We start from the raw sequence: 1,153,433 nt of genomic DNA, 5'->3' as shown, positions 1-1,153,433 counted from the left end.
CAGCCCCATGGAGCATTTTGGCTTTTCAGCTATTTGCTGTGTTGTCAATGTTACAGTCACTATTTCAGCAAAAGGAACAGGCGCTCAGTAAATACTTGCTGACGTCCTTAAGTAAGGAGGCTCCAGAGGCATGAGAATGTGGACTACAGAGTTAGAGTGCTGTGTCCTGAAGCTTCTCATCGCTATGCTAGATGGCCGACCTCAGGCAAATCTCCCTATTCTTCAGGGACTGACTTTTCCTTCTGAGAATTCTCTCCCATTAAAGGAAACAGACAGTGGCTCCTGGAATGGGCTCTAGTGAGGGTTAAATGTGACCCTGAATATAATGCCTATAGCACAGTGCTTGGCTCTTAAGGAGTGTCTAAAAAATGGGAGCTATTGTGGTTAATGTTATTTTTTGTTATAAGATCCTGTATAGTTCAAGGTCTGTATACTTTGAAAGTAAAGATGTTGTTAGAGGTCAATGAGTCCTTTAATTCAGCGATTTACATTTAAAGCTCAATGCAAAGTGAGTAGAATCCAATAGCGCCCTGTAAATAATATCAGCATGAGGCCTCATGTGGAGGCAACCATTTTATATGGAACAGTCAATTCTGCTGTGGTGGGACACAGACGTCCCTAAAAATTGCCATGCTTGCAAAGTAGTGCAATAAATGCCACAGGGCTTGTGGGAAGTGGCGTTATGGCAGTGGTTCTCAACCACAAAATCTCATGTAATTTTGCCTCTCTCCCCAGGGGACATTTGGCAATGTCTACAAACACTTTTGGGGACAGAGAGGAGGAGGTGCTACTGGCATCTAGTGGGTGAGGCCAGGGTTGTTGCTAAACATTCTGTGATGCACAGACAGCAGCACAGCTCAGGATCATCCAGCCTCAAATACCAATAGTGCCAAGGTTGAGAAACCCTGGGTTAGGGGCACAACACTAAAAATTTGTCACTGACACATTAAAAAAAAAGGATAGGAATCTGATTAAAAAAACGGTAACACAGTTTTATCTATGTTAAATGGTTAAGAAATGCATAAATACTGCATAAATATTGCACTTTACATTGAAAAAAGACCTGGCGTTGCTTGTAGAAATAGGTGTTGGAAGGGTTTCAGCTTACGAGCAATTTTGAAGTGGTGGAGGCAGGGTTATCTGAACTTGGAAGGAAAGTTCTAGCAACAGATGTGGATGGTGTGGCTCGTAACACTGGTGGTGAACTGAGTAGTTGGTGAATGTTTGAGAGGGGTCTGTGTGTGTGCATTTTGCATATTCGCATGCAGCCCAGTTCAGCTGCATGCAGCTTACGGCTCATTGAATGTTTCTCACAGATGAAATTGCACACAAACCAACATGAAATTCAGTTATGCCCACCTCGTTCCCTAATATATCAGAACAAATCCATGTGTTGAAAATGCCTTATAGCAGAACTGACTGTACATATTCAATTGCACTGAATTGACTAAAATTATAATTCACAGCAACGATTCTCAAAAGTGTGACAGACTTCGTTATCAAAGAGACTTTTAATTTCTAGAAATTACCTAACAGAAATGTTCCAGAGAAACAACTAGAGTCCTGTTTAGATGAAACCCATTCACATGCTGATGTATAGCGTAAGACTTTTCTGTGACCTGGTAAGTGGCCCATACTATTTATAACAAAGTCTGTTTAAAATCTTGTATAATGCTGAAATATATGAGTGAAATTATATGATATGTGGTATTTGCTTCAAAATAATCCAGGTGGGGACAGTGAGTGATGAGGCTAAGAGGAAACAGGATTGGCCATGAGTTCATAAATGAAATTAGGAGATGGGAACATGGGGCACGTTTATAATATTCTCCCTAATTTTGTATAATAAAAAGAAAAAGAATAGTTAGTTTAAACATTATGCATAAGCAGTGCATTTGCAAGCAGGTTCATGTAACTATTGGTTTTTAAGAGGCGGTACTGCTCCTTTTCAACATAGGGTTCATGCATAGCTGTTGTAATGAAATATCATGTTGAAAAGATGGGCCGTACTGAAGGTATGTAAAGCACGCTTACTTTCCACAGTTTCCAAAGGACCAGCTCTTATAAGTAAAGTATGATGATTAGTAAAATCAGGTGTCAAAAGGAGAAAATTAACACTCAAGTCAAGGTCAGTGACCAGGACCAACTGCTTGGAGTGGTGTTTCACAAGCTGGGAATATGAGAAGTGCTAACAGCGAGGTGAGACTGCGAGCCAGGGCTCTGTGTGGATTCGCCCTGTGTGAAACCTGACTCACTGGGTACCCTGGAGGTTAAGAGCATGGGCGGGACTTTGAGTCTGACCTCGCTGGCTGAGGAGGCCTGGTTCCACCAAGTGACCTTGGGCAAGTTAATCTAATCACTCTGAGAAATTTTGTTTACCTTCAAGTTTGTGAAAACTGGATTCTCTTTGCGAAATTGAAAAAAAAAAAGAGCAAGATTTAAGAAACAACAACATGGATGCCTGTGACAATAAAGGCACATCAGAAGAGACTTGCAGAAGAAGCTCCTAAGCAATTTTGAGTCCCTCTTTGGAGGATCTGATGAAAATTAGAAGTACTCTCTCCTGAAAAATGCGCATATAAATTCACAAAAACATTTGCATGCAATGTCTGGAGGGTCACAGACCCCTTAACATCCATCCAGGGCTCTCGGTTAAGAACCTGGATGAGACGCTGCACGGACCTTCAGTCTAGAAGCCAAGGGGTGGAGACAGGTTAAATATGTTCCTGCGACTGCAGCTGCCCCTCCCCACCTATTTCTCCTACCTGAATTTCTCCTCCACTCTCCAAATTCTACCCCATTCTTCAAAGTCCTTCACTCTCAGGGAGCCTTTCTTAGCCAGTGCTATCTATAGAAACTTCTCCTCTGAACTCACAGTAAGGAAATTATCAGTGCTGCTATTTTGGCTCTTTGGATACTTCTCTCCAGATACCTGTATCTGCATGTGCATGTGTGCGTGCGTGTATGTATGTGTGTGTGTGTACATGTGTTGTCTGTCTAACTAGATTGCAAGCAACTTGAGAACAACACCGTTTATCACCTTCCTGGTATATTTTCCCAGAACCAACCATGTAGAAAACTAACAAACAGCCATGTGGTTTGAAAGTAGGTACTCATGAAATACGTATTCAATGAATGAATGAGTCTATTACTCCTTTCCCTAATACTTTAAGCTTAGCTCTCTCTGCTTCTATCTGGATCAGCTTTTCCTTAGGACTTCCCAGCAAACTCCCATTTATGTTTTGAATCTCAGCTCGGAATCTTCAGGAAAGTCCTCTGCCCTCTACTTTCTACCTCTTTTGCCTCCCTCTCTCCATGGCATCGCCTCCAGAAGACCTCTACCATGGACCTACATGCAGCGCACCATACGGCAGTGATTCCCCATGGGTGGTCTGTGCACTGCTGGGGCAAGTGTGAGGCATACTGGGTACGCGGTACAAGGAGGAACACGTTTACTTGCTTATGTGTTGATTTTAATAAGCGTTTATGACAATGTAATATATCAGACCCATCACTTCACAGAGTGCATTGATTAGGATGAGGCTAAGTAAAAAAGAAAGACAGAAAGTAGGTTTAAAGAAAGGTAGTAAGCAAGTGATAGTCCTCTTGCTTTGGTTTTATGGCAAAATTTGTGAAGCTGGGGTGAGTTCCTTCAGTCAGTGTTTTCTGAGCACCAGGCTGGCATTTGGAAAAAGCAGGTGTATTGTAACAGAGGTGTCTTTGTGTCCAACTCCCTTCCTAGGAGGCAGCTCTTAAGAGGGCAGGGCTGTGGCTCAGGGATGGTTGACTGAATTGAGTCATATACGAGGGAATTTAAGAATTCTCTACCAGCGTCAGCCTTGCCCTCCTCAAAGCACTATTTCATCTGCTCCCTGGAATAGAGGGAAAGCAGGAAGATGGGAAGGAAGATCTCAGCTCCTCTTTCCTCCAACACGTCCCCAAGTGGTCCACATAGACCATTTGAGGAGCCTATCCTAATCTAATCCCAGCAGATGCCTTCCTTTGCTTGTGTCTTCTGCCCATGAAAGCCTACTTAGGCATGAACAAAGAGCTTTCTTTGCCTTTAACAGAATTAACCAAGGGCCCTCAGAGTCTCTTCACCATAAAGACTAGTTTCGCCCACCTAGGAACAATGATTATCACCTGGGTTACTGAAAGAGCGGAAAAGCAAAACACGAAAATTGCACAGAGGAAGAACTTAGTCAAGCAGCACCTGCCAGAAAAGACTGGAGGGTTGAATGGAGGGCGAGGTTCCACAGGGCTCTTCCCCAGGGAGGCTGCCGAAACTTCCAAATTCTGAAGGTCTTTGTGTAAGAGGTGAGGGGGTGTGGTGGACCAAGTGAGTTGTGGCTGGCGAACAAAGAAAGGAAAAGGGAAAGGCTGCGCTTCCACTTTTCAAGGTAACATAGTTGAGAGAATCCAAGACTGAATTGGCTCTAATCACTGGTGATTCATTTTGAGAAAATCACAAAGGGCCTCTTTCCCTCCAGTTTCCGCTTTAGGGATTTCCCAGGCTAAGAGGGCAGCCCAGTTTGAGTCACTGAATTTAAGAAACCAAGAAATGATAACATGAAACAGATCAACTACACTCCTAAGGACTGTTAACCCTGTGTTTACAAGAATTCCTTTAACAATAATTTATCTGCAATCAAATCTGGGTTCTTGTTAAGTCTATTTCCTATGAGACTCATGCTTGCTTTTTTTGCACTATATCTTCCCAGTTTGTGTGAATGGTCAAAGGTTCACCTAGTAAAAACGACAAGTTGAAATTACAATCTATTATGTTTGCTGCTCATAACCAGGTATCATAAGGAGCATCTCTCCTTCTTGATGGAGAGTCTTTAATAGAAAGATTTCAACGGAGCAATAATATAATCTCACTTTTATTTGACTGAAAATAACCATTTTTGAATGCCTAGTGAATTCTATGCACTTTACATACGTTTTTTCCTTTATGTCTCACAAGAATCTAGTAAGATAGGTAATATATCCTTATTGAACTGTGAAGAAAACTAAAAACTAGAAAAGCTAAGTGATTGGTCCACGACCACCCAGCTAATAAGTGGCAGAGTTAAGATACAAACCTCAGGTTTTATGTCTCCCAAATGATATGTCTTTCCACTTCCCTTATCACCTTTCTAGAAACTCTATAGAGAAAGGACTTAAAAAAAGCAAAAAGGAATGGGATTTAGTACAACAGTCAAGTAAAACATGATTTATCACAAATATCCATAACATATGCCATATCTCTTGCTCTGAAGAAATTGAACAACCAGTCAGCCCCCAGGAGTCCCCTTAGGCATGTGCCCTAATATCTCCTGTTCATCCCCCAGTCAGATACCCTCAAGCCACGTCAACATCGCAATATTTATTTTATGAATGCTTGGGAAGATGGGGCGTGATCATTTATGGGACATGCGTTTTTTTTTTTTTAAACTAGTGAATTCCTGGTATTTGTGAGCACCAAGAGCACAGTGCTCAGCAATCACTCATTTTCATGAGGATCTGAGGTTCTGAAAAGAAAGTTTCATCATGACTGTGGATTCTCCATTGTCATTTCCAATTCTAGGAGTATCTTCTCTTACTATGAAATAACTGAACAACCAGAGTCAGTATAGATGTAGAGAGAGCAAAAGAGCTGACATCTCTAAAAGGAGCAGAAGATTAGAGAGAATAAGGGGAAGGCCAGTCTTTCATGGCCAGAGTTCATGACTCTTAGCCATACCCAGACCTGGTCGCCACGATGCGCCAACTGAAATACTCATGCCATCGTGTGGCTTTTATTTTCTAAGTATTGGTTTCAATGCTTAATGATAATCCATGGGGTATCATCTTCCCAGAAACAACCTCCTTATTCATGGACTGTCTGAAATTGATTGTTCAATTTAGCAGTGATAAAAATAAAATACAAGGGTTTTACACTTCTTAATTACCAGAGAGGAGAGTAACTCCAAGTTCCAGGCGCCAAGTCAGGCCTGAACGATGTTTCCTTACAAGTCCCAATCACATTTGTCCTGATTGCCCTCTTGGAGAGAGTTCTGCTTAGGAATTTTTAACTTTTCACTTTACACTGTGCTGCCACGCATGCATTTCTAGCCGCACTTATCCCCAGGCTAAATATCAGGGTAACGACTGCCCTTTGGTGATGTTGTCCAGACCCTCTTAAGCCCACTCTCACACTCTGCGGCATTCTTGTAGGCTGCTGGAAAAAACTGGAGCTGGCCAGGCTTATAAAAACTGAGGAATTTGCTTCCTCCTTAAAGATCCCATCACTTTAGCATTCTCTCCCTGGGAGGTTTTGCATTCCTTGGATCCCCCAACTCTCCAAGCATAGTCTTGAGGCTATAGCTTATGTTTGAGTTGAATTGAATCAAGATACCAAGGACACATCTTGTTATTATTCCCATTTATAGATGGTGAAACTAAGACCAATAGGTTAAAATCATTTGCCTGGTGTTTCAAATCTAATTGAACATAAGTGGTCAGGTTGGTACCGGATGAAATTCAAGGCTTAAATAAAGAGTGTTTTAGTGGTTGTCAGAGATACATTTTGGGAAGATGGATAAAGTTGGATGCTACATACCTAATGTATCAGGAGGAGCAAATGAAAGGGGATGGGGTACCAAAAGAGGGTGGAGCGGTGGAGGAGCCATGGGAGGACCTCTTGGAGTCAGGGACTATTAATAGCCAAGGAAGCGAAAGTTGTTTTTGCCGTTAGTAGTTGAATTTGAGCTCTTAAGAGTGAGGGCTCACACTATCACTTATTATGAGGAGCCTAGAGGAAGATACTTAAATTTCTCTTTGTCCCAGTTTTCTCATTTCTTAAAAGTACAAACACCACCATGTACCTCACAAGTTTGTTATATGGAAGAAATTAGATAATCGAGATCAGGGTTTCTCAACAGTGGCATTATTGGCATTTTGCGCTGGCTAATTCTTTATTGGGTGTGGGAGTGAGGCTGTCTTGTGCAGTGTAGGATGTTCAGTAGCATCCCTGGCCTCCCACTAGATGCCAGTACTATATGCCATACTCCCAGTCATGACAATCAGAAATGTCTTGACATTGCCAAATGGGCCTTGGGAGGCAAAATTGCCCTCAGTTAAGAACCATAGATCTAGACAAAGGCCTTAGTATACCGTAGGCATTCAGCCAGTACTTAACAAATCTTATTATGATGGTTCACTCCCCTGTCTGCTCTTTCTTCCTTTCCAAGATGTCTTTTCTTTGACCTCTTCCAAAAATCTCCATGTCTTCTATCCTATCACTTGCATTTAAAACCACCTCTGAGGAAGGAACCTGACAGCTGCATTTCCATTGGGAGTGTTTTCATTTTAATCTGGGTACAGTACCCTGAGCCAAGGACACCACCTTGAATGGGTTAAGTTTAGGCACCAGTGACCTGAGTGAGGCAAGTATTTTAAGGATGTTTCCTTCCTAACCTCTCAAAAGACAGTCTATGCAAATGAATATATATGTTACCCACTTGTAAGATGTGAATTAATGGCGCCCAAGGTGTTTTCTCTGGAACATTTGTTCTAAGGGATGGGAATAAGTGTTACGCAATGAGAGAGTTCAGTGGTTAAACAAAGTTGAGAAATTCTGGGTTGACTGAAATTAAACAGATCTCTTTACTTCTCAGGCTATCTCAGAGTCTTTAAGATGCTACTGTGCATCCTGATTATTCATGAAGAGATATGGTTTGTTACTTTTCACAAACTCATTTTTACATGGCACCAATTTTTGTAGGCCAGGGTTCAGCAAAATATAGCCTTGGGCTAAACCTGATCTACCGCCTATTTTTATAAATAAAATTTTGTTGGAACACAGCCTCGCCCATTCATTTACATGTTGTCTATGACGGCTTGCATACTACATCAGTAATTTGAATAGTTGTGACAGAGACCATTTGGCCTACCAAGCCTAAATTCTTCACTATCTGGCTTTATAAAGGAACAGTTTGTTGACCCCTAATGCAGGCTGAGTGGTCTGTGGGATATGTGCTGGGAAACACTAATTTAGAGAACCTCTGGTTTGGAAAAGATTTTAAAGGTCACCTAGCTCACTTGTGGCAGCGTGACTTCACAAGGACAGATCGTTCAGAGTCACCTGGGGAGCTTGTTAAAAGTCAGATTCCTGGGACCCTGTCCTGACCCAAAGAACCAGAATGTTTAGGGGGAAGGCCGAGGAATTGGGGTTTAACCAAACCACCCACCACTTCTTATGCACAGCTAAGTTCAGTGCCCCTGATCTAATCTGACTGCCACCCTAGTACTTGAATCTCCCCAATACCCTTGGCCTCCTTCATACCTCCAAAGGTGGGGAACTCACTACTTCCCAAACAGTGCGTTCTACTCTTAGCCTGGAATAATTATCAGAATGTTCTATATATTGGACACAAATATGTCCTGTAGGAATGTCTACCAATTGGCTTTCATTTCCCTTCACTCCCACTTATTGCCAGCTGTGGAGTGTATTTAAGCAGAAAGGTAGAGGGCAAAGAGGCCCAAAGAAATCTACATTGTTTTCTTCCTTAGATCTAGTATTCCTCAGGAAGCCTTCTCGGGCCTCTGCAGACGGAATTCAGCACCTCCTGCCCTGTACTCTCCAAGTGCACTGCAGGTTCCTCTGTTTGTACATTCTCCACATTTCTGCAATTTATTGTTGTGGTCAAAAGCACAGGCATTTGATGAAGTCAGATAAACCTGAGGTGCTCTCCCAGCCAGTCACTCCCTGGTGGTGGGCCCTTGGGTGAGTGACTTTACCTTAGGCCTCCATTTTCTTATCTGTAAAAAGGGTACGATAATAGTGCCTACCTGGGGATAGTTGTGAAGCTTAAATATCACAGGAACAGGTTCCTCAGAGCTGGTTCACACGTAAGGGCTCAAGGAGAGGATGAGGTTGATATGTCCCCCACTGGGTGGTGAACTTCGCCAGGAAAGGGACAAACTATAACTTATCTTCCTTTGAATCCCCAGTGCCCATCACACAATAAATGCCTAAAAAGAAAAGATTTACTAAAGGAATGATTAAATACTGAAAGAAGGCAGACAAGACAGTGGTCAAGAGCAAGGGGACTGGAAGCTCCTCTGTCTGGTTTCAAATCCCTTTAGCACCTGTTCCTTCATGTGTGGTCTTAAGGAAAGAGCTTGATTTCTCTAAGTTCTAGCTTACTCCTGGGTCAAATGGAGTCCTTCCCAGGGTAGTTGTGAATATTAAATAAAATCATGCAGGCAAAGCACTTAGCACATAACAAAAACTCAATAAGGGCTATAATTATAATAATTATTACTGCTATCATTTTTATTATCCCCTCAGCATGCCCCGGTGGTTGCTGGGATAAGAGGCTCGCCTGGAAAAGATGTCTTTGCTCATGGCGATGTCTTATCTCTGGGTTCTTTTTCTTCCTATCGTTAGATCCCATGGGAAATGCACAGCCAGGGAGACAGCTTGGAATTTGGGACAAGGCTAATGGAGGCCCGTGCAAATCTATCCTAGCATTATACATATAGTAAATCCTGTGGCTACACTAGACTGTGCAGGGTTAACTTTTCCCTCAATGCCATAAACCAGACACCCCTCCCCCCCCAACTGTTTGTAGCATGTTAGGTGCAGATTTAATTAAACTCCTAAACAAGGAAACGACAGTACCCAAAGGAGATGGAGGAATGTCTTGTGTCCAAACCAAATAAAGGAGAAACCATAAATACCGGGGCTCTGAGACATCAACATTTATACTCAGAAGGCTCTTCTTACTGCTAAACCTGACTCTTTAATCCCTCAGAGATTTGCCCTTGATTATCTCCCTCTGAGTTGAGGCTAATGGACAAACATGAGCACCTGGAGCTTTTACCACAACTGCTTGTAAAGAGGTCAAATAAGTTGAATGTTGAATGTCCTACTCTGCTCTGTGAGCTGGAGTAGGCCCTGGGGGCAAAAAATAGACACACACAATTCTTGCCCTATGGAGCTCATAGTCCAGTGGGGGAGATAGACATCAACCACAGAATCACATTGATAACTAAAATTAAAATGAATACTGTTCTGAAGTAAAGATTCAGGGCACTTTGAGATCATATGATGGTTGTCTACAAGGAAGACGGGGAAATCTTCCTTTGGAAGCTAATAAGATCAATGGAGATCTGTTGAACTGGCAGGAGTTTAGATAAAGGGGACAAGGGATTGGTTTGGAGAATGATGCCAGCAGAAGGAACAGTATGTGTGAAGGCCCTGTCACAGGAGGGAAGAAAGCATGTCAGAGGAACTGAAAGGAAGCCTGCTTAGTTATAAGAGCAAAGAACATAGTACAAAATGAAGCTGGAGAGGAGAGGGAGGCCAGATTATGGTGACGCGTAGCCACCCTAAACAAATATGGTCTTTATTGTAAGAGCAGAGAGAAGCCATTGAAATATTATAAGCAGTGGATTGATGAAATTTGCATTTGAAAAAGATCGGAAAAGACTAGATTGAAAAGACCAGTTGGGAGGCTGTTACAGTTGTGAGACTAGATTGAAGAGACCGGTTGGCAAGAGATGGTAGTGGCATGGAGCAGTGTGACAGGGAGTGAAAGCGAAGAGAGGTGGACAACAGACCAAAGAGATAAAACTGAGATGAGAAAACAACACTTTACATTTGAAAGTAGGAAATGCGTAGCTCCATTCTTCTAAAAAATAACAGGGGAATTTATAAGCCTCCAAGTTAGAAAACAGAAGGTTATTCAGTCTTATTGGGCAATACTAATGACATTTACAAATCCATACTGATACATTACAAACTTAGCTTAAAAACTATTTGTGAAATTTTTGATAAGGGTACCAAGACCACTCAAGGGGGAAAGGACAGTCTTTTCAACAATGCACCTACCAGTGGTGCTAGGGAAATCTGGATATCCACATGCAAGAGAATGAAGCTGGACCTTTACTTAACACCATATATGAACATTGACTCAAATTGTATCAAAGACCTAAATGTAAAACCTAAAACTATAAAACTCTTAGAAGAAAACAGGGCAAAAGATTTACAACATTGGATTTGGCAATGATTTCTTGGATATGACACCAAAGGCACAAGTGACAACCAAAAAAATAGACAAATTGGACTTTATGAAAATTAGAAAATTTTGTGCATCAAAAGACACTATCAGCAAAATAAAAAGGCAACTCACAGAATGGGAGAAAATATTATCAAATCATATTTAATAAAGGATAAATACACAAAATATACAGAGAACTACTGAAACTCAACAATGAAAAAACCTGATTCAAAATTGGGCAAAGGACTCAAATAGACACTTCTCCAAAGAAGATATACAGGTAACCAATAAGCACATGAAAAGATCTTCAGTATCACTAATCATTAGGGAAATGCAAATCAAAAGTACAATGAGATACTATCTCACACCCATTAGGATGGCTACTATCAAATAATCAGAAAATAACGTGTTGGTGAGGATGTGGAGAAATTGGAACCCTTGTGCACTGTTGGTGGGAAGGTAAAATGGTACAGCCGCTGTGGAAAACAGTGTGGTGGGTCCTCAAAAAATTAAAAATAGAATTACCATGTGATCCAGCAATTCCACTTTTGGTTATATACCCAACAGAATTGAAAGCAGAGTCTCGAAGAGACATTTATATACCCATGTTCATAGCAGCATTATTCCCAATAGCTATGAAAGCAACCCAAGTGTCCATTGACAGATGAATGGATAAACACAATGTGGTATATTCATGCAATTGAATATTATTCAGCCTTAAGAAGGAAGGAAATTCTGACACATACTACAACGTGGATGAAATTTGAGGACCTTATTCTAGGTGAAATAAGCTAGTCACAAAAAGACAAATACTGTATGATTCTACTTATATGAGGTACTTAGAATAGTCAAAATCATAGAAACGAGAATGTAGAGTGGCGGTTGCCAGGGCCTAGGGGGAAGGGAAAATGGGATATTATTGTTCAGTGGGCATAGAGTTTCAGTTTTACAAGTTGAAAAGAGTTCTAGAGATGGATGGTCGTGATGGTAGCACAACATTATGAATGTATTTAATACCACTGAACTTTACACTTAAAAATGGCTAATATGGTAAATTTTATGTTATGTGTATTTTATCAAAATAAAAACAAATCAAGGAATAAAATCTGGCACAAACTCAAGGATTCACTGTGAAGGGCACAAAATGGAGCTTTACTGCCTATGCTCTGGCTATTGGAATATATAATTCCATGATAAAAATTCCAAGTTAAGGGGCCAGCCCAGTGGCATAGCAGTTAAGTGTAGGTGCTCTGCTTTGGTGGCCCAGGGTTTGCCAGTTTGGATCCTGGGTGTGGACGTACACACTGCTTATCAACCCTTGCTGTGGGAGGTGTCCCACATATAAAGTAGAGGAAGATGGGCACAGATGTTACCTCAGGGCCAATCTTCCTCAGCAAAAAGAGGAGGGTTGGTGGTGGATGTTAGCTCAGGGCTAATCTTCCTCAAAAAAAAGAGAAAGCTACAGTAACGTAGAGGGTTTAACATTAGCATCAGAATCACAAGATCGTGGGTTCAAATCCCAGCTCAGCCACTTCCTGGCAAGTGACTAATAATACCTTCATCCTGACCCTCAGTTTTCTCATCAGGACAGTGAGAATGATGAACCCGGCCTTGTAGGGTTATTGTGTGGTAAGGATTAAATGTTGATCATGTGTGTAAGTTGCCTAGGACTAAGCCTGGTCTACATATGTGTTAGCTCTTATCTTCATCAATGAAACACTGCCCAGTAGGAAGAGACACAGAGAAAGATGAAGGTGATTTCTTTGAAGATCGGCAAGTTGTACCCTGTCTCCATTCCTAGCAGAATAGAAGATCATCTTCAACAAGGGCTGGTGGATTTAGAATCACAGGAGTAGAGAAACGTCTCAGAAGCCAAGAGATAGGGCAATGTGTTTCAAACTTTTGGATCACAAACCTCAGAAAGAAATACGTTATATGCTGTGAGCCAGTAACACACTCCACCAGCTTCCATTTAATTTGGTTCTGTTTCATTTTTTAAAAAAAATTCTGGTCATGACTCACCAGTGATCTGACCCTCGGGTCACGACCCACGGTTTGAAAAACACTGGGTTAGGAAATTCATATGCAAGTCCTTCCAAGAAGCCTTCCTGGAACACCCTCGCCCCACGGAGGTTGTTCCCACACTTGAATTTCTTGTAAGATACCAGGCTGTGCCTCACCATGTATTCATAACTCCTCTCTTAGTCGCCTAAATACATTCCCTATTGCTGTGTCCTTCCTACTCCATGATCTCAGTCTCCCTTCATTACTTTACTTCCAGGAAACCTGATTTAAGAAGCTGGGACAGTTTAACATACATTTATGGTGGTTGAGGCAGGGGCAGGTGGCCAGGGAAACGAGCATCTATTCAAATTAACTGGCATTGGCCAGGCACCAGCTCTGTACCTTACACCGTGCGATGTTTAAGAAGTGGATGGGGCTCTTCCAGATTCCCAAAGCCGTCAAGGCTGAGCCTGAGTTCAGCGTATGGGAGCAGAGCACACAACCTTCAATGGGAGCCTCTGAGGGCTCCTGAACAGACATGTGGCATGATCAGAACTTTGTCCTGTGTGGAGGAAGCTTCCTCAGCAATAGAACAGGACCCTATTGCTTAAAAACAGAGAAATGGCACCGATGTCTTTGCCAGGCTCAGCTTTCTGAAATAGCTATTTGCACTGAAAATTTACCCCCATGTGTGAAGTGTACCAAGAATCAGGTGACAACTCTATGCAGGTGCTTAATTCCTATAGGCTTGAAAAGGAATTGATCTTGTTTCTGCGTGGCCGTTTAAGCTTAGAATGGGCATTGAAGACTGAGCAGCTGGGAGACCAGTCCATTGGTGAGTTCATAGGAGCCCTGCCAAGGTAGAGAACAGTGGGCTTGTTAGGAGGAGACAGAATTGGATTCCCACATTGCCTCTACCAGCTTATAACCTGCTTGACTATGAATATGTTTCTTTACTTCTCTGAACTTCTGTTTCCTCACTGGAAAATGGACTAATAATAATACCTATAGAATAGAGTTGTCAGGAACATTAAATGAGATAATGTAAATAAAGTCCCCGTACAGTCCCAGGCGTGTCATAAGCCTTTAATAAACGTGAGCCAGAGTTAGTATTTTTCAACACTTAACACGGCATAATTGAGGGAAAAAAGGCAATCACCTAACACAGCTTTTCTTCCATCAAGCCAAAAGGACATAGTTTCCTAGTGAGAAAAGGTGGGTAAGTTAGGCCTTGATTATACCTGGAGTAGTGAGAGATTTTATCTCAGGCGCCGCTGTGTTACAGTAATACGCAAACGCTACTTAGCTAAGGATCACCTGTTACCACTGCAGATGCTGTCATTTGGCTCCTGGGCCTGCTGCTTTGTAGGAGGATGCCTCTGACATCAGCCCCCTACCCCTGGGGGGACCTCCCCAGGCTTAGAAGACTTCAGCCAGCCTCAGAAGCTTTTAGGAAGGAAGTTTTGGAAGATCCTTTCTGGAGGTCTGAGGTATCTGCTCTCCCCTGTCCTCCCCTGGCTTTCCCACACCAGCCACAAGCCCTCCCTGCTCCACTGGGAAAGCACGCCGCTGGGCCACAGCCTGTTCCAACTCCAACCAACTCCCGAGGCCTTCATCCTCCTTGTGGACTTGATCATCCACAAATGGTATCTATAGAAACTTTAGATTGGATTCATTAGGATATCATATTCCCAGACCTGCCAAGTATTCATTATATTCACATACTTAGACTGCAACAGAACTGCTTTTTACATGGAAAACAGAGACAAAGGGATTTCAACACTTGTCCTTGAGTCGGGAGTGAACTAAGAATAATGGTTAACGTTTTCTTTCTGAAAAGTTTTAACATCTCTTACTCCATACTATTGACTCTGTCACATGTGTGTTTAATTAGCTAAACGTACAATGCCTCTGTGTTTTCAGACTGCAATTTTGTATACATCTGGCTTGATAAGGCGGCTGTAGGTTTTATTTATTTGGAATCTCTGATCTTCACTCACAGTAGCCTTAAGTTTCCTTTTATGGTAGACAATAGATTTTGAAATTAAATAATTAAGGCTGTATTGCCGAGAAGAAGTAGCTCCATTTATATGGATGGACTAATTTCCAAAAGTATTGTCCACTGAACCAAAAAGGAAGTGATCCACACCTCTAAAAGTCATTAAAGGGGCAGTCATTGCCTTGGACACATTATGTACTCAAATACTCACCCAGAGCTGATAATGCACTGAAAGGTGAACTAAATTCCAGAAAACGTGGTGAAATAATTTGATGGTTAAGAACATAGGAAAATAATAGAGTTACTGGAAATGATAGTGTGAATATTTGCACAGTAATATGTACTGCACAAAATGTTTTTATCCAATTGATTATTCATTCTTACAGTCAACATTTATTAATTGTCTGTGATGTGTCATCAATTTGCTAGACACTCTCATATTCATAATTTGTGAGTAATCCCAGGTGTGCTCTGCTTTAACCAAAACTTATGCATAAAAGTCTGAAGTGGTGGAACAGATATAGTGAGATCTAAACAAAAGTATATTATTGCATTCTTAAAACAACAATGGAAACTTTAAAATGTCTCCATTTACAAACATTAAAACTACACACATTTTGGGGGACTGTAGACTCTAAGATTAAGGGGCAAAGGGCATGGGCTTTGGAGTCAGAAATACTTAGTTTGAAATCCTTGAAATTAATTTAAACCTCAGCTTTGTTATCTGTAACTTTTGGAAGATATCAGTACCTATACAAAGGATGTGGTCAAGTACACGTGAATTAACTCAGCCAAGTTCATAGCACAAACACAGGGTAAGCTCCCAATATCTATATATTATAACTTCTATGTAATATAAGGTTTTTATTTGTGTGGCATATAAAATGAATTATTTCTCAATAATTGAAATAACTATATATTTCAAATATATGAGTTTGTTCTATTACTTATAATGTTTAAGAAGAATAGTTACATCTAGGAATAAGCTTGATAGGGAATATGCCAGCATCAATTATTTGAATTTTTGTGTTTTCAGAAGTCGCATCCCCTGAATAAAATCATTTTAATACTAACCTTATTTTCTTGGGCCACTTTTATCTTTCTCACTTGCTAAGCACCCGTGATGTGTGTTTGGGGTCTACAGAACCTCTGTGAGATAGAATCCCTGCTGTCACAGAGTTTACCTGCTAGAAAGACAAGATGTAGTTGAAAAGGAATCTTTTGGAATGAGGACTATTTGTGTCATTAAACTTTCCAGAAAGAAGGCAAGTTCATTTATTCCTCTCTTCATGGAGGAATTTTTTTCCTCCTTTATTTCTCTCTTTTACCCATTGAGCAGTGGTTTTAATGGGAAAAAAATACTCACACATTTTCTTAAATACTTAAGCATTTTCTTGTACTTTCAAGTGCGGTTGAGACTTTCATTTTTGAACAGAAAGCAAAGCTGAGAGGTCCTCTTACTGAGGTGGTTTAGGAAGTCCATAATCATTTTAACAGTAATATTATTTATTAGGTACCTACTGAGGGCTGGGCTCTTTGTAGGTGTTTTCACATTTAATCCAGAAAATAAGGATGGATTGTTACCTCCATTTCACCTCTATGGCCAATGAGGCTTAGAAATGCTTAGTATCTTGCACAAAGAAAAGGAGGCAAGGCCCAGATTTAAACCCAGGAGTGTCTGTTTTTCTGATATTACTCCTTAGCTCAACTCAAGAATATGTAATGCTGTTGAATGCAAATGTCTACTCTTTTCGAACATCTTCCCTGTTATCCTTTTTTCAATGGGTAAAGTTCTAGTGACTATTGTGTGACCTTTGAACCACAATCCCCTCACTTCCAATCTCTGGCAGACATTGCTAATGAAACTGGAGTTAGCCTCAGAATCCCTCTCAACACAGCATTCCAAAGCAGTCATTCTCAACCAGTTGACCATAATTAAAACTCAAAATCTGTGTGATGTCTCTCCCATAGCACCTTGTTAATGACTCTATTAATAGTGCATATTATACTATATTTTAATTATTTGCTTCCCTTTTAGTCTTATCTTTTATTTTAGTTGTGAGACTTCAATGACAGGACCATTCATCTTCCCAAATCCAGCATCTTCTACACAGTCTACCCCATAACACAGTAGGCACCCAGTAGAAGTTTTGTTGGATAAAATATAAATAAATACTGTTAGTTTAAACCTATTTGACTACCAAATGCTAAAATATGTTTTTGGTTAATAATTACAATGGCTAACATTTATTGAGCGTTTATTATTTGCCACATACTGAGCTAAGGTATTCACATATGTTAATTTGTTTAACTAAAACAATGATCCCACAAGATAAATATATTATCCCCATTTTATAAATAATGATACTGAAATACAGAGAACTTAAATGATTTGTACAAGGTCACAGGACTCAACCCAGGTATTCTGACCCCCAAACCCATACTTTTTTTTTAATTGAGTTCATAATAGTTGACATCAATGTGAGATTTCAGTTGTACATTATTTCTTGATTGTCACCACATAAGTGCTCCCCTTCACCCCCTTTGCTCCATTACCCGCCTTCCCCTGGTAACCACTGAACTGTTTCCTTTGTCCCAGTACTTGTTTCTATTTCACATATGAGTGAAATCATCTGGTGTTTGTCTTTCTCAGACTGACTTATTTTGCTTAGCATAATTCCCTCCAGGTCCTTCCATGTTATTGCAAATGGGGTGAATTTGTCTTTTTTTCTGGCTGAGTAGTATTCCATTGTATATATATATATACCATATCTTCTTTATCCAATCATCGGTCGATGGACACTTGGGTTGCTTCCATGTCTTGGCTATTGTGAATAGTGTTGCAATGAACACAGGGGTCCATATGTTACTTTGGATTGTTGATTTCAAATTGTTTGGGTAGATACCCAGCAGTGGGATAACTGGGTCATATGGTAGTTCTAGTTTTGGTTTTTTGAGGAATCTCCATACTGTTTTCCATAGTGGTTCCACCAGTTTGCATTGCTACCAGCAGTGTGTGAGGGTTCCCTTCTCTCCACACCCTCTCCAAAATTTATTTTTAGTCTTAGTGATTATAGCCATTTTAACAGGTGTAAGGTAGTATCTTAGTGTAGTTTTGATTTGCATTTCCCTGATGATTAGTGATGTTGAACATCTTTTCATGTGTTTATTGGCCATCTGTATTTCTTCTTTGGAAAAATGTTTGTTCATCTCCTCTGCCCACTTTTTGATTGGATTGCTTGCTTTCTTATTGTTCATTTGTGTGAGTTCCTTATGTATTATGGAGATTAATTTCTTGTCAGATATATGATTTGCAAATATTCTCTCCCAGTTGGTGGGTTGTCTCTTTGTTTTGATCCTAGATTCTTTTGTGTTGCAGAAGATCTTTAGTCTGATGAATTCCCACTTGCCAAACCCATATTTTTAACCTGGTTATAGCAGAAAGCCCATCTAAAATGTACTGTTTTATCTCACAGAACATTCATATTACTGTACGACTGTCCATTACTACCTTTCAGGAACTTTGCCAGATGATCCCTGAGCTCTATTTCAAAACTTTCCCAGATAATCAAGTATCTCTCATTGTTCCTCTTCAGGTCTCCCCCCTACCCCCTTCCCCACCAAAAGACTTGTGAATTAATGGATGAGAAATGGATTAAGGTCCTGGAGAAGTCTGTCTCTCCCTTTCTAATTCCTTACCACCAGAACCATTTCAGGGCCTACTCTGTGCTGAAGACAGGTGCTATGGGGCGCAAAGATGAGTAAGACTTGTTCCCCAACATCAGAGTACTCACAGTATGGTGGAGAGGCAGCCACCTAATGACAATGGGGCTCTTATTGAGAGAAGCAGGTAATGCCATGGATGAGTGAGGAAGAGACACTCAGCTTTGCCTAAGAGAATCTTGAATGCTGAAAGGAACTCATCCAGAATCCAGAAGCAAAGGGAAAGAAGGGCATACCACAGAGAATATATGCAATGTTGTGCTGTAGAGTTGAAATCCAGGCATTTCAGGGACCTGACTTTGACTTCAAAATCCTTGGACTGTACCTTTTGTCCCTCTCAAAATGGTTTGGGACCTTCCAAGTGGAACTCCATTCAGTTTGCCCTGGAACTCCAGAGTTCTAGGTATTGAGCCTACCATTGAACATATGCTTCCTACACCAACACGTGGAAATATTTGTCTATTTATTTATTATTTTAATGCAGCGATTGATCATGGTTGTTGAAGAGGATCATGAGTGTTTGAGGATTTCAGCGCATCTTTTATATACCCTGAGGGTCCACCTTCTGAAATCAATGAATGCCGCACGAGTCTATTCTTTCAGAACCGAGACCTTCAAAAAGAGGCACATAACTTCCCCAATTTCCTATGAAAGACATTATTCAAGTGTCCTCAAGTGACAGATGGTCTAATAATCTGTAAAAACGTGCTCCTTACACTCTGAGGTCAGCTCTGTTTTACTTAAGAGTTTTCACTCACACAAGTACCATCTGGAGCCCACGTCCTCTATCTTAAGCTTCAAATAAATCCTAATTTACCTCAGAAATGTTTGCCAAGAGTCTGCTTGCTAGAAAAATTACGAGTTTTTCCTCTTTGAGTCATGCTTTTGCAATAGATGACACCTAGTAGGTATTTAATTAATGACTGTCCATTGGGGTACGCTTTAGGATGCTACAAAAGGTACCTGTTGGGAACAAAGATCAGGGAACTTCAGCTAAAGTTCTTTTTTTTTTTTTGGTGGGGGTTGCAGGTCTAGCAAGATTACACAATTTTCTTTTAGCTGGAGCATCCTAATCCTAATTAAAGTTGCATGTGCTACATTAACATTCTGACTCAATGCTGCTAAAGTTTCTTTGCCAAACATCTTTTCAGCTCTCAGATTTGAAAGTCTGGGGCACATTTTGATCTGATGATGTATATATATAGAAGAAGAATGGATGGATGCTTGAAGATGAACTTCAGATCCTGAAGGGATCATGTGATATTGTGTTCCTTGAAAAGCCTGAGGAATGCTTTTGTTGGGTCTACCCCACGGCATGTTGGTGGCATGTTTGTGGCTAACACCTTGCAAAGGGGAAACAAGGTCTTGGTGCTCATGCTTTCCCTCTGGGACAAAAACCAAGGTGCATATAGGATTTCATGAATAATTCCAAGGTGTTATGCAAGCCCAGTTCTGGGTCCAATGCACTCTGGAAAATGGCTTAACAGTTTCAAGCTAAGCCACTGAGAAAAGGAAGGAAGTGAATCTAGCCACTCATTTTGTGCCAGCCATTTGACCCACACGTGCTCTGAGCACTGGTTTGCTTGCCAGGACTGGAAATGGACCACTCCTGTGCTTTCGCATCGACTTCCCTCTGAGAGCAGGAAAGCATCCCTTTCCTCCTTAAAGTGGACCCGGATGCAGAGTCAACTAGTTTTAAGTCTTTGTCAAGCTTGATGAATAGTCTTTTAAGTCAATTCCTGGTAGGAGGTGGGTCCTATGTATATAATTTTTTATTATTTTAGAAATAGGAACATGAGTAATTCCTAAGTTTTGGGCCAGGAAGAAAATCTGGAACTTTACCAGGTTTTTCTTTTTATCTTTTAGGAGAACAATTATGAAAGCTTTTTAATAAGTTTATTTAGAAAAACATCCATAATTCTATTATCTAACAATGTTTTTACCATTTTCATTTTTAAAAATCTAATCTTCTAAATAAATATTGTAAAAAATGAAAGTGGGATAATGGTGTATAAAATTTTGCCGAATGCATTTTCTTACTAAAAGCTTATGATCATTTTCCTATATACTTAATTTCTAAATATTTTCAAAAACTTGATATTCAAATGTCACCTAATAATCCACAGAATCCTCTTTGAGAAACACGGTATAAAATCAAACCAGGAAATATATCATGACAGTTAATAGGGAAGGCTGCGGTAAGAAAGACCTGAGTTTGAGTCCTTGTTCTCCCACTAACCAACTGAATTAGCATGAACAATACGTCATTAATGTCGTAACATTTATTGAGCACCTGCTATGTAACAGGCACTTTGCTAAGGCCTTACATATATGAATTTCACTTAATTCTAGAACCCCATATGGCTGGTACTATTATTATTCCTACTTTGCAGAAGATGATACAGAGGCTAAGGAATGTTTATTACTTAAGCTTACAAAGCGAATACATGAACTTGATCTGGCCTGTGTCCACTTCACCGGACCGGGTTCCCAGCTTCTCCTCTAGCTGTTGGAGATCTGGTCCCTCTGATCTAATGCCTGGCTACTTCTCACTCCCAGCCTTAGCACCACCTCCAACGCTCATCTCTCCTCTTCACTCTTCATGTCTCCCGCTAAATGCCACCTGCTCCAGGGTACCTTCCTGGTACCCCATTACACACCTTCTTGGCAGCCTACATTTTCATTTAGAGCACTTACGGGATTAATTCTTTTTGTAACTGTGGGTTCAGTACATATCCATCTCCCCTGCTAGATTGGGGCTCCAAGATGCCTTGACATCTGTATCCCACCCCACAGTGTGACTAATTGACTCATTACTGACACATCACTCTCAATTCTTTAACCATCAATATAGTCAGTTCCCATCAGCTCATTTCTAATCCTGTGGCTTTCAGAGTGACAAAGAGATAATGAAACTGCTAAGTTACATTGTAGGACTTTGAGTGAGTAACCTTGGGAAGGAAGGGGTTTTGAAAGCCTTTTCCATTCCGTGTTTCTTTTAGAACAGAAGCTTGAATCTGTACACACCATTTTTGCCAAGGAAGGATGTGGATGTCTGTGGAGGGAGTGCTATTGCATTCACACCACTTTTTCAGCAACATGAGGCTGTAAGCCTATAGAATTGTCACCAAATAAAAATTTTAATATGCCAGGTCTCAGCCACAGAGCTTCTCCTGCCATGGGGAGTCAGGATGGAGGAGTAGAATAAGTGACCGTAAAGTGTGTTGTTCTCAGGCTCACTGATTCCGCACACTTCCTTGTGCAAAGGGGCACCATTGCCTCAGTCTCCATGGCCAAATAAATAAAGGAAACGCTGCAGCAAAGCTTGTCTTGAAATTCACAGTACACATTAGCACTTTAGAGAAGCCGAGAGGTCCTGCAGAGAAAAAAAAAATCTATTTAACTTTGTTCAGTTCCTAAGTTTATTTGGCTGTGTTGAGCCACAGAATGCTGTCTTGGATTAGATTGCACCAAAAGCAGATCCCGAGATAAGGATTTAACTGCAAGAAGTCTTATTTGGGAGGTGAATTTATAGTAAGCACCAGGAGGGGAGAGGAGAAGTGAGATTGGAAAGGGAAGGCAGACAATCCAGGGTGAATTAATGAGCAGATTTACCTCTGTAGGCAACTGGGACTCAAGCTTGTTGGGGCCCGACGAAAAGAACACGTCTCAGAGTTGACCCGTCTCAGGAGTGAGGAAGCTGGGTATTTATCCACAAACTCTCATCAGTCATCAATTGAGGGCTGCTTCTGGGGTCACTAGCTCTCTGGCACTTCCAGCCTGCCCTGCATGGCATCCAGAGAATGACCTCAGGCAAAGAGTAGCAATGCTTGCAATAGCGCAATGTTCTTGTGCATAGGAACTGTGAGTGCCAAGGAGGATGGGACTTACAATGTGTGTCACACAGTTGTCTCCCGCTACCTTTTTATTTTTCATGCAGGGTACTGATTAATACCTGGCAGAAGTAGTACTTGAGGAACAAAATTTGGAAAACAGAACGCCTAAGACATTCAGACAGTTCAGTGAATTGCAAGAAGCTATCGTTTAGCTGGACACACAAAGCCAGTGCTGTTCTATAGCTGGTAAAATTCCAGAGGGAATTCCTGTAAATGCCACCAAATATCAAACATATAAATCTCAAGGCTCAGCAGAAATAGCCTTGGAAAATCATAACTTATGAGATGCTACATCAAAGCGCCTTCTAAGGATCCAAACTTAGAATCAGGTTCTAACTTGGTCTGTCTGTGAAAGAGAAAAGTCATCTTTCCCACAGCCAAGGGCACAAGGCATGGCATATTGTGTCCTATGGGTGGTAATGATGGGCTACATCCACAATAGGCTAGAGGTTGTCATATTGAGACATAGACACAAACAAAGACATAGGGATCCGAGGACCCCACTCTTATGAACATCTTACATTCTAGCAAAGTCAGACAATACAATATCAATAAACCAACAGAGGAAATAATGTAGGTGGTGGTGAGGGTTATGAAGACATCAAACAGGACAATGGGAGAAAGAGTGGCTGGGGGAGAATTACTTTGGGTTGACTGATCCAGAATGGCGTCTTTGAGGAGGTGAAATATGAGCTGACACCTCCTTGATTCAATGAACAGAAACAAGGGCATTTCAGGAGGAAGACAAAGCAAGTGCAAAGATCCTGAGATGGGAATAGATTGGAGTATTTGAGGACTCGAAAGAGGTACTTGGAGTACCATGAATGAGTGGTGGAGTGTGACTAGAAAAGGCTGACAAGGAATGCTGCAGCTGGAACTTGTCGGGTGAAGATTTGGTATATTTTCCTGTCCATTTCTTTGTCCTTGAGGAAATAGCCTCGAAAAACATCAGAGAACATTTCCTGAGTACCACATGATGCTCCCATGTTCCTAGATTTCTGAGAAACCTAAGGAAATTCATGGAGTTGTGTCTCCAGGCAGCCATCCTAATGGTCTCATCTGATTCTTCAGCACCTTCCACCAACATGTCAAGTGGCCTCACAAAATAAAACCAGTTCCTAAAAATTGAATGTCACCCTGCTCTTTAAAGGCTTTGTGCCCCAGTCCCAAAAATGCAATAATGTAAAGAAACAGGGCACAGTGTTGTAGGACCCAGTTCTTGTTGGAAGGACATCTGCTGAGTCTACACCATCTGATGTCACTGGGGGGGCCTCAATCCCGCCCCTCCAGGTGTCCTCCAGGGTGGCACCCTTCCGGATGCCATTCATTGACTCTAAAGGAAGGATTTCTAGTGGTGCAGCCACAAGGCTTGCGCAGTCCTGGCCACTGAGGATGATATTGGAGGGGCTGTCTCAGGAGGGTACTCAGTCTTGTATGGTAGGAGAAGGCTGATTCTTCACTCACCGGCAGGTGAGAGTCAGGTGACAAGAGGGAAGAAGAGGTCAGCTCTTGGCCTTTGGGGGCAGGGACATCACAGCAGAGGGCTCTGCCATTCAGTGGAGCATCATCTAGGAGCCTGGACAAATCTCAATTCTATTTCACAAGTGGTTATTGGGCGCCTGATGTATGCTGAGAAGTGTGTTCCTACAGTGTGAGTAAGGCACAGGCCCTGCTGCCCTCAAGGTGCTGTCTCGTAGCAGAAAGAAACACTGACCACTCCTGGTCATCCCAGGCGAATGAAATCAGTATCAAAAGGGACATTCAAACAGAGAACTTCAGGAGAGTGAGGGGAAGAGAAATGAATGAGCTCACTGGCTCTGTCTGGCTTGATGGCGGTTAATTGGGCCAACCAGGTGCATGCAGGACTATATATTTTTGTCACACTTGTGAGTTGGGCTTTGTTAAGCTGAGGAAGAGATGACAGTATGTAAGGTGACAGAGCACTATTGTCAAGAGACATGGGAAGTGAGCGGGACAGGAAAACAGCTCACGAAGAAATGAACAATAGCCTCTTGTCCCTCAGAATAATAACAGATCTGAGGGCTGGTGTTTGGACGTCCTCCCAGAGAGTTTTCTCTCTCTCATCCTCGCTACCTTTGCCTTTTGCTTCTACTGTTCCCTCTGCATCTGGGTCCTTCTCTCAGAATCTTGTTTTTAACATGCCCCTAGACAGACGCCCTGTTTGGGTGTGAAGATCAACGCTTACACTTACGCTTACCTTGGGCAGATGGTTCCACCTGTGTGCCTCAGTTTCCTCCTCTGTAATAGGTGGATGTTAATAGTACCTGCCTAATGCGGATTTTGCGAGGATTAAATGAGTTAACACACATAGACAGAACGGTGCTATTGGCATTGTTTGGCTAGGGTGATGATCTCTGGTCCCACTACCCATGGCCAGGGTAGCAGCCTCTCCTGGACAAACTGGCTACTTACCAGTGTCCATTTCCTTGGAAGGCAGCTAGGGACATTAGAAGCGTAAGGTCTCCTGGGTGCTAGGGACCTTTTCAGTTCCTTTCCTCTACATCACAGTATGTTTCAAAATAAATTTTAAAATTTTTAAATCTTATCACAAAGTAATATAGTTTCATTAAAATTATTTAGAAAAGAAACAGTCCAACAGAAAGCAAATGAGAATCACAGAGTAGAGGATGTGATTTTTATCTGCCTACATCCCCACCTTGGGGGAACCAGCTCTCGCAACTGCACAGTAATCCTGCTCAATCCATGTGGTTCGCATGGAGCTGACGCAGCCGCAGGCGTGGTTCAGTGGACCAGGCTGACTCTCCTCTGGGACTTCTGCTGGAGCTACAGAAAGATGCTTTTTTCTTCTGGGACCCAGGAGACATATGATTAATATGTTTGAAGCTTATGATGGTGAAAAATAGAGAAGATTCTAGCAGATTCTAGCTTTCTAGATGGAGAGAAAGAAGGGTGGGAAGTGAAAGATCCCCGGTGACAGTTTGAGGACCTGGATCCAGTGGTGCCTGAAAGTATATAACTTCTACATATGGGCCAAAAAGTTATATGAGCCAATATGCTTCTTATATTTTTTTCACTTAAACTAGTTTCAGCTGAGATTGTTACTTGTAAGTTAAATAGTTTTGACCAACCATCCAGAATTAACCATATTTCCATTTGTGTATATATCCTTCCAGTCTTTTTTTCCCTCCTTATTCTCTCTGCATAGTTTGTACAAAATGAAAATGGGCCTTAATCTACAAATTTAAATACTTTTTTCCTTCCTGATCCTGTTATAAAACTTACCATCTGTGATTAGCCTCCGAGTCTTTTTGAGAGAGGATAGAGGAACTTCTGCTGCCCCCAGCCCTGTTGCCCTTCTGCCCCCAGGAAGGTATTTCAGAGGGCAGGGGGCTATCCCATGACATCCACAAATTGGCAGTTCCTTCCCACGCTCAGTTCCATACCCCTGTGCTGGAGACCATCAGCTCTGATAGAGACTTTGGCCTTAGGTCAACTTGGACTCCTGCCTGGTCTTTCAAAGCTCTTTCCTTTTAAAGTCTCCAAACCCAGCATTTTCCATGATCATCTTACTGCCTCTTTTTTTTTTTAAGTGGAAAGAAATTCAAGGATGAGCATATTGTATATTAATGGTGGTCTAGAGACATGCAGCATTGGCAATAGTTTCAGGAATCCAAAAAGAGATGCACAGAATACGTTCCACTGCCAAATAACCATTTGGAGTATAATTGAAAATTGAAAATGCTGTAATAACATGAGAGGAATTATACCTGTGATTCCTAAGAAAATCTGAGGTGAAGTGGTCTTTGCTTTATAATTAGCAGGATGAGATAATATAAGTTCCAGAACATTTGCTGGCAATTATGGTGCTTGCTTGCCCTGCTTATAGCTCAAAAATAACAGCAAAGTTTGTTTTGCTAATCTCTCCCCTGGATTTGTGAATTATTTGTTTTTATTATCTTAAAGATAAACTGGAAAGAAAAATCCAAGGCAGGGGCAATTTTTATAAGACAGAACACTCAATTGTCTTTGGATGTGGATGCCACGCTTAATTTAATAAAAACCAAAGCAGACCATGTTGGAAGCTCTAATGGAGGAATGTGTTTATAATGAGGGAAGTGCCACAGGTCAGAAAACAAACATGGGCTTTGAAACCAAGGATGATGGTCCTACCCGCTCTTCCTTATTTTGTGGGGTGATTCTGAGGTAGTCACATCACCTTCCTGGATTCTGACTTCCCTCCTCTGCCTAGTGGTGGCCATCGTACCTGCTCTGCCCACCTCAGAGGCTGTGAAGAACAAAGGAGATAGCATGCTTTAGCCTATTTAGATTTTTTATAAATATAAAAAATTATAACATTATTATAATATTCAGGTAGTGTTCTCTAGAATTTATAGAGTGCTCCTACACTAACAGATGGTGTTATTGTTATAATTCCTAGCCATCTTCTCCACTTTATAGATCACTGATCCCAGCTGTTTGAGGAGTGAAAAGAGATTCAGTTTTCGAGTCAGACAGTTACGGATTTGAATCTCAGCTCTGGCTGTGGGACCTTAGGCAAGTTACTGACCTCTCTGGTCTTGGATACATCCTCTGTGCAATGGGAATGAGACCTAGCTGCCCGAAACCTTTCTGGGAGATATCAAATACACATACCTTTATTACAGTAAGCAATAATACTTAAATATTAGGATCCAATAGACTGATAGATGAGTGCACCAATGACAATGACATCATCATAGGTCTCATTTTTAGACCACTTTCTCTGCCTTGAGTGCCATTCCAAAACCTTCACATGTATTAACCCACAGACGCTCACAACAGTCTAAGAGGAAAAGGCTGTCATTCTCCCTTTATGGATGAGGAGACTGAGCCAAGTAGGGGTGAAGTATCTTGCCCAAGGCTATCCAGCTAAGAAGTGGCCCAGCCAGGATTTGGAGCAGGAAGTCTGGCCCCAGCGCCTGCCCCTGTAACCTTTATGCTGCATTGTCTCTCTAATTGCTCACACTCAGTGAGTGCTCACTCTGTGAGCATTGCTCTATTGCTCGTCTAAATCATTTACATTTATTAACTCAATACTTTCTGCAAACCTCCCTTAGACTTATTGTTTAGTTTAAAGAAAATGATGCCCAGTTAAGTTTAATTTTCAGACAAATGACAAATATTTTTTAATTCTAAGTATAACCCGTGCATTAATCGGGATGTACTTATACTAATACTGTTTACCTGAAATTTAAGTTAAAATTTAACTGAGCATCCTATATGTTATCTGGCAACCCTACCCTTAGATGAGGTGGGAACTAATCTAGTTCCAAGTACTGAGTGGACCTCAGAAAATAGTCACTCCTACCATTATTGTTATTTTCAGGTCATTTTGACATTTGTTTTCAATTGTTCCTCTAGCCCAACTGAAATCAGAAGCTATATGCCTGAAGAGAATAATAATTATGTATGTTCGTAAAACCTTAAAATAAGGGTGCCTCTCTAACTCTTTTACCAAAATTATCTAAATGGAACCTCAGGACAATCTTGTAAAGTAAATGTTATGTCCATTTAGTAATGAGAAAACTGAGTCTCAGAGCCATTAAATAATTTTCCCAAGGACACACAAATAAAAAACTGAGTGGGGCATCCCATTCTGGTCCCTAGGGTATGAAGTGATGATTTTATATATCAGGGTTTATAATGAAAAAATAGGTGGGAGTTTGGAGACTAGCCCCAATTTCTATTAATAGAAGGACACATGTGAAACTCAAGTCACAGTCACCTAGAGCAGTAAAACCAGTCAGCAGCAAAAGAAAAAGCAGAGGGAGAAAGCATCTTCAAAATCACTATTAAATTTCACAGTAGGATCATCACACATACTTCCTTTTTTCCTTGGCCTCAGTGATATTTCTGTGATGCCACATCCCTCAGTGATATGTCTGGGTCGTTTCCATTTATTGAGAAATTTCAACATGCCGGATACCTTGATAAGAACTTTACCATTCCAAAAAATAACCAAGAGGTAAAATTCCCATAGTATGTATGGGAAAACTGAGGCTCTGAAAATTAAGCACAAGGTTTAACTTCTAGCTAGAAAGTGATAAAGCTGAGCCTGCACCCCATCTTCTATTACTTCACAATCTATTCTTATGACAAATACATGGTACACGTGCTACCCTGCTCTCTTCCATGCTCATTGCAGGCATTACTAATCGATCATTGAGCTCCTTCCCCTTGAACTTGGAAATGACCACAGAATCCTTCTATATACACGTTACTCTGGGCAGCCACTACTGGTCAATAATCACTGATATTCAATGTCATATCTATTAGCTACCCCTGGATCACTTCTTTCTGCTGACTACTTTTATCTTAATGGTTGTGGTGAAAACAAGAGTCAACTCTGCATGCTGTGTGATGAATGCTACTTTACACAGACTGTTTGGTAACTCCCAGAAATGGAATTCATCTGAGATGTGATGGTTCAGAGGCTGCAGCCCAACTGCCACTTATGAAGAGAGAGAGGATGCCAAGGGAAGAGCCCAGGGCTCTCTGCCACTGAGCTGATTGTGAAGCCACCATTTCCACAGTCTTGATGCTGCTGTGATGGTCTGCTGCTTCCCACAGGAGGAAAACTGCACTCTACTTGGCGCCAACTGCGAGGCCTAGAACTCCACCTCCTCTCTGAAGGACCGGGTTTCATTCTCAGATAGCATGCTCTCACAGGCGTAATGACTGGTTTGAGGCTGGGAGTGCCCTGGGATCATGACACGGTACAGATTTAGGAGAGCAACAGGTCATTACCCTAGCTTCCCAGTCGGTAAACCAAACCCAGTTGGTTCACTTCTTCATATCCCCAGTTTCCTCACTATCCCCTCCTCTAGCGCACATATAATGATGCTTTTCTTCTTTCTCTTTCTTGGGAGAAGGATTTAAGAACTGTGTGGACACACCCAAGACATTGTTGGTGAAAGTTCAGGATGAGACTATGATCCCAGTTAGGAATGAGCAGAATCATAATTAGAATAGAAGGGAGGAAAAAAAGGGAACATTATTCTTTAAATATGCCTATTTCTAAGATAATAGAACTTGTAGACTTCACGAACAGGACCTCCAAATTGTATTGAGCCCCAACTTTCCACCACCTGTGTTGAAATCAGCATAGAACCAGTTTATCAGGGTCAAAATACACCTTGAGGGAATGGAAATGCTATTCAGAGTCCACAAATAATGCAGGGATGTAGCAAGCTTACGAAGGTGGTCAGAGGGTATGGTAATTGGAGGGGGGTACGCACCAGAGGAAAGGGAAACAAGTCAAGGTCTAGAGCAGACAGCCAGTGCAGGAAGGCAGCAAGTTTGAAGGAATTACTACCATGTACCGTTATGACAGTGAGTTGGATTTGTAAACACTGACATGGATAGTAGCTCAGAGTTTAGACTCTAAAGCCCAACTCTGATGATTGAATCCCAGCTTACCTTGTGCCTGCTGTGAGGTCTCAGTCAAGTCACTTATGTTCTCTAAGTCTCAATTTCCCCAACTATAAAATGGGGACAATAGCACTTGTCTCAGTGCTGTTTTGAGAATTCTGTGAGATAATTCATGTGAAATGCTTAGCACAGAGTCTGGCACCTAAATAACTCAATACACTTAAGATATTGCTATTATCTAAAGATATCCACATTATATTATTGAGATTTTTTAAAGTTGCATAATATTGTTTATTAAATTATCCCGTTTATACAAAACATTTTCTTTATACATATGTACTTATTCACCAAAGGAAAAAAAACATAAAAGCTTTGAAAGATGTAGATGAAAAACTGATAACCATAGGGACAAAATGATTTTTTCTGCTTTATATATGTCTATGTAATTTGGTATTTATCTTTACGACTGTGTATTATTTTTATAAGAAAATAAAGATAAAACCATAAAAAATAAATTAAGTGACTTCCTACTCTGAAGCTTGGGGTATAATGTGGGCTCTAAAAGAGACCAAGGTGGCCACAACATCCTTAACAAAAAAGCAGATATTCTCTACCAAGGCAAGCCTTAAGGTCAAGAAAATATGACTGCTTACGAAAAAGAATGAAAATGAACAGGAGGATGGGAAGTGCTCAGTAATACAAAATGGACGAAAGGTGCAGGGTGTGAGGTGGCAACATGACATCTAGTATTCTTCATGCCAAGACTAGATGTCACTCACCTTCCACCATTTCTAATGGAATAAGGTGCTTTGTGTTGTCTTCCATGAAGGTAAAGTTTATTCCTCTGTCCTTGGCTGTGTCTGGACGACACATCATGGGGTTGAAGTTTGGAAAAGTAGAAATGTATCTTGAAGGGACATTTCAGAGCCTATTCGCCAAGTGAAAGAAAGATTTGTATCCACCTTTGACTGAAGTATTCTGAGCATTAGAAAATAATTGTGAAAAATATAAAGATGAGCCTGCTGATTGGATTGACGTTTTTGAAACAGGCAATTAATCCAAGAAGCTGATTTCAATTGAACAGAGAGGGAATAAGGAATTTGGGCATTACTCTTGTTGCAATGAGTACTCAAAGTGTGATTTTTCAACTAATATTTGACGAGCGAAAATAGCTTTCTTGCCTTTCTTTTAGAGAGGATGTTGACGAGGTATGAAGCATCTGAAAGCTCCATTGTATTTCAGCTTCTGCCTGGGTCAATGAAACCATGAGCTTAGTGTTCTTAAGTAACTCGGGGGCTGGAACATCCACTTGCCAGGTGGCTGGTCCACATGGCTACAAGATAGTGTTGGCAGAGGCCTCAGTTCCTTTCCACATGTGCCTTTCCACAGGGCTGCTTGTGCGTCCTCCAGTATGGTGGCTGGATTTGCTTAAAACAAGTTATCCAAGAGACTAAAGCAGGAGCTACAAAGCCTTTGATGACCTAGCCTCAAAGTCACACACTAGCCTTGGAAGTCAGCATAGGCCAGCCCTGATTCACTGTGGGAGGCAAATATACAAGAGGAGTGAATAAGAGGAGGTGAGGATTATTGGGGGCCATTTTGAAGGCTGGCTGTCATAGGCACCAATACACACTGATCATTTTTAGAGCCCATTGGAAGCAATGTTGGACAGAGATGATACTCTTGACAGAGGTTATCAAAGCCCGGGTTAAGGGTTGGAAGTTTTGAATAATCACAAGACCAGACGGTGAGGCAGAGGATGGACAATTTGACCTCTAAAGTATATCTGGGCTCTAGTTTGGACCCATTTCCTAGTTATTTCTAAGCACGAGACGCTCTGCCCCAGGATTAAACAGAACATCAGTGAATGATTGATTCCTTCAACAAAATATTTATAGAGTACCTGCTATGCGTCAGATACAGCGCTGGGCCCTATAGCTACCCCTATCTAACAGTGCCTGTCCCAATGAACACTAGAAATACCTGCCTGAGTAGTGAATTACAGTTTTTCATATGAAAAATCATAGGATGCCATGAGGACTAAAATTAGCCAGGCAGTGTCAGGGAAGTGATATTAAACTGAGAAATAATGAGTAGGAGATGTCCAGAGAGATGGGAGTGAGGAGGGAGTTGAAGGTAGAGGGAACAGCATGTACCAAGGCCACGACGGAGGAACATGATAGGGTTACTCTGCATCCTCAACTGCCTCACCTGCACTTCGGAAGTTACTGATAACTGTGATTCTCTTGACTCGGTGCTTGATTATTGGGAGAAAAGTCTTCATCATTTAATACCCAATTATATCTTCTTTCACTTCTGGGTAAAGACATGCAAGTTGTTTTCCAGACACCCAAAGCATCAAGGCAAAGTTGTGGGGTACATCCTAGGAGAGGAAAACTTCTCATACATCTCATAGAATAGGAAAAATGTCAGAATTAGAAAATATAACTGAGAATTTTATTGCTTTTACTCTGGTTCCTTTCAATGCCTGAAATTAAACCGAGCAGTTCAAGAAATATTGTGAAGTAGCTGTTTAAATCTCATGACCATTGGCACCATAGCCATAAACACAGGCAAATCTTTCCAAGAGGATGCTCAGCTATTTATATGGATGATCAACTTCATTCTTTTTCTATGCTCTGAAATAACTGCAGATATAAAAATCATAAATGAACAAAAGCAAAACCATGTAATGGTCCCTTTAAGATAAAACTGGCAGTGTGTAACTAGCAATTACTGACTGTTCCAGAAATGACATTCTGTGTTCTGCAGTAAGAAGGAGAGTGTTTTTGTGTGTGTTTTCTTCCCTCCCAATCGGTTACAACAATGAGTCACCTTTACCTGCAAAGCTAGACATGTAGATTCGCTTCTTGTGCCAGAAAGGCAAGATGCTAGTTGGCTGGGATTTAAAATGAGAAGGGTAAAAATGTTTAATTTACAGATGTAATTAAACATGAAAGCTTCCAGGGAGGAAAACCTGTCCCCCAACCCCTATTCCTCACTTTTTAAAATGTCCCTATTGATCTTCATTCCAAAGAGGCTGTATACATTACAGAACTAAATTTTTTTTTTTTGAGGAAGATTAGCCCTGAGCTAACATCCGTGCTCGTCTTCCTCTACTTTATATGTGGGACGCCTGCCACAGTGTGGCTTGACAAGCGGTGTGTAGGTCCGCACCCGAGATCCAAACTGGGAGCCCCAGGCTGCCGCAGTGGAACGTATGAACTTAACCGCTGCACCACCAGGCTGACCCCTTACAGAACTAATTTTAAATGATTTGTGTGAAGCATCAATTTGCCCCAAATCAGAAAGATTGTGTAATGAGGACTGGTACAGACACAACTCCCAAGTTCTGTGTGACCAGATCGCACCCCTAAAGGGAACTTATTTAAACCTCTTTATATAAAGTCTGTCTCTTGTGCCCATCTATCTTTGGCCGCCATGAGGCACAGAGCAGGTGAGGTAGTGGAAACATAAGCTCAGAGGCTTCCTAAGAATATGATGCTTACGAACAATGTACACCAGGCCTGAGTTACCTTCTAAGACAACCCCTCTCTCCAGCCCTTTTCCCCAAAACAAGGTCTCCCCAGCCAAGAAACCTGACTCTTATTTTCATAATGCTTCAGGCATGCATAGCAAAGAGCCGCTCTTTCTGCCCCTATAGTTTAGACAAGACCCCTCCATCTGAGCTGAAAAGTTAGAATTTCACCTCTTTGTCTTTGTGAAACTGAGTAGTCAGAAAGAAAACAAGAGGGTAAATTCATACTACATCTTTCCAAAAATAAAGAAAAGAGTGAGTGATAAATGTGAGCACGTGATTTTAAAAAAGATCTCTCTATGAAGCTAATATAGATATAAGTGTGTATGTATTTCAGGCTGCCCATTGGGTTTTCTGGGCGTGGATGGATTCCCTTATGACTTACTCCAAGATCTCTTTAGTGGCTGCGTGTTCGACTCTAATTATGTTTCAAGTCCTGAAGCCCAATTTTCTCAATTTTAATGAAATGTGTCCAAATGTGACTCCCATGACTAAGCGACAAAGGAAGGATATGCTCTTGGATATTGGAGGTGGTGATCAGACGACAATAAGCCAACAGCGTTATAGCATAAAGCTGAAAGTAGGCAGCGGGTGGAGAGGGGGGATGGGAGGGGAGGTTTGAACGCCAAATTAACAGGAAGCACTCTTTTTTTTTGCATAGGAACCAAACGAGTCTGTTTTCTAAGAATAAGGGAGACATTTTGACTATTAGTGGGAGAGTTTTCAGTTTCTCTAAAGGAATTTTCAGGGGCATGTTGTTCAGCAGCAAATATTACCTAAATAAGACTGTTTGTCTAGAAGACCAGACTGTTTTTAATTCTGTGTTCTGCACTATGAGTACCAATATTCCAACAGTGATAAGAAGTCAAGTACATTCATTGTTTCAGTATCTCTGCTTTCAGGGTTGCTGTCTTGAGGACAGATAGTCACAGTGGACAAAGGCAGATGCTTTCAAAGAGACATTCATCTTTGAGTCTGCTTGTATATCTCCTGTATACCACCCACAAAAAGACTTCTATTCTCTTTTTACTTTGCTGTTAAATTTTCCTAATATCTTCATGCTTCAGCACCAGCTTCTTCATCTTTACTTTCACAGAGAGTTTTATAATTTCTCAAATTCATTCCCATAGAGAAGACAATGACATCCAGAAAGACACTATGAACGTGTCCTCCTGTCTGCTCAGCACACCTTCCTTCATCAGAAAAGAATCCACTTTAATTTGGGAAATAGTCCTTCCCTAGCTTTTGGTTCTAACCTTCTAACTGGAGTTGCCAATCAATTTAGCCCACCTACCTGTTTACAAGATGAGCATGTGACCCAGCTGGACCAATCATCATGCCGCACCTGTGATTGGCCTGAGAGATCCACTCGTGATGAACTTAAGCCAATAAGAGTCCTGTCTGGAGTTGGTACAGAGGCACTCCATTGACTCTGCTGATGAAACTGGGAAGAAGTGAGCCTGGAAGCTGTCATCACACCTGCCTCTGGCCATGGGAGGAAGCTGATTGAAGAAATGGAGCCAACACTCAAAAAGAGGTAGAACCCAGAGAGGGAGCGAGCAGATTTTGAGACCCATGTCTGGCATTGTTCATTCAGCTCTTCATTCAGATATGGGAGCTACCCAAGATTCTTCCAACTAATCCCCCTCTTTTACTCCTTTGGTAGTTCAGATTGGGTTTCTGTCACTTCCTGATGAATGCGGGTTCTAACTGCATCGAGAAGCACTTTGTGCAGTAGTCTGCACAGAGTAGGCCCCTAGTGTATGTGGGTAAATTAAAGGACAACTGTTTTTTGGGTTTTTTTTAAACAAATGAACTTCAGAAAGCAGAAGAGGGAATTTTAAATTGGATGACTGTCTGATTTCTATTGTTATTATTAGCACTAACAGTGATATTATGTCAGGTCTACTAATATTTCAGGTCTTACTGTGTGAAGTGATTAAAAGTATAGACCAGTGCAGTCCAAAGGAAATATACTTGAGCCTCATATACAATTTTAAATCTTCTAGTAGCCACATTTTAAAAAGTAAAAAGAAACAGGTGAAATTACTCTTAATATTCTATTTTATTTAACCCAATATATCAAAAACTTATAATTTTATCATATAATCAATGTAAAAATTATTAATGGGACATTTTAACATGCTTTTATTTTTTGTGCTAAGTGTTCAAAATCCAGTGTGTATTTGACACTCATAATACATTTCAGTTTGGACTAGCCACAGTTCAAGTGCTCAATAGCCATATGTGGTTTGTGGCTACTGTATTGGACAGCACAGTCATATTCCCTGATTTTAATACTCATTCCTTGACTAACTGGTTCTGTGACTTTGGGAGACGTATCTGATTTATTTGAGCCTCAGTTTCCTCACCTGTCAGATGGGGATGATAATCATCCCTCCATCATAGGGTGGATAAAGATATAGAGATAAGTGGGTTGGATGAAGTTCCTGCCCACAATGAGCTATATTCTAGTCGGGAGCATGGACAACTTACTGGTATAAATATAGGTAAACAGAATAGTGTCAGAAAGTGCTAGAAGACAATTTAACAGGCTATTGAGATGGCAAGTAATTATGCAGGGGATGGAGAGAAAGGGGCTGCTTAGAGAGGGTTATCAGGGTGAGCCTCTCTAAGAAGGTGATCAGTTACCTGCAAGCCCAACAGTGAAACAGAGCCAGTCACATCACCATCCAAGGTAGGAGGCCAGGAGCCATGTTCCGGGAACCCCCAAATTGTCTTCCAGACAGAAATAAATATCATGGCAAAGACTCCTGTGCTATAACCCATATGCCAGCAGACAGCACCAAGTCATTCTCTAAGTTTCAGTGTGATGAAATGCGGGCAACAGCTGGTTAGTGTCCTGCATGCTTTTCTCAGGCAGCCCCTGCATCTGTTCCACCCCCCTCAAGAAAGAATTAAAGGCAAAACAAACTCCACTGACAGAAGGAGGTGCGGGCCTTGGTGGCATGAAAACAGTCAAAGCGAGGTAATTGCAGGCTCTCTGGGTTTACAATAGGCTCTTACAGGTGCCATGGGGCAACCCCGACAGATCTTCCTCACGAGCGTGGGGTTTCGGGACTATCCTGAGCTTGTGAGGTCCTGCAGAGACTCACTCTCTGGGCGGTGCACCTCTTGCCTTTGCTGCTGCCAAGTTGTCCTGGCTCAGGGCTGGGCCCGCTGCCGGCTGTCTTGTTTTTATTCCCTTTGCCTGTTTCTCTTTGAAAGCAAATTGCCTCCCCGGGCTGTTTATGACATGTCTCAGGCAGCTGGCCTGGCAGCCTCTAGGGTGGTTTTGGGTTTGCCATGCAGGTAAGAAAGCTTGAGAAGGTTAGCTGCTTCTTACATCAACGAAGCGTTCAGAAAAGGGTTTGTGCCAAGCCATTGCTCAGCACCTTATGTACATCAGCTCCTTTCATCCTCCGCAAAACAACCCCGAGAGACAGATATTACCACCCACAATTTGCAGTAGAGGAAACTGAGGCTCAGAAAGTTTAAATCATTTCCCCAAAGCTACCTAGCAATGAAGCCATGACTCCAAACTCTTTGCTATTTCTCCTGCTCTGTGCTGAATGAGAACCGTTTATGCTGGAGAGAGGGGAAGTACATAGAGCGAACTATGAGTCTTTCACGGGTAAGAAACTCAAACAAAGGAAGAACTCTGATTCTACTCAGACTCTGACTTCACACGCCCAGGTCACTGCGTGAGGATTTTTCATTTTGTTCCCAAGTCTCCTCCAAAGACTACAGATAATGCGAAGAAAAGACACTTCAAGGGCATAGGGAGTGCATCACTGGGAACAGAATCCAGAGAAAGGGAAGAAAGAATTTGGATGTACTGCACAGCCAGATGCTGAATTCATTAATAGAGGCCTTTAGGAGAGTTTTTAGAAGCACAGGATCATAAGATCGGGACCAAAATTCTAACAAGAAATAGAAAGCAAAACCAGATTGCATGATGCATCCTCGAAAGGTCATACTTCCCACCTGCAGCAGTAATTGCAGTTTAAATTTAGTCCCATCATACAGGGACTATACATACACCCCTGGAGGCCTTGATACCTACCCTTTCTATCCCAGCTTACTCACACTGCTTCCTTGTCAGCTTCAATGCTTTCTTTTTCCTTATCGTCTTTGGTTATCATTGATCTCCCTGACACACTTGACAATGCCTGTCACTCCCCCTTCTCAATACTGTATCCTTTCCCGCCTTCTGTGACATCATATAACAGTGTTTTAATTCTATATTGCTGTGTAACAAATTAACACAAACTGATTGGCTTAAAACAACACATGTTGCTTTTTTTCCCTTTTGTTTTGGTGAGGAAGATTGGCCCTTAGCTAATATCTGTTGCCGATCTTCCTCTTTTTGCTTGAGGAAGATTGTCACTGAGCTAACATCTATGCCAGTCTTCCTCTATTTTGTTTGTGGGACACCACCACAGCATAGCTTGATGAGCGGTATGTAGGTCCACACCTGGGTTCCGAAACCAAGAACCCTGGGCCACTCAATCAGAGCACGTGAACTTAACCGCTACACTGGCCCTGTGACACACATTTCTCATCTCACAGTTTCTGAGTGTCAGGAAGCCAGGCACAGCTTGAAGAGGTCCTTTATTTCAGGGTCTCCCACAGGCTACAATCCAGGTGCTGGTCAGAGCCCTGGTTCTCCCACCTGGGGCTGGATCTGCTTCTGTGCTCACTCAGGGGTTGCTGGCAGGCTGCAGTTCCGTGGAGGGTTAGATGGAGGCCTTCAGCTGATCCTTGAAGGCAGCCCTCAGTTCCTTCCTATATGAGCCTCTCCATAGGGAGCTTCCTGAGAGCAAGTGAGAGAGCAACCACAAGACGGAAGTAACGGTCTTCTATAACCCAATCATGAAAGTGACATCTCAATACTTTTGCTGTATTCTATTTGTTAGAAGGAAGTCACCAGATCCAGCCTACACACAAAGGGAGAGGATTGCACAGGGCTGTGAATACCAGGAGGTGGGGACTGTTGGCGGCCATTTTAGAAATCTACCTACCACAAAAATCACGTACAACCTCTCCATTTATACCTATACCTGATACACCTAAAGGCCCGGTAGATGATGGCCATGTGTAACATTACATTCTCCTGTTCTCCTGCCTCTTCCACATCCCCAGGACGATGGAACAATTATTACGCCATTGGACACAAGAAACTTAAGGATCCCTCCTCCACCTGACGTCATACACACACTTTTTCCCCCCACTGGGAAGCCAGAGTAATCTTTCTAAAACCCAAATTTGATCATGTCACCTCCTGTTCAAGACCTTTCAATGGGTCCCCAATGTCCTTAACATGTCCTTATCATGGCTTTAGAGGCCCTGCCTGTCGAACCCAGACTTACTCCTCTAAGCTCATTTCTCTCCACATCCCCTCTCTCCTTTTATGTTTCAGCCATGCTTATTTTCTTTTATTTCTTTAAACTTGCCATTCTCTCTCCCTTTTCCAGGCCATTGCTGAAAATACTCCCTCACTTCAAGCCTTTGTACCTCCAGAAAAGGGGGAGTCCCTCTGATCTAGAACCTTTGTGAGGGCAGAGATTATGCCAACTAGTTTATCACCTCCTCCTCAGAACCCAGCAGAGCACATGATGGCAGACGACAGTCATGGGGTAAAGACCATACTCTATGGAAGATGGTAGCAGCGGTTTAGTTCGCCCTGACATCACTCTGTAGGCAGAGGGGCCGTGGGACTTGTGGGGTACAGGATTTGCTTCTCAACACTGCCCCCTGAACTCTACCTCATCCAGGAATGCCCTCTTTCAAAACAGAAAGAAGTGACATCATACCTTCAGGGCAGCAAAATGCTTGAAGCAGCATATATATCGAGTGCTTTTGTATTGGGGGTTCCTGACAAGTGTTTATGAATGAATGAATGACTTAAGGGATCCAAATACAAAGAATACCCGTTAATCTTGCAAATGACATTAGCCAACATTCATTAAATACTTGTGATATGTCACGGTCAATGCTAGGCATTTCCCATAAAGTAGTCCCTCATTTAATGCTTACACCAGCATTATGAGTAAACGTAATTATTCTTATTTCATGAATGAGGAAGATGAGGCTCAAGGAGGCAGTTACTTGTCCACAGTCATACAGATAAAAGTAAACTGAACTGGGGCAAAATAATGATAATGACAGCTACTGTTAACTAAGCCTTTACTCCAAGCCAAACTCTACCAGTACTTAATATGAGTGCTCTTAATGCTCCTAGCAACCCAATATAATGCATACTATCATTATCCCTAAATTAGAGGAAAAGAAACTGAGGTTTAGGAAATCTAAGAAGACTGCCTCTGTTACACAGCTAGAAAGAGGCAGCACTGGGATTGACTTTTGTCATTACATACTTTCTTACGCTGCTTTTTAATAAAGAACTTCATTTCCAAATATGAAAAATATAAGTGAATATGTTAAGACTATAAGCTGATAATAGTTGCCCAGATTAGCCCCTTTTTTTCCCCTAAGGAAAAAGGCTGCTGTAAATGTTTAAGAGGCTCAAAATCATCACTTTAAGAAAAACATGAAACATATCTTACAGTGAGTTTTAGGTCTACTTGGTAGAGAAATCAAGATTAATTTAAAACCAAACATTAATATGCTACTCACCAGCATGCTATTCAAGAAAAGAAAAATACGTCAATATATAAGAAAGTGAAACGTCTTATTTCCTATTGTCTTGAAAACAATTACTAAAATGTAATCGAGGATTTCCTTTCTCCAGCCTGGCTTCTCACTTGTACCCTAAAGGTGATGGCACAGACAGTCACTATGGGGATATCATGACCTACTCTTGTGGCTTTCTAGTGTCATGTCTCTTCCCTCCCCAGCACTGAGATTTGAACCCAGGCCTGCCTGGTGCCCAAATTTATGCTATTACAACCACACACACCACCTCTCCAGGCCGCGGTATCGACCACAAAGCATGGGGAAAATTTGTCCCTCAAATTCCAAGATGTTTGAAAGCTGTTGGGTGCTTGCGCAAGGAAAGGCCACAAACTGTCTGGATTCCAAAGTAATTATACCAGGCTCCTCCGAGGCCTTGCTGGGTAACTCAGCGGGAAGGTTTCCCAAGGTTTCATGGAGTCCAGCGGTTTTAAAAGCAGACTGATAATCAGAATCAGCTGGAAGGTCCATAAAATACATATTCCCAGGGGCCATCCCAGACCCATAAACTCATAATCTCCAGGCCCAGGGCTTAAGAATCTGATTCAAGAAGCTTCTCCAGGGTTCTGATGGCCAGCCAGATGGAGCTGCCAGTTTGCCCCATTCCACGAAGCCCCCCAACTTTGCCACCTCCCCCTTTATAAACTCTGAAGGAGGCTACCCCATTGCCAACTGGTGATTAAGAATAAGCAAGTTCAGGCTGAAGAATAGCAGGAAGATTTTCTATTTCGTTGGAGAGATTTATCATTTACCTACCCTGTCACATGTCAGGTTCGACAGCCTATTTCATTTGATTTAATCAAAACGCATATTCTTTTCGAGACACCACTTATAAACTCCCTTTCAGAACATTAAGTATACAATGATGATGATGATATCTATAGCCATTTATGGGGCACCTACTATGCGCTTTATATATGTTATCTCTAATCTCAGCAATTCTACAAGGTACATTTTATTCTCCCCCATTTGCACATAAAGAAACCAAGGCTCAGTGAGGTGAATTAACTTGTCTCAACCTGTCTATCCAGCAAATGGCAGAACCAGGATGTGAATCCAGATCCTTTTAACTCCAGAGCCCAAAGTCCTTCCACTCCCCACTAGCTTTGTCAACTTGGGCAAGCACTTAACCTCTCAATGCCTTAATTTCTCCACCTGTGCAAAGAAGGAAATAAAAAAGTACATAACTCACAGTCTTGTTGCTTAGATTAAAAGAAATAATTTATGTAAAACTCTTAGCACAGTAATATTAGATATTACAATAGTTGTTTTTTATGCCAAGGTTTCTCAAACATCTCTTGGAAAGCGCTGGTCCCCTCTAAGTAAAAAGTTGCAGATAATTTCAGCGTGTGCTGCAAGCTATGTCTGCCTCTCAGCAACTCTCAATGCTTATTAGCACGTTAAGGACTCTGAGAAGTTCCACGGGAAAGAATCCAGTTTCACTTTACCCCAAGCTGGAAGATATATATATATTTAAATCACTTAATTTTCACCTAATATTTTGGTCCTACCAAGAAGGAAAGAGCCTTTTACGCCCGATTTGGAATGGAATTGCTTTGACAATCTCATCCTCCACTAGCGCTTGGAAAAGGCCCTACTGGAAGAACATACCATTAAGAACTTGCTTTGATACTGGCGGCTAATCCCATGGCCCAGCTTGACATTGTCTCTTAGCAACGTCCTGTCCTTTTCCCCTTTTCATTCTTGTGCCTGTAACGACACTTCCTCTCCTCTGGTTTCTCTTCAGCCTCCGGCTTTCACGGCCCCTTAAGCCTCATTTACACAGAGAGAAGCAGGAGCTGAAGGCCCCGTGCGCATATTTATGTTAATAGTACTAAAGGGAGGAACAGCCTGTTCTGGGGGCTGCTTTCCAACTGTCACATAAATCAGTCAGAAAAAAAAAGTTACTATTTTCACAAAGACACTGCCAGAGTGGAGCAGCAGGTCTTGGCAAGGCTTCATCCACCCCCCCCCCCCCCCCCCCTTGTCCCCTTAAGTGCGTCGCCCTCAGTCGTCAGGAAGGAGGGGATGAAGGATTTCATAGACAGACGCAGAGGATTTCCAAGTCAGAAGGGACCTTTGAGATCATCTAGTGCTAAATCACATGGAAACTTCTAGTAAATACCTAAGCCTGGGTCCTTTCCCCAGAGATTCTGGTGCTGTTGTTTGGAGGTGGGGCACATGAAGGATTTTTAAAGCTTTCCCGGGGACTCTAATGCGCAATGAGGGCTGGAAGTCCCGATGTAGTCACAGCCCCACAAAGAGACAGGACCAGGGAATACGAGGCGTCCCTTAGATCACACAGGGAGTTAGTGATGTGGCAGAGCCCCGACCCCTGGCTGTGTTTTCTTCCACAATGTCGCTAGGTTCTGAGGGCTAGCTGCAGAAATACTAGACAGTGGTATTGTTAGGGTTGTGCATCCAAATCACTTGGGGAGCTCTTTTAAACTTGCTTTCACCCACCCTGCTCCACCTGGACCAGCTAATCCCAGAATCTCTTGGTGAAACGCTACAACACAGCTTTTGAAAAAGCCCTCAGTGGCAATTTAGACATGTATCTCAGTCTAAAAACACCAGCCGGATGGGAAGATCACCTGTTTTGGAATTAGAAAAACTAGGGTTCAAAACTGGTTAAACATTAACTGTGGTTCTTTGGACAAGTTGTGGGAACTCTCTAAGCCTCAGTTTCTTCATCCGCAAAATGAGGTTACACACTGACTCACCCATTCTTCAATTTCGTAATTCAAAGTCACTTCGCTTTGGAAGTCATGGCTGAGCTTTCAGACAAGGCCAGTCACCTACCCTCCCAGGATATGATCCCACAGAGAACACTCTAAACTTCTCGTTTGTAACAGTGACCACAATTTGTTGATAGAGCAGTATGAGGCTTAATACGTGGTTTTTGAATGAATGAATAAGTAGTTAATAATGATGTAATATATATCAATATTATTCACTCTCAGTCTCGACCACCAGTATTTAAGTTCAATGAGATGAGGCGTTGAGCTGCTTTGTTCACTGTTGCATCCAGAGTGCCTGTGTGAGGCTAGCGCTCAGTAAACTTTAGTTAAACAAATGGCTGAAAAAAGTTGCTAATATATATGAAGCACCTGGCACAAAGTAAACATGCAACAAATGTTAGCTGTTATAATAATTGTCTTCAGATAGGCCCAGTGTCTTGCCCAAAGACACACAGCGGAACTGAAACCTGAACTTGTCCTGGACTGCCAGTCTCATTTTTAATCCGTCACATCCGTCTGCCTTAAGATTTTCATATTGGGTGTGGTGGGCGGAGTCTAGGAAAAAGTGGCAGTGTCTTTCCCACTAGAATGAGCTGGAAACCCAACTGGTTCTTGCACATTCCAGCCTCCACTGATGCCATCCATGTGCATTCACACACATCTGCAGACAACAATGACTGTTGGTATGGAGCTCCATCATCTTCTCTTAGAAGAGCTTTGGATCATAAACTCCTTGAGGGTAGTAACTGTAGTTTTGGCTCCCACCACAAGATAGACCCGCAGGAACTCTACTGTTTGCTAATGGCAGGCCTGTGGTTGCAGCACTGTCTTGATCCCAGCACCAGTCAAACCATATACGTGATGGGGCCAAACACCTGTGATGATTTCCAGATTTCCCCACTGGCCATCATGCTGTCTGTGATTCGGGGGAAGTTGGTGACTGGACAGGCACAGAGAGGAGATGGAATTCACATTATTGGCTACTTAAGCATACATTGAGAAGGGAGTTCAGAATAAGACTAAGGGTGGGTGTTTCTGGGAATGACTCTGGATGATCCCTTGTCTCTGTCTACACTAGCATGGAAATCAAGAGCTTCATAATTTTTCATCTTAACAGCTTTCATTTAGTGAGAAGTTATTGTGCCCCAGAGCTATGCCAAGTGCTTCACAGACATAATCTCATTTAATTCTCTTGACTCGGAGGGGTTGAAATCATCAGTGTCTGTATCTTTCAGAGGAGAAAACTAAGGCTGAGAGTAATTTGCTACAGATCACAAACACCAGTACGAGCCAAGACCAGCACTGGAAGCGGGCCTAACTGATGATTCCAGGGCCTCGATTCATTCAACAAATATTTATTGAGCACTACTCTGTGTCATGTTGTTTTCTAGTTGCAAAGAATATATTACAGACAAAGGTCCATGTCCTGATGGGACTTAGGTTCTGCCAGGAGGAGACAAACCATAAATAATAAATCTAAACACAATGTAGATTATGTAGTCTGTTAGAAAGTGATAATGCTATGGAAAAAAATAGGGCAGTGAAGAAAGGATGGGGAGTGGGTTGGAGGTGTGTGTTGGGGGGGCGATCTGCGATACAGGTTTGCAGTTTTAAATAGGGTGAACAGGACAGGCCTCAGTGATAAAGTCACATTTGAGAAAAGGCCGAAAGACTTTAAAAAGGTCCAGGTGATGCTCTGTCCTGACATCTGTGCTAATTCTGCCCCTAACGTGATGGGTGGATGAATGGGTGAATGCAACTACCACAGATGAAGCACCTGCTATGTCTCAAGTGCTGTGCTAAGCGCTTTATCCACCTTTCTCACTGAATCCTCACAAGAACCCTATAAGAATAATAGCATCTCCATTTGTCAGATGGGAAAACTGAGAATCAGAAAGGATAAAAAATATTGTCCAAAATGATTCAGTTAGTAAGTGATGGGGCTGGGATTTCACCTCAGCTCCTCCACCTCCAGAGCCCCTGCTCTTTTGACTACCATGATGCTGAGGAAGAGTGTGGGGCGGCCGGGGGGCTGTGAGCAGGGAGGCGCAGTGTTGAGCCCGTCTCTGACTTGGGAAAGTCACCTGCATCACTGCCCTCAGGGGCAGGGCTGCTCTGAGGCTGGGTGCTTTTCTGGTGGTCCTAGGTGTTCACAGCTGTAGGTGGCATGGCTGACCTGTGGTGTTCTCTCCATGTTGCGTCTCCCTTGTATGTCCTCATGTTCTTACACATGATTTTGAAATCTATTTCTTTGGTAGTCAGAGCAGACAGATGTAGAGAAGCAGTTCCTGAAGAGCTTTGGCATTTGCAAATGTCAGCAGATGCATGGTTTGTGAAAGCGCCCAGGAGGGCTGCTCTTTCACGGAGGAACAGTGACACCCCAGGCACGAGAGGCCAGAGGCTAAGCATCTTTCTAGGATGCTTTTGGAGGAACTGCAGATAAACTTGATAGAGTCTTGTTCTTGACTTGGCAAGTGTGGCTCTCAGGAATGACCTCCTGATCTCATTTGCTCACACTGCAGTTTCTCCTTCCCAAGCAGATTAGGAGCCCAGTGGTCTAAGAGGACTTTACTTGTGGAAAGCAGGTCTACCTGGCCTACGAAATATGGATCTTCCTTAACTTAGGATGAGATTTTATCCCAAGATACTCATCATAAGTTGAAAATATCCTAAGTCGGAAATGCATTTAGGACACCTAACTTATTCCACCATCACAGCTTAGCCTAGCCTACATTAAACGTACGCAGAACACTTACATTAGCCTATAGTTGGGCAAAATCATCTAATGCAAAGCCTGTTTTATAATAAAGTGTTGAATATCTCATGTAATTTATTGAATACTGTACTAAAAGTGAAAGACAGAGTGGTGGTGTGGGTACAGAATGGTTGTCAGCGTATCTGGTGTTTGCCTTCGTGATTGCGTGGCTGACTGCTGCCCAGCATCATGAGAGAGCATCATACTGGAGAGCAGTACTGCATATTGCTAGCCCCGGAAAAGATCAAAATTCAAAATGTGAAGGACAGTTTCTACTGACTGTATATTGCTTTTGCATCTTGTAAAGTTGAAAAATTGTAAGTCGAACCGTCGTAAGTTGGGGACCGTCTGTATTCTGTCCCCCTCCAGCCTCAGGAGGATAGCAATGCAGTCATATCAAATGACAGCCACTTGGAAGTGTGTGAGCAAAAGAGGTGGGTCCCTTGAGTGACTTTGGTCACTCAATAACAAACCTGCCAAGACAGCGAGGCCTGAATTTGAAGTGAGTAATGCGTGAGCACTTTGAAAAGTTAGGAGCATCATAGAAAAACACTTTGGCCATAATGACAAAGAAGAGGAAGAGGAGAAGGATGCCAAAATCCTCTTTCTGGGCAGCCCAGAGTTTCACAGCCTTGGTCTACCCTTTGACCCCAAGCCCAGCCCCAAAACATAGATTCTGTCCTTTGCACCCCCCCCTCCCTGTACACAAAGATATTCAACATTTATATGTAACGATGACAACTAATATGTTAATACATTTTTCAGTTTTGAAAACACAGCTGATGGGCATTGGGTTGTTTAAGCACATTCAAGCGACAAAACAACCCAGTTAATGGGATGTGGTGATTTAAATCTCTTTTTGCAAAGGAGGAAACTGAGGGAACAGACTTTCAGTGACTTGGCAAGGTCAGAGCTGGCGAGTGATGGGAATATAACTTAAGCCCAGGTGTCCTGAGTCAAACGCTCATGCTTTCTCCCCAACGAGGAAATGGTGTTTGGTACCAGATTCATTCAGAACAGGAACAGCATATTCACACTCTACCTGTCTGTCTCTTCTTACTCAGGGTCTCCACTGTTCTCTCTCTTCTCTCTCTCCCCACCCCCCCAACTTGCATTCAAGTTTACTCCAGGGTAAAATGTGCAAAAAAAGCTTCATTATAAGGTGATGTCACCTACAACATGATCCTGTGGCAGAGACCCCAAGAGAGGCAAGGTAATGAGACCTTAGTAAATTACTCCAGAGCCCTGAGCTGGCTGCATGCCCTGGTGCCTCACAGCAGGTAAAATTCTCATTAGGAGCAGCAGCTAGGATGGCATCCCATGACAGTGTAGGCTCCCGCAGAGGCAGAGATGATCCGGGTCACACAGAGTCAAGGCCAAACCCCTAGTCCCCTTCCTGGTGGGCCCTTTACATTCATCACACTTTGTTGCATTTGCTTGCCCAATGCCTATGGCCCCACTTGGCTGAGCTGTATAGGGCAGGGACTGTATTTGCCTTATTAACCACTGTCCCCTTGGTCCTTTGCACACTGTCAGGCATTGGGTAAGCCCTCACGAATATGTGGGAGATAAATGAATGAATGAAGGATTGATGGAATAACAGTAGTTTCATATGTCATTCTTCTCAGGAAAACTTGCATTTTGAAAGAAGATTCCAATCAAGGATGCATCTTGACCTCATTAGAATTTTCACATGGAAGGAATTACACATGGAAAGCCCATTCTGGAGTGAGTATGATGATAAGTGCATCTTTCTGGCATTTCTCAAAGAGTATCCAGCAGATGCTTTGGCATTAAATCAGTCTCATTACCCAAACCAAGAATGGTCAGACCTCAAAGAACAGGAACTTTGGGGAAGCTGAGAAAAAAGGCAGCTGGGGTTTGACTTCATTCCACTCAGATGTCCTCTCTCTGAGCCTCTGGTTATTCTATCCTGAACACGAGACAAACGTACAGAGTACAGAGGTCCGGAGTCACAGCCTAGAAGGCCAGGTTCTTGTGGGACAATAAAAATCTGAATCAACTGCTGGCCCTGCTGGGTCTGTCTGTTATTGGAATTAAGTCCCTCTTTTCATTTTATTCAAACTAAAGAAACTTTCTGGCAGGGTGTCAGGTTTCAAACAGAAATGTCAGCCAGGGGCTCACAAGGCCAAGGTCTGAGCAAACTTGAATCCATTTATGCTTTGGGTAAAAATTGATATGGAATTTAGTGGTCTGGTGGGTCCATTTGTTAAACGCTCCTCATTTGCATATCCTGAACTAAAAACCTGCAAGGAGCTGTGTATAAAATCAACATCAGAGGCCAATGTGACTTCTTCTACGCAAAGTGAGTGCACACCTGTAGATGAGCTGTGAAGGGCATCCTGTAGTGATTTTCTTCGCCAGTATAAAAAAAAAGAAAAGAACTTGGACATGTTCTAAGCTCAGATTCAAACCTCGATCTGTGCTCCAATCAAAACTAACACTATGATAATAATAATCATCATCTTTATTCATTATATAATCAAAATATTGAATATGCCAGACTCTGGGTTGTACACCTTACATTTATTGATCACTTAATCCTGTTGATGATTCCACGAAGTAGGTTTTATTATTTGTTCTATTTGATAGAAAATGGAGCAGAGGAACAGAGGTTTAGGAATATGCCCCAGCTTGCAAGCCAGCAAAGACCAGGACTGAAAGCTGGATAATTCACCTCCAAAACCTCTGCCCTAATGCTGGTCAAGGGACTGGTCGGATAATGGCTCCAACATGCAGAAATATAAATAAGATGCTCGTTCTAGGTTTAGTTGGAATTTCATACCCAATACAGCATTTCTCAGAACTCAGCCTCCATTCTATGGCAAAGATAGGTAAGCTGCATAGTACAACTTGGTTTATTCCTTCAAGTTTCCGGTAAAAAGAGAAAGCACTAGGATAATTAACTGGAAAATTCAGTATCCAAATGCTTTTGCTTTGTACCGATACACTGGACAGGTCAAGATTCCCCCCGTTCCCTGGGATGCTGAAGAAATTTTTACATCACTTCTTTGCACTCTTAGCAATTGAGCGGGGGATACAACCAGCGATTGTCTAGGATTCTACAGCCACGAAGATGAGAATAAAAAACAGCTTGGCCGTAGAAGATGCCCTGATGGGGGTTTGGCACTAAATGGTTCACTCCTACACACTTGCTCTTTGCTGCAGGCTTGAATCAAAGCCGAACCTAATGAACAAATATATGAAAAGATAGCCAACTCCAGCAACATGGATGGGAATGCAAGCTTAATGACATTGTTCACTTATCATTTTGGCAAAAACTTCTGAGTTTGATAATATCAATCACAGGAAAGATGAGGGAGCAGGTACTTTCTGCTGATGAAAGTGTGAATTGGAATGACCATCTTGGAAGGCATTTGGAAATATTAAAAACATATACCACCTGTGAGCCAGCAAGTCTATTTCTTGGTACCTACTGCCAGGAAATACTTATGCACATTCACAAGAATATTCATAGCAGCATCATTTGTGGCATCAAAAAATTAGAGATAACCAAAATATAATATATTCATGTCATGGAATGTGAAACAGCTTATAAAAAGGTGGATCTCTATGTACTGAGAATAAAAAATGCTTAAGACACATATTGTTCGTTTAAAAAATCCACACACGTGGTATCCTTCAATTATATAAACATACACACACAAAACCAATGTATAGAAAAAAGGAATGGAAAAATCCACATCGAACTCAGAGATGAGATTACCCCTGGGGAAGTTCCAGGGACGGGGAGCAACGGTCACAGGAACCATCCATCATTCATTCATTCAACAAACATTGTTTAGCACCTTCCAGGCCAGGCACTGATGCTGTTTTGTGATCAAGAAAACAGATAAAATCCTTGCAACCGGGACACTTACATCCAAAATGATTGTTTTGTTAGGTATGTTTATAGAACAAGGATGTATTTATATATTACTTACGTAATTAAAAAGAAATAAAAATAAAAGCAAATTTAAGAAAAACTCACATTTTTATATTAACAAAATGTCAAGTGACTGTTTATTTTAGCTTTTGAGAGTACTTGCAAGTAATCCCAAACCATAAATGTTGTCTTGCTAACTGCCACGTGGCTACTGTAATTCTGTAAACAGTCCCCTTTGGACGGCTGGCACAGACAGAGGTGCAGTGACAATCTCTCATAGCACAAAGACTTGTGCACAGCTGGTTCATTCATTCTATTAACTTTTTTTTGGAGCATCAGTGGGCAAAAAGTATGAGGAAACCCCAATTTGATTATTCATATATTTACCGAAAGACACATATAGGAATGGTCTTAGCAGCACTATTTGTAACAACCCCAAACTGGAAACTACCGAAATGTCTATCAATAGTTGAAAATATAAAGAATTTACTATATTCACACAAAAGAGTATGATACAGCAATGAAAATCAATGTATTAAAATGCAGCAATGTGAGGGGCTGGCCCAGTGGCATAATGGTTAAGTTTGTGCTCTGCTTCAGCGGCCCAGGGTGCGCCAGTTTGGATCCCAGGTGCAGACCTAGCACCACTTATCAAGCCATGCTGTGGCAGGCATCCTACATATAAAATAGAGGAAGATGGGCACAGATGTTAGCTCAGGGCCAATCTTCCTCCAAAAAAAAAATAAATAAATAAATAATAAAAATTTAAAAAAATGTAGCAATGTGGATGAATCTCACCGAGAGAGTGTTCAGTGAAGGAAGCCTGATACAAGAGTAACACACTATACAATTCCATTCATATGACATCAGTAACAGCAAAAATAACACGTGATGCTAGAAGACGGGATGGTGATTTCCCTCGGGAGGGGGCAGTAGCTGGGTACATATGGAGGCTTTGGGGCATACTAGAGATGTGCATTTCTTGCTCTGGGTGCTGGTTAGATGAGTGTGCTTAGCTTATGCAAATTTGTTGAGTTTTATAGTTATGATTTGTGACTTTTTTGTAGGTATGTTCTACTTCCATCAAAAGCTGACAAAAAACAGAATTAGAACATAAAACCCTGGAATCCAGTCCGTGTTGTTTAAACCTCATCTTTGGCAAGACACATGCCTTCTCCAGGCTTAAGTTTTAGCATCTATAAAATGGGAGAGGGATTTGCTAGCTGATCTGTAAGGGACCCTTCCAGCTTTATGGTTCTGTGTACAACCTCTTCCTTCCAACATCCCATTTCTGAAGCAATGAAAAAAATAGAGAATGAGCCTTGGGCCATTGGGTTTGCTATCCGAATTTGTAGAAGGCTTACAATATCACGTATGTCCCGTTTTCGGGCATTTGTTGTAAATTAAAGACAATCAATGGACAAGGCAAATTCTGTCTTCCAGGAAAATGCACGTAGTTAATTCTTTCCCAAAGTGTTCACGGGATAAGTGTGAATGCGCCAAATGCTGCTTCTGCCAAGCCTCTTCCTGTCATGCCAGTTCATAGACCCTGCCATGGGAGAGTCAGCAATTGCAGAGGCGGGGCTGTTCCTGGTCGGAAGGAGGCAGCTACTGTGCTCACTACCGACTGCTGTTTGAATAGGCACTTCCTCTCCGAGGGGAGTTGGTTCATAATTTTCCTCTTCCGCTACTGGAAGTCCTTGAATGGCAACATCACAGCTTGTACCCATTCACAACAGGAAAGTTGGACATCCGCAGACAGTCTTGGCACGAGAATCTAGTCCTGTGTGTCAGCTTCTATATTAGAAGCAGGAAAATGATTTCTATAGTGTAGACCATGCTGTAATCTTCACACAAGGTGTTGGGCTCCAGGCGGGGAACCTTTTCCTATTTATCCAAGCCTCACAGACATTTGCAAGGCAGGGACCCCCAGGAAAGCAACACTTTAAGGCCGCAAACAAACACATTGTGTTCACTCTATTTAACCTCAAGGAAAGGAAAGGTGCATTGGGAGCAGGAGACAACCTCTGGTGAGCAAGCTCATTGTAGGGGTGTTATCCTGTTTAGGAGAGCTGGGCCTCATGCGAAGGGTTGGTTCTCACAGAATGCTGAAGTTAGCAGCTGAAAATAGGCACAAAATCTAATAGGGATCTTTGGTCATCTAGATTGGTTCTTCTCAAATGATCAGAGGTGAATGACAAGTTTTTTTGTTTCATTTCTAATCATTCACTAGTCAATACATTTTTTAAAATATAATAAAAATGAGTGACTAAGAATGGAACAAAGAGGCAAAATACAAGCCCTAATTTTTTTTTGTTTTTACCTGAGGAAGATTTGCCCTGAGCTTACATCTGTTGCCAATCTTCCTCATTTTGCTTGAGGAAGATCTGCCCTGAGCTAACACCTGTGCCAATCTTCCTCTATTTTGTATGTGGGTCGCCTCAATAGCATGGCCACTGATGAGTGGTGTAGGTCCACACCCAAGAGCCGAACCCAGGCCACTGAAGCAGAGTGCATCGAACTTAACCACTAGGCCATGAGGCTGACCCTCAAGCCCCAGTTTTTAAGTATTAGTTTCAACAGACATTATTCTGTTGACTGGCTATAAAAGTTCATAAATGCTTCTTCTTGATCTCAGTGCTGGTCAAATAGACGTGTTTAGTTTATGAAAATTTGTTGAGCTGTATGCAGTGTCTGCACACACTCACTGTGAACTGATGGCAGTCTGTGAATTTTAGGAACACTGCTCGCTGGAGGCTGTGTCACTCTCCCAAGAGCACTCTTCTTTGGGAATAAATAGAGCAAACACAATGTCCAAAGTAGAGGAAGGAACCAGGGGACAGGATATTGTGATGAAGATGGAGATTCAAGATAGGAGGATGGAAGAAGAGGTAAAAAGTAGATTTCTCTCAGAAATCAAGATTTGAATGATGAAGCCATTTTTGCTGAGGGTGGGAGGAACCTGCTGTTTTCATAGAAGTAGGACCTACGGATGTTAGTAAATCATCAGATTAGTTATGTAGAAGGAGGCAAGAGATCTCTGCTCATTGTGTTCAGTCAATCCAGATGCTAATCTGCAGCTAGGCACCACGTGAGATATTAAGTTCTCATTCAGGTCAACCTGGGGACACAGGGCAGGTAAAGCGTCACTTCTTTCCTCATTTCCTATGCAGGAATTGCAGCCGGAAAACCGATTTTTACAAAATCACTTTTCCTATTTCACCAAATACCAAATATAAGACCTCATGTCAATATAATAGCAGTTAACGATTCTTGAAAGCAACTTTGGAATTAGGGGCAATTACAACAAAATATTAGGACAATGAGTTGTAAAACGATTTATTTAAAGTCACAGGAATAATTTCTCCCCGAAGCAAGACAGCCATTCTTGTATTGTTCTGGTATTTTGGAAAAGAGACAGATTTAAGTAGGTAAGACAAAAGACTGAAATTCTACAAGCATTTTCGTTTCCAGTCCAAGACAGCTGCTGGGTGATATCACCGAGTGTGAGAACAGCCATGCATGGAGGGAATTACCAGATGAAAAGCAAGCAAACCCGATATGGGGTGTGTAAACGTGCTTTCTCAGTCTCTTTTGATTTTCCTGATAGATAGACACACCTAAAAGTGAAGTTACATATGTGGATGTTTATATGAAGCATGAAGGACACAAGAAAGGGTCTGAGACATGAAAAAGGTGGAGGAAGATAAACATTTCAAGATTCAGATCATATTGCTGCTCAATTCAGAGAGTCTCTAAGGAAATAGCTAGAAGGGCGATTCAACTCTCAGCTTCCTTCCAAGGAATGAAGAGTTTGCTGCAAGCGCAGGAAGTGCCAGAAAAATGCCAACTTGTGTCACCCTAACATCTTTCTTAAGGCTGAACGTGGACTTCGGAAATGTAAACTTTTGGCTATAGAGAGCACAGGCCGCCCGGAGGGGTTGATATTAGGTTCTTCAGAAGGACTGAGGGAAATCTGAGAGGAGATCAAATTAGACGCTCACTAATTAGAAAATGTACCGACACCAGAGTTTGATGTGCAACGAGTGGCAGCGTCAACTTTTCCCTGGCACCTGAGGTGAACGGAGAAAAATGAAATCTCTGAAAACGCATTTGGGAATGATTTCACTGGAGACAGACAGAGACAGCAACTGCTGGAGGGAAGAAGAGAGGACGACAGACAAACCAAAGGGAGATTCTGTAATGGAGACGACCTGCCGTGCAAATAGAAAAAGAAAGGTCTAACTTTCCTGCCTCAGACCAAACAGCTTTCAAAGGCCACCTTCCTCCTAGTGGGTGGAGTAAAGTTGCTTAGAAAAACCACCAATGCATTATACATCTTTAAAACTCTCCTTTCTGGGTTTATAATTTTCAAAGAGGCAGCTTCCTGCAAACTTAAGTAATGAATGTAAGATGATGCTCCTTTTGGGGGTTGTAAAGACAATCTAAGAACAAGTCATTTCAGAGTAACAAACTTCACAGCCGGAGAGCATTTCCATTGTCTGACGCACTTACCCTTGAAACGTACATTCTTTCACTCTTACCTGGTTGGGTCATTATTTTATTTACCTCATCAGGGAAATCACTGTTTAAAAACCGAATATAAACGGCGAAATAGTTTTCTACTTATCTTTTCCAAGATAATGGCTTCCCTCCCCCACTTCCCGCCAGAGAATGGTTAGGCCCATGTAGGTGATGAATTGCTCCAAAGAGTCTGACAGTCCCAGAGAGAGGAACAAGCGTAAAAATAACCAGCTGATTACCAATAGGGAGCAAATTGGCCACTTGAGAATTCAGTGGCTAGAATGACAAATGAGAAAACGAAAATCCTCATCAAGAGACTAAACTTTCTGATTAGTCCAAGTGCTGATGATCGCTTTCCGTGCCTCTCCCTCCCTGCTGTGTGATGATTTACATCTGATTGGACATCATTCTATATTGGGGGCAGTCATTTCTAAAAGGGTGTTTGGAAGACTTTGAAGTACTTAATTATAACCAGGAGGCATTTGGAGCCAGAGCGGTGAAATGGAAGATGCTCTGTCTTGGGCTGTGGAATGTTCATTTATAGAAGGAGCCCATGTCTGGTTGGTTTGGTCTGGTTTTTCATTCCATCACCCCATAAGGCAGCCTTCCAAGGTTTTCTGGACTCTGGAAGAAAATAAAAATGAGAGTATTCTTGGCCAAGGGATCCACATTCAAGGCAAATTCAAAGATTTCAATATGTGGATAGATTGAGTTTTCTGTTAATAGTCAACTACTAAAAATAAAAGTAATTTGGAAATCCTTTGAAGGGAGGCCCCTTTTACTAGCCTCATTTGAACAAATCCATCAAGTGAGGGAGGGTATATAGTGAACCATTGACATGCTAGCTGTCCTCAGAAAAGCTTAAATATATCAGCCGTCTAAGTCAAATATGCATGAAGAGAGCAAACAGGACCCAAACTGGGCATAGCCATAGAGCTATAGGAATTAAGAGGAGAAAGAAGGGGATTTTAAGTTAGGTAATCAAGATAAAATTCAAGGAGGAATGGTGATAGATATGACCAAGGATTTGAAAGATGAATAGAACTGTAGTAAATTTCTGGGTGAGAATTGCTTGAATGAATAATACTTATTATTATTTTAATGATTTGGTACAGAGTGAATAGAATGATTTGCTGTGAGGAAAGGGGTCCGCAAAGATGAGTCTGGACGTAAGTTTCCCATGTATGAACGGGCTTTCAACACCAGGCAGAGAATTGGGTTAGGTCTTGGGAGCACTGGAAGAACATTAAGGGTTCTGTGTAGAGTGAGAACTGTTTTAGAGGTCTGTTATCTTCATATAATGAAAAGAAAAGCAAAAGAGTATTCTCTGGAACTTCACCAACAGGTCAGATCAGTTGGTAAGATCGCCATTTGATTCTTCTTCAGTTTTAACACCTGTGCCATGAGAAGAAGAATGAACTAGCACAGTGCCTGGCACATGGAAGGACTGAACAAATACTGCTAAAAGGATGAATGAAGCTGGAGTTATTTAGACCCAGAGTACTGTTATTTCTTAGAACAGTTGAGGAAGACCTGAGGTTACCTCAGCCCTCTCAAGTGGCAGCAATGAATAATTTGAAGAGGAGCAGGTTAGGAGTTATATGAACCTGGGCATTTAACGTCAACTTCCTAGGTCTGCATTTCCTCATGTGAAAAGGCAAAGGTAAGTTTTATGAATGGGCTCTAATTGCAGGAAGTTTTTTGTTTGTGTATTTTTTGGGTGAGAGATGCCATGTATAGCTTGTGTTGGATGCTCAGAGGAGTCTATGATCCAAGACAAGGTTAAGAAACTGTGGATTATGTTCCTTTTAAACTATAAGTGGCTGTGATTCTGAGAGTCTGAGGATGATTTTCCTTCTTGGAAGGACAGTTGGAACATCTGACACCACAGCTCTGCCAATTTTGTCACCTTGTAGGAGGCCTGTGGCTGATTGGTTTGACTGAAATTAGGAGGAAAGGATTTTGTTCCTAACTGTCAAGCCAGCCTTAGATTCCCCAGCAATTTAAGGAGCATTATTGATCTAATCAGCCATGCTGGGCTGTAATTGACTGTCGAAAGAGATGAATCATTGAAAGTCACTGGCTCCCATCAGAGTGTGACATTGGCAATATGTAACCTCGGACACAGCCCTTTTTTTGAAGAATTATATTTTTTTGCTCTACTTTCTTTCTTTACAATGGCCTCCATCATAAGGTTATTGGGAAGAATAACTAGTTAATGATGCAGGAAAAGCATTTGGAAAGATGGTATACTTTTGCTCTTAAGGCTATTGTTCAAAACAATATGCAATAAAATTTTTGTTGAATGGGCACACTCAGTAGTCGCTCTGATTTGAGGACTTGTCAATAATGATATGATGCTGACCAGAGGAAACATGAGCAGTTAAAGAAAATGTTAGCGTTCCCCAAAAGCTAGTGTCAGTTTAAAATTCCAGCCTCAAAAGCTAGTTCTGGCAACTTATAATGAGGCAGGACTTCTATTAATGATTTTTGGCTTAATGTATTAATGAATAGAGATCTGAGGGATAAAGGACTTACAATGTAATAAGGAAAACTCAAGAAAAGATTGGGCTCTAATCAAAATAAATTGTGGTTTTAGATTGATTTTAATGAATTCAACTCTGTTTCCGTTTATTTATATCAAAAAGAAATGGATTTTGGTAAGCTGATTCATGTCATTGAAAAACAATAATGGATATTATATTTTAATGTAGTAATAACCTGCAAATGCCAACTTAGAAGAAGAAACCATAATCAGGCAAGAATGGATATTCTTGGGAGAAAAAATTTTTGCCTATAAATGTCAGCAAATTTATTGTCTCTTTTTGAATAGTATCCTTCAGGTTTAATTGACAGGCTGTTCAGAACCATCAAAAAAAAACCCTAAAATGGTGATGTTATGCATAATAGCGATGAAGTTTATTATGATTACCTTTTCTTTCTGTTTTTCCTCCCTCTCAGTTTCTTTTATTGTCTAAGTAATAATGATGTTCTTTACTCTTCGTTAGGCAACCTAAACTGAGAGGAGAAACTTTCCTCCAAGAAAGTGCATCAAGTCCAGTTTTCTTCACTTATGGAGTTCTGTGAAGAATACTGTCAAATAATGAGTCAAGAGCACTCTTTTGAGCACCTAACTCTTCTAGATTTGTCCATATCTTAACATTTTTAACTCTTTTCAGCATGAAAGCAGAAAACTTCTACTCGCACTATAGCTTTCTTTCTTTCACTTCAAAATTTTTTTTTAAAAAGTACCTAGCACCACCCAGATCAATCTTCCCCTGAGCATAGTAACTATTTCCAGTTGCCCGGAAATGAAACCTATGGCTTAACTCTGGAGCCTGGTGCAATACCATAAGACACTGTAGGGTATACATAACAAAATGTTTAGCTCAACTCCCATGGTATCAGCAGTAGGAAGTGCCCAATAAAAACTTCTAAAGTAAAGCTGAAAAATGATTTCAAACATTTTCTTCTATTCTGTAGATCGTCTTTTTAATTTCTTGATAATGGCCTTCAATGTACAAAAATCTTTAATCTTTATTAAGCCAAATTTATCTATTTTTTCTTTTGTTGCTCATGCTTTTCATAGCAAATCAAAGAATCTACTGCCTAAATGAGGTCATGGAGATTTACTTCTATGCTTTATTCTAATAGCTATATAGTTTTAGCTCTTATATTTAGGTTGTTGATCATTTTTAGTTAATTTTTATGTATGGAGTGAGACAGGGGTCCAACTTCATTCTTTTGCATATGCTTATTCATCCATTTCAGCACCATTTGTTGAAAAGGGTATTTTTACCCCATTAAATGGTCTTTGTACCCTGGTTGAAAATCAGTTCGCCAGAGATATTTGGGTTTATTTCTGAACCCCCAGTTCTTTTCCATTGGTTTACATGTCTATCCTTATGCCAGTAGCACACTGTTTTGATTACTGTAACTTTGTAGTAAGTTTGGAAATCAGAAAATGTGCCTTCCAACTTTGTTTTACTTTTCAATATTGTTTATGTCTATCTGGGGTCCCTTGCAATTCCATATAAATTTGAGGATTGGCTTTTCCATTTCTGCAAAAAGACTGTTGGAGTTCTGATAGGGATGCACTGAATTTGTAGGTTATTTGGGGGAATATTGGCATCTTAACAACATTAACTCTTCTGATCCATGAACACAGAATTTCTTCCCATTTAATCAGACCTTTAATTTCTTTCAGCAATGTTTTACAGTTTTCAATGTGCAAGTCTTTCACCTCCTTGGATAAGTTTATTCCTAGGTATTTTATTCCTTTGGATGCTATTGTAAATGTAATTCTTTTCTTAATTTCCTTTTCAGATTGCTCATTGCTGGTATGTAGGAACATATCCAATTTTTCTATGTAATTATAAACTCAGCAACTTTGCTGAATTTCTTTATTAGGTCTAGTATTTTTTTTTGTATGTGTGTATTCTTTGGGATTTTCTACATATAGAATTATGTCATGTGCAAATAGCAATAGTTTTACTTTTTCCTTTCTGATATAGATGCATTTTATTTTTTATCTTGCCTAATTGCTCTGGCTAGGACTTCTAGTACAATATGGAACAGCAATATTGAAACCTGCATCCTTGTCTTTTCCTGATCTTAGGGGAAAAACTCACAGTCTTTCACCACTGAGTCTGATGCTGGCTACAGAGTTTTAGTACATGCCCTTTGTCATGTTAAGAAAGTTTCATTCTATTCTGAGTTTATGAATATTTTTTGTCATGAAAAGGATGTTGATGGTCAAATGCTTTTTCTGCATCTATTGAGATAATGTGGTTTTATTCCTTAATTTTCTCAATATGATGTATCACACTGATTTTTTTGTTTATGTTAAACCACTCTGGCATTCCTGGGATAAATCCCACTTGGTCATGGTATCCTTTTCAGTGTGCTGTTGCATTTGGCTTGCTAGTATTTTGTTGAGGTTGTTTACATCTATATTTATAAGAAATATTGGCCTATAGTTTTCTTTTCTTGTGGTGTCTTTGTCTGGTTTTGGCATCAGAGTAATACTGGCCTCATAAAATGTGTTAAGAAGTATTCTCTCTTTTTCTAATTTTTGGAAGAGTTTGAGGAGGACTGGTGACTTCTTCTTTAACGTTTTGTGGAATTCACCAGTGGAGCCCTAGGGTCCTGGACTTTGCTTTGTCGAGAGGTCTTGGATTACTGATTCAAACTCTACTTATTCTAGGCCTGTTGAGATTTGGTATGCCTTCTTGAGTCAGTTTTGGTAATTTGGGTGATTTTAGAAGTTTCTCCATTTCATCTAGGTTATCTCATATGTTGGATTACAATTGTTCATAGTATTCTCTTATAATCCTTTTATTTCCATAAGGTCAGTAGTAATATCTTCACTTTTATTTCTTATTTTAGTTATTTGTATTTCTCTTTTTTCTTAGTATAGCTAAAGGTCATCAATTTTGTTGATTTGTTCAATGAATAGACTATTGGTTTCAATGAGTCTCTCTATTTTCTATTCTCTATTTCATTTATCTCTGCTCTAATCTTTATTATTTCCTTCCTTCTGCTGCCTTTGGGCTTAGTTTGCTCTTCATTTTCTACTTCCTTAAGAAGCTAAGTTAGGTCATTGGTGTGAGATCTTTCTTTGTTTTTAATGTACGCATGTAGAGCTCTAAATTTCCCTCTGAGCACTGCTTTCTCTGCATCCTATAAGTTTTGATGTGTTATGTTTTCATTTTCATTTGTCTCAAAATATTTTTTTCAAAATATTTTCTACTTTCCCTAGTGATTTAATCTTCAACTCAATGATTATGTAAGAGTATGTTGTTTAATTCCCACACACTTGTGAATTTTCCAGTTTTCTTTCTGTTATTGATTTCTAACTATATCCCATTGTAGTTGGAGAAGATATTTTGTATTATTTCAGCATTTTTCAATTTATTGAGAATTGTTTTATGGCCCCAAATATGGTCTATTCTGGAGAACGTTCCATGTGCACTGGAGAAGAATGTGCATTCTGCTGATGTTGAGTTGAGTGATCTTTATTTGTCTATTAATTCTACTTGGTTTATAGTGTTGTTCTAGTCCTCTATTTCCTTATTGGTCTTCTGTCTAGATGTTCTGTCTCTTATGGAAAGCAGAGTATTAAAGTCTTCAACTACTATTGTAGAACTATTTCTCCCTTCAATTCTGTCAATATTTGCTTCATATATTTTGGGACTCTGTTGTTTTGTGTATATGTATATGTTTTGCAATAATTATTATATCTTCTTGATGAGTTTACCATTTTATCTTTACATATGTCCTTCTTTATCTCTTGTAACAATTTTTGGCTTAATATCTATTTTGTCTGGTACTAGTATAACAACCCCAGCTCTCTTTTGGTTACTGTTTGCATGGGATATTTTTTCCATTTTTTTTACTTTCAACCTATTTGTGTCTTTGGGTTTAAAGTGAGTTTCTTGTCAACAGCATATAGGTGGAACATTTTTAAAAATCCATTCTATCTCTGTTTTTTAATTGGTTAGTTTAATCCATTTACATTTAAAATTATTACTTATAATGAAGGACTTAGTTCTACCGTTTTGCTGCTTATTTTCCGTATGTGATATCATTTTTGTTCCTCAGCTCCTCCAATACCGCCTTCGTTTGTGTTTGAATGATTTTTTTCTAGTGTACCATTTTGAATCCTTCTTCATTTCCTTTCCTGTATAATTTTTAGTTATTTTCTTAGCAGTTACCATGGGGATTACAGTTAACACCATAAATTTATAGCAATCTACCTTAAATTGATACCAACTTAGCATCAATAGCATACATTAACTCTGGTCCTATCCAGTCCTCCACCTCACCTTTGTTATTGTCGTCACAAATTACATCTTTGTATATTATGTGCCCATTAACATAGATTTATATTATTATCTTATGCATCTGTCTTTTAAATCACATTTGAAACAAAAAAAGGAGTGACAAAACAAAAAAGCAATAAGACCAGCTTTTGTGTAGTTACCTTTATTGTGATAGAACTGTACCTGTAGGATTCCCTTTAGCATTTCTTATAGGGCAGGTCTAACAGTGAAGAACTTCCTTAGCTTTTATCTTGGAATGTCTTAATTTCTCCTTCATTTTTAAGAGATAGTTTTATCAGATATAGAGCTCTTGGTTGACATATTTTTTTCTTTCAGAATTATAATTATATCATCTCACTGCCTTCTGGCCGCATGGTTTCAGAGGAGAAATGGGCTGTTAATCTTATTGGGGATCTCTTGTGTGTGATGAGTCACTTCTCCCTTGCTACTTTCAAGATTCTTTGTCTTGGCTTTTGACAGCTTGATGAGAATGTTTCTTGGTGTGGATCTCTCTGAGTTTATTCTGCTTGGAGTTTTTTGAGTTTCTTATATGTGTATATATTAAGTATTTCATCAAATTTAGGAATTTTTCTGTTGTTATTTCTTCAAATATTTTTTCTGCTCCTTTCTCTCTCTCTTCTCCTTCTGGGTTTCCATAAGGCATATGTTGGTATTCTTGATGATGTCCTAAAGGACCCTTGGGCTTTGTTCATTTTTCTTCCTTATTTTTTCTTTCTGCTCCTCAGATTGTGTAATTTCAATTGCCTTATCTTTGAGTTTGCAGATTTTTTCTTCTGCCTGCTTAAATCTGCCATTGAACATCTTTGGTTAATTTTTCACTTCAACTTTTGTACTTTTCAGCATTTCTATTCAGTTCCTTTAAAAATTTCTGTCTCTTCATTGATATTCCCTACTTGTTCCTACATTGTCCTCCTCATTTCCTTCAGGTATTCATCCATGGATTCCTACAGCTCTTTACATATGTTAATACAGCTAATTTAAAGTCTTGTCTTGTATGTCCAATGTCTGGGCTTCCTCAGAGATATTTTCCATCAGGTTTTTTCCCCTGTGAATGGGACACATTTCTTATTTTTTGTGTGCTCTGTAATTTTTTATCAAGAACTGGACATTTTCAATATCATAATGCAGTAACTCCGGGAATCAGAGTCTCCTTCCCTAAGGATTGCTGATGTAGATTGTAGAGGGGTGTAGTCATTTGTTTGTTTAGAAACTTCTCTGAACTATTTTTGCAAGGACTATCTTCCTTGTCATATGTGGTCCCTCCTTGGTCTGTGTTCTGTTATCTCAGCAGTCAGCTAGTGGCCTGACAGAGAATTCCTGGAATGCATGTATCCAACAAAGAAAGAAAGAAAGAGAAAAGCAGTCTGTTCTTCTAATTTCCCCTGACAGATGCTGCCAGGGAAGCTGCCTCAGTCTCAGAGGGTTGAAACAGTGGCCAACTCCTGCATTGGTCCCTCAGTGATCTGTCACTTGTTGCAGGGCTGGGGAATGAAGAATGGTAGTTTCTCTGTGACATGTGAAATTCACCAAAACTCACCAGCCTCTAACTTCATTAAGCACCTCCCAGATACTTCCAGAGTTTGACTAGACTCCAGATTTCCAAAATAGTTGATTCTGGCTAGTTTTTTTTTTTTTTTTCATTGGCATGGCTGATTCCTGGAGTTTCCTCCTCCATCATCTTTCATGAAACCATTTCACCATCTTTCATGACATCATTTTCATGACTACAGTGTAGTTTACAATTACCTTTACTGACACTCCTTGCTTTTTTGTGTAGATTCAAATTACTGTCTGATGTCACTTCTTTTCAGCCTAAAAAACTTCCCTTAGCATTTCTTGTAAGGCAGATCTGCTATCAACAAATTCTCTCAGCTTTTGTTAATCTAGGAATGTATTTATTTTGCTTTCATCATTCAGATTGCACAATCTCTATTGATCTATCTTCATGTTTGCTAATCCTTTTCATCTGCCAGATAAACTCTACTTTTGAGCTCCTCTAGTGAATTTTTCATTTCTGTTATTGAACTTTTCAAATCCAGAATTTCTATTTGGCTTATTTTTATAATTTCTGTTTCTTTATTGATATTCTTTGTTGGGAGAGACACTGTCCTCATATCTCACTTCAATTCTTTAGACATGCTCTTCTTTAGTACTTTGTATTTATAACTGCTTTAAAGTCTTTGTCCACTAAGTCCAACATCTGAGTTCCTTCAAAATAATTACTATTACCTATGTTTTTCCCATTGTATAGGCCACATTTTTCTGCTTTCTTTTGTTGAAAACTGGACTTTTTAGATAATATATTGTAGTATCTCTGGATATTGATTCCAGGTCTGCCCCTGCCCCCAGGGGTTGATATTGTTGCTGTTGTTTTCCATATCATTGATTTATTTGTTTAGTTACTTGGCTGAACTAACTCTGTGAAGTCTCTTTCCCTCCAGTGTGCAGTCTCTGGTGTCCCTCCTCTTATTTTTCTTCTTGATTTTGCCTTTTAGCCTGGCTAGTTAGGGGTCACTCATGGATTACCATAAGCCACTTATTGGTCAAAAGTTATGCTTAAGCCCTTTTGGCAATTAGATTTTTCTCTTCTCCACTGGATGTATGAGTAGCGTAGAGGCTGCTTTCACAGGTAAAGGAGTTTACATTTGGCCCCCTGTTCATCCAGGGACTAACAGCTTTGATTTTCACTCCCCACCCACTCCTGAGAGAGTGCGGCCTTGGGCACACAAGGTCTTCCAGACTGCTAAGTGATTTTGTGGTTTTATTTTTAAACCTAGCTTCTTAAGAGTTGCTCCTGGGTAAGAGTAGCTTATTGTCCGGCTAGTGTTTAGTTAGAGGCTGTCTTTAAGGCCCTAGTGCCAGTTTCAGTTTGCACCCTTTTTGATAGATCTATGTGCAACTTAGGAAATGTTTTCAAGTCTGCCCCGTGTCCTCTTCTTATTGCTCCTGAGTGGATGCAGTCATTCACTTGTGTACAGCCTTTCCAACCCCCAAGGTTGACTGTGAACCCTGAAGGGCTGTTTTTGGTTGTCTTTTCCCATGGTTCTCTCTACTAAACTTCTGATTGCTCTGCTGTTTTACTTATTGCTACCAATATTGTGGAGCTATAAGCATCCTCTTAGTTGCTCTCCACCAAGGTTGCCATTGTTTTTGACAACAGCCTAGGCATGGAATTCACCATGCTTTATTCCAAATAAAGTCACTCTCCTCAGGCAGAGCTGTAGTAGCTGCTTTCTCCCTGGGCTAAAGCTCTGTGACACTGCACAAGACCTTAGGATGCAGACAGAGGCCCACTTCTCCTGGACTGACACCCCTACTCTATGAGCAGGCACTGGGGAGGGAAGGGTGGTGGCTCATGTTCTTCTAGGCTTGATCCTCTTGGTATGGGACTCCTGCCCTACCAGGAAGCTGCTAAAGGATGATTAGAGTTCAACACTGTTGCCCTGCCACATCTAGCATAGCTTCTGTCCCACAAGAGGGGGCTAGGTGGAGGAACAGAACCCCAGTCCCCTCTGAATAGAGCTTCTGCAACATGGGGCTTTTGCGGGAGGATGAAAATTGCCGGCAGCCTGCCCCTTCCATGGTGATTCCATAAGATGTAGCTGGGAGGGGAGTGTCATGGCTCAAATGTCACAGATGCTCCCTCTTCTTACTGAGATTTAGTAAATTTACTTGAATGAATATTTCTCCACTTGCTGTATGCCCCTAGGAAAATTTCAAGAGAATAATTATAATTTTCTCTTGTTAAATGGTTGTTTTGTTGAGCATAGTTTGCTGTGTTCCTCACTCCATTATTCCAGAAGTTGGTCTCCTATCCTATTTCTTAAGTATCATCTATGAGCTAATGATGTCCATGGGCTTATCTCTAGCCCAACCTTTCATCTGGATACCAGACTTCCATACCTGGCAGACTACTTGTCATCAAGTAGTTTTGGTTTTTCTTCCTCAAAAAGATTCTCTACAGGTCTTCTCTATTTCAGTAAATGAAACTACCATCGAGCTAGTTAATCAAGTCAAAAACCTGAGCATCAGCCTGGATGCCTCCCTCTTATCAACCACATATAATCCATCAGCAAGTCTCGCTGGTTCTGTCTGTCAAATATATCTAGAAACTGCTCATTTCTCTTCACTTCCATGCCTACTGCCTGAATCTAAGTCATTCCCCTGTCCTGGTCTGTTAAAATAGCCTTCTAATGGTCTCCACTTTCATTCCTGTTTCTTCTCTAATTTGTGCCTCACACAGCTCCCAAGGAGATCATTTTATATATAATATCAATATATTTCCCCTGGCACATTCTCTTTACCACTGGTTTCAGCCCTGTATGAACTGACTGCTCTTTACCTCTCCTTCCAGCTTTATCTGGAGCCCTACCCTTGCCTTCTCTGTTACAGTCACACTGTCCTCCTTCATAGCGCTCTTTCCTCTGCCCGGGGCTCTCTCTCCTTCTCGCTTTGCATGGCTGCCATTTCTCTTCTTTTTTCTAGCTTAAATGTCATCTCCCCTGAGAAGCTTTCTAGGTAGCTTTTCCTCTCTTATTCTCTGTTGCTTCATCTCATCCATTTCCTTTGCAGTTCTTGACATAGTTTTGTAATTATTAATTTGTATAATGATTTATTGTCTGCTGCTCCCACTAAATGGTAAATTCCAGGAGAGCAGGAACCATACTTGCTTTGTTCATCACTCTGTAATAAATACCTACTACTAATAGTAAGAACTCTGTCTTACCAAGCACTGAATATGTGCCAAGAACTGTTTTAAGATACACATAAACATAAATGTATATATATATATACACACACACAGATATATACGCATACACATATATATACTCATATATATACCTACACACAAGTGCATATATTTATATACATATATACACACGTACATACATACACAAACACACACTCATTTAATTCTCACAACAACTCTATGAGATAATTTTACTGTGTTCATTTTATAGCTGATTGAAGCACAAGGAGGTTAAGTGACTTGCCCAAGGTCACACAGTGAGTGAGCAGCTGCAGCCGCTGCTCCAGTCTGTGCCTTTAGACTTTTCAGCCGCTTCTCAGTGCAGTGCCAGGAACAAAGTCAGTGCTCAGTTAATATTTGTGGAATGAACGAAGGAGTGAATACAATGAAGATGCTATCATCCCCTAAAGCAGGGCTATAGAACAGAGCTTTCACAGATGATGGAAAGGGTGTACGTCTGTGCTGTTCTCTACGGCGGTCACTAGTCACATGAGGCTGCTGAGCACTTGAAATGTGGCTATTGTGACTCAGGAATTAAATTTTTCATTTTATTTAATTTCAATTAATTTAAATTTAAATAGCTACGTGTGGCTACTGACTACCACATTGGACAGTGCAGTCTAAGACTTCTGTGAGGTGGTATCGCTTTTGATGTCTTCGAGTTTATGCAGCCTTGATGAATTTAACTCGGAAGATGCAACACAAAATTCCCTTCTGCATTTCTCTTTTCCCTAGCGCCTTCCGCCCCCAGTTTTTCAAACATCCTTCATCCTCCCACTTTACTTCATTCCAGCCTGTAGAACCAAGCCTCCTTGCTCATGTGCAGCTCCGGTAAAGCCATTTTCCCACCTCCTCAGTGGTGGCCTAAACAGTCCTCTGAAAGTATTTAGCGAGTCAACAGACATTTAGAGCCTGATGGATGGAGCACTGGACCAGTCCTGGGGAGGGGGCGAGGAGACAGAGACACAAAGACAATTAGACAAGGTCCCTGTCCAATAGTGAAGTGGGGCTTAGACTGATAAACTCACACATAGTAAGGCTTCCATCAAGTGGGTGCAGTGGGGCAAAGGCTGACTATCTATCTAGGGTTGCAAGCTCAGGGGTCCAGGATGGCACTCTGGAGGGTCCACTTTGAAAAAATGACTGTAAAATGACACTGATTCCACTTCCTCCTGGACCACAAGAATAAATGGATGGAGCCAGGTTTGCTTTCAAAATCAAGCTCATGATGGACCTGAGAAAGTTTTACGGATGTCTAGAAAGAGACCACTGGCCCCGACGGAGAGAACTGCTGTTATATTTCACCCCGATGGCTGGGGCTGATCGGAGGAGCTTGACCCAGTTCTTGGAACACCACCCCACCTTTTATGGAGAGAGAAATAATTAAAGAAATAGTGGATAAAAACCAGACTGAGACCCAAATATCAAAGAAAAAGAGGAAGAAGGAAAAAATGGTGCATATTAGTTGTCCAACTTGTGGGCAATATTACTCATATTCTAAACAATATCCAATAATTGGGGTAGTGAAAATGCATTTCTTTCCTCCCACTATTTGCATATTTGGAATCTCGCTTACACTGTATGTAGGTTAGAACAAAAAGATGTTGCTTTGTTTGGATTTTGTGTCTTCTGTGGAATCCATTAGAAAGCAATGTGCTTTTGTGTGTCAAAGAGCAGAAAGGCTCCACTTCCTTTTTTCAAAAGGATTTGGGCAGAAGTCTGACTACTGTATTTATTCTGCGCAGCTCTCCTTTTGCTTACTAGCTGTGCTGGTTGTAGATGCCATAAAAAAGCAGTGAATTTCCTCACCACAAAGAATGTCCTATCTTAGGATGAATCTTACAGAATCATGATTCTGAAAGTGAAATTTTTAGTCACCTAAATGTCACTCTAAAAGGAAGCGTTTAAACACGTAGAGATACCCAGATGATGCCTCGCTGCTTCAGTTTTCATCCACGTATCTATGACCACTGCACGCGTGGAGTGACCGTTTCTTTCATTTTTCACAAACTTCCTCAGTTTTACTCTTTTCAAATAAAAGTAGTTCATTAAATGAAAAATCAAATGAGATTTCACTGTGAGGGCTTTTCAACACTTTTCTTATAAATTACATCACAGGTCAGAACATCAAAATACAAACAAACAGAAAAGAACTAGATCAACTGTCCCCATCTACTCTGGACTCATGGAAATGATGCCTAAGAAATTAACTCCCTACTGGGGAGTTAACGCCACACTTTCTCAAAGTGTGTTCCTGAGAATACTAGTTCCGTGAATTGTGCCACAAAGAAAGCATTCCATGGCGAGTGCGCTAAGCCCATTTGGCCATGAAAAATGCTTGAATTGTTTCCATAAATATTTCCAGCCTTCAGGTATACCCTCCACCGCGCATTCCCACTGCCAAATAAGAAGTCCAATGCAAGCAAAGATTAAACCACATTCCTCCAAACACACATATGTAATAGCAAATAAACACAAAAAATGGAAATGCATATTGTTCTCATGAGCTCTGGGCGGTCCCAGTCTGCCTTTAGGGTCTTGCATTAGCCTCTTGCATAAAATGTTCACTTTGCCTAAGACACGCTGAAACCACCATCTTTAGGTGGCTGGGCCAGCTGAGTGTAGGACCATGTCCAGTGACAGAGCCCTCCATGAAGTGGGGGTGTAGGATGCTCAGATCCAGAGAGCTGAGGTGAATAGCTCCCCCAGTTCACACACTCTATTTGTAGAAGGATGATGGGGCCACGCAAGCGTTCTAGCCCATAACATATCTGAATGCCACTAATTTTAACAATTAAAAAGCATTTCTATTTCCCTTTTGCAAATTAACAAAACCCATGGTGGAAATTACAATAGCGACATTCAGAAATGTCTGAGTAACTACCCCTGAGGTTGGATTCTTGCTCAGCGTGCTTCAAATGCTTATTTTTCTTCCTGGGAAGGCTAACAGTAGTTTAGACATGCATGTGCTCACATATAAAACATTACCCTGTTTATGTTAAATGCTTACTGAAGTGAATCACAACATTGATCTAATAATGGATGCTTGGGTAAGTTTGAAAAGACTCTTATGAATTCGCAGAACTCGGAGACATGCTAAAGTTTCTGATAAGTCCTGAAAAAAGGGAACTTTGGCTAAATTTAAAAAATTCAGGGGCTGGCCCCGTGGCCGAGTGGTTAAGTTCGCGCTCTCCGCTGCAGGCGGCCCAGTGTTTCGTCAGTTCGAATCCTGGGCGCGGACATGGCACTGCTCATCAGACCACGCTGAGGCAGCGTCCCACATGCCACAACTAGAAGAACCCACAACGAAGAATACACAACTATGTACCGGGGGGCTTTGGGGAGAAAAAGGAAAAAATAAAATCTTTAAAAAAAAAAAATTCAACCTATTTGGCCTTGGAAGTGTCAGACACGTGCATCTGAGGAAAATCCTGATTCTGTGTTCCAAAGACACCTACTTATCTAAACTTTGTTTCCAAGGTGGATTCTGAATAAGAACTGATGTTAGATGTCATTCCAAATCCAGCCAATTCTTTATGTGTGAAGAAATGGACATTCTGACTCATAAATCATTGTCTCGTGAGTCTAATGTGCAAGCATCTGCCCCTTAGAGTCTAATATCCTCTGCCTAACAGGATAAAACTGAATTTTTGGATCAGCAAAATTCACAGGTCATAGCAACCCTTCACTGAGGTCGTAGTATAGAATACACCAGGAAGGTGCTATGATAAGAAGATGACATCTATCGTTTAATTGACTCCTTTCAATAATAGACAAACGACATATTACCACCATCCTTTTATAGAAGAGGAAATTGAACCTGTGAAACCTAAAGAAGTTTCTAAAATCATTGACCAATGAAGTAGCAGCATTAGCATTCAAATACAGAGCAGGCCATCATGCTGGCAGCTTTGAGACCAGACTCTACACCTGTAGCCAGCTGCTTGGGTTCCACCTCCTCCAAGTCTGGGCTGCAGCAGCATACCAGTTGCCCTTAGCCAGGGCCGGCTTTGTGGTTGTGCAGTCTGTGCAATTGCACAGGGCCCCGTGCTTGGTTTAGTGCTTTGCTCTTGCTGTCTTGAAATTCTTAATAACTTTTGAACAAGGAGCCCTCCGTTTTTATTTCACACTGAGCTTCGCAGATTACATAGCCAGCGCTGTCCATAGCGCAGAAGCTATAATTGACTCGCGATTTAACAGCTGCATAGAATGCAATTGCTACCTAGTCTGCAGGAAAGTCCTGGAAGCTAATTTTGGAACATATTGTCCAGTCTTAGGTTATGAAAAAAGATTTTGCCTTATTACAATTCTAGTAGAAATAGGTAAGCCAATTTTTAGTCTATTAATTGCCCTGGGAAGAATTTAAAAATGAAATATCTACCACTTAAAGTTTAGTTAGGTGATGGCTTCAAAAAATAAAAGGGGAAATACTATTGCATGTTAATTGAGGAACACTAAGCGTGAAATGGATTGGGTTCTAATGGGGTGCCATTGGTCCTGGCCAATGACTGATGGGACCTGGTGTGGCACAGCACGTTGTGTGGTGTGGCATAGATGTCAAAAGCAATGGCTGTGGAGCCAAACTACCCGGGCTTAACTCTCAGCTCTGTCACCAACTTACTGGATGGCCACAAGCAAGTGTCTTCCCCTCTCTGAACTTTGGTTTCCTTATTCTAAAATGGAGACGGTATTTATCTCAGGAAGGTTGTATGAGGATTAAACAAAGAAGAGAATGAAAACCTGTAAAATGCTTAACACAAAGCGTGGCACTTAGTAAGTACTCAATAGGTCTTAGTTATTAATGCTTTTCGTCTCAGGTGCTATCTTAGAGTCATTTCTCAGAAATTCTCAAAGCACCGCCCATATCTAGTATCTAGCAATTAGAAGGCATACAATATATATTCAATGAACAATTAAATTTAAAAACAGCAAGTGGTACACCTATTAGAATGGCCAAAATCCAGATACTGACACCACTAAATGCTGGCGAGGATGCGGAGCAATAGGAACTCTCATTCATTGCTGGTGGGAGTGCAAAATGGTACAGCCACTTTGGAAGACAGTTTGGTGGTTTCTTACAAAACTAAACGTGCTGTCACCATAGGATCTAGCAATCACACTCCTTGGTATTGACTCAAAGGAGCTGAAAACTTATGCCCACAAGAAAACCTGCAAACGGATGTTTATCAGCTTTATTCCTAATTGCCAAAACTTGGAAGCAACCAAGATGTCCTTCAGTAGGTGAATGGATAAATAAACTGTGCTACAACCAGACAATGGAATATTATTCAGCATGAAAAAGAATGAGCTATCAAGCCATGAAAAGACATGGAGGAAACTTAAATGCATATTATTAAAGAAGCCAATTTGAAAAGGCTACATACTGTATGGCTTCAACTTGATGACATTCCGGAAAAGGCAAAGGAGACAATAAAAATTTTAGTGGTTTCCAGGATTTTGGGGGCAGGGGAGTAGTGGGGAGGGAGGCAGAGCACAGAGGATTTTTAGGATTTTTAGTGAAAATGCTCTGTATGATACCATAATGGTGGATACTTGTCCAAACACGTGGAACGTACAACGTCAAGAGTGAACCGTGGGGTCGGCCTGGTGGTGCAGCAGTTAAGTGTGCACGTTCCGCTTCTTGGCAGCCCAGCATTCGCCGGTTCGAATCCCGGGCGTGGACATGGCACCGCTTGGCATGCCATGCTGTGGTAGGCGTCCCACATACAAAGTAGAGGAAGATGGGCACAGATGTTAGCTCAGGGCCAGTCTTCCTCAGGGAAAAGAGGAGTATTGGCAGCAGTTAGCTCAGGGCTAAACTTCCTCAAAAAAAAAAAAAAAAAGAGTGGACCATAATGTACCTCTGGACTCTGGGTGATAACAATGTGTCATTGTAGGTTCATCAATTGTAACAATTGTACCACTCTGTGGGGGACGTTGATAATGGGGGAGGCTATGCGTGGGTGGGGACGGGAGTATATGGGAAATCTTTGTGTCTTCCTCTCAATTTTACTGTGAACCTAAAAATGTTCTAAAAAATAAAGTTAGAAAAACCCAGCCAGTAGCCATGGATAATTTCTGAATAGCAGAACTAATCATCATATCAGACCTACATAGTATATCAGAGCTTGATAGACTGGCCTGATGTTCCCTCACCGTCCAGCTGTTCACCAAGGACAAGTCAGTTAACCTCACACTTCCTCAGTTTTCCCAACTGTAAAATGGGAATAATAACAGTACCTTCCCTGCAGAGTGTTTGGAGGAATGAATGGGGTCTGACACTTAGTGAATAGTCAATAAATGTTAATTCTTTTTCATAAACCCTGTAGGAGGCTCTGATGCACTGTGTTGAATGAAAATATACATTTTGGGGCCAGCCTGGTGGCGCAGCTGTTAAGTGCGCACGTTCTGCCTCTCAGCTGCCCCAGGTTCGCCGGTTCGGATCCGGGGTGTGGACATGGCGCCGCTTGGCAAAAGCCACGCTGTGGTAGGCATCCCACATATAAAGTAGAGGAAGATGGGCATGGATGTTAGCTCAGGGCCAGTCTTCCTCAGCGAAAAGAGGAGGATTGGCAGTAGTTCTCTCAGAGCTAATCTTCCTCAAAAAAAAAAAAAAAAAGAAAATGTACATTTTATTAAAATCCCCTTTTTTGCTACTTGAGGCTGTTTCTAAACCTTGTGACATTCAGCTGTACATTAAGCACTCGTCAGTCTTGGAGCTCTTCCACTATCTGTGTAACTGCGAACCTTACCATGCTCAGTACATAACACACATGGTGTCACATCTTGTTTGACAAAGCAGATTGCTCCACACAAGGGTGGCAATTCTCATTTGCAAATTCATATCTAATTAGCTCTCTAAATGCAATTTGCAAATTGGATCCAAGCAAATCATTCCTGGCATTCTTTCTCTGGTGATAAGATGAACAGTGGGCCCATTCTGCAGTTCTCCAGAAATGCTGCATTTGGTGGGAAAGTTGTGACTACATGTTTCTCGGGAAATCCTAGAAGCAGCTCTTCCTGGCTGCCCACAGCTGTAGTCTTTGTCGTTCCATCCACAGTTATGAAAGGATTGCCAGAGTTTAGTGGCAAACTTACGGAAATTGAGGAGGCAAAAGAGAGCCAATGTAACTGAAAGAAAGTCTCCAAGTGATATTCAGTCACGTGGGGAGAGACATTCAGCAGCCAGAACTGAGACCTCACTGAAGTTCACGTGGTACAGGCAGAAAAAATAAAGAGTGGCCAAATGAACATCATTTGTGGGCAAGAGGCAGATCTTTTGTGGGTAGGTGACAATAGGTTTGGGGAAGAATTTCATTCTAGGAAAACTGGGCATAAGGAAGCAATGGGAAACAGAATCCTGACTCAGAGGAAAAGGATGAAAGGACATTTATTGCATTTCCCTGTCCAGCATCCATATGCTTTTGGTGGCAATGCCTCTTTTGCTATCAATACCTCAGTTTACTTTGGGGGGTCTTCTAATCTGTGCAATTCAGGTGCTGCTGACACCCGTCCCTCGTGGTGATGTGGGAGGGATAAATGACCCGGGTCCAGCCAGAGGGAATTTTCAGAGCTTTTGCTGAAACACTTTGGAAAATCACTTTCTTTCTGTTTGGATGCCAAGCTGGCGGGATATGAGGCTGGGGCTGCTGCCATCACCCAAAGGGGGAGCTTGCTTGAGAATAAAACCAACACAGAGGAATGAGAGTAAGGAGGTGAAGAGAGGTGGCTTCGCTGGGTCATTGATTGAGAATCTGCAATCATCCAGCCGTGAATCCCCTGGACTTTTCAGTTTCAAGAGTCAGGGAATTCCCTTTTTGCCTAAGCCAGATTGAGTTAGTTTCTGTCACTTGCAACTGAAAAAAGTCTGACTCATTACCGAGTTAAAGGGGAAGTCTCACCTACTTAAAATATGTAGTACTTTTTCCTCTGCCACCAAGTAGCTTTAAAGTGATCTCTATGTTGGTCTGTGGTGGCCATATTTTCCCAGCCATTTCTCCCCCAAAAGAAAGATAACTGATCACACAAGAAGAATTTTACTCACAGAACAATGGAGCAGAATGTTTGAAGATCAGAACTATTCTGAAAACCTGGGACATGTGAAGAACATACACTTCCCGATAGTAACAATCACACAGTCTCGTTCCCCTGGTGACCTCCGGAGGCATGCATTTCAAACTCACATTCCTCCATTTAGAAATCAGGCTAAAAATATCTTCCCTACACTCTATGGGTAGAGACTGAAACACATTGCTCAAAGCTGTTGCACCACATACCTGCAGCAAACTCTAAGTTGGTTAGCCAATATCTGGACCGTGGAGAGAGAATCCCAGGGGAGAATTCAGCCCCGCACCCCTCCTGCCATAATGTCTGTTGGGAGTGACCCACCTCAGTAATTTCGTTCTTCAGTATCTCAGTAAGCACTTTACTATGCAAGGGTGACACACCTTATGCCATAGAAAGATTCTCCCGAGAGGCTGGGCAAACCCAAATTTGTTCACTCTAGTCTGATGGTCTTTACATTACACATGATCATTTCAGAGATAATCCATTTCCAATTCTTACGGATTGGAAGTTGGCAATGGACTCCTACCACTGTGCCTTCTGGTGTGACTGATGGAATCATTAGTTTGCTTTTGTAATCCAGAGGGCTCTCACTGGATTTAGCACTTCCTATGTACCAGGCACCATGTCAAACATTTTCCATGCATTGATCACTTAAATATTTACAAAACCTCATGACATAGGATCTATTGATGTCTCCAATTTACAAATAAGGAAACTGAGGCTCAAAGTAGTTGAGCAAAATCCCCAAGATCACACACTTAGTAAATGTTGGAGCCAGGGCTAAATTCAAGGGCCGTGCTCTCTACTCCCCATAATCCATGTTCTGAATGCCTACTGTATCCAGACTCTTATGAGAACTTTGGTATTTTATCTAGGAACATCAGTTTTCATTTTTATGACTCAAAAATATTTAATAAGAGAATTTGGAGATAATTGACTCGGCATAGGTGTAGCAGGAATACACAACAATGAGAGTTACTTAGCACCTTGCCTGTGCCAGGCACTGTGCTAGGCTTTGGGACTACAGCAGAAGACAAGAGAGACACAGTCTCTGGCCTCATGAAGCACGGACAGAGAAGCAATGATCAAGGAAGGCCCATGGTGTTGCAGGGGAAGCTGAGGGTTGGGAAGTCAGATACTTCCATTCTGGCATCCACTGTACTATGCTGCCAGCTGGCGATGGGCAGTTGGCAGAGCTGTTTGCCCTTTGTGGCTTCAGTTTTCCAATCAGTAAAACAGTTGGGTTGGACTAGATCATCCCCAACCCCTCCTCCAGACCTGGTGTTTGTTGAGTCTCAGGCTCTCTTCCTGGGTTCCCGAAGGGTAAGCTATGTAAGCAGACACAGTAAGCAGTCTCACAGGGAATTCTCATGTATGAATTGTGATTTGGACCCTGGTATTCAAAGCATTGGCAGGACTTTGGAGCTTATCAGAAATGCAGATCTTCGGTCCCACCTAAGATCCACCGAATCAGAATCTGCATTTTAGTGACATCCCTAGGTCATGTTTGGGTACACGTGCAGAAGGGTTCCTAGAAAGAGGCCAGTCGGGTTCATCTTAATACCATGCTCAATCTGAATACCAAAGAAACCACAGCAACCCCTTACCTATTTGTTATTAGCTTAACTTCTCTTATGGTCAGTTTTCTTAGCCAGCAGAGATCTTTAAGTGCTGCTCCTAAAAGCATCATCTGGAAGGGTGTTTTTCAAGTTAAGTTTGGCAGAGCCCTAGGCTTCAGTCCTCCAGGGCCACCCCCAGGTGGATTGTGCGAGGCAGTCTGGACTGAGCTGGCCTCCAGGCTACACACTCTACTTCGAACAGAGCTGCCCCGCTTTGATCAGTTTTAGAAATTGGGATTACAGCTTGAGTTCCTTCGAAAAGAGGGTTTTACTGCTTTTTAAGTTTTTTCTCAACCAACATTGTGCTCCACAGTGCTCCTCAACGACACTGGTACATTCCCCATGTTACCCAAGAGATGGGCTTAGCAGAAAGAACCTGGCTCTGTTTTCCTGTATACTTCCCTCGGGGGCAGAGACGTGATCTTCAAAATGTCAAAACCCTCTCCTGTTCCCAGGAGGACTGTTAAGTTACTTTCCTATCCTACTTTAATATGCCCTGCCCAAGAAAGACACTAATGTGGAAAATTCTGAATTCAGCTGACACGCCATACCTAGTTTATCTTCTAACAGAAGCTCCATGTATCTTTTCTTACAAACCAAAATGTTCCCACCAGTCAATGGGAATTTGATCCTTAAGGTAAACATGAGCCATCCGTGTCTTTCTTCAGACCAAGTATTTTGGGGACATCTTTAGTGATTAGCATTGCTTGGCAGCCCTAGAGTTAGAGCGTCTCAGAATTTACTTAATAAAGAAGTCACAAGAGGCCTAGGAAAGTTTTATTAACACTTAATGAGTGGTTCTCAATTGGGATGCACATAATAATCACCTGGGGAGCTTTGAAAAATTGTGATGCCTAGGCCACACGCAAACAAATTATATCAGAATTTCTGGGAGTGGGACTCAGGCTTCAGTGAGAGTCTAGATGATTCCAATGTGCAGCTGAGGTTGAGAACCACGGACCAGTGCACTAGATCTGGGAGCACTGGAGACGCATGCTCACTGACCCTCCTCCTGCCTCTCTTGGTTCCCTCCTCCTGCGTCCACATGATCATTCTTTCATTCAGCAGCTATTTATTGGAAATCTGCTATGTTCTCATTTGAAGCTGGGAATCAGAAACTCCAAACTGCTGTCCTTGTGGAGCTAAGAGTACTTCAAACAATTTTTGTTTTTTTCAATTTTAGGTATGAATAGGTGCTATAAAGGAGATAAAAGAGGGTATTGGTGTAGCATGTAGACATAGCCTCTCTGAGAAGGTAACATCTGGGTTCTGGGTTGACATTTGAATTTTGGGAAGGACAGAGCCATAGGAAGAGCTGGGGAAGAAGCTCTTCAGCAGAAGGAATAATAAGTGCAAGTAATGGGAAGGAGCTCGGTAAATTGAAAGGACAGACAAAAAAGTCAGGGTGGCTGGAGAAAAGCAAATGAGGCATAAAGTTAAAGGAAATGAGATCACACTGGTAGCCAAGAACCAGATGGTGTAGAGCCTTATTGACCATAAAAAAAAGACAGTGGAAGAGATAATTTGATAAATAACTTTAACAGTGGGAAAATACCTACACGAAAGACCGTACCAATCACATAAACAATGGCCTATATTCCAACACAATGCTTTTGAATTTTTTATTTTACTTTAGTTTTTGGCAAGGGGGAGACAGAGGTGGAACTGTTCCTTGGGGCCCATGTTAGAATTGCCTGGGAGAGGGGTTCATTCGAGCTGTGTGGCACACATTGTCCCTCTTCCCCATAGGTGCAATTCTCCTACACTCCACTAGGGATGTGACCCTCTACCCATAAGTGAGCGACTACTGCTATGAGAGGGGGCCACATCCAGTGGTAGTGAAAACCAGTGATGGGGGCCAGCCCCATGGCCGAGTGGTTAAGTTCATGCACTCTGCTTCAGCGGCCCAGGGTTTCACCAGTTCATATCCCAGGTGCGGACATGGCACCACTCATCAAGCCATGCTGAGGTGGCGTCCCACATAGCACAACCAGAAGGACCTACAACTAGCATATACAACTATGTACTGGGGGTCTTCGGGGAGAAGAAGAAGAAAAGAAAAAAGAAAACCAAGAATATGCACCCTCAGGATTTTCAGGTCTCTACCTGCAGTCCAGTTCTTTCATCCTAAACTTCAAACATTTGTACCCTCTAAATATCTCTATCAGGTTGTCCCGTAGCGCCTCAAACACAACATGATCAAAACTGACTCATCTGGGGCCGGCCCGGTGGCGCAGCAGTTAAGTGTGCATGTTCCAATTTGGATCCCAGGTGCAGACATGGCACCACTTGGCAAGCCATGCTGTGGTAGGCGTCCCACATATAAAGTAGAGGAAGATGGGGATGGATGTTAGCTCAGGGCGAGTCTTCCTCGGCACAAAGAGGATTATTGGCAGCAGATGTTAGCTCAGGGCTAATCTTCCTCAAAAAAAACCTGACTCATCTTTGTTTAAAAACAGACTGGTATCTCCTCCTATAATCTCTGTGCCAATTGGTATCAACAGACAGTGGTTGAGGCTGGATCATCTCATGGTTTCTTCTCTCACATATCTGTTGCCTAGTCTGGGATTGCCAGAATAGCTGGGTGGGAGGCAGTCAGGTCTCTTTATTCCCTTGTGGCTACCTTGGCCTTCACAGCATGTTGAAGGGTTGCAGGCTGGTTGGCAGCTGGTTTCTCCCTGAGTGTGTGTTCCAAAAGACAGGAAGCGGAAGCTGCCAGTCCATTAAGGCCTGGACCTGATAATAGTCACAGTACCACTTTTTCCATATCCTGCTCAAAGCAGTTTCTGAGCTCACCCAGATTCAAGGGCAGGAGTCACAGACTCACCTCTCAGTGGGAGGAAGGTTGATAAATTTGTGGCCATGTTCTGTCCACAATATATAAAAAATACACACACACAGTGTCTGGTACATACTAAATTATAATCTTTCAGATAGAATCTAGTATAATAGTAACTGAATGCTATCCTAATTACCTCCTCGTGATGTTCTCCAATTTTGTCATAAACTTAGTGGAAGATAGGATCAGCAAATGTGGGGGGAAAACAGGGAAAAAGTGACCAATATAAGCATTGAAAACAAACATTAACTTCCCTGTCAGAGGCATGAGTCACCCTCCATTTTTTGGGCACTGTGGGACTGCAGGAAGTTACTGTCATAATTCTTGCAATGCAACCATTGTGAAGTCACACAGAATAGAGGGTGACCAGGAAGACTCATCTCATTGCCAATACAGGGTGTTCTAAGTGCTGTTGTGTTAAAAGGTGGCACCATCAGCAGGGAACAGGATACACTAATGTGACAGTGAGTCACCGACTGAAATCATGACTTCTCAGGTTCTGATGCCTGCCAAGCTGGGAGCAATAAACTTTGTCCCAGTGTCTCATCCCCTCCACGGAAAGATCAAAGAAGTTTCATCTGGGGGCATATATTAGGACAGGAGAGAACTTGGTGCCTCAACTATTTTTATATTAGAGTAATATTTGATTCTTTTTAAGGGCAAGAGGGATCCACAATTTTTCTTGAAATATATTAAGAGGAAAAAGTGAAAATGAGCCAACCTAAGCAAGTAGCATATTAGATTTGGAGACAATTCATTATGACCAAGTTGGGTTTATCCCAAGTAAGTAAGGCTAGTAGACATTAGAAAATATAATTGATGCAATTCATCACATTAATATATTGTGGTAGCCTGTCTCTAAAGATGGCCTCTTGGCATTCTGTCCTTGTGTAGTCCCTCTGGCTCTGAATCTGGGCTGGTCTGTGACTTACTTTAAACTAACTGAATGTGGCAGAAGTGATGCTATGCCAATTCCAGGAATATACCTTAAGAAGGCCTGGCAGTTCCTGCTTTGCACTTTGGGCCGCCATGTGAGAACCCAGCTGCCCATGTAAGAACTCAGCTACCCAGCTGGAGAGACTTTGTAGAGACTACATGTAGAGGCCACAGAGAGAGAAAAAGACCCTGAGGCTACGTGGAGAAAGACAGGTCCAGCCATCCCAGCATCCCAGCCGCACTGGGACTTCCAGCCATCTCCACCAAGGTGCTAGACATGTAATGAGCATCTGGGACATTCCAAAGTCCAAGATGAGCTTCCAGATGACTCCAGCCCCTGGTACCATTTCACTGCAACTACCTGAGAGCACCAAAACAAGAGCAGCAGAAGAACCGCCTTGCTGAACCCTCCCAACCCACAGAGGTATAAGGGATAATAAAATGGAAGTTCTTATCCACTTAATGCTGGCCTGGTTTGTTACAAAATAATAGATAAATGAAACATTAGAAGAGAAAATTCGTAAGAGTTTCTCAAAGGATACAGAAATGCAGAAAAAGCTTTTGAAAAAAATCCTATATTCATTCATCATAAAAAAGAAAATCTTGTAGCAAACTAGGAATAGGAGGGACCTAACTCCTTTAATCTGATAAAGGAGATCTACAAAAACAACCCCATCCGTCATCATACCTGAAGGTGTGTTCCCACTTGGAGATCAAGAAAAAAACAAGTTGCCCACCATTGCCACTTCTAATCTGAATTATACTGAAGGTTCTAGTCAGTGCAGTGAGGCAAGAAAAAGAAAAGGCATAAGGATTAGAAAGGAAGAAACAAATTTGTCACTTAAAAATCATATGATTTTATATGTATGAAACCCAAAAGAAACCACAGATAAATTATTTGGATTAATGACAGAATTAAACATGTTTTCTAGACATAAGATTTATATAGAAAATCAGTTGTTCTACTGTATATGGCAAAAAAAAAAAAAATTTTAAAAAGATAGCATTCATAATAGCATCAAAATATGTAAAAATAAATCTAACAAAAGAGTTAAGACTTCTACTGAGTAAATTATAAAGTATTATTAATGGACAGTAAAGAAGACCTAAATAAATGGTCATAGATTGAGAGCCTTAATAGTGTAAAGATATAAATTCTCCGCCAATATAATCTCAATCAAATTTTCAAATTTTCAACAATAGGATAAGATGAATATAAAATGTATGTGGAATTTCAAAGGGTAAATAAGATGAATAAGAGCCAAGAAGAGCAACAACAATATGGATGGTGTGCCCCACCAGGGATCAAGAATTGCTGTGATGTTAGAATTAACTGTGGATCAGGGATGGGCAAACAGACCAGTAGAACAGAGCAGTGAGCCCAGAAATAGACCTATGCATGTAATATGTACTATGGGCATCTGGCATTTGCTATATGACAGAGGTACCATGGCAGTTTGGTAGGGAAAGGACAAATTTCAATAAATGTTGGTAGGACAATTGGGTGTCCATATATTTTTAAAAAAGAAGAAGAAGAAAACAAAATTATACCTCTACCTTATATCATATACAAAATTCCAATTAGTTTATAATCCAAATAGGAGAGGATAAACTATAAAACTTAGAAAATAGTGTAGAAGAATATTTTCATGAGTGTAGGGTAGATAAGTATGTCTTAAACAAAATACGAGGAACTATAAGGAAAAGGTTGTATCTTTCACCTCATTGAAAAAAACTTTATCAAAAGATGCTATTAAGAGAGTGAAAAGAAAAGCTATAAATTGGGGAAACATATATAACCAACAAAGGGCTTTGTTATTCAGAAGATATAAGAAAAACTCTCCCAAAACAGTAAGAAAAATATAGACAATAGAAAAAATCTGAAAAAGATTCAAGCCAAGAGAAAATCAAAATGAGCAATAAATTTATGAAATGTATTCAACCTCATTAATAATCTGACATATGCCAATAAAAACCAAAATGAAATACTATTGTACATCTACTTATAATAGATTGTACAACAGATTGACAACAAAATTTATACTCTGAAAATACCAAATGTTGGGAGAGGGTAGAACATTGGGCATCCTCATACAAAGCTGGTGTAAATAAGATAATCACCTATTTTGGTGTTATCTACTCAAGTTAAAGATATCTTTATCCCGTGATTCAATGATTTCGGTCTTGGAGTACACCTCAGAGAAGTGAGTGCACACGTGCCCTAGGATTATTGCAGGCTGTTAGTAGTGGTGCAAATCTGGATGTCTATCCTGAGTCGAATGAATAAATTATGGTATATTCATACAATGGGATGCCATGAAGCCATGTGCATGGACAGACTACATGGATAAATCTTACAAGCATACATTGAACCAAAAAAGTCAGAAGCAAAAATATGATTCCATTCCTACAAAAATTTAAAAACAGATATTTTGGGATATTCATTCATATTTGGTAAAATTCAAAAGAAAAGAAGGGAATCATAATGGTGGTTACCTCCAAGGAAGCCTCAGGAGTTGTGATGGGGTGAGGTTCATGGGCTGCTGGCAATGATCTTTTCCTAGCCCGGGGTGGTAATCATATCGGTGTTCTTTTTTTTATTGTGGCAAAATATACATAATATAAAATTTACCATTTTAATCAATTTTTTCTCTTTTTTTGGTGAAGATTAGCCTTGAGTTAACATCTGTGCCAAACTTCCTCTATTTCGCATGTAGGACGCCACCACTGCATGCCTTGATGAGGGGTGTGTAGGTCCATGCCCGGGATCTGAACTCGCAAACCCAGGGCTGCGGAAGCTGAGCACAAACTTAACCATTATGCCACCGGGACGGCTCTCATTTTAACCATTTTTAAGTGTACAGTTCTGTGGCATTAAGTACATTCATATTGCTATGCAACCATTGCTGTTCATCTTTAGAAGTATTCAACGAACTGTAAAAATGTTTTACATACTTTTCTAGGGGTTTGTTATATCTCACAAGAAATGAGGTGAAAATAGTACAAAATCAAAGGTGTGTGTTAAAGATTTAGTTATAGAGGTGTTAACCATAACACTGTTGATAATAGGAAAAACAAATCTGAAACACTGAACCACTACTTTGGATTCCAGGAAGAGATGGATGAAATGCATCCTCACACACAGAACCACAGAAGGGAGTTCGTGCAGCCTCCCGCAGTGACATCATGGAAGAATATTTCACGGCATCTAAAGACAACTAAGGTGTATAGTAAGGTGGGAAAAGTTACTTATAATACATTATGCACAAATGTTCCAGTGTTTTAAAATAAACTGCAAATATTTAAGCACAGAAGACAACTGGGAGAAATACATTATAATGAGAACTATGATTCTGTTTGAGTGGTGGTTTTATGAGTGATTTTTGTTTTCTTCGATTTGCTCATTTGTATAGTTTCAATTTTGAGCCATGAATGTGGATTCCTTTTTGCGTGTGAGGAAGATTCACCCTGAGCTAAAATCCGTTGCCAAGCCTCCTCTTTTTTTTTTTTTTTTTGCTTGAGGAAGATTATTGCTGAGCTAACATCTGAGCCAAACTCCCTCTACTTTGTGTGTGGGATGCCTCTACAGCGTAGCTGATGAGTGGAATAGGTCCACACCGGGATCCAAACCCAGGAACCCTGGGCTGCTGAAGCGGAGCACACAAAACTAACCGCTCTGCCACGGGGCTGGTCCCCCTGGATTACTTTTTAAGGAAATAAAAAGGAGACAATACATTCCAGTGGGAAAACAACAACAATGACAACAAAAGCCTAGAGATCTCAAAACGAGAATAAGAAACCTGGTATTAGCTAGTAGGTCTATTTAGAAAACGCCTGGATTCCTATCAGATCCCATCAGTCCATTGGACTATAACTTTTCCCTGCCAGTTACCTTTTTCCGACCTGCTGCCCTTTTCCCGCAGTCCTAGCTCTGATAGTAAAATCAAATTCTCGCTGTCTGCTTTGGGAGCAAGTAGGGCAGTGGGAGGCAAGGTGATCCTCTGAGAACAGCCTGCTCCTGATTAAAAGGAAGTGAAAATCCTCCAAATGTTGCAGGGAGAGTTGATAGATCATCCTTCAGTTCTCCTCCATCTGGTCCACTGCCTCTTATGGAAACCAAGACAGGAAAAATGAAGTGACCCCAACACAGGAAATGAGGGTAGTCATTCGGATAACATAGCACCAGCTCCCCGTAAAATGTTTAGGGTGGGGTGGGCAGTGAAACAAAGGGCACCAGTCATAGTGCTCATAACTGACTTCACACTGGGTAGGTAGGTACCTGAAGACACCAAATGATGGGTGAGTGCAGAGGTCTCCACAGTCAGTACACAAATATTCCCAATAACCAGGGTGGGTTCACCCTGTACATACCTATTAGCTCATCAGAATGGAATTCCCAACTGGTAAGCTGCGGTACAGTGGGTTTCCCCATGCTATTGATCTCCTCAGCCCCTGGCGCTGTGGCCTTCCGTCTGGGCCAGCACTTCATAAATTTATAGAAGAGAAGAATTCACAGAATATTTTATGGATGGTAAAGATAGTCAAAAAATATCAAGTGGAAAAAAATGTTACTGATCCATTATGTATATGTGTGGCACACAACTGCTATAATTTTTATTATACTTGTCTATGGGTGTCATGACATACAAAAGATTGGAAAGTATTGGAGGTATAGGTCATCCTCGCATTAAATAAAGTCTGAAGAAAAGAAGGGCTGGGGAGTGGGAGTGGGAGAGTGGCTTGCAGGTTGAGGTACTATTTTTCAGTGGAAGTCTAGTTATTATTAATAGGAGTGCTGTAAAATAGATGTACAGTGAATTTGGGAAAAGTCAAGTTAAATAAGAGTATACGTGGTTTCAGGAATTCCTTGGGTCTTTGACTAAAATGCATTGTGACTGTCAAAAAGTAGAAAGAGTATGGAGTTATTGTGCAAAATCTTTTTGACCATAGATATCATCAAAAGAATACACTTTGGAAATTGCTTCCATAAAGTGATCCTTCTCTTGCTGCTTTATCCACGCACGAGAGAGTGTGTGCTCTTCTTTTGCACGGGCTTCATTGCAGGTGTGATATAGAACAGGTTTGTCTCCACATAACGTTTCCATCCTCTCCCATCTGATGATATGGCTGTCCCACACTCATTTTTCCTTGTATTTATGACAAGTGATAAACCTGATAAAGCCCAAACTACTAACAAGTATCGGGGTTTTCATTAACCAGACTAATTTCAGGGTCTCTGCAGAATGACCCTCCAGAACTCGGAGGTAGTCTATTGCTGGAGCTGTTACTACTTTGCCAGAGAGTACACTTTGTCTTTGTTTTCAGTTTATTTTCTTTCCTGGAAGAAAGAAAACAAATGGGCTCAAAGAAACGAACAGAGGAATGTGTAGAAATGCCTTAAAAATGGCATCTCCATAACTTTGCCAAATAAATGAAGAACGAAGGCATAATTTATCTTTGTACACTTACATGCTTGTCACGCATAACTGTCATCCTATCGGGCACTCTTGATTCTCTTTGAAAATAATGGGATATAAATATCCAATCAGAGGGATTGTCCTATAGATGGAGTTTAGTCATGCTGTAATAAGGACTAAATTGGTTAAGAACATGGCTAAGAATTAGCCTTATAAAACAAAGTAGCCTTCTTTCTTCACTTTTTCTGAGCTCTCAGGTCGCCTTCTATTTTTCAGTAATGGAAACTCCAGCCATATGAGCAAAATTCAAATGAAGTAGACATGCCAAAAGAAATAGAACTTAGCACTTATTCTTTGCTCCTGCTTCTACTTGGAAGGTGTCTTTCCCCTAAGAAACACGTTTAAAAGGATATAAAAATGGCTTTCCATTTTTGGCCAGAAGCAGAAAATAAAAGACAATGGAGAAAAAATATTAGCTCAGCTTTTCCAGACTTGAAATAATGTGTGATTTTTGCTGTTTTTCCAACTTTTGAGACCAAGTCTGGTAGAATGCTTAATTCATTCAGCTGGTGAATCACCTTTCCTTTGTGGGAATAGTAATGCCAAGCTAAAATTTCTCCATATGAGGAAGGAAAACAAATTTAAATGCAGCAAAGCTGGGAGTATATTAGTAAACGGAATCATTCTGTCTCTAGTTCATTAATTCTCCCTTCGTTGTTTGGAGGGCCTGTGGGCTGTGCATCATTTAAATGGTACCTTAGGTGTTTCACTGAGACATAATTAAAATTGATGTTGTCGTCTGGCGTTTCCTTGTTCAATTTGTCTAACTCTTTGCAAATGGCAAAACAGAGGTCTTCATTATGACTTTGTCTTTTTTCAAGAAATTGTCCCAGATTTCCTTGAGGTGGTCTGGAAAACCATTTGGCCAACTGGTCACCAAGTTCTCTGCAGGGATTTCCTCAGCAATATATCCAAGCGGTCCATTTGAATGGACCTGCTGTGACAGGCAAGGCAGTACTCCCAAGACATTCTGTCTCATAGTTGAACAGCATTAGTGAATTTTAAAAAAATCTTCCTTATATTTATTTATTTCCTCAAAAGATCTGTATCAGGCTCGTGCTATGAACCTCCCATTGACATAAGGCTGATAGGCAACAGATCCCATCTCTTAGTGGAACTCACCGTTTAGCAGAAAGGGAGATACCAAGCTAGTAATTAATAATAACATGTAATGAGTGCATCAAGAGGAAGTAACCCGGGCTGTGGAGTTAACCTAGGGGTCAGGAAGGCCACCCTCCCTGAGGAAGCAAATTCAAGAAACCTCCTGAAGGATGCTGAGTGAAGATGGGGCTGAAAAGGGTACCAAGAGAAGGGAGAGACATGAGCTATAGATTATGGGAAATAAAAGAGTGGGGCACTCACTTTCTGTCTTTCACATTTTGGTCCAAGTTTCGCCTTGAGTTTTTACGTAGACTCAGACCACTTTCTCCTCACAGAAGACTATTAATAAGATTCTGTTTTCTACTGTTTCAATTCTTTTGTGTTTCTTCAGAATACAATGACTTAAAAATAAGAGCTATTATTTGTTGAGCATTCACTTTGTGCCAAGTCCATCGAATTCTCACAAAACCTCCTCTTTCATCCACATTTGAGGGAAACTGGGATTCAGAAGGTTACCCAGCCAGGTAATGGCTGAGCTAGGATTCAAAGCCAGATTGGATACATTTGAGTGCAATATTTTAACTGCTTTCCTGGGATTCTTCATGTTAAGATCTACAAACTGTCATCAAAACGATAGGAGCAGTGGGGGAGGGTGATGTTTGTTAAAAAGACAGATTCCCAGGGCTCACCCAGCTGTTGAGTATGACTCTCTGAGGATGTGGTCTGGGAATTTGCATTTTAACAAGTTTTCCAGGTGCTTCCCTTGCATTTGAGAATCACTGAACTTCATCCCAGTTCTAGGCATTTGTGAGAGAGAAGGTGGGGGGGGGGGGGGGGGCGGGGCGAGGAGGAGGGAGGGAAAGATGGGGCAAGAGAGAGAAAGGAGACAGACTACTGCCAATGCAATTTACTGTATGCTTGTCCGTGTCCTTGGGATGCTCTTCTGGCCGTTTGATGAAATGCAACAACGCAAAATGGTTATGATTTTCAAACTGCAAATAATTTAGCCTAGCACACTGGCAAGATGTCTAGGCAAGGCTCAGAGAGCTGCTTATTCAGGCTTCGGCCAAGCTGTGAAAAGTGAGGCTTTTTCAGAGGAAGTGAGATAAGACAAAAACTTACAAAAACAAACATCCTGAGGCCGGTGTTCAAAAGGCCACTGGCAAAATCTATAGTCTAATGCGAAGTGAGCTAAACAAACACATTACTGAGCCATCCAGGAAACGTGAAGCAGATGCCTGGAAGCGGGATGTGTGTTTTCAACCTGGGTAGAAATATCCTGGGGAGTGATGATATGGAATCAGACACAAAGTTCAGATAAAAACAACAAGGGGGATTTGCAACAGGCAGTGTATCCAGGATGGACAGGGGATGCTCCAGTGAAGTGGTTCAGAGCAAGTTCAGGGTAGGAGGGAGACCAGTGCTCCAATCTCATTTAAAGCTGTCTGCCCAGGTTTCCGCCACCTCATGGGATCCCCTGATGGTAACTACTTAACTGAAGAACGGCGGGAGAGACCCAGTGGCCAGGGCCAAAGGCTTAGAGCTTTTGGATGTTGAAAAGAATCTGGTGCTGCCTCCCCCTCCCATTATGTAATTTAAAATAAAAACAATACCAATTCAAAATCTGAACAAAGGTAGTTCACAGCAACAGTCGGAGTTTTCCTCTGAGACTAAGTCAGTGCTTTTTTGGAAATGGAAACTAGCAATTTCTGGCAAAACACGGTTTTTGTGCTTCACTGGTGCCCTTTACACAAGCTTAATTTGGAGAGAGAGCATTCACAAAGTGCTTGTCAACCTCCCTGGCATCAAGGAGGCACTCAGTGCTAGTTATTACTACTTTTAATAATAATAACATATGTTCCCCATTACACTTAATACGGCTTCCTTCCCTGTAAAAGAGTGCTAAGGCTCTCCCTTTTGTGGATGCATTTTTGCTAGTATTTTACTATTTGGCATTTTTTTAACCTGGCTCTGCAGAAATGAGGAAGCTGCCCCCAGCCCCCCTCTCCTCAGCGTCAGAGTTCAATTCTCTGACAGGTTTCCCAGAGTCCTTTCTTTCCTACACTTTCCCCGTCCCATCATGACATTTCATTAGTTATCATTTTTTGCTTGCTTTTAATTAAAGAAACACTATTTGCACTCTTCCTGGAATTGTCAACTGAATGCCATCTAACTCTTGACATTTATTTAGGAAACGTCATTTTGCAGAGTTTTTATAGCATGAATATTTGATAACTAGAGTAATTCAGGGATTTCTCCACGCACGGTCTCATTCCTCTTCTACTGTAAGATCATACCAGTCAGGTCAACCTTTACATTCATTATGACTCCATCACACTGAAATTTCAACTGCATTTTGGATTGACATAATCAGTAATAATTGGGAAAATTACAGTATATTTTAAGATAACCATACATATTTTTGTTATGCCTTGAAAAATTACATGTACTTTCTCAACAAAAAGCTTTTCCTTGGGAAGTGATTTCTTTTGCTACTGGCAATTTTTGAACATTGTAGTTGTCATGGTAATGTCTAATTATTATTACAAGTACATTGTTCCATATCTAGATCTGGGTATAGACAAGATATACTCCAGGGAAAAAAAAAGGACAGTGAAAACTCTTTGCCACTATTTCCTTTGTTAAAAAGTTGCATTCAGGTCATTTAATTCTACCCATGACATCAAGGATGTCTATTTTCATGAAAAGCTGGATTTACAGCAGGAAAATTGGCCCTTTCCTTCTGATGCCTAATGATTCGTGGTTGTTAGAGAACTCTTTCACAGAACAAAGCTGATTGGCTTTGTTGGTAGAGTTCGCATTCCACAGCATCTCTTAGGATCACCACAGGGGGCAGGGATTTAGGTCTTGGAAACTGTGTTTGGGCTCCAAGTTGTCCAGTCCAGTTTTCTGCAATCTCTGAGGGCAATTGTAAAAGTGCTAAAGAGGCAACCAGATGAGTGGAGGCCAGACACACGGCCCATGAGCCCATGACAAGACCCAGGGGGCACTGGGAGTCTCAGTTCTTAGTCATGAAGCACAGATGTCCCCTGGGAAGGGAAAAAGAGAAAAGTGGACCATAAAAAGGGTGACCAACAGGCACATAGAATGGTTTTAACTTTTAATAATTATATAGGCACGTTCTCTAAGTCAGTCTTGGGATAGCCCAGCTTTTCTGGCCTCAGAAGCATCTCATTGACTCACTGAGGGCTGTTAGAGGATTTCTCCTAATCACACTTACTCTTCTTACCTGAGTTCCTGATTCTCTCATTTAGGTCTGTACCTAAGGGCCAGTGTTCGGTCATCTTGGGGCAGATCATGTTTTAACACACTTAAGCTGAGCACCTACTGTACCTACTGTGTTCTAGGCCCGGGATTAGAATGACAAATACACCATGCCCTGAGTTCTACAAACGCCATCCATCAGGTTAATATTGGGGTGTAGGGAGAAGACTGTTGATATCGTAAGGTATATCCACAGTTCAGAAACTTTAAAGTAAGAAAAAAAGAGTATCTTAGAATCGGGTGCTTGTGGAATATTCAAGAAGGTAGTTGTAGTAACAATAAGGCTTTAAATCAGACTGATTTAGGTTTAAGTCGTAGATCCACCATGGATGGGTGAACATGAACAAGTTAATTAACCTCCTCATGCTTCATATTTCTCATCTTTAAATTGGGATAATGGAAACTCACAATTTTTTTGAGAGGATGAAAATAATGTGAGTAAAGCATCAATATTATCATCTTCATCACTGTCATTTTAAGATCTGAGCTAAAGATTCAAAATGTGATGGTTGTCAATGTACAGGGACTAGGTAAGGGAGTAAAATAGTGATTAAGAATTTGGCTGGCCCCGTGGCCAAGCGGTTAAGTTCGCACGCTCCGCTGCAGGTGGCCCAGTGTTTCGTTGGTTCGAATCCTGGGCGCAGACATGGCACTGCTCATCAAACCACGCTGAGGCAGTGTCCCACATGCCACAACTAGAAGGACCCACAATGAAGAATATAATACAACTATGTACCGGGGGGGCTTTGGGGAGAAAAAGCGAAAAAATGAAAAAATAAAAAATAATAAAAAAATCTTACAAAAAAAAAACCAAATAACCAGCTCGGAAAAAAAAAAAAAAGAATTTGGAACTTGATACCTGCATTTCAATCCAAGCTCTGCTGCTTCCTAGCTATGTAACCTGGGGCTTACTTAACCTCTCAAGGACTCAGTTTTCTTCTTGGTAAATGGGAATAACAATAACACTAATCTCCAATAGTTAATATAAGGATTAAATTAATGATTATACATAAAATTAGTAGCCTAATGCTTGGTATGTGGTAAATATTCAATGAATATTAGCAATTTTTCTTGTTATTTTTTCTTTTTTTGAGGAAGATTAGCCCTGAGCTAACCTCTGTTGCCAATCCTCCTGTTCTTGCAGAGGAAGGTTGGCCCTGAGCTAACATCTGTGCCCAGCTTCCTCTATTTTATATGTGAGATGCCACCACAGCATGGCTTGATAAGTGGTACATAGGTCCATGCTGGGATCTGAACTGGCAAACCCCCGGCCACTGAAGTGGAGTGCACGAACTTAACCACTAGGCCAGTGGGCTGGCCCCTCTTGTTATTATTTTACTATGCTTATTTGAAAATTTTTTTACTGTTGTAAAATATACATAATATAAAATTTTACCATCTTAACCATTTTTAAGCATACAGTTCAGTGCATTTAGTACATTCACGTTGTTGTGTAATCATCACCACCATCCATCTCCAGAATTTTTTCATTTGTCCCAAACTGAAACTCTGCACTCATTAAGAAATCACTCTCCATCCCCCCTTTTCCAAGCCCCTGGTAACCACTGTTCTGTTTTCTGTCTCTGTGAATTTGACTATTCTAGGTACCTCATATAAGTGGAATCATACAATATTTGTCCTTTTGCATCTGGCTTAATTTACTTAGAATAATGTTTTCAAGGTTCAACCACGTTGTAGCATGTATCAGAATTTCTTTTCTTTTTAAGGCTGAATAACATTCTATTGTATGTATTTACAACATTTGTTTATCCTTTCATTCACCGATGGACATGTGGGTTGCTTCCACCTTTTGGCTATTGTGAATACTGCTGCTATGAACTTTGGTGTGTACAAAACTCATTAAAATACAGCATCAGGGAGCATGAGAGAGAAGCAGTGGGATGTGGAGAAAACCCTAGGGAGCCCCAACATTTAAAGGGCAGGCAAAGGAAAACCTGCTCCTTCAGGAAGTTAGATTCCTTTAAGGGTTTTTAAGTAGAGGGTGGGTTTGGTGTCATTCATGGGCTATTTGCAAAACCTGTCAAGGGTCTGATTTAGGACAGCGGCATTGTACACAGGGGAGAGCAAACATACATATATACCAAGGAAGTATCACAAAAAGAGATCATACCAGCAAGAACGGCCATAATCAGAACTTTACAGCCCCTTCAAGGATTTGCTGTCCTTAGGTGCTTCCAATGAGCCTCGCACTGTGCTAAATTCATTACATTATACCTTTAATCTTCTCTGCTCCTCCAAAGAGTACCATCCCCATCTAGCAGATGAGGAAACCGAGCATCATTATGTACCTGCTGTAATTTCACACAGCTAGCAAGTGGTCAAACCAGCATTTCACCCTGGGGTCTACCCCCTGCTAAAACATGGGTTCAAAAGCAATGTGCATGGTGCCAGTTCTGAACAAGGGGAGCATTCATTTCACATTCAGCAGACTCTTCTGAATCCTTGTCTCTGGCCTGATAATCTCTTGTCCTTAAGATATTTGCAGAGTCAAACGGGGTCCTTGGAGCATCTAATGGACTTGACACACTTACATTTATACATTCATATGTTTTTAGCTTGCCAGGGAAACCCAAACAACAGCTCAGCATCTGATTTCCCTGGTCTTTTCTTCACTGGATGTTCTAGTTATGCCTTAGGGATCACAGCATGGAAAAGCCATACAAAGGGTAGATGAGAGGCCAGGAATTTTCCCTGACCATAACCCTCTTCTGTTTCAGGTTCTATAAAAAAGGCAACTCAAGAAAGAAAATCACTTCTAACATCATTTGCTGCTTTCCAAAAATATGAATTCTTATGAATCAGATGTGTGGCACAATTGTGGCACACCACACAATTTACTACTTCAAGGGGGTCCCTGAAGTTCCACTTTCCTCCTGGGTGAGTTCTCACGCCTAATGGGAGAGACATAAGTAGCCCACACCCTGAATGTTTCCTTCTAGAAATACTTGACATGTGACAGATTTAGTGGTGACCCCTCAATAATTAAGGTGTTATAACATGTTGAAAAGCCATTTCGAGAGATTCACCAGGCAAAAATAATTTCCTTTCTATAAAATGGTTATAATTTTATAACCAGCTATAATTCTAACAGGATTGAAGTAACAATCAAACACCAGGATACAAGTAAATCTGGTTTGCATACTATGTATGTAAGAGGTTCTTATTATTTATATTAAAAATGAACTTGTTTTACCTTTGATGTTACAAAGTTGAAAGCACTTTGCATCAGAAAGCTATTGATGTCCCATGTCAAAATCTAAATTAAATATTTAGCTTTTCCTTGTAGCGTGCTTACACACCCAGGAAATTGGCACATGTGATTATGAGATTGAAGGAGTGATCTACAGCCGGGTTTCTCAACTTGACAACGATCACTACTGACATTTTGGTCCAGATAATTCTTTGTTGTGAGGGCTGTCCTGTGCATTGTTGGATGTTTAGAAACATCCCTAGCCTTTGCCTGCCTTCACCCATGAGTCATGACAATCGAAAAGTGTCTAGACATTGCAATGTGCCTTGGGAGGCCAAATTGCCCGAGATTGAGAAACATGCTCTAGACGATGGAGTTGGAAAGGCTGGCATATCAGCGTGGGTGATAAATTGTATATGATTTTAGATCTTTCAGTGTTGTTTCTGCTTAATGGGACAAACTCATTTTAATCCTTCTCTTTGACAAATCTGAGAAATTGAATTGAAGGTTCTATAGTGCGCCACCGAATTATATGGCTGACTGCTGAGGCTTCTAGGGGATTAGCCACGCTTGGCTAAATTAGCATTTGGGATTATGTCAGCGTGGGGACCCAGAAATGAGCAAAAGTAAAAGCAAATGTGGTGGGGCTTTATTTCCTCTGTCCCAGATATTTTATATTTTTGGTATAAAAAAAGACAAATGGCCAACATTGCCCACACACCACTCAACATAACACACACACACACACACACACATACATACACACACAATTGCTAAAGCCCCCAAGATCCTGAGCTCTTGTCTTCTGGGTGAAACTGCAAGAATTCAGAGCCCATCATCAGACTACTAAGGAGTCATTTCTTTTTTCTTTTGAGAACAGAAAGTTTTACCAAGTTCTCAACCTCTGAGGAGAAGTTTATCGAAGTTTCTTGATGTTGCTACCTATTAAATAAGATGTCAAAATCCTTAGAGATTATCAGTTTCAGAGATACCTAAAATATAAAATATGTGTCATACTTGGCCCTTCAGTTACCCCTTTCTCTGAAAGGCCACCAAGGACTCTATAGTTTAATTTAGCCTTCAAATTAAAGGCAACAAAAATGTACAGTAAGTAATTCACCCAAGGTCATATAGATGGAAAATGGCAGACTAGGAAGTGAACAGCAGAGAGATTTTAAAGTCTCTTTTCCTAAGTTATTTTTCATCACTGTCTCCTAATTTCTATCTTTTTTTTGTTTTTTTCTATTCTGCTTCCCTTAGCTTATTACTGAGCATTCTGTCAACACAGTGCTTGGCTCGTAATAGATGCTCAAGAAATATCAATTACTCACTGAAAGAATGACTCAAACCATAGATACCAAGGGAAATAAATCAAAGAATCTCCCATTGAAGATATTATTGGCCTCAGAAGAATATGGCATTGTGACCATTTGAAAGTAAAAGTGCTGATTGACATCACTTTAAATTCATGGCCACAGATTTCAAATGACTGTCCAACAGTGTCTGGCAATCCTACTGTACAGGACGTCCAATTCTCTACTTTCTCCAAAACAATAAATGAATATCCCTAGAAACTCCAAAGACATCTTTGATGGACAAACAAATTTACAAGTAATTGTTGGCCCAGCACATTTTTTAAAATGTCTGCTTTAGATGGAGCCTGTCCACAAGCAGTGGAACATGTAAGAGCCAATCGAAGGTCTCTACTGGAGCTTTAAAATTAGCAGCTCTTGAGCCTTCACATGCTGCCATTTGAAAACAGATGTCATGCCTTCCTTTCTTTTCAGATATTCCATGAACATATGCACAGAAATATGAGAAACTCATTACACTGGTTATTCTCTGCCTCCTCCATTCAACCTGTTGTCAAAGAAATGGAAAAGAGACCAAGGGCAAGTGCATTTCCTGATATCCTTGCCTGAAGAGCTCACTACCACGGCAACTACGTGCACCACACATCACATGCAAACACGTGCAAAACCCGAGAAGTTCAAGCATCTTGCATATTACTATAAGCACAGATATGGTGCTTTGGACGCTTGCAATCTCTGGCAATTGACAAAGCTCAATGCCGTAATAATGGCTTTCTGGCTTCACTAATTATAATTTCCCCTGAGAATGCTTAATGGAATTCATGCAATACAATCAGACTTATACAGACATTTCACATCCATGTCAGCTTTGACAGCGGTCCAGATGAGCACAGCCAATGACAAGGGAACAGATAAATAAACACATCTCATTTTTGTTCCTCTGCCCTGCTGCTCTTGAACTACTGCAATCCCCTACTATCCTAATTTCCTGCTTCCACTGTATGTCCACCTTTCTCCTCCCCAAATAAGTGTGAACATTGCAGCTGGAGTGATATTTCTAAAATATAAATCCAGACCATGTCACCTCCCTGTTTAAAACTCTCCAGTGCCATTTCATTCTCTGGGACCATCTGGACCCTGCTTGAACCACCCTCCCACTGTCCGAGTACCGTCTCGCCATAAGCTCCAGTCAGCCCAAGCTCTTCTCTGTCTTATAAGAGCAGCCCCAGCCGGAGAAACTTGGCACCTGTCTCCTTCTGCCCATCTCCATTGAGATGGTACTTCTTTAGATGCATCTCCCCTAACGACATCATCTACATAGGTCTCCTCCTCCATTCTTCATCAGAGTACCCCAATTACATTCTTCACAGCAACGATCTCAGTTTGCAAATATTTGTTTATGAACAGTTGTGTTTACTTAGTTTCTTATCTCTTCACTTGAAGACTGTAAGAGATGGTATCTCTTTCACTCTCTGCTGTAGAGCAACTTTCTAACTGTGCCTGACATGGAGTAAGCGCAATAGTATTGTTTAAATGAACAAATATATACCGTTATAGACAGAGGATGGCACTTTGACAGGACACACTTCCCTGAGAACAGACCACATTTAAACCTTCTGCCTGATGATTATATAGACCCATTTAGCATTCTTTGTCTTTTCTGCTCTGTCTTCTTGCCCTTTTATCAAGTTTTGGATTTACAGAAACTCAGGGTTTTCCAGTGTGGTAAGGCCCAAGGAAACCCCCAAACAGTCTATCACTTGTATTTCATTCCCAGATTTTTGACCCCTGTATATTTTAAGAGAAATTTAACCTTGATTCATTTATCATTGGTGAAACCTATTTCATCTAATTGCCCTCAATTTTTTAAAATCAAAACCTTCTTTTGCTGCCACAGGAAGTCATATTTTGTCAAGACTAGATGAACTTGAACCCGGAGAGGTTTGAATTCTACTGCAACCTCAAAAACCACAAAAATGGAAGATATTTGGAAAGTCAAATATGTCCTTGTGCCTCATCGATAGGGCCTAACATTTTGTTCATCTTGGGAAGATTTGTGTGTTACCAGTTTCACCCCTACCATAGTTTCTTGGTACAGACACGTGACGTTATGTGGGGACTCTGACTTTAGAAGGCAGTTTTCACAGCAACCTCTTTTAGCCTTTTGAGTTTCTAATGTAACCTTTGAAAACAGCTGGTCCAAATTCCATCTTGTCCCAGACCCACACAGACCTCCTCTGCATTATGTTCAGTTTGAGGACAAAGGAAGTCGAGGGAGGAGCACTGAGCAAGATGTGATTCAGCCAAGTGATTACAGCTGTTTGCAAGCAGCCACCCAGAATGCAGATTTTGTTGTTGTTTTGTTTTTTCAAAACCTTTAAATGACTTATGGATCTGTATACTTTTTAAAATTTTTTCAAAGCTGAAATAGAAACTTAACACTCCTGCCTGGTTTTCTACCCATTAAAATAAACCCTTGACATTCACGAAGGATGCCTCCCCATGACCTGGTTAATCCCAGAGACATGAAGACTCCTACAGCCATTCATTTCCCTCAGTGAGGTACACTACAATTTAATTACATAACGTGTGTGATACCGCCCCACTTTGAAGGAGAGTTGTATGTGGGCAGTATAGTTTAAGAGAAAAGAGATCCAGCCCTCAGTCTGGAGTCAGTCTTAGGTTTATACCTTAGTGCTTTCACCTATAAATTATTATTACCTTGACCTCAGTTTTGCCATCTGAAAAGCAGGGCTAAGTAATAGCAACTTACATGGTAGAGAGTTACTCTGAAGCTCAAATAAGTTAATCAGGTAAAGAGCTTAGCACAGGGCCTGGCTTATATTATATACTCAATAAAGAGAAGTCAGTATCATTATTGCTCTTTTTTCCCATCCTGAGCAAGGAATAGGTAACAGCAAAGCTCTCTGAGGTAGAACCTAGACATTTGATCAGGATCGTTCAGTAGGTAAGCACCCAGGGGTATGCATTAGCCTTGGCATGTACAATTCAAACTCCTCCCCAGCAAAATGGTGAGTGACTCCATGGCATGAATCACTCACCATTAGGGACTGCTTCCAAAGAGGCTAAACTGAAAGTGTCAAGTGTCTACTATTTTTTAAATTTTATGTCCTGGAATTTGAGATATGAAACTAATTAAAATTCAACTACATGTGAAAATATTTTTCATCCAAAAATGAAGCATTTCCTTTAAAATCCCATGTTTGAAAAATACCAGAGGGAGGTATTCCCATACACTACCAGTGGGAATAGAAATAGAAATTGGTATAACCATTTTGGAAAATGGTACAAAAATATTTATTGAATTTTAAAGCCCTAGCCATTCTGCTTCTCTGTATTTAACACTAGAGAAATGCTTGCATCTAAGAAGACATATACAAAATATTCAGAATAGTGTGGTTTGCAGTAGTGAGAAACTGGAAACAACCAAAGGGTTCTTTCACATTTAAGTAAGAGAGGCTAATTCCCATAAGAGATAACCCTAAATAAATATTACAACAGATCAGCAATTTGATGTGGGGTTCATGGGCAGCCTATGTGATGACCAGTGGCCCAGCCTTCTTTCATCTTGTGACTTTGCCATCCCACAGGACCTTGGAATCTTCTGCTAAGTCCTTTGCATCTAGCTGGCATGTGGGGGATGAGAAAGGGCATGGAAGACTTCATGAGGTTTTAATAGATCAGGCCTGGAAGTAGCATACATCACTTCACTCCACAATCCACTGGTCAGATCTCAGTACCCTATCCGTACCTAATCATGATGTGGTCTAGATACAGGTTCAGGAAGAAAGGGAACCAGGACTTTCATGATCAACTACTTAGTTTCTGACACAAATACTACAAGAATATTAAAAGAATTAGGTAGATCCATTTATCCTACTATATGAGCCTGCCAAGACATACCATTGAGTGAAAAAAGAAGCAAGTCACATGTCATTGGATAGGTTCCCTGGGAAGCAGACTATGAGATGCAGTTTACTGCTCAGGATATTTATCAAGAAATATTCTTGCTATCGACATCTAAGGAAGCAGGATTGGGCAGGGCGAAAAGTTAAGCTGAGATGTAGCCGCAACAGCAGCCTCAGTCATCCCATGGAGATCTCTGAATCTAGAAAGCTTATTCTGAGTTGTCTCGAGTTGGCCAATGTAGCAAGACATTTATAGTCTTGCGTTAAACTTGTGTAAGAACTTGCACACTGATATCAAAAGGAACGGAATCAGTTGTTGGATATTGGCTGCCTCTAGAAGGGGCAAGGCTGAGGGTGAAGTAGCTCTGCAACTAAAGTGGTCCCCGAAGGGGCTGAAGCTGAAGGCTGTCTGTTAACAGCATTCCCAGCTGAGGCAATGAGTCCTTCATTGAAGAGGGGTATGGGCAATGCATCACAGTGTCTACCACGTAACTAAACAATATAGATAGTCTATTATTACCGTAAAACAAAACCAACCGACATGCTTATTTTCTCTGACTAAATTTCTACATAAATACATAGAAAAAAAACCTGGATAAATTTAAAAAACTGTACATTTTATATAATAATAAACAGGTGTCAGGATTGTTGTGTTCCTTTTGAGAAAAGGAGGAAGGTCTGAAACTGAGGGAGAAGTTCTAATAAATCCTCAACCATATCTGTAATGCTTAATCTTTTTAAATAAAGAAAATGAGTTGATATTTTACTTATGTAATGGCAATTTAATAAAATTGCATTTGAGATATGCCTATTATACAAATAAATGTTATAAGGATATTGATCAAAACAATATTCTAAAAGGAGCAAGACTTTCCATTTCAAAAGCATCGAATGGAAATAGCTCTTCTTTATTCATTCACAGATTGATGGACTTGCCTTCTCTCTTCTTCCTCCCACAGCTTTTTGGCCTTTTTATTGCTCACTAACATCTCCATCAAAAGGTGACTGGGGTTGGGGGCGCTGGGTGTGGGGAGGAGAGGAAGGAAACTAGAATCAGCAATTTCCATTACTTACTAGCAACTCTGGTAAATAGGTTTAGTGGGGGAAATGCTGAAAATCAGTTATTTGGATTATCTAAACCTGTCAACCATCCATGTTACACCCTCTTCCCATTAGCACAGACTCATGAGAATTGGCCATAATTGCATTTGCAGGGATGGCAACTGAAACAAGATTGTTTTCAATGATTATGTGGTTAAGATTAAACTAAGTTTTTTTCTCTTTCAAATGGCGTATCCTAACCGGGCATTTTGAGGAAAGAGACATTTCCTATTGTGTTCTCACCAGTTACACATCTACACATCTTTAGGATGAGATAGTTAATCTAGATAGACCAAGACAATTTCCTTGAAACTGAAAGGGCACTTTATCTTTTGTTTTGGTCTGGTAATAGAATAGTTTATTTGGGATGTCTAGGTAGCAAAAAAAGGGCATAATGTAATCAATAAAAAGACACATAGTAAATATTTGAATAAATATTTTTTGAACTTAATGGAATTCAGTATTTTTATAGTGTCAGTGTTATAACTCTGTCTTTAAAATCTCTGTTATGACTCTTCAGACACTGGGTTTTAACCAAACAACTCAGTCCAATGCAAAGATGAACAATTTTCTCTTGGAATTACAATGCTGTGTTGGAAAAAACTTGGGATAAAATGCAAAAGACTAGGATTTCAATTCCGATCACCACTTATTTCACTTAGTGATTTTGAGGCAAATCCCACAGACTCTGCCTCAGTTTGTTCAGCTATAAAATTAATATACAAGGGTAAATCCTATATTTAATGTTTTATGCATATGGTTGTATTTATGATTTTTACCCTGACCCTGGTATTAATGAGCTATAGAAGGGTTTCATTGGTATCAAATGAAACTGACTCTTGACTTAACCACATATTGGTTGTTCAATGTTAGGGAAGTTAAGTGGCTTCTGCAAGATTCTGTCTAGGTCTTCATTTGTACAATGGGGTTACATATAATTCATTTACCACTAGATTGCTGTGAAGGTCAAAAGTGAAAAAGCATAATGCTGTGCCTGGGCTATAGCAAGTCTATAATAAAAGGGAGTTATCCTCAAGTCTCCTCTATCCCTATAATAAGACCCACTCTGCTTTTCTCCTTTTCTAAGAAAAAATACACATTGTAAAATAAGCATTCTTCAAAGACAACTTGAAGACATCTGGGAATTCCAAAGGGTAAAAATTCCATGAGTTCATAGAAGCTTCCACTAATTCCACTGATCTAAAGACAAAAAGGAGAGAGTCAACTGTGTGCCCAAACTCATTTCTGATGATTTCTTCCATCCTACCCTTTCTGTCTCTGGGGGTGGTTGTACCTGTGAAAAACATCAAAGTTGTCAGGAACAGAGTCAGCTTTCAAGATTGGAATGTCAGAATAGAGTCTTCTTTTCCTCAGACTAGAAGAGGCTTGGTTGGGTAAGAGTTTCTAGGTCTGAAAGAAGACAGAGCTGGGATATAGGAACGGATACAGATAAACAACACAGACACTTTGAGAGAGTGATACATCAGGAGAGACTAAAATAGGGCAGGAACAAGATCATGAAGCAAGATGAGATAAGAAACCAAAGGACCTCGTCTATAAGCTCTAATGTGTGTTGCAACTAGAGGCTGACTACATCCTACAAAGTTCCAAATTACGTAATTGTAATGCATAATGGGCACTTTCTCATAAAAAGGAAAGATTTGTTTTCCCTTTTATGCCTGAAGTGAAAAGTGTGAGAAGTAGCCCCATTAGAAAGTACAAAGTGTCATCATGTGAGCTGGTATATTTCAGATGTGTTAGACTGAAGATTATAAAACTGGATTGATTTTACATAGAGAAAACCTTGTTTCTAAAGGTGTTGAGAGACAAGTTGGACACAGGTATTAAAATGCTCAGGTGGTGTCTTTTGTTGTGACTATAGATCATTAAATAATAGACAGTTGGGCACAGAGCCGAAGAAAGGGGTTCTATTCCTCACTAGAATGTAAGCTCCAAGAGGGCTTGTCTGTTTTGTTTGCTATTGTATTCCCAGTCCTAGAACATGCCTGGCCTTTCATAAGTGTTGAATTAATTAACCAACTATGAGGGCTTCAGAAGGAACCTGCACATCTGTGAAATGAAGGGGGTTGGATTAGACGTTCTCTAAGATGATTCTAGTTTTAAAATTTTATGGCTCTATCAGAAACTACAAATGAAAAATGGTCCTGACATTTTTCATCCCCACCTCGTTTGTCACTTCTTCATTCAATGCCTGTGTGATCTATTCCAGTGTGGCTACCTGTAGACAATACCCCTGGTGGGATACAAGATGGCTTCAGTCCATCTTCACTTCACTTTTTGTTTATTTTTAAAGTTATTTGCTTATGTTAATATGTATTAGAAAAATATGATTAGTTTCTCAACTCCATTTATGATAATGTTGTAGAGTTTACTTTTCAAATAAATTTAAGTTACAAGCAAGATAACGTAAAGAAAATACTTTAAGTAAATTATAATGTGAGTAATCCAGAGCAGAAATCACCAAGGTGGGACTCAAGCAACTGCTGTTTGGGAAATAGACATTTCCATCAATAATTATGGCATAAATCTTAAAACCTAAGTTTGATTAGTGCTCTCAAAGGGAATAAATCACATCTAAAGTAACCATAACATTTAGCTGGGAGCCCTTTAGCACTTTATCTCTGTTTGTGGTAAAATAACTGCCTTAATTGTACTTTTAAAAAATATGCTTCTTCTTCTTCTGGCTATGATGGTCTAACTGCTATTGAAGAGACTACCCACCATAAACAATTTGAAAACTGGAAAAAATACATGAAACCACTGTTTTCAGACAGTGGACAACAGGCAGCCCCAATTATGATCCTGAAAGAAATGAAACAAATAAGGTGAGGACATAATAGCCCCCAATTTTTTGCCTGCAGATCCTTTCCACATTGCCACTCAGGGAAGGAAAATCCAGGTAGAACATGGGAGCTTGCTGAAATGAGGAGACAAAGGTCAAAGATTGAGGAAGCTGAAGTAACTGGAATTTGCAGGGCAGAGTACTAGAAAGGAAGGGGACTGTAGAAAAAATTTCAAAAAATATGCATAAGGGTGCCTTTGAGTTTTGGGCTAATTATTAAGCTGTATAAGGCAAAACTCCACAGGGCAAATAATAATTACTGAGGAAAGAACAATAACTGAAAAACTATAAACTGAATGATATCTCCCATTATGCTGACATAGATTCAAGTTCCAGCCAGCCAGAGTGGAGAAACATTATTGAACCCATGCAGCATTCAGTAGAGACCAGAGAATGTCCATGCCTCAGTAGTGATGCAAAATTATTCCTGGAATAAAGACTACTCTGTACCTGTCCTAACAAATCTTAAGAACAAGGCTCAAAAAGATTAAACTAGGGGCCAGCCTAGTGGTATAGTGATTAAGTTCGTGCACTCTACTTTGGCAGCCCAGAGTTCACAGGTTTGGATCCTGGGTGCAGATCTACAGACTGCTCATCAAGCCATGCTGTGGTGGCAACCAACATACAAAAACTAGAGGAATATTGGCACAGATGTTAGCTCAGGGCCAATCTTCCTCACACACACACACACACAAAAAGATAAACTAATCTACACAAAATTTAAATGCTTGCCAGATCAAAAAACAACCCTCTTTAAAGGAACATAGTAAAATCCAGACATTCAACAAAGTAATGTCAACAATGCCCAGCATCCAATCAAAAATTACTAGACACCCAAAGAAATAGGAAAAACCTTTTCTCCATAATCAGGAGAAAAATTAGGGAACAGAAATCAATAAGTGACCAATAAGTGACAGAGAGGATGGAATTACCAGATAAGGACTTTAAAATAGCTATTGTAAATAGTTTCAGTATTTATTTTAAAAATGAATATAATAAGAGAAATGAAAACTCTCAAAAGTAAAGAACTAATGAAACTTTTAAAACAGGAAAATATAATATCTAAAGTGAAAATTTTACTTAATGTTTGTAATAGCAGTTTGATGATGCAGAAGAAATGGTTAGTGAACTTGAACAGAACAGATTGGGGAAAAGATAGTCTTTAAAAAATCAGTACTGTAACAATCAGATGTCTGTACTAAAAAATATCAACTTTAAACTCTACTTCTACCACATACCAAAATAAACTAAAAACAGATCATAGAACTGAATGTAAAATCTAAAACTATAAAACTTTATGACCTTGAGTAAGCAAAGATGTCTTAGGACACAAAAAGTACTAACTATTAAAAAAACAAATTGGTAAATTGGGCATTATCAAAAGTAAAAGCTTTTGCTACTGACAAGACCATTAAAAAAAAAGTCAAGTCAAAGATTGAAAGAAAATATTCATAATACACATCTTTAACATAAAATTGTATCCAGAATACAAAAGAGCTCATAACTCAATAATAAAAAGATGACCTTATTTTTAAAATGAGCAAAATATTTGAACATATACCTAACAAGAGAAAAAATATGATTGGTCAATAAACACTAAAAGATATTTCACACCATAGTCACCATAGAAATGCAATTTCAAACCACAATAATACACCACTCTTTACCTACTAAAATGGATAAGGTGAAAAAAACCTGACATTACCAAGATTTGGCAAAGAAATAGATCTGAGAATGTTACACATTGGTGGTGGGAGTACAAAATGGTCTAAATAGCTTAGAACATAGTTTGGTAGTTTCCTATAAAGTTAAAGTTACCGTATAACCCATCACTTCATCTCCTAGGTATGAACCTAAAAATAATAAAAACAAATGTCTACACAGACTGCTTATATATGTGTATATAAATGTTCATTGATACATAGAATATGAATGAATCTCAAAAACATTTTGCTGAGTAAAAGTGGCCAAACACGGAGGAATACATATCACATGATTCCATTTGTATGAAGATCTAAAACAGGTAAATTTAGATTATATTGATAGAAATGTAATGACAGCTGGGGTTGGTTCGAGAGGTTGTCTTGGCAGGGGCAGAAAAGAGTATTTTAGTGTGTTGGAAATTTTCTTTCTTGACTTGGGTGATGGTTACCTGAGGATATGCATACATCAAAATTCATTGAACAGTACATTTAAAATGAGTACATTCATTCCGCTGTATGTAAATTATGCTTCAATAAATTTGATAATATATGTATATTTATACACTTATAGGGCAAAGTTATTATAGGTTTCTGCCTATACATCTTTTGTATCATATATGTTTTTGATATTTCTTTTTTATCAGATTTATGTTATGTCTCTCCTTTCTTACTCCTGGTAAGTTTCAGCCCCTGCCCCCATCACTGTGCATGACCAGCATAGACCAATACTGTAAGTGATAGCTATTGTCATATCTACAAATACCTTCAGTTATACAAAAAGAAAACTTCATAGACTGTTCCCAGTTAGGTGGCATACCCCTGAAAGGTTTATGGTATACCAACTGAGCCCCACAGATCTACAAACTTCTAGCTCATATTAATGCCACAATGCTTAAACTAATTGTTCCTTATGCAGATCTTTAACGACTCTGCTTTTATTTTTTCCTTCTTCTAAGCACAACAAACTAAGGATGTTATCCTAAGCCTATGCTCCTGCATGCCATGCATTGGTGAAGGGAGGCAGGAAGAAGCTTGGAGTAAGATTCAACATGCTTTTCATGATCTGAAAGCCTCTTTGGACCAGAGATAACACAGACTGTGAATTTTGGTGCCAAAAACATCAGACTTTTGGTTTCAGCCCATGATTCAGAAGCTGAAAGTGTGTCAACTGGGTAATAGTATCCAGGAATAATTCAGTCCAATTGTCTTTGTAGAGTGATGGATAAAATGAATGTCAACGACATTAAACAGCCAGAAAACAAAAGTACGTTGTCAGCTAGCAACAATAAGAGAATCTTAACAGATGTGATTTATACCATTACTGTTGATGAAGTTAGTAACCTTTAGCAAGGAGACATAGAATCAATAGCTGCCTGAGAGTTTGCAGCTGCAGAAATTTAAGTGGGAATTGACCAGGAAGTCAGGTGTAAGAAGTGCTAGCAGAATATTTAACCAGAAGAAAAAAATTTAAGGTTAATTATAAATAAGTGACCAAAAATGTGCTATTAGAGTAATGATTCCTTCAATTTTGTAGAAAAACTGGACTAATGTTTCTTAAAATAGCAAATTTAGAGAATTATACATTGATGGATTCATAGAAAGGACTTTTGGGTATTTAAACTGTGGCTTTGAAAGTGCAAAAGGGGAAAATATATTTTTAAAATTCAGTGCATGCACACCTATTTATCAGCGTACCATCTATTTCTCTGCTTAGATTTTATGGTGTTATTGTTGAGTTGTTTATCATACAGGCTACTCAACTGGACCATGGTCCATTGATGTACAGAGTTAATCAGCAGACTAGATAAGTGATAAGGCCTCAGAGAAGAAGCACAGAGAGCTCAACTCCAGCACAATGAGCTGTTAAGACCCTCGGGAATGTATAACTGTTAAACAAAACAAGAAGGCCAGATTGCTCAGTGAATTCTATGGGATCTAGTGGGAATTTCAGAGTAAATTTATTTTTAAGATGTGTAGGAAGCTTAATAATGCAAAGTGCTTTTTCTATTCCAAAGCAAATCATCTCTCCACATCTTTTCATTACCACTGATCAGTTTGCCTAAAGGATTAGGAAGGGAAAGGAGGTACTCCAAGTAAAATGGTCCTTCTTATCTTTAAATTTTGCACTTAAAACTCCTTTCAGGGTCCAGCCCTGTGGCCGAGTGGTTAAGTTTGCGTGCTCCGCTTTGGTGGCCCAGGGTTTCACCGGTTTGGATCCTGGACGTGGACATGGCACCACTCATCAGGCCATGTTGAGGTGGCGTCCCACATGCCACAACCACAAGGACCCACGACTAAAATATACAACTATGTATCGGGGGGATTTGGGGAGAAAAAGCAAAAAAAAAACCTTTCACAGTCTCTTACAAATCTATATCCTCTCTGCTGTCACCACTTAAGTGAATCTTTTGGCTTCAGGAAATTTAGGGGTGTTTAAGATGCTCTCTTTTTACAGTAGTAAAACATCTCTACAAACAAGCAAAAAGCTCACCAAAATTAGAAGATGCCATCAAACTCACAAAACGATCAGGTAATTTTGAGTAACTTCAGGGCTTCATGCAGCAGAAGATGTGTTTATATCCGCAAACATTCCATATCCCTGTTTCAAGATGTTTATTTAAAAAGTGATCGTAAGTAAACCTTGACTTTTTACAACTTTGTGATATTTATCCCCTTTCTTACCCTTAGCAAATATATCACCTTGATGTCAGAGAGTTAATAGTATCCTGCGCATTTTAAAAACTAGTGACTATTTCATTTTAGACTCAAGGTCCAAAGACAATTGGATCTACCTCTGAATAAGAGAGTAACATTCCATAGAAGGCTGGCTTGCTTTTCATTGTCTTATTCAGAAACCACGAATAAGACATTGCATTCAAACAAAATGAAATTAAGAATGACTTTTATGAAAGAGCATAACATTTTTAACAGTGGCCTTTTTGACTTAGGAAGCTTTGACTGAGGGTTTGAACGCTTTGTTAAGCACATTAACTTTTTCTGTGGGACTACTCTATTGTTAGCTTCCTACATTTGTCCCAGTGATAATAGCAAGCACAAGGACAACTACTTTTTCCTCTGTTCAAGTCACCGTTCTAAGTCCTTTGCATGTAATGCCCTGGATTCTCTGAACAATCTTATGCATTAGTTATCATCATCTCCATTTTACAATTGAAGAAACTGAAGCACAAAGAATAATTAACTTGCCCGAGATCAAGAGCTTAGGAAGAGATGAAACAGGGGTTTCAGCTTTGCACAAACTAACGTTCCTAAATGTACAAGGAGCACAAAAGGAGCCCGTCCATGAAGCACCACCTGTGGATGTCCTTCAGCTGAAAATACCAGCCAGGTTGAAACAGCAAAAACCTAATTAATTGATGACTGGTAGGGTCAATATCTTTCTATGTCCAACTGGAGAACTGAAAAGATCTCTCTTATAGTTAGTCTCTGTGAATTTGTGGTAAAGAAGGACCAAATTCCAAAAGCAGAGCAGGGTACCTTTTGAAATATAAGAAGGAAATTTTAGAATCACTTTCTAGTGGTACCTCTTATGGCTGAAAAGTGATCTCCGTTAGAAAGCGACTTTAAAAAAATCAGCAACAGTTTAACTGCAGCTTAGTAAATGGTCAAAGATGATGGATTTTCTGCTCTGTTAGTATGGAGTGGGGCGTGGTGAATGTTTGCTAAGCAGATTGGCACTTTACATGTGGCATGGCAGGTTAGGTTAGGAATTATGTCCTTTCTATAAATTAGGAAGCTGAGGCTCAAAATGTGTTAAAAGTCACGCAGCTACTAGGTGGTAATGTTGGGGACTCATCTCCTGGTCTATCTGGTGAAAAACACTCTCACTCTTTCCACTGTCCTCTACTTTGAATCCCAAAACAGTAGCTCTAAACACAAATAAGAATAGATATCACTGTCCAAGATGAGTTTCAGTTGCCAGCTTATCTATTGAGATAGACATTTTGGCTTTGGAAAAGAAAATTACTGGTTAGTCTTTCACCTTCATTTCAATTTCTTCTCTTTCAGTTTATACATGAGATGATTACCTTAAAATTTTAATGTTTGCAAACTGATCAAATCTGATGATCTCAGATTAGCTATAGTATTTTCTGAACAAACAAGGGGTAGGAAGGGTGGGAAAATAACCCGACCTGGTTCTTGAGATCAGAGATGCTTAAAGGCATGTGTGAAAATCCCCCGGGGGAAAATATTCACTATTTTTTACCGTTTCAGCTCAGTTTCTGTTGCCTAATCATTTTCTTATCGCCAAAGATTGCATATTTACACAGGTGCTTCTCTGATTTAATTGTTTGGAAGCAGTCACTGGAAGCAAAGCTGTGTGACTCAGCTTTGGTGATGCGGTCCAGCTGGGGTCTGACAGGTAAATAATTACCACTAATCAAAGCCTCAGTGAATTCAGGTCCTTCAAAGTCAGATGTGGGGGAAGGGGGGTAGAGATTATAAATGAACTGTTAGGAATATCAGGAGAAATAAGAGCTGGGCAGTCTAGTGTTAGAGGCAAACAACAAAGAGAAGACTTAACAACAGTAAGACTCAGCGGATGCATGTGTTGTACTGCAAAGACCTCTAGCTGAGGCTCTGTTACTCCCCATTCAGCCATCGTTAGCTCCGTTACCTTAGGACCCTCTCCAGAAAACTGAGTCCAATGATGAGCCAGGTCCTTTTCAGTCCTCGCAGGCTATAATCTCATGATTCCATTACAGGGAATTCAGATTTCTTGACATGAAGAGAAAAAAAATTCTTTCTCTGTGTCAGTAAATATTGTTTAAAATAAAAATCAAGAATTAACACATTTTCTCGTTAAGAGCAAACCATATGCTCTGAGTGCTTATTACGTGAACAGACTTAGGTAGGAGGCTGTCCCTCCTCTGGGGCCACTGGATTTCAGCAGCGATTTCCATGGAGTTATTAGGAAGGATACCTTCCCCAAGGCCTGAGCCCCTCCATGATGCATTCATGAGCTTTGAGGACATTTGTTCAAAAGTCAGCCTGTAAGGCCGTAGAAAGCCTTTCCGCCTCTCTTGCAGGCCATTTTTCAGCTTCCTGGTAATGAACAAAACAGGTCTAATAATTTTCAATAAGATGCTCAGGAAATGTGTGGTGCGAGATGCAGCTTTCAAGCAGTTGACACAGAAATCTAGTTCAATCAGTGTTCAGAGCCATGCCTGAAGACACCTTTTGTGTTTTGGGACCAGCCAGGATAGCTGTATCAGTCACAAGGTGATATTTTGACTGGTTTTCATCAATTTGACTCAGGTGGGGTTTTTTGTTTTTTGGTGTTTTTTTTTTTTTTTTGTCTTTTTCTGCCTCTTGTAAAAGCATTTGGCTTCGAAGCAGGAAAAGAATTTTTTAGTTGTAACTAAAAGTACTCTCTTATTGTCTCTCATAAAATGTGGGTTGGAGGATCTACCTTATGGTTTGGCTCCTGGATAGAAGTAAGCAAGAGCCCAACAGCAGGAGAAAATATCAAATGACCACTTGAGTTTCTCTTCTTTAGTCTGAAATTGTGGTGTATACCCCTTGGCCCTGAGCAGAATTCCCACCAGGGCCTTGAATGTGGGGGTCTGGGAGAAACACATGCTCTCTTTTGTCAAAATAAGTACCCCAAATATCACAACCCCAAAGAAAAATACCAACATCTTAAGGAAATGGTTCTGACTTACTGAGGTCTTCTGAGATGCAATCCTGTGTGCTGACTCAGGGAAACTTAGGGCAACATGCTGAAAACATTTGCAGGCCTGGAAAATAACTGGTTTAATAAGTCAAGATGCTTTTAAGTTCCAAAAAAAATTACATAAAAACAAATAAACCTCCCTTTTCAAAAGTAATGTTGTGGGGTAAACTACTCCTGAAATGAAAAAACAAAGCTTGGGATCAAATGCAAATTCAGCTTTGTGAAACTCCTAAACAATTGACAAAGAACATCACCACCCCACATCCCCAGTGGACGAGTGGAAATATCTATTTCATGACTTCAAAATACTTAGATGAAAGTCAAATATTTAGTCAGTATCCCAGATGTATTTTCATCTGAGTGCCATATATCTCAGTACTCCCAAAGGGATTTTCCAAGTGTTCCATATTCCTGGATGATTTTATGATTTAAAAAAAAATTTTGTATTGCTATGCAGCAGACACTAGGATATAGACCAAGGTTTCTTAACCTCGGCACTATTAATACTTTGGGCTGGATAATTCTTTGCTGAGGGGCTGTCTGCATTGTAGGATGTTTCAAAGCATGTTTAGTCACTACTCATTAGATGCCAGTAGCACTCCTCCATTTGTGACAACCAAAAGTGTCTTCAGACATTGCTAAATATCTCCTCTGGGTGCAAAATTGCCACCGGTTAAGAACACACTTTACTTACTTTTGCTAATTCAATCCCAAATACACCCTATAAAGTAGGTGCTGTTGATATCCTCCTATTTCTTCATTGTTTATAAATAATGAGAATGTGGCTTAGAGTCAATTAAATGATCTGTTCAATTTCATAGTCTAGTATGTGGCAAAGGAAAGACTTCAACTGGATCTGCAAAGTTTATACTCTATCCTAAGACATGAACCCCCAGGATTTGAGTTGAATGATACTTTAGGTACTTTCGCTGTAGCCTAAGATTTCTAAAACTACAGAAATAAATAAATCAACACTTTCTTGAAAGAGAGTCGCAAAATAACTGTGTTCGAATTTTCTCCCAATTCAAAGACGTTCGTTGGAAGGCAGGGAATTACCACATAGTTAGCCATACCTGGATGTGGGCAGCTGAGACATATGTAATTGCTTCCGTTTGCTCCTTAACATTTGTTGGTTATTTCAGTTACTTGAACAGATAGATTAAAGAGTCTGCCAGCTTCACCTCAAAGCAGACTGCCACAACACTGATTGGCAACAACTACATTGTGACAATGGAAAGAGAATGGAATTTGGGAGTTGGGCACACCTAGGATTTTCTGCTCATTAGCTCTGGGAATTTTGGGAAATTGAGTAACTTCCTTGAGCTGCTGATTCCTTATCTGAAGAAGAAGGATAATCATAACTATCTTGCAAGGTGGTTGTAAGAAGTTAACAGGTGCAAAGCCCAGGACATAGAGTTTGGTATATAATAGATGGCAGCCATAATCATGATCCATTTAATGGTTGTGAGACAATGGAAATTTTTTATTTTCGCTGGGGAGTTGGTCAGGAATAGGGACTCGATAATATTTATTGAGTTTTACTGTATACCAAGCACTGTGCCAAGTGCTTTACCTGAATTATTTCATTTCATTCATGAAGTTCGTTGCCTACTGGTTATATTAGGTACCGCTTCTTTGGTTTGTTTACTTATCTGTCATCTGTCTCCTTCACTTACAGGAGAGCAAGGAGCATGTCTCTGTTATTCACTGTTGTAGCCCCAGTACCTCACACCCCAATCAATGCTTGTTGAATTAATAAATTAATGGCCTAGTGAAAGAAGAAAGATCCCCCTAGGAAGGATCTTTGACTCTCTTTTTCTACCACACACTGTTGATTCTTTCATGGCAGAATTTCTGGGATTCATCATTTCTCATCATTCCTACAGCCACGAGTCTGCTCCTTATCCTCACTGCCTTGAGTCTGAACTCTTGTGGCCACATCATAATTCTCATGTGGTTTCTAGCCTCTTCTCACTCCCACCCATGCTCCTCACTGCTGCCACAGGAATCTTCCTCATACATCCCCATCAATGAATTATTATCATTGACCAGGTCCAGGCCAGCATCTTCAACTCAAAATCAAAGACTTTCATGATTGATTCTAGCTTGCCCTAACCCATCTCATCTTCTACCATTTACTAATGTTATCATCTATTCTAGGGAAACCATTATCTGCTTGAACATTTTGGCACATGAACTTGAAGATCATCCTGCCACGTGTTTAGCATATAGTTTATTGAGTGCCTCCTTTGTATCAGGCACGATGTCATAGGTTTCCTTAGCTTCCTCCTCTAGGGATCATGAAATAGGTGAAATCCACAACTGTCAGTGTGCTACAACACAAAACGTGATTCCTGTCCTTTAGGGCTTAAAATGTAATTAAGGAGAAAACACCAAGACAATTGTAATACAATATCAATCAATTTGAAAAGAGTTGTAAAGAGTGCCAGGTAGGCACCTGGAAGTTTCTGTTACCCACACTTGTAAGGTTAGAGAAAGCTTCCCAGGAAAGAGAGGATATAACCTGACATCTGACACCTGAAAGATGAAGAAAGCTTTGCTAGGAAAAATAGTTTAGAGAGAATAGCATGTGCTAACCCTCCAGAAGGAGCAATATGGCTCATTTGATGAACTGAAAATAGTTGAGAATATCTGGAGAGCAGAGTGCAAAGGAGGGAGAGGAGAGGGGAGGGATGAGAAATGGTTGGAGAGGTGAGTGGTAATCCCAGATATGGGCTTGTAAGCCATTTCAACCCCACTCTCAAAACAATGGGGAATCACAAATGAATTTTAAGTAGGTTAATTGAAATGTTACTATTTGAGACTTTCAAAGGGGATGGCACTGCCAGGGGCACTTAAATCAAATGAGATACTTTCTTCCTTATCCTTATAAAATATAGCCTCATAAAGCAAGTCCATTTCCTGGCAGGAAAAGGGAATGTCAACTACAGTGTAGCAAAACGGTTTTTGTCCCAGGAGTCTGGAAGAGATCTGAAAAGCCTACGTTCAGGTCTTTTCTGGGCTCTGTCAACAACTTCGGTGCTTCTCTGTGCCTCAGTTTCCTTGTCTGTCAAAGGATAGAAATTAACTGACTATATAATCTCCTAGGCCTCTCAGCTCCTTCCTCCTCTGAATCCTGGCCTCTTCAGATGGCCATTTTAAAGCCAAAAATTTGCTGAAAAGAACCTTCTGAGGAGCTCGTTAAAATCGTAGAAGCCCACACCTCATCCTCTGAAATGTAGATACTGCAGGTGTAAGGTGGGAGGGGGAATTTTTTAAAAAGTGCTCCAAATGAATCACGTATACTGATCCTTAGGCCAAACTTTTGAGAAACCCTGTGATAGAAGGATGAGTCCCTTCTTTTAAACAGAAAAGAGGCCTGGGGAGGCCCACTCTCTCAGGAATTGGCCCCTGAATAGCTAATCAAAAGGAGCCCCCAGTACCCAATTATACCTGCAGAATGTAGAAGCCAAATTAGAATAGATCATCTCATAGAACTGAAATGGACAGAGTAAATATCACCCCTTATTGATTTCGTGCTGTATGCCCTGCCGTGTGCCGGGTACTTGACACCCATCATCTCCTCCAATTGTCACAACCAGACGGACAGCATCGCCAGGTTCTAACGTTAAGGGGCTTAAACATGGAGAACGAGGCCAGTGGCATTTGTGGGTGAAAAGGAAGCATCGCCGAAGGGGACAGACTTTGGTTATCTTTTCTGGTTTCCCTTCATCTGGTCATTATGTTTCAACCACGTGTTGGACAGATTTACCCTTTGCTTTAGTGCTGCTTCCTCAACATCTTTTCATTTTAAGCGAAACAACCATCTTGTCAATATATTACCGTAATATGTGATTGAAAATATGCCACTCTTTGAGAATGTGCTCAAGGGAATCAATTTCCCATCTCCTTCCTGCCTTCCAGATATGCCATGAAGTAGGCAAGATCAAACTAAATGCGTCAAAGAATTCACCTATGGAAATCTTTGCAAGAAATAATCCATCAACCTGTGCGATAGTCAGGCTCTTAAAGCCAGGGTGACTCGCTGCATACAAAACCACAACTGATGTCGAATTCAAATCAGCCTAATACCAGGTACTCTCAAACAATGAAAGAAATGGAAGATAAGGAGAATTTGATTCAGAATTAACTGAGGAAATAGATGTTCTCGTATTAAGAACTGTTCCTCGTTATCACCATCAAAATATTCTTGTCATCAAGGAAGATGACACAGGAGCCTGAATAGGATTGATATATGAAGCTTTAAAGCAACATTTGCCTTGATTTTTAGTTTAAGGTCATCATGCCTCTTTCTGCTGCAAAGATTAGTTTCTAGAGGGAACTTATTCATCAATGTCCAGTACCAATTACATTGCCAGTGTAACCCCCATGGAGAAGAAGAAAGCTCCTATCTGAAATGATAAGGTGGCCTACTGAGGCAAAATGGACTCAGAGACAGACAAACCTGGATTGAAATCCTTGCTCCACCACTTTCTAGCCGTGTGTCTTTGGCAGGTTGAGAAACTTCTTGGAGCCTGGAGCCTGAACTTCCTCATTTATAATGGGAATAATAACCAGTACTCTGAAGATGTACCGTAAAAATGAGAGGTAACATGTAATATGCCTAGGACACAGCTTGATAAGAGAAGGCATTCCACAGACAATAACCATGATAATTGAGGGGCCTTCGAGTGAATTGGTTTCCTTGAGCTGGATCACAAATGCCACCATTCCCTCAAGACACGGGTCTGTTAAAAGTGAGTTTATGAACCTGCAAAGCTGTGCATTCTTTTACAGACACCCCTGAGACTCAGCCAAAAATAGGCTGCCACTTTCAAGAATCTCCACTGTAGTACAAAGCCTTCCTTAGAGTTTAGTAGCAGGCATTGTTCTAAGCAGGAATTTTCAACATTCTTATTGCCCAAAACCCCATGACACTGTGTTTCGAGACTCTTGTATATCAAACAGATGATACTTATTAAATAATAAACTTATTTTCCCACTCTTTATTACTTTAAGGCATAAATAATTTTCTCACATAGGTTTTGAATTGACATCATTCATTCATCAATAAGTATCTGTGGACTACAATGTGTTACATGCTGGGATTACAGTGTGGGCCAGGACTTGATCCTTGCTCACAGTTTGATGAGGAGACACACAAGTAAAGGACTGAAGAATGGTGAGAGATAGTCAAAGAAGAAGACATAGGAAGAATGCTTTGGGTAAAGGGAACAACACATGCAAGGCTTCAAGGTGAGAAATCAAGGTGAACTCCATAAAGGGAAGATTTGGAGTAGGGCTGAACGTGACCGTCGCAGTGTATTTAGTCCTACAATGCCTCATATTGGTCAAGTATTTGATTTCAGTTAGACTTATTGCACATTTCCTCCAGATCACTGGTACTTTCACAGACCCCGAAGAATTTCTAGAATCCCAACTGAGAATAATAAAGGGCTTTATGCCAAACGAATCCAAGCTAAGTTCCCAATTCCACAGTTGATGTCTACACAAACTGGAGGAGGCCACATATCGTCTTTGAGCCTCAATTTGAACATCTATGAGTGGAAGAATAATAGCTACCTTGTTGAGTAGTTGTGACCATTAAATATAATGATGATTCAGTTAAAGTACCTGATGTACGCCCTGACACATGGTAGGCGCTCAGTAAATCACAGCCATTAGCCATCACTGACAGCTGAAATCTGTACATTTCCAACTGGCAAACACTGATAAATTGCCTGTGGTCAAAAACAAGGTATATCAAATTTACAGTTTTATGTTTTGGAGACCAAAATCTCTCATTGATAACAATCATACAATGATAATACTCGTTACTATTGAGTACTTACTCTGGGCCAGACATTGTGGGAAGTATTTATCTTAAATTCTTAATGAACACTTACAACCATCCTACGAGGTCATTTGAATTTCATGAAACACTGTTCCCATTTTCTACAAAAGAATAGAAAAAAGTTCATGAACTCAAATATATGTTGACATTTTGGATTAAACAAAGTTAAACAGGTTTATTTCCTTCAGAACTTCTCAGGAACTTTAATCTGACAATATGCATTATCAAATCCAAGATAGAGGAAAAGAGTCTAAAGCGTTTTCCAAATGTGTTTGACCATTAAATCCCTTTTTGGTAGGATGTATATTAAAATACCTTTTAAACCATACTTTGTGAAAGGCTAAAATAAGAATTATCAGCTCTGGGTCTCAGAGAAGTTAAGTAATTTGCCTGATGCCACACAATTAGCAAGCAGGATGTGCTATGATTTGAAACCAGATCTTTCCAACTCCAAAAACCACACTCTCAACCACAGAACAATTATTTTCAACATTGCCCCAATTCTTATAAACTGTTTAGGCTGCAAAAACCTGGGCTGCTGTTCTTAGCTCTCACAATTCTAGGTAGAATGGCCTCCTAAACAGGGCCACAGAAAACCTTAGGGTATCAAGTCAGGAGTCTGAGAGGATGGCAGTCAGCCCCTCTGCTGGGAAAAGGCAAAAAGGACCCCAGGACCAATTCTTTCCTGCTGTGGAGAGTTGCTAAGCCCTGGACACAGAGCTCAGCTGGACATCTACCTTTTTGCTTCCAATAGTACCCCGGGTACTTCCCCCATGTCTCAGGACTCATGCCCCACCTACAAGGCCCAATTCTTCTCCACACCTCTCCCTATTTTCATGGTGCTTAGTGACTGGTCACAGCTGGCCATTCCTTCGGCAAAGGCAACCGCAGCCCACCGCTGAGCATATTGCTCAATAACTCACTTAGCCCAAACCTAATAATCCCTCCACAAAACTCAGAGAATATGAAAAAGAATTACCCCATCCAGTTCCCTTGGCATTATGGGAACAGATGAGACTTTCATTGACTCCAGCAGTCCATGTGTTTGAAGGTCAAACAACACCTGGGTATTTCTTTGAAATAAACTAATTGAGCCAGGATGATTTAGAGTCAGTCTTGCTGAAAGCTCACTGGATCGCCAATGGTAAGGCAGGACCTGCTTTTGAAAACGCTGGATCCTCCAACCCCAGCTTTGTCAAATGGCAATGAATATTTGATGCTGTTCGAAGATTAAGACCTAGGCCAAACTGAGTAAAGAGAAAAAGAAAAGACTGCTTTCAAACTGCTGTGAAAAGGAGCCTTGGCCCCAGGTGTTCAGGGTGGTAAAGAAATCAGAGCCAGCCAAAGGAAAATCAGGCAGAGGGCCTAAAAAGGAAGAGTTCTCAGCCACCAGTGTGCATATAAAGCACCTGGGAAACATGTTAACAATGCAGCCTTCCCAGCTGGCTTTTCCCCTTTGTTTCCTCTTTAGCTGGTTTTCATGGAAACTCTGTTTATAAGAACAACACAGAATTAACACGTACAAAGACCAGTTTGATTCAGAATGGGAGAAAAACATAGACTTCACTTATTTGGTTTGCATCCCATGCCACCATGTACACCAGTTGGTTGGACTGGTTTGTGCCCAGGCAGCTTCTACGCGAGAGCCAAAGGTGGCCTTAGGGATGGAAAACTCCCTCCCTGCTTTGGCTTGGCCTCCCGGGTTCACAGACACGTAGGACCTGGTACTTCTCTGTAGCATTTATTGGCATTGTGGTGAAATATTTCCCCACTGGATTGTTAATATCTTTTTTCCCACTAGACTATCAATTCCATGAGGGTCACACCCCTTCTGGTCACTATCACATCCTTGGGACCTAGCACAGAACATTCAGGTCCTCCCTTATTATTTGCTGAGTAAATAAATGAATGACATTAGAAACCAATGACAAGGCTAATAAGAATTTTCTGGAGCCAATATATTTGGAGAAGAATAATTTTTGGAAAAAAAATTGAGACATTCCACAGGCATTGATTTTCATCTTATAATTAAAAAATGTACATTTTTGTCAAGAATTATGCTGTTTGGTTTTAGCCATGGTCAATCATTTTGACTGAGGGAGATTTTGGAAACTGGAATAATGATAATAACAGTGGAGTCATAATAATAATGATGGTCAAAGCTAACATTTATCAAGGACTTGTATGCCTTGGCCCTATGCTAGGTTTTGTCCATGTATTAGCTCATTTAATTGTCTCAACAAGCCCATGAGGTAGGTATCCCATTTTATAGAGTGAGGGGACCGGGAGCTGACCATGAGAATTCCAGTGGGTCTGTAAGGAAAAGATCATTCATTTGTGCATTCAGTCATTCAGCGAATATCTGAGCATGGCTCTATTCTAGTACTAAACACTGCAGACAGTAACAAGCAAAAACACACACTGTCCCAATTCTTTGGGAGTTTATAGTTTAGTAGAGGAGACAGATGTCAATCAATAACCATACGAATAAGAAAAAAATACAACTGTTTTAATCACTACGAAGGAGATTATGATCTATGGCATTAGGGGGAATTAGTTGTAGTCGGCTTTCTTGAGCTAAGACCTGAAGGAAGAATAGACATTAACCAGGGAAGGAGGAGAGGGGAAAGCTTTCAAGAAAGAGAGAAGAGCTGTTCAAAGGCCCTGTGGTAAAAGAAACATGATGCTACATGAGGGAATGAAAGAAAGCTATAGGAGGTTAGAATGGTGAGAGCAAGAGGCCATATATCAACAGAAAGGTAGGTGGGCTCTGGAGCAGTGGTTTTCAAATGTGAGTATGCACATTAGAATCATCTGGAGGACTTGCTAAAACAATCTGCTGGACTCCGTCCCCAAAGTTTCCAATTTATTAGATTTGGGGTGGAGTCCAAGACATCGCATTTTAAACGACACACCTGGGTGATGCTGATGCATTCTGAGATGACACTTTGAGAACCACTGCCCTAGACTATACAGCACTTGGTAGGCCAGAGTTTCAGGATTTCTGATTCTGTCCTAAGGAGAATGGAAAAGTACTGAAGGATCCTAACCATGGGGATGACATGACTCAATTTATATTTTCAAAAATGAAGTCACTCCAGACACAGAGTAAAGACTGTATGTAGGGAGGCTAGTGTGGATGCAGGTAGACCAATCAGAAGGTAAGTTGCAGCCATTCAGAAAAGAGATAATTGTGTCTTGGACTACAGTGATGACAGTGGAGATAGAGAGAAGTGGATGGATTTGAGAGAGATTCAGGAGGGTGATGAATATGAGGACTATGGGAGAGAACTGTTCCTTGGCTTCTGCTTCAGCAATTAGACAGTGATGCCCTTCACGGAGTGAAACCCTGGAAGAGGACCAGGCCTGGAGGAGAAGATCATGAGCTCAGTCTTGGCCTAGCTGAGTGTGAGGTACCTTTGAGGCATTCAAAAGATGGCAAGTAGACAGTTGATATATGGGTCTGGAGTTAAGTGGTGAGATCAAGACTGGAGATAAAAATTGTGAGTCATCTGAGAATATGTGTGATATGAAACCAGGGGGGTGGATGAGATCACCAGGGAGGGAAATTACAATAAGAGGAGCAGAGGGCCTCGGGGCTCCAACATTTAATGGCTGTGTAGAAGAAGATGAGCCTACAAAGGAAAGAGACAAGGAGTAATAGGACAAAAATCAGAGAGAATTGTGCCCTGAAGCCAGGAAAGGGCCGCAGGAGTAGGCAATACTGCAAGTGCTGCTCAGAAGTTCACTAAGATGAGGACTGAGGAATGTCCATTGAATTTAAGAAGGTGGAGCTGACCATGATGAGAACTAATTTGGCAAAGGGAGAGAGGACAGATGGGTAGTAGGCTATAGCTGAAGTTCGGGAGAGAGAGTGTTTCATTCCCAACCTTCACTTGGCAATATTTTCAATCTCCTCCCTCTCCAGTTATAGCCCAAACCTATTATTTCCCTTCCCCCTTTCTGCCAACTGAATCAAGTTACCTCTTTTCTTTTTTACCTCTTATTTTCTCTTCCTACCTCTCCAATTTGACTTCCAGTCCCATTACATTTTTATTAAATACTATGTCCACTTTTTATTTGTTGTACCAACTCATAGAATAATTGCAAAAATTTACCTGCTCTTTACAAGAAAGATCCCATCTTCTGTTTTTCATTAAAGGATATCTCAAGAATGCAAGGCCCTAGGTCCCATTCTTATTTCTCTCATTGGCCAGTTGCCTTTGGAGAATGGACAATCGTGGGGAGATTTGTTGGGTGGGCCAGTGGAAGGTAAAAGCAATGTAGAGTTAAAGATCACAGAAGCCCTTTACTTTTGTGAGGAGTCTATCTGAATGTCTGTGAGAAAAAAAAAAAAAAATTTCTGGCCCAGATCACTCCCAGTTCAACAGAACTTAGAGCTTGGGATTCAGAGCCACTTAGGTTAGGATGCAAACCTTGGCTCTGCGTCTTACCAACTGTGTAAACTTGCACAAGGTGCTCAGCCTCTCTGAGACTCATTTTTTCATCATGGAGATAATAAGCTTAAGGATATATATCTTAAAATATGGTTGTAGAGGATTAAGTGTTTGGCACAGTGCCTGACTCATGTTAAGCAATTAACACATTGTGATGGTGACTGTAGCGGACCAAGCAAACACAGAGAAAGATGAAAAGCAACCCTACAAGATGGTGTTATTTTCTGAAAGTTTCCTTAAATCCCAAGTATTTATTTGGGCTTTTCTAGACTAGCCCCTTTAAAAAACTTTTAAATACATTACACTTTTAAATTCATTCACTACGGATTGTGCCTTCTTCGATCAATTTTATATTCTTCCAAAAAAAAGAGCTTGTTGAAGTTGCTTTTTAAAATTAAATACTCCCAAGTTTTTACTGTTTAGCTTCTATTTAAATAAAAACAAGTAATGAGGTGGGTTATAAATCAAGGGGAAAATATATTAATTGAACTGGATGGTTTTGTTTACGGTTATGCAGATAAAACAAACATTTTTTTTAAAAAAAGTATGGCCTAATACATTTCCCTAGGGAAAAGAACCACAGCAGACAATGAAATGTATACCATTCATTCATTCATTCAACAAATCAGTTCTGAACATTTACTTGGTAAAAGGCCCTGGGCTAGGATCAAGACCAAAAGAACCAGATTTTGTTGTTTTTAAATTCCCATCCTGCCAGATACAGCTTTGACTCATTGTTTAAAGTAGAAATAGAGTCAACAGATTGGATGCCAAAAGGAAGCAAAGAGGTGTGATTTACCCATGGATTTTCTACAACTTGGACAAGAAAACCATTAAATTACTGCATTGAGCTTTCTACCTCAAGGTCATTAGCTACCTATTGCCAAGTTAACAGCAACAGAAATGTCATTCAGAAAAATTTCTCTATTTAGTAGCATCACTAATCAACTTATGTGAATAAAAATAGTAATAATGGTAATGAAGATGATGATGATGGTGATGGTGATGACGATGATGATGGAAACCTTTACCTTTAGTGTTTGAAAGAAGTGTACATGCATTTACCTGTGTTACCTCTTTTACCCTGGTAAAAACCTCTTGGAGGGGACACTATTATTAACTCCACTTTATAGACAAGGAAACTGAAGCTAGGATGGGTTAAGAAATTTGTCTAAGTTCACAAAGCTGAAGTGGCAGAACTGAGATCTAAAACCATGTACTCCATGGTCTAAATCTCCTTTTAAAATTAACTTGCTCTTGGGTCTAAAACTAAAAAAACTTCTAGTTCTGGATTCTAAATATTCTACATCCTTATTTACCCTGGCCATTGACTCTTTGAAGCTCATAATGGTCCTCACAAATCAAGTGTGAAACTCCCTTTTCTACCCCTAGCACCTTTTTCTTTATTTTGAGCTGCTCTGCAAAGCAGCATGGGTACTCAGCTCATTTTTCATCTTCCAAAGCTAGTCTTCCCTACCACCTCTATAAGCAGGGGAGCCCCATCTAATTGGCCCTTGAGAGCTCTGTGCAAATTAATCACTCTGAATCCCGAAGCTCAGCAAACTTTCTCATTCTAACCCAAGTGTAACAACTATTTCTGGTACCAAAGGAATGCTTTCATGCATTACCATGAAGACCTTTGAGAATAGCCAAAAGGAAATGGCAGGACTGTTCTTAACTGTAAGGTCATCTAGTGCTGGTGGCCTGGGGACCTAAGGAAAAGGGATATTCTATCCTTGGGGTAAGATTTTCTAGCTATAAACTCGTTTTATTGTATTTATTGTTTTTTCAAGGACAGACTCATCTCCCTAAGGAACATTTTTTTACTTTCATGGGTCATTTGGAATTTTCACTGAGACACAACCCTAGTGAGTTAAGCTTCAGATTCCTGCACTGTTCAGGGGGTTACTTTCTTATCATATATATACATTTTTAAAAAATATTTTATTGAGATCACATTGGTTTATAACATTGTCTAAATTTCAGGTGTATATCATTATATTTCAGCTTCTGTATAGACTACATCATGTTCACCACCAAAAGTCTTGTTTCCATCCATCACCGTACATACATGCCTCTTTACCCCTTTTGCCCTCCTCCCACCCCCTTCCCCTCTGGTAACCACCAATCTATTCATACATAAGATCTAGTCATTTCATGCTAAGGGCCTGTGCACTTTATGAAGTTCTGAAGCACAAAGATCCTACTTTCCATTCAGCATAAGTTGTTGTGTCTTTAAAACAAAGATATTCTTGGTTTCCATTTGAATAAACTATTTGGAGCACTTATTATATGCCAGCCTCTTTGCTGAAAGGTCATATATACCATTCCTTTTATAATTCTTGCAAGAACTGTTGGACATGAGAATTATTATTATTCTCATTTTATTGCTGAGAACATGGTTAAATAACTTGCTTAAAATGTTGACAATTTTTGAAGCTAGGTGATGGGTACATGAGAGTTTATTGTACTATTTTCTCTAATTTTATATATGTTTTAAATTTTTTATAATACAGTGTCCTTGCTGTTGCTTTTACATTAACTTCCCCAAAGGCGCCAGACTCACGAGTAGAGCCTGTGGTTTCAAACCCAAGTCTATTACTCTGCAAAGCCGAAGCTCTTAAACATGACTATCCTGTTGACTATCGGCCACTTGACAATGTTAGCCAACATCAAGCTGATGCCAAAACAACTTCCTAGAAAACCAAAAGCCAAAACAAAACAGGTCAGCCCATTTAATGTACTCAGCCACAGGCAACCATCCTAAACTGATTCTTGGATTGAAATTCCTGAGTGTATCACATTACAAAAAGCATTTCCTAGGTGAAAATGGCTGAGCGTTTTCTCAGACCAATCAAAGCTGCCTGCTCACCATAAATATGCTTTATTTATTTGTTTATTTATTTAGTATGCCATTTGTGGTATAAACAACCCCCTCTTAATGGGTATTGCAGACCCAAGAACAGCAAATATGGCATCTGGCTGCACTCCCAGCAGAAAATGAGCACCATATTTGCCATTTCCTGGTTATTTAGCCCTCAAGAGACAAACTCATCTCAATTAATGACCGGGGGATCTTTCAGACTGGGTCTAGATGATCCTTTTATTAAACACCCAGCAGCTATACATAGCTCATATTTCCATAACCAATCACTATTGATTTTATGGCTTCATTCTTTTGTTTCTTAAAGTGGTGTATAAAAATATGTTTGTTTGCTTAGTGAAAGCAGTAAGTTTATTTTCTCCTGGTAGATTTCTGTAAGCCCCCGCAATACATCTGTCATACTCAGATATTGGGAAACCAGGCCTAGGATTCACCCTGGCACCAATTCTCCAAGAACATTCATGAACAACTTTTAGCTCCGACTGTTAGAGACTTTATCCCCAGGCCTTGCCATTTCATTATGTCCTTGAGGAAACATGAGATTTTGCCCTCTTGCCAAAGTTTGGTTTAAGTGGACCTCAGACTTGCCTGAGGGATGGTTTCTGGAGAAGCACGGAGTTCTGGGAAGCATCAACCACATGTCAGGGGCTGGGGGAAGCATTATTCAGTTTGTAAAAAAAGAAAAAGAGACTCTGTAGAGCTTAAGAAGATAAACGGAAAAAAAAAAAAAAGACTTGGGTTGCGTTCTTATCAGTAAAATGGCTTATTCAGACAAATCTTCTCAGTGGAGACCCCTCTGATGCTGTGGTTTCTGAACACAAGGGAAACATTTTGAGCCACTGACAATGCTGATAAAGCAGTCATACAACAGCCGTTTTCGTGGCCAAATCTGTTGTTTTGTAAATATTTATATCAGATACAAGTTATTTAAATATTGCAAAATATATTAAAAGGCCTATCTACCTCTTATTAAAATAGATGACTGAAAATTGATATATTTCAGTAAATATTCTCTTGGCAATAGGGAGGGAAGATCAAAAGTTGAACAAAGGTTCTCTCCACTCCATACCCATCCCAGCCCCTGCCCCCACTCCCAGGGAATTTAAGCAAACGTGTCCTTGGAATTCTCAGGCTTGATGTCTTAATCCAGGAGTTTTTATGCTTATCAAACCTACATCCCCTTTCTATTACAAATATTTGATAACATAACCAACTTACACGCACAATTTGAAAAATATTAACATGATGACCACACTGTAATATAGAGGAGAAATAAAGAAAATTAATTTACAATAAAATAACATTTTAAAATATGTTTCAGGCATGATTATACTAAAAGATATACTAATGCTTGGTCCACTTTTAGCAAATCACTTTGGATTTAAGAAAAGTTAAAAGTACTCACAGAATGTGTCCATTCTTTCCCTTTCCGTTTCACATTTTGAAATGAGAACTAAATAAGTACATCCAGGTATGCATGCATAGAATTACCATGAGTACAACAGCTATAAACTCAAACTGATACTCAATCCCAAATTTTCACAAGTGGTATTGTCATCGGTGATACGATTTTCTGAAACGGTGAATAATGCTTGGTAAAACAATGAGAGTAATCAATTATAACCTACCCTCTGTAGTTGCATTCCTGGAAAATGTAATGATATCAGACCATTATCTATCTGTCTATCCAGCATCACCTATCTAGTCTAGGTTCTACATAAGATAATCATATGGGTTTTTCAACCAAATCAATGTCCAGCAGAATATTTGAAAGTCATACAGGACTCAGGAGAGTTTCCTATTTTGTGTATTCATCTCACACATTACAGGATGCCTAGCACTCCCAGACTCCATCCACTAATTGCCAGTATCATCTGCCTAATTATGACAACCTAAATCATCACCGTAGATTTTCCAAAATGCCTCCTGGTGGTAGTTCTCCCTTTGAGAACCAATGTCTAATGGAAACACCAATGCTTTGCTGAGCAATTTGTACTATGGTTCCCACAAGGGATGCCCTATCCTCACCTTCCTAGATAGATCCTTCATCGCTTTTAGAGCTCAATAAATTCATTCCCTCACCTCTGACCTGGCATGCCACTAACCCTTCTAGCTGGACCAGATTTTGCCGATCTCTGAATTCCCATTACACTGATTATTTCTGGTGTTCACATCAACAAGTATTATCAGCTAGCCCATGCTGATACTTGAAAGTTTCATATGAACATGTCTTATCCCTCCAGAATAACTGTAAATTCCTTAAAAGCAGTCTTTTCAGTATTTCTATTAACATAGTTCTGTAGAGGCACTTGTGGAATGAGGTTGAGTTAATAAGCTAAAAGTCTGAGCAAGTGGATTTTATACTTTCGGATTTGTGAAAATGCAAATTGGGAGCAATCCAGACTCTAACTCAATCTTCCAAGTCATTATTCCACCTGGATGTTATTCCCATAGTACAAATTCACTCTGATCCCAATTCGTGGTGCCTGACACTCTGACTCATACTCATTTTGAACTTATTTCTATGAGTCTCAGAAACCCATCCAACTACTTCTCTAACCCAATATATCTCAAACTGTGGTCTGTGAACACTACCTGTGTCAAAATCAACTTGAGATACTTGTTAAAAACAAAACAAAACAAAACAAACAAAACAGTACTGGGTGTCGTCCCCTGGAATCTACATTTTGAGAAACACTGCTCTGTATAATATACTTCCATTCAGTTAAGCTAATTCCTTCATCATGAAATCATTCATCCATGCTTTTTGAATGTGAACAGGGCTTTTACATTAAAGAGAGAATCCGGTCAAAATGGTAAGGCAGCCTCTCAGTCCTACCTTAAAATCCTACAGACTACAAATCTAATGAAAACCCAAGGTCAAGGAGTGGAATCATTTTGGCAGTTGACTTTTAGTGATACTGTCTAATTTATTTCAGGGTTTCAGCATTTGGCATTTTCTCATTCCATCAATATTTTCCTGATGTGATGCATTATTTTGCTAATCAAAACCTCTATTTCATTCCCCGATATACTCAAATATATATGTTTGAGAAAAATAAATTCACACTAAAAGTCCTTCAGGAGACAATTTCCTAGAGGGAAAAATCAAGAATGGGTAATTCCTTGCAATGCATTTCTTCCGCTGGATTTGAGACTCCAGGAGGGCAATGACCGTCTATTCTGTTTACCCCGTCCCCTCTTTCCTTCCTTGGGCCTGGCACATATTGGACAATTTATAATTTATAAGAATGAATGAATGAAACAGTCATATAAAAATATACTGACTGAAACACTCGACACTAATGACAAGTGGTCATTCATTCATTTCATAACTATTTGTGCATTTCCTACAGTGTGGATTTAGCTCTGTGAGACCACTGCTGCTGCTTGCAAGAAGTTAACCTTCCTGTAATCTTAACAGCTACATTTATGGAGTATTTCCTCTGTGTCAGATGCTGTGTTGAGTGTTTCACAGATATTATCTCATTTAGGCCTTATCAACCCCAAGGAGGCAAGTACTACTCTTCCTATTTTATAAGAAAACTAAAGTTTAGAGAAGTGAAGCATCTTTATACTTACAAGCAGAAGAAGCAGAATTCCAACTCACATCTGTCTGCCTCCAAAGTCTGTGCTCTTACTCACACCACCCTTCTGTTCCAAGTTGGGGTGATCTAAGATATGGGTACAATAAAAGCCAATGATCAGAGAGCTGGAGATCAGAGGGATGAACAGGATGAAGTGTGAAGGAGCTAACAATAACTGTGGAAGGGATGAGTTCAGAGCCAGAAGTGATGAAAGAAGGTGGCAATGGAGGTGTGGTGTTGAGATCACTCTTGGAAGGAGAGTGGGATGTATCAAATAAGAGAGGGTATGCTGGTGATGGAGACCAAGCAGGAGGCAGTACTGTGCCCCCTAAACAAACAGGTAGGGGTGGAAACCCCTGGGGAGGAAACAGAGTATATGATTCAAGAGCTTGTAGGAGATTCAGCTGGAAGCAAACACCACAGGGGAGCCCAAGCAGCAGCCTGAATGATGCCTCGTGAGTTTCCTTCAAACAACTCGCGTGCATCTCAAGCAAGCCTGTCTCCTTTTTTTCTAGCTCAGCTGACCAAACCCTGTGAGTCATGCCCTGGCTTCTCGCATCTGTTCTTGGCCAGTTGTCTGCAGCTACCCAAAATGAGGGCAGATGAAAGATGAAATTACCTATCTGAGTTTCACTGTAGGCTCGGCCAACTGCGATCATTGATTGGGAAATCTCTGGAATTCAGGCTCAGTTTGGAGAGTCACCAAGAAGTGGATTACAGCTACAGAGGGTTTACAGCCACAGAGAAGCGGATTATAGCTACAGAGCCCACCCCAGCACCATGGGCAGAAACAGCAGGATTTAAGGCCATGGCTAATAGAGGACTACCCTCTAGGTGAGCTGTGAAACATTCACCTCGTGGTCCTTGTCCCTTCTCTGAGTCTAGAGAGCCACTGATGCCATTTCTTCTCCTTGCCACCTCCCCATGAAGACATGGCCTCCAGCCTCCTTCCTCAGGCCTGTTTGTTTGAGAAACAAGAGTAGGAGGCTTAGTTCTTATGTTCGGAGTGTGTAGGAGTGTGCACCTCTGTCAAACTCGGTGCAACAAGGTGAATCCCTCACTCACCAAGAAGTGATACTTGTCCTCTAGTAAAAACCTCCAAACCAAATTTAACGCGATATGAAATGTTAAATACTTAGGGAAAAGTCACCAAACCTATATGTCAGGCCCAGTACTAGATATTTTCTGCAGAACTGTCTTGTGTAATGACGATCACAACCCTATGAGGCCAGCTCTATGATCATCCCTGTTTACCGATGAGAAAACTGAGGCAGAGCAAGGATAAATACAGTCAGTTCTGCTATAATGCTGGTTTGGTCCAACATAATTGATACGTTAGGGAACAATTTGAGCCTAAGGTGAATTTGTGATTTTCATGTTTGTTTATGCTCAATTGTCACTGCAAGAAACACTGAGTGTGGGGCCGCCCCGTGGCCGAGTGGTTAAGTTCGCATGCTCTGCTGCGACAGCCCAGGGTTTCACTGCCTTGGATCCTGGATGGAGACCTAGCACCACTTATAAAGCCATGCTGAGGCAGCACCCCACATAGCACAACCAGAAGGACCACAACTAGAACATGCAACTACGTACTGGGGGGCTGTGGGGAGAATAAGGGAAAAAAAAGGATTGGCAACAGATGTTATCTCAGGTGCCAATGTTTAAAAAAAAAAAAGAAACACTGGGTGAATGCAGAAACTACTCAGCTGAATGGGCTGTGTGGAAATACGCAAGACACACATCTGTGCACACCTCAGACATCCATCATCCACCTCAGTTCACCACCAGTGTGAGGAGCCACACCACCCACATCGGATGCTACAACTTGCTGTCCCGTTTCAGATAACCCTGCTTCCACCAAGTCACAATAGCTCATAAGCTGCAGCTCTTCCAACACCCATTTCCATAAGCAATGCCAGGTCTTTTTCAAGGCAAAGTGCAGTATTTCTTGTCATATTTATGTATTTCCAAACTATTTAATAAGTGTAAACTGTCTACCCTTTATCAGACTCCTTTTTTAAAAAATGTATTACTGAATAGGTTTTGTGTGTTGTCTGCCTAGCCTCATTTCCCCATAAGCTCTGTGGTTTGTATTGCCAGATTTTTCAAAGCACAGTGCTTTTTAGGAATACATATGTTGTGCTATAGCATTACCATGTGTAACTTTTCTAAGGTCACATGGCTAAGTAATGACCCAGTAGAGATTCAAACACAATCTGCTAAGGAACCCAGCCTAGCTTCTTAACCCCTCTATTTTTCTGCTGTGACATATATGGTCTCTTCTAATCTTCATGGCAGCCTTAAGATGATCTTATAATTCCCATTTTACAGTCGAAGAAATTGAGATTCAGAAAGTAACTCGCCCAGGGAAAGCTTGGACCACGTTAAACATAGGAGTAATTCTGAAACTCACACTCAGGTCTGTTTTTCCCTAAGTACTGACCCAGGTCAGGATTCCAGAAGTCTGTATAAATGGTAAGAGTTTGTGAAGAAGGGGTGATGCCACAGGCCTAAACAGGTCTTCACTGACAGATCACTAATTCAACTCTCCTTGACTAGGTCAGGAATAGATCCACAAAATTTGGAGCCATTATCTGAACTATTTATTTTTTCACTCACTTTTTTGTTGTTGGTATTCTTTGGTTCATTCATTCTTTCCTCGAGTATTTATTGAGCAGTATAATGTTCTCTCTGTCTGAATGCTCTAATTCCAATACCTAACCTTTAGGTCTTATCTTAAGCATCATTCCCAAGGCTGCCTTCCATAATCTATGTCCCCCCAGGCCGGGTTAGAGGTTCCCTTATTAATAGCATCCTTTGTGGGTCCTCCCCAATCCTTACGACTAGTGAAGATGGCAGGATTATTTGTGAAGAGTTCTTCAATCGTCTTCCCCTATGTGATGGTAAGCTCAATAAGAGCAGACCATGGTTGTGTTTTTGTTCCTGTGTATCCCCAGCATGCAGTACCATACTACAAACATGGTAGATGCTCAATAAATACTTGACTGTTTTACGGATAACCTTGGACCTGGCACTGATATAGAAAGAAGCCCAGAGTACAGAGAACATCTTCAACCTAGACAGGCGCCTTTCCAACAATGAAAATTTTAAAGGTTATTGAAATTCTTGTGCTGGAAGGACAAGCACAGAGGACTGTAAAGAAAAAGTAGCTGACGGATAGAAAACTGATGCACAATGCCTTCTATAAACGGACCATGAAATCATCAGGTTCCTTGGTCTTTTATTTGTTTCTGGATGGAATCCCAGGCAGGGAAGATAACCTTCGCCTTGGAACAATGTGGCGCATCATATGTAAATGTAATGAGATGATGAATTATTCTGGTGTCATTATGCCCATGATTTATGGGGAGACATTATCTGCTAAAAGCCCGGGCTGAAAGAATATTGATTTCACTTTTACCGAGACAACTATTTAAAACTTTTTAAAGACAGCAAATGATTGTTTAAAAGACCAACTTCAAAAAGGCCAGTTTCAAACCATTTGGTGCGGAGGGGTGGGAGGAAGTAGAAACAGTGATGCAGCTACTTTAAGAGCCAGACAAAGTGAAGTCTTCTCCCTCTGTATTCTCCTGGCATACCTTGTACTTCTCCTTTGCAGCGATCGGATGCACTCACAGGATTTTGTACCAAATTCTGCTTTAGGACCACTGCTAGGTTCAAAGCTGAATTTTATTTTTTCTAGGCAGATAATTTTCTTTATCCTTTTCACCCCATTTATTTTGAAATCCAGAGGGAGCAGGTTGATGCTGTTCGGTAGCGTTGGGGGTGATGATGGTAGGGACTTTTCCTTTCTCCTTTAAATGAAACAACACAATTTTCTAAATCACATACTATCGTGCTGATAGTAAATTGCTTCCCTGAGAATGTAGGGAGAGCACACATGGTGAATTTTTAAGAAGGAGGAAATGGCAATATGGAATAGAATGATAGAATTGGGTCTATGCTAGTGAATTTGAGGAAATATTTTCTTGTACTCTATACCATCTGGTACTCTATGGCTGAGTTTTCTGTCACACAAAAGGAAGAATGTTAATATTTGCTGAGTACCTTCAACATGCCAGGCACTTTATAACCATATTTTATTTAATCCTCTCCACAAATTTTCAGGACAGCTCCTTTGTGTTCATCTATAGATAAGGCATCTGCGGCCTCGAAATGGTAAGTCGACGGTTACAACAACAGTTGACAGAGCCTGAGTGTGTACCCAGTGCTATTTGGTTCCTAAATCTCTTGCTCCTTCCAGGACCTTCTTTACATCTCAGTTCATAAGATCGGGTGTCCTCACCATGGAAGAAATTTTAGTCTTCAGACTATGTTGTTTCAAGTGTGGAGTTAGCAACCAAGTCTTTCTTTTTGTCTACCTGGTTAGTTAAACATAACTTTTATTCCTCATTTCCTCATAATGCTGGTCAGTTGAGACAGACAGATTAGATAGACATATAGATATATAGATAGACAGATATCATCAACTCATCACCTGTTGATCCTGTGGACTGAATGTTAATTCTTTTTTTTCTGGGTCAAACTTCTCTGCCATAAAATGAAAATCCTGAAGCTGTAGAGAATCTTAGAATCTATTTTAGGCTCCACAAATTGGTGATGTATGGGCTGAATATAACCGCAGGCATGGTTTTGGTTGTTGCAGCTATTCATTGGTCATTTTCTTTTACTTCTCTTATGTCTATAAACTTATGAGATATAATTCACATATGATACAATCACCCATTTAAAATGTACAATTCAATGGTTTTTAGTATATTCAGAGTTGTAGAACCACCACCACAGTTAACTTTAGAACATTTTAATCACTCCCAAAAGAAATCCATACAAATTAATAGTCACTCCCCATCCTCCACACCAAATCTCCTAGCCCTTGGCAATGACTAATCTAATTCTGTCTCTCTATATTTGCTGTTCTGGACATTTCATATAAATGGAATCATACAATGTATGGTCCATTTGTGACTGGCTTCTTTCACTTAGCACAATGTTTTCAAGGTTTATCCATGCTGTAGCATATTACTATTTCTTTTTATGATTCAATAATATTCCATAGTATGGATATATCACATTTTACTTATCCATTCATCAGTTGATGAACATTTGGATTGTTTCTACTTTGGGGCTATTATAAACAAGGCTGCTAGGAAGATTGGTGTACAAGTTTTTTTGTTTTTTGTTTTTTGTTTTTTGCTTGAGGAAGATTTGCCCTGAGCTAACGTACGTGACAACCTTCCTCTATTTTGCGTATGGGTCACTGCTGCCACAGCATGGCTGATGAGTCGTGTGGGTCCACGCACAGGATCTGAACCTGTGAACCTGGGCTGCTGATGTGGAGCACGCCAAACTCAACCACTATGCCCTGGGGCTGAGTTTTTGTGTGGACATATATTTTCATTTCTCTTGGGTATGTATCTAGGAGTGGAATTGCTAGATCATATAGTATAGTAACTCTAAGTTTAATCTTTTTAGGAACTGCCAGACTATTTTTCAAAATGTCTTCAAAATTTTAATTTCCCACCAGTAGTGTATGAGGATTCCTATTTCTCCATATCCTCGTCAACACTTATTATTACCTGGCCTTTTTATCATAGCCATCTTAATGAGTGTTAAATGATATCTCATTATGGTTTTCAATTGCATTTCCCTGATGGCTAAAGATCTTTGCATGTGCTTATTGGCCATTTGTGTATCTCCTTTGGAGAAATGTCTATTCAGATCCTATACCCATTGCTTAATTTGGTTGTCATTTTATTGCTGAGTTGTAAGAGTTCCTTATATAACATAGATGCAAGTCCCTTATCAGATATATGATTTACAATTATTTTCCCCCATTTTGTGGGTTGTCTTTTCTCTTTCTTGATGGTATCCTTTGAGTGCAAAAGTTTTTAATTATGATAAAGTCCAAGTTATCTATTTTTTTGTTGTTGCTTATACTTTTGGTGTCATATCTAGGAATACATTGCCTAACAAAGTCACAAATATTTACTCCTATATTTTCTTCTGAAAGTTTTATAGTTTTAGCTCTTATATTTAGGTCTGTGATCCATTTTGATTAATTTTTGTATGTCATGTGAGGAAGAGTCCCAACTTCACTCTTTTGCATGTGGATACCAAGTTGTCCCAGCTCCATTTGTTGAAAAGACTATTTTTACCTCCTTGAATTCTCCATGTCCCATTGTAGAAAATCAATTTACTGTAAATGTGAGGGTTTACATCTGGATTCTCAATTCCATTGATCGATCCATCCATCCATCTATCTATCTACCTATCTGTCTATCTATTCTTATGCTACTACCACACTGTCTTGATTACTAGCTTTGTAGTAAGTTTTTAAATTGGTATGAGTCCTCCAACTTTGTTCTTCCTTTTCAAAGTTGTTTTGCCTATTCTAGATCCCTTGAATTTCCATATAAATATTAGGAACATTTTGTCAATTTGTGCAAAAAACTAGCTTTTATTTTGAAAAGGACTGCATTGAGTCTGTGGATCAACTTGGGGAATATTGCTGTTTAAACAATATTAAGTCTTCCAACTCATGAATATGGAATGACATTCCATTTATTTATGTCTTTAATTTCTTTCAGCAATACGTAGTTTTCAGGGTAAGTCTGTACTTCTTTCATGAATTTATTCTTAAATATTTTATTCTTTCTGATGCTAATGTAAATGGAATTCATTTCTTAATGTCATTTTCACTTTTGCCATTGCTACTTTATAGCAATAGAATTGATTTTTGTATATTGATCTATGTCTTGCAAACTTGCTGAACTCTTTTATTAGTTTAATTTGTTTTTATTCTTTAGAGTATTCTAAATACAAGATCATGTCGTCTGCAAATAGAGATAGTTTAACTTCTTACTTTTTAATTTGGGTGCTTTTTATTTTTTTTCTTGCCTAATTTCCCTGACTAAACCTCAAGTATAATGTTGAATTTAAAGTGGCATAAGTGGACATTCTTGTCTTGTTCCTTACTGTAGGGGGAAAGCTTTCAGTCCTTTGCCTTTAGGTATAACATTAGCTATGGGTTCTTTGTAGATGCCCTTAGTCAGGAAGGAAGTTCCCTTGTATTCCTAGTTAACCGAGTGTTTTTGTCAGGAAGGGGTTTTGGATTTTGTCAAATGCTTTTCTGCATCTATTGAGATGATTGTATGTGTTCTGTCCTTGGTTTTATTAATATAGTATATTGCCTTAATGGATTTTGGGATATGAAACCAAACTTGCATTCCTGGGGTATAAATCCCACTTTGTTAAAATGTATACTCCTTATTTAATTTACTGGATTCAGTTTGCTAGTCCTTTATTGAGGATTTTGAGTCTCTGTTCATAAGAGATATTGGCTGTGGTTTTCTTTTCTTGTAATGTGATGGTTTTGGTGTCAGAGTAGCACTGGCCTCATGGATTGAGTTGGCAAATGTACCCTTCTCTTCTATTTTTTTGGACAGTTTGTGAAGAATTCGTATTAATTCTTTAAATTTTGCTAGAATTCTTTAGTGAAACCATACGGTCCTGGGCTTTTCTTCATGGGAATTCTTTTACTTACTAATTCAATTTCTCGTCATAAGTCTAATCAGATTTTCTATTTCTTCTTGAGTCAGTGTTGGTAGTTTGTAAATTTCCAGGAATTTGTCCATTTCATCGGGGTTATCTAATTTGTTGGCATACAGTTGTTCGTAATATTCTTTTGTAGTTATTTTTATTTCTGTAAAGTTATTAGTAGTCTCCCCTCTTTCATTCTTTGTCTAGTAGTTTGTGTTCTCTATATCTCTCTTTTTTCTTGGTCAGACTTGCTAAAGCCTTGTCAATTTTGTTGGTTTTTTTCTAAGAAGCCTGAGCAGTTGCATGGTCACCTTGGGATGACAGTCTTTTTAGCAGGGCTTTCTTTGTCTCTTTCTCTGATCTTTCTGTTAAAGTGTCCGCCTCTTGCGGCATCACACCCAGCTGTTCGGCTCTACTAATTGCTGACATAACTCTATTGTTTTGGCAATGTGGGGGAGCATAAATTGCTCCACAGTCTGATACAAATAAATTCAGATCCCTTTGCATATTCCTTTGGAGGAATATGGGTCCCTAATGAGTTTTTGGCACCACCACAGCAGCTTTGGACTGTAGCAAAACCTAATCCTAACTAATACACCATACTAGTTCCTTGACTGAGTGACTCATGGTCACCCAACCCCTCCCTTTGTACATGAGGCAGTTGAAACATAGAGAATGGAAATAACTTGCCCAAGATTACTTCTAGTACAAAGAGTAGGATCCAGCACCGAGGTTTCCTAACTTCATATCTTTTCTCCATCACTTCATGTGAATTCAAGAAAGGCACCTTCATTTTAATATATTCCTGAGCCAAACCTGAACAAAAGTTAAAACTACTATGGCAGCTTGACTATAAAAATGGCTGTAAGTCTTCACTTCTCCCGGACTCAATGCCCTCTGCAAATTCACTTTGCAGCCCCTTACATGAAGAGGTAGAGTCCATTTCCTTATTGCTTAAGTGTGGGCTGGCATTGCAATTTTCTTTGGCCAATAAAATGTGGTGGAAGTGAGGGAGCTCCAGGTCTCAGCCCAGGCCTCAGTGGGCCTTGCGTCTTCCTCTTTCTCTTGGAACCTTGAAACTTGGAAACAAGTTTAGCATCACCTGCTGGAAGATAAAAGATACATGGTCCAGTCAATGCAGTACTTCAAGGCAAAAGCCAGACAACCACCAGGGATGTGAGTGAAGCCATCCTAGACCACCAGCCTCAGCCAACCTGCCAGCTGTCCATGAACACATGAGCAAGTCAGCCAAGATCAGCCAAACCTGGCTCACATCAGCAGAAACACCCAGCTGACCCATAGACTCTGAAGCAATAATAAATGGCTATTGTTCTAAGCTTCTGAGTTTGCCGGAGTTACTTTTTACAGTGCAATAGCTCATTGATAAAGCTGCCAAAAAAGAATAGCAACAAAATGTGTTATAAATATAAAATATAAACAGTCTACGGATTATATGCAGTTTTGAATTATCCTTACTTTTGACCTCATCTAAATGTGATATGCATAAACTGGTGGAATGTGAGATAATTTAAAAATAATATGTATAAACCTTTAAAATTTTAACAGCTATATATTTAAATCAATGTATATTAGAAAACACTGGTTTTCTATGAACAAGAGTCATATAAAGTTTTTGCCTTATATAAACTTTTTAAAGGAAAAAGTATCCCAACTTAAAGATATTAAGTAAACAATGGTACAAGTGGTAGGCAGAAATAGTAAAATGAGTGAAGTTGGAAAATAAATCCCTTGGTTTGGGAAACATTGTAGGAAGGCAAGTGACCTGAAGTGGGCTGTGGCATTTTAAGGCTTAAACAAAGTGCTTACCTCAGCATTTGGCAATCCTTGGAGAACAGTGGCCCGAAGGAATTTACGTTCTAGGTGTGGGACTACAAAACTAGCATAAGGCATGTTAACGTGATGAAGAAAACAATTTTGTCAGGTAATTCCGTTTTGTACACCTAGCCCTATACCTGTATGTGGCGAGCATGTATACAGACATACCTTACTTAGTGTTTACACAGGGTCTTATCTGAGGATCTCATTAACCTTCACAGGCTTTAATTAAACCCCACAATACCACTGGTGAAACAGCTATTATTCTGGATGGGTAAATTGAGACACTCTTAATCAAGGCTCCTCAAAATGATGAGGCAATCTGCCTAAGGACAAGGAGGAAATGATTATCTAAGCTGTGAACAGAAGCTGCTAGTCTTTCTCTTAGGTTCCGACTCTCACCACTTAACCTCAGGGCCTGGGGGAGGAGAAAATTGCCTCTTTTTAACCGTTTCTTTGAGTAGTGTGAGATTGTCTCTCTCCCTGGGCCTTCCTCATATTAAAGAAAGAACAACTTGCTTGTCTTTTTTTCTGTTTTTAAGTCACAGATAAATAAGTTCTTTATTCCTTCCCATGGAGCGTATCCCAAACAAAGGGCTTTTTCAGAAGTGTTCTGGAATGATCTACCTGTTGCTTTAAGGCGAACACCAAGACTCTGCTTTTAGGGAGCATTTTAATCCTTTATCTTAAAAAGCTCTTTCAGTATAAAGAAGCTTGAAGCTGTGCATGTTCTGTGCTAGGGTTAATGATCCACGGCCAAGCGTTATCTTTGGCTCATTTAGACTTCCTGGAACCATGAGTTCAAATCCTGCCAGATCAGCTTGGGCCTTCATCCTTCCAAGTTAGGTAAATGGAGCAGAAGACAACTTACCATGCTGGATTTGTTGGTTAAGACTTTGGAAGCCAAGGGTTTAATTTAAAGGTTTGGGGCTGTTGGTTCTCTACAAAAAGCTCTTGACTTTACCTTGGATCAGTAGATCAAAGCTAAAGGCTGCTAGGTAAGCACCTCTCTAAAAGGACTAATAATATTTTCTTTTGGAAATTTTTGCCAGATTTTTTTAACAGAAGCTATACATGAATGTTGTCTAGGATAGCAGATAATTTCTCTTATGTTGTTTACCTTGCATTTAAACACAACACACACACACTTGAATTGTTCTTAATACATATGATTTATTTATTTATCTCTTTTGTTAAATGTTCGTGCTGACCTGGAACCAGTGACTCATGGTAGCTCGTAGGAAACAGTCACTAGAAGCCAATGGGAGTGTTAGGAAAAAGATGGTTTTGATTATGACCCTTCATGTCACTTTCATTGACTTTGGGGAAGTCTCTCAACTAATCTATATCTTAATGTCCTCATATAACCTGAGGATGATTATCACTGCCCATCTCACACAGCTGCTATGAACAGAATGCACCCGAAAGCATTTTGTGAGCTATGGAGAATTATGGAACTATAAAGGGTTAGTTATTCGTGTGATGATTGTTAGTACATTCATTACTTATATGTTAATGTACGCTGTCAAAACCTGTCTGAAAAAAAGTGTGTTACTTCTAAATAATCCAAACTCTTCCTCTAGTGTTTTATTCAGCACACTACTTTGATTGTGAGTAACCTTATGTTAAACTGTCTTAAACCAAAAAGGAAATTGCTTGGCTGGTAGTGGAGCCACATTCAGTGGTCAACAAGATATAACTGAAATAATGGAACTTTTAAGAGTTTTGCTATGTGTGTTAATAGCTTTGTAGTTATGTTTTTGAAAACTCTTTATCCATTATTGATACAACCTTCAGTACCTATGGGAGAAATGAAAGGATGTCTAAGATTTGCTTTAAAATACTCCAGCAAGAAAAAGAGAGGAAAGAAATGCCGGGGATAAGGAGGGATATATTGGTAAAATGTTGATAACTGGTAAACCTGCATGATGAGCATAAGTCAGAGTGGGAAGTTCATTATACTTATCTCTCTATTTTTATGTATATTTGAAAATATTCATAGTAGTAAGTTAAAATATAACATTTTTAAATGTCACCACCAGGCTTCAGTCACCACTTCTCCATCTTCAGCTCTTTCTTCCTCACTTGGCACTGTCCTCTCTGACGTGATCTCTCTCCTTTGGTGACAGGCATGGGATGCTCAAGCCGAGTAGTCTTTTGTTTTTGTTTTTCTTATTGAGGTCACATTGGTTTATAACATTATATAAATTTAGGGTGTACATAATTATATTTTGATTTCTGCGCAGATTACATTATGTTCACCACCCCAAGACTAATTACCATCCATCACCATACACATGTGCCTAATCACCCCTTCGTCATCCCCTCACCCCCCTTCCCCTCTGGGAACCACCAATTTATTCTCTCTATCTATGTTTGTTTGTTGTTGTTGTTGTTGTTTACCTTCCACATATGAATGAGATCATATGGTATTTGGCTTTCTCCATCTGACTTATTTCACTTAGCATAATACCCTCAAGGTCCACCGGTGTTGTCGCAAATGGTAAGATTTCATCTTCTTCATGGCTGAGTAGTATTCCATTGTATACATATGCCACATCTTCTTTATCCATTCATCCATTGATGGGTACTTAGGTTGTTTCCAAGTCTTGGCTATTGTGAATAATATTGCAATAAACACAGGGGTGGATATATCTTTTTGAATTAGTGTTTTCATATTCTTTGGATAAATACCCAGAAATGGAATAGCTGGATCATATGGTAGCTCTATTTTTAACTTTCTGAGGAAGCTCCACACTGTTTTCCATAGTGCCTACACCAATTCACATTCCCACCAGCAGCATACAAGTGTTCCTTTTCTCTACATTCTCTCCAACACTTATTTCTTGTCTTTTTAATAATAGCCATTCTTATGGATGTGATTTGCATTTCCCTAATAATTAATGATGTTGAACATCTTTTCATGTGCCTGTTGGCCACCTGTGTATCTCATTCTCAAGAAAAGATGGTGCCATTTTTTTCTCATTGCTCCAGTAAAACTCCCAGAAGAGTCTAATTTGGCTGACTTGGGCCACATTTCAATCTCTGAACTAATCATGGTGGCCAGGGACAGAAGTGTTCTGATGTGGTAGCCTAGAGAATGTAAGGCAGGATAGTGCAGTGGTTACATCAGGCTAGACAACCTGAGTCCAAATCCTGCCCCTGTCACTTACCATGACTGGACAAGTTATTTAATGTCTCTGCATCTCAGTTTTTTCATTTATAAAATAAGGATAATAAGAAAAGTACCTACCTCCTGCTGTCATTGTGGGGATTAAATAAGTTAGTACATATTAAGTGTTTAGAATGGTGACTGGAATATAGGGAATCTGTTAGTATTGATAAGAAATTTTCATATATGACAGCTATTCTGGTTTAAACCTGATTAGGCCTGAAATAAAGAAGCCTGACTTACAGCCTGTCCAATATACATTGTACATCTGCTTTAACCATTAAGATAAGGAAGCATTAAACATTATCTCAAAGAAAAAGAATGCACTCTTTGAAGATAAGACTCTATGATGCCAGTAACGGTAATGTCAGTAGCAGTGCTCCTGAGGATAAGTTTCCTGTCATGTTGACCTGCTAATCTGTAACTAAATATCTCTTTGAAACTCTGATGGATATGTATCCTGGGTGGTTTGAAGTGTGTTCTTTCTTCTAAAAAGGTATAAAACTGTACTAAAAACCACACTTCTCTGGAACGTTGTCTTCCTTTGTGAAGACTGCCTTCCCGGGCTAGTCCTCAGCTTGGCACAAGTAAATCACCTTATTTCTCTTATCTATAGAATAGTTATTGGTTGTTTGCATTGACAATATTAAATAAATAAGAATATATCATTATCTGCCAATCCCTGTAGTGGTAAAGGTAAAGTCATTCCTATGAGAACCATGTGGGACTGGTTACCAGGAACAAAAGGAAGGCCAGTTTCCAGGATACGGGATCTGACAAAGCAGCTGGTCAGATAGAAGCCCTACAAATCCCACCATCGTATGCACATGCTTCAGTGCTCTAGCAAATCTTTTCTCCATAGAGAATTCAAAGATAAACTTCACTCTAAGTCTGGTAAAATGACTTCAAATTCCAAATTAGAAGGGTGTAAACTAAGGTCACTTTCCCAGATGTCACTTAAAACCCCTCCTAGAAGCATTCATTTACATTCAGACAGAGCATTCATTGACATTAGTCTTATCTATTATTAACTTGGGCTTTAATTTAACATTCTACTGGCTATTGATTCTTGACTTAGGAAATTGAAACTTCAAGTCCTCTGAAAAGCTCTTTAATTCAGACATTTGATTAATTCCAATAGTTTCACATCATCTTCTGCTGTGAACCCTGTCCTAGGTTTTAAGCATATTGAAGGAGAAGACTGCATTATTCATCATTTTTATTTTAGCATATCTGGCACAGAGCAGTCATTTATTGTAGACATATTAATGGGCTCTATGCCTGGCTCTGGGGATGCAATGGTCAATGAGAGAGATACAGCCTATGCATTTGTGGGCCATAGGTTTAGTAGACGAAAAGGAAATATTACAAAGTACTAAGAATCCAGTAGGGTGACCATTAGGCTGGAAGAATTCCAGAGACATGTGAGGATATCTCTTAGTCCAGGAGTCAGGAATACTCTCCCGTGAAGAGACGGTTAAGTGGAAATTTGAAGGAATTGATCTGGGGAAATGGATGGAGAAGACTCACTCCAGGCAGAATAAAGACATGTGTGAGAAGAACTTGAGGACTGGGAAGACCTGAAAGCAGCTGATGACAGTAATAGTGTACACTGTGGAAAGGAGACTGGCCAAAATATTCTATAAGCTTCCTCTGAACAAACTAGTATTTCACCAGGTCAGTCATGTCACACTACTTGGATAGAGGTCTTGATGTAAGGTTCCTTTCTCACCAAGCCTGGAACAACTTAGGTATAAACTACAAGTGCTGACCATGAGAACGTACCTCTCAGATCTCCTACTGCAGGGAGCACAGTTGGTCGTGGGTAATAGCATTTGAGCTTTGACCTGCCACTGCATTGCACTGAGGCTATTCTTTCCATTGGCTCCCAGTCAATGACTGAGCACAGCACGGGTACTGAGGCAGACCCATTCCTGGGAGACGGGTGCTCTTCTGATAGGCAACTGTGGCTCGAGGATTCCCCTTTAGCCATGCTGAAGAGCACTGCAGTGTAGACTCTTCCTACCCAGGCTTTTTCCCTTTCCTCTTGTCTCACAGGGTCAGACTTACATGCAGTCTGATGGCTCTCCCCACCTCCACCAGCTCCCTCGCAGTTTCCCTCACGGGCACTTCCCCCAGTAAAGTGCTTGCACATCTAATCTTGTCTTGGTGTCTGCTTTCAGAGGACCCAAACACTCCAGACAACCACATATGTATTTTATCCCGTAAAAGGAGATGGCACCAGCAGTTACAAATATTTTTTTCCTGTTAGCCAGTTAGCCATAGATATGGAATCCCAAAGAATATGTAATGAATTCTTTTCTTAAGGTAGAAGAAATAACCATGGTCCAAGTTGTAGAGGGTTTGTAACCCAAGAGATAGAGAGAGAGAGAAAGGGAGAGACAAGGAAAGATAGGTGACAGGGAGAGGGAGGAAATGAGGGGAAGGCAGGAAGGGAAGGAAAGGGAGAGGAAGCGTGGAGAGGCAAAAGGGGAGGAGTAGGACGGAGAGAGAGGGGAGCGGGACTCAAAAACAAAATAACTTTGGTGGAGGAAGGGGAGGGAGAAATATAATGCCTGTCCTTAATTCTGTTGGGGAAAAAAATCTCTTGTCCTGGGAAGACCCAGTCTTCTCTTTAAGAAGAAGCTTCCATCACTGTAACAGAAAGGAACTGATGTGATCACTTCAGTCTAGGACACAGAGAGGCAGTCTTACAGGAAAACGATATATAGGAGACAAGCCTACATATCATATAGATTTATAAATCCAAAGAGTCTAACTTTTGCAGCTTAAAATAACTGATTTTCTTTTTCTTTTTTTTTTTTTTTTGCCTTTATTTATTGGGAGGCCAGATCACCTGGGGACCTCTTTCACCCCCTTCCCTTTCAGGGTCCAAATATCCATCTCCAAAGACTGAGACGGGAAATGTGAGGGAGCTGAAAGCAATGACAGTCTATGCCTGACATCACACCCAAGAAGAGGTTAGACCTGGAGAAGTGGGTGTTGAGGATGTGACATCTGCACTGTTCACTGTGGTAGCCACTAGCCACCTGTGGCTATTTGCCTTTCAACTTAAAATGATTAAAATCAAATAAAACTTAAAAATCAGTTCTACAGGCACACTAGTGACATTTTTAGGACATAATAACCACATGTAGCTAGTAGCTGCCATATTGGAAAGCACACACAGAGAACATTTTCATCATCACAGAAAGTTCTATTGGAAAAAGCTGTGTTAAAGAGATGATGGTACAGTGAGGAAAGGAGCCAGGGGAGGGGAAAAGTGAGGGTCCAGGGAAATCTTCCTCTCTGACAACTGGCTCTAGGGTTGGCCCCATGCCATGACCGGAGAGATGAACAGTTTAAATCGATTAGGAAAACCCCTCCCACACATTCAACCTGTCATGAGCTCTCTGTGAATTGGAGTATAGAACTTGAACCTTGAATTCAAATGTATTAAATATTCTTAAGTATTCCAAGTAGATCCTAAAAATAATTTTTTTTAAACTGATTGTGCCATGCTTTCCTTCTAGAACAGAGTTTCTTGACCTCGGCCCTCTTCACATTTTGGGATGGCTAATTCTTTCCTGTGGGAAACTATGCTGTGCATTTTAAGTTGTTAAGCAGCATCTCTGGCCTCTACCCACTAGATGCCAGTAGCATTCCTGCCTCCCCATTGTGACAAACATAATGTCCAATGTCCACTGGAGGGACAAATCACCCCCCTGTCGAGAACTCTTGATCTCGCATATGATATCTGTATCATATGGTGTCTGTTATATACTGATGTGGTCTTGGCCTGATCAAAAGGTAAGTGCTACCTCCTACCATGAGCCAATACTAAGCAGTGGACTCTGACTGACCTGGCAAAATAACACTTTGTTTAGAGGAAGCTCATACAATGATTTCGGCCGGGAGATGAGCTAACCTCAAAATAAGTACTTGAAGAGAGAAACCAGCCCCCAAATGCATGGTGTGTACCATGACTGGGATTGACTTAAGTAGGCTAAAGAAATCATGTAATTTTCTGTGTCTACAATCTGTAAGTAACCCACATGTGTGTTTCTTTTTTTGGTATCAAAAGCTAATTCTAGAATAAAATTCATGGTTACAGTCATTTTAAAGTGCATCCACACTGCCAAAAGTCTAAATAACTACATTTTTCACTCTAAAACTGGAAGGCACTAAATAATACACCACTATTTTTTAACCTAAAGATTTTCATACTCAATTCTAAGTCAAAAATATGTTTGCTGACATCTACGCTTTATGAAATAATTCCCGTGTGATAATTATGTACCTGGAGCAGAATTACCAATGCATTTGTCTTGAACGCTTAATATATTCTCTGGGAGGTGCCTTGAGAATTTTCAATTCTGTTGCTGCCAAGAGAAAGAGGTATTAACCATTCAGGATGAGACACTCACGTTCGATTCTGTGCATAAAGAAAATCACAACTAAGACTTTAAGACTTAAATAGATTTTTCTCCAGAGCCTACAATAGTCACTACTATTGAAAGACTGTAGATTCCTTGAGAATAGGGACTGTGCGTCTCGCCAGTACCTCTAATTGTGTCCTGCACGTATTAGGCACTCAGTAAATTATTTGTTCATGAGTAAGCTAGCTCAGAACTAACCCTCTGAAGATATTGCTATAAAACTTGAACCAGGATATGTCTCTTGATTCCCAACTGATTTTGTTTTCTAATGCAAGCAAGGTAAGAGGGATGATGGTTAACAGACTGTGTCACTTTGTATCCAAGAGCTCAAGTCTATTTTCAGCGTCCCTGCTCCACCCTTTTGTTATGTGTGAGGTGATCTGACTAGGTCCCTAATTTTTCTGAATTTCAATTTCCTTACTGATAAATTGAGACTAATAATGCCATATTATTTTGAGGTTTAAATGCGAAAATCTACACAAGGCTTTTAGCATACAGCCTGGCACATAAAAAGTGCTTTCTAAATGTTCACTATAACATATTTCTCCAATAGATCCAAAAGGGTTTTCCATTCTTTTTCAAAAATGATGGCTGCATTTCTTTAAATTATTAGTTATTATCTTTTGGAAGTCGAACTTCTCAACACTTAGCTTGAGAATTACAATAAATTTGGGGATCTGAGAAACAATGTTTTCTAAGTATTTATATATTATTTAGGAACAATTCCAGTGGCAATGAGAGGCCGCCTTTTTAGTAACAGTCTATTTATACCCTTAAAAAAAAAAGCAACCCATAACAAGTGTATGCTTAATGTTAAGAAGAGGTGGGGTGTAAGTGGTACGGCTTTATTAAGTATAGTAATTTAATAGTCCTGTTTAGGTTTGGAATTTACATTGCACTGAATTTATAGATCAATTGAGGAGGATTGATAAAGAGATGATACTGTCTTGCCATCTAAGAAGGTGATTTTTTATTCACTTAGGATTTCCTTACATCTTTCAATGATTTTTGAATTATTTTCAAAATTAGTTTTGAATTATTTCCAATTATTACTGAAAATTTAATTATTTTTCAAAATTAGTTTTTGTGGATTTGGGAGTGGAATATTATTATTGTTACTACATTTTCTAATTGACTAAAGCAGAAACAATAGATATGCTTTTGGATGTTGATCTTGTATCCTGTAAACTGGCTGAACTAATTACTGCTGAAGAGTTTGCAGATTCTCTTGTATTTGCAATGTTGACGTCATATGCAAATGAATAATAATTTTATGTCTTCCATTTTAATTTTTATATATTTTTTCTTGTCTTATTTGGCAAGAATGTCCACTTAATATTAAATGTAAATAATATCCAAGGGAAATATTTATTTATATTTTCCTTTGTTTAAAAAAATGCTTCTAGGGGCTGGCTCTGTGGCTGAGTGGTTAAGTTCACACGCTCCGCTGCGGCGGCCCAGGGTTCAGATCCTGGGCATGGACATGGCACCGCTCATCAGGCCACGTTGAGGTGGTGTCCCACATCCCACAACTAGAAGGACCTGCGACTAAGATATACAACCATTTACCCGGGGGGGAGGGGTGTTGGGAAATAGAGCAGGAAAAAAAAAGGTTGGCAACAGTTGTTAGCCCAGGTGCCAATCCTTAAAAAAAAGAAGGAAGATTGGCAACAGTTGTTAGCCTAGGTGCCAATCTTAAAAAAAAAAAAAATGCTTCTAATGTTTAACCATTAACTGTAGCGTTTGCTATAGATTTTTCAATTGCAAAGAATTCGTTTTTCTAGTACAAGTGGGCTTCATCACATCGTTGGATGCTTCCTTTAATTAATAAATAAATAAGCAGATTTCTGAGGACTTACACAGAAAACTTTAAGCAATGAACAGAGTTTTAGTTTAATAGTAGAAAAAAGGAGAAAATGATAGCTAAAAGGAAAGAGAAAGCATAAGAAATAGAAATGGCTACTTTGATGGAAAAAAAAATTAGTTTCTGTTGCTTTCCTAAGAGGTCAGTCTGGACTGATTCCTTCTCACTGAGTCATTCCAGGGTAATGAGCAGAGTTGGTAGGGTGCTGGGTATTGGGTGACATGCCTGTATTGCACTGTTTTGCCACTTTCAGTATTGTGAGACCACTATCGGTCCAAAATGTGGCAGCATACAAGAGATTTCTGGCTTGTTTTCTGTATCTACTAAGAAGCATGGCCTTATTCACTTGAGATCAACAAATTATTCTGTGTATCGAAAATTGCCAAAGAATTTAGGATATTTAATAAGTGATTCCCTATGACTTCTTCCCTTCATGTTTAGCCATAACTGCCAGATTATTTCCTAAGTGTGGGTCATGCTTACATTTGCCCATTCACCGCCCTGGCCTACCACACCCCATGGTGCTGCAGCCTGACCTACGTGTTGTAACTTTAGATTCCTTCCCTCTTTCAGCCTCAAATGGATCCTTAGAGCAATGGGGTGTTCCTGTATTTATCATTTTATAATTTTCAAACAAATATTCATAGTTGCCATTTAGGCATTCTTCTCTCTTCTAGACCCCCCAGCCCAATCCTTCATCCTCAAGCCTCAGAGGTCTCAGTGTCTGATTTCATGAAGATGGTAGCCAGCAGCCTTGTCCACATGTCAATGTTGTCTTCTCTTGTAGGAAGAAGGCCGTTCTTTCTCTTTGCTATCAGCCTTAGGGGTAAAATGAACCTCCGTGGCCCCTGGAAAGAATGTATTGCTCAGAATTCCTTCAGATAGAGAAACAGTTCAAGAAGGGCTGGACCTTCTGGGACCACTCAACATGGAAGCAAATCTTTTGGTTGTCACGTGCTAAGACATGGGTTTCTAGGATCGAGGAGCAAAGTAAGATTTTGATGGGCTGTTCCACGTGCCACTGAGTTGCCTCCCTCTCAGTTTATAGCATATATATTTTTTGTCGAAAAATATCACTTTTATTAGTTTTCAGATTTATTAGCATACAGTTACTCAGAATAACCCTTACAATGTTTGAAGTCACTATTCTAGCTTTAGTCTGCCCCCTTTTTTTCTCAATTTTGTTTTTGCGTGCCTTCCTTCTTTGTTACTCTGTTACTTGTCCTAGAAGGTTGTTCTTTCTTTGAAAAAGAAATTTCTAATAATATGAGTAATATATGGTTATGATAGAATTTTTTGTATAGAAAAGTATAAAGATATTAAAATCATTGGTAATAATAGTAGTAGGTAATATTTATCAAAGACTTAACATATGCCAGCTTCTGTGCTAAGTACTTTATATGCATTATCTTATTCTATATTTGCAACGAGTCAGGGATAACAGCCATTAATTTTGGCATACTTTCCTCCAGGCTTTTTTTAAAAAACAGACTTTGTTAGAACAGGTTTAGATTTATAGAAAAATTAAGGAGATAGCACAGGAAGTTCCCATATAATGTGAAGCCAGCTTCCCTTACTATTAACATCTTATACTAGTATGATACATTTGTTACAATTAATGAATCAATATTGATACTTTATTATTAACTAAGACCTACAGTTTATTTAGATTTCCTTAGTTATTACCTAATGTCCTTTTTCTGTTTCATCCATGTTACCACATACTAAATAATCAGGTCACTTAGGCTCCTCTTGGCTACAACAGTTTCTCAGATTTTCCTCGTTTTTAATGACCTTGACAGTTTTGAGGACTATTGGTCAGGTATATTATAGGATGCCCCTCAACTGGAATTTTCTGAGGTTTTCCTCTTTATAAGACAGGAGTAAGGATCTTTTCTAGAAACTGTTAATTGGAGTTGAATTGGATGAATTCTTTCCCTGCTAGTGAGACAATTGTATAGTCTTTCTCCTTCATCTGCTTCTGCAGCGGAGTACATGATCGGATTCCAAATGCTATCCTGTCTAGGGTCCTGAGATAAACATACTTCATCATAATGCATTTTTAAAACTGAGCCTATAATTTTCCTTTCTCATAGCATCCTTGTCTGGCTTTATTATTGTCTTTGGTCATGTTCCCTGGGAAGCAAACCCTGGGACAGAGATTTATGTGCGAGAAGCTTATTGGCTTCTTAGGATCGATTCCTATGGGGGTGAGGACAGGGGGAAGTGTGAAACGTGATGCAGCTGCAGTGGAGGCCTCAGGAATAGAACTAGGAGGGTCCTTCAAAGTTGTCCCAAATTAATTCAGTGAGGCCGGGCTCTTGTACCATCGCACCTGCTAGTCTTGGATGTGGGTTCCCAGGGCAATTCCTGGAAAGGAACTTAGCTGTGAGTGGTGGGCAGCCATCACTCCTAGCGGCTTGGGGAATGCATGCCTTGGTCCTCAAAAGGGGACCTGGGAAGTTTGCCCTACTATCCACTCCAGTAATCAAGAATATACTTTCCTCTAAACAAGATTTGAGGAGTTTCCCTTCTGTAGAGTGTTAAACAATTCATAGGAGCTAGAAGTTATCTGTTCTGTTGACAGTGTGGTAACACTTAACTTAGAAACCATCTGGGACATGAGTGCAGGTCGGGGGAGAGGTAAGGGTAGATAGATGTTTGGCTCCTAAATCAAGCGCTTAACAGCTTAATACGTCCTTTTTCCCTGCTCAAATCAGGGTTGGCGATTTATATTTTTTCTAGAGAAATATCAATTTTATTAAAGTTTTCAGATTTATTAGCATACAATTACTCAGAATAACCCTTACAGTATTTGAAGTCACTATTCTCTCTTTAGTTTGTCCTCTTTTCTTGTTGGTTTTGTTTTGCGTGCCCTCCTTCTTTGTTACTCAGTCTTGCCAGATGCTTGTCCATTTTGTTAATCTTTTCAAAGAACCATCCTTTGTTGTTGCAGAGCATCTCGATTGTTTGTTTTCTGTTCCATTAATGTTTACTCTTATCTTTACTAGTTTCTTCTTTCTTTGGGTTTACTCTGTTCTTTTTGCTAACTTGAGTTCTGGGCTCATTGCTTTTCTACTGTTTTTTGTTTTTAATATGTACATTTAAGGTTACAAAGTTCCCCTCTGAGCATTAATTTAGCTGCATTGCATATGTTTTGACTAAATGTAATAGAGATTTCAGTTGTCCTACAATTCCCATCCAACCTTCTTCCTTTCATGAAAATATACTCAATTTTTAGATTAGCATATGACTTCTCAACTAAGGATAATATTTCTCATCCTCTCTTGCAGCTGGGGTGGCTACATGTTGGGAATAGGTAGAGATTAGGGCTCCCAAGCATTTGTTCCAGGACTTTCTGAGGACTAGGTCCAATTTACAAGCAAAATGATTTACAGAAACTCCAGGGTGGTCAGCCATACAGACTGCCTAGTCAGCTTGGAGACCTATTTGTCAGGCTAGCAGAGTGTGGGAAAGGATACTAACTACAGACTCCAGGACTGCTGCAAGGAAGGTTGCAAAATGTAGATTTTTGCCTGGAAGCCATGTGTCCAACTAAAATTTGGGGAGTCCGTCACTGAAAAGCAAAGGGAAGAATGGATATTGGGAAACTATTGGCACTATCTGCCATAACTACCTACCAACATACAGGGGATGCAGCTGTGTGACCTTGCTTTGGACAATGCAGATGTGAGCAGAAGTGATACAGACACATTTCAGTTCCCGTCTTTAAAGAGAACAAGCATGCCCTCTCCTTTCCTTTTTCTCCTTCCCTACTGGCTGGAAGTCAGCATGATGGCTGGAGCTGGAAGTTATGTTGAACCTTGAGATGAAAAGAGCATGTTGAGGATGGTAGACCAACGAACTAAAAGGCTCTAAGAAAGACAGGACCTAGGTGGAGTCCTTTTGAAGAGCTTCCCTAGAGTTTTCCAGCCTGAGGAATGAGTGTCAAACCTGGCCATGGTGAGCCTCAGGAGCTGGTCATCAGGGCCTCTCAGCAGAAAGGCAGGGAAGGAATACAGCTAGGGGTGGTAGGCAAAGCAAAGTCTACCCTCACCTGCTGTTTTATTTTATCGTGTTTTTTACGGAAGAGTTATTTATATATTGCTTGCAAAATAAACGCTGATTTTAAAAATCTAAAAGAAATCAAAAGGAAAGAAAGATTTGAAAAGAAGCCGACATTGGTTACCCAAGAGATAAATGTGGCATCCTGGATGGTGGCATGGTCAGTGTTACAGGATGAGGTTTGAGGGCATCCACAATGTAGCAGAGCTCTGATATACCTGAATGCATCTTGCCTCCCCTCTTTCCAGCTTTGAAACCACGGAGAAGCCTCTGTTTCACCGAACCCATAGGACCATTCTGAGGTTTTAATGATATTGTAACTATGGAGTGCTTTATTGTGCATGGCATATAGCAAGTACTCAATTAGTGACAGCAATTCTTATTTCCAGAACATTATAGCACTTGCCTAGCTCTGGAATCCTCTCACTACCATTGTCTCAAGCCCATCAGTGTCCTTTCTCTTTTTTCCCCTCCCAACATAGAAGGACTTGACCCATTCTTGCCACCAAATTCTAACATGGTCATAAGATTTCTTAAGTTTAAGGATTCAGTTTCTAAAAAAATGTCAGAACCCTGTTTTATAGAAGCTTAAGGATCAAATTTTCATAAAACAAGTTTACATTGAATGACAAGTACCTGTGTCACGAGCATGTCATTGTTAATATTCGTTTCTATGGTGAACTACACTGAACGATAAGGCATTCAGACAAATAACCTGATGTCATGGAAAAGGGGATAAAAAGCCTTCTTTACTTATTAATTCTTGACTCCAAGTGCCCTTTGCACCTCTTGGCTCACCATTAGATCAGAGTAGTTATTATTATTACTGAAACATAAGGCTAACATTCCCATCATCACTGGGGTTAAAATTTGCATACTTCTGCATAATTCTCACGCACAGCTGCTTGTGTGCTTTGTCTTTCATCTTGGTTTGCTCAATTCATCTGGAATTTCTTAAAACGGGACTATTCAAAATAACAGTCTTGAAAGAACTGCAGGGGGAAAGTTGAGGTCAACATTTTAGCAGCATCCTTCACTTAAACAGTTTCAAAGCCTCTTGAAGACATGAGCAGTTTTGACTGAAAAGTCTAATATCAACCACATGGGCTCAATGATTGCAGGACAAATTTTTCATTGTATTATAAATCTGCCGGAAACAATAACAAAGGAGGTTGTCAATCTCTTCCTTACTTCTTGTTGGCATTTTGAAATTACCCTCTTTTCCTTCCTGATTTCCCAACAAAACAAGGGTATTCGGCATTGTCACAAGTTCTTATTTGTCAGTGATGTTCCTTTAATAAGCTGTTGAAACTTGTAGGCCAGATGAGAAGAAATCACATAAAAACTCAAGCCATTTTTAAAAATTAGGATAGACTAAAGGGACGAAATGACTTCCACTTAATAGGGGAAGCAAAAGAAACTGTTCAGCACCCATTATGCAAAACGAAGGAAATGCAGCATAACACAATAGTTTAAAAGGAAGGACATCCGAGTTTTAGTCTTGGCTTTGCCTATAACTTGATGCATTTCCTTCAGCATATCACTCAGATTTGCATTAGTCAGGCCTCTTGGTTTCAAGTGATGGAATCCAACCCGACTGGCAAAAGAACAGATAAAAGCAGAGGTAGAGCAGAGCCGATTAATTGGTTCACATAAAAAGTACAGGGGTATATTTGGTTCAGGTGTGGCTGGATCCAGGCACTTAAATGATGTCATTGAGAACATGTTTCTCCCTATCTGTCAGCTCCCTTTTCCTGTGGATTGGCTCCACTTTTGGGTAGGCTTTTCACATCCTATGGAAAGATGATTATGGGCAGTTCTAGCTTGTGTCTATCAGTTCAGCAATTCCAGTGGAAAGAAAACATTGCTTTCCACATCGTTTCCATTAAAGTCCCATGGTCTTTGGAGAACCCCTTTGGATCCTAGGCCCAACCCTGAACCAATGGAAAATGCAAATTGGCCAGGTCTAGGCTACATGCACAACACACCACGGAGAGTAAAATTTGGGAGGGGGCATTTGCTCATGGGAAAATCAGGGCACTCTTACTCGAAAAAGTGGGGAATGCATGATAAATGGTGGGCAGGCAGAAACAATACACTTCCTCTTCAATCTCTCCTGGATTTCAAAGTTCTCAATAAAATACAGAATTTAGAGTTGATGATATAAAGCTGTTTACTCTAAGATTCAAACTACAATATTTTTAAGAATCTTCTGAGAAAGAAGTTGCTGATTGAAATCCAATATTCATTCTCCTCCTCTACCTTTAATAATAGAACCCCCTAGGGGCTGGCCCAGTGGCGTAGTGGTTCGTGCTCTGCTTCAGCAGCCCAGAGTTCACAGTTTGGATCCCAGGCACAGACCTACACACCACTCATCAAGCCATGCTGTGACCACGTCCCACATACAAAATAGAGGAAGATTGGCACAGATGTTAGCTCAGGGACAATCTTCCTCAAGCAAAAAGTAGAAGATTGGCAACAGATGTTAGCTCAAAGCTGATTTTCCTCACCAAAAAAAAAAAAAAAACAGAACCCTCTAATTTGTGATAAGTGGGTAGCCGTCAGCAAAGGACTGTTAATTCCCATGCTCCCATGTAGCTAAGTGTGGCCGTGTCACTGAGGTGGTAGTCTGAATGATGGCCTCCTAATAACCAGGTCCTAATCTCTGGAACCTGTGAATATTCCCTTCCATGGTAACAGACTCTTTGCAAACGTGACTGAGTTAAGAATCTTGAGATGAGGAGATTATCCTGGATTATCCAGGTGGTTTCTAAAGGCAATCACCAGTTTCCTTACAAAATAGAGGCAGAGGGAGATTACATACAGAAGAGGAAAAGACAATGTGACCACACAAGCAGAGATCAGAGTGATGTAGTCCCATTCAAGGAATGCCGCCAGTCACCAGAAGCTGAAAGATGCACGAAGACTCTCCCCCAGAGCCTCCAGAAAGAGTGCAGCCATGTGGACATCGCAATTTGTGAGAGTATAAATTTCTGTTGTTCTAAATCACTGAATCTGTGGTAATTTGTTACAGCAGTCATAGGTAACTAATATAACTGAGTTCTGGCCAATAAAATACAAGCAGAAAGGGAGGTGTCCAGCTTCCTGCTCATGTCCTTCAAGGGAAAGGTGCTTGCCACCCTTCCTTGCTCTCCTCTATCCAGTTGGCTGCAATGCAGACACCGGGAGCCATCTTGTGCTCCGCCCATTATGTGAATAAGGGTAAGGTGCTAGGATGATAGAGCAACAGGCTAGAAGGAGCCTGGCTCCCCAATATCCAGCCTGAAATCCCAATTTGAGAGAGAAATAAAATTCTATCTTGCGTAAGCCACTGTATTCTGGGGTCTCTTATTACAGCTAATCTATATCCTAATGAAATTACCATTTCTCCCTGCCATGAGACTGCACCAAAGACTTCCAACTCCAGGGAGTGTGATTAACCCAGAGGCTGCAGTCTGAAGTCCGCTATCACATTTGCACCCAGACCTCACTTCCCGCAAGCTGCCCCCACAATCTGGGTGTGACGGGGATACTAAGGCAGTCTCATTCCTGGGAGACATGGCACTCCTCCAACAGCCAATTTGGCCCCAGGCCTCCTCATTGGCTTTGCTGAACCTCCCTAGACAGCACAGCAGTCTAATATGCTTTCAGCCAACCTTCCTTCCCCCTCCCTTTGCTTGGGCAGATGGTTTTGCCATCTGATGGTGCTCCCAACCTTACCAGTTCCTTGCCCATTTTCTCTCACAGGTGTTTCCCCTAATTAAATCCTTGTTCATTTGATCCCATCTTAGAATCTGCTTCTTAAGCTAACACACTGTCTTTTCTCAAAAGTTCAAGAACAATGAGGTCCTCCGGCAAAGTAAGAAAAAATAAGAATCTTATCAAGTAGTGAAAGTATCTTGTCATAAACGAATTTACCCAAGGTAACTCTCTGTGAAACGAAGAAGATTTGGCCATCTTATACTTTACTTTCCCCAAACAACCTCTTGATTACTTCCAAATTCTCTCCTGCCACTTGGAAATAAATTTGGAGGGCAAAAGAATTTTCTCCCAAGATTTGGCAAACTGCATATTATTGACTATTCCAAATAACTGAATGAAAAGTAAAATTCCGTCCACTATCCAATTGCTTTGATTAAATATCAAACATCTGGATGGTTGATGGTAAGCAAGTAAAGGACTCAGGATGACTGAATTTTTCATTAATCTTTAGCCTGATTTAACTCAGTGTGGATGCAGTCCATTAGCTCTGAATTTCTGCATGTTTGTTCGTTTGTGCCTACATGGGTGCTAATCAAAGCCTGGAGGTACAAATGTCCACAACATATGAAGTCTTGTTTAACTCCCCCAATTAGAAGTCCTTGTTCTGTTCCATTTCAGTCTATTGTTTGCACCTTTAGTTGTAATTTATTTCTTTCTACTTGGGTTTGTCTCTTGGATTGTCATACTTTTTACTCCTTTTAGCAGTCCCATAGCTATTCTTCACATGTCTGTCTTCATCACACATTTGGTGAACTGAATCAAATGTGAGAGAGTCGGGAAATGGGGCGCATTAATATTGCTGGAGACAAACGCTTCTTCGATGGATTCTGGCGCAGGAGTTGGGAACATCCCTCCAGGAGTGGTTACTGGAAAGAGAAAATATGCCATTGAGGGCATCTTAGGGATGGAAATGTCTGCTCTTTACAAAGGCTTTGGACACAAAACCGAGCAGAGAAAATTGAGAACGATGAGTTCTAATCCTTCCACATGTGGTATACTTACAACTGTGCCAACTGAGGGAAGACTCTCAGAAGTGTGTCTTGTTCATTGTTGGGTGGAGGGCGGGAGGTGTGTATGTGCTGGGGAGGGAGAGTCATGCACTGCTTTTTTTAACTATTGTCAGACAAAACACAAAGTTTTTCTATTGCACTTCTGAAAACAGGTTAGATATCTCCTTTTAAATGATTACGATGGAGAACTGTTACTGACATAGCTCCCAACTAAACATTTGTTTAGGTCTCAAAGGTTTTTCTTTTTTTAATATTAAACTAAATACAATATCTGGTCATGGTAGTAATAAATTATTAGAAAAATAGTAAATTCTTAGAATATTGACATATTAGTCATATTAAACTGGGAGGTGGAAAGCAGAGTTCAATTTCTGGATTTGAGTCTGCCACAAACTAGCAATTCAACCTAGGATTAGTCATCTAAACTCTCTGAGACCTGGCAACCTTATCTGTACAAGTGAAAGAGTTGAAGTATTACAGAGGTTGAAAACAGGTGATTTATGGGCCAAGTGTTGCCTAAAGATGTTTTATCTTTGGCCAGTCAGCATTTTTCTAACTGAATTAGTTCCTTAAATATAACTCAAAGCATATTGCCAGGAAAAAAATAAATTTCTGGCTTCTTTTGAAAAATCAAAAGATATGACCAACCTCATCCTAGATTCCCAAATGGCAACCACTGGGCAAAGTCAATAGTCGCAAGTATACCTGGTCCACTTCACTCATTTATGCCTGACTATACTTGGCAGCCATTTGAGTGTGTGGCTCCTATGCTCCATGACCTGAAAGGCCCTTTCTAGCTCTAAAAGTTTATGAGCCTGGAATATAATTGAGAGTCTAGAAACAAACCCATATATTTATAGTTAATTGATTTTCAATAACTGTGTCAAGACAATTCAATGGGAAAATGATAGTCTTTTCAACAAATGGTGCTGGGACAACTTGATATCCACATACCACAGAATGAATTTGGACCCCTTCCTCACACCATACATAAAAATTAACTCGAAATGGATCCCAGACCTAGATATAGAGATGAAACTATAAAACCGCTAGAAGAAAATATAGGAGAAAATCTTCATGATCTTAGATTACACAAAGTTCTCTTAGATGTGATACCAAAAGCCCAAGTGACAAAAGGAAAACAGATAAATTGGACTTCATCAAAACTGAAGAAATTTTGTGCTTCAAAGGATACCATTAAGAGAATGAAAAAGACAACCCATAGAATGATAGAAAATATTTGAGAATCATATATCTGATAAAGGACTTGTATATGGAGTATATAGAGAACTCTTACAATGCAAGAATAAAATGACAACTCAATTAGAAAATGAGAAAAGTATCTGAATAGACATTTCTCCAAAGAAGATATACAAATAGCCAACAAGCAAATGAAAAGATGCTCAACATTATTAACTATCAGGGAAATGCAAAAGAAAATCATGATGAAATATGACTTCACATCCACTAAAATTGCTATAATCAAAAAGACAGATACTAACAAGTTTTGGCAACGATAACAAGAAATTGGAACCATCCTGTGCTGTTGGTAGGAATGTAAAATTTGCACCCACTTTGGAAACAGTCTGGCAGTTCTTCAAAAGACTAAGTTTTGAGTTATCATATGATCTAGCAATTCCACTATTAGATACATACCCAAAAGAAATGAAAATATATGTCCACATAAAAACTTGTACATGAATGTTTACTGTTAAATTATTCGCTATAGCCAAAAAGTGGAAACAACCAAATGCCCATCAACTGATTAATAAATAAACAAAATGTGATATGCAATGGAATATTATTTGGCAATAAAAAGGAATGAAGTACTGAAACATGCTACAACATGGATGAACCTTTAGAAAAGTACACTAAGTGAAAGAAAGACACAAAAAGCCATATATGATATGATTCCATTTATATGAAATGTCCAGAATAAGTAAATACATGGAACAAAAAGCAGATTAATGGTTGCCAGGTGTCTTAGGAGGAATAGAAAGTGACTGCTAATGGATGTGGGGTTTCTTTTTGGGGTGATGAAAATGTGAAATTAGAGAGTGGTGATGGTTGTACAACTTTGTGAATATGCTAAAAAAACACTGAATTGTATAGTTTAAAATGGTGGATCATATGGTATATGAATTATGTCTCAATTTTAAAAGTACATGAGCCTCCAGTAAGATCTAAATCTTCATCTCCATTATCCTTAACATTATCAATATCATCAAATTATTTTCCCCTGTCATAGGTTAACCAGTACGAGCTATCCACTTCAATTTTGCATGAAACAGTGAATTATGGCTAATGTTGGACTACATTTTACTTATGAAAGAATAAGCCTTGAGCCTCTCCTTTCAAAAAAAAGGAAACTTTGGGGAAATTTTTTTAAAAGATATATATTTTACTCCTCTTCTCAAGTTTAAAATTTTTTGTATTTTTTTCCTCAAACATCGTAACTCAATAGGACCACACAAAATATTTCTCCTCCTGTTTGCAGGCAGTTTCTGACAGGGAAGACAAGTCCTAATGATAAAGTGATTCATTTAAGTTTTAACATCCTTTTGTATAATTACTCTTAAGACTATGAGCTCATGGTCTCTTCTGAATTTAGGATCAAGCTGGGGTATCTGGAACATCACAGTACCTACAGAGGTTCATTTCAAGCCACCCACACCCCCCACCACAGTACTTAAACATTTGAGTAAAATGGCCAATTGTCTTGTAATGGGACTACAAAAAAAAATTAATCTCCTAATCTAAGGGGAGGTGTGAAGACAAGTGAATTATACCATCTCCCCATTATTTCTTCTTGACCAAGCACAAAAGGTAGTGAATTATTTAACAATATCTAACCAATCTGGAAAAAATTCAAGCATTAAAGGTGAAAACATGTTTGCCCTTAGAAAGGAGTTTATATGAGAGTGACCATGAATACAAATGTGTGCATATACAATAAGAAGTGGGAAAAAAATATGGTATTTTCTAAGTCAGCTACTGTTTGAATTGGTTGGACTAGAAGGAATGCAGCTTCTCTCCTTTGGCAGAAAGTTTTCCTTTGTTTAGAAAAACATCTTTATGAGTCTTCTCAACCCCCTAGCCTAGACAAGAGCAATCCAGAAAAAGAAGAATAAAGTTGATTTACCTAATAAAATAAAAACAATCCCTTAAATAGTAATTTCCCCAACGGCATTGGGCAAGGGGACTCCTTCAGATCCAGCCCTCTGCCCTGCTCTGCCCTGCTCTGCTCTGCTCTGCTCTGTGTTTGCCTGTCCTCTGTGGACAGCATTAAACAGAATCCATAGCCCTCTGGGTTCTGCCAGAAGGAGGTAACTGCCAAAGATTGGAGAGTGGGAGGAGGGCAAGGTCAGGGTGTTCATTCCACACGCTCTCTTCATGCTGGGCCTCTGGCTAGCAGGAGCTAGGCAATTCTCTTCTACCGGGCCTCTCTCCTTCAGGATTCCAGAGACTTCTCTACCCTTGTAACTTCAGTCCTAAGAGTGGCCACAGCTCCCTTTTGTCGCCAGCCACAGAGCGCTTCAATATACGGTCAGTTCTGCCCATAAGCGACATAAGTGTTCTTAAAAATCATCATGCTATGCGAAATTGTGCAATAGAAACCATGGGGCTTATGGGAAAATGGGGTTAGAGGCACACACACAAAAACTGCATCTGTGACATTTTTAAAAATATAGGAACCTAATAAAAAGTGTTATACTTGTTACATGATTGAGAGATACATAAATACAATAAATATTGCATTTTACCTGGAAAAATGTCCTTGGAGTTTGCTTGCAGAAGTAAGCTTCAGAAGGGCTGCAGCTGGTGAACTATTGTGAAGTGGAAACAGGAGATATTGTGAAATGGGAAGGGAAAGTTGTGCACAAGATGGGGACGGTGTGGCACATAGCAACCTGGTGAACTGAGGTGGATAGTGGATGTTTGGTGGAGAGACGTGCACATTTTGTGTATTCCTCCTCTGCTTGGTTCAACTAGGGGCAGATTTCTGTGTTCACCTAATGTTTCTCATGGATGAAATCACACACAGGCAAATGCTTAACGACGTTCAAATTCTTCACGAATACATCAATGGCATTGGAACAAATATGTGTTTTCAAAACAAGCGTTATAACAGAACTGACTGTACATAGTTCTTTTCCTTCCTCTGGCCTATGACCTTATAAGTAAAGATCCACTCACTACATTCTTCTCAATGACCACATTTGACTATGTCCTCTGTTTCCTGTCAAAACACATGGAGAGAGAATCAGGGCAGTGTGGGGACAAGAGCTCTGGCAATATGTTGGGAATTCAGAACCTGAGGCTCCAGACAGCCTATAAGAAATTCCCATTGGAAGCAGTTGCCAAGGAACTATGAGAGAGAGTGATGAATCTTAATGAAATTCTAGTTGCTTTGTGTTCTATACTATCTTGCAGTCTCCGCCACAGCCTGCCCCACCTCCCAGCCCCTGTATATGCAACAGCTCTGTGTTAGTGGGGCTTTGGGGAATGAGAGGGGAGAAGAGTGCTGTGTGGGACATGAAGATGGGCAGAAAGGAGAGGGGTCACAATTGCTGAGAAAAAACAATTGAGACACAAACTCCTTTCCCCAGAATCAACCAAAGAAAGGTGATCTTTCGAAGGCACCAGGCAGTCCACGTTCTGCTAGTACGCATGTTCTGCTAAGTGTACTCCATTGATGGAGAATTGGATTCCACATACAGGAAAAGCAAATATGGCTTTCACTTCCACATTTTCCACCAAGAAAAGCTTCTCGACAATATTTTCCATTTCACAGGCACTTGTTCTGCAAGTAACAAAAATCTAGGAGTAAAAATACTCCATTTTTCCTCCCTTCAACAAGCATTTTTATTTTTTACCTGGGTCAGAACATAAATATAACCTAGTCTTTGCCCAAAAATATTGCATCAGCCATAGAAGCATACCCACATGAAGGGATTATTAATCCTCAAAAAAAACATGGCAGAATTTGATGAAAGCTGAAATGTATTTTCACAGATGGTTGTGCTATGGTGTATTTGATTTGAAAAATATTAAACAAAGCAATACCCCATTTCTGTTTTATTCCCTGAAAGCAATTATTGCATAAAAAGGTAGACAGGCAGGACACAGTTAACAAACAAAGACTAAAGGTCGTCATCGGCTTAGAAATGTTCTGCAAAATAAATGAGAGCCACTCGCCAATAATATGACTGTAAAACACAGAAATGAAAAATCTATATTGTGAACATACACATACTTACATCCTACAACACAGTTTGATGAAGCAAGAGATAAATGGTCCAACATTGATTGTTTTTACAGGAATATGACAACCCCCCAAAGAAGAGAAACAGAACGTCTCTCTCTTCACATAAAAAGCAAATTACAGATGAAAAAAAAATTCACTACTCTTAGAGAAAGATTCAATTAAAAGAATATGTCTGGCTTTGACAGGGCACATTCCAGGCATAGTGTATTTCCATAGAAGTTGGTCCTAAAGGAAAGATTTGAATGCTGCAAAATCCTATGGAACTTTTCAAGCCTTGACATAATTTCTCAGTGAGTCTAAAGAAGGATTTCCGCCTCCTTAGCCCATATTTTTCCCTTAACTGATCCTACAAGGTGGTGTTATACTTTTGACAGTGTATTTCCTTTCTGAAAATCTCATTGTAGAATAGCTGCTTGGTAGATATTGAATAATAATTAATACTGCCTTATAGCAATACCACAACATACAGTGCTTTATCAAGGAGTGTGTGTGTATGTGAATGAGTGTGAATACACATGGTTAAATGGCAGGATGAAATTATGGAAGGGAAGACCAGAGGCATCTCATCATGTCCCATGCAATAGTGCAAGGACTTCACAAATGGCATTATTTAAACAGAAGGCAATTCTAACTCTGGGACATCCATTTCTATCTTCAGAAACATTAGGTGGGAGCTATTGTCTTTGTGTTGTTCAAAGATTGAAGCCAACACACAGAACCTCTGAAAGTCACAGGATTTTTGAGCCAAAACTTCTGCACACACTTTCCTCTGCCTTGTCACCGTTCATCCACTTTGTACAGAGTATCATTAAGGGTTTCTAGACATCATGTTCTGGATCTTGTTACAATGCTCAGAATGGCTGTCAGTGGACAGGAAAAGAGCTCCAATAGTCAGGCTTGAACTGTGCGAATAAATATACCCATTTGGGTGTTATCAAGCTGTTCCGTTTGTCTTATCATTTCATTCTTCAGCTGACATTGTGACCCTTGGAAAACCAAAGAAGGCATTTCTTCAGTTCTTTATCCTCGACCTCAGGGCAGCATGGGCTTTATTCTCTGTCCCCTCTTGCCCTTTGGAGATAATCGCCTACATTTTGGTGCCTATATTACATATGTTTCAACCTGTTCTCCAAACGGTAACTGTTTGGGATTAAAATAGTTCCTAAGAAGCATTTTCAGCCTTTCCTTGAACTCCTGCCAATGTGTGGCTCTGCACAGAAAGGAAAATGCTGAGCATTAAAAACAAAATGAGGATTAGTCAGAAGAGATAATAAATAGCACATTCCTACATGTGGCAGAACCAAAAAGAAAAAGGAAAAAAACAACTTGTTTGTATTTTAATGGTTTAACCATGACAACCATTCGAGGTTTTAGTAAAGGTACTAGAAATATAGGCCTGTGTCAAGGAGTTAGAAAAGATTGGTAAGAAGCTTTATCATGCAAATCATATCAAATCATCGATATTGTTTATGCAACCAGATTGAGAGTCCAGTTCAGTATTTGCACAATACATTAATTGCAATGCAAATATTAATCGAAGTAGTAAGTGATATAATAAATCATGACAAGGATGATAACAAAGCAAGGAGTTGGAATGAGGTCTGGAGGATCCAGTTCTGTCCATATTATGCTAATGAAGGGGCAGGGCAAACTCTATCCAGACCTTTGTCAGAGTCTGCGTGTTGGGGTGGAGAGTGGCTTGGCTGCCACTTGGGAAGAAAGAAGCGTAGTGGTGAAGTAATAACAAACACCACCACAACTAATGTAATCTTCAAAAAAACCAACCCTATGCAGTGGATGTGCTATTTCTAGCCCCATGTTACCGATGAGAAAATCAAGACATAAAGAGAGAGGTTAAGCAACTTGGCAAAGGTTACACAGTTGATAGACGGTGGAGTCAAGATTTCCACCGGAGCAGTAGAGCTCACAAGAATCCCTGCTCAAGCCCACACTCTCTTGTCTGTACGAAGGGGCTGGGAAAGCTGTGCCCTTTATACCATGTACCATGACAGGAGCAGGCGTTTAGCCAGTCGCTCATGCATTCCTTCACGCGCTCAACAGATACACCCTGAACACCTACTGTGTGCCTGGCATTAAAGCTAGAGACTGTGGTTTAATGATAAACAATCAGATGAGCTCTCTGCTCTTTTGGAATTTAGTCTGGTTGGGAAGGTTTGTGGAAAAACCCAGTCTGTCTACAGCGCTTGGAGGGAAACACACTAAAGTGGGTCTGGAAGTTTAACGTGCCTCAGAATTATCGAGTGCTTATTAAAAACACAATTGCTGGACCTCATCCCCACAGTTTCTGATTCAGTAGGTCTGTGTTTAGGCCCAAGAATTTGCATTTCTAACAAGTTCCCAGATGAACCTGATAACTGCTGGGCTAGGAGCTATACTTTGAGACCACTGTCGAAGGGTTATTTGGCTGAGGGAGAAATATTTCTTTCTGTTGTATTGTGCATCTGTTGGGGGTAATTCTGTTCTTAGGAAGAAAAGTCACTGACCTATATAAATATAATTTGAGGCCTGCCAGGAAGTATCTCTCCCCCTGCCTTAAAATGTCAACATGCTCCCCAGGATAACATATCTAGCCACCAACAGCCGTTCACAAACGGGATCTGACAGAATGAGACATAGATTAAGTAACTCTTGATACCACAGAGTTGAAAGGAAAAGTAAAATATGAGGCCAGAGTGTGATGTCTTGAGTACATTACTGAGGAATTGGAAGGTAACAGTTAAGATACCGACACTCTAAAGGGATGGGGGTGATACTGGGAAGAAGAGAACCACTGCAGGGGAATTTTTCACCCATTAATCCAAGAAAACCGTTTCATCGGTACAGATAATGATATACTATCATTTAATTGACATGATGATTAAAATTGCCTCCAATTTCCTAGGTCTAGTTTCAACAAACTCTGAGTATTTCTTCTCTACAAAAGGGGGATTTTCCAGATTCACGGCCTTCTTGTCTATTAGAAAGAACCATGGTGAGAGTGAAAGGAAGTATTGAGAAAGGACCAATTTCTTTGAAAACCATATGTAGATATAAATAGTAGCATTTTCTGTGAGCAGAACAATGATTGATATATATATACGATTTTCTTTTCGAGAAAGAGTTGATAGGTTAATGCTACAGGACAGGAGTGCTTCCATTGCGGAAAGGAGCAACACAAGTGTTGCCGTTTGGCTGACCTTCCTTCCAGATCAAGTAGAATGAATATCTAATATTGGGGATGCTATTTTTTTGTGCTCTGCAAACAGCCTTGTGCTAAAGGCATGAAGGAGCATAACTAGCTAGGTAAAAAAATATCCAACCTTAAAGACAAAAGCAAGTGATTTGGAAAGTCATTTATGAGTTGGTTATCTGTAATATCAGCTATCTGATTACCTAGGTAATTAATGGTTAGCTAGTTTTGTCAGTCACCAAATCTGACCTATACGTAGATCTAATGTGTTAGTCTTGCACATCTTACTCCTTGTTGTTGTACCTTTAAACGTTGAACTTGAATGGCTGAAATGGAGCATCTGCTCTTCTGTGTGCCCTCTGCTTTCCAATATCTTTTGCCTGAATTGTGTGGCACCTTTAAGTTACTGGCCAATCCCCTGGAGAGACTTGAGGTTTTGACCCCTGCTATGTAATTTACAAAATCACCCTTCAACTTTGGCACTACTTTCCTATTACTTCTAACTACCTCATATTTTTTCTTCATTTCATAGTGAAAGGACAGGTTTTTCCATAAGAATTTTAATTGTCCCTGGGTGAGTGATATACTACTATATGAAACTTTGGGAGGAAATAAGTTACTCAGTAAAAGTGCAGAATTACCTTGTTGCATGATTCATGGTATGGTCCAGATTGTTGATCTGTTCTTGATAGGCGTGGAAATTTTAAGCTGATTAAATGAAATATTAAAACTGGGAAGTATTTTGTATTTTAGCAAAATGGGCATCTTACCACGAGACATGAAATAGCCAGAGAATATATTAAGTTTTAGGAGGTTCAGAGTGGGCTTTTTTTAAAGGGAAAAAAAACACCGAGAAAGTTGAGAGAATGTGAAATGCCCCAAGGCATATTCATTTTCATTCTGTGATGAATAGGAAATATAGTGCAGTAAAAGCAGAATTAATGATTCAAAAACAGCTGGAGATATTGAAACAAATTAATCATCCTTACCTAACTCTTATAACTGGCAAAGGGGCAAAGTGGGGTTGAAAGCTGGCACCTAAAGGGACACAAAATGTTGACACTGAGAATCCGTGACCAGTCAGTTGCAGGCCATTCACACACAACTACAACAAAGCCTGTAAGTGGCAAATCTCACTCAGGAATAATTCTGGGGTGATGGCCACTCGGAATCACTGTGAAATCTGAAATGTGGACACTTTTAAAGGAGATGCAGCAGTATTGCTTTCAAGGGCAAAGTCTAATAGCAAACGATTCCCCCAGGCTGGAAAGGTCCTCCTGGACCTGCTAAGGGGTAAAATCATTACAGGCCAGGGACTGCCAGTCAAGTTGGATCAATCACTGTAAACAAGTTCATTTTTAAAAGCTAAACATAACCCCTGCTATCTTATCCATGCTGTTTATGTGACCATTTTCTTCAAAAATGGTAGAAAAGTTTATTTTAGCCCAAACTCTTTCTTGAGTGACAAATTTGACAAGATTGGCATCCAATGTATTCAAGTTGCCCAAAGATGTTAAAAGTTCTTACCTCACAATTGGGGAAAGGCTGAAAATTGAAACATGTATATATGTATGTGTGTGTGTATGTGTGTGTGTGTGTAAAACCTATCCTTGCCATCTTCTCTATTGCTATAAGTTTTTGATTGCATAGACTGAATTCTAGGAGGCAAGTCTGGCCTCCAACTGTTTGTTTTGTGGGTTTTCTTCTTGGGTGTCTAAGGAGGCTAAGGGCCTCGTGACCAGGGCCTATCCTCACTAATGAATTTGCTGGTGACTTTTGAGCTAATTGAGAACTCATCTGACAGCTCTGTTTTATATCATATGTATCCCGACATCTATTTTGGATGGGAGAACTGTATTCATGTCCAAACCTATTTCAACATCAACTTCTAACCAAAAAGCTGTCTTAATAGAATTTCCAAGACCAAATCACTTGTTTAATTCTATACCCAGTGACTTTCAAGAGTGGAGTGCCTATCAAAGAACACACTAATTCATGATGTTTGCAAATGTCTTCGTGTATTTGGTCGGGGTCAATGTACAAATGGCTTGCTCAGAGATTCTGGAGAAGAAGCCCTCCTGGGACTCTCTAAGGAGGAAAGGAAAGCACTTACCTCAAGTACATTCTCAGGACCAGGCCTTGAATGATAAGCTTTATGTTTGTAATATGTGAAATGTCGCCTTCTCACTGAGCTTTGCTGACCGCTCTATTTAAAATTACACTCCCTCCTACTTAATTTCCCTCCTTAGCATTTATCACTTTGCATCATAAAACTTACATGCTTTGTTAATTTTCTGTCTTATTCCTCCAGAATATAAGCTTCATGAGAGTAGGAATTTTGTCCACTTCTCATTGTTCTATCCCTGGTGCCTAGAACTCTGTCTGGCAGGTAGTAGATAGACAATACATCATTGTTGAATTAGTGAATGAATGATCAAATATAAACATCTATGGATGTAATCTCATTATCTTGTGTGCCAATGGACTCTGCAACAGAAAGACCTGGGCCGGAACCATAGTTCTGCCATTTACGATCTAAGTAGCTTTAGACAAGGGACAATCTCTTTGAGTCTCAGCTTCTTCATCCCTGAAAGGCAGATAATGATAGTTTCTTTGCCATAAGGTTGTAGTAATAACAAAAAAAGAACATTCCAAGACACACTTTGCCGTGATCTTTGGCACACTGTAGATGTTCTAAAAGTGATGGCTGTTATTATTGTTGTTGTCTTTATTCCTAAACCATAAACTAATGCAGAATAATCCAGCAAATAGGCAGAATTCCACACTTACATATTTCTTCCCCCATCTTTTCTAAGAGCTCTGACATAGGGCTAGGAAGAAATTGAATGGTGAAGAAGCTGCCTTTCTCTTGTTCATGTTTTGCAAAACCCTTTCTTGGGGTTGGGGAGTGGGGAGGGCCTCCTAGACGTGACCCCATGAAGGGCAGCGTGCAGCAGCTGGCCTGGCTGCTGCCAAGTTGTGTGCTTTGTAAATCAATAGGGCATTTGGGTCTCAGGCTATCCACTCTGTTACCTTCCTCAAGTCTTAAACACACTTTAAAAGCAATTATTTTGCTTCTAGCTTTGAGAAGGAGGACATGAAGAGAGGCCTGGCTGAGGCAAAGCTCATATTTCAAGGCATGTCAGGGACTGAGATCGATGACTTGCAGATAACAGTGGAAATGGATGTAAAACATAACCACAGGTAGACTCATGACCAGGCCCACACAGAGCTCTCCCCCTGCTCAGAATCAAGAGGAAAGGGAGCCACAACATTCAAAAACAGGAGCACAGAGTTTCAGAACGAAGGAAGGCTCAATAACACCTGATCTTCAGGGCTCCTGGAAATAATAGTAACGTCTTGGAATTGTGCTACACTGGGGTTTTATGAGCAGAGATGCATTCAAACACTGCCTACTTTCCTACATCTTGGTCTCTGTATTTAATTGCTTGATTAGAATTAACAGGAAAGACTACTTTTTAAAAGCACTTATTCTATGTCTAAGTGCATGTTTGGTCCTTGCAACAAGCTATTGAAATAGGAAATATTTGGTCATGTGCCCATTTCACAGGTAGGGGCTTAAAGAGATTAAATCACTTTTCTGTGATCATAAAGCTGGTAGCACAGTCAGAATTGCCACCTAGGTCTGCCTAATTCCAGCTCCTGCACCATTAAACACTCTGCTTTATGTCATAATACCGCAAACGAAACGAGGTCCCCCACGATGCTTTCAGAGCTCCCAGTACTTCTTCTCCATAGCACTAACCTTAATTTGTAAAGAAATATAAGCGTGTGATTACTTGCCTAATGCCTGACTCAGTGCTAGACAACATATCCTTTTTTTTTTCCTTTGGTATCACTGTATTTGCAGCACAGAGCACAGACCTAATTCATGACAGAAGCTCAGAAAATATCTGTTGAATAGCGAATAAATACAAAGTAGACATAAAATAAGATTTCAGTTTAAGATTGAAATTCATTTAGTTTTTTAAAAATAAATAAAAACACTCAAAACTCACTTATTCTTTGATTTTTTCACCCCTTCTAAGGATAAAATCAATGTGTAAGAGTTTCTAAGAATCCTTCACATAGTTATTCCACAATAACATGGAAAATTCAAACAATGTGTAATTTATCCATTTATTGCCTGATGCGTCTACTAAACAGCTGCCAGCATGTATCTATCTTGTATCCTCTTACCTCTTTTCATTCCTAGTTCTTAGAAGGCACTCTAATATTTGTGGAACAAATCAATCAAAAATACTGCTGATCAGCTGTTGCTGATATTTTAATAAAAGTAAAAATGCTGGCACATTACAACCATATATAAATCTTTTTCTGATCTGTGTGAATTTAGAGATTTTTCAGAGCAAGTTACTTTGTGGCCATTCAAGACACAACAGAACAATGTCAACCTAATTCAAGGAAGAAACTCTGTGGTCATGAACCCAGGCTAAAGAGAGAAAGCCTCGCTATTTTAGCTTGATTTTCCCAAACAAAGTTGGGAGGTAAACCACAGCTTCTGACCACGTATTTAGACATTTGGAAAACTGGCTGAAATTGCTTACATGTAAACAGCAAGAGATTAATACTGTGCTTTTGAAACTGACTTTCATGAGTTCTGTGAGATTTCACCACACAAAAGGCTAAAATGATTGTTCCCAGAAGTAAATAAAAGTAACGTAAAAATTTATCATATCCTTCATTTATCTTTCTCTCGGGAAAAAACAAAACAAAACAAAATGAAAAGCAAAAAGAATCTGAAAGGAAAGGAGTGGTGATGAAGCATAAAGATGGAGAAATGTGCTATCAAGCAGGAAGAAAAGCTTTCCAGTAAAATGCTGAATAAAAGATGGGAATACAACGTGAGAATCAAGAAATCTAAGAGACTGGATGCCGAAGCAGAGGAATGAAGCTCCCGGCTGGTGAGTCAAATGCTACAATAATCCAATTTTAATTATACGTGAGTCTCATCTCTGCTATTTGTTTAATTTCATTCTCCTCTGCAAATACAGAGACAGCTGTTTCCCTTTTGACACAATTATCTTTGTCTAGAAGCTTTCGAAATGTCCCTTTGAAAGGTTTGCAGAACTTACAAGAAGCCTGAACATATTAAGTGACAGATCTTTTGAATTTTAGACAAGGAAAGCATTTCACTCGATGTTTGAATATAAAAACCTTAAATCTAAAAGCCAGAGAATCAGGGACATTGAATAAAACACTGAGATTCAAAGTGGGATGAAGAGCAGCACTTATTTGATGTTGGAAGTCAACAACCTGATTATTAGTTTAATTATACTATGAGTGAAAAATTGACCCAAGGTGTCAACCCATTGGCTAACAAGCAACCAATCAGATTGTCGTTATTGAGAGTTTTAACAAAGATATTCAGAATCTATAGTCAATTGTTGATGGGCACTGGAACATAAAGTCAAGTAGAATTAGGACTAGTGGTCATGTTGTCCATGTCAGTCAACAGATAGAAAGAGAAAACTGAGGAAGTCAGTCAAGTGAGAAAAAAGACCCAAAGACACAAAAGGGGAAAAGACCATGAAGGAGACATAAAGACTGAATGTGTGGCTCCAGAGAGAGAGAGAGAAATATCTTCCATTCCTTTCAACTTTCCACCTCCTCTCTCATGAACACTTAGTATCCAAATTTGTGACAAACAAGTAATGGCCAATATTATTGAGCATATATCCAAGACATCGTCCATCCATTATTTCATTTCATATTCAAACAACCCTATGAAGTCAGAACTATTATTATTCCCATATTGTAGATGATAAAATTGAGTTTTACAGATTAAGTAATTTCCCACACAAGTCTCATATTAGTGACTGGGAGTCATATGATTATAACCCAATTCCATCTGATTCCAAAGCTCACACTCTTAAACCCAACTATACACTGCTTGTTGTATCCTTTAATTACCTTCCTCTTTACTTGAACAAGCTTGACAGTTTCTTTTATAGAAATCAGCCATCCCTGATTAAGACAGAAATAAAAATTCCAGACACTGGGCAAGGAGGGAGACCTCACTAGATACTGAGGTTGTGACATGGAGGCAATTCTGTCTCCATACCAACTATGGAGACAGTAGGAAGATCAATGGTTGCCAGGGGTAGTGGGTGGGAGGGATGAATAGGTGGAGTACACAGGATTTTTAGGTCAGGGAAACTATTCTGTACGATACTACAGTGGTGGCTACGTGTCATTATACATTGGTGTGAACCTATAGAATGTACAACACCAAGGGCGAACCCTGCTGTAAACTAGGGACTTAGAGTGGATAATGATATGTCAGTGTTGGTTGACTATAACAAATGTCCCACTTAGGTGGCAGGGGATGATAGTGTTGTAATGGAAGAGGTTGCGCATGTGTGGAGATGGGGTATGTGGGAAGTCTCTATGGTTCTCACTCAATTTTGCTGTGAACCTAAAAGCCCTCTAAAAAAGAAAGTTTACTAATTAAAAAAAATACTTTGGGATATAAGGATTCAGCTTTTAATATGTTTTTCTACCTCACTTTCCTCCTTTCCAGATTTTTACATTCGGCAAGTTGATTGGTATAAAACACACTTCTTGTTACACATAGTGTTCTGTTGTTCTCTCAAAACAGTGTTCTGACATTTTTTTTTAAATATGAAGTATTTTTTGTGATCATGTAATTTTTTAAACAGGGCAGGAGAAAGACAGGGAGAGAGTACGCTTTCAGTCACAAAGCAAATGAAGCCAAGGAAGGTGTATGCTTATGTTTACTACCAAGTAAATGTCAGAGGACAGTTACATTTGCCAAATTCTTTGCGTGTATATGTTTAAGGCTGTCCAGATGCATTAGATGAACACAGCATGATGATGGTCATACTCTCTGCTCTATATTTCACTTCTCCGCATTGGATCACCTGAATATAAATGAAGGTCAGAACATTCATTTAAATGCAGTACTGGGTGTGCTTTTGAACAAACTGTCTAAAGAATGTTCCTTTCCACACACTGGATTTTCCACCTCTTTTCTTTGGCTATGTAGGGTTTCTGTTGTAGAGAAATTTGAAGGAAGCTCAGTAGAGGGGAAAGAATATCCAATTTGATCCTGGAGTGGCCATTGGCTGGCTATGTGAGCCTGGGCCAGGCACTTGCCTAATGAAATTGAAAACCGTATTATTTACATCACAGGGTAAGGTAATAATAAGACTGTAACTGAGATAGAGATATAATGGGCTATCATTAGAGTCTTTAAATGTTTGTGGAAATCATTGGATGATAACAGAATTGTTTCAAGGAAGAGCCACTTTAAGCTCCACCTTAGCTGAAGGAAAAATTCAGTTATTTACTATGTGCACAGCACTTGCTTTCTCATATAATGATCTCTGCGAACTTACAATTGCACTTTGGGTCTTTTGATTCACAAGATAACAGAAGGTGCAGGATATCAAGATCTGAAGGTGACTGCAGAGAAAGGTGTTACCACTCTCTGCCTGCCTCAGGCCCCTGTGCAGATCTGGAACAAGTTCACTCAGCAAAGGAGAAGAGGATGGAGAGGGCGTGTTGCATTGCAGCTGGGTCCCCGCCGTACAAGAGGGTGCTGACTGGGAGCAAAGAAGAGGCGCTTTTCTCCTTTAACTGGGTAAAAATTATAGGTTCCTTGTTCCAATCTCACATTCCTTTAGTTTGTAACATCAGAGGCAAGTTTTTCATAAGCTGTGTAGAGACACATACACATTTACTGGTAGTAGTAAAAATTTGTAAAAGAATAATTTGAAAACAAATGAGACTTTCAAGAGAGAAGATGTAAGTATTCAATGTTCTCCTCCCTCCTAGCAGGTGAACAGCCTACTTCTAAGGAGGGATGCCCAACTTGAGAACATTTGTGATCATCAGCTTCTCGTGAAAGGAAATCAAGTCATAAAGCCAAGCCAGGGTGTCTCAGAACAAAGCAGAGAATTTTCTGGAGTTGGGGGTATGGGTGCATGGAGCTGAGGAGCAAATGCCAGAAGTCACATCCAATGACTGAGATCTTCCCAAAACGAGGAGCATTACATGGGCAGAGGGCATCAAGTCACAACGACAGAGTGGGCAGAGAAACCCAACAACAAATAAAGGGTATCATGGTGAGCAGACGGTTATTAACAGCATCTACAAGAGCCCATGCAGGTCTGCAGGCACTTGTAGCAATTTGGCATTAAAAGGTGCCAACAGGGTGGCCGGCCCCATGGCCGAGTGGTTAAGTTCACGCACTCCGCTTCGGCGGCCCAGGGTTTTGCTGGTTTGGATCCTGGGCACGGACATGGCACCACTCATCAGGCCTCGTTGAGGCAGCATCCCACATGCCACAACTAGAAGTACCCATAAGTAGAATATACAACTATGTACTGGGGGGATTTGGGGAGAAAAAGCAATAAAAACAAAAAAGATTGGCAACAGTTGTTAGCTCAGGTGCCAATCTTTAAAAAAAAAAAAAAAAGGTGCCAACAGGGAGGAGCAGAGAAAGCTCAGGTCACCATATGGCACTCGGTGCCTCAGGGAGTGATAATACATGGAGTTAATGAGAGGTGGGGATAAAGATTAACTAAAGACTAACAAGACCATAGAATTTATTGCCCAAACAAGGCCAGGACAATTTGGGGAGTGAAAGTGGGGACTATGAATAATCATACCAGGCAACTCAGCACATAGGGGCTCTCCACCAAGAGCAAACAATGCTAGAGCTGAACGTTGGCTCTCATCAAGCCATTGAGGCTAAGGGTTCAGGCTGTGGAGTCAACTGCCTTGGTTCAAACACGAACACTGCTACTTACTGACTGTGTGATCTTGGGCAGGTTGTTTAACCTCTCTGTGCTGTGGGAAGCTGAGGCAGCTTTCCACATGCCACAACTAGAGGGACCCACAAGTAGAATACACAATTATGTACTGGGAGGATTTGGGAAGAAAAAGCAGAAAGAAAAAAATTTTTTTCTTGAAATAAAGTGAAATAACACTTCATGGAGTTGATAAACAAAAATCTCATTAATTGCAATGTCACTAATTAAAAAAAATTGTGTGGTTACTTGAACCAGTGTGAAGTAAAGTTATGCATACAAAATTTGTGATGATCATGCATGTAAGTATAAATTTCCAATAATCCAGATTACAGTTGGAAAAATTAAACTCTAGGAGGAAGAACTTTCTATGCCTTGTAGAATAAACCTTTCAATATTCATATGTAACTATTCTGCCATTTTATTAAAGCAGGAAACCTCAACATTGAGGCAGTCCTTTCGCTGGTTTCAGAGTACTGACTCCTTCTTTCATTTTGGCATTTCAGAACCTTGGTGTGATTTCCCACCATTTTTATTTTCTAGCCTCTTCAATTTATGAGCATTCACTCTGATCATACTAGTTACAATTCATCCCTGACAATGGATAGCAATTTATGAAACAATTATTGTATGCCAAATGGAATGCTAACTGCTTTATGTAAATTATTTCAATTAATCTTTGATGTTGGGACTATATCATCCCCATTTTACAGGGAAAGCAGTGAGGCCCAAGAAAAGTTTTCTAAGTCACCTGTGTATGTCATTGAGTAGGAATCAAACATAATTCAATCTTAACCAAACTCAGGCTCTTCAGTCCTACCATAGTAAGTGAACTAACTATACAATTAGAAGCAGTCTCTCTATCTCAGCCTGTTCACTATGAGCAAGACTAGATAGACTTGCACAAGTTTTAGCTATTTTTCTCCTTGACCAATACTTTTGGAATTACCAACATATATCTCTCCCCAGCTTTGTAATGCCCTCCAACCACACCCCTCCCCCACCAAATCTCACTATGGAAGGTTTTACTTAAAATCTGCTGTTCCCTCTAATAATAATTCCCCTGCTTTACAGAATGTTCTCTCCCTGGCCATAGAAACAAGGTATCTGTTTGATTTTAATCACTCTCCTTACAATCTCAGCTTAAGGGGACACAGGTAAAAACAAGAAAAGGAGTCAGCTGAAAAGACAAAGTTCTTGGCTCCAAATTAAAAACAATTCTGAACACTCCATATCTGAAAAACGTGCAAGCAATTCTTGGGAGGAACTTGGAAAAGAGCTTGCCTCTTACAGTAATATGTCAACTGTCAGCCTCTTAACACTGGAGTTTAAAGATACACACTGTTCTTGTTACGGAACACGTGTTCCTGAGGCGACATCTGCAGCAATTTATGACTCCTTCAAAATCAGTTGCTAATTTCACCTATGTTTGAAATCCAGAATTTATCTGTGTTTCGGGAGGCATATAAAATGATCTTAAATGAGATAATACGTGTAAAAGCCAGTGAAAAGCTAAAAGCTGCTTATACGTGCAAGTATGATTGTTATTGAAAGAGCATTAGTTATGTAATGCATGTCAATCCCTTACACAGTATTCTCCTGGAGAAATGTTACGCCTTTAAAACTATTCCAGTAAATCTCACTTTAAACGAAACACAGACAGACCTTATTTTCATATCTCTTGTTTTCATTCTCTGAGTGTTGACATATTTCAAACCAGTGAGTGAGTCGACGAGGTGTTCAAATGGAGCAGTGCGGTCTTCCCTCCAGAACACTGTCACCAGTTATCTGTAATACAGCTGACTAGGACACAAAATGCAGAAAATAACTCTTTATTATTACTTGTACAATCTTTTCAGCTCAGACTCCACTAATTTGAACATTTCAATTATTCAAACAAGTCTATGCTGAAGTTTTTCTTTCCGTTCTCTCTGATGAAATTGGTTGTTAAGCAAATGAAAGTATAAATAAAGAGTTCAGAAGAGAAAGTCAAAAATATTTTTTTAAGTTTTGAATACATCCCCGTGCAAAATAACAAGAACTGTAATGATTAAATATAGGTAATCATGTATTACCTAAAATTTCATCTCTTTAAGAGAATTTTTAGTGGTCGCCCTCAGGTTTACAATATACATACTTAATTAATCCATCTGCCTTCAAATAATATTATACTGCATCACATGGCATGCAAGATGGCATTTAAATTGGTTTCCTTATATAAATAGATCGAAATGAAAATACAGCTTGAGCTATAAAGCTTGACATTTCAGTCTATTTGCATTAATTCAGACTAACCATTCACTTTCCGTCTCTTTACTCTCAGTTTACTCTTAGATTTGGGGGTACTGGAAATGTTCTGTATCTTGATTTGGGTGATGGTTACATGGGTGAATATATATGAAAATTCATTGTGTACTTTATTACATGTATGTTATACTTCAATTTAAAAAATATGACGCACAGTCTGAGTCTTCATCATTGTTCCCCCAGAAGGCAGTACCACATTACAGAAAATATGGATGGCACATATTTTGAAGGCTGTCTGGGCTCTTTGTGTCAACACTCAGAGCTCAAGAGGCTAGAGTCTCTGTTGATTGGTTATTACCACTCTAATCCTAGAATGCCTTTTCATCCCAGCCAGCCAGTTTACAGATGCTGTCTATTGCTCAAAAAAGCCAGAGTCGCATGAAGGAAAAGGAATCTTAATCACTGAAACAATAACTTACAGCCCACATTACAGCTGGGGGATGGTAGCAGATATTTTGTATTCCAGTCAGGTGTGAAGAATGCCATCTTGTTAATGATGGGAAATCCCAGCAAACTGAGAATGATTCACATTCACTTATTCATCGAGCACTTACTGCATGCTTATTATGTGCCAGACTCTGTGCAGGAATACACAGTCATTATTCCTAGGAGCTCCCTGTATTTAAGGATATCCAAGCAATCGCAAGCCAGCAACATGGTAGATATATGACAGAGGGAATTGCAGAGTGCCATCACAGGGTAGGGTTTGGGCTCTCCTCCAGCTAGAGAACAGCAAAGGGCAGTGGAGATGGAAATCTTCTTGGAGCATATGAAGCATGATCATTGGAAATAGTATCAATCTAGTGCCAGAATTCATCATTCTCCTACTCTCTCCCTTCTAAACATACTTCTCTCCTGTCAGATTTACCTTACTTACACCATTATTCTTCCAGTTGCTAAAGCAAAAAATCTAGGAGCCCTGCTCGTCAACATGTGTATCAATAAAATGTCTGACTATTTTATTGACTGAATTATATCAATCATTGTCAAGCTAATTGTGCCATTTAAAATCATTTTTAAAGAAAAGACTCTCATCGAGTTGTTTCACTGGCCAGGTATACTTAGTATATAGGTGCAAATACTCTTTGAACTGAATTGGTTTTTAATCTAGGCCCAGTTGAACTCACTTCAGAGACAGGCTTACCCACCAGAGACATGGAAGCATGGCTGAGAATCTAAGATATGATTTCAACACATGATAAAGCAAGGCTGTTTCAACAGCGTGGGAGGTGCAATTCTCTAAACAGCCAACACCAGCTTTCCATATCACACTACCTGGCAAATCATTGTTTTCTTTTCAATAATCTTTGGCTTACCATCCTTAGGCAATGGGAAAAATTAAAAGGGAAACTTCGAGCCAGAAGGCTGGTGGAAATCCCCTAGTTTTCAATTCTGCTCTACTTGGATCCCCAAAATGATGTTTCAACAAATAAAGATGTCAGAGTGAAGGTAGACTCCAGAACTAGGAAAAAACCCATGATTAGATCTCCGATTAATCTCATGGCACTTCTTCCCCTTATGGATGCCTATGGAAAATGAAAAAAACAAAGGAAAAAAAAAAGAACCGTTGTTCTTTTTTAATTTGGGATTTGGGGCAAGAAATTAAATGCCAATAATTTGGGGTCTGTTTTTTACAAATTGAATGATACTTTAGAAATAAACTCTTACTCAACCCTTCCAATATAATTGATCACCTTTCCCTCAGTTGTCTGATTTTAAATGTATGTTAACAAGTGGTTGAATCCTTTCTCTAGGGCTTTGATAAGGGTACATACAGAAAAAAGAAAAAACAGGAGCAGTGATCCATGCCAGTCTCCAATGGTCTGAAAAGTTCCTAACTCAGTCCTAGAGAAAAGGCATAATATGATAGAGAATGGGGAATATGGGGCCAAAATCTAAGTCATATTCATGTATTTATGTAAATATTTAAGCGTGTGTATTAAGAAATTCAATATACCTTACTGAGTCCTTACCTTGTGACAGGTGCTATGCTAGGTGAACAATGGTGAGCAAGACAGATGCAGTTTCTTCCTTAATGGGTTTCAGAGTCTAGGAAGAAAATGAGAATATAATTAGATATGCAAATTACTGTATAATGTAAAATGGATATGCTATGAGGAAACTGAATAATTGGATATATAAGACTGAAACTCAGAGGAGAGATTAATAATGGAGATGAAAAGTTGGGGGAATCAACATACCAGTGTTTTCCTAAGGCTACTAGAAAAACATTGCTAACCTAGGGTGAGGGAATAAATACAAGACACAGGGAACCAAAGAACACTATGATTTAGAGTGTGGCTCAGAGATGGAGAAACCAGCAAATAAGGCTAACTGAAAGACCTAGGAGAAGAATCAGGAAAGAGCCATAACACAGAAGGCAAGTCAGTGGTTCCTAGGAGTGAATATTAGAGTCAAATGGTGTGGAGAGGTCCAATGAAATTAGTACCTAAAGTGCATATTGAATTTGACAACATGGAAGTCACTAGTGACCTAAATAAGATCACTTTTAGTGGTGCAAAAAAGCAGAAACCAGATCAAAGCAAGCTGAAGAATAATGGGGATTGTCCAGGCCAAGTTGATAGAATGAACACACATCTGATTCGCTTCCTCCCAAAACTGCAGTAAGACTGCAATAAGGGGACTTTTTAAAAAAAGATACAAACCAAAAAAGATGGAGAGAACAGGAGAAAAGACAAAACTTTGGAAGCTTGAAAGCAGATGGATGAGTGGGAAATGGCTTAGCAGCCTCGGGAAAACTGAATTCCAAGCTAGTCATGAGGAAATATGAGCACAAACCAATTCATACCACAGAGTCTCCAACAGACAGAGGAATTAGCAGCAGCTGGTAACTCCAGAACGGAGGGGTTGGGGAGCTGACTAAAATGAAAAGGACTGCGTGAAAGTTGTTTGAAAAACAGATTCCTAGATTCCCTGTCCCATTTCACTTTGTTGTGTAACTGGCCCTCCTCTACCCTGCAGAAGTCTAGAGGGTTTTTCTCTATGGAAAATAAGAGAGAAATTCTCTGCATTAGTTGAGAATGTGAATGTTATACTAAAAACAAGGCAGATTAAATGACTATATGCATATTGAATGCTGAACAAGGTCATCCCCTGTCTTTCCCTGCTTGGCGTCAAGATCACAGGGATTCAGAACATCCTCCTTGAGGCCGGAGATAGGAAAAGGCTTCCCTGGGGAACTTGATCAAATCAAAGGAAAAGGATCTAAAGATATTTAAATTGAAGGTTCATCCCAAAATGACCCACCTGGATGCCCTGAAGTAGAGCTCAAAGTTAACAAGCCCCGGCCACATACACAGGTCATCTCATCAGTTCAGCAGTCCCACTCTTAATCATGGTCAAGAATCACTAGACGTATGGAAGACAAATATCATTATAAAAAACACGTATATATGTATATATAAAGAAACTTGGAAGACACTACACAGAAGTAAATTTCCAAAAAATTACCATTTTTAATACCTTCAAAATGGTAAAGGAAAGATATTGCTTTCATAAGCAAAACAAGATGTTCTTGAAAATTAAATACATGAAAACAAAAATGAAAAATTGTGTAGAAGAATTAGAAGATAAAATTAAGAAAATCACTCAGAAAGGAAAGCAAAAACATAAACAGAGGAAAAAAATAACAAAACTAGAAAAAAGTCCAGAAAGTCCAACTTTCAAGAAATAGGAGTGCCATAAAGAAAGAAAATAAAGCAGTAGAAATCATCAACAAAATAACTCAAGAGTTCCTAAAGGATATTAGTAACCAGATTGAAAGGGTCCACTAAGTACCCCAAATAAAAGATGAAAATAAACATACCACTGGGGATAAAGATGAGATGCTACAAAGTTTCAGAGAGAAAAGAAAAAACTAATAGGTCAGAAACAAAGGATCAGAAATCACAATGGTTTTGGATTTCTCAATGTGGCACTGGAAACAAGGAAAATGATTTTCAAACTAGAATTCTGTACTCAGCTAAGCTACCAATCAGTATGAGGATATAAGGATCATGGTTAAACATGCGTATGCTCCCAAAGAAAGTGCCTTCTGTGTAACTTTTCTTCAAAAGCTGCCAAAGGATGAGCTCCATCAAAAATGAGAAAATAAACTAAGCAAGAAGAAGAAATGGGTATGGGAGACTCAATCACAGGAGAGAGATGAAGGGGAGAATCCTGGGATGGCAGTGGGGTGAGATCCCAGAGTGACAGCCATGCAGCAGACACAGAAGGCTCTGAGTCCAGACTGGATCAGTGTGACTATGGAAACAGAAACCCTGAAGCTGCCATCTCTATGATACCCGCTGCCAGTTTATCCTGACCAAAGGATAGAATGCCTCAGATTCTTAAGTGTACTTGGCCAGAGTAAGAAACATGCTGATGAGTTCCTGTTCTCCGCGTTGTCCTTGCTGCCTGGATCAACTGAGGACATTCCGCCATCCAGGACAATTCTGCTCCGACATACTCTTCAAAGGGAGATCATGGTTCACTTAAAAGCAGAATATACAGAGTAGCCCAAATCTTTTGACCATATTTCTGCTGATGTCAGAAGCTGTTCCAAGTTCTCCGACTGTGGGGAGGTTTATGTTTTCCTGGTCCTCTCCTGCCCTTGCTCGCTTACTTCTCTAGAAGAGATTCTTAGAAATTTCAAGAAAGTTGAAGCCAGACTATGACTCAGAAATGCTGTTAAGCTTCTCTTCTCCTGAGTCCTTCCTGTAACAATGAAAATATTGTCCCTTTCTTGCATAGCCGAGCTTGTGTTTGCTTCTAAGTTTTTCAAAACCAACCAACAGGTTAATACATATAATGATGGGTAAGGAGATAATTAACACAAAACTTATAATACACTTTCTTTGGGAGTTGAGAAGGGGGCAGTGCTTAACTGAGGAAGGACGCAAAAGAGGATTCTAAGATGTGGATAGTATACTATTTCTTAAGTTGGAAAATGGATTTATGGGTATTCATGTTATTTTTATTCTTTAAACATATAAATACATTTTATGCACTCTTCTGAATATGTAAGATACATTTGAGAGTTTCAAAAATATTTTTTATCATAAAAAAAAGAAGAAAGAGAAATTGAGAACTGAAGTTATATGGTTTGCTTATGAAGGGAAACAAAGGAATGAGTTAGTAGCCACAGGAGAAGGTGGAGTCAGGAGAAGATTTTATTATGATGGGAGATTTGAGAGTATGTTTTTATGCTGAAGGGTTTATCTAACAGATAATTCAGAGATGGCAGGAAGCACCAGAGTGCCAAAGAGCCAAAGCCCATTGCTAACCTTCTTGCCTATTGCTTTGTAACATAAACACTCAACTATAGCCATTTGTTCCATTGTCCATAATCTATTTGATATATATATATATATATATTTTTTTTTCTTTTTGAGGAAGGTTAGCCCTGAGCTAACATTCGCTGCTAATCCTCCTCTTTTTGCTGAGAAAGATTGGCCCTGAGCAAACATCCGTGCCCATCTTCCTCTACTTTATATGTGGGACACCTGCCACAGCATGGCTTGGTAAGCAGTGTGTAGGTCCATGCCCAGGATCAGAAGCGGCGAACCCCCGGCCTCCGAAGCAGAGTGCATGAACGTCACTGCTACACCACTGGGCTGGCCCCTTGAGAATGTTTTTAATACGTCACCCAATATATTGATGTATGGGTATAAATTAGATCTAATCTAGAACCTAGGGTCAGGTGATTAAACCTGAAGAATTCTAATCAGGTTAGTTAGCATTTGAAACACTCTAATCAGAAGTCCATAATCAAGCAGTTGTACAGCAAACGTTTCAAATATCTGTATCTAAAGTTGCATCAGAGGTTTCAAGAATCAGCATAACAGATGCTGGAAGTAATTTTTTCATTGGTGAAGTGAATGGTAGTCACGGAATGTAGTAGATTCAAAGTGCTATGCGGGAAATTTTACCCTTACAATAATGGGGCTTGACAATCTGGTGAACCCAGTAGCCTAACAATGCTTCTACAGAGGTGCCATTGGTGGTACGTAGGCCTCCATCATGGCTGTCTCTGTTCCCTGTTACGACCAGGTTAGTTAATCCTACCATCAGAGCATGGCCACATTTGTCTTAGAGTGGCCCTCTTGCTCAAGGTGCTATTTAGAGAACCTAAGACAACAGAGAGCAGAGTTAGCCACAGGATTACAAAAGCTTGGTAGTAAATGTTCATACAAGAGGCATAAATTGGTTTGAGCCTTGCTCTCGTTAATGGCATACCACATGATGGAAAAATTTGTATGTAGAGGAAGAGACATCCCCTTGCCACCCAGCCCTCGTTGTCAGAGACTACCAGTATTTACTGAATGATCTTGACAAATATGATTGAACAAACTAGGCCTATTTGAGACAATTGACCAGCTTACTCGCTGGATAAACAATGCTCAGACTCAACTTTCGTTTTGGATTCAAGCCTTTCCTTTACTACCTCCCTGCTCAAAATGTACTGTCTTCTCTTGTACACCAAGCCCACTCATCCTATTACATTATAGGAACCATTCAAATAATTAGATAACTCATATGGTAACACCTCCTGACAACTCAGCTGTGAGCGCCAAAATAGCAAGAATGCTGTCGTTCAATTTTTAAAATAATAATAACAAACCCACAACGAAGAATATACAACTATGTACCGGGGAGCTTTGGGGATAAAAAGGAAAAAATAAAATTAAAAAAAGTCTTTAAAATAATAATAACAATTACAATAAGAAGAATCAATCTCTGTCTCCCCCTCTCTCTCTCATGCTTACAATGTGTCAGGCACTGCTTTATGTGTTTAAGATAAATTAAGTCCTATAATCTTCACGGTAGCCCTAAGTGGCAGGTACCACCAACATTCACATTTTATAGAAGGGGAAACTGAGTCAAAGAATAGTTAGTAAGTTGTCCAAAGGGACACAGGTCACTTTGGTCATTCAAACCAAGGGAGTTGGGATCTAGAACCCAAACTCTTAACCACTATTGTGAGATTTCTAACTTGCAGAACTGTAGGATAGCAAATCTGTGCTGTTGGAAATCCATAAAGTTTGTCATTGTTACATCAATAATAGAAAACTAATACAACTATACTACCTCCACACCCATTCAAACCACAATTCTTTGCATACAATAAACTTTAAAAAGTGAATGAATGTGTATTTGTTGAATTTATTACAACTACCAAAAAGGACTTAAGAGCGCAAAAAACAAAAATATAGTTATTATAAAGAAAAATTATGTAAATGTGAACTTCAAATAAGTGGCAAGGCCACCAATCAGAGACAAGAGACCTTGATTCTGGACCTCGTTTTGTCTAGAAAAGCCTGCAAGACTTGAGTAAGTTTCTAATTTCTCTGGCTCTCAGCTTCTATGTTGAAGACTAAGGAAGTTGGACCAGGTCATCTTATACTTCTTTCTGGTATTAGAATGTCTTCCTAAATATATTTTCTTTCTTTCCATTTGCTTGGATCAAATAATAGTGTGCCCCAATATTTCCTCTGAGATAGCCAAAATATATCATTATGAGCAGGGCCAATAATCAGATTCATGATGAAAAGCACAAGGAAATACTCAAAGCTGAACTTAAGGACCACTGTCTCATATAAGCCTGAGGTTTCTTCCTTCTGCTTTAACTGATCCTGCTTAGTGGCTTGCCATTCATCACAGAAACTGATCACACAAACCACAAGGGCGTTGATCATATTTCTTGAGTCTATGCATTTGTATAACCTCATTGTCTCTACAGAGTGTACAGAATTTCTGACATCATCTTTTTCTCTGCTGAAAAATAATAGATGTTTACATAATACTAGTGATACTGGTCTTCTGATGGCCAGCTCAGTGGTTTACAGTTTCCAATAGAATATGCTTTTATGCATTGTTTTTCTAACAGTACTGTTACTGTAAAATATAATGGGAGAGTGTGCTGGGGAACAGAGCCCCAGAAGGGGGGGATAGAGAAGGGATGAGAGAGGAAGTAGAGGCTACGGTTGAGGGGGCTGGAAGTTGCTTGAAGCAATTTGGGCTGGTGTCCAAAATTGACAAAACCATTTAAATTTGGGGGGTTGTGCAGCTCCAACTAGAATTCAGTTGAGCTAATGAAAAAAAATATGACAACTAGATGCAGAAAACTGAGCAAGACAATCATTATGTGCAGAAGCTTAGAGCCCTCAGGACAAATTTCTGTTGCAAATCTTTGGGCAGACAACATAGTTTGGGCACAGGATACATGCCTCACAGCCAAGCAGAGTAGCCAACAACGGGCAGAACATCCAGACAAAGGGAACCCTTGCCAGTCATGTGGAATTCTTTTTTCAGCAAACAATGGGATTACACCCAATCTGAGTTGTGGAAAACACAGCCCAGACATTCTTCTTTCTTTGAGTATCTTAATATAATGAAGAGATAAGGATATGTGAAAGGGCAAAGAGGAGGAGAAAACTTTATGAGAGACACAAACATTGTTGGACGACTAGGCAGAAAAGAAACAAGGAATAACAGGGATTTTTGGAGACAGAGGCCTTGGGTACCAAAAGGAAGCAAACGTACAGGCTGGGAAGAAAAAGGAAAGAAAGACCAAGAAGAAGAGGAAGTGGGAGGAAATAAAAAGTGAGAAAGAAGCTTGTGGAGAAAGAGGAACAGAAAATAGAAAAAAAAAAAGTGAAAAGAGGAAAGTAAGCAGAAAAAGAAGAGAAGAGAAAGTAGAGGCCTGCCTTCCATCTTTTCAGTGATGCACATTAGCACATTGAGGACCTGTCTCTATATGTCTGATTCATCATTGCGTCTACTTTTTTTCTCACTTTTTCCCACACCAGAATGGGAAAAGAAAGGAGCTGACGGAGATGCTTCCAGGCTCCCCTTCACTTCCATGGTGAGGGGAACGCACAACGTGATTTTCTGTCCCACCAAAACAACAAAAAAATGGGGTCTCCACAAAAGATACTGTTATAAGACAGCATAAAATGGGGTCCCCCAAAAGGGAATCAGGGTGCTCTTAGGAAAGGCAAATGATGTTGGGCAACCAAAATACAATCAATGTCTGCAACAGAAATGATTCTCTGAGCTAGTCCTGTCTTGCACTGAACTCTAACCACTCACAACTTAGTGAAGGAGAGACATGTTTTACAGTCTGACATCTAAAATTATACACATTTATTGTAAAATGCATTTACAACTGATTAAATGGCAAATATTTACTTTGCAGACAGGTATATATTCAACATTTATCTTATACATGAAATTTGTCACTCTGTTAAGTAGTTGGTTATTAAAATGTCAAACTCTTGTTCCAAGACTATGCTTTTATAACTTTAGGATAATTACGTACTAACAAATATTGATGTCTAGAAATGCTAAGTGAAAAAATAAGCTGTAGATCAATATACATAATTTGATATTATTGAATTAAAAAAACCTATAATTGTAGATATATGTATTAGGTTATGATTGGTTTTTCTGTGGTAACTAATTAACCCTGAAATCTTAGTAATCAAAGACAATGGAGGTATGTTTGGCTCATGGTACATATATAGCACAGATGTGCAGGACAAGGAAGGAGCTCCAATCCATACAGCCACACAGAGACTCAGGCTGGCAGAGGTTCCACCACTTTGTATCTGCACTATTTGGAACATGGGGCCTCCTCAGTCTTTGCAATGAAGGAAGAAAGCTTGTGGAGAACTCATTCTACTATTATATGCATCAGCCCAGCAATGACACACGTTACTTCTATTTACAGCACATGAGCCTCAGCTAGTCTCATGGCTCATCTGAGCTTCCTAACGTTTAAAAGTTTTTAAATAAAAAGCAAATTCTACATTTGCTAGTAAATAAAAAGTATTTTTAAAACTGTTAATTGTGAGCTATTTTGAGATAATCCAGTTAAAATGAAATTGGTAAATAAGTGGTTAAAAAGCAACATACAAATAGTTTCCATCAATGGCTCGGCATCAAGAACAGGCATAGTTTCCAGGCATCAGCCAGGGCTCTGTATGATTTAGTGGCTGCTGTTTGATCAATGGCTGAAGTGATAGAGTGGAGAGCTTGCTGATTAAGTTCTCGGATAAAGCTATGTTAACTAAAACTTTGGGAGCTGTGATTAAGATCCAAACCAGCCTGTCAGAAGTGAGCAATGGCCAAGTGTGTGATGTGAGTGTACTTGGGAGTGAAGAATGAATCTCTGAAGATGGCAAGGGTCAGACAAAATTACTTTGGTGCCTCTGGGTTCAGTGTAACTCCCATGCCAGATGAATGTCTGGAATAAATGGGGCAGCTCCAAGAAACGTAGCACTACTCGGGCATTCCAAGTGTTAAGAAGAGACAGGAACATTCAGGGCTTCCTGTATTCAAAGTCATCAGGAAAAAAACAATTCCTGAATATGGTGGTCTGTGTCCAGCCACGTGCTACAGTGGCAAATAAAGCAGGCATCATCACTGTCTTCACAGAGCTCATAGTCTAACTACTTTGTTTAGATCCAAGCCTTCTCTCTCCCAGTACCTCGCTTGACTATTCTTTTAAGGCCTTGCTATTCAAAGCGTGGTCCAGGAACCAGCAGCAACAGACTCTCCTGGGAGCTTATTAGAAAAACCAAATCTGAGGCCCAATCCCAGACCCACTGAATCAGAATCTGTTTTTTTAACAAGGCTCCCCAGGTGGTTCATGTGAACATTCAAATGCGCAAAGCACAAGTCCAGGTTCTGTCCGCCTCCTGCACCCACTCTATGAAGGAGAAAGGCTCTTTAGATACTTAGCAGTTTCCTCGCCTTCAATTTTGCTTAAAATGGATAGACAAGAGAATTGAAAGAGATATGAGAGGCCAAGCAGAGATCCACAATGAAGAGATGAGCAGAGCGGGGAATGCAAAGAGAAAGTTTCAGGCAGGGTGAGTCTGTGGGAGACATTTGGGGAAATGTTGAGACAGGAAGGAGAGAGAGATGGAAGGAGGGCAGTCGTAAATAAATAGAGAGCACATTTGAAGAAGTATTGTTTGCAGTGTTAAATGGGTCTCCATCAGCCATTCTTTGAGAGACTTCAAAAAAGATTTAAATTTCTTCTTCACTATCTTTAGACATCATTACTGGTGATTCTTCTATGTGAAACCTGATGAGAGGGGGCTATTATGGCTCCTGGCTTTAGATGAATTACATATTTGTGGGCTTTCCTTGTGCTTTTCTAGCCAGGAGGGTAAAGGAAGGCAATAAAAATTCAAAATAACTCCCACAATCTAGAAATATGCAGTTACCATTCCATACCATTTCCAAAAAGGAAGGATTTTTTTTCATTATTTCACAGTGTTTTGTTGTCTTTCATCCCTCTTTGCACTAAATTATTTAATAACGCTAAATTAGAGCCAGATCCCCAAGTAGCTGTAATTTAGCAGTTACAATAGAGAGAGAGACAAGATAGATCCTTAAAGCTGGTTTTAGCTCTATTTATAAGGTTAGTGTGAATGAACTTGTGGAACTAAACTATCAGTAAGAATATTTCAGCCTTGGTTTTTAGCTAAGTGAATTGCTTCAGCATCAACAGCCATTGTTCTTCCTATGTACATAACAGAGTATTGATTTTGGAGCCTAAATGAGTGAAGGTGATAGTAGAAAAGGGAATTTATAAACCACATGGTAGAATATAATAACCCAGGCACTTGTGACTGCTGTCTATAATCTGCGCACTTCAATAAAACGATACAGTGAAAAAAAAAATCTGTTGTGAAAGATCTTTAAAGGTTATTGGAAATGAAGTGATGGTTTTCCTTGGAAAATAACTCTCATACTATTTTTTCAGATCAGGAAAAAAAATCAGAAACTCTTCCTGGCTCTTGTGCCCTTTTTGGTGCTTGTCTGATTTGAACTCAAGGTTGGGGATTCTTGTGAGAACAAAAAGAAAGGATTTTGTTTTAATTTAAGCATAGCCTTTGATGCTGCATTACCTACACGTGGTGACACACAATCCTGCTTGACTTATATTACCATGTATTTAACTTCAGAATAATTTCAAAGGTCTTCATGGAATTAGGTGCTCCTTCTCTCTGAGATGGTATTTAACTAGCCCATGGAAAGGGGCCTTTAAAACACACACACACACACACACACACACACACACGCACACATAAATACTGGATGGTGAGAAAAGTGCTGAACCTCATCAAAATATGGTACATGTAGCATGTAAGAGTTATTATCACTAATTGCTGGGGTGGATATCACTGAAGTCTTCTAGATAAAACAAAAAATGAGGGCAAGAGAGAGAAAGAAAGGGAGGTTGCTGATCTGAACGTGCTTTCCAAAGACCTTATCAAGGCTATAATATTTCAAGTGTTTCACAGGCTATAATTCAAACACAGTGAAGGCAAGAAATTGTTTGGGGTTGATGACTGCTCTCAAAGCTCACTATGTAAACCTCCAAGACATGAGCACCAGTTCCCTCAGTAGATTTAAATCCTCAGGCTGTGCTCCACTGTCAGTGTGTTTTCTGACTTGGGTGTCAGCATACGAACTCTAATTAAAGTTAATACACTAATCCCAGGTACTGATCTCCAATCCTTCAGCTACTAAATCCACTGCAGAAATTGGCCAAAAGTCAAGGCCAGGCAGTTTCAAGGTGAAATAAAATGCTGAGAGGTACAAGATCCTGTCCGTCTTCTGTTTAAGTGGTTTCTCATGGCTTTTGGGATTAAGGTCAAAATCTTTAGGATGAATTACATGATCCCATGCAACCTGGCAGCTCCCTAGCTCATGCTGCACCCCCTCCTCCCTTAGCTTACTATTCTTCAGCCGTCCTGGCTTTCTCCCACCATAGTGTCTTTGCCTGCATCACTACTCCTCACCCACTGTCTTTCTAACTCTCTCTCCATCCTTTAAGTTTCAGTATAAATGTCAAGACCTCAGGAGAAGTCTACCTTCAACATTCAAACTAGGCAACTAATTTGTTGCTTCTGTTATGTGACCCCATGAGACCTAAAGTTTTCCATGATAACATTCACCACAGCTACAGTTAAACTGCTTTATAAACAATTATTCTTTTTTTCTCTCTTTTTTTTTCTGAGCATGATTCACCCTGAGCTAACATCCATTGCCAATCTTCCTCTTTTTCTGCTTGAGGAAGATTAGCCCTGAGCTAACATCTGTGCCAATCTTCTTCTACTTTTTTTCTTTTTTATATGTGGGACACCACCACAGCATGGCTGGTGAGTGGAGTAGGTCTGTGCCCAGGACCTGAACCTACGAGCCCAGGCTGCCAAAGCAGAGCACATGGAACTTCAACTACTTGGCCAAGGGGCCAGGGACATGCAAGTATTCTTTTCAACTGCCTCTTCTCCTAGGCTTTAAATTCCATATTCCCATTGCTGTGTCTATCACACTCATACACAATGAACATTTGTTAACTGAATGAAAGAATAAAATGGAGACGAGATATGAGTTAGTCTCATAAACTACCTTATTCCTTTGTCCGTACATCTCTAAGAGCCCCTTTTGCCAACATTGTAATTTCTTTTTTTTTTTTTTTAAGGATTGGCACCTGGGCTATCAACTGTTGCCAATCTTTTTTTTTTTTTTCCTGCTTTATCTCCCCAAAACCCCCCTGTACACAGTTGTATATCTTAATTGCAGGTCCTTCTAGTTGTGGGATATGGGACGCCGCCTCAACATGGCCTGACGAGTGGTGCCATGTCCGCGCCCAGGATCCGAACCCTGGGCCGCCGCAGCGGAGCGCACGAACTTAACCACTCAGCCACGGAGCCAGCCCCCGTAATTTCTTATTTTTGAATCTGTCTCCTCCATTTAATTGTATGACCTTTAGTCAAGAGTCTTTGTCTGGTTCATGTATAGCTGAGTGCCTGGCACACAGAAAGTAGCTCAAAAATAAACTGCTTGGAAAAGAATGGGAGGAAGACATGGACACAGAAGATGGATGACAAGAAGGAAGGAAAAATGATAGGGATGTGGTAGAAAGAGAAAATAATAAAGCGTAGAGTTTCTAAGGCCCCAAAACATGGTCATAATCTAGATAATTTTTACTAAGTCCTTAAAACAAGTTACATGAAATACAAGTACAAGAGCAAATTCATGATTAAAACCTTCCTTTGGAAGAAGAAAAGGCTTATGCAACCCTTTTGGAGTACAGGCCTGACAAATGTGGCATGCTGACAGCATATGATAAATAAGACTGATTAAAAAATTGTTTTTTACAAAGATAAACAGAAGGTTAAAATTCCTGGTGATAATACTCAAACTATTAATAATTTTGATTTCAGGTTAATACTTTCTTGGGGGAAGAAGAGAGGACTGCAGAGGGCATTCTAAATAGTTAGAAACCAATGTATGACCACTGATATTAATGATTCTTGGGAAAATTCATGATGTCACTTGCTTTGAACAATATGAGGACCAGCTGTAAGTGTATAGAATGAAGACTAATGACTAACTGTTCACATGCAAAACTCAGACTTGCTGAAGAGGACTTCTTAGGGAATACCAAATTGGTAGGTTAAATTGTTAGCTCATTTTAATTAAAAGTGTGAAAAGACATTGCATTTTGCAAGATGATATTCAGCCAGCTGTCAATTCTTAGCTGAAAGAAACTCACCCAAAGAGTTGTTATGGTGCCAGAGCTTTCAAATATATTTTGCAGGTATTTTACTGTTGATTCTTTATTTTTAAAAGATGTGTTCAAAGCATATTTCGCTATACTCAATACATGGTCCTCATCAGAAAGTCTCCGATCATCTCATAGTTTACACTTTTTATCTTTACTTACTTATCCAAGACAATACGTTTGTTCACTGTCCTCTTCTCAGAGGAGAGGAGTGTTACCAATATGTCCTACTTCCTTGGTGTTTTGGGTTTTTTTTATTCCCTGGTCATATACTTCTGTTGACCATCTTATGCTTTTTGGAGAAAAGAGGGCAAGTTGATGAAATCTCTTAGTAAGTACTTCATTCACCTTCAAGAAAAGATGTCAGAATATCTTGGTTGGGCAGTCTCTTAAGTCAACCCCAATGAGTTTCTGACATAATTAGTCAGATTTTTGCCCAAAACAGACACAAGCTAGCTGAACTCTGCATGTAGCAGCAGATGATACCAATGAGTTGGATTTGGAACAACCGTGAAAGTGGCCGCCTTTGAATCCTGGATCATTGGAGTGATATCCCACACAGAAGCTGGTAACCATAAATCAAGCAAGATTCCTCCCTTTCCCTCACCCTACCCTCTGTCCAGTCTAACTCCAATCTCATTAATTTTACTTCCAAAATACATTTGCACCCACTACCTAAGCTATTACGGTGGTCTCCTACCTGGGCTTCCAGCTTACATCCTTGGTCTCTTCGATCCATCCTCCACATGGCAGCCCAAGGGATCTTTCAAAGACACATATCTGATCATTTCACCCCCTTCAATGATTTTTCCCTGCACTTAGGAAAAGGAAAACTCTTTACCTTTACCTAAAATGTCTTGCCATCCTCTCCAAACTCATCTTGTATTACTGTCTATCAATCTTCTTCACATTTATTTTCATCTTAAAAGTTAACATTTATCAACACCATGTACTTGTTTACCCTGGTGTCCTCACTCATCCTGGGTTACTCACCTATGGTAAATGGCACTTATCTGCGTGAGACCCAACTCCTGTTGGCTTCAGAGGTCAGCGGAAGGAATTGGAATGTTATTTTAAACGAGAGGAGGAACCATTAGAGGGTCTTGGTTAAGGTATGATCTGATCTGATTTACATTTTTAAATAGTTCACTCTGGTTCTGTGTGGAGAATGAAATGTAAGGGGGCCAAAGTGACAGCAGGTGAGAACCAATGCCAAGCTCAGGGAGAGGAATACTTGGTTGTTGAACAAACAAATTAACAATGAGAATTAATAAACAGTAGAATAAAAGAATGAGTCAAAACCAGGGGTGACTTATAGCCTGGAGAAACTCACCCCATATCCATTTGTGACCCTTTCCCTCAGAAATCAGGACCACTGACCACTCCTGTTCTGGATGTCAGCTAGCCTTGTGCTCATATTTCAGACAAAGTGCATTTTATGATTAATCTTAATCCTCCTAACTTCCACAGAAGTAAATCATCTAAACATTTTACTCGGGGGAGGAGAGATGGTAAATGATCTCTCCAAACATCCCCTTTAAACTTCTCTCGATGAAAGCAAATTTCCAAACCCACACATTCAAGTGGAACTAAAAGATGGAAAACAAATGCCCTACTTCTGCCTGTGAGATCTCGGAGATGACCCACATGTCTGTCATCACTGAACAAAGGTTGTAGCATTCATGAGCTCTACCCTCATTCTTGCCTCCTCTTCCAGCTAACTATCATCCAGAAGCCAGACGTTGTCCAGACTAAAATATGAGATTGCTGTGGTCTCTTCCACCTGAGTCCTCGCATAGCTTCTTTTTCTTTTCTGAGCCTTGGTTTTTCACTCTTGACACGGATGCCTCTCCTTGATTTGCAAATCTCCTTCTGTGGTCTGTCTAAATGGCAAGTTTCTTTGATCTATAGCCCAGTCAAAGGTAGGATCTGTATTTCCAACATCCAGCACAGGCTGCCTCCCTGTTGACATTAATCTTCTGCCTTTGCCAGGTCTAGACAATAGGGGTCGGAGAGCGTTAATCTGAAGATTCACCAGACACAAAGCCATAAATCTGCCCGAGGGTAGGTAGACTTGCAGCATTTTCTATTTGCTCCTCTAAGAAGACTCTAGGCTCTGCCTGATCCTCCATTGCCTTTGCCCTGAAAGATTGAATTACTCACAACGTCAAAATTCAGTTTCTTCAGAGCATCTCATATCCAGCAAAGATGAGAAGGAGAACAAAAGTACCATCCATTCACTTCTGAAACTGAGTCAGAAAACCCAAGGGGAGACCTTGTAGAGATACGATATTTGAGTGTTTGAGATATTTTGTTTTCCAACAGAGTAAAGCAAGGGAGATGTTTCTCATTTTATACTCGTGTTCCTAATGAGCAATGCTGAAATTTATCTAATTGCAGTATCCGAGTGCTTTTTTTTTTTCTTAAATGTATGTTATGGTAAAAGTTCTTAATTAAAATCCACATTATAAGGTGTTCACAAGAGAATACTACCAGTAAGTTGGATATCTGCAGTACATTTTCACAAAATTCAATTGTTAAATAGTAAACCTGAAAAGTTTCCTGCACACAAAATGATAGATTAGGCAATTGTGCCTGCAAACTCAAAGGCATCATTATATCTTGTCTGCAAGCACAACTGATAAATGATTTCTCTTGCAAAGGGATTTTATATTTTTGTTTTGACTTTTGTTTCCCCTGAGATTAACTGGATTGTCAACGTGTGTGGCTATAGACTTTAAGATCATTTTTCTTCTTCTCTGTCTCTCTCTCTCTTCTTTTAGACAAAGAAATCTTGGACATACTAAATAAGTCACATCTTTTAACCCTTTCTACTTGTTCTGGCTTGAGAAAACTTCTGTCGTAGGATGCTCATTCTATGGACCGGTTGACAATTTGAGATAGCTTCCAGTGCTAGAGCTCCACAATTAGTAGGCAATTCCCTGTGTCAATCAAAGGAATTCTTTCTTGCACCTCTCCAGATAAAGTTTGGACTCCTTTATACTCTTGGGATCCTCTATATGTTGATATCACTTAAAAGGGATACCTTAATGTGTACAGAAAGAAATGTTTCATTTCATGTGCCAAGAATGAGTTGCTAGTAGCTTCTTAGAACTCTATGCTTAGAAGGATCCTGAGGGTACTTCCTTTCTTAATAGGAAAGAATGCCAAGATCATCAAGGCTGACTTCTATAGGAATGGGAAGTTCACAGGGGCACAAATTGCCTTTTCACAATCTGTTCCCTAATGTGTGTTTTATATCGACAGACTTTGTCTTGAACTGCCCACTTTGACCCATTACTTGCCAAAGTCTCTTAACCAAAGATTATTTTCCAGTTTATCTCTACATCAGGGAATAGACCCTGGACACTTACTTCAACCTCAACTTACCTGCAATGTGGCTTATTCTCTCTGCTTCAGTTTCCAGGCTAATTTTGTAAGTAGTTTGTATTAGAGTAAGTCTACGTGAGAATTTCATAATGAATTATGCTCCCCTGATAATATATTTACATTCTCATTCAAATTTGGGACTTTAAAAAACGTGAGGAAATGACTTTCCCCCATCCATATGCACCCAGAGTTGTGTGGCTCACTGCATCATACCAGAATGGTCAGTTCCACCTTATTAGGTCAGCCCTGGAAATGCATTCTGACTTTTTCTTTGCTCATGAAGGCAGTGCTCAAGAAAGTCTTGTAACCTCAGGATTAAGGCCCTATAAGAAGTGAACTGTAAACCTATGCACAAAACGGGCCAGCATCTTGTAAATATAGAGAAAAGATTTTGGTTGCAATTTTTGCTACTGTACACTTTGTTGATTAACACAAGCTCAGCATTCCACATTAAACACTCATGCAGATTTCAGCTCTTTTAAAAATTGGTAACCAAGAAACACAGCTTAAGAAACAAACTTCCTACACAAAAATAACCTGGGAGGAAGGGGAAAGAGTCACATGTAGTAAATACACATTTTAGTCAGCACTAAACATGAAACAGATTAATTATCCAGAAACAGACAAAATTGTCCTCTAAATTGTTCTTCTAGTGCACCGGCTGTCCATTGACTCATTATTAAATTATTTGCCAGTCAATGAATTTTCTTTTCTTCAAATGCTTTTTGAGCTGGAAGGAGTTGGCATTGATGAAAGGCTTTACGAAAGGAGAAAGGTTATATCCACACGATCCTGAATCAACTGGTTATAAAATTGAAAATTCTGTTGAACCACAAGGAAGTTTTCTCTATTCCTCTTGAGCTGGGTCTCTGAAACTCCAAAAGACATCTTGCTTGTGATATCTGAGTCTGGAAAGCAGCTTGCTAGTGTCTAAAAATGGACAGTATTTTTGAGTCTCCACACTGGATTATATTTCTCCCAATGAAGAGTAAAGTATTTGAACTTCTCTGTATCTCACCTGTGAAGTGGGGGCTGGAGGTGGTGGAAATTCTCTCACTTATTCTGAAAGCATGTGAGTAAGTTCTCTGTATTAGGTTTTACTAGGCTTAATACTACCGAGAGAGAGGGATAAATTATTCCTCTTGGCTGCTCTTAAGTTACCCTGGAATAAAAATCAGTTTGAATTTCTCTTCTGGTGAGTCAAAGGGGTAAAATTAAAAGAGTCAAAGCACTCCAATATGTCAACAATAAATTTCCTTCTTCACTGTAGATGTGTGAAGAGATCTCATACTTGCTAAAGGTATCAATGATGTTTTGCGTTTCTACAGCACTTTAGAGGTGCCTTGTAATTCTATACATATTATCTATATATAGCTATATGATTGACAGGTAGATAGATATATATTGTGTATCACTTTATTCTATACATGTGACCCAGGTATTCAGGCTGCGAATACTTTGTTCTTTCTATTCCACTACTGATTTACAAGGAAATATCCTCCTGTCTCTTGGATAATTTGCCTCCTTAAGAGAACAGATAATTTGCATGAGTGACCCTCAAGTAGGCAATAGCTAAAAATAAAAGCATAACCCAAGTCCTATGCTTTCAACGTCAGAAGAACAGAACAGGAACACACATGTATGACATCAGGACCCAAGTTTCATATAAAGCTGATTTCAGAAGAAGCACTCAGGGTGTGCATTAGTAAATCTTTTCTCTGGTTTTTAGACTCCACTGTCTTCCACACAGGATGTTTACCTCAGGTTAGCTTTGCTCCTGGTCGTGAAATGGCTGCTGCACAGTTCCATGCTTCATACGTGAATGAAACAAAATCTAGCAGAAAAAAAGACTGCCTCGTCCTGATCTTAAGAGTGAAAACGAACCTGCTTCTGGAAAAGTTCTTTCTGAGAAATCTCCAAGCCAACCTCTCCTCCTTTTTTATTGGCCAGAACTAGGTTTCATGTCCACTCTTAAAATAATTTATTGGCAAGGGGAATTTTTGATTGGTTTAGACAAATTAGGATCTGCCCTTTAACTGGAGAGAAGGTTCTCTTTCCTGAAGGATAATTTGGGGTAAAAAATGGAGTTCCATTGAAAAGGAATAGAACATTTTGTGAGGGGGTGGGAAAGAAGGCAAACAATGGTCTGTTAAACAACGCTTCCAGAAGCTATCAAGAAATTCCCATTTTCTAACTTTTCTTGTTTTGAGGATTCCTTAAGCAATTCCCCATTCCACACACCTTCCGAATAGTTCCATTTTTGCTTCTTGCCTACACTGCATTCCATCACAGATTTGTTGCTTGTATAGAATTTTCTCTTTAATTTCCTCTTCACTGGGACCTCCAAGCCAAGTCATTCAGAGTGTTTAGAAGTACCCCCTCAGTTGCTAATTATTACCGTCTATTAATAATTTAAATAAATTTAAAAGCTGATTATTACTGAGTATTTACTGGGTGCCAGGCATTGTGCTAACTGCTCTGCCCGCATGAACTTATTTAACCATCATTTTACCTCAGAGGAAGGTACTGTTACTATTAATCTTCTTTGATAGATGAAGAAACAGCTTCAGAGTGGCTAAGGAACTTGCTCAAGTTCACACAGTTATAAGCGGCAGAGCAAGTCCTTGAATCTACACTTATCTGACTCCACAATCCACGCTTAACGATTGCTTGGTATCTTCTTTCAGATTAGAAGCCATAGTGAATGAGTTGATATAATCATTGATCGACTTCCACGTTTATAATTACTCATAGCTCTGGCCTTCCTAATAGCTCAGTGAGTACAAACATTATGATATCCTAGCCTCAGAGTTCCTGAGAACATGGGGTGGTCTGGGGTCATTACCAGCACAGCTAAAGGTCACCAGATGAGTGAATCAGAGGAAGAGCTCAGAACTAAAACAAGAGTCTTCTGACTCCAAGTCGGTGCTCTCACCATAAATCATCAAATTCCTTATTCAGGCCACAAACCACTGTTCCATGAAGTTCAAGACTTCTTAGCTCATTGTCCAAGTAACCTCCTCCTGGTTCCCTAGTACATATTAGGTAATGATGTTAACCTTGATAGAAAGAAGCAAACTCGATAAAGGAAAGGTGTGGCATGTTTTCCCATGACCCCGAGACAAGCCAGAGGTTTTGAATAAGAACCACAGTCCTAACAGGTATCCAAATGCACCTTCCAGGCCCTGGTTACAGAATCTTTCTGAGAACTCCTGCTCCTCAGAGAAGAGAGGAGGAAGTTAACAGGTTTCACTTTGTCCACGGGACAAGATTGCTTATACCGCCTCTGTTTCCCAATCTATCAAAAGAGCATCTGTCAGTCCCACTGAATGAGACAAAGTAATGCTGTGTTGCCGGGGAAAGGAGAAAACCAAGTCAAGAGAAGCAAACCATATACACCAACTGCTCTAAATGTGACCTCTAGTCCAATAACAAAAAGTCCTAAGTTCAGTGTGCTGAGGAAAGAGCATCCTTACTAATAGGTGAAGTACAACTTCTCTGTGGGAAAGGGCCCCCACAAATCATTGCTTTCTCTTCTCAAGTACCTATTAGACCCTTTCCAAAAGGTTAATCATCTTCACCATGGGGGACCGCCACTGTGCGAGTCTAAAATCTATGACTTGCAAATGGAGATTGGCAGGGTGAACCACAAGGTCTGTCATCTGCACTCACCTCTGGTCACTGGTTCAGATTCAGGGCAGTCTGCCCCTATGGCTGGGAGGTGAAATGAACACTTTGGTAACTGTCATGAGTGTGGGGGTGCAGGCTTAATGAGTTGGTGTTCCTTTGGACTTCTACTTGAGGTATTTGTATGTTAGAGGGTAATATTGGTATATTAGAAGACGTTTTGTGCAGACAAATCAAAGTCTGTAGGGACTGGTCTTAGAAAACCATCATAAATCCAGACCTTTACCTCCTATCCTTTTGCCCTGCCTAAATAGTGGAGAATGCCTCCTCTTATAACCATTTGCAACACCTCTGTGAGCAATCTTTTGCAAAATTTGTCATGCCGCAGTTTAACTGTCACTTCTTCAAAGAGATCTTCTTGAATCATTAATCTGAAGTAGCCATCCAATATTCTTTTCTTCACAGTGCTTATCTCCAAATAATTTTGCCTTCCATATGTTTACTACCTCTTTCCCTGCAAGAGAGTGTACACTCTGTGAGAACTGGAGCTTTATCTTTTGCACCAGCTAATTTGAGCTTGTCTGCTGGTCATACAAGATCCAAACTAACAGAGGCTTCAATAAGATAAAAACTTATTTCTCTCTCACATAGAAGAATCCAGAAATAAGCTGTCCAGGGCTGGTGACATGGCTCCAGATCTTTGAGGGCTCAGGCTTTCTGAATATTTTAAGTCTGCTGCCTTCAAAAGGCTTTCCTCTCAAGGTTCAGTCATGGCTTCTGTTTTCCAACCAGCAGGAAGGAAGACTAGGTGAAAAGAGGCAAGCTCCTCCTTATTTTAAATATACTTCCAACGTGTCATTGGCCTAAACCGAGTCACATGGTTTCATCTTCTGCAAGGGAGGCTGGGAAATGCGGACTTCATTTCTGAATAGGCCCAGCCAAAAAGCAGGGGTTCTAGTGTTAAAAAAGAGAAGGAAAACCAATGCCAGAGTGCAATCAGCAGTTTCATTCACATCTGTCTTATTTATTGCTCTATACCGAGGACCTGGCCAATGCTTGCCTATTAAAAAGGTTCAAAAGCCATTTATTGAATGAAAATGAGTGAATGAATGGCATTCCTTGGCTTATATACTCAAAGACTTCCCGTTGTTTGTAGGGTGAAGACTCAAAACCTTAACATGGCCTACAAAGACTTGTATGATCTGAATCCTATACACCTCTCCAGCCTTCCATTCTCCCACCATTCCCTCCCTCTTTTGGCTCCAGCTATGTTGACTTTCCTCAGTTCCTGGAACATTCCAGCATCTCTCCAGGTCACTATACATGCCATTTCCTTTACCTGAGATGTTCTTCCAAGTTCTGTTCATCTAAGTATTTCCTACACTTATCTTGTTTCTTTTCTATCCCCAATTCCTAGAAGAGTACCTAGGAAATAGGAGATGCCCAATAACTATTTCACGATAGAACTTAAACATGTTCTTCCTCAGAAACGGCTCTCTTACTCTCCAGACCAAATTGTGGTCCCTAATTTTATATTCCATAGCATCCTGAACTTTTCCTTTGTGATACTATGTACTCTTAAAGTTATTTACTTAATTATTTAGAAGTATTTATTAAATATCTGCCATTCTCCCTGTATAAAGATCCTAGAGGTAAAGGATTATATCAATCTCATCCTCTGCTATATCCCCAGAGCCTAGAAAAGTGTGTGGCACATAGTGGGTGCTTCATAAACACCTGTTGACTATGGATGAATGCCTAATTTGTGTAAGCTACTATATGAAGCTTCCGATGAATCAATTAAAATGACCATTCTTTGTTCTCATGGAGCTAATGTTCAAAGAAAGACACACAAGCATAAATGTACATTCAGAAAATACTATGCAATAATATTTGGTTGAATTAAACAGGCATTTAATGAGGACTTGTTTTTTACAAATGAATAAAATTATTGCCCCTCAAGGAGCTCACAGTCTAATAAGGAGAATGAATTGCTAATCATCTCACAGTGTCTATTTTCCACTTTTTCCCTTTAATAACATAATCTCCACCCACTCACCCAAGTGTCAGCAGGGCACATGGTTGCCTTGCTAGAGACTACTTTTTCCAGCCTCCCTATAATCAGGTATGAACATGTGATCAAATCTGGCCAATGGGATGTGAGCAGCAGTGATGTAGGCAATTTCTAGACTACCATCTTCTAAAGGAAGCTGTTTGCCCCTCTCCTTCCTTTTTTGCCATTTCAGGTGGCTAGGAGATTACAATAACTAAAGCCATTTCCTTGGGCCTGGAGATAGAAACTCCACATCGAGGATGGTGCAGCCACTCTGGACTGTTCATTGTTTGACTATTCTGTGAGAGACAAATAAAAACTTCCACCTTATTTCAGCCAATTGAGGTCTCTCTCTGTTACTGCAATTTAACTTATATGCAAATAGAGGGGGCAAACAAATACAGTACGGTATGTTAATGCAACAACAATAGAAGCATGAGATAGAATCTAATTTGCCAAGATATTAGTGTCTAAAGATGAAATTTTTGCATCATCTATATTACCTAAGTCACCCAGGAAGCATGGTAATAGTCAATGTCTCTCATGGCCTTTAAATGATTCATCAATTTAATTCCTCCAGAGTGTTGAGGAGGTCTGAACTACCTCCTGAACAAGGCATTAGACATCACTGTCCATGTTGGCGAAATCTCTGAAGTTATTCACCCATTTTTCCTCTTTGTTTTGCCTTCATACCCAGACTAATTTCATCCACTGCCTGTTTATGAGTGAAGCAACAGGGGTCTCACCTGTTGTATACACTTGAACTCATATAAGTGAGGTGGGCATATGATGGTCCTCCATGGAAGTGGCCTAGAGAACTTAGTGCTTAACTCTGTGTCTATGAAGTGGGGCATGTGATGCTTCAGATAAGAGCTTTGCAGATGCCACATGAAAGGAAAAAATAAATCTGTTCATATCTATAACAAGACATGAGATTCAAGATGTTTAGCTTACTGGATTTGCTAAGGATCCCCTTTGAGCCTGCTTCGGATGACTTTGTATATCCCATTACTCACGAGCAGCTCTCCAGAAGTTGTGATACATCTCAGCAGCCATGGTGACCAGTACACCTGCACTGGCTGTGTCCATGTATTTATGACACATGTAACATGCTGTGACACAGGCTTTGTCAAAAGCAGTAGACAGAAAATATTTCACATTGTCTACAATGAGCTACTTACAAGAATAACCTGTGAACTCCTGATTTATTAGGCAAGTTGACCTTATTTCAAACTCATTCTTGTAATAATAATTTTTTAAAACCCTCATGGAAATCAAATTATAATTCAGATGACGATGGGGGAATGAGCTATTTGGAAAAGCTTAGCGTGCCCCTGCCTTTGAAGGAAACAAAATGTTACCTAAATGGTAAGTATTTTAATTTTTCACTTTAGCACATCCAGTTGGCTTATAATAAGGGCTTACGGCCAGTGAATTCATGCCCTGCTCCAAATCTGCACTGGGGTGCATTTCATCTCAAAACAAAATCCCAGAGTCTATACCTCATTACACTTTTCTCCTGATAATTCATGAAGATGCGGTCAGGATAATATGAACTCCCTACATCAACAACCCAACTACCTCCCTGTGGTAGATTATCTGCAAAAATGGCCTCCCACCATCCTTCCTATCCCTGAAACACATGCCATTCCTCCCACCAAGAGGTGGAACCTATTTCGCATTTCCTTGGAACTGGGCTGGCCTCATGATTCTCTTCACCCAATAAAATGCAGCTAAAGTGATGCTGTGGGCCTTCTGGGCCTACACCTTAAGAGACTTGGCAGATTCTGCTTTTGCCTTCTTGGGATTTGGCCACCATGTAAAAAAGCTTGGGCTAGATTGTTGAACGATGAAAGACAGAAAGAGCAGGTCAGTCCATCCACTGTTGTTCCATCTTTTCCTAGCTCAGGCCCCAGACATGTGAATGAGGCCATCTTGTCTCCTCCGGCTCTAGTTAAGACCCTTCCCCAGCCCCTAGCCAGCACCACATGGAGCAGAGATGAGCCAACCATACCAAGCCCTGGTTAACTTGCAGAATTATGAGCAACTAAGTGGTTGTAGTTATTTTAAGCCACTAACTTGTGGGGTAGTTTATTATATAGCCATAGATAACTAAAACAGACAAGAAACCTGAAGCACAAAAGGCCACTACAGCTAGTTACATGGCAAAACTAGGATTTGAACCCAGGCAACCCAGCATCAGAAGCCACCCCTTTAACCACTATTCTATGTTGAGGGCTTGGATGTAAACAAAGAGCGAAGCAGAATGACAAGGTAGATCAAAACCACAGACTAAGAGGCAGGTACAAATAAAGGAAGGGAAGACAATAAACAAAACAAAAAAAGATCAGGCCAGGGATCCGAGGTAATGGAGTCAAGAAAAGGATATAGGAAACAGCATTGTTTTCAACATGTACTTTTGCCGTTTAACCCCTGTCTGAGGCAGGACACATTTACCTTGATCTTCCTGCACACATACTATCCCCTATGAGTCCTGCAGGAAAGACAGCAGTTAAGAGCTTGAACTCTGCATTAGGTATCTCCAGTCTCAACCCCCTTCATCTTAGTTCTGTGCTCCTTGTCCTATCACATAACATCTCTGAGCCTTAGTCTACCCATCTGTAAAATAGACACAATAATTTGGTCTAACTCATAATTTGTTGTAAGGAATAATTCAAATAGTATACTCTTGGTATAAATCTCAATAAATAAGAGTTAGTTTGATGGAAATGTACTCCATACTGTGGCCCAGAGACCTTCCTCCTTACATTTTTGGCATTGTACTTTGTTTGGTTTGGGTTCAAATCTTCCACATTCTATCTCCAAATCCAGGTGCAGTGTCAGCCACCAGATGTCTGTCCTCCCACACTGCTGTGGGCTGGTCCCTCCTTATTCACACACTGCTAAACTGCCATAGCTGTTGGGCCTATAAGTTCAGAAAACTATATTTTAAGCCCCCAATTGATTGCCAAATCTGAAATCCCCCTTTCCAACTCGGGAATCTCGTTTTGTATCTCTTGCCACATTAAACAGTAAATAAATTACCCCCTGATCAAGGCAAGAGTTCTTTCAAAATGTCCTCCCCTTTCCTTTCTTCTTATCATCAATCTTTGTTGCTAGTCAGGTCATTTTTTTTAATGACTTCTAAGCTCTCTGCTTCTATGGGCTTCTGATACAGTCTGCTCTCTCTCTTAGCCTGTAACGCCCCAGTCCTCCCTCTTTTTTTCCATTATCTCAAATTCCCCAACCACTAGAGTGATACCAATAAGCCAACAACTCACTTGGCTGCCAGGCCTCTTCTAAGCACTCATTAATTGGGCTGGTTTGAGAGCAACATGCCTTACCACCAGATGCAATTCCTTTCCCTCACTTTTCATTTTCCAGGCAAGGTGCCTACACCTTGGAGTGGCGGTGATGGATTAGTTTTCACTTTAATTTATTCCAGCATGCATAAAGAAAGAATGAGGATCCAAATTCCCTTGATTAATGTACCAATCCACCCTGAGAGCTTTCATTTTTGCTTCTAATCATGTTTAGAAAGATTCGCCCATGGCGTGCAATATATGGTAGGCACCACATTTCGCTTGAGGCAATATTCTTTCCCTGAGTTTCTTCAGGCTCAGTGTGGGGCTTCACCCTCTGAGCTGGGGTGTCTTGAAAACCATCCCTCGCCTTAGTTCCACCTTGAGTTTTGCATCCCTGCCTTCTTCTTGGAATATCATGAGAAGCTTGACTTTTAAAAGAAACACAGGATGCACTCTAAGAGAAGCTGGCCCAATCAAATGAGAATGCCTTACATTTCCAGCAGGGAGAAACAATTCCTACATCATAAAGCATCAGTGGCTTCTACCAAAAATACTGGTAGCATTTCCAGAGGGTTTCCATAGAGACAGAAAGGAGATTTTACTCAGGAAAGGAAAGGGGAATGAAGTCCAATGACATTTACTCACTCCCTGAAAACTTGAAAAACAACAGATGAAAAGACAAATCAAAAGTCTCCTCACAAACCTATTTTCCTTAAATAAATGAGAGAGATGAAGGCCCAGAAAGAGCTAACCCAACCCTGCTAGCTATTAGAGAATAACAGGGAGATTCCATGAAAGCATCAGAAAAAAATGTGAAGATATTTTTGTTTCAAAGCCATTTTTCCATATTTTTATTACAAAGTATACAAAAATTATAGAGTAGGTCTGAGTTTGTGGAGGAAAAAGCTTTCTTTGTTCACAGAATGCCAGAAGAATAGATGATAAAAATGTGAGCGTTTTCCTTTCTTTGGGATCTAGTGCATTGAAAGTGGGAGGAGCAGAGAGGAAGAGCCAGGCAGAGGCTAGGAATCTGGTGATAGAAACATGGCAGCATCTGTCTAGTTGAAGACAACTTTGTTAGCAGCAACTTCACACTGGAGACACTCCCCTCACAGGGACTCTTATGTCCCCCTCACTCCCTTTCTACTGCCCTGGCCACGTGCAATTCCCCTCCTGCACCAGTGACCTTTTGATGCTTTGGGAACATTGTTCATATAGTCCCTCTTTTTGAATTCCCTTCCCTTCTGACTACTTTCTCTACCCCTCAGAATCCTATTTGTCCTACATAGCCTGTTCAAATGCATTCAGTATCTCCATGAAGACTCCTCCGGGGCATCTAGCTGCAATTTCTTGTTCCTTCATTGGAATCCCATCATCATCATCACAACTATCTCTCACTGAATGCTGGCTTTTGCGTTTTACTTTGTGTTCTGTTATTCAGCAAACATGTTATTCCAGATATTTGTCATGTGATTATTACTACTTGTTTGTTTGTGGTGGGTGTGAGGGATGAAGAGAGATGAAACTTGTGCTCTCAAGGAAACATCTATCAGAATGTCATAATCATAATAAAATAATAATTTAGTCATTGCAGCTACCCCATGGCTGATACATTTACTGCCCACTCAATCCACATTTCCCTGTCCTCTTGTTTTAGAGGGGGCTTTGTGGCTAATTCTGACAAATGGGCTGTGACCAGATGTGACATATATCTATGCCAAGCTGAAGCATTTAAGAGCTGAGGAATGATGATCCTCATTTCCCCAGCTCTATCTCCTTTTCCTGGAAGCCGTGCATTGAAGTGGCAATGTCACAAGATTGAGGTGACCTAGTTCACTGCTAAGACAGTGGATGGACAGTTGTTGCCCTGGGGAGCCACGTGACTCACAGTAGACTTTATATAAATGAGAAATAAACCTTTGTTGGGTTGAGCACCTGAGTTTCGGGGGCATTTGTTAGTGCAGCACGGCCTATCCAAATGAATGCATACCTAAGAGACAAGTGTTCTTATCATCCTTGTTTCTAAAGGAGAAAACCAATGCACGGAGAGGAAAGCCATTTGCATGAGGTGGGAACAGAACCACATTCACTCATTTGCATGATCAGATCAAAACGAGACCAAAATAGCCAATTGGAAAAATGGAAAGCTAGCCAAAAAACTGATTACTGAGAGAAAACCACATTCACTAATATGGAGACTGTATTTACTATTAAGCTAAGCCTAAATGACACCCAAAAAAATCATAGAAGAAGGGAAAACGAAATCTTTCATAGAGATACATTGATTCGCTAGGTTGCCTCTCTCTCAATTTTTTTCTTTAATCATTAGGCTTTTTGCATGTATTCCATGCACATGCTATCTTAGCCTGTATATTGTGTCATGCTAGTAAAACTACTAGATTTTATATAAGAACATTTATTGATTGAAACATTCATTCATTATACATTGATTAAGTGTCCATAATATGCTGAGCACGCTGATAGCCACAGTTTGGCAATGAAAAACACAAGCATGATCTCTACCCTCATAGAGCTTACTTACTTTAGTAAGTTTAGGAGAGAAAAGAGAAGGTTATCAGATAAACACAGGAATGGGTGTGTAATTGAAGACAATGATCAATGCTTTGAAGAAAGGGAATGTAGTTCCACGAGAATACGTAACTACAGAACCTTACGTTCACTGGGCCCAGCAAAGTGTTCCTTGAGGATATGGAACCTGAAGAAAGATCTAGAAGACAAGTCAGAATTTAATATGGAGTCAGAGTGGGAAAAGAGGAGAGCATTGTAGACAGAAGGAACAGGAAGGATAAAGGCTCAATGCCAGGAAAGAGCAGTTTGAGGAACTGAGAGAAAGTCAATGTATCGAAGATTAGAGTATTTACAAAGAGATTATTGAAAGATGAGACTCAAAAGATAGGCAGAGATCAGATAATGGAGGGAATTTTAGGCCAGACTGGGGCAGTCCTCTACTTGTTTAGCACCCCACTTGTCTTGGGGCACAGAGCTTAAGGAGAGGATACTAACTCTTCTCTTAAAATCCTTTCTATCCTTCTTTCAATAAAAGAACACTTATTTTTTTGCTATGCACAAGGCACCCTGGAATAAAATCTACATTTCCTAGTCCCCTTTACTAGTTATAACCTTGACACTAAGGGGCTTATGGGATATAAACAAAAATGGTGTGTGCAACATTCAGGACGTTTTCTTAATGAAAGGAGGAGTGCTTTTTGCCAACCCTCACTCCTTTCTCTTTACTGTTGGTTAGAATACAAATGTAATGTCTGGAAGTGAGCAGCCATCTTGGATCATGAGATGTCTGTGAGAAAGGGAAATACATGTGACAGAAAAATAGGATAAAAGAAATCTTGTTCTCTGATGCCATACACTATCATGCCATTCCTGGATGAACTTCCTCTAGCTTCTTCAGGCATGAGAAAGAAATTTACTTCTACCTCCTTTAAGCCAATGCTATTTGAGGATTTTTTGGGTTATTTCCACTGAAAGGTAATCTAATTCAGTGCTGAGTATTAAATAAAGACTTACTAATCTCCTCTAAAATGTTATTGCACAATTTAGGAAATTGGCATAATCACAATTGGAAGATAAACATTCCATCAAGAATTCTAAGCCAGGAGAAAGTTTATTATATATTTTGAGTAAACTCTTTGAAAGTAAAAACCATATTTTCAGAAGACGAGCTGCATGACAAGTTAAGAGATGTGCGTTTAAAAGAGAACCACTTACAAGAAGACATTCTTCAAATCACTGGATAAGTGAGCAAGTCAGTTTCTTTCAAAACTAACTTGTAATGGGTGGAAAGAAATAAACATCTTCCAACAAACTGAGCAAGTCTGCTCAGACCATGGCAGCTAACAACCAGAGCAGTAGGCATCTTCTTTTATTTCTGTCTTTCCAATGACTAAGACGTTTTGTAAAAATCAAGCTTCTGTCTCTGTGTATAACATGGGACATGGCTAATCTGGAAACGAGAATGGGTGTTGTTCCAAACTCTTTATTATTTGCCTTCTATGCCCTATGTTTTCCTACCTGATAAACCCCATACAGAAAAAAAAGAACAGTACTAGACTTGAGTCAATGAACCCAGGAATTCGATCAGAAGATTGAACCATGGAGGATAGAAAGCACACACACCACTTAACACAAGAACACTGAGTAAGAGACATTTAGAAGAATTGCTGCCAGAGTTTTTAGATATCAGAAGCCTGGAGCATTTGAAGCCTCAACCTCTAGACATTGGGAAGATGGGCAGCATGCACACGACAAACACATTATTCCTTAACTTCTGAGGAGGTACCAGCATTAAACTGCTCAGCTAGGCATGAGCAAAGGTCAAACTTTTCTTCCATGCCTCCCAAGAAATATCCAAGTCTGTAAAAGGTGGAAATGATTGTGGGTTAAACAAACTATTTTGAAAGGCTCAGTGGTCTGGTTTAACGCTACATCAATCAATAAAAGTAAGAGCAGAAAGAGGCTCAGTGAACACAGAATCCAACTCAGCACTGACAATAGAGGAAATGATTGCGATGCAGTGAGAGGATGTAGTCACACAACTGGAGACTGCAGAGCTGGAGCCTCAGGAGGGCATTCTGCTGCTCAGCCTTCTCTCCACGGCATCATGCCATGCAGCGGTGCCCCCAGCCACACTGCTTTCATCTCTTCTACCGGGACTACCCATTGTGCAACATCAAGGTGTCCTCAGAAGCTCTGAAAACGAATGTGAGTGCAAAGTCATGCTGGCTTCTACTACCACCTTTCCCTGCCTCCTCCTGAACTTTTGGGAACGACTGTGTCCTGATACTTGCGTGGGCATGAGCGATGTGAGAGAAAGAACTGTCACCATTTACTGGCAGGCTCACAGCGGAGGGAATGGCTTTGCACGGGCCACAGCCTTCATGCTTCCTTCACTTAGCAAGTCCTGCCAGAGAAAGAGGAGAGAAATGGGATATCAGACCACTGCTCTTGCTATCCCCATTTTGCAGATGAGAAAACCAAGGAATAGAGGGACTAAAACACTCCCAGGATTCAAACCCAGGTCTCCTGATTTCCAAGCTAGTGCTCTTCCCATTATGATACTCTGCTTCCAAAAAATCTCAGTATAAAATTATCTAAAAATTCAGAAAAGTCCCCAATCCCAACAAAATAAAACAAGTTTCTCTTACAGGTTGAATTGTGTCCCCTCAAAAAGATATGTTGAAGTCCCAACCCCTAGTATCTCAGAATGTGACCTTATTTGGAAATAGGGTCCCTGTAGATGTAATTAGTTAAGATGATGTCATACTAGAGTGGAGTGGCCCCTAATCCAATATGACTATTGTCCTCATAAGAAGGAAGCCATCTGAACACAGAGACACAAAGGGTGAATGCCATGTGACGACAAGGTTTGGAGGGATGCATCTAAAAGCTAAGGATGCTAAAGACTGCCAAGCGAACCACTAGAAGTTAGGAAGAAGCAAGAAGAATTCTCCCCTACAAGTTTCAGAAGGAGCCTGAAAAATCCTTCTGGCCCTGTGGGCCTAGCCTCCAGAAGTGTGAGACAATAAATATCTGTTGTTCTAAACCACCCAATTTGTGGGAGCTTATTATGGCAGCCCTAGGGAATTAATACAGCTCCCATGTAGACAATTCATAAACAAAGGAAAAGCATAAACAGTTTGGTGTCTGGTAGAGAGACAAAAGCACCCATGTGGGATCACTTGGCCTCAGGCTGCAACTCCAATTCCTTGTATGACCTTGGGTAAATTACTTCCCTTCTCTTTGTCTCCATTTTAACAGCAATAAAGTAGAGATGGTAATAGTAGCTTCCTTGTAGTTTTAGGTAAAGATTAAATGAGGCTATGCATGTAAAAACACATAGCACATAATAAGGACTCAAAAACATTATCATCACCATTATTATTAATTTTTCAAGGCAGATTTAAACACAAGGAGAGAAAGAACCAGGGACTAATTCACAAACTTAACAGAACTCTCAATAATCAACCTTCTGTTCACAAATATTACAATTTGCCCAATAAGGTAGCTACTAGACACATGTGACTATTTACATTTAAATTAATAAAATGAAATGAAAACTTTAATTTGTCAGGTACACTAGCCACATTTCAAATGCTCAACAGCCGCATGTGGCTAGCGGCTACTATATTGGAGCGCAGACTAGAACATTTCTAGTATTACAGAAAGTTCATGTCACCACCCTCGCAGCTTTAAGGCCTAAGGTGGAGACTTTGCAGAGACAGAGGCCAAGATGTTAAGGGTGTGTTATTTTCCTCTTGGCTTATAAAGGATTTCCAATGCTGCATCAGTAAATGTCCATTTAAAAAAATATCTTTATCAGCAGTAAACATAAAGCCTGTTCTTATCATAACTTCAAATAGAAGGCATAGCTACCAAGACCTTTTCATCTATAGTTGGAGATGTTAGGAGCCATGAAATGGAAAGCGTATTAATCATGTGAATACCAGCATAAATAGCTTCCCTAGCAGTGTCCACAAAAATGGAAAAGGCTTTGGATTTTAGAAATAAAAATTGGTACAAACACATGTAAACCAAGCCCCAAACTTACTCCAGATTAAGAGAGGCCATTCTGGTATAACATGTTGACCACACAAATACATTTTTAAAGTTTAGCACCTGGGATAGATTAAAAACCACATGGGGAATTGTGGCCAGAGCAGAGTTTACGAGTCTCCAGTTAGATGTCACCTAAAATGCTTTGTTCACTGTTAATTGGCCTATCAAGAGGACATTATACAATGAACAGCTCAAGGGACATCCCATGATGTCTCCAATCTTCACACAATTTCTGGAAGGGGAAAGAGTATAATAAGCAAATCATTCTTGTTTCAATCAAGAGAGGGAAACCATAGTTCAAGGAAAAGAAAATCAAAATAGAGAAATAAAGTTCAGTTTCCTACTAATCAGAGAAGACATTGATAAGGATGATCGAATTCTTGGACAAAAGTCCAAAACTCTACAGAAGTCACTTAATCCCAAACATAAATGGGGGCAATAGTGTCATGGTGCTGCTGAGCAGACGTGTAGATAAATTAGAGTTTAGGTCCCTCTGAGCCTTTTATGGCAGGAGAAAGACCTGACCAATGGAAGTGATAAGGCATAGACATGTGTTGGAAATAAACCCAAAAGGGTCATTGTGGAAGCCCAGTGGCCTTTTCTTGTCCAGCCATGTCTTAGCTCATGGACACATCCCACCATCAAATGAGTTCCTAGGATGACAGAGGAGACCAGCCATGGGTGCCTGCCATAGTCACTCTGTCAAAATTTGTCCCGCCTCAGGAAATGATCACATCCCTTCAGTCAGCCACATCAACTATTAAGGATTCTCTAAGTTATCTTCTCTGTCTCATAAATGTCAGTGTGGGAGGTTGGAGGGTCTAGGGAGCAGGCAACAGTAAATTTCCTCCTGACACCACTATTCATAGAGCCTCCCTGAAAAGGAAAAAAAGAGACAAAGCAATAAGATTAATGAAAGAGAAAATGATCCACACAAAGGAAGGGGTCAGAGAAAGAACACCTGAAGAAAGAGCCTTTCTTAAGAAGGAGGAGCCCTCTCAATACAGATTCACCATTGCCTCTCTGACAGCTCAGAGAAATGGCAGTGAGTTCAACTTCATGGCCACAACCCACCAAAGCTCTGTATTCCTTTCTTATTACACCCACGTGTCACCCGGACAGATACAGTCACCTCCTTTCCTGAGAGGGTTTCTGCACATGGCAAGGTGGCCTCAAGTCAAAGGCATGCTGCAGGTAGGGGGACACACAGTACAACTCTTTGAGTTTATGAGGTCAGATCCTCAACTGGTCCTACCACCATTATATTACACAGAAGCTATCCTACCCCTGCTACGTGCACTGTTAAGAAACACAAGCTCTATATTGCATGATTTGTTTCTGGACACTGCCTCCCTACATAAAATGGGTTTGTTCTGCTACCTGAGCAACATATTCTAGCCTGTTCAACCAGCTAGAAAACATATGCTTTAAGATGGTGTATACATGTTGCAAGATTATGACTAAATTCAGTGATGAAGGTTGAGATTGGTAAAAGACAGTGGTATCAGAAAATGACTCCAAAGATCTTAAAACTCCTTAGTGGAAATTCTAAGAACAATGAATAGCCCGATAACCCATCAGAGCAACATAGGTGGCTGTTTTTAATGGCATATTGGTGATAAGATCAGAAATAGGTGATAATCTAACTTAAAAGAGGTCTCAGTTTTAAGTCAACCTGGGCCCCTGTCTCAGAACTTCAGAAGCCACCTCTGGAGGTTCTCAACCCCCAGGTCTATCCCTGCTTTTTTGTCAATGTCTACATAGCCTGATGGCTTCCTGATCCCCACGAGAGGATATCCTGGAGACTATGTTTTGCTACTCTTAACCCTCATCTGCCTACATGTTATAAAGAGCAGAGCAACAACCAAACTTTGTTCAGCTGTGATCCACATGAAGGACAAAAATCGATGGATAGATCCAAGGATAAGCACAATTCACTAGCAATACTAACAAGATAATCCTAACAATAACAAAAATTACTGCATGCTCACTACATGCCTGGTACTATTCTAAGCAATTGACGTAATAACTCAGTTAATCTTCACAAAAACCATATGAAGGAGGTGCTATTATTATTTCTATTTGACTCATAAAGAAACTGAGCCATGTGAAATTAAATAACTTGCCCAAGGTCACATATTCAGGCAGAAAGTTTCCAGATACTCCGCTCTTGACCACTAACTGTACCACTTGCCAAGGAACATAAATGTAACTGCATCCTTGTCTCTCCTTATAATAAATCACAACTAAATGCAAAGAGAGTGAGAGGTAGCATGAGAATGAGAACTTTAATTCACACAAAGATATTTTTAAAAAGGAAATTGTCTTCAGATGTTGGTACGGAGAAGCATAGATTAGTATCAAATAGCTTGAGAGACCACGTATACCTGTGTATCCCAGCTCTACGGTCAAGTTCAATGCAAGACATAGAGCAGAAGTTGCCAGTGAGAGCCTGTATGCAGGTTGTGAGTATAGATGTGCTGTTTAGCCCACATGATATTTCCAAGTTTTTAAAAAATGTGCTGCCAAAATGTGAAAGTTAAAATTTTTACATAAATATCCACATTTAAGACTTTTCTAAGAGAATCAAGGTTGTCAATGCTCCCTTAGGCAACTCATCGTGAGAGGTAAAATGTGGGTTTGTCTTTTATATGGGGCATATGCTCTAGTTTGCCATACTCACCACCATTCCCTATTGTCTTATGCCTGGCAACTTCTCTCATTTATATTTCCTACCAGGACATCATAAAACACTTGAGCATGTGGACCCTGATTTAGAAAAAAGGAGAAGTCATAGAGGAAAGGGTCTGAACGAAGTGGTGAAATAAAGGGATTCTAGCTCTAGCTGTGCGACTGTAACACTACCTCATACCCCATACATTCATTCTTTAAATGTGAGGTGAGGCTAGATACTGTTTAAGATTGGACAGGTTTTAAAACTCAGATAGGGAATTCAAGCAGGAAATGTGATGTCACAGCAGTGAGAAATGATGAGCTGGTCACTATTTCAAAGGCCATGTAGGACAGGCTTTTGCTGTGCACGGCATGAGAAAGAGAAGAAACGGCCTGGGCAAGTTAGATGGGACATTTGCCCACCTTTGGGGCATGAGAGGGAGTCCCCAGTGTTGCTTCTCACTGGTGTAGTTAGCATACTCTTCAAATAACAGAAAATAACTCTTGGTTTCATACTGCAACGTTCTAAGATTCTCAATTTCACCTTGGTATTCATAGGCGAATGGTTTTTTGCTTATTTACTCAAGTGTATATACACAAATTCATTAATTCATTCAATAAATGAGGACGGAGCTCTGGGAACTGTGCCGGGCACTATGATATAAATCTACAAGGTGAAATAGTAGGTAAATAGGAACTAAAGCACATTTTTCCCAGATGGCTGCCATTGTGGGAAAGGTTACTTGCAGTACCTGAAGGTCACTGGTAGTTAGCCACGAATGACTGAGGCCACCCTTCCCTGGGATGCATCCCCACTCTTCAGGGAAATGACTGATGCTTCACAAAATACGGAGGGTGACAGATTTTTATGGGAAAAGAAGAGTCAGAACTTCATGTTAAGATCAAACATAAGACAAAATCTGGAAGACTGAATAGATTCAGGAAGCAGAAAAAGAAAAGCAAAAATAGCAATGCTACAAAATCATGGGGAAGGCTTAGAGCCTCCTTGAGCTGTGGAAGCTTCAGCTTAAACATGATCTCATCAGAACACCAGGACCTCTCTAATGGTTGACCTAAGGTACCATTTTCTACCCAGGATGTCTGGACTGTGCAGCCTACATTCTGATTCCAATCTCTCAGTCCAAAACCATGCATGGAAAGGCCCTTCAGCCAAGTGTGCTTAAGAGACACATCTGCTCCATGCTCAGTCCCATTCCACACACAGGAAGGCGCTCATTTCCATCCTACTTCAAGGGGTCCCTTTGAATTTACAGCTCTGGGAGTACTATGGGAAGGTACACACAGTCCTCAGATGGAGGTAGAGAAAGGCCTTGTGGCTTGGGCCAGTGTTGTTCCCGCTACATAGTCACTCCTGTGTGTTCTTAGAGTACACTGAGTGAAGATTGCATTGTCAGTCACCGGAGCTCCTGGCGCAGGCCATGTGAAGTTACTAATTATGTGAGAGTGAGCACTGTGCCAATAAATGTTCTGACCCAGTGCTGCTTCTCTGGGCCATTTTACCTCCTAAGCAGATCTTAGGTGCCACCAAATCCCTTCTTCCCAGAGTCACAAGCTTTCAGCTCCATTCTCTGTGCTCTTCTTCCCATACACTACCACTCAACTACGCCCCCCCCCGCCCCCCCCCCCGCCCCCCCCCCCCAATCCTATTTCCTTTCTTTGGCTCACTAGGAAATCATCACTGCCTTATTTAAAGCAGAAACTAAATTCAGCAAGCAAAAATTGTTTTCCATTCCCTTCAGGACAGGGTGAGCTTGGTCTTTAAATAATAGAATTCTTTAACTCCACTTCATGGAAATTAGAGGAAACATTTACTTGCCATCCTTCAGGAAGACACGTCATTCTCAGATGGGCTATGTCACCTCTTCCAAAGTAGCAGCAACAACAACAAAAAGCCTTTCATACTAAAACAAGGTGAACCTTTACCTACAATTGCATTTGTACATGTATGTAGCTTGCCCTCTGGCTAAGCTAATTAAATTAGAAGAAAGTGCTACTTTTTTTTAAGTTCTTTATTTTGTTGGAGCCCGGTAAAAACTTCAATATGGACCAACAACAGCTTCCTTATAAACTGGCCTGAGTTCACAGGCCTGGGAATAATCATAGGGTCAAAGCAATACCTTGAATTCAGATAAATCTGAATCCCAGTTCAGATTTCAATTTAGATGCTTAACAGTTAGGTGTCCTTGGGCAACTTACTTAACTTCTAGAAACTTCCAATTTCTAATCTACAGAATGAGAGATAAAGCCTCCTTACTCTGCACGGCCCTAGGCAATACACCAAAGCTGATATAAGGACAAACACCCAGCACAGTGCCTGGCACAGAGTAGGGAAAGGGCACAAAAGTAATAGTAATGCCTTGGCATGATTAGACAGCAATTAAAACAAGCAGAGATGGCTCACATTTACCACATCCACATTTAATAGAGCGCCCAAAGAAAGACTGAGGCTTCAACTGTTGCCACAAACCATGTTTAAAAAAATAATTTTTGGAGGATAAAATAAAACCAAAGATATATCAAAAAATTCACAAAAACTAAATAAATGGAGAGATATTCCACATTCATGGACAGGAAAACTCAATATCGTCAAGATGTCAGTTCTTCCCAACTTGATCTATAGATTCAATGCAATCTCAATCAAAATCCTAGCAAGTTATTTTATGGATACTGACAAACCAATTCTAAAGTTTGTATGGAGAGGCAAAAGATGCAGAATAGCCAACAGAATGTTGCAGGAGAGGAACAAAGTTGGCAGACTGACACCACTTCACTTCAAGACTTACAATAAAGCAATAATAATCAAAACAGTGTCATATTGGTGAAAGAATCAACAAATAGATCAATGGAACAGAACAAAGAGCCCAGAAATATATCCACATAAACATAGTCAATTGATCTTTGGAAAAGGAGTAAAGTAAAACAATGGAGCAAGGATAGTCTTTTCAAAAAATGGTGCTGGAACAACTGGACATTCACATGAAAGAAATGAATTTAGACACAGACCTTACACCCTTCACAAAAATTAATTCATAATGGATCACAAATCTAAATGTAAAATGCTAAACTATAAAATTCCTAGAAGACAACATGGGAGAAAACCTAGATGACCTTGGGTGTTGTGATGGCTTTTTAGATACAACATCAAACACACGATCCATAAAAGAAATAATTGACAAGCTGGACTTCAATTAAAATTAAAAACTTCTGCTCTGCAAAAAGACTCTAAAGAGACTAAAAAGACAAGCCACAGACAGGGAGAAAATATTTGCAAAAGATACATTCGATAAATGACTGCTATCAAAAATTTACAAAAAGAAAAAAGGGGGTGCCGGCCCCATGGCCAAGTGGTTAAGTTTGCGTGCTCCACTTCGGCGGCCCAGGGTTCGGATCCTGGGGGTGGACATGGCACCGCTCATTAGGCCATGAGAGGTGGCGTCCCACGTGCCACAGCTGGAAGGACCCACAACTAGAATATACAACTATGTACTGGGGGGATTTGGGGAGAAAAAAGCAGGGAAAAAAAAAGAAGATTGGCAACAGTTGTTAGCTCAGATGCCAATCTTTAAAAAAAAAAAGTACAAAGAATTCTTAAAACTTAACAATAAGAAAACAGGCAAACTGATTAAAGAATGGGCCAAAGACTTTAACAGATAATTCATCAAAGAAGATATGTAGATGGAAAATCAGTATGTGGAAAGATGCTCCACATCATATGTCAGCAGGGAGACACAAATGAAAACAACTATGAGATACCACTGTCCATCCATTTGAATGGACAAAATCCAGAACACTGATAACACTAAATGCTGAGAAGAATGTGAAGAAACAGGAACCCTCCTTCACTGCTGGTGGGATAGCAACATAGCACAGCCACTTTGCAAGACAATTTGCTGGTTTCTTACAGAACTAAACATGCTCTTAGCACACAATCAAGCAGTTGTGCTCCTTGGTATTTATCCAAAGGAGTTGGAAACTTATGTCCACACAAAAACCTGCACATGGATGTTTATAGCAGCTTTATTCACAACTGTCAAAACTTGGAAGCCACCAAAATGTCCTTCAATACATGAATGGATAAACTGCGGTATAGCTAGATGAAGTGAGCTACGAAGAAGTAAGCTATGAAGCCATGAAAGGACATGAAGGAATTTCAAATGGGGGCAGGATAAGTAGGCAGGGGACAGAGGACTTTTAAGGAAGGGAAAATACTCCATATGATATCATAATGATGATACATGTCATTATACATTTGTCTAAACACCAAGAGTAAACCATAATGTAAAGTACGGACTTTGGGTGATAATGCTGTGTCAGTGTGGGTTCATCAATCACAACAAATGCACCACTCTGGTGGGGGATGTTGATAATCGGGGAGGCTGTACATGTACAGGGACAGAGGGTAACTAGGATATCTTTGTGCCTTCCTCTCAACTTTACTCTGAACCTAAACTGCTCTAAAAAAATAAAGTCTTAATAAAAACAATTCAGTTATTGAACATAATGGATTCATTTGGCCAGTCTATATTTGATGTGGGGTCGGTGAGCTGAGGAGTCGAAAGAAAGATTTCTTAGACTCTTAAGATCTGGCAGTAGTGCTCTTTTATTTAGAGAATAGTATAGAATAGCATGGGGACAGGACCCATGGGCAGTCAGAGCTTCTGCTGCCACTTCTGCTGCCCCTGCTGGCATGGGGACAGGACCCACAGGCAGGCAGAGCCACTGCTGCTGCCCCCGCTGGCATGGGGACAGGACCCACAGGCAGGCAGAGCCGCTGCTGCTGCCCCCGCTGGCATGGGGACAGGACCCATGGGCAGGCAGAGCTGGTGCATGGGGACAAGACCCATGGGCAGTCAGAGCTCCTGCTGCTGCCCCGAGTTGAGGGTTAGGGCTAAATTTAAGGCATAGGTATGTGAGTCATCTCTTTACGAAGACAAAGGAAAGAACACGAAAAAAAGTTAAAATGGTATCAGTGCAGGTGGGGTCTGGTCGTTGGGTGATCCCATGTCTTTTAGACAAGAATCAAATCGGATTAAGTAAAGGTCAGAAGCCACCACCCTAAATCAGTTACATGAGATTGCCAGACAGCAACCAACTTAAGTTCTTGCCTTCCCCATTAAGAGTTTCTAGAGATAAGGTCATCTCTCTTCTTCTTCCTGGTACAGAGAGGGAGGCACCTTTTACAGATAGAGATTTACCTTACAAATGTAAATGTGTCCCAACAAGGGCAAGTTCCATTCCCCAGATCCTCCTTCCCTGTCCCAGTTTATCAAAAGCAATCAGCCCAAAACAATCCCGATGCCAAAGAGTCGTATCTTGGGGTGGCCAATTTCAGGTCCCTACAAGCTCATCCCCCGCTTCCTTCACAAATGCAAATGTCTCTCAAAAGGGCAAGCAAAATTCCAGTCCTCGGAGCCTGCTTCTCATCTGTAATTTTAAAAGTAACCAGCCTAAAATCCTCATCATATTGAGTAACTACTTTATACTAGATGAGGGCTAAGCACCGGGGTATAATGGCGAAAAAGGTTAGTTTCTGTTATCATGGAGCTAGGGAAGACAGAGGTAGATAAACAAGTGCCAATATTAAATTGTGGTAGTGCTCAGAAAAGAAAAGGATGCTCTGGAAGCATATGCCTAACAATGCCCCCGTTGGGAAAAGCAGCTTTCCTGGAGGCTGGGCTGAGATCTGCAGTGCAAGGAGGAACTAGCAAGGGGGAGAAAATGGATAACAGCTACAGGTGTGGAGGTGAAAGCAAATGAGCCCTTTCAAAGGAAGGAAAGAAGTCAGGGAAGTCATAGAATGCACGGAGGCCAGCAGGAGTGTTTGGGTGCTGAGCGCAGGTGGAGGCAGAGGGCCAGGCTCAGGAGAGAGGAGTTGTTTCCAAACGCAATGGAAGGCTATCCGAGATTGCAGCAGAAGAGCAGCTTATCTTTGGGTAGTGGGACCATGGAAGACATTTTCCCCCTAAATTTTTTGATTTTTTACAACTTCTATAATGAGCAAATACTGTTATGTAATTTAAAAAAAATTTTTAAATAGTTCACGTTAAAAAGAAACAAATACATTAAACCATACATTACATCAAATAGGCAACTTTGGAGAGGAGGTCAGTGATCATCACCAAGAAAGCAAACCCACAATTTAAAAATGGGAAAGGGGTAAACATAGCATCTTTGGCTCAATGGATCCAATCAAGAGATTTAGCTCAGCTGAGAGGCAGACCAGGCTCTAGACCCTTCAATATGAAGTTCTCAGAGAGTAGTATCTTGAAGATGTCAGAGAAACAAGCCAGAAGGAAGCTTACGTGGAAATCTCCTAGGTGGTTTTCAAACATTTTTAAGAAAAACCTTTTTTTTTCTTTTTCAAATGCAATCTTAAACATAAAATAAGTAGAAGATTACTTGCAGGTTGAACAGGATGGGAAATGCGATAGGGAAACCCCCGTGTGATGACTTGCTCCCTTTTATTTGCTAAGGTTAATCCCTCCCCGAGAACTCCAGGCCAGGGCTCCTCAGAACAGTTTGAAATTTACCAACCCAGATTTGGAAGAAACTGCAGCCCACAGAGGGGAAGCAGAAGCTTTTAGCACTGGAAAGGATTTCCACAAGGATGTGGATTAGTACAGAGTGGGGGCAAGAACCCAGGCACGTGTTCTGCACTCATTCAGGCTTCCTCCACCCACAAATAAATAAATAAATAAATGCCAGAAATTAAGGTGTTCAAGTCAAAGAACTGGCATGCAGCCAGAGTAGGGCACATCGACATAGCCCTCCCTACCTCAGTTCCAAGGGCCCAGGCAAGTCTGCAGGAGGTCATACCCCACCCTCCAAAGGATCCTTCAGGCAGTTCTGTATATTAATTTGGATTCCAACTCATTGAGCTTAAACAACAACAACACAACAACAACAAAAGGGGGTCTTATTGACTTATTTAAAAGGCAAGGCTAAGGTCAGTTGTTCCTGGCATGGCTAGATCTCAAAAGGACTTTCTCACCATCTGGTGACTCAGCTTTCCTCTGGATTGCTGTACATTGAAGGCAGATCCTCTCCACCAACAGGGCCACTGACAACTCAGGGTTTAAGTTTCTTGATATCTAAGCTCCTAAAGACAAGTGCAACTCTTACTTGATAATTCCAGCCAGAGTCCTCAGAAACACTTTGATGGGCCTGATTTAGGACAGGTGCACACACAGCCCTGAAACAATCATTATGATCGGGGAAGCGTGATCTTTGGATTGGCCCAGCCTGAGTCTTGAGCCTCAAAGTAGAATCATCCCTATCTGGGAATTAGGGGTCCGTGGTTTCTAAATGGACGCTTGGGCTGCTGCTAAGGAAAGAGGCAGGAATGCCTGGCCAGCAAATGCAAGACATAGCCTTGACATTTCATGTCTATACCAGGTCATTTCCTACTTGCAGAAAGTGAGACTATTTATGCAAAAGGACACTCTCAGAGATACAGATGATACTACTTTTCTATTCACTGTTGTGAATAGTCAAATATTGCTTACAATCCTATTTGAATCAAGCCCCAACACAACTAGATTGTATCAACTAGAACTGAAATGAAATGAAGTCAGCTGAATTAAAAGATTTCTATGTTTTACCTGCAGTCAGATGAGTCCCAAACCATTTCTGAAAATGAAAATCCTAAGCCTGGTACTGGCATTTATTCCTTGTACCTACTACAGGTAACTAGAGAAAGAACGAGTATTTGAATGTGTATTATTAGATTTATTATATTCACCTTTAAGATAAAATAAAAGCATTTAAAAGTTCCAAACATGACATGAATTATTTTAACACCAAATTTTAAGAATGTTTATAAAGTCCACAGTCGAAAATCTTGTACATATATGTGTATATATATAAATCATCGTAGAATTAATGGGTGTTTTCTTTAAGGCGTACCATCTTTTCAGAGCACAGAAAAATACTTAGCATCTGCCTTTGCCTTCCCTGGACCGTGGGCATGGAGAATAAGGTCAGATGCATGTTTCAGAGCTTAGACATTTCAACTCTTCTACTCCTTGGGTTTCCAAAATAGCTCTCAAGTTTCTTCAAAGGTTTATTCACAAAACAGAGCTAAAACGTAATGAGAAAAGGCTGAAAGAAAAGCTCTAACCCAAGGACATCAGGTGGCGTGTGAGAAGCACTTTAATGACAAAGCTGAAATTGACATCTGTTAGCACCTTTCATAATGCCCCCTGGAAAACGCACTGAATCCATTTAACTCTTGGCATCCGACAAGAAGGGATTCTCCAGGTCCAGCAACTATTAGATCCTGTAAGTGTAAGCCACAGAGTGGCTCTGATGAGATAAAAACAAAAGAAAATGAGCCAAAATGAAACTCACTTCTCTTCTCTTTGCTTGTCCTACCCTGAAGGGAAAGATGACGAAATCCGAAATCCACACGGGCTAAAGTGCTACGCAAGCGAACCATGGGTAAGGGCCTCGGGTCAAACCAGGACAGGAGACTGACATCTGTTAATGTTTGGGGATAGTAACATTCTCCAGGGACCTTTAGAAACAATGCCAGCTTTGAAATAGTGCTGGTCACTTCCCCCCTTCCCCCCCATATACACATCATCCTTCAAAGTTTAATAATGAGAACCAAACCTCATGCCATACTTAACATGGCAACATAACCATTCCATGACTTTGCTATGGAGAATCTATTTTTTTAAAGTAAAAAACTTTATCAAGTCAGTAGAACATAGGTTAAAAAATACACATGGTAAGTAAATTGAAGTATTGGGTGGCCTGAGGCTTAAAATTATATTTTCCCAAAACCAGTTTGGCAGAATCTTTATTCTCACTTGGATTACTCCTTCTATCCAGAGTAATCCAAGTAATGCAAAAGTGTGTAAACATGTTTCTTTTACCCACAGTGAAAGATGTCTGTGAGTACCTCTGCAGGGAGAATGAACTCAGGGGCAATACTGTGGAACACCAAGGAGACTTGTACCTTTATCTCAAGTCTTCAAGTCTTGTTCTTTTAGCTCATATTTTTTGAGGGCCTAATATGTGCCAGACGTTAGGAATACAGAGACGAGCAAAAGTTCCCCAGCAGGCGAGTCAGGGAGGTAAACACATAAATGATTTCAGTCCGTGTGACTACTGAGAGCAAGACATCAGCAAAGAGAGGGAAGCTAATTTAGCCAGGCAAAGGGGACATTATTCATGAAGGGTCACTGGGTAGGTAGCCTTTGACCTTTGAGAGTTAAGTAAGAATTCACCAGGTGGAAAGTGGTGTTGAGTGGAGGGGACAGAACAAAGAGTGGGGAGTATATTCTAAACTAGAGAAGTCAGATGGATTTTATCTCAAATCCCAACACTAATTGATTGGGAGTGGCTGCTCAAAGCATGGCAATGAAAAAGACTGTGAAGCTATGTGGCAGACGCTATTGAAGTCCCACTCTATAATCCACCCCGTAATCTACTCAATCCACCCCGAGTACATCTGTGGCCTCAGTGGACAGTTCTTTTACATGCTGACAGCCTCTCATTTTAACCACCTGTAGCTTTCTGCTTCTCTGAGAATTTTCTCTGATCCTTTCCTATCCCAAGGGCAAGCCTGAAAGCATTGAGGATTTAATATCCCCATGGGCAACCTTCATCCAATGAGGCATGAGAGCTGGTGGGAAAATATATAAGCTTCTCCATGCCTTGGTGCCTCAGTTTTCAGGCACATCTTAAACAATCCTCAATATCTCTCCAATGAGATTGAGCCCAGTTGTCCACACTAACATACCCTTTATTGACTTTACCTTCTTCCTTGACTCATTTTCCTCACTCCCTCGTTTAACTTCCTAGGATTACCTTTCAAACATTACGCATTCGTTATCTATTGCTGCAGAACAAGTTATCCACAAAGTCATCAGCTTAAAACAACAAAAATTTGTTTTCTCTTGTACTTTCTATAGGTCAGGAAATGAAGAAAAGTTTAGCTGTGTGGTTCTGGCTCAGGGCACCTCATGAGGTTGGAGTCAGTTGAAGGCATGACTGAGGCTGGAGGATCCACTTCCAAGATGGCTCACTCAGATGACTGGCAAGGTGGTGCCAGCTGCTGGCAGGAAGCCTCACCATGTCAATTCTTCACAGAGTTGCTTGAAGGTCCTCACAACATGGCAGCTGTCTTTCACCAGAGGAAGGAATACGAGAAAGAGCAAGGAAGTGGTCACAATGTCTTTTATAACTTAACCTTAGAAGTCACACACTGTCACTTGTGCATTATTCTATTGGTCAAACAGGCCAGCCTCATGCAATATAGAATAGAAATACACAAGGGCATGGATGTACAAGGGAGGCTAGGTTCATTGGGGAACATCTTGGAGGCTGGCTACCACACTTTATTTTCGAGTGTAACAGGAAAGTTTTGTTCTGTTCCATTAGTGATGTCTGCCTTGAATGGGACGTGGGTGTGCTGTCGTGCATTCATGTGTACATGCATGCTAACGCTCCATTACCCTAAAATTCTTGTATTTAATCTCCAAAACTTTCAGAGATTAACAAAGTTCTGAAAACGCACCCCCATTTTAGATGTAATTGTCCCAAAATTAAGCCAACCCCAATTTCCTACTAATTTGTTCTTCATTTTGGTATTCCCGTTGCTGAGCAGGTCTGGGACAATACCTTTCCACTTCATATAGAGACATTTTCAGATCTTTCAGTTTATGACAATCCTAGACTACTTTGGTCACCAATACAAGTTCAAAATTATAAAGACATTGTTCTTTCTAATTTGTAATTTACATGCATTCTTTGGAAAAAACTAGTCACTGGGAAAAAGCAACAGAAAATCTAAATTATCCTTCAAGATTACCATATTCATATCCACATGGGAATTCCACAGTATAAATCAGATTTAAACAAACAAGTTCTGCCTCCAGATCCCTTAAAATCTATAAATGATATCAGATAATTCAGTTTGCAGATGACAGTTTAAAGCCTTCCTCTTTGTCCTCTTATGATAAACCCAAGATAAATATATCTAAAGTAGAATTATTGTCAAATGGACAAAGTGGTTCACCAGGAGAAACTTACACTTGATCTACGTTTCAGCCTCTCCTTGAAATAACTTGTCAATCCGTAAAATGAACAATATCCTTGGTTTGTTCCCATGGAATACTTAAAGTGCAATCTAATTTCACAGTTACATTTCCTCAGGTGTACAGCCTGATATCAAGATCACAGAAGCATGGAAAACTTAAGTTAGCAAACACAGAGCAAAATACAAATATCTAAGCATATGAACACCTAAAAACTCTCAAAGTTAAAACTGTTGAAATTTATGTGCCCTCTCTTTTTAATGATGCATCTGGTTATTTCCAACAGCAATTAAAAGCATCCCAGCAGGATATTATCCACTTATAACATATGCTTGTGCATCCAAGGGGCTGGGAATAAAATGTTAACATTAGAACATTAGAATAAAATGTGAGCATTAAATAAACAAAGATATTCACCTGGAAAGGAATAGAGCCAACCAACAAGAAATACAATGGAACAGTTTAGGTTTAAAGTCACCTTCACTGCCAAAAGGCTCACTCTTTTGTTGGTTATCATCTTCTATTATGACACTTGGTAGAAGAGTCTGAGTTCTTTTTCAAGGAGACACCAATCTCTTTTTTACCATTCTCTAAATTAGGGGGAAAAAAATGCTTAAACTCTGAGAGGAATAGGAGTTATTTAGGATGCCGGGAAGACAGATTTTAATTAATTTAATCACAGTGAAATCTCACAATCTAAAATAATTACCAGTACCTAGCCAACAAACTATTATCTGTTGAAGGTAATCAGTAGAGGGAGCCAGACTGGACAGTTAACAAACTAACAAAAGCCTTTTTATTGTTGTAGATTGAGAGCAGAATCATCAGGCCTGGATTATTCTGCCTTAACTTCCCTTTCTCTTTTTCTCTGCCAACCCACGCTCAGCGTAAAATGACCAAAGCAATTTGGCTTTATTTATTCGTGAATTCCATCTCCATATGGTGTCTGTGAAGAAATCCATTTTGTTTATCCAGTTCGTAACAGTGATACGTGATGATTACATTTTGTTTAATATATGTTTGCTGTGTTGCGAAATAGTTTGGCTCTCTTAAAAATGGAAGTTAGAAACTACTGAGTTCTGCCGAGTCATTCATCCACAGAAGACCAGAGAGCGTTAATTGAGAACAGTTGTGGAATGCTTTTATCTTTTTTTAATAACAGCTTAATTGAGATAGAATTCACATACTATATAATTTATCCTTTTAAAACATACAATTCAGTGTTTTTTGCGTATTCACAAAGTTGTGCAACCATCACTACTATCTAATTCCAGAACATTTCATCATCCCCAAAAGAATCCCCATACCCTTTGAAAGTCATTCCCCAACACCTCCTCCACCCAGCCCCTGCACTAATCTATTCTATGTCTCTATAAATTTGCCTATGGACAATTCATATAAATGGAATGCTACCGTATGTGGCCTTTTGTGATGGATTTCTTTCACATAGTATAATGTTTTAAGGTCCATCCATGTTGTAGCATTCTATCGTGGTATTCACTCTTTTATGGCTGAGTAATATTCCATTGTATACATATACCACGCTTTGTTAATGCATTCATTAATTGATGCACTTTTGGCTGTTATGAATAATGCTGCTATGAACGTTTGAATAACATTTTTGTACGGACACGTGTTTTCAGTTATCTAGAGTATATACCTAAAGTTGGAATTTCTAGGCCATATGGTACCTCTGTGTTGAATTTTGAGGAACTGCCAAAACTTCTTTAAAGTAGCTGCACCATTTTACATTCCCACCAGCAAGAAATTTCTAATTCCTTATCCTCGCCAATATTGTTATTGTTTTCCTTTTTGATTATAGACATTCCAGTGGATGTAAAATGATATCTCATTGCAGTTTTGATTTGCATTTCCCTAATGACTAATGATGCCGAGCATGTTTTCATGTGCTTATTGACTATTTGAATATCTTTTTTTGAGAAAGTTCTATTCAAATCCTTTCTCCATTTTTAATTAGATTGTCTTTTTATTAGTGAGTTGTAAGAGTTCTTTATATATTCTGGATACTAGACTCTTATCAGATATATGATTTGCAAATATATTCTCCCATTATCTGTGTTGTCTTTTTATTTATTGACAATTTCTTTTAAAGCATGAAAGTTTTTAATTTTGATGATGTCCAATTTATCTATACTTTCTATGGTCACTTTTCTTGTCATTTCTAAAAAACCACGCCTAATCCAATGTCATAAAGATTTAGTTTAAGTTCTTACATTTAGGTGTATGATCTGTTGTAAGTTAATTTTTGTATATGATGTGAGGTAGGGATACAACTTGACTCTTGCATGTGGGTATCCAGCTGTTATACCAGCTGTGTTATCCAGCTGATATGCACCAGTTATTGAAAAGACCATGCTTTCTCTATTGAATTGTCTTAGCACTCTTGTCAAAAATCACTTAAACATAAATTTCAGGGGTTTTCTCTGGACTTTCAGTTCTAATCCATCAATCTGTCTGTCTATCCCTATGTCAGTATCATCTTGATTACTATAGGTTTGTAGTAACATTTGAAATTAGGAAGTGTGAATTCTCCAGCTTTGTTCTTCTTTTTCAAGATTTTTTTGGCTGTTTTGGATCCCTTACTTTTCCATATGAATTTCAGGATCACCTTGTCCATTTCTGCAAAGAAAGGCAGCTTGGATTTTGAAAGAGATTATGTTAAATCTCTAGATCACTTTGGGGAGTACTGCATCTTAACAGTATTAATTCTTTCAATCCATGGGCACAGGATATCTTTCCATTTATGTAGGTATTCTTTAGCTATGACATCTGTTAGTTTTCAGTCTACAAATCTCACTCTTATTTTGTTAAATTTATTCCTGAGTATTTTATTCTTTTTGATTCTATTGTAAATGGAATTGCTTTCTTAATTTCATTTTCAATTTATTTATTGCTAAATATGGAAATACAATTGATTTTTGTATACTGATCTTGTGTCCTGCAACCTTGCTGAACTTGCTGAACTAATAATTTTGGAGGGAATTCCTTAGAATTTTCTACATAGAATTTCTGTGGCTTTCTAGATTCCCAAGAAGACGTAAAAGACTTTCAAAGTCTCCTATGGACCTCCCATCCCTCAATTTTTCCTTTCAAGTTTTTTGGTCTACCTCTTGTTACCCCAAATGATAATCGTACCTCAGGCCACTGTAATGTTAAACAACTGGCACTGATTATTTCCAACAAATACCCTGGGGATAATGCTCTTCATACAGAGTAAGTTCTGAGTCAGGTTAAACAAGAACAAGCTCTGAGAATGGAACTTTTCAGCAAGGTTCCAGACAGGCCAAATAGTAGAAATTCTATACGGACTGGGCTTTAGAGGAGCTCCAAATCATTTTCCCCCTCCAAGGGCTCATAGGCTGCTGGTTGCCATAGCTATCAGAGTGCAAGGCTATTGATTGTTAATGCTACCAGAGCTGAGGAAGAGGATAGAATTACGGTATTTTAAAATGCCATATATCTTGCTGTACCTACTAAGATTCAGCCATTTTTCTTGAATAAACCCTCCTTAGATTGTTATAAACCTTTAGTTATTTTCCAGAGTTCCCAAAAAGATGACTTTGACAGTTTTTGCAAGTGTTCTCATCTCTTTTATGGAGGAGTAAAATTTTCGTGATCTTTATTGCACCATTCCAGAAGTTAGTCCAATGCCTTTGTTTCTTGTATTTTTAGATTCCTACTCCAGAATTCTCAAAAGAGTGGTGAAAGATAAGAGGTGAGCCAGTTTCCTTGGAAAATGCATTTTATAGGAAGTGGGCAGGTGGACTAGTTGCCAATTCTAAAAAAATAACAAGGAAAAACTAATACGCCAATGAATCTAATGTATTGGAAATATATTTTTTTCAGTGACAACACTGAAACGTAGCTTCAGCATTGTATGTATAAACTTCTTTTCTCTTTGCTTACTATTAATTCAGTACCAAACAGAATTGAAAATAATATTTTCACAACACCAAGCATTCAAGCCCATAACTATACATCCTCTTAGTACTCACTAGTGAGAGTGAAGAAGGGAAATTCCCTATTTTTGTTACTTTTTTCCATGTGCAAAGGATGTCTCAACGCTGTGCTACCAAAATGAGACATGTTGTGGCAGCTACTAGAGATGAGGCAAAGTGCTGAGAAAATTAAATTCTTTCAGACTTGCCCTAAAAGACCTTAACCCTTTAGTGTGACAGCAGCATTTCAGGGATTGCCCACAAATTCATTGGAAGGGAAACAACAAATCCCACTGCTAATATCAATATATACATTATTGCAGTCTTGGATTATGTAGAGGTAAAACTTTTAAAAATATTTTTTTAGGATAGCACTTAATATCCAACTTTTAAGGTTATGTGGAATCTAAACATTTGTGGAAAGTGCTGAATGAAACAGCAATATTTCAATATAATTATTATATTTCATGATACACTATATAGCCACTGATCAGCTCCGGGAATCCATCCTTATCACTTCTGAAATTAGCAGAGAAAGGGTAGCAGGAATTATTCCCCTTCAGATATCTCCAGAGAGCAGCCCTTGCTCCTTCTAGATTTATAGCCCGGGCACCCAAACCAACAGCTGCTTCAGTATGATGGGAGCAAAGTGAGATTCTCAGCTTAGATACGGACAAGCACTGAGGCAGGGAAGGTGTACTATGTTCCTTTTTTGATTCGGCTAATTGCTGAATGACATTTTAATAAGCACCAGAGATAGCACAACCTGCTGTTTATGTTAAAATCAGCCCCAAGCTGCAGACAAGAATTTTAACTGTAGAATCCAGCAGGAACGCCCCGATACCAAGGTTGGGCAAAATGAAAACACCCTAATTGCTGCATATCTTTGAAGTCCATAACCAAGAGATAGGAAAACTTTCTCCCCTTCCTATAGGAAGAATCAGTTCCAAAGGCTGGAGCAAGGACAATTTCCCTACATGCTGTTAAAATCTCAATTAGAAATTTCAATTTGAAGATTCTGAGAGTTCTTTGCACTCATTTTATCTGAACTAACATTTTAGACAGTTGGTTTATGATCTTCCAGAAAACCTTGTTTCAAGATAAGCCCTTTCGTCTTTCAAATGGCTTTGGGGCATCTTTCTCAGTGCCAGGAACACAGCCATCCATTTCACAAATGATGACATTACTTGGCCTTCCTTTTACAAACATCCTTCCTATCCACAACAAAGCAGTGAATGTTTCAACAGCATCTGAGGCCTACAAATTGTCTCTGTAAATCTCCCCCACGAGGAAATCAATAGGTGTTTTCAGAAAGTCAAAGAGTTCTCCCATATACTAATAAGCTGAACACCTTGGGGAAAAAAAGTGTTGGAGGAGTTCACTTCTGTGATGAGTGTCTTATGATCATCCCTTGGCCTGTTTTTCTACCCTAAGATTGAACGCTGAGAGAAGACAATTTTCCTCCAAAACAGGCAAGGCAGTTGTTAGCCAATGTGACCTTGAACAAATCACCTAAGCCTTAGTCACTCTGATCTCCTTATATTCAAATGGGAATAACAGTACTTCCCTAAAGGGTTGTACTGAGGCATGAGTTTATGTAAAATGCCTGCCTCATGCCTGGCTCCTAGTCAATGCTCAATAAAAGGTAGCTCTGATGATGACAAGGATCAGATTGATGATGGCGCTGATTGATGATTGGCAAAAAAGATAATACCTATGATTAGGTGACATCAAGATTTAGCTCAGAAACTCCCTACTCTTTCGACCATCTCCTTTTTCCTTCCCTTACAATGTTCATTCCTCAACACTCAATGAGTCCAGATCCCCAGACAGAAAGAGAATATCAACAGTTGAATAAATTTAAACATCTGCAATTTAAAGAGGACTGCAAGAAAACAATGAGCAAAGTACTCAACAGGATGAATTCAGGTGCTGGAGCATCTGTCCAGAGCAACTTTTTGTGGCTAGCCAGGGAGGAAGGAAGGAATGAATGAGACTGAAACCGGCAAACAGCCATTGATGATTAAGTATCTAGGTACTAAAGTTCTTTTCCTTTTTGCAATAACTGATTATAGCTTTTAGCTGTGTAACACACCCATTGTTAACTGTGCCGTTTAGGCAGTATGCTATCTGACTCCCACTAGGCTCCTATAGATAACATCTCCCTGGAGCCTGGGTCACCATGGTAAGAGGTGTGTGAGCTGTTTTTCAGGAATTAGAACTCCTTGTCCACTTCAGGCCAGTTGAGACCACCAACTCATCAACTGGGCCCACACAGATGTCCAATAGGTGACCTTTTGACGTCAAGAAGCTAAAAACTCCACCCTGAGATCATGCTAATGCCACCATTTTGTGAACATGGGTCCTGTGAAGAGGCGTGGAGTCTGACTACGCTTGCGCAGATCGTCAATTACCTCACCTCTCCTCACCTCCAATCACCTCTCTCCACACTTCAGACCACTTTGTCCCCTATCCCATAAATATCCCTGAGTCCCAATTTTCGGGGAAGCAAATTTGAGGCTCATGCTCTCGCTTCCTCACATGACTGCCTTGTGAGTAAACTCTCTCTGCTGCAACCTCGTCGTCTTGGTGTTTGGCTTTCTGGGCAGTGGGCAAAAACAAACCTGGTTCGGTAACAAGACCAAGTGAAAAGCAGAAGAAACAGAGCTCAGTTGAGAGCCTACCTGCAAGGATGGTGAAGTTAACTCATAGATATCACCACAGTGAGCAGCGTTGCTGGAAGAGCTGAGCCATGGAGACTTTCCCTAGTGTCGGAAGAGTCAACTATTAGACGAAGCAGCACGAACCCAGTCTTCCCTTCTTCCCCCAACCCTCCTCCTCTTAATTTTGCATATAGATTTGATTACTCAATTTAACTTTTTAGTCAATTAAAATATTTCTTCCCTGCACTAGGGTTATCCTATTTATTAGATGATAATAAAACTCATTTGAAAAACTAAAGAGAAGCATTTAATTCCAATTCATATAGGAAAGTGCATTTATAGATATTGTGAAGAAAAGTTAAGATCTGAACTTCTAAAATTTAAATTCCAAGCTTTTGGGGGGTGGGGGGATGGGCTTTGCTTCTGTTTGATTTGAAAGATGTGGATATTGATGATGAAAACAAACTTTTTAAATTAGTCGATACAAGGAGGGCCAATCTGATATAGCAGTAATCATACAGAAGTTGCAGTCCAAAGATCTGGATGCAAATTCCACCTCTTGCTCTAATGCGCTGTGTTACTACTGTGAGAAAGTCCTTTAATTTCCCCAAGCTCAGTTCTCTCACTTGTAAAATGAAAGTACTTGATAACCTATTTTCTTTTGTCCGTGTGTGTTTTAAAATCTTTATATGTGCCTATAAAAAAAGCGCAGGGGTATGTCAAGATAACAGCAACTTCCCCCTACTCGTTACCCAGAATTCTCACTGCTCAGAGGTAACTACATTTAACAGTTTGTATGCATCCGTATATACGCGACAAAGACATATATCTTACAAAATAAATGTCTACTATATCAACTATTAAACAATGCTTTTTATTTCTAACAATATTTCATGAACTTCATTTCAAGTGAGTCCAGGTAAATCTACTTCATCCTTTTTAAATGGTACATAACGTTACATTGTGCCATGGTTTATTTAACTTTTCATCCATTTGGAGATTAAGGTTGTTTCTATTTTTGGTTTTTAGCTGATACAAATAAGGCAGCAATGAACATTCTTGGACAAATATTTGTGTGCACTTAGGCTCATACGCCTGTTGACAATGGACGTTATAGAATGCTTCTAAGAAATTCATTTTTTTTTTTCTTCTTTCCTAACCATATTCTTTGGTCTAAAAACATGTTTTAGAGAACTGTAGCAAGTGATTCTGAACGACCTCTCTCTCTCTCATAAAGAAACTTGGATACAAATATAATGACATTTTACTGAAAATCTGACAGAAAGCCTGAAGAGGGGTTTTCAGAAGGTGTTATTTGATATCAGCAATAATGGGATCCAGTTTAATGTGTCAAGCTGCTAAGAATTTTAAAGAAATATTTAGAGCTTGTTGAAGGAGAATAACACAAAGTAATGGCATAGTGGGGGCAGGGGAGAGAAGTTAATCACCTAAAGAAAATCATGCAGAGTTCAGCCGAGAAGAAAAATATCCTTTCTGACTGACATAACCGAGCACAGAGAATAATTCAACTTCAAAGCCGAAACAAAAAAATTCACTACTCACCATAATTTCGGGGTAAAGATTGACAGTTTGCTACAAAAGTTAATCTCCTGATTCATGTTCAAGGCGTTGACTCAGTAGAATACCATCACTTATAGTATTGCCTAAGAACTAAGGAAATTTGCTTTTGGAGATTTTACAACTTCCTGTATTTAAGAACAAAGGTCCCTAAAAAAATGAGATGTCGTTTTAGCTGTTCACGCCTCTTTCAACTCAAATACTGCATATTACATCAAGTCGACAAAATACGGTAATTAAATCCAGTAAAATTTACTACAAAGGAAATGTAGAATATGATGGATGGCATATTCACCTGTTTCTGAAGGTGGAGTATCAAGTCAAAGAAGGGAAAGTCGGGTCAGAATGACATGGCCACCGTCTTATTTTCTTCCAACGATGCATGTATCCAACAGTGCCCGTTTACCTCTCACATGCTTTATTTGTACAGTGAGCATCCATCTTCATCTCAGAATGAAACACGTTTCCTAGATGTGAGGGAAGATTTTCAAGTTGATAAGTTATTTATGCATCAAAATTTTCTGAAAGGAATAAGAAAAGTGCAATGAGAAAATTACCAAACCCAAATCTTTGAATAGACACATAAATGCTTTTTTATCTTTTAAGGAAACTTCTTGAAAGGGGGTGAAATGAGTCCAAAAACTATTCTGGTTGGGCCAATCTCTCACCACAACTAGTGTGTTCTTTCTCTATGGCTGCATCACTGAGGAAGTTCTGAAAGTGGCATATTCAAAGAGCCTAGGGCTGATAATTTTACGAAAATTACAGTTTTTACTGCTCTGAAATTATTTATATTAATGCACTCTGAAGGAAGTCCTGAGTCTATAATAAGGCCGTATAACATGTAACTGAAACTGAAGTGTTTATGATTTCATAATATTCCGTCCTTACTTTTCCAGTATTATACTTGCAAATACTGAGAATACTTTTGGTATTGTAAAAGTATTCTAGAGGTTTTCAACATTTTCAGAGTTTCAGAACTATTCCTGTATGTGCAAAATTTCCAATATAGGGAAACGGGTATGTTTTCTATAAATCTCAGAGAAATGCTAATCTTAGGCAATAATGTTGCACTTGGAAATATGTCATTAAAGGAGGTTATATTCTACACAGCGCCCTCTTGAGAGAGAATTCTAGTCTAGATGTTTTCTGTTACCCACCTGACTTCCATTCACTCCTCTTTTGTACCCTGATTTTCCTTGTACCACCCTTTCCATAGTCTCCATACGGTGGTGTCCATCATCTCCATAGCTCGAGGGGTGGACATGTGATTCAAGTGTGACCAGTCACAGCATCACATCCCTGGCACCATAGTGATTAGTTCAGGGATGAACAAAAGAGCTCAATCCAGGCTGGGTAAAGCCAATGAGTTTCAACGCCAGGACTCTATTTTGGAAGAGAAACTTTCTATTTCCACGGGGCTTGCTTTTAAGTGATGCATACCTTCCCAAGCAAACCTTTTCTTATTCTGCTTTTGGCCTCACTCTCAACTTGCTAGAAGCTTTTAGAAAATGAAATCAACCTCAAACTTGAATATTTCACTCTTTTTTTTTGTTTTTCCTTGTTTTGATCATTTCTACCTCCTTCAGGTTGCTGATTTTTTTTTTTAATTTTGCTCTGGCCAATTCTCTCTATATCTTATTCTTTTAGAACCACAGTATCCAGGAACTAACTAGAAAATAGAAAAAAAATTTTTTTGCTTCAAATGGATCAGGATTTAGACACCATGTGGAATTCAGTTGGAGTGTTTCTTACATGTTCTTTGCAAAAATAATAAAATAAAAAATAAAACTACCACAATCAAAAAGCAGCCAACACAGCACTTTTCTTTTTTTCTTGAAGCTTGGCTGGGCATCCTGCAAAACAAAGCAATTTACTGGCAATGTGAAGTTCATGTGTCAGTTACAACTCTTTCACTTTTGTGGGGCTGAAAACTTGAACTGACTGAAGTTAAAGTAAGAAAGAGAGAAAAGAAAAGAGAGAAGCTATTAGCCCCTTTTTCAGAAATGTGTAGAGTAGAGGTTAGCTTTGGGATAAACTGGATTCAGGATCAAAATGATATTATCAGGACCCATTTTCCCTCCCTATCTCCCCTGTCTTCCACTATGTTGGCTTTATGGTCAGAATCCTCATGGTGACACTGAAAAATCAGGGCTCTAGTACCCCTTATAGCTAGAAAAAGAGAAGGCAAAGACAATCCATTCGTTAATTCATTTACTCCTGTTCTCTCCATGCAGTTGTTTTCTGCTTATAAATACATATCTGATCATGACATCCCTAAGATGGTGTCTCCAGATCACAAGTCTATATGGCTTTCCAACTCATCTCTCCAAAGTTAACTAAATCAATCAGTATGACTAATTGCAACAATTCTGGAGAGAGGCTCTGTTAGAAGCCATCTGTGTCTTCCTCTAGTCCAACCAAAGGAGCCATGAAAGTTACCTATTCTGAGCTGTAAGGCAGAGTCTCTAAGAAAGCAGAAGGGCAAAATAGGAAATGATAGACCTCTCAAGCACAACATAGTCTCGACCACAATACACACGCACATTTCAAAGCCACTTAGGGCCTTCCTGTTATGCCAACCTATTCTCCCATGTGGTATAGGAATGGACATGAAGTTAGACAACTCTCTCCATTCAGCCTAGGCAGAACTCCCACTTCCAGCCTCTCCCATGTGTTCCCAATGTGCAAACCCCCTCACAGACCACTGCAGTAGAGTCAGTAAATCTTTCAGAATACTCTAAACACAGACGAGTCCAGTAAAACCCTTGGCCAACTCCAGCTTGTTTGCTAACTAGTACCAGATATGCCAGATACAATAAGTTCAAATCTTGGCTCCATCAATTATTAGTTATGTCGTCCTAAGCTAGTCACTTAAGTTCTCATTGCCACATTTCTTGACTGTAAAATGTAACCTCCCTGATCTTTGTGGTCCTTCCTCCATAATATTCTGTGTGTCATGATTTTCCACAGCAGGCCTATTTGGTGGTATTCTCTTATACTTAAACCCCTATTATGCTCTAAGTTTTCTACTACCAATTAGCACCCAAATAAAAGACTCAAAAGAGCATCAGTGTGAAAACCTGAGTTCTCGACCCAGGCCTGACCCCAGTCGTTGTGCTGTCTTGAGGAGACGCTAAACTCGGCCCCCGATTTTCACCTATAAAATGAGGCAATTGGAGTAATTGTCTCCATGTTTCCTTCCAGTTTTATTCTAATAATACCTCTTAAGTGTAACAACTATTTTAAGACTGGAATTGAGGTAACTTAAACGTTAGCGTCATGGAAAAATTAAGATGCCTTTGTTAAATAAAGGAAATCCCAGGATGCTGTCAAATATGGAATTCTCTTGTATACTTGTGGCTAGAGAAAAAAACTTAAGAGAGCAACCTCTTAGCAAAGCTTCTGATAAACTCTGTGAGGTAATGTCCTGAGAGAATATTAAGATCCTGGAACCAACACAGCAGAAGGAAAGAGAATTCGCAGAACCCTTTCCCCTGTAATACGTTGCTGGTCTTTCGTGGGTCTGTATTTTTTCCCCCTCTTGATTCCATTTATTGGTTAACTACTAATAGTTTCCTTGGCCTCATAGTAAGCTCCATTTGTGATTTATAAAATGGATTCCAAAGCAATCTTTGTTTTGTTGCAGGTAGAAAATTGGCTTGCTGTACCTATGGCCTTTTGGGTTCAGAAGGAGACTTAACCTGAGCAGAATATTATGTCTGAGTAAGGAACCGAGCAGCCCCTGGGCCGCCACAGCCATATATCCATGGTATGCCAGGAAATAGGCTTTTGTTCAAGAATCATTTTCAAGTCACTGCCCAGGTCTCTCCACAGAAGCAAATGCCATTCTGTCAGGATTTTCTCTCTGACCTGTGCTTGAGCACACATTCCCCCACAGCATCAAACAATCTCCTGCAGAAGACTCCATCCTCAAACCATTTCATCAAAGATGTGAACAGATAACGCCGAGCTCCACAGCAGAACTAATTTTGAGTATGTGCCCTGTTTTGTGAACCTAATCACATCTTCCATATAAAAAGCAAGAAGCCAATTAGAGAGGCAAAATTCATACATGGGTATGAATGAGCATGATATCTGATGATCTAAAGAAATAAGGAGGGTGGAAAAACATTTGTTGAGCACTTACTACTGGCCAAGCTTTAAATGTCTTGTCAAATTAAATCCAAATAAGAACCCTGCAAGAGTATGGGGGCAGGCTTTCCTGCCCTTTTACAGGATTATAAAGCAACTTGCCCAAGGTCACTTAGCTAGGAAGTTGCTGAGCCAGGATCTGAACCCAGATCTGCTTGGCTTCAAAGCCTGTTTTTTTTTTTCTTTACCTCTAAAATGCCCGAATACCGTTTGACATAATTGGGAGAGCATGTGCCTCATTTCCTAATTTAGATTCACACTGATGAATATTATATGAAGTTTCCTATATACCATGGCTTCTTTCTATAGCATTTTCATAATGCTCCAGGAAGCAAAATTTTTCTCCAAATGAGACTCAGAATTTTAATATCCTGCTCACTTGAAAAGGCTGATCACACTCTGCATTCAAAACAAAATAGCTCCCCCTACAGTTTTGGCTCCATCTACATCCTCAACTTTGTCAAAGAAGGCCAAGAACCCTCAGGTCAGATGCAGGAAGGAGGAGTTGTGTGTTTGACCCTTATTGATGGAAATAATTATTAGTCCATCTGCTTAGAGAGCATCAGCGGGTGCTACTCAGGACAGGGAGGTGTCCCTTTAGCATTTTCCTCACTCATGTCTTCATCTCAGCAGAATAAATCTGTAACTGCTAAGAGTCTTGTGCTGATTTTGACTGCCGCAAAAGTGTGCTTTCTGGAGGCTGAATTCCCTTCTGACTTCCAGCGCATAGCTGGCAAAGGCAGTCTGTCCGCCTTCCAAGTGCTGACATTCCTCGGTGACATCACAAGTCCCAGCTCTGCCTGGCACCCGCTGCCTCCCCAAAACTGTTGAGAACATCACAGAGCTGTGCGTCAGCATCCTGTCGAGACGCGGTACTAACGTGCTTTCCCATGGGGCCGCAACCAGGCAAATGCCACTGATGACGCAAGGGCTGCTGGGAACTTCTCTACAGTGTCATGGGTGCCAGGGAACGTCACGAATTAGAAGTAGTCTAATGTCATTTGCTCTCATCCTTATCCCTTCCAACAGCAAGCTGTCTCCACTTCCGTTCGACTCCCTCTCCGAGGGCATTTCCCAGGGAATACGGGGGCTGAGGGTGGGAGACAGACCCTTCATGTATCCATGCAAAACTTACCTAGAGAATGAATGAAGTAAGATGGATAATCATCAGACCCCCCCCCCCACACACACACACCTAACTGATAATGTTAAGGATTATTAAATGAGAAAATGCGGCTGAAAAGTGCCCTGTAAAATTGAAAGCATGTAAAAATAGTCATCACTGCCATGTAATGAGTTCTTCAAGTGAACTAACCACTGTGTTAACAAGTTTACATGTAATATTTCATTTAATCCTCAAAATAAGCTTATGAAGTCTGTTCTACTAATAGACCCATTTTACAGAAGAGGAAACTGAGATTTGGAGAAGTTAAATAATTTCACCAAGGTCATACAGGTATCAAAGTGCACAGCATGGAATGGAATCTATATCTGTTTGACTCCAAAGTCCATGTTCTTAGCACTCTGTGGTAACACTTCCCCCAAACAGAAATGCCAGTTGTTATGTAGCTATTTACGATGGAAAGTAAAATCGGATCCTAGGAATGATACTTAGATACCCAGATACTTGAGAAAACTGAAATTTTTAAATATGGCATGCTTTCCCCATAAAGTTGTCCTTTGCCTCCACAAATTGTCTCTTACCTTGATGACTGGACATGAGAGTTAATGTGTATAGAATGATTTGTGGCTTTTCCACATATGCCATTTTACTGGATCCTCCCAAGAATCTAGGAGAAACAGAGGGCAGGCATTACTATTATTCCTACTTCTACTTCCTAGAAAAAACAACTGAGATTTAAAGAGATTAAGTGACATGGCTAAGGCCCTATAGTTTCATAAGAAGAGTCTCCCAATTTCCAGTTTCCAGCTTTTTCTACTTCCCTGAGATACCTGGCTTGGGAACAAATGGTGACTTCAATCCTTCTACCTCCGACCCACAGCAAACCCAGTCCGTCAGACCTGCCTTCCTCCATCTCAACTAAAGATATGACTGTCCTTTCATCCAACACCTCTAACCAGGGACAGGATTAAGTCACTTATTTGCACTAATCCTCCCTGCCTACCCAGATTTGACAAGTGACTTCAGAAAATTCCCCAAGTTTTCTTGACCAGCTGAGAGGGATGAGCAATGGAGAGAATTACAAGGCAAGAGGGATGATTGGGAATGTGGCAGACTAAACATCTGGGGATGATATTGTCTAAACTGGTGAATTTATTTTAATCAAGTGGCTTAGTTCAAGCCATGATTAGCTCTCCCATGTTAATGGTATCAATGGAATGAGCTCCTAAAAGTTTCTGCTGCACCCTGTCTGGCCACTTGGATCCATTTTTCAGCAAAGCCAGTGCAATCTTACAAAAATGCAAGTCTCTTTCCAATTTGAAGCCTTTCAAATGCTTCCTAAGGCTTTTAGGATTAAGACACCAAATCCTTATAAAAACATATGACCCCAGCTTACCTGCCCAAATTCTCAGGTCACTCCCCCAGATGGTGTCTTTCCCTTCTGAGTCTTCATCCTGTCCTCTTTGCCCAGTGTACAGGAATTCTCTTTACAACCTCCCTGACGATAAGTCCCAACCTAGGCAGCCTGGCAAGATAGGCATTCCCTTGATAGACACACTGAATCATCATTTATCTGTTGAATCCTAATCAGCTCCTGGAGCCACAGAGATCTGGGCCCAAATCCCATTCTATATCACACTTGCTGCATGAGCTCTATCTCAGAGCCTCAGTTTCCTCATCTGAGAGATAGGCAACATCATAAAGTTGTAGCAGTTAAATGAGAACTTATGTAGAGTGTTCCAAATAGTCCCTTACACATCGTAAGTGTTTGATAAATATTAGTCATCATCATTATTATCATCATCACTTTCCCTCCATAACTTCTTCACTTGGCTACACTCCCCAAGTTTCCTCAACCAGTGCATAGTACTATAAACTATTTAAAAAATCAAGTCCCCACTTGACGGAGCCCAAGACCTTCTTATCTAGACAGAAAAGCTCCCGGATTATGACTAGAGGTTCCCTAGCCCTGCTGCCAAGTTTATGAGAAGTTTACTAACCAGGAACACAAGCCTGCTGCCACACCGCCTCCCAATAAGCCATGCCCACACCTCACGCCCATGCACACAGATCGAAGGGTAAATTAATTTCCCAGTTTAGTTGCTTTTGGAAATGGATTTCTAATTCAGCTTGAGTTTACAGTACATCAACCCTCTAAGTATATAGAGAATAGAAGAGAAGAGAGATGACAAGCTAAGACCAGGGGCAGCTGCACAAGAACTTCCTTTTTAACAGAAGGATAGAGAAATAAAATAAAATAAATAACGAAGGGAAAAAACCTGATGTAGTATTCTCATTTGTGTTTCAGGTTCACAGTGAAAAATCAATATGGTCTCTGTCTTTTCTTTCAAGAACTCAAATGCTTCCTACTTCAAAGCATATCTGCTTAGTTACTACCTTTCACAAAGACACAAAGTGAGACTTTAATTTGTGCAGGATGAACTGAATTTCCGAAATAAATATATGGGGTGTGTATATGAGAAGAATCTATGAATGCCAATGCAATGAAGCACACCGCCCTGCATTGATGCTGTGAGCACGTAATCGTGCTCAGCAGGATACGGGTAGACGCTACCACTATTTCATCATGCTCATGTTGACAATCTGAATACTGCACCAGATGTATCACGAAGAAGCATCATATTTTCTTTGTACCTACAGCCTCTCCTAACCATAAAGAAATGTTTAAAACAGGCAAGTGATAAAAACTGTGAGCTTGTACTTTTTTTACTCAAATGTAGCATAGTGACTACAGTGATGACACAGATCAGAGAATCAGAGAAAAGAAAGATCAATTTTTAGAGCATAAATTTACATAATTCAAAATCAACTTACCATCCAAGGAACCCAGCTCATCTTGCCTTATCACCTCAGAAGGGCAGCCGATTCAAGGCAAAGAGAGGAAATTAATTTCTCAATTCTCACTCACTTTACGACTCCCACTCCCTCCTCACACCATCAGGTCCCCATCAGGTTCTGCTCCAAGCAAATAGAGCTCAAGAGAAAGTTTACAGTAACACGTTCTCTCTCCACCTTCACGGCCTTTCTCCCTCATGACAGCCATTTACACTTTCTCTCCTCAAGGCACTCAGCACATTGCTGGATAAATCATTGGGACTCCTTTGGTTACAAATGACAGAAACTAAAATTAGTTAAGCTAAACTGGAATGTCTGGCTCAAATAGTGGAGAAGTGCAGAGGTAAGCTGGCCTTGGGGAGCCCAGTAACTTAGACAGTGTGACTACGTTTTACCATCTCCCTCCATCTCCCATCTCAGATTCTACTGATGTCCACCTTCTTTTCTACAGATTGGCTTCTTCCTAGTGGCCAGGTTGAGGGATGGAATGATAAAAGAAGCGTGAATCCAGATGACAGGCTAGCATCATCCCTGCTTAGTCACACCAGAGCCTCTCTATTCCATCATTTTGTTATATAAAATTTCAGGGAAGGAGTCTGACTGGCCTGAACTGGGTCATGTGCCCATCTTTGAAGCCATGGAAATGGGCAACTATGATTGACCAGGCCTACTGGAATGTGTGCCCATTCCTGTGGCCACAGGGCTATGTCCTGTGATTGGCAGCTCCCCAGAACCGCATGGAGCAGGAGAGGAGCAATTCCTACAAGAAGGAGATTGTTGTTCTGAGAAGGCGAATGGGAAGGCAAAAATAACACTATGCCCGTGGCGAGTGGTTAGTTCGTCTTCACTAGATCATCCCAGTAAGCCTTTATTTCCAGGATACTCACATACTCCGACTCTCTTTCACCTTAACCCAGGATCTCTGCTTCTCGTTAAATATTCCCTGTAACTGCCTTTATAAAGACAGACCTTTTGGATCCCACCTTAACACCCCATTTCAGCTCATTTTCATATTTAAATAAATTCATCCTAGCAACCAAAAGTAAATAAAAAGCAATTTAAATGTTTACTACAGTTTGATAAGGAAAAACGTCAACTTAAGAATTACTCTTCTCACGTCCAGAAAAATATTCTCTTACCAGGCATTCGCTCTTTCTCAGACTCCAAGATGCACAAAGGCAGCTCTCAGAGTCAGTTACCTGCCCTACTCCACCAACGACTGCTCTCCAAACCTGCCCTACTTTTCATTCCCCCCTTAATATTTCCGTTATTTTTCTCCTATCATCTGCTCTTTAGAGTAATTAGCCAGCATCTCCAGACTTCACCATTTACAGTGATGTATAATAAAGACCATGAAACTGGTGATCAAGACAGAACTCTATTTGGTGGGGCAAGAAATGCGGTGGAACCAAACTGGCAAAGTCAAGTTTTCCTTTAGCAGGTGTGGAGGGAGAGGTCTGTGAATATGCACATGTTGATATATTTTTCCTGCTATACCCCATTCACTTAAAGTCCAGACAGTTGGCAACAGCCACTCATTTCACAACCACGCAGGGTTACACAAAGCATGTAGCATACACCATGTTCTCATGAGATGTTACACGATAAAATGGCTTTGTATTCAAATAAATTTTGGAAGTGTTTCACAGTATAACCCTCCATTTGAGATTGATGATGTATCTTAAAGGTTCTTATAAATTCTGCAGTAAAAAAATGTGTTTAATTTCTTTTACCAGGCACTTCAGAAACTAATTGGTTGATTAAACTCTTCAAGGTAATACCTATTAAGAGTCTTTGGAATATACTTCGAAAATTATAACACCACGAGTTCATGGATAATAACACCATTTTGGGGAGAATGTTTGCTTTTTCAGAAGACTCACCCAAATGACAAAGCCCTAATGGTGGAGATGTTGGGCACAGGGCTGGCCAGTGGGAGGTACTTGGAAGCAGGACCCTCTGATATCTCATCTTCCATTGCCTGTGTATGGCTTGGAATTGCTTTCCATACACCACTGCTGAGTTCCTGGGCACCATGGGTAAGAGAAGAATAATTCTGGTCCCACTGGAAGGCCTCCCACCCATTAAATCAGTTTAGTGCTCCTACAGCTGTGATTGCACCTGAGCTCATTAGCAGTTTCCTACAAAATGGACCAGGGGCTGTTTGTCAGTGTTTCAGCAACCTTTTCCAGGCTCCCCCGCTTTTTGGTCCTCTTGAACATGCACCCTCCATCTTGCCATTTCTGGTTGAGAACCTTTGGCTTCAGACTGGGTTTCTATCTCTCTGCCTACCCCCATTGATTTGATGTTTTGTTCCAGAGGTCTAGCTCCAATTCCAAATCTACTCTCATACCCCAAAACTTAGGTTAACCTTGCTCTATTAAACTCTGATTCCAGAATCCCAGCTCAGGGATAAACTTCTAAATCACCGCTGGTCTGCAAGGGAAAAGTAAAAGTTCCTCTCAATAAATTTTACCTCTTTCTTTATTTGAATTTAGTTCTTCCTACTTGCTTGATAGTCATGTATATACACGACCTAAATCCCTTCTCTACCTCCTCCGAGATCTCAAGCTTCTTGAGGACAAAAACCTACTTTTTTCTGTATTCTTTGCAATGCCTGGGGAAAGTTGATTGCATGCAGTAAGCACTCAGTGAATGTTCACTGGCTCAATGACTAGGAGAATGAATTATCTTTTATATAGCATATGGAATTTTGCTTTTGAGGACCAAGAGAAAAGACAAAATATTTATAAATGCAATGGATAAAAGTAAGATAATGTTACCTCGTGTTAATTTAGAATTCCCTGATTCAAAAGCTGTGGTAATTGCCATAGTGTGGTGATTTTTCCCCCCTCTCTCTACCTCCAGGTACATCCGGCAACGTCTGCACACATATTTCAACGTCACAACTGGGATGAGAGGAGCAAAGCTATTGGCATCCTGGGAAGCCAGGAATGCTCCTAAACATCTTACAGTGCATAGGACAGCCCCCCCACAACAAAGAATTACGTGACCCAAAATGTCAACAGTGCCACTACTAAGAAACCCTACCATAGAGGTCAAGCAAAAGCCCTCCTTTTCACTGCCCAATAACAAAAGCTTGCTAAAGAAATTAGTAGCCTAAAAAGACTGCAAGTAGAATTCAAGCTTTTTCGAGTGCTTAAAGTCACCTGATTTGCTTTCATCTAAGAGTGGTCTTCATTATTGTTATTATTATTCCACTCTGTAATCACCCAGAATGCTTTGCTCATGCTATGTGTTTGACCACTTGGTGAATTTAATTGCTTAAATGCTTTCTCTTCTTAGAGATGCTTTTGTCTATATTACAGGGTAGGAACTAAATTTAATTCCCTAGTCATAGGACAAATATTTACCACAAACAATAGCATTCCAACATTTTGAATCCCAAACTGCCAGAATGGCTTCTATAAAAGAAATTGTTAGCACGAATGCTTGGTTGGTATTTAAAGACCCAATTTCTCATAAGCCAGACAGCACACACACAAATTACCGCTTTCTTCACTTGACAACTGCTGTTTTCATCTTGACACATCCACTTAAAAATTATTTCTGACAAGAATCTTAACAGCTTTAAATCAGCCTAATTAAAGGTAATATATTTTTGCTAGGAAAGTGTTTGAAATTATACAGTATTGCACAGTTCTCTTTTCAAATCAAGTTACTGAGTGCATTAGTAAGCGCCAAAAACACTTCCACTGACATATGGCCTTCTATCAAAGGGAAACAGTTCTAATATTCCTGTGGACGTTCCTAACTGCAAAGTTATAGGTGGCAAAAATGGTTGGAGAGTTTTTCTGTAGTGGATCAGCACTTGGATCTCAAATATTACTTTATATAGACATGGTAGGCAGCTTCTGATAGGGTTCCCAGGGATCCCCACCTCCTGCCACCCACACCCTTGAGTAATCCCCTTCCCATGAGTATAAACGGGACCTGGTGACTCGCTTCTAACAAAAATAATAGAGTGCAGATGATGGGGTGTCATTTCCATGTTGAGGTTACAGAAGAGTCTGACCTCCATCCTGCCAGCTTTGTCTCTGTTGCTGACATTCTCTCATACTCTCTCGCTTCTTTGCTGCCGTGTTGTCAGTTAACCTATGGAGAGAACCACACAGCAAGAAACTGAGGGTGGTCAACAGCATATGAGGAAGTGAAACTCAGTCCAACAACCCACCAGGAACTGAATCCTGCCAACGAACACAGGAGTCACATTGGAAGCACATCTTTCCCAGCTAAGCCTTGAGATATCTGCAGCCCCGTGAGAGACCCAAAGCCAGAGGACCCAGCTAAGTTGCACCTGGATTCCTGATCCTTGGAATCTGTAAAATAATATGTTGTCATTTTCAGCTGCTAAGTTTTGGGGTAATTTGTTGTGCAGTAATAAATAGATAGCTAATATACTATATAACCTCCAGAACTTTATCTCTTTCTTTTAATCTCTTCATACATAAAAGACCCATATCTCCTATGCCTTGATGGACCAGGGCCTTATGAAAACTGGACTTCAAAGGTTCAGTTTTTCCCAAGTCTTAGAGCAAAATATAACAGCACAGTCAATTTGATATAATATATCCATCAAAGCTGTTGTTACAGGTCAGGTTCCCAGGAAGTAGACTGTGAGATGGAGATTATTACCACGAGAGAAGATTATTAGGGAATCCATTAAGATTGATGGTGATGGAGGGAGAGAAGGGAGCAGGATTGAGCAGAGGGAGAAGTTGGGTGATGATACAACCACAACAAAGGCCTCAGCCTTATCCAGAGTAGCATCTTTACACATAAAAGCCTAAAACTGGGAACAATCCAAAATTGCCCATCAACAAAGTAAATTCAGACAAGGAATACTATGTGGTAATAATAATGAACAAACTACTTTAAGCTCAACAATATGCATGACTTTCACAGACATAATATTGATCAAAAGAAATCAGACACCAAAGCGTAATTACTGTATGATTCCATTTATATGAAGTTCGGGAAATGACAAAACTAATCTATGGTGATAGAGGTCAGAATAGTGGTTTCCTCTTAGGGGAGAGGGGTTAGTGACTGGGAAGGGCCATGAGGGAAGCTTCAAGGGTGTGGGGCACTGGAAACATTCTGTCTTGATCTTGGTGGCTATTACATAAGAATAGACATATGTAAGAATTTCTCAAACTGTACACTGAGTTTTTGTGCAGTATAATGTATGCATGTTATGACTTCTTTTAAAGGGGAAAAAATAACTGTTAGCCTAAACAAAACAACAAGTATCTCAACCAAATATGTTCATCTTCTTTGGCCGACAAGCTAAAGTTGCAGCCACTTTTTAAAATAAACTTTCACAGCTGTATGGCCATACGTATACCTCTACCTGTAACGTACAGGACACATGCACCACTACAAAGGGAAGACACTTGTATAATGACAACAGTCTTCTCTGGCCACTTTAATTGCACATACTTTTCATTTTCTCTGTTTTACCTCTTTGATTTTTTTCAAATGAACATTGATTCTTTTTTGTGTTAAGGGAAAGAGTGATTATGCCTTAAAAATGCATTGTAATTCATTGAAGAATGGGCTAAAAGAGGCTGAAAGTGAGGTTATACATGCTGTAATCATTTAGAGTCTGTGTCAAAGAGTGAGGTGAGGAGAGTGTCTTTTTCAGGACATGAGAGTGGAGATCAGTACAGAATGGTGATGGGGAAAAGGTGCCGTGTTAAAAACCAGCTGAAAATGACCCAAGCTGAAATGCGAGGCATTCAAATGGGAATGTCCACTTTGAAGGACCTCAGCATAACTGCTGACAACCAGTTAGGGATTTCTGGCAAGCAGCAAGCAGAGACAGTGAGGTTGTCTTTACAACATGGCTCTGATCTCCCAGAAGGCCAAGAGAGAGCCCAATCCTCTGACAATGACAGGGTCTCTCTGTGGAGGCAGCCGGGGATGCTGCACAGATGCAGACTAGACAGATGCAAAGCCAGAAAGCCTCTCAGTCATCTTCAGATGTCAGAGTAACCAGGATGCCAGCCCTGTTGCCTGGGAATACCCAGAGTAAGCCACAGTGACAGGTAGATAAGGAAGGGCGTGAATTTGTTAGATTCCAAAGACTTCTAGCCACTCTGCCCCAGTGCCTACTGAAAAATTTCACAAGGATCAGACTGTTCCCAGAACCCCTTATGGTGAAGTATCACGTTCTCTGCCAGGGCAACTCAGGATCAGGGATCCCCAGGGGCGGCCGAGGGAACACAGACATTTCCATGTAGAGTTTTTGTAATAGGGGGGAAAAGATTCTTTCTCTCACAAAGAAATACTGAAAGCTGACAAAAAGAAAAGATTTAATTTCTTTATCACATAGTAGAAATAAAACAATAACAAAAATAATAATTTAGGAAAAACAATAACAAAAATAATAACTTAAGGATTTATATTTGTGGAAGGAACAGAGAGATAGGGTGGTGGCTGTGAAAAATGCCATTTGGCGTTGTAGAAGCAAAAATAGCCTTATGATTAAGAGCCCTAGTGCCGGTTGCATGGCCTTGGGCAATGTACCTCTCCATGCAGCAGCGTCCTCCTGTATAAAGTGCAGAGAATGATCACACCCGTCTCATAGATTGTTGTGAGGAATAAGGTGAATAACATAAGTCATGCGCACTTAGTACAATGCCCGGCACTTAGAAAGCACTTAGCAATATATGTTACATGATACACATTCTTGTCACAATCCTCGCTACATATCTACACTTCTCTTTTGACATTTCATTCCCGTTAAATTCTTAGTGTAAAGTCTTCTTTTCATGCCTCTTATTGTGTGCTCTTCTTTCTAAAATAGAGTCTAGCCTTATAAAAAATATATATGACAAGCCAACAGGAAGAAGGTCACAGTAAATGAAAGCAGTGTAGCACATTGCAAACCCAGACAGAAGCCTAGTTAAGACAATTATGCAAAGTTGGCTTACCTGTTTTTTCCCTTGGAAAAACATCAGAATCTTGACTCATAAAATCTGGTATGACCCATTTGTCTAAGTACCTACACATGAGAATACCCAGATGTGTTCTTTAATCACAAAACCAGAGAGGCTCACAGAACTAGATAGAATCCACATTCTATGAGGAAAGCCACATTGTATAAAACTGGTAATAAAAGAGACTAGTCTCTAGCCACTCCTCACTGAGGAATTGGTGATGACTTCTAAACAATGAAGTTGAAGAAACAGTTCTCAAACTTTGGTAACAGAGAAACTTTTTACTTTCTGTTTAGGTATTGGCTAGAAGCACAGTCTCATAGTTAGAAGGGTAGTCTTTGGCATCACAATACCTGGGGTTCTAAACCCAGCATCAATATTTGCTAGATGTGTGACTTCGGTGTCATTAACATCTCTGTGCCTCCATTCTGTTATCAGTACATTGGATTAATAGTCGTACCTGTCCCAGAAGATGATTGTAAGTATTAAACTTACTTACGATAAGGTAAAGCACTTTGCACACAGCAGGTAAATCTTTAGCTATTTTTATTAATTAATTCTTGAACAATGGATTTCCTTTATTAATTTTTTACTTATATTCACTTTAGAAATTTCAGAAAATCAATTACAAGAGAGAAAGACAAATTAAAAGAAAAACGAAAAATCTTCTGTTATCCAACCTCTCAGAGATAACCACTGTTAAGGTTTTAGAAATGTTTTCCTCCAGTATTTTTTTAATTTTTTAATTTTTCCTTCTTCTCCCCAAAGCCCCCCAGTATATAGTTGTATATTCTAGTTGTAGGGCATTCTAGTTGTGGCATGTGGGATGCCACCTCAGCGTGGCTTGATGAGCAGTGCCATGTCCACATCCAGGATCCAAACCTACAAAACCCTGGGCCACCAAAGCGGAGCACGTGAACTTAACAACTTGGCCACGGGGCTGGCCCCTCCAGTCTTCTTTTTAAATATACAATTTCAGAACTAAGACCAAAGTGTACATGGTATTTTATAACCTAATTTGTTTCCCCCAACCACCAGTTATTGAGGGAAAATGTCATATTTTACATTTAACCATACATAATGAAAAAGTCCTTGTCATTAAATATTCTTTTACAACATTATTATGCCTAACACAGAATATTGCATTGCCTCGAAGTAATTATTTAACCATTCCCCTATTACTGGATATTTTGAAGGTTTCCAAATTTTCACTAATTTTTTAAAGTGATTGACCATCCTTGGAGGTAAATGTTCACCAGATCTATGATCCTTTCCTTAAGAGACATACCTGGGAGTGGAGTTTCCCAATATCAAAAAGAATAAACATTATTAAAGCTTTTGGTGTATTCAGTGGATTTCTGTTGGAATGCATTATTCCTTCCAAAATGCTCTTTATAATTCTGGCTGGGAGTATGTGATGCTACAGTTGTTTGTCTCTAACCAACAGGATCTTTTTTCAGTTCCATTATGAAACCCACATTCTCTTCCGTGTGTCAATAGGAAGGGCTTTTCAAACTCCTTCCGAGAGAAAAGAATCCTTTCATGTTGCCTTTAAGTGGAATCGGATTATGGAAAAATATGAAACCCACAATACTTATTGTGCAACCTCTGGCAATAGCATCTCTAGATGTTGTCTTTCTCACTTGAAACTCAGTATTTTGTGTGTTTCACTGTTTACCAGTTTGGTGCTCAGCTGGAATGAAGAGCTTCAATTCCTCTTGACTATCTCTCCACTTTTTCCTTTTCCACTTTCTGGACTGGCATGTTAATTTTTTATAGGCCAAAAAAATTAAAAACATGAAATTCCCAAATGTCAACAAATTTATAAACTGGTTCACAAGTCAAATTTCCTCTAGTGGCTTCTCTTTACAATTAGAATAAATCTCGACCCTTTACACTGACATGCAAAACCACAGAAGACCGAGCTCCTGGCCAGCTCTCCAGCTGCACCGTTGCCTCTCTCTCTTTGCCTACCAAATTAGTCGCACTAAACATTCCTCAGGTCGTTTAACACTCCAAGGACATTCTGACACTAGAGTCCATGCGTGAACTTTTCCTAGTGCCTGGAAGGCTTCTTTGCTCCTTCTTGTCATTCAGATCACAGCTCAAATGACATCTCCTCATAGACCTTCCCTGGCCACTCAATCTTAAGATGGCTCTCATTCACTCTTTCTCATGTCACCCAATTTAATCTCTGCAACGCACTTGTCATTTTTCTGATCTAGAATAATATCAAAATCTTAATTGGCTTGTATCTCTTGGAAGTAGTGCCTGGCACATAGTAGGGGCTCAATAAATGTTTACTAGAAAATCTTGTTGAATGGATTATGAAAAAAAATTGCTTATTATATGTTGCTTGAAACTTCCAGCAAAAGTTGAGTTCTGGAAGGAGGGATGTTGTAACGACAATAAGGTGAACCTCTGTGAGAGGAAAATCTATGGTACAACTAGCCTTAGAAAAGTAATAATAAGCAGATCTACACATAATGGACAGGAGGAGAGAGGTTTAGGGACTTTGACAGAAAAACTTCCTTCTGATCCTCAAAAAGGAATGGAAGGAGAGACGGAACAGGAGCTAGTGCAGAAGAGAGGAAGGAAAGGAAGAAGGGGAGAAGGCAGGAAGGGCGAGAAGAAGGGATGGAGAAAAAGAGTGAATTCAAAGTAGTCCTTTGAAATGCTCTGTGGTTGAGATCTTACAGAGGCACAAGCCACATTTAACAGACCCACAGAAAACAAGAATGATGCATTATAGGGCCAGGCAACCAAGGAGAGTTTCAAGGAGGAATGTGAACTGAGCTTACAGATTTAGTAATGTTTTTTTACAATAGAAAAATAAGGAAAAGAGAAACATAGCAGAGCCTAAGCAAAGGCAAGTAGAAATAACAGTGCACAGCTGGTTCAGAGAAATGGAAATCATTTTGAGGGGCTGGTATATGAGGTACAGAGGGCGATGTGGAGGGAACCCTGACTGCTAGTACCTCCAGAGTGGACACATGCATGCCCCTGAGAGTGGTCTCAAGGCCTGGCCAGTTCTGACCTGCAGAAGAAGAGAGGCCTGCCATGTGCTCCCTCTTCTTCCTGGTTCCCCCTCTGATTTTTCTTTTTCTTGACATCTTTATTGAAATATAATATATAAAACATCCAATTCATCCATTTAAATCTACCCTTCAGTGGTTTTTAGCATATTCGCAGAGCGGTGCACCCATCACCTCTATCTAACTCCAGAACGTTTTTAACACTCCAAGGAAGAAACCCCATGCCCATTAGCAGTCAGCCCTTATCCCCACGCTCACCCCTGGGCAAACACGAATCTATGTTCTCTTTCTACAGATTTGCCTATTCTGGATATTTCATATAAAAGGAATACATGATCTTTTCTGACTAGCCTCTTTTATTTAGCATAATGTTTTCAACATTCATTCTTGTTGTAGTGTATATCAGTACTTCATTCCTTTTCGTAGCTGAATAATATTGCGTTGTATGTTTATACCACATTTCATATATCCATCATCAGTTGATGGACGTTTGTATTATTTCCACTGTTTGGCTATTATGAATAATACTGCTATAAACATTCATATACAAGAATTTCTGTGAGGGGCCAGCCCGGTGGCATAGTGGTTAAGTTTGTGTGCTCCACTTCGGCAGCCTGGGGTTCACTGGTTCAGATCCTGGGCACAGACCTACACACCACTCATCAAGCCATGCTGTGGCAGCATCCCACATAGAAGAACTAGAAGGACTTAAGGAATTATAACTAGGATATACAACTATGTACCAGGGCTTTGGGGAGAAAAAAAAAGAGGAAGATTGACAATGGACGTTAGCTTAGGGCCAATCTTCTTCACCAAAAGAAAAGAAAAGAAAAGAAAAAAGAATTTCTGTGAGTGTGTATTTTCATTTGTCCTGGGTATACACCTAGGAGTAGAATTGTTGGGTCATATGGTTAACTTTATCTTTAACATTTTGAGGAATTCCCTATCTACTTTCCAAAGTGGCTGCACTACTTTACATCCTCATCAGCAATATATGAGGCACCAGTTCTTCTACATCCTTGTGAACACTTCCACATCTGTCACTTTGATTACAGTCTTCCTAGTCGATGTGCAGTGCCATCTCATTGTGCTATCGCATTGCAGTTTTGACTTGCCCTTCCCTAATGACTAATGAAGTTGGGCATCTTTCATTATGCTTATTGGCTATTCTATTCTGCCCAGTCTATTCTTCACGCGGTAGCAAAATTATAGCATTTAACCCCCGGCAGGTCTCAATACTCCCTTTCTTAAAACTTGTAAAGTTTCCTAAAACTTTACAAGACTGCCCCATTACACTTCAACTAAAATCTAAATCCCTCCCACAATATAGCGCCTGCATGATGTTACAACTTGCAATTATTTTACTGATTTGCAATTATTTTATAAATAATTTTAATTTACTAAAATAATTGATAATTATTTTCCTAATGTTTCTTTCTGGGGTATATGTCAATCTTCCCTGTTCAGAAGGGCAGAAATAAGGTCTGCCTGTCCTCCATGAATCCTCGTGTCAAGAACAATGCCTAGCATATGGTAAAACGAATGCTCACCAAATGCATGAATAATTAGGAAATTACAAAAACAAATCATTCCCCCAAAATATAGCTAGATAATGCACAGTACTATGTGAACGAAAAGTGACATAAGTGAGTGTCCTTCATTTATTTAGATGAAATAATAATGGTGTATTTACTTCTCTCATAAAAAAATATGCACTAGCTATTCTAGAAGTCAAGAATATAATGAAAGTAGACATACTTTTTGCAGTTAATTCACTTCAATCACAGTCTCTAAAGACTGTTGTCTGCTGTTGTGATATTTTCAACCAGCATAACTCGTATCCACGTGCTGTTTGCCACTCAGCAATGTAAAGAAAAATAATGAATTAGTCAGACAACAGGCCTATTACCATTATGCAGATTTATAACGCAGACTTTATTGCATAGATTGGTATTGATGTGTTTATTCTGGTTCTGTTAACAATGAACGTGTAAGAGCCAAATGAAAGTGTCAGCAGCTCCAGCGAGAGTCTGTGTCTTAACACGTTCCATGGATATTGTGATTCTCCCACAAGTCAGCCTTTGTTCAATAAAACATAAACGTCATTTTGAACTATGCTGCGAGGTTTAAGTTTCTTTGGGGTTTTGAGGTTGGTATTGCCACACCCTAAGAAATTCATTTAAGGTAATTGGAAGTTAATAGAGAAAGAAATTATTCATGCAATATGTTACTAAAAATGAAAAACTATCAGTTTGATGGCTTGTGATCTTTTACATGGAAAGCAACTTCTTCCCTTTTCCTTTCTAAATCTGTGACTTTGTGGATTAAAAAGAAAACATAACAGGAAGTAGTTCCCACGTAAGCCTCACTGACCTCTTCCTCCGTACTTTTCTGTATATTCGTCCCCAAGAACTCATCTTGTTCTTCAGTTATATGAGCTTATCTCCTCCATCAACCCACTCTGTCTTATCTTGAAGCATCCACTTCTTTCCACCATCTCAGTCATCACCGGGTGTGGGACACTCATGTTTCTCCTGAACAACAGCAGCCACCATCTTACTGCTCCCCGCCTCCACTCGTGCCCCCCCGACCCCACCCTCCACCCAGCAAGTCAGGTCATGTCACTGTCCATCATTATTGAATGAATGAATGGTTAACCCACGGGGGGGACACAGCAATTCTAATAATCATCTTCTCATATGTATAAAGCATCTGTTCATATCCTCAAACCACACTTTGATGAGGGTGGGTGGGATTATTATTATTAACGTTGTTTCGATTTCACAGATGAAGAAACTATGATTAGGGCAGTGGGATGATGTGCTCAGGGTGACACAGTGAGTTTGGGCGCAGACGGAGCCGAGACTCTGACTTGGAGTTCCGAATTCCCAGTCCTGTGTTCTTTCCACGGCTTTTTGTTTCCTCTGCCTTCCCCCACCCCAACTCACACACACAGACATGCAGGCACACATGCATACACACACACACAACAATTTAAGTGAAATCTAGGGTGCCTAATCTGGTTTGAAGCAAATCTAAAAGCTATTTGTTTTTCTGTCTTCAGACAGAGAGAAGCTATTGCTTGCACATCTGCGATAGCAGATGTGTGCAAGTGTGAGATTATTTAATTTCCAAGATATAACCAATCATGCTGTCCCCAGAACCACCTGAGAAGAAAGTCCCAATCTCAGAACATGCACACAGCCCAAATTATCAAGACAGCCACTGAGATAAGAAAGCCATGATCTCCTCTCTCAAGAGGGGCCTCAAATTACTGTTCAGCTGAGTGTATCTAGAAAATGGGAAAGATTAGAATGCCCCTTGACACTTTTCTTCCTTTTGAGCAAGTTATTAAATGAGACAGAGCTCTTTGGGAGGCTTATTTTTCTCGTAGCTCACAGAAGGAACTTACAGCATGATGAAAGGACACTCTGATTAGGCAGGGCAAAGGAAACTAAAGCTGAGAGAGGAGACTGGAGAAAATTTAATAAAAAATAAGAAGGAGAGAATCATACAATATCTTCATACCAAAATACACATTTGAACAGGAGGCAGAGTATGACAGTGCCACAAGACTACTTCATTGTGCTACCTTATCTCTTATGAAGCATCTTAATCCCCTTTTTCATCCAGGACAAGAATGACACCCACATCCTCTGGAGAAGATGGTTAGGTGAGTATAAAGGAGAAAATACTTCGATGGGTGACTTGAAGAAGCTAGCTACCGGATGGTACATTTTCTGTAATGCTGATCAAAAAGTGAGCTCAGGAACTAATGGGAACTAAAGGGTAATCAGATGAACTTATCCCAGAACAAGGAGTCAAGCGCAAAAAAGAAAAGGGATGAATCAGGGCTTGAGTCACAAATACCTACGGAGTTGAAAGAGTCTTCCTCTTGACCACCCTCCTTGGTCCCGCCAGTATGCAGTGCCTCTTCCCTGTCCCTTTACAGCTTCTGCTTAATGAGTACCACACCCCTCCCAGTTCAGTTTTTCTTTTTTCTCTTGCGTTCTGAGGAATTGTAAAGGGGTTGTAAAAACCAGCTTTCAGGTGCCTAGGTGAGTGACAGCAGTGACGCACTGATCTGCCAGGACCCTGTCTACACCCTGTCATATGTCATTGTCACACCGCACTCCCCACTTTCACAGTAAAAGGACATCTCTCTCTCTCAGTTATTTAAACCCTCAATTCTTGTGACTCCTTGGGACCTTCAAAAATGTTTATTCCCTCCTCCTGCAATGTTTTCTTTTTTTTCTCATCCTTCCTTAGGCCCCTGGCTTGACTCCGCCCTCTCTCCCCCTCCTGACCAGACCTGATTAATTCACTTTGTCTTATTCTCATGGTGTTTATCACAGGAGACAAAAATAGTTGATGAAATCATAATTATTTATTGTTTGTCTCTCCTGTTAGAACATGATCTAGTTTACCTACAACTGGAATCCCAGTGCTTAACTCATTGCCTGACACATAGTAAGTGCTCAGTAAAAATTTGTGGTTCCTTTTGATACCTGTCACCCTTCAAAACCTCCCCACTACATCATCTTGCCCAAGTTGTAGCTCAGTATATACTGACCAGAGGGAGGCAATTAGACGCTAATCACCAAGATACAGTAGGGCCACCCCCCCCCCCAACAGAAACCCACCTCCCTGACATGTACGCCATCCCTCCTGCTGCATAGCCAGAAATCTAGGAGTCATTCTTGATACCTGTCTTTCCCTCACTCTCACATCTAACCCATGACCTATGACTGCCAATTTTATCTACTATCTATTGGCTCTGCCAACCACTCTCCAGGTCCTCTTCACCATACTGGTCCAAGCCACCATTCTCTCCCAGCAACAGCCTTCTCCTCTCTGGTCTCACTGCTTCCCTCTTGCTCCTTTCCCCTCCATTCACTTAACAGGCAGAATGTTCCTTGTGAAACATCTACCGTGCTACCTCACCGCCTTCCATGACTTCCCACTGTTCTTGGGATAAAGAACAAAAGCTTTAATTGGTCTACAAGCCCTCATAGAAATGACCACTGTGCACCTCACCCACCTCAAACTGGAGCCAATTCCCTTTGTGTACAGCCACTCTGGCCATCTTACCGTCCTGTGGCCATGCCAAGCCTTGGTGTCTCATGACCTTGTGCTAATGCTCCCTCAGTCTTCAGTGCGCTCTCTCCCTCCCCCACCACATTAACCTCTACTCATTCTTCAGATTCCAGCTCAATCGTGCTGCTGGGGAGAGCCTTCTTTGACCACATTCCCTCCTGAGTCTAGAGCCAGTTCCTTTCCTTTACAGGGTTTAGATATGTTTCTAAATGTGTATAATTATGCATTCATTTGGTAAGATTGCTTGAGTAATGCCAGTCTTTTGTACCAGACTCTAAGGTCCTGGACAGCAGAGACTTGATATTTTAATGCTCACCATTATATCCTCAACATGTAACACAGTGCCTAGCACTAAATAGGCACTAGATAAACTTTTGTGGATGCATGGATGGATAAATAAATGAATAGTCTGAAGTGCCATTTGTCTATCATCTAAGCCAGGCACTACAAAATCTCCAGAGGGGCCAAGCAGACAGCATAAATGTGTGAATTATGCTGGAGGTTGGTAAAACGGAGCAGTAGAGAATGCGTTGAAATTTAAAATTTTCTTGAAACCCTAGGTTGGCCAAACAAAACGTTTCTCCACTTTTTTGCAGCTTTTAATTTAGGCCTTTGAGGAGATTGCTCCAGGAAGCTCCTCTCTTCGGTCCCACCTACTCAGCCCTCAGAGAGGAAGGAGGGCTTTGTCGCTGACAGGTCATGAGCACAGACTCTGCCCCAAGACCTCTGCTTTCAGAACGCAAGTTCTGTTCACAAGGAACAAGGGGTATCCATACAAGTCCAAGTCCATGAAGAAGGCCATTCTGCAACCCAGAAGCCAGAGACTGGAGTTCCCACATCCACTTGTTCTGATTCATTTCATGAAGTTTAGATGACTAAAAGAGGTTTAAAACTTAAACATGTGGTATAACCTCAGCAATTCATTTGTTCAATTTTTTTTTTAAAAAAAAAGAATGAAAAAGTTAAATTTTGTAACAATAGTATGAACTCAAAAACATATCCTGGGAGCAAAAAGAGAATTGTGGCTTTGACATTCTGCCTTTTATCTTCATGGGAAAAGCAAAAGCTAAGCTGAAAAAAATGTTTCATTTTGGTAAACTCATAAGCTATTGCTTCCCCACAACTTTAAGTGATTTTTGCTGATCTGTGCCCTGACCACATAGAAATGTTCAAACAAAAACTCAAGGTCATTTTCACTTATCTTTCTTATTCTTTTCTACAAAGAAACCTCAATATATTCTAGGTTTACATATGATTTTATAAGATTTTTTCCCTTACAAATCTCTTTTCCTTTAGCTGCAAACCACCTGATTCTGATTTTCCTTTGCCATAAATCTGAATTTTTACATTTTATCTGGTATTCACAACAGATGGGCTATGAACCAAAAAATAATAATAATAATAATACAATGGGAGGAAAGAGAAGATAAAATTATTGGGCAAAAACTATACAGAAGATGAAACAACTCTCAGAGAGGATACAATGGGGACACAAGGGATAGCCTAACAACAATCAATCTGACAACTAACTTTAAATGGGGAAAAAAACATTTTCTTAATAAAACTATAAAGCCAGCTGTGTGCACCTTTAGTGTTGTTGCAATCCGGAAAGAGAGAGGATACCTTGGCATTACGTCAACCATATTTTCATGTCCTGCTATCAAGGATTTCTTCCCACCGCTGTCTCTATGCTCTCCAGCCATAAAAGAGGGCAACATCTTTAATGATGTGAAATCCACCAACTCCCGAATTCCCGACCCCCCACTGCATGTTTCCCTGAGACAAAACTCATCAGACATTTTTTACCAGCCTCGCAAGAAGATGTTATGGAAACCAATGTCCTTTCAAACCTGAGTCTAGTCCCTCCAAACATTCTAGGGGAAGGACAGGCGACAGCAGGATCAACTGAGTGAAGATGTGCCCACAAGTTTTAAAGTTAGGCTAAAATTTATGATTAAAGGCAGAAGAGCAATTTATACTATGATACAAAACATTTAAATAGGAAAATTTCAACTCATCGTATGTACTATGCCTACATGACGCCAAATAGTATACTTGAAAATCATACATTAAAACAGCTGTCTTCATGTTAGTGACTTGCTGTCCAATTTATATAGGGTCCCACTCCTGCAAAACTTTTCCGCTGTGTACTATTGTCTTATTTTTTAATCCCTTAGCAGACATTCAAAAGCTGCCTTTATCTGATAGAAGAATTTCATCTCTCATGAGAAAAGCCACTGATAAAACTTGACTTTCAATCAAAACCAAAACTTCATTTCCAAAAACCTCTAGGACACAGCTTTCAGCAAACTTAGAAAAACATTCAAATGGGAGTTTTCGTTGTTGTTGTCAATTTTTAGAAGGATTTATCCCTTTTGTATTAAAAGCTCATTTGGTCACAAGTAACAGAAATTCATTGAGTCTCGCTTTGGGGTAGGGAATGAACAAGAATACACTGTGGAACTCAAGGGCAGGAAATAGCTCAGGAAGAATGGGATCCAAGAACGGGACAGCCAGTCTCTGAATCTCTTGATCTCTCTGCATAAGGTTCTGTCATCTCTGCATCTCTGTGCAGTCAGCTTCAGTCTTTTCTCTGTAGGACAGTTTTCTCTGCCACTCTAGGCACACATGACAAAAACTGGCCATTCCCACAACTGGAAAGATTGCAGGTCCTCTATTGAAATGATTAGACAGACTATCTTTCTTGTCTCTGAATTCCCAGGTGGAATTCAACTGCCAATCAGCTTTCAGCAGAGGGGCAAGTTTTCATAGTAGAACAATCTGGAACTACTCAGGCAAATTATATACATGCATTTCCTGTGACCTAGAGATTCTACTCCAAGGAAAATTTCACAAAGGTTCACAAAAGGACATGAATAAAGATGTTCTTTGTACACTATTGTGGTGGCAAGAAGTTGGGTTTCCCTTACTGGGAGAGGAGATTAGGTAAAATTCAGTGGATGTACATTACAGAGTATTATGCAGCAGTTAAAAGCAAAGGGCTACACGTAGCCACGTGAAAGATCTTTCTTGAGGGCACAGCTTTGTCACACACCATGTAAGCCTCATATGGACAGAACAGAAATCCCAGGGAGAAGGGATGCAGCAGGATGCTGGACTTACAGTTGCCCTATACCACAGTATTCCATGGAGAGATTTTCCTGGGCAAGAGTGCAGCCAGATGTATCATGGGCTGTGCTTCAAGAGGGAGATTCACCCATTCTTATAGGGCTTATGAGTTGCCTTGTATACAATGCCAAAACAGGCTGTGTGTGGGTGTTGACTATCAGGGGAGTTGCATGCCCATGCTGATAGCACGTGGAGAAATCTTTGGGAAATTGATTTCTCATCCCACTAGGAAAGGGGAGGAGCCCCCAATTCTAGCCAGCTTTTTCCAGTTAACTGGAGGAGAACACTGGATCCTGCAGTTATCATCCTATTGGTCACTGAAATTTTAAATGCACAGTGCTTAGTGAAAAAAGGTAGGAAATAGAAAAAATGTTTATAAAACAAGAAAGAGTACCATTTGTTTAAATGGGAGTGGGACATGTGCAAATGAAATGAAGTGAATGATGAACAAATAGAACAAAAGAGGATCGAGAGTTTGGAGGATGGTGGCGTAAGAGAATCCTGAACTCGCCTCCTCTCATGGACACAACGAACCTTCAACCACATGTAGAACAGTTCCCTCTGAGAGAGATCTGGAAACTGGATAAAAAGGGCCTCTACAACAAGGGACAACACAGAGATGGGTGGAAGAGGCAGAGATAAAGCCCTGCTGAAGAAAAAACCACATCCTAGCCGTGGTGCTTCATGGTTAGGAACAATCTCAAAGGTACGGAGCTTTCCCCAGAGGAGTAGGGGATTCGAGATCTGCATTAGGCACCTCAGCCCTTAGATCCAGCACAAGAGAGACAAGATCCCAAAATACCTGGCTTTGAAAACCAATGGGGAATACACCCAGGGAAACTATAGAACTTCATGGAAAGGAAAACCTGCTCTTAAAGAGCCCATGCACAGACTCACTCAACTTGGAAACCAGCACAAAAACACAAGATAGAAAAGTGCATAGCCCATTGGTAAAAGAAACCCATTTACTAAGCTGAGAGTGCATCCTAGAGAGGCAGGAGGAGGCAAGGCTCATCCTGCAGGGACTGAGACACTGTCAGCTGCCATTATTGTGACCTAGTCAGCTGTGCTAACACAGATGCTGGCAGGCACCATTGGAATCCTTTCTCTGGTCTGTTAGTGCTATGGGTCTGTCCTGCCCACTAGAGTACCCAATGCAGTCAAGAGCAACCTGGCAGTGCAGGCAGCCTGCCCCAATGACCTCCCCCACCCACCAGCAAGCCCCCAGCAGACTTCACCACAGGGCTTTACAAACAGCCACACAGGGCATCTGCCCTGCCTACCAATGCCTGACATGGTTGCACACAGCCAGCCCAGGGCCTGCCCCACCCATCAGTGCACCTGAGGCAGCCGTGCACCACAGGGCCAGGTAGCCAGCTTGTACCAGAGGCCTGCTCCATGCAAAGCTAACTGGCAACAGCTGTGTGCTCTGCAGCTAGCCTCACTGGAAGCCTGCCCCACCCACCAACACATCCAAGGCAGCTGAGTACTGCAGGGCCATGCAGCCAGCCACACTGGGGGCCTGCAGCAGTTGTGTACCCCCAGTCTTAGCAACCAACCACTCTGGGGACTTGACTCACTTACCAGCAAAACTGCAGTAGTTGTGCACTACCAGACCTCACAGCCAGTTATGCAAGGGGCTTGCCCTACCCAATAACATACCCATACAGCCACACATGGCCAAGCATCACAACCAACCAGCCCAGGGGCCAGTCCAGCCTACCTGTGCACCCGCAGCAAGAGCAACCCCACCACAACAAAAGTATATATGTAGCCCACACAGGGAACACCCCTGGAGCATTTGTCAAGGATGATGAGAAGGAAGCACACTGTTGGGCCCCAGAAGGCATCTCTTATATAAGGCCATGTTTCCAAAATTGGAAGACATAGCTAATCCTCAACAAAGAATTAGAAAATATAAAGAAGAACCAATCAGAGCTAAGAATACAATAATGGAAATGAAAAATTAACTAAAGGAAATCAACAGCAGAGTAGAGGACACAGAAGAAGGGATCAGTGATCTGGAAGACAAAGTAGAGGAAATCACTCAAGTTGAACAAAAAAAAGAAAAAAGAATTAAAAAGAATGAGGACATTCTAAGGGACCTCTGAGACAACAGCAAGCATACTAACATTCGCATTGTAGATGTCCCAAACAGAGAAGAGAGAAACAAAGGGGCAGAGAACTTATTTGAAGAAATAACAGCTGAAAACATGCCTAACCTGGGGAAGGAAACAGACAGCCAGGTACAGCAAGAAAAGAGAGTTATCAAACAAGATGAACCCAAAGAGGCCTACACTAAGACACACTAAAAGTAAAATGTCAAAAATTAAAGATAAAGAGATAATCCTAAAAGCTGCAAGAGAAAAGCAACAAATTACATACAAAGGAAACCCCATACGACAATCAGTGGACATTTCAGCAGAAACCTTATGGGCTAGAAGGGAGTGGCATGATATATTCAAAGGAAATATGCCGAAAGGGAGAAAACTATGACCAAAAATACTCTATCCAGCAAGGTTATCATTCAGAATGGAAAGAGAGAGAAAGAGTTTTGTAGACAAGCAAAAACTAAAGGAGTTCATCACCATTAAACCAACCTTACAAGAAATGTTAAAAGGACTTAGTTAAGAGGAAAAGAAAAGTCTACAAATAAAAATAAGAAAATTATCAAAGAAAAAATATTTCTGGTAAAGGCAAATATACAGTAAAGGTAGCAAATCAACCACCTATAAAGCTACTATGAAAGTCAAAAGAAAAAATACTAAACTGTCTATATGTAGGATAAAAAGTTAAGAGATATGCAAAAATAAAGATGTCAAATATGATGTCAAAAATTTAAAACATGGCAGGGGGCAGTAAAAGTGTAGGGCTTTTAGTAAGAGGTCAGACTTAAGAGACCATCAACTTAATATAGATTGCTATTTACATAGGTTATTATACATGAACCTCAGGCTAACCATAAACCAAAAGCCTATAATTAATATACAAAAAAAAATTTAGAAAGGAACCCAAACATAACACTAAAGAAAGCCATCAAATCACAAGGGAAGACAGCAAGAGAAGAAGAAAGGAAGAGAGAACTGTAGAAATACCCACAATGGAAGTAACGAAAATGGCAGTAAGTACATACTTTTCAATAGCTAATTTAAATATAAATGAATTAAATGCTCCATTAAAAAGATATGGGGTGGCTGAATGGATAAAAAACCAAGACTTATATATATGCTCTATACAAGAGACACATTTCAGACATAAAGACACAAACTGAAAGTGAAGAGATAGAAAAAGATATTCCATGCAAATTAAAATGAAAAAAACCTGGGGTAGCAATATTTATATCAGATGAAATAGACTTTAAAACAAAAACTGTAACAAGACAAAGAAGGGTATTACATCATGATAAGGGATATAACACAGAAAAATCTATGCACTCAACATAGGAGCACCTAAATACAAAACGCAAATACTAACAGACATTAAAGGAGAAATTAATAGTAACACAATAATAGCAGGGGACTTTAACACTGTGCATAAATCAATGGATAGATCATTCAGACAGAAGATCAATAAAGAAACATTGGCCTTAAATGACACATTAAAACAGATGGACTTGATAGAGATAAACAGAACATTCCATCCAAAAACTGCAGAACACACATTCTTTTTGAATGCACATGGAACGTTCTTCAGGATAGGTCACATATTAGACCACAAAACAAATCTCAATAAATTTAAGACGATTGAGTCTTTAAATTTAAGCATCTTTTCTGACCACAACTGTGTGAAACTAGAAATTAACTACAAGAAGAAAACTGGAAAATTCATAAATATGTGAAGATTAAACAAAATGCTACTGGACAACTATTGGATCAATGAAGAAATCAAAGGAGAAATCAAAAAATACCTAGAGACAAATGACAATGAAAATACAACATACCACAATCTATGGAATACAGCAAAAGCAATACTAAGAGGTAAGTTTACAGCAATACAGACCTACCTTAAGAAACAAGAAAAATTTCAAACAAACACTCTAACATTACACCTAAAGGAACTAGAAAAAGAAGAGGAAACAAAGCTCAAAATCAGTAGAAGGAAAGAAATAGTAAAAATCAAAGTGGAAATAAATAAAATAGAGACCAAAAAAACAACAGAAAAGATCGATGAAACTTTGGAAACAAAGAGCTGGTTTTTTGAAAAGATAAACAAAATTGACAAACTTCTAACTAGACTTACTAAGAAAAAAGAGAGAAGCCTCAAATAAATAAAATTAGAAACAAAAGAGGAGAAATTACAATGGATACCACAGAAACACAAAGGATTCTAAGAGAATACTATGAAAAGCTATACGCCAACAAATTGGATAATCTAGAAGAAATGGATATATTCTTGTAATTAAACCACCATCCAAAATGGAATCAAAAAGAGAGACTCTGAATAGATTGATCACTAGTAAAGAGATCAAAATAGTAATCAAAAACTTCCCCCCTAAAAAATTTCAGGACAAGACAACTTCCCTGGTAAATTCTAACAAACATTCAAAGATGTAATACCCATCCTTCTCAAATCTTTCAAAAGTTCGAAGAGGAGGGGGCTCTTCCTAACTCATTCTATGAGGCCATCATTACCCTCACACCAAAACAAGACAAGGACAACACAAAAGAAAGGACAAAGGATAAAAAAAGAAAATTACAGGCCAATATCTCTGATGAACATACAGGCAAAAATTCTCAACAAAATATTAGCAAATCAAATATAACAATACATTAAAAGGAGCATAAACCATGGTCAAGTGGGATTTATACCAGGGATGCAGGGACAGTTCAACACCCACAAGTCAATCAACATGATACACCACATTAACAAAATGAGGAATAAAAATCACATGATCTCAATAGATGCAGAGAAAGCATTCGACAAGATACAGCATCTATTTGTAACAAAAACTGAAGAAAATGGGTACAGAAGGAAAATGTCTCAACATAATAAAGGTCATATATGGCAAACTCACAGTTAACATCATACTCAGTGGTGAAAAACTGAAATCTATCCCTCTAAGAACAGGAAGAAGACAAGGATACTCACTCTCACCACTCTTATTCAACATAGTACTGAAAGTCTTAGCCAGAGCAATTAGGCAAGAAAAAGAAATAAAAGTTATCCAAATTGGAAAGGAAGAAGTAAAACTGGCAATATCTGCAGATGACATGATTTTATATATAGAAAATCCTGAAGAATCCACCAAAAACCATTAGAAATAATAAACGAGTACACTAAAGTTGCAGGGTACAAAATCAACCTACAAAAATCAGTTGTATTTCTACACACTAACAATGAACTAGCAGAGAGAGCAATCAAGAATACAATCCCATTTACAATAGCAACAAAAAGAATAAAATATCTAGCAATAGATTTAACCAAGGAGGTAAGATACCTGTTCACTGAAAACTATAAAAAATTGTTGAAAGAAATTGAAGAAAACTCAAAGAAATGGAAAGATATTCCATGCTCATGAATTGGACAAATTAACATAGTTAAAATGCCCATACCTCCTAGAGCTATCTACAGATTCAGTGCAATCCCTATCAAAGTCCCAAAAACATTTTTTATGAAAATAGAAAAAAGAACCCTAGTATTTTTATGGTATAAAAAAAGACCGCAAATAGCCAAAGTAATCCCAAGAAAAAAGAACAAAGCTGGAGGCATCACTCCTTGATTGTAAAATATACTACAAAGCTATAGCAATCAAAACAGCATGGCACTGGCAGAAAAACAGACACACAGATCAGTGGACTAGAATTGAGAGCCCAGAAATAAAACCACATACGTATGGATAGCCAATTTTAGACAAAGGAGCCAAGAACATACAATGGAGAAAGGAAAATCTCTTCAGTAAATGGTACTGGAAAACTGGACAGCCACATGTAAAAAGAAATGAAAGTAGACCATTATCTTACACCATACACAAAAATTAACTCAAAAATGAATTAAAGACTTGAACGTAAGACCTGAAACCATAAAACTCCTAGAAGAAAACATAGGTAGTATGCTCTTTGACATCAGTCTTAGCCATATCTTTTTAACTATCACGTCTTCTCAGACAAAGGGAACAAAATAAAAAATAAACAAATGGGACTACGTCAAACTAAAAAGTTTCTGCACAGCAAAGGAAACCATCAACAAAACAAAAAACAACTCACCAATTGGGAGAAGATATTTGCAAATCATATATCTGATGAGGGAATAATATCCAAAATATATAAAGAACTCTTATAACTCAACAGCAAAACACCAAACAACCCAATTAAAAGATGGGTGGAGGATCTGAACAGACATTTTTGCAAAGAAGATGTTCAGATGGCCATAAGGCACATGAAAAGGTGTTCGACATCACTAATTATTAGGGAAGTACAAATCAAAACCAAAATGAGATATCACCTCATGCCTGTCAGAGTGACTATTATTAGAAAGACAAAAAGGGCCCAGCCCAGTGGCACAGTGGTTAAATTTGCACATTCCACTTTGGCAGCCTCGGGTTCACTGGTTTGGATCCCAGGTGTGGACCTACGCACCACTTGTCAAGCCATGCTGTGGCAGGCGTCCCACATATAAAGGAGAGGAAGATGGGCATGGATGTTAGCTCAGGGCCAGTCTTCCACAGCGAAAAAGAGGAGGATTGGTGGCAGATGTTAGCTCAGGGCTAATCTTCTTCTTCTTCAAAAAAAAAGTTAAAAAAAAAAAAAAAGACAGGAAATAACAAGCATTTGAGAGGATGTGGAGAAAAGGGAATTCTCGTACCCTGCTGGTGGGAATGCAAACTGGTGCAGCTACTATGAAAAACAGTATGGAGATCCTCAAAAAAATTTAAAAATAGAACTATCATACGATCCAGCTACTGGGTATTTATCCACTACTGGGTATTTTTCCAAAGACCATGAAAACATTAATTTGAAAAGATATACGCACCCCTATGTTCATGGCAGCATTACTCACAATAGCCAAGACCTGGAAACAACCTAAGTGCCCATCAACAGATGAATGGATAAAGATGTGGTACACAGACACAATGGAATACTACTCAGCCATCAAAAAGATGAAATCTTGCCATTTGCAGCAACCTGGATAGACTTTGAGAGTATTATGCTAAGCAAAATAAGTGAGATGGAGAAAGCCATGTACCACATGATTTCAGTCATAGGTGGAAGAGAAGAAAACAGCAACAGCAGAAAACACTTAGATACAGAGAACAGATGGGTGGTTACCAGGGGAAAGGGAGACTGAGGGAGACATAATGCATAAAAGGGAACATGTGTATGGTGACCAATGGCAGCTAAGCTTTTGGTGGTGAATACGACGTAGTCTATACAGAAATCGAAATACAACGATGAACACCTGAAATTTATATAATGTTATACACCAATGTTACCTCAATTAAAAATTAATTTACAAAAGAACAAAAGAGCATCTTTCATGGAACAATGATGATAATGTGGCAACAACTGATGAGTACAATTAATTGAAGCCTTTCTACTGGAGGTGCAAAAACAGCAACAAACAAATTTTTAAAAATAAATAAATGAAAGACTTATATGGCTGTAATTTCAAAAGAGCTTGGGGTCTCAGGCTGAGAAGACAGCCTCAAAGCTATATACAAAAGTCTGTCACTAATCATTTGTAGAGACATTAAATACGGATGCTGAACCAGAAATGAAGGTTATTTTACAATGGAGCTAGAATGACCTTTAAATAACAGCCTATCTTTGCCACCAGGATATTTTCCACTTTCTGGTAGACTGCTAGGAAATAAGATTAACTCTTCCTTTCTTTGAAGGTGGTAGTGATGGTGATATCAAATATCCTCTTGACCTCAAAAATCACATAAATAACAGCTCAGCAATGTAATGCTTCATTGTTGTCAAGGAAAATCTTGTCCACGACCAGTTAAGCATTTGTAGAGAAAGAGGAAAAGAAAGTATCTGGCAAATATTTCATAAATCACTGCAGCTTGGAAATGTGTCTGAAGGCACACGGCATAAATTGACTTTGAGACTTCTGATCTTAAAGTCTTGAACGTGCTCAATATCCACAAGAACATATCTATTTCAACTCTCATCACTTTTTCAAATCAACTGGAAATAAGTCAAAAGTGGACTAATCTCAAAGAATGTCTTTGACTAATGTGGACTAGTGCAACTTTCCCACATCAGAGGACAATTACACACTGATTTTTAACTATGAACTTTCAATTATACGCCAACTTATATTTCCAATTTTTGCCTTGTATCAACAGACCAAGATTGCCAGAGGGAAGGTTTCAGGGGGAAAAGTCCTGATTAGAGGCAAGTTAGGGCTGGAGGAGCAGTTGAAAACAGGTCTGCTCTTTTCCCCAGAACTTCTTGGGCTCTCAGAGATCGCAGATGTTTGGATCTGCAGGAGAGAGGCCCCTGGCCACCAACAGGCAAGTAGAAGGTCACTAGTTTCACGATGTGCACAATGTCATGGTGACCCCTCGCTTGGGTCTCAGGCTCCACAGTTTATAGTTTGGTTGTTAAGTGACCTCTGGGAGTTTATTGAGGACCATTGGTTCTCATTAGAAGGCATTTTTTTTAGCTCCAAGTTTTTTATAGTTCACCTCTAAAATTCTTCCAAAGGGCACTATGTTTATAAAACATCTCAACATCCAAGAACTTGGCTGAACCAAGGCAACCCTGGGAAGCAGGTAACATCTGGTTTTGTATTCTGAATCTATCAGCCTGCTGTCCAGTGCTGCTCTATTATTAAAACCTTCCCTCCCCAACTAGATAGCCAGTCATAGACCCTGTACTCTTAGTCCTCAAATACTCTTAACTGCTTCCTCCCCTCCCCTGACTTGGGTTTGTGCTAGCAGACTGTTGATAATAGGATGAATTCACAACATGAAAGAGTCAGTAGGTGCCAGTGTCTTAAGACCCAGATTCTCAAAGTTAGGGGTTTATTAATAAGCTGACCTGGTAGTAAGTAGCATCTATTCTGATAGCTCAGTGCTCGTGCCACATTGGTTGTTAAATACTTTAACAACGCCCTGAATGTGGCGTTTTTTAAAGCTGTATATACCATTCCTTCTCTTCTCTCCGGTTTCTTTCTTCCCTTACCCCGACTCAAGATTCTACCTCATGAATCAATGCCAAACTGACTTACTGTGACTGATGAAGGTGCGTGGTAATCTGCAGGGGTTTTGATTTGGAAAATGATGTCCAAGGACCAGAGCTTAAACGTTGCTGCAGTGGTTCTCAAGTTTTGTTGCAGATTAGAAAATCACGTAGGAGGGGCAGGCCCAGTGGTGAAACGGTTAAGTTCTCATGCTTTGGTGGCCTGGGGTTTGCTGGTTCGGATCCCGGGCACGGACGTATGCACCACTTATCAAGCCATGCCATGGCAGGAGTTCCACATATAAAATAGAGAAAGATGGGCAGAAATGTTAATTCAGGGCCAATCTTCCTCAGCAAAAAGAGGAGGATTGGTGGCAGGTGTTAGCTCAGGGCTAATCTCCCTCAAAACAACAACAAAAAAGAAAATTATGTAGGAGAGTGTTTTTTAAATTCTGATGCCCAGTTCTACCCTAAATTAATTAAATTATATTTCCTAGTAGATATTGAATGGCATCAATATTTTGTTAAAGACTCTCCTGGTGATTCTAATATGCAACAAAGGTTGATAGCCACTAGGTTTGCTATTTCCAGATAGAAGATTATATCTGTGCTTTAGGGTCTACAATGCTTTAACTCAAAGGAAAATTTTACAAGGGAATTTTAGGTACTCTGAGTGAGCGGAAGAAATAGTTTGGATCCGTTTGGATATCACACAATGTAATCAGTTTCTTCTTCCATCTAGGCATGGGATGCTAGCATTGTGTCTTAAATTCTCATCTTTTTTAACCAACAGGGAAATCAGACTGGCTGAAGACTCTGGTGAGAGATGCTGCGGTACCCACTGGGGTGTGTCTGATGAAAGCCTTCTCTTGGCAGTTGTGTTCATGCACGGAAAAGCAGACTCCTTGATACTGTGCTGTTGAGCGTTGACATCAAAAAAAGAAAAACCAAACACCAAAACCTATATCCTTAAGACACTCTACTTCTTCATGCTTGATTTACTCCACTTAAGTTCAGTCCATGCTGGCATTTCTATATTAAATTGTTTTTCCCGCTGTCTTATATTTTAAAGCCCTTTGAGAAGTCTGACATTAAATTGGCCACACAATGGAAAAATTGGGAGAAGCAGACTCCCTCCTACCCTCTTTTGTTAGCATGATTGTTTTTGATTAAATCAAGTCCCAAATGAAAACCATAGGGGCCTTCCATCACAGACATCCATCATAAGCCATGTTGAAGGCATTCTCACAATCCTATTAGAAGCCCTACTCATGAGAACACAGAGAAACTTGCGTGGAAATTCTGATATCTCAGAAATATTTCTGGGGAGCGAGGCTGCAGATGGAGGTACAGGCAAGAGCCATTCAACTAAATGGCTCAAGATTAGAGAAATATCTCCCTAAAATAGCATTTTTTATTAGAGTTTTTCCAAAATGATATCACCACAAAATGCAAGTGGTTATTTAATGTCATATGGGTTCAGTGTTTCTTCTCTTCTCAGTTGCTTTTGTTTATAATTGTGAATATTTTCTCTCTTGATTTTGATGCCTCCATACCAAAGACCATACACCATACACCATACACAAAGTAATGTTTTTCCCCAGAGGGGATGGTGGTCAGAGGATCTTTATTTGACACAGAAACTGCCATATATTTTCCTAACCACCTGCAACAAAAATAATAAATGCAGCAATCTCTCATTCTGCTCACCACCGATGCTTACTGACAGTGCCTGTTAAAACGTTCAGCTTCTAGAATCTAGCTCTAGCTTCTTCATACAACTATCACTTAGTAAGTCTTACTATAGGCCAAGCATGATGTTCTCTGTTTTAAATCCATTTTCTTGTATAATCTGCAGCACAGATATTATTCCCCACATTTTACAAATGAAGAAACTGGGCTCAGAGTAGGTAAGTTACTGGTTCAAGGCCACACAGCTAGTAATTGACAGACCCAAAGAATGAAACTCCAGTTTGTCTCACTCCAAAACCTATTAGCTCTTAATGGCAACTCTATATTCCCTCATGAGACAGAGACTATTAAGCAAAATCTGAAAGCAAAAGCAAATGCACGCATATCTTCTGTCCTGAATCCTCCCAGGGCCATCTTGAAGGACACCGGGTGGAGGAGGGTGGGGTGGGAGGGGATCAGATCTTTCACGTAGAGCAGGTTTCTCCACCTCTCCCTATAGACATCTTGGGCTGGATAATTCCTTGTTGCAGGGGCTGTTCTGTGCATTGTCGGATGTTTAGCACCCTGGCCTCTACACATTAGATTCCAGGAGCAACCCTCTCCCAGTTGTGACAACCTAATACGACTCCAGACATTGTAAAATGTCTTCTAGGGGGCAAAATCACCACTGGTTGAGAACCAGCAGCGTAGACTAAAACAAGAATGGGGAGCCCTAGAACTGTGCTTGGGCAGCAGCCCTCCTCCACCCCATTCATTACCAAAAGACTCCAAATGAAAATTGGGACCCAAATAGAGTGAATCAGATCAAAGCGAACAGATGCTACCAGGAGAGCAGAGGGATTTGAGATTCCTCTAAAGCGCTTACGTGCCCATCAGACTGCCTGGATTGCAGTCTGCACCACTCCCCAAATCAGTGAATCATTACAGATAGCCCCTGTTCATTCTTCTAGGAGCCATCCTGTTGATGTCACCTTGCAATGTCTGGTTTATGTCGCACCGTGACAGATCTGCTTTGTGCTGAAGTCTACGTTTCCTATATCTCAAAAAGAGTACAGAAAATGGAGGCAGCAAGAGAGTTGGCAGGGGTGAAGTCTTGAGGTTAATGTATAAAATCTTACTACTAGTCTGGTTTCTTTCACAGCATAAAGCTTATTCCCATTCTACAAAATGTCCCTGTATAATATATTCCAAGGACTTTTGACCTAACATTATGCAAATCGCTGATTCCCCCCCAAGAAAACTAGGCAAAATAAGCCACAGAAAGTTTTTTCAATCTTGGGACATTAAGGCTTAAGTTAGAATCAAGACTCTGAGTGTCTCCGTGTAATGAATTTTAACCTGAGCATGAGGCTGTGTTGGCAAAACAGAGTAACTATGATACAGATTTAATTTATTTGTTGGTCTTGGCGCACTGATCTTCTTATCTCCCCAAGTGTTGGTCCTGGTGGAATTGCAGATACTTTCAACTTCAGTTCCAGGCGATACCTAAGATGAAGGCAAGCCATTTCGTTAACAGTTGATAACAAGTAAAAAGGGAGAGGGAAAAGGAATGTTCGAAGATTCCAAAGGCATTTTCTCCAGAGCAACTCTCTTACAAGTTCATCTGCAACTCATTTTCTGTTTCAAACAAGCTTAAGCTGGTGGGCTCTGCAGAATTACACACAACACTGAAAAGCTTTATAGCTCGGTCTTTTCAGGATCCTTTTGCCTCCTGCCATCGCTGGATATCAAAGAAGGTGTAGTCCCCTCGATGTCATGCAACAGGATGCTACTAGGTTGGCTGCCAGCCACTGGAGACCTGGAAATGATATTCACGCCACACGACACTTCTCTCATGGCACTTTGGAGTCCCAAACTGAACCAATGGCATTATGTCTCTGCTAGAAATAACTCCAAGGGTTTTCCTCAAGTGAACTAGAACCCAGATACATGCTTGGCCTCGAAAGCTCTTCCTGCCACTGAGCGGAGCCGAGAGAACGAGTTATTTTAGGCAGAAGAACTTCCTTTGAGCTCAGGACAGCTCTGCCCCTGCCAGATGACTCAAGGGGTGAATCTGATTTTTCCTCCTCCTTGCTAATTTTCCTTCTGATGTCCAGGCCATGTGCGTGTCTCACAGACATTTTTACAAGTAGGAAAGCAAGGAAACAAGAAACAAAGCAGCTCCTTCTCTCACCCCACTCCTTGAAACATTCTTCTGTTAAATAAGTCTCATGGAACTAAAAAAATCATTGGCTGAAATCAGCACATCTGAAAACTTTTGACTTTTCTCTATTCAGGATCGTGCCATCCTTTGATTGTATCAATGACTGTGGGGTGGCAAGCTGTCATCCTGGTGCTTGGCGTTGAAGATGGTACATTGGGAGCACTCGATGCATGTGTACACCAGATAGATCCCAGGGTCCAGTATGGCCAGTCTTGTCAGAGTTCAGAGAACAGCAGTCAGTGGTACACAGTCCAAAAATCAAAAGGGAATTCAAGTACACAAATTCCTTACCTGGTTCCCCAAAGAAGCGCTAATTGAGGGGCCCCCTTACTGGTCTCCCTGTTTCCTCCATTACTCTACAGCAGTCTATTTTCTGTAAAGCAACCAGAATGATCACATGGAAATTAGGCCATTTTACCACTCTGCTTAGAACCATAAAATCCAAAGTCCTGGCCTGGCCTCCATGAGTTTTATCATGGCCTCCATGATCCGGCCCGTGAACAGCTGCCTCATAGATGTCATCTCCTACCTTTGCCCTCTCTGTGGCTCCAGGGCAGCCCTCTGCTTTCTTTCTTTTCTTTGAACACACAGAGAAAACTCCTGTCCTTAGATGGTTCAAATGTCCACTGACCAGAGAGGCCTTTATTGACCAACCAATAGAGCTCTCCCCCAGCATCCCACCCAGATTGTTCTCTATCTCCCTTACCCTTACTTTGTTTCTTGTCATATTAAACATTAACAGGCATATTTCTTATCTCATCCCTGAAAGGTCAACTCTATAACAGCAGAGATTTTGTCAGTCTGATAGTCAAGGAAGGCTTCTCTGAGGAAGTGACATTTGAGCAAAGACCTCAATGACCCCCGCAATGACAGAAGGGATCAAGCTGAGGGGAGAGAGCTCCTATCATTACAGAAACACAGAGACTCTGAGACACGACTGGGCTTTGCAATTCTTAAAACCAACAAGGAAAAACATGTTCAATAATTTTAAAATATTGGCTTCTTTTCTTTCCAGAAAAAGACAAACTTCTCTTTCCAAAGCTGTATATTATATTGATAGAGTTAGGTGAAGGCTTTGTATTCTCATAGGTTTACAAATTCTCTCCTCTGAGCATGAGTCTCGATAGTAAGCTATTTGGGCCAATAAGTATTTAGTGAAAGAGAGAATGTCTGGGAAAAGGAAAGCCCTGACTGCTAATCCACCCCTCTTCTAGCCCCCAGGAAGATTCTTATCTGGACTTTTTAAATGCTTTCTCCCCCGTATAAGTCCATCTCTGACCCTTTTAGAAAATTGGAATTAAGCAAATGAGCTGTCATCTTGACCAGTATCAAAAAGACTAGTTTTCAGAACGAATAAGGTAAAGCCTAATTCTCTTAGAAAAGACATCCCAGAGCCTTTCCTCAGAGAGTCTAAGTGCTTACTCCAATGTTCTGTATTACTGGATGTATTTTCCTTTATTAGGGAGAGACAGGATTAGAGGTGTTATGAATCCTTAAAATGTATATGAGATACATGTACCAAAACTTAGCTTAGAGCAACGAATTATCTACAAGGTAACACCTTTGGGGTAGATAAGAGAACTGAGGCCAGGCATCTGTAATTCAATTACACCAAAAGATCTGAGGTGGTCATGTTTTTAAGAGGCTTTGACCTCTTTGTGTGCCTCTTAATAAGGAGCCATAGGGGATACCAGGCCCATCTATCACACAGCATACAGGAAAGAGCCTTAGAAACTATTTCACCCCGAGGTGATGGCTTAATCCGTTACCTCTCCCATAGACCTTTGCATTACAAGTGCATTTTGCTGAAAAACTTACTTAGCATCTGCTGTGAACCAGACCTTCTGTTCACTGATTAAACTTGTCATGTTTCAGTGATTCTTAATAGGATGAGGCTATTAGAATTAGGCTGGGGGCGTGGCATAAGTAGTTTGAAAAAAATATGTGTATTAATTCTATTATTTTCAGAATACAAACTGTAGAAATTAAAGCTCAAACAAAATCTTCTTGGCTAGTGGCCTTGTGCCAGTTGCCCTTAGATCTTGAACTTCACTGTTTCTGCTTCTTTTCTTTGTCCCTCACCCCTCAGGGTGGTCTGAGCTTCACGCAGGTGCTGTCTGGTTGCCCACTCCTAGTGGCTTCTCAGCCTCTCTTCCGTCACCCATATAACCAAATCTCTGTACAATATCCTCTCAGTTTTAAGTACAAAGAATATTTTATTTTTCTGATTGGCTCTCAGTTGATATAGAGACCACACATATCATGTCCAAGGTCATAGTTAAAACAGGTAGAGCCGGGAATGAAACTCAAGTCTGCATGTATTGAACACCCACACTCTTTCTACTCCTTCTTGCTGCTGGGATAAATTAACTCACTTAACAAATATTTATTGAGCTCCCACTGTCTGCTAGGCACTATAGTATGAAGTAGATAAATGAGATTCTGAAAGCAAAGGCTTGCAGCTGACAAAGACCTCAGAGGTGGCCCTAGCTTGGAGCCCATGTTTATAGAGGAAAAGCAGTAAGAGGATTCCCTTCCAAGTGTCAGCCTGGCTCATTGTTCTCCCTGCGTCTATGGCCCCATGGTCCAAAGAGCAACTCAGGCAGTGAGGGGATGCTTCATGGACCTCAATGCCCAATAAATGAATCCCAAGAATCTCCTAATTTTAGAAAATTACAATGTTCATTTACTATAACATCAGGAGAGGCAACTGCTCAGAGATGGTCAGAGGTATCTGAACTCCACAGTTCCCATCACCCAACTCACAAGTACATCCTGCCTGAGCTCACTGGTGTGCTCTCTTATTTGCTTGAGTCCCTTAAACCGTCCTCCACCCCATCTCCCCCTGGAATACACTGGCAGGGAGTTTGGCCTGAGAACAAGGTTGTCATAAAATTCATGTTTCCTTGTCTCCTGCTCCCATAGCAGGCAACCCCTAAATGATATAATGAAATCAATCTTGCTTTTCCTCCTCTTCCTGTATCTTACCACTAGGGGGATAGGGGAATAATAAAATCCATCTTGCATGCCCCATCTCTTACTGTACCTTATCAGCAGGAGAAGAATGGAAGCATATGGCAGTGACACAGAGGCAGAGGGACTTATTGAGAGACTGAGCATGTCCATTTTAAGATTTATGGGGTTTAGACACATCTAGAAGGAATTTGGTAAGATACATATATAGGAGGGCTTTTGTTTTGGGGATGGGTGCTGAGCACCTGAGGAGCTAAGCTTTATGCGTTTTAGATATGAACTGCTGAACACATTAAGCTCCATGCCCAATGTAGCCAAACAAAGAAACTGACGTACATAAAGATGACATGATTTGTCCAAAGTCACAATCCAAGTTTGTTGCAAATAAAGTTGATAAGGCCAGCCATTAAAGTCTTCCTCAAACAGAAAAGAATGGCTGCTTCACTTGGTTTTGTTAATAAAGCATTTTAAACCACTTATTTACACACACACAAACACGTACACAATTGTATGTTTAGGAACCTTGGCAAATATACTACATATAATGGCATGAAAGATTAGACAAACTTGGAGAGCAAAAAGTCATTCTACTACTTGGAATATCTTTCCTAAATAAGAATGATGATCTACACAAGAAAACCCCTAAAGATATCCAGGATCCTGTGTATGCACAGGAAATATAATGGCTTACAACTGAGCAAGTACATTGCCCTCCCTTCACCATGAGGATCGCTGAAGTCAGTAAATAAAAAAACGAACAGATATCAGTGTGTGTATAAATTCTCTGTATTAAATTACATGTTTTTTTGGAATTTGGAGTACTGATTAAGAAAATAAATGTAATTTTTTTCCTAGTCTAGAAATTAAAAACCTCAATCCTGTGGATTTAGTGACTTTATCATCTTTTTCCGTCAAACACCCATGCGTCTCAGTCAAATCTTGGCCTCATCTGGGAATAATTCACAATTAAATGTTGGCTTAGAAAGACAGAAAAGAATTTTTGAAATTCACATGCAATGATTTAAAAATGTGTCCACAAGTTCTTCAATGCTCCTCTCATCAAGAATGGACTCTCATTTCACTCCCTTGAATATGGCTCTCTTCTAAGGAAGATACAGCAGCAGAAGTGACGCTGTGTGACTTCCGAGGCTAGATTCATATAAGGCACCTGGCTTTCTCTCCTCTTGGGACATAGACCTCTGAAGCCCTGAGCCACCATGTAAGAAGTCTAGCTACCTCATAACCACCACAGTGGAGAGACCACAGAGAGGAAGCTAGATGACCAAGGAATTCCAGCTGTTTGAGTCTTCTCAGCCCAGGTGCCAAATGCATGAGTGATGATGCCTTTAATATGACTCTAGATTCACCACCAACTGACTGCAACTGCTTTAACTACCCCGAGTAGGAACCGCATAGAGGAGCCCTGTTAGCCCACAGGACGATGAGAGATGATAAATGATTATTATTGTTTCATGGTACGAAGCTGGGATGATTTCTTATGTAGCAATAAATAACCATAACATCCTAAGAAGTAAACTGTTATCTTTCTACTTAGTGGTCCTCTGGTACTTTTTAGCTGCCTAGAACTTTTTCTCTTTTAGAAACTCTTCCTTTGCCCAATCCCATATGATTTTTCTGCAGTTGTCCACCACATAAGTCTGAGTCATCTGCCTTAGGGGCAGATATGTGGCCCAACCTAGCCAATCAGAGCATCACACCCCACAGATAGTGATTGGTCCAAGGCAGGGGTCACATGACCCAGCAGGGCCAATCAGAGACCCTTGAGGGAAAATGCAGACTCTAGAAAAAAGAGATGTTACCCTTTCTCTGGATTCTCTGATTTTAGTAGGGCATCTTTGCTGATGGAAAGAAGAGGGTTGGCCTGGAAACAAAGATAGGATAAGAGAACACAAAATGTAGAGATAAAGGTGTGGAAAGTAGAGGGTCAGGGAGGGAGAGACAGAGAAAGTGACTGAGTCATGGTGCCTGTTTCAAACCTTTGCATCTAGTCATGCTGAAGCCAGGATCCATCTCCTTGGACCTTTCACACACATGAGTTAATAAAGCCTCATTTTTGCTTAAGCTAGTTTGAGTGTGATTTCTGAAACTTGCAAAATGAGCTCTAATTCAATATGCTTTAGAAAGAAAGGGTCAGGAAAACATTAAAGAGAGACATATAATTTTAGCCAGAAACAAATTACAATTATAATTATTCATATAAATGCTACATGTCAATGATAGAAAACAAAACAAGCAATTTTTTTTTAATACACATAACATACTTAATCCAACTGAAAACAAAAGAATAAAATTACAAAATTGAACGTCAAGATAAAGATTGGAATTTGACTTAATAATTATTTTGCTCTAAGATGCAAATATTACTTTAAGACACAAACTTGGTGGTTTAAAACATTTGTTATCTCACAGTATCTAGGGGTCAGGCAACCAGAAACAGCTCAGCTGGGTCCTCTGTCTCAGGATCTCTCAGCCTGCAGTTAAAGTGTCAACCAGAGCTGGAGTTTCATCCAAAGGCCCAACTGGGGAGGGATCCACTTCCAAGCTTACATATATAATTATTGGTAGGATTCATATCCCCATGGGCTGCGGACTGAGAGTCTTAGTTCCTTGCTGGGTGTTGGCAAGAGGATGCCCTCAGTTCCTGGCAACATGGACTTCTCTGAAGGGCAGCTCCCTACCTGGTAGCTGGCTACTATCAGGACAAGCAAATGAGAATGAGAGAGTGAGAACAAGATAGAAGTCACAGTCTTTTATAACCCAATCCCAGAAGTGTCATCCCATCACTTTCCCCATTCTATTCTTTAGAAGCATGTCACAAAGTCCAGCCCACTCTTATACAAAGACATCAACACCAGGAGCCAGGGATCACTGAGAGCCATTTTAGAAGTCCAGTATCCCTCCAGAGGAACTCTCACATCACAGAGGGCTTCTACATGGGCTAAGGTCAAATTTAAAGCCACAAGTGTCTTGTGATAGTGTTCTTGGTACAGAAACTGATGATGGAAAGAAGATCTTTTTAGGAAGTTGAAGGAAGGAGTTTTTCAAAACCCAGGATGCTCAAGAATTTCTATATATCAGGGATTACGGTCCACAGTCTTGTTAGTAAAAACTGGATTTGTCTCCTTTCCTTTTAGCTTGTTGGTGAGCAGCTGAGGAGTGGGAGTAGGGATGAAGATTATGATGGTAGCAGACCTCCTCCAAGTCTCAGGTGTGCCAGCATCGGAACTTTTTGAGTCATAAGACAAAACCCACAACTTTCTTGGTCTAAAGGAAAACTGTCCTTGGACCAAGGCCTTCCCACCCAAGCCACTGAGGTCACTCTCACCTGGTCCCACTGATCAGGAACTCAGGTGCACTTGGGTCTGTAGGAATGGTAGCTAGAGTTCAGAGCGGATGAATTTGATGGAATGGGAAAAACATCACAAGCTCTCTGTTTATCAGAAGCACTTGGGTCCCCTCTATTTAAAAAAAATGTTTGTTCCTCTTTTCTAACCACTAATGACTCCATAAAATCCTGTTTGGCTATTGTATACATGTTCCTCCAGCTAAATGAATCTGTAAAATCAAACTGACACCATTAGAAAAGATTTTTGTTAAGCTTTAGGAAAGGACTATCATTGTTCATATTTGGCAGAAGAAAGAGGATGGGATCATTTGCATAAAAATTATTGAATATAGAATTTTAAAAGAAACTTTAGACTTCAGAGTGTTTTATTCTAAAAATCTTCACTTTTTTTAGAGAAGCATCTAATGGAGTTATTTATCATTGTTTAGTTACTTTTTTTCCCACATGGGGGTTCATGCCAGATTTTGCATGTGTGCTACTTATTCTTGAATAAGTGCCTCCATTTTCTTGTCTATGTGAAAGGCAGTGTTAGATTGCCCCTGGAGAACAATAAGCACCAGCCAGCAGCCTAAAGATCTCTCTTATGAGAGTCAAGCAGCAACAGAGAATTTTCTCAGCTTGATTCAAGCTTTGCATGTGTCAAATTCATTCAAGAACACAAAAAGTTATTAAGCCAAGATAGGTGATCTACAGAGAAATAGTGTGGTCCACAGAGAGCTCAGCTACAGAATTGCTCCCCAACACCAAAATATCAATTTAATAATTGATACCCTGTAGTTGGTTCTTCTTTTAATTAATTTTTACTGAAGTAACATTGGCTGATAACATTATATAAATTTGGGGCACATCATTATATTTTGATTTCTATGTAGAATTCATGGTGTTCACCAGCCAAAGTCTAATTGCCATCCATCACTGTATGCATGTGCCCTTTTACCTCTTTTTGCCTTCCCCCTTCTCCCTTCCCCTCTGGTGACCACCAGTCTGTTCCCTGTATCTGTCTGTTTGTTTGTTGTTGTTGTTTTGTCTTCCACATATGAGTGAAATCATTCAATATTTGGCCTTCTCTGTCTAATTTATTTTGTTTAGCATAATGCCCTCAAGATCCATCCATGTTGTTGCAAATGGCAAGATTTCATCTTTTTTATGACTAAGTAGTATTCAGTTGTGAGCGTGTGTGTGTGTGTGTGTGTGTGTGTGTGTACCACATCTTCTTCACCCATTCATCTGTTGATGGACACTTAGGATGTTTCCAAGTCATGGCTATCGCAGATAATGCTGCAACTAACACAGGCGTGCATATGCCTTTTTGAATTAGTGTTTTCATGTTCTTTAGATAAATACCCAGAAGTAGAATGGCTGGATCATATGGTAGCTCTATTTTTAATTTTTTGAAGAATCTCCATACTGTTTTCTATAGTGGCTGCATGAGTTTACATTCCCACCAGCAGTGCATGAGGGTTCCCTTTTCTCCACATCCTCTCAAACACTTGTTATTGCTTGTCTTTTTTAATAATGGCCATCCTGATGGGCAGAAGGTGATGTCTCACTGCAGTTTTGATTTGCGTTTCCCTAATAATTAGTGACATTGAACATCTTTTCATGTGCCTGTTGGTTATCTGTGTATTTTTTCTGGGAAAATGTCTGTTCAGATCCTCTGCCCATTTTTCAATTAGATTATTTGTTTTTTTATTATTGAGATATACGATTTGCAAATATCTTCTCCCAACTGGTAGGTTGTCTTTCTGTTTTGTTGATGGTTTCCTCAGCTATGCAGAAGCTTTTTAGTTTGAGGTAGTCCCACTTGTTTATTTTTTCTTTCATTTCCCTTGCTTGAGGAGACATGATATTCAAAAAGATACTGCTAAGACGAATGTCAAAGAGCATACTGCCTGTGTTTTCTCCTAGGAGTTTTATGGTTTCAGGTCTTAAATTCAAGTCTGTAATCCATTTTGAGTTAATTTTTTCATACAGCACAAGATAACAGTCTATTTTCATTTTTTTGCATGTGGCCATCCAGTTTTCCCAAGCAAAATTTACTAAAGAGACTTTCCTTTCTCCATTGTATGGGGGCTTGCCCCACCCAATGAAGTGCCCATCACAGGACACAAGGCCAAGCCTCACAACCAGCCATCCCAGGGGCCAGCCCAGCCTACCTAAGCACCCTCAGCAATAGCAACCCCACCACAAGACAAGTGTACATGTAGCCCACACAGGTGACACCCCTGGAGCATTTGGCATGGGTGATGAGAAGGAAGCACACTGTTGGGCCTCATAAGGTATCTCTTATATAAAACCATGTTTCCAAAATCAGGAGACATAGCTAATCTACCTAATACCTAGAAATAAGCACAAATAAGTAGGCAAAACGAGGAAACAAAGGAATATGTTTCAAATAAAGGAACAGGAAAAATCTTCAGGAAAAGAACTAAACAAAACAGAGATAGACAATGTACCTGATAAAGAGTACAAATTAATAGTCATAAGGATGTTCACTTCTCTGGGGAGAAGAATAGATGAATATAGTGAGAATTTCAACAAAGAATTAGAAAGTATAAAGAAGAACCAATCAGAGCTAAAAATACAATACTGGAAATGAAAAAGTCACTAGAGGAAATCAACAGCAGAGTAGAAGACACAGAAGAACAGATGAGCAATCTGGATGAAAGAGTATAGGAAATCACCCAAGCTGAACAGAAAAAAGAATTTAAAAGAATGAGGACGTCTAAGGGACCTCTGGGACTACAAGTGTATGAATATCCTCAGTATAAGTGTCCCAGAAGGAGAAGAGAGACAAAGGGACAGAGAACTTATTTGAAGAAATAATCACTGAAAACTTGCTTAACCTGTGGAAGGAAACAGCCATCCAGGTACAAGAAGCACAGAGAGAATGAAACAAGGTGAACTCAAAGAGGGCCACATCAAGATACATTATAATTACAATGTCAAAAATTAAAAATAAAGAGAGAATCCTAAAAGCTGCAAGAGAAAAGCAACAAGTTACATACAAATGACATTCCATAAGGCTATCAGCTGACTTTTCAGCAGAAACCTTACAGGCTTGAAGGGAGTGGCATGATATACTCAAAGAGCTAAAAAGAAAAAACCTAAACCAAGAATACACTCCCCAGCAAGGTCATCATTCAGAACGGAAGGAGAGATAGTGAGTTTTTGAAACAAGCAAAAAATACAGAGGAGTTTATCATCACTAAAACAGCCTTACAAGAAACGTTAAAGGGACTTATTTAAGTGGCGGGGCGGGGTGGGGGTGGGGGGGGGAAGACCATGAATAGAAATAAGAAAATTATCAATGAAAACATATTCTTGGTAAAGGCAAACATACAGGAAAGGTAGTGGATCAACCAACTATGTAGGTAGCATGAAGATTAAAAGACAAAAGTACTAAAATCATCTACATCTATGATAAGAGGTTAAAAGATATGCAGAAATAAAAGAGGTAAAATATGATATCAAAAACATAAAATGGGAGGAAGTAAAAGTCCATGGCTTTTAGTAAGAGGTCCAACTTAAGAGACCATCAACTTAACACAGGTTGTTATATATGAACCTCATAGTAACCAAAAACCTATAATAAATACACACAAAATAAAGAGAAAGGAGCCCAAACATAACACAAATTGGTTCTGATCTTCAAAATTGTAATAAACACTCCTTAATGTTTCTTCCCAAGCTAGTTATGAGCAATCTGAGCACAAAGGCTAAGACTTGGAGTTTTCTTTGAGAAGCAGCTTGAATACTCCTCTCTCTTCCTATACCCTTCAATCCAAAGAATAGGAGCAAGGTCGGAAAGGACAAGTGTTTAACTCAGTGATGTCCATGAAAGGCATCTTACATGGGTGGGAGGCTGCTGTTTAGAACAGCTCTCAGGTCTCGTGGCTAGAAGCATGACACCATAGGTATTCACCTCCTGGAACTCCAAGGTAGAAATGGTCCTTGAAGCCATTTTGAAGTGGCTTGCTTGAATATATAATTCCACTGGATATAAATGTGACATGGGACATGATAGCCAAAAACTTGGCTTATTGGTCCCCATTATCAGATCCTCCAACTCTGATGGGAGAGTCCTTTCCTTCATACCTGCCCATAGGAATGATACACTTGTATTTTCTGTATCCTAGCCCCCTGCCTTGATAGATGGTTCTTAGTTGTGAACTACTGAGAACTTCCTATCTGGACTTAAATTATTTTTAGCAATTTTATCTGAAGCCCCAGGTTAGATATTGTGGTTATCTCCAAATATTCATTCCATTCCTCCCCCACAGGGAAGCAGATATACAGTTTGGGAAGATTGACCTCATGCCCAAGACTACTCCAGGTAAGTTGTACTGAGGTTTCCCAGTCTTTCACTTCCCCTGGGAGGCAGCCTGGTTGCTAAGAACACATGTTCTGGTGTCAGAGAGCCTGAGTTCTAAACCTAATTTTGCCTCTTACTCTCTCTGGGTTTTATTTTCTTCATCTTATCACATTGGGGATAATCATGGTACCCATTTTACATGCATGTTGCAAGGGTTAAATGAGACTTATCTGTGTAAAGTGCTTTTAACAGTGCATACAGTAGACATTCAAAACATGGCATAACATTGGAATATAATAGGGCTCAATACAAGGCAGCAAGTGTTATAATTATATTGGTGGCATCAAGGTTACCAGAAGAGTGAGTCCTTGCATTCATAAACCAAAAGAACAGAGAGTAACAAGGCACAAGGTTTCAAATGGGAGTATACAAGTTGGGTGGAAAAGAGAGAGCTTGTCTGGGACCAATTGGCTTGTGTGTCCCACTGCTGGAATGATGATGGGACAAGGAAAACAAGCTAATAGGCCTTTTGAGTTATTCTTCCGCCATTGTCTAGAGATCTGATGATGTCATAACAAAGTCTTAGTCCTAAGGTCATAGCAACTCAGAAGTATCAAGCACAGTCCTCTAATTTTACAGATGGAAAAATGGAGGTCCAGCAAAGGTGAAATGACTTGGCTACAGTCATACAACTGGTTTGTGGTAGAAGTAGTGATGCAGTAAGATCTCATGTCAGCCAGGCCAGTATTTTTTACCCACCAGCCAGGAATCTAATTAGCTTTGATTATGATACTGCCATGAAAATGTTCAAGGTGTCATGAATTGCAAGTCAACTTTATGCATTAACAAACTCTGGTTTAAGTTTTTACTGTTAAGAAGGCAAATGTGACACCACGAGTTCCTTCCCATTAGTGAGAAGACAGAAAGCAAACATTATTATGCTAAAATTTCCAAACCGTTGAGTCATCAAAAAGAATGTACTCACATTAGGGCATCAGTCTATACATAAAACAGAGCTAACCACAGAACACAAACTGGGTACAAGCAGAATGGGGAAGGGTGGGATGTTGAATAACAAAAACGGTCTGAGCTAAACCAGAAGAACTAAAGGTGCTCTCACTGCCCCAGATTTACCATTTTGACCCTTACATCTGTCACGAGACTTGGGACACAAAGACCTACATTTCAACTCTCTTCCTCTTCTTAGCTATGTGACTGGAGCCAGTTGCTTGAACTCTCAGGGCTCCAGATTCTGCTTCTATAAACAGGAGATAATAACATCTGACTCACAGAGTTGTTTTCATGAGGCATTAGAGAGAAATTGTTGACAATGTCCAGGATAGTGCCTGGCCCGTGGCATTTGGCACTGCCTTTCCCAATCCAGGTATATCCAAAGATACTCATTTTCTGGAAAAGTAGTAATTACTTATTATGCAGCAGGTCTTTCCTAATTGGGCTCTTGTTATGTTTTGTTTTAATGACTTTTCCAAATTAAATAGAAAGCAAGGAGCTGGTTTAAATTACAGGGTCACCACAAAATAGCTGAGACTGTAGATATGACCTATTTTTAAGCTGCCACAGCATAATTGGGAATATTTTCTTTGTCTTGGGAAGAAGCCAGAGCTGGAAGCCTCCTTTCCTCTGCTTTGTGGGTCATACCAATCAAGGCAGCCACTTTGACAGCTCTGAGGCTGTGGCCCATGCCTGGGAGCTTCCTCTGACATTTCTGGGGCGCTCCCCCAGAAGGCTTCCTTAGCACCCTGCCCAGCATTATTGAAATTTCCTCTATCTAAATTAAAGCTCCAACCAGGTGATCATAAGTGCATTTATGATGCTACTGATGCAACCTCTAATGCCATCTGTTGGTGGTGGGTAGGGTTGATAGCCTTCTGGACCAGTGCATGGCTTTACTGGATTCTACAACAATCTGTGGCAAATTGTCTCCAAAGATGGTCGAAAACTCACCTTATAAGGAGTACTAAAGGAAGTTCACTAGGCTGAAAAAAAGGATTCCCAGAAGATAATTTGAATCCACACAAAAAACGAAGTACACACCAATAAAGGTAATTATGTGATTATAAAAGACAGTGTGAATACTTACTTCTTTTACTTTCTTCTCTTAACTAATTTAAAAAGTAACTTATCCAAAATATATATATAATTGTACTGTTAGGCCTATATCTTATAGAAGTATAGAATATTTGACAATAATAGCACAAAGGTAATGGGTTATGGCAAAGCTGGTATTGGAATAAAGAAATGACACCTGACGGTAGCTCAAATCCACAGAAACGAAAAAAACTAGAAATGGCAAATAAGAAAGTTAATATAACAAACTCTATAAATGTATACTTGTCTCCTTTTTTCTCTCAAGTTTGTTTATAGACATAAAATTACATAAAACAATAATTATAACAATGTATTGCTGGGTTTGTGACATATGTAGGTGCAATATGTGTAACAATAATAGCACAAAAATTAGAAGATGGAATAGAGCTATATAGGAATAATGTCTCTTTATCTCTCTGGAATTAAATCTGTACAAATCTGAAGTCGATTCTGATAAGTTCAGATGTATGTCATAAGCCCTAGAGTAACAACTAAGAAAATAACTAAAACAAATATATAGCAAAAAGATCATTAAGAAATTAAAATGTTTAACTATAAAATATTCACTTAATGCAAAAGACAGGAGTAAAGGAAGAATAGAAAAACAAGAAAGCCATGCACTATATAGAAAATAAAAAGTAAAATGGCACACATAAATCCAACTATATATTAATAACATTAAATGTAAATGAATCAAGCAATCCAATTAAAAGGCAGAGATTGTCAGACAAGATACAAAACCAAGATCCAACTGTATACTGTCTATAGGAGATACACTTTAAATTCAAAGACACAAATATACAGAAAGAAAAATGATGAAATAAACACATGCCTGGGACTGGCCCAGTGGGGTAGTGGTTAGGTTTGTGCGCTCCACTTTGGTGGTCCAGGGTTTGCAGGATTGGATCCCAGGTGCAGACCTACACACTGCTCATCAAGCCATGCTGTGGTGGTGTCCCACATACAAAAAAATAGAGGAAGATTGGCACAGATGTTAGCTCAGGGCCAATCTGCCTCACCAAAAAAAAAAAAAGATGTGCCATGCAAACAGCAACCATGAAAAAGCAGGAGTAGCTATACTAATATAAGCCAAAATATATTTTAAAACAAAAAATGTTATTAGAGATAAAGAGGGATATTTTATAACAGCAAAAGTCAGTCAATTAGGGAGATATAATAGTTATAAACATCTATGCACCTAAAAACAGAGGCCCAAAATACATGAAGAAAAACAGAAAGAATTGAAAGGAGTAATAGACAATTCAACAATAATAGTTGGGACCTCAATACTTCACTTTCAATAATGGATATAAGTAGGATATCAATGAGGAAATAGAAGATTTGAACAACACGATAAACTAGTAGACTTGACAGACATCTACAAAACCAACCAACCACAGGAAAACACATTCATCTCAAGGACACATAGAACACTCTCCAGGATAGACCATATGCTAGGCCATAAAACAAACCCCGATAAATTTAAAAGGATTGAAATAATACACAGTATGTTGTCTGACCACAATGGGATGAAATTAGAAATCAATAACAGAAGGAAATTTTGGAAATTCAAAAATATGTGGGAATTAAAGAACCTACTCCTGAATAAACCAATGGACCAAAGAAGAAACCACAAGTGAAATTAGAAAATACTTTGTGATGAATGAAAATGAAAACACAATACACCAAAACTCATGGGATGCAGCAAAAGCAGTGGTTAGAGGGAAATTTCGAGCTGTAAATGACCACATTAAAAAATAAAAATATATAAAACATAAACTTCCACCTTAAGACACTAGGGGGAAAAGAAAGAATAAAATAATCCCAAAGCAAGCAGAAAGCAGGAAATAATAAAGATTAGAGCAGAAATCATAAAATAGAGAATAAAAAAACAGTAAAGAAAATCAACAAAACCAAAGACAAGCCACCAATAATTCCTCCTTCCCTGTACCCACAAGTAGATCTTCAGATGGGAATCTATTTCTCTTCCCTTTGAATCTGGACTGTCATTGTAACTTGCAGTTAACCAATCAAATATGGCAGAAATGTCACTTAAAGAGGCTACCATACTACGTAAGTCCAGGCTAGCCTGCAGTGAGGGAAGCCTCATGGAGAAGTGAGAGGACACAAGGTGAAAAAGCAAGGCTTTCTAACCATCAGCCGGCACTGAGACCTCAGACATGTGAGACAGGACTTCTGGAGCCTTAGAGCCCAGCTCAGCCACCAGCTGAGTGGAATATCATGAGCTATCCAGCCAACACCATGTGGAGCAAAAGAACCACTCAGCCAACTGACAGAACTGTAAGAAATAACACATGGTTGTCTTAACCACTAAGTAATATATAACTGAAAACAGTTTTTAAGTTTAAAGCTCATAAGTAGAGAAACTTCTGGCATAGTAAATGTTGGCTGAATCTCAATGTTATGTCTCTATAATGTTGACAATAGAAGCACCAGATCTTCTGGTCCAGTGGTCTTCAGCCTCCCATAAATGAAGCCAGATGAAAGTTAAGTTTCTTTGGTTGAAGCAAAGATGGTGGTGAAGAGCCACCCAGAAACCCACCTGTTTGACCTCTCTAATTACCCCTCAGAGGTTTCCCACCGCCAAAACCTTTGAATAACCAAATACTAACACCACTTGAAGCCCCATGATTTACGATGATGCTGTGATTTTACAGACAAGGCACAGGGGAGAGGGAGCTGCTCAAGTCATACAAAAAGTTACTGGCTGACTTGCAACCAAAAAGTCAGGTCTCCTAAATTTCATGCAGGGTTTTTCTGAAAACTACTTCATCTTGTGCTCACTTTTTGGACTACTTCTGACTGTTACAGGCCAGATAGAATATAGCAGTTAAGACGTTAACTTCCGAGCCACATTCCCTTGCCAGCTCTGTGACCTTAACTTCTCCCAGCAGCAGAGACCGACACTGAGTCCCTGGCATGGCAACATCCCCTGGGGTGATAAGCCAGTTACCTGGTGGCAGGTTGATTACATTGAACCACTTCCATCATGGAAGGGGTAGTGTTTTGTTCTTACTAGGCTAGACACCCACTCTGAATACAGATTTCCCTTCCCTGAACTCAGTACTTCTGCCAAAAATACTATCTGTGGATGTATAGAATGCTTTATCCACATTCACGTTATTCCACACAGCATTGCTTCTGATCAAGGAGCTCATTTCAAAGCAAATGAAGTGTGGCGATGGGCCCGTGCTTCTGGAATTTACTGGTCATGCCATGATACCCACCATCCTGAAGTGACTGGCTTGATAAAAAGGTGGAATGGCTTTTTGAAGACTCAGTTTCAGTGCCAGCTAAGCAGCAGTGCCTTGCAGGGCTGGGAAAAAGTTCTCTAGGAGGCTATATATGCTGAGTCAGCATCCAATATACAGTACAGTTTCTCCCATAGCCAAGATTGATAGGTCCAGGAATCAAAAGAGGATCCACTGGCAATATACCCCTAGTGATCTACTAGCGAAATTTTTGCTTCCTTTTCCTTCAGCCTTATCCTCTGCAGATCTAGAGGTCTTAGTTCCAGAGGGAGGAATGCTTCCACCAGGAGACACACCAATGATTCCATTGAACTGAGAGTTAAGACTGCTGCCCAGCCACTTTGGGCTCCTCATGCCTCTGAATCAACATGCAAAGAAAGGAGTTACTGTGCTGGCTGGGGTGATTGATCCTGATTACCAAGGAGAAACTGGACTGCCACTCCACAATGGAGGCAAGGAAGAGGATGTCTGAAATACAGGAGGTGGAGATCTCTTAGGGTGCCTCCTAGTACTCTTCTGCTTTGTGATTAAAGTCAATGGAAAAACTACAACGCAATTCAGGCAGGACCACTATGACCAAGACCCTTCCGGAGTGAAGGTTTGGGTCACCCCACCAGGTGAAAAACCACAACCGGCTGAGGTGGTTGCTGAGGACAAGGGCACAAGGAGTGAATAGTGAAGAAAAGCAGTTATAAATACCAGTTATGACCATGAGACCAGTTACGGAAACAAGGATTGTAATTGTCATGCATATTTTCACATTTTGTTACAAATGTGTATGTATGTGTGTGTGTGTGTGTATATTAAGCAAATACCTTTTCTTCTCTCTCTTCTTCCTTCCTCATATAACATAAGTTGTATTAACTTTATGTCACAGTATTTAAGTTACAGCATCTTAAGGAACAGGGAACACCACCCAAGGATTTGCACCCTCTTCTGGGGAAAGTATGTGTGTGTTTTTGGTTGTTAGCAGGAAAATTGTATCATGTTAGGCAGAAGTACGACCTTGTTATTCTCTTTATTTGGAGACTGTGTGGTTTAAGAGGATGTGTATAGGTGCAAGCTTAAAAGGGTTGGACTGTGATGTCTAATTTTTTGTGTCAACTTGGCCAGCCCATGGTACCCAATTTTTGGTCCAACAGCAGTCTGGATGCTGTTGTGAAGTTATTTTTCATACATGCTTAATATTTAAATCAGTCAACTCTGAGTAAAGCAGATTACCCTCCAGAACGTTGGGCGGGCCTCATCCAATCAGCTGAAGGACTTAAGAGAAAGACAGAAATCCTCTGAGGAAGAAGGAATTCAGCCTCCAGACTGCCATTGGCCTCAAGCTGCAACATCTAGCCTTTCAGCCTGTCCCGCAGATTTTGGACTTACCAGCCTGCAAAGTTGTGTGAGCCAGTTCCTTAAAATAAATCTTTCTCTGTCTCTCTCTCATCTCTCTGTCTCTCCTCTCCAAGTAAAATATATGCATATACATTATATATATTCTCTTATCATTCTGTTTCTCTGGTGAATGCTGACTGATAGAAACACTACATAAGTGTATACTATTATATTATTATGATGTACTTTATTATTTTAGGTATCTTAATACACCATCTCAATTTTCCTTTAGACTATTACATCTACTCCTATCTATGGAACACTTCAAATCACATTAGCAGTATCAATCTCTCTTTAGTAAAATGTAAGACCTTGAGAACAAAAACTGTTTTATCCACCTTCATATTCCCATGGCAAAGAGAGATAATCAATAAATATTTTTGAATGAATGGATGAAAAAAATTCTGCCACTTGCTCTTAGCTCATGTCACATTTGTCTGATCAATTCTTTCAACATAACTGATGGCTAAACTGTGGTTATGCTAAAGGAAAGAAAGATTGAAAGCAACTATTTCAGTGAGGAGTCACTTATCATAGGATCCATAACTGTCTTATCATTCTTTAGCTATCATCTGTTAGCTAAAATTTCCCAAAAGATCTTAATCATAACACCAAAAGAATCCATTCAAGTTTCCAAAGTCATTGCTACAATGTAAACTGTCTCCTGGCTGAAAGTGCTTAAGAAATATGATACTATGCTTTGAAGAAATGTGAACAGCTCTCAAGACTTCATGACTACTCAAAACCAGAGAGGCAGAAAGAAGCCAGAACCCAATAATGCTCAGTTCATCATCCTTCTTTAACTGGATCGTGTGGAATCCGCATGGTGAGCATTTAACCTACTGCAACTGGGTTATCTATTCTCAGTAGCTTGTTCTATCTTCCAATTTTAGCATATTTGCTGAATTGGTGCAAACCGAAAGACAAGCAATATATCCAGAATAATCAGCATGCACTTCCATGAGTTAATGAGAGTCAGTTGCTGGAATTTCAACAGGAATAGTCTTTTAACTATCATTATAATTAATAATAATAAAGATAAGTAATTTTCTAACCAGTAAGAGTGAAATCACTCAACACTCGAAATTGACACTTATTCTCAGTCAGGATTATAGGCTTAACTTTTTAGCTGATCGGGAATCGAACAATTCTTGTCACTTTGAGGAAATGAGCTTCAGGATTTGGGAAATTTGGTTCATAATGAATCACAGAATTCCAAAGTCTCAGAAAGTCAGAGCTATGAAAATTATCTACATTCACTCTCTTTAGAAGAGGTTGATACGCATAGACGTGGAAATACGCCCAAGATATATTGTCAAGTTGAAAACAATAAATTGTAAGATGATACACATGATATCAATTTTTCACAAACATTACAACCACAAAAGTGGAAACAAATAGAAAATATGTTTTCTGGAAAAATATGTCTTCTCCAAAATAAAAAAAAAAAATAGAATAACACGTATTCTGAATAAATCCAGAAGAATGTACATTAAAATATTGACATTGATTATTTCTGAGGGAATAAAGTTGTGTAATGATTACAAAAACAACCCCAATTATTTCCTCTTTCTGTATGTTTGCTGCTCGCAATATAATTTTGTATCTCTTCCCACCAAAATGTGGAGTCAATTTCTCCTCTCCTTGAATCCTGGCTGGCCTTGTGACTTGCTTTGGCCAATAGAAGCAGCAGAAGTAACAGTGTGCCAGTTGCAAATCTAAGCCTCAAAAGCCCTCTGCTTGCTCTTGTAGAGCCATGCTCAGCCACCATGAGAATAAGCCCCAGACTAGCCCGCTGTGTGATAAGACAGGCATAGTCCAGACATCCCCACTGCTGCACTTGACAGCCAGTCCCACCAGATTTGCAAATGAGGCCATCCTACACCAGTCAGCCCCCAGCCAAAATACTAGCTGACCACAGACACATAAGTAACCTCAAGTGTGATCTTCTACGGTTGGAGCCGATCAGCAGAAACACCCAACTAACATTTAGAGTCATGAGCCATAATAAACACATTATTTCAAGCCACCAAATTTGGTTGTGATTTGTTATGCAGCAATAATTAACTGAAACAACCTAACAATCTTTTTCTATAATGTTATAATTTTACGATGAGCATATATTGCTTTTTAAATCAGAAAGCAAAATAAAGATTTTAAAAATATCTAACCCTTTAAAGAGAAGAAACATAAAGCGCTGAAGAGGAATTGCATGATTGGTTAGAATTCTGGCCGCAAGCAACAAAAACCTAATTCAAATTTTAGGTAAATCAGCCAACTTACTAATTCACAGGACTCCGAGGCCCTAGAGTATCTCCAGTTTTAGTAATGGATGAATTTAGGTGATCAAATCATATTTGTCTGGAATATGTTTTTCTCTTCTTTTACATTTCTTCTCATTTGGCTTCATTTTCAGACAGGTGCTCCTAATAGTGAGAAGTTGGCCATCTACAGGTTTAGCAGCCTCCTACCTAAAAGAGAATTCTCCTTTCCTAAAAGCTCTGGCAAAGCTTCAGGATTCACTCTAACTGCCCCATTGTGGGTCATATGCCTATCTCTCATTCAATCACTGTTTCCTTATTGGCCAGGCCTGTTCATATCTCATCCCCAAATCAGGGATGTACGTAGAGATTACCCCAAGAAGGAGAAAGGGGGAATTTGACAGGGGGGAAAAAACAGAGGCTCACAACACCCAAGGACACAGAACTAGTAAGTGGCCAAGTTGGAACCAACTTCCAGGTCTTCCGATTCCCAGCACAGCCCTCGAAAATGCCGATCCATACCCTGGTATCGTATGGTATATTCTTCTTTGCCCTTACACTCTTCCTCTATCTGGCAAGCAGTTTAAAAGAATTATGAAATGTGGTGCTGCTGTGAAACCTCATGACAAAATACTGTGCTTTCACACATTGAAGTAAAGTAGCCATAGCCCCTTATTGGGAAGCGACAAAACTTACATACATTCATTCAATAACTATCTTGTAGCCACCAATGCATGCTCTATCAACATATAAATGAAAAGCAGTACAGACACCCTAAAACGGGGTTAAGTTTAATTATCATCTCACAACCCATCTGTTTTGCAAACCCTCCCAAGTAGAGTGGAAAAGATGTCTTATCTCACAGAAGCATACAGAGGCCATCATTTAATACAGGAGATAAGCTGAGGCTATAAAAATAAAAGCTTTAAAGAGGCTTTGACTATGCTCACATAACCTTCATGTCTTTCTGCTGCAGTTTCAAAATATTGACATCACATTTGCCACAGCCTCTCTTAGCCAAGCCTCCTGACCCACTACAAAGTCAAAGAAAATTAAGACCCAGAGAGAGAAACCAACATGTTCAGGTTCACTGTTTGACTAGATGTGTGTCAGGTCTGATCATCCAGGAGTGGAAAGGATTCTGACCCACAAAGTGGGAGGCAGAGACATTTTTCTTCCATATATATTGATATCACATAGACAAAGCTGGTACACGTTGGAAAATATTTGATGTTCTCACCAGCCCCAAATAAATGTCCTTCTCTGATTCATTCGGTAATTAATCACAGACTGCCATGTGGCATTTCTTCTTTCTCTGGTTATTTTGAACTGGGAATTTAATCTTTATACTTTACTTTTCTAATGTTTGCTGTACTCCAATTAGATTCAGTGCCTTGGGGGCAGGGACTCTGTATTAAGCCAGTGAAGACCAGTAGATTGCTCACTGCATGCCAGTTCCAGTCAATTGCTGGTAATTGGCGGGACGTTGGGAAGTGTGATGCCAGGGCTCTGTAGAAAAGAGGGCTGAAGTCGTTGGTAATGCCTGCCGTGGGGCTCACACGGTGGGGAGTGGGTGACCCCAAGTTGGCCAGGCCCTTGACACCTTGCAACCCTCACCCCCAGCTCCCTTCCCATTTGACCCCACAGCTATGTATCTTTCACTTAACATTAGTCTGTATTCTTTATCCAGGATTCCAACATCTGTATGGGCATGGATGAAAAAACTTAGGTCAGTATCCAATGTATACGCAGATATTCCTTTTAAAAATCAATTTCTTTTGTTTCCTGATCAGAAAGTTATCGTGTGCTTTGTGTAGTAAATTTAGAAAATAAAGGGAAGATTACAATAAATATAATAAAATACATAAAAATGATTGTAATTATGTCATCCAGGGATAACCACTGATATTTTTTGAGTGTTCCTTCCCAATCAATGTATTTTTCTATTTGGGTTCCCCTCAAATTTGGTATATATTTTTTAGTAGTTTTATCACTTAGCATTGTATCTTGAACATTTTAAATGTCATCATTCCCCCCACAAAATGCGTTTACTCCAAATAATATTCCTTTGTGTAGATTTTCATATGTTGATTTTCAATTTATTTAGGCTTTATTTGTATTAAAGTATATTGGTTTTGATAATTTAGATAACTATTTATAGCTTTCGTAAGAGAAGTTGCAATTCTCACTGTATTATTACAGTAACTGAAACATTTTCAGGGGTTCTGCTTCCAAACTGGAAAAATATCCTGAATTCATACTCAGCCAAGATAAGAGTTGGAAACACAAATGCTCTTATAAGGAGAGGAGAATAATAGTTAGGTTGTGTGTTTCTATTAGAATATAATCTGGAAGCAAATTGCATCTTTTTTTCTTACGGAACTAAGAATTTACACTAATGCCATCTGGTTATCTTTTTATTTTTTTCCTTAATTGTTTCTAGAGTCTCCACATCCTTGAAGCCAAGGGGTGAAGAATCATATTATCAGCAGAGAATTTCATTAACCTCATGGCAGGTAACACAGTCCTTACATTTCAATCAGGGAATTTGCCACAGAAACTGTGCTTGGGGATAGATCAGGGAGAAAGAAGAGCCAGTAAGAGCCAGAACATTCTAACAAACATCATCCAAGGTAGGTCACTTGTAGACATTCTTATTATTTCATAAACTTAAAAAGAAACTTTAAACTATTATTAGTGTTTTTTTAAGTTACTTAATGTTGATCTACATTACCAGTTTTTAAATTTAACTGTGCATAATAATTACCGGGGGGGGGGGGGGGTGTTAAAAATTCAGATTCCTAGGCTTTACTCCAAACCTACTAAATCAGAATCTTGGAGTAGAAAGAAGGAAGCCAGAGAATTTGTATTGTAAAAAGTTCTCCAGGTGATTCTGATACAACTTATGGGAAACCACTGTCTCAAAACAAATAAGCGTAATTGAGAATCTCAGTCAATAACCTGTTATTTGGTCTGCTTGCTTTGATGTCAAACAAACTGAATAACTTATCCTGACGAAATAGAGGGGTCCCCCCAAGCCAAGTAATACATATTAAGCATTAATATTGTGTTCATCTATGTCTTCAACCAATGGGTTATTTCTTTCACTAGCAAACCATAGGGCTCTGATAACTAGTCCTCCACACACATCCCAGAAGTTTCCATAAACTCCTCAGCAGCCAATTGGCCCATCTAGCAAACAAGGAATACCGAAGATTATCATCGTGTTGATATAGTTCCAGCCAAGAGCAAAGAAAATTGACATTTTAGTTGGCCTGAATGGTTTTAGGATGGGAAAATATACCACATCTGGTTGACATTTTGAAATACCAAAAATAAGTGAAGGATCTTCATTCACTACTCTCTGCACGTGAATCCCTAGCTGGGTTTTGGTTTGCTGAGAAAGAAAAGTATTTCCTCACTTAATAAACTCATAGAGTAATGAAGAGAACAGAATTTATTCCAAATAACAGGGGAAGAACATAAGTCACTTCATAATCAAAGGCTAGATTGTGAGGGAAGCATCCTAAGTACCAGAGGAATTTGGTGAAGAGAAAAACTATATGAGGTTTGGTCTGTATAATTACATTAGCCTTGCAGATGGCAACTTGCCTGCAATTGAGTACTTTCTCATGATCTTTATTTTAAATGTCTCATTATAATACCGTCTCTGGAGCCTGAATGGGTTAACCATTTTTGTCGGCTGATATATTTGGGGAACTTTGTGGAAAGCCTGATTTCAACCATAAATCAATCAGTTAAAACTCTCAACATAAAATCCATTTAAAGAAGCAATTGTAATTCACTCTCTTTCTGCCTGTACTATGATAATTTTTCACCCCAGGAATCCAATTGTGAATTGTCCAAAAGAGGTCGCTTTCAGAATAGTTTGTCACATATAATAGAGAGGAGACTTTGATCAGTTGCAGGCAGCCAGCATCGTTTCCCTACGTCATTTTGGAAGAAAATTTTTGTTTTAATGTAATGGAAACATTAGCATTTGGAAAACAAACTCTACTGAACACTGCTATGAATATAAATAGACTAAATACTAAATATAACTTCAGTATATTTTTGTTACAAAAAAGAATTTTTATGCCTATAATTCCACCAACCAGAAAGAATTGGTGTATAACCTTCCAAAGTTTTTCCTAGCATATCACATGCACACACACACACACACACACACACAGTAGATATATATGTATTGCATCTGTGATAAAAAGATGAACTCTTGCCATTTTCGACAACATGGATGGACCTTGAGAGTACTATGCTAAGTGAAATAAGTCAGATGGAGAAAGGCAATTACTGTATGATTTCACTCATATGTGGAAGATTAAAAAACAATGACAACAGACAAACACATAGATGAGGAGAATAGATTGGTGGTTACCAAAGGAGAAGTGGATGGGGAGAGGGTGAGAGGGTGAAAGTGTGAAAGGGGCACATATGTACAGTGACAGATGACAACTAGACTTCTGGTGGTGAACACGATGCAGTCTATACAGAAGTCAAAATGTAATGATATACACCTGAAATTTATATATCATTATGAACCAATGTTACCTAGATAAAAAAAAAGATTAAGAATAAATGTAAAATTGCACACATTTTTATAAATAAGAAATCATGCTATACATATACTTTGTAATGTTTTTCTTACTCTACATGTGAACATATTTTTCCCATATCAAAAATGTTCATCTACAATACCACTTTTAAAGGCTAACTTGAATTCTACTATACAGATCTGCAAAAACTTATTCAACCAATTCCACATTGATAAACATTTAAACTTTTTTCATAAATTGTTTGCTATTGTATAAAACACAATCCCTAACATCAAAAAGACAAATATTTTTACCAGTCATGATTACATTCTCAGGATAAATTTCTTGATGTGGAATTTGGGGGCCAAGTGTGTGTTCGTGTTACATATAATACCAAGTGTTCCTGGCCCTAGCCCAGACCAGAACCATTTGCCTGAGTTCTTTGCATGAGAGAAGTAACTATAAGACAAGCCAATATTCTCTAAGTAATGCGTATCTCCTGTCCTAGCACACATTGTAGTGCTAAACACATTACTCAACTGAAAGACCGCCTCCCCATCACAGGCCAGGCTGGGGAAGGTCAATGAGGTGAAGCACCGGGCACATTCCATGCATTCATTCCATAAGCGTGTATTAAACACGTCCTTTGTGCAAGGCACCGTGTTTGGTGCTGGCAATTCAAAGTCTACTGACCAGCATTCTGAACAGAGATCATCACAGATTCCCATACATAATCCTAGAAGGATGTGATATATGCTGTGTGAGAGTCACATGCAGGGTGCCCTGAAAACACAAAGGACAAAGTGACAGGCTCTACCAGAGTAGTCAGAGTCACAGATCATAAGAAGGTCCCTATTCTTAGCCTAAAGAGAGAGCAGAAGTTTTCCAGGTAAACAAGCACAGAAGCTCAGAAGTCTGTGTGGGAATGGTATGTTCTGGGAAATGGCAAGAAGATTATGTCTACAATAAGAAAGCCTAGATCCCAGCCATCAATAGGACATGAGATTGGAAATGTGGCCTAGGTCAGACCTCAAAGGCCCCTAAATGCCACATTAAGGACTTAGGGTACCAAAAGACTTTTGAGAAATATTTTTCTGAGAAAAAAAAATTTTGAGAAGGAGATTTTTCATCTTTAAAGACATGGTCTGGGGCTGGCCTCATGGCTGAGTGGTTAAGTTCGCACACTCTGCTTTGCCGGCCCAGGGTTTCACCGGTTCGGATCCTGGGCGTGGACATGGTAGCGCTCATCATGCCATGCTGAGGCACCGTCCCACATGCCACAACTAGAAGGACCCACAACTAAAAATACACAACTATGTACGGGGGGCTTTGGGGAGAATAAGGAAAAATAAAATCTTTTAAAGACACCATCTCCTTTGACCAATGAAGGGTTAAACATAAGACTTTGGAGTCACCTTATGCTGGAGATAATATCTATTTCACAGGATTGTTGAGACAATTAAAGAAGTTGACATTTGTAAAGAACTCAGCACAATGCCTGAGCTATGCTCTGCACTCAATAGATAGATGCAGCAATAATAGGCATAATGTATTATTATTCATCCTCACAGCAACCATTTGAAGAAAGCATGAGCAGAAAGGAAGTTTGCAAGGACTAAAGGACTTGCCTAAATTCCAACGAGTAGTTAGTGGAGAAGCTTGAACTCAACATCGAGTTTTGTGACTCTAAGTCCAGTGCTCCCTTTTTTTAACATGACGATGTGTTGCCTTCCCAATGTCCTAATTGGCCAGCACATTTTCTCCTGAAACTCGGCCCAGATGGAGCAAAATAGAAGCCCTCTAAAAGACCCTCTCTCTAACCTCTCCAGGGAAGCAAGGCTAAGAGAAAAAACAGAGATGGGCTAACCAGTAGCCTGGTTGAAAACAACAACATCAATAAAAAAAAAGGCTACACGGCAACAACAACAACAGTATTAATAATGGCTAGTTTTTATTGAGACTATACTAGGGGCCCGGTACCACACTTTACACACATTATACCATGTAACAATTCCCCAAATTAAGCACTATTCTACAGACCAACAAACTGAGGATCAGAGAGGTTAAACGACTTGTCCAAAGCTACAAAAATAGTAAGTGGTACAGTCAAACATGAGCCACATCGTTCCTAAGCCAGTACTTGTATCCCCTGTAAACATTTTCTCCCAACAATCAAGATGGCACACTTCTTCAACAAAAAAAGACAATTCTACATCTTAACAGAAGCCATCATCAGCTTTGACACAGGCTTTTTCCAAAGCTGATGCTTCTGTATTGGTCCCAGAAATCACTAGCTTCTTAGGCCACAGAGTGACCCTGGCATGTTGCCATTTTGTCTCTTGCAGAAAGACAATCTCCCATATGAAAGGTTACATCGGGAAAAGGCTCTTCACTTCCATCATGGGCTGATAGTAACATCTGCAGCTGAGTATCCTCACCTGGCAGTGTGTCTAAGGCTGGTGATTAACGGAAGGGGAGAGTGACATTTACCAAATCAGGTTGTATCCTCCATGCAGAGGAATGAGGAGCCCAGTAAACGGAGTGATTCACTGAACCTGCTTTGGCAATCTGTGAAGACTTTATTCCAGACGCACAGTAGGGAAAAACATACTTAAATCTTGCCCACAGAGCTCTCCGGGAATGAAATCTATCATATCACTGTAGGAGGAGAGAGATAAATCAGCTCTGCAATTGTGTGCTGCGTCCAGCGACCAGTCGCTGCTGTCAATATTCAAACTTCCCCTGGATGCATAATGAGACGCTACCAGCAATGCCTGCGCATGCAACACAGTACTGGCCAATGAGCAGAGGACGCTCCCCGGGGCAGTGAGCAGCTTTGCTGTAGTAGGAAACAGCCTCAGTGCACAACAGACGAGAGGAGGGCTTGCTTTAAAGGCAGGATGCTTTTTATTCTCTTCCTTTAAAAGAGGGAGAACACACTGCATCCATCTTCCCTCGTGGTAGCTGTTATCTCCCTAAACTGACTGCAAGCTTGCCATGTGGTCCAGCCTCCTCTGCAGTGGAGGTGGGTCAAATGCATGGTGGTATCATTGTTGGGGGAGACAGGAAAGCTTCGGTAACTCCTTACTGCCTCATCCCCTTCCCTAACCTTATTGCCAACTTAATAATATGAGTCTTAATCTTTGTTGAGCCGTCACTATGTGCCAGGCACTGTGCTAGGTTTTTTTAGTCTATAAACTAATCTAATTTGTAAAACAACCCTCCAAAGTGGGAACTATTATTATCCCTATTTTACACATGAGGTTTTTAGTAACTTGCCTGGGGTCACTCAAGTCAGGAGCAGCTTTGCCAGGTTTATATAGAGCCTTGTAACCTAACCACTAGGCTCTACCATCTCAAGTGCCTACCCTTGGTTCTGCCCTTGAAGGTCATTGCTAAATTACCATTTGTCCAGAAAGGGTGATACTGAGTCATTTTTTACTTCCCAGTTCATTTCCTTCATACTATTTATCACAGTGTGGACATATCTTATTTCCTCTTTGCATACTTATTATTGTTCTGTTTGCTCTGATAGACCATAAGCTCCAAGAGAGACAGAGATCTTACGTGTCATGTTCGCCAATGACTCACTAGCACTTAAAACCATGCCTAGCATGTGCAAGACTTTCATTACATTTATTTGTTGAATGAATGGTTTGTCATTAATACCCTCCATTTTAAGTGGGTATATGGGTCATGAGCTTCTCCAAGGCAGGGCCCATGTTTCATGCATTTCCATGCTCTATTGTCTAATTCAGGACCCTGCTCATAGTGAGCATGGAGTTAATGCTCATTGCCATGTGGTAGCGTTTTAAGAGCAGATATCTGCTTTTTGGAGCAGATAGACCTGAGCTTAATCACTCACTAACTGTGTGACTTTGAGAAAGTTACTTAAACAATCCGTGCCACCACTGTTGCAACATCTATAAAATAACAAGATGATGGAGAAGATTAAATGATAAAAATGCTGGCACCTAACTGTGTCCTAACATTAGTCGTTAAGTTCTTTATCTTCTGTGTCTGGAGTAATGTCAAGCACATAGTACAGGATCAAAAAACGTTTGCTGAATGATTAGAGGGGAAAAATCAGTGTTCCAGGAGGTAGGGTTCCTGAGAGCTCCCAGTCCCTGTGGCCAAGAGCATGCCATACAGGGCTGTGGATGAGCTTAGCCTACTGTAGTTGGTTGAACAGTGGTCTCCTCTCTCCCAAATTCATGTCCACCCAGAACCTCAGAATGTGACCTGTCTGGAAATGGGGTCTTTGCAGATGTAATTAGTTAAGGATCTCAAGATAAAAACGACCCTGGATTCAAGGTGGCCCTTCTTCCTTTTAAGAGGAGGAGAGGACACAAGGGGTAAGGCCTTGTCAAGAGGCAGTGGCAGAGATTGGAGTTAGGAACCCCTGGAGCCATCAGAAGCTGGAACAGGCAAGAATTCTCCTCTAGAGCCTTCGTAAGGAGTGTAGCCCTGCTGACACCTGGATTTCAAACTTCCGGCCTCCAGAACTACAACAGAATACACTTCTGTTGTTTTGAGTTATCCAGTTTGTAGTAATTTTTTATGGCAACTCTAGGAAATTAATACAGTGGTGAATATAGATGTTATTTGAGAGTATAGCTTAACCTAAAACAAATAACTAAAAACAGAACAACTGCAAATGGCCCCTAATCGAAGCAATTCAGAGAGGAAGCAATTCCTCTCTGGGAGCAAGCTTAATGAATGAAAGTCTTAATTCATAGATAAGATGAATTGGAGAGTGAGGACCTTCTCAAAATGATTCATCATGGGATCTCCCTACAGAACAAGATTCAATTTAGCAAAATGCGTTTACCTGCAAATTTTCATCCCACAGTTAGTGAGCAATATAAGACACAATTATAAAAACGACTGTCCTGTGGCCAGCCCCGTGTCCGAGTGGTTGGGTTCACGTGCTCTGCTTTGGCAGCCCAGTGTTTCACCGGTTCGAATCCTAGGCGCGGACATGGCACCGCTCATCAGGCCATGCTGAGGCAGCATCCCACGTACCACAACTAGAAGGACCCATAACTAAAATATATACAACTTTGTACTGGGGGACTTTGGGGAGAAAAGGAAAAATAAAATTAAAAAAAAACACTGTCCTTAAATCAATCAGAGTCCTTTTCTTCATTGACAAAATGAGAGATCCTGCTTATTTACCAGACTTCACCCTTTGTGGCCTTTTATTTTTAAGTAAATTATTTCATTAAAGTGTAACATACATACAGAAAAGAGCCCTACATATATAAGTGTGTGGCTCAATGAATTTTTACAAATTGTTCACACTCAAATAATCAGGTAAGAAATAGAATGTGACTAACCTTCTAGAAGCCTCTCTCCTGCCTCCTCCCAGGGACTACCCCAACCACCATGAAAGGTAGCCACTACGTTGACCTACATCTCTGATCAGACTGGTCTGTTTTGAGTATTATATAACGGAATCACACAATATTTACTCTACGTCTGCTTGTTTTGCCCAACATTACATCTCTGAGATTCATCCATGTTGTTGCATGCAAGGTAGTTTGTTCTTTTGTATTTCTGTGCAAATATAACACAATTTATTTATCCATTCTGTTGATAAAATTTGGGTTGATTCCAATTTTGTGGCTATTAAAAATAGTGCTTCTATGAACATTCTTATATCTGCCTTTCAGTGTATAGATGAACACATTCCTTTAGGGTACTCAACACATTAGTGTTGAATTACTAGGTTATTAGATATGCATACATACATTCAGCTTTCTGACATACAGTCAATTTTAGTTGTGTTTTTTGGTGGATGTGTTTTGTGGTATTTCATTGTGGTTTTAATTTGCATTTCTATGGTAATTAATGATGTTGGGCATCTTTCAAATACTTTCAAATATTTATTGTCCATTTGTTTATCCTCCTTTGTGAAGTGCCTGAACAAGTTTGACCACTTAACAAAAAAAATTAGGTTGCCATCTCTAACATATTTTTAGTTTTAGGTTTCCCACATAAGTATTTTACAGAGATCGTGGGATAAACATTTTAGCTGGCCGAGTACTATAAACAACAGGCCGACAACAGGAATTCTATTTCGCTATGTGGTTAGACTACCTCCCTTTGTTGTTAGACAAACAAAAGCCTTGAGAAAACACAGGGCAGCTGAGTCCCGAGGCTAGAGGTCCAATTTCTGCCACAAAACTGGAGATACTGCAGCAAACATGCTGTGGAATTTTCCCAGGAGCCAGTTGGAGAATATTTTAAATCCTTAATTTCCAAGTCAGCAGCCACGTCTCCCTTCTCATAAGTAATTTGAATGCAGCACAAATAATTCCAGGTCCTTGTAACCAAACTGATTCAGGACCTCCGAGATGCCCATCCTTTTCTTAGCATGGGGGGAACTCATCCATCAGTGATTGTGTTGTCTTGGTAAGCAGAGGTGAGGTTTTTCCAACATCAAGCCCCGCAATGTTCATCTATGTCCTTTCTTTTCCTAGTAGGGCAGTTGATTCTCTTTGTAATTTTCACTTCGCTTTTTGAGAAAATATTTTGTTATAATAAGTATGATTGGTTGGCTTAGATCTGGTTTCTGTCCATACTGATGCTCAGTCTGTTCGTCACTGGAATGATCACTTTGAACTAGTTTGTCTTTGTTGATGGTAAAATGATATAATTTTCCAGGATTAAGGCTGTGTAAACAGTACCTAGAATAGTAGTTTGAGTTCTCTTGAAGAGAGAAGAAACTTTTATACTCAATAGAGAGATCATGGTTCCTATTGGCATTTCAGACCTTGAGCCTAGAGGCAGCAATACAGGAAAACCCTGGGGAAAAAATCTGTAGAATTGAAAATGCAGTCCTCAGGCATTTTTATTAGGAGAGTTTCCCAAATACCATTTTGAAATGTTACCTGAGACACTCCAGAGCAGACTCAGTCTCAGGGGAAGCTAGAGGTAAATCAGGAAGGTCAGATTTTCGCCACTTACCAAGCCATTTCCGACAATGACAGACGTAAGTTTCTACCTGGGGTTTCTACCCTGAATCTAGCGCTAGAGCTCAAAACCAAAACTGGTGACAAATAGCTTTGCTGGTTCTGCGTCCAAATATATCCTAATGAAATAATAAAGGACACGCACAAAGATTTGCAGGCAAGGATGATCATATCAGTATTATTTATAGTGGTAACATATTGCCAATTACCTAAATATTAAACAATAAAAGATGGGAGTTATATATGATCTTTTCCTTATTTTTGCTTATGTTTTCCTTCCATTTTTCCACAAAAATATGGATTTCCTGTTTAATGAAAATGTATTTTTCAAAATTAAAGGATATTGAAAATCAAATGAGATAAAGAAAATAATATAGGAGAGCAATTACAAAAAAGTATTTTATAATCTTTGAAACAGAGCTTTAGGGTCAGGCTGGGCTTCCAACTTGAAGTAATTTCTTTTAGGAAAGGAGAATAATGAGATGATAGTAGATGAGGCAGCTGGTTCTTGCATAGACTCCTGTTTGACAGAAAACAGTAACAATAGATTTGTCCTTGGGTCTAGTGATAGTTACCGCTTAAGTGTTATGAGATGTCAGGCCATGTGCCAGACGTGATGGTTATGTGTCTCACTTAATTTGGGCAAAGATGTGATGCAGGCACATTTCATGATCAACACATCCCCCCTGCAACTCCACCCTTCCTATCGACACTCCCCCATCCTCCCACCCCGCCCGCCCTCCCGCCCCACGTCTCTACGCTCTGCCCTACTCCCAACCCTTTGAGTTAGGGATTGGGTGCCACCACGCTCACTTCCCGCTCACCAGAATTATTACCTAATCTCTGCTATTCATTTGAAGCCTTCTGGACCTTCTCTCCTGCCCCACAGTCGTGTTAAGTAGAGCAAAGTCATTCATTCATTCATTCATTCCTTCTTCCATTCAACATTGAGTCAAGACCCAAACCCAGGCAAGCCAGCTCCAGAATCACGCTCTTCGCCTCTCTGCTCTACCAGCCTTGGCACACACCCAAGCTTTGATCTACAAAGACATAGGTTCAAATCCCCATGCTTCCAATTTCTAGCTAGCTGGGGCCCTGGGCAAATCACTAAGCGTCCAAGGCCACAGTGCCCTTATTTGTAAAACAGAGTTTACTGAAGGTAACTGTTTCATAGGCTTACTGTGAGGGGTAAATTAAATAAGACAATGTAGCCACAGCTCTTGCCCAAAGCCTGGCATATGGACAATTCAGTTAGATTGATTATAATCAAACTGAAATATTGGTCCATCAAATAAGGTTTCTAAAAAAAATTTATGAAGTGTTAATTGCAACATTTGGAAAGTGTCTGAAAATGAACCCCGTAAATGGAGCCATTTGGTAAGTATATAAATACAGAGTTTCTGTTGAGGTCAATTTGTCCCCCATCATCCCAAATTATCATTTTATAAAGGGCTAATTGAGGCCCTTCTGTTCTGGGAAGTAAGCGTCTCTTCTAGTAAACTTTTCTCTGACATGCCTCTCTCTGAGGTGTAATCCTCTGGTCTCCTTGATTCCTCCCAATAAGTTTTAAAATGGGATTATGTTATCTCATCATATTCAAAAATTTGGCACAGTATTTGAAACAAGGAAGGACTCTCTGAGATTCTCTCTCCTGGTGTTTCTCAATTTTTAATGTGCACACAAATCATCTGGGGTTCTTATTAAATACGATGCAGCTTCTGATCCAGTAGACCTGGGGGTGGGCCTGAGATGCCGCATTTCTAGGAAACTCCCCCATGATGTGATGCTGCTGGTCTAAGGATCACACCTTGAGGAGCAGAGCAACACAGCTCCAGTTCTCAAATGTCCCCATTCATTTGAATCAACCCAGAGCTGCTAAAATCCTGATGCCTGGTCCTCAGCCCCAGAGATTCTGATTTCACTAATGTGAGGTACAGCCTGGGCAGTGGATGTTTTCCTTGTTAGTAGCTATACATACAAGATTTTTAGGAAATGGTAGCACATTTTTATTGAAGCATTCATGGATCATAAGTGCACGGATTATACTGTGATCCCCAGAACAATAGATGTGTACATACAGCCCAGATTGCTTTCTGTTAGGTAAAATCCCCACTCTAGGACAACTACTATTTATTGGCTATTTACCATGTACCAAGTACTTTGCTAGAAGACACATACATTTCACTTGGCTCTAAAACAATCTTCTAGGGTGGGTATCATTATATTCATTTCACATTTGACGCTCGAAAACTTTAGTGGTTGCCCAAGCTAACACCATCAGTGAGAGGCAAAGCTGGGATTCAGAACCAAGTCTATCTGATGGCAGGATTTGGCAAAGTGTGTGTTTTTGATTTGAGGTATTAGGTGTTTACTTGAGGTGTAGCCTCATTGAGGTATATTTGACATACAATAAACTGCACGTATTTAAAGGTTTAATGAGTTTTGAAATATGTCTACATCTGTGAAATCATTATGACAATCAAGAAAATGACTCTGTCTCCCCTAAAATCTTCTCATGCCCCTTTGTCATCCCTCTCTCTCTGTCCCCACTCTACATGCAGGCAACTACCATCTTTCTGTCACTATACTTTGGTTTGCATTTTCTAGAGTTTCATAGAAATGGAATCATAGACTGTGTCCCTTTTTTGGCTGCTTTCTTTTACTCAGCATATTGATTTTTTTTTCCTCAGCATACTGATTTTAAGATTCATCCATGTTGTTGGGTGTATCAGTGGTTCACTCCTTTTTATTGCTGAGTAATATTTCATTGTATGGATATACCACAATTTGTTTATCCATTCACTTGTTGATGAACATTTTAATTGTTTCCAGTTTGAGACTATTACAAATAACACTGTGATGAGCATTCAAGTAATATCTTTGTGTGAATATATGCTTTCACTTCTCATGGATGAATACTGAGGAGTGAAATGGCTAGGTCATATGTTAACTGTATTTAACTTTTTGAGGAACTGCCAGATTGCATTCCAAAGTGATTGCACCATTTTACATTCTCAACAGCAGTGTATGAGAGTTCCAGTTGCTGCATATTCTTGCCAACACTTTGTATGGGTCAGTCTGTTTTTGTTTTTGTTTTTATTTTGGTGAGGAAGATTGGCCCTGAAGTAACATCTGTTGTCAATCTTCCTCTTTTTGCTTAAGGAAGATTGTCCCTCAGCTGACATCTGTGCCAGTCTTCCTCTGTTTTGTATGCGGGACGCCACCACAGCGTGGCTTGATGAACAGTGTGTAGGTCCACACCCGGGATCCGGCCCACAAACCCTAGGCCACCAAAGCAGAGGAAGCAAATTTAACCACTTTGCCACCAGGCCAGCCCCTAGGTTAGTCTTTTTAATTTTAACAATTCCTATGTATATGTAGTGATATCTCATTGTGGCTTTAATTTGCATTTCCCCAGTGACCAATGATGCTGAGCATCTTTTCATGTGCTTATTTCAAGTGCAGGCTTTTACATTCAGCATCACTGTTTCCCAAACAAATACAATATGATTCTTTTTAAATGAAAAAGTAAAATCACAGTAATCCCCAAACTTCACTTAAATAACTTTTGTAGTGATATTTATTTCTATTATAATATTAACAAAATACTGATATAAAACCAGGCAAACACTTCTTATAAATTGTACATGACTAGAAAAAATTAAACCCAGACAAAACTAAAAATTCACACTAATATAAATAATAATGTAAGAAATGATGATGTTTTCTGACTTTATATCACCACTTGCAAATTTACTTGAGTCGTTCATGCAGTACCCCATGATAGTATGTGGTCTTCCTGTGGCGGGAATTCATAATGTATGTGTACGATCTGCCTTCACTCTTTAGCCTGTGACAATCAAAGTAGTTCTTCCTCGCTCCAACACAGTCATAAACACCAATGCAAATGTGGGCACTGGCCTTGCGTGGCAATACTTGGTTACAAGGAGAACCAGATGATTCAGAACATGCTTGTACTGTTTTTGTTAGATTTTCGTCAAAATGAAAAACACAATATTGAAATACCCTCGTAGCAAACAAGTCATCCTCTAAAGACAAGGCTGTGAATTCCATGCTTTGGCACACACCTTAGTTAGAAAAGCTCCATGCTATGGTATGGTGTCTTGTGCTATCTTCGCTTGAACACACATGCCCCTGCACCCTGTATCCAATACTCTTTGCACTGTCCCATAGTACTAATGGCTCTTCCAACAATTTATATTTCATTCTCTCACTTGATTCCCCCCCTCAAAACTCTGCAAGGAAGGCAGAGCATCTCCCTTAATTGCAGATGAGGAAACTGAGGCTGACAACGCTAGAGGAGCCCTCCCATAGTCACATAACAGAACCTGGTGGAGTCAAGACTAAAGCCAGTTCTTCCAAGTCTAACTAAACATCTTTTTTCCTACATCACATGACTTCCCTGACATTATTACTAGAAGAAACATTCTGGAGAACATACAAACCTGGGACTTTCTTAATAGCTCTTCTTATGATCAAACAACCAAATGTTTTCCACCCATTTCATTTCCGCTAATCCAAAACAGACTCAGTGCCCTTTCCCCTACAATTCATGTCTATTTTTCTTTACTTTTCTCTTTATCCCCTTCAATAGGAAACACAAAGTCCCGGGCACACAACTGGGTATGACACAATCCAGCTGCCACCCACCATGTGGCTACTGCCCATCATGTGAAAACAGGGACCCCTTCCTCTCTCATTTCCACAGACCAAACCCTGGTGTTTTTATAATCACGTCAGCTTTCAGTATCCTCAGCACATTCACAAATGTCATTAAGGATGCCACATTTCTTTTCCAAATAAAGCTCTAAAAACAATTACAAAGACATGACATCTGCCATTCATTGAGCTTTGTTTCACACCAGGCATTATGCTAAAAACTCGCACGTGCCTCATCTCCATGCCATGTCCTATGAGGCAGATACTATCTTACTCCCATTTTGGAGACAGTGAAATGAGTTGAGAGAGTGCCAGTGTTACACAGCTAATAACTAATGAAGCCAAGTATCAAACCCTAGTCATTTAAGTACCAGTAACGCATGCGTTTCATCACTATGCTAAGGATACCTCTGAAAAGCCAATCCCAGTCTGCTCTTGCTGTAAGAAATAGTTCTTTTCTCTGAAAATTCATAACCCTTCAACTCTATCTCACTTGCCCTACTTAGTGCTTCTGACCTAGCTCTATCTTGATTTGTGAACTGTGCCCAACTCTCCCAGAGAGTCTCATTCAGGACTTAGCACACTGCCATACCTGTAACACACTTTTAGTAAATGTCTATTCATTTTTTTGGCTCGTTGGCTGGACGGGTAGGTGGGTGGATGGAGAGGACCCAGTTGCTTTCATCTCCCCAGTATCCTTATTTCTGGAACTGGCACCCACCACCATTGCCAACCATTCCATGAGTGGTTAACCATGGTGTCCACTCCCTTCCCTGATCACATGAGCAAAATTATTCCCAAATTTCCCTGCATTAGCAACTAACCCAGAAGGGGCAGTTGATCCAACACACTCCTTCCCTGTAGTCATATCTGGACACAGGTATAGAGAAGTACCTCTTCCTTCCGAATGGCTTAACTGTGACAATGTGACTTTGGAATAGTCAGAGCTCATTTTTTCCTCACTTTCAGGAGAGAACCTGTGTGTAGGATGAGGGAAACATCATTTGAACCTATGTATTCAGCCAGTCATGCCTGAAGCCTGAACCCCCACAAGACTTACCTGTTAAATGAGCCATGTTTGGCTTATACTCATTTGAGTATCAGCCATTTCCAATTTCAAGTGTCCTGAAAAATACAAGAAAATAAAGGCCTAGTTAAGCACAGTTTTATTTATGTAAATTATAACTAGTTGTACTATTATTATAATGAAATTGCTGATAGTTGCTGCTATCGTGAAATTGCTCACCTAAATGAAAAGTCCAGAAATAAAACTGATTTCAGGGTAGACTCAAACAACACCATGAAGGACCTGGTTCCTCTCTGTCTCTTCAGTTTGATTCCTCTCTTGTTGCTTTTACCCTCAGGCTTCACATGGTGGGCCCTTGGTGGTTCTAAGCTCTCTCTTCAAGGATACATAATGGATGCAGCAGTTCCGGCATAAACGACTCATGCTACATCATCCAGAGAAAGAAGAAGAGTATCTTCTTGTAGTTTCTATAAGACGGCTTGGTAGAAGTGAGGCTGCCAATCTTCCACAATCACGTGATTAGAAATGGGAAGTCTACATTCCCCAAAGTAAAACCCGTGTATTTGATCACAATGAGAAGGCAGGATTCACACACATACACACACACACACACACACACATACATACACACAAAGTAAGAGAGACAGACAGACAGAGACAGAGCAAGAAGAGAACAAGTAAGGCAAAAATTAACCATTGTTGAATCTAAGTGTAGAAGGTATATGGATGCTCACTTCAGTGTATTATTTTTCAACAATTCTATGTCTGTAATTTTCATGATAATGATTTGGTGGAAAAAAGAAGGTATGGAGGTCATTAGCGCTGTTCACCAAGTATTTTTAGTTCTTTGCCTTCAGGATATGTGGTGAGTTTACACGTCCCAGATTCTTTGAATTTAGAGGTGGACAAGTAAGTTGCTTTGCCCTATGAGATGGGAGCTACTGTCACTTCTGGAAGCTTCATAGGCCCATTTGTGATTCTCTCTGTTCCCATCCCACTGCTGCAGTAATCAAGGAAGCATATATGGAGATGAAACCTCCCTCACCTGGGTCTCTGAGAGACTCTTTGAGAACAACCCCCAGACAAACCACAATGGACGTGAACCTAAGCAAGAAATAAACCTTTCTTATTATGTATCACTATGATCTGGGGCTTGTTTGTTACAGCAGTGACACCTAGATCATCTTGGCTGATACAGAATAGATGATGCGCAGGAAAAACTATATTCCACCCTCTAAAAACAAGACATTTTAACCATAAAGTTTTAACTCTTAAATAGGAGCTTCCAAGCACATGCTCAGAGGAGACTAAAAATATTGATTTTGTTGCTGTTTCAAATGATCAATTAAACTATGACCCAACACTAAAACACAATGTGTTCACTCTTTTAAGATATCTGTGCTGTCAAATAATATTGGAAGACAATTTCAATTGCTATATTTCCTTCTTTTCTATCCACCAAGAATGAATCCCAGAATGATGTCAGAACACCAGCCAGCAGCTCTGCAAAATGCTACAATCTGTCCTATTAGCAGATTGCTCATGACTCAGTAGCAGCGATACGAGCAGCCAGCACGTTGTAAGGCAGATCACTGCCCATTCAATCTAACTGTGAGACAAAGAAAAGGGGCAAATGTACCTGGCCGTTAGGAAGTTTCTGAGAAGTTATAATAGGCAAGTGGAATTAGAGTGAATTCACCAGTAATATCAACCAGAGAAGCAGATGACTTCTCTTCACTACTTGGAAGAAATCTTCCTTAACTACTCAAAACCCTTTGCACCAATTCCGCAAGCATTACCTTTTGTGGCAAGCAGCATTTGGTGGGTCAGTATTGGATTTTGTTTCAAGTGGTTTAAGTGACCTCTCCAAAGAGAAATCATTGAAAAGTGAAGTCACCTGGAGTCCAAACTCAACATGGAAAAAAATTCGCTGAGAACAGAGAACGAACAGGTAAATGGCCTGATGGATAGGTCTGTATGTGGGGGCCAGAAAGGATCAGAGAATTTAGGGGTAATGATGGCTCTGTGTTAGCTGCAGCATGGGAGTGGCTCTCAGGCACCTTTGAGGCCCTTCCTGCTGTGCTACCGCTCTGCAACTTCTTCAGCAGCCTGTACAAAACCTTCACATTTGTCTAAATTGGCTTAACAGCCATCTGGTCTCAGGCAAGTTATCTAAAACCTCCAAGCCTCAGTTTTCCCATATATAAAATAGGATTAAGGCTGTTGTAAAGATTCAATGAAATCGAAATGTAAAGTGCTTAGCAAGGCCTGACATATAGGAAGAGCTCAATAAATGTTAGTTGCTGTAATTATAATTTTTACATCTTCCTTGGAAGGACTTTGTGTTTCTTTCTGTGTGTTGGCTAGCTTTTTCCTTTCTAACTCTTCAAGGGCTCAAGTCATTATTTTTCTTTCTTTTTGATTCAAGAACATGGAACTATGTACCAGGCACTTTCCTCAAAGGTTGGTGACAATGATGAATGAGACAGATTTTCTTGTCCCCAGTAGACAATACACAGAATGTAATGTGATCAGAATGTAATGCAAAAATGGGCCATGGCACCATGGAGCAGGGGCACCTGAGTCCACCTGGGATCCGTGGTCCTACCCTGAGAAGGTGATATCTCAATGGCATCCTCTCCCCAGGCCCAGCTCCATCCCCAAAGGGACCTGCAAACACCACTCCATAGATGTTAGGAAACTAGAGCAAAACTCCCCTCCCAGCCTGGAGTGCTGTGAAAACCAGCCTAAAGAAAAGATCTTCAGGAGGCAGGGGTGACCTAGACGCTAGGGCACTGGGCCTGGGGTGCTTGAGACAGGCATGTTTCCAGGGTTTTCTTGCTCGTTTATTGAAGATATTCATACCAAAACCCATAAAGATAAGGCTTCCATTCCACTAGACATTTCTCATTGCATGCTTGTGTCATATAGCTTCATTTGACAGTCTCCCTGCATTTTGAATCTGAATTTATTGTTTCACCAAAACATGTACACTATATTAGCATGACCATACATTTTGATTTGGCTGCTTTATCCTATTCTATCCCTGTTGTCCTAGTGTAATTATTAATAACATTCTTGTTCACTTTCAAATGTATCTCAGTGGAATGATAAATTACAATTTTACAAGCAACCTAATTTTAGTAAATCTCTCTAAAATTAAAAAAAAAAAAGTTTAAGGGTATTCTGATGCTGCCAATACCTTAAAATTACAAGAGTTCAACTCATCTTCAATATCATTCATATGATAGATTGACAGAATCATAATGATAATAAAATTATTTACCATTTATTCAAAAGCAACTACGCTAGTCATTATGCTAGCGACCTTCCTCGTCTTATTTCACACATACTCTTTATAGTTTCATTTATGACCAGCTTCTATAGTTGCGGAAATGAAGTGCAAGACAGGGAAGGGGCTTGCTGAGGAATCATTAAGGAGCAAGCAGAAGTAGGCTGCAGAGGGAAGATAAAGTCATGGTATCAGGAGGGAATGGGGAAGATACTAGAAGAAGAAGAGGCAAGCAAATAGGGATAAAGCAGAGACAACGAGGTCTGCTTAGTTCAAGGCCCGTCATCCTCCTTGACTAGCACCTTACAGAAGTTGAAACACTAATGCTTCTTGGCTTTGCAGCTTGAATCAAACATTCAGCTGCCCAGTTGCTTAAGTGAAGCCCTGAAGTTCGCCAACCCTAGAAGACCGAGATACAAACCTTAGCAATGATAAAGTTTCTTCTTATCTCAAGTATCCATCTCTCCTGCTCCCACCCCAGCTTTTCCTTGGCCTTGCGCCATCTCTCTAGAGCTCCCTAGAGCAATATCAAATTTTAAAGGTAAGCGTGACTTTTAAAATCCAAGGGTCATTACAAATGGATTCAAGAGTTGTCATGGGCTGCAAAATTCCTGATATGGCTCAGTTGCTGAGGACTAATTTCCTCTCTCTACTCAGATTAGTCTACTGGCTAATACCATGAAGCATGTGGATCTGATCACCGGGAGATGGGTTCTGATCTCTCCTCTTGCGTTATTCACATTCTCGCTGCCACTAGCACGAGTCTCATTTCTATCATGATTAATCTAATCCCTCCGTTTCCACAACTAATCACATCTTCATAAAGTTAAATTTAATGTAATTTGACGTAACACTGCCCTCTTGTGCCTTACCACATGAGGGGCCTTTTTGGGGAAAGATTTATCTTTAATTAAAAATAAAGTTTATAATTTCAGCACCTTATTGAACACTATGCTGGGGAGAGGAGAGGAAATTTTTTGTCTCCCGTCATCATTTGTCTTAGTCTTTTGTTACATTGGTTTCCATCATTGATAATTGCTGGCCAAGGAAATCATCTCTAAGGGCAGACTTTAACATAAATCCACATGTGATTATTTTAAGTAGCACATGGACGGAAATAGCAAACAATGAATCCAGGTTGCCCAGGAATGAGGAGTGCAGGAGAAACTGAGTAAGAAATCAGGAAATGAACAGAATGTTATTAAATAGACTTGCCACAGCTGGCTTAGTGATTTCAATAGGCTTGCTTAATGGGAAAAACAATCATAGAGAGCCCTTTAATTGCTTTTCTGCTGAGTTCCTTTCCACATCTCCATGTTTGCAGAGATTAATTAGGAGTTCCAATCACAACCTAAAACTAAACTCAGTAAGACAGATCAGAGAATTAAAAAAAAAAAAAAAATGGTGGCATGCTCTGGAGACTTCTGAGCAGCATGTCTTATACAATTGATGGTCAGTGGTTCCAGTTTGCAAAAGATTATTTGCAAGGAATAAATAATATAAGGGCAGAACATAACATCAAATAACTCACAAATTGCCACTTTTTGAGTCTTATCCTCAGTTCAAAAACTGGGTCTTAGTATTTTTCTCTTGATTAGCCACTACTCAGCACTCTGGGCAAGAAATAATGGGGGGGAAAATGATCCAGAAAACCTTGGATGTGGTATAAATCACCGAAGCAGGAAGGACGCAGCCAAGCTGACCGCAAAGATGAGGTGAAACAGACAGGGACGGGAACCGCAGAAACACCTCTGCGGGCGAGCCTTGTGTTCTTCTGGGGACAGAGCTTCTGAGAACTGTTCCATTTCCATTTGGTTCTCTAACTCCAGCGGCCATCTCTGTGATGATCCAGAAGATGGATGCTTTGGCCCGTGATAGATGTCTGAGGATTGGGTACAGCGTATGGGTGCCTAAAAAGCCAGTCTCTGTGGGTCTTTTCCCCTCCCTTATTCATGCCCTTTTAGGCCAGGCTTTGCTTTCTAACGAACTCTTTTTACCAAGTCCAGAAGTTCCAGATTTGCCTAAGGCTCTGGACTTCCCCTTGTCTTGAACTATCAAGAAGCCTGCTTTCCCTTTATCTTCTATTCTCATTTTGTTGTTCTTGTTTTAAGTATTGCACCCAGCTGGTCTGTTGTTTCACACAGAGTCCATCAGGGTTCCACTGACAGACAGGCAGCAGTGCTCCAGGAAGTTTTGCTAAGCTCATCTCACCTCGTTTAGTGGGTGAGACAGGTCCCTCTGAGGAACTTTCACTCTCCCTAAGGAAGGGGCCCCTAATGGTGAGCAGGGGAAGGGGAAGAGGAAAGGGGAAAGACAGGAGGTTCTTTTCTAAGGGAGGCACAACAAAGGTGAAAATCAGAACAAAAGAAGGAGCTCAATGTGTTGGGAGGATTTAAAAACATAGTTAAAATCAAACAAGCAGGAGGGAGACAGTGTCATATGATGAGACCAGGAAGACCCGTTTTGTGCCACTTTTCGGGAGACACTAAGAACTTTTATCATCATAATAATGTCAGGCTCCCCTTTCTTGATCCTTGGTTCCTGTTCTCTCGAAGCACACAAAGTTCTGCACCCAGCAACTCCCTCCACCCATCAAAACTACATCTCAACCACACAGCTGACAGAATGTTCCCTTCCCAGGGAGAAGTCACTCCAAAAGCTTGATGAGTCACAGTAGTGCCTGAGCCTTGGCGGACTACAGAGCCCACAGAATCTGTAGACAGCCTGAGTTCACATCCAGGGCTTCACTCTGACCTTCAGTTTCCTCATCTGTAAAGAGAAAATATTACCAGTACCTTCTTCACAAGGCTTTTGAGAGGGTTTAATGAGATGGTAAAAGTAAAGCACTTAGTACAGGGCTTAGCGTGTCATAGAGGAGTAGTCTCAGCTTTCATTTGCATTTTGATCATGGGACCAAGCTTTAGGCAGAAGGAATAAATCCCAGCGGCATTTGGGGCAAGATGTCAAAAGTCAGCTGGAAAAGGAGTCATGTGCAAATCTCCAACTTGGCACATTGAAGGGCTGGGTTTACTCTCTCATAAAGCAAAGTGGGAGACACTTCATAAACCATGTAGCCTGCCTTGGACAGAAAGGACAGTATTTCTGTTGTGGGGGGGGGGCACTGATAGTGTTTCCTTTTTTTTCAGACTGGCTTACATTTACTAATCTTTTGGTATTAAACATGAAAGGCTCTTGCAATAAGAAAGCATGATTTGGGGCCGGACCAGTGGTGCAGCAGTTAAGTGCACATGTTCCGCTTCAGCGGCCTGGGGTTCGCTGGTTCCAATCCCGGGTGCGGACATGGCACCGCTTGGCACACCATGCTGTAGTAGGCATCCAACATATAAAGCGGAGGAAGATGAGGATGGATTTTAGCTCAGGGCCAGCCTTCCTCAGCAAAAAGAGGAGGATTGACAGCACTTAGCTCAGGGCTAATCTTCCTAAAAAAAAAAAAAAAAGCATGATTTTATAATTTAAATTTAAAAATTCATTCTTCAATGGAGTTTTTATGAGCATGGATACTTGCAATTTTTTCTTTAAGAATTTTGCACCAAATTTTGGATATTAAAGTCATTTCCCTCCCTTTACCATATATTATGGTCATTTTTCCTTTGCAGTAGTCTTTATTACTATTAAGTGTAAGGTAATAATCATATTTGCCAAATAAATCATTACCTAGTATGTATATAGCAGTGATTTAGAGTGTATGTGCGTTGGGATGGGAGAAGGGATAGGGAGGGGGGCAAAGACTGATGAGTTTTAAATCCGGAAAAGAAGAGTCATACCCACAGTTGACTACTTCACAAAGTGGGAAAGAATTGGTGCCATCAGAGGTAGGGACCAGGGGTTCTTAGCCTTCAATATGCGTCAGAATCACTTGTGGAGTTTTAAAAAATTGCAGATGCCTCTGTCCCACCCCTAGGGATCCTGATTCCATCTGTCTGGGGCAAGGCCCTGAGTGTGACGTTTCAAAGGCCCCTCAGGTGGTTCCGATGTGTGGCCAAGCTGGAGAACAACCAGTCCAGCTAGACAGGTGTGGGGAGTCGGAAAATATGAGGTTATTTGCCCTTGGAAAGAAGGAGAGAGTGGCTTGAGAGAAGAGACAGCATTTTCCACGTCAGTAGTTGTGAGACGAATGCCAGTATAACACATGTGATGTCATCTATATACCCAGACCCAAATAGGCGCATAATTATTGGTCAGTCTTAACTAAAGAACCAGATAGGCATGGTAACCACTCCACGTCAGATATGAGAGATTCTCAAGAAAAACAACCAAACACAAATGTGCAAGGATGCATTTGATAGTCCACCAAGCAAGGGTAAAGCACTGCTTGAAGGAAAACAGAAAGGACTTAAAACTGTTAGAAGTTTGGAATTAGTACAACCCTGTCGTTCTAGAACTACAAAATGGTAGAGTGAAAAAGCACATTCTGTGGTTATTGGAAATGTTGCTTTCAGCCTTTCAGCTGAGAAGAGAAAAGGGGACAGATGGATGATGTGAACGTGGCAGCAATACTGACTACCATGCAGTGTCTTCCTTGAGGATCGCAAAGCAAAAGAGGGAGGGAGCTCTGATTGCTTCTCTAAGGCTTCTGCTTTGCTGGGAAGATGAGGAAATAGGAGGAGACAGCCCAAACTCCACCATTAAAAACACTCTGTTTCTGTCTCTTTCCATTGTGCCTCCATCACACTTCTCTCTGTGTTGGAAGGTACTGGAATGGCAATAGGCATCTTTGGGATTGGGCTGAAGTTGGAGATACATTTGGTTTGGATTTAGTGGGATGTATTTATGTGGATCACTGTCATTTCCATGTAGTAACAGGAAGGTACAGGACCAGAGGTCGTATCCCGAAATAAACTTGTCCTATACTACCCTACACCTCAAACACACAGAAAAAAAAAAAATTGAAATGTATAGAGCCAGAGTCTCATACACAGAAAATTCTTTTAACTGTTAGGTTTTCCCGAATTTCATGACAATTCTAAAAATCTATAATATTGTCAAAAATTTTGTGTCAAGCTGAAACTAACTTTTATAAACCACAAATAATAAAAATTAAATTTTGATCAAATATGTTAGAGAAAAGACTGACTTATCTTTCTATTCTCTCCTTAAAAACAATATTATACATTTATATGAAAACGAGGTCCACTATAGAGACATATCAGGCAGTTGACTAATAAAAGTATATTGTTATTTTCCAGATTTTGTGTGATGTTTTTGATATTTGTCAGCTTTTTGAAATCTATAATTTGTTGTGATTTCTTTTCTCATTCTAAAAAAAAGAAGTCTGTGTTTACATCACTAGAATTTTTGCCTCTCCTGAAATTTGGAAAAGAAGCATCCAGGTGAACCTTCTAAATGTTGCAAGTATGCATCTAGTCGCTAATCTTAGGAGAGCAAGAAATGCTGTTTCTTTATTTATTTAAATCAAACTATCTGATTCCCAGTACCCAGCTTGCCATGGGATCAGGAAATCCTCAGTCATTGTTGGTGTTTCTGCCCTCCCATGGCTGTGCCAAGGTCCTAGGGTCTTAACCAACCCCAAGCATAGAGGAGGATGGGGGATGCTTTGTACATCTGTTAGAGCATCTGTGGCACATTGCTTCTAGGGAGAGGTTCCATAACTGCCATGCTATCCTGAGGACATGGGAATGTTAGACTAGTCCTGGAGCCCTTGAGCTTATGGTCCTGTTCCTGGGTTCCCTGGGTAGACATCACCCCTCCCCAACCCAAAGCCACAGCCTTAGATGGCTCTGCTAATTTCAGCCCCCACTGAGCTTCATCATCTTTAGGCATGTCCCAGTTCCGAGAAATATTCCCTTATTTTCTATCCTTGACCTCAAACGTTCTCCCTCTGTCCTACAAGCTTGGATCCTTAGTCCCATCTCTTCTACAAGCTTAGGATTTTCAAAAAGGCAAGAACAGTGTTGTCTTCAGGCAACTTTAGCTCTCAGTCTAGGGGGAAAAAATACTGAGTTAAAGGAAATATCAAGAGCCTGGCTACTTCTTGGGACAGAGAGAAGAGGGAAATACATGGAGAATATTGACCAAAAAAATATTTAAATAGTATCTCAAATTTAAAGAACAAATCTGACCACAGCATTCCCTAAACTACATCTTTTCAGTGGCCATCCATCACCTAGTAGATAAACCATCTAACCACCATTGACAAGACCATTTATGATATTTCCTCTGACCAATAAACTCTGTGGAAGTGCTTTACAAACTTTAATGTGCAACAAATTGCCTGAGGGTCTTGTTAAAATGCGGATTCTGATTCAGAAGGTCTGGAGTGGGCTCTTCGATTCTGCACTTCTAACAAACTCCTAAGTGATGCCAAGGTTCCTACTTCAAGGACCACACTTTGAGTAGGAAGGGACCACAGCTTTCTCTTCTGAGCGTCTTGCACATAAAACCCTTCCCACCACATCACACAATGCCATTGCTTCTTGGTGGATTATGGGAGAACCATCTGCCTCAGAATTACATAGGGCCTTTTCTTTAAAATGCTGGTTTCCTAGATCTCACCCTAGATTTACTGCTTCAGAATCTCTGTGGTGGGTCCTGGTTTCTGCATTTTTTTTATTGAGGTAACATTGGTTTATAACATTATATAAATTTCAGGTGTACATCATTATATAATGTAGACCAATGTCTTACACCATACACAAAAATAAACTCAAAATGGATTAAAGACTTGAATGTAAAACCTGAAACCATAAAACGTCAAAAAGAAAATGTAGGCAGTACACTCTTTGACGTTGTTCCTAGCACTGTCTGTTTGGATATCATGTCTCACCAGGCAAAGGAAACAAAAGAAAAAATAAACAAATGGGACTACATCAAACTAAAAAGTTTCTGCACAGCAAAGGAAACCATCAACAAACGAAAAGACAACCTACCAATTGGGAGAAGATATTTGCAAATCATATATCTGACAAGGGGTTAATATCCAAAATATATAAAGAACTCATACAACTCAACAACAAAAACAAACAACCCAATTTAAAAATTGGCAAAGGATCTGAACAGTCATTTTTCCAGAGAAGATACACAGATGACCAACAGGCATGTGAAAAGATGTTCGACATCACTAATTATCAGGGAAACGCAAATCAAAACCATAATGAGATATCGCCTTATACCTGTCAGAAGGGCTGTAATTAACAAGACAGGAAATAACAAGTGTTGGAGAGGATGTCGAGAAAGGGCAACACTTACTGCTAGTGGGAATGCAAACTGGTGCAGCCACTATGGAAAACAGTATGGAGATTCCTCAAAACAGTAAGAATAGAACTACCATATGATCCAGCTATTCTACTTCTGGGTATTTATCCTGGGATCTGCATTTTAACAAGCTCCCCTAGTGACCCTTTTGCTTCGTAACATTTAGGAGCCTTTGCTCTGGCTTTACCGAATGATTAATTACTCAGTTTTCCTAAGGTAACTTTCACTTTCCTGCCCCCAGGTCTTTGCATGATATACTGGAGCCTCCCATGTCATCACCGAGCATCATTTTCCACCTCCTGTCTGTACATTTTACCTGGACTATTCCTATTAACCTTTCAGAAGCCGTCTTGGCCCACTGCCAATCTGGAGTGAGTACACTTCTGTGCTGTTTTCAAGCATTTTTTATCATTTATACACCATGGACATTACTCAGTGCCAAGGATGGATAAATGGATAGATAGATGGATGGATAGATAGATGACAGATAGATAGATAGATAGATAGATAGACAGACAGACAGACAATGAATGAATCAAGGGCAGATCTGTCTTTTGATCCAGACACACAGGGAAGTTTTGCTTGAATGAAATTCTTAAGAGTTGCTTAAAGTAGATTTAATGAAATGCATGATGACAAAGTCACTGTGCACACTCATTAAAAACTCACTAACAAATGTCAAGTGTCTCTTCCTCCCAGGAAGGGCACTATGCCCTCTATTTTGCCCTCCATCCATGCTAAAGAGGTGACGATATAATGTGTTCTTAAAAATCCACTTGAGAGCATTTTCTTCCACCTCCTATGCATGCACTTTTATTCAATCTTATGTCATCCACAAAGCACATCTCAGTTTCTAGCACCATAGCTGCTGTTTTACAAGTGAAATTACAGCAACAAGATCAGCTGGACTTTAGTAAGCATTTTTTACAATCCAGGGACTTTATTGATCACTTTTACTTTAAATATCTCTTATAAACTACATAAAACCTAACATATGCTCCTAAATAATATTGTATTGTGTTCAGCTACAAAGTGCTCAAGACTACAAAACGAGGAAACTGAGGTTAAGGTCAAGTCAGCTACCCAAGGTCAAACAGTTTGGTACCCAGAACTGTCTAACCCCAGAGGCAATACTTTTAACCTGTACATCACAGTACCTCCCAGAGAGCATGCTTTGGTCACGCATGGGCACATCATTCGAAGGATTTGGAACGTTCGTTTGGATAGAACTTTGGATTTATTGCCATTTCACTGGAGGACCATTGGGAATTTTCATCACTGCAAACTCTTTGAAAGAGGAATCTTCATATTACATCCCAGGAGGTAAATCACTCCACTTAGCCCCAACTCCCATCCAGACCTCTGGGATTCTCACCCTCCTGGATAGTCTTATGTTTCCACACTTCCATGTCTTATGTTATTAAAGCAAAGGAGGAAAGCCAATAGGTGTCTTGTGTTTAGTAAATGGTCAGTAAACTAACCAAAGAATTCCACAAAGCCTACCGTCTCCCCCAGCATCAAGGTGTTTTTTTCCTAGTATTATTTGCAATTTCTGGAAGGATGATGCTTTCAGGTATAGTTTCTAGGTCTGGCCTCTAAAATGTCCTGCTTGATCCTCCACATTTTTTCTCTTTCTCCATCTGAAGGCTGGATCTTGCCAGGGTGATTGTGAAGCCATGTTCAAGATGGCAGGGCTACAGCATAGAAGAAGCCAAAGTCCTTGGATAGTAGAAGCCTGCATTTCCACAGAACGATTACATGAATAAGCAATATTGAATAATATTGTATTGTGTTCAGCCACAGAGAGCTCAGGACTAGTTTGTTATACCATGTTATGGACTGAATGTTTGTGTCCTCCTCACATTCATACGTTGAAGTCTAATCCCCAATGTGATGGTGTTTGGATCCCAATGTGGGGCCTTTGGTAGGTAATTAGATCATGGTGGTGGAGCCCTTATAAGCAGAAGCCAGAGAGCTAGCCCTCTCTCTTTCCACCATGTGAGGATACAATGAGAAATCAGCAGTCTGCAACCAGAAGAGGGCCCTCAACAGAACCCAACCATGCTGCACCCTCAACTTGAACTTACAAACTCTATAACTGTGAGAAATAAATTTCTGTTGTTTTTCAGCCACACAGTCTGTGCTATTTTGTTACTGCAGCCTGAGCAGACTAAGACATAGCACATGGCATTACTTACCACACTGATGAATACAACCAAATTCCTTGAGCAGCGAATCAACCTCTGTTGAGCTAATACTTTCCTTAACCTTTAAGGCCATTTGGGGCAAGATCTTTTGTTACTTTCAGCCCAAAGCATCTTAACAGAGAAACTCATGTCTCCACAGCTTCTGCTTTCATACTTATATAAACAAACCCATGAAGAAGTTCACAGAACCAAGCCCAGGATCCTCTCTGTTTAAGAAGATTATCAAAGTATATACAAAATTTGTTAAGACTCTCCAAGTGTGGTCTGCCTTCTAATCCTTCCATGTGATTTTGTGCCCCCCTATTGGCAAGATCTCCTTCTGTGCTTATTTCTTCTGGATGAATCAAGTGAATTCTCCTAACCAGCATCCTCTTCTAGCCATCCAGGGAACATATAGCAATGTGGGTTTTTGCAGTAGGAATTCTAGAATCTCTCTCTAGATAAACCTATTGATCAGAACTTCTTGAGTAGTTCCCTCAGATCAAGAAGTAAACTAGATTTTCTTCTGAGTCTTATTTTCTCTGCTCTTGGTTCAGTGCGCCCCCCCCCCCGCCCCCCCACTTAGGAGGAGGGCCTTTGAATGTCACTACCTTCCTTCCTTTATGGCACACTTTTATCCACCAATGGATGAAGGGCCACAAGCTTGGCCTTTCCCTATTGCAGGTGTTCCAACCTTCTCAGCCTGGTGGCTCCATTGTCCCACCTGGGACTGGTGTGTCCATTGATCTACCCACACTCCAAGACCTCCCAGACTACCTCAGCTGGTCTTCCTGCAGCTCCCACAGGATATGCAAATACAGAACACATAGAGAGGAAATAAAATATTCCCAACAAGCAGAGTTACAGGTCTAAGGATAGGTATGGCAAGTATCTACATATTCCCTCTCCTTATGGTGTTTTCCCTTATAAAGTGAAATACTTTTTCTGAGCTCCAAAGCCCTGCTTGAAACTCCTCATCCTTAGTCCCTTCCCACATTAGAGCCCACCACTTCCTCCTTTATGAATCCTATTATGTACCTACTGTCCTTTGGCGTGCTCACTGATGCAGCAGGGTACAGAGGTTAGGAGCTTGGACTCTGGAGCCAGACTACCTTGGCTTGATTCCTAGTTCTATCACTTACTGGCTATGTAACCTTGGACAAGTAACCTCTCTGAGCCTCAGTCTCCTCATCTGCAGACGAGGATAATAATAGTAGTACTGGCTTCATATGGTACAAGTGACTACTACTGAGGAAATTCAATTAACATGATTAGAAGAGCACCAGGAACAGAGTAAGTGCTCAATAAATACACATGTAGCTCTTTGTACATCTGTGTCAGCTTTTTCTTAGATTACAAGCTCCTTGAGATAAAGAACAAAATCTTATTCACCTTTGTATTCCCAGTGGCCCTAAGGAATGCTCAGTCTGTGTTGGTTGAATGAATGAATGAGAAATAAGTACTTGAATGAATTTCCTGGTGTGTCTATGGAAATTAAGCAATTATTTGGAGACTGTCCCTCTGAAAAATACAGTTTTATAGACAGAGAATTCCAGTCTTTGTGTCATCTGTCATAACCCAAGCCAAGCTTGATTTAGTTTTCTCTGTACCAGTGAGCTTTCTGATGGCTTTTCTGCTTCCACCCCCACCCTCAACCCCACCCATCCCCTGGCCTGGGTGAAAACACCCTGCCTATCCAACCACAAGGGAAAGGTTGAGTACATTAAATCATACTAGGAGGCCATTAAAAATATGGCTTAGAGTGTAGACAACGTAGAGGAGAAAATTAGCATAATCGAGGACAGACAGGCTGAATGGTGCCAGACAGAGGAAGAAAGAGAACTAAGAATTAAAAAAAATGAGGAAAATCTCTGAGAGATAATGGATTCAATGAGGAGTAAGAACATAAGGATCATAGGAATTCCCGAGAATATGGAAAAGGAAAATGGAGCAGAAAGTGTGCTTAACGAAATTATTGAAGAGAACTTCCCAAATCTAGGGATCAATGGAGAAATGTGTGTAGAGGAGGGTTTTAGATCTCCTAGATTTGTCAATGTAAAAAGACCTACCGCAAGGCACATAGTAGTAAAGTTGGCAAATAGGAATGATAAGGAGAGAATACTCAGGGAAGTAAGGAAAAAAAAGAGAATAACCTATAAAGGAGCCCCTATCAGACTGTCAGCGGATTTCTCTACAGAAACCCTACAAGCTAGGAGAGAATGGAGTGATATATTCAAAGCTTTAAAGGATAAAAACCTTCAGCCAAGAATACTCTATCCAGCAAGAATTTCCTTCAGATATGAGGGAGAAATTAAATCTTTTCCAGACAAACAAAAGTTAAGGGAATTTGTAACTAAAAGCCCTCCATTACAAGAAATCCTCAAGAAGGCTCTCATACTTGAAAAAAGAAAAAAGGGAGAAAGGGGAAACAATCCACAGACTAGGGAGACCGATGGATAGAACCAGAACAGGATAGCAAATATTCAACTATAGCATCAGGGTAAAAGTAAGGAAACTACCAAAACAAGGACGATCTTAGCATTCTAACTACAAATTAATAAGACGAGTTGGAATAAAAAATGAAAATAATTATTTAGGAGGGGAAGAGCAAAGGGTCTAAATCAGTATTGGTCAAGTAGGTAAGAGACCACCAGAGAATAGACTATATTATACACGAGATTCTAAATACAAACTTCAAGGTAGACACTAAAATAAAGTACAGAACAGAGTCACAAATCATAGATAAGGAAAAATCTAAGAAACCCAGCATAAGAAATTACAGTATTAAATGGGTAGTCTAAAGCACACAGGAAAAGAAACACAGGAAAACAAGATAATGAGTGACAGATTGACAGCATTAAGTCCACATGCATCAGTAATCACTCTCAATGTGAACGGATTGAACTCTCCAATAAAAAGACAGAGAGTGGCAAAATGGATTAAAGAACACGATCCAACAATTTGTTGCCTCCAGGAAACACACCTCAGCCCCAAGGACAAACACAGACTCAGGGTGAAGGGGTGGAAGACAATACTTCAAGCAAATAGCAAGGAAAAAAGGCAGGTGTTGCAATTCTCATATCAGACCAAGTGGATTTCAAAATAAGACAGGTAAAGAGAGACACAGAGGGACAATATATACTGATCAAAGGGACACTTCATCAAGAAGAAACAACGCTTATAAATATCTATGCACCCAACACAGGAGCACCAAGATTCATAAAGCAACTATTAACAGACCTAAAGGAAGATGTTAAAAACAACACAATAATAGTAGGGGACCTCAACGCCCCACTCACATCAATGGACAGATCATCCAGACAGAAAATTAACAAGGAAATAGTGGAGCTGAATGAAAAACCAAAACAATTGGACTTAATAGACATATATAGATCACTCCACCCTGAAAGAGCTGAATACACATTCTTCTCAAGTGCACATGGAACATTCTCTAGGATAGACCATATGTTGGGAAACAAGGCAAGCCTCTACAAATTTAAAAAAATTGAAATAATAACAAGCATCTTCTCAGATCATAGTGCTATAAGGCTAGAAATTAATTACAGGAAAAAAGCTGAGAAAGGCACAAAGATGTGGAGACTAAACAACACACTACTGAACAAGCAATGGATCATTGAAGAAATTAAAGAAGAAATCAAAAAATACCTGGAAACAAATGAAAATGATAGCATGCCATACCAACTCATATGGGATACAGCAAAAGCTGTATTAAGAGGAAAATTCATCACAATACAGGCACATCTTAACAAACAAGAAAAATCCCAAATAAGCAACCTTAAAGCACACCTAACTAAACTAGAGAAAAAAGAACAAATGAAGCCCAAAGTCAGCAGAAGGAGAGAAATAATAAAAATCAGAGCAGAAATAAATACTATTGAAATGAAAAAGGCAGTAGAAAGGATCAATGAGACAAAGAGCTGGTTTTTGGAGAAGATAAATAAAATTGACAAACCACTAGCCAGACTTACAAAGAAAAAAAGGGAGAAAGCTCAAATAAACAAAATCAGAAATGAGCAAGGAGAAATAACAACAGACTCTGCAGAAATACAACAGATTATAAGAGAATACTACAAAAAACTCTATGCCAACAGAATGGATAACCTAGAGGAAATGGATAAATTCTTGGACTCCTACAATCTCCCAAAGCTCACTCAAGAAGAGGCAGACAATTTGAACAGACCAATCACAAGGAAAGAGATTGAAACAGCAATCAAAAACATCCCAAAGAATAAAACCCCAGGACCAGATGGCTTTCCTGGGGAATTCTATCAAACTTTCAGAGAGGATTTAATACCTATCCTTTTCAAGCTATTCCAAAAAATTAGGGAAGATGGAACACTTCCTAACACATTCTATGAGGCCAACATCACGCTGATACCAAAATCTGACAAGGACACCACGAAAAAAGAGAACTACAGGCCAATATCACTGATGAACATAGATGCAAAAATTCTAAACAAAATTTTGGCAACCAGAATTCAGCAATTCATCAAAAGAATCATACATCAGGATCAGGTGGGATTCATACCAGGGACACAGGGATGGTTCAACATCTGCAAATCAATCAACGTCATACACCACATCAACAAACTGTTGAATAAAAACCACATGATCATCTCAATAGATGCAGAGAAGGCATTTGACAAGATCCAACAGCCATTTATGATAAAAACTCTGAACAAAATGGGCATAGAAGGAAACTACCTCAACATAATAAAGGCCATATATGACAAACCCATAGCCAACATCATACTCAATGGGCAAAAACTGAACCCCATCCCCCTGAAAACAGGAACGAGACAAGGATGCCCTCTGTCACCACTCTTATTTAACATAGTACTGGAGGTCCTGGCCAGAGCAATCAGGCAAGAAAAAGGAATAAAAGGAATGCAAATAGGGAGGGAAGAAGTGAAACTCTCGCTGTTTGCAGACGACATGATCTTATATATAGAAAACCCCAAAGAATCCATTGGAAAACTGTTAGAAGTAATCAACAACTACAGCAAAGTTGCAGGGTATAAAATCAATTTGCATAAATCAGTAGCATTTCTATACTCCAGTAATGAACCAACAGAAAAAGAACTCAAGAATACAATACAATTCACAATCGCAACAAAAAGAATAAAATACCTTGGGGTAAATTTAACGAAGGAAGTGAAGGACCTATATAATGAAAATTACAAGGCCTTTCTGAGAGAATTGGACGACGACATAAGGAGATGGAAAGGCATTCCATGCACATGGATTGGAAGAATAAACATAGTTAAAATGTCCATTCTACCTAAAGCAATCTACAGATTCAACACCATCCCAATCAGAATCCCAATGACATTCTTTACAGAATTAGAACAAAGAATCCTAAAATTCATATGGGGCAACAAAAGACCCCGAATTGCTAAAGCAATCCTGAGAAAAAAGAACAAAATGGGAGGCATCACAATCCCTGACTTCAAAACATACTACAAAGCTACAGTAATCATAACAGCATGGTACTGGTACAAAAACAGGTGCACAGGTCAATGGAACAGAATTGAAAGCCCAGAAATAAAACCACACATCTACGGACAGCTTATCTTTGACAAAGGAGCTGAGGGCATACAATGGAGAAAAGAAAGTCTTTTCAACAAATGGTGCTGGGAAAACTGGAAAGCCACATGTAAAAGAATGAAAATTGACCTTTCTTTTTCACCATTCACCAAAATAAACTCAAAATGGATTAAAGACCTAAAGGTGAGACCTGAAACCATAAGGCTTCTGGAAGAAAACGTAGGCAGTACACTCTTTGCCATCAGTATTAAAAGGATCTTTTCAGACACCATGCCTTCTCAGAGAAGGGAAACAATAGAAAGAATAAACAAATGGGACTTCATCAGATTAAAGAGCTTCTTCAAGGCAAATGAAAACAGGACTGAAACAAAAAAACAACCCACTAACTGGGAAAAAATATTTGCAAGTCATATATCTGACAAAGGCTTAATATCCATAATATATAAAGAACTCTCGCAACTCAACCACAAAACATCAAACAAACCAATCAAAAAATGGGTGGGAGACATGAACAGACATTTCTCCAAAGAAGATATACTGATGGCCAATAGGCACATGAAAAGATGCTCATCATCACTGATCATCAGGGAAATGCAAATCAAAACTACACTAAGATATCACCTTACACCCGTTAGAATGACAAAAATATCTAAAACTAATAGCAACAAATGTTGGAGAGGTTGCAGAGAAAAAGGAACCCTCATACACTGCTGGTGGGAATGCAAACTGGTGCAGCCACTATGGAAAACAGCATGGAGATTCCTCAAAAAACTAAAAATAGAACTACCATACGATCCAGCCATCCCACTACTGGGTATTTATCCAAAGAGCTTGAAGTCAGCAATCCCAAAAGTCCTGTGCACCCCAATGTTTATTGCAGCACTGTTTACAATAGCCAAGACGTGGAAGCAACCTAAGTGTCCATCAACAGACGAATGGATAAAGAAGATGTGGTACATATATACAATGGAATACTACTCAGCTGCAAAACAGAGCAAAATCATTCCATTTGCAATAACATGGATGGACCTTGAGAGAATTATGTTAAGTGAAATAAGCCAGCGAGAGAAAGATAATCTGTGTATGACTCCATTCATGTGAGGAATTTAAAATTATGGACCAAGAACAGTTTAGTGGATACCAGGGGAAAGGTGGGGTGGGGGGTGGGCACAAAAGGTGAAGTGGAGCACCTACAACATGACTGAAAAACATTAATGTACAATTGAAATTTCACAAGATTGTAACCTATCAATAACTCAATAAAAAAAATTGGAAAAAAATAATAAATAAATAAATAAATAAATAAATAAGATTCAAACATTTGATGATAGCCAATAGACCTAAGGGTCTCCTCCCTGGCATAAAACCTGAATATAAAAATATTAAAAAGCAGACTATATAAAAAAAAAATATGGCTTAGATATTTCATCCTTCTACAGAAAGATGTTTGTATAAAGTGTTAAATGATCAAATTAGGTTATAAAACTGTATTGTAGAATTCCCATTTTGGCAAAATATATCTTTCATATACTAAATGTCTAGACCTGTGGTTTTTACCTGCACATTAAACCTTAAAAAATGATACCTGCCCAGGCCCACTCCAGACCACTTGAATCAGAATCTCTGGCCGTGAGGTACAGGCGTTGGTCTTCCTTAAAAGTTCCCCAAGTGATTCTAAAGACATAAACTGACATGTTGTCAGTGGCTGTCCTGCCTGGTGGGATTGTTCGTGTTCTTATTTTCCTCTCTTTGCTTATCTTTTTTTTCCTTCCTATTAGTACATCTTGCTTTTGTCGTAAGAAAAAAGTCCCATATACACTCAAAGTAGAGGTGGGGAGGAGGGTAGAGTTGAAGCAATTTTACCATCAGCTAGCCCCTTACTAGAAGGCAGAGAGCTGTAGCCCTTGCACATTGTATTGTTTCAATTGCTATTCCACGGGAACTCACAGGAGGGGCCAGGGGCACAAACGCACCATTGTCCTGCAGACTGGTGCCAACCAGGGGAGAGATAATTAAATGATAAGCTGCGCCACTCTAAAACACTAGCCTCGTTTTTGACATTTAGTAACATCCTTGTTAGTTAAAGCCCAGCTTTATCTGTCAACTGCCATCAGACCTTCACCAAAAGAAGACACAGTGAGCACAGGAGTCTGCTGATAGTCCAAAAGGTTGTCTAAGATGAGACAGACACCAATGGCCACTATACAGACAAGTAAATCCAACCCTCTCCCGTGCACAGAATTTGAAAATAATCTCTGAGTTGTCTCAAGATTTCAAGATAATCATAAATTTAGGTAGCCATATTTCGGTGGAGAGGGAGATCTGAGAAAGCCCACCTACAACAAGCGCAGGGCCTGGGGCAAGAGTACAAATGGAGGTCCGCATGCTGTCTGTGTTGTAAGTCAAGCTAACAACCTGTTAAATAAAAGGAGACTAAAGAGACATGACAACCAAATGGAACGTGTGATCCGGGATTAGATCTGTTTCCTCTAACGGACATGGATGGAACAATTGACAAAACTTGAATGTGGGCTGCAGATTAAAGGATAGTCATTTATTAATGTTAATTTCCTGACGTTGATGGTTGCATTGTAGTTATAGAGGAGAATGGTCTTGTTTAGTCAAGTATGCTCTAAAGTATTGGGAGGTGATTGGGCACTATATTTGCAACTTACTCTCAAGTGGTTCAAGAGGGAAAAACAGTTGCTTGTACTGTTTCTTCAACTTTTCTGTGAGATACAAATTTAAACACTGTTTTTGAGTCACCCTCATCCCGAAATTCCACTATTATTGACATTACTAGTTCTCTCCACTGGAAGAAAGCATTATCTTCTCTTGACTCCTCTTCTTAAACTACTAATACTCCTGGGGGAGATTAATGGATTCTTTTATCTATTATTCATTCATTCAATAAAATTTTACCCATCTATTCAGTAGATTTTTTAGCACCTACTATGTGTCAGGGACTGTATTACACAGTAGGGATATGTTGGTGAGCAAAATTAGTCTTGATCCTAGCCCTCATAGGCTTTTGATCTAGTGAAGAAGACACAAGTTAATCCAAAACTCACACAAACAACTATAAAATTCCACTCATGACAAATATTGCAAGGAAATATGTGACACTAAAACAGAATCCAATAGAGGAATTAACCTAGTTAGTTTGTTTGGGGCACTGAAGATAAAAGGGTGAACGCAGTGCTATATTTACTTTTTAGTAGCTCATAGCATGTTAAAGGAAAAAACACAAAATAGCTTATAGATGCGATGTCTAATAAGAGTGATATGAAAATATACGTTGGGAGCTCAAAGGAGGGTTTATCTTGATGTAAAGATTAGGTCATGGAATAGTACCATGATCCAAATCTTGAAAAATGAGTAGTCAGGAAAGTGTACCCACATCCAAGAGATTCATGTGAACAAAGGTAATGTGGGTAGTGGGAGGCAGGGAAGCAAGCTCTTTAAGAGGCAGGTAAACATCATTGTGCCTTCCACACAGACCCTCTGAGAAAGAATGATGGATCTGTGGCTGCAAAGGCAGGTTAGGATGGGATTGAGAAGGATCTAAAATTTGGCCTTTTTTTCTAGGCAATGTAGAGCCACTAAAAGTTTGTAACTAGAGTTACATGGCCACTTCTTTCTTTGAAAGGTAATTTCACTCAACCACAGAATTGGGATGCCAAAATGTTAAATAAACAAATGAATGGATAAAGGAGTCTTACACCTAAACAGCTGACTTGTTGAAAAGACTCCTGAGAAAAGCACAAGATATATTCTAACATTTACCGCTGGTGTGCACCCCAGTTTTACATAACACAACCTCATTTACCAAATGCCTACTCTTCTACTGCAAAGGGCTGAATTGTCCAGACTCCCACCCACAAGGAACTCCAGTTCATGCCTGAAGCAAGTCTCTCAGAATCCCTGCCACAAAGCTTTTACCAATAAAATGTAAATTGCTGTGGGAAATAAGACTTTACGGTCTCTTATGGTCATTTTTACAAAGATGTTTTCTAATTATAAACACAGGAGGGCGCATACAAAATATGTTAATTCGCATGAGTCAAAACTCTACGTTGCAAGTAACAGCAACCCAACTCAAGCTAATATAAGCAAAAGGAAATGTATAGGATCATATAACTGAGGGATCAAAAGGTTAACAGACATAGGCATAGTTTGATCCAGAGGTTCGAGCACAATGAAAGGAATTCTGTATCTCCCTCCATTCTTACATATTTCCGAATCTGTTCGTCTTCATTTCCAGATAGGCCCTCTCTTCATAGAGGCAAACCATCACCAGCAGCTCCCATTTATATCCTGCATGTGTAGGATTCTCAGCAGTAAAAACAGCCTCTTTTCACAGCTTTGGCACAAGAGCCTCAAGGAAGACTCTTACAGAACTAAAACAGATCAAGTGCGCATCTGTAAAGCAATCAGAGTGTCTACGGGGAGAGGTTAGTCTAATTGGCAGATCTGAGTCAGTGTCTACCACTGAGGGAATTGTTTCCTTACAGAAAAAAATTTTAAAAAATTTATTTCCAGAAGAAACAGGATAATGTGGCACCAGGCAAATATAACCAACAGATGTAGTCAATTTTGAAGATTGGCTCATGCGTCTCCACTCCAGCTCCCTTGTAGCATGCCCTAATGGATGCTAGAGGCTGGAAAGATAAAACCTACCTATCCCAGACTCCCTCACAGCTCAGGTTTGCACAGGGCAGTTTCTTCCAGCAGATACACTCATACAAAATTTAGCAGCTTATGTTGAGTATTCTGGCAAGTGCATTCACGGGAGCATTTTCCTGTGACAATTATAGAAGGTCTCCAGCTTCATGGGTAGCAAGAAAAAGAATTCAGGTCATCTAATTTGCTGGTAAGGGTCAAGGCTGAGGCAATCTGGTCTGGGAGCCCACAGCTGTGGTGGTGGCTTTCTAATCATCGCAGAGGTTGCAGTTCCTTTGGTAAACCACTTCTGACATCTAGTTTTGAAGACCTTCCATAAAAGTACAGCCTGAAGCCTGTTCCTTCCGTCCTTCTAAGAATTTTATAAGCCCCTAAATCTCTGTATATTTAATCTCTTTCTAATAAAATCAGGTAGATTATTTCCTGTTATCTGAAACTGGACCGTAACAAATACAGTTATCCACTATAATTTTTGAATAATGCTCTACAAACAAAAACTTTCTTCTGAATTCTTTACATAAATAATGGAATCATGGAATCCAGCTTAGTGGAGCTATTTCTATGCCTGCCATGAGCTCATCCTATTACTGCTGGGCCCCAGCAGTTTGAGACATACTTTTTTATTCTGACAGAATTCACCAATTTTCTCTTCATCTGTATCTAATTTGCTGTTAATTTCATCTTTTTTGTTTTCTGCTTGAGGAAGATTAGCCCGAAGCTAACATTTGTGTCAATCATCCTCTACTTTATATGTGGGTTGCTGCCACAGCGTGTCTAACCAGTGGTGTAGGTCCATGCCCAGGATCCAAACCCACAAACCCAGGCCACCTAAGTGGAGTGCACTGAACTTAACCACTAGGCCACAGGGCTGGCCCCTAAATTCATCTTTTAAGATGTTAGTTTTTGTTACTGTAGTTTTCAATCTTCGTACTTCTATTTGGTTCTTTTTAAAATCCATTGTCACTTTTCCAGTTTGCTGAAAAAATGTTTAATTTTTCAAGAATATTTATTTAAAAACATGTTTGCTCTTTCCAACATCAGGTAGGGCCTATCTCTATTGTCTGTCTGTGTTCAGTCATGTGTAGTCCCCTTGTGTGCCTGGTTATCTGTGGATATAAATGTATTTGCCCATAAATGTATTTTAAAAAGTATTTCAGAAATAATTTCAGAACTCAAATCACGTTACCTTCTTCCAAAGAGAATTTTTCGTTTACTTTTGTTAGACAACTAGGGACATTAGGAATCTGGAATCACCTCTCTCCAATTTCAGGAACTACCCAGACAATTCAAAGATGGGCTGTAGACTCTAAGAGGCCAGATTTGCTCCTGGTTCACCTTTTCTAAGTATGGAGTAGCCCTTTATGTTTCCAAGCCAACATATAGGGCTTTTGCTAGGTGGGTCCTGAACTCCAACTTTTAACCCCCTAGACCCGTGAGACTGTCAAAACCAGTGCTCGGTCCTCAGCTGCCTCTTCCAGAATCAGCAAGTGCACCCAGAATGAAAGCAGCCAAAAATGCTGGTTTCACCTCTCTAGAGTGCTCCTATCTCCTGCATCTTGGCCCAATAATTTCTTATAACCTAACTAGCTCTCTAAAACCTTCAAACAGATTTTTTTACATATAATATTTTGTCCAGATTTCTGGTTGTTATCAGTGGGAGAATTGTTCCAAATTACAAAATCTGCCACAATTGAGGGGCATTTTACTTTTCCTGAATCCAGAGAGAGCTTTTCAAACTCAGCCTAACTCAGATTATACAGAGGTTCAACAGAAAATTAGAAACTTGTATAGAATATTCCAACTATTTTATCCAAAGCGGTAGAAAATCAGCCTGGGGACACTTAAAGGATGAACCAATCATTTTTTCTTTTTTTTTTTAAGATTTTATTTTTCCTTTTTTCTCCTAAAGTCCCCCGGTACATAGTTGTGTTTTTCGTTGTGGGTCCTTCTGGTTTTGGCATGTGGGATGCTGCCTCAGCATGGCCTGATGAGCGGTGCCATGTCCGCACCCACCATTCGAACCGGCAAATCCCTGGGCCACTGAAAGAGAGCGCGCGAACTTAACCACTCGGCCACGGGGCTGGCCCCAACCAATCATTTTGAAGAACTTAATGGCCAAGAACTTTTGTCTTCCTTCAAACAGTGACTGAAAACTCTCTTGTCAAAAAGCATTCTTCTCGTGGTAAAACAGGCAGTTTTCACACAAGGCTGCTGCTAGGAATGACTTCATTACCGACAACTGCTCTGCTTTCTCCTCACTCCTAACAAGCTGAGAGATTCTAGAATGCTTCTCCCAGGAAGCTTCTTTTTTTTTTTTAGTAATATTTCATTTTTAGTTGGCAGGGCAGAAAAGATGTGTTTTTGGTGAAAATAATTTCCTCTCAGTAAGTAAAAATAAAAGTAAGGAAGGGGCTTGACTCAGATATGTTTCAAAAGAATGTAAGTTTTAAAGATATAAGAGACTATCATCTTGTATATGTCTTGCTTTGGCATTTGCAAGAAACACTCCTCCAGAGAAACTCATGTCTACTTTTAATACTTATCAACATCAGACCTGGTCACAGCCTGAATCTCTTAACAGTCACTTGAGAAATTATTTGCTTCTCTCATGTTGCTGAGGTATGACAATCACGGAGCTTAAAGCCATTTGAGAGGTGACAAATCTTGAAATAGCACCGAGGGAAGCCCCAGATTTTCTGGTTTTGCTTTATGAGCAAAATTTTTCATTCCATTCTATAAGAAATAGAGTCCCTCCAGGCTGTTCCTCTGGTAGACAGATTCATTATTGCTAGAAATCAGAGAGCGGTTCCCACAAAATGCTAAGGGCTGTGGTGTTGATTGTATTTATTAAGCAATCAAGGATAAAATATTGGTTGCAATGTTTCAGAAATCACACAAAATGATCCATGGGAGGCAATAACTTTTAACAGGTGGGGGGCGGGCTAGAGAGACTGGTCATCAGAGTTGCCTAGAAAAAAGAGAGTTATTATTTGTTGTTAATGAGAAGCCCTGTAAATTATTGACATGAAGGTGATATACTGAGCAACAAGACATAGTCAAAGGACCAAGAAATTAAAAGTCATATAAAATGAATGTCAGAGAACATAAAAATCTAAGCCTTTGAAGGTTAGTTTTTCCATATGGATGTATGTAATAGAAAAAATGAGTTTTTCCCACAAAAGTGGAATAGAAGTGAGCTCAACGCCCAGTTGTCACTTACTAGTTGTATGAGTTTGAGCACATTTCACAGTCACTCTACACCTCAGTTTGCACATCTCTAAAATGGGGTTAATAATGATTGCCATCCTCACAGGCCAGTTGCATATGAAGAACTTAGAGCAGTCTTTGGCATGGAGTAAGCAATCAATATTGTTATTGTTGATATTACCACATTATTCTTAAGCTAGCTTGCCGTGAAATCCAAAGTACAAAAGACAGAATGAAGTGGTCCCCCGACAAACTGATATTAGTCAAGGAGAAAGAAAGTACACTGTTTTAAGATAGATTTTGGGGCATTATGATAAAACATCCTTAAATCAAAATCCACTACTCGTGATCCGGAAGTGTAAAGGAAAATGCCTCGCTGACATGTCCCTTTGAACTGCTGATTTTAAAAAGTTCTTTTAAACAAATAAAATAGTGGAAAGTAGATTATATGGACTGAACATGACCAACTTCAACAGAAATGGGAGTATAGGTACATGGTCACTATACAAAGGTGACTCTACTCTCAGCCTTGCTTAAGACAATAAACTATGTTCACCTTGGCACAGAGCTTTTTGTAAAAGTAACTGTCTGGGTTCTCCTCCTGTTTCTCTGACATTTCCAGCTCCACATGGTTGGCAAAGTCTTCTACATCCATTTGTCTCTTAATTTGTGTTGTTCCCAAGAGTGGTGGTGGCTTACTCTGCTGGATAAGATGTACCAGTCAGATCCCTTCACTTGCACATGGCAGGACCTCACCTTGATTTGGGTTGGCTAAAAAGGGTATTATTGTTCATGTAACTAAAAAGGCTAAGGGGTCTATGGTGTTAGCACAGTGGAATCCAGCTTCTCAGCTGATATCCATCTGGAATCAGTTTTTGTCATGTCTCAACTGTGTTTTCCAAGTTGGTGGCTAGCTCTCCTCACAGCAGCAAGTTGACCACCAGATGCTGATCTGCTTAGCAACACCAGCAGAAAGAGAGGAAGCTCCCTTTTCTAATATATCCATCATATATCTGGGGCTGACTCTTAACTTGGGTCCTGTGCCCATCATTGTACCAATCACTGTGCCAAGGGGGAAGAGAATACATTTAGCCAGATCTTGATTACATGTCCATCCCAGATAATAGGAAGTGGGAATCAGTCCCCTCCAAACTACCAGTCTGAGTGCAGCGGGTACAGGAACCCAAAAAGAAGAGATGTGTTCAGTCAGCAGAAGAGATTCTGTGCAGGCAGAATAACAATTATTGTGTACATCAGGTGTTCCCTGATCTGGCGCCACCCTCCACTCCCACCCCTCTGGACACTCCCTGCCAGTGAAACCTAATGGATAGCCTTCCTCATCTCCATCCCTTCATAAGGGTAATTCTCATTCATCCTGTAAGATTCTGCTGAGTTATTACTTCCTCCAAGAAGTCTTCCCTGCCTATTCATGTCACCATAACACCAGGATGGATCAGGAGCCCCAACAATCCTATGATTCCCTTTGCTTCTCTCTATTGTGGTACTTACACATTTATACACCCGTCTCTGCCCCTCAACTAAACTCCTTGAGCACAGGGACTGACTCAATTTCATATCCCTTGAGTTTAGCTCGGGATCTTACATACAGTAGACATTCAGGTTTTGTTGAGTGAATGAATTAATAAAAGAAATTTCAACATAAGTTCAGATAAATAATTACACACACACAGGTGATATTCAAAAGAGTTAACCCTTAAATTCACAGACCAATCGGAAAAGATACTGGCTGTAGGATTGGGGCAGGAGCATAAAGGCACCCTCCAAGGGCCAAGTGTTGCCACTTCAGCTGCTGGATCGAGGGGAGACTGAAGAGCACTCAAGGGCATCAGCTATTTACCAAGTGCTATGGAAATATTTCAATATTTCATTGGCTTCCATAGTTGTACTGGTGCATACTTGGTGCTTACCAGCTGTGTATATGTTTGTGTGTATTTATATGTACAATATAGTTAATATACGTATGTATGTATGAAATATAAGATTTCCATCAGTCTGCATCTTACACATTCTCTTTTCCAAAAACTTCCAATAGTATCCAGGCAGGTATCCAGATTTCCAAGAAATGTATCTTTGCCTGGAGAGATACTATTACTCTCTTTCCCATTAAACTTTCCATCAAAGAAGCATCTGCTCTGACCTCATCTCCCAAAGCAACAGTCCCTGAAAGATCCTTTGAGATGGCTCAAAGATGATGCTTGTCTTAGTGGCACTTCCCCCTCTTGTAAGCAATCTAGTCATACTCATAGCTGTCCCCCAAACTCACATTCATTTCCCAAGAGGGTTCAAAACCCTCCTCTAAAAAGAACAGACATTAGGATTCTCAAGTGATCGAAAGGCAACTAGGGTTTGGGAAACCTTCAGGGAAGCTAATTTTGCATTCACAAAGGAGGCAACAGTGGTCAGGTCCTGCCAGTGGGTGAATTTACAACATATAATTCTTTCAGAATGAGATATGCAAATTAAATCAATTAAATCCTGGCTGTGCTTGGCCATTCTAATGCGCACACTCATCGCCACATTAATTGAAACAGCACTGAAGGAGTCTTAAATTCAGGGTAATAAGTTGTGTCTGAGATAATCAACAGGCAATGCATTCATATTAGGACTGAGTAGGAAGCACTGATTCTAAATCGTTCAGGAATCCAGCACTGCATGAGAGAGAGGCTAGTCAGGTGGTGCCGATAAGCAAAAAGGAGCTCCGTTTTTCAATTCTATTGGCAAGAGGCACAACTTACTCAGTAGAGGGGCTATTTTTTTTCCTCTGGACACTGAGAAGGCATGAGGGTGAGGAAGAGCAGTCACCAAGACCTTGACTTAGCAAGAGCTGAAAGGAAAGAAATTTCAGAATAAAAGGGCCAATAACTAGAATTCAAGCCAGAAAATGTCTCTACCACAAAGCAGTAGTAGCTCAAGACAGAATCCTGGTGTTATCCTGGATTCCTCCTATTCTAACGATTCCTCTCCATCAGCCAATCCAATACTAGATGCTTTTCCTGTCTCCTAATTATACCCTTAATCCATCAGCCTCTCCTGACCAATGCTGGCACCACCACAACCCTAGACCAAGGCATTACCATGTCTCTAATTGCTCCCTCACTGGTTTCCCTGATTCCACTTTTGTTTCCCTCAATCTATTCTCCTTGTAGAAGCCTTAGTGGCTTTTATAAAAATCTGATCATATTACTCCTTGCCTTAAAATCCCTCAATGGTTTCCTATTGCACTTCGAGTAAAATCCAAACTTCGCATCATGATCTAGTTGGCCAAGCATAACGTTTCCCTTCCTGCCTCTAACCATGTCTGGGTGCCCAGTCTCCCCACTCCAGCTCCACTATCCTTCTCCACTTACTAATTATAGCCACAGTGGCCACCTTTCAGTTCTTCAAATATACCAAGCTCTTTCCTTCCAGTCCTGTTTCTTCTGCCTGGAATATTCTTCCCTAATCCCTCCAGCCTCATCCCTAACCTCTCTGTGCGACTGGCTCCTTCTGATCTTACTGGTGTCACCCTGAATATGACCTCCTCAGTGAGCCCTTCTCTGACTATCATACTCAGAGAACGTTCCTTTCCTACTCCAAAGTCCAACACCGTGCAACACCACCCCCACAAAAAGAAAGTTTGATACCTCTAGGGTTTCCTCATTATTCCCTTTAGCTTGTTTCAAGAGACTGAGAAACAGAAACCCCAATTTTGACCCTGGCCATCTCAAGCCTGTCAATACTGCTGCGGTAGTGGTGGGAGATCTACTCCTGCTGACATCCATTTCCTCGATCAGCAGGCACGCTCCAAAAGGGGCAGCGTGCGGATGGCGGGGGACCCACTTGAGCTGATTTGTCTTCAATCCAGTCAACAAGGCAAGGCAATTTAATCTCACATTTAGTACCTCTTGCTTTGCTAAGTGCATTCTAACAGAGTTTTAATGATCTAACCCAGGGAGCACTCTATCTACATATAAGTTGATTGGTTGAGAACTTTGATTTCCCCACTGGAGACCTCACTATTAATCCATGATTTATTAAGCTATTAGTCAAAGATTTCAACATCTCAAACATGTTGTCATTAATATTTAAGCTACCCTCTTATCTCTCACTCTTCTCTTCCACTTCTTGGAATGACTTCTAGGGGCTGCCACCTCTGGGTATCTGGCCCAAGACACACTGGCATCCCCAACTTACCTCATGTTCTGAATACACCATTTAGCCTTGAATTCTGAATTATCCAAAGAGCCTTTGACAGAATTGCCACCATAGTCTTAACCAACTTCTATACTTCTTAATCTACTTCCACCATCTTGGCCTAGTAAGGCCTTTTAATATGCCTCATGGCCACTTCCTGTTTTTTCAACTGATTAGCCTAACCCACTTAATCAGATCCATCCTCTGCAAACTCACTCATTTTTGCAAATACGTTCAAGAATATGATGCAAAAGAGGTATATACAATGGACGCCACCACTCTGCCAAACATGGTACATCAAACTGCTCATTTTGTATAGTTGTTTTTAAATGCTTGTTTTTTTGTTAAGGAAGTTTGGTCCTGAGCTAACATCTGTTGCCAATCTCCCCCTTTTTTGTATGTGGGACACCTCCACAGCATGGCTTGATGAGCAGTGCTAGGTCAGCACCCAGGAACCAAACCCACAAACCCTAGGCCACCAAAGCAGAGCACTCAAACTTAACCACTATGCCACAGGGCCAGCCCCTAAATGCATTTTTTAAAACAGACTCTTACCTTTTTTTATCCTTCTCTGGGGTTAAAGAAGAGAAGTCTAGGAGGAGCTAATAATCAACTTATTATTAACACTGTCATATCCTGTTAAAAAGCTACTTTCTTCATACTAATACTAGTATAGATAATAAGCAGTATCCCAGAATTTAGCGTTCCTTCTTTCCTCTTTCTCTTTTTCTGTTTATTTCTTTAATTGGTCAAAATTCCTAGATTCAAGAAACCAAAACCAACTCTCAATGTTTGGAGATAAAACGGAGTTCATTGGGAGAAATCGGAAACTCACAAAATCAACCAGAATTCAAGAATGAGGATTAGGAAATGTTAAAGAACCACAGGACATTGGGAAGTTGGGTTTCAGGAATATTTTGGCCAGTTACTACTGTCACAAATCTTAAATGACAACCATGCCTAAGTGAATGCTAATGGACCATTTCCTTTGTGGCCTTTGCTCAAGATTGTAAGTCCTTGGTGAGAGAATATGACGGGCTGAGCCAGCTCATGTGTATATGCTCTAGCAACCAGGCAACATGGAGACGGGGAATCAGCCCCAAGAGTAGACGGTGTGGTGTACTGCCAGCTCCTTCCTTCAGGACCCAGGCCCTCACCTCCCAGCTGCTGAAGATGTCGCCTGCTGATGGCTCACAGATGAATTCTTCCCCAGGAATCATCTCCCACTAGGAGGAGCTGCCTCACCAAGGGCACATCCATTCCTTGGGGAAGCCTGCATTCAATGCGTGGCTGATACAGGGACACAAAGGCCTAATGCCTGTGCCTCAATTTGGGACATCTCTGAAGGACCATCCCAGATTCAGAGCTCTTTGTGGGGTTGGCTGACGTCTCTATGCAAACTACATCACAGTTCCAGCTTCATCCTCTGCACAGCCCTGCTTTCCTCACTCCCTTACAGGTATTGTTCCTAAGAGTACACCCCAGTGAATCACCTACAAGCAAATGTCTGCCTCAGGACGCGTCTTCAACCTTTGACAGCCCCCCTCCATTTCCTAAAAAGAGCTATACACAATCGGAGAGTCTATCATAAAGAAGACAGAGCTTGGATACTGGGTAACCAAATAGAATGGCATATGTTCACTACATGTCCAAACACTTTTAGATTAAACTAGTGTCTAATCTAACTGCTATGGATTATAGTTTGCAATTTATAGTCCTGTTTCTAAAATCCTGGAAAATTCCTATCAAGTCAGATGAGTTTCCTTACACTCCCCTGATCCCCTCCATTGCCCATTCTTCCTCCTATATCGCACTCTTTCCTATATCTGTATCTATATATTTCTATATCTCTCTATATGTCTATCTCTGTCTCTAGAGATGATGATGGAGATGGAGATGACAATGGAGACAGAGATGGAGATGGAGACAGAGATGGAGATGGAGACAGAGATACCGGAAGCCATTTTACTTGTCTGTCCTCATGCTCTTCTCCCTTCTTGGGATTCCTTCTTCCTTTCTCGCCCTGCCAGTATAAATCCTACCTATTCTTGTTTATAAAACCAATCCCTCACATTTGAAAAGCATTTAGATATTTCATAGTACTTTAATATACTCTAAGCAATTTGATCTCACAAAATTACCACAAAGAAAGCAGACCAGACATTATTATCACCATTTTACCCATGGGGAGACCTGTTCTGGAGATGTGAGATAACTCATCCAGACTCATTCCTCCAGCACATCCTTTGAGAATCCTCCAACCTACTTCGACCCTGCTCTAAGCTACTGTAGTAATTATAGTTTGTACACTAAATTTGATCCAGAGTGTCAGGTATCATTCTCCTGATATTTCTTGCGTGGATGTGTTTCATTTCTGTCTAGCATTCCCTTCCTCCAACCATCCCTTCTCTGCCCCGGGCTACATATAAGCTCCCTGAGGGTCTGCTCAGCTGGAGCACAGCATCCAGCATGGTAAATGGTTAGACACCCAGGGACCAACCTTGGCGTTGGCACTTCTTCGGCTATTGACCTTGAACAAGTTGTTTAACCCTCTGAGCCTTAGATTTCTCATCTATAAAAGGACGAATGCCTACTTTGCAAAATCATTGTGAGAATTAAATGAAATAAGGCATTTGGAAAAACTTATATCATCAGTCACACAGTGGGCGCTTAATAAGGGATCATTTTTCCTTCATTTGCACTTTCACAGTGTTGGGCACACCAAGGTTATTTAATGAATATTTATTAATTTGCTGTTAAAAGAAATTATGGACATGATCATAATAGGAAGAAAAGGTATGTAAAGAAATAGGCAATGGTCTTGAAAACAGTTACTAAAAATGTGTTTAGTGTCTACTTCACACAAGCCCAAATATTTATTTCAGTCACATCATCTTTTACAAAACACCAGCTAACTCCTCTGCCTTTCCACCAACCGTTCATCCAAACAACGGCACACATTTGTGCCTGTATCCTCGTTACAGACCATCACAGTCCATTAACACATATTGCATTGTACATATTACTGAAACACAGTGTTTTATAAACCAGGAACCACTCTCATTTAAAAAATTTGGTAACTTCACCCCAAAGAACAGGTGATTATCCAACGTCACACAGTCAAAAAGTTGCAGAATGGGAGCTAAAATCCAGATTTTGTGAGTCTGAAACCAGTATCTTTTCCTCTAGTCCACAAGTAGACAGTGTTATTTTATAACCAGGTTGCCTTTTTCTCAGACCCATGGTCAAAACTCTAAGTTGTACATCAAAAAAGATGAGATTCATGCTAGTTTCATTTTAGCAAAGGTTCAAAGTCATTTGGTTGCCAGAAATAGATACCCACTCAGGATGCCTTAAATGAGAAGAGTTTTTTGTTTTTGTTTTTGTTTTTGTTTTTGTTTTAAGAATCAGGAGTATCTTATGGAATCTCAAGGCTGTTGAGAAACTGAGAACTAGACAGGCTAACTCAAACCAAGGAAGCTATTTTCTCTGCCTCGTTCATCTCTGTTATTCACTGCCACATTGTCTCCTGCTCTATCACTTCTGCCTCTCTCCCTACATGTACACATTCTTCTCAGACTCAGTTATCTCTGCTTCTTCATAACCATGATCAAGACGCAACTGCTTGAATGCCTTATATTGCTTCCCAGTTCCAATGCCGCGAACTAACTCACAATCGTCTCTGTGTCCCGGTTCCAAATCCCCAGGTGAGAACATCTGCTTGACTGAGCCCAACCAATGGAAAGACCCACTTTACTCAGGTGTCTATCCTCATCCAATCTGCTGGAGTCATGGAAGAGTGTAGTTATGTAACATACTCATGACTGCAGGATGCTTCTTTGTGTGTGGACAGGGACAATTTCTCAGAGAAGGAGCAGCCCAAAAGTAGCTACTAGAATAACCTTGGATGTTAAAATGACCACCTGTATTAATCATCTGGCTCCTCCCAAACATCTCAATGATGGGCCTCTCCATTGATGCATTGTGACAATCAATCCAAAAAGAGACGTGAACTCTGATAGTGCCACAGTCCTGAGAGCGCACCACTCAGATCTCCCTTTAAGAGAGACACTGGCATCTCAAGGAGATTTGCACATCCATGTTCATTGTAGCATTATTCACAATAGCCAAGAGGTGGAAGCAATCTAAATGTCCATCAATAGATGAATGAATAAAAAAATGTGGTATATATGTACAATGGAATATTAGCCTTAAAATAGAATGAAACTCTGACACATGCTATGACATGCATGAACCTTGATGACATTATGCAAAGTGAAATAAGTCAGTGACCAAAAGACAAATACCGTATGATTCCACTTATATGAGGTATCTAGAGTAGTAAAATTGTGATTGCCAGGAGCTAGGGGAGGGGAAAAAGGAGAGATGTTCAGTGGATACAGAGTTTCAGTTTTGTAGTTTTGCAAGATGAAAATGTCTTAGAGATCTCTTGTACAACAATGTGCACTGGTTAACACCATTGTATACTTAAAAATGATTAAGATGGTAAATTTTATGTGTTTTTGACCACAATAAAGAAAGAAGGAGAGACTGACTCACAGGGAGTGCAGTTAGCTGTCAGTCACCACCTGTAGGTGCCTTCAGAATCTGCTTCAGTTTTCAGCAGAGGCCACCCAGTTCCCAGGCAGATCCCAGCCAATGACAGAGCACAATGATGGCAGAGGACTCCCCAACACTGGATGCCTCTCCAGGTCATCTTTGCACCAGAGCTCCCTTTGGGCTGGCCAAGACTTTCTCAGAGCTGTTCTACATTCTGAGGCTCTTCCTCCTTCCTTTCCCCTTACTTTCATCAGTGTCAGCCTGCCTCACAGTCTGAAGGTTTTCCCTGCCTACTCTTGCTCCCTTTCTATCTTTCACAGGCATTATCCCCAATAAATTTTAAACTTCTACCTCTATCTTGGCATCTGCTTCCCAAGGAGCTACCTGTCATAGGTCACTAAAATTGCACACAAACAATTTTTCCCACACACCCAGGAGAGAAAAGTATGTGCAAGTGCATGCATACCCATGGTTAAGGATGCTACATGAAGAAGCCCCTCTGAAATCTAACCTGACCCCCCGCCCAGAGAGCTTTAGCTCTCCTCTATTCCCATGGTATCTCTCATAACTCCATTATCACACTTAGCCATTGTGTCATAGCTGACACAAGTCCATGATCCCACTCTGAATATCCTCCTTGAAGACTAAGGGCACACCCCATCTATTTCTGTATCCCCAGCACCTGTCATGGTGCCTGGCAGATAGAGATGCTTGGAGAAATGTTTGAAGAAGGAAAGAAGAAAGGGCAGAAGGGAGAGTGTGAAGGAGGAAGGGTTAAGAGACAGAAACCATTTTTGGTACATCTGAGCACATGGTTGATGTCCAAAAATGCTCACCCCCAGACTGCATGTATACAGTAGTCTGCTCCTTCCTGTCATCCACCCAAGAGTCCACAAACATATATACTGAATGTTTACTGTGTGCCAGATGGAGGAAGAATGTCTCCACATGTGGCCTCTGTCCTGAGCACCAAGACACAGTGGCATTTGAGTCTACTGCAGTCGACTGGTATTCATGTTTTCCTCAGCACTATTTGGTCAACAAAACATCCCGTACACACCGCTGATTTTGACACATGCGAGGAAGGGTGAGGGTCCTCACTTGGGAAAATGGACATTGAGGTCACTGTTGGTTCTCCCAGGATGGTACAGGGAAACATTCCACTTGATGCATTAGTCATTTTCAAGGATAGCCTGAGTTTTCTCTTCACTAATTATGTTGACCTTTCTAGAGGCAAAGATTTACACTGTGAATATATTACCTGTTTCAAAAAGTCATCTGTTTGTAAATGAAATGGTGCCGTGGTGCCTGGGGAGATGGGCCGACATGAGCATTCCTTCCATTTGGAAGATTTTACCGCATTTAAGGCGTTAAAAACAATTACCCCAACCATTATAAAATCTTGGGACTTTTTTAAAGAACAAATACTACTAAATATAGCCCAATTTTAGCTCCATCTTTAAAATTTGTTTTGCTGACTCATCCTTGCTTTGGGTAGATTTCTAAGTTCCAGAGGAGAGTGACCAGTAAGTGACAGAGATTGCTTCAGTTCGGTGTCCCTTAGCAACCATAATTTCACTTTCCTGTTGCCATAACAACTATAGTTTGAACATCAAGGTCATCAAGCCCACAGAGCCTCTCTTAGGAAGCTGAGTCTTTCACACTCTCTAGACTTCTCTTCTGTTTGCTCTCACAGGAGATGTTTTATAGAAAATGACATTTGCTTCTCCCTTCCTCCACTCCACCATACTTTAGAAAGCAATCTATTTAAATAAACAAGATAATCCATAATAAAGTGGATGCAAAGACCTTACGTTGTAGATTAATAGAGTCACTGTAATCTGACATTTAAACTGTGCTATATCTTCAAACTGTTCCGTTTTAAAAGAATGGAGAGACCATATGGCAATGGGAAGTAGCTTGAAATTCTGAAAGCCTTGGGTACCAGTGTGACATTTGTCACGATTCTTAGCATTCACTTAGGTCCTCTAGCTCATAGTTTCTGGAAAAATGAAGAGGCCGAATTTGATGATCTCCACGTTCCCCTTCAGTTCTCACATTCTGGGAACCCACATTTCAATAGGTCACATTTTGCAAAGGCTTGCTTTTAAGTGGCAAATTGAAGTTAGTCCAAGCAGAGGCAGGCTTGTCCACCTCTCATGAAACAAACGGCTTCGTGGAACAAAGGCAAAAGGGCCCTCTCCATCTGAGCTTTTGTGCTCATTCGTAAGTGTGCGTGGTAGAGCCGGCGCTCCCGAAATGTTGAATCACCACGAATAATTACGCAGCAGGGGAACTTCCCCTTCTTTGCGTTCTCTTAAGAATTATAAATAGTCGACATTAAAAATGACTCTTCGCCTCAGCTCTCACCCAAAATTCAGAGGAACTAGCTAGATATTAGCATTTGGAGATAGTATAATTTCATAGCTCTATTAAGGCAGACAAATAAATCTCCCAGCAAAACTGATTCTACTTTTGGGGAAAGAAAGGTCTACTTAGGCTCCTGCATGAGTAAGTGATCCTTAGCACATTCCTCGCTAGATAAACTCCACTTGCCAAGCTTTCCAAGTGATCATTGTTAACCACAACCACCTTCTGACATCTGCACTGCTGATCTCACAACGGGTTTCAATGTGTATCAAATAAATTTGATTCTGGACACGTGCATTTTGCTCATTTATTGACCCAAAGACTTCGCTTTTTTTCCCTTTACTTTGTGTTGAGTTTTTTATTTAAAAAATATTTCACTAGTTGAGAATAGTTCTTATGCTATTGTGCCTTTTTCTATTTGCCAAAGTGTTTATGACATTGTTATATGTTTTCCTTTTCTTTTTTTCCAAAAAGCAGTACTAGCTGGGGTTGATGTTTGAAATTATCATCTTCCCCCTTTCTGGTTCTGCCAATCCCTACTGAAATAGAAGTCTTAATGCTTACTAATCACGGCCTTCTCCCCCTGCCAACATGTACACCTTGAGAAGTTGCCAGGAGAAATAAGGTACCAAGAAGCCCACTTACATAGTTGGAAACTTTTCCCTTTGGGAAAAGGAAGAACATTGCAAGAAAGAAAGGCTGCTTCCTTGTTGCCCTTGTTTCATCTATGCTTTCTCAGGAGGAAAAAAATGACACAGTAAAGGAGGCAGGACACCTGGAAACTCATCAGTGATTTCCTCCTGAGGGCATGGAGATCTGAGTAGTGTGTTCAGTAGAATTCGAAGATGACAGACGCACAGCAAATGATAAATTCCTTATAAAACTGCTAATTAAAAAAATGGTGCCTGGCACATAGTGGGAACATAACAAATATTTCTAGAATGAATACATGAATCTCAATATCAGTAATCAGCATGTCCTGAGTGGAAGTAGAATAATGTTGCAACAATGAAGAATTAAGTCAAATTCATCCACTCATGGATGATCCACATAATTATATCCCACATTTACAATTTATATGGCATTTTTGCCTTTCAGCGCTCTGCTACACACTTTCACTGGTACTCACAACATCCCTATGAGCAGAAAGTTTTCCTACTCCCATTTTATAGGTAAAGAAACTGAGACAGACATTATATAACTTACTGGAAATTCATGTAGGTAAACGGCTACAGAACTGGGGTTTAAATTTAGTTCTCCTGACTATCAGCCCAGTGGCTTTACTCTAAAGGTGGAAGTTTTTATACAAAGTGGGATGAATTTGGAATTAGAATTCCTGACCTATAAAATACAGTTGTGGAGCAGTTTTTTGTGTTTTTTTTTTTTTTTTTAACAAAGGCATCAGTTAGGATTCCTGGCTGCAAGCAAGATAAACCAACTGTAACTGCCTTTAGCGAGAAGGACTAGTTGGAAAAAGATAAATGGCTCAGTATCAATGGGCAGCTAGAAAGTAGGTTCTAGGAGTGGCAAGGGCTCTGGGGACCAATTTGCTGGAAGCAGGAAGCACGGTAACTCCCTCTCTTCAAAAACAGTCTGGTCAGAACATTGCACGTGACACCGCTGTTACTGCTGCCATTGCCACCAATGGCCATGAAAATTCCTCCAAACATTTTCTTTGTGCTTATATCACTAGATCAAGATTAAAGTTCCAGCAGAGAGTGTCTGATTGGCTGAGCTCAAGTCACACATCTGCCTCCTAGCTCTTTCAGGTAGAGGACGTAGAGGAAAGAGCAGGCAGAAGAGGAATCCGCTTTCCCATTCTCCATCCCCTCCGGGCTTCTGTAGCAGGATGCTGGTACATGGAAGCCCATGTCCAATGGAGGAGAGGTAATACTCCAGGAAAAAAAAGCTGTAGCTTTAGGAAGATGAATGATTACTGAACCAGTGAAAGTCAAGTGCTTGCTCTTTCAGGCTATAGATGAATATATTATCTGAAAGAATTTTACTAGGAATTTAAAGCCTGAATGTAGAGAGCTGGGCCGCCTACCATCACTAGGACCCTTCTTGGGGTCCCTGGGGTAACTTAGTGAACATAGAAGCTAGTGGGACACATAGAATCCTAGAAACCCTGGTTGACTTTGTGAGATACGCTGGCATCATGGGGGGAGACATCTTAAGTCCTGCTTCAAAAAGCACGCTTCGTGGGGCTGGCCCCATGGCCGAGCGGTTAAGTTCGCGCGCTCCGCTGCAGGCGGCCCAGTGTTTTGTTGGTTCAAATCCTGGATGTAGACATGGCACTGCTCATCAAACCACGCTCAGGCGGCGTCCCACATGCCACAACTAGAAGGACCGACAACGAAGAATATACAACTATGTACCGGGGGGCTTTGGGGAGAAAAAGGAAAAAATAAAATCTTTAAAAAAAAAAAAAAAGCACGCTTCGTGTTGGTTAAGCCCTGCTCCACAGTGCAGTGTCTTTCATAATGCTCTCCCAGTTCACTAGGCTCCTCTTCACCATAATAAGCCACAGCTCCTAACTACAGTGGGGTTCTTAGTAGGAAAAAGGGGGAGAGTAAGCTGGCACCAGTAATTTTTGCCTTCGCTTTGAAGTTTACCATTGTGGGCCTCAGTTTGTGATCTAGAGAGTCCTTCCAGTCAATTAGCTCCTCTTTCTAAGACAGTTTCTACATCTTCAGAACACATGGCTCTGGTGAGACTTACCACATCTTCCCTTGATCTTGGGACAGACATGACCAAACCCTGGACAACTCAGATAATCCCTCCTCCTGGAAATAGTGCTTGGTTCAGGACATGGGCCCGTTATCCAAGTTAGGCCAATGATATTCAAGCCTACTACTTGGGATGGAAGAATCTAGAAAAAGTATCTTTTTTACACTGTGATGACTAAATTGTGAGGATGCCATCCTGCAGCCAGGGGCAGTCTATTTACCACAAGGTAAAAGCCTAAGAGTGAAGATAACAGAGAGAAGCACAGCTGAGAAGTGGAGAAAAGCAGATTTTGATCCTCAGTGTTTGAGCAGTTGAATGCAGCCATCCCTGCACCCAGTCCTGAATCTACACGTGAGTTTTCAATTATGTGAGTCAATAATTCCTTCTTCGTAATTGAGTCCATTTGAGTCATATTTCTTCCATGCTTGCTCTCCACAAATATAAGAACAATAAATCCATCCATTCATTCAGCAAATATTTATTGAGTGCCAAGTGCTCTGATAGGTACTGGGGATACCGTAATGTGCAAAACAGACATGGACTCTGCAGTCTGGGGGTGGAAAGAGACACTAGTCAAGCCAACACACAGATAAATATGCTTTGGAAAATTGTGATGAGTGCTGAGAAGGAAAATATAGAGCGGTAGCAGACTGCGAAGAAGCCTGTGTGACCTCTGCCTGGACACAAAAGAGATTATGAAATGTCTACAAGTAAAAGAGAATGTCGATGTTAGAGAGAAACAAAAAGTCATCTTCAAGAGAGACCAAGAGAAGTAACAGGCAGATCAAACCAGCTAGAGAACACAGTTTCACTCCAATTTTGAGTATCCCTCTTCTTTAAAAAAAAAAAAACATTATGGTAAAAACACTCAACATGAGATTTACCCTCTTAACAAATTTTTAAGTGCCCAATACAGTATTGTGAACTGTAGGCACAATGTTGAGCAGCAGATCTCTAGAACTTATCCTGCATAACTGAAATTTTATACCTGTTGAACAGCAACTCCCCGTTCCCCGCTCCAGCCCCTGGCAACCACCATTCTACTCTCTGTTTCTGTGAGTTTGACTAGTTTGGACACCTCGTAAGTGGAACCATGCAATATTTGTCCCTCTGTGACTGACTTATTTCACTTAGCCTAATGTCCTCCAGGTTCCTCCATCACATATGGCAGGATTTCTTCTTTTTAAGGCTGAATAATATTCTACTGTATGTATATACCACATTTTCTTTATGCATTCATCCATGATGGGCATTCATGTTGTTTCCACCTTTGGCTCCTGTGAATAGTGCTGCAATGAACGTGGGAGTGCAGATATCTCTTCGAGACCCTAATTTCAATTCTTTTGGATCTTTTTTAAGTTTCCTCAACCTAGACCATGAATATAGAGCTGAGAAGAAAAAGTAAGACCTCCGAGCAAGGAATACAGTCTTGTTTAACTCTGGAATATAGTCTAAACTCCAAATGAAGAAATTTCACAGAGAAAATCCTAAGCGAACCCAAATCTAGGGTCACTTTGTTTTCAATGAAGGACTCCGCGAGCATCTCTTATTTCACCAGCATTGGGCTAGGCCCTCAGGGAGGCAAAGGAGAACAATAAAACACTCTCATTGTCCTCAAGAGGCTCACAGTGTTTGTACAGAAGAAACAATAAGAGTAGTCAGTTATCCAGGGGCACAGTTGTGTGAAGCAGGCAAACCATGTTCAAGGACAGTGATTCTCAGCAGAAAGGAAGGAGATGCTTGATAGTTGGAAAAGCATTCAATAACACAAAAACATAAGCCTTTATTAAACATGTTTGTGGCTGGTACAGATACAGAGAAGACAGTAAAAAGTATTGAGGCAACGTGCGTTTTAAAAAGGTCTAGAAATTCTTCATCTAGTGAAGAGGTACAGGGCAGGTACAGCAGCAATAGAAGGTGGCACTTGTTAGGTACAGGGGCTTTGGGGTCAGATGGATCAGGGTTCAAATCCCAGCACTGCCACTCACCAGCTGTGAGGAAAGGGACTCTGGGGCATAGGACTTCCCCTTTCTGTGTATCAGACCTAATTAAACAATCGAGATAATAACATTGCCTCCTTTAGGCAATGTGATGACGAGATGAGATAATTATTGGAAAGGCCTTTTTATTGTCTGGTATACAGTAAATAATAACTTAGCTATTATCATTACTATCACTGTTCTGGGCTTTGATGGATGGGGAAGGTGTGGATAGATTTGCCTCTTAGACTAACATTGACTTAATAGCTAATAACAATAGTTAATTTGTAGAGAGTATTGATTGCATGCCAGGCATGGGCTGAGCTCTTCTCACATTCATCCTCACTCATAGCACAACAGGGAGAGTACCCATTATTACCCCCGTCTAGCAGGTGTCAGCACTGAAGTCCAGAGAAGTTAAGTTACTAGTCTAGGCTCACACAGCCTGAAGCAGTAAAGCAGGGATTAACTCTACACAATCTGACTCAAAGTGTCCCCACTTTACCCCTATGCAGCACTGCTCAAGGCAGGCTCTGGAGCCCAACCAATCCTCAGAACTTCCTACAGAGATTTTTTTTCCAAAGACTTATCTCAGGGCCCACACTCAAGTCTTCCATTCAGTATGTCTGGTGGGGGTCCTAGGAATCAGTATGCCTAAAGCTCCCCAGGGGATTCTGAAGATCAAAAGAATTTAGAAACCCCAGCCTTCGAGGACCGTGACTCTGATGACCCTGGCAGGAAGTTAACTGTAGCTGCCTCCTCACCCCCCAGCCTCCAGAATAGAGAGTACAACATCTCCCACCAATGTCAAAGAATCGTTTTCCTGCAGTACTAACTCATTTGGGACCAGTTATAACTCAGCAGGCAGGGACTCATTCCAGGTGCCAATTCCTTACATCAAATCAAGAGCTTTCTTTGCACAGACTTAAGGGCCACTCAAACATTAATTTCAGGTCTATTATAAATCACAGGTTGAAGCTTGTGCCCACAGCCCTTTAGAATATCTTGAGCTTTACAGACTGATGAAGTCTGTGACCCAGCTCTCCTTCAATTTGCCCCACTCCCTCCCAGAATGTTAGGCTTCCCATTAATGACCGTCCCTGGTCCCCCAGATCATGGTCAGGCACCAGCCTCTCAATCACTGTCAAGGAGATAGCAAACATTCTCCATGTGATTCAGAGCCAAAAGGTCCCACTGTAAGTCTCTGGCAGGCTCAAAGCAGAGGAGTTAACTGCTTAAGTGGTCTTGTTATAGGCTTGGCACAGACTCACAACAAGTAAAAGCTCTATTTTATTTTCTGGGAACATTTAGAATGAACTTTGCTCTCAGTTGGCCGCCTAACCAAGACTGGAAGTTGTTCCCTATAGTCTGTAAAAACCACCAGACCTGAAGGCTGTATAAATGTGGCTGTCAGCTCAGTCTAAACGAAGCTGTCACTTTCACTCTATGATTCCAACAAGTCATGAAAGACGTGCGGTACCCATACCCATGGATTAATAACACAGGCACATATATCCAACAGCATCCAAAGTCAATGGGCACCAAGTCAATGTTTAATCCAGGCCAGGAGTTTATATGCAGCGGAACCATTCAGCTGCTAAACTCTTTCCCCCTTTTTAGTGTGATATCCCAGCAGTCATTGCTGCCGCCTGCAGCAGCAATAAACCGTGTTTAGACAAGTGTTTGAAGCACATTGTTCGCACAACAATGGAAAGAGAGACACACTGAGCAAAACCTCCGGTGCTTTGACTGATGTGTGATACAGCCTAAAGTGACATACTATAAAATATTTAGTTGAAACAATGCACATAGCTGGAGCTCTTATGCAAATGTAAACACTGGCACCTACATAACGATTTCTTCATTATCTGCTGGTGGTTTTTCTGCACTATTGCTTTTGTTCCATCCTTCTCAATAGAGTACTTTGGGGGACATCCTTCACTGACTTTCATGTATTTTTAACATAGACTTTTAACTCTATTAAAGATTAAAAGATTTTTAACTCTATTCAAGAAGTCTCCGGGCATGTCCTTTAAAATCCCCAAAACCTTGCTTTCTGCACAAGGAAGATATCAGGGTAAACAATGCTATTTGATGGCAATTTACTTCAATCTGTGAAACGGATCTTTCACGATGTAAATGGACAAGCGAAAAACTGACCTGCCTTCCAGATCACCCCGTCCCCACCCTCAGCCCTGGAATGTGTATTTAAAATGATATTCTAAGCATGTTAAATAGCCCATCCCTGAATTCCAGATGACCAAGTAAACCATGAAATGAAAGGTAAGCAGGTGAACTTGGGGCATGTCTACACTAAGATTTTTCTATCCCTATTTCTGATTTCTCTCTATAAATGTGTTCAATATAACCATGCACTATTTCTGTGTCCTAAAATTTATACTTTTGTGCCACTGGGGAAATTTATTCTCTTTTAGTATGTGTTATTTCCATATTTTTACAATCTATTCTCTGCCTCTATTTTTCTTGGTTAATGACATTCAAAATTCACTTTGCCGAACCTGTTTAATTCTCAGTGTCACAGTGATTAAACACATTCAAGTGACAAACTTGTTTTAAGTATAGCCTTTGTGATGGAGACACAGCCTCTACTCACAAAAAACTAAAATCAAAATAAGGCATGCATCTCAATCTTTCCTCATTGTTCCAAAGGAACAATATGCCCTTCACAACGGTCACCAAATCATCATTTGATAACACATTTTCTAAAATGCTGTGGCAACCTCCTGGTTTGTATTGTTTGTTTATCTGTTTGGACTACTTAAAGGCAACAACAATCCCTGAGTTAGAGGCAAAGTTAGTCATGGGATCTAAAACCAGAATAACAGAGAGAGAGAAAGGAAAATAAATCTTAGTGGACAATTGGTGGTAGTTTCCCATGATTCTTCCCATGCCTTTCTTAACAGCCTTGCATTTACATTTGGAGATCCACGTGGTTCTAGGAAGCTGACTCCACCCCAAACTCCAGCAGGGGAGCATGAGACCTCCTCTGAGCCAATCCACACGTTATGTCCTCCTGGTCAGTGATTGGTTCAGGAGTAGGTAGGTATCTAAAAGAAGGATGTGGCTGTGAATGGGACGGAGACCCAAAATTAACAGTGACTTAAACAAGATCAATGTTTATTTCTCTATCATATAAAACTCAAGCTGGTATGATGACTCTGCTCTGTAGAGACATCAGGGGCCTGAGTTCCTTCTGTCTTGTTGCTCTTCCTTTCCTAGAGTTCTGCTTTTGTCTGCATGGTCCCATGATTGCTTACAACTAAGAAAGCTCCCATGTTTCCTCTTCTTTACTTTAGAGGCAAACACCAAAATTGCACACGGTACTTTCACTTATATCTCATTGGCTAGAACTCAGTCAAATGACCACAGTAGCAGCAAAGGAAGGTAGAAAATAGAGTCTTTTTTCAGGCATGTATGTGCCCAGCTAAAATTCTATTAGCAGGAAAGAAGGGGAGAATAAATACTATATAAACTATTCCAGCTCCTCATGTTTTGGTTTGGAATCCAGGAAAATAGGTGTATATCTTCCCCCTGGATGCATGATTTGCTCAAGTGGGAACTTGAGTAACAGCAGCAATTTTTGAAACCACAAGGAAATCAACATGAGGATGAAGCTGACACACAGAAGAGGGCAAAATCAAGAGAATCTCAGAGAAAAGTATCTAGACATCTAATGACACCATAAAACTCTGGATCAAACCACATCTGGCTCTATCTCCAGACTTTTCGCCTATATCAGCTAGTAAATTCTCCATATTTCCTGGAACAACTTGAATTGAGATTTTCCTATTTTCGATCAAAACATCCTAAGATATAGAATGAGAAAGGAACAGAGAAAGAGATAGGGAGAAACACTGCAAGAAATACTGAAAGATGCCTAATAGCCATTAACCCAAAATCTTGACAAAAGTCAAGAGTCTTGAAGGATGTAAACTATTTAAAACAAAGCAGCTGAATATTACCGAAAGCAGGGAAAGATCCAAATATTACCAAAACTTCTTAGAATAAAGAATAGATGACAAAAAATAGCCAAGAAGTATAATGTTTTAATTCTTTCCAAAACTGTTAGTGTGGCTCGAACCCTACTGTCACATCACACTTTGCTCCACCCCCTTCCATAAAAGAGAGTTTGTTGGGTGAGATAATGCCTTGAATATAAAAGCCTCATTAGGTTAGCAATTATTCTAGATCAAAGCCTTGGATAGATGTTCCTGGCCTTGATTCTTCAACAAATTCTATTTGTTGGTCATGAGAGGCCTTAAAAACTAACTTTACAACTTCCTAAGTATGTAGTCTAAGGCTCCTTTAACTCTTGGCCCTGATGACAAGACTTAACAATTACAACCCTTCTGGCCTTTATTTTTCCCTAAGATTGTCATCATGAAGTTATTACTCAAAACTTACAATATAAATGCAGAAGAAATAGGCACAACGTTTAGGAAACTATGAAAGGAGTTTGTTTTTTCTATAAGATAACTCAAGGTTGACTAAGATGATATGTTTGAATAAAAAGGAAATTTAAGAGATGAGAAAATATAAGATGGAAGAGATTATATTCTTCACAGTCACAAATAAATGAGAGGTAGAGGTAAAATTAGAATTCAGATATACTTGTGAAATAGACATCCCACTCAAAATTCCTTTCATTTTATTGTTCTCTAGACTGAGAAGACATAGACAGTAGAGGTAAGTACTGACAGAAATATGGTTTAAAATTGGTATTCTCCTACTGCAAAAGGTCATTCAAATTCAAAAACAAAAGGCAGACATTCCAGTAGATGTTTTCATATATTATTTTGCAGGTGAGACAGACGGGGTAGGGAGCAAGACTGTCAGAGTGCAGATTATGCAGTAGGACATTCACTCATTCATTCCACAAATATTGATTGCTGCTACTACATGCAGTAAACTGCTCTGGGCGCGGAGGATACAGTATGATATAAAACAGACAAGAAACCTCTGTCCTCAAAGCCCTTATGTAGTGATAAGGGCTAAGAAGAAAAAGTTGCAAGGGGACTAGGGCAGTCTGTGATAGCAAGGGAGGGCTGTCAGTTTTCAGTAATGTAGGCAGGGAAAGACCCTCTGAGAAAGTGACCGTATCGGTTGTCTATTGCTCAACTGTAATTGCATAACAAATTGCCCCAAAACTTTGCATCTTAAATCAATAAACATTTATTGTCTCACCATTTCTGTGGATCAGGAATTCAAGAGCAGCTTAGCTGGGTGGTTCTGACTCAGGGTCTCTCATGAAGTTGCAGTCAAGCTGTCACCTGGGGCTAGCAGGCACCTGAGCCTCACCTGAGGCTAAAGCATCTGCTTCCACGATGGTTGGCAGGCTGCAGCTCCTTGCTGTGTGGACTTCTCTATAGGTTTTTGAGAGTCCTCACAACATGGCAGTTAGCTTCTCCCAGAATAAGTGATGAGAGAGGGAGGAGAGAACCTAAAATGGAAGCCATGGTTTTTTATAACCTAATTCCAGAAGTAACATACCATTTTGCTGTATGCTCTCAGTCACACAGATTAAACCTGGAACACTGTGGGAGGTCACCTCACAAGAAGTGACCATCAGGAGGTCTGAATCGCTGTGTGCCTTTTGGGAGGCTGGCTAACACTGACATTGAGCAAATAGCTGAAAGAGGTAAGTTCAAAGTCACATAACTTCAGACAAGACACTTAACTTTCGTAAATTTCAGTTTTTTCCCATATACACCAGAAATTTTTTAAATATCTACACTGTCGTCATGTTGAGAAGACTTAGATAATACACGTAAATTTCTTTAACTCAGTGCCTGGCATCCCATAAATGAGCAGTACATGTTAGCTATTACTACCATTATCATCACTGTTGATGTAATTGTCTTTATCATGTTCATTTTACAGATGAGGAAACTGAGGCTTTAGAATTTAAATGCTCACTGATGGTCATACTCCTGAAACAGATGATAATTACATTCAAGCTTTCTGAACCCAACAGCTTCTCTCTTTATTTCATTGTGTCCCCTCATAGATACCATGGGAAGGATGAATAAAAGAGTTTTGAAGATTAATCCAAAGCAGCAATTAGAAAAATTAGAATTATATGAGGGGATAAAGGCAAAAGAAGATTCAAAATCTACCCCATTGTCAATAACCAAACAAGGCTGTCAGGAGTGCTTTTGACTTAAAGTAATAGAAAACCTAATTCTCTGTGGCTTAAACAAGAAGTATGAAGGTAGCTAATTGCTAGCTCTGATTCTGACAGTTACCTTTTGGCTTTTCATCTTCATGCTTGTGACCTCATAGTTACAAATCGACCTCTGTAGCTACTGGCATCACATTCACAGTTAAGGACGAGTGAAGGGTAGAAGCCAAAGCTCTGCTTTCAAAGATGCTCTGCGGGCTTTCATTTATACCTAATTCGTAGAACGGTGTCCCTGGCTATGCTAGTACAAGGGTAGGTAGCAAAGGGATAGCTTAAACCAGTCCTGATCCACCCCCAGGCCCAGACACATTTTTGCCCAGATAAAGTCTAGGTTCTGATTTGGAATAAAAAAAAGTGTATGTCTTTCTTAGGTTCTGCCACAGTCAGGTGGACTCCCCCACAGAGAAGTATCCATAAAACATGGTCGTTTGTTCCACATTTACCAGGTTAAATCCATCCAAAGTGAAATACTTTCATGACAACTGGGAAGAGTTATCATAATTTACTAGCTTCTAGGTCAGAGATATAAAAATTGCACATGAGCCCTTGGGTAAACAGGCACTTGCCCATTGGAAGCACTTAACCTTGTTTATATGGTCTCTCAGAGGCAGATAAGAGAAGTCTGGCTTCATCTGGATGAAGGCTCTTAAAGGGAACCAACCAATAAAGCCACTGGGCAACTCAACCAGGGTATACTCTTACTGACCCCCACATTTCTAACCTTGCTTCCCCTCACCACACTGCCCAGGGTGTCATTCCGTGGTAATTCAGGATACCACTTCCTGCTCTCAGGAGCTAGCAACAAATGTTCTCAGGATTCTGAATCACAGATATCATGCACATCAACATCTAGCACGGAACAAATCACTTTTTTCATTGTTTTTCAAATTTGATGCCTTTTGTAACTATTTTCCATTCTTTGTGGGGCCAGAGAGATCACAGAGATACATTCTACACTGGAAACATTATCAAAAGCTAACAAAAGTACCAGACAGACTATAAGAAAAAATGAGCCTTTTTCTCCAATTATTAAATGAAATCACGATGCAGAGGACTTTTCAAATTAATTCAGAGAAAGCAGATGAGTTTTTTTAAAAAGTCCTTGCCATTGAAGTCACGAGGTGGTGTGTATATTAGAAAGAGCAAAGAGCATCAGAATGCCTGAATTCTAAACCCTGTTTGTCTAGCTATAAGGCCCAAAGCATGGTGCAATTCAGCTGTGCTAAGGCTGAGATATTTTCTACCAACACCACAAGTTTGGATGGCGGGCATGGGATTTACTAAAAAGAAATGATATTTTGTGTGGAAGTGCTAAGTAGCTACATTTTATTGGGTGACAAATTTGTGAAAGATGCTACAACACACACTTTACCCTCATTTCATTTGAGCCCAATCTACACGGTAGATACTGTTGTCACTATTTTAGAGTTGAGGGAATTGGGGACCAGAAGAGCTAAACTGACTCAGTCTTGACTATATGGACAGAAAATCATAGAGCTAGGATTTAAATTTGGATCTGTATGGCTCTTCCCACCACGGGATTACTATCTTCAATTGAGAATCTCACACACACACAAGGATGCAGTGACTGTACTTACATTCTCTAGTCTTGTCTACTTTCCGAAACATCTCACTGTCCTTCAGATCTACCCAAGATAATATTTTAGAATCTTTAACAAAACCCACAACTTGTTCTAGTAGCTCTGCCCTCCTCCCACAAATCCATTATTTTAAGACACACACACCCCCCTATATACACAAACACAGGCCATTTTGAATCTTACAGTTTGGGGTGAACTATCAGAAGATAAATAAAGTGACTTAGAAGAAATTGAAAAAAAACATGAAAGGAATAAAATTGCTGAAGCTACAAAACTTTTAGAAGCTAATAATCTTGGGACAGAGAAGTTTATTGACATTTTGGATAGATATAGAAAATCAAAGAGATGGGAATTATGAGGAGAAAATGATTCTGCCTTTTAAAAATAAGAGGAAGAAAAAAGAGCAGCATAAGCTAGGGAAATAATTATAATGGGATATATTTAGTCTCAGAAAAAGTTCTTTGATAACCAGAAAACACTACATTATAAAGTTAGAGATTTAATACTCATAAGCCCATTACAGATAGAATCTTTACCATGCTGGAAATAATTGAAAAACAGTCACGCATTTGACCACTTTATGGCTTCTTTGATTTCTCCAGGCCATTTGAAGAGTTGAATTCTGGAAAAGATTTGAAAACTGGGCATACCAACCCTGACCAGCTAATTGCCAATGAAGAAGAATGAATTACTCTGCAATTATATTAAAGGTGAAAGAGGTCCCAGGGAACAATTCTAACAAAAAATGGACTGACATGGGATAAAAGCTTGATTAGTGACAGCCATGACTATTAAGATGTTGAGCTTGAGTTCAAAGGAAGGACAAGAGCAACTTTATGTTTGACAATCTTTAGACAAGGTCACCACCCTCCACCAAGTGTATGCCAACTTATTCAGGTATGACATTCCCTTTCATACATCCTTTCTTCACCCACCAAAGTTTAAAAAATGCTATCAGATTTGTTTACCACGACTTGTAGAGGATTTATCCTTAAGCTTTTGCATCCAAGTCATTAGTTCGGCCATTTTCAAGTAACAGATAAATTGATGACAGGGCAGCATAGATAGACTCATTCTCCTGGAGTTGTAGGTGGCTAGCCACCTTATGGAACTCATTAATCCCACAAGGGATAGAGCTTGAAAATAGAGATAGATTACAAGCAGGTTTTGACAATTCTTGGATGACAGATCATAATGGGTTATTAAGAAGAAAGAGGTCCAACAATTATCCATTGAGCCTCTACTAGGGTTACCACATAAAATACAGCACACCAAATTACATTTGAGTTTTAGGTAAACAATGAATAATATTTTAGTATAAGTAAGTCCCATGAGTATTTGAGCCATTCTTATACTTAAAAATGTATTGTTTAACTGAAATTCAAATGTAACCGATCATCCTGATTTGTCTGTTTGTTTGGCTTGTTTAGCGGCTTGTTTTTGCTAAATATGGCAACCCTAGTCTCTATTGGTGTAGAGTTTCAACTCACATGAGGCTAGTTCCTTAGTTGGTAAGTGAGAAAAAAATTGCCTGTCTTAAAAATTATCACAGGCAAGTCTCTTCAATCACTCAAAGTCAAGTCTACTTGATTTTATACCATTGTACATCTCTCAATAATTCCAAACAGACCATTTTCCCTTAGTGTTGAAAAGTTCTCCGTTGCATACCAAATGAAGTCTTTGGATTATATTTATGGGCCATGCTGTATAAAAAATAGATATATTACCTGTCTTTTAAATTAAAGTTTACGTTTATCAAAATAATATAGGTTTTGGTTTTAAAAATGCCAAATAGTACACTTACTGACATGATGAAAATTGACATTCCTCTGCCCAACCTCTCCGCATACTTCAGACCAATTCCCCATAGGCAGCAAACACTCAACTCTTCTAGCTGCTTTCCTTAATATTTACTTCCATATTTACAAACAAAAACACTATACTATTGTTTCTTACCCATTTTAGACATTAGCTGCACATTTTATATTACTTCTGAGCCAATCGTATACTATGACCATGACTTCTTCCTTGGACAATCCTTCATTTTTCCTGGAATCAATCATTGCCTTGGATCTTTTGGTTTGATTGTTTGTTTTTTGCCTGATTTTCTAAACACAAACTGTTAGTGTTTCCCGAATGCTCCAACAGCTCTGCCACACCTATGAATAATATTTTCCATTTACTCAAACATATCAGTTGCAATTATTCCCTTCCCCAGAGATCTCCCTCCCCAGAGCTTTCTACCCACTTTGATCCATTCTGGACCCCCCTTGCTAGACCTGCTATTCGACTAACATTCTAGGTCTTTTCCTTTGCAATTCTCCCGTGTGGAGTGACTTTTCCTGAATTCCATGCTTTCGCTGTTGCTATTTACCCAATTGTTTAAAGGAATGTACCCTCCAGAATCTTTCTGGGGAAGGCTGCCCTGAAAGTAAGTATTTTGAGTCCTTGCAAGTATGATAATGTCATTTGTCTATTCTTAGTTGAGGTGCGGAGTAGAATTTTAGCTTGAAAATAAGTTTCACTCAGGATCTTGTTGCTCCTCTGCTTCTCGTTTCCAGGGTTGCTGAGGGTGAGAAACCTGATGCCGTCCTGACTCCCGATACTTTATATGGGACGTATTCTTTTTCCCTCTTGAAGCTTTTAGAACTCACCCTTCAATCTTTGGGTTCTGAAACATCAAGATGATGTGTTTTTATGTGGGTCTGATCTCATCCATAGGGCTGGGGTCTTGTATTCGTTTCCTGGGGCTGCTGTAACTAAATACCAAAAGCTGAGTGGCTTAAAGCAACAGAAATTTAATCTCTCACAGTTCCGGAAGCTAGAAGTCTGAAATCAAGGTGTCAACAGCTTGGTTCCTTCTGGATGCTCTGAGGGATAATTAGTTCCATGCCTCTCTTCTGGCTTCTGGAGGTCTCTAGAAATCCTTGCATTCCTTGGCTTATTGCTGTATCACTCCAATTTCTGCCTCTGTCGTCATATGGCCTTCTTTCTTGTGTGTCCTCTCTGTGTCTCTATATGGCCTTTTTTTTTAAAATTATTCCTCTTCTCCCCAAAGCCCCCAATACGTAGTCATATATTCTAGTTGTGAGTGCCTCTGGCTGTGCTCTGTAGGACACCGCCTCAGTATGGCCTGACGAGTGCTGCCATGTCCATGCCCAGGATCCAAACCGGCAAAACCCAGGGCTGCCAAAGCAGAGCATGCGAACTTAACCACTCAGCCACGGGGCCAGCCCATCTATACGGCCTTCTTATAAGAACACCAGTCATTGGATTTAGGGCCCACTCTAACCTGGTATGACTTCATCTTAGCTTAACTAATTACAGCTTTGAAGACTGTATTTCCAAATGAAGCCGCATTCTGACGTTCTGGGTGAGCATAAATTTGGGTGGGAACACTATTCAACCCCAACAGTGCTCATGGGTCCCTTTCATTTTGGAACTCCCCTCCTTCATTTCCAGATGTTTTTCTTAATTAATTGACGTTTTCCTTCCCTCTCTATTCTATAGTTTTGTTCTCTGAAATTTCCATTATTTGTACCTGGACCTCCTAGAATCATCCTCTAAGTTTCTCATCTTTTCTCTGTTGTCTGTTTCTTTTCTTTTCTTTTTTGTTATGCTCTTCTACGGAACTTTTAATCTGAACTTTTGTTTCCATTTCATTTCAGCATTTAATTTCCAAATCTTTTCTCTTTCTCAGATTTTCCCTTTTTCATAACCCCTGTCATATCACAGATGCAATATCTTCTAATATCTCAAGGGATATTAGTTACTGGTTGTTGTTTCTGCATTGTTATGGTTTTTAAGCTTTCTTTGGTTCTTGTCTTCCAGGAAGATGAACATGTCTCTCTCTTTCAAGTTGAAGGCTTTCCTCACATTCGTGATGATTCTTTGCTGTCCTTACTGAAAAATGAGATACTAAAAAAGCAAATTGGAATCTCTACATGTATGAATGGAGTTGCTTAATGGAAGAGTTGCACTGCAGGGTGATGACACAACAAGCCACATCTCACATCTGATTTCTCCAGAAAATAAATATCCCGTCTCTTGTCAAGGGTGGATAGGGAAGGGGAGTCTATCAGCTGAGCAGGGTGGAAGAGGGAATCTGGGCCCTAATAGCACTATATTTTTTTTCCAACCAATTTCTCTGTTTCTTCGCCCCTATTCATCATCTCTGCCCTTGTTAACAGCTTGTTGGATAAATACAGAGTTAAAAAGAAGTTACTATTTTTTAGGGCTTAGTGTGTACCAGCCACTTTAGCCGATTTAAGAAAGTTCCATTTGAGGCTGCCATCAACCAAGTCTTCTCATCAAACAGTGCTTTTTGAATGATGATAAGAACAACTCAAAACATCCTACCTTATATGATGCGAAACGGAAGAGATGGCGTTTGCTAATAGTCCATCAAAGCTGCACTGGAGAATTCTAGAACAGGAATGGGGTGAGGATGCAGTGGTAAATGGAGTTGAGAAATCCTTAAATGGCTAGGGATACAATACCAGTTCAGAAATAATATTGATATTAGACTATAGAGAGCTAAGGACAATGGCAGGTGATATGTGGGAAGGATGGAGATTACCATGCGCAGGACTCTAGTGGTTAAGAACAAGGATTTGAGTTTGAGTTCTAGCTTTCATGTCTCCTCACCAACTCTGGCTTCAATTTCTGTCTTTGGTTGAATTCTCCATTATTGCTCTGAATCTCTCCCTTGCTTGTGCTTTTCTGGAGTCAGGCCATGGTGAATACCACCCCAGTGCCTTCACTCCACAGAGTACCCCAGACAGAAGATAATATATGAGCTTCTCTACAGATGGTTTAGAAAAGAGTGATGGGGCAGTAGTGGAGAGATGGGTACTCACAGCACTTTCAGAAAGATTGACTAAAGATTGGCTTTTGGCCATCGTGGTTTTTTTTAAATCTCTCTCTGCAATGCCACTGGCTCTTAGCTTATCTCTAGCTAATTTGCTGGCTAGCTCTCTTTCCTCCAGAGCCCCCTCTGCCTCTTTCCATGCTTGCTCCTGGGAGCTCTCAGATTCTTATTTTATTATGAGCAAAATTTAGTTTTCTTTGTTTCAATTTTCTACCTTAAGGAACTGTACAGAGACCATCATTTTGTTGATAAATGGCCTATTAATGTATTTTGCTAAGCAAAAGGTTATCTGACCCAGAAAGGAATGTTGCCACCCCTTACAGAGACAGATGTGGCTACACGTTTTATCAGTAAAGAATAGTTCTGTTTTTCTCCCACCTTCATATTGTACGGTCGCATTTTTATGAATAAATATGTGTGTATGCACATACACATCTTCACACTTCATATACAGACCAGTGTGTGTATATATTATAAATATATATATATATATATGACACATACAAACTTACATGCATGTATAGAGAGAGAAAAAGAGAAATTTGGAATGGTTTTTACCAAAACTCTTAATAATGGGTAAGAGATGATATCTCTGGGAAGTATGATGAAAGAAGAGCTTTGGTTTTCTCTATTTTTACAGGGACCTATTACTCAAATAATGAGAAAATAAAAGCAAAACTATCTTCATTTAGAAAAACAAAGTAAATTGAGTGTGTGTCAGATAAGTAAGAAATATAAAACGTCTAAATAGAACCACAGAGAATTTAAAGAAAAAGATATTTATAATAGGGAGGGCAGTGAGCCATAATCTTAAAAAACTCATTAAACAGAGGATAACACATCTTATGTAACATTCCCATAACAAAACAGAGGTCCTAAGTGCATTTCATGAAGCATGAAAAAAATACAGCTAAAGGTTAATGAAAAGCCAAAGTGAAGGAAGTTAGTTATAAGACCCACAAAATCTGTGCAATCTGGAATTGCATTCATACTAAGGAAGTGGGCGGCTCATACTTCCCTTCCCAATTTACCTCCTCATGGATATCTCTGGTTTTTCTACCAGATTAATCCAGCTCGGATCACTTTCTTTATGGAAACATGTTAAACAACTTAAGTAAATTAGCCAATTTGGTTGGTTTTATAGAAAATGATGATTACGTATGCAATCCCACATCCAGTAGAGGCCCAAATTTCATTGCAGTGGTTACCATATGCTCACTCGATTTCCCCTTAACACTCTGAAATTGATGGTACCATTGGAAAAATATATGGATCCCAAGAAGGTAGAAATAATCTCAACGTTAAAAGAAAGAAAAAGAATAGGGCACAAGTCAAATAAAGGAAAAAAAATCCTGAACTTCTTAGTTTTTTCTGATTATAAAAGGAAAAAATTATTAAAGATGATTCTTTAAAAAGTCAATGAGGTGACAATAGCAAAAGAGGTTGTTTGGACTAGCTCTCCCACTGAAAATGACTAAAACTGCTGCGTTAAACGTTTTTAATCTTTTTAACAGCACCAAACAGCTGACAAAATAGAAAGGAAATAACAAATAAGCACTAAAATAAGAAAGGTAAATGGAAAACTTCATAGTTTCTTTAGCTCTGAAGCCATTTGCCAATCTGGAAGAAACAAAACTACGTTTTTGATGCCCTTATGAGATGCCGGAAACAAAAGTTAAAGCATGGGGCCCATTCAGTGTTGTGTGTCTGGTAAACCACCTCCCATGTGCCTTAAGCTGACATCTCAAAGGGCTCCAGCATCTGGGAAAGGATAAACCAGGAGTATAGCTGCTCCCCTTTTTCCACCCTAGAAGTTTTCAGAGAGCTATACCTTGGCTCTGAGCAGAGAAGGAGAAAGAGAATGAAGGAGAAAACAAAGAGATTTGTCCCTGACAGAATAGAAACCATGGATAGACTTTCTCAAGGATTTACAGCCCCAATTTGGCAGCATCTAGGTGGTCCAAAATATATAAGCTATGATTTTAACTTAAACTAGTTCTTCAGTCATCAGGACTCTCTCCCCAGCCCTGTCACCCTCACACACACATATACAAATAGTGTTTAAGGGCAGTGAACAGCACAAAGATAAGAAGTACATAAGGAAGTAATATACCACGAGTGAGAACCAGCAGAAATAGACACTGAAATATTCAGATATTGCAATGATGAGATATGGATTATAAAAACACTATGCTTCTATGTTTAATGAAACAAAAGATAAATTTGAAGATAAATGAAGGATATAGGAAATTACAAAAATTGTTACAGCTGACTTGAAAAAGATCCAAACTGAATTTGAAAAAATAAAAATACAATAACAAAAATTTAAAACTTACCATACGGCTTGGGCAGCAGATCACATAAAGAGAGAATAAGTGAGCTGGAAGAGAGAATAGAAGACACTTATACAGAATGCACCGCACAGAACAAACAACTGGAAAAGAAAGAGAGGCTTAGGAGAGGCCTGGGCCGTAATAGGTGTTCAACACATATTTTTTGAGTGTTCTTAAAACTGAAGACACACATTTTACTGATGAGATTATTGTCTGGCTTCAGATGTGAACTGGCTTTTCTAGATTGGGGCTTGAAGAGGATCCTGGAAAAGGACTATCAATTTCAGTGACTGCAACTGGAAAAATCGATAGGATCAACAGACATTTCCTGAGAGCTTACTAATGGCCAAACACTGAGCTAAGCATCAAGTTAAAAATATATACATCACGCATAAAATATGTGTTCTTTTTTTGTAAGAACATGAATTTCATAAGAGTTTTGTAAGGGCAAGATGGACCTGATTTCTAACCTGATTCTTCTACTTGCCTGCTGTGCAATTTTAGACAACTTATGTAAAATCTGTCTGAAGCTCATTTCCTCAATTTGTAAAATGGAGACAAGAGAATCAAAAGAGACAATGTACAGAAGGCAATGGCAGTGTGCATGGCATATAGTAGATGCTCAGGAAATGTAACTGCTTGCCTCATTAAGTAAAATCATTTCTGATGCACTGAGCTTGGAGAAACTTATGTATAATATTTAATTTTAAATTGATTGTGAATCCACTTAATCTCCAAAGCCAATGAAGCACTGAAATGTATCTTTTGATTTTGACATGGTTACCTAACAATTTGTGGAGAATATTGCTAGTGCCGTCCCCAATATCCATCTCTCTTCCTAACAGAACCCAAAATTTATTTGTGACAGTAGCATGTTGAGCTAATGCTTTCCTTCCCCGACCCTCAGAAGCCAGGAGTGTCCATGTGGTATAAATCTGGTCAATGAGGAATTAGCTAGGCTGCCGCATGAGGCTCCCCACAAGCCCCTTTGGCCTTTTGCCCCTCCATCTCTTTCCTGCCTGGAATGCAGATGCAACTCTTAGATGTGCGACAGCTGCCTTGTGAGCAGGAGAACAAAGCCATACAAAGAGGCAAAGAAGGAAGATAGAGCGAGCCTGAGTCTTTGATCCCTGGGCTGCCATGTCGACCTAGCACTGCCTACTCCCAGACTACTTCTCATGTGAGACAAATAGATCTGTTACTCATTTAAGTTTTATAGGTTTTTTTCATTACAAGCTGTATTAGTCAGGGTTCTCCAGAGAAACAGAACCAACAGGATGTATATACCAATAGATACATGGATAGATAGATAGATTTATTATAAGGCGTTGGCTCACGTGATTAAGGAGGCTAAGAAGCCGCCAGGTCTGCAGTCAGCAAGCTGGAGATGAAGGAGAATCAGTGGTGTGAGTCTAGTCCACGTCCAAAGGCCTGAGAACCAGCCAAAGGTAGAAACTCCAGTCCAAAAGCCAGCAGGCTTGAGACCTAAGAAGAGCCAAGGTTTCAATTCAAGTCTGAAGGCAGGAAAAGACCAATGTCCCAGCTCTGCACTCAAGCAGGAGGAGTTCCCCTTCATCACAGGAAGCTCAGCCTTTTTCGTTGTATTCAGGCCTTCACCTGATTGGATGAGGGCGGGCACATTAGGGAGGGCAATCTGCTTTAGTGAGCCCCCGAAGTCAAATATTAATCTCATCAAGAAAACACACTCACAGACACACCGGAATGATGTTTGACCAAATATCTGGGCACCTTGTGGCCCAGTCAAGTGGACACATAAAATTAACCATCACATAAACATTCAGACACAATCCTGATACACCAGTCTGGACCACCTCACAGCACGTATAAAAGAAAATCCAATCCTTCATTTAAGAATTTTCTTTTAATGAGGTGTCCCCTCCCTCTACAATTTTACTTTTAGAAAGTCCACAGAAAGGGTAGTAAAACATGAACACAAATATTAAGAGAGTTAAGAAAAGTGAAGGAAATGAGCTACCACGGCTTAAAATGTTAACTGGCCCTCAAAGAATAGGAATAGTAAAAGTCTTGGGAATAGGTGGAGAAAACACTGCCAGCCCCTTCCCCAAGGGGTCCGTCACAATTGCTCCCAAAGGAACCTTGAAATCTCCGGTGCTCAACCCAGAAAATGAGACATGAGCCACAGGTTCCACCCCTGGCCCCAAGAGAACAGAACCATGCACCTCGTCAGCGTTACAAAAGCACTTATGATGTAAAATTCAATGTTCTTTTTGACCGTTTTCCCTGATACTTTTGAATTTGTGTGTAACGAGCATATAAAGCACATATTTATTTATACATTAAAAGTGGTTTCATGAGCTCAAAGGAAAGGTCCTAACTTACATGTGACACTTAGTCATTCAGTTACTTGTTGGGTAAATTATTGAGTGCATTCTAAGTGTCAGGCTCTGAGGACACAAAGCCAGGCACTTTGTCAAGAGGTTTAAGGAAGCAGCTCTGTCCTCTAAGAGTTAATAATCTAGTATAAACACTGATATACATGGAAATACCTCATGACACAAAATGAAAGGATTAATCCAGGACATTCTCAGACAGTAAGTATTTATGTCACAGACAAATTAGCTTAGCATTGAAGCTGATGTTTGCAAAGAAGAGTAATTGGAAATGTAATGAAATGTGTTTCCGAGTAAACTTCCATTCCTGGTCTAGCTGAGCAACCTTGGGCAAATTGCAGAGCCTCTCTGAGCCTCATTCTCCTACTAAGGAAAACAAAGATAATATCTAACATTGCAGATTCTCTGACGATTAAATAACAGCTTATAAAATACATAACACAGTGCCCAGCATGGAGCGATTGGAAAGTGATGTTAATAGCTGCTTCTGAAATTATGACAAGTGCCTGAACAATATTACTCCCACTAGACAAGTAAAATTTTGCGTACTACACGTACGTGTGATTTTCACAGACTTAGCTTTCTTCTACCAAAGAGTTAGCATCTCTGAACTATCTCTAGTGACTCAGTTCTCATCAAGGCAAAATGTTTTGTTTAGGCAAATAGTATGGAAAGAAACCAAATTAAGGGATTCTTTAAATGTTTTTGCCAGTCATGGAATTAGCTCTATGTGTTTTGTGTTATCAACCGCTGGTCTCCTGAAATCCCTTAGTCACTTCACCTTCTCTTTAAAATGAGCAATTCTAGATAGCTGAACATTATATTCCAGATTCTTTTTTTAATGCATTCACATTTCTGTTTAACATAATGGTTTTATGCATTTGTTTACTCATTCATTAAAAACACAGTTTGAGCACCTGCTAAGAGATAGGCACTGTTCTGAGTTTAACGTGTTAAATAATATCACCAAGACAGACACAATTCCCAATCCCAGGTGCCTTAGTCAAGATTGCTGTTCCATCCATGGTCCAAAATATTTTCCTAGATCCTTTCATATCATGGACTTTCCTGGCCAATCATTGTAAAATTTCATCCCTTAAAGATGATCCATAAGTACCCACTGTACTCCCATCTTTATTTCTAGCCTACAATTCATCAAGACTATTTGAATTTCCACTTTTACTCGCTAATCCACAGTGTTTTGTGTTAGTGGGTCCCAGGCTAAACAGAAGTATTGATGCTTAACGTTGATGGTTGGAAAACTGCTCATGTCAAGGTTTGATTGAACAATAAGTCACTCCTCTGACACAAATGAGGTCTTAATGCAATGTGATGATGACACATGAAAAGGAGGCTTTCTGGTAAATTCTTTAGAGTTTTCATCAACTCGGCAGGTAGGAGAGATTGAATATTTGCTCAAAGCATGTGTTTATCAGCGACATATGCACTAAGACGTAAGCTATCATTTTTCCAAGCAAGATTTTCAACTCAACTACTTTCATGTTACAAGACATTAAAGGCACTGAACATTCACTGTGTGAATTATAGCCATTTACTGCTTGGGGAACCAGTGGGTAATTCTCTGCACATCAAAAGATGTTGTCACCAAATTTTCCATCTCTCTCTTGACATTAATGCTGGCCTTGGCTGATTCCCCCATGAAAGACTAGCATAATGTCTTTTGAAATGACCTTTTTTGCCTTATGTAACATTCACAGACCAGGTATTCAGAAAAACCTTAGCATATTTCTGGGAAGAGTCGAAACCATGTTTTGTTTTAGATGTTCCTCCTCTTATTCATGGAGAGATGAGATAAATACATTTCTAAAAGTTCAGCAAAACTTTTTCAGAAATTCAACAAAAACTCCTGGTAAGTTGAGAGATAGATATTCCTTCCAGGCCAGCAGCGCTGTCCCAGACAACTGCTTAACAAATGGTGGCACAAGGTCTATATTGATGTCCTTTCTGAATCGCCTAATTCATACCCAGGAAGTAACTCACCCAGTGGGGCCTTGTCGCTTTGTTTAATCATCCACTAGCCCCTTCTTAGCCCAATCTGATGATAGAGCACATTATTGGCGCCCCACTGCTGGTCAGCAGGTAGGAGCGCCCCGGGGTACTCACAGGCTTGGAAATTCTCTGCCTTTCACTCTGCTTGTCCTGCTTGTCTGTGGGTCTCCACAACAGTCTGAATGATTGACTCTCTCTCTCTGTGTCTATCTTTATCTCTGATTCTTTCTTCCTCCCTAACTCTATCTCTCTGTCACTATGTGGGTCTCTCTATCTCTGCCTCTCTCTGGTTGCATGTCTCTCTCTTTTTATTCCTCTGTTTATGTATCTCTTTCTGTCTCTCTCTTATTCTCTGTTTCTCTGTCTCTCTCTGAGCGTCCCTGTGTGTGTGTGCCATTCTCTCTCTTTCTGTCTCTCTCTCATATGCATGTGCATGCATACACATACAGCCAATGGCATAACTGTTTTACCTTTATTATTAACCCCAATAGACTGTTACATGTCTCCCACACTATTACAGGGAAAAGCAAGTTTCCATGCAGAGATATTTTATACGTTATTAGAAAACAAAATTCTAATACAAGCAGAAGGCAATTCTTCATTATCCTCTACATGCAGGATTTGACATGAGGACCCAAACATGTAATGAAGCTCCTTCTTGTCACTTAATCAGTAGTCCAAACTATCCCTAAAGTGATCCTCAAATCCACAGGTACATCTCTCATTGGGTATAGACTGAATAAGTCATATATTTATATTTGAATTTACTATTTTTTTTCAAATACACACAATTCAAAGTTTCTTAATGTAGAATCCACAGATGTCCACAGTGGGGGTTCATTAACCCCCCTGAAACTGCATATAATTTTCTACCTAAAAGCATTTTTCAAGAGAAAAATTCAAAGCTTTCAATAAGACTCCCAAAGGAGTCCTCATGACAAACACACACACAAGGTTTAATCACCAATGAGGTTGTCATTTTCAAAAAATTATAAATTCATTGTGAAGATTTTCCTTTGGGTCAGTATATGCCTTATCAAACAAGGGATGCTAACAGGCACACATCCACCATCATACGGAAGTTCACAAAATGTTTTTACAATTAAAACAGAGCAAATCAGTTTTAGAGACTTATAAATTCGGCCTACAGGGAAATTTTTCACTTGGCACTGCTGTCATTTTTTAATCATTTCTATACTATTTGAGAACTATTTATGACATAGTCCAAATGAGCTCCATCTCCATAAATTTTTACCTTCCTGAATATTTCCACAAGAATCTTTTCTAATACAGCTCTTTAAACAGACTCTCACAGGAGAGGATAAAGACATGATGCATTAGCAAGTAGTACATTCTATTCCCTACAATTAGTCCCACAGAGGAGTTGTGTTAGAGAAAAGGTTGAAAAGGTTACCTCTTGTCTTGCTTCTCAATGCAGGATGAGTTTGTGTATCTGGCTTCAACTCACAAAACAAAGAAACTATAGAAAATGGTCAAGGTTAATTCAATGGAGATACTTCACTTTAAATACAATTGTCATTTCATTTCTAAAACACTTCTAAAAGGAAATGATTGCTTGGGAAATGAGTACCTGAGCAGAGAATTGAAAACAAAAACGGGTTTCTTAGCAAAGATGCTGGCCTCAGGAAGCAACATAAGACTAAGGACGGAAATGTTGTTCAGTAAGTTCCACAATGCCAAAAGGGCAGATCTCTCAAATTGGCCTTCAAGGTTCTCTAGACTATAGCACTAAACTTCAGATCCATCGTTCCCTCCAATATTCTTCAACAGCCAGTTTATCTCTTTCCTTCCCCCTTGAACCCAATATTCTAATAACCCTCCATTTCTTTGCTACAGTGGCAGACAGACTACATGATCCCCAGCATGCCTGGTATTCACATCTGTGTATCATCCTATCTCCTTGAATGTGTGCTTTCAACCAATAGAATATACCAAAGAGGATGGAATGTTACTCCCATGATTATATTATGTTATATAAAGCTCCATATTGCTGGCAGATTCATTCTGGCATTCCTCTCTCTCTCTCTCTCTCTTTCTCTTTCTCTTTCTCTCTCTCTCCATTGCTCACTTTAAAGAACCCTACAGCCCCAAGGGAAAAAATGCTGCCAACAACTCAATGGAACTTGGAAGTAGATTGTTCCCCAGTTGAGCCTCTGATAAGAACCCTGCCCCGGTCAACACCTTGATTGTAGCCTTGTGAGATCCTGAGCAGAGAACCAAATCAGGCTGTGCCCGAATTTCTGACCAACAGAAACTGTGAGATAATAAAATGTGTGTTGTTTTAAGCTGCTAAGTTTGTTACACAGCAAAGAAAACTAATACAGTTAGAACTGTGCTATCTTTCTAGGATGCTTTCACTCCTTTGAAATCCTGTCCCTTGTCAAGAATCAGATCCAAAATTTCTCCTTCATCTTTTTCTAACCTAAAAGCTCACAATTTATCCCAAGGCTTCTCTCGCTGTTTGCTTTTCAGCCTCTTCCCAATACTCGTTTTCCCACATGGGTGAGTCTTGGCCTTGATGTCTCACAGGGATTTCTCTGCATGTTTCCACGTGGATCACTGTGACTTCAAATATACATCTATATAATCTACTCCCTCCGCCGGATAAGTTCTTCACGGCTTTTGTGGTCCCGCTTCCTTGGACCCATCACTTCTCCTTTTCTTACCCCTCAGCTCTCTTCCTCTCTCCACAACAAAGGTAATCCCTAGTATCTCCCTGAACTTTAGTGAGACCCCAGCTCTAGACTTGTGGCCTGGTTTCTTCCTGACTCTGAATCCAAGCTGATTTCCCCAGCCAACCAAGCCCTCTCTCACAAGCTTGACAGAAGGTGTCAGGGCTTGATTATGAATTTTCCCATCAGTGGGCACAGCTCTCTAATCAACTCAACAAGGCCCTCACCACTGGTATTCTGGAGCAAACAGCTGTGAGACCAGCCTCTCATCGGGCACCTGGCCACCTTTTTAAAAATTCAGTGCTCAGATGCAGGAAAAGATGAGCCCATGTTTGAGTCCACATTCAGGTCACGACAGATCTACCTGCACCTAATAAACATCAGGTAAGTGTAGCACTAGCCTCCAATCCCCACAAGATATTATTCAGTTCGTATTAGGAAGGGTGGAAGTATAAACTGGGGAAGTCTTTTTGCAGGGCAATTTGGAGTGTCTGTCAAAATATACAATTTTATACACTTTGACCAAGCAGTTCCATTCATATTAATATCATAGAAAAATATCCTCACAGGTGCACAAAAAGACAGTACAAGGCAATTCAATGGAGCATGGTTATTAGAGTAAAAATTTGGAAAAATTTTGAAGATTAATGAAATATACTGTGATATATCCATATAGTCATACTATGGGATGATATTCAACAGCTAAAAAGAATGCTGGGATTTTGCTTCTAGGAAAAGGGCATAGACATATTTTTACTATTCCTCCTGCTACATATAACTAAAAACTCTGTACATTATTTGTAATGCAAACAGTAGAAAACTCTGAAAGAAATGAAGAAGGCAGACCAGCTAGGGATCTGTGATCAAAAGAACGACATGGTAGTAAATGCCCTGGGTTTTCTTTTTGCCTTATATATCCCAGAATTGGAGTTAAAGAAGTCAACAACCCAAGCCATACGTGAACGTTTACAACATTTCTAATGGCCCCAAATTGGAAACAACCAACATGTCCTTCAATGGGTGAAAAAGTTAAATAAAACTTTGGTACGTCCATACTATGGAATACTACTCAGCAGTAAAAAGGAACTAACTATCAATACATAAAACAACACAAATGAATGTTCAGAGCATTATGCTGAGTGAAAGGAGTCAATCTGAGAAGGTTAAATACTGTAATATGCCATTTATATACCTTCTTGAAATCACAAAATTGTAGAAATGCAGAACAGATGAGCAGTTGCATGGCTTAAGGAGGGGTGGCGGGGGAGGGAAGTAGGTGCAGCTATAAAAGGGCAACATGAGGGGTCTTATGTGATGGAAGTGTTCTATATTTTGACTGTAGCAATGTCAACATTTTGGTTTTGTACTTTAGTTTTATAAGATCTTACCACTGGGTGATGCTTGTGAAAGGATCTCTGTATTTTTTCTGTGTGTGAATCTACAGTTATCTCAATAAAAAGTTTGTTTTTTTAAAAAAGATTGGCCCCTGAGCTAACAACTGTTGCCAATCTTCTTTTTCTTTTTTTCCCTTCTCCCCAAAGCCCCCCAGTGTATGGTTGTGTATTCTAGTTGTGAGTGCCTCTGGTTGTGCTATGTGGGACGCTGCCTCAGCACGGCCTGATGAGGAGTGCCATGTCCATACCCGGGATCCGAACCAGCAAAACCCTGGGCCGCTGAAGCAGAGTGCAAGAACTTAACCCCTTGGCCACGGGCCAGCCTCTAATTTTTTTAAAAAGGAAATATTGTCTCTAAGATCTCTGAGATGTATTGTTCAAAAAGATTAAGCTGTGGAACATTCCCCACAGTATGACCCCATTTGTGCTAACAATATTAACTAAGCTTTATGGAGACCTACTGGGGGGCAGGCACTGTTCCAAGCTCTTTGCCTACATTCACTCACTTAATCCTCACTATAAGGGTGATTTTTACTTTGTATTAATTGACTGTTTACAATGAGAGTATACACATTGCTTATGCATTCAGAAAATCCAAAATAATAACAATTTAAGGACGTATCCTTTTGGCTTGGAATTTAAAGTCTTTTATGGCCAAAGCCCCTTGCAACATAGTCCAGCGCTCAAAGTACTTCAGGGCAACCATTACCCCCAGGAACTCTTCCAGGCCCCTTCTCAGGACATACAAGTTGTCTTAAGGGTTTGGCCTCCTCCTGGTCCCAGCCTCAACTCCTGCCTCTCTTTCCACAAACTCTTATGCCTCAAACTACCTGCCATGCACTGTCACATCACTGTGCCCTTGGTCATGCTGTTTCCTGCTCCAGGAATGTCTTTCCATCGCATTTCCATACTCATGCTCCACAGCCGACATATAACGTCAAACCTCCCTCCAGACCGTACTCTCCATGATTGGATGGATCATTTCTTACTCACTCTTTTCTCAGTGAGTCCTCACAGCAACCCTCTGTAAGAGGGTCATTTACTATCCACCTTTTACAGGTAAGGAAACTCTGATTAAGAACTCATTCAAGATGTATCAGTTATCTATTGCTGCATAACAAATTACCTCAAAAGTTAGCAACTTAAGACGATAATATTTATCACTCACAGTTTCTGTGTGTCAGAAATCTGGGCACCAATGAATCTCTGGCCCACATTCTCTCGGTTGCCAGGGCTGTGGTCTCATATCAAAGTTTAACCAGGGAAGGGTCTGCTTCCAGCTCACTCGTGTTGGTGGTGGGAATAGGTTCTTTGTAGGCTGTTGCACTGAGGGCCTCAGGTCTCCACTGACTATTGGCTAGAAACTGTACTCAGTTCCGTGCGATATGGGCCTCTCCCTAGGGTGGCTCAGAGTGGCAGCTTGCTTCATCAGGGGAGCAAGTAAGAGGAGTCAAAGAGAGAACATGCAAGCAAGAAAAAAAGCCACAGCCTTTTAAAACCTAGCCTTGGAAGGGCTACACTTTTGCTACATTTTACTTGTTAAAGCAGGTCGCTGGGTCTAGCTCTTACTCATGCAATAGGATTACACAAGGGTATGAACACCAAGAGGCAGGGATCCAAGGGAGCCACTTTAGAGGCTGCCTATACACAAGGGTACACAGCTACCAAGGGGCAGAACACAGATATGCATAAATATTTCCAGTATTTCTACACTGATGCATAGTATCTTTTATCTGCCTGTGTACATGGCTAGTGTTCTCTGTCTTGCCATATGCATCCTTATAATAAATATGTATTAGGCACCTACAATGTGCCAGGCACTGTCTTGGGTGCTGAGGGACAACAGGGAACAAACAAAAAACCCAAAAAGTGTAAATTATATCAGATGATAAACAAGATAAGAGAATAAAGATAGATGTTGAGAAAGGTAATGGTCAAAGAAGGCCTCTCTGAGGAGTAACATGAAGGGAGAGAGGGAGCAAACCATGCAGAGATGTAAGGGAAGAGAGTTCCAAGCAGAAGAAACAGCAAATACAAAGTCTCTAAGTTGGGACTATGCCTGCTGTGCTCAAGGAACAGAAAGGAGGCCAGGGAGGTGCAAGGGAAGTGAACAGGAGGGAGAGAAGGTCAGTGGGGTTGGCAAGGCCTTGCAGATCGGGGGAAGAACTTTGGTGTTTTACTTTAAGTGTGTTGGGAAGCTGTTGGAGGGTTAAAAAGGTTTCTTTTCAAGACCAAGTCATGTAGTGAGAGACCACAGTATTTTTTGAGCCTCTTTCTGACCCTCACCATTGTCCTGACTTTAACAGTTTTTCTTTTATCTGTTTCAAAGGAAGGAGAATTTACACATCGTCAGCACATGACATACCCACGCAGCATGGTACCGAGTTTCTTTGCACCGAAGCCTTAGTCCTTTTTCTCCTCTTGGCTTCACGGGGGAGGTCAACAGCAAGTTGCCAACAAAATAGCAAAGAGATTTTTTGCCTCTTTTTTTCCTAAGCGAAACTCCTGATTTTTCTCTGAACAAACACTATCCAGTTTGACTAAGAACACATAAACACTAGCCAAAACAAAGTCCAAAGCCCCGCCAGATGAAAACAAAGCTGAGCCATCTAGAGCACCTGTGTAAGCAAACACTCCCACACCGGCCAGTGTGCACACAGGGAGTCCCTGCAGTTTAAAGTGGCTTCGTGTTATATATAAGTTTCTAGAACTATACTTCTTGGCTCATCCTCTCCTTCAGATTTGAGGTAAGCAGATTGATAGCTCTGATGATCTGCAGGGCAAGTATAAAGCCGGGTTTCTCAGCCTTGGCACTGTTGACATTTTGGCCTGCACAGTTCTTTGCTGTGGGGGCTGACGTGTACACTGTCAGATGTTTAATTGCATCCCTGGCCTCCACTCACCAGATGCCAGTAGCACCTTCCCAGTGCGACAGCCAAAAATGTCTGCAGACATTGCCAAATGTCTGTGGGAGAGCAAAATTGCCCCAGTTGAGAACAGTTTCCATAAAAGCTCAGGTATGTGCCCTTGGGGAAGTTATAACCTTCTTTGGCTCTCAGTTATTGACCTAGGCTGTGGGATGAACATTATCCTACATGCCTAACGATAGGAAGTTGGATGATATGGTTCCCTGAGATCTCCGTCCACAAATCCACGCTTATGTGAATCTGTCATACTCAATGAAACCAGTACATTAGATTGAGAGCAACCATATGAAACTCTGAGCTCCTTGAGGGCCACAATGGAATCTTACACAGCTCAGTGTACTAGTGTCTAACCCAGTGAGTGACATGCAGTAGGTTCTCAATAAATACTGACTAAGTTATTATTAAATATTATCCATAATATTCTTCTCAGGATTGGCACTACTAGACCTCTTGTACACAGCACATAGTAGGTTCTTAATAAATGCTAAACAGTGTTATTTAATGTGGTGAGGTTACCTTAAAATCAGGTCCTTTGTTAATTCAAAAATGTTCAAGTTAACCAACTTTGTTGATCATTGACAATGATCCAAGTACTGGACAAATGGATATGAACGGAACATGGCTCCTGCCCTTCAGAGAATCGTGCTACAATGGCATAAGTGAGCCCCACATCACGTGAGATTCCACTCTACAATGAAAGATGTTAGAATCAGGATGACAGTGTTTCAAGGATAACTCTGCATTGTTCTGGCAATCTTTCCCTGGTATGTATTTCCAGGGTAAGGAATTGCAGAGAATTGAAGCATATTCATACAATCAGCTATGTTTTATAGAAATTAAGTCATTTCTTGGTTAACTCTTCAGGAAATGGATCACATATTTCCCCACCTTCCTAACTGAATCACGTGCATAAGTGAATCCAGCAATGGTTTCATTTTGAGTGCCAACTTTGACATCTATTGGCATCCAAGAGAACTATATTAAGAATGATTCTGAGGCCACATTCAAGCCCACATTCAATGTCTGCCATGGATCCAGCATGAAGAAATGGTAGCTCACTTCCAAGAATTGACCATCTCTCACTTAACCTCTTCTTAATAAGTCAAGATTACATTGTAAATATACATATGTACATTGTAAATAAAAACTTCATCAATTGACTTGCTTGGGCCAAAATCCTTCAAATCATCCTGGACTCCTCTTTTACTCTTGTAGGCCACATCCAAATTGTCAGCAAAGGCTAATGGCTCTACTATTAACATATATCCCCCTCCACTCCTTCCACCCTGGTTCAAGTCACCACTGTCTGTTTCCATCGCTGACTACTCTTCTTTCCACAATACCCATCCAACCACTATTTCTTGAATCTTCCAGGAACTGTCTCAACTCAGGACTTTTGAGCTTCTAGTTCCCTCTATCTGGCATGCTCTTTCACCAGGTAACTTTACAACTTGATCCCTCACCTCTTCCACCATTTCAATGAGGCCTTCCCCAGCCTTCCTACTTACAATTGCAACCTCCACATCCTCCCCTTCTCTCTACCTCTTTTCCCTGATTTGTACATATCACTCATCATCACTTGACATCCTATATATTTTTATTGCTTATTTATTTAGTGTAGACATCCCTCCACTGAAATATATGCTGCCTAAGACAATGATTTCTCTCCATTTCATTCACTGTTTATATCCTCAGCACCTGGAACAGGACGAGCACATGGTAGCAGCTTAAAAAATATTTATCAAATGAAGAGTGGATAAACAAATGGATGATCAGGGCTATAATTCAGTGATAGTCAGCTATTGTTGGTACTTCAGGAGCCTCTTTGTCCCTACACTAAATGACATTATATATAATACTTTGGTTACTTCACTATAGCCAAAGGGTCTGTTTGAGCTTCACTTTCTAATATAGTAACTACCATGCACTTGCGGCTGTTTAGATTTAAATTTACACTAATGAAAATTAAGTAAAATGAAAAATTCAGTTCCTCAGTCACGTTCGCTATATTTCAAGTGCTACATATGCTGGCAGCTACCATATTGGATAGGACAGATATAGAACATTTCCATCATTGCAGAAAGTTCTATTGGCCAGCACTGGTCTGAAACATTCACTCTGACTACCCAAAAGTAATTACTATAATTAATCTGCTAATTTAAGAGAGCAACTAAATCAGTTTGTTAAAACTATATACGTGCAAGAGCAAAGTGAGTTTCAATCAGGGCCTGAAGAATTCTCCTATGAGATTGTGTGCCTGGGCTTTTTGACCTATACTTTGTCCCTCAGAATCTTTTCTTCCTGTATTTTGGCTTTTCATTGCTGTTCCAAAGTGATGGGTTTGCTGGGTAGACGGCCTGTAGATAAGTGAGTTGCTACAGTGTCACCTCACCACATAAAAAATTGCCTCCATAACTCAGAACTCTATTTTGCCAATCTTCGAAGATGAAGGACACATGACCACATGACACAACTGTCAGAGATAAAGGTGGAGTAGGATAAGATTCTCTTTGAGCCTGGGGTCAGAAGAGGGGTAAGTGGATAGTAAGAGAGGAAGTAGACCAATTATGAAGATAGGCAGACAGAACATTACAACATCAATGGTAGTTGACATTCATATTGTGGGATAAACAAGTAGAGGAACATGTGTACATTTATTATTTACAGCTTGAGGATTCTTGGCAACCCAGGAAAAAAAGGTACGTGAATCTGAATGTCCGTTATCAGCTTTTATTTCAGTAGGTCATGGGACCCGCATACTCTTCATCATTGATCCCTCACACACATGTTCCCTCTAATGCTCTTTAAATAATCCAGCCAAGCCATCTACAGAGGTCAGGAAAGGCAAACTTCCCTGGAAAGGAAACATTTTCCCCTGCCTGCCTTCAGCTCTCTCCTCTCCTGAGGACAAACAGATCTGTCACTGCTGCAGGGAAGTCCCTACTTCAACGCTTGTAACTGTCACCTTCACCAACAACCTCAGTCTCTCACCCTCTTCTTGCTTAATTACAAACTGCTTTCAGGTCCACCTAAGGAACTGTACCTACCCCTGATTGACAACAAGCCTTGAGATCCCTCAAGGCTAAGATCAGAGGTTGAGTTCGAATGAGCTACCAGTATAATCTGACCTAATTTTAACCCTGCTAAATAACTAAAGGATAAAAACTAAGAAAACTTCTAAAAAAGAAACTCAAGTTATCTTTAAATTTGCAATTAAAGTTATTTATTTGGAAAACATGCCATGTTGTATCCCCCTCTTTCTTCCAGTCTGAGGAATACTTTTGTTATTTCATAGCCAAAATGTTCCTATCATTTTCTGAAGGCCAAAATTTTAACATGGTGGCCTGTCACTGTTTAATATTTGTTTCATGAATAATACGATTGCATCCTAATTTCATTTCATGGTTAATTGGTTCGTCCTTTATCTGCGCCTCAATTCCATATTTTAGAAAGCTGGCCAGTGGATCTTTGAGGATTCTGAATAAATCCTGTTCACCTGTTGTGTTCCCCATGATACCTCACAGAGAATCTGACCATGAATTGGTGTGGAATTCTTGAATGAATGTATGAATGAATGAATGAATGTAGAGTAACTGGGTGAAGGAGTCATCACAGGGGTTTGTTAAATGGCCAATCCTGGCCTGTGTGTCTTCCTTGGAGAATGCTCTCAGATCCTGAAGCACATATACCAATGGGGCTTGATTATCGTGCAGAATAAGCTGGCTTGCCCCAGCTCAGGAGTAATTGGGAGCAGATGAAGGAGAGATACTATGAGAATACTGGAATGCAACACAGCTTTCATATAATAATAAGGACCCAGCTAGACACCGTGTTCCTGAATGGGTAAAAAGAACAAAGTCTCTTTGGACTTTACCCACTTCTTTCAGGCAAAGAGTATTTGCAATAAGCAGAATGTACCAGGGAAAAAAGACAACAAGAGAGTGCTCCCTTTAAGTCACATCCTGGCACCTGGATAATCTTGGCTGAGATGGCTCGCAGTCACGCCTCTGTTGGTTTCTAGATGGCACAGTGAAATGCAGTCTGGCTCTAACTTAGCAGGTTACCATGCCAATGCCAAAGTGGCTAAGTATCAGAGACCCTGGAAAGAAAAAGTAGAGTCTGAGGAATGCGCATGGTCTCTGAAGCCAGACTCCTTGCTCTGCCACTTACTAGGTCATACTTGGCCGTGAGACCCAGCCAAGTTACTGAATACCTCTGTGCTTCAGTTTTCTCATATGAAAACTGGAGAGAATAATTGTACCTACTTCGTAGGGCTGGTGTACAGATTGAACAAGTTGATAAATACAAAGCACTGAGAATAGCGCCAGGAATGTAGTCAGTCATCAAAAAGGGATTGATGCTATGATGACAATGCCAATGATGATGATGTTGGGAATTCCCATTCTAGGACATAGCTTGTTATATGGACAGATCTGGATTGTGTTCATAATCCACATGTCCTATTACACATTACAGATCAAGGGGTTTCACGTATTTCCACTTAAGTACCCACATGTGAGACGATTCTGCAGCACAGATGTTCTGGGCCATCACCATGAAAGTGGAAGGCAGCAGAACATAGTGCTTATGAGTCAGACTGGCATGAGCTCAAACCCCAGCTAAATCACCTATTATCTATGCAGCATGGACAAATTAGTCAATCTCATTCAGTTTCCTCTTCTCCAAAATAGAGATAGAAGCAGTGCCTATTTTCCTAGTATGCCAAGCAGATGAAATAAAACACCGCTTGTAAACTTCTTAGTCTTTGGTGCAGAGGAAGTATTCAACAGAAGGTAGCTGTCATAACTCAGGCTTTTGGTTAAGATGCTGGTGGGGAACATCGACCTGTTTCTTTGATTCACAGTACTTTGATTCAAAGAATCATCAACACTCTGAGCTGGAAGGGGCCTCCAGGATCCTTTACCTCATGCTTCTTCCTTTACAGATGAGAAAATCTGAGGCCTAGAGAAGGGAAGTCACTTGCCCAACTCACCTATCTGGCTAGAGGAAGAACTGGAGTTGGAAAATAGTTCTCTTTACTTCCTGGCCTGAGGCTCTTTTAGCAACGCTGAACTGACCCTATGCGTGACCACAGTCTTCCTCATTCTCAGACACAGTTTTCTTCACCATTTCTCCCTGTAGCAGCTGCTATCAGTGCCCCATCATTATCCCTGAGTACTTGTTGCTCAACTTATGGTTTCTGTGTCTGGTGGAACATCTCTGAGGATGTTCCACACTGTCTCCCAGGCATTCACCCCCAGGGACTGCGCCGTGGTTGCCCCCAGAGGTAGCCTGCTCACTAACACACCTTGTGTTGGCTTCCTTACTTTTCCTGTCTCACTTCCTTGTCACCTTCCCAGTGCTTCCTGAGATCAACATCCAAATAAACTACCTGCACTCAATGGCTTGCCTTGTGGTCGGCCTCTGGAGAAACACAACCTAAGACACAAATAGGATGATTGTTTTGAAGAGGGGGGAAAATGGAGGAATAAAATAACAGGAAAAAATTAGTACAAAATAAAACACTTTTCTTGAAGAGTATACAAATACAATCAGGGCATCACAAAGAATTGAATCAGAAAGTATAAAACAGGGGCTGGCCCCGTGGCCGAGCGGTTAAGTTCGCGCGCTCCGCTGCAGGTGGCCCAGTGTTTCGTTGGTTGGAATCCTGGGCGCAGACATGGCACTGCTCATCAAACCATGCTGAGGCAGCGTCCCATATGCCACAACTAGAAGGACCCACAACAAAGAATATACAACTATGTACTGGGGGGCTTTGGGGAGAAAAAGGAAAAAATGAAATAAAATCTTTAAAAAAAAGAAAGTATAAAACAGTCATTGGGAGCTACAAAGACTAGACAACCTCAAGTTCAAGTACCCGGCATGTCTCTGGGTCAGACTGTCAGTCAATGGCAGAGTAACTGCACCCCTTCTGGTGATAGACCGGCAGCACACACAGCACCTCTCTCCATCAGCAAGTACCCATTACTCTGCCAACACATAAAATATCCTTTCTGTTTTCCTTCTCCCCTAAAAACCTCCCTCTCTTCATGTATTCCTCAGATGTACATTCCTAACCTCAGGAAACCCAACACCACATTTGCCTTCCCCAACACACGAGCAGCCAGGGAAATCTTTCTGATTGTTTCTGAGCTCAACCTTTAGAGCCAGGAAAACTGGTTCAACTCCAGCCTCCAGTGCCACCACTACATAGAATAAGCTATTTCACCATTATGAGCTCCAGTTTTCTCACCTGTAAAATGGGGGCACTAATACCTGTCTCAAATAATGTTGTGATGATGCAACAACACAATGTCTGTAATACATATACTGGCGTATGGGAAGAGCTTGGCAGGTGGAAGCAGCAAAGAAGCTGTGCTGCTGTTGTTGTTGTTGTTGTTGTTGTTGTTGTAGTTACATAATGGCCTCACTCATTCCCACTGTCATGACCTCTGGAGATTCTTTCAGATGTGGCAGGTTCTCTTCAGCGAAGGATGACAGAAGCAAGCCTTCCTCCTTTTACATCATGAAACACTCATTTGGAGTCTTTCTTTGAGCCACTGAGGGAGGAGGGAAATAGTTCTCTACAAATAGAGACAGCACACTGACAAACCTGAAGGGAAGAGGCCTTGGGAACAGAACCAAAGACTATGGAAAACCCAAGACAAAAGCTATTGTGACAAAGTTTAAAGCTTCCTGCAAAAATGATGCATGGTTCTCCGCTTCTAATTTAAGGTTCACAGCAGCTTGCTGGAGATCTTGAAGAAATGACGTCATTTCTCCTTAGTTGTCATTGTAATCAGGACAAAGTCAAACTAACACAGGAAATTCAACAGGGAGATGAACAGTACGATATCTGTTTCAAAATATGATCGCCACACAGTCGGAATGCTTCCGTTTTGCATTGAGAGGAGGAAGTATTATTTGTAATCCTGCAGAAGCCCGTCTAATATAATGAGCATGGGATAGCAAAACAAACTAACTACTTCTGTCTGAGGGTGGGCCAACACTGTAACTGATAGACCCTAAAACGCATAGTAGCACAAACCCACTAAAAGTTTATATCTTACTTTATAACTGTTCTGGGTAGGTAACCAGGGTGCAGGGGGTCCTGCCTATGAAGTTATTTGGGAACCCAGCCTGGCAGAGGCTCTACCAACTTCAACACATGACCTCCATGGATGCCTGGGAATTGTCTCCATTTGATCCAGCTGGCAGAAAACAGAGCCTGGAGGAATGTATGTGACAGGCTCATGGGCCAGTGCTGAAGTGGTGCTCATGGCTTCTGCCCAAGTTCCATTGGCTAGAACTCCATTTCATGGTCTCACAGTACTTGAAGGCAAGAAGATACAAAAGTTGGTATGCAGTCCACAGTTTTTTCCACAAACTCCAGATTATGATTCAAGAGCCATGACTTTGAGACCTAACTACCAACTAGCTGTGAGAAAGCAATTCAACATCTCCGAGTCAAAATGAGAGATGCGGATGGTTTTTACAATGTGGAAGGAGGTGTCGAAAGTCTCCTGAGTGAATTTCTCAAACTACACAGTGAGATTCCAGTATGGCTTCTCTAGCTCTACCCACCAAGTGAGATTCCAATATGGCGCCACAGGAGTGTGTCACTGGTTGAGAATCCCTGGAGTTGGGCTCCCAGCACTGATGGTGGTGAGTGGCATCAGAGGTTGCAGAGGTGGAAATAAGCTGGCATTAGCGGTTCCCTAAGGTTGCTTCCAGCTCTGACTTCCAACAATACTCTTGCATATAAAAACAATTTGGCAGTTATTTCCCCTAACAACATATCAGTTGCTGTAGAGGAGAGTAGAAGCTGTGGTTTGTGCTTGTCCAGCATGTTTTTCTCTTTGTCTTTTTCTGGTCACAGAACACAAATCTCTGAAGCTGACATTGAATGCAAGCAGAACTTAGGTAGGAAGGAGGGAGACAGATCCCTGAGGACATTATTTGAGAACCTAGATTCAAATGTACTGAAAGACAACAAATGTCCGGACTTCCCAGGATCATGAACCAATAGCTTTTGTTTTTGACTTGTACTCTCTTGAATTGGATTTCTGTCATTAGCAAACCAAGAGTACTAACTAACCCAAGTTCTTTATCATAAATAAACTAGGACTAACAAAAACATAACTTGAACATAAAATGAGTTCATCGGAAGGGTCTTAGGATAAATCACAGAGGCAAAGGAAGAACATAACAACCAGAGAAGCTTGGGGGACAGCAACGCCAGCTGCTCCCTCACTTTCTTCCTGGGATATTGTCAAAACATGACTTAGCTCCAGATGCCTTCCATCTATAAGTACCACTGTTTGAGCCTTCAAATGCGTTGGAGAAAAATTCTGATTGGCTCCATCTGGGTAAGAAGTCTCCACTCTTAGACAAGTATATCTCAACCTTGGCACCATTGACATTTTGGTCTGGATAAGTCTTTGCTATGGTGGCCTGTCCTGTGCATTGTATGGAGTTTAGAAACATCTTGAACCCTACTTACTAAATGCCAGTAGCACCTGCTCCAGACATTGTCCAAAGTCCCCTGTAGGGCAAAATCATCCCTGGCTGAGAGTTATTGCCTTAGACTGATCAGCTATAACTGGGAGTAGGTAACACCAACACAGCCATTGGGAGATTTGGGGTGAACTGGGCAGCCATCCTAGTTTATGTCTGCTAAAGAGATTTCTACCTTAAACTTCAAACTCCTGTCTTCTGGACATATCCAACTAGATATCATAAAACCAAAAACCAATGCAGAGTTTCATCTTGGACCTGCTCCTTCTCTTGTTTTTGCTATCTTGACAAATAGTAAAACCATCTACCCAGTCACTCAAGCTAGAACATGAGTCTCACCTCAGCTTCTTTGTCTCTCCCACCAGATTTCCATGTCAACAAACTGTCCAGTGTGTCTCACAATCCTCTTTTCGTTGCATCTCAGTGGTCACATTCCTAGATGTGGCCCACATCATTTTTAGCTGGATGTTGACAACAGCTTGCTAGCCGAGCTCTCTACCATCACTCCTCTTTGCTATCTGCCTTCCAGTCAACAGAAGGATCTCCCCAGAATTAGATTTTGTCCTGGCACTCCTGTGCCCAAAAGGTTGTGTGCTCTTATTTCTGTAAGTGACCAGTCCAACTTTCTAGATTGGTATATAATGTCATTCCCTATCTTGCCTCAGATTCTTTTTCTCTGTTTTACTTTCCTTTCCTCTCCCTTCTCTATTCTTTGTATTTTAGCCACACCAAAAAGAAAAATCAATATTTCCAAAGATATGCCATGCTTCTGTAATGCCTTTATACAGACTACTGTTCTTCCTTGCAACAGACTTTCCTTGTCCTCCAAATAAACTTCTCATCCTCAAGGATCTTTGGGACCCTGTCCACCACATTCTCAAAAAGAGTCACTTGTGCCCTTGTCTATGTCCTTGCAACACTTTATGCTCTGTCCACTATAACACTTAGTAGAGTTGGACTGACTGACTTACCCGTCCATCTTCCCCTCGAATTGATAGCTTCTCCAGTCAGTGGTGCCATCTACCCAGCACCTAATAGAGTACTGGACATCTAGCAGACACCCAGAAAAGTTTTCCTAAATGGGTTTGTCCATTGAAAGTTTAGGCTATTACTGCAAGGGCAGCGTAAAATTGGTAAGCCCATGGGCTCTGGAATCAGAAAGAGCCACGTTCCGGGGTGGCTTTTCCACACCTGCTGTGTGGTACTAGACAAGTTCTCCTGGCTCCCTATATCCGTTTCCTCATCTGTCATGTGGGGATAGACACACCCAGTGCTGCCTAGGATTGTTATGAAGCTCATTAAATAAGGGTTAAATAAGGTCGCCTCTGTTGAGCACTTACCCCATTGCCTTTGCATATTAGCTGCCATTATTCTCACTATCACCACCAATATTATCCATTCCTACTCTGCCAAAAGGCATTCAGGTCCTCCGTTGAAAAGCCATTACTGACTACAAGTTGGAAGAGAGCCAGAAAAAACTAACCAGAGTTGAAGGGATGTGGCCTGGTGACATTATCCAATACAAGCTGTGCAGGCAGTAGTTTAATGAGGCTGAACATCAGCATAATGCCAGACTGTTCCAAGGCTCAGGACATCAGAGCAGCCCTCATACTGTAGTGGGGAGTCCTTGGGGAGGGGAAATCTGGCTTTAATCTCCTACCTGTCAAACCTTAGGCAAATTGCTTCTAGGTCTCAGTGTTCTCACCTACAAATTGGGCACAAAATTATCATCTACACCTTCCAGGGCTATGGGGAACTATAAACGAGACATTATATTGTCATATTGCAAAGTCAGTTGTAATCATTCTTCATCAATCAGGTGTCCAGCAGAATGGGCTGGGCTGAGCGATTCAACCACATGCAAGACCAGAGCGCTCACAGAAGCAGGCTAGAAACTTGATCTACCACTCAAATAATTTAGCACGCACAAGGCCACGAGGCTGACGGGATCCACATTAGTGTACACACTAAAAAGACACCTTGGATTCTTTAAAGAGTGGTATTTCAGAGCCCAGAGAGGGGAAGCTTGAGACCCAAGGTTATAAGTAGGTAGTGGAAGAAACCTGACTAGAACCTAATCGTGGACTGTCTCTCAATGGAAACAGAGGCCCTGGAGTTGTAACAGAGAGCAAATATTCCACTTAAGATTTTCAGTAAAAATACAAATATCCCCTACTATGTGTCAATCACTTTATTCAAAACTATACACACTCTATTCTTAATTCTTCCCCAAATTCTAAAATGGTAGGTATTCTAAATCCCATTTTGTGGGGGAAACTGATGCCCAGAGAGGCTCAGTGATTTGGCCTGGGTCACACAGCTTATACACAATAGAGTAAAATTTGAACAATGCCTCCCTCCAAAGCTTGAATTCTTTCCACTCTGCAACATTCTGCCTTATGTTCAAGATACATTACCACTTTGAAACATTAATTGCCTTAGTCACTTTCTCCCGGGCTTGGTTAATTTAAATTTTGCAGCCAACACAACAGCTGCTCAAACGTGATTCAAAGGACTCCAGGGCTTCTCTCAAGTTGAAGACCTCGGAGGGATTATGGAGGAGGAACAAATGCAGTTTGTCTCCTAAGAAAGAGGTAATCCAGACTAAGCGAGACTGGAACCAGGCTCGTCTACAGGCTACTTTCCCAGCCAGAGCCCTGGGAGGTCAAGGTTGACAGGAAATCCCAAATGAGAAACTGAAGTGCTCAGCTGCACACCAAGAGGGTTGCCAAGAAATTAATTCATTAAAGAACAAGCTTCGGTGCCATGAAAAGCACACAGCTTTCGATAAGGGCAGAAATGAAGCTCATGGCCAAAAGTCTGGGGACCTCCTTGCAAGGAGGAAGTGGCATCCTTCATTTTGCAACATCGGTGGTGTCCAGCTGGGGGCTCCCTTTAACAGCTGGCTCTCCCAGGTCAAGATCATTTCCATGGTTACAATGGATATTTATTCAGCATCAAAAATGAGTAGTCAGTGTGCATGTATCTGTGTGTGTGTGTGCATGTGTGGACCAGGGGAGCAGAGGTGGAATTGAGGAAAACCTACAGAAATAGGCAGAGCCGAAAATGAAAATGTCCAGTGTTAAAATATAGAAATGCCAAGTCTTTGAGACACGAAATTTGAAGGGATGTGGCCATTTTAAGGTACAGAAAGTCAAGAAGGGAAAATAAATGACTTTTTTTTAACCTCATCCCTTTTGCAAGAACAAAGGACACTCACTATGTTATGTTCATAGAAAAGAGGCAGGAATTCATGCTGTCTTTAAATTAGGATAATCACTTCGAGTCTTCCTCTGTTACTGCCAAGTTGGTGCCGAAGGAGACTGGTAATTTTGTCTGGGAGGGAAAAGCTACAGAGAACTTGAGGTTAAGCAAGCAATTAATCCAATATTGACAGTGAGGTTTGCTGGCTGATAGACTGACAGCTCATGTGTGATCTGGCTCCTGGCTGCCTAGCAGTTCCACTTCCCTCGTATCAGCCATTTTTGGACGAGGAAGAGAAATCAGAGAGGTACAAGAAATAAGCTTTTGTCAAGGGGTCAGAGGATCTGGGTTTCAATGGATCTAGAATTTCTACATGGGAAGGACTTGCAATAGGGTGTGGGGAGTGTGGAAAATTGGAAGGAGAAAGCTGAGAAAATTATCTTAAAGCTGCATTTGCATCACTAGCACAAAGCTTTTCCTTGGACTATACGAGTCTGTGCAGTTGATTAAATTTGCTTCTTACTAGCCATGTGTGATGTTGGACAAGTTACTTAACGTGGCCAAGCCTCAGAGATCTATCAACATTTATTGAAGACCTACTATGTGCCAGGCATTGTCCTAGTCACTGAAGAACCAGTGGTGAAGCAGACAAAACTCCTGCCCTCAGGGAACTTACATTCAAGTTGGGCTAAGAGACAGCAAACAGAAGGATATACTCTGATTCCAGGTAGGGCTAAGCTGGATAAGAGAATGAGGAGTAAATTGGTTTAGAAGAGGGAAAAAGCTGTTTCGGAAAGAGTGTGTCAAAGACTGTCTCTGAGGAGAAAACACCTGAGCAGAGAACTGAGTAGGGCAGGGCTTCTCATCCTCGGCACTGCTACCTTTGGGGCTGGATAATTCCTCGTGATGGGAGCTGTCCTGTGTAACATAGGATATTTAGCAGCATCCCTGCCTTCGACCCACTAGATGCCAGTAGCACCCTTCTCATCTGTGACAACCAAATATGTCCCCAGACATCTGACACATGTCCTCTGTGGAGCAAAATTGTCCCGGTTGAGGACCACTGGAGAAGCATAAGGGGGAAAGCAATGCAGCTGCTCCAGGGTGGAGTCTCCCAGGCAGAAGGAAGAGCACATGCAAAGGCACGTGAGAGGTGGGAATAAGCAGGTGGTTTGGAAGAACAAGAAGGAGTTTTGAAGGCTAGACTACCGAAGTCAGAGAGGAAGAAAGTGGTTGGAAGTGAAGTCAGAGAAGTAGTGAGCGGCTAAATCACGCAGGACCTTCGAGATGGCAGTGAGGTTTGGAATTTGAGTGGCAAAAGCAACTATTGGAAGGTTTGAGCAGGGAAAGGATTTGACCTGATTTACATCTTGGAAAGATTATTCTGTCTGCTGTGGGGAGAACTATAGACAAGAAGCAATGGGACCGCGTATAGATGCTCAGGCAACTAAGGAGTGATGCTGGTGCCAGAGACTGTGGTGATGGCAACAAGGATATAGGGAAGTTATCAGATTTTGGTTTCATGTTGATGGAAGAACTGCCAGAATTTGATGATGTATTGGATGGGAGAAATAAGGGGACCAGAAGCCAAAGAAGTTCCTAGTTTGAGGTGTAAACGTTTGGGTGGACCTGCTGCCATTACACCAGGCTGGGAACCAATAGCACCTGGACATGCTGACTTTGACACGCCTCTCCAGCATTTAGGTGGGGGTTTCTGCAATGCTTGGCACATAGCAATATTTTCATACCAAAATGGAATAGTTGATAGGAAGAATTATTTGAGTATTTGGGATCCATCACCCATGAGAAGGTGAGTTAATCTTCACGACTCTCCTGTATTTATTAGACAGTAAATCAGTGGCAGAGTTAATTGGAACCAATCTCTTTACAATATTTTTCTCTATGGTTTCTTACGCTCCAAAAAAAGTTGCGCTCCAAGGAGAAAGATGACAGACTCTGAGAGGCTGACTACAGTGAAAAGTGATTTTCAAGGAGTTTAAGGATGACATTTATATTTAGAACAAGCTGGGCTCCCTGTTGTTGAGTGGAGAAATTGCTATTGGTCACTAATTAAATACATCCCTGCTGTTTCTCTCCGTGGAGCGTGCTGCATGCATGTGTCCACGTGAAAAGCACCTCCATCCCAAGTGGGTGGCTGCCATTTGGAACATCTACCTCTGCAACTTCAGCTTTTTGCTTCTTTGAGATTGTTGTTTTCTCTGCCCTCGCCGTCTTAGTCCATATGGCACATCTTTTCCAATTATTAGCACAAGGAACTTTAGTTTTAGATTCTCTGGATTGGCAAACTTTTTCTATAACGGGCCAGAAAGTACATATTTTAGATTTTGCAGGCCACCCAGTCTCTGTCAAAATTATACAACCTTACCATCGTGGCACAAAAGCGACCACAGATGATATGTAAACAAATAAGTGTGACTGTGTTCCAGTTTATGTTATTTACAAAATCTGGCCACGAGTGGGATTTGGTGCCTGGGATGAAATTTGCCCAGCTCTGCTATGTGGGATTAATCTCTTTGAGATGGCACCCAAATCATCTGTAGAGTGACTTCCATGTGTACAATATAGCCTGTATTAAGACAGTCATTCAGAAAACAGCCTCCGAATCTGCTGAAAATCTGTAGTAACACATATAGACAGTATTTTTATCTTTTCCTTTTAAGTCTTATGTTAGGAAACTCATTCATTTGTAATTATAATAGGAGAGATATTTGGTATCATATCAGCTATATCTATTACTACAATGAAGCTATACAATAAATCACCCCAAAAGTTAGTCTCTTAAAATGGTAACCATCTATCATTTCTCCAAAGTCTATGGATCATCTAGATGGTTCTGCTAATTGGGTCTGGTTTGCTGATCTTGCCTGGGCCTGCTCAAGCGTCTGCAGTCAGCTGGTATGTTGGCTGGGCCTGGCTGGTCTTGGATGGCCTTCACTAGGATGATTTGGTTCTGCTCCACGTGGTCTCTCATCCTCCAGAACACTGTCCAGGGCTGATTCTCACAGCATGGCTGGAGTCTGAGCATGAGCAAGATCCATTATGCAAGAGAGCAAGCGAAGTGTGCAAGACCTCTTGAGACTTAGGCTCCACACTGTTGTGCCATCATTTCTACTACATTCTTTTGGCTAAAGCAAGTCACAAAGCTGGCCCAGAATCATATTGAAATGGAAGCATAAACTTTCAGGTCAAAAGGAATGAATACAGAGAGACCATTAATTGGGGTCATCAATGCAGCTGGTCTACCACTGTGGCCACTCCAATGCCACTTCATTACAGACACGCTTTGTCAGGATTGCAACACCTCATGGCATCACTTAAGCAGGGGAAGAGTGGGAGAAATCAGATTCTTTGAAAATCTGTGTTCCAATATGTCAAATTTTTAGAATAGCTGAAAGATGGCATTGTTTATTTTCCTCTATTTAACCATGTTTAAGAGAAGTATTTCATAATTTCAGGGGTGATGGTCATAGGATATACTTTTCCCCAAAAGTCAGGACTTAGAGACAAGAAGTCTTAAGACGTAAAATAGCACCAAAATCCTCTGCTGGATGGGCAAACTAAAGGGAAAACTCCAGAAAACAAAAAGCCTGTCAGGAAACCAAAACACAGAGCATTGTGTTCCCCACCCCTTCATCCAGACGGTCCCCCTGTGGGCACAGGATGCTTTTTATTTGGCCGCCTGAGTGGTTTGGACAAAAATCTTCCACCAGGAAATCAAATCAAAGATGTTTCATTTCCTTTGTAGCAAACTCCATGGGAACTATATTCATTCAAACCCTTTGGTTGCAAGTAACAGAAACCAACTTGAGCTAGCTAAAGCTTTTTTTTTCTTTTTTTTAAGCTTTATAAGGATATAGGTTGTCTCTCAGAACACAAGGACAGAGATGCGGCTGAGCTTCAGGAAGAGGTGGAAAATTAGCCAGAAACCAAGATAGTGCTCTCATTCTCTCCTCTGTTCTTACTTTATTTCTCTACCTGTGCAGATTAGCTTTTTCTGTTACTTAGCCCACGTGCTAGAAAAAAGGCGTGGAAATGACTGTCCCATTGTTCTCGTGTTTTATTTTTCTCGGCTTAGGCTGAACTAGAGTGTCTAAGTCCTAACGCCATCTTCCTGAGAGACTGGATCCTATTGGCCCAGCTTGGGTCACACAGCCACTCTGGTCCGACCATCTATGACCAGGGTTAGAGACTATGCACATGGTTCCCAGGGCTCCAAGTTTTGTGGGTGAAGGGGGCACTTAAGGAGTTGTTGGGAGCTGCAGAGGCATATCCCAAAAGCGCTTATGACAGCAATTCTCCCCAGCTTTAGGAACAAAGAGGAATTCATAAGAATAAGAAGGAAGAAAAGCAGTCAATCTTGTGATATCATTCAAACCCTCTCACCTGTACAGTCATCAATTCTTTATGTTTTCCTATTCATCGGGCACAAATGGCTGTTAATGATCTAACACTGAGAAAAGACTACTAAGAGTTTACTACTCTCTTAGTTTGGGTGGCCCTAGTAGCAGACCCTGAGTTAAGGATTTGAGGCAAATAGCTTATTTGGGAGGTGATTCCAGGAAACGCCAATACAGAAGTAAGAAAACTAGACAGAGACCAGAAGGAACCAATAAATGGTGAGTTAACAAGAGAATTACTATTGTGGGCAACTGACGCTTAATCTTGCTGGGGAAATGAGAAACAGTGTAGGTTGTCCGCCCAAGCCTTGTTGAGGATGCTAGGGTTGGGATGTTGAATTCCCTGGCACTGCCAGCCTGCTGCTTACATGATAAGAACCAACTCTACTGGCCAAAGAAAGCTCACAGGCTTCATAACTCAGGTTCTGGCCATTGGCAGTCCAGCTGGTGTGCACTGAAACAGTTTCCTGCCATAACCAGCAAGGCAAGCAGGTGTGAAGAAGTAGGGAGGGGCCACCCAGGCAGAGAAGGGACAAGATCTGACCTACTTCTAAAAAGGCCCACACTGGAAGTGGGGTAAGCATGGAAGCAGTGAGACCGACCAGAAAGCCATTACATTAGTCCAGGCTCAAGAGGCTGGTATCTTGAAAGAGCATTATTGGTGAGGATGGGGAGAAGTGGTTGACAGCTGGTAAGAGTTATAAGGAAGAGTCCACAGGAATTACTAAGGGATTAGAAAGTGACAAGGATGAGTCCGAGGTGGGTTTTTTGTTTTGTTTTTGTTCGGTTTTGCTTTGTCTTTTTTGGCCTTGAATGAGTAGAATTTTGTTAGGAAGGCATCCCAGGCCAAGCAGCAGTCAAGGTGGAGGCAAGTGCCAGGACATGATGCCTTCCAAGACTGGGTGCCTGCGGGCTCTGATGGTGAGGGAGCTGCCGGAAGGTTAGATCGGGGTCTTATTCCAAGGGGCACACACTGCCTGGTCCTCAGCAATGAGTGGCCACTGGAAACTTTTACAGGGAAGAGTGACATGATCAGCTGTGTGTTTTATAAGGTTATTTTGGCAAATCATGGAAATCAGATTATCAGAGGAAAGAGTGTTGAGGCCAAGGGGTCCAGTTACAAGAAGTTGAAAGAAGGAGAGGAAGAGGGCAGACGTGACACAGAACTATTGGCAAAGAAGCAAGAGGGAAGGATTTAAGAAGCATGTCAAGATTGCAGAGGAAGAGTGAAAAAAGCTAGTGATTAGATTTGGGGCTGGAAGAGAAAGAACTGGGTCAAAGAAGGCTGAGGTTTACCGCTGGGTTGACATGGAGGATGGCAAAGCTCTTCCCTGAGCTAAGGGATGCAGGCAGAGAGGCAATTTAAAGAGGAACCACTTTATCTTCCGTAGGGTTGCCAGACAAGATGCAGGAGGCCCAGTCATGTTTGAATTTCAGATAAACAACAAATTATATTTTTAGGATAAGCACTGCCCATACAATTCTTGGAGCATGTTTATATTAAAAAGTGATTCATTGGTTATCTGAAATTCAAATGGAATGGAGCCTTCCATATTTTCACTTGCTAAATTGGCAGGCCTGCTCTTTGCACGTGCTGAATTCGAGGCGTCTGTGGGCCAGGGAGCAGGTGGAGACATACGTCTCACTGAGGAACGGGGTTGCAGCTAGAAGTACAGACCTGAGAATCACCTACAGAGGATGATTCACACCACACTTGGCTGTGCTTTGGAATCACCTAGAAAGCTTAAAAAAAAATAAAAATAAAAGCACTGATGATCAGAGATTCTGTATTAACTAGTCTATGGTGCAATCTGGCACCAGGATATTTAAAAGCTCCCCTAGGTGACTCCAGTATGCAGCAAAGTCTAGGAACCACTGATATAAGCCATGGAAATAGACAAAATCACCCAAGTAGAAAAGAAGGCCCAAGATGGTTCCCTGGGGAGCCATCAGCCTATAATGGGTACATAGGGACAGGGAGACAGCAACCGGGGCAGTGGAGAATACAGGTCCGGGAGGGAGGAAGGAAACACCTGAGGCAAAGGTGGAGCGTCAAGGAGGGAGCTGTGTTCAATGCTGCAGAAACACAGGAGAAGGACAGCAGGAAAGGACCGCTGGGACAGGTGGACTTTGTGGGCTCAGGGTGTCATACAGTCAATGTGGAAGCCAATTGGAGGGGCTGAGGAGCATGAGAGGTGAGCAAGTGAACTCATCAATGGACTTGTTGATATTTGGAGTCAAATCCTTGCTTTCCTGTCTCTTTACCTAAAGAGAAAATACCACCTTTCCTCCTAGGTCTGCCCAGGGGACAAAAGCCAGATGGAAAAAGGTGCAGTGAAGTTTCTTTTAGCTTGAGGTCTGGAAAGAATACAACACTGACTGTGAAACAATCCAGCATCATTGCTTCCCAGCTCCATGACCATGGTTGCAATAGCAGCCTCTGGGAGCCTCAGTTACCACATCCATAAATCGGGGATAAGCGTGCCTATCTCAATAGGTGCATGAGGATTGGATGGAGTGTGCAGCTCCCAGGACAGGGCCTGGCACATGTTAGCTTCAATTTTTTCCAAACTACAAAAGGTTATAGAAATACATGATGATGATGACAATGACAATGGTGATGGTTATAAGGGGAAAAGGAAACAAGCAAATTCCAAAGGGGTTAAAAGATAATCTACACAGAAAATAAAGATTTCCCTAATATGGGTTGTGGTTTACTTGAGAGAGTTTTAGCAGTCTCCTCATGATGCTTTCCTCTTGGCGGGGGAGCGTGGGTAGGGAGGAGGAGGGAAGAGACGGAATGAATGAATGAATGAATATGAATGAGAGAACACACCATTTCTCTAATTTACTTATTGGTGTTTCAGAGGTAATACCTCGAAGTCTTCCATCACTACTAAGATATTTTAATTTCCCTTGGGGATGTTTTTTCTCTTCATCTCACCGCTAAAAGAGAATCTGAAAACAGCCATTACAAATGAGGTTTGCATCTTTCCACTGTGGGCCACTCCTGCTCCTTCCAGTATCCTTCCTCCCAGCGAACTTACTGCTCAGGCAAGTGAGCAGGCAGGCAGGATCAAAGCCACTTGCGATGGCTGAAAAGTGCCTAATATGCCTAATTAAAGTGGTTAGGACTCAAAGCGGGTTTTTTTTTTTTATCACTAAAGCACCTTACAAAAGTTAACTTATTCATCCTCATAACACCTTCTGAAGCATGTATTATTATTTAACTCACGGTGAAGCTTCCATTGGTGGCTGAAATTTAAATCAAGGCCATTTTATGGTGAGAAGTAATCCAACTGAATATGTGACCAAACTTAGGTTGGCTATAGATGTCACAAACTGTTCTTCAAGAATCCTGTGTGTTATGACTAGGACATGTAATAGACTATTTCAGTGGTAATCTGAAAAAAATTAAAGGGAATTGTTTACTGAGATATCCACTGTTTCAAAGAAACATTCAAATCAGCAATTTTGGAGGAATGCAGGCTTATTTAAAAATGACATCTGCAAAATTAAGATGTCAATATTGTTTGAAATTATTTCCCTGGCTACAAGGCCCCAGCAAATTTCCATCATTTGGCCTAGAGCAGCTTTGCTCAATCTCTGCACTACAGACATTTTTGGCTGGCAATTGTTTGTTGGGGGAACTGTCCTGTGCATTCAGGACACTTAGCAGCTTCCCTTGCCTCCACCCACTAGATGCCAGCAGCACCCCATCCTGCTCCTCCCCTAGCTGTGACAATCAAAATGTCTCCAGACATTGCTAATTGTTCCCTGGAAGGCAAAACTGCCCCTGGGTGAGAACTTACTGGCTGAGATGAGAGGTCAAAGTATTTCTCTCCAATATTGCACACATCCAGACAGTCCTTGTAAATTTACAAGGAAAAATAGGTTTTTTTCTTCTTTTTTTTTTTTTTGGTCTTCCCTGATCTAAATGAAGTCTTTGATCTAAATGAAGACAGAATTCCAGATTTTCTCATGGTATAGGGGACTTGTGTGCATGCACACAGATGGTTCCTAACGGATGCACAGAGTGGTGAATGTTGCATTTTGGTAACTGGATGCAAATCCCCCTGGACAACTCTGTCTGGGTAGCAGCTGGAAACTGAGCTGGGGGTGTCTCCTTGTGGCCTGGAGCCTTTTCAGTCTTCCCAGGTTTCCCACTGGCAATGCTAATTTTCAAGGAAGGCTTACAGCCCACACAGGACATTTCTGGTCTCGCGTGCCTCCTCCAACTTTGTATCCTCAAATGCCAGATTCTCCCACTTTCTTAGCAGGGAGAGAAGAAGCTGAAAACTCCGTGGGTTCGTGAGAATGAATAATTGGATAGCAACCTTTTAGAAATCAATCTCTCGCTTCTCTATGCCTCCCCATCTCCATTCTCTCTCCCTTGCCTTCCCACACTTCCCAGAGGCGAAGGAAATCTTGGTCTCTTTTAGACCAGGGGAACAAAATCATGCTATAGTTAAGCTTTAAAAAATTGTAAAGGAGTTTAAGCCATGGCAGATAAAGTTAAAGGGATTAAATAAATCCATACTATATGTGATGGCCTGAATTGTGTGCTCCTAAAATGCATATGTTGAAGCCCTAACCCCTGATGTGACTGTATTTGGATATAGGGCCTTTACAGAGGTAAAGTCCAGTGAAGTCAAAGGGACTTTGACTGAATCAGAAAGGACTGGTGTCCTTGTAAGAAGAGAAAGAGACACCAGGAGTGTGCGTGCACAAGGGAATGATCATGTAAAGATACCGTAAGAAGGCAGCCGTCTGCAAGCCAGGAAGAGAGCCCTCACCAGAAACCACCCCTGGCGCCTTGATCTTGACTTCTAGGCTTCAGAACTGCAAGAAAATAAATTGCTGCTGTTTAAGCCCCCCAGCCCGTGGTATTCTGTTATGGCAGCCTGAGCAGACTAAAACACTGTAAAACGCTATTCAGTAGTTTAAACAAAAGGCACAAGAATACTCACTAACCTGGTAAAATCTACAAGATGTATTCACTGCTGAACAATATGTACCTTATCATTCACTTGTCACTTTAGGACCCCCCACACAAAAACTATCTGTATATATGCTTTAATGCACTTGCACATATCTAGTGATGTGCTTGGCAGAAGAGCCCCAATTTGACCACAGTGGCTAGCTCTGGGGAAAGACTGGGATTTGGGAAGGGTGTGATCAAGAGCTCTTATCTTACTATTTGAATTTTGTTTTTAACAAAGCAAATGTAGTATGTATTACTTGTATCATAAAGCAAATTCCAAAATTAAGGTTTGGTCTCACCTGCTTTTCCCAATCTTTTCAAAGCCTGAATCGTGTTCTCAGCGATGCCCACACCTGGCCCCTCCTAAAAGTAGCCTAAAATCATAGAGAATGCGGAATTCTTTCTGTTCTAAATTCTATAAACGGACCAGGCCATGTCCCAACATGTAACCTTCCATGACGTCATGGAGGAGGGACACAAAGGAACAACACCTTCCTCAAAATCCAAGTTAAAGTTCATCAATAAGAAGGACAATAAAGACGTTTTCATTCTCTAGGCATGCGCCTTTGGGATTTCTCATTCAATTCATTTCCATGGAATTCAGGAAAACATAGAAAAAAATTTTTTTAACAAAAACGAAGCATAAAACAAAAACACTCCAGACAAAATACACCAAAGTAATAAAAATAAACCCCCATGAAATAGATTTCTAAGATAAAACAGAAATAGGTTGAGGGGAAAAGACATCATAAGCCAGACGGGGGATTTCATGGGGTTCATGACATTGCTCAATAACTTTGCCCATCTATCTACAGGAAATGTTTCCCGGTGTTACAAGTTTCCAATAAGACCAGCCTGTTAAAAGAAAGTGACTGGCAGCGAAGGTACTCCCAGACCAAGCATGCTTTCAATAACCCAGATGTCGGCTCTTGCAGGAAGAGTACATAAAATATCTGCTCCTTTGTTAAAGGGACACCAACACATGATTTTCCCTTCACGTATTTGTGGTTAGGAATTTAGTAGGTTTTAGGATTATAGAGATGTTGAATGTGGCCTGTTCTTACTGCTATTCGTTGTGAGAGAGATTTCACAAATTGGAGGGGGGCACTTGGTCCCCTGTAAATTGCTCCTTTGGTCTCTCTTTTCTCTCCCAATGGGAACAGGCAGTGGGTCTCTCTCCCTAAGGCTCACGTTCCAGGTCTTACTTCTATCTTTTCCTCCCTTGCTATGCTAGATCTTTAGTCCCAGGGGTCTTCGCCTCACTCCTGGAAATAAGCTCCACTCCCTTTGCCATGAGGCCTTTACCCAGGTCTCGCTTTCTCCTTGGAAAGTCCTTCTGCCCCCAAGTCTTCTTTCTTTGCACCATCCAGCCTGACTCCTCCTCTTACAGACACTCATGGGCACCACATATAACTCCATGGTTCTTACCACAGTCTAACTCCATTATTTAATGTCTGTCTGTTCCACTAGACTCTAAACCTCAGGGAGGCTGGGGCTTTCATTGCATTTATTTGACACTGAGTGCTCAGCACTATACCTGGAAAACAGTCCTCAGTACATACTTCCTAACAAACTGCTTTGAACTAAGCTGTACTTTCAGGAGATAATGGAAGGAGTTTCAGTAAACTAAGACATAATTTCCAAGGTTAAGTGGAGAATCCGCCTCATAAAATTCCTTCTAGAAGGAGTGGTCATAGGGAACGCTGTCAAATTGATGGGGTGGAAAGGCAGATGAAACTTTCACTGGTCTTGCCACATTCAGCAGCCAGGGAAAGAAGGATATGGCCTAGTTCTAGATTTCAGGACTATTCCAAATGGATTCTTGAGTTTCCCCTTGTTCCTGAGTTAGGGCTAGTCACGTCAGTGGTGGAATCTGCACCACTGGCCTGGACCAATGTTACAGTCTCTTATGTTAGTATCAGAGATCCCAGGTAAGTTTCATTTATTTCCAACAGTATTTTCCCATGAATTTTGTTCTCCTTAAATTTTAAGGCATGTATGTTGTTTTGGTCATAGGAATGTTACACTCCACTTATTCAGCCACGACATAATTGCTTTTCAGCCCCAAAGTTGCCTACTAAAAGTAGTTGTGGGGGGAAAAAAGCATCATAAGAAACTTGGAACAATTTGTTAGAAAATAATCTTTCATCTTCATGGCTGCTAACTGCTAGTTATTCAATATTCTCTCTCTCTCTCGTTAGGTTTTAACATACCACATGTCCCATTTAATAAGAGCATTAAAAAATTTCTCAAATGAATTTAAGTGAAATTACTCTCGCTAAATCTTGGTTTAAATGATGGTGCTCTGATCTCTTCTTGTTGAGAATGTAAAAGTCTCTCAATTATCCTTATTAATGAATAAGTTTAGTGGTGACAGGAATATTAAACAGAATTCACAATTGATACATAAATGCGCATTACCTTTATATTTGGCTAATAACTCCCTGGAATTCGGAAGGCTTCTTAGTTTAATTTGGGAAAATAATCTCTAACCATCTTTCCTTTGAGCTGCTGCTATATTGCAAACCAAAAAAGGCAACAGTGGACACTATGATGAAGAAAGAAGCAAAACACACCCATCTGATCCCAGAGTTTATGAGGTTAATGCAAATGAAGGGTGTAATAACTGCCTATTAGAATCACCTGGGACCTTTAAAAAACCCAGGCCACACCCCAGGCTAATTACATCAGGATCTCTGGGCGTGGGCCCAGGCATCAGCATTCTTAAAACTCCCAGGTGATTCCAGTGTGCAGCTAAGGCTATGAGCTGTTGGTTTAGCAGCTATGCTGTGCTGGGTAACTCTCATCTGATGAGATAAAGGTCTGCAGCCTGCAAGCACTTTGCTAAAAACAGCTGTTTGCAATGAAAGTACACACAGTCTCAATAATATCAGTGTCACCAGAAATAAAAAAGAACTAGGAGTTACAATATATCCCTTCAAAAGTACTTAAACCAAACCACTCAAGGGTACCAAGTTTTACACATAAGGTTGGTCGCTGCAGCATGTTTTGGTAATCCATAAGTAACTAGTTAAATAAGTGGTCAATTTCAGAATATGAAACTACTAAGAGAGAGTAGAATAATTCTATTTATTGAGCGCCTACTATGGGCACTCACTGTAAACAGGATCCTGTTCCAGGAACTTGGAATTCATCAGAGTTCAGGACAACAATCCTTGTCCTTATGAAGCTTACATTCTAGACAAGGCCAGCTACATCATTTGTGAGGCCCAGTGCAACTGAAAATGTGATGCTCCTTGCTCAAAAATTACTAAAATTTCAAGATGGTGACAGCAGAGCATTAAACCAAGCACAGGGCCTCCTAAGTGCAGGGCCCCATGTGACAGCACAGGTTACCCGGCCATAAAGCCAGCCCAGATTCTAGAGGAGGGAGACTGGTGATGAACAATAAAGATAATAAGCACATATATTACACAGCACATTAGACGTGGTAAGTGCTGTGGAGGGGCAAAGAGTAGAACAAAGGGAAACCCAGGTGCAATTTTAAATAGGGTGCTCGGGGGGCCACATTGCAGGAGTGCCATCTGAGCAAAGATTTGAAGGAAGCAAGGGAGTCTGCGGGAATATTTGAGACAAGAGCTTTCCAGGCAGGAGGACTGGCTTGAGCAAAGGCCCTAAGTAAGGCTGGCAGGTGCCTGGAGTGCAGCTGGAGCAGAACTGGTGAGGATGCAGCAGAGAGAAAGGAGAGACCGGATCACGGAGGGCCTTAGAGCCAACTGCAAGGACTCTGACCTTCCACTTGACATTTTAAAGGAATCGCTCTGGCTGCTGTGCAAAGAGTCAGATAGAAAATGAGAATAAAGGATGTACATGAGATTATATATATAAATATATATATACACACACACACATATATATTCTAACATGGAAAGTTTTCCACAATATATATAAGATAAAGGTACAGTCCATAAAGTAGTGTGTACTTAATGGCCCATTTTTTTTTATAAGAAAATCCCAAACTATATATATAAGTAGAAAAGATCATAAATGTCACAAACCAAGCTGTTAATAATAGTTACTCCTGTGGATTGGGACTGACAAGTGGTAAGGAACAATGTCACATTTTACTTTACTCTCCTGACATACTTCAATATTTTATTATAAGTATAAATTAGGATTGTAAATATTAAAAAAACCCACTGCTTTTCAGAGTAGAATATCATGGGAGGAGCAGTTTTTCTCTCAACACGCAAATATGGGGAATGTCTGAAAAGACTAGATAACACTTCATTGGGCTTCTTTAGCTTGAAGAAAATGTGGTTAATCTCAAAAAAAAAAAGGCCATGAAAACAAGATTACAAGGTTTGAAACCAGGATCTGAAAAAAAATGGTAGCGGGTTGGGGATTTGTAAACCTGCAGAAAATCAGGTAGAATAGTAAATGATTGACTTTATCTAACACCAGTAATCAGGTACAAAGTGTTTTGCGTGTATTAACAAAGGGATAGGAAAGAGGAGGTAGGATTTAGGTTGGAAAGAAAATGAATTCTTGTAATAAGAGGATGATAAACATGGGCCTGTAGACTTTTCAGCTATGAGAAATCCCGCCTTACTGAGGATGGTTTTTCATGATAAGGGTTGCTGCCTGGATTTGCACTAGTGCCTTCCTGGACTCACTCCCGCCCTCCGCTAATCTGCTCTCCTGCTGTTCTGAAGCCATCTTTCTCAAGCTCAAACCTGAGCTGGTCACCACCCCCTCCCCCAGCACACACACAGCTCACCAGGGCCCTGCTCAACTCTTCAGTGGTCTCCCGTTACTTTCAAGTTTACAGTGCAGAACAAGCCTGGCCTGGCCTTCATGGTGTGATCCATTTCTGACCATGCTCTCTCCTTGGCCTCAGGCTGTACTTTCCTCTCTTTCACCAGTTAACTCCTTCTTTTACTCCTGGAATTATCACCTTCCTCAGTCTGGCTAAATCCCCTATTAATTACTCTCAGAGTTCCCTGATCTTCTGCTTGGTAGGTGGTTTATATGTATTTGATTACATTTGATTGTTTGTCTTCCTCCACCAGACTGCAAGCTCTTGAGACCAGGAAGCAGGTATTTCTAATCCCACCATGTATCTGGCACAGAGTCAGTCCTCAATGTGTTGAAAGAATGAGTAATTGAGTAAGAAGCCTTGCCTATTATACGTGTAACAATTAGCAGCCTTTCTGAGCTATTCTCCCTTCAACTCTATGATCCTATGAGATCAAAGTGACTTTATTCCCTGAAGAATAAATATACTTAAAAGGACAGTGCTTATTGGTATGGTGTTTACAGTTCCACACTGTGCAGACTAACTTGCTATTTCCTCCAGGGACGTGACAACGAAGACTTTTCAGTTGGGCGGAAAGGTGATACCGTAAACGGTAGCAGTCATGTGCAATACTTGAGTATTTACTATTAATACGGCCTTGCTTATATTCATTTACTTTCAAAAAGATCTTGCTTGTGCTTTGGATCCAACGGTCACCTAACGTCTGCACCATGAAACCATTCTGCGTCTGCTCCTGATGATGAGCACAACGCAAAAGACATCATTGGGTGGAATTGGTCAAAAATTTTTCACGGAAGGCCCACTCCTGCAAAATACCCCAAGTAATTTTGTTGGAAAGGGCCCAGCTTTGTCATTTCCTTTCTCAGAAGCTTACAAGCTTCTGAAACGTGTATTCCAAGAGCACTAGAATCTTACCGTGCTGAACACCCACGGTGCTGATGATGTTGCCTGATTATAAAAAAAAAAATCACCTGAAGGAAATTGAAAGGGCTCTTCTTTTCACGATCAATGCAGACCATCAAAGGTGGTCTCGCATGCCCACCAGCAGGAAAAACCCTGACAGCAATAATTGAGTCTCAGTACGTTCTTTTTAGTGTGGCTATTTATGGCAGGCAAAGAATTCCTGCGACATAAGGGTTTTACAAATAGCTTCAATTGTCAGTTAAGCCAGGGGCCATTTCTAGATGCCATCTTTAACAAAACAGATACTAGGAAAGTGAGCAGTGTCCACAATTACCATGTAGGTGACAAAATAAAGCAAAATACAGCAAAAGAGATGGATTCTAGGAAGACCTACTATTAAACACAACACCCTTTTGGATGCCCAGGAATTTAGGTTCTACAGGAAAACACTAACTACTAAGTCATACAAAGGAACAATCCGGAAACTACATGAAGGAAATTGGAAAGTCATTGGAAACTACATGATCATCAAGACATGCGTTAAACTCACTCACTGGTTAACCTTTTCATCTAGTATGACTAGTTAGGAGTATGTCTAACTCCACACACCTCTCTATCTCTGAAAGTTATGCTTTCTATTTTCACCTTAACTTTCACAGCACAGCATTTTGGTTTCATATTTCAAAACACTGGTAAGTGTAATTACCCCTGTGAAGCAGCATCAGTCACACTGTCCGTTAGCTTTACAATTAAAACAGAAGGCCTTCTTCCCCATTTTAACAGAGTGAGAAAATATTTCTTCATTTTGATTGGAAAATAAACCAGGACAATGAAAAAGAAAATATTGATTGCTATGCAGAAAATTCTCCTCAAAAAAAAATTTAGTCTTTTACTGAAGATTTTTCTGATTGTCAGAGGTGTGCTAAGCATTTTGCATTTATGTTGCCCACTCCATGAGGTATGCCTCTTTAAAGATGAGTAAACTGAGGCTTAAAAAAAGGTTAAGGAACGGGCCCAAGATCACACAGTTAGGAAGTGATGAAGCTCTTGGCTTGGTAGGTTTTGCTTTATTACCAGGGTTTCATCCCATGCATGCAGCTCAAACTTTCATGTGCACTCAGATTAGCTGGGGATCTTGTTAAATGCACGTTCTGACTCGGTAGGTCTAGGGGTGGGATCTGAGACTCTGCATTTCTAATATGCTCCCCAGTGGTGATGAGCCAGCTGGTCCATGGACCACACTTTGAGTAACAAGACACTATACTACTGAAAAACCATAATTCCTTCTCTTTCAACAGAATAGTATGATACTTCATCAAGTTGGGAGCCAGACACTCACTTGATTACTTGACCCTGATATATTTGAGACAACACGAAGACAAGAAAGATATCAACCCAGAAGCAATAGTGGTTATGGAATGCATACATTTCCATGTATTTTTACAGTAAAAATGCATTAAAAAATCTTTCACAAAAGAAACTTAAAAAATACAAGTAGGGTGTTGAGTTCTCCCCCCAACATTCTTTCAGGCATCAACTGTGTAATGGGTGGGAGGGGAATTCCTCAATGGTTTGATTTAATCATACAAAATACTCATCCATCATCTTTCATCAAGACATTTACATGAAGTGGGGGATTAGGGAAAGTAGGCTCACAAGAATCAGTCTCCAATTTAAGGTTACAGTAGTTCAGAGAAAACTCTATCTTTCTGCTTAATGCATAGTCCCTGTACAGTACAATATTTCCAAAGCAAATCTGATGCGTGGCAATCAGATGAAACTGCCACACCAAAAGTCTTCAAGGACTGAGCCAAGCCCAGATGAGTAGCACATAGATTTTAAAATGTCAAATATCCTCTCTGACAACAAGAAAGACGTCAAGATGTTAACTTCACGATGTACTCCAAAAATCCACCTTGATTTCATTTATCTAAAACTCTGGACCACAATGAGAGCATCGATCATTTAACATCACAGATTTTGCTAAAAACAGTGAGACAATTCCTAGCAGTGAAGCCGTGAGAATAAAATCCCCAAGTCGGCTCTTAGGAAATCAATGAAAAAGAACATCATTATTCAGTTGTATTCTCTCTCAGCCTTACTACTACAGCTCCACGTATGCTTTGTATGGAAAACTTGAATAACAAAAATAGCCGTCACAGACTTCCTCCTTTTTTAGCTATAGAATGTACATTGTGTCTGTTCCAGGAAAGGAACTTGCTTTGTGCATGTCCAGACAACTACAGCTACTCATTCTAATGTTATGTATAAACCCATAAGTCAAATAAAGCTATGAACGATGTAATATTTATATATGCATAGTGTTTTATAAAAAGATTGGCCCACATACTGCTTTTCATCAATACAGAAAGAGCATTAAGTCCATAGCACACTGCAAGAAATGAGTGAAGAACAGAGAACGCCAACAAGTGCTCAATAACTCACTAGCAGGCTCACCACGGAGGAAATGAGGATATGCAAACCAACTAAAGCTTTAGAGAATCACTTAGATAGTCTCCCATTTTAAAACAGCTTTACATACCTGATTTAGTTTACATTAAAATATATCCCAATGAATCAATTTGTTCCATATTCAGAAATATAAACACATATCACATTTCTCACAGCTAAATTTTTTGTCATAAATTCTCTTTTATACAAGAAAAAAAGGCAACAGTTGTTTTTTTTTTTTAAACAGGCTCTATTAATTACAATTTTTAACTCTGTACACACAATGATTGGCTGGTTTTCTCCGTTTGCTTTTTTTTCCTTTTTCCTTTTTTTTTTTTTAAACAGTACCATGAGAACAACAGTGATTGACTTGCAAAGTTTTGTGTCTGTATGGAAAATGCAAAACAGTACTACAGAAATACACAATGCACTGTAAGCAGCGGTTTGCTGTAGTGGTCCAACAGGTACAAGCAAACGTTTTGGCTCAGCTAGGCAGTAATCCATTTCAACCACATCCCGGGGCTACAGCCGACCCAACCACACCTCCTGCGGGATTGCAAAAGAAGGAGTCTTTTTAAAAAGACAAATCACTCCGTTTTGTTCTGCTGTCCAAAGACTCAAAGGACAGGGTCATGAGGGCAGAGGTTTGCCAACTAGATCTAGAACCACTGGGATTGCATCCTTCTTTCCCCTTCAATCATCATGGAGACTTTTATTATGGATTCAAAGGGAAATTGGCATTTCTAAGAATAAGCATCCCCAACCCTCACTTCTTTAAATATCAATAGAGAGGTATCTTCCACTACAGCTCATTCCCTCCTCCTCAGTTTGGCAAAGGGCAACCTGGGGCTTATGCTAACAAGGGGGAACATACTTTCCATATTGGGGATTCTTCCGGCTCCCTCACATTGGGCACACTGTCCCTCATTCCATCTACTATTCGGTCTCAAATCAGACAAGATAACATAGAAGATACGCGTTGTCCATTCCTTCTAGTAGTTGAGCAAAGCTGTGATGGCACTGCCTTAATGAGATCTTATTAGATGTTGGTGATGCTAATGAACCTAACCAACTGTGCTTGGGCTGCATTTGGGTAACGGAGGCCAACTTTCTCCTCTGCGCCTTTAGGCGACGAGGGAGAGTACCAACTATTTTCTAAACCGTCTATAACTCAAGAAGCTAACATTGCTTTGTGCTGTGTAGTTTAGCTATAAATATCCTTCATTTGCAATAGTAGTCTCTTCACACAGTTTGCTTAATTTTAGGATCATTGACAATCCTAACCCATCCCAAAGAGTCCTCAGCTTTCACAAATAGAACTTTTGCCTTTTTGCTCCTTTTCTTTTTTAAGAAAAACTCCTAAGTACAGTACAGCACTACATCACTACATAACAGTCTACATCAAATTAAACTTAGTAATTTCCCTTACGTAGAGAAAATGATCAACAGCCCCATTTAACCAGGAGAGAAAAAGATTGCCCCAAAAAGGGAACAATTCTTGACAATTCTACAGTTTATGTAGAAACAAAATTTATATCCCTTTGGGGCAGCATTTGGCAAATAATTTCCAAAAAAGTATGCATTTAAAAATACTTTCTTTAATATTATACATCAGGCACAACACTTTTCATATATATTTTTTTCTTATAAGATTTCAAATCATAAAATGTTTGTTGCTATTCATAGGATTATCAGGTGTCAGATGCTTCATTAGGTAAGAAACTAAATTATTTCAAGTTTGTGACCTTCCTTTTAGAACCTTTGACACGGTAAAGGTTGGAATGTGATTCAGAGTCTCAGATACTGAGGTCGGTGCTACATTCTTTATAAGGTCGCCTTCTCTGCTCCGGGGGATGTCTGGAACTTCTGCCGGCATCCTGTTTCAGACTCGTCTCTTCCCTTTCTCGGTGGCTGACTTTGTCCTCTCTGTTCCTTTTCTCAAGTGACCGCTCTCGCCTCCGCTCGGGGGACCTTGCTCGCCTCCGGTCGGTTGATTTTGCTCTCCTTTCAGGCGAGCTCCCTCTCCTTCGCTCTGGAGACCTTCTCTGATCCAAGAGTCTTTCGAGAGACCTCCTCCGACGGCTGGGAGAGCTGTCTCTTCTGCGGGTCGGTGACCGCTCTCGCCTCCTCTCAGGAGAAATCTCTCTTCTCTTCTCATGCTTCTCCCTCCTCTCCAAAGTATTGTCAGCACTCCGGGTGCCTTCCCTCCGCTTCTCTGGAGATCTCCTCTTGGGGCCATTGGTCACCATCCGCTCAGGCTGTGCATCTCTTCGTCCCTCCAGTGCCCGGTCCTTGGGTCGGCATGCCCCACTGTCGGGTTTTCTAGAAGTTCCATTCCATGTGTGATGTTCATTGGGTTGTCTGTTATACTCTCTGCTGCTTTTTGGATCTTTCACGTGTGCCCGCTTTTCCCCATGTTGTGATGATTTGTGAAGATCGGGTGGATAACTGGACTCCAATGATGGATGCTGTCGGCGGTGGGATGGCCCGGCCCTCACTTCCGGAACACCTTGTGGACCGGCGGGGGGGCCGTTCCGGTCGCTGCTGGGGTCTGCGGGGAAAATAAATGAGAGCAACAGTTTGGTACAAAGGACCTTCAGCTCCTGTCCCCACTCCCACACCTGAGATCTCATTAGTCACAACACACACACAACTGTTAAAAGCAGTCAGAATCAAAGCCAACTGAATCTTGGTTAAGTATAACCGCAACTAGTTAGGGTTAAAAACTAGTGTTTGTGGCTTTCAGGATCTAGCCTACTGTTCTCTATACTCAAGACATGGATCATTAAAGAACTTATAACATCAGTCATGACTTACTTTAGTCTTTAAGGACACAACACAAATAGTCTGTCTAGAAGTATCAAAACTTCCTCGCCTTAACTACCCCTTGTTTTTCTTTTCCCAGCCACCCACCCTTCTCTGCGGCCCACCCCTCCTCCAGCCCCATGAAAAAAAATATTCTTTCCTTTAAAAGATACTTGTTTTGATTTGCTTAAAAATAATCTAGTCTATTTACTTGGAGGAACATGAGGGAACTTTCTGGGGGAATGGAAATAGTCTACGTCTTGATCTGGATGGTGATTAAATGGGTGTACACGACGGTAAAAATTCACTGCACTGTATACTAAGGCTTTATGCATTTTCCTCTATTCAAAATATACTTCTATTTAAAAAAAATCACCCAGAGAGGTGGGCAAAGGGGATTACAGAAGCAACATGTTGGCCAGATGTTGATAATTTAGTAGTTGGCCAATGTGATGTATGTGCGGGTCCATGAAACATTCTCTCTACCTTTGTGCATGTAATTCAACTATTTTTTCTAATTTTGTGTAAGTTTAAGGAGCTCTTTTTAAAATGTGGAATCTTCTGACAGATAAAAGGGAGTGGAAGGGAGGTTATCAGGTACACATTTGACAATTAGATGGGGTTCACATAAAGTCTTCAAGTTTAGAGGCACTTTTCTTTATGCTACACAAAGCAGCCATAATTACATCTATGAGCTGTGCAGATGCTGGACTGCTTCTTACAAGATATCTACAGATTTAAAAGCAAGGCAGCTTTTTGGGCTCCTATTTATTATTAAACTATTTGAAATGACACTGAAAATGTTTATGTAGCATCTTGAATTTACGAAAGCTCTTTTCAAAACAGGGATGCCAACAAGTCATACACTTTATACCATTGCAGGCAAGGCACCTGAAATGACGTGCTGCAGCGTGGAGCACAAAACAGGGTGACAGTCACAGCGTGAAGGAGGTGTGAAGTGGGTGCTCTTTAAGGATCTTTCATGGGGCAACAAAATCAACATTAAGCAATTAATCTGTTTCATGAATGATCTCCCAAAACCTTGGGTGGGTTTAACTAAAGCAGGAATATAGCCCAGAGCAGGGGTCGGCAAACTTTTTCTGTAAAAGGCCAAAGAGTAAATATTTTTGGCTTTAAGGATCACACAGTTTGTTACAACTGCTCAACTCTGCCACTGTAGTGTAAATGCAGCCTTAGACAACACAGAAAAGAAATGGGCGTGGCTATGTGCTAATAAAACTTTACTTACAAAAACAGGCTGTGGACAGGGTGTGGCCTGTGCTGTGGTTTGCCAAGAGATAAGGGTCCAGCAGTAAACCTCATCTTCCTGGCTAGCCAAGCCCTATCTGCCTGGGTGAGAGCTCTGTGATAAGAGCTTTATTCTTTCTGAATGCTGGCTACTAAAATTAACACAAACAGGTTCTTACAAGGTCTTCTTAAGATTCGGGTGAAAGAAGGTACTTAGATCACTATCATAAGTCTAACCCGGGGGTGTCTTACACCTACTTTTAAGATAAGGGACAGCAAGACTTCAACAGGGTCAGCAGTGTACTTACAATTCAAAGAACGCAGGGTGCTCAGAATGAATTGCCAAACATATCAAAATAGAGCTAAGCAGAAGCAATGAGGAAATTAGGCCACAGCACAGAAACACCTAGTATTGAGTGAGCTACAAACCGTAGTTTGATTATGGCCCATAAGGTAGAAGCAAGCCTCCCCGAGCTTTTCATTTCTCATACATGCAGCGATATTAGGAGGTATCATCGCTGTAGAAGGGAGGGCCCAGCACCAAGAACAGTCAGAGAGAAAGAGAAAGAGAGAAAGAGAAAAAGTTGAACGTTTAGATTCCCTATAACAACGAGGAAAGAAAAAAAAATCTGCATTTGTTAACATAGGGCAAAGAGAGTTTATTTGTCCAGTCAGACAGTCTAAGGCAACACTCAAATAAGGCTGCAGAGACCGCAATCAGAACAGTGACGTTTCAGACAGCCATAGAAGGTGACTCGAGAACCCAGACAATGGATGCATCCTTTTATCTTTTTTTTTTTTTTTTCAAACAACTGGAACAATGACAGGCTGGCATAGGAGAGCATTAACAATAAACAACAAAAGAACAAAGTTCCCTCCCTCCCTCCCCGCACCCCCCCCCCCGAAGACCGTGGCAGTTAAATTAAGTACAAAAAACTCATTACAAAAATAGCCTCACAGAGAAGCAGGTTCCAATCAAGTAAGAAAAATATTGGAACTTAACATATTATAACCCATTTGTGACTCTAATCAATAGAATTAGAGAGATTTAGTCCAAATGACACATGGAGACATTACAGCAGCACAACTCTGGCATGTTCAAACCTTCTTGGAAAACCAAGTATTTAAATGATCTTTATTTTTAGCCCAAAGAACATTTGTTAGTGTTGGATTTTCATCCTCAGTGCAACAGACATAGGTTTTGAGAAGGTACACAGGTTACTGATGATGACTCTCAAATGAAATATCACATCCGACAGAAGCATAGGGAAGACAGAAAAGGGAGACAATGTTACACAGTTTCAGTGGCATCGATACACCTATCAGAGGTTTAGTACAGTGCACAGCTGCAACATATTAATGTAGTCAAAACACCTCCCTGTGGTTGGTCATGTCTTAAGGGGCCTCATCTGATACCCACCCACCCCCCACCTTGGGCCCCTCATATTTTGCACCTGTATGAATGTCCAACACCTGGGAAGGCTGTCCTTCAAAGGAGTTATCTTTCTCCTTCAGCTGCATCTGAATTAAGAATCTCGTCAAATCCAAAATGCAACTGGGAATTGTGCAGAATGACTTTCAAAAAAGAGGGTGATAACAGATAAATCCCTAATAAAGGGGACCAACGTATATGGGGACCATTCAATCACAGTTTCTATAGAAACTTTTGTAGACCTTTGGTTGGGAAGAAAAGCCCTACATCTAGGGCATAGCTTTTTTTAAAATTTTAATTTTAAACAAGAATTCTCAAATAAATAGGACATCATTATTATAATATACAATATTTTGCCATCAGAACACTAAGCTAGGTAAAGATCATTGCTGTTTACTCAAATCACGTCCATAGGTATGACAAAGGAAGTCTATGTATAACCTGGCTTTCCCCATAGGAAAGGTAAAGTAACATGCTTCCCTCATGATGAGCACTGGGAATCTAGTTCATCCTTTATCATTTAAAAACATATGGCTAATAATCAACAGTTTTGTTTGTTTTATAGTAGTGGGCTCAGGTGGTCTGATTTGGGGGAGGGACCAGTGACGGGATGCAGAAGTATTGTATACAGTGTAAAGCAGGTGAGCAAGGCCCCCAAATCATCTCAAAAGCTCACGCCTCTTAAATAAAGACATCCAGTAACCAAAAAAGAAAGCAAAAGAATTGTGCCTCAATATATCACTCAGGAAACCTGCTTTCCTGCTTCTTAAAAGGAGTATAGTCATTTTGTGCTAACAAGTGGATCTGAGAAACAGTTTGGCACAGTTCAAACAAACATTCCTTCGCTCTTGGTCGGACTAGACAAAATGTTCTCTCTGATTATCAGAAAGGGGGCTATAAAGATCTCGTCTTAGCCATGCCCCAGTCCACGTAAGCAAGCAAAAGGATGAAATGTGTAGAGATTTCAGAACAAGCGAGGCAAATAATCATATGGTGCGAGAGGCTGGTAAGACACTGGTGAATAGGGGAAACAAAAAGACTTTCCTGCTGCAGTTCTGGTGACAAAGTCATGGAGTCATGCCAGGGAAGGAAGGAATGTTTTCATAGTTTGACCCACCATATTCTGGTACCGAGCCATCTCCTCGCTTCAGAAACAGACGCACCCTGCGGCCACCATTCTTAATCAGTTCTATAGCCCGAGAATGCTTCATGTTTTTGGTGGTCTCCCCATTGATCTCTAAAATTTCATCACCAATCTGCCAAAGCAAGAGAGACCAAAGTGAGAAGATCACAAAAGGGTTTCACCAGCCATTGCGGTGCTTTATGATTTAAAATTCTTTCATTTATTGATTCACCAAATATTTATTGAGCATCTTCCAGAAAATCTATTGCTTAAGATGCCGCAGAGAAAAAAACAAAGCCCTCTCCCCTCATGGAGATGACATTCTAATGGAAGAAAGACAAGTAAATCAGAAAAATACATACATGCTAGCTAGTATAAGCTAAGGAAAAAAATCCAGCAGTATGGGGAATATTAATTGTGGAGGGAAGGAGGATGTGGTAGGCAGCTTTCAGGATGGCCCCCATGAGCCCTACCTCCTTGTGCTTACATCCTGTCTAATCACCTTCCCTTTTGAATGTGGGCTGAAATTAGTGACTTGCTTCTCATAAACAGAATATGGCAAATGTGATGAGAAGTCAGTTCAAAGATAAGGTTACACAATAATTTTGGCTTCTGTCTTACTTGCCCTCTTTTGTTCTCTCACCTATTCACTCTGAAGCATGCTTGTGAGCTGCCCTACAGAGTTCATGATAGGAAATGAGGGCGGGCCTGGGCCAACAGCCCAAGAGGCACTGAATCCTGCCAACAACACTGTGTGTGAGCTTAGAAGCAAATCCTTCCCCAGGTGAGCCTTCAGATGACACCACGATCCCAGCTGATAAGCTGACTGCAGCATTTCCTGTGTGTCAGCTACTATTCTAGGCACTGGAGATTAAGGAGTAAACAAGACAGGTCAGATCCTTGCTCTCAAGGAGCTTATCTTCTAGAAGGCAGAAAAGGAAAAGCACTGGCTTTGGAGTCTAAGGTCTTGAATGTAAGTCCTATCACTTGTTAGCTAAGTGATCTTGTTCAAGTCTTCTAAGTTCTTGGAGTTCACATCCTCATCTGTAGAAGGGGATGATAACTACCCATGTTTACCAAGCTGAGGGGGTCAAATCGGATAATACATGTCAATGTGTCCTGTGAACTATACAGCACTATACAAACTATAATGATAATGGTATTTCATTCAATCGGAAACTATTTTAAGTGAGTAAAGACACATTTATGGTCTACTTTCTCAATTAAAAAAAGTTCATTAAAAGATTCAATCTGAAGAAACTTAAAAGTCAAGGTTGTGTCTTAAGTACAAGTATTAAGTTCCTTCCCCACACTTGGTACTTTTTTCCTCTTTCTGCTCTGGACCAATTTCATTCACTTTTTTCCTTTCCTGACCTGACCATATTGATTTCTTTTAATTCACTGCAAATTGCTCCCTATGTGTACGTCTCAATCTATGTGACCTATCTATAATGAGCAGAAGATTTTTCTTTTTTTCATCATCTAATCTGCCCAGGAGAGCAACACATTTGTACACAGTAACAGATAACAGATACCTAAACAGAGCAGAATGAACTTTTGCTGTTTGTATATTTAAAATTTGCAGCTTTGGCTACTACAGAGCCACCTTGAATACGCACGCCATGGAGTAGCTGGCCCTCTGCTGAGGCAGAGCTGACTCGCTCCTGAGAGCAGGGTAATGACTGGCGACTAGCTAGAGACTGAATGGCGTTCACCGCCCAGAACCTACAGAACTACACAGCTTTCCTGCTCTTTAAGCATCCTGATACACCCAGGAATTCCTATGAAGTGATGTGCCTGCCTCAGGAGATGATGTACAAGAACTATGAAAAGGGGATTCAGAAAATACCTACTTTAATAAATTTATAAGTAATTTTAATCCTTCATTTAACCCCAAAGAGTTGGAAGGTCTCACCTAACCTTCACAGCTACAGCTAACTATGCTTTAGGGAGAACTTTATGCTACGGTGGGAGGCATGCATTTAGGGCACCCTGAAGCTGTAGAAAATGCTATTCTCATGAACATGACGGTTACAGCCATTTAATGTCAAAAAGTCACTGCAGACAATTTATTTACATCTATTCCAGACTCCTCTTCCTACTTACCCTCATCTTTCCACACCTTTCTGCAGGACCATCCTCTGCTAAGCGCAGAACATAGAGGTCCATGTTATACTCTCGGCCCCCTCGAAGACTGAAGCCAAATCCCTTGGCTCCTCTTTCCAGTTCCACAGTGTAAAAATCTTGCTCCTATTGAAAGAAATTAAATGCAATCATTCTGGGAGAGCTTATAGCCACACGATTTCTCTCCATCTTTTCCCAAACATTCTCTATTATGCTGATTTGACAAAAAGACACAGTATCCCCCTCTTAGTGATTCTCAATTGTTTATTAATATTCATTAACCTTAGAAGTTTGGAGATCCAGAATTTGAAAACATTCATGAGTGTGCCTACAGACTGCACACCAACATGCATATACTAAAATTTAATCAGTGAGGCTGCAATTAGTATTTGCAGCAGGAAAATTCTTCATTACAGGATACCATCCTGCACATTGCTGGATGTTCAGCTTCCCTGCCCTACCCCCAGAAAACGCCAGCAGTGCCCATCATTTGGATATCAGCAACAATCTCCACACATCTGGGGAGTGGTTCATAGAGTAGAGGTGAGTAGAATCATGAATGGATTACTGAGGGCTCTGAGAAGGCCAGTATAAAATGAACCTATGTAACTTCACACCATCCAACGTTTCCCAAATTTGCTTCACCTGCTATTATTTGCGCACCCTCTATTACTACTCTGCGGGACAGGTACTCAGCTCTACGTGTCTCACCTGAAATTCAAGTCTGAGAAACACCTTAACAAAAAGACATTTTCCTGGCATAAATACGTTTATGAATACCATGAGTAGATGTTAGCTGTTTTGTTCCGTCTCTGATCACCAAACCTTGAGACAATGATGGCTTTTTATTTTGTTTGTTTTTCCCCCTAGAAAAGGATATCTAGCAATATTCTTCAAAGGTAGCAAAAATAAAATGTCATTTCCTAGACAACCAAATGTGAGTACGTATTTAGTATATTCCCTCACAAAAGGTTATTTATTTTAATTGAGTGTACTGTATAAAAGCTATCTTGTAAAATAGCTTCAGAAAGTTGGAAGGAAATGTACAAAAGCAAACAGAGAGAAAAGAGAAATGGTCCTCACCTGTGTTGCCTGGGGTGCTTTGAACTCAAACTGAGATTCCGGCTTTGGTTTGGTGGTACTCCTGCCAAAGCAAGAGAAGTTACTGTAAGAGCAACCCAGGAGAAACTCAGACAGAATCAAGGATGAGTATCGTCATGCCAGGAGTCACCTTTTTCCCTTTAAGTTAACCAAAAAAAACCAAAGCCATGTCTGACCTGGTCTCCTGGGGCCCCTGCTGAGAAGGGGTGTGTGTGGTGGTGATGGTGGCAATCTTCTCCGCATTGGTCAGCAAAGTGGCATTCGAAGACTCTGCAGGGTGAGACAGAGCATAATGAAATGAGGGCCCCAGAGAAGACATCATCAAACTAGGAGGTATGCCAAAGTCCCAAATTTGAATGACAAGTCTGGCTTCCCTGTCACCGTTTCAGGCAGTTCTGACTTGAATTTCTAAACAATTAAGAGTCTAAAGAACCATTCTAAGATCTTCTATGATGTGAGCCATGTATCTCCATAACCCTCCTCCCAACGAGACATCCCCACAAATGAAATAGAGTTTGTCTAAGAAAATGCCACTCTAAAATTGTAGCCAAGGTAGATGTCTCTCACTCCTCCCCCGCCACTTAGAAACAGGAGTCCCTTCCAAACACTGCACCACACCAGTACTACTACTCAGAATTTTATAGGCTGATAATAAATGTCTCTGCTAACGTTCCCGCAATTTATCAGCAATATTTCGTGAGTCTGCTTGATTTCCTCATGTGAATATTAAAATCAGAAGTGTGCTAACATCTTGTTAAATATACACACACCATCTACTTTCTTCCCCATTGCTTTTAAAGAAGCACAATCAAAAATGTGGAATTCTTGACAGGTCTCTTCTAGTATCACTCATGAAAAATTAATTTTAAAACTTGCATTAGCTAGAGTCAGAGTTTGTAAATATAAGTTGTATAAATCGTGAAGCCACCCTAATGTAATGAATATGATTATATTCTTATGTAAATTGACTTTCTTCCCCACTAACCACATTCATAAGCAACTTCATTAATCTCTAGTAGTTTGGAGATCTAGAATTTGAAAATACTCATGAGCATGCCCATAGACTGCACACCAACATGCATATATTAAAATTTAATCATTCATATAGTAATGGTTTTATGTTCTTTTATTAATTATCTCTCCATCAAGATCAAGGCAGATAGCAAGCAACTATGAGCAAGTTGCCCTTTTAATATTTATTTTTAGGTTGACTGTTTGAAACCTGGCATAAATTTTCTAATCATGAAAATGCTAAATGTGGTTAGGTTCTAAGATTAGCCTATAAATGCTCATTTAATTCATAGTGTGCTATGAAGTCTAGAAGTTTCTAGGAGTCCTATGGTTCACAGTAGGCATTCTAATGTTTGTTGAATACATGTATCTACCCACTACGTATAACAGAGTTTCTATGGGAAAAAATGTTAAGTGTTCCTAACTGGGATACCTGGAATCCATCTCTGTCCAGGGCAGTCCAGGGTGATAAGACATCCCACAAATTTCAGTTACTTGTAGTGTATCTTCCACTTTAATTTCCTAAGGATATCACTTAGCTTGGGTCGGGCTTCCTTTTATTTTAATTTCATTACACATAGCTCTTAAAAGCATGGGCCTGAGATTCAGACCGGGGTTCAAATCCCTCTTCCCCTGCCTCATTTCCTCATCTGATAGGAGGGGATGGTGACAGGAATTCCCTTCTCTTGGATAAAAGTGTAGGAAACGTCTAGCGTAGTACCTGACCTAGAGAGAGCACTTAACACAGATTGACTGCACCACGGCCCTTGCTACTACTCGTGCATTTTATTACTGTTGGAACTTGTCTAAGTTATTGAAACTTTGCAAAATGAGAAAGTTGAAATATGATTTTAACAGTCTATATGCCAGCAATAAAGCCCATGGTTCTTATAGCTAAGGCACAAGATTAATTAGAAAACGTAACTAGATCAAGTGAACTGTAATGTGAATCCAATTCCTGCTTTAGGACCACGTTTCCCACAATCTGTTTTACCAAATGTTTCTACAGATTCTGAGGGAAAAGGAACCTGTGGTCAATGAAGGGTGAGAAATAATAGGTGAAACAGAAGGAAATGTTTGTGTGTGTGTGTGTTTTGTTTTTCCCCTGGACTCCTCAGAGCCTTGACTATGCCAATAGGCCTTGTGACCCTCCAAGCAGGGGACCTGGTGCTTCTCAAGATAGGTGGTTGCGAGGTCATATTCTTGAGTCAGACCATCTGGCTTTGCATTCTAGGCTCTGCAATTTACTGGCTGGGATTTAAGCAAAGTTACTTTAAACTTTCTATGCCTCAGTTTCTTCCTCTGCATGTGGCAGATAAGCAGTATCTAACAAAATGGGTGCAAAGATTCTCTGAGAGGACAGTGTTTGGGATTGCACCTGGCACATAAGAACTGCTCAAAAATGATTAGCATATTTTTTATTGGTAGCATGTACTATTTTTATCACAATATTAAAAGCATATTATTAGTACATTTTTATGATTGCAGTTAACTGGCACAACCAAGGCGATAAATTTAAGTGATATTTCATAAAGTATGCCCACTGTGTCAGCACAAAGGGCTTAGAGACTGCACAGCCTGTCATTATGATTTGCCAGAAGTTTCCTAAACCCATGTATTGGTCCTTTAAAAAAACTTCAGATTGTTCAATGTAATTAATTTTATGGAGATGGCTCTGGGAAATCACAAGACTGTTTGGGCCATGGGGAAATCATAATCAGGATACCAAAAAGAACGTTTCTTTGTAATTAAAGTGATTGTAATGACTTAACTGGGCAGAGTTTCCCCTCCTTGAGTGTTCTTGTGTGTTTTTGGTAGCCAGAGTTTTCTAGGAAGATCAGATTCCATTTTCAAACAATTTTTATATTTCTGCTGCTTTCATGATTTGATATGACAGGTAATCACCAATACACATAGAAATAGAATTCTTTTATTAATTTCCCTCCTACTCTTCACTTGCTATTTTTCACATATTTATATGTAAATCTGTTTTGAGTTGAAGCTTAACTTTAAGCATTTTAAAAATGAACATGTAACATGAAAATACCCTATTTCAGGTCCCTGAACTTTCCTCCTTTCATTGTTTTCCTTAATCTATGAACAACCACCATTTCTTGATCATTCATGACATGCCAAACACTTTGCTAAGTGCACTACCACATGCACTGTTTCATTTAATTCTTACAACTCAGTGAAATAAGTGGAATTATTACCCCCATTTTACAGATGGAGACACTGAGGCTTAGAAAAGCTAAGTAACACGTCCCAAGCCATCCGGAGAGTAAGTAGAGGCACTGGGAATTAAACTCAGCGCCTGCTTAACAATTAACTTTTAGTCTTACCCTGTTTACAAGGGAATTATGTGTCGGTATCAAGGAATCATATCTAATTGGTATGTTCCTTTCAAATAAGCAGTGCTTTTATTTTACTGCACAAATACCACCAACTTCACTAAGCACTGTCACAGATTAACTAAAATACAAAATACCCTGCTTTCACTGTATGTGCTGAAGTTCTAATTTTTTAAAATACAGACATGGAGCCCATTATTACAAATTTATAGCTCTATCTCAAAGCAAAATTTGCCCCATATGACAGAAAAAACAAGAAGAAGGGCCGGATGTAAAGAGCATAATCCAGCAGTGGTATTATGAATGGATATCAACGTATTTGACTTTTAAAACTCAAAGGCAGATGGAGAGATTGGCTGTTTCTATGATAAATTCCAGAAAGTGCCCTACATCCTTTATTAAACAGTGCTTACACCTATTTTAGCTCCCCCAGAGGAATGAACACGGATAGGACTACACTTTCCATAGCAATCGTGTATCAAGAAAAGCACAGCCCAGCTCTCAAGGCGCTGTCACAGTGCTGTGCTAAATCAGGGCACTAACTTCTGACAGGAGCTTCTATCTTGGGTTTCAACATATCTCCGTGACAAGTGATTACAATTCTAACCTTGCGTCCATGTTAATATCCTTAGCCTCCCTTACAGAATCCACACTACAAAGCCAAGCAAATCAACAAAGGATACAATCATTCCTCTCATAAATATTTTAACACCTAAACACATATGTAATAAATACCTGAAGGAGGCGTTTGGAAATTTGAATCCCATAAATATTTGACAAGTTTGGGGAGATGTTTTAAATGTGTATGGTTGAAACCTTGTTCCTTTTGCCCGAATATATGCTATTACATCCACAGAGCCTTAGATTAAGAAACTTAAATTTGTACTATTCTATGCCTTGGCCAAGGAAATAGCAACGTCTGTGTTGCCAAGCCCTACCTCCCACACAAGCAAATGCTTCGATTCAGAAATGTGAGGTACAAATTTAAGACCATAATTTAAATAATACATTTTTAAGTTCATAAATATTTTCATTATCTTGAACTTGATTCAATTTCATGGTTCCTTGTTAGCCTGGCTCAGTCAGGGTCTGCCCCATCTGATTCAAGTCTCCCTCCTGCCCAGACTTCACAGGGTATTTCTATACAACACAGGTGATAGGCAGCATGTGTGATGTGACTTGTAAAATTTCAAGTTCAAATTTAATATGTTCAGCTATTCTCTGGACCTTTCTGTGCTGCCATTATATATTTACTATCCTTTGCCTATATCTCATAGGAGAAGAGGTTCTGCCCTCACTTTACCTCCCACCCTGGTCCAAAAAATGGTAAAAACCAAGATGCTGAAGACTCCCTTGATCCAGTCCTGTCCAAGATCTGGGAAGGTAGGCTTTCAAACAACACAATAATGCCAAATAAAGGAGAGTCCTATTTTGGAGCTTTTGTTGAAGGGGTTTGGCAGAGAAAGAGCGAAATGGGAGACGTGGAGTGAGGGAAACTATAGATCAAGATAAGTGAAGATGGAGAAAGAATGAGGTGACCGATGACAAGAAAAAAGAATTAGGCAGCGTAGGGGGCCGGCCCCATGGCCGAGTGGTTGGGTTCGCGTGCTCCACTTCAGCGGCCCAGGGTTTTGCCGGTTCGGATCCCAGGTGCGGACATGGCACCACTCATCAGGCCATGCTGAGGCAGCATCCCACATAGCACAACCAGGGGTGCTCACAACTAGAATATACAACTGTGTACCGGGGGGCTTTGAGGAAAAAAGAAAATAAGATTGGCAATAGATGTTAGCTCAGGTGCCAATCTTAAAAAAAAAAAAAAAGAAGAAGAATTAGGCAGCACAAACTAGATAAAACAGTGGATTCAGACTGGGATTCCAAGCACTGCCCAACCAAGAGAGTATCTTCCTGAATCAGTGCCTCCTAGAATTTCTGAGAACAGTACTCTAGACAAGATGGATTTAAGAGCTTAGAAACCATTCTTATTAAGAACTTCAGTCTCTTTGTGAGGACCACGTAACAAAGTGTCTTTGGGCTACTTGCTGAATTAAACATTAGAGAAAAAAATCCGAAGGAGACCAGAGGTCCCTAACACAGAGAGAGCACCTCCCTTTTACCCTACAATCTGTCATGTCCAACATGCTTTCAGAGAGAGCAAGTGGATCTAGCATGATTTTCTCTTTTTCAAATTGTAATGGTCACTCTGTCTTCTATCTGTTGGCAAAATCCTCCTGGATCCCTCCAGCATCTCTCTAGAAATCTAACTCTCCTGCCTCAACTCTAATTTTCAAGACGGCAATTTTTGGCTCCATTTAAAAGATGAGCATCACAAATCCACCCTCTGCCGGACTTCATTCCCTTCACCTGGCCTTCAAAAATTACAAAGTAACTGATGAAGAGTTTTATTATCATGGCAATGAATTCCTGAAATACCTTGGGATAAAATCACATCCTCAGCAGCACATCAATCCTTAACTACGCTGTACCAACTTTAATGTTCACTTTCTTCCAACCAAGATTGTGTGTGATATGTCTATTTGACTTTTATATTTATGAAGTATTGAAGTTCAAAAAGTGTCTTTTTATTGACAACTGTTATTGGGTAATCCACCTTGCATTACATTTTTTGGCGTTCAGGTTTTCCAAAAATATTTTCTACTTCCTTAAATTAAGTCAACACCTAGTACATGCACAGTAGTATAAGTCGCTTCTTCATATTTATGTCTTTCGTGATTTCAGACTCTTTTCTAAGCCCCTCCCTCAAGAACTGCTTTCTTTCCTTTCTTCCTTTTATTTCTTATTCCCACATTAAGACTGACCAATATAGATCCAGCAAGCCAATTCCTACATCCAGTTCTGTTGGGTTAGTTTTTTGAAATCTCTCCATGGCATGTAGATAAATGTGTCTAAATTTATATACTACATTTGGCTCTCTCAACCATTTCTCACTTAATTTTTCTGGCTTCTTTCATCTTTTCCATTAGGAACCTATGTTCTATCACCTTGTGAACACTTTCCTAAACTGTAATAGCTTTCCGGAGTGGTGAACTGGTGGAATGGACTCCAGACCAGATGGTAAATTACTAACCGTGCATTGGAGGCAGGCTGGAGTAGACTATCATTCAAGCAGCTATTTTCCCCTCCACATTTGGTATGGAGTATTTCTGGTGTCGAGAAAGTTCTCCGTTCTTGGAACCAACAATTTTCAAATATTTATTGTTTGGTTTTGGACTTACTTTTTCTGAAAGGCACAGCTGACACCACTCATACTTTCAACGAATAAGGCTCACTTTCTAACAGTTAGTATATACAAATATTCATTTGATGAATTACTTTCAGATAAAATTTCTGATTTTCGTATTTTACAGATCAATGGCATAGAATTTTTATCACACCATCTCCACAAACCACATTTTCCTACTGAAAAATACTGACTTTTAGAATATATATTTTATTTTATTACATACATAGCAAGAATGAAAAAAAGACACTGAAACATTTTGGGATAAGTGTCTGTATCACTTTCCACCCAAGGGCAAAGTCTGCCTAGAAGAGAAGAGAGTCAATATCCAGGACTTAATTCTCTGAGGAATCTATATTTAGTGACATCAGGGTATCAACTTCGTTTGTATTAAACATGAACAATACGATGAGTATCGATATTTTTTGCCGTCTAACTTTTTATTGTGAAGGGCTGTCCTGTGTACTGCAGGATGTTTAGAAGCATCCCTGGCCTCTACTCACTAGATGCCATTAGCATTCACTCCAGACAATGCCAAATGTCCCCTGCAGGTCAGAATCACCACTGGTGTAAAAGAACCAAATATCTGAATTTAACCAAACAAACCAGAATACGACTAGTTTAATGTAGATATAAACCTATCAAAAATACAGAGATTTAATTCTTTCTTCACCCACATGCAAAGATTAGGGACAAACCCTACAACTCTCCCAGTAAATAAAAAAACTTGATACAGTCATTTATGCTAAAAAGACATAGTACTGGCTCTATGTTGTCATCACGTAGGTTTTATGATGTCACCATGTTATACAGTTAAATTTTAGGGATTGTTTAAAAAAATCATTAGTGATTTCCAGACAGAACATCAGGGGATCTTTACCACCTATATTCAAACTATTTTATTGTTTTAAAGATGAGGGCACCAAAACCAAAATGAATTGGGGAAAGTGGAAGATTTTCTGAAATGTTTCTTTCTGCCACAAGACAGGGTCACTGGGCTAGAGGATTAAGTAAAGAGGGTGAGGTAAGGTTTAGTAACAAGAGCTCACATTTGTTGGATGGGTATGTTCAGTTAGGGATGAATAAGGCTGCCTCTAAATCAACACTAATCAATTACATGAACACTAATTATAAAGAGAGAGACAGACAGAGAGAAAGATATAGAAAGAGACAGAGATAGAGAGAGACACAATAGATATACTTTACCATCCCCAGGAATGATGCGGAGGGTAACTGTGTTTCCCGCTTCCTTGATTAGGTTGACAATGTCTGAATGGGACTTGTTGGTGATGGAACATCCATTTACTGCCAAGATCCGGTCTCCTACTTTCAGCTTGCCACATCGGTCAGCAGGGCTCCCCTCAATAATCCGACCTATTTTGTGAGGCATAGCCACACATGCATTGCCTGCTTTGATATTGAGTTTTAATTTTTTTTTTTTAAGTTACGTGGGAATATAGTGAAGGGAGGAGAAAAAGGGTTGAAAAGGGAAAGAGAAGGTTAAGTGTTAATTAATTAAAGCATTAAGCAAATGTTATTAAAGGAGGGCTCTGCGCCGATGGTCAAAACATTGGCAATATTCAGGGCGTCTGTGTAAGAAGCTACTGCCCTGAAATGATAGCTCATTGCTGCAGTCCTTTCCTGATTCAAAATGAAAGGAAAACCCCAGCTTCCTGCCTTAAATCAATTACAAAATTTGGGATATTTAGCAACTTCAAAGATTCTCAAGAGCCCAAAAATAACTCGCCGTTGGCTTACTTTGGGACTGCAAATGTGAACTCCAGAGCTGGGATGGATGCTTTTATGCATTTTGTGTTCATGTCACTTCATTTTTTGCCAGCTGTTATTTAAGCTTCTGCCAATGTTTTGTTCTTTCTCCATTTAGAAAAATAATCACTGGGTGTCTGGTGAGGCATGAGACTCTGTAGCACCAAAAATTCAATCTGAAAACACCTAATGGACAAACACTTAGACTTTCTGCCTTCTATCCCGAATGATGGAAGCTTTAGAAAAAGGGCACAATTACAAGAGACGAGTCAAGAAAGCACCAACTTTGACACCTATTTTTCCTTTTACGACCTTCGCTCAATCAGCCTATTTCATGTGTTTTCAGGGTAGGGCCCAAATAGCTCACTAGCTCAGAAATCCTCCTCTTTCCTTACAAAAATCCCCTCAAAGGAATATGAACATCTAGTGCCTCCTTTGGCTGAGGACAGCGATCCAAAGCTAAGTTCCATTCATTCTTCAACCCTTTTCCTTTAATAATTTCCTTTCTCGTTATTAGCTACTACACAGCTACAACATGAAAAGCCAGGAAAACTGCTTTTGAAAAGAAAGGTTTATTGTGCACTTTGAGGCATTCCATGTCACAACCAAGAGCATGCTACCTTCTAGAGAGAAGTGTAAAATTGGCTTTGAGGCCTGACATAGGGTTTCCAGCTAATTGTTTACTGAGTTTCAAAGCTTCTCGTGCCTTTGCACCTATTTTGAGAATCTGTCTTTCTGAGGACTGTGAAGATAGTTATGCAGTTGAACCACCGTTTGGACAGGGTGACAAAATTAACATGGGAGACATTGAAACTAATTGAGTAGGTGCTTTCATTATAATTTGGACCTTGGGGATAAAATGAGCTATAATTTCTTTGAATTTCAGCATATTTGCCTGAGTTTGTAACACTGGATGTAATCTCAAAGTAAAAGAATTTTTAACAAGGAAGTTAAACAGTCTTTTGAAATCTAATAGGCAGGTGTGGTGAAAAGCTTCCATACTCAATTCAAGGTCTTGATGAAGTTCAGCCCATGCCCAAATACAACTGGCATGAGAAAGTGATCAAACAGCAGGTATGAGATAAGCTCTGCATAGCTTGGAATAGAAGTCTCATGCAAGGTATTAGAGAAAATTTAATTTGTTCATTGTAAGAGCCAGAGGAACACAATCAAAGACCAAATTGTTAGTGAAGACATTCAATATTCATTAAATAACACACAGCCTCCCACCTGCCATATTTTCTGTTTCATTCTAGACAGTGAAATTGAGAATTCCGAAATCCTGAGAACATCACAGGGTACATGAGGATGGTCAGATTGTGGATCTGAAGAAATAACTTTGGATTTCTCTGCCCCCTCTGCCTTTCTTTTTAACTTAAGCAAAAAAGTCTCCAAAATTAATTTAAAAACAAAAAAACCTTGCCTTGATGTCGTCACCCATCCATGACATGCAGTGATAACTTTATTAATGCAGCTCACAAAAGCGCTGTTAGTAATGGGTGTTTGTTACTGCAGCCACACATGCATAGACCTGGCTGACTCCCTGTCTCCTAACGAACGAACCTCAGGGGAAAATAGTTTTAGCAGGAAGCAACACACCAAGACTAAATGGAGATAAAGGGAGTTCTACTGGATTAGAAAGCTAAAGGGATGGAACACGCCTAGCTGATGTTAGCCAGCAAGTGACCTGGGCTACTGGTCATCAGACTCCTTAAGGATAAACCACTTGGGGATAGAGCTGAGGTAAATTTCAAAGTCTGTACAGCCCTTCCCTATCTCTCATCCTATTTCATATTAATTAACAAACGTGTTTGGGGAATAACAAATGACTTTTTATCTAATTAAGAAGGAGCACATTTTTGGAGTATATATTTTATAACCCATCCTAAGAGGAAATAGATTTATAGATTATTAGTTCCTGGAATCATCTGGGTTCCTATTTGTCTCTGCTGGTGCACCCAGCAGGGAGCTAACATTCTGAGAGGGTGGCAATTGCATTTCTTCATACTCTGCTGAAACCCCCAACATCTGGATGAGACAGAAAATCACCCCTGCTAGACTTGAAGGGCAGTAAAGACAAATGGTTCTTGACTCAGACTTTAACCAGATTCTTAACCAGGCAACAGTAAAAATATTATTTAAAATTAAAATTTAAAAACTTTAGATGGGGATAAAGTAGAGAAAGGACATAGATAAGGTGGAAAGGGCATTTCATGTAATATTTTTACTCCCTACACCCCCGTTTTTCCCTAGGCATTTTTAAAACCATATGCTTCTTTTAAAAACTCTTAGATCTTCTGAGGCTACTGCTATTAATGATATCCTATTCAGGATCCTGCAAAAGGCTTTCTCTGGCAAGAATTTCTCAGACTGTACGCTGTATTCAGGGGGTTGCTCTGCAAATTTCACGTTTGCTTAAAGTTGTGTGCATGTGAACAAGCATTCAGAACGGAAACTGAAGGGTTAAAAAAAAAAACAAAACCCTAACCTTCAGGAGGGGAAAAGCTACCAAATAAACTCCATCCCCAATTAAGACTTTAATTACCTGAAGCGAAAAGCATGAATGCATTTCTGTTAATGAGATTTTGGCCTTCTTTCACTTGCAATAGAACACTCCCCAGCATCCTAGGAAACACTAGGGAAAAGAATTGTCAACACTCACCGAAAGTCGTGCCCGCCTCGGGCCTGCTCACCGACGACACGATGACGAAGCCGAAGCCCTCGTTCTCCCCGCGCCGGATCTCCACGTCGTAGGGCTGCACCACGGTGCTCACCACACCGCTGCCACCGCCTCCGCCGCTGCCGATGCCGCTGGTGCTGCCACTGCCCGAGCTCACCGTGTTCAAGGAATTCTGGCTGCCCTGCGGGGTGCGCTTCTCCTCGGTCAGTGAGGCCGGCTGGTTGCTACTGTGATGAGATGAGGCTGGCGAGGGCACCTCGTTCTCTGTTTTGGGGACTGTATCAGAGATGCACCTCTCAGTTACCTGAATTTGCAAAAAACATGCCCTGCCACTCCTTCCTGCTTCTCCCTGCAACTCCACTATGTGCAAGAAATCAAGAGATGAACTGAGGTGAGACAGGACCTGGCCTCACAGAACTGAGATACAGTATAGGAATCTAAAACAGCTTCTCTTGATAAGTATTTACCTTTCAGTGTCTACTGACATCGTCCCGTGGGCAAACACCCAAAAAGTCACCTGAATTGTGTATCATTTATAACATACTGTATATATATATATCAACATCTACACTCAGGCTTAAGTCTGCAGCAAGCTCTGCCCTCTCCAAAATCTTGCCTGGTGCACAAGTCAAAGGAAAACGTACAGGAAGTAAGTGTAGGTGTGGTCTATACAAACGATGACCGCCATCTTTGCCTCAGAGATAGAGCCTTAGGCCGCACGTTCATATTGTCATAACCCTCAAGTCACATTTCTGCTCAGCTTTCCAAATAGCTTTGCTTTTGATTTTTTTTCCATCAGGCAAGAGACTGTAAGTTGACTTTACCATTAAGGCTGCCACATTGTGGGATTTGTGACACCTGTCAGAGGTATACCTTGTTTCTCTTCCTAGCTTCCAGATGTCAATTATCTACTCTGATCACACAACTAGATACATTAGCCTTCCTTAGAATTCTAGTTTTATTAAATTCCAGTTTTATTGCTTTATCCAGTGACAGGGTAAAGCACTCCTAAATAGCCACAGTAATAGGTGGGACCAAGTTAGGTTTCATGGAAAAAGCAAAACGTTTCCAAGTTTGGATATGACAATATTTATTCCTAAAAACTTCTCCCTTCATAGATTTCTTTTTTATTGTAGTAAAATATCCACAACATAAAATATACTTTTTTAACCATTTTTAAGTGTGTAGTTCAGTGGTATTAAGTATAGTCACACTCTTGTGCAACTATCACCACCATCCATCTCCAGAACTTTTTCATCTTCCCAAACTGAAAGTCAGTACCCATGAAACACTAAACATTTCCCCTCCTCCAGCCACTGGCAACCACTATTCTATTTTCTGTCTCTATGAATTTGACAACACTAGCTACTTTATGTAAGTGGAATCATATAATATTTCTCCTTTTGTGACTGGCTTATTTCACTTAGTCTAATGTTTTTTCAATAGATTAATATGCCGTTGACCCAGAGCTAAAAACTCAAAATATTTAAGATTTTAAAAATAAATCTGAAACAAAAAATCACATTGTTCCAGAATTTTTATTTGCGCCAGTGAAGTCAAAGTTTTCATCTCATCTCAAAAGCCATTGCTAACTGACTGCTATTGGCTGCATGAAATACAATGTTGAGAGAGGGTCGGAGGCCAGAAATGAGCTCTAGGGTCATAATCCACGACTAATTAACACTGTTTTCCATGGCTGCAGTAGGCAGGACTCTCACACTGGAATCTGATATATTAACTCTGTAATTAATTATATACCATTTAAATGACTTATACGAGTTTTTTATTTTAACAAGGTGCCAGTTAATTTTATCTGATAAGTATCTGTTTCACTAATATTAATGCTATGGAGAATTCACAGTATTTCATGTCATACTTCTTCAGTAGTTCAACTGATACAACACTTAATCTGCTTCTTCTGCATTGTGGGTTCCATCTTGAATATTTTGAGGTGGGGGCTGCAGACAAAGGTGAACCACCATTATGTGTGCTTGCAAGAGGCTGCAGAGTGAATGGAAAGGACAGACGTTTACACAATGAGCTGTCTCACAATGGCAATCTGTAAATCATGATTCCCAAGAATGACAAGGAAGAAATGCTAAAATCTGAAAGCAGTTGGAAGAAGGAGGGAATTTCTGAGAGTTTCACAGAGGAAGGTTAAATTTAAGTTGGGCCTGAAAGAATATACAGTATTTTGAGAACTCAAGTACTTGGAAGCTTGCAGGCAGGAGGAAGGAATCAGAGATGACCCAGAACTGGCCAGCTCTACAACTTTCTTGTAGAAGAAAAACAAATCTCAGTTTAATACATATGACAGTCAACAAGCAAGTAAGGTATCAATAACTATTTTATGAGCTTATTTTGCAACACAAACTTAATTTTTGTTTTTTAATTTGAAGCTACAATTTTTCTGACTGTCATAATGACCTCTTTTATTGAGAAATATCATCCAATGAAGAAGGTGACTAAGTTCTGGCTGGCAAGGAGATGGGGGGAAGTAACATATATTCAACTAGTCCTCTTCTAAAAACCTCTGCTGAACATGCACCAATGGCACACTAAAGTACTTTTGAATGACAGGTGTTGTGCAGGGTTTGAGAGGAGCAAACCATCTGGAAATTCTGAGCTTAATCACATTTGAAAACATTTGCTAAAATAGATGCTTGGAGAGGCGGACACAGGACAGGGGTCTTCTCTGTGCATGAAGTGACAATGCACTGTCTGAAGGAATGAATGAAAAACGTACCCGCAAATACCACTTTGCGCCGCACTGTGAGGTTGACGTGGCCTTGCTTGGCAGCTTGTTGCATAAGCTGGACCACAAGCTGGTGTGATTTTCCAATTACTGGTGTCCCATCCACACAGATTAATTCATCCCCAGACCTCAGGCGGCCGTCTGTATCAGCAGCACCCAATGGGACAATGTGACCAATATAAATCTGTTGAGCAATTGGATCATGGATGAAACATTAACCTTTTGGTTTACTATTATACTGATGGCCTTCACATCTCTTAGAACAACTACATTCATTCATTCATGTCTGCATTCATGCCACAAACATTTATTAAGCACCCACTAGGTACCAGGCATTGTGCTAGGTGCTACAACAGTTCTTAAATGGTGGAAAAAGTAACTATTTCTTGTTTGGTTCCTTGACATTTATCTGTGATCTGGTGTGACTCATTCTTTTTCCCCTTTGCAGAAATAAATCACTACTTTTCTTTAAAGGGCCGGCACTGTGGATAGCAATACGGAATGCACAATAAATATTGTTAAATCAAAGAATGAATCAAGCAAAGTCGTTTGACATCTCCATTTCTGCATTCTTTTAGCACCTGCTTGCAGAGCAGTCTTTATATTTAGGGTCTTGTGTTATATTTACCATTCACTAAACTTTAGCTAATATATTTGTGCTTTCCTTCCCTTCTCAGTAGATAATACATGCTATAACTACCTTTACATGGCATTTATAGTTTATGAAGAACTTTGACAAAAGGCTAGTTAAGAATATGAACCCTGGAGACAGACCCTTTCCAGTCCCTCCATTTACTAACTCAGTGAGCTTGACCAAGTTAATTAACCTTTCTGTAGCTTTATTTTATGATTTGAAAAATGGAGATAAATTCATAGATTTGATGGCTAAATGAGAGAATGTACGTTAAAAGCCATTAGCACAGCATCTGGCACATAGGAAGCACTAAATAAATAACAGCTATTATTATTATGAGGGAATTAACAATACTTATCTTTAGTTCTCTTTTCTTCTTTCAAAAGAATTCTGTGATGTTACACTAAATTTATTCTAAAGGCACTTAAAGGTTAGTGCCTCCTGACCCTTGTCCAGGGTTCTTTCTCTACTTTTATAAAGACAGTGGTCCTACTTTCTCTAATCTCTCATAATGCCTTGTGGAGTCCTCTCTACACACTAGCTACTCAATATACAAAGCCAACTATCTGCCCACAGATTTAAAAGAACTGGCCAGAAGGATCAGGCCGCTGTTTTTCTTAGTTGATGCCTATCCCTATTCTGATTTTTGGTTCTGTTTTCTTTGACGGAGAGCTCCAGATCCTGCAGCACCACTTTTCACAAACACACATTTTTTAGAAAGGATTTAGTCCCTTCTTTCTCAAGATACAAGGAGCTCTACAAAATCCAAGGAATAAGCCCTCTGGCTGGAGATGAAATAGTACTACACCTAGCTGGACTCAAATCTTGGTGATTTGTCACTGCTGACAATTTGCTTTGAAGTCTTAGAAAACGGCATTGGAGGGAGAGGCAGACAAGAGACTCACAGGTTCCCCCGGTTCATTTCCACCCAGAATCCTAAATCCAAATCCAGTCTCTTTTCTCCAGAGGAAGATGTCCTGTTCTTGGTAATCTGGAACTGCAGAGAGGGGAAAAAGAAGAGAGAGATTATTTCTCAGATACAAGTAATCATACTGCTATGGTGAACACACTGACAGGACTAGTACTGATGATGTTTGACCAGATGACAGATTTCCAGCACAGACAAGGAAACAAAATAATCTGGACAAGTGAAACAAAAGAGGGCACTGGATGAAAGTAAACAGTGCAAAGAGTCATTGAGCCTAAGTTTTTTCAAAGGACTAATCACTGTTTGATAATTTTTAATCAAGTCCAAGCCATTATCCCTGACTAAGCCAGAAGTCAGTGTTGACCTCTCTTCTCAGTATTGTTGCAAGGGGAATTAAGTAAATTAAAATTATCATGCATTGCACCACAATGTGGGTGTCCATATCCAAGAAGAGAGCTCATGTGAAGTCACAGTGACCTCTGAAGCAGAGGCTGACTCTGAGGATGTAGAAGTCCTCTTAAGTCATCTGATGCTATATCAAGTAGAGAATGAAAGAAAACAGCTTAGGTTAAGAAGAGTTTTCAGGGGCTGGCCCCATGGCCGAGTGGTTAAGTTCATGCACTCTGCTTCGGCGGCCCAGGGTTTCTCTGGTTCAGATCCTGGGCGCGGACATGGCACCGCTCATCAAGCCATGCTGAGGCGGCATCTCACACGCCACAACTAGAAGGACCCACAACTAAAATATACAACTATGTACTGGGGGGACTTGGGGAGAAAAAAAGCAAGAAAAAAAAAAAAAGAAGATTGGCAACAGTTGTTAGCTCGGGTGCCAATCTTTTTTTTTTTTTTTTTTTTAAAAAAGTGTTTTCCATTTTTTTTAAAAAAATCACTTTTTCTCTTATAATCAAGACCAGCAATGCGAATAATTTGATGTTAGATCATTTTTGCCAAAAAAGTTACTCTAAACATCCTAACATTTCCAGATTTACTAAATTGACTATGATTTTAGTACCATTACCAGAAAGCAGCCAGCCTTCCCTATCCTTGAAACCAATGATGACAACAAAAATGTTCTGTATCAATGAACCACATTTCAATGCTAAAATGACTGACTGTTTTACTGGAGAGTTTGCCTATAATATTTCAAAATTATAAGTATTAATTTATTATCCAGTAACTTGATATTTTACTTTTAAAACTCAGTAATGGTCCAGGGCTTTAAAATAAAAATCTCATTTTTTAAAAGAAAAGTAATTTCCACAAGAAAATGCTTACTGTACATAAAATTGTTCTTTATACCACCCTGTTAACTAAGGTAATAAAAAGCGGCTATTTCTATTTAATTCTTATTTAATATTTTAATGTATACATAGTGTGTTTTATGGTCTCTAAAATGACATCTATTTAAAAAGAAAAAATATAGTTTAGTGGCAATGAATCCTAAAGGAGATTTTCAAATACTGTTCTGCAGACTTTCTGGTTCATTTAATTAATTGGATTTTGGGCTGAAGGAGTGTGTAGGCCTGAGAATTTAATTCTTGTCTTCTCAAATTTTGTACAATGGGATAGGGAAGAAGAAGGCGGTTGTTTAGATTTCTAGTTGGCGAGAGATAGCCCTTTTTAGTGACTCACCCACAAGCTTACAATGTACAGTGAATGAGTATGCCAAGAGAGAGGAAAGAAACTAAACGAACAGGTAAGTAGAATCCAGAGGAGTTTGAATGTGATATTTTTGCTTGAGCTATCTTAACGCCATGGCTTTAAATGGTGTTTTTTATCCAATGCCCTTTTAAAAATAATTGCTGAGGTTAAGCTGCAAGACGCTATGGAATATGGAGTTAAACTACATTATAGGACTCTCATAAACAATTTGAGAATGATATTTTCTTGAGCACACTAAGGTAACAATATTTTCTTTCTGTTCGAGTAGCTGGCTAAAGGGTATTTGCTGTAATAGCCTCATTGAAACAACAAATTAAATCAAGTTGGGTCTCCATCTTCGGTTCACTCAAGCAGGAGGATTATTACCAAAATAGACCACGGATGCTTTCCAGCCAGCACTAGGTTCCTGGCAGAGTCTGCCTGAAGTCTGCTGAGCCTTTCTGTGAACAAGGAAAGAGCCTTTGCAGAGACTTCCAGCCCAGACCCATTTTTCTCAGCATCATTTAACACAGGAACACTTGCCCATCCTACAGTGACACCAAATGTAGCAAGTTTCTGCCTTATATTGCTCATTTAGGTATAAGCTAACATAATATGGGTGGTTGCGGCCAACAGACTTAGGCTTATCATACAGTTTAGTCCATAGAAAGAAAGCATTTGTTTCTCTCTGAGAATCAATGGGAAAATGGCAAATTTATGTAAAGAGCTTCTTGTTGAAAAAGAAGATGCCCAATGACACTGAGGATGTTGAAGATGCCAGTGATGCGCCAGGAAAACACAGACACAGACACGATACACCAAAACACAGACAAGTTACAAAGAAAGTCTTTTGGCACCTTAACTTTGGCATTTTAACGATTCTACTCTTCCACCAACCAAATGCCACGTATACAAGAATATACTTCAGTGATAAATCAGTCCTGCTACATATTACAGAATTATAGAATTTCTCTCTTGTGTGTTCTGCTGCCACTTCTTCCCAGGGGCAATGAGGTTTCTAAACGACTCCCCCAAAATACTTTGTTCTCTTATTTCAGGCAGATTTTATTAGAATTAAATTTTAGGAGGCAGCAGGGTAGAACCATCTTTCTGATATCAATATCACTTTTTCTTTTGAGTGAAGCTAAATCAAAAACAGCTAAGAAAATCTTGTCTAGCTTTCTTCATTTTTAAGCCCTTGCATTGGGGACAGTCTCAGCAGTTAATCTCCTGTGGTAATGCCAATGACAACTCAACAGAGCGGTCAAAAGACTTCCTTTGATAATTAGGAAGAATGGAATCACCAGGTTCGCAGAGAAAACTCTTGGTATTTCCATTATGACAGACACACGTTTCTAGACTTGGTGAAAACACACCTATCATTTTCTATTTCACATTGTCTTTGGTCTACGCTTGGTCAACAAAAACACCAAAACACTTCCTTCATGGTATTTCTCTTTGTGAGTTTTCCCCCAGCCTCCCAGACCAATGGGAACATCAAACAGGATGAATAATAATGGAGAAATAAAAGTTTTCAGCAGATCCTTACTCTGACATTCTCCAAAATTCGTGGAATTGATTTCTCTTTCTCTTTCACCCTTGCTCAATCCCGACGCAGGCGAAGGTGACATAGCTGGAATATTAATTTCACAATTTTGCAAAGCTTAATGTATGTGCTTTCTCTTAGTTCATTTTAATTTAGTTTTGATTGATAAGGAATGAGCAGTTAAGCTTTCACAGTAAAGGTCATGGCTGCTGTGGATTTTAAAAGACTATAGTTTGATTCTGTTTTTCTTTTTCATTGTGCTTTTCTAGTCAAAAAGCTAGAATTTACAATTGTACCACTGAGAATTTCATAGAATTACCATTACCATCTTAGACTCTTCAAATTTAATTATACCCTAAAGTACACATTCTTGTATGACTTTGTTTTAATCATGTCATGAACTTTAGGTTTGTTGAAACTCTTCTTTCTTTTTGAAAAAAATTAAGTATACTTTTGTCACTGCCATACTACAGCATTTATTTAAAAGAGTTTCAAGTTTCTGACGGAATTCATTCTTGTGCTAATATCTGTTCAGATGAATTCTAGGCAGTTCAACTGGAACAGTCTTTTATTTAGAGACACAAATCATCAGATCTGGACAAGATCTGAACAAACACACATATAAGAACTGTCATAACAGCACTTAAAATCTAGATGTACACTGAAGCTCTTTAAACTCCCTATGATAAAGGAGCCCATTCGCCAACTCCAAATTTGTAAACATGTCCCTCCTGAGCAGGATAGGTTTACAACATTGGTTAATATGACAGCTTTGACATTTTCTCGTTCCAAAGGATTTTGTGAACAAAGTTTCAACTGCAAGCTTTAGACTTTTTTTCTAGCAAACACTGATTGGATACTAGGCTGGTCCTCCTGAACATTCACTAATAAGATTGCATCAACATCATTTTTAAAGACATGTGCACAATTGGTATGTTACCTAGAGAAAATACAAAAGGGGCAACATGGTTTTTAAGGGACTTTCATGCTTGCGTTTGTTTTTAATTAAGCATTTAAGCCCTTCAAAGGAATTTATTAACATATCTGCCATTCAGATGGATTCATTTTGACACTGCTGTTTTGACAGATGGCTCTACCAAGAATACAGTATTTTGCACAGCATTTAGACCATGTGAAGGAATTTGATCAGAGATTGTGTTAATCTTAACACTGCTCTTCACAATAAAATGAAGTTAAGAAAGTACATTTTCAAAACAAAAAGGGAATAAAATAGTTCAATGAAGGTGCTACTGCTGACTTCAATCTTCCTGGAATACTTTGCTCATTTTAATATGTCTTGTGGGGAGGGATAGGGAATCACTTCTAACAAGGCTACCCTTTTTTTTTTTCCCCAAAAGACAAAATTAAAAAACAACCTAAGCGAACGGCAGAAACTGATCTGGGGTAAAGCAAAATACTGATTAAAAGACAAGATTGACGTAGGTTCATTTGTAGGTACTGTGAAAGAAGAAAATCTGTGACAGATACTGAATAATTACCATTGGGGGGAAGTCTCATCATTATCCTCATTTAGTAGTGAGGAAGAAATCCACGTGAATCTTAACATCAATTAGGTTGCTACAATCACTAATTACAGAGCCTCCAATCGCCAAGAAGAACTTGATGCTCATTTGTGCTGCTAAATCCTATTCCTTGCATGTTAAGGGAAAGTGAAGGCACAAAACTGGCCCTGTTCCAAATTGTCTGACCGACACCCGAGCAATCTTGATGCTTCAACAAGCAGCTGACTATAGCAAGAATACATATTTTTCTTATTTTTTTTCTGAAGAAAACTTTTTAAAAAGTTTTATTAAATACCAAATTCTCAAGAAATTTTGCTTCCATGAAGGTAAAAAATGGCATTTGAACTAGAGCCTCCTATTAAACGTTGTTAGTGCCGTCAAGCCTGACTCCTAGCAACCTGTGTACAGCAGAGCAGAAGTCTATCCGGTCTTTTTGTGCCATCCTCTCCACCTTCCAGTGCTGTATCAGACAATGCTCCACTGCTGTTCACAGGGTTTTCACAGCAATGTTTTTGGAAGTGGGTGGCCAGGTCCTTCTTCCTAGTCTGTCTTAGTCTGGAAGCTCTGCTGAAACCTGTCCACCATGGGTGACCCTGCTGGTTTCTGAAATACTGGTGGCATAGCTTTCAGCATCACAGCAACAGGCAGCTGCCACAGTATGACCACCTACTGACAGGTTGGGGGGGGGGGCTTCCCTGACCAGGAAAAGAACCCAGGTGGCAGTGTTGAGAGCGCCCAATCTTAACCACTAGACCACGAGGCCTAACCTATTAAACGGATGCATTAGAATTGTCTGTTAATCCATCATGCACCCCATCACTTCAGAACATGACTTATCACAAAGAGTCATACATGGGAAGCTCAGTCATAAATGTGTGCTATACTGAGAAAAGCAGGGGCAAGTCAATAAAGGAGTAGCTCAACATCCACTGAGATTGGGCCATTGATTGGAGGAGCTGCACGGTTAGAGAGAACTGTGAAAGGACTGAAGAAATACTCCTCTCTGGAAAACACTTCTTCAATGAGATCACTATAGTGAGTGAGAAGACACAGTGAGAACAGACCCCCAGTTCACACTTAGCAACTACTGCTTATGAGGGGTGTTCCAGACGGAACTTCATTTCCTTTGGCCTGGAGTCAGGCATCCTCTTGGGACCTTTCTAGTCCAGTGACCAAATAAATCCCTTCTCAAATTATCTGGCTTTTGTCAGCGTAGTGAACCCTTGGCCAAAACAGTTTATTTAATTCCTCACACTGCTACAGTAAGGAGGCAAGATATCTCTCCCTTGAGGAGGAAAAGGGTGGAGAGACCCCTGAGTGACTTCTAAAATTTGATAGTCAGCAAGTCTCCAACTGGCCTTGTGCCCCCACCTCCTAACTGCTGAACTGCACCCAGTACTGTGGCCAACTTTCCTTCTCAGAGATGCTGGCCTCAGTCCCCTGTTCTGTTTGGGTCACAGAGGAGTTGCTTCAGCCAGCAGAGGAAATGCTTCATAGCCAAGTCCGAGTGGGTGGGCGAGAGGCTGGAGCACCTCCCACCACCTCTGTGCCATGACTCTCCATGGAGCTTTGCCTGAGAGAGAACCACAACTGTGGCTATAGACGAAACCTCTGCTGAGGGGGGCAGGGACAAAGAGGATGGCAAGACGATTCTCTTCTCTCTTGCGGTTTTCATTAGGCCCTTCACCAAACTTGGTCTCCTCCCTCATTAAACATTCTCTCCTATCCCTTGACAAAAAGAGAAAATGAAGTGCATGTCCTGCCTTGTTGCTTCATCCTGACCCATCACGCTCATGACTGAAAACGTCAGTAAGAGCAACAGCCAAAAAAGGGCCCGTTCGCATCTCATATGATTAAAGCATTTTAGGAACTTTCATTGGTAATGGTAAGATAAATGAGTATTATTTATGGTGAATCATCTTTGGAAATCATTTCTTAATAAAAAGTAAGAAATTAAACATGAAGGCAATATTAATCTTAGGTTTATAAGAGCCAAAAAGTTACGATGTACGCCATCACTAGTTAATATTTATGGAAAAGGTAAAGCCAAAGGAACATATTTAACCACAGTATCAATAATTAAAGCACAAACCACAAACTGCTTGTTTTTTTCTTTTTAAGGGGAATATTTAGAGAGACTAATAATGGTAAAAAAAAAAAATTGCCAGTATCCTTAAAATCTAAGAGTCCTCTAAGAAAGCATTTAATTTCTTCTCATTACTCATGCAATCCAAACCAATCATATTTATGTTCTATTGTATATCAGAGCTGTTTCACAAGAGCATGTCACAATCTCCATGTGGTGAAAAATTAATGAGACAGCAGCTCTTATCTTCTACTTCTTTTAACTGAAGGGAAAAATAAATCCATTTTTATCCAGGCCTTTTATGTGATGACTATCCATCTCTACCCCCTCCCCAAAGTGAAGACATAATGGAGCCCCCAAGAATAGCCAACAGATGCTATCGCTGCTGTGGGAAGCTTTCACCTCTCCCCTTGATTCACCTCAATCCAGTTTACACAATGGAAACCAATTTTCAGTAAGCCTCAAGAGAAAGTTGGAGCCCTGGGGAGGGGTCTTGGGAAGACAGGAGCCAGGGTGCTACTCACGTCGGTTTTCATACATGCTCCTGGACTGGGCCCAGATTTTAAAAGGATCTGGTTTTTTCTGCCCAGAGCTGTCGGTTTGGTCAGGAGCTGGAGCCTCTGCAGGAGGTGGGTACTCGGGGAGCACCTGTGTGCCGTGGCTTGGGGACGCCGTGTGCAGGCTTCGGTGGCTGGAGACACTGTGCTGAGAACTATTCTGGCTGTCTTTTCTTTCCAGTGGTTGCTGAAAGTAAGCAAGAGAGAGGGGCAAGAAGAGATTATTACTGGGTCTCTGAGTGGGTGTTTTCCACCGCTTGTCTTTGCTCAGCTCTTCTGCACACATACACATAAATATATCAACAACACTGTGGCCTCCACCTTTCTCCAGCTAATGCTGAATGCAGATAAATCCCCAGGTGATTGGCAGACAGGGAGAGGGGCGGGCCAGATGGAAAGACATAATCACAAACCATACTGCTCTCTGGGCTGTAGCAGAAAACAAATCCAATTTTCATCATATGTTCTCGGCTAAGACTCTGGGGCTGTTTATTACAAGAAGTATCAGTTTAATATCCTCAGTTTTTGGTTGATGTTGTTTTAAAAGGTCCTGGGGCGAGGGTAGAAGTGGGGAGAATGTAGGAGACTGTTGTAATTATTTCTGTGAGAGAGGATGGTGGCTTGGACTAGGGTACAAGGCCAGAGATGGACGGAAGTGGTCAGATTTTGGATATACCCTGATGGTAGAGCCAACAGGATTTGCTCATAGGTCCTATGGAAGGTGAGTGAGAAAGGAATCAAGGATGACTTCAAAGTTTGGGCCTCATCCAAATGAAAGACTGCAGTAGCCATTTACTGATATGGCAGAGAGAAAGGGGATAATTATTTGGGCCTGTGCAGTTAGAAGAGAGTTCAGTTCTGGGCTTATAAATTTGAGCTGCCTATTAGACATCCAACTGGAGATGGCCAGTAAACAATTAAGTACGTAGGTTTGAAGTTCAGGGGAGAGATACAAGAAGTATCAGTTTAACATCCTCATTTTTTGACAAAATACATGACACGAAATACTATGAGGTTTAAATGTAAGGCTATAATATCCAGAAGAAATACAATCAGGGCTAAAAACGTTCGTTGGGACTCTACGTCTTGCATCTTTCAATAATAAAATACTCAACTCTTATCTAAGGATTTTCCATCAGTTCTTCTAGACTATAAGAAAAAGGAATCAGATATTTTAAAAATCATGCTAGCATTATATGTGCACTTGTACTCCTAAGTATATAAATAACTATTATATGAAGAGCTTTCATAATCCTTAGCCAATCAATTTTGCAGGCATCACATTTCACCTCTTGATCTCCTGACACTACTGTTGGTTGAAAACCAAGATCGAACCTTATATATGGGTTGACCTCAGGGAGTCAGCCTTGTTAGATTTGTAACTTGTCCAATGTCCAAGTAGTATTCAAAGGGAAAGAGTTTCATTTAAATTTCAGTAGAATAAGCAGGTTCCTGTTTCTTAAAACTCACTCAGCAAAAGACCCTTCCCATTTTATGAAATGCTCTTTGTTTGATTGGTGATTCAACAAAGAGCAAAAACTAATGGGAGAAAAAATATTGGGTGTGATATAAAATAATTTCAGTTATTTTCTCCAGTAAAAGACTGTGGTAAGCCCAGGTGTTTAGTTTCCCCCATTCAAAACAATCCTGGAGTCTTGCCTCTCACAAACAGAAGCTATGTCTCTACACTTATCTGCTTAAAAGCATCATAAACGGGTAGAGGATAGCAAGGGCCCTCTCTGTCCTCTCTTACAGATCCTTATAGCTTTTTAAGTAGTTTATAAGATCTTTGACCCAGAGCATCTCAGTTTGCTAAAGTTCTTAACAGCATCAAAATCTTCCCCTTGGTCTTACAATCAATCCTATCAAAACTGTTGTTCCTTGCTCTCTCCTCAGGTATCCCCCATCTTTCATTCCTTATCTCAATGGAAATTTCCAAGGTCCCTTTCATTTAAATCTCAGGTCCCTCTATACTCTCTCTCTTTATATTCCTTGCTTTGAAATTGTATCTAAAGAAGCTCAAGGAGGACAAAAACTTCATCTGCCCTTGACTATTACAGACTACAGATCTAAATATAGGTTTTGGCAAGGATTCAAAGTTGAGGAAAATTGGGCATGTATTTCATGAAGGTAAGATAGACCATTTAAAATTATACTTGGTGTGCCTGTGGGAGAAATTTGAGGACCATGCTTTAGACTGGCAAAGAGGTCTTGGTAAAACTGTACAAGAGGCTTAATTCACTCAGACTCAAGAGGACAACAAACTCTAGTGAAGATGCCAGGAAAACACACTGATGTCTGGGGAGGAACAAACACTACCCTTAGCCCATGTCACCATTGTTCCCTTTTGAGGATAAAGTGCTCAGCTCAGACATGGATGGATCAGCATTCCAAAGACCTGGAATAGAACCTGGTTCTACCAACTTCCAAGTGTCCCCCCCAACAGTAAATTTTGCTCTCAGGGTCAGCCATCTGATTCCTGCCCAGAGAAGGTCAATACCTGCCTTCTTGCTTCCCCTGGAGACATGCTGAAGATTTTCAGAGTCAGAAAATGCTAATGACAGATACAATCCCCATTCCCTTTTGCATGTGCATGGGAGTTTGTTTTTCTCTTCACTGTGGTCTTTACAGGCATCTGGATTATAAATGAGCATATGCATCGGCTCATTTTGGGTGTGTACACACACTAGCATAAGCACAAAAAAGTTGGAATCAGGGTGGGTTTTCCCCCTCTTATACTTTACTGCATTGCCTATTTTTCATTTTTATAATGCACAGAGAATGCTTTTTATAATTGAGACAAAATTTAAAGCTATTTTCATTTTGAAATGAACTTTGGTAAGGAGAATTAATGAGAACTGCTATTTTCTATTTTTACACTTGGGTAGTGTTTCGTTTTTGTTCTCCTCTCAGGAAGGAGAGAAAAGATATTTTAAATGTAAAAGCAAATAATTCCCAATAGATAAAGGACCTCCGAGTTTACCCTGAGACTTGTATTCCCTCCCTTCAAGTGCTGGCCCTTTCTGGGTTCCTCAAATGAGTAGCAAATGCCAGATTGTGGGGTCAGTCCATGGACACTAGAGTCATGTCACAGTTAAAGTCCATCTTTGACCCTGGAAGCTCCAGTCTCCTCGTGTTGAGACTACGCTTCACAAAACCTCCCTGAGACCTAGGGTGAGCTGCATGGCAGGATTACCGGAAGGAAACATCACACTCTTCTTCCTCTCCTGGGGTTCCTTGGAGTCCCTGGGAAGCCAACTTTAACCTCTTCCACTCACTCCCTCTTCCTGAACTGGAGGAAAATATCTTTCAGGCAACCCTGCCCCAAAGACAGTCTGATAAAAGGGCTGCACCTTTCTCCTACAGAGAATGCACATGTGCTTTGACACACATACCCACAAATGCATGCACAGGCATTCTCATCTCACCTCCCGGATTTCTAAGATTCTTTGATGGCTGTCCCAGTGTACAAATCTCTGACACGGAAGACCTGGAAATCTTGAGTTTAACTGAAGAGACAGCTGTGCCATAACCAGAGTGGGCAAATGAAGTCTACTGGAAGTGGCATGGGCCATTCTTCAAATTTTAATACCCTTTCTCACCTCCCCAATAAATGACTCATTTAGGTCCAATTTAATGCAATTTAAAATGACAAATGCAATCTGGAATGAGTCTGCAAAACTGCCTCTCAATCAAACTGCACCTCTGCATCCCTTTCAAGTGTCATCTAAACTTTGTTCCTAAATTTGGAAAATAAAAGGAAAGCAGCATCTTGAGAATGTGCTCTAAAAACTGCCACCACTAAACTCTCACTAAATGGCATATTCTAAACCACACTAATAGGCTAAATACACAGTAATCTGGAAACTTTTTGGATTTCCCCCGATAAGATTTAACCTCACTTTAAGTTTCCTTTCAAGTTCTTGTTGGCACTCCGGACTTGTCTTTTATCTAGTTACAGCCCAGAATTGTCCAGGAGAAAAGCCATGTTTATATATTTCTTAAATTAAAGTCAACCTGTAGCCGCTTCAGTAGTCTGGTTGATCTCCCAGAAGACCTGGGTCATGAGAACAAATTCACTTCTGAACTAGTTAGAGCCCAGGATCAGATTTGCATCTAATGTGATTGTCTTTCACCTCATCTTTCTAGGTGAGAAACTGGCCAAAGACAAGTATCTATCATTAAAGATATACTTTCAAGTCTGTTAAAGTAACTCTATGCATACTAAGAATATGGATGGAGGAAATACCTAGTACACCAATGACACAACATCCAGCTAGGCTCCCTTGAGTAAACTACTTATTCACTTATCTAATCAACACATACTAATCACCTACTGTGAGCCAGATTCTGAGGGATACAATGTATTAGGAAGAAAGGGATAGTGCCTGAGGTCTTGGAATGGATACCTGAGTGTGTATCTAGGTGTGTGTATATGCACGTATGTGTATAAAGGCATATTAACCACACAATCAGAATAGATTGATAACAACGTACTGCAATGTCCTCTAGACAGATGGTAAGGAGAGGCCTCTGGAAAAACACTCCATTAATGGAAGCAGCTTGTGCTAAGTCTTCAAAGCAAAAATGAGCTTGGATTGTTTGAAGACAGGCAAAAGGGTAGTGTGCACAGCGAGGGAGTAGGGTGGTCTGAGATGAACTTGGGGACCAAATAATGCAAGGGCCTCATGGGCTACTTTAAGGAGTCTGGGTTTCATTCTTAGTTCGGGGGAGCAGGAATCCTTTAATGAATTTAAAGCAGGGATGTGCCAGGAGCCAATTTACTTCCAGAAAGTTTGGCCTCACTAGTAGATGGAGAATGGGTTGCTGGGGATAGGAGTGAAAGCAGAGAGCCAGTCAGGAGGCTACTGAGCAGTCCACGTGAGGGATCCGAGGTGGTTTATACTAGGAGAGTAGTAGAGATGAAGGAAAGGGACTAGTAAAGTCAAAAGGCATTTTGGCGCCAGACTCAATAGGCACTGCTGACAGACTCAACGGGGGAGACGAGGAGGAAGAGGAGATCTCAGAAACATGGATATCCACCTCCCAGTTCTCCAGCTTGACCAACTGGTTGGAAAGGGGAGCCACATATCGAGATGGATATTTCCAGTGCCAGCTGTTGTCACTATGCTGGTATTTTTTGAATCAAGATTTTTATTTCTGAATATCAAATCAGAGCCAACTAGGAGGAAAGAAATGGGCTCAATTTTGAAAACTCCATAAAAGTCCTTAGCCACACACTATGGGTGAATTCGTGTCATTTACCAACCTCCCTAGAACGAATGGTTCCCTTACTACTGACAGGCAAGGGAAATAGGGAAGATGCAATGGTTTTTATAAATGGAAACAGGAAAATAAATCAGCTCATCAGTATTTCACAGAATGATTTCAAAACAGAGGTACTTATAAAGTGAGCTGAAAATATTTACTTGGAAGAGCAAATGAATACAGACAGCAGTTAGGAGCTTAAATGATGAAGAGAATTCATGTGGCTCAAAAATGACAAATCGATCCATTTTAAAGCAAAATTATTTACAGTTCACTTATCTGCCAAGACTGAAGGCCACTGCAGCAATTTACACGGACAACAGGAAAAACTCCAAGTGCTAATGAGATAGTAGGCCAATGTCATTAAAGGTTGTGCGAAAATCAGAGACTCAAATACAAGGCAAAGCAGAGGATGGTCCTTCTTTTGGTCTCTTTCTTTTATCATTTATGGGTCTAAGGCAAACGATTTCTTCCCAAAAGGCAGGCAAGAGGAGTTAATGGAAAAGAGAAGGAAGGTATTGATTGGATGTGAAAATGAATTTTGGTTCACACTGAATGTTTTAAAGAAATCTAACACAATAGCAAAGTCCATTTTCTAAAGCTCCAAAGGGGTGAGGATTGAGCTGCTGTGAGAAGCGAGAGGCAAGGACCTGCTTAAGTAATCCTGCTCCTTCGCCCATCTGCTACTCTCACTGCTTCTCCCTGTAGCATGGAGGAGCTTTGATGGGTTGTACTACTGCCCTGGTTGTTGGACAAGTGGTATGGGGAAAAGAAGGAAACTAGGTACTGAGACAACTAGGAGAGTCTGAGAAAGAGCCAGGGGACATAAGACTGGAGTTTTCAGGCCAGGGTCACTCACTGTGTACATTATCGAAGATCTCTCCTTCACATCTCTTAATGACTAGTTGTCAGCAATGTCCTTAAGATCCCTTCCAGGGCAAAGAAACAGAGGACAATGGACTAGCAACCTGTCACTATTGCTACCTTTTGGCTTGCTACGAGGTTTCCTACAAAAAGGTTGTTGAAGAGACTGCCCTGCCCCCTGTTCAGTGTGCCCTCTATGGAAACTTGGAGAACTTTTTAGTAACTGGGAAAATTTTGTCTTTTTAGTTAACATGGTATGCTCTCTTTGATCTGACTGTTAACAGCTAAGTAAATAACGCGGTTTCCTATGTTGCTCAGGCTGCTGGGGAACTCCGAAAGATTCCACAGCTCAATCATAGCACCTAACTCAATCTTGGGTCTTTTATATGGCTTTGTACAACTACTTAACTTTGGTTATTATAATTAAGAGCTGAATGATTTTCATTATGTGTGCACTTGGTTCTATATTATATTTCTGCTTTGTTAACTTTTGGAAGCATATGCTCATCAGACTTTAAGCCCCATGAGGAGGGTCTGTATAGATCTGCCCATTTGTGTGGTTATTGCTTGTCTCCTCCCAGTTCCATGAGGACAGGAATGTTTTCTGTTTTAGTTCCATTGTATACTGGCAGTGGCTCTGGCGCACAGGGATACTCAATAAATAGTTGTTGAAGGAACAAATGCATAAAGATTTTTGGTGATTTGTGACAATGAATCCTTTTTTTGAAAGGAGCAATCAATAAATCATTTGTTTGTAAGTTCCAGGAAGGTGCTGTGACCATCTTATTTATTATAGTATTTCCGGTACCTTCCGCCAAACCTGACACTTAGTAGGTTCTCAATACTACTTCACTAAATAAATGAATGGATGGATGCATGCATGCATGGCTGGATGAGTGGGTAAAAGATGAATGTACAGATGGATGAATGGATAGATGATGGATGGTTAGATGGACAGATGGACAGATGAAGGAAGGGAGAAAGAGAAGGAATGGCTGGGAAGCGAATTAGTGAGAAAACAGGTGAATATGGACTTAAAATTCAGGGTTTGGTATGATATTTAAACTCTCACAGACAAAATCCTTATGTGTTATTTAGACCAAGAGTCTCAGTTAAATAAGTTTCAAGCCAGGATGATTAAATTGGGCCACGGAATCAGCTTCCCAGTGAAGTCTAAAACCTGACAGCAAATATGTCTTATTTTTGTCTCTGCCGTTTGGCAGAAAAATCCCTGATGTTGTGGATGTCCAGATATCAAATTAATAAAATTTCATTAAGACACTGCCATTGTCTCCAATGAGTATTAAACCATATATTCAACATTTAAACTAAATCTCGTAGGTGAAATTGCTTATTAAAAGTAAGCTATCCAGGCTATCCAGGAGGCGAAACAAGATCAAAAAGATAAGTCCTCCTGTTCTAATAAAAACCCAACTACTTAATTATTAAGAACATTATTTTGAAAAAAGGTGTGAGGGCGAAAGGAAGCTGTCAGTCACATGACCAAGCCAATAATGTCAGGAGCCTCTAGGAAAAAAGAAAAACCACGGCCTTAGGTAAAGAGAGTATAGTCACAGAGCTGATAGTAAATCTTAGCGTATCACAGGCCAGGCACAATCAGTGTGCATTTCATTACGTAGCCTGCATAACTGACCTTATCTGCCATCATGTGAATGGCTTTCTGGAGCCATGATGTCCAGCTTCCCCATGGATTCCCTCCGACCCCACGAGAAAAATCCCATAATCATCTGTCTCTTTGGCAGGACATCATCAACATCCAAACTGGGAAAGGGAAACAGCTTTCAACCCACCTGTACAGAGCTCCCACTGATCACAGATGTTAGCAAAGCTCCTCTGGCAACAGCAGACCTTGGCAGATATCCCCCAAATTTTGTACAGCAGCTTCCAGAGCGTGCCAACAATGCTGTGAAACCCATCATCCCTGTCCTGGCACAGAAATCAGGGCAGGACCAGCCCCAAGCTGGGGGCTCATTCTTTCCTAACCCAGCAACACATCAGTCTCTTAGCTTGTGGTAATTAAGAGCCAGCAGACTGTGGGCAAAGCAGTTAAGAGAGCTTTTTTTCTAGGAATGCAGCCTGAGTAATTGGCTTGCTGCTTGCTAATGACATGACTTCTACAAAAATAAACTGTCATAGGGAATTCTCTTAACTGACTTGGTGAATGCAGGCTCTCTACCTGTCTGATACCCTGTGAGTTCAGCAGGGAATTCCAAAATACTTTGGGGAAGAAGAGATGCAAATGAATCTCCAAAAATCCTCCTGCACAGTTAAGTTTAAATGGGATGCAAAACAAAAAAAGACACCTTGCTACCTGATGTCATGCTGCCTCCACAAAACTGCCCTCTCTCCCCCTGTATGCTCCTTGTCAAGACTCCATTCCACGTGGAGTGTGTAAAATAAGTCCACGCATCACAGAGCATGGTTGGGGATGGGGAAGAAAAAAGGATGGTTCCCTCTAATTCAAGGCTCATGTGACACATCTTCTAGATTTGATTCTATTTTTCTAAAGGCTGAATAGGTTTCTGACTATGACCCAGGGATGGGGAGACACGTGCATGCATGTGAGAACACACACACACACACACACACACACACACACACACACACACACAAACACACACACAGGTTTTAGCATCTCTGTGGTTCCAACATGGGCTCCGACCAGCACTTTTCTGCCTGGATCTTAACACAAACTGACAAGGAAGGAGCCCTGAAGTCACATGTTCCAATCACCATGGCACTATGCCATTGGAATCACATCAATTATTGCAGACTTTCTCTTTGGAGAACTTAGATGTGGGGCTTCAGAATGCAGGAAGCTCCCTCTTTCATCTTAATAAACTTCTGCCTCTCACAGCCAGGCTTGGAGACAGGTGGAAGGAATTCAGCTGCAGCACCATGAGCTGCAAAGTTTTAAAGGTTCTCCCTTCCTGGATGGCAGAAGGCTGCAGATTTTCCCTCGCCCAAATATTCAAGCCACATGGTAGTACCCCTCTCTATCCCAATGTTAATGAATTGGGAAGCCTCTTCCACCCGGATCAATTTCACAGGCATCCGAGTTCCAGATTTTGAGTTTTTAAGTAGCATTTTAATCTGTTGCCAGTGCCCCAGGAGCAGAACCTCACACTACCAAACAAAACACTACAGCCTCTAAGCTATTAGCTAACATGTCAACTAGGTGATGCATCTTCAGGGAAACCAGATTAGAAAGGACAGCAAAACATTGATTTCTTTTTTTTTTTTTTAAAGAATCCTATACCTGCAGCATAATGCTGCTAACGCTAGCAAAACAACAAAGGACATTTCCACAGCAAGGAAATGTCTTATTCTTAGGGCTGGGGCACTGAACATTGTTCCATGTGAGCATGGACACCTATACAGGGCATAGCCATTCTTCCTTAAACCTACAGGCTTTTAAATTTTGTGAACAGTTCATCATCCAGTGGACAAGAAAGCTCAAGGAGAGAATCTACTCATGCGAACGGCTGGAAACACCAGTTGACAGCAATGCTACCCGGTTAGCAGGTGGAGTTTTTTTTTTTTTTTTCCCCTCCCAAAGGAAACAATAGCATTTGTATCAAGTTAAAACATCTAAGAAACTCATCTATTTGAATGAGAGTTGTGATGCATTTACATAGAGAAGATTCCAACCATGAATTCTTTCTCCTGGCTCCTGCAGCCTGCCCACAAATCACTAGACAGTTCAAGACAAACCCAAATACCTTCTATAGCAAACAGATCACCAGAACTCAATATAAGGAGCCCCCGTCCAGTTTCCCCCATCCACTCTAAAACACATTTAGTGAAGTCAAGCCAGACCGCGTCCCCTCCCACCACCTGCCCCCCTGCCCCCAAACAAGCACTAAGTAACTGACAAGTCCTTACCGACTTTGGGCTCTTCTTGGGAACGGGCAGCCCTGGAAAAAATGCAACAAGGAGGGGAGAGGGGAAGAAATCATTAGCATATAAATGTTACCTTTTCCTTAAAGAATAATCCCCAGGTGTTTCATGGCAACCTAGCCATCTGCAGAGTTATGTCAGATTTCTCCCCTAGCATCGGAGTTACCAGGCTGTTCATATCGAATCAAAGCAGAGGGAGGAGGAGAGCGAGAGGCAGGAGATCTATCTGCATTAGCTATGCTGACTTGTACTGCAGCAGCCTGGAGGCTGGGAAAAGAAATTCACAGACCTCAGCGGCCTGGGAAATTGAACACTTGGACAGAATCTCAAATGCTCTTCTGGATTAAGAGAGACTTAACTTACAATTAAGTCCAGGATATTTCCTTTCCACCCGATCCACTTGTCAATTGAAGCGGACCAATCAGGAGAGAGGAAGGGGTGTATATTTAGTTTCAGAGGAGTACATGGTTAAAATTAAAATTTTTTCTTTTTTTTGGTCTTTTCTTTCTTTTTTTCTCTCTGCCTTTCAGGAGAGGGAATGCCTTCTTTATTTGGATGAGCCAAACACCAAAACAAAGACAGATGCTCTTTTGCCAGCACAGAACACAAATCCAAGTCCGTCTAGGACCCACTCCGGATCCTCGGCACACCTCTCAATACCTGTCAGTCATCCAAGCAAACTCCTATTCAGCTTGGACTTGAGCTGGGACTAGACCCTTAAGGGGAGAGCAGGTCGTTTGGGAGTGAAAAAGAGAAATTTCACAGAGCCGAGAGAAAAACATAATAATGGAGAAAGAGAAAAGGCAGAGGAGACAGAGGTGGTCTCTGAACCTGGCTGGCTCTTCCAAAATCCTGTCCTTAGTGGGAGGGTGAGAGCTGGAAGGGACTCTGATCTCCTCACTTCTAGGAAAGTCAGCAGTGATTAAGGGCAGGCTTATGGGAAATCTACCACCAGGGGAGTGCAGCAAAGGAGGGCTAGAATGGAAAATAAAACCACATATTGGTATTTCAAAAGTAATCGTTTCTGCAAGCTGCCCTTTCATTTTCAATTTTTAAAATTTCTTATTTGAGCAAAGGTTAGAATGCAAAACGCAGATTCCATCTGTATTAGGCACAAAAGATACACTTAGGAGCTCATGATTTTGCACTGAAAACTTCAACCTTTTTTAGACAGTGATCCCTATATGTAGGGTGATGATTTCAACTCTTTTGGAAGGGGCTTGTCAAACCATGAGCCTTGCTAAGTTCAGCGCAAGTCACGCGAGGCCATGGAAGTGGGTGGGTAGGAGGAAGCCACCCAGAGGAGCACGGCAGAAGTGCCCAGTGCAAGGAGCCATGATAGGAATTCCTCGTCCTCAAAGGCATAGGGGCAGTTTTCTGGCAGAGCTCATCAGAGCTTCAGAACGAGGTCACTGCGGTCTGGCAGAGTGGCTCTCAGACTTCAGAGTGTAGAAGGAGCACTTGGCAGCTTGTTAAAAACGCAGAATCCCTGGGCTTCACCCTCAGGGGCCCAGGAATCTGCAGTATGAGCAAATATTCCAGGAGATTCTGATGCGGACCACATTTAAGGAAACTATGATATGGTAGAAAGAGTATTTACCCATTCAAGTCAGGCAACCTTCAGGAAGTTGCTTTAGAGCCCTTTATGCCTCAGTTTCTCAATTTATGAAATAGAGATAATAAGCCTCACTTCACCAGATGCTTGTGATAATTAAACAGCAAAATCTTTAAAAGCCTTGTACTTGGCACAGAGTAGGCCCTCAAATGTCCACCCCTTTCACCTTCCTGTGCTAATTCACACCATTCAGAAAGGCAGTGGTTATGGTTATCTTACTGTAACTAGGGAAAATCATTTGCTAAGCATGTGAAAATATAAAAAATATTGTAGAGGAAATATTTTACCAATGGATGAGAATAACTGTGTTGAGCAATTTAGATATGTCATTATTCTCAAAAACAATTATGAGGTGCTTTTATTTGTTCATTAATGTGATTCCCTTAAGGAATTTTATCAAGTTATATTAGTGTGAGTCATTGTATACAGTTCAAAATTATACAATATTACATTCACACTTTTCCCTAATTCAGACCGACCTTCTTGGTTATCTGGAATAAGCAATGTTTTACTGTAGTTAGCTTCTATTAGGCTTGACTTCACCCAGGATCCCAATGATCTTCTACAAAAATCTGTAAAGAATCCCCAATTAAGCAGGAAAGGAGTCAAGGAAAATGGCTTCAATCCACACTCTGCTAATCCTTTATAAGACTCTGACCATCCTCAAGTCCCTATCCCTTAAGATTTTCATATATAAAATAAAGGGCACTTTCCATTCTCTATCATAAGAAACACGCGCACACACATTCAAAGGTGCATGTACAAAGATGTGCACTGCAGCACTGATAGTACAAAGGAAACCCAGAAACGACTAGATGTTCTAAATAAGCTGTGGGACAGCCAACTTATAAAGCAGTCTGCAGAGGTTGAAAGGAATGAGCTTTCTGTTTGGGTAACAACATGGATAATCTCCACATCATAATGTTGAGTGAAAACGACACGCTGCAGAATGACAGGTACAGGAGGAGACGGGGATTAAACATACTCAAACACACTCACGGCATCTACCCTCCATGACTGTCTACACCAAACTGAGAAGTGGGATATTTCTGGGGGGACAAGGAGGACCAGAGATCAGAGGGGTTAATTTCAGCAGATTTTAGCCTTAATCTAGAATTCCTTTTCAAGAACACCATTTTCACATCTTGCTGAGGCAATAAAATATTAATTTAAAAACAAACATTAATTAACTAACAGCCCTTCCGTTAATTGTACAAAGCCAACCAGTCTGAAGCACATGGGGGTCATCAGTTATAGTCTGTTTCCTCTGAGGAAGCAGTCCATGGAACATTCGAAAAGATCTCAGCTCAACTGACACAATGTTTTATTTTACAACAAATAAAAACTTCTTTGAATTTAAAGAGGGATTTGTTCCTCTTGGCTAGCCAGTTGCTGAAAACCTTCTTTTTATATAAAAAGCCATACCTTTTACAGGAGCCAAAAGTGGCCAGAAATTAGTATTTAAAAAGTAAAAAAAATCAGGAGACTCCACTTCACCGTTTTTTTTTTAAAAAAAAGAAATCAGATTTGTTTTAGGTCTATATACTCATTAAATCAAAATCTAATGAATATGAATGCTGGAACAAAACTCCTGATTACAATTCATAATTTACTTTAGCCAAAACTACTCAGATGTATTAAAAACAGCATGGAGACCTAATGGAAAACACTCAAAAAAGGTCACTGTTAGGCAGAGTTCTCCAAGACTTAGAAATCAGAGGATGTGGCTCTTGTCTAGCTAGAGTTGACTGCAAGGCTATCCATACTGGATAGGTGACAGAAAGCAACAGGATCCCACACTTCATGGCACATCAGTGGTCTTCCTTAGGACAAGTGCACACTTTGTGTTCCCAGTGACAGCAGGAAGCGTGTGTTGTATAAACTGTATCACATATTACATATGAGGCATATGGGCAGAAACAGCACCATCTTACTGAGCTCGTCTGTTCCCTTCAGGGAAAGGAAGGGCAACTTTGAGAAGAAGCAGAAGAAAGAGTCCACAGATGGCACCATCTGCTCTTAGAGCCTAGAAGGTGACAAAGGCTCTTCAGAGGGATCCCAGAAAACTTTTACAGGGAAGTACACATTCAAAGTATGAGTCTTAAGTGTGATATAGAGAAGTGGGAAAAGCTTGCGACCTGAATTTCTAAAGTTCTCAATGAAAAAGGTGTCCCTTTGGAGAAAACAACTGGCAAATTCTCTGCCAGTGACTCGGGTTGACCAATTAACACGAGGGGGAGGAATCTCTTTCCTTTTAAATAACAAGGTCATAAACTACGCTACTGAACAGGTTCTCATGTAACTAAATGACAAATGTTATTCTTGGTGAAATTTTATAATGGTTGTACACAAAAATTTATACGAAAAAAGTAAATATGTAACAGAATACACACAGATTTGGAAACAAGGACTAGGAAGGTTATACACCAAAACAAGTGTGTTCTTCGGCTCAGGGGATCTTGGATGCCTTTATTACCTCTTTTAGTATCTTCAAGAAAAGCTTTATTTATTTAAGAACACATACATACACACACACACAGATACCACAGTAAACCAAAGTCTGTACTGCCTTTTTAAGTAAGATGAAAGCAGCAAATTTCAGAACATTTTATTGCACTTTTAAATCTCTAGAGCCATCACTAACCTCTACATCCTTCCAGAGTTGCTTACTTTTTCCCCAAAATGAATATATACATATACAGTTTCTTTAAGCACTCTGTTGAGATTAAGACTTCTGTTTGTTCTACTGACTAAAGGGCAATGGGAAAGACTTGGAGAGCTAGCTCAGCTAGCAGGGGAAGCCAAACAGAAGCCAAGCACTACCAATTCCGCACTGAGTTCAACAAAACTTGAGTTGCTAGGAAAGAGACTGGACTTCCCTGGACCAAATTCTTTCTAGGTTTAAAGCAAGTGAGAATGTCAATCAACCTTTCTAACCGAAAGAATAGAGAAAAATTGTGCAAAGGACTTTGAAGGGGTGAATCCTAATGTCAGTGTCATATGCAAAATAGGTCTTCAAATAATAAAAATGTATTATGTCATCATGATATTCATTCCCCTCTGCACTTGGTTTCTAGATTTGAGCATTTTAATACAAACATTTTGGTTTCCTCTTCAGTGTTCTAACAAACATTATGTTGCTAATCAATGTCATTGAACACATGGGATTGTTTAGAGTTTTGCAAAGGAAAATGTTGCATTAGAACTGGTGTCCTGGATCTGAATCAGGCATTGCAATGTGCAAGGAGCAGGGAACTGTTATATATATTTAGAGAAAGAAAGAGACACACAGTTAGGTAGTTCGTGGAGACCACTGAAAGCTATGGAAAAGAGAAGGCTCAGAACCTGCTCTTATGTTCCAAAGAGTTAGTAAGACTGCTCCTGAGCACATTTTCATCTCAGACCCCACCAGCTTTGTCTCTTATTCTAAAATCTATCAATACATAATCCTAACTGTAGGACCCAAAAATTATAGCTGACTTTAACTCAGTTAACCCATCATTAGGAGTCTGTATTAAGGAAATAATCAGAGAGTCTCACAAAGATTTATATAAAAAGATGTTCAACACAGTATTACATAAAGAAGATAAAAATTGAAAACAATCTGAACTTCCAAAAACAGAGGACTGAGCAAACATATTGTCATACCAACAAGATAAAAAATTACAAATCCATTAAAAATGCGCACGATCAAGAATATTTAGTGGCAAGGAAAAATAGAAATGATATAAGACGTGAAAAGCAGGATAAAAACTGCACATAGAATATAAGCTCATTGTTAAAAAATAGATATATGTATATATCACACACATAGATCATACACCCAAAGACTAGAAGGCAAGGCATTAAAACATTGTTTCTGAATGCTAGGATTAACAGGTGATTCATATTCTTATTTTCAGTATTTTCCAAGTTTTCTAGATTTTTTCCTATAATACAGCTATAATCATAAAGCACCAAGCATCACTGAAGGTCGCAGCTGCACTGTGTGTGCTTGGACAATGGTATGTACCTATTGGCTTCAGTGCAGTGCTAGATAAAAAATAACTGGAGTTTGTTCTAGCTCTGTCTTGGCTCAATGACTGCCATTTCTACTCAAGTGTCTGTGCTGCTAAATTACTGGGCCATGGCCTTGATTGAAAATGGGAGAAAAAGCTGCTTGAGCCTCTCTCAAGCAAAGCTACACAAAAACACAATTTTGCATATAATTTCAAGGAGTCTCTGAAGCCTTGGCCAGTGACCTTGAGAAGCCCATTTGACTGGGGCCTACGATCCTCAGGTTAAATCATACTTGTCCAACCACATGGCTCTGGTGTTAGATCCAATGCCTAGGGTGAGGCTACCTTCAGCTAAGTTTGTGCCTCTAAAAAGGACAGCAGGTATAAAGTTTCATTGCTTGCTTCTCCTTCCTCTTTCTTGGGAAGATTTAAAGAGCACATCGAAAAAAATTTTGATGAGAGAAACTGCATTAAAGAACACACCAGAATACTAACAGTTATCAGCAAAAATGCTGCTGCATGAAAAGATAATGAGCCTAGTAGGTAACGCTTTTACTGGGGAGGGGGGATTAGTATGATGATGAATCAGAATACTAAGAGATCAAGGAGGTACAGATGTGGAGGGATGCAGGAAAGACAGAGTGAGAAAATCTGAGATTTCCCCGGCAACACGGAATTGATGGTTATTTGACTGCAAACCAGTGGCTCTAAACAATTAACATTAATGACCAGTAACCCTTCTCAAGAAAGCCATCTGCATCACTCTCTGCCAGCCAGTTTTTTGTTTGTTTAATACAGAATATATAAACCATGAAATAAATTTAAACTGCCCTCACCTTACCGATAAAATGCTAAGGACAGTCCAGAAAACCGGAAAAGGAAGGTACACTCATCAGCCCTAACATTTTCCACTGAGGGCAGGAGGGAAAACAAGGAAAAATCACTCACTCATTTAACCAAACTGTGCTGAGGGATACTATGTGCCAGGAGCTGGCATTAAATAAAGCAATGAACGAGACCCACAAGGACCTGTTTTCACAGTGCTCACATTCCGTAGGGCAACAGAGAATAAACAATTTAGCAAATAATTTCAGAGTGATAACTTGAGTGATGAAAATGAAGCAGGATAATGGAACAGGCCATGTTGGGATGCACAGCTACTTTATACTGGGTGGTCAAACACGTCTTTCTTGAAGAGACAGTATTTGAGCTAAGACCTGAAGCATGCGAAGGAACCAGCCATGTGACTATTCATCCATACAAGATTTATTGAGCTCTGCCATATGCTTAGGGAAGCATTACTGAAGAGACAAAGGTAAATCAGACATGGCGCTGACCTGGACGAGTTCATCGTCTGTCTTAAAGAGAAAGAAGCAAAGTGACGGTTATAATTCAGTGTGGTCAGTGCTAAGTGCCATGACAGAAGAAAGCACTGTTGCTCTTGGGAGCAGGTGAAAAGAAAGGTAATCCAATGTGAAGAAGAGGGCAGAAGGGATGAGCTGAACGCTGAAGGAGGGCCAGCATTTAATCACGGGGTCAAGGGGCTGGGAGCAAGAGGCAGTGATTGATGCTTGACTGAATAATGATTATGACCTTTTTTAAAGCTCAATCAGTGTGTCAGCATAAACTCAAGGCCAAGTTTAAACTAGAGTACATTCTCACTGAAGGACCTTACAAACACTATATATCACAAAATTGAATCCATAAAACAAAATGAAAAATAGTTCTAGCTTAGACACATTTGATTTTTTTCTCCTTCCTCTGGCCAAATACCATCATCAACCCTGTGGTGTAATTTTTCAATGCAAATATGATACCAGCCGCCAAGAACAGGAGCATCAGACCCAATGTCTCCAAAAAGATGAAGACATTCTTTCCTTTGGGGACCTAATAACAGTCATTATGAAATATTATGGCCATCATAATTTAGAGAGATGGTTGGACTTCAGATGTCTGGAATAAGTAGGTCCCAATGCTATGTCAGTTGGCATTTGTTAAGAAGATTAAGAATATAGTTGTACAGCTTTACAGCTACGGAGAAACCTGCTTCAATTACACAGTACATATAGCCTAATAAATATGTCCCAAAGAGAAATAAATGGCTTGCAAGGCTGGTGATTGCTAATGGTTTACAGAGCCTTTCACCTCAAAGTCATAAGCCTTGAACTGGCACAGGTGAGGAGAGACCTGAAGTCATTAATACTTTGGGCTGCTCAAAAACCTACGTAAGATGGATGGATTGTCATCATGCAATTCCTAAGAGAGAAATGGTCACTTCAGAAAAGGTGTCACTGAAATAACATAGATAGTCTTGTTGTGGACTCCCAAGAACACCCTGAAAGGTGAAAAACTTGGCTTCTCATTTGTAAAAAAAGAATCTTCAAAAGCAAGGGCTGATGCAAAAGTAACAAGAACTGAGAGCTTGCCTGTGACAAACGTTTATTCTTCATAACTGCTGTCTGATTTAATTTCTAATATCATCCCTATTTTAAAGATGAGAAAATTGAGACACTGATGATTAAGTAACATGGCCAAGGTCACACAGTCAGGTGAGCAGCTGAAAGGAGATTTGGTCTAATGCCAAGCTTGTGCTTTTAAACACTGAACTATACAGTCGCAAAGGCGCTTAATCCACTTTGGATCATAGCCCACTATGAAGGGATTAAAACAACAGTGTTTGTACGTACAAAATGCATTCATAGAAAACTTTGCATACAGCTTCACAGACTACATAGATATCAACCTATAGGTCAATTGGTCAAGGTATCTTGGATCCATAATTGTGAGGTGAACTAAGGAAAAGAGTTTCCTTTCTACAGATATCATGGGAGTCTAGGTGTAGTCAGTCAAGGTCTCAACATGTCTCTGAGAATCTACTCCAAGTCAAAGTACCTAAATCATTGATCATTCAAGGCTACATACGCTAAAAATATAAGACAAGTCTGAACTGGGGGCAGGGAAGCAAGTCTCTAAAGCTACACATGTAACAGGTGGGCTGGGCACCAAGCCCTATGAAATACAGTTTCAAAAGTGGGTAGGAGCTTTTTCTAGCTTGCAAATGTATTCTGACACTACCTGACTAACAAGATTTTTTTAAAAAATTGGGAGTAGGGAAAAAGATGGAGTGAGTCAGAAGGAGAGTGAGTTATGGCTTCTTCTCTCCAGAAGGGGAAAGAAAAAAAATCGTCAAGTTACAAAGACCACTAATTTGTCATGATGTACCATGAGGCCAATTTTTCTTCTCCAGGGAATATCACCATCAAGAGCTACTTTTTAAGGGTAGAATTAAGCCAGTTTCTCAAATGGTTCCAGGAAATCTCTCTAACTCTGTGTGGGTTGGAAATATTTGTAATTAGGCTGTTTAGGCATAGGGTCTTGCCTCACTCCATAAATGCTTCCACCTCTGAGGAAGACTTCCTAACTGCCCGACTGACAGCTTCACCCTTCTACCGCCTATATTTCCAGTCTGAATTGCTCACTGTGCAAATGCTTACGAGATGACCCTGCTACCCATTCCCCTTATTGACAGCCTATAGAAATTTCTCTGGACTAGGAGACTACTTCTGGCCTGGAAGCTCCAAGGCAGTTCCTCCAAAGTTGAAAGTTTGATTTTTAGCTGCATAGGATGTATGGGGGGGATTATTAAACAATAGCTCAAAATAGTTCATTGAAAGAAAACACCAAAAAGGATTCCTTTTCTGGGTTGGAAAAACAGGATGCTGTGTGGGCCCTTATTTTAAGGTCACTGGCTGCAAAGGGAAACCTATCCCTGTAATTGGTGCTGAGAAGCTTGTAGGTTAAAAAAATATATGCCAGGATCCCTGACTTTTAGGTTGACTCTTATCTTGGCTGCTTATTTTTAGCAATGCTAAGTTAGGCACAGGACCAAACAAGAGATCTAGGACAGTATCCCAAATTTTATCCCTACAGGACACCAAACTCCTAAAATTTAAGCACCCTCTTGAGGCTGCTTTATCTCTCCCACCACATACATTTCCAAAACGTATCCTGGATCCATCCATGTGAGTCCATCTCCACTGCCACCACTTTTTCTCGCCTAGATGACTACAAAAGCCTAAAAACTGATCTCTGCTTTATTCTTCATCCCCGTTCATCCATTATCCACACAGAAGCCAGAGACATCTTTCTACAGCATAAATCAGGTTATATGGTCTCCCAGCTCCATGTCCCTGTGGCTTCCCAACACAGTTTCGATGAAACACCAGCCCTTTTCCGTGTCCACAAAGCCCTCTGTGATCTGACCCTGCTTGCCTCTTTAACTTTATTTCCACTCCTCTTCCCCTTGCCCATCTGCTCCAGCCAGACTGGCGCTCTCCACTTCTGGGCTAATTCCTTTCATTCCTCTAGGCATTTTCACTGGCTGTACCCTCTGCCTGGAACACCCTGCCTGCAGATCCACGTGTGGGTGTCTTCTCGTCACTCAGGGCTCTCCTCCAACATCACTTCTTCAGAGAAGCCATCCAGGGATCCAGGCCATCAGCAGATCTGAAGTGACCTTTCTTGTCACACTTTATTTACACAGCCCAGTTTCTTTGTTTTCATAGACCCTATGACTCTCTAAAATTATTTTGTTTATTGTTTATATTGTTTATTGTTATCATTTACTACGTAAATGTCATATCAATGTACATATCAATTACTATGTAAGTGTGATCATTTACTAGTCCCCAGCCCTAGAACATTATCTGGTCCCGTTCAATAAACATCCTGCCAATGAACGCGTGAGCGAGCGGAGCTCATGAAGTGCGTTCGTGTGGTAAGGGCTGTAGGAAGAGCTGATGAGGCGAAGGGGAGGGGCGGCTTGGCCTTTCTTTTGATCACCCTCATCACTGCTGTGACTGCTTAACAGCTCTTGATCCTTGGGCTGCTCTTTGATTTACTAGTGAGCTGCCAGGCTCGGCTCCACTCACCGCTGCCTCCCTCCGTGCAGAGAGCAAGGTTCTGCTGTGCCACCTTGCGTTCTAAATTCCCATCACAACGGATGGCTCATGTCTCAGAATTAACGGAAGCCTCATAAAGAAATCCAAACCCTACAGCTCCTAGCCCCCAGCAAAGGGATATGTTCTCAGGGACTCTGTGAGAGTCTAAATAATTCTTCAGTTAAGGATATCTTCAAGTCTTTCCTTTGAAAAGCACCTTTTATGACAATACTGAGTGAAAAGGTTTCAAATACCTCGCCCTTCCCCACAAAAAGCAAGCAAAGACTGAAGAAAAAGATATTTCAGTTCCTTTTCTTCAGCCAAATCCATGAATCTCTTGAGTAGTTTTAACAGCCTTATTTGTGTGACAATCACTTTTCTACCAAAACGTACTTCTGCAAAATTGGAGGGAAATCTTCCCGTTTGCTCTGTAAGGGCATCTATTATTTGGCCATTTCAATTAACTTTATCATCAAACTGCTTAATTGCGACTGAAGCCACCCCTGGCACCATAACAAACTCTACTCTAATCTCTTAAATTTAGGAAATCATATTAGCCTTAGAAAGCATAGGTCGTGGTTAACAACGGCAGGCAATCCAACTTGGAAGTCTTGCAGCACTGCATTATTCAAAGCGTCTGGAGTCAGACCTAAAGAGCCATTTACTGAAGGGTCAGGTTTTTCCAGAGAGCAAAGGACAGATGATGAGCAGCCTCATTCGTCTCCCATGGAGATATTAAATGTCTTCAAAATCCTCTTGCTGAAACAATATCTGAACTGGTCTAAGTGATTATGTGAATTAGAGAGGAAAAAAAGCTGTTTCCTTGACTTTGTCAATTTCTAATGAATTGCTCGCCCATATAGCTATTGGAAGCAGCCGAAACTCATGCTCTGTTCAACTATAAGATTTCAGGTTTCAGTGAGTCAATACTCATTTTGCCAATTGGATTTGCTTAAGGCAGAATATGGGAATCAGTTTCACCCACACACCCCCCAACACACACACTGTCCCACTCAGGACGAATCTCAATTAGAAATAACTTTTATAGGTCAAGTACATTTAAGACGCAGGGAAAATTCAAGAACTGCAAGGCCATTTAATCTGGGAACAAGATGTATCATAGGGCACTGCCTTGCAGGAGTACTTTGCATTTATGACAGAGAACAGTAAGTAACAGAAATTCACACTGGAAATGAAATACATGCTTACTCAGTAAGCATTTACAGTGATGAAGACACTCAACAAGTTTGTCACTGCGGAGAACAAATGCCAGGAGCCTTTGCTTCCTCTCCTGTCTGATTCTGGCTGTTTCCTGTTGCATCTTTCTTGGTAAATAAGGCTCTAATCAGGCTTAGAGTCGACACAGATGGAGAACTTAATGCAAGCAAACATACTGGAAATGGATTTTTTAAAGCTGTCATAAAGTTTTTGAGGTTGCTTTTTACATACTAGAAATCAGCCCTGGATATTTAAATATCCACGCGCGGTCCATCCAATTTTTCTCTCGCTTTTGCATTTAACATGCTCAGAACAAAAGAATTCATGAAAGAGTCTGACCAGTATGGGTAGTATTATGTAAAGGCAACACATAGGAGACTTATGAATCTATCCCTGGTCTGAACCCAACCTCAGCTTCCCCCTATGTACATAAGGGTCCGTGGAAACAATGGTCAGAGGGGGAGTCCCCATTGCCTTTCCCGTAGTTGGGATTCCAGATCCCCACTCACATATGATTTCAGTGCATACTCTCTCCTGTCCCACCCATCCTTCCCAACTTCCTGAAGGCCTTCTTTCCTGCAGCAGCAATTTCTAGATTTTAGATTTCATGGACCAGCAAATTTTCATAAAATAGATTTGAGCAAGTAACCACAATTCACCAATTCCTTATTTTGAACACTAAGAACATTATAAAGGGGGAGACAAGTAACGATCAACTACCATTCCATAACTAAAAGTGTATTTCAGCAGAAAAAAAGAATGGGAACATAAAATCTGTAAACGAGAGTCCTCCACCGTGGAAAAACTTAACTTCATGAAGAAGCTGCTACTCTGTCCTGATCTTTCTCGTTTCACTGTCTACTGAAAATCATGCCACCACACACTAGAAAGAATATATCTCCTGCCACCTTCTCCCTTGAGGCTCCTCCTTTTTGCCTTCCCTTATCTTTTCTCTATCCCAGAAAATTATTCCAGAAGTATTGAAAACACTAGGACCACCTGAGCATCTCCTCCACCTCCTTCTCTTAAGCCCCATTCAGGCTGACAGAGCAGTAAACCCTTCATCAGGACAGGGTGGTTCTGCAGGTACGATAAGCCCTCCTCTTGTTCCATCCTCAGTACAGTGCTGAGGAAGGCACAGTTCCACTCATATTTCAGATGACAATGTGGGAGGCTCAGGGACATTGCCCATGGCTGGCCCAGGCTGCACTGCTAGCTAGTGGCAGAGAGGAGGACTGAAGGGAGATGGTGACAACTGGCCAAGTCGCTACTTCCATTACTGAGCCTATGCAGAAGCAATGACTGCGAAGAAATGGGGAATAGTCAGATGAAATTTCTTCCATCCAAGTACCACAAAAATTAAACCATAAAGTGATTTCATTTGCACCTAAAAAAAAAACCCAACAGAACACAGCATTTCCAATAAGCAAAAACAAGACGGGTGTTAAAGAGGTGATAGCAGTGGTTCTCAATCAAGGTTGATGTTGCCCTTCAGGGGACACAGGCCATGCGTGAACACAATGTTGGATATTACCAGTGGGGAGAAGAGGAGGGGGCTACTGGCATCTAGTAGGTAGAGGCCAGGGATGCTGCTAAATATCCTATGATGCACAGGTCAGCCCCCACAGCAAAGAATTATCCAGTCCATGATATCAATAGTGCCTAGCTTGAGAAACTCTGAGATAAAAAACAACTGTCTCTTCCTCCTTCAATCACCACAGTCTTAAGTCAAAGCTGCTACATAAACTACTAACAAACTACGTAAACAAAGAATCCTATTAATTCATGGGCAGTGCTGGTATTTTTTTAATGCAATCATTTCCCACTTTGGTAAATAGTACCTATGGCAAAAGGAACCACAGAGAATAATTTTTAATTTAGAAAAAACATAAATATCTAAAGGAGCATAGACCTAATTCCAATTATTTCCAGATGATTTTAAAAAACTGATTAGTATTTATGCAACTATAAGAAAGCTATTTTAAATACAGCTTTTTAGATAGGTACATCACGCCCAGGCCCCTGAACATGTCAGCTGTCAAAATAAAGGTCTAATAAAAACCCAGGTTGCTGAACGAGGTGAGCTGATAGCCAACAGCAGGGGCAGAAAGGGCCTCCCTCTATTACAGAGTCTTATAATTGGTCCACGCTGCAGTGTCCTAGCTATTCTGACTGCTTCCTCTATGATACAGTGAAAAAGGATCTTCTGAACTTTGCCTCAAATATGAAAATCACAAAAATAGTATATTAGATTATTTCACAGCAAAGGTAATATACCAAATGAGATTTCTAGAAAAAGAATTAGCACAAGAAAATGGGGAGGATGTGATTAACCACACTGTATTTTAGATGTTTGCTTGCATGTCACTCATGTATAATGAGAGATTAAGACAGTGCTGAAATTCGTTGAATGAAAGAAGGAATGCATAGCGTTTACTGCATATGGTGAGAAAGAAAGAACACTGAGAACATTAGAAACACAAAAAGGAACAGGAGTATGAAATAAACCCAGGTAACAGCTCGGCACAAAAAAGGCATGTTGCCAGTGGAAACAGCACTCCTAAGGACCCAATGCTATTTTCAAAGACATTAAGATTCTACCAACGAGATTTCTGAACCAAAAAGGATTATGTTCACAAAGAAGGGACATGATTAATATCTGAGCAGGAATACAAATAGGGAAATACACAAGGGATAAGGTGGGGAACGTTTCTAAATCTGCAGGTGGCAATGCAAAGACAGTCTCAATAAAAATCATGGAAACACTTAACTCCAGATGGTGGTAAAGAATGTGTGATTTAATTTGAGGCAAATGAAGGAAGGTGGAAAAAGATTACACAGGGCAAACTCTGCCTCAGATAACAGTTTTGAAAATCTTCAGAACTGAAAAATGCTTAGAATAGAGGTGAGGAAGATATCTCTTTCAACAAGGAACTCAATGGAGTAACGTCGCAAAATTATTATAAGAAAAGGGAGAAGCTATCATAATACTCTCCCTCATCGCAGAGACTTTTCACATGGGAGACACCATCCAAAGAAGCTGATAATTAACACATTAATTTTCATATGGAACCAAAGTAAAGGTAGAAAATAAAAGTATATAAAAGTATACAAATTAAAAGTATATAAATAAAAAGAATGGGAAAGTAGCACTTCCTGGAATTTGGAGATGATAATGATAAAAAGAAACTCCTAGGAAATGGGTCCAGAGCAGGTGTACAAACCTCCCTTAGTGCCTTCACACATGCTGTCTTTGGGTCTCAAACTCAGCTGTCTGAGCAATGGGCAGCTAACGTACAAAAGTGTGCCAGCCTAGAGGGAAGACAGAAGAATGGCAGGACTGTGGCACATTGGAATTGTTGGTGCCAACTAAATGCATTTAAATTTAAGAATATTTTCTAAAGAGACTACTAAAAGATACATGAGTGGGTCATGCCAAACACTGCATGGACCACCAGTTTGTAACTCCAAATCCTTCTTATGCTTCAAAGCTCTAGTCTAGTTGTTCTCAGTAAAGGGCAATTTTACCTCCCAGGGGCTCGTTTGTCAACGTCTAGAGACATTTTTTGTTGCCACAATTTGGGGGGTGAGGGGCAAGTATGTAACTGGCAGCTACTGGGTAGAGACCAGGGATGCTGTTAAATACCCTACAATGCACGGCACAGACCCCGGAAAACAAGAATAATTATCCGGCCCAAAAGGTCAATAGTGCTAAGACTGACACAATCAGCTCTAGTCTCATGTCATTCAAAAAGGCTCCACCATCACCCCTCGTCCTCCCTGATTTGCTGCTTGTCCAAATCTGCACCGCACAGATTCAAACTACATGTAACTGCCGGTAAAATTCACGTGTTCGTCTTGGGTCTCCCTCACTAGGTTCTGAGAACCCTGTCTTCTCTCTCCTTCTCCTAGAGCTATGTACACAGAAAGTGTTCAGTCCTTGGTGAAGACCAAGAATGGGTCGACTGGGAAGGGGTGTCACAAATATTATTAGAGCTATGAAATTAAATAGAAAAGAAAAACAGCTAGAGCATAACCTCAATTGATTCTACCAACAGAAAACCTCAAACATACAGCAATTTCAATAGTGTACTTTTAGGAGAAAAAAGAACCGATCAAATCTAGTCCCATTTTCTGCATAGGTTACATATACTGTCCCAAAGGCCACCGCCTCCTCTAGGATGTTGGGTCCTGTCCCCTGCCCCTTCTTAAAAATCTCACTCCTGCAATGATTTCCTTTCTCCCCAGCATCTCCAGTTTCTGTCTTCTGAGTTATTTCTGTCAGCATACAAGAATGCTGCAGTATCTCCCGTCTTAAAAACCAAACTAGGGGCCGGCCCCATGGCCAAGTGGTTAAGTTCATGCCCTCCGCTTCAGCAGCCCAGGGTTTCGCCGGTTCGAATCCTGGGCGCGGACATGGCACTGTTCGTCAGGCCACGCTGAGGAGGCGTCCCACATGCCACAACTAGAAGGACCCACAACTGAAAATACACAACTATGTGCCCAGGGGGCTTTGGGAAGAAAAAAGGAAAAACAACATCTTTTAAAAAAAACCAAACCAAACCAAACTCTCTCTTTTGAATTAGCCCCCTCCAGCAAGGAGAACTGGCTCTTTTCTCCATTCCACTTTACAGAGAAACTCTTAAACAACTTGTCCAAATCCCTATCCCACTTCTGGCTTTCACCCACACTCCAGGCTGCTGCGTTTGCACACTTCACAGACCGTGTTCTTGGAGGCGACGAATGCCATCGGCAATGTTTCCATTCTCCTATGCCTCCACTCCTTGATGCCACCAGTGCGGCTAGAGCCTCCTGGAGACACTTTCTTCTCTTGGATTTGGAATACCACGTTCCCTGTTCTTTCTCGTGTTTGCACTAGCTGTTCCATCTTGATTTCCTTTACTCTGAATGGTATATGTCCTAGGGTTCTGTCTTGGCTCCTTCTCTTCTTTCTGCTCTTTCCCTAAGTAATTTCATTCAGCCCCATGGGTCTAAATACCCGTGAATATGGCCCACAATGAGAAATATACTTTGTAAAACGTTCATGTACATATACGTGTCTCTATGTATTTATGGGTATATACACAATAAAAGTAAAGGTTTCATGAAAAAGTACTTATCTTTACCAAGTTTGAGGTACTCTGATTGCTTCTATTCTGTTTTACTTTTGAGAAAAACAGTGGTTGTAGCCCAATACATTGGTTTCGTGGCCTAGTAATGGGTCACAGCTCACAGCCTGTAGCACACTCATTGACAAGATAATGGCTTATAAATGCCTGTCTCCTGCCCTAACCTCGCCACCACTGAACCCCAGGACCCAGACATCTGTCTATGTTTCTGATCCACTTGGATGTCGGATTCACTTGCATGGACATTTCACAATTAACGTGTCTGAGAAGGGACCTTGATTCCAGGGTTCAAGGCCCACTCACTCCTACCTCAGTATCCACATCTTAACAAATGGCCCCTCTGTCTATCCAACTGCCCAGGCCAAAAATACAGGGGTCAATTTTTGCCTCCTCCCTTTTCCTTTCCTTCTTCAGCAGAGGTCAACATTATAGCCTGTGGACCAAATAATGTTTTCTCGGAACACAACCAATCCATTTGCTCAGCTATCGTCTGCTACACGGGCAGAGGAGAGTGGTGGTGGCAGAGACCAATATGGCCCACAAAGCTAAAATATTTACCATCTGGCCCTTTTCAGAAAGAGTTTGCTCACGCCTATTCTGCAGTCAACCTAACGAGTCCTGTTGACTCTCCTATACACATCCCCAATCCCCCTGACTTTCCTCCATCTCCACTGTTATCACTCTAGTCCAAAATGCCAACACCACTCTCGGTCTACTACAACAGCCCTAATAGGTCTTCCCACTTCACATCTGCTCCTCTAAAATATATTCTTCAAACATATGACTGTCTTAAAATATCAATGAGATCTTGTCTCGTCGCTGCTTAAAACTGGATCTCACACTGAAAATGAAATTTGAACTACTGATCCTGGTCTCGAGTCTCTGAACTCCATCACCACTCTCCTTCTTCATCTTTTGTCACTCGCAATGGTCTTTGTTCTATTTCTTTCTCAGGGTCTTTGCATTTACTGTGCCTTCTTCACTTCCGCTCACTTCACCTGGTTTTATTTTCTTCCTAGCACTTCTCTCTGGCTGATGGCTTCTTGTTCACCTGTTTATTTCTGCCCTTCCTGAACTCCTTCCTCTAGAATAAAAGTTTCATGAGATCAGGGGCTTGGTGGTTTTCTTTGCAGATGATTCTGCTCCATTTCCCAGTACCTGGACAATGCCTTGCACACAACGGTAACGAATTTGTCCCCCCTCAAAAAGGGAAAACAAAGCAACTGTTTTACATTCAAATTCAGACCTGTAAGTAGCACAGAATGATAATTCCACAGCCTGCTAGCCAGGCCAATAATTCTAACTTGAAATTCCTACACTCATCCAGAAAGGAGAGAGGATGTCACCACTCCTTAATGAGAATTATAAATCACACACATATTTATAGTAAATAATGCACAAAAGCAAATAATTTGGTGCGTTAACTTTACCTTTAAGGAGCATAAGACATTCCCTTACAGAAAAAAAAAAAGGCAGAAGTTTTAGGTGTGCCAACCACTTGGCATTATGAATATAACAGGAATATACCTCAAACTGTCCAATCTAGTCTAAAACTGCATATAAATGTTAGAAAAAGTAAGTGCAGCCTGCTCAGGTTTGAAAATGATAAAACCAAAAATCCCTTAAAAATTTTTAAGAGAAAAACCAGAGTTCCTTAAGATGCTGAAGGTGAGGGATAATTTTTATCCATGATATAATGGAAGACGGAACCAAAATAGAGACATTTTTATATTTATCTCATCTCTTGCTATAAGTCATCTCAAATACAAATATGCCCTAACAGTCTATAAAGAATTCTCAAATAAAATCTTTGGAAACTTTAAACCGAGGCAATAAACCAAAATAGCAACTTAAAACTGCATTAATAATAAAGGCCAGAAGGCTCCTTACTAGCAAATGCGAATACCGTCCTATTTAGCACCGTGGAAGTGCTAGAAGTTTGCTAATTTTAACTTGAACAACTTGTAACAGCTAGAAGATATGAAGCAGCACACTGGACTTGACAAGGGGACTTGATTTGCAAAATTATTAGAAAAACTAAGCAGCATAGGTAAGCAGGGAGGTCAACTAGTTTGAGAAACCGAATCAGATAAATATGCCAAGAGACTTCAACATCTTCCTTTTTAAACAGAGCTCTGACCAACTGTAAGTTGCTGACAGCTCATGTGGCAGATTATACATTATTTTATGTATTAGAATGAAAGGTGAATTTTTCTTGTGTTTTAAAGTTTCTTGTCCTTTTTGGATTAAAGAGACTTTACCCTAATAAAATACTTCAAGTTAAGCTCCTTAAACATCAGTCCAATGCAAAAGATGAGCTCCTTCCTGGCCAGGTGGAGGCCCTGGGACCTGTTAACCCTTGATGAGGCCGTCCCACGGTGGGGACAGAGCAGACTGCCTCAAGGGCTAATACGTTACAAGTCTTTTAAGTTCTCTGAGTCTCAATTCCTTGTGATCCCCTAACATCTAGTTAATACGCATAAAGAGCTTAGAGCAGTGCCTACACATGGAAAGAATTCCACAAATAGGACCTATTATTATTATCTGTATAAAAAGAAATCCATTCACCATGAAGTTGCCTTCCATTCCATATTCTTCTTCTATTCAAAGGCATAAAACTAAGAGAAAGAGTAAAATAAAGGATATTCAACATCTCACTCGCGAGGGTAAAATGATCACAATCTCCAGAGCAGCGCTGTGCAACAGGACTTTCTCGTAGGATGGAAATGTTCTCTAGCTGCACTGTCCAGTATGGTAGCCACTAGCCACATGTGGCTACTGAGCACTGTAAATGGGGTCAGTTGCATCAAGGAACTGAATTTGAATTTGTATTTAATTTTAATTAATTAAATAGCCACATGTGGCTAGTAGCTACTGTACTGGACGCTGGAGAACATGCTTAATTGGACCGATATGATTCACTGACATGATTTCCCAGTATCTTGGCCTCTAGACATGCTCATCAAGGCATTTCCCCATGATCTGGAGCAGTCGGCGACACAGAGCGTGGGCTTTGCAGGCAAACAGCCCTAGGTTGGGATTCAGGCTCTGCCACTTTTTTACTTTGTGATTTTGAGATGGTCAATCTCCCAATGCCTTTGTCCTCAGCTATAATGATAGTGCTCACCTCAGAAAGTTCTTTCCAGGATTAGTGTTTATGAAAACAAAGGGCTTGGCATCAACTCCTATTTTTCATTCTACATATATGATTTTCTGAATTCCTACAACGCGCCAGCCACGACCTGAAATGGTGGGAATAAAGCAATGGTTGAGACCAAGGCCCTGCTCTCATGGAGATCACAAATAAGTATCAGTGCCTGGATGGAGAAGGACAGAGCAGAAAGTGATAGCAGTGGATCTACTTTATTTCCTGTGGAGTGGTCAGAGCAGGCTTCTTGGAGGAAAGGACTTTTGAGAAGCCTGAAGGACACACACAGACAGCCCTGTGGCTATCTGGGAGAAGAAAAATACAGACAGAGAGAAAGAATGAGTGCAAGGCCCTGATGCAGGACTTCAGAATTTACTCTGAATGATGGGAAGCCATTTTGACACGAGAAGTGACTTGATCCAATTGACTTTAAATCACTCTAGTGGGAGAATGGACTGTAGGAAGCATTTAGACCTGTTGCAAGGCCACTGCAAGGCCAGGAGCCATATGATGGATGGCAGGGGGCTGGGCAAGAGGTGGGAGGTAGACGGAGCCTGGGCATACTGAGAAGGGAGAGCCGATGAATTTGCTGATGTGAATATACAGAACTCCATCACTATTAGGATATCACTCTGCAAGCAACCTGAATTCCTGTTCGGAGGCCCTGCTGCTCAATTTGAGAGATTCTGGCAGTCAAACGCTTAAGTGGTGCAATTTGCAATTCATTCTCCAGTCCAAGACCAGAGGGCAAAAAGAAGAGGGGCGCCTGATCACCCGGGTTTAACTCTCTGGTGCACAGCTCACCGCGGTCCTAATTATGGTTTTGCATCATTTCAGAAGGAAAAAAAGCACACAGAAAGAAGATCTAATGCTAATGATGGGCTTGCATGATGAGATTAGATATTGCTCTCCCTATTTGGATCAATGATGATTTAATAAACTAAATACCATTAGTAAATTTTGATGAAAATTAAGTGGCATCAATTTGCCCATGGACTTCAGACCTTATTCATTGCTTCACAAGTAAGATATACTCCTCGACAGTTACGGTATTGGAGTTTCATATCCATAAGCCAAGAAGCTGCATAGCATAGCGGTTAAGAGCCCAGTCTCTGGAACTGGAATTCTCAGGTTCAAATCCTGGCTTCACCACTAACCAGCTGTGTGATTCTGGGCAAGTCACTGAACTTCTCCAGGCCTCAGCATCCCCTTCTCTAACAGGGAACTAAGATATTACTTACCTCAGAGGGCTCTTTTGATTATGATATATAAAGTGTTTAGAATCAACTATGCCTGGAGCATTGTGGAAGTGTTTATTTTTATTACAAGTGGCTTAAGCAAGGAAGAGTAAAATATGCTTTCCCAGCCAAACCAGAAATTTCCCTTTTGCTTTATTCTAAGCAAATTTAGCTGTGGAGTTTCAACAACTAAAACAAAAACAATTTCTTCAATTTTTTTCGTAGCATAGGGACTAACAATCACTGCCTTCATTCCCCAGAGGGTCTACTGAGAATCATAGCGCCAAGTGGTAAACTGGTAGCTGCGCCAACGCAGCCACAAAGGGGTGTTGAGAGGTTCTATCTACGTGTGTGTGTGTGTGGTGGGGTGTTGCTTGTACTATGGTGAAAAACCTGGCACACAGTAAGTACTCAATCCCTGATAGTAGTAACATTATCATTACCATCACCACCACCATTGTCATATCTAATTTTTGCCTTTTAACATCTCTTTATCATCTTTCTAAAGTTATGAAATATGACTATAAAGCCAGAGGATTAATTTTCTATTGCGACTTGTGAAGCACGTTTAACTTATTCAGCGAGTACCTACTAAGACTTTACCACATGCCAGGTTCCCCGGGAGGGACCAGAGATACAAGCATAAAAGTTGGACCAAGTCTTGCCCTCCAGGAATCCTAACATTTCATTACGATACAATCAGATCCTGAAATTACTTAGTGACCTGACAAAAGCATTCAGTAGACAGTTTGTGCAAACCGGAAAGCAAAACATCAGTCTGTTACTGTTGTGATCAGCAGAAGCCATGAGGAGATGGTGCTCAAAGTGGGCATCTCCAAGATCAAGTGCTCCCTTTGATTCTCCTTATGTGAAGTAGAAAAACGTAGAATTTGGGATCCGAAATGGACCTTAGGGAAGACTGAGAAATCTGTTGCTTATAAAGTAGACTCTAAAAGGAGACTATTACTCAGAAATGAAAATAACTATTTAGTTTTATAAATTTATTTTCCCCCAAGTTACATATCATATAATCAAAATTAGAAGAGTTCACGAGGTCAGGAGCCTAACATTGGTTGCAACTCTGACCGCACATCAGAATCACCAGTGGAGCGTAAAAGAAAAAAAAAAAAAATAGATGCCTGGCAGTCATGCACTGAAATTAAGACACTGTTGGTCCAGGCTAGACCTTTTTTTTTTTTTTAAATAAAAAGCTACTCCTACCCAGTTGCTTCTGATATTAGTCAGTGTCAGTAAAATATCACTGATTTATCATATGACTACTTCTATGTCAGGAATTAGCATAAATGCTACCTTATTTCATCTACATCACGCACATGCAAAGTAAGCATTATTATTCCCATTTTTTCAGATAACTCGCCTAAGGTCACAGTAAAGGCAGGAGCTGGCACTTAAACTTGCGTCATCTGGCTCTAGAATCTTCTGGTCTTTCCTCTACACATCAATGAGGTCATTCTTTTTTTTTTTTTTGAGGAAGATTAGCCTTGAGCTAACATCTGCTGCCAATCCTCCTCTTTTTGCTGAGGAAGACTGGCCCTGAGCTAACATCCATCCCCATCTTCCTCTACTCTATACGTGGGACTCCTACCACAGCATGGCTTGCCAAGTGGTGCCATGTCCGCACCCGGGTTCAGAACCAGCGAACCCCAGGCTGCCAAAGCAGAACGTGCACACTTAACTGCTGCGTCACCAGGCCGGCCCCCAATGAGGTCATTCTTTGCAGAAAATTAGAGCCAGAAGGAGTCACCCTAAAGATGATCTGGTTCAAAACTTTCATTTTATTTTTTTTGATAAAAAAATGAGTCTCAGGACAAGAGTAGTAACCTGGTCAGAGATACAGGGCAGCTAAGGGCAGAGACTGAACTAGAGGTGGGCTCCCAACATCCCTAGTTCAGTTTTATTTTCAATACACGATTTCTGTCAAAAGCAAAACACACATTCTCCACTTTCATAAAGTACTGCTGCATCTTCTCTTGAAACGGAGTATTCTAACTCAACCCAAAACTGCATCTTAAAGAGTGTCCCCACCTACTAATTGGTGTGAATTAGCCAAATATATCAAATATTTTACACAGAGGAGCATGCGTAGTTATGCTACATATAATTCCTTTTTTTAAAAGGTAAAAAAAAATCCTTTATGGGACAAATTCTATATCTTTTGTAAATTTTTTTTAAGAAAACTATTTTTTGAAAATAGTGATCACCTTCTCACATGATTTTCCAAACACCTCAAAAAAGTCTCTAGACTCACACTGGCGTCAGGTGACAGGCCATCTGAATGCAAATGCTATGTAAAAAATAAAAAAATAAAAAGCATTCTCCTGACTGGACAGCAGAGGGAGAAGGAGGAAAGGACATGCCACGGGAAGATGCGGATCCAGGAACTGGAAGAAGGCGCTGCCTCTTACAGAACTTCACTGACAGACCAGCAGGCAGGGATATGTTTACGGAAAAGAGACTTGGAAACAAATCAGTAATGGTTCCAGCCGCCAGGGCGCGTGGGTGGACACCCCAGCAACTCCAAGCCTGACCCAGGTAACGATCTGACTCCAGAAATTGACAAATGACATTTCAACCTGTTTGATTTCCAGGTTGTGGGGGATGAGGGGTGTTTTCAGACGGGGAGCATGAAAAATGCTAAAAAACAAAATGTACCTGATCTTGAAAAAACAAATATCAAAAATAAGCTTGAGAGATCAAGAACTAAAACAGAACAGAAACACAGTCAGTTCTGCCCCCAAAGGAGAAATGTCAGTTCTTTAAAGCATTGAAAGACTCACCCTTGAGACTGGAATTCTTAAATCAAGAAGAGTGTGGATTTAAGGAGTTTATCAATCTGTTCGCTAGAAGTGATGACAGAAATGAGATGTATTAGAAAGAAGCAGTGAAGTGGCCGTTTACCTTCTCATTTAACCTGGCTGTTGTCTTTGTTGCTTCATCAAATCTTCTCATTTACACCCCATCATACAGGAGGGATGATTAAAATGTCAGCCCCGATTCAAAGAACTGATGTATGGCAGAAACAAATATATTCATACGCTTTCTAGAAAGATTAATAGTAGCTGGTGCTAGCCTGCCAAATGCACATGTACAAACTTTCTATCCTATACATAAATCAAACACAAGGCATATGGTGTATTTTAAAGACTGCTGATGTTACAGTGATTTTAAATTACTCAGGTTCTGGAATAAACTATGTAGATGTTGACTAATGTGGCAATATATTCTGGATCTGCCTATATTAATTTAATGTTATAAAATGTAACATGGCATCAACCAAAAGAAGGTCTTAGAAATTAAGGAGAGAGAATAAACACATTTGAAATCAAGGGGTATGTTTCTAGACATCAGCTGTTTGCTAGTTTGGGCAAATTCACTACAATATGGTTCCAGTAATCGTGTAAATTAGTAGATTGTAATGAGACTTTATTTTTTGATTCACTCAAAAGTGAATTAATGGAAAAGAAAAACTCAACACATTGATAAAAGAAATGAAGGAGCAAATAAATGAAGTAGGAGAGAAAGGTGGTTTGGGACTTTCAAATGAGCAGCGGCTGAATCAGAGACGCTCCTGATGTACCCGGAACGACTTAAAAGTTTCCAAGTTGTCAGCCACAAAAACCAGCAATTATGCAAAAATCAGGGTTATTCAGAGTTAAGTTGGGCAGAGCACTGGATTAGAAACCACATAGTTGAGGTGAACTTTTCAGTCCTGCGGGCTGGCACCTTCCTACCTTTCGGGGAAGTGGTAAAAATGAGATGAGAGGTGCGTGCTGGTATGAAAACTGCTTTTTGTGAATTGCTAACTTGTCTATAAGTGCCAGGTATCATTATCATTATCATCATCATCATCCTCATCCTCATCCACATCCTCATCCTTACACTCAAGTAACTTCCTAGTACAGCTCGGTCACTGTTTAGAAAACAATTACCTGTACAGTCAAGTGATCTAGGTACAAGAAGAGACTTCAAAATTGTATCGGTGGAAATAACATTTTTAAAAATAAAATCTGCACAATGGCTTTTAGGAATGAATGAACCCTGTTCAAGAAGGGTTGACTGAGCATTTCGATCCACACCATTGCTCTGAATTTTGGATTTCCTTCCAACAACTCCAATCATTTTGATCACAGAACACACAGCTTCATGAGAGCATGAGAACACGGCTGCTATGACATAAACGAGCTCCTCTGTTGCCACAGAACCAAGGAGAGATGAAAGTTTGGTTCCTGATCTCTTTTCAGAGGGTCAGAATATGCCATGCATGAAACAAATCATGTTGGCAAGGATCAGGGAACAATCAATCTCACACTCATTATGTGAGATGATCCGTCAAGACTAGTCACAAATACATATCCGGGAGCAAGACATTCCAACGTTGTGACAAATATTTCTCAGTGTGAGGTCCTGGGAGTTCTGGTGGGGCAGGGGGTGGCGGGTGCAGGGAAGGGAAAGAAGGAAGCCAAGTGTCTCAAGATTTAGAATACCTCACTTCCCTGAGACCCATAACCCCTTCATTAAAATGTAGGTATGTTGAGATATGTTTTTTAAGATGACTGTGGAGCTATTTGTTCCTGTCAAGTGTAGATAATCATATACATATTCATTCATTCATACATTCATTCAATACCTATTCATTCATGAATGCCTAGCAGGAGTCAAGTAATGTCTTAAATCCTAGGGTTACAGCTGTCAGCAAGTAGGCACAGGCCCTGGCTCTGTGGATTTTATAATCTAGTGAAAGAGAGAGAGCAACAAAGAAAAATAAATAAATACACAAAACAATGACTTGTGACAATAGTAATAATTGTGCTACCAGCTCTGAAGAAACGGGGTGATGCAGCAGAGTGTACACGGAGGTGTTGGGGGCTATTTAAGATAAGTGATCAGAGAAGCCCCCTCTCAGGAGGAGACTTGAATGAGACTGAGCCAGCCAAGTAAGAGCTGGGAAAAGAGCATCCCAAGCAGAGGGAACAGGAAGTGCAAAGGCCCTGAGACAGGAAAAGGCTAGGAGCGCTGAAGGCACTTCGGAAAAGAAGCCAGGTAGCTAAAGCATAGCAAGGAGAGGAGTGTGAGATGAGGTTGGAAGAGTGGTCGAGGTATCCTTTTCTTTTTTTTTGCACGCACACTGTGCAGCCAGGGTCCGGGAGACTTAAAGGATACAGGTTTAGAAATCTTAATGGTTTGTAAAAGGCAGAATCTGATTTACATTTAAAATTATCACGCTAGCCATGCGTGTGTAACTTAATGTATAAACACAACCCTAAAAAGGCTGGCATTTGGAGAAATCAAAAGGCATTTTGAATGCATTTCCAAATATTTAAACAAAAACGATCTTCAAGGAGTAGACATTTAAAAAGCCCCAAATAGCCATCTGAAGTCCAGTAAGCTAAACAATGGAATGTGGTTTAAAAAATCAAAGAACAAAATAAACCTCGTACCTCCTCGTTGCACCAACAATGTGACCTCACTTCCCTTCGGACATTCAATCAGCATATCCACAACTTGGTTGTGAGTCAGTGCCTGCACGTTCTTCTTATTAACTTCCACTATAAGATCCCCTTCTTTCAGGCCTCGGCACCTTGGACTGTCAACAATCTGTTTCACCCTTTGGCCGCCACCACCAGGACTGTCTGCGATGGTAAAACCAAAGCCCATCGGCCCTTTGACTATATGAACAGTTATGAGTTCCGGCTGAGTGGCTATGGAGGAAGCCAAAGAGACAGTGTCATTGGGGTAACCATGGGAACCATTCGAAGCCACGTCAGCTGGGCTGCTTGGCCTGGCATCCTTCATGCCGTTGACTTTGCCTGTTTTACTACTGTGACTAGCTGGCGAATCGTAGGTCTCTTGCCCATTCACAATAATTGGTTCTTTATCCAAAATGGCCACCGAGGTCACTAAACTCGTATTGGGGTCATCTGGGTCAAAAGGCAATGGATAACCTCGGCAGAGTTCAAGGTCCACACTGGCACCAATGGGAATGGACTGAAAGATTTTCACAACTTGCGCATGTGTGTGTCCCAAAACACAGGTGTCGTTCACACTGACAATTACATCTCCTGCAAAAGGTAAGAGTTTGGGGGTTACAAAAAACACAGTATCCAGAAAAGTTATATCCATATTATAATATAAAGTCCTACCAATAGGAAGTTGAACTGCAACTGGATTTGGGGGTAGTATCATAGGGCACAAAGAAACTGCTTCTATTACTTATTTTAACCGCTAATAAGGCATTCTTTTAGCATCTAGTGTCTTCCCTGATAAAGAAAGTATAATGATCATTGAAAGAACACTAGGGCTTTATTCTAAAATAAATTCTCACTGCAGAAATCCGTTTATTCAAATAGATCTACATTTTTAGTAAATTACTACTTTATGTACTCAACAGCACCCTAACAGTTCCCCAAAGTTAAAATGGCCTCAAAGTTTTCAACTATACCAGGGGATACATTTATGTAGCAAAGGAATCTTGCTCATTTCCAAACTTATTAAAGGACATTTATAAAGTTGTGAAATCAAGATGCTGTTTGGTCTTGTTCAGATGCCAGGTAGAAGTCTCACCACACAGGACACGCTAAGGCCCTGTGGTGTCTCTACCTGTTTCCATCTTGCCGTCCAACGCGGCGGGACCATCGAGGACCAAGCTCTTGATCTGCAGAAACTCGTCAGGTTCATCCCCTCCAACAACCGTGAAGCCAAAGCCACGACTGCTTTTCCGCAGCTTTGTGTGAATGAACTTGCCTTTCAACTCAGAAGGGTTTCGTGTAAAAAAGGGTTTGCCTGGATTAAAACGAGAAAAGTACAAGGAATGTCAACACGAGTCGAAAGATGAATTAAATAAGAAATGACACAACTTACAGATAACTCTCCAAGTGCCTGAGCTGGGGCATTTGTGCATATAGGTGTCTTAAGAAGGTGCTCTCTTGATTTCAGGAATAAGGGTGATCCTAAGCCCCTGGGTTCAAGGAGGGTGATAAGGTGCATAAAGCCTGTCAGCATGAAGCTCTAAAAGAAAATATAAGCAAAGGATGGAATTGGTGTCCATCGGCTGACACACTTCCCTGGCATCAGTTCATGTAATTTGACAGCAATTGAGCTGCCATGAGATCCTGCACAGAAAATGGAGTGGGTCTGTGTTTTGTGTCTTTTGTTTTGTTATAGTTTATATTTTATAATATGGCCTCCAATGTGGTGCCTTGGGCTTAGCTTCCACTTGTGAAACCAATTCAGCAAAAACTTCAGCTTGTAACCAAACAGAAAACTCATTGTGAAAATACACAGATATTACTAGGAAAACATATTATAGTCACAAAGAATAATTTGATAAAAATGCAGAATCACTACTTTCAGAATTAATAGTCATAACTTTACTTTGAACTGAATTCTAAATTCAACTGATTTTTCCTGTTAATTTGCATCTTTTAACCATCTATGAAATAGCCCAGGCATGTCCACTGCTAAAATTTATTATTTAAAAAAAACTTACGACATGTGTCTTAGGACACTTAAAAAAAACTAAACTAAACTAAATAGTCACTAACAAAAGCCATACAGCACCAAATTCGGCTGTCATTTAAAATAAACAGATAGCCAGCTAGCTAAATAACTTCCAAACATGCTACCAAAGGTTTTATTGTGTTTTCTTGATAACATTCACAAATAAAATTTTGTACACAAACCAAAAATTTTACTTTGGCTTTTATTAAGTGGGCACTTCTCTGTAATTGAGAAACTCACTAGAATCTCTCCAGTTATCCTAAATACCGTACATAATTCATGCTCAGACTCTCAACTCTCCTAATTATACTTCCTATCTCCTGCCCTTGCCATAGCTTCTCCACCTGCCCTATTTCTTTTCTATCAAAAATGTTATAAAAAAAAAAATCCAGGAGAAAAAGTCTCCATACCCCCCTGCACTAGAGCCTGGCACCCAGGAAGGAAAGTTATTTTTGGTTAACTATATCTCAAAGGCTTTTGTAAAAGGTCTCTGGGCACACATACAATTTTTAATTGCATATTTCAAAAATTTCTGACTCTTAAAAAGGCTCTTTTAAATTGCCTAGAGTCACAGGTCTGCTCACCAATCGCCTCCTCTGGTCTAATGCAGTCAGTCCCAAGGCAGGCTGAAAGTCTGACAAACTACAGGCCAGTCACCACGGCTAAAGAAAGGCAAGACCTAGCAGGATTCACCACGCAAAGGCACCAGGCACCAAGCCAAGGCACCAGGACGGTGATGTCAACTGCAGTCGGGGCTTAGGGGGAGACAGCAGCCACAGCAATTATCAGATGGAAAACTGAGGACAGGTGAGACTTGACTTTGGGAGGTGTGTGAATGGTCTACATTCTTGAGGCTGAGGCTGTTAGGAAGTCTGAGGAGCTTCAGGGCAAGCACATCTCAGTTACGCAGAGACATCGACACCCGTCACCTTCTCAGTGAGGTTTCCTTGGCCACCTTTAAAAACTGCAATACCTCCTCCAACATCCCCAATCCCCCTTTCCCACTTTATTTTTGTCACCATCCAATACAGCAGACATCTGACTTATTCGTTTGCTGTTTTGTCTCATCCTCCCCCATTTCCACACAAGGGGGCGCTGCACTGCACACATCTACTAGAATGTAAGCCCCACGAGGATTCCTGCTTGCATATGGAGAGAGCAGAATACTGGCCATTTCATTCTTATGGGCTCCAAAAACTTACAACGAATGACTGAACAACAGCCTAAAGAATGAGATTTAACATGTCTTTGAGAAGGCTGGAAAGAGGTGGTTGGGTATTTAAGCTTTTTACCCTTATTACAGGCAAACTGAGAAAATGTGCCTGGCGGTTTATCTGACTAAATTTCTTTAAAGCCATTAGCATATTTGCGCTTAGAATGTTTTCAACTTAACAGAGACACGAGTAGAGCTTTGAAATTACACCAGTGACTTCCTTTTTTAAAGCTTAACTAGGGAGGGAAGATCAGAAGGTTTCCCATTTATGCACATTTTATTACGTTTTATGTATGAGTGGGTCATCAGTTAATGTAGCTATTGAAAAGAACTGCTTGTCTCCCCACAAGCAGTGGAATTGGAGCTCTCTGCTGCAGCCCTGTGGTGCATGTAATTTTCTAAGAGATCCTAGTCAGTTGACAGCTGTCAGATCTGGTTATGTATGAGAATCACTGGAGTAGCTTTTTAAAATGTACAAATTTCTAGGGTCTACCCTAGACTCAATCAATAAGGATTTCCTGGGTTTTGGCCCCAAAAATCTGCTCTTGAACAATCCACAGGTGCTTGTGTCCCTGACAGGTTGGCACTATTCTTAGCACTAGCGTTTAACTACTCAGACCAGTGCTGTACAACAGCATTTTCTGTGACAAAGGAAATGCTCTGTATCTGCACTGTCCAATATGGCAGCCACTAGTCACACGTAGTTCTTCAGCCCTTGAAATGGAGCCAGCAGGACTAAAGAACTGAATTTTTAATTGTAATTAATTAAAATGTAAATGGCAACATGTAGCCAGTGGTATCCAGACTGGATGGCACAGACTTAGACTATGCAATGAGGTCCCCCACAAAAAACAAAACGACAAAAAGGCTTTAGCCAGAAGTTAAACTATTCCTCACGACAATGAAGTTTTTAAATCTGCGCTCTACTGGCTGTGTGGCCTTGGGCAAGTCACCAAACCTCTCTCTGCCTGAGTGTCGCAGGTGTAAACGGAGATAATGATGGTACCAACCTCACATGACAGTTGTAAGGAATAACTGTGACAGATCACACAGGTAAAGGAATTAGCGAGGTGCTTGGCCCATAGTAAGAGTTCAATAAATGGGAGTAGTTGTTCTGAGTGACAGTGGTAGTGCAGCGGGTGTGAAGGAGGGAGAGCTGCAAAGTGTCTCTCTGAGCTTAAGGTGGAAGCTGGGGAGTTTTCCTAATAGCAAAGCTCTTTGTAAATTATCATTTGCTGGGATGAGAAGTACGCTCTTGGTCAGAACGAAGTGTAGTTGAGCGGTAAACTTAGCAAAACTCATAGCAAACAATCTAACCAAGTGAGCTATAGAGCTTCTTCCTGACAGTACTATCAGGAGCGAGATCAAGATACTCCGGCAGCAGGCAGGTAATCGGAGGTGGTGTAAGCAATGATGATAAAGTCCAGGTTAACATTTCCCACAGTCATAGCTTGGAGTCAATGGGCATGGATTCTAAACTGGCTTGCCTGGCACTGATCCTATTCCAAAGACGATGACTGTGTTTGAAAGGTGAGGATCAACACGGAGACTGCACAGGAGAAGGGCTCTAAGAATAATAAGTAGTTCCTGGGAGGGTTCAGGGAGCCTGAAGATTCCCAAAATGCCAGGGGACCCAAGAGGGCTGAAGAAGAAAAGAAAAAAGAAAAAACACCTAGAAAAGGAGGAGACAGAATCTAAGATGAAGCCCCTAATGCAGATAAATACCATCCAGACTCTTAACTCAGTTGGTGCACTTAAGGATTTAGTGCTTACGACCTGAACCTTGAAAGCTTTAATTGATTTAATCTCTAAGATAATTCTTCGAGGAAGTTTGGCTGGTTATCATGCCTGCACGTATGCACGTGTACATATGTACTCTGTTTTCACTCAACAGTAAATTTCAGAAGCTAGAACTAAAGGGATTATGTCTAGATTGGGGATCCTACAGGGAAAAAGCAGTCTGCTGCTCCATGGGCTTTAAAATGTAAAGAGGAAACTACTGTTAAATAACTGGGCACTAATTATAAACTGTTAAATTTCTATAAATGAGAAGTATAAGATGGAAAGAGTGAATGTGACAGGGGAATTTAGCAAAACTTCAGATGAGTTGGAGTTAGGAAAATAAGGAGTGAAAGCAAAACAGAGCTGCACACAGAAGGAAGAGCATATGCAAAGGCTCTGACGTGGTCCACAGTTTCACCAGTTCGAGGAACTGTAAAGAAGGTTGGTATAGCTAACTTAACAGTGAGGGGGCAAATAAGATGACACGAGGCTGCAGAAGGGATTTTATATTTAAAAATATGAAGGAGGCCACAATCATGTTGTTATTAGTTAATATGTAGTTGTTAATATGTAGTTAATATGTGTTGTTAATATCTAGTTAATATGTTCTTTTAAAGTATGCTTTTTTTTTTGTTGAGGAAGATTGGCCCTGAGCTAACATAGGTTGCCAATCTTCCTCTTTTTTATTTTCCCCCTCCCCAAAGCCCCAGTACATAGTAGTATATCCTAGTTGTAGGTCATTATAGCTGTTCTATGTGTGATGCTGCCACAGCATGGCTTGATGAGCAATGCATAGGTCTGCGCCCTGGATCCAAACCAGAGAACGCCAGGCCGCCAAAGCAGAGCACGCAAACTTCACCACGCAGCCACGGGGCGGGCCCAAGTTAATATGTTATTATCTACTACGTTCTATCTTTATTAAAGCCATTATCACCATAAAAAAGTACATCCAAGCCAGAAGAAATTATTTTACATCAATTGATAGTAATACAAATCTCATGACGATATCAACTAGCAGGGAAACAATGTCTTTTTATGAAAATTATAATGGAGGAATCAAAATTAGGGAAAGGAATTATTCTCCTTATCTTTTTATGTCTAATACAGTTATATCTCTTTAAAAATGTAAAGAGGAGGATAACAAACTTTTACAGCTGTTTCTGTACCACAAACATTCATTCCCCAACTCTATCAAATACAATGCTTGTTCTATTTTTCTTACTTAAGAGAAAAAAACCAAACCAAAAAACAAAAACCCTCAAAACTTCCTCTGTCATTTAAGAGTAATGGGGCCTGGAAGCAGCAAGATCCTGGAGTTTCCAATTTTCAAGCCTGAACCTCACTAGGGAGCTCACACTATTTGTGAATATAAATAAGTGAGACCCAGTGAAAGGTTGTAAAACATGCATAAATGTCAAAACTGCAGTAAGAATAGGGGATGAGAATTTAAAACTCAGTATCAAACCATCTTACATTTATAGGAAAATTTTGGTCAAGTGCAAATATATTGACTAGAATCTTGAAATATCTAATTCTGAGTTTTCAATTTCTCTTATTTAACACAATACTAAATATCTGTGGTCTCAAAATCAATGGTTTGCAACTCTGGGATGGTTTTGCCTCCCAGGGGCACTTTGGTTGTCACAATAGGGGCAAGGGTGCTTCTGGCACCTAGTGGGTAGAGGCAAGGGATGCTGCTGAACATCCTACAAGGCACGGGGCAGCCCCACAACAAAGAATTATCTGGCCCAAAATCTCAACTGTGCTGAGGTTGAAAAACCCTGGTTTAAATTGATCGTTATGACAAGCAGTCATTATTTTTAGAGCACTACAAATAGCTAAGGAAATTCATACAGAAAAGTTTCTAATCTTTTTGACAAGTCTGATTAACGATACATTTAGAATTTCTATAATTACCATTTTTACTATCAAAGGAATGAGTCGGGAGTTACAAAATTCCACTTTTTTAAGTATCTTTAAAAACATTAGATTTTTGAGCTAAAACTATGATGCAATTATAAAAAACACTTTACCCTGAAGCGGAGCTTCTCTGGCTGGCTCCGGATTGCTTGGGGGGTGGTTTGGAATTACAGGAGGCACAAGCGATGAATGGTCTTCTGTCCATTCTGTAAGAAAGAGAAGAAACAGTTTACTCATTTTACTTTAAATGGCTGGTTGACTTACTAGGATTCACCTTCTCTTAATTATAAAACTACTCAAATCAATAAAACCAGAGGCAGAGAACTTAAATTAAAAAGAAATTGGTATCTGACCCCACTCCATGTTAAGAATATCAAGATATTTCTCTCTGTCTCTCTCTTCTAAGACCTCTGGGGAAAGAAATATTGTGATATAACCAATAAATCTCCAGTTCTCTCTGGCTGGAGAGTTCAAAGTGAGACCAAGTAAAAAACATCAGGAAAGATACAGAGTCAACCACAGCCAGCCCAATAAGGGAGACACTTCTCTAATGCAACTGGGACATGGGCTGGGCTGCTGAAGCCTCTTTGTCTAAGGTGGTGAAGGAGGATTTCAGCAATTTGCTAAGGTGCTATTTCCTATCATCTCTGAAATCCAAATGGGACTCATTACCAATACTCCTGGGTCCTAACTATAGTCTTATTCACTTTGAAGCCCAGAAATAACTCACAGTGAGTGACCCCTGAGATGTATGCTAGAGTGCCTTTGCAGCTCAGCTAACATATTCGATTGGACACTCACATTCAATGGTACACTTGCACTCCCCAAACTATACTTTGTAACACTACCAAGTTTTACCAGCTCAGGAGAAATATTTAAAAGAACATTTTCTTTAAAATAGAAAAGAGATTAAGATAGAAAGGAGAACGTTTCACGAGGTGAATACATACACACACGCAATCACACATAACATACATGCTCACTCTAAAATATAGTCTATGGCAATGGTTGGCAAACTATGGCCAACCAGCCAAAATGGGCCCAATCCCTTTTTTGCGCAACTTGTGAACTAAGAATGGTGTTTACCTTTTTAAATGGTTGGAAAAAAAATAAAAAGAAGAATATTTCATGACACATGAAAACTATGTGAAGTTCAAATTTCAGTGTCCATACATAATGTTTTATTGGAACACAGCCATTCCTATTTGGTTACATATTGTTGACAGCTGTTTTCATACTACAAGGAGAAAGATGAGTAGTTATTACAGAGACCGTATGAACAGCAAGTCCTACTATATTTACTATCTGGCCACTTACAGAAAAAGTTTTTCAGCTTCCATTCTATAGCCTATATTTATTATATTCAACGTTATAATATGAGAAGTGTTATATTTGATATTCATATATTTGATATTCACATTATAGTGAGGGGGTTGTGAGCCTATTATTTTAAAAGATTGCCAAGAAAAACTAGAAAAACTTAAGCATCTATTAATTAAAAGATGGCTAAATGAAGTGGAGAGATTCATAAAATGGAATATTATACAGCCATTAAAAACCGTAAGGTAAATCTATATTAACCAGCTTTGAAATCCATGCAAGAAATATATTTAAGTGAGAAAAAAAGTCACAAAACTAATATATATAAAAATTATGATCTGGTTTTTATTAAAATATGCATATTTTGTACATCCCTAGAAGTTTTCTGCACAGTGTTTATTGCTGAAGATGGGATGGGAGTAAGCAGGGGAGAGTTTAATGTTCTACATTCCTGAATTATTCATATTTTTACAAAGAGCATGAATTAACTTGTAATTTTTTAAAAAGCATTCAAAATTACCAGCTTTTTCTCATTCTTACATGTAATGTTCCTAAAATTAAAAGTCAGTTTCACACCCAGTAACTCCTCTTAACATGCTAAAAGTGGTTTGGACTTGGACACCTGTTGCTGTGCAAATGCTGCTGGGACAAGAGAATTCACCACCAGAAAGTTCCCTAAACTTATGACGGCTCCTTTCTAAATTAAAGTGGAGACTGGAATCCCTTTGAATTGGGTCCCCCACTTTAGCTGTCTGGGTTCTGGGCAGGGAGAACTCTAGCAGAAGCTCTGTATTCCTCCCGCAAGGAGATCAAGTTCCCAGCACGGCAGGAGAAGGATGTGATCGTCATGGAGGCCTCTTCCGACCACACGGGGGTGTGAGCGCCCAGGCTTCGCCTCGCTCCTCCGCCCACAGATCAAGAGAAAGCCAACCTTCTGGCTGCTGCTGTTGCTGTTGCTGCTGCTGCTGCTGCTGCTCAATCTGCTTCTTCCGTTTGGCTTCTAAAACCGGGTTCTCATATTGTGTCTTCCTGTTGATGTGGCTGAAGCAGAAGGCAGACAGTGTTCAGTTAGGAAACATTTCATCCCGTGAGCAAAATGCCAATCAGGCTACGTCCCATGATTAGAACTGAGCAGAGCAGTTGGTCTGAGATGTTGACTATCTTGTGTCAAAATGTGCAGTTAGAAAGAAGAAATAAAAATGGATGGTTTCCACTATTGACTTCTTGTATGTACCAAGCATTGTGCTACCAGTTTTACACGCATTTTATTTTAAAATCCTCAATAAATGCCAGGAGGTAGGTCCTATTTATATTCATCTTTTATGGATAAGGAAAGTAAATTTCTGAGCAGTTAAGTAATAACTCACCTAACATAATGTAGCTAGTAAATAGTAAAGAGGCAAGCAAGCTCGGGTCTGTCTGCTCTCAAATCCCAGGATTTTAACCACTGACTCACCCAAATGTCTAAGGAATCACCTGACAGGGGACTGCTTTAATTCACCAAGAATTAGATTGTAGAATTATTAAAAAATGAGATTAAAGTGGAGACGTGATGTTGTCTGTAACATTTAATGCAAGAACTGCTGTGTAACTTTCTACAACAGAGTCTGCAGAAGCATGAGCACTCATCCAAATGACGCAACGAAAACAAGGACTCCAGCAACATCTGTCAACTACTGTGATCAATAGACATGGAGGCAGGATTAAAAGTATATGCCTTAGGCAAAAAGACTCCAAATGCAGCTAACCTAAGCAAATGTGATGTGCTCAAAGTGACAAAGACCCAGATACTTCAGATGGCTCCAAAACTAATAAGGCTATGGCAAAACAAAACTACACATACATACGTGTACATCCGGACATATAAATATATATTTTTTTGCCATGGCCTGTATGTATATGTATATACACACACATCATACAAACATACACACACAAGCATATGCATATTCACAGATGTATTTTTTTCTTCATCAAAATCATACTTCATTAGAAGTTTTGGAACATACCTATTATGTGATTATTTAGAACTTGAAATATTTTTTAAAGCCAGGCTTTATGTTTTAAAGCCAGGCTTGTCAAATAGGGTGGACTAACTTATTACCCTTAACTCCTGTTATAGGACTACGTGTTTATTTCCTAATTCTTATAGGCAATTTCATGCTAAGAAATAGTCTAACAGAACAGGCATGTGGATCTGAAAAGACATAGGAAGGAGAAGTATATAGTAAGATAACACGCTTCTCAAACCAAGTCTCTCATCCATCAAAGCTGTCGTCACTTGTTCCTTTTCTCTCTTAAGGCACAAATTATTTGAGGGAGACTTAAAATGAGCCCCAAAAAGGCAGAAACCCCACTGTACATCTGTGAGAAAGAGGATCTGCAGAGCACACAACAGAATTTTATATGATGAGGGTCAAAGAAATGCCTGAGCTTGCCTTTCTGAAGTCCCAAATCATCAATCCTTCTTGTCAGGTCAAGAGGTGGTAACATGAGTATTGGCCAAGGACACTTGCTAAACTGGACTCATAATTTTTTTTTTAAAGATTGACACCTGAGCTAACATCTGTTGCCAATCTTCCTTCTTTTTTTTTTTCCTTCTTCTTCTTCCCAAAGCCCCCTAGTACATAGTTGTATATTCTAGTTATAGGTTCTTCTGGCTGTGCTATGTGGGACGCCACTTCAACAAGGCTTTTTTTTCTTTTTTCTTTTCTTTGGAGGAAGATTAGCCCTAACATCTGCCGCCAATCCTCCTGTTTTTGCTGAGGAAGATTGGCCCTGAGCTAACATCTGTGCCCATCTTCCTCTACTTTTTTATATGTGGGACACCTGCTACAGCATGGCTTGATAAGCAGTGCATAGGTCCACAGCTGGGATCCAAACTGGTGAATCCTGGGCTGCCAAAGTGGAACATACAAACTTAACCACTGTGCCACCAGGCTGGCCCCTCAGCATGGCTTGATGAGTGTTGCCATGTCCGTGGCCCAGGATCTGTACTGGTGAAACCCTGGGCCACTGAAGTGGAGCACGTGAACTTAACCACTTGGCTATGGGGCCAGCTCCTCATAATTTTTTATAATAAGATGCTGAGCACTTTACGGCCTGGCATTTTTGCATCATATATTCTTATCACCAGGATATTACACAAGTGACTTTTCATTGCCAGCATCGCGAGGGATAGAAAGCTTGCCGGTTATCTTCACTGTGGCAGGTGGGATTATGATAATAGAATATTCATATGGTATTTGTTTCTTTCAAAAGGATCTTTTATTAGTTATTTCTCATTTTTCTCAGAGGAAATGATATAGAGCGTATTTTTTCAGTGTTTAATCTCTTGAGTTTCTTTTATTTTTTTTTAGTATCATCCTACCAACAGATGGTTCTGATGAAAGGCCAAAGTGTGTGCCCAATGCTAGACTAAGGTACATAATAAAGAGGTCATGATAAGGGTTTGAGACACTTAAAGATGGAGAACAGGAGCCATGTCTATGGTCCTCAGGCAAGGGAGAGGCAAACAGGCATAGAAAATCTTGCAACTTAGGCTAGTTCTCAATTTCCTTCTTAATCTTGCCAGTATTTCATACATTATTAACATGTGTCTGATCCTTTTAGAAAGTCTGAAGTAATAAATAAGTAATTACTGAGAAGTTCAGACATTGGCAGGGCAAAATACACAAAACAGGTCTTCCTCCTAAAGATAAACAATGCGTATTCATCTGGTCTACGGAATCCTTGCTTTGCTCATTCATTCACTGATTCACCCATTCATTCAACTAACACTTATTAAGAACCTGCCATACACCAGGACAATTTTGGGCCTTGGTAATACAGTGGTAAACAAAAGACATGGATCGTGCTCTCGCGAACTGTATAATTTACCATCTTCAAATTCACTTAATATTTTCTCATTCGTTGAAATATACATATGTATTTTCTTTACAAAATCAGTATTACATTATTATTTAGTTTGTACATTATAATGGTGGCAAATTCTGTTCAGAATAAATGTACATAATCACAGAGGGGTGCAAACTAAATGGTGGATTAAGAGGCACTTACTCTACATAGTAGATACCATAGACAGGGTCTTCAATCTTTTCCCAACCAGCAGGCAGTTCTGAAAAGTGAAAGAATATTTAGAGGAAGAAGAGCATATCCGTCAAGGGCCTAGGGATTTTCAACACTTGAGTTAGGCAAAAAGAGAAAGACTCATAAAGATGCGTTAAATCCAATTAAAACTGCATATCCTAACAAAAAAAAAGTGAGAATTATTTTTATGAGTGTATTTTTCTACATGAAGAGCAATTCTTTACTGATATTTTGTGCAAGCAAATAAAACAATAAAATGCAGCTTAGGTGTCTTCCTTCTAAATGAACTATTAAATTTTAATGGAAATATAGTTAAAATTTGCTTTGAATACCTAGCTCCTATCTTAAATATTTACCATTTTCGCATTTTCTTTCTAGACTACCTTACCATACAAGCAAAAATGGATGAAAATTAATTTTTTTTTTCATTTTCAATACAATAGTGCTGTTTTGGCTCTACTTGGAATAAAATAAAATTTGCATCTTGTTTTTTCTTTGTTCCTAACTGAAATGCTACCAACTATATAAAAATCCCCACATGGAGTTGGGTTTTTGAAACGCACCCACCGATCACTCGATTGCTACATTTTGACAGGCCCATTTTCACCAGCACTTTGCCTACGAAAGCAGAAACACAGGTCCTGCATTCTGAGAACTGACTACCTAAAGCGGAAGATTTTATTCCTTCAAATGTGGTGGAAAAATGGCATTGAGGGATATATGTGCCTTTCTGAAAACTCAACTGTGCTCTACTGGGCTTTACCTCATAAGGTTTTGTATCAAAGGTCAGAATGTTATTAACTAGTTGACAGTAAGTTCTGTTATAACAGGAACCTATTGTAAAAAAGCCCACTGTACCAGATAATTTGAGTTGGTGAAAGAAGCAACTAGGTTGTGTTTCATGTCATTAAACAGTTCTTTTAGGCAGAGCAGCAATTAACAATTTCAAAGCCACTCTGATATGTACGTAGTTAAGGCAAGCTTGCATAATACCATACTGCAAAGTGAATCATTATTCCTAGAAGTAACTATTAAGACCACCTTGAATGGAATATTACAAACACTTGAAATATCACTTACTTTTAAATACTAGATTTTTTAAATTCCAGGAACCATGTGGTCACTATTTTCACATAGTGACAGTTTCATTGGGGCATACGGCTTACATATGCCACGAACAGTCCCACACTGAAATGAAGTCACGTGCATGCACCCAAACACACACAGGCTTAACTACTCAAAGTTTATGTTTTGCTCAGATTTGGCTGCACATCAAGAAACATTAATTTCATGGATTTTGCTCCACATGTTATTTGTTTGCAAACAAAAAGACAAGTTTTCTCCCTTTTCTTCTAATTTTTTTTTTTAAAACATGTAGCAGGTTTTAAAGAAGTCTTTGAATTCTGAGAGACATAAGCTACTAAAATGCAAGACAGGTCCAATTTGCAGTCGTTGATACAACGTGGCACTTTTATACGCAGAGTCTTGTGGACTGATGCAAATCAAATGCCTGGGAAACGGTTTCCCCTTACAAAGCTGGAAATTACCATTTAAATGAAAGCGAACCAGGAAAATATTTCCAAAGAGCTGGGAAATCAAAGATTAAGAAAATGCAAATTGGTGCACAGTCATCTTTGTTCTGGCATGGGGCAGAAGAATGGGTGGGTGTGAGGGACCACATTATATTTAATGAACCAAATCTCCAACCTTAAATATTTGGCCGGATTATTTTTAGATAAAATTAGGAAAATATTAAGAATTCAATTCATTCCATTATTAATTTGTCAAACATTTATTGAGCGCCTACTGTCTGCCTGTGGGTGTACTAGGCACCAGAGACACAAAGATAATTACAAGTGCACCATCTGAGCAGACAATTCAAACACAGCATGCTAAGTGGTTTGAGAGAGGTCCGAGGAGGGTACAAGAAAAGAAGACACCTTTGACTTTGTCCCGTCACCTGGTCAGTCACTTACGTTCTAGAGTTGAGAAATGAGGTCAGTCAACCGGTATTTCTGGAGATTTGTAAATTAAAACACATCTTCCAGAACAGATCGGTAAACTCCAGAAATTTTCCAGTTTTTCAAGCTAAAACTCATTTAAAATTGAAAAGATAGATCTCTCACTTCCAATGTGGTGATTAACTTAATAACAGGAATTAGCCTCCTAATGCTTAAAATAGAAATGGGTCATGGATTTAAAAAAGGAAGATATTTGTCCTCAAAGTTGCCATTTGGTTCTAAAAACTGAAAATGGCAGAAAATATTGAAGCCCAGAAAATGATAACATTACAATTTTTTTAAACACTGAAGATGCCTGAAGAGCCACCCTACTATGTTTTAACAACTGTTGGACGTTAGACCAGACTGTACAACCTGTCACACCATTTCAGGCCGCTAAGACCCTGTGGGGGCTGCCCAGATCTGGGATTAAACCTGAGCTCTACCATTCCATAAGTCTGGTGTTGGTCTAGTTACTTAACATCTCAGAACCACATGTTTCTCCTGGATTTACCTCAAAGGCTGACTATAGATTAAATGAGGATGCTTGTGAAAATTTTGCACAGCACCGGGCACACAAGCTCAATAAATGGCAACTGTTCTAGGAAAGCACAAAAGGAATAGGACGGATTTACATAGCCTGCTTTCTTACTGTTCCTGCCTCTGAAAATCTCATGCTGTACTCATCATCCTCACTGAAGCAAATACGGAGCAGTGAAGTGTCCTAAATTCTTTAAACCAAAGATTTGTCAACACACAGACTGAAAGTCATATTCACAACTGTGACTTAGTTTGGGTTGGGAGGGGACCTCATGTCCTTGTCTCTACCTCTCCTAATTGGGTTCAGCACATGAATACCTTATAATTCCAAAAGAAGGTTCTGCAAGTGCTTTTTGATTCTGGGGAGGTGTCTGCAGAGAGTGTGATAAATTCTGCAAAGCAAAAGTACATAATGGAGCTACTGACCCACCTCAAACAACAGAGTTCAGAAATGACAACTCTATAATCAAATGATCTGTGTCCAACATCCAAGCCAACCGCCCCCGCCTCCCAGAGGCAGATTACAGAGAGGGTTTCCTTGTTACATCTGGAACCATATTGTTCACCGAAAACCTGACAGTTGCTATTGTTTGAAATTAGGACCCTCTTATTAAGAAAATGGGCAGTCGGCTTGTCAATAGAATGTGGAGTGAACACAACAGAAAACTGTGTGTGTGTGTGTGTGTGTGTGTGTGAATGTGCGTACACATCACTCTTTCCACAGTAGACATGTGCAGGCAAAAATCAAGAATCCTATCTCTAGTCTACCTACAAGGACACATTTCTATAGTACACATATTCCTGCCTTGTCCAATATTAAAGGCAAAAAGTACCATAAGGAATGTATTGAAAAATCCAACAAGAGGGAATTAGTTAATAAATAATACAACTGGTAAAAACAATAATATGTGATGACCACAGCGACAAATATTGAGAGACATTCTCATTAAGTCTCCTCACAACCACAATGGGAGCTCCTCCTTCAGGCTTTCTGTATAGATACGGAAAGAGAAGCCAAGAGAAGGTGAATGATTTGTCCAAAGTCATACAGCCAGGAAGTGGGAGTGCCAGGATATGAAGCCAGGCAGCCTGATCTGACCCCAGAGACAGCTCCACCACTTCACCAAACCATCACCCAGAATTATGGCTTTGACCATGAGAAGGGATACCATGCAGCCATTAAAACTTACTTTTTGCAGTCTTTAACAACATAGCAAAATGTCCACAATGTTACAGTTACATGGGGAAAAGAACAATACAGAAACTTTTCTCTTAAAACTTTCAACATTCAAACTTCCATAGCCCTATGCACAGCTGTATTATCTCCACCAGCTGCCCACAGATGGCAGTGGTCACTCACATATAATAGGCAGGTAGCAAGACTTGAATCACTTGGTTCAACAAATGATTGAGGCACTAATTTTGTGTCTGGAAAACCTAGTTCTGTCTTTTTCAATTACTTCATCTAATATCACTGGATTGAGAAATTTTTTTTGATAAAATTAGTTTCAAATGGTTCTATTACACAGGTTGAACCTCAAGTCATTCCGACCACAATGACCACAAGGCCAACGTATTAAACATCTTTAAAAATAGATCTATCAATAGTTATCGAACATTGCTGGCATATCCATCAATTACAACATGATACGTCCCAAACATTAAGAAAAATAGAGTTAAATTCTATTATATCATAACACTAGTCAACCATGACTGATTATCTTTTTGTGCATAATAAAAAATAAAATGACAACAATAATCTGCATTAAATATTTATATTTTCAGTTCTTAAAGCAATCTCAAAAATGCTATGCTGACTGAATAAACTCAGGACAGTTCCATCCATATTGATCTTAAACAACCTTCTGGTTAATTTTCAATCAGCCAAGGCTTTCATGTGCAATTTAGTCGAAACTTGTGCTTTCCCATCTACCCTTCTGCAGATGCATCAGATGAAATGCGAACTAATTTTAATATTGTTAAAAGCTGAACATAAAACATTTAACTTAGCAGGGCACATAACTTAATATATTCCAACAGCAAAGATAAAAGAGTTTGGCATTATCTGCTCATGTAAAATATTTCTAAACTGTAATAGCTAGAGTAGACAAGACCTGATTTACATTGATATACACACTCTAAGGAAAATGGCACATAGAAACCTTGCATCTGGTTTTCAAGCCATTCACTACAGTTACAAGTCAACATGTGGCCTGCGACTTAAGAACAACTCAATGCTAAGACTTAACTATTCAATTAATCATTGAAATTGTTGGATTGTCGTTACTCCCACAAAGATCTCTAAATTAGTCTGGTGGGTTTTGTTTTGCTTTTTTGTATTCCCCATGTAAACACCCACACCAAATGAACACAGAAATAGGCCAAGATAGGTTATATGGGAGTCCAAGCAACACAGCAAGTATCTGTCTCCTTGGTTTTTTCTTACTCTTCAATTTATAAGACTACCTAGCACCAATTTTCTAAATCTCATTCTAGTCTCAATTCGCTCAGACTTCTTTGTAGACACAATTTATTACAACTCTGCGTGATGCCTGCAGTCAGACACATGGGTTGTAAGATTGACCTTTCAGGGATAAGCAGGAATGAAAATCATAAATGGAGAAGCACAAACTAAAGAAACCAAGAGATTAAGCAATTCACCGGAGACAAAACCATTTAGGCAATCATGCAGCAGTAGCCGGCTGGGAGGGTTTACCTAGTTCACTGTCCAGCTCCTCGGTGTGGACCCCTTCTTCTCCAAAGGAATAGCAGGAATGAGACAGAAAAGAGAGAAAGAAAAATTCAGACACCAGCACCAAGAAAGAAACTCCCCTCAGAAAAACAGCAGCAAACACATCACTCTGTTTTGTCCTTACCTGCATTGTGGCTTATTTCATTGGCTTGGCTAGTAAACTCAAGACCTCAGTGTAAATCACAAGACAGGAAGAGCTGATACTGGCAACATAATTATACGGCTCATTTCCTTGCACGTCAAAAGAGGGTTTGATTGGTTGTAAAAGATGACAAATACCTTTGCGGTTTCAATGTTCTTAAGTGGGAACACTTAAAACAGACCTTATTTCGAGCAAACAAAGATGTTAGATCTTTCAATATTAGTCCTTTCAATCCTTCAATAATCCTCCAATTAGTGAGGCAATTATACTCACAATTAAAGCATTACTTAACTTATAAGTAATACTGCTGCCTGAAAAATGGAAGGTAAGGTGAAATCGAGAATGCAGATTGTAAAATGAGTTACACATCAATGCTTTTCGATAGGAGTTAGAAAGATGAGTTATGTCATGATGATGTACATTAGGGAAGCAAGGCTCAAAGGCTGCCCTGAAAGGAGTATTAGTGGCCAGAGTTTACTTTATATAAGATTTATAAGTCAAACAGCTCAGAAATATTAGAATGAAAATGTTCTCAATAATTTCAATGAGCAAAACAAGTCAAGATCTTTCCCAGTCTTGATCTCCTCTTGCTAACATCTTATTATTACCGAGAAGAGAACACAGGACAGCATACAAATCATTTCATTCATTAAGTCTCTCCAACTACAGAGCGGGTGGCTGTCCCCTCCACTGTGAGCTCCAAGAACACAGGGATCAAGCCTGTTTTCACTACCACAATATGTTCAGTGACTAGTCTAGTTTTTGGTACATGGTAGATACTAAATATTTCTCAAATGAATGAATGAATGAATCAATTAATCAACAATTGACTTTAGTAACCAACATGGCCCTATCCATCTTGTAAACTCTTCATTTAAAAACTAGCCAACGGCCAACACCAAGTTTTGACACTAGCATTTTTTCTTAAAAAGGAAATCTGATTTACATAAAATCTTCATTCATTTCTTTAATAATTATTTAATGAGACCTACTATGTGCCAGTCACTGTTCTAGGTGACAGAGATATTAAAATGAGCACAATCAGACACATCTCTACCCTTTTGGAGGAGGAGACAAGTCCAAAGCTCACATAAGTGAAAATAAAACTGAAACTATGATAAGCTCTCTAGAGTAAGACACATAATAGAATGAACTAATCATATCTGGGGGCAAGGTCACAGAAAAGTCCCTGAACTGCAATCTGAAGGTTACGCAAAATTTAATAGAAAGACTTAGAGTGAAAAATGACTAGAATTTAAGTTCTCCAAGAGCAGAGCTTTTTGTTTGCTGTGTTCATTAATACATCTGAAGTCCCTAGAACACATGTGAAACAGAGAAGACATTCAATAACTATTTGTGTAATCTAAGAGTATTCTAAGAGAGAACTGCATCTCTAAATGTCATGGCGCAGGAACAAGTGGGGATGAAGGGCAGAGAGTGGGGAGCAGCAGAGTAAGATAAGCTGGAGAGGTTGAAACACACAGGGCTTGGAGAGGCAACATGAGGACTGGCATTTACTGAGCAGACTGACAGCACCATTGAATAGGGCTTGTCGGGTAGTCAGTGATAAACAATCACATTTACATTTTAAAAGACTGTTCTGAGTGCAGGGTAAGAAGGAGAGGGGCAAGAGCCTAGGTGGGAGATGAGCATGACCTGGACTAGGACGGTAGAGGTGGTGAGGAAAATGGTGGATGGATTCCAGAGATGTATGGGAGGTAAAGTGAACTCAGCTGGACATGGGTTAGAAATGGGGGTGAAGAAAAGTAACAGGTCAAAGGAGACTCTTAAAAATGCATGGATTTACCCAAAACTGAGATAGGGAACACTTACAGAAGACCAGATTTGGGCAGGGGGAGATCCTTAGTTGTGTTTTAATCATATCGAGTTTGAAGTCTCTTTGAGACAAACAGTGTGATTAACCAGGCAGATCAACTCTGGCCTGGAGCTCAAAGGCAGGGTGGCAAGGCTTCTGATTGAACTAGATACACAGAAATGACAAAAGGAGTTGTACACTGAAGATCAAAATCCCAAACTAGTTTCTTACTTTTTTGAGATAGGAAATATAAAATATAAAATTTTTACAGTAAGTATGATGCTATACTGTTACATTCCATGTGCATATGACCTATAGAAAGAAATACAGGAACAATATTGTGGCCAAGAATGTTATTCTTCTTTGTGTCATCATATAAACAACACAGGGCAGCTTTGTGTTAACTGGCAATTGAAAATACGGGTATGGGAACTGATACTTGTCATAGTGGTATAATCTGGTTATATATTTATACTATTTGTGTACACAGGCACACAGACATACATATAACTTCTACTAAAAATAGAATATATGAATTCTAATGTTGAAGGGATAATTACTGAACTAACTGTGTTTGGTATGAATACATACTTGTGCCAAAGGAAATAACATTAACACCAATAATGAGAATCTAAAAATTAACTAGATTTGGTAACAAAACCATTTAGTAATTCTACTCAATACTTTTACTACATTCACAGTTTTTCTCAGTAAAACCTACTGGAGTCTTCTATGATCTATAAAATTATATTAACAGGCATTTTCATACATTCCCAGTCTAACTATAATGGATACTGACAGTGAAGATCCTATGGTAATAAGAGTGCCTAACTTACCTTCAAAATCATCAGGCACCAAATACAGAGTAAATTTTGTTCTATGAAATTTTATGGCTAAATGTATTTTATGTTCTGATCTTTGAAAATTGGTTACCTATGTATTATATATTAAACAGGTACTTGAATAATCAGGACAGTCCATTATCCTATAACCATGCAAAATAATGCAGCTGACTACACCCGTGCCATTCCTTCTTTAGGAACAGGGCTAAGCAACCAAAACAAAATGTGTCTCAGTCACGCCTCTTCAGTCAGAAGATTTGTGTTTCCACGTGAAGTGAACACACAATTCTATGCTCATTTCATATAATCTGCAATCCATGTATAACAGAAGGATCTTGAAGAACAACGTTTTGACAGTATTATACTCTACAAGCTTACATTTTCAAACAAATCTCAAGTTTATACATACAACAATTCTGCCCCATAGGATAAATTAATAAAGTTTCACCAGCTTACAATAAAATATGCATCCAATAATTATACCACTAATTCAAATGCCAGAAATGAATAATGAATAGCAAAGCGAACCATTTCCCTTTTAATTCGTCCATGTCGGAAAGTAATTTTGGTAGAACTTGGGATAGATTTCAGTGTACTGAAAAGGAACATATTTGCTCTGTCTTAACTTTTTTTTCATTTTGGAAAAGTAATTAGAAATCCCAAAGCCTTGAAATAAACTTCTTTTAATCGTAACTCTTAGAGCCAGTTGATTCTTTTCAGAGATTAATGGGGAGAGTGGGGCTAGGGGTAACACCTCAGTCTTTCTTGGAAGAATACATTTTTCATATATTTAGGATGTAGTCTACGTTACACAGAGATTCCCCAACAAGTCAAGATCTGCTTTCCCTATTCCAAGACTGGGGAAACAACATAGTCACGAAATACGTAGAGTTCAAGAAAAGCTCCTAATTTTGTCCTCTAAGACTTTCATAATATAGGGTTAGGGTCCAACAGGGAAGTTACTGGGGCATCGCTGGTTTCTATCTTCCTAGAGACTTTCTAGAGTTCTCTCCAAGTTCTGGAAGGTGGAGGTTGGATCTTCATTTGAATAGTTTCTGACTGCGCTAAAGTTCTGTTTCTAATGGAGATATTAGTATGCTCTGCCTTTACGTGTGAACAAATCATTCGTTTAAAAACAATTCTACCGATTTTCCTCCTGCTTTTGGAAACCACAATACATTTACTAGAAACTGGATTACCTTTTAAAAACTCATTGTTAAAAGATGGTTGACCTTGCTACAACTTTTTAAAATTTGCACGTGTGAACAAGCCCCCAATTCACTAGAACCAAGACCTTCCTAGCCCCTTACCATCATCTTCACACTCTTCCAGAGGCTTCTGCTGCTTGTTCAGGCACCGAGGGTCTAACCAAGATGTTGTTTTTGTATTATGGCTGCAATCCAGAAACAAAAACAAGGAATTTGTTTGAAAAGAAAATAAGCACAAAGCCCAATGACAGAAGAATTATATATTCTTGAACATTTGCTCTTTGACCAAAGCAAAGATATTTTTCAACAGCAACCCAGACCAGAAGAAAGCCTGAGTTTGGAATTATAAAATGGCTTGCAAAGGATCTTAGGTAGGCTTTTTACTTACCTAAGAAATAATCATTCCATTATGGAGAGCTTAAAATGTAATACCAGTTTTATTTTTGAAAAATGAGTTCCAAATGACACTGCTTATCTATATCACCTACCCTTGTCTAGACTTACTTTAGGCTTGGTATTTGCCAAAGAGCAAAGGCCAATTTATTTTAAATTTGTTTATGACTTAAATCTTGGATGCTGGAATTCACAAAGAAGGCTGCTATTTCACTCCTTAGATTACACAAGAATTCTCACGACAGTATGAAACTACCTCAATTCATGCAAGTGGCTCAAAGCTGTTAAGACATATGATTAGAGTCCTTCCTAAATTTTGCTTCAGACATAGTGAAGGCAATCAAAAATTACCTATCATAAATAGAACCTGGGCCAAGAAACAGAGAAGCTAAACATGTCACCCAATTTTCTTCTGGAAGGTACGGCCTAACTCTACATGAAGTGTTCCAACAGACACTGACTGGGCCCTTAAAGGTCTGAAAGTTTACAGAGCATTCCCAAGAATCTATATTGCCCTTCAGTCATGTTAGAAATGTCACAAGAATGACTGGAAGAATTGCCCCATAGCAGGTAAATACACGGGGACAAAGTTCTGCACGAGCTCCCAGTCCACGCTATGCAAGCTAAATAGGAGAGACAAAGAGCTACAAGTCTAGTCGTTCTAGCTGCAAACCAGAAAGGAAAACAAGAAACTAAAAAAAAAATTTTTTTTGCAGGTCAAGTAGTAACCTAAATTTTTCTGGAAGTCTGAAGTTTAGGTTGTAAATACATTGCAAAAATTGTCACAGTTCTTTATTTTAGATTTGAATCTTATTAATTGTTGAAAAATCATGGCTTAACTGAAAAACAGAATGTGCAAAGGCATACACACATTATCTCAACTCTGTTAAAAGAAAAACAAACAAACAAATGAAAGGCAACATAGTAACAACTATCACCACCAATGCTACTTATTTGTCCAGTTACAGCTACCAGAATTTGTTCTTTTATATGTATCAGTTTATTTAATCCTTACAATAACTCTATGAAGAGTGTCATTAGTAGTCAAATTTTTACTCCCCATAAAACAGATGAGAAAACAACAGAGAGGTGAAAAAATTTGCCCAAGGACACTCTGTTGACACATGGCAGAACTGGGAACCAAACTGAGGGAGTCTAACATTAGAACCTACGGTCAGCACTATTCACACAGTAAGATAGTAAAAATGGTGAGTGCTGGGAGGGAAGATTATGTATGATTTTTTTTAAAATACTTTTTTTATTTTGAGATAATTGTAGATTCACATGCAGTTATAAGAAAGAACACAGAGAGATCCCACATGTCCTTTACCCAGATTCCACCAATACTAACATCTTGTAAAACTACATAGTACGACGTCACAACTAGGACATTGATAAATAGTCACGATACAAAACAATTTCATCATCACAAGGATCCTTCACGCCCTTTGGTAGCCGCACTTGGTTCCCTTCCAACCTCTTTTTCCAAAAGCCATTTTTAACTCCTGCCAACCACTAATCTGTTTTCCATTTGTATAATTTTGTCATTTCAAAAGTATTACTTAAATGAAATCATACAATACGTAATCTTTTGAGATTGGCATTTTTCATTCAGCAGAATTCTCATACAGGCTGTTGCAGGTATCAATAATTAATTCTTTTTACTGCTGAATAGTATTCCATGGCATGGATGTACCACAGTTTAACCAATGAAGGGACATCTGGGTTGTCTCCAGTTTTTGGTTATTTGAAATAAATCCATAAACATTCACATACAGGTTTTTGTGCCAACATAAGTGTTCACTTCTCTGTCCAAATGTGCAATTCCTGGGTGGTATGCAAGTTGCTTGTTTAGCTTGTTAAGAAACTATCAAACTATCTTCTAGAATGCCATGCAATTTTACATATCTACTAGCAATGTATGAGTGATCCAGTTTCTCTGCATCTGTGCCATCATTTAGTGTTGTTAACTATTTTTTTATTTTAGCCATCCTCATAGGCGTGTAATGATATATCATTGTGGTTTTAACTGGTATTTCCCCAACGGTTAATGATGTTGAACATTGTTTCACGTGCTTATATGCCATGTGCATATCCTCTTCAGTGAAATGTTTGTTCATGTCTTTAGCTCATTTTCCACTTGGATGATTTGGTTTTTTTACTGTTGAGTATTAACAATTCTTTATATATTCTAGATACCAACACTTTGTTAGGTACAGGGGTTGCAAATATTTTCTGCCAGTCTGTAGCTTGTATTTTCATCCTCTTATGAGGGTCTTTGGTGAAGCAAATGTTTTTCATTTTAATAAAGATGAATTTATCAATTATTTCTTTTAGAGATATTTTTAATGTCAAGTCTAAGAACTCTTTGCCTATTCCAAGATCTCAAATATTTCCCCGTTTTTCTCCTAAAAGTTTTATTTCTTTATGTTTTTACACCTAAGTCTGTGATGATCTATTTTGACTTAATTTTTTTTTTTTGCATAATGTGTGAGGTTTCGGGTGAGGTTATTTGCTTCTGGCTATGCACTTGCTCCAGCACCATTTTACTGAAAAGTCTATCTTACCTGCATTGAAATGCTTTTTCATTTTTGTTGAAAATCAGCCAGACACATTTGTGAGTCTGATTCTGGGTTCCATTGATCTGTGTCTATTTCTTCATCAATACCACACAGCCTTTATGACTGTGGCTATTTAACAAGTCTTGATATTGGACAGACTTATTACTCTGACTTTATTCTTCTTTTTCAAAATTGTTTTAGCTATTCTACTTCCTTTGCCTTTCCACATAAATTTTAGAATAAACTTGTGTATATCTACAAAAGAAAGTCATTGAGATTTTGACAGGAATTGCATTAAACTCTTATATCCATCTAGGGAGCACTGACATCTTCACTATATCAATCATAGTCTTTCAATCTGTGAATAGAGTCTGCCTCTCCACTTATTTAGACTTTCTCTGATTTCATTCAGCAGTGTTTTGTAGTTTATGGCATACAAAGTCCTGTACATGTTTTACTAGATCTATACCTAAAGGGTACTCCTTTTTTGAAGTAAATGTGAATTGTATTTTATTTTGAATTTTTTGTCCATGTGTTCATTGCTAATATATAGTTATACAATTGCTATTTGTATACTTATCTTTTATCTTGCTGAACTCACTTCTTGAATTCTTTTTGTATTTGTTTTGTGATTTTCTATAAAGATAGTCATGTAATCTGCAAAGACGGGTACTTTTATTCCTTCCTTTTCACTCTGTATGTCTTTTATTTCTTTTTCTTGCTTTATTATCCTGGCTAGAACTTCAAGCATGATGTTAAATAAGAGTGGTGAGAGCTAATATCCTTGGCTTGTTCTCAATCTTGTAGAGAAAGTACTTTCTTTCAACATTAAGTATAATGTTAGCTGTAGGGTTTTTGTAGACATTCTTCAAGTCAAGAAAATTCCCCTCAATTCTTACTTTTCTGAGAATTTTTAGCATGAATGAGTGCTGAATTTTGTCAAACGCTTTTAGTGTACTGATGAATATGATGTGATTTTTTTCTTCAGTCTCTTAATATGGTGGATTACATTGATTAATTTTTCGAATATTAAGTCAGTCTTGATCCCTGGAATAATTCCCACTTGGTCATGCTGTATACAATTCTTTTATTATATTGCTGAAAGCTATTTGCTAATATTTTATTACAGATTACTGATCTATATTCATGAGGATATTGCTCTGCAGTTTCCTTTTTTCTTGTTATTGTCCTTGTTTGTTTTTGGTAACAGGATAACACTAACTTCATAAAAATAAGTGGGCAGTGTTCTTGCTCTTCTACTTTCAGGAAGAGATTACACAGAAATAGTGTTAATTCTTCTTTGAATCGTTCTCCAGTGAAAGCATCTGATTCTGGAGATTTCTTTTCCAGGAGTTTTTAAATGACAAGTTTATTTTCCTTAATAGTTACAGGGCTATGTAAATTCCATACCAGTGAGTTCCATACCAATTCTGTTCCATACTGGATGAACTGTGGTAGTTTGTGCTTCTTGAGGAATCGGTCTGTTTCATCTAAGTTGTCAAATTTATGTGTGCATACTTGACGGCAGCATTCTCATCTTTTTGATGTCTTCAGGGTCTGCAGTGATTCCTTGTTTAATTCCTAATATTAGTAATTTGGGACTTTTCTCAACTTTTCTTTGTCAGTCTTGCTAGAGGTTCTTCAATTTTATTAATCTTTTGAAGAATCAGCTGTTTGTTTCACTAATTTTCTTCACTGTTTTTGTTTCAATTTCACTGATTTCTGTACTTTCTTTCTTTCTGTCTAATTACCTCAAATGTAATTTGCTCTTCTTTTTCTAGGTTCTTGACTTGGGAGCTTACATTGTTGATTTGCAACTTTTCCTCTTTTCTAATATATGTGTTTAGTGCTATAAATTTACCTCTTATCACTGCTTTGGCTGTGTCCCACCCTTTTGAATATGCTGTATTTTCATTTTCATTCAGTTCAATTTTTTTAAAAAAATTTCCCATAAGGGGCTGGCCCAGTGGTTAAGGTCATGCACTCTGCTTCAGAGGCCCAGGGTTTCACCAGTTCGAATCCTGGGTGCAGACATGGCACCGCTCATCAAGCCATGCTGAGGTGGCATCCCACATGCCACAACTAGAAGGACCCACAACTAAAAATACACAACCATGTACTGGGGGGCTGTGGGAGAAAAAGGAAAAATAAAATCTTTAAAAAAAAAAAATTTCCCTTGAGACTTTTGCTTGACCTGTGAATTATTTAGAAGTGAGTTGTTTAGTTTCTAAGTGTTTGGAGATTTTCCTACTTTATTTGATATTAATATGCAACTCTTGCTTTCTTCTGATTAATGTTTCAAGATATATTTTTTCTCAGACTTTTACTTTCAATTCACCAATATTGTCTTATGTGAAGTAAGTTTTGTAGAAAGCACAAAGTTTGGTCATATTTTTTAGTCTCTTTGCCAGTCTCTCTCTTAACACCTGTATTGAGTTAAATTCATTTAATGTAATTATTGATATCTTAGGGTTTAAGTCTTTCATTTTGTACTTTATTCTGTTTGTTCTGTTTTTTTCCACCATGTGAGGACACAGTGAGAAGATGGTTATGTATGAACTAGAAGTGGGTCCTCATCAGATATGAATCTGCTGGTGCCTTGATCTTGAACTACCCAGCATCCAGAACTGTGAGAAATAAATGTTTATTATTTAAGCCACCCAGTTTATGCTATTTTTGTTACTAAAATACTATATTATTTTAGCCCAAAGATGATACAGTATATGTGTATGTTTATGTATGTTTATGTATGTATATATGTGTTTATATATCTCCATCCATATCCCTTTACCTCCCTAATAAAATTGTCTTAAATGCTTTCCCTACATACATTTAGAAGCATATCAGACAGTGTCATAACTTTTACTTCAACTTTCAAGTCTAATTAAAAACTCAAGAACAAGAGAAAATTTATTCTATTTACCTGTACTTTTACTCTTTCCATTGTTCTTTCTTCCTGATAGTCCAAGATTACTTCTTTTATATTTTTCTTTTTGTTTACAGGATATCCTTTAGCCATTTATTTAGAACAGGCCTGCTGGTGACAAATTCTCTTGGTTTTCCTTCATCTGATAATATCTTGATTTCTTCTTCATTTTTATGGGATATAGAATTCTGGGTTGATTCTTCTTTTCTTTCAGGACCTGAAAAATGCTGTGTCACTTCCTTCTGGTCTCCGGGGCTTCTGATGAGAAATACGTTGTCATTTGAACTGTTTCATCCATATAAGTAATGTGTCATTTCTCTCATTGTTTTTAAGATTTTCCTTTGTCTTCAGTTTTCAGAAGTTTGACTATGATGTGTCTTGGTGTAGTTTTCTTTGGGTTTATCCTGTTTGGGTTCATTATGCTTCCCTGTAGGTTTATTTCTTTGGCCAAATTTGAAGAATTTGTTCTTCAAGTGCTTTTTCAGCTCTACCTACTTCCTCTTCTCCTGGGACTCCAAAAGAAGCTCTGTTCTTTTTAAGTCAACTTTCTCTCTGTTGTTCAGATTGGGTAATTTCTATTTTCCATCTTCAAGTTTATTGATTCTTTCTCTCTCCCCTCCATCCTGCTGCTGAATCCACCTACTGAGCTTTTTATTTTGATTCTTGTATTTTTCAGTTCTAAACTTTCCATTTTTTATATCTTCTATTGCTCTGCTGAGACTTTTTTTTACTGAAGCTTTCTATTTTTCTACTTGTTTTAAGCACGTTTATAATCATTCATTGAAACACTTTTATGATGGCTGCTTCAAAATCTTTATCAGATCATTCTAACACCTCTGCCATCTTGGTGTTGGCATCTACTGATTGTCTTTTTTCCCTCAATTTGAGATTTTCCTGGTTCTTGGTGTAACAGGTGATTTTTAAAAATTAAAACCTGGACATCTTGGGTATTATGTTATAGCACTTCAGATCTTATTTAAACCTTCTATTTTAGCTGGCTTTTCCTGACACTACTCCAGCAGGGGAAGCGGTGGTACCACCTGTTATTTCTCAGTGGAGGTAGAAGTTCAGAGTCCCCACTTGGCCTTCATTGACACCCAAGGGGACGAGGAGCTTCTTGGTACTGCTGAGTGGGGATGGGAGTTTCAGGTGCCCCCTCGGCCTCCACTGATACCAGCTTGGCTGGGAGGGACAGGAGTGCCTCATTACTGCTCCCAACTTGGCTCGCACTGACTCCACAGGGAGGGAAGGAGGCTCTTTATTACTAGATGGTGGTGAAAATACTGACTCTGACACTACTCCAGCAGGAAGAGGGAGGCTGCCTCATTACTGCCAGGTCAGGGTGGAAGTCTAGCCTTCCCACTACATGGTCTCTTGAATCCACATGGAGATTGGGGAAGTACTCACTACTGCCTTGGTACAATCAAAGTCCCAGCTCTCTACTGAGCCTTTTTTAACGCTACCCTGGCAAAGAGGTTTGGGCTTCCAGTTACAGCCTATAGAGGTGGAGGACTAGGCTTCCCACTTGATCTTTGCTGGCAGGGGTGGGAACACAGGTTTTTCTGTGCTGTTACTGGAGCCAGTGGTCATCGACTAAAAGTGTTCTGTCCTGTAGGATGTCCCATTCCAGGTCCTCTAGCTAGAGAGGGCTTTTTTTTGTCTCCACCTGTTGGTTTTTCTGGGTTACTGGCTTCTTCAGCTCTAAGTCTGGGATATACGAGGTAAAAGGAAAACTCAGGGAACTCGTCACCTGTCATTCCTTTGATCCCAAGCTCCCTAGCCAATCTGCCTTAATTATTCCTGCTCTCAAAGTCTTCCTACGTTTATTTTCTATATAAGCCCAGGATTTGTAAGTCTGTGCTTGATTTTTAATGTTCTTTTAAAATTTCACTATGTCTTAGATTTCCCATAAACTGCAACACTAAAATACACACATATACATAAAACAAGGTAGATCTGATTCTACAGAAATTTAACTTGCTATTCAACGTAAGACACTCTAAGATGAAGTTCTTCAGAATAAAGGACACCTGAAAATTCATTAAGCATGAAATATAATTTAGGCTAAAATATAAATGGTGTGTATCTAATCACTTAATATCTACCGAATTTGATAGCTGCAAACCAAATCCCATAGTTGTCGTAATAAGCCACACTTTTGTATAATTTTTCTACTAAACATTAGGCCAATGAAACATTGGCCTAGCATCAGTTAAAAGTTAAATTAGATTATGAAAAGTAAGCAAACCCCTGTACTGTCCTACACATCAGCCAGAATCTTGGGGGCTAGTATTTCACTAACCATCCAAATAATCAACTTGCTTCTGTCAAATTATCAAGTCAGTCTTGAGCAAAATTATTGGTACATTCTTTTCCGAGAATTTGAGTTTCACACATTACTCTGTATCAGGAATGCCTGTTATGCTTTCCTTTTCCCAACACAAGTCTCCCTTACTAATAGACATAATTTCAAAGGTAATTTATTGTAAAAGCTAAGTACAAAATCTTGAGCTCATAGTTGACATCCATTTTTTATAACAACGTTTAAACTCCTCTGTAACAACGAAAGAGGATGATGATGAAAATGGTAACAGTAATAATAATGCCCACTGATTAGTACTAGCTCAGGTACTTTACATCCATTATCCCAGTTAATTCTCATGACAATCTGACAGGGTAGGTATGATTCATAATATTCATGTCCTTTACAGATATGGAAAATTGAGATGCAACATGGTAAACTCAAGTTCCCAAGGTCACATAACTACTAAGTGGTGGAAACAATGACTTTTCAGGTGAGCTCTTAACCACTAAACTTCCCTGATTCAAAAGAAAAGACTACACCTTCCAACCCTGTCTTTAATATGCATTTGCTGTAAACATGAACATAGAAAGGAGGATTGTCCCCTTCTTCTGGCTGGAAAAGAACACACAAGCTCTAGTTCTCTTATCTCAGATTTCCTAGGTAGGTTCTGAAAGAGTGTGTTCTGAGACCCAAGCCTTTCCCTTACTCCCATGTCTTTAGAAAAGTTATGTTTTCTTATCTTCACTGATTTTTCTAATTACAAAGCATATGCTGAGATATATATTTAAATGGAATTATATATTCAAACCACACAGAAATGTATAATGTGGTTAGAAAATAAATTCCTTACTTAACTTAAACTCAAGTGTTAATAGATACTTCCAGAATTTTTCTATATAGAGAGCTATATCTACGTATTCATAGAAACTAATGTACACATATAGTACAGAGCACAGGTTTGCATATATCCATATATTTTACAACAGTGAGACACTTCATATATTGTTCTGCAATGCCCTCTTTTGTTACTATTCACTGAACAGCAGAACTCCAATCAATTTGAGTATAAGAGATTCATCTGTTTTTGTTTATTTTACAGTTTAACTAGGCATTTTCTGTTTTAGTGATACATAAAACTATGGTGAATCTTAATAGAGTCAAAGTACAGCAATTTCAAAATTGACTATTGTTGGTTAAGAAATCATATTATCTTAGATTTGCTAGAATGGTTTCAATCATATATATTTTTTTCCTTTTCAGTAAAGGTTATTTATTAAATGTTTAACTATATAGAATTTAAGTTTTATAATTTTGAAAGACTTTACACATGTATATATTTTCAAACTTCAATCCACACACTTTGCACCATGTAAAAAAAACAAAAAATGGATCAAAAAAAAGAAATATAAATAAAAAAAGAAATATAGCAGAAAATTACTGCTTTATTACTTTGGGTTAGGTAAAGATTTCTTAGCTACTACACTAAAAGCACAATTCACAAACGAAAAAAATTAATAAATTAGACTCCATCAAAATTATGAACTTCTGGCCCTTCAAACGACACAATTAAGAGAGTAAAAACAAAACCCAGACTCGGAGAAAATGTCTGCAAATCACAAATATGATAAAGGAATTGTATCCAGAATAAATGAAGAACTCTTAAAGCTCAATAAAAAGAAAACTGAAACCCAATTAAGAAAGAAAGAGCAAGGATTTACCTATTAACGGCTAAATATATTCTTTACATATTATACTATAATTTATATATACACCCTAATTTAACTAACCCTTTAGGGAAATTAACAACCCTATGCTTCCTCAAGTTTTCCAGACTCAATGATTAGGATGCTATGCTAATTGTTTTTTTTGTTTTAAACAAAGCTTGTTAAATTGTATAAGAGAATCAGTGTGTGATCAATCCTTTTAGATTTAATTTACATCTGTAACTGCTAGAGAGAGGGAAGGAAGGAGATGAAAGAAAGGGAGAAATTGAGGTAGAAATAATGGTATACTTTACTCTATAAAATAGACTTCTCCATTTTCGGTATAGGCCATCTCCCAGTTTTCAGGTAGAGGACCTAAATTATCCTCTGCAGAAAGAGGTAGGTATTGAGGGAACTTCTGAGAAGGGTCCGTGATGGGAGCAGCGATGATGCTACTATTCACTGGTGGTAGCGTTGTTTCTTGGAGAGTGTGCTCTTCTTGGTCACCAGAATCGGCTGTTTAATTATGAGGAGAGAGAGAGGGAAAAAAAATCATCCATCATAGCCCAAACCAGGGAGTTCACAACTGTAAGCATCTATATTCTTAAAAGCCCTCGTCCTTTCCCAATTGCTGACCACTGACTATATTCTGTTTTATTTAGATGAAAGTTCTTTTAATAGAAAGCACCACAATGATGGACCAAATTTATTTTACCTAAAAAGAAAGAAGAGAAAAATATCCTTAAATAATGCATTGCTGACACTTTTGGGAATGTCAAAGAAGAAACAAATCCATAACTCAAATCCTAAAGTCTCTTAAACTAAGAAGCCATCAAAACACAGACTGAGTTGCACAAATCAGAGGTATCACTTGATTTCATGACTCAGAAAACTTGGGGGCAAGAAGAAAGTCCACACTGAAAACACAGATATAAGGGCGTTATTGTCCATTTTGCATAAGCTATTGAAAATATTTTTGGTAGACACTGGCAAAGATCAAAGACTGACAAATAAAGCTGGAAAGTATACAAAAATTTAGAATATGGTGACAGTTATACCAGTGAGTCAGATTTGAGCCTCTTTTGGAAACATGAGGTGAATGTTTCTGTGAAAACCAAGACAGTTCCCCCTAGAACAGTATTATGTAGGTGGACTGATTTGATTTGTGTCTTAAAAGAAGGCTCTAAGTACATAAGTCTCCTTGCCTTCTTATTAACTAGAAACAAGAGGTGATGTCATCGAAATATCCACAAACAGCATTGTTGACATTCTGGTTGAATTTTTATAGAAGCCAATGATATTAAATGTCAGTCTCCATGGGGCTTTAAAATGTAATAATCAGGGGATATAGTTATTTTCTATCTCCCAGAGTAATTCTCCTGTAGACATTTCTGATTTACTGAAAGCAGACTGAGGAATAATAACAGGTTGATTTCAAATCTTTTCTCTGATGAGTAGTTCCCAATGACACACATGAGAATGAAGGTAATCCAAAAGTTGGATGGAGGACATGTCACACCTATTAAACAAGCACCTCCACCAAAATTCCACCACCATTGAGGAGGTTGCCTGTGTTCTTTCCCTGACCCGTACCTATCCCGCCTTCTTCTGGTACCACTACTCAGATCTTCCTTTGGAAATCACCCCCTCCTACCAGGTCCATGTAGTCCAGGTAGGGATTGACTTAACCCCACTCCGAGCTCATGCGGTGGGCCCAAGTTGCATTCCTATCACTCTTGCCTTTGTGATTGGATCAGGCATATGATCCAAGGCAAACCAATGAATGTCAGGCATGGAAGTGTTTGCTGAAACCATCAAGCAAGAGGTGGCCTCTTGATACTGAAGTTATTAAGCTGACAGGTTCCCATGCTGTAGGGGCTGGTGACCATCTTGAGACAGCTTGGCAAGACCTGCCTGGGAATTAAGCCCACATAGACGGAAGCAAACATGAAAGATAGAGAAAGGCTAATATCCCCGATTGAACCTCTGATTTCCTCTCCCAAGAACAGTTCTGTCTCTGTGCATTCTATTGGCTTTCTTGGCGTAAGACAGGAATCTGAAGAAGACAATCAGGTGCCACTTGGCTTTCTCTTTTGGGCAGAAACTAATGATCAGACTGACTTTAGCAATAATGACCTGGGCCCAGAAGTTTTTCTTTGATGTCAGAATTTCAACTGGGGATTTTATGGGGTCAGATTTCCTGAGGTGTGGCTTCTAGAGGCAGACATTTATAGTAGTTAGAAACAGGAAAAGCATCAAGACCTATAGTCAACTACCCCTACTTTGTTGTTGCTTTCTACCAAGAAATCTACTTAATAAATGGAGGACAAATAAAGGCATACATGCTTGTTGGGGACCATCCAGTCAGCCTGGCAGAACTATTTAACTGCACATTACCCTCAAGGTCCTCTGTTTCTGTGACCACATTTATTTTTCAGGTTATATCCAGATTTGCTATTCTTATTTGTTGAAAGATCAAGATATTAAAGTATTAGCTATTTTTAAAAGAAATATTGACCTTTTGTCATAATCTGCTTTCATATCAGTGAGGACTACCCATAAATGGATAAAATGTGTAAGTGCATGAAACCAGCTGATTTCAAAAAAAGTACATATTTAAAAAGATGGCCAATTTCTCCTAGATATTGCAACTATGGGTAAGCCACTGGCCTAATCCATTCTCATTAAGAAAATGGAGGGGCCAGCCAGGTGGCACAGTGGTTAAGCTCGCATGCTCCACTTGGGCGGCCTGGGGTTCACGGGTTCAGATTCCCAAGCACAGACCTAGCACCACTCATCAAGCCATGCTGTGGTAACATCTCACACAAAATAGGGGAAGACTGGCACAGACATTAGCTCAGCGACAATCTTCCTCAAGCAAAAAGAGGAACCAGGCCTCCTCCTTCTTTATCCACTGCTTCTTACAGAAGGGTTGGGCTACTGTTATGACAATAAAGCCATCAAAACTTTTTTAACTGTCATCTTGAAGAATTTTAGGCTTTTGAGTTTAATGAAAGAGAAAACCTCAGAGAGGCCCATACAGGCTGTAGAAAGCATTCAATTAACACAAACTTTTTCCTAAACATTCTATTAGACTTAGTAACACAAAGGGGAAAATACAGAGTTTACTAATTTCTTCTTTATTGGGGCCGAGTCAAAACAAGCAATGTCCGAAGTGTGGTGATATCAGAAAAGGCCAGTATGAGAGAGGAAGATCTCATATGCTGCATATACATATACAGCAATAACACTAATATTTAAGTATAGGAAAAACAGAAGAAACAAGATGTTCTTCAAAGTCACAGCATCATAGACTGGAATTACTCACGTCTTACACAGTTGTTAGATTTTGACTTGCTTGTAAGTTCAAACCCTCATACTGAAAAATATTCTTGAATGGTTGTAGGTCACTGCACCAACCCAAGGAACATACGTTATAGCTTCTGTGAATGAGGCTCCCTGGAATTGTGCAATACCCAACGTGGATGGCCTTACCCAGAGACCTTGTCCTTGAAGACCCCTTCATAAAATACAGCATACCTAAGCTTGCAGGTAGATAGCCCTGAATGTATATATAAAGATATAATACAATCAGTAATATATACTATTTAACATAGAATGCATTTGCAAGATATAATCTTAGAGTATTTACTATTTTTCCATCTTTCTCTCTTTTAGGGCGTATAGTAAAATGTGCATAAGTTAAGTGAACACATGATCTATTTCCACTGTAGCTCTCCTTACAAAGGTGGGAGATAAAATGATGCTGCTAGCCTTCCATACAGCATCAACTGATATTAAACTGTTAAGCAAATTCTCATATTTCTCTTTATAAGCAATCAGCTATAAATATGGAGCAGTGGCAAGGCCAAGAAATAAATAAATGAAAGGCAAATACTCTTATACATATATCATTTTGGAGAGAAACAAACAATGCTGATTATTCTTGGTTCCCTTCCACAGACATTTCCCTCCAGCCCTTTAAGATATTTGAGTGAAGTTAAACAGTCTTGCAAAGAGGCATGAATAACAGACTAGTGAAAAGACCACCTCTTCCGCAAGCATTGTGTGGTCACAGTTTGAATTCTGGTGAGCCTTCAGAATTCCTCTTGTGAATAGAAATGTCATAACTCTTTGCAAGGCCATGTCGGGGGATGAGGGTCTGGTCTTTACCTGTAAAGCTACTGCTCATTTCAGGAACGTCATCCTCCTCCTCATTCTCCGCAGGGACTATGCCAGCATTTTGCATATCATTGTAGGACTTGGTTCGCTTTGGGGTGGACTGCTTGGAGCCAGACTGAAGGCTTTGCAAGGCATCCGTCGTGATCACTTTCCCACTGACTGGCTGGCTAGGAGGTTTGGGTGTCCCATAATAGTTTCCTAGGTGATGGAGAGACACATTTGCATGTTTCAGAAAGAATACTTTGTTTTTTTCAAGTCTTCACATCCAAATCTCTCAGCACATTAAAAACAAAATCTAAACTGGAAAGCCAGAACAAACTGTATTTTACTTCTGGAATGGGCTAGAAAAGATGGCATTCCTACCCAGCTAGACATGGTGATTTCAGAAGCAAGGAGGAAAGCTGCATTGTTTTGGTTCAAAGAACCTACTAGAGCTAAAAACAAAGGCTGCTGTGCTGAATAGCAAAACTTCATCCTCGTTATATTTGAATTTCAATTGGTCACCTTTTTACAAATATGCACCAGCATAATGCTGAATCCAATTTAGAGTGAGTCTCATACAAAACCAAAAAATTAATTATTGCTGGCACCCTTACAGGCCCACAAAGTTGAGGTCACCTTCCTTTAATAAGGGGACTCCTCAACAGCGTACCAGGGCAATATTTAAGAAGGAGAACAGTGAACACCACGTGGCGCCTCTTTAAGTGAATGGCAGGCTTGACTCTCAGGGTCATGCGGGGTGGCAACAAACGTTTGCCAAGTTTTAACAGAAAACTCTGTGTTAACAGTGGCATGGTACCCCTTATGAGTAACCCTGTTAGTAATTACTCATGTTCACTTTCAGCCACTTTTTCCCAAAGTTTGGCTCAGGTCTGATGATAGTATGCTAAGTGACTCTGAGCAGTACCTGGATGGATTTTTACATTTTAATTTTTTATTTTAATTAGTGCATATATATTTTAAATGCACTAGAAAAACATAACTAGTAAGTTATGGTAGTAATATAAAGTCAATTTCAAAAAATTAAGTGAGGACCAAACCGGTGCATAGTGGTTGAGTTCACATGCTCCATTATGGCAGCCCAGGGTTCACGGGTTTGGATCCTGGGCATGGACCTACACACCACTCACCAAGCCATGCTGTGGCGGCAACCCACATACAAAATAGAGGAAGATGGCACAGATGTTAGCTCAGCGACAATCTTCCTCAACCAAAAGAGGAGGATTGGCAACAGATGTTAGCTCAGGGACAATCTTCCTCACACACACACACACACACACACACAATTTAGTGAAAAAGCAATATTTTTTAAATTGACTTTTCTTTTTAATCTTAAAGTTTTGTTAAAAAAGAAATAACAGGCCCAAAATGGAGTCACTTGGGCTAAGCCCCAGGACAGCAAAACCAAGACTTAATATCTAACCTAACTGCAGTTTCATCCTCTCCTAGGATTATGACCTTTAACCAGTCAATCTGAAATTACATGACCAGCACTAGCAAGGTCATGTACATGACAGACCCCTGCCCTTCCCCTAAAGGAAGGTGCCCTTGCCTGAAACAATACTTTCTTTTTTTTATGACTTCCTTGTCCCATACTCTTTTCGCCTTTAAAATTCTTCCATTTTGTACAGCTCCTTGGAGCTCCTTTCTGTTTGCTGGATGGGATGCTGCTCAGTTCATGAATCACTGACTGAAGCCAGTTAGATCTTCAAACTTACTCAATTGACTCTGTTTTTTAACAGATTAAAAGGCAGCTACATATGAAAGACTAATCAACTGAATAAATCACAGCAATGGTAGTGATGAGTTTCCTTTTGAAAACAAGTTAAAAAGCAAGTTAGTTTACAGAAAACTTCAAGCAAATAATAGACTTTACATTCAGATATGGAAAAAAATCATGAAGGTGATTCATGAATGACCAAAGTTTGAAAAATACAGCTTATAATCAATAATATTCACTGACTACATGATAAAAAAATCAATATTAGAATGCTATTGATCCATTTCACCATTTCACATCTTTAAGAATAAGCCCAGAAAGATAAATCATACTGAGCCCTTCAATAAATCCTAAGCAACGTGCGCACTTCTATGTCTAATACAGTAGAATTTGTAAATACTAAGTCCTCTACATACTGTTTTTTCCCAAGGCTCTCATCCCATTGGCTAACCTCAGCTTACAATTACATAAAACACACATTTTACGATACAAGCACACAAGTGAAAAGGAGACAGTAAGGTGCTGCTCTGCATGAGACACAGAGGTGATGAATTTGTTTCTGTCAGCCTTTATCTTTATAAATAAAATTTTGTATTAATACTATTTCTTTTAAGATACTTTCTTGAGTCACCAAAATTATGAACGTACACACCCACTTTCTTTGAGAGTGATGTAACTGTGTGTGTCATCAGTGGAACTCTAAACACACAAATTAAGAGGAGCAGCAGACTGGGACCAGCCCGGTAGTGTAGTGGTTAAGTTCACACACTCTGCTTCGGCGGCCTGGGGTTTGTCGGTTCAGGTCCCAGGCACAGACCTACACACCACTTGTCAAGCCACGCTGTGGTGGCATCCCACGTACAAAATAGAGGAAGATTGGCACAGATGTTAGCTCAGTGACAATATTCCTCAAGCAAAAATAAAAAGAGGAAGACTGGCAATGGGTGTTAGCTCAGGGCTGATCTTCCTCACAAAAAAAAAAAGAAGAGTAGCAGACTAAAGGGGACTGTGTTTGAAGGTGAAGGACACTAGACAGAAATCCGAGAAGAACATTCTGGTGGCTGGTACTCAACTCAATCATTACAATTCTTTCGCAGAAGGTGATATATCAATCTCTTCAAAAAACTTCTATCAGGTTTCCCACTTAACGGTACAAGAACTGAGCAGAACCAGCCAGAAGAAGGCATACCATGTGTGTTTAAAGGGGCCAATTTATGTGCAAGGAAGAATTAGTACACATATGAACCAAGATTCATCTTGCCTTTCCACAAAGGTTACCTTAAAGGATGTCCATGCATTCACTGAAGTTGAGACTAGGCTACCTATTGACTTGTTCATTGAGTGAAGGCTATTAGCAAAGTTTAGGAAGGTAAAACAGCTAACAATTTAAAAAATAATCTTCACAGTGAACAAAAAATAGAAACAAAGCTCTACTGAATTTAATTTTAATTCCTTCTGTTCACTATTATTCCGAAACATCATGTACATTTTGAGTTAGAAGTTACACTAAGACCAACGTCTACAAATAATAATCTTCCACTGAAAGATGTGACTAAAGCATGGGATCCTTTACTCAGAATTTTATAATTTTACAATCGTATCACTCATTTTCAGGGCCACTGAACCAAAATTCATAAAACCACTGTCATTTAAAAATCAATTAGAACTTAAACATCCTCAGTTTATGAAAGAAATAAACGTCTGAAAAATAAAAGCTATGCCTAAATTTGACAAACGTGTGTGGATTTTCCTCAGTTTTCAAGTTCACAGTCTTTCTTAAGTTAATAAATGATGAGATTTCTCAATGCAACTACAAACTCCCCTAAAAAAGAATCCACTTATTCATTCTTGTTGCTGTTTCCGGAAATTAGTTTAAGATTGATTGGAGACAGATACAACACATACATCAGGTTGAAGCATATGTAATTGCTGTTGTGGAAGACAAGCTGTTGAATATCAGCAGCTTCATCTGGGTTAATCTAACGTGGAGGCATTAGCAGCACTCAGCACCCCGCAGTGGTAGACAGCCCAGGGTTCAAATCCCAGCTTTACCGCTAATTGGTTTGCGACCTTGGGCAAGTCATTTAGCCATTTTTTAAAGTCTTTGTCCTCTTCTGTGAAATCGGGATTCTAGGAGTACCTAGTTTCTACCCAGAGTATCTGTCACGAGGATAAAATGAGATGGTCCATTTAAAGTCTTTAGCCCATGCTAAAGTCTGCCACTACAGCGAGGCTTGATAAATGTTACTTAACGTTGATAGTGTATGTTTCTAATCTTCAAAACCAGGCTCATTACACCTTGTTGGGAGGATTAATGAGAGAATGTGTCTGAAGTGCTTGCCAAGTGGTAACCGAGTGCTATTCCTTTAAAGGAACAGCAAGCACACCTGCCAAAGACCAAATAACCTTGAACAAGTTTCTGACACTCAGGCCAATTATTTTCTCTGTGAAATGGGAATGGTAGCACCAGCCCTAGCGACCTCACGGGATTATCGCGAAGATCAAATTACACAACTTTCTTAAAGGTACCCTGTAAACTATGAGGTGCTGTAAATATGAGACAGTGTTATTATTCAAATCTCTCCAGCATTTCTTATTTCCCATACTGCCTACAACCTTCACAGAAAAGCTTCTACTTAGTGGTCTTCTAACTGCAGAGGGTTCAACTTTCCTTTGCAGATATGGGTTTTTTTTTTCACATATTTAAAAAATTAACTTGAATGAGTGACCAACATTTAAAGACTGAATGTTTCCGATTAAAATCTGGATATACTGGGAAGGGCTGCTTGACAAACCGTAATGTCTGGTTCCTTGGATTCTGTCCCTTACAGGCAAGGTCGATGACAAGTATGGGACCAAAGACAATTCACCAGGAAGACACTCACTGAATTAACTCTTTCTGCAGAGAAGTTTTTGCTCCTACCCTTGGTCTGCCCCAGCCCTTGTGAGACCAACACGTTGGCCTCAAACTAGGAGAGTGCTGTGAGGTTGTTGCAATGCAAAAGCATGGGCAGATAAAGCGGCATGGACACAGTGAAGGATGTAAGAAAACCTAAAACTTCAAACAATCCTTAAAAACTCACAGATTGGTCTTTGAGTAAATTGATTTGGGGTGAATCTGGTTTTGGTCCCTGAGCTTTTGGCCGCTGGGCTTATGCTGTGATCCCATGTTGTCTTTACCACGCAACAATGGGCAAGATGGGTCTTGCACTCCCCCGTCTGCCACAGTGACCCCGGATCTCCACTGCCTCTGCCCACTCTATTCACTCCCTCACTCCACCTGGCCCCCCAGGCACGTGAGGGCATGACTCCTGCCTTCCGAAAACTCTCCACCTTATCAATAGTTTCCACTCTGGTCATAATCAGGCAAGCCTAGCCATGGCAGAAACACAAACCTTACAGAGAGTATGCAGAAGAGAAACGGATCATTTAATGGTATTAAATAAAAATCATTTGAAGAATTATAAATGATTAAAAAATTAATTTGGGTTATGAATTGGCAGGCTGCACATTTTCTAGGAGTTATGAACCCAACTGTCCCACAGTCCCCACATTACTCAACACATCCTTCTTGTGGGGGCCCGGCTCACTCCCAAGTGAGAATGTGCGTGTCTCTGCTTCTATTTTCAGAACTGGCTCTTCGATGAAATTCAACAGGGATGGTGGCTAGGGGGCGGAGGGGCAGGGGAAGACGTAAGAGGAAGCCACTGCTGGTCGTAATTAACAGGCACAATCTTTGGCCATGACCAAGCCAAAGAAAATATTTTCTGACACACATTTAAAAATTAATGGGACTGCAAATCAATTTTTAGAGCTTGATAAAATATTTAAGGAGGACAGTAACCCTGAGTTTTAAGCCAGAATGAATCAAGTCTATGCAGCCTCTCACTTTGTACAAATTTAGTATTCATTCATTCATTCCCTTTCAGAGAAACTATTTTAAGCCAGGCACTACGCCAGACACTAGAAATAAAGTGTAAAAAGGTGACTAAAACATGATCTTCACAAACGTTCTGCATGGTATACGTTGGTTTTCTTAAACTTTGTGCAAACAATAAAGTTACATTAAATGGAGAATCTGATTCAGTAGGTCATAGCGGGGCCTGAGATTCTGAATTTCTAACAGGTACTCAGGTGATGCTGATGCTCATGCTGATGGTCCAGGGGCCACGCTTTGTGTAGCAAAAATAAACGAGTCAGAGAAAACCATTCCTCTTTTGTAGGTGAGGAGCACGGAGGCCCGGAGCAGCAGAAATGCCTTCCTTAGGGTCGCTTGTCTAATCCAGGGTAAACAGGACTCAGGCCCTTTGTCCCTCATCCCATGCTTCTTTCATATTTTGTATGGGGGCGGGGGTAGGGGAGACTCATCTATCTTCTTCCTACAAGACAAGCTTTTGAAAATAAGAAGGAAAACAGGAAGGTAATGACCACAAATGGCTAGGAATCCAGAGCATACATTCTCAGTGGGCCAATATCACCCCAAGGGGCAAAAACAGTTGGGATTTTTTTGCGTGTGTGGGAGTGGCTGAAAAAACCTTACTCTTTTTATGTAAAGCACAGATGTATGTATAGTACCTAAGTACACAGACATCCAGCATGTCTGTTTTTGCTTTGGCCTCAAGGTCGCACATGACTGAGCCTTGTCAACTCTGCACTCACGTTTTACAGCAACTCTCTCCTTGCTCTTTCTATTCTAATCCCTTTCTTTCAGCCCCCCATGCAACTGTGGCCCCCTCATCTCACAGCTCTTGCACTACTCTTCCCTCTGTTTAACACTCTTCCCTTTGCTTCTTGTCCCATTATTGCCCACTCATCCTCAAGGATTGTGTCTCTGACCTCACAAAGTAGATAAAAGCTGCCCTTCTATGTTCTCAGGGAACCATGTACCTCTCCTTCCCAACACCGTTTGCTATATTTGTCAGACTGTTTGATTCATCAATAACTATCTTACCTCTAGACTATAAGCTCCATGTCGGCAAGGACCACATTTGTTTTTGTGTACCACTGCATCCCCAGACCTAAATATGGTGCCAGGCACACACTGTCACTCAATAATTCTTTCCGGAATGAGTAAATGAACAAGTAGAGACAATACACATGAATTCCACTCTGGGATCCTCCTCAATACCTATATTGTGAATCCAGTTTTTAATAGCATGACTCATGGCAGTTTCTTTCCAGTCTACCAATTATATTTGAATATATCAGATCTGCATCACTTCACTTTGCCACTTGCTTGCTCAACACATGATGGTATCATTCATAAAACTCCCATCACTTTCCTTTCCTTTTCTTTTTCCTACCTGCTCCACCCTACACAACTATGATTTATATACACAGGACAATAAGCCATTGTCCTATAATTGCTAGTGCCATTTGGCTTTGAATATAAGACCAAAGAGGGCAGCATACGCTAATAGCTTTGAGCAAGGTAAGGGTTCTCTCTCTTTCCAGCCTCAGTTCCCATGGTATAAAGCAAAGATAAGAAAAGTATCCATCTAATAGGGTTTTAGTGGAGATTAAATTAGATAATGTATCTAAAGTATTCAGCACTGTGCATGGCACAATATTAGCATGTAATGAACCCTAGTAGTCTTAAATGTTGCCTGATGTTGTAGGTAGATAAAAGCTCTAAAAGGTAGAAGAGGGTATCATCAAAATATATATTCAGGGGGCCAGCCCAGTGACACAGTGGTTCAGTTCGCATGTTCCACTTTGGCAGCCCAGGGTTCACCAGTTCAGATCCCGGGTGCAGACCTACGCACCACTTATCAAGCCATGCTATGGTAGGCGTCCCACATATAAAGTAGAGGAAGATGGGCACGGATGTTAGCTCAGGGCCAGTCTTCCTCAGAAAAAAAAGGAGGATTAGAGGCAGAGGTTAGCTCAGGGCTAATATTCCTCAAAAAAAAGAAAAGAAAAGAAAAGAAAATACATATATTCAAAGAACAACATTAACAAAGTTACTTTTATTCTGTACCTATCATAGGTCACTACCCATACATTCACTTACTCTAGTCTTTATTAACAATTCTACAGAAAAAAGGCATCAATATTCCCATTTTCAGATGAAGAAACAGATTCACACAATGCATAAGTGATGATTAGCATTTAAACACAGATTTGTCTGTCTCCAACATCTATGCTCTCAACTCCAGGAAATTTTGGGGATCTCTGAGCAGGGAACTAAGCAAAACTTCCCTGTCCCCAGCCTCCTCATGTTCATACACAGAGGAACAGCCAATTGCAGCACAGATTCCCTTTGGTTACTTTCATTATCAACAGAGAACATTCCATGGTGGTGTTTGCCAAAAGAGCTTATCACAACAGACGGCCTCCAAGGCCTGCCAAAGAGAAGGACTCCAGACGGTCTCGTTTTCCTCAATGACAAACAAGAACTCTCTTCACCCTGCTTTATCTCTGTGTCCCCAAAAAGTATACCCTTGGCAGCTGCTTTTTTGCAGACCTTCTAGGAAGCAAAACAATAACATTATTGAATGCTGACATCCCCCTTCCTAATTAACATGCAGAAATATGCAACCCATAATTCCAATTTGAAATGTCACCCTGGCACTGCACTTCCATGCTGAGGGAAAACCTTTGCAATGCTCCAAGTGTATAATCAGCCTCTTCTACCCAGAGGCATTTGTAAAACAAGCATGTTTGGACCCCACCCCCACTGAATAGTTCATCCCTTGTAAACTCTCTCCTAGAGAAGTCCCAAGGGCTGGCTGAGGCAGCAACCTGTCTTGCTGAGTGAAAATGTCAACAGAAAAAAAAAGGAAGGCAAGACAAAAGGGACATGTGCTGATTTATTTCAAGCACCACATCAAATGCCACAATTAGTTCAATGCCACCATTAGGAAGTTGGGCCAAGAAGGAAAAAGGTGTTTCTTCTTCTTTGCCTTACCTTGCCTTGATGTTGATTCTGTCTAGAGACAGAATAAGGAGTTTGTTCAAATTCCAAAGCAAAGATCAATTACAAGCTCCACTAATAACTTCTATGCTTTGTGGGGGATGATAGTTCGGTTCCTTAAATAGCCAGGAAAGGACTCTGTTAGAACAGACACAGCTCTCAGGAGTACAGCTGGTGGGTGGTGGAAAGTTTTGTCACGGAGCCCCCGCCCCCTCCAGCAAACCTGGCCTCCTCCAGAGTTTCTTATCTCAGCAAATGGTAGCAGCATCTATGCAGTTTTGTAAGACAGAAACTAGGAGTCATCCTAGGAGGATTATCATCACCTGCATCTGCGCCGCCTCCTTCTTACAATAACCATTACCAAGTCCAGCTTTTTCATCACGTAAGTATCTCTAGATTCAGCAGACTTATCACCACCACCACCATCAGCAATGCAGTCTAAAGCTAACTCCAGCTAGGGTTGCCAGAGAAAATGCAAGACTGCGTGTTCTGTATTTTTATTTGCTAAATCTAGCAACAACCATCAGAGACCATCTCAATTCTACTTTCACAGGGGAAGCTTTTCCCAACTCTACAGAGATAAACTCTCCCCATCCTATGGTCTCTTTTATACATCCTAACACAAGTACTGTTGAATATTTATTTCTGTGATTATTTGAATAATGTGTCTTGTGCGCTAGACTATAAGACTCACAAAGACAGCAAGCATATCTGGTTTTGCTAAGTATTTTATCTTTAATGCATTAACAAATGAATGAATAAACCAGTAACAGAGTCTATAAAAGAAGTATCCACTTCCAGGCAGCAGACACGGGAAATACTGGCATCCCTGTCTTGCCTGTGACATGACCTGGGTGATGGGCATTTGGCCAGGTTTTTTCCCCAATTCCATTTACTTTCTTAGACCAGCCTCTCTACGGATCTCAGTTCTATCTTCCAAATAGATGAGCTCGACTACATTTCTAGCTTTAAAATCCTACAATTCTGCAATTCTAAACTCCAAACAAATGTTGGACCTGAAAGAATATTCTGAAGGTTACCAGGCCTTGAGGTTTTATTGGTTTGCTCTACTTGTCTGTCACATCACATGACACTGAATTCAGCCTCAAAAGAAGATCACCCCTCCTCCGAAGTAACATCCTCTTTGGGAGGACTCAAAATTATGCTTTTCAAAGAAGTTTCTCTCTTAAAGATGTTCTCAGCATTGTGAAGTTGGCTGGGTGGGAAGGGAAGGGTCTTCTTGAATAGGTCCTCACCCTTCCTTGCAAAAGCTTTCCAAGAGCTTTCTAGAGTTCATTTCTAGAATGAAAACTTTTCATTCTAGAACTGCCCTGTAAAATATGGCAGCCACCAGACACAAGTGACTATTTAATTTAGTTTAAATCAAATTAAATTTAAAAGTCAGTTTCTCAGTCACAATAACCACCTATGGCTAGTGGTAGCCATGTTGGACAGCTCAGAACACTAAACATTTGTATCATAACATTGGTTCTAAAGGAAGCAGGGCACAGTTCCTTGCCCCTCATTCTCTAGGACCAACGTTTTGACTTTCCTTTGGTTCATCACACTCAACTCTCTTTGGATTCAGGCCTCGTTGCCAGTGCTGACTTCTAAACTGCAATACTGTCCCCTCAGCTTCTCATCTGAAATCCTCTGAGAAGCTTCAGTTCAAATGTCACTTCTTCATGGGGACCTCCTCTGACGAGAGATGAGATGTAGTATCTTTACTATATGCTTTTCTGGAGCACCCAGAAGTTCCCTTCTCAGAACACTCATCACTTCTCTTGAAATTGCTTAAAGTTAACTTGCCTTCCAAGACTGACGGACTGTAGTCAAACCCTGGAGCCGGACAGCCTGGGTTTGAACCCCAGCTCTATCTCTGCCTCAGCATGTGAACTTACAAAAGATAACTGTCATCTCCAGGTCTCCCATTCCTCTTCCATAAAAGGAGGTTAAACTGTATCCACCTCAGAGGACTGTCGGGTAATCAAGTGAGTTGGTGCATATAATACACTTTGAAGAGTACCCAGCACACAGGATACACTAGACAAGTGTTGGCAAAAATAACTAACTCAAGCAGAGCTGTTTTAGTCTTCTATCCTGGACGTTATACCCCGTGCCTGCCTCGGGACAATGTCTGAACCAAAGTAAATGCTTAATAAACATTTGTTGAAACACCGTATTTGCAGAGAAGGGCTTGCTTTAAAACTGCACTGCCAGAAAAGTACTCTAAAGATATATTCAAAACAGTGTAGCGAGATATTAGCACAGGGACGCTCATTGCAGCATTGTTTATAAAACACCAGAAAAAGAGGGAGTGGAGAGGATCCCAAATGTCCCTCTGCAGGGGACTTGTTAAATAAGTTACATATATTCATACACTGCGACACTGTGCAGCATTTATAAAGAACGAGGTGGGGGGCCGGCCCGGTGGCCAAATGGTTAAGTTCGCGTGCTCCGCTTCAGCGGCCCAGGGTTACGCCAGTTCGGATCCTGGGCGCGGACATGCCACCGCTCATCAAGCCATGCTGAGCTGGCATCCCACATGCCACAACTAGAAGGACCCACAACTAAAAATACACAACTATGTACCAGGAGGCTTTGGGGAGAAAAAGGAAAAATAAAATCTTTAGGAAAAAAAAAAAGAAAAGAATGAGGTGGAACTGTATGGGTTAATGTGAAAAGATCTCCAAGATATGCTAAGTGCAAAAGGCAAGAACAGACTGAAATAAACAAGAACACATATGTACATGCTGTTTATGTGTAAGTTTTCTGCATCTTTGCACTTGATCCTTTAACAGCAGTTCCCTATGAGGAAGAGGGGAAGTAATTTGGACTTAAATATGTTTATATCCTTTACTATAGGAAGTCTTCCATCATGCACATTTATTACATATTTTTATTTAAAAATGTTTAAAGAGTCTTGCTTTAAAGAGTGTTCTGTGTTGTTGTGGCACATTTTTCCTCTCTAGAACCAGGACAGGCCAAGAGAAAAAAAAATTGAGCAGGGAAAAAAGATGGTGAGTACCTGGGAAGTAGATGAAGATATTTTACTGGCAAATCCACTGGTTTACTGACTAATAATAGAAGGGGGAGGGAATCCACTAGGGTGGCCATCTCAGCCCAGTCGTGTGTGTAAATATAAGAGCTAACGCTGATTGAGAGCTTACATGTGTCAGACGCTGTGCTCAGCCCTTTCCAATTATTGTCTCATTTAATCCTACCTGTGAGGAAGCACTATTATTATCCTCATTTTACCGAAGGGAAAATGGAGACACGGAGCATTAAGCAACTTGCCGGAGGGCACACAGCTCAGCAGCAGAGGGGCTAAGACTCAAACTCAGGCAGCGCCACAGCCTGCATGCTTGTTAAGTGTCCAGCAGACAGCAGCACCGTCGAGGGATTGGTCCAGGGGAGGCAAAGACAGAGGAAGCTCTCTAAAGATCTATCCAACCCTACTCCTGTGACAGTATCTGGCATTTCATAAAAATTCTATTTTGCTTTCAGCTTATTAGAGTCAACATGATATACTCCAGTCGGTTCCAAAAAAGTATGAGCTGTCTCGTATGGTAGGGAAATTACGCAGCTGAAAGGTCAAAGGCTGAAGAACACTGCACAGTCAAATAGCCAAACAATGGAATGGATTAATGCTGGGCCCAAGGAAATTGCAACTCGAAAATAACCAAGAGACATTCACAGAAAAGGCACTTTTATAGAAGACGATCAGAAATTTTCCCAAAAACTTTTCCCTGTTGCTACCCAGCAGGCAGTTCGGTGAAAGTATTAAGGGGTTATTTCTGCAACTTTTTGGTTACATCCAGGATATTCTTCTTAGGGTTTTCAGGAAAGAGTGTGAGACCTGAAAGTCAAACTGAGCTGGGTTTGCTTCTTGGCTCTAGCATTCTAGAACCAGTTGTACAACCTTGAAAAAGTTCCTAGATGCTATTTGGCCTCAGCATCCCCATCTAAAAATTGGGTGATAATAGCTACCTCTGTCAGAGCAATAAAATTAAATGGGAAAACAAAATGACTCCACCTATATATCACTTGGAACATAAACATCTCAATAAACTGAGTTCATTTTTCTTTTTCCCAAATTGTTGGCTAAGTCACATGCTTCTCCTTTTCAACCCAATAATCTTTGGCTTTGCACAACCACTCCCACACTTGCCCTATCCCAAAATGCCAATGGATGTTTTTTATATTCTGAGATTCAAGCTCCCCAGATGGGCATAATAATTGATTTCAGATAAGGACAATTCACTTTCTGCTAACCAAAGAGGATTCATACTTGATCTATCCTCAGCCACTTAAATTTTTAACTAGATTCACATCTACATGACAACATGTTGAAGAAGCTCCTGGCACATCCACTTAGACCCCCTCTCGTCCCTCACCTCACTCCCAGGCCTTCAGGAATCATCCTTGCTTGAGCATTCTCAGATCCCCTCCCAGCCCAGCAAGCACTGGTCAGACCCCAACACCTCAAGGAAACTAAGACAACTGATAATAAGCAATACTCAAAGGAAATATTCCTGAATTCACAATCAGGAATTTGATTAGCATCCAAAACATCTAAACACTGTCTAACGTATATTTACAATTTGGAAATCAGCAGTAGGTACAAAGATAACACTCTTCCCCTTCTCTCTCCAAAGAATATCAAACCAGAATCAGATCTCTAAGATTTATGATCTTCTCTTAACTGTCGGCCAATGCCTGGAACAGGAGATATTATCACATCAAAGCTATAAAGTTCCTAATAAAATAATAGCCTACTCTGTATTTACCCTTTGTTTTTAAGCCTAATCTTGAAAATGCCCCTGTGATCATCCAATAAATCTAAATTTTGAGAGTTTATAAAGAGTTACACATAACATAATAACTGGACCAAGTTAATAATTTGACCTAGTTAATATTATACCCCTTCTATCTCATCAAATAATAACACTCCGAACAGTAATCAAGTTATAATACTGTTTTCAGGAAATGTAATTTTAATTTTTTCTCCACATTTGGCTTTGACCTTGCAGTCCCATTTGTGAGATCTCATCCTATAGATACATTTTCACCTGTGTGAAATGTCCATGTTACTCCATGCAGTAGTGTTTTGAGTATTTAAAATTGAAAATGACCCAAATGTTTATCTGCAGGGAATCAGTTAAATAAATTATGGTATGCCCAGACAAAGAGATTACACAGCCACTTAAAAAAGAAAGCAAGAAGGGCTCTATTATTGAACTGCAAAGACTTGTAAGACATACTATTAAATAAAAGAGCAAGATACCAAACAGCCTGTGTTGTATACTACCTTTTGTGTAAAACAGGGAAGAAATAAAAAAAAGTGTATATATACATACACACATGCATGTTTGTATTTACGTAAAGAAATTTGAGAGGAGTGTATTATATGCTCAAAAAATACATTAAAAAACAATTAGTGGTAAAAATGACATTCCAGTCCTTCGAGATTAAAACACTATCTAGAAGATCATAGTTTGTGGCTGACCATGATTCTTTTTCCTCTTCTAATACCATACATGCCCACATACACACATATATTTAGATTAATAAAGGAGAAAACTCCTAGAGAAAAAGAGCTCCACAAAGCCTTCTTCCATGTATTTTATTATTATTAATCACATTAAGGTGAACTGCAGTCTCCCATAGTTGTTAAGACCTCACTAGCCCCCAAAATGTTTTTGCCTCAATGGCCCTGGATCCCCTGAAGTACCCAAGAGAAAGGCATCCTCAAGGCTACCATACAGATAAGCTCACCTTCATAGGTGCCAACTTCCAGAAGAGTCCCACTTTGCTCAAGGTCCAAGAACTCCTTCACAGTCAGAAAGTTATAGTCCACGCCAGGCACTTCTCCTTCTCTTGGAGATCGGGTTGTGCCTGCAGGAGACAAGACAAAGGCACAACAAATCATCAGTCCACTAAAACAGGAAGCTCTGCATCCAGGTGTAATTAAAATAACCTGTTCAGTAAGCTGGAGTACCTAAGACTGCACACCTACCCGCCCGGATAGGGACCTGGGAAAGCCAACTTATTTCTAACAGAATAGCATCCTCACTTCCACCCTTCAGGGGCCTGGGACCCTCAAAGAGGAGAAAGAGAAAACAAAGTACAGCTAGGTAACTCGAGGAGAGCTTTATCATTTTAAAAATGCACTGAATGAAAATGGTGAACTGGATTTTATACAGACAACATTCACAATCAGCAGCTTTTATGACTCCAGTAAATACTAAAAAGTTATCCTCCTTAAGCTCAGAGCCTAAGGGGTTTATATTTTTATCACAAGCTTCGAAATTCTTGGGTTCCGCAGTACATCCGGCAAGTTCCAATGTAGTAAGCCCTTTGAAGAAAATGACACTGACTGCATAAACACATCACTAGAGCATTCCAATTGCCCAAGATCTGTGGTTGGATATCTCCCAGGTATTAAAATGCTGCGGCTCTCCATGTAATTAATATGTTTGGTAAAAAGAGGCCACCCATTAAGTTCTGACTAGAGAGAAAGGACACTGCATTTGTTAGGAAATTCTCCAATTAATCTGGTCATTCTCTCAATGACTAATAAATAAAACAATTCTTCTTAAGAAATACTATAGGGCCTCTAGAGTATTTAAGTAACCCAGCTCAGGTGCCGGGCTGTAGAGCTATCATTTTAGCCCAATCTCAACCAAAAGTGTGGAAGCAACGTGGAAGGAATGTGGTTTACACATAAATCAAGAAAAGAAAATAAGCCAAGAAGCAATTATGTAGTGCGTACTAGGAACCTATGTTAAATATTATGGGAGACCAAAAAAAGAGTAAAATACATGATTTCTGCTCCTATAGTCAAGTTAGGAGATACGATTAACTTGGCTCATTTTGCAAGGCACCATTATGTATGGTGCCTTAAGATTAATGTTGACCTATATAATGAGCAGGGATTTTTCTGTATTCCTAGGAACTTAATAATCGGGGATTTCCCCCTATTCCTAGGAAATTTAAAGCAATTAAATAGCCAACTGTATGAACCTAGAGGCTCTAATGTTCCCAGCACAGTGCAGTCTCTCTGCTCACCTGCCCATGGGAACGATCGTGGCCAAACACCTACAGTGGAGACCCAGAATTCTAAGTCAAAAAACTTAACACCTAGTGCATATTTTACTCAGCGTAAATACATTTTAAATGAACCCAATTTTTCTAATATCTGAAATCAGAGGTTTTAAACAGCTGCCAATTGTCCATAAAACAGTTGTTTTACAAATGTTTGCTTACCATGCCCAGCATACTGGGGCTTTCTGGTAAAGAAGCCTGCTTGTGTAGATCTGGAAGTCTACGCTTGTACTATTTCCTAATTTGTTGCCACTTCTGGCTCCCCTGACAGATGGTGACAAGCTTCTGAGGTAATTCACAATTTTTAAATTTATATCTCCAGGGTCAGGCACACAGTAGGTACTCTGGAAACATAAAGAGTACCATATACTTCTGATGAACAGGTGTCTGGAGCGGGAATGATGGGTTCACGGTTTGGCTTCCCAACTTGTGGTCTTGGGCACGTTCCTCAGGTTCTGTTATTTCTTAGTTTCCTCATCTGCAAACTAGGGATAACAACAGTACCTACACTATAGGTTTGTTGTGGGTATTGAATGAGATAAACCTTTTAGAAGGCCTAGCTCAATAGTCATTGGTACATATTACAGTTTATATTATCGTTAGAATGAAACGAGTTGATAGAATATTATAGTTCAAGTGATATAATAAAATATATATATATATATATATCACTACATGGATCATTATATGTTTAATCTTTTGAATAAATATTTATAGAGACCCCAGTACACACCAGGCACCAATTTAGGCACTGGGGAAAGACTGGTAAGCAAGATAAAGCTCCCACCCTAATGGAATTTATATTTTACTATGAAAGATAGAAAATAAAGATATATGTGAATACAGCATATAATTTCAGATGGAAATAATTCTCCCATAGGAAACCTGGGTGAAAGGACTAGAAAGCATCTCAGAGCGACAGGAGCTAAAGGCTTGAAAGTGTTTGGAGGAAGGAAGCGCGGTGGGGAGCAGGGAAGCTATTTTAGACGGGCGATTAGGAAAAGCCTGGCTAAGGAGGTGCCATCTACATTGAGAGCCATGCAAAGGTGATGGGAAAAGCACTGTAGGCAGAGGAAAGGCCAAGGGCTTTGACGTAGGAACAGGCTTGACATGTTGGAGGAAGGGCAAAAAAGGCCAGAGCAGTTGTTCAGAGCAAAGGACAAGAGGTTAGAAATGAGAGCAACGGGCCAGCTGATGTAGGCCACAGACAACACGTCATATTTTGTTCTAAGGATGATAGGAAGCCACTAGAGGGTTGTGAGCAGGGTCGTGACATGATTCATTTTTAAAAGATCACTGAGTTTTACAGAGACCAGGCTATGGGCAGAGTGTAAGGGGAAGTGGGCAAGACAGAAGCAAGGAGACCAGTCAAGTGGCTATGACAGCGTCCAGGGGAGAGAGAATCAGGCACGGACAAGAACAGCAGGACGTAGGAAGTAAGAAGCAGTCAGATTTCTATCACGAATCGTGAATATCTTCAAACAGCTGTTAACACAGTCCACAGGAGAGACAAGTTAAAAGTGTGCCAACTCCTCAGGCCATGCTAGGTCTGTATTTTGAAGCCAGAACGTGCTGATGGAGAGGATGTAGTGAGTAAGAAAAACAGAAGAATAAAGACTGACATCTTATTCTTTGACCTGGGCCAATGGGTTGTCCCATTTACAGAGATCAAGAAGACTTTTGGACATGTAATGTTTGAGATGCCTATTAGACACCTAAGTGTAGAGAGCTGTGGACAGTTGACTACATAAATCTGAAGAGCAGAGTGGAGGTTGGGACATAAACTTGGGAGTGATCAGTAAACCACCAGCCTTTGAAGGCAAGAGACAGAAAGGATCATTTAGGGAGAGAGTGTGCAGAAAAAGAAGACAAGAAATTTGGGTTGAACACTAAAACCTTGTAATTTTTAGAAACTGAGAAAAAGAGGAAGATCCTCAAAGGAGACTGAGAAGCAGCAGTCAGCAAGGCAGGACCAAAGGAGGTGGGTGTGATGTCTTGGAGCCAAGTGAAAAAGCTGTTCAGCCGGCTACTTGGAAAACACAAACAGTCGACATCATATTGGGAAATCCCAATGCAGGCAAGAATAGAATCTCTTTGAAACTTGCTGTGAAAGGATCTGTCTTAAATATGCTCTAGACGGCAACTCTCATACTGGGTCTCTGCACCAAAATTCCATTAACTGAATCCATCTCCACCCATAAAAAGATGAGCATAAATAAAACCAAACAAAAGACTGTTGGGTTTTGAAAGTCTTCTGAAACCAGACAACGTTGGGTTTTTCCTCCTTCTGTAGCCATCTTATCTTTGCCATTTTTTTCAACCAGGATTTTAGAACCAATTTGTCAGATTTACTTTAAAGACAACAATAACCCCTGGGTGTTAAGTTCCTGAAAGGATTCAAAATAATCAAGAACTTCAAAAATGCTACGTTTTAGATGAAAAATGAAACTAGCAGATTTCCCATGTGAATAAATATGGCCTTTGAGCTGCAGGGGAAGGGGGTAGGAGGAGGGTACATCTCCACCCACAAAACCTTCAGGGTTTATTACCAGCCAGAACCTTTCCACTCTGCAGGCGAGCAGGAGGTTCACTCCCGGTTATCCTCTGAGCAACCCGCCCTGGGTCCGGGCCAACAGGACCAGGCTCCATTCAGTGACGCAAGGGAGAAAAGGGCCTGGGAGGGGACCCCGCCTCCTCTTTTCTTCTAGTAGAATGACAGGCTGCCGGCTGGACACACGCCTGGCAGATGGCATTTCAAAGGGTTTTCAGGAGCCATCTGGGGTGGGTACAATTATTACAAACCACGCTTCTAACAAAGCCAGAAGGGTTACTTCCTGGCAGAAGAGAAGTAAAACAAATTCTATCATGTTTCTCAGGGACAGCATATTAAAAAAAAAAAAAAAAAATCAGCAGGCTGACAAACTGGGGTTTCTACAGCTTACAACACAGCCTTCCGCTTGTCTAGTTAGAAATGAGGCCAAGAGTATCTTGCAGTTATTAGCTTTAAACAAATAAACACAGTGCCCACCTCCTCACCTTCAAAAAGACAAAAAAGACAGAGATTATCAAACACTACGAAAAGAATGATAGCTTCCATTTATTGGATGCTTACTTATGTCCCAGGCAAGGTGTTAAGCACTTAACCAATACTATTGTGTTTAATCTTCATAAGATCAGCAGAAGTAAGGATTATTATACTCATTTTATTGATGAGGAAGCTGATATTCAGAGAAGTAAAGTAACCCGCCCAAGGTCACATAACCAGTGAGGGAGAGCTGTGATTCGGATGAAGACAGCCTGACTTTAGCATCTCTTATTCTAAACCATCAATGTCCAATAGATCTTTCTGCCTTGATGGAAATGTTCCATATCTGTGCTAACATGGTCGCCACTAGCCACACGTGTGGTTACTGCTAAGTGGCTAGTGTGACTGAGGAACCAAATTTAAAATTTTATCCAACTTTAATTATATTAAATTTAAATAGCCACATGTGGCTAGTGGCAACAGGGTTGGCCAGTGCAGCTCTAAACCATGAGAGTATCTGAGTTGCCTGCATTGCACAATGTCCATACAATGCCCCCAAAGCATATCTAGCTCTCAAGATAATAACAAGAAACATGCTTGCATTCAACAGCAGACATCTTGCACTCACTCAGGAAAAATTTCCTTTTAAAAACCCCTATATGCTTTGAAAAACGATCCAGTCAAACTCTGTTTTGTACTAAAAATTGTTTGGTTCCTACTGGCTATGGTTTCTCAGAAAAACATTTCCTTAGATATTTGTGACAGCATGGTTTTAGCAAAAAAAAAAAAGGACCAAAACAAAAGCAGTCTTTCAAAACAAAAAATTGAGTGCCCATGAACACGGGAATGACTGAATGAAACATGGCAGATCCACCCTCAGGAAAATGTTTTTACCATGTGAAGAACTGTGAGATCTACATGCAGTTATCAGAAGGCATGCCTATGATGTGCAGTTGAGTGACACCAACAAGTTACAGAATAATATGTAAAATATTACTGCATTATTGTACAACACAAAAAGAAGCCCTATGGATGCTGTACGTTTTATGAGTTAAAACATAGTTAACTGGATAGAATAATACTAAACCCTTAACAGTGGTACCCTCAGGAGAGTGGCTTCAGAAACGGGAAGTGACAAAATGACTGTTTCTTTAAATAGCTCTCACACTCTGAATTGTACCAATAGGTATGTAGTTGTTGGGCATTTTATAAATTGTATGAAATAACTATTTAAGGAATCTCGAAAGATCTGATTCTTGAGCATCCTTTCAAATATCTCCAATATTAACTTAGTCCTCGCAAAAACATGCAAAAGCATATAGGCTCCAAGTGAATCAAACAAACAGGTGCCAAGGTTTCCCATCTCATAGAAAGCCAGCATCAACATCAACAACACTTGCCTTTAGCTATAAATAGGAATATACTACAAATAAAGTTGAGGAGAAGGTGGTACTATTTTTCTCCCTGATTTTGTTTTTTAAACCTCAAACTGCTCATCATTTAAACAGAGTCCTTTTTAAGTGGCAAAATACCTACACTTAGGTATTTGTACCACAGTAGTGAATATAACCCTTTCTGCCACCAGATCATAACTTAACAAATTAATCAGTGCTATGCCCTACTGCATGTCTCAGTATGAATCAGCAATGCCCCCAAAAGTTCGCCCCTTAAAGCTTGAGTGGCTGCTTGCTTCTCATGCACATTTTATGGTTCATAAACTTTTAGTGTACTTGGCTTAAGTGACCCTTGCTGGGGAAATCAGAAAGTCACCTTTCTTAGCAAACTCCATGGCTACAGAAAAGAAACTGGATCCGGAGCTCATCTGCTCCCTTCTTACTCGAGACATTCTCTTGAAATATCCAGTTGAAGCAGCAAAAAAAAAAAAAAATCCTAGTGATGAGACACTGATATGCCATTTCCTCCTGCTACGTGTTCCCAACACCATCAGATTTCGAGGGAAGCCGTCACTCAGCAGCTGTCCTGAGTCTCAAGGCCAGATTGCTAATAGAAGAATCATGACCCTACTAAGATTAAATTATTAATACTCAATGGCATCACCTGCTGTTAAATTAATCTGGGTCTTGCTTATCAAAATCTAACACCACCACTTCAAAAAAAATTGTAGTCACCTTCACTGCCTCCATGTTGAACAAAGATCATTTCCTATAATAAAACGATTGTTTACATTGCTTGAAATTGGCTAGATATCCAGGACAGCCTCACGCTGTTCACTCTTCAGTTGATGGAGATGGAGCACAGTTGAATGTGTTGTTCCCACAAATTCATCCAGTTACCTACCATCACACAATTTTTGCCATATTTCAGGACCAGCAATACTATTTACTCATTTTCCCTTCAAATCAAACTGCTTTTTAAAAAACTTAAACACATTCACATAAAAAGGAAATGCTTAACCATGACACACCTATTAGAATAGTTTTAAAAAATTCTTACAATATCAAATGCTGGCAAAAAAGGAGCAACTGGAACTCTCATACAATGTTGGTAAGGATACAAAATGGTACAGCCATTGGGAAAAGAATTTTGGCAGTTTGTTACAATGTTAAATATAAATTTACCATATGATCCAACAATCACACTCCTAAATACTTATGCTAGAGAAATGAAAGCTTATGTTCACACAAAAACCTATATACAAATGTTTATAGTGGCTTTATGCATAATCATCCAAAACTGGAAACAAATCCAAATGTCCTTCAACTGGTGAATGGATACACTGTAGTACATCCCTACAATGAACACCACTCCACAAAATCCTAGATGCACATAAGTACCCGAAAGAATGTCAAATATACTGTGCCAAGTGAAAGCAAAGCCAGGCTCAAAAGGCTACACACTGCATATGATTCCACTTACATAATATTCTACAAAAGGCAAAACTACAATAGGGATGGAGAATAAACCAGTGGTTGCCAGATGGGGTTGGACTTGACTACAAAGAGACAGCACAGGGGAATGAGGGGAGGGGAAAGGGAGGAGAGAACTGTTCTGTATTCTGATCGTGATGGTGGTTGAACACCTATGCATTTCTCAAAACTTCCAGAACTGTATGCCACGAGGATGAATTTTACAGTTTATAATTTTTTTTAAAGGAAACATTTAGCATTACCTCAAATGAAGAATCAGTTGCATCCTGTCATAAATAGTAAGTAAAAGTAAAGGCAATAAAAATAAAATAAAGCCATTTCATTTTATCTAGAGCCTAAGGCTCCAAGCCTGAGGTCTGCATTCTCTTATTACCAATGGGAGATTGACAAACATTAGAAAGGTGTTAGAGACCTGCTAGCATCAGACTGAGACTTGCTCCTTAACATAATTATAAAAATTAGAAAGAAAATCATCTGCTCACTACTGGATTAAATGTTCAAGTAGCATCTAAAACACTGTCCCAAATCACCTCATGCTGTCTTAAAATTGTTTTGAGAACCATTAGAACTAGGCCTCTAACACCTGGGAAAACATCAGGACAGAGGTTAGAGGCTTGAGTTTTAAAGTCGGAAAAACCTAGTTTCAAAGTCCAATTCCACCACCTCACTCTCTACAGAATTTAGATTGCTGACCTCTGTAGGTCTCAGTTTCCTCACGTACAGGTGAAGATGAAAATAATAAAAATAAAATAATTAAAATTTTTAACTGGAAGTAACAAAAATATCCATACTCAGGGTTCTGTGTTAACACCAAATGAGACAACACCTATGCAGATCCCATCACAGAGTCTAGCATGTAGTAATAAGTATCCGAAACAAAGAGTAGTTGATATTCAGCTGACTGATTTGGCTGGCTTGGAAACTGGGCTGTGAATTTCAAGAACACTCTTGGAAATACAGCCATGAAGAAAAATCTCTATGCTTATGATGTAGATATATTACAGATTATTTTGTATTCACACAAAATATCATCAACATCAAACGTGAATCATTCTTTGGGTTCTGGCCTTCAGTTAATGCAAGCTTCTTTATTCTGGCTAGGAGTTTACCTGCCTATTTTACTATTTCAATCCTCTCTGTTTCAAAATAAAAATAGGGGGAATGTATGTCCTACAGCTAAGCAATCTTTATGTTTTCACCCTGTAGAAAAAAGTCCTGACTCCTTGGCTCTGATTCATGATCTTGTCTTCTTTTCACCATCCGAGAAGTACAAATCTCACAGCATGTGCCATTGCAAACTTTTTCTATGAGTAGATGCCTTTTCCTTAGGGAGCCAGACCAATCACAAGAAGGATGTACATCTCCTTACTCCCAAAGCAGAGATTCGGAAACGACATGTCCACAAATACTGACCACACCTTTACGTGATTCACAGACTTAAAACACTAGTGACTTTTCTATGGTGCCTTCAACGCAGCAGCAGGCACCCAAACGTGGAGCCACTAGAATGTGTACTGCACGCTATCTTCCTGAATTTTTTAATAAAAAGCACTCACCCTTACCAAAGCTTTTGTATCACGAATAGTGATGGTGACTAGTTAGCACCAGTTAACATGAAGTATCCACAGGGATCTAAGGACAGAAGACCAATAGACCTTTTCTTGTAAGAAACACGCATATGTTTAAAACAAGTCCATCTAGCTTCTTGCTTGTATCCTTTCAAACCTACATTCCTTGCGAAAGGGGATTTAAGCAGATTTTCTATAATTGTGGGGCATATTGGAAACAAACAGAAGCACTAAAGGAAAGGGAAAGAAGAGCTAGAGACAGAGGAAGCACAGGCTAGGCCATAATATATGACTGCTATAAGTATCTCCTGATTAAGGAATACTGAGCAATAATAATATTAACAGCTACTGTTTATTGAGCATTTACTACGTGCCAGGGAATTGCTAAGTACTTCACAGACGATCCTGATGCTTGGCTGAGAGTAAAGTAGTTTGACTTTATTGGGCTCCTGGTTCTGGGGCTTTCAGGCTCAGACTGAATTACACCACCAGCTTTCCTGGTGCTCCAGTATGCAGGGGGCAGGTTGTAAGATTCCTAGGCTTCCATAATTGTGTGAGTCAATTCCTCTAATAAATCTCTCTCTCTCTCTCCCCTCGCACATACACACACATATATATTCTATTGGTTCCGTTTCTCTGGAGAACTCTGACGAAAACACAGGGTAAACTGATCCCTTCAAGGAGCACCATTTTAACTAACTGGCCATTCCCCCTCTCCAAACACCCCAACCATCATAACAAAGGTCAGAAACAGTATCTTCATCTTTCTATCCTGGATCATAATACAGAATACTCAGTAATTATGTCTTGAATGGAATACTGCCAGGCTACTCAACAGTGGGTGTGGAAAGATAATTATTTCATGCCAGCCACAACTCGCATGCTTGGGATCAGAAGACCCTTTCAGGTTCCATCCTGCATGTAGGAACATGTGTGATGAAGGCACAGGAATCTCGTTAACAGATCACACCTAAAACACTTGAAATAAATAAGGACTTGGCATTTATTCCATTGTGCTGATGATTTGGAAAAGCGGCTTAGATTTCAGAGATAGGAAGCATCAGACCTGGATTTCATGATCTTGCTTCTAGCTCTTCTCTCTACAACTGTGACTCGGGATGAAGAGTAAGAAGTTGTGAGTGCCAGATCCAAGTGAACCACACCAAGTCAAAGGCAGTTCTACAGGAACGGTTTTTTCTTGCAGGTCAGTTGTCCTTTGTTACTTACGATAAGTTTGAACATGTTACTTTTCAAGGAGATCTTCACAATGCCAAGGGTAAATGTGGACCCTGTGCTGAGTGAATCACATTATGATACAAAAAAGAGGGTCTATATTTGCCTACAGAAGGCTTTGGCAAGCAACTGGCTCCTAATAACAAATGAAGGCAGCAACTTAAAAAGGAACGAACTGGTAAGAGAAGAATCAGGTTCTAGTTCCAGCCGTGCCATTAAATTAATTACGTCATTGACCTTAGGCAATTCCTTTTTTAGGCACTCAATGTCCATCTGTAAAACAGTACGGTAACCACTGCCCTGATTTTATCACAGAATGATTATGAGATAACAATTCCTGCACAAGCATACAAAGTGGTTGGCAAATTTAAGGCATTTAAAAGTTTTGTGCATAATAAAAATCCGTATTTAGGCCAAGATTTACTCTTTATAAGCATTATCTCATTTAATGCTTCTAACAACCCAATAAAATAGGTACTATTATTATTCCCATGTCACAGATGACAAAATGTGCACAGAGAGATTAGATGACTTGCCAAAAATTACAGAGCTGGTAAGTGGCAATGCCAGGATTTGAACCCAGGATTTTAATGCCACAGAGCAGTGAAAGCTCCTGAACACAAAGAAGGGGGATGGGGTCAGCTGAGTCTCCACAGCTCTTCACCTGAGCATGAGTAAGTCATCACCCGTCCTCACCAAAGAAAGACAGCAGGCAGTGATGGAGCTGAGTGTGAGGGAGAATGCCCCTCCCCCACAACTTCCCTGATCCGAAACCCACTTCTGAGGAAGTCTTACTGCCTCTTAACCAGAAGAATGAGGTAAATCAGGCAAGAATCCATTGACTAGAAAAGTCAAGTAATAACTTGAACCTGAATATTAACCACTCTTCATCTTTTATGCGGGGGAGGGAGCTTTGGCACATACAAACTCATGGAAACCCTGCATTCATTAAAAACAGGAAAGTGAAAATTCTCAAGCTGTCATTGATTCATTTCAAACATTCAGCATTCAGGAAATAAAGGATAAAGAATCTCCAACACTAATTACACGCTTATCAAAAATCAACTTTTGAGGATTATCTTAAGGCATTTTTGTTCAGAAAGGAATGCGGCAATTCAGTAATGCCACATCCTAGTACTAAAGGCTGTCTATGATAAAAGGGGATTAGATCAGACAGACTTTCACCATTATGACAGGTAAGACTTCCACTTTCTCTGAATTAATGACAGCAATTGTTTGCGTAAAATGCAATGAACTAATTCCAACAACTTGAACCAGATAATTTCAAAAGCATGAAAGAAAATGATTATTTTGGTGAAAAGCTATAATTAATTAAGAATGTCAAATTTCCACAAATTAGGTGACTTTGTAAGCCCAATGTTGAATATTTCTAATATTTGGCAGCTTTCTTTCTTTAGTTAATGAAATAAAATTAAGAGTGACTGCTAATGGGTATACGGCTTCTTTTGAGGGTAATGAAAATGTTCTAAAATTAGATAGTTAAAATGGTTGCTCAGTTCTAGGAATATAATAAAAACCACTACTGAGATGCAGACATAAATAGAAAGACATCTCTGTCCTCAAGCATATTACAATTTAGTACGGTTTTTTTTACATTTCCACGAGTAATATATGAAGTATAAGCATATTACAATTTAGTAGGGTTTTTTACATTTCCACGAGTAATATATGAAGTATAATCATTCTTCAACAATCTAATAATTGCTTCCATGAGTCCTCCCGACACACAAACCAAGAGCAAGTGTGAGATCAGAAATCACTGACCAGGTTACGTCATTTTCCTAATAATTATAGGGGCCTGGAGTTCACCCATAATGGCAGTATAGGGAAATCGTTATAAAATCTAAAATCAGACTTGGTCAGTTCAAATTCTAGCTCTGATATTTACAAACTATGCAGCCACAGACAAGTTAAACATTTGGGGCCTTGGTTTCCTCATCTCTAAAATGGGAATTTATAATACCTGCAACAGAAGGTTGTATAAGGATTACATAGGATGATACATGTAAGATGCTTAGCCTGGTCATAATATGCATTCAATAAACATTGGCCATAACAACAAAAGCATCGTCACCATTACTATCACCACCACCACCACACTCTGCTTTTAAAGGGAAATGTTTGTGAAAGAAAGAAAAGAACCTAGCTACTGACCATTTATTATACTGCTATCAGGAAACACCAGTTTTCTATACATAATGCCTAATTCAATTCTCCCAAGAGAGGTACTTTTTTACTACCTTCACAAAATTTCCCATCCTTAATCACCATTTTTCAAAGCCTCTCACACAAACATATACAACTCACAACCACAACTCTTTGGATTATCTTTTGATAAGAAATCACAAGTCAACATATTCTTGTTGTGTTATTTTAGTTAATTATTTGTCATTAAGTGCTAGCATCTATCTATAAGAAAATGTCTATTTATTGGAATACACTATCTGAATTGGAGAACCTCAAGTCCCCTATTCCATGTTACATTTTATTCTTCATATGATTAACTCATTCTAATTGAAATAATGTAATATTTACTTATTGAACAAATACTAAATGACTGGATAGAGAGAAATCAATTTATATCTAGTACCAACACAGAGCAATTATAAGAGCAATTCAAGATGGACATAAGAAAAAAGGAGTTAGTGTTGATTTAATAAATACATTGGTTCTCAGTTGACCTAGGTGTGATAGTTCTCGAAGCCTTCTCAAGTGTACAGCCAAATATTTATCACCGCGTACATTTTATTTTGGCTCCCATCAAGTATAGGTACTGATATGTCAAAGTAAACAAAAGGGAATATTGTATAAAGGGATATAATACGCTGAAAGAATAAAGAGGAGTTGGGTACAACAGTAAGCCTATACCAAAGATTATCACTGTACTACTTATGTGTTTCCTTACTGAAACACGTAGGAGTATGGCCTTTATAGTATGAGAGAAAACATAGTGGGATCAGTAAAATTTACAGGATTCTATTTCAGCACAGTGTTGAAGAGTTACTGCGTGAAGATCATAAAAATGATGATCTTTTCCCATTTTTAACATATACTTTTTTCCTCCTTTTTATTTTAAGAACAGCATTCACCTTGAAAAAGCTTCACTGGCACCAAAATCTCTAACATTCAAAAAGTGTCTTATGAGCAAAGACTGAGAAACATGAGCATTTGAACATCACTAAAGTATGGGTTCCCAAGCACATGAATTCACTCTTGAGACTGCTATTGTTCATAAGCCTCTTAAGGCTTTTCCCCCATGAATGATGACATCAGCAGATTCCTAGAAACCTGAATTACCGCCTTGACTTCCCCCTACCCTAGGACCATCCATTACCTTATCTAATGCTTGCCAATTATCTCTGTAACTCTAAGCCACAATCCAAAAAAATATGGACTTGGAGCAACTGCAAAATGATCTAGACCCAGCTGATTAACTATTATTACCCTCATTTCGATTAGTTCACTTCTCAATGAGCAATTACATTCTCACATTATGTGGTACTTCACTTGCCACAACTATGGTTCATTTTATGTTATATACTACACTTTCTAGATAGATGAGTCCTATAAATCATTATTTTTCACTGTGACTGTTAAGCGAAATTAAGTAGCTTTTAAAGGTGAAATTAAGAAAAAAAAAAACTACTAATGCTTCTAAACATCTGCCTGGAAAATGTAGACCATGATGAAGAGAAGTCTGTGCTGATGTGATAAACTGAACAGCCGGTCTTTGCCCACACTGACTTTTAAAAGAATTATTTCATTAGAATACTATAGAAGGTATTAAAGGTATTATTAGAAAATGAGCGGTCAAGTTTTTAAAAGGCAAAATCAACTAGAAATCTTTATTATTATAAATTAGTCGGAATAACTATTACATAAAAACAATAAATTATTCTACATCTAATAGAAATCGGTCCTTTTCAAACAAGCCTTATTTCAGAGATGTGAGGTGAGTGAGTGCATTGCCTTCTAAGACAGCCACATCATTTTAAGGCTACAGGATTCTCATTAACCCAAAAATGCAAATTATGCCCTTGTCATCTACACAAACTGGACCTGATGTGAGTCCAGATAAAAATCAAATCAAGGGTCAAATCAATGACAACTTATTGGAGACCGAAATTTTTAAATCGGGTCATTAAAAGCTAACAATATCTTAGTTGTGACATATGAACAATCTATTCTTAGAAAAAAATGGAGTGGTTTTATTTGTCTTTATTTTTTTTTTACACATATTAATTAAATGTCATATCACACAATGCTTACTGGTTCTCACTCTTGGGTTTCATCTAATTCGTCATCCCTGTCAAGAGCGCCTGCTGATCAAGGGCAAAGAGAGGGTAGAGACAATCTTTATTTCCCCGATTTGGCAGCAGGGTATGACTGCCATTAGCTTCCTGTCAGCAGGTGAAGTCCTGGCGATGTGATAGATGGTGCTGGAGCTCTTACAAGGAGTTTCCACCAGATACCTGCCTCTTAACCTATTTACCCAGCAGTTACACGCTCATCTTCTAGGAAACCCACATTTTTGCCCAGAGGGGAACAAAGAGTCAAAGTCCTTACTAAATACAGAAGCTACAGCCATGGCCTTCCACAGGCCTGGCTTCTCCAAACAAAACCCAAAAAAGGTTATTTAAATGAGCCAGCTGGGAAATTCAGAAAGCTGCTTCTAATCTCAACGTGTAATACATGTTACACCTGAAAAGAGTCAGAGGAGATTAAAGCTATCCATTTTAATAGTTAGCAACTTTACAAAATTTTGAGCAAGAAATCTTTTGTTTTACATACATAAAACAGGGAATGAGACATTTAAGAGAAAAGAAGTGGTTTTCTAACCCTTAAATGAGCACCAATGTCAATTAATGACAAGTACACCAAAATAAATGGAAATGGTAAACAAAAAATTCACAAAACAGGTTCTAATTAAATTTGAGTGGAAGTGGCTAACTTTAAAATCAATAAGCTTTAATCTCTCGTTTCTCTCTTCAGACATAAAAAGCACATGCTGTAGTGTGTCCCCAGCAGAGGCCCTTCACACCTGGCAGTAGTAGTTGGTTCCAGGCCACAGCTCCCCAGAACCAGCCTCATCCCATCTAATAGGGACCAGCACCCACGGGGCAGCACCACCTCCTCAAAGGTCTGAGCTCTCAGCCACTAGGGCCCCTCCCCTGAGCCTCCGGAGGCGAACAACCCCAACCTCCTCTTTTGGATCCTCCAACCTGAGGAGTGCAAGCTGCTTCATGATGTTACTGTCTTTGTGTTGAGAACTCAGAGCGCTCCTTCAGCTTTTTCAGACCTCCAACGCCAATTCCCTATGATACCTTAGAGTCCCTCTGTTGAAATACCTAGTATGGTTTTTGTTTTCCTGATTGGACCCTGACTCATATATTATAAGATATTACAATATATTTTTAGATTCTAAGCAACATTTAGAATATATCTTCTTACACTAGAGTGTCAGCTCCATGAGAAGAGGGGGTTTTGTCTGTCTTGTTACTGCTGCATCCCCAGCATCTGGAATAGTATCTGGTGAGTGGTAGGTGCGGAAGAAACATTAGTTGAATGAGTGTATTCCTCTAGTTAGTAGCTTAAAACTAACCAGAAGATACTGTCTAGGTATCAGCCTTAAGCCCATCTTGTACCCAACACCTTCCCGACTTCACCTAAAGCAGGTCCTCCCTAATTCTTCTTCACAGACCACTGCATATTTCCTTCATAACAATTTTCAGAATCTGTAACAACATCTATCTGTACACTTGTTGTCTTTCTCTTTCACCATGATATTAACACCATAAGGACTAAGGTTATATAGTCTATCCCACTATAACCTCAGTGCTAGCACAGACCAGGCATGCAGTATTTGCACAATTATTTGTTAAAAGAAAGGTACACTGGGGCTTAGATAACTTCACAAGACAGTAAGCCCTTTGAATGTTTCCAAAAAGAACTGGTAGGAGGAGACGAGAATTAGCAGCGACCTCAATGGGAGCCCGCACTCTGGAATTCCTCAATGTGATTTGGAATTCGAAATGGCTGTTTGTTAAGCCAGACTTAATCTCATAGCATTTTGAGATATTAAGTTATATTCATAAATTAAAATACTTGACGAATGTTAATACCATGAAAAAATCAAAACCTGTGTTGAAATCAAGTTCTTCCATGAATTCAATAAATATTCACTAAATACCTACTAGGTGCCAGGTATTGTTCAAGGGACTGCGATACATATAGCAAAAACAAAAATCAAAGTCTCTGTCCTCATGAAACTTACATTCTAATGGGTGGAGATGCACAATAAATAAGCTAATAAATATGTAACATGTCACTCAGCATAATGGAGAAAAAGTAGAGTAAGAGTGATAGGAAATTCTGGGTGGTGGAAATGGCATCACAATTTTCCATAGTCGGGAATGCCTTGCTGAGAAGGTAAAATATGTACAGAGATCTAAAGGAAGTGAGGGCAGGAGACAGTAAAACGCTAGATCAGAGAGATGATGAAGACAACACAGGGAGGTGCAGGCCACCACAAAGACTTCAGTTCTTACTCAGAATAAGATGGGAAGCCATTGGAGGGTTTTCACCAGAGGAGGGTCATGAGGTTTTACAGACTTTAAAGACATCAGTCCATCTACTAGGGTGAGAATAAACTCCATGACGGACTAGAGTAGAAAAAGGAACAATAGTTTAGAGGATATTGCAGTAATTGAAATAATAGATTATAATAGGATAAGAGAGCCACTAATAACTCCCATTAAAACATGGAGTCCAATTCTCTCCCCTTGAATCTGAATCTGCTTAGCAACCTGCTTGACCAAGAGACTTGCTTGACCAAGAGAATATGGAGGAAGGGGCACTGTGTTATTCTCAGGCCAGTCAGAATTCTTGCAGCTTATGATTTGGTCTCTTAGAACATAACAGCCATGCTAGGAGGAAGAGACCCCTGTGGAGAGGAAGTGAAGTTCAAACCCAACAGTCCCAGCTGAGCTCTCGGTATAGCCAACACAACTCTGCAGCCACATAAGTCGGCCCCCTTAGAAGCAAACCCTCCAGTTCCACTTGAACCACCCCAGCCTACTCTTAGCAGAGTAGACACAAGCCGCCCCACTGAGCCCTAGCCTAACTGCAGATTCATGAACAAAATAAATACTTGTTACCGTTTTTCAGCAACTAAGTTTTGGAGTGGGTCGTGACCCAGCAATAAATAACCAAAATAGAATTCATGGGGGCTTGGACCAGCACAAAGGAAAAAGTAAGCTCCTTAGCACTTATTTGGGAGACATTATATTAATCTGGTTAAGAACCTGGGCTTTGGAGTCAGAAGGACTTGTATTTGAACTCAGCTATGCCACCTCACAGGTGACCCTAGGGAAATTAATTGATTTTTCTCAACTTCTGTTCTCTCATCTGTAAATGGGATTAAAAGAAAAGGGCCTAGTTCCTTGAGATATTGTGATGTTACATTGGGATAACGTATGTAAAATACTTTGCCAGTGTCTGACACATAATGAGTACTCTTTAAAAGAAAAAAAGTAAGCTAGCAAAAGGATTGATTTTTCACCTTTTTAAAAATGGCAGTATACAATTGAACATTTTCAAAATGGAAACTTCTGTGGCATGACTCCCAATTTCCATTACATTAAGAGCCCAGATGCAAAAAGAATTGGTCCCAGGGGAATTACTGATCACAGTGAACTACCCATCTTCTAAGCATGAACTGTGTTTATTAAGACTTCATATGATTATCTGCCAAACTGCCTTTCAGAAGCCCCTCATGACTGGGGCAGCGTGGTGCGAATGGAAGAAGCTAAGTAAATAGTACCAACTCTCAGCATAATACCTTTCCTAAATTTTAAAACCATCACATCTGTTTTGGCACAGATGTTAGACAACTCAGCAGAGAGCAAACTATTATGACACCAATTTATGAGACTTCACAAATTCATAAAAGAAAGAACATGATTTTATCATTGCATCCAAAATCTTACTGCTGATAATTAGTGCAAACTCCTTAATAAAACCCTACATATGAGATGTAACATCTACCACAGACAGCACAAGAGACTTCAAACAGAAAGATCACTTTACCACTTTATTAACCTGGGCTTGATAACAGATCGCTGTTTGAGATATTCACATCCCATTTCCACTTTATTACAGAGATTACACCGAATAGAGAGCTGATTTTAACAGTAAAAGTCTTTCTGTGGCATTTAGCCAGAAGCAATAAAATTCTGACCTAACAGCTATAGCAAAATAGAGAAACCTACTGCCATATATCTCTATATTGAACAACCAGCCTTCAAGACACATAGTTGGAAGGACGCTGGAAAGGAATATTGCTTAAAAAATATCAATAGCCCGCGATTTAGGAGCAAATACAACAGATGTTTCGAATTGGTTTAATAAATATTTAAATACGTGCACCGACATGCCATTAGTTTGTGAAATACAGATTTCAGAAAATATTGACTTGAGGCCTGTACTACTTACCGAGTAAATACACAGTACAATGAATATTCATGAACAATGAAAATTCACTGTTTTAATGTAAATATGCATACCTGAGTTCTTGAGTGATTGAGCTTCCTATTTGGTGGTGGTTAGATTATGATAAATGTTCTACTTCTTACCATATGTTAATGACTAATTTAAGGCACAAGAGCTTTATGAAAAGTCAAGTTCTCATTTTAAACTGCAAAATGTTGAAATGCATTAGAAACTCATTACAGACTAACAGTCATAAAACTTTTCATTTTACAAAGAAGCCGCCATTTATCTGCTGAAGCAGAAACCAAAATTTTGTTATTTTTAAAAACTTGTACCGGCTGTTAAATTTAGTGCTTATTTCAACAGGATTTAATGTATCTGGGATGTGTTCCTCTATCATTTCCATTATTCTTCTTTATAGCTACATAAGCTTAAGGTAGCAATGGGTTCCCAAACCCCCCTTTATTGCAGTAGCAATAAAGAGAACATACTGTTACAGAGGAAGAAAAAGCCCAAACAGAATTTCATCCCTCCTCCACTCTCACAATGGTCTTTGCCAAGAACTACGCTTTCTCCCACAGCATGGTCTGCAAATGTTAACATATTTTCAGCAATAAAGAGATCTGACTCAAGCAATTTTGGAAAGCACTAGGTTTAATCCAATTAAACAGAATTCTTTACTGCAAGACTTCTTCAAAATCTTTAATATGCTAATACTCATTGAGAGTTTCCAAAAAGGATAAACTATGCTTTGTTTACCCAACACTTTCTTCATTGGGCATTTCACAGGACTAGGGTTTCTTGGCACACACACTTTGGGAAACAACAACACAGGCTGGTGAAGTTTGAGTACCATTTTCTCTAATCCTATAGGCAATTTACTCATGTTTTTTGAAGGACTCAGTATCAAGAAAAGATTCCTATTCTTATTTTCTCCACCACATAAGGTCAAGTGTAGGATGAAATCTCACAATGATTTATGCGATAGGGCATACCTTCTTGACCCAGGAGACAACAGCAAATACAAACCTAATTACATCATTCACCTGTTGGAAGTCCTCCAATGGCTTCCCAAAGTCTACAAGATAAAACTCAAATTCTGTAGAGTTCTTCAATGTTTTTCCATGACCTATTCCTGCTTTCATCCCCAGTCATATCTGTTAGGACTCAGGACCTCAGTTCTGGTGCTTCTGGCTGCCCACAACCCCCTCCCAAGTAAATACTCCAAAGACAGAGAAGTCTTGGCTAATTTAACTGAATGTGTCATGTACCATGACTGTCTACACTTGGAGACTTGACGCCTATTATTCCTCTATCAGAAAACAGTCCACCATTTCCTGCTGGATGTTCTTTGGCTATAGGCTCAGCTTAGACATCAGTTCTTCCAGGAGACCTTGCCTGGTACACAAAGGATGGACTGGGCATCGTTACTATGGGTTCTCAAAGCATCCACTCCTTCCTCACACCAAGACTTACTACCATTGAAATGACCTGTTTCCTTGTTTCCTCAACCAACGTATCTATTCCCTGGGTGCTAATTACAAGGTCTGGGCACACATATCAGGTCTAGTAAAGAGTCCTTTACACCACAATCAATCAGTAAAGTATACGTAGTCACTCAGAATGTATGACAGCCCACAATAGCCACTAAACAAATTGTTGCTGAACCAATGCATGCTCTGTTTTATGTCAAGAGTAGAAAATTCTACTTCACATGCTAGGGATGTTTAATGAGACAACGCTCTAGTCTACATCACTGTGAAGGTCCGAGAGAGGGTTAGAGTGCAATCACTATAAACGCCATTTCACGTGGGCAAACTTAATGAGTGAAGTCAGAAGGGACAGTGGGAAAAGAAAAACAAGAACATGAGAGAAAAAAGCAAGGTGAAGAGTGCTGCTGTTTCTCCATTTAAATGAACTTCTGTCCTGAGTGAACAGGACATGGGGAGCTGCTCTCTCACTGGTCGCTGCTCCATGTGCATCTCAAAGTGAGCATCTTACCCCATGGAGCATTAGACACTGCACAAATTAAGAGAATTTCAAGGAAGACCTTGACCTTAAACAATTTTGCTTATCTTATGTGCTTGAAAATGGACTCGTTTGTAAGTTAGGACTCGACTGCACAAACATTCTAAGAAAGAATTCTTCTTTCAGTGCTGGCAAGAACTGGAAATAGTGGGTAGAACTAAAATGCAAACACAAATTAGCCACAGGAGCTAAAATAGCCCTTCCATAATTTTGTGTCATTCAAGATAACAAGCATAACTACTTCCAGAGTGTACATCTTGGGAGCTCTTGCTACAGAAGAGTTGATGATATATATCCTCTTACTTCTGACACCAACAGAAATTCAGATTTAAAGATCACATAAAACACAGCCCTCAAGTTACTACAGTGGCTGTTACAAAGTAAATGTTCAATGAAACTTAGAGACAGGAAGGAAGGAAATGAGAGAGGGAGAGAAGGAAAAAGGGAGGAAGGGAAAGAAGAAAGGAAAGTTGGTTTTGGTCTCTGGGATAGTTCTGTTATTCCACAGCAATTTTTTACAACTAAAATTGTAATCTACACTCTCAAACCACAAAGCTCGGTATACAATAGAAATAGATAAACACTGCCCAGTGGAAAATATCCGGCGTGTTCTATCTGGAAACAATGGAATCTCTTACAGATTCCAAAAGAAGAAAGACAAAGTGCCACAGGTAAGGCAGAAGTGCTCATTTCTAATGAGCAGCTCATAAAATTGCTGGAGAATTCTAAGAGACAATAAAGTAAGTTTCTTTTGCACAAGGCTTGGCATTTTGTAGGACGTAATAAATATTAGTCTCTAGCTCTATTACTCTGTTTTTGCATATAGAAAAGTGAGAGGCATTTAGGATGGATTGTCTTTTGTTCAATTTCTAGAGCAAACACTGAAGCATATCAGAGCATCATTCAGTTCCACAGTTGGCCATGACAGAAGGGAATGGGATCAGGTCAAACAGGGACATAGAAAAACTGAATAAATGCTGCCTGCTCCACAGAGTGTCAACACATCCTGCTCTCCTGGTCTGCTGCGTGAGTGTGGAAACAAGCAAGCAGTATTGAAGTGTGTAGTCCTTACTATAGAACAAAGCTGAGCCAAACAACAGATCACAACAGGTGGATATTTGATGAATCAGGCAACGCAGAACTCCTGTGGTCACTTGCATTCGAACTCTCTCAGATCCACGGGACTCTCTCTGGAGGTCAGAGCTCATCCATAAGGTTTTGGCTGTGATCCAGAAAAATGTAATAGGAAAACTGGCAAAGCTCCCAGCCCAGCCCATTAATAATCTGCAAACTGTGCGCCCTTTAGATCAAGCACTCAAGACCACAGGTCTTGGAGGTGCAGCCTCACACATGTCTTCCAGAAACAATTATTTTAAAATAGAGGTTCGTTTGTGCTGTTTGCTATAAATGGTTCTCCTCTCCCCTCACCCCAATCTCCCTCAGCCATAATTTTAAACATCTACCTGCAGCTGCACCTCTAGATTCAACTTTAAACATTCTCATCTCCCTATGATGAGTCCATGGTCCTCTTCCAGCTCACTGCCATCAATCAACAAGTTCCCCAGATGCAGCCATCCCTCTGCCCTGACGTCAAAGCTGCCTCACTTGTGGAAAACCTTCCCGGAAAAATTCCAATGTACCGAACAGAATACCTTCCTCAAATCAGTAGTCCAATTGATACCTTCATAAACCCCAACAACCCTCAGTAGGTTTGCCCCCCGCCTCTTCTCCCCTGGAGTATTTACAACCAAGCATATTATCTGCTGTACTGAGGTAATCCACAGAGAAATAACTGGCTAATCTTTGGATTGCTTTGAGAATCTGTAGAACTAAGATAAACTCATGATACTCAAAGGTTTCATTTGCACCATAGGATCAACAGTAACCTGACAAATGTAAATACTAAGTTTAGAGTATTGAGTTTTCAAGTCTACCAAAGTAGCTTCGAGGAAGATAAAATGACATCGTAACTTAAAACATTTACTACCGTCTGGAATAAGCTTATATACTCCACTGCATTATCTTTTGAGATTAATATGGAGTATTCCAATCACAGATACAAAGAAGCTCTGATTTGTAAAACTTTATGAAAAAGCAAAAGGAGAACAAAAAAATTATCTTGTAGATTAATAATAGAGTAATAGAGTAGAACGTGCCTAATTCTTAACATCCTCAGGTTCAATGATGAAAATCCAATTCGTCATTACACAAATATTTACTGAGCACCTATATGTTCAATCACCCCACCCGATGTAAGAGATGAAAAAGACATGGTCTCCTGTCCTCACCATGTTCACGTCCCTGGGAACCCTCAGTGACTTCACTGAATCTGAACCAGGGAGAGACGAGTTTTTAGAAAATGTGTAAAGAAAAAGGCTTCCTAACCTTTACAAAAACAACAAAGAATCTTTTGTTACATATAAGCAGTTTTTTAAAGAGTTAATCTTACATTCTCCATTTTCATCATAATTGACATTACCATCATTAATTAGACCTTCAAGTTAGTAATATCTATTGTGCTTTTCACTCGAATGACAGGAAGGGATAGTTGATTCTTTTTCTTTTTTTTTTTTGCTGCCCTCCCTGATGTTCAGTTCACCGTGAAGGTGTTGTTGATATCGTTGCCATATTTTACCAAAATGGATGCTCAAATTAAGGTAACTTGGGAAGTTATTGCCTGTAAAACAAATGAGGCGTCACTGAAATGGCTACTTCTTGCTTGTATATCATTTGAAACTTAGCAAAGTCAGGGAGATGAGTCCCACGAGTGTACCTCTAGTAGAAGCTCCAGCTCTTACTAGCAACGTAGGTTACACAGTAATTATGCTACCAAGCTGTCCAGAATTCCTTATCTGCATGCGAATTAGTTCACATGTGCTACAGCTGCTATTACGACAGTATTAAAACAAGAATTTGATAATGCAACTGTCCTCTTTATGGAAACACAATTCAATTACTCTAATAACACACTGCATATACCTGCGACTGCTCACCCACTGAAAAGCCTAATTCCCTCCTCACATGCCCAGACTCTGCATCTGACCCACCTCCGCATGGCTTTAAACAAATACAAGAACAGCCAAGAGGGGAATTTCCGGGCAACATTCTACAGAGCCAACTCCTTCAATGCCGTGATGGGCGTGCTCCCTCAACTGACAATATGGGTAATCGGTGATTACATATTCCCCCAATCTTCTAAAGGTTAAAAAATTAAACAGCCATCAAACCCACAGCTGTTTGCTCCTAGCTTTGCCATCAATCATTACTATTAAGTCCTGGGACTTTCAAAGGCCACCAGGAGTAGCCTTTGAGAAAGAAAAAAAGAATATCAAGTCCTTAATACCAGGCCTAAGATACATCCACAAAACTAAGAATGCAGGCTTGAAACCCTTTAGAACGGTCATTCTATTTCAGGAAGGCTAACATTCACTCCTTCCTCTGATGATTTTCAAGATTTTTCAAATAGCCATCCTAAATCATTGCTTTTAGACTTAAACTGCAGAGAAGTAAGTACTCCTTGGTCACATCAGCGGCCCCCTCCCAAGGAAGCCAAGTCCCAGCCAGCAGTCCTGGCATTTCCACAGCTCGCTGAGCTTGGGATATTAAAATGAAGACACTTAGCAGATCTAATATCTAGATCTAGATATTCACAATATTGTTTTCAAAGTTAATTACACTTCAGAGAGATTATAAGTACCAACTGGCAATTTTACAAAAAAGTGGGGAATATTGATCTTCATGTAAATTAAAGTTATTTTTATAGACTGCCTTTTTTGGTTGACTGAAAGAATACAAAGACTTTAAGAGGACCATAAATTAATCTAAAACTGCTTATTAATTCCTTCTTGCCCCACTTTTATCATTTGCATTAAGGAAGAACTGAAACACCTTGAAACGTAGGTGGCTTGAAACTTAGACTTTTTAAAACTAACAGAAATACCGTATTTTCACATCACATTTCTTTTACTCCATGTCAATCGATACAGATTCATCTAACAGCACAAAACGTTTCCTCAGAACTGATTTTTTCAAAGTAGTATGATTGCCATCCAACACTGTGCTACTTTACAAAGCTGAAGTCCTCTGTCCATTCATTGACCAAATCCAGCACATACACCATGGTGGGGCCAGGGGCCAGAGCCTGAGGTCACCATGGATGAACAAGGAGGACTGCCAGTCACCATAGAGCTGAACATCCAAGGAATCTGGCACTCACAGAGACTGCACCTCTCTCTGCGAGGCACTGGACAGGTTACAGAACGGCCTGCACCTCAATTTCTGAATCTGCAACATGGAGAAAATGCTCTCCACCACAAAGGGCTGTTGCAATTACTTAAACTTGATAACCTAGTTAAACACTTTGCACAAGGCCTGGGAGAGAGCAAATGCACAGTAAATGTCAACTCACATTTCTTTTCCCTCTTCCCAACGTAAAACTTCACCACTAGACGAAGACATTACTTTTAGCTATTCAAAATATTGCCATTAATTAAAGTCTAATTAGAATGCATTCTTTCCTAAAAATAAAAAAAGAAACCCCGGATTCTGCTCCCATTTTAAAAGTAGAAGGTTTTGAATACATATTTTCATAGTGGTAAAAGACACAAAACATAAAATTCACCACTGAACCATTTTAAACTGTACAATTCAGCGCCATTTAGTACATTCGCCATGTTGTGCAACCATCACCACTATCTAGTTCCAAAACATTTTCACCACCCCAGATGGGAACTCCATACCCAGTAAGCATTCACACCTATTTTCCTCTCCCCTGACCTCCTGGCAACTACTATGGATTCACTTATTCTGGATATTTCACATAAATGGAACCATACAATACACGGCCTTTTGTGTCTGCCTTCTTTCATTTAGTGTAATGTTTTCAAGGTTCCTTCATGTTGTAGCATGCATCAGGACTTCATTCCTTTTCATGGCTGAATAATACTGTTATATGGATATATCATATTTTGTTGATCCACTCATCAGTTGATGGACATCTGGGTTCTTTCCGCCTCTTGGCTATTGTAAATAGTGTGCAGCCATGAACATTCATGTACAAGTTTTTGTTTGAACATCTGTTTTCAATTATTCTGAGTATACACCTAGGAGCAAGACTAGGTTTTGAATATTTTAAACACATATATACACATATTATCATAGATAGATACATACATAAAACACAAACATAGACACACATTCATATAACATACACACATATAATATATCCACAGATAGAATTACTAGGTATTCAGACTAAACACACACATACACATAGCGTGCAACTTCTGCAGTAAGCCTTTGCTATACTTGTTTGGTTAAGGCCTTTCCTGTTCCTTTCTCCATCATTAGCTGATTTTGACCCACTCCCACCTTTACATTTGTAATCTCTTAAATGACTTTATGACCTCTCCATACCCCACCCTCTTATATAGTACCCATATATCCAAGAGAGTGCCTAGCTCGCATTAGGTGCTCAGTAAGTGTTTGCTGAATGAATGAATGAAGCAGTGCCTTGCAGATAGCAAAGATACAGTGAGTACCTGAGGGAAAATCAGTTCCATAATCATATCCAAGGTTAAAATAGAGAAGAGCATCCTTTAATGTTCAGAGTACCTTCAATGTTACTTACTCAACACCTGTCACCAATGTCACCCATGTTGTTGAACGGCAAGTGTTAGCACAGACCTTGATTTCTCTTTTCATCACAAAATTCCCATATAGCACAGTGGTTAAAAATATAGATTTGGGGGCCAGCCCGGTGGCGCAGCGGTTGAGTGCGCATGTTGCACTTCGGTGGCCCAGGATTCGCCGGTTCGGATCCCGGGTGTGGACATGACACTGCTTGGCAAACTATGCTGTGTTCTCACATATAAACTGGAGGAAGATGGGCACGGATATTAGCTCAGGGCCAGTCTTCCTCAGCAAAAAGAGGAGGATTGGCAGCAGATGTTAGCTCAGGGCTAATCTTCCTCAAAAACAAAAAAAAAAGATTTGGAGACAAACAGCCCAGTGTTCGAATGTCCACTGGCCATGTTATTGTTTGCAGTTCCCATAAGCTTTTATTGCCCCTCTAAAAAGTAAAGATAATAATCCCATGCTTTTATGTTGCTGTGAGAGTTGAATGATGTAATTCATGTGAAGTACTTGACAAAATACCTGGCACATAGGTAGTGCAATCAAGGGTACCTCTTACCATTAATTAAGTAGGTTCCAAGCATGCACTAAATCTCTCTTCTCACTCTAAACCCTCTTACAGCATGCCAAAATCTCTGGGAAAATCAACTCCAGCTGCTCCAATCCAGACCCATGGCTCTACATTTATCTACGGGTGAATCTCAAACTTATAGCTAGAGTTTCAGTCTGAGCTACCTACTTGCCTATTATCCAACTGTGTACACGAAATCTCCGCTTAGATCTCTAAGGACGGCTTAGAATTAACATAGTGCATGCCCAAGATATTATTACTAGGGGAGGCAGGGGAAGGGTACACAGGAACTGTCTGTACTGTGTTCGAAACTTTATACATCTTAAACTATTTCAAAATTAAAACTTATTAATAATACTAAAATTAACATGGCCAAAACTGAACTACTAGAGATTTGCTCTCCAGCCCCAATTTCCCATCCATCTCAGTAAATGAACAACGCACCCAACGGCTCAGGGGAGGCGCTTAGGTGTCACCCTCCAGTGATACAGAGCAACATTAAGAGCATATGCCCTGGGGTCAGATTGCAGGGTCTGAATCATGATGTTGCTTCAGTTTCCCGCCAAGTGACCTTGGGCATGTTACTTGACCTTCCCATACTTCAGTTTCCTCATCTGTAAAATGAGAATAATAGCACCTATGGCACAGAATTATTATCAAGAGTCAGCGAGTATGTCAATTTAAATTAACTCATTAAATGAGTGAATCAATACACTAAAGTGCTTCAAATGGGGCACAGTGCATTGCAAGTTTTTTTCAGTAAATAGCAATTATTATTTTCCCTTTGCCTTACACCCACACCCAATACGTACTCTAAACCTGACCTCTTCTCGCTCTCAACAATTTTAGTATAACTCATCACCACCATCAATTCCCATAAATCTGCACAGCCTCCCACCACATGTCTCTGTTCCCACTCTTGCACTCCTACAGTTCATTTTCCATAATTGTCAGAGTAAACTTTCTAAAACCTAAATCAAATCATCTTATCTTCTACTCCAATGGTTCCTCATTGAGAGCAAAATTTTTAAAAAGAAATCCTAACAAAGGTCGCAAAAGTCCTGTATTATCTCATGCCTGCTTTCCTCTCTGACTTCATCTGCCTCCACTCTCTTTTCACTAATCATCAGCCACAATGGCTCTCAACAGGACAAAGCTTTAGCACTTGCTGTTTGTGGCAAGGATTGCTTCCTGACCTCCAACATCCATTCTCCTATTATTCCTTAGTAATAAACTCCCAATTTCTCATGACCACACAACGTCCTAGAACACAGGCTACATTTCCAGCCTGTCTTGTGGTGAGATATAGCTAGGGGACTACATTCTAGCCAATGGAATCTAAGTAGAAATATTATGTGCAGCTTTCAGGAAAAGACCTGAAATCAAGAAGGCACATCTCTCTTTTAGCACTTGGGCAGACTGATAATGCAAATATGGCGCCCAGGGTTCGACAGCCATTTTGGAGCATGAGGTTGGAAAAATGCAAAGCAATGAGATAGAAAGAGCCCAAAGCTGTGGAGGGCAAAGCAAGAGCACAGAAGGAATCTGGGTCCAGATGAGAATCACACTGCATCATCAGCTCTAGGTTATTGCCCTCTGTATTGCTAATGTGAGGGAGAAATAGACAATGCACGTCTATCTGGTTTAAAATACTTTAAGTTCTCTCCCCACTTCACTGTAGAATGATTTTCCCCACAGATCCCTGCATGGCTGCCTTTTTCTCATCGGTCAAGTCTCCTCTCAACTGGCACCACCTTAGGGCACCTTCCCTGACCACCTTGGTTCAGTCTTCCCTCTCCCCAGTGTCTCCACCCTACGCTCCCACTCTATGCCTTCTTCTTTGTTGCACTCAATAACACAAGAAATTATTTATTTACTTCTTTAACGTCTGTCTCCTTTCATCAAAGGTAAGCTTTTTGAGGGTCCTCTGTACACCCCTCCCCAGCATTCAGAACAGCTCCTGGCTTGCAAAAGTAATGAAATACATATCTTTTGACTGGCTGACCTAGGATATATGTAAACGACCTAGTTTTGTGTTCTCCCCAAATACTGGGTTCCTTTCTTTCTCATCTCAAATGAGTGGATTTAATTCAGCTGAACATTTATTGAGCACCTACTGGGTGGTGACACTGTGGTAGACACTGGAGAAACAAAGATAAATGAGGCATGGTCACTGCCCCCCGGGGCTTCATAGTGTGACAATAATGTATTCCACATTTCTTAGCATACATTTAATATTGGAGGAGTAAATAGTAAGCTGACGGTAACTTTTGCTCTGTGTATACTCAGAAAGAAGTTTAGACTTCACCCATTGTTTTTTCATTTCCAGATCTAGTTTTGAAACACACCACAATCATTACATTAGTGTTTTGACTATCACAAAATGTGGACATCTTCCAAAGCACAGTTTCAAAATGTCACTAAACACCCAATTACTGAAAAATTCTATCATTGCACCATCCTCCCTTCAAAATCACTTTCCAGAATTCAGACCTTGATTATCCCCCGAGAACAGTTAACAAGTAGGATTCTACCAAGTCTTTTTAACAACACCCAATGTTCCCACAAGAGGTAACTCCAAATAATCTCCAGCATAAAAACATTTGTGCATTTGAATAAGGAATTATTCATGTGGTTAAGATTGTTATTTGGTTTAATTCTACTTAAGGTGGAAGCCTTGAAAATTAAACCTGCAAAGTCTTGTGAAACCATTACACATATGATCTCTATCCAATCCAAAATTCTCCACTATCATCTAAGATCACTTGTGAAAGCTTGCATCACTTGGATAAATTCTAGGCTTGGAATGTTCTATAAAAAGCATGATCACTAATGGTTCTATTTCCAGATTGTGTTATAATATGGAATACAATATAAAAGACCAACTTAATATTAGATAATAATTTAGAGTTAAAAGGTACTGTTGGCTAAGAGTATGGGATTGGAAGGAGAAAGATCAAGAGTCTGAAACTGGCCTAAGCCATGTGACTTGGGCAAGTGTCTTAATAACCATTCCAAGCCTCAGTTCCACAAGCACCAATGTGACAAATAAACGAGATGAGGAAATGAGATCACGATGCCTGACATAAATGCTGACTGTGATGTCAGTGAGAACAATAACAAGGATGACAAGAGAGTCAGCATTTGAACCCAGGTCTGGCTGCCTCCAAACTGCGATCTCAATTCACTATTTCTCGTTCAGTTTTTTCATTCCTCGTTGTCAATCTACAGCATCTAGAGGCAGCATCAGCTCTGATTTTTAAGATGCAAAAGCTGCAAAGCTTTGCAGGGGGATGGGGACATGTTCAACCCCATCACCATGGCAGGTAATTTGTGCAGCAAAAAGGACAGAGAGGGAATAGAGGGGAAGTGCCAACTCTCCATGTAGGGGACAAGACATCATATGGGCCTGCAATTAGGGAGGAAGAAGATTGCCAAGGGCAAAAATAACCCTGGCAAAATGCAGTGCGGCTGGGTAGGAGATGTCAGCCCAGGTCAGCTTTTTCTTGGTGGTATTCTTATTCTCCAAGAGATTTTACTGTCACTCCCTTACCATGGATTTGAAAAGGACTTGAAAGATGAGAAGGAAGTCTGATGATAGTGGATATTTCTAAGGCTAAGTCATTAAAACAATTTTCCCCTTTCCTAAAAGCCTGGTGCATGAACAACTCTTCAAAGGGAAGAAGTGCTTCAAGAAAAGATCATTGTTAACTTTGAGGAAGCTTAACAACCTCACTCTCCTCTCCTGTAAAAAAAGGCAGATGAACTAGATGAGACAGCTTGTCTCTCAGAGCTCTGAAATAAGCTCCTGAGTGCAAAGAGCAAGAAACAGTAAAGGGAGAGGAAGAAGGAAGCTATGTGGATTCATCCTGCAGGTCCCGATGAGAGAAGTTTATGTTCAGAGGAAAAGGGAGGGAACACTGAAACAGCATCCTTAAGGATGCGCTTAGACCTCAACTGTATTTGTATAAGTATACAGGTATGTTTCACACGAGGAAAACAATGAACAGTAATCTATCAAATCCAGAAAGTAAACCAAATGTTCACTTTCTTTCTATTTTAATGGAATGAAACTATCAATGACATTCAAATACCATGACTCATTGAGCTGAAAGCTATTTTATGCATTTGACTACGAGGGACGATTCAAACAAAAACAGCTAAGGCCTGTATTTGGCAAAGCGAAAATTAATATTTCTTAAAATAGAGAGCAGTTAGGTAATCTTGATCTTAATTATGACATGTCAATATTTTTTCCTTGACAGCTTATAGTCAAAATCACCCTTGATTGCTGCCTCTCTGGTTAAATAGCAGCTGAGGAAGCTGGCTTGGATTCAAGGACCATGTTGGATTAAAAAAAAAGTACACAATAAGCGCTAGAATCACACCCACTTGGTGAGATGCTCACACCATGAGGGGCACATGGAAACTGAAAATAAAGTAAAAGGGTTGACTCGAGCCTTAACTCCTCTGCACTATGAAGCCTCTACCCACTGTATTGGACTGTATTATTCATGTTTTTCCTTATATACTGTTGATTTTGTGTGTGATACATACTCATGTCTCAATATATATTATTATTCTTGTTCTCATAGGATCTTCCCTAATCAGCTATAAGTTCTGTGACAGCAGGGTTCATTTCTGTATAATAATTCCTAGCACGTTGTAGATTCCTAGCTTCTAGGGACACCCACATAGAAGTTTCTCAAGAACCTTGTATTGGATAATGTGAATTAAAAAAAAAGTGACCTGTTAATAAAACATATATATATATATATATATATATATATATATATATATATATATTTAAAGCCATGAAAATACTGCTTCAGCTCTCCCTTCCTAGTGATTTCTACAAAAAAAGATAATGAGCTTTCTGGTAGAACCCCCTATAACAGTTACGAAGGTAAAATGAAGCAGAAAGAATTCCAGGGTTTTTACAAGGGAGCCAATCCTTTTAATTGTGTGGAGAATTTATATTGGGAATGTACCGTTTCTAGTCTCCATTCTCATTTTATTGCAACCAGCTCCCAGCTCCTGAGATCAGCACATGACCCTGACCTAGCTAATTGGCGGAGTCTTTTCTCTACCCAAAGTATTTGGTCACACGGCCCAAGTTAATCCAACTGGACTCAATCTCAGGACTCTGGCTGTAACCATTAAGAAAAAGAAATTCATGTTTCACGAAGGTTGCTAAGCTGCAAGGATGGGAGGCTTAAGTTGCTAGAAACAATTCCAATCCCACCAGAGATGAGCCTGTGAATAAAACCAGCACAGCAGAGGGCAGAGCTGAGACACAACAACAGATTCATGACAACAACCTTTGGGTATCTGGATTCAGTCATGTCTGAAGGCAGATAAGTTTTTGGACTTTTCCATTAGATTAGCCAATAAAGAGTCAGTTTGAGTTCAGATTCTGACTACGGTAATGGGGAAGGAGCTAAGTGAAACAGGATCTAAATAAAACGTGGGTGTTACTGAGGATTAGCATAGGTTTGCAAGATTCAGATCCTTCATAATAAATCCCAATCTATTTTCTCTAACCTCATCTGCCATCCTCCACCATTTGAATCCATGCATTTAAATAACAGATGCACTCCACTATCTATGGCCCATGAATAGACCATGTACATTTATGCCAACATGCATTTGCTCATGATATTACGTCTCCCGATGAGATCCTTCCTCCTTTCTCTTCATGGCAAACTCCTATTGATAGTGCAAAGCCCACTTTCCCATGGCAGCCACGCCAAACACTCATAACCAAAAACAACCACTCCCTTTCTCCAAGCTCCCTTTGCATTTTCCCCACAATTTATGGCATCTTATCACATTTGCTACATTGGATTACTGTATTAGTGCATTTGTCTCTCTCCTTGCTCAAACAGCCCATACTTAAGAACTATAACTTATTCAGTTTTGTCTCCCCATAGTTTAATGTTCAATAAACAACTGTCGGAAGGAGAAAGAGATGAAAGAGGGACAGAGAAAAAAATATTTTCTGAACAAGAGTCTCTAGCACCTCAATACACCTTGTAACAAAAGCAAAAATCAAAAGATCAGTATTGGATTCAAATAGCTCCAAAATAACTTTCCAATCTTTCAATTTAGGCTGAAGAATCACTAGATTATGACATGAATACAGAGGAAACAATCACTGTTAAACTAATAGTCAAATTAGGATTCCATGTTCTCCCAAAACTCTTGAAAAGAATACATTTAAAGAGACAGAGAATGAAGTTACTGCTCTGTTAACTGGAAGCACTATTGTTTCTCTCGCTCTGCCATTTTCCCTAACCTACAGGTTGGAGCATAAGGATGAAACCAGAGGGCAGAATTATGGGAATCGGGAATACAATGGCCTTAAGACCTCCAAATTCTCAATACAGTCAATAAAATGCCTCAGCTAAGAATAACACGTTAACTGGGATAGACTCAATGGGAAATTCCTTGGCCAAACGAAAAGGTACACATCACACTTTCAGTGCAGTGAAGAAAGACCGATCTCTCTCTTTCTCATCCAAAAACATTTGTCTTGTGTGTTAAGCATTTTCTGAAAGAAATACATATATCCAGAAATCCCTTATAGGTCGATTCACACCAAGGTAGGCTGGGTTTAACTGCAAGATTAACAAAGCTCTTGGAAATCTGGAAAATAAAATGTTAGGGCTATCAAAAGCAGCATGTAATTGAGCTGAAAAATTAATTACAACCTCAATGTAACTCTCTTCAATTGCTAAGATCCGCTAGACACTGTACTATCATTCGACTCTCACAGAGCAAGATTCCTGTCAGAACCAGACAGATGTGAAAGGCAGCAGTCAGACCCAGAGCAGCCACTTCCTCTCCACTTGGTCCTCAATATTTTTCTTTTACGAAACAAGACACACATACCAACTACTGTCAAAGAGAAAACTCTTCCCCATGATATTGCCAAGGGGCCATCTGAAATGGATACCCCCATTCTCTAGGGAACATGAACAACAACAACAAAAAATGCCTGTGTCCTTTTAACCTGCATCCGCATGTGTGATCGTGGGCCAAAGCATATGTACTCAATAACGGGGGTGTAAGGAAACACATGTTAAATAACTCACTGCAGCCCCACTCGGATGAAAAGTAGACCAAGCCTTTCCATGCTATTCCTAGACACAAAGGGAGCTGGCTTCCTTTGCACTTTAGCAGACTGTGTACAACTAGTTAGCATATGAAGAGAGGCCCATGCCTGTACCCACTTTCTGGAAACAAAAGCAGCCTGTCATCAATATAAATACAGTTTACATACCAACGGTTTCTAATTAACCTTTCACCAGTAGTTTTGACCACAAGTGCCTTTTCCTTCTTAGTCTCAGGAACACAGGGAAGGACCAGCTCTAGACTTCTCAGCCTTCGCCAATGATGGGCTTCAAGGGCCCATAAATTCAACCAAGTCTGGAGGTGAGTATCAGCCCTTCCTCAGGAACTATGTGAACTCAGGCCAGTAACTTAACCTCTCTCGTTTCCCATACGCTTACTTCCATAGAAAAGGCCTAACAGCTATCTCCTAAGAGCAGTGGGAATATTAGATTAAAATAACATGTGGAAAGTGCTCGTCACTGAGATGGGCTCAAAGGGAGAGTCACAAACCACACACAGTGACAAGTGGTTGTTAGATCTCCAGCCACATCTAAGCTATGATGAATATTCTGTATCAACAATCAAAACCAATAAATAGGAGAAGACTTCTTAATTTACATTAGCCTTCCTGGACCACTCTATCCAAATAACCACAAACCCCTTTACTCTGTCTTCCTCACCCTGCTTCATTATTTGCTGAGATAACAGCATGTATCGCTCCCTGGCATTTTACATTTATTTGGGGTTTATTTTCTGTATCCACTCTCCATAATATAAGCTTGGCTAAGTTCACCGCTATGCCCCCAGTGCCCATAACAGTGCCTGGCCAAAAGGAGGCCCTCAATAAAATTTAGAGAATTGACACAATGAATATAAATCAAAAAACGTACGGGGTTTTAAATTTTTATATTTGTTTTTGGGAGACAGCTGTATTTTATTTAAAGGATTTTTAATATTGCAGGCTGCTTTAAGTCTGAAACAGGATTATCATCTGTTTAGGACACAAATGTTTACTGGACAGCATATTTCACAAACCTGCCTGCTTGGTGCCAAGGAAGAGGCAATGATTAATCAGATTCTGCCCTTAAAGATGTTTTAGAAGAATACAGCTCACACACACTGGGGTGCATCAATGCACAGTACATTAATTCCTCCTTCACTGGAAACTGCCCCTCTCTCTTCTTCCACATGGTGACAGCAAATGCAGTCAAGCTGGTAAAATGCAACCGCCAGGCTGCTGTGTGAGGGAAGGAGGCGGCAGATGTGCAGAGCAGCAGAGACGCTGACACAGGACTTCAGCGCTCCCTATGGCGCAACAAGCCCCGATTCCCAACTGTCACTGAATCTCTGGATAGCACAAGTACCAATCTTTTTTTTTAAAATAAATAATTAGGCAACACATATGAAAAACTTTTTTTTTTTAAAGGAACATCAGCCCTGAGCTAACATCTGCTGCCAATCCTCCTCTTTTTACTGAGGAAGACTGGCCCTGAGCTAACATCTGTGCCCATCTTCCTCTACTTTATATGTGGGATGCCTACCACAGCATGGCATGCCAGGCGGTGTCACATCTGCACCTGGGATCCAAACCAGCCAACCCCGGGCCGCCGAAGCAGAACGTGTGAACTTAACCACTGTGCCACCAGGCCAGCCCCTGGAAAACTTTTTTAAGGTATGTACTTTTCTAGGGAAATCCTCAAAAAACAGAAATCTAAACATACATTAAAACATGAAGATGTTTATCAGAGCTAGTTAAATAGGAAAAACTGATTTTTTTTGGGGGGGGGGGTCTGTGTGTCAGGAAGATTAGCCCTGAGTTAACGCCTGTTGCCAATCTTCCTTTCTTTTGCTTGAGGAAGACTGTCCCTGAGCTAACATCTGTGCCAATCTTCCTCTATTTTGTATGTGGGATGCTGCCTCAGCATGCTTGATGAGCGGTGTGTAGATCTGTGCCCAGGATCCAAACCCACAAACCCTGGGCCGCCAAAGCGAAGGACACAAACCTAACCACTATGCCATGGGGCTGGCCCTGATCAACTTATATAGGATCATTACTGAGCAACTTTCTAGTCTCATGGGACACGATACCATTTAACAATTAAAAATATGTATTTGAGGGAAATCAAATTTTATAAGGAAATAGTCATGATACATCAAATGAAAGAAGCAGGATACAAAACTACATATACAGGATAATCCTAATTATCTATGTCATGTGTGTGTGCATAGTGTGTATATGTGTGTGTGTGTATGTGTGTATAAATGGAGAGAGGGATGTAGATGTATATAAAGGAAATTTACCTGCATGTTCACAATGATTATTCTTGGATTGTGGAATTAGGAAGAATTTTTCTTTTATTCTTGGTACCTTTCTGTACTTGTCAGATTCTCTAGAATGAGTAATTACTATTTTACAGACAAGATGCTGTATTTTACTTTAAAATATTACTCAAAGGCTCTGGAAAGTCCTTCTGTTTATAAACAACTAAATTGCAAATGCTTCAAAGACCATCAGGAACATACTGGTAGTTGAACAAACAGTTTATTACTCATTGCAACAGAGAGAGTGCAGAATACGGGGAATTGCGGGGTGGCTCAACAGAGGGGACTGCAAAGGGCTCTTATAGGATTTGGGCATGTGTCAGGTGGCTTTAAGTGATCTGAGGGAGGGTTCAAGGAAGCAGGTTTTTGTTCTGGTCTGGATGCTGCTAAGAAGTGGAGCTAAATCTTATCTAGAATGCAAGAGGAATGAAGCAACTGTACAACTAGAATTGCAAAAATAAACAAGCGACAGTCAGTCATATCCGTCAAGATGGGAGGATGTTTGGTCATTTTTGTGGTCCGGACAATTTTTATATTTTTTTCTTTGTGAAGACATGATGACAGGCGCTCTTGTCCTGATCCATCACCAATGCTTAACTGATAGCGGTGGGCCAGCTCCAGAATGTCAAGGAATATACGTGCTGTTAGAAATACTGAGGAATAAGTAGTGTGATTAGTGTTCTCTCTGATAATAAACATAATGCAAACCCGATAGCGTTATTTTGTGGATTAAGGACTACACGTGAGTGTAACTTACAACTTACAAAGTGCCATACACATGTTAACAGGTTGCTAACATCTTCACCATAATTGTCATCTACAATCAATCTCTTCTAGGACATAAGGATCAGTGTCTTTTTGGAAGGCTGCCACAGAAACTGTGCATTACGTTCAGTTTACCAAGATGGTTAAGGATAGAAATTAAGACCCAAATCTTAGAAATGGACACATACTAAAATTTTAGACCCAACTTTTAAAATATATATTTCTTCCTAACTAACATGTCATTATGAATCCATAAGAAAGAACAGCGTAACAACTATCACAAAACATGGTACCTTAAAAAGAAACTTAAGAATTGAAAGAAAAAGTGGGCAAAGGTAAAGTGGCATAATGTGGGCAACAAACTTTCAAGGGTTCAGCCAAAACAAAACAAAAAAAGAGAAAGCAAATACCAGATATTATTAGCGTTTGGGGTATATGTGATATTAAAAAGATAACGTTCAAAAAAGGTATATACACAGAACTCTAAACAGTTTCCTCCTATATTCTCCCGGGTCATCCTGCACTTTGGAGACTACCCCGCTAATGGACCTAAACGAGAGGTCAGAATTCTGGAAGTGCATGTAAAATGCTTCTCAAAGACTAGGAAGTACCCATCTTGAAGCAAAAATGGCTTACTTTGAGACTTGCCCTTATTGCTATGAAGTTATAAACTCTTAGGTGACTCATACTCTACCCATCCATTCATTTGAAAGTATCTATGGAGTTCCTGAGAGGGACCATGCTCCATATAAGGCATGGGAGGTCCACGGAGAATGCTCCAATGGACAACAGTAGGGTCTCCTTCATGAGCGCTCTCATAGGCAGGATGATGCACCACTTACTATATAGGAATTCCATCTAGACACCTTGACACCCCCAACCAAAAAGATCCATGCTTATCATCCTATCAAAGGGTTGCAGGTATTTTAACAAGGCAAAGAGATTAAACAGCCTATAGTAAAGGGTAATGAGAAGGCTGAGATACACAGAATAAAAATTAAGTCCAAATTCAGAGGAACCAGATCCTCTGAACTTTTTTGTTTTTAATTAGTCCATGGTACAAAAAACCAACCAACCTCCCTTCCATGCCCAGCCCTCCAGTCCTTCCCCAGACTGCCATTGTTTTCTACACACAGGCACACACACGTGAAGTAGTTCCCTCTCATCCATGGTTTCACTTGCAGTGGTTTCAGCTACCCGTGGTCAACGCAGTCCAAAAATATTAAATGGAAAATTTCAGAAATAATTCATAAGTTTTAAATTGCATACTGTTCTGAATAGTGTGGTCAAATCTCACACTGTCTTGCTCCCTCCCACCCGGGACGTGAATCATCCCTTTGTCCAGCATATCCAAGCTGTATATACTACCCGCCCACTGGTCACTAAGTAGCCTGTTATTAGATGACTGTCATGGTATCACAGTGCTTGTGTTCAAGTAACTCTTATTTGACGTCACATTGGCCCCAAAGGGCAAGAAGAGTGATGCTGGTAATTCAGATCTGCCAAAGAGAAGCTGTAAAGTGCTTTCATTAAGTGAAAAGGCCAAAGTTCTTGACTTAATAAAAGAAAAAAAATCATATGCAGTGGTTGCCATGATCTAAGATAAATTTTACTATAGTATATTGTTATAATTGTTCTACTTTTATTATATGGTGTCGTTAATCTCTTACCATGCCTAATTTATAAATTAAACTTTATCAGAGGTATGTATGTACAGTTTTTACCTGTACATAAATATACATATATACAGGGTTTTGTACTATCCATGGTTTCAGGAACCCAGCGGGAGTCTTGGAACATATCCTCCAAGAATAAGGGGAACTACTGTATTCGCTCATTTAAAAACATACATGGCAATGAACTATAGACACAGTTCAATACCTCACTTTGACTCAGAGCAATATTTACTCATTCATTCAATTATTTATTGAGCAATCATTAAGTGGTAAATGCTCTAGGAAGTGCTAAAGAAGTAATCAAAACAGACGAAATTCTTGAGCTCATGGAGTTGACATCTCCGTGCATATACAACATGTCATTATTTCAGGTACTGTATATTCCCCTCATTGTAAGTATATGCTACAATTTCTTTAACTGGTCCCTCACTCATGGGTATTTAGGTTGTTTTCCAGTTAACACATTCTTTTTTTATAAACGTTGGTCTTAAAGCATCCTCTTCATTTATAAATATTTTGGCCAAACACTAAACAGCTGTTTAAAACTTTTTATACCACGTCAACATTGTATTTTGAAAACGTTTCATTCAATGACTTCTCACTTACCAACATCTCTAAAACCGTTATCAGAGAAGATACTCACTCCAGAATTGTTTAAGATTTTGGTTGATTATTTGTAACAGTTTAGCAGAATATGCTACAGCTTTTAAGAGTCTATGAAGAAAGTAAATGTCATAGTCAACTCATTTTTTTCCCCTTGCAACTGTTAGGTGTGGTGCTAATTCTTCCAGCTGGTTTTCAGAACAGTTTTAAAATTAACTTTGAAGTTTCCCCACCCCTTAAAAGTCGAGTGATTGCTTTGCCAAGAGAAACAGAGCTCTTAGTGAACAAGTCAGAATTCACGAAGTTCTTATAATTTCAAATGTAGACGTTCTGGACTGTGTGTGTATGTCCACACAGACACACGCATGCATGCAAACACGAGTGTGGGTGTACATGTGTGCAAGCAAACTTTTTAAGCTAAGATTTGTAGAGGATCTATGATGCATTGCAGCCCAAGGAGTGATGTTGTACCATACTAATCCAGGTATTACAGACTAAAAAGAAATCCAATATAGGAATCTATACTGATTTACAAAAAAATAAAGCCAAGAGCAATATTTCTTGAGCACTGCGTGCGTCGGGCCCCGTGCTGTTTTAAGCACATCTTTTTATTTGGGTACAGAACAACCCACTTTACAGATGTGAAAACTGAGGATTAGAGAGGTTTAGGTATTTTGCCAAGTTCATTCAGCCCCTAAGTGATAGAATTGAACATAAATCCAGACAGCCTCTGCTTTAAAATCTCTAACTGATTATGGCATTGTGTTCCTGCAACTATAAAATACATCTAACAATAACTTTATAAATTATGTGCTAGGCATTTTATACCCATTACTGTACAACATACCACATAGGATTTGCACAGGTTAACTCACAAATTCTGTAAACGTTGGATCCAAGATTCAACCCACAGCTATCTGATCCTATAGTTACTGTTCTTTTACCCCCCTCCTGGTATCCCCAGAATAATGGAGAAGTTCTACTGTCCACCTTCTGCAAAGAGGCAGGGTTAAGAACACGAGCACTGAGTGACACTGACCAGATTCAATCACAGCACAGCCAGGTGGTTGCTGTGGACACTGCACACGTTAATCTCCCCGTGCTTCTGTTTATCTGTCAACTGGGGATTCTTGGTGGCTCTATGTAACTAAGAGCATAACATTTGTAAAGAGCCGAGAACAGTATCAGCCCTGTGCTTAGGCACTCCATATAGCCCACTGTTGTGGTTATACTGCCCATATTCATTCTATAATAGAGCTACAATCACATATGTTCTATCCCACATCCAAACCACCACAAGACCACCTCAGGGCACAGCCTGGGGTTGAAATGCACCAGATGCTGTAGAAAAGCGTTGTTATTAGGAGAAAATTAAAGACAACATTCAACTGAGGAGTAACTGGAGTAATTGAGAAACTCCCAAACTCCTATCCAAGAGGTCCTCAAGCAAAGGTCTCTAAGAATGCCCCAACCCAGACCAGAATTCATACAGCCACTGATGTGGATCCGGTTTGCTCTGGAGGAAGAAACTCTGCTCACAGCAGACAGGCATGGTTGCCAAGAGTTGCATTTCCTGTGAGTGGGCAGGGAAGCCATGGAAACTAGAGCCATGGGGTATTTAGGGGCATCCCAGGTGAAATGGAGCTGTCACAGCCTCAGAGCAACCTTTTGCCCAGAGATGAAACATCCAAATAGGGGAGGAGATGGGACAGCTGACAGACAGCAAGCCGAGATGGTCTGGGGAGCCCTACCATCCCTCATTCTGTGTTGGGGACCTCCAGAGCTCGGGGAAGGTGGGAGAAAGACGGCTCTACAACGGGGCTCTGCACAAAAGGGCCTCCTATTTTTCAGTCGCTCTCCATTTTCTCCAGCTGAGCCCAGTTTTACGCAAACAACACTCTTAAAGAAGCTCAAAATACCGGCTACTGGAGAAGTAGGGAGAGAGAGGGGGAAGGCGGGGAGCCAACAGTTCATTAAGTGGCAGCAAGCCAGGGAAGTGGAGACGGCGGGAATGGGAGGCAGCGAGGGGGAAGGGACCCTGATTCGGAACGCACTGGAGGCAAAGCAAAGCATCCTCCAGAAGACCCTAGTCCCTAAAGCAGCGCGAGCCTGGAGAAGACCGGCCGCTCCCGGATCCTTCCACCTGCCCCTACGCGGCAGCCAAGGCTGTCCCCGCGCGCCGGCCTTGCCGCTCAGCTGTGCGGGCGGAGATGCTTGCCCAGAAAACATGGCTGGCTGGAGCATCCGCGATGCGCGCGCGACGCGTGGGACCGTTTCGGTGAGGGATGCAGCCAGCGCCCGCCGGCTGCGAGAGGTCGGAGGTGGGGAACTTGAATACCCGGGCTGGAGGCAAGTGCAGCGCGTTCCAGCTGCTCCCTGGCGCTCCCTTCCTCCCTCCCCTTTTCCCTCCTTTCCTTTTCTCCTCTTTTCGTCTTCCCTGCTTCCCTTCTTCCTCATCTCTGCCCAGCCTCCTTCCTGCCTCCCTGACCCCCGCCTCTCCCCTCCTCCTGCTGTCACATCCAAGCCCAAGGACAAAACCCGCCCGCCCGCGCGCGGTTACCTGCGGTCTCCAAGCGGCCGCGAGGTCCGCCTCGGTCACTGCCGGAGCCCAGGCGCGCACTCAGCCGCCGCCCGCCTCATCCTCGCGCATCTGAGCGGCCCTGGCGGCAGCTGCTCCTTTTATGGGGCCCGCAGGCAGAGGCACTGCCCAGGCGTCCCCAGCCCGCTCACTCGGGCAGCAGCGGCGTCAATGCGCGCTATTCACACTCAGGGACCGCTGCTGGGTCCCCTGGGAGTGCGCGGTCTCCCGCCCACCCCTATGCACATGGCCTGGGGTTGGGGTGGGAGTATGGGGAGATAAACATGGCTTTCAGGGCACCCAGCGCGGGAGGGGGGGTTGTCACATGGTCCCAGCTCAGGGTAGCCAGGGAAATATGGGCCCACTATGAGTTGCTACAATGTTGGAAATGGATGTGGAGATGCGGGCCAAACAGGAGAGTCAGATTTACTTTAAAATACAGCAGGAGTAAAGCTGAACCTTCCATCACCATTACCATCATCATCAGCATTATTTTACTTATAATAATTATTCAATAGCACCTGCCATTTTGCTTAGTGATTACTATAAGCCAAAAATATTCTGTACTGATGCAGATCATGTTTAAAGCACTGTGCCGGTATTCCAGTCCACCACCCCCATTTTGGTTAACACAAATCCAATTCTATCTCCAATCTTCTGGAAACCTATATTGGCTCCAACCCATAGAATAAAAGCTAACCACCTTAGTTTAGCATTCAAGGTCCCTTAAAAATCTATCCTGGCTCTACTCTCCAACCCCAAAGCTGATGCATCTCACCCTCATGCAACCCTAGGAAGGGTAACTACTTGTTTTCCCTTTGAAAGATGAGAAAGATGAGACTCAGAGAGGTTAAGTAACTGCTAAAAGTCACTCAGCTAAGAAGTGCTTGGAGCAATGTCCCAAGTCAGTCCAAGTTTAAAGTCCTGGATCTTGGTCTCCCCCTGCTACTGCCTTTTGTAAACTTTTAAGGCCAAGAGGGCATGCCTTTTGAATTCTGGAAGATATTTCACCTCTTCTTTAGCAAGAATAAAACCTAAAAAAACTGGACTCCCTGGGCCAAGAAAAAATAAAAGTCCCAGAGAGCCCCCTTTGAACCTGTCACCTCAGACCAGCTCTTTCTTTGATTCATGTAGGATTTTAGCTATAATATCAGGTGGACCTTGGCAATAGTGAGTGGGGCATTCATGGGAAATAATCCATTTGACTCCATTGCGATTGGCCCCTAGCATGCTCACATCACTACCCAGGACAGCAAATCATATCCTGAGGAGGAAGCCAAAAATCAATTATTTGATATACTTTACATACTGTTAAAATGATTTTTCCATGTGAATTATGGAAGCAGAGGACGATAAAATCCACACTGCGGGTCTGAAGCAGGCCTCCCCTCAAGGGTGTAGAGATGTATTAGCCAAAAGAGCTGCCCAGGTGTCTTTTTTAGCAGCCACATGGGAAAGATTTGGCAAGAGGAGTTCCCCCAAGCAAAGCTGCTATCATTTCCCTATGTGGAGCTCATCAGAGGACTAGATAAGCCTGATTCTGATAAGACGCAGAAAAGGTGTGTCTAAGTTAGGAACTCCAAGAAGAAGTGGGCGGGGGCGGTGGTGAATGACTCATGTTGAAGGGAAAGTGATTTTCAATTTTGAATAATTATATTAGGTCATTCATTGTGCGGAATGGAGCGTGTGTAGTACGAGCAGCGTTCCTGCTCAGAGGGTTCTCAAAGTCTGAGTGTGAGGAGACAGAAAGCCTGTAATCAGAAGCCTGAAGCACCCAGCTCTCCATGAAGAGGACTGGAGTAGAGCCTGCCCCAGGTAACAGGGCTCTGAGTGTGCGGGTGCCTGAGTCCCCATTTCCCAACATCACCATCCAATTACCATGGTTACCATCTAACGCCGAGTCTTCTAAGCTTCAAGGGAGTGGGAAAAGAGGAATTAAAAGCAAAGGGAAACAAAAAAGCCACTTTACAGGACCCTAAAAAATGTGACTTAAAGAGATATTTGAACCCACATCCAAAAGAAGCTTGTGTCTCACGTGGGGGTGGGAGACTGGCTTTTCCTTTGAAGCAGCCAGAAAAATTCCTGACCACTCTCAGATTCTGAGCTACACCACCTCTCCTTTCATTTGTGCTTGTGGTAGATTTTCTTAGAAGCACTCTCAGTGTTGCCGGGAAATGCCACTGGGAACAGGAAAATGAGGACTTTGAGGGTGACGTCACCATCCTTTTGTCTATCTCCACTCATATATATGAAAATGGGCTTCTTTTGAACCAATCTAGCCTTTTTTGGGACTAGATCCTCTGAATGAATTACTTTGGGAAGGGCCTGTGAAAACTGAAATTTGCATTTGCCTGTAGGGGGTAGTTTGGCAAATCTAACAATTCTGTAGCCACTCCTGAACATTCAACTTATCTCAAGCAGATGCATGTGTGTGATCCTTGGTAAGGATTATGAGATGAATTCCCAGGTTTTACGTAATATGCTGACCAATTCATGTCTCCTGCTATGAAAATTTCTTAGGGAGAGAAACTGTATCCTAATACAACTTGGGGTTTTTGCTCATCTGTCCGGTGCAATAATACATCTCAGGAAGGTTTGGTCCCCACCTCAAACATAAATAGCAGTTCTTGATACTCGATTGAAGGAGAAAAGAGAAAAGAAGACACCTTCATTGTATTTCACTTGATTGCATTACCACCATTCTATCTCAAACAGTAATAGTGGTTGTTGTTCTGCCTCCCCCCACCCCCCAGCTCCTCCAAATGGATGGAAAATGAAGTCTCATTTAATCTATCAGCTGTGCATGGTATAACAATATTAATTCATACGTTTTGGAGTTTGAGTAGCTAGAGGCAGTTTCGACATCAAATTCAACTGGCCACACAGAACTTATTTTCTCTGTGGTAGGTATGAGTCTTGTCCTGCATTTTGGTGGTTGGTGTTTATTTTTTTTTGTTTTCTTTTTTTTTTTTTAAAGATTGGCACCTGGGCTAACAACTGTTGCCAGTCTTTTTTTTTTTTTTTTTCTGCTTTATCTCCCCAACGCCCCTGTACACAGTTGTATATCTTAGTTGCATGTCCTTCTAGTTGTGGGATGTGGGACACCGCCTCAACGTGGGCTGACGAGTGGTGCCATGTCCACGCCCAAGATCCGAACCCTGGGCAGCCGCAGCGGAGCGTGCAATCTTAACCACTTGGCCATGGAGCCGGCCAGTGTTTATTTTTTTTAAGTGCAAACATCATGGCCCTAACATCAAACAGAATTAATTCAATTTGGCTTTGAAATTTTTTTCTTAAAATATAACATCCTTTTCCCTTTATTCATTCAACATATTTGTGGAGTGCTTCCTATGTGTTGCATTGTTCTGGGCCCTCGAGATGCAACAGTGGACAGACAAAAGGCCCTGGCCTTCATGGGATTATACACCTGTGCTGACCAGAATCCTAACACCAGGACTGCAGTTGTACCCAGAGCTAACTCACAATTATTAACCTTAATCATGGGGTAAGATAACAGGAAATTCCAATGAATAAATAAGCCTAGAAAAGATTTCCTTGGTTGTAGGATATGCTATGTATTCTTTCTCTCGACTTTCTAATTGGTTTTTAATATGCATGAGGCTACAAACTGACAGAGATGATCTAATTTAGACCTTGGAATCTGGAGTCTACCTGTCCTGGGAGGACATCCCCAGTCCACACTCGCTCTGTAACCTTGAGCAAGTTACTCCAGTCTGCTAATTCTCAGTTTCTTCATTTGTACTTTTTAATGGGGATAATAAGAATACTTTCCTCAAGGCAGTATTGTAAAATTAAATGAGATAATATAGGAAAATCATTTGGCCTAGATCAGTGTTTTTCAACCTTTTTTCATTATCCCTCCCACCCGTGAGCTTTTTTGGGTTTTCTCCCCCAATCCATCCCCCTCAATGAATTATTTTTTGAGAAATAAGAAAAGTCTTTATTAATTAATTTAAAATAACAATAGTAAACCCATTGCATGATAACATAAAGAACATATTTTTATGAAAAATAACTATATTCTCCAAAACAAAACATTTATTGAGAAGCATGGCATTGCTTTACATTTTTTGCAAATGTCTGGCAAAGAAACTTTTATACTCTGTTATATTAAAATCCATTGGTCTGTCTTGCACTTTGAATGGATCTATTATCCTGCATGTTTGTTTAGGTACTGCAGACATATCTATACTTACTCATAAAAAGAGTAAAATTTCCTCCCCCCACCATCCCCGCCCCAAGAACCAATGTTTGCCCCCTTAGGGATGACATCACTCCCCACTGAGCAGGCAAGGCCTAAGGTCTGGCACATAGTGCTTGCTAAATCCTAGAAAATATAATTGTAATAAGAAAAATAAAATAAATATAAGACCTGATGCCCCCAGACTAGGGAAGGATGCAAAGTCTGGTGAAAAGATGACAAGAAGCACATCAGCCCTGACACCCAAGAAGCCAAAGCCAGAATCCAGTGGCACAGGAGGCAGCACGTGGTGGGGGGGTGGGGGTGGGGGTTGTTGAGACTGAATCAAGACTACCTTCTTGCTGATGAGAAAAAAGGCAAGACCCAGAGCAGCCGGGCAGCTGGACAAGCAGCGATTACAACTCTTAACCAGTCAGCTAAGGCCACCCATCACTTGCATGTGCAAAGAAGGACTAAGACAACACCAAAGTGCTCCAGGATAGATACCTTTGCACACAGTTCTCCTTGCCTGAAAAATCCTCTTTAGATCTTTCTCTCCATCCATGTCCTACCCCTCCATCAAGTCCACCACAAGTCCCACTTCCTTCATAAAGTCTTTTCCAGCACAAAGTCTTATCCAGCCTTCAGTCATCAGACAAACCTAAATTGAAGGACATGCTACAAAATAACTGACCACAGCTCTTCCTCAAAAATGTCAAAGTCCTAAAAGACAAGGAAAGACTGAGGAACTCTCTCAGACTGGGGGAGACATGACAACTAAACGCAATGCGGGATGCTAGACTGGATCCTGAAACAGAAAAACGACATTAGTGGAAAAAAATGGTGAAATCCAAATAGTCCTTCGTTTAGTTAATAGTATTGTGCCAATGTTAATTTCCTGGTTTTGATCACTGTACCATGGTTATGTAAGATGTTAATATAAGGAGAAGCTGGGTGGAGAATATATGGGAACTCTCCATACCCTTTTTGCAACTTTTCTCCAAGTCTAAATTATTTTGAAATAAAAAGTTAAAAAAATAAACCCACACGGTAATTTGCTCACTCATTCTTGCAATAAGTGTGTCATGAAGGCTTATCCTATGGCTAGGTCCTTCCAGAAGCTTAGGAATCAGCAATGAACCAAACAGATGAAAATCCCTAACATACAGATATCATTATATTCTAGAGATTTTGCTCCTCGTCAGAATAGCTATGGGGAAATACCTACGGGCCTTGTCTACTAGTGCCATGCCTCATTTCATATGCTGTTGTCATGTCCCCATAGCAGGAGTGTAAGTTGCTCATGGGCAGAGTATGGCTGATGTTCTCTGCCTTTCATTCAAGGGAATGGATGGGAGGGGAGAGCTCTTAAGTCCATTGCCTGGCATGTAACACATGCTTAGAATAGTGTTTGGTTCTAGAGTAAATCTTTGATGAGTGAAAAGAGGTGCCATTTAAGAAAATATGAAAGCCCTTGACACAGAGCCCAGCACAAAATCGGTGTTCAATTAACATATTTCTTGCCTAGAATACAAGAATGATCAGTTGTTGGTCCCCTTAAACTCTCAAATGCTAAATTTTATGACGTCACACTGAATTCTTTGACAAGTAAGAGTGTATGTGTGTTTGTGTGTGTGTTAGAGAGAGAAAGATTGTATGAGAGAGAGTTTAGTGAATTCTTTTTGGAGATAGTGAGAAAGTGAAACAGAGACCTGAACTAATACATCCTGATGGATCCTAACACTTTAAAAAATAAATTAAGCTGAGACTTAAAAGATTTCAATAACTTGCTTTAAAAGACAAGGATAAGCAAAAGGGAAACACCAAGAGTCCTCTGTCCTAGTTTGCCAGACTTTAACTACTCACACATAAATTAAAACAAAACCGGTCAGATGGCTCTAAAAATGCAGTGTGCTTTTGTGAATCATTTTTCTTGGCAAAGACCTCCCTGCTCATCCCATACCTGAACCACCTGACATATTTACTCACTACCTGCAATGATATCTCTAAGTTCAGAGTCCGTTCTGTCATGTATTCCATATACCTGGTCCTCTTCCAGAGTTCACTCTATTAGTGAATGTTACTTCCATCCATCCCATTCTAGAAGCCAGAATGTCAGCAATCATCCTGAATAACCCCTTCCCTGCAGCTCTAAGTTCTGAAAAATGTTCCTCCTAAACGTATTTCACATCCATCCACTACTATATCTACTGCCAATATTCTCATCCACCATGATCTTTAGCCTGGAGAACTCTACAGCATCCAAACTGGCTTCCCTACCTATAATCCATTCTGCTCACAGCAGGCAGAGAGTTTTTAAAAAAGAGTAAATCTGATTATGTCATTCACCAGCTTAAGTCTCCAAAGAACAAAATCCTTAATGTGACCTGAAAGGACATGTATGGTCTGGTTCCTGCCAAGCTCTTCAGCATCATCTCTCAGCACATGAGTCTAGCTCTTTTTGCTCTATCCACACTGGCCTTCATTCACTGTTTGAAAACATATCATTCTCTGACCACCCAGGACAGGTCTCTACCAAATCACCCCCATGCCACCAACTCATCCTTTGTATCTCAGATTGAAAAGCACCTTCTCAGAAAAGCCCTCCAACAACCCCCACACTCAGTGAGTTGGTGGCCTCCAAGATGACCATTAATGATGCCCACTTCCTGGTATTCAGACTCTTGTGTATTCGCCACCCACAGTGCACCAGTGTGACCAAGAGAATGTAGAAGTGATGGTATATGTCACTTTCAAGGTTAGGTTATAAGACATAACCACTTCTATCTTGGTCATGTGTACACTCTCTGCTCCCTTTTGGACTATTTGCTCTAGGGAAAGCCAGCTGTCATGTGAGCAGGCCAGAACTGAAGCCGCCTGCCCAGAGCCATGTAAGCAATCTTCAAAGTACACTCTTCAGCCTCAGTCAACCTTTAGGATGACTGGAGCCCCAACCAACAGCTTGGCTGCATCCTCATCAGAATCCTTGAACCAGGACCACCCAGTTATACCACTCCTAGATTCCTAACCCTCAGAAACTGTGTGAGATTACATGTTTCTGGTTTTAAATTGCTAAGTTAGAGGGTAATTTCCCTTTTTTTTCTCCCCAAATCCCCTTAGTATATAGTTGTATATTTTTTTTAGTTGTGGGTCCCTCTAGATGTGGCATGTGGGACGCCGCCTCAGCGTGGCCTGATGACCTGTGCCATGTCGGTGCCCAGGATCCAAACTGGCGAAACCCTGGGCTGCCTAAATGGAGCACGTGAACTTAACCACTCGGCCACGGGGCCTTAGGGGGTAATTTCTTATACAGCAATAGATAATGAATACAGTTGGTTAAACGTTACTGTCATACCCTCTCCAAAGAACCTACCTTATTCCTCTCCTTTCTTCTGCATATCCTATTTAGTAATTATATATTTATTGAAGTAAATTGATCAATGTCAGTCTCCTCATCAGTTTTGTCTGTCCATCTCACCATGGTATTTCCAGAACTTTGAACCAGGCACAAAGTGGACCCTCAAAGACAAGAGGTGATTTAAATTTTCATAGACTAACACCTAAAAGGCTTTGTTCAATAACGTAATCACCTTGCTAAATTTGTTTTTGGCAGGAAGTCACCATACGTAATATGAGCCATAAAATTAGTCAGTAATTAATGAGATGGTCATGTAGACAAGTCCCCCAACCACAGCCTCATTCACCATTAATGTCACTCTGCAGCATGCCTTCAACAGGGAACACCTGGTGCCAAACCCAAGAGTCTATTAATAACAATAAAATAGCATCTGATCCAGGTCACCAGATTGTAGTCTCTCTCCTGTCACTGTCTTGCAGATCTATGGAAGTCCAGGACACTAATAGGCTTTCTCACCCTTGAAGGATAATTATCATTGTTCTCCACATTAAATATAATGTCATCCTAAGAACTAGAGGTGGATGCTGTCAAAGCCCAACCAGGAAACCAAGTGCCCCTGTTTGTGTCTAATAGTTTCTATTTTGAATTGGTTGATTTTCATTCTTCACAGTTGACAACCATTTTGTTGGCCTCCCCTCTGTAACATTAAGACTGTTGGTCACAAGTGGAATCATTTTCTAAGTAAAATACAGTCTTAGTACCACGAAGAGATTTGACAGACCCTCAACACACAATGTTATTCAAAGCTGGTCAACAGATTTTATTTTCCCCGTGCATCATTCCCTCTGAGCCACTTCTCCAAATTCAATTCTTGTGGTTAGAGAAAGCCCACCTTTCACTTTCAAGAAACAAAGGAGCAAAGGGTTGGCCATCACTTCCAATGGGTTGACTGTAGAAGCAAGTGTTGTCGAGCCTTGCTTGAATATACATTTTCAATGGGAATGCGTGCTTAAAAGAAAATCAGATTTAGGACCCCATCCTGATATATTCAGTCAGAATTTCCAGAGGAGCCTAAGAATCTGCATTTTAAACCTGTAACTCGAGCAATGGACTACATTATCAGACATAAAAGCTCATATGTGACCTAAAATCACTTCCACTACAATGGGCTATGAGCTTACATATGCACATATTTGCTCTAATACAAATGATAGAAAACTGAGGAGAACGATGAACATTCCAAAGCAAAAAACTTTAGGAAATTCATTCTCACATACTACTACGCTGCTAGATTAGGCTTCTCACAAAGCAGCGGAAAGGATGAAATTATACACACCCCGCACACTCGATAGCTCAAATCCTTTTCAGAATAGGTGGGACTAAAAAATAAAGTCATGTAACAATAAAAATAATAATACTCATCTTGGAGTTCACTTTCCTCAGTGAACTCACAAATAAGGAACCAACTTTAATATCTCCTTAAGACTATCTCCTTCAGAAGGGGAGCATTTGAGGGAAATTACCAGAAGATTTTTTTATGCCACTTATTACTATAAAAAATAAATCGTGTTCCAAAGCAGAGGACTGAATAATCTTTACACTTTTCTTAGCCCTTCTTTCTTATTCTATCAGGGGTCATAAAGAAGCAGCTGTTTTTTACCCCACCCCAACTTCCAACATACTTTGAACAATGCTTTCTGAAAATCTGAGGAACACTTCCATGTGATCGGCTGATTCTACAATGTTTTCAGTTTCCAAAATGTAAATTATCTACGTGAAAATATTTGTCTACATTGTGCTTTACATTTTTAAATTGACTTTTACTTTAATTTTTTTTCCTTTGCTCTCTGTTGAAATATCTCTAATATTCCTGTGGTGCTTGCTTAGTGTATGCCAGGTGCCACACTATGTGATTAATTGGTTCTTTTACTCTACCCCAAACCCTCACAAAGAAAGGAGTTTTCCCTTTTTCTACATCAGAAAATAGAGGCTCAAAGAGTTTAGAAAACACGTCTAAGTTCACATGGCCCAATGGTGATGAACAAGAATTTAAAACAAATTTGAATGATCTAGCAATCCCATTTCTGGGTATATATCCAAAAGAAATGAAATGAATATCCCAAAGAGACATCTTCACTTCCATGTTTATTGCAGCATTATTCACAATAGCCAAAATATGCACGCGCGCACACACACACACCATACACACACAATGGAATATTATTCAGCCATAAAAAGGAAGGAAATTCTGCCATTTGCAACATGGATGAAACTGGAGAACTTTATGCTAAATGAAATAAGCCAAACACAAAAAGACAAAAAGTATATGATCTCATCTATATGTGGAATCTAAAAAAGTCAAGCTCATAGAAGCAGAGAGGAGAACAGTGGTTGCCAGGGGCTGAGGGGTGGGCAAAATGAGGAGATGTTGGTCAAAGGGTACAAACTTTCGGTTATAAAATGAGTAAGTTCTGGGGATCTAATGTACAGCATGGTGACTATACTTAATAAAACTGTATTGTATACTTGAAATTTGGTAAGAGAGTAGGTCTTTTTTAAATATTGTCACCACACACACACAAAGGTAACTATGTGAGGTGATGGCTGTGTTAATTAACTTGATTGTGGTCATCATTTCAAAATGTATATGTATATTAAATCATCACATGGTACACCTTAAATACATACAATTTTTATTTGTCAAATATACCTCAGTAAAGCTGGAAAAAAGTAAAAATAAAACAAATCTGACTTCAAAGCTTTTTTGGCAAAATACAAAACTCCATATATATAGAATAAAAATCGTTAATATCTTCCCATTGTAGCATTAAAAATACTGGTTTAAGACAAATATATAGGGATTCTCTGGCACATGTCAGTGTTGACTTTTTTTACTTCAGAGAAAGGGACACATTATTGCCACTACATCAGTCTCAAATTACAAGTGTCCATTAGGATGGTGCAAGGAAAAATGTACTCCTATCACCTATTCTATCCTTTAATAAGGAGAGACTAGAACTGCTAGAGCAAATTCTAAAGACAGCTTTGGAGGCTAAAGAAGCCAGTCACCTGCAATTAATTTAATAGGATTAGAGGAAAAGTGAATTGTTTCCTATCCCCCATGTTACCAGATATGGAAAGATGGACACATAAAAGAAACAGCACTGCGAAGGAAAAAGCAAAGACACCAAGTGAAACCCATGTGCTACAAAGCCACAGTGATGAGTTGTGCCCACGCAGGAGAGTTTCCTGCTGTGGTACCCACTAAAGACAGGAGAGCCACGTGGCAAATCTTCAAACCCTTGCTAAGTCTGGGATGAAGACCGCTCGCTGATTAATCCAGGTGGGAAGTGCTAAAATTGCTGATCTGAGCATCAAAGAAGGTGATCCATGAAGATAAATTTTTGCATCAGTACAAATGAAGCCCACTTTTTGAAAATGCTCAAGCCAGTACATCTGCCTCCAGGAATTCTTATCAACACAACACAACCAGAATGGCAGATATGTAAAGAAAAGATAAAAACAAGCTGTTCAAGGCACTGTCAAGCTGTCAAGTGTTAGAGCTAGTGCTTTCCCTATTTTTTTTAACGGACTCTGTACCTGAAGGTGTTATGGAGACTTTGTACCTCTAGGTGGAAAAAGCTTTTACGGATCTTCAAACACTGCTACGAAAACTTGGAATATATAACAATGATATTTTTTTCTATCAACAGCTTTTCCCTCTGTGGCAGAGCTTTGAGTTATGGAGAACAGATCATGTTACTGAAGTATTTTGAGAGCTTTTTTTCCCTTCCATACTGGTATTTGCTCCCTCATCCTCAGCACTAGGGTACCCAGTGAGAGTATCTATGGCCGAGACAAATGAAAAATAAAGACACTAGCCAGACTAAGGTGGAGGATACTAGCAAAGGTTTAAGCCTTAAGGAACTGTCCATAAACTAAGAAGAATTCAAAAAATTCTACTTTACATATTTTTACAAAGGAAAAAACTACCACACAGAAAAAAATCTAAACTCAAGAGGCAAAATTCAAGGATGTGCTTGGTTTGAGGTCAAAGGACCCTGAGATGCTCAAGAACAAGCTCTGGGGGGTCCATTAACCCCCTGAAATCATAGGTGAATTTTAGGAATATGCCCTCATGGGCAGTGTTTATTCAAGAGGGTTGATTGATTTTATCCTATTATAAAAGACACCTGACACCCCTCAACATTAAGAATTAAGTTCTGGTTTCCTCTAGAAAAGACCCAGAATCTTAGGATATTCAAACTGACAGGGCCTTTACACATAATGTATATCAATTCTCTCATTCTACACATGAGAAAACTGCGACACATAAATGTGATGTTTACTACCTTCACTTAAAAAAGATTAAAATATGAGTTACTCACTTTTTAAATCAAGCCACTGCTATACAAAACTTTAGTAATACATTTAGACAGACTCAGTTAAAACACCCCTGAGCAGATATACCCACCTCAACTGTAACAAGCAATTCGTGTGTATTTAACATATTTTCTAGAAAATAAAACTGTAAAGCATACCATGTTTAACCAAATCTAAGGTAACAATTCTAATTTATGAATCAATAAGGCAGAAAAAATACTGCCAAGCGAATGACAACATGCCCTTGATAGCAGAATGCATTTCAATTTCTGAAATGTTAAAAAACTACGCATCTTAGATTTGATGAAATATGATATTGCAAAAAAGTAATGCCTTGATTTATGGCTCGTGAAAGAATCGAATGTGGTAAACTTCCTTTCGTAATAATTAATAGGTAAGAAAGAACCTATGCAACATTTCATACAGTAAAAGTCCTCTTTCCAACACGTTTGAGAACAGCGTACAATGAGTTAATCAAAAGAGCTGCACAAAAGAAGAAATTATATAAAATCATTCGTGCATACTTAAAGTATCTTATTTGAACACACAGTGTTCATTCTTTCACCCATCTTTTAAAGTAGACTGAGAACTTTTTTGAACCTCTGTTCCCTGTTTAGGATTCTAGAGGGTCTTTCTTGATATAAACTATACTTCTAATTTAGAGTCTATAATTTCCAACATGGGTTCATTTGAAATGAAGTGATAATGTAAAGACACTTGCAAAGCAATGCGAATGCTTTAGAATTTTTTATGACTTCTCTTTCTAGTTTACAGTCCTTCCTACACCTAATGTAACAACAATTTTTAAGCAACCAACCTTTATCAAGTCTTCCTAAAGAATTCAAATAAGTTTTCAAGGAAACAGCAGCTCTCTCTTTTTTCTCCTCTTATATTTCATGGGTTTATGTAATATTTAGTTAAATTACATTATTAGTAACAATATAATAGCTATAAGCAGGCTTGGGAGTAAACAACAGACTATTGGAAAGCACGTTAACTCATAGTGGGAAGAGCAGCTTTCGAGGTGGCACCCACTGATTCTTGCCTCCAAGCATTCAAGCTCCTGTGTAGGCCCCCTTCCCACATTAAATAGGGTTGACCTAATATTGCAGAAACGATGGAGTGTGATTTCTGAGGTTAGGTCATAAAAGACATTACAACTTTCAATTGGCTCGCTCTGTCATCTTTCACTCAAGGGAAGCCAGCTGCCCTGTCATAAAGTCACTTAAGCATCGCTACAGAGAAGTCCACATGGCCTCCTGCCAACAACCAGCAGGAACGAACCAGGCATATGAATGAGTCACCTTGGAAGTAGATCATCCCCGAGTCAAGCCTTTTGAAGCCCACAGCAACCTGGGCTGACATCTACTGAGATCTCATGAGACGCCCGGGCCTAGAACCACCCAGCTAGGGCCACTTTAAGATTCCTGATCCACAGAAACCATATGAGGTAACTCATTGTTTTAAACCACTAAGTTTGGGGATAGTTTGTCACATGGAAGTGATAACTAATACAGAAGCCTACTAGCCAATGTGGGCAGTCAGCAAGCTGAGGGCATCTTTCAGAATGGAGAACAAGTTGGTTAAGTGGAGGTTTGTTAAGAGAGGTTCTCTGGATTTCTGCACTACTGAAGGCTACCAAATATCCCTTTACATGTGAGGCTGTTGTCTCCTTTCCTAATTCCCCAGTGAGGTACTAAACCAAAGATGACTAATAAGTTAAGGGAGTATGATAATGGCACCAGTAAGCAACAGGGTTGGGCTAAAGAAAAGTGAGCCCTGTACACAAATGCAAGTTGGAAGGAAGTGGGTATGGGAAAAATCACACCTACCCTGTACTTGCAGCCTTCGTGACGGCAAACCAGGGCCCACAGCCAGACATGCCACCTTAACACCTACAAGTGGCTTCCAGCCAAGAACCTCAATCCCATCTGCTTTCCTCTCTTGTACCGCATCACACCCCAAAGGTCTACAACAGGGAGCGATCAGCCCTTGGAATAGTCAGGCTCGAAGGAGTGGGTCTCTGAAGCCCATATACAAATCCGCTTCATAACAAAACAAAATCAGGGGCAGAATTAACAAGGAAAAAGTGATCCAGAAAATACCTACATTTCAAAACATCCAATCCAGTCTATCTTCGTAAGGAAAGAAAATCAATTAGCAGAAACTATTGACATTTTATTGAAATCCCCTTTTTATGAAATACAAAAGTAGGCTAAGGTATTTTATAAGCATGTGTTAGGTGAAGCAGGCTTTTAAGACCTCAAAATTCACAGAAGGGCAAGGGTGAGTTCTGAATGGCAAAAACAGAAATAGATGCCATGGTTCTCACGTGTCCTGAATATACTTTATTTCTTATACTTACAAAGGCAATATTATCACTACAATTCCACAGATAAGGAAAGAGGTCATCAAGATGAAGAATTTAACCAAAATCACATAGTCAGCCTGACTTCAGTGCACCTATTTTTTCTGCTAGACATCACGAAGGGGCAGCCAATGCATAGATGCATCTCTACTTGACCTTTCTCCCTTTGGCACTGGTCAAAGCAGAGGCATTGGAGCTGCTCTCTCTAGGATGGTGGTGGATGCCCTCTATCTGCCAACTTCACCAGGTGAAAGGAGGGTAGAGAGGTTGCAGGGAGAACTGAAGAGGAAAATCAGAGCTGAACTCCAGCTCAAAATGAGGAGCCTAATTTTGGTAAAAACACAGATAATTCGCCCTTTAGTTTCTTGGCCTCTGGAACTGAAATCACTCAGCCAGCACAGAAGGTAGAATCAAGAATTGAATTCAAAACTCAGCCCTGCCTCTTATAAGCTGTGTGATGTTAGGTAAGTCAGATGAGACCAACATCATCAGGTTGTCATAAAGATTAAATGAGAATGTATATAAAGTAGTTGTAAACAGCAAGCACCCATTACACAGATGGTACTGATCACTAATATTATTGGTGCTTACATGCATAAGTTTTATAATCATTCCAACCTGGATATGAACTCAGACTCAGCCACTTACTAGCTGGGTAATCTTGGGCGAAGTACTCCACTTCCCTAAGACTCAATGTTTTCATCAGTAAAATGGGGTTAACAATAGTGCCATCTCATTGGGTTGTTATAAGGAGTTGTTATAAATTCAAGACAAATATTGCTAACAACTAATGGTTACTGAATGCTTACTTATATCAGACCATTATGCCAAGCCTTTATATTCATATTCTTTATCACGGTGATAAGCCTTCATAGTCCTTATCTTCTCACCTAATAAGGTAGATACTAGTGGCACTCGGGAAGTACTTAATAAATGCAGCTTCCAGCAACAGCACACATGATAAGTAAACACTCCTCCAAGTGGAGGCTGGGCTCCGGGTGAATAAAATGTTGGCCTTTGATGGACAAATGGACAGCACAGCTCCTGCATTTACCCTTTTCCATTCCTTCCCTCCGATCAAAACCTCCTTCCTGACTAGGTCATTAAAAACCAATTGGAATAAAGTGCAGGGCTGGCAAGTAACCTCATGAATTCTGGACCAGCTCCCCTGCCTTACACAAGGCTACAAAAATAGGTAACAAATCTTTTAAGAAAAAAAAAGGCAGAACAAATCTATTTTAAAAATTCCTTCCTTCCTTTTACATCACAATGTGCTTCACAACGGCCCTGATTTCAATATTTCCACTGCCATATTCTGCCCCTGCTTCTGGCCTCCTTCCACATCGAATTCTGATTTTTCTTGTTCGCTGAATAGATCTAACCAAGGCAAAGAGACAATTAGATGGCATAAAAATGAATGAATTTTTTTTTAAAAATCCCTTATAAATAACTGTCTACAGAAATCTTGAAATAACTGTGGATAAGAATTGTCATCCAATTTACAATACTAACAACATGAAGACCAAAATTTAAAAAATTGTGGGCCATGCAATGGCTATTCCAGAGTCCCCTGGGAAATTTAAAACAGTCACAGCCTCGCCTCATGTTCAATAGCAACTTAAAGATTTATTTGCTTAACATTTTGATGGCCTAACAGTATTTCTAACCTTCAGCTGAGGTCTTTAGCAGAGGGAATACTTGTCAAAACTGCTCTTAGATGCCCTCACTAATGTTTTATCATCATTAAATGCCTGTGAGAGAATAAGTTTACCAGTCCCTCACTGCCAATCAACTCATCAATGGCAGAAACATAGCATGTTTCCAAAGGCTTCAGACCAAGTGGGACAACTTAAAAACAGAGATGAGCCAGCAGGGAAGTACTGGTTCCCCAGAGCACGTAAAAACGATAGACCTTCAGTCAAGGCCAGCGCAAGTGCCAAGATATTGTGGAGATTGTCTAGTTCTTCCTAAACCTGGATAGGCACCAACACAAGCCCACATGCACCTGTGCATACATGCAGACACATACACACATGTGCGTGCACAGCAATTCATTAACAGGTTAAACACATCTCTAGTGACAAATGAGCAAGAAAAAAGCGTGCAAGATGTAAGACACCTTTTTCTCTTTTTTCTTATTATCAGATGCTGTGACCCATATCACATGCAGGCTACCTGGTAGTAGAAAATAAACATTTTTATTAATGGCCTATCATATCATTCCTTGCTGTTAAACCACAATATAGCGTGCCAGTACCAATTAGAAAATATGTAGGAACACTCGTGGACAAAAATTATTTCACAAGACTAGAAGTAGTTTAAAAAAAAAGCACGCAGTGGCCATTTGCATTCATGATTGTTAGGTCAAAGAGTTTGGGTTGATTTAACATCTCAGATCCTCATCTTCTTTGGCCTGACAATGTGGTTCAGTTTGGGCAAGACTATTCTCATTAAGAAACATTTATGGAACAAGTGGGGCATGCAGCAACTAAGAGAAAGTCTGTCACACAGTGGATTCAGAGGGAGCCCTTGCCAATTATGTGGCAGTTACAGGAACTCGAAGAGAAAAATGTCAGAACATTTTAAGTAGAAAGAAAAATAAAAAGCAATTTTGGTTATTATAGGCACACATGTTACATATCGACATATAGCATCTATATACATACAGAAAAAAGACAGGAGGAATGTAAACCTCAGGTCATTAACAGTGACTAAGTAGTGGGGTTCACAGTGATTTTTATTTCCCCCATTTTGCTGCTCTGTATTTTGTTTCCCCAGTTAACACAAATGATCTCTGCGATAGTTACCTTAACTGCAAACAGCAGCAAAGGCAAAAGTACACACTTCATACTAATAACCTGGGGAAATGTGTTTCCAGAGTTATCCAAGGCTTTGGCTAATGAGACATGTTAACTCAGAGGTCAGTTTTCTCAAGTCAATGTTACTGGGTTTTTGTTGGTTTGTTTTGGAATGTCGATCATATGCTGGTGCTCAAGAGTTTAGGCATTTAGCAAAATCAACCCAAAGTATCAGATAGATAGATTTAATTAGCAGTGCTTCTCTAAAAGCAGGCAAAATGGACAGCACCTCTGAGATGTCAGAAGAGGACCAGGAGGCTTATGACTTTTTTTTTTTTTTTTGAGGAAGATTAACCCTGAGTTAACTGCTGCCAATCCTCCTCTTTTTGCTGAGGAAGATTGGCCCTGAGCTAACATCTGTGCCCATCTTCCTCTACTTTATATTTGGGACGCCTGCCACAGCATGGCTTTGCCAAGTGGTGCCATGTCCGCACCAGGGATCTGAACCGGTGAACCCGGGGCCGCCGAAGTAGAACATGCGTACTTAACCACTGTGCCACCCGGCTGGCCCCAGCTTATGACTTTTGAGGCTTCTAGTACAAACTGTCCAAAAATGGTTATAAAAATTGTGGTTTATCTTTAGACATATTAAGATAAAATATTAAAAAAATACTATATCACAAATTAAAATCTTGCAAATGTATCTACACAGCTATATTTCAACCTTCATTTGGAGATAACACCAAAAGCTAAATTCGAGGCCATTCCTGCTCCCTCCACAGCCACCTTGACTGTGCAAAGTGTGAAAAGGAATGCCCTGCCCCTCTCCAAAGAAGAGAAAATGCCTCTACAGAAGGGCAGCTACTAAAATTAAAAAACTAAAAATTTTAAATGTGCTACTACTAAAAGCATTTGGTGGAAAGGTCTATAATTGTGTCCTTCACCATTTCATCAAATCTAACTGACTAATTAAAGAAGGAGAGGAGGAGGAAGCAGCAAGCACTCTTCATACACTACCGTAACATGTCCCACTGGTATGTTATATTCACGTTTAATTGAGGCTGAACACGACTCTAGCAAATCTCTTTAGCAACTAAACATTTCCTTCAAAGGGATGTCTGGATATAAATCCTGACATCAGCATCCATGTCAACACCAACACAGAAACCTTTAAAAACACCATCCTAAGGAAACCTATTTACCAGGAAAAAGACACAACCAGAGGGACAATTAACGTGAAAGACTACCACAGGGCCAAACATCCACCTAAGACCAACTCTTTATAAATTCTTCACACATCTGGATGAGTGGCAGGCAAGTGTACCTTTCAGTAGCGAAGCAGGAAGTGTTTCACCATCTCATTCCCCCCTCCCCCCGCTCCCCAGTTCAGATCCCAAGCTTTGCAGCAACAAAAATAAAATAATTTTTGACTGGGAAAACATGCGTTTTTTTTTTCCTTTTGGTGGTTCACAGTAGCTTAGAGAAGCCTTGTTATTATATCCAACCAAGCAATCCGGGTGAAGCCATGTTATGGTTTCTTAGGTAAATCCTTAACCATAATCAAGTCAGGGCACAGAATGGAGTCATGTCTGTGAAACGCGGAGTCAGGGAGCCACCGCGCATGAGCAGGGAGCTCTGACTTGATGGCCCGTGCTCCGCTCAGGTTGGGTGATTTGCCAATAGATTTAATTTCTCCAGCAGCGTACTGGATAATAGGGACCGCACAACTCAGGTCTGAAATATATTCATTCATTCTGCTCCTGTTTAGCACCTGCTTTGGGCAAACTCTGTGCAAGGTGCTATATATTGGTTCCCAAGAGAGAAGAACCACTGCCAAGTTTGCATTTGGATTTTAATCACAGTGAGTAAGAAATATAAGTGCAGGATGCCTTGAAAAGTCTCTGATAATGCTCCATCAATTTCACTTGTAGAATGAGCCAAGCCTTTAAGTAGGAGGGCTGTCCAATTAGTGTGAGTTCCAGGGTTACTTTATCCTTGGCGCTTCCAAGCTTTCTAGGACCTATAGCAATGAGTTAACAATATCCATGTGTAATTTTTATTATTCATATAAGGCAACTGACACAAAATGGCAGCCCATGTGCTAAATCCAGCCAGCTGAGAAATTTTTTGTCTGGCTCACACAGTGCTTTCAGTTGTTTTTTAAAATTAGTTGCCAAGCAACCCAAGTGTCCAGGGATGGATGACTGGATAAACAAAATGTGGACTATACATTCAATGGAATATTATTCAGCCTTAAAAAGGAGGAAACTTCTGACACACGCTACCATATGGATGAACTTTGAAGACAATATGCTAAGTGAAATAAGCCTAACACAAAAACACAAATATTGTATGATTCCATTTATATGAGGCACCTTGACAGTAGTCAAATTCATAGAGACAGAACGTAGAATGGTGGTTGCCAAGGGCTGTGGGGAGGGGGAAATTGAGAGTTGTATAATGGGTGGAGAGTTTCAGTTTTGCAAGATGAAAAGAGTTCTAGAGATTCATCTACAATGGTGTGAGTGTATTTCACACTGCTGTACATTCAGTGTGAATGTAATATGACTTAAGTGTATGCTTAATGATTAAGATGGTAAATTTTATGTTACATGTATTTTAACACCATTAAAAATAATTAGTTGCCAATAGTTAGAAATTGGGATAAGTCACAGAAAAAAAATCCAGACTTCTAGCTTGTCTTAAACAAAGGAGATGATCTGGCAACACGGGGCCCGCACTGCTGCCTAGCATGGATGGCTGGAGCAGAGTAACGATGTTCCCTTTATGTGCTCCAGGGCTCCCAAGTCCCTACCATCCCTGCTGTCAATGTGCACTGTATGTTTCATTTATTTATGTCAGGAGTTCCCAATAGGGGCTGTGCAGAGTGCTTGTGTGTATGAATTATGACTCCTACACCCAGTTCTAGCCAGAGCACCTTATCAAAACCCATAAGAGCTGGGTGTGCCCAGAGAAGCACACCACATCTTATCAGAACGAGTATATTAGGGTTGCCTGATTTACGAACTCACAAAGCCTAAAACTACATGGACGGAAGTAAGAGAGCCAGTATGTGCAAGAGCTCTAACTAAGACTGATATATTGGCACTCACTAAAGATGAAAAGCCCTGAGCTCAATGGCACGCACTCACACTGCAGGGATGAATGCAGCCCTCCACTCTCCTAGCACCGGAAGGTCCAGTCTCTGAGCAGAGGTGCTGGACCTTGCTCTGGCCAGAGCCCTCATCTCAGAGTCAATTCAGAGTGATGGCCTCGGTGGCCACTGGCAACACAAAGATCCTTCTCCTTCTCTGTGGTGACTAATGGACCCCTACAGACACCCACCTACAGACAATATCCTGTAGCCTGCTAACCCCCAGCCCCAAGGAATGTGTGTGTGGCATGTATTAATAGGAGGATTTAGCTTAGGAAGATTCATTTTATGTTGGACAAACTTTTGTTGAATTGAATATTTCTATAATAATAGAAGTCACTTGGAAAGGTTACTTCGGAGCAGTTTCCATATTACTTTACATCTAATCACAGGGCGTGAATATAAAGTGGTTTGCAGGTCTTAGACCGTATAGATTTGACAGAAGGGCAATGCCTACCCAGCCCGGCCTTCCTCCTCCAGCAGGAAGCCGTTAGACAAAGTGTGGATATGATTTTTGTTGTCACATGATGAAGGGTGGGCGATACTAACATTTAACATCCTAGGGCAGGGATGTTAAATGATCTCCGATACTTGTGACAGTATCACGCAATGGAACTGTGCTACCCAAATGGTCAATAAGGTCTTCAAATTAAAGAAAGAGAAAATCACGCTGGCACCTGTAGGCCTTTCAACATGTGAGCCAGGATATGGAACTAGTACACCGATGTCAGGATACCAGAGCTCAAGTCCAATGCCAGGCTGCTCATATGAACACCTTGCGTCCACCTGCAAGCCTATAACCCTTCTGAACCTCAGTTTCAACATCTGTAAAATGAGGCTAGTGACCCCCGCCTGCCTTCAAAGTTTTCTGGAGGTTCAGATAAAACATGCACATCACAGAGTTTTTTAACTGTAAAGCAAAGGACACATTTAAAGTTTATTAAAAAAATAAACTGTGGAAATAACCCAAATGTCTATCAATGGAATGGATAAAAAAAAAAGTGATATATTTTTCAGGCCCCCAAAAGGAAAGAAATTCTGACACATGCTGGAAAGGATGAACCTTGAAAACATTATGCTAAGTGGAATAAGCGAGATAGAAAGGACAAGTATTATATAATTTCACTTATATACCTTGAATAGTCAAATTCACAGAGATAGAAAGGAGAAAGGTAGCTACCAGCAGCTGGGGGAAAGAGGGAACATGGAAGTGTTTAATGAGCACATAGTGTCAGTTTGGGAAGATGAAAAAGTTCCATAGATAGATGCTGGTAGTGGCTGCACAACAGTGTGAACGTACTTGCAACTGAATCGTACACTTAAAAATGATTAAAGTGCTAAATTTCATTATGTATATTTAACCACAATCTAAAAAGTTAAAAAAATAAGCTTCCTCATTTACAAAAGTGAATATATATATGTTCATTGTGTAATCAGAAAATGCAGACAAGTAAAAGAAAATATAAATCCTTCCACAACTCAGACACAACCACTCTCATTATTTTGATTGATATCATTCGAGGATTTTTTCTTTTAAGGATCCTTTAAGGTTAAAAATGTTCAAGAAAACCTTATCAGGTGAATGTTGACTCCTATACTATTTTTACTGAAATAGTTGGGACAAGGCAAGGAGGAATTTGCAGCATTAGAAGGAGGGTGAGGGGCAATACACCCTTCTCAACAGCTAGGTGAGCTCTGTTCATTTCTGTAATGCTTCTTAAGGAATACATGTTTAATCAGATCAGATTATAAATACAACAGTGAAAGAAAAACGTTATAAATTGATTAGAAATGAAGAGTTGTACTAAAAAATAAGGAATACCAAACATCAGGAAATATTCTCTATCTGTAAAGCTTCTAAATCAGATCAAACACACTGAAATGTTTACAAATGAAATTATATGATGTCCAGGATGTGCTTCAAAATAATCCGGTGGCGGGGGAGTCCACTGGAACGGAGGCACAGACGAAACGAGATTGGCCAAGAGTTGATCATTGGTATAACTAAGTGATGGGTCTATCTAGATTTTACCATTCTTTCTAGTTTGGGGCGGTAGGGGTGGGGGGGGTGGCAGGACAGAATAAGCAATGCATAGAGACTAAACAACTATTTTTCCCACTACCCCACTCTATTTCTAGCTGTCTAGTTGTTTTAAGTCTCAAAAAACTCAATGGTCCAAGAGAATACGAAAATTTAAAAAAAGCCAGCAAAACCAAATTATCAACTATTGAATAATAAATTCAATGCTGCCATCTGTATCTGTAGAAAAGTGGGTCTAAATGTTTTTAAGAATCAGATGCATTTACTGATTTTGTTACCTTGAAGAGAGCAGGCAGAAAGGTCATCTCTTTTTCCAGAAACCTATAAACCAGTTTGCTCTTTATTGTTTTTCATTAAAATTTTAAACAGGAAATATGTTCCGGCAAATGAAAAACCCAAATGCACCTGCCGACATTAGGGATTAATTGCTTGGAAAATTCCATTATAAAAATTGCAGTGGTTGAAACTAAGGGGCATTTTTTCCTCCTTTACTCAACTGTATGCGAGTTACTTTGTATAACTTTCTATCAAGGCAATACAAATATATAATAGAAATTTTCCCTTAAATTTTGTATTTTGGAAAACATAGATGAAAGTAAGTGTTCTTTAAATGGTTTTTAAAATTATGAATACATATAATGAAGGGATATCACGCAAAGAAAATTGTGTAGTGTTATTTTGAATCGCTAGCTAAAATTTCAGAAGACTTTTTTTTTAAGGTATGCTTCTTATTTTCTTTTCTTTTTTTTTGATGAGGGAGATTGGCCCTGAGCTAACATCTGTTGCCAATCTTCCTCTTTTTTTCTTTTTTCTCCCCAAAGCCGCAGTACATAGTTGTTGGTCATTCTAGTTCTTCTTTGTGGGATGCTGCCACAGCACCACAGCTTAATGAGCAGTGTGTAGGTCCCGGCCCAGGATCCAAACTGGGGGCCCCTGGGCTGCTGAAGCAGAGCATGCAAACTTAACCACTATGCCACGGGACTGGCCCCCAAGAAGACTTTATTAATTAGACCTCTCTACTTAATAAGTTTAATAAATGTACCTTGCAAAAGCACATAATGATTACTAGGATATACCATAGGATTAGGAAAAAAAAAAGCCATAACCAACCAACTTTTTAAAGTAATTCTTAGGGTTCTTTCTTACATATCGTAGGTCAAAGAATACAGCAAAGTGTATTTGGATTTCAAAAGGCATTTGGTAGGGTTTTCTTATTATATCCTTGATAAGGGAGGAGCCATAGGTGACTGGACACCTACATTCAAAGAGTATTGACTGATGGATCAATTTTGAGAGATGTCACCAATCTCCAGAGTTGACTGCCTTCCCATTCAGTGATGTGTGTATATCTTAAACGAAAATACAAATAGCATGCTGATCAAAAATAGCTCTAAGATAGTGCTGATAATTTGATACATAAAAGGAGTATTTAAAATCATTTTGTCAGGGGCCTGCCCTGTGGCACAGCGGGGCGCATGTTCTGCTTCTCGGTGGCCTGGGGCTCGCCAGTTCAGATCCCAGGTGTGGACATGGCACCGCTTGGCATACCATGCTGTGGTAGGCGTCCCACATATAAAGTAGAGGAAGATGGGCATGGATGTTAGCTCAGGGCCAGTCTTCCTCGGCAAAAATAGGAGGATTGGCAGTAGTTAGCTCAGGGCTAATCTTTCTCAATAAAATAAAATAATAAAAATAAATAAATAAATAAATAAAATCATTTTGTCAGTTTAGACAAATGTAGCCAACCTCACAAAAAAGATTAAAAAATAAAAGTCCTATTCTTTGGGTGGGTAAAAAGAAAAAATATAGTACACATGCACGAATGAAAAAGAAACATTGAGGAGAAAAGGAAAGGAAGGAATTATCCTTTAACAGAGAAGTAATGTGAAAAACAAGGAAGGAACTCATCCTATTTAATTTTGACTGACAAGAATGAGGCAGATCAGATTGGTTTATAATACTGATCTCTTAATATGTAGTAGGCACCATTCTCCTTACCTTACAAGTAATATCTCATCAATGCCACTCTACAAAGAGGATACCATCATTATCCCATCTTTATAGATAAGCAAATTAAGACTGAGAGAGGTTAAACAATGGTCCAGGGTCACATGACTTTAAATGAAGAGAGCTGGATCTGCATCCCAGGCTAAGAAAGCAGGTCATGCAAACATCAGAAGCTAAGAACAAGCTAAAGGTGTCAGAGAGAGAGAAGGAAAGCCAATGTGCATGGGATGAAATCAGGGGAAGCTGGACAACCAGCTGGGGAGTTACTGCTGACCACTCCAGTGGAGAAGTGAAGACTACAAGGCCACGAACATAACCACTCCTTCAGAGTGGTTAAGCAGAGGCAAGGAACACCTGTCAAACATGGAGACAGGGCTTAGGCATTGAATGTAAAGTTGAACCTGGAGTTCTTTGATCCTATAAATAGTAGCAGCATTAGTAGTAGTAGAGGAGAGGAGCACTTACTGAAAATGCTCTATATGCTCGTTTCTTTACATTATTCTTTATCCTTATAAAAATATTGTTCATTAGGTCTTATGTCCATTTTAAACACAGAGAAATCAAAGGCCCATAGCAAGTCGGTCAACAGGACCAGGATTCAAGGTCAAATCTGTCTAGTTAGAAAAACCCATGACTACTGCACTACTTTCCCTCCAAAAGGGGCAACCAGACGATAGGAACATTTGTTTTGATCAGCAGTTTCAGGAAGGATGAAACTCTGGCCAAAACCAGACTGTTTTTCTCCAACTTACACAGTTCCCAGAGGTTTAGCCTATCCATGAATTTCAATTTAGGCTTGCACATTTTTTCACAATTAAAAACAAAGCCACACATGTTACAGATACAAGAAGGAAAAGTTAACTGTCCTATCCCATCCTCCAATCACATGCCCAAAATAACTAATGTTAACATCCTGGTGGTATGTTCACTCCTTTCATACGAAACTATATAAACATAGCCAAAGGGTTTGTTTCTTCTCATCAGAGCTGAACTGTACATATTGCACAATATCTCACATGAAAATTGATATAAAAACTCTAAATAAAATATTAACAAATCAAATCCAACAATAAATAAAAAGGATAATAAATCATGACCAAGTAGAGTTTATCCCAGTAAGACAAGATTGGTTTAACATGAGAAAAATCTATCAATATAATTTGCCATAATTAATAAACTTAAAAAGAAATACCATATGATCCTCTCAATAGACACACAAAAAGCATTTGACAAATTCCAACATCAATTTCTGATTAAAACAACTCTCAGCAAACTATAAACAGTATGGAACTTCTTCAACCTGATAAAGGGAATCTATGAGACACCTACAGCTAACATCATCCTTAATAGTGAGAGAGTGAATGCTTTCCCCCTAAGAGTAGGAACAAGACGAGAATATCTGCTCTCCCCATTTCTATTCAACATTTTACTAGAGATCCTGGCCAGTGCAATAAAGCAAGGAATGGAAATGAAAGGCATCCGGACTGGAAAAGGAAGATGTAAAACTATATTTTTTTCTCAGGTAGCACAATTATTTCTGTCAGGGGTTGGCAAACTACAATGTTTTTATAAAGAAAGTTTTATCGGCACACAGTCACGCCCACTCACTCATGCACGGTCCGTGGCTGCTTTCCCCCTACAATGGGCAGTTGAGTCGTTGCCACAGAGACCACATGGCCCACAAGACTAAAATATTTACTATCTGGCTTTTTAAGAAAAAGTTTGTTGACTCTTGACCTAAATAGAAAATTTGATAAAATCTACAATAAAACTATGAGAATAGGCAAATTTAGCAACATTGCAATTTAGCAAATTAAGTTTTCTTTTTGCAAATTTAATTTTCTTTAAGTACATACCTTTCTCCCACCCTCGCCCATTCTGGGGAGGAACAGAAACCTACCTCCTGCCCCCATCCATTTGGGCGATTACACATATAAAGCCTGAGATGGTGAGGATGAAGTATAAAAATGCTATTTACAAAGGGGAAGAAGGTACCTCTTGCTACTTTAGCGTTCAGACACCCCCATCCCCAAGCCCCTTTTGCTTCTTTAGAAAAAGTCCCTTGGAATCAATCTGAGTGCAAATCAAGCCCTTCCTCTAGAGGGGCAGCTAAACCCCAACATGGCTAGGAAGCTCTGAGACACATAAATGATGTGACTGATTATATACAATGTTAATATACAAAAATCAATTCTATTTCTACATACTTGCAATTTTCAATCAAAAGTTTAAATTTTAAAATATTATTTCTTTTTTTTTTTAGAGATTTTAGTTTTTTCCTTTTTCTCCCCAAAGCCCCCCGGTACATAGTTGTATATTCTTCGTTGTGGGTCCTTCTAGTTGTGGCATGTGGGATGCTGCCTCAGCGTGTTTTGATGAGCAGTGCCATGTCCACACCCAGGATTCAAACCAACGAAACACTGGGCCGCCTGCAGCAGAGCGTGCAAACTTAACCACTCGGCCACGGGGCCAGCCCCTAAAATACTATTTCTAATAGCATCAAAAAATTAAAAAGGGCACAAAATTAGGAGATAAATCTGACTAAAGATGTGAATAACTTGTATAAAAACTATCAAAATTTATTGTGAGAAATTTAAAAAGATGTACCCTGTTCATGGTCAATATTTTTAAAATGTCAATTCTCCTCCAAATTGAGCTATATCTATATATTCATTGCAATCCCAACCAAAATCCCACCATACTTTTTTGTAGAAATAGACAAACTCTCCCATCAATCAAGTAACAATTATTAATAACCCATTCAACAATAATTTGTACGCATCGTAACACTAGCCCTCTGGATATTCAGCTCAGGGCACTAGGACAATCAATATAGTGACACTGGTGTCATAATGTATGTGACATACTAACATGAAACTGGTAATGATCCACAGCAATCCCATGCAGACATTGCTAATCAATTACTGCACTCTTCCTCTCTAAGCATGGATATAGGATTCCAGTTCTACTAGCTTGGAGCTAGTACAAAAGATGAACCCTCTTTGCCATTCCAGAGATCTAGTGGATGCTGCTGATTGAGGAAGGTAAATACTCTTCTACCTTCATCTTTTTGCCTAGCTTTCTCTGTGCTATTTTACAGCTTTGCCAAACTCAAGGGAAATGGGTTTTGTATTGCTACCTATATTTAGTCTTGCATTTAAATATGTTTACATAATATTCTTCTTTAAGAACCAATATAGGATTCATATATTCCAGAAACCCTCCTATGGACTAAGCCCATGTCATTTTAAGTTTGACTTTCTCCAAATCCTTTCAACACTAGATTCTGTGATAGACAATGCCATACTTAGTTATCTGCTGCTGGAGTTATTCTCTGAGCCTCATGCTTCTCACCTGTAAAATGGTGAAACTGATCTCCAGATTGCAGAGTTGTTTTGAGAACTAGAGATGATGTATGGTTACCAGCAGGATGTAAGCTCTACAAACACTGGGATTTTGTCTCGTTTGTGCCCCACTGTAACCCCAGCATCTGGCATAAATGCTAAGCACATAGGAAGCATTCACTAAATAGTTATTAAATAAATGAATATGTAAATAGTCTTTTACATATCATGGCATATAAAAACAAGTTCGATTCATGCACACAGTTAATATTCTATAAGAACTGAGCTTCTTGAGGACAGTTATTCTGGGAGCTCTTTTTGTCCCCTGGAATCATATTTTACGCATGGCTTCTAAAGTTAGAAATTAAGGCAAATATTATGAACAGAGCTGGACTAGGGTGAAACGAATGAGGCATAATCCTAGGTTGCAAATTTTAAGGAAGTATGAAAAAAACCTGAGTAATTGAGAGAAATGGTATTTTCATGCAATGTTTTTAAAAATCAAAATGAATGCAAAAAGTCCATGATAGGGGCCAGCTCAGTGGCATAGTGGTTAAGTTTGTGTGCTCTGCTTTGGCGGCTTGGGGTTCACGGGTTCAGATCCTAGGCACAGACATACACATTGCTCATCAAGCCATGCTGTGGCGGTATCCCACATACAAAGTAGAGAAAGAGGGGCTGGCCCCGTGGCACAGTGGTTAAGTGCGTACATTCTCTTTCATTGGCCCGGGGTTCACCGGTTTGGATCCCTGGTGCAGACATGGCACCACTTGGCAAGCCATGCTGTGGTAGGCGTCCCACATATAAAGTAGAAGAAGATGGGCACGGATGTGAGCTCAGGGCCAGTCTCCCTCAGCAAAAAGAGGAGGATTGGCAGCAGATGTTAGCTTAGGGCTAATCTTCCTTAAAAAAAAAAAAGCAAAGTAGAGGAAGATTGGCACAGATGTTAGCTCAGGGCCAATCTTCCTCACCAAAGAAAACAAAAACAAAAAAGTCCATGGTGAACAAAGTGTCAGTTTTAAATAAAGATGAGTTAAAACAGTGCCATGCGGAGCCATACTGAAGCCTGAGGCAAAAGGAAAAGAAATCAGTAACACTGACCCTATCTTTATTTAAAATAAATTTGATTTTTAAAAAATATTGCATTAAAATATTATTTCTCTTGATTACTAAGTTTTTTAGCACTCCCGAGGTGCCCAAGGTGAATGCCTCACTCCACCCTAATCCCTGCCCTGCTTAACAGTCAAAATTGCTTAAAAAATTCCCTAGACTGTCCACAAAATATAATATTCTACTCTCAATAAATTCAACTCAGTCAGCTTGTCTCCAGCGTTGAAACAGCTCACCGTTTCTCTGGGTGAGCCCTGGATGAAGACGCTGGCCTACATTTAATGAGCCATGCTACATCCAAAATGTGTGTCTTTAACCAGCAGTCACACTCAGTGGAGGGAGGTGCTGATGCTATGGGAGGCTCCTGGCAATGGAGAACAGCAGAATCGTGTCTCCCATGTCACCCTTTCTCCAGGCACAGCTCCTGAGGCAGGTGGACCCACCTACACTGTTTTATTTGTCTATCTTCATTCTTGTTTGTGTTCTTTCTCTCCCTCTCCTTCCTTCTTGGTCTTTGTCTCTCTATGTCTCTGTCTCTCTCTCTCTGACACACACACACTCATTCACACACACATATTTGCCTGTGGACTCTGAATGCACAATAAATAAATTATGTGACTCTACTGGAAATGCAGTACTGCCTGCCCCTTGGCTCCACCCAGCATACCTGCTTGTTGACCGACTGACACTGTCCTCAGGAGCCTCAGTTCCTGAGGCTCCCAAGAATCACAGTGATTTCCTCAGGCCGCCGAGACAAAAGGCGACTCTGGCAGCCATGCGATGTGTTCCTTTTGCTTTCCTTAAGTACCCATACCATGTTGCTTCCTACAAATTCACAGTTTTATCCTGAGATGAAATCGCACCATTTCTGCCAGGAATCACACACGGAAACATGGTTCTGTTTTGTTTCTGGACATACTGTATTTGATAAAATTAGAAGGAAGTCACCATATCAACATTTTCACACAAGAAGAAAGGGGAAAAAAGAGGAAAGTAAAACTCAACCAGCTATGAGATCCAGTACAGAGAAGATATGAGGTTCCAAATCTTGAGGTATAAAATATCCTCTCCTATTTCTCTTTGTTCCTACTGACGGCATCTAGCCAGTCACCAACTAATATAAGAACGGGATGCCAATTCTATTAAACATATTTAAACTGACATGGAGAGTCAGTCACAGGGTAAAAGGGAATCTCCCTGGTCCAAGTCTGTGAGTGAGAACAGATATTTCCTGCAAACTCTCTGAAATCTGCTCCATTTTGGAGGTCACTGATACAAAATATGGGCTTGGCACTGGGCCGCCCATAGCAGAAGGGAAGTTGGATAATTACATTCATGTAAATATTCATGAGATGGATATTCTTGAAGTCAAATCAGGCATTGTCCAGCACCACCAATGTGCAAATCCTGGAGTCACAGAGTATCAGATTCCACCAGTCCTTCCCAGGTACTTTCCAGATGAGGTAACAGAGGTTTAGCAAGGCCAGGTGACTTGTCTTAAGGGATACTGACATCAGGTAAGACCCTCCACCCAAGCTTCTGCCAAGGAACCATGATATTTTCTGCTGCCCTGTGGTAGAACCATTTGAGCCCAAGGGTGGCACACGTTCAGGCCTTATATAGTCCCTCCCCATGGTGAGCGCAGTCAGACCCCTCTCCCCATTACTACAAGATAGGCCACATTACATGAGTGGCTTCAGAACTGCAGTCACGAGTCACACAGTCACAAATGCCCACTCTTCTAAGACCATAACAGGGAGAAATGTGGATGGAGAGAGATTCATAAAAAACTCACTCAGTACTGGGGCATAAAAAGGCCAATGAAACTGGACAAGTTTATTTGCATTCTTTCTTTCTTAATTAATGTATCCTTTTTCTAATTACAAAACCATAATGATTACACAGGCTATTTTTGCCTGAAGTTGCAAAGCCTTCTTCTGTATTGTTCACTGGTGTATCCCCAGTCCAGGTCTGAATCTAACATAGACTAAACATTTCCTGAATAAATTAAATATATATATATATATATATATATATATATATATATATATTTGTTCATTGAGAAAATCCTAAGAACATGGAAAAATGTTTAAAATGAAGTAAAACTCTCCAATCAATTCACAACACAAAGATAGTGGCTCTTTCATTTTCAGATATTCTGTTAAGAACGTATTCTATACACGTACATACAAGTTTTCAATCTAATTTGAGATTAGACCATATATAGAATTTTGTATCCTACTTTTTTTTGCCAACTAACATTATATCTTGCTTTTAATTTTAGCTTTCCCTTCAGTTCTCTCTTTGTCAACTCAAGCGCATTGGCAGCTAAAGGCACCAGAAATGAGTAAATCGACACACAGTGAGCCAAAGTCAAACACCAAAAGTTCTTTCTGGAGTTAAACAACTTGGGTGGAATAAAATGAGTCTGTCTGAACCAGCTCTTCCTTACTCCTAACACAGGTCATTTTTTCCATTAACAAGTCAAGCAAACATCAGGACCATTATAGTCATAGTGAACCTTGTGGTATTCTCTGCACAGAAAGGAGTATATCTTTCTACCAAAGAACGGATAAAGAAGTGAACTGAAGGACAATAGAAAAGATGTGCAGACAACAACCTTGGGTATCAGATTACTCAACCACCTCTAATGCCTAGACATTGAGAAGTGGTTCCTATAAGAATCACAGATTTTTTTCCAACTATTTTGTTATGCACACACTGGTTTCTAAACGTTAATTGTGCGTTTCAATTCAGCAGACTAGCCCACTAATATCTCTGCTTGGATCTCTAATAAAGGGGACTCAAAATGTTCAAAGTTGAACAATAATGTTTCCCTTCAAACCTGCAACCTGCTCCATCTGAGTAAATGATTCTAGCTTTCCTCTGGGCTCAGGGCAAAAATCATGATATCATCCTTTTCTCCCTCTCTCTCTCTCACGCCTCCCACCAAACCTCTACCTTCAGCATCGACCCAGAATCTGACCACTTCCTACGCACCCTGGGCAAGTGCCCATCGCTGCTCACCTTGACAGCTGCATGAACCTCCCAGATGGTCTTCCTGCATCCAAACTTGCCTCTCTACAGTCTCATATCCACAGAGCATCCAGAGTTGTCCTTTAAATATTAGGGTAACAAAAGGGCAGCATGAGGGAGTTTTCTGGAGTAACAGAATGACTGACTCTGTATCTTGACTGTGATAGTGGTTACATAATTGCATGCATTTGTTAAAGCTCATAGAACTGTATACCAATAAAGGGTAATTTTACTGTAGCTTTAAAAAAGTTAAACCAAAAATGTAAGTCAGACCACAGAAGTTCTCTGCTCAAACACCTGTATTGTAAAAGGGAAGTCTGCACATGATCTGATTCCCTATTACCTCTCTGACTTTACCTTCAAATACTTTCTCCTCTTGACACTTGGGTCCAGGCACACTGGCTGCCCCCCTGCTGCTTCTCAAACAAGTTAGGTGTGCTCCTGCCTAAGGCGTGACTTTGCACTGGCGGTACCCTTTACCTCGAATGTGTCCTGCCCACCCTATCCCCCCAAATATTTGCAAGGTTAATGCCCTCCATTCCATCCTCTTGCACAAATGTCACCTTCCCAATTAGGCTCCTTTTAAAGTTGCCACCTATCCCTCATCAGCATTCCCAATATCCTGACCTTGCTCTCACTGTCCTTTTCCTTTCACAGTCTTTTATCAATTTCATACATACCATATAACTCACTCACTTATATTTTGTGGCCATTGTCTGACTCCCCATTATCCACACCCGGATGCAATCTTAGCTCCTTGAGAACAATCATCTTTCTTCTGTTCACCAAATATATCCCCAACACTTAGAAAAGTTCCTAGAACAGAGTAGGTATTTCATAAATACCTGTTGAATAAATGAACAGACACAGTTGGTGCCTACTATGTGAGGCACTGCACCAGCCCCTGTGGTAGATTCAAAATGTCACATGACACTTATTCTGTTAAATAAATGCAGTGGGCTACATAATCCCCAAGTCCCCCTCTAGCTCACAAATTCATTCCAAAGGAGTGTTTTCAACTATATAATAGTCTCCACCAGAATATAAGCTCTTTGGCAGCAGGGATGTTAGTCTGCTTTCTTGCTGCTGCATCCCCGGCCCTAGAACAGTGTGTGGCACATAGTAGGCACTCTGTATTTACGGAAAGAGTGAGCTCACTGTGGAGAAGAAACACAGCTCTTGCTTGTCTTCAGTTTCTGATTCTACTCAGCACATAGAAGGAACACAAGGCACAGAGGAGGGGGTCAGCCCTGGGTAAGCTCAGACTAGTCTCCTAATGACCTGTTCAAAAAATTCTTGGAATATTAGCAAAGGGGGTGATTTTAAACATGCCGCAGAAGCACTTAACTTTAGGTGTTAGCCCTCTGGAATTCCTATTATGCACATCACATCAGAGACAGGCTCACTGATGTTGACGTACATGAGGATTCTGAGCACAAGAACGAGGTCAAATAAGACTCCTGTGGAAAGCAAGATTCTCCAGAGAAATTGCTGGGTTTTCCTTCGCATTCTGACCTTTTTACCTCATTTCTCTAACTTGAACTTCACACCAGGGCCGACGTGAGCCCAAATACCTAGGGAAGGAACCTCTGCCATCATCTATCCCAAGCCCCTCTGAATTCCCAGAATCCTCAAAGCCTTTGCTTCCATGAACATGAATTTTCCAAAGATGGATACACCTCATTAGCAAATGGACCTTGCCATGACATATGACTTTAACTTCTACAACCATCGTCACACTCAGTCTTTCAGCATTGTCCAGTAAAGACATAATGTGAACCACAGGTGTAACTTTAAATTACATACATAACATTAAAAAGAAGTAAGAGACATAAGTGAAATTAAGTTAATAATGTATTTACTCTAAGCCAATATATCCAAACTACTATAATTTCAAAATGAAGTCAATACAAAAATTATTAATGAGACACTTTACCTTCTTTTTTCATATTAAGTCCTCAAAATTTGGTGTATATTTATTTTACACTGATGGTACATGTCAGTTTAGACTGGCTGTATTAGAAATGCTCCAGTAGTCACATATGGCTCATGGCCACCATATTGGACAGCAGAAGTCTAGATGTTAAGCTCCTTCTCTTTCAAGATGCTGTTGTTGCTCTCAGATTCGTACCATTTAAAGATCTTATAACTGATTTTAAAATGCCTTCTAACCTATAATGACATCACTTTCACTATTCTTAGCTTCAAAACATGCTTCTTGCAAGGCAGTTAAATGAGACGGCGTCACAGTAGGAAGGGCTGCTATGCATGGCAGAACCAGCCTGTCTCTGTTATTCCCAAATAACATGTGTATTTCTCTGACCTCTAACCGGAACCCATCTCACTGAATTCCAATGACTTCCTTCAGTTTCTTTTAGTGGTCTTTCTTATTGATGACAGAGCAAGTGTGTGCTAACAGCAAGGGTTTTTGAAACAGCTATGCCAACAACAACAACAACAAAAAGATAAACTAAACAGCAACAGAAAGGAGGCTGGAAGTAGGAGAAAGTTCAAGTGCATTTACCTTTTCATTATTACATCCCTGTAGACCAGCTCTTGGTGTTCTAATAGGTACAATGAAGATGAGGCTTAAGAAGAACAGGGCTCTTTAAGGACTCAAAGAAATGTTCTAACGGAGTTTTTAACGATGAGGAACTAAAAACACATTCAGGTTAGGCGGTTATTCACCTGGTGAGAGAGTTGCTTTGAAAAACTGTATCAAGAAGAGTTCTGTCATTTTCTCCTTGAAGATGAGATATTGCTTCTACTAGCCTCTCAAAGGTGAAAGGAATTACTAGAATACGAAACGCAGTTCGGATTCAGAGAATCTTCCACAGCAACAGTGGTGTGAAGTTTGTAGCTAGATGGAACATAAAATAATTAACACATCACTCAGTCTTCAGACTCTGACATTCATGACCCCTATTTCCATTTCCCATGGCCTCAAAAAGCTCGTTTTACAAGAGAAAGCAAACTGGTTTCAAGTTAAAGTTCTCCCTTTTGGTGGAAGGTTGGTTTCAAGTATTGCTCAGCCTAGAATGAGGTATTCTGGCCCAGTTCTAACAGCTGACTCAGCAGACACCAGCTGGAACAATGGTTTTTTAGAAGACCAATCCTGGAATTGGTGAGGCTCTGAAAGTACCCTGCCAAAGTCAGCGATTTCTTAAAATCTGGGTCACATTATTGGAACTCAGATGCTATATGTACAGGCTCAGTTTCCTGGAGAAAGGAAAAGACCAACCTATAATACACCCACTATCCTAAAAACAGCCGAGATATAATTGACAGCAACCTCCAGTAGAATTGAGGGATAAGCAGTGGTTGACACAGGGCTGGGAAGCCACTGATTTACACTGCAATTACTTGCAGATATCACATTCAAGTGGAAAAGAAACCTAAGAACAAGTCATGGGTCATGGCCCTTTGGGCCTCTTTTTTTTTTTAAGATTTTATTTTTCCTATTTCTCCCCAAAGCACCCCAGTACATAGTTGTGTATTTTTAGTTGTGGGTCTTTCTAGTCGTGGCATGTGGGATGCCACCTCAGCATGGCCTGACAAGCGGTGCCATGTACACGCCCAAGATCTGAACCAGTGAAATCTCAGGCCGCCGAAGCAGAGCGCGTGAACTTAACCACTTGGCCACGGGGCCTGGCCCCCTTTTTGGCCTTTGAAAAACCATGTAAAAGCAAAGAGAAGAAGGAGGAAAGCACATGGCATGACAAATGCCTTATGCCTTCCCTAAAAATAAATTTGAAGATGATGGATAAAAAGATATCAATGACTACAGCACAAAAATAAAAGGAAAATGTAATAAAGGTACAACTCAAGAAATACTCCTAGATTCAGGACAGGGCCTCACAAAACTCTATCCGTGATATTCTTGGTGAGTCAAGCACAAACAGTACTCATTCTTTTCTTCATACATTTATTCATTCAACCAGTTCACTCAAGCCTTGTATGCACTGGGTACTATCCTAGACACTGGCACTACAATGGGAAACTAAACCTGACAAGGACCTGCCTTCACAGACCCTACACATCCATTGTGGGGAAGGCAGACATGGCTCCATAATTTCACCTGAGTCAGTAATACTGGTAATATTTGTAATAAGAATGATCATTTAGCAAATGCCTACTATGTGTTGGGTTCTATACAAGGTACTCATTTAATTCTAACAACCATCAGCAATTAAGTATTAAGACCATTTTATAGATGAGGTAACTGTGTCTTACAGAGGTCAAATGATTTGCCAAGGTCATCCAGATAGCCAATGACAGAATCAGGATGTACGTCTAGACTTGTCTGACTCCTATTATAAGCTTAATGTTTGAAAATAAGCTGTTTGTAAATAAGGTTTGAAAATATCATCTTGGTATTTTAAACAAATCAGGCAGGATAGCAGGATTGAGTGATTGTGCATTCCAATAAAATCTGTGACTGAAAAAACCCCAATTTAAAACACAGATAAAGGATATGAACAGACACTTCACCACAGAAGACACGTGGATGGCAAATAAGCACAGGAAAATACATTCGACATCTTGAACCATTTGGAAAATACAAGTTAAAATCACACTGAAATACCATCACACTATTCGAAGGTCTAAGAAAAAAAAAATTTTTTTTTTTTTTTAATTTGAAATACCAAGTGCTGGTGAAGATGCAGAGCAACTGGAACTCTTCTGTGTTGCCAAAGGAGAATGCAAAATGGTATAGCTGTTTTGGAAATGAGTTTGACAGTTTCCTATAAAGTTAAACATTCTTACCATACAACCCAGTGATCTCACTCCTAAGTATTTACCCAAGCAAACTGAAAACCTACATTCACACAAAGACCTGTCCAGTACACACTTGACTCTTTCCTTGGGGCTCTGAGCCTATTCTCTAGCTTTTGTTGGAAGGTCTTTTAGTGACTTTATTAATATCCCCCCAAACTGGAAACAATTCAACTATCCTTCAACTAGTGGATGGATGAACACACTGTGATCCATCCAGACAAGGGGATGCTATGGTGCAATATGAAGGAACAAATGAATGTTACATGTGGCAACATGGGTGAACCAGAAATCCATCTTATCAAGTGAAAGAAGCTAAATCCAAAAGCTTCATACTGTATGATCTCATTTATATGACATTCAGAAAAAAGCAAAATTCTTAGGAACAGAAAATAGATGTGGTTGCCTGGAGGTGGGGGAGGGGGTTGACAACAAAAGGGCTGCAGGAAAGAATTTTGGGGTGACAGAATTATTCTGTATCTTGAATGAAGTGGTGGTTACAGGCCTGGATGCATTTGTCAAAACTCAGAGAAGTGTATAGCAAAAAGAGTTCATTTTATTGTAAGTAAATTCAAAACGTGAATGAAAGTCACTTCAAAAAATTGTGATTTTAACCTGAGAAATTAAACACCTCTCACAGATACATTAAAATACTTAAAACTCATCTAGATTAAAGCCATCTCCAACTGCAAGAAGTTTTCTTAATGACAAAATGTTGGAACATACATATTTTCAAACTGGCAAGTAAGAGATTTTTTTTCTTTTTTTTTTTTAACACCTTCTCTCTGGTTGGCAAGCGGAACAGATCGCTCCAACACCTTCACTCTGCATGCTGGCAAATGCGAACACAGTGCAGGGTAGCTTCTGGGATGGGGGCGGGGGGGGGAGCGGTGCAGGTTTCTCTCCAGCCTGTAATAAGTCACAAAATCTGCTACAGCTAATGTTTGTCTTTACAGAGGAGAAAGCGCCAATAAGCTGTAATTTTCCAAAGGCTTGCTGGTTTCTCATTCAGGAAGATGCACTATAGGAATAATTTGGTCAATTGCCCAGGGAGTTTCTATCCTAATCTACTGCTGGGTAAGTGCTTTGCTATCAAAGTTGTGGTTAAAGTCCTTTTGACATATTTTGTCACTCCCCAATAAGATATCCTTGGCCCAAAAGTCTCCCCTTAGCTTGCTGCTCTTTTCCTGTCACTGGAATATTATCCACGCCCTCCATCCCACTTTTTTGCATGACATATTATAACACAAAGACACCAAACGGAAGCACTCAATCAGAGTAATTTTACGAATTACTCTCTAGTTTAACACTTTCTCTCTGGTTGGCAAGCTGGAAAGAAGCTCACCTTGGCAGTGCTGTGAGAGCGATACATCTGGATCTCAATTCTCCAGCGCACATTTGGCTCTCTCCCTGGGGCTGGAGAGCCTATTTTCTTGCTTTCCTTAGAGACTCCTTTCATGAACAGCCCCAAAGCTCTGGCTCATCTGCCTACCAAAGACTCGCTAAAAACCCATATTACAAGCAATTCAAAGCATGAAATGAAAATTGATGCTTTCAACTTGGGTAACGACAGAAATGGGAAGCTGCCAGAGACTCTGTGTTCCTTTATTTTCCATGTTAGTTTTCAAGAATACAGATACCAGCATGTTATATGAGAAAAGAACGTGGACCGGGGCAAAGCATGCCTCCCTAAATTTGACCCCATTAAGGCAGAGCTTGCACAGGAAAAGACAAGTCTGGTAGAGTTGTATTAATAGCAAAAAGAAAAGCTTCAGACTCGACACTCACCAGAACAAAGATGATAAGCAACTCCCTGTGTATAAAAGTTCATTAAAACAGTGAATTACTATGCTCTTGACTGGGAATCAAGTCACGTTTTTCAATCTGGACAGTACAGATGAAAGCCTCCCCACTCGACTGGTGAGAGAGGCAGTTCAAGTTCTATGTCCACACAGTTTAAACATCTGTGAAATAAGAGGGTTGAGCAAGAATAAAATCTCAGAGTTCTCTTGCAATATTATGCTCTATACTTTTAGGAATTAGAAAAGCAGAGAGGGCAACATATTGTCTGTTTTCCTCTACTAAAATATAAATTCCATGAGAGCAATCCTTGTACCCTTGGTATCTAGCAAAGAGCCTGGCATATATAATATGCTCAATAAATTTTTGTTGAATGACCGAATGAATGATTTCAGACTCAGGGTAAGTTTGCTTTGCTCCATCATTTGACTATCAGGTTCTGTAATTCAGAAATACTTACACACCTAAGTTGTGGTTTCATGGTAGACCCCAAACATGGATGAGACACTGAACTTACACTTGCACTTGTATTCTACATAGGAAAATAAGAATTGTTTGCTTGAGAAGAGAACCAGGCAGGCAGTAAAATAAATCCACTAATGCTATACAATGGTTCATAGCAGGGAGAGGTCACAGGGCACAGTGCATAGCTTGTAGTCTGCAGAGAAGGCCTCCCCAAGTACATGGACATGAAGTCTTGGCTGGTTAAGAAATATGAAAAGTGGCGGAGATGGGCATTCATTTCAAAAATAGGCTATTAAATTGGGCAGCAGGATAAGGTGCTTCTGGACTTTTATGCATTAACAAGATACTATGAAAACAGGTCCAAACTTAAACTTGCAATTTGGACACCCACTTATCGTATGTCACCTGCACCCCTCCCAAGCTCATTTATCGCATACTCTGCTAAACATCTCCATTCAGATGCCCCTTATGGCCTGGTCACTCTTCCCAGGACCCTGTATGCCATCTTGGACTCCTCCCTCTCCCTTGCATCTCCTGTTCCATCGCTCACTAAGTCCTCTCAGTTCTCTCTCCTGAACACCTCTTGGGTCTCTCCCCTCCTCCTTTGCGTTAACTTCAGCTTTTACTTTGACTATAGCTTTCCTGTTGGCCCCTCTCCATTAATGTCATCCCCTAAATCAAGGGTCAACAAACTCTTTGCGTAAAGGCCCAGATAATAAATAGTTTAGGCTTCAGAGGCCATATAGTCTCTGCCTCAATTACTCAACACTGCCATTGGAACACAAAAGCAGCTATAAACAATACATAAACAAGTGATTGTGCCCCAACAAAACTTTTTTAACAAAAACAGGCAGCAGGTCGAATTTTGCCTCAGGACCACAGTTTGATGATCCTGGCCTTAGATGGCTGCCAGAGTGGTTTACAAAAAGTACAAATAGGACCATGTTATTCTCCTGCCTAAACTCTTCTAAGACTCCCATTGCCCTCAGGATAAGTTCCAGGCTCCTTAGCAGGACAGATAGGGACTACAGTGTCTCTCCCTCTGCCTGTCCCTTACAACTCTTACCACTGCACATTCAACAATCAATGACTTGATGCTTCCCAGAAATGCCAGCCTCTCATGCCATGATTTGCACATGTTTGGGTATCCTTCCTGGAATGTCTCCACTTGTCCATCTGGGAAACTCTTGTCCAGCCTTCAAACCCACAACCAATGCCTCTTCCATAAAACATTCCCTCACCTGAATTCTGGATGAAGTCAAGCCAATCTCTCTATTCCCCAAGGACCTTTACATTCTTTTATAGCCCATGTGACATTGGACTGTCATTGGGCATATATGTGTCTCCCACCAGCACCAATTCCATTGGACCCTCCATCAGGGTAAAGGCTGTGTTTTGTACGTCTTTGTGTCCTCCAGACTTAGCAAAATATCTAGCAGATAGCTGGGTCATAGCAACTGTTTGTTTCACTAATTAGTAAAAACATCACAAAAATTCCAACTTGCTGCTCATTTGACCTTGTATAACTTTAAAGAAATCTGAATTCTCAAGACTCTAACTACCACGGTTATACCAATGATCTTAATTCAATACTTGCTATTAAAAGTTATCCAAATGTCAGAATGAACTCTTCTTTCTCAGGATGGTATAATTCAAAATTTCCCCTCTTAAAGGAGATGTACTTTAAAACTGCTACTTAGCTGTCTCCCCATTAGTCTTTAATTAGCTGCTTGAACAATGCTGAATACGTTCCCTCCTTTCGCAGAGAGCTAAGTCCTCAAGCAATTAGTTTGTCCTACTCAATATGACCTGTATCGCCATTGTTCCCATAACGGCAAACCTTCACAGAGCAGGGAAAATTCCTCTGTCTTCCAGAAGCTGGACAGAGCCTCTGAGGCCAGAGGACACAGGAGCTTGTAGTAAAGATGATAAAAAATCTTTCACCTACCAAAGTGGCAAAACTTTAAAGGACTATACTGAGTTTTGGCAAAGACGAAGGGAAATGAATACTCATATACACATTGATGGGAATGTAAATTATACAATTCTTTTGAGAGAGTAATTTGGAAGTACTTTCTTTTTTTTTTTTTTCTTCCCAAAGCCTCCCAATACCTAGCTGTATATTCTAGTTGTGAGGGCCTCTGGTCATGCTATGTGGGACGCCGCCTCAGCATGGCCTGATGAGTGGTGCCATGTCTGCACCCAGCATCCGAACTGGCCAAACCCGGGCCAGAGCGCATGAACTCAACCACTTGGCCACGGGGCCGGTCCCTGGAAGTACTTTCTAATCCTAAAATGCATACCCTCTTAAACTCAGTGATGCCACTTTTAGGAGTTTAACCTATATAAAGATTCACAATTGGACACCCAGCTCTATGTTCAAGGATGTCCCTTTCAGCATTGTTTCTAGCTTTCAAAAACTGGGGAATGATGACCTAAATCATGGTACAACAAGGTTTTCCATGAACGCTACACTCTGTGCCCGGTGCCTTCCTGAGAGTCCACGTCTATGTCTCATAGACATCTCAAACTCTCTAAGTGCAAAATGAAACTCCACATCTTAAACCAAAAGATAACTCACCCCCAGCTTTCCCCACCCAGCAAATGGCAGCTCCATCTTTCCAGTTGTCAGGTTTAAAAACAACCTGGCGTCATTCTCAACTCTTCTTGCTTTCTCCCAGCCCTCATCTAATCCATCAGACAATTCTTTGAGGTATACTTTCAAAATATATGCAACCACTTCTCACACCACCTCTACTACTACTGCTTTGGTCTGGCCACCATCGTCTTGCACCAGGATTTCAGTAACAGCTTCCTACTTGTGCTCTCTGCTTCCACTCCTCCAAATATCCTTAACACATTACCTAAAGTGAGACTTTTCAACTGTTAATTGAGGCCAGTCATTATCCCAGTCAAGATCCTGCAATGGCTCCCACTTCACTGAGTAAAGTGGATAAATGGTCTAAAATGTCGGGCATGATCAATCTGCTCTCCCTTACACTCTGACCTCTCCTCCCACAGTTCCATCCATTGCTTTGTCTATTCCAGCCATTCTGACCTCCCTGCTCTTCCTCAGACAACGTAAGCACCACTTCAGCCACACAGCATTTGCACTTCGCCCAGATACACACATGGCTCCTTCCTTCACTCATTCAAATTTCTGCTTAAATCCTATTTTCCCAATGAGGTCTATCCAGACAGCCCTCTTTAAAATTACAACATGCCCCATCACCACAGTCTTGACCACCTTACTCTGCCCTGCTGCTCCCCACCCCATATCACTTACCACCTCCTAATATACTAAATAAGTAAATTATTTTGTGTATCTACTGTTTATTGTCTGTCTCCCAGACTAGAACATAAATCCCATGAGGGATCTTGTATCTGTTTTGCTTGATAATATCCAAAGCACCTGGAGCAGTTCCTAGCACATAAAGGTGGCTAAATAAATATTTGCTGAATGAATAAATATATCTTAGAGCTTTTCAGAGAACAAAATGAACCAGCCTTACCAAATAGCCACCTAATCAATGTAGGTTCCATTATTATTAGAAAGAGTGAAGTAGGCATACACTTACTGATGTGGATGTTGCCTATTTGTAACGGCAATGAGAAACACCAAGCTGGACTTGTGTTCAAAGAGTTACTACAGCATTGTTCCTAATACTGCAAAAAGGAAACGATCTAAAAATCTCTCCATGCAGGTAATGGTTAACTAGTTTATACCAACCTCCACCCACCCCCACGCTTTGAACATCAGGGAGTTTTTTTACCAAGAATTAGGTAGAAATATTTGTATTATCATATTAAGATGTCAATTTCAAGTGGGAAAAAAGTGACTTACTGACGGGACAGGATGTAGAGTATGATACCATTTTGTTTGAAAGAAAAAAAGCTGTGTGTGTATACACTAATGCAGAAAGGTTTAGAGGAGACATCAAATTTTTACAGACACATAATAGTTACTTCTGAGGATTGGGACGGGGAGGGGGAGAGAATGAGGACTAGCGTGCATTTTTATACTGTCCTGTTCCCTTGTACTTGACTTTTTTGCAAGCAATCAAGCAAACTTCAGTTTTGCCAACCACAGTAATTTTCAGGACCCAACTTCTCACAGCTGAAAGATTTCATTTTAACTAATCATTTCAACCTTATTCCCTATTCCCTGATCTTATTAGGACTAAATTAACATGGATTCTAATACAAGCTCCAAGAGGGGAGGGGGATTTTTGTCTGTTCTGTTCACTGCACTATCCCCAATACCTTAAAAGTGGCTGGCACATAGTAGGCGTGCAAATATTTATAAAAGTAAGTTTGTTCTAATATGAAATCACCTCCAGGCAAACACATAAGCAGTAAATGAGAGAGTGCAAAAAGGTACGAAAAGAAATGGCAAAGGCCTCTGTAATCTAGAATAATAAGCCTCATAAAAAGGAGTTAAATGTTTTAGACTTTTTAGCTTGCCTTTTAGGTCTCTATCTGCAATCATTATGTATTTTTAAAGCAACTCTCTTTGGCAATGCTCCACAATTAATTAGAAAATTACAGCACTTACTGTCTTATAGGCAAGTTATTTCATATGGTTGTTGTCAAATTTGCAGATTCCCACTGATCTAATCTTTACTATGGCAAAGAAATATACCCAGTGCGGTGATTCAGACCCAGGGCCTACAAGAGGGAGAAAGGTGGTAGGAAAGGATGATTCTTTAATCAGGAGAACGACATCAACTTTTAAGATCAGTTAAACAGTGGGAGAAATCTACATGCTTTTTTATTTCCAATAGAACTACAGGATAAACTAATGGGTTTGTGGGAAAACGTATGTGTTATTAAATACAAGAGGAAAACCATGTTTCCTTTTGCCATTTTTAAAATGATTTTTCACGGAGTTGTACTTTTTGCCCTGTTGTGGTAATAGCAACTCCACTCTAGGAAACAGCTCAAAGTTCTTAACAATGACTGTCAAAGTTCCTGATGTATCCACTCATCCAAGTATTTACTGAACACATATTATGTGCTAAACACCGAGCTTAGAACTGGGCTAGAGAGAGAGAAGCAGCAAAACCTCCACAAACAAAAGTGTGAAGCCTCATAAAATGGAGTTAAATGCACTATACTTTTCTGCTGCCCTTTCAGGTCAGATAACAACAAACATGAAAGCTTTAAAAATCTTTACGTTCAAGAATGTTCAGCCTAGCGATTCATTTTTAAGCCCAAGACCTCCCCTTTACTCTCATGCTTAAGATCTTCTCAAACATCCTAGTAAAAGTTAAGTAATATTTTTCCCCATTCTGTTCGTACTCTCAAATCTGACAGCCTATTGAAACTTGACGGGATGTCAACTTCATTGGAAGGAGTAAAAATCAGCAACAGCAGCTCAAGAACGGTATCAGGAAAGAAAAAAAAAAGATATGTAGACAGCATTCAGTCATCAACTCACAGGCTATTGGAGAGTGAAAGGATTTAGTGCCATTTTTATCAATATAGAGTCACATATCAAATAGGTTTACCAATGAAAAACGGCACATCACACTATTCAGGGGCACTGTTTGGGCCTCATCCTGGCTGTGGGCACCCTAAATTTACCATGTAGACGTGCTGGAGGCCAACAATGGCAGAAACTTGTCATCAAGACCTGGTAAGCAAGGGAAGGCCAGCAAAATCTTTGTCATTAGTGTTTATAATACTTCAAAAACCTAAAAGTCATCCAGATCCGATCTGCTGTCAGACACAGCCGTCAGCAGAGTGACTGAATTAACGGTTGGCATTGCTGCCTTTTCTTCCCACCAGACTTCTCAAAAAATGCTATGACAGCTTTTCTGGTGCCAGAGGGTGTCAGTATGACTGCAAGGGATGTGCTTACATTCAAATATTTGGGGTCTGATTATCAACATGAGAAACATTAAAAAAAAAAATCGAAGAAACAAACATGCTGAGAAAATGGTGATTACCAAACTAACTGAATTTTGCCATGAAAATATAGTTGCGAAGAAAAAAATACTTGGGGTGTTTTGATGGGGGAATCTTTTGATTTAGCTTTTTCTAGTACTATCATCTCTATATTTACTTTTAACTTTAGAAATGTTTTACCTTTAGTTATAGGTGTCTCCCAAATTCTTTTCCCTATAGCAACTCTAATAAGCCAGCATCCTGGGTCTACATACTTATTGGGATCATTAAATAGGCAAACTCAGTAGGTATCACATCACCTGCTTTATATGACACAGCAGAGGGTCAACAGAAATTACAATTTTTCAATAACTGGTGTCAATTAATCACAGTGGTTGGCTCCTTTCTGAATATGGAGATCTCATTCCCTCTCTCCTCTTTTTCCTCTCCTCTAACCAACATCCATATATCAAGAGTGAATGGAAAACAGTGGGGAGAGGAGTTGTTCCTCATCAGAAGCCTTTACTAGATGCGTCTTAGTAATATCAGCTATAGCCATGGCTTCTATGGTGCCTTTAATGCATATGTATAGTTGCTGTTATTATACATAAGAATGTCAAAGATCTACAGCTGTTTATCATAAAAACAGTCCTATGTACTGGAAAAAATATAGTGGTTCAAGGAGGTTCTTTTTGTTAATGAAACTGTTATCTGCAAGTTTTTAGAAAACATAGGGTCAATGGGTTGGTAGCGCCTGCAGACACACCATGGACCACATCACCAATTGCTTCTTCTGGCCACAGTTAATTTAAAAGGGAGTGAGGGTCTGGTCTCCGCCGGGGAGGTCTCATAATAAACACAACTGCCTGTGCTTTTGCTCAGCCAGGAACAGCAGGTGAGACTCAGGCTAAAGGCAATAAGAGACCCATTCAAGAGCCACAATTAAGTGACAAGAAAAACAAACTGATGCCATTTCTCTTTATTACAAGCACAATAAATCCAAATACCAAAACTCAAACTTTTTTTAAATGCTGCCACAGAAATACAACTTGAAGTATGCAGCCTAAGAAAGAAACTCCATAGGGATGCAAACTAGTAACCTTTAGTACTTAACTTGGTGGGGTGGGGGTTGGGGTTAGAGACGAGCGTCCCTGGCAGGATCATCTCCCTGTGCCCCGTGCCCTTTCCCAAAATCAAGAGTAAAGGCATTGGGAGGAAAGAGCAGACTGCTTCTGTTTGCTCAGTTGAGAAATGGAGGAATTAAGTCTCTGTTGATACCATTAATCTGCTAAAGCTTTCAACAGCACTAAAATTCATTGGCAAGTGATGAGCTGTGTTTTGTTGATGAGTTACAGTGCAAGTTGAATCATGAAAAGAACCTAAGGGTATAGCCAATCAATACTTGAGGGCTTCCAAAGTTATCACAGAATGCCAATTTTCAGACGGTAATAGTCTTACGGATGATAAAGACAAGCTTTTCTCAACTAAGAAATACATTTCTTTTCCCATGAGAAAGACAATATGTTATTCTTGGGGTTACCAAGTACATATACATGGGTTCACGTACATTGTATATATACCCACACTTAAATATTTTTAATATAAAAAAAGCCATAATGCCCTCATGCAAAAGCTTTGAGTTTTATCTGAATCCCCAACAAATATGTCTGAACCTTTTAAAAGCATTGACTCCTTCTTCAAGAGAAGTAAGACAACAGACAACAGCAAAACCCAGCAAGGGTTATTTAGGCCAGCATACACTCATAAGGAGTCTCCTAAATAATTCTCAATTGATAGAGCCCTGAGCATGGTAAACTCTAGGAAAGAGGAAAAGACACTACATACCTAATTCCTATAGATAAGCTACACATACCCTCACGTAATTTGGCTTAGGCACAAACCCACTCCCTTTATGTGTGTGAGACAAAGTCTATGTACCAACACCATGGACATGACAGCTTCCTTGCACCAGGTACCCAGGTCAAGTTAGACTTAGGACTTGGGAAGAGAAGGGAGGGCTAGACTTCCTGCCCCTTTAAAAATCACCCAGCCTTTCTGGCTCGGCCCATTCACTTACAAGAACCAGACAGGGAGAATAGCCTTTCAGCTTCCAAGCACTCAACACGCCAGACTAGATTCCGCTTTCTATTTTCTGGATGCCCACAGACATGCATATCTTACCTAGATAAGACAGAGCTCTGATATACACATGTTAATTTCCAGGAAGCAAAACTTAAAAAGCCTTCTGCACATACATTGTTTCTTTTTGAAACAGGAAAACCGGAGGGGGGGGGGGGGTCGCAGCTTTTTCCTTCTTTATTTTCCCGGGAGCTTGCAAAGCCTTCCAAAGTGCAAAGGCATTTGCCCACCGAGCCTGGGCAAGCAGCTCTCCCTCTCCCCCGCCTTTCCCAGCCTGGGCGCCGGAACAATGCTGCAACATACATTTACCAACACCTGCTGGAGCTTATTAATATGCACGGAGACGTATTGATTTTTCCCCCCTCCCTTCCCCTACCCTCCACACTGAGCAGGCTTTCATCTCCTCCTTTACCATCCATGAGGAACTCATTTCGCCGCCCTCCCTCCCCCTCCGCCTCCCACTCCCAGTCCCCATTCAGCCAAGCCCCTCGCTCCAAAAGCCCAGGCTGACGAGCACACTTTGGAATGCACTTCATTAAAATTTAGCTGCCCGATTCCAACCTGCAATGCGGAGGAGGCAATACAAAGCGCGCGCCACACTTCCTCCAGCATCCCCTTCAAAAGCCCCATTGTTCGCCAGGCATCTGCTCCAGAGCCCGGCCTCTCCCTACCCAATGACCCCTGATTTTTTTTTTTCTCCCTCCTCCCCCCCACCCTACCCGTCCAAACGGGCCTGCCCGGTGAATTAAAACGCAGCCGCAGCCATCTGGCCCTCCCAAGCTGGCCCGGTTTCTCCCCGCCCCTCCTCCCTGGTCCACACACCACACACGGCATCTTCACCTCCATGGATGTTCCCACAACCCAAGCGCAAACCTCGGGCGGCAGGACGCCTCTGCCACCGCCTGCCTGTCCCTAGGCTTCCTCCAGTGGCGGAGCGTTCAAATCCAGAGGTGGGCAGGGAGCGGTGGCTGGGGTGGTGAGGGGGCGATCATGGACCACTTGTACTTGCCTGTAAACCCCAGCCCAATCGCCAAGATTAATCCTTCCCTTTGTGAGCCTGAAAGAGCCTCCCACCACGCTGGTCCTCGGCTCTGCAGAAGCTGTAAAGAGAGGCGGGGGTGGGGAGGTGGGATCCGAACCCCTTCCTAGGCGAGCTGGGGGCGCCTGGGCCACCTGACCACAAGAGCAGTGTTGCGAGGGAAGAAGGCTCTGGCGGCAGGAGCAGCTGACGGTGCGAGAAGGGAGAGAAGATGCCCAAGCTTGCGCCTTTTATATTACTGGCGACATTTCTAACACATGACAACAATTTCCATCTGTATTTAAGCGGAGAGTGTGAAAAAAGAGCATTACATCACAGAGCCCGGGTTCCTAGAGGCTGCCGGATATCTAGGCCAGGGGGATTAGGGCCGCACCTGCGGAGCGGGCGGGAGCTGAGCGAGGCGGGCACTGCCTCTCCCGCCAGGCATGGCAGGTCCCCAACGCCCGCGTGGTCCTGGGGGGAGCCGCTGGCCAAGGAAAGGCGGGAAATAGGGCTGCTCCATTTACAAGATGCAGGAGGCTGAGGGGATGGGTGTTTGGGTAGGAGAAGGAGGGGGAAGGTGGCCACTCTTTCTCTTGCTTAGGGATGCAAGCCTGATTCCTAAGAGCAAGGGGGAGCAGGCTTCCAAATGCCTTAAGGTGGGACCCACTTCTGCTCTTTTGCCTCTTCCCCAACTCTGAGGAAATTTCAAAGGTAATAACTCTCATGTTTGAAATAACAGCTCTCCTTGGTGTTAAAATAAAGGTGGATGGAGAGGCTTAGAATATTAATTTGAAGAAGGCACTTTCAAGGAACAGACACTTCAAGAATTAAGGGTAGAATCTGGTTCAGACTCAAGCTGTTTCTTTACTGCTTATCTGTGTCATTCAAAGTCACTCTTTAAAAGAATCTGTAAGAGCCCGGAGGTATTATCTCCATTCTGTTTCTAAGGAGACATCCCTTCCCTACTCTCCCATCCACCTTAGTAAGAAAACTTTATGAAGAGACCTCTGGCTTTGGAGAGGTAAATTTTCTCTACTGTGCAATGGTCAGAAGCCACTCGTCATAAGGCAAAGAACGAACGCCCACGGACTCTCAAAGGAGGCAGTCAGTCCACTGCTGCCTTTCCCTAACCTAAGTGCTACAGCGTTATGTGCAGCCATCCTCCAGGAATCCATTACAATTTGGACATGAGGAGATAAAGGGGCTGGAAGATGCTCTGAGGTGAAGAATGACAAGAAAACAGGAAAAGTAGAGGAAGGAAGCAAGGGATATTTCTCCCTGTGGGGGGTAGGGAGGAGGACAGTGCAGAATCTAGATTCAAAATGGGGGGAGGACCAGCTTTCAAGTGATGGGAAAGCAGTGTTAAAGATGAGGGAGAAAAAGGTGACAGGGCAGCTAAGCCTTCAAATAACAAGGTAACAGAGATCTTTCCCTGGAGTGCAATATCCGCTGGATTTCACAGCAGAGGAGAAAACAAAATGTGTTCCTTCCCATTTGCTACTCAGTAAACAGTCTGTCCGTCTGAATAATCCAGGGTGCGGAAGGACTGCATTTCTAATGCTCCTTGTCCTGGTCACTCACGCTAGTCAAAAGACTCGCCTCCGAAGTCAGACTCACTGGATTCTAACCCTGTCTCTCCACTTCACTGCTGTGTGAGTGCAAATAAGTTACTTGCCAGGGCTGTGCCTGTCCCTCCATGTGTAAAAAGTGGAACGTGTTCTGAGCATAATACATGCCAGGGGCCGAGCACAGTCACCATACAAAAAAGGTGCTCACTAAATGTCACCTCTGATTACTAGCATATCATCATGACTTTATTTCTCTGTAAAATATCCCCCAAAAATGCAAGCCCCCATCCTCTGTTCTTGCAGGGACCTGCAAACTGGAACAGCTCCCAGGGTTTCAGTTAGCGAAATGCATACCCCGGATGTCACTCGACCTGTCAGAAAAAGTAAACGAGATGCCTTCAAAGAAAAACAGATCTGTTTGCCTTGTTGTTGTTTCACGTCTACTTTTAGGAAGGCGACAAGGCCTTAAGAGCTGAATGTGAAGTATCAGCTTACATTTTTGATTTGAGAGAAACAATAAACTTAAGGGAATAATTTCTTGATCAACCATGTACATAATACATGTGAGCACTTACATCATTTCCCCTCTCAATCTTCATCAAAAAAGAGAAGAGAAAAAGGAAAGCAGATTCTGCATAAAACTTTCAAAAGCCTTTAGCCACAACCTAATGCTGAAAAATGGAATTTGTATTTTATTAGTTTTCCACAAGAAAATGATTGTGCGGTACAAATTAAATTGCTCTTTCACAAGGAAGCTCCATAGAGACTACACCGAAGGGAACAAAAATACAAAAGCCATTCTCTTTATGAAAGAAAGAAGGGAACTTTTATTCAATAACTATTCAAGGATGTAGCTTTCTAATCTTCAATATGGGGAGAAAAATAGCCCTCATTTTGTTTGGAAATATCCCTAGCAATAATGAATTATTCTCAATCATAGCTCCAAAGACCAGTTTTCTCTATGTATAAGTGAAGCACAAGAAAAAGATTCCATGAAAATCTACTTGGTTATCAGAGTACACACTTGATCTTAAAATTGAGGCTCTGTGAGCTTGTGTGGTCTCCAGCAAAAGCCAGGAGAGATGCTTAATTGCATTTCTTCTGAATTCTCTTTTGTCACACACACAAAATTAAAACCAACAGATCCTGGGCTAGCCTTCCTTCATGGGTGCTTGACTGCTAAATCTTAAGGTTGAGCAATGCAGTGTCTTGAGGGCACAGTTTAGAGTGGCAATGAAGTGTAGGCACTATATTAGCAATTTTTAACAAACAACTATGTGAAAAGGGCCAAGAATTTCCTTCAGTGAACACATTCAAAGCAATTAGAGAAATGATTAAGAATCAGACCAATTAAATATTACGGAAAAGTGACCACTTGGGAGGCAGTAAAGTGCAGTGGTTATAAGAGTGGGATCTGGGGCCAGACTAGCTGGGTTCAAAATCCACCTCTGATTCTTGGTGTGAATCATTGGGTAAGAGACTTTAACCTGCAACACCTCCACTTTCTCTTATCTGTAAAATGGGAATAAAGAGTTCTGGCCTCATAGGATTGCTATGGCAACTAAGTGAGTAAATACTGGGCAAGGAACTTAGATGAGTTCCTGGCACAGAGAAAAGTGCTCAGTAGTGTTAGTTATCACTGCCACCTCAATCCCTGCTAACTCGCAGGTGGGGATTTCCTCTAAAAGCTTAGTCTGCAAATGCCTTTCCACAAATGTTTATTGAGCACATACCAAGTACCCAGCACTGTTGGATGTAATAAAGAGGTCTAATACATCAATAGGGTTGGAAAAAAGCCTTTATGAGTTAGTATTTTTTAATAGAAATGTCCTTTGGATAAAATTATATTGACATAATACAGGTCACATTCACGGAGTAAAATGCAATAAAAATAGAAATTAGAAAAAAGGGCAAAAATTAACAATAATAAGATAAAATATGTGGGATGTACCCAAATTCCTACACAGAAGGAAATTATAGCCTTAAATGCATTTATTAGAGAATAACAGAGATAGACAATAAATGAATTATGCTTTCTACTCATGAAGCTATAAAAGTAAACATGAAGTAAACTAAATTTAAAAAAGTGGACAAGTCAGCAAATAGTGCAGAGACAATTGGATATTCACATATAAATGAATGAAGTTGGAAACCTACTTCATACTATACACAAAAATTAACTCAAAAGGGATCACAGACCTACATGTAAGACTTAAAACTATAAAACTCTCAGAAGAAAAACACAGGAGTAAAAATGACCTTGGGTTAGACAATGACACCAAAAACACAGGCAACAAAAGAAAAAAATAGATAAATTATATGACATCAAAATCTAACGGTTTTATGCTGAAAAAAATACTACCAATAAAGTGAAATCACAATCCACAGGATGGAAGAGAATATTCGTGAATCATATATCTGATAAGGGATTTGTATCTAGAATATACATGTAAAGACTTACAACTCAACAATAAAAGACAAATACAATTGAAAAATGGGCAAAGGACTTGAAGAGACATTTCTCCAAACACAATACACAGGTGGCCAAAAAGCATATGAGAAGACGTGCAACATCATTGGGCATTAGGGGAAGGCAAATGAAAACCAAAATGAGATACCACTTCATACTCACCAGGATGGCGATCATTAAAAAGTCAAATATTGGCGAGGACTAGCAACTCTACTCTTAGGTATATAGCTAAGAGAAATGAAAACATATGTCCACACAAAAACTTGTACATGAATGTTCCTAGAAACATTATTCATAGTAGTCAAAAAGTGGAAACAACCCAAATGTCCATCAACTAAGAAACGAATAAACAATATGGTATATCTATACAATGGAATATTATTTAGCAATAAAAAGAGATGAAGTACTGGTACCTGCTACAACACAAATGACCCTTGAAAGCATTATGCTAAGTTAAGGAAGCCTGACACAAAATGCTACATACTGCATGATTCTATTGATACGAAATATCCAGAACAAGCAAATTTATAGGAAGAAAGTAGATTAGTAGTTACCTAGAACTATGGGAATTGGGGGGAAATGAGGTATGACTATTAATGGGTACAGGATTCTTTTAGGGGTGATGAAAACATTCTAAAATAACACTGTGGTGACAGTTGTACAACCTTGTGAATGCACTAAAAAACAGTGAATTTTTAAAAATGAGTGAATCGTATCATATGTGAATTATATTCCATAAGTTGTTTTTAAAATGTAGAAAGAGGGAATAATAAAATTAAGGTAGAAATATAGATCAGTAACTGTAGGCAATAAAGAAAAACAATCAAGAGAAAAAGCTATTTCTATGAAAGAACTTTATAATAAAATTGAAAAGCCTTTGACAAATATGACAAATGGGTGGGGGAAGGAGAAATCACAGTTTCTTTAGAACAAGAAAGGAGTCATTACAAATATACAAGAGATTTCTTTTCATGCATAAGAGAATACCATGTACAACTTTATACCAGTTAACTTCAAAATCTAGAAAGAATGCATCATTTTCTAGGGTAATAAATTAATGAAACTACCTGAAGAAGCTGTAGGAATCCTGAGTAGAGCAATGACTGTAACTAAAATGAAACCAAGTTAAAGAATGAGTGCCTCTCTCCCTTTTCCCAGCTTCTATTTGGAAAAAACATGTCCCAGGCCAGAAGGTTTTATTGATAGATTTTACCAAGCCTTCAAAGAAGAATTTGGCACCCTTTATGTTAATCAAAACACACATTCTCTCTCTACTATATACTATCTGTTTTCTATAGGTTCATACATATGTATGAATGATTAGAAAAAGATCTCAGAGGAATATTTTAAAATGATGATCTATGGTTACCTTTGGGGAAGAGGAAAGAAGAAAGCATGAGGGTGGGATAGTCAAAGAGGATATTGAAATTCACTGTGATGCTTTTATTTTTAATTAAAAAATTCATATGTATTGCTTACATAATAGAAAAATTGATAATTATTTGGAATGAAAAAATTAGTCACTGATGATTTGGAAAAAATGTTCTGTCTGGTTGACTGAACCATGGAGAGAAGGTGAGAGGGAGGCATTATTGCCACCTAATGGCAACGTCTTCTAATTGTAGGCAAAAATCTCTAAGAACTAAAGTCTAAATACTTAATTTGCAAGCCTCAAGACAAAGTTAGAGCAGAAGTAACAAATAGGAACAGCCTTGTAATTTTTATAATACCAAAATTTTCTTAGTTCTAAGCTGTCATTAATTATAAGATACATCTTTGAAATAATATCTTTCGGGGAAAAAAGAAAACTACTACATTAAATATGTATATCTATATTCAACAACATTCAAATGCAGAAAAAATATATATCCGAGAACAAAGAAATAAAGTTATATGAACAAGGGAGACACTGATAAAAGTGAAAAACGGTCTCAAATACTAACATTTTAAGCCATGTTGTTTAGATTTTACAACAAAGTTATGCCTGAAAAATGATGTTTAGTTAGATATTGACATTAGTTTATAATGATTATTTTAAAAATAGCAAATTTTTGGTTATTAAGGAAAATATTGTTGGTTAGGAAAGAAAACAAAAGTGCCTCAATATATCTGATGCTATTTATTTATTTGTGAAGAAGATTGGCCCTGAGCTAACATCTCTTGCCAACCTTCCTCTTTTTGCTTGAGGAAGATTGTCACTGAGCTAACATCTGTGCCAATCTTCCTCTATTTCTTCTGGGATGTCCCCATAGCATGACTTGACAAGCAGTGCTAGGTCTGTGCCCAGGATCCAAACCTGCAAACCTGGGGCCACCAAAGCGGAGCGCATGAACTTAACTACTACACCACCGGGCTGGCCCCTCTGATGCTTTTTAAATTGACCAAGGGGCCTGAATATAACATAAAACAGAAGATTGATATTGAAGTTGCTATTGTTAATTTTTTTCGTGGCTTATGGAATATGATGACTTTCCTATGTCAAAGACAAATGATAAATCACTTCACTTTGGGTATTTATATACCCAAAACGATGGGTATTTTCCTTATAACCTTTGATTTCCACTATAAAAAAGAAAAAAGGCCAGCTTGAGATGCTATTTTCCAGCTAGATTTTAACTTAGATTGCCAAGAAATGTGAGGAAGTGATCTCTTCATGAAGAAACGACTCCATTGACAATTCTCTGGCTTTTGTCAGTCAACTGGGGAACTAAACACCAAATGGGGAATAAACAGAATTCCTATGGCTGTAAATTTCAACAAGAAATGGGAACAGAATAGACATGGAACATTTACCTTAAAGTGTCACTATTCTAGCATTACTTCTCTTCAAGGTGTGAAAGATGACCATCTTCTTAGATGGTAGTCAAATGAACATTTTTATAGGTTTTCCAAGACAATGGAGCAAAAGCAAGCTTCCAGCTGTTATGCCCGAAAATGGCTCATACAATACAAATATGCAATTCAAGATAGCTAATGAGAGAAGAATGATTCTGCAATGGCACTATCAAAGATGAAAGTTCCAGGAACTTCAGACTTTTACTGCACAAGAGATATTGTCAAAATTGACTCTTTAAATTTGTATGACTAGATCTCTCTACAAATGACCTGTTTTACGAGACCACATCCCTCTGTCTTTAAAACTGTGCAACCTACATTGAACCTACAGTATCATCTTGTCTTTGACTCTCACTGGCTTCGGGACACAAATTAGGACTCAAAAGTATATTCACCATGTGCATGTTAGAACTTCTCGCTACCCTCATATACCAACCAAATGGGTTTCTGAATAAATCTATCACAATGAATAAATAAAAGGGGCATGAAGTACAGATTTGATACGTGCCAGGGAGTGTGATGTGAAAGGCAACTGTGTTCTTGATGGCCACGTACCACTGGAGGGAATGCTCATCCTGGAGATATACAAAGACTCAGCGATGGAGAGCCCAAGAGTTGGCAATAAAAGAAAAACTAGCCCTTGTAGGCCAACTAGACCCTTGTAGGGGTGCCTCCTACCTTTAGAGCATGCTGAAGAGCTTTCAGCAGATCAGAGTTAATGAGGAGGAGAGAACAAGTAAGTCTACAATATGCACCTACCATGTGAATAAGCCCATCAGGGTGCCTCATGTTAGTAAAATATAAATTGTCCAACTTGGCCTCGATGATGGGTTAGTTATATAACAGATTTATCTCAACTGTAATTGCTGTAATAAACATCAAGTATTTTGGTCGCAGAATTACAGAGACCAAACTCTGCAATAAAGCCTATTTTCACCCACAACACAGAGAAGAAGTCTAGCAGGTCCTCCGATGTAGCAGGGTGGTTAAATTGAAAAGACCCTTTCCTCCTCCTCTGCCTCACTCCACTCTGCTCACTAAATAGTTGTCATGGAAATAGACATAGAGTGTGCATTTCTACTCATCAGATAATATAGGTACCTAAGGCAAGTTCCAGTAACTGCCTGTGCCCCTACTATGATTGTTTCTGTTCTGATTCTATATATTTTAGAGATATATAATCACAGTAACATAACTCATCGGAATATGGTTTGGGATGCCCAGGTCATCTCCAGCACACATGAATCTAGTGTACAAATGACATCCTACACCGGTTCCTACTAGATCAGAGGATTCTTTGCTCCTTTCTGACCTTCCCACCTCCTGTGCAGGTCACACTACTCCCTGAAACTGCTATTGCCTCTGCCTCTGAGCAGCTTTTCACTTGGGCTGGCAACATGTCTGTTAAAAGAAGTAGTATCTTCAACATCATCACCACCAGTATCTCCCAGATGGGAAGTGCTTATTGACCAAGCATGCGCAAGGCCTCACACAACTCTTTAAGGGAGGTATTGTCCTTCCCATTTTGCAAATGAGGAAACTAAGTCTCAGAGAAGCTAACTCACAAGGGAGGAAGAGGAAATAAAAGACAAACTCCCCACCACTACCCAGGGCAGGTAGATTTATTTATTTTTTTTAAAGATTGGCACCTGAGCTAACATCTGTGGTCAATCTTCTTTTTTTGTCTTCTTCTCTCCAAAGTCCCCCAGTACATAGTTGTATATTCTAGTTGTAGGTCCTTCTGGTTGTGCTATGTGGGACGCCACCTCAGCATGGCTTGATGAGCAGTGCCAGGTCTGCGCCCAGGATCTGAACTCGCGTAACCCTGGGCCACCGAAGCAGAGCACGCAAACTTAGCCACTCGGCCACCAGGCCAGCCCCTGGTAGATTTCTTTAATTGAGTCCTATCTACATTTTCTCTTGTTCTCTCCTTTTCAGAACCTCTATTCTGGTTCTCATTTGTCCCAGTTGCAAGGACAAAATTCTCAGAAGAATAAGTATGACTTCTAGTGTTTCTTTGTAAGAAAGCAGTCACTTTGGCCTATGGTGTAAATGCGCGTGGCCACTGTCTTTCCTTTTGTACTACGAGTATAAGAAAGAGAAGAGGACATAGTGAAAGAGAAGACAGAAAAAAATACTCGAGTGTCTTAATGGGCTGTCCCTCTGATATGAAAATGGAATTTTTTTTTTGTTTAGATGCTATTCACCCATGCCTTCTTTGTGCTTGGAACTATGCTTGGTGATTAACATAAACTTCTCCACACTATTCTCACCACAATCTATAAAGCAACTATTCCTGGCCCCATCCTATAGATGAAGCTCAAAAAGGTTAGGCAACCTGTCCAAGCACAGCTAATAAGCAGCAGAGCTGGAATTTAAAACCCAGCTCTGTCTACAAATCAGCAAGAAAAAGACAAACAACTCAATTAAAAGGAAAAACGGGAAAAGACTTGGACAGGAACTTCACAAAAAAGGATATCCAAATAGACAATAAGCATTAGAAAAGGTGCTCACTATCATTCTACGCCAGGAAAATGCAAATTAAAATCGTAATGAGATACTACCCTACATCCACCAGGATGATGCAAAATCAACAAGACTGACAATAGTGAATGTTGGTGAGGATGTGGAGCAATTGGAACTCACGCACAGTGTAGGTGTGAGTGCAAATTGGTGCAATCACTTTGGAAACTGTTTGGCACTATCTGTTACAGCTCAACATATGCCTCCCCTGTGGTACAGCAATCCTACTCCCAGGTGGGAATTGAGTACATCTGTCCACTTGTCTAAGAATGTTCTTAGCATTAGCTAAAAGCTGGAGACAATTCAAATCAGCAGAAGAATGGATAAATAGTTCATGGTATATTCATACAATGTAAGACGACAAAGCAATAAAAAAAAAGGTCAAACTGCTCTACATGCAAACAATATCGAAGAATCTCACAGAAGTAATGTTAGCAGAAGTTAGGAAAAAAGAATACCTATTGTATGATTTCATTTATATGAAATTCAAGAACATGCAAAATTAATCTAGGGTGTAGTCAGAATCATGGTTACCTCTGGGAGGGAGGGGAAGTATTCAATGGAAGGAGACAAGAGAGAGCCTGCTAGAATGCTCAAAGTGTTGTGTGTATTGATCTGGGTAATGGTTATATGAATGTACATGTGTGTACGTGTATATGCTTGCTTGTGCAGGTGTGTGTGTAGAAATTCATTAAGCTATGCATTCAAGATTTATATAACTTATTATATGTATTTTATACCTTAATTAAAAAAAATTGGGTTCTCTTAGAACCCAAATGTGCCTAGCTCCTGTTAACTGTCATAACTGTTATGCTACACTGCCAGAGTCTGGAACAAGGGGAAGAAATGGATCAGTCTGTAGTGGAAGGAAAGGAAAGAAAGAGAAAGGGAAGGAAATGGAGGGAGGGAAGGAGAGTAGGAGGGAGGAAATAAAGGAAGGGAGAAAGAAGGTTGATGTGCCAGGCCAGGCCTCTAAAGCATATAATATGAATTCAGAACAAAACAACAAGTATTACATCAACAAGCTATTTTTTTTCAACTACTCAATGTTCCTCAGAGACACCATATTTTTTAGTTATATCTGACAGTTTGTTTCTTAATTTGTAAATGATCCACATCTACAGGGAACTAAGAAGGCACAAAATTCCTTCACAAGATCCCAGACTGCGGTGGATTTGCCTGGAGTGTCTAATTTAACGTAATGCAGGATGCTGAATGCCCACCTTTCAAAAGGTGGCCAATGGGAGGACCAGACTGAGCAGCAAACATGAAATTCAATCAAACCTGCATTAGCCACAAAATTCTATCCACTGGGGAAAAAAACACGAAGATCTCCAGAATTGGCAGCAGCCACACAGGCAACACTGTCAGAACTTAGGCTGAATTTCCTTTGAGAGATGGAAATAAGAAATGTGTAACCCTCAAATCAACTGACGATGAAAACTAGAATACAGCAGTTGTAACTCCTAACAATCCTGTAAGGTCTGCCTGTAATGATCCTATCTTATGAGATGGGAAAGGAGAAAAATGTCAAGTTCATCTATGTACAGCAATGATTAGAAAGCCAAAGTAATAAATCTTTGACACGTCAGCAGCTTGCTGACCTTGAAAATGACTTCTTTTCTAGTATCACCAAATTTTGTCTCACTTTTCAAAGCAAAGCACTTAAGACAACAGTATTGCCCCACTTCTAACAGACAGGTCATGAGAGAGGAGAAACACCCCACTGGAAATATGGTAACTTCAGAAGAAATGGCCCAAAGAATACAGTTTTCCTTCTTATGACAGGAATGATGAGATGTACAATGAGAGGGATGTGCCCTGGGAAGACTGGGGTTCCAGTAGGGCCCATCTTGCTTGTTTTGATAGTCCCTAGCTAACTGTACCTACCCTGCTTAGGCTTCGTCCTTTAACAAGCAACTGAACCTGGATCTGAAACAGCCAAGCGCTGGTCCGAAGGAGTCATCATCGCATTGCGTCCCACACAGACTGAGGTTGCTGAGGAGGGGAAGGGGCAAGAAGGTCACTTGACCCAGGTCTCCTGTTCATGAAGGGCCTCAAATTTAGACTTTTGTTGTTCTCTTCAAATAAAGTTATATCTACAGTTACAAAGATACACTAAAAGGAATGAAAGATATTTAAACTTGGGGTCTATTGTTAGATAACACTGCCTTTAGCGTACCTTGAATTAATATTTTACACATCTTGCAATTAGTGAATAGCACAATTAAACTGCATTGCTATGTGTATGTTAAAAGCATTAATTAAATGCGAACATTAAAACCATGTCCTCACTTTTGCTTCAGCATTGGTTTTTGTTGTTGTTTTTAAATATTTCAGGGGACTCAAAAACAGAAGTGGTCACTCAATGCCTAAGAGGTCCTAAGGAGTGGGCACCATCCGTAGGACTACATTATCTTGGGACTGGGCCTTGGAGATTAGGATGCTTAATGTGCCTTTCATACCCCCTAATAAACAGATTCCTTTTTAAAGAGGAATTAGACCTACAGATATTAAGTAGAGTCACTTGCCCAAGGTCACACGAGTAGATGTTTCCCAATTTCCCCTGGGAAAGAGGTTCCACTGCATTTTCTTTTGCCTTTCCTTTGGTGTTTATTTCACTTCCTGGTCACATTGATTGATTGGTCTCAAGACTAGGCTTGGTGCCCATTCTTGTACATCATATAGTCCTGGGCTCAACCCATGATGGGATTTACCTCACTCTGTTATACCTCCCTCTTGTGTGTCCTCCCCACTATACTGGGAACTCCCTGAGAGCAGGAAATGTAACAGCTTACCCCTAAATGCTGAACAGCTAATACTGTGACCAGCTCACAGTGGTGTTCAATACGTGTTTGTTGAATGGACAGATAAATCGAATAAGTGAAGAAGAGCTGGATGAGTAGATGGATCAACTGATTGATGGAAGGAAAAATGAAAGTAATAACAGTTACTACCCAATAAGATCCAATTTTAGTACTGTCTCCATCATTTAACTAGCTGAATCAAGAATGGAGAGACCTTGTAACTGGATTGGATTAGGCTTCTGGTGATCAAGGATCCAAAGGATATTATCCTCATTGGAGTAAGGCACCACTTCACCATATTTCCACAGTTGAGATACGTACCTCCCAAATGAATGGCGATTTGATTCTCTTATAGGCTTAATGTCTAGCTGAGTATCTGCTACTGGAACTCAGCCACTCCATAAAGCTGTACAGTCAGGGTGCTGCCCACCACCAAAGGTACCATTCACATAGATTATAAACTGAATAGTGCCCCCTGGAGTTGTATAATGTGGTGGCATTGAGAGAATCTAAGAGTGGGAAGTAAATGTATTGGAGATAATAACAAAAGACATGGCTCCCCTCACCCAAGAAAAGGAATATGTTTAACTAGTGATTCTTTTTCCCTTTTTGTCCCCCAGATTTTCTCTAGAGCTATAGGCAGTATAGAGCAGTAGGCAGTAGGCACTGCCTAGAGCAGTAGGCAGTGTGAGCCACTGGTTAAGAGGGAAACTTCTAGGGGCTGGCCCCATGGCGTAGTGGTTAAATTCGGCACACTCTACTTCAGCAGCCCAGGTTCGCAGGCTTGGATCCTGGGCGCAGACCTACACCACTTGTCAGCCATGCTGTGGCAGTAACCCACATATAAAATAGAGGAAGATTGGCACAGATGTTAGCTCAGGACAACTATTCCTCAGAAAAAGAAAAAAAATAAAAAAAAAAAAAGAGGGAAACTTCTGGAACAACAGCATAGCTTTACTGCTTATTAGCTGTGAAATCTTGAGCAAGTTATTTTTTTTGTTCCTCAGTTTCCTTGAACATGGAAAGTAATAGCATCTACATCAAAGACTATTGTGAGGATGAAAAGAGTTATTACGCTAATATAGAATAAAACCTAGCACATGGCAAGTGCTCAATATGTGTTCATAATGATAATTGTTATTTTTTATATTCATCTAGAATCCCATTAGCAGATATTTAGGATCCATTTAAAATAATTTTTCCTAACTTATATTCTAAATATATTCAGTATGTATATATGTATCTATACATATAGATGACGCATACACAGTCTGAGCAAACAAAATGTAGTGGTTCCTAGTGGGAGCTTGAGTATCCATCTTGACTGCCTAGGTTCCCATCCTATTCCACAGTTGTGAGTCTAGTCACTTAACCTCACTAAGCCTCAGTTTCTCATCTGTAAATGAGAATAACTACTTACTTCATAGGATTTCTACAAGGATTACATGAGAAACTATAATTAAAACACTTAGCATATACTTGGTATTTCATGTTAGATTTTTATTTTCATGTGTGCACAATGTCTTTCAGGCTAGTCTCTCTCTATTTTAATTGACAGGATCTATCACAGTACCAACAAAATTTCAATTCTAGGCTAAAAACACTGATATCAATAAGGGGGAAAAACAAAAATACAACACATTTAATCCCCTTTTCCAAAAACTAAATTGGTTGCTTTTTAATTTTTTTTGGTTTGGTATGGGATTATCTTTAAAATACTTTATTGGGAAAGAATTTGAAACTTACAGAAAGTTGCTAGAATAAGAGTAGTAGAAAGAATGCTGTAATACTATTTACCTAGATTCACCTATTATTAACATTTTAACTCCTGGCTTGTTACTTGTTCTCTCTTTCCCTCTCCCAACACGTAATGTATTTTTAACCATTTTTAATGTTTTGTAGCCTTTCAAGAGTGAGTTGTGGTTACCATGGCCCTTTACCCCTAAATACATTAGAATGTATTTCCTAAAAATAGGGAGGTATAATTGGTTAATTTTAAATGCAATAGGAAGATATGTCACTGAGTGGTTAATAAGCCTACTTTATTCATATTATGGTTGAAATAACACAAGTGACATTTTCTTGCTGTTCAACTTTAAGGTAATCATTTGGGGTAGCTCATTTCATAAGGACCTTAGGTAAGCCCATCAGAGCATAATTGGTGAATTATCCTTACTTGGATCTTAGCATAAATGTACATAATCCATTAGAGAAGCCAGAAAATTTATTTGTGCATATTTTTATTGAACACATTTGATACAAGGAGATTTCTTTAAAAATATATTGTACTTCATTCTCTTGACTTAAATGATTCTCGGGAAGCTAAACTTTGGCAAAATCTTTTCTTAAAAATAAATAATAGATGGTAAGGATACTGTGAAAACTTCCATGTCCCTACATAAATCGCTGTGGAAATTGCTTTATAATTGCAACAAATTTTGATGAATAATGTCAGCTAAAATTATAAAGCAATTAAATAAATTAACATGGCTGCCAAATAGATATATTAGTATCCTACACCCAGCCAAGGACTAATCCATATGTTATTAAGAGAAGACTCTTTTTTAAATTCAATATGTTAATTTAAAACAAGAGTCTTTAAGGTGACTGCACCCAGAGAAATAAACTAAGAGTTTGAACTCTTGGAGGCAGTTACAAGTGGGTTTGAGTACGGGTCCCATCATTATTAAACTGTGCATCCTGGAATGAGCCATGTACCTAAGCTCTCCATACCTCAACGTCACACTCATAATACAGGGATAATAACACTTTGCCTCTCAGGGTTTGGAGAGGTTAAAAGAGACGAAACTTGTAAATCACTTAGCACAGTGCTTGGTAGATACAGTAAGCACTCAATGAATGGCAGATGTTATTATTAAGCAGTGAGGTTGGTCTAACATGTTTTCATAAGAAGATTATAAATTACATCAATTCTCATTAAACTTAACTCTAAAGTCCTAGGGCTTTCCCTTCTTCTACACCCCCCGAGAACCTAAGAACAAAGAACACCAGCCAAACCATGTTTATATGAATCCGTTAACAGACACATACAAATCAAGTCCAGTGTTAGGAGCTTTTTAAGTTTCCAGTTTTTCTTTCCTTTTTTCTCCAATATGACTCCAGCCACTTAGCAAATATACAGTGGAAATTATGGTTAACAATGTATAATAAGAAATACAAAGAAAAAGAACATTGGGGAATTAGCTGATGCTGGGAATATGCAGAGAATGTGCTGTTTCAAGCAGGCCTATTATTGGCAAAATCATCCAATTATTAATCCTCACTGTGTTCTCACCTGGCATTTAATGTTGGGTTGTTTCTCAACAAATGTTGGAAAATCTAAGTTGCTTGTTCCCCCCCAAAAAGAATTATATAAAGCGTCTATAAAGTGTAAAAAACACAATCATACAAATAAGGCCCAAAGCCTAATGAGAACTTGAAAAGAGAAAAGGAAGAATGCTGGGCTTGAGAAGTCATGTTAAAAAGGGATGGGAAAGGGGGAAAGGAAGAAAGAAGCTTGATCTAAATAGAGGACCTTTAACTCATGAAGTGCCATGCTCACTACTCAGTGCTTAGGTACTTCCAACAAATGTCAATAAAGGTAAGGAGTAAATGGAGCCCCAGAAAGCCTGAGTTACTGCCCAAGCCAACAGAATGGCTAAGCAGTAGAAACTACCAGCCTCTCCAGTCCGCCATACCTGAAAACCCATCACACCTGAATGTTCTAGCCCCAAGGAGAAGAGGAAGTGTTTGATTCAGGAATGTCCAAGTCCTTCTATGAACTCACCGATGGGGTAACCCCCTTCTCCTTGGTAAGAAGTAACAGATACCACACTAGTGGCTTCAGTGCTCCTAGGGGCACTGTAGAAATGAGAAGTGCTGTTTTGTTTTGGGTTGACCCTGATGGGGTGTGCTCCTGACATTTATCAGGTGGGTGTTACCAGAAGAACCAAGAATCTTCCTACTTCCCTCAAGACCTTTCAATGCCCCACCAGACATTCACATGGATGAAAATTTGTTTATAGTTATCTGAGCCCAGACTCAACTCCAAATTACATCTAAACAAAAAGTATTTTATTCTAATCCCATTATTTTTTCATTTGATACAAAACTCCTTACTAGACTTTTGTGTTACTTGGTGAAACACAAACCATATTCCCAGCTTATAGTTGGTGGACTAGGAAATTATGTATAGGAAGAGATACAGCAGGGGCTGGCCCCGTGGCCCAGTGGTTAAGTTCGCGCGCTCCGCTGCAAGCGGCCCAGTGTTTTGTTGGTTCGAATCCTGGGCGCGGACATGGCACTGCTCATCAAACCACGCTGAGGCAGCGTCCCACATGCCACAACTAGAAGACCCACAACGAAGAATATACAACTATGTACTGGGGAGCTTTGGGGAGAAAAAGGAAAAAATAAAATCTTTAAAAAAAAAAAAAAAGAAGAGATACAGCAAGCAAAGGGGAAAATCCCCTTAATACGGAAAATCTTGTATTTAAAGTGTTTTCTAGTTATATAATACTGTGTTAAACACTATAAAAAGTACAAAAATAATTCAAAAGCCTAAGAATTCATCCCTACCCAAGAACACGCTTTGTTGCCAAGACATCCCATTATATAGGGTGTTTCTAGCAGCACCACATTTAAAGTCATCTGTTAAAACAACATATTATGTAGGATGGAGAACCCTATACCACAATAGGAACCACTCACTTCTTTGTTCTCATTCTTGGCTTCTTTAAGGACAACCCAAGAGGAAACCAATGCAGAACAAATAAGTTTTGATGGAGAAGGAAGGAAAGGTCAGGGGAAGGCAGTAAGTGGATGGGTCAGCACGTAGAAGTCCCCAGACCACAGACAAACCAAGGGGCACATGGGAAAATACTGTATTCATGCGTAGAAGGGAAGGGGAGAGAGAGTTGAGAACTGATGGAGAAGTGATGAGACAAATACTGATTGCATTATAGGCAACAAACATTTGTGATTGAATAGAAAAGAGGCAAGGATTAGGAGCCCAATGGGCTCAAGTTCAGATCATTAATAGTCTGTGTGTCCTCGATGAGGCCAGAGTCCGAGACAACATATATACGAGCATCACGGGAGGGTACCTAGTACACAGTAAGAATCCAAAAACTAGAGAACTATTATTATTGTTACTTCACAGTTCTGCAAAAGGCTAGGCTTTTTTTTTCTTTTTTCTTTTAACAGGCTAGGCTTTTTTTTTTATTGAGTTAATGATAGGTTACAATCTTGTGAAATTTCAGTCGTACATTAATGTTTGTCATTCGTGTTGTAGGTGCACCACTTCACCCTTTGTGCCCACCCCCCACACCACCTTTCCCCTGGTAGCCGCTAATCTGTTCTCTTTGTCCACATTTTTAAATTCCTCATATGAGTGGAGTCATACAGAGATTGTCCTTCTCTAACTGGCTTATTTCACTTAACATAATTCCCTCAAGGTCCATCCATGTTATTGCAAATGGGACGATTTTGTTCTGTTTTACAGCTGAGTAGTATTCCATTGTATATATATACCACATCTTCTTAATCCATTCATCTGTTGATGGGCACTTAGGTTGCTTCCATGTCTTGGCTATTGTAAATAATGCTGCAATGAACATTGGGGTGCATAGGACTTTTGGAATTGCTGACTTCAAGATCTTTGGATAGATACCCAGTAGTGGAATAGCTGGGTCATGTGGTAGTTCTATTTTTAATTTTTTGAGGAATCTCCATACTGTTTTCCATAGTGGCTGCACTAGTTTGCATTCCCACCAGCAGTGTATGAGGGTTCCTTTTTCTCCGCAACCTCTCCAACATTTGTTACTATTAGTTTTAGATATTTTTGTCATTCTAACGGGTGTAAGGTGATATCTTAGTGTAGTTTTGATTTGCATTTCCCAGATGATCAGCGATGATGAGCATCTTTTCATGTGCCTATTGGCCATCAGTATATCTTCTTTGGAAAAATGTCTGTTCATGTCTCCAGCCCATTCTTTGATTGGGTTGTTTGATGTTTTGTCATTGAGTTGTGAGAGTTCTTTATATATCATGGATATTAAGCCTTTGTCAGATATATGACTTGCAAATATTTTTTCCCAGTTAGTGGGTTGTTTTTTTGTTTCAATCCTGTTTTCTTTTGCCTTGAAGAAGCTCTTTAGTCTGATGAAGTCCCATTTGTTTATTCTTTCTATTGTTTCCCTTCTCTGAGAAGGCATGGTGTCTGAAAAGATCCTTTTAATACTGATGTCAAAGAGTGTACTGCCTACATTTTCTTCCAGAAGTCTTATGGTTTCAGGTCTCACCTTTAGGTCTTTGATCCATTTTGAGTTTATTTTGGTGAATGGTGAAAAAGAATGGTCAATTTTCATTCTTTTACATGTGGCTTTCCAGTTTTCCCAGCACCATTTGTTGAAAAGACTTTCTTTTCTCCATTGTATGCCCTCAGCTCCTTTGTCAAAGATAAGCTGTCCATAGATGTGTGGTTTTATTTCTGGGCTTTCAATTCTGCTCCATTGATATGTGCACCTGTTTTTGTACCAGTACCATGCTGTTTTGATTACTGTAGCTTTGTAGTATGTTTTGAAGTCAGGGATTGTGATGACTCCTGTTTTGTTCTTTTTTCTCAGGACTGCTTTAGCAATTCGGGGTCTTTTGTTGCCCCATATGAATTTTAGGATTCTTTGTTCTAATTCTGTGAAGAATGTCATTGGGATTCTGATTGGAATAGCATTGAATCTGTAGATTGCTTTAGGTAGAACGGACATTTTAACTATGTTTATTCTTCCAATCCATGTACATGGAATGTCTTTCCATCTCCTTATGTTGTCGTCCAATTCTCTCAGAAAGGCCTTGTGATTTTCATTATATAGGTCCTTCACTTCCTTAGTTAAATTTACCCCAAGGTGTTTTATTCTTTTTGTTGCGATTGTGAATGGTATTGTGTTCTTGAGTACTTTTTCTGTTAGTTCATTGTTAGAATATAGAAATGCTACTGATTTATGCAAAGTTATTTTATACCCTGCAACTTTGCTGTAGTTGTTGATTACTTCTAAGAGTTTTCCATTGGATTCTTTGGGGTTTTCTCTATATAAGATCATGTCGTTTGCAAACAGTGAGAGTTTCACTTCTTCCCTCCCTATTTGCATTCCTTTTATTCCTTTTTCTTGCCTGATTGCTCTGGCCAGGACCTCCAGTACTATGTTAAATAAGAGTGGTGACAGAGGGCATCCTTGTCTCGTTCCTGTTTTCAGGGGGATGGCACTCAGTTTTTGCCCATTGAGTATGGTGTTGGCTGTGGGTTTGTCATATATGGCCTTTATTATGTTGAGGTAGTTCCCTTCTATGCCCATTTTGTTCAGAGTTTTTATCATTAATGTCTGTTGGATCTTGTCAAATCCTTTCTCTGCATCTATTGAGATGATCATGTGGTTTTTATTCCTCAGTTTGTTGATGTGGTGTATCACGTTGATTGATTTGCGGATGTTGAACCATCCCTGTGTCCCTGGTATGAATCCCACCTGATCATGATGTATGATCCTTTTGATGAATTGCTGAATTCTGGTTGCCAAAATTTTGTTTAGAATTTTTGCATCTATGTTCATCAGTGATATGGGCCTGTAGTTCTCTTTTTTCGTGGTGTCCTTGTCAGGATTTGGTAGCAGCGTGATGTTGGCCTCATTGAATGTGTTAGGAAGTGTTCCAGCCTGCCTAATTTTTTGGAATAGCTTGAAAAGGATAGGTATTAAGTCATCTCTGAAAGCTTGGTAGAATTCCCCAGGAAAGCCCTCTGGTCCTGGGGTTTTATTCTTTGGGATGTTTTTGATTGCTGTTTCAATCTCTTTCCTTGTGATTGGTCTGTTCAAATTGTCTGCTTCTTCGTGAGTGAGCTTTGGGAGATTGTAAGAGTCCAAGAATTTATCCATTTCCTCTAGGTTATCCATTTTGTTGGCATATAGTTTTTCGTAGTATTCTCTTATAGTTCATTGTATTTCTGCAGAGTCTGTTGTTATTTCGCCTCTTTCATTTCTGATTTTGTTTATTTGAGCTTTCTCCCTTTTTTTCTTTGTAAGTCTGGCTAGGGGTTTCTCAATTTTATTTATCTTCTCAAAGAACCAGCTCTTTGTTTCATTGATCCTTTCTACCACCTTTTTCATTTCAATAGCATTTATTTCTGCTCTGATTTTTATTATTTCTCTCCTTCTGCTGACTTTGGGCTTTACTTGTTCTTCTTTCTCTAGTTCAGTTAGGTGTAGTTTAAGATTACTTATTTGGGATTTTTCTTGTTTGTTAAGATGTGCCTGTATTGTGATGAATTTTCCTCTTAATACAGCTTTTACTGTATCCCATATGAGTTGGTATGGCATGTTATCATTTTCATTTGTTTCCAGGTATTTTTTGATTTCTTCTTTAATTTCTTCAATGATTCATTGCTTGTTCAGTAGCGTATTGTTTAGTCTCCACATCCTTGTGCCTTTCTTGGCTTTTTTCTTGTAATTAATTTTTAGCCTTACAGCATTATGATTGGAGAAGATGCTTGTTATTATTTCAATTTTTTTAAATTTGTAGAGGCTTGCCTTGTTTCCCAACATATGGTCTATCCTTGAGAATGTTCCATGTGCACTTGAGAAGAATGTGTATTCTACTGTTTTAGCATGAAGTGATCTATATATGTCTATTAAGTCCAATTGTTTTACTGTTTCGTTTAGCTCCACTATTTCCTTGTTGATTTTCTGTCTGGATGATCTGTCCATTGATGTGAGTCAGGTATTGAGGTCCCCTTCTATTACTGTGTTGTTTTTAACATCTTCCTTTAGGTCTGTTAATAGTTGCTTTATGAACTTTGGTGCTCCTATGTTGGGTGCATAGATATTTATAAGCATTATTTCTTCTTGATGAAGTATCCCTTTGGTCATTATATATTGTTGCTCTGTGTCTCTCTTTACCTGCCTTATTTTGAAATCCGTTTTTTGTGATATAAGAATTGCAACACCTGCTTTCTTCTGCTTGCTATTAGCTTGAAGTGTTGTCCTCCACCCCTTCACTCTGATCCTGTGTTTGTCCTTGGAGCTGAGCTGTGTTTCCTGGAGGCAACAAATTGTTGGATCTTGTTCTTTAATCCATTTTGCCACTCGGTGTCTTTTTATTGGAGAGTCCAATCCATTTACATTGAGGGTGATTATTGATGCATGTGGACATAATGCTGTCAATCTGTTGCTCATTATCTCGATTTCCTGCATTACCTTTGTTTCTCGTCCTGTGTGCTTTAGCCTACCCATTGACTACTGCAATTTCTTATGCTGGGTTTCTCAGATTTTTCCTTATTTATGTTTTGTGGCTCTGTTCTGTTTTTTAGTTTAGTGGGTACCCTGAAGTTTGTATTTAGAATTTCATGTATAATATAGTCTATTCTCTGGTGGTCTCTTACTTACTTGGCCTAGACTAATTTAGTCCCTTTGTTCTTCCGCTCCTAAATTATTATTTTCATTTCTTATTCCAACTCGTGTTATGAGTTTGTAGTTAGAGTGATAAGATCATCTTTGCTTTGGTAGTTTCTTTACCTTTATCCTAATGCTATAGTTGAATATTTGATATCTTATTCTGGTTCTATCTATCTGTCTCCCTACTCTGTGGTTTGTGACCCCTTTCTCCCTTTTTTTTTGAGGTATGAGAGCCTTCTTGAGGATTGCTTGTAGTGGAGGACTTATGGTTACAAATTCCCTTAACTTTTGTTTATCTGGAAAAGATTTAATTTCTCCCCCATATCTGAAGGATATTCTTGCTGGACAGAGTATTCTTGGCTGAAGATTTTTATCTTTTAAAGTTTTGAATATGTCACTCCATTCTCTCCTAGCTTGTAAGGTTTCTGTAGAGAAATCCGCTGAAAGTCTGATAGGAGTTCCTTTGTAGGTTATTTTCTTCTGTCTTGCTGCCCTGAGTATTCTTTCTTTGTCTTTCATTTTTGCCATTTTTACTACTATATGCCTTGTAGTAGGTCTTTTTACATTGACAAATCTAGGAGATCTGAAAGCTTCCTCTACACACATTTCTCCCTCAATCCCTAGATTTGGGAATTTCTCTTCTATAACTTCATCAAGCACACTTTCTGCTCCATTTTCCTTTTCCACATTCTCAGGAATTCCTATGATCCTTAAATTCTTTCTCCTCATTGAATCTGCTATCTCTTGGAGATTTTCCTCATTCTTTTTAATTGTTAGTTCTCTTTCTTCCTCTGTCTGGAGCCATTCAGCCTGTCTATCTTCGATTATGCTAATTTGCTCCTCTATGGTGTCTACATGGGGATTCAGGGAATCCGTATTCTGTTTTATCTGGTCCATTGTTTTTCATCTCTAGTAATTCTGTTTTATTCTTCTTTATAACTTCAATCTCTTTTGTGAAGTAACTCCAGAACTCGTTGGCTTGTTTCTCTTTCTACCTCATTGAGTTTTTTGATTATAGCTACTCTGAACTCATTTTCACTTAGTTTACCTATTTCCATGTCCTCAGGACTTAATTCTGTGTTTTTATTGTTTTCCTTCTGGTCTGGAGCTTTCATAAATTGCTGAATGGTAGAGGAGCGGTTTTTACACATGATGGTAGAATTCGGTTGCAGTTACAGCCTGTTGCCTCTAGATGGGGGTCAAGGGCCCTGCGTTCTGGGCTCTCTGCCTTCCGGCAAGATGGCGGCACCCAGCACGGTTTTCCAGGGCGGGGAGGGGCAGTTTCTCTCACACACGATCTGGATTCAGATCAGCTCTGTTCTCTGGACTCCCGGGGCCCTGGCTTTATGGGGTCCCCACGCACAGAAGCTTTCCCCTGTCAGCAGGTTTCCACTGTACCAGCAGCAGGAGTCCTGTACAATCCCCCAGTCGTGCAGCCCCTCCCCCGTTCCTTCCTGCACCCACGGCAGCGATCCCCGTCTCTAGCGGAGGGAGCTAAGTTCTCTCCTACCCTGTTTCAGCTCCTCCAAGGCCGGCAGCAGCCTCTCCGTCCTCCGTCGTCTTGGTGCTGTAGGTCTCTGACATTCTGGCATTAGGTTTATTAGCTGAAATTCAGTTTTTCCAATCCTTTGTTGTAGTTTGGAGGGGAGAGAGTCCCAGGTCAGCTCACCCCGCCATTTTGCTCCACCTCCAAAAGCCAACAGGCTAGCCTTTTTAAAGGCCAAAGCAATCTTTTATTTTAGATAGCTCTTACTTTGGTCAGAAGACACGGGCAATAATCACAGGGAGAAAGTTTCCATCAACTTTTATCTGACCAAGAGGATCAATTTATGCTTTCAAAACATGTCTAGTGTATAAATTACGACCTGAAGCATTCTACTTGTGTCAAACACAACCTGAACATAGAGATGCACATTCCAGGAGAGGAGCAATTTTCCAACATCCAGTTCTTTATCTTGGCCTCTTGCTGATAAACTGGTCTAGTTCATATCATCAGCTCTAATTGCAGAACAGGTTGATTCTAGGCAAGCAGCACTGGAAACAGCTGTGCATAAGAGAAACTAATAGGTTCAAATAATTTCAAAGATAATTTATGTCCTTGACATCACAGTCACAACAATAAACAATGCCAACTGTTAGCAGATGCCAACATGCCTATTTGAATAGGGCACTTCTACAAATAAAGACCAGGATCATCTATGTTTATCACATCAAATTCAAATTTCCTTGTAGATCAAACATGTTTAATCCTTTTGTAAACTCCTTTAAGTCAATGATCAATGCCTCTTACACAGGTTACAATCATCTCAGTATCAGCGAGAGCCTTGATCAACAAAGTGTTAAGCTACAGAACAAAACTGACTTATCCTTTCCTCTTTCAGATGACTTTGCTTGAAAAGAAAGATAAGTTCCTGAGCGTTGCGCCCAGAGAAGACAGGAGGGATGGGAGGGGTGGTGTTCAGCATTCCAGAGAACCAGGACTCCTGGATGAGCTATATCTCTCTTTGACAGCAGCAGTATAGTAAATGACAAGCCCTGTCAGGTAACGCATTTATCTTCACGGAGAAAGCGGCCATTCCAAAGCAAGAATCTCAGATGTTGTCACATCAGCTAGGACGAGAAGTCATAAAGCAGAAAGCTACCATGGCAGGAGGTACAGCGCTATCTAGATTGTAATTAGGAGGAGCTGTGAATGGGCATAGCCACTCCAAGCTCATGGGAGCCTCGACTTTCTTCCTCTGCACTTGGATTACCAGCCAAGTAATCAGTGGAGCCTTTATCGGCCATCTCGGAGCTCAAGCCTCTGAGCTGCCTTTTATGCTGAAAGCTTCATGGCAAGAGCAGCCCTGCTGTTTCTCCCAAATGTTAAATACCCAAGAAAAAAAGATAACAAGAAAAACAAAGAGCACTTATATCCATTTCTTCATTTGTTCATTCATTCAACAATTATTTATTCTGTGGTCCAGGCACTAAGCTAGGTGTGGGCTGGTCACTGAGGTAGAGACAGTCCCCCAGCTGAGATTAGTTAGATTCTAACAGGACAGACAGACACACAGCAGGCACTGCAACCAGTCACAGTATGTGCTTGAAAGGGGTCAGAGAGGGTGACTCTGGGAGCAGTGAAGAGGGCAATGGGTCCAATCTATGGAGGCCTTTCTGGAGGAAGTGGCATCTGCGTTAAAGCTTAAAAGGCTGTGAACTGGTCAGATGGAAAGGTAGGGAAACAGGAAGAAATAGTATGTACCCAATTACAAGAAGATACCAGGTGCGTGTGGGGAATAGATAAAGTTCGTATGACTGAAGCACTGAGGGGGACAGGGTTGGGAATATAAACAGAATTTGAGGGGCAGGAGACAGGAATATTATCCAGATGCTTCCGAGGAATGAGAGAAGTGAGCAACATGGGTGACATTCATATGCATTTCAAATCCATTTATTTCAAGGTGGTTTTCCACAGGTATTCTAAGAAGAGATCAAATGAAAAATAAGACAAATTGAGATATCCCAAGAGAATCTTGTAATGATTTTTTAAAAGCTGAATAATCATTAAGCAATTATTAAAATTCTATTGTACATACCAGCAAGTTACTTGAAAATCAGAGAGAAAATATTTATTTTTAAGGTATGGTGCCTTACAGAGCCCCCACCCCAAGACATAAAACCTCATGATGTTAAAAAGCTAAAACTATAAAATTCAGTGGTGAGAAACTTTTTTCTTTTCTCTTTCACTCTCAGTGGTCCGTGTTACACTGCTTTAATCACACCACTTTTAATGACATCCAGCACAAAAATTAGAACTGCTTTAACCCTGACCATGCTACTTGCTAACTGTGTGACCCTAAGCGACCTATAACCTCTGAGCCTCTGGTTCCTCCTGTGGACCCATCTTGTAGGGTTGCTGGCAGTATTTGGGGAGGCAGTGCTTGAGGGAGGTATTTCTATTTCCATTTTACTGAAGAGTAAATGAGACTCATGGAGGCGCCATGACTTGCGCCAGGCACACAGCTACGGAACACCCTCAGGCTTCACACCAGGGCTTCTGACTCATTCCACATCTAGTTCTCTTTCCTGTCATAATTTTTCTTTTGGGTGGTGACTTTTCTATGGTAAATATAATTAAATTTCAACTACGATGACCTTTTTCACAAAGTAGAAATAATAAAGGTTTTTGAATGAAGGCAAAATAAAAGGGGAGTGGAGAAGAAGATGAAGTGTAGCAAAAATAGCCCTGGATGAGCACTATAAATGGGTGAATTGTACGGCGTGTGAATTATATCTCAATAAAGTCATTAAAAATAAAAAAAATTGAGGGGCTGGCCCCGTGGCCGAGTGGTTAAGTTCGCGCGCTCTGCTGCAGGCGACCCAGTGTTTCGTTGGTTCGAGTCCTGGGCGCGGACATGGCACTGCTCGTCAGACCACGCTGAGGCAGCGTCCCACATGCCACAACTAGAAGAACCCACAACGAAGAATACACAACTATGTACCGGGGGGCTTTGGGGAGAAAAATGAAAAAATAAAATCTTTAAAAAAAAAAAAATTCATTGTCTTTAAAATAAATAAATAAATAAATAAAATTGAAATAGCACTAGATGAGAAGTGAGTAACATGGTATTTAGAAGGGGTATGATTTCAAGGAAGTTACATTTATTGCTTCATTTCTTACCTGTAAAATAGGGACGCTACTACCTGCATTGTCTTTGCCAAGGAATTATAGCAAAATAGAATTCTACGTGGTACAATACATCATGGCGCTCATAAGGCTTTACTACACTCTGATGATACCAAAAAGAACTTGAGAACAAAGGGGTTTTCTTTGTTAACATCTAATGACACATGAGGCTCCTAAAATGTATAGGAAAAGAAGTCTACCCCAGCTCGCAAGCACCTGTTCATGAGGTCATCCCTTCTCAAAATACTGAAGTCACTGAAACAGCAGCAGCAGGAAGTTCTGGAAAATACAGATTACATGAGCTTGTTTCCCTGTGGCACAGTTACAGCATCATCGGGAGGATCCACTCTCCAAATCAAGGGCTTCCCAATGCATTAGCACGACAGGTTGGGAGGGACGTCTGGTTTACCAGTCACATGGGTCAAAGAATCAAAATAAACACAAATGTGGCTGGAGTCATCCAAGCCTATAACAGAATCCCAAGTCACCCCTGGTCTGCTCATGTTCAAAGGCGCACACGCTGCGCCAGACTCGGAAACAGACCGCTTCTGAATTTCCTTCTCATTTTATGAAGCAAACGTAAAATAAAATGTTACTTGTTTTCTCTTGCAGTAGGAAGACCATTTCCACATTCCAAGTTCCTGACTGACTGGCTTCACAGAAATGAAACATCAATACCAAAAGCTTTACACAAGCAAAGACAAAACATGATTTTCCACTGTTTTTAAAAGGCTGAGGTCATTTTTGCCCCATTTCCTACATAGTGGTAAGCTTAAAATCAAGCCATTTAGCTTGCAGTCAGGTCCAATAAATCAGTGGAAAAAATAAATGGGAAAGCATGCCAAAATGTAACCATAGTAACACCACAGATGCGTCAAGAAATGCTGTGCTCATTTACTTCATTCCCCATTTCTTAAATTGGAATCTAAGTATGGGAAAAATTATACAGAGAACAATCATGATTCTGCAGTTACTGAATTCTGCAAAATTGCATTCAACCTGCTGGACTAGAAGTAGAGAGGCAGCTATGGTATAGCTACAGAAACAGGCCCGGAAGGCTTAAGAGTCCAAAAGACCTGGATCTGCCACTTCTTAGTTTCTTGATCTTCCTGTGACTCTGTTTCCTCACCTGTAAAATGGGTATTAAAAATCCCAACCTTGGGGCTGGCCTGGTGGTATAGTGGTTAAGTTTGCGTGCTCCGCTTTGGCAGCCTGGGATTCACAGGTTCAGATCCTGGGCATGGACCAAGCACTGCTCATCAAGATTGGCAACAGATGTTAGCTCAGGGCCAATCTTCCTCACACACACACATAAAAAAATCCCAACTTAAAAACACGTAAAAAAATCCCAAGAAGAGTTATTCTAAGAGTAAAACCAGTGAGTATATCAGAGGCAAGGCAACAGTGGACTTAGGAGGCCTAAAGCCCTGGTCACCTTCAGCCTTGTTTTGATGGGTGTACTTTAGTGCCTTGGTTTCTTGATCTATAAAAACAGAATAACTCCTACCTCACTCAGGTGACTAACATTAGGAGTAATTATTAATCCAAGTGTAAGAAATTATGATCAGGATATCATTAGTGTTATAGTTTTCAATTCAAATGCTGAAAGACCAAAAGAAGTGAGGGCCAGAGATTCACATTAATATTATCACACATTTTCTCTGTGAAATGCAGCTCTGCCACTCAGCAGAAAGAGGCAACCCTGGGCACTAACCCAAGTTACTTGCAGTCAACCTCTCTTCCTCTTGGCACCTTGGTCTTATTAATAAGTAAAATGGAGGGTAGGGGGCTATGTTAGAATATGATCTCTAAGGGTCCCAGTCTAGACTTACAGTCTAAGTCCTTGCAGATCTATTGCATGCCTTGGATTAGTTCTGTTTATTATCTTGGACTACTACCAGAAAACATCAGCACTTTAGCACATCGCTAGCAATATATTATTTTTTAAAGAAAAACATTTATAGCAAACAAATCACACCAATAAGCAGGGCACTTTGAACTTCAAATTATTCTTCCTTTCTTTTGCTGGTTAAAAAATGATACTTCTAAAAAAAGTGTTTAAACTTTGAAGGACAGGGTAGTAGCGAGGAGAAAAGAAAACTTCTAAGCAATAAAATCAGAATCATTCTTTCTTCTTATTTTGAATGAAATTAAACAATTGTATGTCTTCCCAGGATTCCTACCTTATGATTTAGCTGTATAGGAATGTAGTTTGGTAAAGCATAGTATCACTTCTCTACAACTGAGCTGCCAATTTATGTACCCCGAGGACCGACTGACTTCCTTCTTTCCCTTAACACGAAAACCTTGCTTCCATAGTCCCTCTGTTCTATGTCTTGCTTTCTCAGATTTGGTCTGATCTAATAGTTCTGGGGCGTTGGGTTTTTTTGTGTGTGTGTATGTGAGGGAGATTGGCCCTGAGCTAACATCTGTTGCCAATCTTCCTCTTTTTGCTTGAGGAAGATGTCACTGAGCTAACACCTGTGCCAATCTTCCTTTATTTTGTATGTGAGATGCTGCCACAGCATGGCTTGATGAGTGGAGTGTAGGTCCACACCCGAGATCTGAACCTGCAAACCCCAGGCCACTGAAGTGGCGCATGCAAACTTAACCACTACGCCACTGGGCCAGCCCCAGGGCTTTGGATTTTTTAATCTGTTCAAACAAAATTACACATGAAATCCTGGTTTATGAGTCTGATAAAGTTGGCTGAATGGAGAAGGAGGAGGAGGAAGAGAGTCCACTGAGACATTCCCTTTGCTGAGCGACTGTTAGGGACCCACTGACCTCCACAGAGGTCAGTCTGAAGGCCCCTGGCCTGGCAACTCCATTAATAACAATGGGTTAACATTTATGGAGGCTTACACCATGCCAATACTGTACAAAATGCATTTATGTACTTGATCCCATTTACTCCTCATAACAGTCCTATAATGTTAGTATGACTGAGATGTCCTTTTCACTGATTGGAAAACAGACCTTACAGAGGACAAATAATTTGCCCGGCATTACAAACTAAGAAGTGGCAGAGCTGGAACTCAAAAGCCAAGTAATTCATCTTGTGCTATGCTGATTGTCCCACTGTCGATTATGATTCCCTAGACTTACAGAGTCTCTAAGTGAGCAAGCCACCAAGTGTTCCAGAACCAGTTGTTGAGCTCTTCTTTATTCCCTCAACTTTTCCCCCACCCAGCCAGCAGTAAGATGCTCAAACTGGCTACTTACAAGGCACAGCATGGCGGTAAAGGTTGTCCCTTATGGTCTGCTGGAGCTCATGATCAGGAGACCCTTTCTGGAACCGCTGATTGAGAAAATGTCGCAGGTCCTTGTTCAGCTTTCCTCCTGCAGGAAATACATAAAACAGACAGAACGTATCAACGTCAGGGCTTCCTTAAGACGGAGCAGCCTGAGATCTGTGTGCAGGAAAGCCACATGAAGCCATTCTAGTCAGCCACTTCAGTCACTAGGAGGACTTATTTTAGGTTTCCCTCCGCAGGGGAAAAAGCAAGTAAGAATGTAATAAAGATAAAATGGTATTGAAATAGCATTAATTTGGGGGTCCCATTTCATATAACACTAGAAGGCTAAAATAACAAAGAATTTAAACTAGGCTATTACATTTAAAATATGTGCCATATACACTTGCAGATTCTATTAGCAAGAGAGTAAATGACTAAAACCTTAAAGAGGACAATCTAGCAATAGCTGACGAATTATAAAATGTTCTTTGCCCAGGGATCCAATTGGTAGAAATTTACCCTATGCATATACTTGCAAAAGTCTGCCAAAATCTCAGTCCTGTTTATTGCAGTATTTTTGTAACAGCAAATAAATAAAAATGAAAACAAAAAACTTGGAAACAATTACCAAGGATCAACTAAGTAAAGCATAGTTCACCCATCTAATAACTATTCTGTGAAAGCTAGATCTTCATGTGTTGATAATGTGGGAAAATATGTGGAATAGTGGATAGTGTCTGATCCCTTTTGTGTAAAAAGGAATAAAGAAAAGGAGAGACCATGTATTAATGGAAAGAATCATTATGGAAGGAAGAAAGCTTTAACAAGTTTCCTTTAGGGAAAAGGACTTGAGCTCGGGAAATAAAGGAGGAGATGTCATTCTTCATTACATAGACAGATAAAGATACATGTCTTACTATCCAGCGTTGATTTACAAACAGTAGATACATTGCCTTTTTTATTATTGTTGTTGTTCAAGCAATAATTACCTGGGTGAGTCTATGTGTTTCTGTCTTCATAATTCTCTACACTTAACAAAACAAAAGCTAAAAAAAATTATACTGTTACAAAAATGTGTCATAGAAAGGAGAAGGTAAGTAAATGTTTGTTTAGATTACAAACACAAATTATAGTCTATAGGATCAGCAGAAGGCTTGTAGATCAACCTAGCTAACATTCATTCTTAATGGAGAAAGATGCTTCAGTGACAGCTAAAAATAACAAGGCTAAGATTGTCCTTCCATTTTTAGACAAGATAAAAATTAGGTAAGAGCATTTGTAGCCTTAGAGAAACAACGCTGAAATGCCATATCCATGTGAGCCACAAAATTCATGTCTTCAGATGATAACTTCCCGATGGTCAAAAAGAGTAAATCATGAAGATGACAGGGATGGTTAACATGACGAAATGCCCTACCTAGGGCAGGAAACTACTGAATCTTATTCTAATATTATGTTCAAAACAAGATTTCCTGCTATAGTTGATCATTTTAAAATAGACTAACGAAATCTGATTTGAACTATTTTATTCTAGTTGTGTTATACCCGCAGTTTCAAGTGGCCAAAAGGAAAATACCCATATTCAAGTCAATCTTAGGTGATTCAATAAACATTCAATTATTCATCAAATATTTATTGAATAAAGAAGACAAACACCTACACACTACACTCACTCCTCCCTAAAATGGACACAAGGTTTGAAGAGAGAGTTCACAAAAGAATATATACAACTGGCCATTAAGCACATGAAAAGATATTCAATGTCATTAATTATCAGAGGAAGCTAAACTAAAACCACAATAAGATCCCACTATGAACCTACTAGAATGGCAAAAATTAAAAAGACTGACCATATCAAGTGTTAGCAAGATTGTGGAGCAACAGGAACTTGTATACACTGCTAGTGCATACACCAGTGCTGGTGGTCTAGTGGTTAAGATTCGGAGCTCTCACCACCACAGCCCAGGTTTGCTCCCTGGTCAAGGAACAACACAAACCATCTGTCAGTTATACTGTGGCAGCTGCGTGTTGCTGTGATGCAAATACAAGCGGGGGCACCCATGGTGGACAAGTTATAGCAGAGCTTCCAGACTCAGACAGACTAGGAAGAAGGACCCGGCCACCCACTTCCCACTGGCCATGAAAACCCTATGAGAAGCAGTGGAGCACTGTCTGATACAGCATCAGAAGGCGAGGGGATGGTGCAAACAGACCAGGCAGGTTCCACTCTGCTGGACACAGGGTCGCTAGGAGTCAGAATCTACTCAACAGCACTAACAACAACAAGGTGGGGATATAAAGTAGTTCATCCTCTTGGGAAAACAATTTGGCAGTATCTTATAAAGTTAAACCTTCACTAACCAAATGACCCAACAATTCTATTCTTATTTACAAAAGAGAAATGAAAACAAGTCCACACACACATGCAAAAACACGTAGATGAATCTTCACAGCAACTTTAGTCATTATATAGTAGCCCAAAATTGGAAAGAACCCAAATGTCTATCAACAGGTGAATGAATAAACAAACTGTATTATATTCAAACAATAGGATGCTACACAACAATTAAAAGGAACAAACTAAAACATACAGTAATACTGATGAATCATAAACACATAATGCTAGGCAAAAGAAGCTAGACATAAAAGAGAACATACTGTATGATTCCATTTATTTAAAAAGTTTTAGGTCAGCCTAAATTAATCTATAGTGACAGAAAGCAGTTCAGTGGTTATCTGGGACTGAGGGTAGATAGAGACTGACTGCAAATGGGCACAAGGGAATTAAGATCTATGGAGTGTACCAATGTCAATTTCCTGGCTTTGCAATTGTACAATAGTTATGCAAGATGTTACCACTAGGGGAAACTGGGTGAAGGGTACATGGGACCTCTGTACTCTTTTTTACAACTTCCTGCATCCCTACAATGATTTTAAAATAGAAAGTTTTTTAAAAGGGAGAGCATAAGGGAACTTTCTGGAGGAGATACCAACAGAGCATATCTTGATTATGATAGTGGTAACACAGGGTTATACACTTGTCAAAACTTTCGGAATTCTACAGGTAAATGGGTGCATTTTAAAGTATGTAAATTATACTGTAATGAAATCTTCAAAAGTTTGAAATATACATAATTATTGAATGACTATGTGGTAGGCACTGTTCTAAATGCTTAGTTCTCAAATTCCATTAAAGTTGAACTGAAAGAAGAACAGAATAAATCCTGGTGTTAAGACATACAGGCCTGGGTTTAAATCCTGGCTCCACTGTTATTAGCAGGTGAGCCCAAGCACTTTGCTCAATCTCTCAACCTTACTTTTCTCACCTGCAAAAATAGAGCACTGAAATAACAGTAGCTCCATCACAAGATTGTTGTGAGGATTAAATGAGATTTGGACAGTGCTCAGCAAAGAGAAGGCACTCAATGAAAGACGGAAATTATCACATTAGAATTTAGAGGGGACAGTTTGAGGTGAGTGGGGAAAGAACTGAGGTTAGTCCAATGATGGACTGTTACTCGTTTTAAAAACGCACATAGACACAAAAACATTCTATTGTCTCACAAATAGTCAGAAACAAAATACAGACCTAGGGAAATTTGGATTACTGGATATTTCCAGAGTTTCTGGAAGCGAATAAAATTCTACTTGTGCTAACATGGTCTGGACATATGTAAACTGGTTAACAAACATTTTGGGTGTACTTAATATATTCCAGGCACTGTGCCAGAGTTGAAGTTCAGAAAATGAAACCAACTCGTAAATCACTGATATTAGTAGTCACACCCACCAACTGTACCTCTAGGCATAAGCACCGTGGAATTTGACCAAAAGGGTAACAATGTTTATCAGCAAAATCTCCATTGCCTAGAGTCTAGGGTTTTATCTATATTCTCCTTAGGAGACCACAGTTCAAGACATTAAAAAGACAATGACAGTTATCATTTAAGCTATGAGCAGCAAAGATGTCTATGGGATCCGAAGGTACTACTCGAGTCAAAAGCAAAATTTCAAGGAAGATTCAGGATATAGTTATCTCTTTATTCTATATCTAACATAGGTTCACACATCCTTATGGATCACAAGCAGCATGGATCAAGATAAACTATGGATTGGAAGGCATTCTTAAGACACAGACACTCTTGGTTTACACTTGAGCTTTACATTAAAACTAGCCAAGATAGCTAAAGTTTATGATCATCAAACTAAAACCGCTCTCAACTGCGGATGTGCAAAAGGGCAGGGTTAACAATGCTGCCGGTTAACATTTACTCTGTGTTCCGTGACATTTGTAAGCGAAAAGCCTCAACCTTCGCATTACATTAAGAATACTATACTTTTTGGCATCTAATCTCAAATTAATTGGCAATTATTCAGGGGACATGTCTATAAATCTTCTCCTAATTGTCAAGGGCAGTGAGCCAATGAAATAATAAGTTGCAAGAGAGAGTGTGTCACAGCATCTTCACTTTTTTTGAAATTTGAGATTTGTTTTGCAAATGGAAAAGAGAACATGGGTCAGGAATACGTGGAACTTTTTTCCAAGAAAAGGATTCAGAGCTTATTTTAAGACAATTTTATAATTTAAATGGGAAAAATGGAGCTTAGAATGTCCTAGACTTGTCATTATTTTTCATTTCCATATCTATATATCTGGAATTCTGTGTCTTTTAAACAACACATCTCTACTTTTTTTCATTTACCTTGGTTTACAGAAATTTAACCATGTCAATCAATGTAATTTTTGTTAATTATTTTAAAAGTTGTATAATATTCCATTTAAAAAATATACTGAAATTTATTTCCTCTTCATAATAAATTAGGCTATTTCCAATGTTTTTGACAATACAACCATGCTGCAGTAAATGTCACTGTCATGCCTTTTTCTTTTTTAAACAAATGTGTGGATTTTCTTTTCTTCTAGACTATCTCAACCTGGAAATGGACATAGATATCTTCAACTTACGTCAACATTGCTAAATTCTCCAAAATGGTGGTGCCAACTTACCTTTCCAACACCAGTTTTGGAGGTCCTGTTTCCCCACACTTGCTATTATTAGGGTATCGGGGTCCCCGAGACCACTCCCAGATTTGATGCCTCACTAGGAAGATTCACAGGACTCTGTATATAGTTGTACTTATAGCTATGATTTATTACCACAGAAGGGTACAAAGCAAAATCAGCAAAGAGAAAAGGCTAATGGGGCAACAAATGGGGCAAGCAAACCGGTAGAAGTTTCCAAGAGTCCTCTCCCAGTGGAGTCACACCTTTAATTCCCCATGCAACAAGTTGTGACAACACGTGTGAAATGTTGTCCACAAGGGAAGCTCATTAGACACTCCAGGCCCAAAGTTTTATTATGAGCTCGTCACATAGGCATGAAACAAAACTCCAGACTCTCAGAAGGAAAGTATAAACCACATCTTTTGCACGAACAGTTAAGGCTTAGTCAGCCACTCTTATCGTTTCTGGGAATGGAAAGAACCTTCCTGAAATGCAAGTTGCAAGATTCCGGCCAAGAGCCAACTTGGTAAGCAGGCCTTCAAACTAATAGTCATCAACTCTTTTCTGCACAATCTATCTTTTAAATATCTTCCTAATAAAGATAAAATGGTATCTTGGTGTTATACTCATTTACAATTATTGATTACTAGTGGAATCGAGGAATCTCTCTTTTTTTTTGTCTTTTATGTTTTCTCTTCCGTAACCTGCCAGTTTATATTCTTGGTGCATTTTCTGAACAAACTGTCTTGTTATTCTTGATGAGATTTTCTTTATATATTCTGGATATGATTCATTTATCAATTATTCATGTTGTAAATTTTGAATGTCATTACTTAAACATGAAATGATCCCCAAACATAATGGAATTGTGTTGTTTCTCCAACTTTTCCTCTCCCACGCTAGATAGTTTTCTGCCAGCTCAACCAGAAGCATCATTTTCCAAGTGATGGACTATTGGAGGAGTCTGCTTGGTCTGATCTCCACCTCCCAGGATTTAAATCCTAAGGGAGAATGCTAGTCAGGAGAAATAATCTTCATGGTCAAGAAACTAGGTTTCCAGAGAGAACATTTTTGAGTCCTCTGAAGTCATCCATTTCTGACCGAGAAGCCAAAACACAACTCTGTGTCATACGAGCTCCAGAACATCCACCCCTAGAAGGCAAATAATAGTGTTTCAGCACAACTAGAATTTAAACTTTAATACATATCAAATTTTCAGTGCCTAGGAAAACTTGCAAAAAGATATTAAAATAATCACACTTCCAGGTGATTCTGCTTTAGCACAGAATTTCTTCAAGGAATGATTATAGTTGCAGGAATGATATATTTATGAAGGCAACACAATGGTTTGTACTTCAGTGCAGTACGCTATTAAAGTAAAAGAATGTACCCTTTCAGCTGTTTAGATTTATAAAGGAGAGTTTTTTTCACACAAAATTATAAATTGAAATACAAATTAATTAGTTTTATAGTGGCTTACACTTAGAATCTGAAATACAGTGAAATGAGCTTTGTCTGAAAAACGTTTGTTATTTGTTTCTTTCTAATACATGTTTTCTAACATTTTTCTTACTGGAAAAAAAGTTAATTATTGAGGAGTTAGTGTTTAATGGGTACAGAGTTTCAGTTGAGAAAGAGGAAAAAGTTCTGGAGATGGATGGTGGTGATGGTTGCACAACAATGTGAATCTACTTAATGCCAGAGAACTGTACACTTAAAAACGGTTAAAATGGTAAATTTTGTTTTATGTATATTTTACCACAATAAAAAAGTAATATAGATTAACTACAGGATTTGAAAATTCACAAAAGTACAACAAAGAAAGTTAACCTGTAAATTCATTTGTTATCACCAACATTTTGGTACTGGATATCCTGTGTATGCACACACTCACATATACACTTAGAACACACTTAGAGACTTGAGGACAGTCATTCACTCACTCAACAAATATTTATTAAGGCCCTCAGTCAGATACTCTGTGGGCACTGAAGATACAACACGACAACACAGAGTTCCTGCACAGGGACTGACACGCCTGTTTTAGGAAGGATGGATGTCGCTGGCCTCCAGGCAGAGGTAATTGTTAAGATGAGAACTGAAAGGAAGACAAGAAGCTGGTTAGCCCTGCAAGTGTGGGGGAAAGATCACCGTAGGCAGAGGGAACAGCACGTGCAAAAGTTTCGGAAGTAGACGAGAGGTTGGCCTGTTAGAGAAACAGCAGGAAGCTCAGGCAAGCGTGGCACAGAATGAGGTTAAAAAGAGAAGACGAGGCCAGATAACTTGGTGCGTTGCAGGCCAGGATAAGGAGTTTGCATTTTATCCTCTGCTCAGTGGGAACTACTGAAGGGATTTTGGTCAGGGAGGTGGAAAGGGCTGGTCTAAATTTTGAGATTAGCTTTGCAGCTGTGTATTGTCAACAGTAGAGGCAGGTGAAAGGATGAAGCCAAAGGAGCTGACTACACACGACCTGAAGTGGCCTGGACGAAGGAAATGGCTGGGAAAGGAGGCAGGAGGGGACTGAAAGGAGATAATTTAAAGCTGGAACTGATAGGGTTTGCCGACGTGATGGAGGAAGATGCTAAATGCAAGGGAGGAGTCAAAAATATAGTTTTAATAGCTACATAGTATTTTACCTTATCATTCCATCACAAACTATTTAACCATTACCAATTATTAAGCTCATGAATTGTTTCCACTGTGATTATCTTCCTTGTACAAAATCTCTATTTCTGATTATTTTCTCGAGATCCTTGAAGTGGAAATATTGGAACAAGAAGCACATAAAAATGTTTAAGCCTCTTGATACAAATTCCCTCCAAAAAATTGTATCAGCTTCTCTTTATCCAGCTTGATTTTAAATGGCTCCAGAGTAGCGGTGTTAATTTGTCATAATAGTATCAGTTTCATGTTAATAGACATTTAAATGTCTTCCCTTTTTATAAAAATTACTATAAACAATGCTATAATGAAAAACCTTGAATACGAATTTTTGCTGAAATTTCCTAGAAGAGGAATTGTAATGAGTAATAAACATTATATTTTAAAGATTCATGATATATATTGACAAACTGCTTTCGAGATAAGTTATACCAGTTTCTACTGAAGTCTGGAAGAAATACAATATCACTAACCTGACAATTACAGTATCAAAATGAGAATGATTTTTCCCCTTTTAACTTTGTGATTTTTAAAATTTTCCACCAATAATTCAAATCGATGGGACACTGTATTAGAGAAGCAACATGGATGATAAAACTAAGTTTCTTTTCATTTTGAGAAAATGTTGGTTCCAGTGAGAAAATTAATTTGGAGAATGGCCAGTTGAGAAACAATGAATGAATTCCATTATCATATGTATTTAAGTAAAAAAATAAAGACAAACTAAACAACCCCTTGCTTCTAAAAAAAAACCCACACAAATTATGAATACTCAGTGTGCCAGTTCCTTATAGAATTACTTCCAAGCCACCTTCTCCCAAGCACTGGTCTAGATCAGGGGTCAGCAAATGTTTCTGTAAGGGCCTTGGGCCAGATAGTACACATTTTCCAGGTTTGGGAGCCCATCTGGACTCTGTCCAACTATTCAACTCTGCCTTTGTAGTATGCAAACAAGGTTCTTTTCCAGTGAAATTTTATTTATAGAAAGAGGCAGTGGAGTTGGCCCACAGGCCTTAGCATGCTAACTCCTGCCCTGGATGTTGGCCCATCATCCCCAGGTGAGCAATTCTCCTTATGCAATTCTTTGGGGAAAGATGGAGGGTATTCATTGTCTCCACGTTAGCCTAAGCTGCATCACCCAGAAACTTGTTGATGTGCAAATTATTGCTCCACCCAAGAGTTGCTGAATTAGAAACTCTGAGGGTGAGGTTCAACAATCCATGGTATAACAAGCCTTGCGGGTGATTCTAAGACATGCTGGAGTTTATGAACCAGGGGTCTGAGCCACAGCAAAGTCCCCTAACAAAATGTGGGGAGCTAGGCTCGGAGAATGAGCCTATTTCCTTATTTCTCATATATGTTCCCATCTCTCAAAAACCTTAAGTGCTGCCAATCCACGACTGCGCTAATAATAACACCTTATAATAAACAGGCACAGCACAAACGACTCCAGGCAGGTAGTACTTCATCAGACACGCGGAGATTGAATCCATCGCCTACTGGGACAAAGACAGTTGTTCTTTCAGTCATGTTTCTGCAGAACTTAAAGAAAAAGAAAAAGAAAAATGTGTGGTGTGTCTGCGCTGTGAAATAGAGGCTGCGGTGCAGATTTATGTATGCTGATGAACCTCCAGAAACTACTGTTTACATTTAACTCCCCACCTGGACAAGCACGAAACAGTTTGCTAGCACTTCAGGACACCACTTTATTATTATTTCCTGCCTGCCTTCTCTTTCTTTTCCTCCCGGTGAAACTATTTCTAACAAATTTCAATCCCACAGTGAGAAGAAACCGGAATTAAACACGGAAAGAAAAGCAAGGTTTAAATTCCATCATCTCTATTTTTTCATTATTTCCAGCTTTTTGTGCTTCTTATATTTATTCTAGATAGACTAGGATAGTAAATCTGTAAAATAAATAAATAAATAAAGATTTATATAGAGAAAACAGAAAGATAATGTGGCCTGTTGGCAAAGTAACATAGCAGATATGAGTTTATGTACAGCGCAACCAACCAACTACATGAAATCACCAAAAGCTGAAGTCAGATGTCTCTACACTCAGAACCTTGAGTGTAATCTGAAGACGTGTGCATACCCTTCAAGAAGACACTAAATTCTTTTTTTATTTTTTGCTGAGGAAGATTTGCCCTGAGCTAACATCTGTACCAATCTTCCTCTATTTTGTATGTGGATGGCTGCCACAGCATGGCTGATGAGTGGTGTAGGTCCACGCCCATGATCCGAACCCATGAACCCAGGCCACCAAAGCAGAGTGCGCTGAATTTAACCACTACACCACGGGGCCAGTCCCTAGAAGACATTAAATTCTTAAAAAGACACTGCTTTGGGATCTAACAGAACTCTGCTCAGGTGACCTGCTGGACTCGAGTGATGACAGCGAACATTTCTTGAGCACTTTCTACAGGCTAGGCACAGTGCTGGGTAATAACTTTACAATCCCCACTCCAATCCAATGAGGTTGGTTCTATTTTCAGTCCAATGTTACAAAAGAATAAACCAAGGCTCACAGATTGCCCCATCACCCAGGAAACATGGCAAAATGGAAATATGTGTAAATATAGAGAGATGAAATGGGTATGTCAAGATATTACTAGCTGGTCAATCTTGGTGACGGGACTATATATTATGCTGTTCTTTCAATAGCAGTCTGGGTTTGAAATTTCTCAAAATAGAAGAGTAAAATAAAATTATTTTTCTAAAGCAGTTACATTCACCATGCCACCAGAAAACATCTATGTAACCTCAATATAAAAACCAAAGACTCATATCCCATCTAAACTACCACATTATAAAGCTGTCCCAATATCCTCTTAGATGCCCAACATGCATAGAAAATGAGAAGGTGACATCTGAACGGCACTGGTTTCTCGAGAACACTCAGCCGGTGAGTATAAGCAGTGTTCCTTCCCAGGAACCAGCACCTGTACTCTTGGGTCTCAGGACACTGCTGATAAGTTTTAAGATGTTTTAAGTGCTTTTATGCAAATGCATACTGAGATCCTATTGGCATTCCACAGCCTGGAACATCCATAGTAATTAACGCAGCTGTTACTCTACCCTCCCAACCTCACCCCAATTTATTCTCAGACAGGAATGGACAATCTGGGTCACAAACTGTATTCTAGTGTGGTCTGATATCATTCCCACAACAGTAGGCTGGGGCCAGAGTTCCAGGGGCTCTGATCTGTACTGGGAAATCTCATACAAACAGGGTTACAGTAGAGCACATCACTCCAATTTCTGCTGGATGATGAGAACAGAGAGCACCAGCGATAGCCACATCATTTGATGGGTCTGGAAAAGATGAGACAATTTCTCATCAGCAGAGCACCCTTATGAGTCTATTCTTGGCACAGAGGCCCTCTTTAAATATCTTTCAAAACTGGAAACAAAAGATAGAATCACAGTATCTGGTCTTGATACCAGCTCAACACAAGGTTGACATAAGGGAAGCCATATTGTAGAAAAGAAACCATATTGTAACTTTGAATGACCTCTGACGACTAACTCAGCTGGATATATACCTCCAAGAGATCTAACTGCTCTGTAGATTTTATGACCTCTGCTTATGTATGTACCCCCCAGGTGCAACAAGATGATAACTTTGTTCTTTTGAGTTCCTTAGGAATGTGATGACCCCCAGACAGAGAGTCTATCTGGTGTGGCCACTCCCAGTCTGTGACACCAGAAAGTCCACATTCCTAACTCCCTCCCCTATAACCTAATGGCCTATATAACTGCTTCAAGATTCTGTGCCCCGTTAAGATTGTTCTTTAGGACATTAGTCCCCCCATCTTCCGATGTGCTAGCTTATGGCTTAATAAAATGCCCTTTCTCTGCCACCATCTTGCCTCTTGACAATTGGCTTTTGTCTTGTGGCAAGCAGATCGTGCCCTTTGTGTGGTAACAGTCCCAGACAGGAGAAAATGGACAGCAAAACATCTCAAGCATGAGCAAGATCCTGGAGCAGAGGAAGGCAAAATTTTTCTGTAAGTTCAGATAGCAAATATTTTAGTCTTTGCCGGTTGTAAGGTCTATGTTCCCACTACTCAACTCTGCTTTTTTAGCAGGAAGTCAGCCATAGACAATATGTAAATAACTGTGCATGGCTGTGTTCTAATAAAACTTTATTACAAAAGCAGACAGTGGGCTAGATTTGGCCCACAAGCTGTAGTTTGCCACCCCCTGTTCTAGGGCATTATGTCTCTCTCAAAAACATGCTACCTCCTCCTAAGATTGCCAGGGGTGTGCCTGTTTGCACATCTGTGTGTGTAAACCATTCCCTTAGAAAAGTGGAAGTGGGAAGGTCAGCTATGGGTTTGCACTGATGGGGCTTTCACAAAAGTGCTCAATAGCTTAAAAATACTAGATAATTTCACACATTTAAAAACCTGGAGAGGGGCTGGCCTCATGGCCGAGTGGTTAAGTTCGCGTGCTCCGCTGCAGGCGGCCCAGTGTTTCGTTGGTTCGAATCCTGGGCGCGGACATGGCACTGCTTGTCAAACCACGCTGAGGCAGCGTCCCACATGCCACAACTAGAAGGACTCACAACGAAGAATGTACAACTATGTACCGGGGGGCTTTGGGGAGAAAAAGGAAAAAATAAAATCTTTAAAAACCTGGAGAGCATCAGAGAAATTTGTCAAATGACTCCTGGAATAAAATCTGTTACTGGTGTCAATCTCCAGTTTAAACAAATATGTAGGATAGAAAAATTCATACATTATAAATACAAATTTTCTGTTGATTAACAATTTGATGCTTTATCATACATTGCTTTTATGAAAAGTATATTTCACTCAATCCTTATAAAACCCAGTGACAAAGGTCGTTTTATTCCCTCTTTAAAACTGATGAAGAAAGTGAGACACCCAGTGCGGAAGTGATCAGATGCAGGGTTAGAACTCAGATGTTCTAATTCCGAAGTTCTTTGCTTTCCCCTCTCCACTTTTGTGACTCCAAATAAGGTGTTTACTCAGCAGTGAAGAGTGAAACTCCATTTTGTTAAAACTATACACTGATAGTCTTCAAAATTATCAAGGTCATGGAAAAACAAGGAAAGATTAAGAACCTGGTAAAGACTAGAGTTGTCTAAGAAGATATGTCAACTAAACACATCACAGTGTCCTGCACTGGATCCAGGACGCTAGTAGAAAAAAAACACAAACAACTGGGAAATGTGAGTTAAGACTGGAGTTAATAGTCATGTACCAACTTTAACGTCTTATTTTGGACAAATGTGCCATGGTTACGCAAGATGTTAGCATTAGGGAAAATTAGGAGAAGGAGATTCAGGAACTCTCTGTACTATCTTCGCAACTTTTTTGCATCTAAAATATTCCAAAATAGAGTATATTTATTAAAAAAAATTATATAGTGCACCTACTATGTGAATGTGGCTATGTGCAGGGTTCTTGGGCCATTTTATATGTTGCAAAGTTACTAACATAAGAATTCTTACAGCAATTCATCTCTCTGGATTGACCACAGCCCTCATTTTCAGAGACTGCGGTCAGGATACCTGGTTAAAGAATCCTTGGGAGAGATAGTTCTTACTTCATAGGCTGATCATCAGATATTTCTAATCTCCATAATTTCATAAGCGATTATCATTTTCACACTCTACTGTTTTCATTCCATCTCACTGTAGTCTTTTAGCTGCTATTCAAAAGTGATTATAAATAATGGGGCTATAAAAGCCATTCAATAATTAGGACAGTCACTGGCCATATGCCTACCTTGACAATGGAAGGTGATTTATGTAAAAAAAACCAGCACATCTGCCAGCCTGGCTTCCCCTTGGACGGAGTCTCCAGTTGCACATTAACATTGCTCTTAATAGCCATCTTTTTCTTGACTAGACAACAGAGTGGCAAACCAAAGGGCTACAGCTTTTTAAATTTTATATACAAGGAAAGGAAAACAAACTCAATAAACGATTTTCTGTCTTTCCATTTCACATATCCAGAGAACAGGAGGGAAGGCACAGAACTCAATAAACTAGATCAGGTCAAAGGCCTGGCCTTTGTCATAGAATGGGAAAGACCTAAATGAAATCCCTAAATGAAATTTTAGGACAAAAGTTGACCTAATCTCATCTCCTCAACACGCAAGCCTTCAACATACACAAGCTTAAGCACATGGCATGATTCACCAAGTGTTTCTCAACAGGAACACCACTGGCATCTTGCGCAGGACAGTTCTTTGCTGTTGTGGGTTTACTCTCTGGACATCAGAATCCCTGTTCGTGGCAGCTCCAAATAAACACCTGAAGTGCTCCCCAGTCATTGTGACAACCCTACTGAGCAGTCCCACTCAAAGGGATAGTAAATGAATAGCAGTCAGGGACAGTTATTACTTAACTGTTGAATGTTCTGTTCTTTTTTTTTTTTTTCAAGAGCATATTAGAAAAGAACAGTACAAAAAGGCCCATAGTGGGGATGATTCCAGACTGCTAAGATTATATTTGCTATGCATGTGGTTACATAAACATACTTGTCTTCTAGAATGGGGTTGCTGACCAGAAGGTACAGAGCTTGGAGCCGAGAGCAGAGGTTTGAGCTAATCTTCACACTGGCTTGCAGAGGCCTCTCGGACAAGTCTCTCTATAGAAGCCCCCTCCACTGGTGTCTATCCCATTGCTCTGGTTTATTGTGTTCACAGCCGTTACCATTCTTTTAAATAACTTATTTTCCTTTTTCTCGTTTATTATCTATTGCCCACCACCCCCTCACCATGAGAGTTTCCTATGAGAGCTGAGACTCTCTCAGCTTAGAGGAGGAGTTGACATACACTCAGTGACTGACTAAATGAATGGATGAAGGATGATAGTACTAATTAAAATAATACAAGCAGTGGCTAAACCAGAACCAGATAGACCTATGTTCCCATCCTGATTTGCCATCTGCTACTTCTGTGTTCCTGGGCAAGTCCCTTATTCACTCTGGGTCTCAGATGATGATTTTCACATCAGGAAAATGGGGATAATGATAGTACCTACCCAAAAGGGCTGTCATGAGCAATAAAAGAGAACACACAACACAATGCTCAATAAATGTTAGCTACCCTCCCCCTCAGCATGTCACCTGAAAGTAACATATTTCAAAAACACCTTTCATGGAATTCTGTTTGTGCTCAAGGAGAGAAATTTTTTTGAAGATTCCTGATTGCAACTAGATTTATAAACAAACAAGTTAAACAACCCAGCCTTTCCATATCGCTAGTCTGCAAAGTAATTAAACCCTGTGTGTTATCACCAAACTGCTTTCACACACTCACTTCTGTTCATTCGTAGTTCACTGTAGAGCGGAAAGTGTGCAAAGAGACAGGATTTCCAGGTTTGTGTGAACTGTAACGACAGAGCAGTTTCAAACAACTGCCCTCTGCCATTTAGCCCAGCACCAGATGTCAGGGAATCTGGCATTCATTTTTTATGTCACTATTTATTTCTATCTTCTTCATATGTATTATATTGTTTATTCATTATTTTAATTTGGATCACCCTGATGACTAATGATGTTAAGAATCTTGTCATGTGCTAATGGAATGCCTATTCATTTGTGAAGTTTCCGTTCAAATTGTTTGCCAATTTTTCTAGATTGTCTTCTTAATATTGACTTGTAAGAGCTCCTTTTACATCCTGGATACCAGTCCTTTGTCAGAAATATATTTTGCAAATATCTTCTCCCAGTCTGTGGCTTGTCTACTCACTTTCTTGATGATGTCTTTTGATGAGTGGGAGTTCTGACTGTTGATGAAGTTTAATTTATCAATTTTTAGGGTTATATTTTTCTCTATTATTCTTTTGTTACAGACGAGTCAGAAAACAGCATATGAAGTAGAAAGAAGAATTCTGGGAAAGAGTCAGGAGACCTGGATTTGAGACCTAAATGCGTGTCATATTTGTGATTAGGAAAGCCATTTGTGATGGTTAATTTTATGTGTCAACTTGACTGGGCTACAGAGTGCCAAGATATTTGGCCAAATATTATTCTGCATCTTTCTCTGAGAATGTTTTTGGATGAGTTTAACATTTAAACATACAGTGAGTAAAGCAGATCACCCTTCCCATTGTGGGTGAGCCTTGCCCAATCAGTTGAAGGCCTGGATAGGCCATAATGACTGACCCTCCCACAAGTAAGAGGGAATTCCCCCTACCTGAGCCTTCAAAGTGGGACATGGGCTTTTCCCTGTCTTTGGACTCAAACTGAACCATTGGCTCTTTCTGAGTCTCAAGCCTGCCAGCCTTCAGACTGGAATTTACACCATCAGCTCTCCTGGTTTTCCAGGCCCTCGGACTCCCGACAAGAAGCATACCATCAGCGTTCCTGGGTCTCTAGATTGCCACCTGCAGATCTTGGAACTTGTCAGCCTCCATAATTGTATAAGCCTGTTTCTTTTAATGAATCTCTTTCAATATACATACATCGTATTGGTTCTGTTTCTCTGGAGAATCCTGACTAATACATCATCTACCTCTTCCAGCTCCAACTCAGCATGGAGCATTCTAATAGGTGCTTAATGAATGCTGCTGGAATCTCTAATAAATTGGCTTAGTTCATATATCTGTAAACGAATAGGTTGGATTCACAATCCCAGAGGTCTCTCCCATGCTAAAAATCTGATTCTTATCTTGGTCTCACCTTTCCATTCCAACAACGCCTTCCCCCTCGGGTGTCCTCTTCCAAAATTAATTCGGCTATGCCTCTCAGAAAGAGTGACAAAGCGCCCTCCTGGCTAATCAGTTCAGCGGTAATTCTAACAGGCCCCTGCTACATTTAAACCTGTTCTGCCTTGCTTGGCCCCACTTTGTGGAAGCAATGCTAAGGAGCTCAAACCGTGCCAAGTTGTTTGAGTGTTTACTCACAGTAGGGGTTGTAGCAGCTGAATTCTCTTAGTTTCTCCTCTAAATACATTGCTTATATACAGGACATGGTTACCCCACTTCTAAAACAACATTTTAAAACTGCAACAAAGATGCCAAATAAGCCAATAAACCCAAGTACTGATGGCCACTATTAGGCAAGCAAGTCCTTGACACTCCAGAGTCACCAAAACATAGAAGTGGTTCCAACATTTGTCAGAGGAACAAACTGAAACATGTCAACACCTCGGCCTTCGGGAACCTGTGATGCCTTCTTTCTCATTGCTTGATTTCAGACCAGTCCTTATGAGAGAGAGATTTATCTTTAGAAATTCAAGTGACCTTAAATAAATTTTGTGATGCCTTTTGAGACCAGCCTACATCCTAGGGAGATGCCTAACCACCACTGAGAATTCTTGCTTTATAATAAGCCTTTAAAAAAAAAAAAGAAAGAAAGAAAATTAGGCGATGGTGATTGAAAGTTCCAGTGAGAACCTGAAGGAATTCAGTTCACTGGGCTTCCCCTGCATGGCTCTAAGAGCAAAAGCAGAGAGCTGCTCTCTCCATGGGTCTTAGAATGTCTAGCAACAGGGAACCAGCCAGGCTTACTCAGAATTTAAATGGTAACTGGACATTACTTCAAAGGGATAGGTCTGAACCTTGCTGAATGTTGAATCACCTGGGAAGCACCTAAAATAACACCAGTGCCTAGGCACCCACCTCAGACCAATTAAGTAAGAATCTATAGGGAGGGACCAGGCATTTGGTTTTTTGGTTTTTTGTTTTTTTGCATCTCACCTAGTGATTCCAGTGTGTAGCCAGGGTTCTAAGCCTAGCCTACTTCTCTGATCCTGAATTTTCAGTGGATTCACTAATTGTAAAAACGTCGACGCAGACCCTTCTGTTTAGAGAGCATCGTATAGGATCTCCTAAGATGAAGCACCCTGAGCTTCGAAGGAGAAATACAAGACTGAACCAGGGGTAGGGTGGGATTGATGGGACTGAAGAACATCAGGGGGGAAGGGAGCTAAGAAAACTTCTAACACCTTCTCAGAGTCACAGCCCTGGGAATTTAAACTGGGTTTCTGCCTGCCCTAACTAGGGAAGAAAACTCAAATTAGCTGAGTTGAAAATTCGTCTCAAAGGATCAGGGGACTCCAGGTGACCTGTACTTTGATGTCTCTCGCTGCAGCTCAGCCACACTTTTCTCTTTCACACCAATTCCTGAAAAAAGTCACAAGTTACTTGTATTTAGTTTGAAGAACACACATCAAATGTAAAGGGTGGGATAGGGGCTGAGGGACCACGGTTCCCGCCTGGCTGTAATGGACAACAAAGAGCAAGGTGAGAAAGGGCGGGCTGAGAGGACAAATGCAGGGCTTTCCCACGCTGAAACAATAATACTGATGTCTTACAAGTGGCACAGGCTGACTGCTAAAGATGAAGAAAGCACCAAAACATTTAGGGAGAGCTAGAGAAGATGAAAGAATAGAAGCCTCCTTGAAATTAAACACAACTCAGATGTGACTGCTGTGAATCGGGTAATTATTCTGTTGATGTTCTACACTCAAGCTAACACTGAACCATATGCTGCCTCAAAAGGTTTCTTCAAGTACCAACACCAGGTGATGCTTTCAGCCACTCCCAGATCCTGATCGAGCCTTGCAGTGCTCAGAGGAACAATCAGTTTCCTTTAAAGACATATTATTCCACCACTGGTCAAAGATACAGGAGCTACGACAGTCGTGTCCTCTCTCCAAAAGACTCTCAGAGAATGAGTGAGAAAAGGCTTCAAAAATTTCCCATGGGCAAACAAAAAATAGTTAAGCCTAGCAGAAAACCCCTTCTTCATCCAGGTACCAACATTTTCCAAAAGTATTTTCACACTGGCTTACCCAGCCATCTACCCTATCTATAACCTTGATATGTAGACTTTATTTATATATACTGAAATGACACCGGTATCTTAAAAGTTCAAGTAAAATGAAATTATGAAAATAAAGCAGTTATACTTTCCTTCCTTTTTCTTGTTAAAAGGAGGCTAGTTTAACATTTGCTTTTTCCCCCATAATTGGAAAGATTCTGGAAAAAGAAAATGAAGTCAAACAAGCTTGAGCAAAGAATAGCTAAAAAAGTAGTCCCATATACGAAAGAACAACAATTAAAGAATAAAAGCTCCATCTCTCATTTGATAGGTATTACCTGCCTGGAAATTAAAACATACTTTGTGCTATCTCCAGAGAAGATTTCTGTTCCAAAACGAGGGTCTAATGTTTGAACCGTGCAAGCCAAATCAGCTTGACGAAACAGAAGGCTCTGCTAAGCTTTAGCAGAACAAGCCCTAACATAATAAGCCAAGGAACACGTTTGACAAAACAGAAGTAGAAAAATATTTTCAAAATCAGTTCTTGGCTTAAATACAGCATTTGGCACCTCAAGTAAACACAGAGAAGAAGAATGAACATGGTGGCATCACGTGACTTTCTGCACTGCAGCAGGCCAGATGGTGGGGCAGGTTATTTATTTCTCAGCTCCTTACCCTCTTGGCCCTTCCATTAGTGACTTCCTGGTTCAGGATCCCTTAGAGGGGCTGGAAAGAAAAGAACTGAACAAATGCGCATGACCAGTTTTCTTAGTAAATATTATCTCCTTTAAAACCATGCTGATAGCAAACATCTCATGCCAACTCAACCCAGCTCTCATTGTTAAATGTTCTCAATTATAAAGGCAAATCAATGTCTCACCTGCTGTCTATAAACAGTAAAGGGGTAACACTTCCTATTCTGGGAAGATGGGGCAGACATATGTAAGTATAACAACAGACCTTGGATGTCACCATAAAACAAAGAGGGAGTCTCTGAAACACAAGCAGAAGAAGGCAGACCAGCTAGTAACCTCAGGAAAGACCTCAGCATGGAGGTGAGTTCCATGGGTTTTCTTTATGCCTCATATATCCCACAACTGGGGCTGAAGAAGCCAACAATGGGTAAATGCCAACACATGCAGACAAAATAAATCCAACAAAAGCCTGCTCTCTCTAGCTAAAGAACCAGGAAAGAGATAGACTGGTAAGACAGAAAACTTTTAGATAATAACTGTTCTACTCCAACAAAACACCACAGGAAAAAAAACTATGGTCACACCACCACCCAATCCAGAAATGACCACTAGGGAGGCTAGACTTCCACCCTCTCCAGGCTATAATGGGATAGCCCAACATCTCCTCCTCATGCCAGGGTGATGTCAGAGAACACTGAGTAGAGAGACAAAATTTTCAACCCATTGGGCTAAAATGAGCTCTACCCCTTTCCTCCCTTTCCTCCCCATATGTGGAGACCCCATGGGAAGGCACAACTCCTGCCCCACCCTACAGTAATAAGAAGCCATCCTCCCCCACAAATCAAGTGTCAATGGAAGGAGAGTGAAGACCCTCGACTTCTAGCCAGTCCTGGAAGTAACAAAGTGTCTCCCCTCTTCCCCTGCCAAAGCAGGGTCAAACCAAATCATGTAAAACATAAAATTTAAATAAGATTCTGAGCCTCATAACATACTATCCAAAATGTCCAGATTTTAATTGAAAATCACTCATCATAACAAGAACCAGAAAAATCTCAACCAGGATAAAAAAGACAATCAATAGATACCAACACTGAGATGACAGAGATGTTAGAATTATCTGACAAAGATTTAAAACATTCATTATAAAAATTATTCAAGGACACATATGAAACAAATGAAAAAGTATGAAGTCTCAACCAAGTAATAGAAGATAGACAAGTAAAATATAAATTTTAGAATCATAAATTACAATCAGCGGAATATAAAAGACTTAAAGGATAGCCTCAATAGCATAATGGAGGGGGGGACAGAGGAAAGAATCAGTCAATCTGAAGCTAAAACATTAGAAATGATCAAATCTGAAAAAATGACTGGGACAAAAAAAGGGCCTCAGAGACCTGTGAGACTATAACAAAAAAATCTAACATTTGTGTCAAGCTGGATTTCTGAGGGAAAAGAGAAAGAGGGCAGGATTAAAAACGTATTTGAAGAAAAACTTGACTGAAAACTTCCCAAATTTAGCAAAAGACATAAACATAGATTCAAGAAGGTAAGCAAACCCAACACAGAATAAAGTTTTAAAAATCCACAACAAAACACATTATCATCAAATGTTTGAAAAACTAAAGAAAAAATCTTGAAAGCAGTGAGAAAAATGACACCTTATCTAAAGGAAAAAATAATTAAAATGACAGTGGATTTTTCACCAGAAACTATCAAGACCTGAAAGTAAGTACAACACTTTTCAACTGCTAGAAAAAAAGAACTGTCAACCCAGAATTCTATCCAGTGAAAAATATTCTTCAGGAACGAAAAGGAAATCAAGACATTCTCAGATGAAGGAAAATTAAGAAATTTTGTTGACAGAAGACCTACCCTAAAAGGATGGCTAAAGAAGTTCTCTAAATAGAAAAGAAATTAGAAAAGTAGGAATTTTGAAATAAGAGAACAAATAATGGAAAGAGCAAAAGTATGGATAAATACAATATATTTTGCTACTCTCCTTGAGTTTTCTAAATTAGGTTTGAAGGTCAAAACAAAAAGTATGACACTGTCTGATGTTCTAAGTGTACAAAGAGTAAATATTTAAGACAATGGTATTATAATCAGGGATGTAAAGGGAGGTAAGGTTTCAACAATTCACTCACTTGAACTGGTAAAATGACAACAATAGTAGACTGTGATAAGTTATGTATATATAACGTAATACCTAGAGCAATCAAGGGCTATAAAAAGAGACACACTTAAAAACATTAAGGATAATCAAAATAGAATGCTAAAAAGGGCTCGAATAGCCCACAGGAAGGCAGGAAAAGAAAAAAACTAATAAGAGAATAAACAGAAAAGAAAAAAATAACAAAATGATAGACAAGCCCTAAAATGTCAAAAATTACATTACATGTAAATGGTCCAAATACATCAATTAAAAGACAGATGTCAGCAAAGTAGATTTAAAAACATAACCAAACTATTCTATCTATAAGAAACTCACTTCAAATATAATACTATACGTAGGTTGAAAGCAAAAGGGTGGAAAAAAGATATATCATGCAAATATTAACCAAAAGAAAGCTGGACTACTATATTAATATCAGATACCACTTTAGACCAAAGAAAGTCAACACAGAGAGAAACATTATGTAATGATAAAAGGGTCAAACTACCAAGAAGACTGAGCAATCCTAAAGGTATATGCATCAAACAAGAGCTACAGAATGCATGAAGCAAAAAACTGACAGAACTGAGAGGAGAAAAAAACAAATTCAGAATTATAGTTGGAGACTTCATCCTTGTCTCAACAATTGATAGAATTAGAAAATCAGGAAGATGTGGAAAAACACCTTCAAACAAAGGATGTAACAGACATTTATATAACACTTTATCTAGCAACAGCAGAATACACATTCTTTTCAAGTGCCCACAGGACATATACCATGATAAGCCATATTGTGGATGATAAAACAAGCCTCAACAAATTTTAAAGAATTGAAATTATCAGAGTGTATTCCCTAACCACAAGAGAATCAAACTAGAAATCAACAACAACAAAAAAAAAGATAAAAGGAAAACTTCCAAACACTTAGAAACTAACAATACACTTATTAAAAACAGACAAACAAAAAGTAAAACCACCATGGGTCAGAGAGAAAATCTCAAAGGAAATAAACATTGAACTGAATAAAAATAAAAATACTACATATTAAGATTTGTGAGACACAGCTAAAACAGTGCCAAGAGGAAAATTTATAGCATTAACTGTATATTAGAGAAGAAGAAAAGTTTCAAATCAATTATTTCAGTTATTACCCCAAGAACCTACAAAAAGAACAGCAAAATAAACCCAACAAGGAGAAGGAAATGATAAGAGCAGACATTGAAAGGATAAGCAAACACTATGAACAAATCTACAGAGGTATATTTGACAACCTAGATTGAATGAACAAATACCTTGAAAAACAGAAACTACCACAACTCACCCAATATGAAATACATGATTTGGATGGCCTTAGAACTATTAAGAAAATTGAGATGGCAAATTAAAAACCCAAAAAGGAAATCTCCTAGCCTACACTGCTTCACTGGAGAATCCTATCAAATGTTTAATGTTTAACATGTCTAAATGATTAAATACTTAAAGAATTAACACCAGTTCTACATAATCTCTTCTAGAAAAATGAAGACGAATGAACAATTTTTTCCTCTCTTTTTCTGGTGAGGAAGATTGGTCTGTTGCCAATCTTTTGCCAATCTTCCTCTTTTTGCTGCATAAAATTGGCCCTGAGCTAACGTCTGTGCCAATTCTTCTATTTTGTACGTGTGATGCTGCCACAGCATGACTTGATGAGCAGTACATAGGTCCACACCCAGGATCCAAACCTGCAAACCCCAGGCTGTGGAGGTGGAGCACACGAACTTAACCACTATGCCACCAGGCTGGCCCCAAGAAGGTACATTTCCCTATTTATTTTATGAAGCTTGTACTACCCAGATACCAACACAAACAAAAACAAAGTACCAAAATAGGAAACCATAGACCAACATCTCTCATGAACTTAGAGATGCAAAAACTCTCAAAGAAAATTTAGCAAATTGAATCCAGCAATATATAAAAACAACTATACATCATAACCAAGTGGAGTTTATTCCAGGGATGGAAGTTTGGTTATATATTTGAATCTCAATCACTGTATTCCACAATATTAATATTCTAAAGAAGAAAAATCACATGATCATATCAACTGATTTAAAAGTATTTGATAAAATTCAACACCCATTCATGACAAAGACTCTCAGAAAATTTTTAATAGAAGAGAACTTCTTCAAATTGATAAAGAACACCTACAAAAACCCACAATTACATTATATTTAATGGTGGAAAGCTACACACTTTTCCCCCTAAGGTCAGGAACAATGCAAGGCTATCACTACTCTTATTCAACAAAGCACTGGAAGTTCTGGCAAAAGTGCTAGCAAAAAAAGACAGGAAAGGAAAGAGAAGCATACAGATCAGAAAGGAAGAAATAAAATTGTCCTTAATTGCAGATGGTATCATTGTCTACATAGAAAATCCCAAGGAATCTATTTTTAAAAATCCAAAAATCAATTGTATTTCTATATACTAGCAACAGACACAATGAAATTTAAACTATCTTATGTGCCACAGGATGTTCTGGTCAATGATGGACCACATATTTGACAGTGGTCCTGTAAGATCAGTACTATATAGCATAGGCGTATAGTAGGCTATACCAACTAGGTCTGTGTAAGTACACTCTACGATGTTTGCACAATGACAAAATTGCCTAATGATGCATTTCTCAGAACATATCCTCATCACTAAGTGATGCATGACTATATAATTTACAAGTGCTCAAAAAAAGATGGGACCCTTATGTGTAAATCTAACAAATCATACAGGACTCATTTGATGAAAACTATATAACGGTGATGAAATACATCAAAGAAGACCTAACTAAATGGCCATACATACCATATTCATGGATTGGAAGCATCAACATAGTAAAGATAGCAATTCTCCTCAATTGCCATAGGTTTAATGTAATTCCTATCAAAACTCCATGAAAGGTTTTTGTAGACACAGATAAGATTATTCCAAAACTCATATGGAAAGTCAAAGAAACTAGAATAGCAAAAATCTTTTGAAAAAGAAGAATAAAGTTGGAGGTATGAGTTTACTTAATTTCAAGATTTAGTATATAGCTATAGTATTCAAGATTGTATGGTATGGATGGAGGGCTAGACACACAGATCAATGGGACAGAATATAGAACCCAGAAACAGATCTACACAAAATGCCCGATTTTTCACAAAGGTGCAAAAGCAATTCAATGAAGAAAGGATAACCCTTCAACAAATTGTGATGGAACAACTGGACATCCATGCGAAAAAAGACAAACCTCAACTAAAACCCTCACACCTTATACAAAAATTAACCCAAAATGGATGACAGACTTAAATGTAAAATATTCACAAAAAAAAGAAAGAAAGAAAGAAAAGCTTTTGGTATCTAGATCCAGACAAAGAGTTGTTAGACTTGACATTAAAAATCACAATCCATAAAAGGAAAACTTAGTAAACTGGGCTTCATCAAAATTAACAACTTTTTTTCTGCAAAAGACCATTAAGAAGATGACAAGACTGGGAGAAAATATTTGAAACCCCATATCTGACAAAGGACAGTAGCTATAAGAGATAAAGAACTCTCACTACTTAACAGTAAAACAACAACAATAACAAATAACACAAGTGGAAAATAGGAAAAGATATGAACAAACATCAAATATGAACATTTCACCAAAGAAGATATGCAGATGGCAAATAAGCACATGAAAAGATAGTCAACATCATTAGAGATTAGAGAAATGCAAATTAAAGCCACAGTGAGATGGCACTACAGACTATCAGAGTGGCTGAAATAATCACAACACCTAATGCTGGCTAGGATACAGAGAAAATGGATCACTCACACCCTGCTGGTAGGAATGCAAAATGATAGATAACAACTACTCTGGAAAACTAGGGCAATTTCTCAGATACCTCACTATGCAACTATCATATGACTCAGCAACTGTACTCCTGGACGTTTATTCCAGCAAAATGAAAATATCATGCTGAAACAAACACCTGTGCACAAAACTTTATAGCAGCTTTACTTGCAATAGCCAAAACAATGGAAACAACTCAGACTTCCTTCACCGGGTGAACGGTTAAACAAACTGTGGAAAATCCATACCATGGAACATTACTCAGTGATAAAAACCAGGAACCATTGATACATGCAACAACATAGATGAATCTCCAGAGGATTACAGTGAGTGGAAAATGCCAATCTCAAATGCTTACTTTCTGTCTGATACCATTGACACAACATTCTTGACAAGAGGCAGGAAGAGGCAAGGACGAGATTCTCCCCCAAACGTCCTGGAGGGACTATGTCCCTGCCAACAACTTGATTTCTGGTTTCTGACCTCCAGAACTATGAGAAAAGAAATGTCCGTGGCTTTAAGCCACCACGTTTGTGGTAATTTGTTACAACAGCCACAGGAAACTTATACACCAGCCATATCAGCAGCCCCTGGGAACTTGCTGGGAATCCAGATTCTCGGGTCCTGGCCCAGGTGTAGTGAATCAGAATCAGCATTTAAACAACGTGCCAAGGTAACAAGAAGGCAATTAAAGTCTGAGATGCTGATATAAACTTCCACACAGTTCTCATTAATTTATCACAGCAATGACTTTGTGCCAACATGGACAGCATTTATGATAGCAACTTCTGTAAAATAAGTAGGGTCCACATTTGAAAATGCATAGTGTTAGTGTGATTTTTATGTGCGTGCATTCAGGAAAGGTCTGGATGGAAATAAGCAAAACATAAGAATAGCTCTTTGGGGCTTGGGGGAATTGTGATTTGCTCTCCCCTCACACCCCTACTTTGTTTGCAATATTTCTTATAATTCTGCTCATTTGTTTTGCGATTTTTTTTTTTTTTTTTTTTTTGCTGAGAAAGATTTGCCCTGAGCTAACATCCGTGCCAATCTTCCTCTGTTTTTCAGTATATGGGCCACCAGCACAGCACGGCCACTAACAGAGCAGTGAAAGTCCATGCCCAGGAATTGAACCCGGGCCGCCAAAGCAGAGCACACTGAACTTAACCAGTAGGCCGCTGGGGCTGGCCCTGTTTTATAATAACTTTTAAGGCCAATATAGGCTTATATGGGGATTGACATTTGCCCTTTTTGCTTGCTGCTCTCCTAGGATCATGATGACCTGTTGGAATAAACTCCCACACAACAGGCTTACCCAGGATCATTAACAACCAGGCCTACAAGGGCCCTGGGTTTTAGCCAGTTCAAATACCTGCAAGGAGAACAAAACAAAATAGTGGTCCAGAGGATTCTCTTTTGAAGGAACACCCAAAGCAGCTCAAACACGCTCTGCAGTTAAGGTTCAAGCAGCCAATATAGTCACATTCCCTGTATATCCAAAGTCCTTGGGTCTACAGTTGCTTTGGGATGCAAATCTGGCAGCGAGAGCCCCAGGAAACGCTCACTGCCCTGATTGTGATGGTGGTTAGCAGTACCCCTGAACACTGTGGGCTGTATATTTGTACAGTAAGCCCACTCTTCCAGCCACAGGGAATAAGCATCCACGAGTCAATGAAATTAATTGACTGCTCATCGGTGAGTCAACTTCTAAATTCTTTGCTTCCTTCTTTTTCCCATTACAGGCAGACATGCCTGGCATGCCATTCCTGCAAATGGTACCAAGAAAACACCACCAGATTTTGAGAGAATCAAAGAGATAATCTTTTGCACATATTTGAAAGCAACAATATGCTTTACTCGGCCTCAAAGTTAGCTTTTCAAATGATTTGTACTCAAAGCCAACTTCTCCCCCCATCTTAAAATGACTACATTTTAGGTAAACTTTGCAGCTCATCTTTAGAGAATGTACTGCTCCTGTTCAAACGTGTCGTGGGAATATTTATATGTAAACATCTAAAAACCTATCTTCTTTAACTATTACACTGAGGGGGGAAAAAAAGCACTTTAATTAAAGGGATAATGCTAGGTTGAATAAACAAAACAATAACTACTTCCAAACTTCAACAATTATTTATGTACATGCCATCCAAAATGAAAACTAAATGAGTTTTATTGTTTCTAGACTAGTCACACACATGCTATGAAGTCATTATTTAAATATTTTTAAACTCTGATTATCAAAGGGTAGATAAATAAACACTTCTAAGAAAAATTGTTTTCACTTCTAAATATGAAGTCGCTTGCTATTCTTTAAAAATTTCAAGAAGAAAGTAGGATTCGTAGTTATTCAAAGTGAGTAAAAAAGGGGAGAAAAAACACCTGCAAAAAATAAAATATTACTTTAATTCAGGGCTCTCAACTTTAGCACTGTTGACACATGGAGCCAGATAAGTCTTTGTTGTCAGGGGCTGTGCTGTCCGTTGTAGGATATTTAGCAGCAATCCTGGCCTCTACCCACTAGATGCCAGATGCCAGTACTCATTTCCCACCACCTGTGAAAACCAAAAACATCTCTAGATGTTGACAAATGTCTCCTGGGGAATAAACTGTCCTTAGCTGAGAACCAGTGCTTTAACTTCAGCAATAGGGCAGCCCAGTTGAATCCTCAGATGTAACTGAACTCTCTCTTGGCCTCTGTGGGTTTATTGGTTGCCAACCCAACAGAATGACTGTCACCATTCAGCATTCTATGACTACATTTTAGGAATCATCCAAGTATTAGTATATTTCATGCAATGCAAGGCCATAAAGAGGTCTTAGCTTTACAGTGACTGAAATAATGGTGGGGTTAAGTAGCCACTGGTTTTCTAGAGACTGAAGGTATAATCCTGAAGGCTGAAGCCAATGACCAAAGTTACTATGAGGCATACCTAAGATACTCACTATGCCCAAAAATGTGAGCAAGCAAGCTGTAGTCCTAGCCTAAGTTACCATCTAAAACTTGAACCTCTAGGGCCAGCCCTGTGGCCTAGTGGTTAAGTTCAGCATGCTCTGCTTCAGTGGCCCGGGTTCAATTCCTGGGCACAAACCTACACCTCTCGTCAGTGGCCATGCTGTGGCAGTGACCCACATACAAAATACAGGACGATTGGCATAGATGTTAGCTCAGGGTGAATCTTCAAGCAAAAAAAAAAAAAAAAAAAAATATATATATATATATATATACACACACACACACACACACAATATATGAACCTGTATTAGCCCAAACTGTGGGAGCCCAGGAAATACGAGTAGTCAAGAGAAGTCCACCAAGTAAGCTAACTCATCCAGCAATCATCCAGGAGTCATCTGTGGTTTCAAAATAATCTCAATTGGGGTAAGCAACCCTGTACGTTATTTTTAAGTTTCTTTCCCAATGGAAATCTGCATTAAACTCACAACTTGTGGAGGAGGAAAGAGCACCTTCTTGTACCTGGACGTCATCTTTGACTCCCTCCAACTTCCATATCCCTCACATCACATCAATTGCCCAGTTCTCCCAAGTCCAGCTCTTGTGTATGTCTTGAACAGGTCCACTTCTTCCCATCACACCTTTCGTGGCTGGACTCTTACAGAAGCCTCCTAACCAATCACCCAGCTTCCAGTTTTGGCCTCTTCCATGGGACAGAAAGCAATCTTTCAAAAGCACGAAACTGACTGCCTTTCTCCAGCTTGTATTCCTTCACGGGCTTCCCAACGTGTGTATATGAAATCCAAACACCTTTAAGCCTCTGTATTACCTGGACCATGATTTAACGTGAGGTGGGGGTGGGGAGGGACACAGAAAATACCATGTGCCACAGAATCACATCTTTTGCAGGACTTGGTACTAAAAGTGTTTAAGAAGCCAGAATCATTGATAACCCAAATTACATCTGAAAATCCCCCTAAACTGCCAGGACCTGGACCTTTGAAAACTCCAAGGCCAAGAATCAACCTTTCTAGTCTCTCTTTGAATTTCTATTCTGCCTTTCCTCCCTGAGACAGTGAGAGGGAGATAGGCCAAGGTTAGTTTAAATCTGGCAGGAGTGGAAGTTGAAAGTTACGTTAGTGGTAAACATTATTTATAACGTGACTTCAGTACATAAAACACAGTTCCAACTGTGTTCAAAATATACATACACATACGTGTTATATTCCCACGGGGTGAGAGGAGGAAGGGGGGCCGTTACCTAGAGAGTTATATGCAAGGCAAATGAACTAGAAAGAACTACAGCCATGTGTTCACAAGAGGATCTCTGGATGGTGAGATCAGAGATGATTAATTTGATTCTCAATGCTTTCCTGTAGTTTCTCAATAATGGAATAAATAAGCAAAAGTTCTAAAAGTTTATTTAAAAAGTCTTTTATATAGCACTAGATATAGAACAGGTGGCAAAGGTAGCATCAAATTGTTTAAAATGCAAAGTTTTATCGCTTGTCCTTATTCTTCTAAGCTGCAGATCTTTGTGCTCAGATAACGCAGCAAAGAATGGAAACTGAGGTCATTTGGTGCTTTCACAAGTTATACCAATCAATCATCTCTAAGGTTTTTAGCATACACACAGAAAGATACACAAAATTGAGGGCATAAAATTTCCAGTGAAATTGCTAAATGGCTGCAGTAGAATATGAGAGTATGTGTTAGAGGTGTGGAGGGCTGTGGAATGCTGACCATCTGGAACGTAAACAAAGGGAGAAGTCCAGTTTTGAAGTATGGCCACCTTATAATCATCAGTGAAAAGGTTCCCAGCCACTTTCAAACCACAGGTTCCATGAATATTAAAAGCTTCCAATTCACAGCTTCAGTCCACTCACACTACTGAGTCTCTGTGTGTGTGTGCCAGTGACACAAGTAGCGACTGTCTATTTTTTGCAGTGAAGAATATCTTTTTCATTATTGGTATGGTGATATGCCAATTTGCCAAAGTTTACCTACTCTTACCTCTAATTACCCAAAGGCCATAGTATGACTCTTGGTTAGGGCAGGAAATGAACATTTGTGTAGGGACCAACCACCACTCTTCTTCTTTCTGCCTGCTGCACTGCTTTTCCTAAATTTCTGAGTGTCGGGCCTCAAGTTTAAGTATACAAGCTACACTGACTTTATCGCCCAGTTGCTTTAGAAGTGTAAAATCTTAAGAATAAATTGCATGTGGGGTGATTATATGTACTTTGCAATTGTCAAATAAATTTAAACATGAAAATGCCTGTTGCTATTACTTCATTTCTTACATATCAATTTCAAAAGGTGAAAATTGTCTCCTGCCTTGGAGCAGCAATTCCAGTTGCAATCATTACAAGAGCCTTTATAAGCTCCCTTTATTTTCCTACCAGTGTGAAGGCCAGTGGGGGGCGGGAGTGGTGCCTCACTCAACTCTGTCATTCTAACAGTATGATGACTGGGAGTACAGACACAGAAAGAAGAGAGGGGGGAAAAAACAGCATCTCACCACCTGTAGTCCCAGATGGCACTGGAAGACACTTCACTGAAAACCCATAAAGGCTTAAAAAAATATAAAGCAATGCACTAATTAAAAGGAAAAATCTACATCCAGCCATACAGAGTTATGGTACAGATTATTACATACACAGTCAACTGTGACTTCTGAAATAGAAGCAAGTCAAACTCCAGCAAAACACAGATGAGAAAATAAAGAGCTCTCTGTTCCTCCCACCACTGATGGCACAATGGAATTCATACAGATTTAGTAGTTCAAAGCGTTTTTCCATTTTGCTCATTTTGACATGTAGAGGAGAATGCTGAGTTGTCATCAACCATCACCACAAGGACTACAATTTATTACAGGACTTTGCTAAATGCTGACGTACATTATTCAATTCAACCTTCACCCTCTAAAATGGGAACTATCATTATCTCTGTTGTAGACGTGAGAAACTGAAGCACAGACACGTTGAGACAGTTGCCCAAGTTCACACAGCTTAGTAAGAGGTAGAAATTGGATTTGAACTTAGGCAGTTGAATTCCAGTGTTCACACTCTTTTAAACTCAGTGTGAAAAGTCATGTTATCTAACAAAGAAATAACCTTCCCAGGTTTGGGGGGGTTTTTTTGAGTGTCTTTTCAAAGCTTGGCTGTACTTTATCTAAAATGTTATGGAATATAAAAGAGGCTAACAGAATTAAGATAACCATCAAAGGTAAAAGGACATTGTAATCTTTTAGTATAAATTCTTATTCCAGGGGAAAATGAAGAAAGGCTATCTAACAAAAGATGGGAATAAATGAAAGAATATCTACTGAATTCCACACCAAACATAGGATACCTCAGGAGGTATCAAAAAAGAGACACAATAGCAAACATGATGATAATAAGAATAAGGGTAAAGACATCAGTTGTTAATATTTATGGAATGCTTACTAACTACCAAGTATCGGGCTAAGAATTGCAAATGCATCCCTACCTTCAAACCCCACAGCATCTACTGGAGGTAAGTACCAATATCTCCATTTTAAAGAGAAGGAAACAGAGGCAGAGGCAGACGAAGGCTCCAGCCCAAGGTGTACAGAAAGTGTGGAGCTGGGATTAAAACTCCGCAGCCTATGCTGACACTGCCTCCCAGGTAGGACAAATAGAAAACATGCCTTTGAATTAAGAGGGGTGGGGAAAAGTGTCCTCTGTATTGTATATACAAAAGGTGTATGCAGGTAGCTATTTAGGGAGCAAACTGTTCTTATTTCCCAAATGAACACCTCTGTTAAAGGGAACAATAATTTGGATCCCCAAGCAACTGAGGCATGGCAGTGCAGTAAAACCCGCCCTGCTTCAACAGCCTGGCTCAACTTTGGTTTCTATAAAAATCTCTACTTGGCTGCATCCTAATCAGCCTGAGCTTCGTGCAGCCAAAATCTGGTAGCAATGAAACTTGCTCCCAAGTCTGGAGCAAAGCCCAATAAAAATCAAACCGCTTTGCATAATCACCCCCAATAGAAGTGACAGCGCTAAGACCTTGGTTTACATCTGGAGTCTGCTACTGGGATGGGCACATATATTCTCTGAGTGTAATTTCCTCATCTATCAAATTAGCATAACAATACCTTCCTGAGAGGGTCATCATTAATTGAGACGACACGTGTAAAATGCTTGGCACCACGTATGGTATATTTATCCATGAATCACTAAGTATTCATATAGAAAATAACCTGGGGGTTAACATTAATTCAGCATGCTAGGACTTTCAAATGACATGGAAGCCACACTAAGGAAAATCACTGACTTTATCACATGTTCCCTGGGGAAAGAGATTTAATGCTGAAAAGAAGAAATTGTGTTAAGAAAGTGAAATGAGGGTTGGTTTGTTAAAATTAACTCATTCAGATTTTTGGCTCAAAATCACTTACAAAACCTTTCTCCTGGGCTCTAGAGAACTGTACAGTTCCCTTTATAAATACCACTGTTGACTTTTAAAATAAGGACATGAAGGACCAAATATTAATACATCAGTTCACGAACGAAAGCTCCAATTCGCTATTCAGTTAAAACCCAGTGGTCAGGTAAAACAGTACTATTTTAACAATCAAGTTTAATTTTAAAAAGATTTTTACCTTCTCTGTTCTCCGATACCATCAAAAGCATCAAGATTCCAGCTTGCTGGTAACCAAATTAAGGTACTGAACAAACGAACTCTGAAGGACAGCTCTTTTCAAAAGTAAACGTGCCTGCTTCTCCATCATGGAGGGATTTAGTTAAAAGGCTGATTCTGGTTCCCTAGGACTGAGGAGAGCCCTGAAAGTCTGCATTTCTAACAAGCTCCCAGGTGTTGCCAACGCTGCGGGTCCATGGACCACACTTTGAGTAGCAAGGCTGTGGGACACAAGTCATGGATCTCTCTCTCTCTTTCTCTTTTTTAAAATCCAGCTTTGATTTTTTATTTTTTTTATCAGCCCACAAGCCACTTTTCGTCCTCCTATCTCAGCAGAAGTTTCTGTACAATGTCAAAACCAAATAAAATACCTACAAAGCACAAACTTGTGCTGGTCTAAATCTGAGGATTTTCTTGCCCTGAACTTTGATGTAACTACCTCAAGATGAAGACACAGTCAATACTAGGAATCAACAGAACTTATATCCACACCTCCTTTCTTCAAGGATTAACGTAGCTGCTCCCTTTTTACTGCTTCACGCCAGTCATTTACATTCATCTAATCCCAACCACCACTAGCTAAGTCCTATTTTTATCCTTATTTTGTAGAAGAGGAAAGTGAGGCTCAGCCAGAAAAAATAACCTGCCTAATGGCACCCAGATAGGAAATACACAGTCTGACTCCCAAGTCCGTGCTCATAACCGCTATGTTATAATGTACAATAATCCCAGAACTTCCAACTCTGCTTCTGGAGAAAATGGCACCAAACCACTCCCTGCATCCTACTGATGTCGGCCCGGGGTTCAATGGTTCCCATCCCCTGAATCTCTGATGAGTGAATGGTGAAGGAAGTAGGTCCCTAGGGTTTGGCTGCAGTTTCCCCATGTGCTGGATCAAGCCCATCATTTACAGCCTGTCCACAGTGCTACTGAAAAATACAAATTATAAACTGGCCACACAGAAATCACTCATATATCCAATTTAACCAGTATTTACAAAATGACTCCTCTAAGCAGTGTTGTGGGGTAAATACAAGAGAGAGAAGGTGTAGTTTCAGCCTCCAAGGGAACCCAAAGGTGAGCTAAGACTTCATTGATTTCATTTATTCATTCCACAAATGTTCACTAAGTGACGGTCCCATGTCACCCACTCTGTAGGGTGCTAAGGCCATGAAGGTAAAGACATCAGACAAGGGCTTCAGCCTCTCTGAGTTCATGGTCAAGCAGTAGAGATAGACAGTAAATGTAAGATTATACAAATAATCACAATTGTGGGGAGTGCTACAAGGGTCAAGTACAAGATGCTCCGGGAGACTTGGCCTTGTCTAGGGGCACAGACAATACATCCTAGAGAACTCAAGGTCAAGAGAAACACTCAAACACCCACATCTATTAACCTTTTTCTCTTTTGCTCTAGCTACACAAAGTGTCCCCTGACAACTCTGAAATCAACACATTCATGGAGAACAAAGAACACTATTGTCTTTTGAAAGTTTCCAGATCTCATTAGAGGAAAAAAGGCCAGATTTCTGCTCTTATCGTGTGATTACTTCAAACCATGATTAAAATCACAGAAAGCTAGAGTGTCAAAAAGTTTTCTGACATCTGTCTTCTAATGATTCTTTTCACTTTCAGATTAAACAAATCTTGCTGTAATGGAACAAGATGAACAGAGAACATCATCTCCATGGGAGGCCACAATGTCTAGTCTTCCTTAATAAGCTATTACAACATGATGGAATCATCCATACAATGCCGAAGAACCAATTACTACTAGAATTTAATTCTGGGAATAAGACTGGTAGGAAGAAAAGCATCAAGTTCAAACAAAAATACACTCATCACGCTGACACCTCATGGGCACATCAAATAAACACTAAACTACACCCCAGGACTCTAGCCTGAATACTCATTTCCTGAAGTAAATTAGGCACCCTTCAGGACACAGAACCATCTTTCCTGACATCAGTTTAGAGCTCTAGAAAATAAAAAATAAATTGAAAAGCCAAATGCATATTCTTATGAACATTTGCTCACCAGATGGTATGCAACCAAATTAACTGTGGGTAGATATCTCCCCAGGGGGTAGAACTAGCCTTTTCCATCCCTAGTTTAGAATCTAGAATGAGTGGGGAGAAAAGCAAATGTCAATGGATCCCTCCATTACCATATGTAAATTACAGAATAAATTATTTCCTGTCAACAAGATGAATTCTGCATGTTGTTTTGGAAGTGGCATCTTATTAAACACACAAGTCATTTTCATAATTAAAGAAGAGCAAATTCAGCAGAAAACAACCATTTAAAATAACGTCTTGGTTTTTCCAGGAAAAAAAAGGCTAATTAATATTCTAAAATATATGGTGCAACATAAACCACAGCAACACATCAATAATCAACAGACCCTGCTGGGTAAGGGTTAAAACTGGACTCGGGTCAAGACATTTGAGTCGGTATCCTCACTCCGCCCCTTCCAAGCTGGGAGACCTTGGGCAAGCGGCTTCTCATCTCTGAGCCTCAGTTTCCTCATTTGAAAATAGTGGATGATAGATTTGCTGCACCATGATGTATATAAAGTTCATAGCCTGGCACTTGGCACTAGTAATTGTAACCTGTTATTACTATTGTTTTACTCATTTTTGTTTTTACTTACTATTTACCAAGAAAGTAGGGCCACTGACATACTGAAAACAAACAACAGAATAATCAAGAACTCAACTACAAATTCAGGATGGAAGCTCAATCAGAACAAATTAAAAGGTGAATGAAAGGGGAGGGGGGGGAATCAGATTGGGTTCACTCCCCAACCTCCCCACCCCCATAACAAGTAGGACCTATTCAGTCCATGAAGAAGCCAAATTGTTTACATCTGACATTCAAATGAGCAGCCTAGCCTGGTTCTACAAGAAAAAGTACTTGTCTAAATTAGGGATCAACAAACTTTTTCTGTAAAGGGCCAGACAGTAATTCTTTTAGGCTTTGCAGACCATACGGACTCTGCAGCAACGACTCCATTCAGCTGTTTGGGGTGAAAGCAGCCATGGCCAATGTGTAGACGAATAGACACGGCTGTGTTCCAGTAAAACTTTACTGAAACAAGGGTAGTTTACCAATCCCTGATCTAAAGAGAAGTTTGAGATGTCAGTAGGGTAGGTATACTTTTGTTTGTTGTTTTTCTAGCTGTTGGTTCTGTGCATTTCCTGAGACGGGATCCATCACCAGTTGAAGGGTAGGGAATGAGTGGTGGAGCACAAGGTGGGGCACTGGGCAGAGCACTGAAGAATCTGCTCCAAAGAAGGGCACCTACCTGTCCCCAGCATATACTGGGAGTCAAATAAATATGTCCATGATGTTTTATTTCTTTAAAAAAGAGCAAAAAGGTGACAGAGTGAGACTGAAGCAGAGATACGAATATGAATTTAAGAGAGCAAAAGGCCAACATCTGTGAAATCTGGGAAGTGGGAATCTGAGTGTTGGTTATCTGCGCTTCCTAAACTACCAAAGGGCAAGGACCAGGGTTTTAAATTTCCACACTGCTGCAGACGGATGCTTTTGTATATACAACAGAAACATCACAGCATTGGCCAATTACTATAAAAACAACTAAACTCTTACTCCTACTTGTTTTTACTGGCCTGCTTGTGGACTGATAACAGCTTGCAGACTGGCACTAGTCCACAGGCCACACTTTTCTATTTCCCTTATGTAGGAAATATGGCACAATTGGAATTTTTAAAATAATAAAATCAGAAGGGAAGAGAAAGTCAAAGACTGAATCTTAAAATTTGGAAGTCATGAAGCCAAACTGCAGACATGCCAAACCAAAGGGCTGAGTGCCATACAGCTTCCTTCATTCAACAGGTATCTATTGAGGGCCCACTGCGAAGCCAGGCCAGTGCCAGGGTTCAGGAGGGTGAGACGTCACAGTGCCTGCCCTCGGAGTTCTCAGCTTACTTCAGGGCTTTTCACCCTTGGCACTACTGACGTTTTGAGCTGGAGAGTTCTTTGCTGTGGGCAGCTGTCCTGTGCACTGCAGGATGCTTAGCAGCACCCTAGACTCTACGCACTAGATGCTAGTGCATGTCCCCCAGTTGTGACGATCAAAAATATCTCCAGAAATTGCCAAATGTCCTCTGTGGATCAAAATCATTCCCATCATGAACCGCTGGCACTAAAGCAAAGGAATGATAAGTATAGTTAACAGGAACCATAATATGCCAAGTGATGCAGAAGAGGCTTGAACCCCAAAATGTTAAATCCTCATGGAAAAATAATGTCCATTATAAAATGTAAATCTCAACTACGTGATAGTTATGATCATCAGGAAAATGGTAGATTGCATTAACATGGCTCCATGATATGGCAACAGTTCCTAACTGTATTGAGCTTCAGAACTGACCAAAGTCTGTCAACTATGGTATGTCATGGCATGCTCAAAACAGCCCTGCCAAGTAATTATCACAGTATGCATTGCCTGGAAGAGAAAACAGAAATCCAGAGAAATTAAGCCACTTGCATAAAGTGGCCCTAGTAGACACTGCGCCCAGGTTTACTGTCCCCAAGTCTAATATCATTATCACCACCAATAACCAAAAGGTAACATTTATAGAGTGAGCATGTATATACGTAAACTATTCTTCTAAGATAGTTAACTCATTTAATGCTCATTACGACCCTATGAGGTAGCATCTGATATTGCCACTTTTACAGACAAAAAACTGAGGCTAAGAGAAATTAAATACCTTGTCCAAGGCCACACCACTCTTAAGTTGCGGAAGAGGGATTTGAATTATACCACACCAGTGGTTCCCCAACCTAGCCTCACGTGGAGAAATACAATCAAGTCTAACTACTCATGAAGTACATATTTGTGAATTCACCTACTCACTAAAATGTATTTCTTTTTTTAAAATTTTTTTCCAGTTTTACTGAGATATAATTGCTATATAACATTGTATAAGTTTAAGGTGCACAATATAACGATTTAATATACCTAGTGATTGCAAAATGATTACCTCACTAAGTTTATTTAACATTGTCACCTCACATAGTTACAATTGTTTCACTAAAATGTATTTCTAACCCCCAAACCAACATTTGTGGCACTTTTGTGGTCATTCACAGACCCGCGCAGACTGGTGAGAGATTTTCGTTGACCTTAGAGCATGTTAGGAGCAGAGATCAAACAGGGCAACACTCTGCCTCTTGTTTCAGCTCTCAAAGTATAAACAAGCGTCCTTTTCATGGTCTATTTAGTGCCATGTTTTCGCATTTTTGTGCTTTTTTCGGGTGATTTCTCTATTTAAAGCGACCCCCATGTCTAGTGCTAAAGCATTGTCTAAGCTTCCTAAGTGCAAGAAGGCTGTGATGTGGCTTCTAGAGAAAATTCAAGTTAGATAAGCTTCATTCAGGCATGCATGATAGTGCCGTTGGCCCTGAGGTCAAGGTTAATGAATCAACAGTAAGGCACATCCAGAAAAGGGATGAGAAAATTCACCAATCTGTACATGAGGCTGCTCCAGAAAATGCTAAAAGCCACATCTTTAGTGTGTGATGAAGATATGGAAAAAATAGGAAGGTGGTGAAATTTGTGGACTCTTGAGACAACCACCGATTAAAAAAAAAGCATAGTGAATAGTGTTGTTGGGAAACTGAAAGCCAAAGAAATTGATGGTCACATTACCCAGGGTCAGGAACATGTTAAATCTGTCTCATCTATGGTTTTATTATAAAGAAATACCACATATATAATTTGCAAGAAATACATATTAAATAAAGTGCCTGAAACAGGAATACAACACAAGATTATGTATTGAGCATCTGATGAAAATGCTGTGACCAGAAGCTCGTAGGAACCTAACCCTTTCCCTCCCCTAGGAGAAAAGCCTCAGTATTTCCTAATTCAGCATGCATGGCAACTCCACAGAACATAACCACTGCGAATTACAAGCACTGACTGGACCTGGACCACTCAGAAATTACATATTCCTGGGCTTCACGCTGCAGCTCCTGAATTAAAATTTTCAGCAGTGGGGCCCAGAAATTTGAATGTTTTAAAGTCCTTCATCCACAGACCTGTGTCTATGAATCACTGTCACACAGGATGCTCTCTACCAAAATTTAACTGTTCACCCTAGCTTTTGGCATCACCTTGAATTTGATCTGTATGGCATAGAGAGTGGCCTATAGTCACACAGGGCTCATGCTGTGAAATTATATGGTTTATATCTTTGCTTGCAGGCAACAATTTCCCTAAACCATTAAGGAAAAAAAAAAATCAAACACGTTCCATATGGTCATTCAAAAAGTAACCCCATTCAAAATTCTAGACAGAAGTCTACACGCTGAGGCAGAAGACTTTCTGTACCAACCATAGTTACACAGACTCCTGTTGATCAATACACAGCAGGTGCTCGTCGTTGGCTCCCTGTCACGCTCAGCAAATTTTAATTTCTCACCTCTTTAACAACTTTCCTTTTGTATGTGTTTACCATGTACTATTATATCAGTAACCAGAGCAATGTATGAATAGCATTGAAAGATAATCAGAGACACTGCCAAGATAATCAGAGACACCATAAACAGGGCCTTGGAAACATACTTTCTTAAGAGAATGATGACTGACTCCAGGTCAGATCTTAGGGTCATCCTCAAATGTCCAACAATTTTTATCTCTAATACAGAATTCCCCAGAGGCTGTTCTGCTGAACACAAGTCACATAAAACACTTTGAGAAGAAAGAATTCTATAGCAGGTGCATCTAGAAAATGCTGGATAAAACCTTGTAGACACTCAATCACATATTAGTGTAATAAAAGCTCTGAGAAGCCCTGAAGGGAAGATAGGAATGAAATATGTCTAAAATATGTTTCAATGAGCAGTTCCCAGACTTAGCTGACGATGGATTTCTTTCAAACATCTATAAATTCCAGGGAACAATGTTGAGAAATGTTATCTGAATATCTTGGTGGCAGAGGCCAGAGAGAAGGATAAAACAATCCACCACTAAGGGCCCCTTCAATGCTCCGATGGATCCTCTATCACTCCGCACTCTCCTTTCTTCAATATAAGGATTCACCACAGATCAATCTCTATACATCTTTGGACCCTTCAGAAACTCAACAGCTGCACATCTGCTGCATGACCACAGTTAAGGGCCACCATTAGGAAGACATGAGCACTGGGCTTCACTCCTTTTTTCTGCATGACAATATCCATCCCACACTAGATGATATGACCCAGGTTAAGCCTTTTAGAAATACCTACAATTATTCTATTGGGAGAGATGAGTGTGAGAAAAAAATGTTCTCATACAATAAAAATGGCAGTGTTCTGTTTATTCATAGTAAGTCAAAATGCCTTCCTTCTTCCTAGAATAAGAACAGAGGAGGGGCCAGCCCCGTGGCCGAGTGGTTAAATTCACACGCTCTGCTTCGGCAGCCCAGGGTTTCGCTAGTTCAGATCCTACGCGCGGACATGGTACTTCTCATCAGGCCACGCTGAGGTGGCAACCCACATGGCAAAACCAGAGGCACTCACAACTAGAATATACAATTATGTACTGGGTGGCTTTAGGGAGAATTAAAAAAAAAAAAGATGGGCAACAGTTGTTAGCTCAGGTGCCAATCTTTCAAAAACAAACAAAAAAAAGAACAGAGGAGAAAAGTCTTCAAATTAAGACATTTTCATTTTCAAAAGGCCTTTATCTAAATTATTTGGTGACATTAGAGGGGGGTCCATGAAGAAGGGTGCAATGGGCTAGCCCTTGAGGGAAAATTAAAAAATGCACAAGTGAGACTAGAATATGTGGGTATTTGTGAGGGGGTGGGCTAGAGGGGGGAGAAGAAGGTTTCAATGTGGTTTAAATAGAATGATCAAATGTAATGCAGAGAAGAGTGTGGTTCATCAGAATTCCACGGTGGCCAATTCCTGTGAGAAAAGCAGCCAGAAGGTAAAACTTAATTATACTTTCTGAGGCCATCAGAGACATTCTTGCCTGAGGAGTGTGATGTGAGCTTGGCACTGACTGGGGAAGGAAGGATAGCACGTGTGGGAGAAAAGAATGAGCATCTTTTCAAAAGTAACTCCAAACTCTTGAGGAAAATTGTTTTCTGAGAGTATAATGTTGACGTGAAGAGTATGAACTCTGAACCCAGGCTGCCTGGGTTCCCCATCCCAACTCTGCCATCTACTGGCTGTCTGACCCCGTCAGGTTAGTTGCTTAAAATCTCTGTGCTCAGTTTTCACATCTGAAAAATGGGGGCGACAGTGGTACATCTACCTCCAAAGGGTTGACACAAGGTTTAAATGAACTGACACACTTAAAGCACGTAGCACAGCACCTGGCACACACAACTGTTACAGTTGTGTACTGAAGCTGGCTTGTACGGGCTCACAAGAGCCAAATCTTTTCCCAACTCTGTGTTCAGTGACATCAGTCATCCCCGCCAAAACTAGAGTCAGCTGTTAAACATTTACCAGCTCATCATATATTTATACATACACATACATACACGTGTATATTGGTACATACATACATGTGCATGCATATATATATATATATCTACACACATTAGTGTTTACCATCGTTGTTATTATCATTACTAAGATTTTTAAAATATGACTCAAGCAGAGATTGGGTCATTTTAGTTCTTGCCTTTTATACCGGTTACATGGAAATTTTGAGGTTGCCCCCAAATCCTCAACCCAACAACAAATACTTATGGAGTGCCAGCAACACGTCTGGCACAGCCGTAGTCATCATGGGCTATAGAAGAGGCATGACCAAGGTCTTTGCCCATCAGGAGTTCACAACCTAGCTTAAGATTTTTTGCAAAGATAAGGCCATGCGTAAAACCCAAACTCACAGCATTACCCCTACCTCACCACCCTTATTCACCTCTCACAGGATTAAAGGAAGAGTCAGCAGGAATCTGGCACCAAGGAGTCAGTGAGCCCCCTGGGATCCTTTCCAGCACTGAGCACTGCTGGAGCTTATCTGCTTTCACTCCTTCCCTTCCCAGCAACGCCAGTTATCACCACCGTTAATGTGATAAATACAGCCCCTGCCCTGAGGCCGTGCATAGTTGCTATTCATCACTCCTACTAGATATATATGGAAAAACAGCCCTGGTATACAGACACACACACACAGACACACACTCACACTTTTCAATTTAATAAAAATCAACAAGCCTGTATTAAACCCCTATAATGTGCCAAGGGGCTTTTTGTAACTTTCCACATTTGGAGGTTATTCATTCACTGTTTTAGCTGTCTTATGATGTATCAAAACTAAAAGTCACTCACTGTAATGATAGTTAATCATAAAACCTAATGTTTATTGAGAATTTACTATCATCCACGCATTCTCTTAAGCAGTTTACATTACTCCTCACAACCATGTGCACTATTCTGTTAATCTCCCCATTTTACAGATGGGAAAACTGAGCCTCCAGAGATTAAATAAACTGCCTAGGGTCCCAGAGCTGGTAAGAACTAAAATTCGATCTGGAGTTTGGCAGACTCTAGAGCCTGTGTTAGTAATCACTGTAAATCAGGTACTTCTCAAACTTGGCACTATCGGCATTTGGGGCTGGGTAATTCCTTTCTGTGCATTACTATGCATTGTAGGTGTTTAGCAGCCTCTCTTGCCTCCACCAACTAGATACCAGGAGCAATTCCCATTTCTGACAATTAAAAGTGTCTCCAGTAAGAACCAAACTCACCTAAAAGAGTGTGCCAAGTGTCCCCTGTGGGCCAAAATCAGTCTTCGTTGAGAACCACTGCTGTAAATTAAGAGAAATAGAGTAGAGGAATTCCTAAATCTGGCTACATATTAGAAATACATAGGGGATACTTCTGAAAATAAGATTAAAAATGAAGATAACAGACCCTACCACTGATTCAGAGAATCAGAATTTCTAGGGATCCAGCATAATAGTTCAGAAAAAATTTTAAGAGGAGACATCTGCCACCAATTAGTTATGTCATCCTGGGAAGCTACCTGCCCTCTCTGTGCCTCAAATCCCTATCTATAAATTGAGTGGACAGAGCTAGACTGTGTGTAAGAATCCATTCTGTGAACTCACCTGATACCCATCGCTTTACTCCTTGACAGGCTTCCATCCTACATTGCACATAGTTGGTCAAATCCCCAAAGGAAAAAAGTTTCTACAACTCCCATCTTCATATAACTATGACATAATCTGGCCAAAGACCAATTGCTTGAGAGAAATACAATCTATCTATTCATCATAAACACTAAGCCAGGGCAGAATCATTGCTTAAAAAAGGCTTGCTTCCACCTCACGTCTGAGGAAGGCAAAAATTTAACCCCAAATTAGAAATACATCTTTCCATGATGCCAAGTGTCTGCTGCATCCCTCAGGAAAATAATCCCCCAAACCAGTATTGCTATAAACCATATTCACCAGAAATCTTTGACTTAAAGTGACACTGGGAAATGTACTCAGGCTTTTGGATTCACAAAATGTGTTCATGTCATTTATATAACAAAATCCAAAAGAAAAAGTGGGGATCATCTACACTATAGATGTGTAGGCTTTAGTCTGAAAATCCAAGACCCTATGCCCAACCCAACAAAATTCATTCCATGACAAAAAAGTACTTTAGAGAATCCAACCATCAGAGCTACAGTATCTGTATATACCAATAAAGTCCAAAAGGAGAAAATTGCTAATGGACTATACCAACAGCTTAAAAAGAAGCCATTTTTTCTTTGCTTTTCCCCATTTGTCAATAATCTGCAGGTTATCTCAGTTTAGGTCACTTGTACTTATACACCCATGTGTAGAAATGGAATGAAAGTGGTTACATTTGAATGTGTCTGGGGTTTTAAAAGTAAAAACAACAAAACTATTCTTCAAGTAGGAGGGAAAAAAAGTCCCTTCAAGAATGTTGTATAGAAGGGAATCTGTAGGGGAGAGAGAGAAGGGGGCAGAGTTCCTGATTATAACACCATGATCCAGTCTTCTGCCCAGCAATTGCATGTTATCAATTAATTAAGAGATTATCAGATACCACTAAATCAATCTACTAGAAACTGATCTCACAGAAACAGATTTGTAGCTATACTTTCAAATGCATTCTTTCAAATATGTACCCGTAGTACACTCTATCAAAGGCAGGCCTTACTCAAGATGAAAGTGTTGAAATTATTCCATCTTTCTTGGCGAGTACGGAATTACAGAAGAAGCAAATCAATTTATCTTAACTGATATGCCACTAGGCCATGATCAAGTATGAAAAATTGCTTTCTTCTATCCCAGCTTCTCAGTTGATGTGTTAGACAGGTTCTGAAAAGATGAGTGTTAAAAAATACTTGTTCCCAAACCCACAAGGGCATCACCTAAGCAACCACTACCGCCATCTGTGGTGGTCGGCAGAGTTGCACTTTTGCTCTGGCTTGTATGTTTCTTTGTTAACAGGGATCAAGGCTCCTTAACTGAAGATTTACATACGGAGGAGCATCTTTATATTATTCTTAATGGTATAGTGCAGAAATTCTTAAACATTTCTCCTAGCGTACCCCTTACGTGGCCAGACACCAAATGAATTCCCTGTAGTGACCTGGAAGTAAAGCCTAAAGGAACTCCCTCAAATTTCCTTACGTCTCATATTTTGTCTCAAAATTATATGCAAATTTTGTGCTGTACATCAGAGAAATCCATGTCTCCTTCTATGGAAAAATATTTAAGATTATTTACAGTTCGACTGCTTACGTTTTATCAACAAATATTCAGGTTAAATTCAGGATTCATTTGGGCTACCATATTTAGCCCCTGGTTATCTATACATAACCCTGGATATTTACAATCTCCAAAAATACTCTTGTTCCAATTTGGGAAGAACATGCATGAACTCAAGTTCAGCTCTCTGCCACAGCCTGCTGTGTGCTCATGCTGAGCCTCGGTTGCCTAATCTGTAAATGTAAGGCTCTTGGACAGGATCTCTACAGGTGCTGCCAGCTCTCAGAAACAGCGGCCATCAGCTCTCCGAACACAAGCCTCACTCCTCTCTCTCTACCAGTGAGCCCTAGAGCACATTCTTCTAAGATGTGGGCACAGGCAAATGTAATAGTTGTATTATTTTATGTAATATATAACTAAACTAATAAATGTTATAGACTGGCATTTTCTATTTCATCTATATTCCTAAAAGCTCATGTACTCAAACCAGCAAAATAAAAGCTTCCCCTCCCATTCTTCTCATTAGCAAAATGGGGAAATGCCTTACATGTGAGGTCACTCCATACCTAAACATACACTGTAACTCAGTGAGGCTAGGCCTAGAATTCAAGGCTGGGGCAAAAGGTGACACCAAAAACATAAGCAATGACCATGTCAAAAGGCATCTCAGAATGATGTTAAGATCCAAAACATACAAAGAACTCTTAAAACTCAATAATAGGAAAACAATCCAATTAAAAATGGCCAAAGACCTTAACACATGCCTTACCAAAGAAGATACACAGATGGAAAGTAAACATATGAAAAGATGCTCCATATCATATATTCTCAGGGAAATGTAAATTAAAACAAGATACTACTACACACCGATTAGAAGGACCAAAATCTGGAACATTGACAACACCAAATGCTGGTGAGGATATGGAGCAACAGGAACTCTCATTCATTGCTGGTGGGATTGAAAATTGGTACAGCGACTCTGGAAGACATTTTGGTGGTTTCTTTTAAAACTAAACATACCCTTACCTTACAATCCAGCAATCGTGCTCCTTGGTATTTACTGAAAGGAGTCAAAAACATATCCACACAAAAACCTGCACACGGATGTTTACAGTAGCTTTATTCATAACTGCCAAAATTTGGAAGTAACCAAGATGTCCTTCAGGAGGTGAATGGATAAAGAAACTGTGGAACATCCAGACAATGGGATATTCTTCAGCACTAAAAAGTGCTGAATCTACCAAGGCACGAAAAGACATGAAGGAACCTTAAATGCATATGATTAAGTAAAAGTGACCAATCTGAAAAAGCTGCATACTATATGATTCCAACTCTATGACATTCTGGAAAAGGCAAAAGTGTGAAAATAACAAAAAGATAAGTGGTTGCCAGGGGCTGGGGGAGGGGGAGGAATGAACAGGTGGAGCATAGAGGATTTTTAGGGCAGTAAAAATACTCTATTTGATACTGTAATGATGGATATATGACATTATACATTTGTCCAAACTCATTAATGTACAGTGCCAAGAACGAACCTTAATGTAAACTATGGACTTTAGGTGATCATGATGTGCCAATGTAGGCTCATCAATCATAACAAATGGACCACTCTGGTGGGAGATGTTGATGACAAATAAAAATGGCAAGCAGTAGGATATATTGGAGAATATGAGGAAGCCATTTGGTATAAACCTAATTCGGCTTGACTTTGTTTTTTCCAAAAGGGCCTGACTGTGGCCGTTGAGCACGCATTGCACATCTGCTTTAAAACATTTACTATGGCAAGAACAAATGGCCTTAAGATAAAGGTGCAACTTCCCCCCACATTGGCATTTCCTTAAGGATAAGCGTCTTTCCTTAGGCTAGTAACTGACTGCTGTGCTCACCTTTGACCACCCAGCTCACCTGTGACCACCCGGCTCCAGACAACAGACCTGCCACCCTGCTGTGTCCACTGAGACAGCAGACCTATCTGCTGTTTCCATCAATCGCTGTACCGGCAGAGCAGTCTTGCGACTACTGTAAAAGGGACATTTCAATCCTATGTGAAACATCCTCTCTGGGGGTATATAACCACTCTGTGCACCCCACTTCTTCGATGCCCTTTCTTCCTTCGGGAAGAAAGGCCCCGGGCATGGTCCTCAGATTTCAGCTCAGAATAAAGTCACCCAAATTTTCATTTATAGATTGCTTATGGATTATTTTCGTCGACATGATGATGGGTGAGGTTATACATGTGGGTGGGTGGAGGGAAACGGGAAATCTCTGTATCTTCCTCTCAATTTTGCTGTGAACCTAAAACTGTTCTAAAAAATTTAAGTCTTCAAAAATACATATAAATATATACTTTAAAAAAATGATTTTAAGTAGCTTAGATTTCCCCACTTGGTGGCCTGCGGATTTTTCACTCTGACATGCTCAACAGGATAAGGCACCAGCATAGAAAAGCTGATCACAGCCTAATCAACATGAGGCCTTCAGTTAAGATTCTTGCAAACACCAAAGAATGCAAGTCCGCAAATGTATTTTCAAGAAGAAAACCAGTCATTTTCATTCTTCCCTGTGATCACAGACATTCCCAATCCCTTGAGATGCCCGTGAGACTCCATAAATGGGAACTAGATTTTCAAGAAAAAGGCCAAAGTGTCGGAGGCTGTGTATCATAAGAATACCCCTTCTCTCCCTCTTTTACTGACGCAATTCAGCTTTCTCTAGTTTCTAGCAGCAGCTATTTCCAAGACTTTACAATCTCAGGCAAGTTTCAACACTGCCGTTCCCCTAGAGTCCCCCCCCCAAAAAAACACAAAAAAACCTTCCAGTGTGCCCTTCACCTTCTCAATATTCCCCCTCCAGCCCAGCTCCAGGTGTTCTCTGGTTTGAGGCTGCCCACCATGCAACCTGCTGTATAATTCAGAATCTGGTGCACTTCCCAGTCACATGAGTAGTCGACATCTGTACTAGAGCTAAAGCTTCAAGCGATTAATCAGTTGCAAATCAAATATTAAAAATGAGGATTAATCTCATTACTGTAGCCCGAAAGATGCTGCACTGTGTTAATACATAAACTTCAAACTTCCTGTAGACATTGTCAAGTTGAGTCCTCAATTTGCTTTTGTTCCCGGTTCCTCTTAGAAAGGAGGAGGAGGAGAGCTCCACTGATATTCTAAGGCTGCACTATGCAAGTATTCAAGCAGCCAGCTCTGCTGTATCTCATAAGACAAAAGAGTTAGAAATTAGAGGGGGAGATACATTCTGACCTGATGCTTTCTGCTCTCCCTAAAGAACCTTCAACCACACTGTCAGTCTCCACCACATTGTGTGGGCACTGAGATTCCTGAGGCCAAATAAGAATAAAATTATGATACTCATGGAATTGTGTGATGGAAGGGTAGATGAAAAGCTCCATATGTTTAGAGTTTTCAGTATAATTTAAAACAGCAATGTATTGGCCTTAAAAACAGAACCCCTGTGGCCTCTAAACCAAGGATAATGGAAGATGCGAGCTTAGAATAAATCAGTTGGGAAAGTGGAAGTCATCAGTGTCAAAGTAATTTCTGCCAAAGCATAAATGGTAATGTAAACACGGGGAAAAAATGCCAGAAAAATACTACTTTAAAGTTTACTAATAGTACATTATAGAAGACATATAAAAGCTACGTATTACAGAACTTGGAAAAAATATATAAAGATGAACTCATACAAAACTGTGAATTCAATGGTGTTATTAAAAACAAAAACAAACAAAAGGCAAACCTACCATGGACCAAGTAGGGCTTAATCCAAAAATTCAAGGAGAGTACAATAGAAAGATCTACTGAGGTCGTTCATTACAATGGCGGAACATCATGAATTTCAACTGTATAACTGAGCTCAAAACAAAACAAAAGAAATCAACAACAATAACAAATCCGAGAACAACTGCCTTTGATAAAAGATGATTCCGTTACAGAAGCCAACCATTTCATAAGGGTTCAATCAAAGAAACAATGATCTATCCCAATACTGTAGGAAAATCTGGCTGACCTGTTCTTGAAAAGACTAGAGCAGAAACGGGGACAATTTAATGGATTTTCAAAGGTAATTTGGCGGTATTCAATTTTCACCTTGTTTGATGACTTAAGCCCTCTACATATCAATAGATTGGAGGAGAAAAACCATATGGCTCCCTCCGCATACAGTGTAAAGAAAGCATTTGATAAAATTGAGCACATATTCTTGACATGCTTTTAGTAAAGCACAAGGATATTTGTTGCATTACATTTAATAGTAAATTTTGGAAAGAACCCAGATATGCACCTATCTGAGAGAAGTTACAAAATTATGGTATATCTATGCAAAGAAATTCTGCGTAACTATTAAAAAAGAATGAGACACATACACCCACACACAATAATGACAGGGAAGATGCAAACTAAAGGACAGAACGGAAACTATAATTGCATTTTTATAAAAGCTATACCATGTACACATATATGTTTCTATATCTAAAGTAAAAAGCATGAAAATACAAACATCAAATTATTAATAGTGGTTAGCCCAGGGGAAAGAAATTGGACCAGAGGTTTTCTTTTTTTACTTGATAAATTTCTGAAATCTTAGATTTTTTAACAAGCATATTTCTCTTGTAATTAAAAAATACATAAATCTGGAGGCTAAGGGAAAAAAAGATCTTGAATTAAAGACACAGAATTGGAACCAGCCCAGAGAGGTCATCTAGAAAAGGCTACGTCCACCATCTCCATCAAGGGAGACACTCTTTTTATGAAGACTCTAGGGAAAGAGATGGCAGAGCTCCTGAATAATCCAGTCAATTGTTATACAACCTGAACAGGGAAAAAATCCTTCCTTTTATCTACTCCCTTCTCCTCATTCTCAGCTCAGAGCCCAGTCTTTTTGTTCTTTCCTCAGGAGCTACAGAAAACAGATGGTCACACCATCTTTTGAATTTGTCAATGAATCACACAAAACCAACAGTGTTTTTCTGGAGGGACAATATTGTGCTCGACAATGCAGAATGACATATCCCAGTTTGCTCCTCGCACAGAAACTTACCAGACTTCATTACTAATAAGCCAGTCAAAGGGATTTTACCAGATGTATTTAATTTAATTCAACAAGTATTAATTCAGTGTCTCCCATGCACTTGGTATCTTGTTATGAGCTGTGGAGGGCCCTTTAGAAATTTAAAATTTCATGGTGGGGAGGGAGATAAATGATAAGAAGGAGTACACAATTCAGGGTAGTTTAAGTAGGAGAATGCACTCATATATTATTATTATTATTATTATTATTATTATTATTATTATTATTATTAAAGCATAAACAAGATCTTTAGAGTTGAGACTAGACTAACCAGGGTGAGAAGAGAGAACTTTTATGACTTTTTAAAAGTTTACTATTTTATTTTCTCTTCCTTTCTAAAATTTTTTTGATATTTATTGTTTGCCAGCAAGGTCGGATAAGCCTAGGAAAGGAGAGCACTGAAGGTCAGGCCAGTACACACAGAAAGGTGGAGGCAGGAAGACTAAGAAAGAGGCTTCGGCAGTCATCAGGCATCCAGTGATGATTGCTAGGTTTGAAGGTAGTGACCTCGACATATTGAAAACTACGTGACCTGGCTTCATGACAGACTAGCAAGGTTTGGGCCTCAGTGACAAAAGGAGATGTTCCTGTAACTGACGGAAACAGTGAAAACAAATGTTGAATTTGAGAAGGATGCTTAAGGTAAGGTAGAAGAAACCATGACAGCACGTGGAAACAGGAAGGCAATTTTTAAAAGTCAAAATTGGACCCAGATTTATCACTTAGGAGAGAGCATCGCCACTTGGCTTTCCCTCTTCATTTCAACACCTTACAGCTTTCTGCAGTTAGCATGCAAGTTTGGCGGTAACTTCTCTACTTTCTCTTATTCTTTTGTATTCACAGCAAAAGTTACAACTCTTCAAATGCCAAGAGCCCCACCTCCGCCTAATTCAAATCCACAAAGGAATGCACTAAAGAACAGACATCAGGGCACATGCTGCATAGAAGGACAAAGATTCAACACCCTGTTCATCATTCGTAGGCTGTGTGTGTTTCCTTCAATTAAAAAATTAGCTACTCATTCTACAAAATGGTAGTATTTTTGCATATTCTTTAAGAATCCACCTTGCGGACCAAGAAATTAAATTAAACTTCTTTGTTAACAAAATAAAAGCGAATGTTATTTGAGATCAGGTAACAACATAATGGGACTAGGGAAACACACAAAAGTCCTCTGGTCCGAAGTGGAGGGAATGGACAATCGACACTTTTTCATGTACACTCTATGTTCTTGAACTTTATGAAGACTCGAGGAAGAGCAATCATATTTGGTTACACTGACACTAACCCAGAGCTTGTCGTGCTAAATGTAGGAAGCTCAGTGCCATCTCTTTTCTTTCTGTTGCTCATCAGTGCTGTTCTTTTCAGATTTTCTCAGCCTGTTGTGCTAACACTATCTGAACAAGAAAACTGTCAGTTGGTGTAACATCTCTCTCCTAACCCTGAAACTCAATAGGCTTCTGAAAATCTGCAAAATTCCACACATACTTGCTCTTTGAATTTTCAGAATCTGTGACTCATTTCAACTTATCCTTTTTATTTCTAAGATAGTTGTTTTCTATCCTCACTGACACCTAAATGAATAATTAAGAACCATCCAATCTTCCAACGTGAATAATGACCTAAGTGGTGACAGAACTCTCTTTTATTTCCATGTTCCACTTGCTTAGCTTTTCCTCCTGAATGATGTTGTTTAATTTCTCGTCAGCTAAAGATATCTTCGGCCTAACAAAGCAATTTTCCCCTGGAGTGTGTCATTCCTTCAGGGAAGCTTTTCTGTTTACCTGCCTACATCCTTTAGCTCAAAGACATGAATGTGCTATACTCAACCGTCTCAAATAGTTTGCAGTGGCATCGTGTTTGATACACGAATTACAGAGAGTGAGCCCGGCCTTACAATCTAATGCACAGCGATTACTTCATCTTAGGATCGTCCCTGAACAAGGATCCATGGTGAGAAGATCTGTAGTGGATGCTTCCCTGGGGATTCTTTGTTAAATCTAACCATTTCCTTACCAGCATTCTCATGCCTAATGAAAGCGCCCCCTGAGCCAATCAGAAAACTCATCAAAAAGAAGGGAGAACAAGTCCAAAGCCTAGGACCACAAAGAGGGAATTTCCTTCAGAAGGAAATGTTACCTGTACAGGTGACTCAAGGCCCACAACTGAGTGATGTCTCCACTCTTGGTGAGCAGTTCCCAAACCCCACTGTCTTCCCACAAAGGTGGGAAGAACATCACAAGAAACTGTTAATAATCAAGTGTTCAGGCTTTTTTCTATTTTTCAAGTTATTTTCTATTTTTTCTAGAAACTAGAATGAATTGGGGGCATGTTTATAAAAAACATACTCTCAAGTCTGCATTCTAATATGTCTTCTTGAGTATATCAGAAATGTGTGAATTTATAACTAAAATGTCAAATGTTGCAGACGGTCCTTATTTATGTAAGAATGAAGAGTAACAAACCCTTCCTAACTAAGATCTCAACTTAATTTTTTTTCCTTCTAAAATGACACTTTTTGAGATATATAAACTGCTGGTATCATTACTTAAATGCTTAAAATACTGCTAAAAATTCTATACCATAAAAGGGTAGAGACGGGGCTGGCCCCGTGGCCGAGTGGTTAAGTTCGCGCGCTCCGCTGCAGGCGGCCCAGTGTTTCGTCAGTTCGAATCCTGGGCGCGGACATGGCACTGCTCATCAGACCACGCTGAGGCAGCGTCCCACATGCCACAACTAGAAGAACCCACAACGGAGAATACAGAACTATGTACCGGGGGACTTTGGGGAGAAAAAGGGAAAAATAAAATCTTTAAAAAAAAAAGGGTAGAGACAATGATGCTGCCCTAATCTGGTTTTGCCCTGGGAATGTATCATCGTGTCACACGTTCCTTAGAGGCAGAAGAGACAGGAGGCAAGCGTGGCTTTTAAGAAAACCCTTCATTTTTCCCATCTTCACACAACTCTCCAGAAAGAAGAGTATTGCAATGGTTGGAGAGAGCAAAGGATGTTTTAGTGGTCTCCAAGACTGGGTGGGGTTTCATTCTGTTCATCAGAAGTTGAGTGCATGGGCTGTGGAATCTTGCCTATCTCCCTGGTTTCCATGAGGCTCTTGGGCAGTGGCAGGGTGAAGGCTGCTATAGGACAAGGCATGCCCAGATGATTCTAATATTCTGGGCTTCCTTCTTCTCTCGATGAAGTGGGATGTAGGCAGCCAGAGCCTAGCTCCCTACTTGATCCCAAAGCTTTCTCCCTTCCCCATATAGGAAAGAAAGCAATGGCATCCTCTGCGAAAAGGCTTTACATCTCACACCATTTTTCTTTGTACACTTTCTAATTTTTCCATGAAATTAGCTAGAATAGGTCTGCAGGTGGATCCCCATGCCTTATCCCAAACTCACCTCAGCTAAGACGTACCAGTGGACAGCAGGGCAACTCTCCACCAAGCATTAAGGCACAGTCTCACGTTGTCATTCCTTCCTTCCTTTTAATTTGTCTCTGATTTGAGTGTGCTAAGACTATAGTGACCATATGATTTATCATCCAAACAGGAACACTCTTGAGAGTGAAAGGGAGTACTTAAAATAACTATACTGAAACAACCAGGGATATATGCTAGGAACGTGGCAGGCAAACCAGGAAATTACGGTATGAGTTTTTCTCACAAAGGAGTGGAAAAATTGAATGTTCAAGTTTGGGCTTTGGGAAGGATGAAGGATTGGTTTTGGTCTACGCTTGCTTTTAAACCATTCTGTCTTATTGACAGGGCTCAGGAAAGGAGTTCTCCACAAGTCCATAGGTCCAGATCTGCAGGGGGGCCTGGGGACAAAGCACCTGTTTTCTTGTACTTTGATTCATCATCTGTGCATAAGCGTTTCAGGGACTTTGAGAACAGAGCTTAGGTACTCCTTGGTCTACTGGCTAAAACACTATCATAGACACTTACAAGCATCCAATCCATTATTTACGACACTAAGGATAATTCTAAATCATTTTTCCCCTGAATTTATTTCTTCTCTCTTCCAAGGCCTGGGTCTTACTCAGAGACCAAAATCTAGAAAGATCTGCCCCAAACAAACTATTCCCTCAGAAGCCCTGAAAAGTAACAAAGGACCTATATGACTCTGATAGGTAAAGTCATTATTTTATCCTGCCATCATTTTTGAATGTGAGTTATATCTTTTTCACTCTAAAGGAACAACCCAAACATTGTTAAGAAAAAGACTTTTCTTATGTTTATACATCCAACTGGGACAGACATTACAATTTACACTATCATTTTGCTGTCACACGGTTTAGAAACATTCTCCAAAGAAGATAACCCCAAAAAAACTTTCTGTTTAAATAAACACTGGCAGACCCTCTGCGTTTATATTTATGCTCAAGAGCACTGAGACTCCAACACAAAGTCATCTCGCCTTTGAACAGAACACTCTTAGATGGCTAGTGGGTAATTTCCGTCTCTTCATCCCCAATCCCAAACCTGAACAAAACAAAAAGAACTACAGAACTAAATGCCCAAGTGAGCAGGTGATGCAGAAGAAGAACAAGTCCATGGCAAGGTGGCTAAGAGTGTGGCAGGTTTGAGTGAACATGAATAAAATCTTCACATCCACAATTTTAATTTATAGGGCATTCAGAGAAAAAAAGAAAGACAAGATTTCCCTGGGAAAGGGAAAATGCTCCCTTAGTAAAACAAAATATTCTCTGGAGGGAAAACTGGAAAATGAGTCCAGGGGTGAAAATGAGCATCATGGACAGGCATCAAAACCAGAAAGGAGGACCAGTCACTGCAAACAGTCCAACTCCAGACTAGCTAAAGCAATCCCGACAAAGAAGAATAAAGTGGGAGAATCGCTCTACCCAATATTAAGGTTTATTATATAGCTAAAATAATCAAGACAGTGTGGCATTGGCAGAGGGATGGACATACAAATCAATGGAATGTAATATGGAACCCAGAAATAGACCTACACAAGTATGCCTCACTGATTTTTGACAAAGGTGCAAAAAATATTCATTGGAGGAAGGATAGTCTTTTCAACAAATGATGCTAGAACAAGTAGACATCCATAAGCAAAAAGTGAATATTGACCTAAACCTCATATCTCCTACAAAAATCTACTCAAGATGGATCATGGACTTAAATGTAAAATGTAAAACTATAAATTTTAGAAAAAAATGTAGGAAAAATCTTTTGGATCTAGGGCTAGTGTTATTGGAGTCACTAGGCTTTGACACCAAAGGCATGGTATGTAAAAGGCAAACTCATAATTTGAACCTCTCAAAATTAAAAACTTTTACTCTGTGAAAGCCCATATAAAGAGAATAGAAAAGATAACCTACAGACTGGGAAGAAATATTTACAAATCACATACATGACAAAGGACTAGAGTCTAGAACATATAAAGGAACTCTCAAATTTCTAATTAAAAATAATACAACTAGGGGCTGGCCTGGTGCCATAGTAGTTAAGTTTGTGTGCTCTGCTTTGTTAGCCCGGGGTTCACAGGTTCGGATCCCAGGCATGGGCGTAACACCACTCATCACGCCATGCTGTGGTGGTGTCCCACATAAAACAGAGCAAGATTGGCACAGATGTTAGCTCAGCAACAATCTTCCTCAAGCAAAAAGAGGAGGATTGGCAACAGATGTTAGCTCAGGGCCAATCTTGCTCAGACACACAAAAAAAATCCAATTAGAAAATGGGCAAAAGACCTGAACAGACATCTGACTGAAGAGGACATGTAGATGGTAAGCACAGGAAAAGATGTGCAATGTTATTAGGCATTTGGGAAATGCAAATTCAAACTACAATGAAATCACTTCACACCTAGTAGAATAGATAAAATGAAAATTGTGACAACATCCTATACTGGTAAGAATGTGAAAAAACTGGATTACGCTCATACTGCTGGTGAGAATGTAAAATGATACAGCCACTCTGGAAAATAGCTTGTCAGTTTCTTGTAAAACTAAACAGTTGACCAGCAATTGCACTATTGTTCATTTATTACAGAAAAAAAGGAAAACTTTTATTCAAAAAGAAAAAAAAAAAAAAAACAAAGAAATCTGTACACAAGTGTTCACAGCAGCTTTATTTGTCAAAAACTGGACTCAGCCAAGATGTCTTTCAACAGGTGAGTGGTTAAGCAAATGGTGTTTTATATATATCACGATATACTTCTCAGCAATTAAAAAAGGACAGACCATTGATACTTGCAACAAGTTGGATGAATCTGCATAGAATTATGCTGAGTGAAAAAAGCCAATCCCAAAAGATTAATATGCATTAACTCTATTAACATAAGATTTTTGAAATAACAAAATCTTAGAAACTTGAGGAGTGGTGGTGGTTAGGGGTTAGAAGTGGAGGCAGGATGGAGGTGGGCATGGCTGTAAAGTGGCAACGGGAGTGATCCTTGTGATGCTGGAACTCTTCAGTATCTTAACCGTGGAAGTGAACACACAAACCTATACAAGTGATAAAATTGTATAAAACTAAATAATTCCACACAAATGAGCGCAAGTAAAACTGGAGAAATCTGAATCAGATCAGTAAATTGTATCAATGTCAATACCTTGGATGCTAATTTATACCACAGTTTTGCAAAATGTTACATTGGGGGAGACTGGGCAAAGTACACAAGGGATCTCGCCGTATTATTTCATGAAATGGCATGTGAGTCCACAATTATCTCAAAAATTTCTATTAATGAAAATAAGTGCTAAAAAGCGAAGCATCCTTAAGTTGCATACTTCATAAGATTAAGTGAAAATACTACCATAACAAACTAGTGGAATTATTCTAATTTTGTTAAAATGTGAGCACATGCTTGAATATTTCTGCATCAAAACAAGCTTAGAGGCTGGTCCGGTGGTACAGTAGTTAAGTTCATGTACTCTGCTTTGGCAGCCTGGAGCTTGCGGGTTCGGATCCCAGGCACAGATCTACACGCAGCTCGTTAAGATACACTGTGGTGGCATCCCACATACAAAATAGCGGAAGATTGGCACAGATGTTAGCTCAGGGACGATCTTCCTCAAGCAAAAGGAGTAAGACTGGCAACAGATGTTAGCTCTGGGCCAACCTTCCTCACCAAAAAAAAAGATTAGGAGGAATTACTTGTCAGTGGTTGTTATTTCTGGGTGGTGGGATTATGCATACTGTTTGTTTTTTAATTTTTTCTCAAATTTTTAATTTATATTTCAAATAGTCCACAATGAATATTTTGTTCTTACATTCCAGTGCCTTTAAAAACTCAATAACAAAAGGAGAAGAAAATCCTTATCATACATATTTTTCATCAAGCACAATATCAAAGAATGTAGCTTGTCTGAGGGTTAAAATATTTTAAGTTTGGGGCCGAGTGGTTAAGTTCGCACACTCCACTTCAGCAGCCCAGGGTTTCGCTGGTTCAGATCCTGAGCGCGGACACGGCACCACTTGTCAGGCCATGCTGAGGCGGCATTCCACGTACCACAACTAGCAGGACCCACAGCTAAAAATATACAACTGTGTACTGGGGGGCTTTGGGGAGAAAAAGGAAAAATAAAATATCTGAAATATTTTAAGTTAACAAGCTATTTGAGGCAGTAATGTTGAATTTAGAAATGATAATCCTTTGAATATAAATGCCCCTTGTGATGCAACTAATAAAACCCACTATATATTCGAACTTTGATTCAGTCAATCTCATCTTTCCTACTGTAGAACTAGGCTTTCTGTAGATCTGTAAGGTGCCAATGTAGATCTTCAGAGGATCACGCTGTCCTGAATCAGTGCTCTCCAGCCTTTCTGGTGTCAGGAGAATAGTAACGGGCTCTGACACTGGAAACACAGGGCCTCTGGGAGAGGTAGAAACCAAGCTGGAAAAACAGAACTCAGTCTGTGGTTACCAGGAAGTTACGCTTGCTTATTTTTTTTTCCCCCAAAATTATCCTCATTTGTTTCAGATTCTTCACAGGCCTCCATTTAACACCCTCTCGCAACACAGTGCAAAACAAATCTGTCAGCTGCAAATATGGCCATGGCAACTTTTTCCCCAATTACTAGGGTAACAAAATGAACAGCAGAGAAAACACCTCCGAAAAGAATGTACCACTGCCTGTCATGTGCTGTGCGATGACTGCAACTCTCGACTTTCTCTGCGCCGGGGCTTGTGGGACAATTTCCCTAAATAACCAATAGGCAGTCACATCACCCCTATGAAACTCCCTATGGCCTATTTCCACTTATTGGTCTTTGGGTTCAGAGGTTCTCAACAGATGGTGCCTCCTCCTATGAGGCATCTTGGAAATCTGTGGGGGTGTTTTCTGAATACAGAGAGCAAGGAAGCTGTCACAGCAATTGGGAGGCAAAACTGGATTTGGTGGGCAGGGCGTCTCAAAGAACTGTGCAATGGCACGCAGCCTTAGGACTGCCCCACTGGGCAGTAAATGCAATGCCAAGTATCTGAGCCTAGAACCCTCCTCCAGTTCACATAAATGCAAAGCATGACTGTTACAGTGTTAATATACACTGAATGCAGAATTATGTAAAATGAGAAGAAATTGCTACTTTGCTTTGTTTGGAACTTCCTAAGGGTTGTTTACCATTTCAGAAAATAGCACCATCAACAGCACCGTTGCTTCTAGTTTTCAGTAGTCCCTTCAACGTATCTGCTGCAGTGGATTTTACAGCTGAGCATTCAAAGTGAGTCTGTGTATAGGTGCAAGCATCTGATACTTCATTACGTCCTCTCAATGTAGAGTCCACGGTGGTACGGGCATCACCTGGGAGTTTTTTAGAAATGCAGAATCTCAGGCCCCACACCCGAGCTGCTGAACCAGGACCTGCATTTTTAACAAGATTCCCAAGGGATGCACTGCTCTAGAGAAATCGTGCCGAAGCATATATCACATATACGGCAATATGCACCATTTACTATAAATAACTTCCCTTTTATTTTTATCTTCTATAGTTAGTTAGGTCACTATATGACTTTTAAGATTTAGGTCTATTAAGGGACGCATTATCTACTAATTCATTTTAGGATAATAAAGGGAACACTAAAAATATTTATTATAAAACAGGGAGTCACTGAGTTGAAAACTCCTGAATAAGAAACTACCCATTGCCAGCGCTGTTTGGAGTTTTGTTTTCCTACATTATCCTTACCTCTGGAAAAAGAGTTGAAGTGCAGCTGACTACAAGACAGACAAAGGTGAATTTTCCTCAACTATGATTTTTGTGCCCCAAATTGTCCTCATTGAGGCAATGTGATTCTACGTCACTAAAATGTGGCATCTAATGCAATTCGCCACTCACAGACAGAAACATTTGAAAACACACAATCCCCCTGAGACCCAGACATCAACCACTTTAAGACAAAATAAATGCTCCATAGACACTTCCTTCCAACAGTCTGATTACTCGATAAACCCTTCCACCCACTGCTTCTCACGAGGAAGTACGCCTTCACTTTGATCACAGAAAGTTTTGTTTTGAACTGAAGTAAAGATGAGATTGGATTTCCCCAGGATACAACAAAATGGACCTGGGTTCCAGTTTCCCAACTGCCAAATTGTCCTATCAGCAGATCCAATGCATTTCATCTTCAAATTCACACTCAGCACCTTCTCTCCTCACTCTTCTTTTCCCTCTTTGCTCCCTTATTTCAGTTAATGACCACCCCTCCCCAGCCCCCAAAAAACCATGCCAATCTCCTAATTCTAAAACAACTAAAAAAATCATTGCTAATTAACTATGCACCAGGCCATGGTGACACCAAGACAAGAGAGACATAGTCCCCTTGGTGGAGAAGCTCACAGACAAGGAAGCCTCATAGTCTAGTCACATCATCTGGAATATTTAAATTCATCCTTGGATCCTCCCTCACTCGCTTCCCTCACTGAATCAGTTGTCAAGACCTGTTGATTTTATTTTTGTGATATCTCTTCCATTTGTTTACATTATCTAACAAACTTAATTAGCTGCAGCCTCACTAACTAGAAGCTCAATTAACTGAAATCTTTATCATTCGACTTATGGGAAAAGAGGTTTTCACAAGCAAACAAACTAAAGACAGGCATGTGGGATACCTGCCATATTTTTATTTTTACCTGCTAGGCATACATTTCTGCTTCTTTGGGCCACAGCACCTTCATTTTCTTCTGGGGGTCCATATCCCATTTTCCTTCCCTGGCTCAGGGCATGGGGGTTCAATGGGGTTGATCCTACCACTCGGTGTAAGCGATGACATACGATCCAGCTCTGCCTATCACAGGGTTGGGAGCGGGTGCGAAGAAGGGAGTCACAGGACCCAAACCAGGCCAACGAGATTTAAATCTGCGACTCAAATGGCAAAGTAAGTTCAATGTCCCCTGCAAATGGTAAGTGAGTAGACATCCTGCAGTCCATGCGCTCACACAGGCAAAGCTCTTTGAGAATCAAATGGTTAGACAGGAAGAGAAAATCCAGCAGACGGGGTGAGGATGAAGCCTGATGACACGCTCTTAGTTGATAAACCCCTCTCCTGATACCTTCACACTATCTTTTGCTAATGCCAGTTGGACTAAGCTTTCTGACACTTACAACAAAAAATACAGATGCTTTGAATTGTTTTTTTTTTAAATTCTTGAGTTTAGTAAAAAACTTACAGTCAGATCTATAAAACTTTAACCATTATAATGGTCTATGTTAAAAATTGATATTTGGAATGATGTCTATGAAATACCAAGATATAATACTATGATATCCTGAAGGGCAAAAGACAAAATTCTGATAAATATACCCCACTTAGCAAAGCAGCAAAATATGTGAACTAATTTTAGACTGTCCAGAGAGATCATTCTCAGAGTGTTTCTCAGGACACTAGTCCCTTAAGAAAAAAAGAGTTTTGGGGGCAAATGGATATGAAAGTCTGCATAGTATATTCCCCACTTGGAAAATCACAAGGTATATTAGCATATTAAGAGGTCTGTGAAGTTCTGTATTTAAGACACTTGTTTTCCAGCATTCTCTGACCACATAAGTTTCTTTTATTATTATAATTTTATTTATTCATTTCTAGCAAAACCCAGTAACATTACACCAGGGAAACACTGCACTCAAGAGCCCACCAGCTCCAGCTGAAGCACACCCTTATGTTTGTTCTCCCAGTTTGCTGCTGTATTGATAAAAATGTAACAACCTTGATTTTTAAAATCTAACAGAATTTAAATCCCACTATCACAGCATTTCCCAAGACGATACTCTTCCAGAAGTTATGCTGTCAGCATCACCTTACATTTCTCAATTTTGTTTTTGAGACTACTGTGGTTACGTGTACTTATAAGTGAGCAAAAAGAAAAAGGTTTGGGTAACTGGACCGAAACCATCCCAGAAAAGAGGTGCCTAAACCAATTCCAATCTAATTAGTTTCTCATAGAAGCTAAAAATCTGCTTTATACAACCAAATAGCTATTATTAAATCAAAGTGCTGCATTTGAGCACAGAATAAAATTCAGGTTGTAGCTAATCACTCCAGTGTCAAAATTGAAATCTTCTGTATTTGTGATTTAATTACATGACTCTAACACCATTGGAGCTGAATCAAGCAGACAAGTATAGGCAAATGAGATTTTTTTTTTTTAAACGTGACCTGAACATTCCTAAATGAGACATACTAACTTAAGGACAGGGAAACATGGAACTCCAGGAATAAGGTGAATGTTAGAACATGCAATACAAATGCATGTTTTAAGTGTTGTTGTTTTTTTGAGGAAGATCAGCCCTGAGCTAACATCTACTGCCAATCCCCCTGTTTTTGCTGAGGAAGACTGGCCCTGAGCTAACATCCATGCCCATCTTCCTCTACTTTATATGTGGGATGCCTGCCACAGCATAGCTTGCCAAGTGGTGCCATGTCGACACCTGGGATCCGAACTGGCGAACCCCGGGCTGCCAAAGTGGAACATGTGAACTTAACCACTGTACCATGGGCCAGCCCCCATTTTAAGTGTTTCAATGGTCAACAAAGTATGGTATCATTTATTCATACCTGTATGCATACTCATTCATTTAACATATATTTATTGATGGCCTACTCTGAGCTAAGTGCTATACTAGATGATGTGGATAGAGTTGTGAGCAAAATCAGACTTCTTCCCTTCCCTCATGGGGGCTGAAGTGTGCCCCCAGCCCCAATCCTGCCAAATTTATATGTTGAAGTCCTAACCCCCAGTATCTCAGAATGTGCCCATATTTGGAGATAGGGTCTTCAAAGGGGTAACTATGTTAAAATGAGGTCATCAGTATGGGCCCAAATCCAATATGACTGATGTCCTTCTAAGAAGAGGAAATTAGAACACAGACACGCGCAGAGGCAAGACCATGTGAAGACACAGAAAAAACATGGCCATCTAAAAACCAAGTAATGCAGCCTCAGAAGAAACCAACCCTGTTGACACCTTGATCTTGGACTTCCAGCCTCTAGGATTGTGAGAAAATAAATTTCTGTGGTTTAAGCCACTCAGTCTGTGATGCTTTGTTACGTCAGCTCTAGCAAACTAATACACTCATACAGCTTAAACTCTATTTGGAGAGACAGTCCTTGATCAAGTAATCACACAAAGAAAACCAGACCTGTAGCTCTGACTTGGTGCACTGAGATCCAAGAAGAGGTGCTGTAACAGAGGACAGTGATCTGGTAGGGGAGATGAAGGAGGTCATCTCGGCGAAAGTGACACGAACTGAAATGGGAAGGAGAGGAGTCACCAAAGTGATAAGGGATGGGATGTGCATTCTAGGCGGAGGAACGGCTATGCACAAAGGACCTGTGGAAAAGAAGATGAGGGACCAAAGGTAAGCACTGTAGTTGGGGAGCAGAAAGCAAGGAGGTGTGGTAGGAGATACATGGCTGACAAGACAATCAGAGGCCAAGCTGTAGTGTTTAAGACAAGGAAGGAGGTATTATTAAGACCATATTCCAAGGGTCTGAGAACTTGGGTGGAAAAAATTACATTCTTATTTTCACTAACCTTTAATTAAAAGTCAGCACCTCCTTCAATTGTGAATGTAGGCTACAAACTGTGATAGTACTATATCAATATCGGCAATGTCTTCAGCAATAGAAATTAGAAATATTTTCATACCATGTTACGGTTCTTACAGACACCTTGAAATTCATTTGTGTCCATCACTACTTTGAAATTAGGGAGTTGTTATGCCTGGCTCTAGATCTAGTTATTTAATGCATTTAAAGAAGCTCATACATTATTTCCATGATCCATATACTACAAAGTTATTAAAAATATTTTGCTAACAGTATTTAAATATAATTATTTCCTTTGTAATATAATGTTATTTTATTCAGTTAAAAATAGTATTCTGAGATGGTTTCCATAGGTTTTACCAGATTGCCAGAAGGGTCCAGGCACAAAAAGTTTAGAAACGCTTAAGAACCTCATTTTGTCTTTATTGTAACATTAATTATCAGCTGTATCACTTGGGCAAGTTTTTTAACATCTCTGAGCCTCGGTTCCCTCATCTGTAAAATGGGGATTTATAACACTGTCTGTGCAATACAGAGGATCAAATGAGTTAATACTCATACAATTCTTATAACAGTGCCAGGATTTAGTAATGCTTAATGAAGGGCAGATATTGTTTTTATTATTGATAAGAATCCATTGTGGTGTTTTAAGTAGAGGGAGTAACACGATGGTCAGATTTATACTTTGAAAGAGCATTCTGGCTCCAATGTAGAGAATGCCTGAAAGGGGTCAGAGAGGAGACCAAAATAGGAGAGGACTAGAGCAGTGCTGCATTTGAAGACTTTTCTAATCTAATATGAAACTTTTTAGTAGAGGACACCATTCTTTAAATCAGATCTTAAGTAGAAACCAGTACATAAGTCAGATAAAATCAGAGCCACTCTGAGTAAGTTGGGTGTGGGAGCCCGTCACATCAGCTCAGCATTTCTCTTATTTTCTGGAAAGTCAAGTCCAATACATTTATAAGAAACTCCTGTATCTACAATTTCATTCATTCATTCATTCATTCATTCATTCATTCACAACGTGAGGAAGACTGGCCCTGAACTAACATCATTGCCAATCTTCCTCTGTCTACTTGAGGAAGACTGTCCCCGAGCTAACATCTATGGCAATCTTCCTTTATTTTGTATGTGGGACGCCACCACAGCATGGCTTGATGAGCAGTGTGTAGGGCAGTACCCAGGATCCAAACCTTGTGAACCCCGAGTTGCCGAAGTGGAGCATGCGAACTTAAGCGCTACACCACCAGGCTGGCCCTACAATGACCATAATTTGAAAACTGTTCATAGTTATCTTCTAATAGGACATGCTGAAACTGCCAAAACTGTTAAGTAATCCCAGGTTCTTATAAACTGTAGGATCAGCTATTTCTCAGTTTGCCTGCATGTTAAGTTTCAGTAGAGATTCATTCATTTATTCAAAAGTATGTGTTGAGTGCTACTCTGTGCCAGGCACTATTCTAGACACTGGGATACAGTTGCACTTACAGCATTAAGTGAAAAATCTGAGGGCAGGTAAGATAGAAAATAAACAAAATAAGAGAAACATATAGGTAGATGATATATATGTTTATATATCTTCATGATATAGATTAACATCCACATGGCCATGAAATTGTAAATGATGACAAGCATATCTTACTTCTTGGCAACATGGCCTAATATTAATGACAGTCTAGACCAGTGCCCTGAATTTCATGCACCTGATACTCTTCTCTTCTGTCATAACACTCACTGCTTTTTATTTCCTCAATGCACATCCCTATTTGCTTATCCTATCTTTATTTTAGATGCCCTCCAACAGTGATATCTAATCTTTATTTCTTCTATTTTCCCTCTTCTCCTAATATTTTTTGTGTGCTTGGTATTCTTTGGACAAACTCCACCTCTCTTTTCAACTTCCTGGCCAAGCAATGAGCTCAGCATCTCCTGCTGAAGTGGCATAGCAGATAGCTCCACCTTCAATCCAGCTGCAGTGTTCTTTTTGGAAGACCATCCGATGGGTCATCATTTCCCCAAACTCTGATCCCCAGCCTAGAGGATGAAAATCTTATTTAAATTACTAGGTACAAGGGGATCACGTGGGAAAGGAAGTACGCTCTATGAAAGGAGGGACTCCATCTGTGTTGTTCACTGTTGCATGCCCAGGATTCAAAAGGGCATTTGGTAAAAGTGGTACTCAAGGTTGAAGAGAAGGATAGATGGAAAAACAGACAAATGGACAGACGGAAGGATGGATGGATGGAAGGATGGCTGGATGGAAGGATGGCTGGATGGCTGGATTGGTGGGTGGATGGACTGTTGGATGGATGGAAGGAAGGAAAAAATGGAAGAAGAGGGAAGTAGGAAGGAACATTCTGAGAAAAACCAGATATTGAGGGAAAAGTAGAACACAGAAAATGAAGTTTATTATTTGAGAGGAGGAATAAAAGCCTACTGTGGCTTTGACTTACCCTACGTAGTTGTTTTTTGTTTTTTAAGATTTTATTTTTTTCCTTTTTCTCCCCAAAGCCCCCCGGTACATAGTTGTATATTCTTCGTTATGGGTCCTTCTAGTTGTGGCATGTGGGACGCTGCCTCAGTGTGGTTTGATGAGCAGTGCCATGTCCACGCCCAGGATTCGAACCGACGAAACACTGGGCCGCCAGCAGCCATATCTAGTTTTATATAACCCACATAAACTCTATGAGATTACTTGAGAGAATGAGATCCATATAACCCTATGATACCCAAGTACCATCATCAAGATCATCTTCACACCATCCCCATTTTATAGACATGGGCGCTGAGACTCTAAAATGTTAAGAGACTTTCCTAAGATCAGGCAACCTTTAAATACAGAGTGAAGACTTGGAGCTTTGTCTTCACTGACCCACACTACTAGGTTCCAAGGCACCTGGAGCACAAAAAATAACACAAATTAGCCATGTTTTCAAGAAAGCCAAGTGAAATTCTGAAAACACTGAAAATGAGAAGTGGAGGGAATGCCCATAAACATAATTTCCTGGAGGATCTTTTTTCAACTCATTTGAAATGTCTACTTCCCTATCACCAAAGGGGAATCAAGTGAGTCTTCCTGGAGGGACCAAAGAAGGCCTGATCCAACAGGACTAGCAAATGCTCATATTCATTGAATGGGATGCCCATATTCAGAGCACTTACAGGAGGAAAATAATGGGTAAAAAAAAATAAAACGAGACTTTTTTTATCAGCAGAAAAACAATAAAGATGAAAATTAGTTCCGTGAAATGGAGCCAGATAACTAAACAAACAGAAAAGAAGAGGCATTAAAGATCTGACATCCTATACTCTATAATATCTTCAAATTTCCTTTTTTTTTAAAGTTAAATCTAAAGAGTAGCAACTGTAATTACTTCCTTTATATAAACACTTACTGTGTGCCATGTATTGACCTAAGCAGTGTGTCCTTAAGTGACTCACTGAACCTTTCCACGGCTTGGTTTCCTTAATGGGAATGTGGGGAACTACTGTCTATGTCACCAGGCTATCATGAGGATTAACTGAAATGGTGTACATAAAGTGCTTTGGAAAATGCCTGGTAGGTAGTAAGTGCTCAAAACATGAACTGTTCTCATCATCGCTACCCTAGTTCATCCTCTCAGCAACCCAATATGGTGGATTCAATCAACTCCACTTTACAGAAGAGTAAACCAAAGCTTGGTGAGCCATCCTCAGGGGCTGGGGAGAAAAAGGGCTCACCGTAAAGTCCTTTAGTCAAGACCATTGCTGACAACATTGACAATTGACTCTGGCTAACCTTCTGCTCTTGCCCAACCACACCTGGAAACTTTTATGCTGCAAATAGCAGGTGCCCTGAGACATTTCTTTTGTACACAAGGATGCTTGTGCTCAAGGGGAAATTCAGTAAATTAGATGGGCATTTATTACAAAAAAAAATTATGAAGAGGGAAGAAGATCCTCAAACTAATAAGCTTCTTAATACATAAATGCCATGTGAAATCCATTCTCATATATTCCCCCAGACAATACTCTTCAATGTAAGTATCTGGTAAGATGAAAAAAAGAGGATAAGAGACAACTACATTAGAGAAAGGAAGATGAAATGGAAATGAGTGCAGGAGAAGAGAGGTATCTTGGGTGGGGGAGTGTTAAAAGAAAGCCCAGAACTGAGTCAGGCATCACTTCCATCAAATGATGCAGGGACTTGCCAGGCATGTCACAGGGAGAGTGCTGCAGAGCTCACACTCTGCATGGACCATAAGGATACTTGTGAACTAAGAGAAAACAGGAAAAGCGCCCCAGACACACTCCCCTTCAGTTCATCCTGCTGCGAGTACCTTGTACCTACTGTTCCCCTGCTTCAAACACCCTTCCCTTGTTATTTAAATGATCGACTCTTCATTTCTCAGGTCTCAATCATGTCATGTTTCTTCACAGCACTTATAATCTGAAATTATCAAGTTTATTCCCTCATGAACTTTTTATTGTCTGCCTCACAACCTCACAATGCTCTATACTGTTGATGAATGAATGAATCTGCAGCAGATGCCTAGACCTCTTCTAAGGATAGATAAGGCATTGGAAAGCCATTTGATATATGAACTGTTGGGACAGATATAAAGAGATCTCATTTCATGTGCAGACTCCAAGAGCTCAGTTCTAGCTGCACGCTGTGTGGGGAAGTCATCCCAATCAATATCCCACCACTGGGAAAGGGCTCTGTGATTGATTTGTGATATCTGCCATGAGTGTGGCAACAAGTACATCAGTGTTTTACTCCTCCTACATCACCTAGGATGCTTTCTGTGTTTCCACTTTCTACAAGCAGCTAGACTGCTTCTCCTTCCAAAGCTAAGGCAGATTCCATCACTGCACTTCTCAAATCCCTCCAATGACACTCCTTCTCAGTCAGAATAAAATCCAATGGCCATTCATCATCTATCTCCTCTCTCACCCAATGGGTTCCAACTGCACTGGCCTCCTTGCTGTTCTTCAAACACAGCAAGGACACTTCTGCCTCCCTGTCGTGGAAGCATTTTTCTCCATCAGAAACACCCTCCTCCCCCAAATATCCACGGGCACAGACCCCTTACTTCCTACAGGTTCAACTATCACATTATCCAGGCAGACTCCTTTGCTTGCCTGATATAAAATAGCCCTCCCTCACAATCACGTTCTATAATTTCACCACTTTCTATAATTTCATCCATTTTGTTATTCTTTATGACATTTTCTACTTGACACGGATTTATTTATTGTCTGTTTCCTCCCTCCACCCCTGCCTGAGCCCTATCCAATACGTAACCCCCATTAAGAAAGGAATTTATGCTCTTTATTCACGGAGTATCCCCAACACTTAGAATAATACTTGGTACATAAGGAGTCCCCAGTAAATATCTGTTGAATGAATGAATAAATGAATTTCTACTGATAATTAGAATGACTAAAGCCTATTCTCATCTAAAGAACAGCTTATCTACCAATTAAAACATGTCTATATAAGCCTCATCTTACTATCCTCCTGCCAAATACTATAAGCCCAATTTCTCAATTTGAAGCAACTGTGGTGAAAAGCCAACTAGAAATACACATTTGGAATCTCAGCAAAAAGCAATGTATCTCATAATGAAACACATGTAGTAAAAAAACAAGACAGGGACAAGCTCTTCCGTGTAACCCCTTATAAATTTCCCCTAAAGCAGTGGTTCTCATAATGTGGTCCCTGGACTCAGCATCAGAACCCCTGGGTACTTGTTAGAAATGCAGATTCTTGGGCCCTACCCCAGACACTTTGAATCAAAAACTTTGAAGGCAGGGACCCAGAAATCTGTGTTTTTACAAGCCCTGCAAAGGATTCTGATGCAACTCAAGTTTGAGGATTACTGCCCTGAAGGAAGAGGTGAGATTTTAGAAATTTATTTTAACTAGGCACAATTTTACTTATTTGGCTTGTAAATGAAAAACACGATTCCTCATAAGGTAAGTGAGCTAGCCCTTAAATAATAAACAGCACATTTTATCCTATCATCTTAATGGAACTGTCATTTTGGCTGGCAGTTGTACACAAATAGATCTAATGTTTTAAATATTTTTTTAAACCAAGGTTTGCATTCCACAGCCGCCCTCGATCTACTTATCAATAAACCCGAACCACCACATCTAATTTCATCCTAATGTTGTGATCGTTTCCGGTAGCAGTTCTGATAATTAGCAGGAATCAGAAAATTAAAAAATTACTCTAAAACGTCATATAAGAAATCCTCGAAGGATAGAAAACGTGACTATCTAACAGGTCCATGTCCAGAAATTTCACAAAATGTCTTTACCCGAAGCTGTTTCTTTAATTGCTTCTAATGAAGGCAATGCATGTGTTAATTAAATATTAAGTGCAAATGTGAGTTGTTAGAAGATGCAGCACACCTCTCAAGATCACCACTGTGCTCTCCTCACTCCCCAACCCCAGAGAACATGGAGGGTGGGGTCCCCCAATCACTTCATCAAGACCCCAATCACTTAATCAACAGCCTCTTCTTAACGCACTGGAACCACCATCAAGGCGCTCATTACCAAATTTTGGAGACAAAAATTATGCCCACAATACAGCTCGAGGACGGTTGACATAAACAAGTTAGCAATACTAATTGCTGGCCCTGTGCTAAGCACTATTTACGTACCTACATGCTGTTTAATTTTCATAACAGTTCTATGAAGTTTATACTTCTCCCCAGTTACAAATGAAGAAACGGAGGTCCCAATAGACAAAGTAACTTATCTAAAATTGCACAATTCATAAGAATAAAGCCTGAACTTGAAGTAGCTTTCAACACACGACTCACTTTTTATTTTTATTTTTTTATCACATATATGGCTCCCTTGAGCTTCTGAGACAGGCCCCAAATAAAGGCACTTTTACTCTAAGACTGAGAAAGATGTCACTAGCAAGGGCTTGAATACAAACTTCGTTTGCCAAGAAATGGTCTCTGGTGAGCCCAGGTTTTTTCCCCTTTTTTCTTTATTGATGCTCTGAATCACAGCTGTAAATTTCTAACAAGAAGATATATGAATCACAGTCAATATGAGCAAAAGAATAAAAGAGAGGGGAGAATATTAAGAAATGGCTGCACTGGTAGCTCTGATAAAATTTTAATTTGAACATTTTCTGAAACCAGATTTCAGTTTATCAAGCGCTATGCAAATTATATGCAAATCCCACACAATGCCTGCATATATTCCCCATGCATGCCTGTCATTTTTTTGCCCTCCCAAGGATGTGGCCCTTGGGAAATCCGAGTAGAAACAACGGAGCTCTGATCGCCCTCTTGGCTCAGTGCTCTAGATGGAACATTTGCTGCAGTGGAGATGACAAATCTGAGGGAGGTTTCTGATCGGTATTCGGTACATATGTTCACGAGCGAGCCCACTGCTCTCCTACAATAGCAGCATTAAATCCAAATGTCAAGAAGAATTTGTATACAAATATTTTTTAAGTTTCAGTTTCAAAGGGCTCAGCCCAGTTACAGGCAGACTTTCACCACCCTGCTTCTTTAAAAATCAACACACGCATGAGACAAACCACTTCTTGGGCGTACTCATCAGGCAAAAAGCGTTTTCACAGTTGAACTCAATGCCTTTGCAATGAGAACTACAATGGAAACCAAGGAAAGTCCAATGCCACCATAGCCTTTCAGGTGACTGTTGTAATTTATCATAGGGCAATCTGCAGGGGACCCCAGGAGACATCTCACACATGGCACGCTCCTCCCACTCGCTAGAATTACCAAGGCCTCTCCTGTTCGGCCTTTCATTGGTCTTTAACGGTTCTTGATTCTCCTACGTCTTCCGCTTTGCATCCTTCAGGGCTTAACTTAAATGTCCCCTCCTCTAAGAGGCCTTCCATAGCTAAGGAGAACTACTCAATTATTTTCTATCAGAGTACTTCAACCACCTGTAATTATTTTATTTATTTTATCTATATATCTCTTCCAGATCTGAACTCCTTGAAGGCAGGGACTTTGTCTGTCTTGGCAACCAGGCTATCTCTAAAGCTTTGGTCTTTAATGCATGCTTGTCAAATAAAGGAATAAATTAGCTGCTCCCTGTTTTTTTTAAACTTCCATTCCTAAAAGCTGGGGCTTAACATATGGAGGTGAAAAACTTTCTTCCTTAGATCTCTGAGATGCAGGGCTGCCCCCCCCCCCCCCCGCTAAGAATGATGGAAGGTACTTGCCTTCATCAAATACTTTCAAGCAGAATCTGGAGCAGGGACACTGAGAGGAGGGGTCCAGGAGAGACAGCCCACCCTCCAAGTTCAGGAGCTCCACGCTGCATTTGACAATCTGCCTCATTCAGCTTCAAGGCATGATGTGCTTCTCCCTACTGTTTCCGCAGAGGGTGGCTGGCATTCAGTCTTTGCTGCTGTATGTGCTGCACGACTACTGAACCAGAAGATGAGCAAATCTGACAGCTGCTCCAATGCTGAGTGAGTTTAACTAGAGTAATGCACACCAGCAGGGCATTCACTCATCCCAAGAGTGGGGTATAAGTGAGGACTCATGACTGTTGAGTCAATTATCTATTCAAATGCTAGCAAGACTGCCCTGGACAACTTTTCTCACTGATTAAAATAAAGACCCAATGAAAACTTATCTAAGAAAATTTAAATACACTCCTGGTGCCCTTTCTCATTTCATTAGATGCACTGCCCTTAGGCGATTCTATCCAAACCCAAGGCTTCAATTACTATCTCTATGCTGATGAGTCTTCCAGGCTGGACCTTCCTCCTGAGCTCCTCCCATATAGCCAACTGCACTTGGACAGTGCTACCTGGATATCTTGCAGGTATCTCAAACTCAAAATATGCAAAAGTTGCCTAAGGTCATAGTAATAGAAAGTGGCGGGTTAATTTCAGGTTTAGATGATACCAAAGATTATACACAGTCTTTCCCCCTTGTTGATGGAGATGCCTGTAGGAGAGTGGGACAGAGGGTGTGACTGTACTGATTTGCTTGGGTAAATGAACCTCAGGGAAATGAGTTCTAGATGGGTAATGGCAATGAACACTGCCAATAAAATGCTACCTAGCCTCCCACTGACCCAGGAATTGTTAACTTCAGTGTTAGCTGGGGATTTCTTAGATGTTGATGGGCTTAGAGAAATTCTCTTGCCCAGAATTCAGTGAGTTTTCTGGGAAGCTAGTACAATCTGAACAGCCCTTTATTGCTTACTTTAAGAGTCTCAGTTAATGAAGTACTTCCCAGTACAGGTGGTGAGGAGGGGTGGAAGAAGGAAGGGGGTCACCAATCCACTGTTCTCTAATAATCCTCATAGGAAAATCCCATTTCTTGAACAACATTCTATGAGTCCAGCTGGCTAAGTGTTCTGCCTCATTTCTTTTATGTTTTAGTTCACCAACACGAGTAGGCTTAGTTAGTCCCACCCCTGAATGGAACTCTATCGTCCTTAGGAGACACAGTTCACTTGCAGTTTGTTTCCAAGCTTCAACTCTTTCCAATTTTCTTAGACACAGTTGTCACCAGTCGAGCACCAGCCCCAGGTATCAGCTCAGCTGACTTGCCCAGGGACAGCCAACCATCCTTCCCAGTGGGAGGCTCAAATCAGACTGGCGGTCCTACATTGCCTCCTTTCCACACACTTCCTTGGGATTTTTTGAACATTACCACTTGCCAGGCTTCTCCTGACCTTCAACTTCTCTGTTTCCAATTATCTTTGTCCAGACAGATTATTTTTAATTGGATTTTCTTCTCATCTGACTTGGCACCAAGAACTTGTATCAATAGAGTCAATGGGGCTTATGCAGTTTTTAAATTTAGGAATGCTATTGTAGATCACTTTTCTTTTTTCCACAGTTATTTTAATCAGTTCCTGAGAATTTCTGTGCATCTGAATGCATGACCGTGTAAAGACTCATTTTTTAGATTTTTTTTTAATGGCACAAGTAGCATGACAGTGTTAACACTTTGTAGAGATGCACCTGTAAGGTGAGCTAAGTATTTCTCCTCCATTTTACTCATGCACTAGATCCCATCTCATTCCATTCTGCAGAAGATGTGCACTGCAAGCTATTTCTCATAATTACCTACCCATCCCAATAATCTCTATTTTCCCTCTAGACTCAAAACATAGCTTTCTACTGCTGTACAAACTCCTCAGCGGCTTTCCCAACTCCCTGATCAATTAAAAATGGCTCTGCCTGGCTGAATTTTTGGAGACCTTTGCTGAAGTTAAGGATCAGTCACAATGCATCTCAAATTACTTTCACACATATTCTGGGTAGGACACTGACGTGCAGAATTTCAGGAGATTTTATAAAAACTCTCATTCTTGCGGTGTTAAGTCAAGCTATGTTCTTATCAAGGTCTATTTGAAGTAAGAGAAAATGATTTCTAGGCTTACATTTGGATAATAAAGTGTTATTTTAAGTAATTTAATTTTTTAGAATGTGTTAGCTTAACTGAATATTTTTTCTGCCCTATGAAATTTCGCAAAATGGTTAGCATTCAGGGGCATACCAAGGCCAGCTCTGAGATACTTTTGGAATTTACCAAAATTCTAATTAAAGAGAGAGAATGTCTTGGTAAACCCCTAAAAGGAACAAAACCAACTATGCACCTAATCCCTTAAAAAGTAATTGTGTGCATACACTGAATTCTACACTTTCTAATGGTTAATTTTATGTCACGTGAATTTTAGCTCAATTTAAAAAAAAGAAATCAAGGTGCAAAGTCAGTCTAAACAACCTCTAATGTCGATGCTTCTTAATTCACATGGGGATCAGCCTATAATTATCATATTCAATCACAGAACCTCTAATTTATGGCTTTGAGTAATTCTCCAAAGCTAAGTCATAATAGATCTTGGACATCTTCGCATCTTCCTAGATGATTAGACTTTAACTTGTCTCATTCCAAAGATTACTTGAGTGTGAAAAAGGAATTTCAAAATCAGATGACTACTGACCTTAGAGCTCACTGATATGAAACAAAATTTCAGTTTCTTGTTCCGACAGGGCTAATGTATAGGTTTGGAACTGTGTGTCCTCTCAATACGGAATGTAATGGGATGTTAGCACTGATATTCTTACTGATTAGCAAAGGAAGATTCTTACGATGGAGACATTATTTCCTTACGTGCAGTATATTTCTGCGGAAATTGTCGTTTTTGCATAAATTATCCTGAGTCCACAATTAGCAAATTACTCCCTAAAAACACAAACTCTGATTGTGTTTGTAAGGATATACCTTTCAATACGTTCTATTCAACAGTTCAGTAGGTCCAAACTAAGTTCTCCAATTTATTTTTTTTCTCATAGATGAAACAAAAATATTAGCACTTTTTTACATTTCGTCAAGAAAACCATTAGCAGATGGTACGTAGGCAAGTTTAAATTTCACCTTGCTTTGCAGGTGAGTTTTAAAACAAAATGATATGAACTTTACCAAACTGATGCCTCTGTCTGAAAGGATCAAAATTTATATTTTCCAAAAAAATGTTCTGAAATTGCAAACCATGGTAACTGTCAAGATGAATGAGCTAATTCTAAGTAGGATTTTTAAAAGCCTCATGGGAATATTTAGTGACTGTTCCAGAAAGAATAAGGAGCCATACCAAAGCCTCTCTCTTCCCTGAAATCACCCAGGCTCCACACACTGATTCAACGGATGTGCACTGAGCACTTCCCAGGTGCCAAGCACAGTGCCAGAAATGGAGAAAGTGTCAAAAATGAGCCAAGGTCCCCTCTTTCAATGAACTTGGAAACAGAGAGCATTTTAACAGAATCTGCCAAAGGGTAAGGGCAGAGGAAGGCTGGGATGTTAGGAGGGTACCCGGTACAGCTTGAGCAGAGTGAAAGATGACGAGGATCCAGGCATACGAGGAGAAGGGAGAGATTCAGGAAGAGGAAAATGGAAATGCAAAGATCCTAAGACAAAGTCAGTCTGACAGCACCATGGCCTTTCTGCTGACGACAGTATAACGGATGGGCAGGTTGGGGGAGCAACCAGAGATGGAACTGAAAAAGCAGGAAGAGGCCAGATAGCACAGGGCCCTGTTGGCCACGGTAATATGTTTCTGTATTTTATTTTAATTTCAACAGAAGACACTGAAGGCCTTTACTCAGGATGCTCAATTTGCTTTAAATCCAGTCTTATAATTCCATCCTCATGAGGCATAAACAAAAAATTTCCATACCAAAACCACCTGTGAGTTTCATTCATCATTTCAAGTGAATCGCTGTCTCAGCGTGGCAGTAGGATAAACTGAAGACTTGGCAAAGGATTTGGGGAGATGACAGCTCATTGATCAAACATGAATGTTTTTGCCGCAGTTACTGTAGATGGTGTAGGAACTTCTATCCCCAAAGCGTGACCAAACCTTAGATGTAGGAAACTTTTCTTCAGTGCTGATTGGCAGGGCTCCTAAGGTGTAACTTTCAAGCTAAACCTGCCATTACACTCTTCCAAATTAAATATTTCACTACTCAAATGCTTCAGGGGTGATGCTATGCCACATGGAAGCACTTTGTAAATAATCAAAATATGCAGTCAAGATGGCAAAGCATCCCTGGAGAGGAGAGAGTTATTAAGCCACAAAGATAAAAGACATTTCACCAGCTATGGGTTTCAAATTTCCCTCTCAAGTTTCTTTCTCAGTAAAGCCTTTAAGCTACATCAATAGCTGAAACAGAAGAAAGCAAGTCAATAAAATATTGACAATTAGAAGGCCTGTATAAACCCAAAGTTATGGCCATGCCAACCTGGGGCTGTGACTGTGTGTGAAGAATATAAAACCAAATAGAGGGGCCCACTCTGTAGTGTAGTGGTTAAGTTCGGCGCGCTCCGCTTCAGCAGCCCAGGTTTGCAGGTTCGGATCCCAGGCACGGACCTAAACCACTTGTCAGCCATGCTGTGGCAGCAATCCACATACAAAATAGAGGGAGATGGGGACAGATGTTAGCTCAGGGCTAATCTTCAAGCAAAAAAAAAAAAAAAAAAAAAAAGAGGCAGATTGGCAACAGATGTTCGCTCAGGGTGAATCTTCTTCAGCAAAAAGAAAAAAAAAACAGAGCATCAATGTATACATATAAACAGAGCATTTTGTCATCAAAGACTATGAAATTGGACATAGTTCTACATATGTCTTATTTATCAAAATAATCAATCCTATAAATGTAACCTATTTCTGTAAGTTGAAAAATAATCTTTAGAACCAGCCTGACAAAATCAATATCTCTCCCACAACTAAACTTTCTCCAGCGTGAGGCTCAAGATTGCTCCAACCACACTTACAGAGGAGATTCAACCTGGCTTCTCCCCCCTTTAAAAAAAATCAATCCTATTTAAGTATGGAAATGGTTAAAAAAAAAAAAAAAAGCAATAAGGTGAACAAAGCCTATACAGAGAAGCTAGTGAGGGCCAGAAGAGGAGGAGGGCCAGCTTTCATTGGGTAAGTATCCTCTGACAATTAAAAGTGAGGAGTCTGGGCAGAGCTCTCTGTCCTGTGGAAAGAGAATGAATTCAGAAAGGTGGTCGTGGTTGTTCACTGATGGAGGTAAGAGCCCTAACACAGATGGGAGTAAAGAGAGACTGGCGAGAGATGCCACTTTCTCCTTAATCCAGAAAAGCTTTATTTTCTTAAAAATGAATTTGGGAACAAGTACTCAATCACTTCCTCTAATTAGGGCTTAAGTAAACAATGAGGTTGGCAAGTGGGTTATTGGTAGTGGGAAGAAGAGAAAAAAAGGAAGATAAATTGAGGAAGAAGGAAGGGAGGAGAGAAGAGTAGAAGGATGTGAGCAGAAGAGAAGGCAAAAGAAGAAAGGAGAGAGAGGAAGAAAGAAAGGATAGACAGAAGACAGCATTCCATTTCTTTTGGCAGCTTCCAAAGAGACCTTGCCGTCCATCTCAAGGAGCTCTTCCCTTGTTTTCTCTACTTCCCCATCAAATGCCAAGGTATCTGAAGGATATGAGGAGTAAAGAAGGGGGGTAAATCCAGCCAAGCAGGGAACAATAATTTCCAGCTTCCTCACCCTCTCTCTTTCTCAATGCCGTACAGGTTCCGTTGGCCTTAGAGGGGGAAATCTGAGGTTTCATAAGAGCTAATAAATTGTTCTAATTTAACTAGACCCCAGAAGATGGGACAGTCTCACACACTCCAGCTTTGGCATGAGAAAAATTAAGTTGAAAACTAGTCAGTCACTTTCAAATCAAGCTGGATGGATATATATATTACATACACATGTTATATATATAATAGATCTCTCCTCCCTTTTGTGGACAGAAATGTGCTCTGCATTCACATCACTATCTCTCAGTTTTTTCCAAGTATGAAAAAGGATGGGGAAAAAAATGTGCAGCCCGACACATTTCTTAAACCAATCTCCAAGGCAGAGGCGGTTAGCGACATACCAGAAATGAAAACCTTCTAACTCTTTGTTTCCAGTCCCATGCATAGCATACTAGAGTACAGAGTCCTCAGAAATTTTCAGAAAACTTCTCTCTGAAGCTGTGTCTTTTGCCAAGTCTCTGTCTTTAAAACTGAATTGATTCATCCTCACTGAACACTTCTGAGGGCTCTCTCCATCTTGAAGAATTACTGAAAGAACCAGATTGGAGGACAAAATATTTAAACCTCTTTTAGAAACATCATAGATGAGTTTTGGGAAAAAGAAGATGCAACATTACACACAAAGGAAAAACACCAGCAGTCTTCCTGCATTTCTTTGCCAACATGAGCTTTTAGCAAGACCAGATGTATGTAATACCTTCCTTTCCGTATCATATCTGTTAGAGATGTGTTTAAGCATGCTGACACCCAGTTTTGCCACCTCAGTCAGCATAGAAGAAGAATGCTCATTTCACGTGTTGCATGAAACCGGGTAAAAATTCAAGATACGTTTTTGTCCAGCGATTTGAAAAGAATCTGAATAGGCTCTAATGTACTTATGGCACTAGCCTCTATGTGAATTGAAACACGAACTATAACTGGTGTAAATCAGGCCTTGCTTAATACACTCTTGCCTGGAAGGATCTGGTGTGCTGTAAGTTACGAGGAATAACTGTGTCCAAAACCAGTGACCTTATGATCAAAGCTCCCCGAAAAGCCTACTTGATGAGAAAATAGTGAACTGTGGCACATAAAAGCCTAAGTTTTTAGCTTCTAAAAGCTCTCTTTTATAGATCACCTCGTCATTAAAGAAAGTGTGTTAAGAAGTTATTCCCTGAAATTTCACAGGCCCTTGAGGCTTCGTTTAGAAAAGCAAAATACTGCAGGAGGGAGACACAGAAGGCATAATTTAAAAGACATAGGCTTACACGGGGTAAGTTTAGAAGACTCCTGATTCTGACTATCATTTTTCCCCTTACATTTCTAGAGCTCTTAGTAGTTTCTAGATTTTTCTCAACACTATTACCTCTTTTGAAGCCCCACATCCTATGAAGCAGACAATGCAGACAAATATGATTACTCTCATTTCACATATGAAGAAACTGACTTTTAGACAGACTAGTTTGCCCAGGGATCACATAACTAACCAAGGATAGAAGCAAAACTTGAACCAGTGTCTTCTAATTTCCAACCATGCACTTCTTTCAACCAAGCACTTCTTAACTAACAGCTCCATCTAGAAACCATCTTGAATAAGGACACGTTCCAAGACCCCCAGTGGATGCCTGAAACCATGGATAGTACCGAACACCTATATGTACTGTGTTTTTTCCCATACACACATACCTATAATAAAGTTTAACTTATAAATTAGTCACAGTAAGAGATTAACAATAACTAACAATAAAATAGAACAATTATACCAATATACTGTAATAAAAGTTACCACAGATCTTAGCGACCTCGGCGTATGTTTTTTCTTCTTCTTTATTAACTTGAGAACTTTCACCTTTTCTCTTAAAGGAAGCATTTTTTGGCTTCTCTTTGGCATATCCAGATTACCAGCATCCCTACTCTTGGGCTTTCGGGCCGTTATTAAGTAAAATAAGGGTTACTTGAACACAAGCAACTGTGATACCGTGAAAGTCAATGTGATAACCAAGACGGCTACTAAGTGACTAATGAGTATGTAGCATATACAGCGTGGATGCACTGGACAAAGGGATGATTCACGTCCCTGGTGGGACGGAGCAGGATGGCTCGAGGTTTCATCATGCTACTCAGAACGGCACCCAATTTAAAACTTAGGAATTATTTATTTCTGGAATTTTCCATTTAATATTTTTGGACCACAGTTGAACACAGGTAACTAAAACCATGGAAAGCAAAACCATGGATAAGGGGCGACTACTGTATGTTCTCCCTAGACGTCCAGGGACACAGACTTTCTTGAGTCCTACCTCCCTACCATCACTCTAACTGTTGCTTTTTCTCTTTGCTCATTCTCATTACTCTATCACCTAAATATGGTGTGATGGTTAATTTTATGTGTCAACTTGACTGGACTAAGGGATGCCGAGGTAGCTGATAAAACATTATTTCTGGGTGTGTCTATGAGGGTGTTTCTGGAAGAGATTAGCATTTGACTCTGTAGACTGAGTAAAGAGATCTGCCCTCACCAAGGTGGGCAGGCATCATCCAATTCACTGAGGGTCTGACTAGAAAAAAAGGCAGAGGAAGGGCGAATTCCCTCTCTCTTTCCTGAGCCGGGATGTCCATCCTCTCCTGCCCTTGGGCATCCACGCTCCTGGTTCTTGGGCCTTTGGACTCTGGGACTTACACCAGTGGCCTCCAGGTTCTCAGGCCTTTGGCCTCAGACTGGGAGTTATGCCAAGAGCTCCCCTAGTTCTCAGATCCTTGGGTTCAAACTGAGTACCACCACCAAGCTTTCCTGGTTCTCCAGCTTGCAGACAGCAGACCGTGGAACTTCTCAGCCTCCATAACCACATGAGCCAACTCCTGTAATAAATCTCCTCATATATATACAGTCGTGCATCACTTAACGACAGGGATACATTCTGAGAAATGCATCATTAGGCGATTTTGTCATTATGCAAACATCATAGAGTATACTTCTAGGCTATATGGCATAGTGATTGCTCCTAGGCTAGCAAACCTGTATAGCATGTTACTGAACTGTAGGCAATTATAATACAATGGTAAGTATTTGTGTATCTAAACATATCTAAGCATAGAAAAGGTACAGTAAAAATACGGTGGAAAAGATAAAATATGATACACCTGTATGGGGTACTACCATGAATGGAGCCTGCAGGACTGGAAGTTGCTCTGCGTCAGTGAGTGAGTGAGTGGTGAGCGAATGTGATAGTCTAGGACATTACCGTACACTGCTGTAGACTCTAAATACTGTACACTTAGGCTATGCCAAATTTATAAAAAATATTTTTCTTCAATAAATTAACCTTAGCTTGCTCTCTCTTTCACTTTATAAACTTTTTAGTTTGTTTTACTTTTTACTTTTTTTTTTATTAATGTTATGATAGATTACAACCTTGTGAGATTTCAGTTGTACATTATTGTTAGTCATGTTGTGGGTACACCTCTTCCCCCTTTGTGCCCTCCCCCCACCCCCCCCTTTTCCCTGGTAACCACCGATCAGATCTCCTTGTCAATATATTAACTTCCACCTATGAGTGGATTCATATAGAGTTCGTCTTTCTCTGACTGGCTTATTTTGCTTAACACAATACCCTCGAGGTCCATCCACGTTGCTGCGAATGGGCCAATTTTGTCTTTTTTTATGGCAGAGTAGTATTCCATTGTGTATATATACCATATCTTCTTTATCCAATCATCAGTTTCTGGGCATGTAGGTTGGTTCCACGTCTTGGCTATTGTAAATAATGCTGCGATGAACATAGGGGTGCAAGGGACTCTTGGGATTTCTGATTTCAGGTTCTTAGGATAGATAGCCAGTAATGGGATGGCTGGGTCATAGGGTATTTCTATTTTTAACTTTTTGAGAAATCTCCATACTGTTTTCCATAGTGGCTGTACCAGTTTGCATTCCCACCAACAGTGTATGAGGGTTCCTTTTTCTCCACAACCTCTCCAACATTTGTCGCTCTTGGTTTGGGATGTTTTTGCCAATCTAACGGGTGTAAGGTGATATCTTAGTGTAGTTTTGATTTGCATTTCCCTGATGATTAGCGATGATGAACATCTTTTCATGTGTCTATTGGCCATATTCATATCTTCTTTTGAGAAATGTCTGTTCATGTCCTCTGCCCATTTTTTTGATCGGGTTGTTTGTTTTTTTGTTGTTAAGCCGTGTGAGTTCTTTGTATATTATGGAGATTAACCCTTTGTCAGATAAGTGGCTTGTAAATATTTTTTCCCAATTAGTGAGCTGTTTTTTTCTTAGTTTGTTTTACTTTTTGACTCTTGTAATAACACATAGCTTAAAACACAAACACATTTGCAGTTGTACAAAAATATTTTCTTTATATCCTTATCATATAAGCTTTCTTCTACTTTTAAATTTTTTTTATTTTTATTTTTCTACATTTTAAACTTTTTTCTTAAAAACTAAGACACAAACACACATATTAGCCAAGGACTACACAGGGTCAAGATCATCAATATCCCTGTCTTTCACGTGTTTTCAAACTTTTAAAGGGGCTTGTTGAGGTCTACAAAAGCTTCTGCTGAACTCTTGACTGTGAATTTTCTCGGGAGGTTTTTCTTCTTTTTCTTCTCCTGCATCAGTTTCCTTTTCTCTCACCTCTTCTTCAGTGACGTGTTCCTGTTCCAGTTCCAACAACTCCTCATTGGTCAATTCCTCAGGAACACTTCTGGGAGCTCTTCAATGTCATTCTCATCCATCCCCACGTTAAAGCTGTTTGCTGTCTCAACCACAGCCTTGTGGATTTCTGCAACCTCTGCATCCTTGGAAAATCCTTTGAAGTCATGGGTGAACCTCTTGAGTGTCTTCTTCCAGATGCCATTCATATACTCCTTGGCGACATCACCCTAACCCCAAGCAAGATTCTTGATGCAGTCACAGATGTTGTTATCCTCCCAAAATTGCATCATTGTCTTCTCAGTGTCTTCCTCAGTTGCAGTAATAGCCTTGGCAAAGTCCTCCTCAGGTAATAGGCCTTAAAAGCTGCTAAAATTCCTTGATCCATTGGTTGGATCAAAGAGGTGGTGTTTGGAGGGAGAAACACCACTTTGATGTTGGGATGAAGATCACCAATAAAGGGAGGATGTCCAGAGCATTATCAACAATAAGCAAAGTCTTGAAAGGTCTGTCATTCTCCAAACAATACTTCTCCATTTCACTGGCACAGTAATTCAGAAGGATATCTTGGAAGAGGAGCTGTGTCATCCATCCATGCCTTCTTACTGCTCCTGTAGTACACTGGCAGTGTGTACTTACTGAAGTGCTTGAAGGCCCTGGGGTTCTCACTGTGCCAGATCACAAAGGGTTTCAATTTGTAGCCTGCAACATTGCCCCCAAGCAAGACTGTTATCTTGTCCTTAAAAGCCTTGAAACTTGGCATTGCCTTGACCTCCTTAAGGATGAAAGTCCTTTCAGGGATCCATTTCCAGAACAGGGAGTTTCACCCATATTGAATATTTGCTCTGGCAAGTAATTTCCCTCCACAATCAGCTTATCTAGAGTTTCCAAAAATTCTTCAGCTGCCCTCACATCAGCACTCACAGACTCACCACTCACTTTCACATTATGTAATGAATAATGATTCTTGAATCATTTAAACTACCCAGAGCTAGCAGTAAATTCAACATCGTAGTTGAGTCCAGCCTTTCCTTTCAACATCACGAACAAACTTTTTGCTTTGGCCGTGATCATCATGGGCCGAGAGGGATACACTTCTGTGTCTGGTCTTCAATCCAGGTCATTAGAAGTTTCTCCATGGGGCCGGCCCCGTGGCCCAGTGGTTAAGTTCACGTGCTCTACTTCAGCGGCCCAGGGTTTTGCTGGTTTGGATCCTGGGCTCGGACATGGCACCGCTCGTCAGGCCACATTGAGGTGGTGTCCCACATGCCACAACTAGAAGGACCCACAACTAAAATACACAACTACGTATTGGGGGATTTGGGGAGAAAAAGCAGAGGAAAAAAAAAAAAGATTGGCAACAGTTGTTAGCTCAGGTCCCAATTTTCAAAACAAAAACAAAAACAGCCCTTCTGAAAAAAAGAAGTTTTCCATGTCTGATATAGGCCCTTCTCGAATTTTTGTTAGTCTTGTGGCCTTCAATAAAGCAGATCCTTTAAATAGCTTCCTCACTTTATTCTTGCTCTTCAGTATTGCAGCTATGGTGGGGTGGGACATGCCTGACTGGCGAGCAATGACCATCAGTGGTTTTCCATTTTCATAGTCCTTAATCACTGTTAATTTGGTTTCCCAGTCAATCACTCAATGTGGCCACTTACTGGCAACACTAACAGTGGATTTTGTACTCTTAGGGGTCATGATAAACAAAACAATGAAAGATTAAATCAAGCTCAAGAGAAAGTGATGCAATCAAGAAATGCATTAAACACAAGATCTATGAGGCTGCTGCTAGCATAAGATGGTATACTGTTTTACAGTAAACTTTTGTTTATAAGTAGAAAGAGTACACTCTAAAATAACAATAAGAAGTATAGTATAGTGACATAGTAACCAGTAACAGTCATTTGTTATCATTATTAAGTATTACCTGCTGTGCATAATTGTATTGCTATACTTTTATACAACTGGCTGTGCAGTAGGTCTGTTTACACCAGCATCACCACAAACACATGAGTAAAGCCTTGCGCTTGATGTTACAATGGATACGGCATCATCTTACGGGACCATCATCATATACACGGTCCATCAGTGACGGAAATGTCACTATGCAGCCTGTGACTGTCTATCTGTACATCCTACGGATTCTGTTTCTCTGGAGAACCCGGACTAATATATATGGACCTTTTCTCTTTTGCTCTTTCTTTTTATACTCATTCCACCTGATGTTCTCATCATTTTCATGCCCTCTATGTAGATGATTTTTAAATCTATTGGTTCCAATCTATACTTTGAAGTCCAGTACCAAACATTCATTCATCAAACACCAACTATATTCTTCGTACAGTGTTAGGTTTCAGGGATGATACTATGAATGAGAGAATAAAAGTTCCTGCCCTCATGGAGCTTCCAATCTACCAGTGGAGAAACAATTATTAGTGAGAAACAATTACTATAAACTCCATAATGTCACTACCATTGGACATAACAGATTCTTTATGAGTGTACTGCCAGGATCAATCTGATAATGGCTTCCAGAGGAAGTGAGGTTGAAGTCTGGCAGCCAGACTTCTTTGAGTATACTTTACTTTGTAGACTCTCCTTTGAAACCATGTAAACATTTTATTTAAATATAAGACACAATTAAATTAAACAGCAGCCGCTAAAGACAGAGACTATCCCAAATAATTGAAAACTTGGTCATTTGAAGTTTATATCCATAGCAAGATATATCCACAGACAAAAAGACCTGCAAAAACACTTTAAATAGTCAAATCCCTATTAGGAGCTTAACTTTGTCCCCCTAAAATTCCTTTGTTGAAGTTCTAACCCCCCGTACCTCAGAATGTGACTGTATCTGGAGACAGGACCTTTAAAGAGGTAATTAAGGTAAAATGAGGTCATGTCAGTGGCCCATAATCCAAGATGACTGGTGTTCCTTATAAAAAGAAAAGATTAGGACACACGTGCGTGCACAGAGGACAGACCACGTGAGGACACAGCAAGAAAGCAGCCTTCTACAAGACAAGGAGAGGCTTCAGAAGAAACCAAACCTGCTGCCCGATTTGGACTTGATCTTAGACTGCTACCCTCCCAGAACTGTGAGAAAATAAATTTGGGTTGTTTAAGCCCCCTAGTCTAAGGTATTTGGTTACGGCAGCCGGAGCAAACTAATACAATCCCCCTACTGAAGACTCTCAGAATATGTCCCCTTCGTGGCCCTTACCACACTGCAATTCACCTTCTATGTCTGTGATTTTAGATTGAAGTCTGTCTCCCAGGATATAAATTCCATGAGGACAGAAGGAGGTCATGTTGCTCCAAAGTGCCCAGCACATAGTTGGCACTTGTAGCAGTTTAAAAACACCACCTAAAAATTCTTTGACACTCCTTCCATTTAAAGATAGGGTCTGTCCCCTCCCCTTTAACATGGGCTCTTGGACAACATGACCACCCGAACATGGCAGAAGCAATGCTGTGCCAGTTTTGAGGCTGAGAGCTTAACAGACTTCCAGTTCCTCTCTCCCGAAAACCCAATCTTGGACCCCAGACAGAATGCTGTGAGGAAACCAGGCTGTGTAGAGAGACCATGAGCATGTGTTATGGCTGACAGTCCCAGCTGAGGTCCCAACTAACAGCCAGCATCAACTGCCAAACGTGGGAGTTAGGAATTGCTCAAGATGAATCCACCGGCAGCTCCCATCTGAAATGCAACCACATGAGAGACTACGAGCAAGAACAACCCCCCAAACCATGAGAGAGAATAAAAAGTTGTTGTTTTAAGCCACTATGTTTTGAGATGGTTTGTTATGTAGCAGAAGATTACTTGAACAGCACTCTATAAATATTTGCTCAATGAAATTCTTTCTAGGATATCTCCACAAATTTTGTCCATAAGTGCTTTGGGATGTCTCTGGGAACCTTAGCAGGTGGGCATCACCCTACCTTTATTCTCTCATTAGCAGACTTACCATCTAAATATGCATTCAGGAAAATCATAGTCAGAGAAGTAATCTTTACCCTTAACTTTTGACCCCTAATACAGGCAAATCTCTCAAAAATGGAATAAGGAGAAAAAGTTTCACAGCTTTTCAGGGACCCATTCCTTCTACTCATAGCCAGTCTCTGTCCATGTCATTGGCTGCGGACACTGCTGTTTGTGGTCATAAAAGATTCTGGTGACTTCCCACTGCAGCATCAGCCTCCTTCTGTTTCTTCTCCCTGCCACACCAGCCCTATCAAAGCTGCAACCATCACCATGGAAACTAGCCGGGGAAGAAACTCCACATTCTTGGTCAAACCCTCTATGCTGTCAGCCACAGGGAGTTCTGGAAAGAGAGGCTTGTATTTAAGTAAAAATGGTTATCTCTGCTTCTGAGAGGCACCCATTGCTTTCTCCCACTGTTTTCTCCCTATCAAGCTGCAAAACTGATTTAAAAAAATAAAAATAAATGAAACTCTTTCATTGCTAACTGACTTCCAAAATAATATTGACTGTCTACCTTGTGGGAACTATTAAAACAAGCCAGATAGAAGCCAAAGCCCCAAGGATTTTTGAGCATTGGGCTGATTCCACCGCTAATTGAGAAGAGCAGAGATTAATAATACTTAAGTAGAAGGCTTCAGAGCCAGACAAACTTCACTTTGAGTCCTGACTCCATTACTAAGTAGCTGGGCAAGTCTTTCACTCTTTTGTATATTCACTCAACAAATAGTTTTTGTACACTTACTAGGTCATGGGCACTTTGCTAAATATTGAGAAAACCTTTAGGATACAACAGACACAGTGCTGAAATGTTCACCCCGAGCCCATCACACAGCCCAGACACTAATCTAGCTGCTGGGAAAACAAACGTGGACAAAATAAAGTCTTTGACTTTAAAGAGCTTTCACTCCAGTGGTGGAGACAGAGAAAAAAATAAATAAAATGACATATTGTCATAAAAGCCATAAAAGAGACATACAAGGGGCTAATAATAGAGTCTCACTTGGGGCCTGCCCTGTGGCCAAGTGGTTAAGTTCACACGCTCTGCTTCAGCAGCCCAGGGTTTCACGGGTTCAGATCCTGGGCACGGACCTGGTACTGGTCATCAAATCATGCTGAGGCGGCATCCCACAAAGCCAGGACTTACAACTAAAATATACAACTATGTACTTGGGGGCTTTGGGGAGAAGAAGAAGGAAAAAGATTGGCAACAGTTGTTAGCTCAGGTGCCAATCTTTAAAAAAAAACAAAAAAACAGTCTCACTTTAGGGCAGTGGTCAGAGCAGGCAACATTGTTTAAACTCTGCCAGTCCTAGCTTGCCTATCTGTAAACAGGCATACTACCACACTGGGTTGTTGCAAGGATTCAAATTAACCCACGTGAAAGCATGTGCACCGTGCTTGGAGTGCAGCAATGTTCAATAAATGGCAGCTAGTATTATCATTAATATGACATACAAAAATACCTTGGGTGACTCTTAGGAATGGCAGTACACCATGGGCCCTGAGCCATGAGTGTTCACGCAAAGAATGCTAAACCCTGTCTGCTCTTTGCCTGAGCCATCGCTCAGGGCTGTGTTTGCAGTGAGCAATCTTGAGGGATAAGGTCATGTCTCCCTCCAGGGCAAAAAGCAGGTTTGCCATAAAAGAGGCGGATTCCCCAAGCTCAGGGTTTCTCGGCTGCAGCTGCAGAGCAAACTCAGTATGCACAGTAACCACCTAGGCCCCTTGACGTCACTCCCTTGGGATTTGGGGAGCTTGGAAAGCCAACACAAACATGATGCTCACATTGCCTCTGTGCTCTATGTGACTAACTCCTTTATCTCTGATCCAAGGATCTCATGTTTTCTGACACCATGCATGAAACTGTAATATGCGAACTTACTAGGTTGTGTGTCAGGTAAAATCCCAGATTCTGACAGCGTGCTTCAAGAATCACCAGTGAGGGGCCGGCCCCGTGGCCGAGCGGTTAAGTTCGCGCGCTCTGCTTCAGCAGCCCAGGGTTTCACTGGTTCGAATCCTGGGCATGGACATGGCACCGCTCATCAAGCCATGCTGAGGCTGCGTCCCACGTACCACAACTGGAAGGACTCACAACTAAAAATACACAACTATGTACTGGGGGGCTTTGGGGAGAAAAAGGAAAAAAATAAAATCTTTAAAAAAAAGGAATCACCACTGATCCTTAACTTAGTTTCCTACAGATAAGTCCTCAGTCACTTCCTCTCTGCCATAGCAATCTCTTTTAATGACATTTCTTAGGTACTATCAACATGAACTACACATACACTACACCAATCTACATCATCCCATATTCCTGTATACCACCACCACCCCACTGAGCCTGGCATCTCCTTTTGTTCCTCACCACTGGAGAACATTACAGGTATTAATGATGGTGTTTTGTTCTTCCAGAAAGTCAAGAAAGAGGAGGGGCCACAGACACAGTTTGGATTCAGCCCACAGGATGGTGACAAAGATATAAGATGACAGAAAGAGAGAGAGAGATGCCCAAAGAATCATAAAAGCTAAGACAGAGGAAAATTTGCAAATATGGTATAGCAGATAGATCTGCTTTCAAAATGGAGACCTATCTAGGAAGAAAAATGATCTCAGACAAGTAAATTTTAATCAGCAAAGCCTTGCAAAAAGGCATTTTTGTCAAGGGCATAAGACTTTTATCAGACGATAAAAATGGTGTATAACAATCTTCTGTAACCCAAGTAAAAGTAAAAAATGCACAGGCAGCAATTATAATTTGTGCAGGGTCATAAAGGTTTTCTTGGTCCCCCTCTAACATTTTCTTCCTGCTTTCCAGGCCAATTTTTTTTTTTTAAGAGCAAAGGTGTAAGTTGAATTTGCTAACTCTTGTTATATATGGCAAAGGCTTAGAATTTGAAATGCATTTTTAATTAAGCATCCTGCTAGGAAGCTTGGAAATTCCAATTGGACCAGCATTTGTCTATTTCACCTCAACTGCAAAAAGCAACACAGCTTTCCTCTCTCATTACCACTTACTCCTAGGAGTCATGTGCACATTCCAGGGAATGAAATAGCAGGTACACAGAGACACGTACATACATGAACCACAATTTCAGACACACATTTTGTCTGTCTAAAAAAGAAACCAGTTGGAGAAAGGAAGTAGATTTATCACTTCTCCCAGACACTAGCCATGCTGTGGAATTATTTCACATCAAAGATAATTACATCAATGAAATATTTAGTGCACTCGTTATAAGAAAACACTCCATTTCATAACCAAGATTTCATGCTGCTTAAGTGAAAAAGCAGGAAGAGGTTAGGTTGCAGAATCCATTCGTTTTGGATTTGTAAATTTAGTAAACTAAAGCCAGGGTAGCCCCTATATCAGCTCACGTGTCCTTTGGACCATCAGAGATGCTGGAAGTGGTTGCGAAGGTAGAGCTTTGAAAAATTCCATATTACAATTAAAGGTATGTGAGAGTCAGGTCTCTCTGTTCTCTAAGGCCTTTTTAAAAAGATCGGATTCCAAGAGAGCATTTGCTAAACTCAACCTTTGAGTTTAATTAAAGGCATCCTCTGGTACTCACCTTTGGGGCTGATGTATCAGACGCCATCTACCCAGGAGTGAGGTACTACATCAGAAGCAGCACCAGCCTGAGAATCTGGGCGAGTTTTCTGATGATGCAGAGGCATCACAGGGACTGCTAGATATGCTACGGGCCAGTGAATTGTAATCTCAAAGGGATTTGTGTAATCTCCCTGTCAGAAAACTCCACAGACTCCAGAACACGCAAGGCTGGGAATATAAAAATATTTCATCTTGGGGCCAGCCTGGTGATGCAGCCTGGTGATGCAGAACGTCGTGCTTCGGTCGCCCGGCTTTCGCTGGGTCAGATCCCAGGTGCAGACGTGGTAGCGCTCAGCAAGCCATGCTGTGCCAGGCGTCCCACATATAAAGTAGTGGAAGATAGGCAAGGATGTTAGCTCAGGGCCAGTCTTCCTCAGCAAAAAGAGGACAATTGGCAGCAGATTAAGCTCAGGGCTAATCTCCCTCAAAAAAAAAAATTTCATCTTGAGAAACTGCTCTGAGAAGGAAAATAAAAATAATAAATTCTTCTCCCAGGGCTGATATATCGGTCACTTACCTCAATGGGCAATGCACAAAAAACAAAGGGAAGGGAGGGCAGCAATTAGGCCAACAAAAGACAGACTATCTTATTTCGCAGAGTGGTAGGAACAGTGGGGAAGTGCCACCTGACTCTGAAATCCCCAGCTCTTTAAAATCACTTAATTGCTTCTCTTTGCAAGGAATGTTCACTTCCTTTCTCTGCATTCTGTCTCCCAGAGCCCTGCCTAACAATTCATGCGGTAGAGTTTCTAAGAACTCTTCTCACAGAACCCAAGACAAATGGAAAGAATAAACCCACATTCAAAGAGTCCGCATGCAGGGACCACTGTGTACCAGGCTTTGAGTTAGGTGTTGGGGTTAAAAAAAAAACCTGATTCTATAAATTGGTGCATGATTTAGAAAGGTTTTGCACACTAGGTCTAAAACATTCTACTGTTAACTCTTGGTTGCAGTAACTGAAAGTCATGTCAAACTAGTTCAAGCAAAACAGAAATTTATCAGTGCATGTGGCAGGCAGAATAATGGCCCTCCAAAGATGTCCATGTCCTACTCTCTGAAATTGTGAATACGTTACCTTACACGGTGAAAGGGACTTTGCAGATTTGATTAAGTGAAGGACGTCAAGATGGGGAGGCTATTCTGGAATATCTATATGGGCCAATCTAATCACATGAATTCTTAAAAGATGAGAACCTTTTCTGGCTTAAGCCAAAGACATGTGATAGAAGAAGGGTCATATAGATGGCTGCGATAGAAAACTAATACAGCGCAAACTAAAAAGTCTAAGAGTTGTCTTCACACCCTGTCAGACCCAGTTGCTTCAATCAGTAGTTCTCAACTGCAGACAATTCTGTCCCTCAAAGGACATTTGGCAATGCCTGGAAACATGTCTGATTATCACAACTGAGGCTATATGGATGGAGCTATCGGCCGCTAGTGGGTAGAGGCCAGGGATGCTGTTAAATATCCTACGGTGCATACGGTGCATGAGACAGCCCCCTATAGCAAAGAATTATCCAGCCCAAAACATCAATTGTGCTCTGTCTTAAGCAATGTAATACTGACACCTTTTCTCTATATGTCTCAGCTCTGCTTGGCTTTATTCTCAGGTAAGATCTCCCCACATGGTAGCGATGTGGCTGCACACAGCTTCAAGCCCACAACTTTCAATCTCAGAAATTCCTTCTTTGATAGGTCTGGCAAAAGTCCTTGGGTTGATTCTGACTGGTCCAGCTTGGATCACTCCCTAAGTCCTGAACTAATCACAGTGGCTATGAGGATGCAGCACTATGTTCATCGGCCAAGCTGGGTCACAAGCCCTCCCCTAGGGCCAAATGGGATGAGTCAGCTCCACAGTAGGTTGTGTCCAGCCAAGCGGACAAAGAGTTATTTTGGAGAGTCTTATGAACACTGTATAAAAGCATCTCCCATGCACAGGTATCTACTTCCACACCTCTACTTGGGACTCCAAAATCATCGGTCTATGACTCTAACTTCTCATCAAGGTGTTCTTCAAGAGGTTACAATGACATACAACTGATAAGCTGTGTCATCTGATGTTAATGTGACATGACTTTGGTCAACACAGAATATCTTTTTAAGAATTCTGTGCTCAGGTACTTTAACAATAGAAGGAAGCTCTACAGTATTGCCGGAAGCATTGTGGCTGGATCTAAAAGATAGCTTCCTAAAATGACGAAAAAAGGATCACTGTGAGAACTTGATGCAATTCTCTTCACGATACATGTTTCTAGAACAAGAGGGAGATGAACCAGTCTTTGATCAGGAGACAGGAGACAGTATCGATAGACGACAGAAACAGAAATGAATTCAGTGCCTCAATCCAAACCCTACAATGTTGAGTCTTTATCTTTTCTTTTCTTTTCTTTTTGGTGAGGAAGAGTGGCTCTGAGCTAACATCCGTGCCAATCTTCCTCTATTTTGTATGTGGGACACTGCCACAGCACAGTTTGACGAGCGGTGTACAGGTCCACGCCTGAGATCTGAACCTGTGAACCCCAGCTGCCAAAGCAGAGCACATGAACTAAACACTACACCAGTGGGCGACCCTGCTTTATCTTTTCAAATCACTTCTCCTATCACTCTTCTTTTCTCTGCAAAGCGTAGGCAGTTCACTTTAGTTAAGTACTAGTAAGCCGCCCTGACTTTAAATTCCTTCACATTTCATAACTCTGGTATAAATAGTGGCCTGTGATCAAGAATGATGTAGATTTCTGAGCACATTCTGAGGTCAAATTATTACAAGATTTGCATACAATCATGGTAGAGGAACCTAGAAATTGATATAGCACTATGGAGGACAACATAAACAGTGAAATGAATAAAATCCTCTTTTTTTCATATGAATCTCCCAGAAACAATATATTGGTCATGTTTGGATTCACGTTTCCCAAGTCGGGTATTACTAGGTATGCTTTATAAGTTTCTATCTGTTCTTTCAAACAGGGCCACAGTATTTTTCCTTCCTTTGTTTGTTTCTCCTTCCTTCCAAAAACCACTAAGAGAAATGTCAACCCCTTCTCCCTGCCCTCTCTCTGCTCCTCATCCCATCCTCTATGCTGCCTTTCAGAATCTCCACCCAGCAGCACAGAGCCCCACAAAGAAAACGACACAAAGCAAATGCCGTAAACCGCTGAACTCTAAACATGGTTTTCAAAAATCCTTTGAAAAATAACTTTAAACCAAAACATTATATATTCATAAGAGAAACATCAGAAAACACAGATAGATACAGAGATCCACAAAGAGTAGTATAGCATACATAAAGATAACCAATATAAACATATTGTTATACATTTGATCCAACTGTGCATATACGCATGTGTGTACGTACATATACATACATATATATAAAATACATACAATCATATACATACATTTGGGCCTACTGTATATAATCCCATTTTTGTAAAACAGATATTATACTATATTTAATATATATTAAATAGTTTTAATGAACAATGAAATGTTATGTACTGCTTTATAACTTATTTTTTATAATGTACACTACACATTGTGAACACTGTTCGCAATATTCATCTATGACTCACTAATATATATTATTTCATTAGAGTCACCAAAATTTAACTACTTAAGCACTTATTCTAATATATTTAGGTTTTTGCTAATTTTATGACAGTAGCGTCAAATTTTAAAATGTTACTACTCAGATAGGCAAAACTAAATGCAGCCCCCTAACTTTCTATAGTTTACTTAGCTTTCCTTAAGACTTGTCACCCCCACCCGTGGGTGAGTAGCAGTAATTTATTGTTCACAGTCTTCCAATTTCTTCCAGTCTAAATGAGGTTCTTGGGTAAAGCGATCAGAATATAAGTTCCACGAAGGCAGGGATTTTGCCAGCTTCATTTACTGCTGTATCACCAGCATGTAGAGCAGTGCCTGGCACAGGTAAGTGCTTAATAAATAGGTTTTCAATGAAAGAATCCATGTCCTCCGTGAGAAGGCCACCTCTGGCCCCCTCGTTTCCTCCTATCCTAGGCTGCTAATCCCCAAGAGGACATCCAGATGCACGGGAGGCTTATGCAGTCTTGCGGCAGTGGGGAGTGGGGCCCTGGGCAGGTCCCTGGGTCCTCTGCTCCCTGCTGGAAAGCACCTTATCTACCAGGTTCCCCATGTTCTACAGGCAGTGGACACTGAAGTCAGCCCCTGGTGACTCAGCTCAGCTCTCCAAGCTCACACTGCGCCCTGCATCCCCTTTCCCATCTCCATTCTACCACAACTCTCAAATTCTGATGAACCACTTCTTTGGGCCTTGGTCCTATCCTCTAACCAACCCCTGACAGCCTATCTAGCCTGTACCCTCTAGGATGTCACCTCACGGTCACTAACGCATCCCCTATGGCAAATCCACTGGTTCTCTCCTCAGGACCTTCTAACATCCCCCAAGGAATACACCAAAACTTCCCTTTCACACCAGGTGGAAGCCCAGACAGCTCAGGACTGACAGGATCTCGCAGGCCTTCTCTCTGCCTAAGCCCGGTGTGCTGCTATTCTTGTTATGCTGCTGCCAACCTGTCTTGGCATAGGGTGACCTTGCACTGTGGCCTTCCTAGGGTTCCAGGGACAGTGAGGCCAAAAATCTTACTGCTTTTAGCTAAGATGTCCACCAGTACCCCAAACACTCAATCAGCAGATTTCTGACTTTGGAGGTAGGGTAACACACATATACATATTGATGGCCCGCCCCTTCCATCTTTCTTCTCCTTTCCCACACTCCACTGGGCCTGTTGGGTTGAGCTCCATCTCACTCCACCTCTTCTGTGGCAGGGATTTCCCTTACTTACAATTAACCATCCAAACCGGAATGCATTTGAGAGTGAAAGGGGTGGTATTGATAATTAGGCCAGGACAAGGAGCATGAACTGGAGCTGTCGGAGGCTAGCTGGTAAGTGTGTTCACTCTAGTCACACTGAAACTGACACTCAAGCGGGCGGGGCCTAGCTCTGGATATGGTAATGGAGGCTTAAGGGACTTAGAAAGCACACAAAAATTGCCTTTCTGCTTTAAGAATCCTAACCTCCTGAGGCAAATGGATGCCTCTGGGTGAGGAGGAAGGGGGTCACATACACAGAAATAGAAAAGAGAAAAGCATATTAATATACTTAAAATGATTAGCCCACTTATTTCTGCTATTCTAAACAATGTAGCAATGAACACATGCAATTAAATCATTGCATACTTGTTCAGTGATTTCCTTATGCTTTTCTTTCTATTTTTGGTGCTATCCATCTTGCACGTACCTTTTTTTTTGGAGAGGAAGACTGGCCCTGAGCTAACATCTGTTGCCAATCATCTTCTTCTTTTTTTTCCTCCCCAAAGCCCCAGTGTATATGCTAGCTCTAAGTCATTCTAGTTCTTCTATGTGGGATGCCGCCACAGCATGGCCTGATGAATGGTGTGTAGGTCCATGCCCAAGATCCGAACCAGCGAACCCCAGGCCACCACAGTGGAGCACACAAACTTAACCACTAGGTCATGGGGCCAGCCCCCTGCTTTTCTTTTAAATGAAGTGGGCTTACAAAGAATTGAAGATTACTAGAGAGGATGATTGCAAAAAGAAAAAGAAAACAACCATGTTGAAAGTCTGCTAAACAACCTGTAATTTCCTACTTGCCACAGAATTTCTCAGCTATGGGCTTTTGCCCATGCTGTTTCTTCTTCCTGGAATGCCCTCTGGCCATCTCCCTCCACTGTGAAGCCTTTGGAGACTCTCCTCCACCAATCTTCCTACTCATGATCAGTTGCTCCCTCCACAGTATTCTCCCGTGTTCCCACATAATCAGCGTCCTTTCCACAGGTTAAGAACTGAGTCAATCAACTTGTGCAATGATCTTGAGAGGCAGGGAGCAAATCCCCATTTTGCAGATGAGGAAGCTGAACTTAGTAAGTGGTGGCGCACATATTCTAAGTACAAGGTTTACTCATCATCTACCTTACCTAGCCTTTTTGTTGTTGCTCTTGCTTGTTTTTGATTTTTAAGGATTAAATGATGCATTGAATGTAAAAGCTCTTGGAAACAGTTGAGGAGACAGACAACAACGAATTCTTTCTACTTGGATGTTAAACTCTTTGATAATAAAGACTAGATGTCACTTAAATTCCAAAATGTTAGCATGATACGAAAAGCCTCAAGAAATTCTTAATAAACGTTAGCAGAAGTCTCACTGAGCAAACACAATTCAGTCCTCCATATGCCCACATTTGTGGAAAGGAACAAGAGCGTCACCACGTAAGTTTCCAGCCATTCTGTTTCTAGAATTGGATACTTGAGGGGAAAAAACACTTGAGTGGTATCTTTGAATTTTACAGATATAGGAAGTAGGTATCCATTGTTCTAAAGGAAGGTTCTAACTGAGAATTTGGAGCTCAAAGACCCCTGAGCGGGAATAACGATATTAGGACATCCCTGAAGGACTGAGGCTGTCTACACTGTGGTCACAGGTCAGAAAACGCGATCAGGGAGACCCAAGGGAAAAACTACCTTAGAGTCTGGACAAGCGACCAGTGCTCAACTCAACAAAACCTTGATGGACTGAGAGGAGGGACAGTATAGGATAGAGTATGGCTGGTAGTGCAACCCCTGTGGCCTTGTGAATATACCGTGGGGAGGAAATGTGTCAGTGTGTGCACTGTGTGCATGTGTGTGTGTAACAAAGAGCTACATCACCAAAAACTTTAATACTGGACCTTTATAAAGAACATCCAGCATCTGGTATTCCCCAAAGTGGCTCAAAAAGAAAGCTGAGGGGTGGGCCGGTGGCACAGTGATTAAGTTCGCACGCTCTGCTTCAGCGGCTCGGGGTTCGCTGGTTTGGATCCCAGGCACGGATCTACACACCACTCCTCAAGCCATGCTGTGGCAGGCGTCCCACATATAAAATAGAGGAAGATGGGCACAGATATTAGCTCAGGGCCAGTCTTCCTCAGCAAAAAGAGGAGGATTGGCGGCAGATGTTAGCTCAGGGCTAATCTTCCTCAAAAAAACAAAAACAAAAACAGAAAGCTGAGAATCTCCAGAAGGCAGAAACAACAGCAGGGGACATATCTTGGCACCTCAGTCTGTGGAAACTCCTCAAGCAGCAATTCTGAAAGTTTCAGGACCCCTTTACACTCCTCAAATTTATTCTACCAGACCCTTTTGCCCGCTCACAGCATTTCTCATGAGGGAGACTGGATTCTACAGGTGTTAGGTTTGTAGCATACCCAGTAATTTCAGCCATGATACGTAAACAAACTGGGATCTATGCCTCTTCAACACACACATCTTCTTTAAACAGTGATTTCTCATTAATGTTAGGAAGTTAACAACAACAACAAAAGATAACCAAATTAGTAATTGTGACATGTAAAATTCACATCATAACCACAGTTTTGGTGGAGAACTTACGCTAAAGTGAGAGTAATGAAATCTTAATCACATAGGAGGGCCTCATTAGAGCCTCGAGTATTTCATCTCTAGTGAGATGCAGTGTGAGCATCAGAGAACTTTGTGTGAAAATTAGCATGTTTTTGGATTAGAAAAAGTGAGAATTTGCTAGGTGTACCTGTAAACATACATATACTAAAAATCCCATCACTTGCAGACACACCATTATTTCAAACAAAGCAATTTGATACTCCAAGCAAAGCACCAACAATTATAAGCCTGCACAAATAGGTTCAGTTAGCCTGAACACTGTGTTTCTTTAAAAAGACAATACACGTTTTAGAGCTTTCTTCCACAGCAACCAGACTTTCTAAAAGCACATGTGTTTGTACATAAACTCACTCACACTGTCCTGTCAAAATCATGATGTAGCAGTGGAGAGGGATGCTAAGAGAAGTGGTTACCATAGCAACAGAAAAATCGCCACCACACTGGAGACATCTAAGTGATTCTGTCTCATCGCTCAGGTTCCTGCCAGAATGACTTGCTTCAGTATCCTTCAGCTGCCCAGAGAAAAGTCTTTTAGGCACAGGACTCTGATTGTTCTGAATCATCTAAGTATGGCCATAACTACAGAGTCTTTGGGTAGGAAATTTAATGCATATCTGGCTCAGAAGATCAATCGGTGCCGCCCACTGGAGTGTAGGCTACCTGAAAGGAGGGATGTTGTCCTGTTCTGTTCTTTGCTGAATCTCTGTTATCAAGAATAATGCCTGGCTCACACTGGAGGCTCAATAAATATTTGTTAAATAAACTGAATGAATGAATGATCACTATGAAAAACACAGCACTAATGAAAACCACAGCACAAATCTCCATAGTTTATTTTAAAATCACAAGGCCCAGGATTTGGATCGAAAGAATTCAGTTTTTCAATCTGCTCAAAAGAACTCCAAATAAGATTCCTGTGCAACCCAGTTCAACTCTTTATACCTTCCAGTTATCAAGAAGTCATTCGACTGAGACAGGATAGTACAACGATTAAGTGCATGGACTCTGGAACCATAATGCCTGGGTTTGAATCCGGGCTCTACCACTGCGTGACTTGAAGGGATCACTTAATCCAGTGTCTTAACCCAGTGCTCCAATCCAGTGTCTCCAACCGAAAAAAGATGGTCATAAGACCACATCTCAAATCTTAGATATTATAATTGAGCACACATTACAGATAAAAAGATGAATAAAAACATCCTAAGTTCTTGTTACAGCACCACCCGCGTGGCATTATATATCTTGTTATATGTCTAACTCCTCCCACCTGAAGGCAGAAGAACATTCACCAGAGAGCTCTTCTATTGTCTCAACTCTGCAGAAGCTGGTATACATTTTCCCACAGTTGGGAAGTGGATTTAGAAACTCCACCAAATTTTTGCAGATCATACCACAATGAATAGATTTAAACAACCATCAGCTATTCAGAAACGAAGGCTGAAAAGCAAACACGTGTGCTAACTTTATGATCCTCTCAGGCACAGCACAGAAAAGAAGGAAGCAAGAGACTTCAGTGAGACCAAGCTAGAGGGGCTGAAAGACAAAAATGAGTGACTCTCCTCCTTTACTCTCTGGCCAGACCCTGGAATGAGTGGCAACACATTTCATTCCAGCCAAGTGAAAACTGGAAGCAGCACAGCGTTGGCCAATGGTCATAGTCAAAAGATCTGGAGGTTAGGGGGCTGGCCAGGTGGCACAGGGGTTAAGTTGGCATGCTCTGCTTTGGCAGCCTGGGGTTCACTGGTTTGGGTCCCAGGCACAGACCTACGCATCACTCCTCAAGCCATGCTGTGGCAGGTGTCTCACATATAAAGTAGAGGAAGAATGGGTACAGATGTTAGCTCAAGGCCAATTTTCCTCAGCACAAAGAGGAGGATTGGTGGCAAATGTTAGCTCAGGGCTAATCTTCCTCAGGGGGAGGAAAAAAAAAAGATCCAGAGGTTAGGATTTGGAGACTCTCCAAGCTAGTTGCTGCAAAATTAGAAAAGTCTGTGCATAATGGGAAAAATGTGGGAACTCAACCTCTCAAAAAACTTGATTCCAGGTAACTTAATTAGTCATAAAAGTAAAGGAAAGAAAAAAAAAGAAACTATTATTTAAAAGGTTAATAGTCTAGTTGCTTTTCAAATATTTTCTGAAGCCAGTTGAGCAGGGGAAAAGTGATTTATATGAACACATTCTTGGCAAAGAGAGTATAGTAGAGAAATATAAAATTATGCAAAGACTTGTTGAGATTAAATGAATTACTGCTACATATGAATCAGTCTTTTTTAAAGAAGCTATCCAGTATAAAGTAGACATAGTCTTGTGGTTGATTAGATTTACACTTCCATCTCACTTAAACTATGCCACCTGGAGAATAAAATAATTCAATGCTTTTCATATAAAACACCTCGGCTTAATATTTCACAATGAGAAACCTTGCTTTTGAATTAAATTACACCAAAATGGGAGCGTAGGAGAACAGAATATTGAGAGTATGGGATGCTAACCATCCAATCTGGTAAAGACATTGAGTCTCTGACACTGGATAACTACTGCAATGTACATTTTCCTGCAACTGGAAAGCGGATTTAGAAATGCTACCAAATCTTCGATAATCATACCACATGGCAGGCTCTGTCAGGCACCGAGTTTCTGCAGCATTCACAAAGCCTAGATAACTCTGAACATGCCATTCTCAGTTCACAGATGTTATTTTGAAAACAGCCAGAAAGAACTATGGTCTTCTATATACACCGAGCTGAAAGATGGCCATAAATACTCCAGGCCACCATCCATAAGGGTGCTATTGAGCACAGTTTTCAAGCAGGGTTCCTGGAAATACTGACGCCCTCAGTCTTCAAGGGGCCTGGACAGGGACTTGGGCAGCTGAGGGCCCCAGAATGGTCTCATCCTATATGCATATTGTTAGGGCTCTAAATTCCCTGCAAAAGTTCACGCAACGTCACCACTGCCTATTTCAGCCATGACATGCAAAAGGTGGGAGGCAGATGGAGAGGACGTGTTTCCACACAACGTTGCAGGAGTTTGGAAGAAACCAAAGTACACAAGAATCGAGAAGATTCTAGCCAAATAATTATAGTAAATAGTGAGACAAAGTAATAGAAATTTCTTCACTGCAGGACCTTGAAAAATTCTTTAATATGCTAAAGGAATGATACTGCTGTATTTCACTAACTTATTTGACATCATACTCATTTTAATGGAGCTTCTTCAGGATTAAGAATACGTAGAATGCAGTTCAGGAATCACTGCTTTAAGCATTTAACTTGTGTTACCTGATGAAGGGGCTTCAACAAGCATTTGAGTTACATCTGAATTATTTTTTAAAAAACAAATTTTAAAACTGGGGGGGGGGGTTATTCCAGATGGAATTCCCAATAAGGTAGATGATTTATGATAAAAAGGACTGAATATGATCTGGGAGAAGTGAATGATAATATATTTGGATGGCCTAAATTAATTCTGCCATTTTACTTCTAAAATATTCCAGGTATATTGGTAGATCATTTGTTTCTTTTCCCTTCTTTCATTCAAAGAGTATTTCTGACTGCCTACTATGTGCTCTAAGCATTGGGGAATCCAGACTCCCTTATGGAGACAGATAAGATGAATAAACAAGGTAGGAGAAGTGGAAATTCCATTTTCACAGAAGGAGGACAGCCAATAGAAATGTTGATATATAAAATAAATTCAGAAGTGAAATTATGTTACGCTTTTAAGTGTGACGTATCAACCTGGGTAATGAGATAGAGAAAGACTGGGGGTGGGGGAAGGCAGCACCACATTAGACTGGATGAGTGTAGAAGGCTACTACTCTAAGGAGGTGACTTAGGAGCCGAGTCCAGGACTATGAGAAGAAGCCAGCCAAAGATCCTGGAAAAGAGACTTCCTTACCAGGCAAACAACAGACAGAAATGCTTTGAGACAGAAATGAGCTCAGAGGAGATGAGGAACAGAATAATTGCAGCTAAAGCACAGGAGAGGGAGAAGGTGGTAAAAGATGAGTGGAGACCAGGGCGGAAACAGATCATGTGGGACCCCAGAGCCCTTGGTAAGGAATCTGGATATTCCTCTAAGGGAAGCTACTCGGCAGTTTTAAGCAGGAAAATGCGATGACATGATTTCTGTTGTCAAAAAACGGGTGCTGCCGTGTAGGAAACAGCAGGGGGAAAGGCTAAAAGCAACGAAGTGGAGTAATTCACACCTACACGTGGTAGGTTACCTCCTCCAACCTCAGGGCCTAATATTCCAGATCCTGGAGGAATGAGTCAAACTTGATATTCACCCAGCTAAGGGATGAACAGACATTCTGTCACACAGCTGCGATTCACCCTCCAAACAGTATTGTCAGAGGAGACACAGTCATCCCCAAGAAACGATGCAAAGGAAAAAATGCATTTGCTCTAATATCATTTTGTCTAGGGCACCATTACTCCTAACAATCCTCTTCTGAAGTTTAGCTTAAAGAATAAAAGAACTCAAGGATAAAACTTTCTAGCTACGTAAGCATTATTCCTCTAGCAGAACTCAAGTGTGTATCGAAGCCAATTATTTTTTAAAATAGTAAGGCTTTACCTTGATTCTTAATCAATACCCATGTGACATCTTCTCACAAAATGATAACTTAGCATACTTAGTAACTCTAGAGATTTAAAAAAATGACATACACTAAAACCTGATTAATTCTGACCCTTTTAAATCAAATTTTGTAAAAACTTGGACCTGGGTAATCTAAATCTATACTCTGTTTTATCCAATAAAAAAAATTCTGTTCTAGAAGTTAGCAATTAACAAACAACGGGGGTGGGGGGCAGCAGTATTCACTGAAAACATCGAACTATATAGAAATATATTTTTATAGAAGCAACATACTAATTACAAAGTGCTTATCTACTCTTTATAGCAGGCCAGCTAAAAATCTCTATTACATTGTATAGCCTACTTTGAGGTCACTTACACCTATATATTAGCAAACAAATGTATTCATTTAAAAATATCTCCTAGTTGAAAGTTTTCAGTAATTCTAGCTAGCCTTGTAATATAGCTAGTACAAAAGTTTGAGGTTGGTTTGAACCACATGAAATCAGTGTGTTTCAACATTCTGGGTATAACATCATAATAGATAAATAATATAAAACAGACATATTTTATCCAGTCCCTTGTAGCTTTGGTTTTATCTGAATTTCTAAGTGGATGAAGCTCCAGCCATGCAGGTTTAGAAATGATGCTGAATCTAACCCAGAGAGGAGCCATTGCTAACTTTGTTTTATCGAAACATTACAGTAACTGCCCAGCAAGGTCAAATTCCTTGAGCAAACCTGTGCTTGCCCTCTCTGGAACCCATCTTTGAGGCTCCCATCCCTACTGAAAGTAAACTCTACCCCCTGACCTTTCCCGCTGCTCTGGGAAACCAGCCATAACCAGAGTCTCCTGAGAAAACCTCTGAATCAGTCTACTGTAAACACAGTACTGCAGTCTAAGCAGCAGACTGAACAAGATTTTCAAATAAGCGGTTAGCAACAAAAGACAGCAACACCAAAATCACCATGTAATGCAATCCTGCTAGCTCTGATCTTCAGTTATACAGTAGTACAGGATGATTCAATTAAATAAGAAATGCCGGATTATTTTCTTTCTGTTGCCAAACACTTTGGGGCCTCATGTTCAATTACAAATTAGAACTTGGCCACATATACCAAGAGTCTAATTGCGTTTCTCAACATCTGTCTTTCATTCTAGGCCAAAAGAAAATAATATTTACAGAATAGCAGATTGAGACAAAATATACTGCTATCTTTTCATCTAGTTGAATTGGTGAACATTTCCATTACATAATTTGCCTTTCTGGTGGTATATTAGTTAGGAATGCTTTTGGCTGCAAATAAGAGAATCCCTGAATAACAGTGGCTTAAGTAACTAGTGGTTTATTTTTCTCATAGAAATCTTGAGGGAAGTGGTCTCTGAGGTTGATTCAGCTATTCAACGATGCTGTCAAAGACAGTTTTCTTCTTCTGTATTTCCAAGCAACATATCCATATTCAAAACAAGAAGCAAGAGAGGCAAAAGGATTTATCTTCATGGATGTGTGTCATTTTTATTCAGGAAGGGAATTTCTCCCCCTTCCCCTTATGCCTCATTGGCCAGCGATGGGTCACATGTACAACTCTACACCAGCCACTGTTGAAGCAGGATGGGCTGATCAGACTGGCTTAGATCAATCATAAGTCATCAAGTATGACTGAGGTCAGGCCTCCTTTGCCTGAGACCAAGTAATTGTGCTGACTAAACACAACATCAGGGTACTGCTGGTAGGAACAAGGAGGAGATAGCTGCTGGGTAAGCCAGGGCAGTAGCCTATCCCACAAGTGTTTCATAGAGTGGAAGTATCTATGAATAAACAAACAAACGGCCGTGAAAGGAGAAAACTAATAGTACATCTTCTGTTTCCTCTAAAGCCTGAGTATTGTGGGAAGCTGAAGCGTCGTCAGAGCTGTAGAAGAAAAGGAGTTACTGTCTAACTCTCCTCCTTGGAATTTTTGGGTTTTGTTTTTAATAAGAGAGATGGTCATCTTTCACTGGAAAGAAACAGGATGAATCAAGTCACCTCTGGAAATACCTTCCAACCTCAAAATTCAGTGACTGGGTAACTCAAAGGGTAACCAAAGTGCAATAAGCTATTTCATCCACTGGAAGGCGATTTGAATGTCCATTTTAAATGTACAACACATACCCCAATGATAGAATGGCTGGTATATCAAGAAAAGGTAGAACTTACAAATACGTTCATGAAGGAAGTCTGTCCTGAGAGTATTATAGCTCCAAAGGCAATAGGAGGATGTTTGTTTGCCACGTCAGACACACAGACAAGTAATTTCCACGTTATAGCTAAAAACACCATCACACAGCCAAACTTAACATTTGGCTGCAGTCCGGCTAAAATTGAATTCCAGCAGTATATAAAGAAATATATATTATCATGCATAAATTAGCAATCTTTAGTGCTTTAAATAGTAAATGGTACTTTTAAAGACTCAGTCAATAAGCAAACTGCGCATATTTATCCCCAGGAATCAAGGATTGATACTAAGATGAACATTAAATGTTGTTAGCAGACAAAACGGGAATGTAAGGTGTAGTCTGCATTCTTGCTAAATTTACAAGGACAGGGCAGAATGAGTCTCCAAATTTTAGAAACTGCCAAATCTAATATTATTGGCAGCGATTATTTGGGGTTCAGGTATAATATTAAGATGATAATAAAATGTCACAAACAATTTTAAGTCTTGTGAAAATTTTTTTCCTTTAGACTGCTTCTTGCTAGAAAATAACCCTGTGAATCAATTACGCAAATTAGCTCTTGCTAAGCTGTTCAGGAATAAAATGAACTCAGTCTTGGCCTAAAGACAAGGCCACAAACCCAAGAGAGAATAGAGAATCCAGAGAGGAAAAGCTCCCACCTCTATTTTCAGAGTTCCTATGCTGAGATTATAGTCCAGTTATTCGGCACTTGCCAGCCACACAAAACACATCTGCAGGCCGTATTTGGCTACTCTGATTGATTTAAAAGACACAAAAACTTGCACAGACTTTGTACACACACAGTTCTTATTTGATTGATTCCTAGGGACAATAATAAACAATAACTGGCAGAGAAAACAACTTTTATCCCGCTTCCCACATCTTCCAAGAACTCCCTGTACTCCCAGGATTTGCCATGTGGGGAAGACAGGGGGAAGAAAAGGTTTCTGAATTACTGCAAACCAGTATCCCTGCCCCAGACTCGAACATCAAGCTGCTCTCTATTGCCCTCTGGAGGATGTCAATATTACAGCAGGAAAAGAAGAAACCAGACTGCTGAAGCGTTCACATCATCGCACACTCATTACTCATTTATTTCTGATGACTTAGAAAACAAGAATGTGAAATTGATTTAAAATAAGGATTTCTTGCATACAACATTAAGAACTCTTTTGAGACTTGGGTTTTTACATTTCGACTATCCTGCCACAGATTGTACATCTCAATTAAGCATAATTAGCCCATTACCCCATCCCCCTGGGTCTGGTCCAGTACCTGGAATTTACCCATCCAGTAACAGAAGGTGCTTGACTATATACTCTCTAAAAAGTTTCTCTAAGTTCTAAAAAACTAGGACTCAGTGATTCTTGAATTCATTGATTAGAAACTCAAATGAGAGAAATAAGCTAGGTATAGAAAACATTAGGGAATGGTGAGGACTGTGGCAAATGGGAGCTCTCATGCCCCGTGAGGATGTCTACTTAGTTCTTGCTGATTATGTGAGCCCAGGGTTGCAAGATCAACTGATTTTAAAAACAAAAAAAGCCAAAAAAATTTTTATGTAAAATCTCCATATTTCAGATGTTTAAATTACTCCAAAACACTGGGAAAAATAAATCATGACAACAGATTGGATTTAGTCTACCAGAGTAGACATCTCTGCTATAAGATCATCTGTCAATGGCAACTGCAAACCAAGAGAAAAATAAGAGAAAGAAAACTCATTCATCTCTCCTACAATGAGATTCATCCTATCAAAAAACCATCTGGTTTATAGGGACAGATGTAGCAGACGTGGTAATTTGAAGACTGCTTAAATCTTCAGCCAGTCCCTTCGCTGGGTGTTTCATCTTAATTTTGAAACAAAGTAGCTTTCTATGGCATATTAAGGCAAAAATAAATCACTCCAATAGTCTGGGCTATTTCTTCCCCTGCTGGCTCAGTCCAAAAGCACAGAAGACAAAGAGTCAGATGGACACTGCCAAGGAGGAAATGGAGGCAACGGAACAGCCTGCACGTCACCACTGCTGTTATTAACCCTCTGCTGGGAAAGAGCAAGGCAGGTCTGTTTGAACAAAGAAGTTCCAGCCTTAATTCCTACTGTTACTTTTCCCCATCTTGAGTCAGATTAAAACTCCAATCTACTCTTCCTATCGGCATAATGGCCCTTCCTGACATTCATTTATCTTTTTCAAAAATAAGTACAATACTCTCAGTCTATTTTCTCTAAAGCTGACAGACCGGGGAATATAGAACAGATTCAGCAAATGAGGACCAGTTGGCAAGATGCCCATTCATTTTCATTTTCGGGTTAAATACATTGTCTTATCTATATAACCTTTACTATTATTAGTCAAATCTCTACATCAGCAGCATTAAAAACTCCTTAGTGACGGTTCCCAACGCAAATATATGACATTTGAAGATTTTTGAAGGAAGGAGAGTTTCTAAAATCTAATAAGACCCAATCCCTTTGGATATATTTATGCATTTATTAGAAATTCGGGGGGGGGGTGCACTAAATCCAGTATCATATCTAGATTAACAGTTCTGGAAAAGAGAGTGACAGAGCAAGAGAGAGGAGAGAGAGCGAACAATTCCTAAAATTATCCTACGGATCATTAGAATTCAATTAGAGTTCCTCTCTACATATTAAAGAATGTACGTACCTGTACATAGAATTTACGTGAAAATGTGGCCAAATCTTTGTTGATCATTTAATAAATTATTCCTGAAGAAGATACAAAGTTAAATTTAACGACCTATGGATGTCATTTAACCTCCAAAGATTTCTTCAGATCCCTATTGGAATTGTGATATATTCCAAGTATTTGATTTTTTTGCTTGAAAATGAATAAATAAGAGCCATGCAGACGCCTTTGTTTAAAATTTCACTGTATCGATTGCTGTCTGCAAGTGTGCTAATAATAGGCAAGTGGAAGCAGAATTTATGTTTTGTTTTGGTCCCTCATTTTAAAAGTGGATAAAGCCTATTTTTAATTCTGTTAAAGGACAGGAGGTAGATAGAAAATATAAATATTGGAAGTGACGCCTAAGGTTATGTAACACAGAGCAGCACAGGGGCCAATAAGAAGTGTTGGATGGGTGGGATTACACGGACTTGCTGTATGGTGTGGACCTTATAAATCAGAGTGGTCAGTAATGCTGTCAAAGGGTCAAGGACGCTCTGAAGACTCCACTGATGCTCAGACAGCACAGAATGTGGTATCCACAGTTCTTGCTCGGGACCATTCCAACCCAGTGAAAACTCTCAGAGCTGGTGTAAAAACGAAACCCCCAGGCCCCAGAGCAGCAAATCAATGGTAATTATCATCAATAGCATACGAAAGACAAAAAAATGCAACACATAGTGACCAAGGAGGCCCCACAATTAAAGATCTCTCCTCTGCTAATTCTCATTTACAACAAAACAAATTAGATATTTCAACACAAGTAGTTTAACAATGATGGCTGCCACCATCCATTAAATGTTTAGAATGTGCCAGGCCCTGTGCCAAGCACTTTAGAGCCACTGTGCCCTCAGAGTGTCTTTATGAGGCTTCATAGTCAGATTTCATGAGGCCCATGGAGAAAAGATGGTCCAATCAAGGTCACACCACCAGTAAGTACTTAAGCTGCAAACAGAACCCACATCTTTACCTCCAAAGCCACTATTCTTATCTAAGATGCTCTAACAATTAAAATTCCTAAACAAAGAATTTTCAGGAATAATTCTGATATTTTTAAAAGTAAATTCAGAGAGAAAATGCTTGGTTATCCACCTCTCATTTTCTGTTCCCATCATTCAACCTTCTTATGGTTTTATATGGGTCTCACCACAAGAGGACTTTCATTTCTATCATTCTATCTCAAACCCTTAAGAAAAGTTCCCAGAAACAGCAGCAGCCTCTCCCATCTGGAATTTGCCAGTGGTGATTTTTAGATCAATAGACCTCCAGGTGACAAGAATAGAGCTCCTATTTAATAGAACACTATTAATTTCAAACACAATGTCATTCACCAAATATTACGAACACTTGTGGTTCCCTAGTGACCATTTCCCAGATTCCCAGCCAGAAGTGATTGTCAATATTATTGACTTCAAGCCTTTTAAAATGGATCCATGGATGGATGGGTGGATGGATGAATAGATGGATGAACAGATAGACAGATCAGCACCAAAATTAATAATAAAAGCAACTTCTTCAGGTAAGAGACAAGTCAATCTTTGAAATGAATTCATTTATTCACCAAGTATGCCTTAAGTTAGAATGCAGCAATGTGCTAGTCACCAGGGATCCAACAGGACACAAGACAATTGTGTAATATGGCTCCAATTGTATAATTGCTCCAGAAAGAGTAAGCAGAGAGTGTTGTGGGAGCGTAGCAAGAGGGAGCTACAACCCTGCCCTGAGGACACCACGGGCACCTTCCTTCACAGGGGGCAAATGTCTATAGTGCCAGGTAAGTAACATCAATGAGCTGTGGGATTTGAATGCCTGGTGTATGGGCTTTGGCCACTCACTCCTCACTCCTGACCAACTGCTACCACATATTGCCAGCCCTTCCGACTCTTCTGAAGGCAGGAAAAGAAGATTTTAGATGAATAGGTGGCTGAGGTCAGATCATAAAGGCCCGGGTCAGTCATGTCAAATTAGAACCAATGAAAAGTTTCCAACAAGAAGTGAGGTCATCCGATTCCACTTTATCACATCACTCAGGCTACATGTGGCACATGAGTCGGAAGGAGGTGAAGGTGGAAGTCTGAAGTTTCACTTAACCGATTATTGAAAACACACACCCCTGCTCACATCCGATTAGCCCATGAAACCAGCCTCAATAGGCCTCCTAAAAAGATTTTGCATTCCTTTACAATTTTCTAACTTAAAAAGGAAAAGCTTATTGTAAGCAATCGGGCTTTCAAAAGCTCTCCAGTTTTCTTTCCTCTTTGTCCCAATGGCTTTAGGCCACCTTTCTCACTACAGTACTAAAGTGTCCAAATCACAGGTTTACACTGAAATTAGCACTCATCCTATCGATATCCTCTGAGAAGACTTGTAATGGTCTTTGTGCGCTAGTCTATCCAAAGCCTCTGATAGGAAGGTACACTCAGTGCACACAGGTACTCCCATCTTCACACACACACAACCAAACATACACACACAAAACCAGCAACCCATATTCCTATTTCTGCCAGGGAACACCATGGATGAGCTTCCACTGGGGGTGCCTTTTAGGTTTTTATGACAATCAAATGATAACGACACTAACGACTGATAATGACATTAATAATATTTTCTGAGTGCCAGACATTGTGCCAAGTACATTAAGTACATTACCCTAATATTTCATTTAATCCTCACATGAATCCTAGGAGGTTAGTACAATTACGATGCCCATTGTACAGGTAGAGAGAAATGCTTAGAGGTTCATGAGCTTGCCAAAGGTCACGCACTCAGTAAATTAAGATACTGAGATCTGAACCTGGAGAGCCTGATGCCAACCCCTGTGTTTCTAAATGCCACGCCCACTATATCCAATGTAAGAACAACAAAGGCCGTTCTTCAAAGGCGTCTGTTATGATGTATCAATAACAAAATAATAGCAGCATCGGTCATTATATATGGAGCATTTATGATGCATCAGGTACCACATCAAATATTTGACATCATCTCAATTAATTTTACAAGATGATTCTCAGAATCTCTGTGCCTATGTTTTGAGACAATGGATGCATTTTTTTCCTTTGACAAAAATCCAGCACACTCCAGAAGATGCTTCTCATTCAGTAAATCTGTTTTTATAGAGAGAAAGTAAGGGCTGCAGAGCCTGACACATCAGGGTGTGACTTGTGGCTGCACTGAGAATTTGTCAAGCAGACTTCGGTACGTTCTGTGGTCTCTGAGCCTCTCTGTCCTCAACCATGAAATGAAGATTCCAGTCTCCTTTCCCAGAACTCTTCAGAGGATTACATAAAATACCATGTGTGAGTGAACGAGTGTGTGCTCTGCCCAGTACATGGCATGGTGAGTGCACAACAGCTGACCATTATCTTCTTCAAGAGAAGACCTACCACCAAACCATTTCATGTGCTCTCGTGCTCTTAATGAATTCCACTCTATACGAACTGTCTAAGATTCATTACCTGATCTCCACTGGATTCTGCTGAGCTGGTAAACTCTGTCCTCGCATCTACCAAACCTATAGCATTTGTCATACAGTCAGAATGCAGAAAACAGGCTTAAGAAGCTGCTGTTCATTGAAGAAACCTGCTGATCGACAAGATGTCTGGGAAATGTTTGTAAACAAACTCTGAAACATCTGCCCACATAAAAGTCTGCAGACAGACATGAAAATTAGCTTTTGAAGAAAGAGGGTAAATGGGAGGTGGAGTAAAATAAGCTTTATTTCATCAATTGCTGAAAAAACAAATCCTATGTGCCTTCTATATACAAAGATATCTGAACATATTCCTGGATGCTAAATACACATAGGCATACACACATGATTCATACCATCCTATTATTACTGCTCCAATCTTCTTGAGATCACATGTTAAAATAAACAATACATCTTTATTCCCGTATGATAATATTCGTATCCTAGTGTAAAAAGTTCTATCCTTTCAAAATTCATTCATTCATTCAACTGCATATCAAGTTTCTACTATGTGCCTGGTACTATACAATGAGGAGATAATCTAGAAGATTCCTAAGAGTTTGTCCATCTCGTTCTTCAAATTCCACCATCCCCCTTCTAAATCAACCATGAAAAATGTTTCTAAAGTAGTCCTAGTCTCTGCCAGTATTAGAAAAAAGTCTAAAAAACATTCCCACCAGTCTCATTAAGGCTCTTGTTAAAATAAGTATTTTTTCTGAACCTAGGGCACCTTTAGTACACATTTATTTTCTTGCATTGGTTCTCAAATCTTGAGCGGGATATATTTTAATATGAGAAAAGCAAGTCTGGGGAAAACTAATTTACACGTAAGAAGGACACACATTCACCAAGACACTGTTATTGTCTGCGCGCTTTGTCTTTCTACTTCTTAAAAAATGAGACTTCGCACTCCTTCATCAGAATTCTAGTAAGGGGATGAACTTGGGTTTTTTTTAACAACTCTTTCAAATTGTTCATTATATTACAAATCAGTTTTTAGGAGAGGTCAAAAGCATCTTGAGCATCCACTGACAAAGAAAAGAAGGAGAGCTGACTTTGGAAAATGATTACAACAGTTTGTTCAAGGCCAGCTTACTTTCAGACAGTTTTCGAGTATCAGAATTAAATGCCCTGTAACAGAGTATTTTAGGAGCAGAGGAACGGTGCAGAATCACAGATCATCCAGCCCAGTGTCTCCCAAAATACAACGCGCAGAACTAGTTTGTGTGAGTCTGATGAGGTGACTCCACTCCCCCATTCTGGCTTCCCCTCTTCCAGACGGCCCAGAGAGTGACGGACACACAGTGAGTGCTCAAGAACTATCTGCCGAATGGATGAAATGGAGAAGCCAGCATAAACAGGAACAGGCTAAGCAGGATCATGGTGGCACCTGGGCTTTAATGAATGTGTCTGATTAGAATGAAATCTTATGCAGCTGACAGTATTGATGCAAAAGTTCCAACGGTATGGAAAAAGGACTTCTAAAAGAAGGCTCAATTAAAGAAAGTAAGATGTAGAATTTCTTGTACTATATGACCTTAACTTCCGTGATAAGAAAGACTCTTAGAAAATATGTTAAAAATTTTTAAAGTAAGGAAAATGTGCCCAAGTGTTAACAGTGAAATCTCTGAGGGGTGGGATTATGGCTAATTTCTTAATTTTTAAAAATTGTGGTAAAATATACATAACATAAAATTAGCCATATTTAAGTAGATAATTGGGTGACATTAATTACATTCACAATGTTGTGCAACCATCACCACTATCTATTTATAAAACTTTTTCAATTATATCTCAATAAAACTGAAGAAAAAACCCCTTTTCCTCACCTCAAACAGAAATTCTGTAACTATTAAACAACAATTCCACATCCCCTCTCTCCTCCCAACTCCTGGTAACCTGTAGTCTACTTTCAGTATCTATGAATTTGTGCATTCTAGAGATTTCATATAAGTAGAATCATATATTACTGGTCTTGTTGTATCTGCATCCTTTCAGTTAGCATTACATTTTCAAGGTTTATCTACAACTGATATTTTTTAAAAATATATTTTTGTATATGTCAGGTTTTTTTTTTTTTACAATGGAAATGTTGTATATAGGAAATCATTAGGCTTTGTGTTTTAAATAATGAGGGAGATAGAGTGACGCAGAAGAGAAAGGGAAGTCATTCCAAGCAGAAAGAATAGGGCTGGCAAGAAAGATGCAGAGGGCAGATGGTGCACAGAACAGAGTCTCCACAATGATGTGGGGAGCGGTGCTAATGATCAGCGGTCAGTAAGTCAGACTGCTACTCTGAAATCAGCCTAACAGTGAATAATGTAACCCAGAGTATCTTGCAAAGCTCTTACCTCAAGATCCGCTCCACTGACAGGAGCACAGAGCATACTACTTACAACGGAAGCCCTAATTTTGCAGGTGAGCATATTTTGCATGATTAGGCAGGTTACAACCAAATACAAGAAGACAGCATCTGTCACGTTCCTTAGGAAACCAGGCAGAACCAAATGTAATTCCTTACCTGAAAAACATAAACACATAACACGTATTAAAATTCAATTGGCATAACATTATGTCTTTCTTAGTAGTTTAAGCCACATGTTTAATCAATTATTTCTTCTTCTCACGGAAGGCTGGCAATGGCAAGTGGATATTGAATTTGTAATTCAATGCACCTTTTTTTCCTGATTCTAGACTACTTTGAGGTTTTGGTAAATACTCCTAATGGAAGTATATGAAATCACGATCAAACATAAGTCAGAGTTGACAGCAATTGTTAACAGTATAGTTAGTTATTTCCAGGACAAATCATCACATAATCAAACGGACCCTCAACACCCGCTTGAAATCCCATCCAACTCTGAATCCACCCATTCACCCAGCACAACATCTACTGAACACGAACTATGCTTGTTGATGATACACAGAGAAAAAGCATGATTCTCGCCGTCAAGGACTTTACAACCTGATGTAGAAATAAATTATGTTCAAGCCTCTCCCTCTTGACTAGTAAATTGTTGGAAAATAACTATATTATTTTCCACTTCTTCAGATTCCTGAGAATTCCTAAGACCCTTTCAGAGGACCTACAAGTTCAAAACCACTTCCTAACAATATTAACACCTACATGCCCTTTCCACTCTCATTTTCTCATACATATACAGTGGTGTTTTCCAGAGGCTATGTGACTAGCGACATCACAACAGACTGAAGGCAGAAACAATCACAAGAATCTAGCTGCCTTGTATTACACCTGACCATAAAGAGACTGGCAAAAATGTAAACAAATGCTATTGATATATTTTTTTAATTTCTGTTTTAATTACTAAAAAGGTAAATATACAAGAAACAAAAGCTCTTCTGTGCGCTCAAATATATTTATGAGTTGAAAGGAGTAAACTGTGGACTTGAGTTAAATAATATATTGATATGGGTTCATCAATGGTAACAAAAGTACACACTAACACAAGATGTTAATGAGAGAAACAGTGGGGTGAAAGAAGAAAGATATATGGGAAATCTAGGTACTTTGTGCACTTTTTCTGTAAACTTAAAACTGCTCTTAAAACTAAAGTCTATTTTTAAAAAGAGAGAAAATACAAAAGAATGCGGAGATCAAAAAGTTTGAGAACCAATGACCTATAGAAAAGCAGAAATGAAGCTACTGAGGGAGGTGGGCAGAGAAACCAGTGGGCAGAACGTTGGGTAACCGCAACGAGGACTAAGGTGTGGCTCCAAAGCCAGCTTTTAAAAAGATGATGCTTCACAGCATTACCGCCAGAAACAGGACTTTTCTCTCAGAAAATGCTGACAACTAAGAAAGACTAAGAAGAGAACGTAAGTCTCAGAGACAAGCTACAAGCAAGGGCTGCATGTACCTCTGTAGTAGAATTTAGACCTCAAGACTTTTTAGGTTTGCTCTTATCCAGATTAGGAGAATCAAGATTTTCTTGTTGTTTTAATATATACCACGTTACTCTAAAATTGTCCTCAAACAGTAAGGGAGAGGAGTGGAACTTAGCCAGCCCACGTCCACTAAAGTTACCTTCTCTTGTGGCAAAGGGAAGGAGACTAAAACTGTGAGTACAGGGACATTTTCATACTCAAGTTCAAGTCTTCTGGAGATGATTCACACAAAGCCCAGAGCAGAGTATGAGCCTTTAGATCTTCTAACTCTCTCCTGATTAGAGTTTTTAAAAACTGACCAGTAACCCCCAGAGAGTGTAGGATACAAGGGAAATGCAATTAGGTATCTTTTCAGACAGAGGATGATATAAATTTGTAGCTGCTACTGTGTACTGCTACACAGTACATTCTTTCTTTCAACTGATATTAATTAAACACCTACTATGTGCCAGACCTGACATCAAGGACCTGGTGATCGACTGGAGGAACTGATTAAGAAAGAAAAAGACCACAATTATAGAGTTTGATACACGTTAGGAGAAAGATAAAGAAAGGATGCTATGGGTGCCCAGAGGACGGACACAAGGAACATGTCTTTCTAGAGGACATGCTGTCAAAATAGAGGCCTAGTAGGCAAGGAATATGTGGCCAGGTTGGGAATAAAAGATGGCATGCACATCAACGTTGAGAGTGGGATGCCACATGTGCAAAGGGGCAGAAGCAACACAAGATCCCAAAGCAGCCCTGGGAAGAAGGACAAACCAGAGGCAGAGGAGTAGATAGGGGTGACGATGGCAGTCCAGATGGTATCCTCATCTAGGCCAGTAGCAGCGGGCTGAGAGAAGTAGATGGGTTCAGAGATATTTTGGAATAGTATAGATGGGGCTGTAGGAATAACTGGATGCGTAGAATGAAAGAGAGGAACACACCATAAACAGCCAATACTCTACAGTGGGAGAGTTGATAGGCTTCTAAGACATGGTCACGTAAGAGTGGAAGGTGCTCAACAGCAGCCAGCAAACCTTACTGAAGGTGGCAGTGAAGATTAAATGAAAGAATACCCAATGCCTGTAAGTGCCTAATAAATACAATTAATAATAGCTGTTGTTACTACCATTATCATAGCTATCCTTAAAACTGAGCATCAAACTAATAACTAAGATGAATTTGATTCTGTTCTATGTAAAACATGACCAAAACCAGCTGTAAAACTGATTTCCTGTTGACCAGTCATCTGTTATGAGAGTGAAGTTGAAGGTTATATCCAGTAAGAGGTGAGGTTACTGAATCAAATGTTGGCCAAGCAGACAAAGGCCTCAAGTTATATTCTGGAATCCTTACTGTAAAATATAAGTTCTGTTCTAAGCCTCCTCAGGCAAGGTCCAGGTGATACAGACAGAGCATACTCTTTCCACCTGCTCCATAACCTTGGAGGGAATAGTTAAACTCAAAATGATGATGCAATGGGAGACGGGGTCAGGAAGGATGCAGCACAAATGAAGAAAAATCCAGCCTCCTGGAGGCCAAGGCAGGCAGAACAGGAAGGGGTCCAGAGGTTGCTGAAGCTGGGACACCCGCCACAAATTAAAATCAGAAAGTTGAAGCCCGCAAGCAAATGCCACAACAAGAAGAATGGGTAATCGGCAAAATGATGGTCAGGGACCACAAAACAACCATCTTGTAATTCTGCTCAGTGTGCTGATGGAAGTAGGGACAGAAATCTGGAGAGCCTGAAAGGAGCTCAAGAGGGAGGTACACATAGAACAAGGGGGCTGGGAAAATGGGCTGTTAAAAAGGGGCTGAGGAACTGGGATTTATAAATAGCTGTTAGAAAGGGATCCTTGATACTGCTTCTCACGTAGAGATGCGTCTCCCGCTAAGAGAAAATCTGACATTAACAATCAAATTAACAAACTAGATGAATAAGAGAATGACTTCATCAAGTTTATAAAAGACCTCACAACACCGGTCCTCTAAATTGAGATTTATTTGACAAATACTGGTTTATACACATTTCAGAAACCTCTGCAATGTAATTAGTGACTTTGAGAACCAGAATTAGTTTAAGATCTGCGACGCAAATCTGAATTTCTCCAAATGTGGTCAATGAACAGCCTGCATCTCTCTCACTTGAAGTACATGTGAAAAATGCATATTTTAGGACCCAAATTCAGATCCGTTCCATGAGAATCTTTGGATCTCAGGAATGCGAATTTTTCACAAGCTCCCCTAAGATATTTTACATACACTGAAATTTGAAAGTCACCAGAGAAAAACAAGATCTTGAAGGAAGGGGTCTTACATACCCAACTTTTCTCAATCAACACAAGAAATAAAGTACTACTTGGAATTTTTGTAGCCAAAGAAAGAATTTACAACAGAACATGTCATCAGACATTGAAATGAGTTACCAAAGAAGCTTGTAACAACCTCTGAAGCTTCCTTTATATAAGATGTGGTAGGCAAGTTATTTACCTGAGCCTCAGTTTCCTCATCTTTAAAATGAGATTAAAAACAAGGTCATAAATCTGTTATGAGGATTGACCCAGCTAATACAATTACTATGTGCCTAGTGCCTGGCACAGAGAAAGTGCCCAATGGGTACCAGCTATGATTATTTGGATAAAACACCTGATTAAAATAGTGTAGCTAGTCTTGCATTGAAAAGAGAAGAGTGTCAGTTCCATTGCTGCCTGCCCTAATTAGTTCAGAGACTCTGAAACAAGAGGAGAATCCTTCAGTCGGTGGCTTCTCAAGACGAAAGAAAGAAACTGTCCTGACCCCTGCTGGGCAATGGAGTATTAACAGAGAGAGAAAGAAGAGAAATGTTGGTAGCATCAGAGCCAGGCCACAGTGTTTTCATTGTGTGGCAGGGTCAGCTTCAAAGAGCAAACAGTGTCTCTCTTTGTCTACTTTGATGTCTCTTTTCAATCTAAGATTATGATGCCGCACTGACCTTCGGAGAAAAGGGCACTGTTTTACACGGTTCTGATAAGCTGCTTTCTAAAAAAAACAGCTTCTAGACACTGGCAGTACCTCTAACCAAGAGGACGAGACGATGATCGTGTCATTTAAGAGCGGCCTCAGGAAAGAGAGACAGATGACAAAGGCAGTTTCCAAATGTCACTAAAAAGTGGTCTTTGCAAATATCACCACGTCAAATGTGGGTAGTATATGTGTAAGGATATATGTACGCGTGTGTGCTTTTGTATATGCGTGTGCATCTTACACGTACTTTTTCATCCAACTGAAATACATGAAAATTCTACGCTTAAGTTCATGTAACACTTTCATAGTTTATAATATACATAATATTTAGAGGCACAAGACTTGATCGTTAACCAATTTTTAAAAATTTCCTTCTTTATTCTGTTCAATCTTTTACAAGTACAGAATTCCCTACGGAAGAATTTTTAAAAGGTATTTATCTTTAAAGGGTATTTATCTAATTTCTAAAAGGTATAATCCTCTAAAAGGTATATAACTTTAAATATTCTTAAAGGTATTTATCTTTAAGGCACTTAAAAGTATCTTTAAGACTCAAAACTCAGGTTTTGGGGCTGGCCCAGTGGTGCAGCGGTTAAGTTCGCATGTTCTGCTTCTCGGTGGCCCGGGGTTTGCAGGTTTGGATCCCGCGTGTGGACATGGCACCGCTTAGCAAAAGCCATGCTGTGGTAGGCAGCCCACATATAAAGTACAGGACGATGGGCATGGTGTTAGCTCAGGGTCAGTCTTCCTCAGCAAAAAGAGGAGGATTGGCAGATGTTAGCTCAGGGCTAATCTTCCTCAAAACAAATAAACAAAACCCTCAGATTTTGTCATTTACTTTAATACAATGTTAGGCAAGTCTCTTAACCTCTTTAAGCTTCAATTTTCTTTTGTAAGATGGAGACATGCCTGCTCAGGTTTCTTGCGAGGAGTAAATGAAATAATGTCTGGGAAAGAGCTTCACAAAGGATAACCAATCACATAAACGTACTTTACAGTCAAAATGAATCACGTAATTAATCCAAAACGGTTGCTCTCCACAAAATTTAGAAATAGTCTTGCAAAGTTGCAACCACAACACCAAAGCCTTGATTCTTAAGGTACTAAGACCCAAGCTACTCAGGGGATGGCGCCATGCACGCATCTATCTTTGGTTGCAGACACAGCCTTGATGTATCCTGCTGTGATGACAAAGACTCTCTCCCTGACCAAACTTCAGCTGGGCTCCCCGAAGCCCCCTCCTTGATTAGGCCTCGATCATGGTCCCCATCTTGTCTTTGGCCTGCCAAGCCCCATTTTAGCAAAGAATCCTACTAACTCATCCCTCCAACCTTGATATTTGATCACCTTGACCCGCCTTCAGTCAGAGTAACGTTAAGTCAGTTTAGCAAGAACTAAAAACGAGTGTTTGCGAGCTATAGGGAAGCGTTTGCAAACGCGCACACACTCAGCGGAGTCTGTGGGGCCTACACTGTCCAGACTCACTGGAATCTGTGGCAGCCCAGACACAGGGCCATCATTGCCTGGGGAGAAAAACCAAGGGAAGGTACTAATGTGAAGCACTCGTGTGTGTATTACCCATTGAACCTTCACAGAAAACCTTTGAACTAGGTGTTAAAATAATTAAACAAGGAGCCTATTAGACTTAGGTGGCTTGAAAGCCTTTGCCTATGTAAGCTATCCAAAACCGAAGGCTGCAATGCCTCAAGGTTAAGAAATCGAAACCAAAGACCAACCAATCACAAACAGCGCATGAGGCTTTCCTAAATAAGGTAACTGCTTAATTAAGCTACAGTCAACCAAGTAATTTCCTTGCTTTGCTTCCACCTCTTCTCTGTGAAAGTCTCTCCCCTAGCTCCTGTTGGTGGAGCACTCCTAACCAGTTCCAGATTGGCTAGGCCCAAATTGAATTGATTTGGGCTCAAATAAAATTTTAACTTTTTTTTTTGGTGAGGAAGACTGGCCCTGAGCTACTCTGTGCCAATCTTCCTCTATTTTTTGTATACGGGACACCACCACAGCATGGCTTGATGAGTGGGGTGTAGGTCCACGCTGGGGATCCGAAGCTGTGAACCCCAGGCCACCGAAGCACAGAGTGCAAACTCAACCACTATACCACTGGGCCGGCCCCAAAATCTTAACATTTTTAATACACCTCAGTCTATCTTTTAACATAGGTATGACTATTATCCCCATTTTATTTGTGAAATAACTAATACCTAGAAAAGTCAAGTAATTTCTACCAAGTATACAGCTAGCAAGTGGGAGAGCCTGGAATCAAACCAAGGCAGGTGGATTCTGAAGCTCATTCTTTTCACAATGATACAAAATTGACTCCCTGGGAGCAATATTTGGGAGAAAGGAGGAAAAGGAAAATTAAAATTCCAGAAAAAGCAAAGGGGCCCAGAACTAGAGAACCACCCAACCCCAACCTCATAGGCATAGAAACTGGTCACACGGATATGGGCACTATTTGAATGGACATTTAAAGTCTAAAAGAAACTAATAAGTTAGTTACATTGTAATGTTACGTTGTAATGTTAGTTACAATCACACAAAGTCTTTCTCCCTGTTCTTTGAATATTTCTCCCAGAGAACTTTCTTTTCCTCCCTACTCCATTTGCTGTTCACAAGAAATCTATCCAATGATAGCTACTGCTATAACACAGCAACTTTTACCAATTATTTTAAAGCATAAAAGCTAAACTTGTATTTCCTCCTTATCATTGAGAGACAGAATTTTGATCATCACCACAAAGAGGGAATCAAGCAACTATGCCAGGATCTGATGTAAAAACAATGGCGCATTAAAAATTAATTTCCATCCTCATTCAAGTGACAGTTGCAAGAAGGAAAAAAATTAAGAGCTAATTAGCGATGAAATGAAAAAAACTAACTATTTAAAGCTTATATCAAAGACATTAATATTCAGGGCACACAAAAACAAATTCGCCCAATTTTATGCTCACTCGTTTTGGTCCTCAGATTTTTTACCCTCATCATCATTTTTCAAGAGCATGAAAGCTACTTCACAAGCTTCCAAAACAAGCATTTTACTAGATGTGTTTCATGATGCACTTTTTGATGCTGTTGTCTACTTTTAGATCAATGCCATTGTGAAAGGCAATGCCTCAAGGAAAACAGTTTTGTGTAAACCAGTGTTTTTCTTCCCAAAGGCAGTGTTAGTTCCAGGCAGCTGAAAGAAGTGAAACTTTGGAGAATCCCCACCGGGCTTCAAATTCTTTATTCTCATTCTCTGAAACCAAACATGCCAAGTTACAGATAAACATATGGCAAATTCCTCGTCAACCAATTTCTATAGTATCTTGGAGGCTAAATCTAAGTGGAGTATATATTATCAGTTGATCATGGTTTTGCATGTTTAAAAAAAGAGGATCAACCATATAAAGAAAGGAGAGAGGGCCGGCCTGGTGGTGCAGCGGTTAAGTGCACACGTTCCGCTTATCAGCGGCCCGGGGTTCACAGGTTCAGATCCCAGGTGCGGACATGGCACCACTTGGCAAAAGCCATGCTGTGGTACGCATCCCATGTATAAAGTAGAGAAAGATGGGCACAGATGTTAGCTCAGGGCCAGTCTTCCTCAGAAAAAATAAGAGAATTGGCAGTAGTTAGCTCAGGGCTAATCTTCCTCAAAAAAAAAATAAGAAAGAAAGAAAGAAAGAGGAAAAGGGACCAGTTAAGTACCTATTACACTCCAAAACAAATGTATTTACATTCTCTCAATTTTTTTTCAAACACTTCCCCCACTCCCAGCTTCTGGCAACCACCAATTTATACTATGTTTCCATAAGTTCAGTTTTTTTGGTCCCACATATAATATTTGTCTTTGTCTGACTTATTTCACTTAGCACAATGCCCTCAAGGTCCATCCATGTTGTCACAAATGGTGGGATTTCCTTCTTTTTTTTATTGCTGAATAGTATTCCATTGTATATATACCTATACCACATTTTCTTTATCCTTTCATCCATCAATGGACACTTAGGTTGTTTCTGTGTCTTGGCTGTTGTAAATAATGCTGCAATGAACACAGGGGTGCAGATATCAAGATTAGGATTTTGTTTCCTTCAGATATATACCCAGAACTGGGATTGCTAGATCATATGTTAACTATTTTGAATTTTTTGAAGAACCTCCACACTGTTTTCCACAGTGGCTGCACCAATGTGCACATTATCTCAATTAATGCTTACAACAATTCACACAAGGAGGTAGTTATCTCCTTTTGACAATTAAAGAGAAAGAGCTTAGAAAAATTAAGTAACTCTGGCCAGGTTCATGGTCATTTCTGCCCAGGTCCAGCCCATACTCTTTGCCCTAAACCTATGGTCTCTGAAATTGGCATGTCTGCACAAGCACGTGGGAGTTTGTTTGAAATAAAAATCACCATTTTGTGTAGAGTCATAGAAGAGGCACGGAAAGAGTGTGGGTGGTATTAAATTAATTTCTTCCAGACAGTCTGTGATGGGATTCAGTGTGAGGTGGTAGGAATTTACATATAGGCATATAAAATGAACGTCTTCTAAGAAAATTTAAATGAGACCCAAGGATACAATTATATATATTTATGGCCTACAGGAAGGTTAGTGTAATGCTTTAATATTTCCTCATATGAATAATGAAGTTAACTTACCACAATCAAGTAAGTCTAAAAAAAATATTAAGGCAACAGCTATTCTGCAAAGTTACCATAATTATTAAAATAAAACCTCATTAACCCCGTGCCAACTTATTTCAGATAGTACCAATTCAAGAAAATTGTTACCCCGGAGGCAACTTTACGCATTATTATGCTGTAATACAAATAATGAATCATTTGAACATGGATAATTCAAAACCTGTCATTTCTGATCTCTTACATTTTAAATTCATATAGTTTTACCATTATCACTTCTCCACTTGTGAATAAGCTCTCCCTTTAAATCTTTCCCCATTTGCTGAAAAGAAAATGGACAATCTGATGTAGTTTTCTACTATTGAACCCTTGAGAAAAAAAGGAGTTACAGTGGAGGCTGCATCCCACTGGGAGAACTTGATCTGTTGGGAAGAAATTGTGAACCTTTTTGTGCAGCATAACAAAGAAACTGAAATGATGCTGGCTTGATGGTGTGAATGAGACCAAAGGTCTCATTTGAGAGGAGAGAGCTCTGAGAAACTAGAGAAAATCGAAGCCGGAAGATTGCAGTGAGAGTTGTCACATAGTCAGTAACTCTGGACCACCTTCAATATCTCATACAAACATGAGTAAAGGTCCATATTCTTGTTGGGACCATGTTTCTTTAAATGCAACACTACCATAGGGCTGGACAGCATGAGCAGGACCTTATGAACATTACACGTTCATCCAGCCTCCAGCATCTGCTGTCAGCAGAGGCCTCTTCGACAGCAACCCTTTCATGAGCACCTCTGGACATCCTGAGATATGTCCTTTGCCCACTGTACACACTTCAAAGTGAATTATGATGGCATAGTGTCTTGCTGCAAACTACATTTGTGAAAAATTATAGTCATATTCCCAAGTGACACATTCTAGGCCATTGGTAGAAGTTCTTATCTTCAATACAGAGTACTCAGAAAACAGTGCTAAAATGAAAACTATACACACTGTCTACACTTCAGCCTTAACTAAAACAAAATAACACCCACATACACAAACACACCATCACACAAATAGGACACTTAACTCTATTATCTACGCTTGATGAAAAACAGAATTCCTTTGGTAATAAGGAACTTACATCTGAACCGATACATGGAAGGCCAAATTTGAAAGCATTTCAGTTCAAGCCAAAAAACTCTTAAACCATAATGAAATAATTCTATTTCAGACACTTAAGAAGATATACTTCAGAATCTCATAATGTGTCATAGCTTGGGGTTGTTACCTTTTTTGAATGCAAAGTTTATAAAATCATTTAAAAGCCCTTCTCAAATTATGTAGATTTCCACTTGCTATTTTTTACCAGTAACTTGGAGAGAAAAATATATTTGATTGTCTATGTTGATTCTTTTAATCTTCACTGAGTCTGAATTCACAATAAGTATTGATTTATAATCATTGGAGAAGACCCAAGCTGGGGGTGAGGCAGAGGGCATTTACAGAAAAGAGATTTTCTGAAACATGAAAACAAAGAGACTCTACTGTAGCTATTTAACCAGTTGTTGTTGTTTTTTTAAATGTAGCGTAAATTAAATTTCTATAAATAAAACCATATTCTCCTAGTGACTGAAACCATCTTCTCAAAAGTGTTTCACATTATGCAGGGGCAAATAACTACTTCATTTTAGGTTTCTCTGCCACCTGATCCATAAAAAGGAACTCTAAAATGAATTATTATAGAAATTAAAAACAGGGAAGAAAAGAAAAAAATACTCATTTCTGCTTTCTCTGGTTTACAAATTGAGACTTTCATCTTTTGGTATAGAAAGCAAGACACATTTGAATTTTAACTAAATGAATCACCTAATTTCCTTTGAAAAATAAAGATAGACATTCTGCTCCAGGGAGGTACTTAAGAGCATTTCCTCTCTTACCAGAAACTTCTCTCAGAAAGAGCTAACGTGAGAGGCCCATTTCTGTGCTGTCTCAGCAGCTTACACACACAGAGCTTGAAGGCACCTGAAATCCTAGAGCCTAATTAAGTGGGTTCTAACCCAAAAAAAGGCACTTGCTGACTTCAAGAGTGTACTCACTCTCGAGGAGCTAAATCTCCTAGTCCTAGCTGAGTCTCTCAGAGAGGCACAGAAAAGGCTGCCTAAAAACTGGAATTGCTGGGCCGGCCCGGTGACACAGTGGTTAAGTTCGCACATTCCGCTTCGGCGGCCTGGGGTTCACTGGTTCGGATCCCGGGTGCAGACAGGGCACCGCTTGGCAAGCCACGCTGTGGGAGGTGTCCCACATACGAAGTAGAGGAAAATGGGCATGAATCTTAGCTCAGGGCCGGTCTTCCTCAGCATAAAGAGGAGGATTGGCAGATGTTAGCTCAGGGCTAATCTTCCTCAAAAAAAAAAGGAATTGCTGAACCAGTCACCTTCCCATGTTAAGAAAATAAAGTAGAGCATGGAAGGGGAGGGAGGGGGGAGGGAGGGGGGAGGGGAGGGGGAGGGGGGAGGGGGAGGGGAGGCAGAATAAGACATAAACCAAACTAAGAGAAGGGAGAGAAAGAAGGCTTATTTGATGCTTCCTGCTATTGATTTTATCATATTCAAAAGTTTCCAAATATTAGCCAGACTCTTACTGCTTTTTCCTTTTAATCACATGGAGCTCATACCTAAGAAAGGCATTCTTGAAATACCTGGGGAAAAAAATCCTCTTTGGTCAGCAGTGGGTCAGATTTTGTAAATGGTCCACGTGGATCCATTATCACATCGTACCCAGCCTGTAGACTATTTATTTTTAAGTGAATTATTTGCCAATATATAATCTCAGAGCAATGGTTCTCAACTGGCAGTGATATTGCCCCCCAACAAGGGACATCTGGCAATGTATGGAGACATTTGTGGTTGTCACAACCAGAGGGATGTCGATGGTGTCTAAGGAGTGGAGGCCAAGGATATTGCCACACATCCAACAACGCACAGACTCCCCCCAACAGGAAGTATCCAGCCTAAAATGTCTACAGTGTCAAGGTCGAGAAACCCTGTCCCGGAGAAACCAACCACAGCATTTCTATTGCCTTCATTCTTGAGAGCAAGTGTTTCTCAAAAGGGTAAACTTTCTGACTCCAAACTCTTCATTGACTCCAACGAATCCCTCCAAGAAGTCCAAAAATAGGCAAATATTTACTTACTTCCCACATTTAAAAAATAAGACATTCAATGAACATAGATGCTTGTGAATGTCAGCAGAATTCACATTTTAAATCTAACACTTGCGAGCTTTCTTACACATTACCTCAAACATATATACCCCTTACCGCGGCCCCAAAAGAAGTGCGATGCTCATTGTGAAAAAAAGGACACTGAGCTTGAGAGAAGTAAAGCAATATGTCTGGATTTTCCCACTGGGTGCACAGGAGAGCAGGGAATTGAATCTCGTCCCTAATTTTGGTGTACTTCCTCCTACTACAATGATGCTCCCCTCCAGGATAGTTTTGTAAATATGAAACTGAGCTGCTAAAATTGTAACCATCCTCATGAACACCAAACATTCACAGATGTTATAAACCTGTGCAAGTCTCAGTTTCCTGCCCTGGAAAATGGCACTACCCTGTGAGGAGTCAATGAGATAATGCTCCTTCGTCTTTACGTAGCACAAATGAGCTCTCAAGAAGAATGAGCAGCTGCTGTTGAAATTCTTGTTAGTGGGATCCCAGGCCAATGTGTGTAATTATAGCAGAATAATATTTGAGCAAGCAACCAAACTGTTAGGAGAGGAAAGCCAACACAAGAAGCATCTATTGTAAAATACCATCAGAGCAAGGAGCAGAAAGCGAGGGGTGGGGGGCTGCTGTCAGGTTATATGGCCACAGAGCAGAACAAACAGAAGTCTTCAGCATTCGCCTCTATTTCCTTTTCAGCTATAGAAGGCACAAAAGAAAGGTCCTGGTTTCAAAGTCATGGGACAAAGCTATGGTTAACAAATGGATGGAGCTCTTCGTCCAGTAAAACTGATTGATCCTACATCTCCTTGATAAAAGGGACAGCGAACAGGTGAAACAGACTCAAATTAGAGCTCATTTTTATGTGACTGGGGTGGCACTGAAAGTAAAACTCAAGGTCCTAGAATTAGACAGCCTGGATTCAAATCTCATTTCTACCGCTTACTAGCTCTGGCCAGTAGAAAGTTACATAACGGTTCCAAATTTCAGTTTCCTTGGCAAAACAGGAGATTATAACAGTACCTCCTCCATAGGATGGTTTTGAGATTCAAATGGTACAATGCATGTAAAACTCTTAACACAGGGTCTGGCATACTGTACATGGAGAATAAATGTTAACTATCACTATTGTTGTCTCTTCTGTTACCATCAACATCATCCATAATGCCCAGCTCTAAGCCTAGCTCCCAGCAGGCTCCCAGAGAATGCCTTCTGATTAATAATTGTTAACATTTAATAATTGTTTACTATGTGCCAGACACTGTTCTACGAACAAGTTACTATTATTATCCCCTTTCAAAAAGGAAGAAACTGGGCACCAGAGAGGTTAGGAAACCTGCCCAAGATCACACAGGAAGGAGCAGAGCCGAAATTTGAGCCCAGGCTGTCAGGCTGCAGAGCCTATGTCCTCAGCTTGCACACAACACTGTCTTATAATGGAAGAAAAGGGAAAGAGAGGAAGGTCGAGAAATTTCTCATGAAGGTAAATCTCAACATATGAAATCCATCTCGAAACTAGGGAAAGAAACCTCATGCTTGAGCTGGTCTGTCAAAGAGAAGCTTCTTGGAAACAGTTCTTTGAAATAAGAGGTAGAGGGAGGTAGGAAATGTCTTTGAGCGCAGTGAGCTTGTGTGCCATTTAAACCTATTGAGCGGATAGACAGACGCCCTCAAGACAGACTCAGGGTTCCTGATCCCTGAAACAGGCATGTGTCAGACGGAGCCTTTCCACATGACAGGGGTGCAAAATAATGGATGTGATTTGAAACCCTGGACTCATCTCGACTCGCACCGGGCAAGTCCAATTCCCAGAGTGTCCCTCTGATGTAGAAGGTAGAAGACGGTATGTTTGCAGGAAAACAGCATGCAGACATCGCTTCACAGCCATACAGCTTCACCATCTGATCTCAACCTCAATTCAGAGAATAATTATTCAACGCGAGATGGTAACGGGAGACTCCTGTAAGCGGAGTCTACTTAAGAACAGTTAGATATTTCTATGAAGAAAAAGCATATTTCCAATAGACCTAGGAGTAGTCTTGTCAAGTAAGACTCTATAGAGCGACAGCAAAATACCAAATTCCAACATTGTTAAGCCATTTCCTTTAGTAATTACACGAGATTTCACTTCTAACCTCTCAAAAGGCTTTTATGTCTGTCTCTTTTCTAGTGGCAAAGGCAGAGAGGTTAAGAGGAGAGAGCCATTTTGTTTCAAACGAGTGGCAAACTGAATGCACAATGCCGCAAAAGCAGCCTTTATGCTGTCCACCAGCCCGCTCCTCATTAAGCAGCAGGGAATGAGCCCGGAATGCACAATTTCATGGTAATCACGGAAAACAGATGCGCATGATGGCTGCAGGTAAAGCTGATTGTTCCTGCCTCTCAGTACCACTTGGTAGGGGATGCGATCTGTTTCATCTCCACTCCCTTCTTCAAGGATTGCTGAGCTTCCAAGTGTTTGTGAAAACAAGTCAGGTGTGGGGGATGGTGCTGCCAGACATGAAAAATGGTCTTGACATGACGAAGAGCTGCATTTTCCATCTTATTCTTAAATGGGCCTAGATAGACACAACACGAGGACTGCTTAAACCCTTAGGATCTGTGCCTCAATAGAGTAGACTGGGATAGGAGCCCCGAGTGTTTCACGAGGCCAACAGGGCAGTGCTGGGAACCGTGCCCTTTTTCTTACAGTAACTCACTATCGTTTATCCAGTGCTCATCAAACCCCAGAACAATTGCATTTCAACAGGTAAAAACCACTTCAAATACCCAGGTCCCTTCAGGCAGGCAATCCCTGAACAATCACAGCTCAAGTGGTTCCACTTTTCCCGCTCCAACAAGAACCACGAATGTGTCCTGGGAGACGGCTCCGACTGGCAGCTCCTTGAGCATCCATTTCTCCCTTCTCTCAATCGGAAATTCTGTACAGTAGGTGCAGACCTCTGACGATGGAAAAGAGACACATGCAGCAGAGGCGACTCCCGAGACACCTATTCATTCTACAAAAACTAGCCTCTTTTAGGAAAGTCTCATTACTCTATGGCAGATGGACAGGAGAGTTACGGAGAGTGGGAGGGGAAAAACCAGGAAGCAAAAATGCACAGCTCTCAGAAGGAGGCCGTCATTATTTGACTTTACAATAATCCCAAGAAAAGAGTGAATCACTCATTGCTCATTTATTCATTCACTGGAGAATCATGAGCAGGGCTCTGGGGAACCCAGAATGTTATCAGTAACAATAATGACTTTGTTTCCATTTGTTCCTTTGGTTACATCATGTCTGATGTGTTTGTCGTGGACCAGGCCCTGTGCTAAGTGCTTTACACATTTTTCTCATTTAATCCTTACAACCACTCATTGAAATAGGCACTACTCTTTCCTCCCATTTTACAGAAGAGGAAACTGAGGTCCTGAAAGGCTAAATATCTCACCCAAGGTCACATAGCTGGTAAGTAGCTTGAGATAGGATTTAACCTCTCATCTGGACTGAGAAACACAGCAGCACTCTCTGTATGGTATTAACGTATGCATCACTGCGCCACCTCCAGAACGTGGTCTAAATGCACGCATAATTGTTCGCATAAGGAGATTCACTGCAGCACAATTTGGAATCAGAAAAATAGAAACACATACTCCCCAAAGGAAGGGTGATTCAACAAATGATGGTAGAGCCACACAATGGAATATATGCAGTCACCACAAAGGAAAACACAGAGCTAAGTGAGGTGATGACCACAACAACAACATTTATATAGTACTCTCTACTTGTCAAATCCTCACAACAAGATTTCACCACTGAGCCAAGAATGCGGCAGAAAAATGGACACCTAACCATCAAAGAAATTATAGGAACTAAATTAAGTCAACCAAAGAGTGAGGTTGGGTTTCATAAAGGGGCTGTGTCCCTAGGTACACAATGCATACTTTTCATCATGGAGGTCAACGGATGGCCCTCCAAATGGGTCCTCAGACCTACAGAACTTAGAACTAACATTACCTGACTTCTCTGTTCCACTTAAAAAGTATAATATACGAGATCAACGCCCACAGAGTAAAAATATTCGGCAAATACGATGAATCCCATTTATAGACTTCGTGTTAGGGAATGGACTGATACCAAAAGGAAAGGCTATCCAACCCCAAGCAGGACTGCCATTAGGCGGCTTGATTTTTATTGGAGATAGTGCCAAATATTTGACTCTGTCTCAACAACTGGTGCTGATGGTGACAACTATAAATTTACAAATATTTGAGTGCTCATTAGACACAAGAGTCTCATTAGTGCTGTTAATCTTAAAAAGTGTATATTTTAACTTTATTTGATATAATAAAGAAAATGGAATTTTAAAATATTTAAGTAATTTACCCAAAGTCATTCAGCTAAAGAGTTGAAAGAGTCAAGATTCGAGCCCAGGGCCTCCTAACACCAAATCCATTAAGCTGGAGTGTCTTTCCTCCATCTTTAAGTTGCCTTGACAAGTTGCCTGGAGAAGTTTTGAGACTTGGTCTTTAGAAATACTCAGTCAGAGGCTAGATAGCCTTTTGGAATTAATTTTGTAGAGAATTTAATCACTGGCTGAGGAATCTCGGTGATTCCTTACCTTTGAAATTAATTCATTTTTTCCATATGCAAGTCAATGGACAATCTTCAAGATGGGCTGACATTTTCAGATTTTCTGTCTTTCTCAACCTTGTTTCTAATAAGTGAGGCAACAATTCTTCCCATACAATATTCACATTTCTGCAAAATCTGCCTAAATTGTCAATGTGTACATGACCCTTCTAATATAACCAAAATATTTGCTGCCCTTAACTGAATAATTTGATTTGACCACCCTAACCCTCACTCCCATCTGTGGTTGTATTCTTGCTACTTATTACGTTGAGATAATAGGTAGGGCTGAACTACGCCTAACATTTTCCTTCTTGTTTAATTAACAACTATCGATATTTGCATTTGCCTTCCTAACATATTTAGTACTAATTAAACCTCACAGATTTAGCACGGCTCTTTCCACAAGGCACAGCACAAGTCAACAAATTAATCCTCAGAAAACTTCATTTGGGTAAGTGGGGGCTACCTGCTTCCGCTCAGAAGTAGGGATTTTAATAAGCTTTGGTTGCATTCAATGTAGTATATTATCTAGAAGAAGGGAGAAGTCTGGTGTGCAATATTTAAATTACACTCAAGGTATTGTGATCCATTCTGGGCCCACATTTTAAGAGGGACACACACTGAACTGTGTCCAAAGAAGATGTGCATGAAACAGTTTTGAAATCAGGTTGAAAGAGATTCTCTGGTTGCCTCAAGCAGTAGAGTGTTAAGTACATTTCTAAAACAATGTTCTTTAAGTTAGCTCAAAACATGAGTTTAACGGGATACACCAAAAAAAAAAGGTGAGGGGAGTCTTATAGTCAAATAGTTGGAAATCATGTTACGCATCATATCTTTCTCTTGGAGTTTAAAAAATACTAATACTCTAATGAATATGTTTAGGGACTAAATACTAAAGTGGTTTTTTTTGCTGGCTGACATCTGTGATCTAATCCCAGTTACACCAGCGTTGGCAACTACTGATCACCAGCAAGAGCTTCAAGACACCAGAAAATGACAGAGTGGAGAGCTCTTGATAAAATGGAAAGCATGGGGAATGTGGCCAGCTGAAGTCAAAGAAAAATCTTCATCACAGCCATTACTGTGATGGAGGCACAGAAAACACTCTTGCCTGGAGGTGGAGATGCCCAGGTTCTAGGCCTATCTTGGCTGGTAACAGACCACCATCTTGGACAAGTCACATCTCCCTCTGTGAGTTTCAGTTTCTCTCTTTTCTCTTCTGTGAGCGTTTGGTCTAGATCATCCAGCAGGGATGGCAGAATCATGGCAGGCAAAATCAATGGGTGCAAATGATCTGTTCGGCCAGCACGAACTCTTCAGATCCCCACAGTTCCTACCTCTCCATCTTATCAATAATCACCTATTCACACATCTAACTTTCTTATCTGATGCTTGGGTGATCCCTAAGCTCTATAATATTTCTTCCTGATGCAAAAATATATATGCTTTCCCTTTCTGAATCACCCATAGTTTTGTTTGTTTTCTAATAAAGACTTTCTTCAAAGCATTTTCAAAATTCTTGTCATCCTAAATTGGAGGATATTTTTACAAAATGTGGGAAGCACAAGGTCATCCACTTCCTACCAAGGAAACTACAGCCTGGAATGTAGCTCTGACAAGAGAATTAGGCGAGCATCCTTTTCCTACTGGAAATCTTTTAAACAAACTGCAGAAAAAAAAATTAAGGACATTGGTTCCACCAGATCAAACTCAAGAACTGGTAAAATAAAGGTCACTTGCCTCAATCAAATTTTTTAATCTTTTTTTTTTTTTTTTTGCTTTACTAAAGTGCGTGCACACACACACACATATACCAAACTACTGAAATAACAGCAGAAAGTTAAACGCTTCCTGAAAAACTAATCACTCCTGTAGAGTTCACATAATAAAGAAGGCTGTGGGGTAGAATGACTTTATTCACATCTATTAAATAAATGACGAAGATGAAATGCAGCCATACAGGCCCATCTTTTCCAGTTAAGGTAGAGCACCGGAGTGCGCGTTTGAACCCTCCTCGAGTTTAATTTTTAACATCTCTGCTTTAGACAACTCTACAGTGGCATTACTTTAAAGAAATCATTAATGTTTTAAAAAGATAAAAACTGTGCCTCATAGAGAATAATATTTTCCCCCCTTAACTCCAGGGACAAGGCAGATTTTCCAGTGCCATCTTACTGTAGCCCACTGGGATTCTGAGAAAGCATATTTATCCAAACTTAGCGCTAAGAACTCCTTGAAACTCAAAACCAGCAAATAGCCTCTTGATAATTTGAATCGATGTATGCCAGTTTTAAAGCCAACGACTCCTTAAAAAGAAGCAGTGCCTTGGAAAAAAAATTTGCAAAACTTGAATTCACTATTTGTTTCATCACGGAAGAAAAGAAATAGGAAAATACTCGCTAAAGGCTGTCAATCTTTTTTCTGATCACAAAAGTAATATTAGTAAGCAAGGCCAAATGATGATTCTAGGCATATATAATCCTAAGATACGGTGTATAGAGAGGTCTTCATTTATTTCCTTTAGATCTTTTTACAAAAATGGGCTCACATTGTAGATGCTCTTGGTTTTGCTGCTCAAAGCACACTAGCATCCCAGGGAGCTTATTCAAAACACACAATTGCAGCCCCCACCCCAGGTGCAAGCTGCATTTTAAGAATATTCCAAGGGGATTCATATGCAAATGAAAGTGGAAGGAGCCCTGGGTAGTGAACAAGATGTGGTCTACACAGAAGTTGAAAAATAATGATGTATGCCTGAAATTTACATCATGTTATAAACCAACGTTACCTCCAAATTTAATTGAATAAAAAAAATCCTCATTGGTGAAATGAGGCATAATTATTGTTCCTACATCCAAGGGTTAAAAAAAAAAAAAGAAAGAAAGTTGAAGAAGCCCTGGGCTGTAGCATGATTCTTAAAGCACCACTCCCTATTATTCTTTGGTGAGAAGATACAGACCGGATGTTGATAAGACATATCTCTGGACACCAAGGAAATAAGGATGCGCCTTGTTTTAAATGTGCAGTTACCATCTCTAGATATCAGTGCATTTTAAAAAACAGCATGCTCCGCTTTTTTTTAGAGCACATCCACAGAGCACCTCCACATTTTTTAGAGCACATCCAGTATCCATGCATTGTTGTAAAAACAAAGCACAATGAGAAAACTGAGTACCAAACCGCTGGAAGCAATTATCTAAGCTCATTATCCATCTCATTTCATCTTAGTGCAGTAGGTTTCATATCCCTGTTTGACATGTGAGGAAACTGAGGCAGAATGAGGTTAAAAGGCCCCTTCAAGTTCAGGTTTTGGGAGTTGGAGGGCGTTTGGGAACAGCTTCCCCACGTCACATCGCTTCTCCAATAAAGTAGCTTGAACATCACCAATGAGATGGCCACTCCTGTCACAACCTCTAACCAAAGTCACTGTATCCAACAGGGTCCTTGGGCAAAGATGTTGATGTCCGAAATTCACCGTGAAAGTCTCAACTTGCAGATTTATGTGCCACCTGGGAGACTGCTGTCGTGGGCCCATGACACTACTACAGCTCCCATGCACCTTATTACAGAGGACACAAGGCAGGGGAGGGAGGCAGAAGAAAATACATCACGGAGCAAACTGCTCTCTGTGCTGACCACGGGTTCATTCTAATCTCCTGCCTACAGAAATGCAACCCCCGGGACCAGACCTTTGAAGCCATTCAACTTGTCCTAGGGACTCTGTACCTGCTCCAGTTCCAAAGACTGCATCCTGGGAAACTGTAATCAGGATTCCCAATCCTCGTATCAAACTTGGCCAAGCACCATTAGAAGTATGTCAAATGCTAACATGCACTCATCTCTGCCCTTTTAGTTACTATAGGACATCACTTGGTAAATTTAACCTCTGATCCATCGTGTCAGGTGTAAAAAAAAACCATAAAGCTGGGAGAAAACCTGCTGATTAGTTCTTGTCCTGATCCATCAGCTCTTGACAGGGGCAAGCCACTCCATGTGCCTCAGTTTACTCTTGGGTAAAAGATACCCATTTAGCTGAAGTGTTTCTCAGAATGTGGTTCACTTCCCTTGGAGGCCTGGAGAAGGGAGTATGAAAGATGCTTTTAATAGGTAATAAACATTAGAAAAATATCAGTGGTTTGTATAGAGATGTATTTTCTTTTTATAGTAAATTGTTTTATCTTTAAGGAAGTAAATTTAAGGAATATTATTAAGCAAATAGCAGCTCAGACGGTATGTGAAAGTGGGGGAAAAAAAACCGAAAGGTGGTTCTCAATCTTTTCAGATGGCAAAGCACTTGGAGGTGAGCATTTCTTCACAGAACATGGGGAACTATTGAGATATTCTAGTTCATCAAAAATACAAGGAAAAATTTTATAACTATGAATACAAAATCAGGACTATCAGATTACATATCTGCAATTTAACAAACAACACTGGCTATCAAAATAAGGTATAACTAGCCTTCTTCAACTGTGTTGGTTGACAGTTATTTGCTGTTCGCTTATATTGTTTTATTTTCTGTTAGCATTCAAAAGTAAATCAGCTAGAGTAAGCACCAAAAATTTAAAAAACTTTGGTGAAAGAAAAAGCTTAATGGTTTTTTATTCAATAAGACTGTTATTATTTTACTGTACGTTAGCCAAAATCATGAATGCCCAGCACTGCTTGCAGCACGCTATGAGAATCAGTGGCCAGATGGTGTCTCAGGTCCACTTTATGATTCTGTATCATGCAAGATCTTAATTTATGGCTGTCAATATTTTAAAAGAATGCAACCTACTAAGCCAAATTCCTTCTCTGTAGGGGTCAATTTCCTCTTTCCTTACCAAAATAAAGACTTCATGATTTTACTTTTTAATTCTATATTCAACGGTCTACCCATTAGTATTGTCAGACTTTCAGGAAAACCCTTTTCTTCCTTGTCTCTTCTGCCCAGACTCCATGGGACTTGGGTATAGGTGTCCATCATGGGAACCCTGCCATTCCTGCCACAGGCCTGGGCACGGGACTCAGGGTGGCCAATCAACCCTGGTGTAAGCCTGGGACCCGACTGAGCCAACTGAGTTCTATTCAGAGAAGGATAATGACGCTAGAAGGGAGGGGAGCCTCCTTCCTTCTGATCACTAGGTATGAGAACGAGGTAAGCCAGGAGCGGTCTTGTGGAGAACACCATTGTGAGATTGAAGCGAACACAGAGGAAGCAAATAGGGAGCAGAGAAAAGAATGCTGAGGAGTCCTGGATAAAGCCTCACAGACCAGGAGCCAGCAAACTTCAGAGGAACGAGCGGTGGCATTTGTAAATCACTCTTCGGGACAAGACATGTTTTTAGGGACCTGAGTTTGTGACCCAGCTCCTCATTACTGAACAGGCTGCTGAGGATTTCCTGCCTTCAAGGATGACAGAAAAGATGCATAGAAAGCAAGTGACAACATGAGAATTTAGGGATGGCAAACAGTGTGAGGACATGGGAACTGGAAAGTCATGGAGTCTGCAGAACTGGGTTAAGATATAGACTCTGCCTCATCCCAGCCATGGCCTCCCTACTTGGAAACAGTTATTGGATCTTTCAGGGCCTAGTTTCCTCATCTGTTAAATGGGGAAACTCTACCATCCTGGCAGGGCTGTTGTAAGAAATAAATGAAACCATATGTATGTGGTTTTCAGAAAAGTACCTGGCACAGGGTAGTTCTCCATAAATATTTTACCCCTATAAAATGTGAAGTTAAAGTAAAAATATGAACTCCCAAGTTCTCGCCAACCCTGAATCACTGTGACCCAGGAATAAAATATTAAAACAACAACCAGCACCTCCAAAAGATTAATGACCTAAGTTGTGGGGGGGGGGGGGGGGAATCATTGGCAGATATGTGCAGAATATTCTGGCACCAGGTCTAGCAACATCATTGTGATTGTTTAAAGTCAGCCACTGACTTGGAAAGTTCCACTGGCTGTGGCGCTGGTAGACAGTCCCTGGAATTCTAAGTAATAATCACCTCGGAATTTGCTCTCTGATCTAGAAGTTCACAAGGCTGCCTTCCGGAGAATACGGTGAATTCAGAAGGAAAATATAACTGTATTCTAATTTGCCTTTCTCAGGTCTCAGATTGCTTGACTAGGCTGGTTAGGCCTTAATTATACTTAAGTCATTAATTTTAATGACATTTTTGTAATTAGATACAAAGATTAGAATTTCTATATCCCATTGTACTTTCCTTTTAATACAAATTACTTGTGGTTGCTGAATGAGTTACCAATTAGAATAATTTCTTCCAAAGAGCAAAGAGGAAGAAGAACGCACAGGAAGAGAGAAAATTCCAAAGAATAAATAGCTCTGTTGCAGAAATTACACTCTACAGAATCCCATAATGTAACCAACCCAATAATTAAGTGGCATATGGACATTTGTTTTCATAGCCCCAGATTCTCTAGCTAGTAAACAAAAGTAAAAAATTGATATGCAACAACATTTTATTCTAAAGTTGGATGAAATGTATAATCCTGGCTGAACCACAATTCTGGTTTTGACAATCACATAGCAGTGCTGAGCAGGGTGAAATGTTGGTTATCATCTTTGATGTTGCTTTCAAAGGCACAGAAGATGCTAATCACAATATCACTGTTGCCTCTATGATCGGTCATTTTTTTTCACCCATGAATTTATTGAAAATGTATTTGAAATGAGCACAATTTTTGTCCTGCAATGCTTCTGGGATAATTAGTTTCTGAAGTCCAAATCTGTTCTATATTTAAAGTCTTCTTGAGACAAAAGGTTCCTTCTTATTTTTGAATACCCAAGTTTTGGTGGGAAAGGACTCATAATAAGTACTCACATACTTTCACTCAGAACCCCATTGGCATGTGTCCCCTAAAAATTCAGAGTCCACCAAGCTACTTTTTATTTACATGGTCTCTGGGTGCACTGTGCATCCTTCTTTACCTTGACATTCGTCTGCTCCGCTAAGAGACATAGCATTTGGTGATGAATAACTACATGGAACTTAAAGATCACAAGTGGTTTTAGGTAAGAGACAGTCAAGAAATCCAACCAAAGAATTAACTAGTACTGAGAAGATACTCTGTGCCTGACAAAGGTTCCCGAGATACACTGCTCGCCTAGGGCAGCAGGAAGACAATACTAAGAATTCAGCCTTTGGAACAAGACAGGTCTGGGTTTGATTTCTGCCTCCACTATTGATGAGCTCTATAAGTCAATTACTTCATCCCTCTAAGCTTTAGTTTGCTCATCTATAAAATCACGATAAAAATATTACCATCAGCACAGGATTGCAGTGAAAACTTAATAAAGAAGTAGATGAAGTTCATAGTGCCCGGCATATAGTAAGAGATCAATAATATTAGCTATAATTTTATCATTATCATTCTTATCATCCAAAAGAGCCATATTAACATAACATAAATATAGACTTATTAATCTCAAATGCATTTTTTTCATTCTAAGTTTTCTGAAATCTTGGGATAAAATAAACTTTCTCCTTTTCTCCTCTACCCTGTAAAAATGCTGCTGCTTACTTTGGTGAACAGTGATAAATGTTAAAATAGAGAGCATCTTAGAATAAAGAAAACAGTCTACATGGAATGGACATACAGAGAAAACACCTGCAATAATCTACACCGAAGTATTCACTGTGGCTATAAGGAGTGCTAAGACTACAGGTCTTTTCAACAGCACTTTCTAATTGTTGTTTGATGAATATACATTACTTCTGAAATAAAGAAATTAGGGGCTGGCCCCCTGCCCAAGTGGTTAAGTTTGCGCGCTCCGCTTCGGCAGCCCAGGTTTTCGTCGGTTTGAATCCTGGGCGCAGACATGGCACCGCTCATCAAGCCATGCTGAGGCAGCGTCCCACATGCCACAGCTAGAAGGATCCACAACTAGAATATACAACTACGTACCAGGGGCCTTTGGGGAGAAAAAGGAAACATAAAATCTTTTAAAAAAAGAAATTAAAATGTGTTTCCATAAAAGAAATAAAACATAAACTATCGACTTACAGTGTGTTCAAAATCTAGTCAAATATACTATGTGAATGCATATTTTCTGTTACCCTTACTATCCAGTTTGCAATTTTTACCAGTTCCTTGAAATATACTCATTACTCTCTCTTCTCCACAGGTGGTACAGAAGGAATAAAAGAAATCAATGCAGCCTTCTTCCCTACTTGCTGCATGAAACACTACTGGCATTAGACAGCTGGGTTTTTATGGCTTCTGAATGTTTTACCTTCCATTAATTAAACCCTACTTTCTGTTTTTTTAAAAAGCCACTCAAACATTAACGTCAAAAAAAAGTGATGAGGTAAAAGAATGGAAGATCTCTTTCCAAAAATTGTTTCAAGGTCTCTTAGTTCCAGAAAACACAATTTTTAAAACGTTAACCCTTCTTTAACATTTAACATTCTTTAACACACTAAAAAAGGTCTCCTTGTCAAATATATTAGATCATCAGTTGGACATTAGTTTTGTAAAGGCTGATTCCTAAATTATAATAGAACACATCTGGGGTGATTTTCTGACTCTCCTCGAATATTTGGTTTTCTTGGCAGCTGCAGGAAATCTCTGGGCAGACACACCACTACAATAATTAATGCCAGCTTTCAGGCATCATAATGAAAAAAAAAAATTCATGACAGCAACAAGAAACGGTACCCTCCCCCAGCCAAATAACCACTGATTTAATGTAAAACATGAATCCACAGGGCCTCTAGCCTAGAGCAGCTGAAAGACATTTGTGTGATTCCTGAACAAAGAGTAATTTGATCTCTTCCATCAGACCTTTTCTGCATCTCAGCCACTTTTGTTTCTGCCCATCACTGGCTGCTTCATTCATACTCTGGTTACGTCTGTGCTGAACAGTGCTCCTGATTTCTACCACTGGTTCCAGCAAGGCCTTTACTTTCCCCTTGCTCTTAATCTTCCCACAGTCCCTGAAGGGCATCATGGTCTAGCATAGTGTCTGGAACATCCTAGATGCTCCAGAAAAAGGCTGTGGGTATACGGACTGGGCAGCGAAGCAGTGGGAAAGGATCACGAACGTATGAACAAAAAGCAAACGTCAAAAACTAAAAGACTTCCCTCACTCTAAAATCACTTCATTTATAAAAGCAAATATTCTACTTTTTAGAAGCAAACATAAAGATAATATGCTCACTAGCTGTGGGACATTAGGGAAATTCCCTAGCCTTGGTGCTTCGGTTTCCTTTCTGCAAAATGGAGATAGTAACAGTCCCCGCTTAGGGGGTTGTCATGAGGATTAAATTAGTGACCGTTATGTAACGTACTTAGCAGAGTGACTGGAAGAGAATAAATGCTACAAGTCAAGAGAAAATAAACATCAAGACCATTATCACTATTTTATTAAAACACAGGGGCCATGGTTGACATAAATACCAAATGGACTTGAAAAATATGTTCAGCCTCCTGAAAGATGAGGAACAAATGCACAAATCCTGCTTGTTTGATTGCAGTGTTATATAATCTCTTGGCCTCTGTGTAAACAATTTTTTTTTTGAGGAAGATTAGCCCTATGCCAACTGCTGCCAATCCTCCTCTTTTTGCTGAGGAAGACTGGCCCTGAGCTAACATCCATGCCCATCTTCCTCTACTTTATATGTGGGACGCCTACCACAGCATGGCTTGCCAAGCAGTGCCATGTCAGCACCCGACATCAGAACTGGCGAACCCCGGGCCGCCGAAGCAGAATGTGCGTACTTAACCACTGTGCCACTGGGCCGGCCCCTGTAAACAATTTTTAAATGGAGATGATGACAACATTTCCCCTCTCGTGGGTTTTTTTGTGAACGCTAAATAATACATACAAAGAACTTAGCAAGATGCCTGGTGCATAGTAAACAATACACTTTAGCCAATACTATTATAGTGCTATTTGAGAATCTGCTAACATCATGATTAAATAGGTATACGCAATAATTTATAGGTTGTGTATCATTTATTCATGCATCTAATACCCATTGAGCATATACATATTAAGCAATTTTAGATATACCATATCCTATGAAGTCTCACAATAGCCATCTGAGACGCAGTTTATAGCACTAAATTCATTAAAACACACATACATGTTAATCTAAAAAGAAAAACCTTTTGAGAACTGTAGGAAGGGATAAAAGAAAGATGACATTTGTTGAACGCCCAGCACATTCCAGGCCCCCACATAGGGTCCTTTACATAAACGAGCAAATTTACTCCTCACTGCTCACCAAGAAGAGCGATACCGTTGCCTCACCTGCACAGGTGAGGAAAGAGAGCAGTTAAACCACTTGCCCAAACCACTCAAATTCACAGTTAGAATTCAAACTCAGATCTACTCAACCTTATGCCCATCTCATTAAAATATGCTACATAGAAAACTACAAAGATGAATACAGCCAAGCGGTCAAAATTTACCTTCACTTTTAAACAGTCAAAATTTATTTTTAACTTTTAAAAAGACAACTCTCATCTCAGTTCAAGTTGCTATTAAGTTCCCAAAGATTCCAAAAATATTCCAACGGGAGGAGGGGTGCCCCCAGGACACACTGTCAATGTCCAGAGACATGAATGGTTGTCACAACCAGGAAGGTGCTACTGGCATCTAGTGGGTAGAGGACAGGGATGCTGCTAAACATCCTATGATGCACAGAACAGTTCCCACGGCAATGGATTATCCAGTAGAAAATGTCAATGGGCGGAGGTTTAAAGAAAACCCTGTATTAATGAATGAAATGAAAATTTTTGACTTTCCAAAAACTTGTACTGTGCTCGGTCATGCTCTAGAATTCCACAGGAATAACCGCTTGGCACGCTCATTTTTTCTCCACTATTAAGTTGATGCTTCAGCACACATTACTGCCAATATGACCTCTTCCATCACACCCTGGGCGCAGCCAGCATTCACGCTGGCAGCCCTCTCTTCTCCACGCAAATGTGAACAAATGGACTGATGCTGGTTTCAAGTTGACACAGAGGTCCCCAGTTAGCTTCTGGAAGGGCTCAATTCAAGGTAAGGAGAGTCAGAGAGTGGGTTCTTTCAGATGCCATACATTGTCCACTCAACTTTTTCCAAATATAATACATCTTCAATCCAGCAACGCGGTCCTCTTTGCCTGTGTTTTCTGGCATACAGAACTGTGAAATGATTTAAAGTTAAACTTTGGAAAGGTAAAGTTGAATCTGCTTTCTTAGGCAGGAATTGCACAGTCACTTGATAGATTTACCCCCTAATTTGATAGCCTCTGCCCCTTCCCAGAAAAATTCAACTTAAGATTTATGAGTCTACTTGGCTGAATAGTTCTCCTGTGGGAATACAAGCCTTTTTCTAAGTCACAGTCTAATGAATTTTATTCACACCAAAGAGGAAAAGATCTTTATTCCTTAAGGTCTCCAAAAAAGATCTACCTTTTGAAAATGACAAGTATGTTGTTAAGCCAAGGCAGTAGCAAGTAACTATAACCATTTTCTTACTAGCTAGATCTGTTATCGATTACATGCGAAGAGAGCGTGAATTGTCATGCAAATCACAGCGTTTAAAAAGGGGGGGAGATGACAGCTGGAACACATTTGACAGACTTGAAAAAGGGATGGCGCTGCTTGAGACAATGCTGTCATCTTCATGTGTAATGAGGAAGAAGGAAGGCAGTTTACTCAAGGCTATCACCACCAACCAGGCCAGCAGGAAGGCAAAATACTTCCCCTATCAAACACACACAGATTCATTTAAATCAACAGTTAATTCTAAAGTTACTACCTTGCCCTCAAGACTTGCAAAAGTACTGAAGAAGATTGAAAGTCGAATTCTACAACCACAATGCTAAGGAGACTCAGAGGACGAATCACCAGATCCGAAACTAGTGAAAGAAGAGTGGGGAGGGCTCATTTGCACATTTCTTCACGGAAAGTTTTAATACTCACACTCAAGATTACACAGGGTCAGAAAGTGCTTATAGCTGAATTAAAGTTTCCTCTTTGAGGGAAGAATCCAGTTTTGAAAAAGATTCTCACATTTAAAATAAACCATTACTTTCATCAATTGGAGGAGTAAACCCACTGTCTATTTTAAGAGTAAGAGTGGATTTGTTTGTAAAAACTTAGAAAAATTACGGAAGGATGGGCAACAAATTATCAACAGTGGTTCACAGAAGAGGGCTGACAAGAGAGGAGGAGAAGAATCCAGGCCTCATGGTGCAGAAGGAGGAATGAGCACTGTCTATTTTATACCTGTCAAGGGCTATGACTACAGGTGGTTTTTTACTTTTTCAGTATTTTTCAATTTTTTATGTTTCAGTACTTCCACATTGTCTTTTAAAAAGTTCGGGAAAAAACCAGAATAGTGGCTACAAACAGCATCCTGAAACGCAAATATTGGTACCTCATAAGATATGGCACAGCATTCACTGAGCACTTTTATGTGCAAGGCACTACGGTAGGGGCTTCCTCTGATCATCTGAGTTTGATTGCTTCATCTTCACAACTGCCTTTTCTACCCCGATCAGGGAATGGAGGAGGTTTTTTTTTTAACTAACTAGTTTGTTTCACAGAAATAGGTTCATTGAAAGAATTATTCTATAAATTATATAGCAATTGCAGCTTTTCAAAGACCAAGGATATACTGAAATTGACTGGACATTAGACTCCTATTATAGATAATTCAATTTCATCTCATGACTGACAAGCTGTTACAGGATCATAGCAGCTTCAGGGCCAATATTGACAATGTCTATAGTAAAAATAAGTATCACGAAAGGTCTTGCTAACAGTTTTAGCTCAATTCTGATGAATCTCCATCACCCTGCCCCTCTGGAGCTACAAAAACACAGGTTACATAGCTTTCCTGAAGTCACAGGGACAGGAGGAGGCTGAACCATCTGACTGGAGAGCCCCTCACTGCAAACACGAGACCATTCTGTAAAAACAGAGACACATGAAAAGAGCACTCTCCTGGGCAGACTGGTAGATCACACGGTCACGTAGTTTGGGATGGGGTGCATTTCATGTGAGATCATCACACATCTTAAGTCAAGATCCCCTGACTATCAAAGGGAAGTACTCTGCAATCCTAGCTGGCAGAAGCAATCATTAGGAAGGGTGGGAGGCAGAATAATGGCCCCCAAGCATATGCACCTCCTAACACCCAAAACCTGTGGATGTGTTACAAGGCAAAGGAGAATAAATAAAGGTGCTAATCATTGTGGCCTAAAAATAGGGAGATGAGCCTAGGTTATCCAGGTGGGCCTAATCTAGTCACCAGGGACGGGAGAAGCACAAAAGAAGAATCAGAGGGAGCTGCGACTATGGAAGAAAGACACAGAAAGATGCAACGTTGCTGGCTCTGAAGTTGGAAGAGGAAAGGACCCTCTGGAAGTTGGAAAAGTCAAGGAAACTGATTCTCCCTTCATGCCTTCAAGAAGGAACGCAGCTCCACTGACACCTTGATTTCAGCCCAGTGGGACCCGTGTCCAACCTCTGACCTGCAGAACTGTAATAAATAATAAACTGCTATGTTTTAAGACACTAAGTTTGTGGTAATTTGTTACAGCTGTAAAAAGGAAACTAATACAGGGAGTAACTAGTGAGTCTTTTTCTAACCCTCTTGGAATAAGGAAGAATACAAACTATTTAAAAAAGAATTACATGAGGGGTTTTTTTTTCTTTTAGAAACAAAAACCCACAAGTTAGATGAAATGTTCGTTTTATTATGATTGTTTTCCTCAAAATATCTGCCTTCCAAAGTAATTGATATTTACTATAGTAGTTTGGGGTATAACCTCAATAGTCTGAGGGGCTTTATTTCAGTAGAGTTGATCGGTTTTCAGGTTCAATAACCATAACAACTAACATTTATGAGGGTTTGCCATGTTCCAGGTATAAATATTATCTCGTTAAGTCTTCACAACAACCTATAAGGCAGATACTATGGCTACTGCGCCACTGGTAAAAAGTGATTTAATGGATCATAAGCCTTAATGTAAGAGCCAAAACTATAAAACTCTTAAAAGAAGCCATAGAAGTAAATTTCATGACCTTGAGTTAAGCAATGGTTTCTTGGATTCAACCAAAAGCATAAGCAACTAAAGAAAAGAACAGATAGACTGGACTACATCAAAATTAAAAACTTTTGGTTTATAAACAACACAATCAAGAAAGTGAAAAGACAACCCACAGAATGGGAAAAGTATTTGTTAATCATGTATCTGATAACGATCCATTATCCAGAATATATTAAAAAAACTCTTAGAGCTCAACAATAAAAAAACAGCCAATTAAAAAAATGGGTCAAGAATTTTGATAGACATTTCTTCAAAGGAGATACACAAGTGGCTAATAAGCACATAAGATGCTCAACATCATTACACATTAGGGAAATGTGAATCAAAAACACAATGAGATACCACTTCACACCCACTAGCATGAATGAAATCAAAAAAGCACAAAAACAAGTAGTGGTGAAGATGTGGAGAAAGTGGAACCCTCTTGGGTCAGCCACTTTGAAAAACAGTGCAGTAGTTCTTTAAAAAGTTAAACATAGACTTACCACATGACCTAGCAATTCCACTCCTGGGTATATACATAAAAGGATTGATAACATACGCACACACAGAAACTTATATACGAACACTCATAGCAGCCTTATTCATAATAGAAAAAACTGAAGAGGCCAGCCTGGTGGCGTAGTGGTTAACTTCATAGACTTTGCTTCAGTGGCCGGGGTTCAGGGGTTTGGATCCTGAGCGTGGACCTACACAGTACTCATTAAGCCATGCTGTGGCAGTGTCCCACCTACAAAATAGAGGAAGACTGGCACAGATGTTAGCTCAGCAAAAATCTTCCTCAAGCAAAAAGAGGAAGATTGGCAAGAGATGTTCACTCAGGGCCAATCTTCCTCACCAAAAAAAAAAAAAAGGGGGGGGGGTGGAAACAACTCAGAAGTCCATCAACTGATGAATGGATAAATAAAATGTGGTATATCCATACAATGGAATATTATTTGGCAATAAAAAGTAATAAAGTACTGATACATGTTAAAACATGGATGAACCTGAAAACAAGATAAGTGAAAGTAGCCAGTCACCACATATTGTAAGATTCTATTTACATGAAATGTCCCAAATAGGCAAACTGAAACAAACAGAAAGCAGACTTGTAGTTCCCTGAGACTTGGGGTTTGGGGGTGGATTGAGCAGGGAGTGACTACAAATGGGTACAAGATTCCTTTTGAAGAGGACAAAAATGTTCTAATATGAGACTGTGGCAATGGTTGCACAATCCCATGAATCTATTAAAAACACTGAATTATAAATGTTACATGGATGAATTGTATGGTATATTAATTGCATCTCAATAAAGCTGTTTACAATGTGATTTAACTTCTGACTCCATAGGTACACGTGAATACTATATAGTTTTTACATAAAGAAGCAGATATTTGAGAAATGATTGTAAAACAGCCATGTCCACCACAAGAGGGCGCTTTCTTCATAGCTACAGAAGGAGGAGATTCTAAATGACCTGGTAATATTTACCACTTTGATCTCATTCTTCTCTTTGTGGGGGTTGGGAGTAGGGTAATATATGCTTCATCCAATACATTTAAGCCAGCAGTGTAATCAAAGTTGGTGACAGGTTGAGAAAATCATGGCTTAAAACACAGATTAAAAAGCCAGTGTTTAAACTTCTTAATAATAGAGAAATCATGGATGACAGTGCATTGAACTCATTTCTATCCCATCTAGTCATACAACAGATTATACAAAGTTATTTATTTAGCATAGAATTCATTGAGAGAATAGAAATCATTACAAGAAATGAAACATGTTATAAATAACTTGGTCTCTGGTTATTTGCTGTTTCCAGCCCCCAAAACAATTCCTGGTATAAGTGGAACTCAATTAATATTTATTAAATGAACCACATAAATGAATAAATGGGTGAAATCCACACTTCTTAAATTTCAGAAAAAAATTTCATCTACCATACCTTAGAACCAGAACAAAATAGTACCCTTAACTCATACCACAAATAAATAAGACATTAGTCATTTCACTGAATAAATCTCTCTGAAACAAGTTCAGAGACATTCTGTGGTGTTAAATATAGTACTTTTGGCCAAGAAGTCCTTTAATATTGACTGACCCACCTCTCTCAATGTGTCATCTTTGATCTTCCTATTTAAAGTTCTTCAATCAATGCACCTCTTAATAAACCACAAGCACAGAACATTTCATTAGTAGAAACCACATTCCTCTCCGTCCATCTCCTATTTCAGATGGTCTAACATCAGAATAGTGTCTGGAGCAATCATAATACCTGCCCTATTTCCTCCCCAGAAGCCACGTTCAGTTGCAAAAATTCTATTTCACTAAGCTCAGCCGCAATAAAAATTAGGCATGATTTTAGATAGATTTTTCACTGGGGTTTAACAAATAGGTGAAGAATAAGCTGTTGCAGACACAGGCCCCAGTCACCTTTAAGGCACCTCGAGTTCATCAGACACTGGAGTATTTTCATAGCAACACATTCTACAAGAAAGCAGATCACCAAATGATAAACTCAACTTGAAAAGTCTTCCTCTACCATTTTTTAGTGAACAGTCTAGTGTCAAAACAAAGATGTTATGTTTAGCTGGTTCTAGGCAGCCCAGAAACTTTGAATAGAATGCCAAAACACATTGTACTTCAGCAACAAGGGAATAACTCTCACACATCATTCATTTATATACCTAAATATTACTCCCTGTAACTAGGGACTGTATCAGGTACATGGTGATATGACAGCAAATAGGGCACCTGCCCTGCCCTCTGGGAGCGCACAGCTGGGTAGACCAGATGGACAAATATAAATGAGCAACAACAAGAGAGTGTGGAACGTCAGCGTCGGCACATGGTGTTATGGGACACAGAGGTTGTACTCCTAATTTAACCCAGAGTGGTTAGTAGTAACTATAAATGGATGTGATAATACAGCTAAAAGTTATGAACATGGAGCTAGCCATTGAAATAAGTAGTAAAAGCACCTCAGGCAGAAAGAAAAGCCCGTGCAAAAGCCTGGAAGCAGGATAGCTGAGCAAATTCAAGAAATAAGAGAGAGTTCAGCATGGTTGAAACCAAGTACACAACAAAGACTAACAGGGGTTGAGGAGGTAAGCACAGGCCAATCATGAAAAGAGTTTATTTAGTCTTGATCCTCAGGGAGCCATCCCTGCAATGGCCTGCAAATCTAGGACTGTATTTTTCCTTTCTCCCACATTTTCTAGACCTGTCTAAATTTCCTTGAGGTCACAGTAGAAATCTTATAAAGTAATTAACACATGTTATCACTCAACTGTACCCACATAAGTTCACAGGAAACAACTGCACGAACTTCTCCAAAAGCCCATTTGGGCAGGATTCATAAGCTCATGTATGTTAAAAACACGTTAAAGTTTTACAAAGAGTTTTCAAATGCAGTTTGTCTTAGAAATCACACAACCATCCCATGAAGTAAGTGTTCTCAACCCAATCTTACAAATAATATTACTGAGGTTCAGAAAAGAGAACGGACTAGCCAAGGTCGTGAACTCAGTAACAGGACTTGGACCCCAGCTCTGATCTGTCTTATTCCAAAGATCATTTATCTGCTACTGTAACAGCTGCTTCCCTCTGGAAGCAAGTTGCTAGTATGTACATAAGTTATGACTACTTTTCCCTATGCATTTTAGACGAGTCATGTCAAACTCTTTTAGGGAGCTGCTTTTCCAGTTTCCTCTGCCTAAGTTCACTTCTGACAGGCCCTATTGCCAGCTGCATCCCAGAGGTCTATGGACTGCTAAGACAGACTTACAAGTCTGGTTTGCACTTAAGACCCTCTGCAACAATAAAATCAACTCTATAGTAGCTCTCGCTAAATTACTTCCAGTTTGCATTTTTCTTTGTATTGCTACCCAGGCCATATGAAGCATCTTGAAGCAAATTAATAAAAGCCAGTAGGTGGACTACTGAGGTACATCAGTCCTGTAGTCTTCTTCCCTCCCCTCCATTCCCAAAGGATGCTTAACCTTCCTCAGCCAGGAGCTCCTGCAAGCTGCAACAAAAGCCCTTGAAAGTCATATCAGGGCGGCCAAGAGATTGGCACAGATGCTGAAATTCCCTCCCATTTTGTAGAGTCACAAGTCACAGAACATTTGGCTTAGCTATAAGACCCCTCAATTTCGCAAATTATTGACTATCATTTAATCCTTCAACCAATCCTGAGAGGTTTAATTAAGTAATTCCCATTTGACACTTGAGGCAGACGATTATCAGAAAGACTGGTTAACTTAAAGTCAACTAGCCAGTGTGAGGAAAATTCAGAAATCAACCCCAAATCTGTGTGTCCAAACTTACCGAGCCACTTCTGTCAATTTGTATTAAAGGGGGCTCCGCGCTCAAATCTCTCAGGCCACTACAGAAAACCTTTTTCTTATGTGGCCCAAGAAAGTACCCTCTGGGCCCATGAAACATTAAGTGATGGAAGGGAAACACCTCAAGAGGCTGCTTCAGCCAGGGCCTCACTCCTCCCAGGGTCCTATTGCCGCACTTAGGGAGCCAAAATTGGTGAGAACTATGTGGAACTTATGGAGGACTTTCCAAATGAAAAAAAAAAAATCACAAATCTTGCTTTGAAAAAGTTCTTGAACAATATACAACCTCAATAATTTGGACAAATTTTCCAGTTTTTGTGCTATTTTCCACAAAAAGGAAGCATCTTGCACACAGACAAAAATTTTCAAGTCCTTGAGATGATGTTCTCACCCCAAGCATTCAGAATAAGAAACATTATTATAAGAATAATCATATGTAATCTTTGTTAATGTAACAAATATATTGCATGTCTTTCTGAACTTGCAGGCCTAAAGACGACCAACGGAAAGATTCTTCTTCTTAAAAAGCAAACAAGTATTTGGGAAGAAAACCAGTTCTATTATTTCCGAAGAGCCAAAGCAAGCTTATGCTTACCCTAATTTCACCAAACAAATCCAACATTTAAAAATCAGGATACTATATTCAAAATGAAGAACAACTATGAGACCACTGGACCACCATAAAGAAAAAGGAAAAAAAGGTAACATAATTGTTATCTTACTGTCTTCTTAGTTAGAGCAAATCACATAATTGGGGGGGGGGGGGGGAAGGAAAAGGACAAGGAAGCTTACTGAGGCCTCCTTGCAAAATATTTGCCCAGCACAGCTCTGCCTAAGTCATTTACTAACTCAGACTCATTGAGTTTTTTATCCAACCCCTTTGAAGTCTAGTAATCGGTCCATTCTTTTAACAAAAAGCCAAGATGGGTGGCCATTTTAAGAGTTAATGCTCTAGAATGGTTAGGCAGAAGACAAGACCGTCAGACAAAATATATGGCCTACTTTTCCCAAAACACAGAGTTAGATCTTGATAGGAAAACATTTTACTATTAAAACAAATCTCGATAGGATAACATTTTACTATTTACTACCAAATCAACTATAGGATAAAAAATGTTAAGCTTAAGCTAATAAAGTGGGGAGATGGTAGCCTAGACTCAAAGCATCATGACACTTGAACCTAACAATCTCAGCCTCCTGGGGAACACAGTAGAGCCTTTCAAGTCTACAGCGGTAAGAGATTGGTGTAGTATCAGAATGTTCAGATCAACACACTTTATACACGCAATCCTTTTGCAGTGGACACCCCTCACACTGCCTGCCGTCCATTCCTCCATTGCTATCAACTTCTCCTCACTCCAAAGCTGCTGATGATTGACGTAGACCCAGCCTCCATGTGAGGAGCACATGATCTCCCCCATCAAAGCTGAATAACCCAAGCTGGACTCATCAGAGACTCTCTCCAGGTATTTAGAATTGAGACACAAATTCTAGGTATCAGTTGTGGCCCTGTTGCTGAAATGTCCTATTTAGCCAGGGCTGCCATGGCCATTTTTCCACCATGTACACGTGAAAACAGAGAAAGTGGGATTGTAGAGGAAGGAAGAAGAAGAAAGGAAATAAGAAAATCAAGGAAAGACAAAGTAGGATGCTGGTTACTGAATTTCTACCAACCAGGTCAAGTCCCCCTGAAGCCCAGCTCTATTCTTTGCTCTTGGGTTCTAGGGGCTATCCTTGTGTCCTTCAATAATTTTCTTTTTGGGCTTCAGCTCATTTGAATAGGTTTATTTTCTCATTGTAACACCCTTTGGTTTGATACTTCCACTTCACTTCAAGGAATTCCACCTTGATGTATCATTTTCTCAAGAAAAGGCTAAAATACTAATACATATACGTATCAAGTACGTTCACTGGGGTGTTACAATAACAAAAGTTAGGCAGCAACGTAAATGACAAGCTGCACAGGATTGGATAAATAAACTATGATTCACATATTCAGATACTTTTCCATCTCCTGTGGGCATTGCTGCAGACATTGGGCTCAGCTGTGAACAAAGTCAGGCCTCTACCTTCAGGAAGCCTTTATCCTAGTGATGCTTCACTACATCCTAGTGATTCATGACAGCAGTTCAAAAGCACATTGTTGAAATATATTAAAATTAGAAAATATTTAAAGGTCATTAAGCAGAAGAAGCTTACAAATGAGAATTTCTGAAAATTATCACTGGATATATAATTACATATTTTAAACACAGAAGGGAGAGGAGGGAGGGAGGAGACCAACAGGAGGAAGAAGGAAATTGGAAAGGAGAGGGGAAGAGATGGAGGATTTGCCATCCTTCCTCCCAAATTAAATTAACAACAATGTAAAAGATTTTATGGGTGGGGGCTGGCCCCATGGCCGAGTGGTTAAGTTCGCGCGCTCTGATGCAGGCAGCCCAGTGTTTCGTTGGTTCGAATCCTGGGCGCGGACATGGCACTGCTCGTCAGACCACGCTGAGGCAGCGTCCCACATGCCACAACTAGAAGAACCCACAACGAAGAATATACAACTATGTATCGGGGGGCTTTGGGGAGAAAAAGGAAATAATAAAATCTTTAAAAAAAAAAAAAAAGATTTTATGGGTGGCTTATGAGTAATGTTTGCTCTCTCTTTCGTGCTTTTCCACCTGTCATGTTTTCTACATTGAAAATATATTACTTTCATAGTAGGAAAGCAAATCCTATAAGAATATATGAATTACCTTTCTTTAAGGCCTTGGTAACAGTGCAGTTTGAGCAGAACCACAAGCAACACAACTGCCAATGGATGCCTTTCCAAAACAGTGTTCTCAGCTTCACTCCAATCCTCTTAAATCAGAACCTCTGCGGTGAGGCCCTAGAATCTGCATTTTCAGTCTCTCTCAGAGAATTCCCAAGCACATCAAAAGAAGAGAACTATAGCATTTGAGTTTGAAAAACTGGTTAATATAAGGGTAAATCCTGACCTTAATGATTTGTTTAGGTAACCAGCTAAGTTGAATAGTTTCTTTTCTTGCTAGGAAACCCCTTGAACACTGTGTCTGGGGAAGCCAAGCTTAGAGAGAAGGGACTTCGGAAGGAGGATCAGGGACTCAAAGCGACAATTGCTGGCAGGGCTTGATCTCCTTCAGTTGGATGGGGACCATTAGGCACTCTGGGGCTCAGCTGAAGGAAAAAGCCAGTGTAGCTAGGATAGGTGGAATATGGCATGAATCTATCTGTGACCATCTTTAATGAAATTACTCAGGCCCTGGCAAGGGGTAAATGATTAATTTATAAATTGGTTAATTGTGCATAATGGTAGCTAATGAAAAGTGCTCTCACCCACAGAGCCTGAGGGAACTGAACCAATTGCCTTCAACTGTGAATCCCAGAATCTCAGAATGCTAGAGGTGGGACAATCTTAGAAATTATCCAAACCCCTACCTTTGACTGATAAGAAAAGCAATATTACTGAGGCATGGGCTGTGAGCTCCACTGTTCAAAGTATTTTTCCACCATGAAAAGAGACTGCAGATAAGTGAGGGAATGAGACTAACCACTTAGCTAACTTCAAGGGGTTAGACTATGAATCTGGGGTGGTATCTAGAGGAGATGATGATGAAAACGTTCGAAGAAACTACCAGACCAACTGCCCGCTGGGTGAAGCAGCTAGAGACCTGACTGTGTGGGAGGACCGCCTTTCCAGGGCAGTCAGCCCCGGGGTTCCTCCCCTCAGTTGGTCTTCTCTACACTCTAAAGGAGAATCTAGTTATGGGAAAGATAAAGAAAATATATTACACAGACATATTTCTCTACTGATACCACGTACACAAAAGCAATTCCATTTTCTGCCATTTGAAGCTGGTACTTCGTGAACACAGCTGATGCTTAAAGTTTCTCTTGGCTGAAAAGTTATTCAACCTTCTCCTCAGATGGATGATGTGGTCCCGTGAACTTGCAGACTCTAGTCAAACCTCTTCCCTTCTCCTTGAAGCGAGATGGCCACGGTACCTGGGATTTATGGCACTCCCAATAATACGAAACATGACTTGAGTCCCAAGTCCTTATCCTCCTGAACCACACCCTAAAGCTAGAAGATAACAGTAACAGTAAAAGATGAGATGAAAGCCACGGCCAGAATATCTGAAATGGCCAAAAGCACCATCCACAGAAGAAAAAAAACTGATAAATTGGACCTAACCAAATTAAAAACTTTTGCTCTGTGGAAAGAGGATAAAAAGACAAGCAACCAGGGCCAGCCCGGTGGCTCAGTGGTTAAGTTCGCACGTTCCGCTTCTCCGCAGCCCGGGCTTCGCCGGTTTGGATCCCGGGTGCAGACACAGCACCGCTTGGCAAAAGCCATGATGTGGTAGGCGTCCCACATATAAAGTAGAGGAAGATGGGCATGGATGTTAGCTCAGAGCCAGTCTTCCTCAGCAAAAAGAGGAGGATTGGCATTAGTTAGCTCAGGGCTGATCATCCTCAAAAAAAAAAAAAAAAAATGCAGCAGCAGCTACCGACTAGGAGGAAATATTTGCAAATCACGTTCTGACAAAGGACTAGGATCTAGAATATATAAGGAACACTCAAAACTCAAAGACTCCTTTTCCTCAGCTGGGGTCATGGTGCTTAGTCCTCTGAGGAAGCTAAGGCCACCTTGAGGTGAGGCCCTCACTTCATAATCTCCCTACAGCAAACATCTCCGAGCTCAGCTGCGTCAACCTGGCCCTCACGATGCACTTTTCTGTTAGATGTTTGGTCACTGAACAAAGAATATGGAGGGAGAAGGGGCACACGGCCTCCCATAGGGGTTGGTCTCTGACCTCACTGAAATCTATGTGGAGCAAGACAACTATTAGTAAGTTAAGCTTTGCCATGAAATAGAATTCAGGTATTTTTATTCATTCAATTTAAATCTTTTATAATGTCTAAACCATACGACTAATAGTTACACTGATTCTGATGCTTTAACCAGGAGATTGGCACCTTATCTGTAATAAAGTGCCAGATAGTAAATATTTTAGGCACTGTGGGCTATGTACTCTCTACCCTAACCCCTCAATTCTGCTGTTGTACTGAGAAAGCAGCGTTGGATTATACATAAACAAATGAGAATGCCTGTCTTCCAATAAAATTTTATTTATAAAACAGGCTGTGGGGCAGATTTGGCCTAAGGGCCATAGTTTGAGGGCCCCTCCTCTAGTTGTTGCCAACAAAATTTCGGGCATTTTTCATTCTTCCTTCCACCTTTTCAGGGCGTCATCTTGGAGTAAACCTAATGTCTTTAAAAAAAAAAAAAAAGGCAAAACATCACTTGCTGTTCATCTGGAAAATTCTGGCTATGCCTTGGGAGTTATGATTATTTGTTACTCACCGAAGCTTACGTGATTCTTTGCTGGTAATTTTTGAAATTAAAACCCTGAGTCTCTGAGATACAAGCCAAACCTAATCAGTTTGGACAAAACAAGCCATTACCCAGCTTCAATGGTCTCTCAAGTTTTCAAAAAAAAAGAGGGAGACAGATAAACACGGTGGTGCAGTCAACACTAAGGAAGCCTCTGAGGAAGTTTTAACAGGGACAATGCATCTTGACAGAATCTAGAAATAACTGCCTTATTCCAGAAAAGTGTTTTAATTACTCCCATATATGTATGGCGATTGCTGCTTCTGAGTAAACAGATTTAAAATGAAAAACAAAGAAAACAGAAACTCAGTGTCTGTAAATATTAACATTTTAACCAATACTAACATTCAGGATTTTTGAAGAGTCCAGAACAGAGACAGAGAACATAATAGGTGTTTACTGGAATTTATTCAGCACGTTGGGAAATCATGTCACAACTGCAGTGCTATGACCAAGGGCATCCTTGGATTGGATGAACCCATAATGCTTATTTACGGGCAGCATAGTTCTTGAGCTACAGCTCTTGAAAGGGATATAACATGCCTGCACACACCTTCAATTCTCTCTCTTAAAATCATAGCCACAGAAGCTTTAAACAATGACCTTCATCACCCATCCCTGTCCTTCTACCTCACAGGAAACAAGTCATCAGAACCCATGGAGCAGACGTCATTCTGAAACGTACATCAAAATGCCACTCTGGAGTTCCAAAGACAGACTTCAGTGCAGGACTCAGGTCAAGATGGGCGTAGAGCTGCTGCTGCTCTTGCCTCTTTACCATGGCGTCACAAGAATGCCTTAGGTTTCTTTAAACTCTATAGACTCATGCTAACGGCAGCCAAGATGAATATTCCCAAGATCCACGGCAACCCTCCCTGTGAACTAAAGCTTCCTTGAATCAAAAGAATTTCCAGAAATGCTGCAGACATACTAAAAGTGTGGTTCACGAATCAGTTAACTGTAGTTTTAAATGGATATCGAAACCCATATTTTAAAGCATATCTTTTGACCAGTGTTTCAAGAATCTTTGGAAACACTGCAGAGTATTGTCCATTTTCCTCCCAGATTAAGAACTGTACCCAATGCTTTACATTTAAATGTTCTTCAGTTGAAAAGATGTCTTGTAGTTAAAAAAAAAGTGAGCATATTATTTGAATGTACAACTAACATACTGTTCAAAAATAATTTTATACTATGTTTCCCGATTTTTTTTGACACCTTGAACGAAGATTCGGGCTGCCTAATTCCAGGTCTACCACTTACTCAGTTGAGTGATCTCAGATGTGTTACCTGATCTCCCAGTACTTCAATTTCCTCATCTGTAAATGGAGACCGTCCCATCTAGGGTTCTAGGGGGGAAGAGATGACAATGCATGGAAGGCATTTAGAGTAATGCCTGGCAGATAATCTGTTCTTTTGTTTGGCCCTGTAAGCTTCATCAAGTACACAATGCCTGGCATATAACCAACCCTCACTTAAGTAATGCCTGGCAGAAACCCCTTAGTAAGTGCTAGCCATCATCATCATCTTTTTCTCCTTCATCGTTAATTTTCAGTCCTCACATTTAAAGGTGCCATGACAGTTTAATGCACGAGTAGGTAAAATTTGGGGGGTAAAGCATTAAATATTAAATATAATCAACTCTTCATTACCTCACAGTATTTTATTTAAAACTAAAGGCTGCCCTTTAGTAATTCTGACTGTATTTCTTATCCCCAGAGGAAATAGAGGAAAACTTGAGAAAAGGCTAGACCTGGGGTGTGAGCTAGCCCAATTCACCGCTATCACAGTCTCCTCCGGATCACCCAGAGAATACCCCAGCAAACAGGAGCTCAGCGGGAAAACTGTGAACCACTTCAAATGATTTGAAATGCATCCATTGAGATATGCACTCCCACCAAGGGAAATTTGTTTTTTAATTAGGGGAAAATTTGTCATACAAGAAACTGGCAAAATTGTTATCTCTGGGAAGGAGAAATAATAAAAAATAAAAAATAAAAAGTAAAAATGTATCCATTCCTATGGTTTCCAAATGTTTCAATGTTCTTAGATTCTACCAGGAATTCTCGGCATTTTACTCAGGTATTTACTTCCTTTGTCTTAGAATGAATCTATTTGTGACATAGTTTTTTTGTTTTCTCTTGGACGTGAGAGGTTGGATGAATTAGATGACCCCAGGCAAATCTCTCCGGAAGTTCTTACTTAGCTCTTCTTCTCAGTCACCCTACATGTATTAGCAAACTGCCAAGCAAAAGCGGTTTCTATTTTAGATGTTTATGAAAATGAAAGATAAGGAACAACTCTGGGTAAAGTTCTTCTGGGCTAACACCATGGATCTGAAGTTTCCAATGGAATATTCATTTTTGAAATGGCAAGGAACCATCACAGAAAGTCAGGGGGGAAGAAAGAGATTTCAAAAACAGCAGGTGTTTAATGTCCAGTTACACAGAAACACTGATGCAGATAATACCAATGGCTTGAGTGTTTCCAGATCTAATATTGTATATTCAAAGGACTGATTAAAAAGAAAGACATTTTTAAAAACCAAACATCCAAAGCTTTGAACTGCTAAAAGTAGCTAGGTCTTGAGATCAGATGCAAAGTCATAACATTCTAGAAAGACACCAGGTCGTTTAGATCTTAGATTCCATTAAGATGACTACCAAATTAGGAGAAAAATCTTTGCACTCGGATCGCTTAGCCGAAGTAGCATCTTAAGCAAACTTGGCTGGAGAAAGCTCCACATTATCAAGGTCTGAGGAAGATCTCTACATATCTAGGTATCCATCTGGTTGGCAGCCTGCCTCCCTTTCCAAACACTCTCCCACCCACCACTTATCCTCCACTCCAGCCTGGTGGCTCCCAACTTTTCCAAATATGCAGACAGGTCTTAAAGATTAGCAAAACCTAACATGACAGTCATTATATTTTTAATATCTTTTGGTTAAGAAAATAAAAACAATCAAGAAATTCACTAAAAGAGTTCCTATTTTATTAACGCCAAAAACATCTGCATTCATTTAAAAATAGAGTCATTCAATTAAAATTTATGTGAGCTCCAACGATGTGCCAGGCATTGTTCGCAGAGCTGGAGATACAAATTCTGGCTCTGGAAAACTCTCTTTCCTCCTCCCTTCTTCCCCATCCTTCCCTTCTCCTCCCCTGCCTCTCAGCAGAGGTCTGAACAAAATGATTACTTCCGATAGGGGAATTCTAAATTCTATCTGGTTCAGGGAGGGAAGAGAAGGAGATGAAGGCAATTTCTTCTTTGTCTTTGGGGTCTTAATTTTTGACTACATGTATGCATTCATGAATTACTCATGTAACTAAAAATAAAGGGAGGGAGTAAAGCATTTGTGTAAGAGATGTCTAGAAAAATTTAAAAGTTCTTTGCAATTACTTTAAGGCCCCATAAGAATATGAGATACTACCCAACTCCACCCTGCATGCTGGGATTAGAAACCAATGGCTCTACCCAATTGTTCATACCAATGTCAATTAGTAAACTGGCGGCAACTCTCAGCAAAGACCATCTTTCTTTTGTTTATCCCTGTAACCTCCATCAAGTACACAATGCCTGGCATACAACCAACCCTCGCTTAAGTAGTTATTCAGTGGCTGATTGGAAGAATGGAGAACCGAAGAAAACTTAGTCTCATGCCTCAAGTATTGAATAAATAATTTTATTTACATGTTTATGGGCTATAAATAAAAGATACACTAAGGAAATATTCAGATGTGACAGAATGTGATCCTCGAAATTCTCATCTTAAAATTGTTCCCTTTAAGAAACCTTGTGCAATCCATCACTTGAGAATGTCAGACGGCAAAATAATTTGCTAAGGAGATTTTGCAAAGGATGAATACCTCACGCCTTCTCTTACACAGGAATGATAACCTGAGTGTTTCGAAAAAATTTCTAACTAAGGTCCATAAAGACTACTTAAACCTTTACGAGAATAATGATAAATTAACAAGAATTTAGCACAAACTGTTTGAAGCATCTCTAAAATCCACACTCCATCTCTCCCTGGGACAACTCCAAGAACATTCAAGTCCCATTTATAACATTCAAGAAGTTCAAAAAACAAACATCTGTCTTAGTGACGTAGAAGCCCAGAGAAGTATCACACCATTAGCTCCTCAACACAGCCTGGCACAGACTCTGCCTGGCACAGGACACAAATAAGAAAGGCAGCAAGTTCTAAAGAATTCATCATTTTGCAAAACAGAGCATTTTTCAGATGGCTTAGTAAAGGGGACACAATTATGCTAGAACATCAAAATGGAGCAAAGGGTTCCAGATGATGTCACTGACTGGTGTGGACAATTTATGCACATCAGGGTTTCTCAACCTTGACACTATTAACACTTGGGACCAGATCATTCTTTTCAATGGGGGGCTGTTCTGGGCATTCTAGGATATTTAACAGCTCCCTGGTCTCTGCCCACTAGATGCCAGCAGCTCAGCCCTCAAGTAGTGACAACCAAAACACATCTCCAGACATTCCCAATGTTCCCTGGGGAGTGAAACAGTCCCTGGCTGAGAATCACTGATTTATAATAATGACACAGATGATGATGATGATGACAGTAACAACAGCAACAATAATAATAAGACAATTTCCACCTATTCTGTATTCTACATTAGATGTGGTACTGAGGACTTTACATACACTTTATTCTGTAAAGCAACCCTGAGATAAGTACTATAATTTTCCACATTTTAGAGATACAGAAACTGAGGCTCAGAAAAGTTGAATGTCCTGTTCAAGGACACACAGTTAGTAAGAGGCTGACCAGGGGTTAACATCTAGGTCTAACTTTTAAATTTATAATTTTAACCACCATGCTATCCAGTGCCATCTCCACACAGAGAATCATGAGAGTGGTCTTTGAACACAGCACCAGGCTATTCCAAACAGAGGTAAACAAAGAACATGGTACCCTAAGGATACAACGGATGACGTCTAGTGGCAGTTGAAGCACACCACCACTGGACAGGGAACTCTCACGTAGTCTCTATTAACAACATATGCTTTACATATGATCGCAATAATCCTCAGAGCAACCTCTCAAGATAGATACCAGTATTCTCATGTTACAGGTAAGAAAACTGAGTCTAGAGAGATTGAATAAATTATCCAAGGTCATAGAGTTGGCTTTCCCAAAGGAGCCAAGATTTAAAATGAGATGGGTCTGACAACTGAGCCTCAGTTGTTTGGAATACAATCATTTTATGGGTTGAGGAACAAAAATAATGTAAACAGGCAGTAACTGACATAGGTTAAATACCCTTGGTCCCACTGTGTATTGAGACCTTCCAAAGACCAGTCGAACTCTAGCCTCATGTACCAACCACCTCACAAATTGGGGACTGTTCCAGTCTCCTGTCACTCTGGACTTATTCAGGGCCTATATGGGTCTTGGCTTTTTATATCTCATTTTAAGTAGAACCAGATTTTTTTTGTAAGTGAATTCTTCCTTTACAAGAATATTAACTTCACAGCTGAAGGAACATGAACAATATGTCTCCTGGATAATCCAAAGGGGGACAGAAAGAAACAAAGGGAGATTTATGGTGGGAAAATGAGAGCAATACCCAGGGTGGGAATAATCTAAAGTACAGATAGTTAATCTGAGAGAAATATTTGGATATTGGGAATTCCAAAGGAGTAGTGAGCCCATTATTATGGTCCAGAAGGGCCCATGGGCTGTTATTAAGAAACGCATTTACATTGAAATACTATGCTACACACACATACACACACCAGAGCAGTGTAAAAATACTGTTTGAGGTTTCACATAGCACTCCCATCACAGACAGCGATGATATGCTCTCATAGCTGGGATAATTGACCACGCTGGGACCCTAAGCTTGTTTCCGGACACTTCAGCAGCTCAAATGTAGAAAATAAATTCGAATTTAAGGCCATTAGGATACAGTAACAATGTCACCATTTCCAAGGGGAGGTTAAATAAGTAGGTGAGAGAATTTTATATAAACCTTTGCCAGCATCCCAGAAACTCTGTTCTCAGATGTCATCCATTTTAAGTTCCCTCGCAATATGGAAATAATAGAGCTGACGCAAGTCAGACAACTGGAGGCAATAAAGGTGGAAGAGAGGAGACATCAACAGGGTGGGAAAGAGCAATTTGAATTAGGGATCTTTCAGAAGCACTTTGCACTGAGCTGTTCACTTTATTCTGCTCAGTCCCACCATGCTGCAGAAATCTTGATCAAAAGAACCCTTTCAGCTGTGACATAAAACCCAATCCAAACTGAAGATCAGACACTCATCTGCTGGCCTAGTCACATGCCCAGCGCTGGAGTCCAGAAGCCAGGAAAAGAGGGAGGAAAAGTGGTGCCTAGTTACCAAAGTAAAAGGGAATGGATGTTATGCAGACAAAAATAGATATACTGCACATTCAGGTCAGTTGTCATGTACATGTAATAGTGAATACTGCACAGTTCCTCTTTCTAGAAGGGCTCACAGTCAGTCTTCAAAACTCACCTAGGCTCCTTTCCTTTCTACTGTCTTAATACACAGCCCCATTTTGAATGCCTCTCCCACAACCCTCTCATACTTCTCCTGTGTGCAAATTCATGTTCTCTCTCTCCACCCCCCATTCCTCCCTCTTTCATGCATGCACACACACACACACACACACACAAACACACACCTCTCTATCAGCTATCATTTTCCTTCATTTCTGGATCTCCTCTTTCCCCAGGTAGCTTATGATTTCATCCACGGCAAAACATGAGCCAGCACATGAATTCATTCATCAAAAGCTGCCAACAACATCCTTGTCTGTAACGTCCCATGTCAGTAAAGTTACTTCAACTTGAAGGCATGCATGCTAATGGTAGGATGTCAGATACTGTGGCACTTCTGGGAAGACCAAGAGGACCTTCCTTCTCAACGGCCTACACATCATGCCACGGAGACAGACTGCCTCTGAAGTATACCCAGTAGGTGGCCCCTCTCTTCTAGCCAACCTCCACCCAATACACCTAAAAGGCTGAGAAGTGTGCCAGTAATGCCTCTACCCGGAAAAGTAATACTTCCAAAAGGTTATTTCAAGACAGACTGTTAAATGAAACATGAGTAATTCCATTAGAGTGTTGATTAGGAACACAAGTCAGAAACCGCTCCAGACAAGAAACTAGCAACCACAACAACAAATGGAAAATGAACTCCAACTTGGCTCCCCAGAGAGAATCGAATGAACTAATGGGTATTTTCCTTCTCTAATTTCTGAGGATCCAGCAGAGGCTCCATCCCTGTCAGTGCTGTTAGGGAGCTGGTCTCGAGGAAGATGACGGCAGCCCTCTGTTGCAGCTCTGACATCCCTCTACCAGCCAAAGGGGGAGAGCCCAATATCTACATAAGGCAAGGAGGAGATGTCTCCACTATCACGAAACATAGGCAATGCAAATTCAAATCCTGCTCCTCTGATCCTTAAACGACGCATACACATACACCAATACGTACAATGACACACAACAATGTGGTTAATCAAACTGCAGAATAACTCACAAATCACGTTACCACTTGAAGGATATATTTGCCTTCTTAATAACTTCACTAAATATTTGCTAACGTTATTTTCTTATAGTATACAGATTTTTTTTAAACGTCAACCTCGAGATCTGCCCTCCACTTTCAACAGTATCCCCCTGTGCACTGACTTTCTCAACTCATACCTCCAAATGCGGTCACAAGACAGCCCATACGCCCAGAGCTTTATATGAAACTCAAATCTCTGGCATGGAGACCTTCTACTGACACACACCTCGGCCAGCCTGACAGTCATAAGTCTCCTCACTTTCTTTCCTCCCTCCAGAGAAAGTGAGATGCTGCCTTTGCTGTGATCCCACCGTCCCTTGTACCTCTCATTCCCATATGTCTTTGCTTGTTGCCATTATCTGTCTTCTATCCCAAAAGTGGACTATGAATCACACAGACTAGTTAAAAAATAAAATTCACCGTCTACCAGGCTCTCATGACCCAGGCTCATTTGTATCACAATCTGTCTTGCTCATTATGACCCAGTAATGCGACTGCTCTTCCCCACCTGGAACGGTCTTTGCCCAACTCTTTCCACTCTTCCAGTCTCAATCCCAAGAGTTACCTCATCAGAGAAGGCTTTTTCATGACCTGAAAATAGTTGTATGGAAAACAGCCCTATTGCCTCCGCAGGTCCCCTGACTCTCAATTTCCACATCCTATTTATGTCCCTAATGGCACGATACACCTTGAAATTGCATTTGCTTTGTTACTCATGTATCTCTTCAGTCTCCCTCCGCTGCCACAAGACTATACTATATTTCCGCAAGGCTCCAGGCAGTATCCTCACTACTTTGCAAGTACCTGGCAGAGAGTAGGCACTTAATACATATTTCTTGAGGTAATTAATCCATTGGTCTAAACAAAGGATTGATGAATAATTTAACAATAGCCACATATTGTCTTAGTCAGCTGTAGTTGTCATAACAAAATACCATAGACTGGGTGGCTTAAACAACAGAAATTTATGTCTCACGGTTCTGAAGACTGGGGAGTCTAAGATCAAGGTGCCGACTGATCTGATTCCTGGTGAGGGCTCCCTTCCTGGCTTAGAGATGGCCACTTCTCGCTCTGTCCTCACATGGTGGAGAGAGAGAGAGCTCTGATCTCTCTCTTCTGATAAGGACACTAACCCCATCAAGTGGACCCCAGCTCATGACTTCATCTACATCTAATTAGCTCTCAAAGGTTCCATCTCCAAATACCATCACGTTGGGGGTTAAGGCTTCACATATGAAGTTGGAAGCGACACAGACATTCAATCCAGAATGCATATGGACAAAGGAAAGAAAGCTTTTCTTTTCAATGGATAATCAATTTTTAGCTTCTGGAAACTAACTGTATAAAATGTTCTACAATATTACAGTATGTGTACAAGAAAGCAAAAGGTTGCCATACATACTTTATTATGTATCTCCACGCAGTTTTACAAAACAACCTTTGCATCTTGGCCTCTCAGTATTTATTGAGCATCTATTCTATTGTTATGATAACTTGTTCCCTCAGTCTTATCATTCAGCCCCTACTGACATGAACAATGCAGATTACATTTGCTAACATTGCCTGGTTAGAGACTAGGACATTAGTGCTTAGATCCTGAGTTGCTTTTTTCTTATTATATTGGACATCTTTCGGACTGTCTGCCAAGCCCAGAAGCCATCCCTCTTCTGGGGAAGCTTCCTGCCAGATCTCCATGGGGAGCCCTACGCAGCCATATTTGGCCTGGGGATCCAAGTTCCACTCATTGGCCAAGAGCAGTCATCTGACCCAATCTTGGCAAAGCAGAATGTCTTTCCAGGGAATGTGGAACTGTGACAGAGAGCCAGCTAGTCAGTCTCTGTGGGTGGCTGAAACTGTAGAAGTTGCTAAGGGTTATTCATGTTTTCTTCCACATGAAAGTTGCTCTGCAGAGAAAGAGAATGTAGCAAAAAAAAAAAAAAAAAAAGCAGAGACAAGAGGGAGAGATAAAGTCCTGACTGCTTTTCAAGTCCAGAATCCAGCCCATTCCCAAATACCAACTCATTCTTGACCTGAGTGGCATGAGACCCTCCCGTATAATAAAGACTCCCTCTTTTTCTTCTTTTATTTAAGCTGGCTTCATTGCTGGGTAGTTCATTGATTTTATGTTCTAATTTCCTGAGAATATGAATATCTTTTGTATATTTACATACACATGCATATATACACACATACACGGCTATAAACACAAAAGTAGTTCTTTTTGTGCAAATTTCCACAGAAACTCTGAGGGAGGGGAAGTAATTTCATGATCTCTGAATTAATCCAGCTTGAAACTAATCTGTGTATCTCTGTAACTTAAAGCCAAGCTATCTAAAGAGCTTTCAGGAAACATATTTTCCTAGACAAATGATATTTGTTATGTGTGGGGGAAAATAATAATGTCCGACCAAGCTGGCCATTATCATCACATTTCTGACTTAGCATAGGTGCAAGATAAAAAAAAGTTAGCACAAAGCGGGTGTTCTAGAAATGTTAAGTTCTGTCATTGCTGCTATTATTATTATTATAATTATTATTATTATTTACCTGCCTCTGACCCCATGCTCTCCAGCAGGGCTGGCAAAGTGCAGGCACACATTGCTGTGACTCTAAATTCATAAAAACATCTTCTCTGAGCAAGGATTGAATAAAATTACAGGATAATTATAAGAATTAGCAATGACACTTGGCATTTCAAAGGAATTCCAGGTGATATGAAATTAATGACACAAAATAACTGGTTAAAATTGGTTTACATTTTTTAAAAGAAAGAAATGTGAATTTATATTTATTTATTAAAGAGAAACAATGCCAAAGATACATAGTCACAATGGCATTTGAGAAAATGAAAGCATCTTCATCCTTCTGCAATAATTCAGAAGGAGTGAGAGGTCAGCACGGCATTTATGCATATGGCGGACTGCTTTCTAAGCTATCCTCTCTCCAGCTCACCAAGCCTCACACCCCTATTCCTCTCAGCAACTTCAAGGACCTAGCATGAGCTGGGCAAGAACTGTAACAGCTGAAGGTCCTTTTATTGCTCACTATCCACCTGCTGCAAGAAGTCCTCCAGGGAAGCATGACTATTCCTAGGCAAAAGCTGAGGGAAAGCAATTTGGGGAGAAAGAAGGGAAAAGGGAAATAGGAAGGTGACGAGAATTCATGATCACCTTCACTAACAATCAAACAAATCAAATGGAAACAGTGAGATTCTATGTAAGGCCTATCAAACTGGAAATGAGTCAGAAAAAATATATACATATAGTGATAGTGGGCATATAGAGAAAGAGCAGACTCAGACTTGACCGTTTCAATCTTTCTGGAGGGAGTCTTGGCAAGGTGCATGTCTTTAAAATATGCATCTTTTTGACCCAGCAATTCCACTTCTAGAAACATATCCTAAAGAAATAATCAGAAAGATGCAGAGTGCTTAGGGTACACAGGTATTCAATGGTCTTATAATAGGGAGAAATGGCACCAATCTAAAGGTCCCATAATAGTGCAGTGCTTCCTTGAAATACAGCACATATATTTAAGACCAGGGTTCTTCAAACTTTGTTCTGAAATGCTCAAGGAGTTGCTGATGTATCTAAAGGCCCCCTGCAGCAGTGACCAGGGAATTCCTGGGGGGGGGGGAGGGGGCTCTTCCCCATTCATCTCAGACCGAACCTGCATTATATGTTAGCCATCCTCCTAAAATTATGTGTAATAAAGGATTCTACTACATAAGAAACAAAGAATGGTTAGATACTAAGGACTATTATGCAAATGTTATAAATCACATTATATAAAGAGATATACACACTAAAAAGAGAGGTTAGCTCCCCAAATATCCTGTAGGTTTCAGTGAACGGTGTCTTTAGTACTTACTAGTTAAAGGCACAGATTTTCCTGCAATACATCAGCTTAATAAATTCTTAATGACAGTGTAACCTTCTTTTAATTTCATCTGCAATAAGACAATAATGATAAAATCTCGCTCTGAAGATAGTGATGAAACTTAATTAGGATGATGCATGTAAAAGTTTTTACCTCAATGTCTGGTACACAATACTCCATAATGGAAGATTTTTGATATATATTAAGCTAAAGTTTAGAACTTCACATTTCACCAGTATTTATCCCTTACTTCCCATTGATGTAGCAATGAAACCATCATGAGCTCACTCATCCAAGAAGGCATCCATGAAACCAAGGCTTTCATACGGTCAAAAATTACTTCTCTTGCACAAAGGACTCAAATCTTGAACTGTACACGTAATGTTTTCAGCTACAGAAGCAAGCACTTTGTTTCTTAAGAAAATGCATATCCTCACTAACAACCCCAACAGGTCACTTTCTGCCATAAGCACAGGACTACTCAAAGAACTCTCAGAGCATCACAGAATGTTACAGAAGCCTTTTATGGAGAAAAGCATGGCCGTTGTGCTTTTACATCTTTGAGAAACGGTGATAATTCAGGCTTCACTTCTATAGTAATTTGATTTGATCATTTTAAAACACAGACATAAAATGGTTCATTTATATAACCAGTCGCTAAGAGTCTTGGCATTTTAATAGGCAGCTTATGAAAACATACCTTTTGAAAGAAAATACTAATGTCTACAGAGAGGAAAAGGATGGATGAAGCTCATAATATTTAACTGCATTTGAGTTTTGACTTGGGAAAGCTGCAAGATCATCCACTTGGCAAACTCAACCCACAGGTCCACTCATATATGACTAAAGCCTACCTAGTGCAGTTCCCAGCCAGTTGTCACCATGAGAGCCCCCGTCTAAAGGGTGCCAGGAGCCAGCAGCGAACAGTAGAGTAGATATCTGCCCTTCTGTCATAACCTCTCGTCCAACCTCATGGAAGTCTCAATGATTCAAGGAACTAGAAAGAAGTTTTTCTCCTCAAAGTCTGACAAATCTGGGCCTGGTGGTATGGGATTAAGATGCTCTAGCCTAATCCAAGCCAGGGCCAACAACTGGTTGTTGACTACCCTAAGAATGGAGGTACTACCAGTCGCAGTCTTTTCTCAAGAAAGGACACCTGCCAAGGGCATTCAGATTCAACCCTGCTTAATAATTCTACAGTGTTAACCAAGAAAGCAGAGCAAGAAACTTCTGGTAGATACAGCAGACTCTATAGAAGCTTTCTTGCCCCCAAATGTTTCCCCACTCACTTGACAAGGGTGCCTAAATCCCCACCTTGATTTGCCATTGGGTAAGAGTAAGGAGAATATTTAAAAGTTCCCTGACAGGGAGGGCAAAATCCATGAAGACAAATCATACAGTATTATTTTTATAAGACTTTTATATTATAAAATATGCTTTATAATATACTTTTAAATATTTTAAAATTATAAAATATATTACATTATAAAATATATTAATATTTATTAAGGGCTTATGTGCCAGGGACTGTCACAGTATTTCATATAGCTTATCTTAATTAATCCTCACATGCTTCAAGGCAAGTACTATTATTATCTACATTTTACTCATGAAGTAACAAAAGCTTACATTAATTAAGTAATTGGCCAAAAGTCACTCAAGCTAGGCAGGGGTAGAACCCAGGTTCACTTGAGTCTCAATGCTGAACATTGTATTCTACTGTCTCTCTATAAGCAGGTTCCAAGGGGCATTTGGTCAAAGAAAGAGAGGGGCACCAAGTTCAAGGGGCACTGATTTGTACATTAAAAGACAAAACGTTATTGCCTAGAATAGTGGTGCTAAATGTTAGCTGCTGACTGGAATCAGGGATGGAATTTTTTTAAATGCTGGTGCCTGGGCCCCATCCTCACCCCTATTCTGACTCTAATTGGTTGATTCTATTCTATTCTGATTCTTAAAAAGTGGAATTTTTAAACACTCCCCAAGTGATTTTTACGTACAGTCAACATTAGAAACCATCATCTGGAAGGATTTGGGGTAGAAGTTAAACATTAATAGAAGAAGCTAAGTGATCAAATGAGGTTTCAGAAATCTCGAGAGCAGGCTGTCCAGTAAAACTCCCTTCAGTGATGGAATGTTCTATAATCTATGCTGTCCAACATGGTAGCCATTAGCTACAATGGCAAGTGTGACCGAGGAACTGAATTTTAAATTTTATCTAATTTCAATTAATTTAAACTTAAGTAGCCACATGAGGATAGTGGCTACTGTATTGGACAGCACAGCTCCAGGGGTCCATCAATATACCTCAACGTGCTAATTGGTTTGAAACGGGTAGAAGGATAATGACTGTAAGCAAAGAGGCAAAGCAAATGAGCTCTTACTGTCCATATCAGTTATTTAACAGGACTGATTTTCCAAAAGGAAGTTTTGTTAACGATTCAGATGCTCTGAGTAGCTAGTAGGAAAAACACAATGAATGCCATTGAAAATATGTCAAATATGCTCAGCCAAACATGCTTTGAGGACACAACTCTTCAAGATCGTTCTCAATTTGCTCTGTATAAAGCAAGTACCAACTGCTAGCCATGGCCATTATAAACACCATATCATAACGATAATGCACTGAAATGAAGAGAATTTAGGAGATGAACAATGGTGCATATTCCTATCTTTGGTACCTTCTCCAAGGCTTTAAATATATAGTCAAAGGGCTAATTAATGATTTAATGATAGAGTAATCACAAATACATTTCTCTAATATCTTGCATATTGTAGCTAATCATATATGAGGAATATACGGGCTTAGGCATAAGTTATAGTCTACAAAAATTAACAATACATATCACTTTTATTCTAATAAGAATTTTTAATATTAAGTATATAGCACGCCTGCACGTCGGCTATTAAATATTCCTTAATTTGAACTACAAGACTACATGTCAGTGGACTAATTCCAGAGATATGTATATTCCCCTTAATTTTGCCATTAAAGACATGCTATTTAAACAGCCTCAGATTATTTGTATTTTGCATATCAGATGTTGACATAATTTATATCTGAATTAAATTTAATTTAGACATGCTTTGCAGTAAATTATACTTAGCTAATGGTATGTGTGAATGCCTCCATAGTTTAAAATGATTTATTACATCCTGAATGGCGCTTATAAAAAGGAAATGTCATCTATGGTTCTACATGTACCTTTACAATGCAGTAATACTAAAACCTGGGCATGGTACCAATCGAGAAGAAAACAAGAGCTTCAACTGGTAAACTAAATTGTTTGGAGATAAAACCCAAAAACCTTATTGATAACATCTCATTAACTCAGTAATATATTGGAATTTCCTCCCACTCTCTGAAATGGAGCCAGGGTAACAACTGAGTGGCTATTAGAAAAGAGAGGAGGAGGAGGATCAATGACACCGAAAATGTGCCAAATGTGCTCAGTTTGTCAGTTGCTTTGAGGACACAGCTCTTTTGGACCATTCCTATTCCACTTTATATCATCTAAGTAACAACTACTGCTCTGGCCTTGGTAAATGCCATTTTTATGACAGTAATGAAAAGGAAGAGTTTGCCTATGTTTTTAAGCTAATGACATAGCGAATGTAATAGAACAAGACACAATGGTCTAATAAAAAAGAAAAGCAAATCCTAAAAGAAATTTCGACTATGATAATGGCCTAAAACAGTCATTTCCGATGCAAGAGACCATGATATCTCCTAATTGTTCCTTTCTAGCTACATAGTGAAAGCCGAAAGACGTCACACGTTAACTACAGTCAATGAACAACTCAGTGAAATGATGAGTCTCTCTCTCTTAACTTTGCTTTTCAAATAAATTTTTTTTTAACTGTAGCCTTTTTTTTTTAACACAATATTCTCTATTATTCAAACACTGCCTTGGTCTAGAAAACATTTGTTAATTAATCCTCCGTGGGTTATATTAGATATTTTTCTACCAAAGCATTCACTGCACTACTTTGTCGTTAGTCTGTACATCTATCTCCAATATTTAACTCAACAAACATTCATTGAGGCTCCCTTTGGAAGCACCATACCAGATGCTGGAGATCTGATAATAAACACGATAAGTTTTGCAGTCTGATTGAACAATATGTAGATTTACAGCTGAATAAGAGCTGATAAGTGTCATAAGGGGAGTTAGCACAGGGTGTTGTCAGAACATACATGTAGAAAGGGGGTTCCAGTCCAGACATGGGAGTGAGAAAAGGCTTTCCAGAAGATATGACCCAAAATGTGAATCTAAGCTGGCCAGCAGAAGCAGCAAAGGGGCAGAGGGTAAGGAAAGTTACAAGCATCGCTGGTCCAAGAATTAGCATGTACAACAGCTCGGTGGTGGGCAAAGCAATGCATGAAGAGGAAGTCAATGTTCAGTATGCTCAAGGGGAGGGGAGTAGGTTCAAGATGAGGCCAGGGAATGAGCAGGATATCTTGTTAAGCAGTTCTGAGTTTTATCCTGAGAGCATGGTGGAGCCAGATTTTAGATTTATTGGACAACTGTTCTGGCAGCCTTGGAGAGAGGAGACTGGAATGTGGAGGAAGCCAGAATGCAGAAGACTCCTGCAGACTGCCTCCCAGAACGCAGTTTAACGGGGCTCAAAGCAAGATCAATAATGTTGATTCAATTTAATTCATGCTGGAAGACATATCCATTTACCTGTTCACTCAGAAAAAATATATAGCTCTATCACTCTTTACTAACAATGCATATACTTCCTCAACAATAGAATATGGAATTTGAGCTGTTTTATAATTACTGAATTAGTTTGCCCTAAATTTTATGCACTCTACCTCCTTCCCACCACCTTCACACTGGTCATCCTAGTCATCAGTGGAAATGTTGCATAGTGACAGGTCACAGTTAGAGATAGAGAAATCTTCCCCTGAACGGAGTTAACTCATTTTTTTTACAATGTTGATTCCATCAATGTGATAGAGTCCACCCCAGCATTAAAAAAAGCAAAGTTGAAGAATAAAGGCTATTTGGGTAACCATTCAGAAATTGTTGAGCATTATTATGGATCAGAACATTAAGCAAATACATTGCATTCACACAGGTATATATCTCAAGAAGTATCCCACTGGACCACCCTGGGCATCATCCCAGCCATTTATTAATCAGCTGACTGACCTTTAAACGGACTTACTAGAATATCCGAAAATTAGCATCCAAACAGAAACAAATCTTTACTGCTGCACAAGCAAGTGTTTCTAAGTGAGAAAAAAAACCACCACACTTGAAGCTAGTGTTATTTACGGCAGCCATTTTTTCCCTGCCTTTCAGCTTGTACTGCATAAAATTACCATTTTCTGAGATCCTCAGAGATGAGTCCCTGGTGCTTAAAGCCACAAATGGGAACAGTTTTAGAAGCCTGCTCATTAACATTTGAGATTTCTCCGGGACTTTTTTGCTGTTTACAGCCAATCTGTGGTGATCACATCCCATTTCCAGTTACAGCAGTGACGTCATTCTCCATGTCAAGGGGCCAATGTAGAAAGGCACTGATGGGGTAGAGATCTCCTTTGTTTAAGTCAAGGAGTACAGCTTCCACTCTAATTCAGAAACATCTTCATCAGGGGTCCTTAATCTTTGGGTTCATGAGCCTATAGTGTCATGCCTCCATAGAATCACAAAATCCTGAATGCAATTTCTGAAGCCCATTCCTGGACCCCTAAATGCAACTAGATCACTTAGGATTCTTTGGGTTCTAAGAAACAGGAAATCTAAGTCAAACTAACCCAAGTCACCCCACACCCAAGAACTCTATTGTCTTACATAAATAACACGACTAACGTTATTTAATAACATGGCACCACTTGAGTCGGAAGGTACAGTTTGCATCATCAAGACTGATTCTCAAGATCCATGTGGTAGTAACATAGCGGCCAGCTGCTCCAGGCCAACACCATCCCATGTTCAAGTCTGAAGGAAAGAAGACAGTATCTGTTTTCCCATTGCACCAAAAAACCTCACAGTATTAGCTCTTATTGTTTCTGATTAGGTCACAGGCCCATCTCTGAATCAATCACTATAGCCAAGGGGACGTGACTCTCTGTTTGCCCAAATCTTGTGCCACATGCCCACCCCAGGAGCTGGCAGTCAAATCAGCAGAGGAAGGGGTAGCGGTGGTTCAAAGCAAATCTAAGAGGCTTTAGCTGGAAGACAGGGAAGTGAGTGCTGGTTATGAACTTCTATCTACACACTGAATCTAGCAGATGAAACTGTTGCATCAGAATCTTAGAATCACAGAATCTCAGAACTCAAGGAAACAAACATAGTAATCTAGACCAGTGGTTCTCAAAGTGTGGACCAGGCCCTTGGGGGATCCTGAGACCTTCCGTAGACTTGCCAGGACTGGGTCATTCCCCTGCACTGTTTCAGGCACTGAGGAGTCCTATACTTTAGTCACAGTGCATACATTTATGATTGGTGTCCCCAACCCAGACTATAAGCTCCATGTGGACAACACCCATGTCAGGACCACTCTCCACTGTTTACCTTACACGTGGTATGCTTCCTGGAAGTCAACCAGTGTTTATTTATTTATTTTTTTTTTAAGATTGGCACCTGAGCTAATAACTGTTGCCAATCTTCTTTTTTTTTTCTTTCTGCTTTTTCTCCCCAAATCTCCCCAGTACATAGTTGTATATTTTAGTTGTAGGTCCTTCTAGTTGTGGCATGTGGGATGCCACCTCAGCATGGCCTGATGAGTGGTGCCATGTCTGCACCCAGGATCCAAACCCGTGAAGCCCTGGGCCACCGCAGCGGAGCACACGAACTTAACCACTCGGCCACAGGGTGGGCCCCTAACCAGTGTTTCTTGAATGAAAAATGGAATAAATTACAACACTACTGTAACACTTAGATATTTCCTTGGATCTTTATTTGAAAATGCTCTTTCTTATCAAGTTAACCAAGGATTTTCTCAATCCAAGCTTCTTGGAGGCCAAAGATGTAATGTAATAAGTAAAGAGGCCTGATTCTTATCCACCAACATGGAGCTCGAACAGATATCATTACAGGGAATGGAAATCATTCAGAATCTACAGTAAAGGCAAAACCAAAAGAAGCAACATAATCATATTATAATCAGTCATTAATTTACTTGGGCAAAGGGCTTTCTTGGTGCCCCTGTGACTTAACATATGCAGATTGGGGCAAAATTTAAGACAAGCAGCTAAGACCCAAGAGAGGGCAAAGAGTTAGATGGTGCATGATGGTGAGGAGACTCAAACCCTAACAAGGCATGCTCCAGGGTAATGACGGCTTAGATAAGCTAATAAACCCTGAGACAAATATTCTTTCTTAGAATTTCTTTTCTACATTGCAAGGTGACCAGCCCCACCTGACCAAAGCACTCCATTTCTCATTCACACAAAGAAGGAAAATAGTAAGTGTCTATACGCACCCACCAACTAAAGGGAAATACAGAGAGCAGAGGAACATATAAACGGACACCACAGGGAAGGGATCAGCTAATCCACACCATGGGAAACTATAGGACAAATGACCCAGTTTCTTCAAAACTAAATTGCAGAGAGGGGGAGACGGGGAGGAGGAGGGAAGGGAACTTAGATGAAAAGAAACATAAAAGACCAATCAAACACTTGTAATACATGAACTTTATTTAGGTCTTTATTCAAACAAAGAGAAATAAATATTTTAGGGCATTTCACAATTAGTCATTTGAACACCCACTGGATATTTGATGACTAAGGTATTATAGTTAACTTTTTTAACTTTAAGATTTTTAAATTACTTAAAAAAATCCTTTTCTCTTAGAAGCACATATTGAAATATATATGAAGTGGTATAATATCTACAAATTGCTTCAAAATAAAAATAGGAAAGAGGATAGAATTAAGGAGAGCTCTTGGGGGTGAATGGTGGCACTCTAGGATTCATTATATTATTCTACATACTCTTTCTATGTTTCATTTTATTTTCTGGAGACAAGAAGGAACATAGGTTCCACAAAGGCAGGGGTCTTAGCTATCTTGTTCTCTGTTATATTCCTAGGCCCCAGCACAGTTCCTGATAGAGAAGGGGCTCAGTAAATATTTGTCAAATGAAGAAGAGGGCATTCCCACTGGTGCATATTATTCATTTAGTTCATATTATTCATTCCACTAGTCCAAGGCTAGTGGCAGCACTGTTAAGCGTAATATAAGCTCAATAAAACCTTTCCCAGCAGTTGCTACTGACATACACACTGCATACACTGCTGTTGTCAGCAGCATCTCTTTATTCTCCTCCTGTCACTACTGTTATGCCTAGGTGGCCTCTCCTGCAGTACTGATAGCTTAGTCCATGATCTCCATTTTTATGGCAATGAAAGAATAGTGAGAAAAATTCTAAAAGCACCTCCCGCTTTTTTTTTTTTTTGAACAATGGCTATTTACTGAGCCTGTACTATGTGCCAGAACTAATCTACATACGGCGGATGCTTCCTGGCGTTTACATTTTTAATGATGAACACAAGCCTGGCACACCCCTTCTCCAATTTCACCATGAGAGACAGCAGTGCATGCTGGGCTCTAGAATTTGGAAGATGAGGTATGAATCCTGGTTTTGCAACGTACAAGATGGTGGGAGTTAGATGAATTATTTAAACTCTCTTCCACTCTGTGCCCTCATGGGTAAATGAAGAACATTTAAAACTACTTCCTAGAGTCAGCATTAGAGGAAAACATAAAGTGCTTATCACAATGCCTAGTACAAAACAGTGAATAAAGTTACTTTTTTCCCTCGGAAAATTTAAAGAATTTGTTTTAATTAAAAGACAATTAAAAGTTATTCGGCCAAGCCATCCATGTCTAGCCACCACCCCTACATATTTGGAACTTGATTGATGATTTTGGGAATCTCTGCCCTGCCCAACCCTTAAAGGAGAGATGTAACCAACTGCCAGAGCTGCAGATGTGCAAATAGTGGGGCTTGTTTGCACATCACATCTGGACTCCTTTCGAACTCGTTGGTGGCCAAGGATGCTTGCTGCATGTGGTAAATGACCATATCCCACTGCACGGATGGAAGAAAACAAGGGGCCCAGAAAATCTAGATGCCCTCGGTTAATTCCCAAACTTCAAGCTGTTAAAAAACATGACCAGGGATGGAGACCTCAAGAAAGCTGCATGAACAATCCAAATGGGTGTTGAAAGGGTTTTGCGTAGGTTCACTATCTTCAAAAATAAATCCATCCCTTAGCTGACCCAACCTCCTTCCACCACTAATGGATTCATGCACAAAGAAATGGACATAGTAGCCGTCATTTCCTCCTGAAAGTGGCTCCTTAAATACTCTTCACTTCTAACATAGCATTTAGAGCTTGGGGTTTTTATTCAGAAAGGCAATATTACTAGAAGCCATGGTCTTTCTCTTGCCTATCAATAATTTAACCTCTTACTAAGTTATAGGAAACAGCTGCTTGCTAGAAAATGCCATATTACTTTCCATCTTAACTTCTTTTGCTCCCACATACCAATGAATCCAGGAGAATATTCAAACATATTTTAAGATTAATTGGATACTATTTACAGATGCTCCCTGAGAGAAGTATGATCTGTACTTCCTACTTCAAACCATCAAACATACACCCACACACATCCTAAGGTAAGCTATTTATGAAGTAAAGAAGAGGAGAAAGTAATATCTTCAAAAAGCACAAAGACACAGAAAGAGAATTAACCACTCTTAAAGGGCAAATTGGTTCAAGATGTTTTAAAAGATCATCTTTGAAAAACCTAAGCCTGAGGTTAGTTTTGGGAAAACTAAGAGAAATAGTGAAAAGAAAAGAGCTTATAGCTTATCAATTAACATTTTAGCCAATGGTACCTCCCTTTTTTCCCCCTAGCTGACAAGGGCTCTTATCAGGTTTAAAATCAGTCTAGCATTTAACCAAATGAAGAACTCTCTTCTTTAAAAATCAATTGTTCAAAACTTTAACCTTAGCAGTGGGGTGCTGAGGCTGGCTTCTATTGGCTCACAAGAGTAGCATCTCTTCCCAACTTCATGTTCAGTGACTTCATATTGGTAGCATGAAATCAGCCATGATGGATATATTTACACCATGGAAATCAGCAAGTGCTACAAATCAGGGCTCTTTTTCCCCCAGAGAACTAGTTGTTAAACACTTACCAGCACACTATTGAAGCTAACTGTCCACCAAAAAGGGACTAGTGAAATAAATTACTGCACAATTACACAATGGACTTCCAAAACATCTTGAAAGGTAATATATGGTTAAATATTTATTAATGAAGAAAGATGTCCACAATATTTTTAAGTTAAAATTACATACAATTTTAAAATTATGAACATATATACACACATATATATTTTAATATGTATGATCCCATTTTAGTAAGATAAACACACACACATATAGGAAAAAAATCAGAAAAGTATACACCAAAATGATTTAAAAAATTATCAGTGGATGGAAAGATTATGAGTAAGTCCTAATTTCTTCATCTACTTTTCTGAATTTTCCAAAGTTTTTGGAACGAAGAGCTATGATTTCATAATGGGTAGGGGACCACAATAAAACTTAAATAAAAAGAAATTAACATTATTATACTAGCACAGGCATATGCATTTCAGTGCTAGCATCATGACCTACTTATATCTGAAGGTGACTGGATAAGTAGAGGGGAGCATTATTTTTAAAACATGTGCTGAAATAGATTAGGTATCAGAGTTCTGTGTAAATTCTGAAAACCTGTTTTTGCCTAAATGAGCCTTTATCTGCTTCTGGGCTAATTAAGTATGGTTACTCAGTCTAATAATTGAGAAGAAGATTTTTCTTAGTGACCTTTCCTATCATTACATACACTGGTCTACGTCATTTGATACTTGGTACATTTTGTGCTCAACTCAGAAGACCAGACCAACCTGACATTTATCAGTGTGGATTTTTTTTGAATTCTCTCTCTGTCTAATTACCCTAAGCATACTGTATTGCGATGTCAACAGTTTTGCCATTAAGATGTTCTAACCATCTCAGATCCTCGAGAAACTCTTTGCAGTAAGTTTTGAAGATATAAAACATGGCCAACTTCACATTTCAAACATCAGTTTGTTCCAAACACCTTTTAAACACATTATCATTGATAACATTAGTGAATGGAATAAGAGTCTTTAAAAATGAATAAGAGGAAATTAATCAATTCTATTAGCACTGCCCTTAGCAACATTCTTCAATTTCTCCTTACATTACCTGACTCGCTCTTATCTGATAGAAATTCGTGCTGCCACCATCCTCTCCCCACATCCTACTCCCTAACGAGGCTTCCTACTTTTCGAGGTTCAGCATCTCCCTTGGGGGTTCACTTTCCATATTCCAGGGTAAGTGCCTGATTAAAAGGCTTATAAAATGGAGATTTGATTATTCTTTTTTTTTTTAAGATTTTTATTTCCCCTTTTTCTCTCCAAAGCCCCCCTATTACATAGCTGTGTATTTTTAGTTGTGGGTCCTTCTGGTTGTGCTATGTGGGACATCACCTCAGCGTGGCTTGATGAGCTGTGCCACGTCCGCACCCAGGATTCAAACCGGCAAAACCCTGGGCTGCCAAAGCGGAGCGCACGAACTTAGGCACTCGGCCACGGGGCTGGCCCCAGATTTGATTATTCTTATGCAAGTTTCTCAGACTTGTCTTGTTTTTCATGACTTTGACAGTTTTGAAGAGTATTGGTCAGGTATTTTGCAGAATCCTCAATTTGGGTTTGTTTGATGTTTTCCTCATGATTAGCCTAGGGTTGCAAGTTTTTGGAAAGAATATCAAAGGGTGAGATGCCCATCTCATCACACCATATTAGGGGTACATGATGTCAACACGGCTTATCACTGGTGATGTTGACCTTGATCAATTAGTTAAGGCTGCATCTGGCAGGTTTCTATATTGTAAAGTCACTATTTTTCATTCCCCATGTTCCATTCTTTGGAGGCGAGTCACTAAATCCATGCCACACTTCAGGAGGCAAATTAAGCCACCCCTTCTGGAGGTGAAAATATCAACCAAGAGTATTTGGAATTCTTCTGTAAGAAAGATTTCTTTCTTCTTCCCAGTTATTTATCTAACCCATCATTTATTGCTATCATTGTGGATTCACAGATATTCATTTTATTCTTTGGGCTATCACCCAGCACTATGTTTATTTTCTTGCTATTTATGTTTTCAGCCTGCACAAGTTTTTGGAGAAATTGAGATCAAGGGTTTTCTCATCAGCTATGTTAGATAGAAATATTTATCTTAAAGTTGTGTTTTCCCAGCTTCAATGGTTGCTTCACAGTTCTAAGATTCTGAGATTTGCTGTACAAACGTATGCCATGTCAGGGCCACCACATTGCATAGCCCCAGGGGGTAGTGACAACCAAAAAATAAATAAATAAAAATTAAGGATTTCTTTTATTCAGTCCCAAGAAATCGGGGCTGGTTATAAATCTAAATCTTCACCACTAACTACTGGGTAACTCTCCTTTTTTGTTCCTTCCTGTATTCCATTCTTCTCCCAGATCCAAGGGCAAAACAATAATATTCCTGACCAAGAGCCTAAGAGATGTGTCAGACTTTAGAAAGTTAATGTTGAATTGGGAGTTGGGACAGTGGGCAGGGAAGAGAATGACTACTTCCATTTACTGATCACTTCACTATATGCCAGACAAAATGCAAAGATATTATTTTTTTTAAAAATCTCTCAATCCTCAAAAATCCCTTTAGGAGACAATATTATCATCTGGAACTTACTCAGCAAAATGAGATAATGCCAAAGTCACACACAGCAAGTTAGTTAACTATGGAGTCAAAGCACCCTTGCTCCAAAGCCCTTTCTCTTAAGCACCATACTCCTCTCCCACCAAGCAGGCCAGGGTCCAAACCTGAAAATGCCGTTGACCTAGGATGGCTGAGTCAAGGGGGTCAAACACAGACGTGTCAGGTGCATCTTTACTTCAAGCCCTATTTATCTACATTCCCTCCACCACACACTAAATTTCTAATTCTCAAGCTATGCACTCTTGGCATGGAGGAAGTTACATAAGATTGCTGAGATAATTATTACACAGACAGATAAGCTTTCTTGTGTCTCACTTCAGTCCTCAGAAGTATAGTTCTACTTGCATTTATGTAACATTTAAGTTATTTTCCCATCAAATCTTTCCCAATTGCCTGCAGTCAATTAAAAAAAAGGGTTATATGTAAAAATATAACAGGACTTTACATCTATCATGACAATGGTGAGTCTTAAATCCATCCAAAAAATTCCCTGAGCACTTCCATCCAGATAAGCCACTCATTCATACAAAGTGCATATTCAACTAGAGTTGGTTTCATAATATATTAATTAACACAGCTTCATTCTGCAGTGACAAGAGCCCATCTGCTTTCTTGGCAGTGGAGAAGAGACTGATTTCAAGGCAGCTTAAGGGAGACCTGAGCCTGCAATGTTTCTATCTCCACATTAAACTGAAAGTTCTCATCTAGCTCTGCTTTTCACTGTTAACTCAGCACATCTTAACAGATTTCTTCAACAGGCCAGAGGAGGGCCATTTAGTCAACAAGTTCCATCCCAAGATGGGTGAACACCCAGCACCAGCATCACAGGCTAACTCTGAAGCTGAACTTCCCAGGAGGGAGAAGGCCCATCCCACAATGATAAGATTTCTCACCACCAAAACTAAAAGTAAACACTTCTCTACAGCTAACCCCAGTTTCTGGATTGTTGTTCTCTGGGATACTGTAATCTCAAATCTATGGGTGGATTTCTTTAAACGGCTCTTTTTAAGTTAGTACTAAGACGGCGCACTAGAAGAACGGGGGCAAGCACTACAGATGTGGCTGGGTGGTTAATGACTAATGCTCTGCCCTCCAAATCCCAAGGGCAGAAATCTAAGCAAATTAACACAGTTTCAAGTTTTAAAGTCAAGATAGGCTGTGGTAGGCAGAATAATGGCCCCCTAAAGATGTCTACATCCTAAACCCCAGTGACGATGATACCTCACATTGTGAAAGGACTTTGCAGATATGATAAAGGCTATGGACCTTGAGATGGGGAGATTATGCTGGATTATCGAGTGGGTCCAATCTAACCACATGAGTCCTTAAAAGCTGAGAACCTTTCCTGGTCAGAGAGATGGGACAGAAGGAGGAGGAGAGATTCCAAGAGCAAAAGGAACTCAATCTGCTGCTGTTGGCTTCAAAGACAGAAGATGATGGCCACTAGCTAAGGAAGATGGGTGGCCTCTAGAAGCTGACAATGGTTCTTAGTTGGCAGTCAGCAAGAAAATGGGGGATCTCATCACTACAATCACAATGAATTGAATTTTGCCAACAACCCAAATAAGCAAGGAAACAGATCTCCCCCTATGGCCTCCAGAAGGGAATGCAGCCCTGCTGACACCCTGATTTTAGCCCAGTGAGACCGTGTCAGACTTCTGACCTGCAGAAATATAAAATAAACTTGTGTTGTTGTAAGACACTAAGTTTGTGTAGTCTCAGTGTTATGTCAGCAATAGATAACTAATGTATAGGCTCAGGCAGAATGAATCAAATTTCTGAACATCTTCTTAGGCTCTCAGCCTTTAAAATTAAAAGAAACCAGTTACATGATATATTGTTTACAAATGTTCTTCAGTTAGTGAGAATTGCTGCAGAAGCACATTTGCAACATCCAAGACTGTTGCTGGTGTTAGGCAACGTCTCTGAGAGATTTTTACTACTGAGATAGTAAATCATCGCAGACCATTCGGAAAGGCAAAGATAATTAACTCTGATCAGTAATTTCAAGTTTTTTCAAGTATGAGGAGCTTTATATGATGGCAAAAAATGGCATGGACCCCACATGAACAGTTATGCTTTCCGGAGTGTGGACTGATAAAATACATAATCCCCCAAATCTACTCTGGATTCATCAATGCCCATAAATGAATCGGTGTCTTATTAATCGGTATCTTACAAATCATCTACATATAGGTGAAAAACTGTATTCTAAACACACGTGAGACAATTATTTATGCAGACAAAGCCTGGTACACACATGGATGCAAAGATCCTTCTGGGTCCTGACCACCAGCACTGCCCAAACCCAGAATACCAAAACCAGTATGATGAACTAAATATCACCATTAGGGTCTTGGCACATACGGCATCAGGGCGTACCTGTGTTTGGGGCATCACAATTTTTCTAATTTCTATCTTAAGGATGAGTCTGATTTTTTTTAATAATCACAAACCCACCTCAGGCTATTCACATACTGCTAAGGCCACACAAGGAAAAAATATTATAAAAGGAATGATTAAAAAAAAAAAAAAACAGTTCACTTCCAAATAAAGACCTGAGGTGTAGTTGGCATGTTTCAGTTTATCACTAACCCATGATTGGTTCGATCATGGTGCTGGTGAAAGCTCTCTTGGAAAACATAAGCTTTAAAAAAGGAAAGGGATTCAATTATTTTTCCAGATATTAAACCACAGATAAGCAGTACTTGGAGAACATGCTGCCACACACGTTTTCTCTCAGCAAACACTACTTCCGTCCAGACTTTGTATCAGACACCTTACCAATAACAGGCTCCTGGCAGCCACCACCAAATGATTAAGCAACGCTGACTTACATTTGTGATCAATTTCCAATATGGTTTATGGTTAACAGTATTATACTATGAAATCTATTAAAAATAATCCATGTGATTAAACAGTGGAATATTTGCCCAAAGCTTGTCAAGTTTGCAATACCCTCAACTCAATATTATGGGTAAGTGAAATATAAAGAGATGGCAATACCTCCATTGTTTATCATTATTCCTAATTGTGTCATCTGGTGATAACAAATGAAGAGGTTTACAGTATTAAATTGAAACAAAAAAGCATGTAAAACTGGACAGGATGGTATTGGATGGTTTTAGGAAGGTTATATATGGTATACACTAGCGTGGCATTTAGACTGTGCTAATAATCAACTGTGCATCTTTAGGCAAGTAATTGGACCTCTCTGAGCTTAAGTGATCCTCCCCCTCATTAGTGAAACAAAGAGCGGCTCTGCATTTGATTCTGCACTCTAGACTCATGGATGCTATTGGACTAGCAGTGTCCCTAACCATGACCTTTGGTTCCTAATGATAGCTCCTCCTGTGTAACATCAAGCTAGAAGTCAATCCGCTGCTCTGAACGCTGCCCCTGATTTAATGGACAACCTTGAGCAAGTGTGGCTTCCCCAGCAAGCCTCAGCTTCTCCTCTGTTAAAAGCCTGCTTCTTCTAATTATGAGGAAGAATAGGGCAACCTAGGGAGAAATTTCTATATAATCCAAGTAGAATTACTGTTTACAAAAACTAAAACAAGCACGGGCTAAAACTCAAACCTAGTGAGTTCAATTTCCTTTATACTTTTAAGAATGGGGTGTGTGGAGGGGAAAAGTATAGAGATAAAGCATTTCATTGTAACCAAGTACACTGTTGGACTTGACCATTCTTTTTCCAAAGTACACAAAATAGAACACTTAATCCATAAAATAGATTTGAAGATTGGCCTGCAACCCTTGACAGCTGGCATGAAACCACAATAAAGAATGCCAAGTTTTTGAACAAAAAAAAGCACAGAACTAAATGACTCCTGGTCTTAAGATTCGGGTAGGAAAGCCAAAGCAAAACAAAGCAAAATTCCACAAAGATTTTTGGCAAGAGAGAATTTGAAAAGCACCTACTGGAGAAAACCTACTTGCATGAATAAGAGTTTTGATAAAATGTCCACATTGACTTCAAAAAAAGAAAGAAAAGAAAGATGGAAGATATTCAAGGTCTTTACTGCAATTTGAAATCGAAAAAGGCAAATCTGAAACTTGCCACCACATACGTGGGACACAAGGTTACAGTGAAGAGAATATCATCAGAATTCTAATTGACATGCTTTATGTACTCCTCAACTTAGTGATGGTAAGTAATAATTGTGGGGACCTTGCTTTTAATATTGCACCAATACTCTCTTGAGAGTCTTCACATTGTAATTTATTAAGAAGTCTTTAACATTTTGTTATCATCACTCTGGGGGGCCTTTTGGTCTCTGATGTTCCCAACCATCCCTCTTTCTGAGAGCACTTCTCTGTTGTCTGCCCATAGACAAATGTTTAATAGTGGCTGGAAACGGAACAACAGCACAGCCATCAGAATAAATCACACTGCAGATCCACTAACCACTACATTTAATTGGCAGAATTGATGTCTCCCCAATAACTGCCTGCAAATGCAGCTGGTTCTATACAGGCCTCATGTCTTATAATTCGGCTAAGCCCTTTAAAAATTATGCCAAGGGAGGTGCTAAGAGAGATTACTCAAAACAATGAGACTTTCAGTGTGCTTCTAGCATATATAATAAAACTAAACACATCGAGAATGAAACTCCTAGGGATGGGGAAAATACATAAAAATAAAAAGCTTACAGGCAATTCTTCATAATCAAACTGCTAGCGCTTCTCTGAACGGGTGTTTTTCCATGCCTATCTGCTTTGCAAGTATACCCTGCCTGCTGGCTCCACCTTTATCAGGTGAACAGTCACTCATTCTCTGAGGCTCCTGGGTGAAGCTGGGTGCCCCCTCTCTCTGCCCCAAAAGCACCCAGCCCAGAACTACTATTCCAGCAATTACCATGTATTTTGTAGCTGTTAATTTTTCTGACCATCTCTTTCAGAAGATCAGAGCTTCTTGTTGATTTCTACATCTCCACAGTCCAACCCTACCCCAGACACACGAGACACAATTAACATTTACATGCAATGACTATCAATCAATCAGGCAAAGCATCTGCCTTAAATCTAACCATCGAGGTCTCCATCTACTTTGATGGAAATGGCACACCACTACGGATACTGTTGAGTTTTCAAGTCTGATTATTATTATTATGCACTGTGGGGGAGGCCTGAACCCTACTCAGTGCTGTCACTCAGTATATGATTGTGTCAAGGGAACAGATTAAACGTGTATTATAACTATTTTTTGTTAAAATCTTCACAACAACTCTAAAGTGGTACTTTTGTCATTCCCACCCTTATGGGTGAGGTAACTAGGATTTTGGAGGGTTAATTAATTTTCCAGTATCTCCCAACAAAATATCAGTCATAGAGCAAAGACTGGAAACTAGATCAAATTTCCAACACTCTATGCTTTTCGACCTCTCCCACTTACCCACCAGCATATGGACAACTCCAATTTAAAACAGAAAGACTAAAAAAGTTGAGGATAACCTTTCATTCAATGTACATGTGTATGTTCAAATATCTATTTAACAAGGTAACCACTATTTGGTGTTCATTAACTTATTCGCAAGTTTTTGCTATCCTATATAAAAGACAATATTCATTTTTAAATTTCAGACTTAGTCAGATTTTTATTTCATTATTACAACCATCTTTAGGGAACTACAAGCCTTTTTCCATGAGTTAAGTTTTCAGGCTTCTGAATGCTTCTAAGCATATTCAATCTATTTCAACCCAAGCTCCCATAAGAGTTTCCTTAGTTGGGTAAACAAACATATGAAACTAAAGGTTAGCTAAACAGAGAGAAGCTAGTTCTCTTTGTTTCATTTGCATGCAGAAAAGAGTTTATTTCCTGATTTTCGCAAGATCCCTAGTGGCTTTCTGTAGTAATGAGAATATCTTTAGATAGCTAGTGTACATGGCTACCTGGGTGATAGAAATCTACAGTTCATTCAACAAATTCTTCCTCAGCACCTACTGCCCTAGGGGCCAGGGAAACCACGGTGAACACAACACACCTAATTCCTACTTTTCTGGAGCTGATATTCTTGTACATAACACTGGCTGCTAAGTAAATAAACAAAAAAGGTAACTTGAGGGGGCCTGCCTCATGGACGAGTGGTTAAGTTCACATGCTCTGCTTTGGCAGCCCAGGGTTTCACCAGTTCAGATCCCAGGCACGGACCTAGCACTGCTCATCAGGCCATGCTAGGGCAGCATCCCACATGCCACAACCAGAGGCACTCAAAACTAGAGCATACAACTATGTACTGGGGGACTCTGGGAAGAAGGAAAAAAAAAAAAGATTGGCAACAGATGTCAGCTCAGGTGCCAATCTTTAAAAAAAAAATGGGTAACTTGAGATAATAAACGCTAAGAAGAAAACAACACTGATACACAAGTTGGAAGGGAGGGCTGGAGACAAGAAGATGGTAGAGATAAAGGGGCTGTGCAGAGGTTACTTTAGATAGGGTAATTATAGAAGTTTCTAAGATGGTGTTGAATTTAGAGCTCAGAATGAATAAAGCAGCAGAAAATCTGAGGGAAGAACATTCTAGACAGAAATCTGAAATGGTATGAATGGGCTTAATATGTTCAAGGAACAATACAGGAAGCCCAAGCAGGTGAAGCTTTCTTTCTCTTACTGATTTCCACTTTGATTCCACTGTGGTAGAAGAACATACTCTATATGATTTCAATTGTCTTAAATTTAGTGAGGTTTCATGTGAGGGGATGGACTATAATTAGTTTTTGGGTGGTGAACATGATGTAATCTACACAGAAGTCAAAATATATTACAATGTACATCTGAAAGCTATATAATGTTATAATCCAAAGTTACTGCAATAAAAAAACTAAATTAAAAAAAAGTTTAGTGAGGGTTGTTTTATGGCTCAGATATGCTATCTCTTGATATGATCTGTGGGTGCTTGAAAAGAAGGTACATTCTACTTTTGTTGGATGGAGTAACATAAATGCCCATTAGATCCTGATGGTTCATAGTGTGGAGTTCTTCAATATCTTTGCTGATATTCTCTCAATTGTTGAGATAGAGGTGTTGAAGTTTCCAACTATAATTATAGATGTGTCTATTTCTCCTTTCATCTCTATCAGTTTTTGCTTCACACAGTTTGCAGCTCTGTTGTTTGGTGCATAGACCTGTAAAAGTGCTATATCAACTTGGTAGAATGACCCTTTTATCATTATAAAATGTCCCTCACTGTCTCTGACTATTGTATTTGCTCTAAAGTCTGCTTTATCTGATATTAATATAGCCACCTTTGCTTTCTTTTGATAAATCTTTCCACAATACATCTTTTTCCATCCTTTTACATTGAACCTGCCTATGTCATTTTATTTGAAGTGAGTTTATGAAGATAGCATATAGTTGGGTCATGTTTTCAGTCCACTTTGCCAGTCTTTAAACTGGTGTACTTAGACCATCTACATTTAATGCAATTATTGATGTGGTATAGGCTTAATTCTACCATTTAATTTTTGGTTTCTATTTGTTCTCTGTTTTCTTTTCTCTCGTCTTTTTCCTCCCTTGCTGTGGGTTACTTGAACATTTTTCTAGAGTTTCATTTTGATTCATCTATAGTATTTTTGAGTGTCTCTCTTTGGTACAATATTGACTTTTTTTTTTTTTTGGCCAGTGATGTATTATGTGCTAGATGTTATATAGTTGCTTTACTCACATCAAGGAAACAAGTGACCACAGTTCTATCATAAGGATTTAAATTCATAGGTTCAGATGTGTCTAGCAAGAAGAGAATATAGTGTCAGAAAGGCCTCTTAATAGCAATGACAAACGTACCAGCAAGTTAATTTATATCAAGCAATTGATAAAGACTCACTTTTCAACCCAAAGCCAATGCATTTTCTAATTCCATCAATCTACATTTCCTGAATTTCTGATTCTTACCACTTTAATAAACAGAACTAATAAGTATGATGAAGGCCATTCTTGGCAAGCCAATATTTGAAAATAGATAATTGTGTACAAGAAATTAATAACTCTGGTGTATTTACTTTCATTGCCAAATAATATTTGTATTAACATTCCATTTTTATCGTGAAATCCAAGAAATCTGAACTATTTAAATGTAAATGAGAACATTCTCATTTTACACTAAGTATTTACAGGCCATTATTTGGCTGATTTAATGATTTATATTTATAACTTTAGCATCCACTGCACCATATATAGACTCTCCTGCCCCGTGGTTGAAACCAGAATGGAGCCCTTCTGTTCAACTGCCCCGTCTCTCCCTTGCAGATTACATTAAGCTTCTTGTTTATTCCTGCTATAATTATAAAACTGGTATCACGGCGAAATGATGAGGGTAAAAGAAGTCTACATCACTGCAAACAATCCGGGTGCTGCCTGCTCAACCTGAGAACCCAGTATCAGGACACTTAGTTTAGTAGCTTCTGCCATGTCACCCACATCACCTCAAGCACATATTGCTGTGGTCTACCAGTTCAAAGCTGCCTTAAAAAGGATGTGCAACCCAGGATAGCAGCGAGGCACGCCTAGTCTCAAGTAACAGGCAAAAGGTATCACATATAACATCACAAAGTCAAAGAAAGATGATATTTTCGTCGGAAAATCTGAAAACTTTGCTCCATACATACAGGAGAGATTACAACCAGGAGAGTGAACAGCTCTACCCACTGATAGGCTGGATGGTAACAAAGAAACTAACCTAATTCTACAGGCAGAGTGCAATGCTCGGGCAGTTTTTCTGGTTTCTGAAAGGATCTCTAAAACACAGAGATATTGAAGACCATTGGCTTAGTGACAGGGATGGCAAAGAAAGGACAAAGATAAGGAAGTTCAAGACGAAGAGGGAATCAGATAGGTTTCCTCACGAAGCCCTAAGATATCTCAGCTCCATGGAGACAGGTGGGATACAGGAGCCAATTCCCGCTAGAAATAAGCCTAGGCAAAATGTAGTTTCCAAGGCAGATGTGTGCCTCCCTGGCCCTGCCACCTCCATCCTGGGCCCTGTCTGTTGTCTCTGTAGCAGCTGGCTGAACAGTCCCTCAGGCCAACACCAGCTGTTGCTGCCGTGCCTGCTAAGGGAAGATAGGGCACAATATTGAAACAGGAAGAGCGGGGTAAAATGCAACAACCTCTCAGAGGGAGGAAGGGCTCCTGGATTTCTTCCAGCCACATTCTCCAATGGCCACACACCTGCAAAGTCAGACCCCCAGTATATCTGTGCCTCCAGCTCACGACAAGGGAACACCACAACCTTCATCCTCCGCGTGTACAAAATATGCAGCCACTGCAACCAGCTGCTCACCCAAGATGCACCCAAGCTCCAGCCAAGTTCCTGCTGCTTGGTAACTGTGATCATTTTCCCTATGGGATAAAAACCACATATAAATGTAAAGCACAGAGTAACTCAAACCTATCATTCTCTTTCCCTTCTGCTATACTTTTTTCTCCTTTAGATTCACAGGAAGGGTTTTTTATCAGCATTCTAATCTACAGTTGAGCTGCTCTGCTCATCTATCATGTCCTGTCTCATTTTACTATCTAGTTCCTTAAAGGCATACCCCAAATCTCACACTTCCTTAGGGTTTCTCAAACTCAGACTACTGCCATTTGGGCTGGATCACTTTTTACTGTGGCGGCTATGCAGTGCACTATAGGATGGTTAGCAGCATCCCTGGCCTCTACCAGTAGCCCCTCACTCCCCCTCACCAGCTGTGACAATCAAAAATTTCTGCAGACAATACAAAACATGCCTGGGGGAGCGGGGGAACAGGGTCCTTACATTTGGGGAACAAATGATCCATATTACAACTGGCCCAAAATGAGCCAACTCAAAACGCCTGAGGGACATTGGGGGCTCATTTCAAAACAGAATCATTATCTAGTTTGAAAATACAGAGACAAAGGAAGTCACTCTCAGTAAGGAAATATTTAAATAATTAAATATTGAAACATTTAAATATCAGTGTGAGCATCTGTATCATTCCACCTTTCCACTCCCTGCTCCAGACCTCCCCCCACAGAAATGTTTCACCTCAATCAAATTTTATTGCCATTTCTCTAACATCAAAACAGATGTCACAGCCCTGAGTTACGGAGCTGTTTCCTAGAGAGCAGGAAGCAGTTGATTTTTCCCTCCTGGGTGTCTTAAGAGACAGCAAATAAACAATACCACCTTTTGCCACACCACAATTTACACTCTAATAAGAGAGGAAATATAAAAGGTTATGTAATCAAGTGAACAAATTCACACCTGTTTTCTCCTCTTTATTTAGTTCTGTCTCCCTTGAACTTTATAACGTAGAGTTTTAACCTGATATTGTTTCCTGCTGAGAAATATTTGGACTATGGCAAAGTGCTTCTCTGTAATTCCTTCTTTCCTTCCTTCTAGCAAGCTTCAGAGCCCACGGGCTTCCTGGGGGCAAAATCATGGTGACCAACTGTTACTGATTGAGCTCCATACACAGCTTACTTTTCTCTGCTTACTCTCGGACCATGAAGTATGGGACTCACAATGGGAGATAGTGCCTTCTTTGTTAAACTGTTCTCTGTCTCCTCATCACGAATGAAGATTGAAACACGTCTCCTCTAGCAAGGAAACCCTTGACACTTCTGTGGCAGGTAGCCACGACAATGGCTCTCAATGATCATCACCTCCTCTTGGTATTCATGTCCTTGAATAATCCTCTCCTCACTAGTGTGGGATAGACTTACTGACTCACTTCTAACCAAGAGAATAGGGAAGAAGTGATGAGATGTCATTTCCAAGATAAGGTTATAAAAAGGCTGTCTCTTCTGTCTTAGGTTTTCTTTCTCTCTCATTCTCTCAGGGATCCTTCTCTCTGGGAGAACTCAGGTGGCATATTATGCAGCCGCTGTGTGGAGAGGTCCATGTGATAAGGGACCAAGGCCTGCCAACACGAGACTGATCTTGAAAGAAGAGTCCCCTACCACCCCAACCAAGCTTTAGATGACACTACAGCCCCAGCTGACAGTTTGACTGCAAGCTCATCAGAAACCTTGAGCCCAAGATACCAAGTTAAGCCATGCTCAGATTACTGACCCATAGAAGCTGTCAAATATGAAATGCTTACTATTGTGAGCTGATAAATTTGGGGCTAATTTGTTACAGAGCAGTAGATAACTAATACACCTTCCCAGCTAGAGACTTCTACCGCTGAGATAAGAATTAGTCACTTGCCATTTAACTCATTTGTTTTCAAAGAATCTCTGATTCCAGAGGACCCCCTCACTCCAGCTCCCCTCATTAGGTTGCTTAGGGAAATAAGTCATCACCATGACTTCAACCATGTGGAATGTTTTTCATGCTGAAGCAACCAAAATACAATGGGAGTAAGAGAAAGTAAGGCTCAAATTTTTGGTCTGTTTTGAACCCTTTTCTCAGAGGAGCTCAAAGAAAAGAGAGTTTCAGGGTCAAAAATGTTTGGGGTGGGGGCCAGCCCGGTGGCACAGCAGTTAAGTGTGCACGCTCTGCTTCGGTGGGCCAGGGTTCGCCAGTTCGGATCCCAGGTGAGGACATGGCATGGCTTGGCACGCCATGCTGTGGTAGGCATCCCACGTATAAAGTAGAGGAATATGGGCAGGGACGTGCGCTCAGGGCCAGTCTTCCTCAGCAAAAAGAGGAGGATTGGCAGCAGTTAGCTCAGGGCTAATCTTCCTCACAAAAAAAATAGTTTGGGGGACACAAGCTATGCCCTCTTCTTAGAGAACCCTAAGGTTTCTTAGTATATTAAATGCTCTGAGAAATCCTGCAAAGGAACTCTGCTTGACTTTAATACACTCTCCACACACACAAGTATCTCCTGTTAAGATCCTGCCAAACTAACATTCTGAATGACATACTTTGAGGAACAGGGTCCAGAGCAACAGTTGTCAAAGTGCAGTTTGAAAAGTAAGTGAAAACCTCATTTCCACAAGTCTTGGGTCTTATTTCATACAGTGTTTCCCAATACAGATCAGATCCTACTCCAAAAGCATGAAAATCAAATTTTGATTGAAAGATACTGATTATCTTTTACCAATCTTTCTCTAAAGGACAGGTCAGGGGGCCATGAGCCCACTCTCACTTCAGATTCAAGGTTAGGGAGACATTAGCCTTCCATGTGACCATGCATAAATTTGCTCAACTCTTTTTCTTTCTTCTGCCAAATGAAATCCTTGGGAACACATAGTGCAGTAGTTAAGATGATGGGCCTTGGAGTAACGTTGAACTTGATTGCTGGCTCCATCACTTACTATACGTGTCAATTGACTTTGTTGAGCTTTACCATCTTTATCTGTAAAATAGGGATAATAATACCTACCTCAGTGGATTAGATAATTGATCTTTCATTTTGGCACAGTGTCTGGCACAGAGTAGGCACTCAGTAAATGCCACCTACTGCTACTGTTATCCTCCAATGCATCAGATCTTAAATTAGTCAATTTACATTTCTAACAGAAGCCCAACATCTCAACATGTTTCAACCACATCATTCACAACTGCATAGCTTTCTTCTTGCTAAGCCTCTGCACTTCTCAATATCATTCAAGATTCCACCCAATTCCACCGGCCTTATGGTGTAGCAGACAGACTAACATGAAGAGCCTATCAGATTATTTTGTCCTTCTTACCTAGTTCGCAGATGAAAAGTAGGTAGATGGCTGGGCTAAAAAAGCTTAATTCTTCCTTCATAAAATTTGGGGATTGGAGCTACAAGCCAACAGTAACATTGTCACACTTAGCACTTCATTTGGCCAGTTCAGAACCCATGGAAACTGACTTGGTGCGTGGGCACACACACAGCGCAAAGGAATGGGAGATGAGGCAGCTATAAATGCAGCATCCGCCAGCCCCATGCTAACACTGACAGAAGGCAGTGGTTATGTAAAAGTGTTATTTTCAAGACGCTCACTAGAATCTTTAAAGTTGACTAGGGGCTGTCTGAAAACTAGTGTCATTCTGGGACGTAAGCCCTGATGTAATGTGGTCTCAAGAGAACAACCGCTGGAAAGGGAAATTTCACCCCAGAATCTACAACAGGGCAAATCTGGAGCAAGGTTGAGACACCAGATGCAGCTTGGCCTTTAAGTGACCTCAGTAAGTTACTTAAGCCCTCTAAGCAACATTTCCTCATTTGTCAAATGGGGTCATGGTCTGGATCTTCTACGTTGTTAGAATTAAAGGATGCTCCGCCACCAACGGCACAGTAGAGCAGGGAATATGAGATGGGGCCTCTGGCTCCATGAGGGTCCTTATATTAATCCCAAGTAGCAACTGGCTCAAAGTACCAACATTCACAGCCACCAATATGTTTTGCGCATTTATTCCACAAAAACACACGTTTCATGTTTTTAGCCTCATAACGACCCTGAAGTAGGTTCTATTATTATCCTCACGACAGATGGGGTAACTGTAGGCTTGGGAGGTGAGCAACTTTATCCAAGGCAGCTAGGAAATGGTGGAGCTAGGATTCAAATCCAGGCAGTTTGACTGCAGGGCCTGAGGTCCTAGCCATTATACCACATTGCCTCCCTGAGGAAGCATTTAATACATATTTGTGAAAGGATGGATGGGTTGACAAATACAATTATCTAGTCTTTTCATCCTCTAGGGCTTTTTCTTTTTCAAATAAAAGGAGAAAACGCTGATTTGTTCTCCCTGCAGATTACAAAGAGTAGCAGCATCTTACTAAACCAAGCACATTTGTTCATACTGATCGTAAGACAATTATTTCCTGAACCAAATTTTTACTACCCTAAGGGTAGGTACTTATTTAATAAACACTGCCACATAATGAAATGACTGTGCAAAAAGCAACAGCTGATCACTACTGGCAATTTTTTCTTTGTAAATACAAAAATCCTATCAGCTAAAAGACTGTAGCATGACAAATCACAGACCAGGAGACACAGCCACAAGGATTTAAAGCTCAAGAATTTCAATGTACTTAATAACATTAAATCTGAGGCAGATGGCTGAATGCCTTAAGAAATCCCAAATTGTTAAGGGTCTCCGGGATGGAATTCCTTAACTGGGTTTGTATTTCTTCCCTATGGACCAGCAGATGCCTGGCACCACCTGGTGGCTCTTTTTTCCCCTAAAATCTAAGACCCTCCAAGGCATAAAACTAAGATCTGGACAACGCTCTTGCGATCAAAGTTATCCACGTAAGAAAGCAGGCAATCTTTAATTTATATTTTACTCATATAAGTCTAATGAAAGTGTTGAACAAATTTAGTTTTTATCCATAGAGAGAGATTCTTATCTCTAAAGCAGTCTCTTAAATATAGGAGTTGAAGAGACATATACGAATTCGAAATCCACAAGTCTCATGCCCAACATAGTCCGAACACTCCTGAATTTACAGAGCATGGGGAACCACCCACATCATTCATCCGTTCACTTGTTCATTCACTCATTCATGCTGAGGATGGAGAGATGATTTCATATAAGTTAAATGTGCTTTTGATAATGCAGCTCCACTGGGTACCGGGCTCTTCACCATTTTACAGATGAAGATCCTGAGGCTCAGTCTAAACCAGGCACTTGTCCCAGAACTAGTAACAACTACGAAGCAGCAGAGCTGGGATTTAAATGCAGTTTTACCAGTCCCCATAGTTCTCACTGCTGTGCTATGATTTGCTTCATCTTATAACCATGATGTTGATTAATCGTAACATATTTGCATGAAAATAGAAGAGTTCTAAGGAACTTTTAAACCCTATTAACTAACCACAGTTATGCTGAAATTTCCCTTCTCTAGCAATCCCGGTAAGCCAAGGCGCAGTTGTCCTGGACACAGAACAGGTGCTCAAACATTTGCTGATTAGTTTAAGAGTTCAGTTGACCTCGGGTAGCTCTGAAGAACTAACTACCCCTCCCCCATAGAAGTACAAAAGAGATATCCAGAGGTTAAGAAATACTCGAAAGATAGGAATGACATTTGCCAAATTTATAGCCAGTGTCAACAAGGAGAAACAAGTCAGAAGAAATCCATTTTGTCTGATCATGTGTCTCTGGGTTACTGGAAGTATGGTGGGAACTGTGTGTTATCCTGAAAGAAACATCAAGTAGAAGAAAACCAAATGGGAAACAGATGGGAGAATTAAAGAAGCAGGCTAAACGAAGCGAAGTGACCTAGAATGTTTCATACCCTGTGCTGGTTCTGGACAATCTTAATAAGATGCTCAGATTGACATCCTACGAGCTGGGAATCCACTCCAGCACTTAAGTACATTTACTCTTCACCCCATGGAGCCATTATAGCTCAGCTTAAGATAATACAACACTTAGAAAGAGCTGACAGTCAATCTTTAACTAAAATGAACTGAAAATAACCTCAGGCACAGTTTGCACAAAGAAAATGATTTTTTTTGGTGGAGTTACCCAACTGATGTTGTATCCAATTTTCTTTTTTGTGTTTTTCTCTAAGCTGAGAGTTTTCATCAAAGGGAAGAAATTTACCTTATAATTTATTAAGAGACAGAAAAATCTGTAGTGAGGAAGGGAGGAATGGCAGCAGTACTGCAAAGTGGTTAGAAGCTTGGGTGCTCCACCCAGACAGTCCTGAGTTTCAGCCCGGCCATCTCTAAGCTGAATGCTCTTGGTCAAGTTACTTAAACTTAGCCTCAGCTTCCTCATCTTGAGCGGAGAAGACTTCCTGCTGCGGTAACATCAGAGCAGCTCCCCAAATATTTCTGGCCCTTTACCCTTGAGGACATGCAAGGGTTCCACTTCCTGGCCTCCTCTTTTATGGGTGCGTGGGGGCATGTGATTACTTCTGGCCCAAGAGTTTGTCTGTAGAAGTGAGTTGTATCACTTCCAGTCCAAACACTTACCTGTAGGTTTAAGACCATCCAGAGCCTTCTTTTCCCTTTGTACAGCAACCATCAAGGTTGGAAAGATGGCCTCTCTGTCAATCTGAGTAACCATGATGAGCAGGTCCCCCATCCAACCCCTGAGCCATTTGATGTACATGTACCCTGAGCTAGAAACAAGCCTCCATTTAAAAAAAAAAAAAAACCTCAAGATTTGGGGGCTGGTTGTGTCCGTTACTGCAGACATTACTGACAAGAGACTACTTCATAAGCTGGCTGTAAGAAGTAAATGAAATAAGGCTGTTAAGATGCCTGTAAGTATTCAATGAATTATGGGGTTTTTTTGGTAAAGAAGCACTTCTCCTAGACAGGTACAAAACGGTTAAATGGTATCCCAGAAGTATACTGAAGGTATATTTTTTCTTCACACCTAATAAGGAACTTAACAGAACTAAAATATAAATCAACAAAATTTTCTCCTTTCCTTCTCTCCAGGTTCCACTAAAGATTTGATGCTGATGTTTGGGAATCTATAAAAATTTAACCCCAAAGAAACCAGCTCTCCCTCTCTAGATTCAGCTTCAAACTAGAGAATTTCTCTGCAATGCAGATAAATAAGTCACTTCACTAGTTTGATACAAAGTATGAATTCATACGTAAAAGTAATTTATTAACTATGCGGTATTAGGGTTCAGAGCCATATCATATTTTTCTCCTAAATAACTGATATTAGAAGTGAAATAAAATATCACCAGCCTAACTCATTTGTATACCCTGTTTCTTTATAGAAATAATGCTAATTTAAGTGTAACTACTTGGGGAATGTTCTAAGAATTTGAACCAGTGTGTTTGTACTGTGCTCTACGTTGTGGTAAACGTAGACCCCTTCCAATTCCAGTGTGCAAGCTAGGACGACCAATTAGTCCCATCTCCCCTGAGACTTACTTTCCTGCAAACCTGGGAAACTGGTCAGTCCCAGGCAAACCACTACAGTCCAGGACTGTCTAGCTTTTCAGAAAGCCCTGCAACCCAGGAACACCCTCATCCCAGGACAAACCAGGGTGGTTGGTCACCCTAATGCAAAGACATCCTTGTAGCATCAAATAAGCAAGACACATCTTCCTGGAGTGTAAAGATAAAAAAGAGGGACATTACATCATCTAAAAGAGTTTTACATTAAAGCAAAGATATGTAATAGAATACAATATAAACTCTGGATGAACTTTTAGGAAAAAACTCAAGCTACCAATGTAATGTGGAGCTTTATGTCCTCTATTTTTACAGGGTAGAAAAGATTGATAAGCAAGCTTGTAGAAAAGCCACCCACACAGACACACCTAGTTCACTCCCTTCCTCACTTGCTGCATGAGCTTAGATCAGGCATTTAACCCCTCCAGGTCTCAGTCCTGGTTCCTTATTTAAAAACACCCCCAAGGGCCAGCCCCGTGGCTGAGCGGGGCACATGTGCATTCCTTGCACATACTCTGCTTTGGCAGCATGGGTTTGCAGGTTCAGATCCCGGCACGGACCTACTCCACTCATCAGCCATGATGTGGAGGCATCCCACATACAAAAAAATAGAGGAAGTTTGGCACAGATGTTAGCTTAGGGACAATCTTCCTCAATCAAAAATAAAAAATCCCCTTTAGAAGGCAGGGGTTTTCTTTGTCGGCTACTGTGTGCCTGGTACCTGGAATGATGATTGGCACACAGTATATGCTCACTCTATGGTGTTCAACTAAATATGTGGCTAAATCTCTAAGCCAGGGATAAACTAATATCCATGTTAGGATCTGTGATACTATCAAAGATGATCATATATGTGAAAATGCCTTGCATATTAATAAGGGCTATATGAAAGTGATTACTATTTTTACAAATCTCTTTATTACCTTATTTTCTCCCATTCAGTGACTTACAGATATTACATTGTTGTCTTATTTGGATTTTGATGGGTAGTAGCGATGGAGTGAAAACTTGTAAACTTAAGTCGGGGAAAAATCTGTTAGGCAAAGTTTTATATGTATATATATACTTACATGGTCACATATGTCTGGGAATATTTTCTAAAATATACTATATTGGCAGAAACCAAATGTTTATACTCAGTAATATAAACAAAGTTTAATCAAAAAAGTCTGAAGATGTATGCATCATAAGGAAGAAGAGACGGTACAGTTTTGATCTACAAGAGGAGGAGGAACAGAGAAGAATTTGAGAGGAATGTGGATGAAGGCCAAAAGCTGAGATCATCTGGGGAAGGGTTGGAAGTAGGGATAAAAGATAAAATGTTGACCTGGGGTGGGAGGGCTCAAGAGTACCGTGGGCCCCAGGTAAGCCTGTCATTCTTCCAGCTGGTGGGGTTACCACCAACCAGCCGAAACATCAAGTGTTCATGGATCAATACTACCTAATCGGCCCTCCTTTTTAGCCCTACCATAAGGAAGAAATCCTGGTCACGGTTATTCTGGTGGCTTCCATGAGGTGCCAGAAGCAGCACATTGTCTGAGATGGGCTCTCTACTCCTAGCCAGCATCAGACTTTAGCCTGGCCAGAAAGGGAAGAAGAGGATAGCAAGCAACAGATTTTTCTTTTTACTATTGCCTCAACATTGTGTTTAGGATGGTGGATCAAAATGTGAACCCCTACCTAATAGATAAAAACAAACACTAAACATGTGTGTACACATACATGTCCGTTACCATTTAAAAAAAATGTTAGAAGACATGTCTGACACCCATATTTAAGTAATTGGCAAAGTATTAGAAAATATTTGTGGTTGCTACTCTGAGCCACACCAACAGCATCCTTTGTTGATTCATAACTCAAGATTCAAAACGAAGTCTTTTGAGATTTATGACAATTTCTAGATAGCCCAACTGTAAACATTACCTTGCTTGTGTGATAAGAATAGTTCTGCAAGTGCATGTTTAATGCATTGATAAGGGAGTTCCTGGGAGAGTCAAGAACTTGGCTCATTCTTCTAAGCATACCCTGTGCTGATAAAATTTTTAACACAAATTCCATCTCTCAAATGCCTCAGTATCAAAAGTCTAAAACACATGCCACACTTTTCTCAGGGGCTGGGAAGTTCCAATGTATCAAACCCTTATCCATTTCTCTGCTCTGCCCACACTGCCCTCCCCATTAACTTAATATGAGAGAAACATACAATGAATTTCTGCATCAATAAATAAACCTTAAGATGTGTCCAAAAAGGACAGCTGGATGACAAGGAAACAAAAGCAGACTCTATCTACACAAGATCATATTTTATTAAATTGTCTTAAAATGCTTTGCTTGATGCATTTTGTAACTAACGCTAAAAGCTGAAACTTTCCTGGGAGAAAATGGTCTTCTGAATCAAGAATCTTCAGAAGTGCCCCTGAAAAAAATGTGGGTTGGTTGTGTGAAAATTCTAAACATTTAAAAAAAATTTTTTTTAAGCAAAGAGAAGCAAAGAAACAAACACAACACACTTTCTCTTTTTCATTCAAGAATTTTGCCATTCCAGTAATTTAGATAGTGCCTTGTACAGACAAAACATCTTTGAACGAACGAATGAATGAGTGAATGATACGCATCCATCTCTCCACTCTCAAAAAGCTCAGGAATTCTTAAGCTAGCAGTTCCACAATCATATAATTTATATAAAGTGCCCATTAGATAAATAAAAGTGGCTTCAAAGGACAGACTTAGAAGAACCATCTTTTCTGCAAAACGGGTAACTTTCAAATATATTCACAGAAAAGCTCAAAGCTAGTTCTACAAACACCACTGAAGGAAGTCCTATTTGGGGAAATTTGCATAAAAAGTCCTACCAGATGGTGTTCAGCCAAGTGGGTTTTGCAAATGAGGCACGTACCTAAAAACAAAGCTGGGCTCTGCCAACTAAATGGGTTGCCGTGTCACCCGGCTGCTGTGTCACAGAGCTGCTCTGTCACCTGGTTTGTCTGGTCCCACCAGGACCCGCAGGTCCCAAACACCTCCCTGGGTCACACTATTAAAAAGGCAAATACCCACAAAAAGCCCACAACTGAAGGAGAAGTGCGGCACCTCGGAGATGCAAACAGCATTCTCTGATCGGGCTGCAGACTCAAATGTCTGCAGGAACCAGGAAGGTAACACAAATAAACACATCTGCTGGGTATTATACAAGAGAGGATGGTGCGGACTGCAGCTGGAGAGGGTATGCTAGACCTGACGGATAAAAATTAATATTTAAACCCTGAGCTGACAAAACAAAATCTGCCCAAATCCATGGGGTGTGAGTTTACAACTGCTAAAATGAAAATATAAACATGAGGTTGTGACAGGCTGCAAGGGGCTCTCCAATACTCATTGTTCTCTTAGTGCTTGTGGATGGAAGCCCAGTTTCCTGGGGAGGCAATGTGTCCAGCTAAAAGACTACATGTCCCAGCCTCCCTTGCAGTGAGGGGTAACCAATGAGGTGTCAGTAGAGCTATTATGTGGAACTTCCAGAAAAGTTCCTTAAAAGAAGACAGACAGCTGTCATATGATCTGAGCCTCCTTCTCAACCTTCTCACTTCTTTCTGCCTTGAACTCGATGCATGAGCCTCACCTGAGGTGAGGACAAGAGACTGACCTAGAATAAAGAAGAAAAAGGTGACACTGTGATGCACCTTAGATGCCCTGGATCATCTTCCCCTGGACTTTCCATTACCTGGGAGCAAAGTAAGTCGTGTTTACGCTATTATTTAGGGTCTCTGCATTATCATCCCAACACAATTCCTAACTGATACCAAGCCCACAGTGCTTCTAAGATCAATCAGAATATTGATATAAAAGTAAGCAATGAGGACAGAGTGAAAAGGAGTCCAGCCGAGTGGCTTTGGAATCTTAGATATGGATGTGACCACTGGCTCTGCTACATGCCAAGGAGGTGATTCGCCTTGGGCAAGCTCCTTAACTTGGCAAGTCTCAGCTTTCCCATGAGAACTGTAGTAGTACCTACCTCCCAGGACGATGCAAGGACTGCATTGAATTGTTTACCTGAAGCACTTTTAGCACCCTAGCCAGCATACAGGATGTGCTCAATAAAAGATGCCAATGAGAGTGGGAACCCATGTGAGTCCAAAAGATAGAAAATGGCTTGTGAAATGTTTGCTTTGAGACCTGCAGGCAAGAGATCAACAGCACTGAAGAAGTGGGAGGAAATGTAATTAAATAAATGAAGTCAGAAGGGGGCAGATGGCACATATAAACTGAAGGGGAACAGAATATGCCACCTCAAATGTACCACTTTGGCATGTGGATTATTTTGAGCCAACGGCAAGGAAGACCCAGCAGAGTCAAGAAAAACTTTTACCTTTCCCTTAACTGCCTAAAAGAATTGAGATAGGAGGCCTGGCCCAGAAAGAGAGCTATTACCAGAGGTAACTTTTTATCTGGAAGACTTACCTGAATGGCAGGGCAAACATCTGATTATCAAACATCAGCTCTTCTTATTTTCCTATGAATCGCCTTCCTCCCCTTTGAAGCCAGAGGCCCCTATCCCATTCCTTAGCTCAGGAAGGCATGTAAACCTCAATTACCTGACTGCCTTTGAGTCTCATATTTTTATGGGGCTCCCGTACATACAAAATTAAATTTGTTTTTCTCCTGTTAATCTGTTTTATGTCAATTTAATTATTAGATCAGCCAAAGAAACAAGAAGAAAAATTTTTCTACCCTGACAAAACTTATAAGAACGGAAGACTGGATAGCCATTACCCGCAATGGGGACATCAGCTTGAGTGAGGAAAAGAAGGACAGTGCTAAACCAAGCACATGTACAATGAAACCCCTTCATCCATTTATCCATGCATATCTCCTCACTCATTCTTTCACTCGCTCATGCAACAGATAGTCACCAGGAGCTTCTCATGGGCCGGGTACCCCTGGTTCAGCACTGAAAACTTGACAGTGAGTGCTCATGCATGTGCACATGTGCACACACACACGCACACACACACACACTGCTCTTCCGGAGCTTACCGTCCCTAGTGTTGTTCAATGCAATTTTCTGCGATGATGGAAATATTTTAGATCTGCATCGCCCTTTATGGTAGCCACGTGTGGTTATAGAGCACTTGAAACACGGCTATTGCGACTGAGGGATTGGGGTTCTTTAAATTGTGTTTCATTTTCATTAATTTACATTTCAATGTAAATAGTCACATGGGGCTCACGGCTACCACATAGGATACTGCAGGTCTCGGCAGAGTGTCTAGGATATGGTCCTCAGACTGGGGAGAAGAGAAGGAAAAGCAAGGGAATGAAAGACCCCAGAGGAATGAGGGACTTACCTCAACACCCTCCCATATACTTATAAATTTACGTACCAATTAAAAAGCTCATGTGTCCAACTTTTCCATTCCTACCTCTCCCCACCCTGTAACATACCCTCCCAGGTGGCAGAAGTTAAAAATGAATGGCAGATGGTGACAAACATTCAAGGTTCTATTTGACAAAGTGTGTCCCAGATCCCTGAGTCAATGAACTCAGGCTCCCAAGCCAATTTAGTCCAAACTGCATGCTGCCTTATGCTGTTTCCTTCCCCTACACCCCTGCATGGAGAATGACAAGGTCACCTCACACAAGGTGACACAAATGCTGCAGTACTACAGAAAACAATGAGTCTAAAAGAATACATCAGGCTTTGTTCCCCTCCATTCTGACATATTTTGGATGAGTAGGCGAGGACGGCATGTACTAAACCTCCATGTCAACAGCACTTTTTCAAGAGGTCAGCTTGTCCCCACGATATTGTTGCCTGGGGTACAGGAGTAGTGAGCTGATGGTCTCAGCCCCCTCTGCAGAGCTGGAATGGTTCTCCTCACTGCAGCCAGCAGCACAAAGGAACAGTACCTTCTCTTTCTTTTCAGATGTTGCAGTGCATGACCCAGTTTACAGAACGCCTAATGGAAGGAGAACTGAAATCACCCATGAGGCCAGACTTCCTTTTCTCATAACAAATGACATATTAGAAGTCGTCAGCCAGCCTACCGAAAACACAGGAATCACATGAAAACCAGTCCAACCTTACTGTCCTGTTCACTTGACAGGAATCAGCTAGCCCAAACAGAGGTAATGGGGCTTAGCGGGGATCATGGCCATTGCACATGCACAGAGTACACCTGGCAGAAGAGCAGCCCTTCTTTCTCAATGGGAGTTGGCCTTTGTTCATAAGGTCAGTTGCTAGAGTCATGGTCAGTAGCATTCAGAACAGGAAATAGAGTTAGTCTTTATGAGGACTGGCAAGCAGTTTCCTGGAGGGAGGTAACATGAGAGTACTGCACAAAACCTAAAACTTAGATTTTACGAACCATAAAATAAAAAACGACGCCAAGTATCCATGATTTCAGATATATCCTATTTTTTGCATTTTAACAACTTTTAAAAAATGGTGTAATTCTCTGTATGACTCCAGTCATAGGTGGAAGTTACCATATAGACAAAGAGAACTGATCGGTGGTTACCAGGGGAAAGGGGGCGTGGGGGGAGGGCACAAAGGGTGAAGTGGTGTACGTACAACATGACTAACAATAAAGTACAACTGAAATTTCACAAGGTTGTAAACTGTCATAATCTTAATTAAAAAATAAAAAAATAAATGGTGTAATTATCACCCTATGATCATTTGCAAATCAGAAAGCTTTCATAGCTATTCTCTAATTGATAACTGTTAATCCTTGCATTACTCCAGCCAGAGCAGATATCACTGTCGCCCATTCATATGGGAGAAAACAAGAGTTGAGGGGCCTGCCCATCATACAATTCAGAGCCCAGTGGCTCTGACATCCCATGGGGGTATTTGTTGTATCATATTGTGAGAAGTTGGTCAGCAAGGCTGTGATTCTTAGCTCTTTTGCCCAGTAATTCCCTCAAGGAGGAACCTGAAAGACAGCAGATATGCCAGCCCAAACTATGCCTCTTTGGCATAGGATTATCTTGAGCTGATTATTTTTTTTATTTTTATTTTTTTTAAAGATTTTATTTTTTTTCCTTTTTCTCCCCAAAGCCCCCCAGTACATAGTTGTATATTCTTCGTTGTGGGTCCTTCTAGTTGTGGTATGTGGGACGCTGCCTCAGCATGGTTTGATGAGCAGTGCCATGTCCGCGCCCAGGATTCAAACCAATGAAACACTGCGCCGCCTGCAGCAAAGCGCTCAAACTTAACCACTCGGCCATGGGGCCAGCCCCTTGAGCTGGTTATTTTTAAGAAATAGGAGAAGCTCTGAAAACCAAGTGGAAGTCACCCTTTTGTAAGAGACATTTACATTTATAAGGGAAATCTTCATTTATAAGGGTGTCTCCCTCTCTGTACCAGGAAGAGGTGAATGACTCCAAATCTCTAGAAACTCTTAAGGTGTGGACTTAAATCTGCATAACAACCTTACCCTTGTTTACTGTGCTTTACCTGGTAACCTCCCATAACTGGCCTTCCCACACCTGCAACATCTTTCTTTTGTCTTTAACTAGAGATGGTGTTTAAGTTGGTGGCTTGGGCTGTTTCGGGGAGTTACTCAGTTTTCCTGGGCATCTCCCATGTACACAGGAGGTATACATGTTATTCAACTTCTGTTTGTTCTTCTCTTATTAATCTTTTATTGGCGGGGGGGTGGGGGTGGTCTCAGCAAAGAACCTAGAAGAGTAGAGGTAAAATCTTTTTTCCTTCCCTAGGAACCTAACAAAGGTATAAACCTGAGATGTTGCCTTTCATGAAATCCTGAAAACTGCTGTGCACCAGGAAGCCAGTTAGGTGGCGCTACAGTCTGTCACCCACATAGATGGGACTGATACAGGTGGATCCTGCTTTACCTGTATTCTATTTTTTTCAGGGAGGGACGCATTGAAAACATGCCTTAGGCATTTAAAAGGAGAGAGGAAGGGAAGGAGGGAGAGAACAAATTGGCCTAGGTACACATTTTGGTGATTAAGTAAAGATTCATGAAAACCTAGTGTTTTCAACAGTATTAATTCTAAACTGGTGATAACACATACAATATTTTAATAATGGACTAAGCATAAATGTGATCATTACCACTGAACAAAAATTCAAGACAAACAGAAGCTTCCAGGTGACTTCAGAAAGAACTCATTGCTCCCCATTGACATAATATGAAGTGATGTTATAATTTATAGACCTAAACAGCGTGATTAAGAAAAAGTACCATGCCTCACACCTATGACACAAGCCAGTTGTTATGGAGACAATACATCAATGGGTCTCTGCTGCATTCGACTAATTTTTAATCTTGTAGATTTGTGATTCTGCTTGGCTGGGTAACGCCATTAATAAATTTGAAAAGATGAGACCCAGGATTTTCAAAGTTCTAATAAGGATAACTAAATCTTTGCTTCTTCCCAGCAGGAATTGAAAATTCCTTTACCTTCAACTCTAGTTTACTCTTTATCTCTTCATTGGATATAATTGTAAATATCTCTGTCTTTTGGGAAGAGGGAAAGCGGCGGGGGATAAAATTATGACCCTGAACCTTGGCTTTTTTAAAAGCCCCAAGGGTTTCAGAGCTCTTCTCAGCTCTGAAAGAAACTGTTCATCTATGACAACACAGGGTGAAACAACACTGCAATTTTCAAGAATTATTTTATGCAAATATATAATCTCCAACTGCATAAAAATTGACATAGTAATCAATCAAATCCTATTTTCTCGTATGACGATCTCAGAGTTAATTCATCTTCACTTCTGAATGAACTAATACCAAGTTTCTCTGCATCCACCGCAAATACAACTGGGATCTTCAAACTTAAGAGCAAGAAATTCTTGCCATGAGCAGCAAAGGGCAAGAAGAAGGAGGGATCAGTCAAATGTTGAATGTCTGCTATGTGTCAACTGTTGTGCTGTGTGCTTTAAATATGTGATTTTATTTAGTCCTTATATCAGAACTGTAGACAACCATACTGACAGAGCCATCTTTACAGATGGAGATGAACCGTGGATGGAGGACAAGGAGGAAATCACAGAGCTGGGCAGCGTGAGTGCTGATGTACCTGGCCCTGCAGCCCATACGCTTCCCCTCCATCCGCACTAACCCAAAAGAAGAAGTCCTTGGCGGAAGCCACAAGGATCTCTGGTACATTTCTAACAGGAGCTGTGGGGATTTGCCGTGGTGATGGCATCCTCATGCAGGTGCCACAGGGAAAGTCCCTCTAGGATTCTGTTACCAGCTTGGCCTCCCTAAGGCAGCTAGTTCCATTGAAAGGAATCCTCCTGGGCAAGCAGCAGGATGTGTGTGTGTGGTCGGCTAACATGAGCAGTGTCCCTCTTCTTCCATTAACGTCACCTCCTTTGAGAAGGGAGACGGTCCTTCATAGATTTACACTGGGTTTGACTTGACAAATATATTCTTTGAGATATTTCAAAGTAACAAAAAAAATCATTACTTTTCCCTCAGTTTCTCATTCCTTCCAAAGTAACAAACAGAATTCAGATAAGAGGGGCATAGGTTGTCCTTTTAATGAAGGTCCTTATTTCGGAGGAGGTAAGAGAGTCGGCCATAGCATGCTTTGTGACCATGCGGCCAGGGTCACCCTCAAATTTAAGGGTGACAGAAAGCAAGCTCTCCTTGCTCTAGTCTTTCAGCTGCAGGGAGGCAAGGAGCCAGCAATGTCCACTTTATGCTGCTCCTGGTTGCGAAAGATTTCTCCCACACACTGTCTTCCTTATCAGTGGTCACAGAGTAGAAATCTGGGGACTGAACACAGCCCCTGGAGGTATCTTGTTTGCCAACATGACGGTTTTTTTAATGGAGTTAGCAGATTCTAAGACCAGGTGTGAACCCACCACCCCACCAGTTCTGACCAATTCTGACTCAGCCAGGCCAGTGTCACTCTTTTGTCACCTCCATAGCCCCTAGACACTTTTGTGTTTGCAACCCAAGTTTTGTATATTCAGAGGAAAAAATAACAAAACAACTCATCTCCACAAAAATTATGCTCCCCCATCCTAACCCCTCCTGTATAAAAGCCCCAGAAACTGAGGATGCAAATACCCTAATAGAGGAAACAGACTCCAGAAGAGGTCATTAGAAAGAAATAAGGAGAGTTAACTGCACAGCATGAACAGAGAGAGAAAACCGCCTCAGCCCCGTAAGTTAGAGAAAGTTCCATGACAAGGGGCCCTCTGACCTCGATCTTCAAGGTGAATGCAAGCTTGAAGAGGGGACGGGCACCCTGACAGAAAGACACTCACACAATGAAGAAGAAAATGACTCAGTGGCTGACTCACAGGGACTGTGCCTCCATTGTCCCATCTAAAATGTGTTTCTAACTTCCCTTTAACACCCAACACAGAGCAACCAATAAAAATCCTTATAAAGCAGCTTGTCGAGATGTTAACAGGCGTGTGCAGTCCATGGACTAAATCAGGGCCAGGCGTTGTGAGATGGCAGATCTGGAAGAACGGGTGAGGACTCTTGCACAAAAAGTCACACCGAACATGCCCTGCCTCTCTAATTGACAGCACCAGGCTCCTACAGCGGACATCTTGCTCATCTTTGATTCCTCTCTTTTCCTTATGTCTAATGAGGTGCTGCCCACCTCATTTCAGACATGGTTCTTTTGCTCACCTTCTCTCCCTCTTGCATTCCCAGAAATACAGTACTGCCTGGCAAGAGGCCATCAGTCGTAGTCAAGAGCTCAGGCGCTGGACTAAGACCAGCCTGGGTCTGAACCCTGGTTTTTCCAGTTCACAGCAAGTTATCCCCCAGGCTCAGTTTTTTCTTCTATAAAATGGGGAAACAACAGTACCTATCTCATAGGGTTGATGCTTATGAAGTACTTAACAGCTCCTGCCTCATAATGAGTCCTCATTATACGTCAGCCTTCATTACTCATGCCTCCACAATGAGCCCTTTTCCCTGTCTCTGTGTTTCCCCTCTAGATCATTCTCAGTACCTCCACTATCACAATTAACTTGTCAAAAACAATGCAGCAGGGTCTGCTACTCCATTCCTCTTCCTCCCGTGCAAGACACCTAGACTCCATTCCCAGCGCCCCATGCAGCTGGGTGGGGCCTTGTAACTGAGTTCTAGCCAGTGAAAATGTACACAGAAGTGACAGGAGACCATTTCTACATTTGGCTGATAAAAACCTATATGATACTCCATGTTCTTTTCTCTTCCACCAGCTTGTTGCAGATATGCATAGTGACACAGAAGCTCCACGTTTAAGACGGCAGACCCAAGAAACAGAAGAGCCTGGGGCCCTGAATCACACTGGGAGGAGAGCCACCTGCCAATTAGAAACACCCCTTTTGGACATGATGTGAAGAAGAAATTAATTTCTATGATGCAAAGCCACAGAGGTTCTGGAGTATATCTGTTACAGGAGCTAACATTATCCTAACACAGTCAATCTGATTAAATTACTGTCCCCACTACCTACAGAATGAAACTTGACCTTCCTAGCATGGCATTCAAGGTCTCTCCCAATCCAGGCCCACTACTCTCCTAGCCCATTTCCCACCAACAAGCCAAAACATACCCAGTTCTTTCCATAAGTACAAGCATCACCAGGCCTCTTCAATCCTTGAAATCTTTGCTGTTAGAGTTCCTTCTATGAGAAAGCCCCAAATCCATTAACATTTGACATAAATTCAAGGATCAGTTCACTTACTACCTCTTCTAAGAAGTCCATGTGGAGCTGGTCGCCATGTCCCCGGCTCCCGGAATAGATAGAACAGACTAGGTTCACTCCTTTACTCCAGGAGAAGTGCTTATGATGTTATACAGCTAATGCCCCTCTATTTTCACACCTACTATGTGTGCTTCTGGGGGCAGAGGTTAAGAGCTCTTCAACTTCACCTTCTCAACCTTTAATACACTAGCTGGCATGAGTAGAGACTTGGTAAATGTCACATGAGAAAATTCAAAACTGCATGAAGGAATAACGGCATATTCCAGCTATCATTAGGTAGTATGCCTGGGTGTGTGGCTATCTGGTCTCAACATCCCAAAAGTGAGCGCACTTCCTCAGTGTAATTCTTTGGCAGGTCAACTACCTTTGTCAGCAGCCTAGTCTGCGATTTGCAAATTTGGAGCACTGAATACCAGGGAGCCAGATGAAATTGTTGGTAAATTCAAGCTAATCCATTCCACTGCTAGACCAAGAGCTCAAAGCCTCTAATCCTTCCATCAAAATGGATGAGACGGATAAAAATTGGCAATAATCTAAATGACCCCATTTACCTCAGTAGAGCTAGGAAAAAAATACCCTCAAAACAATTTGTTACATAATTTATGACATATCCATAAATGGAATATTACACAGCTATAAGAATGGACACTGTCCCCTCTTTTCCCATCCCAATTCCACCTCTCTTAGTCCTGGGATTGCAACTGTAATGACAGTTCCCCAGGAGTCGGGTACCCTCTGCTATATATCCACCAAGTAACTTCCATTCAGAGTTCCCTCACATTCATTGGCATCATTATTTGATTACTGTCTGTCTCTCCCACTCATATTAAGTAAATGACAGTGGAAAGAATGTTTCTTTTTTTATTTTTAAATAGGTTAGTGAATGAATAAATGAACATTCAACAGAACGCTGACATGAAAAAATAATACACTTGTGAATGAAAAAGATTAGGTTACATAAAGCACGTTCAGCATATCCCTTCTTGTGAAGGAAAAATATTATACCCAATTTCCAACACACACACACACACACATATATACTGAGGAACCTCTGGAAGGTTCTTCACCAAAATGTCAGCAATGGATTTTTCTAGCCAAGGTTAAAAGATCTGTGTAGGGTGATCATGACCCCATTCAGAAGATTCTAGGCTCTTCTTTCCCCGTGGTGCAGTCCAGGGTAGTTTCCCCAAGCGATGGATGGAATGGGCAACTTCCGCGAGCAGGTGGAAGAGGTGGCCTGCTTCCCTGCTTGGCTTGCCAATCTCAAAAACAGCAGCTGTGATGGGAAAGGACTGTGTGGACTGTCCGGGCCATGCATCAGCCACAGCGCGATGGCAGAGCCCATGGCACATGTCAAGTGGCTAGACCAGCCACCTCCAGCATGGCACAGCTAGGTACACATCAGAATTGGGAAAAACAGCACTTTCCATCCCAGTTTCCCAGCCTGCGCCAGTTCACTATGGAGAGGAGAAGATGAAGAATGGAAGAAGCGAAAGTCCTCTGTGTCCTTACCCTGCCACTTGCTTCCTGGCTGTTTGGGGGAGAAGGAGGTGCTTTTTTCATGGCTATTCGCTGGAAATATTGGACTAATGTGAAAGTCCTGCCTATGCACCCTGTCACTGTTCAAATCCAAACTACACTCACAAAACAGACATTTTACTGAGGCTGCAGAATAAGGGAAATCAAGATTTTTATAGGGAATGTTGGCAGCGACAAAGGAATATATGCAACTGTTCACCATCATCATAACGGTAGACACAGTAGCTCTTCATTTCAATACTTTAGATAAGTACATCTGTAATTTTGCCATACACATTTATACAAACGTATACACATAACCACATACATGCACATATAGAGGGCATATACAATATATGGAAATGTTTATAAAAAATCAGAAGTAAGGGAAACTGAGCCAGCATAAACTCATATTCTTTGCCAATTGATGGTACAATTTTCTCCTGGAAATTTGTCAAATAAATAATCTAAGACATATGCCAATACGAATACTTGGAAACATCCTAAAGAGTAACTAGTTAAAGAAATTATGGTACATCAAAAAAGGGGGCACTTTGCAAACTTTTAAAACCACAAATGTAGCTGCTGACATGGAATAATGTCCATGATACATTACTGAGAGGAAAACAGGTTTAGAAATACAATATTTTGTTTGATTCAATTTTTGTAATGTAAACATATACTTAATATGTATAAACATACACTATATATTAAAATATAAATATAATGTAGGCTATAAAAATATGAAATATTAAAAATGAAGGTTTATTACAGATGGAGAGAGTAGTTGTGGTTGGTAGGGATTATTGATATTGGCTCTCTTCAAATTTTTTCCTGTATTTTCTATTTTTTTCTTTAAAAATGAAATGTGCAAATTTTTTTTTTTTTTTTTTTTTTGTAAAAGAGGTGGGAACAAAGAAAGGAAACTACAGGAAAAAGGAAGAGAGAGCCCCAGGCTGGGATTTAGAAAAGTCAGTTGAGAGACCAGGTCATGTCAGAATAACCTGAATAAGTTGGGGTTTGGAACCAAAGAACTAAAGAGACGCAGCATCTCATTTACATATATAGAGCCAAGACAGTATTTCCAGTGTGGGCACTGCCCACTAAACCTTTCCTACATCCCCCACCTTCTCCCTCAAGGCATCTAAACTTTACTGCTTTCTAAGATTGATTGTTTTCTAAGGCTAGAGTATTGCCATGTTTATCAAATAAACCAGAAACACAACACAACTCAGGGTTGTTCACCAAGTGTGGAAGAGGCCAGGCAGACAGCACATAAGGAGAAGAGGGAGAGGCATTATGGAGCAGTTGATGGTGGGGACTGTGGCCAACCAGCAGGCTGAGCGACCACTCAACTGCCACTGGGTGTGCTGGGCAGGACATAAGCCCAGCCACGTCCATCCATCTTCAGATCTTTTTAAGGAGAAGCTGAAAACTCAGATATCTGGGAAATCTCCCAATATTTTAAGTGTCCACTACTATATGAGTGCATCCTTAGATGAGTTAACTTAACCTCTCTCTTAGTCTCTCCTCATCTATAAACTGGAGATAATAACAATATCTATCTCACAGAGTCATTGTGACATTTAAATGACTTAATCCATAGAAAGTGCTTAGTAAGTTACCTGGCCCAAGGTAAGCACTCAGTGTTTATCACCATCCAATCACCAGCGCCCAGAGGCCACCCCTGAACTCCAAACTACCACTATCTGACTGCTAGGAGCTCCCCGAAGGCAGGGCCTCTGCCTCCACTAGCTTTGTTCACCAGACCCCCGGCACGGTGGCTGGCACACTGCGAGCAGCAATGTTTTCTGAATACATGAAGCAATCATGGAGTAATACCTACAGAGCTAAGGTCCACAAAGCCCTCTTACATCACCAGCCCAAACCCACCTAACCTCAAAGGATGTTGAGGAGGCTGCACAGAAAGCAGCCTCCCTGTAGGCTGCCCCCAACCCTGGCCCAAGGACCTGTGCCCTTTACTTGTGCTTTCTGAATTTCACGTTGGGTTGGAGACTCACGACATGGCAAGTCTGGGGAGGACAGAACAGATGGCAGTCCCAGGGGTGACTCCTCGTAACTGCTGATCTATCAGGATCCACAAGTCACTCCTCCCTGCCCTGTCATTTGTTCACCAGTCCGCCCGCTGAGAAAAATCCCTGTGAGTTCTCTTGGTCCATATGCTGTTCTGGAAAGTTGGTCCTGTGTCGAGAGAAGGAAATGAGAATGCCAGTGCCTTCCTACCACAGGCCTCTCTCCTAGCATAGGCTCGGCGGTGTTCCTGAGACTAACTGTTTTCTCAGCCATCCTGCCAGCCAGCCCTATCTTAGGGCAAAACCTCAAATGATCCCGCCGACGAGGATGGATAATAATGATCACTGTTGTGACAATACGCATCAGACTCCACACTAAACACTGTCAACAATCCTTACACCAGCCTTACAACAATCCTTTGAGTTAAGTAATAATATTCCTATTTTACAGAAGAGGAAAGCAAATTTCAAAGAGGTGAAGAAACATGCCAAGCTCAGATTCAAAAGGTCGTCTGACTCTGAAGACCAGGCCCTTAATCACTTCACCACTTAACCTCAAATAGAGTCTCAGTGCTCTAGAAGAGAGCCTCAGAGTCTCCGTGAGTCAGTCACATAACGCGTGCTCGGCATCTATCTTTGCAAGAGTTACTGACATCCCATCCTTCCTCCTCTGAAATCCACTGGAAATCTGTCTGCACCATTCCCTGGGCACCTAATTATTTCCTGGGGGCTAACTGATCTCCTCGAAAAACTGTAAGCCATTAGGGCACACGGATGATAGGATGAACCAATTCCTGCCTCACTCAGCTCAGCGAAGACTTGTTATATGAGTTCTTAAACCCTTGTAGCTAGATTACAGGACAGAGTGGTCTTTTTTCAATATTTTGCATATCTCACTGAATTCTTGACTTCCCCATGAAGTCCACCCTGACTGTTCCATTTAATACCATAGTCTGCTAAGCCCTGGGCATTTTCAATCCCCTGACCTTGCTCTGCATTTTCTTTTTTCTACAGCCCTTATCAACTTCTGCACTTCCTAATTTACTAACTGATAACGTTTATTATCCATCCTACCCTACCTGCCCACCCTCAGCAGAACACACGCCACCCAAGGGCAAGACTCTGTCTGTGTTTTAACTGATGTATTCCAAGTGTCTACAACAGAGCCTGGCACATAGTAGGCATGCAATAAATATTTATAACTGCACTAAACTGAAATCAAGATTCTTACTGCTTGGTGTCTCGCATTCCTTGTCTGCAATTAAATGGTTCTAGTACTGCCTACTTTATACATAAGAATGAAAATGAGAGGGTGAGAGACATGTGTGGAGCATGTGGTAGACTGCAGGGCACACCATAAGCATTCAATACATCTTGCCTATGCTTTAACCCAGAAAATGAAATCTGCATTGTATTCTGTATCCGGCTTCACAGATCGAGCCATTGATTGCTACCCTTACAATGGATCAAGTTGTTCCTGAGGTTGGGAAAGCCATTCTTCATTAAATGCAATTCCTCTTAGAAAGTGCTATTTATTCAACCAAGGATGATGAGCATTTATTTCTACTCTAGACAGAAGCCTTTAATGTTGACAAATGTCTGTAATGATCAGTAAACAAACACGGGAGGGGTAGGGACTGGACTTAATTTAGTAGGCTGCCTGAGCACTGGGATACTTTTTTTTTCTTTTAATTCCCAGGACCCAAGGTCAATTCAATACTGGAGTAGCAGGCCTGGGCCTTCAATGACCCTTCAGTTTCATTCTAAATGAATGAGGAGAACTGTTCAAATGGTAGAGAAAACCTTTGGAGCAATTAGTTATTCACATTCTGATCTCCTCAAAAGACCTTGATCTCCTAGAGGGTAAGGGCATTGTCTTAATGCATCTTTACATCCCCTGGCCAGCAGCATGACTGGACCAAAGTAGTAACTCATTGAAATTAGGAGGAGAGGAGGGGAGGAGGGAGGGAAAAAGGAATGAGCCAGAAAAGGAGAGAGTATGGCCCAGTAGGGAAGCAGACAGAAGGGAGGGAGGGACAGAGGGTTGAAGGGACACAGTAAGAAGGGGAGGGGAAGAGAGAAGGGGAAAAGACGACTGTGTTAGTAGTAAGACTTGTACTTTTAGTAAAGAAATAAGAAAAAAAATAAAGAAAGACTATGGTCTTTATGCTTTTATTTGTTCCTATAGGTATGAAAAGATAGTCAACCTGACAACACTGGATGTCTGGGTGGGGCTGAGGGAGAGTTGAGATTGGAGGGGAAAGGAGAATGCATTAACTTTTTTTTCATGCACCTCTGTAGTGTCTGACTTTCTCCAAATTGGGATTGTGTGACAGCAGCAGAGCCACCCCTCTGAGAACACAGCACTGATGAGAACACAGCACCAAAAGAGGAGAATGTGGGAACTGCTGAGGGGAAAAGGGAGAAAAAGTAATTATGGAATCCTGAGTACTTCCCAGGAGGCAAGTACCAGATCTTTGGGGGCAGACAGAAGGTGGCGTGAGGCCAGTACAGCCCAAAACATGGCAGATGGAGTGAGGAAGAGAGAAAGGAACACGGAAGGCATTTTACCTGGGACCAGACTCAGGGATCAGACTTCAGAAGGAGCAGGCTAGAGGACCTCAGGAAGAAGTAGGGGTGAGTGGGCATCCAGATTATTCATCATCACCTCGATTCAAAGTTTTCTAGTCAATGCTAGGAAAGAAACTCAAAACCTTGCCCTGGAGATAAGGCTGAATATTACAGAAAGAGAATTGCCAACTTTCTTTTCTCTTTCACTCCATACAGTCACTGTCCCTTCTTGGACTACTCCAGAAAACCCTGGATGAATCATTAGTTAGTAGTTGATCCTGCCTGTATGAACAGTAGTTCTCCATTTGTCCATGTCTATAAACAAGGACATTCTCTTTCATGTCCGTCTGCCTCTCACCGTCTCTGCAATCAATTCACTGGTGTCATCCTATCAGAGTTCTCACTCTACTAACTTAGCAGCTGTGTGACCTGGGGGCATGTTACTGAACCTCTCAGACCTTCAGTTTCCTAACTGGGAAAATAACAGTGCATAACTCATAAGGTTGTTGTAAAGATTAAATGAGACAATTACATTAGCACAGTAACTAGCACATAGAAAGCTCTCAATAAATAGAAGCTGTTACTTTTAGGAAATGCCTCATATACTGCTCACAGTTACTCTATGATACAAGGACTTACAATTCATTCCATTTTACAGGTGAAGAAAATGTATCTCAGAATGAAGAAAGTTTCCTGAAGTTAAATAGCTAGTAAATGGCAGAGCTAGAATTTGAATCCAGATTGAATACTGTCTCCAAATCATTCTCACCACTTTCTTCACTATCTTCCTTTAATATACATTACCCCAACTCCTATCCCTTTCTTCCTTCATCAATTTTTCTTTCTCTTTCATGCCCCTGAACTACACATACTTGAGGCCAAAAACACATACTCTGAGCCACAGAGCTCAGAGGGAGATGTAAACAGAAGAGGATCAAAAATCAGAACCCATTTGGCAGTGTCTTCTAATGCCAAAGCATACCTACCATCCAATCCAGCACTTCCATATCTACATAAATACATAAAAGAAATGAATGCTTATATCTACCCAAACACCCAGACAAGAATAAACACATTTTTATTGAAAATAGCCAAATTAAAAGCTACCCAGATGCTTATGAATAGAAGAATGAATAAATCTATTATAGTATGTTCATACAATGGAATATTACACAAGCAATAATAAATGAACTATAAATAAATAAATAAATAATAAGCGATACACACAACAAAAAGAACATATCTCAGATACATTATATTGAACAGGCATAAAAGAGCACATACTAGAGTTTTTATTTATTTGAATGAGAGCAAGAGCAAGCAAAACAAACGTATGGTAAGAGAAGGCAAAAGAACAGTGACCTCTTTGCGAAGGGAGCCTGAGTGCGAAAGAGCACGAGGGAACCTCCGGGGGGGTTTGCAGGGCTCCACAACCTGACCTGGATGATGGCTACACAAAAATATACAGGTTAAAAGGTCACCAACCTGTATTTAATACTACTGCACTTTATGTATTCTAAATTTCAATAACAAAGGGCAATAGTAACAAAAAAGATCAAAATCCATTTCACTGCAGAGGTCTCCTGGGTTCTGGGGCGGTGGCCAAGATGGCGGACTTTGGTGCTGTCCACAGGCAAAGTGCTGACTTGTCTCTTGGCTGAGACCTGAGACAACCTCGTTTGCGGGAATGGTAATGGTGTAGATCAGGGCACATCCAATGGAGTCACAGCCAACTGCATCTTCTGCTCTCTGCATCTTTTGGCCCCACAGCAAGCTCCCAGGGCTGCAGAGGTCTGCAGCAAAAGCCGAAGCACAGCTCATTCAGAGCTGGGCTGCTTGTGCTTATTCTACATCATATTCTTTTGGTAACCTTCAAAATTACTTCCTATTTGATATTTTCTGGCACATCTGATATGATACTTTGGTTCTCTATCTTCCCCTTATTTGACCTGGAATGCATCCCTCTAAGATGTTTGTTCCATCTGGTCACAAAAGTTTCAGACAAAGGTAATTGTTAGAACCCATTCATTTTATTATAAGGGACATTATTACATTAGTCACCCACACTTTGTGAGAGAGATGGATAGCATGATCATATGTTTAAAACCCCTCTAGATCTGACTTTTGACACAAATGCCAAGACAATACAATGGAAAAAGAAGAGTCTTTTCAACATTGGTGCTGGGAAATTTCATATCTACAGGCAAAAGAATGAAGTTGGGACCCCTTATTCACATCACACGCAAAAATTAACTCAAAATGAATCACAGACCTAAATATAAGACCTAAAACTATAAAACTCTTAGAAGAAGACATGGGAGTAAATCTTCATGTCCTTGAGTTAGACAAAGTGTCCTTGGATATGAACCAAAAGCACTAACACGAAAGAAAAAAATAGATAAAACTTCTGTGCCTCAAATGATACCATCAGGAAAGTAAAAATGCCCCAAAGAATGGGAGAAAATATTTGCAAGTGACACAACCAAAGGGGACTTGTGTCCATAACATATAAAGAACTGTTACAACTCAATAACAGAAATAACACAATTTAAAAATGGGGAAATTGGGGCCAGCCCAGTGGCATAGTGGTTAAGTTTGCGCACTCCACTTCAGTGGCCCAAGGTTTGCAGGTTTGGAACCCAGGCACAGACCTAGACAGTGTTCATCAAACCATGCTGTGGTGGCATCTCACATATAACGTAGAGGAAGACTGGCAGAGATGTTAGCTCAGGGACAATCTTCCTTACAAAAAAAAAAAGAACCATACAGGATATGCAGTTAAATTTGAATTTCACATTATTGACAAAAATTAAAAAAAAAAATGGGGAAAGCAGCTGAATAGATATTTCTTCAAAGAAGATATACAAATGGCCAATAACCACAGAAAAAGATGCTCAATATCATTAGCCACCAGGGAAATACAAACCAAAACCACAATGAGATACCACTTCACACACCTGAGATAACAACATACGTTGGTAACGATGTGAAGAAACTGGAACCTTCATATGCTGCTCGCAGGAACATACAATAGTGCAGCTGCTTTGGAAAACAACCTAATAATTCCTCAAAAAGTTAAACCAGAGTTTCTATATGAGCCAGCAATTCCACTCCTAGGTAATTCCCCAAGACAAATGAAAACATATGTCCACACGAAAACTTGCACATGGATATTCATAACAGCAGTACTCATAATGACCAAAAAGTGGAAACAACGAAAATGTCTGCCAACTGATGAATGGATAGACAAAAATGTGTATCTATATAATGGAATATTATTTAGCCATAAAAAGGAAGGGAGTACTGACACATGCTACAACACAGATGAATCTTGAAAACATTATGTTATGTTAAACTAGTCACAAAAGACCTCATATTGCAGGTTCCACCTGTATGAAATGTCCAGAACAGGCTAATATATAGAGACAGAAAGCAGATTAGTAGTTGCCTAGGGCTGGAGGGGGTAGGGACATGACAGCCAAAGGGGACAGAATTTCTTTTGGACATGATAAAAATGTTGATAAGACAGATTTTGGTGATGGCTGCACAACTCTGTGAATATATTAAAACTATTGAATTATAAACTTTACATGGGCAAACTGTATGATATTAGAATTGTATCTCAATAAAACTGTTACATATTTTTAAAAAGAAAGAAATTAGGAAAATGGAGACGAAATGGCTATGACATTAAACAATACAAAAAACCCACAGGGTACTAAGGCTGTATTAGCAAATTCAAAGAAGATATGACTGTGACTCAAGTGAGAGGTGCACGGATCCAATTCTGGCTCTACCCCTTTCTACCAACTAGCCCCGTGACCTTGGTAAAGACGCATGCCTACCCTGGGTCTCACTGTAAAATGAAGGGTTATGTCTCAGTTCTCTTCCATCTCTAACATTTCCTGATTCTTAACGATGCTTTACAGATTAGTGATCACAGTATAACATGACGAAGAAGAGGAGACAGATAAAGAATAACAGTAACTAATACTGACTGAGGTCTTATTTCATGCGACTGCATTAAATATATTAGCTCATTAAATTCTCAAAATAACTCTGTGAGATAGATAATATTATCCCTATTCCACAGATGAAGAAGTGTGGCTGAGAAGGGTTAAGACACTTTCCTTTCAAGAGTATTACAAAGGGAAATTCCAGGGTGACAACTGTGGAATGGACACAGAAAACACTGAATCCAGATTACGGCAGGAGGACAGAAAACATGAGAGAGGACTCCAAGAATTTTTTTTTTAAAGGAGGTGATGGATTCTTCGATTGCTGTCTAAATATGGAGGGAAATATCAGAAGAAACAGCTTACAGAGTTAAAGATGGTACCCTCTGAGAGGTCCCATTGAAGGGGGGGTGATATTAGGATTCATATTTTTTGTTATAAATATTAAAATACTTTTTGAACTTCTTAAAATTATCTACATCTTGATCTTTTAAAATAAAAATTAAGTAAAAACAAAACAAAAAACCTCACCCAAGTTTGAGCTGGGATTCAAACGCAGATCTGAATCCAAAATCCATGCTGTAATCAACACACTCTGTGGCCTAACATATGGGACCTTTTTCCCTATGGGATTTATAACAAATACTCTTGGAGATGTCTTAGAAAACATCTTTATACAAATTAAGTCCTTCTTGACATAATCACTGATAGGAGTTAATGCATTCCACAGAAGAGATGAGACCCTTCACAGCTCTACACCCTCTCTACCAACACTTAATTAGGATGAGTCACACTGGTAATTAGGCAGAGCAATCAACACTGGCAGCCTCCCCGTAAGTATGAACAGCTCTCAAAAGCCTGCAGATATTTAAATGTGTTTTTCTCCACTTCCACCCAGGGGGACAGGTTCCCCAGAGATGACCTCAGCTTGCATCCAGCTGCAGAGAGCAGTCCGCATCCTTGGAGAAAGTATCTTAGCCCTCAGGCGCATAATCAGTAAGCCGAGAAGAAAGTGGAGAAATATTTTCCCTCCAAAACGGTCACCTGGATATTTCATTTAAGGAATGTTCAGAAGCTGTCCGGTCATCAGAAAAGAACATGACCAGCTGAGGAAGAGCACAGCCCATAACAAAAGAGGACCATGGTACATCACAAAACCACTCCAGCTTGGATGAAATCCTCACGTGACAAGTGTTCAGACTTCAAGTCAACAGTTTGGATATAAGAATATAGGTCCATTCCTTAGTTGCCCAAATAAAGAAAAAATAAATTATGATTCTTTCCATCCTCAACTAAGTATGTAGCATACCCTGAGATTAGAAAGAAGAAATAAAAATAAAGGACAAGTGACACCAGAGACAAAATGGATAGGTTTCCCACCATGATTGCATACTACGTTTGTGACAGTTTAAATATTGCATTTGGCTTCAATGCTGCCAGCTGTTTACAAATAGCCCACAGCCCTGCTCCTGATCACAGCCCAAAGGGGGGCTGCCTGGATTGATTTAATGACCAGCTCTGACCAGAAGCTGCCTCCAATTTATCTCCGCAACAGGGTGGAGGAAGGAGCTAGAGGCGGGCACTGGTTTTTGCATTGAGCAGTTCCCTCCTCCAAGGCTTCATCATTGGCCCTCTCCAAGCTGCTTTCACCTGCCCCCGTTAGCCAGAGCCCCTCCAGCCGGGAGCTGGAGTGATCCAAGTCAATACAAATCTTGCTTTGGAATGGCTTCCATGCCATCAATCCACCTTAAAAAAAAAAAAAAAAAAAAAAAGCTCCTCAGTAAACAAGAGTATCCCCACCAGGCAGGCCCAGGCCTAATTGGGGGTGAGTCAGCTCATCAATGCACAGGAGACTTTGGCTGAAAGCTCCGAACATTTCTCAACTTGTTGATGCAAAGCCAGAAATTAAGGTGGAAGCAGAGAGTGAATAGAAGCAATTTAAGTTCACTGGGAGTCCTAGGATTGACAGTAAATCTCCCGAAAAGCAATCATTCTCCATTAGTTTTAAGGACACTGGAATACCAGACACACCTCCAGCTACAGCAGGCAGAATTTCAAGATGGGCGGAAAGGTTCTGTGCAGAGAAGTCAGAGCTACGAAGAAGCAGGTCTCCTTGAGGATGAAAGCCCAGCTTGTGCTTGTGTTATTACAGTCTGAATAAATGTTACAAGGCACTAACCGACCTCATGCTCAAAGCTAAGTGACAGCACATGTTAGAACAACCTTGGGCAACCAGAGTGCCTGTGTCCCAATCCCAGCTCCCCTGCACACTGACTGTGTGTCCACAGGCAAAATTCTTAACCTCTCTGTGCTCAGAATCATCTGTAAATTGAGAAGAATAATGATTCCTACAACTCAAAAGGGAGTTAAAAGGTTTGAAGTAGACAGTCTGGATAAAATGTCTAGTACAGGTAAGGAGTCAACATCCTTTTATGGTTTTTATTCCCGTTTTAGATAAGGAAACCAGCCTCAGAAGGGATCACAAATTTGCCTGAAGTTACACAACTGGTAAGTGTCAGAACCGAGTCTGATGGACTCCAGAGCTCACACTCATGCAACTTAGTACAATCTCTCCTCTCTCCTACACTCTTCCCCTTATCATTCCCAAGGGATATGTGAGATCAGCCACTGGTTTGCCTACGTGATAAAAAATCTTGGAAGAAAAACTAAAATTTCCTTTAAAACCCATATTGTGGTAATAATAACAGTAGAAGTGGTGGTGGTGGTGGTGGTGGTGGTGGTTGTCATCGTAGTAGTAATGACCCTTGGCGTGCCATTGTAGGCTAAGGTGTGTATACACAACATCTCATCTCTCCTGTGAGGAGAGACTCCACCTGTCACAGTTCAGCTAAAATATCAGAGATTTGGAAGTGGTGGCACAGAAAGAGAGCTATGTGTTAGCAGGACAAATATGAACAAGAAATATTGCTGAATGGTCCCTAAACAAGCATCTTTATGACAGATGGGGTGAGAGGATCAGCATATCAAATGCCCAAGTTACAAAAGTAAGCATTACACACCTCACATTTGAGGAGCTGATGAAGGACTGACAGCCGCAGATGACAGGTCGTCACTGAACCATCACAGCAGCAAAGGCACCGAAGAAACAGCCTTAATTTCTCTCCAATAGAGAAAATCACAGTGAAGTCACTGCACTGAGGGTAAATTTCAAAGAAATAGTTGTAACCTCCCAAAACAAACAAAAAAAAGCCATGAGGATAGTACTCTTGGCCAGGGACACATCTCAACACATTACTGTTATCCTCATCTGTATTTTCAGGGGAAACGAAACGTCTCTGGGTCTGCTTTTAGCTCCTCCTCTGCACCCTCATGTCTATAGGACAGAATTGAGTCTTGTTCAAAGCTCTATATCCAGTATCTAGAACAGGACCCGGCACATAACAGGTAGATAAATATTCGCTGAATGCATAAATGACATATCTAAATCTCTTAAAGGACAAGCACTAAGGACTCAGTAAATAAATGGTACCTGATTATCATTGTTTTCAATTTTTCTCTACAGAAGGATCAATCTACTTCTTTGGAACCCCACAATGTACACACCTTAAATGCAAAGTTCAGGGGCCGGCCCAGTGGCTCAGTGGTTAAGTGCGCATGTTCAGCTTCGGCGGCCCGGGGTTCGCTGGTTTGGATCCCGGGTGCGCACATGGCACCACTTGGCAAGCCGTGCAGTGGTAGGCGTCCCACATATAAAGTAGAGGAAGATGGGCATGGATGTTAGCTCAGGGCCAGTCCTCCTCGGCAGAAAGAGGAGGATTGGCAGCAGTTAGCTCAGGGCTAATCTTTCTCAAAAAAAAAAAAGCAAAGTTCACACTCAGTGAGTGCTTCATGAATAAACAAAGAAAAAAGATGAACATTTGCCATTAACTATTTCACAAACAGATCCCTGCCATCATAAACGAGGACTTAAATCAAACCAGAATCATACACACACAGACACACACACAAACTCTGTAATTTACTGTGTGTACTGAACATTTCCTTCCTATAGAAGACAGAAGAATCCACACAGTAGAAAAGGTAATTAACCAGACAGCAACATTCTTTTCACAACCTGGAAGCTCATCAGGGTTCACTTCTCTCTTCTAACCAGAAAGCAAATTTCCTTGAGGACAAAAAGCGAAGAAGGGATAAATCCAAGACTGCTACTTCCAGTTGGCCAGAAAAAGAGATGAATATTGGGGCTGGCCCCGTGGCCGAGTGGTTAAGTTCGCGTGCTCCGCTGCAGGCGGCCCAGTGTTTCGTTGGTTCGAATCCTGGGCCCGGACATGGCACTGCTCATCAAACCACGCTGAGGCAGCATCCCACATGCCACAACTAGAAGGACCCACAACGAAGAATATACAACTATGTACCGGGGGACTTTGGGGAGAAAAAGGAAAAAAAATAAAATCTTTAAAAAAAAAAAAGAGATGAATATTAAAGATGAGATTTTATTAAAGATGAGATTTTCTTTACAAAAGAAGTTATTAGACTTCTTTTGAGGGGATGGGTAATAACGTTTTAACAAAAAGGAGATACTTCCCCCATACTAATTTTTCTGTTTCTTACTCACCCCTACTCCCTACCTTCATTAAAAAAATCATACCATTTTATAACTACAAGAAATATCAAAGATTATCTAATGATCAAACTTCTCATTTTACCGATGGAGAGACAGCAGAGAGGTCGCAATCCTGTTTCATGAGAAACAAAAAAATAATTTAATTAAAACAAACTATCTTTAGACCTGTAAAGGCCATTAACACCCCTGTAAATATCTGCAGTTTTGTCTCCATTTCTGCCTTAATCCTTTCTTCATACCCTCAGCTTCCACTTTTCTTATCATTTGACATCTCTCCTGGGAACTCAGGCACAAGAAGGTATTTCAGCAGCTGCAGGTCACAAGACCCAGCATTCTACAGCCACAGGTAGGAAATTATACAGACCAAGACTAGACCAACGAGGAAAATGTGGTTGCTTGCCACAGTATTCCCCTAAATCAAGTAGGTCCAACCCAGCCTGATGAAGCCCTGGCTTCTATGCCTGGAGTGATCCAACCAGAGCCCAAGAGGTTGTGGCCCCACCACATACTCTGTGATCTAACCTGCTCATCTCATCTATCAAACTAAAACCAGAGACACCCTAAATCATGTTCCCAGTCAACAATCCACAAAGAGGGCAGTAACACATCCTTAATTCCTTACTGGCATTGTCTGTGGTTCCCAGAAAGAAAGGGAACAACAGAAAAGCTCATTTCTCACATGAGTCAGACAATGATCAAAGACAAAGTGGTATCCATAGAATTTTAGAGTTTTAGAGAACAAGGTGTCCTTCGAGGTCATGTGCAACACCCTTCTGTGACACATAAACTTAAGTCCAGAGCAGTGAGCAACGTCCCCCAGATGAGCAGTAGCAAACTGAGGTCTCCTGATTCCCAACCCTATGATCTTTCTACCACCCTGGCTGAAGAGAGATTATATGAGTGGTCCAGGGCTGCTTATACACACATAAGCATGATACAACTGATATTTGTCATGCTTTGGAACCTTCCTCCCTCCCTAAATAAGTTTGTCCTTCAAGGCCAAATTCAATGTCATCTCCTCTGTAAGGTCTACTTTGTCTTTCTCCAGCCCAGCTGAGATCAATCACTCTTTATTCCATGTCATCCACTCAGCCCTTTCCTTGACCTGCCAATTAACCCTTAGTTCAGTTGATCCTGTAACAAATTTTTTTTTTAAAGATTTTATTTTTTTTCCTTTTTCTCCCCAAAGCCCCCCGGTACATAGTTGTATATTCTTCGTTGTGGGTCCTTCTAGTTGCGGCAAGTGGGACGCCGCCTCAGCGTGGCTTGACGAGCAGTGCCATGTCCGCGCCCAGGATTCCAACCAACAAAACACTGGGCCGCCTGCAGCGGAGCGCATGAACTTAACCACTCAGCCACGGGGCCAGCCCCTATCCTGTAACAAATTTTTGCATTCACCACTTGTCTCTTCCTCTGTACTGGAAGCTCCTTGATGGCAGGCTTCATCTTTCTACTCCCCCATTCACCCCCAAACCCTGCACATTTGTACGTATTCATTAAAATGTTAATTTATCCAACATCTACTAAGCTCCATACATGCCATACATTGCACTGGGGATGTATCAATGACCAAGACAGAAACTGACCTGCCCATACGCAGTCTTCCCTCTTAAAAAGGAAGAGTCACATTAAAGAATTAATTCTTCAAATAATACTGATGGGTATTATGAGATTATGCCTCTTTTTTTCTAGTTTATTTCAATAGTACTGCCTGATGAGGAAAAAAATGTATCGTAGTTAAGTGTGTAGGAATGTTTAGAGTAAGTAACAAGTAAGGGAAATGCTCCTTGTGAGAGGTTCTCCATGTGGACATGCATATTTGGTAAGATTTTGTATGTTTTGTAGCCAGAAGTAGAATGTATTCAATCCAAAGATTTTGATGACCATGACTCCACCAACAAGAAAAATAGGTTTTGGGCAGTAGAATCAATAGGAATGATTAAAGGTCAAGTTTTGACATGTTGATGACCCAAAATGGGGGGAAAAACTGGAATGGGATTTTGGAGGAAATTCTTAAAGAACACGACTAAGGTCAAATGAGTAAGGATCAGAGTAGTGAATAAGGGAAGGGTTCCCCAAAGAAGAGTTTTAAGCTGAGACCTAAACCATGACTAAGACTAAGATAGGTGGGTTGAGGAGGATGGGAGCCAGAAAAAGGTGTGGATCCTCTCAGGTGGAAAGAACAGCAGATTTTTATCAAGAATGAAGTCAAGATTATGAATAACCAGCACACTATAGGCATCCAAATGTTGTAAAAGAAACCCATTTTTAGGTTCCTTCATCTCTTCATCTTTTTCTACCACTATAGTCTACATAGGGCAGCCTAATGCTTCCTGGCAGATGTAGCAATTCCCCCAAAATACGATTTCAAACAGATTTAGTTTCCCAGCAAGCATCAAACATAAATTTAAAATCACTCTCTTGTCTTAAAGGACAAGATGGTCTTAGGGTAGAAACTGCACAGAAGGAGTTGGAAAACAAGTTTTAAAGCCACTTTTGTTGTTAATTTACCAGGTGGCCTTTGGCAAGTGAATAAACAACCTTCTGTTTTCAATTCTGTGTCTGTAAAATGATTATCCAGAATGACCCTGTTTTTTTAAAAACACTGAAATTTTATGAGAACTGCCAGGATGTACCTCTGAAAGTGCTTTAAAATAATTCAGTAACATACCCAATTCAAAAAATTGTTTAAAAGTGTTTAAAAGTATTTAAAAGTTCTTTGGCCTTTTGTTGCAGAGGAATTTTATTCCAAGAAATTATGCCTCTTTTTTTCTAGTTTATTCCAAGAGATTATGTCTTTCTTTTCTAGTTTAAAATCTCTGCTAGAGTATTTACATTAATTAGAAAAATAATACAGGGCCCAATTTTCAATCCACGCAATAAGTAAAAACTCGAAAGTAGACACACTACTGGCCAAATAGCCCAGGTCCCATGTGTTAGCACTTCAATAGCACAGAGGTAACAAGAGGAGCACTGAGCTAATCTTTGAAAATGGCAGACCTCAATCAGGATGCTCCCTCCACCATCTCACCAGCTAAGGAGCATGACTTTGGGCTTTAACCTTTCCAAGACTCATTTTCCCCATGTGGAAAATGAAGCTCAAGACTGCCTTAGGTGACAGCTGTTGCAGAGACTCAATTCTCTAATATATTAACAAAACAGTACAGTACATGGCACACGCCAGATGCTCAACAAGTGATAATCAAACTTAACCTTCGAAACTAGAACAAGGTAGGCCACTTTGATGACCTATGACTACTGATTAACTAACTACCCAATACATGCATAGTTCTCACTGTGCCAGTATAATAGTCAAGACAAAGAATAATATTCAAAACCCTCAACACATATTAACTCATTTAATACCCCAATAGCCATATGTACTATCTTAGCCCCCATTTTACAGATGAAGAAATTATGGCAGTGAGAGGTAAGTAATTTACTGGAGGGAACAACTGGTCAACCACGCAGCTGTGCTTCAGAGCCTGTGCTCTTCACCACGATGCTACACTGCTCTTCTACAGAAAGAGGGAGCCACTTTATATTCCTGAGCATGGGAATAGTATTATCAAAGTAATTTCTTAGGAAAAGTATTCTGACCATATCAACAAAGTTAATTGAAAGGAGGAGAGTAAAATCAGGGAAACCAGGTAAGCCTATTAGAGTAATCCAGAGGAAAGGGAATATGATAGCAAAGAAAACAAACATCAGTGGAACCAACTTTCCTAAGACTCACCAGACTCAGACACATGATGTAAAACATCTGGGGAAATCAAGTCTGGCTGCCTTTCTGAGGAAACTAGGTCCTTTGACCAACCTCTAACCTAGACTGTTCTATTATCAAGCTTCCTCCAAGATCTTAGGAGAAAAAAAATGGGAGGTGGAGGCAGGGAATAAAGCTGCTCTTCTTGGCCAATGGCTATGAACAGCCATTTCACAGTGTGAACATGAGATTGTCTCTAAAGTGTAGTGAAGAATTCAGAAGCATCCAGAGTCCAAGCTAGGGGGTCTGGTTGTGATCCTAGGAAGTGAGGACCAGCATGTGGGTGTAACAAGCTCATCTCATATTTGTAATAAGCTCATCAAATGATTGTACTTAGCCTTAAGAAAGTGTAGGTCTACAGGAGACTGTGTCCTCCAATGTATGGTGGAGGGCCTCAGCTCTCAGTGTCTTTCTGAATTCATCCAAGTACTATTTCTAGTGGGTGAGGTAGGTGGGAGAGGAAGCTCAAAATTCCTTTTCTCAGCGAAGTAGGTGGTGGCCAAAAAGGCATGAGACCCTCTGGAAATCCAGCAGACAAAAGGGCCTTAGGTTGGCAGAGCCCATCCGAGCAGTGTCAAGAGGAGGTCAGCTTTCTAACACAGATTATACAATTAACACACCTTATTCACCAAGCAACCTTCTGGTCGGGGAAACTCCTGACTCCCCATGTGGCTTGCCAACAGGGAACAAGTGCATTAAAATGGGACAATAAGCATTCTATCCTGACGGTTGATTTTCTTTTTAAAAATTCATAGACGATCATTCTAATCTGTTGATCATTCTCTGTGAGGACAATTAATATGAGTTTGCTCCTAGCAGCTGGGTAAATACCCCGTGGAGGCCCCCTGGCTGCTATACCTTCTTCCCTTGTATCACCGTGAGATGTACAACATTTCAGACAGGTTTCTTGCATTAGCACCAGAAACCAACTCGGGCTAACTTAAAAGAAAAAAGAAAAGGAAGTGTATGATGTGGCCACAAAATAAAAGAAAAAGCTGAAGAAACAGCTTTAGGAAGGTTCAGAACCAAGACAACTTTAAAGATCTAGGCAGGAGGAGCTAGCAGTCTCTTCTCATCTCTAGGTGAATAGTTTTTACATCACTCAGTTCCATAATTTACTTCCGGAAGAGTGTGTCTTATTGGCTTAGCTTAAGTCACATGTTCTCCCATCAGAAGGCAGAGAACCTTGGTTGACCACCCCATTAAGAGTGAACGAGATATTCCACAGTGGAATAAAAAGGGGAGGAAGAGGGAAAGGAAAGAAAGAATGAGAAGAGAAAATGTGCACGGAATCCCTCCACGCAGAAAATGCACAAGTTTATCTCACAAGCAACCAGGGAGCCCAGAACAGCCAAGCACACCACTGTTTATCTTCCCAACTTCTTTAACATTCCAGTTATTGAGTGGGTCAAGCTACACTAAAAAGGCTGAAGTCTAGGTCTGGAAATACAACAGACTCTCGTGAGAAGAATATAGTTAAAACGCACACAATAAAAAATGAGCCAGAAAGTCAGCAGAAGTCATAAAAAAGGATTCAGGTATTTCATTACACAATCTTTATTGAAGATGGATTTAGAAATAATGCTACAAAAAAATAACCATGCAGAAGTTGCACTAGCAATTTCTTGTCTAAAAGAAGTAAATCTAGTAATTCTGAAATGTGACTTTTAAGAATAAACAAGAATATCTCTTTTACAAGTGAAGTAGCTCATAGGAGGGAAGAATTTAATACTTGTTAGACAAATAATTCTGTGCAAAAAGTATAACAAAGGCTTATTTCTGGAATTCCACTGGAACTGGCAATTTGCTCTAATATTCTGCTGATGAAAGACCACCCAGTTTAAACAGAATGAGTCAATAACTGAGTTACTAATATTCACACATTTCAAAAGATATTCTTTGGGAGAGATTTGTTGCTTTAAACACTGGCCTCAGAATTCCAGGACTGCCACTGTTCTAACCCTCTACAGGGTCTTATTTCCTGTCTCCCACCCTCAGACAGATGGAGAAAGGATGCCTGCAACAATAACAATGGTTTATCTTGGGGTTTATGTGTACATGAATTGCCTGTGGGCACTTAGTAAAATGTGACTCCCCCAAATAAACTATTGGGGCCAGTACATGTCCTGTTCAGGAGGAAATAAGCTTTTCAGTCTTTGTTCCCCATTCTTCCAAAAAGAAAGAAGAAACAAATTCTTTAAGAATTGTTCCCTAAACAGGAAAAAAAAAATCAGAAGGAAAGAAATGGGATTCTAGAAGAAAAGCAAGATAGGGAAAAGAATGAGAATGAAAAGAGGAAGGTAAATAGAAGACGCCAACCAGAAGTGATATTAAAGGGATCTAAAGGAGATGGCCAACTAATCTGATTCCTGAATGCACAACATAACAGAAAGAAATACAAGCCCAAATAAAGCTACCAACATCCTCTCCCCACCTCCCTGCCATGCGCTGCCTATCCTTAGATACAACAGGGAGCTAATGACAGAACATACAGAACATGAGGTATCTAAGTGCAGGCTCATTACCAATATGAAAGGATAAACGGTACCACATGGAGTGGAAGCATAAAAGGAGAACTTGACTATACTACCACCTAGAAACACACAAAATGGGTGAACAATGAACCACAAGTACTTCCCTCAAATACAAGAGGACAGAGTTTCACAGTATGGCATAAAATTAAGGAAGAGAAAAGAAATTTTATGACAATTTGAATCAACTTCCTCACTATTAAAATACTGAACTATCAAAGACTAATTTTGCTATCAGATTAACAAAGATTAAAGTGACAGATAAAACTCCAGGGTTGGGCAGAATATGAGGAAATTTGTATTAATATGATGTGTATCAAAAACCTTAATAAAGTATAAACCCCATTGCCAAGCAATTCTGTATGTAATACTCACCTCGAGGAAATATTCAGACACCATATAACATTGTATATATAGAGATTCATCACAGAATTGTTTTAAAAAGTTCAGAGACAACCTAAATATTCACAATAGCGCTCATTAAATAAGTTATAAAACATCCATAAAATGAACATCTGGATAGCGATCAAAATAGTGTTTTACACATATTGTGAACATCATTCCCTAACAAAGATAGACCATGTGGGGAAAAAATTTAGGCTATGAAATAGTTAAAATCTATGGGACAAATGTTCATGTAATTGTAGGTGGTATATGTATACGTATGTATATTACATGTATGTGTGTGTATTACATGTATATGTGTGCAGAGACACATATACATACACATTCATAAATATATATATATATATATATATATATATATATATATAAAATGCTATTTAAAAACCAAATGTTGTATGGTAATTATGCTTGAGTAGAAGTATTATAGCTTTATTTATCCATATTTTCTAAAGTTGGCAAATAAGTTTGATAAATTAAAGCAAACATAACTTTCCAAGGATAAGTGCCATACTTACACATAGGTTAGAACTGTCATGGGTCAACCTTTTATCAGATTGAGAAATGAACTATTATACTTCAAATCTCCCTATTTTACATGGTTTCATTACCTAATACAATCTTCCTTCACCACCTACTCTGCAGAGAATATGTATGAGTAAAGGTCCCATTATTAGCAAAATGTTATGTAATATTTTTGAGAGTCACACTACATAAATGGATGAAAACAAAGAAAAAACTTAAATAGAAGATTATTTTTTTAACTTACATTTGGTACCTCAACGGGATTTTTCACTTAATCTCAAATAAGTGTTTATGTCTCAAGATTCCTTTTGAACAAAATGATAAAGTCAAATTCTTCAGCAAAGACTGTGAGTTGCCTCCTAAAATGCATTCTTCCTTTCCTCCTAATTCTCAGCTGAGCATATGGCTGCCCTAATTAAAGTCTTCCTTTGCATCTGGTTATGGCCATATGAACGAGGTCTGGCTAATAAGATGGGAGCAGAAGTGAAATGTATAATTTCCAAGATATGTCTGTGAAGAGAAGAGACCTGCCCCTCCCCTTGTCGCCTTCCCACTAGCAGGAATGCCAAGGAGGACAATACTCTGAAAATGGCAGAGCAATAAATAAGATGGAACCCAAGCTCCCAACCCCACAGAACCACCACTTAGCCCTCGAGTATTACAGGGTGGGACTGTTACATTAGACAGAAATGAACTTCTAAGATATTGAAGCCACTATTATTTGGGGGCATCTGCTAATGCAGCCAAATCTATGTCTTGGCTAATACACAGAAAACTTGAATACAATGGAATCAACCAGTAATTTAATTTCTCCAACCTGATCTTACACATCTCTTCCTCAAAAAATATTTCAGAATGGGTATACGCCACTTGTCACTTCTTAATCATTTATGAAAACAGAGTACCTAGTCAACATCAAGAGCTTCTACATAAACACATAAAATACTAGATGTAGTTACAATAAAATACTGATTAAGGATAATCTAAATTGAAAGCGAGATTTTCAGACAAGAGTAAAATAAGTATATCTGCCATCTAGATAAAAAAATTCCAAAGATAATATACATATTTTATATGTATAAAAAAAATTGAAAAACTACATTTCAAATTGGTTACCTCTAGTGGATTGGAATTTGAGGCTGGGGACAAAGGGAGATAACATGGAAAATGTAGTTTTCTTCTGTATATACCTAAGATTTATTAGAATTTTTCACTAAACATGTACTATTTTAATAATATTAAAAAACTACAAAAACAAAGCATATATTAGAACTCTGTAAGTTACAGTGGAACAAAAAAGGGCAAGGGCAGGGGGAGGCAATGGAATTTCCATTTACAAATAAAACCACAGCCTTCTGAATTCAATGAAGTAAATATATAAACTTGTAACATCTACTGTACATAAAAAACTATAGCACACCATAAATCTTAAATCTATTTCTTTAACTTCCTTGCCTTCAACGGATACCACAATTCCTCTTAGACAGAGACAGTAAATAGAAAAAAAGAAAACTCATGAAAAATTAAAGAGACAGAAAAATAAACATTCTCTGTCTGGTTAAGACATTAATAAACTCGCAATCACAGGATACCACTGGCATCTAAGGCACAGTGTTTTCAATTTGGATGTTAAGTCAGCTCATCTTTCGGCCATTTCAATCAATTGCCGAAGGTTATCAAGGTTATGAGGATGTAGTACTAAACTTAGACAATGACACACTATTCAATGCAAAGTACTTATTCTACATAAGAACAGCATAGCTACACTACACTGAATGATAATGCACATCGAACACACATTAACATCATACACACTGCATGTTAGCAACCATTAGAGCCTGGTTAATATAGTTTCAATAACTGACTATACCATTCAGGCTGCCATTAGTTCAATATATATTGTATTTCTTGAAGAACCTACCATCAAACTAACACTTCTTTATATCAGTAACACCTAATCTTTATAAAAAGTACCCAGTTGATTAGCTAAATCACATTCTCATTACCCACTACCCAACCCCATGGTAAAAGAGCAGCCACATAACTTTCTGTGAAAGCATCAACTTTGAGTATTCCTAGAAAGGAATGCTCCTAATCTTCATGGGACTGACAATCTAAGGAGCCATAGTAAGCAACTAGAATCCATCTCAACAACTTTAGAAAAGCCCTAGGGTATTCGAAGAGAGGTGGAGAAAGGAAAGACTGTATCGTTCATCTTCAGGGCCAGGACCAAGGAAAGTATTGAGCATAGAGCAGGGACTTAGTATACATCTAATGCTGGCAACCCAAGCATTCAAGAGACCCATTATAACCCTCAAGGTCCAAATGAACTCTTATGAGGCTAAGTTGTGAAGAAAAAAATGTTGGCATACATTGCAAGTTACTACTGGCAGAAGTTAAGAAAATAAAATTATTCAGGTAGTAAATGGCATAAAATTTCTAATATCAATGAAAGCAGTTTTAAAACCTACCCAAACTGGAAAATTGATTCACAAGAGTCTTAAATACACACTTAAACATACACACAGATATTAAATTTTAAAATGATAAAACAATATCCTTTATTAAAAAAAGTTCAGAAATAAAATACTGATTATAAAGAACTAAAAGCCTTTGATTTACTTATTCCAAAAGAAACAAGAAACCATAAAGATTGCCCAAGATGTTCAAAGACATTCCAATCCAACGCTCCCAGAAACTTGTGGGTCACAAAATCTGAGAGATAGAAAACCACTATTCCAAGAGGTTTTGGATTCCATATGTAACCAAGAATTAGATGTATACTAAATAAATAACATGATTAAAATATACATATTACATATATACAAACACATACACACATATATACATACGTAACAGATGTAATATTATATGGATGCAATATCCAAAACTAACAGATTCTGAAAGTACAACTAATACTAAGTAAGTGTCTGAAATTTTTTTTGAAATATAGACTAAAAAATTCAGAACCATCACTCTCCTCTGGAATGGTCTTTCAATTGACCTAGATAATACAATGCCTGATAAATGGAGAGAGTAACTGAATCAGCCCTAGGTCAGAGGGAGATGGCCAAATTAACTAAGCAAAGAGAACAATCATCTGATATGCATTTGAAAATGTGTGAAAGGAGAAGAGAAAGATCCCCATCAGTTTATAAAGGCATGAACTCCCTTGTGTTTCTAGGAGTCTTTTAGAGATCCAGTTACTTCTGTGGGTTTTGGATCAGCATAGACCTTTCTCCTCTGGGCTCAGCAATAACACTCAACATTTTCAGTCCTGAGTCATAATTGTCTGTCCTCTCAGCTATTTAGCTGCACAATGAGCCAGGGTGATGACTATTCTCGAATACCATCAGGGACTTTCAACAAATTCTAAGCTTATGCCAACCAAGTTTTAAACGTGTGATGCAGAGGAGTAACCCTCACCAGGGAACTGCAACTAGAAACAGCTATCCACGTTTCAACGTCAGGACAACACAAGAATTTAACTTGAAAGGACTCAAAATAACAACAACAACAATGCAAAAATTAATGTTTCCTTAATTTTTTAAATTAATATAATTATATATGCTTATTTATATATAATTATATGATTTATATTATAATATAATTTTAATAATTATTATATATAATGTAATGAATTTAATTTAGTTAATAAGGAAAAGAAAAATAATAGCCATCACCATCTATGGAGAGTTATGGTACTAGGTAAATTTACACATATTAACCCAACAGGGCTATAGGCTCCAAACCACTTCTGAGCTCTCCATTTTTTAACACATGCCCTGGAATCAACAAAATAGGCACCGTTCTATTTCCCATGCAATCAGAGGGAAACAAAGGTGTAGATTATTCACAAGTCACTTGACAGCAATTATTGGAGTACCAACCTTCTGAATTTCATCTCACTTAAGCTGGTATTAAAATGAATTTACAGAGCCAGCCCCAGCGGCTTAGTGGTTAACTTCAGCACACTCTACTTCAGCGCCCAGGGTTCAGTTCCCAGGCACAGACCTAAAACATTCATCTGTCAGTGACCATGCTGTGGTGGTGGCTAACACACAAAAAAAGAGGAAGACTGGTAGTAGATGTTAGCTCAGGGCAAATCTTCCTCAGCAAAAAAATGAATCAATACTTGAGTTATAGCAAAAAATGGTCAGAAATAGCTAAGTAAAATGAAATGTGTGAAGAGTTAATAAATTCACATTGGTACTAAAAAATATTTTGTGAGCCAACCCTGATGGCCTAGTGGTTAAAGTTCCACACGCTCCACTTTGGCAGCCCGGGTTCCGTTCCCGGACGCAGAACCACACCACCTGTCTGTCAGTAGCTGAGCTGTGGCAGCAGCTCACTTAGAAGAACTAGAAGGACTTACAACTAGAATATACAACTATGTACTGGGGCTTTGGGGAGGGGAAAAAAAGAGAGAGAGAGGAAGATTGGTAACAGATCTTTCCCAACAAAAAAATATTTACGTATTTTGTTACTCATTTTCCAAGTAATATGCTGTCAATAAAACAAAACAATTTTGAACAATTCATACCATCACATTTATATTTTCTAATAACTTAGTGGAAGGGTATGAGAAATACCTCCCTGAATTTCAACCAACAAGTTGAGGAAAAGAAACCCAGAGAAATATAAACCTCAAGATGAAATCTCCGTATTCTGATCAGACCTTGTAAGATGCAAGTGAAGGAACAGAGGCAAGGTTAGCCATGGAGACTTCAGTTTTAGTAAACATCCAGCAATGCTTCCATCTATTCATTCACATGTATGATGTACAAGTCATATAAGGTACATGCATATGAATTACTATATATCAATATGTACTGAGCATCTATGATGTGTCATGTGTGGATATAAATATGAAGGAAGCCATACCTACTCTCAAAGAACTCATAGTCAGGGTATGGGTGATGGAAAATAAAGTAGACAAGCTTTAAGAAAGATATATGTGGTATATAATTGGAACACAAAATGAGGTACCTAACCTGGGGGAAAGAGGATGTGGGTGGATTGGAACAGGTCATCAGGTAAGGCTTCCTACAGGAGGTATCACCTGAGCTGACACGAAGAGCATGAGTAGAATGCAAATCTAGTAGCATATGTTCACATGGTTATGTATGGGGATGTCCACATGTGCATACGGATGTTCACTGCAACGTTCTTTATAAAAGCCAAATGTGAAAATAAGCTTCATAGCCTTCAGTAGATTGTAATCTGAATGCCCATCTCATGCTGTTCATAGAAGAAAATAAAAGTTGGCAACTGTGTCAGTCCCCAGCCTTCACTGACATTTAAAATTTACTATATGCCCCCTAATACACACACACACACACACACACACAAAGATCAGAAGTAAGACCTATACATTCAACTTCAACAAATTTGCATCTGAACAAGGCCCAGCATGGATCTAAGGACCAATATTTGAAAACTAACTTCCCAAAGGACCAAAGACTTATAAGAACATTATAACCTTAACACTGTCTTGAACCCAAACTCTATTTTAGAAGGACAAGCAGGATCACAGAGCCAAGAATTTAAGAGCTGAAAGAATCACGAGCTATCAGCCCATCCATTCAAGGACTGTGCACACTGAGGACCACTATAGTTACATAATTCGTCCAAGGCCATTCATACAGCTGAATGAACTATGATCTGGAACTACAACCCGGATCTCAGTTTTAGAACTAACCCAACAAGCTACACTGATTGAACTCCTCTCAATATATTTGTTAACAGGTAGCTGAAACACTACAAATAATTAACTTGGAAAGAACATAGAATGGAATTTTTCACCTTATTTGTTCAGACAACAAACTCTATTATAATGCATTTATAACTTTTAAACATTGACTTGTTCTTTAAAAAATGAGGCAAATAATTATAATGGCAACAAATAATTTATTAAGCTCCTATTGTAAATCTAGCAATATGACAGGCCCTAGCATCCACCATTGGCCAACCATGGAATTAGGCCTTAGGTAAATACAATCAATAACACCATTAAAGCACAAATTTCAAATCTATATAAAGACAGAGTAAAATAAACATAAGAGAAGCCTAGGCAAGTACAGCATTAAGAAGCAATAAATTAAAATGTTAGGTTAAGTAACAGAATTACTCATTGCTTTATAATTATACATAATACCAGGGTTACATTTCCTGATAGGTAGAAGAAGACGATGTGATGCACGATGTAACTAAAGATGACAAAAGTGACCATACTTCAAAGCATTCAGCAACATAGTTTACAAAGATCTCATGCACACACAGCCCTATGAAGTTGGAAGACTTCAATACAAACCCATGTTCCTCTAATTCAAACTTGTGTCAAGTAACCAGTTATAAGAGGATTATACATAAGAGGATACACACACTCACAATTACTCTAAATAGATACTTTATATAGAAAATTCATTATAGCTACTCATTATATAGAAAACAGTGTTGTAATAAAAATCAGCAGTTCTCCTTAATCTAATTATCATGTAACACACAACATGAAGACTACAGTCACAACCAGATGAGGTGCCAGTGGGTAAACCCCCTCCGGATGACCCTACCTGCAAAGCAATTTTTCTTTAGTTATATTAGAGAAAACAATGTCTTGATCCGTGGTCCTCCTAACTCTCAAAAGGCTTGGTTGGTTGGAAAGAAATGCATTAACTTGGTTACAATAGCCAATACTCCAGAAAAGAAAGAAAAAAGCAAATAGTCCGTATGTTTAACTTTTTGATGAATGTAAAATAATAGCAGAAACAGATTTCATTTAACAGGTTTATCAACATTTGTAGGCATCCTCTGGCTTATTTTTCAGGAACTGTCAAGAACTACTGAAGTAAATTTAAAGAACGTCGTAAATTAAAAGCACTTATTGAAAACATTAAATTAATTACCACAGGTATAATTACCATAGCAGCTACCATTTATTTTCTTAAGTCTTAACTAATGGGCGTTACATGCATCTTCTTAGTGTCTCCCAGACCGGCCTAACCATAAAACGTACGTGGGGCATTTAAAAACCACAGAATCCCTGCAAATTCTCATTCAGTCGCTCTGGGATGGGGCCCAGAATTTTAACAAATGGTTTAGGGTGATTCCGATGATCAGGAAAGTTTGGGGAACAGTGTGTTATCTCATGAAATCCTCCTAATAACTCTAGGAAGTAGGAACCACTGTTAGACTCGTTTGACAGCTGAGGAAACCGAGGCTTAGCGAGATCACAAAGCTACCCAAGGGTTAGAGGCAGAAATAAACACAGATGTGCGAGCTCAGACCAGCAGCTCTTCGCCTGGAAGCAAAACTACAATGGCCAAGCTCCTCTTTCCTCCTGTAACACAACAGAGAAGGACACTAACCAACGCAAGTTCAGGAACAGCGAAGATTTAGTGACACACTGTTCTTTTCTTATTATCTGCCTCCAAGTACCTAAGAAAACACCACCAATAAATGCCTCCAATGCAGCTCTTGGTACATAATGTAAATAAAATAAGATTTCCTTCCTACTTGCCATTCTTCAATCCTTGTTCTATCGACATCCTATATGGGAGTATTGACGCCTCCTACCAGCAACTGAAGTCTCCCCGACATAAACAATCTTAGTAAAATATATAAAATAAATGTTTGGCAGATATTAGTAACAGATTTATTTTAAATTTTTCTCTTATTTTTTTCATTTCATCAAAATTACATTCAAACTTTGATATCCAAAAGCCACACTAGTTTCTTGCCTAGAGAAGGGAAGTTAAACAAAATTTGCATAACAACTTTAAAAATCATAATACAATTAACATAAATCTCTTGATACATTCTCAAACTCCAACAACATGGTTTAATAGAAAATAATGACAACTAACATTTATTGAGCATCTCACAAGTATTAAATCACTAATTCTCATAATAAGTCTAGAAGGAGGTACTATTAGCCCCATTTATAGCTAAGAAAACAAACAGAAAGAAGTTAAATATCTTTTAACCCAAGGTCACATAGCCATTAGGTGGTGGAGACAGTACTCAAACCTAGAAAGAGAATTACTGTTTCATTTGACTCTCATAATATATGTGTTCTAGTTATCTACTGCTACATAACAAATCAGCCCAAAACATCATGGCTTAAGACAACAACAGGTCTTAAAAGTTCTCATCACAAGAAAAAAAAATTTATAACTATAAATGATTACAAATGTTAACTAGTCTTATGATGGTGATCATTTCACAATATATGCATATATGGACTATATCAAAATAATATTGTACACCTGAAAATAATATAATGTTATATGTAAATTATATACCTGAAAATAATATATTGTTATATGTCAATTACACCTTAAAAAAAAGAGACAACAATAATTTTATCTTTCACAATTTCTGTGAGTCAGGATTTTGCACAGAGCACGATGCAAATGTCTCTGCTCCTTGATGCCTGGGGCTTCCACTGAGATGACCGAGGGTGACTCAACAGGCAGGAGCTAGACTCACCCAGGACCTCAGGTGGGGCTGTCTACTGGAACATGGAGAGTGGCCAGGTGTTCCATGTGGCTGCTTGAGCTTTCTCACAGCTTGCTGGCTGGATTCCAAAATCAAATGTCCCAAGACAATCAGGTGGAAGCCATATCACTTTTTATGACCCTATCTTGGAATTCTCATAGCTCCACTTCCACCATAATCAAAGAGATTCCCCCTTGATTCAAACAGAAGGAGCATAGACACCACCAGGTCCTACCTCCCCCAAGGAAGGAGTGTCCAAGTCACACGGTAAGAGAGTATGTGGAATGGGAGCTATCACTGGAGTTAATTTCTGACACAATCCCTAACCGACAACAAATACTAAGATTCCTAACCAGTAGTGAAAAAACTGAGTTTTAAAGAGGCTATGTGACTTGCTCAAGGTCACACAATTAATAAACGTGATCCTAAGATGCTAAAACAGGCCTGTGCGGCTCCAAATCCTGTGCGATTTCCATTACACCGTACTTGTACAACATGCCATCGAAACTGTGCTGTTCTTTGGCGAAAGCTAGGACCCATGCATGTTTTTAAAAAAAGAAAGACAGAAAAGTAAACAATCCCATGGAAATTCTGCTAAAAGAGTTTCCAAATACGAATTACCAGATTTTGTAAAGCCAGAAACTGGAAATCTTTAAAGTATTCTTAGACTTAGCAATGATCTTGAATGCCAGCATTGATTTGTTTTTAATTGAGGATTAGTATAAGAGAAGAGAAATAAAACGCCAAGAACATTCTGCAAAGAGAGCACTTAAGAAGAACCAGAACCACCTAGGTCAGTGGTGCAAACCATCCAATAATGCCTAAGTAAGACATACCCCGGCAACACAATGAACCCAATGAGCCACAAACTCCATCTGATGTCAAGCCCAAAAGAGGAGTTCTGTCATCACCATCAACAACCTTGAGAGTGCCAATCCCAGCTATGAGTGTCTCTTCTGGCATGGGAAATTTCACAACACATCATTAATGCAGGCTGAGGCCGCTTGCATCATCCAGATTTATTACCTTATGAAAACCTGCAATGTGAATGTTTACTGTTGTCATGGAACCTTCACATGAGGTCAAAATAACACACACCCATCATTGTGACATTTCCAAACAGAACTGAACAATAACAAGGATCGGAAATGGAGAAGCTTAATAATGTTATTTATTAAAACAAATCAAGACATCTCTTTTGTAGATATCTGTGATGTTCATAGGGGATTTAGCAATATGTGTGGGGTATTGCATAACTTGACAATAAATCCATCATCCCTTTATTTCACCAGTGAGTTGAGCAAAATGCCAGGCATAAAGGTGACTGTATGTCTTCAACAACTGTGTCTTACAAGTGGGCAGTGTCAGCACTTGCTTCCTAGATAGATTCATAGCAAGAACAACAGGGAAAATGCCATATTTAAAAATCTAGTACCTCTTTTTCATTCCCTTTTCTCTCCACCCAATGCCTTGACCAAGACATTAAAGAAGACGACATGCGAAATACACACAGTATTTGCTGGTCTGGGTTTGATCAAGTGACATATTGAGGGTTCAGAATCAAACTGTCACCTCAGAGTCAGAGGCCAGAATTCTCAAAATTACTATCATTCATTCCAGAAGGCAAGGCCGAGCAGACACTATCTTTGTCTTCAAACAGTAATCCAATTTCGTCTTTCAAAACCCCTACAAAGAATCTTTATATGATTAATGACCATCTATCTTGCAGCTTTATCAAAGAGAATAAGTTAATCTAAATTAATTATAGTTAAAGTGCCAGGTGCACAGTTAACATCAAAACAAAGTCATCTAGATGGTGAAGCCTCATCCAACATTAGGCCAAATCATCCTCTGTATTAACGTTGAAAACGATCCCTATTTATGCCATCAATACACTTCTAAAAACTTTTATCCTCTGAAAAGATTCATCAGTAGTCAAACTATAATTGGCATTAAGCCCAAAAGAATATCCAACCATTGCAATTAATATCTCCCTGGAAACCAATTAATTATTCAACATTCCTTAGCTGTCAAGAAGCCCAGAGGTACCTGGTTATTCTGCAATGGAAACACTTGCCTGGCGCTCCTCCAACATGCAGAGCGATACAGACTCACATCCATTGCATTCCTACAACACTGGAGCAGGGGTGCTCAAAGAGGATCAGTAACACCCAACAGCCTGGCCGAGGAAGCCCCAGACACATCACATCTCTACTAGTTGTGGTATTTTTCTCCCCAAAGGAGGTGGCCAAAAGGCAAATGTTGCAACAGACCTCGAATTTAAACACGAGTAACATACTTAGCCAAGAAATAAAACTGAGGTCCCAGTCAAAACTGAAACTATCAAGATGTTTAATAATAATAATAATAATATCAACAGTAGTCACAATAATAAGAGCACAACCATGTCCAGTGCTGATGGGAAGGTTATCAATACAGGATAATTTGGTTATACATGATTCCAAAAAAAACCTTAGAATCATCAAAATCTTGGACTCAGCAATTCTGCATCCACGAAGTTCTTCCAGGAAAATCATTAATCTGTTGGGCAAAGATTTAGCTACAAGGATGTTCATCACAGACTTGTTTCAAATGTAAAAAACTGGAAACAACCAAGATACCCGACAATAAGGCAATAGTTATATGTATATAATATGTCCACATAAAGGTCATACTAAGCAAACCTTAAAAATGACAGTAAAATCATGAGGGGTTTTTTGACAAAGCAAAATGTTCATGACATTAGGAAGTGAAAATTCAAGTAGCAACACGTATACATGTCAAAATAAAATTTAATTTTATACACACATACACAGTACATCTAGAATAACATATCCCCAAAGAATAAAACTGGTTATATTTGATTGGTGGAATTACAGGTGATATTTTCAGATCTGTTCTAATATTTCTGTAATAAACATGTACCACTCTTTTGCATTAGAAAATTCATGGAAAGCATTTAAGCATTTCACCAACATTCTACCACATGGAATACTTTTAAAGACACACTGTTTTCAGAGAAGATAGATATTTGCTTCCTAAAATTAACTTGTAGACCAAATCCAAACATTTAACTCAAGATAACGCCATAAATAGCTCTTCTCTCTGTAGAATTCTTAAGAATAAATGCTTGAGATAAGACTGACCACGAGCCAGAGTCTGATATACCAGTCAGTCTAATGATTCTTTCTACGAAATCCCTGCTCAAAAGGACTCTATTCAGTTTATCTATTTTTGCCAGGTGTTTTCACCTGGAAATCCAACCTTAACTATGCCACAAAGGATCAAATCCTTATTCTTCCCAAATACTAGTCCATTGAAAACTTTAAATAAAAAGGTGAGGAGAAGGGTGAGGACAAAGCACTGTTTTTACACCTTAAGGAAAAGCAACAATCTAGAAGAGCTTAGTGTGGCATCATATGACGTAGGCATTTACTTATAAAAATCAAACACACATTTGTATATATGTATTCATGTATGTGTGTGTGCATAATTATACATACATACACATACGACAAAAACAGAAAGATAAGCTGAAATTCAAATTGTTGATAAGTACAGAAAACAGGAGTAAGTTGATAGCTCACTCATTTCTACAGTTCATTTCAGCAAAAGTTCCCATTACTATTTTGAAACACTTATTATATAAAGTCCTTCAAAATATACTGACCCAGAACAACAAATAAAAACAACAGAGTCAGTGACAAAGCAATATATTATAAACAGATGTCTTTCAGAAACAGAAAATGCTTTTACACTGTCAAATCCACATGGAGAGGATTCTGCGCCACAAAAACAGCCATCAGAGGCAGGAAGTTCATAATTACTCACGTCCATTTTCTCTCTATAATTCTTACTAATAAAATGTACCTTTATGATGTTTCATCTGAAGAAACCAGGCTTATCATGAAATGAAAACAGATCACAGGAAGTCAGAGGAGGAATGTCAACCTCAGGAAAAAAGGGGTCCTTTCAGAGGCACTGACAGATGATGGGAATGTCACCCATGCCAAAAACTACCATCCCTTTTGACATGACTGGGTTAAAACACCTTCTAGACAACAATACCAGAGGAATAAAACGAAGAGGGGTGGAAACAGAAGGAGCAATTACAAGCTGTCCTCATTTTTTATGCTGGAAACTTAATTTATAGCAAGGACATTGGCACCAACGTTAATTCTCCAAACATACACCAAAGACCCCCTGAGATTTTTAATACAATTTGTAATATACTTCAGCTAACTTGCTTATATTTTGAATTAGACTTGCAAAGGGGGATTAAAGTGAACTGGATTAAGGAATGCAAATCAAACCAAACTCTCCCTGATGCATTAATTTTCCATCCAATGAAGTCTTGGTCAAGTTCAAAGTGAGAGTGCTAAAATGGCCCTAGGTCCATGGAAATCCACATCGTGTTTCCAAAGAGAAAGGGACAGAAATGTTTTTCACACATCTTGCAGTTAATCACTCGTATGCTTAGATCAAAGAGAATAAATAAAGTTCCAAAAGGAATTCAGATCAGCTTTCATGTTATCATATGTCCCATGATTATAATTACCTGGACCAAAAATACAATGAGCTTCCTATCCTCCTGGGAAATGATGCACTTGTCTCTGGGACGAGTGATGGGCAGTCCACATTCAATCATCAAGCCTTGGTTATTACTGCAAGGACACATGCAGTTTCTTACGTATCTTATCTTTCTTATGTCATGCCTCTCTGAATTCATTAACTATTTAAAATCACACCCACCACCCAGGACACACAAGGTAGAAAGCAAACATCACTAACCAACCTTCAAAATAACTTTATTCACTACAACGAACATGATGGATAAGAAGTGGATAGAAAACATACAGTTAAAATTGGGAGGATGTAGTAAAGATATGGACGAAAGTAAAGTAAGTCATGTATTAGTTGTCTAGTATTAGACCTGAAACAGGGCTTAGCATACAGTAGGCACTCAAATGTTCACTTAGTAATAATATCCTAGACACAATTACTTTGCCATATCTGTCCAACACCATGCATATAAATACTCACCACTATTTGACTAGGTTCTGATGAAGTTGGAGTCGGGATGGGGAGGCAGTTAACAAGAAGTCTAATAAACAAGCATAAAATCCAACTGTGGTGAACACCATTGGGTGGCCAGGCAAACACACTGGTCCCCCACTTTTCTAGCCATTGCCATACCCCTATCTATTGGTTTCAACAGACACACTTCCAGCTACCACATCCGCATGGAACTCCATGACACTGGCCACAGGTTATAGATACAGACCCTTACAGACCAATCAGACAGAGCCCTTCTCCCTAGAATTCACAACAAGGACCAACAGATTCCAGCCTCAGTCTGGCTGAGCCTGTGAGAGGAAGAAATATATGCTAGGAGCTGAGGGCAGCCAGGCTCTGGGATGGAAGGCAGAGGAGTCTCTTTTTAAGAGAAGACTAGAAAAACAAAGCAAGAACATATCAAGGAGGAAAGGACGGACACCTGTAGAAAAAACAGATCAAGATCAAAGTCCTGAGTCTCAGCGTGTTCCTAAGGCTTGACTACATCCCTTACCTTGGGTATCCCTCAGGTACCTTCCACCCTTAACATATACACCCTCTGTTTATCTTTGCTCAAGAGGATATGGAACTTGCAACTTGAGTCCTACGCAAAAGACTGTCTAAGAAAAATAATCAACAGACAAGAAAGAAAAAGATGAGGCTGCGGGGAGGAGAGCAAATAACCCAGGGTGGCCCCTGAACAGATGAGGAATCCACCACACAGGGCCAGGACAGAGCCACGAGAGCTCGGAGAAAGTGTGTGAGTTACAGTTCTGTTCGTCCTCTGCGGAATAGTGAGAGGAGCATAGTGACTAAATTGGCTACAGATATCAGCGTTGTTTTTACAATGTTTTAGTATCTGTGAATACCACATTCTTTTCCTTTCTTGTACAGTCTTGTTTGAAACTCTGGCAAAATGCTGCACAGGGAAAGCAACTGGAAGTTGGCTGAGAAGAAGTTCTGTGATTTCAATTAAAAACATTCTCTCACTCGCCGCTTGCTACCGCTGTGGAAAATAAAAAACCGGAATGGCAAGGACTTTTTCCTATTGAAAAATATTTCTGTTAAACTTCAGAATGGTGAAAATCATTTATCTACATACACAAATAACTTCTGCTCAAGCTATACCAGGGCTCTCGTCCAACCCCCAGTTTCTGGGAAAACAGTAAATTTTGTATAGACTAAGTCTACTGTTCACTTTTCCTAAGAGACCTCCACGAATTTGCATTTATATATCCAAGAATGCCTAAAAACTCCCACATAGGCCTGCTATCCCAGAGTTCCAGTAACTATCATTTTTACTATCATTTTACATGCTCCTTCTGCTTCAGAAGATACCTACCAGGTTTAAAAATTCATTATTATTAAAAAAACACCACTTTCACCACACAAAAAGAACCACCAAGACTGTTCTCCCCCAAAAGACAACACACTTCTTAATCTTCCCCCATGATACTAAAGAGTACAACAATAAAATCTCTTTGTGAGAGTTCTTCGATATGAATGAATGATAACTTCAAATACAGCAATAGTGAGGAATAAATATCTGGATTTCCTTCTGCTTCCTGAACACTCTTACAGGTTGGTATGTTAGTACTATACAAACAGAAGGGAGGAGAGAGAGCTCTGCTGCATCTCTGAGCTTCCTCTTCCCAGAGAACATTCTCCTGCCTCCAGGGGATCTAACCAGGAGAGAAGCCCCAGACTGCCACCAGTGTCTATGGAAGCCCAACTTCAAAGAGTGGAACAAAAACAAAAAGAGCCAAGATGGCTCCTTCACAATGAAATTCCAAGCAATGCAGGAAGACAGCAGCCCACAGACACTGACTTCAGAAGGCAGGGATAGCTCCAGGCCCTGGAATATGTAAAAGTAAAGCCCCATCTGGAGTCATTCATTCCCGCAGGAAGCATGCACAGCCCTGCCGGAGTCACCAGCAGGAGGGCTGAGTTTTAGCTGTGAAGAAACAGACCGAGTTCGGGCTCTCTTACCTGTACCAGCCTGCGGCTCCCTCCCCCTTATTCCAATTTGGGAGAGGCTGTCAGGGCTCTTCTAGCAACTCTGCAAGGAGGAAGGGGGCGGGGCCGCCTGAGTTCCTGTGCATACCTGAGTGCAGGGAACTGAGCATGCTCCCCACCGGGGGAAGCCCTAGGGCCAGCATGCACGCCCTCATCCCAAGCTGGAGAGTAAGACCAGATCAGCTTCATTGACCTTGTCACATTACCATTAACCTTAGGAAACGTGAGAGAAAACTAAAATTGCTCTAAAGAGCATCAGAAATTAAAGATCAAAGGGAGAGAACAAAAGAGGTCGTGGGTGTCACTAAACAGCTGCAACAAGGCCATAGGGCCTATCAGGTAAAAGGAGCTGCGGAATTTGTCCACATTCAGCCAGGGGTTGTCACTTGATGTCTTAAGGTGGTGCAGGAGCAGTGGTAAGAGCTCAGGCTTTGGGACCTGGGTTTGTATCCTGATGACGCCGGTTCCTAGATGGGTGTGACCTTGGGCAAGTCACTTCTCTCTAGGGTGCAGCTTCCTCATATACAAAATAAGGATAATTGCAGTGCCTACCTCCCAGGGTGGAGCAAGAATTAAGAGAGTACATGTACATACATACACACACACACACACACACACACCACCTTCCCCCAGAAATCAGTTTCCTTGAGAGGAAAGAAGGTACTTTACAAAAGGTTTTGGGTTTAATTCTCTGCTGGTTGGTTTGCCTTAATCAAAGTTCCTAAGGCACCTTTTATAAATGGCCCAGTTTTTGATTCGCCTAAAATCAGGCCCAGAAAATAACTTTAAATTCCTTGAAACCACGTAAATCTAGTGAATTGGGAAGGAGTACAGAATATTTAATCTTTGGGCAAGTCATCTGGATTGTGCAATAACTTTTTGATTCAGCTCTCACTTTTCCAACTAATTCCAGACAGGGCAGAAACGCTGTCACATTGACGGCTGGTTATTCTACAAAATTTGCAGCAAAGAGCCAGTGAGGGCCGGAGTGACCTACATCGACCAACCCCACTTTACTTTCTATTTTGCCTGCTTGGCCTGAAATCAGTCTCAGGATTAGAAGGGACAATAAGGCCACCCAACCTCAAGGCCCTTCTCACCTACCACATCTCCAAAGCCTCTAAGATGTCAACCTGGGTGATGGAAACTCACCGCCTCCTTGAGCCCTCCAATGGTGACTGCTGCCCTTAGAACAAAATCCGAACCCCTTGGCATGGCCTTCAGGGTCCTGGGCTCTGGCCTCTGCTGCCCTTCCCAACTCAGTTCCCACCACTCTCCATGGGCCCACCCTCATCCAATACCCCGAGCCTCACCTACTTCTAGGACTTTTGTTCTCACTACCCCTCAGCCCAGGATGTCCTTTCTCTGTTACTCTCACTTGCCAGGTCTTAGACCACCCTGCCTAATATAGGCTGCCTACCCATTCAGTTCACAGCCTATTTACAACCTCCCCACCCCTACTGGACTGGAAGTTCCTCAAGGGCAGGGCCAGGTATGCAGATCCCCATGGAGAGAAAGCAACTGGCACATGATAAAGGTAAACAGGCAGATAAGGTAGTGACCTCCTCTGGTGGCTGCCCATCTTCTCTCTGGACAGCATATGGAGACAAAGCTTAAGCAGGTAACAAGAAAAGAAAAGGCCTCTCCTTGGAGACTTTCCATCTTCTATGGAAATGAACAAGTGTTCACAAACATCTCAGCAAAACGCCAGGGGATCTCAACCTTGACGCCACATTACAATAAGAAGGGGAGCTTTAAAAAGTATTTTGAGAAAATACTGATGCCTGGGTTATATTCCCAGGGGATTTCATTAAAAGCTCCCCCAGTTGCATTTATTCTGCAGCCAGGTTTGAAAGCCACTGGTTTAGAATACTGCTTCTCCAACTATTTGTGGGGGAGGACCAGTTCTTTCTTATTTCCAAAGTATAAAAATACAATAAAGATGAATTACTAGAAAAATTAAAAGAAAACGCATACAAAATACAAGGCTCAATTTTTTTTTTATTATTAAGCTCAACAGATGTACAATTGCTCTGTGAAATTAATATTAAACGGCTAAGTGCTTACTCTCAATTTCTGTATTTATACCATTATACACCAGTAACAAAAACACAGTTTGCACCCCAGCCTGGGTCTACAGAGCATGTTTGGAGCAGTAGCACCCAGAGGGTAGAGAAAAAGGACAAAATGTTGTCTCACAAATGAGTTAAGGACTTCACACCCTTCAAATTATACCACGCAGCAGTAAACGGCTGTATATCTACACAAGAGAGCATGCCGCAATCATCAGGACAGACCTGTCATCTGACAGATTTTTGTGGCCCTCTGGGTATAAGAAAGAGCTCTCTGAGTGTTTCTAGAACCTGAAATAACGACATTTCTGGGATGGTTTATGCACAATTAAAGTATTTCCTTTTTAAAAACATAATCTTGCTTTTGTTCTCTTTTTTTGAATGTCTCTGTATTTGAACACGTGTTTTGCATTATCTAATAATGTAGAGGTGCGTCATTCTTCTCCCTGAAAACATGCTGTTATCATGAAGGCACATGTTGAAAATGACACCAGGATGGGAGAGATGGAGGCGGGTCAGAAGAGCAAGTGAACGCTTCATGAAGGAAGGATGGAGCCTGGAGTCATCAGGATTAGACAGGCCGATAGAAGCAAGGAAGGATTTCAGCCCAGTTTGAAGCAAGAAGGCTGGCTAGCTGTTGCACAAAGGCTGGGCCATAGCAAGGAAGAGATGTGGTAGACAGATATCTTCTCTGAGAGGGGACCATTTCCCAGGCTCCTGGGGCCATTCCTACCCTCCTCAGGATCCACAAAAGTCAGCGCTTTCATTAAACTCTCCAGGGAAATACCAAAGACAAAGAAAAGTTTAAGCATGATCTAAGCCAAAGTCCATGGTCATCCCAGTAAGTTTCAAAAAGAAGAACTTGATAATGTACTTCTGCACCTGAACCATGGCGAGAAAAAATGAGATTTCCCTACTGTCCCTAGCATTAATCCACAAACTCAGTGTGAAAAATCTTGCCTCTTGTTTACTTGAATCAAAACAAAACAACAACACACAAAAAAACCACTGAAAGAAGTTTCACTTGGTGAAGGTTAAGGATTTTTAAAAAGAAAAAGCTCCACTACAAAAATAACATTAGCTCTCTCTACTGCCTAAAGAGAGCCCTTAATTAGATTTTTCCAATTGCTAAGAATATTACTACCCAAAGTCCTATAGATTGTCAGTGACCGAACTCAACTCAGGTCGCTGGTGCCAAACCCTTCGAAGGTCACCACCCGCAAAGCACGTTCACTCCCACTGCCTTCCCTTCCTACATCTTATGACAACTCAGCCAGTCAAGCTTTGGCTATTGAAATATAAGCAAATTTGAAAGCAAAGAGGATACATTAAAAGCAAAGGCACACACTGGTTTAAATTCTAGAACACTCTGCTCTCTAGAAATGGCCAACGGAAAGGCTTGACATTTTTCAGGTTGAACTCTTCAGCAGACCTGGTGTTTCACGTTGCCCAGCCCTGAATCCTCATTTCGAGTCACCACGAATCCTCCAGGTAACTTCACTCGAATGTCCTTTGAGCCTGTTTCAAGCTATTCCTTCTCTACCCTAGCAAAACTTCCTCAAACATCCAGGGGCTTTTTCTGACTTGTTCCTGACTCAGGGCCTTGACACTTGCCATTCTCTCTGCAGGGAATACTCCTGTCCCCAGGGTCCATATGCCTGGCTTAGCCCTATATTTGTGTCTCAACTCAAACGTCACCTCCTCCAAGAGACCTACTAGGACTACCCTATCACATGTTCCCCGACTCTGTCACCCTCTATTGGCTTCGCCTGTTTTACTTTCCTTCTAGTGTTTATCACTATCTGAGATTCTTATTTATGCAAACTCCACACAGCACAACTTTAAAAGAGAGAGAAAGAAATCAAAGTTAACACAGGATAAACCAGATGCCACACATATCATACACAAACATGCCCTGAAGGAACAATCCTTGTAAATAAATTCAAAATAACAGAGGGCACCAAATATTGAGTATTTTGCTAGTCCGCATACAGCACACAATAAGAAACACTCGAAGGTGGTACACGCAGATAATTTCCAGCAAACGACAAACACCAATGTCCTCTTCCTTCCGCTTCACACTCTTCCCTCTGCCAATACTGCCCACGACAATCCTTAACGTTTCCAAAACAAAAAGCTCTTTAACTGTGTTAGCAAATTATCTCCCGTGTTGCTCCCACTATGCAATGTTGGGTTACTAAAATCAGCTTAGAAAAACCTGATAACGAAGCTGTCCGAGGTAAAGTAGACGAGGACTACCTGGCCAACTTCCCCCTCCAAAATACTTGCAACAGTCTTTTCAACAGACTGCTCAGGGCAGCTTTCCGGCGTCCTTACCATTAGAGGACAGATGCTCTTGGTCATCAGCCCTGACAACCATTCACAGGCCTCTCATTTCCGTCCACAATACAGTGGGGCTGAAACTCAAAAGTCTGCTCACTCTCAGTATGCTATGCTGATGTAGATCAATTTTTTTAATAAAAGTGGTAAGTTTATGGGTTTAAAATATAGAGGATGACTTCCAGCGATGATAAAATAACCCATTTTCTAGGCATGGCCTTTTATATTGCCAACCCCGTGCACAACTGGGAATCAAAGTGTGACTATTTCCAAGGAATATATGTGAATGGTTATTATGGGATGCTTTCTGCTCACAGTGCCTCCATCCCCCCGCCATGAGGCTACCCTCAAATTTATTCACATGCATAAAATCTCTCTTCCTGCACTGACACCATCAGTGAAGGGCTAGTGTCAAAATTATTTTCTACAGCCCACCTCTTCTCAAAGTAGCTGCTGTCGGCTTTACTTCAGAGATTTGGGGATTCCAAGCAAAATAAACAAACCCAGATAATATCTATACAACACTACTTCATAACAATACGTATGTGATTGGAAATTATACAGAATAGCTGAATATAAAACTATTTTTAAGTAGTTTTGGCTATTAAACTAAAGACTTCAGGAGTACCTTTGTTAAGAGATGGACATAACTGGGAATGTCAAATTTGGGAGGAGAATTTTTATCTCCTATGGAAAGAATATACCAGTTATTTCAAAGCAAATATGTGAAAAATGACAATAAATACAATATGCTGACAATATACAAGGCTGTCAATTGCACATTCCAGAGGAAAAACAAACAACCAATAAAATACGTCATCATTTGTGTCTTTCTTGTTTATGTACTAATCAAAGTGGTTGCTAGGGCAGCACTGGGCTAAAAACTATTATGATGGGGACATGGAGGTATGTCATAGCTAGGGAAAACGATAAACTAATCTGAGAAAGGAGTCAGTGATACTTTTTAAAGAACCATTTCTTTAAAATATCTCGCTGTAAAAACCAGAAGTAACCCTCAACTTCCATCAAAATCCTACAATGGCTTCCCATTACCCTCAGGACTTAACCCCAAATTAACCTCTCAACTTTACTTCCCAAAATCCTCCAGACACACAGGGCTTGATCTAATCAAATCTCTGCTCTTCATCTATGCAACATCATGGAAGGATTTCTACATTGAGGTCTCTTTCGTACGTAGTGGACTTTGGCTCTCCAGCATCCATTTCTCCTGCTCCTGGTCAGGAGCAATCCAGTTTGTTGAAGAAAAATACCCTTTCTCTCCTGGCCTGTGGTTTAGTGAGACCACTAGTCAAGGTGCTCTGTGTGGGCATTTTACTCAAGCTGGGCCATTTGGACATTAGTTCATGGCATTTGAATATTGAGCAGAAAAAGACTGAAAATGGTTGAGTTGACTCATCCTCCAGATGTCAACAGAGATGGTGCATCAGTTCCCTCCATCCAGCAGCCCCAGAGCTGCCAACTTTCCATCTTTCTGATTCCATTTTTCAGGTGATCTCAGATGCTATAAGCTACTCCATGTCTCTATAGTTTGTTTGTAATAAATTTATTTTTTGCTTAAAGTGGATTCAGGGTAGATTTTCTGGTGCTTGCAACCCAAAGTCATTCTTGGTACTGAAACCCAGTTCCTGAAAATTTTCAAGCCCCTCAAAGCCACCCCCGCCCCGCAACACACTCACTTTGACCCTCTCTCCTCAAAACTTTTATATGTCCTATCATATATTCTCATTTTTTATTTACCCTGCTTCTCCAAATAAAATACAAAAGCATAACATTATAGCCCACCGACTTATGATTTTCCAGCAATAAATTTGCCCCTAGAAGGTGATACAATTTTTCATGTACCATTACTAAGTGCTTACTATGTATATGGCACTGTGCTAAGTGGCTTCCCATTCGTTATCGCATTTAATCCCCACAAAATATAGTGTTAGTCCATTGCACAGAAGAGCACACCAAGGCTGAAAGAGATTAACTTGCCCAAGGGCACACATATACAGCTACTAAACCCTCAAAAGCCTAAATTCTAATGGGTGGAGGGAGAGGCAAGGGGGGCAAAGATGGGTATGCAAATAATTATATCTTCGGAATTTTTATTTTGTTAACTAGCTACTGATGACCAAACTCCTATCTTCTTTTGGGTTTGTAGAGAAAAATTCTGCCATCTGAATGTCCATGCATCCAGTCTTGAAAACTACTTAGAGTTAAACAGAACAATCCATTACTTTGGCTAAACAAAAATATTAAACCCTGTCTTCTTACAAAACAGTTCTGCTCCTTAAATCATATATACACCATGTCCTTAAACTTTGGGGTTGGCTTCTCAGCTGCTCTGAGAAAATCAAGGCAGGGGTGAGGAGACGGAACAGCAGGAGGAGAGAGTGGGAAGAACACAGGCCGGGATTAAAAATTAGCTACAAGTGGATAATTCACATATGGATCCCTAAGATTCAGACATGGTTAAAAACAGCTCACATCTGGTTTTATTTGGGCTCCCTGTTTTTTCTAATAAACAAGTGCCAAAAACAGAAATTCTAACCTTGGGCTTAAAAAAAATTAGGTAACATAAAGGTATTTTTCAAGTCACACACAAAGTAGGGTTAGTTTCGGACCTGGCAACCTGCAGCTGGAAACCCTAATTCACTGAATTTACTCACCAACTTTCTCTGAGCAAGTGACTTAATCTCTTAGGACCAGTTTCCTTCATAAGATGGGGAAATACGTTTTTTGCGGTTACTTTACTAGATTATTATGAGAATCAAAAGAAAGCATTTATGTGGGAAAGACTTACCACTGCGACCAGATATTAACAAATACGTCCAGAGGAGGTAGAGGGGCCCTCTGCCACTACATTTAGACAAGTTTGTCCAACGTCTTAAACTGCAGCAGCAGCTACAAGTCACCAAAATAGAGAAGCACAGTCCCTGAATCATGCAATCCACCAGACATCACGAAGAATGGCATAAGTTTTTATCTAGTAGGATCATTTTAAATACTACCAAGCCATGGAGTTCAATTTCTCATTAATGGTTGTTTCACATTTGGCAAACTTGAATCTCACGAAATAAATCCATTTAAGTGAAATTGTAACTACGTCCCCACCCTTCCCCGCACCCCCCTGCCAAAAATCTAAGACATCGTTCCCATGCTTTTAGGCAATTTCTACAGAGAGGCAATCTCAAAGTATGTCTGCAGAAAGCTAATAGGGACAGTTCGTTTTAAAGGACAGAGAAGTGGTGTACAGAAAGGACAGATTCTGTCTTTTCTGAGGGAGTTCCCTGGTCAGCTAAGTTTGGGAAACACTGTGTTAGGCAAAACAAAGTATGGTCCTTGAATAGAGTACTGACCTGTTATGCATTTCAAATCCATAAGTAGGTTTTGGAATAAAAAGCATTTCCCAAACTTATTTGTACAGTGCATCCTACGGGCAAGTGTTCCATGGGAAACATACTGAATGCATTTAAAAATGGAAAAACATGGAACAGAAATTCCTTCAAAATAGACTGCCTTTTGAGAAGGCAATGTACATAAATAGTAGCGTGGGGAGTTCTACACTGACCCGGTGTCCCAGGTTCTCTGCCCTCTATTCAAGAAGTCTCCTAAAGCTCTCAAATATTCTTGAGAGTTTAGTAGATGCTCACATGAGGCCAGAATGTAATTTGTCTAAAGCTGGAGAGTCAATCAGGAAAGAAGAAAGGGAGGAAGGAAAGGAAAATAAAAAAAGAATCACAGACTCTCATTTTTCTCCTAATGTTTATGAACAACTAACGCGCTTTCATGTTTTCCTTCAATAGATTTAGCCTTATGATAAAAATCACCTCAGGGCACAGTATTATAATGGACCAAACATCAGTCCTCAGGAGATGCACCATATGACTCCGTCCACAGGTCAGCAGACAGATGCCCAGCAAACATTAACGAGATGGGGAATTCTACCAACAAAGGGCCTTCTGTGAAAAATGTTAAAAGTGAATTGGTAATAAATTCAACTCATTGTTTTATACTGAGTAATGTAAATACCAGCAATGTTTATGTCAGGGCAAAAATCTATTTGTTAATGTTAATTAATCTGAACCCACAGAAGAACACATCCTAACTGGAATACTTCCTGCTTTAATGGTTTCCGCAATCACAAATTCCAATACCATCAGGGCCATGCAGGTAACCTTAATGAGTGAAGCAGGCAGGGCCCCAGGAAATGGGGAGTTATGGGGACTAAGGGGGAACTTGAGAGTACAAGCCGGGCCTTAAGGCATTCATGCTCAATTCAATTAAAACACAGTGCTGATTCCCCTCCTTCTTCCCCTCTCCAAATCAAAACAGGTGCAGTCCCAATTCTGCCCACAGGCTAGTTTAAGACCTCTGGGAGAGCCACCATCCTTAAGAGGATTTAAACTAACTCTTCTATACATGTGTAACAAGCACATTAAACTTACAAATCACCAAGTTGAGAACAGAGTGTCCACCCAGATGTGTCAAATAAATTTGCTTATGGTGGATGAATATTTGCAAGGTGTACGTACAAATATAATAGACTTTCAATGCTGTACAACTGAGTTGAAAACCTTACAGTAACCTGCTGAGCAACCGTGGGCAAGGTACGTCACCTCTCTGAGCCTCACTTCCCCATCTATAAAATGAAGATGATAATACCAGCCCCTCTGGGTAGTAGTGAAGGTTACAGAGGATACATTTGTAACACTCTTGGCATACTGTAGGCACTCAATTAAATAGTAGTTAATAATATTTATTACAAAGTATACTCCAGTTACTATTACAAGTGATGTAGAATAATTCAGGTGGGATAGAGTGAATTTCATAGGCAAACTATTAGGTAAACGATGTTGATCAGTCACATAGAAGAAGCTACTAATTTTGTGGCCAATCTCAGCCACTTTCCAGAAGTCATGAAAAGATGCTGTTGCCATCTCATGGAAATGCTCAGAGCCCAGAGGAGATTAAAAAAACACCGGTACCACTCAAATCTGAACAACAGCTTGTACACTATTAGCATTAATTCTGTTAAATATTTTTAAACACTCACATTAAAAGTGCAAATCTAAACACACACAGGATGCTAACACACAGCTCCCTGCCAAACATCTTGCAGTGCACAGTCATCTGCCCTCCATAATTCATCCCAATTAAATGTTACTATTCTCACCTCAGCTTCCAGCAGATGATCGGCATACTCACCCTTTTTTAGACACTGAATGCTCTCCCCTAAAGAAAATTTAAATTCCAATTTGTTGGGTCTTTCTTCCTTTTTTTTAATCCCTAGAGAAATCGGCCTGGGAAGAGGAAAAATGATGAAGTAATAACACACAGGTGCTTCCTACCTAATTAAAAGAGAAGGTTACAGCTGCACTGCTAGTGACTCAACCCTGTGGGCTCTCCACGTGTACCCTTCAAGCGGCACGTAGCTCCATCAAGAGCCATATTCCATATGCTTTCCTGCAAACTGCCTCCTCTTAGCTTGATAAAATGATGACTATCAGGTAACTAATGGCATTTTCTGCTTCCTGGCTTTCCTCCCTATGGACATCTCAGTTCATTTGTGTTTCTTTAATTCTAAAAATAATTAAGTAACCTTGAAGCAAGAGGCTCAGAGCTTAGTAAATCAAGCTTTGATTCATATTGAATCAAAGTATACTGTCAGTTGAAAAAAGTTAGATGCGAAATTATGTATGTTATCATTTGTGCCATATATATAATTTATTTACTTATTTATTTAGGGTACGTGCACATACACATACACACACACACACACACACACACTCTCTCTCTCTCTCTCTCACACACCCTATCATTGCCTCCAGGAAAACCCACTGATGGAGCTGAGGGGGAAGCCAGCTGAGTGGGGCAGGAACTACACTTCATTGTATACCCTTTTTGTCTTTTGAAAATTGCACACCTGATGTATATATTAACGGTCCTAAAATTTTATTTTTTTTTTTAAGATTTTTAAATTTTTTTTCCTTTTTCTCCCCAAAGCCCCCCGGTACATAGTTGTATATTCTTAGCTGTGGGTCCTTCTAGTTGTGGCTGAAATTTTACTTTTGACTTTTTTCCATTTATCTGGACTGCCAGGTGTTTTCTTACATTTCAAGTTACTAACATCAAAAGTGTTTAATCTGTCTCGACTTCTTAAACGTATCCCTGGATATTTGAAAGATATACAACAGGCCATTAACTCTAAAGATGAGGAATTACCTGGGGCTAAAGATTTTGCTTTGTTCTCCTTCTGCAATATTATCGCTTTTAAAATTAAAAAATAAAATAAAATAAAAAGCTACACAAAGGAACAACGAGATACCACTACACATCCATGAGAATGGCCAAAATCCTGAACACTGACAACACCAAATGGTAGCGAGGATGTGGAGCGCAGAAACTCTCAACCATTCTGGTGGGAATGGAAAATGGTATGGTGACCCTAGAAGACATTTTGGCAGCTTCTTACAAAACTAAACATAGTCTTACCATACAATCGGGCTTCTTGGTATTTACCCAACGAAGCTGAAAGATTTAGATCCACACAAAAACCTACACAGGGATGTTAATAGCAGCTTTATTTACAACTGTAAAAACTTGGAGGCAATGAAGATGTCATTCAGTAGGTGAATGGGTAAATAAACTGTGATACACCCAGACAATGGAATACTATGCAGCACTAAAAAGAAATGAGCTATCAAGCCATGAGAAAACATGGAGGAACCTTAAATGCATATGACTACGTGAAAGAAGCCAATCTGAAAAGGCTCCATACTGTATGATTCCAATTATATAACATTCTGAAAAAGGCAAAACTATGGAAACAGTACAAAGATCAGTGGTTGCCAGGGGTTGGGAGGGGGGGAGAGATGAAAAGGTGGAGCAAAGAGAATTTTTAGAGCAGTGAAAATACTCTATATGATACCATAATGGTGGATACACAAAATTATACATTTGTCCAAACCCACAGAATGTACAACATCAAGAGTGAAACCAGGAGCCAGCCCGGTGGCGTAGTGGTTAAGTTCACGTGCTCTGCTTTGGCAGCCTGGGGTTCGTGGGTTTAAAAAAAGAAGCTATGCAAAAAATATCAGACTGAGACTGAATTAATTTTTTTTTCTTTTGAGGAAGATTATCCCTGAGCTAACATCTGCTGCCAATCCTCCTCTTTTTGCTGAGGAAGACTGGCCCTGAGCTCACATCTGTGCCCATCTTCATCTACTTTATATGTGGGACGCCTACCACAGCATGGCTTGCCAAGCAGTGCCATGTCCGCACCCGGGATCCAATCCGGGGAAACCCAGGCCGCAGAAGCAGAACGTTTGAACTTAACTGCTGCGCCACTGGGCCAGCCCGAGACTGAATTAATTTTATGGTTACAAAGAGAATGGCTATATACTGAGGTAGGGACAGAATCATTACAAATGTATTAAATGCCCAGAAGGACACCTGTAATTTAAACAGGAACTTAAATAATTATATCAGGTTAATTTTATGCACTCTTTACTTTTGCTTATCTTAATTAAAAATCTGGGGTTGAAAACTTTCACCTACACATTGTTCTCTTTTGAGGATCTGTAGAAATAACCAGCTCCACAACATGCTTCAACTGATCCCTTTTGGCAACAAATGAGTTGTTTTCATCCTATTGCTTGGTGGCTTCAACATGTCCGCTTAGAATTAACATTTGCTTAAAATCAGAATATTTACAATATTTTTCTCCTCTTCAAATTATCCCACCAACAAATAAATGCAAGATAAGGAGAATGCTTATACAAAGTGTTGGAGAGGTAAACTGTATCCCAGAGAGATCTGTTTTTCTTAAGGAAAGATAACAATCCTCATTTTGCAAAAAGCAAAACAACCAAAACAAAATGAAAACTAGCTGAAAGGGTATCAAATTTGAGCCCCATACTATTCTGGCAGACAACAGCAGCAGCCTACTGGGGCTCTCACTGCACAGCAAATCAGGTAATATGGTAAACGTTGATTTGAGGAGACTATCAGTTTTCATGACCGTTGCTCAACAGAATTTCATCAGCTTTTCCTCTAGAGAAGAGTGAATTAATTTCACCGAATTTGAGTGAGATTTTTTTCCACCCAGGAGATGAAATGCTGACTTCTCGTTCTGAAATTATGCATGTAAAAACAACTTGATTTTCCATTTCTTAACTCCCAAAATGCTTACACAAGAGAAAGCATCCAGGAGGAAACTTGGATATATTCTCATTGATATTCATTCATTCGTTCATTTTCTTCCCCTCTCTACCTCTGTCTCCGTCTCTCTCTCTCTCTCTATCCCCTACCCCTCTCTCATTGTGCCAAGTTATAAAAAGGCAGTTTTCCCCCAAATGAAGCTTTGTTAACAATGACCATTAAATACTGCTGGAATAACTTTCCTCATACACCCTCCTAGCCTCCTAGCTAATACCCAGCTACTGCTTTGAATACCAAATCTCTACTTTTTAGCCAAATATCCTAGACCTTCAATCATCTTGCCCCTTTCAACTTTTTGCAATCATATCCCATTAGTCAACTTGAAATTCCTGGAAAATCAGGAATGACAGAGATCTAAGTGGTCACCTGATCCACCTTCTAATCCAGTGTGTGAGCCCACTCATAACTTCTGCTTGGAATGACCCAGACTGGGCTTGGAGAGCTCATATGTCTATGAACGAACCCCCTCTCTTGGCAGCCACATCTCATTTTAGGGCATTTTGTCTGTCACCATTTACTCCCATAGTCCCGCTCACATCTCTTAGGGCCGCACAGAACAGACGGAACTTCTCTTACACATACCAGCCTGCCACCCATTTAAAATGTTAGTCTCCACCTTCATTCTGCTGTATTATTTTCTTCCAGCTAAATGTCTCAGACCGTGCCCTCATTTTCTCTAAGACCTCTGTGACAGTCATTAAAGATTGTGATATTCAAGAACAAGTGGTTCTAAAATTACCTTCCTTTTAGTTTTAAGCTGTGTGGAACAAAACATATTGGATCTTCAATGAAATTCTGACAGTCACATACAAACACCATATGAATTTCTACTCCTGACCCATGTCTTTTTAAAGTTATAATACATAGGTCAGGTAAAAACCCAATCTCTCTTCTCTTAGATTCAATCTCCTCAAGGTACTCCATATTCATAAAATTCATTCTCTCCTGGGACTTAAATATTTTTAAAACAATGCAGTATAATTAAATTTAGTCCATTTTGCCCCTTCTCAAAGAGATTCTTAACAACATTTATTAAATTACACATTTCAGGAGAAAATGAAAATTAACTTCTAATTGAATTATCCCTCATGATTATTTATACATGGGTTTTAATTTACATTACAACATTTACATTTGTTGAGTACAAAATGGAATTGGGATGCAATTTTACACTTATAATCTACTCCACTGCCAAACTAAGTTCAGTTCAAATTATAATTGCACAGAAAATGCAAACATATGATTTTGACTTTTATTACCATTTCAACCCACTGCAGAAATTTTTTAATGTGGTTTTGCCAAGTTGGAAGAACCCTACCACATAATATTTGCTCAAGCCAATGTGCAATCAGAAAAATCTGATTTGAAAAGACAATTTTCTTAACTCAGCCTGTGTTTTACCATTGACTTACAACTTTCTTAAAACCCTTACCACCATATTGGAATAACCTCCAGTCAACACAGAGGCAATTACTTTTCTTGTAATCCATTCCTCCTCAAGGAGTGACCATTCCATTCAATCAATCAAAGAAGAATCAAGGAAAATGATTGATAATTGGCTGTAACTTACTAATAAAAGTTAAAGAAGCACAGAAGAAAATCGGTAAAAAAAAAATTAGAAAATATCTTTGGTTCAGTTAGATATGAAGGAAAGGAATCATAAGAAAAATGTATTAAATGCTTTTACCATGTGCTGGCTATGTATTACACTGTTTATCTGCAACATCTCATTCAATCTCGAAAACCTCCCAAGATACAGGTACTATTACTAGTTCCTTTTTACAGAAATTGAGATTCTAAGAGATGACATGCACAAGGTCACATAAAGAACAGTAGAGCCTAGACCTAAAGTCATAGGCTAGCAGCCAAGGAAAGAGGTGAATCCTGGTGTACGAGTTGAACAGTGTCCACATCCCCCCAAAATTCGTGTCCATCTGGAACCTCAGTTGACTTTATTTAGAAACAGGATCTTTGCAGATATTATTTAAGATGAGGTCATCTGGATTAGGGCGGGCCCTAAATCCAATATGACTGATGTCCTTATAAGAAGAGAGAACTCTCAGATGTACAGAGGAAAGACAGCCATTAGGAGAGGGAGGCAGAAATTGGAATGATGTGGCTACAAACCAAGGAATGCCAAGGACCACCAGAGGCTAGGAAGAGAGAAGAAAGGGTTCTTCCCCAGAGCCTTGAGAGGGAGCACAGACCTAGACACAACTTGATCGCAGACTTCTAGCTTCCAGAACTGTGAGAGGATACATTTCTGTTGTTTTCAGCCACCCAGTTCGCGGTACTTTGTTATGGTAGCCCCAGGAAACCGTTACACCTGGGGAGAGAATGTAATGATTCAAGGTAGCACTCCATGCCAAAGAAAATCTGTGAACAGAGAGACAGTAATAGGAACTTGCAGGTCAGAAGATTGCCAGATTAGTGCTAAATAAGAACCACTGGAGTATTTCCAGCCCCTTCCAACAGTCACTGGAAGCCCAAGCTTGCAACTAGTCTATAACGAGCTGTGGTAGCACTGCACATTATAGGAAAACACAACATTTTTTCTTGATAGCAAGAACATCTGGTTCTGCCAAGCACAAGAGAGTCACAACAGAAGGGATTTGCAAAATACAGCCTCCCTAAGGGCTGAGAAGTGCTTAGATAAAACTTAATTATTCCACGCCAGCCTGCAAGTTTGATTCTAATATCCCAGGTTCATGTGCCCCAGGTAAAAGATTTCTAATTCTTCAAAGCTTGCTCCATTCCATTTGCATTCATCTGCCCACCTATGCAAGTAATTGTTAAGCCTGCATTCAATAAACATCATAAAGAGCCTACTAGGTACCCGGCACTTTGTCCTTAGAGATACAGTGGTAAATATGACAAATATAGGCCCACCTCTTAGGGAGTTTACCCTCTGGCAAGAATGAGAGACATTCAACAAGTCATTTTAACTGTGATGAAAATTACCAAGGAGACATGAAGGATGTTATAGGGAATATGAGATGAGGCTGGTCAGTCATGTGCAGCTCTAAAGGCTGTGCACTGCACAAGGGCACCTAGCCAAGGAATATACGAGAGCTAAAGTGTAGCCCTCTCTGTATGGACAGCCTGACCAAAAGAGTGTTATTTTCTTATTATTACAAAGAAGGAACTGGAACTAGCATCAGCCCTGAGGCTACAGAGGACAAGGGCCAGATCTTACAGGCAGCATTAATGAATTTGGATTTTACATTAAGAGTAATGGGAAATAATTGAAGAGTTTTCTAAGTATTAGGCTCAGCTGTCTGGGGGGGCCGAGGCAGTAATTTACCCAATATGATTTCATCACTTGTGTAATACTGAAATAATTCAAGGAAATGTATAAATAATTGAACCTAAGACCATCTGTAAAAATGCCTTTTTGGCTCTTTACCAATTGACATGCATTTAAAACCTTGATGAAAAATGTAGCTTTTCTCATTCTTTTAACTTAAGGAGGATTTAAATGGTTTATTAATCAGGTGCTCTTTCAATTGACTAAAGTAGGCTCACAGGCTCTATTCAAACCTGTCTTCTCTGTCCACATATCAAGTTCTTGCCTTCAAGAGACCCTACTAACGTGCTCAAATGAAAAAGGGTCGGTCTGCAGAAACGGGATCCATTCGCCCCATCCAGGAGATTGTAAAGCTGGAAAAATAAATGTGTCACTTTAACATATATGAGACCGGCTTCAAGAATTTCTAGCATCACATCAAGCAAGAATATCACTGGGAAACAAATCTATATACCATGTGAGTTCTAAGAGAAGTCATCATTTCCTGGGCAGAAACCAGGATGCTTAGTAACACGAGGTCTGAGTGAGGCCAGCCTACATCCAAAATTATCTACATGTGCATCAGTTTGCTTAAAGCATGACAGCAGGTTTCCCATTGCTTGAATCACACAAGGTGCATCACAAAACCTATCTCTGGTCCGATAAATTTAGGAAATCACACATCCTATGCTCCACGCTTCCATTTCCTCCTACATCAAATATGAATAAAGAGATGCACCAAAAAAAAGGCCATTGTGAGGATTTACAAGTTAATACATGTGAGATGCTCAGACTTGTGCCTGGGACATAGTAAGTGCTTAATAAAAGTTAACTGTTATTATTTTCATTTTTAGAGCATCATGATGGATTTCTGCACATAAAATCCTCCGAGAAGACATGCAGTAGATAAATCTGCTGAGCTTTATGTATTCCAGTCTTTCCCAAACTTGTCTGGCCACAGGATCCTTTTATCTCCCCATAAAACCCTGTCTATCACCAGAAGGGCTCAAGTCCTCTAGAGCTCCCCATGCGATATGCTGCTCTGAGCCTGTGTCTCTGCCTTCTTTACTTCCACTGCTCATCCAGTAATCCAGGAGATTTTACTTATAATTTAAGCCATGAGATGGCAGAAGGAGAAAAAGCAGACCCATGTTTAACTTACCTTTAAATTTCCAGTGCCTCATCTATTGAATCGTCCTTGATATCTCTTTCGGAATTTAATTCCAAAGTAATAAAAGCCCTCAGTCCAGGTGGTGTTTTTATGTATTATTTATACATAAGAAATTGGCTGAAAGGTCAAATGAAATGACAATAAAGGGCACCTTGCCCAGACTTAGTGTGACAAAGCCCACCCTGACCCAACAAGGACAATTATAAACAACCCAGGGCCGGGGAAAACACAATTCCTCAGTTCAGAGCTGGGAGAAAAACAACGGGAACTTTGTTCATATTATTAACACCATACAGCTTATTCCTTTTTCTATTTACATAACCTAGAAAACTAAGTAACACTCCTTTAACAACCAGAACATGTTGGTTCAACTGATAAAAATAAAGAAGTTCATCCGCTTAAAAAAATATATAGTAATAATAATAGTTCATACCTATATAGCCGTAACTATCCTTAATGCATTAACTCATTTAATTTTCACAACTACCCTTTGCAGTAAATATTTTTATCCCCATTTTTCAGAGGAGCAAACTGAGACACCAGGCATTAAACACCTTACCCCAGATCACACAACTAGTAAAAGAGGGATCCAAATCAAGAGAGTTTGGCCCCAGAGTGCATGCTCATGACCACTATTCACATACATGATTATGATGAGATATTTTTCAGTTTGAAAATGTTATTACTTATTTTACAACCTGTGCTCTTAAAAGGATTTATGTCCACTTCTGACACTGTAGCATTATTTGGAGAAATATTAACCAAACTTCAAACATTGAAGAACCACCTTCATAATGTGTCATTCAAAAACCCCATTATTTATTTCATATTTCTTTAAATGAACACATTATTTGACGTGAATAGATTTAACTTGAAAGGAAATTTTACTTCATTATTGTGAGAGGAAAACCAGTATCATCTATTCTAAGTGAAAGGTAGCCCTGAAGAGAAATATCATGTAGGTAGAAGAATGTTATTAATTTCTAGTTGGAAACTTTCATCTACAGGGTCCAAGACTGAAGTTCTCTCTCTCTCTTTCTGTCTTCTCTTCTCTGAAAAGGTAGGTCAGCAAGTGCTAAAAGGTATTACAGACTCACTGGCACCAAAACGAGGCTGTCTCCTCAACACAGCCACACCCACTGAAGGTGAACTGCAAGGGGAGCGAACGTCGCATTGGAAGATTCGACGCCATTTAATGCCAATCCCCTCACGTACTGTGGGTGGTCCCACACTTTGGAAAACACTCCTTCCAGGAGCATTAAGAACTAGAGGTGTCACAAATGCAGATTTATTTGCCAATAAATCAAGTTGCCCCTGTAGGTTTTTTACATAATGAGAAACCACAGAGATAAACGTAAAGGACTGCTTCTAGGTTCACTCAATCTATGGTAAAATGTATGATGAGGAGAAGCTGGCTGGGCTGGCAGGTGTTCCTGTGGAAAGGGACTTGTGGTTTAGGCTGACCACAAGATCAACACCAGCCAAGAATGTGACACGGGTCCAAGGAGAGAGAAGGGCCTCTTAGGCGGCATTCCTAACCAAGGGACCAAACCAAGAGAAGGAAGGGAGCCCTGTCTGCACTGTGAGCCAGGCAGACCACCCCTGGAGCTCAAGAAACACAACTACTTAGCACAGTGTGTCCTTTTCAGAAAAGGCAATCAGCAATGGTGAAAGGTCTGAAAATTAAACCATTTGAGGAATATTATCACCTTACTTGAAATTGCAACCCAAGTCCCTCCAGTATATTCTATTTTTCTCATAGCATTTTCACGTCCTAACATACAACACTCATTGCTTTCACGTCAATTTGTTGTCCATCTCCCTCCAGGAAGATGAAGATATTTTACAGTTTTGTTCACTGATGCGCCCGTAGTGCGTAGAACCATGCCTGACACATCACAGATGCTCAGTAAGCTGAACGAATTAATGCGTTATTTCATAAGAATTGTGGATGCTTTCAAGTGGAAAAGAGAAAGCTTAGATGAAATGCTATTAACTTTTAAACATTTGAACAATTATCTGTATTTTACAGTGATTACAAGTGCAGACTCTGGAATCATAAAGACCTGGGTTTGAATCTCAGATCTGAAACTTGTAAGCGACTACACTCAGAGTGTTTGGATAACCTCAGTTTTCACAGAGATAACTAAAGAAATTGAGAACCCAAGCATTTGGGATTAGAGACTGTATTAAAATGAGGAGAGTAACAGCACCTATTTCCCAGTGTTGTGGTGGTGCTTACATAAGATAATGTGTGTAAAATTAGAGCTTTTAAAATTCCTGACCTACAGTAAGATCCCAATGAAGCATTATCCATCCTCATTTACGGTTATTATGTTATCAATCATGCTACTTTACTGTGTATGGAACTCAGAGGTGGCAGGAGCCACCTGTATTAACACCAAAGAGCCAACTGTATGCAATTCTTCCCATCTGTATGTTCAGTGCCTTTACATTAGTCACTTAATATTGACCTTGGTGGAAGTATTTACACAATGGAAATTGGCAAACACTACAACTCACTGCTCCCTGCCCGGGGCAGGCTGTTAACCATTAACCAGCACACTGTTGATTACACTTGAGAACAGAATTAGGGGCAACTGCAACACAAGGACCAACTGACAAGTGAGAGAGTTATTCAAATTGGAACCAGTAGCATGTTTAAACAGAAACTGCATGACATCATTTCTCAGGAGCATAAGAGATGTAATCAATGCACTGTTTTCCCACTGGACTCAACTATTCTGTGGGGGCAGGACTACAACTGTGCATATCTCTGCATCTCCCCACACTGCCACAGTGGTAACCATGCTGCATATTGTGGCTGTATTCAACTCTTTCCTTCCACCTCAAGATTCTAAAATTCCATAATATACATCAAACTACAGTAGGTCTAATTTCCACAGTTCTAATTGTGGCTTTAATCTTTTAAAACCCATCTTTCAAATAAAAACGCAACAGCAATGGGAGCTGTTACAGAAGGAAAACCACACCTTGTAGTGTTCTTATCATTCCAGCCTGCAGGCAAAACAATGAAATCATTTCTGTTCTTCAAAAGGACCCTGAAAATGACTGAAACAGTTTTAATTAATGATGTAATTAGCATGAGCTTTCAGGGATACAAAGATAATGGGTGGGTGGGAAACAAGAGGTTATCATTGATGCTTTTCAAAGTATTCAATGAAAAAAGCCTGTGACAATGAACATGTTTCTAGAGCATGTGTCCTCCAACCTATCTACACTTCATTCATTCTTGCTCCTGAATCTAACTCAAAATCCATTTCATACAGTATCCTCTCTCAAACTTACAAAAATCCCACCATCACACAGAGAACAAGTTGGAATCCAAAGATCTATAACAAGAATTCATTGCAATCCACGTAAGATACTGGACAATTCTACCTTGAGTAAATGAGACACTTTCATGCTGCAAAAGCTATAAAAGTGAAAAACTAAAAGAAATCCCCACAAACAAGGTACCACAAACCACAAACCACAAACCAGGGGACCTCAGTACAAATCAACTCATGGTAATAATTCAGGGTGAGAAGCTGAAGGCATCAAAGGGCTGTAAATTGAGAAGAGAGCTGGATCAGAAATCCTAGGTTCTAGTCCATTCTTTGATGTACTAACAGTTATGTGACTTTGGGCAAGCAATTAGACCAAGTTGTTGTCTCCTTCACCAGCAAAAGGGGAAAACACTGGAAAGTACTTGCCTATGAACCTCACACCTTTCCTACAAGGGTAAATCACTTAAAGTGTATCAACTTAAGTTCTTTAAAAACAAACTCTGCATAACAAACAATCATATTTGTATCTAAAGTAAGCCTCGAGTTGTCCCAGTTGTGTTTTGGTCTTTACTACTAGCTTCTCCAAGCTAGATGGACTCAGTATTTATAAAAAAGACCACTTGCATTCTTGTGTTCTCTTCAACTTCTTTTCAAGTTATATTACAAGGTAAAAAAAAATATGCATTATTCCCCAGGGCACATAGAAATCTGCCATTATGTATGGACTTGAACCCAATTCTGGGTAATGCACAGAGAAAATCTCCACATGTATGTTCTTACAATTGACTTTCATTGCACTAAACCTAGAGTTTGTGTATATATGCACACACACAGAAAAGCCTTATGACACAAACGGAACCACATGTCTAAAATACCCCTCCACACTGGAATACCATTATATATAAAAATACTTCATTGAAACTTGGAGTTGCCAAATATTCCAGGAAATAAACCACAGAGATAAATCAAGATATTGAGAACCTAAGCAATTTGGAATGGAAAGAAACTTCATTCAATTACCTAACTTTTTGTGGACACAAATGCTTAGAAACATTGCAAAAGATTTCACTATTTTTATTTTTCAGGAAAGAAAACCTCAAACTTGCACTTTTTGATCTGATTTGCACGTCATTTTCTTGCTCAATTTCTCTTCCGTTCTGCTTAAAACAATGCAGAGAAGGACTTGTTGGAGATCTGTGGATTATGCTGTATTCAAATGACTTCATTATGTTGTTCAAGGAGGAAGTATTTCAGACATCCTGACCCTAAATCCTATGTGGCAAATAAGAGCATCAGAGCTGCCACGTGTCTTCAGCCCAAATTCCAAGGCAATGCTTGAGTTTACACTGACTGGAAGAAGACGACCTGTTCTTCCTCTCTTTCCTTTCATGAATGCATGTTTACAGCCTGATGATCTGCAATAGGAAAGAACACTGCTTTCTTTAGAGATGTCATGAAAGTACCTTATCAATATAATCTTTGATTTTGGCTCTTAGGATGTGCAATAAGCTTGTATTTTATCCCAAAATACTAAAGCTCTTGCTAGTGAAAGGTATAACCCAGGATCTAAGTGGGAATGAGGAAGAGGGAATGAGGCAAATTACATTCAGGGTTTGATCACAGATTGCTGCTTTGTAGAACAATGGGTTGAGAATTTCCGGCCTCATAAAGCTTAGATAATACATTCTGTTTTCTAAAACTTGTTCTCTCCACTGGTAGCAGATAACTTTGAAGCCTCTGTCTGTCCCACAGCCTCCTTCTTTAGAACATAATCTCCCCCTTTAGCATCTCCTCTCAACATCCACACACCATCAACAGGAATGTGCTCCTGGCAGCCCTCCACAACCCCCTGGTAATGGCTGACTGGCTCAGGAATGGACCTCTGACTGAAGCTCTCATCAAATTCTCTCTTTTGAGGAAACCAGAACACAGAGCCTCTGTGTAACTAAAACTGCCACATAATAAATTAGGGACCCAAAGGGCTTCCAAATTCCACCTTGTAGATGGAAAATCAGAGAAAGAGCATCTGGAGGGAAAGATATTCAGAGCAAAGAAGAGAGAAAGCAAAAGTTCTCACAACTTTCTATTCCAGTTCCAGAGCCTTCCTGAGGCCCTACTCCATCCTTACTCTGGGGTCCCCTGAGATATTCCTTTTTCTATATAAGAAATTCTCCTTCCTGTTTATGCTGTTATTTACAACCAAAGCAGATTCATAACTAAGTTTTAGATAAAGTGCTATGCTATACTACCCCATACCAGACTTCATTTACTTAACATTTCTATCTGTTCAGAGTTTTAATCTTGTGAGGTATGAATGATGCGAAAGCTGACACAATCCCACCTACTTCTAAGTAGCACCTAACCAAATGCTCCTTTGAAAACTGGGCATCCAGGAAAGGTTACAGTTGCGCTTCTCTCAATAACTAGTTATACTGTGTAAACACTAACCACCAGGAGGATCTTTTCCAGGGCTAATTTCAGTTAATCCAGTTGTAGACAAAGGCCATGTTCATTTCTTGGAGTCCAGAGAATACAAAATGGCTGATATATTAGTTCTCTATTTCTGTGAAAGAAATTACTCCAAAGTGTAATAGCCTAAAACAACCATAAACATTTATTGTCTCACACAATTTCTGTGGGTCAGGAATTGGAAGCAGTTTAGCTCGGTGGTTCTGGTTTAGAGTCGCTCACGTGGTGGCAGTCAAGATGTTGGCCAGGGCTAAGTCATCTGAAGACTTGAGGGAGACTAGAAGATCTGCCTGTAAGATGCTTATTCACATGGCTGTTAGCAAGAGACCTGGGTTCCTCAGCACGCGGACCATTCCAAAAAGCTGCTTGCATATCCTAATACGGCGGCTGGCTTATCCCAGAGCAAGTGATCAGAAAACGCAAAGCGGACGTCACAGTGTCTTATATGACCTCACCTCGGGAGTGACACACTGTCATTTCCACCATGTTTTATTGGCTCAAATGTCAGTCCTATTTGGTGTGGAAGGGGACTATACAACACACGAATACTACAAGGAGGCAACAATTATTGAGAGGGGGAGGGGGTCTCGAAGGCTGGCTACCACAACTGGCTGCATTAGAATATATATTCATTGAAACTCTTAACACTAAACATAGTGCTCAGAGTAAAAGAAAAAAGAAGGAAGACATCTTGGATGAGACAGTGTTTATTAATTATTTATGACAGTATGCACTGTGAAGGAAATAAATGGGGTATAAAACATGCTTCTACTCCTTCAAAGAGTTGAATCTAGGTGAGAAGCTGAGACTTGCACATGAAATAATTAGAGAGCAATTAGGGTGACAAACTGATTCTAAATGCAATATAGATTCAGAAAAGGAAGAAATAATAGGGTGGCTGAGCTATCAGAAAGTCTTTCTCCACTCTTTACAAACAAAGGCTTAGCTTAAGTTAGCATCTTTAACCACCTATTTTATAGACTATAGGTAGGACTTCTTCCAACCATTCATTTGATGTTAGCAAGTGATTTAACAGGTCTAATGGCTCAGTAAGTCTAAGAAAAAGGCTTCCAACCTAATTATAAAACCAAGCTTTCTTCTATTGTGCTATTTCTTTGAGGTCAGATTGCTGGGCTGGGTTGAGCAGAAAAGGTGAAAAAAGAAAAAAAAAAACGGGGGGGGGGGAGGGAGGGATATTCCAAAAGGGAACATCAAAACCATCTTGTGAGCAAACACCAATAAGGAATCTGCACCAATCTGATCTGCGTTCCACAAGCATTTATTTAACACCAGCTATTATAAGCCAGTCACTGGGCTGCGTATAGAACATGCAGTAAGAACAAGACGGACACCAGGCCTACCTCCTACGGTTTTCAGTTTATCAGGAAAGACAAAAAATTAAGAATTCTAATAAAGGAATGATGAGAGCTACTATGACAAGGAAAGCAAAGGAAATTATTAGATCACAGAGGAGGAATTATATTTCCCTAAATCTAGGTTACTGGCAAGGAATGGCACTCTTATTAGACAACAATGAGGCTTTTGTATGTGGTAGGAGTTAGCTGGAAAAATAGGCAAGAAAGAATATTCCAAGTAGAGAGAAATACACGTTTTAAGGCCAAAACTGGGAGAACTAGGTGAGTTTAAGAACTGAAAGGAGTTAGAGACTAGAATGTACAGCAGAGGGGCAAGTGGAAAGAGCAGAGAAGGGTTTGGCAGACTGAATTCTATGCAGCAAATCCCATCAAGAGGCGGGGTCTGTTTCCTCACCCTTAGAATTCTGGCTGGCCTTGGACATGCTTTGACCAATGAAACGTGGTAAAGGCGACTGTGTGACCACTATAGCTTGAGCCTCAAGGGACCTGCCACGTCACCTTCACTCTTTTGGAATGTTGCCCTTAAACCACCAGGTAAAGAAGTCAGTCCAGCCTAACGAAGGAAAAGAGACCACGTGGAAAAGAACCAAGATGTCCAGTGGACAGCCAGTACCAAAGACCAGACACATAAAGGAGACCACATTGACCATCTGGCTCCATCACTCTTCCAGTTGAACACAGCAGAGAGCGAACCCAGGTCAAACCCGCCCAAGAACCATCTGGCGAACCCAAAAAAATCATGTGAAATAACGAATTACTGAGGTTTTTTTTAAGCCACTAAGCTTTTGGGGGTTTTGTTAGGCATCAAACAGAAAGAGGCCAGAGGCCAGAATCATGCAGGACCAGGTTAAGGACTTGCACCTTCATCTTGAAATCAATGGAGAGCCATGGGAGGGTTTTAATTGAGAACGGAGTAACACAATCCATTAGCACTACAGACACAGAGCCTAGAGCAAAAGCTTTCCAAGGGCCTAAAAATCTTGTAAACGTGGTGGGAGAAAGGGGATGAATTAAGAAATACAAAACGAAAATGGCAGGGAGCAGCCCTGTGGCCGATTGGTTAACTTTGCGCACTCCACTTGGATGGCTCAGGGTTTCGCCAGTTCAGATCCTGAGCACAGACATGGCACCACTCATCAGGCCATGCTGAGGCAGCATCCCACATAGCAGAACCAGAAGGACCTACAACTAGAATATACACCTATGTACTGGGGGGCTTTGGGGAGAAGAAGGAGGAAAAAAAACAAGATTGGCAGCAGAAGTCGGCTCAGGTACCAATCTTTAAAAAAAAAAAGAAAGAAAGAAAATGGCATAATCAGAATTCATCCGTATTTCATTAGATGCCTGCAATCCACAGCAAGTCACCTGCAAATCAATTCTTACGTAGTTACATATATTATTTTTCACCTGGGAGGTGAGTACATTTTATTTGATTAATCATGGAGGGGGGTCTCTTCCAAGTACCTTGTTCCTTGACTGTCCTTAAATGGCAACAGTGGAAACAGAAGAGCTCAGAAGCAAGGCTAGCAAGCGGACAAAAAGGCTTATCACGCCAAGGTGTTGATCCATTAGTAGAGCAAAGAAAACATTATTATTTGCCTTGCAGGCCAAAAACAAAATAAAGAAAACTCAGCAACATTTGAGTCAAACTGCTAAAAAGAAAATCTCTACCAAACGTTCTCTACAGACAGCATCTTTCACTCTGATGATGAGCAAGTTTGCATAGTTTACTAAAAGCAAAGCCTATACCAGTGTGGGTATACCAGAGAGAGAACCTCATCAGGGTAGTAAACCAACGAGAGAGGAAGGCGATATTCTTGAATCTAAATTCCAAAAGCAAGTTATTACCGTTTGAGATTTCAAAGAGCTGTCAGAAGAATGGCAGCCAGACAAATACCTTGAAAATGCTTTCAGCCAATTTGCAGACCTGGGCCTGCCCCTCCCTGTCACATCTCCCTTGCCCTTTTCCCTCAAATTTCCAAGGCTCGCCAGCTTTGTATGTTTTGAATGGCAGGGCACAGTGTTCAGTGAGGAAATCCCCTTCTTCCCCAGCTGGCTCACCAGGAAATTGTTTGGAAGTCAGCTTTTTCCTGGAGGTGGCCTGACTGCCCATGGGGAGCTGAGAGCACTCTCCTGGCCGGACCATTCGTGGACGATGGGCTGAACACATGGCCACAGGCAGCCTCTGCAGTGTGAGGCATCTGCGTGTATGTCTGCTTGCTATATGGCCTCCTTTGGATAAGCACAACCCACAACTCACTATCCCTCACCTGCCAAATAGAATTTTTAAGCCACAGTTTTTATTTTATTTATTTTTTTACTTCCAACTTAACATCTGACAAACAGGAGAGCTATTTCAAAGGGTGATGTTTCTTTCAAAGAAAGGGGAAGAGATAGATAATGAAATTACATCAAAATTAAATAAGATTTTTACCTAAAAGACATTCTTCTTCTGTGAGATGATTACTTTAGACCAAAAGAGTTATAAAATAGGTAATGTCAGGCTATTAGTCAATTTACTGAAAAATAAAATACGGTGGGCCGGCCCAGTGGCGCAGCGGTTAAGTTCGCACGTTCCGCTTCTCGGCGGCCCGGGGTTCGCTGGTTCGGATCCCGGGTGCGGACATGGCACTGCTTGGCAGCCATGCTGTGGTAGGCGTCCCACGTATAAACTAGAGGAAGATGGGCACGGATGTTAGCTCAGAGCCAGGCTTCCTCAGCAAAAAGAGGAGGACTGGCAGTAGTTAGCTGAGGGCTAATCTTCCTCCAAAAAATAAAAATAAAATAAAAAATAAAAAAAATAAAATACGGCAATTCTTTTATTTGTTATTTAATTTTATTTATGTACTTAGCTTTTCTTTTTTTTTTAGAAAAAAGAGCCGTTGTCAGAATCAAAAGAAGATGGACAAAAAATACTTTTCTAAGAAGTATATTCCATATTAAATGTCAATATGATCCTCCTTTCTCTCAAGTTCAAATACATACAAGGAAGACAAACTTCAAGCTACCGAGAATTTTTTTCAATTATCTAAGTTACAAATACAAACAGAACTGCCATGAGAAATAAAGAACTTGATAAGTGGAAAGGGGCAATGACATTCAATTTAGTTAATCAAAGTGTTAGGCGGCAAATTGTTCAACATGCTTCCTTAACAAAGGCTCTGTTCTCACTCACCTGCTCAAGGTGATTCAAGTACCACATAGAGGCTGGGAGTGGACAAGACAATCGACCTCTGAAATGTCCCCTACAGTCTTATGATGGCATTGCTAAAAATGACAACCTCCCCACTAGTCACATTCAGTGAGACTTGATAATTTTTCCCTTTCTCCATTTAGACAGGACAATTTCAAGCCCAGAATAAAATAAATTAAAATAAAATGTCAAACATACAACCCTCTGAATGCAGACTGCTTGTAATGAACGTAAGTGGGACATCCTAATTATGCAAGGCCTCGAGATTTACTTGTTCTTTGGTGTAACAGTGACATAAGACTTATTTATAGTTTTCCTGAGACTCATTAAACATTTCCTGAAGTGAGACACATCGCTGAAATCATTTTATTGTGGTAGGCTGGCAGAGCCCAAGGGGAAATCGGTTCTCAAAGACAACATGAAGGTTCTGCCTGCTGTCTTAGGGGTGAGGGGGCAAGCTATGGAGGATGGAGCCATTGTAGGTAAACAGCAAGAACTCTCTCCTGCTGTTATATTCTGCGCTGTTTAACTCATTAATTGAGGAGACTCTAAGCTGCTAAGACTAAGCACTAGCATTAGTAATTCTTTTGTGACCACCTATCAAATCATTTCATTATAACTATGTAGCTAAAGAGAAAAACACAAACCAGTTTACTTTAACACAAATCAGGCCCAGAATGGGCTCCTCAGATCATCAATGAGATACACTGTTTTGAACTTACTGTGGCTGCAGAGTTGGACATAAAGTGTTTTTATTTATCCTCCCCTCCTTTTTTTTAATTGCCTTTTTCAAATCCTGCAGGTTTCCACATTTCTATTATTATGGCCAGGAAGACCAAGATAATAGCAAAATGTATCATCTTTATTTTTCTTTAAACATACAGACTACATTTTACCACCAAGATCATTATTTCATATTCTTTTGTGTTTACACTGTGGGGAAAAAAAATCAATAACCAGAAAGATCACCAATGCTAATTCTGGACAAATTACAAACAGCTAAATGTACACCACTACAATTCATCTTGAATGACTCACAGACTGAATAATGTAAAAGCATCCCAAAGAAACACCGTCAAATGGTCTTAAAAATAATTCATTTTCCAACTTCAGAGAAAATATTTCTATGGTGACTGCTAAATTATGAGTCCCTCTAAATTATTAAGTAGGAGTGACATGGACCATATAAAACACCAACTCCTACTTCCCCATCACTCAGACCAGCCCCTCTGATCTTCCCTGAAATATGTCATCTGCATCTAAGACCCTTCAAGAAAGGAAAGGCTGATTGATTTGGGGAGTCAAAAGACTTAAGCAGTCACGGTATCAAGTACTTTGGGGCTAATGAGGATTTGGAAGCAAAGCTGACATTCCTCATATTCTTTGAACATTAGTAAGCACATTGTGGCCACTTGATAAATAGTCGTTCATGATATTACTAAGTTTCTGGATCATTTTATAGTCTCTGGAGATGAAAGAAGACTAAAATGAGAAAGAAGAGTCTTAAGTGACTAAAATGAAAAAATCAGAGAAGAATCTTAAAATATCAGTGTGGTCGAGGCTGTGAGATGTCCGTTGTCTGTAACACCCCTTGTACGTTAGTAACAGAACTTCCACCTCATTGGCAACCAAGCACCAGGAGCTGGGCTGGGCAACCATCACGGAGGGAAGGTCTTCAAGCACCAGAGTCATGCTCAGGAAGGACTTCTCCAAACCTCACTTCTCTTTATCACAAGCAAAGCAGAGCTCACAAGAAAAGAGACACTAGGAACACCCACTCAAAGGATTCACTATTTACACTACGCTTCCACAAAGAATTAGGGAATCCAGTTACTTTACTACTGAGATTCTTTCCTCATCTTTAAAAACGGTAACATCTTGAATTTTATTGGATATTATGAGTAAGCAAAATAATATATGCAAAATGTTTATCACACTGCCCAACGTAGGGACAATCTAAAATGTATTAACTATGATTTACTTTGTTTATAGTACATGTTTCCGCAAAAGATCTCTCAATGTCTCAAAAACTCTAAACCTGGAACAGCCCCCTCTTATTCCAAAGTTCAACGATTGGAGACACTCTAAGAAGTACCACAATTTTCCTGGCAGCTGACACCATCTTCTACCTCTTCTCTCCACTGCAACACTGCTCCCAAAAATTTGTGATTGGATATGAAACTATATCCAAGAAAAAGATTTTAATGGAATCAAGGTGCAAAGAATTGGAATTCTATTGCCCCCAGTTAAAACCAAGATGGTTCACTAACACTGAATTGCATCGAATTGCTCCCAAGCCACCTTTCTCAGCCTTTCTTGGCACTATTTACATCTGTGGCTACAGAATTCTTTGTTCTGGGGAACTGTACCGTGTATTGTAGAATGTTTAAGCAGCATTCCTGGTCTCTACCCTCTAGGTGCCAACAGCACCCTCCCAGTTGTGACAACCAAATATGTGCCCAGATATTGCCAAATGTCCCCTGGGGGACAACACTGACCCGATTGAGAACCACTGCTACTATACCACCACTGAAATGAGAACCACAACTCTTAAGTCTGAAGCTCTTGGGTTTGGCTTCTCTCATAAGAGAATAAAATAACCTCTTCAGAAATAAAAAGTGTTTCCCAATGGCTTTGAGGCATTAAAGGAAGAATATTAACTTTCTTAGAGAGTTCCACTTTGCTTTGTAGAGGAGGGGGGAAAAGATCTTTTCCTTCTACCCTTCCCAGTTCTCAGCTGGGGCTCTGAATCAAAAGGTAGACTAACCAGAGAAAAGTATACAAATTTATTTAATACGTTTTACATGACACAGGAGCCTTCATAAGGAAATGATAACCCAAAGAAGTAGTTAAACCTGAGTGTTTTTTTATACTAGGTTTGATAAAGAGTAGAAAGTTGTGGAAAAATGTGATAGCACAGAGAATATGGGGGAACCTTAGCAAGTCCTGCTCGTTCCTCTCCATGCCCCTCCATCTTCGGAGACAATGATGCTCCTTTCCTCCAGGTATAGGGAAGGCACCGCTCACAGAGAGTCACAAGACCTGCTATGGGGAAAGTCAGAGATTCCTTCCTGCAAATGCCATTTCTAAAACTCCTTCAGCTTAAAATAATCAACAAGCCAAGGTGTCATATTTTGGGGTAGTGTGTCCTGAACCCCGTCACCTTCCTCACTTGTGGCTGGGAGCCTCATCACTCAGCATGTCGCTTTATACATAGTACAATTCCTGAGAAGTGTTACTTTTACAAACGGTTTATACTATCTGCAGGAAGACAGGTACAAAACCAACAAAAGGTGCAATCCTGACACTAGTGAAATACTCAGTTATAAAACAAAAATATTCCTCACTGAGGATGACTGGCCTTCACGTGTGGTGGCCAGAAACTGGAGAGCAATATCTGAAGAAGTTTTATTCATCTTCTGCAGAACTGTCATATTTTAATAGCCCTCAAACAGACAGATGATCATTCTAGGGTCTGAACATAATTTTCTTTGTCCCTCAACCCCATTACTAAGGGGCCAGAAAGAACATTTGGCATGATACCAACTCTAATATAATATGGTTAGCTTCTCTTTTTGGATTTTAATTACCATTATTAAATATGAGGTCAAAGTTATACATACTATTACTGTCATTTTATGATTTACAGTTAATTATATAGAATGCTAGCAAAAGCCTCACTTTTCTCACCTATAAAATGGGGATAATAATAGCATAAGGTTGTTCTGAGGATCAAAGTAATTAATATTTGTAAAATGCTCACAATCATGTTGGTACGTAGTGAGTACTACGTAAGTGCTTATTAAATAAATAAAATTAATATTGCCCTGTTATTTGAAAATGAAATTATAATGTTTATGCTTGCATTCTTCAGGTCAAATTGGCTGTATTTTTGTCTTGTTTTGTTTTTCTTTTGGTGGGAGGATATGCAGAAACAGTGTTTTAAAATGTCCCTTTCTGTCTCTGAACTCTCAGAACACACTCACACCTTGGAAAAAAAAAACATTTCAGGAAACAATATCCTAATATACGTGATGTACTAATTGTGTGCGTGTGTACGTGTATTTGTGTACATGTATATATACATTCTGGCTGCAATCCACTATATGGATTTCACTACCAAACCATCATGAATCTTGTCCTACAATTTGAATAACATCGCTTTAGATGAGTATTCCCCAAAGAGTGTCCTGTAGAAAAGTAAAAGTTATCAGGAAATATTAAAGAGTTCTGTGGTCAAATAAGTTTAGGAAATTGCATAGCCCAATGACACTACAAGTCTAAAGACACTCTACAATTAAGAAATGCAGGGGCCAGCCCCGTGGCCGAGGGGTTAAGTTCACATGCTCTGCTTCAGCAGCCCAGGGTTTCGCCGGTTCAGATCCTGGGCGTGGACCTAGCACTGCTCATCAAGCCACGCTGAGGTGGTGTCCCACATGCCACAACTAGAAGGACCCACAACTAAAATATACAACTATGTACTGGGGGACTTTGGAGAGAAGAAGGAAAAATAAAAATAAATAAAATAAAATAAAATAAAAAATAAAAATAAAAGTGAGTTAAAAAAAAAAAAGAAATGCATCAGGGGCCAGCCCAGTGGCATAGTGGTTAAGTTCGGGCGCTCTGCTTCAGCAGCCCAGGGTTCACCAGTTTGGATCCTGGGCGCAGAGCTATACACAGCTCATCAAGCCATGCTGTGGTGGCATCCCACACAGAAGAACTACAAGGACTTACAACTATGATACACAACTATGTACTGGGGCTTTGGGAGAAAAAAAAAAAAGCAAGACTGGCAACAGATGTTAGCTCAGGGCCAATCTTCCTCACCAAAGAGCATACCTTAAAAAAAAAGAAAGAAAAGAAAAGAAATGCATCAATTCTTTAGAACTCAAAGACTCCAAACTTATTTGTGAACTTGAAACCTTTCTTCTTGCATTATAACAAATTAGCATCACATAGATTGAGGAATCACAGCTAAGTTTTATATTTCTCAAATGAAAAAGAAGAGTGTGGTTCCCAGGGAGAAACATCCATCTTAACTCAGTTTAAAAGTAACTAAACCTGTGCTTAACTCAAGGGAGGGGCTTAGGAATCCTGCTCAACTCTACTAAACACTCATGCTATTTCTTAGTATCATTTAATGAAAAGTGACCCTGAATTGCTTTTCCCTTAAAAAGGAATGTCCTAGTTAAGGAAATAAGATAGCAGAGACTGAAAGTGCAATACAAATGCTAATAGCTTTCAAAAGTTTTTTTTTTTTTTTATTGACTCATTCATCCATTTATTCATTCATCTAGTCAATAAATATTTATGTGCCACATGCTATACTAAGTGCCAGAAATATATATGTATTTTTCTTGAGGGGAGTTGAAATTTTTTCCAGTTTTATTAAGATATAATTGACATAAAACATTGTATTAGTTTAAGGTATACAACATAATGATTTGATATATGTTATATTGCAAGATGATTCCCACAATAAGTTAACATCCATCAACTCACATAGTCAGAAAACATTTTTTAACCAGTCTTTTAAACAAATAATTAAATAAAAAATTTAAAACCATGAAAGGAGCCCTTTGGATATTATATTTGCTGTCTACAAGAAACTCCCAGAAAGTTCGCAAAAAGAAAAGATACATACCTAAATTATTACTCTTTGTAGCATTAAATAATAAGGGACAATTTCGGGGGGGGATCCAACAGTAGGGAAGTGGTTAGGTAATGCAATAGCCCCCCCTCATTCATAGTTTCACTTTCCGCAGTTTCCATTACCCCCCAGTCAACCATGGTCTGAAAATATTAAACGGAAAATTTCAGAAATAAACAATTCATAGGCTTTAAATTGTGCACCATTCTGAGTAGCTGATGAAATCTTGCGCCAGTCGGCTCTGTCCCGCCCAGGACGTGAATCATCCCTTTGTCCAGCATATCGACGCCATATACACTATCCGCTTTTTAGCCACTTAGTAGCCATCTCAGTTATAAGATAACTGTCACGCTATCGCAGTGCTTGGGTTCAAGTAACTCTTATTTTACTTAATAATGGCCCCAAAGTGCAAGAGTAGTGATGCTGGCAATTCACATATGCCAAAGAGAAGCCATAAAGTGCTTCCTTTAAGAGAAAACGCGAAAGTTCTTGACTTAATAAGGAAAGAAAAAAAATCATATGTGTAACTTGCTATGATATATGGTAACTTTTATTACAGCATACTCTTATAATTATTATATTTTATTATTAGTTACTTTAATCTCTTACTATGCCTAATTTATAAATTAAACTTTATCATAGGGATGTATGTATAGGAAAAAACATAGTATATAGGGCCAGCCCCGTGGCCAAGTGGGTAAGTTTGCATGCTTTGCTTTGGTGGCCCAGGGTTTCGCTGGTTCAGATCCTGGACGTGGACCCAGCACCACTCATCAAGCCACGCTGAGGCAGCGTCCCACATAAAGCAACTAGAAGAACCTGGAACTAGAATATACAACTATGTACTGGGGAGCTTTGGGGAGAGGAAGAAGAAAGAAAGAAAGAAAAAAAAAGATTGGCAACAGATGTTAGCTCAGATGCCAATCTTAAAAAAGAAAAAACATAGCATATAGAGGGTTCAGCACCATCTGGGATTTCAGGCATCCACTAGGGGTCTTGGAATGTATCCCCCACTGATAAGGGGGAACTTCTGTAAAGAGAGTGCCAATTTTGTTGGATAACATCAAAATGTCTAACAACTGAGTAAATATTCATTATATAATATTGACATTCATTCATTATATTGGGGATATGCATTATATAATATAGCTGTGGGGAGCTGGGGAGTGTGGAATAGAAAATAAGAACTAAAATCTCCATGTTACAATATATACAAAAAGCAACAAGGAAACTGAAAATTGGTATGTTAGGGCAGCGGTTCTCAAAGTGGAAGGCAACGTGAATCTCCTGGGGGAGCTGACCTTAAAATGCAGATTCTCGGGCTTCTCTCCCAGACATTCTGATGCTTAAGGCCTAGAGGGTGCCTGAGCATCCGCATTTGTAATGACCACCCAGGAGCTTCTGAGGCCAGTGGTCTGTGGACCAGACATTCTTTCAATGAAAATTTATTGGGTACCCAAGATATACCAATTTCTGCTCGAGGGGCTAAAACAGAGCAGTGAATAAAGCTACACTTGAGAAACAAGCATTAGGGTGGTATTTTTTTAATTCCTTAAAACTAAAATAGTGTTTCTCAAATAAATTCGAAGAAACGATTGAAGAGCCAAAATTTCCCTATCGTCTAACTTAATTTCTACATAAGAGAAAAAACAAGAGGCAGCTCCCCAGGGCTGACCTAAGGTGAGCCAATGGTGTGGACACTGGAAGAGAGTGGAGTTCACTGGCCACAGAGGGCTAGCAGCCACCTGGACAAGGCTCTATAGACGAGGCCCTAGCACTTCCTGCCAGTCCTGGGTGCCTGCCCAGGGAAGTAAGGGCGATGACTGGAAATCAGAAAGGGTGGTGATAGAGAGCAAACAAAAAATGTGTTACCTCACTTCTCAAGCAGCACAAGTTACGGAACTTTTAGAAACCGCAAGTTGTCCTCTGCCACTTTCTGGCTGTGGATGCTGACCTCTGAACTCTGTGCCAGGTCAAATTTACTCCCTGCCTTTTCTTCATTTTATCATTTACTCCCAGATTTGGAATATTAAAACTTCCCGAGAACCTGTTTTGGTCTTTTTTTTTTCCCCCTTTGGGTACAAATTTCAGGAAGCTTCTCCAGGTTAGAGAAAAACAGAGCCAAGGGTGGAATAAAATTCAGCAGGGGCGGGAGCAGCCACCAATGGGGCAACTCAATCCTATTTGTCTTGGCAAGACATTCAATAAGCTGTTGGTTATGTCATTTGCCCACAAGTAGGCAGGCCTCACTGTTTTGCAGTCATCCATCTCCCAAAAACGGTACCCTAACACCACACACACAAACACACACACACACAGAGCAGCAGCGTCTCACCCCCACCTCCCTCATACCCCCCACTTCAGCCTGCTTTGACTCCAGAAGAAGCAGGGCCAGGAACAAGGGAAGGAAAACCAGAAAAGATACAATCCACGTGGAAAAAAACATTAAGAATTTTAAACACTAAAATATTTTTTCACCTACAGTGTAAGAAAGTACAGGAAAAAGTAGATAGCTGAAGAATTTTACCCAGTAAATGAGTTTATACAACACACTGTTGAAGTTAAATCTAAAATGACAAAACCGTGAAAGCTAAGCAGTACCCAAAATTCCACTGCTGAAGTGTTTCATCTCAGGTATTTTATCTGAATTAATTTCAATTTACAGCTAAATGTCGAGGAAAATTGGTTCATTCTCTATATTGAGTTACGTGTGTGGTGCCCTAAGGCCTTTAAGCCCCAAGTAACTTATAAATAAATAACATTTTATCCTGATTGTTATGTAAAATAATTCCCCAGCTTTTGCTTCCTGCAGTCCCTAAAGGAAACAGGATCCTAATGTTGCAAAGAGCATTAGATCTATAAGCCATAGCTGACAGTTCCTGAAACCACACCAACAAAATGCTAAGATAACAGGCCTCTGTCCTCTTATATTCATGGTCATATCTGTACGAACTCTGAGATTCAAATTTGGAAAACCCGAAACAGTACTGCAAGATCTAACTATCCCCTAAATATAATTAAGAACCTAGAAAAATCCTATGATCAACCTAAAATAGGGGAATGAGGAGAATAAACAGCAGCATTTTTCTAAAATCTAGCACAAGATAAATCATAAAGATTAAAAATCCCACATACTGAGCCAGCCCTAATGGCCTGCTGGTTAAAGTTTGGCACACTCTGCTTCAGCGGCCTGGGTTGGGTTCCTGGGCATGGAACCATGCTACTCATCTGTCAGTAGCCATGCTGTGAAGGAGACTCACATAGAAGAACTAGAAGGACTTACAACTAGAACATACAACTAGGTACTGGGCTTTGGGGAGGAAAAAAAAGAGAGAGGAAGATTGGCAAACAGATGTTAGCTCAGGGCAAATCTTCCCCAGCAAAAAAAATAATAATAATAATAATTATAATCCTATGTATGGTAAAATCATCAAATGACTACATTGAGACAAGCTATCATGAAGTTATTACAAGCAAATTATACTAATTATAAATTGCACATTTCTGGGGCCGGCCCGGTGGTGCAGTGATTAAGTTCGCATGTTATGCTTCTCAGCAGCCCAGGGTTTGCTGGTTCGGACCCCGGGTGTGGACATGGCACTGCTTAGCAAAAGCCATGCTGTGTAGGCATCCCTCATATAAAGTAGAGGAAGGTGGGCATGGATGTTAGCTCAGGGCCAGTCTTCCTCAGCCATAAGAGGAGGATTAGCAGTAGTTAGCTCAGGGCTAAGCTTCCTCAAAAAAAAAAAAAAAAAATTGCACATTTCTGATTAACTGTTGAAGGCTTTTAAGGGAAAGCTTTAATCAGTAATACCTTTTTAAAAATACTTTGCGATGTGTGCTCTGACAGTGTTGAACTTTATCTGAGCCCTGTGCTTGAGGAACGGAGTCCTGTTCAAGACATGTGCCCTCCCTTTTGTGAGCCTTTGTGCTCAGAGAAAGGGCTAAAGGCAAAGGACCACTCTGCCCTGGAATATTCTGAGATAAGACCCACCCCCACTCTTCCTCAGTGATTCCCTTGTTTTACATAACCCCAAGCTTTCTCTTTGTGCTTTAAGACTTTTCCCATTAAGGAAAGTTCCCTCTATTGCCACAGTCTGAATAAAATGCCCCTGTGTATTTGCTCTTTCATTGTAACAGATTCTCAACTGCCCAAGTAGAGCTTATGGTAACTTTGAAATGGGAATCAAAGTCACTTGGCCGACCTCACTAAATTACAGTTTGCGTTAGACCCAGAAACCCAAAAATTCTTGGAAAGTTCAGTAGGGTTCAGTAACTCAAAAAAAGCCAAAATCCATGTTTGAATTTTGGAAATCTTTCCTTTAAAAGATAAGGGCACGATTCAAATTGGCTCAGCTTATTGGGTATATTCCTAAAACAAATCACTATGTCACAGCGAAGACATCTATCCATAACCCACTGGTTTAAAAAGCCACATATGCCTAAAAATAATATTAAAGCAACTGCTTATATTACTTAAAATTTAAATTGCTTGAAATTGTTTTAACAATTTAAAACCTGTTTTGATTTTAGCCTCATAAAATCTCTTAGCAGTCATTTAGGAAACAAATTCTACAGGGATGAAGATGATGCTACAGATACACTCTCCATGAATCACGCAGCTCAATTTTACGTCCCAAAGCAAAATGACTAAACTGAATCATCCACAGTCTCCTTCAACTGCCCAGGAACCAACGTTAGAAGAGAGGAGAGCACAGAGAATGAAGCACAGAGAAAAAGATATTTGAAGAAGGCAAGTGTCACTCCAAGTTTGTCCTCACCAGACTTATCACTTCAAAGCATTTACCCCTTCCTGAGCGTGTTTCCATTGCAGCCTTGACATTGAGCTATAAATTTCTATTCCCTCCACTCATTAAAATGCAAGTGTGCACATGTCATCTCAGATCCGTGCCCAACACCTGCATAATAAACGTAAGCAAGCTCTGTGTCCATTGTGTTGGTCACTATATTCTAGAATAGTGCCTGTCACATAGTAAGCACCCACTAAACATTTGTTGAATGAATCAATAAATGCCAACTGCTATTTCTGTTGTTGTTGCTACTACTTGGCTAGAAATTGCTAAGCTTCTGTTAGATGTAGAATTTAAAAAAACAAAATAGAATCCACTGACAAATGTACCTTGTGTGTCAATCACCATTTAGACTTGTCCAAGATTACTCCTTCATTTCACCAAGACTACAACTCCTCAAGAGCAGGAAATGTACCTTTTATTCTCTTTCAGAAGCCACAGCACAGTCCAACATGCACACAGGCCCGGCATTCAGCTGAGGTATGAGACACGCGTCCAAGGTTTCTAAGGCCCACAAGCGGTCAACATTCTCACAAACACGCCATATACACCAGGAGTGACTCATGGGCAGCATTCGCTTACTGACAGTATCTGAATGCCCTCCCTATCTACATAACCCCCAACTATTTAAACTTTCATGTCTCGGAAACAGTAAACCGGATCAGGACTAGCAACTTCATTGGTTCATAATTTTTTCACAGCTTGTCAATTTGAAGCAAAAGAAATGAAAAAGCCATATTCAGTATCAAAAATTAGACACACAAGTTAGGATACGGAAGTAGAGCTCAATCGCCCAAGGAGCTACTGAGTACTGGCTGAAATCACCTAGCTTAACTTCAGAGACTCATTCCTGGAAGGGAAAAGACATTTCTAGCAACTTTAGCCAGTGAGGCAAGAATGGAGCCCCGCTGAACCTTCGTGATAAAGGTCCTCCATGTGGCTTTGCAGATCCTCTCAAGCCCCCAAAAGACTGAAAACACCAAGCTTGCACCTGCCCTAACTGGTGAATGAGAGCTAAAGAAAGCAGGCTGTGAATCCAGGAACCAAGGTAAAAGATTCAATTGAGTCCTGCAAGACACTACAGGGAGAGAGGGCGAATAAAAGTACTAAGAATTCACATGTAAAGTAAATTCCATTATTATGCCAAAGGATTGCTCAAGCAAAAAAAATTAGAACCATTCCTCTCCAAGAATTTGTAAATCCCTCTTCAACCAGTTGCAATGGAAATTACAAAATTCCACCCCCTACTGATCTGCGAAAGCCACCACTTAAATGGAAATGCCTCCCTGGAGTCACACAAGCCCCAGCCAGAGCTGTGCATTCTGTGTTGTCACTGCTGAAGGGGGGTCTACTCCAGACAGGCACAGGGCTGGGGAGACCTTAAGGAGAGGGTCTCAGCAAGCACTTGCTCCACTAAACAAAGGAACAAAAGAGCATGCGCTGTCCTAAAGACGTGTCGCCAAATGCCTCCTCCCAGAGGGTTCTGTGTCCAGTTAGACTTCAGAGCCAGGCTGTCTAATGTGGTAACCAGAGGCCACGTGCAGGCCTGAGTACTCGTAAGGCACCGTATGCCTGAGGAACTGAATTTTAAATTTTATTTCATCTCCATTGTCTATCTCCATCTCCACTGTCATTAAATTTAAACGACAACGCAGTTAATGCAAAACGTTTCATTGTATTTGGACCTGAATCTACTTTTTTTTTTTTTGAGGAAGATTAGCCCTGAGCTAACTACTGCCAATCCTCCTCTTTTTGCTGGGGAAGACTGGCCCTGAGCTAACATCCATGCCCATCTTCTTCTACTTTATATGTGGGACGCCTACCACAGCATGGCTTTTGCCAAGCAGTGCCATGTCTGCACCCGGGATCCAAACCAGCGAACCCAGGGCCGCCGAGAAGCGGAACGTGCTAACTTAACCACTGCACCACCGGGCTAGCCACTCCAAGTAAAATCTTAAAATATATATATATATATACATATATAACACACACACACACACACACACACACACACACACACAGATCAAGTATTTCCAATGAAACTGTAGTATCCAAATTGAGATGTAAGGCTACACACCTGATTTTAAAGACTTGGTATGAAGAAAAAAATGTAAAATATCTCATTAGTAACTTAATATTGACTGCCTGTTGAAATAAGATTTTGAATTGATTCAGTTGAATAGAATCATTATTAAAATTAATTTGACTAATTTAATTAATTTATCAATTAAAATATATTTCATTTATTAAAATAAAATTATATTAGTAATATTCATTAAACCTTTTCTATTTTACTTTTTATAGTAGCTACTAGAAAAATTTTAATTACATGTGGTTCACATTATATTTATATTAGACAGCACCACTCTAGAGATTCAAATCAGCTTAAACTTTCAGCTTTAAAATTCTCTCTTCATCCTTGTTGTGCCTGGACTCCTTTGGCAGTCGGATGAAGTCTATAGGCCCTTCTCAAAATGATGCTCATAAATGAATAAAGCAAAATGTTTAAGACTACAGAGGAAACCAATTGTACTGAAATACAGTTAACAAAAGACTTTAAATTTATAATTATGATTTTCTTAATTAAGGCACAGAATAACAAATACATAGTGATGAGTCTAATAACTAGTATAATTTCTAAGCAGAGATAAGCATAAAGAAAACTGCAGTGTCATATTAAAACAGCTGAGATTTCTACCAATGACAAAGTCATGGGTACTGTTTACACTGCTGTGGTTTGTTGCCTATGGTCATAATTGAAGGAAATGCTCAAGTTCATTTGGGGGGAGGGAAAATGTGGATGTAATTTTTACTCTCCCCAAATGTATGGATCCTGTGATTTTTATCCACAGACCCCCTTGGGGATTGGAGAATCATGTTAAGAATGCTGTTTTAATACCTGGCAAGTTCCTGAGTCTGTTTGTCACAGATGACCCCCATCCTTAGGATGTCATTTTACCTCGGCTCATTCCTGTTAATTTGGAGTTCATGACTCACAATTCCTGTTTTTGACCACAACCAAACCAATATTATAAGGAAGCACTTGTACTTGTTTTTTTCCGATACTTTTGCTCTCCAAAGGGAACAGGAAGAGCGGTAAGGAATGTATATTTAAAAGGAAAAAAAAATCTTAACTACATACCAAAAAACAATTCTTTTGATCTAATGATTAATCTGTGTGTCAGAATATTCAGCAACCAGAAAGACTAAATAAATTTCAGTGGCACTTCATATAATTGTACCAAGTAATTCCCGGTTTATTTTTGTTGACAACACATCTACAACACTTACTGTGTGCTAGTACTGTTCTAAAGACTGCAAATAATAACTCCTTAATCCTTAATATAACCCCATGGGTTCAGTACTATTATACAGATGAGAAAACTGAGGCTCCGAGAAAGGTTAGGTCACTCGGCCAAGGACACATGGCTGGGCTTCCTATGGAGACCAGCTGCCTATGGTGTTTTCAAGGAGAGAGCAATATCAAACAACGGAACCTCAAGACTCATTACAAATAAGTAAAGGTTTTTGCTGCCTTCATTCCCTGCTTCTAAATCACTTGCTGAAAAATTAAACCTCGATGAGGTAAGGAAGGCCACCTTTACCCCTTCTGGCCTATTCACATGCACGTTGCAAAATTAAACCAAACGCCTCTCTTTGTGTTGAAAAATAAAGCTCCTCAGTATCTTAGGGCAGCAAATGCTGGGCCTGGCATTTTTTTTCCACTCTTATCTTAGATATGTTCCAGAAGAATCTAGGCCCAGTGATAAGCCAAGTTTCGACTTCACCACACCAGCTTGAGAGAGATTACACACACAGTCGGAACTCAACCAGACAGAGAAGGACACAGAAACCTCGGTTCCTCAGGGTCCAGTCCCTGTTGACACTGTTGCCAGGGCCAAGCAAACTCTGCCCGGGTCAGGAGCTCAGCAGTGAGGTTTCATCAGCAAAACCAGCCCTACAGGTGTACCCAGGGAGGCAGGTGTACAATGCCACATTCTTTCCTCCTGTGAACAAATGAAGGATTGTCTCCATGCTGTGCCAGGCTCCCAGGGCCAGATAAACCTCTCTCACACAATCATCTCAACACAGAAACATTTCAGCCAGCTGCCTCTTTATAACACCAAATAAAATGGTCTGGAACGCCAACACTAAAAGAAAGACGCAGATAATGTAAGAATAACGTTTATCTAGAAAGACAATGCTTGTCAGGTAAAACGTAACCACAGCAAGAATCTTTAGGGCAGATACGATCAATAAATATTTGCGGCTCCGAAAACCTACTGCTACCTTTGAAAAGGTTTCTTGGACTAACTTAAAAACTTCATCTTGGCTGTGTGAACTGCCATCCCCTTTCTGAAATGATAGAGTCCCACTGGTAGCTATAACATTAAGTAAAATGACTTCATTTCCTCCAGAGAAATATTTTTACCTCAATCCCTACACTCCAGCACTCAAATACACAAGACTCCAATATCAGGGGGCAAAAAGTCAGGCTTAATAGGCCTGGATCATTCTCAGATTAACAACCTTCAGGGAATAATCCTATAAGAAAATATTTTCAAGATTTTGGGTAATAACATTTTTGGGCCAGATGAAATTTGTTAGAGTTTGCACTTTTGTTTCTAAAAACCTCTGAAGTCATTTGTTTCCCACAGTTTTTCTCAGAAGCTACTTTGTGGGAAAGAAAGCCAGTTCCTAGGCAGTAAGCCAGCTAGAACTGGGTTGCTCTGAAAGCAAGCCAGCCCCCGCCAAGGCTGGGCTAAATGGCCAGCTCTTGCCAAGGTGGTTAATTTTTTACTGAGGTCAAGCTATAGGTACTGACATGGAAAAATGTTTGTGACATAGCATATCATAAAACAGGCTAGACATGCAGAGTGAATGGCAGGATCCCAGGTTTGTTTCTTCAAACTATGTAGAAAGAGTTACACCCAACTACAAAATGGTTATCTCTAGAGAGAAGAATGAGGAGTTTGGGTACACTGTTCAGAGAGGCAGTGGGAAAATAGCAATATTGTAATTAAGGACACAAATTCCAGAACTCAACTACCTACAGTTCAAATCACAGCTCTGCCACTGATCACCTGAGTAATCTTAGTCAAGTTACTTAAACACTCTCTGCCTCAGCGTCCTCCTCTGTAAATTACAGCCCACGACCCATAGAGCTGCTGTAAGGATTAATGAATTGCTGTATGCCAAATACGTTAGGGAAGCGCAGCTGCTATTATTTTTGCAATTCTCACATTTTACTTCGTAACGTCTGTCATTTTTAACCTACCCCTCATAACAAATGGTAGGATTATTGCCTCCATAGAGAGAGGAAAGAATTGAGGCTTAGAGAAATTAAGGCACTTGCCCCAAATCATGCAGCTAATAAGAGACTACACGGAGGGATGCACACCTGTAGTGTAAATTCAGAGCCCAGCTGTGTCCACCTCTCTTCTCTGGCTTTTCTTTCCTTCCTTACTTTCTCTTAAAAAGGAAAGAGAAGAGGGCAGTCAAGAAAACATATTAGGTATATACTTTTTTAAACTAATAAAAATAACCTTAACTAATTAAAAATGAAATTCCACCAGGTCAAACTCTCAGAAGCTGTGAGATAAGAGGCTACTCCCCTCCTAACCTCCTGGGCTGGCTTGCACCCCAATTCCCGCTAAGCCTTGCCAGGCAGAGCAAATGAAGCGGAGTAAGGCCACATAACCCACATAACTTCTCCACTTTTTCCTCCTTGAAATGTCTCCCAATTTCCCTCGAAAGAAAAACTTACCTTGTGGTTCTTATTTTTCTGTACTGTACTTTTTCATTTCTGGAATCACTACGCTTCTCTTTCGAACATCTGAATGACAACCACTGATCTTTTAAAATGCCACCCCTCGGTCACGGTGCAATGGTGGAAAAGCTAAAAACACCCCCACCAGGCTGCCAGTCACAATATTTACCAGTGCTGGAGTGTTTTGTTTGTTTTCGGTGGAGGATGCAGAGAGTCGACAAAGGAAAAACAAAACAACTCTGCGTCAAAACACAAGCTGAAGACGATTTCCTTCTCCGCTGCCCTTGTGTCAACCACACACAAATACAGGGCAGCCCCGGGCTGGAGGAGTGTTTATAGTCCTGCTGAGCCATAAACATGCCATGCTACAAAACAACACACAGAGCCACCAGCACATCAAACAAACAAGGTGGTTCCAGAAAGGATATACTGGGTTTTGACGTCTAATGCTCTGAATGAAATAACTTTGTTTCCTCTAAAAAAAGATAAACTAAAATAAATATAGGAGTGCACCAAAGCAATGTAGCTCGCCACTTCTTCCTGTGACTCACAACAACCTCATAACTTCTTTTTCACAAGGACTATGAGCCAGGAACTATGTGCTTGTTGGTGGACTGATTCATATACTCTTCCTACCAACTCCGTGAGGAATTTAACATTATTCTCATTTTGCAGATGAGGAGACTGAGGCTCACAAAGGTTAAATAACTGTGTAGGTTCACACAGTTTCCCACCGGCTTTGGACCCTGGTCTGTCAGATTCTGGGGACTGAGCTCTAAGAAGGCTGCTCCACATTCAGTGAAGGCCTCAAACAGTCACACTGCAGCCCTTACCTTATGGTTTAAGCTAACCTCACACAGGGCTCTGGGCTCCAAACCTCAGCCTCATTTCTTTTCAACAAAACGCCAGACACCATAACAATCAATTTAAAACACTTAAAGTAGGCATACTTTTAAATGGCTGAAATTTAAAAAGTTGCCAATACCAAGCACTGGTGAGAATGGTAAGCAACAGAAACTCATACACTACTGCCGGTGGGAATGTACACTGGAGCAAGCACCTTGGAACGGGGTTTGGAATTATCTACTGGAATTAGATAAATGCATACTCTGTGACCCAACCATCCAATTCCACTCCAGGGTACACCTCAAAGAAATGCGAGTACATTTCATGTGTACCAAAAGCCATGGATGGCCATAACAATAGTAACATTACTCATAATTATTTCCCAAATTACAAGCAACGCAAACGTCATCAAAAGTAGAATACGTGAGAAAACTGTTGGTGTCTTCATGCTATAACACTATACAAAAACAAAAATGAATGAACTATAGCTATAGGCAACACGGACAAACCTCAAGCGTAACATTGAGGCATTGAAGCCAAGTGCAAAAGAATACACACTGAACGAATCCATTGACACAAAATTCCAAAACAAGCAAAACTCATCAGTGGGAACAGAGGTCGGGTGAGCAGTCACCTGTGAGGAGGAGGTAGTGAGCCCAAGAGGGGGCTTCTTGGTTGTTGCTGTGTTCTAGTTCTAGACTGAGATGGTGTTACCAGATGGATTGACTTTTGGATAACTCATCAACTGGACACTTATAATTTATGTGACTCTCTTTCAAATTACCTCTCACACCCTCTCCTCCAAAAGAACAGGCAAGGAAATTCATAAAACCTTGAAATCTAAACCAAGTTTTTAAGACTTGCACAGGAAAAAACAGGTACAGCATAAGACATTCTAAACCTGGCTCAATATTCTTAACATGCGGGAACAACTCTATGGAGAAATCACTTCGACACTGTTTATAAACTACGTTTGTATTCAATAAAGACCTGCTTATTATGGCATCAAAGACACATACATGCAATCCTTCTGAGAAGAGGTGTACACGCACATGCCTAGGGTTTGAAAGTAGAACCCTCCTGTCGCAATAATAACGAAGTCATTTACTATTTTGGCATAAAACACCCTGAACCAGAGTAAAAAAATGAGCATTCTCTGTAGCAGCTACTAAGGGAAGCGAGGGCTAGCCTGGTCTTCTATGTCCTCCTCAGCATGGTAGCCTTACTTCTAACAGATCTACAGAAGGCAGTAGGGTTCTCCATGATATGGCCCATATATTTGAGCTAAAAAACTAATGCCCATGGTCCTAGTGAGGAAAAATATTCATTTTGTCCCTTGGCCAGGAAAGAAAGAACTCCAGTGCTTCTCACATCTGCCAAAGCACAAATAAGGTTTCAAACTCATCAGAAGCTCCTGAGGGCATGGTAGCTCCAAGACACAGACCCTGGGATTCTCAGCTAGCTTGTTTCTCCAGCCCCTTCATTTGGTTAACTCTCAAAAATATTTCGGACTCACCTCAAGCTCACTGCTTCCAAGCGTTCCCAGGCCTCCCCTTCCCCGGTATTGGGTCCCTTCATCTTCTGTTCCCTAAGAATGTTGTTCCTTTCCTGTCAGCCCTTTACTCACATTGTCATTATAGCCTTAAGCACCATTATTTGGTTCACCACAAAGATCATCACTTTTCTGCCCACCTTTGATTCCCCAGGGCAAAGCATAATGTCTGTGCATAATAGGTGCTTGACACAGCCTTAATGGACAAATGGATAAATTTTTTCTCAGTACCAACAACAGTAGAGGAAAATATCTTTCTGTTCTCAATCAACACAATCGCAACCCAGTACATTTTAGGGGTGATCTAAACACACTCCAGATGGGTTTTTAGACAGTCAAGATGATTCTCCTTTGAGCCTGGATTCCCTGAGAGGAAAAGCTAGCAGAAAAGCTTGCCTAGATAAGGAGAAAGTAATGTCTAGACAATTCTGCTTTAGGCTCTGCTGGGAAAATCTCCAGCTATTTCACTGAATCTCCTATAACCAAGTCATAGTTCACATTTCACAGATTCTTCTCGAGGGTTTTTTTTCTTCTTCTTCTTCTTCTTCTTCTCCTCCCCAAAGCCCCCCAGTACACGGTTGTATATTCTAGTTGCAGGTCCTTCTGGTTGTGCTATGTGGGATGCCACCTCAGCATGGCCTGATGAGTGGTGCCAGGCCCGCATCCAGGATCTGAAATGGTGAAACCCCGGGCAACTGATAAGGAGCACACGACCACGGGGAGGCCCCAACCTCACGCGGGTTTTGACATCTTTGGAGAAGAGAGCTGGGGGAAGGATGGGCAGACATCTGTCTTTAGAGTGGTTTCTAACAAACTGACAAGTATAGAAAACTAGGATGTCACTGGTCCCTAAGGCTGTCAAACCAAAAGGAGTTCTGTCCTATGGAGTGAGTCCAAAGGAGTGAAAAAGTGCCTAATCATGATCTAATTACAATATTTTATCCTGATATCAGAGGGGAAAATCACCTGCGTTTGAAGCTGGAATTGCGGATCTCATTGTCCACACAAATATACACAAGATTGCCCTTGAGCAGAACTATGCAAGGAGGTAGGTTCTTAGTACCCTTCACCCATTTCAATTCTCCCACTTCGCCCCTTTTAATTTTCCCACCTTTGTTTCCATATAATTTCCCCATCCTTCCTCCTATATAGCTGCAAGGAGAAAAATTCTGAGAATGAGTTTAAATGCTCCAGTTGCAAGCATTCCTCCCTTGTCTATTAATAACCCGCACTGTTACTGACTTTCTGTACCTTGTCTCTAAGCTATAAGCTTTCGGTGGGCAGGGATTCATCTGTCTTTTCCGTGCTATACACAGCACAGAGCATAGACCAGCCTGACATGGCACGCATGCAGATATTGATAGGCTAGAAGGATGAACTAGGTTCCTTTTATGCCTTGAAATAACATGAAATCCCAGAACAACCTTTTGAATCTCCATGACACCATGTTTCTAGGGACAAGGAGGGGTAGGGTTATTCCTGTTTCCACGTGGTATACCTCTGCATCAGGCTACTTCCACTTGCTGAGGTGCATCAGAGGTAGGACAAACAGACAGGAAACTAGCTGGTGTCTGTCCAGTCAAAAAAATTATTCAACACAAATCTGTAGAAATAAAAGTCACCTTGAGCTTGGTACTACTTACCCAGCATGCATTTCCCCTTACCTCTTTGAATTCAGCCCATCCCTGCCTGGGTGGTAGCTGCCATTGCTATTTTTATTTTTAACTCAAGCTTCTTAAGCAACACTGAACATGCATAAGTGAACTGTACACTGTCAGCAATGAATAATTGACTAAGATCTTGAAGATTCCTTATGTAAATTAAGAAAAAATATAAAACTAAAAAATTCATTGAAAAACAATTTGTGCATTCTCATGGCTGGCTATAACAGCAGAAATACCTTTATATCCGTGGTATGCTAACTATCTTGGGAAATAATATTAAAATAGAGACCGTTCAGAGATACCAATGAGATAAGGAAGGTCTAGTGCCTAGATGGTGCCTTAAAAGGCACTCTATGGAGAACAGGTATCTTCATTTCCAATACAGTCAAGAGCTGAACTGATAATAAAGAACTACATCCATTCGTGTCATTTTACATGTTCCAAAAAACAAACTTTCCAATAAAGACAGGCTCCATTCTCTTTCCCCTTGACCTTCCTGTCAGGCTTCCCTTAATAAAGTTTCTGCCTGATAAACATCATGAATGTTCCATTGTGCTGAGAAGAAAGAAGCTTACATCAAATTGCTTGGTTAGAGCTAAGAGCTTGGGAGCCACCTGAGCAATCAGCTAAGTTATTTTGAGAAGGTTATTTCTCCAATTGGGACAGTTTTCATGATCTGACTTGGCAGAATATTCACCAAGAGGTTGTTTCTCTTCTACTATCTTTCTCATAGAAGTAGTTTCAGGATAAGAAGTAGGCTTGTTTGTTCTCATGGACACTACTCGGAAATACATTATTCAAGTGTATTTCAGTTTTTCCAGGAGTTATACACCTGCACACATACATACACACAAAATAAATGTACTTTCCAATTCAGTTGCTTAGGAAGATGATCTTTGTTACATCAAAATGTCAATTAAAAAGTCACGACACAATGGGCAGAGAAATTAGGGTTCATCTCTTCAGCAGGCAAAAAAAAAAAAGAATGCTAAAAGATTATCAGGGGTTTTTTTAATGCTGTGTATAAAATAATGAAGTAATTTCTTCCAAGAGTTCTGTTGTTAAAATAATGACAACCTAATGTAGAATGGGCAGGTCATAACTTTTCCATAATAACTATTTTATAATTTTACGAAGAACCCTATGCCAAGCCCAAACATGCACTATTTTATTTAAATCTCACAACAATCCTAAATGAGAGGGAAAAGAATTCCACAAGGACAGAGCTTTACCTGCTTTTTTCACCTATTTATCTCAAGATCTGGCACTGTGCCAGGCATACAGTAGGTATTTAAGAAAAATTGTTGACTGAAGGTCAACATTTTTTCATCTGTTAGACAAATGTAGCTCATAAAACTTAAGCAACGTGTCTGAGACCAGGAGGCTGGCAAGTGGCTAAGCTAGGCTTCCAATGAAAGGCAGTGGGATGTTTGCATCCTGGCATGTAACCCCTCTGTGAGTCTGGGCCTTCCCATATCACTTTTAAGAGTATTAACATTAATCCTTATCACATCACATCTCTGAAAGACAGCTAGGAGACACCATCCTGCAGACTGAGAAACGAACACAATTTTCACCCATCAACCAAGTAACTCCCCTGCCCATGTCTTTCACTACCCTTTCACTGTCTCTTTCACAGAGTACCTCTGCCCCTAGTAACTACCTCGGAGTCAGCGATCCATGGGGGAACCTAAAGACCACCAGGACCTGAGAGAAGCCCCACCACTGACCTGCTGATATCACAGTCCCTCACAGCTGGAGGAAGTCACTTCCATAACGCTATCAAAATCAGACTTTGGGAGCAGGAAGAAGGGAGAGGGAGAGGCTCACCTGAAATCACCCTGACATCTCAAATGGGCCTCATCTCCCTGGGTGAAGGAGTCAAAGAAAGAAGTCTTCACAGAGCAGGGGCACGAGTCACTGGCTGCTCTCTTACCAAGAGATACAGAGAAAGAAGTCCCTTTCATATACCCAAAAATCTCTCAATCTTTCTCTCTCAATTTCAGTCTCTCTCATTTGCTCCCATTCTCAAGGCTCCATGAACTGCCAATAAGTTCTCTTTCCAAGGTAAGGATCTTGCCCGTACCTTCTCCCTCCTTTCCAAACTTCAGGTTTTTCAGAGCTAACGCAGCTCAGACAGATTTTTCGAGCAGCTGCACACCTTTATCTCTCTAAACAGAATCCCCAAGAATCATGCAAATCCTCAGGCTTATCCTGGATTCAATTTCAGGGAACTCCCTAAGGATACCCTTTTTTGAGGTTCCTCTGCCTCATGAAGCCACCCCAAGTCTAATAGATAGATATATAGTACCCATTTCTTGGATGTCCAGCCACATATAAAATGCAAAGAATTTCAATGAGAAGTTGGAAATATCTGCATCCAACTCACCTATTCTGGGTGCTGATGATACCAAGGACTGTTTCATGGAAACAAGTATGCTTGGCCAAAGCCCCAGGGCATAATTAGCCTTGCTCTGAAACCTTCCAAAGAGGCCAGAATCTACTACATGTCTTTTTCTTAGCCAAGAAACAGATGCAGGGTGTAAACGATTTTCCACTGAGCATCTTTGAAACAGATGCAACTATCTGAAAAATGTTCCTTCTGCCCAGAGCATCCACTGTCAGTGGAGACTGGATAGACAACCATGAGGATCATTTAGTGTTTTAAAAAAACTACCATCATTTGCATCCCCATTCTCATGATTTTTGCCACATCTGAGTACCATTCTACTATTCCATCTTAGCTTTCAAAAAAGAAAAAAGAGCTTCTTTTTATGTAATTAAATGTATTTTAAATGGAAACTTTATATCACCTCTATAAGTAGACATACAGAATCACAAAAATGTCATAAAAATTAGGTAACTCTAAAAGCAAATACAATGAAAGCAAATGATGTCATCAAAAACGATGGCCTTTCAATTAGAAAAGGAGATTAGCAAATGTTAAGGGGTGTTAAAGATATATTAGTACCTAGAATTAATGGGAAAGGGGGAAAGGATTGAATCTGAATTGAGGCAGGAACTCCAGTAGGAAGACAAAAGGCAAGGGCTGTATTTCAACCTCCTCTTTACTGCCTAAGGCATATGCAGAACACAGCTTACTGTGGACTACTTAGAGAAGTAAGATGCTATCGAGGCCACAACTTTCACGGTAAAGTGACCAACTGGGGCATGGCTTCTCAAAATGTCCAGGACTGGGAGACAGTCAATAGCCATATTTATTTCTATTTTCTACCCTTCTTTCCAAAAAAGATTTTGGACAGCAAACTAAGAGTAATTTTCTAGTATCTGAGATGTTACAACAGTTGACAAATGATGGTAATGCCAAAACACCCCAGGGTAATTGCTATCCAGCTAGGTCAGCGAGCTCCCAACAGCAAGAGGACTGAATTGGAAATGCTAATGCGAAGGAAAGTATTTTAACCAGATACAAAAAATAGCAAGGTATTCATTCTCCTGTAAGATTGACCTTTGATAGCTGAAAGTCACACAAAGTGATAAGAACTTGGCTACCTGTATCTCTTTCCCAGAGTTCAGATGAACATTTTTTCCAACCATAGAAATCTCTGCCACCTTATACTATCCTGAAATTCCTCTATCTTGTGATTAAAACAGAAAGGGCAAAGCCTGACCATTGAAGAGTGATAGATTTGTGATTAAATTCCAGTGCTGCCACTTACTATGTCTCAGTTTGCTCATTGGCAAATGGGATTAATCTGCTTAAGATTGGTTTGAGGATCAAATGATGCAACATACATAAAATGTCTTGCACAGTATTAGGCACAAAGTTACTTCCCCCTAAAATCCATGAAATCTATTAGATTAGCAAAAGAAAAAAAATCTATGAAATAAAAATTAATTTAGCACTGACTTTATGGCATGTACTAAATGGTTAAGATGTTATAGCCTCTGTTCTAAGTGGTGAACATGTATGGATTCATTTCATCTCACAAAACCCATGAATCAGCACTATTATTATTTCCATTTTACAGATAAGAACACTGAGGCACAAAGAGGTTTAGTACCTTGCTGGAGGTCAAAAGGTTAGTAAACGGCAGAGCCAGGATTCAAACCCATGCCATCTGGCTCCATAGCTCACCCTCCTAACCACCAGTGCCGTGATGACTGAAATGCCAGAGAAATACCACAAAAAGAGCCCCAAATGATGAACAGATGGACAGCTACACAATAAAACTAGTAAAATGTTCATGGAAGAATCTATTAGCAGGCATACGGGTGTTCACTATAAAATTCTTCCAACTTTACTATATGTTTAAAATTTTTCATAATAAAACATTGGGAGGAGAGAGGAAGAGCCCAGAATGTCATTTCCTGCTCAAAAATGGAAGAGCACTAAAGAGAGGATTTGCCAATAATGTCATGGTGAAAGGATTCAAGAAAAAAAGGTGTCCCAGTTAAACTCTATAGGCTACAGAATCAAGTTACAGATTACCCCAATTGGGGTCAAAGACTGGGAAAGACAGAGAAACAAGTGGGATGGAAACCTGGGTCCCCTGCCAGCCTAGCTGGAGAAACCATCTCCCCATTGAAAGCGTTAATGGAAATGCCAGGCCCACGCAGTCATCTGGAAACTGTTTCTTGACACTGTACATGCAAACAGATACTGCTTGTTCTGAAATGGCAAAGAATGCAGTGGTCCCACCATGCCTATCTTTAAGTACTGGCAAGCACCCAAGACAAGTGAACAGATTCCGACCTCTCGGGCGCTACAGATGAGTACCAGCTCTTAAAAGCCTCTCAGGGAGTGAAGAGAGGAAAGGCGGAGGAAGGGAATTTCACCCAGACAGAGCTGAGCCAGCAATTAAAGGGGGTACTCTAGCGGCACTGCACAGCCCCACCAGGGAGGAGATTCCAGCGGTGCTCACAAAGGGGTCAGGTTTGTATCTTTCAAGACTGCTCCCAAGATTTGTGTTCTACATACTTTGATGACATAAACCGTTCAACAGAAGGCCTCTCAACTTTAGAGTGGGTCTGGGGATAGGAAAGGAAGTTGGAGAGAGAAATGGGACGGAAAAGATGGTACAGAAATAAGGGGATGAAATTTTAGGTATGTCCAAACACAGCTGGCAAAGGTAGAAAATGGTGCATCTTTTTAGAAGGGCAACCTGGCAAAATGTAGTAAAATGATAAAATGTACCTACCTTTTGAACCAAAAAGTCCACTGCTGGAATTTTACTTCATAAAAACAATTATATGTCCATAAAGATCAAGGTACTTGGATTTATTACTTATTGTAGCATTATCTGTAAAAATAAAAGGCTGGAAAGAACACTAATGCTCATCAGCAGGGGACTGGTTAAATGAATTATGCATGGACACTGACAAGAAGGTGAACTCCAAGCCACTGAAAAGAATGAAGCCAGTCTCGGTGCTAATGGAAAAAGAGCTTTGAAGTAGAATTGCAAATATTAACCGAAAATACTAAGGAGCAGAAACCAACATATACGTATCATCAAAAAATACACAGAATATGTGTGTGTGTATATATATATTCCATATATTCTCTTTCTCTCTCAGTATATATATATGTACATACACAGTCATGTGCCGCATAACAACACTTGGGTCAACAACAGACGGCATATACGATGGTGGTCCCATACGATTAGTACCATATAGCCTAGGTGTGTAGTAGGCTATATTATCTAGGTTTGTGTAAGTACACTCTAGGATGTTCCCACAATGATGAAATCACCTAGCTACACATTTCTCAGAACGTGTCCCCATCATTAAGTGACATGACTATGTGTATAAGGAGCAGAAACTGATATATACATGTCACCAAAAAAAACCCCTGTGTCATGTGCATGTGTGTATATATGTATATCTGTGTATATGTATGTATATGTGTGTGTGTGTATATATATAGATATACTGAGAAAGAGAGACTGTGTATATAGAGAGAGACTCTATGTATTTTTTTAAAAGCAGAGAGGGAAAGGGAAGAGGAAAACGAATATGCTTGTATATGTATAAACAATTTCCAGAAGAAGCAGCCATTAAAGGTGGTTGCATCTGGGAGAACTGGAGAAGTCAGGGGATCGGAGACTTTTCACTCTGTACCCTTTTGTACTGCTGGAACTTTTTATTCCACATATCTACTCTTTTTTCACTTTAAATAAAAGTAAATACATATGGATATTCCAAATCAGAACACTGCAATGATATTTTTTATATAGCTTCACAGTATATTTATTACATTGTTGATGAATTCATACTAAATTATTTTCTAGGGGGCTGTGGCAATTAGTGACATCTTAAAATACTTTGCCTTTGCATAGGACTTTACAGTTCCCTGTCATATGCATTAACTCCTCCTGATTAAAATCTCCAGGACAAAAATGTGTCACTGCCAGGGGGCCGGCCCAGTGGCCGAGTGGTTAAAATTCCACAAGCTCTGCTTCAGCCCAGGTTGATAAGTTCAGATCCCAGGCGTGGACCTACACCACTCATCAGCCACACTGTGGAGGCAACCCACACACAAAGTAGAGGAAGACTGGCACAGATGTTAGCTCACAGTGAATTTTCCTCACCAAAAAAAAAACAAAAAAGTGTCACTCCCATGGATATTCTGTCAAGGATTTCTTGAGTAATAAAATCAGTCTTGGGCTGTTTTTTGTTTTTGTTTTTGTTTTTGTTTTACTTCTTATTAAGATTATGATAGTTTACAACCTTGTGAAATTTCAGTTGTACATTATCATCAGTCATGTTGTAGGTGCACCACTTCACCCTTTGTGCCCACCTCTATCCCCCCTTTCCCCTGGTAACCACCAATCAGTTCTCTTTGTCTATATGTTTAACTTCCACCTATGAGTGGAGTCATACAGAGTTCATCTTTCTCTATCTGGCTTATTTCACTTAACGTAATACCTTCAAGGTCCATCCATGTTTTATCCTTTTTTATGGCTGAGCAGTATTCCATTGTATATATATACCATATCTTCTTTATCCAATCATCAGTTGATGGGCATTTAGGTTGCTTCCACATCCTGGCTATTGTAAATAACGCTGCGATGAACATAGGGGTGCATGGGCCTTTTGGAATTGCTGATTTCAAGTTCTTTAGATAGATGCCCAGTAGTGGGATGGCTGGGTCATATGGTATTTCTATTTTTAATTTTTCGAGAAATCTCCATACTGTTTTCCATAGTGGCTGTACCAGTTTGCATTCCCACCAACAGTGTACAAGGGTTCCTTTTTCTCCACAACCTGTCCAACATTTGCCACTATTTGTTTTGGTTATTTTTGTTGGGCTGTTCATTTTTGGAAACCATGTAATTTACAGTTTCCAAGTGGTTAAAACTCAATCTTCTTTAAAAATCATGGATCTACCTTTAATTACATATAGATCTTTCAGTCCACACAGGTGATACAATGAAGAAAATCCTCCTATGCTACCTCTGCACGCTGAGAGGGTAAGAGTTTGAAAAGGCATTTTACTGATGCCTTTTGGTTTCCAGTAAAAATATGCTGGACTAAGATCATTACCATCCAAGAGGCCACAAGTAAAATATGATGAGGCCCCATTGTTTGTTTGTTTTTTAAAATAATATTTGAGGGGCCAGCCCCACGGCCGAGTGGTTAAGTTCGTGTGCTCTGCTTCGGCAACCCAGAGTATCACAAGTTCAGATCCTGGGCACGGACCTAGCACCACTCATTAGGCCATGCGAGGCAGCATCCCACATAGCAGAACTAGAAGGACCTACAACTAGAATACACAACTATGTACTGGGGGGCTTTGGGGAGAAGAAGAAAAAAAAATATTGGCAACAGATGTTAGCTCAGGTGCCAATCTTTAAAATAATATTTGATTCATAGGAATGTACCAGTTCATTTGGAATTTAGTCATAACATTTCTGTGAGCTTGCTGCAACTGAATGCCTACTATGTGTTAGATATTTCACAGGACTACCTTAAATGTAATGCCCAAGTTACACAAGACATAACCAAAAGAAGGAACTGCTAAATAACTTGTTGTATTAGTAACATTTAGCAAAAGGCTAAAATCCAATTCAAAATAATTCAAGTGAAAGTGTAAAAGTTACATAACACTGAGGTCCTTCACAGAACCCAAGCAAAGGAGAGGCTGGTCTCGAAATAAAGAACTGGAGACTCGAACCCAGTCAGTAGTCTCTCCATCTCTGTGGCCTCATTTTCTGTCAGTGCACACCAACTTCTTCCACATGCTGGAAAACATGGCTCTCAGTTCCCAGTCCTTATCTGTAACCGTCTCACCAGAAGCAGGAACATATCTCAAGCTCGGAATTATTGGCATTTGGGGCAACATAGTTCTTTGCTGTGGGGGGCTGTCCTGCACATTGCAGGATGTTTAGCAGCATCCCTGGCCTCTACCCATTAGATGAGATGCCAGTAGCACTTCACTCTCCCCCCAAGCTGTGACAATCAAAACACTGCCAAATGCCTCCTGGGGGTAAAATTGCCAGTGATCTAGAGAAACTGCACTGCTTGCTCAGTTTACCTTCCTAAGTGCTGAAGAAGGGCTCTTATTGGCTGGCTCGTTGTTAAAAATTGGCTGAATAAACTATGATAAGCCTGCGCTCACAACATGAACCCTTGATAGGCTTGTGGTTTAAGAGGAGAGTTTCCAGGAGAGAGCTGTCACTCTACCACAGCTATGTGGCTTTCCTTAAATGCTAAGTCATGGCTGTTCAGTACAGTAACCACTAGCCACATACTACTATTAATCACTTGAAATGCAGCTACTACCACTGAGGAACAGCACTTTAAATTTTTATTTCACTTTAACATATATAAACAGCCACATGAACTACTGGCTAACAAATGGGACAGCACAACTCTAAGTATTGAGAGATTTTAAGTTCCTTCAGAACTGCTGGCACATAGTAGGTGCTTAGTAAGTACCTGTTAAATTAATGAGTAAATAAATGGACAAGGTTAGACCCAGGATCTGGGATGGAAACGATTACTAGACAAAGTCAGATGGCTCCAGCCATAGGGAAAATGGGAACTCAGCAACAAAGAATCAGGAAAGTAGAAGTAACCCAAGTGTCCACTGACAGATGAGTGGATAAACAAAATGTGGCATATACATGTAATGGAATATTATTCAGCCCTAAAAAGGAAGGCAATTTTGACACATGCTACAACGTGGATGACCCTTGAAAACATTATGCTAAGTGAAATAAGCCATCACAAAAGGATAAATATGGTATGATTCTACTTTTATAAGAATTCACAGAGACAGAAAGCAGAATGGTGGTCTCCAGGGCCTGGGGGAGGGGGAAATAAGGAGTTAGTGTTTAATGGGTACAGAGTTTCAGTCTGAAAAGACGAAAAAGCTCTGGAATTGGATGATGGTGATGGTTGCACAACAATGTGAATGTAATTAATTCCACAAAAAAGAACTATACATTTAGAAATGGTTAAAATGGCAATTTTTACATTACATATATTTTACTACAATTGAAAGAGAGACAGAGAATGAATGAACCAGGAAAGCTTAATACAGTATGGTAGACTGAACCATTGCTCATGATTCTTCATGCCATCCCATACTAAAACTATACATCCATGCCCTTTGCCATGTAACTTTGCAGTTCCTTCCATTATGGATGAAATATACCTCTTTGTACCATCAGTGTAGGGTTTGGTCATGCAGTCTACTTTGGCCAATGGAATGTGTCTGGGCATGGCATGACACAAGCAGAGGCCTCAAACGTGTTTTGAGGTCTGGCTTGCCCTCTTAAACCCTGGTGATTCACCATGAGAAGAATATATCAGAGTAGCTGCTAGTCAGAGAAGAAAGAGGACAGAAACAGAACAGACCCAAACCAAACCCCACACTCTGGAGGCCAAGAGCAGCCAATCCACAGCCTGTGACTGAGAGAAAGACATCCTTGTTGATGTAAGCTATTAGTCTGGGGGGCAGTATGTGACATATGTTTATAGCAAGAGCTACCTTGGTACAATGAGTTTCAATGGTCATGTCTTTGCCACCAAGATTATCACCAAAGAATAATGAATACTCGATACAAGGGTACTTAAGGATCAGCTGCATTCTAGAATTATAAATATTTCAGCTCTTTTAAATATAATGCCTTGAACTGTGAACTTTTACCAATCACTATTTAGAAGGCCCTCTAGGCCTCAGAGCCTTGAAGAAGGGGGTTTCAATGGAGAATTGTGCTTCACTCCTTAAAGGTCTGTGGCTTATGGTTTTAAGTGGTATTGAACCTGAGGAAAACAAATCCTGACACCTCTCATAACTCATTATCATCCCAAGAGACCATCTGATTTTAAAAGAATCCAATTTGAAATGCTCCCTGAAGCACTGCAGGCCTCACTCAGCATTCTCTTTCTAAAATTTCTCTTTTCAGCAATCTCTGGCCATCACTCTGAGCTGGCAGCCAACATACTCAACTATCTGAGACCCTTCACCCAGGGAGGAAATAAAATTCGCATCCAAGTCAAGCACATGTTTTTCTGCAATTCAAAGAAACCAAACCATGAACAACTGGAGGGCTCACAGGAGCCCTGTCATCATCCACAAAGATCTGTAAAGCAGACTCAGGCGCACCATGACTTCCACAAGACCCAGATGCTTCCTGCAACCTGCTGGGAGGAGGCCTTCCCACCTTCTTGCCTGATGTGCTCCCCTGGGCTTTAACCAGCTCCACACCCTATTCCAGCTTCCCTTCACCTCTGTCTGCATCAAGTGACCGAGGAGGAGGAGGAATGGTTTGGGTTTTTTTCCTCAAGGAGTAAAGTTCTTACCCTGCTACGCCCCAAGCTCAGTATAGCTTCCTCTTGGGCACACTCACTAATCAGCGGCACCCAGTAAAAAGAAGCAGAAGGAAAATCCAAGGGTAAGTGGGAAAAGACTCTATCCAGGGGGTGAGAGGGATAACACCAGGGAAAAGACTGATTCTCTGGACCAGAGGGAACGTATTAAGTCAAGGCTTTCTCAGGCCCATCCCTAATTCTCCCACCTCACATGGCAGAGCAGCTCCCATCCCTCATTTGTAAAACTGACAGGGACATAAGGCAGCAGACAGGAAGAACACACACATGACCAGCAGAGAAAGAAGTAGAAGGGAGAAGATCATTAAAAGAGAGATTTATGACATAAAGCCATTGTTTCCCATTCAAATTGTTAACTACTGTAAAAAAGAGCAGAAAATCTAAATACTTTAGAAAGAAGCTGACTGAAAGATGAAATTTTGCTGGCAATTTTAAGCATTTTCTGATGCAATAATGTTCCATATGCATATGACATACACATTTGTTTCTTCTTTTATTTAAATCCTAAGTTAGTTAAGCAGGTATTCCTTTTAACTTAGTTTCTATTGTGTAACCTCCTGGGCAGTCAGCACCGTCTGACCTTGCCCTGGCTAGAAGCGTTTTGTTCTCTCATTTTTATTTGAAGTTTCTATTCAGCCTGAAATCTCATGTATTCCTGCTAAAACCATTATGATCCCTCCGAAGGGTTAGGATTGGGTGTGATAGGCTGCTAATGATGAGGAGGATGATGAAGAGGAGGAGAAGGAAAAAGAAAAAAATCAAGAAAAGTGACCCTATATTCAACTATTAACGGTCAACATTTATTAAGTATGTATATGCATATACTTAATCCTCAGAACGACATAAAAGCATGTTAACATTACCCTAATTTTATATGCAGGAAAGTAAGACCCTGACTAAGGTCACACATCTGGTAAACAGTGGGGCTTGGATTAAAGCCAGGGCCGATTAATTCAAGTCCTGTTCTCTGAACAACTTCCCTTGTGCACTGCCCTCCAGGTGGGTGCCAAATACAGCTTTGTGAAGGCAAAAAGTCCTGGGCTCATTCTCCTCCCAGGAGACACTAGTCCATGCATCTCAGCCCCCTCTCTTAACAGTATCAAAATTTAACGAGATCAAGTAAATTTTCATGAGACCTCTGACATCTTTTTTTTTTTCAACTTCAGCACCTTTATGGGGAAGTACCAGAAAGTTCCTTTGGGTTGCACAGAATTTGACAAAATACCCCATTTAAGCCCTGACTCTTGCAGCTGCCATGATATTCTGATACAAATTTGGCCAAACCATGCTTTAAGGGCTCTGTTGACATACAGCAAAAAGTGCAACTGAATGTCTCCTGGCAAAACTATAAACTCCTGAAACACATAGCATGGTGTATCACTGTATATCAGTACATTGCACAAGAGCACACAAGCATACACAGTTATATATGGCAGAGTAGCTAAAACCTTGAGGTCTGAGTTTAAAACTCACCTCCAACTCATTGATTTGACTTTGTGCTAATTAACTGTTCTAAACCTTAGTTTCATTACTCATAAAATAGGGATAATAATTATAATACCTTATAAGGATTAACAGAAGAAATATACTTAAATTGCTTAACACAGAATCTGGCATAGAGAAAGCACTCCATCAATATTAGTATTTACTATTATGTATTCATTCAGCTAAATCAGATTTTCTTTCTCAAATTCCTTACTACCTTTTTATTTTTGGAACAATGCATACAGTCAGGGAAAAATGTAAACAATGCATATAAAGAATCCACTTAAAGCATTATACAACTTATAAATACTGATGCCATAAAACATATTTTGCATTAATTGCATCTAAAATTCATTTTTATAGTGTAAACCAAATATGATTTAAATTATTTATTGTTCCCTATTCTAAATTAGCATAAAGAACATAAAAAAGGAAAGATACTGAAAAATAAGAACTTTAAATATTTATTTACTTTTAAACTTCAAACTTAATCCTAGGAAAGTGGCAAGGCAGAATTCAACTAAGTTTTGCTGGAGAAAACTAGGCATTTTGCTCCTGAAGAACATGGATTGTGGCATTCATTTTAGCATCCTCTTCACCAAGCACAGTTCCTGGGACAGAGTAGGTCCTCAAATGTTGGATTGAAAGCATAGAGAGTGAGTGGGATGGATGGAAGGATGGATGGATGAATGGATGGATGGATGGATGGAGGGAAGGAGGGATGGAGTGGGTGAGTGGGTGGATGGATGGATAAAGTGGGTGGATGGGTGGGTGAGTGGGTGGATAAAGTGGGTAGGTAGGTGGGTAGATGGATGGATAAAGTGGGTGAGTGGGGGGATGGATGGATGAATGGGTAGATGGGTGGGTAGATAAATCAACCAACCTTATGTTATCAATTTGTATTGGTTATCTGGTTAACTATTATTGTGCAACAAACTACCCCTAACTTATTGGCTTCAAACAAGAAACATTTATTATCTCATAGTTTCTGTGGGGCAGGAACCCCAGTGTGGCTTTGCTGGGTGGTTCTGGGTCAGGATCTCTCACACCCTTGCAGTCAAATTGTGAGCGGGACTGCAGTCATCTGCAGCCTGACTAGGTCTGGAGGATACTCTTCCAAGCACACTCAGATGGCTGTTGGCAGGGGGCTGCAGTTCCTCACCACATGGGCCTCTCCAGAGGGCTGCTCACAACATGCTTTCCCCCAGAGTGAGGGACCCAAGTGAGAGGAAGAGAAAAGAATGCCCAGGACAGAAGGCAGATTTTTATAACATAATCCCAGAAGTGACCTACCATCACTTCTACCATCACTCTCCTGTTCATCACACAGACCAGCCCTGACAGTGCAGGAGAAGACTACAAAGAGCATGAGCACAAGGAATCACTGGGGGACATCTTGGAGGCCGGAAAGTTAGAAATCACGAAATTTTCTAAATCCTGGAGCCAAGCTCAGACAGTGACAAATTAACATAGCACCATAGGCAGAGATATTTTTGCACAGTTGCAAAAACTTATACAAATCATTCATACTACGTTGCAAAGATAAAAAGGGAAATATCTATAAAGAAGAAAAAGTAACTATCCATGAGAAACGTCAACTTTGATTTTCTTCCTGATCCAAAAATGACTGAAATGCTCTTGCTGCTTAACTTTCAATTCATAGTAATCGTGATTTCATTCTAAAAATTCAGGACTTGACTCAGCAAACACACCAGTTCCAGAAGGCAAATTAGCAAAATCACATCTCTCTCTTTCTGGAGCCCAGGCTAAACTTAAGTGAAAAAAGAGTTTAGAGTACAAAATGGTCTGTCATCTCTAGCCCTCATATAGATTACATTACATTTTATGTAAGGCATAAAATAGAAGGAACCACTTTTCTAGAATGCCTTATTAACCAAGTCTGAATTGGAAGATGAGTTTTACCTCACTAAAAGCTTTACAGTGATCTACGCTTCTTCACCCATAATCAAAAGCCACTCACACCTGGACTAAAATTAAGCCATAACCTGCAGATGTTGACTCTCCTGATTTTGAGCTCTTCCACGACTGGATCAAGCCCTTGGGTATCCTTATTTGGCACATTCTTCCTCATTTTACGTTTCCACGTTTCCAGAGGATGGGGGCAGTGGCCAGCATGTATGAATACAAAGCACTTCAAATTACATTTTTAAGCTGAAACTAAGAAGAAACAAATGCCAGGCAGAACTCAGTTGCCACTGAATGATGGAGCAGGTCTTTACACCAAAGGGCAGTCTTTATTTATGGCTGCTGCCTATGGGAGTGCCTTCAAAATTGCCCTTTGCAGGTGTTTCCTCATAGTTCTACTCTGAGCGCTAAGAAGCCAGAAGCAACTTGTGAACTCCACCGTGTCTCTCTGTGTGGACTGTCATTCCTTGCTGCCCCTGCTTAGCCAGCCCATATTTGACACTAGAGGATACTGTAAGAGCTGCTGAGTCATAAGGTATTCACAAATAATGCAAATCATCACCAACACCTTCAAATGATGGAATTTATTGTACACAACTACTTTTTAAACAGAGTTGAGGGGGTTGTTAAAATGTAGGCTATGCAAAATTTATTTAAAAGACCTTTCTCACTGATGAGTTTATTGATGTACAAAAAAACTTTTGATCATGTTCTAGAGTTAATTACTCTTGCATTTGACTTTGTTCTTCTTCTGAACCAAACTCAATTACACACAAGAATCAATCAAAACGCACTTAGCTTAAAGGACAGGTAAATCGTGAAAAGGCATTATAAGTTGTATGGTGTGATCCCAAATTAGCAGAAGCTTTATTACCTGCCCTAATACAAATCACACACTTTCACACTTGCTTTGTTCAAAACAAACAACAGGCAGAAGGCATCCTCAATTTCAAAACACCTTCATTCTCAGCGGTATCTCTTACAGGTATTTTCAAGCAGAAATCGTTTGAATAGTTCAAGTTAACAAGAAATGGAAATCTCTCCACAAGGCAATCTTTCAAATTCTAATTCCAGGAAACCAAAATGTCAATTAAAGCACTTAACCTTGGGCCTCTTTAGTGATGTTCAATACCTATTTATAAATGATGGTGGCATTATAGGGTTTCCTTCCATTTAATTTGTGCTTTAGGCATCTCAGCATTGAAATGGAAACCCAAGGTCATTGTGGAGTCTAACTCTGTCGTTCCCTGACACCCCCCACCACCAATGGCACACTTGGGCGGTTGTCAACATCATCTTCTCCAGCGTCATCGTCACCCACAGCCTGCGGGCACTCCACTTGACTTCATCCTGAGAGCACATTCAGGTACAGGATCCAGAGTAGTTTTTTCAAAACCAGATCATGTCACTGCTCAGCTGAAAACCCACCTCCCTTACAACAAAATCCAAGTTTATCTCCAAGGCCTACAAAGCTCTACACCATCTGGCCACTGCCTCATCTTTGAACCATCTCCCATTTATGTGCCACTTGAGCCACACTGGTCTTCTAGCTCCTCCTCAAACTTACTGAGTTCTTTTCTGCCTCAGGGCCTTTGCTGATGCTGTTCCCTTTGCACCCAGATCATCATGAGGCAGACTCCTCAGAATCCAGGCCCTGTCTCAAATACCAGCTTCTCGGGGAGGCCCTTCCTGACCACCCTATCTAATATTGCATCCCCCATTATTCCTTATCACTAGCTGTTACTTTTGTCTGCATTTATTCATTAACATGCCTATTATCTATCATATGGGGACACACAAGAAGGTAAGCTCTCGGGGCTGGCCCCATGGCCGAATGGTTAAGTTCACGTGCTCTGCTTCAGTGGCCCAGGGTTTCGCTGGTTCAGACCCTGGGAGCAGACATGGCACCACTCACCAGGCTATGCTGAGGCGGTGTCACACATAGCGCAATCAGAAGGACCCACAACTAGCACATAAAACTATGTACTTGGGGGCTTGGGGAAAAGAAGGAAAAAAAAGAGAAGAAGAAGGTAAGCGCTCTAGTAAGAGCAGTTAGCAAAAACTAAGGCTTATACTGCACATACGACTTACTAGGTGGCAGGCACAGTTCTAAGCACCTTAGATCTCACAACAACCCGGTAAGGCAGGTAATAACATTAGCCTCATCTCACAAATGAGAATACTAATGCACACAGAGGTTAAGTAATTTGTCCTACACACAGCTACTTAGTAAAGCTGGGATTCAAATCCAGAAGTGCGTGGCTCTAGAATCCATGCTCTTAATCATCACATCCTGCTTCCTCCCCATCAGGGCAGAGACCTTCTCCGTGCTGCTCACATCTGAATGCTTGGAAGACAGGGCAAGAGGAAGGGGGCTAACTCACCTCCTACCCCAGGGCAACTTCCTTCCCTCCAGATACCCCAAATACCTCCAACTCAGGGATCCTATCCTCCATGCCCACCAATGTACTCAGTTTCTTCACTGAAAGCGTAATCCGAAATCATACAACACGGGTGACTCAGGTCTATACCTCCCTCTTCACTCACAGGGCAATGACTGTGAGGATCCAGAAGCCTCTCTTCCTTCATTCAAAGAGCCCAAATACCCATTTCACTCACTCGCTGTTTTCTTTAATTCCAGAAAAAGGAGTCTAGTTAGAGAGAACAGCCACAGCGACACACAGAGATCTCAAGATCTCTGGAACAATAAATGAGAATTGAGCATTAAGCCCAGTCCAATTTTTGCACAGTAATTTATCAAACAAGGCATAAGCTCAGCCTACAAGTCCTTCCTGCTACTCCAGCTTCCATTTGGGCCATAATATTTCTGTCTTCAAGAGATCACATTCCCAAGGTTGGGACGTAGCCTGTTGCGTAATTAAAAGGCCATCCAACGAAAACCCTTCTAACGGGTTAAGTTGGGTTTCCTTCAGGAGCAGTTGGCTGAAAGCTCACTGAGACATGTGGTTTCAGCTGTTCTTACTCTTCAGGGTAGTGCTATTCTTCCTGAAAGCAACGTAGCCCAGCAACCCGGAGGAAACCTGATTAACTTCGTTGGAGATGTGCTTGTAAAACTCACAGCTCTCTTCACTTCAGGGAATTTTAATGGCCTACCTCTGTTTCCCTACAGCCTTAAAATATCCAGAAAAATATGAGCAAACTTTGATGCTTCTCTGGAACGTGCTTTCTCTTTCCCTGTTTCTCATTTTGTTCTCAGAATGCAGGTCAGCATTAGGAACTGGGAGCTATACCTCACCACTCGAAAGAATAGCTATGTTGATAAACTTGATGATATGGACTCCAAAGGAGTTCTTAATAAGTGAACAGCTTATGTGATAATAGGACCTGCCAATTACTCTAATATCTGCAGCAGTCTAGTTCAGATGGTTCTAGCACCAGGCCATGAGACCAAGGATACAGAATCAGTCTCCTTATAAACTGTGAGCTCAGCAATATTCCAGGATTCAGGTGCACCCTTGGCCCCAGAGAATCATCTCAAAAGTATGTGTTGATGACTCAAGAGGAACTGGCCTACAGACTGGGTCAGTACAAAGTGATCACCATTCTTAAAAAAGCCACCAAGCCCTTGGCCCTGGGGAACCACCAGGACTGGGATGAGAGTGATCAGTGAGGTAGGGGCATACAAGTGCAGGGTTGGATCCCGATTTTATTAAAAATGTGTTATTTTGTCCATCATGAATCTTTTCATTAGTTCTGAGTTTTTAAATAGTGCAGCCACTACTATTAACCTTCATTATTGGGGCTGTTGGCACCCCTTACATTTTGCACCCAAGGCCAGTGCCTCAGCTGCCTCATCCTTGTCCCTTCCCAGTATTCCATCCCTACAGACTAATTGCTTATATCTTGAGCTTCTTATGCCAGTTGACTTACTCATCTCTGCTCTGTAATTTGATTTAATCCTCAAAACCACCTTCTGAAGTAGGTGCTGCTGTCATCTCCATTTTACTCAGGATACGAAAGCACAAGTCAGGTGGCATCACTGGCCTGAGGTTGCAGACTAGTAACAGCAGGAAGTCCACGGGCTTTACCCCCAAAGCAGCCACAGTGGAATTTGTAGCTGTACAGGTATTCCTTGACAGGTAAGCTTAAAACCCCTTCCTTAACTGCATTGTCTACCTTCACCTAAAAGAAAGTGCAGCCCATGAATACAACATAATTCTCAAAGTATCAGCCCAAAAATAGCTTGAAAGAAGAAACAGCTTGTTGGACTATCACAAGCTAAACCTAAGTAATTTAACACTTATCCTTAAAAGAATATTTAAAACAAACAAGATTCTAAGGTTCCAACTGACATTTCAAATATGATTACTGAACCACAGGAGAAAACAATCTCAGTTCTCCCATCTGAACCAGAATCAAACTTGCAGAAATCCTGGTGAGGCATGCACATGCCTTAGAAACAGAAATCAACTGCATCAAAGGTGAAAGGCCCAGGGATGCGTGCACGTGCAGCCGAGAAACATCAAAGCAAGAGCTAATTTTAGGGGCGGCTGGCCTGTTCGAATTCCTTTACCTTAATTACACACTTCTGCTAACAGAACTTAGAGATTGGCCCTGATTCAGATGCAAGAGACAAATTCAGATGCACACCCCAACTCATCTATGGATAAAATTAGTATAGGTTGTAAATGTATTTATAGAATCTATTTCTTCAGCGGAACTTAAGGACCTCTGCAAATATTAACTCTTCTACTAAGAAAAGCCATCACTTTTTAAAAGTTAATTTAATATGGGTAAAATCTGGACCACATCAATAGAAAAAAACATCAGATATCATGAATAGCATACAGGTTTCATTTCATGTGCCAATTCCAATAAATGGAGAATAACTTTGCAAGCAGATCTATGTTTGCGGGGCAAAGGTGCCAGGATTGATCAGCTAGTCTCCCATGGGCATGGGAAAGCAATGACCACATAGATCTATTTGTTCCCCCTATCTTAAACCCTTGCCCCTGAGGTGAATATCCAAAAGCCAATGAAGGATAGGGAATCTATCAACTAGGCTAGAAGTCTTTACAAATATCTGCAGCATTTAATATATTCTTCTTGACTAACAGTTCTAAATCAAGTCATGGAGCATGTTCAAAATGGGCACTATTTTAATTATTTTAGTTTAAATATCTCAGTTTTCCATTTTGAGTTCTCTTCAATTTTCTGCAATGCTGCTATACTTTCACCTGAACTCAGAGATGCAAAAACTTTGAGCCAAATTGGGTCTATCCCAACTCAGTCTGAACTCACAGCCCTCTTGTGACCACAGCCCACATTGTTCTGAAACAATATGACATTTCCTCCAAATAGGTAGCTAGTAAATAAACAATCAAATACTGGAAATGAAGTTTATTTTAGCTTCTCAAAGTACCAAGGGAAAAATGGCAAGGGATTCGTACTTGAAACAGTCTATTAGTCTTTACTCACTTAAATAATCTTCAATTCCATTGAACCCTTTGGAATGCGACATGTAAAGGAATTTTCAATGGGACAGACAGATATGCATTTCCAACTTTTCCCAACTGTTTATCATGTATATTTCCAACGAGGAAGAGCCTGCATATCAACCAGTTCCAACTAACCCCTGAGCAGAGCCTTGCACATGACCAAAATGACCAGGCTACCAAACCGGCCACTGCGAACATTTTGGCCATTCTTAGAAGAGATTAAATTCATGAACAAAGTCTCAGCTTAAACGCTATCTCCTTCAGATCCTTGACCTGCCACCCCCATTCAGATGATGTAAGAACAACTGTCACATGTTCCTGAAACACTCTGACCTCCACCAATACTCAGCATGCTTCTAGTTACATGCTCAGGGTAAGAGAATGGGTATCTAATTTATCACGAAACTGGAGAGGCTGAAAGAGCCTTTCAAAAGTCACACATACTAAATAAACGAGGAAAGGGGGTGGCCATCAGTACCCGAAAGTCAGGTTGCAAGGGCTACTGCAGAGAACTAACTGGACTCAGGTAGAAGGCCTGGGGCCTCAGCCCTACTCTAAACCTAACCTGGGGCAAGAACCTCAATTATCTGTCCTCAAGTTGCTCCATCAACGAAACAAAGGTAAAAGCTCCCCTCCTCTCCAGGACACATTATTCTGAGAATAAAATGGTATTATACTTTGAAAAAACTATTTAAAAAAAGGAAGTGGGGGGGCTGGCCTGGTGGCATAGTGGTTAACTTCACACACGCCACTTCAGAGGCCCAGGGTTCGTGGGTTCAGATCCTGGGCACGGACATATACATCTCTCATCAAGCCATGCTATGGCAGTGTCCCACATACAAAATAGAGGAAGATTGCCACAGATGTTAGCTCAGCGATAATCTTCCTCAAGCAAAAAGAGGAAAATTGGCAACAGATGTTAGCTCAGGCCAATCATCCTCACAAAACAAAACAAAACAAAAAAGGTGGCTATAAACATGCAGACTGGCCATTACAATTCCATTAAGCATTCCCATCCCAGTATAAACAGAATTTTTAAAAACTAAATAAATATTAAGTTCAAGGATCCATGAAGGCAAAGACCACCTCTTTCTATTAACCACCAGATTCCCAGTACCCAGCACACTGCCTTTTAAGAAGACACTCAATTAATATTTGAGAAATGAAGAAGCAAGTGAATGAAAGGATGAGGATAATAATAATAGTGATAAAAAACAACAATAACAAAAATAATGGCAATGTACTAAGTACTTACTGGATGCCAGATACTATTCAAAATACTTGATATGCAGTAACTCATTTAAACCTCCCACCAACTTATAAACCGTACCTATGGTCCTTACCTCCCAGGGCCAGTACCATCACGACTCCCATTTTACAATCCAGAAAGCTGAGACAAAGAGAGGTTAGGTAATCTGGCAAAGTTATCCATGTAGGAAGTGGCTGCTCCCAACCAACGTTTCCGTCCACTCTAGGAGTGCTGAGTGATCACAGGAGCAAGGGCATGAGGGAATAACGAGAGGATAATTGGGAGGAAGAGGAGGATAAGGGAGGAGAGGGAAGGGACTTATTGAAAAGACTGGCCACCAAACCCTTCAATTTGATTTTTTTTAAAAAACACAATACTTATCTCAGAAAAAGGTATTTAGAGAAAAGCATTCAAATTTGGAAGCATGCTATCTAAATCTCATAGTCCACTCAAATTCTTTTAATCCAAATTATGTGAGCAAATTTTAAAAGACAGAAAAGTCCAGAGTTGCAAAGCTCACCAGTGGTTTTAAAGTCATTTCACGGAGACCTAGAGAACCGCACTGTACTCTACATTATTTGGATAAAAGGACTTCATTTAATTTTCACAACTTCAAAGAGGAGTACAAGTAAACAACGGTCCATAAATCAGTAACTACTGAAGCAGAAAGCAGACGAGAGAATAAATAGTAAGTCCACATAATAAAGAAAAGGGAAGCAAATATTTATGTCAGAAAGAAACCAAGTTTTTCCTTTTGATGTATCCTGGATTTTTCCTCTTCTCTAAGATACCCCATACATTAAAATATCCATGTTCCTTGCTGTTAAAAATTTATTTTAAATTTTTATAAGACAGAAGTTGCACTCTCGGGGCCCTTCATGAGGGCTTCTGAGAGCTTTCAGGCCGGGGCCTCTCCATCACAGAGGGCTTCAACTTGAGACTTCCAGCACTGTCTCAGACCGAGCTTAGAGATACAGTGACCATAACCTACTGACTGGATTGAAATTATACTACAGTGAATACAACTTTACACAGGAGCCCCATTACCAGACCACACATCCTCCGAGACATTGACAATTAATATTTTCATGGAACTGTAATTATCCAATAATGGCAGTCACTCCACGTGGCATATTATGTATGTATTAAAAGCCCAAATTTATTAGGCATAAATATTTAAAATATACCATCATTTTTATAGTCGTGTTTTGGCATTTCTTCCCTTTATGAATGCCCCGTGGAAGTTGCTCGCATAGCTCTTGACCTCTGCCCTCGGCTGGGGATGAAGCAGCTCACTCTCGAGGAGAAGACAAGTACCAGAACAGGAGTCTGCCTTTCTTCACAAAGCTGCACCTTGCATATAAAGATCTAGCACAAGACAAGGAGCACGTGGCTTGCCCAAGTGGAGCCTAGAGGTAAGCAGAGGGCAGGAATTAAACCCCATGCCGGTCTCAGGCTGAAGCAGTCATGGAAAGCCTCTCCCAAAGTCAAGACTTCACAAAGCCACTAGGAAGGGGCCAGATGCCCAAGGGACTGGGCCAAGAGGTGCCGACACTTGTCTTCAGATTAAATCCAGCTCCAGCCAAAATAGCACTGCAGGAAAAAATCCCTTTCTTAGCTTATTTTAAATTACATAACTAAGATCTCCACTCCTGCAAGGTCAGGAGGTACTGCACGGCGGTGGTGTTTAAAGACCTTGGAGTCTGAAGGCAGACAGAAGCCTCCACGTACAAGACCCGGGGCAAAGGCTAAGCTATACGTAAAATACATATATACCACCTTTTGAGCACTTAGTACATACGGGATCTTATGCAATATTTACAAGCAGTCTGTAAGGAGGTTATCATCATCCTGATTTTATAGATGATCACACTGAAGCTCAAAGCGGCTAAGTAGTTTGGCCAACATCAGTGAGATACTTAGTGAAGAAGCCAAGATAAGGACCGGAAGTCAGCCTAACTCCAAGATCATCCTCCTAATGGCCCTATTTTACCAAATCCCCCCAAAGCCAAACTATGGGCCGTAAGGGTCACCTACCTGCTACAGCAACACTGTCCATTCAGTGATGGCTGAAATGTCTGTGGCCAACCTCTCCACTATAGTAACCACCAGCTATATGGCTACAGAGCTTTTGAAATGTGGCTAGTGTGACAAAGGAAGTAAATTTATAATTTTATTTCAATTCACTTAATTGTAATTATCTAAATTTAAATAGCACATACATAGGACAGGGTAAACTCTAGAGCACATGGATGATGCAGGGCTCAGGCAGCACTAATAAGTGAGCACTCAAACTCTCGGGCCAGTGCTCTTCCCACAGTATCAAGCACTCATCATTTAACCAGTCTGAACCTCAGTATTCATTATCAACTCTGTGCTAAGTCACAAGGTTTTCCACGTGCTTTTTTTTCTTCATATACCCACGTACTGTATTATAACAGTCCATGAAAATGTGGCTCAGAGAGGGTAAGTAATTTGCTCCTGTCACACAGCTAATAAGAGGCAGGAGCCAGGATTCAAAACATTTACCTTCTGACTCCTTTCTTTAAAGCTGGACCTTAGCTGCCACCACCATTTACTTGCAGCAAATGAGGAAAATTCCTTTCCCAATTACCTCATAGTGTTAAAAGGATGAAATGAGATCATGGATCTGAAAATGCACTGAAGACACTAAGACAGGTGTAAGTTATTATCTGGATACTTTTTCAAGAGTTTGAAAAGCAAAACCAAAAGCCTCTCAACTTTTCAGCTTATTAATGGGGACTTATGATATTCCAATCAAATAAGAAACCTAAGTCAGTAAGGAATGAAAATATCCTGGAACCTCTCCAAGTCACTCAAATCTACACTCGTCTCAAAATTCAAGGTATTCGTTAATGTCTGTGAGATCTCATTTTTTTTCAGCCTATGCTTCCCAGCAACCAGAGCATCCAGCTATTTTCAAGTTGAAGGTTAAACCAGGCATAACTGTGCTCTTGACAGTGTCAACAAGTGGCCATAGTAAAAGGGGGATCCAGACAGCACCCTAAATCCAGTGGGAGATGGGGAGGGCAGATGTCTCTCATCTGCTGCAAAGCAAGTTTTCTACCAACAACGTGAAAAAGTGCAACTTCCAGGACTCTACCCACAAATGAGGGCAAATCCAGAGCTAACTCACTATCGTAAAAACAAAATAAACACATTAAGATACAGTGAAAAGGAGCCTAACCTCTAGACACCGTAATCAGACCAGCTTGTGTTTTCTGTTTCAGTTGTAATTAGCAGCCGCAGTTGAGTTCGAGCATTAAGGCGAGCCCAGCTGTCCCATTCTGAGGCCTATGAGCAGTCCAAGAGTAAAATATGGGGTAGCTTCTAAAATTATAATTGGCAAGAAGTCATTTTTTAAAATCATCACAGCGAATGTGAAATACATTCTGCTCAAATTCTTCCTACCCTATTTTTTATCTTCCCCTAGCCTTGTTAATTAATAATAGTTATAGGCCATAATACCCTCAAGAAAGTTGAGAGAGCATCTTAGAAATATATTTTCTCATTTAACCCTCATTCAACTCTGAGAGATACACACAGTAGAGATTAGTCTCTCCATTGGACAGTCGACTTAAGTAAGGCTCAGAAAGATGTAGTCAATCGCCTGCCATCCCCAAGTTAATAACAGGTGGCAGAACTGAGCCTAGAAACCAAACCTGCCCACTTTCACTCCAATGTCATATCACAAAATTAGGCATTTAAAATGTTCCCTATACTGAACCTATTCAGAGCATCATAATTACTTCTGTATAACCAGTAAGTCTTGAAAATGGCAGTTTTCAGAGGGTTATTATGGACATAATGTAAAACATGGATTAAAACAGGCAGAGACAAAAGATAGTAAGAATATTTGATCATATTCTGGGCTGTTTTTCAATTTGGGCTGCACATTAGACTCACCTAAGAAACCTTCTAGAAAACTTCTTTATACCTGTATCCCATTCCTAGAAATTTTGACCTAACTGGTGAAGCTTGAAACATAGGGTATTTTAAATATCTTTCTATTGAATCTAATGTAATGCTTCAGCTGAGAACCACTGCTATAGGGCAAAGGTTGGTACCAACAGTGCATGGGCAAGAAGTGGTATGTGAAATGATTCTGCGATACCAGATACAATTTTTTTAAAAAAATGTTAAAAGTTGTGTGTTCATTTTAATGAGGATTTGGAAAAAGTTAGTTAACTTGAAGTCAAGTTCTACAGCTTGCTCCAAGTACTATAAATACCCGGTGGGTGTTCAATAAGCATTCTACCATGGCAGGAATGGAAAAGTTAAAGATTAAGGATGTTATTGAGGTTAGACCAACATCAAAATCAACTGCTTAGGCTTGGTTCCCTTAGAGAGATCTACGAGTCCCTTGAGGATGACGCCACCTTCCATGGCTGTCTGCCAAAGAATGGCCCCACAGTAAGGGCGACTCCTTATTCAGCCGAAGCTTCTAAAATGGTATGAGCATAGCTGTCCGGCACATACTTGAGTTTCATTCTTCAAATTCACTTCCTGCCATGGTGCCATGTTAATACAAGGTAACTGATTAACACGAACTCAGTATAATATAACGCTCCTGAAGCCCAAGTGTGGTAATTGGATCACTTGCTCAGAGATGGCTCTAGAAAGAGAATTCCAACTATAAAAGCTTAGTTATCTTCGGTCATATTTGCCGATGTGTGGAAGAAGAATTTAGATGTATACAGATGTAGAAATAAATAACAGTGGAAAGCATTTTGAGAAAATTATTTCCTTTCTAATTCTCTTTCAACCCTTCAGATTTTGGATCTCAGAAGGTCACAGTTTGGCACTATAGGGGATTTTTTGACCTAACCTGGGTAACTGCACTCTTTTAATGAAGTGACAACAGGACTTAGGCTCAGAAGCTTGTATTTATGTGTGTGTTATATTCATGGCAAATAGTGCAGGATTCCACTTATGAGTACAATATAAAGTTTGCTCCTACAATACATTTATTTTATTTTTTAAAGATTGGCCCTGAGCTAACACCTGTTGCCAATCTTCCTTTCTTTTTTCTTCTCCCCACAGCCCCACAGCCCTTCTAGTTGCAGGTCCCTCTAGTTCTGCTATGTGGGAAGCCACTTCAGCATGGCCTGAGGAAGAGTGCCAGGTCCACGCCCAGGATCCAAACCAGCAAAACCCTGGGCCATCAAAGTAGAGTGCACAAACTTAACCACTTGGCCATGGGACCAACATCCATTTATTTGTTTGAGGTGAATCATTTATAGAAAAACAGGTCAATAGTACAGTAATAATATGTAAATATGGCAAAAATTATGAAGGTGGTTTCCAAGTGACTCACGTTTGAGGACTTCGGCTTCAGAGCTCATGTTTTAGTGTTCTTCAATGGTATTACACAAGTGTTTCTCTCCAGCTTCAGTGTGTATTTATGAAATGTAGGTGCTGGAAATACAGAACTAGAACCTCACTTTTTCTCGTTCCCAGGAAACCGAAGAAATAGCTTGGATGAGCTAATCTTAGCACACTGTCTCCTGGCCTGCTTCTGATGCAATGAAATTCAAATATTTACCAACCACTACTACATTTAAGACTTTGCCCTGACCTATCAAATATGAGTTTTGGGGTAGACTCATTTCTTGCTTAGGTTCTTTCTTAAATCACACGTTGATATCAGTTTAAAAAATAAGCCCTATGCCATCAGAAAGAAGTTTGCAGGAGGATGGCACAGAAGGTGTTAGGTGCCAGAGAGATGTGTGGTTTAATCATGGGCAAGTTAATTAATCCCAGGAAACCTGCACATCCTCACGAAGCTGTAAGAGGATTAAATGAAATAATGCACAGAAGGTGCCTCGTACACTAACTGACGTATAATAGGCACTTCATAAATGTCAGCTCTCTTTCTCTTTCTTGAATAACACAGCCAGCTATGCAGTTAAGGAAACAGTACCTCACCAATGTCCTGACAAAGACATTCATTCCATAAGTAATTTAGGACACGTATTTGCCCTCCTTCCCCAGGTGCCTGAGTATTATCCTTCATTCTCTGTAATGAAATAATATGGATTGAGTGCAGTTTGTACTAGAGAAAATCTGAGCCAAAAATAGTGAAAAGCTTGGGGATCAAAGTTCATTTTGTTAGTAGTAGTTGCGTCTGACTAAAAGTAGCACTTTTCCTTTAATATTCATCACTTTGCCTTCCCTTCAATACCAGGACCATCTAACCAAAACGTTCCAACTACCATCCTTAGCACAGGTTTAGGGAGCCAAGGCATCACTTGGGGATCTTGTTAAAATGCAGATTCTCATCTCACAGGTCTGGGAAGGGGACTGAGATTCTGTATTTAATAAGCTCCCAGGAGATGCTGAAGCTGCTAGTCGTCCACAGGCCACATTTTAAGTAGCAAAACCCTGAAGACCACCAACACCTTCCAGATCCAGCGAGAACAAGAGAAGGAAGGGCACAGATCTTAACAGGTTTTCACAAATTCCCTTCTCTTTCCAAGAGTCTGGCCATCATTTCAGCATTATTTCCACATGTTCCAGGCGGGGAACAAAATGTCTAACAGAACATCCCATTTAATGGAGAACCATTGCAACAGGCCTTATGGAGTTGGTTATAATGACACATTACTAATTTGCTTACTTCACATGATTTTACCAGCCACCCATCTGATGTCAGTTTCCCCACTGACGCTTCAAACTGACAGCTCTGCCTGTTATTCTGCAGGGTGTGGCCTTACAGAACTCACGTAGCCAGAGGCTGGTGAGTCCCTGTAGGAATCCACAGGCAATTAGAAGAACCAGCAAGCCCTTACCGAACACCTATTGACCAAGAATAATTTACATCCAAATAGACGTCACACATTAGCCATTCATTCACCAAATGCTCTGGGGACACTAAGTGTGTGCTAAGCACCATTCTAGGTTCCACAGACTGAACTCAAACACTTGTTCACCACTGTGGCCTTCACACCCTTAGTAGACACTTCACTTTTCTTCAATCAAATTGAATGAAGTTTGATCACAACAAGCCTGAGTTAGGCAGTTCAAATATTAACTCCTTAGACCCTGTGCCACATCATCTTAAATAATTTTCAGACTCCATGAGGTAAACATTATCTGTAGTTAAGAGAGCACACACACATACACAGCTTGGGGTAGTTAAGTAAATTTCTCGCAAGTAACACAGCGAGTAAATGCCCACTCCTTAGAAATGGAACAAAATCCCACGTGATTACAGAATCCATGCTCTTAATCTCCAGTCTGTGCTCCCTCCTCAGAGGAGAAAAGCAATTCTCTGCCTGCCCTTAAGAAGTTTATCATCCCATGAAAAAGAGGAAACAAACCCACAGCTGGGAAGCAGTTAAACAAATATAAAATGGTAAATGGTAAGCCAAAGTGAACACTTGCAACACAAAATGCTCTAGAACTCAGCATTCAGTGAGAAACCCATTGCCCTTTTCGAAAGACTTTTATCGTGGAAAAATTTATCTGTCTGTCTTCCTACCAACACACTAAGCTCCCTGAGGCAGAGAGACCAGCCCAGGCACCAGCCCACACTTGGTACTAACTAAATACCTCCTGAATGCATTTGTTTCAATTATATTTTTCATACCAAACTCTCCAAAACTTAGTGGCTTAGAATAAACAACCACCATTTCATTATTTCTCACAATTCTCTCAATTTGGAATTTGGGCAGCGAACAGCAGGATGTTCTGTCTCTGCTCCCTGTGATATCTGTTGGGGCTGGAGCATCCAAGATGCCTTCTACACTCACAAGTCTAGGGTCCCAGCTAGAATGGCTTAAACAGCCGAGGCTGACTGCAAATGCTTACAAAGGGTTAAGTAGTCAGCTGCTCAATGTGAGGGACAGAGTCCTCAGACAGGAAGCTCCTCCACCAACGGATAAGCCTCTTGGGGGCGAGACCATTGTCATGTTCCCCACTGATCCCCACCTCGCACTCACTGGACAAACACGGAAGGAACCGTGACCCATCGATGAGTCACTTAGCTTTGGCTTCTCCCTGGTGCAGACAGACAACAAGAAACACATTTCCATAAAGTTGCTGAGATCAGCAGCAACATAAATAACAAATGCAATATGGTCTCAGGATGGATTTGCTACCTGATGGTGCCTGTCCGGAGGGGTTCAGCAATAGCCAAGACACAACAATAAGTCATTAGTAGGTAAGTGGCTTGAGTTGTCCCAAAATGGGGACGCTGAGAAATAATAAGAGACACATAGATTTGGTCCCACTGAAAGCTCAAATGAATTTTTAAATGACATAGCTCATAGAAACAAGAGGACACACTCTTTTCACCCGTTTTCCCTATTGGGATTTATAGCTCCCTTAAAGGATTTTCGAGATAGGGGTCCCAAAGTGGGTCATCAGGCCCCAAACAATGAATTCAAATCCTACTCCAACTATAGACAGGGGAGGCAGGGGAAGGAAGGAACCAGCAAGCACATTCCTAAAACAGCCTACTTAACAACCTCCCATAATCTCTTCCAGCTGAGAGTACACTCTCAGCTGGGCCCCTCTATTCCCATTTGAAACTATTCAGGTGCGTTCGCTTCCACAGGACTTAATGTCTGCCTAAATCCATGCTCTGGGAATCCTAGAAACAGATTCTTTCAGACAAAAGTTTGTGCACCGACTTACAAGGTTCTTCTTCTGCTTTCTAAAAAGATAACCAGAGTTCTAAGAATTTGGGCCCCAGAGCATACAGGTGTGGATTAGAATCAAGGACCCACCACTCATTAGCTAGATAACCCTGGGCAACTACGGAACTTCTCTGAGCCTCAGTTTCCTCATCTATGATATGGGAATAATTACAGCACCCACCTCATAGGGTGGTTAGGAGGATAAAAAAAAAAATGATATCATGTCTCTTAAGCATTTCACCCAGGACATGGCCCCTAATAAGCTCTCAATAATCGCTAGCTACTATTATAACTTGGCTTTTTATACTGCACCTAACCCTAAATTAACAGTGAGACACTTCATTTTTTTTAAGTCTCATAATTCTACCCCATTCAAGTCAAACTGAATTAAAAATATACACCAAAAACTTAAAAAGGGATACAGGCACAGCTGCCAAATGGCAAGTAAGAAGCCGTAATTTTCCATCATTGGAATATATTTAGTGATAACTATAAATGAAAAACTAAGAAAAAAAAAATCCCCAACGGCAAGTCACTCTCCCCGTCTGACAGTCTGAAAACCAAAAATGAAGTTGGACTTCCGCTAGGTTTGCTCCTTTCCACTCCCGTCTGTCAAGGTTGGGTGGAGAACTCCCACATTTCCTGTTCTGAGCCGGGAGCTCTCTGCCAGGTAAAGCAAGAGACATTCTAGCTTGTGTTGGACAGCTGGGACCATTGGAGGGCTGGGAACTCAGGAAGCTTTCTACTATTCTTTCTGGGCTATTTCCGATGGTAGCAGCACCCTGAACTGTGAGAGGGCCCCAGCCAGACAGGGTAAAAAGTTCAATCACCATATGACTAGCATATCTGTATCTCAACCAGCAAGTCTTGTTTGGCCCTACACAGGATCAAATCACGTCATCTCCAACATACACACCTTGTTAGGTGTTCTACTCCCGATTTCTCACAGCTGGAAAGGAACTAGCCTGCTGGCTCCTCAATTTGCTCAGAGGAGGCAGACATTTAATTGGGATATACATGGTTCTTTAGATTTTCTTCCGCAGATTATGTTGCCTCCAGCACTGTACACTCCCTAGAGAAGCGTTTCTGATCTAGAGAGTACTTAAAAATGTGTATTTGTACACACCTCTGCCTTGATGGACAGGGTCTGGCAGTCAACTTCCTTACTTACGCTGACTAGCATGTGTGAAACTTTATACAAGATCCAAACCACTAAAACCTCCTCCAACTTATCCACAGACCAAAGTTCAGATCTGCCAAGATTTACAAAACTACAGCAATGTCACACTAGCAAGAAAAGAACACCAGCCCTAAAGAATTCAATAAAAGTGACAAAATATAATATATATGACCACATTTCATCCAGTCATATGGTACCACATCACCATGTCCATCATCTGAAATTATCTTGTTCAACCATTTGCTATTGTGTTTACTGTCTTTTCCCTCCACCCCATGCCCTCCAAAACAAGAACGTAAGATCCATGAGAGGAAGGGCTTTATCAACCTTGTTCACCATTGTAACTCTAGTCTCATAAGAAATGGTAAATAGTAGTCATGGTGGATTAGATTACTTTTTGGCAAATATTCTCTGCCTCCTCCAGCCTTTACAAGAGGAACATACTTCACTGACTTGCTTTGGATATGTGCTGAAATGGCAATGTCATGTCAGTTCCAAGACCAGGCTTCATCATCTATGCCTGTTCCTACTTGCCCCACTAGGAGCTTTGATTTTTGCCACAAGAAGAACCTGCCCCAGATAACCAACCGTGACCCACTCCAGCATGGGCCTCAGAATGAGGCAGATAGAAAAGAGCTCCTCAGCTAACCTGCAGACCTGGGAGTGTGAGAAGAAATACTTCATGCTCAATGCCACCGTTTCGATGATTTGTTACACAGCATTCTTGTGCCAACAGATAACTGATACAGCAGGTTCTCAACAAATCTGTTTAGTTATTAACAAATTAACAAACGAATTAATAAAAAATTTCACTTATCCTTAGTACTTCCAAAAATCCATTAATTGTAACAATTCTACAACACATCAAGTGTTAAGCCTGGTTTTTGCTTTGGAATACACACTTTTGTGTAATAAAGAATACATATTCAGAAATCGAGACTTAAGAGACCAAGACTGATCTGTTTGGCCTTCCTTATTTAACTGAAGCCAAAAGATAATGACCACTTCTTTCATTTGTAAATTATACTCTGAAACCATTGATGGGTTATTTTTTTTTACCCTCTCCTCTCCTAAAATGCTGGTGAAAGCTTTAAGCTCATAAGATACCAATTTTTATAGGATAGTATTCCTTCCATCTAGTGCAAAAAGCCTTGAAGCTCATAAAATTGAGGCTGTAAACTTTTAAGGCATATAGCTTAGGGTTATCATTGTAGGGTTAGTGTTGATGTATTTCCATTACCCGAAACATTTAATGGAAGTAGTTTTACAGTTCACTTACATATTGTATTTACAATTAATTCATTTCTTAGCAGAGAATAGAATCACATTTAAATGGGAGTAAAACCATGTTACATTTTATGAGTACCTTCTCATTTCGACCCTTCATCACTTAAGTCAATGACTATAAAAGAATCCGTTTTTAATGAAATTACAATTTGGGGCAGGCAGAGTGGAGAATAGACAGAAACGGGATAGGACCAATAAAATCTGAGACCAATGATTCTCATCTATGGTATTGATATGCTTAATTTGAATGTGCCAAGCACATGAAATTTCATATGTACAGATGGTTATAATCTATCAATGCCTTCAACCACTCCAAGTGTAAAAAAATATAGAAGTACCACCTAACAGAGAATCCAGGCCTTCTGGAGAATATGGTGAAATACTTGGTGAATAAAACAAGTCTATTTTAACATATATTTTAATGAGCTAAAACTCAGATTAATTCAAAATGCTTTCCAGGCCACCTTGGGGAGTCTATCATTTTTTCTATATCAGAAAGGTCAAATCACCCTTTGATACATGGCAGTAATGTTGGTTTATTCCCTTCTATATTACCAAGTTTCTAGGTTCCCTTTTAAGCCATGAGAAGACATACCAGCGGTCCACAATCTTCTTGCCATCAAGAACTGATTGCATCATGTTTCACAAATACAGCCCAGTTGTGAGAAACCTGTGCTCCCCACTGCACTTATGAACTAATGAGTAACTTATCCACCCCCCAGATAGCCAGTGTAACCAAGAGAGTTGAGATAATTCCATCTAAAAGTAAAGAAACTTGACATTTTAGTTAACCTAGGTCATCATATCTTTAGAAAATGTACTCTTACCAACCTGGGCAAATGGCCCGTCCCATGCCAAATCGTACCTGAAAATATCAGAGGTTTTCTCTTTTAATAATGAGAAAAACTTGAGAGTTCTCCCCTCTCAAAGGCCTTTTAAGGACTCCAAAGAGACTCAGGAAACCATGTGGGAGCCAAAGTTCAGTTTTGTTTTTTAGGGTTTTTTTTTTTTTCCAAGGAAGATTAGCCCTGAGCTAACTGCTGCCAATCCTCCTCTTTTTGCTGAGGAAGATGGCCCTGAGCTCACATCTGTGCCCACCTTCCTCTATTTTATATGTGGGATGCCTGCCATTGCATGGCTTGATGAGCAGTGTGTAGGTCTGTGTCTGGGATCCAAACCAGCAACCGTAGGGCGCTGAAGCAGAGTGTACAAACTTAACCGCTGCACCACCAGGCCAGCCCCCAAAGTTCAGTTTTAATCCCTATTTCCCCTTCTCTTTCTTCCTCTCCTGATTAAATCTTGTTATTAAAATAAAAGTAGGTTTAAAAAAAAAACCCAATATGACTGAGGCAAAAACATTCCCTGATGCTTCTACCCTGGCTATTTATCCAGAGTAAGTAACAGCACATGACGGGCCTTAGGGGCAATGAAACCTAAGACCATCCAAAGGCACCAGACACAATAAAAGGTGCTCCAAACCCGAGTATTTCAATAAGGAAGCCGGTGGGCTGACAACTTGACTTAACCCCTGTGCCTGCTCCAGTGGGACAGGACTTAGCACAGGGGCGGGGCCCGCAGTGGGCACTTAACGAATGTTTATTCCCTGTCATCGACAGGGCAATACCCTGTCTCGTGGGCTAACCCTTCCATAGCAGGTTTTTATAAAAGGACAGCAATGGGGCCAGCCCCATGGCACAGTGGCTAAGTTCGGCATGCTCTGCTTTGGGGGCTTGGGTTCGTGGGTTCAGATCCCAGGTGCAGACCTACACACCACTTGTCAGCCATGCTATGGCAGTGACCCACATATAAAGTGGAGGAAGACTGGCACAGATGTTGGCCCAGGGATAATCTTCCTCAAGCAAAAAAAAAAAAAAAAAAAAGGCAGATTGGCAACAGATGTTAGCTCAAGGCTACTCTTCCTCAGCAAAAAAAAAAGGACAGCAGCTATTTATTATGTATTCTCAGTCCACCAACCTTAATGACAATCCACTGCACACTCAGCCCTGTCTAAAGTGCTTCATACCCTTTATTTCATTTAATCATCCCAGTGATCCAGTGAGCAAAAAGGAATTGAGGCTCAAGGGTTGCAGTCAGCATGTCGTAAGACATGAAGATACCTTGTTCTGGTGCTGGAGATGATGAAATGAAGAAGATGGAATTACTTTCTTCAAGGAATCTGCTACCAAATAGAGGAGACAGAAAGGTTTTCAGGGGCTGGCCCCGTGGCCGAGTGGTTAAGTTTGCGAGCTCCGCTGCAGGCGGCCCAGTGTTTCGTTGGTTCGAATCCTGGGCGCAGACATGGCACTGCTCATCAAACCACACTGAGGCAGCGTCCCACATGCCACAACTAGAAGGACCCACAACAAAGAATATAATATAACTATGCACTGGGGGGCTTTGGGGAGAAAAAGGAAAACAATAAAATGTTAAGAAAAAAAAAAAAAAGAAAGGTTTTCAGACAATAATTGAACACAGTAAGAACTAAGAAGCTAGTACAGGGTGTCCAGAGAAGGCCCCTAATCTGGCATTCAGGGGTGGAGGTTTCCAAGGCCACAGTATTGGAGCTCAGTCTTAAAGGACAAGCATGGGTTGGTTTGATTGGGATAGGGGAAAAAGGGGAAGACAAACTTCCAGGAAGAAATCACCTCCCTGGGACTTTCAAAAAAGAAAAATTTGAAATAAACTTCGAATATTCAAAAGTGATGTATAACATCAAAAAATTATTGTGATTTTTCTGTGCCAGGCATTGTCATGAATGCTTCACAGGCAGGATCTCTCTTATTCCTCACAATTAAAGGAGGTAGGTCATATAACTATTCCCATTTTACAGACGGGAAAACTGGGATTCAGAGAGGTTAAGTAATAGGCACGTAAGTGATTAGATTCTATTCCTACATAATGCAGAAACTTACATAATGAGGGCCTTAAAGATTGCTCCTACCTGCCCTTCAGATTTTGCTTTGTGTCCAGTTCATAATAATGTGTCTGCCTAATCAAAAACAAGTAGTCTGAGGAACAATGGCAAATTTTGGATATATCTGTGCCAATTTTAATGAAATAATTGCTTGCCCACAGGCCAAGCTGTGAAAGCCCTGAGACAATGATGGACACTGAGAGCTCTCATGTACATAAAACAAAAACCAACCTCTAGGATGACTGCTAAGGTCCAAATCTCCCCCTAGCCTCTATACTTGTTCCCAACAGAGGGCTCCGGGTTGATAAACCACTTCCTGCCTGACGTCTTCTAAGCCCCAGGGTGCTCAGACCCTCTGAAGCCATCTGACACGGTTTGCTGCCTCTGTTTCAGAGTGTGTCTCATAAACAAAAACCCGGCCAGCACAGGAATCTCTTGCCTGTAAAAGGACTCGCATTAGTTCCCAGACTCAGACACATTAACTTCAATAATTAGCTCAGAAATAAAGCATTTTTAATTAGCATTTTTGGAAACAAAGGGCAAATTCGCAGAAAAGAGAAAATATGTTTGGATGGGGGAGTGGCATCTCACTATGTTAAAAGTCTCTACAGTAAAGAATTCCCTAGGCTACCAATTTTAATCACTGGATGTTTTGTTTCCTTTTAATGCAAATATACCGAAGACAACACTACAACCCCAATTTTATTGGTAAGGATATAGGTCTTAGGCAAGAACAGAGCCAATTTTGAAGACATTTTGGAGGGAAAAAGATCTGTGATTTTTCCAAAATGACTCGAGACTACTTAAGACTCATCTGCCCCACATGGACTCTTTTTCAAAAGTGGTGCTTCTGATTCACTACACTTCAAAGCTGGCCTCTGATATATTCCGGTACAACTGGCACAGGAAGGGTCATTTGCCCAGGTCGGTAAATTACATCTAATGATTGAGAATAACAGGAGAACCAGTACAGGGCTGGAACTGACAATAACCATACATACAGAGGCAGTATTAGATCTATAACCATATATTCATATTCAGATATTACGCAAAACTTTTCCTTGAACGACTTTGACCTGTCCGCCATGAACATGTGGAAGAAGAAGAAATGATAACTTTGATATCTGTAAATCGATGAAGATGAACAAGACACTTGGTGTCAAACTGTAAAGCCCTTTTTTTTCCCCTTGAACAGCAGCATCATAGGAAGGCCATAAACTCAAATCCAAACCCTTACTTCCCTTCCATCCCCTCTCCTTTCTCATCAGCCATTTGCACTGTGCATGAAGACAAGGACACACCACAGCAATGGCGATCTAGCCACAGTGTAATAGAAAGTGTAGATTTGGTTTGTGGGCTCTTAAGGTTAAAAGGGAGTAGGAATGAGAGAAAACTATTACATTACAGAAAAGGGTGAAATCTATTGTCCTATTGTTTGTTTCTCTCACTCAGAGAGACATAATTTTTTAAATGTACTTATATATATATTTACTAGGAAAGAAAGGAATGCATTAGTTCCCAGGGCATCTCCTATGAACGCAATATTTACTAGGAAAGAAAGGAATGCATTAGTTCCCAGGGCATCTCCTATGAACGCAAAGAGCCTTTGCTGACACACAGCCCAGCTTGAAGCCACTCCTGCCTGAAGGACAGTGTGGAAAAGACAGGAAAAGTGCTGGCCTGAGAGCCAAGAGGCCAGAACCCCAGTCTGAGCTCTGCCTCATCTTACCTGTGTGACCTCATGCAAATCACTTCTCTCAGGGCATGGGTTTCTGTAAGATAAAGTAATGGATGAGGTGACCACTAAGGTCCCTTCCAGCCCTGAGACTCTTTACCAGAAAATGCTCTTCTACCAAATATGTCAAATCTGGTTTAGAAAAATCATCATGCATAGGAAGCTTTGAAGGAAGATAACAACTCAAAACCAGGAACTTAGGGATGCCAGGAAACCAAATACATAAGTTCCAAGTTAGGGAGAAGCTTCAACTGTTTTTAAGGCTAACCTGGTAAATGTCTGGAACAAATTCTCACTTTTTTGTTTGAACAGTACCAAGAGAAGGTGACTACATCACAATAATCTACCTCTACCCTCTTTTTAAGCTGGCAATGGTATTTCCCTTATATTTGGGAGGCAATCTAAAACAATTCATACAGTGATGCTTCATGATCCCAAAAAAACAAATGTAGGGGGAAAAAATCCCACTCAGATTTCGTTTGAAGGGAATGCCTTTTTCTAGTCTCTCTCTCTCTCTCTGGTTACTAAGACTCCAGAACAAACCACCCTAAGACTTTGTGGTACAAAACCATCATTTTATTATGCTCCCAGTTTCCAGGGTTCAGGAATTCAGACGGAGCACAGTGGGGAGAGTTGTACTCCACAGTGTCTAGGTCCTCAGCTGAGGGTGACTTTACAGATGGGAGCTGGAATATCTGGAAGTATCTTCATTCACAAGTCTGGAGGCTGACATGAGCTATCGGCTAGAACACCTACACATGGCCTCCCCATGTGGTCTCTCTGTGTAGGCTAGTTTGGGCTTCCTCATGGCATGGTGGCTGGGTTCCAAAAGTAAGCATCCCAAGAGAGCAAAGCAGAAGCACATGGCATTGTTATGGTCTTGCCTCAAAAGTCCCAGTATGACTTCTATCATACTGTTTGTCAAGACAGTCACAAAGGTCTGCCCAGGTTCAAGAGGAGGGGATACAGATGCCCCCTCCTCACTCTATGGAAGGAAAGTCAAGGTCACGTTATAAGATGAGTACGTGGGATGGGACACAGTTTTGCCGCCATCTTTGGAAAATGCAATCTGCCGTGCTGACAGACTACTGACAGATGAATCCCACAAACAAGATAAGTACAAAAATCTGGGTCTCAAGCACCTTTGACTACTGCAGATTTAAAGCAAACACTTTGCTAGGCGAAAGATCACAGCCAAGAGCTAGAAGAGCAGGATTTTAGCTACATCAACTTGCCTTTGAAGCCATGATTACAAACATGGTCCTGGTAACAATTAGAAGGGTCCTTGACATATATTACATACCTTTGCTGTTTTATGACATCTTGGTTCCTTCTGTATCCCATTGACATTTGATTTAAACGTACAAGAGTATTAAAACGTGCTGAATTATAATTCCAAAGTTCAGATGACACTGAGATGAAATCCATGAAACTATGAATTCATCATGTTAAATAGATTTTTCTATTTTTAATGGAATACAGAGAGCAGCTGTTTATAAAGCAGCCCCGTACGCAAAGCCATGGGTTAGGTTTAATTTGGAACTGATATGACCTACAGATCTTTGGATATGTTGCAAGGGAGACCTCAGTCTTCAATAATGCAGCACCTCACAGAAGTTCTGCTCCTGGGGACAGCAGGGAAGGGAAGGCAGAGGAGATGATTGACATTGAGTATCCCACGATTTTCAGTGTCTTTTTCCCATTCTTAAACCTAAAAATCATACTTCAGCCTCTTCTTCTGTTTTAAGGATGTAACGGACCCACCCTTTAGGTTTCTAGTTCCATCACTAACCAGGACCACCATCACTATCAGATATTAAGTTAATATCTTTATTTTATGTGTCCCACTCCTTATTGTTCAATAAGCAATATTCATAGTCTCTTTGCCTCTCCTCACCTGCTAAGGAAATCTTTGGCATTTCCCACGCAGCACTGGGCCCATTCCTAAATCTTTCACCCCTTCCCCTTGTGTCTTACTACATATATTGAGGCAATCAGTGTGTGTGAGTGGAGAAGGGGAAAGCAAAGGGAGATAAATAAGAAAAGGGCAGCTGGAGGACAAAGAAAAAGAGAGGGAAGAAGAGACGAAGAGGAAAGGCAGCATGACGTCAGGGAGAGATCTGGTGGAAAATAAGGAACACACAATGAAGAAAGCTTCAAAGCATCTACCCAGGACCAAGAATTGGATTGAAGACAAATAGGCAAGATGGAAGGGAATCACCTGAGTTCCTCTAAATGTTCTTCAAGAGACATAAGATTGAAATCACTGACTACTGTTGGCCCCCGGAGCCTATTTCTTTGGATGAGATATTGCGCCAAGAGTCAGTCACGTGGATCTCTGGATTTCCTTGGGTTTCATACAGCTGATAAAAACGAGGCTCAGAGAGGTAAGCAATTGGTAAAGTGACAACTCAATTCTGCCTGTCACTAAAGTTTGTGATTTACCACAATATCACATAGCCAGGTAAACAGAAATCTATACCAATTAATTTCACTATTATCATCAATTGCGCATGAGGATTAGCTATTCACCAGGCCAGAACCAGCAACCAGGATGGAAGCATTTGTCTTGTTACTATACAAATAATGTCAGCAAATGAGAATTAACTCAGGAGAGGCTGAAAAATTATTACTGCCAGTGGTGGATGCGAAATAAAAGGAATTCCCACCTTCTAACATAGAAAATTGCCAAGGATTTTATTTGGAGTTTTCAAGTCTTAAAAATGACACATAAAGTCAAGTAATTTTTTAATGGCAATACAAACATATACACATATATACATATATATGTGTTTATACAGAGCTACATATATGTAAATTTTTGGGTATATATGTATGTGTGTGTATGTATGCCTAAGTCAAACTAGAATGATTTACTTTCAGCAAAGGCTAAACCCTAGGCAAAGTTGAAGTACAGCTTTTTTGTTGTTGTTTAGACTCTAACCATCCCTTGGTACCAGAACTTAAAGAAGTTTCTAATGATGTCACATATTATACTGTTTAAAGAGTATGACATAAACATATCTGAACACACAGACACATAAATATTATTGCAGAAGGTAATTATGAGTTTTTAAATTTTGCCCTGGTTTGCTTTTAGCTCAGCAGTCTTATCCTTAAAGAGCATGAACTCCATGTGAACTGTACCGAGTTCAACTCGGCTCAGGGCACAGCGCAAGAGGCCAGCTCCCACGATGCTGGGAAGGGAGTAAGGCCATGGTCCTGCCATGGTAGAAGTTTATCAGTTCTATCTGGTTACCTCTTTTAAGCCCCAGGTCACAGTGGCGTTCCCCTTTCCCAATGATTCACTGTCTCCTTTCCTATATTACTAATTAACAGGCAAGAACCAAGTGCAAACAAGACTATTAGGAAAACAAGAAGCAGAAAAGCTGGGTCACACACTCGGAACAGAATGGGTGCCTGGGAAATCAGGCATTGCCACCAAACCCTCTGACACAACATGTCACCCACACAGTCCAAGCCTGATGGGGAGGAGGAGAGTGGAAGAAGAAACTCAACAGCGTAAATGTGCAAGGATAAGAACAAGGGTGGAAGTGCTGAGGAGAAATTCCTTAATTGCTTCCTAAAGAGCTGTTGTCAGTAAGGTCTGTTATTGCTGAGTTGTTTCAGAGGAAACATTTTAGGACCAATTATCAAGGATGCTGGAACAGTAACATGAATAAGCGTGATACAAAAGAGAAAATATACTGCAGACAAGAAAAAAAAGAGAACTAAATGTGACAAGCCACAGCATACTCATTTCGATGTATTTACTACATTTTCCTCAGAAGCAGGTTAGAGATGCCCAACCTGAACACACTGAATCCGAATCTACATCCCCAGGTAATTCATATGCATGTCCAAGGTGTGGATTAACTATGCTGGGCCCTACACCATCTGGCGAATTCAGAGGGGTCAGTCTTGCCCTCATCTCTTCCTTCATTTAGTCTCCAAAATGTGAGCACCCACTATGTGCAGGCACCGTTCCCAGCAGGGACTGTGGCTATAGTGGAGATGTAAAAAACAGTGACACTCCAGGCCTGCCTGCAGCTTAGAATTGAGCCCTGGGGAAACAAACACGATTCATACACTCACAAACACACATATAAGTATAACTACGTGAGGAGTGCTGCAAAAGGGAAGCATGTGGTCTTACAAGAGCATAAAACAAGGCGATCAGACCCTGGCAGGGCCGGTTCCCTGGAAAAACTGAAGACAGAATTGAGACCCCAGAATAACTAGGTATGGAGGGGAGGGAACAGTATCCAGCTAGAGAGGAAAGGCATAAGGCCCCAAGACGTGAAGGTACACCGCACATTAAAGAAACTATAAGGGAACAGCATGTGCAGAATGAGACTGGCAAGGAGGCGGGGACCAGACCAAGCAGGCTCTTGTAGATCCATGAAGGATTTGATTCTAAGAATAGAGGGAACCCCCTCTGTTTTAAAGTTTTAAGCAGGTTATGCCAGATTATGCCAGATTAGAAAAAAGAGGGTGAAGTAACGTGGACAGATCCCAGGGATTTTTACTAAGGAAGTAATAGGACTCAGATCCCAGACAACCCTGTTTGTACAATTTACCTTGCCTCCCTTTTGACTCTGGGCTATATCCTGCCTCCCACCGACCCCACAAGACAACCTGAGCCTCTCTGCTAACCAAGAAATAAACAAGAAGTGCCCCAATGCTAAAGCAAAAAGAACATATATACATAGCTTGTGAGTAAGCCTGGGCGGCCACCCCAGGACATTGAAGGGACCGTTGAGAGTCGTACCTAAGACTCTTAGAAGTAAGGAAAATCTGAATTCAGACTTGATTCTACCACTGACTACCTGGACAAGCCTCCATCTACTCAAAGGGCCTCATAACGCCTACATCACAAAAGTACTTGAATTAAACAAGGTAGAGTCTACAAAACCCTGAGCACGGCACTTAACACACAGTAGGTGTTCAATGAAAGATGTATTATCTTTACATGCCACTGTGGTTCTCAACCTGGTCTCATGAGCACATTAACTCTTGAAGCTAAAATAAATTGTTTCTTTATTAAAAAGTAATCATCACTGGCATGTAGCAAACGCTTAGACACAATGCTAAGCCCCCCCTCACATTTATTATTTCATTAAGTCATCACAGTAACTCTCTGAAGTGGGTACTGGTATTAACCCCATTTTACAATGAAGCACAAGAGGGTAAGTAGCCTGCTCAGGCATGAAGTGTGAGTCCAGGTTCAAGCAGGCTTTGTGACTCCTTGGGGCTCCTAGGGGCATAACCCTACCCAAGAAGTTGGCAATGGACAAAGGGCTCTCCCTCTCACCCGTGAGCTCCTTGAAGCATGGGACTCTAATCAGCATGATGTTCACTGATGCCCAACAAGGCCTGGTGCACTCAAATTCTCGCTGAGTGAAAGCGTGAGTGGAGGAAGCTGCCCACTAAAAGAATCCTACACTGACCAGGGGTGGAGGCACGTGAATGGTAAGAAAGACAGGTGGACTTCCTAGGAATGCCATACTTACACCTTTCTGGTAAAGAGCAGCTTTCTCTGGCTTGGCTGAACTCTAGTCTTAGTAGGCCAACTACCTGAAAATCCCTAAGGACTGAGTTTTGGTAAAATGTAACTTCCCCTTCAGAATTTCCTGTTTGGGGTGTTTGAGGGAATTGCCTCATCCCTGCTTTATTTCAACCATGAAGTGAACTGCCTTTATGTCCCAATTTTTTGCACATCACTGCTGCCACCAACTTGGTATTTACAAAACACCTCTGTCCTCAGGATTTCCAGGCAGGGATGAAAGCATAGAGGAAGTACTTCACAGCTAGTCCCATTCTAGGGATGCAGGGGGTGTGCAGAACGCCAGCCAGCTGTAAGCAAAGGACTGAGACTTGAAAGCTTTCTCAGAGGACGCCAAGTGTTACCTGTGGCATTTAGACGGTAAGGAGCCGGGTAGGTCAAGCACTTCCCCAGGGAATTGGAGGGGCACCAATTTACTCAAACTCATCCCTGGCTGGGGTACATAATAGAGGGCTAGAGTTGTGACTTTTATTCCAGCTGATGATTCATTTAGGACAAACAATTTTCCCTTTGTGAAAGATGACATGAGTAGAGCCACATTAAAATAGAGCTGGAACAGCCTTTTCAGAGGAATTGCCTCGCATGTCTTGTTTTCTTTATCTTCCAAACTCTGGGGGGTTTTTTTGTTGTTGTTCTGCTTTTTTCTCCCCAAATCTCCCCAGTACATAGTTGTATATATTTTTTTAGTTGTGGGTCCTTTAGTTGGGGCATGTGGGACGCCGGCTCAGTGTGGCCTCACGAGTGGTGCCATGTCTGTGCCTAGGATCCGAACCCGTGAAACCCTGTGCCGCCGAAGAGGAGTGCACAAACTTAACCACTTGGCCATGGGGCCGGCCCCTTCTTTATCTTCCAAATTTGACCGAACACCAACATTCCAAGAAGTCAGTAAGGACCAGCAGACCCTGTTTATATGGACTGGTAAAACTGGACTTTACTGATGACTAAATCTCAACCATCTATGAAGGACAAACCTAGCCTTACCTCATCTGGCACCAATGAACACTTCTTTAATACTACTCACCTCATCCTCCCTTTTTCCCATAAAAACCATAAGCCCTTCTCTTGTAATGGGGACACTATTTTGTTTTCTACCTGAATCTGTGCTCCCCGAATGGTAATTCTTTTATCCCAAATAAGTGCTTTTCCTCTTAAACTGGTTTCTCTTTTTGTAGGTTGACACTTTCAACCCCATGACAAAAAGTATGCTGGAGAAGGCCAATTCAGCAGCAGAAGTAAAACCATAGGGGAAACACAAGGGACTGCCCAAGGTATTGCTTTCTGTGGCAACTAACACTGCAACAGTCCCACGGCAGCAAAAGTAGAGGCTGGCAATAGACCTGAATAGTCGTTAAGGAGAAATGTGTGCCATAAAGGCCAAACACCACTGAATAATTTCACCAAATGCTCTAAGCAGCACTTTTAAAGCGTCTTGCTATAACTCTGAATGGAGTCATATGAAATTCCTAACATGAGCCTTCTTGCTTATGGCACATCCCTAACTGACCAGGGCAAAGAAGAACAGAGGATGAGCGAGATTAATAAACTAAGAAACGTTTTCCTAGTTCAACATTTTCAACCATTCAACATTTTGACCCGAGGCAATAACGGACTAACAGGATTTTTGGCTACTTTTTTCTCCTTCCCCAGGTAATAAACAAAAACGAAAAGCAAAGAAAATTAGACTAGAAGAGTATTCAAACTGGCAAGACTAAGAGTCTCGATTTGCCTGACTCTTCTTAACCCTTGATTTGTCTGGATCCTACGATGTGCTTCAATTTGGGTGTGGTATAGTCATTCTCACCAGGGAGTATTCTGGCCCCCAGGGGACTTGTAACAATCTCTAAAGACATTTATCAGTTACTATAACTTGGGGGGGTGGGGGAGCGTTTACTGGCATCTAATGGGTAGAGGCCAAGGATATGGCTAAATGTCTTACAATACCCACCCCAGACCCCAACCACAAAGAATTGTCCAGCTGCAAGTGTCAAGAGGGCTGAGGTTGAGAAACTCCAGTGGAGTGGAGTGAGCACTAAAATTCCAAATCAAAGGAGCCCCATGTGAATCCCAAGTACCTTGGGCAGGTTTTCTGAGCCATGGTTTCCATATGTATAAAATGAGGCTAATAATACTCTTCAAGACTTTTGGCAAAGAATAAAGAGGATGACAGATGACAAATCACCTAGCACCGTGCCTGGCACATCAAAGGTGCCTGTGATGTCTGGTAAATCTGAATCACTGCTATTTTTTAACTGCAGCTATTTCCCACCCAGCCCCATTTCCTCTAGGATTTTAATGGGAAGCAAAGAAAAGAGGAACCCAGCCAACTCTAAAGCCCACTCTAGGTCAACAGTTTGCATGTAGCTCATTTAATAATTTTGATTCCTATTGTGTCTAAATTTATGTTTGAGGAACCTGGGGGTGGAAAGGCGACAATTTTTACATTTTTTTTAAAGGTGTGTTGTTTTTTCAAAGGATAATTCCAATTCAATGACCTAGGAGCCAAATGAAAGAAGGAAATGCAAAAATCCCCAGTAGGTCTTTGAGAAAGCCACAAGAAACATGCTAATAAGCCCTTTTCCCAGACAATGAATATCTTCAATGAGTTAACTGAAGACTTACTTAAGTAGAACAAAGCAGAAGCCCAGATATCAGACAAAAAGAAAAAAAAGAACTTCTCCCTTAGTAATGACCATGCATGGCGGCTCGGCGGAGAACCACGACATGATGTATTAGGGCCACAATCCTCCATTTACCTTACAGAAATCCTGCTTGCCTGCTGTAAACTACACCAACAAGTCACATGTGTAACAGCCAGTTTCCTGTTGCTCTTGCCCAAATTCCAATCCTCAGAGGAAGGCAGGGTAACCATACAACTCATCATCCAAGCCAAGACACTGATGACCAAAAGACGCGCTATGAATAATTACACCAGGACAACAGGTGTAAACCAGATATTTCTCAAACAAACTGGGACATATAACCACCCTAGTCAGAGGGAGCCATGGGTAACAGTTCCCCATTGTTCTAGACCTTTTTATTTTTAAGGCACACACAAACGCACCCACCCAGGTCAGTGGTGAACAAGTTACACGAATGGCATCATCCCACAGATGCTGTTCTGTCTTTTGTGGGTTTTTTTTATTTAACATATGATATGTTTATATGTCAGGGCACAGAGATTGACCTCATTTTTTTAACTGACTGTAGAATATGCCCTGGCAGGGAGGTGCCATCATTTTTCAATCACCCACAACACACGTAAGTCGACTTCTAATTTTTGTCATTACGAGCAATGCCATAGAGAACATAGCCCCACATACATCTTTTAGGAGTTTGAGTATTCAGGAGAATAAGCTTCTAGTGTGAAGATGCCAGGTCAAAATGTTTCCATTTTTGATGAGTTCTTCTCAAATGCTCTCCAAAAAGGCTGTCAAGTCATATCAAGACCACCAGTTAATGAACACTTCTGAATTTCTGCCAAGCTGATAAAGAGAGCATACTCTCTCTCTCACTCCATTATTTCCTTATATGTTCTCTCAACTCCAGACAGTCTGGGCCGTGGGCCTGCTTGGAATTTTCCTGCCTCTAGGCCTTTGCTCCTACTGTTCCCTCCACTTAGAATAACATTCCACCTCACCTCTATAAATAACCTACTAATGACAAATACAACCTCCTGATATGGCCTGTCCTGAGCCTGATCAACTAGATGATGTCTTCCCGTCATCTTTTCCTCCCGGGAATGCCCACAGCACTGTTTATTCCCTCCTACTGCAGCCCCACCCCCTAACCTGAATCAGAGTCCACAATTACCCCCTAAATCATGGGGACTCAAGAGACAAGCGTCTACAGGCATGTGCAGGCACGGAGTCACAGACCTAACCTGCCCCATTTTCCCTATCTGTAAAATGGGCATTTAAAATAGTACCTACCCCAAGTACCTATATTTTCCTATAATACTGAAAATTATATGAGCAATGTACAGAAAGCGCTTAACATAGAAGAGGAAATAAAGAAATTCTAACAATTTAATTTATTACTGTTTAATAGCAGAATTGATCCTCTGAGGGCATGCTTCATTCAACTGAGTCCTATGGAATCCAGCACAATAATTTGCACACAGAAATAATACAGCATACGTATTTGCTGAATGGAGTCCTTAATCACTGTTGCTCACTGGATCAAATAATAATAATAATGGTAGTTAGTAAGTATTGAGCACTTACTCTGTAGTTGGCACTCTGATGAATATTTCTCATTTAATCCTCACAATGAATTCTATGAGGTAGGTCTTTACAGATAAGAAAAGTGAAGTTTGAAGAGGTTATAAATCTCACCCAAAGCCAGAGGTAGACAGGAGGTTGAGATCCACAGTTGCCTGACTACCGAGTCTATACCCTTAACAGTCCCAGAGTCTGTGCCCTTAAGCTGTAGCCCACACTGCATCAAATATCACTTAGAGAGAGAAGTCAACAGAGTCCCAAGATCTCCTAGTCTTACTCACAGATTCATTCATAGAATATAAATACCTTTATAAACTTAGTGCAGTCACTATTCAGGCCCCCCTATACCATAGTCACCCAACCATCCACCAGATCTCCCCTCCAATGAAACCAAATATTTACTTTAAAAATCAAATGAGCACAGAAGGTGGGGACAGATAAATGATCTTACAGAGGAGGAATACCAGGTCTCCATGGCAAGGCTCAACTGAGGTTTCTTCCAGTCCAGTGGATCCTGGACCTGACCCACACTGTAGCCTACAGGTCCAAGTACATATTCATAGGGCTCCACTGCAGTACGCTACCCTGAGATAGGACACAGGGCTGGGCACTGTGACAGTTTTGGGAACAATTCAAAAGTGAGCCTTACACGATCACCATGTCAGGATCTTCTAGCCCAACAATGGATTACTACAGATCCTTGGGCCACGGAGCCCTCACTACACTGTAGAAGCAGAGATCCCATGTCCTTATGACAGCTGGTTGGGCTCAGTAGACATGCAATTAACTGTTCAGTGAATTCCAGAAATTTCTCCTCACTTTTATAAATATGGCATTCCGCTCGTTCTACAGATGAAGAAATTGAAGCACAGGTATTAGTAAGTAGCAGGATCCTGGGTCACTTGAAAAGTAGAAATAAAATAAGACAGCCAGTAAGCGCAGTGTTTTCCCCACAACAGTCACACTGATTTGTTGCTCCGTGTGCAGGGCTTCTCCTAATTGCCCCCGGCATACATTGGATGGCCTTTCTTGGTTTGGAAAAGGTATAAACGGAAAGACATAATGCGCATGTACTAATTGATAAATGAAGACAGCTGCGGTAAATCAAAATCAGCTCAGGATGTGGCATCAAAGACCTGGATAGAAAGCTCTGGCTCCGCCGACCCAGGAGAAGTTCATTTCCTCTTCAATAACTGAAGATGCAGCCAACCACCGCCCAGCGCTTGTAAGAGCACCCATCATTCCTGGACCTGAGCACCTGGTTTGTATCCGGCTCTGCCATTAACAGCAGTGGCAGAGAATACGTTCACTTCTCAGAGCGTCAATAGCTTCTTCTGTCAAATGGGAGTGATCACAGAGCCCACACTTCACAGAGCTGTTGAAGGAGTAAATGCATTGATACAGAGCACTTACAACAAAGCATGGCATACAATAAGGGCTACAAAGTTTACTGGAAAATGCCTACATGTACTTGCTATCCTTCTGTCTTTAGACCAATCATTCTAGAATTCTAAAGACTCAGGAATCATTTACTTGCTCTATCATCATTTGTAGCTTCCTACAGAGCGGTGACTAAATTCAGACTTCAAGCAAGAGATCTAATGGCAATAACATGAAGACATAAAGATAGTGTACTCAGAATGCGTTTCTATCAAATCCGCTCCATATTTGGTCCAACAAATTCAGTTCCACAAAATCTAAGAGGAGGTAGTAGTGCCAGGAAAGAAGATAAAAACCCAGAGTGTTAAACAGAAGTGTTTTGAGTCAACTACGCAATCAGTTCAGCGCCTCCACAAACCTAAAATCAAAAGTTATCAGATTCAAAAGAGGAAAACTGACAAACTTAATATCATAATAACTATCATTTATTAAACGTTGCCTATGCTCTCCGTCCCACGCTGAGAGCTTCAGTCAACATTCCGTGTAACCCCTGTAGCAACCATACAAGGTGCGTGTTCTTATTGTCACCGCTTCACAGAAGTAAAAGCACGTACCCTAAGTCACATGGCAAGTGAGCAGTGGGACTGGATTTGAACTGGACTACTGAAAGGCAAAGCTTGTGAGGGTAACTACTAGACTGCGGTCTCCAACCCAGAAAGGTGGAATATTAGCCAGGTCAAACCTGATGGTGGGACTGAAGCCCCTAAGACCAGATGAGAAACATGCACACTCTTAGCAGACTGCTGTAAGTGCCAGAGATGACAAGAAAGGACAGCTGGCAAAACTCTACCCGGGAAATACACTCCCCATCCTCAGAGCCAGATACATGAGGCAAGCGGTGCTCCTGATAGACCTGGGAAGCTCAGGAAAGGCTGAGAAGGGAAGAAAAGCAGAAGGGAGGGCCAAGACATCAAGAAAATCTAACTAAACCTGCTTCTGAGGGCAGTAAGAAGACCAAAGTCAAACAGAAAAAGATGGAAACAATGCAAATGTCCATTGACAGATGAATGGATAAACACAATGTGATATATCCATACAATGGAATATTATTCAGCCTTTAAAAGGAACGAAATTATGACACACACTTTAACATAGAAGAACCTTGAAGACCTTACACTAAGTGAAACAAGCCAAACACAAAAGGACAGATACCACATGATTCCACTTATATGAGGTACCTAGAGTAGTCAGATTTATGGAGACAGAAAGTAGAAGGGTAGTTGCCAGGAGCTGGGGAAGCAGGCAGGATGGGGAGTTAGTATTTAATGGGTACAGAGTTTTAGTTTGGGAAGATGAAAAAGTTCTGGCAATGGATGGTGGGGATGGTTGCACAATAATGTGAATGTACTTAATGTCACTGAACTGTATATTTAAAATATGGTTAAAATGGTAAATTGGATGTTATGTATATTTTATCACAATATTTTTTTTTTAAGTCTAATAGAACCTTGTGAAGTCCATAAGTGCAAGCTGCATCCCTGGAACCACATCTGAGGAAAAGTCTGTGTTCTCAGTGCTGGAAGATGCAGGTACTGTGTCTGCACCCATGCAGGGTGCACCTGCACACGCACAAACAGAAATCTGAGCTGCGGTGGATCAGGCTTCCCGCACACCTACCCGCCGAGGCACAGATGTCTCCTTTCCCTCAGAGGGCACAAGGACCATGGCCTGCCCGAGGACAAGGCAGGGCACCTGGCTTCCAGCCTTCCTCAGACCACGCTCTGGAAGGTTCCATGCCCTGAATTGACAGAATAGTGTGGTGCAGTCTGAAGTGGATCCCACATGTACCACAAGGCAATAATGCTATCCTGGTGAAAGCCTGGAGCATTTCCAAGGTGGAGGAAACCCATCACTATCACTTACTCAGCTGGGTACCCTGGGGCAAGTAACAACTTCTCAAGCCTTAGAGTCCTGACCTCGACAATGGGAGGATGGTACACACACTTCTCAGCTCACGCTGGGGATTAAAGACCATGCACATGTGGCCCTCACCCGACAAGCACTAACCCTAGTTCTGCTATAGTTGGCATCGCTGGTATTAGTCTTCTCTCCTCGGTCTTCACTCCCATCCTTGAAGCCCCATAGGCAGATGATATGACCAGCTACGGAGGTGAGGCCTGGAAGGCTTCCCAACTTTGACAAGAAAGAAAGATTGTCAGTCACACATGAGGAAGCAGGAGAAAGCCATTAGAGTAGGCAAACAGTGAGGATGCGGGAACCAGCATGATAAAAGAAAAAGCAAACATCTTTACTCCTCTCTGGGAGTTAATATCTGTAAATTGCTTTGTTATCTTGGATTCATTTATTTTTCCTCCTTTTATCTTGGTCAGAGATGGGGTCCCTAATTATTGCTGGCTGTACTATATACACACACATACAAACACACACACAAACAACCACGAGACAAAGATAAGGTTAGGACACTTTTGTGTTTGTGTGTGTGCGCGCCTGTGCACGCAAATGTGCATGTACGCACATTTGATGTTGCTGTATTTTACAAGCCTACAAGAAAATATCTTTACTACTCCCCCATACACACACAAACACACACACAAGCAGCCCCTGTATATTTTCACATTTTTAACTTTCAGCTACCACACTCATGCGATGTAAAAGCTATTTTACTCCAAAGACTGTACACCTGGTTAACAGCATTTGGCCATGCTCTCTTTCCCTAAAAATGACATCCCCCTCTCCACCTCCTAACCATGGTACTCACAGCCAGGATTTGAACCCAATCTGCAATTCCAAAACTCTTTAAGCACTAAGCCGTGTGGCCTCCAGCCAGGCACTATCATCGTCATCGTCGTCATCGTCGTCATCGTCATCATCATCATCATCATAATCATCGAATCGCTGTTTTCTACAGATGAGGAAACTGAAGCACAGAAGGTAGACTGCCCAAGGTCACAGAGCTGGTAAGGGGTGGAGCTGGAATTGAAACCAGTGCAGCCAAATGCACCCACTAAGCTTTCTTCCTTCACATGGATCACTGCCCCTTGTGGCCCGGGTTCCAAGTGTACCTGCTACAGCCTTTGGTGGCCACTGATGGGGCTGGTGACCTTCTTTGCATCCACTTGCATTGAGTGCTCAGGGTCTTAATCAGCCAACTCGAGCTCAGTCTCTCACCTCACTCAGCTCAGTAAGGGTTGGGCCTGGTTACTTATCTCCCATTCTCCGCTTTCAAGTCATTACTTGTCAAGTTTTGCCAGCAGACTGAAAACTTGTTTGCTCATCTCCCACTCTGCCCTTTGGGAATCCACAGTGTCTCTCCAGAGTCTCCAGCACTGTTGAAAGCTTCTAGTTAATTCTCATATCCTTCCCGAGCCATTTCCATATCTGAAAGCACTTAACTACCCGAGGAGGAAGCCATTCGGGTTGATTCATTCATTCATTCATTCACTCACTCATTCAACAAACGTTTCTGCTGCTCACCTGCCAGGTGCCAGGTACTGCCTAGCCATTAAGAATAGTACAGTATATGACTCAGATTCCTGTTCTCAAGGTAATTACACTGCAGTGGGACAGATAATAAACAAAAGGGCTAATTTCATGTGGTGATGAGTGCTAAGACGAAAATAAAGTAGAGTGATGAAGTGGTGAGCAAGTAGAAAGCGGAAGGTTCTATGAGAAGGGAACACTTAAGACTGGACCAGGGTTTCTAAATCTTGGTACTAGCGGTATTTGGGGCCAGGTAATCCTTTGTCATGGGGGATTGTCCTGTGCATTGTAGGATGTTTAGCAGCATCCCTGGTCTCTATTCGCAATATGCCAGCAGACCCTTGCCTGTTATAACAACAAACTGTCTTCAGACATTGCCAAATGTCCCCTGGTGGGGGGAAGCAAAACTGCTCCCAGTTGAAAACCAGTGGTCTTGAATAATATTTAACAGCATGCGCTCGAGTTAGAACCACATTAGAATTGCTGCTTACTAGCTGTTGAGTTGAGGCAAATTACTTAACCTAAGATTCAGTTTTTTCATCATAAAATTGGTAAAATAATATCTACCTCTGAAGTTAATGCGTAGAAAAATAAGACAATGTCTGTTGTTATGGGCTGAATGTTTGTGTCCCCCAAAATTGATACATTGAAGTCCTAACCTCCAGTGCAGCTATATTTGGAGAAGTGACCCCTAAGGAAGTAATTAAGGTTAAATGAGGTCATAAGGGTGGGGCCCTGATCTAATAGGATTAATGCCCTTGTAAGAAAAGACACCAAAAGTAATAGGCAGTCATCTGCAAGGCCGGAAAAGAGCCCTCACCAGAAATCAGAATTTGCTGGCACCTTGATCATAGATTTCTAGCCCAGAACTGTGAGAAAATAAATGTCTGTTGTTTAAACCACCCAGTCTGTGGTATTTGGTTATGGCAGCCCAAGAGACTAACATAGATTTTCTGTAAAAAGCCTAATACAGGGGTACAATAACAAAGGGTCAATAAACAACCCATCAGCCAATGAACTCATATCCCCAAGGAGTCCACTCTTCCCTCATCTATACTCAATTACAATTGAATTTTCCGTGGCGTCTGTCTAATTTGACTCCCTCTAAATCCACCATCACTCACCCTGGGGGTAGGTGCAAGAATCAGACATCGACTGGCTACTCTACCCAGCATCCATTCCATGGCTTCTCTCTTCTTAACAGCACCTAGGTGTTCCTTAGGGAACCATGTCTCTCCTACTCTAACAGCCACAGGGCCCAGATGAGGACTGACCTCGCCCTCACCGCAAGTAGACAATGATTTACTTAAGACGCAACGACTGGTTTAGAGATTGCAGATGGAAGACACTTGGCATATAGCATCTGACATTCCTCTGGGCCTCTCTCTCCCTGGCTGTAAATAAGCAGGCATGTCACCCCTTTGCCACAGTCACCCATCTGCAAACAAGAGAAGCCATCCTGAAGCCAAAGCAAACACAGTGAAGAGAGCAGCACTGAGCGAATTAAGGCTGTCCCTTACAACATCTAAGTTGTGTCCACATAGGTGGTGAGTATGGGCTGGAATTCTAGCCCAGACTCTACTCATTAGAAACTACCTACCCCCAGCTCTCACATTTAACAAGCATCAACGGAAAGTGTCACTCCAGCCTCTTCTTGGAGAAGCTGGATGTGACACCAAAGAACTGTGACTATCCTCACCATTTGACATGGCATTGTCTCCTGCACTACTCAATCTGGTAGACACTAGCCACATATGTCTTAGAGTTTAATTTAAATTAATTATATGTAAGTAAAATGAAAATTTTCATTTTCATTTTCATAATGTGGCTAATGAAGTACAGCCACACTAGCCACATTACAAGTACACAATCTCCACACGTGACTAGTGAGTAAAATACTGGACAGTGTAGATAAAGAACATTTCCATCATCACAGAAAGTTCTAGTGGATAGTGCTGTGTTTCCTCCAGAGTTCCTTTTCTATTTTAAAAAGGCAGATGTGGCTGAGGAAGTCTCTAAATTAACAGACTAATGCTAGGATCCTAAAGCAAGAAAATTACCTTCCACATATACATACGCACACACCAGGACTTGCCACCCTAGAAGAACCAGTAGCTCAAATAACTAGTCTTTCTATTCTTGACTTCCTCCCCCAAACAGAGTTCATTCAAGTGTAGAGCAGGGTTTGTTACCATCATTTCTTAGGTAACTGGAACTGAAAAGGCAAGTATTTTAGAGCCCAGAGTCTCAAACTTTAAACTTCCCACAGTCAGCCAGAATTTTTTTTAAATGCTGTGGATTCACAGGGCCCACCACCTAGGACTCTGATTCCACAGGTCTGAGCTGGGGCCTAGTGATCACCATAGTTAATAAACACCCTGCATGATTCTGGGTCAGTGGCCGTTTTGTGGACCACTCTTTGGAGTTGGGGCATCAGGACTCTGCTGGGCAGGAAGACATCAGTCAGGATCACTCACAAAGTCACCCCCAGATGCCCAAAGCTTGAAAACTCTCCCAGGTAATTCTGATGCACTTTCCATTCACCTAAACCCAATTTGTGGGCCCCTGTTTCCAAAGCTGATCATTTTCTCCAAGCAGCTCTGCCTGCAATCTGTTAGCAGCCAAGGGGTGAACACAAGTGCGTGGTAACAGGTGCACACGGCCGCAAATTTCCCCCACAGCCTTCTCAGAATGTCTCTGTTCCCTCAGGAATCCCAGCGCAGGGTGACTCACCATGTTTTATTAAACCCCATGGATTGGCTCCTTTCACAAAAAAGACTCCAATAGTAACAACCAGCTATCATATTCCCATTAATGCCTCTCACAATCATCTTTCTTTCAGATAATTAGTTCACATAGAATAGCTTGCGCTTACATTTTTAGCTAAAACATCTCAGAAAAAGATTCACATTGCTTAAGAAAGCCGGGGCCTTTCTTCCTTACGGCAATATTTCCCCCAGGCTTAGAGAGACAGAAATAGGCAACAGCTACATGAATTTTTCCTTTGCTGGGCATCCTATTTCCCTGACTTTTCTCTTATAAATAACGATATCTGTACAATATATCAATATTGAGACAACACACTATGCTCTCTAACGTGTCTTCACTTGCACTGTGGAGGTGCTGTGACCGGGCACTGTGCAGGATTCACTGTGGCTAGACTCCTCTCTTCAACAAAGACCAAAGCTCACGAATTTTATCAAGGCTCACCTGGCCAAAAACACCATGGAATATAAACTTTTCCTGCAATATCTCATCCTCGAGTATTTTAAAGTACAACAGAAGCCAAATGTCATGCCAACTTGGGGAATTCTGGGTGCCCTAAAGTGGTTATCATAATGAAGGAAGTGGATCAGAGCATACAGTGGGCAAACCTGAAAACTCTCCTTAGTTTTGTCTCACATCCAAAGTCCTGGGTTACATGTAGACAACCCTATCTAACATTGGAATTCCTAGACAGCCTATTGGAATGTTCTTACTCTGATACAGGTATGGAGAGAGGGAAGGGGATGAGGGAAAAGAAAGAAAAGAAACACAGTCCAAATCCAAACCTAGCAAAATCTGAACTCCATGTTGGCTTTTGCTGCCAACTTTATAGTTTTCATTTTACAGAGGCCCTTCCTTGTTTGGCTTCTTGGGAGAAAAACTGCATTGACTAAACTTCTAGTCTGAATTACCTGAGTGCCTTTCCCCATCCTAGCGCTACAGACCTGGTGCCCAACATGAATTATGAAACACAGAACAATCCATTACTCAGGCAGGAAAGCAAGAAGGGCTGCACTGATTTCCAAAAAACAAAATTCTACCCTAAAATGCTGGCCCTGAAGAACAGATGCCCCCTGGTCTTAGAGGTTAATCGTGTTCTAAAGCATCCGCTCTTGGAGTAAAGGTTAGCATCCTGATTTATCTGTAGAATGTCCAAACAAGTCGCGTTATTAAGGACTTTCCTGCTAGATTTAAAACCTCCCTAAGACATATACATAAAATTCATTCTTTTTTTTATTTCTAAGGCTACACATTTCACAGTAAAATGACCTCAGAGTAGAGAATATATACTGTTCCCAGTACATATTCATATAAATATCATCAAGATGACATTTTGCACCCAGTTCTAAGACTCAGCAGACCAGGAGGCTGAGACAAAATATTCTAAGAATTATAATTCTAAGAATTATGTTAAAATATACCCTCTCCCCAGCTCCTCACAATTAGAATGGGGGATGCCATTACCAGGTGGGCCTCAAATAAACTTACATGGACCAGAGTGAAAAAGTGGACCACTTCTGGAACTTATTACTCACTTCATCACACGTTTATTGACCCTCACTGCAAGCTGGTCACCATCCTGGGCCCTGAGAATACAGACAAGAGTAAGAAATGGGATTCCTGAAGAGATGAGGTGTGAGAGACATCTAGTGAGAGAGACAAATACAAAACAAGAGGTTGCAAGCTTGTCGCATCAGGACCAAATAAGGCTCCCAGATGTGTTTTGTTTGATTCATCCAAGCTTTTGAGAGAACCTTGAACCAACATTTTTAAATTGGCAAAGCTCATTTTTTTAACAAACTCAAGCTTCTGGATTCTCTTGAAAACTTGAAGAATCTGGCAACACTGGACTAGTGTTCCCACATGAGAGTAACAGGGTGAAGCTGAGTGGCAACTGCTCCCTTTGAAAAGACATGCCCTTCCAGTTGACCACAGTTCCCACCACTCCCTAATGTCTTTTAAAATACCTACTCAATACCATCGTCAAAGCATGGTTTAATATATTGGAGAACATCCAAAAATTGATCCCACAGCCCTTGAAATGGTAAAGCAGATCTATATGTAGTGTAGAAAAAACAGTCCATGATATATTGTTAGGCCCAAAGAAAAATCCCACAGAAACAACGTGTGTTGTATTATCCAATTTTCATAAGAAAAAGACCCTTCGAAAAAAATTTACCAAAAAGAAAAATGTGTGTGTGTATCTATATATGTAAGGGTCTGGATAAAAACAGTGTTAACACATGCATTTCTCTGAGGTGGGATTATGGACAATGCGGATACAGTTTCCTTTCATATTCACATCTTTCTGAATTGCACACATTGTTTAAATGAAGAAAAAAATTAAATTTCACCAGGAAAAAAACATAAGCTGTGGAAGCACAGACCAACTATGGATAGTGATTGACAGTCATACCAGGTCACAATACTATTTGAGTTTTTAAAAGATTAGAAACCAAAATCTAGATGCCTATGCTTTCTTTAAAAAACAAAAAACAAAAAACAAAAAAACACACATGACTCCAACACCAAAGAAAGTTTTTTTTTCAACTTCATCTTGAGTTTTGAATTCTTAACCAAGTCACACAGACTTAAACAGGCTGATAGTTGGAGGAGGAAATGAACATGCTCTCTCTATCAGATGTAAATTCTAACACTTGGCCAAGAATCCAGGTGGTAAAATACTGACTCTATTTAAATCAGGCCACAGCGATGCCTTCCGTGGCCGCATTACATAGGCAATAGGCTCAATGGCTGCACACATCTGGTCAGAATAAAGGCTCTCTAAGACCTTCAACACAATTAATTCAATATTTTCTCTACAGTTCAAAATGCTACAACAACTGGCAGACAACCATCTGAAATCGGCACAGAAAAGTCAGACATATGGCTAAGTATATTTAATATGCCTTAAAAATAAGCCACGGATTTTCTAGCCAACAAGATCTTAGCAAGGATTTTTTTTTTTTATTTAGTTACAAGTTATGCCAACTCGTTACCCTCAAAAGAATTCAATTCAACAGATATTTCTTGAACACCTACAGAGGGCAGAGATGACAGGGAGATATAAAACAGGAATGCTGCCTTCAAGAATTCACGAAACACATAACCCAGGACAGGAGACAGACAGGCGAATCTAGAATTACAAGACACTATTGTGACTCTTGAAATCATGTGTGTGGAGAAAAAAAGAGAGTACAGAGGAAGAAGGAACCAACGGTGTCGGTGAGAGAGAACAGGGAAAACAGAAGGCCAGGAAGCAGAATTGCTTGAAGATACATAGCAGCAGGCTCTGTGTTCTGGCCGCTAAACACTTACGGAATCCATTTTTATTTTCAGGACTATCTTCACTGGGGTCACCAGGCCTGTTGTGCTGTCTTAGGTAGCAATGGTACAGCCTAAAAGAGGTGCATCCACGTTGAGCCTCACAGTAAAAGAACATGGGGCTTCAGCCTACGGAGTCAGTACACTTCCAGTGCAGAAACCTAGGAACTGAATGTTGGAACCAGGCAGAGCTGAGCTTGAATCTCACCTGTGTCAGCCGCCTGGGGGCCAGGATAAAGTACTTGACCTCTCCAGCTAATTTTCTCAGGGCTAACATGAGAATGACATCATCTACCCAGGTAACCCCCTAACCTGGGTGTCAGTGACACATCAGAAGATCAATAAATAACAGTCATGATTAGTTTATCACTCCTAATTCTGATTCCCAGTCTCAACCACAGAGTTATACCCTAAAGCAAAGTTTCTCAATGTCAGCCTTATTGCCATTTGGGGCTGCGTAAACGCTCTGTTGTGGGGCTGTATTGTGCATCGTAGGATGTTCAGCAGCATCCCTGGCCTCTATTCCCTAAATGCCAGTAGCACACCCAAATCCTGTGTCGTGACAACCAAAAATGTTTCCAGGCATTGCCAAAGGTCCCCTGGGGAGCAAAATCACCCCTGGTTGAGAACCCCTGCTCCAGAGAAACTCTCTATGGGTCTCCATTTCTCAACTGAAAATGATCGCAGCTGCTTATACAGGTATTTCAGTAAGTGGCATTTATGTGCCAAGCAGAACACTAAGCGTTTGCATACATTTTCTCATTACATCTTCACAAACACCCTATGAGGTGGATATTATTGCCATTTTCAACTGGGAGAACCAAGGTTCTGGGAGGTTGACGTGCCCATGGTCACTCAGCTGGAAAGTGGCAGAGCCTGGATTTGAACACAACCGGTCTGACTCCAAACCGTTATACCGCCAAGCCCCCCAGCCTCCCCAGCCATTCCTGATGTGGGAGCCCAGGTATCGTGCAAGGATGATCAGAGGACCTCAGGGTCCAGTTCTCAAGGATCATCCTTGCTGGTACTGGCCTGCCCAGGACCCCAGGAAACAGGGAGAGGACTTGTCCTCCCTCTGCGCCTTACTGCAATCTGGGCCCTGATGACAGTCATTAGAATCAATTTATCACCAGTGCCAACATGGGAGAAGTTCAGGCAGCTCAGACCTCCACCGACACACGACGCAGTCTAGAGGTTTCCTTCTTACTTGTCTGCACTAATCCAGTCTCAGAGTTTTAAAAAAGCAGCATCTGAATCATGCAGAAAAATGAAGAGTTTCTTCTAGACTTGAAAAGCTCTCCAGGGAACTGTGCACCACAATCTCCATCTCTCAAGAGATTCTTCTCTCTCCAGTGTTTTCAAACGGGGAACATTCAAACAATAACAGATGCCAACATTTTTGAGCACTCGCTACATGCCAGGCCCTGTGCCTTGTGGTTTACCAAATCTCATTTTATTCCTCCATCAACCCAGGAAGTAGGCATCATTATCTCCATTTTCAGAAGGGGAAACAGTAGCACTAAAAGGTGAAGTATCTTACCCTGATTCACCCAGCTAATAAGCTGAAAAGCCTGGCTGCTAATCCAGGCGAGCCTGAGCCCAAAACCTGTGAATCTGCAACACATCAATAAATCGCTATTTGTGGATTATCTTACGGACAGCGCTGCAGTCCTGCTAACACATAGAGGGGAATAATTTTGAAACATGGCTCATAATCAGGGCATAATCGCCTTTTAATTGCACCATGATGCCACTGTCCATAAAAGAGAGCTTCGAGTCTTGTTTCACAATGGACTAAAAGATTAGCCTTATTGTGGAAAACATAACTGCCTCCCATTAAAGGCGTACACAAATGCCTCCTCTGGCAATAATGGTGGGGTTGACACCTTAGCCAGGAGAATGTAATTCTCTTATGTAACTCAGTCTCACAACACTGGAGATGGTAACAGAAAAGTCTACGCACACAGCTGACAGTGCCCAGAACGACCTCTCACAGTCCACGTGAGGCTGACAGAGTTTGCTATGTTCCCTGACACACTCAGCCCAGTGCTGCCCCAAACCCGTAATACAAAGACCAATTGAAACAGGCCAGCAATGCTCATTGTCTTCAAGAATATTCCTAGGTCAATCAGCTAAGCTCTGTTTAGCCCCAGTCATAGACTGCAAATGTTATAAACCTTATCAAGTTGTTTTGCTTTTTGCTGAGGAAAATTCACCCTCAGCTAACATCCGCTGCCAATCTTCCTCTTTTTGTATGTGAGCTGCTGCCACAGCACAGCCACTAACAGATAAGTGATGCAGTCCGAACCCGGGCTGCCGAAGTGGAGTGCCCTGAACTTAACCACTAGGCCGCTGGTGATAAGGCCCAAAACCTTATCAAGTTTAATGTGATCTATCACACATTAGTACCTACACTTCCAATTTCAAATACTAGAATTTTCACAGGCAACTGAGCTCGGGAGAGATTTATTCCAGTTCTAACTTGGACAGTGGATGTTCAACAAATACTTCAGCAACTGTTTTGCACCAAGCACTGTCCTCAGTACTGGGGATGGAGCAGTGAATAGTCCTACACCATATCCCTGCCCTCTTGGAGCTTATATTCTATCTAGAAGCAGAGACAAAACAAGGAACTCACTGATTTTGAAATGATCTACAGACCACAGAGTAAAACAAAGCAGAGAAGGGGAAGAGGGAATGACAAGTGGCAGTGGAGTTATGCTTTTAAATAATGTGATCAGAGGAGGTGTCACTGAGAAGGTGACATTTGGGAAAGACATGAAGGTCATGAGGGAGCAAGCCTTCCCGATGTCTAGGTGGCAGGCCACGGATGGGGAGAGAGAAGAAATGTCCCAACCAGATCATGGGGGTCCTTGTGAGTCACTGTAAGGACCTGAGTTTTCACTCTGAGATAGGGACTCCAGAAATGATAATAAGTAACAGATTACTCCCTTCTTGAATTGCTTGGCTATAAAAAGAGAAGACTATTATTTAATCATGAAAGACAGGGTTCAAATGACATCTTCTAATTTTGCTAGATGCCTCCAGAAAGGTTGACATCAGAACACACTGGACCCTCCACAGGACACTTTACTGTAAAGCAGAAGTCCATATGATAGGCGTGTCCTTGATGTCCACGGGGGTTCAGCTGTAGAAACACCACAATTCACAATTAATACCATATCAATGCAGATATCCATAGGGGTGCAGGACAGCAAAGCTCCAGTGTTCACTAGGGATTTTTCAAGGTTATAGATCTCACATATGAGCTGCATAAAGACAGGCAGGAACGCAGTAACCTACTTTTTTAGGATGTGAATGTCAGCCCTTAACGAATTTGACAGCCTTTATTCTCAGTGTATACAAAATCAGTATATCCTGTTACACATATATACAAACTCAAGGAAGGGACCACTAACATCAGACACTAGTGTTTTGCATTAAATAACCATCGTTTATAAAGCAACATCCTTCATGTAAACCCTTGTGGTAAGGAGATGTCAGAATGTTTTCTCTTATAAACCACTTAATTCCCCTCAGTGGATATCATCAATTCTGCCATCCGAAACTAGCTAGGTAATGAATGCCAACACGTGGAGTGAGCCAACTGTATGCCGCTGCATCATAAGGTCAAGTTAATCTATTTTTAAATAACACAGCCATTAGCAAAGGGTGGCCACTGGAAACAATGGACAAGTTGGGTTGCCTGTCCTTGCATTATTTTTTGTAAAAGCTGTGGAATATTCCATAGGGTAACCTAAAAATATCCTTTGGAGAGTGGTCTTTTGGCACCAAGAACAAAAACAGATTGGTTTTTGGAAGTTTAAGTTAAAGGGAAAAAAAAGACATATAAACACAAAGCACAATTTAAGAGCAGGAGAGGACAAAAATCAGACTGTTTTCTGTAGCAAAGATCTGATTTGCTGTTGGCTGGGAAAACTGTACACAGGGACAATTCTACAAGAAAACGGAGGTAAAGTGTCATTCTTATGGATGGTGACATAGAGCAGGTCTCACATCAACAGAAAACAGAAAAGTCCCTCATCATCCTGCCTGTTAAACATCTGAAATTTCACTTCTGAAAGTCTAGTCAGAGTCAACAGGCAGAAATACTCAAAAATAATTCATTAAGCCTTGTCGGTCATATATTTATTTATAGCTCAGTATAAATTATTAGACAAGGGAAATCAGCTGATTGGAAGATCCGGTGATGAGAAAATGAACATATTAGGATCCTAAATGAGAAGAAATAAAAGACGAATAAGGAGAAAAGGGGGAAAGATGTTGTGGACGGCCTAGTCTGCACTTCTTCTGAGTAAGAAGTGACAATGGAAAACCCATTCACACATCAAACAAATTTTTGTGAGCACCTATGATTTGCTGGGTACTATTTTAGGCCCTGGGAAACAGAGAGGCAAACAAGTGAGATAAGCTTCTTGCTTGCATGGACCTTACATTCTAGCGGGAGGGGAGACAGACAAGAAGAAGAAGAAACAGAAGACAATGTGAAATTGTGACAAGGCTATGAAGACACAAAACAGGATGAGGGGATGGCACATAACTCAGGGAGCTATCTTATATGGGGTCAATGGCATGCTGGGACCAGCTCTTAGTGGCTCTGGAGAACCGATTATATGCATCTCTTCCCAACTCCAGCGATGCTACAAAATCAGGGTCTTCCCTCTGCCAGAGCCGGTTGTTAAGCTTTAGCAGAACACCACTTGATGAGGCGCTCAGTGAACGTCTCTCTGAAGAGACACTAAGGAGAGGAATCAATCTTGTGACCACCTGGGGGGAAAGAAAAAGCAAACCCAGAGACCCTGAAACAGAACTCTCGGGAAACCAAGAACGACAAGGTGCTGTGTTTTAAAATGATAACAGAATTATTTTGTCACAGAGCTGTTGTAATATATCCCAACTGGTCAAAATAAACACACAACATCAAAACAAAACACAAAAGGGCACAAAGAACTATATTGAATTGTATGTGGTCATAATTCCCTCTTTACGGTGAGCGGAAGGGTCTGGAGGCGGTGTTGTGGTTTTTAAATTGCGTCCTATTTATTGTCTCCATTCTGTCTATAAAAAAGTAGAGGGATAGTTTCAGTTCCTGGGTAATTTGCAAAACCACAAAATTCACCTACAAAAATATGTAGGCATGACCTATAATATTACCAGTTTGGGAAACTACAATCACACCATTTTAAAATCTTGGAGTCTGGGTTATTCATGGAATCGCAGCATTTTATGAGTGCAAAGGACCTGAAGAGGCACATCCACTTATTTTTGGCATGAAGAAATTTAGGCCCAAAGAGGATGACTTGCCGAAGATGACAGCACTAGCTGGCAGAGCTTGTTCTGGAACCCAGGTCACCTGCCTCGTTTGACATCAGATTCTCAATGTCAGTTTATACCCTAGGGCAGTGGTTCTCAAAAGGAGCATGCATCAGAATCACCTGAGGGCTCACCCCACAGGCTCCACCTGCTGAGTTTCGGAATCAGTAGGGCTGGGAATCTGCATGTCTAACCAGTTCCCAGGTGAGGCTGACACCACCAGTATGGGGACCCTACTTTGAGACCCACTGTCCCAGGAATTAGGAGTATGGGTTTTGTTATCCAACATGGCTGAGGTCCAGCTCTGCTTCTGCCACTTGTATGACCCTTGGAAAAGCCACCCAAATTCTCCGGACCTCAGTTTCTGATATCTGACTCCAGCTGTGAGGAATAAAGAACAACATGCCCATAAAGCTCTAGTCATCCAAGGGCCTGGCACATTCTAAAGTAAGCGCTTAATCAGTACTAGCTACATCTTAGAGCAATCTAATTCACTAGAATGGCTAAAATCCAAAAGATAGACAAGATCAAAGACTGGCAAAGAGGTGGAGCAACTGGAACATTATAGCAGCTTTGTTCATAATAAAAATGATAAACAGTCCAAATGTCCACTGACAAGCAAAAAATATAAACAAACTGGTATTTGTATACAATGGAATACTACTCAACAATAAAAAAGAACGATACACACAACAATATGACATCTCCAAAATATTTTGAGTGAAAAAACCCAGACACAAAGGAGTACATGCTGCATTATTTCATTTATGTGAATTTCAGTAATAGACAAGACTAACCCACCATAAAAGAAATCAAACAGCCTCTGACTTTGGAGGAGGTGGGGGGAACTGACCGGAAGAGGACATGAGGGAAATTTCTGGGGTACGGAAATGTTCTACATCTTGATTTAGATGAAGATAACACGAGCGTGTGCATTTGTCAAAACTCATCAAACTGTATACTTAAGATCTGTGCATTTTACTATAGGCAGGTATATACCTAAGTATATATTTATGCTTTATTATATATGTAAAATAACAAATATACGTATATGTAAATTTTTTAGGCACTTTGTGACCAAAAAACTGTCTTCTCCATTTAAAATGAACCCACTGCAACCTGGTAGATACATTTAGCTTAATTCCATCACAATCCAGTCCTGCTTCATATAATACCATTTGCTACAGACTATTTTGGTCTGTGCAACTTTCCAGAGAGCTGCCGTGAAATAGAAACAGCAGAATTGTCTCCCACAAGAAGACCGTGACATTTCCGTACAGACAACACCCAGAGTGACCCATGTCCCTGGGAGTGGCTAGCTTAGGGTAAGACAACACAAAAGTAACATTTTCCTCTACCAAGCACCAAGTATGAGCCTATCCAACAGGATCAAAACACACTAATAAGACATAGTAAGAGCAATTCTGTCGTATAAGTTAAATCATATTCTCGACGTGAAAGAGGGAACAGAAAACTGGTGAAATCCTTTCTAGTGCCATCTTTCTGTAATGAAGATGTCAGAAGAGATAATCTCCTGGTTAATTATTACATAAATAGTAGCGTTCAGATTGTAGTGGATTCCAGGCCATTCGAGTGTCCCCATCCACATCTTCATTCTATCCTATTACAAGGAGAACAGGTAGATTTACACACACACGCCTGCTATGAACATTCCTGTGCAGCAAACAGAATGGTTCTGGGGAAAGGGAGAGAAGATCTGGAGACATTACAGTTTCCCTCAAACCCAGAGGCATCTGATTCCAAACTCACCTGATTATCTGACCAACCTTCCTAAACCCCATGATGAGGCAGAGCTGGGACAAGGCCTCCCTGATCTCCCTGATGGAGGTGGTTCGGCCACATCAGCATCTTGCAAGTGAAAACAAGCCCCCATACAGGACCCATTAGACACCAGTAGACTCCCCACCAGAGAGGCAGGAACCCCTACCTGCCCTTCCTCCAGGCCTTTCTCCAAAATGCCCCTAAACTGAGAACTGTAGATGACCCTATCAAACGCTTTGACACAGTATTTTCTCTATAGTTCTATCAAGTCCTAATAATCCAGGTACTGGCATTAAATTTATAACCCAGGTTCCCAACACCAAAAGCTAGATTTAGAAATAAATAACTGCTCAAATTCAGTTTAAACGTAACAATAATAGTTCATCTTTATTGAGCACTTACCATGTGCCAGGCTCTGTTCTGCACACCTTCCATTTATTAGCTTATTTATTACCCCCAGGAGAGCCAGTTTACAGATGAGGACATTCTTAGGTGAGGCAAGGTGTTGGACAAAGCACAGCCTGGGGGGACGTGCCATGATTGAGGCACAGCCTCTCCCAACAATGAGTATACCACCTTGGATGGAAATGAGGGGATGGACCTAACTCACTGTTCAGAGTAAGTAAAAAGCTACAAGGTACATATTTAGGAGGAGGAGGAAGGATTTGCTTATCCTGGCGGGATGCTGGAGGGCTTCTTGGAGGAGGTGTCCAAGTGGAAGATGAGGACATAAATGGAAGGAGCTTTCTTTAACTGTCAACTCCTCTGCTCCCAAATCTACCAAAAGGCCCAATTATTGCCCCTGCCCACTCCTCTGTTTCATCCAGAACAAGCCTGTTTCCAGGAGAGGACCAGCTCAGCCTAGCCCAGCCCTCCTTTCCTTTGACACATTCCTCCAGCTGCTGCTGCCCTTCCGGGCCTGCAGGCACATATGGGAACTTTTCACCACGCTCAACTTTGCCACCTTCTCTGGGGCTTTCATGGGGGAGAACCTGCATCACAACCCTTGGTCCTACAAGTGATCCCTTTAATGGAATCGAGTCCTTCTCTGTTGGATTGACATAAGGACAGCCTCTCGCCTGCACCAAACTGACACGTAAGGGACTCCTCACCACCAGCAGCCACCAAAGAGGTCATCACCCCGCCACAAGCTTCTGAGAGAGGAATTGGCTTCCACTCCCTCCTCACAAGTCAGCCCCTCCAATCCCCCAGGGGCACCCCCCACCTCCTCCTCCTCCTCAGTCTTAAGGCTCTGCAGCAAGGGCTCAAACCCTCACTTTCGGTATCTGTGTGACCTTGGGCAAGTAACTCAACCAACCTCAGTCCCAGTTTCCCTATCTGTAATATGGGCTCTATAAAAACAACTGGCTCTCAGGATTGCGAATCAGAACAAGATAGCGCAAGTAAAGCATTTTACGCAGAGCCTGCCACGCAGCAAGCTAACCAAGAATAGCAGCTATCATTATCAATAATGGCGAGTGATGGTGGTGGCGGCATAAACTTGCGCTTGATTTGCGCTAAAGAGAGAAATACCCCCTCTCTCCCCACCCCCCACGCCTGGGGCTGGGCCACAAGGTGGAGACACATGCGTCATCCAGCTGTAAGGTGAATGCAAGATCTTCAGGCGGCAGGACTTAGGAACCACCAGGCAGTCAGGCCCCAACCCACCTGGAGCAGGGCAAGGTGAAGCCGATTTTCTGGTGTAGGAGGTTCTATAACTAAACCCCCTCTCCTCGTTCATACCCATTCTCCAGGTCTGGAAACAGACAAGTGGCAAAAGCACGCAGCAGCTGCGCCTGGCTGCACCACTCCCCCAGGGAGCCAGCAGAGCGCCCACCTCTGCCCCTGCCTCAGTTCCCCCGACTCTTCTCCAGGCGCAGCGGCGCTACACTTGGTGGCTGAGATAACAGGTTGGCAAACCAGGCCTGAGAAACATCTCCCGCTTCCCTGCGCAAACCCAACCCCCTCTTCCCAACGCAGGTGGGCAAACAACCCACAACCTCGCAACAACTCTGTGTATTTCACCATGACAGGGCGCGTGGCCTCAACTTCCCCTCTTCGCTGCGCTCGGAGGAGGAAAGCGGGAAATCGAGATGGGGTGGAGGGAGGCACTCCAAAGGCCGCTCCCCTTTTCTGGGGGCGCCTCCCGGAGGCGCGTCCCGTCCTACCTTGTCTGACGGCTTTGAAGGTGACGGCCTCCTTGCAGCTGTCGATGACTCCCAGCACGTCATAGCGGGGCAAGCCGGACACCCGGATCCCCTGCACCTCCAGAAGCAGCTCCCCCTCGCCCAGTCTCGGGCCCTCGCCGCCGCCGGGGAGCCCCGCCGCCGCCGCCGCCGCCGCCACCGCTCCGACATACGGAAACTCCCCGTTCTCCGCGCCCCCGAGCACCGTCACCCCAAGCTCGCCCTGGGGTCCCCGCTTCACGGTGCATTCGTGAACCTTGCTAGTCCAGTGGTTCTTCTTCTGGATCACTTTCGACATGATGAGTTACACCCCTCCTCCCCCCCCCCAAAAAATAATCAGAAAATGAGAGACAGGTGCCCCCCACAGCACAAGCCCCCAAGCCTCCGCTGGTTCATGGGAGAGACATCTCCCCTCAAATAAGGCAACGGGAGAGAGAAACTTGGCAGCCTCGCTCCCCTGCACACACTCGCGCACTCAAGCCATCATAAAACAAACTTTCTGGGCTTCCCCGCGAGCCCTGCACAAGCGCCCGCGAGCTTTGTTTGCATTCCGGTGCCTCTAGGTCCACGTTCCGGCGCCCGACCGTGCTCTCCGGGACCAGAGTCCACTCTGCGCCGCTCGGGTTATTTTTTTCCTTCCTTCCTTTCTTTCTTGCCTCTTAGAAACGCGGTGTCCTCTTTGCCTCCCGCCTGGCTCGCCTTTCCTCGCTGGCGGGCTGTTCCTGAGGGTGAGGGAAGCCCTTCCAGCCAGTTGCTGGGAGCCCTGGAGACGCGGTTGCGGAGCGGGGGTGGAGGGGGACGGGAGGGAAGTGCCCGCGGCCCCTTTAAGCAGATACAAAGGCTCGGCTTGTTTTGTTACAGTTCATTCTATTCCGCGCCGCCGAGCGCGGCGGCCGGCGAGAGGAGACGCGCGCGCATGCGCCCCGCGGCCGCCTGCCGGCCGGCCCGCCCCACCCCTCCTTCCCGAAGGGAGAGATTCCAATGTGATTCCCGTTGGGTCCTAGAACCGACCGTCAGGAGAAAGCAGCTTACCCCCTTTCATACACCCCTTTTATTCCTCCCTCTTTTCTTTCAGTGTCCTCGCCTCTGCAAATCCCTTTGCGGATAGGGGAACACGCTCGTGTTTTACTCCAACTGTTTGAAACTTTTGATACACGGGCGATCTGGCGTTGGCATTTTAAAACCATTTCAAACAGGTGGGGGTTGGGGAGGCTCGCACACTCACTCTCGCGCTCACACTCACGCACACAGGCACGCACTCACGCCGGCCTAAGCCTCCTAACCGCCCTCGGCCAGTGGCTGGCCTCGCTGTCGGTCACCAGCCCGGCTTGTCCGCCGCTCCGCGCCACATTCCCCTCTAACACCCCTGAGCCTGACCCGGAGGCGCGCGCCTGCTCTGAGCCTGCCGGTTCGGGTCCTGGAACCGGGTCAGCCAGTATCTCTACGATCCTGGGGAGAGGGGCAGTGGGGGTCCCCTGGGCCCCCCAACTGGGATCCCTATTAGCGTCACACGTTCCCACACACACATGTCCTCACCCTTAAACTTTGGGGCCAACTTTTTAGGACCATGGAAAACTATAGGCGAGGGAAAGAAACCAAAAGGCTAGAGGGAGGTCGGGTCTTCAACCCAAAAGGGATCTGGCTTTTTAACTGCCCTTCCAGCAAAGACTTCTGGAGCCAGTCATCTGTCCCGGGCTCCAGTTCCTGGCTGAGCCAGGAAGCCTTGGGACCCGCTGGGGCCAGGAGATAAGGATCACCCCCGGGTCTGGGATCTGCACCCGCGGGGGCGTGGGCGTGGGCGCGGCAGCCACCTCGGAATTCGCAACCCGGGGGTGGGTGTAGAGAGAGCCTACACCTCCGGCGCCGGCCCGGGGCTGGGGTAGAGCAAGTGTCTGTCCCGGTGAGGTTGCGGAACGAGCTCGGGGGCTGCGGAGCGAAAAAATATCCTGCATCGGGAAGGCTGCCCTCCCCAAATACTCCCCAAATCGGCCTGGGCGGTAGTCTCTCAAGCAATTTCTTTTCCTTAGTGATTTATAACTTGTTTGTTCATCTTTGGTCACAGGAGAGATTCCAAGTGCTAAATAAGGGAGGTAAGTGGAAGGGACTCAGAAAGGACGCCATGCCGCAGCAGTGGGGGTTAAGAGCTGGCCTCTGGGGTTTAGAGTCCCCCTGGTCCACTCTCTGTGTGACCTTGAGCAAGCTCCGTGACCCCACAGAGCCTCGATTTCTCCCCTGGTGAGTGAATATAACAATACTTCACAAGGTTCTTGCGAGTGTTACATGGGAGAACACTTGTAAAGTGCCCAGCTTGTAAAATGAATCCTTGTAAAGTGGCATATAATAACTTACATGATTATTAGTAGTCGTAGTATTTAGAAAGAGCATTAGGAAATCATTTGGGGTTTCAAGTTAGATGATGATGATAATTATAATTCATTCTCACCTTTCTAAAGCTTAAAATATATAGCCATACATTTAAATATTTTTAAAGCGCTGTTTGTAGGTTGCTAGTCTAAGCTAATAAAAACAAGAGAAGACTGTTGATGCTTCTCTCTTGGGATATCCAGAACTGAAAATCTCGTTGCCTTGTAGTGTTTGTGAAAGAAGGAAGTGGCCAGTTTTCTTTGGTTCTTCTTGGGGAGGAAAACATCATATCCAGCCTATTTTCTCAGAAGTGATCAGTGTGTTTCAAGCTTGACTGGATCAAAACGAATGGAAGCTTCAAAACTTTTATTCTCAAGCCAACACAAATCCGGCCAATCAGAATTTCAGGGGGGGGCTGTTATCATCTACCTTTTTAAAGTTCCCTTTAAGTGGTCCTGGTACCCAGTGTTGAGGACCACAGGTCTACCATCTTGATTCGTGAGCATTTTTTATGTCACAGATCCTTTTGGAGAATAAACCTGTGGTCCACATCTTCCTGTAGAATGTAAGCTCCACGAGGGCAGGGAACTTTGGCAGTTTGGTTTACTGATGTATTCCCAGTTCCTAGAACAGTGCCTGGTACCTAGTTAATACTCAAGTATTTGCTGAATGATCTTCCCACAAAAATGCACATTTTTTGCATACCACCTTAGAATGGAGTCACGGATTCCCCTACAAATCACTAGTAAACTTAATCTTGAGTGTTTCCCCGCTCTATATCCTAGTAGTCTGATTGCTTGTCAAGAATTCCCCCACCTGCCTAGAATCAATGGTTCGCCAGCTCCCCTCTCAACTCTCACTCCCACCTGGAGGAGTCCAGAGGTTGGGCCACACCAAGTGTTTTGTGATTCCTCCCATGGCAGCAACACCGTCTCCCCACTCCCTGATTCCAGGTGTCTCTGAAGCTGAGAGGGGAAAGAATTTGGAATGTAGCACACTTCAGACTTTAGATATTGAACAGCCCCAAGAAAAAAAGGGATACCTGAGGGTACAGAGGGCGGGATGGAGAGCAGTATAGAGAGACATACTGTAATCCAGGAACATAAAAGCAATAATTGGAACCTCCAAAGCAGCTAAGACCACCAATTTCCAGGCACTAAGTTTGGGATGTTCTCACTCTCTGCTCCTCCCCTGACCCTTTCTGTCTCCTCTGTTTCACCTGGTCCAGTTCCTGTGTTCCAGACTGGAAGCAACTTCAGGGCAGAAATCATATCTATCCTATCCAACTTTTGAATCCTTTGCACCTAAACCCATGCTTTGGGTGGAGTGTGCACCATACACACTTGTTGAATGAATACGTGAACGCATTGATTAAGTGTGATGTTAAATTGTGTAATATGTGACCTTTGACACAAAGTCTACTCAGATTTGCTGCCTAGAACCCAGGTGTTTATAGATTGTTTCCCTGCAATAGCTTATAGTTACCTCATCTTGAAGGAGATTTTTCCCGAGTAGAGGTAAAGTGGGATCCTAGTGTCATGGCTTCTCTCACTTATGCTATGACTTTGGCAAGGCATCCCACTGGGGAAAATAATGCCATAAAATACCTAGTTTTGAGGCTTATCGTGTGTGTCAGGGTAGTTATATGCTTCATTTAATCATCACAACTACCATGTGAAGTACGTATGACCTTGATTTGACGTGAATGACCTTGATTTTACAATTCAAGATTCAAGGAAAGTGAAGCCAGGGAAGTAAAGAAACTTGCTCAAGAGCTTGGAAGTGAGAAAGCTTGGATGGGAACCCAGAAGCACGACCCAAAGCCCACGCTCAGAACCACTGTGCTATGCGGGTGTAGGATGTGGCCATCTGCCATTTAGCATATTTGGGTAACAATGTTGTTTTTTTGGCTCCTGAATCTGCCACATAGTGTGTGCACAATAATTAAGCACCCTCCTCTCTCTACCCTTTCATCTGAAAGGATACAGTGTTCCACTCTGGAATCCAGTCTCCTGTTCCCTGTCTGTGGGCTCTGACAATCGAACGATTTACTGGAATGTAAAGAGGATTAATTTGCAAACATTTCTAAAGTGTTTGGAGATCCGTGGGTTATGGTACAGGTGACGTGCCAAATGTCCTTATACTGTTATTGCATAAGCATTTGCACAATGAACTCTTAATAAACACTGTAGGCTCTGATGAGAAGTAAACCATAACACAATAAACTCTGCACAAATTAAGATCCTATTTTCCTATAGCTCATTCCACTAAAGGGAAGAAAAAAAACACAAGTATAAAATGTGCATTTCTTCTCTTTCTCCCAAATACATTTCTTCCCGAAGCTTTCCCATTGTGATTAAAGAAATTTATCATTGCAGTCTGAAGTGGTATTTTACCGAAAATGTGAGGATGGGAAATAAGTTGGTCAGCTGTGAGGAAAAGGAAGACACATAAATTGGTTATTTCTTAATTTCTGAGGAATGCCATCAAGAGGCATATATTATAGATGTCAATATATAAATACTTTGTATTCCATAAGGTAAACTACTCCAGACTGGTAACCAACGGTTACAGAACTGAGCAGAAGACCAACGGGGAGGTTGAAGCCATTAGTTGAGATAGAAAGTAAATGGCAGTGAGGGCCATTTTCCTACTCATCTCCCAGAGGCACTTTTGTGATTCATTTGATAACTTGTTCTTTTCCTCACAAGGAGGAGGATGGGTGGTTTTCTCTGACCATAGTATTCCTCCCTTTAGTACTTTCACCTAGGCAAGAATAAATACGATGTTAATTCTGATGACATTTCAAGACCTCTCTTGTGAAGTATTATTTTAAGACCCCAGAGCTGCAACTCCAGGAAGAAAGTTAAAATCCTTGCTATTGCTCTGGTTCACTTCCAACAGAAAAATGAATACTGGTAACTGAAAGATTTGAAATTTGATGTTGGGTCTGAAGAACCAAGAGAAACCCAAGAATTTATCATGGGAATCTCTCTTAAAATTTCCAAATGGTTCAGCAGTATAAAACACTAAGTATCGACAATTATCATGTCATTTTGCATAATTCCACTGAAAATACGCCTGATGGTATTTTTAATTTTCTTGAGAACAGGATGTTTGCATTTTCTTGATGACAGACATTTGTATCTCTTTTATTCCATGTCCTACCAACTCTATGAAACCATAGTAATCCGAACATGATAGATGCTTAAACAATACAGGGTTTTATTATTGAAAGTGTTTGCTCTATTTCTTCTTCCTTATTATGTATCTTTAACAATTTACTGCACCAAAACAAACTGAATGAGAGAGGAGGAAAGTACACGTTGAAACATAGGGTGGAATGCCCATATTTTTAAAAAATACCCTAGTAATAAAAGTTTTTGCAGAACAATTTAAAAAATAGATAAGTAAAAAGGCAGCATTAAATTAAGTCATTCAAAATTCTGTTACCAAGAGATAACTACTTCTTACATTTGGGTGTATCTCCCCCTGGACTTTGGTCAATACAGATATGCACACACACAGTCTACCCTCTTAAGTTCTCTTTATCTCTTTTCATTTTGGATTTATAGTTAATTTGTGGAATAAGATAATCCTTTTTATCCTTTTTCACTCACCAATATATTATCAATTTCCTATTTGTAATCATACACCTATATTTGTCACTTTCAATGGTTCAACAATATTCCATTCTTTAAATATTCCAAAATGTGTTTAACCAATGCCCTATTCATGATCATTTAGGATTCTGAAGGGGACTAAAGTAATTATTTGTATTAGGATGTTTTTGTTGCCAGTTGAACTAGTTTAAGCAAAAAAAGGAAATTATTATCCTACATTTCTGGCAAGACCAGAGGTGAGACTAGTTTTCAGCATGGCTAGATGAGCAGGCTCAAGCGATGCCCTCAGCTTCCTCTCTCTCCATCACTTGGTTCTGCTTTCCTCTATTGCCTTCATCCTCTCCTACTACATACAGATTGGCCTTCTCCAGACAGCCAGGAAAGAGCCACAAGCAGCTTACATCATCCAGGTTTAGCAACCCCAGAAGAAAGGAGATTTTCAGTAACAGATGGGAAAAGCAATCAGAGAAATTTCAGTCTATATTAAAGCTTTCAGTTTCAATTGCTGCCTACTTTTCAGTGGCTTTGACAATAAACGCAAGTGCGTCACAAACATCCTCAGCTGCCTGATGAAGCCTGGCAGAGGGTGTGTGGACTTGGTCTACGCAGGGAAAGCTACCTAGGAGGGTTTCTCTGCAGGTTCTTATCATGGTCTCCCTTTTCTACAGTTGACTAAAAGTTCCAAGAATTCAAATGGAGTGGGAGTTTGATTTTAGTCAAAGCTGCAGTGGTTACCCACATTTTGGCAGATGTTTTGAAGATATCCTGAAGCTGGCAACAGTGCAGGATGGAACCCTTTACAAAGGAAGCCAGTCAAGACTTATACTTGTTTAATTCACATGGTTTGTTAAACTACATAACATCAATTTCAAATGTTCTGAAATGAGTCTTAAGTTTCTCTGACGCCAAACTGAAAAGGAGATTTAATATTCTAAGATGACACGTGACAGTTGGTAGATTGTTTTCATTCATTTGTACGTTCAACGAATGTTGATTAAATGCTTATTTTGTCAATGCCTAGTAGGCACTCATAGTACTGACTAAAAGTCACACTTTTTTTTTTCTTTGCCAGAGGAAGTTTACCTCCTAGTTGGAGACTCAGACAAGAAAACAAACCAGTCCAATAGTATTTGGTAAGTTCCCTGACAGGGAACCCAGGGTGATCCTGGAGGACATCTCATTACAGAGGAATGTAATTTGTAAGCGTGGTTTCAGAAATTAAGGTGCCATTATTAGGAGAACTTCTTGCCTCCTCGCCCTCTAATTTATTTTAATAGTATTTTAAGAAGTGAAAGATGAAGTCCAGTTTTATGATCACATTATGGTACTCAAAGGTGTGTTTTATAGAGCCATTCATAGAGTTCCCAGATGGTTACAGTCGCCCACAGTGTGAATATGTGGTGCCATAAAGCACAACTCTGTCTTGCCACAAAGCTGATCCAGCAAACGCTAGTTAGGGTTTTGGAAAATGACTCAGGATAAGGAAGCAATCTGGAATCTGAGCAACCTTGCTCCTTGAACTGTGCCATCTTTGGAAAATTGTTCCCCATAAAATCTTGTGACCAGATGAATGAGAACCCAGAAAATGTATTATTCACTTTCCAGATTTAGCACGTTCCTAGAATTTTAAACTTATTTTTATGGACTCTTGCCCAGGTGAGGGGAGGCTTAGCCAAACCCAGAGTGGTTACGAGCAACAAGCCCCAGAGAGTCAGTGCCCAAATTTGGAGTCTTTCTATCCTGAACATTTCTGACATTCCTGGCTGAGAAATTCAGCATGCCTGGCTTCGGGTACCCCAAGGATTTTACATGCAGCAGAGAACTGCTGAATTAAGCTAAGTGGTGGAAGACACTGCAGTTTTAATTATTAAGTTAGCCCTCTGCTTTAGTGAATGCACAAGCTGGCATATGCTTGGGAATGTTTCTGCTTCCAAACTCACAGCATCTGCATTTTTCAGATGTTTGACCTTGATCTTGTGACCTTTCCTCTAGAATCCTGAGACTGCTGGGAACACTCACAGCTGAGTGATGGGAGCAAAAACCAGAGAGATAGCAATTCTTTTTTTGTTTTCTTTTTTCCACTTGAATCCTAGGTTAACCTATTTCAGACTAGTCTCAACTTCCCCTTTAGTTACTAATTTTATTTTAACATATCATCTCAGTGTGACTTTACTTTTTGAATTGACACCGATGAAGCCTAAAACTATTAAAGGTATGTGATCCACTTGCTAAGGCAAGCTAGTGTTTCTTGACACTGCTCTCCAGATAACTGAAACTCTTCTCTAGGTTACTGTTTTCAAACTTTTTTGATCACTGTTAAGAATAAGAAATGAACATAGTTTCACTATCCAGCACACATACACATATATACATATGATTGGAACACAAGTTTCATGAAACCGTATTTATCCTTTCTGTGTCTGGGTTATGGCCCACAGCAAATCTATTCCTTAATCTTTCTCTGTATGACCAACGAGCTAAGAATGGTTTTACGTTTTTAAATGGTTGAAAAACAACTCAAAAGAAGAATGACATTTATATTGAGACATATTTATAATATGTCATACACTGTTCTAAATCTTTGCATTTATTGTCTCATTAAATATTTGCAATAACTTGTCTTCATCTTAATCAAAATCATGACCGTAATAGAAATGGTGGTTACCATTTTTTGAGCGAGGGCTCATTGTGCCAGGCACTTTGGTAAATGCTTTAGATGATGCATTTATTTAATCCTCTCTACTCTATGAGGCAGGGAGTATTAATATCCCCATTTTAGAGATGAGGAAACAGAGCCTTGACAAGGGTGTGTAACTTGCACAGGGCCACATACCTCGGAAGTGGCAGTTGGGATTTGATACTAGGTTTCTCTGCTTCCAGACCTATGATTTTGATGACTGTTCACCTTTGCAGCTTCTTGCCCACAACTTGACACATAGCATGGGCCCTATCCATATTTGAAGAATGAATGAATGCGTGCATGAATGAATTAATGATGCAGAGATACAATGATGGTCTCTCATGGACCCAGACCAAACATGGGAACACAGACAAATTAGGTGATTGCTCTGTGCTTTAAAAAGCAAACAAACACGGTAAATGTCTCATTTATTGAGTGCCAAACACTGCATGTAAGTGCTTTCAATATGTTTTCTTATTTGATCCTCATAATGACAGTATGAAGTAGATGCTATCCCTATTTTATAGAAGAAGAGACTGAGGTTCAAAGAGGTTAAGTACCTTGCCTAAGATGACGCAACTAGTATTTAGATCTGTGTGGCTAAGACCATGTTCTTAATCACTGTGCTATGTGCCTCCATTTATTCACTTCTAATGTCACTGTAATACTATCTATCCCATGGTTTTGTAGGCAAAATAAACAGTATATCAGAGGCTTCAATACTAACTGTAATGTTTCCCAATGACATATTTATCAAAAACTTCAAAACCCAAGGTGGAAGAAGTAGAGGAGACACGGAAATGCCTTCCAGTACATTTGACATAGAGATCGTGTTATTAAAATATTGTTTTATAATCTTTGCTAGTTTTCTGCAAATCTAAAACTCTTCTAAAATTAAAAGTTTATTTAAAAAAAACTCTGAAACACATGAAAAGATGTTTAACATCATTAGTCATTAGAGAAATGCAAATCAAAACCACAATGAGATACCACTATACACCCACTAGGATGGGTATCATTTTTTTTTAATAGAAAATAACAAATATTGATTCAGATGTGAAGAAATTGGAACCCTTATATAGTACTGATGTAACAGACTGTAACATGACACAGACACTGTGGAAAACAGTTTGGTGGTTCCTCAATAAGTTAAACATAGAATTGCTATGTGACCCAGCAATTTCACTCATAGGTATATATACCCAAAAGAATTGAAAACAGGTATACAAACAAAAATTTGTGCATGAATGTTCAGAGCAGCAATATTTGCAATAGCTAAAGGTGGAAACAACCTGATTGTCCATCAACAGATGAATGTATAAACAAACTCTGATTATCCATACAATGGAATATTATTCAGCTATAAAAAGGAATGAACTAGTGATATATGCTGTAACATGGAGAAACCTTGAAAATATGATGTTAAGTGAAAGAAGTTGCATGCAAAGACCACATATTGTATGATCCCATTTATCTGAAATGTCCAGAATAGTCAGATCTGTAGAGACAGGAAATAAATTAGTGGTTACCTGGAGCTGTGGGGCAGAGGAAGAGTGAGCTGCTTCATGGATAGGGGATTTCTTTTTGGAGTGATGAAAATATTCCGGACCTAAATAGTGGTGATGGTCGCACAACATTGTGAATGTACTAAATGCCACTGAATTGTATACTTTAAAATGGTTACAATGGTGAACTTTACATTATGTGAATTTTACCTAAATTTAAAAAAAAACCTCTGACACCATTAAAAATTGTGATATACTGAAATAATATAGAATGTGCTGGGATATACAATAAATAACGTATAAGGGAAAAAAATATTACATGAAATACCAGTGCTCAGTACAGCATCTTGTTTAAGAGCATGGATTTTCATAACTGCCAGCTCTAGAACCAAGGCCCTGCACTGTCGCCTAATAGCTAGATGTCCTCAGGCAAGTTTTATAACCTGTCTGAGACTCACTGTCCTCATTCATAAACTGAGTATTATTGCTGTTAGTTCTGATGAAATACTTTTTGCATAGTTGTCCCTTAGCCTAACAATGATGATGATGATGATTAATATATGCCTCATTCTTTTTTCCCTTGTATATGAATTGAGTGTTGCTAATCTGCCTAGTGATCATTACATTAAAAGCAAAGTGATTTGGGTTTAGGGAGATAACAATCATTTTTGTCTCCATATGGGACTTTCTATACCCAGGAAAAGTATCCTGTGAACAGGTCTTTAAAGTAGTTTCCAAAGGAGTATAGCAATCGACTATAACTATTATACAGGGTCATGTTGAAATTTAAGCTAAATTGCTATTACTAAAATTTCTAGGCCGGTCTCAATCTGTTACCAAGTAAGAACAGTTATGGAATCTAGGAGTTGATGGGAAAGACTTTATTAAGAAAAAAGATATCTACTTCTCCTTCCTTTCCCCTTGAGGATAACTAAGCTGGCACCATGAATATCAAGACTGCTATTTCTTCTTGCATTTGCATATGGCATCCTCCCAGGTAATTTATGGAGCAAATCCTGACACAGCTCCAGAAGAAACTGTATAGCTCCTTTAGTATCATTAGTAACTAAAAGGCCAAAACGTTTAAAGAGGCAGAGAAAATTCATCTCCCGAAGGATTCAGACACAAGACTCTCTGCTCCCTACTGTATAGGATTCCTCCACCCACACAGCCCAGCCTTCCTAAGTAAGAGAGTGACACTTCTAGAACCCTGCCCTCTAACCCCTGATCCTTTTCCTCTCGGGCTCTCTTGGGAGTTGAGGAACGCTGGAAAATAGCTGCAGGGTTTGGCTTCCAGTTGGTCAACCCTGATGCTAATTTCTCTATGGGACATTTTCAATCTCTGTTCTTGGCAAGAAACTGCAGGACAATGAAAGCTGCCGGCTGAGTGAGTGTATGTGGAAGAGTATAGGGTGAGTCAGATGGATATCTGGGGAATGAAGGGTTTCACAGAATTCCCATGCTGCTCGTACATTCTAGTCTTACCAACAACTGTAACAAAGTTTGAGTGACCTTTGACCTATTGGATTAATACAATCAAAATGGCTAAAACCCTCTTTCTTACTTTATATACCTTACGTGACTCCTCCAACTGGGTTAAATGCCCTGTATTTGTTTTGGTTCACCTATACTTCTTCATTCAGGCATTCATTCATTCAAAAATACTTACTGAGTGCCTACTATGTGCCAATGATTTGCTAAGCACCAGGTATTGATTCAGCCTTTCACTGAATAAATATTTATTGAGCATCTAATACCTGCTGGGCATTGGAGCTACGAGGGAAAAAGTAGTCAACTAAATGGACACAGGTCTGTTCTCCTGGAGGTTACATTTTAGAGAGCAAAACTCAAATGAGAAAATACAGGGGCCAGCCTGGTGGCTAAGTTCACATGCTCCTCTTTGGTGGCCCAGGGTTCGTGGGTTCGGATCCCAGGCATGGACCTGCACCACTGCCCATCAAGCCATGCTGTGCCTGCATCCCACATGCGAAGCAGAGGAAGATTGGCACAGATGTTAGCTCAGGGGCAGTCTTCCTCAAGCAAAAAGAGAAAGATTGGCAACAGATGTTAGCTCAGGGCCAATCCTCCTTACCCAAAAAAAAAGGAAACTATGGAGTCTTTGATAGCATATGTGCTATGGAGGAAGGTAAAAAAAGGAATTGTGGTGCCAGAGTAGGGATTGCTATTATGTTTAAGGGGGTCAGGGAAGGCCCCATGACTAAGTAACATATTTGAGCAGAGACCTGAAGGAAGTCAGAGAGGGGATTAAGTGGCTTTCTGGGAAATAGTGTTCCAGGAAGAAGGAAAAGCAAGGGCAAATGCCCTGAGGCAGGAGTGTGCTCAGTGTGGCATGGAAATACAAAACTGAAAGCAATGGACAATGCTCTTAACTTCATGGAGCATAGAGTCTGGTTGGGGAGACAGACAGTAATCAAATATCTCCCAAATAGATGTCTAATTCTGAAGGGTCTGTGTGCCAGAAGCAAACACAGATGAGGCTGGAAGACCCAATGAGAACACCTGATTGAATCTGAGGGAAAGATTCCCTTAGGAAATGAGGTTTAGACAGAAATCCAAAGAAGAAGGAGAGGTTAATATGGTCAAGGGGAATGAGACTGTGGGGATTAAGGAGGGTATTTCCTGTAAAGAGAACAGCGTGTGTTCAAAGGGGTGGAAAGGAACAGGGCTAGTTGTAAGAAATGTAAAATCCAGGCGTCCACCTTGCAGAGAATGAGGGGGAAAGCATCTTTGATAAGTTGGAAGATGAACAGAGGACAAGACGCACAGGGTCTCTGAAGTTTATATTTACTTAACTGTTTAAATAAGCATGTTTTCTGTCTGCCTTCCCAGGGGGCCTGGGACCCCATCTTGTTCGCCAGCTCCTACCCCGAGTGAGGTCCACAGCAAGGGCACAGTTTGTGTTTATGGGCTGGTTGGCCGGCAGTCTAACATCTCAAGCAACCTAACCACCATCTGAAAGTCTCCTAGTGAAGCCGCAGCTTGCGTTTTGCGAGTCATTGGCTCTGCCAGATTCTGGGCTTAGAAAAGGCCAGCACACTTGGCAGTATTCAAAGCTGTGATTTCTGTTTCAAAACCATCGACAAAAGCTGACCATGATCACGGAGAACTTCTCCTCCTGAGAAGCGGAGTCCAAATGGCACCTTTCTACCTTAGTCACGCAGAGAGGGGGCGGCGTTCTCATCTGGGCTTGGCAATACAGCGCTTCTTGGAGGGGTGCTCATTTGCACAGTGTTAAAGAGTAAACCTGTCAGACAGGAGACAATATTGTTCTTTTATTCTGAGAACATGTGTGACGTTACCTAAGATACCTGTTGCCTACCCAGGAGACTGATTGCTGAGGCATCGTCACTGTGAGAAAAAAAAATAGTGTAACATAACTCTGGGACAAAATGCAGAGATTTAGGCAAGTCCTCATTTTTGTAAGCCTGAAGATCGATCTTTTGGGGGCAATTCCTCCTATTTGTCTTCTGGCACTGGTGTAATAGACAACGCGTTTCTCCTCAGCCTCCACTTCCCCCTTCTCTCTTTCCCAACAGCCCTCATCTTCCGCTTGAAGATGCCTGTGGTTCCGGGGGAATGGATTCTGTTCTCCCCAGGGCAGAGGCAGGTAACCCAGCTGCAGCCTAGAGGCCCGTTCTGTTCACCTGGCCACGGTCACGAATTCAGGGCTGCACAGGTGACCCTGGTTGGTTCCTTGGAGTGAACCTCGGGCATTGCACTTGGAATGCTGGGACGGATGCTCCCTTCAGTCTGGACTGTGTGGTGCTGTTGCAGATACAGGGCCTGCGACAGCAGTGGCTGTTTTTGCCACCAGCAGAGTGCACCAGCCTGGGGCCAGGGCTTCTTCTGAAGAGGCCGGAATTGAGAGAATTGAAGGGAAAGAGTGGTGGAGCCCAAAAAACATTGGGAACCTCGGAATCAAATCGCACCTCAATCCTGCCCTGCTTCTGGAATCTTCCATTCAGTAAGTCCATACATTCTGTTTATTGTTTAAGTTGAGACGTCTGCAATTGGTGGTCAAATCGTTCTAGATACTGGGGATGATGGAAATCCAGAAAGAATTTTTTGTCCTCTAAAAATATAGCAGCATATATAGGAAAGCAGAATGCGGGTGGAATTGCTCCAAGATCCATCTTTTCTTAATTTTTTAAGTAAAATCTTCCAGGAGTTAATGCCTTAAATATATTAATGAAATTCTGAGTAAGTAAGTAAAAATGCATGTGTTTTTGTTTAAGATGCCAAGAGCAGGCAGGGGTATACAATGAGCAGAGGCTCTCCATCCCACTCTTCTTGATTCCCCTCCCAAAGGCAACGTTTTACCTACTTTACACAATTTCTTACGTATACTTCTAAGATATTCTGTACATAGATCCCCCTTTTAATTTACGTAAATGGCGCTACACACAGTCAGCCCCTTTTTATGCTTAGAAATATATCTCAGAAGTTGCTCCATATTAGAAAATATTTAAGTTGCTTCTTAAATATGGCAACATAGCTTGGAATTTTTCATTCTTCATTTCACTGCTACCTGCAAACAATGGCCAGTAAATTAGTTTAATCAGGGAAATGAAGCAACAGTAGTAAATACCTTCACAGACTTATGAAAGAATTCATTTAAAATTATTAAACAGCTCCAAACTATCCCATGTTTTGGTTCTGTAATTTATTTAATCAAGCTACCATAGAGGGTCATTTAGGCCATAACCTTTAGCAAACTTATACAAAGCTGCAACAACGTTGCTGTGTATGCTTCTTTGTTTGAAAGCTGTATAAGATGTTTTAAACAACAGTCTAAAGATAGGTTATTGAACCGAAAGATTTAAATTTGGGACCCTGAGTAAAAGAATTCAAAAATTGATTCTTGTAGCTGTTGTTTTGTGTTTTTTGGGGGCATTTAACCCTCTGTTTTCCTACAAATAGATGGATTCCTTTTTCTCATTCATTTATCCATCCACTTATTTATCCAACAAATATTTATTTGGCACTTACTATGTGCCAGGGAATATTCTGGGTGCTGACCCTTATCTCAAGGGCCTAACATTACATGTTCGTTTGAGAAAAAGGTAATAGGTCCAATGACTATCCAGTCCTCTGTGGTTATTTAGACACACTAGTATATAAGGGACTTTGTAACAGCTTTCCAGTTATTGTGGGGCCAGCCCAGCGGCATAGTGGTTAAGTTCGTGTGCTGCACTTTGGCAGTCTTGTGTTTGCAGGTTCAGATCCCAGGTGCAGACCTACACACCACTCATCAAGCCAAGCTGTAGCAGCATCCCACATACAAAATAGAGGAAGATGGGCACAGATGTTAACTCAGGGACAATCTTCCTCAAGCAAAAAGAGGAAGACTGGCAACAGCTCTTAGCTCAGGGCCAATCTTCCTCACCCCAAAATAAAAAATAAATAAAAATACAGTTATTTCAGTACACACAACACAGTCTTGGATCTGTCTTAGAAGGGGTCATTTCTATGCTAGATCATTCAATATTTCTAAGTGAAAAAAGCACGGGACCTAGAACCCCTTTCTAGGGGAGCCTTCCCCGTGATCCCTTCCTGCAAGAAACAGCTCCACCCGTTCATCAAGCATCAGTGCCCACACTGGTTCCCTGCAACCGTAACTCTCTGCCCATGGCTGATTGGACCAGGGATGGGCATGGGACCTAAGGACAGCCACTTTATAAGTAGCCTGACTCCAGAGCTTTGTCCAATAGGAATAATGGTAACAACATTCCACCAATCAGATCCTCTCCTTGAATGGAGATACAGAGAAAACAGAATACATGTCAGCTAAGGAAGCAACATCAAAGGAGAGTGGTAGCTGAGTCATGTAACAGTTGAAACCCTGTGGTCAAGGTTTTCAGACCCAGTGACTACCCAGTAGTAACCAGCTCAGGGATCCAGCTGCCTCACTTCAAGGGCAATTATTCTCAAACTTGAGCATGCAGTAGAATCACCTGGAGGGCCTGTTAAGACGCAGATGCTCATCCTACGCCTGAGTTTCTGATTCAGTAGCTCCCGAGGGGGTGGTGTGGGGGGAGAAAATTTGAATTTCTAACAAGTTCCTTGCTGGTGCTGATGCTGGTGATCCAAGGACCACACTTTGAGAACCACTGCTCTAGAGAAATCTTCCATCCATTCAAGTCTCTGTGAAGTACTGTGGTTCCTATTCTTACCGTTGGGTCTAAGTGTTCCTTTTCCTGGGTCCCTATGAGGTCATTCTTCCGCAGAGCTGCAATTTTTGGTTGCCTTATTTTTCTGCAGGTCCATGTAACATCTCCACATGATTTGAGCTAATCTGAGCGAGTCCTTACCACAAAAGCAGCCCAAGAAATACAGCGTAGTAATAAGTATCACTTATTGAGCCCTTTGTTCAGATAGAAGGCATTCAATAAATGATAACTAGATGGTCTCTCTGGAATCGCAGTCTTATAAATATTTTGTCTCTAAATTCATGATTGCAATATTGTTTATTTTGTATTTTTCTTTTGAAAAATGTTTAATTTCCTCTTGATTCTTACCATCAAGTATACAAGAACCAATTTTGGCTCAGCATTTGCAGTTTTTTCTACAGTTGCAATGTTCTGTTCCATCATATCCTCAAAAATATTAAAATTCTGAGAAAAGAATTGCTAATAAAATGGGACTGAACACTTCCTGTAGCCTACATACACTGTTCCTGACAAATTAGTGTTATTAAAATATCTTACGTATGAGGAAATTTGTGATCACATTTGTTACAAACAGAAGTAGAAAGATGTGCTAGAACTTCCTTTCTATCGGACCCCATCTTTATGATCTCAGGGCTCATCATTTATTTTCTGTTTATGTCTTTCGTCAAACTTTAAAATGGAGTATTTATTATATGATTATTTCTTGTGTTTCTCCTCCGCTGGACTTGGAGCTTCCCGAGATCAGTGACTGAGTCTATTTGCCCACTGATTTTGTCTCAGTGGCTAACACATGGCAGGTGCTCAATAAATATTAGTGGACATTATGGACTAAATGTGTCCGCCCTAAATCCTAACTCCCATGGAATTCGGAGGTGGACACTTTGGTGACTAGGGAGGTGACTAGGTCAGGAGAGCGGAGCCCTCTTGAGTGGGATTAGTGACCTTATAAAAGGGACCCCAGAGAGCTCTCTCCCCTCTCTCTGTGCTGTGAAATCAGAGCCCAAAGAGGGTCCTCACCAGAACCTGACCGGGCTGGCACCTGGTCTCAGGCTTCTAGGCTCCAGAAGTGTGAGAAATAAATTTCTGTTGTTTATAAGCCACCCAATCTATGGTACTTTGTCATGGCAGCCTGAGCAGAGTAAGACAGTGGAATTGAACTTATCTGGTGATGCTCTTATTAAAATATACTAAGGCAAGATTAGTTTGTATAATAAAAATAACATGAAAATAAAGTAAAATAATAAATTGAAAACAAATAGCCCATTTAGTAAGCAGGTGAAAAGAAGGGAAAAGCGGCATGGGTAGGAATTTCTTTCTTTCTTTCTTTCCTATTTTTTTAAGGAAGATTAGCCCTGAGCTAACATCTGCTGCCAATTCTCCTCTTTTTGCTGAGGAAGACTGGCCCTGAGCTAACATCCATGCCCATCTTCCTCTGCTTTCTATGTGGGATGCCTACTACAGCATGGCTTGCCAAGCGGCGCCATGTCCGCACCCGGGATCCGAACTGGTGAACCCGGGGCCACTGAAGCAGAACGTGCGAACTTAACCACTGCACCACCGGGCCAGCCCCTAGGAATTTCTTTATTCTTCATTCCACTGATAGGAACCCTACCTGTGGCCAAGGGCAAGTGAATTAGTTTGTTTAATCGGTGAAATGAGGTGACCATCCTCACAGGCTTCTGAGGAGACGATTCTTTTAAAATGGCTGTGCTCCACGTACTGTAAGAGAAATGTAAGAGAACCCATAATAAAAATGACAGCCCGATACACCGAAATGGCCCCTTTCATCTCAAGACCTTGAGGCATTTTGAAAATGATAATTATCTCTGACATCATCCCCTCTGAGGTAAGAATTATTTTCCCCATTTATTACTGAGCTTACATAAAATTATTTCTCCCAAAGTCCCAAGTCATGACTGCTCTTTGAATCCCTCACCTCCTGAGATATGTGTAAGTCAGCACATAAATCACATTGTTAGAGAAAAACTTTAAATCAGGGCAAAGTTATGTTTGAGCTATAAAGAGACTGTGTGTGTTATTTATGTATGTATCAAGAGGCTAAGCTCATTAGGGATTTCAGATTTCAAGTAAAAATTCTCCAGTGATGAGTGGAAACAGGAATGGACTGAAAAAAATTTCAAGACAGAAACTGTTCAGTTCCACGTCATATTTTAATGACATTTTCAATATTTGGATGGCCTAAGAGATGAATTGACTTCAAAACACGGTCTGAAATTGCAGGTGACCTGGAGCCAAAATCAAGAATATCTGACCAAGCATACATTCTCAGAGGAATGATAATAAAATCCTAGACTGGGAGAATGTTTCATTTTATTGCCCAAATCCATAGAAATTCACCATGGCGGATCAAACTTTTAATATCTGGTCACAACAGGACATCATTCTTAACGATACCCAGCTGCAGAGAGTATGTGCTTGGAATTCTCATCCCTACCTTGGTATGATTAGGGATCGTACATTTTAAAGTTATAAAACTTTAAACTTTTATTTGCAAATAATTACAAGTGGCAAGAAAAATCACAAGGACAGTACAAAAAACTCCCCATGCTCTTTACTTGGATTCACCAATAGTTAACAGTTTTCCCTATTTACCCGGTCATTTGTCATATATAAATTTTTTTCCCAAAGCCATTAGCAATTAAGTTTCATTCATCATGCCACCTTACCGTTGAATTCTTCAGTGTGTATTTCTTAAGAACAAGGACATCCTCTTACATAACTGTGCTACAGTTACCTACTTTAGGTAATTAAACATTGATCAATACTTTTACTTACTGTCCATATTTCTATTTTATTGACTGATCCAATAAGGACCTTTACTGCATTTTTTTCCTCCAGTACGGGATTCAGACCAAGATTGGGTGTTACATTTCGTTATGATGTCTCCTTTAATTTCGATCAATTTTTCAGCCTTTCTTTGTCTTTTGTGACAATAAAATCTTTGAAGAACACAAGTGCATTTTTAAATAGATTACAAAAAATTTTTTTTGAGAAATGTAGGCATTTTGGTTGTTATTGTTCTCCAATTAACAACTTTTGATGGTAACTACAAAAAAAAGGAGAGATGAGAATTGCGTAGTTTCTAATTCAGTACTGTCAGTGACGTCCATGACAAATCCGTCCACATGGAATGTGTTAAAGCTGAGCCTGCCCAATAAATGTCCTTGAAAGTGCCTTTTCTTCCCCCTCCAAACGTGTATGTTCCACGTGAGTGAGGCCATGGATGAGTCTTGTTGGTGATTTTATCCTCGTCATCTAACACAATAGGCTGGCAGTCAGTAGAGTTCTGTTGAATAAATGACCACGAAGGCGAAGAGGAGGTATACTCAGATGGTAAATGGCAGCATCTCCTTTTTTTTTCCTTTTCATCACCTCAAAGTAATGACAAGGCACAAAATCATTGAGCAGGTACGAAAGCCTTCCCCTTCTTGGGAAAGTAGGTTTTCCCAGGAGGCATCAAGCTTACTCCTGCAAAGAATACTTTATTTTCTCCTCCGATGCTTAAAATCCACTGAGATGGTGTGTGTTCTATTATCTTTAATGGTCACTACATACGATTTTCTTCTTTTCTTTCGCCGTACTTTGGGTTACCAAAAACTCATTAACTTGAATTCTGCTAAGTTGAAATGTGTGGATGAGTTTTTAGTAAATTCTCTCATCTGGACAAGCAAATTTTTACAAAATAAACAGATGTGGGGTGCCCATTTAGTCTACTTAATGGAATCGATAGTGCTTTGCTCAGGCATCATTTGTATACGAGTGATGAGTTCATTGCAAATGGCTGTATAATATCACTGAGTTGCCAAATTAAGGGGACAATTACTGTGTTTCTGTTTACTTGTTCTAAGCCCCACACAACCACGGTTCAACCACAGAGGAGGTGACCGATACTCAGAGAGGAAGAACAAGCCTAGGGTCACACAGCTAGTAAGGGACTCAGCTGGGATTTGAATCCAGATCTCTTAAGTTCTGCATTGGTTGGGCTAGACTGTGAAAGGTCCTTACGGTTCTGAACCCCTGGTAGGCAGACTAAGTATGCTCAGGCACCAGCAAGGCAATTTCACCAAAAAGAATATTTTGAGAAAGAATTAAATATATGCTATTTGAAAAAAAATCAACAGTCTGGTAATTGTGGGGAAAAGTGGAACTTCGGCCTTCTTTTCTCTTATTTTAGGGTTGTTTTTATTTTGAAACACCGGGCAGGGTAAGGCAGGTAGCCACCATAGTCTCTGCGGTCCTCAGAGCTGCCTACAGTTCTAACTCCAGCCCTGGGTCCTTTAAAAGTAATAAAATGGCATTTCACTTAAAAATGTTCTTTTGATTACTTTGGAGAAAGCTTCCCTCACATTGAGTTAATGAGCTTTTCCTGAAAAATACAGTTGTGAGAGACTTTGCTTTTGAATTACCCAGCTCAGAGCACATTTTGAGCAGTTAGAGACAGCCCCTGAAATAAAAGGAATCGCCTGATAGAAAACACGCGCGTGCACACATGCGCGCGCGCACACACACAGACACACAGACACACACACACACACACACACAAGAAAACACACATTTCTGTCTAGAGGGAGTTAACAGTGGAGATTTCAGGGTAACATGACTTTCTGACTTTTCATTGTTTATATTTAGTCAGCTAGGGATTAAATTCTTTCTTCATATTCTGATAAAGTGCCCTTCTGAATACTTAATAGCCCACTCTACTCATAATTGATTTTTGTTTCTTTAAATTTTTTGTTTATTTGTTTTTTACTGGGGGCCATGAGGGGATAAATCGTGGGAAGAGTCTGTTAGGCACAGCAAAGGAATTATTGACTTCCTTAAAGGCAGACTTGAAATGGTCCATCTACTCATATTCTGAATGCTCCTTTTATATCCATGATTTAGACTGTTCAGAAGTATGATTGATTTCTTTAGGTTATATGTATTTTCTCCTACTTGTAATGGCCTCAAAAATTATGGGAAAGCAAAGACAGAAACCTCCTTTTGCTCTTTACATAAACAGATGAATGAATGCTGTATAGTAAACACGTGCATATTTATAATGGGGTTGGGATTGTCCTAACTCGCTGGCTGGCAGACAGGCCAAGTCGTAATAGTAACGACACTGATATTTCCTAAGCAGTTGCTATTTGTGGGCGCTGAGGGAAGCACTTAGCTTTGGCTTAATCCTACCTCAAATCTCAGAGGCAGTGACTGTTATTATTAGTTTTGCAGATGAAGATAATGAGGCTCAGAAAAGTTACGGATGAGCGAAAGTCCCACAGCTAATGATCCCATTCAATCTGACTCTAGAGGCTACGCTTCGTTTTAGACAAATCCCACTGGCCATTGTCAAGAGGGTGAATTGGAAGGACACTGAATGGATTCAGGAAACAAGAGAAGGAACTGTTAGAGTAGTCCAGGTAAGAGGTGATGGTAGGCAGGACTAGAATTTTGAGGGTGAAAATAGAGGGAAGTAGATGGAGACGGTCAGATTTGGGTGATGGATTCAACAGCAATATGTGGGATAGGGCAGTTTTAAGGATCAGTCTGGGTTTTTCCCTGACACGGCAGGTAGGTGGTAGACAAGCAGCTCCAGAGGAAAAGATCCATCATACCTTAGTCATTCTGACTCCTTGTTAGAGGAAAGCCAGTCAGAATCAACGGAAAGCTGAATGATGAAACATTTTAAAGGAAGCAGTTTCATTATGTCCAGGAAATAGAACCAGGCTATAAAATTATTCCCTGTCCTGCCCTGAGCACTTGTTTAGTAAAGAATTAGAAATCGTTTGCAATTCACCAATGAGTTGGACTGAAGTGGTGCTTCTCAAGTGTTTGAAGGTGATTAAACGCAGTTAGTTTTTCTAAGCAGCTTAAATGTTCCCTCTGGAAATCTTGTTAAACTCTTCATTTGCTTCTCAAATTCTTTCTCTTTAAAAAAAAAAAAAGGAAAATATAAACTTCGGTTGAGCCTCTGTCCCAGTTAATGAGGCTTGACTCAGTTAGGAAATATCGACCAGCTGCGTTAGCCTGTGTCTTCCTTGGCCGTCCATAGAAGCTCCTTTCACTAGGCTCTGAAACCTTAGCTGGTGTTAGTGATTATTTTAATGACTGCTCCAGTTAGTATTTTGCATTCTGCCAAATAGATTGATGGGGTGGGATAAGGGGCAGAGTCTCAGAGCCTACCTTGCCTGGGAAACAAACCCCGGATCATGGCACTACGAAGTGGTGGAAATGTTTCCTCCAACATCTGTTGAATACCTACACATGCCAGGCTTCCACAGACGCTATCTTCTTTAGTCCTAACAGCCACCAGACATGGAATATTTCCTTCTGTCCAATTTGCAAATGATAGAACCAAAACTTTAAACCTGGGTATCCAACTGCCTGCTGATCATCTTGACCTGTCCATTCCATGAGCAACAACCCAAACAATTTGTTCTGTTCCTGACCTCCTCCTCCAATTGGTGTCAGCGGCATCGATCCATGATTAGAAATCTAGACTCATTCTTGATTCCTCCTTCTCCCTCTCCGTTTTTTTTTTTTTACCTTGTATATCCTATAAATTGCCAAATCTTCATGGTTTCACTCCTACATATTTCTGTATTAATTTTTTAAATTCTCAATATTAGTTTCCGATGGCTACTATAACAAATAACCACAAATATAGTGGCTTAAAACAACACAAATTTATTCTCTTACAATTTTGGAGGCCAGAAATCAGAAACGGGTCTTATGATCTAAAATCAAAGTGTCAGTAGGGCTGGTTCCTTCTAGAGACTTCAGGGCAGAATCCATTTCCTCATCTTTTCTGGTTTCTGGAAGCCACCTGCATTCATTGACTTATGGCTTCTTCCTCTTCCGCAGTTAAATCTCCCCATCCTTCCCTCGTATAAGGATATTGTGATTACATTTAGGGACCACCCAGATAATCCAGGATAATCTCTCCATCTCAAGATCCTTAATCACATCTGCCAAGTCCTTTCTGCCAGGGCAGGTACCATTCACAGGCTCGAGGGACTAGGGCATGGAGGTCTTGGGGGGCTCTCTGTCATCCCTCCAGTCCTAGCTCGCTCTGTCCTCATCTCTCACCTCCTAGCTGGTCTCCTTGTCTTTAATTTAGTCCGTCCTCCCTCCCTGCTATCCATGACTTAGAGAGGTGGTTCCCAAAAAGCAGGTCCATAAACTGGACCCCAGGGCAGGTTGTTAAAAATCCAGGGACTCTACCCCTGGAATTCTGATTCAGAAAGTCTAGAGGGTCTATATTTTATAAGTCTACCATCATATTGATTTAAATAAGTAAATAAACAAGCCAAGCTTTATACGTTGATGACAGCCCCCAAATTTCTAAATATGGGAAACCCAGGATAGGCGTTTGTCTTGGGAGTAACCCCCTAGGGAACTTCCCTGAGACTGTGTTTGCACAGCAAGCGTACTGATTTTGCATTGATTGCATGTTACAGATCAATGAAAATCACAAAGTTTTATAAAGATTTTTTAATGCAGGGGCTGGCCTGGTGACACAGTGGTTAAGTGCACACATTCCTTTTCAGCGGCCCAGGGTTCGCCAGCTTGGGTCCCGGGTTAGGACACGGCACTGCTTGGCAAGTCATGCTGTGGTAGGCGTCCTACATATAAAGTAGAGGAAGACGGGCATGGATGTTAGCTCAGGGCCAGTCTTCCTCAGCAAAAAGAGGAGGATTGATAGCAGTTAGCTCAGGGCTAATCTTCCTCAAAAAAAAAAAAAAAGATTTTTTAATGCAGATATTACATTAATTTTTTAAAAAACTGTTTTTACATTAGCAGTAGCTTTATGGGGTTGATTGAGGTTATAGGATGGGGAGTGGTGCTAAAACCTTCCTTCTCCATCCCACACCTTATCACCCTACTGTTCTTCCAGGTCATTCTGAGGCCCAGTGAGTTTGGGAACCTCTGATTCTGACCATAAACTACTTGAGGACAGGGGATGTATCTTGTTCTCTATTTAATCCCCATCTCTTAGGACAGAGGCACATAGTCAGCATTCAGTTAATGTATACTAATGAACGATTCAATGAATTAATGAGTAAATTAATGGAATGAATACTGGTACAAAAGAGTTTGTTGAGTTGTTACTAAACGACAACCTACTTTGATGAGAAACTGAGGCGAGGGATTAAAGGATCTGTGGGGAGCAGCAGAAACAACCAGGTTGTTCAGAGGTCAAGGCAAGCGTTTGCTGTTGGAAAGTCTTACTAACGCTGGTTGGTGGTGATGCACGTTTAGAGCAAACACAAACACTCCTGGGAAGTGGAAAGCCAAGCAGATATATGTTATTTGAGTATGTCTGGATATGGGATACACAGTTCATAGCTAACACCTATACAGCACTTATTACGGGCTGGGCAATGTTCTAAACACTGTGTATGTATTGGCATATATGTGCATCATCTCATTAAATTTTCACAAGGACCTCAGTATCTCACAAAAACTCTCTTTTCCAATGATGAAAGGGTGTGGTTAAATAACTTGCCCATGGTCACACAGCTGGAGAATGGATTCAAACCCAAGCACCCTGGCTCCAGGGTTCTCACCCACTGTGCTGTAATACCCAGAGGTCTGTGCTGTGTCCCTGGGTGAGATACAGGAGGGATGGAAGAATAGGCCCTCAATGCATGGTCTGGTTTGGTAGAAAGGACGCAAACTCAGACAACATGCTGAGACTATGAGGAATAATTTAATGCAAATATACTTGTTCCCCGAAGTCTTAAGAACTTAAGGAAGGCAAGTGACTTGTCCAAGATCATGCTAGTAAATGTCACAGCTGAGACTAGAATCCATGTGTCTGAGACCAAATCAAAATACTTTGACATGTGATGAGGCTTTCTAAATTAGGTGCCAAGGGGAGGTATAGCAAAGGCATTTTAATCTCAGGTTAAGAAAGGCCTGGCCTTATTATTTTTTAAATTTCTATTGTACAATTCAGTGATTTATATTAAATTTACTGAGTTGTAGAGCTATCACCAAAATCTAATTTTAGAACGTTCTCATCACCCCAGTAAGATCCCTCATTCCCATTTACAGTGAATTTCTGTTTTACCTCCAGCTATAGGCAACCACTAATCTACTTTCTGTCTCTATAGATTTGCTTTTTCCAGACATTTAACATAAATAGAATCATAGAAAATGTGATCTTTTCTGTTGGCTTCTTGCATTTAGCATAATGTTATTTAGGTTCATCCATGGCGTAGCATCTATCAGTACTTTTTTCCTTTTTATGGCTGAATAATATTCCATTATGGCTACACCACATTTTGTTTATCCATTTGCCAGTTGACAAATCTTTGGATGTTTTCCACTTTTCAGTTCTTATGAATTATGTTGCTATGAACATTCCCGAACAAGGTTTTGTGTGGACATATGTTTTCATTTCTCTTGGGCACATGCCTAGAAATGGAATTGCTCAGTTGTATGGTGACTTTGTTTGCTTTTTCTTGTGTTTAGTTTTTAAGAAACTCTGGCCTGACATTTAAGTCAAGATCTGAAGGCTGAAAAAAGAAAGAACCAAGGGAGAGGAAAGGGACAGTGTTCTAGGCAGTGGGAAAAGCACCAGTTTCTTTGTTCCATATGTGGTACCCAGAAAGCAATAATTATTGTATTTTGTATCTTAAACTTAAGGAAAAAGAGTGTTATCAAAGGAAAACTGTCAGTTTCTTGAAGGTGATAAACGTGTGTGCATCACAGCAAGGTTGACTTTTCTTAGTTTTAATTAAACTATTCTATGAGCAATCACTAAAAAGACAGACAGAAAACCACCCAAACTAACTTAAAAAACAAAAAAAAGCAAGCAAACAAGAAACAAAGCTGTGGCCTTGATAATCTGGTATGAGAAAGACATATGCCGAAAGAGGGTCCACGCTACTCCTTAAATTCTGCTATTTTCTGTTTTTTTTCAGCCAGTTAATCTCCTCACATGCATAGCAATAATATTTGCAGAGTTGGAGAGCCACAGCTCTGTTTGCATTGCTGCCCAGAAGACAAATGGTGTTCAGGAAAATAATCATACCCAAGCCATCTTTCTCCAATATGCTTTCTTCCTTTTTGTAAGATTTAGTCGAAGTTGTTCTGTGTGCATGTGTGTTTTCCCTCTCCGTGTGCCTTTTATTGCAAGACAGAGCAAGTATTCGTGACTCCAGCAGTTCAGCCAATCGGGTGAGCACACTACACATTGGTTAATCCAAGGTGACCTGCAGGTTTAAACTTTGTTTGCAAAGTCAGCTGCAGTACAAGCATGGAGGCAATTATGACATTACAAACCACGGACATAAAGTTGGAGAGATGATTTCTAAAAGGCCCGAAGAGAGTTTTTACTTCTTAGGCTTATGACCAGAAGTTCATGGCACATTAAGTTTTCCATTTGAAAGCTAAGAGAATCCCTTGCCACAGGTTCTAACTTCTAAAAGAGATTGGAGAGAGAAAATGTCAGGATTTCTCTCCTCGAAAAGTATTCTCCAAGTGTAGTGACAGAATGCCAGGTTTCTCTCTGTCGTTTAAGTAGGAGGTAGAAATTGGCGGTATATGTGGATAGAGGTCAACAGTGGCCATTTTTTCATTATCTACAAAAATTCTTACCCCTAACTTTTGGAAATGGGCCCTTCATTTTCCTTTGTGAAGCAATGCCATTCTCTTGTTCCCATAGTTCGGTTAATCTAACACCATCACTATGCCCCAAGGGTAGCCACATGATCCAGACTCAACCAATTGGAGCAAAGCATATCCCTAGTCTCCATGATGGGTTCAGGAATGGGCATGTGACCCAAGCTGGAATAATCAGAAGCCTAAAGCTTTTGATGAAATAATCAAGAAAGAGGTTCCTCTTTCCTTTGGGTTGTTAGGCTGGAAGAATTTAAGCTTAGAGCTGCTAATGAATATCTTCTCTGGCTGCAAGGAGGGATCCTGTCTGTTCCAGGAAAGAATGGAGCCAATAGAGAGGAAAGTAGAACCCAGAGATGGAGGAAGACATGTTACCATGCCATCGTCTCAGCATCCAGAGCCAGCTATGCTGAAACCAACACAGCCCCTGGACTAGTCCACTGTTCGAACCAACAATTTCTTGTGTGTGTGTTGAGTGGAGGGAGAATTCTGATAAATGAAATAAAAAAAATTGTGACTGGCTTAGGGGCCACCGAAAGTTGTGTTTAGTACTATAAGACAATGGACTTTCTCTCTATCTTTAACCCCAACTCTGAATCAACACAGGAATTCCAAAATAGCCTCAGCACATATAGATGGTTTCAGCAGATTTTTCTTTATCTGTGCATAGGTGCCATACATAAAAATCTCAGCAAGATAAAACTGGAAGAATCCCATGTTTGGGACCTAAAAATGTGAAGTGACTGTCCCGGAGCCATGTGTTGTGGTATAACTGAAGTGTCCTGGTGTCTGAGTCTCCCGTTCTCTTTTACAATCTATTAGTGAAATGCATTTCAAAATTTAAGATCCTACACATAAATGGGTTGTAAAATCAACATATTGGGTAGTGATCATCTTTTAAGAATAAGTGAAATTGAATAGAATACATCAGAATACATCACATATAATAAGGGTAAGTAATATTTTATGAAGTTTTATTTCAGTTATATATGAAAATAAATATATATCCACATATACATGGATATCAATGTAGTGAGTCTGACATGAATTATGTACTTCTTTTGAAGAGAAATTTGAAAGCCTCTTTAGTGCATGCTTAGATTTCTTTTATGAGCATGTTTTTATCTGAAAGGGAAGAAATATTTTTCATAACAGGAAAGGGTCACCTGGCATCCCAGTCAAGCTAGCCCTTTCTGGATGGCATAGATTCTAACAAAGCTCTCAGCCTGAGTTATGAACACATTTTCTCTGTTTGTCTTCCACATCGCTGAGCTACCAGTAATAAGAGCATTCTTTTGGAATGCTTTTGGAATTCTTTGGGGGATGAAAGTGCTGCATAAAATCAAGTCTGGTCTGTTTATGGATGTAATTCCCTGTGCCCAGAGTTCAGGACAAGCACTGCGGTCTGAATTACACTGCATCTGATTCTCATTAACTGCCCATGATTTCCCTGCTGGATCCGGCTTCTCTGCCCTCTCTGAATGACTGTGCACACGGCTGGCTTCCGCAGATTGCTCAGCCCCAGTCATCTGCAATCGAGTTCGCTGTTCTGTTATAACCCACGCTGCAATTCGAGTGGACCCGTATCAGGAGTGTTTTAGACATAAAAATTCTGTCTAATGATTAAAGGAACTCCCTGAACTAAATGCTGCTGACTTTACAGAGTTTATTACCAAACACTGTGGAGAAGGGGGAGATTTGATTTCCCAGGCCTGGAGAAAGAAAACTGGACAATAAATGTTTATTACCAAAACTTGGACAGCAAACAAGGCCTATCTCGATCCCTTTTTAGTAATAAAAGGGCATTGCAGACTTTTTCTTAACCTAATAAATACTTCTGTCGTGCCTGCTATGTACCAGGCATGTTCTCAATGCTAAATAATTATTAACTCATGCAATCTTCATAACAAGTCAGTCAGGGTGGGCCAAATTATGCTGCAGTAACAAACAACTCCCAAATTTCAGTTTAAAGCTACAAGTCTTTCAACTGGGAGAAAAATAGTTGCAAACCGTGTATCCGACAAGCGGTTAATCTCCAAAATATATAAAGAATTCATACAACTCAACAACATAAAAACAGACAACCCGATCAAAAAATGGGTAGAGGATATGAGCAGACATTTTCCCAAAGAAGATATACAGATGGCCAACAGGCACACGAAAAGATATGCAACATAGCTAATTATTAGGGAAATGCAAATCAAAACTACGATGAACTGTCACCTTACACCTGTTAGAATGGCTATAATTACCAAGACAAAAAACAACAAATGTTGGAGAGGATGTGGAGAAAAGGGAACCCTCATGCACTGCTGGTGGGAACGCAAACTGTTGCAGCCATGATGGAAAACAGTATGGAGATTTCTCAAAAAATTAAAAATGGAAATACCATATGATCCAGCTATCCTACTACTAGGTATTTATCCAATGAACTTGACATCAACAATGCAAAGAGACTTATGTCCCTGCTATGTTCATTGCAGCATTATTCACAATAGCCAAGATATGGAAGCAACCCAAGTGTCCTTTGATGACGGATAAAGAAGATGCACTATATATATATATAATAGAATACTACTCAGCCATAAAAAAATACAAAATTGTCCCATTTGCAACAACATGGGTGGACCTTGATGGTATTATGTTAAGTGAAATAAGCCACACAGAGAAAGACAAACACTGTATGGTTTCACTCATTTGTGGAAGATAAACAAATGCACAGACAAAGAGAATGGATTAGTGGTTACCAGAGGGGAAAGGAGTTGGGGGGTGGGCATAAGGGGTAAAGGGGCACATACATATGGTGACTGACAAATAATAATGTACAAGTGAAATTTCACAATGATATAAACTATTACGACCTCAATAAAATAAACATTTTTTTAAGAAACCCTACAGGTGTTTATTTCTGCCTCACACTTGTGTCTTCCTTGGGTTGGTGGATGTGGGGGCTCCTCTCGGTGTTGTCCCCTGTGGCAGAGGAGGGAGAGTAGCACTGGTTCTTAAAGACTTCTACCTGGAAGTGACACACCCCTCCTGCTCACTTTTCATTGGCTAAAGCAAGTCATAGGCCTCAACTAACTTCAGGAGGACTAGGAAGTGCTATCCTCTCCCATTTCTGGAAGGAAGAGAAGGAGACATATTTATTGAACAATACGAGTGACTACTGCAACCGTTCTGTGAAGAATGTGCTTTTACTATTCCTATCCTACAGATGAGAAAACTAAAGCACAGAGTTTATGTAACTTGCCCTAGGCCACAAAACTAGTAAAAGGAGTTGGGTTACCAGGTTTAGCAAATAAAAATACAGGACGCTCAGTTAAATTGGACTTTCAGGCAAACAACAAACCATTTTTTAAGTACAAACATGTCTCATATGCAGATTTGGGACATAGTTTTGCTAAAAATTTATTTTATTGTTCATATGAAATTTAAATTTAACTGAGCGTCCTGTATTTTATCTGGCAACTCTAAAATGGAGCTGTCAGGATTTGAACCCAAGTACTCTGGCTCCAGAGATGAATATTGTGTTCAGTACCATTCTCTTGCTTCTGTGACTTTCTATTGTTGTTCCTCTGTCAATGTTGATTTAAGACTTGTTCCCAGTGCTGGCCCAGTGGCGCAGCAGTTAAGTGAGCACGTTCCAATTTGGCGGCCAAGGGTTCGCTGGTTTGGATCCTGGGTGCGGACATGGCACCACTTGGCATGCCATGCTGTGGTAGGCGTGCCACATATAAAGTAGAGGAAGATGGGCATGGATGTGAGCTCAGGGCCAGTCTTCCTCAGCAAAAAGAGGAGAATTGGCAGCAGATGTTAGCTCAGGGCTAATCTTCCTCAAAAAAAAAAGCTTTTGCCAAAAAAAAAAAAAGACTTGTTCCCTAAGCATATGAGTAAGGCTGAAAGTAAATTCTTCTCTAAATTTGAAGCAAAGACTTCTCTGTCAAGAGAAAAAGTATTCTGGAAGTGTTTTCTCACCGATAGTTTACTGAAGAGTTCTGGGAGCTGGCAGGGTGTCGGGGCTGGTGATCTGCCCCCTAATATTTCTTAGCTAATGGAAGGGGAAATGTGGGGCAGATAATCAAAATGGCAGTTAATCCCCCCAAACTTTCCTCTGTGACTTTGAAATGTGGAGTATTTGCCTTTCAAACTACGAAGGACTTAAGCTGGTAATGAAATTAGTTTGCATTCTCTGACCACAATAATTGAGGGTACAGGCTCGAGGAGTTGGGTTCACACGGGTGGTAGACAGCGGGCGTAGGATCTTACAAGTGTGTGGATGTGAGCTTGAGAGGGGAGTATGAAGCCAGCCTGACTCCAGATTTTTCAGATACTTTCCCACAAGGTGGATAGTTGACATGCAAATAATCGTGTTGACCATAATAATAGCCGATGCGTGATTAACATTCAATAAATACTTATTAATTGCCTGACACAGAGCCTGGCGTGTAATGGCAATTAAATATTTGTTGAAGCAATGACTATTTGATAACCCTAAGACAGATGCCATTATTTGCACTATTTTGCAAATGAGGAATTGGAAGTTTCGAGAGGCTAAGTGACCATGCATTAAAGTGAGGCCACGCTCTGAGAGCTCTAGGTCCAGGCAAGGATATGATTTACCAAAAGGATGGTTTTGCAGAGCTCCCTGTTACTATCCCCTTTGATTTGAGTTGGCCTTCTGAGGCCTTGTAGGAAGCAGCTGAACCCGGTGACTCATCGCCGCCATCAGGAATAACGACAACAAACATTTAGGAAGAGCTGATTAGTATGCCTGGGGCCTTGGATAAAAAGACAACCAAGTACAGAGATTAGCCTTTCTTTGCCACTAAGTGGCCTGGGTTTCACAGTCCTAACTCCTGCCAAAGGGGACAAAAATCTTTCCCTAGGCGAGGTTTTAAAGCAGAGTATTTCTTGTGGTTTGATGATCCCACTAACAGAACAGTAGGCCCCCCTTATCCTGGGGGGATACACAGACACGTTCCCAGACCCCCAGTGGATGCCTAAGATGTTGGATAGTACCAAACCCTATATATGCTATGTTCTTTCCTATACCTACATACCTATGATGAAGCTTAATTTATAAATTAGGCACAGTAAGAGATTAACAACAATAACTAACAATAAAATAGAACAATTATAATAATATATTGCAATAAAAGTTACCGTAGATGTTAGCAACCTCAGCACGTGATTTTTTTTGTTGCCTTATTAAGTGGAGAAGTTTCACCTTTTCATTTAAAGGAAGCACTTTATGGCTTCTCTTTGGCGTATCTGAACTGCCAGCATCACTACTCTTGCTCTTTGGAGCCATTATTAAGTAAAATAAGAGTTACTTGGGGGGCTGGCCCCATGGCTGAGTGGTTAAGTTCTTGCGTTCCACTTCAGTAGCCCAGGGTTTCGTCAGTTCGGATCTTTGGCACGGACATGGTACCGCTTGTTGTCAGGCCATGTTGAGGCAGCGTCTCACATGTCACAACTGGAAGGACCCACAACTAAAACGTACAACTACGTGTTGGGGGGATTTGGGGAGAAAAGCAAGAAAAAAAAAAAGAAGATTGGCAACAGTTAGCTCAGGTACCAATCTTTTTAAAAAAAGAGTTACTTGAACACAAGCACTGCAATACTACGATCTGATAACCCAGAGGGCTACTAAGTAACTAACAGGTGTGTAGCGTATACAGCGTGGATACACTCGACGAAGGGATGATTCACATCCAGGACGGGATGGAGTGAGATTTCATCACGCTACTCAGAACGGTGAGCACTTTAAAATTTATGAATTGTTTGTTTCTGGAACTTTCCATTTAATGTTTTCAGACCACAGTTGATGGAGGGTAAATGAAAGCTGGGAAAGCAAAACCAGGGGTAAGGGAGGACTACTATACCTTTCTTTAAATCTTGTCCTGCAGAGTCAAGTGGTCTTGTCTCTGAGCGTTCTTTGTTCTAGGAATAGCTGCTATGTGTGAAAACACTATCGTGCTTTGTTCTAATTTTGCTACCTGGCTTGTAGTTCAAAGAAACTACCTTCTCAGTGAGGCCTGTTAGACTAATTTCAGATCTGAGCAGTGGAGAGTCCTTGGTATCTTCCTCCTGTGTGCCTTGGTGCATGAGCAGGGAGAAGGAAAGGAAATACAAGTCTGAAGAAGTTGTTCTCAATCAGGAAGCTACTCAATGTTGATGTGTTCCATAGACTACTTAACACATTTGAGGTAGGCACTAGGAGCATGTCAAGAAGCTGGACGTACAGATCTCAAAGACTTTTTTTTAAGGGTCTGGACAACAATCATTGTTTTATTCCAGCACCTAGCACAGTAGCGGATATATATTCCTTAAATTTTGTAGTTTTGGTTTTTTTCCCCAAAGACTTTGTCTAACAGAAAATAACATTCAGCATTAATTTCTATTGAGATTACTTACTGTTATTTAGTCATTACTACATCCCAGGTGTTGTCCCGTGTTCTTTATTGTGATCATGTTTTATAACCCTCAAAACAGCCTTGTGGAATATTGCTAGTAGGTGTACAGCAGTGTACAGGTTCCTTTTGCCTGACGTGTGATTATGCCAATCACTGAGATGACTAGTTTGCAGCAGAGAAAAGGCTTAATTCACAAGGCAGCCAAGTGAGGAGACAGGAGAACCAACCTCAGATCTACCTCCCCGAAAAAGTGAGGATTAGGGATATTTATGGGCTAAGGGGGCAGGGTAGTCTGAAGTGTGGGAATAGATGATTGGAGGAGAGAAGTGAGGTAATTGATGACCTGCGCAAGTGTAGTCAAGTTTCATGGCTCTTCATAGGACACATGTTCACAAAATGGCGGCATCACCATGATCTGAGGGGAGAGTTTTCAACTCCTTGATGTCAAAGGGTCACCTATCAGTCATCAGCGTAGGCCCAGTTGATGAGTCGGTAGTCTTTTTTTTAATCTTTTTAAAAATTCATTCATTTAATTCTTTGACTAGATATTCCATGGGGTTCAAAAGTCAGAGTATAGACATTACACAGTGAAACATCTCCCTTACTGAGTATGGCCTGGTTTACTTAACCATTCTCCTATTGAACATTTAGTTTCCTTCTGCTATTTTTACTATTATAAATAATAATAATAATATTTTTTTATCGAGGTAATGTTGGTTTAGAACATTATATAATGAGTCAGTAGTCTTTTTTTTTTCAGATTTTATTTTTACTATTTCTCCCCAAAGCCCCCCAGTACATAGTTGTGTATTTTTCATTGTGGGTCCTTCTAGTTGTGGCATATAGGATGCCGCCTCAGCGTGGCTTGATGAGCAGTGTCATGTCTGCACTCAGGATTCAAACCAATGAAACCCTGGGCCACTGAAGCAGAGAGTGAGAACTTAACCACTCAGCCACGGGGCCAGCCCCCTTAGTCAGTAGTCTTAACCAGCCAGAATTGGACAAAGAGTCAACTCTCAGTTCCTGAAAAACTTACGCACCTGTTACCATGGTGACCCAAGCATCAGAGACGTTATCTCAAGGGTGGGTTTTAGTAACACATTAACTAACTACTTTTGCAAATAGACAACTAACTGAGTATGAAATTGGCCCCCAGTTTCAAAGCCACTTTGGAAAACTGTTTGGTATTATCTCCCAAGCTGAACATATGCATACCTTATTCCCTAGCAATTCCGTTCCTTGGTAAATACCCAACACAGATGTGTACTACATGTGTGCTTACCAAAAGATGTGTTCTGGAGTGTTCATAGCAACACTGTTAGTAATAGCCCCAAAATAGAAACTACCCAAATGTCCATCAACTTTTAAATGGGTAAATAAATTGTGGTATATTCACACTTGCAGCAATGCAAGTGAGCCATCTGCAACTACATACAGACGAATGAGTGTATTTCACAAACATAGTATTGAAGAAGCCAGACACAAGAGCCATACTCTATGATTACATTTTTAGAAAGTTTAAAAATAGGTAAAACTCCTGTGTTAGACATCAGATAGTGGTTTCTCTGAGAGGATGATGCGGTAGGCAGAATTCTAAGGTGGTCACGTGATCTCTGCTGGCAGTGTTACTCCATTGTATAATCCCTGCCCCTTGAGTACAGGTGGAACCTATGATTTGATGGGATATTTCTCCTGTAATTAAGGTCCCTAGTCACCCAGGAGATTATTCTGGTGGGCCTGACCTTATCAGGGGAGCTCTCTAGAGCATTTAGAGGTCAGGGAGACAAAATACTGCTGGCCTGAAAAACCGACAGTGTGGACTGCCTGTAGGGGTCACATGGCAAGAACTGTGGGTAGCCTGTAGGAGCTGAGTGTGGTCTCTGGCCAATAGCTAGTAAGAAAATAGGGACCTCAGCTATACAGCTATAAGGAATTGAATTCTGCCAATGACCTGAATGAGCTCGAGCTTCATATGAGACAACAAGCCTTGGCTGACACCTCGATTGTCACCTTGAGACCTGAGCAGAAGATCTAGCTAAGTCATGCCCAGACGCCTGACCTACGGAAACTGAGATAAGAAATTTGTGTCTTCTTCAGCCACTGTTTGCTTAGAAAACTAAAACAGATGAAAGGGACTGGAAGGGAGCTCCCGGGGCACTGAGTGTTCTATTTCCTGATCTAGGTGATGGTTACATGAGTATATTTTTAATTCATGAAGATTCCTTGTGCTTTGTACTTAGGATGTGTGCACTTTTCTCTATGTGTAATATACTTGATACAAAGTATGCATATAATATTATGAAGTATTCCTAAAATTATGATACAATCTTATGTGGTAACTTGAATATTATGATCTCTGTTTTATAGTTGAGGAAATGGAAGCCCAGAGACATGCAAATCCAGGTACACCTGATTACACTGTGCTACGATGTCTACACTGCAGCCTGTCCCTCTTGTTGATGGTCAAGGAAATAAAAATATCCCCTTGGTGGTGCAAATGCACAAAAAAAAAAAAGGGAGTAACTCTTTACAATGAATCAGACCTTTGAGATGTGTCATTTTAATTATTCAGGGAACCTTGATAACACTTCTAGTCATTCTCTAGTGATGCAGCAAATGATCTCTGATAAGTGTGGCCTTTTATTGCTGTCTCACTGCCACTCCTTTCAGAGACCAGCAAAACTTGTAGCTACTGATGATTCTGACTTTTGACCCCTCCTGTCAGCAACTGGGAATGAAAGTAGAGATAAGGTTGAGAGGTAAGAGTTCTCCCAAGGTGTGTGTGTTCCCTTAGAGCAGCAGTTTCTTTAAACAAGCAAACCAAGACCCAACAACTGTCTTTTAAAGATGACCAATATAATATACAATCATTTTAACAGAATCAAGCAACTGCAGAAATTAAAAACCCTGTAAATTAAAGGCTCTCCTCCTAAAAATAACCATAACCACTGTTAACTCTTGGGCATGTCTTTCCCTTTTTTTTTTTTTTAATGATGTAACTATCTGTTTGAACTAAAAAAGCAAATGGAATGTTACCAAAGCACAGAATTGGCTATCCTATTATTATGCAGAATGACAGCACATGAATATCGAAAACTACACTGTCCAATACAGTAGCCACGAGCCACATTGAGATGTCCTATGGAAAATACACAAAGGATTTCGAAGACTTAGAAATGAAAGATCACAAATATCTCAGTGGTATTATATCAATTGTTTGTTAAAATTATAATCTTTTGGATATATTGGGTTAAATAAAATATATTACTACTAGAATAAAATTTTCTCTGTGGCTCATATTATATTTCCATCAGATGGGCTAATCAAGCATATTGTAGGTCCTCACAAAAGATACCTACAAAGGAAAAAATGGGTTTTAATTCAATGGCATCATTTTTTTTCTTAATAATCTTTTTCTCATTATAAATGTATCATAATGTAGTAAAAAAAATCAGAAATACAGAAAAGAATAAATTAGAAAGCAAAAGCTCTCTCATAATCTGAATTACCATTTTTGTTAACATTATGGCTTATACTTGTACAAACTGCATATACACATACATTTTACATATAGTCTGTTCTATAAACATTTTTTTCAGTAAATCTGTCATGGCCTTCTTTCCGTAATAATGTACAGGTGGGTATTTCAATATACGAATGTACCACGAGATTAATATTCTATATGATATATTTTTCATAGGGAAAAAAATTAAAATGTCACCTATTATAATTCTAATAGTACTTCCATCATTAATTCATTGCAATTTTATGATGTTAGCTCTTGAAGGAGTACCTAGATATCAGTAGGCGCTCGATTGATGTAAATAACTGAATTGGAAGAAACATTCAATGCCATCCACTCAATCTTTAGGTTAGTAGGACTTGCACCATTTTATTAGAAATATAAAACCATTGTGTATTCAGGAAACATGCTTCAGTCTACGAATATATACCTCTGGGGATTTAAGACTCTTAGCGTAACATGCTATACTGTACAGTTCTTCATGAGATTGAAAAAAAAGGCAAAATGTCACCTACTGGAGCACAAAGGAAATATCCTTAGACAGGCTTGACTAGTTTTTCCTGGAGTTTGGAGGGCCTAGAACCAGACCTACACGGAAAAGCCCAAAAGTGAGTGTCTGAGGGACCATCCCTCCTGGCAGCATATAGAGTGGGCTGTGGACCAAGACTGTGGATGCCCCATCGGCTTTGGTAACCTTGTTTGAATCTCTTTAAAGAATTCCACTCTGAAGAAGAGGGCAGCCAGATGTGACGGTGTGGGCTGTACCACCAGAGCAGGCCAGCAGGGGACACAGAAGCTGTTGGGGAAAGAGTGCACTAACTAAGGAAATAGGGCACTTCCAGAAGTCCCAGTTTTTTGGCCGGGGGTGGGGTGGGGTGGGAGGAGACAGTGAGTCTCTAAAGAACATAAAACTGCCCCAAAGGGAAGGAGCCAGTGTTTGAGATTTTATGTCACCAGTTCAGTAAGACCGTATTGTCCCCTTCTGTAAGCTCTTTTTCCTCCCCCTGCTCCAATGCTGTGGGGCCCAGGAGTAGCCAAGACTGGTTAGAATTGGAGGCAGAACAAAGAGAGAAACAACTGATCATTTTGCTTTCCCATCTGGGGTTAGATTTGAGCTACTGGGGAGAAAAGTTTGAATTGGATGAGAAAATGAAGTTTTGATATTCAAACCACATTGGACATTTTTGTGCCTGAAAATGAGATTGTTAATATTTGAATATTCCTGAACAAGTCGTGGGATCTGCCCTAGATGTTTACTTGGGTTAGGGGAGAAAAACACTGCAGAGAAGATTTGAAGATAGCAATGGGGGAAATGATTTTGCTTCCTTTTGTATCTTGTCAAGTCCAATTCATTTAATTAGTTTAAATTAAACTAATTTCTCCCATAAACAGTTTCTCCCGTTAATCTTTATTCCTGTGTAAACAGTATCTCACTTTTTAACAGCCTGTGATAACCCGATTGACAAAACGATCGTATGTGACTCGTTAGTTTGGGATCCGGTAAAAATTCTCTACTAGAACCACATGGTTCTGTTTTGAATAAACAGGACTATTCCATGGATCAGCAGCATCAGTGCCACGTGGGAGCTGTTAGAAATGGAGACTGACAGGCTCCATCCCAAACCTACATCATGTGACTCTATAGTTTAACAAGATCCCCAGGTGATTCAGTTTGAGAAGCATTGATTAGAGAACTCAGTATGTTTTAGATTATCAGCCAGACAGGGAATTGCTCTTTTTTTTGTTGAGGAAGATTAGCCCTGAGCTAACATCTGCTGCCAGTCCTCCTCTTTTTGCTGAGGAAGACTGGCCCTGAGCTAACATCCATGCCCATCTTCCTCTATTTTATATGTGGGTTGCCTCCTACGGCATGGCTTGACAAGCAGTGCGTAGGTCCTCCTCACCTGGGATCCAAACCAGCGAACCCTGGGGTTCCAAAGAGGAACATGTGAAATTAACCGCTGTGCCACTGGGCCAGCCCCAGGAATTGCTCATTTTGATCTCAGGGTTGTGGGATGCACAGTTAGAAGGAGCTTAGAATTATGAGACCTGACCCTAACTGTGTTACCCTGAACAAATCATTTCTAGGACTCTGCTTCTGCTTTCTCAGAGTTGTTTAATCAGATAAATGGTAAGGTCCCGTCTGGCTGTGACATTCTGTAATTCTAAGAAATTTCAGTTGAAGCGAAAAATAAAAGCCCAGTCGAAATTTAATAAACACTGTAATAAATTGATTAAAGACTCAGTGCAGCTTTACCATGTCATTGTGTAACTGTGATGGGAAGTATTGTCCATGCATCCAAGCTCATCACACAGTCCTTTGTGTTAGCCCAAATGAAAAGTAATTTCCTGTTTAATAACAATTACCTCTTCTTCAATGAGGATGCATAGCTGACGGGAAAAGTAGATTATTGCTAAAACAAAATGATGTTTAGAGCAGCAAGCTGCCAGGAGCTTCTGTATCATTTGTATTGAAATGGTTAGTAAATTCTTTATTTGAAAAACAGAGCTAATTGGGATCATTTGGGTATGTAAGGATTTCTTTTAAAGAAATGAGGGATACTCAGTTGAAAAATAAAACAAAACCACACCCACACAAAACAAACTCATAGTTGACCTTCTGAATACAAGCCATGTGTTGGTGTAGATATAGGATCTGTACTTCGGAACGTTTCAGATGCATCCTTGACTCACTGTGGGACCATGGCAACATCTCTTTGCTCTTCTGTGGTTCACATCTGTTATCTCAAAAGTGACTGGATTGGACTATTCCATCCTGCATGTTAATTGCTGCTCCTTAATAGAGGGTACCTGGAACTTAGAGCTGTGCAGTACAGCAGGACGCAAGCAAGCTCAGTGGAAACGAGCTGATCGGTTAGTAATGTCTGCTGTGGGCAAGGAAACAGCTGGTGAGAAAGTAAGTTCCATTTGTTTGCAAATTCCTGGGCTAGAGGCTCTCTGAGGACATTGACTATTTTAAATATCTCCTCCTGAAAACATCTATAAAAAGGTCCTATTATAGGATAAAATGAAGGAGAAATAGACTGATTACTAGGTTTACTATTGCTGTTTTGGCGTCTTTCAAAGGCTTGAAGTATGTCTTTCTGTTCTTGATAGCAACATGCAGAACAAGCTCTGAGGAAAAGAAAAATGTGCCTGGATTTAAGAGAAATTCAGTGTGAGATATCTGATGGGTTGAAAGTGATTTATGAAATGAGTCCTCTGTTTTGTTAGAACATAGATTGTTGTTCCATTCGGGGCCCTTTATATGAAACAGATGCCCAATCTATAAATCAGACACCCTGCAGTAAGGGAGATGGCGTTTTTGTATAAATTATTGTGGATCCAGGAAGTAAAAGCATGGATGAACAAATGTTTTTTGGCTTCTTGGCATAGAAGTCATTTTATCAGTCATCTGTCTGGGGCGATCCTTCCCCCCATTTTTGCTCTGGAATTGGTGATGACGAAAGAGTTGAAAGTTCTGTGGAGAAACCTGTTCTTTGACCTAACAAGTCAGGTCTCAGGTTTATCATGACGGGGTGGATAAGTGCCTCTTTCGCGGCCTGTTGAGAGAGCACTGCTGTTGCATCTGGGTTTCAGTTTCAAATGTAAATCCTCCAAAGGAAGCGGGATTAAAATATTCTGTAGGCTTCAGAGAAGGATACATCTCTAGTTTTCTTTTTTACTTTTAGGTCATTGAGTTCTCACTTCACTGATCTACTTTCTACTTCCCGTTTAAAGAAAGAAAATGTAATTGTTTTCATGTCATTCCTTGATTCTGTGATAGCTTTTGATAGTCAACTAATCATCGTTCTCTCTGCACTTGAAAGCAGCAAGCTTATTCACTTATTCATTAGATCAGTAAAAAAGTATGCATTTAACTCCCTGACTGGGAGTAAGCCACGTGGCTGGCACCCAGGTTACTGTGCTACATAAGACATGCCCCATCTTCGAGATTTACAGCCCAGCACAGGGCCATAAATATATTCAAAATGGCAGAGAATTCAAATATGGGTTCTAACTGATTTTGGAAGTCCTTATTCATTTTAGAAGATGTTAATTATTTTCATTTTGGTTTTATTATTTGAGTTGGTAATATATTCACATGGTTCAAAAATCAAAATGAAGTCAGAAGAAGTCTTATTCTAACTCCTGACCCCACATACCCAATTTCCCGCCCTTCACTGCTGTACATAACCACTCGCATTAATTTCTTGGGTAGCCTTCTAGTGTTTTCCTTTGTGCAGATATAGGCAAGTACAAATATATTCTTCTTTTCTCCTTTTTTACACAGAGATTAGGATACTACATGGATTGTTTTGCAACCTGCCTTTTGCACTTCATAGTTTTCAAGAGATGTTTCCACGGGGCGTAGAGAACTGCATTCTTTTGTTCATAGCTGTGTAATATTGTGGAGAAGTACCGTGGTTTATTTCTCTGCTCCTCTCTGCATGGACACTTGGGTATTTCCAGCCTCTTGCTCACACACGCACACAACTCTGCAATCAAGTGGGGTTTATCTGTCACTTTACTTCATGCTGGTTTAAGGATAGCTGTAAAAAAAACTCTCAGGAGTGAAATTGCTGAGTCAAAAAGTAAATGCATTTATAATTTCAGTAGTGATCGCCGGCGAGCTCCCCAAAGGGTTGTACCATTTTGTACTCTTGCCAGCAATGTACCAGAGTGCCTAATTCCACTATTTATTTCAGGACGTTTTAAAATTTTTGAATTGGACTTTTGCCAACTTGATAGGTGAAAAATGATATCCCTGTATAGTTTTGCCTTGCATTTTTGTTATTATAAATGAGGTCAGACATCTTTTCATATGGATAAGAGCCATTTATATTTATTTTTCTATGAGCTGTTCATGTTACTTGCTCATATTTTCTATTGCCTTGTTTGTATTTTTTTTTCACAATTTCTCAGTGCAAACTTTACTCTTATTCACAAACATTTATTCTAAGGATCTGAGCTAAGTCTTCTTTATATGTGCTATTCATTTAATCCTTACAGCAAGCCTGGGAGTTGGGTATTGCCATCTCATTTTACAAACGAGCAAACTGAGATTCAGAACAGTTAGGTTACTGACCTCAGGCCACACAGCTGGTAAGAAGCAAATCTGATGTTCAGATGCAAGTTTATCTTGCTCCTTAAGTCTTTTCTTCTTCTACTTCTTCTTTTTTTTTTTTTGAGGAAGATTAGTCCTGAACTAACTGCTGCCAATCCTCCTGTTTTTGCTGAGGAAGACTGGCCCTGAGCTAACATCCGTGACCGTCTTCCCCCAGTTTATATGTGGGACGCCTGCCACAGCATGGCTTGACAAGCTGGTGCGTAGTTCAGCGGACAGGATCCAAACCCAGTGAACCCCAGTCTTCCGAAGTGGAACGTGTTAACTCAACTGCTGTACCACCAGGCCTGCCCCCTAAAGTCTTTTCTTTTTTTTTTTTTTTTAAAGATTTTATTTTTTCCTTTTTCTCCCCAAAGCCCCCCGGTACATAGTTGTGTATTCTTCGTTGTGGGTTCTTCTAGTTGTGGCATGTGGGACGCTGCCTCAGCGTGGTCTGATGAGCAGTGCCGTGTCCGCGCCCAGGATTCGAACTAACGAAACACTGGGCCGTCTGCAGCGGAGCGCACGAACTTAACCACTCGGCCACGGGGCCAGCCCCCTAAAGTCTTTTCTTTTAATCAACCAGTATTACTATTTTTTCTTAGGTAGAGACCAGAGTTAACTAATTCAAACTGGCTTTCATTTCCCACGCACAGAGGAGAGTTTTGCTGAGATCGTGCTGGGTGGCATGTGGAAGCCCAGCTGGGATTAGAAACATGCCATGCATAATCTACCCAGTGAATAATCCACAGGGAGATTGATTGTACCTCCCCCCAGGAAAGCCTTGCCACCATGCAACTGAAGCCAAGAGGAAACAGAAATGACAAGTGGCTGAAATTATACAGGAAAAGCATCACACTGAGTCAGGCATCAAAGTGTGTGTGGCCACTGTGAACCAAGCACAGAAACAAAACTTTACCAAGCGTGGCTTCCTATTAGGAGCTGAGAAAAGTGTTTAATATCACAGCCCCTTCTTCCCCTGCTGTCTTAAAGGAGGCTTTGGGGAAACCTGGGTTATGGGCAGTGTCTGAAATCCCTCGCTTAGTTCTTTTTCAGACAGTGTGGGCCAGCACCTGGAGGCTCAGGCCTTCTTGGAAAGGATGGTTTCCCTTTCCAGATGTCCTCTCTGTTTAAAGTTGCTCGTGTTGCAGATGAAAAATAGAGCTGGCCCCCAAAAGAAAAAAATAGAGATAAAACTGTGGTTCATTTATGGCATTTGACAAATTTGCAAGATTCGGTGAAAGTGCCTTACCAAATGATTAAAACCCCAGGTTCTCCCCCAAGAGAATAAGTACATGAGAACAGTATATTCTTTGCTGAATAATGTAATCACTGCAATTTTCTGCCAGTTCAAAAATATAGCCAAGATGCCCTTTTTCATTCTATTTAACAATTCCATTCTAGAAGCCATCTACCTTACGGGAAGTTTCCCCATTTTCTTTCACTTTAGTTTGTTTTGACTCTGTAAAATATGAATCCAGTGGATTTCAACTTCATTAAAGCTACAATCATGTTTTTAAGCAAGATAGCAGGTGTGGGCAAGGCTGTGGGCTAAGAAGATTCAAGAGACGTCTCCTGATATACAGACTGATGACTCACACAGGAGGGAAGTCTGAAGTGGTTTGGTTTTGCTGAGCGTTTAATGAAAGTTTTCATTAGGATACAGAGGTCTAGCATCTCCCCTGAATGTTGAGAAGTGGAAAAAATCCTGGAAACAGATTTTTACTGTTATTCCCAATGCTTCGGCTTGATGTCCTAGGAGAGCTGGGATAATATAGGCAGGAAGATCCTTGAACTGTAGCCACACCATAGAGCAGAGGGTGGCAAGCTTTTCTGTAAAGGGCCAGACCAGATAGTAAATATTTAAGGTTTTAAGGTCTCTATCACACCTGCTCAGCTCTGTCATTGTAGAGCAAAAGCAGCCATAGATGACACATACATGAACAGCCAGGGCCTTGTGCCAATAAAACTTCATTTTAAAAAGACTGAGGGGTTGGCCCAGTGGCACAGCGATTAAGTTCGCACGTTCTGCTTCTCGGCAGCCAGGGGTTCGCCGGTTCGGATCCCGGGTGCGGACATGGTACTGCTTGGCACGCCATGCTGTGGCAGGTGTCCCAAATATAAAGTAGAGGAAGATGGGCATGGATGTTAGCTCAGGGCCAGTCTTCCTCAGCAAAAAGAGGAGGATTGGCAGTAGTTAGCTCAGGGCTAATCTTCCTCAAAAAAAAAAATAAGTGAGCATTGGGCAGGACTTGACGTGAGAGCCGCATCTAAGCTTGCCCGTAGAGCAAAGCAGGAGCGTATTCTTCCCTAGGTGGGGAATCCTGCTCTGGGCAGTACCCTCAAGTCATAAGAATTTGCAAACATAATTGCCTCCAGCCACAAAGTTAGAACTAGACACTACTGAGAGGACCATGGAGGAGGGTCTTCCAGCAATTCTTTATTTTCCTCGTTCTTTTTGCTTTTGGGTCCTTTTATTCATAAGCCATTTATTTAGTACTGCCTCCATCCCTGTCATGAGCCTCTGTCTTTTCAGTTTACTTTCTCTACTTTCCTGCTGACTGAAGAGATGGTGTGGGGGAAGGGGTACAAGTTTGGGCTTGAGGCTCACTCACGCCTGGATTTCAGTTTTGGCTTACACTTATTTAAGAAGCTGCTTAACTACTGGGATTGTGCTTGTCTTTCAAATGAGGCTTGAGGTAGATAATCCATAAAGTTACGGTGATGTTCATAAATGAGTATGAATGAAGCTTCATAAATTAGTACTCAGAAAGTACTAATAAGTATACAAAATAGGTCAAAATTATTACTAGTCAGTAGTCTCTGTCATTCTCTCTACTTTTATGAATCAAATTCAAGATTTCTTCCAGACTTCCATTGTTGGTAAGGTTGGAAGCAGAAAAGTACTCAGAAGAGAATAAGTAATTGTTTTGGTTACTATTAAGTTTAGGTGCGAGTACCAAAACGCAAAATAGCATTGGCTTGGACAAGAGAAGCTGGTGCGGCACGTCCCCTAGGATCGAGGCCCCTTCCATCTTGTGTTTCCCACTTCCATGTCATTGTCCAATGTGGCTGCTCTGTCTCTGTCAGCAGTGAAGCAATGCGGAGGGGGGTGGGGCAGAAAGGACGAGAGCAGGAGCCTTTGCAAAAATCGACTGGTGGCTCCCTCGGGGACTCTCCATCATGTAAGCCTGCTTTACCTTCTCCACTAGCTCTAGTCATCTTGTGTCTGTGTTTACGTGTTTCCTGTCTGTTTCCTCCCAACAGAACATAAGCTTCAGGAGTTTGGGAACTTTGTCTTACTTGCCACCGTGTCCCACCATACCTGATGCAATGGCTGGCGCGAGGTAGATGCACATTAAATATCTCTGGAATGAATTCCAGAGTCAAATTATTTCACTTTGACAAACTGAAAGGATTAATCTTTGTACCCCTCAGAGTGCTTTATAGATCATAGGTCCTCGGTACAAATACCTGGAGTGAACACTTGAACAGTGACCAGAATATCAGTCAGCTTGGATTAGTGCCAGGAAGTAATATTTGTTAACAATGATTACATGCTGAAGAATGGCAGCAGGTGGTGGTAGTAGTGTCAGTCATAGCCATCTCATTTAATGATAAGGAAACTGAACTTAGGGAAGTTAAATAACATGCCCAAGGTCATACCACTGAAAACAATAGACTTGACCCAGGTGTATCAGATTTTAAGGTCTGTCGTTTTCAACACCAGATTGTATCATCTACAGAGGAGAGTGCTAAACTATGTGGATAGATTGAGATGATTTCAGGATTCCTGGACTAATTGGAGCGAGAGATGATTCAGGTGCAATAGAGCAGTCTCTAATTTGTGTGGCAAGAGATACAAAGCAGCACTTTGCGAAGGAATTACTTAGTCATTGTCCATTGACTCGACAATGCCTCTGTCTGAACTCACCCTATTATCTTATTATGATTAGTGATAGGCATTCAACTTAAATGAAAGGGAAAGTTAATGAAGTGGAGCCCAAAAGTTAGCAAAAGGAGAAAAATAAATCAAGCTGATAAAAAGCTAAACTTGAAGACATTTCCCCAACATTTAAAGTCACATTTCTAATTTTTAAAAAAAAATTTTTTAAAAGATTTTATTTTTCCTTCTTTTCCCCAAAGACCCCCACTACATAGTTGTATATTTTAGTTGTGGGTCCTTCTAGTTGTGGTATGTGGGACGCTGCCTCAGCATGGCCTGCCTGATGAGCGGTGCTGGGTCCTCACCCAGGATCCAAACCGGTGAAACCCTGGGTCGCCAGAGCAGAGTGTGCGAATCCAACCACTCAGCCATGGGGCCGGCCCCTGAAGTCACATTTCTTTATAGAGGGAGAAGTGTCCAAACTTTTCTTTGATTAGGCTTTTTTTTTTGACAGCGTGCAGCTAAAAATCATGACCATAATACAGATTTTAACAACTATAACTATAAAATGAATTGAAATTCATTTTTTTAAAAATACAAGTCAAAATCTTCCTGTTTGAGGCAGTGTGGGAGAGCAGGAAACATCCAGAACTTAGAAGTCTGGCTTTGACATGCTGGCTTTGCTAGTTTCTGCCTGAGTAGCCCATGTCTTCTCACTTCTCTGAGACTTGGTTTCTTTATCTTTAAAAAAAGGGGGAGATGAGCACTAAAATCCGCCTTCACTAGTCTGTCATGAAGTATCTGTGAAATAAAAAGTCACCTTATGGGGCCATCCTGGTGGCGTAGTGGTTAGGTTCACACGCTCTGCTTTGGCAACCCAGGGTTTGCTAGTTCAGATCCTAGGCATGGACCTAGCACCGCTCATCAAGCCATGCTGAGGTGGCATCCCACATAGAAGAACTAGAAGAATTAGATGGACATACGACTAGGATATACAGCTATGTACTGGGGCTTTGGAGAGGAAAAAAAAGAAGAAGCTTGGCAACAGATGTTAGCTCAGGGCCAATCATCCTCAGCAAAAAAAAACCCCAAAGAAAAGCATAAGTTAAAAAAATGATATTATATTAAAAAAATCATCTCACATAGTGTCAATTATAAGCACCCTTGAAATGCTGAAGTGGGCTGTGAATTTGACATCTGATGTGTCTCCTGGGGACTTGCTATATTCATTGCAAGCACCATGATGATAAATAGTATATTTCTGGATTTTTTTTTTTTTTGAGGAAGATTAGCCCTGAGCTAACATCTGCTGCCAATCCTCCTCTTTTTGCTGAGGAAGACTGGCCCTGGGCTAACATCCATGCCCATCTTCCTCTACTTTATATGTGGGATACCTGCCACAGCATGGCTTGCTTAGCAGTGCTATGTCCACACCTGGGATCCGAACCCACGAACCTCAGCTACGGAAGCAGAATCTGTGCACTTAACCACTGTGCCACTGGGCCAGCCCCTATTTCTGGATTTTTACTGGGAGCCTAGTCCAATGCAAATCACTCAGCTTGCTCATCAGTTTTACTAGATCAAAGCTGATTTGGTGTTTTTTTTTTTAAAGATTTAAAGATTTTATTTTTTTCCTTTATCTCCCCAAAGCCCCCCAGTACATAGTTGTATATTCTTAGTTGTGGGTCCTTCTACTTGTGGCATGTGGGATGCAGCCTCAGCATGGCTTGATGGGCGGTGCCATGTCCATGCCCAGGATCCGAACCGGCAAAACCCTGGACTGCTGAAGCAGAGTGCGTGAACTTAACCACTTGGCCATGGGGCAGCCCCCTGAGTTTTTTTAACACTTTTTTTAAAAATTGAGGAATATCATACCTACCGCAGAGCACACATATGTTAAACATACTGCTCAGTGAAATGTACATATGTATGCACCCACGTACCCCCAACTCAGATCAACACAGAGAATATTTCCAGTACCCCAGGTTTCCTCACACCCTGCTTGGTTGGTACCTCCCCCAAGTAGCCAATATTCTTTTACTTATTTTTTTTTCCTTTTCCTTTTGAAATAATTTCAGCTCACAAAAAAATTGCAAAAGTAGGACAAAGAATTCCTGCCTACCCTTCACCTGCCTTTCCCAAGCATTAACGTATTTCCTAATCTCAGGACAATTATCAAAACCTGGAAATTAACATCGATACAATACTATTAACTATGCTACAGGTCTTATCTCCATTATTCCACTAACGTTCTTTTTCTGGTCCAGGATCCAAGCCAGGTTCACACATTGCATCCTGTTGTCATGTCTCTCCAGTCTACCCCAATCTGGGACAGTTCCTCCATCTTTCCTGTCTCATGACATTTTAAGAGAGACTGGTCCATTATTTTGTATAATGTCCCTCAGTGTAGGTTTGTGTGATGTTTCCTCATGATTAAATTCAGGTTATGCATTTTTGGCAAGTATGCCATAGAAATGTTGTGCTCTTCTTAGTGCTTTTTGTCTGTGGATACATGATAATGTCTCATTATTAGTGATATTAGTCTTAATCATATGATGAAGGTGCTGTCTGCCAAATTTCTTAACTGTAAAGTTATTATTTTCCCCTTTTAGATTAATAAATATCTTGGTGGGAAATATTTTGAGACCATGCAAATATCTTGTTACTCATCATCCATTTACCCACTAATTTTAGCATCCACTATTACTGTTTGCCAATGGTGTTTTTCTATTTTTATCATTTCTTCTACATTTATGAATTGGAAGTCTGCTGTAAGGAAAAGCTATCTTTTCTCCCCGATTTATTTCTTTACCGAATTATTTATTAATATCAGTCAGTACTCATGGAGGTTTTTTCTATGCATTATAATTCATGGCTATCAGTCTTTATTTTATTGGTCATATTGTTCCAGTTTTGAGCATTGGAAGTGCCTTCATGCTGGCCTCTGTGTCCTTTAAACATGCCCCGTCATCTTTTTGAGCAGTTTCTTACTTTCTGGAACCATAAGATTTTCCAAGCTCATCTTGTGCTTTCCCTGTCCCAGCCCCGGAATCAACCATTTCTTTAAGAAGTCCTGGTTCCTCTTGTTGAGGAATGGCATAGAGACCACAGTCTGGCAATTACATGTGCTCATTGCCACTGGAATGTCATTGTTTTCACTGCTTCTGGATCCTCTCAGCAGAACACACTAGGAAATATATCTGTGTATACTAACACACACACACACATACATCTACATTTATCTCTACATCTGTCTTCATGTGTGTGTGTGTGTGTGTGTGTACATGCCGTGGTTTCATACTGATAACTCCAATTTCAATCCAACACTATAGAGTTTATTCTAGGCTTCCTCCTTTGCGTATTTGTAACTCTTTTCTCCGACACTGAGCAACCCTTATCTCATCCATGACATATTCACTAACTTGCTCAATCCTTGAATACACGTAAGATGGCTTCAGAATTGCTAACCCATATCCCTGTTTAAAACAATTCTTTAGTGTTACAACATGCAGTAAAAGTACTGTTTCCAAAGTTATTCAGTTGCAATCCTGAGTTCATTTGTTACTGTTTGTATTCCGTTTGGGTTCCCCCCACATCCCAGTTGATTTCAATTATGTAGTTTTTTTGTTTTTGTTTGTGAGAATGCAAAACATTAACATGGTTCTAAAATCCAGAACTGTGTTCAGTAGTGTCACTCCCCTTGCATCTCCTCCACCCCATTCCTACCCATCTCCTCAAGGGAGCCATTTTCATTAGTTTCCATTTACCTTCCCTGTGTTTCTTTTTGTACAAGAGAGAGATGTGTTTTCTTACATCGCCTTATTTCTTACATGAAAGTTGGCATAGTACAGATATTCGTTTGTGCTTTGCCTTTTTCACTGAAAACAAACTCTGGAAATCACTTTATATCAGTTCATTGAGACCTTCCTCATTCCTTTTTTTACAGCAGCACAGCACTGCGTCGTGTGGGTGTACCTTGTTTATTCCACTGCTCTCCTGTGTGCGGGCACATAGGGCATTGCCAATATTTTGCAATTACACACACTACTGTGATCAATAACTCGTGTGTACGTATTTTTGTATTATTGGAAATTTAGCTTCAGTGTAAATTCCTAGAACTGGGATTTCTGGGTCCACAGGTGAGCGCGTATGTAGTTGTTTAGATATTTCCAAATTCTTCTCCATGGGACTTGTACCAGGGTGTGTTCCCACCAGCAATGTATGAGCGCTCCCATTTTCCTCACAATCTTGCTAACAGAATGAGTTGTCACCATTTTCAATCTTCACATAGTGACAGGTAGGAAATGGTGTTTCAATATTTTAGTTTATATTTATTTAATTATCTAATTAGGAGGGCGTTTGAACATCTTTTCATAAGTGTAGGGGCCATTTATATATATATTTATTTGGATGTGTGTGTGTGGTCTGTTCATGTGTGTTTCTCCTTCTTTTGTCAGGTTTTTAAGCCAGTTTTTAGATGTTCTTTTCTTTTGGAAGATCAGCCCTGAGCTAACTGCTGCCAATCCTACTCTTTTTTTTTTGCTAAGGAAGACTAGCCCTGAGCTAACATCCATGCCCATCTTCCTCTACTTTATATGTGGGACACCTGCCACAGCATGGCGTGCCAAGCAGTGCTATGTCTGCACCTGGGATCTGAACCGGCGAACCCCAGGCCGCCGAAGCAGAACATGCGCACTTAACCGCTGCACCACCACTTCAGCCCCTAGATGTTCTTCATGTTTTAGACGTATTAGTCTTTGTGATATATGTTGCAAACATTTTCTCCCAGTTTGTCAGTTGTCTTTTCACTTTGTTTATAGTGTTTCTTGGCTGTGAAAATTTTTAAATGTTTATGCAGTCAAATTTATCAATCTTTTATTGCCTCTGGATTTTCGAGTCATTGTTAGAAATCCTTTCCTTACATTGAGGTTAATGAGGAATTCACTCATGTTTTCTTCTAGCACTTGTACAGTCTGATTTTTATTTCGTTTTTCCATTTTCCATTTGGCTCTCTAATCCATTGGGAGTTTATTCGTGTGTGTGTGTGTGTGTGTGTGTGTGGGTGTGAGGGATGCATTTAATTTAATTTTATCTTTTACAATTGGTTACCCAATTATCTCAGCATCATGTGTTAAAAATCTATCTCTTGCCTTAGTGATGTGAGATGCCACCTTTATTGTATGCTAAAGTCTCACATACTTGAGCCTATTATTTGAGGGCTTTCTATTCTTTACCACAGGTCTATGTGACTTTTCATTTGCAAGTAACATACTGTTTTAATTATAAAGGCTATTCATCTGGTAGAGAAAGCCCACACTCAAAGTTTTCTTTTCCAGTGTGTGTAATAACTATTCTGACTTCTCTCACTATAGTGTAATTTTGCCTGTTTTTGGTCTTCATGTGAATTGAATCATACAGGGTGTATTATTTTGTGTCTGACTTCTTTCATTTAATCTTACATCTGTGAGATGCATCCATGTAGTTGGAAGTATCAGAAACTTGTTTATTTTCATTACTGTGTAGTAGTATTCTTTTGTATGCCTGTGCCACAATTTCTTTATCTATTTTTCTGTTGATGGCATTTGAGTTGTTTCCACTTTGGACTGTTGGGAAGAAAGCTGCTGCGGACATTCATATGAATGTCCATGCACACATGTCTTTGGAATCCTTAGGAGTGAAACTGCTAGGTCACGGAATAAGTGTATGTTTAGCTTTAATAAATACTACCAAACAGTTTTTCAAGGTATTTGTACAAATTTATGCTCCTACCAGCAATGTGTGAGATTTCCAGTTGCTCCACAGCCTTGTCAGCACTTGATATTGTCAGTTTTTTAAGTTACCTTAAAAGAAACAAAAATGAAAACCTTGCATGACATAAATCCTTCTTCTTGAGATTCAAGAGTCATTTCCAAAGCAAGGAACATCCTGGAAAGAAAAAAGCACACACACAGCAGGCCCCATTTTCCAACACACTTAACAAGTTACCCATGGCAGTGATAAAGAATTCAGTTTTGTAGAAAAGTATAAAAAAACAGTTATTAGACTAGATTCAGTGTAGCAGACAGTTTGTCATCTGCTCAAAAGCCATTTCCTGTCTTCCTCCTTACTGGCTGGACTTCAGTTTTGTTTAGCACCCATCCTTCTGGGAAGATGAACCTACCTTCAGCTTGAGGAGGAATCCTGATTAATTGAAGCTAATCATGGTTTTCCTATTCCTTTCACCAGTAATTAGCTGAGGAATGAGCACACGGCTCAGGTCTAGCCAATGAAAAAATGGGGAAAGCTCTACTGAAGGAGAGGAAGGCTCCTAGGAAAGTTTCCTTACTGTTAAGAAAAAGATTCCAGAAGAAATGGTCCCTGTTTGCCCTTGAATATGATACATGGAACTGCAACAGCCATCTGACTGCCAGGCTAACAACTAAGGACTTTCATGAAAGAATTACAGGAATTGGAGACGGAGGCTTAGATATATGTCCTGGAACCTGCCCTATCCAAGCTTACATGAAGTAATAAATTCATTTATTGTTTAAGGCCATTTGGGCTAGGGTTTTCTTTTACTGGCCACTATACCTAATAACCCTGATATTGGATTGTGTTAGAATAAAAGGGAAAATAGTGTTCTTACTCATCCCTTATAAATATGTATGGCAACCTTCTCTTTGTTCTAGAGCAGTGGTTCTCAATCTTTAGCATACATTAGAATTGCCTGGAAGGCTTAGTTAAAAAGGCTGCTGGAATCCACTGCAAGAGTTTCTGATTCAGTATGTCTAGGGTAGGGTCAAGAACTTGCATTTTCCCAAGTGATACTGATGGGACCACACTTTGAGAAGCACTGTTCTTGAATATAGATACCATCTTAATGTATTTAGAAACACGCATTTCAAAAGCTCAGATCTTTCATGGACTTTTTTTCATGTCAATGAAAACAAATCTTTATCATCATTTTGAGTGACAGCCTAGTATTACATTCAGTGGATATACCAGAATTTGCAAAACAATGTTACTAATAATAGATACTGCTGTTATTTGGGATTTTTATACTATTACATCAACATGAAAAATCCTATCATAAACATCATTTTATAGTAATCCTGACTATTTAGTGATTTCCTTAATGTAAATTCCTAGAAGTAGAATTGCTGATCAAAGGGAGATATTTGGGTTTTTCCCCTTCTTATATTATCTTCCTAACTCCTCTAGTCTCTGCTTCCAAATAAATTGTCCTTAGGTCTAGGTATTTTGCCAGAGGACTTTTGGATGATCCTGTCTCAGCAGGCCAAGACTCTGTCATTTGCCTTGCAGTGGTCTTTCTTTCATGTTAGAAGAGTGGGACACCAAAGACCATGGCACTGCCGGGCGCAGGCTCTTCCATTCCTAAGAGTTAATTTAGTAATTTTTACCAGGGGAAGTGAATGGAAGCCTGAGAGCTTCTTAAGTCTCTCTATCTTTCTCTATATCATGAGAATTTGAGCAAGGTTTCTATCTTTGTCATATTTTTATTTGAGAATAAAGGAAACCAACTGCTCAATGCTCCAAAGATCAATGCTTGCGTTTGGATGTCCTCTGTCGATCATCTCAGACATAAAAGAAGGTCACCCTGCAGGTGGATGACCCTGCTGGGTCCAAGTTATGGCTGTGATGCTTGACCATGGAAGCATTTCTTCTCAGATGAATCTGCCCTCCTAAGTCAGAGTAGCATCCTTAGTTCAGCCAGGATGTTTAAGTGTAATTCAACGGAAGAGTGTTCACCAGAAGAAAGCTGGCAAGTAAAATGCAGATAATATCTGATTATTACTGGTCTTGACTTGAGTTCTTTAGAAAGTAGAGCCTGAGGCAAATATTGAGGCAACTAATACATTTTCATTTTAAATGTAGAAGTTAATTTCTCACTCACTTAACAACCCAGTGATGAATGGTCCAGTACTAGCATGGCAGCTCAGCCATCATTTGTAGCCTCCAAAACTGTTTGAATTGTTGCTACTTCCCAGCCAGTGGGGAGTATGGTGATGAAGAGAGAGAGAAAGAAAGACAGAGGGAGAGAGGAAAGAGAGGGAAGGAGGTATATATTCAGTTGTTTTTAAGGACAAGACATAGAATTTGTATATACTACTTCTGCTCACATCCCATTTGCAAGAACTTGGTCAAATAGCCACACCCAACTCCAAGGGTTTTGTCTCTAGCTGTGCAGCCCTGTGTAAGGCACTAAAAGGTTGATTGGGGAGACTCAAAACCAGGGAGGTGATAGCAAGCGGAAAAGTGAAGCGAGGCAAGGAAAGATGTGAAGCAATGTGATGCTTTGCATTATGAGCCAGTCATGAAGAAACGTGTGGACCTGGAAGGAGTCCATGGAAGAGGAAAAGGAAGGGGAATTTATCTGTTCTTCTCCCTCCTGGCTCCTGTTTCCCATTGATCAAGGTTGACCCTCATGAGGAGCAAATTCTCCTCTCTTCCTGTTGTACAATCCAACCCCTTGGCAACTGCTCAGGAAGCAGATCCCTTGCCCCGGAAGTGGAACAATGACCCCATGTGAATGAGGCACTAATCAGGAAAGAGGAAGAGGCAGTTTGGAGAATCTGAGAAGGTGTATAAGATCTGTGTTTCAATACATTCCTTAATGTCATTTGGAGTGGTAAATAAAAGGGACTTTGTTGTAAAGTGTTCTAACTGAAGTTTATCTCTAGAGTTCTGAGCCTGTTGCTCAGTGCCTTACAAAATGAACTAATAGATCAGAGGCTGGTAGAGAGAAGGGAGTCTCCCTTTATCTTTGGCCAAGAACTCTCCTAACATAGGGATGCTTTTGTCAGGCATCTCAAAACCTAAAGGACGGTGTCCTCCTCCTGCTCTCCCCCCATGGATGTCAATTAGGATACTATGAGAGGTTGTCATTCCTCCTCTCCTCCCTCCCTTCCTCATTCCTCCCTCCTTTCCATCTTTCCAGTAGATTTATGTGTCATTACTTTTGTTTTGATAAGAAGTTTAAACTCCTTCATGGCATTTTTCCTGGAGAACAAGTAGTGTGCAAACCGACCATTCCAAGTGGCATAGAATGTGGACTGCCAGCCAACCAAATTAGTATATACTTTGGATTGTCTTTGACTGAGCTTGACACGTTTGTTTACTGTGAATCTATGAATTTAGAAAATCAACTAAATCAAAACAGAGCCAAAAGCCTCCTCTCCAGTGAGAAACAGGCTCAGTGGATTTTGAAACTCCTAACTCTGTTTTCCAAGGATCTTTAAAAACAGAAATCTGATCATATTGGTACAAATGTTTTTTAAGGGGCAGAATGCTCAGTGGTTAAGCCCACTTACTCCAGAACCTGAAGGACTGGAATTATCTCAGTGACCTCGGGTATGTTACCAAATATTTAAACTCTTTGCTTTATTTTCTGCATAATGGGGATTATAGCAGTATCTAGTGTTATAATAGTATCTGTTATTGTACTAGTGTCTACCTCACAAGAATCTTGTGAGAGCAAAATGAGATGAAATATGTCAAGTTCCTGGCACATAATATGCTCTCAATAAATGGCAGAAGCCATCGTGGTGGTGGTCATCATCATCATCAACATCATCATTTTATTGTATGGTTCACTATTATTCCAGTTGTTGATGCATTGTTCCCTATTGTTGACATTTGGAGTTTTTTAGTGACCCTTCTTTCGTTAAAGGGATAATGGCAGTTCTCATAAGACGTGAGACTGTGCAGGATGGTGCTTGCAGTGTCAGTCCTTTGATCACTGGTTTGTGACTGACTATACTACCACCATGTAAACTTCCTCTAAAAGTCATTTTAGCTCTCATATCAAAGGACAAGTGTGGTTACCTCAAGTTTATTTCCCAATGTCTTGTTACGAAGACTTATACATAGTGCTTGGGAATTGTTGAAAACCCTGTGGAGATTCCAGGTCTCACCTGCACGCTGAAAGATTCTCCTTGTCCATTGGAGCTTTCTGATGCTCTGGCTTAAAAGGGTCGCATCTAACCTTCAAATTCCACCCTTTATCTTACTGAAAAACAAAACAAAACAAAAGAAAATCTCCTACCTCATGTTAATAGAGTTTGTTGGGGCAGTAATCCTGTGGAATTGCTAATTGTTGGCAGACATCATTAATCAATATGATTATACTTGGCCTGGGGTGATTCACCAGATATAAAGTCTGTTCATTGGTTTCTAACAGAAACCAAGGGCTTATCCAATAAATTCTGCAGCTGTGGAACTGAGCATATTGGGGCTCTCCCTTCATATTTTGGAGCATATTTCACTGCAGTGTCTCCCCACCCCTCCACCTCAAGATAGATGTATTATGGAGGGAGTGTACATCCCATAAAGTAAAGAGTCATATTTTCTTGAGTCAGCAATTCTTAGCCGCAAAGACAGTGATTCATTTGGTCAATGCCAGCTTCCAAATAAGATGGACAAAAAGAAAGAGCATTGGGAAGATTCATCCGTAGACTCTCTCTTACCATTTCTCCAGTAGGCCTACTTTTATAAAACACTTGCGTTCCAGAATCAGCATCATTGGGTATGACCTTCTAACTCTCCACCCTCAAAGAAGACAAGGGTGAAACCAGAGTGAGTCCTATGAAAAGGATCGTGAGGAAGGTGAGGATTGAGAAGTAGACAGTTGTGGAGAAATGGCTTCTGTTGACCTCTCTGACCACTCCACTTGACTCAGTTCTTCTCCCTCCCTCGGGTCCAACCACACTCGTCTCCTTACACTTCCTCAAATATGCAAGTTCTTTGATGGTGACCTAGAGCTCTTCCCCCTGGGTCTTCTCATAGCTGGCTCTTTCTCAGCTCAGTGGCCACTTCTTCAGAGAGGCTTCCCCAATCACCTAGCCAAAAGGAGTCCCTCACCTCATCTCAACACTATTCTTTCAGCACCTACCCTTGTTTTATTGTTTTCTTAATCCATTATACCATCTGAAATTAAGGCTTTTTTCATTTACTAGCTTGTTTATTGTATGTCCTTTCCCATCTAGAACATTAGGCCTGTGAGAGCAAGAACCTCACTTGACTTGTTCTTCAGTCTATTCCCAGCTTCTAGAAGAGACCATGGTTCTTAGTAGGTGCAAAGAGCACTTGACATGGGGTCAGTTGATTTGGGTGGCATTGCCAGCACTTTGTGACCTTGGCTGGTTCACTCATCTTCCTGAGCCTTATTCCCTCATCTGTAAAATGGGAGTAATAATACCTACTTCACAAAGTACTTCTGAAGATCATTGAAACAATGATCTTGAAAATATTTTATAAGCCTTGATTATTACATATGGCAAAGATACCAGGGCTTCCTAAAAGAGTTTGATAAGTGAATGAATGAATGATAAGTAAATGAATGAAATGAATGAACAAAATCTCATGGTACCGAGAAGGAGGACTCTTACCATTTGAAACAGATAAAATTTAAGATGCAAAATAAAAAGTATGGAACTTAATACCTCAAAAAATTACATCATGGGGCCAGCCCCGTGGCCAAGTGGTTAAGTTCACACATTCTGCTTCGGCATCCCAGGGTCTTTCCGGTTCAGATCCTGGGTGTGGACATGGCACAAGTCATCAGGCCATGCTGAGGTGGCATCCCACATGCCACATCTAGAAGGACCCACAACTAGAATATACAACTATGTACCGGGGGCATTTGGGGAGAAGAAGGAAAAAAAAATTATACCAATTGACTGTACAGATTCTAGAATTTTATAGCAGGAAGAGATGTCAAAATATAGTCAAGTGATTTTTAGACTTGGCTTCTGGAGTCCTGAGGTCTTCTGGGAGGACCCTTGGAGTCTCACTGTGGTAGAGAGAAGGGGAGGCTGAGTTAACGGGAATCGTGCCCCTCTTTGCCTAATTCACTCAGATCAGCTCTGTTTTCGTGCTTTTCACATTGTGTCAGAAGTGAGTTATCTATTGCTCAATACCCATCCCCTACTTCTTCCTTCCTACACCCTGATTTTGTGTGCAGTAGCAATGTGCTCAACTTCAAGCTGTGGAGTATGATCCTTCATGACAATCCTGTCCCTTCATTTCTCAGTCTTGCTGGCAGCTATGGATTGGCATATAACCCAATTTTGGCCCGTGAAACCTAAGAAGTCCCTGATGCTGAAGTTTTGGGGAAACTTTGATTTCCTTATTAAAAAGGGACATATGTGGCAGGTACTGAGCTTCCCTTTCTTCCTTCCTCCTCCCTTCAATGCCAACATCATGTCTGCTACGACATCAGCAATCTTGTGACCATGTGGCCATAAGCATGATGAGAATGCCTGGAATCACAGAAACGTTAAATCTGACCTTAATAAGCCACTGAACCAATTCCAGCAAACATCTGGCCCCAGAATTCTTGCCATGTGATGAAAGGAACCTGCTATTGTCTAAGCTACTTCAGTTGGGTTTTTGTCACTTGCATCCAAAAAAGCATTCCTAACAGATGTACCCACATTGTGCTTCCAGATAAGATTCCAAGGATTCCGGAGGCTAAAAAGAATTTGAGATATCGTGGTCTTGTCCCATCTTTTCATTTGAAAGATAAGGAAACAGTTTTAATTGTCAATTGCTGTGTAACAAACTACCTCAAAACTTAGCGGCTTAAAACAACAGCCTCTTTGTTATCTCTTACCATTTTTTGAGCTGACTGGGCTCAGCCAGGCAGTTCCTCTGCTTCTTGTGATGTCTGCTGGGGCTACAGTTGTCTGGGGGCTCAGGGGCTCACTTGTCTAATGCCTTGACGTGAGCAGCTGGAAGCTGGGCTCTGCTGCCACACGGGGCCTCTCTCTTTCCCTGTAGCCTGGAGCCCCTGCCTGTTCGTGTGACCTCTCCATGTAACCTCTCCGTTTGGTCCCCTTAGCCGGGTAGCTGGACTTCTTACATGGTACCCCAGGGCTCCCCAGAGCACGAAATTAGAAGCCACCAGGCCTTCTTCAGGCTTAGGCCGGGGCCTGAAAAAGTGTTGTATTTGCCTATTCTATTGGTTCCAAGGAGTCACAGAGACATTTAGATTCAACAGTAGAGGACTACACAAGGGTGTGAATACCAAGAAGCATGTTTTATTAGGGGCACTCTTGACAGATTAGCTACTGAAGAAACTGAGATCCAGACTGTGAAAGCTGGTTGTCTAAGCGACTAGAGTCATGACTATTTAATTTAGAAGATCATTGAAGGGATGAGAGATCCAAGGTGGGATGGAGAGGGGGTGGGGAAGGAGAGAAGGTACTCGGGGAAAGAGAGCAGGGTTTTTCAACCTCAGCAGTCTTGACATTTGGGGCCAGATAGTTCTTTGCTGTGGGGACTGTCCTGTGCATTGTAGGATGTTTCACAGCATCCCTGGCCTTTGCCTACTAGATGCCAGTAGCACTTCCCCTCCAACTGTAACTACAAAAAATGTCTCCAGACATTGCCAAATGTCCCCTGGAGACAAAAGAGCCCCATGTGAGAACAACGGCCCTAGGCTTAGGAGTGTTTGGAAGTTCTGTTTCTTCACAGAAGCCCGGCTGGGCTGGGGAACCTGATCTCACATGTGGGCCAGTGGAGCATATATAAACTCTTAAGTTCTTCCAGTGGGAAATGACTCTCTGTAATAGGAAAAGATGGGATAATCAATTTCACGCTCTGGGCTGCTTCTTCTAGGTGGAGCCTTTACTTTAGATAAAGGCTTTTGACTTTCTGCTATAAGTTCACCAAGGAATACTTTTAAGATTGTGCCCCCAAGTAAAACCTGAACTGGTCACCTTCTTCACTGTCAGTACCTAGTACTAAGCAATTCCTTTACTGTTTTCCCTTTTTCCTTTACCAAAAGTTGTCCACAAATAAGTACGTGGATTTTAAAGCCGTGGGATTGGGTGAGATCAGCTAGTGAAATAGGCAGATGAAGAAAGAAGAAAAGATGGTGACCTAGGCCAGGATCCATCCAACATTTAGAGTTGGGTAGAAAAGGAAGAAAATCAGAAAAAATGTTCATACGAATACACTCTCACACACACACGTACAGACACATATACAAATATATACATATGTATGTATCTGTATTTTCCTATTCAATTGGAGACCAATTGAATATATAAAGGAAGAAGGAAGAATCTAAAATAATTCTGACTCACACTTAGATAAGGCAAGGGAATGGATCTTGTCACTGCTGAGTCTGGACTTGTCACTGCCCCCTCTAGAATATGCGAGGGCGTATTCATGAGCTCCACGAAACTTGCCTGCCTTTTCATCTTGTGTCTACAGTGCCTGGAAAGGTGCATGGCGTGCCGTAGGTGCTCACGACATGTTTGCAGAATGAATGGGTGTCTGTGCTGTGAGGCAAAGCACTTTGGCATGGAGAGCGAGATGACTTGGGTGATAGGTGCCAGCCCGTGTGATGTCACTGCAACAGGCTGCCCAAATTCTCTTTACCTAGAGGGGCCTCCTCCTTCCAGCAGCTGCAAGCATTGGCTTCATCCAGGCGAGAGATGGTGGTGATTTGGACCAGGATATTGTCAGTAGAGGTGTTAGAAGGGATTGCATTCTGGATTGTATTGTTTATATTTTTGGTTTTCTGTCTGTTACGATTTGACATCTGACAAAAACATTTCTGGCTGAGGAGAGACCACCCCTCTCAGGGCTAGCCAATTCTTAGAGATAGGAAAGAGCTCAGCATGACTTCGATATGGAAACTAACCAATGCAGAGCCATCCCTCCTTTCTGGGTCCCTGCACCCCAGGAGGCCACGTTCCTCTACCTTAATTATTGCAGGGTCAGGCAACTAGGGCCCACCTTCATAGCTTAAAGCCAAAGCAATTAATCAAACTAGCCAGTCCTCAACTATTTACCCTACCCTGACTTGCTTTCCAGCAGAAACACCAGTAAAGGCTCTGACCTGGATTTTCCCCTTCTTCCTCCTGATGAAAACTTGGTGTTTGTCACATGGCCCTGTGTGGCGTGCCGTGCCTCCTGCTTCCAGGACTGTGAGTGTATCAGACTTTGTTTTCCTGAACCTCTCTTGCGTCTCTTCTTCCCACCATCTGTAACTGACCATCACATAAAAGAACACAGACCATGGATACATTTTGATGGTAGAGCCAATAGGGTTTCCTGGTGGGTAGGATGCGGGAAGTGAGACAGAGAGGAGGCAAGGATGAATCCAAGGTTTGCCAGGGCAATGGGAGAGAGGAAGTTGAAATTTGCTGAGATATGGAAGACTGCATGTAGGACAAGTCCGGGGTGAAGTCGAGGAACGGGAATGAAGTTTGGCCATCTTAGCTTCAACATCTCTATTAGACATCCCAGAGGAGAAATTGAGTAGGTAGCTGAATAAGTAAGTCTGGAGTTCCAGAGAAAGGTCTGAGCTATAGGTATAGCTTGAGAGTTACTGGTATAGAGATGATGGTTAAAGCCACGGGACTGAAAGAAATCACCAAGAGAGTGAGTATTTAGAGAAGAGCAGAGGACCGAGGACTGAGCCCCAGGACCACCAAACTCTAAAGTTAAAAGTTGGTTCCAGTGGTTCTCTAAGGTTCATTTCCATTGTCTTATTCTGTAATCATCATGGGGCTAGAAATTTCTCAGTCTTTTCCCAAATCTGCAAATTCAATGTATTCCTTTTAATAATTCATCATTTTGATCAAATTGTTACTGTTCCGATTTTCAATTGCTACATAACAAACTTCACCAAAACATGATGACATAAAACAATAATATTTATTATGACATAATTTATTATGACATAAAATAATAATATTTTCTTATATCTCATGATTTTGTAGGTGCAGGATGTAGGCTGCGCTGGGCAGGACTGACTGATTTTTCTGAGCCATTTGGGGAAGCTGGAGATCTGTTGTGCGTCTTCAGCTGGTGGTTGAGTTCATATGTTCCTTGAGGAGAGATGTAAACTGACTCTTGCAGCCAAGCATGTAAGAGCAGATGAAAAGAAGTTAAACTATATTTTGCAAGAAGAGAAGTTTGGGCATTCCTGGAGAGAAGACTTCAGTCTTTTCAGCCCCTAGGGCTGTTAGAGAAGTGAGGGGAAATGCCCAGGAGTTTGGTAAATTGCAGCATAAATAGGAAGAGACAACTTTACTAGTTTACAGAGGAAACAGAATCCCATTGGAGCGTGGGGCTTCCTCTAGCTCATCACTCTCATTTCATCTGATAATTGAGCCCTGACCTCATGAACTATGCATCCTTGTGCTGGAAGCTGCTGTCCTACACACTTCTCAGGGAATACTTTCCAGACTTCTCCAGACGGAAGTGGTTGCTTCTTCTGCTGTGCTCCTGCAGTGTTTTGCACCCACAGGAGGTTCTCATTATCTGAGGAAAACTGGCACAAGATAAAGACTCCAAGTGAGGAGCGAACTTCAGGGCGTAGTATGGATGTGTGCTTGGGCTGAGGGCAGGTTTAATGGGAATTGACCTTGAAAGAAAAGGAAAATAAACTTATAAAAAGAAATAGTTTCTTACTCAATAAAATGTTATTTCTGATTGCAACTACATGCAAGAGGTGAAGAATAAATCAAGTGTTTATTGTTTTGTTTGCAGAAAATTTTAATAAACAAAATTTTATGATAGGGACCAGCTGCAGTGGCCTAGTGGTTAAGTTCAGCGTGCTTCGCATCGGGGGCCCAGGTTTGGTCCCCTGGCGTGGACCTACACTGCTCTGTTAGTGGCCATGCTGTGCTGGTGGCCCACATACTAAAAAATAAGGGAAGATTGGCATGGATGTTAGCTCAGAGCGAATCTTCCTTGGGGGGAAAAATTATGATAAATGGCATGACAGGCCATCCTTTATTCGAGTCACTTTTTTTGCCTAATAAAAAAAAGAGGAGTTTTGAATTTATATATATGGACACCTATGTATGTGTTTGTGTGTATGTGTGTATATATATATATATATGTATAATCTAGAGCTTCAATATTTTAAACTTTTTAAATCTATAATATACCTACAGAAAAGTGCACAAGTCATAAGTGTATAGCTCAATGAATGTTCATTTTCATAAACTGTTCACACCCAGGCAGTCTGCACCCAGTTCCAGAAACAGAACATTGCCAGCACCTGGATGTTCCTCTTTTGCCCAAATCCAGTTCTTATCTGCCCTTCCCTCTCAACTAATATCTCTTCTGACTTCTAACAGCATAGATGAGTTTTGCTTGTTCTTGAACTTCACCTAAATGGAATTACAGTTTGTATCTGGCTTTCTTTTTTCCATAGTACGTCTGTGAGATTTATATGTGTTGTTGTTTGCAGTCATTTATTTATTCTCATTACTGTGTATTCCATAGTATGTATATAACAAAATGTATCCGTTCCACCACTGATGGATCTTTGGGAAGTTTCCAGTTTGAGGCTCTTAGGGAAACATTTTAGTACATGAGTTTTGGTAACACAAGTATCCATTTCAGTTGGGTCATGATGTAGTTGTTCTTGCCTCTGAATCTAACTTGGTCATATCTGTTCAAAATTGTTGCTTCAACAACATTTTGGACATTGTTGGAACTATACATGTTGGGCTTAATTGATGTTTGATATACTTTACGAAAGAGTATACAATGATTCAGCATTGAAATGAAAAATTAGATCCACAGTTTTTGTGGATTCAGAAACAGAGTAGCAGAGTGCAAATGATGTTATTGAAACAAATATTTGTCAAGGGAGATATATGTCGATTCTCCTAAATGTTGGTGGAGGGAGCTAAGAAGACAGATCTCCTCAAGGAGATGAAGCTGCCAATTATACTCGAGTTCATGCTGTTTCTCAGATATGTGCAAAAGCACCTCCCCTCACACATCAAGCCATGTAGCTGAAGGAAGGAGAAATGGCCAAATTCCTTGAAATGGATGAGAGAAATTTCAAAGCAAGAAGCTGGTATGTCTTATTTATGTGTCACACAGGACTGTCATTAAGGCCTTGTGTCATAGTTTAATTGGCAGCATTTTTATTCTTCCTTTATGTAGCTAAAATGGTGTCTTATATTTGATGAAATACGGTAATTAGAATGCTAATAGTAAGGCTGTAATTTATTGATCCAAGCATAGTACTCAGCAATTTACAAACATTCTCTCATTTAATTTGATCTTCACAGCAGCACTATGTGGTAGGTAATATTTTTAGTCCTGGATAAATTAGGTACCCTGTGCAAAGCTCCACTGATAGTGATGGAACCAGGGCTCAAACCCAGGTATATGTAACTTAACGCTGACTCTACTCAGTGCTGGGAGGTCTGAGGTTTTCCAGCTGCTCTGCTTGGAGGATAAATTCAACTGAGGTGAGGAGGGACAGGAAGATCATTTTGGCATTGTGTCTAGGCCATAGACACTTCGGCTTTAACAGCCATAAAGCTAACACTCTGCTCCAAGCTGTCATCATCTATTACCTGTATTACTTGTAATGAGTTCTTGATAAGTCTCCCTGCTTCCGATACTATCGTCCCTTATAATCTGTTCTCGACACAGCAGCTAGAGTGAGCATTTAAAACATAAGTCAGAGCACGTCATCCCTCTACCGCAAACCTCCAATGGCTTCCCATCTCCTTGGGGCAGAAGCTAAGGTCTACGGGGCCGGCAGGCCTTGTGCCACATGACCTGGTGTTACTCTCTGACTTTCTCTCTTATCACTCCCCGCCCCCTCCCTCCTGCAGCCACAGCAATACTGGCCTCCTTACATGCCCAAACTCAGGGGCTGTCTCAGTTTGTCTCCCCCCTGGAGCAGACTAGACACAAAGATTGAGTGTAAATCATTTATTTGGGAAGCAAAGGAAATACCTGTAGGACATTGGGATGGGAGATAGGAAGAGGGAGACTCCTAATAATGGTGTGCTGCTGAGCCAGCTACCACTGTGGGAGAGTGATCTCCATTCCACTGGAAAATTCTGGGAGCCCCTAGAACATGCACCTCTGCATTAGCCCTCCCAAGAGGCACAGGGGCTGGGGTGTTGATACACCAACTCTCTCCTGTCCCTGGTGGACGTTAATCTCAATATTGACAGCCAGCAGTGTGTGTGTGTGTGGGCAGAGCAGGCTCCAGTGCTCAGAGAAAGCCCTCAGGCAAAAAAGGTGAAGGTGCTGGTCAGGCTGGCACTCAAATGGTAAAGCCTGAGGCATATGGGGTCTTCCCTGAAAGTATCCACTACAGAGCCATGCATTTGCTGTTCCTCTGCCTAGAACACTCTTCGCTCGGATAGCCACAAATTACTCTTTCCAGTCTATGCTCAAATGACTCCTCAGGGACACTTTTTCTGATCACCTTCTTTAAATTGTCCCCCAACTTCTAACATACACACATATAGTCATGCGCTGCATAACGACATTTCGGTCTATGACAGACTGCATATATGACCATATATGACGGTGGCCCCCTAAGATTAGTACCATATAGCCTAGGTGTGTAGTAGGCTATACCGTCTAGGTTTGTGTAAGTCAGTCTATCATGTTTGCACAACAGCGAAATCCCCTAACAACATATTTCTTACAACAAATCCTCGTCGTTAAACAACACGACTGTATCTTATTTATTGTCTTTCTTTCCCCACTAAATAGAGGCACCACAAGGGCAAGAATTCTGGTCTGTTATGTTTGTTGCTTTATTTTCAATACCTAGCATGGTGTCTGGTACATAGTAGGAGTTCAATAAATATTAAATGAATGAATGAAAGTTCATTTTAAAAAAATCTCTGTCTTCTGTGTCTATTTGTCAATTGATTTATAATCCTTAAAGATGAAAAATGTGATTGGCATCTACAAATGCCAGCATCTGCCTCTTAGGAACTGATTATGGATGGACTTAGGTGGCCTTCCTTCTCTCTCTCCCATAAATGTTGAACATCTACCACGAGCCAGGCACTGCTCAAAGTACTAGGAATACTGCTACGTATCGGCTAGGAATGACTTTTGGCAGGAAGTGATAGAATCATCAAAAGCAATGGCTTAACCAAGTAAAGGTTTTACCTTTCTCATGTAATTAGAAGTCTAGACATACGCAGTCCAGCGCTCATACGGTGGCTCCAAGGGGCCATCGGGGATTCTGTCTGCTTCTACCTTCTTCTTGTCATCCCCGGCTTGTTGCCCCAACTCCTGCAGTGTCTGCATTCCAGGCAGGAAGGGGAAAATGGCAAAGGGAAAACGTGTGTTCCAGAGGATTCCTCACTCTGTGATCGTGCATTCCTGCAAAGCTCCACCTGACAATTCCTGCTTCTGTCTTCTTACCCATCTCTTGGCCGCCTAGCAGCAAGGGAGCTGAGAAACGTAGCATTGTTTTGTTAGTTTGTTTTCTTTGGTGGGCTACTTGCTTCTGTAAACACCATTGGGAAGAGGGGTACAATTAAATGCATCCTTGAGTAAGCGACTAGCAATACCTGCTGCCACGAGACCAATAAGAGCCATGTTCTCCTGAAGCTGTCATCGTAGTGCAGGCAAACAGAAAGACAGAAAGCACACACAACAGTCATGACTACATATGTACTCACGACTACATACATACCCCCTTTGCAAAAAATGCCAGATACCACGAGTGCTGTGCAAAGCGGTAAGATAAGGGAAGGAGTTACAGTGACTGAGGCTCCTTGTTACACCTAGAAGTCAGGGACATGACACTGGAGCTGAATCCTGAATGACGAAACAGAGGCAACCTTTCCAAGATCAACTACAATTTTACTGATCCGTCGTTGGTTCTAATTTAATTTGGGACAAGAAGTCGGTATAATCATGTCTGCCTAGTTCTATAAAATCCAGCTTTCAAGATGTAGAATAAATCATCCTTGTTTTTCCTGATCATGCTCTCAGAGCCATGAGGAGGCCTTATCTCCTTCTGATGCTGTTTTTCCTCCTCTCCTCTGTTTTACACATAGAGCAAAAAGGACATTGTTCCTTGACAATAATGGTAAATGATCATGGACTGAAGGGTTGGGAGGGAGTTTGGGGTTTTTTTAAAGCCTGGCAAAGCCTAATGCCAGAAAAAATATTTCAGGGAAATAAGCCAGATGTGGGCAATTTATAAAAGACGGAGTAATTCTAGAGAAATTCTGTTCAACTGGTAAGCCAGTCTGGTGACTGCAGGTATTATTAAAGAAGATGCATTGTGAGAGCTCGGTGTCGTGGCTTCAAGAGGCTGGCTGTGGCACTGGGCAAAACTCTGTCCATGCGTTACTTTCTCGTTCACACAAAGTCTTAGAAAGGCTCTCAAGTGCTCACGTATTGCAAGTCAGTTCTTACATAGAAATGCGATTTTTACATCTAGAGGGTTTGCTGGCCACAATAAGGAGTTCAAAAGTTAGTGGATTTCTTTTTTCTGGAGTCTCTGCTGATGTATGGTCTCTTGCTGCTGGTTCTTTCCTCCCAGCATTTTAATGCTATAATTAGTAATCCTTTATTTAATATGTGCTATAGATGGAAACACCTTTGTGCAAGTTGATAACTATGGCTCCTAAAAACCCTGGCTAGACCAAAATCAGCAGGTGCCTGCAAATCCCCTTTCAAGGGAATCAACAGGCAGGAGGGTGGGAAAATGTCAGCGAACACTGTGGCTATAACACTACCTTCCATTACAATTACCAGTGCCTTTTTATGCTTCATATATTCAAACATTTAAAATGTTTCCAGTTGCGTTTCATCTTTAGGTTGCAGTTTGGTGGTACTGTTTTTCCCCTTTTCCTTTAAAAATGAAATACTCTTTCACCTCAGATATTTCCAAGATTGCATGGATGATTCAGCACTTCTACAAAACTGCCTCATCCAGATGATTTTTCATTCTTTATCTTAATATTTTGGTATTGTGTAAATGCTGCCTCAGTGGAAAATTTTCCTTTTCTTCTTCTTTTTCTTCTTCTTTTTTTTAGCTGAGGAAGATTTGCCTTGAGCTAACATCCATTGTCAATCTTCCTTTTTTTTGCTTGAGGAAAATTAGCCCTGAGCTAACGTCTGTGCCAATCTTCTTCTATTTTGTATGTGGGGCATGGCTGACAAGTAGCGTAGGTCTACGCCCAGGATCCAAACCCATGAACCTGGGTTGCCGAAGTGGAGCACGCTGACCTTAACCACTATGCCACAGGGCCAGCCCCGGAAAATTTTTCTTTTTAATTGTAAGAAATCTGTATTATAATGGATTCAGACATGTTAATGTCTTTATTATACATAACTCTCTTTTTTCGTAATGATGGTCTTCATAGAGTCCCTGCCGTTTATTCTGTTGCTCTTGCAACTGCTGATAAAACTCTCTGTTCTTAATTTCTGATTTCCATAAACTGTTCATACAATAATTCCACTTATGGAATAAACATCTAAGATGAAAGATTTTGATAACCGAAATTGTTTTAAGATGCTCCTTGAATGGTTTAAATGAACTGGTACATTAATACAAAGGAATTCTTCGCAATGATTAGCAACCATGTTCTTAAAATATTTAATAAGAAAATGGTGTTAATGTTATGTTGAATAAAAATAAGGAAGATAGAGAATAATGTAATTACTGGATGATTCTAATTTTGTGAGATGCATAAAAAAACTGGAAAACAATATGTAAGTAGTAACCACCATATGGTGGGAATTTGAGGAATCTTTACTTATTTTGCATTTTCCTGCATAGTTTGAATTATTTTTACAATAAACATGGAAAATAAATTTCAAAAGGAATACGAATTTATTTTTCAGTGGGGAAGCAATGCATGAAGGAGAATGAAATTGGCTTAGGAAGTCAACAGATGTGAGTTCAAATCCAACTGACCATTTAGTACATATGCAATCTACACCTCTCTAAGCTTCGATGTCTGTCATCTCTAAGCCTAGGAGAGGGAAGAGTGAGTCTCAAGAGCCATGCCTTTTTTCAGTAAATATAAAGACGAAGGATTGAAATAATAGTTGTTGGAATCATGATGAGAAGATATTAGAGGAATCTTGTGAAAAAGCAAGACCACAAGATGAGGTATGTAGAGAAGGTGGCCAAAGTGAAGACTTGATGACATTCATGGTCCCCAAACAACCATCAAGACAGGCTCACCATCCCTGTTTTCAGACGGCTTCTAGAACCTCCTTCTACAAGACGGGAATGAAAATGCATACTACATACAGAGTGTGAGAAGAAGCCAGTGAAATATACTACACATTGCAGGCTCTCAGTTAGAATTGCTATATCCTAGTGTTTGCTTTGGTCACCCGCCATTGGAAGGAATGATGGGCTAGAACGTTAAAATTACCATTTGTGCTGAGAAGGCAGCTTTAGGTATTTAGAAGTCTATTTTAGCAGACTTCCCTCCAGTTGGAAAACAAAACAGGGATAACTAGCTTCACTTTGTCTCTTTATCTCTTTCCATTTAAACACAGATATATCCTGTTGTGATAACCTTTGACACTTTATTACATGGCCAGGGTAAATAACAACTGCCCCTATTTTGTAATGTCATTCCTGGTTAAACAGCGCCATTAATTACTGAACATAAAAGTTGAAGTTTTTGTGAATAGAAGGAAATGTCATTGGATTCCTTTGCTTTGTTCACTAAATTTATTTGAAAGCTTGGGTGGTTTGAGTGGCTAAGAGAGAGTCATTGACTTGTTGGTCTGTCACTGAGAACTGCCATTATACTGACAATAATTTCCAGCCAATTTGGGGGCAGTGGTGAAATGTTAAGTGACATACAGAGTTTCACTGGAAATCTGAGTTTGAGTTACAATGAAATTAAGAAATCAATTTCTAGACGCTCTCAAGCTACCTTAATTGCTTAGAAAATGCACCTTGAGTTACTTCTTTTATTGTATAAAATGACACTCCTTGTTATTAAAACAGTGTTTAATAACTTGCAAAGGAATGAGTTAAAAATCATTCTGGGGACTGGCCAGGTGACACAGTGGGTAAGTGCACATGTTCCAACTCGGCGGCCCGGGTTTTGCCAGTTTGGATCCTGGGTGTGGACGTGGCACCGCTTGGCAAGCCATGCTGTGGTAGGTGTCTCACATATAAAATAGAGGAAGATGGGCATGGATGTTAGCTCAGGGCCAGTCTTCCTCAGCAAAAAGAGGAGGATTGGCAGCAGATGTTAGCTCAGGGCTAATCTTCCTCAAAAAAAAAAAAAAAATCATTCTGTAGGTCACTTTGAAGAAAGTTGGAGAAATTGTTTTACCATCAATTTCTGTATTGATGAGGACAGTGAATTAAAGCTTTTATCATCTTTCATCTTTGATAGTGTCATTCTTTGTCAGCATTTTTTTTTTTTTGAGGAAGATTGGCCCTGAGCTAACATCTGTTGCCATTCCTCCTCTTCTTTTTTTTCCTCCCCAAAACTCCAGTACATAGTTGTGTGTCCTAGTTGTAGGTCATTCTAGTTCTTCCATGTGGGATGCCACCACAGCATGGCTTGACAAGTGGTGTGTAGGTCCGTGCCCAGGATCTGAACCGGCGAACCCCAGGCCACCAAAGCTGAGTGGGTGAACTTAACCACTTGGCCACAGGGCCAGCCCCCAAGTATTTCTTAAATAAAGAAAAGGCTAGGTTTATGTCATTCAAATTTACTGAAAATTGTTTTCATTTTGTTTTTCTATTATCAACTCATTTTTTTTCTTAACTTACATTTTAATTTCAGAAATGTTTTATTTCTGTTTCAGGTTGATTTTCAATTTACTCCTAATCTTTTTGAAACTTAGTAAAATTTAAACAAACATTGTTACCTGCCAGATGATCAGATCGTATAATTTTAGAATTGGAAGGGGCCTTTTCTGTTCCATCTTTCCCATTAGAAGATTACTACAGAATCATTGATGTTGGTGATATTTTAAATGCAAACAATTTTTTTCTACTTGATCTATTTTGTATTATAAATCTGCTATTTTCGAAAATGGTGTTAACTTCTGCAGATCAGCTCTTGACATAAGCTTAAGGAAAAATTTAAGACTTTGGAATAAACAAAAGAGATTATTGGATATTCTTTTGGTGGATACTGAAGTCTCTGGGGATTATGCACTCCTACTCTGATATGTACCTTTGCCTTTAACTAAGCTATTTTGCAAGTGGGTTGAGACAAAAGTTAACTTGAAAACTGTTTTACTATAAATTTCTGTATTGACCTAAATAATTCAGAAGTTGATGAGAAAACTGTAGTAATGCAAATAATTCATATCTGTAGACATGCAAAGAAATTCTGTCCTGTGGATAGTCAATTGATTTCCCTCTCCCATTGTGGAAGAAGACAGTTTTTTGTCCATTTGTAAATTTCAGGTTTCCCGTTCATGGGAATGTAAGTGTCTGCTCTGTGACTTCTCCTTTGAGTGAGTTGTCACATTTCACTAATTCTCACTGATGATGGATTAAATAAAATATTTACCAGGTGTTCATTTTATATCTATATGACAGTCATGATTTTACCTTTTCGGGAAAATTATCTTTTAATCTAAGATATTGTACAAATGACCATTGCATAATGGGAAACCACTCATCCTTCTCCCTAGGTTTATAGATGAAGACATTGAAGCTCGGAGAAACTCAGGGTATATGTGTAATCAATTGCTGAGCTGGATTTGAATCTACATCTATTCGGTGGTTCCTAAACTGATATTCTTTCTATCTCATTGCACTATCTCCTTATTGAGAAATACATTTTATTCTTTAAAAAAATTGCCTTTAGTTTCACATTCCAGTTGATGCTGATGTTTCCAAAGTAATTACTTCTTATCCCAAAAAATGGATACTCCTATAATCTTGAGATTCATGGTGGCGGAATTTGATTTATAGAGTCATTGACCTAAGCTTTGTTTTTCTAACTGCTAGGTTTCTTTGTTCTACTTTGGCTGGGATATTGCTCTTGGCTTTGCATAAAGTAGTACCATATTTCTCAAAGCCTTAGTTGGTATCATTTCAGGTATGTGTTAAACTGCATACAGAGCCACTCCCTTTCAGGACTTGTTCAGACCTTCTGATTATGTCAAGAAGAAAGCCTCAGGAAGGTGGTAGTGCACCTTTAACATCTCTCATACTTGTTACTCTCCCTCTTATAATGAAGGGAGAGCTTCAGAGCCTCCCCAGCAATAGTATATATATATTTTTGTTTTTATTGTGCTCATTTAATGGTTTTCTTTTATTTATGGAAAATAATTCTGTTTTGCATTTACAGTAGTAGTACAGTAGTAGTAGTAATAAAGTTTCTTTTAAAATAAATTTCAGTTAAAATAGGTTGAGATAAAGAAAAGCATTGGAGGCCAGCCCTGTGGCCGAGTGGTTAAGTTCGCGGGCTCCACTTTGGCAGCCGGCGGTTTCACCGGTTCAGATCCTGGGTGCAGACATGGCACTGCTCATCAGGCCATGCTGAGGCGGCGTCCCACATAGCACAACCAGAGGCTCTCACAACTAGGATATACAACTATGTACTGAGAGGCTTTGGGGAGAAGAAAAACAAAACAAGAAACACAAAAAACAAGATTGGCAACAGATGTTAGCTCAGGTGCCAATCTTTAGGAAAAAAAAAAAAGAAAAGCAATAATTAAATAACTCTGGTAATAGTTATGAGCTAGGAGATGGCAAAAATTATGACTCAATGATGACTCAAATTTGGGAAAGAGGAGGACATTTGGAGGTGAAAATCCAGCACTGTTCCAGTCAGTCGTGTAATATAGTTCAGTGGCCCTGGGTCACTTACCTATAGGAATCTATCTGTCAAACTGAGGCTACTACTGGCTACCTCATAGAGTCATTGTGACAAGGAAGTAAGACGACATGTGTGACAATAAGCTGCTTGAGGGCACAGAGAGTTTCTAATTTATCTTTTTATCCCTCAGCTTCTAATACAGTCGCTCGCACATAGGACTCAGGAAGAGTTCATTTCCTTCTTCTGTGCTGCTATTTAGGGTGGTCACGTGAACATTTCCTATGGTATTATAGAGTATTACATATATAAATACATAAAATATTCACAAGCATTTACAATCTTTTTCATTTCCCTGTGATTATCAATGCTGTATACAATGTATACATTTGAAATATAGAAATACACAATGAAGCAAGAAAAAAATTATCCTTCAAATCCCACCCGCCTATACACACATCACACTTCAAAGGCAACCACTCTCAATTTGACAAACTTCTGTTTTTTCCTGTGATTTAAAAAAAAAGCCTCTTTGGGGCTGGCCCGGTGGTGCGGCTGTTAAGTGTACAGGTTCCACTTGGGTGGCCCCGGGTTCGCCGGTTCGGGTGCCGGGTGCAGACATGGCACTGCCTGGTAAGCCATGCTGTAGTAGGCGTCCCACATATAAAGTAGAGGAAGATGGGCATGGATGTTCGCTCAGGGCCAGTCTTCCTCAGCAAAAAGAGGAGGATTGGCAGCAGTTAGTTCAGGGCTAATCTTCCTCAAAAAACAAAACAACAAAAAACCTCTTTAAGACTTGAGATACTATATCTATACTATATAGACAGTTTGGTAACCTGTTATTTTCACTTAACATTAGATCATAGGCCTTTTTCCTTGCCTTCAAAATTCCTTCCTTCAACTTGATTTTTAACGTCTGACCCACACTGGGGCTTTCCTTTCCCATCCATCGTGGGATCTGCCAACAGAATATCAACTGTGAACTCTTCAGAAAAAGGTTCCCAAACGCCCAATCAGACACTTTGAGTGGGGGGAACAGGGCTGTTTTGGGGACAGGGTAGGGAAAGAGACGGAGATGAAGGGAGGAGAGTAGGGAAGAAAGCATGGGAGACGGCTTCCCCTTCACGAATTGAAGAGGTGCTGAGTAAGGTGCTGGTTGCCTTGGTGAAGCTTGGATCCCACCCATTAATCTTGCGCTCCCCCTGCTGGCTTCCCCGAACACATCCACTGCGTGATGAACGCGAGCGGAGACTACAGCGCCGAGCCCCTTGAAATCACCTGTGATGGACCTGTGATGGACAAAAAAGAAAAACAGCCACCCTCTGTGCAGTTTTTATAAGATCAAAGTTTACATCAACATTGATGGATTGATTGCTTGTGCTTATTCAGTTGAAACAAATTATAATCCGCGACCCCCTCCCCCTCCCCCGCCCCATTCTCTTTTCCTCTGCCCCAGGGGAAAGAAATTCTAAAGGTCTCAGCTTTTCTTTTCAAGATTCTTATTATTCTCCTGCCAGGTCTCCGGTGATCTCGTTCATGGTTTCTCTTAACTGTATTTTGCTGGTGGCTTTCTCTCCTTTTTCACCGTCTATGCCCCGCCCCCCATGCCGGGGCCATTTGTGAATCAAAAAGTAATGGTAAAACCCAGCCTTTGCCTTGCAAAGCAGAACTGCGACAGCTCCTCTAATTATGCAGCCTCTTATTTCTCCATTTGTGTTTAATTCAAAGCTGTAAAAAGCTTTTCAAAATAGGTGTACGCTCTACTTGACAGTTGTGATAAAACAATGCCTCCAATAAAGAGAAAGCGAGACACATTTGCAATTTCCTTTTCCATAATTTATAGTGATTTAGCTCCCCCCACCAGGAGATAAGAATTTCTTTGGGAACAATTTTCTTTTAATAGCACCATCTGAAGCAGCAAACATTTCTTTTGCAGTCATTAGAGCTCCTAGCCTACAAAATAGTGACTGCGGATTGAATGAGGATTTAGAGAGAGGCTGCCTGTATCACATAAATAAACAATGAGGGCCCAGCCATTTCATTACAGAACTTGGACAAGCATTACAGATGGTCAGCTGCAGCATTACGCATGCATAACCTATTTAAAAGACAACATTATAGGGTCAGAAGCCTTAATGTACTCAATGCCATTCATTTACTCTACTTGAGTTACTTCTTTTACGCTAAGCACCAAAGCCGTGGGTCAGGCAAATTATTGCAGGCAGTAATGCTGACTGATGAGCGGATAAGGGAATTGTTGAATGATGAGAGGACACATACTAAATTAGCTTAAGGATTTATGGCTCCAAGTTTAACTTAATAGATGTTATTTGCAACTGACCCTTCTCAATGAGTTGCAAGTGACAAAAAAGAAGAGAAAAAACCCAACTCAAATTCATTTCAGCAAACATGAAAAAGTAATTTATCATATTATTGGTTCATGTAAGTGAGAGGTTCAGAGCTTCAGGCATAGCTGGTTCTAGATGCTCAAGTAGGATTGTCAGGTCTGTTCTCTTCCACGTTGGCTTCATTTACAGCATGCCGTCACTGCTGGTGTTCACTGATGCTCCAACCCAATGGAAACAGATTCTTTGTTTTAACTGTCAACAAATAAAAGGTGTAAATTGCAAGAGAAGCAAAAAGTTTATTTGGGGCCTCAAGAATTGCAATTCGGAGAGACATATTTGAACAGAAACTCAAATGTGCTCTGATTATAGGAGAGGGACTCAGGGTTTTTATGAGGAAAAAGGAGGAAGATGAGACAAGTTGTGTTAAGGAAGAGTCCATGGTGCTAGATGAGGAAGCCTAGCTTTGTCCTTCATAGATTGGCTTGAGATTCGGTCATGAGGCAAAAGGCTAGACTTGTACTTCATTGATTGGTTAGCGATTCAGTCATCGGCAACATCCAGTTTCATCAGTCCTTACAAATAGGATATTCTTGTCCTCACTGACTTCTTGGAATGTTGGCAGTTTGGTTCAGTTTGGAAAATAAAGAAAACAAGACATACAAGGCAATTCTTCTGAAATGGATGCTCCAGCTCTCATGTCATCTTTCGCATAATCATTCTAGCAAAAAATCAGGGGTTATATCTCTTTTGAGCAGGTTAGGGTACATGCATTTTCTGAACCACTCATTGTGTCCAAAAGGATGGAATGTGTTGACTGAGTCAGGTGCCCATCCTGTGAGCCATGAGTGTGTGTAGGGCTCGGGAGGGGGGAGGTGGGGAGTTTGTGGATAGCATCACCAAAACAACTAGATGAGAGGAGATGAGTGCCCCCCAAAGAAAATCTACATGCTAATAGTAGAAGATGGAGGGATGGATGCCAAGTAGGCAAAATGAGATGTCTAATCCTTCAACCAACACAATTTAGAAAGGAGCAATCACTAGAACCTTCAGATGAGTTCATTTAGCACACAGGATGGACCCTGCAGTAAACACGGGAAAAGGTCCTCAAGTCTGTTTATTTGTCTGAGGTTTCAGTTCCAAATTAAGTTTATTAGTAGGATGAACTAGCAAGTGTTTTTCGTAAGTAAAAACAATCTTACTGTCATCTTTTATATGCTACCACTCAATGTGTGCCTGCTTTTAAGTTTCCCATTCTCTCAAATGACAGAAGAAAGTCTTATTGTATCATGGTCCTCAGTCTGTTGAATTAAACAAAATGTGTGGCAGCTCTTCTAAGAATCATGGAGCTGAAAGGGTCAAGTGAACATGGAAAGTATGGTTGAACTAACAGGTTCCAGACTGCTAAGCCCCTGTCACTGCTTTAGAACTGTTTCTTTCTTTTAACTTGTACTCGGGGCCATTTATTTGTGGTTACTCTGGTGGTGCCATAGTCTCTCTGGAATTTCTTGCTAGTCAACAGGCTGTAATACTGAAAGGAACTATTGTTACACTTGAGTATAAAAACAGGACACACACACACAGATGACTACGTATAAAAGCGATGAAATCTGAATGAGATAGATGGATTGTGTCAATGTCATTTTCCTGGTTGTGATATTAAGCATAGTTTTGCAAGGTCTTACCATTGGGGGACACTAGTGAGGGGGACAGAGGATCTCTCGTATGATTTTTTACAACTGCATATGCATCTAGAATTATCACAAAAAGTTTTTTTAATAAAAATAGCATAAGACCAAAAACCAAAAATGACAACCAAAAAAACCATAATAGGGTTGGCATTACAATGATAACAACATCCTGTGTCATCTTGATGGAAGCAAATATTTAGAAATGTTTTTTGAAATAATGGAGTGAGTGTGTCCTTATCTTCAGACTCAAAAGCTTTGGATTGAAATTGTTGAAGCCTAGAGTTAATAATACTCTGGACTTAAGTTGTGAAAAGAGTTCTAAGAAAAGTTCTGTGACCATGTATTCATTCAACAAATATTTACTTATTTTTTTCAGTTTTCTTTCTTTAAAAATTGAGGTAAAATACACATAACATAAAATTAATCATTTTAAAATATAAAATTAACCATTTTAAAGTGAACAATTCAGCTGCATTTAGTATGTTCATAATGTAGTGCAACCACCATCTCTATTCAGTTCCAACCATTTTCAACACCCCAAATGAAACCCCATCCACGTTAAGCAGTTACTTTCTATCTCCCCTCCCTCCTCTGCCCCTCCAGCCTCTGGCAACCACCAATCTGCTTCCCATCCTTACAGATTTACCTTTTCTGGGTATTTCATATGCATGGAATCATACAGTATGTGACCTCTTGCATCTGACTTCTCTTACTTAGCATAACAATTTGCTAAGGAAAATGTTCATCCACATTGTAGCATGCATCAGAACTTCATTCCTTTTCATGGCGGAGTCACATTCTGTTGTGTGGATATAATACATTTTGTTTATCCATTCATCAGTTGGTGGACATTTGGGTTGTTTCTACCTGTTGGTTATTGTGAATAGTGCTGCTATAACGTTTATATATAAGTATTTGTTTGAGCATCTGTTTTCAATTCTTTGGGGTGTATACCTAGCAGTGAAATTTCCGGGTCACGTGATAATCCTGTATTTAACTCAGCAGATATGTACTGAGCACCCACCGTATTCCCCGGAGTGTTCTAAGTGCTGATAACCCAATGCTGAGTCAAAGAGAGAAGATCCTTGCTCTCCCGGTGCCTGTATTCTAATAGCAAAGAGACAATGAACAGTAAGCAGGAGTGGTATATAATTTGTGGTGCAAAATGAAAATGCAGGTCTCCTTGGTATAAAATTAAGAATTTCAAGATGGCAACAGCAGAGCATTGAACACATGGAGGGCCCTTCTGAGCATGGGGCCCTTGAAGCCTGCACGCGTCATTCACCCTGAAGCTGCCCCTGACAATAAGAACATAAATACGGTAATTTCAGGTGCCAAGTACCCACAAGTACACAGAATGTAACATGACAGAGAACAACTGGAAATGGGCGAGCTCCTTTGGATGGGTGATTGGGAAATGCCTCTCTGAGAAAGTCGTATTCAAGCTGAGATCTGGATGATAAAGAGGAACCAGCTATATCGAGATTGAGGGGCAGAGCAATCAAGGAGAGAGAACTGTTGGAGCCAAACCTGCAAGGAGGGAGCTAGCTCATGTGGTTGAGGAACCAAAACAACAAAACAAGGCCGGTGTGGCTGGAGGCTGCTTATCTTTAGCCTGCGTCTAAGTGTGCTTTCTAACCCTAAGATCCTTGAAGAAGGCACCCAAGCTTTTACATTTCTAATCAATAAAACTTTGAGCCTGTTCTTTGGAATGAAGCCAGTGAAACTGTCTTGGTAACCTCGGGCTCTGGACCCACAGTCTCGGTGAGCAGGGCATGGCATACTGGTGTTCCCGTGTCCTTCCCAGGTGGGCCCCAGATTTTGCTTACTGTGTAAAATTTATTCTGCTTCAACTGAGAGTGCATATTATCTGTAGGAATGCAGAGCTGAGGGACGGCTGAATGTGGTGTGTGTGGAGTACAGTTTGGTGTTAATAAATGATAAGCATATCATAATGTCAACACAATGCCAAAGACTGTCTGCTAGAATATACAGAGAACGTGGGTTTCTGAGAGCAGAGTCCTGGAAGCAGAGGAGGCTGAACAGAGGCCAAGGGAAAAGAAGGATTTCTGTGCACACTCTCATGGATACCACCAGAAATTATTAAACTAGGGTAGACACTGCATTGCAATCATTGTGGACTGTTTTAGTGTCTTTTAATTTCTTTAAGCCTGCCTTCAAAAGCTTTAATATTCATAAAGTTCTGGGCCTGGAAAAATGTGGAGAACATGACTCCAGACAACATTTACAAGGACTGTATAGGTGAAAGAGTCAGACATCCGGCTGACCTAGCCGTTCTCTTTGCAGCTAGGGAAGGCCCAGCCCAAGAAGTAGGGTTTACACCCAAGCCAAGATTTTTCTGGAGCTGTTAGGGCAGTGGTGGGTGAGTCAGAGAGATGATGCAGTCCAGAAGGACTCTCTTGGGAATTACTGTAAAATCAATGGTTTAGAAAACTGAATTAATGGCGCTGGAGGCTATCTATTAGCAAGTAGAGAAAAATCTATATTTGCTATGTCTTCCCTAAGCAGTATTAGAAACTATGAGAGAGGAGCAATGAATATCATCTGAAAGGAGAAAGATACCAGATGAGAGAAATGATTGAGTGGGTGCCTGAATGCTCCATAAGGTTTGCATGAGTAAATGTTTCCCACTTCTTTTTGGTGGATAAACACTTTATCTTGGATCGTTCTGAATGACTTGGATCTATAAATGTGGTCATATTCATTTTAAAGAACGCTGTCTTAGTCAGTTGGGGCTGCTATGAGAAACCACCATAGACTGGCTAGCTTAAACAGAAAACATTTATTTCTCATAGTTTTGGAGGCTGGAATTCTGAGATAAGGGTGTTGGCATGGTACGGTTCTGGTGAGGGCCATCTTCTGGGCTGCAGACTGCCGACTTGTCATTGCATCCTCATATGGCAGAAAGAGAGAGAGAGAGCTCTCAGGGGTCCTTTTTATGAGGACACTAATCCCATTCATGAGGGCTCTACCTTCATGAACTAATTACCTCCCAAAGGCCACCACCAATACCATCATATTGACAGTTAGAATTTCAACATATGAATTTGGGGGGACAGAAGCTATCCATTGCAGACCATATCAAATTCTGAAATGGCCTTCATATTTATGGCATCAGTGGAACTGCCAATCGGAGAGAACAGTATTTGTGAGTGGTTTCAGCCGTACCTGGGGAGCCAGTTATAAGACAATTCCTGGCAGGACAGAGTCCCAAATCCTTCTGGCTTCTTTAACAGGCATTGCTGAATCAGCATTCCATTCAGATTGTGCAACATATAACTTTTGTGTTTTTAAAAAATACTCATCATCACTTGGCAAATTTTTTTTTCTTTCAAAGTAAAGTACCTAGGGAAAAAGTTATATTCTCATTTAGAGCTAAATATAACATCTCCAGATGAAAATAGAAATTAGAAAATGTTCCATCTCATTTCAATTCTCTGGGCTTTTTTCTCTACTATGATAGCAGAAGACATTCTCTGAAAACCTGTCAAGTCAAAAATATTCCCCACGTTTATGTTTCCTGGCCTGAGTAAAACTTGAAAGTTAAGTTACTTCTTTAAAAGAGAGAACTCTGAAAATAATTATTTTCTAATAGTTTTGAAAAAAGTGAAGTAATAATCATAATAACAATGTTTACAGATATACAGTTTTTGTATGATTGAAGTTTAATCTGGAAACTTTAGCTTCCTATTACCTGTTTTAACAGGAAAGGTAGACTATTTTTACACATTTTTTACTTTTGAGAATTTTCCATTTAAAACCCTAATAATCATTCCACTTTTGTTTAAAAAAAAAACCTGTATATATATATTTACATGCAAAGAATAAAATATGGAAGGATATATTCCAAAATACAAGCAATCATCATATCTAGGGGTAAAATCAAGAGTGATTTTTCTTTTCTTTTTTAAAAGATTTTATTTTTCCTTTTTCTCCCCAAAGCCCCCTGGTACATAGTTGTATATTTTCAGTTGTGGGTCCTTCTAGTTGTGGCATGTGGGATGCCACCTCGGCGTGGCCTGATGAGTGGTGCCATGTCTGCGCCCAGGATCCAAACTGGCGAAACCCCAGGCCGCTGAAGCAGAGTGCGCAAACTTAACCACTTGGCCAAGGGCTGGCCCCTTGTGTGATTTTTCTTTTCTTTTTTTGTATTTTAAATTTTTTTCTACAATGACTTGTATCATTTGTATGATATGAGGGGGAAAGAGAAAGCCAATGTAGGTAAATTATGGGTGAGAGTCTTGGCTAGAAACAAATGGCATGTTCAAGGGTTTAAGCAAGGAGAGTGGAATCTAGTTTAATCACTTTGTGCGGAGGAGTGAGCAGGATTAAGGCACCAGCAGGGCAGGATGAAGCACCCAAGGACTAGCCCAGTGGGAAGCTGTTCCCTCACTCTTACAAAAGGCCGGAGGGAGGGGACATGATTGCAGAGCCTGGAGAGAGCTTGAGACTGACAGGACCTTGGCAAGGCAGAGACTGAGTCGGGGGAGATAATTACGTGGCCTCTCTTTCTTCCCCTGATCTGAACCCAGGCGAGGCACTCCTAAGAGGTTGATCTCAAGACACAGAGCAGGGGAGAGAGCAGAGGATAGTGGACGCACTGGAGCACATTAAGACATTTGCACAGGCAACTATGTGAGAGAGACACATCGTCTTCCATGGGCTACATCTCTTGTATGTTTCCACCATTTTAAAAAAATTATTTTCCTTTTTATGCATTATGATGTTCTTTTTTGGCTCCTCATGGAATTGAAACAAACTGTGTATGTCTATATCAGAGACCATTCTCTCAATATAGGAGCATTAGGAGTTGAGTAGAGTTTAACCATCATTTGTTAAGGATATACATGATAGACATCAGTTAATTTTTTTGTCTTTCCTTCATTCCTTCAGGGGAACTTTTTGTCCCCAACGCTATGTGATGGAGGCATTAATCAAGGGTACCCATTTCCTTTGCCATGTGGTGGGCATGTGACTCAGGCTGGCCAAACAGTATGCTCCATCTTCCTGGATATGAGGGTAAATGGATATAGGACCCTGTTGGGGCCACTCAGAGTCCTTTTCCAAGGACTGGTATGGACACTGGGAAATAAAGGATCTTTCTCCTTCTAAAATCAGAAACTCTAAAGACTAAATCTGGACTTCTGAGCAGCTACCTTTTCCACCATGTAGAGAGCCATTTGGTGAATGCTGGCCACGTGGAGGAAAAGAGGATGAAAAGACAGAGAAAGAATACAAATTCCTGATGACTTCATTCAACCACCTGAACCCTGCAATGCCTGAAGCTAGCAAAAGCCCTGGACAGGGGTTGGCCTGGTGGCGTAGTGGTTAAGTGCGCACGTTCTGCTTCAGTGGCCCGGGGTTCACCAGTTTGGATCCCGGAAGCATACATGGCACTGCTTGGCACACCATGCTGTGGTAGGCATCCCGTGTATAAAGGAGAGGAAGATGGGCATGGATGTTCGCTCAGGGACAGTCTTCCTCAGTGAAAAGAGGAGGATTGGCAGCAGTTAGCTCAGGACTAATCTTCCTCAAAAAAAAAAAGGCCCTGGACAGCTCCATTTTATGTTTAAACGTTCTTCTCTGCTTCTGTTACTTCAAGGTCTATTTCTCACACTTGAAACTGAAAGAGTCCTGAGTAATAGAGTCTCCTGTGAGGAGGACCAGGGTGATAACAACTACGGGCATTGCACTCTAATGTATGTTATTTTCATTTATTCCTAGGATAACCCTTTGAGGAAAATAAGACCATTATTGCCATTTTCCCAGTGAACAAACTGAGATATAGAGATGTTAAGTAACTTGCTAATGACACTAAGGGACTACATTGTCATTCAAATCCTAGCTGACTCAACTGCAAAACGCATGCTCTTAATGAAATAACTATGTAATTTACCAGCTGGGCCAGGATACTTTTATAACAACACTGGAATAGTAGACACAAACCAGGACTGTCCAGACGAACTGGGGTCACCTAGTTCTTCACCATTTCACTGTGTCTCTTCTGGTCCCTGCTTTGCTGTTGAGGACACTGAGATGCGGACAGGTTAAATAACCTATCCAAGGTCACGTGCTAGCACATGTTCAAGCCGCACAGCTGGGGAGGAGGATTAGGGAAGGTGACAACCAGCCCCAACTGTGTCTAGTCTGTGAGCCAACGTGAGACTTTTCAAGGTTCATAGCCTCCTCATTCACAGATCAATACCAAGGCACAGGAGATCGAAGCTGGGGCTATGACAAAGGCTGGTCTCCAAGTCTCCAAACCAGAGGAACTTGATGCACAAAGGTGAATTTATTAAAGGGTAGTTATTGAGCTGCTAGAACAACAAAAGTATAAACTTTAAAAAATGTATGATATAGCACCTTGAGAACTTGAGACTGTATCAGAAACTTCGAGATAGTAGTAAATGAGAACATCTCCTTTTCTCCATCCACTCAGAAAACCATCTGGATTATTCAGGAGTTATTTGGACATTATTTAGTAGACCCTGTGTTTTAGATTGCAGTAACTGGGGGTGAGAACCAGCAGCTCATATTATCTTTCCTTTGGGATCCCTTTTGGGTGTGAGTATGTTTGTGTATGTGTGTGTGTGTTATGTACGTGTCTGCGTGTGCACGTGTGTGTGTGTGTGTATGGGGTGGGTGAAATGTGGCATGTGCTATGTACTTACACAGTCACCTGTCTAATACAATACTAGGAAGCAGGCACTATTATTATCCTATTTTACAGATGAGGAAACTGAGGCTTACTGTGGTTAAGGAACCCAGGCTAGAGCATTCATCCAACAGGTATTTATTACATCCTTCTTTGGGCCAGGGTGTGTGGTGGAGTGCTGAGTGCGAGGTGCTGATGATGTCACCTGTAGTCACTGTCATTGTGGCACTCACAGCGAAGAAGGTGTAGAAACTGGTTCACTCCAAGTCAGCCTGACCCACTGCTCCATTCTGCCTGTCGGCCCCAAATAAGAAGCGTGGTGTGAACCTGCTAAGCTATGCTGGTCTGCTCTGCTGGGTTGTGAGGAAAGAGGGGACGACAAGAGCAAAAGGTGTTGGGAGAAGGGCTCAGGTGCACAATGCTCAAACGATAAGCTGTGCCATGCTGGAAAGCACTATATTTAAAATGCACCGGTGACGTTCTGCACAGCAAAGGAAATGATCAACAGAGTGAAAAGGCTTCCTACAGAATGGGAGGAAATATTTGCAAACCGTATATCTGATAAGGAGTTAATCTCCAAATTATATAAGGAACTCCTACAACTCAATAGCAAAAAAACTAATAACCTGATTAAATGGTTAAGGACTTGAATAAACATTTCTCCAAAGAAGACAAAAAATGACCAAGAGGAATGTGAAAAAATGCTCAACATTTCTAATCACCAGGAAAACACAAGTCAAAACCACAATGAGATATCACCTCACGCCTGTCAGGATGGTTATTATCAAAAAAGATGTGTTGGTGAGGATGTGGAACCTTTGATACTGTTGGTGGGAAGGCAAAATGGTGGAGCCACTGTGGAAAACAATATGGAGGTTCCTCAAAAAATTAAAAATAGAACTACTATATGATCCAACAATCCCATTTCTAGATATTTAACCAAAAAAAATGCAATCAAGATCTCAAAGAGATACTAGCATTCCCGTGTTTATTATAGTGTTATTCACAATAGCCAAATTTTGGAAACAACCTAAATGCCCATTGACAGATGAACGGATAAAGAAAACGTGGTATGTACTTCAATGGAATACTATTCCGTCTTAAAAAAGAAAGAAATTCTGCAACACACAACAACATGGATGAAGCTTGAGGACATTAAGCTAAGTGAAATAAGCCAGTCACAGAAAGACAAATAGTACACGATTCTGCTTATTTGAGGTATCTAAAATAGTCAAATTTGTAGAATCAATGAGTGGAATGGTGGTTGCCAGGGGCTGGGGGGAGGGGGCAAGCGAGGATTACTAATCAACTGGCATCAAGTTTCGTGAAGGAAGATGAATAAGCTCTAGAGATCTGCTCTGCCACATTGTCAACCCAGAGTCAACAATGTGCATCGTGCACTTAAAAATTTGTTCAAAGGGTAGATCTCATGGTAAGTGTTCTTACCACACACAAAAAAAATTAAAATAAAATGAAATGCACCAGTGGCTTCCTGTTAGTTTGAGGATTAGGGAAAAAATTCCCTAACATGGATTTGAAAGTGTTATAAAGTCTGGCTGGCCCTTGGCCACCCCGCCAAGCTCCTCATGAACCTCTCCCTTCCCAGCTCAGCTCTGCAGCCAGGCTCCCTGTCCTCTGGCAGCTCATTGAGTTCACCCTACTTCTTCCCATATGCAAGGCCTTGTGCATCCTCTTTTCCTTCTGCCTTGGGGATTCTCCTCTTTACCTGTCCCACCCTTCAGATCTCCTCGGGGCAGCCTTGCCTGGCCACCCGGATCAGATAAAATCTTCCCCATGGGCCTGTGTACGTCTGCAGGGTGGCACTTATATAATTGGCACCTTAACATTTGTGTTATTAAGTAATGCTTGTTTTCTCAAAAAGACAGCTTCTTAAGGATGGACACTGCCTCCTCTCTTCTTTGCTCATTTTTTAATATTTTTGTTAGTTTTTTAAAATTTATAAATGTAGCACTAAGTACATATTTGTTGAATGAGCAAAAGAATGAACGAACGGATGAAATTGAGGTGTTGCCAAGTACAAAACAGGGCATCTAACCAAGTTGGAGAAGCCAAGTAACCGTGTCTGGTTTTTGCTTATCATTGTCTCCCTATCTCCTAGTCTAGTGCTTGAGAGATGAGTTATCTAAGCCAGTGCTTCTAAAACTTTAATATTCATATGAGTCACTCTGGGATCTTGTTACCATGCAGCTTCTGATTCAGTAGATCTGGAGAGGAGCCTGAGATTATGCATTTCTAATAAATTCCTAGGTGATGTTGAGCCTGCTGGCCTAAGGACCACACTTTGAGGTGCAAAGCTCTAAGCAATATAATTTAATTGTAAGTGGACTTGCAGCTGATACATCAGTTAGGATGCTTTCGGTTGTAAAGTAACAGAAAACCCAGCTCAAACTGGCTTTCTTAAAAAATAAAGATGATTTATTTTGTTATGTAACTGAAGAGGACAGTGACCGGGTGGAATTCAGGTACAATTGGATCAAGGTTTCAGCTCCATTTCTCTATGATTCTCTTGGTGCTGCCCTCCTCTGGGTGCCCTTCCCATCTTTTGGTTTGACTTCCTTGATGGTGGCAAAATGACTGCAGTTTTTCAGCTGTCATATCTCTATATTGCACCATCCAGTAGAAAAGAGATTATCTGTTCCCTTAGCTATCAGGAAAAATTCTATTTTTAACTCTGATTTGACCAACTTAGGCTATATGTGGGATGAGGTGGGAGGAATTTATAATGTAACTGGCTGAAGTTGTCCATTTGTTGGCTTCAGAGGAGGTGGCTCATGTTGTCCTACCTGCATACCTGGTCCTGATGCTACGTAGGTGCTCAAATATTCCCATGCATGTGGTTTGAGGGTTTATACCTTCCATGAAGTCACAAACATACGTGGACCCTTGCCTCCCAGCGTCTACCTAGAGCAGTGGCTCTCAACTCCGGCACATTAGAATTACTTGGGAAACTTAAAAAATACAAGTGCTTAGCTTCTACAAGTGAGTTTCAAATAAGTTTCTTGGGGTAAGGTCCAATAATCCAAGTTTTCCAAGGATCCCTCAGTGATTCTAGTGTGTAGCCAGGGTTGGAAACCACTTTCCTAGAGCAGTGCTTCTCAGTGGCGGGAAGGCAGAGGATTTTGCCCCCAGGGACATTTGTCAATGCTTAGGGCCATTTTTGGTTGTCATAACTGGAGGGTAGCTATTACTGGTATCTAGAGGGATGGCACTATACATATTAAATGCACAGGACCACCCCCCTCCCTCAAACAAAAATACCTGCTCACATGTCCATAGTACCGATGTTGAGAACCATTGACCTAGAGGGACAAGAGGTTAGAACCAATGATTTATTTGCAGCGTATTTTGGCACACGGGTAGGGGAACATATAGTATAGAAGAGTGGTTTTCAAGTTTTATTGTACTTAAGAATTAGCAGGAGTGCTTGTTTGAAACAAAGCTTCCTGGGCCCCGTGCCCTGAGGTATTCATTCATCCAGCCTGGAGCGGGGCCCAGTCACCTGGACGTTTATTCTGATACCATTGATTTGAATGCAGGTGTGCCACAGACCACGCTTTGAGAAACAGTTACAGAATGCGCTGACTTACATTTCACATTGTGCTCTCAGATACGAACCCAAGCTCAGTCCAGAAATAGTCTCCTGAAAAGTGGCATCTGGGGCCGGGAATGCAAGTCTCCTGGTGGAATTTCAGGTACCCGCAGTGGACGGGGAGATCTGGGGGGTTGCTGAGGCCCTGGCAGCACCTCTCATTGCTCCTTGCTGGGCGGGGTCTTATTAAGTCAAATGAAAACCCCAGCTAGTTCACGATCTCATCTTCCTCTGAGGAAAGATTGTCTGAAGACAGGGTTACGGCTTCCAAGGTACTGACAGAGCTCTGGGGGTTTTCTTGACATTCGTTTTTATAGCTCTGAGGAGGTTATTTCTATCCTTTCTGTCAGTAATGTGAGATAAATAGGGAGGAAAATGAGATCCCCCAGGAGTGTACAGTTTATTTGAGTCCTTTAACGTCATTGTGATGAGCCCAGTCGGAGCTCTCAGAGTACTGTGACCAGGCTTTTCTCACTGCAGTGTTGTCTCCCTGTGGTGTCTGAACAGAAAGCCCAGGTACCAGACCCTGGCTGCCCGGGAGATTGGGAGACAGGACTCCAGGCCTCACCAACTTCAGCCGTCCGCCCTGCCCCCCAGGGGGCCCCCGGGCCCCCTCAGAGATCCAGCACTCCAAATAGCCCCGCATTGCTGCGGCTTCAGCAGAGAGAGCTGACTAAATGCCTCTTTCCCTTGGCTGCTTGCATTGTTTGGCAGAGTTTATCCTAAAAATAGCACAGCTGAGTCCCGCCTGGATGCCTTCTGCCTTCAGTTTCGCAGGGTTGTACAGCGTGTGTGGTTCCTCCACACTTGCCGCCTCACGGAAGAGGCAAGATTATGTAGGAGGAGGAAAAGGAAGAACACTGGGCTTTGCAGACAGAAGACAGCAGTTAAATTCTTGCTCTGCCTCAAACCAGCCTCGTGGACTTCGGATAAATCCCTTAACCCTCATGGCGCTCAGTTTTACAAACTTGCCTATAAAGTGGGCATCTTGTAAGACCAATCTCAAGGGCTCAATCTGAGGAGGAAATCAGATGAAATATGTATCAGCTCTTCAGTAAAGAACAATGTGAGGGTTCCCCTTTCTGAGCAGACTGTGGTCCCCGTAATATTGATGATAACTTACGTGTCTTTGTATAGCCCAGCCTCGTTCCTGGTACAGACCAGGCAGTGTGTGATGCAAAGTTAAAGTCTCTATTTCTCTTCTTGTCTTTATTTGATTAATGGCTGTCTCCCCACCAGAATTCCACAAGGGCAAGGATGTTGTCTACTTTTTGCATAGCTGTCTGCTTCTATCTTCTAGCCCAGTGCCCAGCTCAATACATATTTGTAGAGTAAGTGAATAAGTGAATGAATGAAAAGTGAATTCAAGTCAACAAGCGTTGGAGGATGCCTCCCATGTGCTAGGGTTTTGTAGTCCGGAAATGTTTGTGAGCCAGAAATAGAAACCCAACCAAACTAATGCGAACTGAAAGACATAACCAAGGCTGGAAGTAGAGCCAGGCCTTGAGGGACTAGAAATCAGCAAGTTCACCTGCCTGGGCTGTCTCTCCCTCTCTCTCCCTCCCTCCTCTCTCATCTCCTCACTTCCTCTCCGCGGTTAGTTTGACATATTCTCTTTATCTGCACAGTGGCTTCTTCTGCTTTGATCACACTTAGGGCCAGAGCACTCCAGCCTCTCACTTAAAGCACCAATTCTTATTAACCAGTCTCTAGGTCCCAAACCCAAATTTCCAAGACAGAAACGATGAATGTTTTAGCTTAGAAAAGGAGTCTACCGTAGGTCCAATTAGCTATGATGCCATGAGGCTGTGTGTGTGTGTGTGTGTGTGTGTGTGTGTGTGGGAGGTCCTCTGACCTACCCCCCACTATGCAGGGGCCCCAGACACAGAGGCTCAGAGCGAGGGCATGGAGAGGTTCTCCCAGAGGAGAATCATTGGTAGAGGCCTGTCTAGAACACAGGCACTGTGCTTAGTGGTGGGGGGAGCACCATTCACTCATTCCAGAAATATTCACTAGATGCCTACTATGGGCCAGGCACTCTTCCAGGTGCTGATGGTACCAAACCAGGTTCATTTTTGCCCGTCGCCACGAAAGCCAAACACTGAGACGACAAGATTGCACCAGAGAGAGCATTTAATCACAAGGCAGCCAAGTGAGGAAATGGGAGAACGAGTCTCAAATCCACCTCCCTGAAATGGGGACTTAGGGATATTTATGGGGTAGGGGAGCAAGGTGGTCTGCAGTGTGGAGATAGATTATTGGAGGTGAGGAGAGGTGAGGTAATTGATGATCTTCACAAGCGTAGTCAGACTCCATGGCTCTTCACAGGACACATGTTCACACAATGGTGACGTTAGCATAACCTGAGGGTGGAGTTTTTAGCCTCTTGATATCAAAAGGTCACTTATCAGACATCTGCACAGGCCCAGTTGATGAGTTGGTGGTCTCAACTGGCCTGAACTGAACAAGGGGTCCGAACTCCTGAAAAACAGCTCACACACCCATTAGCATGGTGACCCTGGCACCAGGGAGAGGTTATCTATTGGAACCTGGTGGGAGTCAGACAGTATATTGCTTAAGCAGCACAGTTAACGGTGAGCGGGTGAACAGCTAAAAGCTATAATCAGTAATTAAAAAAATGAAAAAAAAAACTTTAGTTCCTAGCTACTTAATCATCAGTGGTTAACTGTTTGCTGGTTTCACTGGGGCTACAGCAATGAACCATGCCCTCCTGAAACCCTCATTCTACAATACAGACACCTCTACGTTACAGCAATCAGCAAGAGCAGGATAACTTCAGAGAGTGGTGAGTGCATGGAGAAATGGGCAAGATGACATACGGTGATGGGGCAAGGGGTGGGAAGGTTATTTTCAATTGCCATTTAGAGTGTTTCTGTCATATGGCCCAAAATACTAAAAACAGTGCCATCACCTGATTGTTGTGTTTATAAAGAAGGAAGTAAGAGTAGAGTCCAGAATGTTCCTTGCAATTCTCCCTCTGCTTGTCATGATGTAGGGGACAACTGGGGGCAAAGCCTCTAGCTTGGGCCGGATTAAGGACAACTAGGCCCTGGAGTCACCCTCTCTCTTTTTCAGAACATGTTAAAGCTGCTCTAAGTGCCTCAGGACATACCACATTCCGAGAGCCACCTGCCTCTGATTGATTAGGGGGCCTGCCTAATGCAGGCTGCAGGGGAAGAGAGGTCACCTGCTCACCTCAACTTCAGGCCTCTTGGACTTCCTCCAACAGTCTTCCATAGAAAGGATGCAACAAAGGCAGGGCTGTTCCCTAGTCATCCTCAGAAATATCAACAACTAAAGCTGACTGAATGCTTAACACATGCTAGGCAGTGAACTCCTCTGGTCACCAATTCCAACGTATGGGGGCTCCCTACACTACCAAGCAATTCTCAGATACCAGTTGGGTGTCCTGTCCTACAATTCAACTCAGTTCTGATACTATCTACCCAGAGAAAGCATCAGATTCCATAGGTTAAGAGCTCAGTGCCACAAGACTGCCTTCCACTTCAGGTGCCAATCCCAAGTCCAGGTTGTCACCTGTGCTTCTGACTGACCAGCCATAGATTGGAGGTTCCCAAGACCCTCTCCTTGATTTGATTAATTTGCTAGAGAGGGTCACAGAACTCAGAGAAACATTTTACTTACTAGATTACGAGTTTATTATGAAAGGATATCACTCTGGAACAGCCAGATGGGAAAGATGTTTAGGGCAAGGTCGGCGGAAGAGGCGTTCAGCTTCCAGGCTTTCTTGGAGTGCACCACTCTCCCAGCATCTGCACATGCTCACCACCCCGGAAGCTCTCCAAACCCCCTCCTTTTGGGGTTTTATGGAGGCTTCATTACATAGGCATGATTGATCAAATCATTGGCCATTGGTGATTCTTTCAACCCCTAGCCCCTCTCCCCTCCTCAGAGGCCAGAGAGTGGGACTGAAAATTTGACCATCTAATCACATGGTTGATTCCCCTGGCAACCGGCCCCCCAACCTTCGGTGTGATCTTAAAGTCACATTGTTAACATAATGAAAGACATCTTTGTCACTCTCTTCACTTAGGAAATTCCAAGGATTTTAGGACCTCTGTGGCAGAAATGGGGACCAAATATATATTTCTTACTATAAATTACAATATCACAGCAATGTTCTAAAAGCTCTACATGTATGAAATTATTTAATTTCTACAATTATACTATGAGGTAGGTACTATAATCCCCATTTTATAGTTGAGGAAATCAAGGCACAGAAAGCTCATATAACTTATTCAAAGTCATGTGGTAGAAATGGACTTCAGTCTAGGCATTCCAGCTCCCAAATCCATGCTTTTTATGAATAATGCCTGGTCCCAGCTGGCTTAGACCCCTATCTCTGGCTTACCTCAAAGTAAGTATTGAACAACTAAATGACTAGATCATGCTTTCTATTTCCATCGAATTTTCTACTAAATAAGTGCCGTGTGCATGTCCAATATCTTTCAAAGCTCCTATTCAACTACAGAAAAGGAGAGTGAAAACCTTGGATTTCAGGTCAAATGCAGAATGATTTTATTTTTTGCAACTCTTTCATCAAACTGTTACAGTCTGACACCCATTGAGGGGAGAAGGTATTGTATTATACTTGTCTTCAGAGACAAGATTGGTTCCAGAGATTGCTCCATGACTGTGGAGAGTGAGGGCAAAGTATTGAAATACTTCAACTAGAATGCAACTCCACAGGGGAGTTCAGGCATCAGCAAGGAGGTGGGGAAGTATTTGGGGGCAGCACAGCTTTTTGATGCTTCCAACTAACAGCAATCCTCAGTACATGTAATGGAATGCATCCGCTGAGCCCAAGTCTGATTTTACTAGAAGGAATTAGAAAGCTGGTGATTCTTTTTTTCCCCCCGTTTCTTACGTAAGAAAAAATTTTTAAATTGAGATCTAATTCACATACCATAAAATTAACCTTTTAAAGTCTAGCATATTCACAGAGCGGTACAACCATCACCATTATCTAATTTCAGAATATTCTCTTCACTTCAAAAAGACACTCCATACCCATTAGCAGTCATGCTTCATTCCCCACTTCCCTTAACCCATGGCAACTACCAGCTTACTTTCCGTCTCTGTGGATTTCTCTATTCTAGACATTTCACGTAAATGGAATCAGACACTATGGGGTCTTTGTGTCTGGCTTCTTTCACTCAGCACAATGTGTTTAAGGTTCACATTGAGGACGTATCTGTACTTCATTCCTTTTTATAGCTTAATAATATTCTATTGTATGGATATACCTCATTTTATTTATTCATTCATCCATTGAGGGGCATTTAGATTGCTTTCATTTTTTGGCAATAATAAATAATGTTATCAAGTTTGCGTGTGAACGTTTGTTTTTAATTCCCTTGAGTACATACCTAGGCGGTATTGTTCCTCTTTTTGGTTATAGCCTAGTGATTCTTGTAGGTATTTGGTGCACAAACTGTTATATAAGGTGGCTTTTGCTTTATTGGCTGGAGGAAAGTAAGGATTTATTTACCTACTTATATGTGGAGAGGCAAGGGGAGAGGGGAGAGATGAGGAAGCTGAGGAAGCTTATCTAATGAATTGGTCTTGAGTCTCAAGGAAGAAAGGCATAGTTAAGAGCCCAAGAAGTTCCTAAAAGCCCTGGTGAGACTGTGCACCAGCAAGATACTTTGGGACTCAAGGGACCAGGTTCAACAGCATGGGACCTTTTCCCCATGTTGATGCTGGAATGTAGTATGGCAAGGAGGGGGCGCTGAGGGACATGAGCACAGCAGTGGCATAGCTGCCACATGTTCATAGGGCATTGGGGAGGAAGAAGAGTCTTGGAGCCCTCAAATAACTGGTGGGCAGTGGCTTCCACAAGAAGGCTAGGATGCAAGAACGTACTGTGACATGGTGAAACTCAAGTCCTGCCTTAGGATGTAAGAGTCAGCACGATTTGGAGGTGAACCTTTGACCCACAGGCTGGCAAACACTGGGACCATCTACATATGTCTCTACCTCCAACGCCTTGTGCAAACCCGAGTCTTTTTATCTTTTGCCTTCTGGGGAATTCCAGGCCTGACAAGTATAAGTAGCTTTAAGCCTAATGAAGAAAGGGAAGATAGAAGCATCCGTGACCTTTTAAATCCTCATTTTTCTACTCAGCCTGGTGTTTCTCTTTACTGTTTTACAGACTGGAAGAAAATAGATTTTGTGCCGTGTAAATTATTTTGAGTTTATGATCTCCAGCGAGAGAGCCAGGGCTGATTCCTCAGAGGATGTTTTACGTCCATCCATTAGCATGAGTTCCTCATTGATGAACCAATAAAGCATGCCCTGCTTGAGCCTTGTAATGGAATCTCCTAATTCATAATTAATATTCAGGTAGAGTGCCACCACATTAATCTGATTTCCCAACTGTAGTAATCGGTGTTTAATTTCTATTTTATTAGCCAGGATTGGCAAATCTTGGGAGATTCTGGTTCCAGGCGTTTACTCTAAGAGGCTTTTTGCATCCTTCATTGTTTCTAAGTTAAAGATACCTTTCGGTAAACAAGCAAGTCCTTCACGCCTTAACATTCTGGGCGCTTTAAACTTTAAGAAGCCCTTCCACGGTCTCATTTGGACCCCATGTCCACTCTGGAAGGTAGGATGAGGTAGGTATCCTGAAGCCCTGTCTTGACTCACGAGGAAACTGAGGCTTGCAAAGGGTCGTAAGTGGCAAAAAATGAGTCTTGACCGTGATTCTCTCAACTCTACACAAGTCCTGTGGTGCATTTATCAAATGTTAATAATGAAACTTGGAAGGTGGTTTTATTGACTTGATTTGTCAAATCAGTTCTGTCTTCCATTTCTCCACCACCCCAAAAAGCCAATGGGTAAAAATATACTGCTTCAGAAGCTAATGCTTGGAGCCAAAACACTGTCAGGATGACTGATCAGTTCAGTTAAAATAACATAAACTTCTGCCCACGCAAAATAATTTTAAAAATCAGACGCAAATGTTTAAGGGGATACATTTATTCCCATTACACTTGGCCTCTCTTCCCCTCCAATACCGTAAAGTGAATTACTCTTCATGCACGATAATCTGTGACAAACTAGAATCGACATAATGGTTAATAAACTATTATGAAAATCAATAGTAATTAAAGGGAACACTTGGCTGACAAAGTTGACAGAATTGAATGTATTCACGAGCTCTTAATTTTCTTCTTTCCCCTAATTGCTCCCTCTGGCTGTTGCAGATTTCAATCGTTTGTTATTCAAATATCAAAAAAGGTGATCTAGCCTGGGTATTCCTGGGTGATTTCAATTATGAAAAGCATACATTGGGATTCTGTTTTTTAAAGGAAATTCTCTAATCTTGGACTTATTCCTTTAAACTCTGTCAATTTGCACTGATTGATGGTTACATGAAAGTGGCGAGCAGTTGCTTTATAAATGGACCGGGGCTGCAGCAGGAGGAACCAAGTTTAGATATTTGACAGTTTCCTGATTGTGGATCCCTAAATACACAAAGAATCTTTTCTCTTCCATCTTCCCCTCCCACCATCTTTGACCCGGACTCCCATGGGGAATGTGATATAGAAATGGCAAGACACAGAACCAAGATAAATAATGAAAAATCCACCAGAAATTTTTCTCTGACTACTAATAATTCTAGGACCAAATTTGGAGAACATTTGAAATCTGTGACTTCAGAGGTCTAGTGAGGTATAGATGTTTTTATTATAAGTTAATAAATTTAGGCAAACTAACTAGGAAAATGCTGCTCAAAGCCATGTCTTTTCTTCAATGAGAGTTTTTGTTTGCTGAAATTATCTGGATAATTGACATATTTTTTCATTCCTATCCATCCATTCATCTTTGAAAAATGTACTGCATGCCTTCTACATGCCTACAGGCATCCAGGTAGGTCTTGATGGTACAGAGACACACAATCCCTGACCTGAAGACCTTCAGTCGTCCACTCCTCAAGCCATCCCATCAACCCACACACACTCATGGACTAAGGAGACAGAACATAAAAAGGAGACAATTCCATGTTATAGGTGTTTGGGGAAAAAAATAAAAGATGGTGTGGGAAGGTCATGACTGGTATCTTGGAATTCATGGAAAGCTTCCTAGGGTATATTAGTTTTCTAGGGTTGCCAGATAAGAAAGTACCACAGACTGGGTGGTTTAAACAACAGAAATTTATTTCCTCCTAGCTCTGGAGGCTGGACGTCCAAGATCAAGGTGTGAACAGGGTTGATTTCTTCTGAGGCCTCTCTCCTTGGCTTGTAGACAGCCATATTCACATGGTCTTCCCTCTGTGTCTGTCTGTGTCCTGATCTCTTCTTTTTTTAAAAGATTGGCACCTGAGTTAACATCTGTTGCCAATCTTTTGTTTTTCTTCTTCTTCTTCTCGCCAAGGTTCCCAGTACATAGTTGTATATTCTAGTTGTAGGCCCCTCTGGTTGTGCTATGCAGGACGCCGCCTCAGCATGGCCTGATGTGCGGTGCCATGTCTGTGCCCAGGATCCGAACTGGCGAAACCCTGGGCCACCGAAGCGGAGCACACGGACTTAATCACTCGGCCACGGGGCTGGCCCCATAATCTCTTCTTACAAGGACACTAGTCCTATTGGATTAGGGTGCACCTATTTGACCTCATTTCACCTTAATTATCACTTTAAAGGCCCCATCTCCAAACACATTCTGAGGTACCAAGAGTTAGGGCTTGAACATATGAATTTGAGGGGGGATGCAATTCAGCCCATAACACAGGGGAAGTGACTTTTAAACTGGGACTTGAAGAAAAAGTAGGTTTTAGTCAGTTCAAGAGCTGGGGAAGAGGAAGAACATTCTGTGCCAAAGGCACTCATGTATCAAGGCCTGAAAATGAGAGAAAGTGGCACATGCAACAAACCGTGAGTACTTTAGGATGGCTAAAGCCTAGATGTGACATGGAAAGCAACAAGATTTTTTTGGGGGGTGTAGTGAGGAAGATTGGCCCTGAGCTAAAATCATCATCTTTTTTTTTTCTTCTCTCCAAAGCCCAGTACATAGTTGTGTATTCTGGTTGGAAGTCATTCTGGTTCCTCCATGTGGGACGCCACCACAGCATGACCTGATGCCGTATGTAGGTCCATGCCTGGGATCCGAACTGGTGAATCCTGGGCCACTGAAGCAGAGTGCGTGAACTTAACCACTCGGCCATGGGGCCAGCCCCCAAAAGCAACAAAATTTGACCCTGGAGCATGAGAAGGCCTAGACCGTGGAGGTCCTTGCCATCTAAGGTAAGGTTGAGACAATGGGGCACATGGAGGAATTTTAAGCGAGAGACTGAGGATCAGATTTATATTAATCTGATATCAAAAAACCACTGATGTGTACATGAATGCACAGCACGAGACTGGCATAAGCAGTCAACAGGCTGTTCACCTTTCCTAGACAGACATAAGTTGTGGAGGTGATGGGGATAATGATGCTCCTTGCATATGTAGATGCAGATATGAAAGCTCTTTACGGACGTTCCTGTTTAAGCCTCACAAATTAACCCTGACTCATAGCTGAGAAATCCACAGCTCAGAGAGATGGAGGGGCCTGCCTAATGCAAGTCAGAAAACTAGCATGTGGAGAGCCTGGACTGGAACTCTGGCCTTTCCACCTCTTTCCTCCGGGCTCTTTCTAGGAAATCGCCTCCTTTCTGGGAGGTGAACGGCATTCTTCAGCCTCTCTTCCATTTCTTTGTGGTCTACTCAACATCCTTGTTAAAATGCTCACTCTTTTAAGGCGGAAAAAAAGCTGTCATTTGAGAGGCATTTACTGCCATAATTACAACCACCATTTGGTGAAGCTGAGTGAGAAAACCCCAGTGACTTAAAAGACAAACCACACTCCATATCCCACAGTCTGTCAGGGGCCAGCTTTCGACAGAAAACAGTTTGATGTTAACTTTTCTGTTGTATTCTCAAAAGAGAGAGGCACCTTGCAGGCAACCACTCTGATACATTGATATATATTTCTCACAATTGTGCTATGTTTTTTCAACCACTTTTATGTGCTATCTTCTGATTTCCCCCTGCCCCCACCCCATCCATTATCAAAACCTTTGCCCCAAAGGACTACAGCCTCCCTGGACTCTCTGGGTACCATTAGCAAGATCACATTTCTTTCTTTTCATCTTTGTCATCTGGCCCTTTGTGGTATCTGGGACTGTTTTGTCTAAGACACAGACCAAGAAATTTTTCTCATTATGCTCCAATAACTTCTACAGACCAGAAAGGAATAGAAGAGGAGATGGTAGTGGTTATCGCTGAGCCCTGCCAACCTGAGACAGAACTGAGATTTCCACAGTGCCCACCTCCCGCCTCTTCCTTTGTCTTTATGGTCCCATCTCACCCTCTCAATGTACCCATTGTCTCCAAGGCCTCTCTGCCTTGACCAGAGTCTGACTGAACCCCGTGTTTAATCTGAGGTTTTACATAAGCAATTTATGCTGGAAATTACTATCCTAAGAATCATTCATTTAGACCAGTTGTTCTCAACCAGGAGTGATTTTTGTCCCACAGGGCACATTTGGAAATGTCTGAGAACATTTTTGTTAGTCACAACTTGGGGAAAGAGGTGTTAGTAATATCTAGTGGGTAGAGGCCAGGGATGCTGCTAAACATCCTACGGTGTATAGGACACCCCGGCAAAACAAAGAATTATCTGGCCCCAAATCTCAATAGTGCTGAGGTTGAGAAACCGTGATCTAAACAACGAATACTTAAGACTGCATCGTATGCCAGGCTTTATTGTAGAAATAAGGGATTTTGTAATAAACAGACATTTTTTCCCTCTAGAAGTTCACTGTCTAGAGGGGGGTATATATAATTTAGAATGTTTTCATCTGCAAGTAACAAAATTCCCAAAGAATGGCTTAAAGGTAGTTTTCATTTTCTGATGTAGCAAAAAATCTGGAAGTAGGTTGTTTTAGGATTGGATGACTGAGCAACTCAACAAGGTCAGATATCTGAGTCAGCTTCTCCAGAATATTTTGCTTTCCTCTCATGGTTGCAAAATGGCTGCCACAGTTCCAGTCTTATCAGACAACCCCCAAGGCAGGATGGATGAAAGGCATAAGGAATCTCCTCTGATGCATCCATTTTTTTCTTCACGTTCCTTTGCTTTTTATTTGTGAGGAAGATTGTTGCTGGGCTAACATCTGTGCCAATCTTCCTCTATTTTACGTGGGATGCCACCACAGCATGGCCTGATGAGTGGTGCTAGGTCCGCACCCAGGATCTGAACCCATGAACCCTGGGCCACCAAAGTGGAGCACATGAAACTTAACCACTGTGCTACTGGGCCGGCCCTCCACTTTTTTCTTATGAGGGAGAAAAACCTTTCCAGAAGCTCCCCAATACCCAGGAGGCTTTCTCTTACATCCTTCATGCCAGAATTAGGACACCTAGCTGTTCCTAAACCGTTCAGGGAAAGTTGGCAATGGGATTAAACATCACTGACTTAGACTAGGATTTAGCAAACTTTTTCCATGTAGCAAATATTTTAGGCTTTGTCTACAATACATGATCTGTGTTACACATTCTTCTTCTTTTAATTTTTACAAGCTTTAAAAATGTTAAAACTATTCTTAGCTCCTGGGCTGTACAAAAACAGACCAAGGACCACAGTTTGCTGATCCCTGGAAAAAATGCTTTCCAATAGCAGAATAAAATCAGGGTTCTGTTAGCAAGGAGAATGGGGATAATGGCTGTTGGTAGGCAGACAACTGCGTCTGCCACAGAAAGGCATGCAAGTAAAAGGTAATTATAATACAGTGGGACAAGTGCTATGATAAGAATGCATAAAAAAGGCTGTGGTAGCCAGCCTCCAAAATGGCTCCCAATCATCCATGCCTCCTAGGATTCATACCCTTGTATCAGGTTGGTTTTGGGCTAATGGAAGTGACATTAGAGTCTATGACTTTAGAGGCCAGGTCATAAAAGATATTGCCACTTCTAACTCAGTCTCTTGAAGAGCCCATTCTGGGGGAAGCCAGCTGCCACATCATGAGAACACTCAAGCAGGCTGTCGAGAGGCCCACATGGTGAGCAGCTGAGCCTTTCCACCCACAACCAGCACCAGCTTGCCAGCCATGAGAATAAGCCACCTTGGAAGCAGCTCCTCCAGCCCCAGACAAGCCTTCGGTTGACTGAAGCTCAGCCTGATATCTTGACTGTAAACTCATGACAGACCTCGAGCCAGAACTTCTCAGCTATGCTGCTTCTGAATCCTGACCCACAGGAACTGTAAGATAATACATATTTATTGTTCTAAGTCCCTTAGTCTTGGGGTGGTTTGTTATGCAGCCATAGATAACTAATACATAAGGGTCTAGGAGGCATGGCAACACCCTCATCTCAAGACCCTTGGAATGGAATTTTCAGATATTAGTGAGACAGTAAGGTGTGGTGGCAGTAGAATAAACTGTCTATTGTAATATAGGCTCAGTTCCTTTTTCTCTGAGGTATTAAATGACTAATCTGGGGCTGGCCCCATGGCCGAGTGGTTAAGTTGGTGCACTCTGCTTTGGTGGCCCAAGGTTTTGCCGATTCAGATCCTGGACGCAGACATGGCACTGCTCAGACAGGCCATGCTGAGGTGGCATCCCACATAGCAGAACTAGAAGGACCTAGAACTAGAATATACAACTATGTACTAGGGGAACTTTGGGGAGAGGAAAATAAAAAAGATTGGTCACAGACGTTAGCTCAGGTGCCAATCTTTTAAAAAAAAAGTTACAAATCAAAGTTTAAAACTAAAAAAAACCCCAACTTACTTTTTTACCCCCATCCATTTTGAAAACGAAAACACAGAGTAACCCACAGCACCAGGAGAGGCTGGACGGGAGCGCAATTGTCTGACATCAGGCAAAGCAACTCTACGTGGAGTGGTGGTTCAGAACCAAGGACAGTAGCCTACACACCTCTACTACTTCCCCCACAGAAAATTTGGGGCTTGATATGCATTTTCTGGCATCCATTCTCTGATATATAAAATTAGAGGAGTTGAATCATATGCTATTTAAAACTCAGCTCTAATCTGTAAATTCATGATTCCGGGCTATTTGCACTGCTCTCAAATCCCTGTCAAACACCTTCAGTTTCTGCCAAGGCAGAAGGTCAGTCTTGTCTATCACATGGACATGGCGCTGAAGGTGATATACTGAACTCGCATCAATTTACCAAGAAAAAGAGGACAAGCAAAGGCGCTAATTTATTTTTCTTTCTTCGGCTTACATTTACTGCTGCTTGCTCTCATTTGCCAAGCCCTGCAGGGGATAAAGGAGGGAAGTCACAGATTCTTTCTTCAAAAAGTCTGCAGTCTAGAGGGGAAATGACAAGGACTCAGATAACTCTCCTGACTGCATTTCCCCCTCCTCCTTTATATACACACTGTACTCGTCTCCCTAAATAAGACTGGCTCTCAGAGAAGGATCTTATAACAGACATTTTTGCTTTAATGTGAGTTTAATTCACTGTGTTACTGTGCACTTTAAACCTCACCTATCTTACAGAATGGAAGGTTTAACCGTCTGTTAAACAAATTTGAGGCCATCATTAACAGACATTTTTTAATTTGGTCAAGTCCACCATTAACATTTTTTTGTCTGCAAAACGGGGCTAACAATATTGGCACTGCCTATTTATAGCTTTTGTCAGCTTAGCACCCCTCTTTCCATTGCTGAAATGGTACCCCCGACCCTAATTCTGTGTGGCTCTGGTTGGACTGTCAATCACATCCAGTGCCTGGCCAATGACGGTATATTGTTCATAGAGACTGGTTCAGGGGATGGGTACATGGCCAAAGCAGAGCCACTTAGAATCTCTCCACACGATCTGATTTCCACTTCATCTGGAATTGCAATCTACAAGGATGATGTAAGCTTTAGCTGCCTGTAGGAAGCCATCTACAATAGGAAAAGATGACACTAACATGTTAAAAAAAAAAAAATGAAGCCAGGATACGAGAGGGAAGGAGAAAGAGAGAATGAGGGAGACTAATGAGAGAGGTAGAGAGCAAGGCAGTTTGGCCTCTGGATCTAGCCAGTCCTGAATGCAGCACATTTTAGATAAGCCAATACATTCCCTTTAATGCTTATGCACATTTAAGACATGTTTCTTTCACTTACAACCTGAAAGAATCCTAACTAACATGCTAACTATAAGAGTTACTATGAGGACCAACCAAAATATTCGAAAGCCCTTTGTCAAACCCAAAATATAAAAACTGTAGTAATGTTCTCTGGAGCTAACCCTTTAATCTCTCCAGATGTCTCTAAGTGCATAGTAAATATTATCCCACTCAATTCTGTCCTGCAGCCTTGATGCTCTGATGGTGGGGCAAACCTTCAATTTTCCTTCCTTTGATATTAAGCTAATGTGTTTCCCTTATTAAATTTCCCAGTGAACTGAATACTACCCTTAAAGATCTCTGTGTTCCTTCAGTATGAGTTAAAATGCATAGCTACTCAAAGTTAAATGCAACCAGCTTCTTGGATTACTTTATAACCGGAACCTTAAGGGAACTGCTGCTCCCTTGATGTTTTGCATAAATTGCAGTGAAATGGCTGCTGCCGTTTGGAGTGATCGAATCCTTCACCATCCACGGCCCTTGATTTCATCTGCACTAAGATGAATCCATTACAGTCGCATTCCTGAAATTCTGAGGCAGGACAAAAACTTTTGCAGATGTTTTCTCAAATTACTTTCTTTTTCTCTCTGGCCTTTTAGAAAGCTTTATCTTGAGGAAGTCCTTTGGAGCCTGGAAATTATAGTCCGAACTGTAATTAGTCTCACTTTTTTCTCCAAACTTGAAATATCTCTTCTGGAAACATGGGACTTTGCCTTTTCTGCACTAGGCACATGTCTGGAATATAATTTGGAGATGCTGAAGATTTAACGGTTGAAGTGAAAGCAGGAGCTGAAGTGGGGTCTGGAGGTTTGGTGGATCTGAGCTTCGAGCTGAGAGAGGTGGTTTTGGGCCCTCAGGAAGCCATCTGGCTCAGCAATTCTTAAAAATTGATCTATAGCCCATAGGTCATCCTGATAAAGTATTTAATAACGGAAAAAATGCCAGTCCTTTCTTGAATTTTTACAGGGGCTTTCGGTTTCCTAGATTTTCATTATTACACACAGAGTCTCTTTCTAAAACCCTGTTAAATAGTTAAGTAGTTATTAATGCTTATTCAAATTTGATATCCAGAAACTAAAATTAGTGCACTATTAGAGTTACTGAGGCCTCAAACTCAGTGTTAATTTGCTATGTGCCAGCTACGCTGGTCCTGTCTTTGTCCCTCAGTAGGACCAAATTCATTATCTACGCAGGGCCTTTGCACTAGCTATTTCCTCTGCCTTGGAATGCAGTGTCTTAGTTCTTCACAGATTTGGCTCCATCTTGCCATCTAGGTATCAGCTCAAATGACTCCTCAGGGATGCCCTCCCTGTCCACCTCATTAAATAGCCACCCACCAGCCACTCTTGGTTACCTTGACCTGTTTTGTTTCGTATGTTGCATTTTGTGCTTATTGTCAGTCTCACTTCTGGAATTTCAGCTCCATGAGAACAAAGCCTTTGTTCATCTCTTTCACATCTATATCACCAACTTCTAGAAACTATGCCAAATGCAGGGTGGACACTCAATAAATATTTGCTGGATGAAAAAATCTGGCTTCCATGTGACTTTACTCACTGGCGTGCAGATATAAGATTTCTACTGGACGCTGGGAATGGGGGCACAGGTGGACTCTGGGGTTTTTGCTGCACTAAAAAATGACTGCAGGCTTTTAAAAAGTTTAGAATCACTAATCAAAAAGAAGAGTTCTTCACCTGGAATTCACAGATGGGTTCTAGAAGTCTGTGAACCCTCCAAAGTTTTAGGCATATTTTGGGAAGAAGGGCAATAATGTTCCTCATGTCCCCAGTGCGATAGGCAGTACTGGCCGAGGCCACCTTGCTGCTAATCTAGACTGAGTCCAGCCCAATTCTGCCGCACCAAAGCATAGGCCTGGGCAACCAGCCTTTCTGCCTTTCCAGCTTGGGCACCCTGCCTTCAAATTCTGAGCAAGTTGCATATCAAGTACTTTTATTGGCCTTTATGGTTTTTTTATTGATCACATATAAAACAAATATTTAAAAGTGCTGAAGTTCCTAAGACATTTGTGTCAGGAAGTGCACAAACAGAGCAGAAAATGTGTTTTGAAAACTTTGATAATTTCTCTGTTGCCCAAAACTCTCCATGGTTTTACACCTCCAGTATGACTGAAGCATTTCAACACAGTGTGCTTCTGCTGTCAATCTTGTGTATGTCTAAGATTTCACGCTCTGAAGTCAGTTGGATTTCTGTTCGAATGCAGACCCAACCACTCTGTGTCACCATGCACAGGCTACTGTCACTGGACCTCAATTTCAGCATCAAAAAATGGGTGCACTAGCCTTGCAGGACTGTGATGAGGAGCACATGGTACTATATGCCGAACAGTGTTCTGGCTACTTTATGTATATTAACTCAGTAATATAACATAATATAATCCTCAGAAGAATCTGTGAGGTAGGTCATTTAAAAATCATTGACATTTTACAGTCTGGGAAACTAAGGCACAGAGGAATTAAGTAACTTGACCAAAGCCACACAGCTATTAAACGTCCCTGCAGCATTCAAACTGCTTTTCCATACATATACAATCCCGGAGTGCCTGACACACAGTGGGCATGACACACAGCCTCTGGAGTTGTCAGAATGACTACATGGGGCGATGAGTATAGCAAATGAAGCCCAGCGCAGAGCCAGCATTTAATAGATGTGATTGTTTCACTGAAAGCCATCCTTCACGTTGGAACAGGTGGAGCAGAGGTACCCCCAAACGTAGCCCAGCTCCTGAAGACATGATGAACATTTTATTTTTGTGGATCAGAATGTAGTACGGGTAAACCCAGCTTGGACTGTGAAGTCTTTGTAAAACATTTCTCCCTGTCCTCGGTGACATGGACAAATGCAGCCCAACTGTGATGTGCCGTATTCAGATGTAGCAGCAGCAGAGTGCTCTCATCTGGTTTTGTGGCATGAATTTGATTATGGTCCTGGCTGCTTGGTCTGGTCAGTTTCTCTAGTCATTCCAGCAATTGTCTGGTTTACTCAGTATCGTTTTAATAACCCCTCCCCCCCACTGTATTTTTGTTAAACACGTGCTATTGCTTGTAACTAAGGACTCCGAGATTTTGATTTCATTTGCTCATCAAATATTTATAGAGCAGCTCCGATGGGACAGGCACTGGAGATACAGGGGGAACCACATGGAAAACGTTCAGCTCTCATGGAGCTTATGTGAAAGGAGCCCCCTCCTCCTTTAGTCCCTTCCTGTAAGTCGTGGTTCTGCTAGGTAGGTTTCCCCAGCGCCTTCCGCCTTTTCTAGGTGACACAGTTTTAGTCTCATCACCATCCTGGTTGCCCTCCTCTGATGCTCTATAGGTTGATGGAGTATGAGGACTCTTACACAGCAAGTGCTAGAAACGCAATCAAATTGGATTAAGTAAAAAAAAATTATTGGCTTGGGAAACTGAAAATTCTAGGGTGAGCCAACTTCAGGGAAACTGGTCAGAGGCTCTGAATTTGCGTTGTAGGGCTGCCATAACAAAGTATTACATCCTGGCTGGCTTAAACAACAGATATTTATTGTCTCAGTTTTGGAGGCCAGAAGTCCAAGACCAAGGTGTGGGCAGGGATGGTTTCTTCTGAGGCTGGAGAGAGAATCTGTTCCATGCCTCTTTCCTAGGCTTTGGGGATTTGCTGGCAATCTTTGGCACTCCTTGGAATGAGCCTGCTTAAAATATTAAGTGGCAGAGAACACACAGGATGCCCCTGTTCAGTATTCCACAAAATGAGACATTTAATTCTTCTATGCTAGAAAGTTCCTGGCTGATGAACAGCTCTCCCCAGAAAACTCAGGGTCTCCCCAAACTCCTCATCAAACAGAAGCAGTAGTTCGGGAAGTTGTACCTAAGTTACAGAGCCCAGAGCACCCACATCGCCTGACTTTAGCATTTATATCCACATTTCCATTTTGAATCAAACTTCCTGGAACCTCACTCACTCATGTGACAAGGCTCTCATAAGAAAAGACACTATGCTTTGAGCACTTATTAATATTCACTATTACTTCCAAATGAAGACCAAAATGAGATGCTGTTGTCAGGCTTAGGAAAACGCATTGTGAAAAGTCATCAAATATTGCCATGCAGAAGATGCCACTTAGAGCTTTAAAGGTAGAGTCGGTACATTTCGGTCTACCTAGTGTCGCACTTTAGTTAATCCAGAAAGTGAGTAGAATTGCATGTGGATTTATATGTTAAGCGAAGCACAACTGATCCACTGAGCATACAGGTTATTTGCAAACCTGGCTTTTGAATCATAATAGACCTGGTTGTAATCCCAGCTCCAGCTGTTTTACTCTCTGGGAAAGTAAGTGAACTGCTCCAAGCAACAATTTCCTCATTACAATAAGGAAATAAATATACCTGGCTCATAGGGGAGTTCTGAGGATTAAATAGGTGAACCTGTGAAATCATATGGCATAATGGCACTTGTCTATAGATGCGCTCAGCCACATGGCAACCACTGTGAAGTTAAAAAAATTTTTTTTCCTTTAGTAACTAGAAAACCATAAGTCTAAGTGATCCTTTTACTTGAACATGATGTTTATATAAATGGAATCTTGGAAGAACCACACCTGGTTAATTTTTTTTAACCTTGGAAGAGATACCCTCTCAAGTTGCAAAGGGAATGCTTCATTGTGTATTTAGTCTGTAGTATAAGAATAAGTTACATCTCTAAGTAATTGTTTTGAAAAGCCATCTCTGCATACATACAGTAGAGAGTTCTTTAAGAAAAAAAAAACTGGAGCAAATATTCTGGCATCTTTCATCGAACCTGAGAAACGTGTTGAGATGTTACATAAGCATAAAGGACTAGGAATGATGAATGCTTTTACAGCCAGAAGGGGAAAACATGGAGAGAGTTTGTGGATGGTGGCATCCTTTACAAGTGACAGTCCTTGTTCCCTATAATATGCTGCTCTAATATAAATTCAGAGGATGCCTTGGAGCCTAGTAAATCAAAAATACATTTGAACCTTATTGATTAAATAAAAAAAATCAAATTAGTCTTCTCCTGAAACCTATTTGCAGTGACAGGGTATTACCTGAAATTTGAGACTATTGAGGGAAAAAATGCCAGCCAAAAACAGCGTGTTAGAGTTTAAAAGGTCTCAGATTTTTGTACTTACTTGACTCACCATTTCAAAGTCTAACATCAGATTATAACTAACCAATAAAATAAATGGTATTATTATGGACAGGAATCAAAACACCTTCTATTGTCCTTTTTCTTAAGGAACCCCTCAAAATTTTGTAGGATCTGATAAGGATGTCACTTATGGTTGCCTTAATTGGAGAAGGAATGATAGGTGGTAAGATGGAGTGAGGGGGAAGATGCTGAAAAATCTACTGCCTACCCATAAAGCATGAAAGGGAAGAAGTGTCTCGTCTCTTTTTGTACCAGATAACTGAGCCTATTATCCCAATGATTAATGACCTTCTTAGATCTCTTTCTAGCCCTATAATTTTGTAATTCCAAGAATAAAGTCTCTCTAGTTATGGAGACAATTAAGGTAAGGTTCACACTTAGGCAAAAGTGAGATTACGGCCGGAGTCATCCAGACAATTACTATAATCCTCTGCTTCCCTTTGGCATTGGAAGCCTGGCATGTTTAATCAAAAGAAAGGCCCTCTTGATTGAGTGAAGGGACAGTTAACTGGGTTCACTAAGAACTGCAAAAACCCTGGGGACCACAGGGAATGTCAGCTGATGTGGTCTCTGCCTTGCAGAATTTTGGAAGTGCTGACATAGCTGGACAGAACACAGTAGGCTGTCTTTTAGGTTTGGGCACTCTTAGTGATAATGGCAAGTAACAAGAAGGCTCTGAACAAAGAAGTTTTTCCAAAGACCACTGGAATAAACTGCCGTTGCACCTAAGGAGAATCACAGCGGACCGCCTGCAAAATTGTAAAGAGACAGAAACTCTTTTTCGGCCACAACTCACAACACTTCCTAGTTTCACTTTCTTCCCCTTTGGGCTACAACCCTTCCTTGCCAGCATCTCTTCTCCCCTCCACCTCAGGCTGAATGAATCCCCACTGTTGCTTTTTGCCCGACGTAGAACCTATGCTACAGACCCCTTTATTTCTCAGGATGTACTCATCCTCTGTCCTATGATTGCACAGGGAATGCGAATGAGGGAGACCAATGAGTGAGCTGGATGGTGTATGAAACCCTCTCAGGTTATGGACTCATCCCTTGCAGAGTAATGCTGAGTAAAGCTGGTAATTTAGGCATGAGGTGCGGTCAACAGTTTTTAATGTATTTACTGAGCTGGCGTTTTAGAAATAGCTGTGGCTCACCCCCTTTAACTGCAGTCTAGTACAGGCCAGGGAGGAAGATATTGTTGACTTTCTCACACTACCGGGCAGCTGCTCTTTTATTCTAGTTATGGGAAAGAAAGGCATAAAGTGGTAACGTGATGGATTAAACAGAATTAATTTTTGTTTGTTTGGGGCTTCAAGAGATGGGTGACTTCAGCGGCCGGCCCCATGGCCGAGTGGTTAAGTTCGCACACTCCACTTCAACGGCCCAGGGTTTCGCTGGTTTGGATCCTGGGTGCAGACACAGCACTGCTCATCAGGCCATGTTGAGGTGGCATCCCACATGCCACAACTAGAAGGACCCACAACTAGAATATACAACTATGTACTGGGGGGATTTGGGGAGAAAAAGCAATAAAAAAAAAGAGAGAGATGGGTGACTTCAAAGATGGTGACCCCTTGTTTGGAATTTTCCAACTGAGACAGCTCTTGAGAATTGGAAAACTTGCTTTTCCTGTCATTTGTTGAATTTGAGGAAGCAGGGCGGGCCTACTCTGTGTAGTTAAATCAGATTCAATTGTAAGGAAGAGGTCCCACCATTAGCTGTTGTCCAGCCTTTATGGCCCCAGCTGGAGGCCAGGACTCAGATGGCCCAACAGTTCGAGGTGAGCTCAGATCCACCCTGGTCCACATCCCCCTGAAGTGTGTACTTTGTATCCTCTTGTTCTGCTTTGGAGCCTTTCCTGATGCCCTCATGGTTCACGGAAGTTACCACCCAAAAGCACGGGAGAAGCTAATGCCCTGGCAGTCATCTTCAACCAATGAGGAAGAGGAGCGTGCAGATGACTATTCCATTCTCCCTTACTTTAGACAGATAATTCTGGGCAGCATATTCGTATACTTCTCAAGAGGTCCTGTTGGAATTGAGGCCCACTGGCCCCACCCACTGGCAGTTTTGGTAAGGTACATTTACACTGGCTTCCTTACCCTCAGCTTCCTGACTCTTGCTTCCTAGGAATCTCCTGATAGACTAATTGCACCCAAATCCTTGTCTTAGGAGTTCCCAAAGAGAGACGTTGAGGAAGTGGCATTCTCTTATAATATTCTGTAAAGTGTTGGGACTAGAGGTATCTCTCAATTACTTTGACTTATTAAAGTTATGAAATGTCTTATCCTGGTAATTAAAGTAAAAACGTAAATTGTTAAAAAATTAACAAATATTTTAAAATGTCAGCAACATAGGAAGAAAGTCTTCAAGAAAGCATAGTCCGAATGAAAAATTAAGTTGAAGAATGAAACACTAAGATGTTTATATAATTCTTTAAAGACATACAAAGCAACATCTTAAGTAATTGATGGTTATGTTTATTTGTGGCCAAAGGATATACTCCAATTCATGGTGTTGGTCACCTCTGGGGAGGCAGACAGGAAAATGGAACTTGCAAGGGCCATAGAGAGGATTTCAACTTTATCTATAACTTCTATCATGTATTAAAAAAATATATTTGGAGAAAAGTTAACAAAATGTTAACATTTGTTCATTTCAGTTGGGAAGTACACATTTATTTTTTTTTCTAGTATGTATTTAAAATTTTTCCCAAATTAAATAAAAAGCTAAAGCTGTTTTAAATGCTTTCTAAGAAAATTCAGTGAATTTGAAGCTTTGAAAAAGAAATAAGATGACCAAATAAACTCAGCTTCAAGCAATAAACAATATTGCGAATTTGATGTATAATCCTCCAGATGTTTTTTTCTTTTCTTTTCTTTTTGAGGAGGATTAGCCCTGAGCTAACATCTACCACCAATCCTCTTTTTGTTGAGGAAGACTGGCCCTTAGCTAACATCCATGTCCATCCTCCTCCACTTTATATGTGGGACACCTGCCACAGCATGGCTTGCCAAGCGGTGCGTAGGTCTGCACCCGGGATCCGAACCAGCAAATCCCAGGTTGCCAAAGCGGAATCATGCGGACTTAACTGCTGTGCCACCGGATCGGCCCCCAGATGTTTTTTTCTACGTTAATATTTGTTGACTTGAAATGCAACCATTAGTCTTGCTGTCGATAGAAGCCCAGGGAGGAAGAATTGGTAACACAGAAATTTTCAAAATATATTAATTTCTTTCCCAGAAAAATGTGAGATTAGCATTAAGAATAAATGCAGGATGTGACTTATTTCTCAGTGACATAGACAAGGTTCCCAAAGTAAAGCATGTTTGTTCTTGCCCTAGAGGGCAGAACAGCCAATCCAGTATTTTTATTGGGAATAAATCAAGTTCAACCATATGTCTATCTTTCCTCTACCATCCATCTATAAAAACTATAACACCAGCTTTATTCTATCTTTCATAAGAACTTCCGGTTACTGAGCTATTTTTTCCCTATGATTACAAATAGCCTTCATTAAATTTGCAAACTAAATTTACAGTTTGGAGTCTCATGCATGGCTGCAACTTGGTATTATTCAGTATTATTTTTTATTAATATAAGTGTTGGGAGACAAGAGAACATTTTGATAAATACTCATGAAATATGCCAGATCGATGCATATTTAGAGTATCTATTTGCACAAAGCAATGACATGAACATATGGCTCACAAGTTCTGAAGCCTGATACTGTTAGATAGATTGATGCTGGTAATTTATCATGTGCCGCTAGGAGTAGAGAGATGAATTGTAAAACCCTCTAATGGCGTCTGGCATCCAGGCAACAAACCTTTCTGGCCTTTCTCTCTTTACTCTCGGACTCATCAGTATCTCTGTGAAGTAAGATTCAAGGATGAAGTCAATATGAAAATTTTTCTCTAAGTTTTAAGAAACAGATTGGGAGGGCTTGGTTATAAGCAGACTCAAACGGAAAACGCTACAGGGATAAAACCACAATTTATTTTCCTCTGGGTTTTTTAAAAAAAGGACTCGCAGCTTTGCATGCTGCAAATCTTTCTTTCTCTTTGTTTCCCTTCTCCCCTCACCCTCACCCCATGGGAACCAGGAATAATAGTTTTTAATGGCCTAGGAGAAGGGGTGGGGGTGGAGGAGGATGCTGCTAAGCCCTGGAAGTGATTTGAAAACTCTTGACTCGCCAGCGCCAGAAACTATAAATAGGAACGCTTGGCAAAGGGGAAGAAGGGCCAGACCGTTCACTTTTTCAGAATGCTCTCAAGCAGGAATGTTTCAAATATTTTGCACAAAATCCACTTCATTCCTTTAGAGCAGAGCTGCTTGGCATTACAGGAGAGCAGTTATCTGGGCAGGACTCAGAGCTGAAGAATTTTGCTTCGGTGGCTGCTGTTGATTTTATGAGATTTTAAAAATCCCTCCATCGGGGGAAAAAGTCGAGAAATGATTTTTTGGAGTAATTGTCTATTCCATGTCTGTTGTGGACTGAATTGTGTCTCCCCTAAATTCATACATTGAAACACTACCCCCCCCTCCAAAGGTGACTGTATTTTGAGACAGGGCCTTTAGGGAGGTGATTAACATTAAATGGGGTCATAATGGTGAGGCCCCAATCCTACAGGACTGGTGTCCTTCCTAAGAAAAAGACACCAGAGATCCCACTCTGTCTCTATACATACAGAGAAAAGGCATGTGAAGACCCAGAAAGACGGTGGCCGTCTACAAGCCAAGAGCAGAGCCCTCACCAGAAACCGCCCTCCTGGCACATTTATCTTGGACGTCTAGCCTCCCAAACGGTGAGAGAATGAATTTCTGTTGTTTAAGCCACTTGGTCTGTGGTATTCTGTTATGGCAGCCCAGGCTGACTAATGCAATGTCATTCAACACTGGGATGCAGGTTTCATTTCACTTGGGTATGTTAAACAGCACTGGATACACATTAAGGTCCGAGAGGTGGCAGAGTAGTTAAGATAATTGGCTGCTGAACGCTGGCAGGCCTGGTTCCAATCCCAGTTGACCGCTTATAGGTGTGTGATCTCCAGCCAATTACCGTCCCTCTGTATGTTTCTTCATCTGTAGAAGAGGAATAATAGTTTATACCTGCAAAATTGTCATCAGGTTAAATGCTTTAATGTATGTAAGAGCGAGCATGTCACAGTGGCTGGTAAATAGCACTCTACAATATGCTAGCTCCCACAATGATGCTGAGGGCCTCATTTGTTTACAGCATTTTCAGTTTACAAAGTACTTCCATATATATCATTACATTTGATTTTTATAACAATCTTATGAGATTAGTTGGGAAGGAAATATTACACCCACTCGAGGGAAGAGGAAAACAAAATTCAGAGAGCCCTAGAAACTTGCCCAAGCTTAAATTTCTAATAAATCTAATAAATCAAGCAGAGCCAGGCTTCAAATTAAGCTCCCTGACTCCAAATTCTGTGCTTTCCTCACTAAATTTGCTGTCTCTCTGAATTCCTCCCTTATCCCCTCATTCCCCATTTTTGTCTTCTTTTCTTTTCATCAAACATGTATCAAGTTTCATGTTCCAGGCATTTCCCCTTTTTTCCCTGGATCTCCGTGTTTCTTTTCTCTTTATTCATTTTGACTCGGATGCTATGTGTGTGTGCGTGTGCATGCCTGCCTGGGAGCACACCTGTGTGCCCACGTGTGCATCCTGCGCTGTCATTCTCATTGGGGATGACCCTCTGCCTGTGTCTCTTTTCCTTACCTGCCAGTTTTTTAGCTTAAAGAAGTCAGTACTCAGTTTTCAAGGACATATTATAAATAGAGCCTTAACAGCACTCTCTTTTCTTATCTGAAAACTGACACCAAGCACAGGCAACCAGGACAAAAAGAAAGAGAACAGCGTCAGTGGTAGAGCAGATAATCAATATCTTTAAATGATATGAGAGCAGAGATTCCCAAAAGGGAGGTGTGAGACCTGAAAATGACAGCCTGAGAAAGCTTGCTGGGCTCTCCAGAGGAGTGAGGGATAGGGTGTTGTTTGAAAGAGCAGAGTTCATGTTACAATTTTTATATTTGGAAAAATGTCAAAAATATCTTATTCTCATAGCACAAACTACAGAAATTCAAGCTCTGCAGAGTCTTCTTGACCCCTGAAGCTGTGTAGGAGTTGCAGCAGGTCTCAACAGGACAGGAGGGGGCTCTAAATTGTGAAGTGAGGTCATTACCCTGCATGTTTGGCCATTTGGGACACGAATTTAAAAAGCTGAGCACCACTTCTGCAGAGTTTTCAGAAGAGAAGTAGAATCTAAAAGTTGGAAGGAGTCAGTGCCTGAAAGGTTCCCACAGAGTTTGAAAAGACCAGCAAATCCAACTCCCCTATTTTACACGTGAGGCAGCCGTGGGGCAGAGAGAAGTCACTGGCACGAGGGTTAATGGGTAGAGCCGGAAGTGCTCCGCCCAGCACTTGTTTCACCCTGCAGGTGGGGGGTATCCTGAAAGACTAGGGAGCCGCCAAGCAGTCATCATCTAATTCTAATAGCGAATTAAAATGTGCCTGAAGGAGGCTGGGACCCATTTCAGGGCACTGGCTCACCGGGGCTGAAGGAAGAGATTGCAAGAGCTGCAGGAACCCAAAAACAGATTACCCTGCTGTTCTAGACAGGTTCTAAGAGTCCATCGCTCTTCAGGCTCTTCAGGTCTTTCCAAAGACCTGAAGTAGTACATTGAACAGTAAAGGATGTGGAGGATCATGAAGCAGCTATTGGCTTTCTGTGCAAATAAATAATGACCTCTAAGGAGTAGGGTTTTTTATCTATCCTACACAACAAACCACCCCAAAAGTGATGGTGACCCTCACACTTACCTTGACCTGACCTTTAGCCTGATGCTGAACCTAATTCTTCCTCTGACCTAAATCTGCCTCTGCTCTTCACCATGTCCCTGAACCTGATACCCTGACCTTCATCAAGACCCTGACCCTGATTTTGAGCCTCATGTTGAAATGTCCCCTCAGCTTGATTCTTACTCTGATTTTCACTCTGACACAGAACATGACCTAGTCCTTAACCCAGTTCCTGATACTACCATAACTCTTCAGTTGATGCTTACTCACACTCTGACTCTGATCTTGACCTTGACACTGACTGATTCTCACCTTCACCCTCACATTGAACTTATCCTATACACTGACCTTCACCCTGAGGCTGACCCTACAGTCACCCTGAATCTGATCCTAATCTTGACCCTGAAACTTACCTGACTCCAACCTTCACTCTGACCATGATCCTGAATCTGACTCTCACCCTGACCCTCGCCATGTCCCTGAACATGACTGTGGCTCTCATACTGACCTTGACCCTTATCCTGATGATAACCCTGAACCTTGTCCTCACATTCCCTCTGGATCTGACCCTAATCCTCACCCTGATGCTCATAAAGACTTACATGCTGAACCTCCCCCTCACCAAGATCCTGACCCTGACCCAGACGCTCAATGTGACTCTCTTCCTGACTGAACTCTGACCCTTAACTTGAACCTCACACTGACTCTTACCATAACCCTGAGCCTGACCCTGAATTTGACTCTCATGCTGACCCTACCTTTATCCTGACCCTTACTCTCACTCTGTTCCTGAACCTTACTTTTTTTTTTATTGGTACAGTTTTTTTAATTGAAGTATAACTGACATATAATATCTTAGTTTCAGGTGTACAGTGTAATCATTTGATATTTGTATATATTGCGAAATGATCACCACAATAAGTCTAGTTAACATCTATCACCATATATAGTTACAAAATTTTTTCCTTATGATGAGAACTTTTAAGATCTACTCTCTTAGCAACTTTCAAATATGCAGTACAGTATGATTAACTATAGTCACCATGCTGTACATTACATCCCCATGAATTATTTATTTTATAACTGGAAGTTTGTAGCTTTTGACGCCCCCTTTACTCATTTCATCTACTCCCCACCCCCACCTCTGGTAACCACCAATCTGTTCTCTGTATCTATGAGCTTGGTTTTTGTTGTTGTTTCTGTTTTTTAGATTCCACATATCAGTGAGAACGTATGGTATTGTGTCTTTCTCCTAAACCTTACTTTGAACCTGACACTCATCTGACCTTGACCCTGACGCTGACCCTTACTCACACTCTACCCAGACTCTTATCCTGATTCAGATCCTTATACGCCCTATCACTCTGACACTCACCTTCATCCTTACTCTGACTCTGATTTTGACCAATACCTTTACTGTGACCCTCACTCTAACTTTCTCATTGACCTTGAACCTGACCCTAAATCTTACCCTCACTCTGACTCTAACATTGACTCTGAACCTCACCCTGAACTTCACCCTTCACAAGACCCTGATCCATACCCTGGCCATGACTGAAACACTGAATCTGACCCTCATCCTCACTCCCACCACAATTCTGATGCTCACCTTGACCCTTACTCTTACCTTGACCTTGTCCCTAACCCTAAAACTGACCCTGACATTGAACCTCGCCTTAAACCTCATCCTAACTCTGACACTTAGACCATCCCACCCTCACCATGACCCTGACGAACATATGACCCAGACCCTAACCCTGACCATCCCCCTAACATGAACTTTGACTCAACCCTGACCCAGACCATGACCCTACCACACAGACTTGAACTTCATCCTCACCCTTAACTTCACCTGAATCCTGACATTCATCCTTATCTTGAACATGATCTTCACCTTTACCCTGACCCTCACTATGACTCTCAGAAAGACCCTGCTATTCATAGTGATAATCACTTGATTCTACCCTGTCCCTAACCTTTACCCTAACCTTGATATTGACCCTCAATCTGATCCTTACCATGAAACTCACTCCATCATGACCCTGACCGTTACCCTTTGACTGAAGCAGACCCTTACCCTCACAAAGACCTCACCTCACCCTCCTGATTCTCACCTTGAATTTACTCTGAACTATACCTTCAACTAAACCCTCACTCTGAACCTCACCCTGACCTTGACTTTTATTTCTTCATCATGACCCTAAGACTATCTCTGACCCTGATTATCACCCTGACATTGACTTTGACCTCCTCACCCCTCAAAAGTTACTGTGAACTTGAACTTGAACCTGACCTGACCCACACTCAGACCCTGATCATGACCCTAACCAACAGCTTGACCTTGACCCTGATCTGGACTCTCACTTTATACTGACTGAAACTCTCACAAAGACCTCAACATTCACACTGATCATCAACCTAACTCTGTCCTTTCTAAAAAAATTGTGGTGAAATACATACAATATTTACTGTCTTAACCATTTTTAATTGTACAGTTCAGGAGTGTTAAGAACATTCACATTGTGCAATCAATCTCCAGAACTCTTTTCATTTTGCAAAACTGAAACTCTGTACCCATTAAACAGGAACTCCCCGTTTCCTCCTCCCCCAGTGCCTGGCAAACACCCTTCTACTCTCTATGAATTTGACTACTCTAGGTACCTCATATAAATGAAATCACACAGTATTTGTTTTTTGTGACTGGCTTATTTCAAATACTTAGCATAATGTCCTCAAGGTTCATCTACATTGTAGTATGTGACAGGATTTCCTTCATTTTAAGGCTGAATAATATTCCATTGAATGTATATGCTACATTTTGTTTATCTTTTCCTCTGTTGATGCACTTTTGGGTTGCTTCTACCTGTTGGTTATTGTGAGTAATGCCGCTATGAACATGGATGTATAAGCGTTTCTTTGAGATCCTATTTTCAATTCTTTTGAGTATAAACCCAGAAGTGGGATTGCTGGATCAAATGGTAATTTTTAATTTTTTGAAGGACTGCCATACTGTTTTCTACAGCATCTGTGACCCTGACTTTGATGCTGACCCTTACCTGACCCTCTCCTTCATCCTGACATTGGTCCTGGCCCTTAACCTGATCTTTAACCTAAACTTCACCCTGAACCTTACCAGGCCATGTCCTTCATCCTGACCTTAACATTTATCCTCACCCTAGTCCTGAGCCTGAACTTCACCCTGAACCTGATCATCATGCTGACTCTAATCGTGTCAATGTCATTGACTTTCACCATGTCCCTAAACTGTACCCAGAGCCTGACCGTGACCATTACCATCAACTTCACACTATCCCTGACTCTGACTCAGTATCTCATATGTACCCTGACTTTCACATGCCTCTGGCTATGACTTAAACACTGAAGTTTATCCTCAGCCTATACCTAAACTTGAACTGGACTTTTACTTTGACCCTTACCCTGAACCTGACCTCAACCTGACCTTTACCCTGAACATGACTTTCACCTTCACATTCACCTTGACACTTACCCTCACTCCAACCCTAAACCTGACTCTGACTCTAAGCTGATCCCAATCCTCACATAGAACATGACAATGACCCTCACCATGACCCTGTCCATGACTGACCCTGATGCTCATCCTGACATTGACTCTGATTCTCACCCTCACAATAACCTGGATACTGACCAAGACCCTAATCTTTACCTGACCCTATTCTTCACCCCATCAACCTGATACTTGCATACAACCTGATATGCAATACAGTATGATTAACTAAAGTCATCATGCTGTAAATTACATCCCCATGACTTATTTATTTTATAACTGGAAGTTTGTACCTTTTGACCCCCCTTTACCCACTTCATCTACTCCCCATCCCCACCGCTGGTAACCACCAATCTGTTCTCTGTATCTATGAGCTTGGTTTTTTGTTACTGATACTTACACTGGTCTGTTACCTGAACTGACCCTAACTATGACACTGACACTATATCTCACCATGTTCCTAATCTTGATCATGACTCTCATACTAACCCTGATTTTCACCCTCATCAAGACCCTGGCATTCTGCTGACCCTCATCATCATGTTGATACTACCCTGACCCTGACTCTAAACTGGACGCTGAATCTGACCCTCAACTTGTCCCTAGCCATTACTTTCATCCTCTCCATTGAACTTCAAGCTAAATCTGACCATGATGACACCTAGAAAGAGACTCTACTACTAACTAACCCTACTCCTGAACCTGACCTTCAACTTGACCCTGATTTTTACCCTAATTGTCACCCTGACCAACACCCTGACACTGATCTTGAACCTTACCTGACCCTGACCATCACCGTGAACAATGCCCTTCAACATGATCCTTACCCTAAACCTGACCATCAATTTGAACTTCATCATCAATCTCACCCTGACCGTAAATATGAAACCAACTGTGACCCTCACCATGTCCCTGAACCTGACACTGACTGAACTTGATGCTGACTGTAACCCTGACCCACACCTTCATGCTCACTGTGACCCTGATCTTCACACTGAACCTGACACTCAGGCTGACTTTGACCCTGACTTTAACTATGACCTTCAGCAAGACTCTGATAGCCACACTGGCCTTAACCTTGACTGTGTCCCTGATCTTGCCTAAGAACTTTAAGCTCACCCTGTTCCTTACTCTCTACCTGACCCTGACCCTACCATGACCCTGGCCCTCATTGTCACCTTGATCTTGATCCTGACACTGAAGTTGACCAAAATATGGACACTATTCTCACAATGACCCTGATCTTCAGTTTCACCCTGAACATTGCCTGACCATAATCTTAACCTTGACACTGACCCTGATCCTCACCTTGATACTTCTCTAACCTTTAACCTGAAACTGTCTTTCAGTCTGACCCTGAATCTGATCTTGAGTGTGACTCTCACCTTCACCCTGACCCTCACCTGAATGTGATTCTGAGCTTGATCTCAAACTTTATACTGACCCGGACTCTCACCCTGAAGTGGACCTTTATGTTGACTCTTATCCTCACCCTGAACCTGACCCACATCTAGGTCTCATCTTTACCCTGACCCTGATTTGACCATTTCTCTGAGTCCAACCCACATCCTGACATTCACTCCTACGATGAACCTCATCCAGATCTGGTGATGACCCGCATGAAGACCCTGATATTCACACTATTATCCCGACTCTACCCTCACCCTTGCTCTGAACTTCACCCTGAACCTTAATTGACCCAGACCATCTGCCTAATCTTTACTCGGAAAACCTCTCCCTAAATCTCTCCCTAACTCTGACCCCAAATGTAATGATGACATTATCACTGACTCTCATCCTTTCACATAACTGAACCCTAAACATAACCCTCACACTCACACACACTCTGAATCTGACCTTACCCTGTTCCCTACTCTCACTTTCCTGATACCCTGACCCTCACCCTAATCCTTTTCTGAACTTATACTAAACCTTATCCTTACCCTGACCCTAATCCTGAGCTTCACATTGACCTGAGCTGACCTGACACTGACCCTCAACGTGACCCTCCTCTTCACATTCTCCCTGACCATCTCCTCCAACTGACTCTGATATCACCCTAAAACTAGCTCTGACTTTCCCACCCTCAAGCCTTACCTGAACGTGATTCTCAACTTGCCCCTACTTTTAACCTGACTTTGATGATCATCCTACATTGAAAATGTTGATCTTGACCCAGACACTACTCTCACACTGACCCAGATCCTAAACTTGACCCTGAACCTTACCTGATCCTAACCTTTAGCCCTTCACCATGTCCCTCAAGCTGACATCGACCTTGACCATCAAGCTACCCCTTACCCTGACTGCCCACCTCTTTCTGACTGTGACTTGACCTTAATCCTCACTCTGATCCTGACCTTCACTCTGAATCTGACCATCTCCCTGAACTTCACCCTTATTCTCACCATGTCTGTAACTTTGACCCTTACCCACACGTACATACAGAACCTCCCCTCCATCATATAATGATGCTGATTCTGCACTTGACGCTGACCTTCAGCCTCATACTGACCTTACTCTGACTTTAATCCTAACTCTCACACTTACCATGATCCAGACCCTCACCTTGACACTGCACTTGACTTTGACTGTCATTTTAGTCAGAATCTCATACTTACATTCATCTGACTCTGACCCTGATGACAGGTCTGACATTGATTCCAACCTCACCTTTATCTTTAACTTAAATCTCACTCCAACCTTGACCATGACTGTCACTCTGACACTCATCACTATCCTGAACCTCACATGATACTAACCCAGACCTCCCCGGCCCCTGAAATTGACTTTTACCTTAACTGTCACCCTGACTATGAACTAGATGTTGACCTGGTGCTGAGACTCATCCTGACAATGACCCTTACACTGACGCAATGAGCCTGACCCTTACTTTGACTGTCACCCTAATCTTGACCCTCATCTCCAGACTGACTTGACTCTGCAGCTGAATCTGATCCTGAACATCACCATGACCTATCCCAGATTCTAACTGTCACCCTCACCCAAACCTATCCCTCACCACATGCCTCACGCTGGCCCTCACGCTGACCCAGATCCTTATGCTGACTCTGACTCTCACCATTACCATGACTTTGACCCTGACTTAGAACCTTACCCTCAGGGGCCTCTTGACTCTATTTGACCCTGAAACTCAACTGACCCTGAATTTCACCACCAACCTGATCCTATCTCACACCATCACCTTGATGCTGACTCTAACTTGTACCCTCAGCCTTAGTTTGACCCTCACCATGTCCCTGAAGCTGCTCCTCACCTCCTCCTGACTCTATCCCTCATCACGATCCTGATGCTGGCTCTCACCTGCCACCTCAAACTTACTCAGACTAAGACCCTCACCTTCACCATGTCCCTGATCTTGCACTTGACTTTGACCCCCACTGGGAACCTGAACCTCAATTTCAACATGACTGTCAACCTGATTCTCACCCTGATGTTCACCTTAACACCGAATCTGACTCTCACTCCTACCTTGACACTTGCCCTAATAGTGGCCTTCACTTTTGCCCTGTCTCTGAGGCTGACCCTGACCCTGAGAACTATGTATAATTCCAAACTAGTGTTGAGCGTTTTCAAGTATGCTGCTTCGATTTGTGTTAATATGGTTTACCTCAAAGAAGAAAGTGCAGTTGAGAAGAATGTGTGGTTCTCGTTGATTTGCCTCAGACAAATCATGGGTTAATGCTAGCAGTCAATAATAATTTTCTTTAGAAACCAATGCCTGATTTCTTCTTTACTGCTACTCTGTTCACAAAAATATGATTTTCAACGAGATTTGCTTTAACTTACAATGAGAAGTTACTGTGGAAAACAATGTGCAAATCTGAATTCATTTTCACATATCTGGCTCAGATTCCTCTTGTTCTAACTCATAGGAAGAAAATGCAGTGGAGATGAATGTGAGTTTTTGAGGGTTTTTTTGGTCATATAAATCTTACATACCTCTCCGTGTAGGCAAACAGAAGTAGAATGGAGAAAAATCTGTATTAGTGCAAAGAAAGTCAGTCTCAGACATTTCTCTCAAAAGACACTCCTTAGTGCTTCTTCAAGTAAACTGAGATGGACACAAGCATAGGATGAATGCGTGTCGTTCATCTCAAAGGCACAGCCTTACTGCGAGGCACAGCAAATGAGGAAGAGTCTAAGCAGTAGCAGTGATAAGAATGTTTATTAGTATAAACAAGCTCAGTGTCAGACAGCCCTCTCAAAAATAACTCCTTACTGCTTCTCAAAGTAAAGCAAGATAAATATAAGGAGAGCAAAACACATTTCAAAGGCACATTCTTATTAAAAAGAAAAACATAGATAAAAATACACTGTTTACTAAACATAATACACCCTTTGTTCTTATACTGTCTGTGGATTAACAAAATATGCAAATACCTTTGGATAGTAATAGATGTATGTTTGTATTTGCCTTATCAAAGCTTTTAATGAGGTAAACACTCATAAAAAATTACCTGGGTTGTTTTTAACCTTCTCTCCTCTAGATGTCTCTTATGTCTAGAGAAAAAAGAAAAAAATGATTAATTAAAGAAATTATTTGGCATAGATAGTTCATTGTACTAGGAACAAACTGGCCAAGAGATATAGGTATATGTGTAAGATGTGATTTTCTGTTTATTTTTAAAAGTTGTGCAGTTCAAGAGTCGGCCCCGTGGCCACGTGGTTGGGTTTGTGTACTCCACTTGGGTGGCCTGGGGTTTTGCTGGTTCAGATCCTGGGCGCGGACATGGCACCGCTCGTCAAGCCACACTGAGGCGGCATCCCACATGCCACAACCAGAAGGACCCACAACTGAAATATACAACTATGTACTGGGGGGATTTGCAGAGAAAACAGGAAAAAAAAAAGATTGGCAACAGTTGTTAGCTCAGGTTCCAATCTTTTAAAAAAAAACCGTGAAGTTCATTCAAACATCATAAATTTAAGAGGATATATCATTTTATTTAGTATACTGACAATTTATTTTAAAGTTATGGTTTAAAACTTAAAATTATTACCTATTTATATGTTTTATATCTGTGTATGCCTTGATGCATACAAAAAAGGCATATATCCTTTACTACAATTTGTTACTTAAGTAATATACCAAAAGAGTAAAATTAGAATTTGGGCCTTGTGTGTAAAATGACTTGTTATTTTGGCCCAGATCAATAGAAGTTCCTTTTTGTCACCAATTGTTAACTATTGGTTAACTATTAATGCTCAGGCTTTTTGCATACTCTTCAACTATTTTCTTAGCAATTCCCTTGGATAGCCTTGATCTAATTTTATGTGCTCAAAGTTAAAAATGCTATCACAGAGTTAAATTCACCTTTAGACATAGACAGCATCCAGAAATTAAATCAGTTCAGATGACAAGCATAATTGTCCTCACCTCTGGCTTGCCAGCTCACAAAAAATAAAAGTGCAAATATTTAAACTGATGGTAAATGTGCTTTTGGAGCAGTCCACAAACTTGGAATCATATAGAAACAAAGGTGTTTCTAACCTTGAAACAACCTATACAAGCTGGACGATACATTGAAGAATTTTTAGATACTTTGCTATTATCTAAGAAAATAGCTATAATAAACATAAAAGGTCAAAGGTGAAGACCTAGAATTGCACAGTAAGGCTTTGGCTGACCACTATGCTAAACAAACAGTGTTAACCTAGGTAAATACTCTTACAATCACCCAGGCAAGAACAGTCTGGGAGAAATTCAAAGAGGCTGTGATTAACTGTCAGAGACAAGTCCCTAATCCAACTTAGGTGGTCATTACATCTCAGGATGGCTGACTGATTACACCAAAACACTTGAAAATGGCGTTTAACTAAATTCTTCATGATATTACCCATAAAGCAAAGATAAATCAGCAACAATACAAAACCAACACGGGTGGAGTAATTTTAGATGCAGATGCCACGGATGTCTCCAAAGCAAGTCTTATCTGCCAACCACACAATCTTGATGAAAATGGTCAAGGTGAGTCACGGACAGGAACCAAGGCCGAGAGGGCCCTTTAAGCATCTCCAAATGGACTTCATACAAATACTTTTTGCAATCAATTAGAAATATGTTCTGTTCATTGTGTACTTATTCTCAGGGTGCATGAAGTTTTTCCTTGCTGGAGAGCTATGCTCACACCTGGGGAAAGGGACTGGGGTTGGCTTGGTTGTTTTTCCACCTGGGGAACTCCCACTTACCTCTCTAATGACAGAAACACTCATTTTAATAGTACTGCGATTAAGTACTTTTACACAGAAACTTCACTGTCCTTATCATCTACAAGTCCTCAAGAACAATAGAATCAATGAAATTTTAAAACTAAAAGTAACAAAGCTTTCAGAAATTCTTGAACTCCCATCGCCTAAACCACCATTATCTTTCAAATCTGTAAGTTCAACATTTTCTGGGACCCACACATTTTCTCCTTGTTCTGCAAGGGCGAAACTTTCTTAAAGTGGCAAGTGGTTGGACCCTGCTTCTGGTCCACTTCCCCCTTGGGGGCAGGGAGAGAGCTGCAAGATCTCTCTGCTCTTCCCAACCCACCTCCTTTGCCAGGGACCCAGTGACAGATAGCAAGTTTTACTGTACCCAGCATCCTTTTGCAATTTAATTCTTTTGGCCATAAGTCACCCTCCCACTAGGGCGCAACACATGCTCTCGGGCACGCAGTTCTGCCACCTTGGCAAAGTTTGCAGAGAGGAGCCCCTGCTCCTTGCACACTGTATCCAGAACCTGGGGGGTCAGGACTCACTGATGCTGGGAAACGCCTGGGGCGATCCCCTTGACCATGTCAAGTGCTGACCTTTGGAGAAAAGCCCTCTGTCCGACTATTAAGCATGCTCCGACTATCCCAGGTATGTAGACGGCCAAATTGTGGTTCGAGGGCGGCTAATGCAAGGGAGCCCAGGGCCGGGGAGCCCTGGGCAGCCTCAGGAGTGCCTGCTGCGGCCGCGCGGCGAGGATTGGGGTTAGCGGGGAAATCTATTGCATGCCCGTTTTCTCAAAAGGAGCAACGACACAGAGGAAGGGTCGGGGCTCAGATAAAAATCCTATTCCGGCCACCTGTTTCTTCAAGAAAGTGGCCTGCGCCGGGCGAGCGTCTGAAGAGGGTTTTGTGCGGAGCCCTGAGCTCACGCGCTCAGCCTCGCCACCTGCTGGTGATGTTCATACTTTAGGGGTGAGTTAAAATCTGTGACGGCATTTTAAAATACGAACAAATAAAATTAGGTCAGAGCTATCCGAGGGAATCTCAAAAGAATGGTTGAAGGGTATGCTAAAAGCATTGAGAATTAACAGTAATTTGGTGACAAAAGGAACCTCTGTTTATCTGGGCATAAAATAACTCACTAATTTTACGAGAGACCTAAATTCTAATTTACTCCTTTGGCAAATTCCTTGTAACAAATTGTAGTGAAGAATTTATTGACATACATTTATTTGTATGCATTTAGGCATACGTAGATATACAGATATGTAAATAGATGATAATCTAAAGTTTCTGACTATAGCTTTAAAATACAATTATCCTATGCATAGTCCTGTATATCTCTGCAATCCTTACACCTAGTATAACCAACATTTGTATTAATTAGTATCTTTAAAGTAATCAACACTTTCTTTTTTTCTCTAGATGTAAAAGACACCCAGAGGACAGAAAGTTTAATCTAGCTTTTTAAAAAAAATAAGCATTTATCTCCTATTATCGTAAAATTTTGATAAGGCAAAACCAAAATATTCTAACCTTGGCCAAGCTGACTCCACAGGTCCTGTGCCCATGTGTGTATTTGACTGGCCAATGCCATTGAGTCAAAGACTCCTGGGAACATACCTGTGATTGAGTAGATTGGGCTTATTACTGGTTGCAATGAGGGAGAATGAACACCACTGGGAGCCATAGAGTGTCTCAGTAAGAGGGTGTGAGAAAGTACCTATTATAGAATTTGCTGGTTTGTTGGGTGATTTGGGGACGGTCTAAGGAAGTAAGGGTTTGCTCTAGGTTGGGTGTTAGAAAGTGGGGCCAATTTTATGATTGGAGTGTGGATACACAAACATGTAATTAGGTTATAATTTTGTTTTTAACTGTAATCTAAAATATAATTTAATAGTGTATTAAATAAAACAATATATATCATATTAAATTTATTATGTGAGTGAAGTACAACTTTTTAAAATAAATATAAAATCAAGTAGAAGCTCTCTCTGTAATTCTTGTATCCAGTATAGTCAACTGTCTACATTAATTATCTTTAATCAAAGTAATCATTCTTTTCTTTCTTTTTCTGTAGACATAAGTGACACCTAGAGGATGAAAAGTTAAAAAACCATCCAGGTAATTTTTTTTTTTTTTAGGAAGATTAGCCCTGAGCTAACTGCTGCCAATCCTCCTCTTTTTTTGCTGAGGAAGACTGGCTCTGAGCTAACATCCGTGTCCATCTTCCTCTACTTTATATGTGGGACGCCTACTACAGCATGGCTTGCCAAGCCGTGCCATGTCTGCACCCAGAATCCGAACCGGCGAACTTCAGTCCGCCAAAGCAGAACGTGAGCACTTAACCGCTGCGCCACGAGGCCGGCCCCAATCTAGGTAATTTTTTATGAGTATTATCTCATGTTAGTTAAAAACTTTGAGGCAGCAAATAAAAACATATATGTATTATCATCCCAATTCAGTTTCATATTTTAATTCACTGATATCTTAAGAAATAAGGGGTCAATTAAAATTGTGGTTTGTAGACAGTGTTTTATATCTTTCTTTAAGTAAGAATGTGCCTTTGAACTAGATGTGTTTTGCTGTCCTTCTGTTTATCTCAGTTTAAGGTGCAATAAGGACTTTCTTATGAAAGGAATGTCTAAGGCTGAGCCAGTTTGTACCTTATCAGTTGTTTTCAAAACTCCTTCTTGTTTGCCTAAACTGAGACATGCAAGATGTGTGTGAGGAAAAAACCAAAAATGGAACTCAGAAACTACTTCATCTCAATTGCTCTTTCTTCCTGTGAGTTAGAACGAGATGAGGGTAATCTGTGCCGTATATATGAAAATGAGCTTATATTCACACATTGTTCTCAACAGTAACTTCTTATTGGGAGGCAAAGCAAATACAGTTGAAAGTTGTATGTGTGTGTACAGACAAGAAGTAAAGAATAAATCAAGCTCAGAATTAGGTATTTGTCTCTAAAGAAAATTCTGAATGGCTGTTAGACTTAACTGAGTGGAACCCATACTTTATCCGAGGCAAATCAATGAGAACGACACGTGCTTCTCAACTGCACATTCTTACTTTGAAGTAGACCATATTAACACAAATCAAAGCAGCATAACTGAAAATACATCATACAAGTATAAGCAAGTTCAGAATTATACATTCTCAAAGTACATTCTCATCGTGAGTTACAGGGAGTCTAGATGATACTAGAGTGTAAGTGTACAAGATTGCATGTTCAAACTCAACTTGGTGATGGCAAGGCTCACATCAGGGCCAGGACTGTGATAGGGGTCAGGGTCAGTGTTAAGCTCAGTGTTGGGCTCTGGTTAGGGTCAGGGTATTGATCAGATATTTCAATGGTGATAGGTAGGTGTCAGGTTCAGGATGAGGGTAGGGTTCAGGTCAGGGTCAGGGCCAAGCTTTATATCGGGGAGAGGGTTGTGGACAGGCTAAGGGTCAGGGTCAGGGTTAACGTCACGGTGAAGGTGAGCTTCAGGGTCACTGTAAAGGTCAGGATCAGTGTCAGAGTCAGGATCAGGGTCAAAGTGTGTGTCAGGGTCAAAATAAGTGTCACAGTCAGTGAAGGGTTTATTGTCAGAGTGAGGGTCAAGGGACAGTCAGGTACAGTGTCAGGATTAGTGTGAGAGTGAGGGTAGAGGTCAGAATCAGAGTGAGGGTGAGTATACTGTTACGATCAGCGTCAGAGTGACAGTCAGCGTCAGGTTGAGAATCAAAGTCACTCTTAGGGTCATTGTGAGAGTCAAGACCAGAGTGAGGGCCAAGTAAGGGTCCAATATGGATGAGGCTTGCTGTCAGTTTCAGAAACAGGGTGAATGTTAAAATCCAGGACAAGGTGAGAATGTGGGGTCATTGTTTAGGGGACAGTCAGGGTGTTGGTCAGAGTCGGGTTGAGGGTCAGGGTCAGGTTTGGCATCAGTGTGAGATAAGAGTCAAGGTATGATCAGGGTCAGGGTAGAGTGAGGGTCAGTCAAGCCCAGGGTGAGGGTTGTATAAGGGTCAGGGTCAGCATCAGGTCAAGATCTGGGAACTGGTCAGATTAAGTGTCAAGTAAGGTACAAGCAGGGGTGGGGAGGTCAGAGACAGTCTTAGGGTTAGAGCCAGACTGAGGATAAGGGTCATGGAAAGGGTGAAGTTGAGGGTCATGGTCAAGGTGAAGGTCAGATTATGATAAGGGTAAGGGTCACGCTGAGGGTCAGTATCAAGTCAGCTCAGGATCAGGGTCAAGATCAGGGTGATGATCAGGTTCAGGTGAGGGTCAAAGTACAGATCACAGTCAGGGAAAGAGTCAGAGTCACAATAACTGTGACGGGAGACAGCCCAGTGGTGTAGTGGTTGAGTTCGCATGCTCTGCTTCTGTGGCCCAGGGTTTGTGGGTTCAGATCCCGGGTGTGGATCTACACATCACTCATCAAGCAATGCTGTGGTGGCATCCCACATACAAAGTGGAGGAAGATTGGCACAGATGTTAGCTCTAGGACAATCTTCTTCAAGCAAAAAGAGGAAGATTGGCAACAAATGTTATCTCAGGGCCAATATTTCTCAAACACACACACAAACACACATGTACACACACACCAAAGTGTGAGGGGAGAGTCAAGGTAAGGGTCAGTGTCAAAATGTGAAAGTAAAGGGGGAGCTGGCCCGGTGGCGTAGTGGTTAAGTCCGTGCACTCCACTTCAGCAGCCAGGGGTTTGCAGGTTCGGATCCCGGGTACTGCCATAGCACCACTTGTCAAGCCACACTGTGGCAGCATCCCACATGAAATAGAGGAAGGTTGGCAACAGATGTTAGCTCAGGGCCAGTCTTCCTCACACACACATACACACATACAAAGTGAAAGTAAGGATGTGAGTATCAGAGTGAGGCTCAGATTCAGCTTCAGGGTTAGCAATAAGGCAAAAGTGAGAGTCAATATCAGGGTGAAGGTCAGGGACAAGGACTAGGACAAGTAAAAGGTCGAGCTGAGAGTGAGAGTCAGGGTCAAATGTAGGATCAGGGACATTGTGAGGGTCAGAGTAAAGTTGACAGTGTGGTTGACTGTCAGTGTCAGGGTAATGGTAAGGCACAGAGTCCAGATAAGGGTGAAGGTCAGGTGAGTTTTAACATCAAGTGCAAGGTCAGGATGAATGTGATGGTAAAGTTCTAGGTTAGGATCAGGTCATGGTAATGGTGAGGGGTCAGTGTGAGGTGTCAGGTGCACAATGAGTGTCAGAGTCAGATTCAGGGTAAAGGTCCGTGTCAGGTCCGTGTGAGGGTAGGTATCAGGGATATAGTGAAGGACAAGGTCAGGGTGAGGGTGAGGATATCAGGGTTAGCTCACGGTGAAGTTCAGGGTCAGGTTTATATATTATTTAATATAATGGTCAGCACCAAGATGAGTGTTATGAGAGTCAGGGTCATTGTGAGTTTAAGGGTAAGGGTCAGGATAAGTCTCAGGGTCAGGTTTAGGGTCAGATCAACATCAGATTGAGGGTTAGAATCAATATCAGGGGAGGATCAGGTTTAGGGTTGAGATCAGGTTCAGGTTAAGGATAAGGGTGAGGGTTGGGATCATTGTCAAAGTGAGCAACAGAGTCAAGGTCAGTGTGAGGGTAGGTTTCAGACTTGGATGAGGCTCAGAGTCAGATGCAGGGTGAAGTTGAGTGTCTGGGTTAGGCAGAGGGTAAGAGGGGCCAGAGTCAGGTTGAGTGTCAATGTCAGGTTCATAGTCCAAGATAAGGTCAGTGTGAGACTGCAGATCAGGGTCAGGGTCAAGTGCAGGATGGGTTATTGTGAGATGAGGAGGAGATTCTGAGTCAGTGTATGTGTGAGGGCAATGGTTAAGGTTATAGAAATGGTCAATTTGAGAATTAAGTTCAGGGAGAAGAAGAGGGTCAGATTTAGGGTAAAGGTGATGTCGGAGTCAGCCTAGGGTCAAGGTCAGGTGATGGTCACGGACAAGGTTAAAGTCAGAGACAGAGTGATTGTCAGCCTCAGGATAAGGGTGAGTGTATATTCAGGGAAGGTGTCAGCTTGATAGTCAGGGTCAGGTTGAGAGTCAAGGACAGAGTCAGTGTCATGGTGAAAGTCAGAGTGAAGATTAGGGTCCAGTAAAGTCCAGAGTCAAGTTCAGGATCAGGGTCAATGTGAGTGTAGTATCTGGGTCAGGGTCAGCTTCAGGATCAGCGTTAAGGTCAGGATGTTTTCAGGATAGGGTGATAATCAAGGTCAGGTTCTGGGCATGATCAGAGCCAGGGTGATCCTCAAGCTGAACCTGACACTCAACCTGAATTTGAATTTGAACCTCACCATGTCTGTGAACATGACTCTGACCCTAATTGTGACTCTCATTCTCATCAAGATACGCAGTTCACATTGACTCTCACCCTGACCTTGACCTTGAACCTTAGAGTCACCCTTACTCTCACTTTCACCGTGATCTGACCCTTATCCTGATACTAATCCTGACATGACCCTTACCCTGACTCTGCCCTAATCCTCGTCTTAACCCCAACTCTGACACTTAAAGTGGCCCTTGACCTGACCATGGCCTTCACTTGACACCTTGACCCTCACCTAGACTCTGACATTCATGCCGAATCTGATCCTCACTCGCACACTTTTTCTGAGCTGACTATTACCCTACACCTCACCCTCTCTCTGTCCCTTACCTTCACTCTATGATGACCCTCATGCCCACTGACTCTCACCATGACCCTGACCCTGATCCTAAACATAGCTGACATTTACATTCACATTGACTGTAAACCTGACTCTGACCCTCAATTGACCCTGACACTAAGCCTAAGTTAGACTCTGATCCTCATACTCACACAATACAGAACCTGAATATTAACCTTACCCTGACCCTGATCCTGACACTGTGACTCTGTCTCTGCTGCTCACACTTATCCTGACTCTGATTCTCACTCTCACTTTCAGGTTAATGAAGTAGACCTGGAACTTGACTTGACCTATCCTTCACCCTAACACTGACCTTGACACTCAACCTTATGCCCACTATAGTCCTTATTCTGGACCTGTCCTCACTCTGACCTTCACCCTCGCCATGAAATTGACCCTAAACCTCATTATCTCCCTAACTCTGCCCCTGACCCCTAACCTCACCCTGAACCAGACTTTTACCCTGACCCTGATTCTGACCCTCACCCTGAACCTGCCCTGTACCTGACACTCACCCTACCCTGCCCTGATTTACCCTGGATACTACCCTGCACTGATCCAATGGTCCTGATTGTGACCTTCACCATGACCCTGGCATTCATGCAGACCTTCGTGCAGACTCTGACCTTGAACCTGAGACTGAACCTTACCCTGACCCTGACGATGATCTTCCCCTTCCCCTGACACTATCCTCATACTGACCCTGACTATCATCCTGATCCTGATCCTGAATCAGATTTTGAAACTGACCCTTCCCTGTCCCTGACCCTCACGTTCACCATCTTAAAGAACCTGCCTCTCAAATGGACTCTGATGTCACCCTGACACCATCTCTGACCTCTCCACCCATCAGAAGCTACACTGAAATTGACCTTCGACCTGACCCTAACACTGACCCTGATCTAATCCCCGACCCATATTAACAAACTGAACTCGACTCTGAAGTTGTTCTCCTTAACCTTTATACTTCTCTCACTTTGACCTGTCCCTGAAACCTACCCCACACTGACCCTCACCCTGACCCTGAGCCTTCACCTAATTCTGAAACCATAAACTCCCCTGACCCACACCAGGATCTTCACCCTTCCCTTAACCTGATCTGACTCTCACCCCGAACCTTACCCTGAAGTTTATAGTTTCCCTGCCCCTCATGTGAGTATGACCTTGACCCTTGCCTCAAACCTTACAATCACCCTGACTTTCACCCTGAACCAAACCTTTGCCCTGACTCTGATTCTGACCCTCACCCTGAACCTGGCCTCTACCCGACGCTCACCCTACCCTACCCTGATTTGCCCTGTATACTACCCTGACACTGATCCACATCCTGAACTTGACCCTGAACCTTACCAGAACCCAACCTTCACCCTGACCTTCGGCATGACCTTGACTCTTACCTTGATACTCAACCTGATCCTTTCCCTGAGATGTACACTCACCCTTACTCTGACCATTATTTCTTTCTGACTCTGACCCTATCCATGGCCATCACCTGACCTTGACCCTCACTCTGACCACTCATGCTGAATTGGACTCTGTCCTTCTCCTGAACTTCACCCTCACCCTTACTCTCACCATGTCTACAACTTTGATCTTTACTCACACATGTGCACTAACCCAGAACCACCCCTCATCTCAAAATGACTATGCATCTAGCATTGACCCTGACCTTCAACCTCATACTCACCTAATCTATCACCATGAGCCTGGTGTCTACCCTCACTCTGACCCTGACTTTCTTTCTCTCACCCAGAACATCTTCACCCTGCACTTGACTCTGATCCTCACCATAGTTTGAACCACGTCCTCATGTGAGCTTGACTCTGACCCTGACAGTCATCTCAACGCTGATTCCAACTCTCACCCTTATTCTTAAGCTGATCCTGACTCTGAGGCTTATCTGACATTGCTGGTCACCTGATACTCACTCGATCCTGACCCAGATCCTTCCTGACTCTGACTTTGAAGTTCATCTTGCTCCTGCCCCTGATGTTGATCTGACATACCCACATATACCCTGACCCTTACTTTGACCCTCACCTTGAATTTCACCCTCACACTGAAGTTGACCCTGACTTTGAATCTGAACCTTACTTTAAACTTCACCATGACTGAAACCTGACACTTGCCCTCATGCTTATCCAGACCCTACCCTATTCCTCACTATGTCCCCTGACATCCACCCTCATACTGACCCTGACACTGAACTTCACCCCAAATTTGACTTTGACCCTGATGTGTACCTGACTTTCACAGTGACTCTCAACATTACCATGACCTTAACCCTGAGCTAGAATTTTACCCTCATGCTCACCCTGATCCTGCACTTGACCCCAAAACTCACCTGACACTAATGGTAACCCTCATCCTGACCCTATTCCTCACGATGATCCTGATGCTGATCGTCATGTGCACCCTCAGCCTCATTCTGATCCAGACCCTCACCTTCACTGTGTTCCTGATACTTCACTCGACTCTGACCCACATCCTGATTTGGACTCTGATGCTTACACTGACATTTAACCTATCCTTAATGCTCATCCTTACTATGAACCAGACCTTGGTCCTGAACCTAATATTAACACTTACCCTTACTTTCACAATGGCACACTTTGACACTGACCCTTACCTTGATTCTCCCTTCCCCCTGACCCTTACACTCATTTTGATCCTGACCTTCTTACTGTGATCTTACCTTGAACTTGATCATTATCCTGATCTTGATCCTGACCCTGGAGCTGACTTGACACTGACCCTCAATGTAGCCCTCACTCTTACCATGACTCTGACTTTCACCTTGACCATGGCCCTGAATTGGACCCTGAACATGCCCCTCACCTGATCTTTTTATTTGTCCTCATTCTTCTCATAATCCTTACCCTCAAACCTGACTCTGACCCTGATGTCACTCTGACACTGTCTCTGACTCCCGTACCCCTTCTACCATACCCTGTACTTGACACTGACCTTGACCCTGCCTCTGACCATCACTCTGAACCTGACCAACACCCTGACTTTAACCCTGACACTTACTCTCACCCTGACATTACCCTCATCCTGAACCTGACTCTTACCCTACCTTTTCCCTGATCCTTACCATGACCCTGAGAATGAACTAAATCATGTATTAACCCTTACTTCACACTGACACTAAACCTGACCTTGACTCTCACCCTGACTCTGACCCTCATCCCTACCCTGAACAGTGACCCTTATCCCAAAGCTGACCCTCACTCTCACTTTGACTCTGATCCTAACCTTCATCCCAACTCTGAAACCAACCTTGAACATTATCCACACCTGACTCTTACTTGACCCTCACTGTGATCCTGACTCTCACCATGATCCTGACAGTTACTTTGATCCTGAACCTGACCCTGTCCCTGACCATTGCACCAACATTGACCCTGAAAGGTACACTCCTTCTCACCCTGACCTTCACCCTCGTTCTGATGCTGACCCGGAACCTGTACCTGACCCTTCTCCACCTTCATCCTGACACTAAAGCCTTTACTGACCCAGATCCTAACCCTGATGTTGATCTTCACCCTGACCCTGATCTTCACCCTGACCCTGAATCTCATTTTCACCATCACATTGACTCTCACCCTCAACCTCACCCTATCATGACCCCGACCTTCATCATGACCCTGACCTGAACCTTACCCTCACCCTAAACCTGACCTTCACTATCATCCTGAAGTTGATCCTCATCCTGATTGGAGCCTCACAGTGACCCTGATCCTGACCTTCCTTCAACCACACCCTGACCCTGACATGGACCATCACCACAACACTGAGTTTGAGGATTAAATCTTCTTATATGTACACACACTCTAGTTTCATCTAGGCTTCTTGTAATTTGCAATGTGAACATACTTTTGAAGATGACGTATATTTACCAACTTGCTTACACGTGTACTGCTTATTTTCAAATATATGTGCTGCTTTGGTTCATGTTAATGTGGCCTAATACAATAAGGTAAAAAAAAAAAACCCACCAACATGGGCCTGCCCAGTGGTGCAGCAGTTAAGTTTGCATGTTCAGCTTCGGTGGCCCAAGATTTGCCAGTTTGGATCCTGGGTGCAGACATGGCACCGCTTGGCAAGCCATGCTGTGGTAGGTGTCCCACATATAAAGTAGAGGAAGATGGGCACATATGTTAACTCAGGGCCAGTCTTCCTCAGCAAAAAGAGGAGGATTGGCAGCAGATGTTAGCTCAGTGCTAATCTTCCTCAAAAAAAAAAAAAAAACCAAAAACCCACCAACAACAAATATATGGTGGCTGTTACTATTCTTATTTGTTACTATGGTAAATTATCCCAATTTAAGGGTTAAGAGTTAAGGCTTAAGTGTTAGAGGGCTGATTTTCCCAGGATTCCAGACTAATTCAAGCCCTCTAAAAGGGCCACCTAGCCGGCAAGGGAGACCGTTGTCATGCTTGGCCCCACCCACTGGTCATAGTCTTCACTGCCTTTTCCCTGGCAGGTGCAGGGTGGGGCAGGTCAGCTGGCAGGATGGTCCAGACATCGAGGAAGAGAGGGTGGCACAGGACACAAGAAGTCAGCTCCTGGCTCGTGGCTTGCCACTGTGGACCTAGGCACTATGCTCATTATAATGGATCCTGTAGCATCTTTTATTAAATAAAAGTTACTACAAAGATTATAAGTGGTGTTTAGTCTACAAATGCTCTTTCACAGAGAACGATAATACACACATCAGTCTTGCCTAACAAGAGCAAAGGAGATCAATGATCAGTGCACTTGCATGATCTCTCATAGGGGAAAAAACAAACAAACCTGTGCTTATGTTTTCAGGAGCTATTTAAAAAGCTATTTCTAAAAATTGGAAAATTGGCTTTACAGGCTGCAGAGCTATGCATCTTATAAAATCAAAACCAGAAATTACTTTTAGAGGTGGCATAAACCTTGGAGAATTCATATTAGATAAGGTTTCCATTGAACTTTCCTATAAGAAAATGTCACTGAACTAGTTTATGGCAATTGACAGAGTGGGGGGATAATACGTTATGACTACAGAGTGCTTCCTATGTGCCAGACACAGCCCAGGGTGCTATGGCCCCAAAGGGGTTAGGCTAGTGTAACCGTTAATCCAAAAAGACCCTGTTATGGGGCTGGCCCAGTGGCGTGGTGGTTAGGTTCGTGTGCTCAGCTTCTATGGTGGCCTGGGGTTTGTGGGTCCTTATGCCGAGTGCAGACGTACGTACCACACATGGCACCATGCTGCAGTGGCATCCCACATACAAAATGGAGGAAGACTGGCACAGATGTTAGCTCAGGGCCAATCCTTCTTAAGCAAAAAGAGGAAGATTGGCAACAGATGTTAGCTCGGGGCCAATCTTCCTCACCAAAAAAAGAAAGAAAGAAAAAGACCTGATATTTCTACTTTGTGGGCAATAACCCAGGAGTTCACTGGAGCAGCCAGAGGTCAGGGCAGAAGAAAGACAACTGATTGTTCATTGTTATAATCATATTTTCTTGACTGCACTCCTCTTTCCTTCTTACCAGAGGAAAGTCAGACCAATAAAAAACACAAGTCTAGGTATTAGGAAAAAGAGAAAGAAATGGTCATGACTTATTAAAAGAAAATAGAGTCGGGGCTGGCCCCATGGTCGAGTGGTTAAGTTCGCACGCTCCGCTGCAGGTGGCCCAGGGTTTCGTTGGTTCGAATCCTGGGCGCGGACATGGCACTGCTCATCAAACCATGCTGAGGCAGTGTCCCACATGCCACAACTAGAAGGACCCACAACGAAGAATATACAACTATGTACTGGGGGGCTTTGGGGAGAAAAAGGAAAAAATAAAATCTTTAAAAAAAAAGAAAATAGAGTCTTTTCTTGATCAAATAGAATCTGTTTTCAGTTTGCCAAGTGAGTTAACGTTTCTTAATCCTTCACTATAAATACTGTACCTGCACATTGCATGTAAGGAACTGCTCTTGTCATGTCATTTCTGAGTTGGTTTTAAGCCCCGTCGTCAACACGATGAAGGAATGTTTCTTACGTAGCTACAGGCATCATAGCCCTGAATGGACAAGGCAGATAGTTGTACTATTAAACTTCCAAAAGCTAAGAAACACAGCCCAATATAGAGGGTTTTATACTACATAGGACAGGAGAGTAAAAGCAGAAATGAATGAGAACTGCTGCACAGCTAAGAAAGCAGACGAGCTACCTACAAAAGCTCATTTAAGAAGGAAAAAATCTTATTGGCCAAGTTTACATCAATAAGGATAGTCAGGTGTCCTAAACTTGCTGGATCAGAAGAATCACCTGAGGGGCCGCCCAGTGGCGCAGCAGTTAAGTGTGCACGTTTCCCTTCTCGGCAGCCGGGGGTTCGCCAGTTCGGATCCCGGGTGCGGACATGGCACCGCTTGGGAAAAGCCATGCTGTGGCAGGCTTCCCACGTATAAAGCAGAGGAAGATGGGCATGGATGTTAGCTCAGGGTCAGTCTATAAAGTAGAGGAAGGTGGGCATGGATGTTAGCTCAGGGCTAGTCTATAAAGTAGAGGAAGATAGGCATGGATGTTAGCTCAGGGTCAGTCTTCCTCAGCAAAAAGAGGAGGATTGGCAGCAGTTAGCTCAGGGCTAAACTTCTGCAAAAAAAAAAAAGAAATAAAATAAAAAAGAATCACCTGAGAAAGCTGTTCCCCAGTCAGGACCCTCACGCCTTCCTCCTACAGTTTTAATTCACCTCATGCACGTCAGCAGCTTGAGAAAATCATGAAGAAATCCCATTTTAAAAAGAGAAAAGACACAAACGAAAGAAGGAATACTGGTAAGTTACCTGGGTTTTCTATTTAAATCCCTTTAGTAAGTGTTTGAGCGGCAGTCCTGAAGCTTCCATGATCATTCAGTCCCTGATAGTTTTCCATAAAAAAGGTTAGCATAGCATTTTGCTTTGTTCAATACCAAGGTTAAATTTACAATTAAAAATTATATACACTAAATTGTATTAAACTAAGTGACAGGATAGTGGATGTCTTCTTTTTTTTTTCTACACAAATCCCTGCAGTACATAGTTGTGTATTTTTCAGTTGTGAGTCCTTCTGGTTGTGGCATGTGGGACGCCGCCTCAGTGTGGCCTGACGAGTGGTGCCATGTCTGCGCCCAGGATCCGAACCAGTGAAACCCTGGGCTGCCGAAGCAGAGCACGCAAACTTAACCACTCAGCCACGGGGCCGGCCCCATGCATGTCTTCTTAAACAGTCTAGTTTTTTTTTTTTTTTTTTTTTTTTAAAGATTTTATTTTTTCCTTTTTCTCCCCAAAGCCCCCCGGTACATAGTTGTGTATTCTTCGTTGTGGGTTCTTCTAGTTGTGGCATGTGGGACGCTGCCTCAGCGTGGTCTGATGAGCAGTGCCATGTCCGCGCCCAGGATTCGAACTGACGAAACACTGGGCCGCCTGCAGCGGAGCGTGCGAACTTAACCACTCGGCCACGGGGCCAGCCCCTTAAACAGTCTAGTTTTATAAAATTCTTACAATCATACAATTCATAAAGATCTAATATGTTAACTAAATTGTAATTTCTAGATTCTTAACTAACTGTAAAAACTTAGGCCTGGTTTAATTAATGTTAGCTTTAAATGCCTGTAATTTCGAAAAGAAAAAAATACAACTGCTGACTAAATATAATTTTAACTTTCCCTTATTTCTTAAAATGTCAGTAGATTAATAAAATATGAAAATGCTTTTGGGTGATAATACATGTATCTTTGGTTTTGCGTTTTCAAAATTTTTAAATAAGAGGAAATAAATGCTCATACAACATTACCAGGATGGTTTTTAACTTTCTGTTCTCTGTGTATGTAGAGAATAAAAGAAAAGATGGATTATTTTAAAGATGATGATTATTTGTGGTGTAGTTTAGAAGTAGTTCATTATTTCCAGAGCATTTAACAATTCTACTGTGGATTGATTACATTCTAGGGTCGGTTTGCTCAGCTGACACAGTGAACTCAGGCCCTCGTATTCCATGGTATTACTCTGAGTTCACCATATCCCACATTACCCTGTGATCATTACAAGGCAGAGAATGGAATTGAATCATCTTTGTATCCCCATACCTATTTAGCACCTGGCACATAGTAGGCAGGCAACACTTTGGAAAGAAGAGGGGAAAGGAATACTCTATCCAGTTTATTAACCTTCTCCTCTCTCAGAATTTTTATCAATAATGAGATAATTAACCTAATGACGTGTGTTAGAATTGCTGGCCTTATAGCTGGAAGCTTATCTGACAACATCAAGAATAGTTATTTGATGGACTATGCAGCCAAAAACCATACCGTTTACTCTTGGAGTTTCATTCTTTTGGATTTGCAGAGTTTTCTGTTTACAAAAGTACTCGTTAAAATGCTGATACCCCAGGAAAAGCAAGGACATTGTCTGTCTCATTCACCACTCTATCATGTCACTGAGGACATTGTCTTTTTTCATTACTATATTCCTAGGGTCAGAACAGAGGCTAGAGCATAGTAGTAGTTCAGTAAAGATTAGTTGAAGGCAGGGCTTTCTAGTACCAACTCTGATTGATGGCTGCTGGCAGCACCATTCTTTTTTTTTTTTTTTTTGAGGAAGATTAACCCTTAGCTAACTACTGCCAATCCTCCTCTTTTTGCTGAGGAAGACTGGCCCTGAGCCAACATCCATGCCCATCTTCCTCTGCTTTATACGTGGGACACCTACCACAGCATGGCTTTTGCCAAGCGGTGCCATGTCCGCAACTGGGATCTGAACCAGCGAACCCCGGGCCACCAAGAAGCAGAATGTGGGAACTTAACTACTGCGCCACTGGGCCGGACCCCTTGCTAGCAGCACTTTGTTGGAAAGGAGTGTGATTGTGTTTCAGTGATAGATTAGCAATGTCTACCACGTGCGCAGTAAGGCAAAGTGAGGGCTTTTGTAACATCCGCCAGGAATGTGTTATACCACTCCTCTTGCCTTAGCCAGCAGCTGACCTTTTGGACAGTTAGCTGACTGCAAAGAGGAAGACTGTGGTACTAGGGTGAGAGGAAGAGTATTGACAAGGAGGACTAAAAGGACTCTGAGATGAAAATGAGAGTGCTGGAAAACAGATTCTGCTGCTTCCACGTTTGGCTGAGTACTTTGGTGGAAAAAGGAAGAATTTCAAGCTTTCTAGTTTGCTAGTTGTTTGTTTTATTTAGTTTTTCCACAAATTAAAAGATTAGGTTGTGCAACACAACAGTGTTTTAGCATTTCATTAACTGAATGAAGCTAGCGATGTGCAACGAAAAGGTTTTCATGTTTATTTATTGAGATTGTGCATGCACTGTGTTAATTTCACACTCTTTGCACATGTATTCTTCCTTGAATTGGAGAGAGGGAGAAAAGTCTTGCTGAGGCTCAGAGATAATGGAATGATTGTAAAGAACAAAGAAATGGATTTATAATTCCCTGTCCCCAGAGTCTTATATCTTTCTCTGGTTAGGAAGCAGGTGCATTCATAATTTTTCAAAGCTAGGTTATCTCCTGGCTTTGTGTCCAAGATGAGAATGAGGGTGTTTGCAGGTAATTTATTAAAAGCTTGAAGAGAATTTAAGGGGTGGAGGGAGACATTTCGTAGCATAATACAAAGGGTCTTATACTTCTCCCTAAAATCGCAATGTGAACTATGTCAATGCTGTAGAAAGCAGCATTCATTTGCACCTGGAATGGCACATGCTTGTGTTGCATTTGTGAGGGACAGTTGAATTTTCGGTCATGTTGTCACACGTGCAGTTTGTGGTATGAAAACTGCCTGCTTAACTCTTTCTTCTTGCTTCGCATCTGCCTGATCAGTGGAGGCAGCCCATTGCCACTGCGGAAGAATTATTTATTCATTCATTCATTCAACAAATATTCAACCCTGGGCCAGCACTCAAGTTACAGAATCAACTAAGGTCATTTGCTCCTAAGGGAACCTGTCTTAATTTGGGTTCCCTCTAAAAGACACCCTGAGACAAAGGCTTGGGTACAGGTAGTTTTTTTTGGGAAGAGACAATCCCTGGAAGCTCAAATAAGAAAGTGGCGAAAGTGAGACAGGAAAGGCGAAAAAGGTGATGGAATATGCATAAAACAGCAGGTTAGCGCTGTAGGCAACTAGAGCTCCATTTTCCTGGGGAACCTCTGAGGAACTGTGTGGATCATGCCTAAATCTCCCCATCAGAGTGAAGGCTGAGGCATTTTTTACTTATATATCTTGATTGTGCCTGCAAAGCCCCCATGGTGCAGGAGAGAGTGCTCAGGTAGAGGACAAGAGACACATATTCCTGAGGTGGGATATTGTCAGTGTGCCAGGGACTGTCTGCCACAGCTACAGGTGAACTCAGGTGAGCCAAGGCGATATGGGGCAGTGCATCAACAGCATCTACTGCAAAATCCTTGCTTTTTCTATGGCTGTATAGGTTGTGTACTGTGCAACTCCTGGGATTGCCACTTATTATAGACTGAATGGTAATCATTGTCTCCCAGAGCTGTGCAGTGAAAAATCTGCAAAACATTCACATGGCCTGCATTGTAATTGGCATTGCTTGGAGCCAAGCAGTGCACAATCTGCAAAGCTGTACACACAGTTTCTCTTATAAGAAAATCCTCCTATGAAAAGGTAGATATTATTTTTGGAAGAGTGAATAAATTATGTAAAGCTTTAGACAAAGGGCATTTCAGAATAAAAGAGACTTCGATTAATATATTTGCATCAGGCCAGGAATAGTTGCAGGTTCTAAATGGCAATCAGACTCATGAGACCCAGTAGGCTTTAACCTAATGCCATCTTTTTCTAGCTTTTTAGATGGATACAGGACCACGTGCACATCATCATTGAGAGGCCCAACTGCTACCTAAATTCTCAACTTTTTGGCCTTCCTCACCTATACAGGGCATGTACAGCTGCCGCACATACAAGGTATAAGTGTATCACCTTAGCACAGAGAGGCTGCAGCCTCAGTTTCCCACCAATCCTTTAGATCATGCTTGTCCAGTTCAAGGCTCTTCCATTCTCAGCACTGTCCCAACAATTAGGGGTTTTACAGCAAACAAGGCAGATGCAACCTTCCACATATATCTTAATCTGTCATTTCCAATGAGACTGAGAAGACTGACTCTGAACTTCTGTCAAAGGCTGATCTTTGTTCAGCCCAGAGCTTGGTGTTAACATTTTACTCCCAATATTCTACATGATTCTTTGATACATAAGAACACAATATGTATAAAACAATGTCCCTATCTCCAAATTCCTGCCCAAAGCAATTGAAAAATGCTCTAAATTTTCATGTAAACAAATGCATAGTTAAGACCAAGTTTGTTTTTATTATTATGAATGAGTCTCATTGTTAACTGTAGAATATTTGGGAATGAAGATAGGCATACAATATGTATTTTAGAAATGTATTTCTCAACTTCATTTTAAATCTTGATTATAAGTCCTGTCCCAATTTTCTTGTCTGACTATTTTAGAAGTTGAGGAGAAAGAGGTGGAAGAGAAAGGTGGCATGATAGATCATGTACTATTGCTGTTGGTCAATTGTTGAAACAGATAGATTATCAACATGGCAGAAGTAGTTCTGCCCTGAATTAAAAACTCATTATTTGCAAGAATAAAGTAAGCATTTGTGAGTACTTTTGTAAGCACAGTACTCTTGAAATACTTACTGAATGTAATACATATTGCATGGAAAAGACTTTACAATTAAAACACTATAGCACAACTACTGTGTTCCTGAGGGATTAGTCAACTGTATTCTCAATTCTTGAAACTTACGTTTAATCATTCTTTCTCCAGTTTTACTAAGATAAAAATCTAGGTTCTTCATTGGCTTTCTCATTTTATTTCTGCAAGCAACATATAATTTCATTGAAAATCATAATCACTTTTAAAAAGAGAGATGATTGCTTACTCTTGTGAAATGGCCAATCTATTGCCTAATGGGTCACAACAGAACTGATTTCTCATCGTCCTGGTTGGATTCAGCTGTGTTTCTGAGACAGCTCATTTCTTGAAAGGAAATCACGTCAGGTCAATGGCAGTGAACTCTGGGAGAGGTGAGAATCAGGGAAATTAGGACACAGATTGCTATATGGATTCCACTTCTCTCTCGCCTGGAATGCATACTACGAATTGACATCCTTTGTTTTCCACTGTCAGAAATACAGGAGGAATAGTTTTCTGTGGGCAAGGACACCCTGAAGATTTCCTTTACAAACCTCTAGTATTGGTCTTTAGGAGTCTTGGATGTCTACTGAATCTTCCCAGTGCCCATCAGCTTTGTTACAGAACTAAAGATGCAACCATGTCATGTGGTCTCCTTGATTCCGTCCCTCCCCTCCCCTCTCCTTCTCTCCCTTCTTTCCTTCATTCCAACAATTGAGTGCATTCTATGTGTACTGAGTACATGGTGGTGAACTTGATAGACATTGTCCCTGTCTACATGGATTTTATAATCTAGTGGTAGAGACAGAAGTTAAACAGATGTGCACACAAACCTAGAATTACAAATTGCAATTAGTGCTTGGGAAAAAAGATGACATTATCGGAGAAAATTGGTCGGACTAGTGTGACGTAGGGGAGAAGACAACCTCTGAGGAAACCACATTAAGCTCAGCCCTCAGTAAAGGTCACGTAAAAAGGAGAAATGTGGGAGTGGGGGTTGAACTGTACAAAGGACCTGAGCCTGAAGGTATGGACAAGATCAACTCATCCGAGGGACAAAACGTGGAGTGTTGCTAAAGCTTCATTAGCAAAGAAAGGTGACTCGTAGGCAACGAAGTTGAAGAAATAGTCAGGGGCCAGATCTCTAAGGCTAAAGATAAAAATATAAAACATTTGTTGAGAAATAAAACCTGAAAGAGGAACAAAGCTAAAAATCAACAGAGGTTGTGGGACTGCCCCTGAGTGACACATTGCCCTGCAGGTGGTAACGTGTTCTCTTGTAATTATTTGGCAGAATGGTGGCCGTTTTGCAGAGTCAGCAGCATTGAATCTGAGAAATGACAACACAAAGGTATCAGCTTCCCTTTTTCAAGTGAGTTTTTGAACTCTAAGCGGGTTCACCTGGGGACAGATGATGGGGACAGATGAACATTAATCCATGTTCAGCCTGTAGCATTAAGCCTAGAGTGTTCATTTAGGACACATGCTGGTAGCTCAGAAGAATAAAAGCTTGTGCCCTTTTGAGTGGAGGACTGTTGTTTGACAGAAGGTAATAAAAAGAGCCCAGTGACGCAGAGCTCTTTGGAAGGTTTGCAACCAGGAAGGTATAAAATGGCAAACTGAGCCAGGAAAGGCGCCTAATGATGAGGGAGTTCGTGAATGGAAATTTGAAGAAATACCTAGCATTCTTTAAAAATTTTCCATTATCAGTGAATTCTCTGGGGCTACATGGCACGTAACAGAGCTCTTCTCTTATTGCTGTCTCCCCTCTCCCTCCGTCCGCCATCTTGCCTTATGAAGCAAAATGACGTTGAAGGATCAGGGTGCACTTTGATTACTGGTCGATTAAAGAATGTGTGTGTCAGCTTTTTTGTGAGACTGAGAAGCATTTCATCTTTGAAATAAAATACATTAAATGTGTTCCACCTCCTGTGAAGAAAGTGTCTTTTGTTTATGGTAGTAAAATATATGTAACGTAAAGAAGACCATTTTAAGTGTATCGCTCACTGGTATTAAGTACATTCACGTTGTTGTGCAACCATGACTACCATCCATCCCAAGAACTTTTTCATCTTCGCCAACTGGAACTCTATACCCATTTAACACTAAGTGACTGTTCCCCTCTCATCCCACCCTAGCCCCTGGTAACTACCATTCTACTTTCTGTCTGTGTGAATTTGACTACTCTGGGTACCTCTTATAAGCAGAATCATATAGTATTTGACCTTTTGTGACTGGCTTATTTCACTTAGCATAATGTCCTCAAGGTTCATCCGTGCTGTAATGTGTCAGAATTTCATTCCTTTTTAAGGCTGAAGAATATTCCGTTATATGTGTACACTACATTTTGTTTATCTAGTCATCTGTTCATAGACATTTGGGTTGGAGAAAAAGTGTCTTTTAAACATGGAGCAGGGATGTGTTCTTTTTCTTTTCTTACATTATCTTAATTTTCCTTTCTCTACTTCTCTTCTCTTTTTCTTTCCTTCTCTCCCTTTCTCTCTCCCTGGGTATGATGAGGATAGAATTTGACTAAAGGTTGTTACCACTGGGAATCGCAAAGAATAGTATAATGACTTTTAAAAAATGATTATAATAGACTTCATTTTTTAGAGCAGTTTTAAGTTCACAGCAAAATTGAGCAAGAAGTACAGAGTTCTTATCTCCTTCCCGTACCACTCCTTCCCTCATCCGCTCTGACTATCAACATTCCCCACGAGGGTGGTGCATTTGTTACCATTGATAACCATATGCTGAAACATCATTATTATCCAAAATCCATAGTTTACATTAGGTAAAGGTATATTCTATGGGTTTGAACAAATGTATTATGACATGTATCCATCATTATAGTATCATACAAAATACTTTCACTGCCCTAAGAATCCTCTGTGCTCTGCCTGTTCATCCCTCCCTCCTCTAACCCCTGGCAGCCACTGATCTTCTTACTATCTCCATAGTTTTGCCTTTTCCAAAATGTCACGTAATTGGAATCATACAGTATGGAGCCTTTTCAGATTGGCTTCTTTCACTTAGTAACATGCATTTAAGGTTACAACATGTCTTTTCCTGGCTTGTTTGTTTTTAGTGCTGAATAATATTCCATTGTCTGGTTGTAGCACAGTTTATTTACTTATCCATTCATCTACTGAAGGTCATCTTGGTTGCTTCCAAGTTTCGGCAATTATGAATAAAACCGCTATAAACATCCCTGTGCAGGTTTTTGTGTGGACATAAGTTTTCAGCTAATGTCAGTGCCTCCGCATTCGGTGAATACCAAGGAGTGCGATTCCGAGATCATATGTTAAGGCTATGTTTAGCTTTTTTAGAAAATGCAAAACTGTCTTCCAAGGTAGCAATGCCTTCCTTTTGAGTTTTATTGTTTTTGTTTCAGAAACCAGGAGTCTGGGCTCAATTATAATACCCAAGTCACAGGGTGGTGATTTGGATTAAGTGAGAAAGTAAATAGCAAAATGGTCAGTCATGTACACAGGGTCTGACATAAAGAGGTTGCAATTTTTTTATTCATGCAGAGCTGCTCAGTGACCTGGGAATGGGGATATGGAGTCAAGAGAAGATTTTTATGACTGGTTCAGCCATTAAATTATGGCTTTTTAAGGCCTCAACCAAAGTGTTTTGCAGAGAAAGAGGAGGGGAGGGGGGATGTCTGAAGGAGTAGGTAATGTTTTAGACATCAAGGATAAATAAGACATTGGACAAGAGGCAGGTTTCTTAACCCAGCAGATTATAAGAATCATGGAACCAGTATAAAAAATGAAGTCCAGGGGTTGTCCCCGTGACTGAGTGGTTAAGTTTGTGTGCTCCGCTTCCATGGCCCGGGGTTCGCCAGTTCAGATCCTGGGTGCGGACCTATGCACCGCTCATCAAGCCATGCTGTGAAGGCATCCCACATAGAAGAACTAGAATGACCTACAACTAGGATATACAACTATGTATTGGGGCTTTGGGGAGAAGAAGAAAAAAGAGGAAGATTGGCAACAGATGTTAGCTCAGGGCCAATCATCCTAAAAAAAAAAAATGAAGTCAGAAGGGTAAGATGTTTATAAAGAAGAAAAGGCTATTATGGACACACAATAAGATTAATTTGAAGAACAATAGAAATTCTTATTTGTGCTCAACCAGGAGACTATGGTTTAATGGCAGACATTTTTGTTTAAATTTCCTATAATGGGAAGATCATGAACCCACTTTATGTTTTCCCATTATGTCCTGTACTGCAAAGAAAAAATAGCTTGTTTTGTCCTTGAATATAACAATAGATACTTGCTGAGAAAAATCATTTGCTGCTATAATCTGTGTCAGGTAAGTGTCACAAAAGTGACCTATAATTATTAGTTGCCACTTCAAAAGAGGGGAGCAATTACAGCAAGGGCACTTCTGTGATATAATTCAATGTGACAGGCTTGCCAAACTGATGGGCAGTAAATGCCCAAGGCACAAGGTTTTAGGATAATTTCTACATCCAATAGAGTGGAGATCTTTGTCAGAGAATATGAAAATTAGCTGAGCAAATTTCATCTTGATTATTATTACATATGTCTTGGAAACCTAGCCAGAGCTTCATATTAGGTCAAATATTGAACAAAACCCAATTATGGCAGATAATTGATTCACTCTTTAGGATGGTTTATGTCAACTTGCTCAAGGAAAAAGTTAAGAAATTAAGCAATGTCATGTGAGTGGCTGTCAGCTGGAAATAGGTCAGCAACAAAAGATTTATATGATGATATAGTTGAAGCCATAGTAATTATTCATTAGAAATGGCCAGTAGTGCAAAAAGAAAACAGGAAGGTCATTTTTTATTGTTATTTAACTTAAAAAAATTAACTATTTTATTGAGGTCATGTTAGCTTATAACATTGTGTAATTTTAGGTGTACATTATTATATTTCAGTTTCTGTATAGACTGCGTTGTGTTCACCACCAATAGTCTAGTTTTTGTCTGTCCATACATATGTTAACCTCTTTTGTCCTGCCCGCAGTCTTGTTCCCCTCTGGTAACCACTAATCTGTTCTCCTTATCTATGAGTTTGTTTATCTTCCACATATGAGTGAAATCATAAGATGTTTGTCTTTCTGTGTCTGGCTTATTTTGCTTAACATAATACCCTCAAGGTCCATCCATGTTGTTGCAAATGACACAATTTTGTCTTTTTTGTGGCTGAGTAGTATTCCATTATATATATATATATATATATATATAAAATATATATATACCACACCTTTATCCATTCATCTGTTGATGGGCACCTGGGTTGCTTCTATGTCTTAGCTGTTGTGTATAATGCTGTGACGAACATAGGGATGCATAAATCTCTTTGAATTGTTGATTTCATGTTCTTTGGATAAATATCCAGTAGTGGGATAGCTGGATTATATGGTATTTCTATTTTTAAATTTTTGAGAAATCTCCATACTGTTTTCCATAGTGGCTGCACCAGTTTGCATTCCCACCAGCAGTGTATGAGGGTTCCCTTTTCTCCACGTCCTCTCCAACATTTGTTATTTATTGTCTTGGTAATTATAGCCATTCTGACAGGTGTAAGGTGACATCTCACTGTAGTTTTTATTTGCATTTCCCTAATCATTAGTGATGTTTAACATCTTTCCTTTGCCTGTTGGCCACCTGTATATCTTCTTTAGAAAAATGTCTGTTCAGATCCCCTGCCCATTTTTTGATCAGGTTGTTTTTTGTTGTTGAGTAGCATGAGTTCTTCGTATATTTTGGAAATTAACCCCTTGTCAGATATATGATTTGAAAAAATTTTCTCCTAAATGGTGGGTTGTCTTTTCATTTTGTTCTTGGTTTTCTTTGCCTTTGTAGTCTGCGGTAGTCCATTTGTTTATTTTTTCTTTTGTTTCTCTTGCCTGAGTAGACATGGTATTCTAAAAGATACTGCTGAGACCGATGTTGAAGAGTGTACTGCCTATATTTTCTTCAAGGAGTTTTATGGTTTCAGGTCTTACATTCAAGTCTTTAATCCACTTTGAGGTAATTTTTGCATATGGTGTAAGATAATGGTCTACTTTCATTCTTTTGCATGTGACTGTCCAGTTTTCGCAGCACCATTTATTGAAGAGAGTTTCTTTTCTCCATTGTATGTTCTTGGCTCCTTTGTCAAAGATTAGCTGTCCGTAGATGTTTGGTTTTATTTCTGGGCTTTCAAATCTGTTCCATTGATCTGTGTGTTTGGTTTTCTGCCACTACTGTGCTGTTTTGATTACTATAGCTTTGTAGTATATTTTGAAGTCAGGGATTGTGATACCTCCAGTTTTGTTCTTTTTTCTAAGGATTGCTTTGGGTATTTAGGGTCTTTTGTTGCTCCATATACATTTTAGGATCCTTTGTTCTATTTCTGTGAAGAATGTCATTGGGATTCTGATTGGAATTGCATTGAATCTGTAGATTGCTTTAGGGTACTATGGACATTTTAACTATGTTTATTCTTCAATCCATGAGCGTGGAATGTCTTTCCATTTCTTTATGTCTTCTTCCATTTCTTTCAGTAATGTCTTTTAGTTTTCAGTGCATAAGTCTTTCACCTCCTTGGTTAAATTTATTCCTAGGTTTTTTATTGCGACTGTAAATGGGATTGTAATCTTGAGTTCTCTTTCTGCTAGTTGATTATTAGTGTATAGAAATACAATTGATTTTTGCATGTTGATTTTGTACCCTACAACTTTGCTATAGTTGCTGATTATTTCTAATAGTTTTCTGGTGGATTCTTTAGGGTGTTTTATATATAGAATCATGTCATCTGCAAACAGTGAGAGTTTTACTTCTTCCTTTCCAATTTGGATACTTTTTATAGCTTTTTCTCGCCTAATTGCTCTGGCCAAAACTTCTGGTACTATGTTGAATAATAGTGGTCAGAGTGGGCATCCTTGTCTTGTTCCTGTCGGAAAGATAACTTTTAATGTACCCAAAGATAACCAGTCATCATACAGATTTTTTGTGTGTGCATTTGTAAATTATATATTGCCTCTAAGGTTGCCCCCAATGATTCCTGCTTCCTTGTATTCATGTCCTTGTTTAACCCCCTCCCTCTGAGTGTAGGCTGACAAAAGTGAAGGGATGTCACCTCAGAGATAAGGTTACAAAAGTCTGTGCCTTCCATCTTGGGTGTTCTCTCTTACTCTTTCCTGCTTGCTCACTCTAATGTAAGCCAGGGGCCATGTTGCAAGCTCCCATGTGGAAGGGCCCATGTGTCAAGGAACTGAGGGAGGTCTTTGAACCCCTCAGTCCAACATCCCATGAAGAACTGAATCCTGCCAACAACCATGTGAGTAAGCTTGGAAGTGGAGCCTCCCCTATTGGAGCCATCAGATGAGATTGCAGCTCTGACTGACAGCATGACTGCAGTCTCAGGAGAGACTTTGAGCCAGCTGTGCCTAGCTAGGCCACATCCAGATTTTGGACCCACAGATACTCTGAGATAATAAATGTTTGTTGTTTTAAGATGCTAAGTGTTGGGGTAGTTTGTTATGTAGCAATAGATAATGTATATGTTTACAAAAATTGGATTATATTGTCTTTTGTCAGTCAGAGTTCAAACAGCAAATAGAGAACATCAACTGATGTTTTGAATAGAACTTTTGGGAGTGTTAAGAAAATCAGTAAGGTAGAAAGAGATGGCCAGGGCTGACAAGCGTGGGAAGTCATTATTGTCCCTAGACCTGAAGGAGAAAGGGAAGAAAAAGGTGTTACCAGAGGCCAAAGAGAGGGGAGCCCCAGCGGGGAGGCTGTCTTGTAGGAGCAGTATTGTAGAAGGACATAACTCTTGCCAGAATTGGGTCAAGGCAGGAAGGGAGCATAGAAGAAATACCCTGACCTCTTTCTCCCACCATCAGCAGATCTGCCTAGGACTTTCATTGGCCAAACCCAACTGGAAACCAGAGGGTCCTAGGGGGTCAACACCCTAGGACAGAGAACAAGGCAGAGAAAGTAGAGAACAGATCTGCTGGGGCATAAAAAGAAAAACCAGAATATGCAAATGTTTTCATATTTGCCATCATTCTATATGATTAAAGATTCTTCTACATCATGGTTTTAAATAGCTACTGTTGGGGAAGTGGGAGAATTCCCGCCTTTTCCTTAAGGTTCTTATGGCTGGTCAAATAATTAAAAAGGCAGGTTAGCAGGAGAAAATAAAACAAAATTTAATAGCATGTATACATGGGAGAAACTCAGGAGAAACTGAGTAACTCAGCCAACTGGCTGAGGCTGCCTGTTTAAGTATCTTCAGCTACAGACAAGGAGGACGTTTGGGGTAGTGATTTGGGGCTTCAAAGGGGAGGAAGGCAACTCACATGGAAATGGAAAAGCTAATGTTTGGTAAATAGAACTTTGATAAGAGTGGGCTTAGCAAGGATCCTCCCAGTCTACCGGAACCCAGAGTTATCCATGGTGATGGCCTGTCCTGGGGACAGGCCTTTATTTTAAATTTCTTTTAGGCAGCTAACGAGGAAAGGTGAAATGTTCTTCCTGAGTCTGAGCCTTTATTGTCTTCAGCTTGAAATAATCCACATACCACAGTGGCACATCTTGGGGCAGGCCCCCCTGAACCCCATCACTACATACAGGTGCTATAATCAACTTATTTCAGTCACACACTGATGAACATTTTTCCTTATATAAAAATTTTCCTTTTGCTATGATAAACAGTGAAATGAATATCTTTATAGTAATATTTCTATGGATTAAAAAAAAATTCCTTAGAGTAAATGCAATAAGTAGAATAATGGAGGACAAAGGGTGCTTTTTTTTTTTTTAAAGATTTTATTTTTTCCTTTTTCCCCCAAAGCCCCCCGGTACATAGTTGTATATTCTTCGTTGTGGGTCCTTCTAGTTGTGGCATGTGGGATGCTGCCTCAGCGTGGTTTGGTGAGCAGTGCCACGTCCGCGTCCAGGATTCGAACCAACGAAACACTGGGCCACCTGCAGCGGAGCGCACAAACTTAACCACTTGGCCACAGGGCCAGCCCCACAAAGGGTGCTTTTTAGGTATACCTTCCCATTTTGCTCACCAGAAAAGTTGCTATGACTCTCCCTCTGGGAAGAAATCTTTGTCTATTTGATAAGTTAAAAAAATATGCTGTATTGTTGTTTTAATTTTCATTTTGGTGTTACTATTGAATTTAAAATATTTTCACATGTTCGTCAGCTACTTGTATTTCTTCCTTTGTGACCTTGGCCCATTTTCTGTATTGGTATTTCTATTTCTATTGGTAACTTTTTCTTAGTTATTTATAGAAGCTATTTACTACTAAGAATTCATTGTTGTCATATATGCTGCAAATACTTTTCCTAGTTTAAAAAATATTTCATGCATAGAACTTGTTTCTTTACCTGAAGAATTAAAGATTAAGAATTAAGATTAGTTAAGAATTAAGATTAAAATGTTCACTTTTTTCTTCTATTTTTTTTTTTTTTTGAGAAAGATTGGCTGTGAGCTAACATCTGTTGCCAATTTTCCTGTTCTTTTCGCCTCCCAAAAGCCCCAGTATCTAGTTTTCTATCCTAGCTGTAAGTCACTCTAGTTCTTCTACGTGGGATGCTGCCACAGCATGGCTTGATGAGTGGTGTGTAGGTCCACACCCAGGATCTAGACCAACAAACCCTGGGCCGACAAAGCAGAATGTGCAAACTTATCCAGTCAGCCACGGGGCTGGCCCCTCTTCTGGTATTTTAATAGTTTAATTATGTGAAATAAGAATTTTAATCCATTTGGAACTGTTTTTGGAGGGAAAGTGTGAGACAGAGATGAAACCTTATTTTCTTCTAAATGGTTATCTGACTGTCCCAAAACCATTTACTGAAAGGACCATCTTTTTTTTTTCTGACTTGAAATGAAAACACAAAGCTACCACAAGACAAGTATAGCCTTGATTCTATTACTTAATGGAAAACTGGCCTGTAAAACAGGCCTATTACATTTTTCATTTGATGTCCTTTCTATTATATATATTCGCCATCCTTTGCAGATGGATTAAAATACTTCTGTGAATACTTTTATTGAAAATGATTTTAACTACTACTTTATTTTTCAGTCAAGATCAGTTACAGGAGCTTGGAGCTTAGGTCTAGTCCTGGCTGAAGATTATGTCCATTATTTCCCCTAAGTTAGACCTAACTTGTCTTTTGACGTATGTTTTTGACTTGCTAATTTTTACAAATATTATTAAGATTTTAGAATTTGTTTAAAAGTAAACTTGGCTTACAGTGGTAGATTTAATAGAGGACAACAGTATTGTTAGCATAATTTCACATGTTTAATGCAAATCAGTGCTTATCTATTCGTTTATTTTTCAAAAGCGAAGATTTGAGGACATACTCTGTATGCAGTGTGGTGACAATGACGATGCGTTGAAATACCCCACTTAAAAGGCACGTGCAAGTGGCAATGGATCTTTCTGCCACCTTTCTTTTTTTTTTTTTTGGAGGAAGATTAGCCCTGACCTAACATTTGCTGCCAATACTCCTCTTTTTGCCGAGGAACACTGGCCCTGAGCTAACATCTGTGCCCATCTTCCTCCACTTTATATGTGGGATGCCTACCACAGCATGGTTTGCCAAGCCGTACCATGTCCACATCTTGGATCCGAACCAGCAAACCCCAGGCCACCGAAGAGGAACATGCGCACTTAATTGCTGTGCCACTGGGCTGGCCCCTCTGCCACATTTCTTAAAAAAGAGACCCAGGTCATATTTGCAGTATCTGTATTTCCTAAAGGGCTTCATGAAGCTTTGACCTTTGCATAAAAGGAGGGAATATAGCATCTCTTCTTGATTCTGAAAGGTACCTGATGAATTGTATTACCTTCCAGGTTACCAGAAAATGGCATTAACACAATTTTTCCTTACAAAGTTAAAGACAATTATTACATTGAAGAAGAAAAGAGTTTTTCCTTAATTTTAGATCAAAGGAAGTATTATGTCAAAATGAGAACCAACAGTCTGGGTTAAATTTTCTCTTAAGGGATGAGTTGTATCTAAAACTTCCAAGATCATTAGTAACTGGACATAACATCTGTTTTATCTTAGGAGGTTTAGTAGGATCTATCACAAACTGCTTATGCACCTTAATAATTTATCAACCTCTCATGCATAATGTTCAGAATCTATAGCATCAATAGGAAAATACTGAATAAATTTAACATTTTCTACATGCCAGGCACTGGGCTAAGTGCTTTGCATGCATGTATCATTCAATCATCACTATCTTGTGAGATAAATATGATTATATTTTAATCAACTTTATTGAGGTATAATTTACACATAGTAAAATAGATCCATTTAAATTGTGCAATTCAATGAATTTTGGTAATGTATACACCCAAGCAGTGGCCAGCACAATAATGATACAGAATATCTCTATCACTGCAAAATGTTCTTTTGTGCCTCTTTTGTAATCAATCCTTTGCTCTGACCCAAGCCCCTGGAAGCCACTGATCTGCTTTGTTACTATCATTAGTCTTTTCTAGAATTTCATATAAGTGGAATCACAAAGTATGTAGCTTTTTCATCTGGCGTTTTTGACATAGCATAATGCTTTGAGATTAATCCATGTTGTTTCATATGTCAGTAACTCATTTCTTTTTATTGCTGAGTAATATTCCATAGTATGGATGTACCACGAGATGTCTATCCATTCACCAGTTGATGGACATGGGATGTTTCCAGTTTTTGTCTATTATGGATAAAGCTGCTTTGAACAATAATGTAAAAGTCTTTGTATGGACACATGTTTTCATTTCTCTTGGGTAAATACCTAAGAGGGGCATTGGAAAGCTGTAGGAAAAAAAGAGGAAGCATTTGGGGAGGATTTAATTATAGGGGAAAAACACATATAAAAAAATAAGAGGGGTATTGGTTTTCATAGTGGTTGTACCATATTACATTCCCAACAGCATTGTATGAGAGTTCCAGTTGCTCTTCATCCTTGCCAACAACAATTGTAGCCACTCTAGTGAGCATATATTTATAGCTCATTGTGGTTTTCACTTGCATTAATCTGATGTGGTAATCAGTTTCCAAGATGGCACCCAGTCATCTTCACCTCCTGGTATTCATGGCTTTGTGGAGTCCAATCCCCTAATAAATAGGGATGACCTGTGTAACCAATGGGCTATTGCAGGAAAGACAACTGAGTGACTTCTGAGGCCAGGTCATAAAGGACATTGTAGTTTTTGTCTCATTCTCTCTTAGATCACTTACTGTAGGGAAAACCAACTGCCATATCATGAAGACACTCAAGCAACCCTGTGGAGAGGTCTATGTGGCCAGGAACTGAGGCTGCCTGCCAATAGTAACACTAATTTGCCAGTCATGGGAGTGAGCCATTTTGTAAGGGGATCCTCCAGTCCCAATCAAGTCTTCAGATATAGCCCAAGCTGATGCCTTGACTGCAACCTTATCAGAAAGACCCTGAGACTGAACTACTCTGCTAAGCCATTCCTGGATTCCCATCTACAGAAACTGTGTGAGGTAATAAAAATTTATTGTTGTTCTAAGTTTTGGGATAGTTTGTTACTCAGCAATAGATAACCAATACACATTTTGGTACTTGGAAATAGGGGGTTGCTATAACAAACATATAAACCATAGGAGTGGCTTTGGCACTAGGTAGTAGATGAAAGATGGAAGGACTTTGAGGGGAGTATTAGTGAAAGCCTACTGGTAAGAACCTTGATGGCCTTTGAGGAGGCTGCCAGTAAGACTTATAGGAAAGTGTGATAGGCAGAATTCTAAGATGACTCTCAAGATTCCTGACCCCTAATGTATATGTTTTGCATAATTGCTTCCCTTGAGTGTGAGTAGAACCTGTTAGTATGATGAGATATTACTGCCATGATTGTTGCATTATGTGGCAAAAGGGATTTTGCAGCTCTAATTAAAGTCCCTAACCATTTGGCTCTGAGTTAATCAAAAGGGAGATTATCCTAGGTGGGCCTGACCTAGTCATACGAGCTCTTAAAAGGGACAAACAGGTAAGAGATTCTCCTGCTGGTCTCGAGGAAGTGAACTAGCATGTTTTGAGATGGCCTACAGAGGGTGCCTGAGGAGGGTGTGGTCAACAGGAGAGGATTAATATTCTGCAGGCAGCATAGGAAAGGTATTCTTGGTAGAGGGAGCAACATGGGTAGAAGGAGGAGGCTTGAAAGTCTGTCTTTCTGTGAGTAGTCCAGCCAGTGGGAAGAGTGACAGGAGACACCAGCTGAGAGGTGAGTACCATGCTAGGGAGCTGGACTACTTCACATGGGCAGCAAAAGGGAGTCATTTAAAGCAGGGAAGTGACATTACCATCATCTTTAGAAAGTGCTTCCCATGAGCCATGAACTAAATTAAGAACATACATACATTGTTTCATTTAATGTGTAATAGTACCAAATGAAGAAGTTACTGTCATTATCCCCATTTTACAAGGGAGGAAACTCAATCTTAGATAAATTATGCCCAAAGCTAGTAGGTGATAGTTCAGAATTTGAATCCCTAAAGGTATTCTGCGAATCATTTCTGGATCATCTCATCTTGAAGAGAATAAAGATTCTAGCAGTGGTATGAAAGATGGATTGACGAAAGGCTAGACAAGGAGCATGCTAAGGCTGTTGCAAGGATTTTGGGGAAAGATGATTAAGGGCACTAAGTAAAATTTCAAGCCTGGCTCTGCTAGGTTCTCTGTAGCTTTGGGTTGGCTACCTCCAGGAGCATCAGGATCCTCTGTAAAATGATGGTAATGGTGCTTACCTTACAAGGTTGTTGTGAGGCTTAAATTAGAAAATCTCTCTCAATCATCTACCACTACCTCTTAGATGTAGTTGGCTCTTAATATACAGAAATTTAGAAGGCATATGTTTAATAAATGTAAAGGTAGGTCTACACCAAGAAGCCCTTATTAAGTGCTTACTAAAGTCGACTTCGAAGTGTGCACACTGGTGAAGAAGTGTGAAGAAGACAAGCAAGTAAATAATTGAACAAATAAATAATTTTAAGTGCAATAACTACCAGTAAGGAGAAGTGGAGGATGCCAAATTTTAGCTCGAG

At 40.4% G+C, this 1,153,433-nt stretch overlaps 1 protein-coding gene and 2 long non-coding RNA genes across 52 annotated transcripts; all 3 read right to left on the bottom strand.

Moving 5' to 3' along the window:
• Nucleotides 1–21,877: 21,877 nt before the first annotated feature.
• Nucleotides 21,878–23,194, bottom strand: LOC139075917 (uncharacterized). Its single transcript, XR_011526874.1, has 2 exons — nucleotides 22,372–23,194; nucleotides 21,878–22,132 (listed from the first exon to the last, which is right to left on the bottom strand). It is a non-coding gene; the product is annotated as an uncharacterized lncRNA (long non-coding RNA).
• Nucleotides 23,195–26,709: 3,515 nt separating this feature from the next.
• Nucleotides 26,710–28,700, bottom strand: LOC139075916 (uncharacterized). Its single transcript, XR_011526873.1, has 2 exons — nucleotides 28,497–28,700; nucleotides 26,710–26,919 (listed from the first exon to the last, which is right to left on the bottom strand). It is a non-coding gene; the product is annotated as an uncharacterized lncRNA (long non-coding RNA).
• A 372,708-nt stretch (nucleotides 28,701–401,408) lies between these two features.
• MAGI1 (membrane associated guanylate kinase, WW and PDZ domain containing 1) lies at nucleotides 401,409–999,277 on the bottom strand. 50 transcript variants are annotated; one of them, XM_070576899.1, is made up of 25 exons: nucleotides 998,313–999,265; nucleotides 641,242–641,358; nucleotides 521,971–522,090; nucleotides 507,548–507,754; nucleotides 503,689–503,890; nucleotides 493,589–493,671; nucleotides 489,443–489,478; nucleotides 484,157–484,214; nucleotides 481,029–481,138; nucleotides 478,891–478,983; nucleotides 472,963–473,145; nucleotides 471,804–472,424; nucleotides 445,044–445,075; nucleotides 434,973–435,192; nucleotides 430,843–430,926; nucleotides 427,630–427,721; nucleotides 426,082–426,274; nucleotides 423,318–423,611; nucleotides 420,095–420,295; nucleotides 412,462–412,555; nucleotides 412,268–412,328; nucleotides 411,167–411,310; nucleotides 409,055–409,193; nucleotides 406,935–407,023; nucleotides 401,409–405,003 (listed from the first exon to the last, which is right to left on the bottom strand). In XM_070576899.1, exons 1-25 carry the CDS (start codon nucleotides 998,626–998,628, stop codon nucleotides 404,947–404,949), a joined length of 3,846 nt encoding a protein of 1,281 aa, XP_070433000.1. In that variant the 5' UTR covers nucleotides 998,629–999,265; the 3' UTR covers nucleotides 401,409–404,946. The 50 variants fall into 50 exon arrangements, with proteins under 50 accessions (XP_070433000.1, XP_070432999.1, XP_070433001.1 ...); XM_070576898.1 differs by having other exon boundaries at nucleotides 489,443–489,481; nucleotides 998,313–999,255; XM_070576900.1 differs by having other exon boundaries at nucleotides 420,095–420,262; nucleotides 489,443–489,481; nucleotides 998,313–999,255.
• Nucleotides 999,278–1,153,433: the final 154,156 nt, after the last annotated feature.

This window comes from Equus przewalskii, chromosome 15, assembly GCF_037783145.1.
Source record: "Equus przewalskii isolate Varuska chromosome 15, EquPr2, whole genome shotgun sequence".
NCBI lineage: Eukaryota > Metazoa > Chordata > Mammalia > Perissodactyla > Equidae > Equus > Equus przewalskii.
This window is presented reverse-complemented; position numbering and strand designations above follow the sequence as displayed.

What these genes read in the sequence shown, in the direction of transcription:
- MAGI1 (XM_070576869.1), bottom strand. Translation starts at nt 998,628, where the DNA reads ATGTCGAAAGTGATCCAGAAGAAGAACCACTGGACTAGCAAGGTTCAC. An exon ending in GGAGCTGGACAGTGAACTAG is followed by an intron (nt 484,215 to 489,442) that starts GTAAACCCTCCC and finishes TTCACTTTTCAG; the next exon opens with AACTGCCTGCTGGTTGGGAA. An exon ending in CAGAGAAGCTCCGCTTCAGG is followed by an intron (nt 473,146 to 478,890) that starts GTAAAGTGTTTT and finishes GTTTTAATCCAG; the next exon opens with GCAAACCCTTTTTTACACGA.